This window comes from Bombus pascuorum, chromosome 13, assembly GCF_905332965.1.
Source record: "Bombus pascuorum chromosome 13, iyBomPasc1.1, whole genome shotgun sequence".
In the NCBI taxonomy this organism is placed as follows: Eukaryota; Metazoa; Arthropoda; class Insecta; order Hymenoptera; family Apidae; genus Bombus; species Bombus pascuorum.
Genome location: NC_083500.1, coordinates 252675 through 1274854, shown reverse-complemented (window position 1 = coordinate 1274854; position 1022180 = coordinate 252675). Strand labels below are relative to the sequence as shown.

Sequence of the window (1022180 nt, the reverse complement as noted above, 5' to 3'; positions counted from 1 at the left end):
GATAATATATAATTTGGATACTTTAAATTTACAAATTTAAAAGAATCCAAATTTAGTTTGAATAGTTTCAAATGCTTGTTAGAGCGCGTTTTGCAGTACTTTATAGATAGTATTTTACTTTAATACTTTTAAAATTTAATAGTATTTTACTTTCTCGCAAATAACATAAATCTTCTGTATACCATACTTTCATACGAATAATATACAAAGTTATACGACGAAGTATAAATCTTATTAAGTTAGTAGATACTATTGTTATTTTGTTATTTATAGCAAGTGTATACAGGTTGACAGTTTCATTGACCAATCTCACCGAATGACGGAAACTAAATAATTTTTCGAATTCTGGAAATGATGGGTTGACAAGGGAGAATAACTTGTACGTGAGGATGTTGTCACGAATCGATACTATTAAATTGATGTTGGTCATCGCTCAATTTTACCGGAGATGATCAATCAGTACTGGGTTTGCATGCCAAAAATATTTTCAACGTGGTGTCACTGATTTTCTATGGATCCATAAACGTATCATCGATACAAGTAAAAGAAGTAAATATTCTTACCGCTGTATATAAAATTGTAAGATCTATAGTAAATTTTGCAATGTTCCATTGTAAAACTTTGAAAAAAATGTATGATACTTTCTATCGTATGATATCGATAAAAAAAATCGCAGAGAAAAATTATAACGATCCAGCAATAGAAACTTGGAATAATAATATCTATAATCTTTGAAATAAATTATTAAACCAGATTATAATCCCGATTTCATGATATTGTAATTATCAACGGATTGTGAAATACTTTCCTTATCCCCGCCCTAATTTCAAACACGTCTCTAACTACACCTCGAGAAAATCATACATAACGTGAACGAAAGTGAAACGACGGTAACAAGCTCCCCGACACGGCGTGACGCTCACAACCATATACACACGTGATTCGAATCTGTGATTCTCCGCCGCGAGCATCACACCAACCAGCCTCATAAATTACATTAATCGCGTTTTGATGCACGAAGTTCCGATAATATCGCGCGGACTCGCTTTCAGAATTCATCAAGAACCTCGTAAGCGAGCGACGTGTGCCTTTCGATTGCACTTCTGCCACCACCATCGCAATCTACCCTTGCTCTTCTATACCTAATTCTGTTACACGGTAAATTAAAGGAAACTAACAGACCAGGATTATTGATTCAGTCTGACGATTACAGCTTGTCTTAACCATTACACGAGCACGACTACGATAGTACCGGAAATTCTCGACGACTTGCGCGATTTGCCCTTATTGTTTGTAGTTTCGGCTTTGTGCTCCGTACAGCGTGCGGCAACAATCAGCAACAATTGCTCATGGCAACGGTTTCAGACATCCACCCGTGAATTCACGCGGATAGTTTCGCGAGTTAGTTTGTGACTCTAATCGCGAATAATATATTTTCAAACTAGTTTAAAATCTTACCGTATGTCGTTACCGCGCTAATAAGATTTCAAGCTGTCGTGTATAATATACACATACAGAAAAAGTTTCTAGGAGTGTTCGAATACTTTCGTAAGCCACTGTAGTATACGCGCGAAGATAAATAATTAACCAAGACAAATAAATAGGAAAACGACATTGAAAAAGGGATTGCTTTTAATTAAATCATTAGTTAAGAAATCGCGTTAGCTAATCACCCAGTTGAAAACTCAAAGGATATCTAGGCAACAGGTTCATCAACGAGGAAAGACGCATCGAGCAGAGCGAAAGCCGCAAACCGCACGCAACGCGTGCAACGTTCCTTCTGCAACGGTAGCTCCTATACATGTAAATTCCGGCCCCCAAAGCAAACCTTAACTGAGACTATCAAATTCCACTCTGTTCGATTCTACACCGTAGACCATAGGCCATCGTAGTATGCCCTTAGCAGTTAGGGTTACGTCACTGCGACGCACTTGACGCGGTTGCTGTGTCGCTCTCCTGAAAGCTCACCCTTCGAAACGCGACAGCCGAGGGTCTTGGAAAAAAAGTGCTCGTACGCGGTTGACAAATTGGAGTATTCCTCACTGACGCCGGCAACGAGAATGTCGACGTAGGTCGATGGTTTCCCGCAGGTAAACACTGTAGACGGCTATGCAAGGAGCGGAATGGAGAAGGGTTGAAATCGTGCTCCGAGAGAAAGGGGTGCACGTGTACAAGACGGAGAGAGAGATGCTCGGAGACAGACAAAAGAAGAGAAAAGAAGAAGGAGAAGACAAGGGGAAGAGATGAAAGAGTGGGACACGAGAGGAACGAAGGTAAAGGAGAATGAAAGGAGCGCGACGTAAGAGTACCGACGACTGAGTAGAATGCTTTATTTACCTATCGTTCTACTTTATTTATTTACTCTGTGGTTCGCGGTGCAACATCCACCAGCGGGTATTACGCAGGATTAATTCTTGCCTGAAATTCAGTACACGGCTCGATAACAAAAAGCTGCCAGGTGCTTCGATCAGTTATCCTGCCTTTCTGCATGGCAGAATTTCAAATGGATTAAGAATCAGCACGGATGGAATTTCGAGCCGATTAAGAATCAGCAAGGGCGGAATTGGATGAAATGAAATTTCAGCTGACCTCTTTAATAATATTGATACGCTTATGTTTAATTTTCTTTTTCTTTTCTTATTGTTTTTTGAATAATATTCAAGTTTATATAGAGTTAGCCATAAGTATTAGAACATCGACTCGTCACATTTATTGAAAAACTCTAAAAAATTGTACTTTATCGAATACTTTACATTATAATATATCTAATTAATTATTGTTTTCTTATCATATACATATCGTTCTTAAATAAATAATACTTCACTGATAAAAATATCTAATAACTAAAACTAAAGAAATTTGGATTGGCAAATAGTCGAATCATAAATACTTACAATATAATCAGCTTCGCGAACTGTATGAAAATCTTAGCAGATTGTGCATCTTTCAAAATTCACAATGTCCAACGAACCTCACGATCAAATTCAGAGTAAAAATCAATGTATGCTATCCATTTTATGAAATGCAAGGCGTATTCGTCTGTCAATTCACGCGCGGTTGATTCACATTTCGCGTCGAATTGACTCGATCTAAAATCTGGTCATCTGAGCTACATTAAACCGTCGAGCGGTAGGAAGTTCGTTCGCGGACGTTATCCGGTCGCGATCAGATTTATTCGACGCAGCTAATGTCCGCCAGAACCGGCATCGGGCTTGGGATTTATATTCAACGCACAGTCAGAAGCCGTGCATCATCGGCTTAAGTCAACGAGCCAATCGCAAACAAGGTGACCGCCACCGCGCGTCCGATAGCGCGCCTATGCAGATCGCCTCGATTCACCTATGACTCGCAACACCCTCTCCAAACCTACATCTACCCTGCCCATCGCACCCTAACACCGAGACCTTTATGTACATTTATGTTACAAGCACACACGGTGTTCTATAAGTTATGCGTCAACCAATTTCTCCTCAGTTATGCGTTCGGTTTGTGTTTGCGATCGGTTGAACCGCTAAATGCTTTGCATAATTATATAGAACAGGGCATATTACACGGATTTCATAATTTCGAAATACTTTCAACTAATTCTAAAGTAATATTGATGATATAATAATAACAATGATAAATATTACATTTTATAAATCATATGCGATTGTATTAAAAACAAATATTCTAAGTGTTTAATAAAGATATTGTGTCTTATCACAAACAACGATAAGATACACACAGTTACCATGATTTTTGCTCAGAATTTTTCTGCAATTATCTTTCAGCAACTTGTAGGTCCATCCTTGTGCAACACCCTATACACACACCTACCGGTATGTACACGTAAGTATGTATATATGAATTTATATGTGCATGCATATGCATGCATATGCATGGATATTTACGCGCCAGTCGGATATATGTGTATGAATTTATGTGGCGATTCGTACGTACGCGTGAAGTAGGTACATATGCTCCAGCATGCGAATGTATGGATTCGTCCTAAAGGGATTAGGTGTAGTTAGTATATGTTGCTATTTACATACCTGTATATAACTTTTATATGTATATGTATATATAAGTGAGAATCAAAAGTGAGTACACACCTTACATAATCGAGATTCGTATAATATTAATTTAATTACAGGCTTGTATATATTTCACACTATTAATTTGTACAGCTTTATATTTTTCACATCATTTTCAGTCAATTTTCAATTTATGCAACATATGAGTAAGATTTTTTGAATCAATTTTTTGCCTTCGAGGTATACTCACTTTTGACTCTCATCCACATATTTGGCGGGCACATAACATACCAGAAGTCTTTCTACACTCGCTACTTTGCATTAGAGATTAATACGATCTGTTTAACATTGCTTAACTTGTATAGATATCGACAGATAGATCGTTCTTTCGGTACTGAAGTATTCCGTAGTAGTGAAAACAATTTAATGAAATTCGTAAAGCAACAGAACAAGGATTGATTTTGTGTCACTCCCTGTGGAAGCTACTTGATGTTTTATTAATAATAATTAATGATAGTCGCGCGCGCGTTATTTTCAGGGCAATTGTGAGTAATTAAGAGTAGAAGCACATTTCTGTTATGAATATTATAATATTTACTCCTTCGAACTAAATATTATTTTTGTCTGATATCTAAGACGCTTAAGTTATGTGTAGGAATTTCAACGTTTCTTTATTTTATATCAAATCATACTAAACGTGAAATGCTTCTTAATAATATTAAATTAGCAAATTAAATAAGCATATCAATGAATTCATCGTTTGCATCGAATTTCCTCAAATGCTGCTTGCCACTATTAATTTTTTCCGTTCAACTTCGCGCGCGTCTTCCGTATCTATACGTAAGCGAATCTTCGCTGAACTCCCACAAGGACGCGTTATTGTGTTGTCGTTGCTATAACGCTGTCTCGTGGAACGACACCGTACGAAGGGACCAGGACCCATATCTTCACTGTTTTGTTTACCGAAATCCGTTATTTTGTTTCCGTCCTGATATGCCACTGCTTTCTCAAATATTGTAATATGTTGCGCTCAAATGGAAGCGACGTCGATTCTACCAACATAAAAAATTTCATAATTCAATTACAAATCGCGAATTTTATGTCAATTTTGTATCGCAAGGATGTGGAAACAAAAACCTGGTATGATTAATACTGTCGTAGAGTATTATTATGATAGTTTTGATTACACAATTTTTAAGACCTAAAGGCTTAAATATACAATTTTTTACCGTCGTATTATACTTTGTATTGCTTTTGTATTATATTCTATGGAAGTTAATTAAATTTGGTTTCTCGAAAATTAAACATTCAAACATCGGTCATCTTAGTACTAAAACTGAAATTTTCACAAATGGAATTGATCAATTTGGATTCTGAGTAGCTCGTGTATTGCTCGATACGAATGACAAGTAGCTGTCAAACTGTCCGACATAGCTAATACACTGTTATCGATACGATATCGCAAAAGGTTAACATCCTTCAACACTTTCCCTTGGTTTTCGCCTTCTCTCTTATCTCTTGCCTCCCTTTTAGTCCTCCAGTCAAGAGAGGCGGAGGACACGTCCCGACGTCCGACAACGCGCCAACCCATTTTCTGACGCCATTGTTTAGCGACTACACGCGCTCACGAGCGTACAAGGTTTCATTTTTTCATCGCTTGTCTAGCTTACCCCTCACTCTTTTCCCTCGCACCTTTTCTCTATGTCTCTATATACCATTTTCGTTATTCTGTCTTCCTTTCCACTTTTCCCTTCTTCTGTCTTCTCTATTCTACTACGTTCGCTTTTCTCTTTCACAACATTGTTTTCGCCGACTATTTCTATGTCTGCCGTATCCTCTGCTCTACTGCTCGCGCCAGAAAAGGCACCGTAACATTTGTCGCGTGCCGTTTTATTGGCGCTCGTTTCATAAAGCACCGCGATTTTCATGTTCCTCCGATTTTTGCGAGTTCTTGACCTTCGATCCAACCTCTGGTCGCTTTCGATCGCTTCTCCTTCTCTTACGAAACATCACATTCTTTTATTAGATCGTTATTAAGTGGCTTTTTATTAAATGTTTTATAAGGAGGGAAGCGGGAAAAAAGCATTCTTGCTTTTTACAATAAATATCTTATAATAATGAAATAAATTATTTCGTTTGATCATACGACGCGGATGGAATTTTAAAGAGAAGGACAAAGGTGAACAATGCAACGCTCCAAATTGAGTGACACCCATGACACGTAGAAATAAAGAAGCGCGTTTTTTACGGTTGTATTATACTATATCTATGTACCTGTGTATGACATTTTAACTACGGATGTAAAAAAATTGTTTGAAGATGATACGAACAACATAAAGCAATAGCTTTTAACCCACACGTCATGTGAGTGAATTCAATATGCGATATAAGAACAGACATTAAAATAAAAAAAGAGGAAAGAGACACATGCACTATAAGTTTATTTTTCTAATACCCGAAATATGCATCGTCTATGTAAAGTTCAAGTTAATTACAAATAAGTTGTGACTTTAGTAGCGTCTGTACTGTTGTGATTCTACTCGTTGAGCTGTATTATTTTGTTCCATTCAGTTCTACATATATAATTCTTTTATTTCAGATTTCTTAATTAATAACTCTGGAACTTTATTCTCTGATAAATTATTGTAATAGAAATCCTACATATAAAAATGAAAGTGTATCAAAAACATAATGATATTTTATTGCAAATGATATTAAAGTTCTGTTAAAGTGTCTGACTTTTTTATTTATTTTCTTAAGAAAGATATTACATGAACAAACATTCAAGGATTTTTAGCGTTATTGCTGAGAACAGTTGAAATTCCTTCTCGTATCTCTATATTCTTATTTTCCTTTTGTTTCGCTTGCCTAAGCTAGTTTAACCCTTCCAGTCCCAACGGAACCATTTGTCGCTGTAGAATTTATACTTCTTCGTAAACGAAACTTGCACGCCAAAATTCAATTTCAGTAAACGTGAAGTATAGCAATGGATCAACTCGCCGACTTCTTTTCGCATGGATCTAATGCATTGCAAAGAAAGAATGGGACAATATGAAATAAATTATTAAAAATCTTGAGAAATATGTACGGAAATTTTGATTATTTCAAGATGAGAATTTTTTAAGGCATTATTTTGTATTGAGATATCAAGAGGTATGTATACATATGTGTATGATTTAAAAAATAATTTAATCTGACTTGAAATTTTCTGAAATATGTACGTTGATTTGCTAGAGGAGTGGCAGAAAAATGAAAAAAGGGGAATTTTATATTAAATTGATTTGACACAGAAAGTTTGAAATTTTTTCTTGTTGGTTAGTAAAGTCAAACAAGAAATCTCCAGACAATTTTTATACCGATGTTACTTAGCGAATATTTTCCTTTGTAAAACAGAACGAACTTGCGGTTCATTGAACTTTTATACAAGTTTCTCTGTTCATAGGGACATTGCGTCTCTATCTGAATCTTTTGATATTCTTTCTGAGGATTTGAACTCCCTATTGGAAAAGTCGGGCACAAAAATTTTTGTTTCGTTAGTAATAATACTGATAAGTGACTAACGTTAATTTATTAACACTATTATAAAAGTTATTAAAAAGAAGTTTTTTGGAAAATTGCTTCATAATGATCGATTTATAGCGAGCGATTGAATTAAAAGCGATAAATTTAAGACACATGTATCCAACTATAAATGTAAAAATACATATATACTCGAGCGATAGCAAAAGCATTAAGCGACTCGCGCTCTATGATAATTTCAAGTTATGAATAAGTCGTAGTGTTAATATACTGATCCTTTCAGCCAGTGCGTTTCCAAATAAATATCCAACAATTTTGGCCGAGAGGATAAGGAAATATTTAGGATATCAATTATTGCGACGCTTTTTACACGTGTTACAACATTCTCTATCGAAATTCAATAGTTTCATAATTGACAAGGTCCTATTGCATACGAGCTGGGAAAACAATTAGAAATTAAAAATGGATTTGCCACCGTATCATTTGGTATCCAGTTCGTTTGACGTATCGCGACTGTGCCGGGACGCTTGTGCTGTTCTGTTAGTCAGCTAAAATAATCGGATTGTTCGTAATCGCCAGTAAAATGAATTAATCGATCTTTGTCGAGTGGTCAGGATGGGAACACCCACGATAAACTGTGTATGAATATTGAAACGTTTCGGATTTCTCTGACAGGTAAGATTTCTTAATGCTTCGTAAAGTAAATTTTAGTACTAGTCATTGTGTCAGAATTTAATGCGATATTGATGAAATGATGTGTTTCTTTTATTTGATTTTTTAAATAATGGTGTAATGGATATTTTTGGAACAGATAGAAAGAATATCAAACAAAATCTAATGGATGATACTGACCTGTCAAATTCATACAAACCGACAAAACGACATTTCGTATAAATCAATCTAACAAATAATGCTTTTACGATTTCAAGCATTATGCCTATATTAATAGTTGAAAGATTAATAAAATGATAGTAATGGATACAGGCGAAGGAAATCAATTAGGTCCGAAGAGCGGATCCTGTGATCCTGTGAGTTGCACGTGCATCATGTCATGGATTTACGACACGTCTATCGCTATGAAGTATACAGACACCAGGTCCAGCAATTTATACGACCCATGGAAACACAGACCATTTACGTTCATATAACAATTTCAAGACCCCATCTTCTGGCTCAATCTTCACATTAGTCGTAAAATTTTTAATTAACATGTTCTCAAAAATGTGCTTGCGTAACGCTTGCGTAACAAACCCAATCATCTTAAGTACAGCGTTTTTCCCTTTCATCTCTTCATTTATTTTACTTTTTTATTGCATTAAATAAGATCAAAACGTTTTAATCTGAAACATTTAAATATTTTATTTAAATTGAGAATCGGAGAGTCTATAAGAAACTTTTAGTTTGCCTAAACTTACAATTGCCATTGTTTCATGCGAAACGAAGTTTAATCACCGAAAGCGGGAGTTTAGAATAACTCTTAATTCGCTGAGCGCTTCGGTAATTTCCTGGAGTGGTCTTGTCCAATAATCTCTTAACCTCGTATTACACTCGATAGCGAGACGGAAAGAAGCAATATAACGTCCTAGATAAACCTAAGCTCATTCGAGACAGTCATTAAATGGCTACGGTAAAAGCTTTAAACGTCGTCTGTCTTCCCCCTCTGCTTTCTAATCAGAATCAAAAGATGTGCTTAAAAACAATCTTTGAAGTGTGTAATCAACAGTCCAAGCAATTGTTGAAGATCTTATAGGAAGTCATAATATAATTCGTTCCTTGGAAGCAGAAATAAAATAAAGACACGATAACAGATAATTGTTTATACCAGATGAGTCTACTACCTGGCAACTACCACTTTTACGCAATAATTTACCAATAATATTATTAAAGCGAGAAATAAGCAAGAATAATTAAAATAATCGCATACGTGTTCTCGTATCAATACGGAGATGTTCTTTCGACTACTGGAATGTAGAAATTCTATCACTAGATGATTTTCTGCGAAATAGACGAGCGCTGCAGTGGTTCTATAATATTAAGATCTCAATTGCATTATTAACAGGAAGCTCGTCCAAGTTTCGGATGTAATTTCAACCGCAAAACGATTTAACTTTAGCTGAAGGTTAAATTAATTTTAAGAAAAACGTTGTTGTGCCATGACAGCAAGCTGCCCGCGGCGATATTAATTTAAACTTTACATACCATGCCGTGGATGGGTTAGCTTGACTAATAGAAGTGTTCAGCAACCTTTTGAGTCTCTAACGTAAACATCCTATCTAAGAAATAAAGCATCTGATTCTCAATTCGACGTAAAAGAATGTATAATGCACGTTAATGTAAAAAACATTTAAATATGAATTTAACCATTAGTAGCTTAGTTAAATATATGCAAAGAAAAGATTGTAAAAGTATGATGCAACGCGTATGGAAATGAAAGTTATGAATTATTAATTAATATTGTATAATTTTTTAACAAAAGACTAAACAACAATTTTAAAAAATAGATAAAATTGATTTTCAACGTAATTTCTTTAAAATTATAAATTGAAATCTTTACGTAATTAAAAGTTGCAAATACAGTATTCGAGTAGCATAGATATAACAGTAAAATAAATCACTTGCAATTTAATGTGCTATGTGCATAAAACGAGTCAATATGGGTCACGCAAATTAATACTTAAAAAACGTAAAAATCATAAATACGTAATAGTTCAGGCGAATAATAATAAATCATCGATAAACAACCCGTTAAATATTCATTGTGAATGAAAATCGATGTGAATAAAGAGATTTTCGGGAACCATTTAAATTTCGATGATCCAATCAAATTCTGCGCAATGAACCGTAAAATATCGTGGCTGATTCGAAAAATTTGCTAGCATATGCGTGTTGAATGAAGCACGCATTTAAATTACCCGGAATAATATATATTTCTTGTTACCAAACAAACAATTATGGCGTATGAAAGACGTAAGCGTAAACACACATACATAATTTAACGTTTCCAGGGGAAAAAGGAGTAATGGGAAACTATTTTTGTTTGAAAGAGGTGCTTATTACTGTACATTTCAGTATTTAAGGGAACAAAATTATTTCATAGGATACTCTTTATCCTGTGAATTTATCCTTGCCTTCTATTTTATGAACAAATTATAGAACTTATTTTTTATCCTTTACCTTACTTTTCATAGTATTAAATTTGTATGGTCATACAAGAGTAGTATTAAATAATACAAAATTTAATATACCTGCGGCCAATTAATTAATATGTAACTGATATAATAAATACAATGAATGATGTTTTATAATACTGCAAAATTATCTCTTCGTAGAGATTCATATTTCTTCGCTAAAAAAAAAAGAAAAAGAAAAAAAATGGAAAATCGTGGCATAATCATTTCGATTCATGACAAAAGAATCCACAGGATTACAAGTAGTAAAATGGCGTGAATGCACGCACGAACGTCCTAAAACCTGTCTCTTCCAATAGCATAGAAATGGCAGCATAGTAACCGTGTTACCGGTCACAGAGTCATAAGACTCTACTGTTGTGAGCATTGTTTCCTCGTGGACCACACGAAGGAAATTCCATCAGGTTGAAACGTGAACGCGTTCATGATCACGAAGATAGTATGTATCATGGTAGACGACACAGGGATCACAAGGTGTCTTATGGAAGCGATAGAACTTCGTTATAATGAATACCCAGAATATGCAATAGCTGATTTTCATTATATATCATGTTTCCGTAATTTGACTAAATATCAACTGCAAATGATACGAACGAGTATTTAAATTAAAGAAATATTCGATTTTAGTATTCGTATTGAAGTTGTACTTCTATCTCCGTAAATTACATTTCTGGTACTGGTTACGCATTTAATGTCAGCATTTTTTGCCATCGCGTCAATCCACAAATTCATTCACGTACGTGATTGTTAAGAGATTTAAAGGCGCGAATGGAAGTTAACGTTTTTATCGTATGGGCCGAATAACTCAATTTCGTATGCGTATTACCAGTGAATCTCAACCAGTCGAAATTCAATAGCTGCACGCTATCCTCGGCTGTCGCAAATTTGACACGCAATTATTGTTATTGAAACTATTATTAAACCGACTGGCGTATCATGAGCTCATGCAAATCACTTTGTCACATGTTTGCCACATAATCAATGCTTCATATTACACTATTGGACGTAATTCGCGTGTATGATATTAACGTAACGTATTATCAACGAGAATGAACGAAGAGTGAATTTTATGACGAAAACAGAATGTAGTCATTACTTATCAACTCATAATTTTTACTTATTATACTAACCTTGCTTCATTGTACTATAAATACTTCCCTGTTTTTTCTCCATGTTTCCTAACACATGAATGAGGTGTCTGCCTGTTATGATTTATATTTATACAATAGAAAGAAGATATGGCAGTGATCGTGACTACATGTAAATATTAGACAATCATAAATAGTGCGTTTATCGACCGATCTTCGACACAATATTCGAAATTCGTCGGAAAAAAAAACAAAACTAACCGCAATTCCTGATTTTCGATACACTTTTCTCGCGATATGAGGAAAAAGCATGTAAAAAAAGCGAGATACGCAATGTTCGTGAAACAATATTTCATAGCACTTTCTATCCTCACACCTGAAGCCACTAAGCCCGAGATCCCGAGCCGCTTGATACGAAATTTTCCGTGAAATATCGTGACACTTAAACCAATAAAAAGGATCCATCCGCGAAGATCATATCGGGGAGATGCGAAATTTTTACGGGCGTCGAATTCGTCGACGGTTACGAGGACGCGAATTCCACAACGAAATCCTTCGGATATAGGAACGCAATATAGGCAATATTCGAAGGCTATGTATCCGATCGAAAGCGTCGAAACCTCATCAGCAGTTCTGCTTTGTGAATGAAGAGGAAAAAGAAAAGATGGAAAAAGCAAGGGAAAAAAAAGAAAAGAATCCTTTCGTTTTTTTTCTTCTCTCCTTCCTTAGCAAGTAGTCACCGGCCAAGAATTTCCCCTAAGTTCCTACTGCCCCTAAAAATCGCACTTTCCATAAATTTCCAGCGTCCTCGCCATCTCCAGCGCGAAAGCAATGGAGGATGAAGAAGCTGGATCGCGGGAACAAGCGCGAAGAGGAAATTGGAAATGAGGAAAATAGTTACGACGCGATGTTACGTACTTTTCCTCGAGCTAGGGATGAGAATGACGTGGTAAAATGAGCGAAGAAAATTTCGTGGGACATCAAGAGAGGAATATCGAGAAGTAATAAATATCAGAGAGATGCGAAAGACACGTAATGGTGGAGAAACATTTTTGATTTTCAATACGACGAAACGTTTTAAACGCTCGACGAAATCTCGACCCGATGAAATTTCGCTTGAACGACTTCGTCGAATTATTTCAACGAATGGAAACGAATAACATTTACAGATAATTGACGGTATTCTCCCAGAGAGAATCTCGTCTCATCGGATTTATTTCGGTTCAGATTTCTCAGTTCAATTCAAAGCGCTCATTAATAAATTGTTTTGATTTCGTTAAATAATAAAACCTCACTTCTTTTATATACGAAATATAAGCGAGTCAATGGGTCCTCGATTTTTTCGATATGATAATAGTCTGAGATTGATTTAGGTAAGTATGATTGCGGAATATGAAAAAGTAATTTGGAAAAAGTTGTTAATTTAACCGAACCGAAAAACAAACCATCCGACCGACTCACAAAACACTGAATTTGCCTGCATCAGCTGCGACTGTGAATTTTCAATTCGACTTCAACTAATCAGCCCGAGCCATTAATTAATCAGGTTATTTAAATGCGTTCACTTGGACACATCAGAACCGGCTATACTTGTTGCATATCATTGTTCGTCGGCAGGCATTGTTCCACGATTCGAAAATATTGATTCAACATGCATGACAGCGCGACTGCATCTCATTATCCTTCAGATACCAAAAACCAATGATATATCTAGAGAAATAATTCAACTAACAACTGCTGGTGTATACCGTAATAACGCATTTTATGATGGCTTATTTGCGCCCGAAAATGTCTGACTAATTACCTTAATTAGCTCGTGCAATGTGTCCGCCGTGTCATCGTATCTTTGTTTCTATCGTCCCCTCTACGCGAGAAATCGTTAATCCTATTGAATTTTAATAACAGTGATGTTACCACATAGAAAATGTACACGTCACTGCATGTCACTATCTTGAAAATTTGAAGAAGTATGAATTTTTGGTCTTCCATGACTTGAACAGTATTACTATTGGAATGGAATATGAATGGGATGAAAAAGTTTCGTGTTATTCGATGAGATAGAAAATTTGAAGTGTGAAAGTTTAAAGTAATGTTAAGTTGGGAGATGTGTGACCCTTCCAGAAATGTATGTGTATTTGTGTGTGTGTGTTTTTTTTTTTTTTTTTTTTTATAGGTAATGCAAGCCTAAAAAATATCGATAGCACAGAGTAACACTGACAAATACGAGTTCATACAACTTTACCGATATTTTTAGACTTTTTATTAGATATTCGACAGAAGAACATGATATATCCAAAACCACATGAAAAAAATATATAAATGGAATCCTAAAGAATATATTAATGTTTTCTACCGATTTCTTATTAAAAAAACGGAATGTTAAATACCCTCTCTTATCTTAAAATTAATTAAGTTTTTCTATTTTCCGTTAAAGGAGGAAAGGAATTAAAAAAAAAAAGAAAAAAACACTGAACGGGCTGTTCCACTTTTATAAATAAAACTATGGCGACCAAGTGACCACTAGGCCAAGTACAAAGAAAGTCATGCAAAAAAAAAGCCTTCTAAAGATCCGAATGAACCGTGGGTTAACTTATGTGCGAAGTTCCATAGGTTAAAATAAGTATCCCTTGTCGACACCGTTCAACAACCGCTTTGGCCTTCTTCTACAGAAACGAGGGTAATCGTACCTATAAATAAAGGTTTATCTTAATTAACGACCCTTTTTTACGCGTATTTATCTTCCAGAAGAGGGTCGAAAGGAACATTTGTGCGATCAATTACTATCTATCGTTATGGCGAATTCGTTTATTATTAAAGTGGAACAATAAAAAATCCCGATTTAAATTGTCTTTTTAGATCGGAGTTTCGACGACACGCATGAACGTGTGATTTAAATAGATTCACATAATCACAGAGATTTAAACAAAATCGCGAGATTTAAACTATTGAAACAAAAACGTTTAGCGAGCGAGCATTTGCAAAAAGTAATCGGCATTCGCCGGTGAAATTCTAGCGAAGAAAGAGTTTGAATTACTGTGATGCGGCCAAAGCAAGGAAAAGAGGAGAATAAGATCACGATACGGGGCACACGATTTTAGCAGTGCACCAGTTCAAAGCTGTGTTCCAGGCATACAAAGTTACAAACTACCGAAAGGTAGCGGGAGCACGTAAAGCTCCCGGTTGTTAAAATTGAACCCATAAATCTGATGGCAACATTATTGCGCCCGGGGAATAATTCAAAATTCTAATTTCTTTGAGTTGTAACTCCATCATTTCTGACGGCACGATGCCTACCGCAAAAATAATTTCACTGTTACCCTATTTATGAGATCTTGATCGTTGAACTTTCACTAGAAAATATTCACTGTTATACGAGCCTTTTGAATTGTTTAGTTGCTAAATCATTTTGCGACGCGTTTAGCTTCTTAATAAGATATCTTTAATATAATATTAGTTACTACACTTGTAATTAAAAAAAAATCATAGTCATTCTCTGAGTAGAGAAAATAGTTCTGATCCTACAAAAATACAAACTGGTGAATACAAACGAACACGAAAATGTCTGATCTCAAAAATATCGCAGAAGTCTATCACAAACGTTACATTCATTATTAAAGCTTCGAGATAACAGACTAATACTTTGAGAGCTCAACGTAGATAAAGAATAATCAAAATGAATCAAACAAAAGGCGGAACATAATCGTTAAATGGCGCAACAAAGAAACAGTAGAAAATTGTACACAAGACCTGACATTTCTTTCCAAGACAGACAATCCCATATTTAAACCGCCTTTACCCGGTTCGCTGACTTTCGTGTTAAATACGTACGACGGAATATTAAAATTTCAAGTCCCAAGGACTGCGGCTGCGCTGCGTTGGAAATCGACTACCGAGTATTTAAAACTGTTTCAGTGCGAAGAAGAGCCATCTTACCACGAGACAAACGATAAATAATGAAGGAAAATACGTCTAGTTTCTCGGTTATTCTCAGGTTAATACCTACTGTTCGTCATCGTTATATAAATGTCACTGCTGTTCCACGAATAAAGGCTGATGGAAAGGCAAAGGTCGCGATGACGGTCGATTTAGTTTTGTTTGAGTTCATTGCGTTCTTTGAAGAAGATTGAAGCAACTTTTTAAAGGCATATTTAAAAAAAACAATTATTTCAAACAGAACGTTTCTTAAAGAAAAAATTTCAAAAGTTTATTTGACATAATTTCTTTAGAAAAGGTTAAAGAAAGAGTTTGGTGGAACTTGAACATCAAATGAAAAACATGAGTTACATTGAATTGTTTAAGCACAAAAAATAGAGATTTCAAAGGAATGTAAATACAAACACCGCTTCTGTTATGATGCTATAGTTCATACTTGACACTAAATCCTCGAATACAATTATTCTGATAGTTTTTACCGTTTCCTTTCCGATTATTTTGGTGCTCCTCAGCCCTAGTACTTTTTTTTATTTTATTTTGGTTATTTTACAATTTGTCCTTATGGACATTTGGTAAAGTGTTATATCTTATTGGTGAAGAAAAAAAAATAAAATAAAAATAAATATAGCATGTGGGTGGCTAGCCCCAGCGGGGTGACAGCTTCGTTTTTTCTAAGTTATATCTTTTATGTCTATTAGGTGTTTCCCTTTTAGTCTTCTTGCGATGTTTGTTGTGTTGCACGTTTCAGCTGCCAGCTGGTTCGGGTGTGTTTCTATTCTTACTCTGTATCTTGTTGCGAATCTGGTAATCTCTTCCTTGACCGTTGGTATTCCCAGGTCTTTCCGTATGTCCTCGTTTCTAACGTACCACGGGGCGTTTACCATTGTTCTAAGGATTTTGGCTTGGATTGTTTCTATTTTGTTTATATGGCCCTAGTACTTATGCTTGGTATTGTACATTCTTTGCAAACTCTCTATATCTCCATTTATTTTTTCTACCAGTTTATCATCAACGCAATATAAAATTTAGGAATCTATGAGACAACCAAGACTCAAAAATGACGCACATAAATACGACCAAATACAAACAGCATCTTGGCTACACCAATGCACTTTCGTCTTGCTCTTTGCAGACTTGAGCCTACGTGTGGTCGAGGCACAGAGACGAGTGAACGTGCACCTTGCCCCGACGTAAACAGCATATTTTCTGACTCACTAGTGCAAACGTAACACGATGCGAATATTTAGAATTATTCAGGATGCGGCCTTTCTTGGCTCGTACTCCACCCCCTCTCCTCTGCTCCTTTTTCCGATGCTTTTTCCCGTCGTTCCACCTGCGATGCATCGAATTACCGCCTGCTAAGTTCAAACGGGATGTCGAAGAAGAGATGCCACGAGAGACGGTTGCTTGTGATCAAGAAATCGCACGCATGTAGCGCATCGACGACGGTATCGCGATAAAACTTGCAAAATCCGGGCAGTTCAAACTATAGATACTATAGTAGAAATCAAAAGATATGGACCACGATACATGAAATCAGCATCGGACATTATCGAAATAAGCTTGTATTTGAATAATTATTCAGATAAAAATGTCAAGTCTGGTCTGAAGAAGAGAATTAGGACCCTCACGAAACTTTGGAATAAAGCGGAACGATAAAACGCTGATAAAATATTATCATAAACTAAAAACAACTGTACAAGAACATAGTCTGTTACTTGGTGAAGTTACAAGTTTCTGATGAATCAAAGTACTCTTGGCTTTGCAAATTAATTTAGGACGTATTCAGAGCTAATTAGCCACGGAAACGTTCCTGTAATCGCAGTCAAAGAGAAAGTTTCTCGCTTAATAGAATTCAAATTAGCAAGCGGAAACACTACACCCGATGCCTCGGTAAGGTTTTCATTTATTTTAGTATTTTAGATAATACCGACAAGTAGAAATCTTGTATATAGGAAGCAAGAAGAATTGCAAAGCGTTTAAGATTCAAGAAGCTCTAAAGTTTTCAAGTATTTAATTTCTTCTTTACAAATAAGTGTATGTAAAAAAAATAGAAGGAAAAATTTCTACATTTTTTGTGAGTGGTAAAATATTTAAAAATGTGGTTTCTAACAGATATTGCATTATATAGACCGTTACGACCGTTCGCGAGAAAAACGCGTCAGCGAGAGACGTAAATTCTCGTTACGATTCGGTTAATCGACGCCGCGAAATAGTCGTTCCCCTTGTTTCGATTAAGATAACAGGGGTGGTTCAATGAATTTAACACTGTGTTAACAGGTTAATATATCGGGTATATTTACCAATCATACAATAATATGAGCGTCACAAAGTATTTGGCGATGAATACAGTTAATGCGTTACAGAGAAATTCGAACCGACTTTACGATATTTCTCAACGAATTAGTTGGACTAAGCGGCTTTCTTCGGCAGAACTCTCGAAGTATACAGTTATACCTTACAAACTGATTGATTTAAGGGTAGAGTCGTTGTTCGAGTTGTTGATCGCTCGGACGATGGAAACGAACTAACTTGAAAGTGACGATGCTGTGTCGGAGGAGAGCTGAGGAAGGGTGTGTCTAACGCACGGAATCATCGGATTTGTTGCTGACAGTTTTTGACTGGGAAAGTGGGGGTAATAGACGTTGTTTCTATTGGTTACTAAGACTGTCGATGGACTAGGAAGGGTCTCAGCCGCCCTCGATCGAGAGTTGGTAGTAGGAAGCATCGCACCTGTACAAAACTTACTTTCGCGTGTTTTCCAGACACAAACCATAAACCTTAGAAAACGCTTTCGTAAAAAGATCTTTGTTTGATCTGAAAGACTTTAGCGAGAGTTTCTAAGATTTATCTTCGGTCCTTGAAAATCTTAAGGGTATGTAATATAGATGTGCGGACAGCTGGCTGCCATCCCGTGCGCGATGTGAAGCCCGGCCCAGGTAGAGAGTCGGCCGTCGTAACAGATAGATTATGTACTGCCACATATATTAACATTCGCAAGCATTCAGATCTTTTTATCAAAACTATTAATATCACGAAGTTATCCGTAAAAATCACCATTACAAAAATAGATGTACCATTAAAACAGGAGTCGTTAATTCGAGCAACTGGTACTCTACTGCATCAATAAAACCGGAAGCCGTCTTCTTTCGATAGTATCCCGCAGAGTATCGAACAAGATGGAAACATTCCGAAATCACCCTAATATCCGATTTCGACACAAAACCAATTGCAATAAATTTAACTATTCCACATGCGACATCCCTAAGGGCCGCGAGAAATCCTAGGTAGCTGCGTATACAGATGTTTTCGTACAGCCACCGAACACTCATCAGGAGCAAAAGAAAGAAACGAAGCCACAGATAGAAAGGATAGACGTCCTTATTTATTTGCGGATAAAATTGCTACGGCTGATAGGTGAGGTGACGCGGGAAGAATTCCGAATAAGACACGGTAAGAACAGGAAGTAAGCCCGCCGCGTCCGGAAACCGAACACCAGAGCATTGGTTTCCAGAGTTTGTAACCTTGTTGATGTTTTTCATTTCAAAATACAGATACATATACACAGAAAGACATAATGTAGCTAGAAGCGTTTGGATGCCGTAAACTAAGTAAGCATTAGTGTGTCATAAAAATTCAAACATATATATATACATCTTCTGTTATTTTATTACAAATGTAAAAATATATAAGACTTTTGGCCTTTTCATTTTTAGATTAATTATTTGCCTACATTACCACATAACTGTAACTGAGGAAACATTATCATATAATATTGTAAATAGTATTGACAAAATACTAATCTGAAGTAAACTTATTTCTTTTTTAGTGTCAGTTTATCCGCATTTTTAATTTTCTAATTATTTACAACCGCAACATGGAAAAACTGAAAAATTCGTATACGTATGTATGATGTTACGTATTCCGTGATAGAGAAAACTATGCAAATTTTTTCCAAATGTTCTGCATATTACTTTAAACAAAAAATGTTACTTATACAACGGCTCTGTCTCATTTCGTTATCGAAATAAACATCTTTTGGAATAACGAACGTAGAAGCTGTGCATATTCAGCTGTACATTTCGCAACAAAGATATACACTAGACATAGAGAGATATCATTTTGCTCAAAGCATTTGAATATTTGTTGCGTAGTCTGTAAAAGTACGTGGCATGTTTAGTTTTGTGGAAGAATGTTCTTAATCTAAATGAAAATATGCTGCTGAAAAACAGACAGGAGGAATATTGACTGTATCGTGGAACATTCGAAAACATTTATATCGTCAGTTTAATAAAAAAAGTAATATGTACAAGTAAAAAAATATCGTTAACAGATTTTCGTTCATTTTGAAGTTGTTTTTCTTCAAATTCAATGAAATTTGGAAATTTGTTTGTTGTAAAGTTTGATAAGGTATAAAATATAGACATTGAAGTCATAAACCTCCCGAGATGCCTATTTAATTGGAATACGCAAAACATGTTGTACCATTAATATATTTCAAGAATATTATATTATATAACTTGTGTGTTATGTTGCATATATTATTATTATTCTATATTATTTCCATATACGTATATATATTTTCGAGATGAGTAAAATACAAAATCTCAAACGTTAACATTACTTTGCTAAATGCGTGTGTTGTGATACATGACGTATTGAGAGCGAACCCCAAAGATATTACATACCTAGAAAGATCATTTAACTGTTTGTTATAAATATATATTGATTGATCTATTACCTGTGATTCTCGAGGTATACGACTTCATACAATAAATAAATTATTCATTGAACATATATGCAATAACGGTTTATCGTGCAATAATATAACATATTTTTATACTATCAAAACATTACAATAGATTATGATTCTAATTATCAGACTGCAGATTTTTATGTATTTATCATATATTTAAAAACACGAATAATTTTAAGAGAAACACCTTTACCCTGTTTCGCGCAGACCGCGTTTTGGAAATCATCGACATAGTCAATGACATAACCACGCGTGATCCTTTGATGTCTATCTAAGGAATACGTGCTCCATTTCGTATCGGGTGAGAATATACGTCGGATCAAAGGGTTTCCACGACTTCCTGGTTCGTCTTTTCTCGCAATTTATTGCGCTCTCTACGGAGAGTCCCGGGTATCTTTTCAAAGGTTTCCCTGTCTCGTTGTACCCCTCTCGTGCTTTCGAACCGTGCGGGCTTTTGATACATTCTTCGCTCTCGATAAGGTGAATCATCGGAGAAATATTGTTTCGAGATACGATTATTCGAGGAGCAGCCGGCGAACGACTGCTGTTTTAGCACGTCCTTCGTGCGGTTCGAGATCACTCGGAAAATATCCTTTCTGCTCATTGTTCCACAAGCGAAATCGTCGCGAGTTGCTTGCTCCAATAGCTCCCATCCGCCATCCTGTCTGCACGCACACTCGAATTCCTCTTCACGTGGAACCTTCGAGTTTCCCTGCTTTTTCGTTTTGTTTCGTTTCATTTCGTTTCCTTTCCTTTCAGAGCGTTTCTTTCGTGCATTTTTGCGAAGGAAAGGAGGTTTGGTCTCTAGTGGAAAATGAGCGTGAGTGATATTTTGCAGAGAGTGATAAGAGGATTTTAGAGATGGCAGCTGTGTTATAAGACGAAAACCACAAATGAAAATATGATAAGATTATTGTCTTCGTGCTGTGTGTGGTCAGGTTGAACCACGACGAGAATATTGTGATTGGCATACGAGACTTGTAGAAGATCCAGAGTTTAAACTTGAGTAAATTAACTACAGAGAAAGTGAATTGACTATATTAAAAACTGATCGGCTGCTTATTCTCAGAGCATATCTTATTCATACTTGTATCAATGCAATTAAAGCAATGGAACCTGTTACGTCGCGCGAGACGGTCCGTGCGACGTCCCTCTCAGTCTGGCCGCCAAGAAACCCAAGAAACCACCATAAACCGAATCTTTTCAACTTAACTTCTATTCACACAGGTATTTTCGGGTTATGGATGGTCCCTTGAACAGTCCTTGGATTTATTGCACACTCTTGCTAGTTGCGGAGAAAGCAGATGTGCCTCGCGAAACAGCTGGGTTTTCCCAAGAACAAGGACACCCATGAGCCATATCTGCAGGAACCTTTCTCCTCATATTTTGGTTATTAACATTGGCTATAACCAATGGGCATCGCGGATCGTTACCTTCACTATTCTACCGAAAAGTGTGAAAACGAATCCGCGTCCTTAGTTCAGCAAGGGTACATCCACACCGAGCTTTCCTCCTAAATAGTACGAGATGGGTCAGGCACTTCTCTTCGACGCCACGGAGAGTCAAGTCACTTCTCTTCAACAACGCAGAGAATCAAGTCACGGCACTTCTCTTCTACACCTCGGAGAGTTAAATCATTGCTATTACGCTCATCGGTCAAGTACTCCTCTTCGACGCCACAGAGAGTCAAGTCACTTCTCTTACATTCCTCGGACAGTCAAATATACTTGCTCTAACATACCTCGAACGGTTCTTTCGTTCATCGGGCAGTCACATCTACTAATCTAACGCGAGATCGGCATTCCACGCGTTCACGCTATCAACCCTCGGGTTCAACATTGTACTATCCGACGACCTCCAAGATTTTCTGTGTACGATCTATGTGTTGTTAAATGGTGTAAATATACTTCTATGAAATAACTGTAGACTACAGTTATTCAATCATAACCACCCCTATTATCCTAACCGAAATAAGGTGATCGCCCTGCTCGCGGTGTCGATTCGTATATCGTAACGGGAATTTACGACTCCCGTTGACGCGCCTCAACGCGACGCGTCTCCCCGCGACTGGATGAATTAACAGAACCTACGCAAAAATTGTTCCATCTACTGAATATTACAGCGAATACTTTATTTTGGATATTTTATATATTTTTGTCTATCGTATGTATTCTATATACATAGACTACATACACTTTCCAATTTTGTATATTTTCTATAATAAAAATCCACAGTCTATAAACTAGTGGCATTTAAGATCAGAATTGGAGTTGTTTAGTTAGCGTTCGGGATAATACTCGTTTTGTTAAAGATCAGAGTTTAGCTGATTTTTGGCTCGAGCAGAAAAGTTCAAAAAGGATGAGTAGATAGATAGATTTGAAAGTAAGAAGGGTATTGGATTTACTGTCGTTAATGGGGCGGATCTAATATTGAAGGAAAAGCGGAAGGTAGGAGTGGTAGGTGAGGTGTCGGAAATTCCATAAAAAGAGACGGAAATAGGAAAACCGTTAGAAATCAATTAAGGCTATAGCACGATAGATTTGGTAAAGTCCGGAATACTGGTCGCGTTAATGCTTTCATAAGAGGTATATTATATGTATGAATTTATTGACGGTGTCTCTTGATCTGCCGATATGTAACTTCAGACTCGTACTATATTTCAGGTCAAAACACCCATTTTTGTTGATTTTTTAATTTTAATGTTATGTGGTAACTAAATTGAGATAATTTAATATGACATGATTGAAAATTAAATTATTATATGACGTTATTCACTCTATGAATTTAATTTAACTGATTCATTCTGTAATTTAGAAAACTGGAAGAAGCAAATTAAATAGAAATATAAAATTATCTCGTCACGTTCTTAATTGTTTAAAATTATTGAATATTCATTGTGTTATTCATATTATAGAAAGTTGTACAGGCAGCTTTCTCTTTTTTTTTAAATAAAAATAAATATATCTATCATCTATCTATCAGTTTCTTCGTTGTATTCAATACCTCCATCGTTTTACTTCTATTTTACATATTTTTGTTTTTTTATTATTATTATTATTATTATATCTAACAAATTTAATCCAATTCTACTGTCTTGTATTTTGATTAAAGAAATTGATCAATTCTAACACGTGTCCAGACTCTAACGTAGAAGTTCTTTTCTAGAAGTTCAATTAAAAACTGTCTGATTAATTCTAAAGCTAAATATCTAATTATGACAAAATGTTTCAGACGACAAATGTATAAAAGTTTTTTTAACAAATCATATTCTGATTAAAAGTTCTCTTACGAAGATTAAATTAAACCAGTCTTCCACAATTTTTCTTAATCATAGCAACATCAATTTTTCAATTTATCGTCGAGAGTGACGTTACATATAATTTGCATAGGCAAACTCGTGGGAGCATCTAACCTGATACCATAAGCAGCACTGGCGCTGTTTTAAACATGCTCACTTTTACCGGATAATGTACCGTCTTTCCAAGAAAGAAAATGTAACATGTACTTTTCCAATTACTTTATGCAAAGCAACAACGCGTTATCTTCGAAAATACCGCGCCTCTTGTTTTTTCCGTTGGCTCGAACAAAGAACTACTATAACGCGAGCAATATTAAGTGTTTTATCAGAGTACAGAGTGCATGTGCTTTCAACATTTTCTACCGTTAAAATTCTTTTTGAAGTTTTAAGAAATCGCGATAATAATTCCTTTGATGATAACTTTTAGTTAATTTTCTGCAACGCAGTTTATTTTAGAAGTTAAATAATAAAATATTTACGACTGTGTCGTTTCCCATCTGAAAGGAAGACAAATGAACGTGGCCTGTAATACGTTTCTCAGTCAACGATTCGAAAAGGATAAGCGCGGATATTGCAACTTCAAGAGCCCCTCACCAGTCCTCCGCAAACGTAGTCGAACATTACGGATGCACATGCAGGACGCATCTCTTGTGAGATAAGCGTTGCGAGGCGGAATTGTCACGAGCAAACACACGCCCGAATAAATAAAGGAGCGATTTCAGTGTGCCACGACTGGTAAACGTTTAAACAATTCGTCGGCCATAGACCGCGAGAAAAGGACCGGGTAGAAAGCAATCTAGATAAACGCTTTCGATGCTCGTTATGGAGGAAATCTCGAGTCCCCTATTCGTGCTATGCATGTGGTTTCGAGCGGAAGTCTTGTTGCAGAATTCCTTTAGCGTGTTTTGAGAATAATAGATTGGACTGGATGTTTACTATATAGATGAAACACGCATTACTTTTAAAAACTTCAAAGAAGTAAATTTTTCGGAAAATTGGAATATCACCGAAAATTTCGTCTTTGTAGAGTTAGATGCGGTGGTAATCTCCGTGAACTACCCCCATCCATTATATTCTAATCGATAACTTTCAGCACCAGCGTTGCGTTGGAAATCCGATAACAAGCTTTCAAAGAAAGCACCGCGAGAATCGACAGTCGAATTTCTTTCTTCGACCGACTGTCTCGATAATCCAAGTCCTGTGAAATCAACCAACAGCTAAGGAAACGTCGAAGTCGGCCTCGTTGGTTAATTTCAAGCGTCACGACGTCGCAGCATCAGTTACGGGGACAGGCCTTTTCCTCGATAATGAACCGTTTTTAAGATATCGAGGTCGTCACGTCATGAGATCCGACAGGCAGAACAAAGCTCCTGGAAGACTTTAAAACGGTACGACGATGGACAGATTCTGCCATGAATAAATGCCGGTGAAAGAAAGATGTGCCAGATTGCTAGCCGCTAACATTGCCCCTATTTCGTAAGCTTCGATCAACCTCGTGAATCTACAGCCTGTCATATATCTCGCGTGAAATAATTGCTCAACTGTGAAATATGTATATATATATATCAAGGTCATGTGGAAGAACAGAATAACTTTGACGCTTTCTTTTACTTAAGATACATTGTATCGATGATGTGTCCAAAAATTTTTAATTATTCAGAATAATATTTATAATTATGAAATAGCTTTCTCCGTTAGAAGATTCTTGCAAAGGAAATTGTAGAAGATTTTAACAATATTTTTAGGATTAAAATACAGAATATGAAACTTAAACCATTACGGTAGAATTTCTTTTTTTTTCTCTCTTCTTACCGAAATATTCTTTCTAGGGACACTTTATATGTAGATTAAATAGTTAAACCAACAATTTAATTTAATAATTCAATGATATTCGATATGTATAAAAGTCTATAAAATTTAACAATTCAATAATTTAATTTAACAAAAATTGAAATCGATAATTGCGGTGCTTTCGGATAAAACAGGATGTAACCGTTTATTCGCTTATCCAACATTTTTTAAATAGATTCTAACGTATTTGTAGTATTTCAAAGACTCGATAATCATTTTTGTACTGGAAATTTCTCAATTATATAACCACAGAATTTTGTGACCCCAAACCTAATTCGGACAACAAAAAACTGCATAAGTACTCTCCCGCAGCTTTGTTCCGCAGTGAAAGTCCATTACTAAATTTAGTTATGGAAACCAAAGACTGTTTCATCTATCCCTCGGCCTATTGTGCGTTGGCCAAGATCCGTTCTCGTGCTGTTGGCTAGCAGTCAACTCGTGAAAGCCGGCCAAATCAAATTCCGTGCCTATAAACCTCTTGGTTCAGTGCGTCTTAACACTAGAACGTTTGCATATGTGTTTTTAACAAATGTCTTTATTCATTGACAACAAAGATAGTTAATATTAATTAGTAAAGGTAAAATAAATTGGAAAATAACAAAGAAAAATTATAATACATAAATTATTTGGTGTATAAAGTATTTCAATTGGTTGTATGAAAAATTTCCTCGTACAAGCTTGATCAAAGTTTCAGATACTCATCTACTCGTCATCTCATATTTTTATCGATTCGGAAAAAAGAAATGCTAAGATCTGATATACCCCACCTTATTAGTTACGGGTTAAGTGCACTACGATTCTCGCTCGTTCTCTGGTGCCGATATTAAATCACGCGACATAAAGATCCACGTGGCACACAACCGCGCTAAGAAATAAAAAGATCTCACATCGCAGACACCACGACGGCGGCGGACTCATCGTAAGAATCATAACGCTCTCTATCCGTGCCTGAAAATCACCCACCGGTCAATCTTCCATCGAAACCGATAAAACGCAGGCCTTGGGTTTACATTCGACCAGCCAATGACAAAGCACGGTCCAGCAGCGGCCGTCACTGGCACCTGAAGCATCGTCCACGTCCACAGTTCCTTCTCGCCAAGCTATTTGCTACCCTCGTATCCTACGAAGAAGTGGCAACGTCGTTCACGCGCCTCGATTTCCTTCCACAAGTCGCCTCGTGCGGCTGACGTTTCTCTCGAAACGAAAATAGAAAAGAGGGACACCAACGCTGATCGCGGATGCTCAGGTTCTGGCTGCGAGGAGAAACGATGGAACAGTGGGTGAACGAGCCGAGGGTGGCGAACGGATGGAAAGAGAGGGAGGGCTGATTTAGCCCGGTACGCGTCTGCAGGAGCCGACTGGAGGGTAAGAGACGCGGGAAGAGAAGCCCGAGGGAGCGAGGAAAACGTACTAGTGACCCGAATACGTCTCGCTCCGGGGCACAATCTGTGAACATCTTCCCCTAGTAATGCTCTATGCGAATTCCTGTACCGCGGCCAACCCTTCTCCTGCCACCCTTCGATCTGTCTTCCTCGCCCCATCTTTTTCTCTCCTCAACGAAATTCAGCCCCTTTTCCAACCCCCTTCCGAGTTGCGCCTATCTCTTCGTTCGGTTGAATGTGTTTGTGGTTGTTTTTGTTCCAGGCTGTTAACGGGGAAGCACTTGTGGGATTGGCGTTATTGGGTTGCGACGCGTGAAACTAAGAGCTTATTTTCGAAATATGTACTTTGGCTCCGGCATTTTTTTGTGATCAGATTGTGCGCTGGCTCGTTCTTTGTTCTCGATGCTTTTCACGAGGATTTTTAGATAAAAGTGTCTTTGAAGGCGCACGATACGTTTGCATGTATTCAAATGCTACGGAGCAGAAGAGGTTAATTTTTCGCCAAAAGATAAATCGGAAAGATGAAAGGAAATGATTTAATAGACAATAGAAATTTGTTTTTGGTGATATGCGAGTATTGCTATATAGATTTCTGATTTTATATTTTTCGACCGTTTCAATGGTATTGTGTGTGTGTTTATTAATTTGATGGCTAGATTTTATTTTATTTGATACAAAATCGTAAAATTATGAAAAAAATTGTATAGAATCTAGATGACTTTACTTAAATGGGTCACTCTGTATAGTTTCTTAAAGGGTTGAAATCGAAACAAATGCTCCACGAAAAATGGGACAGACAACAAATTTAATATTGACATTTGCGTGTAACAGAGATGCAGTTTTCGTTCCCGGAGAAATTGAAGGGGACAGAGGTGCGTAGGGGGAGAAATATGGAAAGTGTTGCGGTATGAGTTACGGTCGGGGCTTTTCATTCGATGGGGACGAAACCTGGGCTTCGTCGTGCAACAGCGTGAAAAATGCGAAACTTCCTCGTTTCACGGCGTACCGCCGGTGATGCATCGAGCTCTGCCATCGCCGGGACAAATACCTCGACAATTTCAAGTGGGATTTCGAAATTCAGCAAAGCAAATACTCGCCACATCGTAACGAAGACGCATAGAAGGAATAATAAATTTTGAAATATAAGAATTTTATTACATTCTCTATGGCGAAAGTTCTTCCCCTACTTTTTTGTTATTGATTGTTTTCGAGTGAAATTAGACAACGAATTTTATATGTGTAACGAAATTACACGTTATACGTTATGAAATTATAATTATTTTATTATATTACAAATTATACATACTGACTGGTCTAATTAAATTACTAAAATGATTTTTATTTATTTTTCATATCGAAGATTTATCTGTTTGAAATGTTATATTTAATAGATCATCGTCTAGAACGAGTACTATGGAGATTTTAGTAGAATCAAATCATTGGCGTTTCAAGTTCTGTTATATGGAAAATTCAGCAACTTTCGCGCGGCACGAACTTTTATTTACGCAGTAAATTTGTTAGACTATTTTTTCTGCGAATCAGTTTGTTCAGCACATTCAGTAAACGTAGATCGGAGAAATTTATTGACGCTGTACTTGTTACACGACCAGCGCAAAGCTCGAAAGAGTAGAATTTATCGACTTGTTCAATTGAACGAATAAAAATACTTTTGGTAGGTGTTTCACAGTTGTTTTTTCCTCTCTCCAATGTTAAAAGAGAAAGACGACGTAAATATTACCAACTTCTTCCCATAATATTACATGACTATTCTTAAGATGTTATTAAAAATGTACATAAATTGAGTTGTAAAGAAAAAAGGAAAGAGTTGTTACGAAACAGTAACGAAAAATTTGTCAAAACTTTCTTAATTTTGTATTATTAGATTGGTCGAGAAACTTTGTCGCCAGATTTTACTGAGGATATTTACGACTTTATTTACAACATCCTACAAATCACATTAAAATTAAATAGTTGATTAGATAATTAATCACACAGTTAGTTATTAAAATTACATAGTTCAAATCTATGTAATTGTATTCGCCAAAGCATAAACCATAAACAGACAGTGAAATATTATTGTAATAATTATTATCTATTATTAAAAACGCGATTGATAAATTGTTCTACAATCGAGCGTATTAATATATTCTAGATATTCAATATTCTGAATCAACGTAAAAGAGTGGTAAAATGTTTAAATACTTCAATCGTTCATTTGAAAGTCAGCTTGATTTACACAAACTACTTACTATTTATGAACAATTTAAATATTGTAAAAGTCTTATTGTTTTGAAAAGTAAATTGAGAAAATATCTTGCAACTGGCATGTTCAAGATTTCCTGCGATACATTTTTGTACCATGCGTTTTTACAGAAAATAACGAATTTGCGCTAAGAAACCATTTACTTCACCGAGTTGGCAAGTCGTAAGCTGTCCTCAAAAGAAAACGTTTAATTACCACTGAGCAGCGGCTGAAAGTTTTGTTAAAGCGTTTTCAGAGTTTTAACGAATAAATGGAAAATTTTTCATCAAGCTCTGTGCACTTTGCCGGCATTTGTAATTTAAATTAAAAAAAAAGGGGGGGGGCAAAGAAAAAAATGGGAAACAAACCCTTTGAAACTTTGTTGGAACTGCTACAAACGGACAATTTTTCTTAAATATCATAAAAGCTTATCCAACAAAAAATTTAAAACCAAATTTACTCTTTTTAATGTATTTAACGTTGAAAATTTTTGTGACAAACAAATCGTTTTGATCGGTTGCGATCATTTCAAACAACTACACACGAATACTTTCCGTTTATTTTGATTGATATATTTTGCCTATTGATGTTCTCTTAACAAACTAAACATTAACTAAATCAATAATAAGAGTATCTAGTATCAATCTTTGAAATAATTCAGCTATTTTGTTCATAAAAGTATTTAAAGTATTATGCGACATTAAACATGCAAATTATTTGTTAGATCAATTGGTACAATTGACTAAGATTGAACATTCTCTTCAAATGATCGATTTAATTTGTCTCAAATAAAGTTACATTCATGGTTATTTCTAAAATAAAAATAAACTAATTCGAATGATTCATTATTTCAAACTATTATTTTTTTATTTCAAATAGAATTTTCTTAAACCTGTTACGGGAATATCGAACAAAATATAAATAAAATTGTTTCACAAGTTATTAATGAATGAAATTGTTATTCATTACTTATGAATTCGACTTTATCACATTGAAAGCAGTGTACATGAATGATAAAACGTAAATTGGTACAGCAATAAAATACATATAATTACATAACTAATTCGTTGCTAGTTTTACAATTAAATAGGGCAAGGTTCCCTTCGTAGAATTATCTTCCATGCTTCTAATTTAAAGTTTTTACTTGTGCGTTTATCTTTCAACACTTGGCTGACTTTAATTAACGAGATTAAAATTCAACATTAGTATCGCGCTTGTTTATCGTTAAAACTTCAAATGATAGCAACTGAGTACACATAACTGAACGGAAGTTTCAAATACAAGTAACGAAGAGTGCAGAAATTTATCTTTGTCTGAAAGAAAGATTAATAAATGAACATCCAGGTTTCTTTTTAACTGTTAATGAAATCCTTAATAATAGTAATTAAAGTAAGAAAAGTAAGTCTTGGTAGGCTGACCTAAATATTCTTTTCTTCTCAATATATATCATACGGATTGTGTGTTAATCTACAAATGCATATGATTTTTCTCAAATGTAATAGAGAACATTTTGAAAGTATTAATTAACGTGCCACATAACTATAAAAAAAATGATGCAAAAAGTCTATCTAAACATTTGTAAGCGCTATCTGTATCTCGTACGTAACACTATTGCTCCTTATCGTCGTGTCCTTTCGTCCCTAGCAACCGTGAAGTTACAATCTGTAACTAAACGAACAACCTCTCTAAAATGAGAAAGGAGAGAGTGAAGGAAGCAGGTGACAAAAGGAGCCAGCGACTAGTTGAATCGTCGTGCTTGGAGAGGCGCATTGAAAACGTTTTACCTTGAAAACGCCCATGCATTTCGGTTGTTGTGTTGTTTAGTTGACAATCCTCTGGTAATCCAGCGAACGGACGGTGGTTTCACCGTCGTCAGAACGGCTAAAAGTTTTGTACTAAACTAATGTCCTCGTCACTAGTCTACCGAATACGTGTCCCATGAAGTTTACCAGGAGTCGTACCATGTTAACTCTGTGGCCCATAGCATGTTTTCCCTTCGCAACAATGGAAAATTGTAATCGTTAAGTAGTAAAGAAATATTTCGCTCAATGTTCTCATCTCTTTTACGGCTATGGAAATCTATGCTACGTACGGTATAGTAAATAAAAACGTCAATCATCATGCAATGCAATTTAATTACGAAGCGATTGAAATCGACGAATTTATTTTCGATGATGTGTGCAATTATCTCTTCGTGCAACCAAGCGTTAACTTGAAATGAAACAACGAACAATATCGAAAAAAAAACTTGGGGGAAAAATACATGAATAAAATATCTTTCACGCATCAATATCCAAATCGTCATTGCTATTGCAAAACCACGCGTCATCTTTTTCCTCTTTTGCAATCAAATCGGGCAGTGATCGTTAAGGACTCTCGAACACGAGGCGAACGGAAATGCGACGCGATGGAATCAATAACCGACAGAAAAACTGTGAACGATCGCGGAAAAAATTCGCAAATTAATCGGGTATCGAAACTCGATGCCTGTGCGAAATTCTGAATCGAATTGGAACGCAGCTCTTCAACATTTCAGGTTTCCATTTTCGCGACCGTTTTCTCGTTTCTTTGGATATTTCGCGTCCGGCATTCGCGCTTGCTGCTCGTGAAAATCAGTTCTCTCTTTTACAATCCTCAAATGAACAGACACGTGATGTGCCAAATACGTCAAAATTAGTCATCTATCGAGAACGCAAGGAAGCTGCAGATCGTCGTGAAAAAAGACGCAAATCGAATAAGGGAACGTGATATCTGCACTGCAATTCTGAATCGATTTCGTGTGAAAGGCTGCACTGAATTGGAACTCGATCGTTATTAACTCATTATAGCAGTTGATAGAATTAAAAGTAATCAACTACAAAAGAAGAAAGGATAATTGGCGAGCTCGTACTAAACTTTACTAAGTGCCAGAAGCACTTATTACTTACACTTCTTGTTGCGACCTCTCAACTAGGTTGCGATCACTTAAATTGTAACTGTTCAGCTGGGGTTGCGAACCTTGGACGATATTAACGCTCAAGATAGATTCTTTGAAGGGTTCCAATATGATTGTAATTGTAAGATTGTAATATTTTGAAGTGTCTCGTATGATGTGTTGTACAATTTTCTGGCTTATGAAATCTGTGTAATGTCTATTTTCGAAGTACCTGATGCTTATGCTCTAAGTATCAGTCTAGTGTTTTCGTCAACATTTTCTGCGAGATGGGAATCTATGTCTATCCGATCATGTGACTGTCCAACTGTCGTGGGCGCCTCGCAACTGGTGCGTCTTGCGCGTATCTGGTCGAGGGTGTGTAGCGTAACGTCCTACTAGCGACCTCGTCCGGTGGTCTATTGTCGAGTTCTAATCTGGGCTCAAAGTTTATGACAGGTCATTTGCTATTGAGCGGACCCGTGGAGCGCTTAAAAATGCTAATTAAATTGTCGACGTGATCCAATTTGCAAACTTTATAATGTGCAATGTGGGAAATACCAACTTCCCAGAAATAGCAGATGTGCTGTCTGTGTTGTGAAATTGGGATAATCTTATATCGTTAATATTTCTAAAATATATCGGAATTATATTTTACTAATAAAACATACCATAGATGCATTGATATGAACACGTAGTCAGGATCGCAGCTAATTAGCTCATGTTATTTTCCACATAATTAATAATTATACCAGTTATGCAGTTAATTGCTTTACTGTATAGTGATATAATGAATAATTATATATTAAATAATACTGATTGCCCGGGTCTCAATGCGAAGAGGTGCTGCGAATGGAGGCCCACCCTATCCGCGACCCACCCACCCTCCTTCTACGTAAAAAAATCTAAAATTTACTTATCATCAAATAAATACTCCTTTTGATGTGCGTTTGCACAATGTTCAAAACAAACAGCAAAAGAGTTGAGGTGGATTATTATACGTGTTGGTTGGCTTATAAAGAGACAAGTGATAAAATTGTAATAGTCAATTATATTAAAATCACTTTAAGTACAAGTACAGAGATAGCATATGCCGGTCGTAATCGTCGCTCGCTCAATGCAACTGTTCAACTGTATCGCTATTCGACTGTATGACTCGCTATAATGATTCGCTATAGTCATCCTAGACAGCACATTCGTCTATTTGTATTGACCGGTAGTATTGTAAAAAGGTGAAATGTAACTCCGATTGACGATTACAAATAACGGCGATAATGTTTTGTTCGGAGTTCGTTTACCTTTGAACCTAGTAAACCAAAACAACGTTGACACTTCAAGGTACAACAATATGAGTCTCTTTCGATTCGAATCTCCCGTTGACTCATGTGCCACTACAGGAGCTTTAAGAAGAAAACCTGACGCGAAAACTTGAAACCTGACTAGGATTCATAAAAACTTCAAATCTAAAAATTAAATTAAATTTTAACCCAATTGTAATTATATATGGGGCACTACTTTATATGTATACGTATATATAATATATATAAATATAAATATATGCACATATACATATGTATATAAAATATAAACATAATTACAATATATAATAAGCATAATACACATATCAAATTTTTATGTATATATATATTCGACTTTTATTGTCATGAAAGTGAAAACTAATTGATTATGATTAAGAATTATAATAATTAATTATAATTAAGAGTTAAACAAAAAGGACACGAGAATAAGATGAAATATGTGCCACATAGAATTAACTATTACATGGTATATACATTTTACAATGCCATGCTTTTATTACGGTGCCATATTTCCTACTATATATATCAATCTATTTGTTACCTACACCTTACTTACTTTACTTTCATTCTATTTACGTAATAATCTAAATGTAATAAAAGCAAAGGGAAGGAATATTGTATGGAGTATGAGTATTCTTCAACTGATACTATGAAACACCCAGAAACAAATTCAATTTACGAAAGGTTAGTAAAATTTTATGAAATATGTATAATTACTTCATGATTGGTGAGGCTCAAATATTATTTCCTAATATTTAGAGCCTTTCTTTTGCGCACCTCCTTTATGTCTCCCATTCTTTTGAGCCTTTAACATACATATTTGAGATACTGTTAATTCGTCCAGTCGCGGGGAGAAGCGTCGCGTTGAGGCGCGTCAACGGGAGTCGTAAATTCCCGTTACGATTATACGAATCGACACCGCGAGCAGGGCGATCCCCTTATTTCTGTTAGGATAATAGGGGTGGTTGTGTTTGAATCCTTGTAGTCTACAGTTATTTCATATAAGTATATGTGCACCAGTTAACAACACATAGACCGTATACAGAAAATCTTGGAGGTCGTCGGACAGTACAATGTTTACGGATGTGTACGGACAGTTTAACCCGAGGGTTGATAGCGTTAGCGCGTTGAATGCCGATCCCGTGTTAGATTAGTAAACGTGACTGCCCGATGAGCGAAAGAACCGTCCGAGGTATGTTAGAGCAGTGACTTGACTTTCCGAGTTGTTGAAGAGAAGTGACTTGACTCTCCGTGGCGTAGAAGAGAAGTGACTGACCCATCTCGTACTATTTAGGAGGTAAGCTCGATGTGGGTGTTCCCTTTCTGAACTAAGGACGCAGATTCGTTGTTCACACTTTTCGGTAGAACAGTGAGGGTAACGATCCGCGATGCCCATTGGTTATAGCCAATGTTAATAAACAAAATATGAGGAGAAAGGCTCCTGCAGATATCGCTCATGGGTGTCCTTATTCTTGGGAAAAATCAGCTGTTTCGCAGGGCACATCTGCTTTCTCCGTAATTAGCAAGAGCGTGCAATAAACCCAAGGACTGTTCAAAGGACCATCCATAAACCTAAAATACTTGTGTGAATAAAAGTTAAGCTGAACAGATTCGATTTATGGTGGTTCCTTGGGTTTCTTGCAGGTCAGTGTAACGAGGGGTAGGGCTTGGCGGCCAGACCGAAAGGGTCGTCGCATGGACCATCTCGCGCGACGTAACAGATACTATGAAATATTTAATATGTAACTGAAATATATTTTGTGTAAATTAGTATATCTGAAACAAACTCATTTGGTGGATTAGTACTTAAACAAACAGGCACCTCTGAAATTTTATACATGAAAAGTAAAGTACTAATTATCAATTAGATTAAATTACTCTTGATTAAATTTTAGCAGAAGTGGAGGGTCATTTGCATCTTTTTATTCAAAACTAGAGAAACTGAAGCCAAGAATTTTAAGTAACTGAATTTGAATTGAATTAAAAATTGAAAATTTGATTTTAATACTAAGACGAGAGAGAAACCGAATATTATAAAATCTTATAAAGTCTTTATAAAGTCTTTTGTCTTTTAACAACTCTTTTTGTCTTTTAAATGCTTTGTCTTTTAACATTTACTATTTGTTATTTCTTATTCAACATAATGAACCGAAAGATATAGAAATAAATAGTTTTTTGCATAACTTTTGTTACAAATGAACGATAATCGCGAATAAATTTCGATTCATGCAAACGAAATTTAAATAATTATAAAATTCTACATTACTGTTAAAAAATTGAAAATATCGTTGTCGGAGAAATTCCAAAAATTATGGTTCTAATAAGGAACAACTACTAGTATTAATTCCAATAGTAATAAATTAAATTTTAACTGACATTTAAAACAAATGAGTAGTTTAAAGTAGTTTAAAAAATAATATCGATTTAATAAAAATATATTTAATAAAAAATATATATATATATGTAGCGACACTCGACAACAAAACTTTCCAATGGTTTCGTCGATACAAAGTATATAACCGAAGCGTAAAGCCGACATAACTAATGAGCCATCGATATCCCTACGATCCTTCCGCCGAATATTTCGAAGAAGGCATACGTGGCAACGGTCGCGATCGCCTTACGAACGCGTGCGTAGTGGGGATATCGAGGGGCGACAAAAAGAAACGAATCAGATCGAGCAAACGGTCAAGTTTTAACCAAGATGTGTGAATAGTCAGTTGGAATCGAGATTTGTACGCAGTGTCGAAAACAAGGATTAATACTATTGAACACCGCCGAGTATTTCTTTGGCATCCTACACCAAACACCACCGCATATATATATATATTATACTTACACGATATTTTCGATATATTATATATATATTATATATTATTATATATTATATATTACATTCGTAATGAAATTCTGCACTTTATTAGTCATAGTAATGTTAAAGCTAACAAAGGAATATGTCTTATAACAGTATTTTCTATAACAAACATAGTAATAAGGGGCGCTGAAAAAGAAACAATGCAGTGACCAGAAGGGCTACTAAAATTCGATCATTTCCACTCTATGTAAATTCGATCAACAAACTGTGAGTGGAACGAAATATTCTTGTTTCGCAACTAATTTGCTATTAATATTTATGGAATAGAAAATTCTCAAAATCAAATGCGGGGTGTGCTTCGTTATATTCGCAATATAAATTAATCTACCATTTACAAAAAAAATTTGAAAATTGCCGAAATTTGATATGCAACGTTAATAAATATAAATTTACTCACTCGCATTTAAGCAATACGCAACACTAATAGCGAGAGATCCCAGTACAACCATTTCAGAGATTGCTGATGAACGATCACATTTGTATAGCTCTTGTAACTGTATCGAGTGATCCTGGACAATCTCCGACAAATGCAGTCGAAGGATTTTGAGCATTTTATAAATGCAACTCTACTTAACAAAACGCGATCATTTCTTATCGCAACTCTAAAAAGAAAAATAATTATAAAATCGCGATGGAATAATTTCGCAACGCTAACTCTTAAAGTGAATTCAATGAAAATTACTATTTACTATATGGAAAGTTACTTCAAATATTCTGATATTGTAGCTTGTAATACTACAAAATTAATTAAAAACTAATATTTTTATAATTTAATTTTAAGAAATAGAAAACAGAATAAATTCTAACACGTATAATTTTCAAAAAAGTTTTAAAAATGCATAATAAAAATTGCAAAAGACAATCGGGATATCATAATTCGCAACTCTAATTCAAACCGTAATCATTCTGTCGCTACACTAATAAAAAGCCGCGATATTATTTCGCTACTCTAATTCAACCCGTAATTAGTCTCTTCCGACATTAATAAGAAAAACCGCGATTTGCCCAATGTGATGATGGACCGATACATACATCGGCCAAGAAAAGCTGCTACTACTACTACTACAAATACTAAAAGTGAGCATAGTGACAAAGTAGTAACAAGAATGATTTCCCACGCTCTGGATGACCCAGAGGATTAGTGGTTGCCCTCTTCTATGGTAGTTTGCCGGGCCTCTTCGGCTTATAGCCTCTTCTTTCTTTAGGCGCAAACCCGCTGAAACTTAAATCTAAACTCAAGTCTTTCAAATCGCAAAAAAAAGAAACTTATAAAGGTAAAATACAAATATAAAGCGCGGAAGCTGATCCAAGTGCACATGGACTGACCAACGATCACAGCAGTATTCCCCTTCGCATATGCGTGCTCGAGCGATGAACGTTCGTTTCGAGCCTACACGCGACCGCGACCGCGACCGCGAAATTTAAAAAATCGATGGGAAAAACCAGAGACGAGAGCATGCTCTACTCGTACCAGTTTCGCCGCCGATTTTTCAAATTAGATTTCCAGAAACAGGTTGGAAACAGGTCACTCGAAAACACATAAAAGATATAACTTAGAAAACGCGAAGTTGGCATCCCGCTGGGGGTAGCCACCCACATGCTATATTTATTTTTATTTTATTTTTTTTTTATTACCAATGAGATATAACACTTTACCAAATGTCCTTCAGGACAAATTGTAAAAACCAAAAATAATCTTTAAAAAAAAATACTCGAAAACGCGCCTACCCGACCAGAGACTACGTCAACCTGTCCAACCCTACCTATTTATAATTAACAGACACACCAGAAAGTATACTATCTATCCTACCTAGCCCTATACTTAAAAAATGGCAAAACGGGCACTACACACACTCGCTCCACGGTTCTCACACAAGCGCTCGGGCGCAAATAACCTACACTAGAGAGAACTTCCCGGGACGCCTCCAACATACGAGCTTAACATACAACATGCACACTCTAATTTACGTACCGTTTTCCTGAAATCGACTGAGGAAGGTTAGTGACCATTGCGTAAAACGCGATGAAACACGTCTGAGGAAATTATATCATTAAAATAAATGTAAGTAAACTTGTAATTATAATTTACTTGTAATTTAATTTACAGCAATATTAAGAGCGTGGTTGCACTTAATCGTGTGGATGATATTATCACAAATTGTGATTGTATTGATACGTAAATTGAATCAACATATGTCTCGACATTTTTAATATTTGAAATACATCGTGCACGATACACTAACGCTCGTCAGTCGCTGAGAAGTTTTTACACTAACTATGATCATCGTGCCCAATGTCCTTCTCCCATTCAAGTAGCACCTGGACACGTGAATGAGATTCTGACAATGAGCACGGAAAGAGTTAAATCTGAAAATCCTGATTTAAAAAGATGGTTACTTTATGTAATCTTTATTTAACGGACTATCGTTCTTTGATTTTATATTTTACTACTTCGTTTCAGATTGTAATAACTTTATTAATTTAATAAATTATTGAAATTTTAATATTGCAAAAAAATGTAGCGTTAATTGAAAAAAGAACAAGACTAGATGAAATGGAATAATTGACTCTAAATGTATTAGCAAGATAGAAATAATCTCAGGCGATCTCTTCGTCAAAGCGTATTTTCGAAAATACAGAAGCAGCGTTCAAAAGTATCGCTTTGATTCAAAAATCTGCCTGTCGCGAAGTTTCTTCTTGCGCATAAAATTTCACACATTCTTGTACGGAAAAAAATGAATTTTAATTAATATTTTAAATTCTATCCGAAGTGAAATAAATAAACATGACTTAATATTATAAAATTAAATCGAAGATTGTTTATTGTATCGTATATTGCATGTATAGTAATTATCATTTAGCTACAATTGCATTTTTCCAAGCAACAAAATCGGAGGGCATCCTATTTCTCCACTACAATATGCTCAAGCGAGATCGCTTCATTATCTCTTGTTTATACTAAAATACATTGCTTAAGATCAAATATATTTATGTAATACCGGTATATTCGTGTCGATATTGCCTGTTACAAATATTTATACCAAATATTAATATACATACTTATAAGTACCACGAGTATATTCTCAAATGTATATGTTTAAACTAACTATTAAAAGACTAATTATTATAACCGCGATGTGCAAGAAGACCTATCCTAAGCTAATAAATTTGAAAAAAGAATGTTACTACTCACAGGTATAAAATATACCCGCGGTCACTATACTCACAAAAGATTTTACGTAATACAACTAGTCACTCGTGCCGGTTCGGACCTTTCATCTTACATGATTGAGTGACCGGAGGAACAGAAACGCATGCGATTCACCGTTCGAAGCAGAGAAACAGAGGACGTTGCCATGGATGCTACGCTATCCCAGCGAATATCATCAGGGAGACTAACATCAGGTAGGAAGCGTTGAAAATCCAATGGTGGAAATAGAGGTTGCGAATAATCTGTTACAAAACAAGACACGATGAGTGATTGCTGACTATTCGAAAAGTTGAAGATAATGACAAATGGAGGTTTATTAACTTTAGTAACTTTAGTAATAATAATAATTGAAATTCTAATAAACTTTGATAAGTATAAAAATTGAAACTCTAATATGAAAGTTTAAAATCTAAAAATTAAAAATCTAATGATTTCTGAAATATGTTAGTCATTTGTTTCATAATTCGGTATTAATACTTTAACGCTTATTTTATTTTAATGAAAGAATAACCTCAGAAGATACAAACCTCCCAAATTTTCAATCAAATTGTATTTCTTAATTGATAGTGATCAAAGAAAAATATACAGAATAGACATAATTGTAGTATCGTGGACAAAAGGCCAAAAGGTATCGGATAAACCATAAACATTGTCGCGAGAGCCGAGATGCTGACAGGCTCATCAATGTGTCGTTGGTTCTTCAGTTGAAGAGTTTCGTAGAGAAGGCCTGCGTGACTCTGGCCACAAGCGGTTGCGTAACACGTGCGTGATGGGACTAAGACAAAAGGACAAAAGGGATGCTAAGACAGAAAGACAAATTCACAGTCAGTGTCCGTGGAGAAGTCAGAGAGTGTGAGTTGCGTTGTCGAGATACAGTTGTTAGCGTTGTCGAGAGAGTGTGGTCCGCGTGAGAGTGAGAGTATTGGATCCGTTGTGATGAGAGTTGCAAATTAATTATTGAGTTGTCTAAAGTATAATACGTTATTGCGATTAGTTCATGTTAAACAACCATCGTTTCCTGTTTAATCAACATCTGTACAATCCATTCATTGTAAATAAATCATCAATCATTATTTTATATTTTTCACATTACTACATAATTGAAATACGATATGTAAAAATACTTACATTCTTGGCTTTTGAGCCACTGTTAGAACATTCCTAAAGAAACTGAAGTTGGAGTAGTGATATATCTACAACAAAACATAAGATGTCATTAATAATGTAAAATAGTAATAATTGTTACGTCGCCCGAGACGTCCCTTTCGGGTTAAACATTGTACGGTCCGACGACCTCCAAGATTGTCTGTATACGGTCTATGTATTGTTAACTGGTATAAATATATTTATAGTAGATAACTGTAGACTACAGTTATTCAATCATAACCACCCCTATTATCCTAACCGAAATAAGGGGATCGCCCTGCTCGCGGTGTCGATTCGTATATCGTAACGGGAATTTACGACACCCGTTGACGCGCCTCAACGCGACGCGTCTCCCCGCGACTGGACGAATTAACATTGGTCCTTCGAGCCGGATTCAGTGGTGAGTGAAAAGTGCACACCAGTGACTCTCGCTACCATACAGTGCCACGTGAATCCAACATAATCAACGGCGGAAGCGTCACCTCTTCAGCGAAGTCAGTAACGCCAGGACCGTCAATTCTGAGGAGGCAAACCCGGTGATTGAAGAACGCAATCGCGCAACCTTACGCCAACAACACACGGTGACGAGTAACGGTAAACTCAGTTACCAGGTAAGCTCGTTCATTGCATTGTCCTTACAAACCTCCAAAGAAAACAAAAATGGAAAACACAGACCAAATTACCTCCTTGTACCGAAGACGAGGTGTCCAAATTGGTCGATTCAATTCCGCGATCAAACGACTCGACGAATACGAACGATGCAGTCAAAAGAACAAGTCCATTTTACGGGGCCACCAGGAATGGATCGAAGACGCGTGGAAACAATACCGATTATTTCAAGACCAACTAGAAGATTTAGGCGAAGAGCCAGACGCAAGCACTGCCGAAGTTGAAAACATATATTACAATCTGACGATACGAATACAGAAGCTCATGTATGATCCACCAGCATCATCCTCGAACCCCCCAATTCGCGATTCACCCAATACCGCAGAGCCGGTTCCGACTAAGCTACAAGAAATTCACCTACCCAAATTCGCCAAATTCGCCATCGTGGATTCCGGAGAGTTCGTCGTTAATTTCGACTTCAGATTGACCTCGGTGTCATTGGCGAAGTTTAACACGTTGTTATCTCCTTTATGAATTACCGTGACAGGGCATGAGACATCCTGTGACGAAGTGGTTATGATTGAATAACTGTAGTCTACAGTTATCTACTATAAATATATTTATACCAGTTAACAACACATAGACCGTATACAGACGATCTTGGAGGTCGTCGGACCGTACAATGTTTAATCCGAGGGTTGATAGCGTTAGCGCGTTGAATGCCGATCCCGTGTTAGATTAGTAAACGTGACTGCCCGATGAGCGAAAGAACCGTCCGAGGTATGTTAGAGCAGTGACTTGACTTTCCGAGTTGTTGAAGAGAAGTGACTTGACTCTCCGTGGCGTAGAAGAGAAGTGACTGACCCATCTCGTACTATTTAGAAGGAAAGCTCGGTGTGGGTGTACCCTTGCTGAACTAAGGACGCGGATTCGTTGTTCACACTTTTCGGTAGAGCAGTGAGGGTAACGATCCGCGATGCCCATTGGTTATAGCCAATGTTAATAAACAAAATATGAGGAGAAAGGCTCCTACAGATATGGTTCATGGGTGTCCTTGTTCTTAGGAAAACCCAGCTGTTTTCGCAGGGCACATCTGCAAAGGACCATCCATGAACCCATAAATACTCGTGTGAATGGAAGTTAAGCTGAGAAGATTCGGTTTATGGTGGTTACTTGGGTTTTTTGCAGGTCAGTGTAACGAGGGGTAGGTCTTGGCAGCCAGACCGAAAGGGACATCGCACGGACCGTCTCGCGCGACGTAACAATAATAAAGACTGAAATTCTAATAAATTCTAATGAGTAGTGTAAATTGAAATTCTAATATAAAAGTTTGAAATCAAAAAATTGAGAATTCAGTGATTTTCGATGCATATCAGAGACAGTTTTATTGTAATTGAATGATAACACTTTAAACTTTATTTTAATTTAAAAAAACATCTATAGCTTTTTAAATTATCGATCATTTTTATTTTTTAATTAACAATAATTCAAACAAAATACAAAACAGTGAACAAATCAAAATACGATATATCAAACTACTTACATTCTTCAGCTCCTGGAGAAGCTTTATCTTCTTGAGAGATGCACTGACTCTAATACCGAAAACGAATGTTCAAAAATATATAAAATAAGACTACGTTCCCGCGACCGAATTATAATCTACGAACAAGAACTCTAATATCGTGTACAAATTTCTTTGATAAAATTTTATTATTTTCACGTATGATTATTCGGTCGAATTTAATCAAAACTATCGTGATTTTGGGGGGGGGGCGGGGGTAGAAAAGAAGCGAAACATCGTTTCGACAATTTTCTTCTTTTTCCTATAGGACGTTTATTTAGAAAATACTGCCATTTTTTTACACTTAAAGAATTATTGAGAAAGTGGAACAAGTATGAAAAATATTAGTTGAAAATTGTGAGATATTTCTCAATATCGAACAAATGCTTATGAATACCGTGAATGGAATACAATCGTTCGCAAGAATTATTTTGTTCGTTATTGGAATATATACTGTGAGTATTCGTTATTAGAATACGAAATATACACTCCACTAATACGCTACAGTCGCGTGTTATAAATATTGAAAAATATTTGCAAGAATTCAAAAGTTCGCAACTAAGTATACTTACAGAATACTATAGAAATGCCCGCGAAACCTTGCTTTGAAGATTTGAGTCTACTTAGGCGCCATCTCTATGAAGAATGTTTAAGTTACAAAGTTGCAAGTATATGACGTTATCACAAATTCACATAACATAGCAAAATAATTTGAATTCGATATGTGAATGTTGCGATACCTATCGAAGTAAGTTAAAGCTATTGTTATTAAGATTTTTATGTTTCAAATTATCTACGAAGCTATCGTTAGATTATCAAGAATTCTATATCGCGAATTACATTGAAACAATAAAATAATTCATTACAAATTCGTTTAAAATAAGAGAATGATTTCATATATTCGAAATAGAACAATAATTTATTTAATCGTATTTACTTTCATCTTAGTATCTATTATGAAATATGTATCAAATATATTTTAAATTAAATATAAATTGTATATCAAATGTTACCCATGCTTGAATAAAAAGACAATAGAATCGTTCATATACACCTGTTTCAGTTAAAATAAATTAAACATTACCAAATTTCCATGAAAATTCATCGGATCGAACGTTAATCGTCGTTGCGTCCATATATTTATGTCGTTGTTATTTCTAAATTATCCCTACTATCGATCAATAACCTGCACAAAAATAACTACAAGTTAAAACAAATATATAAAATAATTAAATGAAAACATAATCAAACTCAAATTTTACGAAAGCTTAGGATAGAAGCTACCGGTAACAATATTATTTAATAAATAAACGACCGAAGAAAAAATAAAACAAAAATTTCAGAAAACCGCTTAATTACATTATGTTAATGTTCATGGTCAATGAATCGTTAAATAAATGTGTATTAAAATTAAACGATATTAATAACGAGGTATAAATGATAGTAGAAAATATAGTAATGATAGTAATGAAGAACCGATGTCACTAAGAATGCGTTATATACCTGATACTAGAATACTTAGAATACGTTACAAACCTGACACAACTCGACCCATGTTATCAGTACGAAATCAGACGACTAAATGACTCCTTGTACCTGAGTTTCACTGAGCAACTTCCAAAGTAGCGGGGAAAGGGGGAACGCACGAGCCGGTTGCACACAGAGTTAACGATTACGTACAGTTACGGATTAAAGATCTACACAAAAAAATGTGCATCTACAAAAACATTCATCTATGTAGCGCTTACACGGACCTTTTCAAATTGTAAACAAAGCATGCATACACAATGATTACATCGATCTTTATAAACATCATACAATAATTCGTAGCCCTACTGGCAACATTCGGTATCAAAGATATATTTGTCTAACTTGGAACGAAAGAAAGAAAGTAAAGCTATTGATACTGTATATACCATTTCGTGTCTTGCAAAAGGGACATACGAGTTGCAGTAGTAAACTGTTTAACATTCTATTTTCGCGACGTTAAACTTTCGAAAATATCGAGACATTATAAACTCCGAGATTCTGAACTAAATTTAGATAAATAAAAAAAATAGAGGAAGCCAAAGAGAAACCGCAATCAACCAAAGAATAAAATATAAATCGCGACGCGAACGAACGAGTTCGCGATCTGTCGAAAGAATCAATGAACCCACGCGACGCACTCCCGTACACAGAAACCCCAAACTTCGGCGGGAAAGGAAAATAGATATTTATATTGCAATCCAAATCAAACAAGTTTTATTGTATAGAATGAGCTTACAATGGATTTGACATAGGTATCTATCTTATGTTTAATTAAGACTAAAACGCACGCATCCTACGATATCCCACGGTGTCCCACGACCTCTTACAGTACCCTTGAAGGGCGTATTAGTCCTGTGTGGATTACTAAAATAGTTTTGGATAATGTTTTTTGGATAATGTGAATGATAGCTTTTGGATTGATATCGTTTTTCAGATAGTAATACTCAGAAATATTAATATGTGTGTAGCGGCACTCGACAATAAAACTTATCAACAGTTTCTGTCCTGTGGCTTGCTACACAAAGCAGACGATTCTATCCTTCGGACAAGATGATTGTCAGATGTCTAAACATCTTCATCGCATACCTTCAACTAGCTTAAGGACTGCCATAAATCTTAGGACTTCTCCAGATAAGGTCCTTCAGACCGAACAAATATCTTTTACTCGTAGCATTCCTTAATTTATTGTCCACACTGGAAAGATATGGGAAATCTGGTTTTTCTCACGTATGATGCTTCCCGCTAGCAACTTTCTCTCGAGGGCGTTTAGCATCCTTCCTCACCCACCGACCTAGTGGATTAACCAATTAACAGCGACGTCCATTTCCCTTACACTCCTAACGAAAACTTCCTTTAACGAATCCGATTATCTCGTATTCTTAGACACATCCATCACAGTTTTCCTCCGCAGCATCATCGTCACAGAAGGGACAGTTGCTCTACGTGTAACCATCTTAACTTATATTGCGTACCCTGCCTTGATGCAGATACCTTGATGCAATATTCGTTGATTATTGGCGCAGACTTCCTGAATATCATCGAAGTAAACATAAAACAAGGTAAACAGGACGGGTTGCTGAACGCTATCGACAAGGGGAGTTGCCATTTGACACTTATCACGTCGATTATCTTGGACCGTTGCCCTCTATGAAGAAAAGTTATCTGCATACCTTCACAGTGATTGATGCCTTTACGAAGTTCGTAAACGCACGAATCCTCGACAGAAGTACGAACGTTACCCTGTTCCAGTTGCCGTTTGGAACGCTGATGAAAATGCTGGACGATCTGCAGATCAGACAGCTAATCGAGGATGAATGGACCGCGATGTTCTAGGAAGAGCGAGATCAGTTGCGCATGGAAGCAAAGAGAAGAACCGCAAAGATTCAAGCTGAAAACAGGAGGGGGATCTGGTGGCGATCAAGAGGACGGAGACCGGTCCTGAGCTAAAGCTCCACTCAAAGTTCCTTGGGCCGTACCACGTGGTGAAAGTTTTACTAAATAACCGTTGCATGATGCAGCGAGAAAGCGTACACGAGGGGCCGCAAACGACTTCCACGGCGGTTGATCATATGAAGTGGTCGGACATCGTTGGAGTTAGTAGTGCGAGCAAAACTAGTAATGATAAGCACATCTGAGATCAGATGTATTTGTCAGAATGGCCGAGTGTAGTATCGTGGACAAATGGCCTAAGAAATATCGGGTGAACCATAAACAATATTGCGAGAAAGCCTAAGTGCCGTTAGACCAAAAGGGCTTGGGAGTTATTACAGGGGGGGGTCGTTACCTTGGAGAATCGAATGGTGAAGAGTCGAGTGGGGGAGTCGCGAATGGAGAATCGAGTTGTGAGGAGTTGAGTTGTGAGGAGTCGGGAGTTGAGTTGCCTTGTGTTATGAGTTGTGAATTAAGTATTTATTAATTAAGTAAGTGAAGTAAGTATAAAAAATTTCGTTAATATTAAATAAAACGAAATAAATCGATAATTTAATCGCTACGAATTGACGGTATTGATTTAAATGAATAATAAAATTGCTTTCGATTAATGGTATAACTGTTACAAATTAAGAGCATAATTATTTTACATTAATGTGAGGATATTGTTATAAATTACTGTATAATTGCTAAATATTAATGCAGTAATTGTTTTAGATTAATCACAAATTGTTATACATGAATAGCATAATTATTATAAATTATTAATTTAATCGTTATAAGTTAATAATTTAAATGTTATAAATTATTGGCTTAAGTGTTATAAAGTAATAGTTTAAATGTTATTAATTAATGGCTTAAATGTTATAAAGTAATAGTTTAAATGTCGTATATTGATAGTTCAAATGTCATAAATTAATAATGAGATTATTAATAAATAAGTAAAAGTTCTATTTCAACCTACACGATGCGGCAGATCGGATAAAAATGAGCTCCCGTGCGAGTCGAAGTTCCTTATATATCTGTATACCGGATGGCCACATTCCGCAAGCATAATCAAGCGGTGACGATTTGCTGATATCGTGAAAAGTGATTTTTCCATTATAACACAATAAAACTTAGTAATTTTTCAATTTTTATTGTAAATTGACACCTTCAATAATCTATAACAATAATCATTTTTATAATTTTGATATTTTTTACAATCTAAAATTAAACTTACACTTCTGTGGTACTAGTTTTTGACTTAGAACTGTGTTAATTTATATATATACAGCAGTGCACGTATGCGACGATGCATATTCACTTGAATATGCGCCGACAGATAGATTCGGCCGATGGATAATACGTGCCTATAATTCTGATGGATAGACAAGACCGAGCGCGAGTGATTCACGAATTTCCGCGCGCATCCCTCGGCTACCTGTTTTTGGTGAACGGAAGTCATCACGTACGCGCACACGGAAGATATATGACGCGCGTTTCGAGCGTGGTCTCCGCTGTCCGGGGTTGGTTAAAGTAGTTTATAACGATGCCGTGAAACCTGTCGTTTTAATGGTCGACGGAGAATGCATACGTGTTTCCTTTCGCGAGTAAGCAGTCACCGTATTATGTGCCTGAATACTCGATTACTTTTATTTGAAAGGTAGTTTCTGAATAAAAATAAATTTTCTATTTTCTGCTTTTTTACATACATAAATATTACCACTGTAGGTTGGGTTTTCTGTAATAAATTGAAATGATATACTTGTCTTTTTAATGATCGATAAAAAATGCAAATAGGTTCAAAACTTTGCCAGATATTTTTTGTTTTCCCAAAACAGAATTCTGCCAGTATATTTAAATATACAGAATATTTAAAAGGTGTTAATTAAGATAAAATAATATTTTTTCGTATACTACTACCCTTCTCGATATTATAAAGCAATCATTCAGGCTATTGGATAATTCGTCGAAAAAAGATTTCCCGAACTGAAAGACAAAGAAGTTCCGTAATCTTTTCAAGTCACCTAACGATCGAATGGGTTAATAATCACACAAAGATTAACGATCGTACTTTCATCCGGCGCAATTATCGTATTTTTCTCAGACTGGCGGCGAGTTCGAAATGGAGAGCAAAAATAATGATATCTAAGGGGCAAACTGCGGCCACCGCATGTATGTTTAACGAGTATACGGCTAAAATTTCGCGCGTAAATCAAAACACGTCCAGGTTACTGCTAACCGCAATGGCTTCTTCCTCTCACGTTTCCTATATCTCTCCCATCTCAAAACATTGCTGGCAACCCTTCCCGTTTTTCTCGTATTTCGTACAAGTTATAGCATACGCTGACGTACCCTGAGCCTGAATAATAGTGTAACTTGATGAACGAAATAATCGGAATGAAAGTAGTCATGAAATCAGTTCACGTTCTTTTTACGGACACGACTCAATGCAATTTACATCAGGGGAGGCAGTGGGTTAACCAGAACGTTGTGGTACCAGGTTTCGTTATTTGTAGAGTGGAATCTCCAATATCCGAATAAACGGGGAGACATGACTGTTCGGATGAGGGAACTTTCGAATAGCAAAACATGCATCTTTTAATAATGCGTTAATATCATGTAATGCTAAACATAACGACTACACAGCTGTTGGAAGTACTGCTGGTAAATTTTACGCGTGTCTGCAAAGGAATTAACAGCATAAATCATCCGGAAGTTCTAATAGAATTCACCGAGAACAGGGATAAATCATAGAAGAGCACGCAGAGGTATGAGAAACGTGGCGAACGATTAAAAATTCCCCACGTAGGTATGTACGATATACATAGTACATGAAATTAGTGACGAGTATCATCGAGAACATAACTTCCTGAACCGAGAACTTTTTTTCGATAAATGGTAGATGGTTACGTAGTACATAACATCTCTAGTTTTTGCTGAAAGGTAACTAACTATGGATCTAGGATATTCCTTCCGTACTTCCTTACTTTCACGGTATATGATCTAATGAAATGTTTCAATACCAAGTTGTTTCTAACACGAACATTTCACGCCAATATTTGACAAATATATTACTTGGAAGCATTCTTATTTATTTTTTTATTTTTAATTTTAAGATCTTGGAATTCATTGATGAATATGTGTTATTTTATTAATTATTTAATATTTTTATATTATTTTCGTTACAAATAAAAGATGCGCGATTCTGGTTCAGACACACGAAAGTATATTTGTCAACATGTTAGGGGTTGCCGCCTAGAGAAAAAGAAGAAAAGAACAGAGCAGGTGTTATGTTTATTCCGACAGCACGTGGAGCCACGTGCAAAAACCCCGATGAAATGATCCTCCATATTAATCTACCACCTTAGAACAGGCTCGAGAAAAGCGAGTTTACGGCGACCTAATTCCAACGCTCGAGCGATCCAATCAAAAATAATTTTACGAGTTGAGGAGTTGTTAGCGATCCAACGAGTATCGGACTTGGCAGCCATGCGATCCTTTCTGTGAATTGTTACGGTATATCGAAACACGATGTTCTGCAACGTGACGCGTTTTATTCATCGTCCAATGTACTTGTAACAATTGTACGGCAAGTTGAACGACCAGCTTCGTGTTTAGTTCTTTGTTAATACAGGTCGACCGTAAGGTATTTTTTTAATAAATACCTGTTTTTAAAGAAATTTTAAACTATACGAACCCTGCCTTTCGAAAGAATACATTATTGCGTTTATACGCAATTTATGACATTGAGTTGGAAGAATAAATTGAGAAAGAATGCTGACGATGAGATTAAAAAGCTCTTATATACAATATAAAACGTATAAAGTTATTTTTCGTCGTAGCTTAATTATATACCTAAATATTGATCGTAAATATTTTATAGACATATATATTTTATGTATACAAAATATCTGATTTTTAATCTTTAAAACTACCAAGTAACGTAGAAAAATTAAATTACAAATGCGTTTGAAAGAAAATTCGAAAGAAGATGGAATAATTACGGCGGTATTAACATCAACGAGTGGAATCGATAAATCGATTCGTTTGTAATTATTGAGTACATTGGCATGACCCTAATATGTGTTTTCAATTGAATGACTTAATTAACCAATAAAGACACAATTTATTTTTAATCATTCTCTCTTTTAATGGCAGTTCAAAATAAATCGAACACACATACCTACTTTATACACTTTACTTAAAAACGCGAATACTTCAAAAGAAATATCAAATAATTTCATACGACTTGAATACAATAAGACGCGTCCAACAGATTTTATATACACGAACAAGAGTTAATTTTATATACAACAGATTTTATATACATAAACAAGAATTAAGTCTGTATTCACTGTTCTTCGGAATCGACGGATGCTGGAGTTTAAAATGTATCATCAGCGTAATCGACTTAATAACGTCCGACCTCTTCCTCCACCGTTGAATATTTCGGCTTTTAGTGAGGCACGCGGAAAAAAAAAGAGACGTAATTAATGAATTTCATGATGAACATTTTCCCCCGTGGGCGCGGCAAAAACCACCTGTAATTTCACGTGAAAAGAGTTACATACACCGCAGTTAATTTAACGTCGCGCTTTATGGTCCCGCATTTATGTCGCGCCAAGTTTCGCTTCGAGATGGAATAGTAAAGTTGTGTCGGCGTGACGGTTAGTCGAGCCTCATGAAAAGAAATTTCGCAGAAAAAAACGAATAGAAATTGCTCACCAAAGCGTCGATGATAACTGAATTTTTTCAAATTCTAATAATCGGAATCCAATATATAAAGAGATTGAAAATTGGTCCACTATTGATCGATCTGATCTTTTTGTTTTCCTACAGTTACGTTTCAGGAAATATTAATAATAATAAAAATAATGACATAGTAATGCTAATAAAAATAAAAAGAACACAGAAATATTTTGTATATGAAGTACAACAAATGTGGGACTAAGACAAAGTTAATCGCGATTACTATCTGATTCGCAAGAGTTATTCCAAAAACATACGTAACATGCAAAGAATTGAACCTACATACATAAAAATCTACACATACCATTACCAACAGCAGCAATTAAACATTACACTAAATATCTTGTAATATCTATATATTTTTTATATTGGTCTCCAATTTTACTAGTGTAATCAGGACAGTCGTGTCTCGTTATAATATTAATGAAGCTTCAAAAAGTTTCATATAACACACAGAATATATATATATATATGTACATAGGTACATGAAAGTTTTCCATCATGAGTATTCAAACATTTTCGTGAGTCAGTGTATTTAAACTTCTGACTTGAATGTTATATTTTATAAAAAGAATTAAACAAAAAATCGTATGTTTTTGTATTTTCCAGATTCATGGAAGATTTCACAGGAAAATCTGGTTAGCGTCAATAACCTTATTCACCACTGTATACGATTCTACAAGATGAATAGTGATCGATGAAGAATTATAATGACGAAAAAAAAAAAAATCTCGTTTCGCGAGAAAAACTGAATTCTCGTTGTAACGAAAACTTTTGTTTTCCCCCTGTTCGTTCCTCTTTCTTACTTGTTTCGATGCCACTTCTTCCGAGTTTGCTCCTTCTCTCCTCTCTCTTTTTTTAATTATGCGAATGGACGCGTTCCACAGCTGAGGAAACGGCACTGGTTTCACGTACTTTTTGCGATCACCAGCTAGCTGATGATCGCGAAACCCCAGCGCTTACTGTTGCCAGTTTCAATGCGGACCTTTACTACTGAGAGAACTCCGGCTTGGTCACTGCAGTTTTGCGCACTGACTGCACTCCGAGATGATCACCGGTAATAGGTGCATTTGCTCGCGTGTTCGCTACTCACTCAGACTCGCGTCCGTTCTTTTTTCCTTCATGTTGAATAGCGGCACAGCAGTTGCTAATGTCTTTCGCTGCGAACAACGGACGAGAGTTCATGTTACGCGTAACACTGCCAAGATCCCTACGATTTCGCGTCCTTTGTTCGACTTACTCTTCCCTCGATTTTCGTCGGAATTAAAGGGAGATTTTTGGATTCAACCGGTTAAATACTTCGTGAAAAGAGAAGATCTGTTTTGTACATGGCGGGATGTCTATCTTCTCGGTGTTTTTATCGTTAACGAAATAATTACAGTTTCTTTCAAAAGCACGTTTATTTTAACGGAAGAAAACAACCATTTCATGCGTTACGACCTGGGATAAATATTTTTCCGAGTTCCTTGTGTTTCATTTTCCAGAATATTAAGTTTGAAATATTTCGTATTTCGCATTTCCCTTTGCAACGTCGTTTATAGTTTTGTCTTCGTTTTACGAACTCGCGACCAATAACGTTTCTTCTTCGTCAAAGAGCAAGATGTAGGCATTAAAACGTTACAAAGGCTTATCTGCGAAGCGGGTTACATCGACTATAAGCTACATTCGATCTCCCTTTCAGCGGCTCGATATCTCCATACCAGTCGAATACTCGCGAAGCTACGTTTACACCGGAAACTGCAAATGGTCCGACGTTACTGGATACCGCTGAAATATCGTTCTCTCGAACGGCTTTTCCATGATCATCCGAGAGGCGATTGAGAAGAATCGTAGAGCAATGTCTGCAATTATGAATGTTATGGTTCTTTGTATTGCTCTTCTTTAGACACACAGCGGTTTCAATCGCTGGTAACGGTAATGTTACAGAATGGTAACTCATATTTATTATGGCTATTGGATTCCTATTGCTGTAACGGTGGTATATTCTTCAATAAAGAGTTAATTTCGCAAAAGAACAGCAACAAATGTTGCGAATAAATCCGGATTGGAACGAAAATAGTGCTCGCTAAAGCAACGAAGGCTGGAGGGATTTGCCTTTAGCATTTTCGAGTACCAAACAGCAATGGTAGCCTGCAACGCTTCGAAATCGAGATAAGAAATTCTCTCTCTCGAAGGGGAGAGGCCTGGAGATGTAGATCAGCTTAGAGAATCATTTCAGTTGGTTTTTGTGAATGGCCGACCATACTATAGGAACAAACATGACATGTATATCTTCTTTCGTTTCCTTCCAAGGTGAGTCACATAATCCTGTTTTGTTGAATAGGTCTAATGGTTCGAGTGGAATTTTATAATGGTTGCATAGTAACGCGTTGGCACGTACCTAACATGTATCTTTACGAATTCTTTTAAATACTATTTTGCGTATTTACAACACAGACAAAGATATATTTTTTTAATAAATTAAATTGTTAAGATATAGCAAATAAGATATGTATTATTCAGAATATCCAGAAAGATTGATGTGTAGATATGATATAGGTATTCGAAGGATGAAATACCTACATACATATATACATATATGAGAAAGATTTATATCTCCGTTTAAAAATATTTTGTTAATAAATATTTTCCATATTTATTTCGCTGTTTCCTGCTTCACTCATTTTAAAAATTGGTAAAGCTTCAAGAAACTAAAATATTTATATAAAATATTTATTGGTTCTTAATGGATAAAGCCATTTGCAGTCGATAACGACGAGTGCTCTCTCGTACACTGTAGTTTCCTGCGTTTCCTTCGCAATAAAATCTACTTCAATATATTCGTAAGGATATATAGTATCAACATATTCTTTAAGCAATATGAAAAATTTAATTAAAAGCGAACATGAGGATACTAAATTAAATTAAATTAATGTTAACATTCCTCTTACATCTTGGCATAAAATTCAAACGAAGAAGAACGCATATTAATATTCTTACGTATTTTTCAAAATTAGACAATTTTTTTAATGGAATGCGCAGTTCAGAAAGCATTAAAACGGAGAGTGCTCAATAATCGCATTATGATCAGGAAGCTAACCAATAAACATCAAATTCAAGTTTAGAGGATAAAATATAGAACATTTGAAGAAGGAACTACGAATATAAACCGCAGAATTAAGGTTTTCAAAAAGTTTGAAACTATTGATAATCGAGGTTCAAGAAGTTGCTGAACGATCGCCGAATATCCATGGCTTCTGCAACGTTTCCTCCCCTGGAAAACGGTCGTTAATTTCCTTGACTACGCCGCCTGAGTATGGAAAGTCCATTACTGCTAACCGGACAACTAATCCTTGCCCACTTACCCGAACGACCCGGTCTGATTACATCGAGTCTATTACTACTGGCTACGAAACAACGAGTTCCAGGGACGAGCGTGATAGACAAATCAATTACCAAGAAAATTCTACCGTTAAATATCTCGAACTTTCTCTTGCACGTTATTTTAACTTCCATTTCAAAACGAACAAAATGAACAAACGAAATTTAGAAGGGTAAATGGGAGTTTAATGTGTCTCATGCAGAGGGATAGCCAAGGAACGATAATTCAGGAGCCCAGTGGAAAAGAAACATGCAGTCGCTACGAAAGTTATTTACGAAGTTTATTTATAGCATTTATATACTACTTACTTAACATTTCATATCACACGTATTGCAAAAAACAAAATTTATAAGGAAAAATCTATGCAGATTAAAAAATATAAAGGCGCTCATTTTGTAAATCTTAAATGTAAAAAAATACAAGGGGCTCACGGGTATTTTATTTTATTTCAGGCAGTGTATGGTGCAACTTATCCGCTATTCCTGACCCGACCAAAATTTCCTACAGTCTTTACACGAACGGACCGCGTAGTAAAGAGAACAAGTTTACATATGTACGTGTGTACCAGGCGTATATCTTCTCTAGTCTCACCTCGAAGGCGTGGAAGGTCGGGGTGTTTTGCAACAGGGTATTTCACGCCGACACAGCGTTAGAGAACTACGTAGCCCGTCGCAATGGAATGGTCTTGACTGGAAGATAGGTCACCAGAGTGACTGAGAGAGAAACAGGAATGAACTCGATATGGAGAAGAGCATCAAGAGTAACAAAAAGACACGTGGAACGAAACAGGACGATGGATAAGCATCCGAGATGGAAATGTAATGTGGGCGAGACGCAGGAATTCACGCATACCAGAACACTAATTATTGCGAATTATAACCACAGAAAAGAAATTTATAAAAAATTGTAACATGCAAGATATTCAGCGTAAATCTAGATATTTTCTTCATCCGTAATAATACCAGAAATGTTACTCGTGTCATTGAAATGGTTTCAAGAAACAAATCAGACGGAAGAAAAATTTTTCTCAAGTATCATTTTTCGATAATTTTTCAATATTACCCATGGCTTTTTACGTACATACACATAATTCTTTTTTCTTTACGTTATAGCTAACATTACTATGGATTTATTCATGTGTGATAATCGTGATTTTTAAATTAAAAAATTGTTAAATTAGCGTAGAACTTAATTTCAGCGAGAATCCATGTTGCCTTATAGTAATACGCGGGTTTTGATGAATTCTAATGATAATGTCTGCGCAATTTGTTTCATGAGTAACTCAACGATGTAGTTGAGGATTGAACCTACGTTATAGTGTCAATAGGCAATCTCTAAATCATACTTTTTGCAAATGTTAATAAAGCGTCCCTCGAAAGAACAAATAAATCATATCAAAATGGGACCGCGAAACTCATAAATCTGCCTATTTATCGAATTCGAAAAACAGGTTCTGGTTTCTAGGACGGACGAAACTAAAAATCATGGAGAGATTCTACTTTAGCTATAAATCCTCCTTATCGCGTCTCTGGGAAGACACAGTGCGGCAAAAGAGCATAAACTGACCCAGCACACAAGGAAAAAGATCAACGCGCTTTTACAGAACAGTCTGGCCACTATCGAGTTTATTCCCTCGCCGCGATAGAATAGGAAATGCACGAGTTATGCGCTTTAATAAATTCCCCGAAGGCACTGCCTCGCAAAAGCAGCTGGACAATAAAAATCCATTGACCAATTGTAAAACTCAACGAACTGTGAAACGTCGAGTAGAGCATAACTCCGCGCCTTTCGAAACCCCCTTCAGCTTACTATTTCCCGTTTCGTAATGCTCGATCGTTTGCGAATCCCGTTTCACGAGAATTTGTTTCTTCCTTGAAAATCAGTAAAAACAAAAACATTCTACTTTAGAAGGAATTTGCATGCGGGGATAAAATCCTAGATTTGAGTTAAGCTTGAGTATTACGTATCCTAGAAGATGCATTTGAATTCATCCTATATTTTGGCAATTAATAAAAAATGAAGAAAGTGCTCGCGCTTATTCGTGATGAAAAAAGGAAAGAAGATAAATGCGGAACGTTCTTATAAATCGTATCGCCAGGCACGTTAGCAAGTATTTTCAGTATTCACGGAAGGAACGATCGCAGCGAAGAAGAAAGTACTGCTGCGTGTTGTAATCTAAAACCGTGGAAATGAAAGCGTTCTAGAGGGTGGGCCTTTATGATACGGCAGAGGAAGTTCTGCAGTCATCAAGCATGGTCGTCGTTTGTCGCTCGCGTGAGGAAAACGCGCACATGAACACATACCGTATACGAGAAAATCCATTTCCTTCGTTTCTTCGAATGCTTCAAATAAGAGTGGTATTTCAATTCTTAATCGGTCGAAAGTATAAACTACATATTTGAACGATGAATATGTTCGATATGCAGTATTCGAACAAAGGATATCTTTTGTTTCATCGACACACTGAAAAACCATTCGATAATGTTTTATTTCTTAAGAAAGATTTATCTCCTAATAGATAAAATGAAATCATGCAGAATTTCTTTCTCTTTTTTCTAAATGTTTAAATGCGTCGAAAAGCAGTTGTAACGTACGTCTTAAAACAACATCGTGCAACGAAGAATCTGAAAAAGTTTATAAATTATTAAAACAACCATTTACGTAAAAAATATATGAGGCCGAAGCGCAAAGTTTAAACCACACAGACAGCCTTCGTTTCATTAATCAGTAGAATCGTAGGTTCATTGGAACCATCTCGCCGCATGCTCTATTACTCAGGTAAAACAGTTTTGACGGAATTGTGTCTCATCCGTCTCTAAAGTTCTGGATCCCAGGTGAACAAGAAAGCTTCCCAGATAACAGTCTGCCCTCGGAGGGTATCGTCATAGGTTAAGGGTAGTCAAGCGAAACGCTGTTTTCTTTCTTCCTACGTGTAACTTCCGTCCAGACAAAACGCAGGTTTGTGTAGGTGGCGACGGAATGGAAGTAGCCTCCTGAAGATTGCAAAGGCAATTTCCTCCGACAATGTGGTCCACTTTATTCCACGCATAGTGCGTGCCCTTTCTCTTAGTATTCACGCGTAAGGGTTGAGTACGACGATGGGAATTCAGTCTCTTTTATTTTTTCGGATACGCCCTTCGTCCTGCAAAAGGGAACCCCTTGTACGACCAGGAAGGGTTGAAGCGACTAGAGGGTCGAATGGAATAAAAGAAAAAAAGTAACGCCTCTTGAAGTTCTAAACGAGTCAGGCTGTTCTAAGGGAGCATGTCGTTATGGTTTTGGTCCTTGTTTAACTTCTTAAAATTTCAGAAATATAAAATGTTAAATGCGACATGTACATTTAACACTGTCATCATCAATGTTAATTATTAGAAAGATGTCAGAATATATGTAATGAATATATGTGTATATAAAGCTACCAACACTCGAAGTCTTTCTAAAGAAGCGGCAAAGACCTTACTACTTAACGTAATACTAAATTCCTAGTGCGCGAGAAACAAGAGCAGGAACAAGTCGGTATATATTTCTACCAATACGAAATCTGTCAATTTTCTGACAATTTTAACATCATTTTACTCCGAATATCTAAACTATTAATTATTGCCAAAGTACTGTACGCATCTTACTTCCGTTCTCAACGCACATCGTTGCACCGCATGAATATATGTACACGGGTTCAATGAACTTCCGTTCTGCTGGAAGTCCCGTGATCCCTATGAGAACAATAATTAACATTCAAAAAGGTGGAGGCTTAGGGAACGGATTAACGACCACTCTCGATGGAAAACTGGAACACCGTACGGAAAGGTCGCACATAGGCAAACAGGCTTCTGTTCCAGAAACTCGATCAAGCTTTAAGGACCTTATTTGAAATTGATGCACGCGGTTGCAGTCGACCGTGCTATCCATTTGCCATCCAGCCGCGAGAATCTTCTTCTTTGGTTTCCTTAGTCAGGCTGCTATTTTGTCAGGCGTCGACTCGAAATAGATACTTGGCCTCGTTCGCACGATACGTCATGCCATGAAAATATAGGCGTGCAGTACTTGCAATTGGACGCGCGTAGCACATATTAGAATGTAGCCGTTAGAAATGTACGTCAGATACAAGAATTGTCTCTTCTCGGTAGACAGAATCACGAGGAAGATATAAATGTGCATGAAGCTGCACAGCACGAGAGACGATCGATCTACTTAATTGAAGGAGTGTCTTCTTTCCAGTGGTATGAAAATGTAGCAAAACCAGGATTTTCCAAACATTTCTCATTCTATTCGTTCTATTCGTTCGATTATCTGTATAATAACGAATAATAAAAGAACAAAAATATTCTAAATATAAATATTTAACTATGCTATATTCTCTGTCTCTCTATACTCATCAATCAGATTATTGTTTTCAATTGATCGTTAAACATGTAAGCAACAAAGAAATTATTGAAAGAATTAAAGGGAAATTTGACAGCAGTCAAAACAGCAATGAATCAATGATACTTCTGTAAACAGTATTCAGTATAGTATAACGCATTTAGAAGTATTCATGACGAAAGAAGCAACGATTAGATGTTACGAAGCACAGAACGAAAAGATTGTTTTGAGTTCAGAAGGTTGATTAGGTCTTAGCCATTAATTTTAACAAAACTATAATTATAGTTATAATTATAATTTGTCAGCTGAGAAAAATTGGAAGGACAGATTAGAAAATCAAAAAGCAACATTGGTCCATAAACTTTTTTTTCCTGTTTAAATATAAGACAATAAAGTATAGGGCTACAGATAAAGACCATAAAATATTATATTTTATATCTTTCATAAACGATTAATTTTAAAATTTAATGTTATCAATCAATTCCACATCAAAACTATTTTTTCATTTGATTTTTGGATTAAATATGTATTTTCGTTAGCCTCTTGAAAAGACATTAATAACGTTAATTATACAGACTAATATTAATTAAATAAACTACTATAAAAGCTAAACTAACATCATTGGTGTTTCACAAAATATTATTGATTTGTCACCTATCGTTACCTATATCCTGGAATTTATAAAGTTTTCTTTACTTTTATTTAATTCGTTTCAGTCAAGTGACATAAAAGTCACAAATCAACAAAAATCTACTTGTATCTTCCCGTGTGGTCTTCAATTGTAATCTTCTGTTTTGATATACTCATAGCACCATCTATGAGACTCAAAGTGAACTATGCTAATTTATTTTTGCCCCTTAGAAACTACTGTAGGAAGTTGCTTGGAGATTTTATAGGAAACCACCCTTATCATCGACGAACGGCAAGATAGTCATGTTTCATTATTGATTAAATACGAGTAATCGACTTCGATTATCGAACACTTATTTATACCTCGCATCCACAACTTTTACTGCACTTGTGAAAATCAATGTATTGTACTTGGTCGATACTGGAAATTATCCAAGAAAGCAAACAAGTATTTGATCTTCAAAAGTTTTTGCTTTGCTTCAAAGGTGTCTAAATATTTACGTATTCTCTTCAGTCCACTTCACTTATCGGATAATCTGGATACTTTATAATTTCTAATTATATGAACATCACTGTATCCCATCTGCCCTATACAAATCATTGTGTCAGGGATGTTTCTACGCTTCACTCATCTTTTTCTTCTCTCCCCACAAGAGTATCAATTACATTGTTACAGTAGAACACCGATCAATATCCCGTGGATAATATGTTCTGGATTATATGATGTTTTTGAGTACTAGCAGTCGAACAGTGTCTGTCATCCAAATTTCCTAATTCCTAATTTTTATTTCCTTTACTCGTCATAAAACTTTTGTCTATGATTGATAGAATGTTATTTTAATACACAATCTGGTTCTTTTTCATAAAGTCCAGTTAAATATTCAGCTTATAAATTTTAGATTCCAGCCATCTGACTTGATATAAATTATTGACGTGAAATTCAAAGTCAGAACTAGAACATTCTGTATTTTTTCGTATTTACAAATTTGAATGTTTAATAAAACTAAAACTAGAGGGGCCGGGGGGATGCATGAAGATTAAAAGTAAAGTCGTTTAATGAAAAATTTCGAGAACCTTGTTTGTATAGAGATACAGAACATTAAGGTTGAAAGTCACTGAATGTTGTAACATTGGTCCAGCAAGATAGCATCGTGTGTTCAACTATGCGTTTAATTCGAAACCGAGCTTCAGCAGGCGCAAGTTACGAAAATTTGGGGTGGCCATAGTAGCATGTAATGGAGAGCCATATATAAAGAGGATTTTATTAAGCGACCACAGTTGAAGTTTCGACATGAAATCGGTTAGAAAACCAAAAGACTTTAGCATCGAGAGTATCCTAGCCGATAAATTCAGATTTCTTCGAAATGACCAATATATAAATTCGTCTCAATTCAGTGTAACAAAAACTCATGAATTTGAATTACAGAAAGAAAAATTTGAAAAAAATGTTGAAACAGCCTTTGAAATTAGTATAGAAGAAGATGTCGCGGTAAATACAAAAAATAATTTTGCATCCATCAAGGAAAATCCTGCACCGAATCCTGCGCAGAATTTACCGACAAACTCCGGAATTGGCACAAGAGATACGTATCGAACAAATAATGTGTTTAAAAATAACGAATTTACTGATGCAAAAGATTATGATGTGTATTTTCAACGGAAAAGTGAAGTTAACGTAGAAGAAAACGACAAAGTGAATTTCAAAATAATCAATTTCAAACAATATAAGAATGAGGAACATTGTGTAAGTTTGCTAAATACTGAAGAAAATAATATCGTTAACCAGTTTTATAAAATTTCAAAGTTTGACATAATTGGAAAATGTACCACTGATATGAAAAGGTCCTGTTTAATTGCTGATGAAAAAAAACATATGAGAGTCTATCAACATTTTTCAAAACCCCTTGAACAAGAGGAATTTAATTCCAATGAAATAAGCGGCTCAAAAGTAATAACGCACACTGAAAAAGAACACGTAACAAATTCTGAATACGTTAAACCTAAGAAGGGTGATGAGTATTACGAAGAAATAAATGAACGTTACGGTAATGTTAATATAAATGAACAACAAAATAACATAATAAATTTGAAAGTAGACCAAAGGTGTTATCGCAACAAATTTCAAGAAGAATTACTGAAACAAGATCACGAAGAAAAATTTGGAAACAAACAAATTAAATGCATAAATTATAGATCTAATGACTCTCTAGAAAATAAAAATAAAGATTCAAAAATCAATTTCTCAAAAACGTTGACAAAGATAAAAAATAGATCTCCGTCGTTTGATAATATGAAAGAAAAGCTAATTAATCTTTTAAATAACAAAACAGAATATGTAGAAGTAATAGAAAATGCAACAGAGTTAGAATGGCTTCGATGTACAAGGTATAAACCTCCGAAAATTCCTAGAAAACGTGCGATTGGAAAAAATAGACGAAAGCCCAGCCTTCATCCTCGGATACCATTTTCATCTTTTCAACTGGATTTTCTTGAGCATCAATTTCAGAACAATGCTTATCTTTCAAAAGAAAACGTATTGGAGATATCAAATGTTTTAGATCTTCCTCCTAACAGGGTACTTTCAAAGTTTTTTACATTTATCACTAACTTGTTTTAATACGATTGAAGCTATACGTTATAATTCCTTGTTTAATAAAAAGTTGAGAACTTTTATTTTTGTTTCCTCTTTGTCCACAATTTTCTGATTGTGAGCGACGATATTTAGAACTTAATTTTTTACAATAATCGGAAGATGTTAAAGGAAATAATACCTACATTTATCGGAAAAGGTATTTATGTATTTATACATATATTATTGTCATAATGCTGATTTGTTTCAGATAAAAATTTGGTTTCAAAATCGACGTGCCAGGGAGCGACGTGAATTTTGTATTAATATATAATAATACAACAAAAAATAAGCCTATTACACAATTTGTATGAATAACGAGTATTTATTTTCAAATATAATATAATTATCTTCTTCAAAATAATATTCTCGTACAATTATTATATTTCAACAACATTTAATTTTCTTTGAATATCACTAGATTTTAAAAACTTATATAAACTTAAATTAATTTATTATGCGACAGCTGCGCCGCGTCCTGAAGCGGCCGGCAGCCAATATTGATGCATACACAGTAGTCACAGGCGTACAATTATAGGCAGAATTCACTATAACAGTACCGACAGCTTTTTGAGAAGAAAGAGAAATCACCAAAATTGGTAAGGTGGATGAGATATCATAAATTATATAAGATTGTAATATATTATTGAATAAAAATGTACGTCAACTAAATGCTAATATATGATTAATAGTAGCGTAAGAATGAATGATTACAGAAGTATTACAAAGATTAACACCTGCCGCAAAGTAACACGGATACACCTATTCGTTTCAACTTCGACCATAGAACAACCCGCGCCGCGGTTTGACTCGCGATTTTGGATGACAAAAGAGCGGAGGGATCCTTCTGTAAATCGAGTGTGCATGAATAAAGATCTAATTATTAAGGCTTAAAAAACAACAAAACAAGTTATTTTATTTTATTTCTATTTTTAATTTTATATTACAATTTATTTTAATTATTAGTCAAACATAAAATAAATCAAATCTATAGATTTATTTCCTATCGCTCAGCCGTCACTTGTTTTGTCGTTCTACCGCTTATCAGTTACCGCTTATCACTCTCCTCTATAATTACGGCCTTATTCGTGTACGCTCGACTTGCAAGAGAATCCCCTGTCCTCTCGCCATCAGAAATCCGAGTGGCAAGCCGTATCGCTTAGCGCTTAACATTCATCACTCTATTATGTAAACAAAGTAAATATATACGTAAGCGTGAGCTAATATAATTTATCGTAATGTAAATATCTGGCGTTTAAAAATTTAATATACGTGTTATATTTAATTTGATCAAATAAAATTACTTAATAGATAGAAAATAGGAAGATAATAATTTGTAGTTCAAGATTAAATAATATCTTGGGCCAGAAAATTATAGTAACATGTACTTTGTCTGTAACTATATAACAGAAACAGAATGCATTAGTATGCATAATACGCTCACTAACATAACTGTTGAATCTTCTATTATACTGGCATCGATAAAGTCGCATGCGACGTGAAAATGGTAAGGTTGCAAAATTTGAGACACGAAAAAATATTAAATATCAAGTCTATTCGGTACTAACTGGTACATATGTACTTACGATTAACCAATATTTTTACTTTACCGATTAAAATGTGTTTAATATAAAAAATAATGTTATGCCTGATGTCAATCATCTTAATTAATAATAAAATTATTAATAAATCGTTAAACGTGTTTATTCATTTAATTGTAAAGTTATATTTTTAATGATGAAAATCTTTATAGAATTAATATTTGTGATATTTTATAATTTTTATCTTACTTGAGATTATTTAATTTTTATAATCTTTATTTTTCCCTCTAGATGTCGTTCCATTCGGCGCTGAAATGTAAGTCAGTCAAACTCTTCTATCACCGGTAGACTACCAGTCTATGTTTCAGCAGTCGCGCGGCGGTTTTCGAGGTGTTTGCGTGCGCGCGTAATTTGTTCAATTACTCGGAAGGTTACGAATATAGTACCCGAAAATGCAGCGTTCCGTTCAACAAGCAAATGGAGATGGTGTTCTTGCATCACCGCGGAAAAAGCAACGTGTATCGAATACTAACACAGCTAAAGTTACTGTTGTTCTTGGAGCACAATGGGGTGACGAAGGTAAAGGCAAGGTCGTCGATATGCTTGCTATGGATGCTGACGTCGTCTGCAGGTGTCAGGTGAGTCCGCCATTTTTTCATTCTCAACCGCCTTTTTTCCGGCATAAAGTTCTATACGTTTAAATTTGATCCAAAATGTACTTTCTATTAGAAGATTTAGTATCGTAGATTACTATATCCATCGTTTTAAAGACACACAATAGGTTATATGTTTCCCCTTTTATCGTTTTATTTTGAACAGTGACGAAAATTTTCCGTCCTCTGTCTCTTTCTCTCCACTGTTTTCATATGTCACATGATTATTAGTGTTTCTTTCTCTATATTGATATCCCTCCTCTTACAGAGGTAAATAACAATTGTATACTTCTGTAAGCTAATTTAAGCATTGAAAAGAGTATAATTTATGATAATAGAACTTTGAAATTATAATACATATTTAGTAAATATCATATAGTTTAGTACTCATTTTTATGACAAGTTCTATATTTACCAAAATCCTTTACTACATTTTTTATTATCATGATAGTGAAAAACTGAAATCTTCTGCATTAGCATTTTCAAATTTATTTATTTATTTACTTATCTTGGCAGTAATTTACTTACCTTATTCAGATATCCATTTAAGATATAAAATATTTAATAATTTTCTTTCTTATTATTGTTTTATTTATATATTTTATATCCTATGTTCCGTACCTTATATTTAGATATTATCCTTCTTAAATTCATATAGATAAACGCAAGTATGTAAATAACTTACATATAACATCATATCTAAATGTTTTTATAACCGATCTTGACACAATATCTTTATAAAAATAAAATAGTACTAAGTCATTTGTAATTGATGCAGAATTTTCTCATATTCTAGTTTATGAAGCATTAATTTTGTTTGACACGTAAATGTGTATGTATTTAACATAACACATATGACATATTATCATTTATATGTTTGTGTATTAATTAAAATGATTCAGTTGCTTTATTAGATCAAATTTTAGTATCGCATATATAAGTATATTTCTATGTAATAATCATATAGTCATGAAGTTATAATTTTAATGATGCTTTAATTAATTTGTTATTTCTACAAAATTTGTAAATTATTTATTAATTTATACATAATTGACTATCATTAATAACTTTATATGTATAATAAATTAATAGTCAATTTATATATTAGCTTCCTTTTTACATTGGTTTATTAAGATCTTTTTTAATGAGATGACCTTAATATATCTCTATAAATGACATAAAAGTGACATAATTTTTAAACAATCATATTGCAGTTAAAATTTGGTACAAACCCGCATAAATATTAAAATTTATATATACTAAATAAAAGAATGATTTTTAATAAACCTAATATTCTTTTTTATTCCTATTGTTTGAAGTCACATCAACCACTTATGTGAGTTACATGGGTTATTAACACAAGAGGCAAGGTTCACAGTTTGTTACATAATATTCTATCCACTCTGAATGTCGTCATAAACATAAATTGGCTTAAAATGAAGCTTTATTTAGACTACTATGAATTGCCACAACTATTAATTTTTTTAAGTACTCACACGCACAATGCTCATTAATAACCTTTAGATACTTCACATATTATTCATCGGTATACAATATACTGCAATTGATATGACATAATATAAACATTTTTTTAAAAATATGTATGTACATTTGCTAACATTTCTATTACTATAAGCAGATACTTAACACAAAATATAATTATAGATAAATATAGATAAGATATTACTGATATTATTACTAGTATTATTATCTATTATTATTATCGCTGCAAGGTGTTTCCAGTATATTTGTTCGTTATTATATTCTGTGTGTTTGTTCATGCAGATGCATTTTATGTTGAAATGTTTTAGATATTTGGACAGTAAATGAATAATTGATTTAATCAGATTTTCGCACAAAATAATTGATGGAGATTTGGTGGTAGCTGAGTTTTCCGAATTACAGTTTTGTTCCGGAGTGGACAGTTTTTGAGATTCTGTTGTCTATATGGGGTACCGTGGTTTTATGTTGATACCTGCAAGGTGCTGCTTGGTGATATTTTTAGGGGTTGGTGGGGTCGCTTTTGGTTACGCATGTAAGTATTTGATTGAAGGTTTGTGGCCAGCGTTCATAGCAGAGCTCGATCGGTTCTTCTTAGGGAGATGCGTGACACTCGTCCACATTTGTTTTTCGTTTTCTTACGAATTAGTCAGGTCAGCGCATGTGGTATCCATGTGTACAGGCCATGCTGGGGGTGAGGAGTGAGCTGGCCTGTATCTTTGTTCCTCTCTTCTAACTATGCTAGCAATTTTTCATTTAATGCCAATTTTTGTGTTACATATTAACTTTTCAAAATAAAATATTTTGTCGTAATATCCTATGATAACTTTAATAAAAGATAGAAGTGTTTTGAGTCCTTTTATCCATAATATCGTAACTGAATTACATTCTGTCAAGAAAAGTAACTAACTACATTCTCCATTTACAATATTATAAATACTTCTAAACGGTAGTATACAAACTTTTCGCTCACTATATATCTTATCGTTCTTTGTTCACTTCATGAAATATGTAAATGTAACATGGTACGAACTTCTCGGATCATCTAATAGATAGTTTGAACATAATTACCCGAATGTTCTACCGATTATATGACGTCAGTGTACTTCATCTACTGCATAATGAGTTAAAACACGAGAGAATGCGACAAAATCAAATATACGTCTATTATTACGATCATTAAAGATATACCTAACCCCACATAAATATGAGTGATATTCTTAAAATAAGAAAATAGGGAAAATTATCATAAAGTAAAAGAAACGGTATAAAATAAAGGGTATTATAAAATTAATTTTGTATCTTTCTGCAACGGTATATTATTATTTCATATCCTTGGTAGGTTTCCTTCTAGAAGGATTTCGTAAATAAAAGTTGCTTAATGAGTATTAATTTTATTCAACAAGCACGTACTACACACGACCATTACTGCTTAACTATTTTTTTTTCTTTTTTGTTTTTTGTCCATCTTACTATGTATTAGTAAGCATATCATTATACCTGTTTACAGGTAATACATAACTAGATCGAGTATCAAGGTCAATCAACACCCGCTATCCTTTTTAGTATGGATTTATTAAAGATACAGAATGCATTAAGTTCACCAATTAGGGCTCGAGATGACAGAATAATTAATTCCTTCTTTCTATTTCCATACGGTTAGTTTGCTACTGCTTTTTCTTTTATATTCTCCGACAAAGTATGGAAGCAGATGTGAATTTGACTTCTGTGGCGTTGTATCTCATAATAACATCTTCCAGGTTTTGATAGTAATTAGTCTTTTTCTTGTAGGCTTTTGTAAGGTTTATTCGCTAGCTACATATTTGTGCGTCTATAACCAACGCAGTTCTTCTTAGCTTTGCCATCAAGTTCTGTTTTCAGAATCCTTTCGGTAACTAAAAATATTGCAATAGCTTTATGCCTGGCCACTCTTGTGTAAATATCTAGTATATAGTATCTAGTGTATCTAGTATATGGTTCAGTGTTTCGATTTCGTTGCAACCAGCTCTGTATAGGCGATTAGGTACATTTTCTACCGCTGCTTGTCCGAGATTTAATGCCTAGCACATTTATGCAGAACTTCGTTACATTTAGTTCTTACATAAGTTCTTCCCTAGTAGGAAGCGATTGCCATCTGTGACTTCCTGGTGCTTATGAATATCAAATGTAGTAAAATCAACTTTTCTACTATAATTATGACTTAATTTGCTCAAGGTTATCATAAATCGTGTTTAATATTGATGTTTCACATTGTTCATAAATATAATGCTTGTTGTTTTATTCTGAAGGTAGCTTTTTTTCCTGTATCCTTATTTCTTTGCTTTATTTGGAACTATTAAGTGTTTCAAATTGCTTGAAGTCAAGTGGATTAGTAAGAATGAAGGTAGTTTGAAAGAATATTTTAAGTTAAGTAAATATATATCTAATAGTCAAAGAAATCACGAAATTTCAAGTTGTTTGAATTAATCTGAATAGGACTTTAGAATACGACTTTGGTATTTATTAGATTTAATATCTTGTTCAACTTTGTATTTAGATACTACAATTGTATCGTAATTATATGCATTAAAATTTAAGCAATTTCTCATAAATTCTGAGATAATATTTACTTGTTTAAATTTTTGTTATAATTGATCTATTATAGTACTTTAACGCCAACAAAATTGTAATTGATGTACACAAAATGATAATAGCTAAAAAATATTCGAGAGTTTACATCCGCAATTTTTTACTAGTGAAATTAAAATTTTTATTTGAATAAACTTAAAAGGCGACCATGAATTTGCTATGAAAAAAAATTTTCGAAATATTTGTAATTGTTATGTGTTATTCGCTCAATGTAAATAAATTTTCTTTAATATCTCTCTTTATTACGTAGTTGCAAACGATTAAAAAATCGTGTCGAAAATTAAAATGAACTGTTTACGGGAAACGTGACATTAATTTTTCAGATAATATCATTAATCTAAATATATAAAGCTCTGCCTAAACTATTCAAATTATTCTTCTTACATCTTGTATTTAGAATCTGAAAATTTCGTTTCATATGTAGTTTCGATCCGTATTATATAATACATTGTAAGTTTTAACGTATCTTTTCTTTTTACGAATACATAATTTTATATAGTAATAGTAATATTTTCTAATTAATTTCTTCTATCACAAATGATGTTCGTTATATATTTTTCCTCTAATAATTTCACTAAAGATCATTAATTTTTTAACATTATAATTGATCCTATGTACGCTTGAATGTTTCTTGTATACGCCTTTGCTCTAACATCAAGCTGAAAACATCCGTTATAACAAAGTCTAAAATTAAAATCGATAATATTCGAGAACGAAAATCTTTGTTATCAGGAAAAAATTAAAGGTAATACACGTATCTGAAAATTTGAATTCTCGTTACTAGTCTCTAATGTGTTAATGTTAATAAATAATGCTAATTTCGTACCTCATTAGGTATTGCTTATTGACATCACATGTTCAATGTTTCTCCTAGTTTTCATGTAACATGTTAATCATTCCTCATTCGAGGAATCATTAAATAACTGTAATCTGACACTCTGCCCTGGACTCTTCAAATTGTGTTATCTACAAAATGATACCTTCATTAACTCACTGCCAGCAACATTAATAAACCGTATGAAAAATATTTTAGGATGTAAATTAAATTGTTTGTTTTGTAATTATTATTTAGATGTTTCATTGAAAGTCATAATAATTTTGATGTTTGAGTAAGATGAACAACATCTGTTCTGATCTGTCACTGGAAGTGTTTAAAAAGTACGAAATAAAAATGAAGGAAAAAGATATTTACATTGGAGCAAAAGGAGAATTTTAATTTTGCAGGGAGGAAGCAATGCCGGGCATACAGTAGTAGTAGACGGTGCGGAGTTCCACTTCCATCTTCTACCCAGTGGAATAATCAATCCTAGATGCACTTCGCTTATAGGTAATTATTTTTCGATTATGATGGCCCTTAATAGAATATCGATGATCTCATGTTACGCTAGCTAAACATGAAAAAGAGGAAACAGAGAAAAAGATCAAGTATCTACGTAACTGTTTTGGGTATAGAATGTAACAATATACATGTTACATAAGCTGTTGGCGATACGGACAATAAGGACTTATCATCTTTAGGTCGTGTTGGGGCCATTTCACTAAAAACTGTACTTACTAACTACATAATAAGGGAAATAGAAACACATAAATACAGTGGAACTAGTTTATATAACACATATTATGTTATGCACAACAAATTATAAAATATTAAAAAATGAAGATACCGACTACAAAATATGTTATAAAATTAGTCGATGACACATCTTCGTTGAAAGTTTTTTTATAGTTCTTTGGCATTAGCTATTTGTGAAATAATTTTAACCGACAGCTATAATGGAAGTAGATATATATATATACAATTATAATAACAACTGTAATACAATCGTATATTGTGAAGGTTAGTCATATTTAATGTATTGTGTACGAACATATCTGTTCTGATCGCAATATAAATTGCAACTAAAGCTACATCTTTGGTTTTCAAGACAAAAATTTAACGCAACGTTGCGTCATAATAGAAGCAGTTTTCGTCTTGATGTAAATGTTAGAGTTGTATTCTCCTGTGATACTCTTTTCTAAGCTATGCTTTACATGATTCTGGAAAGAATCTATACAACTTTTTCATTGATATCTTGTGCATGAAGTTATTCGTGCTTCAGCAATATACACAAATGTTATAAAGAAAAATTAGCATAATAAACGTGATAATGATTTCAATCAGTTTGTTCATACAGAGCAAAATATCCAGAAAGCTATATTAAGATGAGCTTAACTGTTCATGTATTGAAACATGTCTTTACATTTATAGAAAAAAAAAAAAATAAATAAACCGCCATCATCTGCGGAAATTAAGTTGACTATCAATTTGAAAATACAGATATAGATATGCTTTCAAAAGGAAGTTTGGTATCTATAATTTCGAATTATGTTTTCAAATCGTACTTAATATTAGTTTGTTGACAACATTGTTATCTATATTTAAGCAAATGAGCAACAACACATCTTGAAATAACAGTTTGTTATTTCATATGTTGTCTAGTATTTGATAGAGATGGTCTCATAAATGTTTGATTAAATCTGGACTCTGTGGTAGACACAGTAATCCAATGTTGTATAGCTTAAAAAATTTCATATATAATTTTTAGATATAATTTTATATATGAAATTTTTAATCTCGTTCCATCTTTAACCAAAGTCCAAATATAACCCATTCCAATTTCGTGCTTTACTCTGTATAATACTGTTCGCTACACTATCCGCAAAATACCTAGGAAACGGATACGACGGTTTCATTACATTATACTAGGTGAGGCACATGAAACGTAAGAAACCGTTGCAGATACCAGTTTGTTTCTTCTTCCAAAAGTTGCTCTTAATTTTATTATGATAAATGTATATTCCTTTTCCATAATATATTTTATGATACTTCCTCAACTCTTCTCAATATCCACTAAGAATCCAGCATAAAAAAAGTTATAGATTTAATTCTAAAAAAAAAAAATCGAGAATAACCTTGGAAACTTGAAAAAAAGAGGAAACTGATAAAAGATGTACTACCTGTACTTCAAATTATATTATGCGACACAAACTAATTTACAATTGTTTTATTAGTATAAAATATTAATATAATTTAAGTTGATCGTGTAATGCGATTCATTCCCGCTGTCTATAGATTTTATAATACTAATATGAGTCTAAAAGAGAAAATTGATCACCGTGATCATATTTCTGCTGATACTGCATTACAATAATTATAATACTATCCTGTAATGAATTTTGTTTCAGGAAACGGAGTAGTAATACACCTACCGGGTCTTTTTGAGGAATTAGAAAGCAATGAAGCGAAAGGTTTAAAAAATTGGCAGGAGCGATTGATAATCTCTGATCGTGCGCACATAGTATTTGATTTTCATCAGCAAGTCGATGGCCTCCAAGAATTAGAAAAAGGTACACAGTCCCTGGGTACTACTAAAAAAGGAATTGGTCCAACGTACTCGAGCAAAGCTGCTAGAAATGGACTTAGAATCGGTGATCTTCTTGGCGACTTCGACAAATTCTCCCAAAAGTTTGATGCGCTGATTACCTCGTATCAAAAAATGTTTCCAGCACTTCAGGTCGACGTGAAAGCAGAGCTTCAGCGGTATAAAGAGTATGTATTTTTATTTATTTTTCACTTAAATCTGAATATGATTTAGATACTATCACTAAACAAGTATGACGAGAGTTTATTGAAAATAATATTGAATCGTGAATAATTATTATATATTAATAAAATAATACTATTCATGTATTATTATGTAATATGTATCGACTACAATATCCGGATTCTTATAAGTAATAGTGTACTTAGTAAAAAACAATTTCTTTATTCTATTTCCTTTATCCTATTTTTCAGCTATGCAGAAAGAATAAGACCACTGGTGAAAGAAACAGTTCAGTATTTACACCAAGCATTACGCGAAGGAAAGAAAGTATTAGTAGAAGGTGCAAATGCTGCGATGTTAGACATCGACTTTGGTACATATCCCTATGTTACGAGTTCTAACTGCAGTATAGGTGGTGTTTGTACCGGTCTTGGATTATCACCGTCTTATATCGGAGAAGTTGTCGGTGTTGTTAAAGCGTATACCACAAGAGTTGGTGATGGTCCATTTCCTACTGAACTTTTGAATGCTACAGGCGAACTTTTACAAAAAAGAGGACACGAATTTGGTGTTACGACAAATAGAAAGAGACGTTGTGGTTGGCTAGATTTAACTCTTCTTAAATTCACCGCCTTGGTGAATGGGTAAGAAATACCTTCATGATAAATATGCCTGATAAATGGACTTTTAGATAAATTCATATTTTTATGAATGTAATTAGATAAAGAGAAATCTACGTAGAGAATTATGCATTTACAAAATATTATAACGAGTACTGTACTTTGGATATTTATATATTTTTGCGTATTATATGCACTTTTATACCTTCAAATTTTTTACCTTCATCAATAATTTAAATTATATTTATTTTGCAGATATACGTCAATATGTCTTACGAAATTAGATATTCTAGATACGCTTCCAAAAATTCAAGTCGGTATAGGATATCGGTTAAATGGAAAAGAAATTGACTATTTTCCAAGTAGCACTTCTGATTTAGCAAAAGTAGAAGTAATTTACGAAACTCTCGATGGTTGGGAGTCAGAAACAGAGGGTGTACGTTCCTTGGAGAAGCTACCTCCTAATGCAAAAAAATATATACAATTAATAGAAGAACATCTTGGCGTGCCAGGTAATATTTTAATATGTGAAAATTATATTATTATGTAATCTCATGATCAGTTTTGTGGTTTTTTGAACTTTGCGTACAGTATCGCCGATTAAAACTAAAGAGCGTATTAATAATCTTTTCCAGTAAAAAATTAGTAACATATTAATTTTTTCAACTCTATGTTCTATATTACCTATTCAATATTATAATTAGATTGCGAATGTCCATCTATGCATTTAGTTTGAAAACTGATCAGCCTTTTGAGTATCGTTATATAGAATGAAAATCCGATTCTGACTTAAATAATGAAAATTTCTTGTTATATAAAAAATATTTTTTTGTTTTCAATTCCTTTCATATTTAGTTAAAAATGCAAAGTCTTGAACTTAGACGTATTACAAGTACAAAAAATTAAATATTAAATTAAATAACATTAAATTCAGAAATTATTATTGTTTCAGTTAAATGGATTGGAGTGGGAGCAGGCCGAGAAAGTGTAATTACACTTTGACGTTACACATATTGGTTACAACCATGGAAATATATTTATTTGTGTAGGATCAATGGATTGGACGAACGAACGTGTGAAGACTTTATTAAATAAAATGAATATACTTAACATTTCTTTACAATCACGACGCTTAACACAATGCAAAGACTTTAATACAACACAGTGACGACATGAATTTTTCGACAATGCATGAGCGATTCTTTCGCTTTGTAATCAGACCATATGTATTCATAGTGACATCATACATACAACACACATTTTCATCGCGTATAGCCTCTACGTGATCCTATACATGTCTCGTGTACATTTTAGGAATTATTCTTTACTTGCGATCGACACTCTGGTTTAATGCAGTATCTTCATTCAATATCTTTCACTTGGCCTTCAATCACCCATCATCCACTCCATTCGCAGATACTATCGAATCCCACCTACATATGTCATGCCCTATATTTAACCATTCTGCCCTACCCTTAGGTTAAACATTTTTACTTGTATTATGATTCTCATACTTACTGTATGGCTTCGTATGATCCTCTATCATCAAAACGTTGACAACTTGATTTGCTATCTTACACATAATAAGTTTATTGTTTCGTAATTCGTTGGTTAGTACATACGTGTTAGTTAGTATATACGTAATTTCGTCCCAATTTTGATTTTTTGTCCCAATGACAATTGAGTTCTTTGTTTGCACCCAAGACATCGAATTTATATGGCTTATGTTCTTTCCCCTTTATATTGTAAATTTTCTTATTTTATTCGTATATCTCTAGAATTATTTTCTCCTCGGGTGTTTCCAATTCAACACAACTTTCTTGATATACTTTATCTTAATATTCTACAATCAGATCTTGTAACAATGTATCTTACATCAAACATTTTACGAATAGCGTGACTTCTGGTACATCTACTTGGCGTAAAATTAAATCTTTGTGCCAAACTTAGATATTTATACCATTGTTCAGGATTATTAATGTAATAAGTAAGAGTATTATCATTTTGTGTACTTACGCTATGCGGCCGTTACTTTGAAGCACGTCCGTAGCTATTGTTAAAAAATTTATCAAAAAGCATCGGAGATGAAAGCAGCAATCCTATCGGGTTTAATTCGCGAAAAATATCTTTAATACTTTTTATAATCAAGGCACAGCTTAACATAACGCAACGACTTCAATATAACACAGTAACAGAATGCCTCTCGCTTCCTAATTCACATTTTTGAAGACATTACACATTCTTATCATGTCAGCCAAATCTCTACTTACGTAATCACTCTTCACTCGCAATCGATATTCTAAATTGAATATTCGATATCTTCCATTCTGTTTGCAGTCATTCATTATTCACTCTACACCCACAGGTCATATCATAACCCATTCGCAGCTATCACATCCTACATTTGTCCATCCGGTTTGTTACTTTTAACGATAAATTTAATTTGTCGAAGGAGTTGATGAAACAAGCGCACAGAGAATAAACAACAAAGAAATATTTATCATTAAGCTTTTGAATTTTAGTAGTACATAACGTTGATAGAAGAGAACAGAAATGTCATTTTTTCGAGTTCCTTCTCATTGGATAATTCGTGTTAATTCATGGTATCCATTGTTTGAATGTAAAATAAAAGATGTTAATAAAAATGTATTTATTTGAAAATTGCGTGAGTTTAATATCTGATTTTCTTAGATGTTGCTTTTATCCATTAACATTCACTATACTCAAAGAGTAAGTATTGAATCCCTACTACTAATCTTTTTCATTTGTGGACCTCTAATTGTATAACTTTTTACTTTATAATAAATATAACAGAAAGAAAGATTCGTCAACTAATTCAAGAAACTAATGTTTGGCTGAGTAAAAATGAATGATCAAGTACTTAAATAGGTAGTACTATTACGTAACTATCATACAGGAGTACTCTGATGCTCTAATCTTTTTACATATGGTTCTACATAGTGAAACTTTTAGCTGTGTTGTTTTTCTTTACTTTCTTTCATAACCTGACTGACAGAGCCCATAAAAAATCCTACCTTACAATTGATCTATAGTTAAAGATATCTTCTAAATCTCTCAGTCTCCTACATTCTTTTTATGCTAACTTCTTTCATAGTCTATTTTCACTCGATCAAGCTATACATTGCGTCTGTATCGTTCGCTAATTATCGTCTTATTTCTACACATTTGAATTCAATATGTATGAAATATATAATATAAATATAATATATAATAATATATATTAATTATATATATTTATAATAATTATATATATAATATATAATATTATAAATATATAAATAAATAAATGAATATGTTGTGAAATAAGAAATTCATAGATTCTGTTTTTATATTTTATACGTAAATGTTTACACTTTTTATTTACAGTTGCCAAAATTTTAACATTGATCATCGCATTCAACGATATAAGGAGGAGAACACTCGCTGTGTTTGATTCCAAAGGAAAACATGGGCTGTGGTTTAGGAGGTTTTGGATTGTATTTCGGACCCGGAGAACGACAAATTATTTTTTCGTCTCTTCTGATAGTTGCGCTATACATTGGAGCTCTTTGGGCAACCAATGCATCATTGTAAAGTTTGGGACCTGGTGTGGGATCACGTCTTAAAGCAGCTAAACGTTCTCCTCTAAAAATCATGTAACAAACATTTAATACAATTTAATTTTGATAAGATAAAAGTTAATTAGAACTATCTTTTTAAATACGGAAACCTCCGATAATTGTCAGAAATTCGAAACCTCAGTATTGCAATTATAGATAGGTAAAAACGATTTTATTTTTCAAAACTGAGATGTTAGATATACTGAACGTAGAAAAGGACAACACGGCTGAAAGAAAAAGAGGGGCCGAGAGTAGAAGCATCAAGAAAACATTGAAGGCTTGCGATAATCTGAGATCTCTAACTCAAAAATCAAAATTTTTTATTTTTTATTTGTGATCAATGAAATTGTGTAATGAAACTCTTATCAATATGCTTGTTACGTCGCGCAAGATGATCGGTGCGACGTCCCTCACGGTCTGGCCGCCGAGGCCTACACCTCGTTACACTGACCCGCAATAAACCCAAGGAACCACCATAAACCGAATCTTTTTAGCTTAATTTCTATTCATATATGTAAGTATTTTCAGTTTATGAATGATCCTTTAAACAGTCCTTAGGTTTATTGCACGCTTTTATTAATTACGGAGAAAGCGGATGTTTGCCCAGCGAAATAGCTGGTTTTTCTCAGGAACAAGGACACCCATGAGCCACATCTGCAGGAGACTTTCTCCTCGTATTTTATTTATTAACATTGGCTATGACCAATGGGCATCGCGGATCGTTATCCTCACTTTTCTACCGAAAAGTGTGAACAACGAATCTGCGTTCTTAGTTCAAAAAGGGCACACCCACACCGAGCTTTTCTCCTTAATAGTACGAGACGGGTCTGTTACTGTTCTATCAATCCTCGGGCAGTCAAGTCAAACAATTCCTGTTTACGCAACAAGTATTGTAAGCTGGTGTAAATATATACATATTATATAACTGTAGACTACAGTTGTATTACAAAACAAACACCCCTATTATCTCACAAGAAATAAGGGGATCGACCTGCTCGTGGTGTCGATTATTACAATCGTAACGGGTATTTACGACACCCGTTGACGCGCTTCAACGCGAACGCGTCTCCCCGCGACTGGACGAAGAAACAATGCTTATTACAATTTCCTATTTAGAATGATTCCAAACACGATATAATTTGGAATGTATTTGTTTACTTAATAAATGATAATTTTTCTTTATATTATAATGTATAAACATAGTGCATTTTTAAAAGTAAACTAATATAAATTAGGCAGATCGTACATATTTTGCTTTCGTAAGATTTATGATTGGACTAGACCAAGTGTAGCCGAAGAAAATGTTTGCGAGAATAGGTAATTCACTCGATGGACGATGGCTGGTGACTCGAAGTCATGCAAATATCGAGTATCATTCAGTTTAGATCAAATTCAAATTCAATTTAAGTTTAGATCATTGCTGTTAATAGATCTGGCCACCGAATGGGAAAAGCAAAACTCCCTTCTGATGTGTATAAGAAAACGTGAAGTTCGAATGTCTAAAACGGTTGCCTAGCCTTCATTATCCTCGGCTGTTGGAAGAGAAAACGCAAACAGATGAACATACTATAAATTGGGCCCTCTTCCTTTCAAGTATCGATCCCAAACGGATTAACGATTCGTAGGATAAATCGAAACGCTGTAAAAATTATGGTGGAGAAAGATAATACTTTGCTATGCTTATTTTCATTCCCGTCACATCCGGATCTTTATATATTTTAGCGGTATGTGTCGGTATTATATTTGAGTCGTAATAATCTTTATATTGACGAATATCTCAAGGATTACTGATGCGTGACAAGAAGTACTTACATAAAAAAAGCTGGACCTGGTATAGGAAATTTTACATTATAAGGACCCGGTGAAAAGGAACATTTTCTCTGTTTAGTTCTGGATTTTAGTGTAAACGATGGACCTTTTGGAGATGGCAATAGATATTTTGGGCCAGGCGTACACGAAGTATCTGCGAAAAGGAGAAAATAAGAATATTATATATAAATATAAGTAATATTATATATTGATATTTTGTATTCGAGTCAAATGTTAATAATCTTGTACAAAATACGTTATACAGATTCCATCAAATTTTTATTAAAAATTATTATTACGCAATATGTAATGTAATGTAGTTACGTAGTTAAAAAGATAACGAAAGTAATAAAATAGTATAACATTTTTAAGATATTGAGGTTGTTTTTATAATAGAAATGTTATAATCAATCCATTAGATATAAGATACTGACTGGAATTAAATACGTATATGTATAATGAACGTGTAATTCACGAAATGATTCGTGCGTAATTCAAAGAATATAAGAATAAGTAGAATACCAAAAGTCTTTCCAACTAATCCAAATGAGAAACCACCGCGTATGGGCTTGTCTAATAAATATTTCGGTCCTGGTCCTTCACATATTCGTAAACTAGGATATTTGTTGCCAAATGTATATGCTGGATTTCGGTACCTCGAAAGGCAATGCTCTTGATAACCCACGAGAGTTTTTAGTGGATATTTTGGACCCGGACCTGAAATATAACATTTTTAAAACTAACTTTACATAAGATTAAATCTAATATACAATATTGCATATGTATACATATAAACAATTTATATTTAATATTCGAGAAATGTTTGTTCATCTGCGATGTATAATGTAATGACATTTAATTATTTACTTCTAAAACCGCATGTAAGACTCCCTATTTTTTTATGTGGTTTAGTTTGTGTTTGTGTATCTGGTTGTGTGTCTGGTTTTGGTGGCATTTTTATACTTGATAATTTACATTTCCACAAAAATTTAAATTAGATAAAAATTTTGAGTGATGTTATTTTGGTCTGTTCATTTTAAATATAAACAGTTGCTTAAGAGTTGTGTATGTGTGTTAAGATTAGATTGCAAATTTTTATGCTTTTATGAGAAATTTCAAGGCGCAAATGTGCACAGAATGCACATAAAATGTAAAAATATGTAAAATATATAAAGTAGAATATGTACCACGGTCGTACGACTGTGGGATGTATGTATACTTACCTACAATAAACCAAGTGCGAAATCGGAGAGCTATAGGCGATTAAAACTTTTGAAATCATTCAAAATCACCACATTAGGTACAAACAGAAGCAAGCATCAATGATTTCATAGAATTCGAATAGAATTGCACTTGATAAATATAAAACTGAACTAAAGTTTAGAATAATAATTTCGAAAAAGAAAGTTATTAATTCTATTTTCATAATCTATTTTCATCAAAATTTGTACACTCTTCAAAAAGATTCGTTATAACAAATTTGTAAATATACATTTGAACATATAAAATATTTTTTTTTACTTGAAAACACGATTAAAAACCGGGTGATTTTAATCAAATCTGACAAAGCTGCTATCATATTGTTTAAAGACTGCAAAGTTATATTTATTAATCCCTACCATTACTCATTTTTCCGAAAATTAAATGATTATAAGGAAAAATAGATATTTTGTTAATATAGTATACTGCTTATAATCTAAATCTAGATTGAATATCCTTATATTAATAATGTAAAATATGATTTCTGATAAGTCGGAAAACTTTCTATATGACTCAACGAGACAATTTGAATTAGCACAATATAAACATTTATTTTAAATATATATATAAAACAAATTACATTAACTTGACATCACAAGCATGTAAAGTACTATGTACAAAATTATGCTAATTTACAAAATTAACATATTAATCTTCATCCAAGCCTGTGATAGGTAAACCAGCACATTCACTATGTCTTATACCAAAAGAATACATAGGAGGACGTCTTCCAGTATCATATTGAGGATAATATTGTGGTCCTGGACTTTTATCTATATCTGGTAATCCAGTTCTCCATTTTAAACTGTATGCTGGAGAACTACGTTTTGTAAGATTGGCATCTATATTGCTGTAAGCTGCTGGACCAGGACCAATATCTTCTTCTCTAAGTTTGTGAATCCCAGCACTGTAATAGTAAAATATATTAAGACATTTTATTATAATTATTTTTTGTACCTATAGACAATAGAACACACTTTATAGACTTCAATGGTTTATAGGTTTCACAATATGTTGCTGAGATCAATGCCCTAGATAATTTCATAATTTCTGAGTATAATTTCATATATAAGGAATTAATTGAATGTGTATTTTCTTGCGTGTACCTCATGCAGCATTAATATTATTTTTTTCAGAAACAGGAGCAATGAAATACACGTAATGAGGATGTGTAAGAGTATTTATATGTTATTCTTAAATAATAATATTTTATTCACAGTTGTTATTATTCTTTTGTTCACTCAAAGTCTCAAAACATTCACATATCATAAATATCAAAACATTAAAAATACTTTCACTTATATCTTTGAAATTAAAGCAGCAGAAATTATATAACTTTATGTATATGTGCATATGAAGTTACCCCGGTCGTGAAATAAATAAATTATTAAATTATCAAGATGTAAATTTACTTCATCAATTCTATAAATCTAAACATAATAATTAGTCTCAACTTCAAATTTAATTACGTACATAGAAAAAGCACCTTGAGCTGCTTTGTCAGGAATTTTTGGTCCTATAGTAGTTGGTAAAATATATGCACTTGGACCAGGTCCACTATCATCTAGTTTTGTTCTGCTCCTAGATTTAATAGTATAAGCAGGGGCTCTAATATTGTGATTCATTGGGGGACATAACTCTGGATAATGTGCTCCTGGTCCTGGTCCAAAATCACTCACTACATTTAAAAAATGGCTTTTTATAACAGATATTTACTTAAAATATATCAACTTATTTTTTTTAAACAATCACTCATTGTATCAAACTTAAAATAAGATTGGAACCTCAAAGAAAAATGAAATAAAAAATAATTAAAAATTACTGTGTAGAAGATGTGTGGATGTGAAATGTAAAAAAGTCTGTCTAGCTTAAACTACTATATAATAAGCTAAATGAATTGGTTTTCACTTTAATTCATGAACTATTATAATTCTTGAATCATTTTACTTAAAATTTCTTGAACTTTACTTAAAATTTCATTTTACTTGAAATCACTTAAAATTTCATGAACATAAGTTTTTATTATTTAACGAAGTATATTATCAATTACTTATTAAATGTGATGGTATAAATATAGCTACCTTTAAATGGTACTCGACCAACTATTGTATATGCGGGAGGATTATCTACTCCATAAATCGTTAATTTTGAAACATTATATTGTGGTCCAGGTCCAATACTTGGTACATGAAGTTTTGTTTGAGGTCTTATAGTGTATGCTGGACCTCTTGGCCGAGATAGACAGTGACCTTCATATCCAACTAAGGTTTGCAGTTTATATATCGGAGCAGGACCTACACACACACAAACACACATATATATGTATTTTTATGATATATAAAATTGGCAATGAGTAAATGTTTGAAAATTAATAAAGAATATTTTAAATATCTGTTATAATTTTTTAGTAGTATGAATTATTTGGTAAATAAAATAGTGGCTATAATAATTATCATTATAATATTAATTTCATTAATAAGAAATAGATTTTGTTTGTCAATATAACATAATAAGATACATTAATAAACAAAGTAAAATGTGTTAAAGTCATTAACATATGCCATAGTTATAAATAAATATCTGCTACGAAAAATATGAGAATTAAAATTTTATTTTATTGACATAAATATTAATGAAATACTATATCTTTATATCAAAATTCTATAAAATCTTACCTTTTATCATACAACTCAACAACTTTGGTTTATTTTCCTTATCCTCCATATTTTATAATAAAGAACGTACAAAAAAAATAATTAAAAAATTACAACATAATACAATACAAAAATAAAAACTATTGATAATCTGAAATTTGAATAAAATTGACATAAGAACCACATTCAGAGCATTTATAATATTCAATTAAACATTATTATTATGAATTGTAATAAAGGAATTTTTTGCATATAAATACTAAACTTTATAAAAACTAAATAATAAAATCTTGTAGTCATTGATGTGTAGAATTCGAAAATGCAAGTTTTAAGATGCTAAATCCACTGGTTCCAAAGTTATGCGTACATAAATTCGAGCATGTTTAGCTTATTCGACAGGTTACTTTGACGCCATTGACTTCATGATTCATCCAATGAATGGAGGTGCTGACTATAGACAGAAGCACATTAATAAACATTCTATATTATTTATTTAGTTCTGCAGTGATGAATCCCATAACATGACTTCAAATAACTTAGAAATTACTTGTTTTCTTATCAAGCTTTGTTGCTTATCTTCAGTGTTTTAAGAAGAATGTTTAACATTTCTGTCGAATTTGGATAAAACATCAAATTTTACATAAAATGTATTATATGAAATAAGGTCCAAAATCAATAGTTACTGAAATAGTCTCAAATTAATAATTGAAAAAAATTGCATCATTGGACAGTAAAGAATCCTCATTGGCTTCATGAATTTGCACACCAGCACCAATGTAATCTGAACATTTGATGTGGAATAATCAATCACCAGATCATGACTTTCATGAAATGGGAAAAGTAAATGATATATTTATATAATATCATAGTTTCAATATTATATATTGTTTATTAATAGAAAACTAATAAATTGTTAACATAAGTTCCAGAAAATAAAATCTTTGTTACTTAAATTAATATTGGCGTAATGCACCACGCCTAATTGCTGGTTGTCGATTTGGTGGTGTTATTGATATATCTAAATAATCACCAATTGTAAATCTGCAATTATAAAAATAAGTAAAATTATGCTGTTTATTTTAAAATTAACGTTAATTATAAAAAAGCATACCGTGCTTGAGCAAGTGTTTTATTATCATCTGCACCCTTTTGTCCTGAACAAGTAACACCGATTTCTCTCATGCGATATCCAGAATTTCGTAATTCTGGTGTTACTAATGAAAAATCAAAGTATGTTCCTTTACTTCTAGCATCTGGATTTACTTCTTTAACTAAACCTGTAATCTCTCGTAAGGTTGCGTCCATCCTGGTTACATTAAATTAGTTTAAAAAGATTAGATTTGATATTTCTAAATGTCTTTAAACTTTTTTATAGGTTATAATATATGAATGTATATGTAATTTTAAATATTTGTAATAAAAATATTTTACCATGTATATATTTGTAATTCATTCGAGGGGACATTTCCCCTACTATATTCCATTATATTGTGATGTCGTCCTGTATTACAGAATACCCGGAGTAAAAGTGGACATGTCTGAAAGTTAAATATTATAAAAATTTATTAGGTATTCAATATATGAATTAAAATATTCAATATATGAGTAATTTTTTCTAAATTTGGAAGAGTTAATTTTCAATCGATATTTCTTAAAAGTTTTTGATGTTACGTACTTTTTCTCTGTCTATGGGTTTCTCTGGTAATTGTTTTTCGTCAACTACCATGGACTCTATTGCCGAGGTCATATTTATAATTATTATAAAAATTTAAGAATTGAAATACGATTAATAATAATTATATTTATATTATCGTGAAGAAACAATAGACCGAAATTCAATATCACATCATCCTTTCTTAACGTATGTACACAACTACCAACTAGTTTTCAACTACCGTTTATATGGGATGTTACGCTACCGTGTGAAATTGGTTTCATATGTAGCGATATCGATATGCGAAATGGGATGTTACGCTACCGTGTGAAATTGGTTTCATATGTAGCGATATCGATATGCGAAATTTGAAATTATTTGTTATGCATACATAGAAGGAAATATTGCTTTTTTAGAATTACTTGATCTAATCAATCAATTTATTACACATCTAACAATAGACTATCCATTTCCATAGAAATTATCTTTTCATTTTTTTAACTTGTATGGAATGACCATTTGAGATCACATATGCACATATTTAATATAATATCCGAGGAGAGGATTAGGAAAGTATATTTTTCAAAAACCAGTCGTAAAAGGGGCTGCATTCAAAATTATTATGGTAAATTTATTTCCAGCTATAGAATAAGAGATATATAAGATAATTAAAAAATATCTTATATCCATTCTATGGATTATGCATCATTAAAGGAAGCAAAAGGAAAAGACAGTTATACAGAATGTTGGAAGGAAATAACAACAATAATAATAGTAATCATACTGTCAAATTATTTAAAATGTCAAAATTTAATATTAGTTGCAAATATATCACATTTTTATGATAATTATTATCGAATTCATTACTTCCTCTTTTTTGATATGCTAAAAACTACATTTTACTTTTCTACATAGATGAATCTGAATCAGTATCATTATCAATATCCAAGTCATTATCATCATCTTTAATCATTAATGATTTTAATTTTAATAACACATTTTCTTTGGATAATATTTCTTTTTTGATACAATTATCTTTTGGTTCCTTTTCTTCATTTGTAGCTTCTTCCTTGTTTTCCTTGATACATTTCTTCTTGTTACTTGTAGCTAAAACATAGTATATGATTTGAAATTTAATTTTATACAGGTACGCAATATTATATAAAATTAATTTTTTATGTAATTATATATATAATAATATTAATTAAAATACCATTTTTATTCATGTAACGTATGAATGTTCTACGTTTTCTTTCAGATAATCCTTTGAGCAGATTCTGTAATTCTGTATCTAATTTATTAGTTTCTTCTATACCAGGTTCTTCTTTAACAATGTTACATTTATTGCCACATTTCGGACAAACTTTATATTGTATAGCACAAGGTATACAGATGTTATGGTAAGCATGTTTTATTGTTTTCTGTTCACATTTGATACATTTTACAGCTGCTTTTAATGGTTTATATTTTTTGTATTTAATTTTCCATTCAATTATTTGTTTACATCTTTCACATACATGTACAACTTGAATGCTATTAATATATTTTGTTTTATTTGATTTGTCATGTAAATCGTTTTTGAAAACAGTTTGATTCTGATACTTTTGTGGTCTTGATCGATTAGCATTTCCTCTTTGTGTGCTCATATTTTTACTTACAATTAAACAGTTACAACAGTTTTATACAATATAGCAATTTATTAAAATATTTTCAGGTTCTTTCTAATACTATAATTCTTTTACAATATTAACTATAAAGAATGTAAATGTTTTAATTTATGTATTGCAATTGCATTATAATGTCAATGTTTCAGTCATATAATTGGTATTAATTCAATTACAATTATTTATATATAAATTTCTATAATATAAAACTACTTTAAAATTTCTTTTAGGACTGAACTTCGTTTTGGGAAACGTAATATTATTAACTTTTTTATTTAGTCTTGTAGTCATTGATGTGTAGAATTCGAAAATGCAAGTTTTAAGATGCTAAATCCACTGGTTCCAAAGTTATGCGTACATAAATTCGAGCATGTTTAGCTTATTCGACAGGTTACTTTGACGCCATTGACTTCATGATTCATCCAATGAATGGAGGTGCTGACTATAGACAGAAGCACGTGGGTGGTGGCCATTTTGTAGCGGGATTTTGAATCGTGAGTATTGGGTTAGATTTGGGTTATTGTTATACTTTACTCTTTGGCCACCGCGAGGATTGCGTCCACTAAGCTGAAGTCCACACCTTTTAATTTAATATAACCATGTCAGATTGTTTACAACTACATATTTGCATGCTTTAAAATCGTTTGTGTTGTCATCTAATAGTAACGTATAGAATTATTCATCTGTGGTGATTGTTGGTGATAGGGTGATTATAGTGGGTTACAATATGATAGTAGGTTAGTTTATTCTGTATTATCTTTCATTCTTTTCTAACCTAAAAGTAGTATGATGGATTATATGAGATATACACACATAATATTATATCTAAAGCATTAACTTTCGGTTTACAGTCTGCTATGTTATTTTATATACATATTTGTATACAACATATTTATTAAATATTTCATTTAAAAATATATTCAAAACATAAACTTTCACTTTTATTTGCAGTTCCTATTTAAGATTTTATGAAGTAAACTAAAGATATTAAATCATAGCTAATGATTTAATCTTTTATTGACATATTTATGATGTTATATTATTCATTGTATATAAGTCATAGATAATTTTGTAAATAAATCTGAAATAATTGTATTTGTTATACCATTGAATTTTTGCAGAGAGTTTAATCAATATACTTTATATGCACCTTATTATTTATAACCAATTTGGTCACAATTCTGTCAATATTGCAATATGATATAGCGTATTTTTAAAGATGATACATTATATGTTTTTGATTCGTGTAATATTATCTAATTTTAAACAGTTATTTCAATTCTAATTACATAGGGTATCCATAGTGATATTCACTAACATGGAACCAATAATAATACATAAAGTAATAATATTGTGAGTTTAATCGTAGTTCAATGTAATATAATTTTATGTTGATATTATATTGATTTATTTCATTTTCGAGGTTGTATTTATTATTTTAAACATATAAACGCACATACAAATCAATGATTAGTAATGTAACCTTTGAACAGTTGTGAAAACAGTGGAAATTGTGATAATAGTGCATTAGTGTATTTGATTTTGTGAACATGAATTCTGTGTTACTCATTAGTGGAATGTACGGAGAAATTTATTTTTTCTACTAATAATGATTGATATGCAGTAAATAAAAATGAACATCATGCCTTCTACAAAAAATGAGGTAATTATGAAAAATTTATATTAGATATTGCCATAATACCTAGTACTTTCCCCCATATAACTCATTATTTTGTATGTTTGATGATTTATGATTAAAAAAAGTATAACTTTTAAACTTATATATGTTTAGACAAATATCAAATTCTACACAGTTAAACAAATAAATTTCTGTATAGTATAATATGTATTATATAATATTAATAAAATATTTAATTGAAATTGATATTTTATTAATATATATCAATATTTAATATCTGCTTTACTTTTGTTTTTTTGAAAATGCAATTTTCAAATTAAAATTTAATAAATTAAAAAAGTTTAGTTAAAATGTGTACTTTAATTAATACGAAAAGAATTTCTTATATATTGTTTGGTCTATAATCAGCAAAGATGATATTAAGAATAAAAGGATTTATTCATGTAAAATCAAAAATACATACTATCCAAATCAAAATGTTATTGATTGCAAATAGATTTAAAGATAACAATTTCAAATTTGATAGTAAAGATGTTAGTTACTTACAAAAAATATATGTGTAACATATAAATTATTTATATGTGTGAAACGAAATTAAGAAATATTTTTACATAGTACAAATATTTTTTGAGAGCTAGTAGTGGAAGAAATTTTAAATGTATTGATTTCTTAAAAACGATTTTTACATATTTTTGTAGATGTAAGGAAAACGTGTACCTATGATTTTTTGTTAAGAAGTTGCGGCAGTTTAAATATCGACAATTTTGCGGTCAAAGGGTAGCAATCCTTTAATTTCGCACACCAGTGCGACTATTTTGACTATTTTCTTAATGTCGTATTTAGAAAAAAAGTGTGATAGTAAACTTATTATTTTTTAGAAGTATATTTTATTACTCGAAGGTAATACTAGATTACGTAATAAATTAGAATGCGACATCTGAAGTTCTTCGATTCTTCCGCGGCTATTTTATAATATAACAGATAATGGAAATATACGTATGCAGAATGGGACAGATAAAGTATCACAAGCTGTTTTCTTTGATGCGATTGCAGATATCAGCTTGAATTTTCAGTTGTTAAATGGTGCAGTGAGGCTAATATTTTAAAGTGTAAATATTGTGCGAGTGAATTTTTTGAAGGAGGAAAGAGATGCAACTTCCATTTTCTTCAAGTGTGACGGCATGTTAATTTTTCGATATTCGGACAGATGGTATCAAATCTGCTAATTTTTATCTATGGCATATCTTTTTTTATTTTGTATAGTTAAGGAGTTGTAGCGGAAAATACCTTATACAAAGATATATACGAAAGATATCAGAAGAAATATATTCTGATTTGAAAATTATTTTTCAAATAGATCACTTGATTTAACACCAGTTAGTTTTTTTATGGGGCTACATAAAGAAAAAAGTGATAGTAATGGTATCAACTATGAAAGAGGATATGAAAAGAAGAAATTATACCGCATGTAAATCCATAACTCCAGCAATGTTATCAAATGTTCGTAAAGCTATTATCTCAAGAATAAATGTGTGTTTGGAAGCGAATGGACAATTCTTTGAATATCTAATAAAATAATTTTCAAATAAATTTCAGTTGATAGTTTTCGACATCTTTACGGAACTCCTCTTCCGTAATATATTTTCTGTTATAGCTCCTTAACTAGTAAAATGCAAAATAAAAAAAATGTCTTAAATAAAAGTTGTTAGGTTTAATAATATCTGTCCGAATATTGAAAAATTAATCTGCCATCCCATTTAAAAAAATTGGGGTAACATTCTCTTTATTCTTAAGAAACTCCCACAATATCTTACATATACAACGTCTTACATCCTAAAATGTTAGGTTTTTTGCACCATTTAATATTTGAAAATTTTAAGTTTACATCTGCAATGGCTTCGAAAAAATCAGCTTGTTACACTTTATCTTCTCTACCCTGTATAATAATAAAGAATATACAATATTATGTTTAACTTATTTAATAGTATGTAATATTATGTATGTTGAATATTATGTAATATTGTTTGCTTATTTAATTAACAAATTTTAATTTATTTAATTAATAATAACCATTGATCGACTTCGTTTGTTGTTGATCATTGGCCATGAATCTGTTGTATAAGATGGGTTCCACATCATCAAATATGTCACTGTGTTTGCATTAATCTCATTATTCGATCAAATTGATATTATATTATATATAGGAAATATTATATTACAGGAGAAAGTTATTTTAGAAGCAGATACTGTTTTTTTGTTAATGAAAAAAGGATTTCCTATATCTCGAAATGTAAGAGCTCAATGGATGTTAGAACATTTAGATACTGTGATAAGTATCCAATGTTCAAATCTTAAAACGAGGGAAGCAGCAGAACTAGAAATTGTATCAGTGTTACCGAAAAATAAATCTGGATCATGGTCCCCTGAAACATGCCATCAGTATCTTTACAAAGTAACTTCTACAACATCAGTAATATTTCTGGCGCATAAGTACAGGATAGTCTTTAATTTGGACTTAAGTCCATCACTCGCAACTGTGGTAAGTATGTAGTTCTAAATTCAGTAAAATAATTAAGATAAAGAATCAAGTATTATATTATTCCATATTTTTACTAACAATAAAAGATTATAACTTGGACGTGAATTTATGCAATTAAATTAGCGTTAAAATGTAAAATGTAAGAATAGAGTTTCCATTTACAAACACACTAATTATTAAAGTTTCTTAATGATTTTATTTAGCGACATAGTTAGTCGGTTATTAATAATATATTAATATCTTTACTCATCCCTTTCTTCTCTGCAACAACATCTTTCCTTTTTAATATTAATAAGTAAATTTAATAACGTTACTATTGCCATAGTACCTTCCGTAATATATACGATTCAGTTTAGGAACTAATTTAGCATATAAAATTAATAATAGGAGCTTATATAGGGTGTTAATGAATTTATGGACACTTTTGAAGGATTAGGAACAAAGGAAAAGTTGATATGCAAAAATATCGGTTGAAGATTATTTTTTCAAGTTGTAAATAATTCAATTTTCGCTAGGAATCCCTTCTCAAACATAACTCGCCTTACGCCGTTATACAGATTCTGCGAACTTATCACAGTGTCATTTACCTAGCAGAGAGTTGCAGAAAGAGAAACTTCCAAAACTATATGTTATTTTAGATACGCTATTGATTATATCGAAGCGTAAATGCAATGCAATATATAAAGATAGGTGTATTGTTATAAAAGAACTTTTTATTGTGCAAAGTAATAAAATTTGATGCTTAATAAAGTTTACATACTGTGGGAAACGATGATTATTTAAAATAGGTTGTTGTACGATGATTGTTTAAAATAGGTAAATTGCTGCATTATAGTCGATCTCTCTACTCACTGATAGGGATTAGCTGTGTACATAGATCAATGATACTGTGGAGCATCTGACAAACATTTCTTTCTCGGTCACACTCAATATTTCTTACTCTGATCTTTGCACGAATAAAACCTGGTTGACGCTATATATCATACGAATAGTACTTAAATAATACAAAATAATACTAAAAGTACTTAAATATTTGCTACTTAACCGATGATCATAAGGGATAGTTGCAATTCCATTTTCACTTCAATCATATATTGACACTATATATATCTAAAAAAAACGTATATGTATTATAACGTGTAAAAATTCTTAAATTAAAAATATATTTATTAAAATATTTATATAATATAAAAAGTCTTTTCTCGTATATTTATTGTTATTATAGGATATACAACATGGTGAAATAGTCATAGATGAAGTATATATGGCTACTAAACATTTCTTGGAAAGCATTATTAGACCTGTAAGTAATAATTTATTATTTGAAACTCATATAATATCGTGAAATATGTACTACTTATATAGTGCAGTGAATCCAAACTTTCGATCAACAATAGATATACCTTACGCGTAATAGTTATCAACCAAATTTAAAAAATGCATATAAGATTATACATGTTTAAAATATCTTATGGTCAAACCGAGTTTTGATCGAAACTCAAAATTTTTATATAGAATCTCTTTAAGAACAATTGTCATAATTTGTATACTACGTATTCAATGTACTTTGTGTTACTTTTCCATTGAATTTATCTCACAAAAGGTATACCTATAATTTAAAAAATTAAGAACAAATGAATATTCTATATGAATATAAAATTATTGCACAAACGAGTTTAATATTGTTGTAGTTTACAATACCAGGAAGTAAAAGAATAATGCAACCAGAGATTTATGTAACCATAATAGCCCATACACCCTTTTTTACAAGCCCTGCGCAGCAAGTATTAGTACAAGGTTGGCTTGTAACTTTGGATAACGTTAAACAGCTTACAAATTTCATAGAAAACCAACTTCATGTATTAGAAGAGAAAGTGGCATGTGTTACCGCTGTAGCTAGTCAACAATTGGAAAATTTAAAAGCTGAAAACGAACGTTTAGTCGGAGGTCTTTTTGAAGAGAACAATACTTGTCTAAATAAAAATAATAATACTTGTGTTACTAATACTTCGATAATTTCGCCGGAATCAAGCTTTATCAATATGTTGAGATATGGAATGTTAGCGCTTACTCTGCTACCGGAACATAGTTGTGCACGTAAGTATTATGAATATACATATGTATTAACACATATTGGAATAGGAAAAGAGAATATATGTATAAACAGAAATATAAATATATAGAAGAAATATGATTCTTGTATTTATAGAAATGTAGGATATTTTTTAAGTTCTTATTTTGGCAAGCGATACTACCATTGAATTTCATAATATTATGTATATTGCTTTTGTCAATTAAATTACAGACTATATGACATACTACTATGTGCATTGTTTTTTTTTTAATGTTCTATAAAGAACAATAATAAAAATATAAGGTAATTTATTTAAATCCATTCAGATGTATCCGCGTAAATTTTCCGAGTAATTTTCCGAGTAATTTTCCGAATTGATTCAATTAATTCATAGATTGATCGATTGTGACATTTAAGTATATATATTGTATAAGGACTTTAAATTGTAGTTCATTTGGTTGAAAATCTACTGAACTTTTTGTATTATGAATTTTTAAGACTTCATATCGTGCTTTCTACGTTGTAATTCTACAAGAAGCACAGAGGTCCTCTATAATGCGGGGGTGGACGATGTAGTGCAGTGGTTTAGATAATATTGTAGAAAATTTAAATAACTTGGAGAATATATTGCTCAAAAAAGTTCATGATTTTTCAAACACATCCTTATCCAAATATCTATTTGTCCATACATATGTAATTATCCATGTGTTCATTTGGCCTTCGATTCAAGAAGAATAAGATTATGATATATCAATTGCTATTAAACTAGAAATTTTATACACAGAAAAGTTGTTTACAACAACAAAATATTGCCCTGGGTCAGAAATAATAGCTATTTGCTATTGTTTCTGACAACAGTCACAAATAATTTTTAGGTGCAAAAATTTATTACGACTATTTTGTTAATTCTGAAGTACAAAGTATTACTTTAAATATTGTGACACTGTTTCAGAATTCGTAATAATATCGTAATGTAATAATAAAAAGATTTTTATTATTAAAATTAATTAGAATGGTACTGAATTTTTTAGATATGATAATTGTGTCGGATGGTATAGTAGGAAATACCGATGTTCATGTCTTAGATTCTGTTATACAACAGTTACGTGCAACAACAATTGCATGCAGTTTTCTACATGTTGGAAGTACATATCATCCACATTCTGCTGATGGTTTAGTCCCCTATCAAGATTTATTACATTTCATTGCAAGAGCTACATTGGGTGCTTACATGTCTTTTATTCCATATCGTGTACGTAATATTTCATTACGTTATTTTTATATTTAAATACTAAAGATATTAAATATTTGATTATTATTAATCTCTTTCATAAAAGTAAAAATTATTAAATATTCTTTACTTTTTATTCGAAATTGTTAATGGTATATTGTTATTATATATTATTTAGTTATTATATATCATTATCAGTAAACGCTATGTACTTGCAAATATTTCCTGATCTATCTTGATAAAAACTGATGGTTTAACTTGAAAATTTTATTCATATTAATTTTCAACACATACAATATATCTTAGTTCTGTACACCTACAATTCGGAACGTTTGTTCAGGTTCAGATGGAAAAATCTATATATCCTAGATTTTGTAGTTAAAATATTTGAATTTATATGGAGACAATTTTACATAATATGTGTATTTTAAATAAAAAATGTGTTATATTATTAAACTTGCGAGCTTTTGAAGAATATTTTGTTATAATTTTACAGATAACACATATGTGTGTGTGCATATTTATATTTAATTTATAGTAATTAAGGACACATACACATTTATATGTACATATAATATATAATATATATTTTATAAATATAATTAACTTTTATAGGTAGATTTAAACGAAACCGAAATGAATATTTATCACAAAAACTTTTTATGTTGGCAATTATATCGTGAAGTATGTTGTAACATTGTGCCAGATTATTCAAATTGGCATTCTAAGAATTTATTATTTTATGGAGAAAAATCGACACAACTTTTACAAAAGAAACAAATTGAAGATAAAGTGACATGTACATTAAGTAGTTTATTGTGTTGTCGTCTCCGCGAGGGATATTTAATAAAACGTGCCAATGTGAGAGACGAAGTACTTGAAATTTGCTTTGTATTATTGTGGAAGTCTAGTGTTTTATTAGAATATATAGTAACATGTCCTTGGTTAACAAAATCATTATCTACATCTAATACAATACAGTACACAATTACCACAGAAGGTAAATTAAAATAAAATATATAAATATTATTTTAGGACTTCTTGATCGTTTTCAAATATTCTACAAAACCAACTAAAAGTAAGACATTCTTTGTGTTAAAAGCAAATTTATTACAGCTCCTTATGAATTTTTACATGATATCACTTGTTTATCGAAAAAGCCATTGAAATCGCAATATCGACAAAGTGTTGTCAATCGATTTTGGGCAACTTTAACATCTTTAACAGAAGGTGACAGTATGCTTGCACACTTCAGTTGGAGTCCTGATTTTGGTTGGACTTGGTATAGTGTACCAGATACAATTAGAAGCGGCATGCCAGTTTTTTATTTATCGGCTTATCCTTCACCTAGTACAGTGCAACTTAGGTATGTTTGTGAATTGAATTTTGTATCTATGACTTTCAAGCGTGATTTTATGAGTGACTAAATAAATAAATTTTAGTAACTAAATAAATAAACACACGAGTATTTGGCATTATTAAACTATAATATAATTTGAGTAAACGGAAGCTAAGTTCATTTAAGAAATTTATGCAAGGAATATACTTATTTTTAGCGATGCTGCATGCCCACAATTCGGACAGATTTGGCAACCTGTAGTGTCTTTAAATCCTTTACAGTGGGCTCGTTGGATGCACACACAAAGAGTAACGTTAATTTTATCACACGATAGACCGTTGCCAAGGCATTTACATCAAGCAAATCAAAGTGGTCGTTTTCAATGTGTTCAAAGCCGTCAGGCAGCTGCTGTCCTTTATGCCATGTTAAAGAATTGGGCAACTTTCGTTCTCGTCGAAAATCATACATATGTACAATTTATTTATCGAGAAGCGGATAAACCCCCAGTTTCATTCTCGCTGATTCGTATTAATTGTAAAGCTCTCTGTGTCATTCTTAATATCGCATTCGCAGCTGGAACAGAAGGAGTTGTTCGACATAATGTTGTAGTCGATCTTTTAGATCGATTGTCTAAACTTACTTTACCAAATAGACCTACGGAACAAAAAGAAATACCTTCTTGCACCATTGTCCATAAATCTTTAGAGAAGATATTAATTAGATACGAGAGAATGCCAACTGATTTGAATTTAATTGTATTCCCCGATGCGGCTCAGACTATTTCAACGAGACTTACACCAATGTTAGGTGGAACTTTGACGACTAGTTTGTCTAGATACTTATACCATAATCGATGGCTTTGGCATGTAAAACGGCCATTCGTACAAACCATTCCTGGAATTGTATTACCACGATTGAATATAACTGCGATCGCAAGAATTCTCTCCACAATTACAAAGTAAGTACTTTATATTAATACTTCTTCTTACTATTCTTCATAACAACGTATCTTATTTTGTTTTAAAGAAGTTTTACATTAACGTTATTGTTTCATTTTCAATTACACCAGTAAAGAAATAATTCAGAATATTATATATTTTTATTCGTAGAATGCGTTTGGCTGAAGGTTTCAGTTTCACATATTCAGCGGCGGGTATTATAAACATGGTTCTTGAAGTACAAATGCAAGGAGTTGGTGAAAATGATACATCATACCCGTGTATTATTCAATATATTTTATTTCCACCGCATATTATGTCAAATACAACATTAGAACGCGATAGTGCATCGGAAGAAGATACTGATGAGGGTAAAGATATTGATATTTGCAGAAATAATTATTATATTACATTATATTATTTTATAAGAAAAGACTTATGAATAAAGAAAATACTTGTGAATAAGTAGTATATAACCAAAAAAGCGGTAACATTCCGTGTAAAACATTCTTTGTAAGATAGTTTTCTTCTACATTTACAAATACATTTTGTGTAAAAATGATCGATATACAGCAGATTGTTTCTCCATAAGCTTTTGAAATATGTGCATTTTCGAAGCTTTATTTATCAGTATATCGATCACGAATGAAAATGCGTATATATAGTTATTAGATAAAAAATGTTTCTTTGGCAACAAATTTGTATACATTTTAGGTACTGCAGATGGCGAAATAAGTGTAGAAGATGCTGAGAGTTCTGGCGATTTTCAAATTATTTCTGAGATTTGGATTGAACCACAGTGTGGCTTTTCTCAACTACCTGTACAATCCATAGCAACATACATGCATCTTTTGCAATATCATGAGATTCCAGATGCAGTGAGTATATGTACTTTATTATGTATAATTTATCTGAGCATCTGACATCTTTGTCTCGAATAAGCCTAAAACTTTGGGCCGAGATCACCCGACTTTTTTAAACCTTGAATATTTACTGAAGTATGTATATGTTCTCGAATAGCTAAGCTAAGATGAGTTCCTTTCTTATCTCTCTGTGTTTACAAATTGAAAAGTGAGACTTACAAACGCATCGCTTTACGAACATACGAGTATGATATAATCATGTTCGTACATAAACTTTACTCAACTTTTCTCTTTCTTTTACGTGGGTGAAATCTTCATAAAGAGTAGTGCCGGTTTCGTATCTGCTAAAATCTTTACTAATCCTGCCGGATTAAGTCTTTTATCCACTTGCGACTAGTCGCACGCAGCTACAAAATCCACTATCGTATATGGCAGAATATCCAATTGCGTTGCTGCGATTACGGGTCACGCGCGATTGCGAAGTCAAGGCTCACCGTGACAGATCAGTTGCATATGACTTCAAAGTATATGGAATATATACGCACTGTGCTCACGCGTAGGACTCTCGGTTGCAACTGAACGTTGTTTTACTGCTAGAATGTGAGAAATTTTCCTGAGGACGTGTTAATATATAACACTATTAACTTGTAATATTATATAATAATATATAATACTAGAATTTATAATATCTTTAACATAAATAATTAATACTGTAATAATGAAAAATTGTCTATCGTAACACTACATATATTTATTTGTTAATATTTGATGGTAACAAAAAATTTAATTATTTTATTTATTAAAATTTTATTTTCTATATTAATAGTTTTTCGACATAAATTGATTAATAACCATTTCCATTATAAGAATATTGCTTTAGGAAGGGTTCCATTAGAAAGAATAAAGTTAAACTTTGTTTGATTCCTGAACAATTCTCACAACACATTCACGAAGGTTCAAAGTGATACGAGATTTACAACACGGTCAAAGACGATTGATTATTTTTTAGAAAAAGATTTCTACTCACTAGGTAGCTTTTACTACGTAGGTAGCAACATTCAAACAACCGTGCAGTAATTTCGATAAACGACATGTATTTCCAAATTTTCTGTTTTCGTTTTTTCTTGCCTCAATAGCAAATACCGAGTCACAAATCTCATCACCGCGCAGTGAGGCCAGCTGCGTGCTAAACGTGGTGTAAGAATCCATTTGGGAAAGTATTCCCATAATCAAAAATCTTATGCGTATGGATAATTAAACATTTGGGTCATGATGCATTGTGATATTTTCTCATATTCGTTACTTTTCTGTTCTGCTTAGAATGGTACCTTACTTAATTTACGCCTCGTTTATATATAATGTATTTATAGATTGTCTATCAGTAATTTTGGCGTCGCGCGTGGCCCGGTCGCATTACTTGGCGAGTCAGGCGATTAGTCGGAAGTGGAAAAGAGGTTTCAGGCCTGAAATACAGTATTTCATAAAAAAATCTTAATAAATGTTTTCTCATTTAATACGGTCCTGATTATGAGTAGGAATGAGGGTATGTTGAATGTAACAGACGAATTTCTACAATAAGCAATTGGAAGCGCTATAATCGAAAAAGTAGTTCCTTTTTTGACTTATCGGTTTATATCTTGGAATTGGGCGGATATGGAAAATAATGTTTCATGTGACAGTTGTAGATGATGAAACAACACAATTAGATATGTTTAGTTAAGACGGCACCACTGGTTGAGCTGAAAATTGGCTTTAAAAATTAAAATGTGCAACATTTTTAGACAACGATGTCTCTATAAAAAATTTGTTTTGTATTTTTAGTAATTATGCAGGGTATTCCGAAAATCGTGGTACAGGTCAGACAGTATTCTCCTTGCGAAAGCAAGTTGGAAATGTAAAGTGATAATTTTTTATACTAGACTTTGTTTTCCAAAAAATTGACTGTGTAGTTTCGTCAAGTACACTTGAGAGACAATGACGATCAATTGAATAGGTTTCTTCGGAGTTAGATACTTTGTTTGATAATACGAACCAAAAGGGGAACTCGTCTTGCGGCCTCGTGCGCTTGGCACATCGTGCATTTGCACCAACTTTCAGTTTCTGTTCTCACAAGACAGTGTGCTTAATTCATTTCAAATTGTATGTATCATAAACTTCAAACTTTTTTCTGCGCCTCCTGCAAATTTCAGCTTTTAACATTGAAGTGCCTTTGAGACACGAATTTAGAAGCAAAAAATAAACGATTGTATCTCGGCTCCACATCAACATAAGACAAAATGTTCTTTAACTTCACGCAAATATAAGCATTTTCCAATACAAAAATGCCATTCTTGTTAAGTAATTATTTCAAAAGTTATTCCATTTACAACTTATAAGCAATTTCCGAAGAATCGAAATACCTATTCATATTTTAATTTTTATTAAATATTTAGATTTTTTATTAATATCTAAGTCATGGAGGAGTCATTACAACCGGAAGTAACGATGTTGCTTGCCTATGGCAGCTTACAGGAAGCTTTCAATATTTTATTTCATAATTTGATAATATAAAAAGTTTTTAACCAACGAGGCAAAACTTGGTGATACTTGTTTGGGAATACTAGAGTTACCTTACTTATAATTTTCAACAGTATCTACGCATTTTTCCTTATCTGAAAAACATCACACATTTTAATTTTTTGCAGTTCAATCAATGATGCCATATTGACAAAACATACCACATTTTGTACGATATTTAATCATTTATAACTTTCACACGAAATATTAGTCTCCATATCCGTTCAGTTTCAAGATATAAGCCGATAAATCGAAAAAGAGAAGATCATCTGTTACATTCAACATACTAATTATAATTACGACCGTATTAAACGATAAAACATTCGTTAAGATCTTTTTTATAATTCACGTCTAATTCAGACTAATTCATTTTATTTTTAATGTGATGAAAATCATGAAATGACTGGGTTGGGCCCGGGGTGGTATATAGGAATTTTACCCTTAAAATCACCATGGTGACCGTCCTCACCGCGTTTTAAAAACCAGCTCGAGGATGAACGTAACCGATATTCTTCCCGAGTCACGGTTTCTCAGCCCGGAAGTGGGTTTTACGACCTCTTAAGGACATGTTGAACTCCGCGACACCGTGAGAGCACACTACGATCATATAAACATATCTTGACTTGTCAACACCTTAATCAAACGGCAGGCTGAACAGACATTTTTCAAAAATGTTGATTGTATCAAGTATTTGATACAGTAAGAAATCATAATACAGCCTTTTTTTCATTGTAAACAATTCATTTTTTCATTTTAAGCAATAAAAAAAGTAATATCTATTAGAATTATAAAGTTTGGAAAAATGTCGTTTGGGGCGAAAATGACCCCAATCTTTTCCACTTGTAAAGAGACCATGTTCATAACGTTATTTACTTAGTGATACGTTAAGAATGTTTGATTATCTTTCTATTTCGAAATGCTATCAGTGAAATAGATTGATCAGATCATTGGTTTGTACATGTAAATATGCTGATATTCATAATTTAATATAATTTTTGTACATATGTTATATTATTTTTCAGAACAAGTTTTTATTCATACTGTATTCATGGATACGTGAATAATATAAAATATTTATCATAGTATAAAATTGTTGTGTATAATCCATCTTAAAAAATATGTTTCTAAGGGAAATATGAACAAAATTTCATTTTTATTTATCTGCAAATAACCTTGATGTTGTGCATTTTATTCTTGACTTTAGTTAATCCTGATTTATGATAAGGTCCTTCGTTCAAAGGTTGAATACTTGTTGATAATTTTGAGTTAATTTTAGCACTTTTGGTTTCTTTTGTAGATTCCTGAGTCTTGTGTTCTATAATACATATTATAATACATATTAATGCAAATACTCTTAATTTAGAAACAAACAAGTTTTTTACACTTCTGATGTTTATACCAATCCATATTTTTAGAAACACAACTAAACTATAACTATAATCTGGATAGATATTTCTTTAATTCTCCAAATATTATAATAAATACTATAATTTTGACGTTTGTAATATTTATCAGATTGTACATTTTCAGAATGTATTAATGATTGTTACAATATCTGTTTGGAATTTATGATACTTCAAATATCCACTGCATTTAATTTTTAACTATCTGCTTTGAAAGATTAAAGACTTTTTGTACGAGAAATTATCAAACAATTTCGGTAGAAATATATTATAAATATATTATACGTACTTAAATTTTTCCGTAACAGGACAAAGAATATTATAATAATAAGTAAGTTAAATGACTTGTTACATTTATAGGGACTAGTACAATATAATTGTATATGCATCATTGATTGTATAAGTAAATTTAGCGCTTTTTTTTAGAAAAACACGAACAAACTTAATTCAGTCTCCTTTTTTTTTCTTTTATGAAACACATTTGGTATTGAACGTGAATGGATTTGATTTATCTTTAATCTTATCTTCTCTTTGGTTATGATGTTAATACATAAAATGATATAGCCATAATGATGTTCTTCAAAAATATACAGGATAAGATTTGATTCTAACTGGTTACCAATGGTCACAGTGTGATGTTATCTATTTTGTTTTCAATTTTATTCCTATTTAAGATAATAATACAGTTGCAACTTTTTGGATAAACAAAGAAATTTCAATTAAGCTTTACAATTGAAGTTAATCATTTAGATATTAATCTTTTGACATAAAATCATTTTATATAATTCGTTGATGAAGATATATCTTTTATATATAAGGTTAAAAGTATTTTTCGCTAATGTCAAACGAAACTAATAAACAAATTTAATCGTATTACATCTTGTTATAAAATTGTATAATTTAGTTTCTTACCTTATCTGTAACAAAAGTAGAAAGTAAGAATTTTCATCTATGTTTGTTATAAATATACTTTATATGTAAGATAAAAGTTATCTAAGGTTTCGTTGCTTGGAAGGTGATTACGAATCATCAAAAGACCAAACTTCAAGGTGCAGTTGTCGATATGTTTTCGCTTGCCATTCTTTTCTATTATTTCTGTTTCCTATCCTGTGTTTATTACTTTACCTTGTTCTGATCCTGTATGTTCTGTACCGTCTATGAAATCTTTAATTTAACGTCTTTTTTCCGTATGCTGCTTACCATTCATCTTCTATTTATATATTCCCTAACAAAGCCCCATATTTATTGATATGTATGAACAATTTCATTAATTGTTCTACTCTACTCCTGTACGTTTCTTTACTATTCTTTGTGGTGATGATCACATCAGTGTTAAAATATATAAAACACAAGAATCAATGGTATATTTTGTTTTCCAATACTTTTTTTTTGGGAAGTGTATAAATAGTCGTATGTAAACTACTATCGTGTTTTAGTAAATTCTCTAAATATGATAAGCACAATCAATCAACTCAAGCTAACGCCAAAAAATCTAAGATATTACACTATTATTAGGTATAATAATAGATTTCATCAGTATCTGTAGGCATCTTTAGCCTGAAATCAATTTATTTGCAACATTTGAAGATCATTTTCAAATATATTAAAAAGTTAAATATGATTTTTCTGTTACAGAGTTGCACCTTTTATATTGCTTTCATGTTACAAAAAGTTACACGAATATGTATTTACCCTAAATTATATACATATATTATATCGTCACGATATTTCTGCTTATGACAAAGAAATCGTTTGGAAATTAAAAATTTCGTTAACCTTATTACAAATGCCGTATGATATCATATACTCAATAATAAGATAAAGATTTTTTTAAACATATATTGACAAATGACGAATAGGAAAAGATAGTATTATTTTTTAAGTCTCTTTTGATAAACCGTAACGGTCATATATTATGGCTTTATTTCATTTTCTCCCACATTTTTTTTTAGAAAATTCAGTCAAGCCATCTTTAATTCGGCTTTTTTATTTAACAATATTGAAAAATTGTTATGAAACAATTCGTTATTTAATTCCATAGTTGTCTTATCATTTTATTTTTATATGTTACTATTTTACTTTTTTTTAATTATTTCAATTTAATAGAGTGGAAAAATAATATAATAGTTCATATATTTCATATTTGAAACGAAATATTTATAATTAGAATTAGAATAGAATAATTTAATAATTTTCAAAATTTTTTTTATATAGGTTCATATTTATTAGATTTACTTTATATATTTATATAAGTTTGTATAACTTGTATATTTATATTTAGTTTGTGTTATTTGCAATATTAGATAAAAAAATAGTAAAAGAAGACTACTAAAGTAATATTTCCGGCAAAAATAAGGAGCAATATGTGTATAAAGTTGTCTATCACTACGTGTCGTTATCATTGTTGAGGTGGGGCTTCGATATCGATGAGGGTACTCAGAACAAGATTTTTCTATCAGTTAGCTCAGGTATATATAAAGCTCACCACGTAGTCGACTGTTTATTAGTGTTCTGATTACATTTTTTTATATAGGAGGTTTTCTAACGTTCGTATCGTACCGTATATGCACAAAGCATCTTTGCGGTTTTATGTGAGTGGAACGTTTAAAGAGTGATAAAGATCTTTAGTATTTGCCCACAAAATAATTGCGATTGGTTCTTCTGGGAAGCTCCCAAGTGTCGGTGAAATTAACCAGTGATATTTTGAAATAATTCTTTGGTAGTAGTTCTTGACTTTAGTTTTGTTACATTTTGTTACTACGGGGGTCAGGTATGTTAAGAAAACGTTGGTCCAATATCACAAAAATATCGAGAAGCTAAAAAATTATGAAACTGTATGTGTATATTTTATAATTGGCTAAAAATGTTGCAGATTCATAATATATGATTTTACATATCGATTTGAATTGGAATATGTTGATAAAATTGTGATCCTACATAAGTAAGTATTTTAATTTTCAAATTAATGCGATCGATTTAAAATTAATCGGAAGATAAATATGTTAAAATTTGATTTGAATAAAACATAGTACAATTGCAATACATATTTCGTAGCAGAAACAATGTAAGTTTATTCCATTAACAAATATATTAGTATTTAATTGTTTTTACTTATTTACAAATTTTTATCCTATCTTGCGTACACTGTGTTATTTATAGTTCTATTTAACGTTTCACATATTACTGTATTAAAAAAATGTTTTTCTATCAAAATTCAAATACGCAATCGATATTTGGTGAATAAAAAGAGGTTTTTTTCCAGTAGAGATTACAAATTTACCGAAATCTCTTGAAAGATTTCTAGGTGAGCTGGCAAAAAGAAGTTGATTTCCTTCGTTGATACTGCATGGGCGTTGCATGGGCTGTGATCTGCATGACTTGCAGTTGGAAGTGAGGATCTAGGCAGTGAGCAGCAGCGCTCTGATAACTTGCCAGATCTAACTCTTCCAGCTCAAGGTCTTGTTGATTATCATCTTTTCGTAAGAAATGGATATTTCTCGTCATATCAAAATCGATATCCAAATCGAAATTCAAACGAAGCATCAGAATTGAATAATATATAGAAGATAGGGGTTCATGGTTCAAGTGGAGAAGTGGTCTCTACGCTTTGAATTAAAGTGAGATTCAACTCCTCCAACTTAATCCTGATCCCTGAAGTTCCTCGTTTCTTTATTCGTGTCTTCTTTATCTGCAGAATATCTTTTCACTACAGATGTATCAGTAACGTAAGTGAAGATAAGTGAAGCTTTCGTGGAATCATTCTATTGGCGCTTCTTAATACCTTGCTGGACAGGCATGTTGCAATAGCGATAAAATCTTTTAAAACGGTTCTTATCGTGAAAGCGTTTAACTGCGTATAATTGTTCGTGCGATTCAATTTAGTCGATAATATTCTTTGTGCGTTATAAATATACTTTCTTTACGAATATTGTTTTTTCAGTTTTATTTGTCGTGCTATTTTAAGCGGTCAAAACACTTGTATCTCTTTGTATTTTTCAAATAAATCGAATTTTTATAAACTGCATTATTTGAAACTTGAAATAAATATTTCTTATGATATTCATTATTGTTCAAATATTTACACATCTATCTATTATAATTATCTACCAAATTTGTATACCATTTTTTCTTGTGTATTAAAGAATTTAAAGGTTTAAAAGATTTCAGTAATTGAAAATAAATTAATCATTTGAGACGAGCATACAGTAGGAATAAGGTAAGCTGCGAGTCATCTTAAGCCGCAAGGCAAGGATTATGTATAAATAAATGAATAAAAATAAATTAATCGTTTATATAAAATTTTAAATATACTTTAAACGTTAACAAATTTAAATTATTTATATTTTTTATGCGTAAAAGATTTAATCTTTTTTTAATAATTACATATTAAAACTTTATAAGATCTGTTATCTTATACTTCACAAATATTACCGATGTTTTAATACGTTGTCTGTGTAATATCAATATTGTATAAAATGAAAAATAATCTGACACCACATGTGTCTCACAATCTTTTAGCATATTTCCTATTTTTACTTCCCTTCCATAAAAAAATATATTAGATATGCTATACCTATCGTCGTGATCATCATACTATAGATAATTTATAATTTGTAACATGCATATTACAATATATATACAAGTATAAAGACATATGTGTATATAGATTGAAATCGGATACTTTGTGTATGATATTATGTACAGAGATTCAAATGATCCTTTTAGATATACTTAGTGTTATGTAGCTTGAAATATATGTAATTCGAAAATAAAAAATAAAAAGTTTGTAGTATGGACGCAAATACAAATAAGCATGCAAGGAAACAAACACAAACAATTGCAGACCATAGTATTTATGAATATCGAAAATTTGCTTTTAGAAAATTGCAAATGGACCATTTTGATCGGGTCGGTGCATCTAGTGTTAATTTCACATATTATTTCGAAGCATATTAATGTAATACGAAAATATGAGATAATTCTAGAAATTTCGGAATTTCATGAAATTTACAGGTTGAAAATCGTTTTCCTTTTTCCTAATAATGTTATATTTCGTTATTAGATTGCTCGGATAGATGAGGAATGCATCAATGCGTTATTAACTTTGGAGTACTTGAGCTTATTAAGTCAAGTAATACCGAACGAAAAAAATACAGAAATTATTTATGGACAAGTCCCCCACCATGATGTCAAACTACCGAAAAAATATAACAAAAACATCAAAACTAATAGCTGCACCGTGGAAGAATCATGCGAAGGTTTACCAACTATCGATGAAAGGATATACATGATGCATTTTTCTTTCGACACATTGAATATCTTGCCAAAATGTCAACAAGCCGAGCTTTTATTTTCTATGTTTGCTGATGGTAAAAATTTTATTCGATCATTTCTTTAATATTCGTACTTCGTACAGTTATACAGTTTTCCTCGGTTTAAAACGTAATATAATTGAAGTAAGAAGTAAAACAAAGAAAGATAAAATAACAAATATTCATACACGAAAGCCTTTTGTTTTCACTTAAAATTTTTTTCGATTGTATTCTATTACTTGATACATATTATATTCCATTACTAAAATGAGCTTATCAACAATGGATTACATATTATATTATCACATTATTTCAAGGTACAATTGGCAACGATAAGGGACAGGGAAGTGCAAATAAAATACTAATGGATAATTTCTTAGAACATATGAAACAGTTACATAATAAAGAACTTTTATTAACTTCTGCTGAATCACAAAGATTCACAAAAATGCTTCTTGACAGGCGTCGAGTCGGTGGTCCACCTTTACCGTTTTTTTCTGAAAAAGGTATTATCTTTATTATCGAAATTATACAAACTTTTTTCTAGCAACTCTCATACATTATGGATACGTATCTTTTGATTTTAAAACTATTTCTAGAGAGGCTCTCTTCCAACGCTGAGTTCAATTCTTATCCACGTTGGAAATGTTTTATCAAAGGAATTAGTACAACTCATGTAATTATCACGATATTACCTGCATCAGAAAAAGACGTTGTACGTTTATTTACGTCTTCTTCGTATACAGAAGAGCAATCAGCAAGCAACAACTCCGAAAGGAATGGCGAATCTACCATATTCAATATGGATTTAAATGAAGACGATACGTACTCAAAAGCTACCGCGATGGATATTAACGTAACCGATTTTCCATCGTTAGAAAATAACGAGTCGATATTATATGGTCAGTGTATCGAGGACAGTATAATAAACACAGATACGCAGAGGAGATTTCACGATTGCGAAGAATCTCTCGTTATTCCAGTTTACGTATATGATTGTTCGCTGGCTTTGTTGATCGACACATTGGTCGATAAATTAAAAATTTCGCATAATAAGGATATTTATCAAGATCACACGTTCAGAGTTGGTCAGCAGGAATGTAAAGATTTCATCGAATTAAAATCTGATTATAATTCAAAACCTCCGACTCCGGAACCAAAAAGTGAGGACTCCGACAATACTGCAAGTGGTAAATAAAAGTGCAAATAACATTGATTTTTGTATAGTTTCCTGAACAGTATACTCTTACAATAATGTTTACTTAATGCCTGACTTCTTGATTATTAATCTCTTGATTCCATTAATCAACCGATAGTAGTTTGATGTTAATATTTGGATAATTAGAGTTTAATTGATATTTAAATAGTTAAGCTATGACGTTAATGTTTTGACGATTGATATAAAATAATGATAATTTTCTATACAACAGATCAACGAAGTCTTGTGGAACATTGCAAGGTATTAAGTTTGGCTCACTGTCATTGCTATGTAGTTGCAGTTTACAAATCATTGGTATTGCAACAACCTCTTACTTACAATGATATGGAAGCTGCAGTGGAACAATGCGAAGAAACTCTAATTGAAATTAATATAACAAATTATTTGCGATCTGTATGCAGACATTTGAGCAAATTATCGGATAAAAATTTATTGGGCGAACTAAATCCTTCCACGTGTAACGATGTTGAGCCATTGCATAATTTAATTAAAGAAAAATTTGAAAGGATAATTACAGTTGCCTTTAGGCCTGTACCTGCACACCCTGAATTTTATTATTGTTCACCCTTTTGGTCAGAACATGAAACGGTTTGTTACCAAAATAATGTAGTAGTAATTAATAAATAAGATTAATTAATCAAGTAATTAATCTTAATATTTAATAGGATCTTATAGAAGGGCAAAAATCAGACAATGACGATGAGATAGAGAATCTTATGTTTCATTCAATAAATATTGATGGTACATCACGCAATCTCAATGGAAAAGGTAAATACAAAATAATTTTTAAAACAAACTTCCGACTTAAAAGGAATTAATAGGAAAGGATATTCTTTCGTTTTCGGTTTTGATTATCAGAAAATAATTTTGACCGATATAAAATAAAAATGCTACAACTGATATTTAATTATTTAAAATAAACAAGCATAATAATATTTCGAATTAAATAATCCTTAATATTACGTAGAAATATATACTCTTAATATAATTTTAACATGTCTAATAAATAGGTAATAGATAAATAAATGTTTGATTTGTAATTGTATAATCAGGGAATGTAACGTGGCCAGGCGCAAATGTCAACAAAGTTCCGAAAATTTCACGACATGGTTCTATGGAATCTGTCAACAGTGATTTCCAGCGAAAAAGCATTTTTGGAAGAGAGCAACCACTATTCTTACAGTTGAGTTGTTCTATTAGATTCCAATCTAGATCTGGTCTTAGTAGCATCCCTGTTAAATCTCTGCCAACGTGTTTCATGGAAATTTTGCAAAAGATGGAAGACTATAAAGATGGAAATATAGCTGGCTTAAGCTTAGCTGATTTAAAAATCACTTTGGACATCATTTGTTTGAATCTCCCAAAAGAAGTATTGGAAGTAAGCTTAGAACGGTATTCTGGTTTAAGAGCAACATCTTTTTGTAGTGGTTCGCCTATAGGCAGTTTGCGAACGGAAAGTGGAAGTAGCTTAGAAAATAATGCTAAAAACGAATTCTTTCAAGAAAAAATGTCTCACTTACCTTTAAGCCAACACAATGCTATAAGCAATTTAAAAGATGAAATTGAGTGGTTGTTACAAGATGAAACCGCAACCGCGTTCTTAGATCAACCCGTTATAAACGAGAACGTTTTAAATTTCGTAGCGAATCACGTTTCGGAATCAACGGATAGATTTAGCTGCAAAGTGGAAAAAGTTCCTTTATATTTTGTATTCCCCTCGGATGATAGCAAACCAAAATTTATAAGTGAGTTAAAGAAACTTCAGATTTATAAATATTGTATTCGTCAAGAAGGAAACTTATTTTATTTTGTAAAAAATATGGAAAAAGTGAGCGATATAGTACTAGAACAGTCTAAGAACGAGAGAAAGGAATCAAACACAAAAAGTATGTATTTTTCTCAAAAACGTTTTATAACACTAAATATGTATAATATTTACTGTAGGATGTTTTTTAGTAGTACATAGAATTTGAAACTTGATTAAAACGCATAACACGAAAAGTCTGTTAGAAAAGTTATCAATTTTAATATCGTCAATATTCCAGATAGTGCCCTAAAAAATCCGGAGCAAGAAAATCCGCAAGAGCTACAACAAGAAAACAACAGCTGTTGTACAGAAAATAACCCTAATATACACATTAAATCTGAGGAATCTTATTCTGACGGTGTTAATTTAATATGTGAAGACCAAAATACTGAGGACAGATTTAAAGAAAGCAATACGTCGGAAAATAGATTTCAATGGTTAATAGATCTTGATAATCGTAAAAGTTCCTTACCCAATTTTTGGTTAATCTTAAACGTTGAAAATGATTATGTCAGTGTCTACTTTCATTGTAGGTAAGTAATAATATTCTTAAAGCAAAACATAAAATAATTTCGTTTCGTTATATTTTAAGATGAACTGCTTGCTTATGTAGATACATAAATTTTATAATACAAATTTAAATAGGAAATTTTTTAACAACTATTTGGTAATAAAAATTCGATTCTTTGCTTCTAATTTTAGATATGTTTATATATATACGTATCAACTGAAAATTCTTTCTAAAAATTGAAGATTGGTTGATATGTTTGGTTGCTCAAAATTTTGTAAACTACTACTATCAATTTTTTTTTTAATTTTTAAACTAACTACAATTTATTATCCTTTTTATTTATATATGTTTGACATGAAATGTAAAGATCAAAACTATCTTAGAAGTGAACCATAATAAAAATTGTTATCATCAATAGGTTTTTAGAGATTATATCACCTGAAGTAAATAGTTATTGGCATACTCAAGAAATGTTGGTCTCTCAAATAAAGAGTACTTGTCGTCGAGTAAACCAATATTTACTTCTGCAAAATCTTCACGAAACAAGTAAATGTTCGGAACTTCTAGAAACAGAATCAAGCGAAGATTATAACTGGAAATCAGAGACGACGAGTGAATTTAGTAATGCTGTACAAAGTAGAGATTTAATACAAAATTTCACCCCAGGAATGTTTCGATGTCGTGTTGTTTGGAAATTTACCTTTCGACTGCATCCTCGATTAAAAACTGGTCCAGGGAGATCAGGCCTTTCTCGAGGTATAAAAGCTCTACACGGTGTGCTTAATAGATTTGCTGTTAGTAACCGGAGTAATATGTTCGTATACCAAGAAAATAATAAAAACGTGTTTTACTTAAGATTACACGAACAAATTAGCGATGGAAAAACTTTACAAAACAAATTATCGGAAAGTAATGAACAGCTTGTTGTTTCTCGGAGCAATAGTGTAGTCTCGCTATCACAAGTTAAGCTGAATGATAATGCCACGGCAAATGATACAAGACCTAGAGTTCGATCTTTTAGCGAAAAAGAATCAAACGTTTTAAATAAAACTGAAGATTCGATAATCTTAATGGTACATGGAATTTCCGACGCGGGACCGGAAGTTAAACGCGATTTGGTACAAGTTCTACAAAATCGCTTAGACGATGCAGTTCTGGAAGTTCTTTCTGTTATGTTAGCAAGAAATCCGATGTGTAAATTGACACCTGCGGACGTTCATTTTATTCAACCGCCAAAATCGCCAGAATCTATCATACGTTTAAATATACAGAAGCATTGCGTATTATACATAACTGCTTTAGAATTTTATTTGCGTCAGAATATACTTCAATTTTTGTATATACCAAAATATACTGATAACAGACCAGAATATCATTTTCAAGATTACTCACAACTCGAAGGATCTATTAAAAGAGTTTCTGAATCAGACATCTTTCTGTGTAATCAAAGTCACTCCAGTGGGAGTATAGGAATCGCTTGTATAGCTTTGGCAATTACAGGAGAACACGGTGAACCTATAAAATTATTAGAAAACGAATTCCCGATAGATAGTTTCCCTGAAACGATAAACGTAGAAGATTTTAAAAGTATCGTATCAACGTCAATTTATGATCAAAGTTCCGCGGAATCACCGCCTTTGATCGAATTTAAAATTTGGAAACAAGGCAGAGTTAATCTTGAATCTTTATTACAAAAGCTATGTTCCGCAGTTAAACATGCAATTTGGGACTTAGTTACAGAATATAAATTTTTGTTAACTCCTCTGACAGAACCACTTACAAAAGATGTTCAAGAGATACCTATTGAAAATAAAGAAAATCAAACTTCGGTAAAAATTGATGCTTTGCCAAAAATAATGCATGATTTAACAATTGATCGATTCGAGTCAGGTGAAGAGGGAAAACTACACAGTATCTACTGTGTAACGTTATCGCAATGGTTTCGATTTGCTTTAGAAATTGGAGTTCCATCGGTAAAAAGACATGAAGTAATTCTTAATCACAGACATCCTATATCTACGATTATTACAGAGTTAGAAGCTATTATACAAGGTCAAGCACCGGATACATCCAGCAGATCTTTTGTCTTAAAAGACAGGCAACCCTTCATCGAAAAATATATTTCAAATGAGGAATTATTAACTAAACTAAAAAATAATAACTATTCTGTGTTAGAAAATGAAGGGAAGTTAGATTTTCCCGTTTACATACCATGTGATTTTAGTAAGGATGTACAAGGTACCTACACTAAATGTATTTTAATAGCTAGAAACTTTCATCAATGGAAAGCTTCGTTCAGCAAAACAGTACAGCCAGAATTACTTATCCCAAAAGGTAATTTTTCTATAGCCACAAGATAGAGGTCTTTTTTTGACTACTATCCATTAAAACTGCTAGTATAAGAAATATTAAAAAGTTAACAAGTAAATATAGCAATTGTTTATTACAGATCAAAAACTTTTGCAAAAGTTTAATCCACTGATATTAGAATCTAATTTCGTATCAAGACAACGAATATTACTTGCGGAAGTTCGAAGTGATAATGTAAGTTAAAAGAAATATATGTAAATACTTATAAATAGGTGAAATTACTTTTCATTGTACCATTATAGCTTTTTATAATTTATATACTTTTTATACTTTGTAGATAGCTCTTTATACGTATAATTGGTCAAAAGAGAAATCTGAAAAATTAATAAAGCAAACTACAAATTTGGGCACGTGGCTATCATCAAGATCAAACTTTTTTACAAACGTAATAATGCAAAAATTAGGTATATTCCACCATCGACCAATTTTCTCAAGGGAACATGCGAATTCACAATATTTGCAAATTATGGACATGGAAGGTCTTACAAAGTTTTCTGCTGTGCCACACAACGATGGGAAAGAGTGGATAAGATTGAATAACAGAACGCAAAATATAAAACATAATCAATTTTCATGGAATGAAGTAATTGGTCAAACAATGCGTGATGTAAAACCTAATAATTACTTTCATAGCAATATAGATCCGACGATAAAAGCAGTTTGTGATTTACAAGACTTGCGATTACGCGAAAAAAAGGTGAAAGGTAAATGAAGAAATGAAATTAAATTTTATTCTATTTATTACATATGACTAATTTTTCTACTATTTAAATATTAATATATTACAATATTAATATTACGATATAATAAATTTTATACGGTAAAACAGCACGATTAAATTTTGGAGCTCAATACTGATATAATTATTTTACAATTTTCAGAAGATTTGAACAAGCTATATGCAATGTGGCAAAATCGAAATGCTGCTCCGAATATCCCAATCTCAATCATCGCTTTAAATACTTTTAAACAATATTCTCGTTTAATACACTTTTGCCACACACCGTTATTATTTTTACCTTCATGGCGCTTACAGTCTGCGGCTACAAGAGATCACTCACTTTCGGCACAATCGTCTTTAAATGCAGGCATCAACGTATGTCAACAACTATCACAACAAATGCAAAAAGGTCAAGATGAACAAACAAACCTTATAAAATGGCATAAAGAATTGTGCAGTTTGATGTTGTCAGAATACAAGCAATATCTTCACTCATTAGGCTTTAGTTCAGTGCAAATAGAATCACCTGATAATAGGTAAAGCTCTGCTAAAATTTAAATATCTTAATCTGCCTTCAAAAATGTTGATATTTATATTATGTCAATGCTAATAGGAATATAATTTAGAAACACTAGTTTAACTCTATAAATTTTCAATACGTCCCATTCACCTCTCTGAAAATTATCTCACGAAATAATATTTATATAATTAACTAATATTACTTTTCAGTTTTGAAGAACCAGTTCAGCAACAATCTTATTATCTCAAAAAGTCTATGCTTGGAGGAGTATTACTATTTGAAATTCACTTATCACAACCATTTTTCATTGTTAAATTACATATTATTGAATGCAGTCGACTTCAAACAAAAGCCAGTAGCGCTTTAGTGAATCAAGTAAGTTATCTGACTTTTTTATTTTCTTGTGCACTGTTTTTTGATATTAAACTAAATATGTTATAAAGTTTATTACAAACTTCAATTATGATTCCATGTGTATTTATAATTTAATTTCATAGAAAAATAAGATCTTAATTTTTTTTATTTTTTTGATATGCAATAATAATATACTTCTCATCTGTTTCTTTTAATTAAAGAATATAACAAAATTTTAATTTGTTACAGTTTATGCTAAGTTTCGTGGATGCATGTGATAAAATTAAAATTAGTATGCATCTACATTCATTTACATATGATTTTCATTTACGTTCCATCCATTCGTACATAGCTGGGACTGGACCTTTGTTAGTACAGCAAGGTTATCACTTGATTCATTTTCTTGATGATTTCAATAAATATTATAGCAAAGCACCAAATTACGCAAGAAATCTTATATACAGTGGTAAGTGAAATAAAATAAAATATTTCTAGTTTTAAATCATTTAAAATAAATCACTAGTAGTTTATCATAATCAAAATTAATTTCATCACAGTAATCATAATTTGATCGAAAATTAACTTTAGACAAAATATTAGCTTTGAAATAAAAACAAATAAAAAACATCAACGGATTGAAATATTTTCAATTGAATGGGGTATTCTAAAAATAATTTTAGTAGAAATTTGCGAATATAAAATATACTATCTAGTATTCAATAAACGAAATACAATGGTGTTTGATAATGTATTTATCTTTATATTGCCACGAATAATTTACAAACACTGAAACTCGTTTCTAATGACAGAAACTGTTACTGTTACATATTTATTAAATATTTTACTTAGCGGGTACTATTTCTAACTGTAATTGTATATCTCTCTTCTAAATTCTAATATTTCTTTTAAAATACGTTATATGGGATCTATTATCGCGAAAAGCACAAATAAACAAATTAGTAGTTACAATAAACGTATTTTTATATTTTAGATGTAGTGACTATTCGCAATTTAGCGATATCAGGTCGGACCTTGTATTCTTACTTATTATCTCATGAGAAGACTTATAATATGCGTGTATTTATAATGAAAAATGATCTTCAAGATTCTGAAGAAAGTGAATATGTTCTAGTAAGCTTAAAAAGTACTCCTTTAATTAGTTACTGCGATGCACAAGATACTAAATACACCGATGATTTCGATGTTGTTCTGATTGTATCACATTTAGGACAGCCTCCACAAGTAGAAAAAACTGAAATTACTTTAAAATACTATTTAATGTTAACAAGTAAACGAGAATTATATCCAAAGAGAGAAGTAGAAAACAATAAACTTGGGAAGTTTCGTACGGTATACAGTGTCGAAAAATCTCCAAGTACTTATACTGAGGCTGTTATGGATACTATAAACGAATCTTCTTCAGATCTTCAAGAATGTAAACAAGATTCAAATGATAAAAAGAGTGATACTAAATTACACAGTGCCACTTTTGGTACCAATTGTAATAATACAGGAGCACCAACACCACCACCAGTACCTAATTCTCCATTAACTCAAAATGTAAATCCTCCAAGTGTTTCGGTGAATTCTTCATCGCCACACTTAATTCAAATACGACAAGAATCGATTAATTACTTAGGTTATTATTCCTCGCACGAGCAACTCATGCAACAAACAATAATGTCTCAAGCAAATGCAGCTCGCATGCATATAATGAATATGATAAAACGCGGAGCATTACAATGTAGAACGCATCTTTTATGGAATAAATTATTAGAAAGTAAATCTGCAATGAATTATAATGAATTCTCCGAACTTTGTTCTTTGGCTCACGTTGAACCTTTATTAAACTTGGATCCAAGATTGAGGCCATTTATTAATCAACCAATTTCTTGGTATCAAACTTTATCAAAGGTTTTGCAAAATAAATATCAAGAACATCATAAACAATTCAATACACCAGATGGAAATATTACTCATCTACTGATATTACATCCAAGTTTCTTTCAAGTTTTCATGATGTTAACTATAGATTTACATGCCTCACGAGGGGTTTGTATCATTTTTTATGTTTTTATTGCTTATGTACTTTATATACACATGCAACATATAATTAAAATTATTGATAATTTTTCATTTATTTTCAGGATTTGTACGCAGTTTACTGTAAATCAGAAGAAATGATTAATGCCCCATGTTGTATAGAAGACACATATAATTTAATAGAAGGTTTTGTAAATGCTTGCTGTTTTAATTTGTGGATGGGTCTCTACAGTTAATAGTAAATGACATTCCAAAGAAAAAATTTTCCAAATACTTGTACTTATTATTTATACATCGTATAACTAACAAACATGTGACACTAATTTTATTGTTTAAAAAAATTATGTATATTTTCGTTGTTTGTTATCTTATACTATATTTCATTGCTGTAATTTGTACAAAAAATATATTTTTCTAATTTCCAAAAATTTAAATTTATAATCTATTGTTCGTCCGTTCGAAAAATAATTTTTAGTCTCATATCTATATTATTTCATCAATTTTATATTATTAACAAAACCACCATTTACTATCAATCACGAGTATTATATCATCACAGACGAAGTATAAAATCCGCATATCTATAAATACATACATATGTATATAAACAGTTGCAGTCTAGGTGGAGGGTATTTGAGACTACTGAAGGTACGCGGTAAGGATGTGAAGACATCTGGTTGCCATCCTGCCCGCGACATGTGGCCCGGTCCAGGCAGAGAGTCGGCCGACATAACATCCTCCCCCCGTTGAGAGGGTACCGATCAAAAGTTCTGTAAAAGAGAAATTAACTGGATATCCCATTCAACTCCTTTTCGATTGCTGGTTATCCGTATTCCGCTGAATCGGGCTCGCTCGGTAGTGTGACGAGCCGCTTGACATCTCGATCCAAGATGCTCGTTGCTGTATAAACTGCGGCCGTCCGCATGATGTCGTCGTCTCCAGGGTGAGCTTGGTGACGCGGCCGAAGAACCGTTGCGTTGAGAGCATGTTGTCTCCCTCGTAATCTAGATCGCCGTCGTCCTCGTCATCGCCGAGGGATTTCCAGTCGAAGTTCACGACCCAAGAAGTGTCGTGGACCATCTCGCTTCTGGAAGTGTGGTTAAACACCTCGGCCCAGGAAGTGTCGTTGAACGGAACTCCGGCGGTTCTTGGTACAGATTCACCAAACACGGCGCAGAGTTTTGTGGTTTTGCTCTTATCCCTGATTGAGCCGTGATGTGGCATGTGGCATGTGGCAAAGATGCCTGTAGTTGTTGGGAGGCTGGGCTCCCCCCGATGGCCCGCCCGAACCGCGTTCTCTTGATGATAATCCTTGGTTGAGGAGCGTTGGGCGTCATGATTGGGACTTGCTTTGACATTGTAGAGTGTAGCGGCGTCGTTGCAGCTAAGGGTGACTTCAGGGAGAAGTTCGTGGTCCGAGACTTATTCGGTACAACGATCTGCGAACTCAGTAGAGAAGCGTTGAGGTCCGATGGAATATTCTGTAAATTACCGATGCCATTTGAGTGATTAGTCACGGTAGTAATAATGCGGAAATTATTCTGATTCGGGCCAATTGCAGGTGTGGCCTATCTCTGAGGTGGCGAAGGTGGAGTTTTCACATTATGTCTAGAAGAATGAGTGTCCAATGTAATGTTCTTAGTCTCAGGTGGTACAGGTGACGTGATGTAAGAGAGATCATTGAACGTCGACACGTTGTAATGGATGTTCATTGTGGGTGTGTTGATCGAGGTAAGACTGCTCCTGAACAGTTTGATCATAGTGGATTTCGAAACGATGTTGACCTTGTCGTTCTGGATGGGACTTAACTAGTTACTATCTCGGTTATGAACTACAGTTAAAGAATCATGAATGTTCTGTAACAGATTAAAGGAGTTCAATGTCTGAGGCGGCTTGTCGCCAGGTGAGGTTTTTCTTTCTCCTGGTCTAGAGGATCGTTGGAGGCTGATAGATTCCAGGTGGTTTGTGGTGTTGGATAAGACTGTCAAGATAATGAGAACGCGAACTTGATTGTCGTCAAGTCGCGTGTAGGTACCGGGCTGCAGGTGTCATGCAATAAGTTGCGCGTGTCATGCGACGAGATCGGAGCTAAATTTAATCGGATATTTTCCTTCGGCGGAGTATGAATTGTTGCTATTTAAATTATTGTTACTTCCCTGCAAGCTGATAGAAGTGTTGCTGCTGCATTCCGGTGGTTGTGAATTCGCCATGGTCTTGGGAACATGGGTCATGGTCTTGATAATCGTTCATCCAGATCTAAAGAGAGCTCAAGTAACTTTTCATAGGCAATGGTAAACTGTATTCGAATGTCGTCGACTTATTTTCGATATGACATTAAGAAGTTTTTGCTTTGCTGGCCGGACTGTTTGTATCCGCCGGGCAGTTTTGACACGGACTGGAATTGGTCGTTTAGATTGCTTGGTTCCCGAACAAAGGGGGTAATTTCTTTTGCGTTTGCCATCGTTACAGTAGGAGATTTTATGTGCATGCTTCGCGATGAAGATACTTTGTTAATAAAGGTGGTATTCGTGAGGTGTGATCGATAATTCTCGATGCAAAGTTGTTCCGGTTCAGAGATGTTCCGATCCTTAATTCGAACGTCGGATCTATGTAAAAGCGTGTGGTGGCGTTGGTCGCATATACGACAAGATCCGGCGTTACAATGTGAAAGCGCGTGTCCTATCATCAGACAGTTGGTACACGCTGATATCTGTTCGACGGCCATCAGACGTTCTTCGACGGTTTTCGTCCTGAAAGTATTGCAGCTCCAAATTTTGTGTGGTCCACGGCAAATTGGACAGAGTGACGGAGGTTGCGACCTGACAAATGCATGCCCACGTGTTTGGCGTGTCGTTCTTGTAGGTTCTATGACCTGACATCGATCGTTCAAAAACTTCAGGAATTCTTTGAACGTAGGAAATGGTGTGGATTTTATCTTGTCCTTCCATATTAAATTGGTTTCCCGATCTAATTTAGAGGTGCATAGATACAATAGCAAGGTATCTACGGTCGGTTGTCCAAGTGCTTCCAAGGACTTGTAATGTGATTGTAGCTTGGTTGTATAGGACTGCAAATCTCGATGTGCTCTACGTGATAAGAAGGCCATATTAATTATCTCCTGCAAATGTTTTTCTACGATTTTAGCTGGACTGTTGTATCTTTGTTCCAATATTTCCCACGCGGATGAGTAATTAATTGCCATGTTACTTAACGATGATATAGCGAGAACAGCTTCCTGCGTTAAACAAGAGCGGAGATATATTAATCGTTTGCAGTCGTCAATACGAGGGTTATCGTGAATTATTGAGCGAAATTGATCCGCAAAACCTGGCCAATCTTCATAGGCTCCCGAAAAAGTAGGTAACCGAATTTTCGGCAAATTGACGGCATTCAACAATGAAATGTTCGATAAGTTTGTTGTAAGATTTCGGATTGTCGGCTCTGATTGTTTGTTTGCATTACTAATGATGGCAGACGCGTGTCCGGTAATAGCATAGAACATCTGTTGTAGATCAACACGGTCCTGCTGTGTTTGACCCTCGTCTCTATCGTCTAATTCACATTGATTTTTCTGAATGCTGTAAACTCTACCTCTACTTCATATAAATTACGTTGGATAGCATGTATAGGTGTACCTTCCTCATAATTATTGAGTATTGTGCGAAATGCTTCTAATTCTTTCCTGAACCCTTCTCGTTTCAATAGCAACTGTCTTATGCGCTCTTTCTGATTGGGAGCCATGACGGGTTTCGATACTTTGAATGAGCTTACCTTGTAGTTGCGTTGCGGACGTCGGTCCGGCTATCGGTTGCTGTTCGTTACTATGCGGCAGGAGGTCTAGTATTTGTTTGGCGCGGAAGATGTTCCTTCCGACAGTGACACTCGTATTGTTGTGAGAGAGAAATTGTTCCGGCTACAAGTTATCGCTTGTCACTGTGCAGCGGAATGTGGTTGACGTACGCTTCGTGAGGAAGGTGATCCTTCCTGAAGGTGACACGTTTGTAGTGAAGTTGAAGTTGTTGGAACTTGCGATGTTGATGATTGTCCAGCTGCGGCGGGAGGTTGCGTGGTTGCGTTCCTCGACCAACGGCTTATACCTCTTGGAAGGTGACGCACCTGACGTCACTCGCTTCGCTGTAGTTATAACGCTTCCGCTGCTGGTTTTAATATATTCACGTGGCACTGTGTGGACACTGGTAAGTGCACTTTTTCACTGACGCGTGATCCGGCACGAAGGACCAAATGTTTCGTTCACGGAGAAACGCGATCGCGAGGAAGCACATCAATAGGAGTCGTAAATTCCCGTTACGATTAGACAATCGACGCCGCGAAATGATCAATCCCCTATTTCAGTTAGGATAATAGAAGTAGTTAAATTGAATATGACACTGATATAACAAATTATAAGTTACAGTTTATTCCAACAACTTTGTAATAAATATAGTTACACTGGTGCGTATGTATAAGTAAAGTAGGTGACTGATATAAAGGTGCAAACCCGATCAAAGGTGTTGACCGTTCGAAAGATGCAAAATCAGTGCCGTTAAGTGACGATGCTGTGGCGGAGGAAAGCTAGGGATGGGTGTGTCTAGCGCACGGAACCATCGGATTTGTTGATGACAATTTTGGCTAGGAAAGTGAGGGCAATAGACATTGCTTCTGATTGGATAATAGACGGCTGGTGGACTAGAAAGGGTCTTAGCCGCCCTCGAGAGAAAGTCGCTAATAGAAGATACTGAACGTGAGAGAAACCAACTTTTCTGTATCTTCCCGTAGTAGACAATAAACTATTCAGTGAAAGAATATTTGGTCGGTCTGAAGGACCTCCAATAGAAAATGCCTGGAATTTATGGAGAGTACTTGAGTCTATTGAGGGTACGCGGTAAGGATGTGAAGACATCTGGTTGCTATCCTGCCCGCGACATGTGGCCCGGTCCAGGCAGAAAGTCGGCCGACGTAACACTAGGAATGACCAACAGTTTGTTCGAATTTCTATATGAATAAATACAATGCATAGATTTAAACTAGTCTTATCGAAGCAAGTAAACCAGAAAAATTGTGATTTTATTTTGTCACTGAAATTACATTTTTCCTAGAATCCTGAAGGACTGGATAAATTTCGCAATTAGATTTAAATTCAGTGTTAAAATCTATAGTAAATGATATATAATAATAATTATGACAAAAATTTAATAATACATAGTAATGGATAAATCGCAATTTTGTCAAAAAATTTCAAATCTAATATAGATTTTCAAAGTCAAAACTTCTTTGTGATAGTTCTTCTGCATTTTTTCCTTATTCTACAATTATTACTACTACTATTACTACTACTCTACTACTATTTCTATCAAAAGTTCTGCAATTTTTACACAAAGATGAGCATTCTATCTCATTGTGTTTCGAGAAGACTGCGATCGCACATGATGCGGCACTGTGATGTAGTCACATAGCGTCGTGTGAGTGAAGTGCATTTTAGGAGTAGATGTATTCTCCCAGAGGACGAGACAAGGGCGAGGCGCGGAGAGAGGAGTTTGAGAGAAGTTTGCAGAGCTTTCCCTAACGTGCTAAGGTAGACCACCATTTAACTGGCCAAGATCCGGCACTGATTGAAGGAAGATGCCTATGAAGATTTCCTTCACGTAAAAACAGGGTGCCTAAAATTATTATAGTAATGTTTCTAACATTTATTAACTCTATTTGAATCGGGTCGGATTTCTTTTGAGCCATGTTTTTAGTCCATTTGTAATAACAGTTAATCAGCATGCGATAAAACGCAATATTATTTTCCGTATAAACCACAAATAAATAAAATGTAATAAATTTATAGTATATGTGCATTTGTTTTTTCCCTTATATGCTATGCTAAGCGTTTTAAAATAAAATTTGGTATCTTCTGACTTCAGAATAGATCAAAAGTAACACAGATCAGCTCAACTACTAAGTCGCTGTTTTTGGACAACAGTTCGAGAATTAAGAATGGCGTATCATAATATTATCAGCAACCATTTCGGTAAGTTGCATTGGCTAAATGCCACTCAATGACGTCCGGAATAACTAATTTTTGGCATAGGAATTTCTGCAAATTTATAACATTTGTTCATATATAAAATAGGATGGGTTTATATTACACTAGAATTGCAAATGTTAATGTACAAAAGCAGGAAAAAATTATCTCCAAAAATTAACATACCTCATAAAAATTATAATAAATAAAACTAAGACTACTAAAGGTCCTGAAGAAACTGGTACTACTCCAGCACTATAATAAACAGTTTTGTCACAAGCTGGTGGACACACAGGGACAATAGTCTCTGTGCAAAAAAAAAAAAAACAAAGAAATATCTAGAGCATGCTAACTCCTAAACTCAATAAATAGATTCACTGCAAATTAAAATTTCTGCTTCCATATTATGTAAGGAAAGGAAACATAAAAGGATGAAGTGTAATATACATAGTATTATGTAAGAATAATAAATGAATGTTATCAGACCACAATATTATGACACTTTATAAAAATGTGTATATTTAGAGGGTGTTTCATTTAACTAGAAATGGCCAAATATCTCACAAGAGATTAAAGTTATCAAAAAAAGGTTTTAACACAAGTTGTTTGTTTCGAAGTGGGACATCATATGATGCAAATTACTGTTTTGCAGGTCCAGTAGTAGGGGAGACTTCAAAGTCAACTTCAACTTGTTTTAAATGAAACCACATACTTTTACCTATATATATTTTTTATTTTGTTTTTTTATCATACAACTTTTTATCGTTAATAATAATAGCCTTAATTAAGTTAATAGTTGTATATATGATATATTTTGTGTTCATTCAAAACCTTTTAACACATTTATATTGTGCATACAATCTTCCTCAAAAAGATAACCCAGGTATGCTATCTTTAATTTTTCAATGACGCGTGTAAAGTTTTTCGTCTGTAACGTATAATATCAAAACATTATGAGCTCAGAATATGCGGTTCGTTCAAAATAATTAAAAATATTATAAGGTTTAGTGTGTAACAAAAAAAATTGTTTTATTTTAAGAACGAAATGGTAACATATGTACAATAAGAAAATAATAATCAACATAAATTGTAATTAACAATAATTACTTGTCAAACATATATACTTATTTAATAATGGGCACATCCTCCTTTATTTTCTATTACTTCTATTATACGATTTGATATCGATTTATATAGTTTCTAAATATAATTTTGACTTAACGTATCCCATTCGCGTACAATTGCATTTTTTAATTCTTGTACATGTTGATACTGCTTTCCATTCACGTATACATCGTGAACAAGTTCTGCCCAGCAATTTTCAATAATATCAAGGTCCCGGGAGCGTGCAGGCCACGGCAAAATAGATATATTATTTTCATTAAAATATGATTGGACCAATCTTGATGTGTGTACAGATGCATTATCTTGTTGAAGAATGTAATCATTTCTAGAAATGCGTTCTGCATGATAGTTTATTTATTCTTTGATTAAATTTATATATCGGACACTATTCATTCTCCCATTGATGAACTTGATATTTGTCTACTGATACCGGCCCAAACCATTATGCTACCTCCTCCCATTTGTCGTCGAATTGCTGACATGTCCATCAAAACCATCCAAGTTGAATCTTTTTTCGTCTGAAAATAATACCCTTCTTCATTTCTTTTTCCAATACACTCTTTCTTTTGCAAAGCGTAAACGTTCTACTTTGTGTTTCGTTGTTAACGAAGGTTTCTTTATCAATTTTAGCCTCTTGATATTTTTGCAAGATAGTAGAACTCGACGAACGCTTGAAACACTGGCACTAATACTACATTTCTCCATTATTTGCTTCGTTGTTAACTGCGAGTTGGAAGCTACACGCAAAATTGCTCGCTTATCACGATCGTATTACTTACGATATTTTTACTACTGATAACCGTTGCTGTTTTAGTTCAAGAATTTGCTTTTTTTCAGACTCGTTTAATTTTTTTCCGCGCCCCATACTTACAAATTTCTATAATATTGTACTGTAATCTTCACTCGTTGATAGATCATACTACATAGATCATAGATCAACTACTGAGCAATTTCTAAACATATTAACACAGTGTGTTATCATTTCGACCTTAGTATGGAACAATTTTTCTTTTTTGTATACAAACATCTACGACATTGTGACTTATTTCCAGCAAGCCGCATATTCTGAGCTCATAATGTTTTGATATTATGCGTTACAGATGAAAAACTTTACACGTATCAATGAAAAATTAAAGATAGCACACCTGGGTTATCGTTTTGACGAGGAGTGTAGTATATACACAGATGAGTAGGGGATTGTCGATGCAATATTAAGAAAATCAACCAAGAAATGTGCATTGAGAACGAGACTCTTTAGCAGCGAACAATCGAACTATACGCAAATTTATTTTCCGAGGCTCTTGATGAGAGAAACGTGCGTATGTACGGCATGAAGAAAACTGTGCATTTAGACTAGCGGTGATCAGCGTAAGGTAAGGGCGAAAAAACAAAAACTACTTAAAAGTTTAATTAAACATTAGAAATAAATTGCTTTTTTTGTATTGATTATAGAAGCAACAATCGAGATACCGAAAGGAACTAACAGCAACGACCTTCTTGGAAATGATTATACAATACGATAAAAACTGAGACTATTTATTATAAAATAATTATATAACATGTATGTAGGCAGAATTTCAATGAATCAGAGTAGTCTAATAGCATTTTACAATATTATTATCTATCCTTTTCACTATACAAATCTACAAAATCTTACAAAAAATCAAAAAATAAAAATTGAGAATTAGTTAAGAATACGCGAAATAAAGGCGAATTACATAAGAAAGTCCACAAAATAGCTTTCGAAAATTCCGAGAAATGATGTCAAATTCCAAGAATTATCGAAATAGTGCCACCTCTTGTAAGATTATATTCTTTTGATATAAAATCGAGATTCTGATAAATAATTTATCGCTAAACCAACAATTTCAACTTCGAAAAATTTCTGGAACATAATATCATTTTCAAGGATCGGCGAAATTGTGCCACCTCCTATACTAATTTTTAATTTTTTCGGAGAAGATCAAGCTGTTTCCAAGAATTTCAAAATGTTTCGAATACCTCTCATGATATTTTATTCTCTTAATACTTATCAATACTTACCAATTTTCTCGAAATCTTTTGTCTCTTTTTATAACTTATTCTTTAAACTTATGAGAATTGAAAAAGATTTGAGAATCGTGGATGTTGAAAAGATTTTATATGGTTAGGCATCCATTTGCAAAATTAGATTGTTTTATTTAATTCAATTCATAAGTTTGCAATAATACTACAATTTTATGAGTTCTTAATTTTCTGTATAATAATCTAATAACTTAAAACTACTCTAGTATGGCGTTGCGCTTCCGCTGCACATTTTCTAAACGTTTGATTTTAGCCAATTTCGTACTTTTGGTTGAATTTCTCCCATGCTCTCCAGCAATCACCTTACTTATCTCCGATATATGTTCGTAACATTGTATCTGTTCATGTGCACGTGTTAGTTCTAGGTTCTATGATGTAATACCATATCATAACCTATATTTCGATTGTTTTTGTAATTAGTGCTCTTCAAAGCAATAATATAGACTAATATTTTCAAATAATGACTGTCAAAAATGAAAAAAATGAAAAACAATCAGATTCTGAGAAACGTAGTAATATTGAAGAAATAGAATATTCTGATCTTTACCCAGGCAGAAAAAGTCGAAGTGACGAAAAACAATCCCGTACATGGTTTGATGTAATTACTTTTAATGAACAAAGGAAAAATTACGAGAAGATAAACTGTGAAATGAATGTTTTTAACTGTGTAAAAAAGAGTAAGATTCGTCTATCTATTTCTAAACATTTTTTAAATAAGTTTGTTCTACTTTGGATTTACTATATGGTTATTATATTTTTCAAGTGTCAATTGTGCTCAACAGGAATATTATTTTGACATTAAAAATAAACAAAAATTCATATTACACAGAAAAAGAGAATTTGCTATATATTTTTCTTAAATTAAAAACTGTCATTGTGAAAAAATTTCTCTGAAGCAAAATTGGAAAACTCGTATTTAATATTATAATTTTGCTTGTATAAACAAATATTAATATACATATATGTTTATATCACTTATATTATACAGTATATGATATATATTAATCAAAGAATTATGTAAATAATAAATTATATATATTTTAGGTCCTCTAGTGAAACTAATGTTAGCAGCATTAAAAAGTTCAGGATGGTAAGTAATATTTAGATTTTATGTACTTTCTTATTCTGTTATATTCTAAGAAGTAAATAAGTGATGGATAATTTCAGTGAAGTTGATCTTGGTCGTCATATTTCATGTGAAGTATGTGATGATACAGTTAATGGTGGTTATGATCCTGACACAAATCAGGTAAATGTTATTAAAAATCTTTGTATGTATCAATATATAAGTAATATAAAATATTTCATATTTTTTAGATTATAATTTGCCAAAACACTGCTAAGAGCAGAAATCGAGTTCAAAGCACTTTAAGTCATGAGATGATACATATGTTTGATTATTGCCGTAACAAACTTGATCTAAACAATATAGATCATTTAGCTTGTACGGAAATAAGAGCAGCTAATCAATGTCATTGTAGTTTTCTTGGTGCATGGTATCGAGGAACTGCTTCACCTTTTCATATTAAAAAGGCACATCAGGTAAGTATTGTACATATATTGTACATATTGTACAAAATATTCCCCGTCATGCAATTAAAATATATTCATCCCATGTTATATTATAGAATATATCATAATCATATTATACAGTTGTTATTATAGTTATATTTTTCCTTTAGGACTGTGTTATAGACAAGGCTGTTAGGTCACTAGTTGCTATAAAAAGTATACCAAAGGAGGAAGCAACGAACGCTGTGATGCGAGTTTTTACCAAGTGTTATAATGATTTAGAACCCGTTGGAAGACGACTTCGACGAAATTCAATGGATATGGAGAAAGCATACTATGAGGGGCCATATTATGGATATTCAGAATAAAATTTTTTTTTTATAGAATCTCAAGTTTACATAACTTTTGAGGTACATCAAAATAGTACACTTACTAAGAAATAATATGATTTTGTTATATCATTTTAATACTCGTCTATGAAACTAATTATTATCATTCTTATTACTCTCATTATGATAGTGTATTAAATTGTATATTTATTCTGTATATACATTTAACCTTTTAATGATAATTTCGAAAATTTCCATATGAAGCAAGAAAAGTATGATTTTTGTTGATAATTTTATGCGAGAAGTTTTCGAAGACAAAAACATCTTTGAATCGAGACTTCGGCGTAAAAATTTATTTATTTGATCAATTTAACCATTATTTTATCAAAAAACGTAGCATAGAACCTATATATTCACGCCATAGTAGGCGTGAAGTATAGCTTGACGATGCTTAAGATTTATATCGTTTGTCGGATCGTGTATGCAGAAATCCTTGAGGTCAGGGAGACTCGGGTGTACGTCGATGGACTGTAGTTTTCACGAGATCGGAGAAGACAGTATGAATTTCTGATGTAACAGTCGTCTGGAACGATTCTACTTTTAGCCTAACTACGTATCTACCTACCTACCTTATCCTACGACGGGTGTGACGATATGTTCTCAGTTATTCTGGGTAGCTCTTCCGCAGTTCAGGTTTCCGCAACTGACTCTTACGATCGATGTAACGCGTCTTCGACATTAGGCTATTAGTAATAACTAAACCTAAGGTACAGAATTGCTTCCACAGCGTGCGGATCTCTTCATATCTGTCACCCAAGAGTTACGAGGAGGTCCTCTTTGCAACTCAAATTTACGAGCACTAAATTTATAATTTCTATTTATCTTTACTTTGTCGTCTGAATAGAATCTTCAACTATTAACAAGAACTTATATTAAAATCCTTATATTTAATAATAAAGAGTCCAAAACTGATATGATTATTACAAATCTTATATGCCATAAGATACATTAACAATGGTAATGCTAAGAATTGACAACGCAATGAAAATAGCGACACATACGAGGATTCGCAATGAAAGAATGAGTCAGGCCTAGTAATACAGGCTCTTTTATATCCTGCTCATCGCTGTATGTGAGATGCTGGTCTACGTGAAGATGTAGCTTCTTCTTAATGGATGTTGATATTGAAATTGACAACGGGGCTCGCGTTCGCATACCTGGGTCTCGGGTGTCATATACAAAGAAGCGAGAGATAAAAAAATGCTTATGTCGGTAAAACAACAAGGCGTCGGTAGGCCGACATCACAACGTACTCTACCGGTAGTTATGTATTGCTATCTATCCGTATATACTCTAAATTACTATTACTTTTGTTTCTAATAGATGGCAGCACATGATTTGTCCATAGATAACACACAACATGATAGTACTGACAAAAATAGACATATACCGTGTATGAAACAATAAGCGCAATAATGTGAGACAAGGATAGACGTATATCACGTGTGGTACAAAGAGCGAAATATTGTGTAATAAAAGTAGATATATATGTATGCATATATATCCTATATATATGCTCGTGTTAGACAAGGGCAATAGTAACGATCAATCAGGAACAAGTGTACACGATCGCAAAGTGGTATTTGCTTCCTACTTTACGGAGAAGAATTTCATTTTTCAAAACCGAAATTACATTGCAGAAAATAAATACATCACATCATTGAAGTTCAATATTGAAGATACTACGAAAAATAATAAAAATTCTTTCTTCATAACAGATTTTTATAATATTTGTGTATTTAATATTTAGGATATATGATGATAGATGATTTTCATTGAAAATATAAAATGTTTCTGGAGTATCGATAAAATATTAATAGAATAAGGAATTTGATAGGCAAGAATGAGCTGCACAGAAGGTTGGGTTTTTGTTGCTCCCATTCAACAGGCAGTAATTACAGACATCATAAACGCTGGCCAAGCCCAGAGTTTAGAATGAGCGCTTGAAGAAAAGTTTCCGCGCGAATTTTTCCCTGAAATTGGAAAAGTTTAATTGCTTCTAAAAGATATTTGACGATTTTCCTAGATCCTGGATATTCTATTCGACGTTCCTGTTTCTCTATCTCGGTGTTAATTTTTAGGAATTCTAGTAAATGAAATCTTTGTAGCTTCTTATATATATTTATTTAACTAATTTTAGTTGCATCTTTTGATAGATGCAGGATCCTTGTTAACTAAAGAAACATAATACATATTTACATCACTCGAAAATATTTCCAGCTATAGATGTGGAATATTATTATAAATTAATATCCGCTTACGAAGACTTACAAAAAGAGCAAAATTGTATTTTCTGAAAATTTATTTCGCTTCTGTACCGATAATTTTGTCTTTTAATCTCAAAATAGATTGGTTTCATGGAGAAGTAGATGGATTGCCATAGCAGATGGAAACGAATAAGTTTCTCTAGGAATAAAAATAATTACAGCAAACACTGGTTGATGTATGAGCGACTGCAGTAAATTTAATAAGATAACAATCTTTCAATTTTTTTTTTAACAACACATTTTATTTCGAGTCGACTATTTTTATTAGTTGAACATATATATCAATTATGTTCGTTCTTAGTTTTCACTATACTATTCTATATTCTATATTGAATTACTAGATTCAAAATATTCTTTGTAAAATTTTAATCAACGTGGAAATTCTACGAAATGATAGTACAATAATCAATGTTAATTTTCAATTGCGAGGTAATTTTTGCAATAATAAATTATTATACAGAAGTAAAAGATCGGAAAATATAAAATCTCTTTATTTTTCGTTTCCATTCATTAAACAGGACTCGCGAGACTATTCAAGTTAATTGGACTGTCGAGATCACCGGGTATAACGAAGAAAGCATTCAATTAGTCAGTAGAACACGTGTTAAATATGAGCCGAGAAACACGAAGAAATAACTTATAGATGTTCGTTAAAAGAATATATTGCGTCGTCAGCTATAAACTTGTACATTATACTTTGCAATTTAATATTTCCACGCAAGGTGATTTTCTTTTTTGACTTTTTATATTGATCGTTAGTTCGAATAATTATATGCTACGTTGCACTAAAAAGGATTTAGTATCTCCTCTCGTAATAGCTTTTATTTTATTTAAACGAATATCGATGAAATTTCCCTACGAGGACAAAGGATTATCATTTGAATTCCATTTAACACTTTGATTTGAAATTGATAATTGTTATAAGTAGTGTATTATCAGGAAATAGAGTAGAACGTTAAAGAAATAAGAAATAAAGTGGAATGTAATAGATATAGATGCATAGATCTTGAAACACATATAGCGTTATAGTGTTAAATGTTGTCCATAAATTTATCCGTAAATTATCTTAAGTTTCACGAAACAAAGACGGACTCTTTATAGCGTCAAAGTTATTTTATTCTTCCTTTTTGCTATCTCTGAGAATACCCACTCCTCCGGATTTTGCCATTTTACTCTAATTGCCATACATAGCTCATCTGTTGTTTTATACTTTTTCTTCAAAACAATTATTACTATATATTGTTACGTTTGTTTTATTTTGACTGGAATTCACGTGGAATTTTCTGCTTCGAAGCGTTCGATATGACCCTTTAAAACGAAAGATAGCATCGGTCGAGGTAAGAAGAAGAAAAAGAAGAAGAAGAAGAAGAAGGAGGAGGAGAAGAAGAAGGAGAAGAAGAAGCAGGAGAGAAAGAAGAAGGGAGAAAATGTACGACACGGACCATGTGGGACATGATAAATCGTTCGGGTATCTCTTTTCTCCGATTGCCCGTGTAACATCGCCATCGTAGAGGCACGAAGTGCTACCATATTACTTCGTTTCGCTCGACCTGCTACTTTTTTGCCGCGTTTAAAAGAAATACGCCTTTACTTCCCATAACCTGGCGATCTTTTTCAATCCTCTGCGAATTGTCACATGTCAGAGCGCGGGTTGAAAATTGCATTTTCAATAATTCATCGAAACATACGTGTGTTACTCCGATCTGTGAAGGAACCGAATAAATTATTTCGTGAAGAGACAAAGTAAAAATCAAACGGAAAACTTGTGAATCTAGTTTGCTTTAATAGCTGAAAAGATCGAGTTTTATGGAAAAAATCAAGCTCTGTGAATATAAAATATTGATATATTGATCTAGGTGAAAAGTCTGAAGCTTTAAAACGGAAACACGAATGTTACATATTAAGCCGCGACTATCGTGAGATTTCCTTGACGCATCTATGCAGCACAGAAGCGACACACACTTCGTATACATCGTAAATTTCATTCAACGTTGATAAATCCTCGAACCTTAAATCCAACGATTAAAATTTTCGCGTGAAAATCATCTGTTATTAACGTCCTCGCGCTAACTTTTTCTGCAATCCGCTCACGAGAGTCATCTATTTCAGTTCATTCGTCATTTACCACCAGCAGCCTGAGCGTCGCGTCGTTGCTTCATGTGTACAGTACAAATACGAACGGTCGTTTCTTGCCGACTGACTTTTTCTGATAAATGTGCTTGACGAATGCTAAAGAACACGTCTCTCCTTCATTCCTTGACTTCTACGCTCCATCGTCCTGATAGTAGAAAATTCCTGCCTATTGCGAAGCCCTGCAATGCTTTCGCGACATCCAACCGAGTTTCCGAAACTCGGTGCACGTGCTCTGTCAACCTGATAACACAAAATAACAAGGGGAAGGAATACGCTTTTCTTGACTCGAGAAATGTTCCACATTTCACTACTACGAAATGAAAGTTATTCGTTGAAAAGTTGTTCTGTGTCACATACATTTTTACTGTTACTAATAATGGACAATTATAAATTACTAACTTAATATTAGTATAGTTGCATTTTAACTAATCTTTATTTTCTGTTGTCTTTACTTTAATATAACAAGTATTCCATCTACTCTAACAATTTCGGTATACAGAATCGACAAGTGTAAGTTTTCAAATATACGAACATATATTAAAAATGGACAGAAATATATTCTTATATTTATTAATATCCATAATACCAAGAATTGTGTTACGAAGAAGATAAGGAACGAGTACTGGGAGGAAAAGGAAGGATCCTTTCTACTAAAAATTCATATGTCCCGCGTGTATCAGAAAAATATAGACACGGATGTGATCTTTGAAAGCCAGAGAGACAAGGGTGTGATAACGCACGAGTTTGATTTATGAGTATGAGTTATAAAACCCTGAGTAGATATGGCTACTTCTTTATTTTATGTCGGGAAGATCGCAGCGATATAGATATTCGATCGAACGTTTTTTGAAATCTTACGAGACTTAAAACTTTAGTCGAGTTATTTAAAATAGGGTATTTGTTACCGAACGATCACGAAAATCTACAAGTTCTGTGATATTTTCGTATTTTTATGTGAAAACTATGAAGCAGAAGTTATAATTTTAATGGCGAACGTGAGAGGATAGTACGAAGGGAAGAATCGAAGTTAAGGAATTTTGGAGCTTTCACGAAATCCTTTGAGTAAATCCTTTGGCATCGTAGAAAATTTCTCGCGTTTCACCTAAATATGAAGGTCTCTGGCAATGTTACGAAGAAGCCACGTCTTTCGTGATTTAACACCGGCGAAAACGGATCATTGAAGACGTTGCAAAGCCTTTTAGGCCGGGTGCTGTCAAATTACAGAGGGTCGACCTGAATTCACCGTGTCAAACGTTTTTTTTTCCGAGAAACTATGTAAAATAAAAGGCTGGCACACATATAGCGTTCACTTTTAAGTGCTACGTCCTGCACGTGACACTCGGTAGGAAGTTGAAAGGCAAAGCGGCAAACTTAGGTGTCGAAGTTCATCGATGACCTGGTTTAGAGTGTTTTTAATGAAACTGTCCAGCCGATTGAAAGTCACTTTGATTTATAGCGAACTAACGAGAAAGGCGCCTGCTTGTCACGCACTTAGCCAATGATTTCTTTTGATAAATGATCGTTTTGTGTACGTACGTATGCGTATATAGCGAGCGGATGACTAAAATTAAAGCTTATCGTTGCTTGTACATCTCGTGTAAAGCTATTGAAACTATCGAATAAACGTCGAACCTATTAAAACGATCTATTTTACCGGAAAAAAGTCGTATAGCATCTGCGCGTGATAGCACAATTTTTACAAAAAGGTTTCAAGTGTCAGAGGGTTAATGATACCGTGATTTATAACAACCGCATTTTATGATTTTCACGATTTTCGCCGAAAAGAGATTCGCAATCCGAGAAGGTGTTGCAACTTTCGAAAGACATCATGGAGATTGTGGCCAACTTCGACAGAACTGTTGGCCATTAATACCAAGTTGCGCTGCAAGCACAACTTTCCAACTGTAGTTGTCTTCAATTTCTCTCAATATACCATTTCCGCCTCAAAGTACGGTAGCTGGTCGCATGTTCCCGAAGATTCGTTAAATCTTAAGTATCTAAAGTGCGCGTACGAAATATGAAATACCGATTTATCAATCTATTACAAATCGATCTATACAGCGTGATCGTTATTAGAAATATAATTTCATATTCATATTTGTTTTCTTTTTTTTTATTATTATTTAATTTGTACTTTACAATTTGTTCAGCTGGGCATTTGGTAAATTTTTCTAACTTAATTGCTAAATAACATGTGGATGGCTACCCCCAACGGGATACCATCTTCGAGTTTGACTATTTTATTTCTTTAGTGAGGTCAGTGGGGTGTTTTCTTTTTAGTCTTCTTTCTATGAGAGGTTTGCTCGCTTCAGCAGCCAGCTGGTTTGGATGTGTTACCGTTCTTTCCTTGTATTTTTCTGAGTACTTGCCGATTTCTTCTTTGACCGTTGGTATTTTTAAGTCTTTGCGTATATCCTCGTTTCTGACATACCATGGGGCGTTGACTATTGTTCTCAGTATCTTCGATTCTAGCGACTCTAGTTTATTTATGTGGCTCATTACTGTTGTCCCCCATAGTAGTATTCCGTACGTTCAAATTGGTTTTATTATCATTTTGTATATTTTTAATTTATTTTCTATGCTGAGTTTAGAATTTCGTCTAGTTAACCAGTACATTTATCTTTGTTTTTCTTCCAGTCGGGGGAGACACGATCACGATGAAGCGCGTCAACGGGAGTCATAAATTCCCGTTACGATTATAACAATCGACACCACGAACAGGTCGATCCCCTTATTTCTTGTGGGATAATAGGGGTGTTTGTTGTGGAATAAAACTGTAATCAACAGTTCTATAATATTTATATTTTCAACAATTTGTTACACTTAATATGTCGGAAGATATATTTGATATAAACAATTGATAGTTGTGGACTTGATAGTTGAAGCGTATAAGTAGAGAATAGATTGAATTAACGTCGCGTAGACCGTAGTGATGACTGTCCTAAGATTGTAGGAACAGTTAAGTGGTCTGCACAAAGTTTATAAGAACATTAGAATTGACTGTTATAAGTTTGTAGCAACAGTAGATGACTGCGTCGAGATTGAAAGAACAGTAGATGACTGCTCCAAAGATAAGACAGTTGAGTTGACTGCACGAAGATTGGAAGAACAATGAAGACCCGTCTCGTGCTATTACGGAGGAAAGCTCGGTGTGTGTGTGCCTTTTTGAACTATGAACGCGATTTCGTTGTTCACACTTTTCGGTAGGAAAGTGAGGGTAACGATCCGTGATGCCCATTGGTTATAGCCAACGATAATAAGTGAAAATATGAGAAAAAAGTCTCCTGCCAACGTGGCTTGGTTGTTCATGGAAATATCCAAGTGGAGTCCTAGGTTAATTTGCCTTGTTTGTGTTATGTGCGTGCCATTCAATCGGACATTAGGTGGTTTCCGTTTTCTTAGTGTAAATGTAATATGGTTGCATTTATTGAGGTTTGCTTTTATTTGTTTATCTTGTAGTCATTTTTTTATTTTTGTGATGTGGTTTTGTAGTAATGAGACTGCTGTTTCTGGATTAGTGTATCTGACTAGTACACCCGTGTCGTCTGCGAATGTCAGTATTTTGCTATTGGTAGATGTTGGTAGGTCGACTGTGTATAATGTGTAATATTGGGCCTAAGACGCTTCCTTGCGATACCCCTACCTTGATGTCTTTTACTTCAGAATATACATCCTTTATTTTTACTACAAAGCTTCTGTTGCTTAGGTATGATTTGAGTAAGTGATGGATTTGTTCCCGGAGGAGTTTTTTGATTGTTTGTAAGAGGCTTTCATGGTTCACTTTGTCAAATGCTTTCTCAGTGTCCATGAAGAGAGCTCTACAATATTATTTCTTTCCTATTGCTAGTAAAATTTCGTTGACGAGTCCGTACATTTGCTCTATCGTGGAGTGTTTGTTTCTGAATCCAAATTGGTGATCTGGTATTAATTTTTCTTTCTCTATTGTTGGTTTTAGACGATCGTATATTATTTTCTGTAGTATTTTGGAAAACACAGGAAATAGTAATATTGGTCTGTAAGATGCATTCGTATTTGTTGAAGCGATTCTCACTTCTAGGAAAACTTTACATCTTCTCTAGTGTTTAGTTTTCTTAGTCTTCGAAGCCATTGAGTATTGTTTAGCTCTAAATCAATTTGAAGGGCCTCTCAGCTTCGTAGCCTTTTCTAGGAACATGGCTTAATGCACAGATGATGCAGTGGGGAATAGATGGGCTAGTTTTCCTAATTATATAAATACCGATAGACCCATGGTTTCGGAGCTCTATTGTAAAGTAACGCTGCCAGCGTGCGGAACTGGATTAGCATACACTGTACTTATACTTATACGTATACTTACTTAAATATATTTCTGTTATATATTCATTGCCATGCATTTCCTCTCTATTCTATTCCGAGATAAACCTCAACAGTATTGTTACCATAGGAATGGTGTGCACGAGATAGAGAAGAACTACGAAACTTTAATTATTAACGATTTATCATTTAAGTATTGTATAATAATGATTTGATAATCTCGTATTCGGGCGCACGTAGTTCATTATCGAATTGCAAGATGTCGCATAAATGCAACGGTTTATCGAAATAGCATATGATCTTACAAATATTTTGCAAATACGTGCAATGATATGGACATAAAATTGTTCTGAGACTGTATTGAATGCAAAGGTAGAGAAGCTATGAAAAATCTAGGATATTACGTTCGAGAAATTGGCGTATCTATTATACTTCTTATTCTTCCTTAAAGACAAACTTATTTCACAGAACGAGAGTTTACTTTTGTTGATAAAATTTTATTCGTAATATATGGAAGCGAATTATTTATGGAAGTAAATAATTCGTGTGATCGCTAAATTACTCGATGCTCGAACGCAAAGTCTGCGATGAAAATTTCAATCTTCTGTTTAAACAATTCGGATCGAGGATTATTAGGAAAATCTGTGCTCGCTAGTTTGCATCCCTCGATCTCCTGTCAGTATTCAGGTTAATTAGCGTTCTGTTGTGGTGCTGTTACGACGCCGTTCGAACGTCTCAAGCATGAAGACGCTGGTAGTATCGGGTAATCGATAATATCGAGAATATTCCGGTAACAATCGTCGATAGCGTGCGACTCCCCACAGAAGAAACAAACATTTATTCGTTTAATAATGTGGCACGACATGGGGTAAAGTAACATTAAACGAGCGTTATTAATTATGATGGAAACCAAAGAAAGGCATACCGAAGGAAAATACATACAATGTCTTTCATCGTATGATTAATTTTGGATAAATAGAGAACAAATTTTAGAGAACGGAGATATTCGTCGACCTTGTAAATCACTGAATACGATGAAAAAGGAACACACGGTGAAATAATCTCGTAATTAATATCTATTAACGCTTACAGTTAAACGTTGCGACATTTATATTCCACACGACGAACGAATAATAATAATATCAGTGACGAGGATTGCCGATTGTCAGACGTTCTCAACTTTCAACGTTTCAACCAAATTCTATATATCTACGTGTATAATTGTTAGTAACATTTTATCGGATTTGACGCGCGTATAATTTAGCAAAGTTGGGATAAGTAGCTTTAACGAATAAGAAAGATCAACAGCCATGCTACCATTTCTTAGATATAATCGTTATGTTCTTTCTCTTAAAAACTTGCTACGCTGCACGCATCGATATTTCGTGTAAATTTCAAAATCCACGTAAAACACGTATTGACGCAACATCTGAACGTTAGCGAACAATGAGAGCTCAAGCCGCGCATTAAAACAAAACGAAACCATCTCCACCCACATTTTTCATCGGCAGGAAAAAAATAGAACGAATTTTATCCGAACAATAAAAGGAGGATACTCTATTCGAGGTGTATTCAGAAACATACCGTGTTAGGTCAGTCAGAAAGTCCTGTTTTTTTTATCTTCTGCTTTCTGATATTCGAGAATACGAATAATCCTTGAAAAATACATTTCGGAAACTAACGGTAACGATAAATATATTTATTCGATTAATCCGAAGAAACAGTTATAGACAACTTTAGAGTATGTTACCGATAAGCTTCGAACTTCGATAAGATTCGAAAGTGATCCAACTGAAAAAGAAATGTTGAAATCCGAGAATTACAACAATATTTTTATTAGAATACATTGTCTTTCTAAATACTTTTTAATACTTTCTAATACGTATCCGCTTTTATCGTCAACGTATCGAAGAAGTATTTTCAAAGAATCATTTTTCACCTAATCATACGGGAAAGAATCGTATCGAATGAAACTCATTGGAAGACGAAGACATTCGATTTTAATTTCATGGTGAGATTAGCTCTGGCGAATGAAACATTGGCAGAATTTTCCGTACGTGAGAGATCATCGCCTTTCGGTTGATTGATGCTCAATTTTCCACGTAACCACGTCCATCGAGCGTCATCCCTGTTGTGAAGAACACAGGTCACTAGGCTCACGTAGCTGCACTCGTGTACGAATCGTAGAACGAAGTAGAAAGATCGACAGAGGAAAGGAACAAAAGGGAGTTTGAGCAGCGTAGCGTTAAGGAGTATCGGCAAGTGCTAAGCACGCCACTCGGAAGCTGTTAACCACAAAGCGGTTCTGGAGCCGCTGATTCTTTCGAGGCTGACTCGCGAGCGCATCAGTAATGGGAACAATGGAATCAAGTATGCCGGTTTGCGGCTAACGAATGGTAAAAATGTGATATAAAATGAGGCAGAGATCGAGGGCTCGCGTTTACAAAGTTCAATTAACAGACTTCGAACAGAGTTTCGTGGAAATATCGAAGTTCCAGCTAAATGTAAGTAGTGGATTCGCGTTAGCGATAACATGTCCGGATTTAATTAAGATATGCTAATCATGCTTGGAATAACAAGTATGAGAATAAAAATAAGAAGATTATAAAAATGGGAGCATCGCGGTATGAGTGGAAGTAACGAAGGTATTGCGATTGTAAGAGTGGAAAGATATGCAAAAATAAGACAGCTAAGTAAAGGTAAGTATTATTAAAATGGCCGGCAGATTACTTGTAAAAATGTTATGGTATAAATATTGTAACGTTAAGCAATTTCAATGATATTAGTTGGAAGAATTCCGATTGATTTAAGCATTACGAATAATTGAATAATACGAAGCACCTTCGAACACTGACAGAATAAAATATGTCTGGTCGAGAGGAAAGTGGCTCGAAACTAAATTGGAGCATGGTAAAGCTTGAAAAATTAATAACAAAAATGCCGCAATTTGCCGCACAGACGCGGCGGTCTCCCTTATAGCGCGAACCTTTTCAAAATGAACCTTTCGAAGAAAAATTGTGTCTTTCTTTAATCGAACGAAGTTCGCTAATTTTTACTTCTCCCATCTTCTCATAAATATATAATATGTATGTCTACATATTACGATTAAAATATGGCACATGGAAGTTGCTAAATATTACTGTGAATTTGCATTCACTAGTAATATTAAAATTATTTTACATTTTCAACAGATATTCTCGAAGAAATAACTAGTGTTATCAAACGAGGAAAATTTTTAACTGAAAAGTAGCATTTTATAATTTTGTATGTAAATAATTATTAAATTGATTTTAACTCTCAGTTGGTATTACAAATTGGATTATAGAAAACGAAGGTTAATTTTAAGTTTGCTTATATTTAATTTTAAAGTATTTCATTTTAATTTGTACATTTTATATTTTACACGATACCTGTTATCGATGGACTTTATAACGTAAAATATACTATAGAAATTACGGTGGAATATTCTGTAATTCAGTAACTAGTCATAAAGTTTTGTACTTGTCAACTACAACAGAACGATACCAATTGAGGGTTAAATATACGATAATCGTATTTTCAGGAAACACATTTTAACGAATAAAAACGATGGTTCTTAAAATAACAACAATTGCTATTCTAGAACGAGGATTAATAACAATCTCCAGGTATCCTACGACATAAATACGAAAACCTTTAGCCAGTTCCCGCGATCTAAAAAATAAAGCTGTAAACCTAATACAAACAAAACAGCGAAACGGAAATTCAATCCGGTCGATCAATCAGCAAGTTTCGCGGAACGATTTCGATACAAGAGATATGGTATAGAGAGCAGCAGTAGCAGCAATAGCAACAGTAACGGCAACAGCAGCGGTGGTGGTAGATAGGATGAAACAGTAGCGAATCTCAAGGATCAAGATCGCTAACGGAAGACGGATGGAAGGGCTAGGTTTGATGGAATGATTTCTGAATCTCGTCGCTGCTCTTTCTTGGCTCGTACGAGAAGAAGCGATGATTCACGCACGAAGAAAGGAGTCGAAACGTAGACTCGGAACGGAGATAGGCACAAAGCAGAAATCGGAGCATCGGGGCGTTAAGAGGACTCAGAGAGGAGACGGTATTCTCCCGCATACGGTTCTCTGTTGACTGAAGCGACTTAAGTCAACGCCGCGCTCACCTACGGTCTGGCACACTACGTTCTCCTCTACTTGGTGGAGATCGTGTGGGGAGGGAAAGAGACGAGACGACGGAGTGTGCGAAAGTTGCGGTCCGGTTAGAGGGGAAAGCCAAAGGATGGAGAAGGAGAAAAGACGAGCGAAGAGGAGGACAAGTAGCGCGCGGTTGGAAGCGGAGCGAGCGAGATGAGTGCGAAGGGTTCAAGTATAAGGATACCGAGGCATGCGCCGTCCTATCATATTGATCTCGCCATAGTAACGATTCTCTCTTCTCCGGCGATGTTGGCATGCACTATAGCAGGGGGACGAAGAGGGAAAGCCCGACGAGAGAACGGCGGAAGGGGGTTGTACCGCATGGTATACCATGCCACCCCACGATGCGCGAATGTGGGCCGTACGGGAGTGAACGAGAACGATGGTGAGAGGAAAGGGAAAGGAAGAGAGAGGGTGGCACTGATCGAAGAAAGAGGGAACACGCGAGCGAGAGGATCGGTATCAGTTGAAGAGAGACGAAAGGCATCGGTGGCGGTGGGCTACACAGGGCGCTAGCGCCAAAGAGAGCCGAGGCGGCGATACCGCGCGGCGCTGCAGCCAAATGAGAATCAGTCCAGCGTTGGTCGCCGGCGAGGGCGCATCTGACATTCCTGTGACAAAAGATACGGACGGGGACACTTGAGGACATTGGGGAAACGGTGGAACATCCGCGATAACCATCGATCTCGAACGGATCAGAAGGATGTTAACCGTGGTAGTAGTAACGTCACGGTGCTGACAGTCAGACGCGCTCTGGGAATCGGCGGGGATCGGACGGCGTGGAATAACTCGGATCGCAAGTCGGTCGAATGAGCTGGCTCACCGACAGACGACGACGACGACGACGACGACGACGCGTCTGTGAGCCGTGCAAGTAATTTTCGTGTACATACTCGCGACTACTCGCTATTCCGTGTGCAGGTCTGTTGCTTCTGATCCAGCGGAATACGAATCGGAGCAAGTCGTGCGTACATCAGGGTGGGAGGCAGAAACGCGAGTACACAGGGAAAGTAGAGAGTTGTGTGAAATTGAGCCGAGAGTACGAGTACAACGAGAGTAGATAAAAGAGAAGAAGAGAAATGTCCTCGATGCCCAACGATGCTGCACCAGGGCACAACCGAGCTGCTGAAGCTTAGTGCGTGCGAGGTGTACGCGCAGGGACACGCTGCAGGTCCACTGAGGCTGTCACGTGCCCCTGATAGAACGAAAACGATGCCATTACCGTGTTCAAGGCACGTAAATTCAGGTGGACCCTCGGAAGACTGAAGACCTCAGGCTCGGGTGAAAAGTTTGCACGAAAACGTAAGAAATCTCACAGTGCCTACGGGATCCAGCTGGTCCGTTCCTGTTCGACGCGTTTGCAGCCACGTGCGAGGACAACCGAATAGTGAGGAGGTGGAGGAGGCGGAGAAGAAGCCGGTGGTGGCGGAGGTGGTGGTGATCGAGGAAGGAGCGAACTGCTCCGGTTCCTCAATCGTGCAAACATGAGACGTTGGACTCTCATGGCGGCTATAGCCCTGGCTGCATCGGGTGAGTTGTTGCGACACTAGCTAACCGATCTATCTCTCTTTTAGATACTCTGTGTCGCGGCACAGGCATATAAATACATTTTTCATTGTGCTGCTAGGCTCTCGTCCTAGAGACGATCGCTTTTCTCGCGACGCGAACGGTCGGAACCAGGTGTTGTGCTTTTCCATACAAATTTCAACCGTGTTTCTTTCGTTCTTTTTTCTTTTCTTTTCATTCTTTTTTTTCTAGTTGCCGGTTTACTTTCACTGTTTCCTGTTATTGTCTCTGTCTCTCTTTCTGTCTGTCTTTGCATTCGTCTACTTGCCCGTTTTATTTTTCTCCCTCTTGTCTCTGAAGCGGGATATGCTCTCGAAACGCACGAGACGGGTCTCTGCATGGGTCGCGCCGTAGGGATTTCCACACGATGACGGTTTCGGTATTCTGGGCGATCTTTTAATCCTTTAAGCTGCGGCAATATCAAAAACGCGGCCGGAACGATAAATCTTCATCACCAAATAATGACGTCTGTCAAACCAGTTCTTACACGTCCGATCGAAACGAATTCGTGCGCGCGATTTGTTGTGTTAACCAATTTTCAATGACAGTCGGAGGATTGAAACGGAAGGCTGATTTATATCGCGATATTTAAGCTTTCGTCCGACCAATGAAAATATTTACGAGCCGTGATCTTTACGTTAATTAAAAAGACGTGTCACGTATTTCATCGGCCAATCTCAATATCGAAAAAGTAGCAATTTGTATCTCGAAATTTTGACAATCGTTTGCGGTAAATAAATTATTTTTTTTCTCTCTAGAGTTTCAAAGTATCAGACGTCGAATTTTCGACTAGATTCAAACGTCGTTAACCATTTCAACGTATTAACGAAAGTTTTCTCTCAATGCCATGCAAACAAACGTATCATTTGAGCATTCGCGCGAACGCAAGTTCAACGTTCGACCTGTTTCGAGTTCGTTATCGTCGCGAGTGCTCAAGACGCGCAGCGATTTTCAAATGAGCCCGAGGGAAGGTGTTGCTTTGCTACGTAACGTGTTGGCAGCCTGACGTCATTGGCGACGCTTCCTGCGTGACGTGCGCGCAGCCACTCTCTCGTTAGTACGCTGATTCCGGCCCGCAGACAGAACGTACACACACTCACAACGAAATTATTGCTGTCTCAATATTTGCGCACGTAATCTGACGGATATTTTCAGTTAAATTTTCGTCAATAAACAAACGCTGTTCCGCGGCTAGGTTTCTTTTTCGTCATGGTAATTTCTTCTACGAAGCTGGAAGCATCTGTTAATGAGAAAGAAGAAGACGGGGTGGAACAATCAGCTTCCGATGCGGTAAATTTTAATTGACGCGATGCCGGACTTGTGACCGTTTCCTTATTCTGTTTTGCGGAACGTTTGATTAATTGGGACCACGATGAGAACGATCGTCGTCCTTCATCATCTGTCTTCCTCTCTGTCTTTGTCTATGTACAACCATGACGGTGTGGGCGTAGGAAAGGATTTTCCGGTGTACAATTTGCCCACGCAATTCCCAGAGACCTGTCCCTGCGTTGCTTATTCGGAGCTGTTCGATTATAGACAAAAATGAGGGAGGAATTATGAAACGACGTTTATTTTTGCTCCTTGATGTGCATTTGGAATGTTGTCAGGAAATTTCTGAACAAATTTTAATCTCTTAAGGGATGCTGACGTACACGATTCAGGTTCTAACTGGAGATTTTTTGCAGAATGGCTGGATATACATATATTTTCGCTAGAAAAATAAAAGATGATTATCTTTTCCCGATCTTGTTAAATTCGTCCCTGAAGAAACTAAAGATTGAAATTAATTGCTCCTGATAGACCAACGTCTGCAAATTCTTCAGTTCTGAAATTCTTTGGTAGTTTTGATATTTTATGCAAGAGATATATGCGAATAATCTTGGTCCTTTTGTGACAAAAAGAACATAAAGAATGAATTTGCGAACCTATGTTTACAAGGATGTAGTTGATCTCGATTTACGAACGTATCTGTAAATTTCCTAACAAGGTTTCCAATACATCCTGTGTGAATAATATATAATGCATATACATTGTGTATATATACGTACACATATTAGACACCCATGTATATTGCGTGAATCATGAGTTCATCAACCGAATACTAAGCATACTAATTTCATGGCAATGGCTTGACCATTAGAATTTGATCAAGACTGATAAAGAATATGTATTTCGATAAATAGATATGGAAATATGAATTCCTTGGTTTTAAGTTACTATACTTGATGTTACGGTTCGTATCACGAGAGATCTGCCTCTTTTTAGGGAATTGTTGATGTAAAATCGAAGAAATAAATTAATCGCCTTTATAATTCATTAGATACTCCAATTTGCTTGTTCAGTATCAAAAACTTTCAAAAGAAATTTTGTCCATTTCCATATTCTGATAAATATTGAAAATATATAAAATATTTTCTTTTACGTTATCAATATTTACAACTGTTTCCAGTTTCATAAACCTCCAACTTCGATAAGATAACATCATTCTCTATTCCACACATAGCAACTTCCAATATATTTTACGTTGTGTACATGTTATACTGCACTCTATCTTCGCGTTATAGTTTCTCCGGTCTAATCGATCTCTCGTAAGAAAGATACTGGGATACAAACGTTAAATGAATTCGTGACAAGTTTCTCATAGAAGATACAGAAGAGCGATGATTGAGTACCGATTACGTTGCAATATTAAGCAGTTTACCGATTAAAATTGCAGTTGATTCATTTCGTTCTTCTCCTCATGAACGTTCTTCCTTGTAAATAACCCGATATGGGTCGAAGACACGTTCGACGCGTCTTTTACGATCTATGTAAACATCGTAAAACACGAGTTCGGTGTTTCCCGTTCGCGTGAAACAGAGAAAACATAAAGTTAACGAGGAATCATCTGCCGCTTTTCATCTCTTTTACGTTCTATCGCGAAGGAAAAGAATGGGAAAATCGTTGATCGCACCCGTAACTCAGCACGATACGCCGGTACGAGACGGGCGCACGTGCCGATTGCTGGCAGCGCGCGAAATACAAGAGGCATGAGAACAGACGTTCCAAAAATGAACCAGTAACAATGAAACATAAATTTCGAAACAGCTTTATCGCGCGATTAAATAACGCGTCGCCGTGACGCAAAACCAGGGAAGTAACAATACGTCCGCAGTAACGATAGGAACGACACTACCATTCCAGCCGACTATGTAAAAGCTCACCCGTAATTTGCGCACTGTACGGAACGCGGAAAAATACGTGACCCATTGTAAACCTGTATATATTCTGAGATACATCGGTGTACATCTATTCACTTAGATTACACGTGATTTCGATTTCATCGCGGAGATTTCTTCCGAGATTTCTGAACCAATTTTTAAACAAATTTGATTTTTTCGAAATAACAATTACTATTCAATTACTGAAATCTTTTTATATTAAAGATACTTTTACAATCCCTTTAAATTTTTAAATTGATTATCTTCTCATCAAAATCTTTCCCAAAGGTTAAATTAATGTTCCGACATGTTCTATCTTTATAACCTGCTTTAAATTTATATAGGAAAAATATTTTAAATTCTTTTATGGACACTGTACTCTTTGCTTACATAAAATAGTTAGAGAACTACGGGACAAAATTTAATAAAAGAAGCAACCAGAGCACAACACCGATGCGATAAAATTTAATAGTAATCTAGATAAAAAGTTAATAGTAATTTTAAAAAAAGAAAGAAGAGGAAGAAGAGATAATTTTTTTTATATAACACCATAAAATTTCATTCTTTCTCTGTCACGTAATCGGCATCGATTATTACAGTGATCGAGTCAGAGATCTCTTACTGTATTTGAAATGGCAGCGGGACATTGAGTACCCGGGTGACCAATCGAAGCCGTACGATCAGCAGAGTGGAGGATCGGTACTTCAGAGCACTCAGGGGGCTGTTTCCGAGCATCGACTCGCGACTCGACAATCGGCGCCCGTGCGACTGGACTTTATGTAGTATACACCGACGTCTGTCACGACGTTTGCGACACACGGAAAGAGCGACAGCTCACTCTCCGCAAATGTCGATGATTCGACGTGGCAGTCGTGTGATGTGTCGCTTTTCGTTGGTCCGGATTCGATTCTGCACCGTGCAGATGCAAGATTCCGCTAGTACACGCGTTGAGTACGCGCTCTCAGCCTGTTGGCCTGACTGCATGCGTAAGCGTGTACTTACGTGTGTGGGTGGCAGTGGGCGTATGTGGGTGTTCAACAGCGGAATATCGAGCGCGCGCGCCTGGTCGTTTGAAAAGCGGAGGACACTGTACGAGAGAGCTAGCCTTAACACACGGTCGCACGGTTGCTGCTGCAACCGAGACACACGCACAGGCGCATGAGCTATATATGTAGAGGTCGAACATGAATGTATATAGAATATGTTGATGTGCGTGTGTCTGTGAGCGCGCGTGGGCGAAATCGCACGCTCACAGAGTCGTCTTTCACCCTCTCTTTCTGCCTCGCTTGTCGAGCGCACGACTCTTTCGACAGGCGCGATCATGCACGTCAAGAGTGAAAACTGTGCCAAACGCTGCGAGAAGCTCCGGGAAAACAAGCTTTCAGCTGCTGCCCGCTTTTCCCACCGCAGCCACTGTCTTTAACGGGTCCATCGTTGACCAACTTTTTTTTATTTCTTTTATATTTTTTGGTCGGTTTGTTTAGATTTGAAACATATGGATCAATTTTTTCTCTTTCTTCAGGATATTCGTGGTCAGTGTTTATCGTATAATATATTTTACTGTTTCTCTCTGCTGCTCATAAATTTTACCTTCGATAGTTAAACAGTACCACTTCCACTTCTCATTTTTGTATTTGAAAAGTTGTCTAAAACACAATTCTGATATTCCTTTAGACAGTATCGTGTTGTAAATGTTTATTTTAATGTTAAGGCTGCCTTTGTTTTGGATTTTTTCTATCTTTGTTCGAAGGAACTTTTGACAAATTTAGAAATAATTCTGTTTGCTTTAAAAAGAATGAAAAAATTATTTGACTACAGGACCTATTTTTGATCATTTATGAATCTTCCGGTGGTTTTCACGAGCCCCGAGGCAAGGAAACGCGCTATCCTTATGAGCATTCGAGTTGCGGAGTTTTGTCGTGCGGTAATAAAAGTTTTATCAGGCTTCGTGATTTTATATACATTGGTTTTGAACCTGTCCGGTAACAGCTACCAGTGTGAAAGGATATAAGGTTTCGTCCTGTTAAAACATTTAAACAGCAACCGCCCATGCTTTGATGAAAATTTGAAAAACCCACGTTCACGTAAAACAAAATATCCGGTAATCATGACAAGCTTTCCGGATCCCGTTGATTTTGTAAATACATTTTTTACGACGTGGAAAACAACATGTGCGCGTAGTATAGATTCCTCGCATATAAATACACATTGCATTTTAAACTATTCAAACGAAAAAGGGAGAATCAAAAGGTAGTACTATTAAAATCTCCCCTTGATATATTAGAGTTAATTTTCACCTGATATTTCTCGTATTTTTTTATTTAAACTGCACACATAAACGCGCACTGCCCTATTCCTTCTGTAATCATTTACCCAACTTTTCGAGAATTTTTGCGAAAGGAATAATTTTAGCCAAATTCTTTTAAACGCGACAGGTGTATTTTACTAAATATTTACGTCCATAGAAAATGCTTTCTAAATAAAACAAATAGGAAGCGAGACGAGTTCTATGTACTATGGATAACCAAGTTTTTCATTAGAAAAATTTCAATTCTTTCGGTATATAAGCATCATTAAAATGTCTTGAGAAGCCTGTAAATAGCTTTTTGCAGGAACATGAACAGACAGACACATTGAACGATCGTGCCAAAATATTTTGTCGGTGGAAATAAAAATATCGAGGAAAAGTTCTTTAGCGTTTCCCAGTTACTTTGGCCTTTTTAATAAAAACAAGATTAATGTTATATTTTATTTAATGTTACATACATAATATTATATTTCGAGTTGGTCACAATGGAAGCTGTCTCTTTTACTCCAGTTGTAAGTTTTTTCTGCCAAAATTTGATTTTAAACCTCGAAACATCAATGAAACGAGGCACGATATAACTGTGGATGGAAGATTTCCCTATGGTGATTTTTGAGATTGAGCGTCTAATTATGAAAAAATAGGCAAATATAGTGGAAGCACTGGTCAAATCCCTCGGAAAGCTATCGCGATGTTACGGACAGAAACGAGCTTTGACTCACAAGATTTCTTCGTGGCCATCTCTTTTTTAGAATAGGGGTCGTTAAAATTTCAAACGTTGCGCGGCGCGTTTCAACTGCGCGTAGGCGTGCATACTCTCACTCTATTTTCTTGTATTTCTCGTCTCTTTCACTTCTCTGTTTCTTCCTCTACTCCTCAGCTTCGTTTCACAACTCTTACCGATCCTTTTCATTTTTTCCTTCGTATCTTCTTTCTATCTCTATCGCATCGTTTCTCTATAATTCATCGGGTTTCTCCAACCTTTTTTACCTTTGTTCCTTCCGCTTTTATATTAAACTTTTAGTTCCTCGCCGGTCAACCAAATTCTTCACTATTCTTTCTTTTCTTAACGTTGCACTGTCTCCTTTATCCCTGCGAATATTTTTTGTCTAATTTGTGTCTCAAATTTTTTCGTTTTTACCTTTCTTTATCCCCTTCATTTTTCTTTCCAATCTATCTGATCTTTGTTTCACGAACTGGATACGTTCGCGAAAGGAACCAATTCCCTGTTCTGTATTCACTATTGTTGTGTTACGTTGCGATTTCTTATTTTTGAAGCTTTAAAATTGGATTTCACTCGTGCGCGCGCGCGTGTGTATGTGACGAAACTCATTATTCCTGAATAATTGTGAAGCATTTGCAGCGAATCAAAATTCGACTTACAGGATTCGATTTTCTTTTTTCACGAAGTATTTTAGTCATAGAGGGATAAAAGAAATGGAAACAAAAAATTATAAGTTACCAGCAAGGGAGTCCAAGTTAGTTAATTATCACTAATAATATTAATTCAATTATGTAAGAGAGTCCTGAGACGAACATTTTCATTACTTCGTTAAAATTGAAATCAAGTTTTTAATACAAAAGAACAAAGACGTTCCTTGGTTATCTAAGAATATAAATTTACTTTAATAAGAATAATGATATAATAATAACGGGAAATGTTATATCAGTTCAAAGGTGAAGCAAAAACGTTGACATTTCCTCGTTTCATCATGCCACTCGCTGTGTAATAATATTTCTATTATAAAAATAGCGTGAATCGACTACTTGTACTGATAACACGAACTGTAACATATAAGTTTCTCTACTAAAGTTTAGCTTTTCGTTATCGTTCTTAGCTTAGCGTTTTCTCAAATTGGAGATTTTGTCGCAAGTATCATTTTTCTCCGAGTCCCTCATCGTTGCCGAATGATCTTATGAAAAGATTTCTTCCAGTTTTTTGCTCGCTCATCCAAATGCAATCATGTTTCGCGATATAACAAAGCAACCTATTTATTTTCCCAGCCTCTTTTCTCCAATCTCTCGTCAATCTATTTTCTTATTTTCTTCTTTGCTTTCTCTCACAGTTATTGTTACTGCGACAACATTTCGGATCTTCTACGTATATACCTATATCAGCTCAAAATTAACAATGTTCCAAGCTATTCCTCCTAGAGCATTCGGGCGAACACATCGATCCGTCATTGTGTTTTACCACGAATTATAATCTCAGTTCTTATTACGAACAACGATCACTGTAATTTCATCGTCGATTGCGATGTCGTTACGATCGCGTTAGAAAGGTGAGCAAAGGTTAGAAAGGTCAGGATTTTGGTTACCTATACTACGGATTTCGTTATACGAAGAGCTCGATTTCTAAGAAAATACCAATGTTCGACCAAATTCATCATAAAAGTTCGAATACGATGAAAGTTATAGCGATAGATTGTACTAGCTCGTTTCAGTGAAAATTCCGGAAATAATTATTTTCACGTTCATAATTGTAAAAGTAATCAGAAGAAAGAAATCGTATTAGAGAGTGAATTTAATTAATTTTTACATATGGACAAGCTTATATTATTTTAAATTGATACGAGGATTCCAAGGAAATATTACACAGACAATATTTTAAAGGAACAAAAGTCTCAGAAGCTTGAAAATGAAGAATGATAATTAAACATACAGGAATTTAAGTTGTTATTTTCATACGAACTTATTAATGTATATGTTCACTACGTATTTATTAAAACAAAACAACGAATTTCCGAGCAAGAATAAAATTAGCTTGTGAAAACTTTTACTGTAGATTAACTGATCTTCGTAAATTGCGTGAATGCAAGAAATTTGCTGAAATTGCCAGGATTGAATTATTGGATAGCGCTAATATTACTTTATCGACATCGTTTATACCATGTACACAGCTTATTTACCCCTTAGAACGAGCAGAGAGATCCCTATAATTTTATCGACAGTTACAACGTCGTTGGGTTGAAGTAGGCTAAGGAAATCTTGATTGATTCTACTCAGGCTGTTACTTCTGGAAAAATATCGTCATTAGATATCTGAAATGGTTACTCTTTATTCCCTGAGTTTTTACTTTATCAAAGGATCTATAATATATAAAAATTGACATATTTATGATAATAAGCATTTACATATATATTTATGAAAATTAAAAACATAAAGAAGCCAATTTCATACGCGATACGCTGATACATGGCTCTACTTGTACCAAAAGATTCAAGAAAGTGCTTGCTCATTCTTCTGTGTCAGAGAGTATCCTCCTAGCGATTTATCTTGACCGAATGACGACGCACTCCAAAGAGGGTCGAGTCTTCTCTCGACGACGAAACAGCTAAATATTTACGTGGTATAGTCTGAAGAACTTGGCGCACGAACCGTCTGATAACACCGACCAAAAAAGCATCAGACAATTCGATCGGTTTTGTAAGACGTTTAGGTATAAATAATCCACGTGCTATCGCTATTAAACTCTGTTTGGCACAGCAGCCGGCTAATTTCAGCCGAACCAAGTATAACCGCGAAAGTAACCCCTTTAATAATGCAACACACGATGAGTGACGTGATGTCCGACGAAATATGATTCGACGAAGAAAAAAGGAAAGACGATGCCCTACTTTTTATCAGGATGAAAATATCGAAGCGCAAATGCCAAGGGACATTAAAAAGCAATTAAATTCCAATAAATATGAACAAAATTTCTTTGAGAAAGGCTGATGTCGCTGTGAAGTGCTTTTTGTTTCTTGCAATTTGCTTTTCTTTTTTATTTTTCTTTTTCTGTAGCCTGCAAAGATATCGGCTGAGAAGAGTTCGCTAGCAGGGACACGGTCGAGCACAGACGTTAATTAAATTTTCCTTAACCGCGGTATTTGATGCGGCACCGGCCCTGCAACGCTTAATTTCGTGATCAGTATTCATAAATTCAGTTGCCATTAAACGCGCATTTTTATCTCTCGGTGATAAATCAGCGTCGAACGGATATCTTAAAATGTCGCAAAAATTTCGCTGTCTCCCCGGTTCACCTAAATTATTATGCAATTAATGCGTTTTGTAAGTTGAATTCCCGTTCGATTTGCGAATAATGAAAGTTAGTTTTCGAATATGTATTATAGTGTAGTACTGTGAAAGAAGTCCTAGGCCGTATTTTTCACAGACATAAAATATTTATTTGTTTGAAATTAATCAATAATTTTTAAACTAAACGTTTCTCAAATTTACGTTTGACGGATGGCTTAAAACTTTTACATGGTGTGCTATACCTATTCTCGGGATAACAAACGAGGGAAAGAATCGACTTGATACTACTATCGAAAAAGGAAGGCTCGCGTGAGAGACGAGAATTTCTCAACCTTTAATAGCTACACGTATATTTCGTGTTAAAGGGTACGAAACTTTACGCCAATGATGTATTATAAAGCTCGGGTGACTTACAGGGGAAGGTACTTTGAAGGGTCGGAAGATCGTCCCATTTACCACTCATAGCTGGCTTTCAAGAAAGGTATTATTGATCCATGAAGACGGATTTCAACTGAAAACCGTTTCGCATCTCAGGCTAGCGAGAACGATACGTATCTGAAGGATTATTTTCCAACGTCTTATCAATTTAGCCAAGTCATTCACATTTTTAATACATCCACCTTCTATTTTCGATATCCTTCCAAGGATCAAATCCTTGATACTAATATTCTACAATATGAAACCGAACTGAATAGTTTCCTTTTTGTATGTATTGCTTGATCCATATTGACACAAATGAAAATTATTGAATTAATATTGTACATAATAATTAACGAATAATTTGCGAATTTAATATTTATTTCTTCAAATTAAATAACTGCAAATTACATTTGTATCCTGTCAAGAGATCTGTAATATGTTAATTAATGATAACGATAACGTTTTCGAAAAATATGTGTTTGTATTACTAATAATCTATAAAAGAGAAAGTATGTTCTCCACGATCTAAAAATCATTCGATCTTGGGAAGGGTAAAAGCACCAATATTTGTGGAAGTAATTAATCGAAGCGATTTCCCAGAGTACCGAAGAAACTTTCATCAATTTCAGCTTTCGAATTTAATATACCTTCGACTATGATTATCAGAACAAGCCACATAATATCACGGAAAGGTTTCTATCAACGAAACGTTTCGCCATTAACATTCGCCATGAACGTAAATGCGTAGCCTAGCTATACTTCCTGTCGCTTTGCTTGTCCAAGTTTCAGGTCGTAATGGGAGGCAATATGAGCAAATAGTTAGTTTCGAAGTGAAATGAGGGGCGGGGAGGGGAGCAAGCTTTATCACTGGGTTTCCGGTGCAACAGCTTACAATCTGACATAGTTACATATCGACTGAGCGTCTCGTGTGCATATACGTTTCGAATACACGCGTCTTTGCGTAGACGTGTACGCGGGAATCCCGATTCGTCCCTTCCGCTCTTGTGTCAGTTCACATGAAACACACGCAAATCCTTTTCCGCGGTTTATCCATCGAATATCGCACTCTGTCATTTCGTTCATCGTTTTCCACCCCTTTTCCTTCCTTTATTTTTTCCTCTTTCCCCTTTTTTTGTATTTTATCGGCAGTTACGCGCCATACTTTTCCACTTTTTGTGTCCTTTGTTTCGGATAATTGCCACCAACAAAATGGTACGATACGGACGTAGATGATTCCACAGTGAATTTGATTTGGTGCAGAATCAATTTTTATGCGGCTGAAACGTCGCCGTTGAGAATTTTCACGTTCATCACCGCGATGGTGGAAAACTTCCCAAAATTATGTAGATGAATTATCGGAAGGTTTCTTGAGTCGATACTTATGAAGCGATAGTTTGACAATCTTTACTTATTGGTGTCTCTTATCAAGAGATAGATAAAAGTAAAGAAATTTAGGAACATGCAGATATAGCTATCATAACAGAAAATTATTTCCATTATTCGTTACCATTTCCCAATTATCTCGGTAACGTTTTCAGTTGCAGGCATACGTAGTTAGAATAAAAATGCCATGACAATTGAGCGGTATGTCGTTCCGAATAAAAGCTTCTGCCTGAACAAACGAATAGATTATTTCCTTTTGTTTGTTATCCTTTACGTACCGTTCCGTGCACCTTCTTTGTTTCTTCTTTTAAATCGTTTAAGGAATATTAAATTCGAACACTCGCTTCTGCCTGCCTAAAAATTGATTCAACATTCCATTGTGCGTTATGAGAACACTGGGCTGACCATTCATACGAGAATTTAATTGTCAGCCATGTGAACGGGAGCGAGATTGACGTTTATCGATTCCACGTCAATGTCTCCTTCTAGTGGCGGCAGCCACCGCGATTCGTGTATCAGCCTTTCGCTTCTTTCTCGCGGTTATATGCCCGGTTTTTTCCCTTTGCTAACAGCGAGTTATACGATTTTTTTCCAAGCTCTACCAAGATGTAAAACATTGCAACAACGATGCCATTGTTAGATGTTTTCTGCGATTTTTAATCGTTAGATAACAGTAATTAAATTTTTGTCAACACAGAATAAAAACAATCTATTAATTTCACATATCATTTCCGTATTAACCGGCTATAATCCCAATCCTATGGAGGTTAGTTGAAAAGAAGTGTACCGTAATAAAAATTAAAAAAAAAGAAGAAGAAACGAGGATATTTCTCTTCAAGGTAACAAATCCATTTTTCAAAGCTCAGCTTTTGCTTCGTTTTTCTATTAAACGTAGAGCCGTGTCGTTATCTCTCACTCACGATAGCATATTAACTGTAGCAGCGAACAATTCGAGCCATTTCTAATGTCTTCTTTCTTCAATAACGAAGAGATATCGTTAATGCAAGAAAGCGCGACAATGATAAATCGAGAGCGATTCATGGTACACAGGAAAGCAAAGAGAATTTCTAGAAATACCGTAGCTACGAATGGCAGTGCAGTAAGTTACATGATACATCATTCCGCAATCAAAAATGAAATAGCAATCTACACGATGGTCAGGTAAAAATGACCGTAAAACCCGATTAAGAACGTTATCAATTAAAAACGACACCAATTACAATAAAATGTCTCGAATTTGTCTCGTCTGGAATGTAATCAGACGATGGTCAGCGACACTTTAATCAAAGACAATCAACTAATGACAACGATAATTGCTGTTGGCGCTGGCGAAAATATTAAAGATTCTTTATCTCGGTTCGTGGAAAGCTGGTCGCACAACGAGAGTGTCTTTCATCATGCCAGGCTACATTCATTTTCCTCTTTTTTCTCTCTTTCCGAGAAATACCTCCTTTTGGCATAGAGGTACGTATTTCTTCACCGGCAAAAAAGTAAGCCCTGTAACAATCGATATTCTCTTTTTCCCTTCTGGAACTTTGCGAGAGTTTCTTCGCTCGTTCGTCCGGCCGTGTTTTTTCAAATTTTTACGCTCACCACTTTTCCTGTCTCCTTCTCCCCCTTCGGATTCGGCCATGTGCAAATGTACGCGTTCGTGTGTATCGGCTGGTACAATGCACACTCTTCCTAATTCGTCGTATGCGATCGTGCATCCGATCGTTTCGAAGTAGATTGCTTCCATTACGGGCTGTGGGTATGTCGCCTATGCCGACGAGGAAGATGGAGAATACGAGATTATGCGATATTTCGAACACGGTTCCCCCAAGGAGACGGCGTTTCTCTACCCCGTGATATCGAGTCAACTATCGATTACCGAGATTTTCCGCCTAGGTTTATGCGCGTTCAACGAGCAAACTAAGAGGGTGAGTCGGAGGAAGGAATTGAGAAATTGCGCCCCGGTACCGGAGGTACGCCGCTCGATCTGCATATTTAGAAACAATACAGAATTCGAGGGTCCGTGAATATTTAACTGGCTCTCTAATTGCCTGGCTCTTCGGGCGGCTTCAGATCCGAATTACAAGAACACGCGATGTGATTAATTAATTTCAAGGACCGCTTGTTATTGACAGATTACCTGCTAATTTTTTAATTAAAATGAATTTTTAGAAATAGACTGCGGGTGTGTGACACTGCGAACAGCGTAAATATACAAAATATGGAAGAATAATATATGTAAAATAAAAAAGGAAATACATCAAAGATTGGAAAATTGACGGTTTCTTCTATCTTTAAAGCTTAATTTCTTCTGAAAAAATTATACAAAGCACCTTTCATTCGCGTCCTTTGACAAGTACGATATGTATCTCTTTATTGATTTTTTCGTATTGACTTTGAATGCGCCTCCAAATCGAGCGTGCCTCAGCGAAATTCGTGCGGATAAAGTACGACAATGTTGATAACAGGAGGCAATGTCGAATACATAGATGCTGAGAGGATAACCATAGCCTCGGTTCGTGAAGATTTTATCAAAAGTTTCTCGGGGGTGGGCACTTGTTACTGAAATTCCACTCTGTCGAGACAAAACAAAAGACTCAAGTTCCTACCCCTCTCGTTCCTGGGGAATTGGATCTGTGTACGACCGATGCATATTCGAACCGGCTTCGAGAATTGCATTCGGTGCACACAGGACTTGGCTGTGCAGTAAAAAATATTGGATACGATTGACTCAACTTTTCCAATTTGCAATTCACAAAACGATAGATCGACGATTCGCTGATACCTTAAATTCTCGCGTCATCATTTTTTTCACTAATTTGTTTTTTCCTTTTTTTATCGATCGTTACTCTCTATTCTGAATATCAACTTTAATAGTCTACTTACGCTTTGTTTTCGCGATACGTTACAACGCAATCTCGTTAATATGTTCAGCGACGTGCTTGGTGTGTCGTAAATTAATTCATTAGCTATCCACGCGTGGGCTTTAATTTCGCACTGTAAAATTATGATGTTTGCTCGCCGGTTTATTGAACACGATGTTATATGATTCTATTATTAGCAAACAGAAGCAGAAACGACACATTTGATATATACATATTATATGTCATGTAATATAATAATATAATATATAATATATAATATATAATATATAATATATAATATATAATATATAATATATAATATATATTATATATATATAACTTTCGGTAAGAGTCAACATGAAACCAAAATGTTTGTTTTTATCTGCAAAGTAATCTAGATTCATAGGATACTAAACCTGCGGCATGCGTTTGAAACGATCTATATCACTTTCTACTGCTTGTAAGCTATGTATAGGAACATTGATCTATTTCCAGCATTTTCCTAGTCACTTTTTTTATTTTCCTTTGTTTAACGAATCTGAATCGAAAGTGAACCACGGTGGGAGGTAATATTTGGAAATTGTAGGAGATGTTTCCGTTCTATTTATATATATACATATATCCATTCGAACACAAAGGAAAAGCGAAAAAATGAAGAAGGAAAAATAAGAGGAAATCGCAACGACTTTTAATAAATAACTTACGTGACATATGAAATCAAAATTCTTTTCAAAAGAGTTTCACATATTGAACGTGCAGGAAGGTTACAATTCCACACGTAACAATGGTTGTACGTGTATTGGATTCTACGGCAAAGTAAGCGGAGAAAGGTAGAAAAAAAATGTAGAACAGTAAAAAAGGGGTCAGTGAGTAATTCAGAAAGCTTACTACAGTGTACTGTCTCGATATGCTATTAGAATTTCATATTGGTCATTTAGTCGGTTCGAGGACGGCTGCGTGTTCGTGAATATATGGTCGCGTTATCTCTTCATGGAACTAGAAAACTCTACCGAAACGCGGGCATCGTTGAATATATTTAATTGAATACCCCGATAAAAATATGAAACTGTGTAGAAATAGAGCAGTTTTAAAAATGCGTGCAAATTGTTTATAATTTATACGTTCCGTAAACGTGTCTCGTACGTTGAAATAAATTTAAATATTTTAGCTTAATCTGAATTTTATACGACCTTGGAATCGCACTTTTCGATTTCCTCATTCTACAATTACGATGTTAAAATACAGAATTAAATAACAGAGTAAACTAACTGAAAAATATTGAACATTGAGCCTCGATAGCTTGACCCCATAAAACATCTTCAAATTTATCAACGAAATCAATCTGCCACACTTCGGAGAAACGAACGAACAATCCGCACTGCAAACTGAATAGGGCCATCGAATAAAATTCAATTATTCCCCGAGAAATTTCCAGGAGAACGCGCGCGGAATTCACGGTGTAAGTTGGATTCGTAAACTGGCCCGGCTGATTCGTAAACTGCAGAGATCGGCGCAATTGTCCCGTTCCGCTGGTTTCCAAAGAGAGATATCGTCGGGCCGTTAAACCTGGCTCGATGACCGAAAATTAGTGCGTACGACTGCAGGCAAGGTAAACGAGTCCCAAAGGCAGTTAACAGGTCGATAATGCACGGCCTTCGGTAGAGCAGCCATATGACGTGGCACGGATGAAAAGGAAAAGGCGGTGAGCGCATAAAACTTGCAGCCACTCCTGTCTCCAGGAGTGTCAAGGGTCGGTGACTCCCAGGCGGCCGTTCTTTCTAGCTCCCTTGAAAGAAGCTCGGCTCGCCGTATGGATCGATTCGGCCGCGTATATATCGTAGGCATCGCGAGGCGGAAACACACCGAGCTACGGTTCAGTCAAGTGTACGAGTATACGTCGCGTTGTAGGAAGATGTCGCCGTTCCTGCTAACCGATGTTCCACTTCATGCTAACTGCAGACAATCTGCAGAATTCTGGATCAATTAAGCCTGATTGGGGATGGGCGCGATCTACCTGACTGCAGTCGACGTGAAGGAGCGGCTCTTACGTGTTTTCCACAACGGATCAACAAGCGCCAAGCAACAAGATCCACGCCGCAAATTAGAGCGACTTCGAAGACAGCTACCGAATATTACAGCATCGAGAAAGTCGTTGAGATCGTGGTCGGAGTAAGAAACAAGAGATGCAGAAGGGAGAAAAACTTTTGTTTTGAATTCAACAGTATAGTTAAAATACTTTTTTCCAGGGATGTCTTTGCCATTCCGTGTACTCGTATATTCATAATTGTTATTATTAATTGTTACTTACGTGGAGATTCAGATTTCTTTGTGCACTTTTGACAACGATATAGAAGGAAATCTTGTCTCGAGATTTTTTTGCATCGATTTAAGGACTTTCCAATTAAGGACCAATTAAGGACTTTCTTCTACGATACCACAGATTAAAATTAAAAGTCAAATTATTCTAGATTAATCTCTTAGGTACGGTTGAATTTTGTGCGGGGTGCAATGTGTGATAATGCTATTCTCAAAGCAAGTACATTTAGAAAAATTATAATTTAGTTATCAAAAACTTCGTTCCAAAGATATGATGGATATACTTTAACTTTAATAATTTACTTTAATAATTAATAATACAATTGAGTGTGATATATTTTAAAGCACTTTACGACATATAGACCCACATCACAATTTTTATACTCATAGCGCGATAGTGTTTTTCAAATTACTCTTCGTTTTCTATTTTGAAGCCACATTTTCAGGTTGAAGATTCTAAAAAATTATAAGGATACGGATCGGCATGTTAAAAAGAGCATCTAATAATGGTATATTTATTTTAACGAAAAGTAATAATTAATATCTGACACTGGCCTATCAAAAACAAAGACTATATGTTCTGCCTAAGCTATATTGTTAACACTATTATAAAACATTGCGAGGACAAAAAAAATGTAAAGCAAGACAAATGAAATAGATTATTTAGTTCAGACGGTGAGCGAATGAGTCAGTAGAGTGTGCCACTATAGTGACGTGTCGTAATATAAGATGAGGTCCGCGAAAGCCACTATAGTGGCGCATAATACCTAAGAGGTTAACTTAAAATCAAAGAGAATCAGGCACGATACGGAGAAAATTTTAGTAATAAGTTGTGGAATAATTTGAAACACAGTATTATCTGAATCAGCGGAAAATCACAAAGAGATCGAGGATTGCTACCGAAGAATAATGAGAGAACGGGGAGATCTAGGAGCGGAGTCAATGTTCCCGAAGCGAATAAGTTTCTAAGTCTGTTATATATTACGCAAGTAATAGATGTAGCTGTCATCAAGAAGGAACAGCCTCTTGCCAATCTTTTGTCGATTCTGGAAAAGACGGTGAAAGACCACAGATTTCAGCGTAATTTTTCAAAGTAAATAAGAGAGTTAGAGAAAATTATCACGATCTATATCGATATTTTCTCGACTGACTCGTTAATTCCCTACCCGTTCCTTTTGTATCAGCCTTTTTCACCAGATTACAGTGGCCGATTGAAATCTACAATGCGATATACGTCGCGGCAGCAAAAGACGGGAATCCTTTCATCCTTGAAAAGAGCATAGACACCGTAAAAGGGGACAAGAAAGGCACTTTTTTTTATCATTTTTTCTATTAATTTCTATCGGATAGTAATAAATTCTACAGATCACAACTCCCGTTATCCTGTTATCATCCAGGACGTAGTGGTAGCATGCCTTCGAAAGTTCTCTAATGGTGGATGCCCGTAAAAGTAAAATTCCGAGGGAAGTTTGGCAACACAAACAAGCCTTCTAAATACATCTTTTCTTTTTTCTTCTCCGCACGATTGTTACAGGTTACGTTGTTTACGTTTGATTACGGCGTATCCAAGTAACGACCACTACGGTATGTCTTGTCATTCGAAGGACCGCGAAAAGATCTGGTTAAAAACCTTTGTTTTCTGTTATTTGCCATGCAAACCTCCACGTTTAGTTTTCAATTCCAGCGAAGAAATACTTCTTTCTGATGAATTAATTAACTTCTACGTGGAGGTTAAACTCATCTTTTTGTTGTTATTGTAGTTTGCTCCTTTGTGTATTTTAAAAATTACGAATAGAAGAAATAATATCGATTGATACCTGACTACGAACTTCGGTGTTTGAATGACGCACGTTATCGCCTACATCATTATTCTATTACCTTGTTGTAATATAATTTTCTTGAACAGCGTAATAGCAAAATTACTTTGCACGAAATAATTTTGAAGTTCTGTTAATCGTTTAACAATTTAACGAGCCGTATTGAAGAAACAAGCTTCTTATTAATTTTCTTGTTAACCTCATAACGATGTTCCATCGTGGATGAACGTGGATCGATCCCCGCGAGTGTCATTAACCGCTGAAAAGTTTCTGCTATTCAGACCTTTCTAAGACGGTCTAGTATCATCGATCGAATAACGTGACCATTTAAGACCCTCGATTTCCTTTAGTGACTGATTCCCTAGGTGTTTGTCGGTATTCGTACGCTACGATCACCAACGAAAATGTGAGTACAATTTATTCGCGTGCCACGGAAACGAGGTCGGCCGAATCAGCGGGAAATGAATTTTCTGCTGTTCGCGGAGGAAAGGACTCGACTACCTTTTGCTATCGAGGCAAGTAGACCGCACAGTAGCGCGATCGATCATAAAGATCAGGTCTAGGAAATACTCGTGTCAATCAACCAAGATGAAACGTTCCTTCTCCATTGGAATTCTTCGTTTGTATGCAATGTCGTATGTATTGCCGGCATCGGCGTCCAAATCGAGGTTTTGCTTTTAAAGAAACGCAATTTTTACGGAAGATCCAGCGTCTTTCGATATTTTCCATCTTCGTATCAATATTTAATATTCATTCCTCGTCTGCATTCGGCTTTTGCGGCAGTCTGGTATCCCTTTTTGCGTGAGACATGCGAAAATGTATGAATTGGATCTTCTATTTCGAAATACGCGATGTAATTAAAAAGGTAAATACATCTAAGACTAAGTCAGATGTACATTCATTGCGAAGAAACTGCAGAAAAGGAAAAACTGACTTTTTGAAAGATCTATAGAACTTATGTTACACAGTTCGATGAAATTCCACTTCGTTGCTCCAGAATTTATAATTTTTCAAACCACAGTCTGAATAGGAAGCTTCAACTCGTTTCTGAAAGCTAAATAGATTTTTATCGATGAAGGAACGTTGTACTTTAACGTTGGAGAAATGCAAATCGAATTGTAATGTTGGCTGACGAACGTGTGGCATTAATATTCGAGATAAAAAAAAAAGAAAGAAACGGAAGAGGTTAGTGGATCGTAAAATGCAAGCTGAAGGAGCGATTGAAAACACGTCAGGCAAAGGTGCTTCTAGTCGCAGTTGTCGAGAAGATGCAAACTCATCGTTGAGTGCATCATTTTTCCGGGAAAGGTATCTTTTCAAGGAGTCTCCAGACTTTATGACGACCCATCATTAGATTCACGTGCCTACAGCGTGGCAACATCGTCGATGAACGGGTTGTGATTTTGTCTGTTGAAACTTACGGTTATCCGATAAGTTCGATGGGAATATAAACTCAAGAGACGAAAGGCCTCATCGTCTCTCCCGGTCTTTGCATCACACTCGATCAGTTCCTTTCAAGGATGAGAGATTCTTTTGTCCTCAACTATTTGCCAGATGGAACTAAATTTATAGGGCAAATGTACATGTCTATATCTAGGCGTCGTAAACAGCAGTTGTTGCCATAGCCGCGTTCAGTCAGACGTTCGTTTCGAAGCAAAAATCCCGCCTGCCTTGCCTCTTTTTTATCGATATCGAAATGGGCATTGACAGCGATTTACTGCGTTATAAATAAACGTGTTTTATTTGAACGATGATACGCCGATTGATGGAGTGCGTACGAACCATGGGTCGAAAGAACGAACAAGAACGAACTTGCATTTTTATTAATAATCCGAGGAAATTTTTTTTTAGAAAACTTGTAAATCGTATAATTTTTATAATGGTATAATGGATCTTAAATCTCTTAAAAAGAATATAGTATATTTAGGTAGGAATTTCCATTTACCGTGACACACATTTTCTTTGCTAGCTAAAGGAGATTCCAAGGATCTTCAGGAAAGTCCGAGAAAAACGCTTGACTTCTCCTCAAGATTGAAGAATCAGTTGGACTCTGTCGACGGGATAGGACTGTTGTCGAAAGGGCAAAGATATCGTCCGTAAGCACACACAAAAACAAGACAATCGAGGATGAACAGCGACGTGCCGCAAAGTAGCGTTCAAGAACAGACGTTCTTCGAAAGGAAATCCATATATTTGGTTTTTTCTCCTTTTATTTCGCTCTCTCTCTCTCTCTTTTTCCTTTGCTATTGTCCTAGGAGCCTTCAGGGTTGCTTGAAATTGGATTTTTTTCGTCACCTGTCTTGACCTTTTTATGCAACAAATGGTCTACTAACTTCGAAAAATTATTTGTCTCCGTCAGTGTAATAACTCTCGGAAGAATCTACTTAGTTACTAATATAGTAAGTTTTAGAAGTTCTTTTATTAAGATTATTCGATCAACTTGGATCTATTTTACGAAAATTAAAAAATATTCTTCATTCTTCTCTCTTTTAACTACCTATGATTTTTGGATTCCCTTTTCTCTCGAACTGAATGGCTTTGAAATTGAATTTTCTAGTCGAATTATTTCGAGCCTCGTCTGATCCGCGACCGAATCCAGTGCGAATTTCCAGACGAATTTACACTTTACTATATTTCACCGAACGTGAATTTCGTGAAAAACAATTTCTGATCTCGACTTATCGCGCGTTTCCAATATGAATTTGCCAATTGAATGAAAATTCTTATCATCGCATGTTTAATAAATCTTTTTATCTAATAAATTCGAATAATTTCGACTAAACATCATTATCAAACTTCGTTACATCTGACTGGATCATTTTGGAAATCTAACGAAATTAAAATTGACGATTCAAGTGATCGAACACAGATATTTGATAATTTTCGTTTTATTTGATATTTATTTATGGCAATACCCTAATGACTTTACTGACATACACGAAACGCAATACATTTCCAATTACTAGCGTGCATTGTCGATTGCCGAAATTTTATTTGTGAACTACGAAATACATCAAGCAGCTATAAAACTCTTAACATGTGGTAGCTTCGAGCGATATCAATGTTATCATTCTAGCAGAGTAACTACAAAAAGTAAAAGAAGAATTTATAAATAATTTCCCTTTAGTTACTTTCACAATATATAGTATAATATACAAAAAAATATCGCGGCGGACCAAATTTTCAGAACAACTTAATATTTAATGTACCTTTAAAACCGTATGCAAATATATTCTTTCCGCGATTTCATCATTCTTCTCTCTTTTGCCAGCATGTAACAATAAACGTGTTTACACAAAGTGGAACGACCGCTAATCCAATTATTTGCCCCAATTCTTTCGTTCGTCTTTCGTAACGGTCGTTTACCCAATTAACTTTTACATTACTAAATGACCAAGAGGATCAACGTTGGAGTTATCACAGGTTTCGCATCGATTTCAAACGAAGAAAAGAATTTTAGTCATTATTCCCTTCCGTTCTCGTTAGCATATGTGCGAAGACCTTTTTCTTTTTACGCGGTAACCTATTTTTTTTCTTTCCATTGCTCACTTCTGCTCTCTTGTCACAGCAACGCACAACTTACTTCGAAATATAATATTACATCACACAAACAATCTCATAATAGTTTTATGGTCGATGAACATTTTTCTGGGACGAAAAAATGAAATCCTTTTCACAGTTTATTTTGTTGCAGCTACTGTTTATTTCGTGCATTTCTAAACTCTTTAAAGAATCATTCGCGTTTCAAATATCTTCGTAACTTGGCGAAAGATATTCTTTACATAATTCTTTGTAAATGAAATTTTAACTTGGAACAAGTTTGGAAAACACGAACATTAATTCCAATTGTTAGAAATTTTCATAATGAGATATACCTTTAAGGACAAGAATTAATATTTCGTTACGAATACGTCAATTACGTAAAATCGAAGGAAAAGTAATGTTTCACTTACCTGCGATAACTACATCATTATAAATCAACGAATACTGATGATATTAATAAATATGTAAGACAAAGGTTGTATGATTAATGAACGTGAAAAGCCATCTTCAAGACTCTGTTTTTTCGAGACTCAAAATTCTGTTTTTCTTTGGTCGTACAATGGCCATATTCACAAAGCTTCTTTGTGGTCAATCAAAACAATTCGTGAGCTTCTTAACGAGATAAAGTTTTATTTTACTTTGTTGGAACACGGCTAAGGGTTTGTTAAGCTCTATAAAGGCAAATAGAGAAGCATGTATTTCTTTTAAATAGAATTTCCGGCTGCGAATGTGTCAAGAATATTCTTTCTGTCCGCTAGATGCGGATTTAAAACTATTTCTACATAATATTAACCCGTTGTAAAAAATGAATATTACAATTTTTCGAATTACTACGAATTTGGTATTCAGGCTAAAAGTGTATTAAAGCATGCAAGCGAATATTTTTTTCATATTTCTACGTATCTTGCTGTCGTTCACAATGTTACAATATTTTCATACGCGATGTAGAACGTAAATAATTTTAAAATTTTCGAGATTAAATCAAACACAAACGAATGAAACAAAAATGCATTGCGTCTTTGCATAGCAAAATATGGACGGATTCAGGTAAAGCAAACAAAGTTGATGCTGAATTTCGAGTCTTCGCTTCTCGATTTACCGAGTGTGTCTCCGATGTTTGTCATTCGAGGTGTTTCAATCATAAACGGGCAGGAAAGAGAGTTCGAGACGCGTCGCGAGTGACTTAAAAAGCAAACAGAGAACAGGGAGGCGAGAGCGAGGAGGAGGAGGAGCAGGAGGAGGAAAAAAAATAGGGGAGAACAACAAGGTGAAAAACGACGTATAGAGGGTGAAAGAGAAATGTGATAGAGAGAAAGGGGGACACAGGCAGACGTAACGACAAAGATACAAGCCGGACGAGAAAGAAAAGGCTTTGGCACAGTTTTCCATGCCGACGTGACCTACTGGACTATCGATTCGCCGTGAAGGTTTTGGCAAGAGGAAGCGCCGCTTGATTTCGAAACTGAATGCCGTCCTACACACCGTCGACCGTTTCTTATTGAATTCGAACTCGCGAGACTGCATGATAGCCAGCATTTTTCCACTCGTTTGCATCGTGCCAACGATATATTTCCACCCTATCTCTTTATCCATCCCTTTCCTCCGTTTCGACTGTCCATCTATGTTTCGCGTCTATTCCTCCCTTTTTTTTCTCCTCCCCTGCCTCCCTCCTTCTCTATCTACGAGCGTCTGTCTTTTTTCTTCTGACTGGCTGTGAGGTCCCTTCTACGGCGTTGCTCGAGGCTCGGGCATTGTTTCGCGATATCCGCGTATTCTGCGTCCCCTGGCTCTGCGAAACAAAGGGCCAACAATGGGCCCAGACGAGATCTCAACCGTATCTTCTTCTGTGTTACAATTTTCTACCCGCTTTTTTATCCTCTTTCTTCGTCTTCTTTCTCCCCCGTTCCCTCGTTTTCTACCACTAGCCTCTACCCCTCTCTTTTGATCCTACGACTCTGGATAAGGTGGGACAAACGGGCATTGAAGGGATATTTCGGCGGTTGGAAGTCGATGCACTCTCTTTTCTCTCGTGACAGTACAGAAGAGGGTTATTGCTTTCTGCATGTCTCTCTCTCTCTCTCTCTCTCTCTCTCTCTCTCTCTCTTTATATATATATATATATATATATATATATATATATATATATATATATATATATATCGTTTTATCTCCGCCTTTCGTTCGTTCTCCTCCAACCTAGCCAAAAGACGGATCGAAACGAGCGTGTTTACATGGACTCAACGAGGTCATAAAGAATCGGAGATTTGTATCGAGAGTTGTTCTACGTGCTCGCCTCGAGATCCGGTCGTATTCGGTCACCGCGAGACACAGGAAACACAGGTCGAGAGTTCTCCGCAGGATGTTGGACGACGATAACTTAAAGCTGAAAATAAGTCTGAGGAGGCAAAGGTATATTTTATACGAGTACCACCTGAGATTTCAATTACACGCGAGGATTTTCAAAACTCCTATCGATAACAAGATGCAACTGTTTTGCATTTTTCTTAAGCATACGGATTCGTATTTCATTTAAAACATGATTGTAGGTATTTTCCTTTACCTTGAATATATGTTTTTCCTACAATTAGGAAGAGGTTATTTCACAATTACGAAGGTTCACTGTTCTATGCGACCACTATATCTGCAACACTCAATAATCAGGTCCATAAAATATTACTGAAAACCTTTACTGTTTCCCATTATACCACAAAACCACATGCTGCCAATCCATTTCACATAAGAGTTCAACAATATCTGCAGGAAAGCAACATTACAGTGCAACAACCAACTAGTAATAAAGACTTAAAAGATAAACGCCTCGTAAGAACAACGGTAAGACAAGAATGGAATAACTTCTGGCAAACTCGCAACGCTTTCTTACATAAATTCGGAAGAAACATACAGGAAGTAAGCCCGGTTATGACTCTCACAGGACCAGACACAAATAACCAGACTCAAGCTAGGTTACTCCAACAGTACACATTCGTATCTTATCAAAAAACAGAATTCTAAACTCTGGAAATATTGCAACACCATCGAACATCTGCTTTGCTGCTGAGCCAAATTCGAAGGTACAAAACGCAACTTAAAAATATCTAACAATATGCAACCATTTCTAACTTCTAATTAAAAGTAGAAATACGATGTAAAAAAGCAATGTAAGTTTCGTAAAGGAAATAGATCTTTTCACCGCTTATAGAAGTATAAAACTGTACTAGCTCGCTAACTAATTAATAATTAACTAATTATTATTGATTAACAACACTAACTAACTGCACCAAATTAAGCATGTAAATAGTATTTAAATATTCACATATTTATAGAATACATGTTATTGTAGTCATTAATACCTTATTAGAGGATGTGAATAGAGAATGTGACAAGGAATAAATAAAAAGACTATTTTAAAGTAGATGTTTAGATGAATGAGAATATTAGGGAAACATTAGAATGAAAAAGCCGCGAGTGTCAAATATTTATACTTTACGACACGTCTTATACACGGTGGTAATATGTTACACTCTTAATTACAGTGATTTTTGCATATGCATGACGCGGTTCTTCGTGTGGTTCATTTCCGTAGTTTATGTAAAACAATGCATAGATTCATCGGTGCAAGTATGTTAATTCTTTTCACTGTATGACTGCAAGTAAAGGCTGTGCTCTTGTGCTTTGTATCGAATGCTCAAACAAAAGTTGGAACCTTTATCTACTTCTATTAGCATTTTATTTCACAGAATGTTTATCGATGAACGAATATTTGTCTTTGAATTTTAAGAAGCGATGACGGTGAAACAACTTTGCTTGTTTTCTACGCGCAAGATAAATTCTATTACTATTTCAATATCAACCAAATTAGCAATATTGGGAAACTATCGCAATTTCAAAATTTTTTATTTCCAATGTTTACAGAGCGGATAAAAACGGGATAAAGATCATCAAGTTCCATGGAATTTTTTATCAGTGGAGATTTACTTGGGAATTTTCTTAAAATTCAATGTTATTTGAAACGTGGCTAATTTCGTGATACTGGGATTAGAAATATGCAGGATCCGTATGATACGAAAAGTACGAATTCGATTTCCTACCCCAACGAACACGAGTCACATTCTCGAAAACTCCTGAAGGGGAAACGTGCTTTATATAAGTATGGTTTCTCACGAAATTCCGTTTCCATACCCGATGCTCGGAACGAATGAACGTTGAAGAGGGGAATGATTCGACCGGATCCAATGACGCGGAAGACGCAACGACGTGAGATATATTGGCTTCCATGGAACCTGGAATTACCGGTCGACGTAAGAAAATGAAATAAACTGAATTTTTATCACTTTTTTTTCCTGGCATGCAGATCATTGCAAACCGAATTGCATTTCTTCTTTCGGAATAAAGCCTTCTGATGTAAAATTAACTATATAAGGAATTTACTATTCTCATTTCACAAAATTTCTGCATACTTGTTTTCAATTTAAGCATATTTCAAGTCTAGTCGGAGAAAACTTTACAATTTAATTTTTTTTATTCAACGTCAGGAAGTCCCCTAAAAAAGTAAAAAATGTCGTAAACATCGTTTCTTACTTCGAGTAGTAGCAAATTACTTTTACCTTAAACGCTTATCTTAAATGCTCACCGAAAACTTGATTAAATCATTACGCACGTGACTGCTCCTAAATCAAGTAGAAGTTCCTAGTTTGGAACTTATCTATCTATCTTAACTCATTTTCTAACTCATGAAGTTTTTACAATCGCCCAGATCGATACTCGTTAGCTGGTAAGCAAGTGCAACTGGTTCTCAATTAAAGCAATCGCTTTAGTTCCGCTGTGTAGTCAGTTGCTTCTAGCGAGATTCGTTCACAATCGGCATCTCGTGGTAAATTCTTATTTGCACGAACAAATCGAGAGATATAAAGAGCTCTCAGGTGTAATTTTTAAAAGTGATTTCTCCGGGGAATTGCGTGTACGTGATCGTCGAATGCCCGTTGTCGGATTTGCGAAAGAAATTATACCGAGTCGGTTCAAACGCTTGTTTACATAGAATTCCGTCGAGGATTTGTCGGAATACCAAGTAGGAATTTCGTTTTTGATACGTTTATCTGATGTTTCCAAATCGGAGGGTCCGAACCTATTTGCAAGTACAAAGGCAAAAACGAAATCTGCGGTGAATTCGTGTATGCGGAAACACGAAGTGCACCTGTTTCTTCGCATAAAAAGTATATCATTTAAATTGGCGAGAAATACCAACTGCAGAGTGTAGCACCTTATGATTCCTTCGAACTAATGCACTTTGCGATCTTACATGTCAGTATAATGCATTGCACGTGCTTTTTCCTATTCTTTCTGTTCGCGTTTGTTTGGAAAATGTTGCACCTGGCGCTGCAGGAGATCGATACAAGTCAATGTTTCACTAGCTGTAGCAGATGAGAAACACATTTATTGGGAACACGCCGATAATGTTATTTTATTTAAATTTTGTTTTCCTTCTTTTCGCATATTTCGTGACTAACAAATGATCGTGAGTGTTTATTCATTTATAGAAAATTTAAACATGTAAAAGCGTACAGAATGCACACAATATGCAAGAATATAAAAAAAAGACATACAAAGTAAGTGGTTCATTATAACATTTAATGTTTGGAATAAATTTCTATTCAAGTACCATTTCTTTAGTTACGTTCATAAAAATATGAAATTGCTCCAACGTCTGCAGTTCATTAATCAGGTACTTTACCTTTTAACGTCATTTGGAACAATTGAAATGAAAGAATGGTTCTAAAAAACAGTACATCCCAGTTTCACGCAGAGCTGCGAACATACGAATCTCTATCTAGATACCTCTGTCAACAATTCAGGAAACCAGCGTATCAACGAAGCCACGAGGGATACGATCGTTTGAATAGCCGCGGACAATCGCGGAGGTTAAAAGTTCCTTGCTCTCTGTTCCCGAAAAAATTCGTCATGTAGAGGGGCGAATGGCGGAAAAAGTAGTTCACCGCGCAGCAACGAAGGGGTTAAAGAAAAAGGACAGGCCAGCAAACGAGCAGAAAAAAAGCATCGCGCGTAACAGGGAGGTCTAATTAACAAATGTACAAAACCTTGTCAAGTCAAACGAAACCATTTCGCAGCATATTCTCATCCTCCATAGACTAACCCATGCCCTTCTCCTCCCTCCTCCCTCTCTCACTCTCTGTCCCCGTTTGCTCTTATCGCGACAGTCCAGATTTGGTGATTCCCTCCTCCCTTGCCTGGGCTTACCTCCTCGCTAGGAACGTTCGCCTTTACACGCGGGGTGGAACGATAGAGGGTGACGTTGTGGCGCGGTGGAGAAAAAAAAGGAGAATAGCCGGAGAAAAACGTCGTGAACGCTGAAGTATCACGGATTTTCCTCGGGAGATCTCGTGGCCGTGGTAACGGGGTCGCGAACGAGAACGGAAGTCGACAAGGAAAATTGATTCGATCTGGTGCAATGACGCGGGAGAAACTGCGAAGTGAAATGGACGAGCAGTTATACCCCCCCCCATTTCCTTCTCAACCCGCTGCTGCTCTTACTTCGTGTTTTCCACCATGCTACTTTTCGCAATCTCCACTCTCCGCTGCACCGAAGAAAATGTACTAAGTATCAAGGAAATTTTAACCTGTCGGATTATCGGGTTATTTGTGCGTCGAGAAGACCTCGTGTGAGAGCCACCAAAGAATTGTTTTGTGAAACACGAGCGGAGTATTTCTCTTAGTCGCGGTCTGATGTTCGGCAGACCACGATAACTTGGACGAGTACTAAAACTCTGAAACTTTTCATGCGCCCATACTACTATAATCTTTTTCTGAACTTTCTTTGTCTGACGAAAATAACAACGAAAGAAAATAAAATCTCGGGCAGATGCTAAACATATGTTTTTCTCATACATATTAGAAAATTATCTGGAAAAGTAAATTTCGAACGTTTAAAAATGATCGCTCATAGTAGGAAAATGTATGGCGATTTACTTTTAGATACCTACAGATTTGTATTACGATGTTCCGCTTCATGCAGAAATTTCCTTTCATTTTCATATCGCGCGTGAAAATCGACGAGTAATGTATTTACCGTTGATAAGACGCGTAATTTTGTTAGGTTTGGATATTTACAGAGCCCAGGAGTATCAATGTTAACAGAGATAAATAATTTGAGAATCAGAGGAATTGTAACGAGCCCCCATTATTTTGTAGATATATTAGGTTGTCCGAAAAGTTTCTTTCGTTTCATAAGGTGATAATAGATGATCAGCAATTACTGTTTTATATTATTTTATTGAATTAGGTATGATACATTTCGTTATATTTTTATTATTCTGTTCGTGCATAATTCAATAAATTAATATACAACAAGATACATTGTGCGTCTGTTATTTCTTTATAAAACGAAAGAAAATTTTCGGACAACCTAATACATTTTTAGTTATACATACGTTGCATTTTGTCAAATTTATAAATTTAACAGAAAACAATTTTGTTTATTTATGATGAGACATTTCCGCTTGATGGTATTAAGAATATCATAGCATAAAGATGGGAGTGAAAAACATTAAGTAAGCTTCAAAGAGTCTCGAGAGGAAAAATCGTGTTAGGCGACTAAGTGTAGGTATATCTTAAAAACCGACAAATTCCGGCTCAACGATGAGAAAAAAACACTGAGAAAAAAGCTTTTCTTCTTGCATTTTTATTTCGTCACACATCTCTGATATATTTGTCTGGACTGAACCAGATCTTCTTACGAAACGAAAACTTTAGTTCTCTTTGTAGTATTTCCGTTGCCGACCCGAAGGAATCGCGGTATCGCTACTTAGAAGATATCTTCCCAAGTAACGTTTCGTAATAGCATGGATTAGTGTTCTTGTAGTTTCGCGGAGACAGCAACTGTTCGCATTGTTGCGATGCGACATTGCGAACTACCAACTAAAACCGTGCAATTATTCCAAGATCTCTTTAGCTAGTATCTCGTATTTTTCGACTTTGATGCTTCTATTTCACAAAGACTGATAATCGTAAAACTGCAATTTATCATAAAATTGTGTTTTTATTCATTATTATCAAACCTGCCGATGTTTATGCATTTATAAGCAATTAAAATGAGCAAAAATATACAAAATATCTAAAGTAAAGTACACTCGTCATAACTTAGAGTGAAATAAGTTTCTATTAAAATTAGACAGATGTCTTTATAAATAAAAATATTTGTATTGTAAGCGATCGAAAGCTTTTTGGACTGTTTCATGGTTAGATAAATTCACATCGATGGAATAACGTAAAAGAGAAATCACGTAACACAGGATAAAACTTCGAACTGCTACTTCGCTAGTACCGTTTAATATCATAGCATAGATCTCTAAGGGATTTATTTCAACCGGAGCCAAATCCAAAAGAGTATTTGATCCTCTTTGTCAGATTGTTCTGCAACCTCGGGGAAAAAATTGTTCTGGACCCTATCGCCACGGTATATCCCTTCCCTCAATCTTGTATTCCAGTTGTTTTATCTACCTTCGACAAAACTGCAAACACCAGTGAAATCTTATTACAGATTGCGTTAACGAACCAGCGAATTTTTATGCTTTAAAATAATGCCGGAACTATCAGAAAAGGATAGAGTAACAAGTCGGAGAAAAATTATCTCACGGCTGCACAGACATTTACATTTTTATCTCGTCGTAGGTTTCTAGAAGATTTATCTTGGACCGTCCTAGATTCGCCAACAATTCGGGGAAAAAGTTCCTTTTCCTCGGCGTTTTTCCTGCACCGCCGTGGAATGGTTACAACGTCGCGAGAGTTGGCAAACAGAAGCCGACTGGTTTAACCGATAAAGTTCTGTAATAGCGTGGATTAGAGTTCCAAGCACTTCTCTTTGCGGGCGAACAAGAGTCCACCTCACGACAATTACCGAAAGTGCCTGCAAGCGCGCTTGCGTTCGTTCGGATGAATATTGGATCGCAGGTTTGGTAACTTTTACGCCTCGAGTGGCACCCGTGGGTAAGATAACTTGGATAACGTTTAAAACGATCGCGTTGAAAATCAGGTAGCCGCTACAAATCACGGACGTAACGCTGTTATCGCGATTACTACACCAGCGACTTTATAGCGTATACTTTTATAGTGTGCTAATTACTGAGTGGTCAGTGATTGTCGACTTGGCCAAACAGAAATGTGCAACAGAGAAAAAATTTGACGTAAATTAATTTTCAAAACCGTTCAAGTATAGAGACTGAAAATGCTAACGATGATGTTATAAAAATATTTGCGGATAATTTTCCAGAAATATCAAGTCATGGATATCATAGATATTTATTTCATTTTTTCTTTATTCCAAATTTTTATTAAAGAAAGCTCTTATTTTGAACAAACCATGCATTCCTATTTGCAACAAACGTGAAATCGTTAGGAAGGCGATAATGTTTTTCAGGGGAAACCTCTCGATAAAATTTATTTCGAACCGCCTTTACCGCGGCAAGTTTCAATGCGCCGGTAGAATTTATATAAAGAATCGAAAACGTTTTCTACACGCGATAACTCTTCTAAAGACGGTTCTGCCTGCTCGACTTAAAACCACATAAGATGCAATATACCTTTTCTCCTCCTTCTTTTTTCGTTCAGCTTCCACTTTAAGGAGATGCATTTTATTTACCGATAGAGTTATATACCACAATGGAATAAGTGCGTTTAGGCTTCTTCGCCGTTTAGAATCCATATTCTATGGGTAGGCAGTAGGTAATTAACGTTGTTACAAGACGGATAATTGAATTTCTTCTCTAGCGGTAAAATTAAATCCAGAGCAAATTTTCTGGTTATTACCTTGATAATTTAATTCTGACAAAGAAAAATCTTGGGAATGTTATATCGATTCTCTTTCTTTTGTTCACTCTTTTCTAGGATATAGCGGGGCTACATTTCACAACCTAAGTGTTGAAAATCGCCCCGAACTTAAGATCCAAGAAATTCAGATCTCTCTACGGTAGGTGTTACATGCGATTATAAATGGTAGCATATTAAGCAAATTCTTAATCAGAAAGTTTTGTCGTGGAATTAAAAATTAACAGACACGAATTAATTTCAGTCGGATTAGAAGATACAGTAATTTAAATTGATTTTGATAAGAGGGGAAAGGGCAAAGAGTAATTACAGACGTAAAAGTTACAATTTTACGATTTCGAACAATGTACCAGCATCGTCGTTATGTTCACGAAATTCGTCGAAATTATATACACCAACAATGGTCGAGTCAAATCCCTTTCAATTGTTACGAGAACAATTATTGCATCGCTTACCGAAGTACTATCGAACCATGAAACATTAGAGAATGAGCAACAACGTGCCGGAAGTGGAGGTTGCGTGCACACAGCGATCTCTAATGGAACCAGAAATTAAATCGCAGAATTCGAGTTATACCACAACAATCACATCGACTATAGATAGTATTTTCATCGATATTGGCGATATAGTAACAGCCATGATATGACCACGTGATACAAATCGAGCGCGATGGTCTATGCTTCATCTATGCTTAAACTAATTGATGTATCGTAGTGTTTCTTGGTGTTGCTAAAAGAAACTTAATAACTTTTCAAAGCTTTACGAACTTTGCGATACTTTACGAAAATATCATGTAGTTTTAGATTAAATTGTAAAAGAACAATAGAAAAACGACGAGAAATTTTACAGAGCCTAAAATCATTAACTTATTACTAAAAAAATATCCTTCTAACCGATAACTCATACCTTCAGTTATGGCGAGCCTCTAAAACAAACTCGACCACAATCAAAGGGAATAATCGATCTTGACGAGCACCGCTACGTTCATGTGGAAGGTTTGAAAGAAAAATGCAAGTTCTCGTACGATTTCACTCCCGCAAGGAACTAATCGCACTAATTTTTCTGTGAATGCTTGGCATTCCTAACCACCTGGTGTGCTATTCTCTTTCCGCTAAGATAAAGAGAGCCTCGGCATTCAACTTCGTGCATTAACGTCAGAAGCAGGCGAGGCAATCCGTTTGCATTTCGCACATAGGCGTCGCTGCACGTTCGATGCTCGTGGCTGCTGCTGTTGGCCTCTCAAGAAAAAAGAACTAGAAGTGGTGGAAAGAGCGAAGAACAAGGTGGATATCTGGTCGCGGATAAGTCGGAAAATCGATCCTCGCCAACCAGTCGGTCGTTTCGCGTCTCTTGGTGACTGTTTCAGAGCCACGGTGAAATATGGCATTAACGTTCTGCTCCATTGAGGATCGCGTACTGTTTTTCCACCCTCTGTTCTCTTTTTTCTTCTATTTTTTGTTCTCCCTCGAACTGCCACACTCGGTCCAGCGTCGAGAGATCAATTTTTCTAGTGTAACCGGTGTAACCGGTGGCGGACCACCGCTGCGCCGGACATTTCGGTGTTATTGGTCAAAAAGTGCCGGTGTAACGCGACCGTAACAACAGGCAAACCCAACTAATATCGTTTCGAAACCTTGTGGAAAGAGCTACCGGCTGTCTTCTTTTCTTCTTTACCTCTTCAGTCCGTTTGTTGAACGTATTGTCGTGGCCGGGCGGAAACCATCGTCTCCACACATAGAACACTGTTATTTCTTCACGACGATAAGGTCGATCCTTTTTTTAGAAAAATTTCATAACAACATTTTTAACAAATAGAATAAAATATCGCAGCAATAATCGTCAATAGTTTTAGAATAGAGCGAAATGTTTTAAAGCATTATACCTATGCACGATAAAACATACGGAATTTGTTTATGTCGAAAACATCTGAACTCTTGACGTATCAGTAAATTTACAACATGCATACCAATATAGGAAATTCAAATATTGACGTGAAAGTGGAGAATATCCGAGAACTTGCGGTAAATAGTTTGTTTTTATAAGCTTTGTCGGTTATTTGAAAGTCAACTGATAATTTTAATATATTTGATGTAATATGTGTAATCTATAGGGTGCTTAAATATCATTGTTCTAACTATAAGTTACTTCGAGGATATTTACTTTCAGAGTATAAAACATATGAAGTAATACATTTTAATTTGTATGACTAGTGCACTAGTGGAGTTACTATGCTAGATGGACGTATTATTGTTTCGAATATTATATTATCAATATATCGTAGTTATCAACTTCCAAGGAGGCTTCTACGCGTTAAACTTGATGACAAGCTATTATTATCTTGATAATTTTAGATATTGATTACTGCGGAGGATCAATAGCCATTATGATGCGGTGGTTGATGGTCGTTGACAGTGAGTCATAAGGGATTTACGAGGCGGTATAAACTACAGAACTTCTGTGCCTTGTACCACGAAAAGCAAGGAGAGGAAGAGGGATAAAGCTCGCGACTACTAGATTGTAATCTTCGCCCATAAACGGTACTTTATCACCAACTGCCTATTATATCTTCTAACTTTTTGGACTAAGGGAACAAAATGTTCATGATTTCCTTCGTCTACTAATAATTTCTTAAAAATTTATCAAGGAATTTAATTAGCATTTAACTATGAACTAAATATTCGCGTCCTTATAGAATGAATTATTTTACGTATGATATTCACCGTGATTTTTGTACCTTTAAGTTAAATAAATTATCATAATCAATCAATTTCTTCTGTGCAAAATAAATTAATTTTCTTGATGGAGACATAATAGGCGTAAAATCCTACGATATTTCACTTATAATCATAATGGAAACCGCAGCGTTGTACGATGAGACGTGAAATTTTTGTCTGTTAAGTTAGTCATTTGGCGAACTTTGTTCCCTGGAGTTCTGGCATTCGCTTTTAGCGAGTCGACTACTCTTTGCGAACGTTCATCCCCCTCTGTGCAGCTTCGTTTACTGCCCTTAGCAGTACACTTAGACGCTGCAATATAGTCTTGTGTGTTTAACTATCTTTAGCCGTTACTGTTCCAAGTTTTCAAATGAAACGTGAGCCTCGATGGAATGGAAGACAGTGTTCGCGAAATTTCCACGCTTCCGACGAACGACATTTACAGAACCCTCTACGCGAACCCGTGGTTTCTTGATTAGACATTTAAACCGATAACGAGGTGAGCGTTAAGCAAAGAAGAAATTTTCCCCATTCTAGCAAGTAGCATACAAGACGGATCGAATATGTATCGAGCAAACTCGAATTTTAATTAAATCCAGCAGTAAACGTAAACTTCAACGAGTTAGTTGGTCTATTATCTGACGTCTTAGCGTGTTTCACATTTGCAACGCAGTGATATTCGTTTATTCACACATGTAAATGTTATTTCAACCCTTTAGAACGCTGTATCGCTGCTTTGCTTTAATAGTGGCACATACCAACAAATTTCAAATTTGCTTTTATCGAATAAAAGGTCGAGAGTTATGTTTCTGTTTTTATTATGTAAATCGGTATATTTATTATTTCATCAATTTTGCGTTGGAAGGAAAAATTATTCTTATGCCGTTATCAACCTGGCCTTAGTTTAACAGCACTTGCTGATCTTCAGTTGTTTTTGTGACGCTACAAGTGGAAGGTCGTACTGCTTTTGCGAAAAGTGGCGTATCTTGTGTTAAGACAGCCTTATAATGTCGTTGTAACGACTCGTCAAGATTTCTTTGTAAATTTGAAAACGCCTCTCCTTTAAAGTTTACATTTTTTCAGTTGTGTCATTATGAAAACAAAGCAGCGATATGACATGAAAATTACAAGGTGAGAAATTGCGTTTAATTATAATTTCTATTCTTACAAGCAAATAGAATTCTGCTTAATATTTGTCGTGTCAGCATATAAGCAGTTTAGAAGGAAACAATACAAGAATAATAGGATAATATATATCTTTAGGGGTAGTAAAAATTGTAATAAAATTGTTTCGCAAATTCTCGGTTAATTGTAATGCTATAAACCATACCAGATTAATATAGTAATGGTTCAAGTGCGCTCCCGGACAACGATATTTATTCATTAAGAGTGGCTACGTATTTTCTATACATTTTCGACTGAATTGGTGAATATGGAGATTCTAATTACCTATATGCACAATTTCTCATTGCAAACCTGTTTCTGTCACCTAACCTAACGTGCCACCTCCGTTCTAATAATGTTTTATTCATGAGCAAAGATTTCCGCTGCAATTTATAACACTCTGGCGGACCAGTTTGAGTAATGTTTTCGCGAGGGAGAACAATAAAGAAACAATGCAAATGTAGGTATTTGCAAATTACGTCCGCTTTATGTAATTCTTTCCCAATTGTATTAGAGAACAATTCGCGTTATTTGCCGATGTTTATACTCACTTACAATCAGATTAATTAAGTCGATATCGTTTGGTTATAGGTGATCACAATAGCCTAAATTACATTTTCACTATATTACTTTTAATTAGCAGATATATCATTTTAATTTTTTGCATAAACTAGGGAATAGAAATGAAAATGAAACACTAAAAAATTTAACAATTTAACACAGTTTGTTACGAGTCACCATCCAACGATACAAGTTGAGGATTAACATTAAAATTAATAGAGAGATTGAAAACCTCTGTCTATGAGGTATGAGACCTCTTTCCATAAAAGTAGAATTATACACATTGAAATGTGTGAAGCAATTAAAACTTTTACGTCAGCTTACAGACTGTTGAATAAAAAAAAAGGACTAAGTTGGAAACAGGCTGACAAACCTTATGAAAATATTTCTGTTTCATGAATACATTAAGAACATAAATAAGAAAACAATTAAAGAACATAATTTAGCAAAGGCAAAAAACCCTTGAAACCTATAAATCCCTAAATAGTCTTAAATTATCCTACATGATCTGATTCTAATTACGTACAATTATTTGACAACGTTGAAGTTTTAAATTTATTGGCAACAAAAAATCCTCAGGACTTAGCGAGACTCTAAATCTCTCCCATTCTTAATTTAATGCAAATCCGATGATCCTAATCTAACACAAATCATTCGAGTACGAGGCTTCCACCAAAACTTTTCCATCCGCATTAAATCCGCTGAAAATTCACTGTCAGTAAGACCAAAAACGTATTATTGGTAAATGAGAATTAAAGTGTTAAGTGATCAGGTGTTTCACTGATTATCGTCACAAATTATTGCAGCAACACTTTTTCTTTATCTTCATTCATCTAAGAAATATTTGAGTGTTTCGAATTAACTCAGATACCCTATATATAGACAGAAACGCAGGACAATGAAGATATCTGTGCAAAACTGTTTTTGTCGCTGATAGAACATTACGGAATTTAATTTGCCACATTTAACTAGCCAACTGGAACTACGCGATTTCCTCCCATATCTGGCAATTCCGGGAAGGAGGTCTGCATTTCTTTGCTTAATTACTATAATCGCAACACCGTTGCCGTGGATAAGGCGGTAGAGAGGATGGAGGGAAATTGCGCACGGAAGGAAGAACGCACTGCAAAGTTCAACGTAATTATCTCGCAACGCAACACATCGTTAAATTCATTTCGCTAAACTGCGTAATGTCATTTGCATTACAGCTACCATCTCGTACCAAATTAGAATCTTCGATGCGGAATTTGTCAAGCGATTACACATCGATGACGCTTTCCTATTCAATTTTGGGCATCGATCCAACCGAATATACCTTCCGCAAACCGCGTTGCAAATGTCCGGATCGATTCGCGAAACTTCATCGACGGTTAATTGAAACCGAAACGATTTTATTTAAGAGGATACCGTGAAGAGTCGTTGCTCCTTGTAAATCTCAATCAAATGGCAATTTAGCGCAGTGTGTACACTGCGGATGTTTATCTCGCTCACTTTAGTTTTGTTATGTCTTTGTGTAAGGGTATTCTACCCGCACACAACACGCTATTTTTCCCCATGCAAGAAAATGTATCTAGCTCAACTATTTATAGTGCTTTCGTTCCAACCTGTAACACGCTCCATGTAATATCATTTATTGATACAAACAGCGTGAAAAATACAAATTCTATTCGAGTTTTATACGGATCTATTTTTATTTACCTGCGGGATGTATAATTTACAGTGGATTACGAAATAAAGTGCATCTTTCACGTCAAAAGTAATACGATTTAAAAAGTACAGCAAAAATTGGAGTCTGAAAATAAGCTGAAAATCCAGATTAATGATTTACGCATGGAATAAATTTCATGATTTACAGAAATTACGCGATCTTAAATCTTGTATCCGTTTCGTCAGTTAAAGAACTGCCTGATGATGTCACTCATCAATAGAACGTAGCATTTTGTTCGGAAATTATCATCGCTATATATCTTTCGTATCGATCACGCAGTTTTGTAAATGCGATTGATAGTAGGAACTATCATTGTCGTAAAGTGGCGTCACTGACAAAATTCTAAAGTAATATCCGTAGCCACGGGGTGAAATCTCGCCGGTGCACCATGACGACGTTGAAAAGCGTTCGATGATTTATTGCTTCGGAGATAGACTCGTGTCTACGACAGCAGTAGGAAGTCATCGGAAGAAGAAATTTCGGGGATACAGCGTCGGTAGCGAAACACGAGGGTGAAAAGGGTGTCGAGTAATATGTTGCTGTCAATAGCCAGTAAATTGAAAACCGTTGGCTACGAATCTGGCTGTTACCATAAACATAACTCGAATCTCGACGCATCTAGCTTCTGGTAAACTGATTTTCCCGACAATCGATGCTATAATTAACGAGAATTGATACCATTTTACTTCATTCATATATGCTCTGCTTTATGCATTATTGTTCGAAATATGATGATTTTTGTTTATTCGATATTTCAGAAACTACGAAATATCTGCTGAATGTTAAGCGTATTTCAATTCAACGTACGTACATCGTTGGATATGAGTTTCTTGATGATGCAAATCGACAGTCCAACCGTGATTTACGGTGAATTCCAACAAATTGAAGTTAGTTACACGTTTGTTTATTGTATATTTTATGAACGAGTATATGAAATGATATTTTCGAGAAAATATAATAATAAACTATTTGTAAGCGCCCCTTTCGAGCATTACAAACTTTAGAACATTTTGCACAGCGAAAAGTTGGCAGATTTGTCGGAAGATACTGTTTTGTTACGTTTTGTTACAACTGTTAGGATGGTTAAATCCCCTTTTAAAGCCGAAGAAGTCATTTTTTTGCGGAACTATCGGTGGAATCTCCTAAAACTAGAAAACTTACGGACAATAAAAGGAGAATCTGCTGCGAAAGTGCATCGCGATAGACGAGCGCTCACGTCAATTCAATTCTTTCCAGACCTGGAAGAATTGCTTTTTCTATTATCAGGAAGAATGAACGCTACTTTTTCGCAACAGTAAATCTTGCTAAAGTTTTTGTCGCGAAACGAAACCTAACGATAACAGTTCTACATTTGTTTTACAATCACAAGTACCGTATGTTGTTGATAATACGCGAATAAATTTGCATAATTTAGTATAATGGAAGCTAAGAAATTGATAGATCATGAGACAAGAATAGAAGAATTTTTAATCACGTATGAATAGAAACATAAAAAATTGAATTACTATCCATTACCAATTAATATAAAAAATCAGTTTTCAAATTCTAGGTCTTAAATAAAAAATTCGTAACCAGAAAATTTGGTCAGACTGAAAATTTTAAACTAGAATTAAATTAATAATATACTCGAGTTATTAAAAAAAAAGGTTATGAGAAATTGGCAGAAATAGAGGTAGCAATAATTATAAGTGAATTTAAAGTAACAGAAATTACAGGGCGAAAAACGTAGTACGATGATCAAGTTTCCACAAAATCATGAATGCTCGACGAAAACGACATTAATTTAATGAACTTCACGGAGTAATTAAATTTCCTAATCACTCTGACTGGCGGATATCTGGAAAAGGATTTTAGTTGACGATGATCAGACCGAGAATAAACTTTCTCTCGTTCACTCGACAGGAAAATCATGATGCAATTTCCAGTAGCCGTCGTCTAAATCTCAGCAACACTGTGTGGGTTTTGAAACAAGCAATTTTCGTAGCGTCACCTCATCATTCGTCGTCGATTCGATAAACACTTTAAATAAACCAAACTCGGTTTTATCTTCGATTTTATCGGCCAAACATTTCACATAAAATTTTGTACGATGATATTTTTTTCATATCTATAAATTATTATAAAACAGATATTCGGAAATTGTGAAAGAATTATAATTCTTTGAGGAGTCACTACACAATACCTTCGCGATTATATTGTTAAAATTCGTTTGTTATTTTCCCTCGTTGTTTCATTCACGGCGAAAGCTCGTTGAATTTCTCTCCGCTCATTGAATACACCTTTTATCAATTAAAAATTATCCAGGTTGGTTTACTTTTATTTTCTTTACCTCGGTATTAAATGTATGATGCGCGAAAACTGCGACAAAAACCTGTACGCGCATTTTATTTAACCGGCTTTCTATGATATATTATCGCCCAATTAAATAATGGAAAGATCACTTTCAATGGAATATCTCTCATTTGAAAAATAATATCCTCCTCCTACCTTATTGAAATTTATTAATAAAGTTAATGTGAAAATTTTCTGCCGATTTGCTCAATTTCATTCTTTTTCGAGTGAAACGTATAAACTAGATTTCATGCATATTTATAGAACGAAATCCTTACGGTGGAAGATCAAATTATTTTCTTTATTCAAGGAATGCCCCGAACTCGTGGATTTTACATCTTTTAAGAAACGAGATGAAATATCACGTCGTTCAAAAAATTCATGACACAATTTAAGAAGAATGTAAAGATAATCTACTTTTATAAGAACAACAGTGTAGATTGAAACATTGTTTTATAATATATCACGAATTCCATATTTTTCCTATGGATAGGTTATAACTGTATAATTTTAAAATAATTCATGTAGGAGAAATATAGGTATGTTACCGATGTAAAATTTATTTCCATGCAAATGTTTATCAAAAGAACAGTATATTTTAGTATTGGAGAATGCAAAAAGAAATACTGAGCGCAACAAAGATTCACGAAGAAGATGTAACGTTCCCTTTGCAATTGCACCAAGGAAATTTTATGCTCTTCGCTGTCACATTCACGTAGCACATCGCCACAGACACGAGTCGCTTTCACCTTGTATGCATCTACATCTGAAACAGCCGAGATTTATGTCAAATGGATCGCGTAAATGCATTTTCTTTCACGCTCGAGTTGATTTCCTTTTTCTTTTTATAGCTGATTCAAGCACGATAGAATAAACTCCCGTTCGCCAATAACAATTCAAAAGCATCGTTAAAAGTATTTGGAACAAGTTCGATTCTGTTTGGTATAACAGGTGAAATCAGAATCGAAATTAGCGAACTTTCAATTATTTTGCGATAATTAACAGAAGTTTACTATTTTCTTTTCTTTTTTTCTGCAAAGAAGGAGGAACGCTAATAGCAACGAATAGCGGAACACTTTTTCGTTTCTCTCTGAAATTAGATTTTCCACCATATACGACATGAGATTTTCTACTCCATCCTTCACAATATTCTTATTGGATACTTATTTCCAAGAACGAACCTAGCATTTCTTTTCTCAAATCGTATTTCTTTATTCTTCATTTTATTTCAGGCGTTCTAACAAGAACAAAAGGGAAACGTATGAAGTATAATACAATCACTATTTGACGATTCATTCAATCAAATAATGAACCAGTACGAGTGAGTCAAGTTAGATTATGTAATTTTTTCAATAAAAACGAGATGACTGTTTCGTTTTTACTAGTGAATGCTGTAAACACAATAATGGATTTAATTAAAAAAAAAAGATATATATATATATATATATATATATATATATATATAGAGAGAGAGAGAGAGAGAGAGAGAGAGAGAGATAAAACGGATTCTTCTGCAAATATAGAGTTAAATGTATAACGTTTAACAAGAGTTACTTAAGATTGTTTACATGTAATTTTTGGAAATGTTTAATTAAAAATAATCGTGGTAAACCATTTTAACATTTGGCAATCTTTTCCTTTTCAATGTATTATTACCGAGTCAGGAGGTGAAATAAAGTTCGAGAACTTTGAAATATCCTGCAGATTCCAAGAGATGTACGTGATGTCTTGGTGAAAATTCTTCTGCTTCCCATGAGACCATCGTAGCACTAGATGTGTTCAAAATAACACGGTCACGTCAGACTGTGTTTCTCGAGTTTACGATAACTCGAAGACATTTATTCGCTATTTCCTACATAGCTCCATGCAAGAAGTTCAACATATTCTTTCATTTGTTACAAAAATGTTCATTATCGACGAAAATTTCTCAGTAAAAATAAAGTCGTCGATATTTTTTTACTTAAAGAAGCTCAAATATTAGAGCGGGGTCTAGACCAAAAGAAATATATTTGTAAAAAGAAATAAACATTTGTACAACCGATTCGAACGAAGACCGATTGCGTTCGATGATAATGAGAAACATCGTATCCGATAAAACAGTTTCGTCAAAGCGTGTCTATTTTGCACGTGTAATGATTCGATGGCATCCATGACGGGCGATGTACAGTTAATTGAATATATCTTTACAGAAAATTGGAGGTAGAAGGTTAGGGAGGAAAAGAACTTTGTGACGGTGCCAATTATATGATGAAGATTATAATCGATTCAGGATAGCTTTCGCACTTTCTTAATAGAAGATATATTTAATTCATAACACCCTTTGCTGTAACAACACCGTCTACGAGCATTATTTGTTATGGAAATATGATCTAATGATATTTCATGCGCATAATTTTCAAAGGAGAATTACTTGAAATTAGTCAACTCGACTTCGTTTGAGATTCTCGAAACTATTCAATCTTTCACAAAGGGATAAACTTTATATCGCATGTTTGTTAAAGGAATAGAGAAGATCCAAGAGGAAAGTGAAATGAATACGAGGGAAATTATCGAGAAAGAAGACGCGAGTTGCTAATGAGATAATTCAAGAGCCTTTCCTATTTAGATTAAACACGATACTCGATGAAATGACGGCGAAGGGCATTCTTTGGCTGTGGTGTTAAGGGGGAACAAAAGCAAGGACGACGCCGACCCAGGTGTGACAAGTAATCGAGTTCTTTCATCTGCTCCTTAATTGAGCTTACATTCCGTAAAGTACGTTGTAGACAACTGGCCGCCATTGCAGTCGGTATACCAAGTAACAGAAGTTTTAAATCAATTTCTTTCTTTGGAGTGCGGTTTTCACGCTGCAACTCAACCCGTAACGAGTTCTGCGGCCTCGTAATCAGTTTAAAGGCGCGCTCCGTGGAGAACACTTTGCGGCACATACATGCTCTTTACGGTTTCTTTCTTGCACGGGCAGACGTGTTTCCTTAGTTCTCTCGACACTGCTAATTCTTAAATAGTGACAAAGCGTTGGAGAAACTTTTTCTCCTATTTGTTAAATTTTACCGAGTACAATTTCGCGACAAAATTAAATCTTCTGCTTCGAATACTCTTCCAATTTGTAATTTCTACATCTATTCTACATCGATGCTAATTTTTATACGTTTTAAGGAAGAATGCTTTGATCGTGGACGACAAACTAGAAATAATCAAGCAATATTATCCTTTAACAAGCGAAGTTTGTCAACGACGTTGGGAATTTGTGTTCTGGGATTCTCTTTATGCATCATATATTCAGCGAATTCTTTTCCCATAGCGATCCAACTTTGTAACGTAACGCAAAACGACGCGATGTACACGACAGCAACTATTTACACTTTTTACAACATTATTTTCGTTGTATCGCGTTATAAATTGAATTACTGAACTTTAAACAACGACATAACAACAACGTTATATCTCACGCACCGCTTAATTGTTTGGTTAAATGTTTTAAGAAATTTGTCTCTGATCGATGTCAGCTGACAGCTGGTTCAGAGTCAACTTGAATGGAATTCTTCGACGCAGCGTGTGATTTCCTAACGACTAATCGACCAAAGCATCGTAGATCTGAGCGTGGTATTAACGATTCATTAAAAGCAACAACCGGAAATAGCGTATCACAGGCGGCGGTCAGCAGTGTGTGACGAGCTTCCGTGACGTTGCGTGACAAGCTACCCCGTTAACACGTGTTAAACGGCCGTGAATGAACGGTTCCGTCAGGGCGGTCCGCTTTCTGTCGCGAAAACGTTTGCTCCGGACTCAATTAGCATGCTACAGCAGTGCCAGCCGACGGATAACAAAACGATAATACAGCCGAGTAATTTTGCCCGCCGCTTAAACCGCGTAGAGGTTTAATAAACGAATTCGCGAATATACCGATTATCGTCCCCGTAATTTCCCTGTCGACAGTCAGCGTGAATTTTAACAAAGCGAAGCCAGTCTCCGATATTTCGGCCAGATATCGACCGTCTATTAACTGATACCGATCTTCTTCCCCGAATTCAGTCCACGAGATTACCGGGACGATCTTACGAAATTGAGTTTAAATGCGGGTCTTTTCATCTGTGTCTGGATTTTGGCATTAAGTTGACCATTCGTAGGAATTGTAATAAATAATCTCGCTTCTTCGGGAAACCAGGAGACTGGCGCATCTGGAAACATTCACCAATTGTAAAATGTCTGGGAGAATGAACTCGAAAAGTGATTATATTCCTAAATTCTTAAATATCACAAATCTTTCAACAGATTGAAGAAAGTTTAAAAAAAGAAGATTATCTTTTGATTTTTCCGGGAAAAGATAAATATTGATAAGGATTATTTAAAAAGTAATTATTTTACGAATAATACCACAGACCAGGAGATCAATTATATTTTCACTACAAATACTCACGTTGTCTACGCTCCGTAACCTTCCGAGGAATAAAATTCTTCGTTTCTGGGAAAGATATATTCGTTTCCCTAACGTTCGCCGGTGAACGTTACATCAGCGAGGCAGCCAAAGACATTTCCGGGCGAATTCCCTGGAAAAAGTCACGTTTCCATGCTAGTCCGTTGTCATACACCGGAAAATTCTCGAGCGAATCAAATCGATCTGAAATTGGCCTGTAAACCGACTGGCAGGTCTGAAACGACGCAGTGAAACCGATTTCTGGGAAAATCGTTAACAGACATGTTCTCGTTTTCCTGGCGTAATCCTGATAGGCTACTGGTGTAGGACGTAACCTTACAGACTACTAGTTTTCGCGAGCCGTTACTTTGTGTCTAACTGAACATGAAATATTGCTAGAAACCTAGGTCCACTTCCTGGCGATTTGTTGTGTTGCGAAAGACTCGGTACGCGCAGATATTAAGCGGCCAACGTATGTTCAAAAGCTTGAAAAATTCTTAATAGACTTCCAACCGAAAAAGAGTTTCTCTAGCGAGGTTTTAAAAAATCCTATTAAATGCGTCTCTGCGGAAAAATGGCAAAATATACTCGTCTTACATTCGGAAAATATTTTCTGTTATCGCGCGAATTGTGCGGTTCAAAAGCTGCACTATAAAAGGAGGTTTTAGCAAGATAAACGTTTATTTATTCAGTGAAGGATGTAAATTCCATGTCGAATAAGGTAGTAAACACTTTAAATGGCTGAATAATCTATTTTAGCTTTTAGAAACTTCACAAGACAAAGCTAAAATTATAAGTGTACTTTTCCATGCTTGAAAAGGATGAAATAAAAATATTTTAGAAGATTTCAAGTCGCTTTTGGCACTTGTGAGATTTACCACTTCAACCCCTCAGTTATATTTTCATAGTACAAGATAATTTATTAATTATTCTGAAATATTCAACTAAAAGTATAACTCGATCGGTTAGCGACGTGTTCATATTACCAAACTGTGTATGCTTAAATAAATGACGATTCTATACAAAGGTGCAACGTACAATAATTCCAGCACGCGAGAATATCTTAACACTCCGTAGTAAAATATGCAGGGTAATCTCAAAACGGATGCATAAATCCTGGTGCATCACCAACGGTGTAACATCACCGAATCCATTTCTCTTCCCTGATATGCTTAGAGCAGTGTAACTTTCCCAGTTGATCTTTATTTACGCCGGCGGCGAAAAATATGGAACGTTACGTCCCTGTCGGCGTCATAACTCAAATCCTCGCAAGTCTGTATCGTACTACAAGAATTCACAGGCGTGTTAAAAAAATCACGTTGCTCTCAGAAGGTATCGAATAAAATGTACACACGCGTGTATGAAGCAGTGCGATTTTTCTTTCGCGTGAAAATTATTAGACAATTTATAACACGACCTTGTTCGTGCTATACGTCAGCAAACCAGTTCCCACTTAAATATCGTTTCACTGCGTTTCGCCCCGACCTTCCTCTCCGTTTGCTGTCGATTAAAATCTCACATTTTCCCAGGAAAACTTTCCAAATAATTCTTCGTTGAACGCGGGCTAAAGAAATCACGAAGACTAACAGTAGAATCGTTGAAAATCGCTGCCACCTCAAACGCATCAGCGATTTCTTTCTTCATCTCGAGCAACGGTTGGTTCATAAAGTTACTCTGGCTGATCTTTTGCGCGGCTCCAAGATAAAGGGTTCCCTCGATCCCGAGAGACCATAAATCTGAAAGTGTGCGAACAACTCGCGTATGAATTCCTAAGGTTGTACCCAGGGAACAATCTCTCTATTAATCGAACTTACAAACATCGTTTAGCAATGACAAAATAACATGGTAACAGCACTAACGAAACATACGGGTTTCGCGCTATTTCTTATGTAGTATAATTAATGAACAACTTGGTGAATGAAACTTTGCGGATGGGGTGGAAGTTTAAAGAAGGACTAACTCCTGGTTAGTTATTTATATGGGTGATGATTTGCAAAGTATTCAACTTCTTTATTACTAGAAACTCGTGCGCGAGTTTTAGATGGAACACCATAGATTGAAAATTATTAGATACGTACTGCCAAAATTATTTATTAAAAATTGTTGTATATTTAGAGCAAGGTGGAAAACTTTTAAAAAGATTTGTCAGATGATTTTGCAAATCCATAGTTAAATGATTCTCGAGGATCAATTCCAATTTTCTACTATATATAATCCAGAAAAAAATTTGTCTGCCATTCGTTTCCTGTTTACTAATGCCGCATTTATGAAATGCGTCTTATGAAATATGATCGTGTTAATGAAAATGGGTCGATTGCACCCTATTGTTTCGTCCAGTGGAACGGTGCATTCACTGAGAACGGACTTCATTCCGCGGTAAAATTATCGGCGTGAAAATGGTTCGATTCCGATAATGGCATTTTTTCTTCCTTTCTTGTTTTTCTCAGAGAAAAGCAGAAACCATGGCATCATTCGTATCTCATTTACATCCATTCTATGTTTTTTATTTTCATATAAATGCTGACGATCACCACAAGTTTTCAACTATACTTTAAATCGTACCTTAATGCAAGTATTAATCCAGGGCGATGGAAGATAGCTTGAAAAATTAAAGTCAAACGTTACAATCGCCAAAATTGTTGAAATAAATTATCCTGTCTTGAAAGTTATGAAACTCAATTGACCATTTCGCGGCTATAAGCATTCAAGTGAAAAAAAAAGAAGTTACAAAAGCAGAGAGTTGAAAATATAACGGCGATTCGAGAGAAAATAACTCTATAACACAGCAAGAGCAAGTCCTTCTCTAGTCTTTTCACACAGCTCTCGTCGATTTGCAAAGTCGCAGCATGTCCTGCAGAACGATTTTGTGAAATTCTTAGAAGCAAGCTTCTGCTCTTTAACTAGCTTTACGTATTCAATTCGTGTTCGTGAATCCAATTACCGGGTACGTTCTCTCGAAACAATGAACAGCAAATGTTTCGCTATTTAGCTTTGCTGTATCCTATTTTGTTTGGGCAGGTGGAAACGAAGAAAGTCAAAGGGTCTATTATCAAAAGAGCGTGAAGGAGGAACATATCTTTTCAGTCCATGTATTTACGAACGTTTATTACTATTTATTTTCTCTCATGGCTTTTTAATCGATTGTCTCTTAAACGAAACGAGTTCTTCGAATTTATAATCTCTTTTGCAAACAGCTAAAGAATTTCTTTTATAAATTATTCTTCACAGGTATTTCTTTAAATTTTAAGTATCTTCCATACGATATCAAAGAAACAGATATTTTGCTTTGCAACGTCAAACAGAAAGATAACCGGTATTATACGATACAATCATACGGCGGTGAATCGAATTTTTTCTCGTCGAGGGGATTCATAATTCATATTTTGCCTTTGCATTCCAATGAGAGGGTATCTACAGTTCCATGTCGAGACGCGAAACATGCGTGCACACACGATTACTCCAATGTCGATCATTCCGCATTCTAATTGTGAACGCGGATGCTAACGATAACGTTTGTACTGTGCCAAATGCAACGACGTATCGGTGATGCACGGAATTTTCCCTTAGGGAATGGAATTCTCATGATTTGAATTGCTTCCGAAAGGGCTTGGAAGCCAAAGCTGTTATAATCGAAGATGGATATTCTGTTCGAATTAATGATTATATCACCGTTTAGCGATAGAACTACTAGCAACTAATGTTTAAAGCGTGTATGAAAGAAATTGAAATGGGAGGCACATGAAAAAACACGTAATGTAAATCTTTAGCCATATATTTTGCAAGAAACTGTTTATATTCCCGAAATGAATCCATTATAAATTAGTCATCTCTACCATTCTAGTTCTTGCATTGACATTGTTACGCCAGGTCATAAAGTATAATAAAATGCATCTTGTTTTATTTTACTTTCCGACGTTTTCTTATTCTCGAATCCTACGCTCATAACGAAGCGCAGTATCGGCAATACTGACGCGACAAGTTGAATCAGCAACTTCTTAATGCGAACTATTTCGTGGAACAAGATATCGAATGGTGTCTTGCGAGCAACAGGAAAAACGAGAAACAGAGACAAAAATTGGCAAGTACGAGGGGCTAGAGAAAGGAAGAAAAGGGACAGAGGAGACTGGGTGGATAGGAGAGAGATCCAGGTAGAAAGAGAGATTACGAACTTGTATATTCGGAAAAAGTAGTGCAAAACGTCACTGTGGGGTGACTCCTAAAAGCGACTGAACAGAGAGGAGCTTGGGGATAAATCGAAAGAAGATAAACGTTCCTTAAGATACTCGACAGAAATTTGTATCGTCGTTATTTTCCTTTTTCTTTTGTTTCTTTCCGTCGACACGAAGCGATACGACATCGATAGGACGAGGGCCAGTCGTCGATAACAGGTCTGTGAAAATTGTCTAGTTTCCTTTGATATTCAACGATTCGAGGCTGAATGTCCACGACACATGGACTTCCTATCGCGTGTGCAACCACCGCGAAGCCAATTAATTTTTCTACACAAGGAAAAATACAGAAATTTTTTCTTTTAATTCTGTTTAATTTTCATGTCGATACATGTGGCCATTATCGTGATTACACAAAATCGACGTGATCTTCGAAATTGTTCGAGATACGTTTAGAGCTTTAAAGAGAAGTTTTAAAGAGAAGGAATCAATGCTTGTTTCTATTCACAGGTCAGTTGCAAATTTACCCATGCAAGCGTGTGAAATTCAACGACTCACGGATATCTGGAGACATTTACCCGTGCCCTTTTTTGCAAAAATGTGTACTGCTGCTTCAAATTAGCTTCTATATATGTTTTTATATTACGTATAATTCTTGTCAGACTTACATTCTTGTTATAAAAGGGGCAACGTAGTTTTAAACATGTACACTTTGAACCACGACTAACATTCCGTGTTCCACGTACGCAAGATATCTACGAAATTCTAGTCGACACACGTTTCCAGACAAGACGATACAACGATCGCTAATGACAATCTTCATCTTCGATTCCAACTGAGACTTTCAATTGGTTTCTACCTTCTTACATAACGATTGCAATATTTAAGAAAAGAAAAGAAGAAAAAATATCTTTCGTCTTATAAACATTGCCTTTCCTCGGTGAATTTCGAACAAAGGGAGAATGTGGTGTTCTCGAAAGAATGCGAGCGTGGACCGCGGAAGAGCTCGAGAGTCGACGAGGCTAGTCGGGGCTCAAAGTGGTTTAAAGATCGTGCTTGTACAGAGATGACTGAAAAAATGATAATTGGTCAGGGCTGGTAAACGGCGGTTCTCACGAGAAACGGCTGCTAAGCGACCTGCTGGATACATACAACGTGCTGGAGCGTCCGGTTGGCAATGAGTCCGAGCCCCTCGTGTTGAGCTTTGGCCTTACACTAATGCAAATAATCGACGTTGTAAGTTTTCAACAGCAACTTAAAAGTTCCTCTGTACAAAACGCATAAAAGACCTTCTCTCTAACGTAACACGCACACCGCACACAGTACCAACAGAATTCTAAGTATCTATCATACTGAAACGAAAAGTGTGCTCGTTTTATCAAGGTGCGAGTTAAGTGAGTTGCAATAGACAGAACGTCCTTTTTGCATTGCTTTCTGCTTCGAGTAGCACGATCAGTTTTCTTAACATTCCTATTTGCATGCAACCTTATCGTATTTTGTTCGATAGGTAACACCTTATGATTATTCCCTGCATGAATTTTGTAATTAAGAAGAAGGTATACATACATACACTTTTAGACATCCATCTGACGAGACCTCTGATTTCAAAATGTATATCGCAGTATTGAAAATCGTCGAAGGTTCTAAAATCTTCCTTGTATTTCCGGAATCTTTTTTTTGTTAGATTTGAAAATACATTCGAAAACTAAAGGTGTACGATCAGTACGATCAGTTGTCGGTATACAAATGCTAATATATCTCACGTTTGCGAAAATATGAAAAAATAAAATTTCTTTTTTAAAATGTCGTGTCAACAGCCAGAGACCAATGTACCCAAACGCGACCTGGTTCGTAATTAGAAACGTATCGCATCCTTTTTTCTCCGGCCAACGAAGCGCTGGTATTGCTACGAAACGGGGCTTCGATAAACGTGTACATACATACACACACGTACATATATAGGAAAAAAGTACACAGATCGGTGATTACCTACGAGGGCTACGTGCAGCCCTGCATACACGTTTTCCAACATGCATCTCCCGTTCCTGCACGTTTATACGCACCAGTGTAAAACACGTACATACCGCACATGCACACGGAAGGAATGACATTAAAACGAACAAAGACCAATCACTGATATTACGACTAGTCGCGTGTACAACCTGGATGTATATAGGATGCATCGACGAAACGGAAGTGTTCATTGGCTGCACTCGGAAGCCGCATGTAACATACGATGCACTTACGCTCTCATCAATCATCGTCTAGTCTCTAGACTCACTGTCAGTTTCACGGTTAACCCTTGTAAATTATTGAACGAAGGTCCTGTTAGTTTACCCAATTCAATTTTCTCCATGTCCTTACAATTTGGTATATAAATGTTTATACTGAATAGAAGTTCCCAATTTTATCAGGGGTACATTTGTTTCTTGGACTTGCAACAATAAAATCTCTCTAGCCTTGAATTTTATGATTCGATCGCGTTTAATTTTAGAGCAATTTTTGATATGAAGAAGATTAAACCTCGGTTTCATCAATTACTGAAAGCCAAAAGATGTTACATCGATGTTAAGTTTCATTAAAATATAACAGTAGTAATATCATTTTATTTTACACTTTCATAAATTTAGTGTAACGTTGATTTAGATATAACATTTCTCGCGAAGATGATTTACGATAAACCATAGCTGTAGGAGTATGGTGCGGACAATGTTTCGAGCATCATTAGAAATGATTAGTAGAAGCTTCGGGGAATTTCCGTTCAGACAGCACGTGGTGCACTGCTGGTTTTATGTGTAATTAGAAGCCGGATTAACAGTGTCGTCTATTGTGTCCAGATTCGTCGTTCTATTTCAAGCGTGTGCCTTGTAATTACTTTGTAGATTTTGCTAATACCAGTGTATGGTTATAATCTTTAAACGTGGGTAATATCAGGCTTGTGGAAAATATCAATTTTCAGGGCTAATTATTACGAGACGCGTATAATTACTTAGACGGTAAATTTCTATTATCCTTTGAAACTCTCGATAACCTCGATATCGATAACCTCGTGGGAATTTATTTTTCCACGATCGTATGTATGTAAATACTTCACGGATCATCCATATACAATTTATAAATTCGCGTTCGAAATACACTTCACGTTCGAAATTGTATATTCCACGGGAGAAGGATCATCCGAAGGATTTTAAGCTAATCACATCGATCATTCTCGAGAGCGAGAATCAAGCTCTCTCAGTCAATTTCGATATTCTCAAGTTGATAGTTCTCTAACGTATCAAAACGTCGAGTAGTTGAGGATGAGTTTAGAGTTTAGACGTATCTGGTTAATATATTAGCAGAGAAACTATACTCTAGTATATACTGCGGTAATTCTATACACGAACTTCCAAACTAATAAATTGAACAAATTAATAAACAATATATTCGACTGCAATTTATCACATATGAATAGATACGCGTACATCAATATTCACGTGGTGTAATGACAAGTGTGTAAAAGTTTAATTAAATCCTGAAGACCAATAATTCCGTTGACGTTTATATCGATGGACATTCGTGTCTATTAGATATTTAGTTTTGACGCGTAGTTCAACTCTTTGTAACTTCTTCTCGTTCTATATCAGAAAGTTTGAATTAATTTTAAATTCTAGTTAATTTACAATTCAACAGATAATGACAACATTTATGAAACATAATGTTTTCGCGTAAAATTCTATCAAATATCGTACGTTACATAAAATGATTAAGGAATATCTCGCAAATGGCCTAGTAAAGGCGTATTTGCGATATATTGTTTCACGAATGAACGATCTCATACATCGTCAAAATTCAATCGCTTCGCACAAAGGACATTCTCGAGATTTAAGATGACGTTCTTAAACTTTACAAGTCTTCATTTCAAATTTTCTCATTCAAATATGAAAATAAACATCGCTTTCTTTCTTCTACTTTTCTCTATAAATCATCGAAAAAGGAACTTCACCGATGAATTTTCAATGCTCATAATTCAAGCAACATTTCCTTCGTTTCGTTAAACGAGCCATTTTCCTCGCGATCGAAGATCGAATGGCAAATTTAAGAGGTGTCCACCACGATCAGGAAACTTTTCATTTCCGAAAACGTGGACGTGATCGCAGCAATATGGAAACGAGGCATCGGTTTCTTCTGGTCGAGGGGATGCAGGGTGGAAGGAAATATCGCGAATTTTCGTAGCACACGCGTGCGCGGGAATACAAATGGCGCGTACTGGCACCTAAATAATGTACAACGGCACGGCTAAATATGCCCTGCGCATTGTTTCGCTGCGCCTGTTTTGCCGTTTATCGTTTCCCGTGTCCGACAGCGGCTGCCGTTTTTGCAGCGTCCCTTTGTTCTTCCTTTCGCCTTGTGACCTTCTTCCATAGGACCATTACAATTGCGACCGAGATTCGACCTCCAATTTTTTTTATACCCCAACGATTGCGAAGAAAGGTGCGGTATACACCATAAGCGTCGTTCATTTCTACAATCATTTTTAATTGCTCCAGAAATTATTTTCGCCGTTCTTTCGATACCGGAGGACGTATTCTCCTCGAATTTAACCTTTTTCACTTCGTTGCGTTACTAAGATCAATCGATTGTAAATTGTATTCGAGAAATATTCATTTTCGTGGAAATCCCGGTGAAGGACTTCGTAAGAATCTGATACGGATGAATCGATGGAAAATGATGGTGAGGTGATGAAGTAGTTTCGAATAATCGCGCAAGGAAGTTCAGCGAGAATAAAAGCAACATAACTGTTCGCGTACATATAAAAATCTCGTGAGATGATTACAAAACATATTTAGACAAGCTCCTTGTACGCTAACCGTTTTCTACTGATCTCACCGAATCTGAATTTTATACGATTCAAAAATAGTTTAACGAAACTGAAAAAGATTACTATCGACGAGATGGAAAGTCTCCAGGAAAAAGATCCATTGAAACAACTATATAAAAATTATAAGCACATTTTCATTAACGAGAATATAAAATCTGAGACTATTACAATTTATCAGGCGCATTTCCAAGGTACCGTGAAATTGAATGCTTGTAACGCAACATAATGCCAGTAAACCCTTATTGCCGAAGAAACGTTCCCTTTCTGCGGTAGGACAATGCTTAGTCCGAAGATTAGCCGAGTTTCAAAGCTTCGCCAGCAATACCAGCGACTATCTAGTTTCTTTGGTTGTGTACGTTTACCGACACACCAACAGTTGCCCTCAAGTAAGAGGAACTTACATCGTTACCGTCGATGTCTGCGATATATTTTAGAACATTCCCTCAGGGTCGGTTAGCTTATCTGACAATGAGTTTGCCTCACAGCTAAATGTGACCTCGCAAACCGATCGCGCGCGCTGCTTTCCGCTGGAGAAAATACAAGATAATCATAATAATCTCCTACTCATTAACGTAATTAAACAGAGGCGTGCAGTAGCTTATAGGAACATCGATTGCGTTGCTAATCCGACCACCTTTGAAATTGAAGGCAGTTTTGGATTTAAAGATCAAAGCGCGTTTCATTCGTAAGAGAAAGATATACGCTACCATCTCTGTACTATGTTCATTCCGATTTACATTTCGATTCGATACACATTTATTGAATTATATAGACACCATGTTGCTTTACAACCTTCCTCCATCTTTCATGCAACTTGAATACTCCATCCGTCCAGAACGTCTCAGGTTTTTCGGTGAACAAATTTGCAATACGATTTTTCGTGTCGATCAAATTCCTTAAAAATTGGAACGAACTTTCCGGACAATTCAATATTTTGGGATCGATGATATTGTAATGTACAATAATTTAGGCTTCTTTATGATGCAATCAGTTGGCAAGTGCCACCTTTATCTTGCAATTGATTCATCATTGTTCTAAATCTACTTCCTAATGACATTTGTTCAATTGTGGAAGACATAGTATTGATTTAGGTAAAGTACCTGTACTTCGAGTGTCATGAACGTTTTGATCCCTTGATTATATCGTTACTGATATGCTAAAGAATCTTGAATAATTTATACCTCTGCGTATTCTAATTACAGTTCCATTATACCGAACAAATTGAAGTTGTAATTAAAGTTATAGTAACGATATATTCAATGAATACGAATTAACTATGCTCCACTTTGTATAAGTTTAAATGTATTCGGGCTGAACTTCTGGATAATGAAATATTTATGGTATGGAAATCCATGGTAACAGGACTACTTGGCGTGGTTACTAGCAAATAATAGTGTGCTTAATCGTGAAGAGTGAAGAACAAAAACGGTCTAATGTAAGTACATCATTTCATAATTATACGGAAGCATATAGTCTAGAAAATAGGAAGATCAGACACTGGAATTCGGACCTGTAATTTTTACTTTTTGTAAAAGTTGTTTTATTTTCTTCCTCTTATGTTAGATTATTGTATAATGTCTTGTCTTTCAGACAGGTCTTATCGTGCACTCACTTGTTGAAATATTAAAGGCACTTTGCATTAATATTCAGACTCATCTATTTTCAAAACGCTCGTAAAAACGGTACTTTTGGATACGCTTAAAAGCTTATAAAAATACTACAGCATTAGCTAGATGTCTTGGAAACGTTTGAGAACGATCGCGATCGGAATATTTATGCGTAATATTAAAAATACGATTATAACTACGCCTCCGAAGAAATCTTCTCGGAAAACTATGCCCTGTCAATTTTTCATACATTGCTTTTAATGTAAATTGTAATAGACAAATCTGTTTTTCCATTTCTACCGAAGAATCGACTTTACCATTAATATACGAAGCTGAAGTACATTTGTAGCGTTTACCCAAAGATCTACAAAAAGAGAAAGAGATAAAACGCCTAATAAAAAAATTTGAGTTAATTATTTCTTGTAACATCGTGCATCAGTACACCTCTGTTCTATACAATCCTTTGACGACATTATGTCTTCTGCAGTTCTTTCTTGAACATGAAAGAAAATACGACAAAGGCGAGTAACTGTTCTGCTACACAGACACCTTAAGTTTCCCGCGTTTTTCTCAGAACGTTCTCGCTATTTTAACTGCGGCGAGAAGCTTGTGGAACAAGAACGTCGCAAAATACATCCTCACAATCCAACTTGACTGGCTCATAAAAAAAGATGATCTCGCCTTCGTAATGGTCTTGTTTTCAGCTTGTAGAATAAGGGACTTCTGTCTGTTGGTTTCAAGGAAAAACACCGTGAAAGAAGAGCGTCGCTAAAAAAAATTCGGTAAAATTTCAAATGCGAACCTATGCTTTGATAACAAGCAACATCACAGTAACTTTTGAAATCGTATCAAAATGCGATGGGCCTCGGCGTTGAGCGAAATTCTACGATATCTTCAAATATTTTTCTTTTTGGGGAATTTATGGTTTTGTACGCGGGTAAGAATTAAGACCTTTGTCAGGATTATGTGTACGAGATCTTTCAATCCAATGGGAAAAGATAAATTCCTCAGATGGACCCTTTAGAGAGGAAGAACGCGTCAAAGTAGCAGCCATATTACGAATGAATTCCATGAGACGGCTTTAGAGTCAAAGAAACAGACATAGAGAGATGTACAGCTGTACTGAAATTGAATCTCAAGGCATCCGAAAAATTTCTTTGCAGGAAATTATTGCTTCTAAGCGATTAGATACTTTAGAAAGAAAAAGATAGCACTTGGTGGGAACAAACGAAACCGGAAAAATATCATCACGAAAAGGTAATCGTAAATTACAGAAAATAGATAAATAGTAGATTATTAATTTTTGTTATATTAGTTACAAATTATACATAGCATTTAGAAACGTTTTTAGACTCCATCTATTTATATTTAACATCGCGTTCCAAGCGTTTAACGAGGAATAGCTGTGTCTGACCAGTTGTGGACCGATTCTACTGGATACGAGGAGCTAGTAACCATTAATATTCTATTCAACATTCAAACTTTTTAACGATCAAAATCAAATGTTTCCAGGAGTAATTCTTTAGTCATACGATGAATTTCAAATCTTAAAGCCTGCCTAAAATAATTCCAGATTTATATATAACGTGACGATCAAAGTGCAATCAAAGCACCAATCATTTAGTCTCAATCATTTCAACAAGCAAAGTATTTTTATCAAAATTTAAAGGCGTAGAGGCTCTACGAAATCAAACTAGTTTAGGTAGCACGTTCAATCTATATCGAATACGATAGGCTAAAGAAATTGCGTATGCCAGAAGAAGACGGGCCAGAAACGCGAGTAGTAGCTCGGGAATAGAATCTAATTTCACATGAAAGGAATCCTGTTAATGGTAGACGAAGTACGAGAAGTCGCAAAGAAGATTCCTCTTGATATCGGTTTCTCATTTCCATGGCGGATACGTACGGATGACGCATAGCGTCAAGGATGCGCCAGCACAGAAACGAGGTTGCAAAGTGGATTTGTTCGAGTAGGAAATGCGCAACGTGCACCGGCAATAGCGACAACAGCACCGATGGGGAACTGCATTCGCAGTTCTACTTGCTATGCCTCGTCACGTACCGCAAAAAGTTTCAAGCCATACGTCGAATTAACCGACTGTGCTGGATGATATCTAATTTTCTGTATGCTTACGGCGTTTCTGGATCCTCCTTTCCGACTACCCTAGGTCCATATAATATATCGTTGTCTCATCAAAATATCTCAGCCAGAATTTGAAGAAAAAGATGAAAATGCCTCGGGGAAACTTGTAATGTTATGAGAAGAATACATTATGGGAAAGAGGCAAAGAATTCATAACTTACCCTTTCAATCTCACAGTCCTTCAACTAGTTCGATGCATGGGTGTTTGATTATTTTTATTTAGAAGTACTAATTTTTTGACTTTCTTTCGCTTAACGAGTACCACCTATCCATTCTGAATCCCCCATTTACCATTCTACATAAAGACAATTGGAAGCTGTTGTGAAATGTTCCGCGCTTTAAAGTCGTTTAAGGAAATTAAGTCGAAACATTTTCCTGTATATTTCGTTGTTATTTTTTCTTTAAGATTCTTTGCAGAATACAAATCGAGATCCAAAATGACAAATAACGATCTTCTTTGCACACTGCTTGAAAATTTTACGTCAGTGCTAACTACTTTCCGCTCTTCGAATGATAAACTCGTCGTCCTTTAACTAACTTACAATATTTGTTATAGTAGAAATTGGCTTACTGTTGAGAATGGAAAGTGAATCCCAAAACTTTATCCGTTCATTCCAGGCCGTACGTGATCTGTATAAACCGACTTTCTACCACTGCGTCTGTAACTTATCCCACATCCGAAGGCTGTGAACGTGTGACCCATAGGGCCGCAACTGTCCCCACGAATTTATTTTCCTCCTTGCCATTACCACCACGCCGTTGTCTCGGTTACACCCAGCTCGTGCACCGCCTGAAAATTATTTAGCGCAAAATGAAACCACGGATCACCTCGTCGGCTAATCGATTTCGTGGCTAACGAATCAAAATAAAATATCAGCGCAGATCGTTACGCGGTACAACGTATAACAATATCATATTAGCGCCACATTTTTAAAGAAATATTCAGGGTCGATAAATTTCCATTCTTACAAAATATCGAGGAATTATTTCACAATAATTTACCTTAAGATTACCATCCCTTCTGTGGTGTATCGCAGTCGAATGTGGACTGCGTCGATAGCATAAGAAAAATGAATTTGTACAGCGCGAAGCTTCTCGCTAAATCAGAGAAATTCAAACAATACGATGGAAAGGGTAAGCTACGTTATGAATCAGATCAGTAGCGAGTAACCACTCCGGCGTGGTGCCGAGAATATGCAAACACGAGGTTGTCGAATAATATATAGATGCGTGAGATTTGTAGATTAAACCAAGAATCAAGGCTGTCACTGGCGGCTAGATTTATAGTTGGCAATGCGGATCTTTGCAAGACCCAATTCGTATATCGTTCGTGTACTCTTTTCTCCTCGAATACAGATGCAACCGGAATATGTCTTGCGTTTAGAAAGCGTTGGCGCGTGACCCACAGTCGACACGTACCAGCTAGAGATCACTGGAATCCTGGGTCATATCCAGGGGTTGGGCATATACCAAAAGTTGTGGATGGGGGCTTGGTTTGCCTTGCTGTATCAAATTTCGTAGGTCAATTTTCGTTATCCGTGCTATCCTGGTTCGTGTGATTTCGTGGACGATTTCGTGGCTAGTCAATAGTAATCGGGTCCCATTCTTATTGCGATACTTTTACCATCGGTAAAATACAACGAGTAATTTACGATCGGAACGCGGGATAGTCGTTCTGGGGCGTAGAGATCGATACAGGCCAATAATCTTATATAATCATGTTTCAATTTTAGAATTCTTATAGAACGAAATTACATGGTCGTTTCCCTTTTAATAGAAATTTTTCCGTTAGCGCTCGGTTTACAATGATTCGGCATGGTTTAGCGATAATCAATATTTTATCAGAGCTCCCGTAGGAGTAACAGAAAATTAATGCCGGCAGTTATTGGAGTTTAAACTATAGAATTAAACCAGCAGGATTCGAAACCAATTTAATCTCTAATTATTTCCTTTTTCCTAATACCGCTCTGTGTTTGCTCGTTTCGGCTTTCATTTAATCCTAATACATGTATTCGACCAGAACATAGGATAAATTAATTATAAGTGGTGCAGTTATCGAAGTAGAATTGTATGCTCCAAGTTATCAACTCTGGCGCAACAAAGTACCTACATAGAGACATTCTACGATTTATAAATACTTAAAACAAGCACGAATGGTGTAACGTTGCTGTTTTATATATTATTATGTTATAAATCATATTTGATACCGGTGAGATAATTGCAGAAAGGATCATTGGAAAGTAATCGTCCATTCGTAAAAATTCAATGGGACAAGAAATCGATGCAGCTGTTTGCCAGGGTCATTGTGAAAATATACGCGAGCCTCTGTAGAAAAGGTCGGAACGCACGGATGCATCGTAAGGAACGCATTGTTACAACAGCCAGACGATATCGAGCTGCTCTTGCAAGCGTACGAGAGTCTAATTACACGTTAGCAATCTGGAGGGAGTTTTCAAGTGATATTATTGTTTCATGCTAATCGATTAGTCCCTATATCTTCTCGGCTATTGAACGATAATCGGAAATAAAGCACCCATTGAGTATGTTCTACCGAGAACTACTTAAGAGTGCAACTTAAACGATATCAAGTAACTTTCTGTAAAATAATTAAAATATTAGTACGTTCCATAGCCTCTTTTGTACGATATTTTATAAATCACGAGATAAAAATTAATAAAAAAAAGAAAGGCCAAGAATTACATTAGAAGAATATTAGGAGATATTCTAAGTAATGATGGACATGTCATTAACCGATACTATCTACTGGTAGTATCTACCGAATGAGAGAAAGATTGAAAAGATCGTAAATTAACTGTGTCCTCTGAAAAATGCGAAGCTCATCGTTGAATAACCGAGAAGAAAACAAACACAAAGTTCGACAATGGAATTCAATACCGTGGAGTGCGGTTAATATCCAGAAAGAAAAGCGAAAATGGATTAAACTGCGCATCAACGAAGTGCCGTTGAAATGCCGTGGAATCCTTTTGCAAAAGTTTTCGCTTTGTCCGATATTCCTCAAATAAAAACACTAGGCTGTCAGTTTATCTTAAATGGAACATTTTTTATATTAGCTCAGTTCTCATTATGACGCGATGTACAGGCACGATTAGAGTAGAAATGGGCTTCAGATTATGTTATTTTTCGTTTGAGCGGCTTGAAAAATCGTCGAATCGACCGTGACATATTAACTGTTTATTATAATATTAATTGTATACGCTTTTTAAAAAAATATCTACATAATGAAAGAATTTCTCGATACTTATGATATCGCAGCGTGTATCTGCTCTTCATGAAACTTCTTTAAATAAAACGTTTTCTCGTGTCATTAAATCTGAAGATCACTTCTCAATTTCAAAATAGATGTTAATAATATCAATATATTTTTACATTAATCTATCAAAAAGGTTGATATACCTGCGTATTTAGATAAATGAAGAGGATAATCCATTAATCTCATCGGGCGAGTTAAATTAACTTCATCCTATCAATTATGTAACATACATTCCATCCGACCATTTTAAGGGTTAATAGTTTTCAACTAGTGTACTAGCATAGCGAATATTAAAAATCACGTGAAAAACGAGGCCATTTATTCCTCTCTGTACTGTTGATATATACGTCAAATGAAATTAGGTTTAATGTATTAGCTCGTATTCGCGAAGCAATCAGTTTAATGCAGTGTTTGCTGCAGCCGCATCTAGCGACTGTATTGTTGATATAACGTCGGTCGTTTGCATTAAATAATCCGTGAAAAATAAAAAATCGATCAAAAATTCGTAGATGATAAACGACTTCGTCGATCGACGTGTGAAAATTGTTTCCTTTCACGAAGCTAGACTAACTTTTTCCCTTTCGAATAATCTGCATGGCGAAAAGAAATTTGCTCGCAGCAGGTTCATTTTGTATCGAAAAGTCTTGTGTGGTATTGGTGATTGCAGCCGCGTCGTGAATTACGATGGTTGGGTTTCCTGTTCCAGGTTCGAACGACGACCAAGCCTGTCTTCGACAACTTCAGCCAGGAAAGTTTTGTGTATCCTTGCGAACTTGTCAAGTCAAGTTTATTTTTACTAGCCAATCGATCCCCCGACTTCGTTTGACTTCTTTCTTTCTGAGCACAGTCAGAATTGCTGTTATCTTTCAAAAGATACTGTGTCTTGACATTTTTTCTTTATATTTATTTATTTATTTATTAACGATTCTATTTATTTTATAGATCAACTATACAGTTCTTTATTGTTTATACGTAGTGCGACGAAAAGCATGAAATAGGAGATGAATCTTCATGCAAAAATAAATAAACGAAAATGTTGTTTAATAGTCAGTGACTTGAAGTATTTTTCCGATCTGTATCAAAATCATATATTTGGGGTGCTATTTTATCGACATTTCGTTGTACGTGATATGTGGCCACTTGTTGCTTTTGATGCACAGACTTATCTACAATCTTGCATTCAAATCTTCCACGAAAGTACATAATTACATAAACAAAACAACTGCCATTAACGTTACATAAAAGGTACGCTCTTGCGCGCAATATTACGTACACTTTAGAATTAGTGACACGTGGTTTCCTGGATAAATTATAAATTGGATAAAAAAATAAATAACAAAAAATAAAAGGAGTAGAATGTTACTTTATTATAAAAAATACTTTTTATAATTCTATTTCAAATTAAGACTGTTCATCGAATGAAAATTTCTACATATCAAACAATAGGTCATTTTATTAAACTCTCAGGGGAAGAAGATTAATTTACACGCGAGAAAGATTTTCTTTCTTTCGTCTTCATTGCAACTTCACTCTACAAAACAGAATTTCTTCCACTCGTGATATATTTTACAAGATATCACAAACTTTATACTCGCGAAACTTTATACTTGTTGTATGAGTTTTCTCATTGTTCTCTTGGTCAGACGCATAATTATTATTGCGTGGATCTGCCCGTTGAGGGGAAATTACTTTCCTTACATCGTAACGCCGCAGTTTCTGCATCGAAGCCCGCAGTTGTTACGCGAAGAACGCGACACATGAATTTTAAGCGACCCCATTGTGCCATCTGATCTGGACTGCGTGAAGTTTCAAAATAACACTGTTTTGCATAAGGTAAATGCGTTTGAACCAGCTGCGCCATCGTTCGTCAGTTTGTATATTTATCCTAGATGTATTTATCTTATTGTACACAGTGCTCCCTTGAATAATGCAGTTTCAATTATTTGACAGATTTCATTTCTTTTCTACATTTATTTCGAATCAATTTATTTAGCATATCGTTACGATTTTCCTTATCGTGGCGAATACGAGACGCGAGAAAGAACAAATGCGAATTCGTGAACTGATTCTTCGGAGAGTGTCCTTGCACATAAGGAACAGCATCAAATTCAAGCACATACCCAATAGACCTCATAAAAGATATAACTTAGAAAAAAAACGAAGCTGGCACCCCGCTGGGGGTAGCCGCCCACATGCTATATTATTTTTTATTTATATTTTTTTTCTTCACCAACAAGATATAACACTTTACCAAATGTCCGCAAGGACAAATTGTAAAATAACCAAAATAAAATAAAAAAAATTCAAGCACATAACGAACCGTTATGGGACTTGGAAGAAAGATTAAACAACCAGTATGTCTCTGTGAGGTACACAGCTATAGTCTCATTGTATGTATGCGCAAAAAGAAATAAATTCTTATCTTTTCCTTTCTCAAACAATTAATCAACTATTCGAAGTCGATGCTGTTCGATGCATATGGTGATGATATCAAAAAGACAGTTCGCATCAAATCGTCTTGTAGCGAAGAAAATAATGACTAAATATAACAAACGTAAATTTTAAATGCTACATATATGCACATGCATTGGGGAAATATAATATGCGTATGTATGCGAGTATATACCTAGTTGCTTCAGCCTTTAAGGAAGAGTGCCTCCGCAACTACGCGGATTTCACTTTACGCGGTCAGTTGGTGTCTCAAACTTCCGCGTTGTTCGAGGGATCATCTTATTTATGCAGATGGATTAGCGAATTCCTTGCCTGTTTGCAATTTGTGGAAATCGCCGAATGTAAAGTATTAGGTTGTCCGAAAAGTTTCTTTCGTTTCATAAAGTGATAATAGATGAACAACAATTTCTGTTTTATATTATTTTATTGAATCAGGTATGATCCATTTCGTCATTTTTCTATTATTATGTTCGTGCATAATTCAATAAACTAATATAAAACAAAAAACATTGTGCGCTTATTATTTCCTTATAAAATGAAGGAAACTTTTCGAACAACCTAATAGTAAATATATCTACATGTAAAATTTAGCGACATAAATTTCCAATTGTACTAATAGAATTGGACAATCGATTATTTCATGCACCGAGTTCCTTCGCGACAGAAGTAGAATCATAGAATAACGAAGCTTTACGATCACGTCATGTATAAGTAAACTTTTCACGCGTGCAATCCTCTGATGACCTTTTTCGTACGACAGACTGAACACCACATTTCATTAAACATCTAGTATGAAGTATGAAGGCCAGGCTAAAACTAGATGTATTTTGATAATTTTAACACTTTTAGTGTCGAACATTTTAAGAAAATCCTATCCTGAAATATTTCGTTATGAATGTGTTTCAGTATCAACTACCTTTACCGCGTAAAACAACTGAAAAATTAAAATCCAATGCACATAATTATCATCCTCACGAAAACATCTTCTACTAAATCATCGAAACAAGACGTTGCAGTTTAATTTTTCAAGTCGATTTTCTATCCTCCAAAGCTTCAAATTTTACTTTGAGTTTTGCGCATACATATTTGGCTACCAAAAATCCAGCACTTAATTTCCATGCGAACGCACATTTAGAGAGAAGAAAAATCATCGACGTGTGAAGTAAACTGGCGCCAAAGTCATCCGCTTTACCACCAATCGGTAATATAACGAGAGTAAGAAATTTCAATTTCCGATGCTCCGATCTGAGAAATACGACGAACCATTTTTACACCTTTTTAGCGCTTTCTGATTAGAATACGAGAGTTCTCTTGTGCACGTTTCTCTGGACACTGAACGAGGTCGTTGTCGTTTGTCTCAGCTGTTCGATCCGAGTTTGTACACACACAGACATACACACACATACGCGCGTGTGGGAGGATCGCTATCAATCACCGAAACGATGCAGCCGCGAGATGAATCGTCAATGCTCTAGCGTTATAATCGGGAAACGTTGCAGGCCGTCTCGATTCCACTTACCTCTAATGATCGCGTTCTCCGATCGTTGAACCGATCCCACCCCTTTCGGCTTAATTTTCCGACATTAATTACCCTCGTCGCGAGCCGCACTCAATACTCGAATTTTCGCTTGTAAAAACATACGCTGTTCGATCCAGTTTTGCTTTTTACTCATTCGTATAAACGCATTATCTGGAAATTGGTTTGGTACGATGAGATTTTTAACATTTGTACAACGCCAGCCATTTCGGTACCGTCGTTACCGGCAAGAGATTTTCAGCGTAAAATTACGACTGCTGTCGCTGTTTTGGCCGATTCAATCATGTGGGACCGCTGTTCGGATATAATTTTTCTCTTCTTCTCTCTCTCTCTCTCTCTCTCGCTTTTTGAGGACACTTAGTCTAACTTTAGCGGATAGAAAAGTGAAACGAAATCTGTTCTGAATGGAAGATTATGATTTATACGAAACCGAAAGGTGTATGATAGCACAACGAATTGTAAGTTCTTGCTTGGTTTATGAATGTGCGAGCATGTGGGAGTATCGTTTATTCTGTAGAAATTCGTATACTAAATTCTGATCTCGTAACAAAGGGTTTCGTTTCCGCCAATTGTATCTTCGCCAATATTCTTGCCAATTGCGTAGTTCCTCGTTATATATGCATATGATTGCTTAATTAACATTGCTTAATTAACAGAAGCAGAACGTATGATTCGCTGTAATATTTATATTTCTATCGCAAATAAAATATCTCAGTGTAGTTTACAGTCTAGAAATAAAGAAAGACGTATCTAACAAAAGATTCCAATTTTCTCATGAACTCTTGGCTCGAAAACATGTTTTCGAGGTGGTTCCTTTTCGCGGCAACTCAATTTTTACAGAGATAGGTGTTTCCTTCGAATTTTTGAAAGATGTACCTATATAACCACCGCCCCGTTGACCCATTTACCACTAATGTCATCGTCACGTGTGCGGACCATATTTTGTTCGTTGCACAATATCCCGTTCTAGGTACGTGTCGAAATAGTTGGCAACTTCTCTTTCCCGTGCAATTTTTTCCGCTTCATCTACTTATGAAATACCTACATACATGACGATCGGACCCGGTTTTTTGTGTCCCTAATTAGATTTCCACCCTTGCGTAACGTCCACATGCATTGGAAACCACGGTATTCCTTTACTATAGTGGGTGGAAATTGTTCCTATCCGTAGTAAGATAGCATTCTGTATCGAAAGCGTGATCAACAACAGACTATAATTACCCTTATCGCGAGTTATATTCCCTGAGCGTGAGAATTACTTCAAGATGTTCTCCGAGAAACTTGTAACCGGAAAGTAGACTATGTAGTTGAACTATGGGGAGTTTATAATCATCAGCGTTGTAGAATAAGCAAATTTCCTTACCTATTTCAATTAATTAGTTTCGGAAATACATGATAAATTAATGTTAAATATTAATTGTAATAAAAGATATGATTTTTTTCGATTACGTATTTTGATTTTATTTCAATTTTCAAGTGAAACGGTACGTGGACAGAAATGAGCCTGTTCTTCGATCCGAAACTATAATTTTTGATAAAAGCAGAGGAAAGTGTTATACTTAGCTTGAGGCAATAATCGCGACGGAGATCGATTCCTATGTCGGATATATGACGGCGCGAAATAAAAAAAAAAAAACATCAAATAACGGTTTTCGTTCTACGTGATAAAATTGCATTTAATTTTATAGAGAACGAGGCGGATTTCCTGGTGAAACAACCTCGTACGTTCTAACCAATGAAATACGTTCGGTCATAGGCGATTGGACATCCGTTTTCCTACGTTGCTATTGCTTAACTGTGTGCAAATAAGAATCTAGGAGTAGAAAAAGAAAAAAACAAGAGAGAAAACATGATTTCGTACTTTAATTTACGCCAAAAAAGAGATAGATTTAAAGGTGATCGACGTAAATTTGAAGCACGAATTTATCTCGAACGAATCAAGCTTCAAAAATCAAATAGAAATTGTTTCCTCTAAACGAGAAAAGCTTCAATCATTGGATCGTTAAAATTTTTTTATGTTTGAATACCGGAAGGCAACATAAAAACCTATGAAATAGCGAAGAACTGCTAACATGCTAATAGGAACATGTATTTGGGCAACAAAAAATTTTTCCAATTTTTGCCCGCACGAAAGCGGAGAACTTATATGAAAACTTTCTGTAAAACAACCTGCGTAGAAGTTTTAAAATGCTAATAAGGATGTATATTTGGACAATAAAGAAAAGAAGAACCGGAAGAAAAGGGCACGTCAACTTTGAGTATTCCCCAGCATGGGTGAAACTCTGGTTGGCTGTTGATGATTTTTACTGTGGCATCAAAATTATTCGGGGATGGTTCCTGACGAAATTGTTCCCGCAGGAAATAATCCTAGTTTTAAAGGGACTGGGATCAAAGCGAAGTTAGAGAACTCGGGTATGCTGGTGCATACGGCTGAAGAGTTTCCCTTTTTCCCGGTAGTTGCTGCCCTCTTGGGGGTTCAGATTCAAATTACGGACTCACGTTTCCGGGAATAGCGCTCCTGTCGACCGCACCGGGTTATTTAACTCTGCATTCGGCCGTTTTGTTCGCTCCGGTAAAACTCAATATCACCGGTGGTAGAGCCACGATCAGATACGAGTCTGTTGGGAGGACGTTAACTTTGTCACAGTAACTCGGAACTGTTTATCTTTCGGCAACAATGCAGGAACGCCACGGCACATTTAAGGAGACGAGACCAGGTTTCATCGAGACAACTACCACGTTGTCAAGAAGTCGACAATGCTCTCAGCTAGACGATAATACTTCGAACAACCATTGATTCAATCGATCGGAAACATCCCGTATGTAAATACCGTAGCAATTACCGTATGGATCTGCACAGAATTTTCACATGATAGGTAGTTTACCATGTTATTAGATAAACGGGAATGATCCTGAATTTGAATAAAATATACCGCGCTCATAATATTTAAGAGCAGTTGATTGTAGAAAATTAAATCTGGTTAACCAGAGAAGAAGAATTTTATATAAATATTAGAAATTGCGTCACAGAAATGGAATATACAAATTAGATTTATATATTCCGCAATATATTTCGTTTAAAATATTTTTATCGTGAAATTCCAATTTTATAATTTCCTTGTTTCAAAACGCGAAAATATTGAAGCCGCGTATTACACAAAAATATCGAATTGGTGTAACTGAATTTTGATATTCGCGTTCAATTTAAATTCCTTCTGAGGCGAATGGATGTAGTTTTTCCTCCGAAAACATCGACAAATTGCGTAACTCATGAATATTGACACACATACAGATTTTATCGGGTATTAAGTTGGCATTCTAGATAAACGCGATATCGTTCAGGGTGTTCATATTGAATATGACTAAATCGTCCACCATTAACCTGGTTTCCGTACTATAGACCTGTTTACCCATTAGCCGTCGTAAGCAGCGGCGAAATGTTTCGTGGATAACTGCTCGCGAAAAGAAAATAACTCGCAGTTTTCGCGAGGTTATGTTACCTATTCTATGTTACACCGGTGCGAATATTTTAAGCGAAAACTACTTCGGTGGTACAAACTTTATCATGGAAAAATTTTAGCGGAATATGTGAAACATCAATCGATACCAACTTTATCTCCTTTTCTTAAAACGGGTTAGATGAACTCGTAAGATGGGAATTTCGATTAGACCTAAATGATCGTTAAAATTTTTAAAAGGGCTCCTTATGAATCTTCTTAAAACGCTGTTGTACCTACTTCGCTTTATATTGCTCCAGATTATTTTTACACCATTTTTATGCGTGACTTTGACGTTGTAACGTTTGTGATGGGAATTCCGCTCGAAAAATGTCGCAGAAAATTTTGCAAAAGGAAGATACTGTTCATTTTAGTGTCTTTGACGGTACAGGCGTAACTTTTTTGAAAGAACAGAATCGTTTATGCGAAAATGATTTTTTATGAATTTTTGCGAAAGTAAATGGCAAGATTGCATACAACGTAAATGCTCACAAACATTGTGAAAGTTTTAAAAAGAAATTTCACTTTTAATTTCATTCCTTCCTAGAAACATAAGGAACCTTGTAAGTCTATCGACGTGTAAAGGAACAAATATTTAGTTCATTGCAGGGATTAGAATTTTGTATAAATATCACAAGTGGGAAAAACTAACAACGTTGCACGTTGTACGATCTTAATTACCATAAAATTATACCTCAATTTCGTTCAATATTTTATCTTCTTGAGATATTGCGATAAAGCTTCGTAGGCTAAGATAGAAAGAAAATTTTACCGTGCAGAAGTGGTACCGAGTATCTACTTTGTATCAGTTTTAAATAGAGTCGATCGAAACGAAAGCGGACAATTCTCAAACTTTATTAACGATATCAAAAATAATTGAATTGCTTATTTCAAAAAATTTCTCAATATGAAATTTAAAACAAACCAACTACTTGCATAACAGAATTTTAATTATAATGTGATGAGGAACATTTAATATTACGAGAAAATAATCTACGATAAGCACTGAGAATTGAAAATATAAAAGTTCGTATTGTAAATAATTGTAACAAATTCCATAATTCATATTTTTGCTTATAACCTCAAATTACATGGGAAAAATTAGACAAGTCAGAAAACATTGGAAAATAATTTCGCAAAAGGTAAGAGAGGACTGAAAGCTGTCGGACAAAAACAAAATGGGGAGTCGGACAGGGAAAAAAGCGATAAAACAGATGATATAGAAGACTAATTGCATTACCACTTCCATTTTTCTGCCCCTTAAAAAGTTTCCCATTCGTTTGTCGTTGGAATTTCGCGGCAATAAATTATTCCTTTTTCGAATTTCCGTTCTCCTCTGTTGATTAATGCATCGTCGAACCTCAATGGACACAAATTCCTCGAAACTTTCCATTTCTCCTCTACGTATTCGTCAATCGAGTTTTTATCAATTACTCGTTACTGTCACGGCAGAAAGAAATGTCAAATAATTTACCAGGTTGGTATTTCATGATCACTGTAACACATGACATAACAAATTTTATTCAAGCTGCCACTTTATATAAGAATTACGAGTACGTTGAGGCAATCCTTCAGGAACGAGAAAATTACGAGGATCTTCACGCTCGAGTATGTACATTCCGACGACGTTACACCTTTTTACCGCTTGCCAAAAATGTAATTTTTCGTCCGCTAGAAACTCAAAGAATATCGTTTACGAAGTGTTAAATAATTCTTATTGGACATCGTGCTATGCATTGAAATTAAGAGAAATATTATGTATATAAAGTGCTATGAACATTCATGCGAATTTGGGAAAAATATAAAAAGAAAAATAACATAGAAGTTGCCAAAAGTATACATTTTTCCAATTAATATCACACTAATATAATTATAAAATTATCAATAATAATTGTAAAATATATGATACAGTTTTAACTAATTTTCTTGTGACGAAACTAGGTTATTAATGATTTGAAATTCTCACGTTTCACGTGAAATATTTGTGGTTGAACGGAATGGCGCTGATAATCCGTCAAGAGGTTCGAAAATGAACTTTCGACATTTTGTTCTTCTTGCAACGATTAAACCACCACAATCTATCACGCATTCTTTCCTGTTGAACTTGAAGTAGTTCCGGGATAGTTTGATCCCGGAATGTTGTTTCTAATTACATCACCATCAGTCTGAATTAAAGTTGGACGATTTATAGACCTTATCCGGGAATTTAATTCATTTTTCCGAATGGAAGGCCAGAATATGAGAATTTTCATACGCAGAACAATAAAATGAGAAACTAATTGTATCCAATTGTAATAGCACCATATTTATCAAATAAAAACAAAAACTTTTCTTATTTATTATTATTATTTATTTTATTATTTATATATTTGATTATTTCTTCTGAATTCTTCGAAAAAGACAATAACCTAACAACAAACTTGGAGATAGAACGAGAATAAATTAAATTTAATGATTACGTTTTATAAATCTTACGGGGACAGTGAATCCTAGTAATTCTCGACCAGCTTGTATTTTTGCACGACCTACATCGACCACAGTCGATAAAACCTTTTTATGGGTTCTTAAAATTGTAAGATCCTCATCTTGCTGGTAGTTCCAACGAGCTCACGATGCAATTACAAACCATTGAATCTACATCTGTAAATCTGCAGATATAGATAATTGCGTTTCCTCTTTTATCTATGCAGCTTATACCAACTTCATTATACTCCGTCTACCAAATACGGAACTCTACAACAAAGCCGCTAATATATGTTTTCAATCTACTATAAATCATCCGGACAAGTTCTGAAACTATTAATCAGGGTAGCGCAGAAATAAATTAACGACTGGCAATATAAAATAAAAGATTGCAGAACAATTTTTGTAATAAACCTCGCACTCTTATTTTGGTATAAGGCACATACGATGGACAATGGAAGAAGCGGGAATGGCAAATCAAACTGTTCGTCGATTATGTATATCTTTACATTTCCATAATACCCGGTGAATTGCTGCCACAGATAACCGAGAGTTGCTGTGTTGCTTGAATTTCTAGGAAATGATAGTATGTACGATTCAATCACGATTTGCGTCGGATTTGATTTATGGAATTTCAATTTTGCCCCTTGTCCCCTTTTTCATTTGTTCCTCGACGGTTATAATTACCTTTTAATCCCCCGGCCAACTCTTATTTGACGTTTCATTTACACAAATGTATAACCTTTAACAAATGATTAACCTTTTCTTCGGTAAATGAATAAAAAAGTTTCGTCAAGCCTTCGATTAAACTGTGCAAATGAAATGGCAATACTCTAGATGAAAATCTGGCTATTGATACGCTTGATTGATACGCTTATAGAGAGAACTGTCCCAAATGTATGTTTCAATTTATCGAAAATCCTGCACAGTTTGCAAACAAAATTTAACGCAACAGAAACGTATCTCGTTTACGAGATTATCACGCTACATAAAATTAACGTTACATAACGAAAAAAGTTATCATTTTCGCAATAGAAATGTTTACTGAAGCATACTGAGTACCGCAGTGTGTACATATTAGGTTGTCCGAAAAGTATCTTTCTTTGGCAAACGCGTTTTTTACAACAGTATACCTTCATACAAAGGTGAAACCAACTCTGTGAAATGTCGGAGTTTATCTCAACAGAACAAAATGGATCGTACGTAATTCGACAAATAATATAAAGATAAAAAACGTTGTGTGTCTTTTATTCCCTGATAAAACGAAAGAAAATTTTCGGACAACCTAATAGTTGTACGTAGCCTTTACAACGCGAAAATTGCTAGGAAATTTCGAAGCTGGCGCAATTAACGACAGTTGCGTGCCATTTCTATTCATATACAGGCAGACCTAGCCGCGAATATTAGCATGTATGCGTTCAGATATGCGCGCGCTATAGCACCGATGTGTTATTACAATCGGCTGGTTTGACGTATGGTTTCATACGAGGGATATCTTAGCTCGGGATCTGGACCAAGGCACTGTTCCAGCGGCAGTAATTAGTAGGCAGGTAGTATATTCACGCATGCACACAACTAGAGAGAGAGAGAGAGAGAGAGCTTTGTTCAGACTATACCTGACTAGAAAGTGCATCCACATGATACCTTATATTTGCATAACTTCGTGAGACTTAAGGCACGGAGAGGAACGATGAAAATTCAAGGGATATTCGTCTAAACTTAGCGAAACGTTTCTCATAGTACAGTCGACGAAAGTAAGCGAGTTTTAATATGGGCAATATTAACATCAAAAATACAAGTTTCATTTGAAGAACCGTCGTAAAAAATTCCAACACAATCGCAATATTACGTACAATTCGGTTACTAATGAGTTTTTAAATAGGACCGCAGCTTGAGTCTAAAGCGGACAACCAGCACTCCGATGAAATATTAAATGTTGCCGCAGAAGCTTCAACAAATACAAGCTCAAACGTGAGAAAAATTAATAACCGAGATGCTTGATCATCGTAGAATCGTTTCGCAAAACGAATAATGGTAATCTTGTAAGAAACTACGAACAGAAGAGAAATCCGTAAATATATAGATCCACCTGCTCCTAATGAACGTACGACAGCGTAAGCCAAACTCGACAGTAGTTTAGTTCAATACGGTTCTCCATGTTTACGTTCGTCGTGGATGGTTTCAGGCTTATCCAACCAGAGGACCCGGACAAATGCACTGTCCCCACTGATAGTAATTAGTAGACAGGTGCTATACTCCTGGAAATACGCGCATCAACTTACGCTACAAATACTATTATATACACACACATCTATATGGATGATCTGCTGTGAATTACGATCGCGTGAAAAGCAGTAAACGTGTGTTCATCGATCGACGGCCAGTGGTCTGTTCTAGCGAAGCACGACAACCATAATTCCGATATGATCCAATTAAGGCTGATCCCGTTTCCATTTAATTGTTCCTCTTTCCTCCGAAGTTATCTGTTCCTAAACGATGGGTATTCCTATAGTTTATGATTAGGAAATTCAGAACGAAAACAATCTTCATCAACTTTTTCGATTCCTTAGGTAGTAACGTATTGTAGAATACAAAAGCGTAATTTGCAATACAGTGGAACCGGTATTGTAAAGAGCGATTCGTGTTCTTACTTATCGTTGAATGAAAATTAACGTTTAAATTAACATTTAAATTAAAATTATTTTCGTGTTTCCCGATTACGATTAAATAACTGTTATACGTACCCTGACACGCGCGAAAGATTGGTATTAAATGATTAGATAATTATGCGATTCAGAAAATAGATCAAACTAATAAGCTTATTAAGGATGCATTTCACGGACACGGACGTAACAAAAAGATAGAACAGCAACAAAGGACATCCTGTGTCTCTTAAAAGCTTTCTGTCCCTTTCGAAACGTTTGACGATTAATTAACCGCGATCCAATTAACATGCAATATGGAGTAGGTTTCTACTAGAATAGCACTTAATCATCCTTTATCGTCATATCGTTACGCTGTTTGCTTCCTGTCACCATCCTCAAACAAGTTTCCGTGTAAAACCTTTGATGTCTTGATGCACAGAATTTCGGATATCATTTTATTATTGTATACAAATGACAGTATCCCTATTTAGCTTCTGTCGCTACTAAACGAAAGATGAATTAGTTTAAGATGAATTTTAATTAGGTGATTTTATCTGCGCAAATTTATAGTACAAAATATACGATGTAGCAGTGGCAATTTCGTGTCTATTGTAAAATACCGTTTTGACGAGATAACTTTTTCTATGGTTTCACAAAATAATCGCCTGCAACTTTTATAATTGAACGTGTTTCGGATAAGGAATGACCTATAGTGACTCGTGAAACGTTCCAGCAAGTTTATTTCCATTAAGTGATTTAACGAGTTTAATGAGTTCTAGAACAGAAGACGAAGTGTCTAACGAATGTCGAACACCGCAGTCGTTCCGCAGGATAACCGAAGTTATCGTTTCCCTGTCTTCTTTATGTATTTAAGAAATATCATCCAACTGTATGTATAATAACTTTCGGACAAGATTTCGTGGTTTTCTATATAAAAATGTCACAATTTGAAACGGTCCTTTGTCGAAAAACGCCGAACAAGAAACGATGTGATTGGCAAAATTGTCATGAACGCGCTTATTTCAATTGGAAATCTTTGCTTCTTGTACTTGTATTATTTATCAATTTAACTCCACGTTTTCTAATTTACTTTTTTAATTATTTTCTAAAACGCATAATTTCCTGAGAGTTGAATAATATTATTTATAAATTATTTCCCATATGCATCGAATATTTCACGATTTTGCTGCTTATCGTTTCGAAACGAAATTTCCCCGTAATTCGTTTGCCTTCAGTGCCGGAACATCACGTTGCCCGCTGGAAAACTTTTTTACTCGAATGAGAATTCCTAGCGAGAGTACTAGAAAATGGAAGTACTCTAACTAAAATTTCGACCGGTGAAAAGTCAACAGTACGCTTTTTATACCACTGCCGCGAATTAAATAGATTAGTGGCATTTCAAATTAACGTTTCGTCAAAAACGTGATCGCAAACTCGAAATGAGAAGTTTGTTTCGACTCGGACGTTTTTACAACATTTTAATTTCCATTAGGAGGTTGCCAACGCGACGACCGGAACAAGGGGAAAAGCTTCCGATTAGCTCGATCGCGTCGACGGAAGTTTAAATCTATTTACGACGCGCTTGATTGACCAGTTACGAGAGAGCAATCCCCGATAAGCGAATATCTCTGGTTAACGATGTAACGACAAGGTCAAACACATCCTGGACGTACCAGGAATTGCCGCTGCATAACCGAGAAATCGTGTCTTTGGGCACTTAACAGTTAGTCCCGTTGAATATTCGCCACGGTCGGGACCTTCGAAACTTCTCCCTCCCCTCTAAAAGCATAAATTTCAAGTGGGTCATGGAAACCGACCTGGTCGAATAATCGCCTGGAAAATGAGGGAAGCAATGAAAGTGTTCCTCCTTGGGAGCAGTACGAGTAGAAAGTTCGTTAATTTCGTTCGATTGCTTTTGGATTCGGTAATTATATTCTTTCTCTTTTTTTCTACTTTTTCTCTTCCCTTTCTTTTAATTTCTCCGAACGGCGGAAAATTCAAATCGCTTCCATAATTGGAAATGTGTGAGTAATTCTTAATGCGCTTTTAATGCGACTTTGTGCTGATCGTTTTTTCATAAGCGTGATTAAGGGTGCTACGTCCGTTTGTAGCAACATCCGCGGGAAAGCGAAACGAATATCGTAAAAGCGTAATTTTCTTCTAAACGCGAATGATTACCGTGATTGAGTCTTATAAATTATAGCTTTCTATTTTAACACAAACAAACCAAAAATTTCAATTCCTCTGTTATCTATTAAAGAGTCTCTAACTAAATGAAAAAAGGAATTCAAATCGGACAGAACATTCTTTTTCTTCTTTAAGGATGTATTTTAAAAAATCCAAGAATCGTCCTGCGATAAATGGTCAGCGCGGGAAAAAGGCAATTGCATGGAACGGAAGTTTTAAAGCAGTTTGTATCTTTTCCGGTAGCACTCGATGATATAGCCAGTAAATTGAACCGATTAAAAATTTAGTTATTCCGATGAAACTTTCCGACGTAATGATTTTCGAGATTTAGAAAATTAAAATCACATTATAAGCGAAGTAGCGCTATCAGCTATGCATCAAATACTCTCCACCTGCTCTCCGTTAATTCCTTTTAATTTTTTAGTGAGCACCAGATGGCACACCAGATACCACCTCTTTTTTCGTCTATCTCTTACATGAATTATCGATTGATCATAGATGTTCGTATTCTACACTTTCCTTATAGAATATTCAACGATATACTGGCAAATTGAGATTTCATATTCAATTCTATCACAAGAAAAAGAGAACTGTAGACATTTGTAATTAATTCATGGATCAATTATTCGAATCTCACTTTATCTCGAATCTCGATTTATGTCATAATGCACATACAGAGATTCTCTCAGCAACGTAGAAATAAAATATCGAGTCCCAGAGTTCCATAATTGAATGGAAAATTATCATCAGGGCTGAAATATTTTTATTCGCCGATATTAATTATCCATTTAAGCATTCTATCTCATAGAATTCGCCATTTTTGTAATTGTTCATTAACTAGTTAGAGTAGTTGGCGTTTATTTATTTATGCCGCTTTTTCTATGCTCGGACAAATGTAGAATAGAAAATTAAATTCGACAAAAACTTTCGAGACAGACAGTCTACAGTTATTTACAGTGCCCTTAAAATAAAGTGGATGGCTGGAGGGTACAAAAAGTCATTAAAGTTTCACCGGAATCTCGGCGCAAGTTCACCGAGCCCTGTGTATTTATAGATGTGTAGTCGTGCATCTATCTCACCACAGATTTGATACGGAACGATCTAGTTTCGTGTGAAAGAATGTTTGTATGTAGCCACCTATTCGGTCTACAATAGACGACAAATCTGGTTTCAGCAGAATGCCTTCCTATCGCCTTTCGAAACTTCGTTAGATCGTTCAATCGTCAGGAACGTACGTAACGCCACTGCAATGGCAATTTTAAGAAAAATTTTGTGAAACTATTTCAGACAAGGCGTTTCGTATCCTGCGAGAAAATGAAATTTTGTTGTAGCTCTCGTTTAAGAAAATAGGAGTCTATATGAACTTTATTTAAATATATACAAATGGAGTAAATTACGGAACGTTTAGTCTATGACTACTGACTACTGAATCTGCACTGCTGTATTTGCATCCAGTAGCAAACGTGCAATGCTCTAAAGATTCTTACGAAAGGAATTTTGTATCGAGTAATTTTTTTTCTTTATACATCATTTAAATTCCACTTTCTGTTCACTTCCACAACCCATTGTCTTTTACCTGCTTACTATGAAGCTCGACGAAACCGTCGACAAAGTAATTTTATCTTTCGAAAAAGGAAAAGAAAAAGGAATACGGAGAAAACAAGGAAACAAGTCGACAGCATTCTCTTGTGGGATTTTTTAAATTCAGAAATTCAAAGTCCAATTGCAAAAAAGTAGACGCACGAGAATTGCAACTGAAACAAAACCTGGGACGATCCGTGCAGAGAAAAACGTCCACTCTGGGAATATAATCGTGATAATGTTGGGAAATAATATTTCCACGCTGAGGGAATCTTTTTTCAACGACATGTCGCGTGTCCGTCTAAACTCGCTCGGGGAATCTTTTCGAGAAAGCTTCGTAGTCTCTTTTTTTTTTATGAAGATATCATCTCCCGTGCGTGTTCAAGCTGCGAATTCTTGACTATGTCATTAACACCGCGTCACGAACGCGCAATTCTTCGGCTTTCGGCCGCACTCCTGATACATGTAGTTAACAAGCCTTGAAAGCAAGCTTTCGTGAATCGGGAAGTTGCTTCCGCACGCAACAAAGTGGGCAAAGAATAGGAAGAAATCCTATTCAGCGCCGGGTTTTAATTTCCTTCGGGGCTAATTTACCGTGCATCTTTAATTCTGTTTATGCCACTCTTAAAAATTGCCCGCTTCGTTCGAACCATTTTATAATTTCATCCTCGTTATTTATTTACCGTACCATTCGTGGTTGTTCATTTCCTTTAATTTCGGGGTAAATCAAAGAAACGTTGGTTACTTGAAAGAAAGAAATGGAAAAGACGTCGAGAGCAAAGTAACGAAAGATATCTTTAAATATGTAAAGTGCGCTTGAACAGAAAGAAAAAACGAGAGGACCTAATATGAAATTCATTTTCTTCAAGACCAAGATATCATTTTTTATTTGTTCCGCATCTATTAATATTCTTGTTATCGTTTCTACTGAATATACATATATAATCCCTGGATGTTCGGAAACTCCTAAATCCACAGTAGTCATAAATTACGAAGTCAAAGGAACGTAAGCTTCGCATACATCATTCTGCGCGGTACTTTACCAAGCTACTTCATATCTCCGAAGTACATTCGTAAACTCCAGCAAATCTTATTCGCTGCTCGAGTTCAATTTCAAACTTTTCGCACGATCAACAGATCAATCAAGCATAAGCATCACACCTAGCAACGATGGCGACCGTTTAATTACCAGCGAGTTGGTCTTACGATATCGAAGTCAGACTTCCGCCTACAAATCCACAACACGAGTCCCTGGAGGTGGTTTCTAACTCTAATGGAAGTAGAGCGACTTCAAATTGGCGCGGCTGACGTGTTTTAATCCGACCTATTAATTCGCTGCTGGAAAGACATCGCGTCGTGGTATATTCTATACGGTCGTGACCGATGAATAAATCGTTGTTAGCGGCGTGCGAATATTATTCTGGCCGACTCTGTGTAATCCACGCGGGATTCCGAGTGATGTCCTTGAAACGAACGGAAAGCTAGGCCGGTGTATTGCTGAAACAGCGGGATATGCAAATGAGAAAAGGAGAGGTATGATTCGTCGCTCTGCGATATCCATTCATCCCTTTCCTTTCTTCGTCTCTTTTTCCTTCCAACTCTAATTTCAAACGAAACTCTGCTGATTCGCGCGAAAAAAAGAGTCAACTACCCTAGTCGGAGCGCACACGCCTCGTGTCGCGGATACAGACAGTAACGCATGCTCATTGATCATATTAAACCAAGTGACCGATCGATGATGTTGTTATTTGGAATTAAAAGTGGTTTCCCTGCGCGGTCGAAACTCACACACTGGGACAGCAGCTCCGAGTAATTCCGAAAGAACAAAAGGGAGAGATGAAGAGAGAGCGAGGAGGTGGGGGGAGACCAACGCGATTTTCAACCAGTCTCCAAGTATCCAAGGATTACAAGAGAAATAAGATTCACCAGAATAAAGGATTTGTGGAACAGCTTAGCCACCGAGACTCCGCAAATGTAGATAAAGTACGAGTATGTACGATTCTCGCCAGCATTCGTTGCATTCGCTTCTTATTTCTTTTCTGAGCGTCAGAACAGACCATCACCGTTATCCTCTTGTTTCCTCTGTTCACGAAAAACGGCTATCGAAGGGGATATCGCTTGCCGAACACTGAAAACTCATTTCAACTTCGACCAACGTACCTCACGGTCTTCTCGAGAAGAACTCGATCGGGGTTTTTAGAGCGCAAAACGCGTCGGTGGTAGTTGCTAGTTGGTAGTTGTTTGGAGTGGAGAATAACGTTTAGACAAAAAAAACAGGCGAAAACGCAAGTTAAAATGGGGAGGGCAGTAGTTGATCGTGATAAAGTTGGGACAGAAGATCCGTGGAAGTGGATCTCCTCGAACGACCTCCTTGTTTCTTAGAGTAGTAGCAGCACCTATTCGTTAACCTCGCGGAGACTGGAAAAACGTAACAAAGGGGTAGCGGATAAGAAGAACACGGCGGAAAAGGTCTCCGGTGTGTAATTACTGGGTGAATTCTTATTAGTCGACCAGCGCCAGCACTCCCTACAGGCCTGTCCCCGCGTTTCTCTTTCTTTCTCCTTTATCTTCTTACCGTTATGTCCTTTACGATCCGTTACTTTCGAACCGTGCAACTCCGCAGAACCGCAAATACAGCTTGATTACCACCATTTTCGTACCGCTGTGCTGTTCTGCGACTCCGCCTCGTATTTTTTGCGACTTCCGCGATTTTTATCGTGGGATCAAAAAGTGTTACTTACCTGTGAGAAATAATCGACGTCTCTTGTGTCCTGATTAATAAAGCGCTTACTGTAACAATTTATTATATAAAAGTATGTACCAAATTAGAAGCTTTTGAACTTCGATGTCATCTACCTCGATCAAACGATGTTTATGGCGTGAGAAGTTTGAAATTCCTCGCAAAGAATTTATTATTTTTCATAACCCTGGCAATCTTTTGCAACTACGCAAAATGGACGTTATAAAGATACGTACAACCGCATTAATAAGTAAAGCAATCTTCTGGTTTATAGCTTGCGCTAGCTTGGATTCAAGATGCGTAGTGGGTCTTTCATCTATGAAATTAGGCATAAAACGATGCGCGTCTAATTAAACACGGGTTCGTACTACTTACACCTAGAGAAAATTCTTTCTCATGACTAGTAGAAGATTTATTTTTTTTTTTTTTGGCAACTATGAGGATGTTATTAAGTACCATCTACCCGGACAAATATTTAAAAGAAGAGACACTCGAAAAAATTCATATATCTCCAGCGTAAATTGTGAAATGGGGCGGAACAATGGTAACGAAATCTGGTAAAAACTGGTAAAAGCGAATCCTCGATGAATTGTTGGAAAATTCTGACACGTTTATGAACGCGAGGATAACACACGAAAGAGCATTATCGAAAAATTTCTGGTGTGCAATTGATGCCTTGAGTTCTCATTACTCAACACGGGTATTCCCCACAGGCTCTGTCAGAGGTTCTTTCACGTTTTGAAACGAAAGACAGCGACGTGCTGCGGTTTGATTACATAGAATTTAATAATCTACGGAAGCCTGACGGTATACAGATCTTTGTTTTAACGTCTTCACGCATTTTACTCAAATCAGCTCCAAAATATACCCTATATCAGCGCAAAAATATAGTTACTAAACTTGTAAAGGTGGAACAGATTCCGTAGAAAATCTATATTTCAGTGTTAAACCATATAAGCGAAGAAGCGGATATAAACGCGTTTTTTGTTTCTATTGGAAATCTCCCCTTTTGTCATGTCAAAACATCGTTTTCAATTTTAACATCTCGATTCATTTACCGATATGTTTCAAAAACAAAGCTCTTATTTAAATTCTTCTATCATATATATATGAATTTCTGATGATTAAAAAAGTCACCGTTATTTTATCTTTCGTTTAATTAGAATGCAAATGCTAGCGAAAAATCTCAACTGCCGCAGCCAGTTTCCGTGATATGCAAATGTTCGTATTTCACCAGAACGTTCCGAACGTTCCTTTCCTCTTTTTCCTCTACCAAACACCTTCAATCGGCACGGAAAGTTAAAAAAAGAAAAGAATGCGACGTAATAACAAAGCATGTTCAAACTCTTCGCTTTTGCCTAAATCACCAGATTCAGTTTCAGCAAAATCCGCCGATCAAAATTTAATTTCATTATTGCATATTCGACACACGGACGGCGGTAGGTAGACCGGACTCAGGATTTTGTGGCCTATAAAACTTCTATTACTCGTATTTAAATTTTCCAGGAAAACCAGACGTTGCCTGCACGCGCTACACTTTACATTGGCAAACGCCATTCATGCATGTGCTACCTTTTTTTTTGTGCTGCAAGTTTATTGCGAAACGATATCGAATTGAAAATATTCAACGTATCGCAATCATGGCGCGTTAATGTTTAAAATTTATTTTAAATACGAGCTCTTTAGTGATCTCTAAGTAAATTGATGTAGAAAAGAAATACTTAAAAAGACTTTGATACTTCTAATATTAATTATTAAAAGCGTGTCCATTGTTGAGAAACCATTAGTACAGAGAACCTGCTTGATAATTACCTTTATATAACTTCTATAGGAGGAAGAAACTATTCGCATCCATACTGCACTCTAGTAAAATTTTATAATATAAATCACGAGAGAGAAACTCTGTGGAAACGAGTTTCGTTTTTGCTTGGCCATTAATGGCATGAAGAAGTTTTGTCACATGGGGGAAAAGAGATATTCAAGGGAAAAAGAGTATCGTCAACTAATGCGCGCATTACGATCAAAAAATAGCAGGATGCGTTTGCCGAGATTTCTTTTTCGTAATAGTAGATGCACCACAAATTTTTGGAAAATGAACAGCTTTAGATGAACTCGTTTGCATTTACAAACTATTTAGAATTGCAAAATTCCATTCATCGTAAATGAAACACGATGCTGAACGACTTTGTCGTACTACATTCAATCTACGTTGTCGATAAAACTTGATATCTATCGATGTTGCACACGAATATTATGAAAATTCTTGTCTTTCAGCAAGTAGTCTGTCTTTTTTATTTACAAAAAATGTACTTTAATTTATTAACAAATTTGTTGCCATACTACAACGCGCGATTAATCCTTGTTAAGTGATACGATACATTAACAAATTTTATTTTCAACATTTATAACGTTGACTAAAATATTTTATGCGGTTTATCCGCGACCCTCTTTAAGATTTCTATTTCACCGGCGTCATTTCTTCGCCTTTGATTGTTCAGATGTGATCGTACCCTTATTCCTTTGCTCGCACTGCGCCACGATATCGGGAACGAGAAAAAGGGAACGTACGAAGGGGCAAACATCGAGCAAAGAAAAATATGAAGTTGGCATTCGCTTCGACTGCGCGCTTTTGGGGATGCAAGATTTCGTGGCAGTGAAACGGGGGCAGTACAGAGGAAAGAAACAGAAATACGTGCCCCTAATGCGAAATCACCGTGCAGCTTACGTAATACGAGAATTCCAAACAACTGCAACGCGTAATTCTTGCTAAAACAGGTGTTGACTCTTCGATGCTAAAATATTGCGATTTTTCATAACTGAAATTAAACTTTGAAAAATTCTAACTCCGTCCATCTGTTTCAAACTATAGAGTTTTTAATATTTTTTGTTATATTTACAAATAGAATCAAAAAATTAAAAAACTGTTTTATATCATTTAAATATGAATATTAATGTTAGCGAAAAAGAGGACCCACATTAGAAAACATATGATCTGTCCGACGATGCCTATTTCAACACTGTTTAAGATGTTTGAGCTACTTTTTTTACTTTCTGACATAGTTGATTCTTTTTGTATGGTCCATTATCGGAACGACGTTCATGTTATGATCTTCCGTAAGCAAGGATAGAAGAAAACACCTGCGACGTATGAATAAAATGCGAAAAAAAAGATAATCAGCAAAGAAAGTACGATACAACAGAGAGACGAAATTTTCTCAGTACTTATTAAAATTTGAGAATATTGGTTTAATAAAATCAAACAGCGTTATAGATATTAACGATTTCACCTACAATTCTTGACGTAATTGGTTTCAATTAATACGTTACGATAAAATGATAATATTTAATTATGGATTGAGCGTTATCGAAGAAACATTATTTCCTTCTTTGATGTTTTCAAGGAAAAATGAAGAATACACATCATCCGAGCTACAAGCTCGGCGTAGAAAAGAAATTTTCTTTAATGACGTTTATTCCAATTTTGTCTTGAAGCTAAATCAACATTCATTCGCCGCAAAAGTTTCCTTTTGGTAGCATCGTTTTTCACACTAGGATCGTGACAAACGTGTATAATTTTGCATAAATTTTCGCGACGCTCATGAATAATATACACTGCTATCAGAACTCTTTGATTACTCTGTTGCATTTCAAATCTAACACGCTGTGAAGCCTTTTACAATGCGGTGATTAATATGTATGAGAGAAAAATTTCCTTCGGTGCTTCTCATTAATTGAAACCATTTGGCCGTTTACAACAATACCTCGTGCTCTTAAATATCTGATCACCTCTGTTCTGCCTGACACAAGCTAAGGGAAGAATAAACAAGTATAACATAAAAAAGAAAAACATGGCAAAGTTCTCTCCGATGTATCTATATACAAAATATTTTTCACTGCTTTTCCAAAGTAAATAAATCGTATATTTATTTCTACATTCTTGTTTATCTTACTTTTAGTTTACAAAACGTAGATTTCCTCTTTTAATATACGTTAAAAAAAAAAAAAAAAAAAAGGAGAAAAAGGATAAGAAAATATACCATTGTGTTGACTTCGGAAAAGAAGAAAAGCATCTCAATTAGACGCGTTTTTTTATTTAATTTCGCCGACTTCTCCAAAACAGATTGACCAATCGGAATGATTCTTTTTTTTATATTTTATAGCGTTCCTTTTTTATGTTTTCTCGTTGGTTCCGTTAAAAAAATGTTTCGATTTAGTCATCGTAAACTTCCTTTTTCAAAAAAATTAATATTTTTCTTCCGATTTTGTGTATATTCGCCGATTTCACTGCAACGGCTTGACCAATCAAGATGTAGATGATCTTGTAGAGTACAGTTACAAAATCTTTTGAAGGTAGTTTTCTGTAAACTATCCTTTTTTTAAAAAATCTACGTTTTATGTATATTTCCCGATTCCACTGGATTGGATAAGTTAACGAGATGATTTTACATCTTGTAGGAGTAGTTCACAAATTGATTTGCAAAATTTTTTCCCTTTCCTTGTTTTTGATTATTGAGCAAATTAACTAATTGACCGCTAACTATGCTCTTAACTATTGAACAAATGAATTATTATTATTTTGTTTCACTATGTTTGATCGTCTCTCCACAGCCTTGCCGCTGGAAGCGACGAAATTGGAAAGTTTCTTTACAAAATTACCTCTGGAAGCGTACATCGTCCGTTTCTGTACATAGACTCGTCACTCAAAGCTGATTTGACCTGTGTCGTTTCCAGCGTACTTGGATCATTTCGTTACACGTTGGTCGTAGAAAGTAGACTTCAGCGATATCTTAGCGAAAGGAGTCCTCATAATTTTTGCATATCTACAAACGTTCCTTCGTCATGCGGTTTATTAAGAATTTATGCTCGGTGCTAAATCAGATATGGCTAGACCGTCTAAACTTTGCATAAGACTAAGAGCGACGTAGATTTGGTTCTTTGCAAATTCTTTCAAGATCAATTACAGCCCCATCTGGTGTAGTCCCTTGTAATTTATGTACGGTTTCTACTCAACTTAAGATTATCACGAACGTTCTTCGTATGCACGACGAGATTTCGCTAATTCATCAATCATTTTTGCGTTATGTTCGTCCAATAATTTTACTGTCGAAAATATAACTACTGCTACACCATCGTCGAACTCTCCGGTTAGAGGAACTCTTCTTCGCTCGTATAATATTAGGTTGTCCGAAAAGATTCTTTCGTTTCATGAGGAAATAGTAGACGCACAACGTTTTTTGTTTTATATCATTTTGTCGAATTATATACGATACATTTTGTTCTGTTGAGATAAACACCGCGAAATTTCACAGACTTGGTTTCACGTTTGCATGAAGATGCACTGTTATAAAAAACACGTTTGCGAAATAAAGACACTTTCCGGACAACCTAATATTTCTAGTCGATATGTTGTTTCGCCTCGTATTAATGGTGAATTCGCAGAATGAAAATTGGTGCCATCAAGTGATCTTCGTAATAAAGCGATGTGCTTGTACAAAACATCAATGCCCTCTTACTGCAGACAGTTGCATGATGTCGCTAACGAGAAGTACATTTATGCCATCAAATATTTCTTCATTAATCTTGAATTCTTGCAATCTTAAATGAATTATTCGCAAATTTTTGTAGGATACCATTGACATCTTATCAATTATCAACCACCTTATATGACGCCATTTTCGTCTGTTCTGTTCACGCCTTTGTCTCATCGTTCGCTGTTAAGTCATACCAGTGCCTCTCTCAATAAGGAGAACACGGAATATAAAGTTTTCGCAAATATTTGACCGCCGGTAACACCAGTCAAAGAAGTTACTTCGCTGAAAGACAGTTTTATTATCGCATCAACTGTAGGATTATAACAGCGTTTAACGTGTTCAACAAGTAATTTTAAAATAAATGACTTGCCGCTGTCAGCTCCTCCGGTAATAAAAAGCAACATTTCTTCCGTATTTTCATCACTTTTAATACCTTCCTCAATTACTGCGGAAACTGATTTAAATAGATCTTTCTGTTGAATATTAAAACTTCGAATGCTATTAAGGGACACATCTTCCGGCATTGCAACCATCTCTTGCTGTTGGTCTTCATATAAATCTAGCGAGACATCGTATATCCTTTCATCGACATAAATCATGATTGAATCTTTTGAACATTCATTATTAATTCTTTCTTCGTGTATTACATTCAAAGCAGCAGCTTGGGCGAACGCCGCTACAATAATTTGCTTCGCATGAGTAATTCGTGTTTCCGTCGCAGAAAACATTGCTCTGCGGATTCGTTTTCGCACATAAGCGCACTTTTATCGAGAAATGATATGGCAACATACTATTAAGTTTTAGAAATACCATTTTCTATCACGGTTCAAAGTATAATATCGATAGCAAAGTATAGTTGGTTTATTGCTTATTCGTACATCGGACTAAATAGCCTATACAATTGTTTATTCATTAGTAAGAATTAAGAATTGAAATAAATAATAAATAAATAGAAATGAACATTGGATGCTATATTAAAGACGTGAAGTAAAACATTTCGCCAAAAAAGTATTACCGATTTAGGAATACGTTGAAAAGTGAAGAGTGATTTTCTTTGTATTTGTAGAAACGAAGCACGCTAAAAAGTATGAAATAAATGCTATTTTATTTATATCTTATTTACACAAATATGCAACAACGGTTGAGATTATTCATTTACTTACTAAACCACAAAATTAAAAATATTACTAATATATAGCTTGTTTCTACATCTAATTGTATAACATCAATAATTGTAACGATCGTTAGTGAAAAACTTGATGTACACGTAATTACATTAAGCGTAATTTGTATCAATACGGATACAAACGGCGTTTTTCAATTTGCCCACTACCAAAACATATTCTTGGTGACTTTGTGTTATAATATATTGAAATTCAATACAAGTAAACATAAATACGTGGAAATTTGGATAATGTAAATATAAAGCAGTTGAAAGTTTATACCACAGCGCTCAAGCATTGCCATACTAGCATTTACGGCATTTTGCGCCGCTTTTGGAAAAGGTATGCTGTTTAGTAAGTACATGAGTAATTTCATACGTTCCATATGTGTGTAAATAAGATATAAATTAAATAGAAATTATTTCATACTTTTTAGCGCATCTCATTTTTCTAGATACAAAGAAAATTATTTTCCACTTTCCAAAGCATTTTAAAGTCGGTAATATTTTTTTGGAAAATTTTTTTATTTAATAATTATACTTCATAGAGTTCTCTTTAAATTGTTACTAAGTTAAAAAGCAACTTATTGTCAATTGTTGTAGCCATTAATTTCAAACAGCATGGAAGCGTGAAATAGCCTGTTACCTTCGGTTGTTACGAAACTCCATGCAACCCGAGCTAATGATCTGAATCATGGAATCCTTTGAGACATGCTATTTAATGCAATTTTATGTCTCGCAGTAACTATCAACTGTAAATAACATTTTATATGGCAATGCCCATATAAGAGTAAATTTTAATTATTTCCATTTGAAATGACAAGAAAACACGCAACAAGATAAAAAAATTGAGAAGAAGACGTTTAATTGTTTACAAATTATATTATCGAGCAGATTTTGAAAGGCCGATCGAACTAATCTTTTTTGAGTATACCGAGTATTTTCACGAATTTCAGCACGTTTTCATCGTCTCTTAGAGATAACGATATTAGGTAACCTTCCAATTTTCATTGGAAACGAAGCGAATCTCTGCCGGTAATGTGGTTCGTATAGAGGTTCTTCTATAGAATTGTAGATAATTCTGTTTTTGATCCTATTCGTTGTATGTTAACGCAATCAGAAATGATTAGGAAGTTGGACAACAGTTTGGTGCAGTGCTCAAGTGCCGAAATCACGCCCTTGTGTCTTTACCACTGACACAGAACACCCACGTACAGTAGCGGACAAAAGTTTAAGACGATGATTTGTAAACCGGATTACAAACATCTTATACGCATATTGTTCTTCTATTCGGTTTGTCTCTTTGGAATAACGTAGCTGTATGTTTGACCTTCGTAACCTCAGACAGTCAGTTGTTAAATACAAACAATGTAGGAGTTACAACAGTTAGTTACCGCCTAGCACTTGGAAACAGTGGACATTAGTTTAAGACGATCTGTGTAAAACGTGAGTACGAGTACAGTTTTTGAACATTTTGATTCTGGAATGTCAAAATCATTGTTTAGTGTACCTTTTATTGCTTAAAATTCATTTAGGTAGGAACAGACTATGGGTAAATCAAAGAATTTACTTGAAAACGAAAGGGAACAAATCGTAAGGCTGCGAAAGCAAAGTAAAACCTTCACCGAAATAGCAAATATAGTGAACAGGTCAGAAACAGCTTGTAAACAAGCTTGGTATAAATGTTTAAAGACAGGCATGTATTGCGATCAACCGAAAAACGGAAGACCACGGAAAACAACACCGAAAATGGATCGCCGGATTCATCGATTGAGCGAAAAGGATCGTTTTCGTAGTGCAAATAATATTGCTGCGGAGATAAACTATGAAAACGATACACAAATTAGTGCTAGAACTGTTAGGAGAAGATTAGAAGACTTTAACTTAAGAGGACGAAAACCCCAAAAGAAACCACTGCTGAGTTCTAGGAATCGAAAAAGACGACTTGCATTTGCTAAAGCTCATAAGCATTGGACAAGTGAAGATTGGCAAAAGGTATTGTTTTCTGACGAATCGAAATTCAATCGCGTCTGTTCTGACGGGATACGGTACGTTAGACGTCGAATTGGCGAAAGTTTGAAAACACAGTGCGTTTTAAAAACTCTTAAACATGGTGGTGGCAACGTTATGGTGTGGGCGTGTTTTTCTCGAAGCGGCCCTGGTCCGATATGTCGTATCAATGGAATTATGGACCGTTTTCAATACAAGGACATACTCAAGAACACAATGTTACCTTTTGCACGCAACAATATGAGTGATGATTTTATTTTTCAAAATGATAATGATCCGAAGCACACGGCTCGGGTTGTGAAACAGTTTTTTCAAGAAGAAAATATCACCGTGCTGCCGTGGCCGTCGCAATCACCAGACATTAACCCAATCGAGAATTTGTGAAGCATCATAAAAAAGACAGTACAAGGTTATAAACCGAAAAATTTAAATGAACTTTACTCTACGATTGAAACAGCCTGGAATAATATTACGGTAGATTAATATAAAAAATTAATAGATTCTATGCCAAGAAGATGTACCGAAGGGATAAGAAATAACGGATATTGAACAAAATATTGAATTTAAACAAAAATTGTGTATATTTTTTAACCAAAAATTAATATTTTTTGTATAGTCTTAAACTTTTGACCGACGAAATATTATACAGATTTCGTTCCTTTTTTATAACTTAGCTATTGAGCAAAATATCAAAATGAAATTTTTTTTCTAAGTGTACAAACAAATGTACAATTAGTTAATACCAAAAGTAGAACACCGTATTTATATTTTTTATGGAAAGTAAATCAATTATTTATTTCTTCCATTTCGTCTTAAACTTTTGTCCGCTACTGTATTCTTAACTCTGTTAAACCGCAAACCACTGTCTGTGCAACCAGCACCACTTTCCTAACCCAAACCTCAAGGTGTAAGTTTATTCGCGGCAACGAATTTTCTACTCTCCATGATTTCCACGTGTTTCCCATTCCAAGATTCCGATCAAATTCAATGAAATAATAACGTGTCGCTATTGAAATCTTAATTATCGCACATGGCATTAAGGGTGGTAACGAAAACGACGTTGAAACTTTGAATTCCGAACCACGAGTCACAGAGATTCGCTATTTTTTTTTAAATAACTTTTTTTCCTCCACCTATCCTCTCTCGCCTTTTTATTTACTTAAATACAGATAGCGTAGGCAAAAAGTTTTTCATTGGGATGAATATTCCACTTGGGAAACGCAATTTGTTTGTCCCTAAAATTGCTGAACTTCGTAAACAGCATGGAAAAGAAATTGCAAAAATATGTGAAATATAAATGTTGATAAAAATGCATTCCACGTATAGGATATATATCTGTGACGTTTATATTTTTTTACATCAGCTTCCTAACCAGAATTCCGAAAATATCAATGCGCCGGGAAACCCAAACGTGTTAGAAATGTCAATTAATATACTGGTGACATCAAATACGGCGGAATGTGGAATATTAAAATCAGAGAATGCAAGATATTTAATAAAGTTTGCCAATCCCAAAGATTCTTACTTCGATATTGATAATCAATATTGATACGCTAACTACAGCGACACATGAATGTACCGAAATAAAAGAAAACCAAAATAACGTTAAAATCGACCGACAGAAACGGGAATATTCTAATAATTTCCACGTTTCGTTAACCGAGTACTAAATGTACATACGTATAACAAAATCGTGTTTCTACGGTTCACCGTTCAAGGATTACCTTCTAACCGAAATTAGTCGGATATGCGTAATATTCCAACAAAACGACACGAAATGCCAAGATATTTCCGCGTTAAGCCAAATCCCTTTCGCCGAAATCCTGCGAATCTACATAAATTCAGCGAATCGAGTTGGTCAAATTAATCGCACGTTAACAGCACGAGTGTAAATAAATCAATAATTTCATTAAACAAGGGGGCTACTCGTTCCGCATTGAGTCACGACCGTTCCATAAATTATGTCCATTGGCAAGCCGCCAATGATGCAAATTATCGATTGTATCTAAATTCAAAATATCAGCAGTTCGACGACGCGTGGCTGAAGTTTGCTTGAAACTCGTGGTCGTGCCACGATTACAAACGAACACGGAGAATAGAGAGAGAAAACCAGCTGTTTTCCGTGGCTTTCCACGTGAACGAGTCACGCGTTCTCCATGATAGAAAGCACATTTAACTGCATTAAATTAATAGTGCTTCGGATCACGTTGCGATATTTTCAAACGCATTCGTGATCCGCATCGGCGAAACCGAAATATGCACGGCTATCTCATGGTTTTACGAAACTCCAACGACTGAGAAAATAAAACACAGCTGGTTTAAAACATTCTGTGTGCACTTTACACAAAGAAAAGAGAACGTATTAATGCTACTTTAAATTCCAACGAAAAAGGTATATTGGAATGTTCGATCGAAGAAAGGCAGTAACAGTTGTGCTGAATTCCTGACACTCGATCTACGCTTATATTTATCAAGCGCGTTGGAAGGATTTTATTTAAAATACATCCATATATTTTGTATTTAGAATATTTAGAGCATTTGAATTACGGTAGCTTCGTTGCTGTTCAGAAATATATTTACCCCATTTACTTCCGGAATGTTTCTTTTGAATGTAAGTAAGAATAGTTGCTTCAATGGCAGTGCGAAATTTTCAATGGAATACAAAATAGCTGTATGCAAACAGCGGTTCTATTTCTGATCCCCGTGACGCTATTGTGAAGGGCTTGCAATGCGCTACAAACGCCGTATCTATACCATGTAGTAAACTCTGTTCGAATGGTTCCGTAAATAAATGGCTTTTCAGTTTGTTTTGTTATAAGATTTGGCGTGAAGTGAAACTGTTGAGAATTGTGGATCTTAATCGCCGAAATAAATGTATAGGAACGCTTAGATTACACTTAGAATTGATATCAAAATAGTTTCAGATTTATTTGATATATGATTTACAATATATTCGTCGATACACATTTGCACGCGTCTCAGCACTCTCTTTGTCTCACCATCTTCTTTATTACACTACCAACGGAACAGTTGCATTCTTCTGTTTTACGAGACGCTGTACACGCACATACTCCTACACACTCATTCTCATATATGTGTATCATTACTACACGGTTAATCTAGTGTAGTACACAAAACTACACATATCTCAATAGAAACAAGACAAACAAGAAGAAGCTACTCTTTGATTTTCATCATTTTTCTACGTCTAATGGAAAAGTCCTTCTTATAAAGTCCTCGAAATGCAAATAATTCCTCTGGTTTTCTTTTCTTTTGGTTTCGAGGAAAAAATCGCGTTGAAGAAACGAATTTCCTAATTTCTACCAATTGCAGCAGTGGTATATTAAATTCTTTCACGTAGGGGATTTCATTGAGATAGATAATCAATAGAAAAACAAACAGGATATAGAGGAGAGACTGCTAGAGACAGATACTGGTAGCAGACGAATGCATTGAAAAATTCAATAAGCCTTTCTCGAATCCCACAGGACTGGATGCTACGTGTTCAATGTTTCTGAGTATAATCCAGGTAATTTTTCACGTACAATAGCGGGAGTGGAACGTCGTTACTTGTAATTTGATATAAAATCAGTTTACTTCCTGTTTGCCACGTGATATACTGCACACTCGAATGTAGTCTGAGAGAGAACGTGATCGTCGTTAAATTTCACGCGATTATATCTTTCATGTAAGTCGCATGTAAACAACACTTGTACGTGGATAATATCGACGTTTATTTATTTGCAAATAGTATTTATCCACACAGTCAAATATAGAATGCCAAACTGTAAGTATATTACGTACCTAAACTCGCTAAACCATTGTAACACGACGTATGAATACCAATGTTTACAAAATTACAACGCAACGTTTCTCGCTGTTCCTTAAATCAACGTATGAAGAATTACATGGCATGCAGCGAAATGCGAGAAAATTTTTTTTAAAGGTTTATCTATGCTCCAAAATTGCTATAATAAAGAAAGAAGGAACAAAGAAGTCAACGTGGAGTTACGAATGATTTATGGAACACTTTTACGGAGGAGAAACTATTTCTAATATCTAGAATTTATTTTTTTGACCCGGAGGAGCTGGAATCCTCGCATAAATCAATCCGTTTCGCAACGAAATAGCGGACTACAACCGAAACCTTATTCCCTTTATACAGAAAAGAAGAAAGGAAGAGAAACAGGGCAGTATTAAACTCGGAACCAATCGGTGCGGTGTATTCCCTTTTTCCAGTTGTAGAAAATGGGGTGTAACGCGTAAGAGCTAGAAACACCAAGCAAAAGAAGCGAAAGATATCGGAGATGCCTTTTCTTGGCAATTTCCCCAGCTGACGACTTCCTACAAATTGTACGTTTTCCCGCGTTGTTTGTCACGGTCCAAAAAATGGATTCAGTGCGCCAACGTTTCTAATTCGTCATAACAGCTTCGAATAAAATATCAGATTCACGTTTTATGTTTCTATTTGAATGGAAACGCGATTGCGGATCAGGAATGAAAGCGGTTTAAAGTGAATCATCAATCGAATGGACGGAGTTATTGGTTCCAGATAAATAAAATTTGCAAAGATATAATTCATAAACTGAAACTCATCGAAGTTGGTTGATTACCTCGATTGATACATAAGAGAAATAATCGAAATAATTCGTAGAAAACTGAGGCTTGTTCTACCTGGAAAAAAACAAGTTCAGTATGAATTATTGATGAAATAATTTTAACGCTTCATATGTTACAATTTACGGAACCAAAATATTGTTCATAAATTAGAACAACAAATATCTCTTATTTTTTCCTATTTTTTTCAAAAGACCTTATGTCTGTATTCGTTACTTTTCATCCTTTAAATTTTAAATCCGTCGACTCGAAGCACCTAGATGCAGTTTAAAAAACAGCAATTCGAGCGAAAAATTATTTAAATAGTCGTTTTTCAGTTGCGCGGCTGCATAGTTCTGGCTTTCTCAACCCAGTTTCGTAGTTGCAGGCGCGTTAAAAGGTCTTTCAAAGAAATAAATCCAGACTTCTTGGCATCTTAATTCAACGTCGCCGGTCTTTATTTAATCTGTTTGTTCCCAAATTGAACGACGCTTGCAAGCGTTTTCTAAGTACGATGCGGTACACGCGTAGCATACGAACTATGTAATAAGAGACAGCTCGCAGCTTCGTTTCGTTCGCATCGTGTTCCAAAATGAGTTTCTCGGTAGAGCTGCTAATTATATTTACTGTACATGCGGCACCGGCCGCGTTGTTCCAAGTAAATAACGTATAGCTAGATCAAGTAACCGGTAGAAATATGAGCGGCTAGGGAAAGTAGAATGAGCCTGCTAAAACACCGACCATAGCTTAGCATAGTTGCCGCATATCTACCAATTACATTGCTAATTCTAAGAAGTTTTGATTAATGCGACCCTGTCAGGTCTGTTAAAACAAAATACCCAGGCTAAGTCGATTAACACCGTCGGCTGTTCGAGCGAATGCGATTAATAACACGAAAAGTTTCCAGCGCTCGGCTAATTACAAAATTCAAGGTGTTAAAAGGAAAATGCAGTGAAACAGAGATCTAATAGACGAAATTCATCGGCGAAATTTTACCAATTAAATTCTTGTAATCCCATCCGTCTGACTGCGAATTTCGTGTCACGTTGATCTAACTCGACGTACATATCTGGTTACTTTTGACAATAGTGATCTTTTATTATTTTATTCTCCGAGGTTGGATGTCGCCAATTTAGGACTTCAATAAAATTTCAAAATTAAAATCCAGATGAAATATTCGATCGTGAATAAGCTAATCCTGTTCGTTAATTACACGTGTAGATATTTAACGAACCAGTAATTTATTGCGTTTCACGCATGGCTATTGACATTTTTCGAGGTAGAACGTTTCGTACGAAAAGACCTCTTTGTTTTCCATTCGCAGTCAACTGCCAAAACCAAGTTTCTATGTACACGAGATCGGCCACATTTTCCCTCCATCAACAGTAATTATCGTAGGTCCCACGAATATCCACTTCATGAGCCCATCGCTTGAAGGGAAGGGAAGGAGGATCAACCCAAGACACGTACGACCGGTTTAGATCGCGAACTTTTAATTAGAAGAGGTAACAGAGCAGGTGTCAGTAGAAATTTGTTGGAATTTGTCGTTGCTCGTTTCTTCGAGGAAACGTTTGACAAGGATCACACAGTCTATCGGAAATTCTTTCGCTGAAATGTTACGATCCTCTTGTCCATTTTTCTTTTCATTATCACCGACAACACACCACCGTAATGACTTATCCCTTGTCGGGGATTTAACCAGCGGTTTCCTTACGCCCAACTCGCTTCGCTCGAAACTTGGAACAGAAATCTCGAAGAAATGATTCCGGGATCTTCTGCAGGGCTCGTTTAGCGAGTACTCGGACGCGTGATTGGAATTTCTCAGAAAATTTCTTCACCAAATTAAATCTGGAATTGATTTTCCCATCGTCTTCAAAGTAACTTCTTCCTAAGATGAAATCAAGTACATCGACGAAGGAATTTGCGCGATTTAATTCCTGCTAATAATCTTTCGTAGTTAATACAGAACCAGTTTATAAGGATTTTTATCTATACATGAATATCAACCGTGAAGCGGTATTTTTTTTAATTTGCTAATATACATCGTGTTATATATGTTCTTTTTTTTTCGATGTACAATCGAGAGAACAATTTCCTGACGTTGATTGACAGACTTTAAATCAACGAAACGCTGGACATCGATGCATCAGAGATACGTTCGATTTTATTATTCTCATCATTGTCCTTTCCTGTATGAGCAAAACGAAATTGACGAATTGACACGCCACTTCAAAATCGGCGTAACAAGTATTATAAAATAAACAGCGATCAAAACGGGAATGAAGGTTGGGTTTGTATCGAAATTGTCGTTTTTCCTTTTATTTTTTTCTTCTCTGTGCTCTTTTTATACTATGTTCTTATTAAGCAGATCTTTCTTTTCATTGGTAAATTCCCTTCGTTGTCCGTGTGGTGAAACTTGAAAATTAGAAGAGTAGAAATGCTCAATGACGCAAACCATTCTTTCCCGTGAATTATGCCATCGATCGTAGTTTACGATTGCATTCAATATTTCGACTGAAAACATTGAAAAGAAGAATTGGTAGAAATGACGCTTCCAACCACCTTACTAATTATCACTCGGTTCTAACGGAGAACTCTTTACGCGCGATGGCAGAATGGTTGGGTATCTATTTGTAATGAGCGTTTCGATTTTCCGTCAGAATGCCTCTAAAAGGAGGTAATAAAACGGCTTTTTTTATGACGTGCACACCACACCGGCTGAAGTTCCTCTACGTTGCTGTTGCATCCGCAACGAATAACAGCCTGCCTTCAAATTACTTTTGAAACTATTGCCTGAACCCTGCCTTCACAACCCGTCCTCTAAACATTTTAATTAAAATTCGTTAAGAAGAACTAATATTTCATCGTGAAAAAGAAAGAAATAGGACGTGAAAGAATCGAAAGTATAAGGAGATTATACTCAAATCTCCGCCGACTTTTTTCTTATAAGACAATTTAATATTTGATACGCTGCAAATATTTTCAATACGATAATTTCTTGATTGTTAATTAAAGTTGGTTGTAATATAGTACACTTAGTGGATTATATCAGTGGTTTATGTCTAATTAGATATAAAGTGCAACACGATATAACGTTGAATAAACGTTAATTAAATAAAGATAAATTAAATATATCACGCCTTTTTCGCTTGCATTTAATAGTTGCGCATTTATGTGTCCGAGTTCTTTCCAAGATCAAACTTTCTCAAACGACGTGCAAACAACTACTTGAAAAATATCTCCCTGTTACACTTGGAGTGTTTCAGTCCGACTAATGACGGTCTGTTCTACTTAACCCGTCAGGATTTCGCGAAACCAGTGAAGTAGTTGTGAGGTGTCAATATACGTATTTACGTTAGGAATATTACGTAAAAATTGTACGTAATTTCCATTAGGAAGCTTGGTTTTACTTAGTTCTTCTCTTTTACGTTTTTACTGAAATTCTTACGTTTACAGTATCTACATATTACAATTGTAAAACACGAATGATATCACCATTCCCAATAGAGATAAATAAAAATTGTATATGACGTATTCACCTTTGTATAAACGGCTATCTATTATTTTACATATTCCATGATATTTCAATGAATATCTCGTGAAAAAAAAACTGAATACAAAGGTCTACAGACTCTTATTTTAAACAAAATTCAAGGGTTTCACTCCAGTCACGTAGCACCGAGCGAATGCAGTACCCACACTTGTGAATACAGTTTCGCAAATTACAACAGCGTCGAACGACAGACCTGTCGATACATTTTCCCCAATTTAAAGGAACGAAGAAGAAAAGGGAATTTCATGGAATACCGACCGACAGTTGAATGCCTTTCACGCATATGCATTCCCAAGCTAAAGTGCGCGCCCGAATATTTGAACCGCAATTCGAAGTATTGGCCAGCGAACTTTCGAATAATTAATCGTTCGAAAATTTCATCTTCCCTTAGCCGGCCGTGGCTGAATACCAAACCTGTGATTAATCTTATTGCCTCGATGCGATCGATGAAAGCGAGAAGAGCCCTGAGCTGTATTCATTCAGTGCACTTTTTACGTTCCACTTTTAGAAAACTGCGTACTAACTGCGCGAAATGATCTATCGTTGTTTAGAACTAATTATTTTAACGCAGAACTTCACGGCAAAGGAAAGTGTATTGGCAGTTAACGGAATTTTCAAGCATTCGCAATTTGTTTGGGACAATGCTATAACACTTCGTACACTGCCAATTTTTCTTGTGAATCTTATCAGTCAGTAAACCTAAACGACGCGTTTCTCTTTGCCTTTCGCTAAGTTGCTCGCGTAAGGGGATAGCAATTCGAATAAGCGATGATACTCGACGCGACGTACATCAACAGCAATGTACAGTCGCTCACAAAAATTTGTGTATACCAATCGAATTTTCTAAACATCGACTTATCAAAAGACCAAGAACGCTTTTGTTACAGAATCGAAAGCTCACGAAAATCTTGAGACGAAGTTACGCTAAGAATAATAGGAAGCGAATAACGAAAAAAAACGAGTATCTTTTGTTTAATTTACATGCGTATATAGTAAGAACGATAAAATCTAAATAGTCGTGGTGGTACATGAGTCATCGGGAGTGACTCATATTGTTGTGGCTTGGAGTGTCAACATTGTTTTGGTTTGCTAGGTTCAAAGGTCAACGAACTCCAGACAAAATATTATCGCCGTTATTCGTAATCGTCAACCGGAATTACATTGGAACTTTTTATAATAACAACTGCAGTTATAAATAGACGAACGTGCTCTCTAAGGATCAGTATAATCAATCAGTCAGTCTGTATAACGAATCAGAATAGAGAGCCTTACAATCGAATAGGGAACGTATAGTTGAACTGTAGCATTGTCGAATGAGCGACGATTACAACCGACATATAATATCTCTGTATTTGTATTTAAAGTGATTTTAATATATACTGACTATTACAATTTTATCACTCGTCTCTTTAATAAACTAACACATATAATAATACCACCTCATAGTAACTACATGTACAGTGGCTCACGAAAGTATTCGAACGCTAACATATGTAAAATTGAATGGCCGAAATAATGTACATTAAAGTAATTTGCTTAGACAGGCAGATGTTAGTAGGAAAATGGAAGTCTTAAGATTGTGTCAGTAAAATTTGAAAAGGATTTGACAACGTAGGTAGGAGTTATGATACATTTATTAAAAACACGTATTGTAAATGACTCACAAAAGTATTTGAACGCTACATATATTATTAAATGATTTAATATTAATATTTTGTTGGACCACCTTTAGCAGCAATAGTGTATCTCAATCGACGTTCCATACTGTAAATCAATGATTTTGTAAAACTATACTCAACGGAGTTCCATATTTCTATAATTTTATCTATCAATACTTGCTTTGAGATCATCTGAAATTTATTTAATCTTTTTCCGATTTCTGCCCATAAATTTTCAATCGGGTTTATGTCTGGATTTTGCGGTGGTGTAATTAACATGTGTGGTAACATGTGTTATATACGATCCATTGTTTCACAATTCTAGCAGTATGCTTAGGATCATTATCTTGTTGGAAGTGGAAATCTTTCAATAATCCTAATTTACGGGCACTTTCTTTAATGTTATTTTTTAAAATATTTAAATACTTATATTTATCAAGTATTCCATCAATAAATATACAATTTCCGGTGTCACTGGCAGCCATGTATCCCCACACCACGATCGACCCAACTCCGTGTTTCACTGTTTGATGTAAATATCGAATTTCCAATTCCGTATTTGGTTTTCTCCACACATAATTTTGACTATCTGAGCCAAAAATGTTAAACTTTGGCTCGTCCGAAAAGATGACTTTGTCTCAAAAAGAATTATCTTTATTAATATAGGTTTTTGCAAAAGTCAAGCTTTTTTTATGATTTACCGCATTAATATATGGCTTCTTTCGCGCACTCTGCCATGATAATCATTGTTTCGTAAGATTCGTCGACATAGTTGCGGGTGAACTTCTTTATAAAACATATCAGCTACCATACTTGCGAGTTAAGAAATGGATGTAGTAGGATTTTTTTTTTAATTGGCGAATGATAACTTCCTCCTTTCTTCCAGTCAATTTCTTTGGTCGATCTGATCGAGCTTTGTTTGCAGGTGTTCCCTCATTCTTTGACTTTTTTATGATATAGTGTATTGTGGACTTACTTCTGTTCACAATTTCGGCAATCTCGTTATATGATTTGTCGTCCTCATGTAATCGGAATATTATTTCTCTTTCACACTTTTGTTTCAGACTTTTTGGTATTCATTTTAAATATTATTGTGCACACTTTTACGTTACTGTTACTGAAACGATATCCTAACAAGTGAACGTACCAATATTTTCATTTAGCAATGATGTTTATATTCGATATGAAGGAAGATGAAAAACTATCAACAGTGTTACAACGTTCGAATACTTTTCTGAGACACTTATTATGAATGTTTCTAATAAATGTATCATAACTACCATATTACTGAATCGTTTTAAAATTTTACTGATGTAATCTTGAGACTTTCCCGTCACTATAGATACCAAATTATTTTAACAAATTAGTTTAGTACATCTCATTTTATTAATTGAAATATGTAAGTGTAAGCGTTAGAATACTTTCGTGAGCCACAGTATATGATATAGATAAGCTAGCAAGGGGAAATAGTGAAATTGTCATATCTAGTAATTAAACTTTGTACAGTGAAGGGAAATTAACAATATATCCTAGTACAGTCGCCAAAAGTTGATTCCACGAATTCAAATAAAGCAGTCTTGTCCCATAACTAATAAATGATGTTAATTCCTAGCGAGCGACTGCTTGATCAAAGGAACGTGTACAAAATTTCCTTTACATTAATAGAAATAGGAAGCACGTCCTTGTTTGACAATGAACTTACAAAGATATCACGAACCTCATTCGTTCAGGCAGTTTCTTTGATTTCGGTTGTGAAATTTGAAATTCAAATGAACTATCTTCGTATTGCATGATTATAAAGCTAGACAAGATAGTAGAATCTAGCGAATTTAAAAATAAGCGTATGTACCAGATAATTGAAATGTCATTGCTTTATGACTAGTAGAAATATGATACGAAGCAAAACCTATAAGATTTGTACGTTTCACCAAGCAGAAGTAATTTTTCAAACTATCACAAGAGTTGTAATAGAACCAAGCAACGAGAAAGATATAAAATATAAAATATAAAATATAAGATATAAAATATAAAATGTAAAATATAATATATAATATATATAATATAATAATATAATATATAAAGTATAAAATATAAAACAAACTAAGAATGTGAAGAATCTTGTATGACCCATCTCGTTGTAAAGTATAAAAAACATCAACGAACTTTTCATCGTTATTTCTTTCAAAGTTGTTGATATTCAGTAATCATATTTAGTTTAATTTCTGGGGTAGCGCGATTTCCTTTCGATATCTATACTATGGTTAGATACAAATCATTGCGATAAATTTTACTTCTAATACACGCTAAAATTAGCAGTAGCGATCCTAAAATGTATCGTACTATTGAATGAATTAAATTAGAAGCAGTTCCTGGGGATAAAGGAGGATCCCGTATTTGAGTTTTGGAGTTCCAAGAAAGCTTTGTGATCGTCTCCAAATCGAGACGGATTAAAGGGAACGTGCTCCCAGGATCCCGCATATTTTCGCCTTTAGATATTTTCAGTGACCCGTCTCCGGTGTATAATCTTGAGAAAATTTGGATTTTGCGTTGAACGAATTTCTTTCACTTCGAGCCGGCAGTATTTCACTGGGATATAACGCTGTCGGGCATTCCGGAAGATTAACCTCGCGAGTTTAAATCGTGGCCATGCTCGAATTAAACCTTCGCCGAGTGCTTTCTCATCGCACGGCCATCAGTGTAATCGTTTTTAAGAAGTCACTAGTGAAAATTAACCAGCGATGGTGTCACGGTCAAATATATCGGGTTTTCATTAACCGTGTTTATAAGCGTTCACAAAGTTTGTTAATTTGTAATTAGAGGGATGGAAAGTTCAACGCATCATCGCGTTGCTAAAAAATTTCAAACAGACGTTTCTCCGAAAACTGACCCTTTATTGTTGTAACTTGCTAATACAACCACGGTTTTGCAACTTGCACGTGAAACCATCATCGGCTTGAAACAGCAAAGAGTACATGAGATATTATCACACATTTCCTTTTTATCTACAGTTTGATCAAAATGACACCATTACTTTCTAGATAATTGCTTATACGACAATATAAAAAAATTAATTCTTCTTTTAATAGGATTCACAAATAACAATCAAAATACCGTTGACTAGCAAAGCAACAAATCTCGCAGAATGTTTGGTCCCTTGAAATTTACTGCCCTTCGTGTCCCTATGAAAATACAAAGTTTTAAGGTATCGAGCTATAGATTGGCTTCTGAAGATGTTCGAAACTTTGTATATTATTGCATAAGACATCTGGCAACGGTAAGTCTAAATGGATCAAGTGCAATCAATTCGTTAAGAAGTTGCAAATGCACGGGCATGTTTTCAAGTTCCTTAAGGATGGGGGAGAGAAGCTGCGTCCGATGCAGAAGCACGAAATTCAAGTTCACACAATCACAGCTCTTTACTGGCTGCTATATCGTGCTTGAAGTTCCTCTTAAACTCTAAACATAAGTTTGAAACAAGTTCAGAAGGGGGTTCTCGATCGAATGGAAGTGCCGTGAGCAGATTTCGTTCTCTAGAATTAACTCGGAACTGGCTGGAACGAGATAAGATTTATTTGTACTTTAATTTATTGCAATGTTGGCGTTGCGAGCTCGCGAGCCGTCAAACGAGAAACATTTAATCAGCTAACATTGAGAAGCGAAGAAAAATATCATCTACTCGTATCTTACGTGCTCGGATATTCACTAGAAAGATTTCCCAAGTCAATCTTTTCTGTCTAAATGTTCAGTCTAAACTTTCGGAGAAAATATTGAGTATACTGATGTGACTGGAAGAGCGCTATATATTAGAAATATTTGCCCAATAACGAGCACTGAATTCGGACAAATTGAATTATTGCTTGTAGTTCTATTATAGAGATTTTACGAACAACGAATCCGATGCCGGAACGTGTATAAATTCTCAAGCAGACAACTTTGAAAGTGACGGCTGGCTTTCGCTTAATTATCTATATAACACTATTAAACGAATTATTCTCGATACCACGTCGTTGCATTTGCCTACAAGAAGAAGATGCAGGAGAATGGGAGGAAGAAATTAAAATAATGCTACTGGATTCGGAATCTTAATACCGCTTAGCGAAGTATTATTTCAGCTAAAACTCATTTGTAGCCGCGACACGCTTATTTCATCCTCACTTACTTTGCGAGCATTAATTGTTCAACTTGTTGCTCACTTATGTACGACGTTTCAGTTTTTTCAAGTATGAAACCTGGCAAGGGGGGAAAAAGAGAAACAGGGACTCGGAAGAGAAAAACATACGGTTACAAGTTAGAAGACTTTTACGTTTCCCCGGGGAAATTGCCATGGTAATTCCACTTTCTTTGTCCAGAAGGTCTCTAAAATAAAAATTAATATTTGACTCATCTGGCGGAAACGCAAGATCAGCGACAGTTCTGTGCTTACCCTACAATTTGTACGCGGCATTTACGAGTTTCCTTCAATATCTACAGCAACAAACGAGAGAGCAAAATATTCGTAAAAAATGTGCGTACTCTTAGGATGAATTACTAATAATAACAGTCATGTAAAAGAAAAATAAATATCTATATATTGTTAATTACTTGTATAAAAATGTTTCAAAGTTTCGACACGTTCGTCATTTAAAAACAAACGAAAGGAATAAGAAAAGGAATTGTGTGTCATGGAACACAGAAATCACAAATTAGTTGTGACACACGAAGGAAATCTACAGGTGTTAACGAAAACCACGAGTAACAAAGTGGTGGTTACAAGAAAAAGGATAGCTGGCGTAGAAAGGCAAGGGAAGAGAAAACACGAACACATTCTCGTAGAACAAGTGTAACTTCTAGTTAGACACAAGAGATCAACCGGCGGTTTCGCCACTCAAGTTCGGGGTCGGCGACGAAGTAAATTCTGCTTACCTCTTAACCATGGCGATACTGTTTCAAAAAGGTTAAACGTTTCTCTATCAGTAAGAATGCTTTGCGGGATACGTTTTGCCCGTGGACATATACATCGTTAATATAAATCACACGATAAGGATTTGAGTCGTATCATTACGGCGTCTAATCGTACGTTTCATAAAACATCACAACTTAGCGTAATTTCTTGTATTAAAAGTTCTCCTATCAAAAAAGATAATAAAAAAGAAATGTTTCTTTGGGGGGTTTTCAGAAGTAAAAGTTTCCAAGTAGTTACGCCTTTAATTTTGCTTTGTTGAGCCGTGGGTGAAGAGCTACAACACGTTCTAAATGACGAGAAATTAAAGTATGGTAAGGAGAAAGGTAAAAGTACGAAGTTAAGGAAAATTCTTTTTATTTATACATATATTCATTTTCTTCGGAGCAAATCTAAAACAGAATTGTGTCAAACAAGAACGCAAAACGGACATATGCGTGCGTTTCTAAACTCGCCCAAAGTATGTGGGAGTGGAATGTAGCTAAAATAAGTTTGGTGAATTCGACACGACATTTTAATGGAAAATGAGCTAGTAGCATGCTTCAAGCAACTCGGAATTCACTTTGACGGAATCGATTTCTCTAAATATAATTCGTAACAGTCTGGTACATTACTGGCAAACGCCACCCGCATTTCCCAACTTCCAGAACCCATTAAAACTGTAAATCAGTTGGCATTTCTATGTATCCGGTGACCAGAACTTGAGATATGTAAGGCAGAAGGTTCAGAGAACTAACTTCCCATCGCCTGCACAATAAATTGAAATTCAAATCTACGATGCTGTACACATATGTGAATTCGAATGCGAGCGTGATTTACGGGGTGTACGTAGTGCAAATTTTGCCCCATTTTACGGATTTCCGAGAACCAATGGATCTGTACAATGAAATTTCCGTGATTTGTTCTATTTTCCTATCAAACCATTTCGCGTTGCCATCAAATGTAATTTGTTCATATCTATGACTTTATACGATCAATCTTTCATCTCACCTTCTTCTAAACTCGAAAGTTTTGCGATACTTTTCAGTAGTTTGGATTTATTATTCATCTCATTGATTATAGTTGCCTCTATGATGGTTCCCATTTTATGTTGGCGTCTCATGTTGGCACGAATGATCCGTGGCTGTTTATTATGTAAGATTAAATTTTTATAGCCAAGCGTGCAACACGCGTTTTAATTATAATTTCTATCATGGTTCTTTTATAACCTGACAAAATACGACGGTATATAGAATATTTCTGATATTGTCTTTCTTGTATAATATTTGCTTCAACGTAACAGTGTTAACAACAAATATTCGTCAATTTACAGCATTATCGTACAATAATTGAATCGAAGGATACCGTTTGCACTTGTCTGATTAACTCTTCGTCATCGGCAATTATCGGCAAGGCGTTGCTACGACATCCGCGATGACAGTAACTGAAACACAGTTCGCCAGCTCGGGGGACTAATTTGATAGTGACATCGACTATTGACAGGACATCTTCATCGACTCTCAAGTCAGAATTACTCCCTCTAGAACCTAGTCCATTGATATTATGTATCTACCTACGAAAGATCTCGATCACACTTAAAGAGGCTTAAAGTTACAGTTCCTTTAAAATTTAAGCGAATTTCATCTTTAACTGAATCACTGTTTCTGACATAGTGCGACCGAAGAATTTTTTAACAAGAATTCCTTAGCTTGTTCGAAATTTAATCAAAAAGTCGTGATTTCCGGAAGAATATTAAATGGTCTGTTAACACTCTGCATAAAAATTATCCTACGAAACAGTTTAAATCGGAATATTCGATCAATGAAGAAATTACGTAATGCGCTATCTATCTAGGAGAATGTTACGCATACCTTTATACGGCGATAAATCAGGGCGAGAAGCTTAAACTATTTTAACAACAATCGAAGACGGATCGCTTTTCACAGAATGGAGGTCGCTACGTCCTTTGATCGCCCTGTGATCATAGCCGAACACGTAAATTGACCACGCGACGTTATGACATTCTCCAAATGACTACTACGACACGTTATGCCATTGCTCGACTGTTACATGAATGTACATACTATTCTAGCTTCTCACCCTCGACAGTCTGACAAACAATGCATTCTGACCTACAAAGCTTTAAGAAGCATCTATGTATTTTGTACACGGTACATTTGTCAACGATCTCCCTCTTTCTTTTCTTCGATGCTTCCTCACGCTCCCTAGGAAGCATTAATAAAATTCTATTAATTGTTTTCGCGCACTTCTCAACACGAACGAAATAACAAAAAATCAGGGTTTTGTGAACATCAATTAGAATTCGAAAATTCGCCAATCGTTTATGAGCACCAAGCGTTTGTAAATTCTATTCCTAAAGCAAGTTTAAATTTTATAAGAAACTAAAGTCCTAAATTATAATATTATTCCTCAGTTACATAACATATTCCTCCATTTGTTTTTAAATTTTTTATATTCATCAAATATTTTCGTATGCAGATGAAAACACCTGGAAACGAAACTATCAACGAAGAAGTTTCAAGTCGAAATAATATCGATTCGAGAGGTATGTCCCACATGTATCGCATATAATTCTCGAAGAGCTTTCCGAACCTTTGAAATTTTTAAAACGCATTTTCGAAGAATTTTCAGTTCCAAGAGAGGTATAGTGGGACTACGGCGCACGCAGTAAAAAGATATCCTTAGAGACGATTTCGTTACAGTATATATATTCAAGTGTAGTATAACTTAGAGACGCGGCACAGTAAAGACGAATTTGCGATTCATGTTCCCACAGGAGTTTCTGAGGATTCGAGTCGCAAATTCCTTGCAAAGTCGCCTTGGTAGCTTTGTCAAGCAATGTCCATTGATTTGGAAATTACATACCACTCTGACTTCGTTTCTATATTTTAAAATTGTCAGGGACCGTGCTATTTATACGAAACCTTGTTCGATTTGTTACAAATTCCCACTTTTAACACATTGTTGACCGGCAATTTTATTGAGAATTTATCTCATGTCATCGGCTATTATTTCGTAATTGGATGTGGAAGTAAAACAATATAAATAAACTTTAATAAATTTTATTTATTTTTCAATTTTTAATATTTCTTTTTCGTATGATAAACAGTGTAACAACCACCTACTGTGTAATGGTTTGCAACAGCTTTTGCAAAACATATCTAGTTTCGTTGCGTTTTCCTTTTGAAGAGCGTACTCTACAAGCTCTAGTCGGATTTGTTTTTCTACCAGTGAATATTTTTTCTAAGACGTGGTCTCTTAGTTGTCCGGAAAGCCTGAAGGATGCATCATTATAAGCATTATTAGAAATGCGAGAAGCGTCAGGTGCAATGCTGCATTCTTTGGAATCCACAGTTATCTACTCTCTAGCTAGTTCCAGTAGAAATTTTTTGTATCTTGTTTTATTTTCTGGCAGATGGGTAAAGTACATTTTATATGCATTGAACAAGGTACAGTTTATCAGAAAAAATGCTAATTTTTTGGACCACTTTAAAGTTTTTCGTAAAATACTGCTATACGGAAAATACTGATCTGCACGATCTACCGCTTTCATGTGCTTATTGTATTGTAATATGCACATATATTGTAATATGTAATATGCGATAATTTTTTTTTTCGATTTTTAACTCGTGGCCGGTCAACAACGTGTTAATAAGATAAAAGATTACTATACTCATATTCTGTACATTTGTAACTTCAAGTATATTGAATAATTCCTTGATTCTCAGAAGTGCCAAATTCATGAAAATATGCTGTATTGTGCGCGCGTGGATACCTGTATGTGCTTCAATAATAGGAACATCCTCGAGATCGATACGCAATGCGTATCGATAAAATATAAATTCCTCTTAACCGGAAGGATAATAATTTGGGTCACGGCAAATCTAGGAAGGAGTATACGTGTCAAGTAGCGATATCAAGATTCTCTTGTACATGTTACAGAGCTTGTGGGCGGTGATTGAAATGACCGCAATGCTCTGCGGCAATGTTCAGTTCGCTAGAACAGATTCTGATCGTTCTCTCCGTTCTGTTCCATAAAATCGGAATAATCTGAATAAGTTGTACTCTAGAAGGCGGACATAAATCAAACTTTCTAGTAGCCCCCTGAATATATCTTTGCAGAATCAAATCAAATAACCGATAACAAAATCGTACAACAGAGAACTTCGAATAAATTTCCAATGTTATTCCAGACACAACCGTACACGATTGCTGCACTATAACGAGCGAAAATTTTGCTTTCTTTTCCTGCATGGATGATTGTAAGAAGTTTGAATCTTTTTAGAATTTATTCGTCTCTCCATCGTATACCTTTTCCCACGATAAATTAAGCAGGTTAAAAGATCTGAAATTCTCCGTAAGCGGTTGCGAATAAATTTCAGGGTATTACTTCGGTATAAATAACGTTTGTTTCTCACTTCTTCGCGAACGGAAGAACCTTATTCATTTACATCCGCAGCCAGAAATAGCGTCGTGTGTTTTCCTTCTCCAACGTTGCCAAGAAATCAGGAAAAGCACAGAAAACGTATCAAAAGACAAACGAGTTTTTCGTCAGTCAAAGATCCTACCAGCCAAGGCAATTCTGACCTATTCGTGTTGTTATGTCGTGGTCAAAGTTCTTTCTTTTCTCTCTCTCTTCCCATTCGAAGATAAACGTCCAGTGATGTTGAAGCCATAGTCTTCTTAAACTTTCAAGACTTTGCCTTGGAAAGCATGAAAATTTTGAAAAACAACGGAGAAAACGAAAAAAGGCCAAGACCCTTTGCCAGATTGCAAGTACGAGAAAATGAAAACGAGGGGGAGGAACGAGGTCATAAAGAAAACATCAAAGAATTTTTAGTAAAGCGATAGAAATTTCATTTATCCTTCCTATTCCGTCGACTTACATCAAATACATATTGATTTGACATCGAAATCGTGATATGGGGCGTAACGTGCCCTCGCGGATTGAAAAATAATTTACTGTATGATTCGATAAAAAGTAAGATATTACGAGCCTGTGAATTCATGGAAAATTACATTTTAAGCTTAATACAGTTCCCTCCGTAACTCGGAAAATTCGAAATCGATAAAAACGTTACAGCATCAATGAAAAGTTCTAAATAGACTGTAAATATGCAGGAAGCGCAATGCACAACCACAAGGATTTAGAGGACTTTTCGAATGATTTCCACGAGCTGTTTGAAAGAGGTGAGAGCAGACGATAAGATCCAATTATCGAAAAACAGTTTATCACACGGCCGAGCAAAAGGATAAGCCCGAAACTAACCTCCCAGTACTTTTCTTGAAAATGGAAGTAGACTGGAGAAACGTCCGGTTGTCACCGTGTGCGACGTTGAGAAGCAAGATGAAGCACCGATTGTTACCTTTGTGATATATGATGCAAAGACACGCTGGAAAATCGCTTTAAATTAGATATTAGAAAAAATCAGAAATATAAATATATAGATAATTCGTGTATGATTTAAAGTATAAGCATATTTTATCATTCTCAACTGATCATTAATCGGCTAACGAAAATAAATAGGATAAAGCATACTGAGTTCGTGAGGTAATTATAAAGAGGTATCGATCGAATTAATAATGATACCAAAGCATTCGGTTAAGACCGACTAACAAGATGAACAAAGTTTGTCTAATTTATTAAATATCAAGACTTACTATACTAATCTACCTCAGTTATAGCACATAGCTCTTAAGCTACGTCAAGCTACGTTAAGCTACGTTCCTGTTTAAGCACTTAGTGTTATCGAAAGTTATAGAGTAGTTTATGTTAGCAAAAGTTTGAAACCGCTGCAAGATTCTCATCATCGATGGAAATTCTTTTCCACTTGCTCCCACATACCAATGCTTCCAATTAAACCAATTATCTTCGGATTAAAAGAAACATTTATTACATGGTAAAGCCTTGTCGTCCTTAATTTTCTCTAACGTTACTATACACGAAAGAGCTTAAGGTCAATTTAAGTCTGGCCTAACATTATCACAAACACCGATCCGGCGGTAAACCAAACGCTAAATCGAGCTTAAGTTTTGTTCGACCATTCCATAATCCAACCTAATAGACACTGTTTGTTTCGATCCAATCATTCGTATGATGCCATTTTCGAACTCTCTGATTACTGTGAATATTTCCTTTTCAGTTCCAACTACTTACTTTTGTGACTTTTTAGAGTTTACCATGGAGCAGTGGTAGAAAATAATCTATACCCCCATGGGCTTCCCTTCGGTAATATCATACTAAAGTGAAATTCACTGTGATGAAATTGGGACTTAGAAAAACTTCTGTAAAAATAATTTTACCACAGGGCATTGTTTCTAGATTGTAAGAAAAATTATAACAATGAGAAAATGTTTCAGGGAATGAGAAATTTGAAAAATAAAGCACAAGGTAAGTAGAAAAATAGCGTATATTACCAAGAAAAAGATTTCACCAGTGACTCTGGAAGTTGCAGATGATCGTTTTTCAAGTTTCTGTTAATTCAGTCGTTCAGACACCTCCAACATGTATCTAAGCTTTAACGAACTGATCGATTTTATGAACACATTATATCGCGGCGTATACCATACCGTTTAATTGTTTCTTTCGATTGGTGCGGCGTTCACAAATCCAACAAGATCCAAATCATAAATCGGTACGAAATTCGATAAATGATTACAAGATAATTGTCAAACCCTGTAGCCAGGAGCGAAGCTATTTTCCGCCATTATTAATGACCGGTCGAGATTTTCTTTCCGTTTCATCACTGGTCAAGAATAAAGACAGAGTTAGCCAACTTATTGCGTTTTATTAATTGCCTCGACCTAGTTAGTAATCCCGACCAAGCTCGATAAGTAAGCTAACGAGTAACGAAGACGTTTCCGAAAAGTAGAGAACTTCTACGTCACAAAATAATTAGTTTTATTTCTTCTCTCGCAAATACTTTAACTGCTTATAAAATCGACGTCAAAGGGAGGAAGAAAAACGTGTTCGTTAAGGAAATTCTGAGCAGATTGTGTTTGTTACAGCGAATAGAGAAGCAACGGTACAAAATAGATTTCTCTTGTATTCTCTTAAATGGAAAAAATAGGATTAATGTGGAAGTTTCAAAAACAGTTGTTTAAAACGACCCCCTATTGTTGTTTAGTTCTGTTGTTTCAAGGTTTTGCTACAAAATCTGCTTTTCTAGTTTTTGTGTCCCTTCTACCCCTAAAAACACTTCATTTGTATTTTAGAGCGATTCTTAAACCTCTCAAAATGTATTTGAAAGCATTTTATCTTACTGTTAATTAAAACAATTTTGTGCATGAAATGGTTAATAATGTTTTAGTTTGAAATATTCGATGTTTTGCTATGATTTATCCGTGCCAAAATAACAATCACGTATAATTGATATTTTTTATGTTTCAGGACGAGAAGAACCAATTGCTCATTACAAACCTCTGGTTGAAATTGGTGAGCCCTTTTTTTACATACATATTACCAATACTTATCGATATCTATAAATATAAATACATATCAAAAGGTTCTATCAAACTAGAAAATTGACGAGCTAATTTCACACAATAATTACAATGAAAATAGAGAAATAATTAACAATTTCTCTCACGTTTGTGGATGCAGAATTGGAAAATAAAGAAAATCCAGGAAAAATTCCACTCATATGATTGAAATAATTGGATCGTCCTGTGATCTCGTAATAATAGAAATTTTTTTACTCAACAAACGGAAATGAAATCAAATTCATTACAATAAAGATATTTCACGTTACAAGGAAAATATATTAAAGGGTACGCGAAACAATTTAGCTTGATCAATGATATAACAATTTGAAGAGATCATTAATTTAATATTCCAACATATACAAGTCATAAGATTTGTATTTGACATGTGACTTACACGAAATGCCGAATACTTCGATCGATTTTCCAAATAGACAAACATGTGACCTTGCTGCACATCTGAATTAATACTATTAATCAGAAAGTGATCAAAGAAATAATTATATAAAGCAAGTTCAGCATAATGTGGGATAAGGATAATGTCTATATTGTAATTTATGTAACCAAGCCTAATTTCTCGGCCAATGAGCTGAAATGAATAAACTACTACTATTAATCAATAAATTATTGTGCAAGAAAGTCCTGGCCGAATTAATCACGGTCCTTGACTACCGTATATATGCATTGCACAAATTTCAAACCATTTAGTAAAGTTTCCAACGGTGTTAATTCCACGCGAATATCTTCGACATCTAGAACTTGGTAAAATAACTCGTGATATTGTCTTAAAGTTCGAATGCTTGATCATAATGGATTACAAAAGTCGATCGCTATCTTCGATTATCATAAAATGCACGAATTCCTACCGATATAATAAAGCGACAGTGTTAGAACCAACGAGTGAATTCCATGGGAATATCCTACAATTTGATAAAGGAAATATCACGTGACATTATTTCGAAGTTCGAATCGTGATCATAATAGATTCTTATCAACTGGAACTACAATATTAATAGACTCACGGGCAACAGGTATTCTCACTAAGGTGGCTGAAGTGGCGCACCCTTATTAGGGTAGACTACCGTAATATTTCCTTTCAGGAGGTTTCGAACCGCACTTTAAAACGCTTGTCGTTGCTCATTTCCAACGGCTTATGCCTCGTCAATCCTCGCCCTCATCCACCTCTATCAAGCTGCGCCATGAACGGCTTTACGATGACCCAAATTCACAGTTAACGATTCGACGATGATGTTTTGCCCGATTGACAAATCGACCGGCCATTCCCGCGACCTATGTTAACAATTAAAACGGGACAGAAGCACCGTTCCATCCTCAAATCCCCTGCCACTGATTGTCGTTCGACGATTCAGAAATTAATATTTAAGATGATCTGGGACGTTGATAAATTGAACGAACGATTACAAATAGAACGATGATTTTGACATCATCGGACGTGAGCTGTTTTCGATAGATGGATTGAAATTGAATAGATGATTACAAATATGCAGGGCACGCGTAGACTTAATTTTGTAGACTTCTTCGTTTATGGAATAGTAGAATTCTAATGCATATTCATATCGCAATTTAATTGTAACTCAATAATAGCAATAAAAAACAGGACCATATTGTGACGATTGGAAACAGAAAATGTTTTAATTTGAGATTTTATTTCGCTGGAATAATAATCCCTATATCTGACACATGAAACGTTGTAATCATTCATTAAGTATATTAGATAATATACCATTAATTTTAAAGCACAATGTAAATGATTACACGCAAATAGATTAACGTAATATACAAGTTCTGATTTTTTTGAAAATAAATTCCACACGAAGTTAAACGACCTAGATTATTTCTTTCCTCTTTAAGAGCAATTCTCACTTTCAATCCGCGTATTACACGTACTCTTTTTACTAAAAGAAACGCAAGCGTACATAAACAAGTGGAAAGTATTTGTTCGTCGCTTTTTAATCTTTTTCGCCTACCTTTGGATGTCAAGTGCACGTAGTATAAGAGAGAACCTAATGCACAGCTGCACTTGACTTGCAGCGCCTGATATCTTTTTGAATGTAAGTCACTGAGATATTCAACAACTCCGAGATAAGACTTCGAGATATTCAAGATATGTTTGACGTTTTCACATATCGAAACCACGTCCTACATATTTCCTGATAGCATTTCTATCAAATATATTTGTATTTCAGCAAAGAAGAATAGGACGATCGAATCCAAATGCTCTTCTGTCAGTGTATAACTTCTGACTTATGCAATTATGTGAAAATAGTAGAGTACCTGCTTTAATATATACCTTCCTTAATATGAACGTTGAAAGACTTGGGGAAATAGTACAAAATAGTAACTAAACTATCTATTTTCCATTTAAATTAGTACCCTTCAGAAACAAAAATCAATATGTTGAAAAATTGGAGACCTTGATATAATCAATCAAAAACTTTCAATATTAAAATTTGGATACACAGATAGTAATCAATAAGAAACAATTTTCGTAGACGATATTAATAAAATCAATTACCATTTTAAAACAACAGTACTGGTTCAATTTTGCAAATAAAGATATGATACGAAGGGACTTGACGAAAGTGCGAGGTAATGTGAAAACGTTAAGTACAATATTATGCACTTCGTCTTCAAATCCTGCTAATTCTCCGTGACTCTATATCAACCACTGTTACGTCGCATTTGCATAGTTTTCATTGAGATCATAGGATAGGGAATGCAAAGGTACGTACCATATTCCCGAGTTCTCACCACATTGGCACGCGAGAAATACGTATTAAGCGAACATGCACCAAGTGTCCCGTAATTTGCATATGTGCAAGGGATTCCATGTCAGCTGGTCGTACATTGATTAGTTATTAAAGACTCGAATGCATTTACAGTACAACCATAATGTCGTATTTATACCGCAATTACAATGTTAGACGACTGGAGTACCGACAGAATAATTGTTGATCTAGAATATGTACGCGAAAACAACTTTTTAATAAAACGATCATCCAGAATTTGTTACACTGTTTTTACGTTTGACGTCAAAGGAACGTTTAAGTTCCTTTCCCTGAGTTTCCCATCGCAATCAATCATATACAGGGGACAGATTAAGCGAAAAAATCTCGCTGACAAAAAGGACTTTCCGATAACCCCGATATTAGAGAGAAAAGAAACATCGTGTGTCTAATGTGGTAATTTTATCGATATCTAGAAATTGACTATAGAAGCAGATTCCAAATCATTCAGTTCCTTGCAGATGAAAAAGAAGTATGATTTATAAGAAATAGAAAATATGAACATAACCTATATAAATCTCAGCTCGTAGTAAAACACCCATATAAATCTCGTACTTTCGTAGCTATAAAATTTATAGGCAAATGATATGAATAATATAATAACTCACCAAAATAATGTTCACTAATTGATCGAATGCATCGTCAGGTTTCCAGGTCAGCTGTCAGCTGTCGCGTTCATCTTTCGTGTTCCTTTCTTCTTTCTTACAATTATTATTCGCGGAATCAACGCAAGTATACATACATACAGTCGGCCACAAAAAGATTCGGACACTTTTTTAATCTGTAAACTCTATATTTTTAGTAAACATACGAGGACCAACAAGAATATATTACATTAGGTTACACTACACTATACGTATATATAAAAATAGAAAAAATCTTTTGAGTTATTATTGTTCGTGATTATACATATAAGCACTTTACCACAGTATCGACTTTAACTGATTTGTGAAATAAATTTCGAACGTATCAAAAACTCACTCGACACAAAGCATCGGTTTACGTCGTCGCGTAATGAAAACGAGGTTAAGAACAACCGCCTAATTAAGTATATCACCGGCATTTGTTGATACGCGAACGTCAACACGACACGACGTTGTTTCTCGTAATTAATAAGGCAAACATTTACATTTTCGGAATTCTTGGTTATTTGACCTTCGACTGCTACTTTTTTCTTTATTTTGATCGATTTTTTCACGCAGCATCTCTCACCACTACTATGACGCGAAGCGCGGGAAACGACAGTGCGTTTGGCACTATTTCTAACCCCATCTATGTATGACATTTAGACAACACTAATTGTACCAATTATAATATTATTTAAATTACCTATTAAGTACAAGTAACTATTATTCCTTATAAGTTTATTTTCAGATTTTTCGATTTTTTTAATGAATTATATGTACAATTTTATTGAATAATATGCAATTAGTTAATTCGATTTGCATATGTAAAGATGTTGGTTTGACTTCTGAGGCAAAATTAGTTGATCGCAGCCTAGCAAGCTAAATGCTAGTTACACAGCATATGTTGTAATTATTAGTTTTAATCTTGTTACTGTGCCGACAGTTATTATAATCAACAGTGCAAAGGAATCAATCGTCAAGAGCTTCACTGAGCAGATATAAAGCGATAAGATGTATTAAATTGAAAAATGATCATCTATGTATTTCACATAGGTTAATGTATTTTACAATTTCTTGTATATCTAAGTCAATATCTAAGTCAAATGTACTCGAAAAAATTTCGCTTATTCTTGTATCTTTTAAATAAGATTTCAAAAATAGGATTTCTATTTTATTACTCTTATCTTTACTAGAATTTAGAGAATATTATATTTGAATTACTTTCTTATTCTTAAATATGACATATAAAATTCGTAAATTTATGTTAATTGTTAATAAGTACTATTTTATTTATACTCAAATGTCGAATGAATTTCTGAAACAATTTTTCAAACTTACTCAAATCCTACAATAGAGAAAGGTGCTTCCTTGTACATAGAAAAAGCTTCACGGTGTTCCATTGCTGCTATTCAGACTCTAAATCATTTCAAACAGAAACAATATATATGAAGCTTAGAAGATTTCCAGAAACGTGCAAAGCGTAAAAATTGTAACGAGTATATAATAAATGGACATAAATCTTGCCAACAGGAAACGTATATGCATAAACTCGTTGTATCTTACTGAAATGTTTACGTCCATTAAATCCAATATATTACACAATACTCATACATAGAGTTAATATTTATGTGTTCAATTAAGGTTTGCATCGCAGCCATTTAATCGTTACACAAAATTTCGGTATTTTTAACAGTAAAAATGTGACGAGATATAAAAGGATTCGATGCAATTATTCTAACCAGTCGAGTGCAGTTACTTAAACGAGCAAAAACACTTGTAGACGATGTACTAAGATGCATGTAATTCAATTAACCATCAAGGATGCACTATGGCCCAATTGATATCGAATTTATCGGCTATTGAGTTTGAGAAGCTCGTCTTGTAATTTCCATCGTAATTGGAATTTTAATACTACATCAGATTCATCAAATTTGATTGGGGGAATTGATTATCGAATTCGGCAGGACCGTTTCATTATTTCAGAGATATCTCGTTCGTCTCTTGATTTAACATGATTTCCAAGAGTTTACGGCTAATGAAATTTGTCAATCGACATATTCTAATTTCATAAAGGAAAAAAATTATATTTTCATATATTTTATCATTAGTTTTTTCGATTTGTATTTAGAATTCTTTTTTTAATAATTTATTAGCTTGCGTTTTATATACGTTCTGTACGTTTCTGCACTTTTACGATACCCATAAATGCATAAACATCTGCAGTCTAGTCACGATATGTCAGAGGAAATGGGTTCTCCGGTCTTCAGTTTAAATAGAACAAGCAGCATTTTTCTCGGCACGAAACGCTTCACCTTCTTTAGCTCTTATGCTGTCAATGGTAGAAAAATGTTTTCTGGTCAAATTAGTTTCACGAGGTAGGTACTAGCCTACTTTAGCGAATTCAGAATTCAGAAGCGCTTCGATCGGGACATCAACGAAGTAGTTCCGAGGCAAGGCTGAAGTGCATTCGCCTAACACAGTCGTAGCGGGACATACATAGTTACGTGAAAATCCACGATTGCAGAAACGAACTTCTCGGTAGGGTGTAACTTCTTGGCCTCCACTAGAAAAGAGTGGAGCACGACTCGAGTAGGCGGAGTGCTCGCGTGTCTGTGAGCTTTAACGGCTCTATGGTATTATGAGCGAAGTCAGCGCTAGGTGCACTCTCTTTCCCTCTTTACTATCTCACTATGCGTCCCTCGCTTCGCTTCACCCTTCTGTTAGCCTCCATCGCGTCCCTATTTCCGTTTCTCACCCCAGTTTTGTGCGTTCACCTAAGAGAGATGAGTAGGAAAGATGGACCGAGGGATTGGAGAGAGGAAGAAGAAGTTCAGCTACTCAACCTGCCTAGTACAGTGTCCCCTATAACGACGAAAACAAGTTTTCCTTCTTTCTTTCCTTTCTTCTTCCTTGTTTTCATAAAAGAATAATCCGCTAGGCATAGCCCGTGTAAGAGATTTTCCAACAGAACGTGTGGTAAATGATATTCAGTTTTATACAAAACCCTACCGTTTTATCATCGCTTTAGAGATGTAATCCATTAAGAATTTTTATTATTTTCGGCATTCATTGTTTACGCTTCTTAAATTTTTGTTTAGGCTCGTGTTACGCCGAATAAAAGCTGGTTATCGATTTTTCATTCCTAATATCCGGTCGTATTGGATATTTGTATTTTAAAATACTTAATTGTTGTCAACCTTCTATTTTTAAAGGTGCGACGAATCGAAGATGATTTTCAATTAGTTCATTTCATTTGTATACTATGCACACAGCGAATGTGCAATTGCTGCTGCCAACTAACAGCTATCAATGACAGAACGAGATGAGTCAGAAGCACCACAGGCAGCTAGAATCCTCGTTTGATTAGGTTCGTTAATGTGCCTGCCACTGTCAATTGAGACGGACTGATATTCTCTAGTAATCCGCTGAGGGCACCTTATCGGGCTGATATGTTATTGGCGCGGATCAGCGTGTATTCGCTTTATATATTACATACATATTTGATTAAAAAACTATTGTCATTCGGATGTTACCCTATGTGTTATAATTGGTATCTTTAGAAACTGCAATAATTTGATATTAGAGAAGCTGTTTTAAAATACACGATGAAAATTTATTTTATTAATTCATTCATGAATGATAAGAAACATTTCGCAAAAATCTCAGTATAATCTTCTGTCATGTTTAACATTAATTAAAGTTTATAGATGCGGTTAATGTGAAGTCATGATCATTGATGCATCGCTGTTATATAGTGTGAGTGATCTTCTTGATTTAAAGGGATCCATTTCTAAAAGGATTATCAGTAAATGGAGATCAAAGATAAGTTCCAGAAAGTTTCATCCTCAGAATTTCGTTTAAATGAAAGTTAAATTAAACCCAATTGCATAGTCTTTCATTGGTAAAGATTTCGGACGCGATTATCTGTAATTTTATCATACGATTATTCTTATGATTTTTTCTTCTTTCACAGTTGCTTCTATAGTAATTTTAATTATAAATCTCAATCATTATTATAATATCTTTTAATTATTATAAAATCTCAATACGGTACGTGAATCTTGTGCCTTTTTTATTTTTCCATTTTTTCTTTCTATTTTTAGGATTTCTCCTTTTTATATTCGATTGATACATCTTATTACTCTTGGGAGGATAGTATTAAGCAAACACTCATTTAACTCTTATGAAAAGCATGTATACTGAAAAAGCTTTTAGGAAAATCAAATTACCTCATTTTCCTAATCTAACATACATATATATACATAAATAAAAACCATCAGCCGCGTTATAAAATGATACTTTGATCTATATAATAACGTATTAACAATATTACCTCATGAACAAATTAAAGTATTAAATTTTTATTCAACCGGACACAAGTCGAAAATTTTATTAGAAAATCAGAAAAACGCAAAGGTTCATGAGTCAGGTACATACGCGAAGTACCAAGCGTGCTAATATTACTGATATTTATTCAGAGAGAAGCATGTTTCCTGCAAACGGTTTGGCATCCGCAGAGAAGCGAGCAAATATTCCTTATACATATACGGTGGCACTTGGGGTAAATTCAGGTCATACAAGCAATCGAGAGTGTATTAACTAGCTCTCAACGAGAATTGAGTTACGCCGTGAGTTCGTGGTCCCTGATCAAAAGCCAGTGATGTATTGTAAACGGAAGGTGCAAAATTTCACCCTATTTGCCGTAAATTCACGCGATTCGGCTCCTCTGTGACTAGTCATTTTTAAAAATTTCATGCTCTCTGCCACGAAATTTGTGTGAGCCAGCGACTCTTAGCAATTGGTCATTTCTCGTCATCATCCTATCTGACAACTTACCCTAAAATTTTCTCGATTTTCCAATGTCTCCGGTTTTCTGCTCGAAGATAAATCAACTATATCTATATGAATTTTACGAAATTTTAATAATTAATGCGTAGTATTTATTACTTTATCTCCATATTTCCTTTTTTATGTGGACAATCTTCTCACCGTTGAAACTGTATTTCTCTGAAATTCAATCGTATCGTAATTACGCTAAATGCAAAAAACGATCGGGTCATTATTTCAATTGACGTCCATTTTCATGTACGATATTAATTTATCGCTTAACAATCTTCGGTGTTCTACCGCGAGGCATAATTCAATAAGAAGCAGGAAGGGCGCTCAATGAATTGTGTTTGATTCAAGAAAATTCGCCAGGTATTCGCCAAGGTACGAAACCGTGAAAGATTGTAAACTTGGGGCGCGAAACAACCCATCTCTACGTGCCAAGCTCAATTTCACTTTGACGTGCCTTACATTGGTCCCGAGTTACTCAGCGGTTTTACGAATCGCTATTTTTCTTTTTCTTTTTCTCTTTATGTACCACACATGCACAAACATGTTAGAAATTGCACAGGTTGTTAACATATAGATGGGAATACACCATACAAGTTAGAAGTATTCTTACGCATGTTTTTGTATATCCACTAACAATAAATTTGTAATACCTACTGAAAGATGGATCAAATCTACATGAAAGTAAGAATTAGAAGTAAAAATTTCATACTCTCTAAATTTCAAAACTAGTTCTAGCTTAGATATTTACAAAAATATATCTTGCAGATTTTAAAAGTAAAAGATTAGATACACAAGTGGTATGTTTGCCCTGGTACATGTATCGAAAACATGATTGTTTTAGTTGTGGAATTCCATCAGCTCTTCTTTTCTTTCATGCTCCTTCCTTGAGTTCGTAAATACGTTCACTCGTTTACATCAAGTTCTAATACAGCGCCGTTCGCAACTTATGTATATCGATTTTGGCACAATGAAATTAAGAAATGCGCTGTCGAAAATTGCCCGAGAAAATTATTTGGCAGACTAAATTAATTCTTTAAGCACGAAAACGTAAAATTAGGAATAAAATAAGTTTCATTAATCATATTTTTTGGTATTAAAATTAAATGAATATATTTATCAAAACAGCGAGGTAGAATTGCTGTGAAAACAAAATTATACTAAGAAACTAAAAACACGGATTGCATCGAACGTGAAAAGAATGTAACTTTGTATTCTTAAATGTTATTATGTAGGATTATTCACAGCTTTAATATGGAATTAAATTCGCTACGGGTTACATAGAATTTTACAATAGTATGGAAACTTAAACATAAAATATTTCCTTCCAAAGATATGTATATACAAGAATATTGCTTGCTACGTATAAAAGTAATAAAACGAAATAAAGTTTTACTATATAAATGATGAACTCCTAAAAAGTATGTCGCCATTAGTAGAACGGAATAAGCCAGCTGAAAAATACTCGCATTTCAAAGCATGATGTTAAACAATGATACGTGATTATCAACAGGATATGAATTTTCAAAGAGTACTACCATACATATTAATCCTTACACCGTTACAGAGATGGAAACATATTTTGTTACTGAGAAGTAACAAAGTAAATAGTAAAATAAATGAAAGAAGTACACAAGTAAAGTTATTACTCAATAATTACGTAGCTATTATTCGAAGATCTTTATTCGGGAATATTTTACGATCTGGTGATATAAATTTCTCAACAAATGTATGTATAACCGAAACGCGATCGAACTGTTGTTTATCCATACCTAGCTTTATCTCTTATCTTTTGGTCTTTTTCATCACATCGAGATGGTTACGTAGTTTCATCGACTTGTTCTCGAGATAACAATGAACAAATTTTTCAGCTCGTGACGGTTTAATTAAGCTTCGACGAAAAAACGACTGAATCACGCGTCCCTTGTTTGCATTAATAAAATAGAGATTCGATGCTTTTCAGTTACGATGGATTTCATTTTGGGGAAAAACAAAATTATGCATTGGCCGTTACATCTTCGATACTACACGTTCAATGGTGTGTATGCGTCAGCTTGTAAAGCACAATTAAACCGATAGGGGATGCATATGTACATTATCAAGAACCAATGATTAAACGATCATTTTCATGAACGGTTATACATATCGAAACGGGTGTATAACGTTGATATGTTGTATTTAACATGCTCCAGAAATTGGAAAATATTAATCAGCTCATTAAGAATCGCTTGATTCATTAGATAATCTTTTATTTCTGTTTCATATTCGGGTAATGATATCAATGATAAAGGGTAGAAACGTTTACAATGAGACAACGAGCATTCATAATAGCTTTAAAACATTGGTATCTTGAACAAAGGCGAGTCGAATCAATTAGCTTTCGCATATTCTTTTTCCCTCGATGATCTCTTTCGATCTACCCATAGTATCTTTGTTTCCATCTTCGTTACTACCCTCGATTCAATCCCATGTGCCTTGTGATGAACTTGGTGGCATGGTTTAATTAGGTCACTCATCCGAGGAAAGTGAAGTATGTCTGTGAAACAGATGATATACGTATTTCCAGGGCTAGCATTTTCAGAGTAACGCAGAATCTTCGAGATCGAGAAAATAATCAATTTACTCAAAATTATCATCCGACAATTATTTTTATGGAATATTACAAATTACAAGTTTGAATAAATTGATATGGTCATTGTTGACGTAGTCTTTCCGCCATGGAATCGGAATACATAGATTTCATAAATTTTATAGAAGAAATCCAATCAGAAGCGAAGAAAGGTCTGAAGTATCTTAACGACTTTATATTCCAACATAATCTTCTCATCATCTGTTCAGCCGCTCTCTGCTCTTCGCGTTTGGACGAACTTTGGGAAACGCTCTAATTACGTCCTTCAGCGAAGAGAATGGAGACTTAAAATTAGTTGCGAAACCAGCGATCCGGTTTCCTTCTGAAGAGACTGCGCAACGAAATTCTCAGGACATTTTATCTTCATTTAATACCTCAGATGTTGTAAATTATGATTTTAACATCCCGCAGTACTTAAAGTAAGAGAAGCAACAAAAAAAAAAAAAAAAGAGAGAAGAGGAGAGAGGGGAGAACAAAAAGAAATCTTAAAAACTATTTAAAAGACGGTAAAACGAAATTCGGAATGTTCCAGAGATTTTTTTTTTTTTTTGATACATCAGCAAGAAATTTACCGTACCGTTAAACAGTTAATGCTTTCGAAGGTAATTCAGAAAAGGTAGTATAAAGAGTTGTCCGTGGAAAATGCAAAAGAATCTTGCCCGCAGCACTTTAAATGAACTTCTTGGATAGTTTGAAACTGCTGCCCCAATTCCAAGGGTGAATCCGAATAATCAGCCTCGCGAGTTTATACGCGAAACGCTCCATCAAACGTTCAAATCTTAAAGCTAGCAAAGGTTTCAAGCGGTTTCTGCCTTCGATTCGCTCAATGTATTCGTTAATATCGTTTAACGTTTCTCATCATAGAAGATCGAAAGAGCCATTAGTAGTCGGTTCGACTTCTGTAGCCTGCACGTGCAACCGCTGAGAGTCTAAGTCAAGTTTTGGTCAGAGTTTTCGATCGACGAGTTTGGAAGACAACCAGCGTGCACAAGCTACTAATCGGCCAGAAGTTAAATCAAGCGAAAATATAGTACAGCTAGTTAGTTACAGTTCGTTGAATAGTTCAACTTTTATTGGCGCTAGGAACGGCGGCGGGCTTTAAGATCACGAATTCGAAGGAATTGCAGAAAGAGCACAACGTTACACAAATTAGAAGGAAGGATCGCTTAATGTCCCGTGAATTTTAACTATGTACGACTCTTGTGGCGATTCGAAGGTTTTCGCCGAATTTTTAGCACAATTTATCTGCTAGTTCATGTCACACGAGCGACTGTTATTATTAATAGCCGTAGTATATTAGCATTAATACATTCTGTAAGCTTTCTGGGTGCGGTATTTTATCAAGTATTCATTATTCAATGATACGTGCTTCGAAGAAAGACCTGTTCTGGAGGTAGAAAATCCATTGCCTTTTGCTCAGCGAACTTGCCTTTTACATACTTTTCCTTAAGTAATAACTTTGACATATTTCTGATAAAAGAAAATCGCAGTTTCAGGAATAGGATAGCCATGTTTTAGTAGCAGCAAATGCATTAACGTGCAGTCTTCTTGACCTATTGTACAAACTTTCCAGAGCAGAAGACAAAAGCAAAACGGAAGACAAAGCGGTATGCCGATGCGACGTCGTAGATCAGGTCCTCTGACAAATCTGTTGATCGCATTCGCGTACCAACGGGACAGCGATCGGAATAGCCCGGATTCGAAGGAGCGATAATTGAAATTGTCAAGATTCCCCGCTCGACAAATTTAGCACGGACGTGCCGTTGAATCCTTTGCAAGATTTTCGTGTAATGTCAACAACGGAATCTGTGTCGCGACCGAGAGAAAGGAAGAAGGCGAGATGGAAATCCGAAGGTGGAATTTACGATTCGTCCTTAGAAGTCGAAGGTCTTTCGACGATTTCCACTCTCTACGGTTTGGTCAAATTACGATTACATTAAATGGAATCTTACGGGTACCGTTAACTTGCTTTTTCGCTCATCCTACGGTGAATTCGGTACATTCGATCAAAATCGGTCAAGCATTTTAATTAGGTTGCCGGCTCGGAGACCAATTGACAGTGAAACGAATATAAAACAGTAGAAAACAGTCGTGATGCGATTTGAATCCAAGAGACGACTCAGTTTTATGTTTATGGATATTGCAAGGGTGGGAATCGTGCTGTACTTCCAAAAGAGGGAAAATTGGGGCAAAGTTCGGAATTATTCTTCGAGAGAATTGGAGATGGAAATCATTAAACTCGGCATTTGCGTGTGCGTCGCCGCATTTATATCGCTTAATTCGTAGCACGTGCATTTTGAATTTTCCCTCCTTTTCTTATCTTCGCTATGGAATTTACATACGGAATTTTCTGCAAATAACAGTGATATGTGGACCAATGAAATGGTACTTTATGGGACGTTGTAAGAAGAATGTATGATATCCTTTGCCAAGATACGAAACTTTATATGATAATACAATGTTTGGTATAACATGTGTTGTGTTTTCCTCGTTTGAAATTTTTCCATGAAGGAATGATTTATTTAATGTATCCATCTTGGCATGCTTCTCTTTTATATATAACATATATAACATATATATATATATACATACATATATATGTTAGGTTGTAACATACGAAGGATTTCTTTTCTTCCATTGAAATACATATGTATTGTGTACGAAATAAATATTTTTTGATATGAAGTATTTGATATGAAAAAATGTAAGGTATTCAAATAGATATTTAATGTAAGATTCCAACTTTATAAATAGTTATAGCAATATGAGTTTTTGATACACAGCAAAATCACGAAACACAAATGAGCTGGGTCGAAATCGATGTGAATCGAAATAAGTTGAATTTGGAGAGATTGATTAGTTTGTCGAAGGAAATTTCAGTTGGCGAAATTGATTGCTTAACTTCAAAACTAGAAAAATGTTCAGACTAGGTCGCTGGAGAATAGATAGATTTCTCACTTAGCGTTGAGTTAATCGGGGAATCAAGAATCATTTTAGCGAAACTTCTTCCAGTTTTTGTTTTACGATCTTTTATTCGATTACCTCTTCTATTCCGATTGCCTTAGAATACTGACGCTCTTAGAAAATGTATTTTCGTTGTATGCCAACCATGCGATGAGATTGCCAGCATTCGTCTCTTTTCAAAGGAACGAGTCTCTTCAGTTTTCTCGCGAATAGCGAATACAGGGCTTTGTAATATCTGCCGTAAGTAACGGATCCTTTCTAAGAGAAAGCAATATTGGCTCTCAATATTGCCTTATAAACTGAATGAGACGTGGAAATATTATTAGGAGAGATATTGTACGGCGAGGATAGTATTATCTGTTAAACGTATAATGAATTTTTGATGTCATGTGTATATATTTGTTATAAGCTGCTTTTATTTCAGATCTAAATATTATTCGACCATTTGAACGATACAATTTTTACGTGAATCATCTTGTACTTCATTATTGCCATATTCGATTACTTCCCTTCCTTCGTATCAAGTAGAAATCTCAAAATCTGAGCGCAAAAGGAAATTTTATGCTAGACTGATGAGTTGTGAACCAGTTTCATTATAACAAACAAGAGGCTGATCCTGTATGTCGAGCTTCCACATCCATGCGTAGAAATGGGTATATAATAAACGGCCTATGCGTGCCACGTAAACCATCGGACACAGTAGCCATTATTAATTATCCGCCAGTGTACTCCATCAGTGGCTAATCAATCGGGAGTTGGTGACTAATGGGTGTGAATCTAATGGCCTACACGAAACAGATCGAGCATTCCTGCGGACAAGTATTCGATGAGTGACGACTCCACTTACCGTTAGAATTCATCCATTCGTTCCTTACTCCATGTTCATCATATTAACGACAATATCTCTGTTCGTTTTAATGCCCACAATGGTCGAATAACTGAAATCATTTCGCGTTTGATTTTTTCGTTTAATTATACGCGATTCGAAATATTTAATTATTCGCGAAAAATATGTATCTGTAAATGACAAAGAATGGTTCAATTTGAAATACATATAACCATTTATCATTATTAATCGGAATAAACCTTTTTAGAAAGGAAAGGGATGCTCGTTTTGTTTAACGGAATGTAATTTTATAAAAATTATAAATCAGCCTATACTATTCCGGAAAATGGTAGATTATGAGATAAAATTGACAAATAATAGAATCTAAAATACAGGAAATCCGAATGTTAGCCATAAATATTTTGCTAAAATATCATAATGTATGGGAAAGTATATTGCTAGCCCTATCGATTGGCTCTTTGCATCTTTACTTGTCTTGGCCAAGGAAAACTGGAAATAGCAAAATGAAGAATCCCGCCAAAAGTTTGCAACTTGCCAAATCGCCTCGTATTTTCCGCAAAGTTGCGCTAACTCTGAGCGAAAGTCTAGAAAATTTCCACGAAAACTCTGCCGTGAAAGATATTAGCACCGTAGAATCGACAGTGCATGGTCTATGCGAAGAGAGCAAGTTACTAAACTGTTAAACAAAGTTACGAGTAGTAGGCACCTGCATTTTTAAAATGCATTTTACGTAACATTCCGGCGTTTTTTCATTTTTCCTTCAATATTACAAAAAAATCTGAAACGCAATAGAGTACTAAACTTTTGTTTCGTGTGAAGTTTAACAAAGTAATAATTTGATAATAACTTAAAGAGAGAAAATAAATTTCACTGCGATACATTTTACGTGTAATTTAATTTCGTACCCTTTTGAACCAAATTAAAAAGAAAGTGAATCTAAAAGTAAAAATTAATTTAGCAAAAATATCGTACACGTATATCCTACTTATAGGATCAATAATGTAGACTAATGATTAAGTGAAGGGTCAAATAATAGATTATATGAAATCAGTGGTTCGACTTGTTTGAAAATTTTCAAGGGACGTTTTAAAATAAAATTTTTCAATTACAGGAATGGAACGATGTGAACATGAGATGGAATACGTCGGATTACGGGGGAGTGAGAGACCTCAGGATTCCACCACATAGACTTTGGAAGCCTGACGTTCTCATGTATAACAGGTAATTTAACGCTGCCTTCATCTGTTTAATATTCATGGAACAATCTACTTTATATCATGCATGCTCATAACTAACAATATTTTGGACAATTTCTTTCGCGGAAGTTACGTAAGTTTTTCTTATTTTTATGTTAAAATATACAAACATGATATACGCGTATTCATGAAACGATTATAATAAAATATTGCCGTATTCATTGATTTTTCAATAAACTAATAAATTGGTTTCACGAATGAGCGAAGTGAATGAAATAAAAGAAATATTATTTCCGGTCACTTCAATTCAACAGAATAAGAATTCTGTTCTGTCATTCAATTTTCATCATGTCTGAGATTGACATCAAAAATGTTCTACTTGAATACTTTTCTATACAATAATTAATGAAATAGAATCTTTGGCATCTTTCTTAAATAATGATTGTTATTATTTACACGAGCTTTGCTTTTAAACAAAAACAAAGACGCATAATATATATTGTTAAGATTTGTTACAAAATAAATCAGTTACGTAGCCATTAGATAAGATACGTTGAATACTCGCGTAGAATTCCAGACAATTAGATTTTTCAAAAAAATGTCGTTCCCCTCGCGAAATATTATTGCCGGCGCCTGTTCTCGCAATTTCCAGCCGTCTACCAAAAATTTTAGTAAACTCGATAAAAACGATTCAACGATTCCTGTATGTCAATTCTCTTTCACTCGACCCAGAAACGACTATATACTTGTGTTACAAATACATTCATAAATTCTCTCCTCCACGTAAAGTCAATGATATTTTGCATACACACGTTCACGTACTGATGCTTACGCCAAATTTTTTACCATATTTAGAGGGCTGCACTGCATTCTACTGGTATGCTACTAGCATATGTAAACTGGAAATATTGATTATGTAAGCATGTTTTCGTAATTGATCTTACGTAGCATCAATATAGAATTATGATAGGATTCTGTAATGTGTCAATAGATTAACTAATCGATCGGTTTGCCCGGTTGTTAATCCAACGTCCAATATACATGACAAAATTGAAAAAGCTTCGTTGCAAATAAATCGTCTTCTTAAGCTCGGTTACAGGATTAACTTTTTTAAGTATAGCACGATAACGAAGTGATATGGTCTCTGGGTTGAAACATTAATTTTGATATTGAAATATTATTTGATGTCTCATTTGGTAAACGATCGTGACAGATATTGGATCGTTCGGAAAGTTCATAGCGTTCTTGTTTATTGAGATATTCTTTTGTGTATTTAACGATATTGCAACAGGATTATTTGTTATGATCTTCTGTCAAATGCTGAGTTCCATTATATATTAGTCTTATTGCTAGATATTAAATACATACGGTCGTTAAAAAAAACAACCGGAATTATTCTATAAAGGTTTCAATGAAATTTTTCAATTTAACGACATTAGTGAACACAAATTAATGATCAGCAGCAAGCTATGTTATGATTACCTTCAGGACATGTCATTACTAACTGACCATAGTAACATGGTAATAATTGTTAATCGCCTTCATTACTACGAATGCAGCTTTAATTGCATCGATGTGGAAATTCCACTATTTTCTGTGCATTATTTAACGCGCTACCACATGTTTACGAGCTCCCAACACATAATTACGTTTCTACGCCAGAACCGATATTAAATGGGTATCTACGTAATATCACGTCAGGTCAGTTTCATTTTTAGAAAGCATTGTTGATGTCGTCGATCTATTAAATGTTCCGCAAAACCTATGAAATTCGGTATACGGCATCGCTTTAATTGATCACGCGTAAGGAACATATTGTACCTAATTGCAGAAAATTTTTACTTTATTCCGTTGAAGAATCCCTCGAAAAAGCGTTACATACTGCCTGTAATCTTGGAGAAAATAAGAACCTGGTAAAGTCCTATATTTATATAATATATATAAAGTCCTTCGTTTTTTAATATCCCTCAAAGATGACCTTTTGGATAATTTCGAATTTTTTAAGTCTTGACCCAGTTAACTCCGAAAATTTGTATGATACCAGAAAAAGATTACAGATGTTTTTAAAGTTATTTATGCAGTAAATTTTCCATTAAATTATAACATAAAATATAACAACAGAACAGAATAGAAACTAGTGAATAATTACAAATAATTACAATTTTCAAGCGATAATGAAATTTGTCGAACGCACAGGAACATTTATCGTTAATGTTACGTTTTTTCATGAATTTGAACCAACTTTTACACCGGAACCACGCTAATTAATATATTGCGTATTTACAATAGTTGTGACATGCGTTTCAACGCGACAGAGTTTATTTTGAAAATCGTGCGAATTTCTCACTTGCCGGTGTCGTTTACCGCGCAAAACTATTAATTTCAGAGCAATATTTAACAATACATTTCGAGCGGAATGGGTGGGTGGTAGACGCCATACATTTAAAGTGAATGGTCGCTGGCCAACTTCCGCTGGTACAATTGGCCTCAAACGCAGAGACCAATATTAATCTTGGTGCGCGTGTAATTCCAACGCCGATCGTGAGGCCACTCTCGAAGATGATGCACGGTTGAATCGCGTTGAGGATCGATCAATTAGCCGCTTTGTCGCTTCGTCACGTCGCGTTTCTCGTGTGTTCCACTTTTCACCCAACCAACAACTAAACTAGACGTTCTCGTTTATTACGTTGTACTTATCCGCGCGACGCTGAATTCGGAATAAGATATATTAGAAGAAACTGCTTGAGCGAAGGAAATGGGATTAAATGTTCTCTCTTATAGTTTTGTTTGCAATGAATAGCAGAATTGTTTGCATCGACTTACTGCGAACAGTGCTCGTCATTAGAAATTGATTAAGGCTCGATCGATACGTAAACAAGAAATTGTTAAACAATCAAGCTGACAAAACTAAACAAATAAGAGGGAAATGAAAATATCTTACTCCATCCAAATTGTTGAAACTCATTTTCATAACCGTAACGTTAAAAAGTAATTTTTAGTAATTCACGTTAACCGAACCAAAAATATTGCGCTAGTTCAACGTTTACCCTCGATGGATCAAACGCGCTTTCGAAATAAAAATCACAAATTTCGTAAAGTAAACGGTGACACGAAAGTTTACCCCCTCTTTTACGCGATTTTTTCACCTCGAATCTGTCGGAAAAACGCGTCAGGGAGAGAGAAAAAAAAAGTTTATCGAGACAGTCAATCCGCTAAGAACGATCTAGATTCTGAACTATCAGAAGTTCGTGGTGGCTGGTATGTGGGGCAAAAGTGGGACGTCGGGCCAAGTGGGTCAGTCGCATTAAAAACAAAGCCACCGCCACCATTTAAAGGGAATCAGGAAAAGTATCTCCCCCCGCACGGAAATATATTGTCGGAAAACGCTTGCGGCCCCTATTATTTTTAAGTAGGTAATGTATCGGCTTCGGGTCGGCATTGTATTTGTCGAATCAAAAAGTTTAGTTTAAGGCGCATTAAAAGCAACGGATCTAGCCAGCTTCGCTTCCAGGAGAATCGTAACCACACGTCGGAACTACTTTTCTACGCAGTCGCCGGACTTTCTCATGCTTTTTCGTTGTATTGTTTCCGTATCCCGCGTGTTACGATTCCTTTTGAAACGATTTTGACATCTTGGCAACTAGCAACTATCCACTACCGTTACTGACTTCTATGCTGTCAGTTTTATCAGAGTTCATTCGTTTTGTATCCGTGACGTTTTCTGAACAATAATTTGATGTATCAGACGGAGTAGTATAGTCGAGGATAGGGCGAACGATCAAATTTTTAACATACAGGCAAACCTTATTATATTCATGGTCAAACCTCTAAAAATCGTACTGTCTATTAACTTCTGATCCATAGTATACTAACATATATCCTTAATCTAATTTTTAAATTAGGGTGTTCTCGGATTTTTTAATAATCTTTTATTTCATTTTATTAACCGCTACAATATTTTAGCAAGCATTTTTTCATACCAGTAGCATCAGCGTATTTCACACCAGCGTAACTGTTTATCTTTGTAATTAATTAAAACAAATTTATATCTGCATGATCGTCAATTATGTCACTGCGTCATTAAAGATATCAGGAAAGGCTACTCCCGCTGTATGCCAAGTACAATAGCATAAAGTAATTTTCTCTGGAACTGGAAAATAAACGATATTTTTTGCAACACAATTTGCAATGAATCCTCATTCCGTTGAAAAGCATCAGCTCACGGTACACTTACGTGAGCATGTAACTTATCGTTTGCGGTTTTATAAATATCATCCACTTTACCGGGCTCTAGCAACGTCTCCTTCATATTACGGTACCAGCGAACATTTAGCATGTTACGATTTAATAAATTAGCCAAAAGAAATGCAAGGAAAGTTCAGTGCTTCTAGTCAATATACGTTCGACGCTCCACAAATATAATTTCATTGTAAAAGAAAGCAGTAAAACAGGTTGCTCACGTAGCAAGTGTCACTCTATAACTCTACTTCACACATCGATATTTTCATTTAGGCGATACGGCGACCAATTTATAAGCAAAACGAAAATAAAATTGTCACTGTTCAGTCGGGGTAACGTGACCAAATTTTCCAGCGTATTTTAGTTGGAATCGAACTACTGATCGGAACATACGTGCCGCACGTGCAGACGTACGTTAACGTTCGCGGTTTTAGAATCTGCTGCCATTGGTAATTTCGCTGAATAAATCGTCAGCCAACTGACATATCGTTTAATATATACGAGGTGTTCAAGAAAAGAGATTTAATTTTTGGTCGCGATACAATATCTTCGGTAGCTGCGTGATGGAAAAACCCGAAATGAAAATTTTTACGATATTTCTGTCATATGAATTACATCATACGACATAATGTAGGTTAATATAAACAGATTATTTGTATATTTGCATAGCGTCCCATCTAATTTCCATTCGAATAAATATTTTCGATCGATGACTTTTAATTCACGAGTGCACAGCCTAGCAAAGAAACGAGTGTTTACCGTTGCTATATTTCCCACATATATTTGAAACGGTTTCGAAATTATGCATTCCGTAGCGCGATTTTCATAAGTACTCTTTCCGTTAATTGCCAACTTCGATCTTTACACGAGCCTTTTTTTCATTCCATTTATCTCTGTTGTAATTTCTTCTGTTTTAGCCGAGTAACAGTTTAGCAATTTTGTTCTTATTTATATGTTCATTGACATTCGCGATAATCGTGAAAATTTATTAGGACGTCTTTCTAATTTAACTACGCTTAACTGTTTGCTATTTTAGATTCAATTATTCTTCGTCGTTCGCGCTCGCGCATCGGAAGTCGTGCAATCCGTGCACACAGATTTGCGTTCCTTTAGTCACCAGGGATTAAGGGCAAAGCAAATAGTTCCTGCATTTCTACCACGAACTAACACGTCTCGGCAGATCATATTTGAGAAACGTGCTTCGAAATTGCATTCATTTTCAAAGATCCTCTATCGTTATTCATTTGGATATTAACTCAATTGGGTTGGAAATTAACTGGAAATTAATTCACGGATATCTATTTATTTATACGTATAGCGAAGCTTATGAAATAACAGCCAACTTGGTTAATCAATTATTCGTTGATCCTGTTAATTGGCACCCCGTATAGCGAGTGCTAGACGACTTTTGGTCTACTTTCATTCTGCCATCCAATGCAAATCCAATGTTTGACGATGCTGTCTTTTGTGTTCAGAGAGCAGTGCGAGATTCATTAATTAGGCCACGGGCAGCTTTAGTAAACACGAGTAGAGAAAGAGAAATTAATGAGTCACGGGATTTATTGACTTCAGTTGTTTCATTCCGTCGGATAATCTTCGCACAATGATAAATTTTCATTTGTATAGATCAGTAAAAGTTTCTTACTGTTTTCTGTCTTATCGAACATTGATTTATCAACGTAATCGTGATTTTTATAACAGTAGAATCTCGCTATTTATCTAAAATTGAAGTGTTAAGCGAGGAAATAGAATCGCGATATAAAACAGTGAGGTAATAACATACATCCAGCGAAAAGTTTCTTTTAATCTTCGGACGAATGGATTAAAAGCTTTAATTCATTGAAGAAAATTAAAAACTTTGTGACTAGGTAATTATGAAGTTATTACAAGGGATATAAGTTTAATTTATTTCTTGCATCCTTTAAAAAACAGTTATACTATTCTTATATTGTAATAAATACTCTGAACGCTTATTGATCTAGATGCAATTCAGGGCAGAGCTTTTGTAATAAATTTTTTTAATGTCCAAGTTAATCGAGTCAGATTAGTTACGCACGGTTTTTGGTAATCAGTTTCTTATACTTGAACTTTTGGGCCATTTTTGGAGTATAAAATATCGAAATTAAATAAATTTCTTAGCAAGTTCAATGGCGTTATGCGATGAAGTAGAATATAAAATTCCGTTGAGAATTATTCCGGCGATATTCCTGCGATGCGTATGTAGAGTACATAGGGTGCAAAAACGCAATCACAAGCATTTTCCGGATGAGAATGTTCTCTGATGAGACTATTACCGGTCGTTTTCCGGTCGGAACAAATGATCCTAAACACATTAAACCTGTTTCAGCTGTTCCGATAGGACAATTCAATCGCTGTTAATCGAATTTTTGCATAACCTCTATAATCATTGTTCCACACTCAGCAATCAATTAACCAATTATAAATCAAATTCTATTCGATAAAAAAGTTATCTATAGATGAACTATCGATTTGTATTTATTGTAGATTTAGTTTTTAAATACAAATGTTCTCAGAAAGTTACGATGAAAAATGATTTTATGACACATTTTGATTTAAAAAAATAGCTTTACGCGAAGCGTAAAAACAGGAAAAGAACAAAGTAGCTTTTTTTGAAATGTGGAACCTCTTAATTCGTTATCAGTGTAGGATGTTAGGCGTTCGAAGAAAATTCGCCGTTTTTAGTTTTATATATACAAAAACCACAGTTTTATCTTAAAGTTTTTCCACAGTTACGGAATATAGCATAAAACTGAGAGCATAGAATATTTTTCGAAAGCTAATATACATCTATCGTACTAGTTGTCGATATCCAATATACGCATTCTCTCGAAAGTCGATCCTGATAGATCGAACACGATCTATATTAGGTCTAAAACTGATGCAAACTTTGCGATCTAGGGTGTAACCGTGAACAAGTGAACATCTATGGGTAGAATTTCATTTCGGACGACCGACTTCCGACATCGGTTGGGCCGGTGTCACCGACTGGATATTAGGCCACCGTCACAAACAGTGTTCGGTCCAGGATGACAATCATGTGTAGGCGCATATAAAGGAGATATCCGATTAATATGGCATAAATATCGTTTGAAGGAACGCGAGAATGTCGCGATGGTACGAAAAGGTCAAGAGTTAGCAGCATACGCCCGCTTAATGTATGACAAAATGAGTTTACATTCACGACGAGGATAGAGACCGTGGGGTTGAATCGTTTGGTGGTATAGGAAGACAGAGTGAGAGATCAGACGGGAAACGAGAAGAGGAAGGAAAGTACTACTGCTGGAGGTTCGACTGCATAGGAAACTTGGAACGAAGCCAAAGGCAATATGCATTAGCCATCGCGTATTTTGAAATTCAAGCCAAAGCAGATTAAATCCTACCCCTGGACCCCTCTTCGGCCCATGTTGGGCCTCGTCCGCCGATTTTTCCTTTAACCGTACTGTCCTACTGTCCTGTTTGCGGATACATAATGAACATCAACCCTCTGGTACCTCGATGTCTGAACTTTTATAGCGTTTCGATTGCCGCGGTAATCGATATGCGGTCACCCAAATTTCTGCTACAGATGGCCCGAAATTTCGTTCTGCTTTGGTTACTAATCGTCAACTACCACGGTGGTTTCTCGTGTTCTGTGGTAAACCAAGACTTTCATCTTCCTATCTAAAGTTCCAGTCCTTTATTTACTCCATACCTACTACCGTCACTTGTGCTTTTTTCGTTTCCTTTCTTTCTATTTTTTCCGTAGCGGAGCGTTTTTTTATAATGCAACATTACGTATCCGTCAATAGAATATACAAATTTTTATAAGTGAAAAATTCTTTTATTGAAGATTATATTGCACACCACATAATTACATTACATGCAAATATTATATATAAATACATACCAATATTATATTGCACGCATCGAAATATAAGCAAGTATCGCACATTGTAGTTCGCCACAATTATGACAATGTCTTACGCGGAAACCTTAGACTTGTCATAAATTCCTCTGTTCCATTGGGTATCCTCGAAATTAGAGATTTCCTCAGGCTCCCATAAATTTCCTGTCATCAAACGTCTGACAAGGCGTGCCGAACTGTAAATAGCACTTAGCCACAGGGGTTACGGCAACGTTTAGGAGCACTTCAATTACCGTTTTCAGTGGAATGCGGCCAACCAGATCCAAAGGAAAGAGGCCAGGTTTCGACCGCAGTGGGCACGGTTTATTGAGGCCTAAATCAGTTTGGCTAGGCATGGCCGCATGACTTTCCAGTAATTAGGTATTGTGAGATCGTTTCCAGGACGTTGGACAATATATCGGTAGTTGGTAGCGGAAAGTGCGATTCGGCAGCGTATAATTCCGAATGCTAGCAACCTCTATCCATCAGTTTGCTACCCTCATCCCTTTCCATTCGACGAAGATTAAGTTGTTTTCAAGCTCTTGAGCGTGAACAGTGCCAGAGATATCGCAGATACAATCGAGCAGGTGGAATTCATTCCGTGCATTGTGAATGTGATATGGATTGTATATATATTGTTGATATTGCTGTATATCGTTGTGTATTACTCATAAATTATCGTATATAGCTTGTGGTGACAATTACAGGACCGCTGCCACGTCCTTGTTCCTTTAGGCATTACTATTAGGTTTACCTCCTCGAAACGTCGTGTATTTAATCAAAGTGATACCCAGGTGACTCGATACATTTTCACAGTGGCAGGCTCTTCCCAAGCTGTTTATTCAAGAAGTCGTTCATCGATGTGTATAAGACACGCGTTAGCGTTTCTATTGGGCTTCTGCTTCCTTGGAAAATCGTCGTTTCGAACCTTGACGTTTCATGTAAAACAGACGATCGATCTGTCTACATAAATTAAATAACCCACCTACCGAGCTCCATAGTATTTGCTTCGAATGAACATGAACGCTTAATCGATCTTCACCCCTCTTTAATTTATGCATTCACGATTGCATCCAAATTTCTTTCGGATTACATATGACCATAAACCTGAAAATTTTTCAGGGAATTTAATTCAAGTTTAAAAAGAAAACTGTGTTTAGCAAGAGGGCTAAATTTTATTTAAAAAAGTCGCGTTCGTTTACTTAAGTGTTTAATGTGACGAAGTCGACCAAAGTCACGGGTCTGGACCTCTTGGTGTTTTCTCGACGACTGACTAAAAACAACCGATCAGCAACGGTTCGATGTCAGGGAATGTTTAGATTATTGGCGCTCGGACCGCCGCAAACACGGATGCTTGACACGAGTTCTCGAAAGAGGTTTCCGCGTCTTATTGTCTACGTGATATTAGTTAGGGTTATTTAAACAGATATTGGAAACGTATTGTTTTTAACAGTTAGATGATAGTCGTCGACCGATAGGTCGGAAAATGTGGTCACGCTTTTAGAATTCAACGGTGTACGGTATTTCACGACAAAAGCTGTACACCAACAAGTGACGATGTATGTACCAAATATTTTAGATTGCTATTCAATTTTGTATTTTGGTACTTCGTACGTCGAACAAATCTCAAGAATATCGATTTCGAAAGGACGTGCTCCCTTTATCATCAACTATCAGCTTTCATGATAACATTTTCGCTCTAAGCTCCACTCTTTTCAGCTTATTTTAGTCGAGGAAGTTGCAACAGCTTGTTCATGAACTTCGTACCCTTCAAACTGTGATACATCTCTTTTGGAACGATTCTCGGATCTGGTAACTCGTGTAAGTGCAATGAAACACGCTGTAAATTTATCGAGACGACTTTTATTTTGTATTTTCAGTTTCTTCAAAATGAAGCTCTTCGTGAACGACACAATTCTATTATCTTCACAATAGAAAGGCAAACATCGACTTCGTAATGAAATATCAGGAAAATCGAAAGGCTTTCGTCGCCAAAACACATAGCAGGTAGAAACACGAGAGGAAAGTAGTTTGGCTAAAGGTATAAAGTGATTTTTCACTCGGTACGACTGGGAAATCTCGGCTGATACGGCGAATCCGAGAACATTTTCGAGAATTATCTGGTAGTAGTGGCTTTGCCAAATGTCGTGCAATAATGGAGTTATATCTGCAGATTCAGTTGCACCAGAGAATTTCAGATCGACAATGGTGTCTTGGTGCAAACAGCTATTTAATTCACAATGATGTTCTACAACGACAAAGATCTTTGGGAGAAATGGGAAATTCAGCGTAGCGATTTTCAAACGTCACAAATATTCCATCGTTTCGAAACTCGGTCGACTGTTTAACGTATTGCATTTGACATTTTGTTTCTCAAACGTGCCCTTGAGGAATTTCCCACTTCAGCATGTGACAAAGGATCCCTTTTTTACATCATTCGTATTCTATGTTTTATTAGAATCGTTTACGTGTCTACTTTTATCCCGAACGAATTTCGAAAAATTGATTTTCCGATTCCTAAAAATGTTGAAAATGATGCTCCGTTAAAATTTTAAGAAGAACTCCAAATTTCAACTTTTCTTTTTCTTCATTTTATCTACGTACCGTGTTTGCAACTCTCTTTTGTGTTATCGATTTCGATTAAGATGATAGTAATTTAAAAATTCCTGTTTCTGAATTACCTTGCCAGCACTTATTCATTGCACGATATCGTTTTAACTGGTATTTAATTCGAGGAAAGAAGCACAAGTGGCTCTGTTTCATCCTTATTTTGTACGAAAGAAGTTCATTCACACAAATTGAACGGAACGAAATGCGATTCACTGGTGGGTTCCGCGTAACTGCACTCGTTTCCACTTAATCTTGTTCCGTTTACGAGTACAGCTGTCTTTTTTGGCGATCGCAAAACTCGCGAATAATGCCGCGACACAAAGAACCCAATTGCAACTCCCCGTCCAGCGTCGGCCCTTTTTCTATCCGTACCTATAACCCGGACCACGATCTCTCTTGCCTTTCGATTTTCCAGCTTCCTGTGTGTACCTCGAATACACGAGACCGTTCGAGCGCCGTTGGAAAGGGTTTGAAGGCCAATGAACCGAAACTATTTACCTGGTCGTACTTGGCTTGTACAAATACAGACAGCCGTGGGATGCAGCCATGCATTTTACATGTATATGCATCGAACGATAGCTGTCGATCGTCGATACGATACTGGCACGAACAGTCGTGACGAACTTTATGAAATGAATCTTCTCCTCTCTTTTTTTCCTCTGCCTTTTGTATCGAGTCGAACTTTATCGGAGCGTAGTCGTGGTTGCATGAAATCGCGGTAAATTGTTAATGTTCTCTAATGTATGCCAATATCATTTGCGGCATTTTATCGAGGACGTTCGGTTAAAAATGAAAACGAAGACGAAGGTTCTATCGATCGACGCCACTGACCTAATAATCGAAACATTAACTATCGGAAGAGTACGGTTTCTATCATTTCTTGCGCCATACCTTTAATCGGGCCATACAGGCAGGAATTGCGATTCTTTCGAACCAACTGCTCGGAAAATCGACCGATTGAATAACTGAAAAATTAATACAAAGCATGCCACCCGAGTTACGTTGTTCAGCTCCTACCGATTAAGCTTGTCGGTAGGGATTCTAAAATTTTCTTAATTTTTCTTTCCTTTCAGATTCATTTCTCTGTCCGTTTAATGGATTCTGCTTAACGTATATAGACACTGACAAGATCAAAAGGATTAACAATTGGCCGTATCTAATGTTACATCGAACCTATCCTGTCCTAAATAAATACAAATTGATCCCGAAAGCTGATCTATCCCGCACTAGTGAATTCATCATTTGACCAGGCTGATAGCTCGAGAGATCAAGCCATTAAAATTCAAAATCGCCCCTACCGAGCGGATTGGTACTTACATCTGGTTTGAGCCGCTCTGTTTGCAGGAACGAATGTTACATCTAACAGGAACTAGGTTTAAACGCAAATCGATACTAATTCATAGCACGGTCGACGCGCGTAAATATCATCGCATCAGGCTGCATACACATTATCATCCTCAGTTTGGGGCTCAGAGGGCTCCCGATGGGAATTTAATTTTCGTCGTCAAAGGGGACGGTCGCTTATGCGAATTTAGCATGCGGCGGAAAGAAAGGTGCAAGCACACAGGGAGTGCAGTGTGGTGTGAAACGGCAGAATGATGGGGATTGAGAGGATGGTAGTCGTGTTAGTGGGTGTGGCAAGGCGGTAGGGTGAGTACGAGGTGGTACAGAGGGTGGATTCAAAAAGAATGAAATAACGGATTGGGTTGCGGCCAACTGGCCGGCTTCCAACCAATCCTTAGTCGCCTGGATGCGGGAGTATATTATATATACCATTCACCCGCCTTATATCCGTGCCCCGTGGAATCGTCCCGATGCATCCCATTCAAAATCATATTTCCCTGTTTGCTGTGCGTCCTTAGACATAGGGCTTCGAGTCGAGTATAGAAACAATAATTGAGAACGAACGGTTCACCGCGTTGCTTCTTCAGCGAAAAGCTTCCCGATGTTCATTAACGATACTCGAGCGATTCTCACAGGGTCATCCGGTGCGGAGGCGCGAATTTTCCGTACGAATTCCTCGCAATTACGAGGATAAATAGTGGCAGGGATGCTGGCGTATTTTTTTGGGTGTTACGTGACTGTTGAGGAACTGCCCATTTTCGGGATCACGGGAGAATGGGTTAAGCGATACGAACGGGGCGATTAAGTTTAGAGCTGTTATTCATCGACTGAGTTCACTGTCGCGTGAAAAATGAAAAGTCCTGACGAACTTAGCCATGTGTACTACTTTAGAATTAGGAAGTCGAAATTCGTTCGTTTAAACAGATGCCTCCTATTTGTGATGAGTCTTTTCGATGCCAACTACAACAGACATCGGTAAAGTAAAAGAAGTAAAAAGAAGGTCAATAGTGGTGGAGTAACTGCATCAAGAAAAAATAATTTACGAGAAGCATCTTCACTTCTAAAGATTGGAATTTCTTTTACTCTATGGATCTGATCTTATTTAAGCGCAAACACGTTTTCAGAAATATTTCAATCATCTTTATGGACGTTTCGATCAATCAAATGTCGATGTACTTTCGGCATTGTGGATACAACTATGTTGAAAACCATTTGAAGGAAATGGGAGGTCTGGACGTAAAATGCAGAAAGATAGCGAATGAGCAATCTATCTTTTCTCTGACTTTCCAATAATTCCCGATTTGATGCCATTGTGGTTAAATGAAGCAAGTTGGAAGAGCGAAGGAGATCAAACCTACAAGTTAGATGATTCTCAGTTTAATGCTTACCGTTCTCCCTAATCATTGCTTTGGTTTGAAGTTTTAAATTATAAAGTGGCGAAGAGAATTTGCCAAAATTCGACTCATACGATACCCTGACAAGAACTTTAGTTGCATCTGTGTACTATGTACATTGGCGTATGGACTTGTTTCTTTTTAAAAGATCAATAAAAAATAGTTTTTCTATTTCTCTTCCTTTATCTAATAAATTGTAGCTTCATGCGAAGAAACTAAATCTCCACGTGTTTTATAATTTTTCCAATAATAATTACAACAGGGTATTAAGTTTGTTTTAAGTTAGTTTTCGAGCAAACATAGATGTTACTATAAGTATTTTGAACGATACGAATAAGGAAATAGAAAGAATCGAGGAGATTAAGATAAGAAAAAGCTTTAGTGGAAGCTTCAAAAAGCCGTTTGTCGATAGATCAACGTCATAGCTTGCTTCATGGTCCTATCTATCCAGCGTGTCGCTTGAAGCTGAAACATCGAACACAAATGTAACTGTGTCCAGAAAATGGCAGAGTATCGATTTAAAATAGTAACGAATTCATATAGAATTTTAGACGAGATTGGTACAATATTACTACAATTGGGATACAACGGAACACAGAGAATTTTCTGTAATTAACTCATTCCGTAGCGACTGCGGATCTAACGATAATAATTTACTGCTTAATAACTTGACGCTGTATCAAAATATGTGGATCAAAAGAAGTTAAAAATAGTATGTAACATAGGTAGTCTAGCAGAATTTATTGCGTTCAGAAATTTGAAATTTCACGTTAATTGTCGAAGTTTAAAGTATCTTTTTTGCTCGTAGAGTATAACGATAATATATTTCTCTGTGATTCTTTATGATTTGAAAATTATTATTTATATGTGAATTCTTTCGTATTCGAGCATTCAAGATTAATTAATTTAATTGACAAATAACATTTTTCCGATACCACGCAACGTCCTACCTTTACTAAGTTTTTAATTGCATGCAACATCCCGTACTTTTTTCCAGGAAAGGGTATCGGTCTTCACTCGATGACCGTGCTTTCTAAATGGGTAATAAATTTATTGCGTTCAATAACTACGTGCAGAAACGACGAATAAATCACACGCCTGTCTGCTAATTACAATGTATATATACCGTTTCAAGGCAGACGCTCTCGTACTGTTAAATTTTTGACCATAGATGGAAGAACAAGTAGGCTGGGAGATTCATTAATTTATAATACGTGGTGGACAGCGATCGAGTAAGTCAATTCGCTTTAAATATTTCAATGTGCAATCCGTTTCATTAAGATTCTTTAGATACGTTGCTATTCTGATAATTAAATTACTCTCAATTCTTGTTCAATAATGAAATATACGCGCAATAAAAGTTCAGTAGTAATATATGAAAATAACTTTTGATAAATAGAATTGCACGAAGGACTCTGAAATTATTATTTCCTACATTTACCTGCATTTTATAAAAATTTCATTTGACTTCGTGCGAATAATACTTGTTAAATACAAGAGATCTTAAATTAAATTTATTATTAGACATAGCTGCCTGAACTTTATTAAAATTGTGATGTTTGATTTTATGCAAGTGCTCGGAGAAATGGTTGCCCTTCAGATGTCGTAATTAAATATCATTTTTAAACATCATAATAAGCATTAGTCATTGCGAGATTCTAACGTCAGTAACAAAGTAACGAATTCAGGGCCCTTTAGCTTGCAACAAATAAAATGAATCGATCGCACAACGAAACAGAATTGGTAACTAGATCCGGCGTAATTCAATATTTTAATTTTAGGAAACACCTGCCCCGAGAGCAAAGGATCGCTAGAGACAAAAGAGTTAAAATTGCCCTTCTTTCTATATTTTGCATTTCACTAGTGAAAAGATGTTGAAATATATAAACAGCTGTCTACAAATCTACGTACAAATTTTAATATCGTGCGAATCATTAATCACGACTTTTATCCGATATCCTCCATAATTTCAACCACAATTAACACACGAGACGTTCAACTGCGATAAATTCAACAGACTACGACGCTAAGTTGAAAACTTTGATTGTCTCTGTATACTACATTAAAATCTCTAACTTCATTCGTGTTTAAAATATTTATTTTTTACTTTTCACCATGATCTTTTTACGCGATTTGATTAATATTATCAGCAAAATTTCCATATTACAGTTTTAAGTAGTCGGTGCTAACAAATTCTTTTGCGTAACACTTTTCTGTTTCAAGATTTTAATGGGAGGGCTAAACGTTGTTCGAAACATTAATCGGAACCCGTTTAACGATAACGATTGTTGGTTACAGCGCGGACGAAGGCTTCGACGGCACTTACCCGACGAACGTCGTCGTGAAGAACAATGGGACCTGCTTATACGTACCGCCCGGCATATTCAAAAGCACTTGCAAGATAGACATTACGTGGTTCCCTTTTGATGATCAGCGCTGCGAGATGAAATTCGGCTCCTGGACGTACGACGGTTTTCAGGTAGGGGATACCGCACCATGGGAAATGGGTCAGCACGTATCCGTTTCTTTTTAATCTTCCGCTTGCGTTTTTATAGTCGAAATACTTAGCTCAGACATGCCAAAATTCTTAAGAGGGAAAAGAAATTTCTCTAAGTACACAATGATATGTTACGATTCGATACGACACGTGGTATATAAAACGTTAGGAAATTCTCTTTTTTTTTGTTGTTGTTGTTGTCTAGTGTTTTCTATGCGTGTGTTTTTAAGAAAAAATATCAGGGAATATTGCTTTAGGAGAAGGTAGTAGCAGAGAAGGTAGTTGCAACTGAATATTGCCTCATTACTTGAAAACGTTGGAAAATAATAGCTTGGAAATATACAACAGGTTCTGTTCCCATAACGAAGAGGAAAAATAAAAAAAATTAAATTTCTCAATTGTGTGTACCTTTGCTGGCAAATATTAAATGTTCTAGTAAGATTTTGCATCCGTTGACGAGGTTCAACTGTTGATTGGAAACGATTTTATGTACCTAAATTTATCGCTTCAAAAGTCTGACGACCAGAATGTCCCAATTTCGATATCCTCGATTATTATTTCTAGAATACTTTAGAGCAAAAAGCTTACCGTAAAAACTTGTCCATAATATCGTTTTCGTCTCAATTTACTCGTTCTGTAAAGTTATTCTTATTGCAAACAGAATTTGTGGCAGAACTATGTACAATATGAGATGAATAGGATTTAAAGAATCGAAATGTACTTTTTGGACGAGACTCCATTTAATCCTATAAGCCGTTAATGTCGTTAAAGTGTCCGTGCAGTGTCGTCTTTTTAGCACAATCTGATGTAAATACAACGATGCTTCCGGAAAACATTATTTCAAGGGGAATCCTGAAAATTCGTGAATTGTGAAAGGTGCATTTCGGCTAACAATAAATGCGACAGTGTAGCGTGCGGAGAATTCTCAGTAATGCAGTTTCTCACTAGCTGTTTCCATTGGTTAATACAATGTCTGGATAGACTGCTCCAAAATTTCTTCAACGTGGTGCTTCTGTTTAAATCGCTAGAGAAGGGTAAACGTAAAATTGCGCGACAAAATGGACAATTTTAATGGGTTTCTTAAAATATGCTACTGCGTATCTCAAAATATAAATATAATATTTGTTTCTTCACAGCTTTTGTCTAACTTCAAAAATTCTCCAAATATAAACTAATACTACCTTTTGTATAAAGTAAACACAATGTCTCTGAGTTTATACATTTTCGTGAATCCAGCCGGATTATCAACACGCGGAATAATAATTTGTTTCCTAAAATGTTGAGGTGGACTGATAGAGAAACGAGTGAATGAATTCGTAATAGAAAAATATATTGAAACAAGTATAGGTATAAGTACAGGTATAGTGTATGCTGATCCAAAACCTCACTCTTTCAGCGTTACAATACAATAGAAGAAGATATGATAGGGAGCACGTTCATATACTTATAGCAAAGGACATTACCAAAAAGTTAACCTTGGTATGTAGCTCTAGCTGAAGGCTACAAGAAACAGCAATAGAAATCTACTTATAGCTCTTTTGTTTCTATACCTTGTAATCCAAAACAAAATTGATATTCAAGGGCACAATAATAAGAACTTCTCCTTATTTTGAATCTTTTTCACTAAATTCTATTCTCTTCGTAACAGCGGCCTCCAGTACGAAAGAAAAAGGTGTAGAGTTTTTCTTGAAGTAATTACTTCAACATAAAATGAGTAGGGTATATAGAAATTTGTAAATTTTTTCGAAACTCGCCAATTGTTGAAATACGGAACGCAATAAGGGATAAAATGTTTGCAATTCTTGTAGTTGTATAATACGTTGAAAACGTCCGACCTATCTTTATTTGTCGTCTGTAATCATTCTGAATAATTAAAATTGAGACTGTGAATTACACGGTACGATGGAATTCGAGAATGCTCGAAGGTTCATTAAGGAGGACAATAAGCAGAACGAAGTAGCAAAGGTAGGAGGGGTAAGAGGGAAAGTGAAATATATGTATAACGCTTTTCTAGATTATATTCGATTTCATCGATCTCGTTTTATGCAACTTTCCCTTTTGCTATGTCTGACATCATATATACAAGTATATCCATTAGATGCATAATAATGAAATTACCTTCGAACATAAAAGATAAGTTGCAGGTTGCATGACGTTAAGGAGGGCTGATCACAGGAAAAATTTGCGAGATACTTAAATATTGAATGTTAATAATTAATGCGAGTTAACAGAGCAGAAAAACGAGAAAATCGATTTTGTTTTCATCGTATCCTCTTAAATTGTATTTTGCACGATGAAAACTGTTGCGCACTGCAGTCATAATAACTTCTCTCTAATCGATGGCAATAAATTTTCAACAGTTGGACCTGCAACTGCAAGACGAGAGCGGAGGTGACATCAGCAGTTTCATCACTAACGGCGAGTGGGATCTGTTAGGTGAGTTTTTACAATCCTTATCAGGGTTCGTTTCCTCGCATGGGCGAGCAGTTTGCTCACCGTGAAAGCAGTTCTAGGACGATTAGCAATTCTAAAATCCTCGGCAAGTTCTAGGACACAAAGGAGCTCGTGATCAATCGTTTTCATAGGTCTAGACCAGCTGCATCTTACTACCGGGGAGCTTTATCTAATCCAGATTTTCATCAGAGTTACATGTGGCTGTAACGTCTTCGAGAGTTCCAGGGTGAAAATTAATTCCAAAGTCCGTGTTCTCGCTGAAATCTAATTATTTCAATCATAACTAACTTGAATGAATCTCGTTCAAAGCTGGTGCACACTTCCTCCAAGTTACTCTTAAAATACTTCTAGAATTTTTTATAAAATTTTCGATGCACTTAACAAATTAATAATCGCGTTTGATGGTCAGCTATTCTTTTACAGTATTATTGATTTATTTATATATTTATTTATTTACGTGATAAACTCTTTGATATAACAGATTAAAACAAGGTACAGGAAAAAAAATGAAGAGAAGAAGTTGAAAGAAGCAGAAGGTGCATATGTACAAAAAAAAGAAAAAGAATGAGAATAAACACGTAAGAAGCAACGAGACAGAGGCAGAGTATAAAGATATCAAGAAAAATTACAACACAATATCGTTATTAAAAACGCCCAACTATCAAAATTAAAAGAAATATGTATTTTATATGAACGGAAAAGTAAAAAATAGAATGTAAGATGTTTGTGATTCTCCTAACAATTTTAGCATTGCTTGTATCTAGAGAGAACGCACGTGTTTACAAGATGCAAATTATAAAATAAAACTATCACGTTTTGCGGCCACGTAGGTTTTATTTCTGGGACGTATATGCGCAAAGTGCCGGTACATACGCGATATGCATAGGGAGCTTATGAAGCAGACAGAAATGTATCTTAAGTGATTTCAGCCGGTGCAAAATGTGGCTATAACGGAAGAAACACTTGAAAATGAAGTCGCGGTCTCTCTTCCGCTATGTTGCTCGAGATAGTTCAAGTGCACAGTATACGTCGCGTAAAATAGTTGAGTCATCGCTATCGAGCCTAGTAGCCTTTTATTTCCACGAGTTTTTTCCTTCCTAGGTGAATCCATCGTCTCTAAACACTTGCCACTTTTACGCTCGTTGCACTATCATCGTTGTATTGCCCTGGTTGTCTGGCGAGTTGTACAGTTTTTAGAAAATAAAAACATCAGCGAGAATTGAAGAAAACTTAATGTTTTTAAAATTACGTTTTTTTTTTTTATAAATGTGTAACACAGAGCCTTACAGTTAAAGAATATTTTGTACATTCTACGAAACATCTATTCACAGAATAGTTATTGAGTACACTTAAAAGTGACAGTTATATCGCGTTGAATATCGAGTTGTATTGTATTGTACTCAACACTGTATGATCACAGATTATTTTTTTATTTTTTATAAATAAGCGTGCATAAGCGTAAACCTGTTTCGATTGTAACATAGATAATCTACGGTTGTATTCTTCCTTTTTTTGTTACAGGAGTACCTGGTAAAAGGAATGAAATTTATTACAATTGCTGCCCAGAACCGTATATAGATATAACGTTCGTGGTTATCATCAGAAGGCGGACTCTTTACTATTTCTTCAACCTCATCGTGCCGTGTGTCCTAATTGCCAGCATGGCCGTTCTGGGATTCACCTTGCCACCCGATTCCGGCGAGAAACTTTCTCTAGGCAAGTTAGATTACCGCTTCTGCATGCCAGAAGATTAAACGGTATCTATCGTTGTCTGTGCTATCATTAAGATTATAGTAGAAAGCTGGTAAATGGTTCAAGAATTTTTATTTTTTTTTTCCGGATCATTCTACATTGAACGTCGATTGGCATGGCACGACGTTAGAGCATTATAATTATATCGCCAAATATGGTTAGTAAAACTCTGACCAGTTATTCAGCATTGATGTGCGACCACGCCAACGCGTTCACGAAGTCATTGCATTATTTCGTTATGAGTTCTACTCGAGATTCCGGTGATTACTCTCTCCCGGCAAGTTCAAATCGCTAGCTAGCATAATTGCAATTCCTTGCAGGCTTCGAAGCACACTATAACAGCTCACGTGATTAGATTCAGTCGAGTTCTCGTAACGTATTGAATTGTATGGGAAATTACCGTCGCGTCGATGTCGATCGCAGACATTCATACGTCAGTGAAATACTGGAATTTATTGATCACCTTCTGTAGTTTCGCGTTTCATATGCGCGGAACGATCCTTTTAAAAATGATAAACATATCTATGTTTCAACGTTTCCCGTCAAAGTAACTAAGTCTTAGAAAGTTGAAAATTCAGTTTGTAGATACCAATTAACAGGCAAAATTTTAGTTTCCAGTTACTTGACCCTAACGTAAATTAGTTATACGATAGGGATTATATATAGTTGAAACATTAAGCTCACTCCTTAACTTCATGCCATAATTGGTAAAGTTTAAAATAATTCGTCTTGAGCATACTCTATCGCTCGGAAGCGGTAAATCGATTCTGCCTTTCGTCTTTTTATTATCTATCTACAAAAATTCAAATATTTATCCAAGAAATTAAAGACTTAAAAGATAGATACGACAAAAAGAGCCAAGCAAATTCATTAGTCAATTTATTAAGCGTCTAATACTTCAACGATGATAGAATACAACAAATAATAACTGACCAAGCCGCAGGAGTTTGAAACACATAGTCCGTATAGTTTAAGATAGGAAAGATCAGGACTACCTGCTTCGTAATATTTTTGAATCCTCGAGCATCAACAGCTGCCTACCTTTCAGCCTGTTGTGGATTAATCTGGTTTGGTTATCGAGTTGCTTTACAGTGATAATTAATTGCTCGAACGAACCTCTTTTGCAGGGGTAACCATTCTCTTGTCCCTCACTGTGTTCTTGAATATGGTGGCCGAGACAATGCCAGCGACTTCGGACGCCGTGCCTCTGCTGGGTAAGTCCGTCAATTTCCGACTCCTACTTTTACTACTCCGTTTTTACCTACTCGGTGTCTTTAAAATCGGTCCCATGGTGGGATAATATCAGGTTTTTCCTTCTTTTTTCTCTTCTTTTTGAACGATTCGTCCAGGGGGCAATGGAGCGTTTCATAGATATAAAGACACGAGTTGGCTGATCTTATATTTATAGTTCACCTAAGACTTCAAATATTGGAACGTGCCTAGAGCGAGACGGATAACGTTTCTAAAAACACAATTCGAAAGATTCTATGGCACCTCGGTGTTTTTGGAGATGATCCAGGAAATTTTATCGCTATTTAACGTTCATGTGTACGTTCCGCGTATTGAAAGATGGATTAGTGCATACTCGGTTTCGTATGGGTTTCATTTGGGTCGAAGCCCATGCTGGAATTGTATAATACAACGAAATCTCGATTATCCCTTCGTTCTTTGTTCGTTATCCGAACGCTCGATCATCCAAACATCTTATTGTTTGGAAAACGTATTTTCTCTTACACAATATCACATTCTTTTTCATCACTAAATAATTTATAACGCAGCATCGATAGCCGAACGTGTTTCAATAGATCGGATCATTGCGCGATAAATGTATGAAACTGTATTTAAGTTTAAACTAAAAAGTTTCGAAGATTGAGAGATCAAACGTTTTGTTTTCATAAATGAATGTAAAGATATTTAACACGGATCTTGCCTAATAACTTTGTTGTTCGAAAATCCATCTGTACTCTTAAATATAATATTTAAGTCCGAAACACAAGCTTGATAGAATATCGGGAAGTAACAGGTATATTTTGATAATGAGACCAAAATTTATTTTCAGAAACCATCTTTCCATATTTCATCTCCGCTTGCAGTTTGATATATTCCCTCGGAAAAAATTCAATATTGTGATCGGGAAAAAGCGAATCGTATTTTCTGTCAAGATATGAATATGATATGATTATGACGTACTCCGAAACGCGGAGAATATTCTTTAGTGTTTTGTAAATCTGTTCGCATAAGATCCATCGTACTCGAGGTCTATACAAAGATCTTGGATCATGTTACACATACATCTGTTCGTAATGCCTTTATCGTAATACGAGTGAGGCTGGTTGTGCACAGTCCTTTATCCTCGACTGACGATTCCCTATTGCAGTCAGAACTATTCTACTGACAGTGGTAGTATCTTGACAGTAGTAACAGATCGTACAGGTCAGACGCGGAGCTGGGACAACAAACGTCCATTGACACCTTGATCGGGGATAGCTGAAAGGAGGATTTTGAAATTGTGGTTGATATTTCGATGGAGACTGATGGAATTATGATTAATTCACAGTTTCGATATGTTGTTTATAATGATGTGCGGTTTCCGAGTTGGTCAATAGAACGATCGGTTTTAATTTGGTGGTTTGTCACGTTGGTTATACTTTCATGAAACATTTAATATTTTCACAGGAACATACTTCAACTGTATTATGTTTATGGTGGCCAGCAGTGTAGTCAGCACCATTCTTATTTTAAATTATCATCACCGGAACTCTGACACTCATGAAATGTCTGAATGGGTAAGCAAGTTTTTCATCAGATTAATTAGGATTATAAAGAAACTCTTATTCAACTTTTGAAAATTATAACATCATATTGAGAATATTTCGGGAAACTTAAATGTTGTTGTGTATGTACAAAGAGTATATACTTCTGATTTTACCGCATATGTGACTTCAATTAACTTGAACTCATGTGCTTTCAAATACGCTTTAGGTTTACTTCAGTTATTAACCGGATTTACTTCTTCGAGTAACACTAAGTTTCCACCTTACACGAGTTTTATTGTCTATTATACTCTGTGGGGTATAAGAATCGCATGAACCGTATTTTCTATTAATTTGCTAATTTGTTAAATAATATTTCACGTATCAAAGCCAATATTTAATTTTAGAATTGAAGCAATATGGAAGTTTAAAAATTCGATAGAAATATTGAAAGCATACAAGAATAATAGCCAATTATTTCATATTCTATATTTCATCGATCATAATTTTATCATTATATTATTTATATTTCAAACTTTCAGGTGAAAGTGGTATTCCTTTATTGGCTGCCTTGTATACTTCGTATGTCACGACCTAGTGATAAAGAAGAGAGGGAGGCACAAAAGTCTCAGAAACCGTCTCCAGTCACCGGTAATTTAGTGACACGAAAAAGCATCGACACAAGTACTGACAACATTTACTATTATCTATATAAATGTTTTTCCGTGTCATATAAACACCGATCTTAGTCACACACTACTAAATTGTGCACAAAGCACTTCGAACCCGACTTATTTTAGATTATGTATATAACCATACTTGAAGATGTACAAGTACTATCAAGAAAGTAAAACGTTGCCAGAATCCATTTCTTTTTTCTTTTATATCATTTTTTTTCTCTCCTTTAGTAGCTATGTTGTACATATATTACGTTACTACTTTTTTAGAGTAGTTCTAAGTTGCTTCTCTTCTTTGATTTTCTGTTCTTATAAAGTCGAAAGAATTCTCAAAGACGACTATTATTCCTGTTCAAAAACTGATTCCCAACGATGTACATACGCTATACTATTACCATTCCAAGTATTTTCTTGCTAAATTATTTATTCGTTTTTCGTGTACGTATGAAATCGAAGAAATTCTCAGACTTTATTTAAAATAAAATAGTATTTATCGATCTACCCCCCCCCCGATTCTCCCGATCACAACTATTGCTTTCACTTACTATAACTATTTCTCAAAACAGGTGCTGGCAAGAGTCACGGTGACCTGGAGCTTCGTCAGAGGAGCAGCAAATCCCTCCTAGCAAATGTCCTGGATCTCGAGGACAACGCTCTGGCGTCCCATAATAATCTCCTGAATAACGTGTACAGTACCCCTGGCCCTCACCATCACACGATGGGTCATGGGCACAGTCACATTCACACGACGCCCCATCATCATCATAGCCACGCTGCAACGCCGCATCATCAACACTCAACGCCACTGGCACACTCCTCCTATCCGGGGGCGATTCAGATCGGTCACACACCGCATCATCATCCACATCCGCCAGATACGCCAGGTCCCCAGGTCGAAACAATACTTCAAAACGCGTGTTTCTGTGCCCGAAACGAGCTCATTATGATCCTCAAAGAAATTAAGGTACGTTTATCACGAAGTCGTCGCTGTGAGTTAACAGAAACAGTTTCCATCATTCGTATTTTCTCACGTTGAATTACTTTAATCGTATGTTTTTCTTTAAAAGAGTGCTGAATCTATTTGTTCCATTTATATTTCATATTATTGTTTCTTAATTTTAATAAAAAATTTGTAGGCCGAGTACAGTATTTATTCCAAGAACAATTTCTTTTCTCGAGCTATTTACGCTTAAAAGTAACAACGCATAGTACAGCGGAATTTAAAACGAATTAGGAAGTCTCTCTTGTAGAGCGTATACACTCTTAGTTACTTCAACGTTTACAAACTTGAGCTACTGCTTTATTTTCAATAGAAAGAAGTGTTGGCCATTAATAATAATGAGGATGACAATTAGCGAGTTCTTGTGAAATATACGCGACGGTGCTTCGGCTAATTACCAAGTGTACACTCATTTTAATTTGCCCGTAAGTGGAGAAACTTTCGTGTAAACTCGCATGTAGTATAATACCAGAACATGTACCAACGAGGTTCGCTGACGAACGTGAAACCATTCTCTGTTCTATGACTGTTTGTGCAGGATTATTAAAGCCTGTCTGTTTCTCGAGTTTCAGAACTGACACGGCAAAGTCAAATACTCGAAATCTATCGGTGTTCATAATTATAAACCGAATATTTGATGGAAACTTCAAGTTTGGTCCTGCTTCCATGATAGAGACAATTTTAGACAATTGCGTGGTCATTGTGTATTCTGACCAGTTTCGGGAATTCTATAGTGCACTTCCTGGAGTTAGAAAGAGATTAAATAGCATTTCTCAAGAAAATGGCCATTATCGAGACTTGAGAGAAGTATTTGGCTCAAAAAATCTTTGATGCAATTAATTTTTTAACTTGTTAATTATTATACACGCGATTATCGTATAATAATCATGGGATTTTCAATTTTTCACAAGGCTGATTATACACTGAGTAAATAAATTGGTCCCAGAAGAGGATAGTAAGAGGGTTTCGAAGTCACAGAGCGATCACAGTTCAAGAGGGAGTCTATCTGTTAAAGGATAAATTAGGACTTCCGGTGCTTATTATCGTGATTTATATTAATGCATTCGACAGAGCAGCAAATGCGCTCGACGTAATTTCAAACGTACACATGGGATTCTCAATTAAACATTAATGTTTCAAGGGACGCGCGCGCGAATGTAAAGAGCGAAAGATACGACTTTAGGGGTTGATGCACTGGTAACTTACTTTCGTTTTAGATCACGGCTTCGTCTCTTAAAATATTCATACATAAACATCTTCTATTTACCGAGCGACGATGTTACACGCAAATTCATTTTTATATAATTTATTATCAGTTTCGTATTTATTAATTTACTCTTTACAAAGATACACGTGTTGGGCACTGACCGATTAAAATTTTTAGACCGATTTAACGAATACCATTAAAACTAATTATTGAAGATCTAGATTGGTTTAATAAGTGGAACTAGTCACCAAGCGATAGTAATAAATACCGATCGTTAAAATACTGTATCGAAAATATTAATCGGCCACACTGACCCATAACCTGTCTAAGAATCGTAAAGCATATCCATTACAACGACAAATATCCCATTTCCTCTAACACAACCGTTTTCATGAAAACGGTACTTCCTGAAAACGAGCGTCATACATCATACACGGCTCCCTGTTCCAGATAATCACGGATCAGCTGAAGAACGAGGAGTTGAACACCAAGGTGACGAACGACTGGAAGTTCGCGGCGATGGTGATCGACAGAATGTGCCTAATCATTTTTACTCTGTTCACCATCATCGCAACCATCACCGTCCTACTGTCGGCGCCGCACATCATCGTCACGTGATTTAGAAAAGTACAGATAGCCGACTACACGTTGGCGGTCGACGAGGATCGTGCGTTGCGCATCGGTGCGGACGGCGAGGAACGCGAACATGACGATGACGATGACGACGACGACGATGACGACGACGACGACGACAATGACGACGACAATGACGATGACGACTACCACGATCTGGTCCATGCTAGGATTACGCAAACAACGTTTACAGTGATGTTTCTCCTACGCTTGGATCTCCAGCTGATTGGAAGTCGAGCCTCAGAGTCATGTGTTACGCCCCGCTTCGGGTGATCCGCACTGTTCATAGGAAGAAAATGATACGAGGACACTAGGCTCTCTGTATTATTTACAATATATATATATATATATGTACACATAAAAAAAAGATACGTATATGTATACATATATATATCTTTATGTAGTTCATTCGAAAAGGACGCCTTAGCGAGACACGTTGAAAATGCGCCTACATAGGCGCGTTAAAGGACACTGACACGCGCGCGCGCGCTCACACCTACATGCACACACGATCGCATACAAACATGCCGGCCACGCCGAGGTATGTGCATCTCTGGCATTTGTTGTGCCGCGATAGGGATGGAACGCGAACGATCGCGAGCCTCGAGTTCCTTTCGGTTCGAGCTGACGCAATTTTTTGCGGAAAATTGGATACATGCTGACGCTGGATTGACTAGTGAAGCAAAAGTAGTTACATCATCCTCATATTTTTTCTTCGTTGCATAATTTCTATCAAAATCATCCAATTTCAGGTTTGTCAAACGAATATATTTAAGTTTTCGAATGTTGTAAATTGTAATTCTCTGATTAATCGCAGTGTTAATTTTAATCCGATACCTGCTAGATGAGAAATATTACGTTTTATTCGTTTTCATGGATATTACTTTTCCTTGAATTCTTGCGAAAGCGAGAATGGAGAAAAATCTTTGTTATTGTTGTTTTTATTGTTAAGTTACCTTAAAGTGTTGCTTTTGAGTAACACAACTTGCTATCTATTTAACCACGTTGTGGAAAGTATTTTATTCTTTGAAAACTGTTCCGCTGAAGTGGCGTGACAAATAGTTTGACTAAAATTTTAACGAAAACATTCGTTTTTGAAACACGCTTCAGTAATCGTTGCACGGGATGCAAATAAATCTGCGTACACGCGTGTGAAACACAAACACGCATACACGTACACGCACATATATACGCATACACACGCAAGAGACAGAACATAGAAACAAAGAGCACCGAGAACCGTCGAAGGGTTTGAATTCGTTAAAGAATAAATCGAGTTGCTCGGTACGGTCCACGACTACGAAACGATTTTTCGTTCGATTCTCGTACGACCGTACCAGCCAGAGAATCTCATAAAAAACGAAAGAGAAAAAGGGAGAGAGAGAGGAAAGAGAGATATACAAACAAAAGAGAGAGAAGCTGAAGAAGGGTACACCGCTCCTTTTATTGTGCTTAAAAGAGAGGAAAAGGTAGAGAGAAATAAAAAAGCAGAATGGAAACAGACGAAAGAGAACACACGATTAAGAGCAAAGCGCACACGTTAATATTCTGAAAAACTTAAAAAGCAACAAAAAAAGCAAAAAAAAAAAGAGAATAAGTAAAAATAATAACTACACACAATGAACTGCCAAAATGTTTCAAAACAATGCCAGTGAATTTTATTATCCGTATCACTAGTAAGTAAAATCGACGACAACTTAAATAAAACGGGGGATTTATACTACGATTATAAGATGGCGTGCGACAGCGCGGCGTTTAAAACAAAAGAAAAAAAATAAAATACTGTTCTTTGTTAGTTCGTAAGAGAAATCCGGCGTAAGCAAGCGGAAACAGTGAGAGAGAAAGAGAGAGAGAGAGAGAGAAAGAAAGAAAGAAAGAGAGAGAGAGGGAGAGAAAGAGAGAGAGAGAAAGGGGGAGAGAGAGAGGGAGAGAAAGAGCGACGACGCGGGTATATGAATGACTTCAAATGAAACGATGACGATGATGACGATTGACTTAGCGCAACATCTATCTTCATTTTCTCACGTTTTTTCCCCTTCTATCGGCGGACATCGTTTGTTGTTGTCCCTCTGTACACGCTTGTACAAGCGCACACACGGTACATACTCTCTCTCACACCACCACCAACACGTACATAGACACTACGCACTTCGTTGCGTAGAATTTCACACACGTTACACACCCGCTCCACAAATGTCTCACACTTACGTTAACACAAGACGGACATGCGTACACAAGCAAAAACTTTTTCAATCTAACGTTCTAGGGAGTCAGGCTTTCGCATCCTCGAGATTCTCGCGTGACTCCCGGCGAACTCGACGTTCGCTATCTAGGTAACGAGGCGCCTACCTATCACAATCGGATCCGAGATTCGCAACGCGATTCCAAAGCAACTCGAAGCTGTTAGTGTATATTTACTTTTTTAAGTCGAGTCGCCTTCGAACGATGCGAATCTCGAAGATCCTCGATGGACGAGCGACCGTGCGGCTTCCTTTCGAATATTCCCGAACGCAGTCCGGTTCTGGGTACTTTCCCCTCGTTCTTCGAACCAGCAACCGACTCGATTCTATGCTATTTGACTGTACGCGAAACTGAATATCAAGGTCTCGAGCGATCGCACAAGTCTGATTCTTGAATAATCTCTTGCTCTTCGACCGCACGCTACTCGCCCTAAATGGCCAAACCATTTGCAGTTCGTCTGTGAAAGTATCCACGTCGGATTATCCGTCAACGGGCGCACAGCAGTTCCGATTGATTTTTGCTGTTTGTCGCCACAAAATGGGATCCGTTTCCTACAAAAGTATATTGCGAGAACTTATGAGAAATCGATAGTTATGAAAAGAGTTGAAAAATTGTTATTCAATGCGTATCGAAATTTACGAATAAACAAGAAAAAATTGTTTTCAAGAACGATTAGTCTCGTTGCATTGGTATTCGCATTAATTAGGAATTGCATCGTGCTGAATGAAATTTTTTATCGAACGTCGCGCTTCGTTTAGTTTCATAGTGAATATTTGTTTCGACGATAAGGTAACAAAATTACTTCGCCAGACTTGACGTATTTTCGGAATCGAAGCTACCGTAGTAGTTGAGTTGTAACGCGTACTACACGCGATCGTCGTTCGTCTGGTAGTGTCTCATCGAATTTTCTGTCGACCACGAGTCTAGAAGCAGGAAACATTTTAGTCAATATATAAGAATGCTCAGTATTTAATACGATATTCCATTTACTATTTTGACTCGTGACCAGACTCGAGATTCGAGACTCGTAGATGCTCGAACGAATCGACGTCGCCGGGAAATAGCATTTCCTTTTCGAGCTGTAAGAGTCACCGTGTTTTTCGAGCAACGGTAGATTTCATGCTGTACATAGTTCGTTAATTTCGATAACTCGACGGTTTGTTTCACTTCGACTCGTTTCAGGATCAGCTTACATTGGAACAACATGGTAACATAGTTTTGTTATATGTGTAACAAACTCTTTTATTTATTACAGTTTAATAAAACCTCGTTACAGTTTGTTTTATGTAATAGCAATTTGAATATTCCGTGTTTCGTGCAATCCATTTCAAATATTTAAGAACAATTCTCCTAAATGTATTAAGTAATGAATGTTTAAAAGTTAGTTTTATTATTTTCTGAAATTATACAAATCGACGTTGTTCCAATGTGATAGAAGTTCAATTAGCGCATTATCTACATCTGACTAAATTGCATATACCTAAATTTCCACGACTTCGAGTGATCATCTCGATTAAAAACAGTGCATACGAGAAGCATATCTTTAGACGCAGGAAATTAATCCTAATATTCCTCAGTGTATAATACGAGTACGAAGCACGTTACAGAACCAAACCTTAGGTCCCCTAGAGCCGAATAATTTATTCCTTTCGCGAAAGAATAAAACTGAAAAAACGAACGCTCAGAAATGCAAAAAATAGAATTAAAAAAAACAAAAATAAGCAAACGCAATCTTGTAGACTGTGTTAAATAAACAAAAACTGGAGAAATACTCGACAACTAACTTAGACGAAGAAGCTTGTCAACGCAAGTAGAGGAAAAAAACATCGGAATCTCGTTAACGGATAGTCTCGCAGGCGGGTTTTGTTAAACATATAATAAAACGAAAACAAGAAAAAAAAACGAAAAAAAACTATAGCACGTTTTGGCCATTGGCATTGACGCGACAACCAATCACGTTATCTTTTAAATACTATTATAATGGTTACAAAATAATAATTAAAAAAAAACATTGTTAACGGTGTTAAAGGAACGATTTAAAATGAAAAAAAAAATAATAGTACGTAGAGGATATAAACTATAATCGATAATGCCTCGATTGGTGGAATAACCATTCTCGATCTTTAAATCAGCTAACTAATTAAACTAATGAATTAAATTTAAAGCACTTAATGGTTCGCGCCGGAAGGTTTTGTTAGAATACAGTACTAAGTAGGGAAGACAAAAAAAAGTATTTAAAAAAACACGGTTATCTCAAGTGAGTGTCATTAGAGAAGCAAAAGAATCGCGGAAAAGATATTAACGAAGATAGTTCGGCATGCCACAGTGTCGAGTCAAGTAAAAAATGAAACGAAATAAAAAAAACAAAAAGAAAAAAGGAAACGTAATAACATTAATACGATGAATTATGTGTTTAAATGTCACGATTTCAACGACTGCGTTTCGCGATGGAATCTTTTTTGAACGTGTTTCCTTCTTCCCAGCGACAGCTGCAAAATCAAGGATAGCCAATCGCGAAACGAAACGACTCTCCGTGGTTGTTAGTTCTTTGTTCTTTTCCGCAAACACGTTTGCTGTAGTTCAAGTTGGTGGAAAGAGTCGCATGGCGACGATTTATTGTTAAAGCGCGACCGATTCGAGCCCTTCGTTAGCCAATTTGAATTTTCAAACAACTTTCAAGAAATCCCTGCAATGAATGTAACGCTATTAATTTTTAGATTATTTGATTCGCAAGATGTAAGAGCTTCCAGAAGTAGATAACATTAAACTATGCTTCGAAATATGATAAGCTTATTCCTATAGCTTCTGTTCCGCCATGTAAAAGTATCATGAAGTACGCGAATATGCAATAAGTAAAATCAGAATTAGCATACTATTGTTATCTAATTACAGCGGATAACGACGTCTATCGAAATTTTTATTAACGGGACAATTTTCATGGTGTGATGCGATTGAAGCTGCTATTGACAAACTGTGAAGGGAGAAAGAGCATTATACGTTCTACAATTATAATTATAATTCGTTTCACGAGAGTTAATATCGGTTTATGCGTGGATGTACATCGTTTATAGCCTACTGTAAAGTGTCCCATAAAAATCGGTTGCAAATGAAGCAATTAGGTGCACGATATGTGTTCGATAAATTAATGAAATTGGCCTGCGAACGGCTCAGATTCGTTGCATGTCGCGACGGCGGCGTTGAACGACGCTCCCATTTTAATCGTATTTATACGCGTTAACGTTAAGCGAGCAAACACTGATTGTTAACGGAGAATTAACATCCAGCCTATTGATATTACTTGTTATTGATTAGTTCTTACGCGAGCGTGAAAAAAATAATCATAATAATAAAACTATTCGGGAATATAATCGTATAATGCACACGCCGAATTTTTCGCGTGCTACGAAATCTCAGTTGGATTATTCAACGGGTGACTTGTTGTTGCAGGGGAAGGGAGAAAATAATGCATAGAATTGCAGTGAAAAAAGGAGACACAATGCAGCCCGTATTTAAACGAAGTTCCAACGTTCTAGCGAAGAGAAATAAAATAAAAAGTAAAGGCGATAAGCTGTTCGATAATTAAGAAATTATATACTCGTTCTGTCAAAAAATTTACTTGTTCTCACATATCGAAGTCAAGTTGGAATTCGAAACAAGTTGCTCACTGAACAAAAAAAAAAAAAAAAAAATAATAATGATTTAAAGATATAAATGTTAAACAAGGAAAATAAAAGGCGAGGATGAGGAATAACGAAGAAAAGTATAAACTAAATTCGTTGCTCACGAATGCTCATTTATTGTTTTTATCCAGCGCGGTTCCAGTGTTTACGAGATGTCGTAAGCCAGCCGCTTAGTGAGAATAATTAATGTTCGAGTGTACTACTTTCAACTATCACGCTCAACGTTCAAGCATTTAAGCTGTTCACGAGATTCAGGGTCTTAGAGATTAATTAGACAAAACGGTAGAAAAATTGTCGTTCGTAAAAACTAAAACAGAAGAAATGGAAACACTAATTCGTAAATTACAAAAAGAGGATGAAACAGTAGTAGAAATAAATAAACGCGCAGACACCGGGAAAAGGGAGTGTTCTTTTTCACGTTTCGGGGATCTTTTCATTTGGTCGTTTTGTTTCGAGGGAAATAAACGTTACACGTTGTATTTACGTACTACGTAACATGTATCGATGAGAAAAGCATAGAGTATCTATATTAATCTATAATTGAACTAATCGAATCGACGAGCGAAGAAACTAAATGATAAAAATAGGAAAGAGAAAAATGATATTTAAATTCAAGCGGACTGTGACGACCCATTCGTTCCTTTTTCTCTTTTTGTAACAATCGTATCGATGATTACACTGATACGATAGGGTGATTTTAATTGCACGTGCTGCAGAAATGTTTCCACCTTCTTGAACTCTGTGAAAGAAAACGAGACGCGAGAGCTTCTTTTCGAAAGATAAGAATATATCACGCAGCAAATGTCGCACGACAGTGAGACGAAAGTACGCTTTCTTGTGCATGATCGAACGATATCACGGTTATAAAACAGAGGTTCGTCGTGCTTTTTGAAAAATCGCTTTCAAAGCGAAATAGAGTCCGATCTAAAGACTCGATCATCGTTTGAATTTCTGACGAGCATTTCTCCGTTCGAAGTAATATTTTCTTTTATCTTTGCCTGGCAGCTCGGTTACGGGTAACGGTTGCAAGTTTTCTTTGAGCGAAACTTCCGAATTAGAACAAAATTTTTCTTCCAGTTTATTCTCGATCCCCTTCACAAGGAAATTTCTCTTTGCCGAGTTTTTCGATAGAAATTATTCCTCAAAAGTTTTCTTGTAGAGCGAGACGTCAACTTTTTCATAGAGCGATCGAATTTTCCTTTCAAGAAAAGTTAATAAGCATACCTTGGACGATTTACACGGAATAGAATATTTGGCATAGTTGTATTATATTTGAAACGTGATTTTTAAAACAGTCTAACGTAAACGTCTATAAGTAGCAGCCTACCATCGGGACATAATAAGATTTTTGTTTAAAAACGAATCGAGGAGAAAAGACAGAAAAGTAAGCGGAAATAAGGGAGGGAAAGGGTTAAAAGAGGGAAACGGACGAAACGAAGAAGCGGAATTTACAGAGAAATAACGCAACTTGCGCCTTTGATAAAAAAAAAAAAAAAACAAGAATACATATATGTATTAAACTCAGCTTGTCACACGCGGGGTTATCATTATAAACTATTAATCTTATAATAATTAAAATTAATAATAACGGTAAAATCACGAAGGAGGAGAGAAACAATGATAATATTAATAATAACATTAGTACTAATGATATTAATACCGATAACAATAATAATTATAATAAATAAATAATAGCGTAACGGTAACGTATTAATTATTAATTCTCCGCCTGTGCAAAATGTTGAAAATTTTTCTTTCTACGACGTTATTAATCTATGACTAAGGCGATTTCTATGAAGAATCGTTTCCAATAACGAATAAAAAAAAAGGGGGAAATATTATATGGTTAATAAGAAATTTAAAGAAAATAAAAAAATGCATTGTAAAGGTTGGTACGCTATTAGGATCGTAGTAGTGCATATGTACAGGGTGATGCGATTAAAATGTATTTGGACATCGATATGGCGTACGATTTTTCGAGTGTTCTATTCGAGTAAATGTGAACGATACTGTTAAAAAAGAAAGAAAGAAATATCTCGAAATAAGAACGAGATCGAGAACGTAGAATCGATTATGAAACGATTAAATTTAGAAAGGGGCTAATGTGTCGATGAAACTCTTAATCATAAGCGATTTTGTACTGGCTATTCAAATAACAAATAACAAAGTATACGGATGATTAAATTTTAGATAAAATCTTATGCAATCTCGAGATGAAATTTTATTTTTCAATATAGTTCTATCGAATTATTCTGGATGATGCGAAATTTGAATTTTATGTAACAAGAATCGGTTTATAGATTACTTTGAGATTAAAGAGGGAAATGTCAGCCTCGTGAGAGCTTCCTGTAAGAGTCAAATACATTCCTCCGTCAATGTTGCCTTAACTCGAAAAATATCCTCGAAAGACTAGCCCATTGTCCGAAAGAAACGCTCTCCGTTGAACAATGGTTCAATTACCTTCAACGCTCGAAACGTCAGACATCGAACGCGAGATTGTCGACAAGTAGCCCCTTTCGATCGTCCTACGACGTAGAATTCATCATGGAAAATAAAAAAATAAAAAAAAAGAAAAAAGAAAACAAAGAAATAAAGGAAATAAAAATCGGAAGAAAGCAAGATTCATCGACCATGTCAGGTCTTCGAAACTTTCTCCTACACTTTGTAGTCTTTTACTCGACTCGTAATTCAATCCAAGCATTTTAAGAAACTTATTAAGGTAACCGGTTAGAAATAAAACAAATAAGATTGCTCACCGAGACACCGTGTCGTTTAAGTGTCACAAAGACAATCCCCTCGGAACTTAAAAGCAAACGACGAAAATTGTTGAGACGTTTGTTGAGAAAAACGAACATTTTTCTTCTCTCTCGATGTATGATATACTACCTCTACTAACACTACGCGAGATATCGATAACTATTTCTAGGTGAAATTAAATCGATCTTAATCGTTGCGAACGGTATAACACCGATTTACATAGCCAAGATAAAAAGAGAAAAAAATAAAAAACGACTGTAACCTGACGTAATTTTAACGTGTAAGGTCTATTATACTTATAGCACGTCAAAGTCTTCCGCAGTTAGTCTCCAAACAAGTAGTTACAAGACACACGGGAAAATGAAGACGCAAAAACACACCAGACGAATTTTTTTTCATATTCTTTCCCCTCCTTTCTCTAATTTTTTTTTTCCTACTACTGACGTTCACCCGTCGTTCCTCGTCTTAAAAAGCTCTGGTGATATATGTATATTTGCTGAACGAACGCTTCTCTGATTAACTGTTCGAAGAAACGCAAGTCCCCTTGAACGATTATACGGAGTCCAGGGTTTTATTGATCGGCTGATTGATATTTAATTAAGGGAACTTAGTAGGGAACGTTTCTCTCACGCAAAAGTAGCGATCGCGTCGCGTACCTTGTCTTCAAGCACGAAACTGTGAAAGTACTGTGATCGATGGAGAATCAAAATTGTATTTGTCAAGTTTAAGAGATGCTCGTGTTCGTCGTGTGATTCGTTTTTGTAGTGGATACTGAGAATAAGGAAAAATAAAAAGTTGAACACGAGAAAGAAACATGAAAGGAAGAAGAAGGCGAAGAATCAGACTTTATCGAGCCGTTAACGAAATTTTCAGCGAGACGCGAACGAAGCGCGAGAATTCGTCTTGTAACATAAATTGTGAAATGCGCTTTATTATTGTAGATCTTGAAACGCTGAAAGATAGGTAGAAACGCTTAGAAATTACGAACGTTCGAGCAAAGTTGAAGAAAACATTACGGAATGTTTCAGCGAAGAGAAGTATGTATATTGCGCTTTGTAATTAGTAAACAAATTTTTTCCGACGTTTATCGCGCGTTGCACGAAGACACTCGAAAGATCGACGACCCTTTGTCCCATTTTACTAGATCGCTCTTTATACGCATAAAGTATACAGCAGGTCAGCCGAAATGAAGTATAAACGAAGAACAAGGTTGACGCAATTCGCATAGAAAACGTAATAATTATGAAAACGAGGAGAGAAAATGTATAACATAGTCTGCGGTTTTCTCATTTCTAGGACGAACGTTATATTCAACTTGGAATGTAATTAAGCGAAGCATTTATCGAAAGAAGTTTCTTCGTTCCTCGGAAGAGAACGTTTCGTTACGTTGCATTAAAATACAAAAACTATTCTTTACAATTTACTGTAACTTGCAAGCAATTTTTCATACATACTTGTACTTTCTTCTGTAAATATAAAGTCCCGTTATTTCTAAACTTGTGTACCATTGCAATTCTCTTTCTGATTCTATTTATTCTAACATAAAATCAATGCATAAGTTATTGGTCAAATCAAGTTGTTTACTCGACACCTGCTTTTTTAAACAAAAACTAGTTATATTAATTTAATGACAGTTTGATTTCTGTTACAAATATTCTGTAAGCTTAAGACAAACGCGTGACGAGCAATAAACTGAGCAATAAATACGGTACGGATATAACTTGAAGAAAATGCACAAAACAGATTCGGTTTTTACTAAAATTCTGATCAATCAATAGCAAAAAGGTCGGCATATTTCAAACTCGAAAATTATTTTAGATTGGGAGAAAAACTTATACTATCAAACGAATAAATTTTTTTTGTCAAAACTTACTAAAAGCCACGCAGGTGGATGAAATCTGATAAAAAATCACCTCGCCATTTCGGCTGAACTTCGTGTATACGTATGAATGTATATATATATATATATATATTGCATATACGTACGTATATTCTCTTTAGATACGTATTATGAAGAGATTGAATTAAAACTACAGCGAAAGGTAGCGTGTAAAAAATAAAATCGGCGGAGAAAGACGCGGAGGTAAAAGCTAGAAAAATTGAAATTGTTGCTCGCGAGTCAGCCCCCATTGTTACACTCATTGTCAGCGAAATGATAATCTGTGCCGATTTTTCACGGACCTTCCCACGCTCGACGTCGTTTGAGGAAGAAAACATTAAGGACGTTCATCGTCCCGCTGCTTTCTTCTCTACTTTCTGCTCGATTTCTTCTTCCTTCGACGATATGATCCGCGAACGAGGTCGAGACGTGATATTCTCAACGCGCATAAGATATCTGTTATTACGCACGTATTTTAAACACGAAGAAACATCGAAGAATCGTCGCATAACCCGTGGGCACATTCTCTTGCTGAATGGAATCGATTAACCTGCTTTACCACTTAACACATATTCACACGTGAATTAGTAGACGACAAAAGTCTATATGTTTGACATGAGCTTGAAGAATTTTTACTTTCAAAGATGTAATTAGAGAACTGACTAAGAACTTAGACTTGAAATTCGTATAGAATTTATCATGTCCAAGACGAAGTAATTTTTAAAACGTTTAAAACGCGAAACAGTTTTCTTTCACGATCAAATATTTTACATGGGTTCGTAAAATGAATTAGCATAAATATTCGCGGTCTACATGTAAGGCAACAAGTTAATCGACCTCCATCGAAGCAACGTGATCACAGAAGAGGTAAAAAGATCGACGACGATTATGTTGCTGATGGGGTGTGAAATGCGTGGAGTGGTGGAGTTTCTTTTCTCGCGATTCACTGCCGCGGACTTCCTTCATGGCAGTGTGTATTATTCGGAATTAGGATAAACGATTAGCGCGGACACGCAATGTTCAAGTGCCAAATTTTTAGCTATCTTTAGCACGTAATTTATCGCGCCTGTCGAACCCAGCAGACGCTTAATTAGCGCGCGCGCAAGAGAGAGAGAGAGAGAGAGAAAGAAAGAATGTGTGTGAGTGAGAGAGAGAGAGAGAGAGAGAGAATCGAGAGTATTTCACAAAAGAGAGAAATTGTTCGTATTGGCGACTGAAGTCGGAGGAATTTGTACAGTATAGATCGAGACTATTTAAGAGATTCGTTGTAAAACGATTAAAGGATTTAGCGGTGGAGTTTCGATATGGCGCATCCTTTTGTACGCGAGTCGTGTAATTATGGAATGTGCTATGAATGATTCGAAGGATTTTTGAGTAACTGATATTAAAATATACGTGTTATTTTTTTCTATTTTTGTAAAAGCGTAGAAATATTGAATTCACTCGCGATTTTTATTCAATTCAGTTCTGATAATAATGTCTATCGAAAAAAGAAATATTATGGATACAAAGATATTATTGGCGTTATTATCGAGTAGAAAAATTGTCGTGCTATTTCTTAATTTAAGGAAAGTTCAATGATTGCTCGAATATCCTTTCGAACGGTCTTAAAGTTACCATCGAATTTATGTATCTTCCTGAATTATTTGGTTGGAAATTTGACTAGCAAGATAAACGCTCAAAACGTTCATGAATATGTATCATTGTTAGGGAAAAACCAATAATCAACATATTTTTACTGCGTTCAAGAATTCGACTGAAATTTTTGCAATCTGTCGTGATTTTCCGTGTGCGAGGAGTCGCCGAGCGGTACTCTCGATGTAACGGACGGAGAAAGAAGGAAATTAAAAATAATAATAATAATATATAAAAGAAAATAAATAAACTTAGAGAAAACGCGTCACAGCCAACTGAATTTAAAATGAATTTTTACAAAGGGACATTTGTAGTACGGCCGTCAGAAGCAACGTAGACGACAAAGGGTTAAAAGTCAACTTTCGAAGTAATTTTCGAATAGGTAACTCTCGTTCCCTTCATTTCGAAGAACAACAATAGTCGGCTCAAAACTATTCTCACACTCTCTCACTACGAAACGATTCACCGTTTGTAAAATCTCCTCTGTTTTCCTTCTTTAAGCGATCAGTAGTCGATGACCGAGTCGAAGGAATGGAAAGAAGAGATCACAAACGAAAAAAACCACAGGCCGATAAGGTTCATGCTTGAAGACAAATACTTGGAAACGAAAGAAAGGAAGGAGGAAAAAGCGAAAAAAAGAAGATATAAAAAACATGGATAAACACGTTCTAAAGTCAAAAAAGAAAAAGGGGAAAATGCAAAAAAAAAAAAGGAAGAATTAAACGTGTACTATTAAAAAATATAATCTCTACGCATATTTAAAAAGATACTTGAATGCTAAACGCCAAATATTCGTAATACACACCGAGAGGAACTAAATAAAAGCTAAACTAAATCAACCAATAATCGAGTAACTGAATATTAAACGCTAGCCTGTAATCAATAGAGAATGTAGTAATATTACTTCGAACAGTAAATTATAGGAGTGATTCAAAAGGTAGTCTACTAGAAGTTAGGCTCGAATTTTTATCGAGATCATTTTCTCTCTAAACTAACAGAAAAAAAGCTAAATATTTAATTATCTCAGAACAATCTATCGAACTTAACGAAGCCAAAAGCGAAACGAAAAGAAAAATATAATAAAGGACCGTAGCCGGGGATGATTGATCTTAATCGGAATTTAAAATTGAAGCGAATATAAGAAGAGAAACGATTCAAGTAAGACCGGTGTGTAAAAAGCTTGCGGTTGACAAACCAGCGACACGGATCGCTGAGATATGAATGCACGAGATCTATTTCTTCTCTACCTACGCCCTTTTCTTCCCTGATAATATATTTTAACGAAGGATCGTCTCTTTATTGTCCACCGTTACACCAGTCGTCGAAGTCGTTACGAGGTTAATAGAAAAAAATGAAAAAAGTTCGCGCGAGGCTAACGAAGGATAACAGAAATAATATTTCGAGTCTGTAAATGCATGAACGAGTGAGAAAGTTGGTGAGAAAGGGGGAGAGAAAGAGAAATAGAAAAAAACAGAGAATGTATGAGAGAGAGAGAGAGAATGGGAGAATATGAGAGGGTGAGAAAGAGGGGGAGAGAGAGAGAGTAAACAAGAAATAAATGAGAAATAAAATTTGCGTTACCCGTGCAAATATATTATATAGGAGGAAAAAAGAAAACAAAATATTTAAAAAAGGAGAAAGAGAGAGAGAGAGAGAGAGAAAAGATGAAAACGATACTCCCTTTTCCGTAGACCCTGGTGGGACGATGCAATTGAACTGACTCACCCTCGATCTCACTTGACTTTTAATTATGCCTCGACAACAGCCTGGCCTGATAATAGTAAATTCATATTGAAGAACGTTAAGTAAGATAATAATAATATTAATAATAATATTAATAATAATAATAATGAATGATATTAATACTAATAATAATAAGAGTAAGAATAATAATAACAATAGTACTAATACTACTAATAATAAAAAAATTTGTTATATTTCTACGCTGGGCTCTTTTTCGAGGCAGAAACGTTGATCGATATGAAAATCCCTGTTAACTGGTGAGCACATAATCGCCGCATTGTAATATTATTAACATTATTACGTTATTATGAAATTGTTGAAATAAATGAAATGAATATAGACGTTTTTCATTTACTTCCTTCTCGCATTCTCCATCGCTCATTCTTATTTACATCGCTATTAGGTGCAACGCATTTTGATTTAGTAAGAAGGTATTCTCGATTCATTTAATAATTTTTATTTCATTGTAAAAAGAACTACCTATGAACCTATCTTAATATTATGTCTAATAATGAAAACCCAATGTTTCGAATCAACATATTTGCGGTGTTTCTCATGCATAATAAAGTACAAAATTTTTCGGCTCAACAATGCGTTTCGTATTCTTACCTTTTTCTTTATATATTTATACGTAATACATAAAGATAGACTAATGTACATTCGCTAGTACGATCATCTTCTTCTCTAGTAGACAAGAGATTTAACTGTGTTTCGTCACTTAAATTTTAACGATTTCCCATCTTCGGACGCTCGTCTTCAAACTCCTTGTATCAAAAGCTATTTCATAAAGATTCTCTTTGTTACTTTCACGATGATTGTACGTTAACTCGCGATCATTCTCTCGTTTTTTGAAATTTTTTAAATTCTTTCAACGTTCGTGTTTCTCAAACGGTTTGGCAATGTTTAATATTACAATCTAAAAATTTCATAAGAACGTTTTAGAATCTAAAAATCGTTAATAATGATTAATTAATTTATTCCTTAATTTGAGATAGTGCTTCTGTGATTTTATGGTAATTTAAGATACATATTGTCTAAAAAGGAAAAACAAGTTTCGTTTAAATATCAGTTGATATCGGTTGAATATCGAATGACAGAAATATCAGTTATATTTAAAATTAATGATGCTACATTTGTCAAGTTTGCGTATATTTGAAATGGAAGAAAATTAATGAAAAATTTGTTCAAGTATTTATTAATTAACACTAATTACGTCTCTTTTTGTGCGATAAATTCCAATACGTTCATTTGATTGTTGTAACGCTGATAAAATAATTCGACTTATTCAATTTTAACGATAACTAAATGTACAGTTCAGGTGGGACAAGTTTCGAATTGCTGCACGTGAGAACCAATGAGAGAATCCAGAACTTATAGTTCTCTTATGGTGTTATCTGTCATTAAAAAAATTCTCTTCGTTTAATTTCGATTTATTAAACGAATATTTATTTCGATTAAAATCGTCTTGATCTAACGAGAATTCGCTATATTAATATACATTAACAAAAGTTACGTATTTCAGTAGTATCGCAAGATAAAAAAGTTTAAAAACATTAAATCCAAGATACAAACGTACAAACAATAACATTATGTTAGCGTAATAAATTTTAAAATATTCCTACATGCATAAAATGACATTAACCCCAGAATATCAGACATCACTAGATACATTCCTTCTTCTTTTAATGGTCGCATTTATTTTTACTTTGTAATAATAATTATATACGTGTATATCCACAATAATCGCTAAATTATCAAAACTTAACGGATTATCATCGAGTGGCTATAACCTGGAAAATGTTAAAATATGAAAAGCTATGAAAAAAGTCGCAAGAATCAGTTGCATTAATATTCTAGGGTTAATCGAAGGTGCCAGTTGTAAAATTTTCTAAATTCGATTCTTATTTAAACTTTGATTTGCAATTGTAATAGGTAAGAAGTTATTCACAAGCAAAATACAAGAACTATCAAATACAGTCATCCATAACCCGATGACTATTTAAAACTGGCATCTTCAATTTTACGTGGTTCGTAAAATTTTCATTAAAATCGTCTCATTGTGATTCTCATTACACAATCACCCTTCGCATTCTCGAGTGAACAACGCTATAAAATATATGGAAGTAAAATGTATAGAAATCAATAAGCATCATCTAATTACTTCGTTCTTGGGGGGACTAAATTCTAGTTATTGTATCTCGTTCAAGGAAGACACGTGTCACCCTATCAACTCGTTACTCTAATCGGGAATAGGTACTCATACACATCAGGTTTCCATACAAGCATCGAGGACAACGAATCACAAACGTTCAACGATGAATTTTTTTAAAACGTGGGCAATATTCTTTTCACGCTTGACCTGAACCTCAAAATCCTTTTCCCTCGATCATCCTTCCTTCACACAGAGTATACCCTCGCTGTAGATATTAAAATTTTATAAAAGTCCAGGTCGTTCAACCCTCGTGAAAGGAGGTTGGAAACTGATATACGCCTTTCTTCTTTCACCGTTACGTATAAAATTATCAAAAGGACATGCAATTACCTGGAAGTGTTTTTTCATCGATCGATCGATGTAAATGATAACTTCGATTTGGAAAGAAATCGGCTTTGATCGTGCGTGGCTTAATAAGACTGAAATACGTGTTTCGTTACGCTGAATAATGGAGATTAGTGAAATAAAAATCGAAGATCGTATACGTATTATATACAGTAACATCATATATAACAATTGGGATGATTCGCGAGGCACAACTGTAAGCGATACATATGAGAAAATCAACGATCGTTAAATCGGCAACCATAAACACTCTGTGTATGAGACAAACTTTCTATTAGAGAAAACATGACTGTTTTAACAGTTTTCTGTACAATATACATGTAGCGTGGGTATCATATCTTCGTATATGACGTACGATATAATTTCTTACTTTTGTTCTCTTTTTAATAACGATTAAATACGCAAGGCCGAGACATTGTGCTTTTAATGTGCGCTTCCGTGGTGACGTCAGCGAATCTGACCAGCCAATTTCTCCTTCCTTGTCGTTGTTTTTCTTTTTTTCTTTCTTTTTTTTTTTTTTTACAAACTGTTGAAATCTCTATCGAAGAATACAACTTTGTGATTCCATTGAAAAATTTGCAAAGAACTAGAGCGTGTATCAATGTGGAAATTATGTATAATTATGTATTATTTAATTAACTGACGGACTAATTGCAAAATTCTGTTTCTGAATTTCAGCGATATTCAAATAAAATTTGGAGTAATAATTAATATAAATTAGATAAGAATATACAAAGTAGAAAAAATAAAAGGTATCTGTCGGTTGGTAAACGTTGTCACGGCCCTTCGATGTTTTACGTCGCGATGAATCATCAAACACGAGTCCTGCTAGATTATAATAATGGCAACGGTAATTCGCACGATTAATATCAAAATTATTTGATGTCTACGCTCTATGCTTATTATTAATCCCGACTAACCAATTACTCATCTAGGATGCACGGTCAATGGGATATTAATTTTAATATTAGATTCGCAATTTACATTTATTCCGCACTCGTTTCAGCATACTCATTGACCAAGATTTTCAAGGAAGACAATTATAATCGTGGATGCAATAATGATTAACATAAGGAATAAACGAAATGTTTTGAACTAACGTGTGTCGTACAAAATATAAATTAAAAAAAAAATATAAAGTGGCGAGTAATGTAAGACTTGAAGAAAATCAGAATTCAACGCATTGAGTAAACAAATTGAAACAAAATCTGGTATACGATGTATTATGAATGAAATATATATATGTAGTTGTATGACGAGTGCAGTTGAGCTTCGTTCCTTGATAGTTTCACGAGTGTGATATTTGAAACCTTGATAGTCGTTCCTCGGTATAAAATGAAGAAAGGATTGATCATTATAAAAGACCCATGAGAGTGTTGTTCCTGTTTTCACTTTCATAATATTAACATCGGTTCGTGATCTTTTCATGAAGTACCTTTGTTCTTCTATAAAATAAATAGAAATTAACGATATTATACTTTGGCAAACGAGGAAATAACTTTATCAGCAACTTTTGAGTTGCTACGTGAAAACGATCCAAGCAACGTTTTTAAAATTTCCTATATCTATTCTTCGCCCACGCTTCGAGATTAATCTCTTCCGTTTAGTGCTCGATTCGATCTACGATACACGTAAAGTATACAAAAGAGAGAATCGAACATGACGAAAGACGAAAGTAAAATGAAAATTATTGCGATAATGGCACGCCATTCCTTCTTTAATCGACTAGATTTCGTGGGATTACTTTCCACGATAGATCTCTATGATACGATCCTGGTCCACGTACTCAAAAATGTGAGGTGCGTCCATCAAGATCCCAATGGTACCCGCGGTCGTCACAACGAAAAAAATGTAAAGCTGCAGTCGATCGATTACCATCGCCACGTACTTCCAATCTTCTCGCGTCTGAAACATGTGTACATATTAACAAGAAATTCTCGTGCTTTTTACACCCCACTGTTCAACTACATTAGCTCACAAGTAACAACCAAAAAATTGTAATGAAACGATCGAGCGATTCCTCACCTGTATGTACAAATCTTCGTTCCTTAAATGTTCAGCGATAAATTCGACAGCCTCCGTTGCCTTGCTAGCTTCCGGGCTGAGCAACACAGAGTCTGAGCTTTCGGATCCTCTTCTATCTGCCAAACCCTCACCACCAGCGGCACTAGAACTGCTAGTCGTATGGTGAACCTTCCTATTGATCTTACAGTTCGGATGATGAAGATCGGATAGTTCCATCACTTCCATCTTCGATTTGGTCAACGAGGCTGGCAAATGTTTCGGCAACTCTGTCGGGCTTCCTGAATAGGTAGAAGTTGGTAACGTCACGTTCGGAATCTCCATCATCCACCTTAGACGAGTTTTCTTCGGTCTCCTCATCAATAATATCGTTGGCAAATACTTTAAGAATATTTTTCTGATTAGCTGTGGCATTCTGTGCGTCCGCGGTCCACGGAAGTTCCAGTTGATGATGATCACGGTGACGAGAATACTGACCGTGTTCATAATAAAAGTAAACAAAAGATACTTAGCGATCAGTGGAAGCACCAGAGACGTCGGAGGCAGAATCTTGCTGACTAATAATAGAAAAACGACCAACGAGAGCAAAATACTGATCCCCAGCGTCACTTTCTCACCAGCCTCTGCTGGAAGATAGAATACCAGCACGCAGAGAAAAGAAATAAGAACCGTTGGAAGAATCAAGTTCACCGTGTAAAATAAAGTTTTGCGTCTGATGATGATATAGAAAGTGATGTCTGTCTCCGTCGGAAAATCACCCTTATAAGTGTTTAGGTAAGCCGGAACGTTAATGATATCCCAGGTACCGCTTTTCCAGTAGTCGGACAAGTCGACGAAATTTTTATTGTTGTATAAGGCTAGAGAGACTTGGTCGCCATTGAAAGTCCACGATCCAAATTTCATGATGCATGTTTGCTGATCGAAAGGAAAATAAGTTACATCGATAGTGCAGGAACTCTGGTAGATCGCTGGTGGAACCCAGAGAACGTCACCATTTGGATAGATCAAAACGTTGCTTTTGTAACGCACCTCGTAGTTGCCATCGGCGCTGGAAATTGGAAAAGTTGATAGTTCTTTGGAGTCGGGGAGTCTCTTTAAAGCAAAATTTGTGCGAATGATACATGAGTTATGGTACTGTAGCGATATATAAATACAAAAGTACAAAATTTGAAAGGTTACGTACTTATTAAACAATACAATATCCGGTTTCCATACTTTGTCAGGTGGTAACCTGAGAACTCCAATTCCACCATAGTCTGCTTCGTCCCATTGTAATTGATAATCCGTCCAAATAAATCTCAACCATACGTTCGATTTCATAATTTGGTTTTTCTCGTTCTGAAAAATGACTCACATTCATGTTTCTATTTTAGAACTGATATTAATTCTTTTCTATATAATGAATAATTCTATAAACTAATTAAAACCCATAGATAATATTTACATGATTCGTGACGTACACTAAGTCATAAGTAATGTTATTGGTGTTCACAAAAAATTACTGAGAAGTTTTACAGAATAGTTTAAACCGACACTCATACTGCCTGTCACAAGCACCTTCACTTACAGTAAATTTTATCTTTAGAATATTCGAGTATCAAAGATTCTCACCACGTTGATCAGTTGCACGAAAGCAAGGCCGAAATTCACGTGCACCTTCTCCGTCATGTTCTGCACAGGTCTAATGAGTTTGTTGTACCCTCTGAACAGATCTCGCACCAACCTCTCCTCATCTTCGGAGCAGAGACCTGAGAAACAATTCGACGATCAACACCCCAAATTCGATACCCAAGAAACAACTCAAAAAGAACAATAAAACTGATCACGTTGCCGAACTTATGACGCTTACCAACGCAGAAAACAGCAGAGATGAGGAGAAAACGCGCGAGCCGCAAACAAAAATACATTTTTGGACAAGTTTCAGATGTCCCACCCGTAGACACCCGTAGACACTCCACAGCCACCGCCACAGATCAATATGAGTACGCAGACGCTGGCCAATAAGTGCATTTCCTCTCTTGCCTTCCGATCCACTGCCACCTACCCTCTTCCATGCTTGCGAAATTAATCAACAATCCTTTCACACCGTTGGTTTCCACGCCCGAACCTGTTTTCTTCTCTTCCAATTCGATCTTTCCTCCACACGATCGACGAAAAAGCGGCGTCACACCGGAGTAAGTGGATGTTTGGACTTGGAACGTGTGACTGGGGTGCGACACGCTCAGAGTTTAAGGGTTGATGGGCAGGGTTGTTCACAAGCGATACGCTTCACAGATGCGCAGTCTAGATGCTCGCTGCGCGGAGTCGGTTCTACTTTATCGAGGGATTCTGGACAAGTTGGGGCATTGGCGTGAGGGTGGTTATCGGGGGTGGAATATTCGCGAGATTAAAGGATTTTTTGCTGTTTCAATTATTCCCTTTTTAATCGCTTTGAACTTTGATTCGGCTCAAAATTGACTTTCCAAAGACGCAAACACTGATCATTTTTCGATCCTGAAGGGTTTCGAGATGGCAAGAAATATGATCCCAAACAATTTTCTGTGACGGGATTTAATGCTAAATTAAAAAATACTTTGGTTCGTGCGAGGTTTATTTTATCGATTATAAATGAAAATATATATATTGGAAACTTTTAACAAGTATCAGATGCTTAGTTGCATTTCCAGTATGTACAACAAATCAATGCACACAACATTACTGGAATTTTTAATAAGATACAATATACTTACATATTTATTAATTTAAAAATGCAGATGTTACACAAGCGTTGTTTTCGATTCGATCGTACTCTGAAGTTTGATTTGTAATTGGTTACTATACAATATACTTAATTCAAGACTGCTTTCTTCGAAATTGAAAATGATTATCGACGCATAGAAGTGCAGAATAAGCAGCTGTGCGGTACTGCACTCTGTGTTCACGTTGCGAACAATTTTGCAACAAATATATCCATTAAATTTCAGATTAGTAAACTCAATTAGATCATCCGAGTCAGATGTAGAATCTCGACGATCTATATTCCCGATTATTTTTTTAGAGGTCTATAGTAATAAAACAAAAAATAGTCAATTGTCGGTTTGAATAGCTCTTCGTCCGAAAGAGACTATTATTCATAACGTATTTGCTGCTGCATTGTTCCCTTTTGGATTGTACATACAAGCTCTCGAACTAATTACCGTGAAATTTCCTGCATTCCGCGTTTAATGCGAACCTAAAATCGGCAGAATTGCCAAGCTGCGCGGTTGAAACTCTGTCAGAGATACAATCACAGGTTATTTGGAAATAACCGATCTTCTGGTAACAGATAGAAATCAGTTCCCGAACGAGAGGAGCAAATTTGCGCAACCAGCAAAGCTGTCATTGATAAAGTATAAGATAAAGGAGGACTTGCTTGAAAAGGATTATCTCGGAAAAAAAAGATTTGCAATAATATTTTATTAAGGTAAGATGATAAGATATTTGTAAGGTATTAATAGTTAATATTATAATATTAAATGAAATAGTTAATATTAAATGTATTAATAATTAATTAATAACTTATTGTCTGATTTTATGTACAAAACCATTAGGTAAATGAATTGTAGCCTTGTATTTTGCATTTTACAAATAAAGGAATATTATGAAGAATGATGTTTATCTCTCCATAATTATTTTCATCGTCGCTATTAACAAGAAACTAAAGCTTTGCGAATAATTATAAATTCTGGTGAGGAGTGTAGCTCGTTATTTATTCGAAAATAATTGTTCCCGACGGTTTTGATGACTGCTATGGGAATAATTATTTCAAACATCACGATGGAATGTAGACAATAGAATTATCTTTTAGAAACTGTTAAATTTGCGAACATTCGCAACCTAGTTAACTATGAAACATCTCCATAACTATCTAATAGTATTTAGGATACAGTATGTGTTGTCAATGATTTCTCTCTCTTTCATTCTCTCTCTCTCTCTCTGTCTCTGTCTCTCTTAAAACAAATTATATTGTACCAGTTGTATTTGAAAGAGTTAAAATAGACTTTTTAGTAATTATAGGAATTATAGGAATAGGCTGACCCAGTTAGCAAGGAAATAACAAACAGCGTCGAACGAGTCTCATACGTTTCTTAAGCCGGAACACAAACGGTATTCATCAACAAAATCGAGCGATATAACCATGATACATCCGAATCGATCTCGAAAACGATTCGAAGTTTGATTCGCGATTTTATCACTGAGCGTATCCTATTCCTCTACAAGGTTTCGCAACTTATAGAAACTATACCTGCCCAATCCGATAACCGCTCACCGTATGCGTATTCAAACGTGAAAAAATGCGCGGTGGAAAGTTCTGGCCAAGCAATAACCGCGCAATTCGTAAAATGCTCGAGACACGGGCCGATTCTAGAAAATCGGCAATCTGCTGCGGTCGACCGTGGTATACCATAACGTTTTACGTTTGTGTACCAGATCCCGTTGGCATGGTGTGGTGAATTCGGCCGGAGTTATTGTTATGTCAAACGATGCGAGTGCACCGCGTATTGTTACGACCGATCCGTTTGCTGCTGCAAAAAGAGTACAGAAGAGAAAGCTGAAAAAAGAGAGAATATATATAATATAAAAAAAGGAAAGGTACGTTTTTTTTTCGTTTTTAGTTTTATATACATTGTAAAGAGAGAAAAGGAATGTATCTATGCACGGACGCGTATACAGAGTTCTCGTGTGTGTCAGAGACGAATTATTAAAAAAGCCTTTGTCGCGGCCCTTTCGCCCCGCTTTTATATTTAAACATCCAGCCAGCGTGTTCGACTCAGATCGACCGAGCCGAAAAGCTACAGCCAGCAGCTTTTTCACCTGCGATTCGTGGCTAACGATATTTTTTTCATCGAAATACGTATATCTATATACTATATACGTTACATAGACACGATACGTAACGCGGCTGTGAGCTTGCTTTCAAGCCAAAAAAATGACTATTCAAACACTTTCTATGCTGGTCATCAACTGCATATTACTGGAGAATAAAAACTAGGATGGAGTGGATGTTACCATAAAATCTTTTTATCGTTGTGCTTGGTATTCATAATTAGAATTTTACAAGTTACGAAATACATTATGACGTTTTTGTACTATCATAGATTTCTTAGTAATATATACATATATACCTGTGTATTACTACTATTAATATTTTCTCGAAGTATTTTCTCGAAGTATTTTCTCGATTATGATATGTGACAGATTTAGGCTGCGTTTTTGAAAAACTAGCTTTCATTAAAACATTCGATTCCGACGAAAATATATTCAACGCCGAGTTATGGAAACATAGACTGTGTTCTAGCTTTTAAAATTCATCACCGTAATCTGGTCATTAGTACCGAAACAAAACCGTTTATACGTTCGACGAGTCCCGATTGTTCCACGCGAGATTTCTTTGCGCTGAAATTCCTTACACTCGCAAAGGATGTTTAATTGACAAAGTTTTGTAACGACGAATTACGAATTCCATCCAGTAAAAATTCTTATTTCGAAATTCGCAGTTCTTCCGCGTTAACGGTGTTCTTGTTATTCATTGTTTCACATGAACCTGATACGAACACATTAAAATACGTGGATTAACGAGAAGCGTAATATAAAATTTTCAAACTCCTCTGAATTTTTAATTAAACCTCCTTAATATGTTCTATAAAATTTAAAAATTATTATTCATATCACATTTTCCGAATTGTATTCCATCTTCGTGTCATTGTGCTATGCCATTTTATATTACAGAAATGTTTTTGAAATAGAGTAAAAAATAAAAGCCAATGGCACGAATGTTTCGTTTGTTGTTATCCACCAAATTAATTTAATTCCATATCCAGCAGAAATTTCTTCATTGGCGTAATATCATCTTTGGATGAATCTTGAGACAATCGGTGATTTCGTAAGAGCAAAGCTGCGTCTGCAGAAACACGTAGGATATGTGCGTAATGGAATTCAGTCGGATAGGAACACGTCTTTAGTATATACTGTGACTCGAAAGCAAACAATTTCGACAGACAATTTCTAGTCCATACTTGCCTGCTGGTATTTTAGCTTTATGCGAGCCGATCGAAAACCGCCGATGTCAGCATGAGCGGTCGCATCGGGCAAAATAAGCACAAATCTAAGAAAACTCGATACAAATTAATCATCAATAATTCTTTGCAGCTATCTCTCACAAATGGTCGAACGATAGTAATGAAAACATTTTTCTTTGCTGTGATAATTACTTTTGTCGATACCTCAATTTAAAAATATCAATAAAGCTTTTTAAATATCTTTTACATATTAAGCACGTTTTATGCGATATAACGTGTTGTCAGAGATTAGAAGGACGCAGTTTCCATAGCAAAGCCATCGAAATCTTCGTAGTTAATTGAAGACATTGAGGTACTGCTTCTGGATCAATAGGCAAACGATATTCAATTAGACAAAGGGCTTAAACGTTAACGAGCTCGAGATTTCGCCTTTGATATTACCCTGACCCAGATACGTCAGGCCAAATGATAATTCTAATGTTTCAATTAAAAAATGAAAGGTTGTTGTCGAAGGATACAAGGAAACTTTTATCCGAGAATGCAAACGTCTATATATTAAAAAAGAAAAGAAAGACAAAAATATTCTATTATTCGCATTTCTTCTGTAATAATGTTTTGAATTCTAGTAGGTTTTCAAAGGTATTTAAATAACGACTCGAGATGCTTCTGTCCAAAAGCCTCAGTTGCAACCAAATTTCAACACAAAACAACTTTCATTTAACTAGGTAAAGTTTTAAAGCCAATATATGTAGCAAATGTAACATGTTAGCAATCAGTTGCAAACTTTTACTGAACGCATACCTAATTTTCCAGTGATGACTCTATTCGCGAAACGTAAACTCCAAATTTCTTGCTCGTGCCAAAAATTTAAAAATACCATTCGTTGAAAGCAACAAATAATTATTCGGGCGGAAACGATTTAATTCGTTAAACGAACGATCGATGAGCGAATGAAATACATGTAGTATGCGTATTGGCTTTTTAGAGAAATTATACGAGCTCATTACACGCACACAAAAGAATTGACAATAAATGGGAAGTCGGGGAACAGAGGAATATAATTACGGCTGATCGAAAATTTTCCAGTTTTTTATATTTTCCCAGGGGTCCTTGTGATTACGTCCATCGGATGTTTAACAGTTAATGACCACTTGTTCCGATTCGGATTAACGAAATTCCATGAAGCGAACGCTTTTCCTCAACGATTAAAGGAAGGGTGGAACATTAACGAGCAGATAATTCGCTGTAAAAGCGATTGAGAATACATTCCGCAACGCAGAACAGGAAATTGTTCTGCGAACAAGAATAAAGAAAAAGATTTTGCTCTGTAATTTGGAAGTACTTGTATAGTGAAAACTTGAAACGTAATTTCGTTCTGTTATTTAGTAACAAATTAATTAGAATTAATTTAGATCAAATAACTTTCCTGATTCCTAGTCGCGCTACATTTTTCATTGAATTTTATTTTTATTGCGTTTTTATAGCTTGGAATATATTTTTTCAACTCCCGATATAACTCGGAAACGAGGTTGTGCTACACGTACGTTCGTATTTTATTAACAAAAACCAAAGAAAAACCGGTTCGGTCCCCTGCGGTCGTGTTAATTTATTAGTTATAGAGACAGTCGGAAGGGTCATCAATTAACCGTGCTGGGAAACAATGACCGCCTTCGTACGGCAAACAGCTGCAGATTCGTTTGTGAACGACACAGCCCGTCAATAGATAAACCGAATGATTGACAAACACACACCAAGGAACAATCTAATTTGATTTGAACACTTGCGGTATTTCTACTGCGACTCGTATTTACGCTATCCACTGATATTCCAAATGCTAATCGCAAAATATGCACCACATTTCATGATCCTGATTTATAACTAGACTGCGGATGTCAAATAAATTCATAGTTTTATCGACACCAATAAACAACTAGGATATAAACAGAGATTCGTTTCTGGCAATTATTATTTGCAAAAAATTACTTCTAGAAATGTTTTGTCATATTTGAACGATATCTACTTAAATTGTTATTAATATGATCGCTCACATTAAATAATATACACCTACATAAATATACACGTATCCGTTGCTTAAATGCAAACGTTTAATAGAAATACGACAGTTTGTATTGAAAGAGTCACTTGTTGCAAACATGATCGTAAACAATTCAAACAATTAACCAAGTTACCAAGTGAATTTGTAGAGAATTTAACTATTTCTATATGCTTGTTCGATTATTATTTGGTAAGTTTAATTTTCACATAACACTGCCAATACACGTGCGAATTATACAATATGACCAAGTGAATACCTTTTAATTGCTTTTCGTCCATTTATATAAATAGAATTTGAATCTGTAGAATATTTAGTGATCACTAATCTAGTTGTTTAATGAACCTGATTAACATGCAGTGCGTTCCAAATTGAAGAAGATTAAGTACCATGACGAGTAGATTCCCAGAGTAAAAAACAGAGACCTGCCTATTGACCTTATACACTGTTTAAATTGGTCATAAATTTTTAGGTATGCAACCAGTTAGGATGATATAGCGTAATTTATTTCACACTCTTATGCTGACAATTTGTTACCAATAACATCGTTTATGAACTACTTTATCGCTATACTTCTATATTTCTGTACTGTTTATGCTTATATTATGTTATGTTATATTTTACGTTCAACGATTTGAAAGTGTCACGTTTTACATTGCTCAGAATCTATTCCACATTCTGCGATTTTAACATTCTACGTCGTACCTACAATATACAACAATATCGCCTCGCACTCCGCAATTGAAAAATTCTTCATTTTAAATTCTACGCACGAACTATCTTTTACATCCTGCACATTATACATTACATTTCACATTTTAGATTCAACATTTTCTACTCTGGCATATTGTGTTTGTGCCACTCTTCATTCTAGGTAAAAAATCGTTCTCGTTCACTCATGCGTTATAATTTCTCTTAACATATACCTATCAATATTTCTAATTCCGATATAACACGTAAAATATAAAATTCGAAGATAATTTTTATTGGCTGAATGCTCGTCATTAAGACGATTACCCATCGATAGCCATTACAAGAAGAGTTGTTGCCGTTTGCGAACCCGCGAGATTCAGGCCGTCGCTCGGCTTGAGAATTCCTATTACTATCCGCTTAATCGTTGCGGTTATCAGTTTGAAACTTACAGTAACCAAGTCACTGGTGCTTCAGCTTTGTAAATTTGCCTAGAGAACTTAGGCATCATCCACGAAGACAACGGCTTTTAACGACTTTTCGTTTAGTTGCTATCTATTCGTGAACAGTGATTAACGACCTTTCGGATAACCTTTCGAACTTGAAAAATTTCTATCGAAATTCTATCGAACAGCTTCCTCCAGCTATCTTGCTTTGAACGAAAGCTTATTCCGGAACTAGAAATACTTAGATCACACTTGAATTTGTATAGAATATATTAAAAGTTATTTTGTCCACGGACGACAAGATTCGAAAGAAGCTCTCCTTCGTTAATAAACATTGAAGTTAATAACAAAGTTAATTCCATTCAAATAAGCTTGATTATCTTATATCAGTGTTGCATATTGATTAGGTTGCATTAAAGAGTAATAATATTCTTGCGACGCACCGGAGTGTCCATAAAACTTGGAGACAAGCGACAATGATTAACAATCAATTTTGGTTACAAGACACTTCGTCGGTGTATCGTCGTCCTAGATCTTTCAAACGACAGTAGCAGCCGTTACTTCAATGAAGATGACAGCGAAATGACATTATAGAGTGCTCCCTGATGTCCAAAGAATATTGAAGAAGAAACCGAAGAGAATAATTCCTGACAACGGCATTTTACAACGACAGTGCAGTATGTAAAATATTTTATAGCATGACACAAAATATAATAGGATGGAGAAAAAAATTCATATCGGAAATACATTCTATAAAACCTAAATGCATTTACAAAACATCTAACGCCTAATAAATTAAGTAAGCAACAAATGGAATTGTTACCTTATCGTGGAAGAAAAATGTGACAGAGCTAGAATCAATTTCGCTCTAGATTTCATAGAAGGCTCTCTTCTGAAGCTGCAACAGAATACATTAAATGATACCGCAATGAATATTCAGACCGTCAAAGTATTCAAATATTCAATATCTGTTATGAACACTGACAAGAAGAGCGCGTGAGTGGTTAGAAAAAAGAGTCCGAGCGGTCAGGAAAGCCAAAATAAAAGGCAATTCTATATCTTCGACGTTTCTGACAAGCTCGTCTAATCATTTCCCGTATATTCCTTTATAATCAAGTTATCATAAATTGTTACGACGAAACATCCAAGTAAGTTGGTCGGCAAGAACTTTCGTGAGAACCGATTCGACCATATGCTTTGATAACTCTCTAGCCCGGTTAATTATTCAGTTTAAGCAGCTAATCGCGATTCCAGGAAACTGTGCGCGATTTAAGAGTTCTAAAGCTATCCCAATCGATTTTCCTTCGTTTCCTTATGACAGCACTGTTGTTCAGAGATAAGATGCACGCGGGGTGAAAACTAGACCATGGTTAGGCGCAAGAAATATAATTGATGACGTCCTGTTTTGACAGAATCGCATTATTCTGACTACTTAGCAAATCCAGCTGTGTGACCGAATATATCCCGATGATAATTAATATTTGCTTGAAACTTGCATCATTATTCACCCTGATCTCTCTAGTTTCGCGTTTTTTCTTTTTTCTTTTCTACTTTTCTCTTTTTTTCTTCGTTTTCTCTCTCCCTCCCTCTCTGTTGATTGGCCTTTTTGAATGGAACTCGTTGCTCGTACTTTCCTTAGACAGTCTGCTCTTGCTGTTTGCGTTGAGAACATCGAGGGTTACCGTAGTTTTGGAAACTTCGTCCGGAGCGAATTTTGAGGGTTTGTGGAAATGTAGATTGTTCCAGTAATTGGTTTTTCTTTTATGAATTTGTAGTAGGAAAATGTATTGTTTTTTTCTCTCTCTCCTTTTTTTTGTAAAGGGAGCTTCAACGTGGTAGTACTTAATAGAAATTTTTCCCAGGGTTTCTATAATTCGTGGGAAGTAGTTGTAAAACGTTTGAAAACGTACCAATAAACAGTAATCGATATTTCACTTAGCTTTAATTTCACGATTATATTTTTATAAACAGCGTAGCAGAATCGATCGAGTAAATACCGTGTGGTATTGATACAAGCAGAATCAAAAACACTAATAGTTTGGCTTGCTGACACGATAGATATACGACAAGACAACGACATTTTTCCATATGGAAGAATAAACAGATTTTATATTAACTTTTGAAGCCATTACACACAGTTCTCGCCGTCACAAACAACTGAAAGAAAAAATGCGTTGATATAAAAGCATAGAAAATAATCCACTATGTATGTATTTCGTTCAACTGCATCGAAAACATTTTGTCTTCCGTAAACGTTTTGATTAAATTGACATCAATTTCGATCATATGTCGTCATTGCTATCAAAAAATTGCATTCCGGATTTTTGCTTCGTAGGCAAATAATTTTGTGACTCACTGTGTGCATCGAATAGCCAAGGGTTCCTATTCATCATGAGGAAATTTAGCAAGTATTAGCGTGAAGCATTAGCAAATTTATCGATGGTTCGATTATCAGCGGAGATAAGAAAAGAAACGAGTGGGAACGCTGAGGGATTTCGTCCTTCATCCTCAATAACCCGTTCGTTATCGCCTCTACCGTGTCCATCAGACATGACTGACGGAGATTAATGGAGGTTGCCAAGTGACGAGTGGAATAAGGGCGCCGTTGCTTCACGGCACGATCACCGGAATCGATCTCGTCTTTCAGCAAATCGTTCCACAGTCATCGACATGTCCATCGATGGAAAAACGCGCGATTCCTTACCCCTTAACTACCCAATGATTTTTATACCGACTGAAAAACAAACGAAGTTAGAACGCCGGAAGTGAACAAGTTAAACTTAACATCCAATTAATATCGACGAAGTAAGAATAATGAAAATAAATGTATCGTTCTTTTACGCTCTAATACGAAATCTTGTTTAATTAAAATTGGGTGGCGCATTTGTTGAAACCGAAAAAGCAACACGGCAAATGTTCCATGAATAACTACGTAATTGTTTAGTCAGAAAGTGTTTTTTTTTTTTTTTTGTTATAACCGTACTTTATTGCATCGCGTTACTTTGCAGCGTGGTGAAACGTTAAGGTAGATACATGACCGGAACAGGGACTGGAAGAATATTACGTGGAAATACTTGATATTCGAGAAAATTAAAACGTTGAGTTTAAGATATGTGTTCTTCCCGGTGCCACAAGAAATAGTCAAGGATTACCTGCTATAAAATTCAATTTAATACGAAGCTGGCTATTACTTTCTATTAGTTTCACTTCAAGTTTCAAATGAAAGAAACTTTTGTATCGTTCAATTACAGTTTCATTTTTTAAAATTTACATTCAATTAATTTTACCATAATAAAATCCGTCATACCGAATAAATAAGATTATGGTTTATAGAGAAAATAATCTTGTTGCATTTTGTATTTCTGCAGCAACAGAATTCTCCATATGAGAATGCTATCCATGTATGAACACGTTGATAAATTCAGAGACCCATTTTCCTATTACCTCCATTACACTCGACCGATTTCTAGTCTACTAAATTTTTCATAGTGTTGACGCACCACCAAAAGCATGTTATCTCGAAATTCTGAAAATTATCGATTTCAAAACTAACAGTAACTATTCATTATGCAGAACCATTCCGGCACAAAATTGGCATTTTCGTGAAATTAATTATGTCACTGTTACTGTAGCATATTATTCATTGTTAATGGATTACCAATAAATGTAATAACTCTTCGATAGTGCGACAAATTATATTATCTGTTGCGCTAGTATCTGTATATAGATGTCGAAACGTTTCATAATAAGCGATAATTTCATAATTTCTATCATCAATATGTGAATCTGCGAATATAGTTTAGCATTTAAGTGATATCGTTTAGTAGAAAGAATGACAAGGAAATTGTGATCGTCAATTGTCTCTGTCTGATTCATCATATTCGTTTAATAATTTAAGTAAATCTGATTTATTATTATTTAATGTAATAAAGTAACTATTTATAGCAGTATTTATGATCTTGGCAGAGGTACGTATGGCTTTGTCTTTAAACGCGATGACATCATTCTTTGTCTTGCATGAACGTGTGTGCAGAGAGCGCACGTGTACAACCGTAAATTTCTACGTGCAAATTGCTTCGTTATCCGCTTCATTAAAAGGTGCATCTAAAGTAGTAATTGAAATTTATGAATCTTTCTTTCTTTTTAATTTCTTCTTTTAATTAATTTCTATCGAAAATTATTAAAAAATAATACCACCATCAAGTGCTAAAAATTTTGATGACAATCCATAATAGCAGAACCATATACCCAATCGCTCGAATATAAAACGTCTCGGGCGCAAAAATGAGAAAGACCTGAATTCCTCCCACGCGGAAGCGTGATGGAATAGGGACGAATAAAGGGATAACTCAATGCCGTAGATCATGTCGAAAACAAATCCATCATCAATTCTCGATAAAAGCAGGATCTGAATCTCTCTCAAGATTCCTTCTTCTTTTTAGTGCCGATTTTTACTCAACCTGAAATCCTTGCCCCCTTTATTATCTCTGTCTCATTTGGTCTTCCCCGATATGGTCTTTCGCTTGAAATCTTCGTTCGTCATTGATTTTTCGCTTTCCTAGATTTCTCGTTCTTACTATACTGAACAATAAAACTGATATTAAAAATTAATAAGTGGATAGTTGGTTTTGTTACGAGAAATTACCTACTGACTGTGAGACATATCAGATATTTAGAAAATTATAAGTTTAAAGAACTTGTTTGGTCTTATCTGTAACTGTCACTGTCATTACAAATATTAATCTTCCAGTATACATAATGTAAATATATGTACATAACATATAATATATTTTTCGGCCCATACGTTTATGCTTTGGTAAACACGGAAAGGAAACTTTGGAAAGGATATGCAATATGTCGCGTGAAAGCATCCACGTAGAATACAAATGCATGAGATAGTGGCCAAGTAACGGTGGAGGATATTTGTCTGATCGGGTGGCAAGGAGGCCCTTGCCTTCGTAAAAGGACCGTTTCATCCCTTTTCGTGACGGCTAACGGATAGTATTGTATCGAGTCGGAAATCAGATGAGCATCTTGGAAATAACGACGATAAAACGAAGTTGGAATTGTACAACTGAAAAATACAAAATATTTTAAAATGTACGTATATTTCTTATATACATATCCAATAAACGAAATAAAAGGAAATAAAATGCAAAAACTGGGGATTCCACTCGAGAAGAGCAGTGAATCGTACGCTATAACAGGGATAACCCCTGAGTGGCCTTGAGAAGGCAATTGATCTTTGGTACAGTACAAATAAGGCGGACTGAGATGCATGGAAATCCGGATGTGTCCCAACGTTGGATAGTATCTGGAGTATCCGGGCTCGTTACCGACACGCTCGTTTAGCATGCATCCAGTGGCGTGTCAGTGAGATTCCCAGCAACAAACAACAAGCTATCTCATACACTGTGTCCCTAGATCCATTGGGATAAACTTGGCAAGGTTAATCGGTACGAGCCAGACAGGTGGATAGGGTAAGATTGAAAAGAATCGAACGTAAACGAGGGATCGGAACGTCTGCTCGATATTCCTGGTGGTTCCCCTCTTCGTTTTGATTCGTTCGACTCGCTAAGGCCCCGACAACGGGGAAAAAGAAGAATGAAAGGGGCCAAAGAAGAAAGAAGCAAGCCGAGAAATCAGGTTGACGGAGGCTGAAGACACTGGTGTACTGCTACGTGCATAAAGCTAGAAAACGAACGAGCGAAAAGAAGAGGGTTGCAGTATGATGGAGAGGGACGAGTTTCTGCTGGAACCCCCAGGGACGATCGCGGACCTTGTCGGGCCCATGTCTGCAGTGGAAAGGGCCAGACATTTTTAGATGCATTTTATTGTACAACGTTTTCTCCTATAGTTACTAAAAACAGTTGCAACCAATGAGTTCATTCGGTATGCTTCCTTTTCTTACATTGCAGGTTTAATGACCTCTCGAATAACTCTTAGTTACTAACTATTATATATATATATTATAATTCTTACTTGAAATTGACTAATATTGCATTATATTTTATTTCATTAATTAACAACTATCCAGCTCTTATTTGAATAAAATATACACCTCATATATAAACGGATAAGATATATATATATATTGGAGATAGAGGGAGAGATGCGAACGGCTAACGGGTACACCCGTAACATTACGACGACACTGGTAGCCTCCTCAACCTTTCGCGCCGTGTCCATGGTTCTCTCGCTCGGTTTCATGGGACGGATACGGAAAGGAGAAAAGAGAAAGAGAAGTACACGGACAGGCGGTTGCCGAGTGACTGAACGTCGCTGCGGGTGACTGGGACGCGCGGGGCTGCGAGTTACGACGGCGGGAGAAGCCAGTCAGAGAGTGGGGATGCAGAGGGGGAGATGCGGAGAGGAAGTTGCCGGTGGTAGGGGAAGATCGGAACGGACTGGCGGACCGAGCCGTCAGTCAGTCGTGCTTCGTCGTGGGGATGAGATCGCAACGAGGAATGACGTTGTACGATCCAACATTCGCGCGTCGACGGTGACACGGTATAAAGACTACACGCGGTTTGTTCTACATACACGTTACACGTGTCACGATCGTGGATTCAGTTCCGTTTCGTGGCAACTAATCGTGGATCACTCCCGTTTGACGGTACGAGAGGCGTGTTTCCCAGGCTGTGCAACTGTGCGGTGCTATCCCCGTTTCTCCATCTTCCGCATTCCTCGCTTCGATTGGAGTATCTCTCCGTGCAGGACGAGACCGTATATCGACATCGACGGTTCCACAACAACTACGGAGACCAATAGCACCAGCGACACAGTCCCCGATTCGATTGAAGGAAAGCTACAGGAACACCAGCTGAAATCGTGAGTGAAATCTATTAATAAACATCCTCGCTAGCTGTTAGTCCTAGCGACACTGCGTAAATTTCTCGTTTTGGTATCGAAACGCGTATCCGGGAACTGTTACTTTGAGATGGTGTCGTGCAACCAGCAGCTCATCTTGCGATATGTATAACCGACTGTGCGCGCACGTACGCACTATGTATACGCGTGCAATTTTGTCGCGTTCATCTTTCCACGATACGGGAACGTATCTTGACAGCTTTGCTGCGCGAATGTCGTTTTTCGCTACTTCCCGGTGGCGGGACGGGCGTGCTTCTGCCCACGTGCAGTCGTGTCTTGTTTCCAACCTATCTGCATTCTTCTCCACGATTCCGCGAATGTATAGTTTTAATCACACGATGATTTCCTCGTGTGTCTAAATGCATAAAACGATGCAGACCAATGGCGTCTATTACGTGGCTCGCGTCGACACGCGGACAGGTTTGTTTACGTTTTTTTTATTTTCGCTACGGCAAGCAGCTAGTACGTTCCCTCGGCCGTATTTCAAGTCGTACTAGAGCGGATTATCTTCCGAATCTTATTGTAATGTTATCTCTACAGAGACGACGATCGTTCGACAACCGTGTTTGACTTTCAAACGTCGCGTTTCAATGTTTCATGGAGGCAACGCGATCTCGATCACGCGGTTCGATATCGCAGTTGTGATTATTGAAACTAACAAAGTGATGCTGCGTGGTAAAGCACTGCGCACGATTATTGTCAATCGGAGATCGGCCATTGTCCGTACCGCGATTCCTTTTATTGACAAAGTAATAGTTTGAGTTTTTATTTGGTCTCGTGTCGCATGAATTATACTTGGAGTATAGAGTCGTGTTATCTTAACGAGTGAGTCGAACGAGCCGGTTTTCTGCGCGTCTCGTGTTCTCGTTGCACGAGAACCACACCGGTATAAACTTCATGGCAGTCCATGACCCCGAGTATTTCCTGTTACGAGAAAGGCCCTTGCATGCCTCGGTTCGTTGCCATTCCTTTTGTCCGCGATAATCAACATTGCATAACTAGGCGTCACTCAGAAAATTTTTGAAGTGTCGACGCATTAAAGGTATTTATTTTTCTTCACATTAAATATTCTAGTCTTTTCGACTCACAATTAGCCTGTTCGTAACACGCAAGGAAGTTATTTACTATTTAACGGTGGATTTTAAAATATATTCGGAGTTTTTAGTGGTTAATTCCTTTGTTATCGATTGGTATGTTGCGTTACATGTCACTTTTATTTTAAACTGTTTGTATCTGTACTTATACATATGTAATGTACCGAAGGACAGTTGAAAAACATAGCAGGTATATTTGAATGTTTGAAAACATTGAACGAGAGCTTGCATATTTCAAGCGAAGAGGTTATTCATATGAAGTTTTTGATTTGTCGTTTTATAATTGAGTTACAGAATACGTTACACAATATTCCTGTTATACGTGTATTGACTAGTTTTTACACACAAAACATATCATATGAGAGTTTTGTAGAATTATAGGATTCAAAAAATATGTTTTGGAATGTACTTATTCGTTTATTTTTGGAAAATATATTTAACAAGTATCATGAATCTACAATCCATGCATTATTTATTACCGGAAAATACACGAGTTAGTATTGTTTTTATTTGCATGTGCAATTATATAAAAAAGAGCTTAAAATTCTTGTAAATATTTCTGTAATCTTGTTAATTTCTTTGCCAGTATCATAAAGCTTGAATTCAGGACAGTAAGATTTGGAAAATTAATTCACAAAACAAACCATGTGATTGTTATCACTTGTTATCGAGTAACAACTGCTTTTGATAAGCAAAGAGAAAATATGTCTCACCAATAGTCGTTAGTGGTAGGATATGGAAGTCTAAATACCTCGTCGTTTATCCACAATATGTTAGGACCACCTTGTGGAAACCCAAGAATTTCTCAATTGGAGTAGGGGATTGAACCATCGATCTATGCCTTTATCCCTATTTCCGATGCGTACCTTTGTCGTGCTAGAGAAATTTTTGTGAACTGCAACTGCAGCCAGCTTCCTTGTCGTAACCACCGGCTGATACACATCGACCGTGTGTAAAAATCGGTGCTCTTTGGAGAAAGAGAACTCGGTCACGTAGCAGGCAGGTAGGCAGAGACTCGTTGAGGGGCAAAGGTCGTCGATTATTACCTGGAAAAGAGGTTCAGCCCGGTCCGTTTCCATTTAGTTGGCATGGCATGTGTACGCGTTCGGCTCTTCTTTCCATTTGCTGGTTGCCAGGCCGACGCGACGCGACAGTGGACCGTTCGAACAGCTTCCACTGCGAGTAGAAAGGTTTTCGCGTGCTTTGTTTGAAAATTAAAAAAGAGAGAAAAGGAAAGGGCGGCGGAGGAAAATGGTGGGTAACAGTGGCGTGGTCAGAACGAAAGACGAAGCGATAATAACGAAGGGTCGAAGATAGAACGAAAGAGACGAAAGCTGAGAGGGAGTCGGCTTAAATTTGATTCACTTCTCTGACGCTGTCCTCTACCACATCAGCCGCTCTTATTCTCTCTTTATCACTGGAGCACCCAGTGCGGAAGTGGAAGAGGAAGACCGCAGAATGCAATTTCCTCGGGGCATGAAGTAGATGTTCCAGTGGACCGCTGGCTAGCCAATGCATCGCGGACTCTTTTTTCCGGAAGTCTGCTGCTCGCTTCTTTCTTCTTTGAGCCTATAATGTCGTGATACTTGGCCAGGTCAGCTCTCATAGCGCGGTAATTTTCATAATTCTTGCGTGGACGTAGGTCTGGATTAGTGGATTAGCGATCAGGGATAGTAATTGTAAATGGAGGCAGAGATACAGGATGAAAAAGAAAAAAGAAGACCGCTTGGAAACGATAATTGAATTAGATTTAAAGCTTTCAGAGAATCTTTTTCCTTTTCTTGCTAAGATATATATTTTTATTCGTATTCGAACACTTCTGTGGAATTATATGTTTACTAGCGGTATATGCATATTTTTATCCTTTTTTTTTTTGGAAATGTGTAAATTACTGGTAAATTAATGACTGGATTTTCTACTGATTGCCTTCTTATGAAGTTGATCACGAAGAATAAAATTAGCAAAGATATCAAGGAAGTATTCGGGTACTTTCGAGCGTTAATACGAAAAGGGAGAAGTGAAATTACGTAGAAAATCTTTGTGTTCGAACTTTAAGAAGATGCGAGTATTGATTTGAGTACGACTGTGTCCCTTGAGAACAATGTATATGTATGTATATTAGAGTGTAGATACCGTTGTATTTGAGATATATCATTGCCAAAATCGATGACCGGAGATATAATAATTCGAATTTTCAATCATCAGCATCGACCTTAACCTTTATGTATGTATTCGGCATCGAGCGAATCGCTTATGCACTTTTTGGGGTAATTCATATTTTAACAGTTTTCTGAATGGATATCTGGTCGCTGCATGTAGAAACATAAATAACGCAAGTGTACAAATGTTTAAGTTTAATTGGCTAATTTCCAGAAATTTTTCAACTTATTTGTTCTAAGTAAAAATTGAAATTTGTCGGTAACGAGAATCTTATCCTATTCTTTCGAACAAAGAATCAATTTTGTTTCTGATTGGTTTTTCAAGAGCTGGCTGGTTTATTTTCGCGAAATAAAAAGTTATATTTTCGTTCTCCTTTTCGTTTTCTGATTTTAATCAAGAGAAAAACTGGCTGTTTTATTCCGACGAAATAAAATTACATTTTCATATTGGTGGATGAAATGGCAGAAGCGAAATAGAGAGGAAATGTAACTTGTTTCGAACATAAAATAGAGCTTTCACGAAGTTGTGTATTTGTAGGGCCACCAATATCCTCTCCCCGGAAGTTGAATCGTCTGGAACGTCGCTCGAACGTGACGATAATGCGAATCTTCAGTTTTTCTTTACGATTCTTCTCTGCATGCTATATAGTCGAGTAGAATTCAGGACAAGTATGCGAAAAATAGTTTTATTCAAAGCCAACAATAAGCGTTACGTCAGCTGAGCAATTATTTCAAAAAATTCCGGCTGCCATTTTAATTAAAAATTTCTATCCGATTTCCATCAGATTTATTTACTTAAAAAATTAATTCACGATCGATAGGATCTCGTAAAACCATTGTTAGACGGAACGTAAATGAAAGAGGAAGAATAGGACTTCTATTTTTATCTATTTTTCGCTGTTTATCAAGAGTCAGCCTCTAGGTATAAGGCCGCTACGCGAGGAAAATGTTTGTACTAGTTGCAATCTGTGCTCCGTATTTCCATGTTTAAAATAGATCTTTAAAATTTACTGACTCGAGGAGAACGAATATCACAAACGCAATTTCACTTGATCGCGGTGTAAACGTTCGATCGAATTGTAACCAGGCGAACCGCAGCTTGAAAATCGAGCCCTTTTTCACGAAACCCAGCGACCTTTAAAATGCATCGATAATACGGCACGATAGTCGTTTCCATTTCGTCCTTTGAAACCGTAGAATTGCTGGAAACGGTACGACTCGAATACCGAATCCTCGCAGGATCGTGGACATTTGCGAGAAATATTAGTTGCGAATAGAACATAGTGCGTTTCAACTTCTTTCTACCGTACCACGCTATCTTGAACATGTTTCACAATTTTATCAATTTACAAATATCGTTTTTCAACTTGTATTCGATTTAGATATTTTTCAATTATTTACGTTTCTAAATAAGTCGAAGATTTATCTTCTCTATCCTTTGCCATGGAATATACAAAAGGATCAATTGAAATTTTGGCTAGAGAAATATTCAATAGAAATTCGAACTCCAATTACTGCTCAGTAAAAAGTAAGCTGACTGGATTAATTGGCAATTGAGATATGATCGTGGAATGATGTGAAGTATGTTTAGAGGGAATATCGAATATCAGTGCTACAGTGTACTTATTCTTTCACAAAAAAAAGATTACAATTTTCAAGGAATGGATTTGAATTTCAATGTTTTAATTTTTACTAAGGATGAATTACTATCGGTTCGATTACATATTATCGATACTGTTGATTTCAAATAAGAGATACTGAATAGAGACAGTAACGTAGATGTTTGAATTTCGAATTTTTTCTAAATGGAAATTTTAATTTCGCAGTAGTTTATCATACTCGTTGAACATTGTATGCAAGAAAATGTATGACGTCAACGAAAATTTATGTTGCGTCGCATAAAAGCTCACCCCAAAAAGAGAAATTGGGATCAGTGTTACACCAGAAGTACAATTTCCTCAGGGAACGCGGTTCTCGTTCCAAGAAATCGTAGCTGTCCGGGACGACTGATGCGTGTTTCTATACTTTTCATGCAACTTGATTGTTCAAGTTTTTTCCCACGTGATTTTAATAGCAACTCTAAATCCCTCTTATATTTTTTCCTTGCAATATTTAAAAATATATCCTATACGCATAAACAATGTACCTTTATATTATTGATTAATATATAAATTTATGTTATTATTTTATATATATTTTATATAAAAAACTTTCTGTATCTTTTAAATTACTTTTACAAAGTATTTCTCTCACAATTCTCTTCAAAGAAGCAAAGCTATTATGACAGCGTTATTAATCTTATCCGAGTTTTTTAATGCATTTCAACAGCTGCATTATAAGTTGTTCTCGCATTGGTAGTGTTTTAAACACGGTCAATGGAAAGTGCAATTTTTTTCCGAAGGACGTATAAAAATACAAAGGAAATAGCAGCAATAGTTCTTAAGAGTTCCAAACACATCGGTGGCTATTGAAGCTCGTTAAGGGAAAAAGAAAAGGAAAATTCACATTTCCTTAGTAAATCTCTTGTATGAAGGAAATTAGGGCGAGTTACACATTGAATGCATTTTTCCCGGTATGCTGTGTAACCATTCCGACATCTATCGATCCTTTTTCTTTTCATTTGAAAATCTCACTCGTTCGAGCACTCTTCTCCCATAAGGGTGATGCAAGTTGCGTATACGTGACCGTTGGAAACGCGATAGTTGGGGAAAGCAATCGATAAAAACCGATTGACAACATTATTCTCAAAATACGCGGCGCAAAGTTTGTTAATTCGTGGTAAGCTTGACGGCTGTTGGATGGTTTGTTGTAATTGGAGAAAACTATGGAAATAATATAACCGGATATTTTAACGTCGCACGTAAAACCGTAACCATTAAAATCTAATCAGAGAGATAGGCGTTGCTCGTTGGACATCAGTTAAGTCTTCATTGATATGCAAACAATGGTTTTACATCGATGTCTTAGTTATTCTCTTTACCTCACTGGACCGTAATTTGAACCTTGATCGTAGCTGGTGCAATTTTACGAGAATACGTAATTTTCCGTAAGGGAAATGGAAAGGCAAATGACTTGGCGTATTTCGTCCTCGGAGTAATTGTGCCTCGTGGGACAAGTGGCTGGTCCATTTGGAAATTGTTTTCGATTATGCTCAAATTGTTTTCGGACATACGATATCTGTGAAAACCTACATAATTTAAAACTCAAGATCTCTACAAAAATATTATTAAATACATTAACGATAGAAGGTATAAAAGATCATACGCATGGAAATATGCAACCTCTCTACGTATTGGTCAATATCTCCCCGCGTTATTTGTAGCTTCTATGTTCCTTAACATTCTTCTATTTCGTTGTAGTATTTTACGGATAAAAATTGTTTGTTGTAGTTAATTATGTCCTTACTTTCGTCATTCTCGTTTATCGAAATATCTGAATTCCCGAAACGATTTTCAGATCCGAATTTGGTTAGTGACAGACGGAGGATGAGTTAAGCTGTGCACGAAGAAAAGAAGAGCAAAAGAGAGAGAAAGAGGGACAGAGAACCAAACACGAGGCTACGTCATCGACAAATTTTCCTAGGTATGCAGCAGCGAGGATGCAACGGTCGATGACGTGAATCGACCGACTTTTCGGTCGATAACTGCCTGCCACGTCTGAATGGCTAGCCAACCATTTGGCTACTGCTGTCGGAGGACTGTCTTGCCATCGTATGGGGACCGGATGGCCGGTGTCTAAGTGCGTTTCCTCCGCGTGGTTCACCGTACGATAATCTCGTCTGTAACTGATACATTTCTAGATATTCCGTTTCCATCGTCTCATTCCCAAATGCTGTTCGTTTACGGCTGAAATCGTTTCGTCTTCTCTACGAAGTTTCTTCGTACTCCACTCATCCATCATCGAGTTCGAGTAAAAGAGAGAAAGAGAAAAAGAGAGATTGGAGAGAGGCAGAGTTACAAGCACATTGAAGTCCCACGTTGGAGTTTCGCGAGATAGAAGAAGCGGAACGCGGGAACGGGGGAACGAGCGGCAACGTTTGGAATAGCAGTTTGTCGAAGGTCGCTGCCGATCCACGTAATCAAAAAGTTTGGAACAGAGCGGGCCATAGAAAAAGGCTAGTTCGGTTAATCTCGAAGCGGAGAGGGAAACGAAGTGAATGGTGGGTTTGTTTTTGTTTGTTAATCGTACATCGAAGGTAAGTGGGCACATACTACGGAGGTTGTGTCCGCGTCCGCGAGGCGGATGAGGAAAAAGTGGACGATAAACGCGGAACTCACCGATTCTACGTACGTCGCCCTTGATTCGGAGGACAGCCACGTGTACCGTACACGTTCACGATTATCGGTATCACAAGAATTACGTCGATTTCCCCACTAACAGCCACATGACTTGACGATCGCCCCACCTACCGCTGTTCGTCGTTGAGCGAAAGCGGCGACAGTGGCAGCAACGTCACCGACGAGGGAACGACCAGCACGACGACGACGACAACGACAACCATCGACGACACCGATGACGACGACGACGGGGACGTAGAGGGAAGAAGAACAACAGAGAGTCGGTAGTCATCGGTTCGCAAGTGCGGAGGCTACTTAACGAGTGACATAGTCCGTTGGCAGTTCAGTTGGCCGTAGACGGCTAGCAGGTGCGAGCTATACTGTCATATTTCACCTTTTCCCATTTTTTCTCTATCCTTCTTATGTGTCTCTCTGTTCTTCATCTTCGCTATCATCCGGTCTATTATCGCTTGCCTTTGAACAATTCGCTAAAAGACGTTTATTTCTATCGTGCATGCGATAGATAGATAAGTGAGCCGTGTTGTTCGTGGTTGCAGTGCTGGTGCCGTTGTTTGTTGTCGTTGTTCTTGTTATCTCCGTTGCCTCCTCCGCCGGTAGCAGCGGCTGTTTTAGTGGATAGTGGATAATAGTGTCGAGTGTGAAACTGGAGCCACTAGTGGTAACAGTCGCAGTCGAGAGGCAGAGCTATCATGTGCCCGCGGAAGATCTTCGGATTGGCCATCGTCGCGCTGGTGACTCTTGGTGGACGAGTGGCAGCCTATACGAATCAGTGGGCAGTGCATATCGAAGGAGGACCGGAAGTCGCCAAGCAGGTCGCACGGGAACATGGATTTCAATATCTCGATAAGGTAGGAACATATCCCGCGTTTTTTTCTCGAAATACTTTTCGCGCTAATTCGAAGATTATGGAAGAGATATGATACGCGATTTATTAATGTTTTCATTTACTTTGTTGCACAGCAATCTTTGAATAGTTCAAGGTGCTAAAATTTTACTCTTAATCCTAAGCTACTAGATAATATGATTTATATGGACGAATATAAATTAAACGATGGCATTGATAATGCATCAAAAATGCATTAACTTACCGACAGTAATGCCAAAAACCTCAGTTTAACAAACAACTATTTCTTGTTTATTTCACGCTGCAAGTATTTGGAATTCTATTGAAGCTAATGTCAGTATTACATCGTCCCATGTATCTTCGAATTATTGGCGTTCGTAGAAGACTTTGCATATCATGGATATAAATTATGCGATAGTATACAATATTATATTATACAATATTATTAATTTTTTATTAACGTGTGATTGACAAAAATGTGCCACATAACTAGGAACGTAAGGTATAAACGTGCAAGCGTTATTGATATTGTACGTATCGTGTAAAATACAGCTGTGATTGCGCAAATCGGGGAAATACGCAGGCTTTTTCCCGCTTCGATCGCACTCTAACTCAATATTAGCATTGTCGAAAAGGAAGATTGTGTTGTAATTCCTCTTGAAACGTTTCGTAATCTTTGGGAATCATTCATAGACAAGACAGTCAAGTATGAAGAATAATTTTGGTTACAAAGATGAGGGCATAGCGTTGCATTGCATGTTTGATCTGACAAAATTTCTTATATTTGCGACTTTTGCGTTGGCTTTCAAACAACCGTTGGAACGTATGCTAATTTGTAACTGTTCAGAGTATCACGCTTAGCTTTTATTATTAATACGATGGATATAATTAAGCCGGCGACTGTTTGATGAGCAAATATAATATGACCCTTGTCGCAAAGTATCAATTTCCTCGAAATCTATAATCGCTGCAAATCCTAAATCCTAAATTCTTCTGTCAGTTGTCGATTAGAGTTCATCCATAAGTTTTCTGACATGGACAATTAGTCCTCGAATGATGCAGAGACCATGTCTTTTCAGCGATCGTATTACATAAAATGAAGCAAAGCGAAGGAGGTAATAAGCAAAGTCCTTCGGAATGCGCATCAAAGATCTTTCTTTGTGTAACCACTTGAAAACATTGAAACAGCCATCGACGAAAGTTCTCTTATCTCTGCTTTATAATTAACAATCTTTATGAATCGAGAGAGAAGGAATCTTTCAAAAACAAATTATTCATAATTTTATTACGCTTACACTACGTGCTATGCAGGATATGAAAACTTTGAAAATATTCGCAACAAGTACCTGGATGATAATTTAAAAATAAAAGAAATACAAGGAAGTCGTTTTAGCGGAATTTTCTGCTTGCTTTATCTGCGAGGACAAGTAAAGTTGCTCAATTTCTTTCCAATCGTCGGAATTCCCTTTCCGTCGTGTAAGCAGATATGCGTTGCGTTCAATTTAATTGTATTTCTATGGTTTTGCGATCGTCGTTTCGGTTTGTTATCGATTTCTCGGATAGTACGACGGATTGATGTTTATTTTTGTGGATAGATCGGTTCCTGGGAATACCAAATCGGCCTTGATATCACGGCCGGAAAGTTTTTCGTAGTTTCGCGATCAAAGTGAGAAATTTCTGTGAGGTGGGTGGGCTCAATCATGCGAGGCTCATCTTTTCCCGTGACGTGTAATATTGCTCGTCTCTGACTCGTTGAAGAGGAACATTCCTAGGTTCCTTCAAAAAGGATCAGAGAATATTTGACTGTAATTTTGATACTTCTCTGCGTTCGCGTAATTTGCGTTATATTCTATGAAACTGTTTGTAAACTATCACAGTGGGAAATTACTAGTTTCTTGTCGGTAGTTTATTTTTAATATTTTACATACTTTCAACATTTTACACGAAAATATTTGTTCAGCATTTCCTGCATTTGAGATAATATTAAACAATATTTTGTAAACATGGCGTAGATGTTTCAATATCTTCTTTGTGTTTAGGGAAAAACGAAAGCATATATTTTACGTTGATTGTTAGTTTTTTTGTTCAAAATAGGTAATTATTATTTTTAGAGCTAAAGGAAACTTTACCCTGTTACACGCTTAGAGGTATTTTTGACATGATCTTGTTTCCCTATCGTTAAACAACGTCTTAAATTTCTGAAAAGTATGAAAAAATTTTGTCGATATGTGTGATCTTTTACATTATTTTTATGCTGAAATGTCATGATATAATTTCAATTGGTCGTGTTCCACACTCGAAGATTTTAAATTATAATAGCAAGAGGTAAAGTATCTGATTTAAATTTTGACCAAAAATGAGCAATGATGATCGTTTGAGATGAAACGATGTGCTAATATTCGTTTAAAGGAAAAAGAAAGAAAATAAAGAAACAGGACATAAATGATAATATCATAGGCGTAAATGTAATTCTTTATTTAAAAAGGAAGGCTACAAATTTTCACAAAACATTTCCGCTCGCCGTTTCTGAAACCCTTTGCCGGATGATATTTTTAACGGATAAAAATGTTTGTATTCGTAGTATCCTAATAAGGAAACTCCCGGCGCCGAAACGAGGGCGTAGAATTATACCTGCACATTTAATAAAAATCCTGCTTTATTTCGAGGTAACTTTTATCTCTGGGAAACGGGGCTGTACAACTAGGTCATTTTTTAACTACTTTATGGGTTATTGCGATGTCGATGGAAGTTTGACGAATCGGCGTTTATTAACTTGGAAATTTAGTAATTTGCACGTCAATCTTATATTTCGTTTCTTTTTTTTATCCATCGTTATTGCTCTCGTTGGTTGTAAATTACAGAAACTCAATTGCTCCCGCGTCTTTGCACATTAAAATGACGCGAAGATCGCTTCGACTGGTTTCGCGTCAGCGTCGAAGACGGAAATTAACCTTCGAACAAACATTTCTGCCTAAATAGTTTTCATCGAAGCTCGTCTTTCCTATCTTCGCTTTCCGCGTCAGTTCTCATTCGATCGTGGAATATGAAACTGAGCCGCTACGCGATTCAATGGAATAAAACATCCAATGAACTAAAACTCTGAACGGTCGTTTAAGTTTTGTTTCAGCTTTGTAATCGTAGCTTCCACTTATTTCACTTAAAAAAAAGTGATGCAAAAAAGGGAAAATATGATCGTTGAAACGAAAATTTTATTCGAACCAGCTATTGCATACGAATTCATAAGCATTACGACTAAGATGATTTCTTCTGTGAATTATTGTCGCGACTAATCTCTGGATGAGACGTGTTTGCGTCTGACATGCGTTCTATTGGCAATGTAAAAGTTAATTCTTAGAACTGCACTTAGAACAATTGAACACGCTTTCAAGGCATCTTCCCGGACAATGGCTTCTCGTTTTTAGCGCTGTTTGCGCAGCAAGGAAAATTTACTTGCATGCCGATCGTTTCATTCGGGTTTTCCCACTTATCTCGTTTTTAGTTAGATAGAAGCCGGTTATGGGCGCGTTGAATGTGCTAAAAATTGCGTAATAACTTCGCAGAATTGAATACATCTGATGCAAGGTTAATACGCACCAAACAGTACAATTGTAAATAAAAATATTTGCGATTACAATGTACGAATTGAGAAACATGATCGAGTACGACGTTGTCACGTAAAATTCCACAATGGTCATTGGTAATATTAAGTCGTTTCAAAAGCAATACGATAAGTAATACGATAATTTATCGCGTTCTTATGCCGATAAAGATTTCACTGCTGCGGTAAGAGATACGAAACTCGCGTCTTTTATCTTCTTAAGTAGAAGGTGCAAAGGTAATTGATACCATTAGCATTGGCTTGTTTTTGTTTTTAAATCTGTTAACTTCCAGATTCAATTGACTTATTTCGCACGTCGTCGATATTGCCGCAAATTTCATTTTGCTGATGCTTACTCTTGCGTTAACTTCAATGTACTCTAGTGACCTGCGTGATGGAGTATATTTACTTATTTTTGCTAAACACATTGGCTAACATACACGCCGACGAGTTCACAGGTTTGTTCGCCGTGTCTTACGTACCGGTTGTGTTTTCAAGAGCAATTTGCGTCCCCTTAAATTTCCGCCAGATGGTTTACCTTCCGAGTTAGATTTTTTACTTGTTTGAAATATGAAGTGAGAAATTGGGATATTCGCGTAACTGTGCTACTTTTTCAATTTTATTCCTCCAATTTGCAAGAGAGATAAGTGTTTTTAGATAGCTACTGCACCCAAATTCCCTTCTGTTTAAAGGAAAACTGTCCTTTGAGTTTGCTAATTCACGAGGGTACAACAAATTTTTAATATACTATTGGAAATAATTTTCATTTGAAATACGTATATGTTTAAGAGATGGAATATAACTCGTGAGTAGTTAAATTTCTTTATATGCTTGATTGCAGATAACATGACCACATTTCTTGTGTACTTACTATTTACATGATAGGATGGGGGGAGGGGGGACTGCGACCCGTGGTGATAACGGGGATTCCTAAAAGCGTTTGCACAAGATCATCGTTTCCTTTGTTGATGCAACGTATCGTTTATCAGTCGCCCAAAGCTTAGTCATTTCATAAAAGATACATCTTTTTTTGTCGATATTATTCATTCAAGTAAAATTCGCAGTTTCGTGGAAATAACTACATGCATTTATCGTTCCGGCATTATATGGCATGTTCTTAACGACGACCGATTGTTCTTCGCTTTAGCGATTTCGTAACTGAGTTCCGTAATTATACATAATAGGAAGCCAAGCGTGTATCACGTAAAATAACGTGGAATATGTCGTGAAGCTCGCACAACTTATCCTTTGGAAACCCATTATATTAAAAATAAAACTCGATAGCAATTGTGCTTAACGTAAAAATTATTTCGATTTTCTATTCCTTTGAAATTGCGTGACGATTAAATAGTTTTTTAGTCACATGTGACGATTGATTTTAATAAAAATGATATTTACGATCGATCAAATAACTATCACAGAAATTGTAATTGTCTGTTAGGTGATGAACCGATCGAAACGGTAGCGCGTACTTTTCACTTATTGTCAGATACTCTTGCTTATCCATTTCACACAGTGTTCTTTTCTTCTCGTTTTTGATTTTCTGATACGCTATGATTATTTAGCATCTACTCATAAAACGGGAAACCTATTTATTTTATCTTACCCTCATTGCTTGAAATAATCTTTACGAATTAAATTTTTTTTTTACCGAAGGTCAGATTTTAATTTCCGTTTGTGGCTTTTAAAAGTTTTCCATTCATTCTGTTTCCTTTATAAGTTATTTTAAGTTTTAATAACAAGCATTATGATGCATGCCCGCCGCTTCAAAAAATATACCCAATGTTTCATGAATGATAAACTCGTTATTGTTGACATTTAAAATTTTTCTATTTTTTAATACACATACAAAATTTTAAACAATGGAAATATAACAAATTTTAGAGAGGTTTGTGTTGGGAGTGTCTGAAATGAGGTCACACGATAAAAAATGGGAACAGGAACGGTCTATCTGTGCTATAGGTAAATGCATTTAAAGTTTCGAAAATATATATCATCGTTTCAGAATCGAGCGTAATTTTATCAGAACATGTAGCGGTATAGAGTAATTCTTTGAAATTACGAATGTATATACGTAGCTAAAATATATTTTTTATTTTTCGATTTTGTCCAGATTTGCGTGAGTAGTTTGTAAACTCTTTCCCTGAGAGTCTCTTAAATTTTTGTTAGGAGAAAATACAACCCACGAACCAGAGAACGCAAATAATTGTAGTGTTTCAAAAGGTCAGAGACTATAATCTTTTAAAGTAGCCAAATTTGCGTATGGGAGCATAGTCTGTTCGACGAAAATGCTTAATCTCCCGAACTATAATTTTTAAGGTTGACAAATATATCGGTATAACAAATATCACATACTCGTCCCTTGGCACATATTTGCATTGAATAAAAATTGTGGAATCACCCTCTACGAAGGATTGTACGCACCTGCACAGTCTCACGCGTGTAGATTTTATCTTGTTTAAAAACGATAACGAATTACATGCTGACCAGATTCTCCTTTTAAGGCGTTGTCAGATTTTTACCGAACTTTTGACCGTTCAAGTTCTTCAAGTGGCGAAGTTTATCGACATATTCACGGTAAAGGGTCTGATTATTAAAAAGCGATTTTAAAAATTCTAAGGGAATGAGAGGGGAGCGATTTGTAGAAAGAGTTTTGAAGCTCTTCTGCCATGGTAACTTGTATCTTGAAAGTTCCGGACGAAAGGATTATTTTCGCAACAATAAGATTGTGTTCGAAGTCCTGCTCGCGAAAGAAGGTTTGCCGTTAAATCCTCTTTACACGTGGTAACGGTTGCGGAAAATGAAATTAGAGGTGTTACTTTGGAGAGGGAGACGTTACGCGACTGAAATAACATTAACATTAATTAAATCGTTCCCTTTGATTAGACCTCGTAATTTCATATTAATTCCCGTATTATTATTTAGCAACAGAAACTTCCACAGACTTGAAGATAGGAAGATTACGGAATTATTGTATATAGGATCTGTTTAAAATTAGTAACAAATAACTTCGTTAAAGTTGCATTTTAATTCAAGAACTTTGCATTATCACTATAACAGATACGTATACTTACAGTGGTAATAGAAGAATTTCCATTTCAAAGCTATATCTATTTATTTATGATTTTTTGATATATTCGTTTTTTCTGTGATATTTATTCATCATTCCGAATTATTTTATCGTCACGCAAAGCTTCCGCGTAATCGATTTAACGCGATTGGACAAGCGCCAGTTGCATTAAATACCGTTAATTCTGAAACAACGTTAAACCGGGTATTCGACTACACGGAGCTAAAATTCATTTAGAAAACCGGATGACGATAAGTAGATATAAACCTTAATTGTCTACGGTACGATATATCATTCTCATTTCATGTTTTATTATATCTCATTATATGCGTGTGTGCGTATATAAAAATCTCTGCCGATAGACATCTTAACAGACACCTTAAAGCGAATTTTATTTCGATGAAGAAAGCGGTCGAAGAGTGGTATAATTTAAGTTCGATAAATCTAGAATTTCAAGAGTTTCACACCCGACCTAACGCCGTTTCTCTCTGAAACGTTGAAATAGTTTTTACACATACCTTAGTGCGCGATGATCTAACATCAGCAAAGCGTCAAGCGCAGCTCGCTTGAACGAGAGGATGGAACAATTTGGTACCTTCTCGATTTTCCTTGAATCGATTTTCGATCGTGGATAGAAAGAGAATGAAGAAAGTAGCTCAGTTCGTTTTGTCTTGAATTACGTTACCTGGGATTTTTCTTTGTTCGTTTGCTGTTCATCCGTGGTGGCATGCCGCATTCTCGCTGAAAGAAGCAAGGAAGTTTCGCAGAGAATAGATCCTTTCGTGTAAGTCTGGATTTCCAAGCCAATCTTCCAGGGCGATCTTACGAAACCCAACATTTCACTGGATTACCGTCGCGGGAGATTATACTTTCTGGGTGCGCCTTAAAACTCTTCGCCGGTGAATCTTCGCGTGTCTCGAATTTGTGATTGCCGGCTGTTTGTCGGCGAGAAGCGTGCTCAAACACCTCAAGGTTTATGATATGCCATGGAAAACCAATACATAGATATTTCGAAACACCTCTCAAATTCTACGTGACTTTTAATCGCCATATTGCTTTTAAATTAACCAAGCAGGTGTCCAGTTGTCATTTTAGTGCCACTTAGTGCAATTACCAGCGAATGTGTTGAGCTGTAAAGCTAGTTTTGTTTTTCATATAATATACGAATTTCATTCAACCTAGGTCAACACAGATAGAACTCCACTTCTCGTCGTTCATTTTTTTTTCTTTTAAATTAACAAAAATTTATAAAGGATGCTTCGAGACAGTCCGGTTAAGAAAAGATTATGAAAAATGGAATTTCATAATCTGGATTTAAATTGTAAAAATTGCAATGGGAAAGGAAAAGGCTTTAAAGTGTACGTTATTTTATGAGACCACGGTAAATTCCTCTTTTCTCTATGCTACGCTACGTTTCAATTAATAAGTCAATGAGGACAGTCTGCATTAATTGATGTGTATATAACAATAGCTCGATTTTGCTGAATGGAAGCATATAATCCTGAACTTAAGAATTAGTTAAAACTCCTTTATAAAAATAGAAAGAAAATATAATCCAGTAATTCTCATTCACATCACGAATATATTGTATTCTACAGGGAATATCGTTTCTCGTTGAACAAATAATAGCTTACCTTCCAACATACGTACAAACATATAACATACACACTTGGAATATATTCAAATATATTCAAGTTTTTCCGCCAAAATGTGCAAACATATTATAAATGTCGGTTCTATATTTATTTATTATAAGATTGGGCAACACTTTGTGACAGAGTTAGCGTAAATATCGTCAATGCATTTGTACGCTTTATGGAACGAAATACAATAAACCGTTGTCATATTTCGCGTACCTTTGTTACAATTTTTCAATAAAACATCCGTTAGCATGTTTTAATGCAACATTCCTTTTCCTATATTTACTTGTAGAATGTGTATGGCGGAGAAAAACTGCAACCTGTTCCATAAAATTCACTTTAATTTCATCTATTTGCATAAAAACGGACATATCTTTATATTGATTTGTACGTTCGGATATGAAGATAAAAATGAAAGCTGCTTTCGATATTTATCATGTACATGTACATGCAATAACACAAGTTAATCCGGATGTAGATTAATCGAATGGAAATATTTTTTGCAGCAAATATAGAGGGAATATTACCTTTAGAGTTGTGATTTTAGTATTGAATCTATAAATTTTTCGAATATATTTTATTGACAACGTCACTGGTTATGTTTACCTCTGTCCGTTCGTAATGTTTCTCGTATCGTATGTAGCAGCATGTTGCATCGATACAGTGCATCGGATAGTATCAAGCAAAAGGTATTCTTGCATTGTTCGAGATACACATCCGAGTGAAACGTCGAATTGAACGTAATGTGTGTTTCGTACGAATGAATGGTTCGAGGACTCTTGAGAAGCATTGCGTTTTGAATGATCCTAGGAGGGAGTGAAAAGCACGAACAAAAGAGCATCGTTCCTCGATATTTGTAAGTCGTTTCCACCCTTGCCACTTTAAACGTAAAAGGGTGACTATGCCACATTAAGAGAACACTCAGGCAAGGCTAAACGCACCCTTTGACTTTCCTCGGTTCTTATACCTTCTCGAGATCAAACGATCGAGGGTGAACGAGCTAAAAAATTTCGAACCAAAAACGAGCAGAACTTCCTTTTTTATCGCTATGAAACAAAAAACGTAACATAAAGTATTATGCGCTTGCACACATGCACGCAATGTATCTCTAAAATTCATGAAACATCCCTTTTTCACCACTAAATTTTGTTTTTCTGCAGGATAACAGAATAATTTAATATTAAATAAATATATTAAATAATCTTCATAGGACAACATACCTTGCTGTATATGGCTATTTTATGTAAAGTACTTTTTTTTTTAAAGAAACATTCAAGAGTGAAATTCCATCGACAATCAAAAAAATTTGACTGATAATTAAAAAGAAAAAGATCGAAATTGGATCAGAGTACAATTACGCTTCTATGGTCGAAACGATCTCCGATAAACGCATAAATTAGAATTCAAATTAGAAATTAAATCCGTTGGTAATTCACAGAATCAGGATATATATGAACTCCATATGAATAGCAATCGGCGTTTGCGTGGCCATAAAACACGAGTACCGCAAAAATCCAATTTAAATTTCGGAAAGCTGCGGGAAGATCTCTCAAATTCTATAAATTATAAAAGCTATCTGAAAACGATCTCCTCTCTCTAAAATTCGTCACAGTCGCAAAAGAACGGCAATAATTTATTTGCCATTTTCCTGGTCCATTTACATAACATGTTGCAACATGGGCGGGTCCCTGGTAACTTGGTCGAGGTCACATCTGTGACTCTATTTCGTAAATAATTCGTAGCAGACGCGTGATAAAATCCGCACACAACAATGATGCCATTGAATTCGCCGATGGTTTCCCGGAGGCGAGCCACGTTTCCTTAAGTATTTCAACTAGGACGGAAATACATACCTGGCCGCAGGTATACAGGATGGGCCGTTCTTCCTTCAGGACGCCACGTAGCTCGCTTGACGTCTCTGGTTCCCCCGTTTCTATGGTATACACCATTTAGCGAAGTTGGCGTTTTGCGATACAATTTTAAAGATCTACCTGTTCTCGCTCTGCATTTTTTTCATTGTCCCTATTCCTGAACAAGATTCTCTTCACTGGCTCGCGAGTTCTTTCGCATTCGATGAGTTTTCCGGCACTGCATTGACCCGTTGAAACACGGGAAACCCGTGACTACCGGAAATCGTTCTTGCCTTTTCTTCGAGCTACGTCGTCCAAACGGCTGTTATGTTTGTTCGATCAAAGCTTCTCTTGAATCAGAGCGACTGACAGTGAGTAAACGAGAGCGACTGAGGTGATTAAATTGTTAAATAGATTGGAAGAATGGATTGGCGGAATTATTATATTCGTTTCAATAGCGTGAATTTTACATTCGTCTTTGTTGATTGATAAATTGGCAGGTATTTGCGTCACTTGTGATTAAAGGAATTAGCTTAATGGTATATACTATCCGTTGTACATATTATTTTAGGATCATACATAGGAAAGAACGTACAAGTGTTAATGTCTTATCTACAAGGGAGATTATTCGATTTGAAAATTCATGAGTTAGTTACACATGTACGTGCTACGTATCTGTTAAATAATTTAATTTTGTTTGTCTTACGTATATTTTATGCGTTATATTTTGCTGTAAAGCGGAAGAAAAAAGCGAAGTGAAAACTAGTAAAACCATAATGTTCAATTTAAGCAGCATTTTGAGTTACGAAATCTTTTCTGATTATCGCACAGGGTTGGATTATTCTATCCAAAAGTAGGTCGGAAACTGCAGCCTAAATAGAATTAGGGGCATCATGGCTGTACGTAGTATATTTATTTTAAAGTTTCATAATCATATCTATTTGACCTAAAGAATTGTATAACTTATCTTATCTAGTCTATTCATACGTACATTCATTGTATTTTCTTTCAGTCGGGAAGTCGGGAGTCGGGAGTCGTAAATTCCCGTTACGATTATAACAATCGACACCGCGTACAGGTCGATCCCCTTATTTCTTGTGGGATAATAGGGGTGTTTGTTTTGGGATAAAACTGTATTCAACAGTTGTATAATAGATATATTTGATATAAATAATTGATAGTTGTGTATTGTCGTAAGATTATGATATCCTGTTATTGGATCAGGAGTTGACTGACTTTCCGCTCTTATGCCATTACGGAGGAAAGCTCGGTATGGGTGTGTTCTAACTAAGAAAGCGGATTCGTTGCTCACGCTTTTCGTCAGTAAAAGTGAGGATGCCGTCCTGTGATGGCGCCTATTTAAATCTAAGGACTTTTCTAAGAGCTAGCTATAAACCGAAAATATTTCTAGGATTCGAAATTCCTTCAGAGTAAATAGATTAACTTAAGGAGCATATGTTAGTAATTAAACTAAAAAGTTAAGATTCATGGAAGGTCGGACTAGTGGTATATGGGCCGTTGTCAGCCAGGCAGTGAAGGATGGCGTGCTGATTGTTTCACACGACGTAACATTCATGATGTTTAAGAATTGACTTGTACTTTAGATTAAATACCGTTTCAATATTCTATTGCGAGTTCTGGGTTGAAAACTAATGAAATTTTGCCAAAATTTGGAGAATAGAAAATTTAGAGTAATTCCAAATATTTCGTCGATACTTACTACTCGTTATTCGACCACTTACGTACTCCGCCTTTTAATATTTATTTTCAGTTTTCTTCAACAGTAAAGTTTGATTGGCTGAAAGTAATTTATCGATTAGCAAATAAACGAACGAAGAAACGGAAGAAACATAAAAGACGGCCTATTCTTTGAACGTCTATCATCGATCGTTACACGTATCCTAAAGAACAATGGAAGCGTTCGCGGCCGAGCTGTCTTTTCGTCTCGTCGTATTTCCTTCAGGAATTAAAGTCGCACCGAAGAATTTTTTCCTCTTCTCTCTTTCTGTTTCACCGATTCGAAGTGTCAATGGTCACCCCCCCCCCCCCCCCCCCCATGGTGGGAACCCTTGTGTTTCTATCCCTCGGCGAACCGACATTGAAATGCGACGAAGCGTTAAAAGCAGGTTTGCCTAGGAAAAGGAGAACGAGCTAGGGAAACGAGAAGCTCCACAGGAGAGAGCCTGGACGAAGTACAGGCCGAGAGAATTACACGGGGAAGAGTCGAAGAAGTGGAGCGCGATAAACAGAAAAAGAAACTGGAAAAGGAGAAAGGAAAAGGAGAAATAATTGAAGAAAGATAGCGGTGTGGATAAGCAAGGAAGATGCATCGGTGGAGGGGAAGGAGGCAGAATGAGAGGGAGATTCATGCCTTGGCTCTCTGCTGTTCTGACTTCTTTATCTCGGTGTAACGAAGAGAGTCTGCCATTGAGACAGTCGAGGTAGAAAAGGGAGGCTAGATGGTACACGATAGGGAAAGGATACACACGAGAGGAAGGAAGAAAGAGAGAGAGCTGTTCCTCCAGTCGGAATTTTTCTACCCTTTTCTACGTTTCCCGTTCTTTCCCTTCTCCTCTTCGCCCTTCTAAGTGACTCTTTGAACCTTTTGGATCATTTTGTTTCTTTATTGCAATTGCGGTCCGCTCGATTCAGTCAGAGAATTCGATTAGGTGTCTCATTGTGGCATTAAGAAATTGCCTTGTTACTCCTTTTGCAGTCACATGGCCGACGGGTCGGGATTGTTTGAACGTGATTGCGATCGTCGAGCAGCAGTTTCGAATATGTGCATCGTAAATGGCTTCGGTTTATTTCTTAGCTCGTTCTGCTCTAGACGTTTACCTTGCTCTTCTTTGAACGAAGGGCAGTGCAATTTTTATACATGATTTCTAGAACTAGGAACGAAATCGCAAATGTTTCATAAGTTTTCTGTCTCAAATCCTTAATTAAAAATTTCGAATTTTCATTTTTTTTAAACTTGAACTTTCAAAATATATCGATCAACAGGATAGTGCAAATAATAAATTAGGAAGTGATCGTTTAAAAAATTAATCCATCGAACGATCATTCTAAGAACGCGTTATCGTAATTGAACATTAAAACGTATTCGTGGCACGTATTGCGCTGCTCACGTGATCCTCAATTACTGAGGACCTCGCACATGCGAACCTGCATGTCTTCGTCATCTCAATTATTACTTCACTCCGTTAGCTCAATGTCAAGCACACCATTCTATCGTAATCCCGCGCATGGGAACCGACCGTATTAATTGTCGCTATATGGCTCGTGAACCGTCTTAAGCCTGACAAAATGTTAATTAACAATGAACGCGATGCGAAGTCGTTAATGAAAGCGTAATGAGCCAAAGAGAATGGAATTCACGGTGTTGCCACGATTCCGAGGCCCAGAGGCCATTTGCAATCTCATGGGTAATTTGCATCCTGCTGCAACTTCGGAACTTTCACATTTATTTGATATTCGATCGAACGAATTAGGAAGCATAGTCAAGAATAATCTGCTTTTAACAAGACGTACATATGGACAGCATTCTTTACGCGCGTAAAGAAAACCACGCAGTAAAAACTGAGCATTTTTATCAAATTTTACAAGAAAATTTTCGTATAGTTCTTTTTTGGTGACGATGTTTCTGTTTCTGTTCTTGCTTTAAGTCGCATCGACTGCGAGGTTATTAGCGACTGAAGTATAAAAATGTGGGAGTAATAATCGTGAGAATTGTGAGAGAATAGCGAAACTGCATCTACAGTTTTAGCTGGATTTCGATCACCAGAGCCAGGCTGTGATAGACCCGGTACAACTAAAAATAAATCGAGTTGCAGAGGCGTTGGTTGAAAACAATTTTTTCAATCGACGGATTGATCTAGTTTAGAACAAAATACTTCATATAGTAACAGAGATACAGCGAGAGCCTTATCTGTTTCACATTTCATATTTACACTAAGTACTGTGTGTTAGTCATACTTGCAGTTTTGCAGTAGTATCTAAGAAGAGATAACCTATTCTTTTCGCAAAAAGTTATCGTAGTTCTTAGAATCAGATAATTCTGTACTTAGAAATCAGAAATTAAAAGCTTAGCACGTTATTTTTATGTTTTAGAAATAAAATCGTAAAATATGAAGTGATAATGAAAATTGTGAAAACTCGACGTCTGTAATTCATTGTCAGAAATAAATCACACGCGTAAACCATTTGTTTGGAAAATATTATAAAAAGCGATCGAATAAAGATCAACTTGTTTCTGCTGATCGTCCCATATGTTCCATAATCTCTAAATGACATGTAATCAACTATATCATTCTTATACGATCCGAAGCCCGATTCTATAATTAGAGCCCAGGTTCTAGTGTTCAACTAAGCAAACTATTTGAGGAAGTATGGAGTCGATTTTAGGGACTCTGCTAACGTGTCTTGTTACAGTTGGAAGGGGTTAATAATCACGCTTGACACTGTTTCCGTGATTCGCACAATCCTCAGCTATGCGAAGAAACGGACGCGGGGCGCGTTGATAGCATCTTGTTGGGCGCATTAACGCGCAACGTTCCCAGTACATGACGATACAGGGAACATCTTGGTATGCACACGCGTACACCAGTCACGTATACGCATGCGAGGAGCCGGTACAAATACGAACGAAGCTGGAGAGAGAGTCAATGTACCGAGTAGCTGGATCAATGAGGCTGATTACTCAGCTCGATTCTCTTGTAGACACGAGCCAGACCGAGCGAGGGCTCTGCGCCTCCGCTGCCTCCGCTGCTTATTTTCCAGGAGAACGTCGTCGACTACAAAATTAAATCGTGAAGAATTGAAAACGCTTCAATTATGGGACAGGGACGTATGTTTTCAAGTGCAAGGCTCTCTGCCGTTGCCAATTTGAGAGCCACATCGGCGAAATGGTGTATTTATATTTATGTACCTAAGGAAAAGAAGGGGCTCGTGTTCTCTGATGCTTTCCCTTTGCTTCGTTTAGATTTCTTTGGCATAGCATTAGTCGACGAAAAGTTGTTCGTTATCCAAGGTTCATTAGGATTTATTTCAGCGTACACAGGTGAGTAGGAGGAATCGAGAGATCGAGGGATCAATCGTTGTTAGGGTCGAAGGCACTTGTTGAAAAGTGTAATCGGTAATAAGATGTAATATATTCGCTGTAGAAATGTTTCGAACACGTATCGATCTCAGATACTTGTATTCGCTAGTGTTGAGGAAGTTGATGAACTGCTTAAATGAGTTTACTTTGTTACGTTGGGTACTTTCGAAGAGAGTTAATTTTCCATTGTAAGATACATAGTTGATTCTACGATACTGGAATGCTCTAATATAGAAATAACGATAATTAATACATAGTAGTTTGCTAATATTTCGCCAACTTCGTTCTGTAATCTTAATATAAAAATCTGCTGGAGAAAAATCCATTTTATAAAGCTCAGACATACGTTTTTCCAATATTTCTCCATTCTTTTATATTCTTCCCGAACAAACTGTTTACTTGGGATGTTCACTCTCAGAATTACTATCGGATACTTATTGTAATCATCCTTTTTCTTCGTGAACCGAATGTTTACCCTTTCACGAGAACCAGCTCCAAGAACACAGTCAAAACATTCTGCCATGTGAGTTTTAATCCGCGCGGAAATCGTCAGCGGTTGCTGATTAGGAGAAAGGGCAATCAAAAGTGTGATTTGTCCAATCTCTCGGGAACTTTTGCCAGCCTTATTGTTCTGTCGGTCTTTTCACGTTCTTCAATTCTCTGGTCCGTCAGTCACGTTTCCAGGTTCGATCATACCCTGACACGTTCCTGTGTTTTCTGCGACTAGAAAAAGCAGCCTGGGGCAACTCTCGGGGAAATTCGTCAGGAAAAGGGGATTTCTTCATTTCTCCCGGTTAAATGAAATTCACACGCGATATCGTATCAATTCGTTTCAGAATTGTTGCTTTATTCCCTTTCGGTGTATCACCGAAGAACGTTCGATAAAATTACGTTTCATGGAAATTAAACATTTGCTGTCACGTGTAATTATAAAATGTATTTCCTTTGTTCTTCTTGAAATATTAAAAAATATTTGCTTAGGAATTTTTCACGAAGTCTGATAGTTATTTGGTACTATATACCTACGTTGAATCAGATTTTTATAGCTTTATAGTTTATAGTGATTTTTATAGTTTTAATCAGAATTTCACTAGGATTTTTAATAAAGACGTTACCATAATGTAAAATGTTACGTAAATAGATGTTTCAATACCTTCTTTGTGTTTAGAGAAAAACGAAAGCATATATTTTACGTTGATTGTTAGCTTTCTTGTTCAAAAAAGGTAATTAGTATTTTTAGAGTTAAAGGAAATTTTACCTTCTTACACGTTTAGAGGTATTTTTAACACGATCTTGTTTCCCTATCGTTAAACAATTTCTTAAATTTGTGAAAAGTATGAAAAAATGTAGTCGATACGTGTGATCTTTTACATTATTTTTATGCTGAAACGTCAAGATATAATTTCAATTGGTCGTGTTGTCAATTGACCGAAATGTAAAAATAATGTAAAGCATTAATCCGAAAGAAAAAGATTTCCCATTGTTTCTATAAAATCGATAGCAATTAGTTTGGATTCGCTACGGGCCAAACCAAGCGCAAATAAAAGTTCCATCGCGATTTAGATTTCTTGTTTGTTCACCATCCACGTCCATTCAAAAAGCAGCTTTTCGTGTACGACTGCATGGAACAGTCGTAATGTGCTGTCAGTCTCTGCAAATAGAACGTTTGTAACAAAGAGAAGTCTAAATGGGAAGATAAAAAAATATTGAATATCAACAATTTCTAAGAATTACAATCGCGTAGGAAAATGTTTCCAGTTCCCATATATTTTATTAAAATATGGAAGAATCTCCATTAGTTGAAAATTTACTATCCGTTTTGACTGTTTCAACCTTCCGTTAACCAAACGTTCTACGATATTATCAGAATATGTATTCCAGGTTCTGTATACTTTAATAGTTCGTGCGTAATACTATCTCTCCCCCTTTCTCTTTGAAACTTCCTCGTGTAAATGACGATGTGTCGATATTAATTTAAATTGCGAAAGTTGCACCGATTCGTATATTTTTATGAAAAATAATGATACACACCGTATCCAGCGAGCTTTCTTTGCCAAGAAGTTTAGTAACATTTAACAGATGGCTAATCGTATGGTTTCAAGTTGTTTCAATTTAACTAAAATCGTGAGTGACATAACTAACGTCTTTACATTGTTAGACTGGCCGTATTTGCATCAACAACAAAGTGAATTTCAAATTTTACTTAACCTACGTAATTTGTGTTCTCGATACCGAGAGACAGCAGTAACTTTACTTGCGCTTCCAAGCTTATTTCTTCCTGCAATTGAATTGCTTCACTTCGTTCATTAAACTCCTCCTAAAGTTCATAGAGAAGGCTTTCTATGGTTTTATTATAATAAATTCTTACATCATTACAGTTAAGAGACACTCTGACAAAAGATTAACCAGACTTATATTTCTTTAATAAATCAGCTCGAACAAACTCGTTCTCTGCAAACACTGGATAAATTTCTTATCTTCCCTTAACGTTCGTTATTTATAATTCTTGTTGCTCCGCGTTAAAACGTTCAACTGTGAAGATTCAGCGAATTCTTGTTGCTTTAATATCGGTTAAGAAAAAAGAGAGTAGGGAGAAGAAAGAATCTTTAACGAGTCGCACAATGAAGTTGTCACCGCAGCAAGAGAAACTATTCCGCTTCTCAAGCAATTAAGGCGACCGTATTAAGTAGACGAGCGACTTTTCTCTTCGACATAGCAGCTGTCATTTGCATAAATCCCGTTCTAGCAGCTGTGTCATGATTTAAAGAGATGAAAGATAGCTGGTTTATCAGCGAAACGAAGAAGGATTTTGCATGGATAACAGCTTCAATCACTCGATGTGGTGACGACACCGACGAAATTTCATCAGTGGATAACGTTAGAAGAAACTCCCTTTCCGCTCGTCGACGTTATCTTTCTCGTCAACCACCTTTCCGTCATCTTTTTCTCCTCTTCTTTTTTATTCTGACATTTTTAATTTTTTACTTCCTTCTTTTTGATATTTTCATCCATATTTCCTTTTGCCATCGGCTCCGTAGGATCGCGTTGAAGTATAAGGCGTCACCAACATTTTCCTCTGTTCTGTCGAGTGAAATCCTCTCCTTCGTCGTCACCCTTGCGCTCGCTTTTTCCATTTTCCCTTTTCTTCCTTCCTCTTCCTTTTCTTTTTTTGCAACCGACCCCGCATAATTGCGATCCTCTTCGCCTCGCCTTTTTCCAGTAATTGCATCCACCGAGGAAGATTCGTCTTTTTATTGCGTTGGGGAAGGGCGCATTATGCCGAACCGTCATCATTGTCTTTGCGAGCACTAGTGAAGAGTTGTGTTTCTAGTGGCATTTTTTTTAGGCACATGTAACAAGTTGATAGATGCAACTAACAAATGAATTAAAGAAGATTTTTTCTTCAGTCATGTGTCTTGTGTCGCGTCATGTGGTTGAATGACGTTTCCCTTATTTTCCAATTTTTGTGCCGTTATATGCACGAAGCAAAAAGTTTCTAGCCAAATGTCTTTCCTTAGGTTAGGATTAAGTCATTTTATGCCAATTAGGTTATTTTATGTTATATCTTCTTTAAAAATATGCCATTTAAAGAATGATATTGTTTTAGTAAAAGCGTGGAATAGTTCGTTTGCAAATTAGATGGCAAAAGAGTATTAAAAATGTAATATTACATTTAGTGATTCGATGCGCTAATTCCCTAAAAGGCATACGGTGGAACATGTGCATTTTTTCATCAGCATTTTTCCATATTTCATTTTCTCTGGGGTTTTCCTTTGTCGCGGTATGCACGAAGGTTTAGCGATTTTCATCGCGACTTTGGTATTACCGAAATCCCCTTCGACTTACGGAGGTGTAAAATCCCCTCTGCGAATATTTCGCCAGGTTATCCGACACCTGTTCTGACTTATCGATATAAATTCACCGCTGGCCCGTCCTCGCTTTGCATTTTCTACTCGCCAGACTAAAAATGATTTCTTTTTCTAGGGATAACCTGTAACTGAAAAATCACGATCTGAAGTCGTTCCGATTTATAGATAAACCGAATAGGATTATGCATATGCCGCAAATTAGATTGCTTGACAACCATTCAGATCTTTTCTATGCTTTCCATTCTAAGAAGTATATTTAGCAGTTATTATCAATTTCATATTCTTAGATACTTCATAAAATATGTTAAAATCTCGTTGAAACTATACACATCCATACCTAACAACATTCCTGTGATTTATAGTTGGAAAATTCAATCGGCAGTGGAAGTATGACGTGGTCTGGCGTGTAATTAGCCCATGCGTAGCATTAACGGAAAATGAAATTAATAAATCAGTGTTTTTCCCGCGACGATGGTTGTTGTGTTCGTCGGTTCTATGTTGATCAGCAGGCAGATATCACTAATTGCTTTTCACGAGGGAATGGAATATTCGTTTTCATTCAACGACGCATAGAGGTAAATAAAAATCCGAAAAACACGAAATTTGCCATTCTGATAGGACAAGATTTATTGAAACAAATGATGTACGATCCGTTGAGGTACCGTTGACTTTCCTACTGTATTTTCCTTTTTTGTTTGTTCTTGTTTCCTTCCCTTTTTTATTCGTTGTTGCTGTGTTATTTTCGGCAGAGATGCGTTCTCTTTATGGGAACAACAGTCACGCATAATAAATCACGGAAAAACTCGAGACTCATTCGTCTTTCGTGAAAACACCTTTTCGTCGTATTAACTATTCCAGAATTGCAAGCGACCCAGCGCATCATTTATCACGTTATATGTAACTTACCGTTGTTCATGGGTTCGGTATGTATGTATTTGTTCCTGTGATGCATTCATCCTTCCGTTGTTCATTAGATGCACGATTTTGTTTCTTGTAGCAGACGAGATACGTCTCAGCGACAAATAATATTTTCGAGGAAGGAACTAGAACGGTAAACAAAATAAATCTAGTATTAACACGACGTAGAAACTTTTATGTAGAAATATTTATTCTTAGAAATTTGAAGGATATTAATTTAATATTATCAAATAATAATATTTGATTATGTCTATCAAACCACTTGTCTTCTAGAGATTAAATACTTGGATTGTTTTGATTAATTTTCTACTCGTATCTTTCGAGGTGTGCAGCAAGGTGGACAGAGAAAAATTAAATTATCTTAAGCTATGGAAATATTCAATTCCATCTTCTCGAAAACTTTTCTAGTTTCTGCATAGCGTATTTGGAAATCGATCTCATTAAATGTAACGTATTCCATAATTTTACATAATTCATCGCACATCCTGTAAGACCGCGGAATGATATTCAAAATAGTAAGTTTCTTCAAATTCAAGGTGTAAGGAAATTTTAAAAGATAATTTTGATGTATGAGAGAAACTTATGCGGAGCTGATTTCATGTTTCTCTAAGTGTTGGACTTCGATGTGCTTTTATATCAAAGTTAAATTTTTTATTGTTAGTTTTATAAGCATTAAAGTAATCCTACAACATCTTTCTCGTAAAGAATCTATGTCTATTTATTGCAATTTTTTTCAATTTTCCCTGAAAAGATTCGTGAATTTGATGAATATAAAACATACTCGCACACTGATATATCTTTTAATTTCGACACACCCTCGATCGATTTCTGAACGAGATAGTAATTATAAGAACCACCGATTGATTAACTCCTCGCACTCCGATGATTTTTGTTATAAATATCCGTCAATTTATCTATATAGTAGCCTCCTTCGCTTCCTTATTTTTATCCGTGCAAAGAAAATTAGATAAACATATTCGCACTATTATATCATTAAAACGGCACTAATGACGTGCGGAATGTTCAAAATCGCATTTGCACGTGCGTCGGCAATTAGGAACAAACTTCCAATTGTCTACTATTGCTCTGTGTGCAGTATCATGAGATTTTGGAAGTGAAATTCGCGCAATGATCTTTAGGTGTGCCGAGATTTCCTCTAAAGACTTTCACGATACCGTCGATTGTAAGTGGTTCATCCTCGGTCGACTGTTAGTCAAGCAAATCTCAAGAAAATTAAATTGCTTGACGTGTCGCCGTTGTTTGATTTCACTGTAGAGTAAGCGTGCGATATTACATTGCACGTTCATGCGTCACATACATTGTTATGCACGATATTCGTGCAAGAACAGCCACGTAATTACTCGAACACGCTTGTCCGTTCGCCATGGTTACGTGCGTTTCGCAGAACGGCCCGGTATGCGCGGTAGAAATAACAACAGCCGCTTCCGTAACTAGAACGTAACGTAGAGTAGCGTGAGTGAGAGAGAATGGAGTTGTAGTGTCCTTCGTTAATACCACGGCTGCGTGATGTCGCCCAGGGACGTTTGACCGCTGGCAAAAGCCAGATATACAAACGAAATTTCCTCACGATGGACCAATTTTTGGTTAGAACCTCTCAGCACGTGAACTTTCTTTCGCGCCGATGCGTTGTTGAATGGAATATCTGTGTCATTGTTAGACAAAATTTACACTTTTCTACGCTGGTTTCGGCGGTGTGGTTTTATCAGCGAAAGAATTGAAATCCTTACGACGCGGTGGTCCGAGTTTCAAATAGAATATGATTTTTCATTCCTTGACAAAACTTTCACGATGTTCCTTAGAATTTCTATATGCGTTAACAGAGCGTACAGTTGCAAATACTGCACTCTCGTGATTATCGGAAGTCGTCAATTTATTTGTTACGGTTGTTTGCATCGAAGAAACCGGATTCTCGATAGAAATGATAACAGTCGTGCAAGCACGCAATCATTATGTATAAGTTTTCGTAAATCATAAGGGAAAATTAACTAACCATTCTCGTGCTGGTCATCCTTCACTGCCAACGATCAATTAACGTAGTACTTTTGAAATCTAATTCAGTAGCTATACTTTATATGAAATACAGTTAGGAAAATATATATGCAACTTGCAATTTCCAATACCTGTTTATTCGAAACGATGAATGGAGCTATTTGATAGATATTTTATATCTTTTTCTCTCTCGTACGTAACATTTTTGACGAGAATTACACAGTGTGTAATAGTCGAGTGAATGATAATTCAGGCGAAGCATTGTTGAATGTAACACACTCGAGTGCAAGTACATGTACGTGGATTTCGTGTGAAAGGAAAAGCGGAAATAAAGGAACTAGCAGGATAGAAGGCTTTCAGAATGAATCAGAATAAGTAGGTCCAGACAGAGTGATATAGGCATGTGTGGAATCTAGGGCTACGTGCTCCATTTCAGTCTGAATTCAAGCTTCATCTTTGATGGTACCGTACTTTTGGAAAATACAGAATCAAACCCCGATACACTTGGTAAAAGCTGATTTCGTGTTTACTTCATTCCTACGGTGCATAGTTCGAATAACTTTCATGAAAATGAAAGTACATATTGATACCTTTGAAAAGAAAAATTACCCGTGTATTGTGATCTTTACATCTTATGGAGCAGAATATTAGCAACTTACATACATGTATAAGTTCAACAACTGGTTCTATATAAATGGATATCGATAGAAATCCTAAAAAATTGAAAGATTTTGTTCATTTCTGTAAAGATTGATCAAAGAGAATGGAGCAATTACGAGACTCGAAAGAAAATCATGAGAAATGCTGATAGATGGAAGATATTACGATACGAAGTAAAAGAAAATTCTATTGCCATGGAACCAAGTGAAAAGTATGAAACTTGGAGAATCGAGTTTCAGAGATAAATCAAATTTCAACAATTTGTAGAAACAATTTTCAATTCCTTGGTGATTTGTTTCATTCTCTGCTAGGACTTTCATTATCAAAAATCATTTCGAAGTAAATGTTTCTCATCGATTCAATATTCGATTCGGTATAAAAGATACAGCAAAGAGATCCAACATGAAGAATTACGTAGAAACGAAGGAGAACGGCGGAAAGAAGGATTAAAAAGATAGCTACGAAAATAGAAGCTTATCGTGTCAAAAATCACGATTCGAACAGGAGCAGTGTGTTTTTCGAAGAAGCGTACACATACAATGAAAGTAGGTTGATTTAGATTGAATTCAAAGTGTCCTCACCCCGGGTGCATCCTCGATAGTCTCTCTCGTGTCCTCGATCACGTTCACATGCACATTCACGTCCGTGTGAGGGTCACGCGTTATCGAGCGCGCATCTCTCTCATTTTGATCGCTTATTCTATACAGCAATTCAGCGCGACCTCCTTGTGTATACCTACTAATCAAATCTCTCTGATTTCTGACAGTTTCTTCATATTAACAGATAAAGCGTCTTTCGTTCGTAGCAGAAACGAAGAAAATCTTCTGTTTTAAGATTCTTTGGACGTTATCGAAAAATAACCAATAGGCATTAAATGACGACAGTTAAGTGAAACATTTAATTAAAGATCACTATTAGCAATCGTACGGAGCTGTCAATATTTTCGTCTCCCTGAAACACTGCGTCAAAGAATATTTCTCGTTGTCTAATACAAATTTTTACGTCGATTACCACGGCGGATACAAGCGACGCGTGAAACCTGCTAAAAGTTTAAAAAATGAAGATCGATTTTGCTGATCGGTGAACTGCACACTGAGGATACAGTTCCTGCTCGAGCAACCAGTATAAAAGTATACGAGGCGAGGATACGAATCAGCTGCTGTGTCTCGTTTTGTTTTGGTGCAGAGCGAGAGCGAGAAGTTACGTGTGCCGTGGTTGAGAGTTTGTGCCCGCTGACTCTAGAGCTCAGAAAGAGACGGGAAACGGTGATGCATGTTCGCAAGTTGAATGAAGATGGCTGATCTGTGCCCCAGGTTTCGCCCGTTTCCGATAGGATAACTTGCTGAATGTTATCCCGTTGGGATTCCCAAAAGGTTCTTTCACCGGAAGCAGAGCCGTACGGCAAGTTGGCCGAAAAATTTTTGAATGGGTCGCGGTAAAGCTGATTTTCAAGTATTAGACAGGGGATTGAAGTGGCTTTGCCTAGAATTGCGGCTATCGCCGGGAAATAAGATCGAGGGAATCGGCCTTTGAAGCTGTTTCTTGAACGAGGCTGTACGACAGGACTTTCCAAAGGCGTTTTGGTCCTTCCTTGCTCTCGGGGAAACGAAAGCGTTTGTCTTGCAGATTTCTCCGGGTTCTTTAGTAACATGACCACGTGAAATTTATTCGTGGCTGATGATGGAAACTAGAAAATTTGCGGGAGTGAAAAGAGACGTTGCAGAAAATATTATGTAGAGTACAATTCTTATATCTTCATAGCCATTACAAAGGTCGTTACATTTAAACAGTATGTCGTTTTTAAATTAAATTCGGAAATTATATTTTCGATAAAACGATAAAACTGTCCAACGAAGTATTTAGAAGTATAGAATCATGGAAATCAAAACAAAAGAATTCATGGATCCGCGATACGCGCGTATCACTGTTTGACGATAATAGAGGTTCCCTAGACGTTGAGCCGAAGAAATTTCACGAACGCGTTTACGAACCACGAGAAAGTTTTGAAGTCGATCGAAGACGAGCGTAGAGATACGAGGAGATAAATGCGCGTGTGTTGGAAAATCGACGACGATGTATGTTCGTAAGTTGAATGAGAATTTGCGCCCTCTGCGCTTCAGCTTGGATCGGTTACAGAATATTTTCTCCGGCGCACAGAAAATCCTCTGTTGTAAATTGTGTCCTCTCGGATCTCTATGGAAAATATAGCTGGAATTTAAATTTTTAGCTGGATCATTGGCTGCTAGCCTCAGTATTGGCACAAATTATTTATAACATTCTGCGGTATTGATATTTTTACTATTTTCCTCTCAATTTTCACAAGAGATCTTATTTTTTAGATTTTTCCTATAGTCTTTCTAGACTGTGAAGATTGCAAGTCCATTTTTGCTAATTGTATAATTGTAAAATTGGTGGTGAGAATGGATAATTCTTGTCCAATCTGGTTCTATTTCATAATCGTATCTCATTTTGTAACCTATAGCTTATACGATTCCATAATGATTTTATATTTTTCCATCTGCTGGGAAAGCTTGCCCCTTCATACATCAAGTGGAAAGTTATATTTTTCTTTACAAGATAGGGAAGTATGAAAATACGTACAAAGTGGATTGCTACAATCCTTTCAATTTTACAAACAATATTTCAACCTACAAATATACACACACATTCTTTCCAAGATATGTATCTAGGTAAGAATTCGTAAAAGATTCTTGGCCTCGCGCGTGTCAAGCTGCAGGGGTCGAATGAAATCCAACATGGAAGAAACCCTGCCACGTTGAAAAGGGGTATTGTTGAAAAGGGCGATAACGGCAGAGGGAAGAAATTTTAAGCAAGAATAACGGAAGCGCATAATAGGAAGCAGAGGGAGAATTTGCATTCACCGTATTTACCGTGGTACACCGGTACTCGTTGTTTTCCGTGAAGGAATTTTTGTTGAACGCGAAAACTTCATTTGAGCTGAAATTTCCTCGAGCGACGAGTATGAACTGCATTGAGAAGAAATGTTGATGGAAACTCAAACGAAGAGAAATTTAATCGTGTCCGAACGTAATTTGAGCTTTTTACAGGGTTGTAACAAGACTATGGCGTATTATCATACCTTGATTACTGATCAGTTTTTATTCACTGCTCAAGCCAGCTTTAACTTATCCCTATCTTAAGTTAATCATGTAATTATATGACGAGCATTCGAACCCTGCATTATAATCAAAACGTAAAGATAGATAGTAAAAAATGTTAAATTTTCTTTATGTTTCGTTATTCTTTTGTTATCACTTTTATTTTCTAGCCAATGGCAATTCAGGTGTATCAGAGGCTGTTTAGTACCGACCCATCGTTATGAATATTTACATATATTGGCTGTTGGTTTACGAGACGTAATTAATATGGAAATTTAATGCATCGAATAGACAGCCTTGATATCTTCGACATAAAACAAGTAGAATCTGAGAAATAACAAATAATATTTAAATATTCAATCGTAATATCTAATGATAAAAAAATAAAGTTATTTTCAAGATCACTTTAAATTAACTTCAAATGTTATTTTCGTGCGACGTAGTTTTATAATTTTAATCACAATCAGCGTTCACACATGGTAAAACTTTTTTCTAAGCTTATGTACACGTAACACAGAAAATTGTTTGACGGACAAAACGAGGAGTAGAACAATTCTTAATTTGTCCAAGGTGGCTGAAACGTTCATTCGTTCAGAAGGGAAATAATGGCCGGTGTTCTGTAGCTGACGTCGAGTAGCCAGTTCACCGAGATAACTTTAATGGAATTTTATGTCTTTTGTGGGTCGGTGAGGTTTTTAAGGCCGAGCACCTGCCAACAGACCTTTCAGCTAAATAAAAGTGTCAGTCGCAGAAATAGCAAATGTTTCTCCTTAACCCGGTGTCTTAAGAAACGCTACCGAGAGTGACTCGTTATATCATGTTAATTAAACCTAAAACATCTACGCCAAACCAATTTATTCTATGATACGAGGTGCTACTTTCAGAAATGTTTCATTTAACGTTATTCCTTTCGATTTCGCTGCCAATGAAAGACGTCGTTTAAATGATTACGTTTCTCGGAAATGATGCTATTTATTCGAGAAATTCTCGATTACGTTCTATTACAACCGTTTCAATCGGGTAAATTAGTCACGAGGAAGGAGTGAAATTGAAAGGTTCTACGATGAATTTTCTTTCAATTTTCCATCATTTACCAATTCGTTTGTATGATTAATTTAGTTTATTTTGGTTTATTTTCTTTAATACTTTCAAACTGTCTTAATCTTCCGTCAACGTCTCCAAATACAATAATATTTTTTAACCAGTTTATCCTGATTTCTTTGCCATGAAAGAGACAATGGAGCAGAATATTTTACTTCCTGCTTCGAGTACCTTTTCACCCGATTAAAAGTCAAGTGGATTCGATAATTTTAAATCTGTTCTTATAGATAATTCATATATCGCAAGGTTCACAGATCTCTTCCATCATTCACGTCACGATTTTTATCTTTCACTGGATCGATACCTTATTTAAAAATGTAATAATTATAACGGACCCGAAGAACCATCTACGCATTCTCGCGAAGCCCTTTTATTCCGGCTTTATTTACTTTATCGCGTGGCTCATTACCGCAGGAATTACATTACTGGATGCTCAGATTCTGTAAAGAATCCCAGTTATCGCGAAGTCGTTCGTGATCGATCTTCCACAACAATAGATCGAGATGAAATCTGTAAAAATGACACAAGATTACGGCGCAAGCGAGGACATTCGTCCGCATCGATCTCAAAAGTTTGTAGGACCGAGATTTCCTTTCTAAGAAAATATTATTTGGTTTGCTGTATTTGACGTGCTGCTGCCGATTCCAGGGGATAACGTTAATAGAATTCCATCCTTTCCGCTGTGGAACAGGGCAAGTCCTCGGGGTTGAGCCGCGACGAGACTCGGAGCAGTGTGTAAGCCAAGCATTTATCGAGCATCCGTTACGGCCTTCGACTAGTGATTTTTCTCCGGGGAAATCGAACGAACGGCTACCACGGCCGCCCCCCCCCCACTCCTCTTTGCGGGAATATTCTCCTCAAACTCTGTTCGACTACAGTTACCAGAACCTTCCACTTCGATTTTCCACTTCGGCCTCTCGCTGACTTTTAGCAGCTAACGCTGCGCGGGACGATAAGAAGAATTAATTAAATCGAACGAAGAGTCTCGACCGAGTCCTTTTGAACGTTAGATCAATTAGTCCACGGAGCTATTTTCCTGGAAATATGACGGTTCTTTGGTGGAAGATCTCTTGTCGCGGTAATAAATTGTCGAATATCGAATGAAGAGCGAACAAGGATTATATAATGTACCTGCAGCACCGTCAAATAAAAAATTCATAAACTCTTGACATTTCCACATGATGCGATCGGAAAATGGCAAAAATACTTGGCAATGCAACGTTCTGCGACTTATTTCTGTTATAAAATTATCGCTGTCGCCTGCAGCCGCTCACTCTTAAAGGATTCTAAGGAGACTGGGAAATTTCGGTCCGTTTCGCATAATTAACGTTGGGAACACACGGAGCAACAACGGTCGAGAGACGAACAACCTGTTGATTTAACAAAATGAATTTGCTGCATAGAATAGTGCAGCGTTCCATTTTCTTCGCTAGCATCTGTAGCTACATACGTGCGCGCGATTCATCCGCTTGACAAGTTCGAGTTAGGTATTCGATGTGCTAATTTGCGGGGCTAACATCGGCGAGCCACGTCAAGGAATGTTTTGTTTCGTTTTGCTGAATGACGCATCGTAATTCCCAAATTAGTCGTAGTACCATTAATACCATATGTTGACTATCGATCGAAAAGGTTCGCGGAAGTTTAATCATCGAACCCGTTTGTTTATCCAATGCCGTGTCCAATAATCTTCGAGCGGAAGAAGATACGTTAGTATTGACCGAAGTTGATCGAACATCTGCGTGAAAACGTGGATATTTGATTTTTGTGATACGTGGCTCGTTCTCAAAATCACACCTCGATATTCGTAGCTCGATTGTTGGTCCAGTCGATTCCTTGCTTCGTTCGCGCGTAAACTTGAAAATTAGAAAAGGAATCGATAGACAGAAACCAAATACGTACTTTTCAATTTTACCTTGGACTATTACTGTACAACAAAAACGCGATTGAGATACATTGCTAGTCAAGTGGAGAATTAATCAAGCGGAGAAATGGACAATCGGTAGAGAACTCTGCTGACGTTGAACGTGGTTGAAAATCTGTGATTTTTCATTTTGCAATATTTCTCTAATATTGTCTATAATTTATGTGAATTGCTTATTATAGTTTGATGAATGTAGTTTGGTGAATTCTTCCAATCGTTCTTGGGCGTTTAAAAAAATATATCAAAGTTTGAAGGGAAAGTTTGGAAATGTATGAAGCATTGAAACACTACATGAAACTACTCAGCAAGCGCGTAATTACAAGCAAACATTTGGTATTCCCCGCCTGCTACTAGAAACTTCATGATAGAAAAACTGGTTACTAATGATAGCCAAACACAAATATTTTAGGAATCATCTATTGTTTGTGTCCTTCTTTTTTTGTGGTTTCATTTTCACGCGTGTTATTAAAACTTAGAAATTGCAATGCGATTTGACCAACAGCCGTAAAAACGGGACAATAGAAGAATCTTAATATCCACGCTTATTTAACAGATGTTAAATAAAATCCATATTAAACAGCATGATATCATGGGAAATTTTCCAGAATCTAGCAAGCATGAAAATACTAGGCAATTTAATCGCACTTGATGCAAGAAAGTAAAATTCTGATATTTTGTTGCACAGGGATAATCACTTTCCCACTTCATTCAATAACGACGCAGTGAAGTAACGATCCTGATTATAAAATTAAATGAATGTATTTATTTATGTAACACTTGTGTTCGGATTTTCCACCTGATTTTCCTTCTTCCAATTATCCGCATATCCCTAGAAAATTTTTTATGAAAAATTAGCGGTGTTTGTTCTAAGAAACATATAATAGAAATAAATATAAGCAAGAGATTGAAATGGTAAACAAGTTTCAGTTGACTCTATCAATTGAACGCTATGCACTTGCTCTATCGATCTGCAAGCTATACAGAAACTCCTACGACAAGCAACTGAAACAAGATGCAATATTGACAACGTCGAACATTGCATATTTCCACCTATACGTATTTATTTGAATTTCCTTGTAATAAAATCGCAGACGAGGGTATCTAACATTCATAGCTCGAGAAAATGATGGAAAGATACATCTACCTGCATTGACTCACTGGAATTTCTCATCAGCCAAGGTTCTTCGCGAGTCTAACGCGTGGATTTGATTTTGTTCGTGCGTGTATTCATGAAAGACACAAAGATAGAAATACATTTATTCATAAAGACGGAATAACGACGTGGGAATAGCTTCCGCACACGTTGATATCTCGAGACTGTGCAGTTGCTGTAGCTCGAAAAATCACGGTAGAAGAAACGGCGAAACGTTTTCCTCAGGGAAACTTTATGCGTGGTTTCAGATTTTAAAAGTGCTAGTCGTTTTTGCATGCAAAGGGTGACACCGAGTCCGCGATTTTCTGCGCACCTAGTGTTTTCAAGCGGACGACGATTTAGCGGGAAACAATGCATCACCCCGTTCACCAACGCTGTAATTGTATTTTCAAATGTTTCGCCCGTAGCTCCGACCATTTAAACGAGCACGTCGTTGTCAACCGGATAGGAACATAATTAGATGGCCGCGAGTTCTTGACATTTACAGTTTCTCTTTTCTTTCAGTTGGTAGAAATGTTTTTTCTTCGATTAGACGAATCTTGCATTCAATCCCTGATACGAAGGGATTAAACCAGTGAAAATGCGGTATTTCGACGTTGGTGTATCCCTGATAGTGCTGCCTGAGGTCCTAATTTTTAATAACTAGTCGCTAAAAATTGGTCATTTCACGTTGTAAAATTTATAATAAAATTAGTTTTTAAGCATCGACAGTTGGGTCACTGTCCGCCTGAAGATATAATACTTTAATACGCTTAACCCATTATACGAAAGCATAATATGTTAATGCCCGATTTTACTGTACTTTGCGTTACGTTATTGCACGATGCATTTATACATGTTTGAATTTCATTATATTAATCGGAAAATCGATGTTTCTATCGCCATTATGTGTCGTGCATTTTCGAGCCATTAAATAATTACCAGCATGTTTAACTATACTTATACCCGTACGTATATTTTAACGAGATTCTATATTCGGTTTTGCTACGAAATTTATACCGTGTTTGCGTTACCTCGTACTATCGTTACAATCTTCCATCTATTTCCTCTTAAGAGGAAAATTTGTTTATCTTGTATGCTCTATCAGTTTTAAATTACAGCGTAGCATCGCCGGAATCCTTGGGTACCTTTCCATTTTTTGCAACTTCATTTCCAAATCGAAGCCTTCTTCTGATCAATAAACCGCATTACACTAGGAATAATTCGAGTTCGCAGCGAGGAGCAGTTTTTAAGCGAAGGACCAAAGCGGTCTATCATTTCCCGCGGATGTAAATTTATTCTGTCACGAATTCCATTTCCCCGGGATTCTCAATACATCAGGGAATCGAGGCCTCGATGAATTCCTTCGATTTTCCTAAGGAGAGCAAGCTGATGGAATTAGCATCCTTCTTGTGCCACCGTATCGGATCTCTCGCCTGTCGATCGCGACTTTTCGATATCGACAAGCTCCGCGCCATCGCGCGTCCCTTGATCCGCCGACGGATAATCGATTTTTCAATCATGAAACTCCAGAGGTACTGGACTTTAATAAAAAAAAAAAGAAGGAAAAATGCGACAGTTCAAAATATTTAACCCAAATACGCCGGTCTTTCCTTCAAAAGGTCGATTATTTTATTTTGCGATTTCTGCTAGCAATATCTGCATTTCCAATACCGGAAGGATGAACATTTTTTTAAAACTAATATCAATAGAAAAACTTTTAATGGAAATATTATTTTGTTAAACGAATCGGTCAACCACGCTCTATCGTCACGCAAAATCTTATTTAATTATAAAATCTAAGGAGTTTTTCTTATAAGACGGATGCGTTTGGCAACGTCGTTCGACGCGAAAATCTTCATTCTGTTACTCATGCATTATGTAATCCTGATTTCGACATCCAATCACGTGATCTGTCGAGACACACGCACGAATTTCGGGCACACTTCTGTACGAATTCGATTCTGCGGACGTGTGTGGATTCGTAGTGGCACGGAGAAATTGCGGTGACACGTGTTCCCGCTGATTGCGATTCCGTTCGATCGGATTTTGATCGTAGATGGAATCCTGCATATCGTAATGTGGCCTCTAATCAAAATTCTCGTGTCAGTCGTTGTCATTTGTCTTGGACAGTTATTAGCCGTAATTCAAATAAAATTTTATAAATGTAATGGTTTGATATCGTAGGCTCGATATTATTCTATGTAAATTTCATTGTCAATGACGTGATATGATCTTTACTATCGATATTGCGTACATGAATATCTACGTAATTTACGTTGTAAACGTTAATAGATGATTCGCGTCTAATTAGCATGCACATTATGGCACATTATTGCACAATATACTCGTCTTGTTATTCAGTGTTTAGCAATCTAGTTTAATTTAATTATGCTTTTCCTTCTCATGTCGATATGGATTACAACATGTAATAGATAACAAGTCACGGAAGACGATAGAGAATAGAGGAAACTTAGAAAAATAAAAGACGCAAAGAACAGCTTATACGCCATAATTGCAGTTCCAAAGTTGTCCTCGATATTCGCCGGCGATGACTTTTTTCATGATTTTCCGTTCACGCGATCCTCGATCGTCTCCCAAGCCTCCCTTCCGATTCCGTATACGTTTCTATAAAGTTTCTTCCGAAGTGATGCAAGCGAAACGGACGTTTTGCGCGTGCACACATTTACCGACGTCGCGTCGCCTTGCGATTCTTTCGTTACTCGAAATCCAACTTTCACAAGAGTGTGTGGTCAGAAGGTATAATATTCGCGTTCCGAAACTTCCAAAGCTGTCAAAATTGTCGAATTTATACGGCTTGTTTTCATAATCTCCAGTTCGACGGGGTTGATCATGCATTTCCTTGCAAACAACTTCAAGAAAGGGTTTGATTTCTCTTTTAGTCTTCGTTCTGCACTTCGACGAGATTTGGCAGAGATCTTCGTATGAATTTTATCGTGGTCAGCCGGATCGCAATTCTCGATTAAAATTCAATTTAAATTTGTTTAGACTTAACTATGACACAGGGTATATTTATATAGATACACGCGTGGAAAGTATTCTTCGTAGAGCAGGATTTCTCAAATTTTATTTTTCATTTACCACTCACATATCTATAGGTACGAACAGTGACGTACCACCAATTAAAATTAAGATGAATATTTCAGTGCAACATGCTTATGCTACTCTTCAATAATATTAGAACATAAAAAAAGGAAGAGACGATATAATCTTAACTGATTTATCACACGCAAAAAGTACTCGAAAAATTAAAAAAGATTGCAGAAATCTTAAATCACATTAAAACACCTGCTAATTAATGAGATGGATGGTGTTCTAAGTTAGACACAAGCAATGCGATATTGGGTTCAGTAGAATATAGTTTTAAGATTCGGCTCGAAGTTACTACAAAATTTATTTTCCATTGACATCATGGTAGAAAACCCACTTTGGTATAAACAAGTAGTAGAGAATGAAAGTAAAAATTTCAACAATTTTTCGGATAACGATAGATATTTAGTTGTTGCGTCGAGATATACGCATCTTATACGCTCATAGGAAATTTTGCATTTACTAACACGGTCGTATATAGGATGCGTGGCAATCGTAGCTGGCGTAAGCTGGGTGAAATTGAACAAATGCGAGTTTCTAACAAAAACAAACGGCATTAGTTTGGTCATAATCTTTTCACATTTGCCTAACAAAATTTTCGTTTGACCAAATTTAAAAAAGCGGTATAAGTGGGATGATGTCACCTCCAAATGCAAATTTTTACGAAATCTGGACGGCATTCGTTTGTCCGCGATTTATCCACATTTGGGCAATCAAAATTTTCGTTTGCCCACCCTTCTAAAAAGAGTTCTCATTTTCTTTAAATTTTTATTTGGTGATAATCTTTTCTGGAGTGTGGACACACATACCCCATTAAAAATCAACGAAAAAGTTAATGGGACGCTAATTACGATTTTTTTAAAACTTCCATTTGGTGATGACATCTTCTTGAAAGGTGGACAAATGAATATTTTCGTTGGACAAACGTAAAAAAATCATGGACAAACGAACACGGATATTTGAAGTTGTCAACTTCATTCACCTGCTTGCCTATTATTGAGAAGGTTTTTGCATTCCACCAGTGGTACGCGTACTATTAGTTTGAGAAACCCTGCCTAGATTGTAGAGCGTAGAGTAAAAGAGATTGGAGAAAAATTCTTCCTATTATATTATTTCAGAAGGTATTGAAGTTGACGCGAGGCTTTGCATTTTTTACGCTTCATAGGCCCTCATTATTTTTGACATATTAAATTATACTTTGCAAAATTTGCGAAACTGATACCACTTTAAATCTTCTCGAATAAGAGTTCTCTAATGTTTGATTACCTAATTATTCATATTTTCCAGGTATTATGTGTACTATGATTAATTTATCAACTCGAATGAAAATTACCAAGGAAAATTTTAAACTACCAAATTTCTATCTGAAAACTATGCAAGTGTGAAATTGAGTTATTTACGATTCGTTAATTCAGAGAAACGAATGAAATTTCGCCGCTCTGAGGAAGATTTCCATTCGCTTAATTCACGGATGGGAAAAACGCGGGAAACTCGGCGAAAAGACGAGAAGAAAGAAGTGTACGTGCAGCCGATGCATAATAAGACGGCATGTTATAGGATAAAGAGCTGGTTCATCCGATGGAAGCTCGTAGATCTGCACTTTTGTGTTTGATGAACTTTTCTGTTCCGCGGTAGAAAAACTGGCCGCAAAAATAATCTCTCTATTTCACGCGATACTCATTTCATTATTTACATGATAAGAAAAGTTGAAATTACTTAGCGCATGACTCTGTTATCTTAGTAGTAGCTGCGCTGAACAGAAAAAAAACTGTCTTTTTGGTCGTTTCCTCTTCTTCGTATAACAGTCGAACGCTAATAAGAATTTGATTTGCCTAATACGGCTAATGCGCCTATCACACGTACTTACTTCGCGAATACGGTTTCCGTTCGACAGGATCCAAAAAATGGCCGGAATTCTCGTACCAATATCCTACTTTTAGCAAATGGTTCTGATAGCACTGAAATCTTCCACTCGCTTTACCTCGCTAAAATCCGGATCTCTGAAATTTGATTTAGTAGAATAACAAGATTAAGACGATGAAATTCAATTTAATTAAGTACAACTCCCCGAATAAACAGGCAAATCTTGTATTTACTTGTCTTTTTAACTGGTTCGCGCGTTTCATCATGTTTAAACAGCATCGAAATTTATGGCAACAAAGGGTGATCGCGTGCATGAATGTAAAAAACGCCAATATACCGTGACGTGCAATTTCCATACGACATACCCTCGTATCCAGCATGAAAACAACACGAAAATTAGTCCATAGAGACTAATTTTATGGTTAGCGCAGGGCATACGCACGCGAGGAAGCATATAGTGTTTAATACCACGTCTGTTGGGACCCAATGCACACGTGCAGCTGCGGTGACGTTTACAGAGAAATATTGCAGTTCCATGTGGTTATACGATTTTTTAATTAACCCTTTGCGGTCCATTAAAAACAGCCAGGCACTAGTTTACATGTTCGGCCACATTTTATCACCTCGCGGCCAAAATACTTGGTGGCGCACCTGTCTATTTGTTCCAACATGGAAAATGAGATTTTTGTAAATAGGTTGGCGTTATGTCGCGTGAAAATGCGTTTTCCACCAGGGGGTATTTTGAGGATGAAAATTACACATGGAGATTGCGTGTGATGCGTGTAAGTTTAATTAGATTCAAGTTTCGCAATGTTTGTTCCCGACAGTTTAAATGGGTTAGATATTTGGAAAAGCAAATTTCAAATTTTAATCGTCAACTGGTATCGTATGTATCATATGTGACTCCTAAAGTTTCACTTAGATTCGAGTTTGATTGCCTTCCCATTCCCAATGGAACTGAATTTATGTAATAACTAAGTAAATATTGATCTCTTACGCCAAAGTAATATAAATTACGACTTTATCGCAGACACTTATGTAAATTTTTGATCACGTAAGACGTAAGAAGAGATACATGTCTTCCTATGTTTCGGTATATTCGTAGCAACGAGTCAGGACATTTATTGCTAGCGACTCAGAATATCGTTCGAATGTAGTAAACTCTTCCAACACGCTTTCATCGTTAAGTAATTCATACTCTTTAGAAAAGTTGTTTAGCCTTTTAACTCACGGAAGGAAAATGTATAATACTAAGTAGAACAAGTGGGGAAAAGTTTCGTTGCAATTATTTAGAGTTCTTTATCGTGCCTATCATCAGAGGATAACTTTCTACCAGTAAAAATTTGGAGGAACAATTATTTAAATTTATGTCTAAATACTACAATGTCTAAATTTATAATATCCGTGGATTATAAATTTTCCATTACTAAACTTCGCGCAAATCTCCATAGCGTTCTAGTAAAAAACCGTAATGGAAGGAGGAAAGACAAACTTCGAGTAGGAAAGTCGAGGATCAAGCTTTCGAAAGACGTGATTGACGTCGAAGGGAAAACAGAGTCAGCGCTCTCTTGTTTTAAGGAAACTAGAAAATGAGCGTCGTGCTTACAGTGGAACGACTCTTCACGTTGAGAGCCGTGCTTAAGTAGCAGCTTTCGTGTGTCAAACAATGGATCAAGCCGATTGATCGAGCGAATTGCTTTCGACGTAAGACAATGTCGTTAAACAAAACTTGGGCATGTATTTAGCTGGCAAATGTTTATTGGTCCAAATACCTCGAGGTTCTCCAATTTCACTTTATACGGAATTCATAAGAAATCGCTGTGTATCTTCTCAATTTTTTATTTTCCTTGGTTCTGCAAACTGTTAACTTTTCTAATCACAATTTTGATGGATCGCAACAGCAAAATATTATGAACTTTTTCTTACTACTGATAAAGTAAGGAAAATGGAATTAAAATGTTAGCAGTAAAGTGCAACATAGTCCTAAATAACGTATCTACTAAATATACGGAACATGAACTATGTTTCATCAAACTCGATAAGGAGGATTCGACCCAAGTCATTCCCATTAATTCCAATAAATGTTCATGTCCTTGAAATTCCTTCTCTTTAATATGTATGATTCTGTATCGAGTATTTGAAAGAATCTACCGATATACCTCGATGGGAGAGCTCGTTGTATTCTTCCCTAGAGGGAAAACCCGTCCACCGAGGCTCGAGACAGAAACGTTCCAATTGGTTCACGTGCTGCTTCGAATTATCCATTTAAAATAAGTTAAATAAGTATTCATGGAAAGAGGCGTTCTACTTTTCTTCAGACTTTAAAGGCCTTCTGTGAATACATTTCGTTCAAAGACACGCTTGATGCGGCAGAACATATTCGTTCAGACCAATCATCGTGTCAAACGATTCCTGCCGCTTTTGAAGTCAGAAAGGGGGGGAGAAGGGATATAGATTACTAGACGAAAAATAGATTTAAAATGTGCAGAGGCACGGTAAGAAAGAATCAAACAGGGAAAAGAAGATATTGCGCCGGATGAGGTTTCCACGTGCAACGAAAACCTTCGGGCTATATATTGGAATGCAGCCTCTAAGCGTCTTGCAAACATTTTTCCCGCCGAGATAGATTCATATCCGGTGAAGTATTTAAACTTGTCAGGTACCAACATCGCTCGCATACGTATACACACATACACGCCACTGTGTCAGATTCACCGCGGATAGAACGTACGCGTGCACACGCGAGAATTGCGCGCAGGAAATCGATCGTTCGGTTGGCCGACATGTGGCCACAAAAAATGTGAGTAGAAGAAAAATACATAGGTATACGAAAAAGAATGGAAAAGAAATAAAAATTGGGAAATTTGATGACATGACAGGTTCCATTATAAAACAGTTAAACGTATCGTAAATTACTTTAAATCGTTGGTCTTTCCGCACGGAAATTGTGAAACATTCTATCGCGAATATTTTGTTTAGAAATAAGTTTTACGAGAAGTAATTATTCCACTACTGTTCATTTTTCGGCGAAATCTTGTTTTTCGGGTGAACTAGCGTCCTTCGTGAGATCGTTTTACAGAATAGGAGACAGTCATTTCGTCTATAGGATTTCGTGAGATACACCGTTGTAAAATGGCGTGCTCGCGATCATATCTGCGTTTCGCGCGGGACAATTGTCTAAATTAAAAATATCTACTCGTCTCGTCACGTTTCTGATTGGAAGATAATGTTTTCGGTAAATTTTGACGCGGACAGTTTTTTTTTTTATCACGAATGCTTCCCAAATGTGCCTATATTGTCCCGTATAGTATCAGCAACGATTTGAATTGCGTCGTTTTTCCTTTTTCTGATTAAATAGGATTAAATCTTTACTTGCTTTTTAATGAAACGAGTTGTTTTAATTAAAAATAAATATAATATTTTGCAGTATCTTCTAATAAAAGAATCGCCATGCAGTATCTGCCGCTTTTTATATTCTACGGACCTTTAGTTTAACATACTTTATCAACGTATTATTTAGTCTGTGAGTTACATTTCTCTAGAAGGGCATAGAGTACAGATACCTTACCACACATTTACAATTCATTCGATAACGTTAAACGAGATCACATGTTCTCTCACATGCGTTCGAATTCTAAACCGTGTGTACATGGAGTGTGGTATATACGTCTCTCGTATGAATAGGTATCCAATAACTAATGCGAGAATGTGGTCATACCACGTGCAGCATTATTACATTGCATTTTCTATCAATGCCTGCTAGCAAAGTTAATCCCTTTAGTACGTTTCGGGTTTATATCGGTAAGCTATAGAATCAATGAATCAATCCTTGATTACACATTACGTACATCTTTGATTATACCCTTCAACTTCTTTTTATTTTATACCTTTTATTATGGTTATTGAAAGCCATGACACTGATATTATTACACGAAAATAATTAGCATTAATTTACCACAAATACAAATAGATATTCTGATAATAATTGATATTACATTTCATTTGTTATCTCGTTTTGTGGTTTGTATGCTAACAACCACAGGTAAATCAAACTTTTAGGAAATACATTTCACAAACTTTTCGTAGTAGTGTAACATATGCGTATAATTTCCGAAGCAGATTAACGCGAGTCATAAGGTTAATTATACACGTATAAAATATTTATCAAGCGACAGCTGACGAATATATATATATATGTATAAGACATCCAAATATACATTACGTTTAATATTTCAGTTTGCGAAGCAGATACAGCCGAACCCTGTCGATGATATTTCCATTCGCGGTAATACATTTTTCGGTTGTACTTTTTACATTTACAAAGTTTTGGACTCAAGCTGACCAAGCTAATTGCAAAAAATTGCAATAAAATCAGAGATGCTCGATAACTTTTTTGCGAATGTTTAGACGTACGATGGATAAAATGAAAAACAAGAAAAAGCGTGTAACGACGTAAATGTAATATGTCCGAAAATGTAAAATCCGGCGGCATTTGGATGAAAAATATTGGAAGTACATGTATTTACATGCATGAATTTTATTCCTCTCGGTGGTTATGTGTCATTATTATTATACTTTTATTTCAAATTCGTATTTGAAACTCTTTCGTATTGTAGTACTGCAATACATTTTTTCAACTGTTTCTAGCCCATTCCCCTTAATTTTCTGAGAAGTATTTCTTATCCTAAATCTTAAATTATGTAGATGATGCCAAAAAGAGCATAGTCTGTCTCCGCAAGAGTGAAAAAGCTACGTTTTCGTCATTTTTTCTCTTTTTTTTCTTTTCTTTTTTTTTTTTTTTTTTTTTGTTTGTTTGCTCGACTCCACCGAAGTCAAAAGCTGTTTAAAAAAGCTTCAAAGACATTTCTAACTCGATTTCCGAATGAATAACCAGCCGTTCGTACGATTGGATGGTTCTCGATTGATTACGTTCGAAATTGCCCCGTGTCCTAAAACGAAACTCTAGACCTCTACTTTCTTTCATCTCTCCTCATTTCCTCCAATTTCTTGCCTTTGATTAAATAATCGCAGGCCACATGAAATGACGAGATAAATTCTTCGGACATTTCTATATTTCTATATGCCTATGGTGATCGGAAATGATAAAACTGATAATCGGTTAATCTGGTTATAAAAGCTTGAATAATTATATATTTACCAAGCGCGCGGGTGAGTAGAGGAAAAAATAGTTATTCAATCTAAAACTTCAAACAGTTTTAAATAATACAAGTCGTATATGAATATAAATTTACTTTCGTTCGTGGATAAAATACTTTCTATGGAAGTCTGGTAAAATGTCGTTCTCCTGCACGTATGTAACTCGTATTCTGTTCTGAATATTTTATTAGAACGGAGCACACGAATAGAGTGATATCATGGTTCGATATTCACGTATTCATGACGTTATGTTTGTGCGTAAAAAGTCGAATAATGTTTCGTGTATCTTCGTCTTTTCTTTCTTTGATTTTGTGCTGCAGCAATGCATACATGCATTCTTTGTAGATGAAATGCTAAAATTTCGATTATATATATATTGTAGGGAAAGTTTCCTTCAAAAAAATCAAATTTTCAGTTACAAGTAGGTACATCTTTGTGATCATTAATTAAGCAAACCTTCGAACGCATCGTAAATTCCAGGCAATAATCGTTCGGTTTGCTCGAATAGCATCGATAATACCCGCGATCCATCGATTTTCGTCGTTTCTCCCTAAATAATCCGTTGTACGCGTGTATAAATCAATATAATTTCATGAATATTCCACCATGGACGTGTGTCCAGCGTGTTATAATTTCCAATCCACGTCAGGTCGTATTAGTGTAAACACGTATGCCTCCATTTCATCGGCAAATCCTTCCGCATCCTAGCCCGAAAGCTGAATTACATTACAGCCGATTCGAGCTCCAAGTTTCTTGTTCATCGATTCTAAATCCTGGCAGCTGTCACAGTCGAACAATTCGTCGCGAATCATCTATTTTTGTTACATGTTCCATCCATCGGTATCCATTTCATTTCGTTTCGATGAGACTTCGATAGAAACAACGCGACGTTATGATTAACTCTCGGTGAACGGATCGCGAACAAGAACGATTGACTATTTTCTGGACATTATATGAAATTTCAGTCTTTAGAGTATAAAACAAGAGATTATATAGTTACCAATTTCATCCAAAGTTGTAACAATTGTTTTTTACACTCGTAACTTTTCTATTCACTAACATCATTAATTGATAATTTATTCTTCAAGAGCGCTCTAATACGCTTATTATTATACTGCTTTGTTATACGGTGTATAATATAACTTCTAGTTCGTGTACTCGATTATCCGAAAGTTTCGAAATTCAATTTTCAACTTGCAACGTGATTGCAACGAGGAGAATATATTTTTGACAACATACGATAAGTTCGAGTACGCATTCTAAATATTGAAGCAGAACTTTTTAATTGTCATGAAAATGATTTTTTAATATCGTCTGACACGATGTTTTTTTTCCTCGTTGGAAGGGAAAATCTAGATTCGATCACACGAGGAAAATCAATCGTTTAATGCTAGCAAAAAGTGAATATATACATATGTATAGACGGTAGATAAAGACCATATCTGTTTCTTGATTACAGTTCTTCGAGCTTACTCTTGTCTCTTTGAGGTCTGGCTCGCAATTACGACGAGCTATCATTTTGCACCCCCTAGTCGTGACTAACGGTGCATCAGGGTGATAGCATGCACTTACGCCAAACACAGTGGTTGTACTCGTTTAACCCTGTGTCGTGCAAAATGGGTTCTCTACCTTCTTTCATTCATTCCGGCGCAGATATAATTTACATCCTGTAATATTTCAAGTGACATCCTAGGTCGTCTGGACTCTTTTAATCTGCTAATGTTAGACCTATAGGCTATGGGTATAATTACGAGTATGGCGGATGCAGATGGTGAATTGAAGGAGCAATAGCGTGAAAGCTGTTGAACTACTTTATATTCTAAATATTCTAAATAAGGAGAGATCCATATTATTGTGCCCTTCAATATACATTATGTTTTGAGTTGCAAAGTCTAGGAACAACGGAACTAATAAACAGATTTTTATTTATGTTTCTTATAGCTTTTAGCTAAAACTATAAGATTAATTTTTTTAGTAAAGTCCTTTTGCTATAAATATATGAACGTGCTCCCTATCAATTCCATTGTATTGTAACACTAAGAGAATAAGGATCTGGATCAACATAAACTTATACATTATACTTATACTTATTAGATTAATTAGAAAGTATATCCTTGACGATGTTGTTATAAGTCTGATCATAATACTTAATTATCAGGCTATTTTACAAATAACATCGTTTATTAATTTGCACTTTGAATTCGTTTCGATATGTGGAAAATAAGGAAAATGATAATTCGATCGTTTCGGTTTTCGTTAATAAATCGTTTGTCACTAAATATTTTTCCTCCATCACCTAGTCCAGTTTGCAAAAAAATAGATGCAGATTGGCGTTGTTCAGACGCGTTGATGCGATTCCTAAACAAATCGATTTAATAATCGCTTCTATTTCATATGATAGAACGTTGTCACACATGGTGCTGACACGAGGCTGAACATTTCGGGTTGCTCAGTTACAAGCGATACGAGTTATGAATTCATCGACCGATACACATTGACCAGTGTTACGTCAACAACACTGCTGGCGGAACACCTCGTCCCGTGAGAAATCGGCTTAAAAGCACGACAGTGAAACATGCCGTTCGAAATGACTGATCGTCGTACCGGTCTAATTGCAATTATCGACCGATTTGAATCGTCCCCATCCGATTTTATACGATTCTCTCGAAACGGTGTCGAGTATGATATTCCAATTTTTGACAAAGTTATTCGATTTTCCTTTTAATTCGATCTGTGGTTAATTTCCGATCGTTCGGTCGAAGCGAATACACATGAGATTTTACACCCTATGACGATTCCCATCGATTAATCTTTCAACGATCGTCTTTCTACGGTTCCCACCTCCTTGTATCTCGTCGATCGATCATAATTCTTTTCGAGTTTATTTCATCAATGAAACATAATTTCGACTATCCCCTTAATCCAAATTCCGCTTTATCTGGAGCTTGGAATAACAGGCACACATAGTCTGTATCCTCGATGTTACCGGTTTTCATCGTCCAGTGTAAGGTGGTTTCGCGTCGAACAACCGATTTTACAGCGTTGGCCGCCGTAATTCGGTCACCACTCGAAAATGAACATGCCCCTTACCACGCTGTACGCAGCGTTCACCTATTAATTTCGCGATTCACGAAGTACGCAGCGCGCTTAGTCGACGTATAACTTCGTTTTCGACGAAGGGATTCCTCGTTACATAGTATCTCGTTCCCGCGAATTTCGACCAGCCCGATAGTATTTTATTCTTGTTTTGAAAGCGACGTATACAGCCCGCGTTGAAAAGCTTGGCGCGTTTGATTGGCCGTTTTTCATGGAACATTCCTCCCATTCAATTGGCCGACGTAGGCGAAAGAAGTGGTTCTAGTGCTCGAGGGAACTGTAACGACGCGAAATGAAGACCGATGCGGAATGTACACTGCGAGATTGTAGACTGTCCGGTGAGTTTGCCACGGTAAAATAGAGCCTCGTTCCTTTCGGTATGTTTCGCGAAAATAAATTTCATCCTCTACTCCGATATTCGCAATTTTTCACTTGTTAGATAACATTTCTTTATATTGAAATATGTCTTATTTACATCTACATTTATAAAATAGTTGCATGCACTGCGTATTTCTAGGATAAATAAAATTCTAAATAAAAGTTATCGTGTACAAATTTTATATGATAATAAATTTTAATTCCGCTTTGGCTATTGGAAGGTTTCGAGCTAGCTTCTCGAGTATTCTTTGTCAAAATAAAAATTCAATTGATGATTAACTTGTGCTCGCGAATACCATTCAGGTTAAGAGGAAGAAATACGAGAAAAGATTGAATATTTAAGTTGATTGATAAAGACTGGTCTATCCTCTGTGAAATAATAAGGTCAATGATAATGGCCATTGGTGTTACCATCCCGAGGCTCCAACGATATAGGTCATTCTGCGTTTTCCATCTATCCAACTTCTCATGTATACATTTTAATATTGCATTTCGATGTCACGGTACTATAAAAGGAAACCTTGACTTTTAGTAAAACTTTGTCCATTTATCATCTATTTTTAAAAGACATATTTCTGGATCTAACAGATATTCTCTCTTAAAATCGTGATTCACTCCTGAGATCATCCAACAGAAAGCACTGAATTTTCTTCTTAGAATTTGTTGCTCTCGTTTCTTATTCTGTTCTATATATCCTATTTCACACATTATGTAATTCTCTTAGCTTAGGTATATCAGAGAATTTCGAAATGCCAATATATGGGTTGCAGGAGACTTGATTCAAATTTTTCCGGCATTAAATCGCGTGCTTCCGCGTGATGTCTCAATTTATCGCGACCAATTTACCGAAATAGCCAAGATTGTGCAAGGGCAAATCGACGGTTTTGCAACTCATCCATTCGATTTCTCCTCGATCGTTCGAAAAGTCAAACAGCGTTAAATCGCAACCGGATGATTACGCGAACTTATAACCACAGATTTTAGAAATTCAACAAAGAAATAATCGTGTTTATTGCTAACTCTAACTGCAAATTTCACTCGTTACCTAAGCGAAAATGGATTTCTGACCGCAGAAACTATGACAAAGACCAACAAATCTGTGACGCTTTTCATGGAATCTATTTAGCTCGATTGTTTTCTAGAACAATTTAACGAATGTGATTGTAAAGTAACAGAACAACTGCAAATTTTTATGCAAATGTCTTTGTAACGGGCGGAACTGCCTTCTTAATGTGCTTATGATTAATGTACCGATTTACGCAGAATTCAGAGAAATGTTGCAACGAAGATAATGAATATAAAAGTATAGGATGTTACGTATCGTACATTTAGCATTGAAATATATATTTATTTCCATTTAAATCAATTTTAGTAATTTATAACTTTATATAACGTGATGTTAGATTAATTTCAAGGCCATGTATAACGTAATCTCCAATGGTAATTAAAATGTCATCGCAGTAGCCCATCAATAGGAGACGAAATGAGTAATTAACGCTGATTCGCGTTATCGTCTTCTCGTTGAACTTTAAACCGTATCAGCATTTCTTAAACAGTACTATTCACAGTGTTTCAGATTAATCCGTCGAAAAATTTTCTCTTATCGATAGGACTCGACAGATGTTACAATTTTAAAGCACCAAGAAGAAGGAACTTTGTGGTATTGGAAATTTGTTTTGTTCAATACATACGCGCGTCTACCGTGTATTTAAGCTGCTAAAATATTGATACTTCAATTGTAATCTTTCTGTCAATCTTCAAAACTTTAGATAAAAGTACTTTCTTTGACTTGTAACTCGTCGTAACCACACATCAAATTCGATCGCTAATGTCTTATAATCGGGAAAAGAAAAATATGTTAAAAATTCCATGAATAAATGTCTTCTTTAATCTGAAACTCGTCGAAATCACTCATCAAATTCGATCGCTATCATCTTATAATCGATTCCGCAAGAGGGATATACGTTCTGGTAGGTCGTACGCGTCGTCGACAGTAATTAGTCGATGCAATCAGCTCCGGAGGCCTGTTTGAAACTTGCAGGTTCGTACATTATCAGCGCGATAAGGACTTGTTGACCGGAAGAACGTGTGATATCGTTCAAGTGTTCCACTTTCCGGTCATTTTCTTCCGCAACTCTTTCCATCGTCACGTTTTCTAGCCACCATTTTCCTTTTTGTCCTCTCCTTGTCCTTTTTATTTTTTGATTCTACTCGTTCCTTTTCTTCTGTCCTTTTGTCTTTTCTTCGCGCGTCGATCAATATACTATCAGAGCGACAGGCATCGATCGTTAATCAAGGCAACACGGATACCGTGAAAAAAAAAAAGAAATACCGATGAATTCACTTTTTAATGAACCATGACGAAGCGTCGTCGTTCTCTAATAGCATTGCTTTAACGAGCCCAGAAGCTTGGAGAAACGAGCTTCATAATCGAATATGTTTTAATTGTCCTTGTTAACGGGTGTCGTTTCAACCGATGCATTTTACCTGCCGTACCGTGTCTGTTATTTAACAGGTGTTTGACACAATTAACCGCTCGAATGAATTGTTACGAAAACGTCATTGTCATTTCCTTTTTTGTTTTTTGATTCACGTTTATTGAAGATCATTTCTCTTTGTCAATCGTAAAAATTACGATTTTATATGTATATATATAATATTATTATTATTACATATTACATATAAGTGAAAAGCTTCACTTTATAGTTTCTTTCCGTATATCCTCATAGACATATTTTAAATATTTATCGCACGGATCGAAACCATCAAGTTTGTAGATACGATTTCGTCGTAGTTAAACGATTGACTGTAGCTCGTTCCTGACAAGTGAAATAAAATAATTATATCCGTTCCAGTCCGGTTAAATCTCCCGTTTTTCTATTAAAGCGGCTATTTCACGGCTTTGATCGATGGCACAATGGCCGCCTTTGCGACGCTTTTTTTCACGAGAAAGAAAGGCGCATAATCGATAACATTATGCAACACAGAATCGTTGCCGGTTTTACTAAAATCCATGTTCTTCCTGTAGGTGTTTGCCGTCACAATTTAGAAAGAGAAAGTCCTAGTACTGTCGCGTTATCGTGACGAATAAAACAAGGCACACTGTTAATGCTATGTAAATGGTTTTTGGTTAATATTTTTCTGTAGAACCGTGCAAGTTTTTACGCGGACACTGTGTTGGATAATGATAATGATTATTAAATGCGTAGAAGAAATGTTGCATGAGTGCAGACGAAGATTAAATGTATATTTAATGATAACTTTTTATCGTTAAAGTGAAAAACAATCGAACTTCTTTTATATGCTCAGATATTCTTTATAACACGTACTATCTTACTTTTTAAGAGCGTAGAATAATTATGCTCAAACTTTCAGAAATGTGATTAATTATTATTAAAATTTGCAGTCGATAACGCGATTAGATAGTTCTCATAATATTAGTACTTGTGGTATAAAGTAATTAAAATTCAATTAATATTCTATGTCCATAACATGAAACGATAGTTCTTCTAGAATAACAACTTGATATCGATAATAAACGAACGGTGGAAGGATCATAAAATTTATTGAACTAGGTGGGATTCGTATATATCGGTATGATAGCGTAATGTCGCAATAAAAGACATGATAAACGACGCGATGCGATTCGTATCATGAAAGTTAATTTCCTTCTAGCCAAACCGATAAATATCGACTCATTTTCAGCGACAATTCGGTGTAATTTTTACTTTTTTACGGGAATACGAAATCACCTGAATACAACGATATGTACATACTCGTTGAAAATTTCGTTCCATATTCACGCGGCAGATCCGTGTGTTTTTGTAATTGGTGTTATTTCGTTGAAAGTTTCGAACGACATGCATATTAAAGATAGTACATTACGTTTCTGTTTGTGCAAAGCATGGGGTAGATTTGATTTTGCAAACTCTATTCTGCATTTCAACGCACGCACTTTGCAGTCCGCATGACACATGCTGTGACACGTGCTTTCCAAGGTGCTTTATTATTGTTTGTAATTGGCAAATATTCTGGTTAAATAGATTTACGTGCGCTAATCTGAATATTTTCGATCGTTCGATATCAACCTCGGAGAAACTACTTCAGAGTAATTATGTCAAAAGTGATTTTATTTATAAAGATTAAGAAATAACACTGTGTATAATAAATACTTTGAGTATCGAGACCATTTTATTGCGAAATAAATTTCTCTTGCACAGCATGAACGGGTTTCCTCGAATAAATATACACCAGAAAGCAACGCCAATAGCAATCGTGTCAGTTAGCATCTTATTAAAGTTTTACCCCGTTTAGAAGTGAATACAACGAAAAAAGGATTTGAAACAAGGTTGAACCCATCGATTGCTTTCACAGTGCGCGACTAAAAGTCTCGACCTGATTTACCGTGAAATAACTTTTCCCTGGAGTAGTATCGTCACGATATTGACTCCATATGTTCGGCAAAAAAGAAAAAAGCAGGGAAAGAGAAAAAAGAATGGAAAATGCGATTCTGTCGATTTTTGAGCACTTTGTAGCCTTTTGTTCTCTCTCACATTTAAAAATATAGGCATTCCTAAACTTTTCCGTTGACGTGGTTAGTATTCACGTGTTTAGTCGAATCTTTATTGTTATCGATATTCAATGGCGAAATGTCAGGCAATTAAGATTTATAACATCTTTTCAACGTTTAACGAGAAAAAATGAACGTGGCTGCTGCACCGCTTAATAATTTACAGAATACTTTTCATACTTGATTACACGTGAACAAAATCCGTGTAATTTTTTAATTTGTGCGCCAGTGCTACTCTTTCACGTTTCTACGATTCATTATGTGCAAAACAGCAGCTTCTTCGTTATCGAAATTCTCAGTCGATTATACTTTGTATCTTTTTCATGTTGATACAATTAATTTCCTGGCGTGTTTAGTATTTAAAAGCTGGATAATTTTTCAGTGACGTAAGATTTTTTAATTCGTTTCACCGCGATTGTTACGTTTGAAATAGTGGCGAGGCTTCTTCGATTCGTAAAATGAAATTATTTTAACGAAATAAGAATCTAGCGTTTTTCTGAAAATATATGTATAGCACCGTAGGGTTTGTTGTTGATACGTGTGTGAGCTTTCTTTTGCATGAAAATTTGGAGCTGCTAAATTTCCGTTTCTATCGATCTGTGGTTCAAATTTATTTTCAAATTAAACTCGACTTTATTAGTGATACGAGTTATACGACAATATACATATATGAAACGAAGAAAATACTCGTAGCCAATTTTTGTAATCAGCGAAATTAAAACCAAGCTGTGTTTTTTATTATTTCAGTGTTTTGTTAAAAAATTCGTAAAGACACGAAAACCATGAAGTTCGTTGACGGTTTTCACCTGCCCAGCGTTCTCCACCGATTCCGACTGGCCGCAAAAGGTTCAAAGGCTCTGATCCCTGCTGTTAGAGCCACGTCAAACAAAAAATGGCTTTTTTCCCCTTTTAACCACGGCGAAGTTATACGCGCTCGATCATTAGGTTTTAATAAAAACCAGCCTCTTTCTGAAGTTCACCGGGTAAAGGTAGATTTTTCATGATGTCCATCGACGGACAATCCACGGCCTGTGACATCGGTGACATGCTTAAAAACCCTTTTCGTAGTTGAAATTCTCCGTCAGACTTTCGTTCGTGGTTTGTCAACCAACGCTCGTTAATCTTGCGGGGCTTTTCTTTAGTCTTTTTGTACTTTGTAATAAATTCATCGTTTTGTTCCTATGCCTGTTGCATAAATGATTCTATCATCGATGTTCACTATGACTATTTCCTTTTTTATAAACTTTATTTCTGGGAATAATGGTAAGACAAATGCATCAACTTGTTTATACAACATAAAACTAAATGTGTGGAGCTTAAACCTCTCAACTGTCAAGTTCTTTAATATCTTCTAATATTAATTTGAAGAAACTACATAAATAAATGCAGTAGTTTTCAATATCCCATGAAACTTCATAAAATTGAAATGCAAGCGAAGTATTTAGTTTATTAATGCATTATACCTACATTGTGTGAGACGCGAGACGATAACAATGATTCCTATGCTTTGTAATTAACGAACGCTGTTAAAACATAAAGGAATTGTTATGTTATTCAAATCGTGGGCTTTGTGCGCATCGCCTGTGTCTAATACTCGCGCAAACGGTGGACATTGTTATATCGCGTGGAAGTGTACTTTCCAGTTACTAATAGAATAGAATTATATAAACTGCGAACAGTTTGCATTTTTATTATTGTATAAATGCAAGGAATTTAAATTTGTTAGCAGGTTGAGCCTGCTACCAGAAATTCAATGTGTTTTCTCGCGTATTAGATCCGAGATTAACCGAATTGGCAAACTGTGAAGACCCTAAAAGTAAATTGAAAGAATAAGTTTGCGCGATTAATTTCTCTAATTACTTCGAAATATCATTCGATGTTTCTCGTATTATCAATTTTGTAAAATCAAAATACAATTTCCCTGTCATTCTATCAAAATCGAACGGGATTTCAATTCTTTGAATTCTTTTGAAAAGTTACATTTGAAAAAGTTCAACATATTCCAAAAATACACGTGAACTGGGTTCGAGTAGCCTATTCCTATTTTTCAAAAACGAAACGAAAAGGAAGAAAAGCAACCAAAATGGGAATTATCCTCTCGATAAATATTTTCCGTGAAAATAGCCGGGATACCGCTTTTTACTCCACTGAAAACTGCCGTTATTACAGAGATATTCTCTTTAGTACAAAACGAATTATTCTCGCAGATTTTGGATACACCAACGATCTTTTCCGCTGTTCAAAAGCCTTCCGACACAAACGATTTCGTTGTTGAATCACTCACTTATTTCCTCGTTTGCTAATTCAATTTTGAGTACCGGCTACGTGAATTTTCCTACTCTATGCATCATAATACCGCGCATTGTGCAACCGCAATTTGAGCAGAGGATTCGTGAACACAAAATTTAGGATCCGTTTCAAACTCGGAAATTTTTCCCAGCAACTATCATTGTGCATACCTTTCTACGGCGGAGTTGAGAACTCACGATGCGAATTTAATTTAATTAAAAATATCACTAGTTGAAAGCCTGACACACATTGCGAAATCATTCTCTAACTTGCAATAAAACAAGAATTTATGGGGGCTTTCTGTAGGATTGGCAAATTAGTTTGGAAATTAGGCAATTAAATTAGAAATTCGAATCTTTAACTTTTTATCTACTAAATTCTTTGTAGCACTGTATGACTTGAAAATTAATGTCCTTACCTTTCTTTTTCTTTTTTTGTACTTGTCCCTACGCTATTAGGCATATCTTGCTGTCACAACCTTGTACTGCCACAAATTAGTTCACGTACAGAAATTATCAGTTCTGTTATCATCCAATTTCCATACAATCATTCTCCTAATGGCTAAACAAAATTCCGATTATACAGAATTAATTTACATACATTACGCGTAGAAATATCGCAGGGCTAGTAGGTTTAAACTTGGGCAGAATATAATTTAACTTAAAAGAGTAACAATACTTTGCTGATTGTACACTACGTATGATGTAGTTTACAAGTATCGTTTGATATAAGATTTCATATATAAAATATAGTCTATAAAATATATTGGAAGCTTTACCGAACTTTGAGAAATTCATCCGAAAAGAAACAGTCTAAATTCTAAATTAAGTATCACGAGGCAGAGAAAAGGTTATACAATCAACAAATTGAAGGCTTTGGAAATTAGGTTTATCGCGTAAAAGCTCTAGCTAGTTTTATTGGTCACCAGTTTACAAACTTTACGTATATGTTTTTCCAATACAGCTGTTTCGTGAATTTACTTTCGCAATGCAGCATTTGAGATCAATAAAATGCATTAGTTGCTTATTTACTCTTGGGAACTTAGTCGATGTTTGCACTAGAAAATTGTACATCACAATTTTGTAGTTTTCATGATCATTTACTATAATTAAAACTCGAATCTCTAGTTTCATCTGTGCAGGAATCGAAATTAAAATTTCACGTAAAAAATTTTATCGACTTCGCTCCGTTTGGAACAGTCTTTTAGATTTCATTTCGTTTGAAATTTTAATTCGTGGAAACTTTAAAAGCAATTCTCTTAAAAATTCCATACCAAGAAAAAGCATTTCTTTGTAATTTTTAATTTCGCTAATCAGATACTGTGTTCTGGCCTTTTTCAAGTAAACTGCAACATACAAACGTCGATCTTTTAATTCCAGTATCAGGTTTGAGGTAGTAAAACGGCTTGGCAAGAATTAGGTCTGTAGAATATTGGAGTTGATTAAACGCGGTAACTTTCTGCCCACAATTTTGCTCAGCTTTACAAAGTTAGACGTTGTAACGTTTCCAACGAATGTCAAAGTAGCTTTAAGTACATAAGTAGATACATGCCGCGCGAATCGCAATTTTAAATGGGAATCGAGGAACTCGAAAGGAAGATAATGGAACGGACGAAATTCTTAATTTCAGAGAATCGTATGTAAATAACTTTTCTGCTAAATAATTTTCAATAATTATCTATTACACGTGTGATATTCCCACGAACAAACAATATAGATTGTTGCATATTGCATATGAAATGGTATAACAAATAATCGAGAATTTAATATTATACAATTGAATAACGTTATAATTGTACTACATATAGTACAAAAATTTGATATCGTGCACCATTGTTTGAAATTCTCTCTAAAACCAAAATCATCGGATATCTTGTGTATTCTTTTAAACGAAAAATATTTTAATGCAAAAAGATGGGAAATGCTAGTAATAAGCTTACTGATTTTGGATAAATCATAGTGACTTTAGTAATCTGTGTACGTTTATATTAAACATTACGTAGATATTTTCTTTCGCTATAGTTTAATTCTGATGAAATTATTTTTCAAAAACGCCTCAATTCTACTGAAAACTTTTGCTTTCGACAAATTCTTTTGTAAGCAGTCGTAGATAATCATAAACTGAATGCAGGTGATTAAGAAATAAATTAGCATGAAAATTCAAGTAAGATCGTATCCGGAAAATCCAATATCACGTAGTATTACCTAATATATCTAACCTGAGAGATACTATGCTAGTATAATGTTCTGTCAGATTCATCGAGATGTGCTCACATCCGATTATGATTTTCCTTCGGTCGAGATTTCGAGAAAGGAAATAGGATACGTCGGCAGTCATGGAAATCGCGATGCATCGTCTCGTTTGCAGCGGCCAACACCATGATATAGAACAAAATATGTGTAGGAGTATACACGCTGTTTAAACGAAACTGGGTCGCGTTTCGTTTTCTGTCCGGCCACGTACCCGCATTCGCGAGTGCATTTCTGGATTTTTTCTTTTTTCTCCGTCACCGCAATGACCTCGTTGTACGACGCGGACTTTCGATAATTAAATGTGCAATTGAAATGGCGGAAGCGATTTTCTGCTGGCCGCTTCTGCGTCCCGCGACTCGAACGTTCCGTAAAAATCGAACCAACGATGTTTTCCATATTTTTCATCGACCGTCGGTTCTTATTGGGAATTTTGATTTTTTTCGTAGCATGTTCGTTCAATATTGTACATAATTATAAAATTATAGAATTACCATTGTTGTAATATACTGTACGAAATTAATTATTCGTTCATCGAAAGATGTCTTCGTTGCCTCGCTTCGATATTTCACGAGTAACCTGATGCTTGTTGAAACGATTTCCCATTTCGCATTCATAGTTTCGCAGTAAATTGTCGCGACTTTTTTTTCTTGTGGTTAGTCGTCCTGCGAATTGTTGCCTTAACGCAACGTTCTCATGGGGAATGGCTTGTTATTAGGTCGACGTGGCTCGAGCACGAGAAACCTAGAGAGGATGCTGCGTGTGGCTACCGGTAAAAGTGCATCGAAGAAACGCATGACCTCGATGGGACTCTGTATGGAAATAATAGTAGTTGGCTGGCACGGTCCGAGTGTATCGAGAGCTTGTATTATTTATTTATCGACTCGCATCGTTCTCACAAATGACCGGGTTCTTCGATGCACTCGACTGCATGCGCCACATCTAGGAGTTTTCCTTTATAAATTAACGTGAAAGGATATTTTAGCAGTAGCCTGCTTGAACGAAATGGCAAAAATTATGTCGCGAGTCGAGAAATGAGGGTTACCTACCATTTGTACCTCTACGAGGCCCCCAAAGCTTTCATTCCAGACGCAATTACTACTTGGCCGTATAATTAATCAAAGTAGGTTACCGCTTTTAAAGAAACTTTTTTACAGTTCGACTCCGCGAATCATTTATTCTTTCTTTTTCTTTTCCTCTCTTTTCCGTTTTTTTTCTTTTATTTTTTTTTTTTTTTTGCTGTTGGATGCACCGAATAGAGGCATCGTCGTACCTAGAATATGTACGATCGCAAAAAGTTGTGAAGTAGAATTTGCTTCGGTTTCTAGATTATTCTGGTGCTCATTTAGGAATGTTCATTAGCGGTGCTTTTAGCGTGGATTTAAGCATAGGTATCGCTATCGGTTATTTAATAAGGAATCTTGTTAGAACATATAGATTTTTAACTTATAGTAACGGTAGTACTATAGTTAGGAATTATGGAATAATGTAGTACTAGATGATGTGGAATATTAAAGTGAGTATGTATCGAATTTAAACGAACGAAACTGTTTTAACAATATATTGTTTGAGAATTGTTTGTTTTCCGCTCTATCGGAAGGGAATTGGTAATATGAACGATTAATCCGTTTCAGAATTTCAAACATTTTATTAAATGGTAAAATATTGTGATGATACAATATGGAATTAAAAATATGTGTCAAATGATTGCAATTTTGGGCAAATTTCCTGTGAACATTGAAATTCGTCTATATTTTACCAAAGAACTGAAAAATGTAGAGAAAATATAAATTTTATAATAAATTATTATGAATGCAAAATTTACAAGAGCTTTCAACACTCAAAACGTCTATTAGGTATTCACATAAATCCGATGCACACATTTCATTATTTGTTCTAACATGATCCTCGATAAATTGTGTTATATCAATTTATCACTCTTCTTTATCCCCCCTGTATCATCGTTTGGCCTTCGTGTAACTCTTGTATCCGCATAAATTAAGTGGTATGTGTACTATATAATAACAGTTTTAATAACAGTAAAATTAGTTTCGACAATTAACTATGTCGTTACTAGGACACAGCGGTGTTACAGCGGTGTTTTATTACGCTACCTATTTATTTTTTACAATATTTTTCTTTGGTATATTACTGTGGGAGAATAGAAAAAGCGAAACGAACGTGTTGGATTTCATTGTTAGGTCAATTCTGTGAATAGCATTCTTCGTATTAATATAGAAACCTTCTGTCAGTATAAAACTAATAGATTTTATACTGTAATAAACTTTTGCAACGAATTACCGAAGGTGTACCGTCGACAATCGACCCTTCTTGTTCTTTAAAACTGAAAAAATCCTCAAACTCTTTTAAAGTTTGCAAGTCTGTTAATACTTAACAGCGAATACGCTAAACTTTCGCAAGTTTGTAAATGGATCTCTTTTACCGAACCAATTAATATTGAATATTCCTTTTGTGAATTTATTCTAGATTCTAAGAGAACGTAACACAAGCATGTAAAATAGCGAAAAGTTTCGAATCAAGGAAGGTTTAGAGAAGAGAATTTTACATGGAGATTGGTTCTATTCAAAGTTCGAAAGCTCAGAAGCCGGTATTAACTCGAATTCGAAATAAAACACTTTAGAATTAACAACGAAGCTTAGAACATAGTAATTCATTATACGGGGCAGTCAGATTTTTCAGACTTACACGCCTCCGGTTCTTAGAGTTAATATGTACCTACCGCCTCAGGCTTCCGTGGCATAATATGTCCGGAGTTTGTGTCCTGTTGGAAGAGTGTTCCGACGTTTCACCGACATTGAAGCCACGTTTATCAAGGTATCATCGTCTGGTGTTGGTATTAGTGCGTCATCAGACCACTGATGAAGCTGTGATGCTTGCCGAGATGTCAGAATGCTCTATCAAAAAAAGGAAAAAAAAGGGAAGAAACTACTGAATGCCGCAAGACATAATCAGAGGGAATACCGAGACATTTCACAGAATATCGAATATTTCGAAAGGATTTCTAAAGCTTTATTTGAAAATCTAATCTTGGTTAAGCGGACTGAGGAAAGTAAGCAGGAATAGCGTGGAAAAAGTGTAGTAAATTAAGAAATTTTCAAAAGATAGATTCAGCTAGTTTGAAATAAATTCGAAGTTATTATCAGAATTATAAAAGATATTGTTATCATAATTTAAACGACAATCATAATGATATTTTTTTTCTCTGTTTGTTTCAGGTAAGAGACCAGGATGAATTATACCAGCAAAGTTCTCTGGCCGTTGACTACCTCGATTCCTTTACTTAAGAGTACAATACTCAGTTTTCTTGGACGAACTTGCCCCTTCCGGCTAAGTCGATCGTACTTGCATTAACGGGAAAAGTTTAAATCGTTCTCCGTACAACGTAATGCCGTATAATGGTTATATTAGAGAACCACGACCGACTGTCCCCGTCAAGGTAAACGCCATTACCCTGTTGACCTTAATATCGTACTTATGATAGCGGTTTATGTAGGCACAGGGGCAACGTGTATCACGATACTCGGCTGATTTATTATGTTTCGCGACGATTTTTCTGATATGCCATTGTAACGCCGTTTTTTTAAAGATAGAATAGATTGTACATTGCTTTGGAAATGACGTAGAAACTCGTTTCTCCTGAGAGAATATAGTTTGATAGACACGCAACGGATCGCCATTTTATTCGGATAACACTATTATTTTCTCTCATATTATGTATTTATAACGTTATAACGCTTTTCATCTTCACCACAAGATTTTTTAGGCATATTTTTAGAAAGGTCTTTTGTTCTTAATTTTTTAATGTGCGCCTGTCGATTATGAATATCTTAATTTTTATGAATATATGTACTTGGATACTATTTTAGTCAATATAAAAAAGTCAGTATATTAATCAATACGCTTACGCACTGATCTTTTTGCGGAACAAATTTTTTTTTCAATTTTGCAATTTAAAAGTTCCATTTCTATGTGATTTACACTTTAGATTGCTCTTTTTATTGTCTTCTATAAACAATTTTGCAAGAGGATCGACAATTTTTTTGTCCACTGACCAAATAATTCCGTAGGATGACATATCCATATTTCATGTTTATGTATATTTTAGTTCCCTTCAAAAGGTAACACGCATTCAGAATTTCATTTGGAAAATCAAGTTTCGAGCGTTTGCAACAAAGTTCGCAATATACTCGCATCTGTAATCATGCAGGAATTGAAAAAAAGATATAGTTTTTGGCATACAGGTAGAAGCAGAAAGTAGAACAAACCTGCAAATTTCATTGTCGACAAAATTTTCAATATGGTGCTTGAAAAATTGTCGATGAATGATAGCTTCCTTTTCCTTCTCGTAAAGCAGAGCAGACATTTCGACTGTGTGCACGGTACATATTTTGTTTGCCAAAAATTTGAAAAAATGATGTTCAGTAAATCAAAACCATTTCATAGTATTTATTTTCAACAAAGATTCATTGCCAATTTAATTCACAGAAAAACTTAATATCGTAGAAATAAAATTTCAGTACAAAAAAGAAGAAAATTAATAAAAAGATTGAAAGTGCCTAGTTTTTGGTAGAAGCAAGTCGTACCGAACAATTACTTAACTACTTTCTCACTAATTAATCTAGCAGTATAAAATAAAATGCTATTTAAATCGATCATAAAAAAGATTATTATGTTGCAATTCTTATAATTTTATCATGTACTTTAGGATATTTTTAGCCAAGATTTCAACGACGTTAAGATCTGCCATATGTCGATTGTTGGCACATTTACTTTTGTCGTTTTTAATTATTCATCTTCGTTGGTAGAAAAGTGTACACGTTGAAAATTCAGATTCTTGTTGGTCTATATTCTACCGTGTTTCTCTTGTTATTGTTTTATTTCGTAGATGATGAATGGAAATTTTATTCCCTGGGAAGAATCAATGTTTGCGAAAACATGGCGGTAATTGCAAAACTTGCATTAATATTTCATGCTACGCTTTTCATTCACGTATAATAATGAGAAGCGAATTGTTGTGCTAATTAGAGATAGATGTAGGTTGATTCTATGCTTTGATACGTATCTTTTTCTCTTTTTTCACCCCATCTGCTCTGTTCAATTTTTTTAAAAAACTTTTGTGAAATATGGTATTATTCTTGAGATTATCGCATAGTTATCTAACTTACACGAACAACGAACAAAGGTCGTGTATGCGTATGTTATCAACGTGAACGCGTATGTATCGATCTGGATCGTGATCGCGGCCTCAATTTCTATTTTACGTGCATTGCAAAAAAAAATGTTTGTTCATCCGATGGAATGATTACTTCAAGATAAACGCGAAAAAATTCTGTCCTCGATCGCAAATGTTTTGTTGCATTACAAATAACCGGGCGTGTATACGATTCTACGTAAAAATATTTTACTGTTAAAGGCTCGATGAAAGATAAAAGCTTTCAACATTAATTTTCTCCCATATTTCCGTTCCTCCCAGTATTTCTTTATCGTTATTTTACGATATCAAAATATTCTTTCCGTTATTTCTAAAACGTATAGGTTTATATGCTATAAATTGTTTAACATATAAATGAAATCTTCAAACAGAAACACGAACAATATTTAATTTTCTGCTTCAATGTAATCTGCGTACTTGATATTCGCAATCGCTGGTACATTTCTACGTCCCCAACGTTATTTGACAAAATTGTAATGCTTACGGTTTTAATTACAATTTTTGATTGAAATACGGAGATTTTGTTGATACAAATTAACGGCGTTCCCGTTTTTCTTCTCGGTATTTCCAATTATTTCCAACATTTTTATAGGACGTTTAATTAAAATGTTGGGTAGATTCGGGAATGATTTCGCGACATTGCAGCGATCCATTGGTGCATAATTCGACGTCAAGCAGAAACGACGGCAAATGTTATCAGCGAAACGCATTTGATCATTGAGCCAGCCCTGAAATTATATTTATCCGATTATTTCAGGCTCGTCCCGAAATAATGAAAGGAACGCTAACAGGTCCTCTCGTTGGGAAGAAACGAGGTTTGATAAACATGGAAACAAGTGTGCTCACCGAAACGTGTATGCGAGTGACGCGAAATGACAGGAGTCGAGAGTCAAATGAATGCAAAATCGATATATAAATAAAGTTTGTTACGCGGTTGGCGATTGTCACGAAAATCATCTAGTTCCCCCCTGAAATAATTTCGTTTTATATCGACGAAAGTCGAAGCGTTAGCAAAGTTTTATACTCGGTGAGCGCAAAATTTTAAATTATAAATCAAATTTAATTGAAAAAGATTTATCATTATTCAAACTAATTGTTATTACTTTGTTGCGCATATATAGATACTATTTTAACAAACGTATCATTTTTCCTTCATAATTCGATATTCCGAGAAACGAAATATTCCTGCGCAAACAAACAGTCATCAAAAACGAAAGATTGAAACCAAATTGGAGAGAGAAAAACCGCAGAGAGCCGAAAAACGTGCAAGTTCGAACAGACACTCCATAATTATCAACATACTTTTTTCATTCAAACGAGGAACATAATCCCGATTAATATCTCAATTTCCAGACGAAACTTGATAAAAACGTGACGTGAGCATCGACGAATAATTTATACATCGTTTGCATGAAAAGAAAAATTACAAACTCGTGATATCCTTCACTCTGATACTATTGTAACGCAAAAAAGTTACTTTACACCTCGACATCGTTTAGTTACGCTTAGTTAGAATACGACAGCCGTCAGTGTCGTTGCAGTATTTTCTCGTTGAAATCTCGTTGGAGTTCACCACTCGTACGAGGCAAAGGAGACCGACCTGATTAGAAAATCTAAAAAGGGATAGTGACTCTGCAGCGAGTGGTTGGATGTGCTCCTGGTGAAAAAAAGGGCCGTAAGGTAGATGGGGCAACGTGGCAGAGGGATAAAATGCACGGAAATAAGAGAAATGGGCTTTTCGATTGCGAACATTGTGGCAAGTCCAGCTCGACACACCTGCGATTCGCGGTGGCGAACAGGGATGAAGCTGATCCGATTTAGATCAACGTGATTCGTCGTGGTCGAAAGCAACCCTCCACATCGACCGCTCGATCCATTTTCCTCTCCTTTTCTCCGAATTTTCACAAGGGATCGATTCGACGGATTTACCAGTCCTTGTTTTACATCAATCTCTCATGACACTCTCGAGGAACGTGCCTTGGATTAGATTTTGCTCCTGGTCACTATAAAGGCTCGAATAAAAGGAGGATCAAGGAAGCTTACCAGAGGGTGGAGCTTCGATAAGGTGAAAAGGTGCGAACATTGAATGGCAAGGGAGGTTACCGATGGATCGTTTGAAAGGAGTGTTAACTTCCTTGTTGCGAATATTAAAAGGGGTAATCGAGGGTCGGCTTTTCAGCTACATGACGAGTGTTTTCAATCGATATTGTCACTTGAAAGTACGACTTGTTCACGCTTTGATGCCGTCGTAATTTTTTACATCCAATCGGGTTGGAACGAATAATGGAAATTACGTAAGTCGTAAACATTTAGGTATTTCTACCAAAGCCCATTTAACAAATACTTATTCACTGCTCGTGACAAAATACTTGTGTCCAGTTATCTATTAAATTCTTTCTTTCATGGTATCTACGTAAGTATATCATGTCTACTATATTTCGTTGAATTTTCTTTCAATTCGAAAGTTCTGTTCTTAATTTCACTAGAAAAAACTTGAAGAAAATCGTGGCGATACGCATTATTTCGAAACTTGCTTTAATCAGTAGTTATACCGGAAGATGAAACATTAAAGAGACTTTCTTAAAAAAAAAAAAAAAAAAAAAAAAAAAAAAAAAAACAGTGTAGTTCAATATTACATATTCATTCGTATTTCATTACTCCCTCGAGAAAGCGATGTTTTTTATGAACAGCTCGTGCTGAAAGTAGATACTCTCTACAGAATCCATGGAATTCTGAATCAGGCATTACTTAAATAATGTATCGTCTTATTTCGGTACGGATGTTGTTTCGAAATGGTTACATATAAACGTTATCGTATGATTTTCCTCTGAAACATTTTTTTATACGTTTCATACTTTGCGGGAATTTAAAACGGACACACTAGCTATGCATGCAAAACAATAGATAAAATAGTTAAAGTACCATTCATTATTTACTGTCACTTGTTTCGTTTTTATTCGCAATAAAGTCTGCTCAAGTCTATTTCTCTTTTTAACTAAGATTTTTTTACAATTTCCTTCCTTCACCGCCTGTCGAGTCCATCAAATTCCCTTCCGAACTTTCACAAATCAAGATTTACGAGCCGAACTCTCCGCTCTGTAGCATATGATTGTTTCATGATCGAATAAGTAAAACGTGGCCACCGTGTTTCACATGTGAACTGAACGATCACGAATTTCAGATTACGGATCAAATTGCTTTTTCATTACGCTCCTTTTCGTTGGGGCCACATGTTTCATCATCCTAACACGGTCGAAAGTTAGAAATGTAGGAAAACGAATATTTTAGCGTTTGCTCGAGATGTTTGATCTAGTTATTACGGCCAAACGGAAATTGCATTATTCGGAAAGTGTTTCTTTTATCCGATTTCCGGCTTCCAGTCGACTTGGCTTTTTTACATGAAACGTAAAGCGGTGGTAAAATATCGTATGAAATCTGTCAATGTTATTTTTAAAAAAATTTCAATATAAGAATTGAATGTAAAATTTTTCAATCGATCGGAAGAGGGAGAATTCATATTGATAAGCTTAAAATTAATATTCGTAGAACATTTTTTGTAGGGACGTATTTAATTCGGTGAAATTTTGTGCGTGCGTGAAATTATATAGTTTGCTGTGCGACTGATGCATTATATTACATCATTCATATCGTATTCAATTTTTGGATTCCTCGACCTATTTCCGAAAAATCTATCTCTGAAATACAGTTAAATATTAGTGTTAATTAACAGTCGCTCAAAATTACGCCAGTTATTCCAGAAAGAAAATCCTTTTACTCTTAGCAAACAAAGAAGAAAAAACAAAAAAAAAAAAAAAACAAATAGAATCGAAACAAAATCGATTCTGGTTTAACACTCATCATGGCCTAATCCAGCAAAAGAGCTTAAGCACAGGTCGCACGAATGTAAGTGTTAGTCTTTGGCCGTCCACTCGTGGGGATTTCAGAGCTAATTAACTGAAATCATTATCCGATCAGGCTATTCTCAAACACGGTGATTATCCAGCCGTTTAATCGGCTTCTGACTACCGTGCACCGTACATCGAACAAACGAACTTCCTCGTGTTTATTTCCGAGCTGGATAATTTTCCGATTTTCACCTATTTCACCGATCATAAAGTCGTCGCTTTATTTTCTATAACTATTTTTCGCCTCGGTAACAAGATGGATAAGCGAAATAACTGTTTGCATAATTAATGATCGATAAATCGCGAATCTTCTTGCAAATCCATATTTTTATAGTAATAAATAAGGGTACGAGTAAAAATTTGCTTTTTTCTATAAAGTTGGACAATAATTCTTAAAAATAATCCTTTCTATCCCAGAATAAATGTGGTACTTAAATGAAAATGAGAATATTTCGGGAAAAATAAAAGGACAGGTGTGTGCGACAAAGAAGAAAATGTTTTAATTAAAAAAATTAGCTGGGGTGAGATGCGTTTTCCTTTCTTGATAACGCTTAATTGTACGCTGAATGAATATAAGCATCATCGAAATATTTTCAGTTCTTTTTTGCTGAATCTCCTTCAAACTGGTCGGACTTGAGTTTGTTAAGAGTGCTAAATCGATAGATCAAGCCTGATTGAATTATCTATAGGGCTTGGAAGTTTTACTCTTAACTGGGCTCAAGTTTGATATATATATATTTATTTAAATAAGTTTCGTGAAAAAATAAAGTACTTTGTTCTAAAATTATCTTCAAGCACGATAGTTTCTCAGTTTTACTTCCAAATCGTATAATGGAATATTTTAATTCTTTAGAGGATAAAAACTGTATGTCTGGTTGTATTTAAATAATATCGCAATTTGCATGCGCCCCCATAGAAGCAATTTACTTAAAATGTACCCACCGAATTTACCGAGATTATGTCGTTATACAGAATTATGTATTACTTTCTGCTGCTATGCAGCAGCAAATCCCTAATTAACATTAAATCAGTAAAAAGTGAGATCATATTGAAACATCACTTTGATCAGGCAATATAGCTCATTAATTTTAGTTCGCGCTTATTATTTATACAACGTATATTAACCAGATTTCATCTCGGTTAGCCAATGACTTTCCTGAAAATTATTGATCCGCTTAATAATCATTTCAAATTGTCAATAGTGTATAATTTTCTTTATCTTATAAATTATTCTTATCATCCCGCACAAATTATGCAGTTAAATGGTCTACGTGAACACAGATTTCGTTAGAAAATTATTTTACATGTCGCTAACCTCGATTACTTTCGATCTATCGTCAAATCTTTACCAAACTGACCATCAGATTATCGGACTGCTCAAAATTCATCGAAATTCCGTAATTTTGTTAAAAATTCAGACATTACTATCGAGCGAGACCTCTCTTCGTAATACTACTTACCAAAGATAAACTGATCGCCAAAAAGTGAATTAATATGGACATTAATCTTGGCAGCTTTCGTCGGACGCACACGGAGGCGATAAGTTGTCGGATTAAAGTACCCTGGACCATTGGTGCAAGTCTATTTACCGGCCATGCGTCGAATTCTATGAGATAGGATTTCAGGAGCGGTTATATTTATTTGGCTCGTAATCGATTGGATTTCGGCCCTTAATTGTAGCAGCGTGTCGATCTCGCTGATAAATCGCGTGTGGAAAGGTCGCTGATTTTCATTTTAGATAAATATTTCTAGATAGAGTATGCACGATACTACCTGGAGAGTAAATCGCGATTCAAGTTACTCGAACCAATATCGATTCCCTCTATACTCGTATAATCTTGAAATTCGCCCGATTTCATGCAAATCCGTGTTAATAGTCACGGACGATACTAGTTGCTTAACTCGACTATGCTAATAATCTTTAATATTCCCCTTGTATATTATCACTACGCCCTATCGTTTCAATAATTGTTTACTATTTTACAGTAAAATTGAATGTAACTTTTTAAGTAATATTACATATTTCTTTACGTAAAGTAGAATTACTAAAGGAATAATCAGAATGATGTTTTTTTCGTATGTTTGATCCATGTTATTGAGAAGTACATCATGGGCCAGGTGGCATGACGTTCTTCGAATTAGGTTGCAGGTTAAGTTGCCACGTGCGCAACTCTAATCGCGATCATGCAGCTATCTTGGAGTGGTTTAATTTGCAAAGTTCGGCTGCACGTAGGAAGTTGGTTCGTGTTATCTTTTTATGGAAAATTGTTGGCGAACGAATTAATTGCCGTAATCATCTGGAGAAGTTTAACCTGCATCCACGATTTCTTCATATCGGTTTTAGAGATTAATCTATGTCACACGAAAAATCTTGTTTCCGGAATGTCAATCGGTGTTTCAAAATGTCATCATCATTATCTTCTAGTTTTATTATTTATTGTATCAGGTTAAAACGTGATATGAAATTCTATATGCTTCTGAACTTATAATTCTAAGTATACAGTCATGATTATTACTCGCAATCAGTTGAAAATTGGAGAATAGTTTGTTAAAAAAGGATTATTCTGTATTTTGTGTGTAAATCCGCAAGCCGACAATAAAAAATTCAATTGGATTGGCGGTCAGGCGTGCAGGGTATCTATCTCTCGAATTCCGTCACAACGTTAAAATCGACGGCGTTTAAACACTTTCAATTAATTTCGTTCGCACGTCCGACCGCTTATCTTTTCTATTTTCTTTTTTTTTTTTTTTTTTTTTTTATTTCTTTAATAGTACTGTATTCTGCTGCGACGTTGAGTTAATTAAAACCAAACGACATAACGCGGCTGCTTTTCTAAAACACGGGAACGCTACGGTTTAATGCAACGTTTCCGTTTTACGGCACGCTTTATGAATCTCATGGATGCCCGTGCACGTTCAGTTTGAGAGACGGCTTAATTTCGCATAGAAAAATTATAACGCCACCGCCGCCTGCCAATTACCCCTTCTACGAATGCTAATTGCCAAAGGATTCTGTCGATCGCATTAAAATTTCATTTCAACGAAGGGATCCTCGTACGTTTGTACGTCGATTTCTTTTGTTTCCATCGTCGCGCGAATCGAATTTCGATCGGGAAAAGGAGACCGAGCGAATTCAGATGGCTTTTGAATCGTTGCAAGAATCCGTGTTGTTCGATAATAATCTACTTATGGAAATTGTGGAATCGACAGTTTTAAAGAATGGAACGTCGTGTCTCATTGATTTTTCACTTACATAACACAAAGAATATTTTTGGCTCAACAATTTGTATTTGTTTATTTATAATTAATAAACACTAATCCTCATAACGATCGATCATTAAATATAGTATCTATAACGCAAAAAATCAATCCGATTCTCGATACAATATAGTTATTTCGGAACCGAATTAATGATCAAAAATCTAATCGTTGAATGATTAAAATGCGATACTCGATGATTCCATAACGCTAATAAATTAATTTTGAATAATTGACCAGTATTAATATCGATTGGGGCATCAAGTTTACCCACTTAAAATAACATTAAGCGAGCGAAAGAAGTGTTGGGCCGAGCGACGATTCGCAATCGGATTAATCGTTCCGTAAACAGATAACTCGTCCACGATTGATCTCCGCGGCAAATCCAATCGTCCCGTTGGGTAGACAAATTATGCGCGATCGTCTGGCTTGCCTTCAGTTTCGCTCAATCTGTCTTTCGTGAATTTCTCGCAAATCCAGTCATTCACCTCAAAATCGATTGCGATAAACTGGTTAATGATTGCACTGCCCTCAATTGTGATTGTAGATTGACGAGCCAGTCTCTTTCCCACGAGACCTACCCTCGGTTTTCAGTAAAGATAAACACCGGTACAATTGGTGCCAGATGAAATAAGGTGAATCGCCTTAGGCGATTGGCCCTGATGCGACGCCGTCTTGCAACTTGATTTAGCTTTCGCTGAAAAATACCATCTATATATTAACACTTTCGTTCAAACATTTTACGAGTCGATTTCAACTCATACACATGGTTCTTTGTTTCTTCCTTATGCTACGAGATTGGTTGTTTTTTGGTTGTTCTTCATCTTTATGTTTCAATTTGTTAGTCTGCATCGAATACAAAGGTTTATTATTTGGTTTCTTTATACAAGTGTCAAAAAAAACAATAATAAAAATTCATTATTCACAAATCTAGTAAAGTTAAAAATATTCGCGAGATTTCCATTTCTTCCATATAATCTGCTTTTATGTTTATTTCTTTAATCCTGCTTGTTGTTTACGGACGTGATAAGATCGTGGTTGCAATTATCGATGCAAATGTTTGTCCCCGAATGACGGTAGAGGCAAATTTCTAATTCAATAATCCGACGTCTATAATCGATCCTGGTAGCTCGTCTTAATAACAATTTATTCCGAAATCTCGTTTCTCGTTACGGATGATTCGACCGCGGCTAGTTTACATGCATTTAACAGTGCTTTCGTGACTGTCGTAAATGACAAGACCGAGAAGCTTGGATAATTCATTTTCTAAGATGGTAGATCGAGATGCAAATTTCGAACGTGATTCGAATCATGAAATTTTTACGCTTTCGCTTCAGTGAATAGAAAGTAAATTAGTTTAATTGGAGAATGGATCTATTGATCCAAATTTCTCTATGTAGATAAATTTTTTACCGAAATTTCTTACACGTTATACGTTTTTTTTAATGTTCTACGATAAATTGAAAACAAAATCAGTTTTGTGTTGCAAACATATTTTATATTTTTGAAGGGTTTATTAACGAAGAAATACGAGATAACGATACACCATATAATAATTTGTCACGTAGAAGTAGATTTTTCCATCGTTATAAATCATTGGATCCTTTCCATCGGTGATTCATTGAACGAGAGTTTCGATTTTTCGATATTATATTTATATAATAATTTTATCGGAATACTTGTTAAAGAATTGTCAAGAATTTAATATTTTTATCCACAAATCCAAATTGTATTTGTTAGGAGTTACGATTGATAACGCAAACTATTTAACTATAATTTTCTAATGAAATATCTCAATAACGAGAAGTCAACAACAATGTGTCATCAACGATTTGAGATAAAAGACAAACCACCAATGGTACCACCAATGGTTTGCGTGGAAAAGATGAAAAGCCGGATTAGATAACCGACTTCGTTTTGTAGCCAAAGCGATGTCTGGACATAACTGCCTTGGACCAACAGATGTTGGTTAAACAGGAAACGATGGTTGTTTAACGTGAAATAATCACAATAACGTATTACAATTAAGACAACTAGATAGTTAATTTGCAACTCTTGTCACCACGGATCCAACGCTCACTCTCACGCGGACCACACACTCTCTCGACACGCTAGCAACACACTCGAAACAATTCGCACTCCCTGACTTCTCGATTCACACTCTCTGGCTTTTCAACTGACACTGTTAATTCGTCTTTGTCTCTTAGCATCCTTTTGTCTTTTGTCTTAGCCCCACCACGCACGTGTTTCGCAACCACTCGTGGCCAGGGTCACGCAGGCCTTTTCTGCGAAACTATTCGATTGAAAGACCGACGATATATTGTTGGGCCTGTCGACACTTCGGCTTTCTCGCGACATTGTTTACAGTTCGCTCGATATCTCCTAGGCCTTTGGTCCACGATACTACAGTTTACGGTTATTGTTTGTTTTGTTGTATCGTTATTATTACCATTATTAAAACATACTCAACTTCAGTCCAATGATACCATTATTGCACCATATATTGACATCATAATGCACGATAAATGTTAACGGGAACGTACTCCAGAGTGAATTGCGCCTGGCTTGAAATGGTATTAATGCTGAAACATTTACGTTGTGTCAAGAGATGAGAGCAGAGTACACGAGAAGAAAGAAAGGGAAGTTTAGTCATTGTACCTTAGAGTTTATCGATTCTTTGGAATTCCTTGGAATGCCGGGATATCGAGGTTAATCTATTTTCAAGCCAGTAGGTAGATCGACGCGTCGGAATTCTGTGCATCTCGAAATCGAAACGTCAATTGGCTAGGTTGCGTTTCTTCGTGCTTCCTCGAGCGCTCAACTACCCGGAAACGTGGCAAATTGCGTTCTTCGGTTGTGCACTCTCTACACTTTCAATTAATTAATTCACTGACAATTTTGGATTCCTCGTCTTGTATAATTACGGTCTCGAAAAGCCATTTCTCATATTCTAGAATAGTTCTCAATTTACCTAATGGGCCCGTTGATTAATCGAGATAGCGAAACAAAGTTTTGATGAAGTATCATGGAAACAATGTAGTTTGTGAGTATGATTATTTTTATGTGATATATATATAAATATGCACGGTACTTTGAAAGTCTGGTGAACTGTAATCGCTTTAAAACAGTGCGTTTAATTTTTCATTTTGGCATAAAGTGATTTGAAATTAATATTAAATGTAACGATTAGACGTAATGCAAGTTGCATGAATCTGGTTTTCTGAAAATTGAAAAATTATGAACTTGAAACCTTGCATATTATTGGGTCAAAGCATCTCTATCTATCTTCTTATTGTTACTTAATACTAAAGTGAGTGCAATTAATGACAATCATATTTCAGTGAAGCTTAGGTCGTTAAATATCTGATGAGTGTATTACGATCATCCGTAACGACTTGTCTAACTAAAAAATTTAAACGTCTTCGTACATCTAATTGTGCCACTAAGAGGATTTCCACGTAATATCTGATCTATTTCCCGATAAAATTCCATTCACCTCCGGTATAACTAGATTTGGTGCAGCTGTTGGAAACGAGTGAAGAAAGATAATACTTCTCTCCGCCAGCTCTGCTGAAATCTACCTCAATCTGAAAAATATCGCTGAAATTTTTTTTAATTATTGCAATTTTTATCACGTTATATACAGAAGTTTCTGGCGAAAGTTTAAAACCATTTTTCACGATTACGTTTTGATCATTAATTGTAAAGAACTTCAATTTGTAGTGGATAGCTTCTTTTTCATCTTCTTTCGATTTTAGATTAATAAAGTAATCCTGCTTTTTTTAACGAAAGTTTAGAAAAGATATTTCAATTCATTCCAAAAGTCTACGAATTTATAAAGAATTTCAGGAATATCTCCTGGAAGCAAACCCACCAAATCCAATAAGAAGGATCAATCTTTGCGTCAAAATAGAACGGATTCAGCGACGTTACACGGATAGGAAAATTCGGGGGGGGGGGCAGCAATTTTCAAGGATCACGAATTCGCGTCGCGTTCGAAAATAGTGTTTCTACGTTTCCAATACCCCGTATCGTCATGAAAATGTGTCACTTTTTATCCGTATGTCAGTCTATTGCGACGCATACGCGTAACAACATCGTATTTACCGTACTGACCTACATGTATATACGTACTTGTACATATTATAGTATCACGAGTTTCGAGTTGCACAATAATTGTAGGCTCGCAGATGCAACTGTTATTTCTAAGCGTATCGCATACACAAAACATTGTTTTGCGAGTTTCTTGCGATACGACATTGAAGATTAATCTTCAAGTATTATTGGATAATAAATGAGCACAGTGGGATTTGAATTAAATTACCTTGAAGTAGCTTATTCTCGATTATATCCACGGATCAAACATTTGTATATATGTAACTACAATATTTATATATATAACAGTCTATACTATAACTATATATTAGGTTGTCCGAAAAGCTTCTTTCGTTTTATAAAGAAATAATAGATGCACAATGTTTTTTGTTTTATATTAGTTTATTGAATTATGCACGAACATAATAATAGAAATATAACAAAATGGATCATACCTAATTCAATAAAATAATATAAAACAGAAATTGTTGTTCATCTACTATCACCTTATGAAACGAAAGAAACTTTTCGGACAATGCTATATACTGCATACATATATTTGCATTGTGTATAATTATAATTACGAGGCTGCGAATAACGAAACCCGAAACGTAACCCTGAACCGCGGATCATGTTCTCCCTCGGGGATCTTTTTGTTCCTCACAATGCAATTAACACATTCGAAGGCCTAAACGAGCGGAAATCCGGTGGCTCGCGACAAGGCAATTTTTCAAACGCGAGAACGTATTTCGTTCCATCGCACGATTTAACGCGTCAACGATGTAGGACGTTCCTCGTCGTTTCTCATGGACACACCAGGGGGATTTACATGCTACGAAACGCTCGTATCTTTAAATCATGGCATCGTGCAAAAGCCACCATCGTTTTGCTCCCTTTTGTCGATGCGTTTTGAAGGATGCACACGTTCATCGTCGGGAGATGTTCCACTTTCCACGGAGAATTGAGATTTAGTAGACCGTCGTCGTTGCTACGTAACGGGATTGTTAAATTTCCGGATTTATGATGCACGAATCTTTAGCTGTTGTTTTTGATCCGACAACGAAATCAAAGCTTGCTAATTTTTGTCGGGGAATCTTTATTGAACTTCCTCAAAGATCTATCGTAAGTTTCTCAGATCCTTTACATTCTCTTAGATAAAAAATTGTTATTCGCTTTTCACTATCATTCATTCAACTCAGCGTACCAGCCAAAAAAGAGAAAAGAGAAAGACATGTTTTTACATGAATGTAAAAGACATAAACGAGCCTAAGTACAACGAATTGAAAGAAGCTGCATATCGATTACTGATTATCGATTATATTTGGATTCATCAGCTACTATATGTTAGCTCTTATAATTGCACACAACACGCTACTATAAAATACATGTTCTTAAATCGCTATATTTAAACCGATTCCACGGAAGAGGAAACGAGGTCTCCGTGATACGTATGCAAGCTGTTAGCGACGAGTTAATCGTCCGAAAGGATGCAGTACTATACAGGGAATCGTGAAACGAGAAAAATTGCAAATCGTGGAGAGAAAGAAAAGCCCGGAACACGGAGGCTCATCTCGCTTTCAACCGTGCTGGATACAATACATTTCGCGATACAGTTGGTAATTCAGTTAAAGCGAGCTACGAAAATGGAATACGGGGGATCAAAAGCGAAGGACTTGCCTATCGAAATTAAATTATTCACGTGATTCAGTAATATAGAAGATATGTATTTCTATATGTAATCTAATACTATAATTACAATTAATAATAATACTATAATTGTAATAAATTATAGTAGATTGTTACTACCTCCTTTCGTTATTGTTATTAGAAATTATGATTACGTATGGTTATATATTTCCCGATGTCATCGATTGCTAGAAAATGGCGGTGAAATAATATACCTATATAGGTATAATGGCACGCAATTTCAAAGAGGCGAAGCGAGGATACTCGATAAAACATCGACGAACTCGATTGTAAATGGATGAGTTTAAAGATGTATTTTGGATAGCTACGAGAGACGATTTCCGGGGATTTGTTAGACCGGTACATCTCAAACAGTTCTTAAGTTGTAAATCCGATTTCCAGTGCAGTTAGTAGGGTATAAATTTTCCTTTTCGTGATATCTTAGATCGATGAATTGGAAACAGTTTAGTCCGTCATAAATTTTATACCGAGTTCTTGCAAATTCTTACGATCTAATCGACGAGCTCAATGCAATTAGTAGATTACGATTTCGATTTTTCTTAGTTTTATGCAGATAAATGAATTTTATTGGAAGTAGTCATGGAAATAAATTTGCCGAACGTGTCTCAAATTATTTATTGGAGTGCATGTAAATTCTAGCTGTCTTGGATATAATTTGTATTTTCACTTCTTTTCCTTTTTCACATTTGCTAATGAAGAATTAATAATGCGAATTACACGAATGCATCTGTCGAAATAATTTATTCCGTTCTATATGTGTGTGTTATTAATACAAATACCTGCAATATTGCGTGTTCCTCTTCTTTAATTATAAAGTAATAAATTATATGAAGACAATATTTTCATCCAACATTCCGCTCTTAAATACATCATCAGAAATATTTCATCATTTGGATGAAGAATTAGTTATTTATGCCAGCGATAATATTTTGAAATTTATTTTAATACCTCTTTCTGAGAAACTGGAATGGAAAATATTTTCCAAAATGTACACGTTGATACGTGTTCAATAATGCACATACATTGATATTGCTGTGAAAGACTCAAAAATGAATACGCCTCTATTGCAATCATAATAGAAATATATTATTTAAGATGAAATATTATCCAAGAGCATAATTTAAAACCAGGGAATAGTCTTAAAAGTTTTTCACAAGACACCAGTAGTAATAAAACGTGTATTTTGATCCTGGATCCCCGTTACAATCTCGATACAGTATAAAATACAGAATCTTCGTAGAAAATTGGTCAATGAGTCACTGTTTCTACTACAGAGAAATGAAGAGAAGAATTATTTCTTAACATCCATTAGGTTGTCCTAAAAGTTTCTTTTGTTTTATAAGGAAACAATAGATACACATTTTTTGTTTTATATTATTTTATTGAATCTGTTATTAATATGTAATTATTAATATATAATTTGTTATTAATATATATATATTAGTTATTGCCTTATAAAATGAAAGAAACTTTCCGGACAACGTAATAATATCGAACAAATGTTGCACAAATTTCAGCAAGAAATTTTTGTATAATTTTTATATTTCACTACGGAAATAAAAGATCGCAGCTTTTTGCACTTGTACGTGTGCGGCGATATTTAGAATAATTTTGTTTGTTCGACGAGTACAGACTTAAAACGAAGCAGACCGTTTGAAAAAAAGAGGTAAAATTCACGTAGCTTTACGATCCGTTGAAATAAAGCGATAAAACGACGAGATATCAGCGTAAAGTGTGGCCGCAGTAAAGCAATCAATTTTTTGGTGCAATTTCGGTATTTCATTGAAACAATGAAAATCGAGTTAAAAGTAACGCGTGCAATTGCACTTTGGGAATTGCCGTTTACGTGTCTCATGGGGAAAAGTGCAAATAACAGGAACAGTCCAGATTCTGTGGTAGTTTCAGGCGTAAATTCTTTTTCGTGAAAACGAAGAGGAATCAGACATTAGAGAACTATTGATACAGCGAAAATTAAATGAATCCCTGGTTGCAGAGAAAATTGTATCGTAAAGTTAATAAATATCTTCACGGAATATCAACGGAAATCTATTGAAGAATTCTATATTTTCGATTGAATTTTGGTTTAATTATCGGAATTTTAAATGGAACTTATTAATTGCTTATAATTTAAAGCTTACAATTTATACATTCCATTAATAATATTAGTGCGATCGTGGAGGAGACAAAAATAAAAATAGGGAGAATATAGAAGAATAAGAGAAGATGGAAGAGAGAGGAAATTAGAAGGAAGAAAGAGGAATAAAGGTACGCGAATCAGAATAAGATAATAGTACATGGGAATAACAGCGGAAGGAATACCAGAATATCTGGAAAAAACACGGAAAGAGAATAAAGTGAGGAGAATCGTAAGATTCAGATTACGGAACTAGATTAGTGGAGGGAAGTATTGATGAAAAAAAGAGGGAAAGAAGTTCTATGTGGAGAAGAGGAAGAGACATGGGAATACGTGTTGGAGATATGCGGCAGATACGAGGAAGAATCGGGAGGATGGCAGGAAAACATAGAGGGGATATTAAAAGAGGTGAGGGGAAGAGTGGATAGACAGTAGAGAATTTGGAGAAGAAAAAAATGGAAAGGGCTGAAGGATAGAGGAGGGGACAGAGTAACGGAATGAAAGTAAAGCCAAAAAAAGATGTATCAGTCAATAGGTTAGTCAATGTCATTCAGCAAGCCTTGAGGTGAGCAAGGGAACAAACCGACGCCCGCGGATAGATTTGAAGGCAAAGACTTGAGCTAGTGATGTCACATACATTCAAGCAAAGTGAGGAAATGACGCTTGCGATAACAGTAGAACCATACATGTTATTTAATGTGGATTGTCCAGTATTCAGTTTCGAGCACATAATTGTTATAAAGGAATTAATTCCTTACTGCTGTAATAATTGTATAATTAATTTTGTAATTAATTATAGATTATAATTGTATATAGAATTGTATATAGAATTAATTAATTAATTAATTTAGTTCCATATTACATACTAATAAATTGTATTGTTATTCTTTCAATATTTCTTCAATTTTTATTTATCTATTTTATATTTTATATTATATTGATATTTACCTAAACAACATTTTTCCACGTTTTCCGTTACATATCTTCGAAATATAATTCCCCTTCTTAAGACGGACGATTGTTACTACATACATACATACATAAGTACATCTGTACACGCACCGTTGTTGCCCATTTGTTTACGCCTGGAGAAGAATAATACGTTGTCCCTACGGACAATGACTAAACGACATCGGATTAAATGGCGTAAAACAGGTGCAGTAAAGATCAAAATTCTGGTGTATAGGCAGAAGTAAAATAAGAATAGGATAGAAATAGGACGATTAAATCTAGACACAGATAACGTAAAATAAAATAAGCTGGTTTAAGTACAGAATAACAACTATTGTATAAGAACTTCGTAGTCCCGAAAGGAAAACAACAAAACATTACTAAAACTATTAATGCGATCGTTGCAAAGGACCCTGTTCTTTTCTTCCATGTCAATTGCTTTTTGTTACTTGCATTGAATAGGTGTAACGCAAGCGACGCGTGAAGAAATCACCGTCGAAAAGGTCCTTTGTCGCGAGAAAGGGGTAGCAAACGTAATTCCGGTAACACAATAATTCACTGTCGGTTATAGCGAGTTTAATTACAAATCTCTCATATTTGAGGCGGTCGATACAAAGGGGTATTGCTGGAGTACAAATAGCCAGAGGCTCCTTTCCGACCTCGAAACGTAGTTTCCGGTCCTAGCAGCACGGTGACACGACGGGGTGCATTATTTAAATTCAAATGTGACTGTCCGCAGCGGAACGGCTGCGAAAGAGAGCCCAGTCAAATCGTACCTGCTATCAATGACACAAAAGAATTCGAAATCGCTGATTTCTGATTGCCACCCTTTTATCCAGCTCTATACTCGAAATCGATTCTCAAATTTCCTCTATACGTCTGCTTACCTATGCGCGAAAACGCTTAGGAATTTCGATTCGTGATATTAGTCAGCTTGACAATGTGTATACATCGATTAATATTGCTTTTAATTTATGTGATATTCGCTGATATTGACATTAGTTGGTGATCCCTTCTCGAATACAAATTTAATATGTATTTTGTTTGACATTTATTACTAATTATTTATTTTTAAATTTTCTTGATTTTCAGTAATGCTGCTTCTTTTTATAACATAGCGGGTACCGTCAAACACTTCTTCTTTATCAATATTAGTTTCATTAACAAAATTTGTTCATTACCAAAATAATTTAACGAACTTGATGTTCTACGCGTAGAATCCCTTGCGCATCTTCTATCACTTATTACGCGACAAGGACAAAGTGTAAAAGTTAAATCAACTTGATACATGTGCAGCTTACGTAGCATAGTTATATACCACTTTTAACTAGTCTTTGGTCCTTTAATTAACAAGCAAATATGGTAGACTACGCGTGACTTTAACAACAAAATAAAGGATGACTCTACCGATAGCTAATATCTTTAATACGAGGGTCATCCTTAGAGTAGTACCCGTTTACGTATAGAAACCATATAAGACGATGGAATGTACTTATAGAAGGTCATATAGCTTCATTCATATATTGGCATAAGTCATATCAAATTTTTTGTTTAAATATTTAATATTGTCGTTGTATCACACTTTTAAAATGGCAATGCGAATTGAAAATTCCATCGACGATGATGCTTTCGCGCTTTTTGAACGCTGAAAACATTCTTTCAAAGGGAATTCACCACCGACTTATAGCAGTTTACGATAATAAGTTATGGGTGCAGGAATTTAATAGGGACAGAGAAACTGTGTGTGATCGTAAGCGTTCCGGCCTCCTGCCCCTCATTACAGAGGTGTTCAAGAACGTGTTTGCGACATCATTGCAAATGATAGACGCATCAAACGAGCCAGATTACCATCTTTTTCTTTTTTACGAAATTTAAAGAGCTTGTTGGTCGATAATGCTTCACAAGAAACGATGATTTAAAGACCTGCGCAAGACGATGGTTACGTGAACTGACGGCAGAAGTGTATGACGAAGGTATCCAAATACTCGTATAACGTTACGATAAGTGTCCAAATAGGACTGGTGGTTATATTGAAAAATAACTTAATGTATGTATTAAAGCTACAAACGAAGAAAACTTTTCAAAATGCATTTGTATGTTGTTATTTCAAAATGGGCATTGCTTTCTGGACGACACTCGTATTATAAATAATCAGCCAACAACTAGTAAAAGAGTAGACAAAATTCCAGAATAAAATTGGAGAAGGATATTGGAGAATGAAACTTTTACTATGGAATATAGAAATGTTGATTGAAGTTTAGTTTTTTGCTACGATAAACGAGCATCTTTTCTGAAATAATACGCATCTGTTTGAAAATATTTCGATTTAAGGATCAAAAATAAGAAACTGATTCACAAAGATCGCATAGAAGTTGCGTGTGTATAGTTATTATTGCCATGTTGGCTGCGCCGTGGAACGTAGACTTTATACTCGCTTTGGAACATCGTAGCCATTATTGAATCTTTGATCACGTTCAGGACTTTAGGAATGTAATATAATGTACGCTGCCATTACTCGCGTAACATCGTTCCTGTAACGATGCATCGGTGATTCGAGCATTAATGAAGATTATTCTATTACTTTATCATTCACGCTCCAAATGCTCGACAAAATGCATTTAAAATTGTTTCGGTTAAAGCTTTAAAACCAGAGAAAGGGTTACGACTTATATATATTACAGTATTATTCTAGAAAATTAGGTATACATTAATTTTTAAAAGATATTTTTGGTAATTAATAACAAAATATAGAATTAATCGTTTTCTGAAAAGAACATTTTTATAACTTTGAATGATATTTTATTTATATTAACCTTACAAATTGAGTAAGGTTTTTAAAGCTTGGTGATTTTTTCATTATTAAAAAATATTCATTGTACGGAGATGCAATTTATTTTCGTCCTGAAAGAGTGTGCAATCGCAATATTTATCTCGATTGTTAAACGCGATTTATTATTAAAGGATGAGCGGATAAAACGCACGCTCCAATACGTGCTGTCAACTGGAAACGATTGATTCGTCATTTGTTTATGACCGTTTTACCCGGAGCTTCAATTATTATTAAAAGAAATCGATGTACTGTGACAGAGATAGCCCAGTCAGTTTCCAATTCCAACGCAATTTGTCTGCAAGGCAATCAATTTCGCCAATACCATTTAAAAAATATGATGATATACTTATCGCATTTTTCTTTTAATTCGTATTTAATTTATATTACATCGAAATTAATTTCAGCAAGTTTCAACAAAATGTCTAATTTTCGTGAAGTTAATTAAAAGTCATAATCCTTCGGATTAAACTAAACTTTTGCTTTTTGCTTTGTCTTTGTATCATAATCTAAATCCAATTAACAAATTCAATCCACGCAGCGGCGAGTAGATATTTTTTCAACTAAAGGAAGCTTTACGGTGGACAGTTCCTTTTGTTTTTTAAAAATTTATTATCGCCAGGATGAACGTATTAGGAACACATTTTTATGGCGTTACAGTTTTCCAACGATCCAACTTTCTCATTTTTGTGAATTAACAATCAGTATTATTTTCTCTGTCAATTGTTTGAGATAATCGTCACAACGGTTCTACGATCTACAATCCAGCTAAAGTTCCGCTCATAATAAACGGCAAATAACCATAATGGCCAAGAAATTCGAAATTCTATCAAGAACATCTGCGTTCAATTAAAACAACCCGTATCATCACTCGTTGAAAACAATGTTTCGTTTTACGCAAATCAAATAACAGAATTCGCAAACACGAGAAGCGTGCATAAACTTCGATTTCCCCGACTTCGAAATTGAAGTAACTGCACGTGATGCACAATTGTCTAAGCAAAACCTGGTTCATACCCGAATCCCTTTACACAGCTGTAAAGGCTTCAATCACCAGCTGTAATAAGCTGGCCTTAATTTAGTCCGGTTAATATGCACAAAACGTATTTCAGCACCGCGTTCACTTTCGTAACGTATGTGGAGGAACTTTGGTGCCCTTATGGGAGCTGTGCGCAAGATTACAAGGCTATGGGAAAGCGTTATTCAACTGGGTCTGTAATTACACTCAGGACACGTGACGCTCGTGTGTCTCCTGTTGTGCCCTTCCTCTCTCTCTCTCTCTTTCTCTCTCTTTCAGTGTGTATGTGTACCTGTGCGTATAAGTCTATACATATACGCGTACATACGTGCAGTCGTGTAGAATCTGTTTTGCATAGCTTCCATCGATTTACACGACTGCCACTAAGCAGAAGCTGATTTTGCGATGTTTTTGCGTTGTTGCAAGGCATGCTAGTTTTTTCTAGGATCGTCGTTCTTCTTCCTCGTTATAGAGGTATGCGACTTTTCTCGGTCCCTTTTGCGAATTCAACTGGAAAATTCAGACCTATGGGATGATCTGATACTTGGGAAATTATTTTTGATCGAACTCGCCACTCTCTGATGATTTTAAGCGCGAGAAAGTACTAGTATCGGTCAGATGGTCATTGGCAGTGCAAAGAATTTAAATCGTTTTAATTATATTTTCAGTGAAATATTCCTTTTCATGGCGATCATAGTTAATTTCAAATGCGTGAAATTGTCTTCTTCGTTCAGTGTTAATCTACATAGGTAGAAGATTTTTTCTTAAAACATTCCTCAACTTGTTACGCATGTATCTTTAAATGCGAGTTCATAATAAATGTTGCACGATCTAAACCCCATCTGTATTAATCCACAGTGCGAAACGTGCAGATGTAATTCCAGGTTACAATCGATATTGAAACTCCATCTCATTGGAGTTGCACTACAACAAAACTTTTACTAATTCGATCTTCGGTTGAGCTACTAATAATGTACCTTCTGTAATTGTAATTCTGCTTTAAAAGAAAGATCGTCCTCTGGGACGATTCTGTCAAACTCTAACAAATTAAACTCGGCCGAAACAACGACCATTAGTCTTCCAGTAAATCGATGATACGATCATATTTCTGGTCGTTGTGTCTCCATCTACCCCATCAATTGTCGCCATTACCACCAAACGAAGAGTCAGGACAAAAATGATCTACTTCTATGAGCGATTTTCCGTTACAAACGACTCTCTAAACGACTGGTGTCCCAATATTTTTCATAGGAACCGAGACATTGCACAAATGAAGTCTAATACTTGTGTCCGCGTATTATAAATTCGAGCAAAAATGGAAAGCATTTTTCTCGGCGGTGCGGCGTGGCGTTCCCGTTTAGTCTCGTCTTCCTGGTCTGCTAGGAATTTTCGTCGAACCAGGTCAATGTTTCGCGGCGATGCGAACTGGATCGAACGCTGTTCCCGGGAGTGCTGGCACGACGCCCAGAAACGTATTATACCAGTGTCGAGCGAACCTTCACGACATCGCTACGGCCCTGCCCTGCCACTTCCTCGAGGATCCTCCTCGCGTTCGGGATACGGGATTCCGCTACTTCCGGTCTTACGTCTCGTCGCGTTCCAGAGACGTCATTTGTCGCATGCTTTTCTTGGCTGATTGTTTTTCGCGCATCAAATTCTGATGACGTTTCATAGAAACACAGAAAATGAAAATATTGGAAGTTCAGAATGTTATGAAAGGAAAATGCTCGGAGAATTTACCGGGAAAATGAGTATGTCGAGATGCAGACGATTAGAGATTGATTTTTTGTTGGATGTAACAGCTGTAACAGCAACTGATTTTTGTGAATTTTTCCTGGAGATGAAATTTTAATTTTCCAAGCAATTCTCTTAAGGTCCGTAGTAGCTCACGCGGTGTTGTGATCTTCCCAATGTAGGCCAGTAACCCAGAAAATCTGCTTTTCGTCACGGCAGAGCTTGGTTTATTTTGTTGCGGAATAGATGGCTTTAAGAGCGTGTTGCAAAATGCTGGCTATTCTTATGCAGCGCATTCTCAAGAACAGCACAGGTTTAAGAATTAACTGACAATATTTTAGAGTCGTGCTTCTTCGAAAATGAAACACCAAATCATAGACAGTTAACTGTTAATGGTAAGATCTACACATATTGAGTAACTATCAAGGCTTCAGAGTAGACTCTATACACTTTTCTGTAGACCAACTCCTCCTTCTTTTGTCCTCTAAAAGTCTTCCCCAAATAAATCATTCTCTTTTTCTTTAATTTCATTTCTTACGCCTACGTAAACCAAATCAAATACATGAATCTTCTTCCGGCGTATCGAAACTATATTATCGCTTCTTCAGCACACTGCCAGTTAGTGTTGGTTCAAAGCCACATTACATCCATCTATCAAATCCCGTACTATCGAACCTGATTTTAAAAGATTTATTTTTAGATTCGAGCAAATATCCTAGAAACGATTCACTTTTTAAAAATGTTATACATTATCCCAGGAACTATAAAGAAGTATACGACAGAAAAGGAAACTGTGAACAAATATGAATGTCTCGATATATCGAGTCACATCGTGTATGGTCCTAGCTTAAAATAGGAAATCTCATAATAAAGAAACACGATATAACGTGTATATAGAAACGAAATACGCGTACATACTTTCATCAATCAATGTCGACCGACGTCACATTGTAGTTTCTCTTTGCAACGGTCGATCCCTCATTGGTTTCGACAGTGCAAAATGGGTGTCGCGACAAAATGATGGTTTCTTCTGAATCGAAGGATATAGTTTTCGAATAGTCATGCGCCTCTAATTGAACTGTGCAGAAAAATTCATCTACAGGGTTGTAAAAACCAGGTTAATAAAAACGATAATAATATATGTATTGTTCTATTGCGGAAGTTGCCTACTACATTAATATGGAATTAATTAAAGGATAATTATTCGAAACCATTGAAAAGGTAATGATTTATGATACTGCTGATTGGGCCCTAACAACAGTCTAGGCCAGAAAATTCTTGAAGAGTCCACAGTGTCATAAGTCACTCGATAAAAGAAGCAAACTTTATCCTTCACTTCCATCTTAAGCGACAACAGGCGCGTAGATGCGAGAAATTAGTAGTCAAAAGCTTTCCATCTTACGAGAACCAAGGATTTGGCCGCTGCACACAACGAACACATGCGAAGAGTCAATTCTCAAGAGTTGTTGTCATGTTGTGGAACGACCGCCACATACGAAGGGTAGAGACGCCAAGGAGCAGTCATCAAGAGTAGGTTGTTTCCCCGTCTTACGACACCCCCATGTAGTGGTATGATACAACCAGTCATTCATCGAGTACGGTCGTCTTCCGTCTCACGAAGTTCAGGGATTGTGGTCCAACCTCCGAACAAGACAGAGTCATATACGCAAAGTCAGTCGTAGAGTACGGTTCATCTTCGTCTTATGAAGTTCAAGGGTCGTGGTCTTGCCGTCGGACACGACATAAAGTCGATATTGTGTATCATATCTAAAAGAGACAGTCCCTTAATAGTTACGTATCTAATTCATACAGTCCACTTTGTAATCAGTCTGTCTGGCCTGCAACTCCTTTCCTCCGTCATACCGCTCACAACCGCGAATGTTCAAACGCGTACAATAATAGACGGTAGTTGACCGTGTTGACCAATGGAGAATGATTCCTTTGCCAGATTCTAAGGCCTGGGTTAGCTATATAAACGATTCTCATTGAAGTTACTCACTAAATTTAATATTAGGCAACCGGATATCGATGGATGATTCGTAAGCGATTCTGAGATAATAATGGATTCTGCTTATTTTATCGTTTTGAACCATCGACTCCCTAACGTGTAAAAGAAGTAAAATTTGATCATAATGTTTGTGTAAACAAATTTTCTCAGACAGTAGAATTCTAAACTGACATGTTTGACAAATTTTAGGATTTGACGGAATATATATTCGGAACTTTGGCCCGTAATATATTTATATAGGAATGATAAACTGTATAGAGAATCATTAGAATGAATAATCTGGTATCGTCTTAGCGTAGCGGATAATTAATTTCGGCTCCGCTTTGGCATGTCGTTCGTGAGATGCTCCGCAGCGGAACTTGAATGCAAATGCGACCCGATCGTTGTTCTAAACGAATTCGACGTCAGATGGTACGACCAGCCACGTCGAAGTTTATCGAGAGTTAAGCCTTAAGTCGAAAACTATGTTACTTACTAATGAGAAGTGCAAACCGAGGAACGATGGAAATTACGCGCGACCTACCTGAGGGACGATAGAAACTACGCGCGACCTAGCTGAAATTAATTATCGTTGAACCTATCGTTGCGTTGTAACTGTCCCATTCGAAGAGAAACTAACGATTCTAAAGCATCTACCCTACCGTTGATCGTGTTTTGCCTCGCTGATGAATCACAAGCTATGAGAACGTTACTGTATGTACTGTAACTATTTGGATGATAGATACGGAAATTGTGAAACTGATTTGTGATCATATCGAGGGTATGCAAAAGAGGCAAATGGTAGTACGTAGTGAAGATTATATTACGTAGTTTATATTTCAATCCGACATTTATTATGCAATATTTCATACTCATTATATTTTATATACTTAATTTCTATTTATAAAATAATATGTTTTGACAAACTCTTTATTATAATTTTCTGCTATGTATAAGACCAAACAATTTATGTAAATGGTATTAAATTGAAACGAACGGATGCATAGTTATAAAATATAGTTATAAAATATTCGTGGAAATTAATTCCTCATATGTAAATTAAATAGTTAATGTGTATTCATGTTTAAAAAGAACAAAGTTAATGTCTGGTCGATGTTTATTATTCATGTTTATTAATTGTTAAAAGAATTTGATAAACATGCATATGCAGTATTGCCATAATATAATTTTAATGATTTTATTCGTATCTTCATTAAAATTATGCATTAGTTTGTGATATAGCTATTAGTTTACTATTATAGATATATATAGATATATTATTATAGATATATATTATAGATACTATAGTTTATTATTATAGATTAGTTAATGATATAACTATTTAATACCTGTTTGAAACAGTATGCGAACTTTAAAATGAAAAGCTCTAAAAAGATCTATCTAGAAATCAAATAATAAACGACAACCTAAGCAGATCGATAATTCCTATCGAATCATATTACTACTTTGTTTTGATAGATCAACAAAATTTCAACTCCGTCGTGTCGACTACTCTCCGGAGTCGAAAGATCTAGAAAAGAAAAAGAGGAAAGAGTGAAAATTAACAAAGATTTCCACGTTCAGATCTGTCGGCACAAGTTCCTCGACAGTTAGTCGACGTTCCCGTGAACTATAAAGTTGAACGGCGTGCTTACCTGTTTGTAAGTATATATGTATAATGATAAAAAGTTTTGGACGTTGCACGGAGAAAGCCTCGAGCGCGATAAGGGGCCACGTTATACGTCCACAAACGGTTTCTCGTTAGAAACGGGTAATAGCAGACAGTGTTACCCCGTGAAAGTTGCAGTAGTACGTAGCATCCGGCAGAAAGTTGCATGCTTCGTAATTGTAACAACTCGTTCGTATAATAATAAGTTTCCTGACTACGTAATTTACGTCTCGAACGTCCATCATATTCAAAATGCCGATAGGCGTTGATTCATCGTATTTAGTCATTGCTCGATGACGGCCATTGTGGAATTGATCTTTATTCTGAATCTAGCAATCAGCTTGCTAGGATTTTGGCAGAAATTCGTATAAATGTACATGATCTGATCATATGACATTAAATATTTCAGTATCAGAGGGGCGAGTTATAATCGAAATAATCTCACGTGGTTACGATAACATTATTATTTAATCTGTTTAATTTATTAATAAATTATTATTAAATTTAGTATTTGTTATTGCATGAAATTTTCGGTTGTGTAATATTATGTCTGACTAGTTACGTTTCAATACTACTTACTCATTGTCAAATAGTTTAGTCAGTCACGTAGAAAGATCTAGAAAAATCGCATAAAGGAAATGGTATGTTATTTTCTTGCGATCCAAATGTATGCGTCGATCTATTTTAAATGCAATTTATTCTATGTATTCGTTTTGTTTTAGACTGGTTTATTTAATTTTGAAATACGATTAGAAACAGTTTGTAGGAAATAAAACATTCGTACGAAATAAATCGGGAGAAGATTGTCTGAGGAAGGAAAACGACGGTTTACAGACGACGTATAATGAATAGAAAATCGAGCAACGCAGCTCTCCTCGATTCAAGATCCATCTTGGATCTTGTGCAATATCTTTTCCTTCGTCCCTTCATTAGGTAGTGAATGATGCAATCTACTCATTAAGCCAAAGAATGGTGACGAAGCTCGCAATAATGACTCGGCCCAAAAGATTATCAAGTTTCCCATTATATCGCTATAGTATCGTCTGATAGCTAATTGACCATCTCTAGCCATTGATGTTGCCTGATCGATTACGCCTTGTGATGCACATACGTTACGATGATGTAATCTATCCTTAATTACTTAGACAATTAATAGACCGAACTGGAAATTTAATCTCGATATAATTTTCATTGGAAGATATTTCACGTTTCTACCAGGATTTTTAAATATACAAATTTGCTTAACGCTGCAACATTTATCAGTTTGAGTAAATTTATGTATTAATCAAAAAACGTAACATAAAGTACTGGTCAACTTTTTTCAAATATCTATTCCAATTGTTGCCGAGAGAATCTGATCGAAATATTACAAATATTTAACAATTTTGTTCAATAACAACTCAATTTTCAGATTTTAAAATTTTGTGAAATGCCGCCCGTTCTGTAACATACCCGAAAATCAATAAAAATTTAAAGTGGAGGCACTGTTGACTGTCTGATTTTGCATAGAGGAAATTGTTTACCCAACGACGTGCAAAGTTTTCCGTATGTTGGTACAACGTCGCGTTTAACAGATAGGGAATCTTGGGAAGTTCTTGTTTGTATGGAAATTGCAATTCACGAACGAGTTTCTGTGTTAAATTTGTTAATAACACGAAACGAAGTACGGATATATTGCACAAACATAGTAAATCTATTTCATGTGGTTTAAACAGTGTTTATAAAGTTTGGGCATTCTCTTAAATCTCTCGAAAATTACAGGTTACGATTTCATAAATTCTTTCGTACATAAATGCTTTAAACGAAATGAATTTCTTAATTATTTTTAGAAACTTTTTAGTATCCCAGTAATTAGCATTTCCAATTACATTTATGTGCGACCTAATAAATGTCTCGCATTATAGGTTCTCATTATGAACTACAACTGATTTAATTCTCATTCGGCTGGTATCGGTATAAAGCGATATTAATCATCGTGAAAACTTTCTCTGACAGTCGCGTTTGTTCCATCGTGTTTCGCTTATTTCAATGAGTTCGAACGGTTTTTGGAGCAGCTTTTGTACAGCTCTGTTTACATGCTATCGATCGAGTACAAGGGAAATTGAATTTAGGATATTTCAACGAAAGGCTACGCGTTGACTGCGTACGCGTAAACATAATTTGCATGAAACGATTTCCCTTTACGAACTTTCATCATTATATTCTCGATTGGCCGAGATTTTAATTAAAAATTTTGATGGAGAACTAACTAGCCATTCCATCCACTTTGCCCTGATATTACAAGCGAACATCTCTGATTATTTACCTTCATATTCCTAAATGTTACGATATGTTTCTTGTTTTTTCCAGCTTTATATAGCTCCCATTTTATTACAGTTCGTGCGTCTTTTCGCACGCAATCAAAAGTTATAGAATATGCTAATAAATTTAACGAAACAGAATAAAAGTCTGTCGCTAACCGCAATAACTTCCAAAACTCTTTTCTTTCGCTTTTAAACCTGTTAAAACAAAATTTCACTCATTATTCTTCAACCTTCCTTATAGCATACTTTCTTCAAGAACATTTGTTACGCACTGATAAATCTACTCCGATTGCTATTGCAATTATGCTACGAAGATAGAACTATACAAAATTATACAGAACTTTTTGTTATCGTAGAAGAAAAGAGTAGAAATATAACATTCGATATTATATCTTCATTCTCTTGAATAAACTCATTATCGTATAGAAAAAGTGCGAGCATTCGAATATCGTTTAAATAGAATTTGCTAAGACGATAAATAACAGTAGATTCCAACTGGAAATTGAATGTTGATAGACATCTATCAATATATGTCGACGTATAATATCGGCTCGACGAAAATTTGCAGACGGCCGTGGGCGAAAAATAGTGTTTTAATCTAATAATCTAAAAACCGCTTCGATCGATGAGCCTTGGAATCCGATAAACAGCTTTTCATTTGCTTCGCGGTATTTCCGCCAGTCAAATCGGTAAATATTTAATCATCACACAATAATGAAAGCCCGATCGACGTATGCTGTTCTTCATCGTGTCGGTGGAAAATATCGTAATCGAACGAGTTTGTTCTATTTTAGTTGTTTCAACACTAACGCGTGTGGTTTTATGAAATGTTTGGTTATTTGTCCGTTTTTTTTTTTTTTTGTTTTTTTTTTTGGTTGCCTTGTCTTCATTCGAAGCGAAGTGTTTGTTATTACTTAATGTTTTAATTTGTGCTTGGAAAAATTGAAAATATCTCTGAGTAATTCCGAGTAATTTATCTTGACACGCGGAAAAATGCTTGATTACCATAAACTAAATTTTCTGAATAAACCATGAACGCTTTTTCCCTAGCTATTCTTTTCTAGTCCCCTAGAACTTCCCCTACGTGGCTGAAAAAGGGAAGCGTTCAATTATCCAGGTCTGAACCACGATCAGAGAGACACGTAAAGCGACCATAGGAAGAAAAAAGAATCGCTAACAGCACAGCATGGCGAGGGTATGTACGCGCGACAATACGCGGGGTAGAGAAGAATACAAGGGAAAAACGAGCGAGGGGATGGAAAAAGGAATCGTGTCTGGCGCACACAGGAAGGAGGCGAAAGATTACAGTGTCCGGGAACGAGGGTGAAAACGGAGAAAACGAGAACGTCGGTTGACAGAGGTTGTACGACGACGAGAAATGGGTGCATATACGAGAGGACGGCCGAGATTTATGGATTTCGAAGCAAATTCCTGGACCCGAATCCGTACACCGAATAATACTCGCCACTGTCCAATTGATCCGGACAGTCGGTGAATCCGTCCACCTAAATTCTCAACACAGTCCTTCTTTTTTCCTCCCTTCTTCCTCGTTTTATATGTTCCTCGCTTGATTTTGTCCTACAGTTTTCCACAAAATTCTTTGATTTTATATTACTAATTTTATAGCGGTGAATAAACGTAGGTTTAGAAGACGCTTACGTTTACTTTTAAATTTATTATTCCAAACTAATCGTTAATTATTTCAAAGCAATCGATTTGTTTATAGGCAATTGCCGTGTCATCAATTAAATATTTCGTGATATGATATACCTAGACAAAGACACCTACGGATAAAGTTAAAATAGTCGTAATAGAGATAGTAACAGTAATAGCAAAAACGAATCATTTTCAGTTCGCAAATGGTACAAAATTTTTGCACAGTACTGTATAGGTATGTTTGCGTGAATGGTAACTGCATGGCGAAAACGGACCTCGTTTTAGGTGACAAGTCGATGTAAACTACGATGCGGAAAGATCCGGTGACGTATGGAGAGACAGTTCCATTAATGCTGTTCTACGGAGCTTGTCCAAAATTAATCACCGGGTCACCATTCAAGCGTTCCTTGGTTTGTTACGGTTTTTTCCGGGAATTTACCGTTTAACACCGTCCAACCGAGTAACGGATGCACAAGCATTTTCGTCGTTCGTACGTAATTTATGGGATAAGTAAGAGCTCCGTTGCTTGCTTTCGTGAATATTATTTTTTCATCGTTTTTACCCGATTCTCCTTTTTCAGAACGCGTAAAAGTCGAAAAAAGGTTTTAGAAATTAAAAGTAACGACGCTTTAAAAGAGATTGAACAAAATTGCAAGTTGGAGGAGTAAGACTGAGAAAATAAAATTAATATTATTCCAGTTATAAAATAGTAACGATGAAAAAAGGTTTTAGGACATGACATTTAATTTATAACAGACTTTCGTACGGCGATAGAAGCCGACATAGCGAGTTCGGTGATATATAGCTTTATAGATGGATGATTGATGGTTTAAAGGATGTTTAAAGGTAAAGTTTGGAAGAGATTTTTATATTCCGTAGTATAAGCAGAATCGGAGATCGTTACTGATTTATAAGACCATTTTTCAGATCAGCCACTTTCATCCTGCGATAGTTAAAAAAATTAAGTTCTTAAGTACTGCTAAATCCTAAATTTACAACTGTAAAATTCCATCGTTGACTTCTGAAGCTTGTATCATTGATTTTATAAAGTGGTGTTTGCTGTAACCAGCAGCTTGGTGTTTTATTTATCATATAGCTTTTCCTCATTTTTTAACAGAGGTTTCTACGGATCTCAATTTCCAGGTATCCTTAAATATATTGGAAAGTAAAAAGGTATTGACGAATATCTTCTAAAATAATTTTTTAATATTCTCGATAAATGTTTTAATAAATTAAGTTTCATAAAGTAAATTTTTTAATAAATTTTATTATTACCTTAATTTCTACCAATTTTGGATCCGATGCGATATACAATCGATTCATCGATTCCATCTGGGTGTATCGTGTCCATCTTTTCGTTAGTTTTTTCCTCCAAAAGATCGTTACTTGCAACATGTTTTCATTGCACAACGGTATCGTCAGCAATTTTCTTTTCCCCGAGTTTCTTCATTTTTTCGTTCGATTTCGTGTTGGTTGGCAGCTCCTCCCAATGCACCTTTCACCGCGCGCAATTTTTACTGCAGTGCAAACCGTGCTACCCATAACCTATCATATTCCTTTTCGACGTCCGAAGAATCATGCCAGAAAAGTGGAAAAGAAGAGCTACTACGTTTTTAGAATCCGCAATGTGGCACGCGAACTTCTTGAAAAGTTTCGAGTTCCAATCATATTTTAGTTGGTTCTTATCTTGCATAGAACCTATCTTACTTGAATTTCGTCGTAGATTTAATGGCAGTTCAATAGAGAAGTCCTCTTGATCTCGTAAATTTTAAGAGATAATTTTAGAATTAAAAATTTCAGAATTACACAGTGCAAATTCTTAAATACGATACGATTTTGGAGAAAAATCTTCGTCGGTCGAACAATTACGAATATTTTTAGATTGAGCATTTAAATTATCGAAGCCTGCCATAAACATTATCTTCACTTGATTTTCCCAACGTAGTCTTTCTTACCTCCGACATAATTTTCTATCTATTTATGCTCTTTCTTTTGTACTCCTTTCCCAACTTATCCCATTTTGCTGATTTCCTCTCTTTATCTTCCCGGAATCTTCCTCGCGAGCATCATGGAAAGACCATCCCTGCGTCGAGTTCATCCGAACTTGTTTGAAATCTTCGAAACGAATACTGTCAAAACTTCTTTCACGGGGAGACTAACTTCGCCGGATCGGTTAATTAGTGCCTCGAAGCTCGACAAGCAGGGATGGAAATTGGAATAACACGTTGAAATCCATGGAAAATTGATAAACCGCTACTACGATGTCGTTGAAAATTGAATATCGAGAGGAATATTTAAAATAAACAAATTTAATCTCACTATTTTAGAGGAAGAAAATTATGTCAACAAATCCATATACATTTTATAAATGTTACAAATTTTAAACAGACTCTCAAAATTGTTTTACGTTAGAAAATTCTTTAATCAAATATCTATCGTGACAAGCTCTCCAAATCTATTTGACGCGAAATCACAACGATATTCGATTAACTGAAATCACTGTAAAAACACGTTCATCCTAATTGGTATCCAGAAAAAGGAGGCTTAAAACGCACAGAAAAGAGGAAAGAAATAAAAGTCGGCGTGGCGGTAGTTGATCCACCGACGCGACGATCGAACGAAGCAACGATGCCATTCATTCGAATAACACCGGAAGATTTACTCGCGACGGAGCTTCCTTTATTTGCAGCAACTTGGTCTTCCTGGAGCTACCATGGTAAACTTTATCTCCACAGCAAAACGAAAAATTTCCGCGGAGGCAAACGAACGAAATATAAAAGAAGCCGTTACGCGAAATAAAACTAAAGGAGCGGGAATGTGAACACCAAGGGGATGAGTGGTGAAGATGGAAGGGATTGAATAAGAGAGAGGATGGTGGAGAAAGGCAGAAATTGAAGAATGCAACGATGCTGAGGGAAACGGGACTCATTTCCAACCGATCCCACGGTAATCCGCAAGCGTTTTCCGACTGATTGACATTTCCTCGATTTTCTACTACCCCGGCGTATCGAACATCGTCTCTGCTACTGTTACTGACAGCTTCGTCCACCAAAAGTCTCATCTCGTATTAGAACGTTGAACGCCCTATGCTTGTTACGTTAGTTTCGTTCTTCGAAATCTCGAAATTAATGAAGGGATGTCGCGTATTAATTTTTTACTCTTGTAATGCCAGCCCCCAAACAAAAGGTCGTATAACTATAGCGATAAACAGAATTTTCATCGTTCCAAAAATTTGATACAAATCAGCACATGCGAATCGTACAAGTTTGGAACGCATTGAGAAATCTGAGCGCGCGTACTCTCGGCTGTAAACTTACTCGAGTTCCGGTTAGTGCTTTCGAAACGATTTGCCAGGCAGAAAGCCGTAGTAAAAAGCCAGAAAAAGTCGACACAAGATCCAAAGTTGCCCGAAGGAGAAACGTTTTACGCGTTTCACTCCCCTTTCAAAGGGGAGAGCATTTTTTTCCGCCTCTTCCACTTGCCGTTCGAAAAACTCCAGGAAAAAAAGGTATGGCGTTTCGTGAACGATCCTACGCAACGTGTCGCTCGCGCATTATCATGCCATCTATACGGACAAGTTTTATGGAATAGTCAAACCGTTACCGTAGAATCGAACCAAACGACATTTCATTCGTACCGATACGTTGCGAATTCGAACCGCGAAAATGAAATTTATGCCGCCAGAGAAATAAAAGCGTATGCCTGCTTGGCTTCCAAGTTATAGCCTCGAATCTGGTAGTCGTATTCGTGATATGCAGTTGTCAAAAATTTTATACCTTTTTCACGATTCTCCGTATCGCTGTTCATCCTCTTAGAGTCGAGACAAATGGAAATAGTATAAGTAGGCGATGTCGTAAAGGAACGGTGCAGTTTGTCAACTTGATTTGGACTTTGATTTTCATTGGTTGCGTTTGATGTGTCAGTCATTGCGATATTTAATTATTTTATCTTTGTTATTACAAATTATACAACAGAGTTTACAGTAAATTAAGATATTCGAATTAAAAAATTCTTGTGCCTATTATATAGATACATAATGAGCATGTCTGACTACAGTGTGATTTTTCTACTGACGTTCTCAAGCGCTGTACAACGTTCAGAAATATCTGATATGTCATATATTTCTTAAAAGTTCATTTATACAAAAATAAGTGTAATTTTGTGTGTATATCCGACGATCTTCTTCTGCGTTACTATAAACAAACGTCAGTACATTCGGAAATAGAAGCCTCGCCAGAATAAATAGTTTGTTTAAGGATCGCAAATAAATTTTTAGCGCAGTACAACTTATTTCTCACAAATAGATATTGAAATTTCAGTAGTATTATGAAACTTTTATAACAGTAATTTCTCCAGAGTAAAATCTATAGTTCTGTAAAACATTGAGACTATTATGAGTACCGTAAAGCAGTAAGAGACACGTTATAATTTATATCATAAAGTAAGATTTTGCCGCAATTGGATGTGATGGAAGAAAAAGCAAAAGGAGGAGAATGAAGGAAGAGAATGATGAAGTATTCATGTTACAATGTCTCGAGTAAAGTTTAAAGTTAGCTTCGTGTAGCAACTCTCTCTTTTCTTCGCTTGTTGCTTTGCCTGTTTCTCCAGGTGGCGCTTAAAATTTCTTTGAGTTCGAAAAGTACGAGTTACAAAACCACTCAACAAATTTTTACTTCCTTGAAACTTTCCCTACAAACAGCCATTAATTGCTCGGATTTCTAATGACTGTAAATTGAATTGTACTTTATTTGTAAAATAATTTAGCTATGCTTCAGAACCTTCACTACGATATTAAAATTTCGCGTTACTGTTTTAATTGTTTAAATTGCGAATAATTATTTGTAGACAAGAGCGAATAACAAAGAACTAGAAGAGTAACGTAACCATAAATAATAGATTTAACTCGATCGTCGAACAGTGACAAATTATTCTCTTCTTAATTTATAAATAAATAATTAATTTTTGCGTAATTTTAACCTGTTCTAATCTTCTCTGTTTCAGGTAAGAAAAACTTATACCGGTGTTTTACCTGTACCGAATGCCTTATTCCGATTCTCGAATTTTGAATAATTTGCTCATGCAATTGGTGTCAAATAACAATTTCCAAAGTATGTAATTGCCGATCGAAGAGGATAACGAAGGTATGTGTTCAGAAGCGTAAGAAAACGTTAATTCTTCTGCGCGTATTATAATCATAGTATATTCATCGTGTCACAGTACAAATCTTGTACCAAATTAAATAGAGCCTCGATTGTCTCATCTCAAAAATGTTCCTATTTGTGCAATTCTATCTTGGATATTTTCTTCGATCTTCCTTCTTAACCAAAGCATATATTATGTGTTTATGTATTATGTTTCCGTGTTTAATTCTGTATGTATACATATATATTCCTCGAACTGCCGCGATACAGAATTAATTACTGATGCCCATTATTAAGTGCTAGTTATCCGACAAATAAATGGAATCGCCCAATACCGATTTTAATACAGGCAATTAAACACAAGAAAATGTCGCACAATGTTTCTAATTGATCAACAAGAGTCATTTATAGTTAATTAGCTCAATATTATCATACGAGCGATTACCATGCGATACGAAATGATACGAAGCGAAATTCTGTGGAACAAGATAAGATTGAGTACCGACACGTTAAATCGAAACTTAATGATGTGTATGCGATAGGCAACGGAAACGGAAGTTATGAAAGAAACAGCAGCAAATCCAATGGCTAGAAAAATAGCGATAAACCTTTAACAATTTGTATACATCACCTTCCTTTCCTGTTTCCTTTTCTCTTTTTCTCACTTTTTCTCTGTACGAGGCACCGATGCAATCGCGTGGACATTATGAACATAGAAAATTGAAAAATCTCACAGAGCGTCGCGACACCGAACTTGTTTCGCTCGTTTCTTGTCGAATGACATTAACATTTCATTGAAATACGGACACAGAGAACTTGCGTTTTACGCGAAAAAGACAATTAATTGCACGTTGCAATATCGCAATATTCCATAATATTCGAAATTTGAAATAGATCGAGATTGAAGTAATTTACTATTCACTATTTTATACCAGAAGTCGGCATTGTAGCACAGATTAAATTCATTGTATCTCTCGAATAGAATTTTTAGAATCACCATCTTCGCAAGGTTAAGGAAAACGCGGAGGAAGAGAAACGAAGATAATCGAATGGCGTAACCTCAGGAATATTATTGCGACCTTAATTTGGCAGGTTCAGTCTTTGCCCGATTTCAATCGAATTTGACAAGTTCAATCGCATAAGATCTTCGCGAATTTTTCTTTCGCGAAATCTTCTAATTTCGAAATTATCAAATCCAAAGAGAATGGAGAAACGAGAATTATTTTATTCCGATGGAAAATGTTCATCATGCGTCAAAAGAGAAGCTAATTCTATTAAACGGACTATAACAACCATTATTTATTAGGTGTAGAAATAAATTCGGTGTCTTTTTAAATAAATTAATTATTTATTCAGAAAGAAACCATCCTATCTTTATTCTTCAAAATATTACTTTCTTCTATCTTCCAGACAATTGCTGAATCACTGAATGAAAAAGTGATGGTGATTTTGATTCAGTGAAATCATCGGTGCTTTCTCGCATCTCTTGCAAGAATTGGAAGTGTATATTTGCTAAATAGTCTGGGAATATTTGAATAGATAATAGTTCATGGATAACAGCTCAATAGCATAAGCCGGAAGATTTTCCAATCCAAAGAACAATGATATTTTTTCGCCTCTTTTGCAACGTCTAGCCGAGCGTTATCTTGTTGCAAGGTGATTTGTCGTGTTCCGTGACCAATAAGGGGTCTTTTTCTTTCAACTTCGTCATGCACGCGAACCAGTTGTTTATAGCAGTCGGTATTGACAGTTTGGCTAGGATGGAGCAATTCGTAGAACACGAGTTTCCCCGAGGGAACCAACGCTTTTCTTCGTTTACGGTTGCGATATAATATCCATTTTTCATCGCACATTATGATTTTGTAGAAAAAATCCTTCCGTTTGAATGTTGTTAACAACAATAAAGGCGTCTCGTGTCGTCGTTCTTTGCTACGCCAACTGAGCTCATATGGCCACATCACCTAACCTTGTTCAGTCGATGACAAATTGCTTCCCGTGTTACCTTAAATTGCGCTACCAATTCTTGTTGAATTTGTGCGGAATTTCCACACGGTAGTAGCTCAACTTTTTCGCCCTCAAATATTTTTGGTTGGTGGAATCGTGTTCGATAAGAAAGATCAAATTTATCGCTCCGAAATCTTCGGTACCATTTCTTAACGGTTTTATGTGTCACTGCGCCTTCACTCAAAATAGAACAAATCATTTATACGACTTCGGCAGCAGCTTTTTACAATTGAAAGGCAAACAGAAGATAATGTCAAATATGAATCTTGTCAGACGCCATAGTGTTTGCTAACTGCCTTTTATTTGTGATCAGTTATTATCGTGTGTGTATTAACTGTGAATGCTGGTATTGCATCATCATAAAATGGCGAGAAAATATTTCAATTAAAACCAGAGTCATAAATAATTTAATGTAAAAGCGCTGAATTAATGTCTACACTCGATAATTCTGAATTACACTAAGACACATTCAAAGCAACAAAGTGCAACTTTTAATTAGCAACTATGTATACTATGTATATTATATATAACTACATATACATTTTAATCTTCAAAGTACGAAGCAATTAACGGCGTACAATATAATTTCGTAAACGATGTGGAACTCTCAAATAGATTTTTAATTACCTTTCCTTCGTTTTATGTACTTATAATATAAACATTATAAAACACTAATTTGCAATATCTTCCCATTTCAAACCCAGAAACACGAAGAATCAATTGTATATCGAGGCATAGCTTGAAAATAGGACACTTTTCAAATTTTCACCAACAAAACCTAGAATCATTCTTTGCAAAATAGGTAAACTGCAAACGTCATCTAGACTATAAATTCTCGTTCTTTTTAGTCAGTACTGTCAATTTTTTGGCGAACGTTCCTATTTTACGAATAGCAATTGCTCTCTTAATTGGTTTTTGATCTATCGCTGAGAGCAGGACTGTATTATCCGATACATCGAGATTTCGATTGAAATTCTCATCGAGTTAGCTTCCAGTCGACGTGGTCGATTAAACGACATTGACTCGGTATGAGTGACAAACGTAGGCAACCTGAATAATCCGAATTGAGTTTGGATGATAAGGTAAGGATAGAGAGGTTAGGAGTCTTTAGTGGAGACGAGTCGAGACGAGGAGGAAATTTCGGAAACTAACCATGCTAATCGCGAGTCAGGCCTTCTCGAAAGAAACATTAGCATGCTCTGATTCACTATCGATTGCGCAATATCGTTCCTAGCCTGGGATAAAAATATCCGATGCGAAACGCTTTGTGACGACGTCGAGCGAAGTGTCCCTTTAGGCTCTGCGAAAAAAGTAAAACGACCTGTGTCTATATTAAAAATCTGTAAGAGTGTTGATGCCTTTTCCCTCGTAGTTCTCAGCGTCTCTTTTCTTTTCCCCTTGATAGATAGATTTTTTCCCATAGATTTTTTTCTGCTAGTCATCAGTGATTTCTGTAGTGTTCTTCTTATAATTTTAGAGACGATAGAAAACATATTATATTACATCGAATTCTCCTTTAAATCTAAAATATTAATTAGTTTCAAAGTTTCAACATACGTATGCTACACGTTACATTTGAAAATTTTTATTATTTTCTCTTAATTACAAATTTTAACAAATATTAAATTTATATTCGTGTAGAATTTACTTCGTCTATTAAGTTACTATTATTGCGAAGGACATAAATGAGAGGTTTCAATTAGCAACATTTTCAATTCCACGCTTGTTGCAATCGATATTAAAGCCAGTGATATTCTAACAGAGCTGGATTGAAACTCGATTAATGGGGAGATGACATTTAAGGTGTGCATCGATTTTGTAATAGAGAATGTACGATCTAAAGGTCAGCAGATAGAAGAGTGTTTACATGCAGCACGATCCTCAGTGCGTTTGAATATGTGTTCCAACATGTGTAGAATATCGATGACTAAACTGTAATTAAATCATTAACTGTTCCTAATTTAGGGCGCATTTAAGAAAATTAATACTTTGTGAGAAAAGAGGTTCCTACATTACTAGAAATAGATACATTTTCTCAACGATCTTTTCAACTACTATTTTCATTAGATTATCGAAAAAAAACAAAAACACTATTCTTTCCGATGTAAACATCCATTTGAAAGGAGACGCCGCGTCGCTTCCTTGATGCTTGCCGCTAAATAGAATCTTCCCATTGAAAATTGCATCCTTTGATGCATCACCTGACACTCGTTACCTCCTATATCGCTGTCATTAACTGATCGAGGAAAAAGCCAGAAAGATGATCCACTGAATAACGTATGAGTGTAGCAGAGAGTTTGATGTTTAATCGTGAAGAGGAGGTGGTAGGGTGGCATCAGGATCGATGGTACAAAAGTTGGTTTTAAATGTAGTGTAAAATCGCATCCCTGTAGCAGACAAAAACGCTGACGAATAAAAAGTTTGTATACAGATAAGATAAGCACGTCTGGCCGCGTAAGTTATACGTAGTTCATAAGGTAGCGTGAGTTACCTGGCTGGCTTGGTTAAATCAACAGGTAGCTCCTGTCAGGACCGTATCTTGGGAATAGTTGGCGGAACGTTCAGAAATTGAGCAGACTTCCTGCATACCGAAACATTCTTGATCTGAATACAGCTCGCCGGATAATCTTATTGAATTTCCAGTTGGTTTTTACCGAGATTTAACGGGGTAGAACGTAGTGGGACGTGGCCACACGACGTTGATCGATCTCTCGAAGACACGTGGTGCATTTAGTGTTTCGCATGGCTCGATCGGAATTCGGCGAACGAGCCAAGAAAAACGTGAAAGAGATCGATTCTTTGATAACCGAGCTCCGATCGCAGATTTGTGAATTTGCGAGCGATTCGATAGACTCGTCGAATTGAAATGTATCAATCAAATCGATGGCTTTTTAAAAATTTTGATCTTTTGCATTTGATGAAACTTTGTCTAAATATTTTCCATGTACGTTCTATTGCGCAAATATTCCTCTCTAAAAGGAACATAACCATATTCCTTGACGAAGCAAAGACGAATGAAGATATTAAATACATTCCTCGGCTCGCGAGAATGCAGTGAATTTGTAATCCCGCACTGTGAAAATTAAAAATTTCATTCTACTCTTCATTACAAGAGAGTTAAATCAACGTCACTGTGCGAACAGACGTGTAAATACCTATAATTTATCAAGAGAAGTGGTAAGGTAACTTTTACAATTTCGGAACAGAGAAACAAGCATAGCAATACATGATCAAGCAGATGAAAAAGAAAATTGTCAAGAATTACTGCGCTGCATTTAGTTTTCAATATAATTCATTTTGGTATTTTCACTGTAATTCATGCGGTAATAACTTTTACCAATATAATAAAATTTTTATCGGTAAATCGTGCTTATCGAAATATAATAATTACGTATTGTTAATATAATTATTACAAGCCTTCTGAAATTGTTATGTTGTTTGCATACGTATTATAAAGACCATAACTTGTTACAATAATAACCACATTTATATGATAATATAACATATATTGTCAACTAAATACGTTCCGAATAATAGAACACAGTATTTACAGTTGTTCGATACACCGTCACGATTTTAAAATATGCAAGTTTTGAAATACATTAAACCATTTATCAGTAAATTAAGAATTCGTTAAAGAGAAGTTGGTTATTCCCTGTGGAATAATCAATGAAAGTTCAAGGTACATGAAAGCAGTGTTAATCGTGCTATAGCATAGCCAGTGATTATCATTAATTACCATTACCATGCTTATTTCATTATCTCCGCTCAATCTTAAGTTATTTTCATGCGCAAACTGTACTTTGGCGAGCAACTTCTAAGAAATATGTAATACGCTTTACGATGGTTTATATTTCTTAATTATACAATTGAACTGTTTTTCATTGTCTCTATTTCTAATATGTTCAGCAGATCTCCAATTCGATTCGATACGGACATCCTCCGTCGTTCCTTGACTACTATCTCATGCATTTGTATTTCACGTGGATGTTTCCACGTGGCGTATCGCGTATATTCCACTTTTGAAGCGTGTTTCGCAAAACAAACATATGGACCGATAGAGACTGAGCGATTCGTTGCCTCTCAACTATATTTTACCTTGCAAACTCACACACATAGATTTCAAAAGTGATTCCCTTATTTTATAAATCAATCAGATAGTAGAATATTACAATTCAGGATAGTCGTTCGACAAAGAATCAACGCGAGACTATTCATTCAAAAAAAGAAACAAGGGAGGAAGAACGAAACGTCATTGCTACACAATTAGCAGAGAAAGGGAGAGAACACTCGACGACGTTAATTCGAACAGAGTGAAGCAATAGCTGTCGAAACGTTGTACGTTCGTTGAACAGAAATCGCTGAGTAATCGCCGGCACCTCCCCGCGCAGCGCGATAATGAGTGTCCAGTGTCGAACCAAGATCCGAAATAACATTTTAACGACTCGTTTCGCAAGAATAAACCCACTACCGATCTCACGTTCAAAAATAGAAACAATACTTTTCCAATTTTCTTCGCTGTTCGACCGTAGTTTTGTTTTCATTGCGCCGCACCATTTCATCCGAAGAAGAGAATCGAACGAACGGGCATCTGGTCGCAGCAGTTGCCTTTTATGAACATCGCCTCGCATTATCCGTTTCTTGTAGCTAGAGATAAAAACGTATTCTACGAAAGGAAATCGACAGGTTGGTTATATTCCTAGACTATAAAGATACATCCTATCCGTGCGAAATGCTATCGCTATCTCCAATTGCACGCCAATTGAATTAGTCGTACCTACTCTTCCGAATGGTATCTTACGCTTTCCAAATTTCTTTTTTATACTTTTGTACGTCTTTGTTTCTAATACGAGACAACAGGTTCTAACAGCTTGCTTTTTTTTTAATTTCAATTACAAATTACATATTTTTTGTCATATTACACTGTCTACAAATAGTTGAAAGAATTAATAGCAATAACGCCTGCTAAATGGATCAGTTTCCCTGTACGTTCACACCTCTACCGTATGCTTCTCGGTTCGAACATGCCAAACAATTGCTGTTACGAACAGATTGTCAAATTTAGAAAACCACTTCGCTAGCAACATAAACATTGTTATATTAGTATTAATTTTCCAATATTTCGTTTATGTATAAAAAAGAAGCCAACCCGTTGATAATAAAATAACAACAACAATAACAATAATATTACTATATATCGAAAGAAAAATTTATTCATCATAACAATTAAAAAGTTGCCTATATTTTCGACACCATAATTAATAATACGGTAGATATTTTTTTTAAGACAAATATTCTTTTCCATTCTATGAATAAATTTATAAGTATGATAAGCTGTACGCCAATTTTGGGGTAGCTAACAGGATATCATTCAAATGATTGATTAATCGTCGAATTAACTTCCTTTCCCTGTAGATAGGGAGTATTCATCCACTGTACGTACCCCCTGCGTTTGTTGTACGAGGCGACTAAAAAGGGTCGTGTTTAGGGTTGAATAATTTCACGTTAGGGAACATAGGGTTGTGGATGTTGGACATTAACGAATGCAAATTGCTTTGCTCGACTGAGCTTATCGCAAACTATAGTTTATCGTTTCATTTCAATGTTCGATATTAAGTACTTTTTTCTCTTTTGTTACTAACTTACCTTTGTACTTTATTTTGAATGTCCTGTCAGTAGGTAAATTACTTTATTTTTAATATTATACAGCAACCTATGCTTTCCATTTATATCGAATAGATATAAAACGAGCTGATCAGGAAACGCTGACAAAAGTCGTTTTATTGATCGTTGGCGAACCGATAGACTTCTTCGAAGCGAGTTCTGAGTTCCGGTCAGCCGCGAGATATCAATTCGATCGCACGCTCGATTTCTCGTGAGAATCTATGCAACGTCGCCAACTAACCAAGATGCAGCGACACGTGCAACGATAATTCAACGAGACTATGGCCGGGCCTTGCGTCTTCTTCCGTAACGATAAATCACGATCCCGAAGGTGGATAGGAATGCTCGAATGATGAATCACGAGCTTTAAGACGAAATCCCAGGAACGGTTGTGAGGCAAAATATTAGAACGCTGAAGGAGAAAATTAATATCGTCGGTGACGAATCATCGACGTTCGTTTAAAATAAATGTGGGTAATTTATTTCGGCCGCGAAGATGGAGCGGTAAATTTCGTAAATCTTTGTAATTTGTGGAGTAATTTTTTATTTAAAATTTGATTAATCCGCATCACGTTGCTATTATGTCATAACGATAAATTTATAGAGCTAGCAAATATAATCATTTATGCTGAAGAAACTAGAATATCCGTTTATAGCTCCATACCATAAAGCCAACTTATTAAATAGCAACTTTCGATCGTTTCTCGAGTGTTTATCAAACTCGTAACCTCGATGAGTTTGCAACTTACACCGTCTGCAAGTAGCATACGAAACTTGCTTGTTCATCAACCAAGGTATCCTATCTATGCTTGGTAAAAGTCCTTAACTAAGGTTACTTGATTCTCTAGTACCCTAATGCTTTTTCTGCAACGTTATCTTGAGCAAATTACGACTTTTTGCACAATTTTCATAGTTATGATTGAAGCTATAATTAAATACTATAACTATAGAAGTAAAATTACTTCTATGATAGAAAGCACTTGAAATTAGACGAATAGAATATTTTAAATTTTAAAAAAACTTCAGAATACGAATAAAAACAAAGGTTCCAGAGATTGGACCTTATTGGAAATTAAATTTAATAAACGCTAACTAGCTCGGCTGAATACAACTCGGGCTGCAACAACTTCTAAGTGCATGGTAGTAACTTTTCGCCGGTACGTTGTTATCCGTTGACGTTTCAAATTAATTTATAATTCAGGTGTTTGTTGCGAAGCGTGTCATGTTTGCTGCGCTAAGTCACGGATGTTTCCTCCATGCAAGAAACATTAATTAAAGTCAAGAAAACGGAGAATGTTGGTACATCGAAATGTAAACGAAAAGGTTTAATATACTTACGCTGAAATGTAATCAATTTAGAGAAAATTAAGCAACATCTTTTTATTTTTGCTTCTTTTACAAACATTCTATTTTCTGCTTAATCATCTTTCTAAAACTCAATTTTCAACTAGAGAACAAATTGCGAGAGCCATTTGGTTACTGTAATGGATCAATAACTTCGTACATCCTACATTTGCAAACCAAATATTCGAATATTCATAGGACAAAGAATATTCATAGTCAAAATTTATAGTTGTAAAAATTTTACTAGAAAATAGAGTTTGATCGAGCTTTGCTTTTCAGATACATAAAAATTTTACTTTGTTTGAATAGCCATTCTGATAAACTCTTATACTGTCCGATCAGTTTCATTGAAAACACAAAGTTAATTCATATATTTTCAAAAAGATTCAACGTGGAAGTGTGCTGGAGTTGTTGCTCGACACTTCTTAAACAACAAACTTCTTCAACTTCATAGCGTTAACTTTTGTCACTACATAGGTCGAAGTATTCTATACAAGTTTCAACGGAATCAAACGATAAATAAAAATGCTACTCGTTCATTTTAAAATAGGGAGCGACGTAATAAATACTGTATCGTAGATTCGAGAAAATCTTCAACTCGAAAATATCAGCCTGCAATTCAAATAACAAATTCATTTCCCTGTAACAAGAAATATTCGACGATTTGTCGCGTCGCGTCGCGTCATGTCGTCATGTTTAATCTTTCGCGCGGTATCGTTAACGAGCGTTAACACTCGTTGAACAATTTTCACGTTGCGATAATTTTCGGCTCGTGCCACGTACTATCGTTGCGTATATACCTCTGCTGTAATTTCAGTTCACGGAAAATTCGCGCTATACGTATTCCTGCTCGTTACGTGTTTCGCAAATTCATACCAAAAAAAATGTACGGCAATATGGCAGAGAAAAACAACAGTATGAATAACCGACAGTTTATCGGCATTGAAAATCTTTTAACGTGTTTTAAACTCTTGTATCTACGTGTATACTATCGACGAAATGTTTTGGAAAAAGATGTTCTGAAATGTTCGCGTTATTCGATTTTTCAATTTTTCCGTGACAATTATCCTTTAAATTACTTTATAATTGAAGGAATTATTATCTGTTCCGATATTAATTAATTGCTTGTTACAACCTAAATTAATGCAAATTAATATATTTCGATGGCGAAGGATATAGTATTGATACTTTATTCTTTAAAAAGCTGTAAATTCAGAATATTTGTATGTATACAACAATATATCGTTAGTTGTACGTTTTTTTAAGTAGAAAATTGAAATAGAGAACGTAAATTTCCTGTGTAAAAACAAAAGATTGGCGCTGGATGAAAAGGGGAATTAGAAAAAGCTTTTTCGTCTCTTACATTTTTATTCGATCGTTGTGTAAATCTTAATAACGTCCCGAGGTTTCGTATGAAACAAATTGTTCGCAGTTCGCATTATTGTGAATAATTATATTTTTTCCTGAAGTACATACGATCTTTGCAGTTTCGGAACATTAAGAATTTCTCATTAATAATATGCCGCTTCTACGATATTAAAATTTTTGTCTAAGAATTGAGGCGGAATCACACAGCGAATCAATATCAGAGCGGAAGAGTCGGGATCGCGAGAATGTTCAGGTTGCACTATGACGGCTCGTCATGGCTGTTAAGTATCTCAGCTCCTCGGAATCCCGAGCTAATTAATAATCTCGTTATTCGGCGGGTGCCTGGCGTACACGAACCCCTCGACTCGGCTCAAATAATTAATCGAAACGCCATGCCGTTTATGCGTCTCTCTGCAATTACTCGCCTCGACGGCGTTCACCTTAATTCGATGAATTAACCGTCGCGTCGTGGAAAAACTCGGTCGGTTGGACGGTTAGGCTGAATAGTCGGAAACGTGCCAGGTAGTCCGTGATCGTAGGAGCTCTGAAAGGGATTTGGGACGTTTGCCGATGAATGGCAGCACGGTATAGACCTAACAGAGCGTCGCTTCGGTTGGTGGAATTTTACATACTGTGGTAAAGGTCATCGCCGGAACGATAACGCTATTTTTACTTTAAATATACGAGTCGCTTCTAACATGCTATCTCATTCGGCTAATAGAATGCGTTTGTAGAGAATGATTTTATTAAAGAATTTTCCTTGAAGAATATATATATGCATTTTCTGCGCGGGAATGAGTTATTGCTATAAACCATCATCTCTCTACGAGAAGAAGGGGGTTCTCGCGAACACTCATTTGCCCAAGGGAGTCGACAAACAAAACAGGAAAATAATTGATGAAACGTTCGTTGCAAGAAAATAGCGAGATCAACCCTTCACGAGCAAGATGTGAATTATGGCCCTGACTCTCTGATTCTTTGAATTGTAGCAGAAATTTTTCCATAGATCATCGATTCTTACCTTTTCTTTCAAAGAGAAAGGAAATCGAATATCATTGTCAATTCACGTATATAACAGTTAAAGAAAGATCTAATCGGCTAAAATCCAATTTATTTTGAAAAATACTAAAAACGTACAGAGAAAACACAGTTTTATCTCTAGTAACTTACATTTCCTTTTCAATTTAATAACACGACACTCAAACTCCCAACAGGTACACTATATTAGCCCAGCTGAGAAATATGAATTCCATTTTCTTTTCCGCGTCTGGATGAATATAAATGACGAAGGAGGCAATTTTATCCGGCTGATCGAGTCCATTGATCCAAAAATCCAAACTCAACGTTCCTGGTAGTGAAATTCGGATTCAGGATAATAACCCGGGCATGGTGAATCTAAAACAGTACCGATATTTCGGTACACATCAGCCGCGGCTAAATATCGTGGGAAATGTAACCGGTATTACGGAGCTGTAATGCACGTTTCGGAGATCATCTTAGACTCTAAGGCTTAAAGTAAGACCAAGGGAGGTTTGGATAAACTAAGGACCGAGCCTGAAATACCGTCCCTGTCACTTTATATTTGCGTTATTTCATCCAATCAATTCCATTAAAGACACGTTCTGGAAACCTCAAGACGAAGTTTGTCTACTTTCGATATCCTCCGTGTTTCCTTTTTCAGTTAGATACATGAATCGACACGTAGAATGCAAAATGAGGAATATCGTCGGGAAAAATACGTTGATAATGATTTGTTAAAGTTTGAAATTGTATTTTATATAACGCCAAATTCTGTGTATCGTATGGTTTATTACAAAATAATTTTATAATTACTAACGTTAACACTCCAATGGAAGTTAAAAGACGTCATTAATCTCTATTTAAATACAAAGAAAATGACGTCGATTCCATTAGTGCATTAAAATAATCTCACAGATAAAAATAATCGGCAAATAAAAGCAGTTTATCCTGATGGTTTTGCAGTCGATCGTCATTAACGACTTTTAATTAGGATCGATTAATCGGTGTTAAGGACAAACAACGAGATTTCTCCGGCAACTAACACCGCTGACTAGTCAGCCTCGATAAAGTTGCCGGAGTTCGAGTCGAAAATTGTTCGGACGGTAATTTAATCGGCGAGTTTCGACAATCGACGTCAACTTGGCCACACTATCGATTTCTCCAAAGCGTGCACACTACTGTACACACTGTGAGTGGAACGGTCACGTGTATGGGTGTGTATATCGTGTTCGATCGGCACGGATCGAGTGGACAATTAGTCGATGCAAGCTGCTCGTAAGCATCGAAAGCACTTTAACTTGTTCGACGAGGATAGATCTGTCGGACGATTGAACACGAGAACGAAGGAACAAGACAATGTCGGATTTATGTCACGGTGAACGCCTGCTGCCAATTAATCTCTATCGTCGTGCTCTTTAGCTCTTTAATTATGATTTAGAGAATTTATTGTAAAAGAACATTTTACATTTAAACAGAGAAAATGAGTTAACTCGTCGCTTTGATTCTGAATCTCATAAAAATTTTAAATACGAATAATGGAAAAATATATATAATTCCATCTAGGAATTTATCACACGAGAATCGTTTATACGCATGAAATTCCATCCTTTTATTGTTACTCGCTCGTAGCACTAAATGCAAGAATTTCGTCCAGCAATCGTATCGTTTTTCATTTTCTCGCGAGAAGCACAATAAAGAAATTTGGAACACGAGAGATAGTTCCGACTGCAACTGTATTAGTACAAAGGTTTTAAACACAGCTCAGGCATTAACTAATTCATTGACACGAGTTCTTTTCTAAGTAATCTGTACTCTTTGTAATCTTTAAAAGAAAGAAATGTAATCCAAAATGTTACACGATTAAACGCAAGTAAACGAATCTAGAAAGATTTCCAAAATAATTTTTATCGACTCAAAAACAGTTTCATAAGTCAATTTTTATTATTATTTCTTGACATAAGTGAGTACTACAATATAAAGCTCCAGTGTCCATGTTTAAACGAAGTCGATCAAAATTATAATTATGTACGATTTTCCTTTAAGTAAGAGTAAATAGAAAAAAATATGACAGAAAAATTCACAGCTCCCTTCAATAACGAAAAAAAGAAAATCAAAGAGTCGAGAGTTTTAAAAGTAGAGATGCTTAAGAAGGTATTAGTTTGTGCTTCAATATTGATTCAAAGAAACTAGCCCTCAACTGGAGATGAGTCTATTAATTTTGAGGTTTCCTGGTGAAATGAGGATCTTGGTTAAACCGATTGTGCTTTAAATTAATATTTCAGATTTCGCGAGGTATCATGCTTTAATTAATTTACATTCATGGATTCTTCTCATTCAAATCATACAAACCAATCCATACGTACGAATTTTTAATTATAAATTTAATTGATCGTTTGCAGTCGTGTCAATCGCTCTAATAAGTTGACGATTCGCTTGAAATTATCTATTAAGTTCTATAATTCTTTGGAAAAGTTCTTTGAAAAATTTTTCCCTGCGATCTGGAATAAATGCAAAACATTGCAATTAAATAAAATAACAGAGGGAACAGAAACATGAAAAATGGAAACCGTAGAAAATTCTCGAAATTGCAAAGAATATTTTACTGGGACGGTACTATCTATCCCCTGTTGGAATTTGGGATATTCGGACAGCTGGACGCAAAAATGGCCTCTACTACATACCAAAGAAGGATCGAAAGCGGGGAAAATGGGGTAGGAATGGCCAGGGCCAGGACTGAAGGCTGCTTGCGTGCAAGCTGATTGGGGTGTCCTTCGTGGAAGGGAGGAAACTTGTGGAAGGAGGAAGTCGAAGAGCGGTGGGTCCAGAAACTAGCTTTCGCGTAGAATTTCTCGGCTCATCTTACGGTCGATAGTCGCAGCTGCTCGCAAGAACTGAGCCCGAAGTCGGAAATAATCCAGCTACGGGGCTCCTTTAATTTGTATTTCTCTGTCTGAATTCATTTCCACCAGCTATACAAAGCGGTTTTCTCGCTTAGGAAGGTGTCGACAGAGAGTCGCTTTATGAAGATTCATTTCTCCCAGAATTAAATTGCAATTTTTAACGCGTTCGGTGTTGGCCTGGTATTCGCCTTCCCGTCTGTTTCGTTCTCTTTTTACTTCGAGGTGTTACGAATGAAATCAGACTATTTAGGTCATGTATATGTATTTGTAGAATAGTATTTTATACAATGGATGAAAAGCAATGACATTAAAGACTACTACGGAATAAAATTTAGAAATCTCTTTTATCGTTAGATGTTTTTCACCACAGCAAAGACGAGAAAAAATATTGACCCGCCCAAGTGTGAATGCTGGGCTTTTAAAAGGAGGGGATAAAGTTCTTAGTATCGTAAAAAATTGTTCTGTCCCATCTGCTGCTATCGATCGCAGCTGCCTCGATATTAGAGGGGTGGAAAGTGTTTCTCTTAAGGGATGGAAATTCTTTCTGCTGAAGGGGCTTGGAGGATTTTGAACCTGGGAATAAGAAAAATTTGTCTGTACACATCGCGTCTTAAAACTGATCTTTTTGTCGCAAACAATTCTAATACAACTCCCAGAATTTAGTTGATAATAAATTACCTATTATATTAGAAAACAATAAAATGGCACGATCGTATCAAAACATAATCGATCTATCGATTAATCAACTTTCACTGTAACGGTAAAATGAAAATTAGACACATAACTGCCAGCGAATAAATTGCATTACTGGCTATTAATTAATGTTCAAGGAAAAGCTTATGGCAGCCACAGAAATTTCAATGTGAGCATCGTTATAGCCAGTTATTAATAATAATATGAAACACGATGTTGAGAATAGCGTAACATTTCAATACAAATACTATGGCCTGCATTCTTCTTGAGTTACCGCATAATTGAGACAAAATTTTCTTACTTTTAGAAAGCACACACGCTTAAACCACAGACTCTACTTCTACGAATACGTGGTAAATTGGAAAGGGATTTGTAAGAATGTTTTTCTCGAGGAAGCAGAAATGACGGGGTTTTTCATATTCACCGTAATTCTTCACTGTGAAATTTTATTTCGTCACTCCTTTGCCTTCTCTAGTCACTTAACATTTCTCTTGACAAGTATTGCTTTGAACCTGCGTGTATAATTTTCTCTCGTAAACATTTGAAAGATTTTGAAGCAAAATTTTTTAATGGAATATTATGTTAAAAGTAAATAAACTTAACAGCGCTGTGGAACGAACTAAAGTTATTCTAGTTGTAAGTAGCAAACATAAAATTCAATGTTTTGTGTTTGGAATAATTTATCTCAAATCTCATAATGTATTAAATCTCAAAAAATATCAATTTTGTGCGTAATTGTCAATATCGTTTCTTTCAAAAGTTCGTTAATTCATATTATCTTTCAAACGAAGTATTAACATCAGACATGCAGAAGAAGTTCTTAGAGTATGGTTGCATTCAAAGACTTCGTACTAAAATTGAACACATTTCGTTTTCGAAATCTTAACAGTTGATAGATTTCCAAAATCAAATTAGAAAATTATTTAAGATAGTATTTCTCACTTTTCCATTTGCCATCTATTATTGCGTTTCCATATATGGACAATTAAATCACGCTCGCACGAAAAAAAAAAAAGAAACGGAACAACATCCTGTTGTGTTCGTTGAGGTAAATGAATACTTGACATCGAAAAGAAAATATATTTTCTTAGAACCATAGTCGGCATTGAAGGGATTAACGGACTGGGAGAAGAGCAGAGAAACGGAAGAAAATGCAGGCGAATATGCAACTCAGACCATCCCCATTCTTCGCGTCGACGTTCATTCGAAAGAGCTCCTGAAAAGAAGGCAGATAATAAAACCGATAAAGGAATATTCTTTCTCCGCACGTGGCCGCTCGAATCGATACTAGAATCGCGGTCGAAGCGACGCCTACACATTGATGGTCCTCGATATAAAGCCATCGTTTTCTCCTCGACCGTCATCCAGCCACTCCACGTTCCCTATAAAAAAGCAATTTCCTTTCTGCGCGAGCAACTCCTCTTCTCTTTCGCGACCGCGATATCCCCGCGACTCGTACGTCGCAGACCGATCGAGAGATTCAGCTTTATAATCAGAGGAATTACTTGACTTTGGATCATGCCGGAAGCGAAGGATCGTCTTTGGCAGACGCTTTGACAAACTTTGTCATCCAGTTCGAGAGATAAAGTTCTGAGTGATTTTCCTTTGTATACTTTTTTCAATCTCTTGAACCTTTAGGTTCGGAAGTTAAATGAGCGTAAAAATAATCGAGCAATTGAAAAGACGTAATTTCGAAAACGTGACAAAAGATTTTGTTAAGAAAGGAAAACGTAAATTCCACATAGAATACGGTCAATAAAATGAACAAGTTGCGGATAAGGGAATAAATTAATTTAATTTTTAGATTTACCGTAGGACGAAGTTATGATCGCAAATGTCAATTATTTAACACTCGAACTACCGATAGTTAACACGAAACTATTTTCACCAAAATCAGCCAAAATGACTATTCTTTAAAAAATATGTAATAATAAATTATTTTTATATTTATTGATTTATTACTTTCTTACAGAAAGAATTCCATGTTATGTAGTACATTTTTGATATTATTAATCCATCTGGCACCATGATCCCTAAACGAGGGTTGACACATTTATAAAATTGTAGAACAGTCATTGTGACTAGTGTGGTATTTCTAGTGTTAGCATCTAGCGATCTAGCGATCGATCCGGAATTTTTCTGATAACTGATATCATCATATTGAATAATACGCAGTAAAAATTTTAAAAATGTGTGGGAAGTTGTAGAAAACGAAGAAACTGGTTAATTGAGGTTCGATAAACATATTGCAGGACCTTTTTACACTTTGACATGTATCAGTCATTTTGACTGGTATTGGTACAAGCAGCCTTGATACAAAATTATTTAGAGTTTGAATACATTAAAAAGAAAAAAATAAAATTCATTATATTATTCTTTTAGTTATCTTTAGTTTAGTTATTTAGTTATCTTTAGTTAGTTGCGAAAGTCATTACATCATTGTGGAAAAAAATATAATATGAAATAGGAATTTTAAAATTGTAAGCCCAGTCAACTTGACTGGTCTGATAGTTCTAGTGTTAATGTTTATTGTTCCTACGAATCTGTTAAAGACAGAGGGTGTTTAGAGTTTGTAGCGTTTAAGCAATGTAAGTAGAGAAATTAACGTGGCACTTGCGTTACTCGTTGTTTCAACCGAGCAACTTCACCAAATTTCTCAATTATTTTACTTTGATCATTTTTGTTTTCTGAGATATTCGTACCTAAAAATTCAAAACATTCCTCACGTGATCGTGTCAGGACGTTACGTGGCATATACTCGATCCCGTCTCTAAACGAGCGGACAGGCTGTCGTTTCCAAGGAGGAAACTTATTTTACCTAGCGTCGTATTTCCGGCGGCGATACGTTTACTAAAGTGCATCGTCGTTCCGGCAAAGGTTGGGAGAAGCGATGTAAAATGTCCTTGAGGAACTAGCGCGAACTCGCCGCTTCCGCTAAAGGCCGTTTTCATACTCGTTATTTAAGATTACTCCCAAAGGCTCGGGCCACAATTTATGAAACTCGTAATAGGATCCCCTAGGCGTTACCTTTCGCCGGTGTATAATGATTACACGCGCCGCTATCGCCGCAAAGATAGACTCTGACGATGTTTCTTTTAATATCGTCCTGCTATCCTTTGGGATCCACTTTTTTCTATTTCCCTTCCTTCTTTCGTCCTAAGATCCTCCCCGGTTTGTAATAAATTTCCAATTTTTACTTTTAATCTCCTGACATCGTATAAAAATATCTTCGAAAGGATGCAATTCGTCTTACAAAGTACAATCAAGGTACGATCTACTAATATCTGTACGACCATTTAACAATAATGAGCGAAGCAATGTCTAAAAACAACAGCTATTGCGTACTCATCAAAGAGTAACAACAACAAAACCTTTTTACCACCGATTCCATTTACTACGAATCTTGCCAAAAGAACATCTCAACTACTTAAACTGAAACTAAAGTTCATTACTCTCCCAGGCAATTACCATTCATTATGTAGACCAGCCGATCATGTATTTTGTCAGGAACTCGTCTTTAAAGGGCGACAAACTCAGGAGAAGAAGGAGGAAGGATAATAAACACGGTGGCCTGAAAATCGCGTGTAGAAAGGCAGGAAGGGAATGGCAAATAGTAGACTGGCCAATGGAAACATTATTCCAGAATTGTCGTTGCAAACTACATGTTTATGGTGCCCCTGTCGCATTTGTTTTATCGATGTCCTTGCCATTAACAAATTGAGCCAGTGGAGCACTTCGAGTGCGTTTCTTTGGACAAAAGAGAATTATTGAGCAATAAAGAGAATAGAAGATGCGCGCTGATGCCTTTGGAACGTGAAGGACGCCGCTGGCTTTCTTTCACGCACATTTCTTATTTTGATAGTCTGATAACCGACATCTGGCAACATCGACGAACTATCATTTGATAGCGAACCAAGTCTATTCTTTGTTACGATTCGACCATATATAAGGCTGTTCCAGTTTTATCCAATGAAACTTTGTCAGTATGTTCTCTGGATATAAATAGGGGAAAATGTTACATAAACGTAAATCATTTAAAACTTTATTAAAAAGTTCTCGTAAACTGAGGGAATACTGACGAGCTTTTTTAACATTTTTCAATATAACGTAAAAAATAAACATATTTATAATTTCATACATTTCCATAAAAACTCAAGATCAAGATAAAAATTCAAGATCTATCTAAGAAGCAAAGATGAAGCGATAGAACGTTGGGAATACGTGTTTAAGAGATCAGCTGGAAATAATAGATCAGATGAGAGATGAGTGACACTTTCGATTGATCCGTACGTAACGATAGTTTCTTCAAACACACGTGATTTAGATGCAGAGATTATGACAAAGAACAATCGTTAATCTTTTATCGTTCTTGAAGAAACTAGGACTGGGATAGTAAACTAATCTCTAAACTGGAACTTTGCATTAGACCTTCTGTTTAATCCCATTTCGAAAGAAGAATTTCTCTAACTCAAAAATCAGTGCTCTCAAATCGAATAACACACGTTTCTTTGCTTTTGAAAACTCGCTAGAGAGAATCTTTGTTAACTGATGGTATCTCGATCTGCCTTTATTCGAGACAACGAAACTTTCCCGTCCGAACGAAATTGGATTGATCTGTTTCCTGTTTTTCACTTCTGTCTTCTTATCAAATTTTTTTGAGGTCGATCTTACGAAGCATAGTTCCTGTTTTAACGCCTGAACGAGAGAGCTTCAGGTCCCATTCTAAAACCTCTGATAGGCGAACATAAGTAAAGTGGACATACCTGTTCTGTTCCTTAGAACCCTGAAGTTGGTGTTAAGCTAAGGACTGGGGATATTTTTATTGAATATATACAACATATCACCTATATCCTTGCGAAAATCACTAAGTATTAAGTTATTAGGTTTTATTCGTTAAGCAATCGACTTGCCGATATTTCCGTGAAAGTTAAAGAAAAGAATTAATAATGAATAAATTAATAAGTTTGAAGTTTTCTTATCGTATCGAAAAATAGTTTATTTTGTATAAAGCAAGCTCGCAAAAAGATTCAGACGTATTCGGACAAGGATGAATTTGTGAATCACGATATTGTGAAGTGCAACCAAAAGCAAGGTAGATCGTCAAAGAAGAATCTAGCGTATACTTTTCAGTGTTCTGGTTAACGAGCACGTCTGGTTTCAAAAAAGAAAGTATATATAGGAGGAAAATAATGACCTGGAAAAATTATACCGTAGAAAAATATTCAAGTGAATGCTTTAGAAAAGTCGCGACGTGAAAAATCGGTGTTCCTATATTGATCTTACAGTTCATTAAATCGGACGGATAAAATGACAATTTTACGTTTCCGCGTTACTTTTCTAAAAATATAATTTAATATAACATTTTTTTATGCGTGGTTAAATATACAAGCCTGTTGGTTTACGTAGTTTTTCTGAAATTTTATTTCCGTGAGTTTTTGAGATTGAGATTTTTTGCAAATGCGTATATAAATTTAATGTTGACGAAATTATATGTACATTAAATTACTTTATAAATAACTTTTCAAGTGCATCGTGTTTTCCTAAATTGTACGCATTTAAATTGTTTAGATTTAAATATCGTGATAGGTGATCGGAACGGGTAAAGAATTGTTATTCTCAAAGTATTCCCTTTTGTATATATTTCATAAATAAAATTAAGAGATAACGGAAAATGTAGAAGAATTCTATTTGAAGCGAAAACGCAAAACAAATGCAAAGTTCCAATTCTTTTGTTCAGCCAAAAATACAAGAGTATAAACAATTTCCTTTCGTGAAAGCTACCCTTGGCAAGACCTCCAACAATACTCGACGGCATTAATTGGAACTAACAGACGATTTCAACCTCGTGAACCTTCGAAACGTGCCAGCAAGCTGAGACACAAACTACAAAAAGAGTGGAAAGATTTTTCTAAGACTTTTTACTCGACTTTCGCTTGGAAACTAGATAACTGGAATCAAGTGAATCACCATCTTACCCACGATAACGTCACCTGGACTTTCGGAATCCATGTGGTCGAATGTTGCGACGACAACTTCTCGATAGTATCGGTAGTATCAAATACCTGCATCTTCATGTAAATTCTATCCGTTTCAACTCGATACCGCGACCATTCCATTCGCTCGCCATAGCGAAACTTAGTCGCGATAAAAGTCAAAACTGGATTTTCAAATCGACGACTATCGACGATCTGCTGGGAACCGAATATCGTCTATGAAAAGACGAAGATCAGGATTGCATAATAAATTAGATTTGAATTTAAGAAAGGAGCGAGATTAGTGAAATAAGAACTAAAATATAAAAAATTAACAACACCTTAAAAATAGATTATTATTCGTTGTAGCTTTAGAAATTATGTTTTATAACTCAAGAAACGTTGGTTCGGAGAAGTTGTAAACATTAATGACTGCCATCATCGGACTTGGCATGAAGCCTGTTATCGAAGTCCAACAGGTTATCGTGCCACGTAAGGGATTCTCAGCAATTATCGTAGCCGCAACTTGTGTAATTATGCCTGACATTCCACGGACTTCTACTACTTCCGTGGTATAAAGTTTCTATTATGATAAGCTCGTGCTACTTCGCTAAAACTTTCATCTTTTATTAGTTCGTGTTACTTAACATAAAACCTTTTACATTGTTTATACACGTGAACAGCTGAAACATATATATATAGATTATACACAGCTTCAAATTATTTTAATAATTATAAATTATCTAACTTCAAAATGTTACAAATTTCTGTTTATTCATTCATTCGGCTGCTTTTGGCATGTGAAAAATGTTACGTACTGTTTTATTCACAAGAAACTTATTGGTTTCTATTTCCCGTGAAAAGTATTTGTAATGGAAAAAGATATCTGGAACATAAATAACAAAAAATATTTGTAACCGAAAAATGTTTCTGCAAATAAAATTTATATTAACACACAAAGCTAACGAAATTTATAACTCTCCCCCTCCATCCTCCTCTCTCGACACTAGCAATTTTCAGTTTGAAATATCCGATATCCAGTACTGCAAAATATAACACTATTTATCAAATAAAAATGTTTTTTTATACAGATGAATATTTGGAGTATTTTAAGTTCTATTGTTGAATTGTTTGAAAAGAAACATAAAGAAATTTCATATTGGCTCGAAATGTCGAAAATGATGCAGTTCAAACATTTGGTTTTTCATCTTTCGTATTGATACATTTTTTACTACACAAATAAACAAATAAGTGGCCATATAAATCACGGTTCGTATCCATCTATTATTTCGTTCAGTATAATCAATTTCTATTCCCTGGTAAATGTTCCTTGATGTAACATGAACAACGTGAAACCATAGTTATTTCGGTTATTACGTTCACGCTTGCGATCTCTAATCAGGTCTGACACATCACGTACTCGTTCTACTTAGAGCGCGAACTTGGCGGAAGCGTTGAACCGCTTAGCGGTCGCTTTTGCCTATCTTTGATGTCGATTTACGCACGATGCGAAGATGTTGGCTTTGAACAACTGTCAAAAGTTTCTGTAATGTAATCCCCATAAACTTGGCGAATGGCAACCGCCTGATATTTTATAGAAGCAAACTCCTCGTTGTTAATAGTTGCGACAAAATCTATGCCGTGCGATCGCATATGAACTTTTGTTCTATTTGTTCGACAGGCGATAAAGCTTTTGAAACGATTGCAGGGGAATGTGAAAGATCGAGGAAAAAGGAAGATCGAGGCAACGCTAGAGCATTAGCTTTGTGTCGGGTAACGTTTTCAGAATTGAAAGTCTGTACTACTCTTAAAATTTATTTTTCACGTTTATCCGAGTCGTGTTATCTATTATTACGTTGCTTTACAGAAGTTACGGTTATGTTAACAAAAGCATTAAAAGGTTGGAAGTGCCAGATTTTTGACAGAATGACATGTTGAAAAGATTAATACTTAAAAAATGTTTAAACTCATTTATTGTTAAAAAATAAAATTAGGTAACTGTTTACAATTACATTGAAACGATATGAAAGTCAGATGAAACATATAGCTTGTGAAAGCCGAATTAGTAAAGACTATTAATAAAAAAAAATTAATCTCCGTAATTAATTGATGGCAATTGTTATAGCTCCTTTTTATAACGAGGTTGTTTTCGTGTTTAGTAGCCGTTAATAATCAGCTCCACATGGTCTTTCCCATGATGGTCTGTGAACAAGCCTCACAAAGACAAAAACTTTGATTCGCCTTCACCTTTATCTTTTCTTTCCATCTGTAGAATGCTTCAGTGATCCACATTGACCGATGCATCGATCACGCTTTAGTTTAATGTAAAACGAAAGTCACGTACAATCATTTTTTAAAGTAAAACAATCCCTCTATTTATTCTTGAAAATGAAATATTTTCATTTGGTAAATGGGCTAAAACTGTCGCACGGTACTGTTTCTAATTGATTAGGATAAATTTGCACGAAATCAATCTAAAATAGAGCTCTAGTTTACTTTTTCTCCAAATGCGAATATTGCTTTTATTCGACCATTTCAAACATTCATTATATAATTAATTGACTTTTGGATTTCGAGTCCTTCAAATGAAACTGTACAAATTGAGATGTTCTATTTCCACGCGAATAACGAGCATTTTTAATGAATTCAAACATTTCCGGTGCACTCGTTACATCGACTAATTTCACGGCTTCGATTTTAATTCTGTGGAACACAATGGTGTAACATCAAAGAAAAGCCGGGGAAATGCGCCAGGGCTGGAAATGCATGACGCTCTAACGATCGATCGGTCCAAAGCTTGTCGAGATTCGTGAACGCGTTATACCGAAAAAAATTTCATATCTTTCGCCGTGGAGATCGGAAATCTCGAGCTAGCCAGTTTTTTCCCCTTTTTCCATTCGCTGTGTTATTTGTTAATTAAACGAGTTGATTATTTCTTGTTAGTTCTGTTCCGTTAACTTACTTGCACAAACTAGAATAGAAACTGCGATACGTTCGTTTTACAAATTAAAAATTCGAATTGCTATATAAAATAAAAAGTGTCATTAATTATGAGCTCGGTATCGGAAAATTTTCAGTTTTATCGTGAAATCATTGAGATATTCTATTGCAAAATAAAAATTAACTTTTGTATGTTATACTATTTCTTTTTAAGAAACATCTTTAATGCATTGAGATATTAACAAAGGAATATGTGAAAAATTTCAAGAGAATATTGTATTATAACAATATTATAAAATTGTATTTATTTTATCCTCGCCAATATTGTATTATATTATATTAAGTATTACAATTTAATATCAATCGTTTTAATTGTTTTAAAATTGCAATAGAAGATGTAATATTAGCATTAAAAACAAAATAAATATTAAACAATACCAGTATTAAACTGTTACACGAATATTATATTGGTATTGTAATGATGCTTTTAACATGCATATTTATCGAAACATTTCTGCTAATAATTAGAAAATTTTGAATTTTTATATTTAATATGTACGACAATTCTTTTGATAAATGTATATAATTTAACAATCTACTAAATCAAAATATCGTTTCATGGAAAAATTTGTCGAAACCGGAGTTGCACTTTTCATTATATTAAAAGGATTACTTTCCCTTTATGATTTCCAAAGTGAAGAAGCTATACGTTTCCGGAAAATCATACACATCGAAATTTTACCAAATCGTCTAGTGGATATTGATTCATTGGTCGCACGAAGTCTCGAAAATGGTGCGGTATCCAATAGCAAAGTTAATTTTTACGATTAATCAATACTGCTTCGTCAGAAAATGGTCTTGTTTTATTATCTTCCATGAACGAGATTAATGATTATGGTAAACGATAAAGTCCCCTGTTCGGTAAAATAATGCTTAATATAATGAATTGACAATTTATACCTCGATTCTAGTATGTAAAAATATCATACGAACAAGGGTAAAATGAAAAACTTAATTATTTAAAAATAAATACTTGAATTAAGAAATAAACGATATTGAGCATTTAATAAACGAAAAAAGTTTGAAAAAAATAACATCATGAACCTATTTTTTCACGTGGTCAAGAAAGAGAAAACAGTTTCAGAAATTCTACAGTTCGCGAAAGTCTCGACCGTGGAGGAAAGCAAGGCTCAACCCTCGATTAAGTAGCTAGGGTAACGTTTAGGGGTTGTTACCCTGCGCTACGTCTTTACGACTCTTCCCCTCCGCCATGCTATTCTCGCGGATATTTCGCAAGGGCGAGGTCCCTACGAAACATGGTTAACCTAGCGAAAGATATTAGGTTCGCCGTGAAATTAGACCGCTGCCAGGGGTACACACCACTACCCCCTTACGAAAAATCGTAATAGAATCGGCCAGCCACGGTGAATGGGAAGGTTGAACGTTGAACACGGAATTTCTGCTCCCTCGGGTTTCGAGTTTCCCGAGTTTGTCTGGGTAACGTCGTGTAAAGTTCCGGCTTCTGCTGCTGAAAGCATGAAGAATTATTTTTTTCAGCGACTTTCGATGATTTCTTGAGTTATTTTGATATTTTCCGATGATAAAGTAAATTCTTTATTCAGTGTCGATAACAAAGCAAAAAGATGTATCGACAACGAATTTGTGGAAATACAGATTATTATAAATTGTTAAATTATATTCTGTGAAAAGTAATAAAGAAAATATTCAAATATGTATGTAGTTTTGAACGCTAATATCACACGTGTGAGAAGAGCGAAAAGAGGAGGAAGCGAATCGTCGATAAAGCAAAAGAAAAAACAAAATTCGTGGAAGAGTAAACGCAGCGAATGAACAAACGCGAGCCGTGGGGCAAACTGAAAAATCCATAACGAGCGAAAGACCGCTGTGAAACATTAAACGGTGCGACGCCGTGCGGCATGGAGAGACGCGGTCCAGTGTCGTTTGAGATTTTTATAAACGTGCGGCATTCACCATCGGAATATTGGAACTTTATTACCTAAATGTATCGCGTCGCCAATAATGCGCGCCGCTAATCAAAGCGATCTGGCTGGATAACCGCGCGAAGCATCAACTGAAACGAGGCTGCGATGAAATTTAAGCAAGCCTAGATATTGGAGTCACCGATGCTTTCAAAAGCTTGAATAAGTTTTAGAGCCATCGGCTGGGCGGAAATGTAACACAAAATCATGCGATTAGAAGGTATGATTAAAGTGATGAGCAAGGAGCTCAGAGAGGGTAGATAAAATGCTGATTTTATCTGATTAGCTTATTTGTATTTATGGATTTATCGACTAACTAACGAAATGTCTGTTTTCGACAAAAAGAAAGAAAAGAAATGAAACGAAATGTGTGTTTCATGATTATTAGACGTCGATACCTTCCCGTTGGATTCTGTCGAAGAAACGATTTAAAATAAATAAGTCAGAGAAATTGTGGGGAAAAAATGGAAATTTTCGATCGGAAATCTTGTTCTTTTCTCTTGGCTTTCTCTCTATCAACATGGTAAACTCGACTCGACGTGTATTTTTTTTTGTTTCTTTTATTTGTCGGTTGGTTGGTCGGTGTATGTGAGTATTTTTTTCCTTTTGGCTTTTATCGATGGCTGCGCTTTAACTCGCTTTTAATTCGCCGCTGGTCTTCTCGTGGATCGCTGGTCCGAAGCGTGTTTTGGAAGTTGCCACGATTATTCTTTTTTTCCCGTTTCTTTTGGGCTAATTGTTTTTTGGGTAAACGGAAAACCGTGGTTTACTTTTCCCTCGCGGATTTCTCTGTATTTACTCGTCTCTGACGACTTTGGCAAATGTTCTAGCGCAGTATAATTGGGTTTTCCGCGTGGTGGATTTTAAGCTAAGAATTAAAGAAACCAAATAGGTACTCGTATGTATGTATATAAAACGCAAACTTGATATATAATCCATGGTTTTATAAGTTACATTTGCGAAACTTACGAAACGGAAGGATATCTGATACGTACTTTAATAATTAATTAACAACACATACAGCAGAGATTGTAGCATCAACAAAAAGTATATTTTTCATGTGACGTTTCAATAACTTTTATTCAATCGAACTCACTCAATTAAACCAAACCATTACGCTAAAAGCGAAATCTATTTCTTTTACTATTTTCCGAACTTATCGATAGCCTTTCAAATATTGCTACTTGCCAAATTTAACAAATGCAATCGAACTCGTCCGTTTAACAAAAACGACAGAAGCGAATCGTTTTTACTTTTTTATTGTCTGTAAATTCTCGATAACATTCCAAAAATTGTATTTTTCTCTATACGAATGCTCTTAATTAACGAAAACCAAAGCAATAAAAGAAAAATATTCTAGCTTTATATTATTCGTCATTTCTCAGTGGCATTCCGAATATTCGTATTTTGCAAATTTAACAAATTTTTGCAAAAATGTAAGTACTATTGCATTATTGTAACAAAATCTGAAAGACTTCGACTAACGGCATCGATATCGAGATACACAATAGACACAATGAAAGAAACGTTCATATGCGCCAATGGATCTCGCCTGGGCAATCACACAGTTAGATAGCCACAGTTCTCCGTTTATGAACATGTCGGTACAAATATAATCGATGATGGCAGTAGCAGTCGACCACAACGAATGCTTCCGAGGCGTTGTTGCACACGTGCAAGCGTTAATGACCCTTCCGTGCATCCATTGCCATTGTACAAACACATTTGCTGTATGACCGAGTCACGATGGCTTTGAAAGCAAATAGGGCGAACCGTTCATACACTGGTCGCGATAATTTTCGGGCCAAGTGGCCTCGTAAAGTAGCCCTAAGTGCCAGAAACGTCGACTCTCTCGAAATTCACTTTGCGACGAAAATAAAATTACGGATATTTGAACGAGCTATTTTCTCTCGATAAATTTCTTATTACATTGGTCCGGCACTTATATTTTTCAAATTTTTCAAGCTCCATTTTACGGCTAAAAAGTATGTTTCATTAAGATAACAAAGCCAACGATATAGACTGCAAACTTTTTAATTCTTAATTACACCTACAGCGTGCCAATTAAATCCGAAAACAGGAAACAAAGCAGAGTGAAAATTGTACAAGTATCCACTTCCATTTCAGCGAAACAAGAAAGAAAAAAAAAATATATGAATTCGTTTGTATGTGTGGCTACGCCTATGATCTACAATCTGCAATATTTGTGGCTACAAAGCCATCGCTCGTCACTTCTCTTCGTTTTATCGCGGGATTCCATTTCGAGGAACTAATAGGAGACGTTGGAAGGGAGGAAATGGGTGCATGATGGACCACGGACGCGGACCACCCTCCTTGCAGTTTTATTACGATCGTGGACCCACATTAACGCACCCTGGCCATCATTACGCGTTTCAGATCCTCCACACCCTGATGTCTCGTTCTCGTTTCTTCGCAGCGTAGAAAGGATGCAATAAACCCGAGCCGTTAAGGGACGAATGATTCGAGCCGACCCTCGTATTGCCATGAACCTTATTATTTCCTTTCGGTTTCTACGACGATGTATTGTCTCGTGTGCTACGAAATTGAGCATTTCTTCCGTTATACGACTTGCGTTCCTTCCTTGATGCGGTCAGGAAATCTCAGATTATGTTTTCTGATAGATATATATTCAGCTATGAAAAAATATGGATAAATTAATCAACTAGTCATATGTTTATCTACGAATTCACGAATTTCACAAGAAGTTTAAAACAGATCGAAAATTTAGTTTTCTACAGAGTTTAAAATCATCTGTGATATTTGATGGTCAAATCTTCTTATTTTTGTCTCAAAACCAAAGGTCATTAACGTAATAACATCTGTCGCGTTAAAACCATTAATATCATTCGCGAATTAAAAGCAAAAAATACGTCTTACCGGTAAATCTCGACATCTTGCAAGAAATTTCGCCGGAAGGGAAGTCAATTACAGACGCTGTTGCATAATGTAACCTCGTCGAGTGGTAGAAACTGGGAGGAAACGCGTAGCTGTCTCCGTGTCAAACTTCCTCCCAGAGAGAAGAGAAGAGGAAAGGAGGTGGAATTTCAAGGGGCAAAATTAACGTGCCCCGGTGTGCTATCATTTCGCAGCCCTGTTCCGTCCCGTGTAATTTCGTCGGTGTACGCTTTTACGTCCTTCGAATCCCGACACCGTAAACATGGCCGTCCGACCAGCGGCAGTTCTTTTACGATTGTGGGAGTAATGGCCAACGCGACTTTCGCATCTCTGGCAATTTCCGGTTGCGATCCAGCCAACGACTGATTTAAATTAGCGTCTCTTCTCTATCCTTTCGTCGTTACCACCAGCCTTTTTCGTTGATACTGCCATTGTACTTGAATCGTCGCGTTCCTTCCCCGCTTCTAAATCACTACGAAACAGTCGTCTAGTATGAAGAATGTTTCGAATTTTAAGTGCCAAGTTGATACACGTTCGAGAGATTAAATGGACGAAAAAAGTCGCGCGAATCTACATCTTAAAATGATTTACATTATTCACGCAATCCACGTCGAATGAAATCTCTTTATACGGAAAATCTTGACCATTTTCTCCCCTCCTCTATACCTACGTCAAATACAATACTTTTAGCAAAAGAAGAAAGAGGAAAAGGAAACGGACAAATTTATACATAGTTCGATCAAAATTGCACGCCCCAAAAAACGCTGTCGAGAATCGAATTCAGTTTCATTTCATGTTATTTTTCAAATTTACGTTTACCGCGGAGTGGTGGGCGGGCCCGCCTTAATTAAAAGCAGCACGAACGTGGTGCGCATCGCTCGCTTTTACACGCGAGCTCGCGGTTTAATTAATTCACCGACGTTAAGTCTGTGCGGCGTTATTCGAAGCAAATATTTCGGAAACAGCTAGGCGAATCTCTCCTAAGCGCGACGTATCATTACATGCGCGTTTATATTGAATCAGTGATAATCTCGAGCGGAAAGGACGCCGCGATGCCACGACGCCGCCGGCCTTCATTCGTATCTCTCGGCTTCGTAATTATGAAAATGAGCTTCGACTAATTACCCTGAATTGTTATTCAGGCTATTTTCGATTCAGCGACGAATGCTCCAGGCACTTTGTCGCAAATCAAACTCGGAACATCACCGATCGTCTTGCCACCGTTCTAAAACTACGTCTTATCGTTTTATTTGGCAATTTGATTGAAATATAACGAAGCGAACTTCGTAACGCGAGCCGATAAAATTGTAACGTAATTCGAATTCGTCCCAATATCACATACCATTTCAATCATCGAATTCCCTTAAAAAGAAAAGTGACCTACTTTCGTCTTATGCAAACAAGATCCATGCTTTGCAACCAATCTCCACAAAGCCAAGATCCCGCGAAACTTGACATACATACGAAATAGACGTATTTACCTCGCAGGGAAACAGCCACGCTCGATCGCGAGCTTACTAGGAACGAGCAGACGCCGAACAAAAGCTCACCTATGCACGAAAGCGTGCACAGACGGTTGTTGCACGCGCTAAAATAACGCGTTGCCACCTTTAAACAAAGCAGACTCGGTAAAATAATTTTTTCCCAGCGGGCCAAATAACAAGCGCGATTAATCGAAAACAAGACTACTGAAAAAACAAAGCTGTCTCGGTACTTATTGTTGGTGCACACAAAGCCCGTCTCGTTGCCCTTCCGCTAATAACAAAAACAGCAACGCGGTACTCTACTGTTTCACTCGCGAAACAGGGAGTTACGCGCGATAATTGCGAGCTGACGCACCAGTGTTTAGCGACCACGACTCGGTCTCTGCAAGTGCTGGGGCGGACGTGGCAGATGTCGCGAGATAAACGGGAGAGGCAAACGGAGAAACATCTTTGCTACGTTGTAATCTGTTGACATTTCCAAAAAAACGGAAGGAGAGAAGGAATATTTGCTAGCAATGGATAATGTTTTAAAATTGACGCTATCTTTTATTGCAATGGAAACATAATTCCAAGGTATCGAATAAAATAACAAAAAGATAGTCACATAACGACATAATCACAAAAAGCAGTTTCGCACAAAACGCTTTATTCCTAGTTTAGTTTTATGCACTTTTATTCTTGATTCTGTATGAAACATGGTCTGTCCACGGGGCTCGTTATCGCCGTTGTTCTATGGTCGTTGCCGCCGATCGCAGACATTTTTTACACAGTATTCGATAATGGAAAATCAATGGAGCATCGATACGTACACGGTTCGTTTGCAAACGCGCTGTAATTGGCCGCCGCTAACGCGAAATCGATGGATGCATGTATTCTTCGCGACGGTCGAGTTTCGAAATCCATCGTAGCTGCACGACAATCGCGACCGTGTACATTAGCCAATCTCTTGACAATCGTAAATTGCTGTAAACGATCGTCGATACGTTTTCTGTACATGTCCGATGAATTTTCAGTGATTAGATCAGATTGGGTATCTGGTAACTTATCCTTTAGATTATCCGTGTCATGGGCAAAATAATAGACGACGAAGAACGGAAAATCGGAAGGATTTGGGAGCCAATATTTAATATCCTGCCAAAATAAAAAAAAATGTCTTTTTTAAACTTCGAATATAAAATTAGCAGGAAGTTTCGTTGTTAGCAAACGTACATCGTTTAACAGCGATGGTTGTATGAGAGATGAAACAACGTTATCGAGGTACATAAACATAAGCGTGCAGAAACATGTGTATGCGAGAGGAAACGAGAATAGAGGGTACACATAATCATGAGTATAATTATCGTGAGTAGGCATTAGGCTCGATAGTTCCTGGTATGATAGGCTTTCAGAATTAATACAATACAACTAGGCGGCACGATCTTCTGATTGGACCAGAATATCTCCATTATATGATTTCCGGATCACGGTTATTGCAATTACATAACTACCTACCGAACTCACAGATAGTTCAGGCTTTAATTTGTTTCACCGCGTGGGTAGATATATATCTCGTTATACGTATGTGTACTTAATACGAATCGAAGATTAACCAGAAAATTTTCTAAATATAGAATTGCACCTTACCAGTCCCTTTTAATAATAGAACTAGTTATCAACTTATTCATTCTATGCTATCTCTGTTCTGTAGATCAATTACAAAATACGAAATACTCGAATATTTTTTTACTAATTTATTTAATTTCATAATTTTAACGCACGATCTCTGCCTTTACATAGGAAAACGGAAAGATTTGCATAATTCTTCACAAATAGGTCGCGTCTCATTCGACCTGGCTACACGAATAAGCGAATTTAGGCAGATCGCTTTCCTTTAACTGTATACGTGGCATCGTTACAGCAGCCATTAGGCGGGCATAATATTCGCTAGCTACTGCACACCGCCCATAAATTTTGTCCACGTACGTGAATGTATCCTAGGCGTGTCTGCTCTCCGTGAACGGATACCGAGAACGACCAGAGAACGTTTGTGAACGTCAGCGGATTTACGAATGTCTATTCAAACGATCAGTGTATGATCTTGCAGTGATCCTCGATAATTGCAATTTGCTCATATATCCTGTAAGCCCTTGCATTTTTATCGATTAATTTCGCGTATTTTATTCGACGCTACAAAAGCCACTTGGATCGATAATCACCAATTAACGAGTTGGTGAAAGATCACAATATTTTTACCAATCCTACCGTCTCGATGCAATAAATACGTTCATATAGTATGGGTAGGAGAACGGCTGCTTTGAATTATTATACTTTATTCAAAGCGGATATCTCAATCGGTCGCCAAAATACGCGGTTTCAAAATGGAACGTTCGAACTGCACGCGAGTGGTAAATAGCGGTCGAAATTCCTGGAGATGCGGTGACCTACATTTTTTTCTTGGTAATGCGTACACCAGACAGTAATGGTAGTAAGAAAGCGTTGAGTCAGCATCTATCACTGACCATTGTGCAGATGTTCAGCCTATGGTAGATCAGTAACTAGATATGAGAGAGTGAGAGATCCGAGCGTGCACGTAAGACAACGACAGTGAATTATCCAAAATCATGTTTCGTTTAAAACGATATCTGTGATATCGATGTAATGAAAATAAAATCGAAGAAATCTTATCGATATAAACAACAAGTGATCTTGAGAGGGGAGAATTCTCGCTTCTAGTCAGGTTAGTCACGTTGATCGAATCGGAATACTTAGGTCTCAAATTACAATTGCTTGAAGTTTTGGAAATTTTGGCATCAATCTATTTCCTATTGTACATTTTTTGTAATTTAATTTATGTCGGAAATATAATTTGTATCGATTTTGCGAAATACTGTTGGTATCACTGGTAATGACGATACTAATAATATTGTTTAAGGAGAATTGGGGAGATTGGATATTCAACGCAAGTTTCGAAAATTATGTTGTAGTTTATTAATATACTGGCGTGTTTAATATCGAATTAATTTGAATCGAAATATGCATGTTTGATGAAGATGCGCATTAAAAATTAATTAGTTTGCATATTTAGCATTACATATTTAGTTAGAGCAGAAATTATTACGTGCAACTTTACGTTTGCAATTTCCCAACTTTTGTAGTTAAAAGAAATATTAATTAACGATCATTAGTGAAACTAATTATACCATAAGGGTAAATAATGAATAATTTATCGAATAGAATTAAATGAGGCAAATTTCTCAACTTCAATAATATTCGTGCGAAATATTTTATCTCAATATTTATACACACTTTAAGACAAATTTATATTTCTTACTTTAAATTGTATATTCAGTATTTTTATTCTATCAAAAACAACGATCATATTCCAGCATCTTTTGCCCCAATTTTACACACAATATATATATATTATATTATTACACATCGAGTAAGCGCGTTAAGAGAAAGTTCTTTCTCGTATTTCAGGTGAGTGGGACAACTTGCTTGACAAACCAATGAATTCTGATTGCGGCTGGCTCAAGTTCTACGAAAGTAAGTAGGATAAAAGCATGACCACGAGAGTTCTTCGGATACTCTTTGGACAAGCAGTGTCACGAGCATTACATTTTAGCTAACTAGTTTCAGGCGAAAAGTTTCCGAGGAAGTAATTCTATCAAGGATAGACAAGCAAGGAAACTCGTGTGCACTTTTCCAATAGCGTTTAAACTACTTGCCCCTTTGTATTCCTTAATTCTCGTTTGCAGCCTTATGTCGGTTTTTAACGATGAAGATTATCCAATAAAATTTCATAACGTCATATAATTTTCCTTTTCGTCGTTAGCAATATTAATCGAAACTTACTCCTGGCGAAAGTTAGACAACTTTTAAATTAAAAATTGATGGCGAATATGTTGGGAAGCTTATAGTAGTTTGTCGTTATTTTCTCTTATAAATGTCGACTATAAGACTATTGTTTTCCTGTTGTGTATTTGTGTTTTATTCATGTAACATTCTTTTAAACTATTAATGTGTAGATTTCAAGATCTCAAGATTTCAAGAGATTGCTATGAATATTGGAATTTTTTCCTCATAATCAAACAACATTCCGTTTATAGAGAGTTAATTGGCCCGGGCTAGAACAAAGTAGTCTGAAACTACTTTGATATGGAGATAGAGTTCATTTGCTTCTCTTAAAAGGATCGGGCTCGCACCTAAAGCTTCTGTTATTATTTTTAAAACAGAGCTGTATTCATTTGCTAATTTATTATAATGTAGGTCGAACGATAGATTCAGATATATGTGATTCAATTACTATTTTTAGTGTGTTTAAACGTGAATTGCATCAATTTTTAAGTTAATCGATTAAAATTTATTCTTTTGTGACATTCTAATATATTTTTTATATCATTATAATATATATTAAGATAGAAACATAATTACCGAATAACTTTTGGTTCGTTGGATGATCTAACGAAGTTAAACTTTCGCGAAAATTGCGCTTGGAACTTAATTTGGCGTGGCCGTACGATACTTGGCGTAAATCAGGCTGATTTATGTTCCGAAATAATGGGAGCTAAAGAAAATGAAACACGATGGCGAGACGATGGTTAATAAGGTAAAGATAATAGGTCGCTTCATTTAATTATACTTTCCATTAAAACAACATCTTCTACTCCTGTAATGTTGTAATCTGAACCGGACATAACAAAGACCAACGAATACTAATTAGCCAAAACAACGCATACTTATACATGTTCGTACTACTTTGAGGATTTATCGAACGTTTTAAAATGCTTTCCCTTTTCAAATTACAATATGAAATAAATTGAAAATACCTCGAATTCTTTCTCTCGATCTTGAAATACATATAAATCCACGTTAGCAGAACTTTTCGGGAGTAGTTCCTATATGAAACGTATTATACTTTGTGCTTGTAACTTGAATGTAATATAGTATTATGAAAAGATATGTCGAAATTACAAACGAGTGTTTCATTGCGAGCGGTCTCGAAAACGCGGGAAGAGGTTGCTTCGCTGCGTTTATGAATTTCATGTCGCGATACAACAATAATCACGAATTCAACAGCGTTGCCTGCGAGCAAAGAAAACCGAGGTCACGTTTGTCCGCCCTTTGTACACCCCCATAAAGCATTGTCACTGGTAAGACCAGAATCCCTTCTGAGGCGAATGCCGTTGACAAGGACATATTCGTATTATTGCTCGGCTGAGGAAAGCGGTGTCCCAGCGTCCACGAATTTTCGATGTGTTCTGTTTCACGGTACAAAGAGACTTCCGGTGATCGATGGCTGAAAGGTGTTTCCAAGAATGGGACAAAGAAGCGGGTTTCTACGATAGGTTCCACCTAAGATACGTACAAATGAATTCCGTTCAATTATCAAACATCTTTTTAATCTTTTGCCTTACCTGGTACAGAACCTTAGTATTGAAGATCGCACTACAATACAAAATGATACCTTGTACATCTATTCTTCTAGATCGTATACATCTTTTAAGGCGGGAAAATATGTTTTACGCAGTTTTAGTCTTGATATAATTGAAAGAAACGTTGTATTTAGTTTAACTAATATGACTGCAAAGAGATAATATTTTTTTACGAGGTTGGTGAAATATGATGACTCTAGGAATTAGTTTATGAAGCGAAGTAGTTTACGAGCGAAGTAGTTTATTAGAATTTAGTTTATTATGGATGAGAAGAATGTAAATAGACACGAAAAAGAAGAAAATGTGCGTGATTATTTAAAAATTTTTCCTGTATTTCGGCCAACCATTAAATTGAAACCCTTGTTCCTGTAGATTTTTTATTATTGATATCTTTGAAACAGAAGCAGTCGTCTGGAAAGTTAACATTACATTCTGATACTCGATCGTTATGGCATGGCGTGTTAACGTAATTGAATACAAAGTTCTACAAAAATTGATTCTATCTGACATTCCAACATTTAGTCATCCTTTATTGCCAAGAATACTCAAATTTTCCCATTATTTTCCGAAATCCTAACAAATTCCAATATAAAATAACATAAAACGCTAAGGCTATCAGCTTAATAGCTCCATTCACCCATCTTACAATGAACAGTTCCACGCCCTTTGATTTCTAAACAAGAGCTTCGATTTTTCCACTATTCTTCGGATACATTCGCACATCGACCCTGTACACGTCGCAGGGAGAAGATTAATCTTTCGAAGGGAAAAAGTGCCGAAGCGGCAACAGCGTTCTTCACTCCATAAAGCAACTCGTTCACGACACACAAAGAGAAAAACGAAGAGAGAAAGAGAATGGGTGAAGGAAAGAGACAAACGTCATTGAAAGTAATCGCGTCCAAGTCGTGTCAGAGTCGCATACTTCACCGCGCCACCGAAGCAGAGGTGCATTTGCATAAAAGCAAAGAAACAAGCCAAACACAATTCAACTGTTTCGCCGCACACCAGGGGGAATCAGAGATCAGTCACGGTTCAGAAATATGAGGGTTGCATTTTAGCACGAACTTCGTTGTTGTTGCGACCGAATCATAGCGAGATTTTCAATTACCGCGAATTTTTCAATTACCATCGTTTCCGTTAACGTTCTAAAATCGAGAAAATTAAATACTAAGCGAATTAAGGTTGGTAACCAACGACATGACGAACTACGTCCTTTTCTAAATTATAAATAACGGCCGATATAGAATTACGCCACGTTTGGAAGCCAAAAGTTGGATTTAATAGCTAAACACAGAATGCTGACTACTCCCGTTTCTCAATTGCAATTGGCATTTACACAATGTTGCATCTATGAAAGATTTTCCAAACTCTAATCGAATTTGAACCGATGTAAAATTCTTAATAGCCCGGAAAGTCTAGCGATGAAATTGCGCGTTTCAGCAAACAAATTGCGTGAGCGCTTTAGACATCGAACAATGCGTCGCGTTTTCGTTTTTACCGTGGATTCAATGATAAAGAGGTGGCACGTTTAGAGAGGTAGTTTACAATCGACGTGATGAAAAAAAGGGTTCGCGCGACTGCGCCAAGCTTAGAATTTTCCTCTTATTCATCACGTGGCTGCGCTTGTTAACCCCTTTACAAGCGACTGCTATTTCGCGGCGATCATTTCTGCAAACCGGCGGGTTTGGCGGAAAATAGGAGGGCGCAGAAGAACTAGGAAGTCGTTTCGAAACTGATGAAATTCGCTTTACAGCTTGTTGGCTTGCCCCCTACCTCTCGCCAGATTTCTCTTTTCGTCAAGGCTTTGCGAATTTCAAGAAAGAGAACCGCGTACGATAATAATTAATATAACGTGATTTCAACTTGAAGCATTGAGCCGAGTAAGAAGTTCGTTTGCGGTTTTTTAAAAGAGTGCCGAGAGTTGTTATTTTTTATATTTAAGTCCCTCGATACAATGGTGCATAGTAATTGAGAATTTTGTTTTCAAATCTTATTTATTCAACAAGAATCAGTAAAAATTTATACAACTTTCTGCAAAAATAGTAAATTTACGTAAATGACGATTACTCCTATTATTGTACTTCAAATTTCACTATATGTATAAACGATCAAAAGAGATGATCCATTATCTTTTAATGAAGCATTACACAAGCCGAAAATTATTGACACTTGTGCAAAGGCTCGAATCGCGATAGAAAAGTTTCAACGAAATCGTATCGTACCCTTTATATGAACGTAATCCCTCTCGCAACACCTGCAGCGCACCGCATTATCGCGTGTCCCATAAATCGTAGTACTCTTACGCGTCAGTGGGTGCGATTTAATACGGCCAATTTTGCCAGTACAATGGAATGCTGGAATCGCGACGTGGCGGGTCTCCGAGTTTCGCACAGCTAGCCATTCAGATACAACCGCTGTTCGGGCGGGAAAATCGCGCGTGATCCGGCGCTACATCGATCAAAATGCCAGCCAAGTGACTGGACACCTCAGTTGGACTTTAATTAAAGTCCGTTAACGAACGTATAGAGCGTAAGACGTCGCTAACTTCCGGTCTGTCCTCGACTTCAAGATGCTCTTAATTTCGACTCGGGAGTTGAAAGCTTAATGCTGGAAGTGTTATTGAAATTGGGAACCGCTCGTACTCTTAGCGACAGTTTCGAGTTGGATTGACCAAGTCCCAAGTTCGAACTCCGAACTACTTTATTCGTATTTTGTCTCGAACGTCGAACATTGAGCTATATTGTATACATTGAACTTAGATTTAATTTATGTAGATTTGTATAATGGAGATAAGTTAGATGAACTCTGTCCATTTCCTGGGGCAAATATTAATTGAAAGGTACACGCGACTTCTCGTTTTTGCGCGTTAGGCAATAATCCATGGAGATTCGTTAACCATGTCGAAATCGTTCTAAGGCCAATTTCAATGTGTTCGCTACAGAACGGCTAGACGGATGGTTTCCAGTTTCGTCATTATTTTTCGCCATCGAGTGCACACCTTTCTCTCGTGAAAACAGTGAAATCTATTGGTTGGTTTTTCTGGGAAACCGGAACGAGGCAAGCTCATCGTTATTCCCAGACGCTTGGACCGGCTCGGTGGATCTGGCCGCGTACAGGATGAAAAGGAAACAAGCTGCACAGGACAGGAAACGCGATCGAGCCAGGATTGCGGAGGGCAAAATCGAATTCGTTGTGTGCGAAGTAAGCGCTTTAGGAAGTGGCGGTCGGTGTACTCGGCTGGGTCGGACATGCACTCGATGTCGGTGCATCTATTGCAGCCCTGTTCAAGCGCGACGAACGTACGAACGTCCGTGTCAAAACGACGCCCCTTGCCCGCTTGGAATGGTCAAGTGTGTGCTTACACCGGGTCACCAGAGAATTATCGATAATTATTGGTAATGCCGGTGATGAGACGTCCGTCGCAGATGGCATCGAATGCTTTCAAACCGAAGCTTCTTTAGTTTCCTAGATAGCCACGACTGGTGTTAGCGACAGCATGTTTTTCTGATGATGATAGTTTGGTGCCAATATAATGAAAATATAATATGGAATTTATTTAGACATTAAGTTAAGAATATGAAATATACAAGTATTCGAACACTTGTAGACATCTTTTATATATAGATTTTTCAAATACTTTCGTGATGAGTATAGAAAGGTAGAATTTTCGCAGCGAATAATAAAACAACACGATCCGTTAACGTAAGTATTAAACAATTATTTAAAGAAATTACGATATTTCGCCCTGTTATCTTATCTAATGTCGTAAATTATTCTACGTTGTTCGAATATTGTCTTTCCGAAAACGCTAGGGCAAAAGATAACACGGGTATCTAGTTGGACGAATCAAAACAGAGCCAAGTGTTCATCTCTTGTCACACAATAGATGTGAAAGTTCAAGCCACTTTGTCGTACAAATAACGGGAGGGAACACAGTTTCTAACAAAGTATGAAATTTAAAACTATTGAAATAGAGCATTCGTGACTGTGAATGACTAAAACTGAATAAATTTCGCGCGAAGAATTATATAATAGAGCGATATTAAAGTAAATTACGATAATGAGCAACTATGATTAACACACGGTCTGTAAAATTATCCTTAAACCAAAATTTCCTGAAACGGACGTTATACGACAGGAAAGAAACGAATCTCAATCATGCAAATTTAAAAAAGGGACGTAATACGGTGATGATAAATATTGATATTAATCAATGGTCTAATATATAATTAAAATTGAATACACAGTATCGAGGTTTGCCTCGCTACCTTCTCCAGGTCATAAATAAGCCAATGACTTTAATAACTTAATTAAATGTTCATAAGCGTCGAGCGTGTCAAACATGTTCGTGAGATTATTCCCTTCGGGAATACGTGGTTTTTATCTATTTGTGCAGTGGACACCAGTCATTATCCTAAAAGACGCAGCGCAGGTGCCACTATCCGCCTCATTCGTCATTCTCCGTTTTAATGGCTTGTCCTATACTTTGCCCATTTGCATAATACCGGCCGCGGGGCTTTTTTTCACGCCGGACTGCTCATGAAAAATTGCGAATCTGCTTAATGCAGCGGTCTAGTCTGCCTGCTGATAAAGATTGCCTTGTGTAAACTACAAACATGCAGAGATAGTAGAATAAAATATAATGCTTCGTAACTTGTCCTCTCGGATCTCTTCTTTCCTTAGCAAGTTCGAAACCGGGTTTCGAATCCACTTGGTACATAGTTTCACGATATGCGATACCACATGTGGAATACAAAACGCAAATTGCCCTGTATCGACGAAATAAAGCAGAAACTCGACACTATTTGCGATCGCAAACTAAACGTCATAGAACATCGAATATACCTATAACAACCGAACAACGCAAAAGCGGCAATCGAAGTCGGACAACATTCGATTCTGTCATGCGAGCTCGATCGGATTAGTAGAGAATCGACCTCAAAAAGGCTTTAATCATTCAACGACAAATTAAATGGTGCACTGGAATATCTCACCGTGAAAGGAACAATCACAATACTTATCCTGCGACGTTATCGTTAATCAGTTTAGTTAACTGTTTCCAGGTAAATCAATGACGTCTGATAAATAATGAGACTATCTAATATCGGGCAGCGAGTAGGCGATGTCACGCCACGCCGCGGCGTTGTATCAACTTCTGTGATTAAATGGTAAATTGATCATCGTAATCCGCGACTATTCGGTCCAGTAAGCGAGCAATGTACTCGATATCGATTGCATTAATGTCGCGGTGGTGTTTCGCGATTACAGTTGCCTGGGTTTCGGTATGGGCTCGGCTCGGCCGTATCCACCTATATCACCTGCAAACTCGGTCAAACTCGTTTGCATCAAAGGATTCGTTCGATTTGCTGGATAGAAAGCATGGAAATCTCGAACCTTGATGAAAATTATTGTCGAGTTGCCTCGATTGTATCTCGTACTGTGGCTCGATATTGCGTTCTATTCATTTCGTTGTATAGAAAAGTTAATGAAACTCCCACGACCGGTTCCAGTTGTTTTACGGACAGAGGTCTTTTCTGTTTTCCTATCTAGTTTCCAGTCCTATTTTGCTGCACAGCCTGTACTAGAGAAATTGTTGTCTGCTTGTTTTTATGTTACCTTCAAAGAGCGACTGGATTTGCAAAATCGAAGCGAGAAATGGAATAAAATTGCAAATGGTTAACTCGAAAGAGCGTAAAAATTTCCCTTTTCCTTCAACTCGAATACTTCCGGACCTTTTGCGTACATTTTTCAAAATTTTGCTTTTGTTTATTTGGAATACCTTCTAGTTAAAAAAAAGATTGCGATGATTAAGAAAAAGTCCGAAAATCCAGACGAAAAAATTAATGCGAGAAATCGGTGAAGACGTTTAAGATATAAATCGTCGGCAAAACCAGGTGCTTCTCTATTTTTCTGATTTCCTTGCAGTGCAGTGGGACAGGCAGGAAAACGTTAAGCAAAGGATCGACCCGCTTTACTTTCGGGATTACAGGATACAAAGAGCGATACCCTTTGATTCGTTACTGTCACTTCTTCACTGTAATCTCCTCACTAGTAAGAACGAGGCTGCCCAAGCTGGATCAAAAACTCGGAAGAACGAATTCCTATCAACGATAAAAGGGAAATAATTGTGAAATGATAAAGCGATAACGAATGAATGATTGCTAGTACGAACGATTGTAATTCCTTTCAGTTTTTACACAGTAATTTTATATTTTCAATAATTCCTTTACATTGAAAACTTCACTTTCAAAAGATTCAGTTTCCTTTCCTCGTTTTCAGTTAGAATAATTCGTTCAAAATTTTTCTTAAATATATGGGAGAACAAGGTTGCCTGTGTTGTTTCTTATTTCTCACGGTTCAAAACGAAAACATAAGACAGATATTAAACATGAAGCACGAATGCGCAATTATGATTATCGAACATCGGGAACATAGCAGACGTGGATTATGTAAATCGCGATGTTACTTGACGATCTATCTCGATGCTGGACGTCGATCCAAACTCGATTACGACGCTTTCAAAATGCGCATGATTTCGAGATGATGTTGCAGCTAGAATGTTCTGGATAATCTTCTAATATCATTTTACAAAGTATATTTTTCGCATCTTTGCTACATCATTTACCAAGGAAGGAAATTTGTTTCAATCTTCAAAAAAAAGATATCCTTTTTCTTGCGAAGATGCGCGTTCCTCGAGTCGTACTAATGCCGTCGAACGATCGAGAATTTTCACAACCCCGTAAACGGATCGAGAAATATTGCGGAAACGCATAAGCCAAAATTGAACGGCAATCCGATTAGCTTCGTTCCACAGACTTTCACGAGGCAGCAATTTTAACTTAAAGAAAGCGGACTAATGTTCAGGGATAGAGAAATGGAAGATCATTTGAATTTTTAAGGATGTGGAACCTGCATCAGAAGAAATTCAGCTTCAGAAATGAAGCTTAAATTAAGAAATGCGTAATTTAGATGACACGCTATGTAGGATTTCATCCCGAAGGACAAATTCCCCAATTTCAATAATTTTTAATATATTAGGTTGTCCGAAATGTTTCTTTCGTTTTATAAGGAAATAATAGACGCATAATGTTTTTTGTTTTATATTACTTTATTGAATTATGCACGAACATAATAATAGAAATAGAACGAAATGGACCATACCTAATTCAATAAAATAATATAAAACAGAAATTGTTGTTCATCTATTATCATCTTATGAAACGAAAGAAACTTTTCAGACAACCTAATATTACAGAAGATATATTGTATTCGTTAAACTCGCTTATCTACTCGTTAAAATACACTTGTAGAAAATTACCAAATTTCTTGAATACGATGAATAATCATTTGCCAAACATCCATTAGTTCACAGTGAAATTCAAATCAAACGATTGAATCGTCGTTTCAATCGTCTAAAATCTAAAACCTACTTTGCCCAAAGAATTATGCACCTTATAGCAAAATGGAACGTTGGACATTAAATTAGCAAAGTTTTCGGTTCTTTGGCTCGGAGTTGATCCTTTTGAAACGAAACTAAACTCGTTGCAATAAACGAAACAATAGGAGTTAGTTCCCCGGCGATCGGCGTCGCTTAAAGTCGCGCGTCCATTGAAATCGAATATTCCGTGCGTAGGAGAAATCGGTGATTACTAGGAGCTCCGTTTCAAGAGAAAGATTTACGCGGTGAGCATGATCGTGAATCTATCATGGAATTTGGACTTATGCCAAACGTTTTGCGGACCTCGTATTTCAGATATTTACTCCATCTTCGAAGTTCCTTTTTTAATACGTGTAAAACGTTCTTATCCTGATTAATTGGATTGCTCGCGTAACATTGAAATTTAAAAGAACAGAGTTCCTCCAGCGGCCAAACACATACGCGGAAATTTGCGAACGAGTGAGAATTATACTGTAGAAAAGGGTAAGAGAAAAGAAGAATTCCGGCGAAAACTTGACACGGATAAAACTTCCCCTTTGTTCGATGTTTCGTTTCTAACAAACAATCTTGATGCGGTAGTTTTCTGTGTTTCTATGTTTCATTTTTGCGACTCACGATGTTCGACTAAAAATTCTTGGGTGAAATTGGTCGAAATTTTCGGATCGCAGCATCAACTTGCAAAGCGAATTTAAAGCCAACTCGGAGTCTCTTTGACTGTGTATTCTCGCCGACATTCGCGTAGCTTTTCACTACACACGACCACGTCTTTGTATGCAAGATACTACCTAGTATCCCGGAAGTTGGTCTCTGGACATGGTCGCCAGGAAATGTCTCCTTGCATTACTGGCCGGAACTAGGCTTTGATTGTTAGACCTTCCTTCTCGAATTTATCACGCGATGATCTCGAAAATGTTTCGAAGCTTTGCTATAGTCCTTCTTACATATTCTTCTTCTCAACGAACTTTGAAAATAAATACTCTTCTCTTCGACGTCCTAAATAACTCTCGTTTTTGGTCATTTCGATGAACTATTTGAAAAAATTCAAGAAATATCGTTGGAAGTCGGTTCTTTAATTTTACTTTGCATACAGTACACGTATAAAATTCTTACAATTATATGTATATACACAAACCTAATATTCTCGCTCTTAATCGTAATTATTTTATTAATAATAAAATTCCCTAACGCAGCGTCTATCGTTTGATCGAGGAGAAGTACAAATTATTTTCTCCCTACTCTTCTCTGAGCACGAGACTATTCCGCGTTTACACGGAATGAAAGAAGGCGAAGGAAAATCGCAAGGAATTTAATTCAAATTCTTGGGGAACAAAACGTAACGCGATAAATATCTAGCCATGCAACGGTTGGCATGCTTCCACATCGGCCAAAATAAATTACACCGTACAAAAGAAATGTCATCCTAAATTACAAGGTTTATTAACGAGCAGACCGTTTAATGTATCTAAGCAAAATTGCCAAGTCAAAATGTACAGCGACTACCAAAATCTACGGTTATCGATAAAACTAGGTCCAGGACTGCGATCCATCCTCGATCATCGAGAACCGAATCGAGGAGGAACGTATCATCAAGAAATCTGAAAATCGATCGTCACACATCGAGTACTATCGTTTCGTATTTTTCCAGTCGGCAAAATACTAACAGCTCCCACTAACGTAGAGTGCTACCACTCCGATGCGACAGTCACTTTGTTTGCCCGAACTCCGAAATTCGTGGATAAACTCTGGCTTTTCTACGAGCGTACGTTTCCAGGTAATCTCTGCCTACGATTCTCTCCTTCTGCAATTGTGGCGGGGTAGTACCAAGGATATCCGAGTATAATTCTTCGGCAGTTTTTACCGGCGGGGTGCTGCAAGGATCCGGTACTTTCGCTTTTCTCACTTTCGCCATTTCTTCCTTCGATTCCTCCGTTCTTATATCCACTTTCTCCTCTTTGGCTGATTCTTTTGGTTTATCTCCCGTAGATTTCTTTAACACTCTTATTTTTCTGGGACGTCGTTTCCTAATTTTGAGAAAAAAAAAATCGAAATTTTACAAATTTTCATAAACATCTTTTTGTGATCAAATTGGCGTATGTATTATCGGTATGTATATATCACTTATAATTCGGAATTGTTGTTTTACATGTAAAGTCGATGCAAATTTGTTACGCGGAAAGATTAATTTCCCCTTGACTTCAAGAAAAATGTAAGAAAAGTGTAAATCAGTATTTTTACGGATCCTGCAATTTCAAAACTCCTTCGTCAAAAGCACAAGAGAAAACAGGAAAGAAATTTCAATTAACTTTTTCCCGAGATCGATGTTTCCGACCTTTCCTGAGAAAAGAATGAATAAAAGTTTCTCTTGAATCAACAATTCAAATAGCACGCTATACATAACAAAAAGAGCCAAACTTTACACGTATTATGCAAAATTCGCGTGTTGATGAGTCATTTGTAATTGATGCATGAACCAGATCAAAATCTTTTCTTTTTACGTTCTAATATCATGGTAGAACATTGATTGCCCAAGAAAAAATTGGAAATTTTGATAATCGCGTGATATCGGACACGAAAACCTCGGTTTTAGTGAAAGTAAATTGCTTATTAAAAGTACCAACTGTACACTGGACAATAGCATTTTACCTGGCTTTCACAGACGATCGGATAGTGGGCCTCTTCCACATTTCTCTAACTACTTGAATCTCTGCCTTGGCCTTCAAGACATCCTCCCAGAGCTGCGTAGGCGGAGCCCGCATTTCCCTAAGCACATCGCTTTTCATCCTACGGCGTCTCCGCCCATCCGTCGAGGATCTAATAGAAACGGTAGAATCCCTGTCCAAAGTCGATTTTTTCTTTTCTTTCGACCTCTCTTTCCTTCTCCCTGCCATACTGGGTCTCCAGCAACAGACTTTCGGTTTGCAAATCTCCCCTTCGCAAGGCCGTGGCAGCACGAAGAGTCGCTTGCGCTTTTTCCTCTTCTTTGTCTTCTTGTCTATCTTTAAACTGAGATCCGGTAATACGTCCTCCCTCATCGATTGTATCGAACGTCGTGCCGATAGTTCAAATAGGGATATCGGTTCTTTCCAGATTAGTCTTTCCGCTTTTTGAATTCCAACGGGCTTCTTTGGCACAATCTTTTTTGCAGTCTTCTTCGCTTCGACGGCGACGGGACCGCGACCGCGACCGACCGAAGCTGGTCGCGAGGGTTTTCGCTTTTTTTCGGCTTTCTTCGTTGTGGCAAATATATGTACAACCGGGATTATGTCTGGATTGGTCTCAAGCGCGTAAGCTTCCACACCCTAACAAACAAATAACTTTTACATCAATGTTCGATGAATAATAGTCGATCCACTTTTTTGGTGTTTTCTAATCTTATATGCCAGATTCAAAAGCAAAACGACGTTGATTCCTATTTCTAGCTTTCATCTAAATCGAGTTTCGACGCAAAGCATTCATTCTTCGCTTGAATGGAGTGAAAATTTCATTTTTACATATTTTTGGAAGCGTTTCGTTTCGACATCGTTACGCTTATCAATGCGGGTCTCATTTTCCTAAAAGGTTTTCATTACCACATCGTTCCGACATGATAAATTCAATCCCCTTGCTTTTAAACGGTAGGAATCTGATTATTTTTAGTAGGAGATTAACCCGAAAGTTTAGCACTAATAAATTTATCACTCGACGAAAGTTTATTTTCCTATTTCGAAATCTTTCTGAATTGTCGCGCACGAGTTATGTTCGGTAGTTTTTAACTTTTAAAATAGATTTGAGTCACAGTTCGCGGACAATTTTCCGCTAAAAACCATAATTTGAGTAAGATCGACCAATTTCGTCTCTACTCATTTATCACGTTTACCGCTATTTAGAAATCTCGTTATATCAAGAAAATAGAAATCCGAGCGTCAACATTATAAAATTTATAGAAAGTTGAGACGGACAACGGAATATTGAATCCATTGCATTACTTGTTGTACAGCGTCAAAGTATCTCTTCTCGGCCTCCGAAATCTGCAAACCATTGTCTCGAGTCTTCTTCTTTTCCTTATATACAGTTCTCTCTCGATTCTTGTTCGTTTTAGAGTTCGGCTCCCTGCCTTTCGCCTTCCCCGATATTTTCTTTGGCCCCTTAAATTTGTCCTTGATTTTAACGCTCGCATCATAATCCTCAGCCGCCATCTTCTGCGTCAATTTGATTTCCTTTAATCGTGAATCCACTGCCTTCGTAATTTTCGAGCATTTGTCGAAGCACTGGTAAAAAGATCGTCTTTTTTCAAACTGACAAGAATGTTTATGATATAAAAAGAATTGCGCGTGTTATTAAACTACCGCATAGAAAATAAAAAGGAAAAGAGCACTTTATCGTTAATCGCAAGTGCAACAGATATTTGGAGATACAATTTGAAAGTTTAAGAGCGAATCTTGTGTTTATTTCCCGTAATTCGGAAGAATCACGTCATTGATAAGGCGCATTTGCCTGAATAATGATGAAAAGAACAGGCTGTACGCTTACCTCTGAAAGGACACCTCTGTCCTTTTTGTCGAACGACTGAAAGAAATCCGTTGGTTCAACCAGGAATACCTTACCGACGTAGTTGCCAATCGCCAAAAGAGCATTTTCTTCGCACGGCGCGAGAGAAGTTAGCTTTTCTTCGCATAACTGCAGCGTGAAAACTGGTTCCCGAAGAGTTTGAAGAATGTCCCAGACTAACAACTGTCCAGAGGCGGTCGTCACGTAAAAAACAGAGTGCCTTGTCTTATTCCAGCAGCCACCCGTTGGGTATTCTCGTAAAAATCTATTAGTGGAACAATTACATAAGTCGAACATGGATAGTAAAATTTACGAAATAAGAATTTAGCTCGTACAGTGAATTTCCAAATTCGCTGTCTTCGTTATCAGATTTCGAAAAATTAAGTAGAAAATTCTACGATTAAATACGACAACGAATGTTCTCTTTATGTACGGGCGAAAATAGAACAGGTAAAATTAATAACACGCGAAAACTAACATACGGAGTGGAAAGCAGACAATCTTCTCTGGTGTCTTCCGCCCAGATTCGAGCTCTCCAATCTCCGACGGTCATAAATATCGATGGGTTGAAGACATTTCGATCGACAGACTTGACCGCACCAAAATGGCTTGTGAACCTAATCGCCATTTTCTCTGCATTCGATCTCGCTTTTCTCGATCCGGTTAAAATAACGCCGTTCTCCAAACCAAACATAAATTTCGCGCCCACCATCGGGCCGAAATTCAGGCATGAAACACCGATCGCATGGTCCATGTTTGGCTCGTTTGGATTCTCGAAATCGATCATGAGAATTTCGGTTGGTTGTTGCAGATGTCGCGTGTCCCACCACATCGCACAACCGTCGGTCGACGTGGAGAAAAATTCCGTGTTGCTTTTCGATGGTAACCACTTCACCGCGTTCACGAATTCCCTGAAAAATTAGTCGTTATAATATTTAGAGATTAAACGAATTTCTATTTAAATCTCGTTTTCTTAGATGCATTAAAAACGTGTTGAACTAGCTAAGGTACCGAAGCTATCGTTTCTGCGAACATTCTCTATATTGCTCGGTATAAAGACAGAAGCGAAACTCAATAAAGGGAACCTTCGCACTAGAAACACATTCGACACAAAGCAAAATGAAACCTACGAAAAACATCCTGCGGACTCGCGTTACGGTGGTTTACGGATAAACAACGGAGACATAGAAATTCCTCGATATTAAGACTCGGAGTAAAGCGTTCTCTCGAGTAAACATTCACCGACGAACGAACACCAAAAGTCCAGGAGAAGCCTTCGGAATTTTGTCCGATGAAACAAAGTCTGACGTATCACGAGATGAAACGCGTTCTCTTTTCATCGCTTACCTGTGACTGTATTGCAAATTAGAGTACTGTACAGGCGTATTCCCGGTCCTGATATCCCAGTTACAGACTTGGCCTGTCATAAGACCGCTGGCAAGGACGGAAGGATCTCGGGGATTAAATTCACAACACACGCACGGTGTAGGAGGCTGCAGACCCATGTAAGGTTCGTTCGGATTGTCTGTTCGTAGAATGACAGAAGCGTTTCATAATCCGGATTATGCGGAAGAAAAAAAGAGAAGGCTGCTATCTCGAGTGATTTTCATCAATTCTTTTGAGTTGCATCGTGACAAATCTTTGCGTGCCGCGTCGACCGAGCTAGTTGAATTTAAGCGTCGGAGCGTGACTTTCATACACGTTACGCTCTTTCATCGGTATATCTGGAGGGATACGATATTTATGAATGGAACATATATGTTATTTTGTGTTTTTTTTTTCAACTCGCGTCGAAGAATTCTTTTTACTATTGCAAACAATTTTATCGAGATTATACGAATACAATGATATAATTAATCCTTAGTTACGATATAGCGCGATACAAAGAGACCGATACTCAACGGTAGATTATGTGTCTAAGCTATTAGTCTCGCAGTTAAAAACCGGCGGATAGGCAAGAATCTGAGCGGTTGAAATCCGGGAGAGCTCGTATCTCGTCACGGTTTCTCCTTCCCTATCGTGAGTGTCTACAATCTACACGACCTATGCTAAGGAATGCAAAGCGATGCAAATGCCCCACGATCTTCCTAATGCGGCGAAAATGGTGCCGGAGGGCTAAGATAGGAAAGCGTAGTGAAGCTTTTCTTCTACCTACCGACCTGCCAGATGTACAGCTTTTTACTGTAATCTGGCACCCTCCCAAAGTCCAAGAAGCAGTAAGATACCACTATCCTGCTGCCAGAATCCGGAGACCAGGAGATATTGGTCACCGGCCTCTTCGACGTCTCTGGATCATTGTACAAGTTCACGGTTCTGAAAAGCGATTTCCAGAAAATGATCGTTCCAAATATTACACCGCCTTTGCATTTCTGGCACGACAACGATCGTGTCGAATGACAAACCGTGTCAGATAAGCCTGCATCCCCCAAAAACTAAAAATCGAGATCATCACCGACTAGGGATCGATTTAAGGGGATGATCTATCGCAATGATACGTTAATCAAGTTTATAAGGAATATAAATTTGTTCGTAAGTTGGTCTACGTTATTAAACTTCCGAGATTTTGTCTAAGCTGTTGCAAATATCGTGCGGTCCAGGAGTAAACTTAAAATTAAAGGTTGAGAAGAAGTAATTTTGTAATGTTGTGTCATTAATCCTCCTTGAATTTTATACTGGTAAATACAGTCTAAAAAATGTACTTTAGTTGTAACTTTACAACAAACTTTAGTTGCAGAATTATAATACATATAATAAAAATATGGAAGATTAATTTCTGGTTCTTTAAGAAAGTTAATAAGTTGCTTTCGAAAGGATTTTAGAAAGATTTTTAATTAGTACAAAGGAAATTGATCGACAAAGAGTTATTGATTACGTGAAAGACCAAGTCGTGTGATATGTGGAATGAGCTGAAAGATTTTAACGTCACTCACCTAAAGCCAAAAGGCTGTACCAAGGACCTTGGTATCATATCATCGAAATAGTACTCGTGAATGTTCACCGTGCCATTCTGAAGAACATAGTGCTCCATCATCTGCAAGAAAATTTAATTTAACCTTCCTCTTAATTACCAATACAGTTGTAAAAATTGTACGTTTCTACGATCCTAATAAGAATCGATGACTTAGGACAATTAATGTGAAAATCTTATCGCCTTTCGGAGAATGAAATCACTTGAGCGACTCACAAATAAACGAATTTCAAGAGCAAAACAGCAACAAATAAATAAGATGAAATTGAAAGATTTGTTTTTATTTTCACTTTCGTAAGTATAGAAGTTCCTGTTAACTGGCTAATAACCCACCGACTTTCTAGTGTGCTCGGTGAACTAATAATTTACCTGAAACAAGTAACGTAGCTTCGGTGCCCAATTGTCATCCTTTTCGATCCTTCGTCGAAACCTCATGGTGGTTTCCTCGTCTCGCGGATTGATATCCTTCGGCCATCCGCCCTCAAAGTGAAACATTCCGCTCTTTTTCGTCGTTTTACTGTCCGTTTGAACCTACATTTACGAAAGTTATGCCAGAGAAGAAAATCTAGAAAATCTAGAAAATCTAAGGCAAATCGAGAGATACTTTCGACCCAACCAACCAACCAACGAATAATTTATGTGGCATCTTCACGATTTTTCACGAATGTATCGTGCAAACGTAGCGATTTCACGGAAAAATCGTTTCAACACTCTAATTGATATTACACGCGTATCCTAGTATTCCATGCTTGTTAATAGGTAAATTATCAACCGTACACTTGTGCGGATTAATCAGTATGCATAATACGATGCTCGACACGATCGAATAACGATTACCCTTGTGCTACTCCCCACCGATTATAAACACATGAAATTTTTTCAAAGGAACGTTATCGTGATTAGTCAGATTTGGAGAAACATATTTAAATTTGAAAAACGCACAGAAGGAGAATGACTGATTGCGAGTTGAAATTTTTCGCCTGTGATTGGATCGATGTAACGTCTATTGATAAAACTGTGTCCTGCTTGTCTATATGTGTTATTGGAGATGTCGGGAAAACTATAGTTTCAGATAAAATTGCATGCTCGATGCCTCAAGTAACAAAGTTTTCGGTGGATTTGCGCGCCTTCGTTGAGTCGTTTCAATCTGACTGAAGGCTTTCAACAAGTTGATACCGTTTTTGTTATCGTAACAGAGAACGAGCATAGACTTTTTGGGATAAATATAAACTTCCTTGTAACATTCCAAGTAACAAACAAAATTGATTCTTCAGTTTTCGCGCTTCCTTGGATTTCTCTTGTTCCTTCGGACTTTTTACGCTTGCTTTCGTTCTTTTGTGAAATAAAGAATATAAAGATGTCTAACCCGATAAAATGCGGACACAAAACATATCCGATCCACGGATTTAATTACCTGTTTTACAGAGGCGAAACGTTCGCGAGATTTTCGCGTTACATTGTCAAACTTTACCTCAACTTCGTTCTTAAGCTCTGTGAAAACGAAATTGAATAAATTACTCGGGATACTGACGGACATAATAACACGTATCGAGCTCACACTTCGGATTTACCGTGGTATAATTCGTTAAAATATTTTTATTCTCATGGTTCAAGATATCGATTTCTGTTTACCCTTCTCTCTCTTATACACAGAAGTATTTCATTCCCTTTTGGGCTATTCCTTCTAAAACACCTTATACAACTTAACCTATTCATTGCCAAAAATTTCATTTTTCAATATTGGCACAGAAACTATTGACAAATTCAATCGTGAAAAACAAACAGATTCCACCCCCAGCATTGATTTTGATTTTTCACCGAATTTCCGGAACACTAAGCAAAATGTCAGGCGTCGTTTAAGTTGTTAATAAAACGGTTGAAGCGAGGCTCGTTAATCATCTCATGCAAGGTAAGAACTAATGAGATCGTGGCTCAGGTTACATCGCTCGTCGCGTTACCATTTTCCAAAAGAAAAAGGAAATCCTATATCGAGATCAATAACAAAGGTATAGGTCTCGCGTGTGTGACGTCGATTCAGCTCGATGCACACGTAGATGCAAATACGCTGAATGCATCAAACCAAAGTCAGTTCGACCAGCACCGTAATCTCTTTAATGACGTCGACCTAACCTCGTGCAATGCCAATTGCTTCGAGTGCTGCACCTCGACGTGACAGTGACTCCTCTTGATATAGTCGTTCATATCGGTGGGGTTTGGATGGATAATGGCATCCATTTGCGGCCCACGCACATCGAACATGCAATGCTTTCCGAACTGGGCGCGCGTTTTCACGTACACCCGTTTGATCTCCATTCCCACAGGATGATCAAATCTGCGTAAATTAAAATTTTACGATACGATTTCGCAACATTTGCTCTTAAAATTGTTTCAGTTTCAATTACATATGTAAGATACTATGAGAAAAGTTGTTTATATATATATACAAAGATGATGATTATTGATACAGATGATGATGATGATGATGATGAACGGGGATCATTTAGTGTACATAAATGTAAAGGCAGAATTTTTACGTTTCTTCGAAGCGGTAAACAATATCGGCGTAATAGGCTCAGAAATTATATGTTCGAGATTATTTAATTGTTTCAAAATAACGTTACTTATTTCATTAAAGAAATTCTCAAGCTTGTATTAACTTAACAAAAAAAGCAGCATTCTGTAACGCGTCTAACCTGATTTAACGGAAGAAACGCAGCCTTCGGAAAAATCATACGTCGAGAAGAGCTCCGTAACCTTTTTCTCTGTTGGCGAAAGAGCGCGTCAGAGTGGCAAAAAGCGACGCGATAATTCGCGGGTCTGTAACGGCGCTCGCTACGCCGACTGGGTTCACCGTCGAAAGAGAAGAGTGGCAGCAAGTGCTGAAAGATTCATGAATTCACCAAGCGAATAAAGTTCCAGGCGGAACGATATTTGCCTTGTTTCGACAAACACCCGAGAATTCGACTGAGAAGATTCACGCGTGCAAACGCCCCCGAACGGCGTTCTCTCTCTTTCTCGCGCCAAGGATCCTCTTTACGTGTGAATCGAGCATAAACAGAACTTAGCGAGGACTCGGGGACGAGGCAACAGTCCGATCAAACTTATCTCACGGGGATCAAACGCGTGGCTTTGACGCCGCTTTATGCTCGAATATATCGCCACAATCTTGTGGACCTTCGAGTTGATCGTTTAACCGCTCATGTACCATCTCGACTCTGATCTGAAGTGCGCTCAGACAATTTATCGGAGAAACTTCGTTCCGAGGTTAAATATCGGTGGATAACTCTAAAAGCGTGCAATTACAATTTGAAAATTGTCTAATTTTGAAGAATTTTACGAACACTTCTCTTTCACGAATTAATGCTGGATTGTAACGATTCTACTTTTTGTCGATTTGGAATGGCAAAGACAGTTGGCGAATTTCAATGTAGCATGGTAATTAAGACGTTTTTTACCTCAATTATCCTTCGACGTACCGATGATAACGTTGAAGTAGGGGCCGTCAATTTTATACCTTATAATTCTCAAATTAAATCACACTACTTATATTCGATTCAAGTTGCGAACCAAAGATTTATTAAATACAAATTAAAGTTTCAGATCATATACATATTCAGATAGAATAACGGTTCCATCTATCGAAAAAAACGAAACGTTGCTTTGCAGCGATGAAAACGAAAGCTCGATACGATTCATGAACCCTATTTGTTTTTGTCAATAATTTTTCCGGCCGAGTTATAAAACCATTGATTCTTCTACTCAGCAATCTGTAAAACTGACCCGATCGATGAGAAAAGGGAGGACCGCCGGCAGAAGATTGCAATCAAGGCTCCTTGATTCTTTGCTAATACTTACTTCATCAAGAACCGCTGATGCAATCATTCTGTCTTAACGAATCGATCGTTTCAGATTATTGAGCTTCGTTGCTTGCACGTGTTCCTTGCATTCGCATCACGCTCTCCACGATAAAGGATTTTCCTCTCAAATTTAACGCTCGAATATGTCGCCGAAGGAAGAAATTGTCGAAAATTGTATTTTACTCGTTAACTTTCTAGTCTCTCGTTTCGGATAAACAATTTTATCCATGAAATTAATAATATTCTTAATTATGGCTTTTGAGTGCCATTTTTGTACTATCCTGTCGATCTTTTTAAAATCTGTCACTATTAAAGATTAAATACTAATTAAGGAAATGGACAGTTCAAAGGCAATGCGGTTTTGTAAATAATACTTCGTTAAGTATCGATAATTTCAAAAACGACGTAATATAAAATTACGCAAGAGCTTTGCCCATTTATCGGTCGCTGTTCCGCCTATAATTAGGGAAATTACCGTACAGTTCACTATCATCGATTAATGTATAATAATTTCTGGAAAACGAGCTGAACGCGCGTTTGATCAAAATTTCGCGGTGATACGCGGAAAGTAATTTCTATCTATCGATCTCCGCTTAATCGTAAATTCGTCTGTGCGAATCACGTAAGAGTTTCCCTTGGACCAGGCTTTATCCTCGTCAATGTAGCGAAAATTGCCGCGTTCCTGCATGAGAGCAGACCGTCACAAAAGGCTGCCTCTAATTGCCTTCGGCCGAACATCAAGCAACTTTGATGTTCCATAGGCACACGTCCAATTTATTTCGGAAACAAAGAATTCGTAAAAATTAGTACACATCATTCTAACTGATTCTTTTAATGAAAGTAATACATGGCTATAGATGAAGACAGCAAAAAGCTAAGATTCTAAGAGTTGAAATTATTCGTGAAACCTTGCACATGAACTTGCTTCACCAATGTCTGAATTTGTATTAAAATCCTATGTAATGTATAAATAATGTTACAGTTTAGGGAACATATAACAAATTATTTTCCAGGTTTTTACATTTTTTCTTCGAGTTCAATGACTGTTTCTTTGTCTTAAATCCTATTTGAGAATTAATTAGTATACTTATAGTTTCATTTTGAACCAACCATTTTGATTGTTCCTGTGCACTGTCGCTATTAATTAAAGCACCGATTAGCGTGCCGGCTCGATCATGATAAAATCGAATAATTATGAGAATACTGCCAAGTATCAGGAATCCAATGTACTGTAAAGCCGGTATGACGAGTACCAATGGTAAACGAGTTCCGTAGGAACGCAAATCTACACCGCTCGAACAGATCGACGCGGAACATTATCCTAGCATACGTACGTGCTAGTTTGGAGTTTGACAAGCGACGATTCCGAAATTTCCCTCTGGAAAATCCGATGGCTCGCCATGCTCATAACATCGAAACGAAATCCGCATCATGCACAGCCATACAAAATAACGAAATATCTTTTCGTTTTATAACACCACCTGCACAATTTTCCTCACTTCCAATTGTTATTTATCAACATATGTCATTTACTTTAGTTTACTTGATCGCATACACGTTGTAGGTGATTCTCGCTGCCACAAAACGAATCTCCCCGCTACTGCTGTTACAAGTTCTCTACCGTGACTGTTTCCGCGAATATTTCACGTTGACCCGAGGAATTCCTAACGTTGTTTGGCCTCTGCGTTCTAACGTTTGTCGTTTTTCGATCAACTTCTTTCTCTCCTCCTCATTCTCTCTGTCGCCGGCGCTTCACGATGCCTGCACGCGATAGCCTGATAAACCGTTGCTCTCATCAGCTAATGCACACGTACATATGTACATCCGGTTTGCCGACTTCCTCTGGTCGTCAATCGAGCGTACCGTGAAGCGAGAAAAAGGATTCTGATTGTTTCGGCCGGATCTTTTTTTCTCGACTCGGCTGGATAAGCCAGCGAAATTGGAATTCGAACGGAGAGATCGGAATCCGTATCCGAGTTTTGGCCCCCCCCCCCAGAATTCCCCTCGTGCTTGTTTACACAGCGCGGTACCGCCGCGGCCATCGAAACAGCTTTATAGCTGCAACATTCCGTCGATTGGAAGTATTGTATCAGCCTGGTAATTCCCGTGTTCACTAGCTCAAAGGTTAATTCAGATCGAATCACAGGCTTTGAACTAACTTTTTAGATTAATGTGTGCGTTCAGGAGGACGCTGCTATTAAACATTGACCATTCATGGGTACGTTACAGTCGGAATCAAAATTTCAGGAAGTAAAATTGTCGAAAGATAGTTGTCAGGAAATTACACTTGCTGAAGAAAAGATAGATTCGATCGTTGTAACAACAAAAGGACATCTTGTTACTTATCACTGTTTATTAGTTATTCTTCGTTTCTTTCAAATGTGAAATATCTCAGTTTAAAAAATACGTTTTCACTAACATACGAAAAAATTAATTACATTCCTTTCTCTTACTTTTTACAGTTCTAAATAATTCATAATCAAATGTCATAAAATTTCGTAAAATAAATTCCTTATATTATATTATCAAAAAGCGCGCTATTACTGAAGCGCTAGTAAAATATTAGTAAAGCGCAAGCGTAACCGATTTATCGAAAAAAACGCGGAAGTCTCGTGTATTCGTTTTTCAAGTACGCAGTCCTCGAGTCTCCGAGGAGAAAAAATTATTAATCGATAATAAATACGAAGCGTCCCAATTTTCTGACAGACGATTCGAGAATCGTTGGCCGCGGAGAATCGGAAGCCGCAAATTACGTGGCCACTTTGCATCGATGCGTTACCGTCAGCCTGGACATGCATAATTAATCAGAAGATTATCACCTCGATGACTGGTCAAAATACGCGCGACTCTCTTCCAAAATCTCCTCTCGACCATCACTCTTTTCATGCATTCTCCCTCTAATTTAATCTCCCCCATCTAAACGAGATCAATTTGCTCTTCATAGTTTTTTCTCGCATGATGTGTCTGCTTTCGAATATTTCTCGTGAAATCCGATTCTTTCGATTCGATCATGCTTTCGAATGAAAAAGATATTTTTCCACGATACGATATTTAACCAGTAACATGTAGCGCTTTCGGAAGTAACAAATTTGCAAGAAAACAAGTTTCTCCCGGAACAAAGTATACTTGCCAGAAAACGTATACTTTTTCTCAAAGAAATAGATGCAAGAAGTTGGAGACTGTACTTGATTTCCATAGTACCGCCGTCTAACCGAGTTTTTATTCGTTCGATCTGTCGGTTATTAATAAATCCCTATATCCCGTGCACTCTTGAGAAATTCCAAGTTCTAAGAGGACAACGAGCGAACGAATGAACAAGGAGAATCGCCTTTGTAAAGAGACGAGAATTCTGAAAACTTTCTTCGAACTGTGCATCATAAGTCTGTCAATTCATCCGTTGAAATTCCAGATGGATTATCTTCCGTGTTTTCCAGTCCGTCGTGTTCGCTTAACTTTGTAAGAACATTCTCTTAAACTCAGGCAATAAATGGAAAACTGACTGTGTGGCCCTTGGAGATCCTGAGCGACGAGAAAAACGACAAACTCTATCGAACTTCCATTTTGCCTTATCCCTTTTTCTCGCTGCTCTCTCGTTCCTGTAACTTTTGCGTGAAACGTGTACGCGAACCCACCTGTTTCTAAGCAGAATTTAATGCGGTTACCGAAAAGAAAAAACCGATGAATCTCGACGGGAACAGGTCTACGCGAGCGTAAAAAAGTTTCTGTTGAAAACGTTGAACGCATCGTTTGCACTATGGTTTCGTTCAACAAATGCGTAATAACGTCGAAAGAACTTCCGTTGAAAGAAAGAAGGAAGATTCTTCGATCGAGCCAGCTTGGATTTCTTCCACGATAAAACTTTCCGACGAGGTTGTTTGTCCTTCCTGTCTGCTTTCCGAACCTGCTGGGAATATCTCGAACACGAGCGACAAATGCTTCGGGCTGATCCTTTTCCACAAAGATGTCACTTTGAATTCTAACGACACAATGCCGTTTGTACAGATGAATTAAACAGTTAGCTCATGGATTCCCGGGGAAAGCTCTTTGGAGGAGAAATCTTTTTCCAGTTCTTCTTGGTTTTCAAGATGCTTCTATGACGTGAAAAGAAATTTTTAAACGATTAATATTTTCTCTTCCCGGGCTTCTCGTCAAGCATCTCTTCAGAATACATTCTCACGAACGCAGTAGATATTCGAGGATAAAACACCTTCCTGCTATGCTGTTCATCGTACTCCTGAACTTTTTGTTTCAACAAGTTCCACAGTTCCATCTGTTTCTCCTTCTTTTCCATTTCGATCTCCTCTTCCGTCAATTTCAACTTTTTGAATTTACGCAAGCTCCTTTTTGGATGGATTTTCGCGTCATTTTTTTTCCCAAATTCCACGACCGACTCGTCCGTTTTGATCAAATGTTCCTCAGCTTCCTCCTGACGCTCTTCCGTCGTTTCCAGCTTGATTTCGGGTAGTTTCTTGGGCTCCTTCTCGAGTTTCCTCTCGACGGCCCAAGAGGCGAGCTTTCTTGCGATTGCAGTTTCCTGCCAAGCACGCATTTCCTTCTTGGCTTCAACCAATTCTTTTCGAAGTACGTTCGGCGGAGTATTCTTCAGCGCCAAGATTTTTCTCTTGAACGCGCGCGAAGGTTGAGGAATTTGAACGATATAGTCGGTTAATCGTCTGAACCACTTATTATCTATGATGAACGATCTGCTTTTTTCGGGAGATTCTTCTACCACTTTGTCCGTTTTCTTCCTTCTTTTTGATCTTCGTTTCTCTGCAATGACAAATTCATTTTTTCAATAATTAATCATTAACTAGGAAGATTAGCACGCAATGTGTAACCCGCAACAAGTAATGCTCCAAATACTCGCGTAAACCTAATTAATCAATTACCTTAAACGAATCTAAATTACAAATTCCCGTTCTTTGTACCGCTTTGTATTTTATACCTACTGTACATTGATGTATATCGACGTACTGTACGTTGACGCTAATCAAGATTCCTTCGACCCAGAACGAACTATTCCGTGCACGCGATCCTTCATCCGGACTGTAATTAATATCATCAATTTATAGTCGCATAGCTTAGTGTCGCACAGACCCAATCGTTCTTCGTAATTCTGAGGACCACGCAATATTATTTCATTTCCATAGCCTCAAATTGATTCCTGATTGACGTAACAGAAATAAGAAAATCCGTTGTCCCATACGGTATTCTTTAGGCCGTGAGTTCATTGTAATGCGAAATCGTAAAAAATATCTTAATTTACGCACATAGCAGAAACGAAATGAGGAATCGATGTATCAAACACTAGATCAAGTGCTTAAGATTTTACGTGGCAAAAATGCCAAAATTGCTTTCACGGCCGTCGTACATAGTCAATATGGAAATAAATCCCGCACGTGCGAGAACCAACACTGCCATTAACTGGAACACCAGCGGTTGTGAATATTTCTCTACGCTTAGTGCATTCGCCACCACGCGATAAGACAGTATTTCCCTCTATATGCTAAGCTAATCGCGCTTGCGAGACAAGATTTATCGACGTCGTGCTATTTTTCTGTCATCGACAAAAAATGCAGAGAAGAAAGACGATGCATAGTGTACTTGTGCTAAACCTTGCTAAATCTCATGGATTTAAAGATTTCAACGAATGTGGGAAACATACCAATTGAAAAGATTAAGGAATTGCGCCTTCGAACAAGGCTACATGGAATTAATCGAATGTCACGTATAAAAAATTTATATTTAATACGATTCGTACTTTGTAAAATTCACTCTGAAAGTTTTATTGATATTATCGGTCAAATCGTGCGAGAGAGCCTTTGCAAGTAAAAATCTCGCGCCGATATCAATGAATCAGTCGATTTTGACAAAACTAAAACACGTTCAAAGACCTGTAACGTTTTTGAAAGCTTACAACTTACACCCAGAAGCCTGAAATAGCCTGAATAGTTTATTTTTCTTCGACTATTCGCGTAGTTACTTCCAATCGAAGTATCACATACAACGGAACCACCGAGTTTAACTCTGTGAGCCGCAGCAACGGCAGCAACAGCGTAGCACCGTCTGGGAGGCCAACGAGTCCACCCCGTTACTTTTATTAACTTCCAGATCGTTTAAGTGGCTTCCGACGCGTTATTCCGAGTTAATTGTAGCTAACGGAGAAACTTGACGAGAGGGAGAGACTTGGGAGTGGCGAAATACCGGAAACACGGAACGGAATTAATTCGCTAGAAGTGTACCGTAATACGGCCGCGACAGAGCGTACACCTTGTTTGCAGTTCCCCTTGTACCGCGATTGTAGAATTTACAAGTGACGTACAGTCGTAGCGACAACTCAAGAAACTTTTGTAAAATTTCACTACTATGCCGAAAGCTGAGCGATGAAATGAAATTCTCTGGAAATTATTGAGCAGGTAGCTTCCAGGCAATTGTAGTTCTTCTTGGCTCTTCAGTGACCCCTTCGTGCGCGCCAGTTACGCTTCCCGACTCATTGCGAAACAGCTACCAAGAGATTATTTCCAGAAATTAAAATTAATCGAAGAAAAAGCTGACTACTATTGCCGAATACATGTTTCTCCTTTTTTAGTTAATTTTCCTTTAAAGCGACGACAGATGCTTTTATTGTTAATTAGTCCATGCTCGAACCTAACTTCCAATTAACCTAACGCGCAAATACATCGACCAAGAATAACTAAACATGACCATTCTCCAAGACAAAGAACAATTTGAGTCTTGTTATTGACATTCGGAATTTATACTCTAGAGCTCTTCTCCGACTTGGTAAAACATTTCTTCCGCTTGATATATTCCGATTTTACAAATTACACGACAAGTTAAATCCTCTTTATCGCGATCCAGATCACTTCGTGTTGGATAGATACGTGTTGAATAACATTGCGATATAGGAAGATCAGAAAAAAAGGAACGAACGTATGATTTTAGAGAAATCGCATTTCGTGTAAGCAATTTTTCACACCTCTGATCAGAACGGTCTTACCTTCTATATCTGCACAACAAATTTCCGGCTTGCACACTTGGTTCGCACAACTATTTCTCAGGATCTTTTTCGCTCGTTGCTTTTTGTCCTTTATTCTTATCGAATCTAGATCGACATCCGCAATATCTACTTCTTCTTCCTTTTCTCCGATCTTCGATATACTTTTTGCAGTCCTTATTCTACTTTTGAACCTTTTGATCGATCGTTGTTTCTTTACGTCTTCTTTCTCGGATTCCACCTCCATTTCCATGTATTTCGTTACTATTCTTTCCTTTAATATTTCCTGCGCTGCTTGCACGTCGGCTTCGTCGAGTTCCATGTATCGCGCGGATATCTTTTTTAGAAAAACAGATCAACTTACTTTTGTCGATACTTGACGAATTTTTGATCGTTTGCTCATCGTGTAATATGAAAATGTCGGTGATAAAAGAAAAATACATAGAATTTAGAATATACGACGCAGCATGCTAATTTACCTGTTTTATTTTGTCGAAATATTCCATCTGCGCTTTGTTGTGTTCAGGATAGGTCATCTTGACGCTAGACTTTCCTTTCGGTTTCGAGGCTCTCGATTTCTTCCGGTCTTCCAGTCTTTCTTTCTCCATGGAGACCTTTTCTTTCTTTCTATCCTTCTCCTTCTTCTTGCTTTTCACCTTTGACTCCTGTATACCGACATCTTTGGAGACACGATGACCCAGGCGTATTTCTTTCAAACGACTGTCAATCGCCTTTTCATATCGACTACACCTTTCCAGATACTACAATAAAGACGAAACCATGTTACCGATATTTTCGAACTCGTCTACTTGACGAGATGACCGCCCTTGGAATTTCCGCCTTTCCTTGTTAAACTCATTGTAAAATTTTAAGGAGCAAGAGCGAACTAAAGTAAAATTTCATGAAGTGTGAGACAACGAGATTCGGTAGGAAGAATACCGTTTAATTAGAACATCTGGTAATTAATGAGACTCAGCTCAATGATTTCAATGATCATTATCAAAAGGTGACACAAGGTAACGAGAAGAAAGCGTAACAGAGTCTTTAAGTAAACTGACAGTATAACTAGAATCTTACGCTACTCAAAGCGGCTTTGTCTTCTTTCGTGAACGTTGCAAGGTCTTCCGTACACTCCAGTAGGTATACATTACCGTTACTACTTCCGACAGCAAGAAATCCATCCTCTTCGTGGGAGCTAATCGCTGTCAGGCTATCGTTACACAGGTGAATATTAGTCAATGGTGTCTTGATACCTGCCAATATATCATACGCTTCCAGTAAGCCTTCTTTATTTATGGTGAAGAATACGGAGCATCTGGCTTTACTCCAGCAACCACCGCTCAGATCAATGTATTTGTCACTATACACGTAAAGATACAAAAAATTTCTATCTCGAAGAAACGTATAAAATATCAAGTGGTACAATATTACTGTCTTCGGTCGTACCTAGTACAGAGCAAATTTCCTTCCTTCGTGTCGTCTGCCCATATATTGGCCGACCAGTTGCCAATGGTTAAGAAATTCTTCGTATAAATGGGATTTCGGTCGATCGCGATAACCGGTCCCGTGTAACATTGGAATCTAATCGCCAATTTTTCCACGAGATTGCTGGTTCTCCTATTTACATTCACAACTATGCCGTCCTCGGTACCAGCTAGGAATTTACTGCTCATCGTCTGTTCAAACTGCAGGGCAGTGACACCGACCGCTTTGTAAATGTCTGCTCTTTGTGGCTGCTCGAGGTCCATCACTAAAGTTTCTGTTGGCTTTTTCATAAATCTGGCATCCCACCATAAAACTGTGCCATCGGTAGAACAAGAGAAGAAGTCGGTGTTAACCTTGGAAGGGATCCAAAGGGTCTGAGTCACTGGATATCTAAGAATGAACGGCAGACGAGAAGAAAGAATCGTAATTTTATTTTGAAGAAATACAGAAATTCGATGACGGTGCACCGTTATGTTGTGGGGAGAAGAAAACTGCGGTTAGCCCGGTTCTCGATTTTGTGGAATATCGTCGAACTTTTTGTATAATTTCTTAAAGACTTTGTTTCGATTTCATTCCATTTTATGAAAATTCTATATAAGAAGCTTTAATTTGAAAAGTGACATAAATGCACTTTTTCCGAAAAAGAAAACTACGAAATAGCGGTGATACACGAAATGTGTACGTTATTAATTCTCAATCAAACTATTATACCTGTGACTGGTGTAAGGATGAGACGTTTCCATGGGTTTTTCATTGCTTCGAATATCCCAGTAACACACTTGGCCAGATACTAGACCACTGACTAACATCACAGGATCGCGAGGATTGAATTTAAGTGTCGTTAAATGGAAGGGTGGTTTCAACGTGTAGAGAGCTTTATTGGGATTCTCTGCATAAGACGAAGATTATACGTTTTTATAGAAACTGGATCGTAATATATTGTACGACAAACAATTTAAAAGGTTCAATTTCAGTGCGTGTGTTGTACATATTAACCGAATTAATCACTCATATATGGATTATTTACCAAATGTCCAGCTGGACAAATTATAAAGTACAAATTAAATAATAAAAAATATATATGGATAAAACGCACACGTACTATAACTAATAAAATACAATTTGTCTGATGGTGTCTTCAAATATCCTATTAACACTCGGCTACTTAATGATACAAAAATATTTCATGAACGGGAAGAGATAGCAAATTTGTGTGCTAAATGTTTACAATAAAATCGTGAGACGTTCAAATTCAACGAAATGATCTAAAACTTGGTCGTATGTATGAACGGACATACATAGAATCGAATCGATGAAATACCACCTCTCATCGAAGTGCTATGGCAAATAACGTCGACTGAACGCGGTTCGTCACCGAATTACATAAGGAATAACCCAGTACCGAGGTCCCATACGTAGGAGTACGGACTCACGTCGGCCGAAAGCTGCTCAGATTCCGGAAACCCGTACGCAACGGCCAATCGATCAGGGTAGTTTGGAGACCACGATATATCCTTGATTGGTCTCACCTTCGTCTCCGGATCCTCGTACAAGTTCACTACCCTGAATAAAAAAAGGAGGAAAAAATACGAGATTTCGTTAATTTACTAATTATTCTACTAATTAACGATTTGAGTACTATTATATCATGACGTTCATTCGTAAAAAGAAAATCCATCCATATTTTCACATATTACACTTACGATACGTTATGCGTGTATGATATATGCGTATTACATCGAGATTTCAAATATTTAATAAAAAGAAGGAAAAAACGAACGAAATGATATCACGGATTTTTGGGGCACAGCGAGCATATATCACCACACCGATGTTATCACGACAAAGCACAGTTCGATCGTTAATTTTACGACCCTGCGGATTTTCATTGCCAAATCGATAGCGATCGCCCGCTGCACTTTTTGCTTGCGAAGTTGTGTCGGGGTTTTGGACGGATAATCGTATGGTTAATGAATTTAATGGAATTACGCGTTTAATCAACGATCGCTTTGTTGATTTACTTAACTCGTTTTTAGAATTTAATGCGTCAAACCCGTTCACAGGAGACATATCTCGCATCTTTAATTTCGAATATGTTAATATGATTTTTAATAGGTACGTAAATATATCGAGTCAAAATATTTCGTAGCATTTATTATGAAATGTACCTGATATTGTGGTCCTTGATCATAGGTGTTACGATCAAATCGTCGAAGAAATTCTGATAGATATTGACGGCATTGTTTTGAAGTACATAGTCCTCCATTGTCTAAATACCCACAAAATGACATTATTTTATGTGAATTATCCATATTTTTATTTAGATGTCTTAGTTATAACACATCACTGTATTTAATTCACGTTGAATAACCATCGTTTCCTGTTTAATTCATTGTAAATAGATCCATCTATCAACAACCTTATCATATAGGATAGAAATCATTGGAAACCCTAATTTCCAATATTTCTGAATAAATAAATCCTATATATGCAAATATTTTATATAATTCTCTCGAAACTTACAGAAAGCAAACTTCTCATGTTTATCGCCCAATTATCATCCTTCTCCACACGGCGACGAAACCTTTGAACGACTTCGGCATCTCGAGCATTGACTTCCTTTGGCCAGCCACCTTCCGTATGATGTACTCCTGTATTTATCTCTATCTTTCTCATCGTTTGTACCTGAAACGAAGCACGAGATACACTGTGTTAGCATATAAAAAAAAATGTATAAAGGAACGATGATCGATTTCAGATGCATTGATTTCAAATGAGTTACCCTATACTACTAGCTACAACTGACGTTCCATAAGGATCTAACCTAAAACATGAGAGCACTATCGTTAAAGTAGTTTCGTTTGATTACTCTGATCGGCTCTTACTTCGTGGACCGCATACTGTTTAGACAGTTGCGCTTGGCGATGAGTGTACGGACGGTACACGTAATCTTGCATCAATTTCGGCTCCGGCTGGATGTTTTCTTCGGCAACATGGTCGATTCTGAAGACGCATTGCTTTCCGAACTGACATCGCGGCTTGATATACGTGTATTGCGTCAGCATCTTCGTCACTGTGTTTCATTAGGTCTTGTAAAAGCATGTATAAGTTACGAAATAAAAAGGACGCCAAAAGTAAATTATAGAAAATTCTTGGTACACAGACTCTAAAAAGGACGATACTCTAAGTCGAACAGAAGATCAGAAAACAAAACAACTTCGTGATTTAACGCGTAGTTCAGTATCGTGCGAGCCATATATCAACGATTACGTAGAATCGTCTATTACGCATAAAATATATACTATCATTTCACTAAGTAAATATTCGATTACGGTCGATACTTAAAAACCTACCACTTCTCTACTTTAATTTACTTTAATCCTATAGCCGTTGTAAGAGGAACCCTGTTACCCTCGATACACTCGTGAATATTTCAACACCAACCACAATTTCTCCGCCAATTTCCATTCTCTAGAAGATTCGAGCCCGTTGAAAAACCGTCTAGAACCACCATTGGCTACTATTGGCCCTTTTAAAGCCACGAAAAGAAAAGGAGAACTTGCTGACGCTTTTATCCTTTTTTCGGAGGCATCGCCGATTTCTTTTAGTCGCTAATTTCTCCTATTCAGTTTTCTTTCGCACATCAAAGATTCAATTTTCGACTGTTGCATCTCCGAATCCCACTTTACAATTACTACCAGCAGCGGTGAGAGTTCTCAGCCCCATCGCTGCATTATCCCTTCGTGACCTTCTACAATTTCTGCCAGCCACACGCTACCCATCCGCTGGCGATTCGCTGGCGAAATCCGGCAATCAATGCTTTCACACGGTTCCGTAAATCGTATAAGCCATGCAGAGAGTCCTCTTCCTAGCAAATCATATTTGATGCAGTCCCGTCGAAATCACGATCGATTGGCTCGTGGATGTGGTAACGCATAAGCTAGAATGGATATGGGGGGGGGGGCTGAAAATGATCCGGCACTAAAATTCGCTCGAACTATCTCTACCCATTTAGGTGCATTTACGTGGAAAATCAATGTCCGCGTCGATCTCCGATGTGGAGTCGCTGCATACGCGTTCGGAGACTAGTTCTTTTGATAAACGTCCCACGATGTACCACGATAAACATTCCAATTTGGAGTAATTCGATTAGTTAATTAGGCCATCTCCTATAAATAATGAGAATATTCGGAGTGATCGGAGAAATTGGAAAATGGCGTAGGGAAAATTGAAAGGTCAGATTGATAAATTACTGAGTCGTTTCGTAATTGATTTTGTTTTCACGAAAAAATAGAAGGAACTACAGAACTTAAATAATAATAGACGAAGGCATTGTTCTAAATTTGCAGCATACAACCGACTATTGATCGTGAATCAACGAAGAAGTTAGAGTAATCTTGATGGTTCGTGTATTTCCGGAAATAGAACATGGAACCCACTAATCAGTGTCATCGTGCTGATGGTATGGGCTAGAAAGCTATTCCTAATCAATTAGCTCTGCTGCCATCAAGATCGAACGTTGTACATACATCCGCGTTCGTAAGTATCGGGACATTTTCGGAAAATCGGATAAATCTAATTAGCCATTAACAAATTGTGCAAGTCTATAAGAAAATGGCTATTATTAATAGCTGTCAGACAATATAGAAATATTTATGAAAAGAATACTAGACATTTAAATAACGCTATAAATTATTTACATTACTACTTGCAACTTATCGACAGTATTTGATTATAGATTTATGTCCGCGTTAAACAATATCTTTTCGAGGTTCGATAAAAAAAATCTGAAAGCACATAGCCGAAGGTTCGCATAGTTAATTCCGAGTTCAGCAGTCACCATGACTCTCTATATTGTATGCACTAACACGAGACTGTCGCTAACGAAGCTGATTTGGTACAGTGCCATCGATGTCGTAATCAATTCATTCTCTCGATATGACGTCGCGACACAACTCGGCGCCGTTCTAAAAATTATAATACAACGAACCTGTGCTATTATATTTCGAAATTTTCCGTATAAAGTTAACTATTGTTACAACGCTTAATTATTCTTTCCCATCCTAATAATTTTGTTTTTTTTTTAACCATGGTATCTATATCTTGTACCTTAAAATTATTAAAAGGGTTAATTATATCTTTCCATTTTTTGATAATATTTTTTCTTCCTTTTTCTTTTAAAGCACGAAGACAAATTTTCCGATCCTCGCTCGATCAAGAAATACCCTACTTTGTATATTTCATATATTTTACATACTAAGTGCATTCTGTACAATCTCGCACATTGAAATTTTCCGCAGATACGTGATAAAACAAGCTTAGCCGTCTAGTTATCACTGTTAACTTGCAAAACGAAATTTATCGGAGAATGCCTTTACGGAGAGAGAGTTGTGCAGCCACGTAAGCCAAACTGGCAATGAATCAGATCGATCAGTGTCTGCGTATGTCGAGCCACATATCGAAGATGAACTTGCATCCCGGAACTAAAGCAATCTAGCATTGGATTCCAAAACGTCCTAGCGGCGGAAGTTCTAGCAGAATTTAACCGTCCAAAACAGGTGTATATCCACGGAATGTCGGTGCATTCGGCGTCAAGACTTCGATAATTAAATTTTATTTAATTTTCAATGAATAAAACGGCTAAACTTTAAATTATTTATTATCGATAAAATTTATTTCGGTCGAAAAATTGTTTTAAATAGGAACACAAATTTCACGATACGCCGCGTGATGGTTTGATATAGGTAATAAATTAAATCTATTATAAATTACTTTCTAAAAATAACTAAACTCTATAAATAAACAAAATATTCAAAGGTAACGTATTACTATGTGTATATAACATTTTCTTCGATCTGAAGATATAAACAAATAAGTACCACTAGACCATTCGTATCCACCATGATAGTGTCCAAATTTTAGTTGTAAAATTATCAAAAATCATTTGTTCTTTCATGAGACCATTATGTTGCGGTAATTAAATTTGAAGATTATGTAACGCTAAAAAACGAAAGACATCGCATTTACCACTGAGTGAAGTCCGACAAGTTACTTGAGAAAATTGCACGAGCAATTAACCTCAAAAGCAACAAAATCTACGCTGATATCCTCCCCGGCTCGAACGAGGAATTGTAATAATGATAAGGGGCGAGTAGATAAATTAAGGTAGTAATTAGAAAGAGAACCAACCGTAATAAGATAAAACAAAGAAAAAGGAAAGATGTAAGGTCTTGATACATCAACGATTCATCGTAGGAAATGTTGAGACTTTTATCCCGAAAGGTAAAGATGTTTTCTGCATCAAAGAACGCGAGAAACGTCTCGACTTGCCAGGATCTCCTCTCAAATCCATCGAGATGCTCGAAAATGCTTTGCAATTAAACACAGATTTGTTCGACAAGTATACCGGTAAAAAAAGGAGATCAAAGACGTTGTTCTTGCGCAACATTTTAAACGGAACAATTTATTTTACTTGAAATATTCCATTTTATGCAAAAGATGAATCATTAACGAATATTTACTCGAAGAAATATTACGTTCAAAGATCTTTTCCCTTTATAGATATATTTTTACTCTAAGCACTCGTTCAATTTATGTAGAATATTGAGATCAAAAGATAAAGATGAAAGTAAAAAATAGAGATAGGGATGTTATTGAGAACGAAAGAAATTCTATACTACCATTTCTCCTCCTTCAGATAAAAATGTATCTTTATTTTTGTTTTCTTTCATGTTATTATTTTTAAGTAAGGAGAACTTTCACTTTCACTTATAATCATTTGGAAACGAATAGTTTGTACAATTATTTTATTTTATATTTACTGTACTTTTAACTTTGGATTTACCGATACCTATTATGATCGACAGATTTCTTGGGGAATAAAATTGTCAGTAAAGAGAATAAGAAATATCCAGTCAAAATGGATATCATCCGACGAAGTAAAATATTCGGAAAATACCTCGAAAGAGAAAGTTGGAATACATTTGCCTAGGAACAAGTTACAGGAAGTAAACGATTTCTTTTCGAACAGAAAATTCTCTGTTGTAAAGATATTGAATAACTCGTTAAAACTTGCTTTCGAAAAATACTCGACTCTGAACAGGTCTATCGATATCATCATTGATCCTCAAGATCTCATTCAGATTAAACGACAAATTGTTCCAATAAGAACACACCTGTCTACTGACATTCTAAATCAAACGATTCCTAATTATCTGAAACGATTTAGCAACATGCCTGCGATTAATTATACGAAAAGAAACCTATCCTTCAAACTTGTCAAAAGAGGATCCGATAGAAATAAACAGCCCTCGAAATCGGACTGTCAAGAGCAACGTTCTCCTTTAACCAAACCAAAAATGGTTTCCAAAAATGATCAGAAACTTCGGATACAAGAGCGTTCCCAAACATGTTTCCAGCAAGGTTCGGAAGATCATCGTCAAAATGACACACAAAATGTACACCCTGAGTGTTCTTACTCGATACAACAGACAAGTCCATCCTATTTTAATAAACCTGAAAGATACAAAGATTGCCGAAAAGAACAGACAAAACATTCCGACGATCGTAAGAAAGTGAGGAAATGTGGAAAGGCATTTGTGGAAGGTTTCGAAGATCGTAAGAAGTCGGCAGAAAGCGAAAAGTTGCCGACAAAATGTTTCGACGAACATAAAAAATTGACAGAGACTGATTGCCAGAGAAGCTCAAAAGGTTTCGAGCACTACGAGCAACGACAAATTGATCAAACGAAAAGCAGTAAGGTCTTCCATGCGTATGATCAGGATGATAGAAAATCACCAGCTCAGAAGGCGGATAAAAAAGAATTAAAAATTTTATCGAAGATGGATAGAATTATGACTTGCGTACAGAAACATAGTTCCGACACAATTACATCGTGTTTACCCAAGAAAGCAGAGAATTTAAAGCAAAAGAACTCTAGATGCTCGAAGGACGCATGCAGTAATTCATCGAATTTGCACGAAGATATTCTGCCTGATCCAGCACCACCAAAATCTATTCACTGGTCTGAGAAGATGAGGATAGGCCAATATAAGAAGAAACATAGCCCTCCTATTTGTCCATCCCCCATAGTATTTATTCCCCATCAACAATCGAGTAAAAAGAATCCAAAAACCGAAGTATCTCGAGATTTGCGAGCTGAGGGATTACAACATTCGTCAACGGATTCGCCTTCGTGCGTGGAATATCGAACGAAACGTGGGTCCAGTAACGCTCGTTCATCCACGCAGGATAGTTACTTGTCTCAGAAAACGAGATACGATGATGGTGACAAAAAGTGCTTTTCTGCCAAAAAATATACAAAAAGTCAAACATCTTTTGTTGCATATAAAAGTGGCTCTTGTGAGAAGTCAGAGAACCCGTGTCAAGTAGAAAACGTCAGCGATTCCAAAGGTGATGTATCGAGTTTGAAGTATGGCTTGAGTAAGCGTCCAAATCCAAAAGAGATGCAGACTACTTACATGAATCGCAAGCCACGCGAGGTTAAAGCGAGATCTTTAAAAAAATTGGAAGAGACATATTTGCCCATTCGAAAGAAGCGAAAGTGTTTCAAGGGAAGTGGCGAATGGAAAAAGCAGAAATATCAAGTTCGGTTGAAGATTTTTAAGTCGAAAAATGGCTTGGATCCATGTCCACCTACAGTGATCGAAGTGCAACGCAACGATCGTTCATTTATAGAGGAGATAAAGAGGCCAAGGTTAAGCCCGGTGCATCGTGAAATTTCCAAGTTACTAGAGCATCCGTGTAATTTCAAGTGTTGTCGCCTCGACGATATTGCCAAGACTAAGAAACGTATAAAGAAAGGAAAAGGGAAAGTAACAAAGAGGAAAAAATGTCCGTGATCTCGTGATTTCTAAATTATCAGTTTTCTCATGTATTAGTTTTCTGTAAACATATTCATTAATGTAGTTAATAAGCATATTTTTAATCTTTCGTTTAACTTATAGAAATTTTCCGTATCGATTTTAATATAGTTGCAACGACATGTCAATGTTATTTCAACAGTTGCGTTATTACAAATTGAGTTATAAAAAAATAGAAATGAAATAAATATCTGGTAGTAACAATATAAACGTGTCTCCTTCCAACTCGATAAAAGCAGGAGAAACAATAGTTCCATCGTGGAATGTAAGCTACATTCTTCAAACAAAGAATGTTCAGCTTGAAAAAATGCAGTGCAAGTTGTCACCGGGAAAGAAGGAGTAAGAAGCTCGCCTGCAGCAGCTGTTGCCAACTTTTCACATTTATCATTACCCTACACCATATATCTTTACCGTTGCATATCGCCATACCGGGGAGCGAACTTGTGCATCAAATAATCTTGCTCCACGAGCAGCTTAAATTTTTCCCCTGATACAAAAATATGATGAATACTTCGTCCTTAATGAAAACCGTAGAAAATATACGACGCACTTATTTTTCGTTCCTTTTTCTAACGATTATCAGGAAAACAGCAAAATTTTTAAACGGCTGTGTATATAAGAAAAGCTTTTTGCGCTAAATAGAAAATTTGTTTTAACGAGAGTTCTAACTTCTGAACATTGATCTCTACTATCCCGAAACTGTAATCAAGGCCTCATTGCTTCGTTCAATAATAAAATTTATATTCTAACATATCGAACAAAATAATAATTAATCGAGAACATAATTGATATTTTCCATGATTCTATAACAGGGTTTTATTTTATTTTTAGGGTTTGGTTTTATTAGTTATTTGTAATTATTCGTAATTATAATTTATGATTATTTGTTTGTAATAACTGTTTTTAATTATCTCTATCAATTATTATTTTCTTTATCTTATTTACTGTGTTCTTTGTTCACCTACTTTGTTCATCCTATATTCTTTATATTTAATATACTAAGTGATGTTTCCTATTAATAAATATTTACAATATATTTACGATATGTACAATATAAACGAGATATGTAAATTTCGAAAAATAGCTGCAGACGTGAAATTTAACTAATCGCTACATCTATTATTGTTATCACCGAATTATTATGTATTGTGCCATGATTGTGCCGTAACCAACCACAGAGCATAGAGTCGTAACTAGTTCACTACTTCTCGTTTCGACAACCAAACGATGTACACGTATGGCGTACGAAATGAAACATCACCGATCAAATCTACGTAAACTATTCTTTGTTAAATTACAATAATAGTAAATATTCTGGCCCATATCGAAAAGTTTCAAATGTTCGGTCATCCTAAATGTTAAGTGATTTTTACTTATATCTCTTTCATTTTAGTTGTCGTACAAACCAAGTTAGAGTACAAACCTCGATAAATATTATCTCAGTGACTAAAGATGTATTCTCATATATTTTCGTTGAAATACATCGACTGCGCGAAACGGATGAAACATAAAAGGCAAATTATATTCCATATAAAGCAACTAGTCGGGACTCGGAAACGGTATCTCGTATTAAAATTCGTTCGTTATCGTTTGGTGCATTAAGCGAGAAGAGTTGTGAGTAGAAAAGGCTGCGTGATTATTGTACAAAGATATTCATGTGAAATTGTTCTTTGTTGCAGATAGTAGACGACTGGTACCATATGGTGCACACGTCAGTGGTGAAGAGGTCGGCGGAACCACATTTCGGAGTACAAGGGAGGCTAATAGAAGACCGCAGAGTGCGTCGAGCGGAGCAGCAGCGAGTGAAATCACGAACGAAACGGGATCTGATAATCAAACGCGGTCCGTCCAACCTAAGAACCGTTCTCAATGACGAGATGTGGCCTCAAATGTGGTACTTGGTTAGTTGAATCAGATAAATCTCATTCCTTTCTTCTCGCTGAATTGATCGAATGTGCACGGAAAATTAAACAAAGGCCAATACTATGATATAAAAATACTTTATTGCCTTGTCTCTTTCTACGATCTTTTTTTCGGTCGAATTTCAATTTCGTGCCAAATTTTTATTGACCAACGTAATAAATTTATTTTGTTAGGTATGTAAATTAAAAAAAATTCAATGTATAGTTAAAAAAAATTACACTTTCATTCATAAATCTCGTAACATGTAAATATGCGTACATTATGCATAAAATAGAAATTCTTTAACTTGTTTACGTCGAAAGATTGAAGACAAACGTATTAAAATACGATTATCGATGGTTGGTTATAGAATAGGGGAAAGGGGTTAGATATGAACGTGCAGGAAGCCTGGGCTGAAGGAATTACAGGACGCGGAATCGTGGTCACGATCCTTGATGATGGATTGGAGAAAAATCATCCTGATCTCTATAGGAACTACGTAAGTTCCATTACTTATTGTCCTAATCCAATAAAACGCTTGATAAAGAAGATAATTCGAGAAAAGAACTCAATTCTTTGACACGATAAAAATTTATAATCTCTAAAGCAATTCTAGAAATAAAATTCTTAACAACTACAGTCACATTTAATTTCACCGTAGTACAACGGAAAATGTTCAATCTTTTCGCTCGTAAGAGAGAAAATCAGTTTTTCAGCAATTTATCAGGGTACGTTCCAATTTACACAAAAGATCGACAGGTTCCACGAAGCAAACAGAACAGACAGGATGGACCGAACCCTACAAAATGGCAGACGAATTTCGGAACGGTGCCAAAAACTATACCTGTATTTAGAAACTTTCGTCTATTCCACATACTAAACGTCTATTTTCACCTAACTGCAACGAATAAAGTTGCAGCGCGAGAAATTATCGTAAAGAAACGTGTTAGACACAACGAATGATATTCGTGGGAACGACAGTGCGCCATAAATGTAATAAGATTCGTGCATTCGCGATTACAACGTATACAACGATCTTCCTGCTACGCTACAACGATTCACACAAAATTCTCTAAACGCAGTCTGCTCTTTAACTATTTACACATATAAAACTCCCCTGCTTCTCTATTTCTCGTTAGTGGACTGCAGGAAGTAAGTTTGTGCCACGCTACCGAAATTGTCGAAGTTACTAGCGGAGTACTGGGAGCCAACCATAGAGTCAAACACTAGACTTAAACCGCACGAGAGAAACGCGTATGTTTACTAGTGAATGGCCGGGGTTAATAAGGCAACCACGGACAAACGTGTATCGAGCTCCACAATTTCCCAGTGGATACAGATCTCCTATAATCAGACATAGTTGGCGGTAATCGATATCGACCCGAACGAGATACGTTTCGTCAATGAAATTGAAATTTTCAATCATTTAAAATATCACGTTTTTTACGATTTTATTGAAACGACCTTTAAAATTCTTTCGCGATATTTTAGAAATTGTTGGGTTACGTAGCTAAATGAAACAGCTCTTATACCTATATACTACCTTATATCAAAACAAGCGATCAAAATTAATCAGTTAAATTCCCTCAGCTTATTTCCACCATATTTTCTGTTCTCTTTTTTTCTGATTTTTCCTACGTGCCTTCAGTTTGCACATCTCTTCCGATCTTACCTCCTGCAAATTTTTGTCATTGATTTTTAACTTCTGCTCTCTACTTTCCTTACATTCAATGGGTGTATGTATATGTGTATGGTTAGCACTCGATTTTTTAGAAACCACACAATTTATTTCGATACAGAATATCCAAGATGAACGTAAATTTATTTATTCGTATAAATGTAAAATATCGAATCTTCGTGAATTTGTAACTCCGTCACGAGAATTATTTAAACGATTGTAAAGAGAAATATTATATACGAAAAGAAACGAAAAACCGAAGTACTAAACTCGGAACTTTAAAACAAATCTCTAACTGCCTAAAGGAAAAAGCAATTACATCGGGCCCTGTAGGAAATCGATATTCACTGGGAACTTCGTAAAAGTGCAGCCAAGTTGTATTCGTTAATTACAGAAGTAGTTCACTTGATATTAATTAAACATCTTATCGATTGGCAAAAAGAAAAAGCATCTAATCTCAACGAGAGCTTAGCGAGTGACAATGCTCAACGATTCAACTATAAAATAAGCGTTGAGGTTCATGATCTTCGAAAATGTTAAAAATATCGCAAGATATTAAACCAAAGATTTTATAAATTTTCCGAAGAAAGTATATTTCTTTTGTATTTAAATCGTTACAACCTATACGGTAGAAAAAGAATACATGATTCACACAGGGATAATCGAATGAACGATCTTTCTAGGATCCACAAGCGAGCTACGACGTTAATAACCATGATGAAGATCCCATGCCAAGATACGATGTTCTAGATAGTAATCGACATGGCACCAGATGCGCCGGTGAAGTGGCTGCAACTGCTAACAATTCCATGTGCGCGGTGGGAGTTGCATTCGGAGCTGGCGTCGGGGGTAAGTGTATTCAAAGAACGGACCTCAGCTATTTTCGGTTATTTAACAAACCGGTGCAGTATTTTGGGAGAAATGAAAAAAATGCGTGTATTTCTGCTAAAACTTGACATATTAAATAACGAGATATTAAGAAATAAACCAATCCAATTCGGAATGAGTAATTTAATTAAAAGGATTTAATTTTTTATTTACGTAGGGGTGAGAATGTTGGACGGAGACGTGACAGACGCTGTCGAAGCGAGGTCTCTGAGTCTAAATCCCCAACACATTGACATTTATAGTGCCTCCTGGGGACCGGATGACGATGGAAAAACCGTCGATGGTCCTGGTGAACTTGCTACTAGAGCTTTCATCGAAGGAATCACAAAGGTTGGTAAATTTTTTACACTTTACAAAAATCTTCAGGTCTTCAACTACTAGTGCCATGCTTGGAATCGGTAACGAAAAGTTTACAAAATGATAAATAACTCATATGACACGAAATTATTCCTTGTTGTCTTTTAGTCCAATTTCTGCTCCAATTCTTCCGTGTCGTTCTCTGTACCACGCTATAATAAGTAAGTCTTGTTACGCGTAAAATTGGATCCTTTATTCTCGCGTTTCATTAAAACCCCATGAAACACATTCGTTACGCTGTTTGGAATAGACCAAAAGTCCTGTACAATAGATAACATTGGAAGGCCCGTCTTTCGGATAGAAATTTCCCGGAATCTATCTCTTAGAAACATTTCTTGCGTGTTTCCGTAGAGCGACAACTGGAAGGCAGATAGTACTTCGTTGTTATCTCGATACTACATACTTAGTAGTCGCTCGAAAGCAAACTCTGTTCGATTACGTTTGCTAGAGGAGACACGAGGGTGTTTATCTTGTTCCTTGGACAAAGAATTTCAGCATGTCAGCCGATTTGCATCGAACTAACACATAGATCGTTAGAATAGATATATGTTCATCTATAATTAAGACAGACGATTCGGGAGAACGACTCGACATGATAAGCGGGACGGGAGGTATGACAATATCTAACTAGTATGATTTGGTGACTAATTAAAAAGAAAGTACTTTCGATCTAGAACAGTAATCTACAATCTTTTTACTATACAGAGTATCCTGGAGGATAACCCTCGGTTAGTCTCGAATGGTTAACTTATGACAAAGAACATTTTACTTAATTTTGACGAAAGGAAAGTTATAGCATTAAAATGTACTTGATGCTATTTATCTTGCATAAATTTGTACATAAATTTATTACTACAAGATACAAAAGTCTACTTTCAAACTTGTGTACTAAAGAAAAAGAACATAAATATAATACTTAGCAATCCAAATCTTCAACTAACTTACAACGGATAAGTATTTTTATTAACTAAATTCCAAAATGTTTTATCATTCTGATGTGATCTTAATATTATATCATTTCTTATATTTGTAATTTCTAATTCCAAATCTTCCGAGTTACTAATTTGGAAATAAGCTGCTATTTTAGTAGATACATCCTCGTCTGTAGAGGTAAAGAATTTTTAAAAACTGTCATAAATGAATCCAATTCAGAAAACTCTTAAAATCTAATACCAAATTCTTCCATGAAGTGCAAACTGAACAAAAAAACATTACTGTTAATAAAGTTTTCGGCAATATTTTTCAAATTTGGAAAATGAATTAAATTGTTTTTTAAAAGATGCCATTTTCAAAGTATCAATTATTCTTTGAATGAATTTATTACACTTATCATTCGAGCGATGTGATGATTTCTGTCTTGAAATATTAAATTTAATTCGTTAAATTTTTCTATAAAATCAGTACGAAATCCAAGATCAGAAAACGATATTTTATTTTCTAACTGTGGGCAAGATTTATTTCTCATTACATTAGACATTAGACATTTCTTCGACATTAAAGATTTCTTAGCTTGAGTTAATAAATTTAGAAATCTTCAAAGTATTTTTCCTCTATAAAGCCATCGCACTTTTATGCGAGTAAAATCATTAAATTCAGCATTCTCTTCTTGTAAAAGTAATTTAAATAATCGATGTTATATTGATGTAGTTCTTATCGAATTTATAATTTATAATACTGTCTATATGACACGTTGAAGAGGTATTATCTTTGCACATAACATTTCTTGGTGTATTATGCAATGATATGACATAAATCTGAAAAATGAACGGTCTTGTTTACATAACGCGATAAATCCTTGTTTTGTTTCTCCCATTGCCGGAACTCCGTCGATTGTAATCGCGGTCAATTTCTATAATGGTAAATTATTTTCCTCCGCGTATTTTTGAAAACTGCTAAAATATCATCTTCCCTTGTTGGCCTCACCAAAAGTAGAATCTTAAGAAATTCTTCTTTCGTAGTAAAATTATCGAAAACAATAATTGTCGTCTTCACAGTTAATTGAAAAGTATCCGATATATCAGTAGATTCTTTTAATTGCAAAAAAAGTAAATATAAAAGAGTAAATGTATTCTTCTAAATCCTCTTTCAACTTTGTCTCAATATCAGTTGCAGTAATTTCGATTCATCGTATTACTGTTCCCGCCGATAATTCGATTTTATTTATTGCTGTTATTATTTCATTTTTAGTTTTCTACTCATCAAAAATTGACTCAGGAACCAGCAACATGGCTTCTTTTATTAAATTACCTTCTAAAACTGGTTTCTTTTTCTTTACCGATAAGTAAAAAGTTTTAAAAGAGATAGAAAAGGTTGCTTTCTTCGACTGTGAAACCGGTTTTGTAAGAACGTTTCATTGTTTAGCTAAGTTCATTTTCACCACATAAATTTTTTTTTCTAATTATAGAATTTATTGGAAAATTTTTATTACAGTTTCTATGAATGGTGTTGAAGTGCCTCACTATGTTACATTTTTTAGGAACTACAACAATAAACATGCATACTTCCCCTAAAAAAATATAAAACCAAATTGTTCTTCTCACCCGATATTAAAATGATATGCCTTTTTCTTTTTATTTATGTAAGTTTTAAAGTATTTTGAAATTGCAAAATATAGTAAAATTATTAGAAATAACACGAACTGATTATCACTTTATCACTATAAAGAAGAAATAAAAAAAAAGGCTACTGTTGTCAGGCTTCTTATTTTTCTTTCTTTTACTTCTATCTTTCTTGTCAAGAGTTCATTACAGACTATTTTAGATTTTCTAAACCGCTAATCGCTATCGCTTCGCGTTTCTGGGCTATCTTCCACGGCACATCAAAGTGCAGTCGGTCGCGGACCATCTCAAAGATCGGTCGCTGACCATTGAGTTGGGCCGAATCGAATCGCCGATTGGTGATTGCCCATGATAGTGCCTAAGTGCACTTAGGTGCCCACGAAATCTACATTACTGACCTCTGTTCTAGAACGTGAACACAAATTTATTTACAAAATTATAGTGTTAGGTTATATACGAGATAAAAGACATAATTTTTGTCGTGTGTATATAATAATACGATGTAAAGAAGATGAAACTAGCCGGTAAAAACCATTGCTGAAGGAAGATTAACGGTACCGATAGTTACGTACCTAATCGAAAAATGATTCTTTCGAGATCATTTCCGTTGCCGGGAAAAACTATGATACGATTATATCACAACGAGGAAGTTCTTTCCCTAGACCTACCTTAACAGACTCGGTCGATGAGATCAGCCCACGGAAAGTTTCTAATTGGGTGCTTTTAAGCGACTTGTCGGCTTCCGTACCTGCACGCATTACCATTTTATCCTTGCTCACTGCGAAGTAGCCGTAAGTCATATGCAAATATTGAAAGTCGCGTTTGCCCGAAAGAGGAATTCGTTAAAACGGTACCGAAAAGTCAGAAAATAGAATTCTTCGAGGCAAGATTTTCAAAGTTGCGAAAGTAACGTCTTAACTAGTTATGGTCATAAATGATAATATATGATAATAAAGGTTACCGTGTTTAGAATTGACCATTGTTTTTTAATTTTCCAATTTAAATTCAATGAGTTTTGGTTTCACTTTATTCGAAGACAAATAATTTTTCTTCTGAACTTTCTAATTGTACAAATATTTAGAAAAGATAGTTGTCTTTTGCGAAATATATATATATATATATATTAAATTATAATATTTGTTAGCAAGAAAAGCATTTGACAATATCAATACGTACATATATAGTATTTACAGTGCATTTACTACGAAAGTGAAACATTAAGGATTTTAAAAAGCTTTTTACTCAAGAAGCGTTACAAATTTTCTTTAAACATATAAAGCCCTTAAAACCATACATTTCCTCCATTTTCTAGCGTTGACCATAGAGATAATAGTATAACAAGAATTCTGTGAGAGAAAGAATACTATTATAAATTTTTTCTCTCTGTGAATATTATGTTCGTATTATGAAGCACTGTGTAAATGCTCGTTTTAAAAATGACTGTTGAACATACATTGAATATTCCTAAGCAAACTGTTTTCATTTTGTCGTTCATTTGGTAAATCCTTAAGGAGTCAACGGGCTTATGGGATAAACGTTTATATTCCACAAAAGCTGCTTGTTATTAAATATGCAGAAATAAATTCTGTCTAGAATGAAAGCAAGCAAACCCTTGAAGAATGGTACATCACGAGTCGACCGTATTGAGGAAAATTTTTCCTTTTGTCATTCTTTTTCTTTTTAACGAAAAAAATGTATTTCAAGCATAGTTATAGTTATTTGAAATATCTCTATAACAAAGTACTCAAGTTAATACAAAAAGTTTCGTTTGCAAAAAAAAGTGTGTGTGTGAGAGAGAGACACATTATGTGAGTACTATTTTTATCTTTTCTCGTTTCTTTTTTTATTTTTGTAGTATCGGTGTTTCATTTTTCGCTCGTATGTTTTATGTGCTTTATTTCATGAATAATTTTACAAGAAATCTCTATTGAAAGAACTGCGACATTCGATAATAGTTGAATGTATATATCTTTTTACCTTCCATTTTCGTGTTAATGCAACGATATTGCCCGGTAGTGTCGTAACCAAATATGAATTTATCTTTCCAGTATAATTACTGTTACTTCTGAATTTAAAGCACTTTTGCTCGATAGGAAGCTAACCGTTAAATATTCATAAAGACAGTTACTGCTAACGGTAGTTTGCGAAATATGTCATATATTTGAAATAGCTTAAAATTTTCGGGGGATATTTCGACGCAATTGTCGAGACGACAGTGGGATGAATTTCTAACTCATTCCCTCAAATTTAATACTTTAGACACGCGATACAATGTTTTTAGTTAAAAACGATCTAAAAAAAAGTGATTTCATACAAAAGATATATTTTCTGACGACAATAAAAAATTATCTCTAAAGGAAAAATATCATGAAATCAAAGTGCATTTCGTACTAATATACTGACTCTAACTACGTTAAAGGAGGTCGTCAGGTATGTATGTACTGTGTGTATTAACAATGAGAGCATATAGTATCTGGAAGTTGCGTTTAACACACCGCCATAACTAATCCAATAATTTCAAGGATGGCCCTTTGATGGTCATAACTGTAGTGATATCGGAAGTGGTGCAAACTTGATATCTAACTAAAAGGAGCATTGGAATTTGTCCTCGTATTAGTATTTCCTCGTTAAGAAGGACATACGTTATCGATTTACAATAAAATTATACATTATACGTTTTGCTTTGAAATCTGTATAGGTATATGATACACGTGGATACATTTTACATTAAAATAAACACTTAAAAAAAAATCTATAGATAAATTTCTCCTTCGTGTGTTTCACTCAAAGAACTCATCTTCAGTTATCCATTTATCCAGAACGATAAAAAAACGATTCAATTGATAAAAACGATTACGTGTAAGTTCGTTATCGAGGAAAGTCGAAGACTAAAAGCGTTTGCTTAAGATGAAGCGATCAATCGAACCTTTCACAACGTATGAAAGGCTCTTTGACCAGACGGCTGGTGACGCCTCGCTAAATTTGTCGCTTTGATCGTCAGGGTCGCAACGGTAAAGGGTCAATTTTCGTCTGGGCGTCAGGAAACGGCGGCAGGGATCACGACAACTGCAACTGCGATGGTTATACGAACAGCATCTGGACGTTGTCCATCAGCAGCGCTACAGAGAATGGTCAGGTGCCTTGGTACAGTGAAGCCTGTTCCTCCACTCTCGCTACCACCTACAGTTCCGGTTCATCGGGAGAGAAACAAGTAGTGACCACTGACCTGCATCATTTATGCACGAGCAGTCATACGGGCACGTCTGCATCGGCTCCCTTGGCTGCTGGTATCTGCGCTCTCGCTCTCGAGGCGAACAAAGAGCTAACTTGGAGGGATATGCAACACATTGTCGTCAGAACAGCGAAACCTGCTAATCTCAAAGCTATGGATTGGGTAACCAACGGTGTTGGAAGAAACGGTAAGTATTAAAAAAAAATATAAGTATAAAGTACGCATTGTAATCTAATTTAAAAATTTGTCCAATCTTTGTTTAGTGAGTCATAGTTTTGGCTATGGGCTGATGGATGCCGCTGCCATGGTTCGCTTGGCCAGAAGATGGCGAACGGTACCGGAACAACACAAATGCGAGGTTTCAGCTCCACATATGGGCAGGTTAGCTATTTTATGCATTACGACTATTTGAAACGTTCGAATGGGTTTTCTTAGAAAGATTTTCAAAATCCAACGGAAGGTAGAAACGTAATTTCCTTTCGAGATTATACCTTCTTTCTTCAATAAATAGACGATTTACTGAAAGTTAAGTCACCGGAAAATATCAAATACAATTTAGAAGCCAGTACTTTTGTGAAATAAATGACTATTTGAGACGTGACGGTGCAATTCGATCCATCACTATTTCCGCCACGTATTGTTCGCTTTGCGTTACCGTGATAACGATAAACTGATCCCAGGAAATAGCTTCTGCAACGCGTGCACTCGATTTAATACAGACGATTCCGAAGACCATTCGCTGTCGAAATGGAAACGAATTTTATCGACGATAAAAATAAGGTGTATGATTATTTTTCTTAACCTAGTCGACGAAATGAGAATTTAAAAGAAAGGAAAAATAAAGTCGTGGAATTCCCTGTCTTCGTTTCTACAGCTGACCTAAATTTCATATATACGTACAGGCCAATACCACCAAAGAGCCAGCTAACTCTGGAATTGCACGTCAAGGAGTGTAGCGGCGTTAATTTTCTCGAGCACGTGCAGGTAAGTACTGTGTCACTCACATAAATAGAGGGCTAATTAATAGTTTTCCTCTGGAATGCTTTCAATCACGTTTAGACGTGGAATTACTCTAAATTTTTCTATGCACACGTATCGCACTTCATTCACAAAGTTTCAAAAAAAATATATACCTTTAAAATTATAGAATATTTATGTGATATTAAAATCATTGCTGGACCGATTAAATAAATTGTTAATCGTTATAAATATTCGTACGATACATTTTTTCTAGGCAAAGGTTTCACTGATGGCCTCGAGGAGAGGAGATCTTCAGATACAGCTAACATCTCCGCAAGGTACAAAGAGTACTCTCCTTGCGAAAAGGCCTCACGACATCTCAAAGGCTGGTTTCAATCAATGGCCATTTATGTCGGTTCACACTTGGGGAGAAAGGCCACACGGCACGTGGAAGCTTGAAATCCACAATGAGGGTCGATACCAAGGTAAGTCCATTGTATCCGGCTTTTTGTTCCTTCCTTTCATCGCATACATTTTCAGATACATCGAATGTAACCTCGTTCATATCAGAAATTTTTCAAGAGCTTATATCCTGTTACGCTTTTCGCAAAGACAAATTACGATCTTACGAAATAGTAAATCGTAATTTATATTCTTGATTTTCTAATATTAATAACGATTCGTTGTGTTTCCAAAATACATTTACTCTACCCAGAGATCGGTTTCATCTGTTTCTCACATCTATTTGTCTAAACTTTATTTTCCAAACATCCTCTCTATATCAGATATATTCTCGGCCGAGGTGTTTTGCACATCATCGCCATCATCATTAAAGTAACGCGATAGGATGAAACTACTGAGTAGGTATCAAAAGTTTTGAAATCTTCGAGAGTCCAGTACCAAGGTAGATAAATACGTTAAATATACCACACCACTTTTAAGATGTTTAGAATGGCATGACTTTTTGATGGGTCATCAAGGGATGCCCTTATCTGACAGTGTAACATCATGGCTGGGCCACCAAAAGTAAAATGTATAAAATAACGATACGAACTAACTCAAAATGGGCGTTTCTTGGGTTTTGTTGTCATCTTAAACGTGTTCAAAATTCATTACCTCAAAGGATCAACAGTACCGAAAGGATTGAAAAACAATTACAAGTACGATCTTTCGTATATATTCTCGTAATACGACAACGATTCGTTTCACTTGAAATTATAAAATTAGCCGTGAAACGCGATGTAGGTTGATAGGGTTGCACGACCAGATCCGTAGGTTCTAACGCCTGGCGTATGCAGTAACATCCAGCTGCTATCTTATCATCTGATCTTGGAAGACGTAAAGGGAATTTCTCGTAAACCATGCACGTGGGACCACGTAAGCTGCTGCATTATCTCCCAAGGGCGTAATTTCCAGTTCGAAGCGTGTTCCCTCGCGATGGCATTCACCAGCAATGGATCTCATGAACCACTAGGGGAAGTTGACCTTGTGCAAGGGTGAAATCATCAGAACCACTTGAAGCTAGAAGCCCGTTAAAGCCGATATGTGCATAAAGTTTGAGTTAACGCGAGCTTGTAATCCCATACAGTCTTGTAGTCTGATGTATCCATGCGCAAGATAGAACCTTGCTCTATTATGCCACGTAATATGCAGGATACATTCCAAGTACAGGTATTCAAACCATTACACGTCGCGTTTGCGTTGAGTCCTTGTACATTGCTAGCGAGATCCGCTTCAGCATCGTCGTCGTCGACCAACAACAATATTGTGCCAGCCCCGGAATTGCACCTGTTGGTCGTCAATGATTTTCTAATCCCCAACCACTGATAAGCTCGACTGTACAATATTCTCCCGTAGGATTACTTGCATCACTTGCTTCTGAATCGTTCGAAGAAAGGTGGATCTATATAGACGAAACGTTTCGTTTTTGATAAATAATCGAAAATTATCGTATGATAAATAAGTAATCAACTATTTCAGGTTAGGATGCGAAAAGATTCTACGAAGATAGTCTATAAATGATCAAAAGAATTTACAAAGAATTGAACAGTTCCTATCTTTCTTACCGTATAATTTACCTTACCATTACCTTTTATTTGATTTTATCACTGAAACTATAATGATAATTTGGAATTTCGTGCTGCATCCTGTTCCGACAACCAACCATTCATCAGGTCGTGCAACGCTCCACGAATGGGCGTTGATCTTCTATGGAACGTCAACACTGCCCGATCGCACGGAATACGCGTTGTACAATCCTGCCGGGATGAACATACCGAGAAGACCTTTCGTTAAACCACGGGAAACTGTGTTTTCGAAGGCACAAAACTCCCTGACGAGCTCGAAGATCAAGCAGACTCAACATAAGTCGGAGAAATCCGGAAGCCTTAGTCCGCCGTATGTGGTCAATGCGCAGATACAATCTCAGAGAAAGAGCAAAGCGCGTGGTCAGCACAAAAATGGCAAATCAGCCAATAAACCTACGCCAAAGCCCACCGTGCAAACGTTAAGAGGGTTGACAGTAGCCAGGGGACCTAACGGCGCCGGGGAGATTCGTTTAATCACGTCCAGACCTAGAGGAAGAAGCACGCCTAGTCCAATCACTATCACGACCACCCAGACCAGTCCACCTACCACGATTCTTACCACCAAGGTGACCAGCAGACAAAAAATCGTCGGCATAGCAACGGCCTCGTCCCTTCAAAGAGGCCTTATTCTCTTGGAGCCACCAGCGAAACCTGTTATCAACAACGTGCCAGCCATCTTCCAGCAATATCCTAAAATTCAACAGCTCTATCCACTCTATCCCGTCTACGCTGGAGTTAGAGGAGCTGGTCAACAGCACGCAACCAGGGATAAGGGTCTGGAATTGCTCCAGGACGAACAGTTCGATTCAAAGAACTTAGACAAGGGTATTCTTCTTTAGTTGACGTAGGCCTACGTTAACGTAACGAGCAATCCGTGAGTGGTTTAGAATGAATTAAAACTCTACTAGGATAGCGATTCCCTTTCGAGATCATTTGCTTGAGAAAACACTTTTAGTGTCAAAATTGATGATACAAAAATTTGAGAACTGTGTCTAAGGTGCATGCACCATCCACGGATGCACGTTGCGTGCAGTTTCTTTTGTCGCATCTCGCCAAAGTAGTCAAATTGTGTAAAATAGAAGTGCATCCATGTGAAAAATTACAGATTTCAGTGAACTTTTATATGATTTAGTTTTTTGTCTCTTATCCTCACTGTTCCTATATTATTGCAAGCGCACTTCGGTGTAATTATTGTTCATTTTGTTCATATGCTCTGTGTTTCCTTATCACTCGTATCTGTGTATTCTTTGAGATAATTTTTAAGTATTTCCAGCGGTACTTTTCATTTATTCCTTACTTTCATGTATTCCTTTTTATTGTATAAAAATCCATATCTTTTAATGTTTCTAAGATATCTTTTTATAGCATAAAAAAGATAATTGAAGAAAATGGTACTTACGTCTGTTTTACTATGTGAACTCTACAATTATCGAATAGCGTATCAGTTTGCATTCTTTGATATAGTTTTTGTATTCATTAAATTGTTATTCCCTAACATCTTTTTATGTTAATTTCATAATAAAAATGTTTAACTAATTTTGCTGCATGTACTCTTACGTTTCTTCTTCAGTATCGTTGAACGAAACTTTATTTTCCGTAAATTTTAGATGAAAATTTAGCCTTTCAATGAGTATTACAATTACAAAGTTGTTAAAGCTATTGAACTAAGCCGTTCGCTTGCATGCATGAATATGTGTGTTTAGTAGAAGTATGCTTAGAAGTATGCAGATTGCATAGCACATAAACATTGTTAACTATGTTAAAACGATTATTCAATTATTAATTATTTATCACTATTTTTTTAAATAACAAATACAGCACGCCTTTTATAATGGGAAAAGCTATTAAAAACATTATTACTCGATTTCCGATATTTCAAAAATCTACTTTTATACAGATAATGTTCACGTAAATCATGTAAACGTCAATGTATAGAAATAAGAACCATGTCTTGCAGATCATATTGATCTTTTATAGCAGTAATAACGATATCCACTTATGGGCCTCTAACCCCTCATTGGCCTTTAATATTTTCATTTTGTCCTCAAGTTACATTCGTTGGTATTTCATCGGATACTCGGATACTTGAGGGCCATCGTTTATCATCCCAACAAAATTTTTACTACCATCGATAGGCAAAAAATTATAAAAAGAAAGAAAAACCAACAAATATGTAAACGTTCGATTAAAACGAACTAATATTTTGCAAGGAAATTCGGGTTTAGTTTTTGGTTTACATTTATATAAGAAATCACGTTATAGACATTTGTACAAAATTGCATTAGTACAATAATAAATACGGGTTCCGTTATTAATATTTCTCTTATCGTCCTAATTTACTTCATTTTAATCCACTTCCTGTTCCTGTTCTTGAAGGTAAGAATAAAATTCCTTAAACAGCATCGTAACGCTTTATTAGTTTTCTGGCGTCAACGACATTGACACCCTCTTCACTTTACTCATTTCACTGCCATCATCTTTCCAAGACCACACCTCGAGACACTTGCATCGAATACATCAAACATCTACTGTATGAAACATGATTCACGCGAATGAACCTCACGCAAATTCGCGCTTGTGTGTATGTGTGTGGATAATGCAAAGTGCACTTGTGTCACGTCAAATAGAAGTATCTATCTATCGTTAGACCGTAGTGACATTAAGAAAACGTGGAAGACTCTTCCAAGCATCGCGAATCCACAATAGTTCCATTTGTATTTCTACCAATTAAATCTTTTTCATATACACATATACATTATTTGAATGTATAATTATTTCAATATGGACATAAAATATTGATAATGAAAATGAAAAGAAATGTAGACCTTATAAATGGAATTATTTGTTGGGAATATCGTCAACACATAAATATTTGATCAAGGAAAACCCATTAAATGTACGATTTGCGAGATAAAATGACAAATTAAAGTATCCGAGTGAAAATGTTAGTCCAAGTTATAACGTATAATGTTCTTTCAACTGTTGTTTATAATTATTAAATATCATTAATATCCGGTCACTTCAAAATGTACCACCAGTGATAATTAAAACTTAAAATTGCCGCAAATTATTTTCGATAATTTATCATTCTTCCGAATTTGTCAAGATAGACAAACGAAACACAAATATATCACGTTGAGAAGATAAATGATTCGGAAGGACATTAATCCTTCTTAATTAATGACATTTTATTGAATTACTTCACTGCGAAGAAAAATTGAAATAGAATTTCAATAAAAATATTACTCGATTCGCTTGAAAATCGATATACAAAAAGATACTAAAACAAAAGCTATAGAGCTCAATATGCTTTTATTTTCTACGCTGCGTGTCTGGGGAGAAAATTGAAATTAGAATCCCTGTAACACCGGAAATTAAATTTTAATTGGAATCTCTTTTCATGAAACCCTTTATAAAATACGTATTCAAAAGTATTTTCCGCGTGGAGCTATTACACCATATAGTACAAGACAAAAAAGATCAATACATTGAATAATTTCTACATACCATTAAGTTTGAAACAACACTGTTTTAAGTTTCTTTAAATCCTTCTTCTTTACTCAAACACAATCCTGTTTATTTTTCTAAATCACATATTTATATATAAAATATTATGGTCAAATTATAATAAGTACGCTCTTTGATAGCAGCATGTTTAAAATATAATTTATCTCTACCTTTTTTCTAATCCGTTATCATTGCCAAAAAGACAAGCCGTATAAGAATATTTATATTTTCGGAGCCAAAATTTCACGACCCTTTTCGAATTACGAATCCCTATTGTAAGAATCGAATAGCATGCATTCTTCCCTATTCGAACCAAAAGAGCTTTAACATAAACATTTTTTAGTAGGAGAGAGAAATAATCTAGGACAAGATGTTTCAAAATATTTATTTCCTAACGATGGTAAATGTCTTTATGATGAAATTTTATGCAAAATTTGCTAGCAAGCAGTTCTACGACTTCTTTAAGGAGAGTGGCACACAGGTTGAGGAATTGAATCCTAAATAACGCGGTCAAGAATAATTAGCACTACCATTACACTTATCACAATGTAATATACTACACCCGATTGAACGAAAACATATATTTTTAAGTACTTTTACATTTTCATATCACTATTGGTATTTTGAGGTATTTTGTCAATTTTTGACATTTTGAGTTTCAGCATGCTTATATGTGTCCATTTGACGATTTCCCTGCGACTCTGTACTTGCGATCTCACGAGAGCGAATCTAACGGTATACCACGACATTTCAGACACTCTCGAAGAATTCAAGCTAATCTTCTACGGCACGGAGACGTCGTTGGAGTTGGACGACGACCTGGATAAGGACAAACCACTATCCTCTGTGAATCATCAGGATGTGAGTGTGGACAACTCGGCAATAGGCGCAAGGCACAACGTTGTGATGACCGATCCATGGACAGGTAGCCAGCAGGTAGAATGTGTGTCCCATCAGGAAGTACAAAGACCGACGACCGAAAACCAGACCAGCGGTTGCAGTAGCATCGATCCTGGAAGTGGCAGGTGCCTAGGTGGGTGCCTCATTCTACTCGTTCTAGCCTACCTGTTCGCCGGAGTCAGCTGGGGGAACCTGGCAACCAGTTGGCAGGATTCGTTGAGTGTTCGGAACGAGAGTGATCTCGAGGTGGCTAACAACACCTCGGGTTCATTCTCAACGACGACGACATTGTCGCGCATAAGAATGACCACTTTCAGCAAGAGCTTAGCGATCGACAGGTCGTCAGGGTTTCCATGGTGCTCATGATAATATCCCTACATCGACGCGTTGGCCTCTCGGTTCACAGTTTGAAATGAGAAAACGAGAGCTCGAGCCAGGTGTCGACGCTCGCAATTCGCTCGAACAATGTTGTGTGTTTGTGATTTCCCTAACCACATGAGTCGAAGATAATCGTCGTACGATGATAAAACATTGTCGAGCGTCGTGTCAACTCCGCTTTCTCCTAGACGCTTTTTTCTGCCCGTCCGGAGAAAGAACTGATGATGTGCCGAACATCGAGCTTAAAATGTCCTACGGGCCTTGTCCACCATGATTTCTCGAGTGGACGCCCGATTCGCTCACTAACGTATGTCGTTCTAGGGTTAGGATTTAGTCCAATTAAGTGTCGTGTATGAGAATTTCTATCATCGTGTAGGAAGAGTATGCGTGTAGAAAGAGTTTTGTCTGAACGTACAAGAGAAGCACTAAACAACAGTTCGATAGAAAAGAGTTCGGACTGTAATTGAGCGATAGCTAGCGAATCTAGCATATGAGAAAATCGATTTGACCATCGGGACCTCATCGAATTGGAACATTTATAACTCGGTTCTTTTGAATATGCAGCGGCCTCTTGATTTTTCATACCGATGAATTATTTAAAATGGATATTCGATCGGTCATATATATTCTCTGAAAGCGATACGCTTCGATAATCATTGTTGATCGAACTACGCGGGAAAAAGTAAATTCTGCTACTCTTCGACAACTGTTCAGTTCCGACCGTTGCTCTTGAAGAAGGTTAGCTTTAGAAATACCAAAGTTTCTTTTTTCTGATATTTCTCTATTTCATTAACTACTATTTTAGCCACTATTTTCAAAAGAACACGTAGTTACGCTTTTACCAGCATGAATTTTAACGAAGGATCTATCCACCGAGATCGATGTCGATTTTCTCTGAGTGCGATTGAAAATAAAATTATTTCCTTTCAGCAAAAAAATAACCACGTTCGATATGACGTTCCACATTGTTCAGAAACATCTGATGGCACTTTTCTACGTAATGCAAAAACAGCCAATTCGCGATACTGCCACTACAGAGATTCAACATCGATAGACCGCGTCCATGCAGTGAAGTTCGACTTGATACTTCACGCAGACAGATCCTGGTGAAATTACCTCGCGTAACCACCGCGTTACTCTATCTTCATCGATAAAATCACATCCCGCAGAATCGTTCCCACTCCATTTCCTAAACAGCCAATTAATCATTAGAAGCTACTCGACTGCATAATCCGTTTATCGCAAACATTCGATGGGGATAATCTAGCTATTTAAATTCCGAGATTCGATTCGTACGCGATTAATATCCAACTATTACGAACGTATATTGCCCTTCACAAATTTGGACTCGCTTAGTTTCAATTCAAAGAACAAAGATTTGTATACATCAATCTTTTAATAAACCAGCCTAAAACTAAGAAGCAGTGAACGTTAAACACTCGAACGACGAGTGTGCGTAGAAAATATTAATCATTTGATAAGTTGAACGCTAAATCACTTGCTGTACCTGTGGTGCGCACAGCCGAGCAAAATTTGCCAGGAAAATTCAAAAAAGGAGAACAGGGAAATATAGTTTAATAATTTGGTAATGCTAGCTTGTAATGCTGGTTTCTTTGAGTATATCGATCGATGAAACGACCAAACGTGTTCCAAAGAGTTTCTGCTCGCGTCTTTTTCATCTCTTTCCTTTTCACCACTCCGTTTTTTTCCAAACGTTCTACTTTTATCTTGCTCCTTCCTTCTGTCCCTTTGCTTCATTTTCTTTTCTGTCGAATTTTCTCCCTCTCTGTCTCTGCAATTTTGCTTACCTAAAGAGAGGGGGACAGCAGCTGGGGCTATCAACACTGCCGGAAACAAAAAGGTAACAGAGCGTTTACGACCGGCTGATGCAAACAGCCGAGAAGAAGATACATAAGACTAGATGCTGGCCTGTAAAGTACATATTTATGTAACAGCGAAATCCTCTCTCTCTCTCTCTCTCTCCCTCCCTCCCTCCCCCTCCCCCCTTTCCTTCCCAGTTTCGATTCTAAACGGAACACTACATGTTACTTCGCTAAATATCTACAATTTCGTGAAACTCTCAAAGACCTAGCAGTAACTATATAGGTCTAATACTTCTAATTACTCGAACGATACATATATATTCTGCAACAATTTTGTTGTGAAAGTAATTATGAATTTGTTATAAATTGAATTTGCCTCCGTTGAATCCGGACGATAATCTGTACTATGGATGTCACGTGATAGTAGCAGGCTTTTAAAGTCATTCGTAGAATTTATTCTGTATTAACATCGCGTCAGTGTAAATTGCCTTTAACAGTACTTTCGCAGACTTTCACTGATATTTTGTAAAACTAATGTATACTGCGATTAGGGATTACACATTGCGAAAACATTTCGCCCTTGAACAACCTGAATTATCAGACAGTTACACGAGATAACAACAATTTATTTCTGACAACGTAAACGTTGGAGTCTATATTTTATGGAAAATTCGGGAAAAATTCGAAGATATTTATCAAACATCTTGGAATATCGAAACAGTTGAATAGTGATTAAAAAGTTCGTCAAGACGAGGACTGATGTTTAACAAATTACTTGACAAAGTAGTTATCCAATATGCAATACCTTTCTATGAATAATGCTAAAGAGAAAATTTAATTACGAATAATTCATCGAATAACAAAACTTTTTCTAGAGGATTATTAAAACTGATTCGGGCAAAAAACGTGGAAAGAAAAATATAGCCTATGATCGTTTTATGTACTATGATTTGTTCACTCGAAAAAAGAAAAATTATTTATTACATTCCATCGATGTTTGTGTAACGATCGATGATTCGATGCACTGCATCAAATAAATGAAAATGGAAACAAAAGAGATACGGATTGTTTGTTGAAATTGTACGAGAAGAAAAGGCTGCGGAATGTTTAAAAATATACTATTGTGTATTTTCAAATCAATTTCTCAACCGAATTTGTATTCTAAAATGTTTAATATTCTTTAATATTCTACAATCTTTAATATTCTGAATGATATCAAGTATAGCGTTCTTGTTTGAACAAATATAACGCGTGAAAATTAAAATGGCAAAAGGGCTGTCATCATGGAAAATCATCCTTGATGTATTAGGAGAGTAATCCACAATGTACAGAGACTGTTCCAAATATTTTGTTAACTGCATGAAACTGGAGTTACCCTACCGTTGACAAGGGACATCATTTATGCCCCTTGAACGTAATCTCTTGGTTTCAAGCTTGCAAACGTTTCACGAGACGAGCTAACATCAGAATGGGTCCTTTCTCATTGAAGTTGTTTCACCACTTGGCTTGGACTACTAATCAAGACAGAAGAGATCGTTTAATTCGGAGTTTTGGTCCCGAAATACACCAATTGCTCGCAGATGCTCATAAACTAATTTTATGCTCTTTTCATTTTTATGAAATCATGATTCCGCCAAGACGAGAGAATAAATACAAAATCATCGATGCTCTGGTCGAACGAAATTCACGAAATTAATTTCCATGAGTAAGCGGCGAAAATTTTAATTAAAACACTGCCTTGATTGCAATAAGAACCTTTTACTCGCTGGCAATACCAGTTCGATATTTCATAAGTACATATACACATAGAAACGTGTATCATGTAGTTAATGAAGATACGAGAAATATCGGTTAGAAAGTAATGAAAGTAGTAAAACGATTAATGTAATTTACCAATCTTTTTAATGGTTCATATAAATGAACCGAAAGTTATACTTGAAAAAATATTTGCTCGCTAAGCTATGAAATGTTACTATAGAAATTTTCTCTTCGAAAATTCTATGTGATTAAGTGAGTTTCTCTTGGAGAATCCTAAATTATATTTATAGGATGCCAAGAAAAATGTGCTTTTGTAACCAAGACATATCTTCTTTTTTGAAAAATTGAAATAATTTTAATTGTTTAGATATCGATTATTTCTCTTCGTGTTTCATAATGATCCAGCAGTTATCGAATTCTGTCAAAAGTTACCGAAGAGAGAGAAAATTGAAGTACATATCCAAAAATCAGTCGAGAAAAATTCTCTCGAGAAAGACGAGCCGTACGCGACATACAAAGATTTTTCGACGAGAGAATTGAATGGCCGCTCAGACGATGAGAATAAAATAAAAAAAGAGCCAGACCCGACAAAAGTTGAAACGACCTAGTTTGACGTTAATTGGCTTCGCCAGCGGTCAACCGCAAAGAATCAAATGGTGTAAATACCAACAATCCCTTCTTTTATCAAATAGAGAATTCCACGACGGAGGAACGACTCGCACTAAAGCGAATTTCTTTTTCCCTTGACCGTGGCAATATATACCTCTAGTTTCATTATTACATATCAATCTTAACTTTCTAATAAGTAATAACTTAGTTTAACGTTGTTACTTTAAATTCTAGCGAAATAATGGATCTAGTGAAATTTATCTATTATATTCTTGATATATTTTATTTTCTTTATAGCAATTATTATTAAGGTTAGGTCGTAATAATTTATGTGTAAATTATTTTGTTCTCTTCGCTATAGCACAGGATGGATCCCGTTTTTCTATCCGAATCTTTTCAGCGTATTCTACAGACGCAAATAAGTAAAGGATCTATAAAGTTCGATTTTAATTTCAATTTGTTCCGTTTCAGTGAACCGATCGTCAATTTTTTGTAACGATTCATCATACTTGTTATTTTCGTTCGATATAATTTTCCTTTCAAAGTTATACCGAAAAAAAGTTTGGCTGGATAAAACTAGAGCGCCCTATATGTCCTAATCGAAGTGATATTGAAAATTAGCTGTCTTCCTTTCTACCGTGCAAAAAAGAATATTTTCAATTTCTTTTACCTTGAAATGCACAGATCGCATGATACAAAAATACATTCTGTCACATTCAATTATCGTCTGTGATAGAATCTCGCGTTTTACATGCAGATTTGTTACTTACCGCAGATACGCTCTTGAAATCTATCTCGCAAGCTTTAATTTATTTTCACTCTATTCTTGGAAAATATCGTGTCGTATAAAATAACCGTTTCGTAACAAACAAAGAACTTTTAAAAGAATCCCAGAAAAGAAACGAGTTTCATGAATAACAATAATAACGCATCAGAAAACACAAAACGATATTTTTCCATAATTTTCTTTGTACTCTTATCCTTACGAAATCTCTTCGATTCTTTTTCTCAAATACATTTTATTGTCCTATTTTATTTTCTAACATCAACTATGGTTCCTTTATTCGTTCGTTTAAGCTACATCGAACTAATGTTAATATATTTTTTACTAGATAATAAAGAAGGCAGGTCTCTATCAACGCTTAATCGTTGATCGAAAAGTATTGCAGGCACAGAGAGTCAACTTTCTGACAACTTGAGCAATTCGGTTAAGTGGTCCGATTCTTTTTGAAAAATTGAAAAAATTCTATACAGTATATGTATAGTGGTGTTGGCCCCTTATTACTGCAATCCCTTCGATCGTTATCATTTTTCGCCTGTTTAACAGCAGTAGCGTCTATTTGTTATTCGTTATTATATTGTATTGCGAATCATATCATTGTAACCAGATGCTGTACAACATCAACGCGAGATGCACGACTTGTTATCGTTATTTTCACCTAACGCAAAAGCATCTAGCGCGATCCATCGGGTACATACGCTATCAAGCACATATCATTTTCATCGCGAAGGTACAGCCGTATTAAATTCAAGATTTTCATCCGCGCTCGAGAGTTTTACTTTCAATTTTAACTTTCGAATTGGGTGATGAGTTGACCGTGAACTTTCATTGAGGAAAAACAGAACCTTGGTTTGTTCACTGGAACCCTCATGTTGGCCGATGAGTGGAATTTTAAATCAACTTCATTTGATTTATCCCGTTTCTCGAATCATATACCTTTTGAACTAACAGTTAGGCTTTGACCTTTGATCTTTCGAAACTTCTTGACCATATAAAAATTATTGGAAGTCGCAACGATGTCAAGGCGAATGCGCTGCCTAATATAATACTCTCTCGAGCGGATATATTTACGGTTTAAATGGCTCAGATTTATCATTGTCCTCGCGAAACGTTGGTGAATTCCACGCTGATGAAAGTAATCGAACATATATTTGACAATGAGTGATGCAAGGCGAGTCGAAGGCAATGATAATTCCACTTTAACGTGTAAATGTTATTCTATTTCTAGTTTCGTATTATTATGCGTTTCGTAGTTAGACAATTTTTAGCGAATGATTTGACCGGATAAGCTGACGAGCCTGTGCTCAAGCACGCTCCGTGAATCAATCACTTCACGTTGTACTTATGACGATTCATCGATACCAAAAGAAAATCACAGGAAGAACGTGGTAGGTTTTTCGTTCAGTTTTCATATATTATCGAAACAATTGTTGTACTCGATTTTGGAATGTAATACAGATTAACATAAGATGCAGAAAATCAACAAAAATATGTTTATCATGTTCTTCCCGTAAGGTTTTCAAATATAATAGTTACCATAGACGCACAAACAGTTCCTCGAAATTCTCTCTTTGGACTCTCACACGAAGGCAACGCGTTTAAAACATTCTTACAGCATTCGTCTAAAAGAAAATTCACGTACGAAGAAATTAACAAACGATGTGTCGTGGGTCACATGGAAATAATCGCGACAAATAAAACAACAAAATACGCTTCCATACATATACATATATAAATATATATATTAATAATTGACGCTTTTTGCAAGAGATCGTTATATATTCGTTGAGCTTTCGTTCGCGTGTACTTAGAAACGAGCTAGAAAAGATAATCTGTTCTTCAGAATCGTTTACCCATTCGTGATCATTTAAAAATAGGAGCTACAGTTCCGAATATGTATATTTAGCTTTTAATTTATTAGTTGTATAGGTATTACAACGCAGTATAATGCAATAATTCGGATAAGAGAGCCATACGTAATGAGTATAAGAGTGTACGAAATACGAGATATTTTTCAATAACACGATTAGTGATAATTTTATTCTATTTATAAAAATTTCATTTCTCTTAGAATTTTAGAATTGCTTCCAGACAATCACAAACCAGATTATTAATTAATAAGTATCTGCAATAAATTATTTTTTATCTTTTCGATACTTTCAACGGTCCTCTGTGCCATTACGTATGTATTTGCTGCTCATTAAATTCTCAATAATCCGCTGTAAATTCAATTTACGCTTCAAATCGTGCATGGTAATGTAAATTTCTTTTCGTGGATAACAAACTCAATGTTTTATAATATTTTACAACCATCCGAGTAAAAATTTTGATTTATGGAGATTTAATCGTGTGCGTGTATGTATGCGTGTGTACGTGTGTTGTGTGCGTGTACACCCATATATTAATGTATAATAATTGTGTATATACGTGCAATAATGGACGAAATACCGATACGAATCAAACATACACGAAATGATTTAATAACAAAGTCATCGACTATCGTTCCTCCGACGTTAATTATACGTTAATCACGATCAAAATGGAATATGTACTAAACTTCGGCAACCGAATCGATGAAAAATCGTCAAAATTAAAACGCAATAATTCTATTTTATATATGTTTGCTATGTGTTTCGTAAAGTTCCAAAGATTTCATAGAATTTTATAGAATATCTCAAATAAATTTCTGCTTTCGAGACAACCTCAAAAAGACGCTTCGAGTCGAAAATCATCGAGTGAAAGAATCTTGGATCTGATCTGGAAAATTACACTAGCCCATCGAAATAAATCTTAACGCAACAAGGATTCACCAAAAATCTTTCACGCTTTAAAACAATTGATTAAAAGGTCTAGCTTTCCTGAAAAAGAAAAGGAAAGAAAAGAAAAAGGAAGAAAAAGAAAAAAAAGAAGAAAAAGAAAAGAAAAGAAAAGAAAAAGGTAGCAACAGAAATGAGATAAATGAGTTAAGGATTAGTGGACTAAATTAAGTGGACTCAACGAGTTCGAATCCTAAGAAACGAAAGTACATCTCGACTATACGTGTATATTGGGTTCTTACAATAAGAGTCAATTATTCTAATCAACGTGGAGGTGTGTTGATGATAGTCATGTATAAGGGATATGAATGGTATAAACGTGAGTATTATGTAGGATTTTGGATGTTTCGATTCGTTCAGGTGTAAAAAATATCTTCCAAGATGTACAATACTTCGGACTACACGGCTGGACAGTTGAATTTTCGATATTCCGCGAAATCCTTTCGTTTGTGCCGATTTCATACTTTTAATGCAAAGATCGAACCTTTAGTGGCTCAGAAATTTTTTATTAAGAGGTGTATTCTACTATAGGCCTTAGTTTCGAACAAGCAGAATAACCAAGACCGAAAACTGGGAAGACATCTCTTCTTAAAAAAATTTTTCAATAGTACTAAAACACGAATGAATATGATGATGGCTGTAAAGTGACAGCAGAAAAAATGATATAAATTTTTCGTAATATATTATTAAAGATCACACATCTCACGGTAAATATTCCCCCTTAATAAAACTTCGTTCTGTATGAATAAGAAATTTCGAGGGATTCGAAAGTAACATGCTATAATGTAACAAAGTGCTAATGCATCGTGATCATGTTCAAGTACTTAATAGCTTGATAGAATCGATCCTTAGTATTTTGCAATGTGATCTGAGGTAAGAATAAATTTAATGCTACTAAATCGTCATGTGCGGTTTTTGTATGACAATAATAAATTATATTTCACGTGTTACAAACGAAATAAATATCCACATGATAGAAGGGATATATTAAGCTGATCTCGATGCACGTCGATCATAGCCAATGATAAATGCGTATCATAATTTGCATTTGAGAAAGGCATATTTCAATTTAAACTGTGAACTTTTTTACTACTACGAAGATTAAATTTCCTTCGTTTGAATACTATTTCTGGAATGATAATTTTCGTAATTTCTCGCTTAATAATCAAGAAATGAAATTCTTTCATACAACCGCGATCCATTTTGCTTCGTGAATGACAAATTACATTTTACTCGTACCCTTCTTATCGTAATCAATAATATTCTAAATTATGTTTTCATTTATTACATTTTTATTACATTTTTCGAAATGCTTCCATAACGTAATTTTGTACTTAATGAATGTCTTTCTTAGCGTAAATCGAATTACAAAAAATGAGAAATACTTAATTCGTTAATTAACGAAAAGATACAATTTTCCCAGAAAATATTCCAACGCATCGGTATTTAATTTCTGACTCGTAGAAATTATACTAACAACGTGTTTTAAATATGTGCGTGCGTACGTACGTGTGTGTGTGCGCGCGTGTGTGTGTGTGCGCGCGCGCGCGTGTGTGTGTATCTCGAAACTTTATAGTTAAAAGATATAACCTGCCATCGCGAAATCCAATTTTATTAACCCTCGCTCGGTTATAGTTGGATCATTTGGAAAATCGAAGAAATGCATTTTTAATATTTCAAAATGGCATTAAAAAGAAAAGATATATTAATAGCTAGAAATTCGATTTTGTAATTTTTGTTATGCGATACTTATGTATACTTTTATAATTTTCGTAAATTTGCAACAAAAGTATGATAGATAAATATATTTTTCGAATAGAATTCGTATTCATAACTTCTTGTCTTCCGAAAATTATTTTAAGGAATGAAATTTTACTTAGTTTGGGTCAAAGGATGACCAAGTCATTACCGTCCAAGGGTTAATTTTCCAACCATGAAACTCCTTAAACGAATATTTCTATCAAATCGGATCTTCGGAACTGTCCAGCAGTGGGCTTGGTCCACCATATTGTTAATGTATCTATTGTAAATGTTTGTATGTAATGTAAAATGTATCTTTGCTTGAAAAGGCGACATATCCTAAGTTATAGAGTTCTGAGACAAGAAGAACAAGATGTCAGGTTGCCTGACTTGTCCACAACCTCGCGCCATTTTCTTCTTTCCCGTTCGTTCGTCTTGTTCAACCGTAAAACAACGATCAAAGGTCACTAGACAGGAAAGAAAACGAAGCTCTGCTTCGTGACACCCTTTTTGTGCAATGTGATACAATGAAAAAACGACGAGAAGGAAGAGAATCGGCGGTGAAAAAGGCGTTCAGGGCTTGCCACGTACATTTATGTACACATATACATAATATATTGTATAAGTAATTGCAACTACTATGAACCATTATATGCGACATTGAAATTTGTATATCATGGATGAATTAAAAGAGGAGAATATCCTAAACAAGATATTACCAGACGTTATTCATCTCGAGCGATATTTTTCTATAAAAGAAGAGAAAAAGGAAGCTTACTTTGATATATTGACAATTTAATTAGCCCTAGGATGCAATCACTAACCTGATTTTTTATTTATTGGAAAACAGGTATGTGTCAATAAAGCATGCTTCCGTCCACTTTTCTATGGATGGTGGACGACGTTCTAGAGCTCTATAATTGGTTTGCATGTTTAATTTTATGTGATTATATGATCTAAATTTTATCGTCGCATGAAAAGTGATTCTTTTGTAAGAACTGTTCACAGCTAAAGCGAATCGTATTATAAAGCTAAGATAGCTTCGAACACCTAAAAACTTATAACATGACACCTGTTTCTTTGCTTTAGCGTTGAATATTTCATACGCAAAAGAATAAAATAGAAAAACGTACGAAATATTTGATGAAATACCTTACACTGGATTACTTAATATCCTATCATACTTTTCTTGAAATTTTAAAGTGAAATCTCAAATGAAATTTAATTACGAATGTCCGTAGGTTTCTTGCATTTAATGATGTATTTTTTTTTTTTTTTTTTTTTTTTTTTTTTTTTTTTTTTTTTTTTAGTTATAAGCAAAGCAAATTCAAGTTGTGTACCATTGGAAATTAATGTTTTACTTATAATTCGTAGTACTGTTAATCAACTATTGGTTACGCGTTTCAAGATATTATTAATAAATACGTTAGCCAAAGGTACACTAACGTTTCCACTAATTGCGTTATCAAGAACGGATTTAAACATCCACTTGCAATAAACCTTGCCGAAAACTAAATGCTAATGAAGGGATCTGGGAAGATTTGAGAGTACCGGAGACACAGGAGATGGGAAACGCTACACAAGGGGTGGATCAGTTAAAAGTTAACAGAGAAATAGATTTTAATTTAACTTTCGTGTGTACGGAAAGTTTTCTGCTTGCACTTCATGAATAATTCAGTGAACTTTAACGTGAACTCTGAGAAGGTCTCTATAATACCAGCATTTGAATAATTAAAATATTTAGCAGTGCGCTTAGTTAAACAACATTACCTAATAGCTCTGGTTAACGAAATCTTGTATATACATACATACAAAACTATGCATATAAATTATTCCAAGTTTTCAGTTCTTTGTCATCACTGGTAAGATTCATTTTGGAATTTTACACTGTCGTAGAGATGATTAAACGTCAGATTGTATCTAGAATATTTCTTTCCAAATAAGATATTTCATTACAAAGTTTGTCCATACTCCGTGCTTCGTAAATTTGTTACGTCACTGAATCTTTAAAGCTTCTGTAAAAGGTTTTGTTAAATGGGTTTACCATTGCACAATTTTGCATGTGACTCTCCTGCACAAATGACTATTTCGCCATTATGTTATAATATATATAGCACATGCTACATTGGTATTCTCTTAAATATGTGTAATATATGTATACAATTTCTAATGTCTCGTCCTGCATATTAACTGATTTAAAATTTCTAAACTCTGGTAATAATCTATGTTTACAGATTTATGTTTAACGAGTTGCACATTATCTAGACTAATTTTCATAAAAAAATAACTGACACTAAGGAAAATATAGTGTTTCTTGAAATAATGCAATTTTAATCCGGCCATATATTAATTTTCTTATTTCTTGTTTCTTCTAATAACAAAATCGTCAGCAATTATCGCATAAACGGTTGAGATAAATTACATGTCAATCAACATAACGCGCACTTTGTATGCCAATATATTATGTTTCCATAAAACTTGATTACTTATACATATAAAAATTTTATTCCAAATCTAACATCGCTTTGTTAATTTCTAATGATGCGTTCAATTTCTACGACTGTCTCTTTTTTTGTATCCTTTCAACTTTACTTTCTCATATCTCGCACGTGTTTTGTATTTTGCTCACTTTCCTCGAACTGAACGAATATTCGCGATAGTCCTGTCTGGCAGATAAACTTTTTAACGTCCCACAAATAGGTATTGTAAACGGCAAAGTATCTCTGTAATAACGTGGTCATTTATAACTCTACGATATCAATTGGAAAATTAAAGAAGGATGATCGAAAAATCGAAAAAAAAATAACAAAATTCAATCAATAAAAGAGTTCGTGATCGCGCGTAGTTTAGAAAATAAGTTTCACGAAAACTTTGGGAGCAATTTGCACGCGATAAATCGAGTTTTCTTAGAAAAAAAAAAAAGAAAAGAGAAAAGAAATCCTATGAACCATCCGAGTAAAGCAGAAAGATTATTGTGATCGCTTATCCAGGAGATCAAAATTGAATTCTCTGTTCTTCGACGGAACTAAAAAAGAAAGATTATTTGTCCTAAAGTGTCACGTGTCGCTTTATCCCTCTACTCCATAGCAGGTTCTGAAAACGTATTTAGGTACTTGGGCTCTCCGTGGGCGAGTTGCGGTGCGGATTTTCTCAGACCAGCCAACTACCACCATCACCAACCACCATCACCAACCACATCCACATCCACAACCACACACGTACAACCAATCAAAATAAAAAGACCTATCCCTGATCGCTTCACCAGCACGGTGAGTCTTACTTCTCTATCGTTCTATAATATTCCTATTTATATCCTCTGGCTATAATTTATTGTTCTGGTTTGAATCAAGTATCTCGAATCATAGGCAATATTAACGCGGATCATCAATGTTTCTTTTTTTATTCAGAAATCGAAATTTTTACTAAGTGTAGAGATTTAATTTTGTGACTGATTTTGTGAAAATACCAGAATTAGTGTGCTAGTAATATACAATTTGATAAACACTTTCTCAACTTTTCATTATGTTACTTACTTTACTATATTCAACTTGCCTGGATTCAACTCACTTCGATTCATTAAACTTTCTTTTTCCCACTAAAAGTCTTATTAATAATTTTGCTTTCCTATCGTTTTCTTTTTTTTTTTTTTGCTCTTTGTATAGTGCTTGAATTAGTTGTTCTTTGTGGTAATGACATTTTCTTTATGCTTTATTGCTTGCTGAATTATTAATGAATTGAATATTAATGGGATTAATTTTATGCTCAGCGTTGAACAAGACGCAAAGATTTTTATTCCTGAGAGATTTTAATGTGCATCTTTATAGAAATATATCTAGATACAGATTTGAATCGAGAACTTTATATTTAAATATTTTCGACAATGTGTTCTAATAATTTTTTCTTTTCAAAAATTTACAAACTGCAAGTATTTTCTTTTCATTCGATCATAAGAAAACAAATTTGGTATCTTGTTAAACTTAAAGGAAGGCGTTCAAATGTTGTAGTAAATATATGCTTCAGCATGCACCTTGACCCTTATATTATTTTATAGTTAAGTTAAATAACGATTGGCAAAATTAATAATTTATAATTTTATCTTCTGTGCTTAGTTTTTTTAAAAGACAACGCAAATAGTAATATGTATGTAATAAATGTCAAAATAGATTTACATTAGGGCTGGGCGAATATACTCGTAAAATCTGGATATGTTTTGAATATCCATCTTTACAAAATGTGACAAATATACATAACATAAAAATTTTAAAAAATCGTTTACTGCGTTTATGATAAAATTCACCAAGGCCTAATACACAGTGAATGTATATTTATTTATAATATAGAACATTGCTTATCACACATATACTTATGTACTTAGTTGTAGACTATATTTACATTTAAGTAGACAAATTTTCTAACGTAACTTTTCTTAACGTAATAACTACATTTAAAGTACCTACATCTCGAACTACAACGAACACAAAACAACACACAAGTAACATCAAAATATCCACGAGCAACCTATGGATGACAATTCTGTTGGAAAAATGTTTGCCTTGTATATGAAATTAATTAAATACGGAGAAGGTAGGTTCCGCTAATATGTGGAAAACCAAGCTGCAAGGAATCAAATACGCTTCCGGTTTCCATCGCCATTAATTGTAACAGTAATTTAGGTTTCTCGGTTGTTCCCCGTTGAGCATAGGTTTACCAACATTGGTATTAACTTCATCAAGATGTTCTAAACATACCTACCTCCTATCCGAAGACTGTTCCAAATTCACTCTCAGTGAAAATTCAAATTACATTGCAAGATAATTTGGAAACTTTACAGATCGACTAAGAAGCTTTCACATGATTACGAATTGCTTATTCCAAATTTACTAACTCTTCGTGCTTTTTTCTGTATAAAAGATATTTATCAAAATTTGTTTAAGTCGAAAAAACGAAGATCGAGATGTTTTACAAGGTAAATTAAAACCTACCATGAATAAATTCACCACTGTCATTCGTATGTCTTCGAGTCTATTTGGCATATCGTAAGAACACACGCACAGAACTAAAACGAACCAACACTCAACAAGATATCCCACATACACAGAATCAAAGAATGGAAGATTGTCAAAGACCATATGTAATTTTCCAGAGTGTAAGCTGAACTGGTACTACAACAATGGAATCTGCGTGTACAAGTGTCCAACTGGAACTTACGGCATTTCTGACGAGACAAAGGCAGTCTGCTCCAGTTGCCATTACTCCTGCCTAACTTGTTCAGGATCTTCGAATACCGAGTGCACCAGTTGTCACGAGGATGCCGAGCTTTCTATGAACCTTGGCGAGACTGTATGCATCCTTCGCGAGCTTTCGTGGACGATGCACTCCACCCTATGGTTCTATCAGATGACCATTTTGTTCTCGATCAACATCGTCCTAATCACCCTGATAATTCTATACGTGGCTGTCAAGTGGTATTTGCGAAGAAGGAATTCGCTAATGTACGGATATAGTAAAGTCTCATATACAAATAATGGAGATGCACATAAAGATAAGTTACAAGAAAATGCCTCTTCGTCTGATAGTGAATAAAGAAAATGGACGAAAATAAACAGCAACCGATGCTGGTTGTGTAATTAGAAAATGAGTGTAATGCTATAAATCTGTGGACGGTCGAGAAGAGAGAGAAACAAGAAATCCAAAAGATTACACGCTCAAGAGATTTTTCGATGAGAAAGTGAAGGATGAGAGAAAATAAAAGGAACTAGGAATGAACAAGCACGTGATTACCGGTTTGTTGTGAAATTTCGATGTGATTGTTTGTCATATAATTAATGTGTCAACAATGGATTACTAGTGACGTTAATGATATTAACAATATTTTAAGCAGTGGCGATACTCGGGAGGATTCCGTCCTTCTGTTTGACACATTCCATTTGACGAGCATGAATTAATATGTTGTTAGTGATCTCCCGGTGAATGTTATGGATGCAGAGAAACGATCGAGTTAATGTAATCGAATTTGATAATGCATTTATCTACGTTGTGATGCTTCGAGAAAATATGCGGAATATTAAAAAAAAGCGTTTTAGATCATTATTTTTTAACACGTTGTATTTTAATCTCACCAATAACACGATGAAGTAAAGGATAGAATTAATAACATAGAAAGTGAATAAGCGCAACTCAATGTGATCAAGTTATTTAACCAAATTAAACAATTCCAAATGCATTTGTGTGTTCAAAATCAAAAATTTCTTTAAAAGTAAAATTAAAGTTAAAGTTCATGCCCGGAATTTAAATTTGATGCTTAAGTGGCCAAATTCTTCATCGAGACATAATTAATCGCGATACAAATAAAACGTATCGCAATGCAAATACGCTTAATAAGTTTGAATTTTCAGCCAATTAACACTTAATAATTAAGTACGCGTAGCCGATTTTCAATTATCGTTACGGGAATAAACTAAATTATACCGTCTAATGTCTCGTCCTCGTCGATAATCAAAATTAAAATTGCATTATGCTCTGTAACTAACTGTAACACAATTTTCTAACCGAGTTCCTAACTACATAGAGCACATTGTATTTTATATACCAGCGAAATTACCATACGATACTACTTACGTAAATTACATTAAAGATATAAGACGGAATAAAATATAGTAGCATTTCCTAACGACCAAAGACTTTAAACGTTGCACTGCTATTCAATTAGAGCGACTTTTAGATGTACATAACAAGATCAAACAAGTATTATAAATATTAAAGCTAATTATTAAAGCTTGCAAGTTAAGTAGTTGTTATTGTTATTCCAATGTAATGTAAGATACTAACTTTACAATAAAATTAAGGGACATTCGGGTATTTTACTTGTCCATTTCAAATAAACTCCATAAATGTGAAAAAATTATATATTAAAACAAAGACGATATAACTACTTAATGCAATATACAGACATTATATTGAATAGAAATGTCAATTGTAGGAATGTCAATAGGAATGTAATTAAACGTAATTGAGATTTTCCTTTATTTTTTTTATTATTTCCTTTATACGATCACGGATTAAAATACTTTCATGATATAATAAAACTTTATTAAATCACTTCGATAACTAACAAATATATAGTAACTCATTCGTCAATTATCTTTTTCCGAAATGAATGATCGTTTAAATTTTTATTTGCAGCTTAATTACGGATCGACCAATATGCAACAAGTTACCGATAACACAACTACAGAATTAAATACAACACACAGCGGTACAAGTATTTTGGTATATGTAACTGTACAAACTTAATATTAAATAATATTAAATAACTTCAAATAATACAAATTAAATAAAAGCATCATTCACATGATAAATTCTTTTCAAGTACGGATCTCCTTACATTTTTACGTCAAAAAATGTTGATTAAACAAATAATCTTAAACTTCAATAGAAACAAACTAACATTTGCAATACATTATTTTAACATAAAGGCAATTCCCTTTGTTAATTAAAGGATTGCTATAATAATGGAAAATATACCATAGTCACGTGGGCTAAGTTCAATAGCCAAATGATCAATAACGAATTCAACACACGGGAAACACGTCGTTATAGCATTCGTATCCACGCTATGATGATATTTCACGCTACGATGACAAATGAATAAACACTGTACAGTCAGATTAATTGGCGATAATTAGCAAACTGTTGCAAGTGACCATCTCAGTACAACCGAGCTCTTGCCTGCATATTGTAAACCACAATATTACTCGTTAGTATCGTTATACGTCGTGTATAAATTATTTACACGAAACCTCTCGCTAGAATGATATTCCGTTAACCGCGAAACTACTAAAAATTAAATATAACAAATTTACAGTTAAATGGAATTCAATTTATGTATCTCAGCTTGTTTTTATCAAGTTTTAAGCAAATGAAATTTGAAAAGTAAAGGCTTCTTTACGTAAAATTAATAAAAAAAAGCTTGTGCTTCTCTTTTTTAGTAATTTATATAAACTACCATGTAAGGATTTGCGTCTGGCTACATACCTAGCTCTTTTACTATCAGTGAACTCGATTAATCCTAACAACAAAGATTTCAACAAATTTCTATTACTTCAACTTTTATCGAAATTACATCCTTTCTCATTAAAGATATCATTTGCCATTTTAGCTACTCAATTTTCTCTTAATGTAATTAGACAATAAAACAAATTATTCCATCTTTATAAGTATAAAGCACGTTATTTTCCTGGCCAACAAGGAAGACTTAATTGAAGAGTGAAATATCTTCGTGTTCTACTTCTCACAGTTTAAACGTTTCCATGAAGTAATATCGTTGTCGTCGTCACTCGGAAATAAGCTACGAGAATGATTTCAAAAGGGACACTGTATATACAAGTATGTTCGGTCGCTTCCTAGCGATGATATACCTTCTGTCGGTGGAATTTGGTTTGGTGCCAAACGCCCATGTACTCGGAGACGACTTCGAGTATTTACTCTCATCTTATTTCATGTCGAGATTCGGATCGTGGCAGAACAGAGACGAATAGGGGTATAGATGAGGACGAGACAAAGGGAAGAAGAAAGAGAAAAAAGAAGGAGAAAGAAGACAGAGGTGGTGGCCGTGATGCCGAAACTCTCTGCTGCGTTGTCGAGCTTTAAACCTCCAAGACGCAAGACCCTCATTTGTTTCACCACATATGTATAAGTAACTTCCGTCTGCGTGTGAAAGTCACCGAGCTACGAAATATTATGCGTATATAAGAGGATACATTGAAAAGCGTACAGTAAAAGCTGCTGTTACCAACTGTAAGGGACTCTTCAAGCTTTTCCTGCAATTTTCCATCACACTCCTCCGTGAGTCCAGGAAACAATTTTCCTTGATAAATTACGAAATTGAAGTAACACAGAAGCACCAATAAAAAGTATATCAATTGCAGAGATGCGGTATTTCTTTTCTGTCAACGCAAGTTATGTAAAAATTATGTTAACACTTAAATAGAAAGGATATTTTTTCATTTTATACTATCGAATATTAGTTTTAACGAATATAACCAATGTCATGAGATTTTCAAGTGCGAGTATGCACTGCGAGTATAAAATGTTACTTATCTTCATACTCATATTTCAAAAGATATCTACCGCCCAAATAAATCTACGGAACAAAAACTAACCACCAATTCAACATTAATCATTGATAAATTTTCTCAAATGTCAAAGCTCGTAATAAATGTTGCTTCGTTTATCTTTTTACGTTCCTTTCATACGGTCCGGTTCATAAAACTTATCGATTGCCATTAACTGCAACCATATTTCACCGATCGCAACAACATGCTGTTACTACTTCAGAATTGTTAACGTACAGGAAATCGGTTTTAGATAACTTTTTACATATCATTAACTTCTTCCAGAAGTTATAAATAACTTGACGCTAAGATTTACAATTACCCTCTTAAATATTCGACGATTAGACGATACACATATACAACACGTTCGAAGGAAATCTACCGTTATGTTTCAAGAATTTACCTTATTGCTCCTGATTAAGAATGAAAGAAATAAAACGCTTTGTAAGAACGATGTGACACTGAAGGCATAATTTCTCTTGCACCGAGTAAAATATTCTTTTTTAGAGAATAACAATGGAAGTGCTGAGACCATAGAGACTGAAAATTAGTGGAAATGGGGATGCTCAGAAAAGTGAAAAGGTTGTAGAACATTAACTTGACCAGAAAGAGAAATAAAGAGACTATCTGTATCTTTTCTAACGTAATGACATCTACGTGCTAAATTAACGAGGAACAAATATCTGTACAAGTGTAATATTCATGTATTAATCATGAAATCTCGATTGTACTAAGCTAACTTTTGACCCACTACACGATATCGATTTGCTTTATTTTTTTAATCTAATCGACTCACAAACGTGTTACAGGAATTAGATAGTGCTGAATTCGATATATCAAATAAAAAACATCTCATTGTTACGGACAATGTACCATTGTGAAAGTTATTCAAGGGAAAGCGAATATCATCGATCTTAGGCGATTGTAATAGTTGGAAGAAGACCGGACAGGCGGTAATGGAACAATAGGAATCGTGAGAGAGCAGAATAGGCTATCCGAGTATTTGCATTTGAGGTATGCAGTGCACATTGAATGCAGCCAAATAACTGCCTGTTTCTACAAGTAATACACGTATGTATTCGTTCATCTCGGCTCACTCTATTTCTCTCTTTCTCTCTCTCTCTCTCTCTCTCTCTCTCTCTCTCTCTCTCTCTCATTCGTGGGAGAATCGGACAATGTTACAACGGAGATGGAAACGAAGTTGCACCGAATTCGCAATTCGCAAGCCATGAAACTGTGGAACTGCAAACGCTGGCGAGATCCTTGCGCGACGCAACGATAATTTAGTACATTGAACGTTTGTCCCTGGTTCTATCGTTCCTTCAAACTTCGCTGCCTGCATGAATTATGTGTCGTACATCGAAACTAATAATTGCTTCGCGAACTGTTCGGTCACCAAGAAATTAAAATAGCTTCTTACAAAATTTTGCGTTGGACAAAAATTAGAAAGCACATGCAGCTCCAGACATTTCAAAGCATCTTAAAATATTAGTTAAAAAGATATTTTAACCGAGAAAGGCAGTATGTTTATATTCGTGATCGTGAATTACAATTGTATTATTGGAATACAGATATCGTTGAATCGTCACTGTATTTAATTGCACGGTTAATCACGAAGAGTTGCTCCCAAAAAGAATCCGTCAATTAATCTTCGAAGCAAGAATAAAGCATACGATCAGACACATTTGGATATCTTAGTCGTACTTGCTCCGTCTTAATCTATTCCGAATCCGCCCGAAGTCTAATGAGTCAAACAGAATCTATTCTACCCTTGTGTTCATACTTGATTTATGTGCCACCCAAAGGAAAAAAATACATGAAGACGTTCTTCGGCAAATTTATGACACGTCTGGGAAGAGAAACCGCTATTTGTAAGCCACAAGATTCGTAAATCGTAACATAAATTTCAAGTGGAAACAATATCTCTTTGGTACTTACTGGAATTACATGAAGAAAAAAGTTTCATATTGATTCAGATAAATGAGAAATGTAATGTACGTACTAGACGCGAAATTGAATGAACATTCTCTGCATGGCTAGTAAACGCAGGAATGTTGGCGTGCGTTACATTCACGCGTCGGGGAATGAATGTTTTTCCATCGATTCTCCCTTTCCCTCCCTACTGTCCCGATATTCCCCAAATGACAGAGGAGGCGAAGCGACATGGGCAAAGCGAGGGCTGGCGAGACGCGGTTGATGTTAACGCTGAGTTATTCAATAGGACGTGGAAAACGTCGGTATACCTACTACGAGACAGTTCTCATGAGACTCGTATCGTTTCATCCAGTCCCCCAAGTTTTCCAGCTATGCGGTATTGTGACCCTAGAACGTAGTTTGCGAATTTCCCGTACCAATATCTATGCTTGTCGAACATTCAAGTCATATGCGTCTATTCAACCTTGTAGGACCTGGCTCTTTACGAACGAAGGTTGTACGTTTCACATGACCACTATATTATATAGAATGTATACCTAGTGTGTGTAGGATGTGTATTTAAAACTGGTATTCTAAACAAAATAATAAGAAAAGTTCGTATATGCAAATTTTACTATAGAAATGTGCACAACCCACTTTTTGTCAGCGTACGCGTTTTTTCGTAAAATTCTAAGTTTAACGAAATCTCTGACGGAATTAATAAGGTCGATAATTTTTCCAAGATAATCAGAGGTACAATTCCATTTTTAACAACATTTGTCAACCGAAATTCATTCTACCCTATTATCCTCCTTTAAGATCATTCTTCTCCATCTACATAGCTATACAACGAATGCCGAGGGAACGTCGAATTGCCGTCGGCAAAAATCCAACGTCGAGGTTTTCCAAGAAATACGAATGCAGTCTTTGGTGAGCTACAATGAATGGAAGGGTCTGAAGCGAGGTAAGGTCAAAAAGGTCCTTTCGAACTAACTGAGCACATATAAATAAGTAAGGGACTCCACGCTCAAACTGACGTGGCACCTGCGTTATCAACACCGTCTAATATGCGGACGTTCTTTCTCAAAGATTAAACGTCTAAGCAATTTCACCTATTAATAATGAATCTGATACAAAATCAGAGTTGTTAAGATTAATCCCTTACCTTTATAACGTCAACTTATGCTCGTGCCGAAGATTATAGTATTGGATTAGAAAAAGCAAATTGTATTCTTGACAAGAGTAATTCTATGTTAGATTTCGCCAAAACTGTAGATTTTAGATTTTATATGTTTACCATTGTTGCGGACACATAGATATACATATAGCGACAACAATATGGGCAATTGTTGATCAATGTTGGGCAATTGACATTAAGCTTCTCTTGAATAATTGAATTGAATTGAAATCCGTATTTCGTGCAAATCGTCATGAAATCGAATTGACCCTATGACAATAATTTTATCGTGAAATCGACGAAGCTGAAGGATCGGCCCGTCCCTAATTCTTCTGGTACTACGTTTTCGATCAATTACTTTATTGAATTGAGAAAATTTCAAGTCATATATCAAAGAAAAAATAGAAGAATGGGGAGAATAAATAAGTGAGATGGCACTGAGGATCTTGAAAGTGTATAAAGGAAGGAAAAGAGAAAACGAGAATAAAACGTATGCTCGGTCTGTTTTTCGTTCCTCCTTCTCCGTCTCGGGATTAAACGGCTCGACTTTCTTTCGATACGAAATGCCCAAAAACTGTGAACAATGCAATTACAAGAAAAATAAATTTTGCTACTATCGTATCTTACCTTTGGTAGTTTGAGAATTTTTGTCCATACTTTTCTGCCAAGATGCTCTTAAATAATCAAAGCAGAGAAAGAACGGATAAAGACCATCAAACAGAACTCACTTAAATGTGTAATTAAATCAATGAATTTAACGAAGCAATTCAGTTCATTCCAAGTGCAAAACAATCGGCCTACGTAAAAACAAAATTAATAATTACATTGGTCAGTAATCAAAATATACATATCATGAATGAAAAATATAATAATAATTTAAAAAATACTATTATTGTTCTACGACTGCACGTCGATGAGCGATGTAACGAAAATGGTTCGCGTTAATTGCTTACAATAATTATCGTTAGTTAATTAACGAAATGCGTTAGCGTCTGACAACGAGCAATTTAAACCGTTTTGTTTCCAAGCGCATTACTTATTCTCATCAAAATTCTATTAGTTCGCACAGTCGACACGTTCGAGAAATTACACTGCCACGTTACATTTGGTAATCTTCCCTCTCGTTAACTAATTACGGAACAATTAGCATATAGTCTAAGACATCTTTTTTATAGGTGATTAACCACCGTCAAACGCGGACAGGTCCCTGTACGAAGGTTAATGATTGTCGCACTCGGTCTGTGTAAATGCAAAGTTTGTTCTGCGTGGCGGATGATTTAATAAATTCAAAAGTTTCGAAATTACGGCGTACATAACCATGGATACCGAGCAATTCCATTAATGACGGACACTGCAGTCCATAATATAATCTTCCAACAAAAAAATTGAACTTCCAGGCTGCGAGTCAACGTGTTTTTATGCTATAACGTTCCTTTATTTAATTTAAAAGTTGTTTCAATTTTAATTTATTAATTGAACTACTTCTTAATTAGGCGTATCCTTAATTATAAAATTAAAATTGATGGATGATAATCAGTTTTAATTAGGTCACATTTCATCTTTGCGTATATAAGTGATGATATTGTAGTATCGTGGATAAATGGCCTAAGAAATATCGGATGAACCATAAACAATATTGCGAGAAGGCATAAGTGCCGTTTACAGAATGGTCATCACCTGAAGAGTCGAGTGGGGGAGTTGTGAGTTGAGAATCGAATGGTGAGAGTCGAGTTGAGATAATTGTGAGTTGACAGTCGAGTGGTGAGGAGTCGAGAATTGAATTGCCGAGTTGTTGTGAGTTGTGAATTGTGAATTAACTATTTAGTTGCTTAGTTATAGCACATTACTGTATTTAATTAACCATCATTTCCTGTTTAATCCATTGTAAATAGATCTATCGATCAATAAACTTATCATGTAGGATAGAAATCATTAGAAACCTTAATTTCTAATATTTCTAAATAAATAAAAAACTCCTATAACATCATTTATTTTAACAGAAATGAACCGATCCATTAAAAAATTGAACCACCGTAATCGATAAAATTATTGACGGAAACAGGATAATAACAACGCATGTAACGAATTGACAGGTTAAACTTGTGCAACAATTGTCTCGATTTGTCGAACAGTTGAACGATCTTTCATTATCATTATTTTCACGTCATCGTTTTCACATTTTCCGGCACGCGAATCATTTTTTTGCATTTATAAAAGTGTTTGGAAAGTTAAACAAAGAACACCATAAATAAGATAAAATAGACAATCTAAAAATGTTGGTCGCAGAGTTAGTTCGAAAAATCATGTTAATCAGGAGACACGATGCAAATGAGGAATAAGATTGTATCGGTGGCAGTTGGTAAAGAACGACTTGTAATTGACCTCGAAAGCCAGCAGCATCCGCGAGATACTCATCGCGGCATCGATTATACTTATATGTAACGTCACTTTGCATTATGAAGTGCAGGCCGTGACCGTATTTTTGTACTCCTCTCCGAAAGAAGGAAGCTGAAAACTGTGGACGGAAGACAATGAAGCAGCTGTGCGCTGTAAAATCTACTGCCTTGGAAACGCAGTTTGAATTTAAGCGATTACTTGGTGGATAAAGCCAGGAAACTTTCTTATACCATGAAACTTCTTATTCATGCCTAATCTCGATGTCTGTTACTTTATTACTTTCATTCGCATGTGCAGTGCAGCTCGCCTCTTCAAACTCCATTAACTTCTACCCTTCCCACGATATTGCTGCGTTCTTCCTTGAAAAAATATTTTTATACCTACATACATAGGGGTACGTAAATATGTATTATCGATTGGTTAAAGTTTTACGCAACGTTTACAGTTAGTAATGTCAGATAACGTGACCGCAGTAATCCGCATTATTACTGCTCATTGATTGATTACAACCTATGTATGTAAGTGGACTTCTTGAAATGCTAAATTCTATCAAAATTATTGCATTTTCACTTTTACATACTTGCTACGAAAAAGATAAGAGACAACAAGAAGTTTCTTTTAAATAACTATTATAATACTGTTATAAAATATTCCCTATTTTAAACCTCCCATAACGAATGGTTCACTTAAGTCAGTAGAAATTGGAACCTCATCAACACGTTCGAACTCTCATACTTTAAATGCTGTCAAGAGAAGAAAACAGCCCTCATCATCATTTATCAATGTTGCGGCGCATTAACATTGACAAATGCATTAAAATGTTTATGATCGATCGTCTTATAACTTGGCAAAAGCCACAAGGCGTATCTTAAACATCAAATTTTTGTTAAGAGAAAATAGAATACTCTCTGTTTCATCTACGGACTTTATTCCCACGTGGTCAATCTCGTATATAAATAGATAAATAAACATACATGTTAATTTTAAATTCAATTAATTTCGCGTGTTAATCTTTCCGGGGTAATTAGGTATACGCTCCTGTCTACGAATGTTGTAAATGTATGCAATGATTTTGATCGCAGTACATTTAACATTTTGTCAAATTTAATTACACACATTATTGTGAACGCGGTTGTTGATTAATCTCTAACAATTTTTAAGAAGATCTAAAATCTTTTGACATTGCTATTCTTTCACTATGATTTACATATTAATGGTTCTTGTCAATGTTTTGATGTAAAAATTTCAACTTCGAAAACAATTACGAACATGTTAAAGGCCGATTACAGGCTTTCTTTAACAACGTGTATACTTAATTTATATACTTAAATAATTATGATACGAAATAAAGTATTTAATAATACCAAAGGCTGCATCAAAACTAAAGAGTAGACTAAAAAGCATAAAAAATAGGATGACTCTTTTTCGTTTTTTACTCTCTCTCTCTCTTTCTCTCTTTTGTCTGAATAACCAGCATTCAGAGCTGAACCGCCCCTTTAGAATCGTATTATGATTTAGTGGCGCACCCGCCAATGCTTACGTTCGATAGAATCCATCGTCCCTTTCCATTAACTCCCCTTTCACCAACTTAGTAAGAAAGAAGATGCGGCATACCTAACTGCAACGAAAGAAAAATTCTTATAAAATATGCGATCCAGTTCCAAAACTTCTACAATTACTAAGTCCCCCCCCAAATGCTGTAAGTGTGCAGTGTGTTATAGCAACTCTATTCGTATCGACTGTCTCCATTATTTTAGATAATAAGCAGAAATATTAGTTAGAGAAGGATATACATAGAAACCTTTTTTTCTTGTTTACTTTTTGAATGAAATATGTGAAATATCCAATTTTTCCGACTAAATGTTTTTATTCTAAACATTAAGTTATTCTAACATTATTTTTTCTACGTTCTTCGTCGACATAGAGCGTATTTATTTATTCTGCGAATTAAAAATATCTTATTGAAGCTTTATGATTAATTATGATACTACATGAACATTTTTTTAGTATCGAGATATCCACTTGCCAGCATCAAACACTAGCAAACAAACTAAAGAGAATAATTATATAAATTTTGAACCACCGGCCAGAGATGTTCCGAAATGCTTTTTTTGCTGATTTCAACTATAAATAAGCATACAAGCAAACTTTAATTTCGAAAGAAAGTTTGGCCGGTAATAAATCAGAAAGTTTGAATTTCCAAGAATCTACCATGGGTATCTCTATGAGCAATCAGTGTCGTATAAACATTATTCAAATGCTCCGTTGGTTCAAAGCGGTGATGCAAGAAGACGAGATATTCCAGATGAAGGAGCGAAACCCTCACTCGAAACTTACAAAGATTGTTCATTGCCTGATAACAGAATCTGAGTATGAAAGACGAAGAATGCGGAAAGAAAAGGTTAAAGAAACATAGATCAAAACGTACGCGTGGTACATACAATAACAAGTATAGGAAAATAAAAAAATCTCCAAATTTTGCAACTATAAAAGTTATTATTCTTGAAGGCGGATTCGCATGAATCCTTAATAAGAGATTAAAGTTTCTTATATCAGAGAACTATCGGAAGAAGCAACGTTTTTCACCGATAATAATTACAGTTCCAATATTATGTCATATCCTTTCTGTCATATTTTTCCACGGTGCGACTATACCCTTTATGTGCATGTATATTGCTTTCTTGTAAACATCCATATTTTAGAAACTCGTATTCCATACATAATGGCCATCGTTACTGTAAATTTAATACTGATCGATTAATCAAATTACGTGTTTTTATCCATCGATAAATTTATCTTTACGCTAATATCAAAATTAAGGCTTACAGATTTTTTGTTAATATTCTCTGCAATTATTTTTCTTGCTAAACTCTAAATCACCTTAATGTAACTCTGAAAGAATCACTATATTGCCTACATAGACGCGTTCCCCTGATTTATTCTTCTTTCTTTCTATCACTCTTCTATCTTTCCTCCTTCTTCTTTTTTACAGTGTCAAAATATTTCAAATCTATATTCCTGGGTAATCTTATCAACCTTATAAAGTGTTTATATCGCGTTTGTATTATACGATGGATCAAATGCAACTATCTGCACCTCGCGTCTTGAAAGCGACTTCACCATCCCATTTCGTTAACATTTTTACTGCTTGCAGCAACAGCAAGACTATTTCATCCTTCCCTCTAGAAATTCCGCGAGCACAGGCAGCTACAGCAACACACGCCAACCTTTTCTACGTTTTACTTGTACGTTTTCATCGCCGTATCTCGCCAGGACTGCGCGCGCTTCCGATTTTTTCTATCGGTGGCTCTAACCGTGCATCCTCTCGTTTCCGGCTGCTCGTAGATCAACGAATACTGGGTTCCATTGCTAGCTCTGTTACGACATAGCGTGCGTCGGCCTGATCTAACACACTTCAAAGCTACACACCCTCGTGTACTCTATACGTACTTACTACGCGAATACTTTGACTAGAAACTCACGATCTGCTCGGTGGTTGGGTTGATTTATACCGAAGAACGGATGTACATGAGAGTATCAAACGTACAAGAACCGTGTACACCGGATGCGTATTTCAAAGAACGAAACGGTGACAGAATGCCCGGAAGGATAAAATACGCGAAAAGATAGGAAAGGGTGGTTTTATTAATGTTTTTACAAGCTCGTAAATTGCGTAGTAGGCCTTCGTAGAAAACTTTCCTGTGCGACTTCTGTTTTACCTTGAGTACCGATATAAAATTCAGCGACAAAAATGACATTTGATCACGTTGTTTTCATGATGACTATATATTCAAGTAGTAGGAGCCAGCAACTAGTCAGACGCGGAGCGCGTAATGATTGTTATATTCATTATACCTATATGATAAATACATTTTAAATCATTTCACTTCTATTCAATTCGTAATATGTTTCTATCAATTTTTTATTTTTATTTTTGAAACTATTTATGCACCAACGTAGATATACATCGAAAACGTACTGTGATATTTCGTCAGATAACTTAAGTATCAAATTGTTCAAATAAAAGGAGATTTTTTCAGCTAAAAGAGAGAATTTCCATATTTAGCCATTCCACGTATAATCTCCTTTTTAACCGACCACTTCTTCCTCCCAAAATAAAAATTTCAGAATTAATGTAATACTGTCAAGCGATACGATATTTTAGATATTTTGATTCTGTTATTTCGAGTGTAAACTTTGTAACCGATATATTGATTTTTCGAAGAATCATATTAAAGCAAATATAATGAACAGAAGTAACGTAACGCTAGGTAAAACTCGGGGCATTTTTGTTTGGCTTCCGTGCCATTGCTTTTCCAACCGCACCGCTGTACATCGCATGTAACGCGAAAATATGTATGTACCTACGTTCGCTATATTTCTGTATGTTTTGAAACCGAGCTACCAGTCGCTGGCATTATTCGGTTTCCATGGATTACTGTGAATTGGGTGAAAGTGAGGGTAAGATTCGAATACCGCGACGTAGATGGAATACGCGCAATTCGCGCGGGCTCCTCTTAACAACCACCTGCCAAAAGAGGTTTATCATGTTTCAAAAGTCAGTTTAGGAATACAAAACGGAAATATATGTACAGCTACCATTGTACGGTACCTTTGTATTATTCATCTTATTTTAAACTTCGTAAATACGGCTCCCAAAGGAGCGGAGCTGTTCGCACTTTCCAACTTAAGAAACTGTAATAAAATTCCCTGCTTTCCCTTCTTATATACTCTACTCCTATTTGAATAATTTTCAGTTTCTGTTTACCGTTGAATATCTTGATCTAGAATTCTTGCTCGTAGAAGAAAATCTTTTTCATTTATATGAATAAAAAAATGCATAGGTATATAAATCAGTATCATATGTAGTATTGTACTTTGCAAAAATCTTACTCTTTACATAGAAAACGATTGCCAATGATTACGTACTAACTGAATATAGTATACAAAAGATTCAATAGAAGTTATAATTTCATAAAATGATAATGCTGTTACGTCATAGTAGAACGATAGCTATAACCTAACAATTTTAAGTGGAACATTTTAAAACAGATTCGCGACCGCACGAAGCATGAAAGTGCAACGCGTTGATGCGTTAATGAAGTTATTACTTCTGCCTCGTGTAACTAGTTTACCGTGCACTGTGATTCTGCTGACACAGCCAATTATCGAGCGTTGCAATTATACCGAATCGATAATTTCAACCAGCCCACGATTCAGTGGCGCTTCCTGAAACGTAAAGTTCCCAGTTCAACCGGAAGTTCTGCTCGGTTCTGAAACCTAAGTTGACCCCTCACTTTCTACCCGTCACGTCGACGCCAACTTTTGGTCACAGTGTAATTAAAGCGAATAAATCGATGTCACGATTACCACATCTCTCTTTCTGGAAAGATCGTGTCACACGGTGCATTTCATTAGAAATTCCCATTCTGATACACTTTCAACCGGTTAAATTATTTAAATTTCTGTTGAGTTTGAATTCATACCTTTGAACAAACATAATTTTTATATACACGAAAAGATACAGCTAAACCAAACCGTACTCGTTACATATTCTACATACTATTTTTATAATGCAAATACACGAAATGTCTCTAAGAAATACAATAACGTACAAGATTTTTACGTTTTCTAATGAATTTATGGTATAACACAACAGGAAAACGATTTTATTTTCTTTCAGTAAAATTGTAGACGCGGGACAAATAGAAAGGTGGAATATAAAACGGAGTGAACGGAAAAATTTGATGGAGAAATTTTACGACGTAGATGACGCTTTGAATCGTGGCAGAGATATACGGCAACAATGTTGGTATCGACGACCGCGAAGCTTTGTGAAGCCGGCATGCAAAATGACCAACAAAATCGCTTTAATCTCGCCCCTTTCTTTTTTCTTTACCGAAACACGCTGCGATGCAGCAACTAAGTTTTTAGTTCCCTCTATGAGCTACTGAGCACATTCGTTCACTCAGGACAAAAGAGTTTCAAGGCATATCATTGAAAGATAAAGCGGCGTGCCACGCTGAAAAGGGAGCCACACATGAAACGAAAGAATGGCACTTTGCACAGCAAAATGGGACGGGTACGAGACCATGAATATTTCCAGTAGGTATGTATGCCATTTCCTAAACGAAGATACGTCCTTGGAATGTTGAGATACGATGAAAGTATTTATGTAACGGCTTCCGTTAAACAATTCTACGTGTATTTCTGTATTATTAACATTTAAATTAGATAGTAAGTTATTAAATCCATTTATTTAAATTATTATTAAATATATTATATACTTTAGGAAATATTTAGAACCGTATTAGGAACCGTAAAGAAATTATTAGATCCCCCGAAAAGTTTGTAACATTTTTAACAGTGGATACATTTCAGTATTTGGTAGGGTTGGATGAGGATTTATCACGAATTTCTACTAAATATCGAAATTCTAAGTTTGGAAAAATACCAGTTCTGTTTCGAAGGAGGAACTGGAATTGATTAACGTTAGCCATTTGAACCATCCAATCGAATATTTGTGAAAAATAAATTTGTAATTGGTCATGGAATATTTCGGTAGTACGCAAATGTTTCAAAGCAACAATGAACTACGTGAACGAGTCAAAGTGTATCATTCTGAGCCGAAGTCTTGACCAGGTAAATTAGGGTTAGGTAGATGTCTATTCCGGATTTTGGAAACTTATCATTAAAAACATTGGAACTCAAAATTGTCTGAAGTTCGTTATACGTATAATAATAAAAATATGTAATCTGTAAATGGTTTAATGAATATGCAAGTAAGAATGAGTAATTGTAATAAGTAAGGAGTATCTTTTAACGATAAGTCTCACAAATATTTCCTATTATTTTTTTCAAAATTAAATTATTATATATACATGATTTTACTGCAAATTCTACATCGTGTCTGCTCCGAAACGTTTATAGAAAGATGAAGGATTCAAATAAGATATTAAATGAAGAAGTTTAGTCGAATTTATGACCTTAATCAAAACTATTTAACTTGCTTTTGATGCAGTTATAACAAAAACGTGGAAGTTATTAATGATTCAAGAGAAAATTGGTATGTACTAATACACAGAAGCAGAACTTTCTAGTGAAGATCAAGAACCTCATAAATTGCGAATAAAGTTAATTGAGTGGAAAACTACGTCCTACAATTGGCTCTTAAGAAATTTCTGAATGCTTTGTCTGATTCATTATGCGAGAATTTAATATCTCTTTAGATATATTCTATATATAAAGAACCTTCATGATTATAAAAACCATCACCATTTCATTAAAAGTAAATCAAAACCGAAAAATGTATATAATTCGCTTTTCTACATCACATAAAATATTCCCCTTTTGTTTAAAATAAAATTTTAACAAAATTAAAACCATTGACTGAAATGAAACTGAAACTCGCTAACGTTAAAATAATTAACTTTAATACCATATTTTTATCTTTCTACACGCACGCACAAATACATAAATATATACCTACACTGAATATTATTATTCAACACACACTTTTATACATCTACAAACGTATGACGTACATTCTCGTAAAAGCGGAAACCCACGTTTGTATCTACACTTAAATAGTAGTCAAGCCGATCCTCAAGAGTTCATTATAAACGCCAGCCAACCAACCGACCTTTACTCTTAACTCGGAAACTCACTTCACCACAGCCATATAGGCGCTACTTCGCGATTTTCTGAATTACTAAATAAAAAAAAGTCATTTAATTTCGCGTGTAAAATTTACAGACAGACTCGTTGAAATGTTCCGGCTACGCCAGCAAACTATCCCTAATTTCAAGAATCATTTGCTCATTTTTTTTTTCAACTTGCTTCTGAATTTCATATAACCTGGTTATAGCATTGTGGAATATCAATCAATTATTGGGAAATGGAAAATTAATGGAAAATGTGAAGAAATGTTTAAAAGTTAATCAAACATTTGAACATGTGAGTCTTCACATAAGGAATGAAATATGTATCTCGTAAAATATTGATTTTTCAATGATTATTCACAAATAACAGTGATTTTTTCCTGATCTTGTTTAGAAGAAGTAGCTTAATTGAGTTGATAGAATCATCATATATACATATTTATAATAATTTGTAAACCTTACGGATTAAACGAGCGTATGTATTTCAGAATGTGTTATGAGACACACGTGAATGAGCGCAAGAGGGAGGAAGTATATATTTAAATTGAAGTAAAATAAGTATCCGTGAAGCGGTACACATATTTATGTTGCGATAAAAAATATCGCTATTGAAACGACCGTGCAACGCGCTTTTTTTTATAAATAAACGTTATAGAGAGGATATAGATGCTCGGGTTGAAATTAAAGGTTTATGGAGAAATAAATCTAAAATAAATGGAGCAGTTTTTTGAGAATTAAATGCATCGCCTTTTATAACATCCTATGACGTACATGTAATGTTTATTGGCATTGTAGGTAATAAAAATTTGGGTCCGGAGTGAGCATATTAAATAGATGAATTTTTGCATAGCATAATCTTTACCAAGAAAAAGTTCTTTACGAATTAATGGGCAAAAACATACAATATGTAATTATTACTCGGTAAGCATAAAACAATATATAGGGCACAGAAACTTCGCTAACGAGTCTCCTCGCAGAAATTTATTATAATTACGTAGGAGAGTTGGAAACGCCTGTTTCTGATGCATAGAACTTCATTTTAGGTCCATTAAAGGATGGCATGGAAACGGAATCGCGAAAGTGTCGTTTTTGTTATCATATTGCACTGGAAACTTTTTCCATTAATATTACGAACCCTTATATTGTGCTCTATGCCAATAAATCGACTCTCGTGAACAAATTTAGGGGGATGCCCAAACAATAAATAGGGTGGTGCAAAAGCAAGTACAAGTGATCTTTGCGAGTATAGTACACATAACTACGGTTTACAGTATATTTTCAGGATTGGCAATAACAATGAATTATTACTGTAATTTAAGTTCTACTACCAGCTATGTAGTGATGCTGTGTCTGTATGAAAAAATATTCGTTTCGATATGTGCAAAAATATTCGTTGATTTGAATGTACATATTGTACATTACAACGAAATATCAAGAAGCATATTTGTCGTACGAATCGACATAATTTATCAAAGAATATCACCAATTTTCGATTATATTAAAATATACATCTGTTATTTATGTTTCATTAGATTCTTGTACAATAAGTTTTATCTGGAGATAAATGATATCAATAAGTACGTATGTATTTATTCCCCTCTTTTAATTTTATTAGTCAATTATACCAATTAATATAACGTGTTGCATAATCATCGGTATTTTTTCTTTCTGTGTAATACATAATTTATCTCTCATTTATCCGTTCAAATTAATTTTACCATATTCGAAATGTATATGCAATCTAGAGTTTTTAAATATGGATCTTGGCTTCTGAATAGATTTTTAATTTCCTGTTTCAACTTCTCCTAGTGAATTTCGATGATACAGAATCATATTCTAATTCGAATATGTACATATATTTCCCTCCATATGTATTAAGATACTTACGAAAAATTAGATAAGTAAAAAATCATCGAACCTTCTGCACTATCATGCAAATTTTATAAATAAGCTTCCATTTCTTAGTCAAAGGCTAAACTAAACTGCTAGTAGCTAATAGTGATAGTAACAGTATTACAAGTATTACATTCACTGTCGTAGATTCAGTATTACAGTCACTATTTACAGATCTTTTATTAGTCAGCAGAGGAAGGAAAAATATGATAAATAGTATATAGAAGTATTAAATAATAAGTATGAAATATCAAATTATCCGGGGAAATATCATGGAATATCAAATTATACATTGCTTTTAATTAAATTGTACGTAAATAAGGAAATACTAATATAAACATATGAAAAGTTGGACGAAAGGGAAAAAACATAAATTTATGTTTATAATGAATGTTTGTCGTATAGAGAGAAATTATAACGTTAAAACCGATCGTCAAAAATAACACGGGGAGAACAATGAACGGTATACTATACTGTTACTGGTACTTAAAACATTCACGGCATACACGTGTAATTGCAACTACTAACTGTATGTAACTACTACTAAAAATGGCATCTCGTAATAGTTACGATGAAACGCTGCATCGTTATAGATTTTATAATTCACTCTATGATAGAATTCTCTGTCATGTGTGGAATTATTATCAATGTACATGATACATTATATTATATTTTATATCGTGAAATTTAGCGTCGATAGATGCTTTTCGATATTTGTTAAATGGAAAGCATATGCGCGTTTTCAGGTCAGAATAATTGAACAATATTTACATTGTATATTCTTTGTAAAACGATTCGCTCTCTTGCGTTTCGATTTAATCGAGCGAAAGGGTATCGAATGATGGTATTTTGAAGGCACTGTCAATCATGTATCTTGTTGCTTGATTTAGAATACACTTAATGACAATGTTTTTTGGATACCTTTCAATCAAAAGTGATTAACCAACCATTGAATTTTAACATTTGGTAACAAGTTTAGACAACGGTTAATTGATAATTATACATATACCTATTGATACAACATAGAAAATCTTCCACGTCTCTAGCAGGAATTGAATTCGATGTAAATTAAATACTAAACCCTCGAATAGAAATATTTAAGATATTACAATTTCAATTCATCAAATATAATCTCTAGATGGCAATTATAATCACAATTTGCTTGACAAATACTAATCGTCATTATTCATTTATGAATGCACAAGACTATATTGTTGGTATATGGAACATCTACAGAACATGCCACTGCATCAGTTTGCATTATAATAAAACCGTATTTAGCTACCTACAAGGTATCAAATATTTCGAAGGATACCGTAATACCGATGGCTCTGATACTGAGTCGATATTAGTCAGCATTAAACAAAACGTGACAAATATAGTACAGAGTAACATCGTTGTGCGAATCGAAGGGACGAACGAAACGAGGGGTAAAGTACAGTAGGGAATCCATGGTGATAATTAATTCCATGTCGTTGACATATGGTGCTCACGGAGATGCTATTTCGAATTACCATACGTAAGCTATATTGTTCAGAGCAGCGGATGGCTGCGAGCTGTCGCTACCAGACAGCGTGTTTAATTGACTGAGTTAATTTGAACTGAACAATGATTAAAACTGAGACTGGACTCGGCGGTTTGTTGCGCGTGATATCTATACAGAATGATTCATCATTCTCCATCATAGCGTTTCCCAATCTTTTCCAACTCGCGAGATCTTCTTTTATATCAGTCAAACATCCAAATCAGCTGCTACTTTTCCTTTACATTTACATAACAAGGCATTTCGCTTCCTTTCATTTATCAAAAAATAATGTTACGCCACCTTCCTATTCCATTTTTACGATCTAACGGAGTAAATCGCGCTTATTGCAATTATTGAACGCTCTTATTTTCATTTATGTTTACCAACCGAAAAGAATTGGTGTGAACGTTAATGACTTGTTGAAAATATCATTGTGTTAAATCGTGTAACATATGTTATTATATCTATTAACACGGAACAAATAAAAGAGGCAAAATCATTTTGAGATATCGAGATTCTATGAAAAACTAATGTACGACAGAAATGGAATATTTGTCCGATTAAACTTACAAATCAACAATATATCCTGAATTAAACTCATATACGTATTATCGATTGCTGGTTATGCTTAATGTATCGAAATCTATCTATATAGAGATTTATACATAGGTCTTTTGAAATGGAAATATAGTAACAAATAGAGAATTCACATTTAAAACTGATGTTCGTTAACTTTAATTACCGACATTTTTGGAAGAAAATATACCAGAAATTCAAGTGATCTATTACATAATCTACTACTGTTCCCAAACAAGAATCATTCAGTTCCAGGAAAATAAACAAATCTTTTTATAATTCCTAATAAACGGATACTGTATTTTAGTTTCTTTGCCTTGACATTTGCATACTTTCTCTCAGAAACAAGTATCTAAAAAACTATTTGAATAAATATTTATTTTACAAACTTGCTTTCTTCGATAAAAAATGTATCAAAATCTAATCTGTTTAAGTTGCTTCAAAGCCAGGTAATATATGGTGTTAAAAATATTACAAAATCGTTATCAATTAGTGAAAACTACAACAACATTTATATGTTATAAAGTACGTTGTTATATAGATAAATTACGTAAATGCATTGACAATGCGTTATGCAAATGGTTAACGAGTTTGACTTGTTTAATAAATAGCAACAACTAATTATTATACGATCAATACGTGAACATTAACAATAATGATTAGCATTTTGCAACAACCCTTAATTAGTTCTATTTATATTTACTAATGTTATCGTCATTTAACTATAACGCTCCAAATATACAAATAAATCAATATAAACACGAGATTATTAAAAAATACAATACAAGTAGTATAAATTTAGAAAAGAGTGCATTCAAAAGGGATTTTCGTACGAAAAATCATTCTTCCATTCTTAAAGCGAGCAGTTTTAAAAGAATTTATTCTCCAAACTAATCATACTCAATCTAGCTTCCTAGATCAGTAAAGCTTTTATATAGGACCCATAACACTCACGTTCATTGTCAGGTACTTTTTTAAATAGTGAGAAAAAGGAAAGAGAAAGAAATACATGTAAAGAAAACGAAGGAACAAAGAAAAGAAGTTATGCAATATGTTTCGACCGTTCGCGGAGAGACGCGGTCGTGAGGAAAACGCGTCAGCGAGAGGCGTAAATTCTCGCTACGATTCGTATAATCGACGTCGCGAATTAGTCGTTCCCCTTGTTTCGGTTAAGATAGCAGAAGTGGTTCAATGAATTTAACACTGTATTAACAGGTTAATATAGCTTGTATATTCAACAATAAATTGTATAATAATAAAAGCGTCACAAATTATTTAGTGATGCGTTATAGAAATTCGACCCGATTTTACGATATCTCTCAAGGAACTCGTAAGACTAAACGACTTTAATTTCAATCGTCAGACCTCTCGATGTATGTCGTTTGAATCTTCAAATAAGACTGATTGCCCTTAGGTCAATTTTTTGTCTTCTCGAGGAGACAACCCCACTATGCTCAGATCACGCCACCGCTCGTGCCGATAATCACGTAGGCCACCTTCTTTGTTAGAATAAAATAACGGACCGAAATCGACGTTTTTGCAACTCGCTGCTTGGCAACAACTATGCGCTTGTCGATGCATTGTATATTTTCGTCGGACAGATAAGACGATTTGCCTGCGACGCTGAAGGACCGCGAACGACGGTTAGAAATACGATCTATACTAAGCCTCGTGGCGTAACACAATATATATATAATATATATAATATATAATGATAGATTTGGGATATCAACTTATATCAACAGATGCTACATTTCTTCCATCTTACTGCAGAATGTACATATATTGTGAATAAAACCAGTTTAAGAATCATTAAAATTTTCTCATTTTTTCCAGGAGATGGGATTATTAGCGATCTATAGTTTCTTTCAAACTTTTGTACCTCATAATGAGTAGAATACGTTGAAATAATTAAAAAATTTGACCCCGAACTTCAAGATCAAGATCATTTTCAAAATCAAGGTTTTCAGAAGGTTCAGACTCAAGCCACTATTCTCTTTACGCTTACGCTTTTGAGCCTTGTACATATATCCTAACTAATAAACAATAAATTTAATAATTATCTATTTAACTTCTTTCACCTCTAATAACTGGGGATGGTTATACCTAATATGATTCTATCTGTTACGTCGGCCGACTCTCTACCCAAACCAGGCCACTCACCGCGGGCAAGATGGCATCCAGATGTCCACACATACTTATTGCGTATCCTCAATAGTCTTAAGGACCGACCATAAATCTCATGAATTTTCTAACTAAAGTCCTTCAGACCGAACAAATATCTTTTTACTAAAGCGTTTTCTAAAGTTTATTGTTTACTACGAGAAGACACGGGAAGTTAGTTTTTCACATGTACGATGCTTCCCACCAGCAACTTTCTATCGCAGGCGGCTAAGACCCTTCCTAGTCCACCAACCTTCTTATTATCCACTCACAAGCAATGTCTACTGTCCTCACTTTTCTAATCAAAATTGTCATCAACAAATCCGATGGTCCCATGTACTAGACACACCCATCACTAACTTTCCTCCGACACAGCGTCGTCACTAAACTTTTTATTCTTCACCTTTAGAATCAGCTTTCTTTTAACTGCTGAAGCGTGCACACGTGTGTCTAATGACCAGTGAAGTTCACAATAAGTGACGACTCTCCGTCAAAAGTGAGTTGAAACAGAAACAAACCAAGTATTTTCTAAACTTACTCGTGGAAAATTCGACACTTCAAATCTTTAATTCAAATCATAGCCTCTTGACTAGTTATTTCAATTTGAATTAACTAGCTCGAAGATGGCCCAAGCAACCAGATCAGGCCCTCACGAACAAAACTACAACCGCACCGTTCTACCTCCTCCGTGGCAAAAGGATAATATCACCCACCTTCCAAATCACACCAACAGCATCAAAAAACGCAAGCTTGATTCAGTCAAAAAAAAAAAAAATGTAAACACTAGTCAAAACGAACCGACAACAAGACACATTACCACTCACAAAAGATTCGCAATATTAGAATCTACAGACAATTCTATGGACATCAACAATTCAACACACACAAAAAAAATCCTTCTCCCCCACCAATCTTGATAATGTTATCGACACTCAAACAATGATAAAGTCCATCGAGAAAGATATTAACAAAGAGGATTACATACTAAAAATTAAAAACAATCAGGTTAAAATCCTGCCAGCCAATCCAGACTCCTACAGAAAAATAACAAAGTTACTAAAAACTCTAAACGCAAACTTCCACACATATCAACTGAAACAAGAAAGACCTTTTCGTGTGGTACTACACAACATCTACCATTCAGCTAACTTAGATAAACTGAAACTTGAACTCTTAAATCATGGCCATGAAGTAACCAACATTAGCAATATAAGACATAGAATCACAAAAAAACTCGCTATCCTTATTCTTTATCGACTTAAAGCAAAAACCAAATAACAAAGAGTCCTATAATATCAATCGTTTAATGAATTCGGTAGTAAAAATTGAACCACCTTCTATAAAAGAAGAGATAGTTCAATGTAAACGGTGCCAAAGGTACGGCCACACGCAAAAACATTGCAACCACAATCACCGTTGCGTTAAATGTGCAGATATTCATCCTATAGATCAGTGCACGAAATCTCCAGAAACTCCTGCGGAGTACATTCTCTGTCAAGCAGAGCATCCTGCGAACTATAAAGGTTGCACAGCTTAATAAAAATAAGTACCCCAAACCCAGAGTTAAGGACCTAACCAACCAAGCACTTAATCCACAAAAATTCACTACTCCTTCAATCTCTTACGCACAGGAAGTTCAAGGAAATCAAAGCAGACCGAAAATCCATAGTGCTCAACCATAAATTAGTGTTCTCAGTTCACAAGACACGGATAACTTCAATAGACTTGAAAAATTAATCGTGAAACAAACAGAGCAAATTAATAACCTGCTATCATTACTTACAATCATCGTGGACAAATTAACACGCTCCGACGTAAAATAAAACGCATAGCTCTTTGGAATGCTAACGGTCTAGCTCAGCATAAATACGAACTAGAACTCTTCCTAAAACAACAAGAAATTGACATAATGCTCATATTTGAAACTCACTTCACCAATAAAAATTATCTGAAAATAAATGGTTGTAACTTTTACCATACCCAACATCCCAGTGGAAAGGACCACGGCGGCACCAGAATTATCATCAAGACCAGCATAAAACACTATGAGCTTCCATCATTCCAGAAGGACTACCTCCAAGCCACAAACGTAACGATAGAAGACTGACATGGTCCAATCACCACATCAGCAGTATTTTCCATAGAAAACTTCGATAAAATCCTCCAAGACCTGGGCAATAGATTGATAGCTGGAGGAGACTATAACGCTAAACATACGCAATGGGGTAGCAGACTTGTCACAGTAAGAGGCAAAAGCTTTTGGAAATCCATAAACACCGACAGACTTAACTACCTCAGTACAAACAAACTCACTTACTGGCCCACTGACACTAACAAACTACCTGACTTATTAGACTTTTTCATAACTAAAAACATTTCGCCAAGATACATCCAAATCAACTCTTCTGTGGAACTTTCTTCAGATCATTCACCCGTCTTAGTAACAATTAATTCAACAATTATCGAAAACCAACTTAATGGTTTTATTCATAACCAACTTACAAACTGGTAGCTCTTTAGGAAAGTATTCAATCATTCAATATCAACCTCAATATCTCTAAAAACAAACGAAGATATAGAAGCAACCACGGAATTTTAAACACCAGCATAATAAACGCGATCCGTTCTTCCACCCCTACTAAGTGTTTTGTCAATAAACACGAATATCCCCATTACATAATAATAAAAATCGCAGAAGAACGTAGACTTAGAAGAGTATGGCAAAGTCATAAAACGCCTAAAGACAAGCGTAAGCTAAATAACGCAACAAGAAAACTAACCAAAATCATTAAAAACTACAAAAATGACTGTTTCCAAAAATATCTTGGTAATCTGTCTCCCACAACTGACTCCAACTACTCACTATGGAAGGCATCCAGAAAACTCACTTGTCCTCCGCAAATAATCCCTCCAATTCGCTGTCCGCAAGGTGGATGGACGCGTAGCCCTATACAAAAAGCCAACTTGTTTGCAAACCACCTAACTAATGTCTTCAAATCGTATTCCTCCACTATTGCCGCCGAAATAATGAAATACTTGTACTTTCCCTTCCAGATATATCCTCCTATTTAATCTTTCTTATCACTGGAAGTTATTGAATTAATACGTCGCCTAAACCACAGGAAGTGGGGATACACGTCTTTTGTGACGAGCTCCCGCTTCTCCCTTGGCCAGGGAAGTTCTAGGTCTTGAATGGAGTCCCGCAGCCTCCGACGATCTTCCTCGTAGAGACTGCATGTTTCTAGTATGTGTTGCGGGGTTTCTTCCATGCCGCAGTCACACGTGTCCTCTTCGCTCAGCTGGAAAGACTTCAATTTGCTCTTGAAGTCGCCGTGACCACTTATGAACTGTGTCATATAGTGGTCCGGGTTCATCCAGCGGTTTGCTAACCTTTCCTGTGGGGTCCTAAAGTATTCGAACGTTGTCCTACCTTTCGACGTGGTGTGCCAGCGGGCCTGCCACTTCTGAACGGCTTCGCGGTAAATTGTTCCAGTGCTATTGCCTTCGGTGGGGTTCTTCTTCAGCCTGTATGTTTTTGCCCTTACCTCGATGAGGAGGTCGATGGGCATGGCTCTTGCAATTATTTGGAGTGCGTCCGTGGATGTCGTCCTGTAGGCCTTTGTTACCTGCAGGAGCGCCATTCTCTGCGTTCGTATGAGTTTTGCCTTTGTGTTGACCTTCAGCAGGTCGCTCCAGCCAGCCGCAGCGTACGTGATTATCGGTTCAAACAGTCCTTTGTACAGAGTACGCATGGCCGCTTGCCCGAGTCCCCACTTCGCCTTGGCCACTCTCGCGAGACTGCTGAGTAGGTTTCTTGCCTTGTGAGTTGTTTCCTCTATGTGTCTGTTTATTCTGAAGCCGTTCTCAAAGTGGACGCCAAGGTACTTGATTGCTTGCTTCACTCGAATACTCTTGTCCCCAATTTTGATTATTGGAGGCCTCTCGGCGTCCAGTCTCCCTTTTATCAGGAGCATCTCGGTTTTATTTGCCGATAGCTCGAGCTTTTTCTTGGAGCACCAGTCGGAGACACGCGTGACTGCTTCCTGTCCTGCTTTTTGTAATTCTACCCTGGCGTTACCTGCTACCAGGATAATTATGTCGTCCACGTATGCGATCGGCTCGCAATCGGGTGTGTGCCTTCTAAGTTCGTCCAGCAGGTCGTCGAATATCAGGTTCCAAAAGCTTGGACCCAATACCGAGCCCTGCGGGCACCCCTTAGTCACGGGCCTGGTGATAACTCCATTTTTGCCTGCGATCCGCACGGTCCTGTTTGAGAAGTAGTTCCTTGTCAGATTGTAGATGTTGTCGGGGCATCCTCTTCTTTTTAGCTCGTGCAGTACGTTAGGCCACCAGACGTTGTCAAAGGCACCCGATATATCGCGGCTCGCCATCAGGTCTTCGGTCCATACGGGAGTCCCGTAGAGGACTCGGGACCGGACCACTCCCTCGTAGAGTCGGCGAACGCCCACTCCCGCCCCGCCGATGTTCGGTAATAGGCCGCATAATGCGTTGGCTGCGGCAGTCACCTTTGGCACCAGGAGCTTGTAATGTGGCTCGAATGTCCATTGGCTGTCGATGGTGAGGCCCAGGTATCTCATCTGGCGTCTCACCGTTTCGAGTACGAGGTACGCCGGTACCTCGTAGTAACGCAGGGCCTCCACTAGCCTAGCCCAAGGGATGGTGTTGAAGGCGTTTGTGATGTCGAGCGGCCTCGGCGAAATCCATATTGTCTGTCATGCCATCCGGGATCTCGCTGCGACATATGGGCATCCAGGCCCTGGACCAGCCCAGTGCCACTTTTCCTTCCCGGGCCAGTTTTCGGGCTACGGCCACCGGGCACCTGATCCACGCAGACCCGAGGCCGCCTCTGGGGGCGCCGATCTCCCCGATCTGCATCTCCGCGCTGCCGCATCCTGCCGCCGCGGCCAGTGTTTGCCGCAGTTCCTTCTTGCTGACCGAGATGTCTATTCCGATCACTTTTAACTCCGCCGTTCTGATTGGAGCCGCGACTCTTACCTCGGTCGGGTCTAGCACCCCGGCCAGACGCGTCGCGAGCAGCGACGCCTTTCCTCTGTCCTTGTCTCCAGGGACCCTGATGACTATGGCGCCCGTCATGGCCTTCTTCATCTCGATGGACTCCACGCCGATCTCCGTCAACAGGATCCTCTGTCTGGCCGTTGCGAGCACGTCGGCGTACGACATCTTTGCTCCCTCGCTCAGCGTTAAGGTCACCGCGGATGTTCGCAGTGTGCGGGGGAGCGTATCCGTCTTCGATGCCCGCGTCGGTTCACTCCTCGTTGTGGCCGCGGCGGCGCTCAGTCTCGGCGCGCCTGCAGTCCTTGCCGGTGTGGCCACGGTCGCCCCTTTCTTCGCTTCTTCTCCAACGGCAGCGACTGTCTTCTCTTGTCAACGCAGGGAGGGCGTAAGCCTATGGGGGCTGGCAAACCCACGTTCCCGCAGTCAGGGAGGACCGTCGAGACGAGCGTCCTGCTTACGTGAGTCCTCTATGTATACCACAGGGAAGATCGCCGGGAGTATGCGTGCGCTTAAGTGCGGCCGTGCTCTCTCTACGCGATTTTGGGTAGTAGCGCACCCACGATCTTGATACGAAGGATGGGACCGCCGGGATAATTCCCTGGGTACAAAGCACCGCAGGTCCCCGCTTGCGTGAAGTCCCATCTTGGTCTGCTGAATGCTCGGCTAGCAGGTCGTCGAGCCAGCAGTGACGTGGCCGTACATCGGCCAGTCCGAGTGTCCCCCTCGCGACTTCGGAACGGTTACGCCGGCGGGTGAGACGTGCCGTCCTGGAGAGATGGTAGGGCTTAGAAGCAGCCCCGTCTGACCTGAGGCGAGTGAAAGCACCTGCCAGACTTAACTGCTCAAGGTAGCAAGACTACTGGGTACCTTGCGCGTTGGTTGAGCGTATCCCAACCCCGACTGGTCCTAGGGGACCCGGGTCCTGTATGATGTCCACATCGAGGTAAGGATGCCCGTAAAACACTAGCAGACTACATGTCTTCTCTTGTTTCCTCTTCTTCCTCTTCTTTCTTCTGGCCTCTACCACCCTCTATTCACTCTCCTCTTGCTCCCTCGGGAGCCCCGATATTTGGGTGGTTCGGAGCGTGGTAGAGTGATCCACCTTGCTTCGGGATTCGGGGATGCGTGGTCGTCGGCCCCCGAGTCGCTCCTCGATGGCCCTTACTATAGTGGGGCCGATCTCATCGAGCCTCTTCTCGAGGGCGTCGATGCGCGCACTGTCGCTCTTACCCTCCCGCGGGGGGCGGTTAGACGCGAGAGCCGAGCCGCTGCACCGCGGGTCACCATCTTACACTGCCAACTTACCAACCTTAACAGAGATAACCACAGCGACACTTGCTGATGACACACCTTTATTAGCATCCCACTCAGACCCGACAATTGCCTCCTCAACTCTCCAGCGAGGCCTCAACTCTATGGAAGGATGGTTCCACAAATAGCGCTTCAAAATAAATGAAAATAAATCCAGTCATATAACTTTCATACTGCGAAAACAATCGTGCCCACAGGTGATCATAAATAATATTCCAATACCAAATAAAGATTCAGTCAGATATCTGGGCATGATTCTAGACAGAAGAATGACACGGAAACGCCACATCGTAGATGAATCGAAAGAACTGAAAACAAAACTAAAAAAATTCTACTGGCTCATTGGCAGACGCACAACTTAAACGTGCAGAGTAAAATAATGCTATACAAAGCCATATTAAAACCTGTTTGGACTTATGGGATCCAACTATGGGGAACAGCGAGCAACTCCAACATAGAAATTCTCCAACGATTCAGATCAAAAACTCTAAGATCCTTAATAGATGCACCTTGGTATGTTACCAACGAAACAATACATCGCGACCTTAACATACCCACAGTCAAAGAAGAAATAACCAAGTTCAGAAACAGAGTATAAGAGTTAACAACCACCAAAACCCATGAGTTACCCAATTATTCGACACGGCGGATCAGATCCGCAGACTAAAAAGGCAATACCCCTTAGATTGAAGCATTAGATTCAACTAGAATCAAACACACTGTTACGATGCGCGAGATGGTCCGTGCGACGTCCTTCACGGTCTGGCCTCCAAGGCCTACACCTCGTTACACTAACCCGCAATAAACCCAAGGAACCACCATAAACCGAATCTTTTTAGCTTAACTTCTATTCATATAAGTATTTTCGGTTTATGGATGGTCCTTTAAACAGTCCTTCGGTTTATTGCACACTCTTACTAATTACGGAGAAAGCGGATATGCTCAGCGAAATAGCTGGTTTTTCCCAGGAACAAGGACACCCATGAGCCACATCTGCAGGAGACTTTCTCCTCGTATTTTGTTTATTAACATTGGCTATAACCCCAATAGGCATCGCGGATCGTTACCCTCACTTTTCTACCGAAAAGTGTGAACAACGAATCCGCGTTCTTAGTTCAAAAAGGGTACACCCACACCGAGCTTTTCTCCTAAATAGTACGAAACGGGTCTGTTACTATTCTTTCACTCATCGAGCAGTCAAGTCTACTGTTCTTTCACTCATGGAACAGTCAAGTATACTGTTCTTTCACTCATCGGGCAGTCAAGTCTACTGTTCTATCATTCCTCGGGCAGTCAAGTCTACTGTTCTTTCACTCATCGGGCAGACAAGACTACTGATCTTCAAATCGTCTCTTCATACCTTCGGGTCAATCAACTACTGTACTTTCCAACACGACGAAGTCAAACAATTCCTGTCTACGCAACAAGTATTGTAAGATGGTGTAAATATATACATATTATATAACTGTAGATTACAGTTGTATTCAAAAACAAACACCCCTATTATCCCAGAAGAAATAAGGGGATCGCCCTGCTCGTGGTGTCGATTCTTATAATCGTAACGGGAATTCCCGTTGACGCACTTCATCGCGATCGCGTCTCCCCGCGACTGGACGAATTAACACACACTATAAACTTTTATAATCCAAGTTACAGTACCACGCCGAAAAAATTTTACTTAAAATTCTGTATGAGAATTGATTGTAAATAATCTACTAAATAAAAAAAAACCGTTAGAATAGTCAACACATATCTGTAACGGGTCTCTACCCTTAAATCAATCACTTACTTAACTTGTACCTACGCATCAGCGTAACTATCTATCTTTACAAAGTTGTTGGAATAAACATTATTTTATACGTGTTAATTTAGTGTAAACTCAATTAAACCACCCCTATTATCGTAATAGAAATAAGGAAATTGATCAGTTCGTGGCGTCGATTATCTAATCGTAACGGGAATTTACGACTCCCGTTAACATGCTTTCTCGTGATCACGTCTCTCCGCGAATGGTCGATTAAACATGGTCCTTCGAGCCGGATCACGTGTCAATGAAAAGTGCATTTATCAGTGACCACACAATACGCATGAATACATCAAAACCAGCAACAGGAGCGTTATCACAACAGCGAAGCCAGTGACGTCAGGAGCGTCACCTTCGAAGAAGCATAACCCATTGGTCTAGAAACGCAATCACGAAGCCTCCCGCCGCAGCTGGACAACGAATTCCAACAACTTTAATCACACAACCAAACGAGTGGCCGTCGGGAAGGAATGCCTTCCTCGCTAAACATACACGCAACCTCACGCCGCACAACAACGAGCAGTAACCGATATTCTGACCAATGTCCATATCAACTACAAGGTAAGCTCGTTTCTTATATTGACAATAAATTATCCGCTGCAACGATGGCAAACGCAACAAAAATCACCTCCTTACATCAAGAGCGAGACAATCTGACCGACCAATTCCAGCTCTTATCGATACTACTCGACAAATACGAACAGTCCGGTAAGCACAACAAGGCCATCTTAACGACTTATCGAAAACAAGTCGACAACATTTGGAAACAATTCAACATTGTCAATGATAAGTTACTTGAGATCGACGGCAGCGCACCTGTAGACTCAATTGATGTCTATTCAAACCTGGTATTACGATTAAGCACTCTCATCAATATTAATCCTTCCTCAACGGATGCCTCCAAAACAGCGGCGATTCCGAAATCACCGGAATGCAGCAGCAACACTTCTAGCAGTTTTCAGGGCGGTAATAAACCTTCAGAAACGAAACGCCTATCTCGCGAAGCAATCTCAAATCCACAATCCGCTGCAACATTGGCGAAAGAAGACAAACTCATCTCCTTGCTTTGGAGACGAGGCGATTATAGCGACCGATTCACGTACTTATGGAAAAGACTGGACGAGTAAGAATAATCCGGTCATCAGGAAAGTTCCGTTTTAATATACTAATATCAGTTCAAAGCCATCCAACTCGAGCTAGAAGAATAAGACGAGAAGACACAAGCGAGCAGCTTCCCGATAAGGAACCAGTATAACGATCTATTAATACGGATGGACCATCTCCTAATAAGCGCACGAGCAGCAACCCCGTCGATACCCAAGATCAACAGCAACACATCTAACCATTTCCAGGGACGTAAGAATAATTTCAATAACAACAGTACCAATGATCATACTTCGCCGACGAAAAACATTGCGTCGAATCTACTGCCGATACTGTCGCAAGACACGGGGATCTCGCTGTATGACACGCGCGGCTCATTGCATGATACCCGTAGCTCGTCACCTACGCGCCTTGACAACAACCAAATTTGCGTTCTCATTGTCTCGACAATCGGATTCAACGCTACCAAACGCCTTGAATCAGCCAAACGTTCACGATCCTCTGGACCGGAAGAAAGAGAAAACCTCACCAGGCGACAAGCCGTCCCAGGCGTCATCTCTCCGAATCCGTTACAGGATGTGCGATGCCCTGTAATTCATAGCGAAGAGAGTAAAGGGTTAAATCTCATCAATAACACCGAGGACAATCTAGACTCGAATCCTACGACAGACTCTCCGGAATCCACGATGATTGAATTATCCATAAACAGGTTTTCCTCGATCAACACTTCGACGGTTAATAACCTGTCCTGCATCATGTCACCTGTAACACGTGACATAAATATCGCATCGGAAACTCATTCTCCGGGACATAACGTGAAGACTCCCCCTTCGCCAAGGCCGAGAGGGGCCACACCTACAAGCGACCCGAATCGGAATAATCTCCACGTTATTGCCACCGTGACTAATCACTCAACTAATATCGATAGTTTTCAGAACACCCCATCGAATCTCAACACTTGTCCACTGAGCCCACTGATCGCTACATCGGACAAATCTCTGACCACCACCTTCTCGCTGGAGCTCCCCTTGGCTCCAACAATGCCGGAAATCCAAAATCCGGAAATCTCTCCAATGTCCAAACTATCACACTACAAAGAACCTTGGAACCCTTCAGAGCAACCGAACTGGTCCACCTGGCCTCCCACTAGGAGCGCCAGGAAAGACGCAACAGCGCATTTCTTACACAGTCCCAATGTTTCAACCGTTCGCGGAGAGACGCGGTCGCGAGGAAAACGCGTCAGCGAGAGGCGTAAATTCTCGCTACGATTCGTATAATCGACGCCGCGAATTAGTCGTTTGCCTGTTCCGGTTAAGATAACAGAGGTAGTTCAATGAATTTAACACTGTATTAACAGGTTAATATAGCTTGTATATTTAACAATGATGAATATAATAGTAAAAATATCACAAATCATTTAGCGATAAATACAGTTAATGTGTTACAAAAATTCGACATCTTTCTTTCTATGATCACGTATGCCACCTTCTTCCTGTGGATAAAATAACGGACCGAAATCCGTCGATTCTATATATGTAATATATAGAGCTCGACGCTTGATGATAAATATGCGTTTGCCGTTACATTGTATATTTTTCGTCGGGCAGATAAGACGATCTATCCGCGACACTGTTGTACCGTGAGCGACGGTTAGAAATACGGCCTATAGTAAGCCTCGTGGCGTAACACCCAGCATCGGGACACATCTCAGAAGAAAACTAAGTATAATGCTTATCAACTCAGAGCACGACTGCCCTTAAATCAAAGTCTAAGCATAATAGTCCGGGTTACGGGGAACTAGGGGACGCTATCACACACAATGAAGCAGGATGGCTACATATACCTGCAGCTGTCAATCCTAATCCACCACATCCAAGCAAGTGAAAGAAATCTAACCAAACGGAAGGTAAGACTTCTCTGATATTGTCTTTTGCGGATAGTCGGGCCAAGCCGCTACTACCACCAAACATCATTAAGAAGACGCAATACGGATGGGTCAGCGGGGAGAGCCCTTCTTTTCTTTTTTTCGTGGAGGAAATCCGCACGGACACCCGCCGCCTCTAGGGTGAAGAGCGGCATGGTAGTGTCGGACTCCAACCGACTAAAACCTCCACGATGACCGTCCCTATTGCGACCGAGGGGTGCCCGGGAACCGCTGTGGCGACACACCGGGCCCCGTGCACAACACTCGCACTCTCCCAGGGGCCGTCCGGATCCCCAACCAGACTGCTTGGTGCCTCCCGGGTGCTGGAAGGTCCAGCACCTAACTTCATTCCCCTTCGGAGGTCGCTGCGGCTCTCACGCGCCTCATATAGGCGCGTCCACGGGCACCGCCGCGCCCTCGTCGGCCAATCCTCTCGGGATGGTATGCCCGCTCCCTCTCCCGCTCCGCCGCCTCCTTACGCAGCATAACTAGCTCGCAGAAGGAGGCTACGGCCTTCCTGCCCCTCTCGCTCGTCAACAGCGCTGCAAAAATCGCCGGTGGCGAGAGGACGAACCCTATTTCCCCGATAAGAGAGTGTCGCAGCGCTGCCCACGCCGGGCAATGTTCCAGCGTGTGCTGCGCCGAGTCCACCCTTGCGTCGCAGTGATGACAACGCGCGGTCGCCTCTTTCCCGTTTCGGCGTAAATACTCCCCGAAGCATCCACGTCCCGTGAGCACCTGCATCACTCTGTAGGTCAGGGGAGGTGCGTCTCCGTCCAGCCAAACATCCCGGTTTAGGAGGACAGCCCCGAGGACCCTCAGCCTCGGCGCGCCAGTTCTTGTGTCGAGGCCGGCGCGTCATCTGTCCAGCAGCTCCCGCCGAGCCCGCGCCTCCGCGTCCGCGTCCGTCGCTTCAACTTCGCCCAGCAGACCCCGATTGCGGAAATAGATCTCGCGACACCTCAGGGCCTGCAGCTCGAACGGGGGAAGCCCGGCGAGTACCGCCGCTGCCGCCGCCGAAATGGTGCGAAAACCCCTCGTGATTCTGATGGCCACCGACCTGTGCAATCTCCTAATTGCTCGGAGACTGCGGCTGCCGGCCCTCAGGTCCCCTGCCCAGATCGGAGCTCCATAGAGGTCGTACCACGCCGGCGTACAGCCTACGCAGTCCGACACCGGGCCCGCCCAGCCGAGGTAGCAAACGTCCCAAGGCGTTCGCCGTCACCTCGACCGACGGTATTAGACGCTCGAAGTGAGCGCCGAATGTCCAGTGGCTGTCGAGAGTCAGGCCCAAGTATCTCATACTGGTCCCGACCCGAATTTCTGCCCCCGCCAACCCCAGGCTATAGTCTGCCGGAGGCGTCCCGTGATCGGCCCTCCAGCAAAACCATATCGCCTCGGACTTCTCGAAGGATACCTCCAACCCCAACCCTTTGATCGCGGCGACCGCGCAGGCTACCGCCAGTTCCGCCAGACGGACAGTCCTGCCCCATGTCGATCCCCACACTAGCACCAACGTGTCGTCGGCGTAGCACGTCAGCGCCGAGTCCGGGGGCATCGGAGCCCGAAGTACCGTGTCGTACGCGATGTTCCACAGCAACGGGCCCAGTACCGAACCCTGCGGGACGCAACGGCACACCGCCCTCCCCATCATCCTTCCGCCCCGCCCGGTGTAGACGATACTATGGTCCCGGAGGAAGGTCCGGATCACAGCCCGCAGGTAAGCGGGCACCTGATGGAACTCAAGGGCCCGGCCTATCCCGCCCCAGGGGATGCTGTTGAAGGCGTTGACTACGTCCAACGACACAGCCAACGCCACGTAAGCCCGCCGCACGGCCCCCTCCGGAAACCAAACTGGCTGTCGTGTAGCCCGGGAGCTCGCTGAGGCAGATGAGACTCGAGTCGGGCAGCCACGATCGTCTCCCAACAGCTTGCTAGCCTGATCCAACAGGCACACAGGTCGGAAGGCGGAAGGCGAGTCCGGGGAACGTCCCGGCTTCGGCAACAGGACCATCCGCCCTTCCTTCCATAGGACAGGGAACTCGCCCCGTGACAGGCATCTGTCAAACAGAGTCCTCAGTCTTGGGGCCAAGACCCCGGCGACCTCCCCCCATACACGGGCCGGAACCCCGTCGGGACCTGGGGCCCTCCGCGCTCCGATCCTCCGGACAGCCTCAGCCAGCTCATCCTCAGTGATCGCCAACTCAGGGCCCCAGCCACCCGCGGTGTCCCGTGGTCCCCCCCCCGGTCGCCGCAGCTCCCGCTCTTCGCTTGTCCCGCCCTCCTCCCCATTCACCGCACCCGGGAATAGGGCCCCGATGACTTCCTCCAAGAACTGAGTGTTCATGTTCTCCGTCGTAGGGTGCACCCAAGGACAAAGCTTGTTCAGCACTAGTCTGTACGGGCGTCCCCAGGGATCGGAGTCGAGGGTAGCCAGAATCTCATCCCAGGCTCGTCTCTTCGTCTCCCTGATGGCTCCGCTACACCGCCTCGGCACGGCGTGGTGTTCCGGATCGCGGCATACATGAATCGCAGATCGCCTGCAAGTCGCGCCTCAGGCGGGTTGCCCCCGCCTCCGTTTCTTCATCCGCCGGGGGCTCCGCAGCCCAGGCCACGGCCATCGTGGCCGCGGTCATGAGATCCTCTTCGCGGTGGGTCCCCACCCCCCGCTGGAAGTTCCTTCCTCCTCTCCCCGACGAGCTCCCGGGCCCACACGATCCGAACAAACGACCGCCTCCCGCGCCACCGACTGTCACTTCCATCACTATATAGAGGTGGTCCGAGAGTATTTCCTCGGCCAACACCTCCCACCCCGAGACACGGCCGGAAGCGGCAGGTCTTGCCCACGTGAGGTCCACTATGGACTCGCCGCGCCACGCCACGTACGTGCTGGACGATCCCCGATTGATAAGCCGGAGGTCGAGTGCAGCCGCCCAGTCCAGCACCGCGCTCCCCCTTCCATTGGTTCTGTGGCAACCCCACGCTATGGAGTGGACGTTGAAGTCCCCGAGGATCAGCGACGGGTAGACGCCCAGACGTCTCACGCAAGCCGCGAGACCGTCCAGGAAGGAGGCGTATTCCACCCGGCTGATGTTCGGCGACACGTAGACGCCAACCACCAGCAAGTCGCCCCATTTCACGGCCACAAAGCCCCGTCCCTATGGCGACCGAGCCGAGTAGGTCCCCATCGCCTCGTGACGCATCTGGGATGCTATACGGCTCCACCACCACTGCCAGGGCGATCCCCCGCTCCACCAGGCTCTGGAGCATTAAGTCCTGAGCCCGGCGGCAGTGGTTGAGGTTGCACTGCAGGAACGAGCGCCTCTTCTCCTTCCGTTTACGTCGGGGAAGGCTCCGTTTCCATAGCCTCCTCCGGATCGTTTCCCTCGCAGTCGTCACGGTCGACCTCCTCTTTATCACTTCTGGCCTCCGTGGGGCTGGTCGACGGTTTCGTCTTTTCACTCGTCGTCGCGTCCCCTCACTCGTCAGGAGCGGGCCTCATCCCCTGTATGATTCTCGCCCTGCTGGCCGGTGGCGTACACGTTGGAGACCCCAGCCGGTGCGACGCGGGCAGTCCTAAGTCCGCGCACACTGGGTATTTAGGTGCCCGCGCCAGGCAGTCCCTTGCACGATGCCCTTCCACACCGTACCGGTAGCAACGATCCGACCGGTCAACCGCTGACGGACAATCCCGGCGCACGTAGCCCGTCTCCAGGCATTTGTAGCACTGAAGTTGACGCGCCGGGAGAGGGGAAACCCTCGCCGCTGACCATCCTATGTGGAGCCTGCCTCCTGGAGCGTCTCCTCCCACGCTGCTGCTGCCGCCGATTTTCCTTGCCGCTGTTAGCGGGCAACGCAGCCACACCGAGCCGAGGCCCCGGGGAGCGGTGCGTATAACACCCACGCTGACCTCTGCGGCCTGGCAGCCCCCCGCCTCGGCGACGGTGGATGCCACCTCTTCCGGGGTGATAGAATCCTCCAGTCCGGTAACCCTCAACTCCGCCATCTTCCGCGGTACGGTGACCTTGGCGGGGAAGTTCCGAAGAGCACCCGCCATCTTTTCGGCCAGTCGCAATGCTTTGCTGCTAGCGTCCTGGCCCGCGATCTCGAATATGAGAGCACCCGTAATTGCTCTCCTCGGTCTCATCTCTGCGATGCCAAGGTCGGAAAGTTTGATCTCCCTCCTGACCACTGACATCGCATTCCCATACGTAAAACCAGAGCCATCCCTCACGGTGAGCGCCACCGCGGCGCACCGTGGGGGGCGGGGAAGTCCAGGCATACCCGTTTCACGCGCGTCCCTCCCGTCAGTGTTTCGCTCCTTTATCCTGTCGCTGTTCTTGCCTATTGCACCCCTCGCGGGTTCTTTCCCCGTACGGAGAGGTGCTGGAGGCCGGGCGGCCACCTCGGCAAACGTCCTCGCCTTTGGTCCCTTGCAACTGTTGTTGTTGCAGTCCCGGGTGCTGAGATCCCTGTTTGTCGCGATGACAACGGCAACGATGACGACGTCCGTTCCACGAATCACCCGCTCCTCTGCCTTTTCGTCTTGTTCCTCCCCTACTTCTTCTCACGACGGTGACGAAACCTTCTGTCTCGTCGCTCGATGACTCGGCAGTTGAGCGCGAGGCGCCCTTGCCGGCCGCAGCCGTGATGGCGCGGTTCTTGCGGCAGTGTCAATGGCCGGGGGGGATCACCTCCTCCCGCCGCGTACGCGGTGGAGGTGGGGGAGGGGGCCCATAGTCCCCCTCACTGGGGCCTCGGGGGCCTTTCCTTTTGCCCCCCTGATTGTGGTAGTCGCCCCCGCTTGCCCCATACCCCTCGCACACCCCCCGTCAGCCGCTCCACCGTCTCCTGGAGACGGCTGACCTCACTCTCCAGAGAGCGCACCCTCCCCCGCAGATACGTGGCGTCCGCGCGCTCTTGACCGTTGTTCGACCCCGCGTCTCTGTCGCTAGTCTCGGTTCCCCCGGGTTCATCCATCCGCATGCCGTCATCGCCGGCGCCGCAGTCGCGGATGCAGAGGCGGCAGAGACCGGTCACCGTCGAGACGGCAGCGGAGGTGTCCACCGTACGTTGCTGGAGCTCAGCGCCTGACGCTTTCGTCCTCCGTGAGGCCAACCATAACCGCCCCACAAGTGAGCCCTTCATGTTACTGGAGACGGAGGCGATCCTTTCGACCTCCTCCATCTCCCTCATAATCTCCGCCCCGAGGTCAGCGGTCGTGAAGCCCACCCTGGCTCGCGACAGCTCCGCCACCGTCTCCAACGGCCGGGAATCGGCCCCTGCGTCGGTGTCGGTATCGGTGTCTGCCCCACATCCCGCTTTCCACCTCTTCCTCTTACCGGGAACGGTCAATAACGCGGGGCCCGAATCCCCCGCGGCCGTGCTACCCTGAGGTTCTCCACTTCCGGTGCCCCCGCCAATGGCGGTGGCGGTGTGGTCTGTTTGACCAGTAGTCCTCCTACATGCACGCCTACCGGGCGCGCTCTTGATTGTCGAAGAGGAAGAACACGACGACATTTCGTCGTCGGACCTCCCTCCCCGGCCGCCGCAGCCTCGGCCCCGGGACCTCACCGGTCGCCTATCTTCTTCACCAGACGCTTGAACGCGTCCGGGGGCCTGGTGGTCCATCCCCGGACGGCCACGGTTGCTCGATGACGACGCAACGGGGCCCGCTTTACAACCCGTGGCTGCGCCGGTACTGGGGTATCCCTCCACTGCACAGTAAACGTTATTTGTTTTTTTGGTCATTTCCATCATTTTCTTTATAAGTGTAGTCGCCTAGTCGTCAATGGAGTTCCAGTCCTGGTACCACTCACTCTTTCACACCCCACGCTGGACCCAGTCGGCGCGGGGTGACAGGGAGCCCCACAAGAAGGTGAGGTGAGTGGTCTTGACAGGTGTGGGCCCACCAACTTCTCCGAAATTCTCCGCGCTGGATCGACGAACTGATAGGCGCTTAGGCACCGACCAGCTACCGCCTAGCTATAGGAGAATATCAGATTCATCAGGGTTTCCCAGAGCGTGGTACTACCTTTTACGTGGTACGATCTTTTTACTAAAGCGTTTTCTAAAGTTTATTGTTTACTACGAGAAGCACGGGAAGTTAGTTTTTCTCACGTACGATGGTTCCCACCAGCAACTTTCTATCGAGGGCGGCTAACACCCTTCCTAATCCACCAATCTTCTATTATCCAATCACAAGCAATGTCTACTGCCCTCACTTTCCTAACCAAAATTGTCATCAACAAATCCGATGGTCCCGTGTTCTAGACACACCCATCACTAACTTTCCTCCGACACAGCATCGTCACTAAACTTCTTATTCTTCACCGTTAGAATAGTCAACACATATCTGTAACGGGTCTCTACCCTTAAATCAATCGCTTAACTTGTACCTACGCATTAGCGTAACTATTTATCTTTACAAAGTTGTTGGAATAAATATTATTTTATACGTGTTAATTCAGTGTAAATTCAATTAATTTACTCCTATTATCCTAATAGAAATAAGGAGATCGATCAGTTCGTGGCGTCGATTATCGTAACGAGAATTTACGACTCCCGTTGACATGCTTTCTCGCGATCGTGTCTCTCCGCGAATGGTCGATTAAACACTATCGAGGTATCTGAGAAGAGCTCAAGTGTGCAATGATCTGTTGACCTCTTAAAACTTGGTTCACTCATAATGATTTAAAATTTAAGACAATAATGTAATAATCAATATAATTAAGTTCGAATAATATACACATTTCTAACATAATACATACTTCAGATATAATACTACCACTCTTATCTCTAGTCATTGTCTTGAACAATTGTTCAAGTTAGTTAATTGCACATATAACCTAGTTATGAATAAACACATTGCAATAAAGACAATTGTACTAGAATTATAAAATAATTCAGCTAAAAATTTAAGGATTATGTAAAGTGATTTTTGTAATTTCGTTACTGTTATATTATATTATGATGAATATCTTCTCAAACTTCTAAAAATCTCATACAAAAAATAGTTATCGTATCGATCATTTAATTGAGTATCATTAATGAGCATGTATAAAATTTTAATTAATTCATAAAGTGTACATAAAAGTGATGCTTAGTTAATTTTACGTCTGATTTTACCAATGTTATTTTATTGCATTTATTGTAATATCAGGTGCAATACAAAAAATTGGTATAGAAATATGTAGTTCCATATATGAATATGATAAGATATCAGCTTACAGATTTATTAGTAAAGACGTATTACAATATTTAAAAAATATTTATATTTGAAGATTCTCTTATAGAATAAATTCGTTATCACAGCAATAATCTATATTCGTTACGAGATTTTCTTATTGTAATAAGAACGCATTATTATTGCTGAAATGATCATAATCGTTAGTTTGTAAAAAGAAACATTTTTGGTATTTGAGAATTTTTTCAAATCCCGTAATTTTTCCAAAAACATAGCATGTATAAAAATTATAACTTAAGGTCATATAAATTATTCATTAAATAATACTTTTCTGTATAGAAATTACACAATAAGAATTTCTATATTTACATATTATTATAGTGTTGTCGATGTAACAGCACTCACACCGTGTACTAATACTATGGGTGGTAAATCTGCTGTTAATTCTGTTAACAGTTGGAGATACTGACGATATAAAGTATTTTCATCCCATGTATTTGATATTGGAGGTGCAGGTAAATATATAAATATTGTAGCAGTTTGTGAAGAATGTTGTCTAATTAATTGATTCACACTGTAAAATAAAATGAATATAATAAAAGAACAGTTATTTACAAAATTGTTAAATATCAGACATTAAATAAAATATGTATTTAGACAAGATACCTCAAAATATAAGCACGCGAAACATTGCTTAAGATATCGTTACTTTCAGTACTCGATTCATATTGACTTTCCACTGCCGAATCAATGAGAGAATGGCCCTTTAACCCACTTATTTGCGCACCCCAATTAGGAATTTGTTTAATAGATGCTGATATTCTCAACATATTTAATAATTTTCTTATACGAAGTTCGTTAGAAACTCGAGGAAATTCGCTAATCGAATTATGTGAATCTGAAACGCTCAAACTTGCGTTATTATCTGAAACTTCACAATGAAATACTCTGAGATGTAGATTTTTCCATACAGGTACCATATTAATAATACATGCAAGTTGCAACATAAATAATGATGTTGTATCAAATGGATCTTGATCTGTTGGTTGAAAAAAATTCACAGGCCATACATCTATATATTTTAAAGAAGAATTCCTAAAATACAACAATATTAAAAAATTATATAACAATATAAATTAACCATATATTAATGAAAAATTAATCATGTACTTACTTAGTTATTTGTAATTTATTTAATGTATGAAAATTTCGACATAAACACAAATTTTTTTTCATCTTTAACACATCTGAACACATTCCTACATATTGTATTGGATCCAGATTTTTTTCTGCATTTGTATGTCTTAAAGGAAACGCAGTACTGTTTGGTAAGGTTGAAACGTTCTCAAATATATCAGTCGCATACTGTGAATTCTTGAAGAAATCTATCGATGCTTCTTCGTCATAAAAACCAAGAACAATTGTATTTGGTTTCATAGCTCCCATTCCCGATATCCTAATTAAGTGATGTAGTCCCTCGCGTACAGTTTTCGTAACTGTTAGTTCGACAAATGCCTTTACTTTCAAATGATCAACTAAACTTAACCAATGTGGATACTCTTCTATAGTGGGATCAATATTCTGGCCTAAAAATTCTCCAACTTTTATGTGTCCTATTACATACAGTCCTCCTTTTTTCAAGTCATTTACAAAATCTATAAGTGGACACGCTGATCGTGGAGATGCTACCATTAGCAGCATTTGTGGTCGCCAAAATTTTACATGATCTTTACGTGAATCTAACATTAATAAATACTTTCGAACTTGATGAAATATCAGTGCTTGAGATATGCTTCCCCAAGGAGCATTTTTACTTGGCGAAAATAAATGCAACACAATGATCAAAATTAGGCAAAGTATTATACTGCTGGAAGCATAAATACTATTTATAACAAACATCATTATTAATGTACCGAGAAGACCAATTGTAGCCGTATGCCATGTAAAATAATTAAACGTTGGTCTGTAAAAGATATACAAGTATTATAATTACTTTGTATACCTAAAAGTATTCAAAATTAGGTAAATTCAAAATAAAAGATACCTAAAATTTGGAGCACTTGCAAGTTCAAGACCAAGACAGGCTAGATTAGTAGCCAAATAGCTTAACAAGAACAACACTGAATTAAGCTGAGCAATGATATTCAAAGAACCTATTAGCAAAATTATTTGAACTAAAGTCCATGAAGTTAAAACTGCAGCAATTGGATTTCCTTTCCATGTTCCTTGTATTATAAAATTTAAACCAGAACCTATAAATATGAAACACGCAAAATATAGACAAAATAAATAAATATAAAAGAAATTTATAAAACCTTTATATTTTGATCACTCACCAAATACATTATCTTTTGCTAGAGCTTCCAAAACTCTACTTGACCCTATCAAATTACTTAAACCAGCGCTAAATGTTGCTGTTAATATACCAACTGCCACGAATGGTGGCCAAATATTAATTGGCATCATATACATAAAATCATTTTGCAATAAAAATTGACTTGTACTTGCAGCTGTAAGAATAGATAGAAGAATATAACATATAAATGTAAATAATACTGCTGACAAAGTTCCACGTGGAATGTTTCTCCCTGGATTTTTCAATTCACCTATATATAAATAATTATTATATATTAAAACTTGAAACTTGAATAAAAATAAAAACTATTTTGATTAATAATCTTTCTAAGTACCACTCATATTAGCACCAGCCATTATACCAGTAACGCCACTGAATAATACACCAAAAACACTTGCAAAATCAGTCATTGTTCCATTACTTGAATAATCTGCACTATAATTTGAGTAAAGATTCCTTATAAGAGTAGATGTCAGCAATCCTGTATAAGTGCCATTAACATGTTCTGTTGCATTTTGAACCAGCATATTTGCATTTGGAATTGGTATCTATAATAAAAGACAAATCACATTTCTGATCATTTTTGTGCTCTCCACAACATTACCTCCATATATCCCTTGGCCAAAAAACTTATAAAAACACTTATTAGACAGACACATACAACAGCCAAAATTGCAACACTAGTTTTTGCAAACATTGCAGCTCCTATTAGACATACTACTAAATTGGCAGTATTTAATATAGAACAATATAAAAATCTCCACCATCCACCATCTGGTATAAGTGCACTTTTACCAACTAAATAACCAGATGGTCCAAAACTTTCTATCAAACCTTCTGCACATCCAGAAATACAAAGAGCACTCGAGACAATATTAGCCATAAAAAATAATGTACCAATAGAACCACCAAATTCTGGTCCAAGTGTACGGCTAATCATAACTGTACAATAATTAGTAGGAAAAACTTGTATAAAATATATTTAAAGTTCTAGAATATCTTATAATTTTCATTGTAAACTTGCTTCCAAAAGAAAATATATGTATGATAAAAATGTTATATATTATAATTCTTTTATATTTAAATATATTTTGATATATAATAATCGTAACATATCAATAATTTGATATTAAAAACAACAATTAAATATATGTCATTATCTAACATATTCAATATATATATATATATATATTAAAAACATAAGGTAGTAACTGATATCTTATCTTTAAATAACAGATGGATTTTATGTGTAACAGATTATTAATTGTTGAAAATAACAAAATTCAAATAAGGATACAATAAGCACCACCTCCTTCAACTGCTCCATTTGTTGAAATTGCGCATACAGATGCTACAGTAAATAACAAAATTCCATATGCAATTATGAATTGTATCAAAGTGACAAGTAATCCAGCATTGCCTACGATATATCCTACAATGTAAAGTTTATTTGCATGATGATGTATATTTAGTTTCATCATTGAAATTATACAGATTCAACACAATATCTTGAATTACTTCTGTAAAATTCATACCCATGCGTATAAAAATTAAGGCACTAAACATCGATAATGTAACAGGACTAAATACACCAGCAAATGTTCCCAAAGTCCGGCTACTATCTGTACCCAAACTACCAAATTCTACATATCCATCTCCTTCCGCCTGTTGTACTCGTCCAAATTTAAAGAAATTGCTTAATCTATATAGAACACTTCTTCCATGGATTAGAGGAGCTTTTTCACTACTGATCTTGATATGTACAGGTTCATTGTTTGTAGAACCTATTTCTGAAGCCATCATTTTTCTAATTTCCTAAATCAATAATTTGCAAAAGAACATATATAATAATAATATTCATAATACTTTAATTATTACATTCACTTTAGTAGGAATTGATTAATAATAAAAAATATATAGATTAGTCACTCATTTATTTCATTAAAACTTTCAACAGTAAACTTGACTATGTAGAAAACTATTACGATATAATGAGAACAGTCTAAGTATCAAATTTTATTTAACGATTTACCTTGAAATTATATTAATCCACTTAGTTCTTTTATGTACATAACAATGTATAAAACTATTGTTACATGCAATAAAGCCAGAAACTTATGATGTCATCTAATGAAGTGTCAAATCGTAACTGTACAAACTGTAACAATTCGAGATTATTAAGCTCATGTCAAAATGTACTAATTACAACTGTTTTCCTTATCTATTGAAACCACCTTTTAAGATTAAAAAATTATCATGTTTTTTATTCTTTTTCTCCTTTTTGTTTTTCATTCTTAATATTATAAAAATTCCCTATCTACCATGAAATTTCTTAATTCACGCTTGGTATTACTGATAGTGCAACCAGGCACAACTCCCTGATACAATTTACCCTCTGCTACAACCACTAATATTTTAATATGATTTTATAATCACAAAACAGGAACGTTTAACAAAAATATGTCAAATAAGTGTTGAAAATAATTCAAACTACATAAGCTCTTTGTATCTAAGTAATCCAAATATTATTTTTAAAATATATTTATACAAATATAAAACAATAACAAAACAACAATATACGGAAATTTTGTTAATAAATTGATAAATATAAACAATAATTAATTATTTAATTAATAATTAAACTGAATAAATTGTAACGCTTATAATAATATATTATATATGTAAATTAAAATCCTATATTAATGTACCTAGGTAGACATGTTTATAACTGATTATAGTAATCCACTGCATAATCTCTCAATTGTTATTGACATTATTTAAAAGAATAATTTAAAAGAAAAAAACATTTGAATAAGTATCATTAGGTATCATATAGAACACTAAAATGGTCATATACATGAGAAGCTTAGTTTCACCGTTATCACGATCAATTGTTACAAATTTTATGTCGTTCCGTAAAATGACTGCTAATGTTAAAACAGATTCTGTAAAATCTTTATTTTATAAAGAATATGGAGAACCTGTAGATGTTTTACACGTTACAACACAATCTATTAATCAACCAGAAAATAATCAGGTAATTCAGTTAAAATGATTTTTAACTTCCTTTTTTAATGCATTGTAATAAAAAGTTCTTTATTGTTAATAAAGGTTTCTGTCAAATGGTTGTTAGCTCCTGTTAATCCAGCAGACATAAATACAATACAGGGTAAATATCCAAGTAAACCGCCTTTACCAGCTATTCCAGGGAATGAAGGAGTTGGTGAAATAATAGCTATTGGATCTAACGTAAAATATTTAAATGTTGGAGATAGAGTTATACCAAATGGCACGCATTTAGGAACATGGAGAACGCATGCAAATTATACTGTGGAAGAACTTCTGAAGGTATATAATGTGCTTTCAGGTAATAAGGTTTGTATATATAGGTTGTCCCAAAATTCTTTTTTGTTTTATAAAGAAATAATAGATGCACAACATTTTTTGTTTTATATTATTTTATTAAATCATATATGATGAATATAAAACAAAAAATGTTGTGCATCTATTATCTTCTTATAAAACAAAAGTAACTTTGGAACAACCTAATATTTACAACAACAGCTCAAAATTTGAAACATGTTAAAATCTTAGGTTCCAAAAGAAGTTGGCGTTGTGGAAGCTAGTATGTTAAATGTAAATCCATGTACTGCGTACAGAATGCTTAAAGATTTTGTGGAATTAAAACCTGGTGATACTGTAATTCAAAATGGTGGGAATTCAGCTGTTGGACAGATGATTATACAACTATGTAAAATATGGAATTACAAATCTGTTAGTGTTATAAGGGACAGACCTAATATAGAAGAATTAAAGGTATAAAAACAGTTAAAAAATTAAATTTTTATTTCCATTGATTAATAAAACCTGTGTAGAATTACTTGGCGAGCTTGGGTGCAGATGAAATTCTTACTGAAGATGAAATAAGGAAAACTCAGATTTTTAAAAGTAAAAAGTTACCTTCACCAAAATTAGCTCTTAATTGCATATGCGGGCAAAATGCATTAGAAGTTCTAAGACATTTAGCACATGGAGGTATTATGGTAACTTATGGTGGTATGTCTAGAGAACCTTTAACAGTTCCAACGTCTGCACTTATTTTTAAGGTATATTCATTAAAATTTGTAAAGTAATGTACAGTATAATTAAGTAAGTAATGTTTGTTAATAATCTCAAAAATTAAATAGGATATAACATTAAAAGGATTTTGGATGACAGCATGGACAAAGGTAAATATGAATTCCAAAGAGCGTGAAAAGATGTTTAGTGAATTAGGAGCGTTATTCAAGGATAAGAAATTAAAAGCTCCACCACATAAGTTAGTTCCATTTTGTCAGTATCAAGAAGCTGTTATTAATGCACTCCATACTGATGGTCGAACTGGAGTGAAATATATTTTGGATATGACTAAGCTATAAAGTAAACTCTCTTTTAGATTATAACTTAGTTTTGAGAACATTGCATTTCTTCTATCTTTAGTACTTTTTATATGAACTAAAACTAATTATATTTATTATTGTGCAAGAGACATTAATTTAATGTTCACGTGATACATATTTTGTAGTGCACTTTTAAATAAAATTTTAATGCAGAGTAATGTTAATTATAATTCATAACATAAAATGTTTATAAAAGTACGATTTTTTATATATTACACAAACTGGAATATTGCTGTTCTATGTAAAAAGATGTATTAATTAATTTGTGCAGGACGAAATATTTTTATATATGAATGTAAATAACAAATTAAAGAAAAATTTTATTTATTTTGTTAATTATCGTGGCGTAATTGAAAAAGTAAGTTTAAATAAAATTATTCTGTTTTATCTAAAAGTTCTAACAAATTCATGCTGTATTTTATGTCTTCATGATCATCTTTAAAAAGATCTGTACGTATGATATCAAGTTTCGTTTTATAATCTTCATTAAATTTCGTTTTTTCATATTTCGTAACTGTAACGTCATTCTGACTGTCCTCCTTAGAATCGGACTCGCATTCTATATTTGTATTATCATTATCTTCAGTTGAAAATAAATTCAAAGTAAAAGGTCGTTTGTACAAAGTTTCTTCAGTTCCCAGTTGAACAGCTAACATACCAAGTTCTGCTTTTGTACCACATTCTTTAACATAATTATGATTTCCTTGATCAGAAGTTAGTTTTGATATGCCATACAACATCGAATACCTGTATAATATGCTTCTTACGTTTCTATCTTTGAAAAATTTGGTAATCTCATATTTGACACTTACATATTTTTGCCCAGTATTGTACCTCGTTCACCAAAAAGATTAAAAGAACCATCACAGTAAGTTTTCAAATCTATATCACATAATTTTGTACCAGAAAGGCGAGTTTTATTTTCTTCATATTTTTCATTGTATTTATGGTACATTGAATTAAAGCTACCATCATCATTTTGTAATCCAAGTCTAAGAAGTATAGATACTTTCACACAATAATATTCTAATTCTTTCAAACAATCATTTCTGGCATTCCAAACTTCTTCGAAAGTTAATGTACCATAAAACTAGAATCATCAGTAAATCGTTTTTAGAAATTCGACATAAATCAATAATTTAATCAATGGGTAAAATGCTTACATCAGTTACCATTTGGTGTACTAATCCAATACATTGTTGAGCATTTGGATTGCTAACCATATCACGCATTGCATCTGTATGGTTTAATGTTAACAGTACAACTTCTACAGGACCAGTAACTGCAGTTAACTGATATTTAACCATCATGATCATTAGATCGAACAGTTTATTCATACTACTTTTATCAAGTTTCATTATTGATGATAATACAACACATTCTAAAGTAGGTCGTAAAAGAGATATCTTAGTCAAAGATTTTTCCTCAAATACGGAAGACAGCATTTTAGGATTAAGTAAAGCAGCAGTTACTTCGTCTAACACTGTATATAAATAAAAAAAGACATTTTAAAATTAATCAAAACATATAAAAAAAATATACAAGTATCCAATATAAATTAGCAGTACACAATGTATACTTTTTTGTATAGTATTAAACTAGCCTTGTATAGTTTTATCAACATTTATCCTTTGTGCCTTTAGTCTTTGTCGCAAAACATATAACATTTCACCACCCATGTTTAAATAAAGTATTGGTGTTGCATATAATGACATTTTTTTCTTACTTTCACTTCCACTTTCAAAAATAGAGTACTTTTATGATTTTAGTACTTACACGTAGTTTACGGACAGCGTCGTCTTAGCGACAGAAATGTACATAAAATTAATCGACGTAATGTATTTAAATGAGACTGCGCGATATTTTCTATTTTATAGTCGTGAACAGTTATCCTTTTAGAAGCAAGTACATTGCATTTTGCTTCAAATTGTATATTTCAATCCATTTAGTAACTAAATGAAGAAATGATTGTACCAAAATCAATACATAGTTATCTTCGTAACTAATTTATTTTGTAAAACATTAATATTTTAACTGCAATAAGTTAATTATAACTGTATATATTGATTAAGAAAATTTGTTATAATAAATAACTGATTCTCTTAAAAAGAACTTAATATTTATCGAATAATAAACTACTAAGTAACAATGTTAAATTTTTCCTTCCAGTCTAAAAACAGTAATAAAAGACGTGTGTTATAACTGTTAGTTTTATTATATATAATTCGTCTCAAAACATGTTTTAAGTTAAAAAAGAAAAGAACATTTAACATCTGCTTTTTGCATTTAACAGATATTAGGCAACTAATTATAATAATCATTCTTTTAACAATACTAATTAACAATAACATTAATTATTTATAAAATAATATAAGTGGACGGTTATATATAACAAAAAATATCTTGTTCCGCATTTTTATAAAATATCTTAAATCTAAGTTCGAAATTGGCTTAGTTACTTGGAACGGTTTACATTGTAGAAGAATTTAATAGCCCTGTTATTTCAGTTTTTATATCGTTTATCCACTTATAACATATGAAGACTTCATTCCAAAAAATATGCCATACATATTTATCAGTCTAATATTAATCTGTAGTATGTGTTGTTGCACAGAATCAATCTCCATATATCTTATTTTCACATTATGCTACTTATATCATAAATACAATTCTGCTTACAATTCAATTAATATCAATAAAATTTTTATTGCATTTATATTCTGTTAACGCACACATAAATTTGTCAATAGAAACAATAATGAAAGTAAAGAAACTATAACAGTATATAAAGTTTTGTTATGGTTTTCTGTGGTACTTAATAGCATTTAAAAAATTATCGTGGTTACTGCTCAAAAATTTGCAAATACATATCTTGTATAAGTGTATATGCAATTATATTACCTTTTGTTTTATAAATTATTGTATATTGCGAAGATTCAATTTTTAGAGGTATTAAACATAAGTAGAATGTCTTGCTTAACTTAAAATTATCTAATATTTTGTTTTTAAATATCTAATTCGACATAAATTCATCTTTGATTATATGCTTTATATACAAATTGTAATTTAAGTACATTGTATCACGTCGTAATTTATAGAAACTCTTTGAAAATATGTAACAGTTCTGCAATATTTTAAACAAACTGCTATAAAAAGCTATGTTTGGCTATTTAAAAACACAACTCTTTATATTTGTGAAAATCATAAATAACATTATACCGAAATTAATGTAATGTTAAAAAACATTGCATTCAATACCTTATTAATGCAATAAAATATTAAATTTATTCTAAACAATGCAAAATTCATTATTTCTGATTTTTGCATTATTCACTTAAAGTACATAAACGTGTCATCTTGAGTATACTGATACATTGTATATTACATCCAAATAATTGGGATAAAATTTTATTTTTTACTCCTTGGAGAAATATCACAATTGTTTCTAATTTTATATTTATATATATATATATATTCTCTTCAGAAACTGGACAAAATTATGCCATTTCTTTTTAATTATACAATGATTATCTTAATAGTGTTTAGGAATTTCTCGAAATACATTTCTAAGAGAAATTATTACTATTTCGAGAGAGTATTAATGTTATTTGCAATTTAACTTACAAATTATATGTCCAAGTACCTTTTGCTGACTGAATGTAGCGAAGAGGGACAATTGTGTTTCTAACATCGGGACTTTTTGATCTTCTTACACAATCCTGACTCAAAACCCTGCATCCTGGACTTAGAGCTAAACCATTAAAGTTACTGCGGGGGATGCTGTCACTACTTGCCACTCTTCTAACATCATTGGTTTTCCTTTCTTCACAGTTGCCAACTACTGACATTAAATTATCTGGTACAGAGTCCCTAAGTTTATATGCATTCTGATTATTTCCAAAATATTTTGAATTCGGGTTAACAGATATATTTTTGGGACTTCGCATTGAACAAGTTTCCACATAACCATTACGACGAATTTTTTGTTTATCAGCGTTATCATCGATAGAATGTCGATCATATATAGGATGATCAAGATTACAGTTTGCATCGTTATCAATACACTGGCAAGGAATTACCATACTATCAAGAGAATCCGAAAATTCAGGACTTGGAATTGAAGAAACACTACCCATATGAGAGAAGGTAACCGTCCCCTGAGTATTTTGGGGACGGCGTCAGAAACATCATTCTTCTAATTCATCCATTCGATTTCTAACTGCCATTTCTACCACTTCCAAACTCGGGTAGTCAAGCTCTTTAACTAAGCATAAAACAGCTGATAAAATGTTGGAATTCTAAAATCACAATATTTTATGTTATTTTTGTTCCATATTTCTAGATTTGTATAAAAACAGATGAAACATACTCTTGTAACAGGCCTCCTGTGATAGTGAAACTGTGATCTACACTTCTCCTTATCTGAATGTCTTACCCATCCATGCACTTGGTTTAAATCTTCCTGTAATATTGAAAAATTCCAATTTGTTCATTATTTTAGCTAAAAAGAGAGTCAACATGTTTCAAATTAAAATTAATTTTTAATTCTAACCCTCTCTACATTATGATGAACTGTCATTCGTCTAGGTTGAGATGATGGTTGATGTTGCTCTTCATAATCTTTAATTCTATGGTCATGATGTTCTTTATATTCAGATTTCAGTCTATTATCATAGTCATAACTATTTCTATCTGCGCGTCTTTCATCTATAATTTCATTTGTAGAGTATTGTGTCCTTGGAGATGTTGGTGCGTATGTTCGTTGTGGTGTATCATTATTACTATATTCTGCATAAGATCTTCTGTCATCATAATCTCCATTATGTCTAGAAATTGCTGGTCGGTCATCATATTCCTAAAAATAATTATAATTCAAAAAGTATTTGTAGTGCATTTATATCTAATATTCCTAAGATTTATAAGATATTATAAAATTAATTTAAGTTAATAATTAGTTTGTATTTGTTAATAAAATTGATAATTGGATGGTCCATGCTTCAGTGAACCATTCATTATAACTACTTATCTTAAACTGGAATCTAAACTATTTCTGTAAATTAAATCTTTTTTTTAAAATCACAAATGATTTCTGTTTCTGAAATTATTCTTCATATTAATATAAATAGAAATATTAGAAAGACAAGTATATATTGCGTATGATTAAATATACAAAATATATTAGAATATTAGAAAGACAAGTATATATTGCGTATGATTAAATATACAAAATATATTATACTTGATTCATATTGTTTATTGATTAAGGAAAACTATTTAAAATTAACAATATCACTAAGTGATAAATTGTAAGTAACACATAAGTTTAACTAATGAACACTAGAACTATCAAGGTAACACTAGAAATAAATTACTACTTTGCACAAACATTGTGCAATCTATAGGATGTACCTTGATCATTTCAATAGTGTTAGTGGCCACGTTTTCACTGATGTTGCGCGACTCTGTACGTATAGTGTCATCTTTGCTTTGATTCTTTGACTGTCCATTCTGTTGCTGTCAGTATATGATTGCAGACAAAAGGAGCAATAATAAAATCATGCTTATTCGTTAAATATTAATTTAGATATATTGCTCAACAATGTTACTAAGATGGAAAATTAATTATATTTCTAAGTTTAGTACTAAAATAAAATCAATTTATTGAGAACTTTAATATATAGAATAATTATTTTCTTTCATATTTTCACTACACATATAAACATATTAGTATAAATCCTTTTACATGCAAAATAAACATACAATTGACTTACCTCATACGTATACTGATTATTTTGAGAATAATGATGTGATGGTGATGCATTATAATTTGCATTTCTATGATCTGGATCATGGTACTCTTCTTGAGCATGTTGTGTTTCTTCAAAACTTCTCTGTGAACAAGTAGTTTTATAAGTCTTATAACAAATTATACCTGTACATAAAATAAATGCATATATATATATGTCATAGCATAATGAGAACATAATATAATACGTAATTTTTATAACAAAATTATCATAAAAGGTTTATAAAATTGTTATAAATGAAATCATTATAAAAACAATTGATACAGCTTGAATTTTATATTACCTGATCACTTGAGGAACTATATCTTCGATGTCGAATCACTTCAGTTTCTTCAATATACTCAGTAGTAATATCCTAATTGTGTAAATGTTATTCAAATGTTAAGACTTTGTTAAAAATGTGTTAACAAATTATATTCTATTTTTATGAAATCATTATGATAGGATTAAACAAAAAAAATAGATTAAAATATAATGGTAGATTTAGTTAATAATATTTGCAAAACATATATCATTAATAAAACCAAAATTTCAATGAAGACATTATATAGTAAAGTAATGAAAAATGATTTATATAAGTATAGTGTGAAGAAGGCCTATTTTTATAAATAGTTTTACCTCTGGACTAACTGCATCTGATTGTGGTGGAGAAGCGTACATGACAAGAGGGTGGACTAAAACACGACCTCTTGTTAATGCAGTTTGCACTTCCTCAGGTGATACTATTTCATCATCAAGCTTTTGTAGATTTGGTAAAGCTCTTAAAACTGCTAACCGATAACTAGAAATAAATTAATTACTTAAGTAGCATATTCAAATAATTAATAAATTTTTTAATTGCCATACACAATACCCTTCTTTCTCAGCACAAGGATTTTCACCAAGCCATAAATTTCTTAAATTTGGTAAACCTTGAAGATAACAAACTTCATTCAAATCTTCAATATTATTATTTCTAACAAATAATTCTTGAAGACTTAAACAGTATTGAAAATCAGCAAGGGTGTTGATATGGTTAACACTATAAACAAATGAAAAAGATTTTAAAATATAACATAGTATTAATATGAATATGTTAAATGTTATTTATGTTTATATTAAAGTTTATTATATTTTTAATGCCATATTACAATTATTTAGCTTTACTAAAAATTATAAAAATGGATTTCAAAACAAAATCAAAATATATAAACCCAATTGTAATATAAGATTACATGAACATAGAAAGTTACATGCTTAAAATACATAGGATCACTAAGGTAAAAAGTTTCATATAGAAAGGTGGGTGTAACCACCTAAGTAAATGAGATTATATATTATATTCTTATATATTTATTATTTTTTTTATTCTTATATATATACATTCTATTCTGTATATTTTATATATTAGATGTGTAATAAATGCTGTTATTTCACTAAATTCCATTTCATTTAAATTAATTTAAATAAAATCTATTATATTACTAACAGAGTTTTTAATATTGATGATATTCTTAATATACATTATAAGAAACATTATGTGCCAGTATTTATATCAAATTAGTTTTATTTTTCTTCAAGGATATTGAAATATATTACAATGAATTCAAAATATGTGGGTAGAACAACTTCTGAAGTAGTAGGTTGTGCCTATGATCTTAAGGTTTATATAAACCTCTCTATAGTAGGAATGCATTATCATTATTATTATGAATTCTTCTTATAAAACAATTTTCAAGTAATAATTTCTAGACAATTTATATGTGTATGTGTGTATATATATAAATCTCAAGATTATGATCTTAATTATTTACCTTAATGACAGTACTTCCACATTTTTCATTTTCCTTAAAATGCTTACATCAGTCAATTCTGTACCCCTATATTAACAATATAAATAAATTAATTTATGTAATTATCTAACTGTATGTTATATATTTATAAATATTTCTTTAAAAAAAATTATTCCACAAAAGACAATTCGAAATAGTTTACTAATTGTTTAACATTGTGAATTAAATACAAGCATATATAATAGCTTTATTAATTTGTATTTATTTTAGTCAATTAAATTATACAATTTTAAACACAAATATTAAATAGCACTTTCTTATATTTCTATCATTATTAAGAAATGTTTTCATTCTATTAAATATAACAAAACCTAAAATATTTATAATTATTGGAGTAATCTATTCTCCAATAAGAACATAAAACAACTATAAATCGTACTACTGGAACTCCTTAAAAAATAAGTATGTACTACAGTGAACATGTCATTTTAATATAATTACACATAAAATCAATTACATAGTAGTAGAATAAATAACAACTCATTTGAGAAGGGTAATATCGTTAAAAACACTTACCAACAATTAAGTTTTTTTACGGCAGAGAAGTCAGACATTCGCGTCCGAGCCACGACCATTTCTTCTGTTAACTTTACCATTATGAAGTTTGTAATTCATATAAATATACTTAAAATAAAGTAGTAATAAAAGATTTTGCAGATGTTAATAACAATTATAAAAAAAATGCGATTCAGACCATCACTACAAATTTCTTAACTGTAAATCAAAGACGCAATCAAAACCCATCGCCATGATGGTGTGCCGTCAACTAATTGAAAAGTATTACGGTATACGGTATGATTACAAAGCTTTCACAAAATACTGAAACGTTCTCAATACTGATATGTATTCTACCAGTCCCAAAGGTACGTTTCACGAATTACCGCCTCTAGCGGTTGAATGGCCGAACTATATACTGGTTTCTTCTTTTGGTGGGAGAGATGTATGTGTGCATAGCGAGAGGGGAAATAAGCGTTTGATTTTGTACCACGTGGGCTGTACGAAGTTGACCGAAAACAAACGCTTAGTGTCGATTCGAAAACGAACGGCAAAACGCTGCGCTGTACCGCGACCTTTATAACTTTCCGATTATTATTTTCGCACGAGAAATCCATTGATTAAACAACGAAATCAAGTTGTTGTAAAACTGTACAATTACATAAATTATTATACAGAAAATTATAAACATTGTAAAATTGTACAATTATGGTAAATTTGCAAATTGAATAACTATAATAATCTTATTTTGCAAATAAGCAAATGGTTTTAATTGCTTGAAATCTTTTCAACAATCACAATCCTCAAATCCTTTCCAATTTCTATAAGTTTAAGAAATAAATCGTAGAAAATGACGAAAAGGTTCGAGAAAATTGGTAAGTATTAAGAGGATAAGATAGCATAAGAAATATTTGAAACCTTTTGAAATTGCTGAAAACGACATCATTATCTGAGAAATTCTGCCGTCAAAAATTTATCGTTCGAAAGAACAATTTTGTATCAGGAAAACATAATAGCATAAAAAGTGGCACAATTTCGCTAATTCTTGGAAGTGGCGTCATATTCCAGGAATTTTTTTAAAGTTGAAATTTTCGAGTTTTCGAAAAAGATTTTCGTCAGTCTCGATTTTGTATCAGGAGAATATAATTTGGTGTATAGTATTGGGAATATAATAAGGTCGTACTATTTCGAACATACTTGGAGTTTGACATCATTTCTCAGAATTTCCAAAACCTATTTCGTGAGCTTTTCTTTATAAAATCCTTTTAAAATTATTTTTTCTTGCGATTGGATAATGGAAAGGATAAATAACAAGACTGTAACATGCCGTTGAACTTCTGATTTATTGAAAATCTTTCTAAATATATTTTACGCTATATTATATTTTATTTTAATCTATTTTATTTTATTTTGTTTTATTTTATTATTCACTTTATTTGCAATAAATAATTTCATTTTTTATCGTAACATATAATCATTTTCACGAAGATCGTTACTGCTAATTGCTGTTGGTTTCTGTTGGGTGCTTGTGGCATCCTGATTGTTGTTTCTACTCCCAAGGTGGCGTGGAAAAAAACAATGTACTTCTAATATTTAATTAAACTTTTAAGCAATTTTTATGTTTTTTTTTGTCCTTAACTTTCACTGGTCGGTGATATGAATATACATTTCCCCTCTTACCGTGCATATGCATGTTTCTCCCACCAATAGCAACGGAGAAGAAATGTGCATATAGTTCGACCGTTTGCCGCTAGAGGGCCTTATCTTTAGTATGGATCTTCTAGCTGTTTTTTTTAACATTGCATCGGCGATCTCTCTATTCACCTCTGATAATGCAGATATACAACTCGTATTCATTCCTTTAATTAAGTTCAAATCTCTTTTACAAGTAATTGCGAAAAATACATAAAAATAGTAAAATATATATTATCAACAAATGCTGAAAGTTTTTGTTATAAAATATGTTCTATAGATTAATAAACTATATAATATAATTTTTCATAGCGTAATTATAGTTTGAAATGATCTTTGACTTTGAATACATTCCACTCTATATATTATTCTTTTTTATTTCTAGCTTTGTGAAATAATTTACTAGGGAAATTGTTCCCGCTTTACCGATGTACTCTTTTCTTTTTCTTTTCGTTATAGTTGGTTATAGTTAAAATATTGAAGTTTCCTAAAATCAAAGACGCACTTGTGTTTAAAGAATGTTGATACGTACATGATAACACGTGTTGGAACATATAAGGAAGAAAAAATAAAACTTTAGTGATCCTTTAATTTGTACAACAGTGTTCATGACGCCTGACATTAGAAAAATGCAGAAGGTTGGAAAACTGAATCCTTCGATTGATATTATTCCATTACAAGGATCTAGTGGAGATTATAAATCAAAAACTATGAATAATAAACATAAAATTGATTCTTCTCATAAATACCTGCGGGATCAATTACTAATATCACGTGTACAAACGGTGATTGAGTTATTTTATAACTTTTAGAATTTTTAATTTAACAAGTGTCTAAAATCAACTCTTTTTATATTATGCAGTTTACGTGGTAAATTTATGTATTGAACCTTAAAATATAATATGCAATAACTGTGTAATACACATAAATAATTTTATACAGACTAGTTAAATACTTGTATATAATGTCGCTTTTTTAAATAAAATTTTATTTTATTCCACACTTTGAACATCTTTATGTCTTTAAGTATTTTTAATTTTGTGGAAAATTACTTAATATAATCATTAATTCTGATTGTTTTAAGATAATATGTTAGTACATCTTCTACTTTATACTTTAGTACTTCTGAATAATTAATTTTTTATTGTTTTAGTATATGCATGAAAATGAAAATAAAGTCTATATTGACGTTAATGAAATGGCTGATGCTTTACAAAAGAAGTATAGAGATTACCGTATTAAAAAACGAGGTCCCTTCAGGGCATTAGTGCGTAAAGCATATGATGAACTTACAGAAATGTTTGCAAAGAAATATTGTTCTCGTGAATGGCCTCCTTATGATGATGAAGATGAAGAAGAAGAAGTTGATGTCGAGGTATATATAGATATAATATGTAATATTTATAAGTATGATATATTAAATTTTGAAAGAAATATATTGGTTTTAGTCAGATCCTCAAAATACTATGTTAGATGGAATGCTCTTAAAAATGTATAAAAAATCACAAAACAAACAGAATGGAAATTCCAGTGATAAGGAACTTATAGATATTAGTAGTGATGATGATGTAAGCAAAGTGGAGTCAAATTCAAATAAAATAAATGAACCCGAGATTGTGGAGAAAGATCAACAGAAACCAGGTCCATCTTTGGGTACAGAAAAAGCTGTGCATGCTAAAGAAGTCGAACAACAACCAACAGTAAATTTTTCTTTCTTATTAAGCTTTCTTTAATAGAGTTACATTTCTTAAATTTATTATTGCTAAATATCATCTACTTCAAATATAATTTAATATGAAATTTACATCAAAATAATAATACTGATACATGAAGTCTATTATGTCAAAATAATGTTATATCAGAAACATTACCTGATTTACTTTTTATAGCCTAGTAAAGAAATACAACAAACTACTACAGTGAGCACAGCAGCTACTACAACAACCTCAAATACAATGGTAGAATCTGCAAAGAAGCGACAACGCGATAAAGATGTTGATAGTAGTCAATTCATGTTCATAAAAAAAGTCAAAGGGATACCAATTTCTGAATCCAAAGTCACATTTGCTGACATAGGAGGAAATGATAAAACTTTAAAAACTGTATGTAAATTACTTGCACATATGAAACATCCAGAAATCTTTAAGCAACTTGGTATATCTCCACCAAGAGGATTTTTACTTCATGGTCCACCTGGATGTGGAAAGACTTTATTAGCGTATGCTATTGCAGGAGTAAGATACTATTTTAGCGTCAATAGTTGGTCTACTTTTTATTTGACTATTTATTTAATATTTTTGAAAACTAGGAGTTAGATATACCATTATTGAAAGTAGCAGCACCTGAATTGGTAGCAGGAGTATCAGGCGAAAGCGAAGCAAGAATTCGAGAATTATTTGAACAGGCACTTGCAATAGCACCTTGTGTAATTTTTTTAGACGAAATAGATGCTGTAGCACCACATAGAGCCACAGCTCAAAGAGAAATGGAGAGAAGAATTGTTGCACAACTGTTATCATGTTTGGATGGTAATTTACTATTATAGTCAAACTACAGTAAATTACATTAATTTTAAAATAATTTCTCAAGTAGAAAATATGTTATTGAACAGAACTAAGTTTGAAAGAAAATGGTACTAGGGTATTAGTACTTGGAGCAACAAATCGACCTGATTCGTTGGACCCTGCATTAAGGAGAGCTGGTCGATTTGATCACGAAGTGTGTCTGGGTATACCAGATAGAGATGCAAGAGCAAAGATTTTAACTGTGCACACAGAAAAGGTAGCACTTGCTCCAAATGTTAGTTTATCCACAATAGCTTCACTTACACCAGGTTTTGTTGGAGCCGATTTAGTTGCATTAATTAGAGAAGCAGCTATGGCAGCTATGGACAGGTAGCTGTTTAAATATTCAATAGAGTATTTTAAAATTAATTTATTTAATATGGTCAATTATATTTTCCTATGTTCTTATATTCTTATTAGAATACTTGAAGACTTGAAGTCGGTTCCAGATAATAAATCTTCAGAAATTCCAGAAGATAGTACTGTTGTTGAGAAAAAAACTGAAAGTTTTGAAAATTCTAGTAATTTAGTTGAAGAAGTAACCATTGAACCATCTACCTCAAATCAAAATAATGTTCCTAAGTTAAATAAGACAAGTAATGCAGTGAGTCTTCAAGCAACTTTGGAAATGGATGTAATACAAGAAAATTCCAAATCTCCAGATTTAACAGGGTTACTTACTTGGTTGCGTAATGATCCGCCACTTCCTTCAGAAAGACTATCAAAGTTATGTATTGAACACAATGACTTTGAAACTGCTGTTCATATAATTCAGCCATCAGCCAAAAGAGAAGGTTTTGCGACAGTACCTGATGTTACATGGGATGATGTCGGTTCGTTACGAGATATTAGAGAAGAATTGCAAATGGCTATACTTGTAAGTATATCTATATTGGCTTAATTAAAAATATTAGATTAATTTGATACATATTTAAAAGATATAAAATATTTTTTTTTTGTTTAATATTCTAGGCTCCAATTCGACATTCCGAACATTTTATAGCGCTAGGATTAACAGCACCAACTGGAGTATTATTATGTGGTCCACCTGGTTGTGGGAAAACATTACTAGCTAAAGCTATTGCAAATGAGGCTGGTATTAATTTTATTTCTGTTAAAGGACCAGAGCTTTTAAATATGGTAATAATTTAGATGATTATAATAAATATTATAAAATGCAATTATTAAATATTTTATTTTTATTATTTCAGTATGTTGGTGAAAGTGAAAAAGCAGTTCGACAGTGTTTTATTAGAGCTAGAAATTCTGCTCCGTGCGTTATATTTTTTGACGAATTGGACGCATTGTGTCCCAGACGATCAGAAGGTGATAATTCTGCTACTTCACGTGTCGTAAATCAAATGTTGACTGAAATGGATGGAGTAGAAGGACGACAAGGAGTATTTTTAATGGCTGCGAGCAATCGTCCTGATATTATAGATCCAGCAGTATTAAGACCAGGAAGATTAGATAAGATTTTATATGTTGATTTGCCTACCTCAGCAGATCGCGTTGACATCTTAAGAGCACTAACAAAGGTAACGTTTTTGTTTTCAAAAAACATTTTTAAAAGATTTGTTCCCTTTAGAAATAAATGTATATTTATAGAATGCAACCAAACCAAAATTAGCTGCAGATGTAAGTCTTGAAGAAATAGGATATAATAGTAAATGTGATGGTTATACTGGAGCTGACTTAGCAGCTTTAATCAGAGAAGCTGGAATAGAAGCATTAAGAGAATTAATGGATATGCATTATTCAGGACAACCAGAAATCTCTATGCGACATTTCGTAGTTGCATTTGATAAAATAAGACCGTCCGTACAAGAGAAGGTAAACACATTTGTTTCATTAATAAAAAATAAACATTCATTTTTATAAATATAGGTTAATTGCATAACCCCAATACATGTATAACTTATAGGATATCAAACACTATGAAAAATTAAAGAAATTGTATTCAATTAAAAAGAAATCCGATGATACACCTATGGAAACTCCAACAGATACACCTATAGTAGATGTAGTCATGGAACCTATGGAAACGTGAAATAAAAATAAATCTTAAATAAACATGTAAAAAATCTTCCATTACAAAGTACTTTTAAGCAGATGACAGTGAATTTCACGCAAAAAATACATATTGTATGCCTTAGCCTTATTTTTGTAGTTGAGGCATTCTAGTGTCCATCTCTGTCGATCGAAGATGTAAATGTAATATATTAAATCTTAATTTACTGTTTTAAAATAAAAACTGACGATATTCTTTATTTTTTAAGTGTATAATATATGCAATATAGAAATGTTAATGACATTTTTATAAAACAAATCAAATTTATGTTCGATATATTTTTGAATAATGAAAATAATTTTATTTAGTTCAATAAAAACGAATTAAGCTTACTATGTATACAAAAATTATTGAAAAAAAGTTATGATTCAATTTTTGTCAATAAATAAAATTTTTTATAATTACTTATTTCATTTATTTGTCTACAAAAATAACTAATTGTGATTTTATTTCTTAATATACACTTTCTTAATATACACGATATGTGTATACATAAAAACATATCATATTTATGAAAGACATTTATGTAAATTTACTACCTAAAAATATTTCAATAATATTAAAATACTTAATATATACATAATTTTCTTATACATTATATTTTTTTACTCCAAATTATTACTTATAATTCATTGTTATAATATCACTTGTTTTTTAGTCTGATATAAATATAATAAATTAAACTCCAAAAATTAAAGCCGAATTTACACTGTGTTTCATTTTAGAGAAACACGGCGGATGAACACTTCATCCTTATTTTATCCACGGAAAAAAGCAAAAATGAAAGCTGTGTTCAACAACGATGTTAATAAACATAACAATGTAAATTCGACTTAGGAAAACTGAAATAAACTCCGATAATTGATTACATTAAAATTATGTTGTAATTAAGTTATTAATAGAATATACGTCTTAAAAAATATGTAGTATACTGTTTCAAATTATATAATACTTTAATTACGTATAAAATAACAATATTAGGAATAATATAAAAAAATATTTAAAATAGATTTCTTGCTGAAAAATATTTTTTAATGAAATATAACTGTTTTATAAGACAAAATATAAAACTTATTAACTTAACAACTTCATTGTGGTACATGTGGTTCTGTTGTTCGATTTTGCACAATCCAAGGATGTCTTAAAACATCTTCTAAAGGTAACCTATGATTTGCGTCAACTACTAATAGCTAGAATAGAAAAATGAAAAGTTATCACTTATTATTTTCATATAGTAGTCAAACTTTTTAATTATTTAGTTTAGTTAATAATGCACTTTTTTATTTTATAAACATAAAATAACAGCTCACCTTAGATATTAAATTTTTTGCACCTTCACTAATAAAGTTTGGAAATTTATATTGAGCTTTCTTGATTTTTATATATGTTTCATCATAAGTTTCAGCTAAAAAAGGAGGTTTACCAACTAAACATTCATAACAAAGCACACCAAGTCCCCATAAGTCTACAGTATGATCATGTGTTTTTCCAACAACCATTTCTGGTGGTAAATAATCTAAAGTACCACATAAAGTATTTCTCCTAGATGAGGGTGCATGGACAGACCATCCAAAATCTGCCATTTTTAATTCACCCTTTATACCAAGTAATAAATTTTCAGGCTTAATATCACGATGTATCACCTTTTTACTATGACAATATTTTAAAGCATCTGCTAATTGAGATATGTATGTTGCTGTTCTAATTTCATCAAAACGTTTCTCTGGTTGTGCATTCAATTCTTTAAATAATTCTCCATTTGGGGCATATTCCAAAATTAAATATACCCTTTTATCATCATGAAAATATCCATACATTTTTAAGATATTTGGATGCCTATATGAAAAATAAGAATGGTACATTTACTCTAATTCATCTTATAAAAGATATCATTTATATTGTAGCAAAAGTTGATGGAACAATCAAATGTAATTTTAAAGTTAAATAAATTTTAAGATATTGAAATTTTTATGATAACAGTCAATATTTTCATTTTACTATAAATATTAAAAATCTGTACCTTAAATGTGTTTGAATTTCTATTTCCCTCCTAACTTGATGTTCCACATCAGCTTTCTGTATTTGTGCTTTAAATAGTACTTTCATAGCAATGATGAATTTTGATTTCTTCTCTCTAGCTAGATAAACATTTCCAAATTTTCCTTTTCCCAATGGTCGTCCAATATCAAAATCAGTTAAAACCCACTTCTTTTCACTTTGACTCTTTTTATTTGTATTGCTTTGTTCTACATTCTTCTCAATGTCTCTATTTTTTTCAGTTTTATTTTCCTTGTCATCATCAGTTATATTTGATATATATGCTACAGTGTTGGAAGATATAGGTAATTTAGGTGGCGGCATCAATTCTGTTGACTTTTTAGAGCCCTTTTCTTTGGTTTGTTTGATATTTGCCAAAAAAGTATTGCATTGACTGTTTGTATTATTTAAATTTTCTGTATTTCTTGATGCATTCTCAGTCAATACAGAACTTACTTTTGATATCTTTAACTGTTTAAGATTATTTTCAACTTGAGAAATTGCCTTTTGTGTTTGAGACTTAGATGATCTTTTATCCTTCAGCATTTCTTAAATATAACCTACGATTGAAAATTAATTACATAATGCAAAAATTAAAAATTATAAAATTATACAAAGATTCATATGTTAATAAAAAAAATTAAAACTGTAAAATATACACATACTTCGCATAAAAATTTTATAAACAATATTTAAAGAACAAAGTACAATGTATTATTTAAAAGGTTACAATGATGTGATATTTTAAAAATATTTTACATAATCAATAAAAGAAACAATGTCCAGATTTTAAATAATTATATTAAAAGATTAATAACAATAACTAAAACACTTACGTATAAAGCAAGAAATACAAATTCTCTTACAAACGTATCTTCAATTCTATTTCAAAATAACGAATTTCCACACTTTATTCTCATTGGCCAGAATATTCAATCATGTATAGAAAACAAATTACAAGATATTCAACTCTATTAAGAAGTGAGAGTCATAGTTAACAGCGCTACGTATTATAAGATCTGTAAGGACCGAAAAATTGAATAACTTCAAATTAATATTAAATTATATTAATAACTAAACATAACAAAATTACATTTTTGATATACATTTTTTACACAGATTCTATTTATATAAATATTAAGAATGTGAAATAGATGTATGGATCTTTTATAAGTAAATAATAAAATAATAAAATTTGATAAAAATCAAATTTTAGTACTAAATTAATAATTAATGTGCATATATTACTTTTATTATCATTAATTTAAACTAAAATATGAAATACGATATATCATAATGCTTATATGTGTCAATATAAACGGATGTAATATTTTGGGAAATATAAACAAATTTTTAAAATAATGTAATAATGTACATTTATGCATCACGATTACGATTGTGATGAAAACAGTTTCTTTATAAGAATTAAAAATTTGTTGTTGTAGGTTAACATATAAACTATCACAATAAAAGTACTTTTTATATTTTAATAGCAATTTTATATTTTACAAGGAAAAATGGACAAAATGTGTATTGTTTTGTATGAATTTTAAAATATTTATTTATTTGGTAAGAGTAATATATTTATTATAGTTTAACAAACATTTGTAAACAGGATTTCTTGTATGTCTATATTACAGACCACATTTAGAAAAATATTTTATATAGAACACAATATCTTTGATACTAACTTAAAATTTAATAAAACTAAGTTACTGTAAGTGGAAACGATATAGCGCAGTCGTAAAATTATAAATTTTAGTGATGAACTAAAATTTATACGTTTCAAATACCGAAGTATCGAGTCTCTTGTAAGACCGTACGATATCAATTTGAAACTATTCCTTTCAAAAGTATATGTCTTAATCTTTAACTACATGTTAACTTTTATTAATACATCAATCGTTATTGTGTAAGAAGTAATAGACTTATTGCTATATAGTTTTGATTACAAAGATTTTAAAAGTAATTTACAAATAACGTTCGCAGTTCAACATTTAAATTACCTGTACAAAATGCGTACGGTCCTAGATGCGATTATATCAATGGGTGTTTCTTTTTAAAGTTTTAATTTACAACCGGACTCTATCGTTTGCACCTAATATACATAGTTCATTCTAAATATGGCCATAATTTCATATGCAATGTTGGAGTAAAATTTTTGTTATTTCAAGTACAAATTAAACTTCATTATTCAAAAGTTTCTTATCAAACAGGAATTCTCCTAATACTCCATTTGTTGTCATCATTTTGCCCAAAGTTGAAATTTTTCCTGCAAGATCACGTTGGCCTTTGTATTGTTCAGTTAGAAATTCTTCAGTGAGGTAGTCTACCAACTGAAATTAATCAATTTGGAATAATGAAATAAATTTAAGATTGTAATCACATGCATTTTTTTGCAATATAACTTACATGATAGTCATTGAAGCTGTTGTCTTTTGACTTTTCACAGTGTTTGATAATATTGCGAATCTTTTTTGTAACGTCAGTTTCTAATTCAAGAGCTTTCTTTAGAGCTTCAACACCGTTACTCCAGGTCTCGCGCAATGGTCCCAGCTAAGAACAACATTTGTATATTTTTAATTATATGATTAAATTGTACATTATAAAACATAAATTAAAATAAAATTATATTTATAATAAATTAGTTCTAAATGCACACCGAACTGATGTCCAAGAGTTTGCTAACATCGTCTGTTAAGTGACCACGCATTAACAGATATTCAATAATTTTTATTGCATGTTCTCTTTCTTCACTGGCAGAATCAAAGAAAAACTTGCTAAATCCTGGACGATTAACTGTATCACGAGCAAAATGAGCACCCTAAAATAAAGAAGAATGTATAAATATAATATTTCTTAACAAAATACATTGTAAAACAATGAAAAAATGCAATTACCATAGCAAGATAAGTCATAGCAGCATTAATCTCAGTATTCACTTGAGCTTTCAATTCATTCATGCATAAATTAGCCATTTGCGTCCAATTCTTTGGTATATCAAATACAGATCTGGATGTACCTACAAGTATTAATTAAGTATTTATTAATGATAAAAATACATAATATATATTTTATTAAAATCTTAAATGATACATAAGGAAATAAAAACATCTAAAAGTAATAAACGATATTAAAAAAACCATATATAACTTTTACAAAATATGTTGAAATATTATTGTAACATTTCACAATACTGTAGATATATTACTTATTGAAATCATAAATAGATAATAAAGCAATGATCACGTATAATTTATCAAATCTAATGAAATCTTGTATACACTTAGGATAAGATTATATTCTCATATCTTTTATAATTATAAAAATATATAGTTAGCTACAAATTACTTCAATTGTCATTATTTTGTTAGTATCTAACTTTGAATATTATTTTTAATTTTTCTGATATAATACATGCATTCTGATGTATTAATATAAACAACATATATACTATAGTAGATAAAAACGAAACTAGTATAAAAAATAATTATCATAAAATTAGAATAAATGCTAAAAGCTTTTATTTAAGGCTGAAACAAAAACCAGTTTGTGATATTAGAGAATGAAGTCAATGATGTAAAGTAGGTTAGATTAAATTATCTGAGTTCTCAGAACAATGTACAGTACACATTTATATTGAATGTGGACTTTAGAACATGCAGTAATCAATACGTTTACATTGTCACGTAAAGCTTATCAAGTGTTATCATTGTACAAATAAGATAGTCGATAATACTTAGTAATTAACAGTCTAGAATCATGAAAGTCTATTAGCTTGTTCTGAAGCTTAGAAAATTATGTACCAAATATTTTTTTAATACAAAAAATAATTAATTTTCAAGATAAATTATTACAAATAAATACATAAAATGTAAAATAATAATGAAGGGTATATAGAACTTATATAGTTAAATTTAGTTTTATTATAATATAATTACTAGTTCTAATTGTTATATTATTTTAATAATGTATTTTGCACATAATATAGAATAATTTTCTTTTTAGTTATATGTACAATAGTAATATTGATCATGGATTTTCAATAATGATGTACATTGAAATATTTTATCTTTGTTCATTTATATAAAATAATAACTTTTAATTAGGTTAAGAAACTATTAAAAATATAAAGATCATAATATAAAATATATAAGATATAAAACATACAAAGTATAAAAATTTTATACATAAAAATAATGTTGAATTATCTGAAATACATATTTATTTCAAAGAACATAAATATACAGTAAAAGTGCATGTAACATGATAAATAATCCAATGAATGAGGAAATTAAAAAATTTATATTATAGGCATTGCATCATAATCATTTTCACAATATCTAATATATATTTCTGACAATGTTTATACATGCAAATAATGGCACAATGAGAGCTATGAAATCATATTCATGACAAATAAGTTCAGTTACCTAAAATGTCCAAAAATCAGGCAAAGAATATAAAGGAGTGTTCAGAGGATTAATATTATTGTCAATATTTAACATTCTCAACATTTTATTGACAGTATATATAGATGGTTTACAGTCTAGGGAATAGTCTCTTATATATGATAATGTTGAGAACCTTAAATATTAACAATGATATTGATTGTCTAAATGCATTGCAATATGTAAAATTATATTCTTTCACAATAACAGAAAAATAACATTACATGAAAATTAATATATTAAAACATAGAAAGTAGAGGTAATTGATAATGTTTATAATTTTAGGACACTAATATTTAAAGCTAATGTTATTTAACTTTTAATATTGCTATTTGAAACACGTTGAAATTTTACATTAAATAAAACACGAATTAAAGAAAATAATGTACAATATGTCTTACTTACATATGTTACATTTTAAGGAAAAGAAGTTGTTTACGAGGAATACATATACGCATTAAGTTGTTGCATTACGACACGAACAGATTATAATTATATACATATATTATTTCGCTATATTATTAGGTGCTAATTAAAACATATCAAAATTAGTAAATACACCGTACCTGTATGTTTAGCATCTTTTTAGGAAATACAAAACAGTTTGTCCAAGGACAATACGGACTTAAAAATGGAGAGGATAAAAAATCACAATGGAATCTGTTAGGAAATACCATGCTAACCTTAATCGATGTTTTTACACAAAAATGTCAAAAGAGTATCCAAAACAAATATTGTAAGATAAATAATAGACTTACATTGAAGTTTATTTCCTAACGATCCATTGATGCAAAGAAAAGTGACGAGGAAAATGTAAATCAGCTTCATTGTTGAATTCTTTCAGAGGCTAGAATTCGAAAAATCGCGAGAGCACTTGTAATTTTACTTTTACGGGAGCAACCTTTATACGCACTGGTATAGAAGGCTGCTTTTAGTGAAGCTAGATAAAAGAACGTATGTGAACTAAACACGATGTACGATCATCGATTATTTAATAATTGACCAACAAATGCGTATTATTCGTAAGTAGTCGACGGGGACTAACTGGAATTTTCTATCCCCTTTCTATCACGCATGCGCCCTACTTATCAGCTGACTATGACTGTGTGAAAAATACCAACGAACACGGTTCTTCAACGTTCATTGTTGGAAGAACGTCGAAGCGAGAGTATTCACGTTTCCTTCCTTTGCACAAGCACATTATTTGATCAGGTATGTGAATATAAGCAATTTCAGTCTCATTTATTAATGTACAAATATTTACATAGTATAAATAGAAGATAAAATTAATGCAATAATGAAAAATTTTTAATTATATGTTATTTCATTATCATTTGATATATGAGATACTGCGCATTTGCAAATGTAATGACGAAAATACCGATGTACAGCGTTTGATATCTATTGATAATATAAATTTTTCTTTGTACATTATAGGCGCGTGACGTACACGTATTATATGTGTGAATCCACATCATTTATTTTGTATCTTAAGTTAAGCCATATTCAGTATTCTATTCGTGACTGGGCTATCGTACATCTTTATTGTCGCTTTTCAGTTATTAATTTAGTATATTCTTATAAGTGTGAAATTAGTTACACATACTATTTAAAATTTAACGTCGTTATCAATAATCACGCATTTGTAATGTACTTTGAAGTTACTAAAATTATTAAGATTATAATTCCTTAATGAACTGATATTAGAAATAAAAATGGATTTTAACAATTTTAGATAAATTAAAATAATATTATATACTTGATATCTTATATTTAAATAGCACAAATATTCAATGTTTTATTTATTATCTAAAATTGCAGAAAACATGTTATTCTTTGGAATATTATCCATTCTTCTGGCAGTTGCTGCTGCTGAAGATACATGCTATGATGATTCACTAGCAGTATGTGACCCAATACCAAAAGGTGATACAGAAATATTTAATATTTTAAAGACTCATACCTCTATTGAAATTTCATTGTACTTATAAATATATTAATATTTAAATTTTTAGATGGAAAATCAATGTTAAACTGTAATGCAAAATATGGACATATTGAAAGACATCCTCTGATTGATCTTCAATCATATGCAAATGCTAATCTTAGAGTTAGTTTTGAATTTCTGCTAATGTCTAGTTATTTTGGAAATTATGAAGATCAACGTTATGGATTTAAGAAATTATATCGTAAATTTTCTGATGAATTGTGGGAGGATGCAATTAACATAATCAAATATGTTACCAAACGAGGTGACACAGTGGACTTCAATCAACCACCACACTTAATGGAACCTGTATGTTGATTGTTGCACTTTATAATTCATATATTGTATAACATAAAAAGAGACAAAGATGTCAAAATTTGTTAATGTTTTATTTTTTTTTTTTAGACTTACGAACGAAAAGTAACATATGAATTGAATGAACTTCACAGTTTAGCCAAAGCACTTGATAGACAAAAGGAGCTTGCAAATAAAGCCTTGAATATACATCATGACATTACAAAGAATGATAAGATAAACGATGCTGGTGTTGCTCATTATGTTGAAGAGAGATTCATAGAACCACAGGCTGATCGTGTACGAGATTTAGCCGGCTATATAAATGATTTGAAGAATTTATTAACTGGAAATGATCATTCTGTAGCTCTATTTTTGTTTGATGAATATCTTAAGAATAGTTTGTAACTTGTTTACAACTAAAGTTAAAAAAACACAAATCAGAATTTCATATCTACTATATTTTAAAAATTCCCTATATGAATAAGTTATCCATAACAAAATATTTTACATTTTTCAGTTATGCAGAATTCTACATTTAGAATTAATAAATATATATGGTGTTATTTTTTGACACATTTCATCTAATAAAGTGTATACTTCATAAATCGTTTCTTTTAATTTCTACATTAATTATTTTTTACATATATTAGGCAATAACAGGGAGAAACTTTCTGAAAGAAATTCATAGTTAAAAGATTATGTTAAGACTGTATAACTATATGTGATTAGACTACATGGCTATATATAAAATAGACTAGTTAAGGAATGAATTTCATTAAATATATAGAAATAAGGAAGAATGCAATTATCTTTTTCAGCATTAATGCATTTAATATATATGAAAAATAGTTCTACAGTTAGTACTTAAAGTTACTAAAATTAAATTTGATTTCATATTAAGGAAATTCTATATTTCATTTTCTTTTTTGTAAAAGATATGTATAAAATGTATAATAATGAACAAATAATAACATATATTTTATTCTTCATTTTTATGAATTGGTTGTGTACATAGTATTTAATTATACCGAATATATATATGAATATATTTTTAATATGCATGTGGTATTAGAATAATTTATCATTTTAATCATGTATGTGATTTTAGGAAGCTGATTTAATCAATAGCGTTATTGTTATTGTATATTTAAATTAACTATTACAAAATGAAGACATATTAGTGAAATATTATTATAATTATAAGCATAACATATCCTTATAAAAACAAGAAATTATACAAAAAATTATATTTTTTTAATTAAATTTCTATTAAAATTACTAAACAATAGAATATTATTTAATTATAATGTAAAAAAAAAAGTTATGAAGTATACAAATAATGTACTTAACCTTTTCGCTACCACGCATCACAAATATGTAACGCATTCTAAAAGCCGCTTAGACTTTTTACTTGTCATTTCCCATTATTATATATGTAAAAATATATGTCATATTATGTAACATGTTGAAAATTTGAAACTTGAGCTGTGAATAAAGACTTTTTCCTTAAACGGCGATAGCGAAAAGGTTAATATACTACATAAAATTATATCAAAAACTTCCATTACTATTTCCTTGTTTCTAACAAGTAATTTATAGTAATATTATTTTTAAATATAAAATTTTGTATCAATAGGAACGATGATAAAAAAATGTTAGGAATATAAAATATATAACATATAAATGAGATATAACATGCTTATTGTAATATTTCTTAATAAGTGTGTAAGTTTAATTAATTGTATTCAGAATTATTTTTTTCTGGTTTCCAATACTATTACTGAATACGTAACTTCATGATACATTACTTCAATAAGTACATTTATATCTCATTTTATATAGCCCAAAGTTTATGATTTTATATGAAAGGCAATACACATGTATGTATATCATTTAGTAATGAGCCTCTCATCGTTTAGTTTTTTTATATACTACATTACTAAATTAAAATTATATAGCTTTGAAACAATAAATAAATAGTATTAATATGAAAACACCATTCTTATTAAAAGAATTAGAAGCGTATTGTACATATTGATTCAGTCTAAAATATATCATAGCTGAAGGCCTCGTTATTCGTATCTACTTTTTTTGTCTGAATGAAAGAAGTGATATAATACAACTTGAAGATGTATCTCGATATGTCAGTGCCTGATTTGTTATTCTTTACATAAAAAGTATAAAGATAGTCTATGCTAAATCACAATGATCTTTTTACATATAATAAAGATTTTTTTTTTAATCTCATCTTATTAATATGTCACGTTTTTAAAGATATTGCGTTTCCTCATATTCGACTATGTTTAATATCTATTACTTTTTCAATACTGTAATAGCTACTTTGTTTATATTATACATAGCATATAATGTCTTTAAATTATCTATGTAATTGGTTACAAAAAGAAAAGTATATTCCTTCATAATCATTGATTCCAATTTGAAGATTTCAATTCTTGTAGATAACCAGTCTGTTTTATAATAGTATTTCAGTTAACTTCTGATTTAGATTAAAATATTTCATGTAATAGTATTTATGTTAAATAATAATCTGAAATGATAGGATTCGTATTATATAATGCTATATACATAAATGTAAGAACTACTTTATGAAGAAATGTAAATTTTGAACGTTTACCTTTTTCCGTCTCTGATTATGTATCAAACACCTTAAAGTCTGTAATTTAGTATTGGTTTCACAAACTATGTGAATGTGTCTACAATAATTATTTGTAATATAGAAATATATTTAACAAGGTAATAGAAATAAATAATAATGAAATGTTATACTTACGGCTGAAGATGTAATTCGAAGATGTACCAATAATGATGCGAGTTCAAGATCTTCACTATAATTATTTTTTAATGGGATGCTTCTATATCCTGGTCGTAAACATCGAACCTAAATATAGAAGTGTATTAAATAATAGTAAAATATTCATTTAGTAATCTAAAAATTGTAGACACTTTATACATACAGAATAAGTGGCTTGTCCAATAAAATTACTATCACCGAACATATCTTCATCCTGCACAACGAATCGTATGAAGGCGAAGTTTGGATTAAAAACTTCGAACTCGCAAGATTCATTCCACGTGGGGTTAAATCCATTATCAGCTATAATATTAATTTTACCACTGTCTATGTATCGAAATATTTAATTACAATATCACATTTTCATACTTACGTATTGTTCTTGTTGTTAATTTTATACCAGAATCAAAATCAGCTCCTATAATTTCAATTTCAATGAAAGGGCTAGCTATACCTCTTCCTGATCTAATTAAATGTCTTGCACCAATAACTTTTAAAGAAAACTTAAGTGATTCCATTCCATGTGAACAGTTTTTATCATACGGATTAAAATCATCTCTAAACATGAATTCCGGTTTTAAAATATAACCACAACTGCCGTTTTCTTTAAATTTTGCCTGATTAAGCTGCATTGATTTATCACCAGTTTGATAATTCAGTGCTACCATCTGACAACCAGCATTCCACATTGGCACAGGATTATAATTTGATGAATCGATACGTTGTCCTTTTGGATATACTCTGCTAAATTGAATCTGCAAAATTATAATTGTAAACATTCTTGTCTTCTAACTAGAAAATTAAGTCTATTGTAATTTTATATTGTTCCACCTGATGATATTTTATAAAAAACTTGTTTTCTTGCTGACACATAAGTTTCTCAGCTTTTGTCTCAGGGAAGCTACTCATTTCATTAAATACAAAACCTTTTGTTTTTATTCTGTCTAAATTAAATGCGACGGATCTACAATAAACTATTAGATTAGACATTTCTTTAGCTATTCTCCATGCACGTTCCATTTCTTTGTGTTGATTTTCCTAAAAAAAAATTAGAATTTATTTGACAGTGTAATTGGTTATTTAAATTGAAATGTTATTAGGTAATGTTTTAAAAACAAAGAAGCTTATGTATTTACTCTAACACTGGCATTTTGTGCAGTTTCTTTAATACTGGACATCCATTCTAGTGCTGTATCTTTCGATGAAGTTGCTACTTCAAATACTGAACACATACTAGGATTTTGTATTCTTAGTATCCATTCTAATCCAGATCGACCTCCTACTCTTAATTCAACCACAGCACCCATAATGTCTAATGAGCCTTTTTGTAGGCTACCAAACATCATAGAATCTGCTGACTGAAAGCAAAAATAAGATAAGATATAAAACTATATTTAATGATAATATTTGAGATCATAACCTGTAAATTACTTACATCTCCTTGGTTTTCTTGCGGTTTTATTTCTTCCACGTAACTAGCGGGAAACCAATGTTGCCTTTTACCGCCGTAATCTCCTCGCCACCAACCACCACTTTGTCGGTGTACATTTGTTATTATAGCATGTTTTACTAATGTTAATTCATCATCCCTCCTTGCTTTATAATCATATATAGCTTTTACAGTCACCTTTAAAGTAAATTAAATGTCTTATATATTTCGTATATGTTATTCTTTTATTACTATAACTTACTTTTGACGTAAAACTAGTAGGGTCCATATAACCGGGAATACCATAAACAGATCCATCATCTATATCCTGAATGTAATGAAGCGATTCGATAAGATTAGAAAGTATAACTTAATAAATAAAAATGTAAAATACGCTACCAATTCCATCTTTCTAATAACATCTTGATTTACAGGGTGGCTTAATTTAATTTTTTTATATAACGGGTGCCTTTCATAATAATTAACTAATTCAACCAAACTTTCAAATTGTACAGTACCAATAGTATATAAACGTCCTTCTAGTTTAATCCTACAATGCTTAATTTTTTTCTCTGCTCTGTAACATAGTAAAAGTAGATTTAAAAAATATTATTTTAAGTAATAATTAATACTTTCAAAAATTTTACCTAAAAGATATAGCATAAGAATTGCTTTCTTTTTCACTTGGTCTTACTAAAAATGCACCATCTGTAGGAATTCGTTTTAACATTTCTTCGGCTAGAGTTCGAGTACATTCAGCATGCCACCATTCTTTTTCTTCGTGTTTGTTTGGTTGTGGGACAGGTTCTTGAAGCGTGATTAAAAATTCCTATTTATTTCATCAAAAAGTTGTTAATTAATAGAACCATGATATCAGACTTAATTACAATTTTTAATTTTGTTTATTCTTACTTGACTTCTTAATGGATGATTGCGATAATGTGTAATTAAACTATATAAACTATCAAAACAATTTGTATCAATCAGATAATATTGTGTTTGACCCATTTCTTGTTTCAGTTTAATACGGCAATGATTTACTTTTCCTTTGCGCCAAAATGAAAGGCAGTAATCACCCACAAATGTAACACACTGTCTAACTAAAAATGTGCCATCACCGAGGTGCGAATAACGTCGTAGTAATTCTTCTGCTTCTTCTCTTCCTCTTGCTAATTTACCGTGAAACCATTTTTCTCCAAAATGTAATTCGTCATTTGGTACTCCCTGTATTATAATCGATTATAAATATAATACAATAAAATTCCAAAATTTCACTCAATACCTCTTTACTACGCATACATACATCAGTCGGTCGTCGAACTACAGTTTCTTCATCATCATCGTGTTCAGTTTCTTGGGTTCTAGAAAATGTATCTGTGTAAAATAGTTTCTGCTGTGTTAATACAAAAAAATGTGGATTCCATTCTCTGTCAACGGGATCTTCAAGATAAAGAATGCCATTTTTAACTGTATTTCGAAGATCCATTTCTTGCCTACTTTCATCATTTCGAATCAGAAATGATGTTTCATCTACGCCATCAGGTAGTTTTTTATGTTTCAATATAATTTTTCTTCTCAGTGCATGTGGTGATGGTAAAGAAGTTTCATTTTTATCTACAGGTTGAACTAATAACATATCGCCAAATACATCTTGCATTGTAATTGCCATTTTACGTTGTTGTGGTAAAGTACAATTATCCTCAATGGATAAAATAACAGGATAACTGTACAAGAAGTATATTTATATTTTAACCTTTAAGATAAGAAATTAAACAGACATATAGTTATACTTACTCAGAGGTAGCAAAAGCATGCTCTTTGATGGTTTTAATGACATCTAAAAATTTAATCTTTGTAGTGAGTGTGTGCCCATGAAAAATAAAGGGCATTCCATCTGGCCCATCCCAACAATCAAGTTCTATACATCTACATCCAGCTCTTAACGCGCGAACATAAGCTTGACAACTACTTTCACTGCTAATTTGATCTCCCATTAAGTATCTGCAATTATATTTTATGCAAATGGACTATTTATTTTTATAATACTTATTCCTCTATAAAAGAAAAATCATACTTACGTATTATGTGATGATGCTATCCAATAATGTGCAAGAGGTTTAGTCATATCTTGATAAATTCGTGAATATTTTGAATCCCATATTGAATTTTGTTTCGAAAACAGGAAATCGATAAATTCCGAGAACGTAAAGTGCGGTTCCTGTACATCCCTTTGAGGATCTTGTAAATAATCTCTAATGAAACACGATACTTCAACCTCATTATTTCCTAAAGGATCTTGTTGTTCAGTTATTAAAAAATTTTGGAACTCTTGTACTGTAACAATCTGTCCCGTTTTAGAATAATTAAGTAATTTACTCCAATCTGTAAGATTCTACAAAAGTACAAAAATAGTAGATGACACAACATATATAGATATTAGAAGTACGTATTAATAAATAAAAAACTTACACTTTGATCAAAGATGAGTTTATGATAAAGTGCAACAAAATCATCAAAGCCAAGTTCATTTCTGTTTCTTGTATCTATTTCTTGAAAAAGTTCCCTAAGTTTATTTGTTGCTGTTTTACAATTAACTCTAGGTAAAAATGCTTTTATATCTTTTAAAGTAACTCTATAAAATATGAAATATCAAATTAAATAATCTCAAAAATAACAAATTTAAATTTAAATAAAAATATAATTTTTTACGTTTCCCTTGAATTTTCCATTGCATAAAATTCTTTTCTTAGCCATCTTTCAACTTGTAAAGGATAAGGAGCTTTTATAGTATCTTGAACCAACCGACGTAATCCTTTTACCCAAAGTTCACACTCTTTTTCACTAAGAGCTGAAATGAATATATAAAAACAGCCACTTGTAAAATTATAGTTTAAATGATATTTATGTAAGAACTAAAAACTTAAAAATAAATTTTACCAGAAATTGAAAGAGTTTTAAGGCGAAATTCAGAACCATAATATACAACAAAACATCTAAGATTTTCTATTCTTTTTGCATCTTCTGGCCACTTCTCAAAATCTTTAGAATGCTTCCCTACTTTAATTTCTTTGATTTCTCTTATTTCGACTAAAATCAAATGACAAAATGTTGTTTAATGCATTTAGTAGTGTATGTATTGTACTGTAATAGAATATAGTATAATATATGTTAATTACATACATATATATATGTATATATATTATATTGTGAGCACGCACGCACGCACGCACACACGCGCACACATACACAAAATATTGTATGTTAATATAATGTGCAAAAATATGCTTTTAAACATTAAGCATTTAAAGAAATAAAAGCAGCTTTAGAAAGTATTTGTATATTTTCAATTATTGTGTTACATATGCATGTTTTGCTGTAATATATGCAAACAGTGCATAATAATTATTATAAAAGCTTTGAGTTTAATCAAATACCCATGCTATCCCATGGGGCTGATCCAATATATCAACAGTATCCATGGGCAGATTTGTTTGTAGACCAAAAATGAAGGAAATGTCCACCAAGATATGCATATATATTTTTATATTTAATTTGATATCAAAATGGATAATAACCAGGCCAGAAAAAAAAATAGTTTAATTTAATATGAGATATAAAACATGTACATAAAAGCTTATGAGATGCAAGTCATTAACTGATTTAGATTGTATCTTTGTCATAAACTCACCCATATACATTATTCACAAGGACCTTTCCTTCAGCTTTTTGACCTATAAATAGTATCCTCAGATAATATTTTGCCCATTTTTGCTGTAGATATATCTTCATAACCATGCAAAATGTGTGCCTAAAATGTTAGGTGAAAATTTATTTCAATTGTATATTGTTGTAGGATAACTATTTTTTGGATGTATGAAATTATACATTTGTTAGTCCTCTTATACATTTTCAATCAATTTTTATTTTTATTAGTAAATTAGTAACGTTTCTTTTGAACTATAAAATAATGTTGTTGTTATAAATTATCTACTAATATCTTCAAAAGCTAAAGTATTTTTACCTGAACCATCAAATGGTCTAAACGTTGCACTCCGTGACCATACGATTTGTCTAGTTTCTCTTCTTATCATAAGAGTTTTCTTTTCTGGTCTTTTTCTTGAAAAAAATTTTGTTACTACAGTTCCCCTTTCAAGTTGACTAATGATTTGTTCCATTTCAGGTATTATACCATTCATGTTTAAAATATTATAGGTTTGCTATAATAAATCATACATATTTCATATAACTAGATTCTATGTATGGCTTATAAAATTAAAAAATTTAATGCAATAATAGTTTAAAATAAAAAAATTAAGAGGACAAAATTTTTAAAAAGTTCTATTACAGTTTTCCCATTTAAATTTACATATAATTATTTTAAAAAGGTTTCGGATCACAATCTATACTACTTTTACATAATAAAGAAATTAAATGAACATAGTTTTTGTTATACTTTAAATTAATGTAAATATTATATATTAATCCACAGATATGTATATCAAAGTATATTCAATTGCAATTACTATTTATGTAAAAAATGATAGTGTATAAATTCTTTAATTTTTTAGCTCCATCAAAGAATATAGAAGCATCTGCGATATACATATATATGAATATACGTATAATTTTTAAGTAACTTTTATAATAATATAATATAATGTTACATGTAACATATGTTTAAAATATGTAAAACTTTATTTCAGACATTAGTTTTATTTTATACAGTTAATTTATTATTATTAAATCCTATTTATAAATATGAAATTAAGAACTTTCTTGTAGTTACTTTAATATACGTGTATATTGATAATATTACTTGTTTTAATAAATGCTTTTCACCATATGTATATACAAATATATACATATGTATACTTTGGTTAAAAAGAAAAGAAATCTTTTTAATATTTTATTTATATTTTCTTTAAACATATTATTCTTTAATTGCTTTTAAACCAGATAATTATACGTAGTTTTAAAGGAATACTTTTCTTATTGTATTATTATATAGATTTCATTTATTAAACGCGACATAAACATAACCTATCTCAAAATTCATTTAAGTTTCGTATATACCTTAACAAATAAATTTAAAGACAAAAAGTATTGTTTAAATATATTAAAGTGATAGATAATAAAATATAACATTTAAAAATGTTGCTTTCTCTGTTTTTAATAGTATAACATAAAATGTGTAGTACTTATTTTATATTATTCATTACTTGTCTTTTTTATAAATTTCTATTATTTTTTTTATCTTATGTTACACTCTTAAAAATTTATCCTACCTGGATTGGAAATGATATTTTCTTAATTATATGATAAAAAATTCAATTCTCTTATCATTTGTAGGTATCAGAGTGTCTTCGTTTAGTTCAGCCAGATTTAGTCCTATCTAGGGATTTCTGTATCTTTTTTATGTTTACACAAGATTATATTTATATGATGATAATACCTACTGTATGTTTTTATATAATAATCATGAATAGAAAGAATATATTTGCGGCATCTGTATTTTAAATTAGTAATTTTTGTTCTATAAGATATGTTATTTTATTTTTGTATATAAATATCTAGTTATTTATTTCTTTTACATTTGTTACTTTTAGTTCAAATATACATACATATGTATATGTGTATAAACTACATTGAATTTTATTAGTAGTATAGACGTTTAAATAATTCATGAGGAAAGTCGAGGGGAAAATATCGGGATTTTAAAAGATCATCTCGTTACTTCGTTAATTTTATTAATAATTTCATGAAACTATATTACCTAAACCAAAAGAATTCCTTTAAAGATGAACCAAGAGATGCAAAGAATGCACTGATGGATTTGAGTGTTGATGACTCTTGCTTAAAATTTGCAAATTTATTAGGAGATAAACATGGTGTACTGCATTCTGTAAAATGTACATTTTCTTTATCTGTAATTTTCTGCAAAGAAATTGTATATAAATTATAGAGTATCAACGTTTTTATATTTATAAAACATTATATTAAAACTTACACAATTGATGTTTCGTTCACAAGACTTAATATATTTAGAATCATCGTCATTTTTAAATCTTTTAAATCTTTTTAGAAGTGCCAAACAGCTATTATTTGATTGTATATCTGCATCTGTTTCATTATCTTTTTTCAAATATGTAATTTTTGATGCATCTAGATTAATCTGTTAATTTAATATACTTTTAAAATTTATTACAGTAAAGAAATGTGAAAATTGACAAAAAGTATCATACACACCTCTGTTTCTTTGTATGATCTCTTTCTTTTACCAGTGACTATTGGTATATTTTCAGATGGAAATGAATTAAGGTTGTTATGCCTTAATGGTTTTCTTGAACTGCTATCCTTTCTTAATGTTTGTCTACATTCTGCATACTAAAATAAGAAGATAATATAAATCAGTTATTAAATTTAATATTTAAGTAAGAGAAGTTATTATCTTTCAATAATACCTTCTTTATAGAATTTTGTATTGCTTCTATCCATAAATTACTATCATCTTTCTCAGAATAAAGTAAAAGTGTTTCACTTAAACAAGTAACACAAAACAATCCACCACTCAAAACAGATTCAATTTTACACTTATTTAATGGTAAAACACAACATACAGTCAATGAATTTTGTGGATCACCTTTGCAATATAATAAAATGTCATTCAAAAGAACAAAATATCTTCTATATGCAGAGCTTCCTCGTCTAGAGACTCTCATTAGTGATCCTTGCTTGATTAATTTTCTACCAGGTTTTATCAAATTAATTGGGTTTACAATACATTTTTGAAGTCTTAGTAATTTTTGTGATTCTTCATATTGTTCAATGAAGGTATTTATATGCCTTGCAGCTTTCTCCACTTCTACTAAACATACTGTAAAATAATCAATTTATTTAGTATATAATACTTGAAACTGAAATGATATTGTTTTATGCTATCTTGCAATTACCTTGTAAAAGATTATATTCTTTATGTTTGTTAGATGTATGTTGCAAGACTTCTCTTAATAGTAGTTTGTATCTAGGTACCCTTTGTATTGGAGTAATTAATAGTGAAGGTAATTTTCTACCAACTTCTGGTCTTGTTTCTTGCTTACTAATAAAATCTTTAAATTCAGTATCATTTTCTTGTTTAATCTAAAACAAGAAATTTTTCTATATAGCAGTAATTTTTAACTAGTCAACTAATGTAATAACAAATACCTGTAGTATTGATAAAATTTGTTCATAATCATAAGCATAAACAGAATACAATTTAAAAAATGGAGCAAGTTTGTGAAATGCGCCTGCAATATTTCTTGGATCTTGTTTTAGTTCTTTTATTAATTCTCCACTAACATTATATAACGTCTTTATGTTTTCAGACAATGTTGAAAGTAAACTATGATGTAATAACTTTCTTTCTATCATAGGTTGTACAAAATACTGAAAAAAGTACATATATGCTTATGTTTTATTTTATCATTGATATTTATGTTATCAAATATCTGTAAATATATGTGAATAATACCTCCATTAAAATTTCTAATTGCCTTAAATATGTAGCTTCTGTTGTTAAAATTTCCTGTATAGCTTGAAACTTTAAATTTTTTTCTTTCTCTTCATATTGCTTTTGATTATGTTCATTTAGATTGTTGAGAACTGGAAATACAAACATTATACATTTCACATTTTACAATTATTTGATAAAAGCATAAATTATTAATTACATACCTTTCATGCGACTACGCATACTTAAAACATTTCTATCATTAATGATTTTCTTCAATTCAAAACTGAGAGGAGTTTGTGGTGATCTTGGAGAATTCATAATTGTAAATAATGTAGCAACTGATGATATTATTAAACAATAGATTTTATCTTCACTATGTTATACCTTGAACATGTTACTTAAAGATAATTTATTCGTACGAATTCACATAAAATTATACAGTATATTTTTAATAGTGTTTTGGTATTATATTAACTATATGCTCTTTTACAAAGTATTATATTTGTTAAAATATTCAAAACTTTATGGTTCTTTACAATATTTTTTATCATCTAAACATTTAAATTTAAAATTAACGTATCAATGAATATTGTATTATTGGCTGTCTTTTTAGTGATTGATCAACAACAGAGTTTGCATAAAACTTAATAGGGAATAAAACATTGGTAAGTTTTTAAGATTTATGCTATAATGTTGGTCACATTTCATACTGTAATATTTGGGGACTATTATAATACAAGTTGTGGAATATCAAAACATATGATGATGAAGTGACAATTTGACAAAAATTAATTTGTTAATATTTGCAAGCGGTACTATTATAAATTTATTATTATCTGCAGTGACACGCAGCAGAACAATAAAACTTTAGAAATACAACGTTGTAGTACAACGTTCAGCTTAAAGAAGGTACGATATGGCTGATTTGTATCTTAAAAAGTTACGAATTCATGTGCCAGCTGCGAAATGTCACGTCCGGTGAATAACAATTAATTTAGAGAGATATATATGTATTCATAACAAATATAAAATGTATAACTTTGTATATACTTCCTTTTGATATGTAATTACTGACGTTTTTTAAATTATTTAATTATATAACAAAATATGTAATTGGTACATTTATTTATTTTCTTAATTAATAAAAATTTATCTGAAATCATGATGTAACTGAAAAGAAATTTTGTATATAAGTGATCCTATTATATTTGTAAGTATCATAATCTGAAACGTAAAAATGCGATTGCCAAATAGGTTATGATGCATGTAGAATTTGTGCTATAGGTTATGTTCCACATTAGTTGTAGTTGTTATTATTAATAATAAATTTAATATGTAAAGTTTATGATATACAAATGTAATATTACCTTCTATATAGTGTCTATGCAGTCTTGTATTCAAGTTGGTTGATTATGAAATAAAATGCTAAAGAAATTTTTAAATGTATATCGTAGGTGTATCATACAACTTTAACCATATAGATAAAATAAGTTTTTAACAATGCTGTGTATTATCTATTTTAATTGTATCTAATTTAATGTTAAAGATGAATATTTCTAGATGAAAACTTATAAAAATTATGTAAAAGATGAAAATTTTATAAAATATGCATATTTATGTAATAGTATATAATAATTTTAATTTAATATTATCATTGTTATTTGTTTCAGGATATTTAAGAATTCACTTTGATTTGGAAATGTACATACACGACATGTATAAGCACTTTTTAAGAGATTTCATACATAGAAATAGTATGAAACAGAATTATTAGCTATTACATCATCCACTAAATAAAAATATTATATAATATTTAAAATGCCACAAGTGGATGGTGCTACAATACCAATAACGAATAATCAGAACGGTGCAGCTGTACATAACAATCATAACACAAGTAGTCCAACTCGACCAGTCTTAGATAATAACAATATGAATACTGCTAGGAATAATAATAATCAAAACCCATTAGTTAATGTAAGGGATAGATTGTTCCATGCAATATTTATTAAAGCAGCATTGACTTATGCCAGAACATTTCCACGGCCTGTCAGAAGATTTATAGAATTTATAGTTTTATTGAAGGTAACTATGATTTAAAAATAATATATTCAAATTTAATAAAAGATTTAAAATTATGTATTTTAGGCTATAGCAGCATTTTTTGTGTTGGCTTACATTCACATAGTATTTTCACGAGCACCAACTAATTGTTTAGAACATATAAGAAATGATTGGCCTCGTGATGGTATATTAAGAGTTGAGATACTTAGAAATGGAGGAGAAGATTATAGTATAGAAAAGAGTTACGCAAAAGAGGAGAAACTGCGACAAGAAAAAGTTGATGACTTAACTAGTGCTTTAGGAATATTAACTAGAGATGGGTAAGGAGGAATAAAATACATAAAAAAAATGAAACTTTCTTATTATATATTATTATAGTTATTAATATAGTATTTTACTTTTTTATTTTATCTTTAGATTTATCAATATCGAACCATCTGCTGTTGATGAAGAACGTGATATAAATAATGCATCGAATGAAGAAAATCACGACAGTTTAACATTGTCTGAAAAAGAAATAGTTATTAGAAGTGCTGCTGTGCCTGGAAAAACGCAAGATCCAAATTTAAGTATTACTAACACTACAACAAGTCCTTCATTATCTACTAAACTGGAATGGAATAAAATGAACACAGATACTAAAGAAGTAAATATATTATATAAATATGAAATATATGTTATATGTGGAATGTCTTATATTAAATTGTGTTTCAAATGTTAACATTCCAGGTTTTAGATGAGAAGATACTATTAACAAATACAGAAAATAATACTATAGGGCAGGATACAAATAAATCTAATAAAGAAGATGTTATTCAATCTTTAAAAGATCCAAATTCTGAAGTTAGAGCAGGTACAGTTATACTATAATTCTTAAAAAATTTCGGAACAAAAATAATACTAAGTTGATGACTTTAATGATCATATAATTATTTTTTAAATATTTTATTAACAAATTGTTCTCTTTTCAGGAGATGGTTATATTGTAGAATATTCATTAGAATATGGTTTCTTGAGATTATCATCTGTAGCACGGCAAAGATTAAACATTCCTGTAAAAATCGTTACTTTGGATCCTGTTAAAGACAAATGCTTTGGCGATGATTTCTCAAGATTAATACTTGATGAACTCTTAGGATATGATGACCTACTGATGGCGAGTATTAAGACATTAGCAGAGCATGAAGATAATCAAGGATTTTTACGGTAAATAAATTTAAATTTATTTCTTTTTGTTTATATTATTTAATGTTAGTACTGTAACATTATATATTAATTTTGTTATGTAGAAACGTGGTGACCGGAGAACATTATCGATTTGTAAACATGTGGATGACTAGAGCTACGTATCTTGCTGCATTTGTTATCATGTTAGTTTTTGTAAGTATATTTTGTTTTTAGTAATAATCGCACGCAATGCTAAATATCTCATTCATTGTTTGTAGTTTACAATTATACGAACGATCAAAAATAGAATTTAAATTTCTTTCTTTTTTGGTATGAGATTGAATATTTGATATTATACGTAAAACAAAGTAAATTTTTTATCAGTTTATGTATTAAGATACATGATTTATTGATTTATAAATTTATTCATTTTTTTGTTACATTTTTCCCCGCAATTTCTGTGTTAAGAAAAATGAAGTTATTTATATTACGATTTGCACGTTTCGGTGTTATAATATCGCATTATGATATGATAATTATAGCTCCAGAATGTTCTGGAGGTGTAAATTGGATTTAGTTTCATGTGCTACGTGTTTTCGATCCGGATATATTCCTCTCCGTCAAGGGGTTGATATCACACGTATCCACACGGCAACCCAGTACGTGTAAAAGGATATGGCAATCAATTTAAAGTAACCACGCACTGAGGTAACCCGCGTATAACTCTCCAACCACCTGTACCCTTACATTCTGTGATCCCCTTGGAATTGAACCGTCGGGTATAAATCAACGTTATTAGAGGTATCATATTCGTTACAGAGACCCCCAAGTTGGCAATTTTGTATCAAATTGTTCTCAAATACGTTTTGCTGCAACCAGTAAGAGACGATTATTAAGAATCTTGGAATTTAAATTACTAATGATGGCTACTTTCATTAATTGCTGTTTTAGTCGCGATTGATATAAGACAAAAATATTACTTTTGTAGTTAAAAATTAAACCTATAGCTAATTCCTCATTTTTTTTTTTAATGAATATCATTTTTGACAGTTTTTGTTAATAGATAATTTATATTTTGTAATTGAATAAGTAATTCACGTCAATATTTTATCGAATACTACATTCCAATATAAACAGCACGCATGTCTGATGGGTTGTGAAATTTCGGGGTATTCCCCGGGTGTTAGGAAGTGATTGGATCATATACGGACCAACGAATAGCTCCACTCGTGTTTAATGGGTTTACGGCGAGCGAACAAATGAGTAATATTGCATACTACTAACCATGATTCAAATGCAATGCATTGTGCAGCGGTCTACATCTAGTTCATACCTAGCTATTCACGATGGATATAGTGAAAAGCCAATTATTCTATGCATGAATAATTTGAGTAGAAGAAATGTTCAAATAGAAAATTTGCAAGATTTGTTATTCATTAAGGTGACTTATACATTCCAGTGAATTATATATGTATGTGCATATATGTACATATATTAGTTGAACATAGTATCTGATCTTTTCCTTCAATTTCTTGTATTTAATTTTATCATTGCTATTATAGTATAAATTTTAATATTAAATATTGCTTTGCAGTGATTTCAAATTTATGTAAATTCCTATAATTGGAAGCAGCGATTACAGCGCTATAATTCGGTATCGTTAAAGTTACAAACAAAAAATGTTTACATACAAAAAATGATTTTTCTTATGCGTGTTTTATCGTGTATAATAACAATTTAGTGAAAATGATTTAACTCGAATAGAATTTATTAAAAAATCTACATGAAATGTGATGTCTTTTTCTTCATAAAATTCATTGTAATACATATTTCACATAAAGCATTGAAAATATTTGAATGTAGTCTGTGGTTGAGATGGGAGATAAATGAATCTCGTGCCACAACACGTGAATGTTACTTCAGTACTTGGGGTACTCTACCTGGGATCACCCTCGGTCAACCCACCGTAAAGTCACGTGTACGGGACTGTCGTCATCTATATATTACTCAGTATCTCCTCTGTCATATGCACATGACATTGGGTATATACCCTCCGTTGTAGTACGATATACACTTTGAAACAATATTCTTCTCTTCTCTTTTTTAATTGACAATGAATTTCTCCTTTTTTTGTTGTGGAAGACTATATTCATTTCTTCGATCAAATTAGACAAAATGTGTTTTGCTTTCATATTTTTATTGATTTAATTTATCCCATTGAGGTTATTATATAAAGCAAGATAAATTTTGTGAAAGTATATTAAAAAGGCACCAATAATAATATTTGGACATATTAATACATAAAAAGTTTTAATTTTAATTTTTAAAATTTCCATAGGAATTATAAAAGATAAATACAATCCAAATAACAAAAAGATGTAAAGGTGTACTTAAATAAAGTATTGCTGTGCACAATTGAATATTTAAAGAAAGGATATATCTAAAATGTTGAGTTGTATGATAAATTATTTAGGTGAGCAATAAAATGTTATTTAATGTCAAAATTTTTAATATTAAATAGGATTGTTATTAAACATTTACTTTCATTATTATAATAGTGGTGATATAATCTTTTGACTTTGCTAGTCATAGGGCCAATATATGCAATTTCAAAGTTAATACTTATATACTAGTAAGCGTTAATGTGATTGTTTGGTTGATTGTTCGTATATTGTTACTTATAAATTATTGGGAGAGTCATTTTATACAAATAAAAAGTATCGTGAATTATTTTTTTTAATGAACGCAAATATTCGTTTTCATGTGATACACGGTAGGTGTCTCCTAAAATATGCATATATATTGAAGTAGGTATTATAATGAATATTGTTCTAGATTCTAAGCTAGCATATGAAAAATTTACAAAAATCTACAATTCGCATCTTGCGATTGGTTATTATGTTAATCATTCTACAAAATAGTAATCTTTTCATTCCGAAATGAGAAGATATTGCAAAAAAATATTTTCCACATTCCAATCGAATTCATACATTGATCTTAGGTTAGATGGGATTTTTGTCTCTTTTGTATCAGTATCTCGTAAATAACACTGACGCATCTGCAAAGTACTATTAAACGTTTTTGTTACCAAGGTTGCTCATAGTAAATAGTGAATTATCTCGGGGTGTCAGGTGCTAGTTCAATCTGAACCATTCGCAATTCAATTGCACTATTCGCTCCCAACCTGGTAACCGAGTGCGACCGTTCGGCTTGCAATTTGCTTCGTATCCTGTCTTTATTGCAATTCCCTTTTACGAAATAATAAATACTTTTACCGCTTTGATACATATTACTTGATATATAAGAAAAATAGAAAAAGGAAAGATTTATTACTAAGATTATTGTGTGTTTTTTTTATTCAAATTATTCGTTCATTACGATTAACCTTATTTAGATTCGAAATTGGAAAAAATAATAACTCTCTTTTGTATGACTACCTGTCCAGATCTCATTCTTTAAATTATGATATGGGGACATTAAATTTATTTTTTTGCGGTTTATTACATTTTATTTACAGTAACGTATTTGGTTATTTCAGACTATCTCCATTTCGATGTTACTGCGGTACTCGCATCATCAGATCTTTGTCTTCATTGGTAAGTGATTACATTTGATAATTGAATCAAGAATTTCATTTGTTGTGCTTGCTTTCGTAATATCATGAATATCGACTACTTCTTCTCTTTATCGCATCTTTAGCTGTTTTGTTCTATGTATGTGTTTTGACGATTTAATATTTTCTTTTTGCTAAATTATATTATAAATGATTATACATAAATTTAATAATAATAGATATATACATAATAGATAATAATAAATATATACATAAATTTACGATTCGCAATCAACAGATTTTGCGTCCTCAAGAATTGATTTTACTCATTTCAGTTTGAAAGAATATTAAATAGCGTTGTTTTTTTATTCCATACAAGTGTAAAGGGTAAAATACGCCTTATTAAAATAATTTTAATTCGCTAAGAAATATACTTTGTACGGAATTATTGCTTTTTTCTTCGATAATTAATCTCTAATTTAATCTCCGATACCAAGAGGTAAATGCTCTCTATGTCTGATAACTCCACGTGACAGAATTAATTGATTTCCGTATCTGCAGCTTTATAAAATTCAAGTTGATACTGCTTTAAAAAAGTTTCTATCTGCAGAAAGGGATCTAAAAAATATCGATTATCTGAAAATCTGAGGTGAACACCCTCTTATCCATGGTCGTCCTCCTGCAAAATTGTTGCCCTCCCACCTTATTTGTTTCCTTTATATAGAGATATTTGTTAACGATTATGCTATAGTCTCTTACTAGCTGACAGTTCGTCCTAACACGTTTTCGTAACGATGGAAGTATTATTTTTATCTACTTTTGAGTTATTGTTCATCTCTTTAATCATCATTACTTCGGCAAAGTTGATTCTGATAATATACCAACAGTTCACCTATTGGAAGAAGAATAAAGTTCCATATATACTGGGAGGACCGATATTTGGAACTGTTTGGAGAGTCATTTTTCGTCGTATTACTTTCCCGGATTATTGTATGTTCGTCTATAATTATTATCCTGACGTAAGGTACATCGGGGTGATGGATTTCGCTACGCCAACAGTGGTCATACGAGATCCAGAGCTGATCAACGAAATAGGCGTAAAGAGTTTCAAGCATTTTCCAAATCATCGAAGTTTCGTATCCGAGGAGATGGATCCGATTTTCGGAAAAAATGTATTCTCCTTGAAAGATGATCGGTGGAGAGAGATGAGGAACTCATTGAGTCCATTTTTCACAGGCAATAAGATGAGATTCATGTTCGAGCTGGTATCCAAGTGTTCGAACGATTTCGTTAGTTATCTGTACGAGCATTCAGAATTTCATTCGATGGTGGAGTTGAAAGACATCTTTACTAGATACGGAAACGACGTAATCGCCACAGTTGCATTTGGAATAAATGTGAACTCGCTCAAGAATCCAGACAACGAGTTCTATAAAAGAGGAATCGATATTTCTTCGTTCGGTGGTACGCTTCGTTTAATAAAATTCATGTTATTTCGGTTGAACCCGCGTCTAACGAGAATGGCAGGACTGAGGTTCCTGTCTCGAGCAACGGCCAACTTTTTCTGGAATGTGATTTCCGAAACGGTAACTGCAAGGAAAACGCGGGGCATCGTTAGACCAGACATGATCCACCTTTTGATGCAGGTCAAAGATTTGAAGGAACCTTCATATCGGCTGACCATCGAGGATATCGTAGCTCAGGCGTTCATTTTCTTTTTAGCCGGTTTCGACACTGTTTCTACTTTGTTGTGTTACGTGGTTTACGAGTTAGCTTTGCATCAAGATATTCAACAGAAGCTACGTGAAGAAGTAGATTGTTATTTGGAAAAAGAAAACGGGGAAATTTCTTACGAGGCTATGTCGAAGATGGAATATATGGAAATGGTAATATCCGAGACGCTTAGAATGCATCCTCCATCGTTGATAGTCGATAGAGTTTGCGCAAAGAAATTTGAATTGCCTGCAGCAGCACCAGGTTACCAAAGTGTGACAGTGTATCCTAATGACAATATTTGGATCCCTGTTCATGCGATTCACCGCGATTCTAAATATTTTCCCGATCCAGAGAAGTTCGATCCTGAACGGTTTAGCAACGAAAATAAAAGTACTATTAATCCTTATACGTATATACCTTTTGGAGTAGGTCCTAGGAAATGCATTGGCAATCGTTTCGCTTTAATGGAGACTAAGCTTTTGATAATTCGTCTACTGGAAAAGTTTATTATAAAACCTAACGAAAAGACAACAATTCCTATTGTGTACAAGAAGGTTGATTTTACACCGGCATCAAAACACGGATTTTGGCTTACTTTGGAGAAGAGAAACAGTTAGGTACACCATAAAGTATATATTGTTGTTTAACTTTATATTATGGTAAACTATTATTTGTACATTAACAAATGTATACGTAATTTGTTGTTTCATTTTTATTTTAATTCAAAATTGTTATTATTTGATCGTTTTGACTTATGTTTCTTTTACTTTGTACTGTATGTATATTTCTCTTCTTGAGGATATGAGTTTCTCTCCGTGATCATTTTCTTCTATCTTTGAGAAAACAAAGTTTACGTTAGTTAACGTTTTTATCGAAAGGTATCTAGTTACGTTTGTATCTTGCGACTAATAAAATTCAGCAAATAATGAGAATTTGATTATAAATAAAGTTTCCGTATATGTGATTTTGTTTCTGTTCTATTTCTCTACCGACATGCTCTTTGTTTCACTTTTTTGTTCTACTTTATATGCATCGAGAAAACTATGTGAAAATGACTACGAATCCCTGTGCGCTCCATAACATCAAATATGATTAAATTCATGGAATTCTAATTCTATACTTTATTGATCAATACTGTATCGAGACAGAGGAAATTATTTATATCTTTCGCACCATTCTTTATCACGGCTTTAATCTTTTTTTCGACTCTATCCTTATCTAGTCAAAATTAAGATCAAATACCACATTTTGTATAAACAGGTATGTATGTGTTCTAATACTTGTCAATGGGTGTGTATGTTCGTTTCATTTTCGAATCGAACATGAATTGAAGTTGCTTAAATTGTTCTTGTCACGATACAGAAAGGAGGACAGATATAACACAATAATGACATCATCTTCCGTATTCTCCCTTCCTCCACCGTTTGACGTTAAACTTTGTACATGTGTTCGGTTCGTATTTGTAACCTTGTAGCTGACAGACGATAGTTATTTGCTGCTGAGAGTGCTATGGAGATTCTATCGACCTCGTCAGCGTTTACTCTATTAGCGATCACTTTGATCACGATAACCTTATTCAAGTTCTTTGCAACGATATATCGACAACAAACTTATTGGAAAAAGAACAACGAGCCTCATATTAGATCCATCCCAATATTTGGTCCAGTTTTTGGTTCGTGGAATTATTCATCAAGTATAGTGACTTCATTTATAATTACTATCCCAATGCAAGATAAATTTAAGCGATAGGTTTTACCTTGCCAAATCTATTAATTCGTGATCCGAAATTGATTCGAGAAATAACCGTGAAGAGCTTCGAGCATTTTACACATCATAAAACGTATTGTATATCGACGAGCACACGGAGCCTCTATTTTCGAAGAACATTTTTTCGCTACGAGATCAACGTTAGAAAGAAATGAGGAATATTCTCTCTCCTTTCTTTACTGCTAGCCAAATGAGATTCATGTTTGACTCGATATTAAAGTGCTTGCAACAATTTGTCGATTATTTGTACGATCATCCAGAATATACTTCATCGATAGATGCGAAAGATGCTTTTACCAGGTTTACCAACGACGTGATTGCATCAGTTTTCTTCGGAGTCAGTGTGAATTCAATGGAAGACATAAACAATGAGTTTTCCGTCAAGGGGAAAGATGTTTTCGCTAGTTTCATTTGCAGTATCGTTAAGATGTTGTTAATGCATTTCTGTCTGCGAATATTCAATATATTAGGGATCATGATTATTCGAGTTGCTACCTCGAACCTTTTTCGCAAAGTTATATCCAAGAATTTGAAAGAACGCGAAGAACGAGGTATCGTCAGACCGGATATGCTACATTTGTTAATACAGGCCAGGGACAAGGAGAAGATGGTTACTTATCACATGGACATTGACGATATCGTATCACAAGCATTTCTCTTCTTCTTCGCTGGCACTGATTCATCTGCAAATTTTGTGTTACTTTTACCCCTAAATTCTGATATTTAAGAAAAATTACGTAATGAGATAGATCGTTGTTTGGACTTTGGAATATATGAAGATGATAATGTCGGAGACCCTTAGAAAGTATCCGATGCCGATCATGGATAGGCAATGCACGCAAAAATTCGAATTTTCTTCAACGAAGCCAGGATACGATGATATCATTTTATATCTTGGTGATACCGATTGGTTGTCTCTGTACGCGTTGTATCACGATCCTAGATATTTTTCTGATCCGTAAAAAATTAATCATGAACGATTTGACGAAAAGAATAAGGATAACATTATTCCATACACGTATATGCCATTTGGAGCTGGACTTCGATCATTTCGTATTGATGGAAGTTAAAATTTTAATGGTTCTTATTTTGCATAAATTTCTTGTAACCTAGCGAGAAGATGCGAACTCCTTTTGTATTCCAAAAAAATAGTCTTATACCGATCTCTGTGGGAGGATTTCTGATTACATTAGGAAAAAGAATACCTTAAACGTACTTTGATATACGATTTAATCGTATGATAAGCATTTACATTTATGTGTGTTGAACTGATCGCCACTTCTAAGAAAACTCTACATCTGGTCTTCGGTTTTCTCAAGCGCTGAGGTCATCGATAGCGCATAGACAAAAGAATATGTCGATGACAGAGCATAAGCGATACACGTGCGACGTTGGTTTCGGGGGTTCTTTTAGTCTCAGGGTAACATTGCTAGCGTGAGGATCTGGACCAGCTCTCATTGTATTCCACACTTTGTACTTTAATATTCACAATATATATACTTACAATACCTTACAATTTACCCACGCGTTTCTTTAATTCCACATACACCGAATAACCTTAACAATGTGTTACTTTATGAGTTATGTGTTTCGTAATTAAACAAGTAAACAAATATTGTAGATATTTTATTACCGCCAAGTAATATTATCTTAAGTTTTGTCGATTTTTAAGCAATAAAGAGCATAGTATATATTTTGTTATTGTTTCACATTAAACAGCGTGGTAATTTAAGAGATAATTGACTTAGATATACAAGATTATTAAATGCTAGAATAGGGTATTTATTAATCTCGGTATATGATAAACATATATTAGTATATATAGTATATATATTAGTATATACTATATATATATATATAGTAGTAGGTTTTGGAAATAAACAAATAACAATGTAATTAATTTCCTTCTTATTGTACAGAATGCTAAGAATTTGTATATTTGTTAGTGTCTCAGTGTTAAAACCAGCTGGAATACATTGCCCTGTTAGAGTTAAATGCCGTTCGAAAAAGGTTAAAAAGTCTAGAATAACTGTTCACTTGCTCTACTGCATATAATCACTGATATAATATAGAATTTTTCAAACGACACATATTCATACGTGTTTTTATTATTATATTATCGGGATGTGATTTAAGAATAGTAGACTTGCAAAGAAATTTCCTTTTACAACACTTACGCATCGGTTTTTATAGATTATTTTCATAAAAGGATATCGTCATCAGTTTAGGCTATAAGATAGTAAAAAGAATTTTTATGAATTCTACGCTTCGTAGAATTATCATTCGTTAGTGGAGTCGTATAAACAGATCTTAAAGCGAAACTTGAAACAATTATCTTTTTTACTAGTCGTTAAAAATTGTAATTTCGAACAAAATCTCATATATTTTACTTCATATGAATATGAACTTTATGTCTGTGACTATGTTAATTTCGTGACTATATTTTCGAAAATCTATAGCAGAGGTTCAAATCTTTTATACAGAGTGTATTGCGGAATATAAAAAAACAAAAAAAAACAAAAAAAAAAGAAAAAGGTAAAAAGCGAGCGCAATTTAGGACATAAAAAATCAATGTTTCAATGCGAGGATTTCGAAACGAGATTGCGTAGTTGCCGATAATTCCACTTTAATTCCCATTTATCTTTTTATTTCTGTGCGATGAATTTGTAAAGGGGCGGCAGGATCGACAGCAACAATTTCTACAAAATGTATTTTCAGAATATTCACGAGGAAGAACGCAGTTTGTTCACTTAGTTGACGCAACAGACATTCTACTCCCTCCTTCTCTGTTCCTCGTGCAACGATAAATCGAGTATATGTATTCGCCCATATTTATAACATTCCTCCTAGTGACTAGAGACAGAGTCGACGCTCGTAATCCATCTTCGTGGCAATGGAGTCATCAATGGAGTCGTTCTCTTTTTCGTTCAAGTTGTTAGTGATCGGCTTGATCGTTGTTAGTCTGGCCAAGTTGATCAGTTTGTTTCATCATCAGTACAGTTACTGGAAAAAGAGACACGTTCCTCACGTGGGAGCGATGCCTGTATTTGGATCCGCGTGGAAACTGTTCACCCGTCGCGTGTCCCTTCCCGATTATTGCACGTTCGTCTACAATTATTATCCAAACGCAAGGTACGTCGGTATGATGGATTTCTCTACGCCAGTTGTGGTAATTCGGGATCCAGAGATGATCAGGGAGATAGCTGTGAAGAATTTTGAGCATTTTCCCGATCATCAGAGTTTCATCAATGAAAAGATAGATCCGATCTTCGGGAAAAACGTGTTCTCCTTGAAGGGTGATCGATGGAGAGAGATGAGAAACACACTGAGTCCATCCTTCACAGCTAGCAAGATGAGATTCATGTTCGAGCTGGTGTCTAAATGTTCCGAGGAATTCGTCGACCATTTATACAATCATCCAGAGTTGTCGTGTTCGATAGAGGCGAAAGATGCGTTCACTAGGTATACCAACGACGTGATTGCCACTGTGGCTTTTGGAATAAGTGTGAACTCGTTGAAAAACCGGAACAACGAGTTCTATAAAAAAGGAGCGGATGCGACGAATTTTGGTGGTCTTTTTCGGTTACTCAAGTTTCTGTTATTTCGTATGAATCCACGTTTAACCAGAATGGCGGGATTATCGTTCCTTTCACGCGACACCGCCAACTTCTTCCATAGGGTCGTCTCTGAAACCGTGAAGGCACGGGACGAGCAAAATATCGTTCGACCGGACATGATTCACCTTTTGATGCAGGCTAGGGATAAGGAGAAGCCTGCCACACATCAGATGACTATCGATGATATCACAGCTCAGGCGTTCATCTTCTTTTTGGCTGGTTTCGACACGTCCTCCACCTTGATGTGTTACATGGTTCACGAGCTGGCGCTTAATCCGGACGTACAAGAGAAATTACAGAGAGAGGTGGATCGATATATGGAAGAAGGAAGCGGGTTTATTTCGTACGAGGCTCTCTCGAAAATGGAGTACATGGAAATGGTGACATCAGAGACACTTCGGAAATATCCTCCGATAGTTTTCATCGACAGGTTGTGCGCGCAAAAGTTTCAACTGCCTCCAGCGGAATCTGGCTACAACTATTTAACCGTATATCCGGATAACATCGTTTGGTTTCCTGTTTATGCGTTGCATCGCGATCCCAAGTATTTTCCTGACCCAGAGAAGTTCGATCCAGAACGTTTTAACCACGAGAATAAGGATAACATTGTTCCTTATACGTACTTACCGTTTGGCCTCGGGCCGCGAAAATGCATCGGCAATCGTTTTGCCTTAATGGAGACCAAGATTCTGATAGCTTATCTGTTACACAGATTCCGCTTGAAAATCACCGAAAGGACGAAAACACCTATTGAATTCAGCAAGACGAACTTTTCGTTGACTCCTGATCAAGGGTTTTGGATCGGTCTCGAAAGAAGGAACTTTTAGACTCGTTCTCCTCGTTTTGTTTGTTACTTTATTGGTTAAGAGTGACGTGCGCCGGTGTTACGTGTATATTGATCTTTCTGTTTTATAAACGAAATGTTTACGGCGATATTTAATGTTTGTACACGACGATGAAATTAAATTTAAGATCGTGAATTTTCATTCGAACGCGACACAACATTTGGCTTATTAAATACGAATGTAAATTTTTATTTTAATATCACAATATAATTGGAAATTTTAGAACCTTCGGTATTTCGTTACCTTTAACTGTAAAAAGATCCAAACAGAAATAAATATGTGTATATTGTTAAAGAAAAGAGTGTATGGTATCGCTTCGAAGGTAGTAAGTGATAAGATTCATTTATGGGCAACTACTATTTTATATTATTATTAATTCTAATATATTACAGTTACCTTTACTTTTATCTAACATTACTTTCTGTCGACAATTATACTCTGTTGTTATTCGCGTCATGTAAATTCCTTATTCTAAAAATACAAGCTGCATAGTGTGGTTTCGACGAAGACGCTTTTCAAATGGAAATGTCGTTGTACGGAATCTTTCTTCTTTCTTCGTTTCGTTATGACAAAACGATGGAGTACGTAACCCATATATTCTTTCCGTAGTAAACACTTGCAATGCCATTGCAATTAATGCATTGCCATAATAATGTTAACCTCGAATAAAATACGCACGATACCAAACCGGTTTATCTATCATACGTATGAAGCATTAGATGTTTACGTCTGTAGAGTGTAGGTAATCACGTTTCGAACATTTTTTGTATTCTTTTATTTGTCCTACGAGGATTATAATAGTTTATTATCTTAGTTGCTTCTCTTTCTCTATGTACTTATCGCTTCCTCCTTATAAATCTTAACAGCTCAGTTGTCACTCACTTTGTTTGTTTATGACAGAAAAATTGTGATACGTAAACAAGATAAAATTAAAAAAAGAATATAAAATTAAATATAACGTAGATGATGTTTGAGGGTAAGAAAGATTTAGATATTCAGAAGATATCTCGGTATTATCCTAGAAAAATTCTAATTTTGGTAATATCTGTACGAAGATTAATTTCTCAGAGCTTATTCATACAATACTGATTTTTTTAATCAAAAATATCGTATTCGCCTTTTTGTAGTACAGTTCAAGAACGACTGTGCTGATTAGAAGACACGAGTAAGAAGCTTCGGGTTCAACGACCTGATAGTATTTTTCGAAACAGCCATATAGTCGCTGATTAATTTTATTGTTAGCGAATGAGTCAATATCCAATCAGAAAATTACAATGGTCTCACTACCGATACCGGCATTCATAGACAATTTTTTCTCTATTTCATTCCCGTTCCTTGACTTTCCAAGTGTTTGCGATTAGACAGTAGGCTGATAACGAACGATAATGAATCATCTTTCTCGATATCTACTTATCTAATCGAAAGACTTAGAAATTACATTTTGAAAAAAAGGAAAAGGGGCGAAGGGCAAACTTTGTAAGTTTGATGAAACGTGATGTAGAAGAGGAGCTATTTTCCCAGGTTAATCGTTTGAAATACAAATTTACATAGAAAAACATTGTAGGGAGGAAGTTCTACCTCTTCCACCAGTTTCCACCAGTGAGTTTGGGATATTTTAGGCAGCTTCAGGACCATTCAAGATCTTGTCTTCCGTCTTTCGTTCATGTTTATCTCTACTATTCTGTTTTCGTTATATCCAATCTTTTCTTCCTCTTTACGTTCCTCGTTCCTTTGTTCCCCCTTTTCTGCATTCCTTCAGATCCTTTCTCACCTCAGCTTTCTTATCGTTGCGCCTTGCCTAAAATATGTAGAGAAAATACTTGAAGTTTACGTAGTCGGTTTTTGTCTGGTGAATATTCAGTTTGCAAACGTAGCGACTGAATTTTAAATATTCTATTAAAATCGCAGCGCTTGTCTAAGAGATGATTGTCTCGAGGCTAAAGTAGATAAGAAATCCTTATATACATATAAATATATATTTTTTCTTGTTATTTTTCGCTTAATTCGTATTGTTTACTATTGTTGCCAAGCTTAAATTATTTTAAGAGCTCAGCATATTTCTAACATGATAAATTTTTTTTCTAACAAAGAAAAGAAAAATTGTTTGGTGGCTTGCTGATCTCGCGTACCTTATACCCATGAATTTAGTTCCTTAGAGATAAAAATATCGAAATTTTACTTACGCGAAGTTTGTTAAACCAATTTTGAAAAGATAAAATGCAGTGGACACATTGATTTGCGTTAAAAAATAATTTCGTAATACAGTTGCCAACAAGCAGAGTTTAGATTAATATAGAGCAAGATGGAGAACTCGAGAGTTTTAATAAGCAGTGGGAGTGGTTTTAGTGGGTGATATCTTGAAATCTAAAATTCATTAAATCGGAACACACCAAGCTTGTGGCGGAAATTTGTAAGCGGTAATATTCTGGTTATTATAAAGAAGCCGCGACATGCGTCGTCGTTTGGGAATAGCTCAACTTCTTAATTACGTTGCCACGCTTCAACTAAGTTACAGAAGAGAGTACCCTTATGAAAGTTATTTCTGAATAATTAAACGTTCAGCGTGCAGCTTCACTACTGGCGAGTTAAAGATTTCTGCTTTTTTTGTAAATACTAAATTTCAACATATAATCATGAAAAAATATTTAATATTTTAATTATATTTTCTATGCGAACTTTTTGTATGCTTCATTCCTATGTAAGTAAAGAAGTTAATTTACAACAGGGCGAATCGCAGGGTATTCTATGACTCGAAACAGGTCGGAACAACGGAATAACATTTTGTTATACGGAGCTCCATTTTCCAGAAAAAATAACTTTGAAATCCAATTGAGTACACGTGCATCTGACTGATACCTCGCGTAATTGCTTTCGCTACAGATCGTTACTAGATCTGTTTTCGCGTTTGATACAACGTAGCTAACAGAGATTGTTTGCTATTAGGAGAGTGTATTGTTATTATACAAGAATAATTGGAATAGTAGTTTGTGGCTAAAGTATTTAGCAGAGTTACGTAAAGTATTATATCAATGAAGATACAAGTGTATTCTACTGAATTTTGGTTCCTTTTTTTGGAAAGCAAAACTTTGCAGTCGATAGATTAGTCTGATAATGTAAATTTATAAATGTATAAAATCTACGCTAACGGACAACAAAACAACAAAACGATAAAACTAAGCGCGAGTTGCAAATTTAAAATTTTGATTTGCAATTTAATAATCGTGTATAAGATGGCGATATGGAGCCATTGCAGGAAAAGATAAAAACGAAAAACTGAATGGAATAAATTAATAAAAGGTTGTGTATGGATTGAGTGTAGCAAGAAAAGCGAAACCTTGTCTCTCGTCTCAGGACGCCGATCGAAAGTTTGCGAGAACTTAAATCGAGATCCAGGAAGTTTTGAAATTAATTCTTATTGAGCTTTGAACCGACTCGTCGAACGCGACACGATTTCTTCACGGCCCTCAACTTGTGTAATAACCTTTCGCTCAGGAACTTTTCGTCGCGGAGTATCTAATAAATATTAAATTCGAACCGTTCGTCGTCGAGCATAACGATCTCAATACAATATCGTGTCGCCATGCATTTACTTCATGGAATATAAAGTATATTTTTTATGAATTCTTTAAACGCTTTCATCGTCCTTTTTTCTTTCTCTTTCTTGCTTTCCTCTCTTTTTCTGTTTTATTTCATTTCCTTCGGCTTAGAAAATATCAATGAGTCAAATAGCCGTTTGCACGCACGGCTTTGTCTATTTTTCACGTGAAATATACTTCTTTTCCCTTTGTTTCAGTGGATCTGCTTCAAATGTTGGAGTTCAACTTAACGGTAACGTTTCCTGCTGCATCTCTGCTCACGGTGCTTCTGGCTCTTGTTGGTGAGTTATATTTTCTTCTTTTGATTTTGTAGTCATTCCTTGAACTCACACCGAACTCATTTCTTGAACTTATACGTTATTTCGTTGATGGAAAATTATTGGCATTCAATTTGAATTTCAATATAATCTAAGATAAAGTAGATTATCAATTTTTTTATTATTAATAAGGTAGCCTAGTAGTATTAGATAAAATATTTGGAAACACATTTGGGAAGTTGCAATGCTTTCAGTAAATGATACGAGTGCGTACAAGTAGAAAATTAGACATATACTTATTTTTTATCACTCTATGTAATGAACTTTATTTCCAAATTCTGTATTATTGATACTTGAAAGATTCTCTGGTTGACTTTCTGCTGACTAGAGAAATTTTTTTGAAAGGCAATTGAAATGTAATCCGTTGAATCGGCGACGCGTTAAGCTCTGCTCTAGCAGTTGAAAGTTAGGAACGCGCGTGCCAGTATGGCAAAGGCGCAAAATATTAAAGGCTTTTTACTAAATCAGTCTCTCTCGGTTTCGTTCCCTCGCTGATACGACGTTAGCTCTGTTACAAAGCTGATTGGCCGGGACGGTTAACCCAGGATTCTGCATAAATTTCTGATGAAGGCGCAACAGTTGGGTAACCCGCTCGAAGCCCATTTAGTAACGGTGGCGGCGGCGTCGGTGGTTTCCCTACCACTGCGACGCCCATTTCCATTTCAACCTGAATCTCCTCTTCACGCTTCGCATGTCCGTCAGCGCCATCCAATTGACCCGTATAAAGTGCGATATCGCTAATCCTCCCGTAAGGTTATTCAATGGTTTTCAAAATGCTGATCAAATTTAATATACAGAGGCCTGCCGTCTTCCCTTCCGTTGCAATGAAATCCTTGTTCCGATTGAAAATATGTTAAAAAAAAAAAAAAAATCGTCTTGAGAGGTTACGCTTTTAGCGGCGGAATTGTAGTCAGCTTTTTTATTCGATGCTGGTACACCAATCGCTTTCTTTCGGAAAAGGTTTAGTCGATAAGGCGAAATGAATTTTCGCGAGAAGCGGTCAAGGTCCATTTCGCGACTCGCTTATGGTATATCACAGGGCCACCAGTTGCACGGCTGGTATCTGAGCAAAATGGCAACAGAAGTGGTAAATTTCCGGATTCGTACTGCAAGAATCGGTTGCACTACGGTTGTGTGTATATAAGGGGTTTACCAGTAGATGTTGAAGAAGGAAAGGAAGCCTTAGGGAAGTTGTTATCTGGAGTAATGGGTTCCGGTTCCTGTGTCGCTTCCTGCCCTCCATCCGTCATCCTGCAGCTCTCTCTGGCGGATACTTGTAGGATTTCTCAGCTTTCTATACCTACATGTATCCAGTTCACAGTTCTCTGTCCTTCTATCTACGGAATACATACCTATTACTTTTCTTTCTCTCTTTTTCAGCGGAAAAAGACTATTCTATGTAGTTTGTGTTTCTGCAGTAATGAACATCACAAGAAAATTCAACTGTATATATATAAGGTAGAAAATTTAGTATCATTGACTCGAACATTCGAAATTATCTTCTTTCACGCTTGTTACATCGTGCGTCACTCGACGATGAGCATTTCTCTCGAGATATGAAGAGAAAAATAAAAAGAAAAAATAAGCGTTCGAAAGATAATCATATCTTTAGTAGAATTTCGATTTAGATATTAGGCTGTGTTGGTAAAGCAATGATAAGGTAGCTTTAAAAATACTCCGTATAATCGTATTCTTCCTTTTTCCGCTTCTCTGCTTGCATTATATAATTCTCTCGATATTAAATGTTATTGACTTTTTTTCACTTATAGGAGCAATTCCAAGAAATTGATTATCATAGAAGTATAGGTCTCTATCTTTTTCTATTATATGCTATCTTTTTTTCATGTCAATCTTCTGTGATTGTCCAACTCAGACGTTGAATATTTAATACCGCCGGAAATAGTCAGCAAATAATTTCTCACAAGGAAAAGTCATTATAACAGCCAATTCTTCTTTTGTCTTCTTCTTCTTCTTTTTCTTATTCTTCTGAAATTCATTTAAAATACACACCCATTTAACGTTGTTTGAACGCAAGATAAAGCTAAGGGATCTTTTCTATTTCCTTTAAAATCATTAATTGTCCTTTTTACCACAATTATCAATATTTAAAACTGGATTATTTTCTGAGACGGAAGTTATTAACAATCTTTTACTCCAAATCAATTTTTTGAAAAATGCATTTGTTTCATTTACGTTACTCTTTTTAGTAAATCGACGCGACGACTTGATTTTATCTCTAATCAAATTACTGTTGACCTTTATATACGTATGCTTATAGGAGTCGAGTTTGCGTAGCGTTTGTGTCGATCTCTCTAAAATTTTCGTAGTTCCATTCGTCGTTCACGGTTGTTGCGTTCATGATTTTGTCGCGACCGGTGCGTATCATCATCGGTGTGAATTCGCGTGAAATCGAGCACGCGTCGCGCGGCATTTGGCGTCAGGAATGACTACGAAGACGATTTTGCATAATGGAACGTCAAAGAACGGAGTTACCGGCGCCCCTGCGTATCAGTGACGCATGATCGACCACCTAACATGCTGTAAACACGTTTTCAGCCACGGTCAGAACATGTTGCACTCGCTGCTGTTTCGTTTATCTGCTTACGACCCCGTCGAAACTGCTTTCCCTCTAACCGTATCGTGGTACAAGTATGTCAGGGGACGTTTTCGAATCGCTAACACGTGTTTCGCCAAAGATATATATCACTGTCGTTTTCAGGGAACTGGTTATCTAACTGATCCATTATCTGTCGTTATATCGCACTTGGTCAACCTTTCTATCAAAACGTTCCTTATTCACAGAAAAATAATCGTACTGTTAGAATTCTAAATTCGAATAGAAAGATTCTATTAGGACGTTTAATATTGTAGCCGACATGTGAATCTCCTTATATTTTACGCGTGGCGTGTAACGAGTTTAACTCATGTTAAGAAGTTTCTGCAAAAATTAGGTTAGATCATAATGTTTAGAAATAAACGTAAATCTTTGCTATTGTGTCTTTTCACCGAATGTCGAATCAACAAAAATGATGTTATCTTAACTGGATGTAATATGGCCTATATCTCAGCACAAACATCATTTAACATCCGTTCGTTCAATTTCTGCGCAGAATTTGATAAGGAACACGATCTTGTTCTTGTATTGCAACACTTTTGATTTACCGTGGGAATAATGTAGATTATATTAAAAGCAAATGCGGTCAAAGGAGATAGAAACAGAGAAATCGAGCATGGCGTATATTTGCTTTACCTGGAATATATATAGGCGTATTGTGCATATGTTTCGAGTTTCGTGAACATGAGCAGATCAATGACGCTTTGTATGTTGATTCAACTATCTAACCCTAACAACTTGCTCTGTAACTATTGCTCAACTCCAGATTCCATGGCGCATTTCCACCGGATGTGGAGAGATGAGATGCCGTATGGTTACATATATAGATACCAAATCTGCTTTCAGAAGCAGCAACCGTACTGCTAAATTATCAATCATAAATACAATAGATTTTCAACAATGTTAATCCACAATCGTCGCTGCAAAACATTTGGTATGTTTACCCATTTAAGAAATAATTCCTGTAACATTTTTCAGAAAAATTGTACAGTCGTAAGATATCGATAAAAGAGTATCGTTATTTATTATTCGAAACATTCATATATGCAGGATAAAGAGAGAAACTATTGTATTAATATTGTAAAGGATTTAATATATTTTCAAATATCGCTAGAGTAATAAAGAAGTAAATTGATATGAGTTAATTCAATTTCGATCATTTTTATGGCATATTGGCAAAAAATACGTTTTGGCCCCATTTCACTTTGATTAGGGACAAGTGCGTCCAATCCCAGATACCATCAAGCTCAAGTACGCTCAGTATGTTCGGTCAGCAGGAAATATTATGTCCATCAGGTTCTAGGTGTTCAATCCTGTTCTGGTAGTTCGCACGAAATTAGTGTCGGCTAGGCTTTGTTCGACGCCGATGACACGTAAGCGACGGTCGTGGAGAGCTGACCACTGATCAACCACATTATTAGCAGTTGTTCCTGTAGAAACGACGTAACTGTAACGCTCTGTTTCGTTTTCAATCTCATCGAACACGAATTGACTAAGGTTTACTCAACTTACTACGCAATATTGTAACATTTCTGAATAAGAAATGCGGATTGGTCTTTTCAGAAGAGTAGAATTAATTTTCGAAAAGTTCGAGTGCCGTAACAAATTTATTATTTAATTAATATCTCACGGTATGTCAGTCATTTTTACAAATATTATAACTATTATGTAGGAACGAATATTATATATTTATTGTCTGTCATATTGTTGATGGTTTAAAGTTAAAAAAAAAAAAAACAATTCCGAATGAAAGTCACAAAATGTAACGATAAACTTCGGAATTTTGAAGTTTGTTGACACCAATGTTCATGCATGATCGATCGGTATCACCGTTTCATACGCATAGGTGCAAGACCGTGTAAAACGTATGCTTCGTGCACAAATACGTATGTATGTATCACATATGTCACCAACTGTACATCTATCTATCTTGTCAATCACGATCGTGAATTAATTTTGATTCAGAGAATTCGTTCGTGGAATCGAACGTGGTAGAAATGATAATTATGCCACGGTTACAATACGCTAAACATGTAATTCATTCGTTCGGAAGAGAGTCCTTTTTCGGTTTGTTATGCTTTTCCCATTTTGTAAATGTGAACTTGTCTCATTCTTTGTCTACAAAGTGTACCTTCTATAGAATGTTTCAGTGACCGGTATTACTTCTATTTATACAGGATTAAGTTACATTGTCATTGTTTTAATTACCTATATTACTATTCTTGGAAGAAGAATATGCTGTGCAAGAACGTAAAACGGAACAGTGGAGCTTATTCCAAGATTTACAATTGGAACTTTTTACAATTGATATATTTGTTTAATTAATATGTTTGAAAGAGTGTGTATTAAGTGTAACGTCGAACGTGATACATCTTACGCTATTAGCTTTCAATCAGCTTAATAATAGGATTCCGCGATTAATAAAAAATTACTTATTATTTGCATTATTACGTTTTATATTACACAACGAAAAATGATATTGGATATTATACACTTTTATGCATGATATCGATAATTAATTCAGTATTTCGAAAATATCTAGAAATTCCGTTTAGCAATGCTTGTACCTTGTAATTGCCATAATTTTGCTTATCTTCTTTTCCTGATACGTAAGTCATTGCCATTAACGCGAACGCGGTTCACCGACCCACCTATGTGTTAAGACTCTCTTCGCTCAGAAGTCAATGAACCATATGTGGGTTAAGGTAGTTTTCATTCAACGATTTATGACTCATCACTTTTTGCTTACAGATAATTGACTTACTGCGTCGTATGCTTGCTGCGCATGCAGTGTAATCAACTTAATTAAATAGATTTTCGCGCTTACTTTCCTAACTATTCCTTTAACAACAGAAATTTCCTACATAAACAGACAATCATACTTTGAAATTGTTTTAATGGGAAAGAAGAAAACCAACATATCGTTTCGGTTTATGATAACATTGATCCAGGCATTTCACGAAATTGCTATTACCTATTGCGAATACAAGACTTTATTTTCCATTTTCTATCCGTGAGAAGCTATTTTACTTGAAACTATATAGTTGACACGAGCTGCATCCTCTATCGGCCAATACGCGTACGCGTACTGACACTCATACTGTCCCAAATGCATCGAGTTTATGATCATATTTATTGACAATTGGGTAGGAGCTGGAAAAACAGTGTTATATGTGATATTTCATTTAATTTTCCTTTATTTTATTTTCCTTTATTCGGCATTTAATTGAACGTATCGATGAAATTTTATGTCTCTGTTAGATAATTTTCTAGAAATTAGAAAATAAAAATGGGGAGAACAAAGGGAGCGGAAGATTTTAGCGTGTAATTAAAGCGAAACGTATTTGTATAGGTTGCGTAAATGTTGAATCCTCCGTTAACAATATCTAGTGATCCTCATTCGTCGTTGTTATTTTTGTCGAAACACGGAGAAATTTTTCTCAAGTAACGAGACGGATCCCCTTGATCGGTTTTTTCGTGGTGGAAAATGCTGGCGACATAAATTGGACCGTTCCCCGTGCAATTTCAGCGTCGCGCGAGATTATCGAGCGTTCGTCGTAGTTGTTCGAGGAATTTTAACGTCTTTATAAAAGCGAAGAGCAAGAGGAAAATGTCGAAGCCGTAGTTCTGCCGCACACTTGTCCAAGGGCCTGTGCCAACGGGCTTACCGAGCTGAGGTAATGTCCAGCTAGTATGCATTTAAACGAGTACATTATCCGTGCATTATCCGGCGTTAAGATCATTTCGGCCTAGACACTCTATGTAACTGATTCATGCGTCTCCAAGTTGTTATCCAAATAATGATATTTGCGACATTGATCGTGCATTGCACATCATCATCCGCTCTCTTGAAAATCTCCAAAAAAAATTTTTTTTTTGTTGACTTATACGTAAAAATTGTACCAGTGAAGGTACTAATTTTTACATGTAACCTTTGCAAAAAGTTCTATTTTTTTCAAACGTATTATAATTTTTATGAATTTAGTAAGATATATGTAAAAATTATACCATTGTTGCGTATAATACGCGTTATTATCAGCCTGGCATAGCTTCTTTTGATTTCCATAGCCGCCTACGTACATTGGAATATGTTCCATATTGGCATTTTCAACAGCAATTAGCACATTTGTCAGACTGTGACATTTAATATCCAATTATGTTCATTGTTCATCGGGGCTGTCGATAGATATTCGATGATTGAACACGTATAATTATATTGCTTACTTGAATGTCATTAATATGTTTCGCGTGCAGATATTGTTTAACGCATCTTACGCTTACGGGTTAATGAACCATGTTCGATATTTCAATCGAATTTTCACTTTGAAATTCCAATTCCCACAATTTGAATAATGGACAGTCCTATTACGATTTTAAATTCTTCTTTCCATTTGTTCAATTTCATAATATTTAAAAAGATTCTACATGAACGTTTCAAGAATCGGAATTGATGTTATAACTATTTTCCATCCTTGAAGACTACGTTTTACAAGAAAATTAAATATTAGGTTGTTCCAAAAGTTTCTTTCGTTTTATAAGAAAATAATAGATGTACAACTTCTTTTTTCTTATATTATTTTATTGAATTATGTATGATTTTTGTTCCAATAGAACAAAATGGCACCACAAAAATAAACCTAATAAAAAATCATGTTTTTAAAAAATTTACACTTGATCTTAGTTCGTGATAGTATTTTCATTCATCACTGTACAAAATCATTTTGTCGACGAATAATTTTCCGCTTCTATGTTATTTCTATGACAAACGTCACACGTTGCGTGTTCGTCGATTTGTCGTGTAAACTGTTGGCAGGATACTCGTTAGCATTCTCTCCGTGTTGTTTTCTTCTTGTTTTGTCGCGCAGTGTCCGATCAAGAAACTAATTATCCGAGGTCGCCCTCGTACTCCATGAACCATTCATCCTTTTCGTTGTGAAGTGCCTTCATCCCGGTTGCCAGCGTGCTCCGCTACCTTTTGTCCAATATATACCAGGCGTTTTCTCTCCTTCGCCTAATATCGGTTTAACGTGTATTTTGAAAACCGATGTCAAGCCCCCTAAGATCGAGTGCCTAGTTTCTTCGGGTACGTCAGCCCAAACAGACCAGAGATAATTACGCGATCGTACTGCTTTTCTTTAGATATTCCTCCTCTCTATTTGTTTCAGCGTATTATTCTGTTCAACTGCTTAAGATAGATATTTATTATCTAAGATCGATTCTTCAAGCTGAATCTCCTAAATTTCTGATTCCGCTGAAAAATATATCATAAACGACGTGCCGCCAAAAGTAAAGATGTCTAATAATGGAAACAAAGTACACACGCTTTTAGCATTTCAAGAATTAATTGGACTTTGCCAATCGGTTTAATATTCACATCAAATCTCTAATTTGTTATTATTATGGTTTCGTTCACCGTGTGTTGTTATTACCTGAAATACACAATACATTATAATGAATACATCCACGTGATTTATCCGCTGAACGATGACGTTAATATACGGTTTATGTATATTACTCGTAGTTGGCGACAATTTTGTAAGAAACGGGAATATAATGGATGTTCACGATTTTGGTGATGTTGAAAATATGAAACGACAGTGATTAATCGATTCTAATAAAAATATAATATAGCAGAAAAATATTGCAATTCGAATGTAATCTAAAACATAGATTACTATTGAGTTGTCCTTAAAATTTTGGTAAGGTAACTAATTGACCGCGTTCGTGTTCGCTCTCGTACGTCGTGAATTAATCGAGGAAATATCGTGTCGATTTTTCAATGGAAAACTTTCAACGTTGTCATTAATCACCGTTGGAACGTTATATTTCAGGTTGGTCGTTTTGCACTTTCGTGACCTGGCCACGACACACCCTAGGATACTTTTATTATTTCCGCTCAGTCCCCGGGGGGGTTTCATATCGTTACAATTCATTAGGAAACACGCTAGCTGTACAACATTGTTCTATACTTTCCTCGAAACACATTAACTTTATTCTATACCTATACTATATGATTCAGTGATCCAGTCAAAAATACGATACGTTAATACGTAGATTATTTGCATTGTAAAAACTGTACCTCGATACTTTTTAATTATAACTACAACGATATTTATAAGCACGCTCGATATTTTTGTAGCTGCGAACCGAGAGAAAATTTATATTAAATTTCTAGAAAGTTTTCAACGAAGGTTTCAGCGTTCCTTTGCGTTTTTATACCTGTTCGAGTTAAAATTACATTGAAAAATTCAAAGACTCGCAATTAAAATTTCAGTCTTAAATTTCAGACTCTTTTTTGTATCTATTTTGCGAGATGTAAATTCAAAGAATTTTCCCGCAACAGTTTGCACGAAATATCATAGAAAATTGCACGTTATCTTTTAGTTCTCGCGCATGTCGTGAAACAATGCTTACGGACGATTCGATAGTAGATTCTTTGATTATCGCGCGGAAAACGCGCGGAAACGTTTCGAGTATCTTACGGCGAATTGTTGCAAATCTATTGGTTGCTATCTTATGTACCTTTGCGTTATGGTCTTAGTTATGGCGTTGATAGCTATTCAAATCGAATTTCTATTTTCTGAACCAAGTCCGATTTCTGATTATTAGACTATTATTAAACGTTGTTAGTTAAAAAAAAAAAAGATAAGAAGACCTCGTCAAATTGTTTTTGGTATGAGACCCCTGATTTTCGTTTACGGGTAGTTTGACGAAGAGAATTGTTTCAAACAGAATAACTTAATCGATGTTTCAACCGATAAGTGAGATTTAACGTTCAACGCCTGGGAAACAATAAAAACGGCTGGCGGAACGGTAGTGAATGTATTGTTTTAACGGTATAATGGTCCATGGGGGTCGGTATTAAATTTACATGGGCAGAGGTTTTGTACAGCGTGCCGCGAACTTTTAATTGTGCGGAAACTATTCGATTAATAGGACCGGCCTGTGAGTTCGATAGCGAACGAATGCCGGTATCGATTGCCATGAAGTTGTTTCGCTATTTCTACAAAGCTCCCTGGAACGTTTTCTCTTCTCCTCTTTCGCCTCTTCGTTGCTCCGTTTCGCAAATTAATAATCCTAGATGTTTATGTGGCCCTCAATAGCCGAAGCAACAGAGCTTCGAAAAACATCGTACAACCTTATAGTAAACCTCTTAGTAAATCTCATGGACAAAGAAAATTTCCTGTCCACCTCGTTTTCCCGAATCTCCTCTTTCGTTCGAATTAAATTTTCAAACGCAGCTGCTTCAATTAACGACTACGCTCCAAAGGGAAAAGGGAAGAACACGTTTGTCGGAAGGATTTACTTGAAAATGTTCGCAGATATAATTGTCGTTACATTATTCGAGGAACGAACGGCGTTCGTTATGTATCGGAAGTACGATTTAACTTCGATAATTGGTTAAAATTAGTTTTAAACGAAAATCGTATCTTGGTTTTGTTGGAATGGTCGTTGGACTACCTTTCTTCTTTTCACAAATGTAATTGATTGATTGTTCTATGACTATTCTATGCTATGAGTAATCCATTCAAAAATAAATTGTTCTGTTTCAGGAATGGAAGCGATCATGTCAGAATTCTTTAACGATACCACGACTGCGTTTTACATCATATTGATCGTTTGGATCGCTGATCAGTACGATGCTATTTGCTGTCACACACCGGTTACAAAGAGACACTGGTTACGGTGAGTTTTGATTTGCTTATAGCTATAGAATCACATGCGTTAAAATTCCTATTTTGCTTAGTAATAAACACAGTTGTTTGCAACTCTTAACTTCTTAAATAGTAAGAATCTAATCTTTAGTTATATCTTTTAAGTATAGAAAGATACATGCAGTAGAATTGCCAATAATCCGGTGCGCTAGGGCTTGATTAACGCAAGATTATTGAATTATATCTGTGTAATTTGGTAAAAATTGGGAAACTAATATTAAAAACAGTCATGATTAATAGAATAAATTCTTACGGTAATTTTTATCCTATTTTTATGAAAATAATATCAATAGATTGGTGAGGTAGTTCTAATAAAATTACGACTAAACTCATAAATCAGACTATTCGGATAAATTGTTAATAGCGTTGTTTTGCGACCAACAACCTACAATTTCATTTTTGTTAGGATTATCAAGAAAACAGGAAATTCCTGTTCAAATATTATTCGTCTTACTCGTCATGGAGAGCACGGTTATAACGAGTTCATTCGTAGAAGTCTCGGAGGTCGTTATACATCCCGTCCTTTTTAGATTGGGACAGAGATGATCGAAGGAGCATTTAATTAAAAAGGATTAAGCTGTATTAAGTAGCGAGTCAGTCGTAGTTCTGGGCATATCGGCAGACCTCGCCTTTTCTCTTTATCCTGGCCCGTGCACCTCCGGCTAAAACTGAAACGATCAAAGTATCTACTCTGTCTCAGAGTAGCCTTTGTTGGATGACGATAAAACGCCTTGCCTGCCTTGTCACAGTAACTTTACGAGAGGACCAACAGGAGTTTAATATACAACGCGTTTGCGAATTAAAAAAGAACGAGCCGTCGATGCTTTTGTATGCTCGAAGCTACGTAGCGAGGAAAGTTGAACAAAGCCTTGCCAGGACATATGGATACTTTATTAAATTACGTTTCAACTGAATTCTTCCTTCGACTTATTAAAAATAATTTTTTTATTTTTCTGATGCTCTAATCTCAAAATTATCAATTAATCGATGAGTACTTGTTTCAATTCAATCTGCTGTATCGATTAATGACGGCAATAATTATAGTAATTGCTACTCCTTAGTTTATATGTTGAAGGAATCAATTAAAACCTTTTTACATATAAACAAATCAAAAGTTCACATAGTAACAGAGGATTTAAATGTCTTTCTGACATTCTGAGAAATACCGATCTATATTTCTTAATGAAACAATTAGGCCGGTATTCGCATATGTTACCAGATTTCTGTATAATTGAGGACGAATACGTATATCTTCGGTAATTATTGCTGTTTATTGATTAGCACGGAATGCGTAGGTCTCGAGCGCGGTATGTGCAGAGAAATCTTGATTAAACAGTGCGGTCTATGGCAGCCTACGAAGTGTATCCGTATGTTCATGCAGGTCGTAGGTCGTTTGCTCGTTCCTGCTACGTGGTCCTCGTGGTTATTAAACTCGATTTGTCTTTCACATTGGTTTGATTGTCACTCCATTGCCATAAATATTTTCGATCAACCTAGATTTGGCAAATTGTCGCGTTCGACCATTCGCCGTTTCGTCGGTGATTGTATACGGATGTCAAAGCCGGATCAGGATGAAATCCCTCTAGGAGTAAGAGGAATCGAGTTTTACGCTCGATGTGCCTCACCAGCGGACAAGAGAGAAAGAGAGAGAGAGAGAGAGAGAGAGAGAGAGAGAGAGAGAGAGAGAAGCACGATGTAATTTCCTTAGACTGACAAAGGTATAGGACGAAACATTAGGGACATTAGACGGCGATTAAACAAAATTGTCGCCGGTCGCTTGGGATGTTTGAACAGATTGGTGACGCGCAAGTAAACGGTCAACGAAATTGCTCGCGGATAGGAGATGGCATGTTTAAAGCGAAACATTTTAAATGATCGTGGAAGTTTGACAAATCAAGTTGGTTGGAACAAGGAAGTTCGGATCAAACAGGGAGCAATTGGGAATGATAAATTCCAGAATAAAATTCTCTAAAATTTTGAGATTAGGAAATATATCGAGGGAAATGTTAAATGAGCAATTAATAAATTTGTTGAAGAACAGTTTTTTCACAGACCAAAGAAACTTAGTTCTGAAAGGACTAAATTTTATTTATAATACATTTATGTAGTGCACTGATTATTCGGTTGGTAGTTGAAATTAGTATTTGCATTTTTATACAAGTAAATTGTGTTTAATGAATAAGGCAGATAATTCCAAAGGGGCAAAAATTAAATAGACATTTGATTAATCCATGCCTATCATCCTTCGAAAAGGATCGTTGCAAGGTTTTATTATATTTTGACATTTGTGTACCATTGTACAATTTACTTAATGCGTTGGATTTAGATTTGGAATAAAGAAAAAATTATATGTACATTGTTTCAAAAATATCAGAAAAAAGAAAATTTAGATATATCTGGATTAATATGTTATTCAGAACGAAACATAAAGGAGACATTCTTTTTTTTTACAACATTTTAATATTTGGAATATATTTTCCGATCAGTTTAGTTTAACCTCGGCGTTGATTTAGTTGGTAGTAAGCGTGGAAAGGGCATAGATCTAAACGGCTTTACTCTCTGGCGAAACATGGTCGTAAGGACAGTTAGGTTTCCTTTAGGTAGATTCGAGGTTAGACACGCAGCATTAGAACAACCGGTGTTAGACAACAATTAAGCAGATCTGACGGTGGTAATACTCCTGTAGTACCGCTTCCAAGTACCAGAATTATGTGTTGCATTGTGTTGAATCTACGTCGTTGACTGCGAGATTTACACTAGATCGACTTTAATTGCATAAACAAGATTCGTTCGACGAACAGGGTAATCGGCTTCTTTTTATCCGCGCAAGTTAGTTTTCTCAAAACGAAGGAAAACTACTTGGTTCGACCTCTTTTCCGTGCCAGAGCTATTTCGTTCGAGCTTCAACTCGGATCGGTTTTTGTCACGTAAACCAAATAGATTTAATGAACGGTGATGGCCCCTTTTAGAAAAATTGGCTTTTTAAAGGCGAATGAGCGCTGTCTCAAGATTCGTTCCTTTTAGAATTTAGATAAATATAAAGTTCGTGTTAATCTAATGCATTCTTTTACTAGTAATTAAAGTAGACATATCATTTCTCGTAAATAAGTGACGGTTTGATCATTTAATTTATACTAAATTTTTAAAGAAAGGGCGTGTTTCATACGTTGAAAGGATAATTTTTGCACTTGTAAAAATTATATATGACGATAGCAAGTATTTCGTAATAACAAGTATACCGTTCGAAAATGGTGATGAAAGTAACCGTGGGCTGATCCGATTAACCGCAAAGCGTTTTCTATCCAAAGTCATTTCTATCGATCAGATGTAAGCGTGGTTTAATTTACTGCTCTACGATCTTCAGTTCTTAGGGTCCTGGTTGTCTGACTTTGGGTTACGATAGGTATGCAACTATGTAACACCGAACACCCTCGACCGACTGTTTCTACGGGCCATCCGCTTTTAATTAGAAACTCGACTTCCGTTTACACGTGGTTTATCCGATACTTCGTGTTCGGTTCCCGTCTCTATTCTCCCATCATTCGTAATCCAAAGCCTTTATCGGAGGGAACATGGATTGAAACGAAGAACATGATTAATGCAAAGAGTGGAATCGGCAGTGGACAAACATTTTCTGCCATAAAGATCTACGATGGTTTGACTTGTTAAAATTTTAAAGTTAAAAGTTATTTTACAGGTTAAAAGATTCGTCAGTACACAAAAATGATTAACTCCTTAACTATAAACTTTTTTTTTTATTTGTTTTTATTACTGTAAAAGGAAGAGAATCGCATCGTACAAACAATTTATCGTTTTCTTTTTAAATTAGTGAAGTCTCGTATACATGAACGATATGGATCTTCGATTTGTTTTGAATATCTCTTGGGCTATGCGATGCATAAAAAATCTTCTTGCAAATTTGTCCGACTCTCTTGCGTATACTTTTACTACGGATCAGAATGAAACTCTGGAAGTGAAATCAAGGCTGTGCAGTACAGTAACGTTTCGTTCGTTCACACGCTGAAAATCGCTAGCGATACGAAAGAACATCGCCGGGAGGCAAAAGCTACTGAAAGTTCAGTGATTGCCATACTTGATATCTGTTGCTCGTGGAATTGGGTATTTTCACGTGTTTCTTACTCTTTTTACATACCATATACGTAGACAGTTCCCAATTTCTGTAAGTAAAGAATCCTTTGGTTGTATCGTAAAAATAGAACGAGTAATTTTTTATTAACCCTTTAGAAACCCAAACATGCGAAATAACTTTATACAGATTGTTTGGACGATAAAGATTGTGAGCTTGCTTTCATTCCCATAGCACGAACGTAGTTAATTGTATCATATAGTAATGATATTTAAAATTATTACACTTCTCTGTGGCAATACGTAGACAGATGCTTATCAACGATATCTATCGATATTGAACCGTTCACAACGTTTGAATATGACATACATTTACCGATTGTCATAAGAACCAATCTGCGATGAGTTTTTACTTGTTTTAAAGACCGGAGGATAAATGCAATCGAGCAATTGGTTTCACAGGCTCGGCCCGTTAAAACCTCAACCCCGGCAGTAAGAGTTTCATTCATTTGTTCAAGGGAAAGGGTCACTGTTCGTAGTCTAGCCAGCATGCACACGCGGTAGTTGTGTGTATGCCCGTTGTATGTTGTCGAAAACAATTAGAAAAGTGCTTTGTTGAAGCGTTTCAGGGTGCGTGTCGTCCGATAATACGGATTTGGTGTTTGACTTCTAAAATCGATATGAAAGAAGTGATCCGTTTAACAGATTTAAATCTCTATAATTGACGAACAACAATGTTCGAACCCCGTGATCGGCAATATAAAAAGAAAATCGGTCGGTATGTTGAAACAGAAAAGTAACAAAGAAAATCTGCTAATTTGAAACGTATTGGACATTTTTCAAGTCGGAACAAAGATGATATATCGAAAAGAAAAATGGAAATATTTCAATTTTTTTATGTTACACGACGAAAAATGCTAGAAAATACTGCTTATGTTCAATTTATGATAACTCCGTCAGGATCAACTGGAAAGCAAGCACGCTTCACTTTCGCACAAATATTTGTTGCCTCGAAAAGCAATCGAAATTAATATCGCAATTCGTTAATGATTATTTTGTAATTTCCCTTCGTACGCGTTTCATCGCATGTCTAGCGTACATGTTTTTCATGCAAAGCGCAAATTAATATAGTTTCCGTGTAATGGTCGAGCAAATAATTTCAGAGAGGGGTCGAGTATAAATCGTGCATAATTAACGACGAAACGTATTTTTAATTTAACTCAGCCGGAACATTTTATTCTTTCCGGCGGTTTTAGTGTATTCTATGCTCTCTCCTCCTCTGCCCATATTATCTTCCGCCGCCGTGAATCTCTTAATTATTTTTCTCGCTTGTTTTCACACGCGAGCAGCTTTTTTACGCTTCTTTTTCACGGTTATGAAAACCGGGCAGTGAAAAAATTATTACGATGTGATTTTACGTTTCTTCGTGAATATTAAATTACGCCTATATATAAGAACGTTGGAACGGTGCCATTTGATAAAGTTTGAAGTCGCGAAACTGAAAATATTTATTTTTATCGGATGTTTAAAACTCGATAACCCAGGTTGAATGACGTGTGTAGCACGTACGTACGTTTCAAAATAAGAATTACGCGAGATCCATTACAAAGAATTAGGATGAACTAGTGGGCGCCGAGTATGATTGATGCGAGGGCGTGGATGCTCTCGGATTACTGAGTGAATTGTCATTACCAATAGTATTCAAATATTATGATCCATAGGGGTTTGGTGTACACAAATATTTATGTTTTCCCCATTTAGGGGAATTACCAAAATTTACCATATTTTAGTTTCATTGCAATTTTTGTATCATTTTCTTCATAAACTTTTGTTTGAATATACACTATTCTAAAATATCATTTTAAATAAATATAATCGTAAAATATCACTTTAAATAAATATAATCGTAAAATATTATTTTAAATAAATGAGAGTAATTTCATCTACATACATAGTTTGTGGGCGACATTTAAGTTGCTTTAAAAAAAAGAGAAGAAAATGCCTCGTCCATTTCCACTGAATTAAATTACTATTACCGTATTCCGAAGTGGAATCAAGATTTGCTTTTCTCTTTTTGACTGACATATATCGTTCTTTTCATGCTGTTCGAATGTATTTGCTTCCAGTTGATATGAACAACGACGGAATAGTTAGGGAATGAAAGAGGAAAGAGAGAGAGAGAAAGGGAGAGAGAGAGAGAGAGAGAGAGAGAGAACGCGACCTGGAAGTTTTAGTTTCACGATACGCGATGGTGTTAGGTCGTCGCCAGGGGTGTGCATTTTACTTTCGATCCGTAACGTGGGTCTGGATTCTCAGCGGTTCGTAGATAACGCACGTTCAGTCTCATTTGAGCCTAGAAGGGCTGTCTTTTCCTTCAGCATTCTGCTTGGCTGACTTATCCGACCTTATGTGCACATACAGACACGGGTGTCTCTTCTTTCCAAGCTGAATTCGTGTAAATAGCTACATTAGCTCGAATAATGATCTAATATAATAATCTAATACTTTTGCTTGTCATTGACTACTCTGGTGACGCTTGACGATTAACGATTGTATTTGGCAGAGCGATTAACATCGTAGTAAGTTTAAATTGGACTAAGATTTGTTAGGTGTGTAGTATGTAAATTGATTCAATGATTTTAAATTATTAAATGTTCATGTGTATAAGGTTATTTTAAATCCAAGTATTTCCCCGTCTTGTGTAATTTTAAAGAAATACAATTGTTATTTATGTAATTTTACTTAAACAAAGTTGCATAATGAAAATAATTCCGATGATTTAGTTTATTTTACATGATACATAGATAAAATTTAGATGTCGGGTTATAATTATAATTACGGTTAGGGGCGTGTAATGAATCTTCACTGGAATTAGTCATTGTTGTTATACAATCGAGGTAATGTTGATTAGCACAAGTGTGAGTATTACAGAATTGCCAAGTAACTGCGGTAATTAGACACTAATGACAATGGTCTTAGGTTCGATAACGAATCCGCGGTCAACGAGATAGCATAATGTACTTTCTTCCAAAGTCTAAGCCTGACTCTTTGTTAGAAACATGAAACATCCATTGATCGTAAAGACTTTGTTTTACTCGCTGATGAGATCGCACGAGATTGCCATAGAGCCAATGTACATACTTGATAGTTTGTCTATGATCTTTCCATTATTGTATATTTTATGCAAAATGTTTGTTGAAGTTCGTTCGCGTTTTGAAGTAAAAACAAAATTTTGTAAGATATTTCGCATCTAATTTATACTTGGTATTATAAGCATGGCATAATAATCGTAAAAGTGTTTTTTAGTAGTTTACTGAATATTTGCAAATTGTTCCCAGAGCAATTTGTTGAATAATATTAAATTCGAAAGGAAATTCATTAGCGTAGTTGTGTATTTACGAGCAACTTTCCAGTTACAACGCAGGTTATGATAATAATCGTGATATTTAAGATTACGTTAAAATTTAATAACTTAATATAAGCGTCATTTCTGCTCTGCTCAGATTTTCTAAATAGTTCGTAGAGTTATCAGTGTATATGTGCAACTTCCTTAGTTCTAATTTATATTTCAAGACAAGATGGTACTAAATTTTAACCTCATGCGACTATAATTCCATTGTACTTTCTAACTTTGGGTAACAGCGTTCTTAATGCCAACGAGAATTTCTTGCTAAAATTCTTCATAGTTTTGCTATATTTGCATAGTTTGTTGCGAAATAAAATGGAAATAGATTGTTCCAAAATCTTTTTCAACGTTCGAAACGTTAATTCTTACTTGGCGAAGTCTACCTTTAGATTTGACCTTTACGAGCAACTTGATTACATAGTTTATTGATACTTAATTCGTATGGCCTTACCGAAGAATTTACTTTGACATATTAGATTACAACCGTAAGTATACTTGCGGAAAAGCGGTGACCCAACGCTTAAAAGTATCGGAAAAAAACGGCAGTGCCGAATCGACTCGAATCGAATTGAATCGTATTGAATCCAATTGATTGAGATCGTATCGAATCGAGTCGAGTCAAGTCAAGTCAAGTCAAGTCAAGTCAAGTCAAGTCGAGTCGAGTCGATTCGAGTCGAATCGAATCGAATCGAATCGAAACGAATCGAATCGAAACGAATCGAATTGAATCGAATCGAATCGAATCAAATCGATTTTCAATCCGGGCACTGGAGTTCCGACGGTGTACGTCACGTCACGTCATTTCCGTTCTATTCTACTCGTCCTGTATTTACATTTCGCTAGCGGCGAATTAACCCTACGAAAGGCATCGTTCTCTCGCAGGAGTTAGTATCCTGCCGCCGCGGGTGCCTCGTCGGTGGGTGTCGCGTCGGTGGGTGCCATTACTGGCGTCGACGCCACGCGTGTGTCGCCACGGCTCGCAAGTGGCGCGTCGAGTGCTTACAATCAGCTGGGCTTGTCCGCAAATAACACCGGAGGATGATTATGATTGAATAAGGCCCGTAATTGAGGCTATTGAGCAATTATATAAATAACAAGCACACACCACGGACACCGACAGCCAGCAGAAGCTTATAGACGGAACACGGGCCCCATAAACGCATACCACGAGTACGGTTGGTGGACAGCCTGGGGTGTTATTTCAGTATGATGGGGAGAGAGTGGTGCGGGGGTATGACTCGTTCTACGGGGGGTGGTTCTCCCTTTCTCTCTTTATCGTTCTCCCCTGGCCTGGCTGTCGAGGCAGGAGCGCCAGCCGAGTTGCCTGGAAAATTACAGTGCAAACATAACCTGCACCTATATGTATACCGCGAGCCCTCGGCACATCGCGTTGCTGCGTTAGTGTATGCGCCGTTAGGTGGGGCCGATGATCTCGAATTCCCTTCCTTTTGCCTCTCCACCATCGAACTCTTATCATTTTAACTACCACCCTCCGCGATCAGTTCGATCTCTTGACGCTGTTCCAAACAGAATCATGAATATTGTCAAGCTAAAATAAGTCTCCGAAAATTGATCGTAACACCGTTCTTTCATTTGCGGAAAAGACTATAAGGTTGATGTTCCAAAGTGGTCGAAGAAGGGAAAGATTGAAGTTTAATCCTTAACGGTGGAGCTTGCCGAAAGGTAGCTGGAGTGTGATTAATTTCTTATGAGGGATGAAAAATGAGATTCGAGTGTCTGCTGTTTAATGGACGTTGTACGATCTACAGGGTTGCTGGTTTTTAATTCCAATGGGTATGAGATCACGTTTCGCTTATTTGGCATTGTACGAAGATTCGAGCGAAGTAATAAGTATCGCTATCGCGTTAACAAACTATCGAGAGTTTTTTTTTTAATATTTTGTTGGAACGCGTAAACCGATAAATAATAGTTATTATTTAACTAGTGCGATTCCGAATGGTGTTAACTAATATGTAGCTATGCAGTTGTTTTCAAACCATTCACGTTTATTCGGATTATGTGCTTAAACGCGACGCGATGTTTTCATCTTATCTCTTCGTGTTGGAAAATATCCTGTTTGTTGATTGAATTGTGTTTAAATATTTTTAAAAGATTTGCAACACGAATATGTAGAAATTCAGAGAAACAAGTTTAAGGTAATAATTTCAAAGTACGATAGAATAATATTTGATAGCACCTATTTATTTAAAGCTTTATACTTCGGCAGGTATTTCCTGTTTTTTTTTTTTATCATTTAACTATACCTGTTAACTATCTAAAAAATTTTCACAATCTGAAAGATAATCTTTCTTTCTATATACTCTTTCTATATCTGCTCCGATATATTACACGTTTAATGTTTAATATTACTCTTATATACATTTTAAACGTAATTCGCTGGAGTTCTTGTACATTATTTCATCTTGTCCAGTGAACATTTTTTGAACGTTGCTCGTCCTCTTATTTGAGCAAAGAGGGCAACATCGCAAGAACCTATAATTACTTTCCACCAACCGCTGATGTTTACCTCCTAGAGGTGGACTTCGGAAGGAAATGGCAAGGGATGAAGCTCGATACACACGGAGTTGGCGTTTTAATCAGGGTGTCGCGTTCGTCTCGGGTATCTAGGATAGGACGGTGATACGGGATGCATGGAAGCAGAGAAGCGTCAGACAGGCGCCAGCCAGAACGGTGTTCTGGCTCCGACGCTGACGGAACCAAGAGCTGACTTCATTTTCCACAGATCGCCCTTTCGCATTCCGTCTATATACGATCGGTCAACGCTTTTGTCCACGCGACAGGGTGCCGAAACACCCTCCACAGGGGGTTCCTTTTACCTCTAGACGTATGGATTTACGTCTTACCCCACTACGAAGATCGATAGCTCTGGATATGAAACCGATATCGGCGCGTGCGAAAAATTCTCTTGACAAGGATACCATCTTCGGACCCCTTGTTTAGGACTTTCCAGCTTGCCCAACAGAAATCCTCGTCGTTCGCGTTCTGACATTATTTTTCTTGTCTTTTTCTACCTTTCCCTTTTCTTCAAAATGTTTGATTTAAATGGCGTTAAACGTCATTTGTTTATCTGTTTTATTAATTGTCCTCTTTGATCCACGTTTTTGCCATAGCGTTAATTTCTGTTTGATTTATTCTTTCGAATTAAAATTTGCGAAATATGTATTGCCATCGCCCAAACGCAAATCGATTCGTATAGTCTTGGAACGGAGATGAACGATGTAACAGAACACGATAGCACGAAATTCTTTTTTATTAACCTGCGGGAGATTTAGTAAGTTTAGTCGCAATTCAATAACGTTTTATTTGTCGTGGAATTTGAATTATTCAATGCTGCGGATATACCATTATGCAAAAGGTGTTGGGTATAGTGCTGTTTTCCCGAAACGAAAACGTAGGTACGTTATTTACCGCACAGGACACATGATTAATCGTAAACAGTGGATGGAAAATTAGTCCCCCTAAGATAATTAGCTAACATAATTAATTTTCTTGACTACCGGCAGCATGGTTTGGAATACTAAACAGGAACTGCCGGTTATGTTCAGAAAAATGCTTTGTCCAAAGAGAGGAATAGTAATCGATCTTATGTTGGTGGCTGCGTTACTCTGAGTTCTGTCGACAGAACGTTAACATAGCGTACATTGATGTCTACCACAATATTTGTCAATCAATTTCCTAATCAAATCGATTGATATAAAATTTCAAAATGTTTTAATTTGAGGAAGCAACGAGCTGATTTCCGAATATATTTCAACGGTGGTTCTTAATATAAAGTAATTCGCAAAATAGTATTCGTAATGTATTATAAAAAAGGAAAGATTGTAAGTGTGAGGGATTATGTATATAAATACATAGTTGTATCTTTGTTCGTAATTTCATTTTGAACAAATTGAAAATCGTCTGGTGTGAATCGCGAGTTTTTTTCGCACGATAACTGTGTCGGAGAAATTGAATCTTTTCGAGACGTATTATAGTTCACATCCCAACACGAAATTCCAGCGACATTGAAAAAACGAATATTGTCGTCTTAAGGAGCGAATGTGTTAAACGTAGTTGCACGGAAGAATATCCGATCTCGGGCCTTCCGCTGGGATACGCTTATAAAATTAAGGGATAATGAGAATTAACGAGGATGATAACAATCTGCACACAACGATATTTTCTTCGCGTTATCGAGGCAACGCCGCTAAAGGGAAGGCCTCGAAATGAATACAGATTCGCAGTGTTTTAACTCGGTATAAGGGTCGAGAACGAGAAAGTATGCGCATTAGCCTGTAAAAAAATGTCGGGGAACAAATCATTAGCGGTTTCCTTACTCTTTTTTCGTCTTAGTTTTGACAGTGTATAACCAATTGCTTATTTGCTATGTAATCGACTTTACGAACGAGAGGCAACAAATGTAAGGTCAATCACAAAGTAAATACTCATTGGAAATGAAATTTGTTCATATTCTCGATTACGTTCGATTACGCCAATTTTCTTACTTTTCTTTTCGTTGACTTTTCGACACACCTCTCGTTTATAAGAATATCGAGCACAGTAATTCGATCACTCTCAAAAGTTCCACGTACTTGTCAGCTAGCGCAGTCTGGCTATCCGGGATTCGTGAAGCACCCTCGATGGCTTCTGTACTCTAAGCACTCTTCGTCACTTTTCTGAAAATCTTTAACCGCTCTCAACTCCTTTCTCGGAAAGAAACTTTTTAATACGGTCCGTGGCAGCTGAAAATACCCAAGACAAGCCGAATACGTGTCTTTTTTCCTCAGTCGAGGAACGTACGCGCGGTAATCCAAAGTCGTTAATATTGAAATATTAATATCGCCGGGGCAACCTCCGCGAAGTGCAAATATCATTTCGAAGAGCGAGCCGGGACAAAATGAAACAGGCGAAACGGACGGAATATTCTGTAACAAATTAACTTGGACCGGTACCGGACTGGGGGAGAGAGGATCGATCCGCAGCGATATCGCTAAATTTTATGAACCGTTTCGCAGAGTTTTAATATTTCATTCGCCTACAACGCTTGTCCAGTGCTTTTAAAGCGGCGTTCATTTGATTTCCGTTTTCGGTAACGCCGAATATCATCGCGAGGAATTAAGACGATTATCGAAATAATTTTATAACGTTTACTGGTAAATACCGTACCATAGATTTATGAGCTCGTTTGTTCTGGATCACGGCTACCGTGCCCCGCTGAAATGTTCAAATAAAAGTGGTTAGCGCATAATAAAATGCGAACGATGCTCTTAAATTTCTGTTATGCACGCGAACGATTGGGAAATCAAGCTTGATTCGAACGAGAACGTTCATGGGATTTTCGGGCAAGCATAGGTTGTCTCTTTAATGTTTAATTAATCCTAAATAAGTGGAATATACGTTTGCCGATAAATATCTCATTTGACAACCCCCCGGGTATCGCGTCTGTTTAAAGTATCGCCAATGGAAAGAGTATTCGTCGAAACACATATTGCCAGCGTGTCTGCATATTTAATTTCGTGTGTCATCAAAAGCATCGGATCGGCAGAAGTTTGGAAATGCACGCGACCCCGGACCAAGTTTTACGACATCGTCAAAATGAAATTCCTGTTTATTCATGGTATGCGTAATTCAAAATGGCACCGCTCCCATCGCGAGAAGACTATAAATGTTCATCGCGAGATACATTTTCATGCGTCTACAAGACGTATGCCATCGTCCCTAAGATTTAGAACACTCATTTTAAACAGAGACAATCATTCTGAAAAATATTGTTGCACTCGGGAACCATGGCCTGTTGTTCGAGCACTTTTATTCATACTAAAATTATCAATCTTTATCACGTACCTAAATATACATGTTATACATAGAATATTGTAATTAAAGTGATAAATAAAGGTGAAAATAAAGGAGCGTATATACATATGTACTTGTGTTTCTAGTTCGATCGAGAACAACGTTAATTCTGTCGAAAGCATTTGCGTAATATCAATTTTATATTGAAGCAATGGAAAGAAGAATATACCGCATTGTGTAAATGATAGAATGTTTGAATAGCGAAATATTTGGGTAATAGAGATTACTATCGTATTGAATTGTTTGAGAAGATTCTATCGTTTTTGACAATCGATATTAAATTCTATGGAGTATTAAGTTGGATTGAAAAAGGATTATTCATTACGAGCGTTTAGCAAATAGCGAAATACCGAATCCGAACAGATATTGGTCCTAGTTAAACGCAACAATTAAACACAAAAATCCACGACTGGTTAATGGGAAATATATCATTTTTCAATGAGACAAAGTTAGGCTTTACAAATTACGACAACGTACGCAAACAAGTATCCTGTATAAATAATTTAAATTGTCACAACATTACCGAAAAAAACTCCTTAATTGTTATTTTTGATATTTGATATTAAATTTATATACCTAGAAGAAGACATTAGAATTTAATCGATATCTAGATCGATCGCAATTCTTGCTTTCTCTGTTTTATAAAACTAACGTATAATGTTACGGAGGAACGTCATGTTCTTTTACATCTGGTTTTTGATATCACACGTCCGTGTGTAATGTTTAAAATCATAGGTTTGTATTTGTACAGACCGCTCGCGCAAGGATTCATTATATTAAAAATCGCACGTGGTCAAACAAAGAGAAAACAAACCAGCGGATAATACAATACGCGCGCGCAAACAAGCAGGGAAACCTACTGTACAAAAGTTTCGTGATGTTTGTGTTGTCGCTCGTGATCCATCTCTCATCACCTTGTGTATATTTTTATCAATTTTATTTCCGTGCCACATACGATTCGTTCTATATGCGTAAGTAATGAAAATAATAATGCGTTCAAATGCGTCTAAACGAATTAAAGCGGCAAATTAGGAGCTGTTGTCGCAAAGCAATTTTGGAAATTAAAGCTATAGAATTCTATTTCGAATAACTTTTCTAGTAATCTCCGATTCTGTTATATCGGAATATATACTTACCCTCTTTTAAAAGAATATCAAACTTAGAAAATCAACAGAAATGGGCTTATCATATTCTCCTCGTGTGATTTTCTTGTAGATAAATAAAAAAAATTCACGCGAAAGCTTTCCTTCCAGCGCTGCACACACTTATTTCTCTCGTAGCCCCTTACCCCACCTTAAAATCCAAAGTCTACACGTGTACATTTTCCTGTTAAACATCGTCCTGCTGTACCTCCAGAGGAAGACGAAATCTTACCGTGCGAACAGCAGCACTGGTTAAATAAATAAAAGAAGGAAGGAATGGAACGGAATGAAACGAAACGAAACGAAACGAAACGAAACGGAAGCCATTAGTAGAGGCGGAAGCAGCGGTGGATGCGCAAAAGCGGCCTGCAAATCTACCGTGGAGGAATTTCGTGATGTTCCGTGTTGCTCGCGCGATTCGTCTCTCATCATCTCGTTTATATTTTTATCACGTCTATTTCCATCCATCCTTTGGGATTCTGTGTACGTAGTATTACGTGTCCCGGCACCGTCTCCTCTCGACCTAGCTATGGCCATATACCCGTTTCAAAACCGTGACGTCGCGTCGGATCGCGTTTCTGGCGCGAGCGTGTACGCACCGTATAGGCACTCATTTGTGTACCTGAAATTCCTGCAAATCCTCGGGAATCTGGTTCGCTGCGCAAAAGGCACGCAACGACGTATTCGCTCGATCGCAGAACAAACGTTTGCCACCCCGTCGGTTCATGCATGGACAATTTCATTACCTGTATCGGGGGCTTGGTGACGCTGGCCTGGTGGTTGCGATGGCGGAAGCGAGAGGCACGGAGGGTGCGGGGAGATGCGATGTGGGTGGCTCGACCAGTGGGTGGCGCTCGGTTGGCGAGTGCGGCGGCGTGTGCAGGCGAAACTACACTATTAAATGGTGTCCTGACGGGCGCCAGTTAGGTGCACCGGGGTATGGCCCATTCTCGTCGTGTCACTCTGAATCTATTTGCATAGTAATGGCGCCGTGCTTCCCTTTCCTCCTCCACCCTCCGGCTTGCCACCCTTTAACGTATAAATACCGATACGGAAGCTTTTCAGCCGAAGAAGTTCTCGCCATGGTTCCTTCATCTTGCCGGATACTCCAAAGTTTCTCCTAGTTCCTTGATACTTGCTCTTCCATAGTTACGCGATGTTTTTTTTCCAATTTCTTCAATCACGGAGCAGAAAATTTTATATTCGCCACGAATCACATATCGTTAGAGTTTACTTGCGATTTAATTGGAAAAAGTTTCGATCGAAATTTATAGATTAGAGTATATGATTTATATTATGTATTCATAAAATTACTGTGAAGAATTAGTTCGCTAGTTGTAGCGTTAAAATATTCAGTAACGTATCGTATACGCGTTTGACACGAGTGTAATTGAAATCGAGAAATTCATTCATTACGTAAATTCATATAAGTGTTAATGTTGCTGATAATTAGGAGGCTATTGAGAACCGGCTCCGGTGTTTCACAGAAGAAGACAGTCAAAAGACAGAGTTAAAGCTTACTCGAGCAATGAGTCGCGACTCCCAATTATTCGTTATAATTCTAATTATCTCGCATACTCCGAAAATCCGCAATTCTCCGTACCAGATATCCATGGAAATGTATCTCGAGGCGGAGTTCGCGATAATTAGGAGCTTGCTCGGAAAGCGTAAGACGATTACGACACTACCATACCGTAGACATCGACGACGATGAATACGATGAACGGGGTGAAGAGTGGTTGCAGGATTGGCGGGAGGAAAGAAGGACTAGGAGGATGTCTGCTGCTTTCCATTAGAAGAATAATAAACTATAACCGATATCTACTGCTTCCTAGGAAACAGGCAACTCTATCCCTCTGGTGGATCGAACAGGGGGTGGTTAACAGGAGGGGACTGTTCGGACAGGAATGGCTGAGTAACAGAAAACTGCCGTAATGGAGGTTAATTACGAAGGGGTGATTGTGGAGAGGGAAGATCGGTGGAAGTAGAGAGAGTATTATAGGTTCCCCTTCGTTCCTCTCTTTCTCTCTCTTACGCTTTCTTCTTCCGCTTTCCTCTTTTCAATTTCATCCCCTCTACCGTTCGCATTTCTTGCAGTTCTAAGGTTCGGTGAAGGCAAAGCCTTGGCTTGGTTGCCAGGGTACGGTCACACCCAGACGGTCGAAGCTTCCTTCAATTATAAAAATCCGGTTATCCTCTGCTCTTTAACTTCTACGGTATTTTTCGAAACGCTTTTGCCGTGAACTTGCGTGTACTTGATCAGCTCGGACAATTCTTTGTTTCTTCGTCAGAATCAAAACCCAACCGTCGAATGAATTGCGATGTCTTTTCGGAATTTATGTCGTAAAAATCATTTTATGCGACGACCTGGCATAACAAGTATCTTCTAGCTAATGATTACGACATTTTTCTTTATCTATGAGAGAACAATAGCTTTGTTAAAAAGACCAACAATGGTAAAAATATGTTCCTCTAGTTTTATTTTCTTTTCTCTTCTATCGCTAATTCGAAGTCCTTAATGAAGCTGAGGGCAAAAATGGACGCAATTTCACATCTTAAACGCGATCAGCCGTGATTTCTTTCATAATTGGTATCCTTCGATCCACTCATTCTTCCTCGAATTTCTCACGGCTCTCTGGTTACAAGCTGCTTCACTATCTTTCTGCCGTTTTCCTTTTTCTCGTCTGAACCTTAACACCCGAAGCCTCCGAACGCGAAGATATGTAGCATTGTAGCATAGCTCACAAGCGGCGTTTCCATGGGGTTCTATGGTTGTCGTGCTCTCGCATATCGATAAAATCCTCGTTACTTTTCCGATTTCTCGCGTAATCGAAACGCCTCGATAATTCATCATTTGTCATAGTTATCTTGTGTAGTCTACCGAGAGGCAAAGAAAAAGGGAAGAAAAACAAGAAACGAAGGAAAAAATGTAGAAGAAATTACGAGAGCGTCGGAGCGATCAAATTGAAAATATCTTGTGTAATCGAGTTATTTCTTGTTAACGCGTCATCCTTCTTGTGGCCCTGAACCGCGAAAACGATAATTCTGAGAACACTCGTCGTGATTAACGATACCTTACAATTGACTTGATTGTAGGTTTGTAATTTGTAGGATTGTTATTACTATATTTTTTGTATCTTTTTCACGATAAGAATAAGGTATAAATTACTCGAAACTCGAATAAGGAAAGTTAAGTTATTCAAAGCTTTCAATCTTCGAAAATGGTCAAGCCGCCACGCTTTTCTTCTTAAATAATATAATTTGATCGTGCAATTATGTTAAATTGTTGATTTTTTGTCAGTCTTCTAACGAGCCAACAATATAATTGTGTTCGAAAATTTTTTTGATACTATATTCGTAAGAAAGATTGATTCGAGGTATGGATTTAGTTTCTTTCACGGCCGTATACTGCAGATTTAAAATACATTAACGGAGAGAGCACTAGTCGTGGGTGCGCAGGATCGTGTCGCTTCTCTTTTTTTGTCTGTGTTTGAATTTCCACCGGAGCGAACTCTGAGAGATTCGAATAGGCGTCGGTGAGCGTCGAGGTGGAAACGGATGATCTCTGCAAGTTAATTTGTAACTTGAGCATTCCGCCCGGAGGATTGGGGCGGTTTCTGGAGGTGGTTGACAGGGTGGAAGCAAGGTACACGGTACCTTGGGGTTGTTTGTTGCGCTAATGTCTAATTAGTGGAGTGGTATCACGTCGCAACGAAAGCCGTTGTCGACTCTGCTCTCCTCTGCTCTCCTCTGCTATGCTTCTGGATGCATGGTGTTCTTTTTATTTTCGTTTCGTGGAGATTGTGTTGCTAATGTGAACGCTCATCGGTTAACCATTTCATATTTGTTTCCTTAATAAGGTATTTTTGCAGAGATATAAAATGCTTTTACAGGGCAGATTCGTAATTAATTTGAATTTTTGATCGATTGTTAATGTCATTAGAAGAAGTGCTTCTTATTCAGTGAACAAAAAGGTACGAGGTTTTGATATCGATTTTATACGTTACGCGATAAAAGTCATCTAATGACAAGTGAAATTCCGGTAGTGGAACGTAATGCACCGCTCGTGTCATTCCATATACCACCTAGCGATTGGCTTTTTTCATCGCACTTAGAAAACGAGTCTACCATGAAAAGGGAGGCAAAGAGGGTGTCTTGTGTTATATTTATTTTACATATTTTGTGTGATATTCATTTATTGCCTAGTAATATTATTAAACCAAGGACCAGTAAATAATAGATTCTACATAAACAATTTTCACAATTTAGACATTTTCGAGGATTTTAATCTAACGTTTTGTATGATCAAATTCAAGTGAAAAAAGATGTGTAAAAAATCGGGATATTGTAAATCGATTTCAAGAGTGGACGTGTTAAATTCGTTCGAATGTTCGAAAGTATTTATGATCGTTTAGGAAGACATTGAAACTCGCCCAGTTGAGACCGTTGACGATTTGCACGAGCAGCTTGGCAATAGCTAGCGATCTCTTAAACTCTAATTCAGCCACACACCACCGTTTCCAAGTGGTCACTATGCTGCCTACAAAGACGCGTTTTATGGTTCTATTGCCTTCTATCGTCTCGGGAAAATAAGCAATTTTACTTTATTCGGTGATGTAAAAGCCGACCTACGGAAAACGATTAACTTGCAATCGACGTAGTCGCGAAAGCTTTTTTACACCTACAATAAAACGGTTTATTCTGCTGGTGTGTATTAATGGAAACTAGCTTTAACCTACACCAGCTGCTTTAGATATTAACCGTTATTCTCTCTGTGATTAATTTCGCTCTTTCAATCTCATTTTTCAGAAAACCAACTGGAAAATACATAAAAATTCGGTGCAAATATTCACTAACCAGCGTATGCGAGAAATATATTTCTCAGTTTGGGTTTTAAAGATAATCGTTCATTAAAGATAGTGAGGAAATTACACATTCGATCGTCCCGTGAGTGGAAGGATCGCGATCGTCGAACTGAACGCGTGACCGCAAAGTTTCTGGACGTAGGGCGATCAAATATTAACGACATACCGTACGGTTATCGGATCATCGTATCATCGATCTTCCTGAATCTGCTTCGCGACCGTCACGAGTTCGTAAATGCGTAAGGGAATCCTCGTTTCCCTAGCAATCGATGTGATCCTTTGGGACAGTTGATTACCATCTCGTGCATTTTAGAGAAAGTTTTGAGTTTCGTGACTCGCGTATATATGTAGATGTTCTATCGGAAGTTTCTAATGTCCATTTCGATTCGATCAATTTTAATGTTGGTTTCTACGATGCTAGGTACGCCGGAGTTCTCTAACTGCATTTCGATAGATTAAACAGGTTTACACATGTAAAATATCAATGTTCTTTGAATTCTATCAGGTTGCTTGGGATATCAAATATTTCTTCGCAAGAACGAAATGGAAGTGATAATAAAATTGTAAAAGTGGTTTTGGTCCTCGTAGAATAGAATGCGTAACTGTGCTACCGTGGCCATTTTTTTCTGACTCCAGAAGCATGATGTAACATTCAACGCCATGGTGTACGGTAATCCGGTATACTCCCGTGGAATAATCAACAATTTCCACGTTCTATTCTGTATTATTACAGCACGGACCTTGTATATAACTGGTATAATGCAGTGGGACGCATTAAAGGCCGGATAAACCTGCCAGCCGTACAATAACTGGTACGAGCTTTGGGAGGCTGCTTTCGTGCCACTCCATTCTTCTTCGTCCCTCTCTTTCGAACTTCTCGAGTGTAACTCGAGGTGGTCCACAGGTGGTAGCGCATGATTAATGATTCTTACTTACTACGCCTTGCTTGCTCAACACGCCTGAAAGAGATCATTCTATCGCACTCAACGGATTTTGTGAGGTTCGTGTATCTGCTTTAACAATTCTCACAGAGTGGTCTTAGATCTTATTTCGTATTTTTCGTTTTTTTTTATATTGTCACGGTAGTCTATAAATCCGAATTCGCATTCGTTGTTTTTCAATATCCGATAAGAAAATTTATCATGCGAACTATGAGCTCGAGGATCGAGAGGACGTTGTAAAAAGATGGTACGAGCAATTTTTACGTGACTGCAACGGGTCACAACGTAAGATTCTGTAAATACATTATCCAGATTTGCTGGCCGTCTCAACGTCGAAAAACCTACGGTATCCAAAGAGCTTTGCCACGTGGTACGATCCCACGACGTATCTCGTCTTTCCTCCGTTCCCTGCTTTCCAATTTCTCTCCGCCTCCTCCTCCATCTTCTTCTCCTTCTCCTCCTCCACCTCTTCTTCCCCTCCTTCTTCTCCTTCTTCTTCTTCTTTCCAATATCCTTTTCCCACCGTTACATCCGTAAACTCTCTTACGTATTTATTCTCCACGGCCTTTTTGGCGTCCAGTCCCGTGTGTTTGCACCGATATTATTTCATTTTCCGCTACTCCAGCCCATTCTCCGTTGGACGCTGCAGAGACAACTTCCCGTCGGGTTATAAGGGATGTGTAACCTTATTTGCTGGTGCATGGTTGAAGTCATCTACGTTATCTTACCTAGATAGGAGTCATTTCTGTCGGTATCGCCGCCTTTATTTCTTCATCGTTGTTCTTTTTTCGAACATCTTCTTAAAGGAAAATATGCTATATACAAATTAGGTTGATCGGAAAATCCTGCCACGTTTCTATTCTTTGAAAGAAAGAAAATTAACTAAAATCTTTATAAATTGAAACGGCCGATTCGTCAGACTTGAAACGAGTCAATTTTAAAGGCCTGTTTTGGTCATCGATAAATTCAAACAAACTATCGAAAGAAAGTCCATGAATCTGAGAATTTTTATTCCTATCATTGCCTTTTTCGCTGGTCGAATCGATATATTTTCTTAGCACTCGGAACTCGGCATGAGCAGGACACGTCACCTTCCCGAGAACATCGAGGTCTTCCGACGACGTTTTTAGATATATCCTAGCATCGGCTATAGCGTTTGGTTACGCTGGTCGTTTGCTATATACGGCACACATATCTCGCGACGCACGTATACTCGTGCCCACCGAGTATAAGTATAGGTATCAGAGCCTGGCAGGAGTTTCGTTTCATCCTACTTGTTGGGCAGGGCCCTTCGAGTGGCCAGAGTAAAGAACTTCTCCTTTTCTATCAACTTTTCTCTCCCGTTCGTTCCTTCTCTTAGGACCAAGGGGGGATTGTTTGCACTCTTTACTCTCTTCCTTTCCAGAGCCACTCTCCTTTCTCTTGTTCCTTAGATCCTTGGCTCGATCGGTCCATCCACGCCCCACGGGATCTTGCCACCCCGTCGACCGAACCTCAGATTGCTTTTATACCGTGGATTGATTGACAATATACTTACGTTAGTCGAGTGGACCGTACAGTTATGGAGACGGTCACACCCCCCATTGAATAGCCCTTCTTGCTTTCATTTTCCTCTACTTCTCCTTTTTCTTCTTCTTCTTTTTCTGTTTCTTCTTCTTTTTTCTCTCGTTCGTCTTTATTTTTTGTTCTCTTGGCTGTTTTGTCTTTATCTAAAACCATTCATTTTCGTATATTTACATTATCACAATATACTTTACTGTTTCCCTTTTACCGGTTTTCATTTTTCTTTATCTTTTTGTCGCTTCTACCAAGTGATGACCATTTTCTGGTAATATACCGGGCAGAAGGAGATAATACTCCGAATCATTGTATAGAAAAACACTGAAGAATATCCGCTTCGACCATTGAAAGCCAGCTTTCTTTTAAACCGCATCAGCGTTACGCAACGTTGTCTTTTGTTTCAAGTTCACTGGTATATTTAGAAGTTTGTTTGTTCCTTATTCTCCGGATTACGCAAAATGTTGCCCGAAGTGAATTAAATACGGGCCATCTCGATATTTCAGAGCGGCTCTTTTATAGGAAACTGTCGGCTGATGTGTATCGTAAATCCATTGCCGGTATGTTGGGCTATCATGAATTGTGCCCTCGGAGAAAGTGAAAGAAAGACAAAGTACACCCTGGCGAAACCATTTCGTGTGATCTGCTCCACCCAGAGACCCCTATATTGCATCGTAAATCTTCACTGCTCGGAAACGATGAACTGCAAATTGCAAATTACAAATCTGCAGTTGTACCTCTATTTCAATATTTCTATCAAACCATGATTTTCTTAAATATCAATATTAAACGAATATTTCGTAGCTTACTTCTCAAGCTAATAAAAGAATTTACTTCTGTTTATCGATAGATATCGTATAAGTGTATCGATAAATGAATCGTCGAGCCATTTAAAGATACGTAGGTAAACAGCTGATATGATAATGATAGGATTTATCGTGCAAGAAAATTCAAAGGAAGGGACCGGAACTTGGTAACTTGTAAAAATCTTACGTCAAGGTCCAAAGGTATCCCTTCTCGCGATCCAGAGAAGGGGCAGTGCTATTCACTGAATTCAGAATGCGTTTGGAGAGTCTCCAGTCCCCTCTTTACCTTTACCATTCTCGGGAAAGACGTATGAATGGTCGTCGGATGGTTGCGGTTCCCTGAGCGTGGGACACTTTAGAGGCTATGTCCCCGGAATACGTAACTCGGGATTTTGAACGTGCATTCTTTCTTATCCTTTTTCCTTCTGCACTCTATCCTCCTATCTTTATGCTTTTCCACTTTTTCTACTTTTTCGGCGCTTACGTTAAAATCGAATTATGCTGTTATGCAAACGTAGAGAATGTATCATCCGTTCGGACGAATTTCTCGTTGTCTGGCCAAGGCTGGCTGACTGGCAGTATCTACTAGAACAGATATAGCGTCTTTGGTTCATCGACTCTAAACTAGTCGATGTTGCAAATTAATATCACAGAGATAAATTTATTATTAAAATAATAATAAATATGTTATTCTTTCTATATCCGTTACAAACTATCACTCTGCTTGATATATCCAAAAATATTACTTTTTCAATAAATATACTTGGGGAAATGAAATCCTTCAATTTCTGTAAATATTTCATTGCTTCTGCAGAATTATATACGAAAGAAAACTATAAAGGTTTGCTTCTGTTATGTCGTTTGATCTAGGTTACATATCCTTAGTATGATTATCTCGATGTACTAGATGTTCGTGTAACTTGCGTACTAAACCGAAAATCGGAATGGACCGGACGCCTAAACTATATTTTACGACTGACCGCATCGTAAAACGTAATGCAGAACGCTTTTGGACCGTTGCTTGACGTACATAAATTCGCACTATGTAAGATTTCGGCAGAGTTGTACGTTGAGATGGAATCGTTTATGGACAAATAGTCGTTGTTTAAGTAACGACTACCAATGTATTCCAAACATGTGTAAAGTTTAATCTGTTATCACCAATGACAAAGTCAATGATAACATCGGCTTGATATTGTATTCTTGCTTCTCTTTTATACCGTTGACTATTTTATATTTATAAATGATAATATGAAATTTAGCGGCCGAGGGTTTAAGGATATTTCCTCGTAGCATTTTCGCGTTGTAGTCTATTTTCCTAGGTCTCCGGTACGTTGCATATGATTAATTATAACTATTTAAACTGAATACATTTAATATTCATACAGAACGTCAAATATAATTATGCAACAACTTCGCTACAACGTCGTTATCACGTTATCATTAATATGTAAAATTAGTTACTTCAGGATTAAATTCATCATAAAGTTTTCATGAATACACACCCTAGGCATAATGATAATCGGTTAAATATAACAAATATTTCTGCGTATCGCTTGTCAAGAATTAATGACACATGTCATTTTCGTTAAACTTGGAAGATATCGTAAACGCTCGATATTAGACGTTTTGTTCTGTTATTTCCTATACGTTTTATAACTTGCTAACGGGAAAGGAAATGTCATGCAAAAATGGCGCTGTATCGCGTAAATTAGTCAGCAGATACATCACCATCTGTAACGAAATTTTTGGGATCGCGATCTCCGCAGACTTACTAGAAATTTTATGGGTTAGCACGGTGCGCTATGGAAAGTTAAAGAAATTTTCAGCATAAATGTTAGGAAATTAGTCAGATTATTTATCGAGGGTGTATACGATAACCATTTTTCTTGGCATTTTCCTCGCGTGCCACCTTTTCCTCACTTAAGGTTGGCGTTGCACTCTGAACTCCACCCTGAACCGCAAATATTGGCTACCCCGTAACAGCTACTCGTAAAAATCACTTGATTACAACCCCTCCCTTATCACCTCGAGGGCCACCGTAAGATGAGGCGGAAAGTAAAAAAAGTCATCCTACGTCCTTTTTATGATCATTGAGGAAAACACGAAATTTGGCACGAAAAAACTTTCAATATTCTATGGATCAGTGCTTCTCATTCTTTACTAAGAGGTAAGAAATAAATGGAACGTTCTTTGAGTTAGTAAAGTAAGTTAATTGTTCTAATAATGAATTTATAAATTGCTAGTTACTGTGTAAATTTTTCAACAAACAAATTAAAATCTTGTTTCGGACAGTTGCAAGTAACCATTATGAAGGAAAATCTTTGCGACTTTGTTCATCGAACGAGGTAGCACGAAATACCGTAACAAGTAATTAAGTTAGAAGAAGATTAAGAGATAAAATGTTTCTGTGTTTTATTTACCATAAACTAGAGGTGGATTAATTCTTGACGCGATGAGAAAGAACTTTATGATTTTTCGAGACGCGAAATCGGAAAGTTTCGTCGGTTTAAAAATATTTTATTACCCCATGGACGTTAGTAAATGAAATAACCTGCTTATAACGATACAAAAACGTTTCGATAAATTACAATAAATAGGTGGTTATTACTTAATAGTTAGTAACATTACTACGTAGCTATCTTTACGTGTTTTTACAATATTTCTGCTCTACGATTACGAATAATATATTTATTAAATCTGATTATTAAATATTTTCCGCAATAATTCTTCACTGAGTATCACTATTATTAAGTAAATCGTTATTGTTTTAAATGTGCTATCGGTTTCTTTTATCTAAACGGCGATGTTGTAAATGATATATTGCCATGTTGTTATTAGAAACTGTTATTTCGTATTTTAATTTCGGATGGAACTTTCGTTTAGTTTTGTGTATAAAAATTTAATCATGAGAAAAATTGTAAACGTGCCATTACTTATAATTTTCCAGTCATACTAATGACGTCCCAGATAACGCGCCAGCCTTGATATTTCAATAGGTAGGAACCTGATATTATTTGATCGATAAAGCGTCCATGTTGTTGCACGGGTACCGCTATATCGTAAATATCGGGGAATTATATAATCTGTTAAATAACATTGGTGCTGATAGAAATACAATATAATATATAAAAGTAAAATCGTATGCTTTCTTCTTATAGACGAAATAATTTTTGTTTCAGATTTTTTTACCTTTATCACTTCTCCTTCTACGCATATCATTACCGATTTAATGGGCAGTATAGCAGCTTGGCCCTTGTTACATCTTGGCTTTTCATACAGGTAAGTATTTTTTCTGATAAATGGTTGGTGTAAAATTTTTTTGCATATTATATTGTTCTATGACTATGGAGAATAGACATCTACGAAATAATATTCACAGAGCAAAAATTATGAAAATACAATGTTTACATGTTGTAATACAAATTTCTATGTAATGCTATTTTGTTTTAAATTCTCATTCTTATAATATCAATCAATCAATGTTTAGATGCAGACCATAAAAGACAACCGAAATTTATTAATCACATCCCATTGTATCTTAAAAATTTAATAATTGACAAACAAAACATGACTTTGTCTCTGGTTCAACATTTCACCTCAAACTTAATCGAGAATGGGTTACAAGTGGATTCGATCTATATTGGTTTATATAAAGCCTTTTTGACTCTGCTAGCCATGTCATTCTTATTTTAGAACGTAAATCTCTTGGCGTCAGTGTTAACCTATCCTAGCTATACAGTTACCTTTCTAACAGGCTTCAAATGGTTAAATTTAATGAATGCTACTCGAAGGCAATTGCTGTTTTCTTAGGTGTCCCTCAGGGATCCCACTTTGGTCCGTTAATTTTTATCCTCTTTATAAATGGTATCTCTTCTGTCTTCTTGCACAACAAAATGTTACTTTTTGTCGACTGCCTCAAGATTTATCGAGTAATTGCGTGTGTGAAAGACGCAACTATCCTGTAAAGGGATCTTGATAGATTTACTCAATAATGCACCAAAAACAGATTAGAAATTAACAATTCCAAACACAATATACAGGGTGCGCCGTTAGAATCCGGACAAAAGAAGTTTTGTGCAGAAAGTTGTTTATTTAAGTCAATACACAAAAACACATGAAAATGTTGTTATATCTCATTTAAAGGGTCCTTGCTGAGAACTTTTATTCTATGTAACCACCCTCTGCCTCTATGACCTGCTCTATTCTTGCTCTAAAGCGCGAGCACGCTGACTTCAACTGGTCGCGTTTAATTGTCGCGAATTCTGACTCGATAGCAGCTCGTAGGGAGTTGACGTTGGGGTGCCTGCATTTATTAGTTTGTCTCTCGATAACGCCCCACACGTAATAGTCCAATGGGTTTAGGTCGGGACTGTTAGGAGGCCAGAAATCTTTCGACCAAAACATGTCCACATTGTCAGAGAGCCAATTTTGAACAAGATGACTTGTGTGAGCAGGTGCGCCATCTTGTTGAAATAAATACGGCCTTCCAGAAGCCGTAATTTCCATCCACGGCTTTATTACTGTCTTCAGGACCTCCAAATAAACCTCCTTTGTGATTCTTTCGCCTTTTTGGAAGAAGTGCGGAGGCATGACGTCGCCCTCACTTGAGACAACGCTCAAAACGTGAACACTTGCTGGAAATTTGGTTTTGCCCACAACAGGAACATCTTCGAGATTGTGGGCCAGCCAACGGTCGTTCCTCCGATTCACTTTGGCATCCACCCGGCGCGAAGACTTTCTATAATCGCCGCTCTTCTATCGTATTCCGGGTTTTGCTTAACGAGTTCTGTCATTTTGAGGTTATAGAAGACTTATTGACATATTTAACTAACTTCAGAGTCAATCAGCACAAACATCTGAATTCTAATATGGTGGGAACTACAAATTGAATTCTGTCCGAATTCTAACGGCGCACCCTGTAATTCACTTCAATCGTAAACTCGCCTCTACGTATCCATCGTTAACCGCATCCGCGATCGTGGAATATTCTTTCTAACAACCTTTCTTTTCAAGTTCACTGCCAACAAGTATTATAATTCATACCTCATACAAAACACTTGGCTTTATTTATTGTACCGCTAAATTTTTTTCCAATATTTCTGCACTATGTACACTGTGCTCTATAATTCTTTAGTTCGTCCTCATCTGGAACACGTTTCTGTTATCTGATCTCTTTAATACAAAAATAAAATTATTCAAATAGAATCAGTATAAGCCAAGTTTCTTAGGTTCGCTTCATATTTAACTAATAAACCTATGTCTTAGTATTGTCATGATTATGAAACTATTCAATCGCGTCTGGAGTTATTAACCGTTGAGCAGCGGCGCACCATAACATGATCATCTTCCCTAATATCTTACACGAAGTAAACTTCTACATTTCTCTACTTTCTTTAAATCCGAACCCTATCCAACTAATTACCTCAAATTGTTAAATATTATGTGCGCATAATTGCTAACAAGTTTTGTAACATTATTGACTTGTTTTGTAAATCTTTAGGTTTTTTCAAACTATCAACTTGCAACACAGTTCGTAATCATTAATCACCAATTGTAGTAACATGTAACTACATGCTTTCTTACCCGTTAATTACACATAAACAGTATTATTATTGTTATTTTATGATTCAACTGATATCGCCGCTTAAGACACACTTTTAGGCAAATAATTTTTTCATTTCTTCGTAACTCAGTCATTTTTCGGTAGTATATCTTCAGTACCCTTGCTTAACAATTAAAAAGCACAAAGAAAGGATACGATACCAGAGACCTATGTTTATTAGACGTTGTTAATAATTTTTTAAAAGAAAGTAGATTTAGTTAAACAGTTTTAAAATATACCGATTTAACAAGAGAAAAATATGAGAATATCTCAAAGTCTAGCATTGCGTGTACTTGGGTAAAATATTTCCGGATTAAGACGCAAACGAGCAGTAGCCGTGGATGGTAAAATAATTGTAAGCGGTTCCAACAGGAATACAAGTAGAAAGCGCAAGAACACTTGTTCTCATTAGTACTGAAAACCTGCGCATTAATCAAGAATACTTTGCGACCTACTTGAGGAATACTCGGCCGAATAAATATGTTCCTGGCGAACTTAACAGTAGTGGTCGTTCGAGGTGGTTATCAAAGAACTCTGCACAAACAATGAGCACACGCGTTTAGAAATTATGTCACGGAGTACTTTTCCCCTTTGGCGTCTACCGCCTACCGATCGATCACTCCTTTCTGACATCGATCGTGAATTTCTCAAGAGGGCTGCAAATGTGTTTGCCTTTCAAATTGCTTAGCCCCGGATGTTCGTCGTGCGTGAAAATATGTTTTCTCTCTTGTGCGGCCGAGAGCTCGTTCGATTGGACGCTTGAAGCCGGCTGAATTAAATCGATGAGAACCATAATGACGGGAAACGTTACAGGGTTGATTCATTTTGATGGACGAGAAAGACTAATTGTGGCTCAAATAAGTGTAACCGAATGAAACAAATTTTGGTTACATCTTTTCACATTCATGTTTTATCTAGAGGCAGATTTTATGCAAAGTTGATTAAAACTTTGAATCATTGTTATAATATTTGAATGAAAGTACAACAACATAGCTTACTTTTTATTAGAAATTAAAAGAGGTATGTGCAACGTGCAATCGTGGTCCACGATGTATAGGGAGCTATATTGTCGAGTTCTTTTCGCTGTAGATTTAATAATTAGGTGTTCGGGGATATATTTCCGTCAGTTCGAACGATATAAAACGAAAGGCGAATATTTTACAAGGAATTCCAGTGGCTTCTGGTGAAAGTTCTGCTATTGACAGTAACGATAGCGAATGAAGAGCCATTGCTTTGCAGTCTAGACCCTACCATCGCTCAAACTTAAGTTACGTAAACGCGACCAGGACAATGCACCTGACAGTTCAATCAATGAGAATAATTTAATGCCAACTTAGGATTTCAGTGAGCGGGCATAAATACCATTCAGTTTTAGTTTTCTCCTTTGCTTTAGTTTTCTCTCTCCTCTCTGTCTGTCTGTCTGTCCCCCTCTCTCCCTCTCTCTCTTTCCCTCTCTTTCTCCCTCCGAATACATTGTACATACATTTTTACAACGTACAGAATCGAGTCCATTTACTCTTGAAAATTTTCAGATATTCGTAATCCTATTTATCCCCACGGATGTTATTTATAATTTTTCTTGCATCTAGCTTGATAATATTTTACGAAAATAATACCTGTTGTGATAATGAACTAATCAACTCTATATCGATGTACGTTAATAATACAAAATCAATTTGTTATTAAATGTATTTAGTTATATATCTAATCTACATATTCAATCGTATTGTCTTTCGTCAGAAAAAGAGATCATGTCTTCGATTAAGAGACTAAGATTAAGTTAAGTCTCTGCAATAAGTATGTTTTGTTCAGTTTGATTAGATTAGTCCATGATGATGAAATTGTTATTATCACCTCAAAATTACTGTTTCTTGGAGATCTGATAAAGAGCGGACTTAACATGAATACAAATGTTTTTCAATTTTTTTTGAAATGTATAACTCAATATTTCGTCATGTCTTTCTTCATATCAATATTTACTTCGCATCATAACTGTATTAGTCATTCGTAATCGTCTTAATTGTTGACTGCAAATTTCAATTTTATTGAAAAAATTTTACATTAAATGAACGATATAGCATACCTTGATAATTGATTTCCTTCCATTATTTTATCGGTAAATGAGAAAGACTAACTATGTAGTCGTAAACATTTCGTTTTCATAAATGAAATTGGCCAATTTTCCAAAAAGTAAATTTTTCGGTACAACAATTATATCCTAGGTAATCTGATTCGATAGCGTATTTTGATAATGCAATGAATCATAATTAGATCATCGCGATGGGCGTATTAACAGTTATTACTCTAATGGCGTTACAATAGCTAGCTGTTGCGTTAATAATTGCGTTCGGTATGTACTGTATATATATTTTGCGTGGAAAAATTAAATACCATTAAAGTGTAATGGAGCGGCTAATTAGCCGATAAAAGATACGAATGAATAACAGATTCGACTGTTATATGCTCACAAAAGGAATATTCATTTTATGACACCATCGCGTATTAAAAGTACGGTGGAATTCGTAATAATCTCGAGCAGATCGCAAATTTACGCGAGTAAATGGATATTTTTGGAAGAAAATAATATGGTTGATACACGTAACGGTAAGTCGATCGAATTTAGTTTGATGTATAATTAAATATTTTTAACTAATTAATAAAGAAATATCGTTTTATGAAAAATTATGTGGAACAAATTATAATGCGTTCAAATATTTTCTGTTTTGTTGAATGGTTTAGAAAAGCCCAAAATTAGTACATTTAAAAGCAATCAATTTAAAAGCAGTCAAGTAGTTATCTGAAATGAATAACGAGACTACGTCAATAGGATAAAAATCAAATCCAATATCTGTGTTCTTAAAAAAAAAAAAAAAAAAAAGAAGAAAAAAGAACAAGAAAGAAAAAAAGTATTTGTCATTTCTTAATAGCTTTTGTTTCATTTTATAGCCGATAATTAAATCTAATCTGGAAATATATCGATGATTAAATCTAACGTGAAAGTATTTCAAAGTTTTTGTTTCTTTATTTGCAGCATATCCAATTTAACAATACTTCTATGAAAAACTGCAAACAAATTTTCGTTTGAATATCGCTTGATTCGATGAAGGTAGTTTAATGTAGAATATTAAACTATTTAAATCACATACGCTGTACATCGAATACTATTTTAGACGAATACATACCTATCTTATCATTTCAAAAACCACTTTTCTAGAAGCGATATTTTTCTCGAGGATTTTCGTGTTCGTCTTGGGTTATATTCAATGACCGGTTAACCATCAGATGATCTAGCTATCGTGAATTTCGATAATATTCCTCGAGCACTGAAATTAAGTTACTTACTCCTGTCCTAGTCGCGATTAATATCAGCCGATAGTTAAGCGGTGCTCGTTAACAAGAGCAACCAGCCGGCCAAGCAACGATCGGCAATTATTTCCCTGAAACGAGTTTATGAATAGAAGCCAGACCACGGGAAAATTCGAAAACCCGCCGGGCAACAAGACACGATCGGTTAAACCGAATCGTTTTGACTCCTACCTCGCTCTCGCTTATTCTCTTCCTCCCTCTCTCTCTTATTCTCATCCTCACTCATCCAACCATTCGCTTCTTTTCTATATAGGTGAGAGAATCGGGGCGATTAGCCCCGCGGCGTGATTATATGCTGGTCGATATCGATGTCATCGGCGTTGATTATCCAGGAAACGAAAATCCGGTTTCCTCGGTAACCTGTTTCATTCTAGCTATCGTTTTATCCTGGCCATCCTTTTTCCTCGAATCTAACCGATGGCAGCTGCCTCGGTTCAACTCTATCATTCGCGTAGATGTGTTCTTTTTTCTGAAACGATGCAAATTCATTTCGTTATATCGGACGAATCACCGTGGATACCATTTCCTTCATGTCGACGACAGGTGCCCGATGTCTCGAGATATCTATTTTCCATATTCAACTTCTCCGCGTTTGTCTCATTCTTCCAATTCTTTTCCTTCTCCGGTTTTCCCCTTCTTTTTTCTCTCCTCCTTTTCTTCTACCGTTTCGTTTCTCTTAAGTTATCGGTTTACGCATTTCATTTCGACGTTGCTTCTTTTTGGATCTTCAATTTGGAACGCTTGGAAGAATCTTGATGCGAAAATGAAGGATCGAGAGAACATTTGTCTTTGTCCTTTGTTAATTATGGGTTAATCCGCGACTGGTATTCCACGAATCGACTTAAAATTTTTTTTGAAAAATTTCAATGATTAGAGCGATATCCACATAAAATGATCTTTAGGACTGTAAAGACTGCATTACCATCTTTGGTAATAGATGTTGGAAACTTTATTGTTTCTAAGTTATCAGTAATCCTTGTGAATGTTTTATCGGATCTTGATTAAGATGGCGTGTTATCTTGATCAACGTAACTTATGGAATCGGTTATTCAACTGAAAATGGATATCATTGAGTAGGATAAAAGCGTAGTATTCCAAAGCATAGTACAAGGTAGATAATAGAACTAACCTTGAAGTTTCTTTCTTTCTTGTCACAACAGTCGTGTACAACAGATGTTCTAAATATATTCTACCGACAAACATTTCAGAAAAAGTAGCAATTTGTTATAATATAAATTATGATGAATTACGTTACGATGACAAATGTAACTGTTATCAGATATTTTGTAGAAAGATGTTCGAATGCATTATAGAATTTTGATGTCATTTACCATATTCAATAATTATTGTGTACTTTCTCTGTTTTATGCCAATTTTGGCCAATTAAGTTTTGTCAATGTTAGCAACGGAGGGTGAATTTCGATGGAGGAAAAATGGCCAATCTTGCTTCATTGTATCAGTAGAAATTTTCTTATTTGTTCTACGGTAACAGCGAAATTATTCATACCCTATCATATACACGCGTGGAATGTTTGTAACTACAGTTGAATAGGGGTATTGCGATAGGTGGTGAGTTCAGAAGCATGACGAAGAGGGATAAAGAGAGATGGATGACGAAAGGCTATCGAAGGGCACGGAGAGAACGAGAGAAACAGTATAGAACAAATTTGGTGAATTTCCATATAAATTTGTTGGGCAGGAGCGACACACACATGCGTGTATCTCGTTGAACAGCCGATATCACGAGGCCGTGTGCCTCGTACCTATATTCCATCTAACACTATCGATAGTGACCGCCACAAATTCACAAACTAAATATCGTAGTTTTAATACACCATCAAATCAATGATGCTAAATTTCCTTATTAATCGATTATTGAAAACGAAATTCCAGTTGGAAAAACGGATACCGTTTACCATTGCCGTTTGCCATAAAATGATTACCGTTTGAAGAAATCTCGTAGACTTTCTAAAACTTTTTAAATTATCATTTCGAATTTTTGGTCGAGACTTAGAGACATATTATGACACAATTAGAGTCAGTTATTATAGGGTTATTACAGAGTCAGCCTTTATCCAGTCTTTTCACAGAAAGTTATTAAAAAAAGCTGAGTAAAAAGTAATTAGTTTATTTATCCACATTTTTGTTACCAATTTTAGCACTCGATGCTATACTTCTTCCATCACTACGAGCTGCCCGTGATCCTACAGCAGGCTCAGTTACAGCACCTCCTGTTCCGCAATCATGCACAGGCTGGCATGGCTGACCCTTCACCGGAACAGCCTTCGCCTAGTCTAAATCGGGCACTGACTAGCACAGAACCAACACCTGAACCTTCACCAGCACGAGAGTCAGCAGGTGTCACAGAACCTGAGCCGACACAAGAAACATCATCGACCAGTCCACCGCCAGCTGAGTCGAATTCGACCGCTTCCGATGTTCATTTAGAGGAACGAGTCGAAGCCACAATAACAACCCCTTCGTCCACCGAAGAACAAAATAATAAAGGTAAATAACGAAGATAGAAGTAGACAACAATTTGCATATATCATTTTGTGTTCCTTTGTAATGTACTAGTCGATATGGCAAACCATATAAGCGCACAAGTGGATATTTTCGATAAAAACAGAAAACGTATTTCCATTAATTCTATCACTTACATAGTTCCTCACCTCGACTTTTCAAACGCAAGCTTTGATTTTCATTTGTTGTTCTGAGATCGTGTACTTAACGCATGCATGTATACTGCTAAAACTATGCGTTTTGAAACATTATACAACGTTGAAAGTTCGTTTTGTAGCTCCTGCTACAGATAGTTGTCACTTCAGGAATCGTTTGTATCATTCACATATGATACCTTATGATCATGTATCAATTCGCACTGATGCTTAGCACCAATTAGTTTTTCTTCTTTTAATTCTATTTATCATGTTTCTCCGTGATTCGAGCAGTCCATAATTCTCTCAACAAGTGAAATGGATACATAGAATAGTATTTGTACTTATATAATTTATATATTTCTATTGGAAATAATTTGTCATGAAATAATGAATAAGGTAGAATATTTTGCAGTCACTGTGATTAATAATATATACATAATACATAATCCATAATACATAATACACAATACACAATACACAATACGCAATACACAATACACAATACATAATACATAATACAATACATAATACGTAATACATAATACACAGTACATAATACATAATATATAATATATAATAAAGCAAGATATAAGGGAAAACGATTATCAAGCTAGCTACTTTAGACGCGACTTTAGATTGAAAAGTGGTTCTTATATTCCTTCTCTTTTATCAAAAATGGACAGTTGTACGTATTTCGATTTTTCCCTAATTTTTCCATTAAATTATATTAAAATTATCGGTATAATGAGTTTTATGGAACACACATTTTATTGAACAAAAATATCTATTTTCCGAATTCTGGCTGAGAATGATTTTACTGAGTGAGTGTAAATTCGTAAAAATACCTTGATCACATTTCATTGATCCGCCATGTAATATTAATTTTCATAAAAAACACTTTGTAGTTGGATGTTCGTTTTTACAACTCGCTCATTATCATAGTCGGATAACGCTGTTCTTTGATACGCTCACATAGAACGACAAAATATTTTTTTTATCTTCTTCGTTATTCATTTATTTTCGTACCCATGCGTCTCTCTTAATTCTATCCAATTTATGTACATAAACTGATGCCTCGATAATGAAAGTATAAGCAAAGTTACGAATAAAACAAAAAATAATTGCTATGTTAGTAAGGTATTGATCAATGCGAATACTAACTTGAATGAATATCCAATTGTGTGAAACGAACAAACGATAGCAATTATCAGCACGTTATCTGTTGATCAAATTTTCATTCTTTCCAACTATGAATTAATAAATAATGTTTATAGAAAACCTGTTCCTATGCTATAAAATTTTACGCACAATGGCAACACAGGAGGCATGACAATTCATGACCAAATACTTGGGTCTTCCATAAAAGAACAATTTTTAAGTTATATGTATGTATATCGTCCACACAAACCATCATACTGGTACTAACGATCATGACAAATCTTGCATCCTTTATAGGAAATATATTCATATTCAGATTATTCGGGATACGAATGCTCAAAGGGTTAATTAGATCTAACATGTCACGAATGTTTTACGCCCGCTCCCACGCTTACTTAAATGTATCACCGTGTTTTTCCATTCATCTTGATCCCAGCTCGTCACGGTTCTACTGCCTGCTAATTACTCACTTAATTTCGTTTTTCAATCTTCCCATGGCTTTTTGTCTGCATCGCTTCTCCCAGTATCGTTACACCAGGATCTGCTGAACATTGCTTTGAATCTTAGCGACAGAGAATCTCACGGAGTCAACAGCTTCGAACACTAGCGCGGAGGCGAGCACGCAACCGAAAATAGAGGAGGTGGGAGTATCTAGGAACGTTGCTTCCTCCTCGAAGATCGGAGACAATGGATCATCCACCGATACCTCTACATCGGAAGGGTTCGAGGTGATCGAGGCTACAGAGACGACGCGTAAGGAAACGACATCCCGTCAGGACAAGTAGAGAAACGCTAAAACGCCTCGAGCCATGCCAGTTGCATAGTCAGGATAGTCCAGGAGAAGAGGTTGTCATTTCAGCGCGGCAGCATCTGCGAATAGATCGTCTTGGAACCGAAGACCTCGAGGTTTGCTGACAATTGAAATCGAGGAGGAGAGATCGTATCGTTCAACATGGGCCATACATGGCCAGAATAATACGTCTATTTTCGAACAGTTCGATATCCAAGTATCTTGAAAAAATGGCTTATTCTTCAGTCAGAGACAGAGAGAAATAGATATATAGATAGAAAGATAGATAGATAGATGGAGTGTGTGAGAGAGAGGGAGAGGGAGAGAGAGAGAGAGAAGGAAAGGGAGGGGTGTGAGAGCACAGGGAGAGTGGTTTGACGTGGTCAGGTGTTAGATTTTAACGAGTAACTAGGGACTGGAGGATCGGGAGGAGAAACAGGATAACTAGTGACTGAATCTCGTCGTGGTATAGGGCTAGATCTTGTGAAATATATTTATATTCTCTCTACTGGAAGGTTAACATATGCAGTACATATCGTGTCCCCGAGATCAGAGAGAAAAGGAAGCGCGAGAAACGAGTTCGAGATTTTATTACTATAACATGTGTGGAATATGAAGAGCACAGAAGAAAGGAATAATAGATTATGAAAATATAAATGAATAAAATAGGATTTTTTTATCGAGATCTGAAGGAAAAACGAGTCTTACCGTTGCCGCGAGTATACGTGTATACGCACCTTCTTGTATTGTAGATATTTGCGTCATCGAGGATTCGTGTAATATCATTCGCATTGAAAATTTTAAAAGATGGAGCGGATAGAGTTTGTAGTATTCGATTGATCGAATTTGAAACATACGATTTTTATTTATTGTTCGTTTTCTCGGGCGACGACGATTATATGTATCTAACGACATCGCGAGAATAGCGAGACTACAGTTCCTGGGCGCAACAAGTTGGAGTGTCTTTGGTGAATATTCCTTTCTTTCCTTTGTTCGCTTGTTTCGCGATACGTAAAAAGAGATTTCTTCTTCCTGGACGGTTGTTGATCGTAGTACGCTGAACAATGGACAAACTTGTAGAAACAGGATTTAAATTTTTCGCCGTGTATCTCGCGAGATGAATCGCTGAAATTTTCGTTACGATTTTACTTACGACTTTTCAACGAGTCGAAGACTCATTCCTGCATGCACTTTCTTTCTGAGCTTCGCACGTTTGTATATTAAACTCGAGGAACCATCGATGATTTGGTTTTCGTTGAAATTTCATTCGATCGATCTATGATTTCTGGTAATCTATAAAAAAAAAAAAAAAAAAAAAAAAAAAAAACGTTTCGAATGTCTCTACGGATAACGCCGTACAGAACGAAGTCAGAAGCAATTCGTATCTTGCAGCAAGTTCTCCAATATCGTTATCTTTAAGACTTAGTTAATTAAGGGGATTGTAGTACGCTAGATGTGTCGGTGTTGTGCGAAACATTAAAATTCTTTTACGTACTGTAACGTTATACACAAGTTTATGATTAAGGGAACACGAAACGAACAAAAAGGAGTGTAGATTAATAAGAACGTCAGTGAAAATATCTTCTACTTTGTTGATGCAAAATTTCCATGTTGTCGCGTTGATAAAGCGTTGAAAAAGCTTACAATGACTGGTCAGCGTGAAAGAAACCTTATTGTACTATACATCCGACATGAAACGTTGTTGTAGCGATCGCAGGTACCTTTGTCTCGCGTGTATTAGATAATAAATTTTCCTTTTATTTTGTCTTCTTTCTACTTAATTCGACAAGCGTTTCTGATGTGAATGAGCATGATTTTTTAGCGTGGATCGAACATCGATTATTCGAGCAATCAATTTTAACCGATAGTGGTCACAATATAATGATTAATTGGTGACAGAACTTGTTAAGAGATACTTAGTGCACACACACACACACACGCAGATATATATATATATATATATATATATATATATATATATATATATATATATATATATGTTCTTTACTATAAACGTTCTTCTATCGTATATATGTAAATTTATCATGGAAGAAAAAGGATGTGTTCGTAGCGTTCGAGCACTGTACATTTCCGTATAAAGGACGACGAAAGATGTTCTAAGGGGATTGTAAAGTAAAAAGAAAAAAAAAAAAGGGGGAACATGAATGTCGTTCATCGTTTTGAGCGGTTTTAAATTCGATGCGTCTATGTAAAATATTTTCTTAAACTTACGTCATAAGAATTTGTTTTTTGTTTGGTTGTACATAACAGTTATCGCGCTATAATTATTACTATTATAATTATAATACTGCTGCTCTTACTGATATATTACAAATAAACGTAAAGGTGTTGCAATTTAGTGTGGTCGTATCTAAGCCCAGATCTTCTCTCTGAATGTATTTAATCCAGTAGTATTTGACATGGATTTTCTCGAGAGCAAGGCTTCATATGTAAAAATATTTGATTGTAACACGCGCCTTGTCACGCTCTGTATATTAAACGTCTTACATTATTTTAATTATTTGATCAGACTATTAAAAATGCCTTTCTATACGAATTCGAGGTAAGATTACGGATTATCTGTCCTATCATAAAAAGTCGGTGAGATGACTTGATAAAGGTTGGGAAACACTGATGTAGATGATCGCTCCAGCCGGGTTGTATCGTTCTGTTTGTCGGATACCTCTGGCCACGGAGGAAGCCTCAGACGACGCGTCGGTCCCGGGGCGAAACACGGAAAATGCAAGATTTAAAAGAGATTCCCGTGAAATTGGAATTGATTGTTCAAGCGAGACAGCGACGGGGTGAGCCAACTACTAGCTGGAAGTTGAATCCTGTCGAAGTCGTGGACTTCCGGATGGGGAGGAAAGAAGCGTAGAAACGCCGAAATAGACAAATACATAGCGAGTCTACCTTGGAGAGAATCAAACAGGTGGCGTGGCGGAAACCGAAAAGGACGATCAGGAAGTTCTCGGTAGGAAGAGAGAATCCTTTCCTCGCCGATGGAAAAAGGGTGAAACGAAGGGGGAGAATGATCTCGCGAAAATGTCTAAAGGAACACGACAGTCGTACAAATGTAACGATTTATTTTCATTATGGCATAATTAGGAACGAGACTCGTGATTCGATTCCTTCTCGGGTTTGTTCGCTGTGTTCTTGCACGACCACTACGATCTATACACAGATACACCCTGGTCAAGGAAGTTACAGACTCGGGGAGATATACGGGTTCGATCGATATAGCATCTTCGTGCTCCGTTAGTTGCTTGGATTTCGTGTATAGAATTAAGCAGATGTCGCTAAGATTTTCTTCGATCGTGGAATACCTTGATGTATCACTCACTACAAATTAATGAAATACTACAACTTGTACTTAGGTTGTGTTAGCGTACACGTATTTTTAAAAATTCTTTCTGCGTAATTTAATATGTACGGTCTTTAATTATAGTAATCACGTTAAGTTTTATTGGTTTTTAGCCATCCACGGTATAATTTCCATTGTACAAATACCAAATCTTAACTCTATGAATTTTAATGAACTTATAAACAGACGGAGGGATGGAAGCGAAACCTCTTAATTATTTCAAGCAATGTAACGATTTGAAATTTATATGAAATTCAGACATATTCGCAAAGAACAAAAATTCTATCACAAATGATAAACGAACTTTCAGAAAATAAACGGAGTCATCGTACAAATTTCCTTTCAATTTCGATAGTTCGAGATTTTGTTAATGATATTACATCTTCACAGTAGATTAAATATATGTAAAATTATCACTTGTTAGAACCGTTGCTTATGGAAGCCGTGTGTATCGAGTTGGGAGGAAAAGCGAGCAGAATGCTTTCTCGTAGATCGAGATTGAAAAGAGCTCACAGGATGGAACAATACGTAGAGGGAATATGTCGGTGTCGGTGGGTAGCTAGAGGATTTTCGTGTGTCCCGGAAGCTCGTGTACAGATTCCAACAGAGTTAGAGGGTGAGAAGCGCAGCGAACTGGTGAGAGGGACAGAAAGGGAAGGAGGGGAAAACAGAAAGCCCACGGGGGCCGAATTTGCATCCAGCAAAGCAACCTCGGACTACTTTATTTGATTGGCTGCCCGCAGGGTTGCCTTCCACTCCTACAAGTCCACACGAAAGTACATTCTCCTATTTCCTTTCGCTCTTTTATTCAACTCTTCTTCGCCTCATCGTCATCTTTCGCTATGTTTCTCTCCTTTTATTTCATATCTTGTCTCTCTCTCTTTCGAGATTTTTCCTTCGATCTCTTCCTTCCTTTCTCTTCATTTCCTTCCTTCCTTAAGGCTTTCAGTTTCTTTCGAAATAGTCTCAATAATAAACGATCCGTGATTTAAAGATCATAAACGGATATTTTCTTCTGCATCTCGAATCGGATTTACGCACTAAAAGAGTAGGAATTTCTACGATACTTTTCTTACCGAACTCTCACATCGACTGTCTGCGCAAGCACTGACCAATGTTCACTTTCTCTTTTTTCCTTTTTTTTTTATAAGAAATTAACAGATTATTTCTTTTATACGAATATTTACCGTATCTTTATTTTCGCTATGCGAATCTTGATTATGTTTATAGATCATAAAGAACAGTAGATAGCCGTCCTTTTATTTTTATTATTTTTTTATGTCAAGTTAAACGTAGTAATGTAATTAGAGTCACATTGGCTATTTAATCAATTATTTTGTAACGCTCGCGTCAAACATGAGGTTTTGTTTAAATTGATGCGATTATATTTTGCAGTGGATGTGTGAATAAACGAATAATTAACAAGGATAAATGATATTTTTCATTCAAGCGACGGGAATGAGCTTTGTTTAAGAGGATTCAGTTTGTTTATCAAATAATATAGTTTATCGAAACATTTATGAAGAGGATTTCTACAATTCACTTAAGGCTATGCGAAGCGTGTATTATAGAAGCGATACTATGTAATTATTATATTCGAAAAATTCTTCGTCAACTCCAAAAGGCGCGTTCTTATCAACGAAAGCATTCTATTCGAGGCTATTACAGGCGCGTTTAGGACGCTTTTTCTATGTGAGTCGTTCGTATCGCTCCAACATTTATTTACTTTCTCGCTCGCTCGGTTCGTTTCGATTATATGAATTGGCAGCCAACAAAATATAATAACGAAATCTGACCGCGAGTAATTTTCCAGACGGAGGAGCTCTTTCAGTTGCCCGCTAACGGTTGCGAAGAAGCATCGTGTCACGATCTCCTGCTACGAACCAAGATATTCCAGTATTATCTATAACGTAAGCTCGTCGTGTTTAATAGACGTCGAAAGCCATTGGTACAACCGAATGGAGGCGAAGACACGCGATAAGGTAAGTTTTTGCTCGTTTTTAACGACTTTCTCTGTAACAACTGTCGATTTTTTCTGATCGTCTATCGGCGATGCTTGACGTCGGAATAATCATCCGGTTTAATAAAAACGGCTTACCTGCGAAACAATGGACTGTTGCTTGCAGAATAAGTCATAACTAGTATTATAAAGACCGCTGCTAAAGTTCTTGCATCCTATCTACACTTTGTTCCACTCGATATTAAGCGATTTTCACTTTGTAAGCATACGCGACTGATCCTCGGCTTTGCTGTCTTTTAGACAACTTTCTTAGAAAGATATACATGTGTACTTTGTCAGGGATGCCGTGGTTTCCGAGTTAGTTACGACGATATTATTTCTTTGGTTATGTGTCAACGTATTTTGTATTTCTTTTTGATCGATCGAGAAATTCGAATGGCGTTATTACTCTCGGCATTATTAGCATATCGTATATTCATGCAATACGATATTTATCCTGTTCATATAGATAGAGATTAGAGATTATAGAGTCTTTGTCTTTGCTATTGTGCTGTATCGCTATTGTTATATCTTTATTATCCATTCGAAGTTCTTGCTATGTTTTTCGTAGAATGGAAATATAAATCGAAGAAACGCAAACATCTCCGTTCCCTTTTGTCAAGCAATAGGTTTCATCGCGTGACGTATAATGTTTCCTTGTACGTGTTTCCTGCCGCGTTTCATAAACGTTAGACACAATGCAAATTTGTATGATATGTTTTTACCATTTATTACGTTATGGCCATTGTAATAATGAAGCGTAACTTTAAATTCTGGTTGTACGACTTTTACGCGTGAAGAGTTGGTTGTTCCGTTTCGAATCGAATTAAACGATTTGCTTTCACTCTTTAATTTATGCGAATGTTATTGTCGGATATGCCGTTAATTAGCTAATGACTAACATGGTTTTCTTATATTTTGATGCATATTATAAAGCAATAAAGTAAAAGTCAGAAGCAAGTTTAAACTCGTGCAAATTACTATCGGTATTAGAATTTGAAGAATTTATTTTATTAATTCGCAGTCAGTTTTCTTAGATATGATAATAAACTGCCGCACAAATATCGTGACTTCACTCTTTATTTTACGTTTCCCCCTGATTCTTTCATCTTCGAAGTAAAATTAAAGTTTCAGAATATGCGATATGCAATTTTTACCGGCTATCGAGGATATTAATATCGCGGTGCAAGATTCCAAACGATTTCGAACGACGAAGTGTGGTAAAGTACATTTTGCGTATTTGCCCTCGGAAGACGTACTTATGCGTGTTCATCGCGAATACGGGGTTAACCACAGTACTTAATGGTTTCTCGATAATAATAGTTCTCGTGTCACTGTAGTTTGAGTATCTTGGACTTTGGTCTCTTCTGGAAAGCGACGGAACTACCCGCATTTTGAGCTACAAGTTCCGACTATCTGTCGCGGGAGGTGAACTTACAATTAGCTAGAAATGTGTAGCTTTTGTAAATTCACCGTTCGTCAGATACCTTGGTATTTTTCAACCATTTACCTCAGCTATTATTTTTCTTAGAGACGAATTTATTCAGACTAATAAATTGCTTTAGAAAAGCATTTCTCATTTTTAATATCGTAGTTATTAAATTGTTTGATAGATGAAAATATCTTTTGAAGCATCAAGTCGAGAAAATAACACGTTGTCAGACGATTAACTTTAACCGCCTAAATCGACAACAAAGTCCCTAGTCCGCTTCGATAGTTGATAATTATGAACGGCAGAGTCACCAAGGCTGTTGAATCGAGACGATACTGTTTTCCACGATCCATCTTTATTCGAGACTAAGTAGAAATACGACCTAGCTTAAACCCTACATGATGAAGGGTGAATTGAGACTTCATAGGCGTAACCAAGTTTCTCTGATACATCCTTTTAACAAATTCAAATTCGAACAAACAACCTGAACCAACGATGAAAGTTGACATGCTCTTTGTTTAACAAAATGCGCGTTGATCGTTAATCTCGTCTGTGAAAAATTGTCATTCGAAAACTCGGTCGACAATTCACTTTACCGTGTAATTTGTATCGTTTAACCAATACAAACACCGTTATAAATATCAACTACAAAATGATCCTACTACTAACGTTATCGATTGTCCCAATAACGAATATACGCTTTAAAAAGATCGTTCTTCGATGTAACATAAAATTCCATCCAGTTCAGTGATAGAATAAATAAAATCTTTCACCGTAGATGGTAGGTGAATTAGCGAGAACGCGTTTACACACATCCGAATAAACACGACAGCGTTTTAAAGTACGATCGTGGAAATTTCCACGCTCGTGTCGCTGTTCATTCGTTACGCCTATGGTAAGGGTTTTCCCCTTGATTTCCACTCGAGGTTGCCAACTTCGTACCCTCCTATCCTAGGTTCCACTTGATCGAATTAATCCATTCCCAATCTAATCAAATCGCGTGAATGTCTAATTTCACACACGATCCGTTTTCGTCGCTTCGTACGTTCTACCGATACTTCCGTATCGAACGGTTGATTCACATATTCGCGCTAATAGTGCCCAATTACTTGGAACGTTCGAACGCAAACCGACTTTCCTCCTAAGAATGAGTAAATACACTCGCCAGGATTTCGTATCAACATGATTTGTCGGCGCGATTTTATGCACGTCGCGTCGTTGCTCGTCTCCAGACTCCATTCTGTATATCATTCTCGATAATTGTACGTTTGTGCAGGTGTGTTAAATATTTTATTGTTATTGTTATTATTTTATTGTTATTAAACTACGTTCTACTATAATTAGCATCGGAGTGTGAAATTTGTCTGCAAAAGTAATAAAACATTTTACAGCAAAAAATGGCCTCGCTACCCTTTTAAAACGATTGTTCGTATATGTGGGTCGATTTCCTTTTTCCGAAGAAAATAAACGAGACCTCTCTGGTCGATCGGTTGCTTCTACATGACACTCTACAACAACACAGTATTCTATTTCAAGTATACTTGAACTTTGTTTATAACAAGAGTTATTAGACTGAAAAATTCTCTCGTACTCGCCACTTTTTAAACGACTTTGAAATGCATTTCATTTCCCATTCAGTATTTCAAAATTCATATCGTTGTCCATACTTTAATTATCAGATGATATGAAATTTTACAGGAAGATTTACAGGAACGTTAACGCATTCCACGTTCTGATCAGTTTATATTTGCAGTTGAGTTTGACATTCCGGCGTATTTTTTGGTCTGTTGGATGCGTAAATTTCACGAGTTTCCATAGATTCGGCAACAATTTCTCGACGATACCCGTGAAATACATTGACGGAAATCAACGGAAAGGGGTAAAGTAGGTGTTCGATATTCTCAAAGTTTGAAACTCCTCTGATGGTCTGGCTACGTTTCTACGTGGGTACATAGGAAAGGCTTCAACAATATTGTAATTACAACATCAAATGGTCGATTAACACGAATTTAACGGACGCGATTTGCGACTCCTCGTTCGTAATTAACTTCGCGGGGACATCAAACCGATTAGCACGCTCCTTTGAGTCGAATTTTCCTCTATAAAGGCGTGAATTGCCAGAAGATTTCGTCTTTCGTACTCGTAATCCAGCCTTTTCGAATTTACGTCACGTCTCTCTTACCTTTCGTCGCATCGAGTTCTTTCAAGCGCTTTTTTTTTCTCTTTTTTCCAAATCCTTAAAAAATTCTAGTTTTTAGCCTTCCATACTCATATTTATGGTAAATGCGCTTAATTTCATGGAATATAGACATTTATTTAATGGATCTTATATAAGTAAGAAATTTAGTATTTAGAAAAAGATAAGGAAACAGGCCTGCTATATATCGATAATTCTAATGAATCGCGAGGCATCGGAGTTTCTAGAAACAATTTCGCAAGAGCAATGTTCCTTTCCAGCGCGAGGTATATCAAAGTTTCACAAGTGATAAAGGCAAGAGCCAATGTTGACTTACCTCTTAAAAAGCGATATTGTCGTACAATTTTACCGTGAATCCACTTGAACATCTTGTTAGATACATCAACCATTAAAGGAACGTTATCTGTTTCTTTTTCTCGTTCGTTTTTTCATTTTTCGTCAATTCAATGTCAATTCAAAAGTCGAATTTAAAGCTTTCTCAATGAGAAGAAAATGTCGTCTTTCCTACTCTAGTCGTACCTCGACGAAGATCCGTGTGAGTTTATATCCTTTTGGCGAGTACGCAAAGGTGCGAATATAATAGCTCGATCTCGAAAGGAAACGGCGGAATAATAGTGAAGTGTGTACCTGTAAAAAGCCTGGAGAGATTGGCGGAGAACGAGATGAGGAGGGTAGAGGATATAGGACGAACGTAAATGTGAACGTGAACGTGAATGTGAAAGGGAGGCGTTTGATGTTTGAGTAGATTGTTAGAGAAGTGTCTATCTGTTCGGAGTAACGCTGGAAAAGTACTGTAAAGACGAAGCACTCGGGTTTCTATTTAAATCGACTTGCCTCTCTGCGCCTAGATACTCTATGAGCGGTTCCTATCGATCGTGGTAATTACTTATGTAAGCCTGGAAACTCGTTGTTCTCGTAAGTCTTCCCACGGTACTAACTTAACATCACACGATCATTAACTCGAACATTCACGATACAATCGTTGATTTTAATTATTTCAAGTAACTAAGGTTCCGAGATACAACGATGAACAAAATTATTGGCGCAGACTACATTTTCCTCGAATATTATTAATGTGTTAAGATCGATGGTTTTCTCCATTGATTGAAAAATAAAGTATCGCGATTGATGACGAATAATATCGCGGCATCTTATGGTATTATGGATGTCAATCCCTCTTTCGTTCGCTAACCCTCATTTGTTCTTGTAGAATTATTCGCTTATTGGTCCATGGTGAATTCCTCCTGTCCTTTATGAACGACATTTACTTCTTTTGCATGCTAAACGTTCGTCTTTCTTGCGTCGGTTCTTTGGTTCCTTCGCCCTTTTTATCTTCGCGTACGCTTTGACATTTGCGTACAATAGTGGGGCTCCGAGGAAAGGTGGTGACAGGACTGACGAAATGTTTCATTTGAAAAACTCGTGGATACAGTCACAAGTTTATTAGGAAAATCTGCGTGTTTTCAAATACCCATTAAAAATAAAATAAAGTTGTTTTCTGTATTTTTCTTTTTTTTTTTTTCTGGCACTTACGTTGTTTGTCATTTCAACTCCTGTATTAATAAAAAAAAATATGTAAAATATTCTTATGAAATTGTCGCGTCACGATCAATGAATAAACTATTATAATTTCGAGGAAATAGTGCTGCCTTTTAAATATATTTTCCGGTTGGTAAAGTAATTTCAGGCTCGGAGTAGGTGCAATGAAATTATGAATTCGTATCGTCGATGTCAAATTATTAAATCCGACGAGGTGTTCGTCAAGGAACAGATAATGCAATTTTTATACGCTTCGCTTGTACCGTTCCATTATCGATTCGCGTCGCTTCTATTCATGCTCGTTCCTCGTTCAGCTGTTGCTTCGATCGTGTTAAAAATTATGCGACAAATTTTTGTATTTTTCGAGGCTGGAGCCCTGAATGAGAATGGATGGAGCCCTCCTGTAAGGGTGATTCATTTTCCATATTTATGATCTGGTTAATAATCATCCCTTGTCTTCGCTATTTCCTGTGATTTTGTATTTAATGGAACACCGATTTCTATTCATGCCGTGCAATGTTATTTTCATAATCTATTATGCTTTTCGATGATTTTTAAACCAATTATACCTATTTTATTATTTTTTTTTTTTTTTACTATTTCCGTTGGTCGAAAGTTTTCGTGTGACTGTGTTATCACGTAAAAGACACTTGGATAAGGATCGATAATGATTCTATTCTTTATTGTTATTAGAGCCATGGGTGTCCTAAATTTTTTCTGCTCAGCTATGTCACAGTAGTTAATTAGTATTAAAACGTTGAAACGCCAAAGAGTAAGGTTATTTCACGATAAACTGCCATATGAAAGTCGTATGAGATAAATGGCGCTGTTTAATGGAAAAATGTCTCGTTTTTTTCACGCGTGTTAATTTTCATATTTCGACTCGTTTCCATGGTCACTGTAAAAGCCAACATGAATAATAACTCGTCGAATAATTTTACGCACTGTCGATCATATGAATTTGCTTTTCACTTCGGCAAGTTCGTACTTCTTTGTATCTCCATTATTTTTATGGTCACCTCTTTCCTTACTTTGATTGCTATGGAAGCCGTTACGTTTACTTGCATATTTTCTCGCTACCGGTACAATTAATTTACAAGTATAGACTCGGATTTAAAAATGCTGCTCTTTGTATTAAAAGCGTTGGAAATGATTGGGAATAAATAAACAATTCGTAACAAGTTGCTTTTTCGTGAGTAGACTCTTAACATTTTAGATCTTTCCTTTTTGTAACATTCTTTATAGAGAATGCAAAGCGTATATCTAAAAATTTTCTACGTTATTAATTAAAATGATAAGGAAAAGTTACGTAGAACATTGCACATTTTGTGTTAACGTCCATTACATTAATGATATATCTACTTTGTTATCCATAAGCATTTCATTTGTTTATATTCAATGTATGTATAATATAGATGCCGAATATGATAAATACCGTAACATCTGTCCTTGAAATACCAAATACCAAGATACCGACATCGCAATTATGTAATATTCAATTTTCACAATTTTTTCTGCTTTCTGATGTTATAATAATTTCTTTATAAAATCCAACGGTAGTATTCTCGCTGTCAAGTTGCGATGTATTATAAACTCAATTTTGTGGTTTTCATACCTGTGGTTCAGCGAAACTTATGAGTCACGTTATCGTTAGCGTTGGTTCTCGTCTGAATAATCGTTTAGGATCAGTGTTGATGAAATACCCACGTATACGGCGTTAATTTTGTACCATTTTTTCGTGGCTACGAGACCGGAAAAGACAAGTTGTAGAGAGTGGAAATTGATTTCATTGACGGATAAAAATGACGTCTTAAAAGAGTGTTAGCCCGCATTCTCGATCTAAACTTTCTTGAACTATCGTATCACAGATATATTATCGTATTATAGCTTCGTCATATTGTTCAATTATAATAATTTATAATTTTTGCATGAGATATGACGCTGACTTTAAATCGATCAGTGTTAATTACTTTTTCGTGGATTTCGAATTAACCTCAGATGTTGGTAAACGATTTTTGACTGAATTCATTTCGCGAAAATTAAAGGTACATACATATATATGTGTATATTAACGTTTGAGAGCGGCTGATTTCAGAGGCGCGGTAGTTTCCCTTACGCTTGATCGTTTTCACATGTGTTAACAGGGGAGTGAGATGAATATTGACGGATTTGCAAAACGCCAGTTGCCTTGGCCGCGCGCATGCTTTCTCCATTTTCGAATCAGACAGAGGCGAGCACGATACTTTTGATCTTTTGCGTGTTTGCAGAAATTCCAGCGTTCTCTCGCTGATTTTCGTGTGTGGTTTGTTAAATGCTTTCCATTGGCTTTCCCTTTTCCTCATTACTCTGCGTTATACCGATGATATATCAATTATTGGATATTTACGTAAGCCGGAAGATGATCTAGATTCTTAAAGCGTTTACGTTGAAACATTGCTTTGATTAATTCTTGTAATTAAAAGTAACTTCAGAATATAGAGGATTTTTAATCTTCGCAAGACTGTAATACAGCCTTTTCATTTGATCGTACTTCGTAATTGTAAGTTAGAAAATTTCTGATTGTCAATAACATTCGTTAAAATTTAAGGGAAAACTCGAGGATTATTCACCTTTGAAATTTGTTGGTAGCTGATCGTGAGACAGTATGAAGTTGAAAAGAGCAACCAGAGAGCCGCGGGTCTTTATTTCGTTGGATGAGCAAGATATTATAATCACGTTGTACTATCGATTGACGTGTGCATGGAGGGTTGCACAGCGGTCTGGTATACGGGAGCTTGAAAAGGGGGTCGTGGAGAGAGTGTTAGGCGGAAGGGAGGAAGCCGAAGCTGCCAGGGAGAAGACGCTGCCTAATAGAATGCCAATATGATTATGCGTGCCATGCTGCATCCAAACCACGATCCATGCAGCACCTACTCTGATGCTCTTGAATACTCGGTGCCAATGTAATCGACTAGCACGAAACGACGCTACGGATGAAACTGAATTTGTTTCACGACGCCGACGAGAGACGTTCATGCGTTTCTTTTTCGTGTTTCCCTGTTTTCGGATCCTCTCGAGCATCGTGTCGTGGCCTTCGTGTACGAGACGTACACGAATATATCGATCTTTTCTTTAAATTTTTCCTTCGAGTTTCTCTTCGTTATCGAATCTCGCTTACACTTTTCTCTTGATTAAAATATCCTTAATGCTATAACGATGCATTAAATAAACAGTGTGAATACTCTTCTGTTTTACAGCTCACGGCAACTTGTTCATTTCTTTTGCTTTAAACGACGAATTAGAATATGGAAATTTTTTAATTTTGTTACGAGTTCGCAAAACGAGTTCCCGATATTTATGATAATCTCCCGATATTTTTCAAGCAGAATTTGCCGCAAGTGTAAAATACAGAAACTTCGATTTACGTTTTCCCAGTCAGACATATTCTCGTTACAGAATCTTTTTATTTTCGATCCTTCATCGATGAAATTTTGCTTCGTTTCGGATCCCCGGTTAATTGAGTTCCGAACGAAAGAGAGATCTGTACCAGCTCCACAAGTAATTATCGGATTGTGGAAATTTTTGCAGCAAATAAAACGGAGGCGAGGATTTTTGCGAGGAAATTCGAACGGGTGTGAAACGTTAAACTTTCGATTTATAACGTTTTCCAGCCAGACGCGCTAAATCCATCAAGTGCGCGTTTATCGGAAAATCAAGCAGTCATGTGCATTGGATGCATTGTCAGTGCATTAACTCGTACATTCGAGTGGAAAATGGCATTACTTAGCCGCATTACCGCTGTATCATATACCTCGACACCATTTCTCTTTGATCATCGCGGCCAGGTCGTACTTAGATAGGTACTTGGGAGTACGACGATTTTGAAAATTGGTCGAACAGGTTCGTTTCTCCTTCGTTAGGTGTTCGTTAGTAGTTCGTTACTAGAACTTTCCAGCTTTATGAAATTTTGCGAGCATTTATAGATGATAAGAGAAACTAAATTCCAACTGTAAAGAATTTAAGTTCCAGAAATAAAGTTCCACACCTGACTGTGCTACAAAACTATATGCGACATGGTAAACTTTCACAATCTTTTAAGCTTCTTGCCCGCTCATTAGCGAATGAGAATCAGAATCAGCATCGATATTGGTTAAAAGATGGACTCGTTGTGAATGAGAAATTCTCTTGTTACTACGTCGATGTTTCAACAAAAATTGGAAATGGAATTATATTTACAAATGACGAGCATCATATTTCGCTCAGTTCCTCTTCGTCACCGGATATTTTCTCTCTCGTTACGAATGGCAAACTATATCCAGTTCTGGCTCGTATTTCTTTCTTTTTCCGTCTTTCGTTACTAGCAAACAACGCAATTTCTTGGTTCGTTTCACGCTCAGGGCAGAGCAAGGTATCGTTTAATAAAACAGTTGGGACTTTTTTTATGTTTTCTGGTACAGGAATTGCGAACATCTTTTAACTTAGTATTAAGAACTCGGTAATCCTACGAGTTTTGTAATGTGTATGGTTAAATTGCGGGATGTAATATTACGTCAGGCGCTGTTAATATATTAATAATGAATTCTAACAGAAAATACGGATACACTTGATGTAATTACGCGCGATTACAAATTTTTAGCAGGCAGAGTGTACGAACGTTTACTGGAAGCGAACGATTTTACAGTGGATTGAACACGCTCGAAAATAGAAGACGCGGAAGTGGATCGACCATCGTCGAACGGAAGCACGTCTATAATACGTATCGAAAGATACTTACATCCGGTATCATAGGGTTCTGTTTCCCGCGGCTGCTTCATCACGCTTGCTGCTTGAACCTATACGCTTGTATAGGGTTAGCGGCCGTCAAAGTTAACCTTTGTTTCGCGCATGGCTAGTCTTTCGGGTTTATCAGTATGTAGCAGCTGGTGCCGCTTTATTTATAACGCGAGTTCCCTTCCTTTCCTTTCTTGTCGTGAAACTAGCGTGGTAGATCGCGTTAAGCCGCAACAGTACTTCGTATATCACGCGTTATGTCGATGTGGACGTATCAGCCAACATTTGTCACAGAATATTAGGTTGTTGCGCAATAATCGAGTCTAAACTAATGAACTCTTGTTCCGTATGTTTGCTAATTCCAATCACTAAGAAAGTAAAGTTTATGTACATACGCCGGTATGGTTAACCGTTTCTACGAAAAAGATGAAAGATGGATCGAATTGCCGTCTTCGAACATATAGCCAAAACAGTATTTGGACATATGTAGGTAAATGCCTGTTTTTGAAGTTATAGTAGCTGTTCATTTCCGTGGATACACGTGCGCAATTAGAGATATTGTCTCCAGGGAGTCAGTTGATTTCACGCAAGCAATCAGAACAGATGATACAAATTCTAATCAGTACCAGTCCTCTTTTTGTGGATGATTAATGTAGACTTTAATGCAGCAGTGTCATTGTTACACCATTGACGTCACAGTACAGTTTAAATTAATAAATTTTTGATAAATAAAAGAAAAAGAGAAGCACGCGCGAATCGGTTTGAAAGAAAGTTGGCTCGTCTTGAATTCGGCATAACTGTTGGCGGATTCTTAATAAATCACACAATGGAAATATCTGCCTAATCTTAATATCCGCTGCCGACCCGTTTTTCACGATTGATCGCGTCTGAATATGCAAACAGAAATTGAAGCGATCATTCACGTCGAAGGAAATGCATCCTTCGAATCGTTCGGTACTTATATTAAAAATCTCCTCGTATTCAGGGTTGTTCATCAGGAATTCGACCAAACGAAAAATAGAGGAAGATGGAAAAGGAAAGGAACGAGAAGGAGAAGAAGAAAAGACAAAGGCGAAAGAGGAAAGTAAAAGGAAAAAAGTAGCGAGGAAAAGTAAATTTGCAGTTATTAGCTAATAAGTATAGAAAGTTGTACAAGGATCCGTCTTTTCAGGGGCGTTGTCTAGGAGGACGTATCATTGAAACGGGGACGTATCGAAAAGGGCACAAAGATGAAATTCTTAGCGAATCAGACAAGAATAGAAGAGCGACGCCCGTCGAGAATGGCGGAATTAAATTTATTCAGGCAGTGCCAATAAGTCGGAAAAGTCATGTCCTAAAAGCCGGAATCCGCTCGAGTGCGACTCATCCCAATTCTGTTTCCTCCTAGCTCTTCTTCTCCACGCTTTGTTTCTGTTTTGTTGTAAATCGAACTTTTCGTTTTTCCTATGTATGTAACTCTTTCCAGTATAAAACGACGAATATGAGAAGCCAACTGGTTTGAAAGGGTTAGAATTAAAATTTTACTCGGAGAAAGAATTTCGTCGATATAAAAGTTGGTTTGTATTGATGTGTGATATTTACTGGTAGCGACATGGTTCCGTTCAAACAAATATTTTTATTCAATTTAATTTATTTATTTGGAAGTTGGAGTTTAAACTAAATTTCACATCAAATATCATCTGTTGTTGTTGAATTGGGATCAAGATATTATAAAGGACGTAAAACGACAAATGATAATATAATTTCGTTATTCCACGAACAACGAAAGCCGATGGATGCTTAAACAATTTAATTGGTGGTTATATCAAGATACGAAACAAATTATCTCCAACGCGAAAGAAGCGAAAATGTGAGCATTAATTTCTTGAATGGTCTTTCAATTGCAAGCTTACGTTGGCAATCCACTGCATAAACTCTAATCCGATTTGGAATTTACACCAAGTAATTGGTCCGTTAAAGGCAACAATTCGTTGCAAGTTTGCCGCTATTATAACAATCTGTGCTTGAAGCTAAGTTAATAGCACACTATAGACGATACAGAAATCTAACCTGTACATGAACAAGCTTAATAACCAGCTTTGCTACTGTATTCCATTTAAATACAAGGTACTCTTCATAGAAACTCAAAGGAATTAGACGGCGCATCTTAGTCTACAGTTTGCAGCAGCAGCTACTGTTGTGTATTAATTATTATTATCATAATGGCTAAGCGAGGACTCTATGGTTAAACCCGACATCACATTTAGGATTGCTGAAATTGTCTAGATTGTACGTCGTTGAAGGGGACTTTACACATGTAACGAGGCTCTCGAGCGTCAATACTACGATATTCAAGATTCTATCTTGACTCTAGTTAAGTTGTCCGGTTGTCTCGTCTGACTATGTCTTTGTGTTATTCTCGATTCAAGCGTGTCTTTTTATCGTTAACAAACGATCAAAGTTGGAGAAAATGATTAGATCCCCGCTCGATGTCTTTTTCTTAGAATTTCAATTTCAACACAACTAGTCATCGATACAAAAGAATACGGTCGGAACAAGTAACATCAAAATTAGATTTCTAGCTGTCACGAGTTCTCAAAGGAAAGAGTTCTCGGCGTTGATAAACTATCAGGTTGTGGAATAATTTGTTAGTCGTAGTCTGATGCACTATTCGACTTTTATTAATCAAGTTGTATTTCGCTGGTTTATGGTCTGCATCTCTTTTACCCGTGTTTGTTTCGTCTTGGATGGATAATTGATTGTCAGAAGGTTCTTTATCAGTGAGAAAGGAAGAAAAGTATAGAGAGAGGGTGAGAGTGAGGCCGGCTGGCTGCCTCGAAGTAAATTGCGAAGGGGTGATTCTGTCCATTGCAATTCGCCTCCAATATATTATCTTATCCTCAGGTTTCATCCCGTTGGGCCATCTACTTTCTTAAAATTACTTTTATCAATACTTTGTTTCGCCAATTACCGGAGTTTTCATCTTTCTTCTATCACATTCGTAACGCATAACGTTGCAAGAATCACTTTGTGAATTATTAGTGTATTACAGTCTGACTCGGGCTACTTGGAAGTTTATTAGTGAACTCTCATGCGATGAAGCGTTAATGCTGGTAGTTTTTTTATTTTTTTATTTTTTTGTGAGACATGTTTGCCGAACGAAAGATATTCAAAAATTTGAGTGAATACTGGAAATTAGGGAAGAGCACCGTATTTGTCTCTTTTTATTCCAAAAGAAAATTTAATCTACAATTTTTCAAATGATCATTCGACGAGGTCCTATCGCACCCATATTCTCGACTTAACCTCCTAGGTACGATGTGCCACTATAGTGGCTCACTCTACTGATTCATTCACTCCGTTTGAATTAAATGATCTTTTTCATTTGTCTTTGTTAAGGTTATTCGGTGTACGTGGAATTAAAGAAATGCGTGGGTAAATTGTAAGGTATTGAAAGTATATATATTGTGAATAACAAAGTACAAAATGTGAAATACAATGTAAGCCGATCCAAATCCTCTCGCTAGCAATGTTACCCTGAGACTAAAAGAACCGCCGAAACCAACGTCGCACGTGTACCGCTTATGGTCTGTCATCGACGCATTCTTTTGTCTACGCGCTATCGATGACCTTAGCGCATGAGAAACCGAAGACCAGATGTAGAGTTTTCTCAGAAGTGGCGATCACTTCAACCGTCTTGATTCTCACTTTTTTGCCTTCACAACGTTTTATAACAGTGTTAACAATATACAGACAGAATATATAGCCTTTGTTTTTGATACGCCAGTATCAGATATCAATTGCTGCTTTTCGTTAAAATACATGTACCATTATTGGATGCTCTTTTTAATATGCCGACCCGTATCGTTATAATTTTTTAGATCCTTCAACCTCAAAATGTCGCTTCAAAATAGAAAATGAAATGCAATTTGTAAAACACTACTGCGCTGAGTGTGAAAATTGTGACGTGGGTCTATGTCTAGTACCGTGCTTCGAAATATATCACACTCAATTGTAATATTAATTATTAAAGTAAATTATTGAAGTTAAAGTATATGCATCATATCATTAAGAAAAATTATAATTTAATTATCAAAAACTTCGTTCCAATGTGCTTGTATAGAGAATATCATTATCCGTCACACATTGCAGTGTACTAAGTCGACAGAGAAACAGCCTCGCACAAAATTCAGCCATACCTAAGAGGATCATAAAAGATATAACTTAGAAAAAAAAAAACGAAGCTGGCACCCCGCTGGGGGTAGCCGCCCACATGCTATATTATTTTTTTTTATTATATTTTTTTTTTCTTTACCAACAAGATATAACACTTTACCAAATGTCCGCAAGGACAAATTGTAAAATAACCAAAATAAAAAAAAAATAATAAAAAAAAAAAAATACCTAAGAGGTTAAATGCTGTGAACCTCTCTCTCTTCCCTCTCTTTCTCTCGCTCTCTCTCTCCCCTCTCTCTCTCCCTACCCTCTCTCTCTCTTTATCTATCTCTAAAATAATTGCCATATTACTCATGGCGTATAACGATCGGAAACTTTTTTGTTCGCCGACGTTTTTGACGGTGGCAATATATTAAGCTCGTGCAATGCTTGACCTCGAATCATTATGGATTATCTGTCGTCATTTGCCAAATACTTGGGCGGGCTGTGTCAAACTCGTGTCCAGTCGGATGGCGTATACGCCGCGGCAGAACTTCCATCAGACGGCAAACGTATCGATCATGTGCTGTGTCAATGATCGATCGCGCGAAGACGCCAAGTATCCGCACCGTGATGCATTTTGTCGCCCGTACACCAATATCTTGCCACTCGATCTAGCGCGAACTTGGTGATCGATCGGCAACAATCAATTTGGCAACCGTAGATTCCAATCTGTTACCAGGGTGAGAATTGGAGGAAGTGAGCGCGAACGAGAAACAACTAGTTTCGTTTAATCGTTCGGGAAGACGTATCGGTTAGCGTTAAAGAGTTGACCAAAGAGTAAGGCGAGCAAGAAAATTCTTCTCGACCAATTCTCCGTAATGTGTATGTTTTCCGTGATAATTTTCACGTTTTATTCGGTATTATCGTCGAAATTCTTCTTATTGTATCTCTGGAAAGTTGGCAAGGTTAAAGGTACTGAGCGGTCTCGATACCAAAATAACATTACACAGTGATATTTGTTAGGGTAACCACGTCGTTACTTGTTGGCTAACGGATACATATACCTACTTACGCATAGCTAACACTTTGGTCGTTATTTAACGCGGAGGACGTGGCCATGTTACGGGTAACGTCGTTATTTCCGCTGTCGTTATACGTCGCGCCGGTTTAAGGAAATTTTTGCCTGCAAGGTAGAAGTCGAAGAAAGTAAAACGTAGCACCAGAAAATGGGAAGGTAATAACACTCCAGCGTCATGTACATATAGAGTTACATACATCCTTGAAGATTTAACGACATAACATCGCGATACATTGATCAGAGGCACGAGCATTTTTTGTCTTTTATGTAGAATTACTAGTCTGGAAACAAATTCGGAATATTGAGAATAATGGACAAACCTACAGGTGAATATAGATGAAATGATCCAATTCTTGACGAAATTTTCAACCAAAATAGTATTAAAGTATAATTGGCCGGATTGGATATGTCTTGCTCATCGTAAAGCAATCGTTATCGATAACTTTTAATCGTTTATTTTTATTATTTAATTATTTAACCTGATGTAGAACAGGGCGACCTTGTAGGAAATTTCTATTGAAAATTGCCCTTTGTACGTTAACTTCTGGTTTTTATCGAAGTGGAAGCCAAACACACGAAGGTACCTTTCCCTTCCGCGTTAATATTTTACAATGTGCAATATATATATTCGTAGATGAAACGTTACACAGTTTTATTCTATCGCAATATTCTGGTTGGATAAACCGATCTCATTCGAATCACACGGTCTCCTTATTACCGTAGTCGCGTTGATAATTAATTAATCAATTATCGTAAAATTACGTGCTTCCATATTCATTAACTAATTATGAAAAAATTGCGTGTTTTCATTCGAAAAATAAAACGTAATAATAAGAGAAGAAAATTTTTCAGCAAAAAATCATCGTAACGTATATTTTCATATATTCGATATTATAAAAATTTCGTGAATATCTTTTTCTTCTGTATGCTCTTCATTACGATAGATATTTTAACACTTATGGAAAAGGATGCACAGGCGGGTATTGACTAATTTTAGATTGTAAATTATAATGACATTTATGCATCTCGAAGAATAATATGTTACAGTCTATAAACGTTCATTATTTCAAGCTGAAGCATCAGTTATACACGGCTATAAAGTTGCTACACTTGCAACGTTGCTGCTTCGCTGATTTTATAATGTTCTTCAGAATGATGATAGTATCTGCTGTCGCAATCTGAAAAATATCCAACTCGTGTATCAAGATATTCATAACCTTCGACAATGTATAAATGTTGAAGCTCACGATTTTTATGCAGTACGGCTTATAACATGGATGTTTCCAATTGGAGACTCATCTTCGTAGATCATACCGTGTTTTGCAAAGTGATTCTGTTACAAAGTCTTTCAATTTTAATTTAATATCGTTATATGTTATTACGACATCGAATTTTTGAAATTATCAAAAAATACAGTACGTCATATATTAATTAATAAGTAGGATTCTAATAGAACGAGAGAATACATAGGCTTTCTTGAATCGCAAGTACGAGTAAGAAAAGAGAAACGTTTAAACAAGTATTATCGGTGTTTTACTCTTTTTATCAACCAATAACTGGTTCGCGATGTACAGTAAACGGATAGCCTACTTACCCCTGAGTTTTCTCGTTATATTAAAGTTTGAAACGAATCTAATTATACAACGAGACTCGCTATCAAGATTTCTGCTTATTAGTGTTTCGTTACTCTCGATAAACAACCAACATCGCATACTATTGTTTTAAAGTGCGTAGGACGTAGGAAATTTTGACTTCGCTAGAAACATTTTCCACTGAAAGATCAGTTTCGAACTAACGAGGAGTGAATGTTACTTTATTGGTCGTTTTATTAACAAATATCCAAAGAATTATTTAACAAACATTAAAAAGAAGAAAAAGGTCGTGAACCGATTAAATCTGTTCACCTATAAGTAAAATTCAAAACTTCTTTAAATTAGAACGTTAAATTAGTACCTTGAAACTTGATATTCGTTCGATCTCGTAATAGCAAAACTGCAGCTGTAATTGAAAATAAACAATAATGTTCATACGCGAAGAAGTAAACAGATATTTCGTTACACGAATTTCATGAATAATATTCGGAGAACAAATTTCGAAATTAAAGTAAATCATTGAAAAGCATAATACGGAACAGTGAGTTATTTTCAATCGATCGATTTTCCAATTCGAGTCTCTTAATTTGAATCGACCAACAAGCGAAATATCACCAACGATATAATTGATTTAATTAGTCATAATTAGCGTTCAATTTTGCTTTATCGGAATTATTACAACTATCTCAAATCAATTATTGTGGGTGATTTTCGATCACGTTCAGAGAAAATTGTCGTAGGTGGGTGTCCAAGTTAAGGGCGGATTTTTATTAATTACTTTATTGTTCCCGTATCGATCAATTGTAGGATGCAGGTATACAACCGATTGTTTTGCGGGTGATTGGTTGTTATGTGCGGTAGCGCGAAACCCAATAGTCGTTGTTTTTGGTGTCTCGAGGCTGATGGATGGCGGATATCGACTGCATCGCTGCAGGGGGACTGGGGCGGCTTTCTCATTTCACAAGCCGAGAGAGGGACTTCCGCCGGAACCCAACTCCCAACGGAGACACCGAGAATTCGCTTTAGCCACGGCGCAGCGCGGCGTCGAATGTCGCCGAATTTTCTCTCTTAGAATTGTAGGCAATTTTATTCGTGTTTTTCCCTATTTCTACGAATATCTCACCTTCTCTGGAAGTTGTTCTCCTATGTAACGCGGATCAACTATTTTGAAATAAAAATGTATGATAATTTGGGTATTCGTTACTTTCGTCGCTAATTTGGCTGGTTCGCAGGAGCAACCTTTATCGATTTTGTCGTGCATCCTAAACATACCTCCGTTCGATATCCATCGACGACGCTCACATTCAATTGGAAATAAACTTCCGCAATTGCCAAATAATCAGTGTTCATGCTTTCGGTTCACTTGAAACACGCGCGGCAGTTTTTGGATTTATAATGGAATGGAAACGAGCGGCATTTTCATGCATAAAGGGAGGCTGAACGAGGTCGAGCAGATTTTCGAAGTTCGAACCTGTTCCACCAGTATCTCGATCGGATGTCACGATAATCCTCTTGGTACTTTAAACTTTCGTTTGGTGGACGCGCATTTCGAAATTTCTAGCAAAGCAGAGAAAAATAGAGGGTGGTGAGGAGCATTGTCTCGTATTATTTATTTAGAAAAATCGCAAAAAAAAAAAAAAAAAAAAAAACAGTAAATCCGGTGTATTTTCTATTTTTCTGTCGCGATTCATCTGGGTTTTTAATACGTTTGCGCATTGAATCGACGGTCTATCGGGGAAGGTTCTTTCCGTTGAAACGATCATAGAGGACGCGCTGACGCGTTGAATCGACAGCTTATATCGATTTTAACACGCGAATAACGGACTGCGTTCGAAATTCAATACATCCTGAGCCAGAATCAGTCGGATCGCAAAATTTTGGAATGCCCGTTTTGTTTTGAAGGGATAATAAAAAGGCATAGAACACTATTAATACTATTTTTGTGCATTATACATATTGGCGCAATTAACAGAGTAACGAATGAAAAGGTAATTTTATTCGAGTTATTATTTGATAGGACTCCCTCCTGGCTATCTCTCTCTCCCTCCCTCCCTTTCTCTTTCTCTCTCTCTCTCTCTCTCTCTCTTCTTTATCGACAGCTTTTACTCTCCATAACTAGTAATTTTTATGAATCCCTACGCAATCTGTAACCTTTTGTTACTTCGTCATCGACCATCGTCCTTTTCATCGTAATGAAAAGCAGCACATTCGTTACGCTTGCCATCAGTATCTACTCCATGTAATTACACGCGTCCATGTATCGGAAAGGACAAAGTCCTTTATACTCCCCGATAATTCCAGTTCTAATTACTCTTAGTCGATATTTAAAACAAAAAGAATCTTCAAAAAAAATTTTTTTCGAACATCGAGGAAAACTTTATTGGAGAAGCACCAAAAAAAAAAAAAAAAAAAAAGAAGGAAAATGTCGCGTGCGCATATGTTTGACGTAATTCCGCTACATCCTTTGAACAATTTCCGATTCATTTTTCTTGTTCCTTTATCGTTAAGAAATTTCTTAATGTGTGTATCGACATATCTGTATCGTAATTTATCGTGCGTTTAACGATGCGTTGTGCGCATTGCGTTCTACCGTGCATCCAATGACACACTCTTAGATTTCGGTTTACCCCGGTCTGTTCGACTCCTGACATACAGAAAACTTATAGAATTATAATTACTTGTTATATGCGATAAAAAACGATCCTTGGAATAGCTACGGTTGGAATGGCAATTACGCTTTGATGAAGTGAGAATTTAAAAAAAGAAGGAAGGAAAGAAGCAAAAAAAGAGATGAAGAAAATGCAGGATGAAGAAGTAGGACGTGAAAAGGAAAACGTTACCACCTCCACACTGACGGGAACAGATTTTCCTATGGGGAAACGATCCGTCGTCGTCCAATTTGCCGTACGAAGCCAATAGCCGTCGTCGTATACGACGCACCGAAAAAAGGGGCGACCCGTACGACAGAGTCGCGCCGTTATCCGATATTTGTGACCGAAAATGGAGGCAGGTATCGTATAAAATGACAATAAGGGCGTGCCATCCTGTACTATCGTGCTGGACATCAATAACATTCGTTACCCGCGTTACACCCTGTATATACAGGCATATATATATATACACACACACGGATTATTCTTTCCTTCTCTCTCCGCTCCGCTGTTTTCCGGCTCAGCTTGTCCCCTGTAGAGAGGCAACATCCATGCTATGTCTGTATATCGTTGATCGTGTGCTCCGCTGCTCTGGTATTTCACCTGTACGCCTGTTCAAAGAGTAGAGCGATGCCTCCACATCGCCGTCGCCGTCGTCGTCATCGTCGTCATCGTCGTCGTCGTCTTCGTCGTTGTCGTTGTCGTTGTCGTCGTCGTTGTCGTTGTCGTTGTCGTCATTGTCGTTGTCGTTGTCGTTGTCGTTGTCGTCGTTGTTGTGTGCGTCTTTTGCCACGACTACGTGGTCGTGTTTCTCCCATATATGGTAGTCAGTAAAGAATAGCCAGTCGGCTGGGAGCGTATAGGACCACTTTATGTAACTTATGTCGCCTTTGTTAGAGAATATCTCGTCCCAGTTGTGCTGCTTCGTTCGTCCATTTCGTTGTTCCACTCCAGCAGATATCGGCCTTGTCGTTCATGCCTTTGCCATTGACGTGATTCGCCATCAAGCTGTCATCGTCATTGTTCCCTATACTTCTGATCCGATCAATGTTTCCTACGCGACCTCTTGATTTACCAAATATCCATAATTCTTCTATCGAATATTACGCTAATTTTTTCATCCTCAAGAAAGAATGGCAGGAGAATACTTATGAACATATTGTTACGTAATGGTTGATCCGAGGAAGTTTTACAAAATTTGTCGTCTTTGGCGGATTAATATGCCGCTGTACAATGAACGACTCGTTAGAAAGACCGTATGTGCTTCTGATACTGGTATATCTCGTTTCTATTTTTCCAACGATCGTCGCGTAGAAATCCCTGCGCGATAAGGTAAATATTTGGTCTTTTCTCGTCCACTAACGATCTTGTTAAGGCGTTGTGATACCGAAGCGTGCGAAGAAAAACGCATTTCGCGGAACGAAAGTCGACGAAATCGAATATACAATATATTTTGGAAAAGTGGATGCTATTTTTGGAACATTGATCGATTTTTCATCAGGTTTGGAAATTAACTCGGCCGAAGAGGTTTATCTCTTTACGTGGACATAAAAGAGAAAATCAAGGTGGTCGATTTCGAATACCTCGACATTCTTCGACGTTAAAACGTTATGAATCCTGATGCATCCTTCTCTTTAAGCGCGTTATCGCGATGCCCCTTTGATTCTAATTTCCATGTCCTAACATTGTTTTGGAAGAAGAAGCTGGTCACGACTGGTGTCCGCAATGTCGTTAGAAGATGTCTTCGGGGTCTACCTCGGCTTTCTCAGCAGGCAGCTTAAAAGGCGGGTAAATAATCCATTTTCGCAGTCTAACGCATTTACTCGATCCGTGGTTACGTTCACTCTCGTATACAGCTATCCTTTCGAGATTACTCGTGATAAGGAGGCGATGCGAAATAAGAGACTCTTAGATGCAATTACCGACTGGCCTGCTGTTGCTTGGTCAAACTTTTAACGGTAGAATCTCGGTAGAATATTAGAAAAATGAGAAAATTGTTAGGTAAGGGTTTCCGATTCACAATTCGAAAAATGTTGTTTCGTCCCATTTGTAATTGCTCTTCCAAATAAATTTACGAAGATTGCTCTCTTTACGAAGAAAAAGATTTTCTAAAACTCTATTTTTCTTTCGATAGAACGACACGTTTCTTCTCTATTCATGGTTCGTCGCTTTGAACGCAAACACATTCGACGACCATTTAAGTATCTTCCATCGTTTTGCCTTTCCTTTGAGCGTCCCTTTAACGCGCGTTGCTTTTCCTCTGTATGCTTAGGTCTTTTCGCGTACCATAGCGAACATAGTATCATGCCAAACGTGAAACGTACAACGAGATCTCCTTCTCCTACGCTGTTGATCCCACAGAGCAAGGCGTTCGTGCGGAGACATAAAAAGCGAATCAGTGAAAATAGCGTGGCTCAAAAGAGCGCATCCCTCGCCGAGAGTAACACTTATACCAATTATCATCAGGCATACACCAAACGCCGTAAAAGGCAATGGCTTCTCTCGCTGGTTTCCCACATTTCCCATAGAAGCTCGTGGACTTTCCTTGTTCCTTTTATTTTTTTTCGTCACACTCGGTCACCCTTACTCTCGGTTTAAGAATTAAATTAGTCGGTACGAAAGACGGCTCTCGCCGGAGAACCGACCAACAGAAAGAAGTGATCCCCCGATGTCTACTGGAGTCACGAACGAAGAAGAACCTCTCGAGAGTGTCACGAGGGCGACGATTCCCTCTTCCCTCCCTTCGTTCCGTCATGCCCGCTTCTTTTGTCTTACTCGCTCTTGTTCTCCCTCGTGGATCGTAGAAGGCAAGTAGGCAGGCAAAGCACAAACCAGGATATTGAAATTTCCCATGGAAGAAGTATTTTTTTCTGTTCACGTTCTCTGGTTGCTGAAGACCACCTACCTTTTCTGCCCTATTTTAAACTACTACTCTCCGATTTCTCGGAGCCGAGTCTCGACCAAGGATCCATGGCCAGCCCTGTGTTCACCCCTTTAGTTAAAAGTCGTTAGGAAATTGTAGCTTTAACTGAAGAGAGGGGGAGACTAGTCTGATAATAATACCGGGGATGGTTTCGTTTTGCAGAGATTCCAGCCGCGATTCTGCTCTCTTTTAGTTTCCGAACTGTTCCACCGGTTATTTGGTGTCACGTTACCCAGCGTTGCATAATTATGCCCCTTTTCGGAATCGAGACGTGCTTTTATAATGATCGTAATGTTTCGAATGGCATGGATAACCCATGAGTGCTACTTTTTGTTTCTTTTCATTTTTGTATTTTTTGTGGCAAGCTTTTTTAATTCTGTAATGGATGAATTTTTGGGATAATTTCGGTGATGCATAGGTGGTAACAATAAAAATGGGAGATACCGTTCAGAAGTTAAAAACTGTTCTTATATTAATATCCCAATAATGTATTTTATTGTAACTCCTTTGGAATTATTTTAAAAAAGAATTATACTTGATCGCAACGAAGGGGTTAGGATGTCGTGTCCTAAATTTTCCTCTTTACACGAGGGTGAAAGTTGCATAACAAAGTTTTTGAAGCGCGTGACAGTCCAACGTTGTTAATCTATAATAGTATTACGCGGAAGAGTAAGTAGCTGGTTATTAGGTGAACCCTCGCTGTAGGGAAACTGTAGGGTATAATATGGAACAAATCGGTTCTTATTACGGAGAATGTGGAGAACAGTGGAAACTATACACACATTTATTTTTTAACGCCCTATCTCGCGTACAATGCAAGATTAAATCGCGGTTTATCCATAGGGGGAAATTCAAACTAAAATAAACTTGAAGCCGTACGCGGTTGATTAAATCTTATCGATTAATTCTGTAAAGTAATTTGACAATTATTAAGAAACAATTTAGTAGGGGGGCGGGACTTATCTAACAAACAATTTGTCCAATGGTGGACGAGACTTTGTATTCCATCGGGAAGAGACATCTCGCGAAAACGATTACTTAAAGAAAGCGAATGCTTTTATTGGCTCGTTCCTTGAGCATTTTCATCGTCTTCGTCACAAATGGTTTCGACTAAAGTACGATTAAGCGAGAGTTTCGTTGCACTCTGTACCGGGATACGATCTTGAAAATACAAGGAGCGAACGAGAAACGGGGAATGAACGCGTACGAAGAGTGGGACACAGGGAAACAGCGTGAAAATTCGTAGTCCAGGAGAACAAATACGAGGAGAAATAGAACGAAACGTAAGCGAACTATGCGGATCGAACGCCGTTGATGAGCCGGTCTGTTGTTTCTGGTCCAGTAATAAGAGAAGTCCCCCATGCCCGCAAATAGACTAGAAAACTCTAATGAAGACGTGCCAAGAGTTTATCTTCGGAGGCTGATATAGCGACGATTGGTCGATCCCTCAGGGACGATGATTTCACGTGGTTCGGTTGTCCCCTCTCTCTCTCAAGCCACCCACCCGTCAACGAACCCCTCTTCTCTATCAGCTTCGTCTATTCGTTCTGGATTTCTTCGGTAACTTCTAACCGAGGATCTCTCTTAAATTGATTTGCTTCGGATTTCGCGTGGATGTAATTTGAAGAACTGACTGCGTTTAGCAGCATGTATATTTTTCTCCTTTGGAACGTTAAGCTTCCGTTTTTTTCTACCGCCGTGATATCTGTAATATTTGTAAATATTTATTTCGTCAGATATCGCGGGTGTTGAGTAAATTTAGAATTACGGTCTATAATCGAGAATAATTTTCCTTTGATGAGTTTTGAAGTGGCTTCAAATCATGTGACACTAATGAAAAGCACAAAAAGCCCGGAACGTTTTTGACGGAATTCCGTCTCTTGTTTCCCGATCCGTTGCGAATCGAATACAGAATTAGTATCCACAATTATTGTTCGAAATGCCGTGCAATTTATGGCAGGCATGAATCGAATCGGTCGCATTTATAACACATGGAAATCAGCGAGCTTTTAAGCCGGCACTGCCACTGGAAAATACAATCGCATATCAGTGTACATTTACCATGAAAACAGTACGTTAAACGGAGCTTGGGGCCGCGATACATATATTCCATGACAAATTATTTCCTGATTTTGACGACAGGAATAATCGCAAAAATTTCATCCGTTTCCATTCGTGGAATAAGCAGCTGTACTAAATAGCCGGTCGTTGAGGTGATTGAAACGCGTTTTCTTTGAATGGATCTAAGGGAAATCGTATGTGTCGTTCGCACGGCAAATTACATTACATTTTGAGGATGGAACGATTTAAAAGAACGTCATTGCGTTATGAATCGGATATTTCTAATTCACATCGAGTGGATCGTTGTGTTTTGTTTTTCTAACGCGATTGTTAGTCGGAATTATTTTCAAAATTAGAAGTTATTTTCGAATAATTTTTTCGAAATTATCGTGATACTTGCGATGTTTAGATTTCTTTCCGGACAATGTGTGCCGGATATATTTTTCAAAATACAACTTCTTACGCTGCTATACGGTGTAAAGTCGCTCGCACAGTGAATTCGAGTTGGCTGTTAATCGAATTCTCGATAATTCCAATTTCGTTCAATTTCAATTACGCCGAGTTCTGCTTAATTCGAGGCCTCGTTCTCATTAGAGTTTTGTTAGCGCTTACATCGAGCAGCAGACGGTTGCGTTGGCAAACTTGTTAAATTCGACATGTTTGAATCCACTTATGCGAGTAGCCAGGTTCATTCGTGCCGAGCGAAAATGGAGAAGGGAAACGAAAATGATTTTTCGTGGATCGAGTTACCGTAGTTTCGGTACTGAAATCGCGAGAGAGGAGCAGTTGTACGCGAAAATAAATACGATAACGATTCACAATTTCAAACGAGACGAAAATTTCATTTTTACCATCGAAATATTCGTTCGATTCCATTTTCTTTATAAGGTTGTTCGTTTAATCGTCGAACGCGTGTGATTTTTTCCACGATAAATACGATACAATGTTTTTTGATATCGTCTTTATTTCGTACACAATTTTTTCTTAGGTAATAATTTTAGCTAATACTTTCTTAACGTTCATTTATTATCGGTTAGTAACAATTGTATTTGGTAACATATACAACGTTCGTGTAATGTTCTCACTTTTACTAATTTCTTCAAAAATTGGAGTATCTAAGTAATATTGAATTTTATAAAATAAATACAATAAATGTACATGAAATACGCAATATACTTTGACCATACGTCCTTAAAGCAAATATGAAAACATGAAATATATAAAATGTATAAAACATACTAAATATACATATAGTGGAAAGTTAATAAGGATTTTATCCAAATTTTTATCCATCTTCCACTTTATTTTTAGTCGGTGCACCATTTTCTCAAACATAGCACAATAATCAAACGATACATTTGCGAAATTTACGAAATTTAAACCAAATTTATGAAATTTAAAAGGAACGAGAATAAAAAATCGTTTACTATCGTTAGAATCGTCCTCACCTGAGTACGGATATGTTGGTCGTACTTTGAGGAACTGGATATTGGGAGAAGATCTTTAGGAAAATTCTCGATCGATAGAATGGGAATGATTTTCTGGCAAAACATAGGCCACACGTTACGTTTCGTCCAGCTGGGTGGTTCGAAAATTGTAGCCATCATTATCTATTCAGGCGCATCAGCTCACCGTGAGATATTGAACTGCACTATCCTATTTAAATATTCATGAACGTCTTTGTAATCGATGTAATACGGGTCTAGCGTAATCTCACGTGTCAGAAAGTAAATAGGCTTGCATTTTCAACCAGTGATTCGAGAGTACGGTAAAATTTCACATATTAATTCCGTTAATGCGCTGGAAATTCTGAGCATCGAGCAAATACATAAGGAAACAATCTCGTTCAGTCCAGTATTTTTGAGATGAAATGTTACTTTTGCTCATACATATTTGTTCAGAAGCTTTGTATAATAATAATTATATCGGCTGTCGATTATTCGATCAGCCTCGTCACATCATTCATACATTGAGAATAACACAAAAGATGCAAGAGTTTTCAAGCGAACACCAATGCAACGTCTCATCTAACAGCTAGTAGTCAATTAATTACATTAATGAAAATTTTCGGGAGCAAAGAAGCTAAAGTCAGAATTTCTGACAGAATCGGATCGAATCGACCCACGGTCGGTTGCTCTTTATTTTCTTTTTCGACCAACTGGAATTAAATTCGGCAGCTTTCCATGCTTCTATACGCGCGGATTCGTCGCAGCGGTTCATGTTCCGCCGCAGGCTGTTTAGCAACTCGCACTGAAATAATTCTCGGAGAAATTTGATTTGCTAATTTGACATTGGCTTTCACCGGTGGCCTCCATCGTCGTCGTTATCGTCGTTCCTTTTCCTTGTCGTTCTTGTCGTCTACTCGTTCTTGGTTGCCCAGCCTTCTCGAACAGCGTATTTCGCGAGCGAGCCATCGTTGTTTCCTTGTGCACGTCGCGCCAATTGCAAGAACAATGGCATTATTATTATAATTGCAGCACACCGGCTTGGTAAACAGTTTTCTGACTTTGTAGCGACGCGCACGGACTTCTTGCTCTTATTAAATAAGGTGCTGCTGCTTGCAGCTACCTAGTCAACGTTATTATGAGACGCAATAATGACAAAAGTGGAGCAAAGGTTTACGAAAGTCGATCCAGGACAAATTGTATAAAAATACTGTTTGTTCGATCGATTTATCTGACATTTTCTAACCGGTGTGTAGAATTGTCGAATCGTTAAAATTAGGAACGTCTGTATAGTAAAATAAGTAAATAAGAAAGGCTATCGTTTCGTCGTAATATATTTTTCTAACAGGTTTTCAAAAAAGTGGGTGAAAAACTTGTACGTCTCGTCAAGTAAATTACATTATGAATATCAGCCAGTAGTAATATTCTCTAGCGGAGTTTCGCAAAAGTTCCCAGCTATTTATACCCGCAGTCCTTCGCACGTTTCCTGGAACGTATCGCTCGCTGAAAAGATTATATACGGCGTGAACGACGAGACGACAAAGTTTCGCGAAGAAAGCCAACGTCGGAGGATAACAAAGCAAACGCTAGAAAGGAAACGACTTGTTATCGCTTTTCTTGCGCTTTTTCCACCGTGTCTGTCCTTTTTCTTCGGCCACCATCGCGATAATTGTCGACCTCGCACGCATTACGTATTTCTCGTCAATCGATCGTCTCGCTATCTCGCAGATATAATATAAGCCGCATGAAGGAGCGGCTGTTTAAAACCGAATGCCTCCCGCGAGATGTGTGCCAACCGTTTCTTGTAATAAATATGCAAAGTACGGTTTTTTACGCAGAACACACGTAGAAACACAGAAAGCTGGTCCGTATCCCGTAATCGAAGTGTACTCTGTTGCCCTAAAAATCACATGCAAATGACTGTACTATCTAAATAGATTGCCAATGGCCAAATACGATCGATAATCGAAAATGCGAGAAAACCAAATCTTAGGAATGCTTTAATCTTTTCGTAGAACCATCGAAATCGACTAAATTTTCCATACGAACGAAAAAATCTGCAAATGTTAAAGTTTAATTCTACGATTTCGAAAAGATTATTTCGTGGAAGAGATTGGAAATTGCACGGAAAGGTATGAGAGCTTTCAGGGAATGTTCAAAATCGCCTAGGACATTCGCAAATATTTAGAGCTCAAGAAGATTGATAGGAATTACGTGAATATCTCGAATGCATTAGTAAACAGCTGCGAAGGATCTTAAGTATGTACATCTTCAATTAGAGTGCGTTACATAAGCATAGTACAGGATCTATGATTAGAGCTACTTAGGTTTAATTAGTCTCTAATTCGGTACTGCATACAATATTATCCATTGTCAGCTTGCTCTCTCGGCAGCATCTCTCTCAATCCCATCTAGCAGCTGTTGCTACAAGATGCTTAAACTAATCTGGTCTTGCTCCTAAATCCCTTTGATGGTTAGTAATTGAGGATATCTCTCATAAGGACCGTCCCTGGAGTGTATAGCGAATATAGATTCGTACGCGTCAATGCCTTTCTATACGGACTCATCATTCCGTTTTCCAACCACGTGGCTGATTCGCGTCAGCCGATGCAGCCGTACTCCTAAATGTGCACCATAACCTAATCCATAGAGTATAGACGATGAATCCTTTCTTCTTTTGGAACTTTAACACTTTCGTGCCTGATGATATTCTACGTAGTATGTTACTAGGGCATCGACTACGGCGCCATTTGTGGCATGGTTGGATCAAAGTAGAGGAATTGTGAGATCCAGATTTAGGATTAGATTTACTAGTTCTTTGGTTTGCGATTTCTTTGAAAACGACTTGGATGAACGTGAAATATTGATTGTTCGATTCCTAACTGAACTTCGGTTTCAAACTGAAATTTAATTTTCGTTACGATTACAATGTTTTTATGTCGAAAGTAACAAGCGAAAAATGAACAATAACGCTTAACAGACTAATAAAAGCTTATAAGAGTAATATAATGAGCGGAACTAAATTAGTAAAGACTACGCAAAACTGGTCATTTAACGAAGAGGAATAGTCTCTTTCTCGTAGAGGAAATATTTAGATAACTGGAAATATTTCCGGCGATGTAAGGGTGAAAGTAGCGCGAGAGATGCGCCCGAAATTCCAGGTGCATTGAACATCTAGCGACTGCACGCTGGTAGAACTGCGTCGCTCCGCTTTCCAGGATTCCAGCTGTGCCTCCTTTATTCGGAATTCATCGGATCTCGAATACTTTTCGTCGGGACGCAACGGCAGATCCTTTGGAAATCCTATGTGTGCACGGGTCGCGATTGTACCGAGGCAAGAATGTTTTTCGTTTGATCCGCCAGTGAGTCCTGAAAAATGCTCGATTCCAAAGGAATCGCGGCACACGCGATTTTGAAGATACCTCTATTTTTCTGTAAATTTCCTTGTCGAGCTCCATGCGTCCTTTACCGGATGTATCATATCTAAAAATATGATCTTTCTCGGGTGTATGTTTAAAATATCTTCTATATCATATAGATCATGCTAATCCGAGTTTATCTCATTTTTTTCTTCCTTTTATGTATTCGCTAATTGTGGATAAAAGTTGTAGCGGCTGTAGTATTCATGTTACCAAATCAGTTGTGTTTCTTTTTTTTTTGCAACATTAACAATGGGGCAGTATCAAATTTCATCATAACATATATGTATATGTACTAGTTTTCCTGCCATTATATCATTCTATGCCAAAAAGTTTATTCCGTTATAATATATAGTAATATATAATAATTCAGTTTACAGTAAATTACAATATAATAATAATAATAAATAAGTAAGTAATATTTTGTATAGTCTCGTGGTGTCAAAGGAACATTTGATCGTGCAGAGATTTGATTATAATTATTTGAGAAACAAACCCTCGAATAAAATAGCATACTCTATCGACTCTTAGTCTCTCATCGTGGCTTGGTTAGAACATGGTCGTCAGCAACGACGGGCACCGACGAAGCAAGTTCACCATGGAAAAAAATAAGTAACTCAAGAACAGAATCACCGGCGAGAATTGCTTCGTTTTTGCCTGTGGCATTCATATACAACAAGCTCGTTACTTAACACCTCTGGAGAAGAAACTGGGAGAAAGCATTAAGTAAAAGCAGTACGCGACGGTGTTGGGCACAAGCGCAAGGGAACACGGCCCTCTCTCATTCCTCGGCCTGTTAACTTTTCAACGAACCTTGCTGCCAGACTCAAAAGCTCTTGGTAAAGCGTGATTTACACGTCACGGAAACTTACCCCGTATTTTCCCCTACCTTACATCCGGCCTTCCTCTATCCCCAACTCTCTCACCCCGTTTTCTATGATTTTTTTCTGGAGAAAGACTCTGTTCGCCAACTCTACCCGTACCTTTCTCCCAGACGCAAAATATTTCGTTCCCATAAGTGTCCTATGGTATTACGTTTCAGACGTTGAACATTTCGCACTTTTGGTATTTTACGATTGGTATTTGAAGTTATTTGGATTTAGTAATTTTGTTTAAACCGTTTCCAATTATTTTGAAATAATTATGCGTCAGTTCGATGTTTTGAAATTTCACAAGAAGTGGACTCGAAAGTTTGAGGATATCCATTACACAGAATGTTATACCTTACCATTACCAGAAGAGAACAGAAAAATAAAATCGATATGATCTTTTACAGATATGAATCGAAATCAGGACGAAAATCGAACGAGTCTGCATGATTAAGGGAAAAAAAGTTTGTATTAACAACTTACTAACTAACGGCAAATTTATTTAACAACAATCGCAGAGTACATATCACGAGCATCGAGTAAGTCGCTGATTAAGTAAACTTTAAACGAGAACAAGTCGATGAATAAAGCGCGTGTCGCATGTGAGTAATACTTGAATGAAAATTAATATACAAGAGGATTTAAAAACTTGTGATGATTATGTACGGTACAGAAGACGTAATTATCTCGAAAATTGTTTTGTTATATCGCTAAATATAGGAATTCTGTTGCTCGACTCTCCACTCGAGTATCGTTAAAACACTTGTCGTATTTAATTAGCTCTCGCGACGTCAAATATAATTTATAAGCTAAATAGTGACTATTGAAATTTTTGCTGCTTTCGAGATGATTAATTCCAATTAGAACGTCCGTATTTATGAAAATTAATCTTCGTTCAAGAAATCTAGATTCGAAGAAACACGAAAAATATAATCTATTTATAATTTCAATACATGTAACGCAGAATTGGATTTGTTCGTTCATATCGATACTAAATTAGAGTCAGTGCCAAAATAAGAAATGCATGTATTATGTCTTATTTTCTGTACAATATCAATTGGTTCGATCTTTCGCATCGATAAGAAGACGCGAAGAGAATAGGAAGAAAATAAAATAATTTGATTCTATCATTCATTTTTCACACTAGTATCGCAATAATGGAGAGATGTATTACTGGCATAGCCATTATTTCCGTGCATTATTAGTTGCAGTCATTCGAAAGATATATCAGGAGGAGGGGTTTTTAAGGGGACAAAGGGAACGTAAAGGGGAAAATATCAAGAAGGTAACTCGCTCTTTATTTTCTTCCATCCGCTTGCCTTTTACACAATAAAAAAGATTTTTTTACGAAAAAGAAAAACTCTTCTTTCTGTTCGCGACAACAAGATACAATAATGCTGTGCGAGTAGGATCGATCGATGAAAACCGTCGAGACATTGAACATTGTTCGAGATATAAATCGTACAATGTAGTATCTCCGATAAATCTCGATTGTACGCATAATTAAGCTGCTTAATCAATTTCCGTTTATAGTTCCACTCAAAGGTCATTGCGTTAAAAAATACTGAGTGTTCGACTACAGTGTTAGGAAATTTAAGGAGTGATTATTGAAACCGAAATAAAATAAAAATCAAAAATAAAAAAATTTTCGACTTTGTCTTTTAGTTATTGATAATTAAAAATCGACAAACATATTGCGCCTTGTACGCGAGTAAACCTTACATGAACGAAAGTAGGTCAGCCTAAGTAGTAAAGTGTACGGGAATCCTCAATCGAACGATACATGGACAGCAGCTTACCTTGGACAAACCATAGAGAAGAAGTTTATGATATTTGAAGACGTGAACCATTTTGCATAACGTTTTGTAAGAAAAATAGTAGATTAAACGTTACTGCCTACTAATTAAAATCCATAATAGCATATCGAAAACGGCTTCATGGAATTTTTGAGTAGAGATAATTAATGTTTCCTCTAATCTTTTGCCTTTATAAATAATCAATAAGTAATACTACATATAAACAATATTTATACAAATTTCACACATGCGTCGCGAATGTCCAGATCATTCATAGCAAAATCGTACCAAAAATAACAATCATTTTGTATTATAGTAAATATTCAATATAGCCTCCGTTTTCGTGCAAAAAGGCACACAATAAACGCGATACGTACAACACGCACTGTACACACTATACACGCTACGCACCCAAATCACTTGCGTCGGAATTAAATAAAAATGATTAAAGAGATAATAGAGAATACAAAAATGAAAGAAATGAAAGAGTTGAAGGAACTAATAATGAAAAGGCCCAAAAACATCTATAGCAAAATAACCTAATCCTATTCTAAATCTATAATTAACTGCAACTTTATGTTTATGCAATTTTCCTATCGTTTTTCTTTTCCTGTCGAAATGAAGTATCATTTCAAGGACAGAAATCCTTCCAGAACTATTTTATCCTCTTATCAAGCTAAAATCGCTAAAACATGTTACGTAAAAATGTAGTAGTGGAGAGTTCATTTAGAAAAAGGTTTACGATATTCTTCTCCAATGCTTTCGTTTCCTTTGTATAATGATCTCGAAATTAGTCAGGGACAATTACGATATCTGAGGTGTTCCTTTTAAAAGCATGATTCGATATGCCTATTGAAAAAACGAATAGGCTGTTCCCCAGATGTGTTTAAAATTGGTTAGAACTACTTTGCAAGGATAGTATCATTTTAGCAACGGAATCGAAAACATTAAAATAGGTATTTAACGCGATAAACATAATTTTTCATTTGGCTGTACATTAATTTGTATTATTGCACATTACCTTAATTAATTCTTCGAGTATAAGATTAAACATTTTTTTTCTTTTGGTTTCTTTATCTTTTATTTTATGTGTATGTATGTGAATATTGTGAGCTACAATGGTCTGTAATTTGTGTGGAAAATGTGCGTGGTTCATGCAAGGTAGCGTTCAACTACATTTAGTAGCACATTAAGAATACTTAATGCGTAGATGATTTTTCTGCGGTCATCTGCGGATGAGACGATAACGATGCGTGTAGAAAATCTGTATAAACATCGTTTATGTATAATACAAGTTCGTGATATCGTTGCGACGTTTAGGAGTGAACGACCAGGCAAACTACGTGTATTCTCAAGCAATAACAGCGCAAATGTGTGTTAATTCCCCAAGAATACGCGTCGCCAACCTGGCCTGAAGTAATCCTTGCTAGACGAATTCTTCTTTCTTCTTTTTTCTTCTTCTCCTTCTATTTCTTCTTATTCTTCTGGATTATTAATTACATATACGTTATTACGAATTACTTCTTTAATTATAATAATTTGTACATATAATGTAGAAGAAATTACTTATTTTCTATTTTTATTAATCATTACAATTCTTAAAAACAAGAATTCTCAAATTTAAAGCATTGTTTGATAAATATAATTAAATTGAATAAATTTCGTAAATTTTTCGTTTCTTTTTTGTATTCTGCTGGGAAAGTATCTACTGTAATCTGTAGATTTTAATCAATAAGATACAGATCGTTTACTCTCTTTCTTACATTGGAAAAGAACTGTGATTTTGAATCGAACTCTTGAAAGCCATAATTGTTCTGTAAGAAAAGATCTTCAAGAAATTAGATTCAATGTTTTACAGTGTTGGTCGTTTGTATCGAGAAATTCACAAACTGCAACGGGATAATTATCAGAAAGTAATTAATCAAAAACAGACACGATGAGATTTGATCGAAAGCGCGATAGTCCTCGAGACAGGTTCGTCCTCGATGTTCCTTTTTCACCGAGCATCAATAAACGCATGCAGACAACGTATAAAACTAATGGAACATTGTTGTACTGGAATAAGGCTTCCGTGAAAGGTTCTGCTCCTGGTGCACGAGTATTTGAATATTTTTGCAGTCGCGTGGACGTGGACACGCTACGAATCGCGTGTTCTCTTCGTTCCGTTAGAGTATCTCCAGCGGCCGAATGGACGAGGCAAAACCGTGAAATACGTGTCGTGGATATTATAGGCACAGAGGTGAATATTTATTGCCCAACGACATTCGCGATATGCCGTTTTTACGAGTTGGAAATCTTTTCGCGCGCGTTCCTTTTTATCGTTTCATCTCGCTGCACGATCAAATCAATATTATCAACAGAAGTTTACAATTTGGTTTTCTGAGCGATACATTTGATTTCTAAAGCAACTCAAGCGCGACGCAACATAACTTGCATCATTTGAGTCGCGCGAAGAAACAATTTAATCGAGTAAAATTTCCACTAAACAGAGTATTGTCATAAATGTTTGGAATAGAGAGGGCACAGCAGCGCATTTTCAACTCTCGGCAAATCGTTGGTCTATTCGTCATAGATTCTACGAGCGAAAGTAGCAATCGAGTTTTTCCAACCGATCGGTTTCACCGTCATGATCGTTCTGCGATTACAAAACGCACGGAACGCTTCGCGTTACAGGCGAACGCGCGCGATTACAGGACGTGCTGACGGGGGCGCAATTTCCCGGTGACGCAATCTGATAATAGAACGTCATACAACCTCCATGAATTCCGTGGAAATCGGCGAAGATAATAGGTCATGTGTATGTGTGTGTTGAGTGTCGGTTGTTCCTGCGCGCGTTCGAGGACCGTGGTATTGGTTTACAGACGATGCGAATAGGTCGCGGTTGTAATGCTGGAAAAATTAATCGAAACGCGCCTTGGTTAGAAACGCAGGCTTGTGTGTCCCGTGTCCAACTGATTTTCCACCGTGAAAACGAGAGCATCGGCGGCAATAACAAAGTGAAGCATTTATTCGATGACCCTCGATACACTCTGGCTCGCTCCAAAACCGTAATGCCATCGGGAGAAAGGATGATTCACTTGGTTCGAACAAATGAGAATAATGAAATGAATTTCCCGGGATGTAGGACAGCTTCATAGCGTTTGGTATAAACGGTTCGTTCGTAATAGAAGCAACTGGTGCATTCTTCTGCTCTGGATTGCACAAAAATAATTGTGAAAAGAACGTGTTATTTTGTTTTAGTTGGGGTTAGGTTAATTTTGAAGACGTGCATAATTTTAAAGACTCTGCGAATAAAATAAGCAAATCTGGGAAATAAAGGGAAAATAAAATGGAATATATGTACTCTACCAATTTTCTAACATCGGCCGTATCCAAGATCAATTTTGCAATTTACTTTCTACGATTAATCGGAAGGTAATAAAAACCGAGGTAACTTTTTCGATTTAACATCGTTAAAAATTCTGTCTTTATGACTAAAGTTACCTTCGTCCTTTCCAATCTCAACCGGATATAAGCAATGACGAGAGGGGAAACGATGGCTAGGTGGAGAAATTCAGATTCGAACTTCGCCATGAACCATATTTCCTAGATCGAAGGTTGGAATTTTTCTACCATTCATTTTAAGTTTCATAGTTCGGCTACAACTTTTTCATTTTACATTGTATAATATTTTATTAAATAGCTGAGAATAAAGTAAGCGCGTCTTTATATAGCGCTTTACATGACAGACCATCAAAAAGGCATTAGAAAATCTTCGAAACGAATAATCACTCGATGAATAATCGCCACGAAAGCGTTTCTAAGTTGAATTGAAACTTTTGTAGTGCTTCCTTAAAAACTCGTCAGGAAGCGATATACATATTCGATAAGCGACATAGCAGGAAGTAGGGTTTGGTGCAAGAACGGTTTCTCGATGTTTTTTCAGTGCTGTTTTAAAACGGGCAAGATCTATGCATTTAAGAGTCGAGCCGAGTTTCTCGAGTCTCCGAAACCAGAAATATTCGGTTCGAAGAGCACTCTACTGCTGTTTTCCAACGGAGTGATCCTTAAAGGTCCTCGCCCGATTGGATGAAAATAAAAGGTGGACGCAACTGCCAATACACTTAAGTTGGCTCCACCGCTGTGCTTGCTTCCAGTATCTTTCTAAATAGAGGAGAGAAGGACATAGTATGGTCTTGGGATAGGGATACAATGACAAGGGACAAAGAGAAAGACGGAGAAGCAGGATAGGCAGGAGGAACAGAGAGGCTAACAGAGAAAGAGGGCTGAAAACAATTCCGTGATAATAAGATAGGAGCCGGTTCGTGCGATGTAAACCAGTAGCTGAAAGACTCGATTCGCGTAGGGTACAAGTGTAGAAGGATAAAATGTGTTCTATGGAACGAGCTATGGTGTTCTTTGAGTTATCTCTCTCTCTCTCTCCCCCCCCCTCTTTCTCTCGTTCCTGTTTAGTAGTGCGCCAATGAAATACAAACACGGTTTGACATATCGCGATTTTTAAGAATTGTATTATCCTACAATTATTTCTTCGATAAAAAGCTATGTCGCCGGAGGTGATATACGTACATATTATTTTGAATTACATATTACTTTGAATCGCAATTTCGACGCCGTATAATTACCGCAAGTTCAAAAAACGGATATGTACCGGCGCAATCACTAAACGCATTAGATGAGATGTATTAAAATCATGGAAACATTAAACTTCTTATATTCCGAGTTGGTACAAAAAATGCTTTCTTTTATAAAATCGATATAATAAGATGCCAGTACAAATTCCTCTTTGACGTACTTTTTATTTCATGTCGACAGGACTTCCAATCGCACCTAAGTGACCTATCCCAAAGTTCACACGTCTACGGTGGGCAATGGCAGATAGTAAGTTATGTCTTTTTACTATTTACTATTCCGCGTACGTGTTCCCAGAAAAAGATTTGGGTCACGATACTTTTCATCTATTTGTGCTGTACACGCTCCACTTTCAAGTCCTCTGTCTCGGAAGCTAATTGAAATATCGACCTGAAACAAAGTGCATTATAAAAGGTACTTTTCTTTCTACTATAATTCGACCGACTACTGGAATGAATTTCTCAATTTTTTAAATGGTTAATAAAAAGAATAAGAAAGACTAGGTTTGCTAATTAATGTAATAATATGATTAAAAACTAAACGTTGTTGAACACGTGTGCAGTCTTAAACATATTTTAGAGAATCCGCATTACCAGATATTTTTTTCGGAACTAAAAGACAAATAGCTGGGAGGTATCTGATTCTTCAGGAAGTTGAAAGACTGCCTTTTGGATGGGCAGGAAACGGCGCACTTTGGCGTGCAAGTCGAGACGATATATCTTTACGTCCTGCTTGTAGATTTATTGCGTTCGAGGCACTCGAGGAATTAGGCTGACGCGATCCATAGGTCAGCCCTCGAATCAGTTTAGTCTCTGTTTAATCTTCTATTCCTATAAATTTTATTTGCTGCATTGTTTCGACTTACAAAATTCGAAATTTTCAAAATACATATGTAAAAATATTTCTAACATCTCACGAGCACAGCACGAGGTAAGTTCGACTTTCTTAAATGATTTTAAACGTCTCACGAAAACTGTGAAGTTTCGTATATTTTTTTGCGTAATGTTTAATATTTTACTCGAATATCATTGTAAAATATGTCGTATAATTGAAACGTTTTGTTTCGAAAGAATACTAAACTTTTAACGAAATCCTCATAGCCAAAATTATCCATCCTAGAACGATATATTTAAAAGAAATCTCGTCTAATATCAAATGATAATCTAAGGTTCATCGTAAATTGTTCAATATTCTTTTAGTTCCGAGTTCTAGAGTTCCGAGACTACGGTTTGATAAAGAAAAACGGAACACGCCCGAGGTCGTTCCAATCTTTACAAAATACCTGCTAAAGACCGATTCGTTCTATATACTTGAGAAAACAGTGTAATCTTTACCTTTCTCGGAAGGACACGTAGCGAGAGTTGTTCCACCAAGAGCGATGTCCAGCGTACGTCATAGTGCCGATTCTCATCTTTTACACTTCCTGCAAACGAAATTTCCGTTTACACGTTGTCGTTGTCGCTCTGCGGCAACTATCGTACACGGCTGGCCTGCAATTTATTAACGTGGCCCTTGTGCACGCCGGAAATTTGCGAGACACCCGGTTTCAAAGTGGCACCCGGCGAATCATGCGAAGCAAAGAGAACGAGACCAGAGTTCTCTACTCTCTAGGTCTAGAACCGAGAAAGGGAAAGCCAGAGAAAGAGAGGGGCAGAGAGGATTAGTATCGACAGGACTAAGGTGAAACGTTGGAAGGGCAAGGAAAGGGTGCATAGTGGTGGTCGTGTTAAGAGGAGGGTTGAAGAGAGAGAGAGAGAGAGAGAGAGAGAGAGAGAGAGAGAGAGAGAGAGATGAAGCAAACGGACGGACTGACGGACGCCGGATCCCCGACAAATGGATTAAGCGCAAATTGCTAAACTCTGTTTAATTTGGCCAAATGAATTTTGTTCCTCTAGCCCTTTCTCGTTTTCCTTCTTTCTCTTCTCTCTCTCTCCCTCCCTCCCTCCCTTCCCTCTCATTCACTCACTCACTTACCCACCCACTTTCTTTCTTTCTCTCTATCTCTGTTGGTCTCGTTTTCGCTTTTATCAGAAATCCTGTGTAAGCCTGTCTCAAACTTTCGCTCTAAAAGCTTGTTTCCTTGTGCAAAAGTGGATGCACGTTTGGGTTTTTGGAAAAAACGTTTTATATCTCTCTGTTTCTTTTCCTTTTTATCGTTTTAAAAGAGGTTAAAATCGATGCGCGAAACTGAGAGAGTTGTACGAGGAATTCTCACTTTAATATTTTATTAAGACAGTCTTCGTATCTAGAAACTGTGCGCGTATTTCCTGCAAAAGCACCGGTATTTGCTGAAATTCTACTCGAGACATTAATCGTTTCTTTTATGAGTGGAACATTTCAATTGTCCACGAGTGGGTGGCCGGATGAAGCTTTGGAAAACAAACGATTGCGAAACGAGGGATGCGATTTAGTTTGGTAGTCAGGATCGGGCGGAGCGGTTCGAGGAAATGTCGGAACAGATCAAAAGCGTCCGGTTCGGTTATTACCACACGCATATCTCGTCCATATTGTTAAGGCAACTTCGTAATCGGACTACACGCAATATTATCCCATATTCAGACGGTTCGTTTGCGCTGTTGGAAATCAGTAGGTGTTCATCTTCGAATACGTGCCAAAATCAAGCCGGTAGAGATTATGCCTCGCGTTTAGAATACGCTGCCGTGGATTCAAAATGGATGCATACAGTATAGCGCAAAAGTTTTCGACTTGATAGACGGAAATGTTTTGTTTTCGCAAAACGAAAGATCCGCGTGCTATTAAATTAATTGTACGTTCGATTAATTAATTCTTTGATCAATATTCTAGCAATTGAAAAGATGTCCGTTTAGTGGTTATTTTATCCCGTAATTTTGTCTCTTTTTGATTTCGACCGATTTCTTGGGAGAATTTTGAAATATCGGTAACCCGAAATAATCATACCTACATCGTGATACGATGTGATGGATAGAAAGAATGTATTTTCGGAACAGTAGTAAAATAGAATTCTCGCGATATTAGAAAACAGGAGAGATTAAGGAATTAAGGTTCAACCACGGGTACAGTTTCCAACTTATTTCGCGTATAATAGAATTTACATTAATTTACATGGCAAGCTCGCATATAAATTTAGATTTTCACTGGCATTTATTTAAACCGAACGGAACCAGGTTAAATAGAAACATGGCACGCCTAACTGAATTATTTGCATGAGACTGCGACGTGTGGACGATGATGACTGGTATCACCAATAGATGAAAGAAAGTTCGTATCAGAAATCGCGAGAAATGTCTGTTCGGGGAGTCTTTTAAATTTTATCAGAGTAAAAGAGTTTAGCATTATGTAAATTGAATAAAAGATTCGTAAGCGAATAACCTAACCAATGCGAATTTCAAATAAATTTATTAAATAAATTTATTAAAAAATTATTTCCCAATAAAACTTTTGTTTTAATATTCATAATGCGAGATTAAACGTAATACATATCCAGTTGCGTAATATTACGGAAACGGGTCCTTCGAGTTTAACTTTCGAGTAAAATGGAACACTGGGAAAATCAAACCTGTACGTGATTATTTAACATGAACATCTTTTGAATTGCAATAAGCGTTGCTTTGAGAATCAACTAACAGTGTATTAATCATCAACGTAGGTAGAGAATAATTACTATACTATTTCTTTAGCTTCCTCTGTTCTCTCGCTCTGGATAGTTGTAGAAGTAACTAGATACGCCACTTATATAAGAAAATCCACAAAGAGTTTCTAATTACATGCCATCGCGAAGTAACGGTTTAGAAATTATTCATTCTAGAGATCGTGTGATTTTCATCGAGTTCGAATGACAACATGTCCTCGTTTTGGATTTCTACTCGAATTAAAATAATAAAATATCACGCACGTGATCGGCGATTCAACAATTTCTGATAGAAATATTTTTATTGACAACGTGCCTTTATTTTAATCTTTTTTCGTCCAAATTAAGCGGGTAATCTTATTGCCGAGTAATATTTAATTTTAAGTCTCCACGTTTATTTCATTTTTTGATATAGAATTAAAAATTAAAATGTGTGCACATGAGAAACCATAATAGAGGAGTCAATGAAGCAAAAAGAAGAAAAGAAAGAATTGAAGGTATTGAATAATAGTTATAGTTTCGTTTCTTTCTCATCGATCTTTAACACTTTGACGCATCTTGGCGTAGATCTTACTGCCAACCGCTCTATATGTAATTATGATATGCTTTTTGAGAAACTCGCATTGAACCATCATTATTATTAAGTCTTTATCATATGATATTAATTTAGTTTATATTTACTCATTTCCTGACAATCCCATACAGTTACAAAAAATCGGAATGTTATCCTTTCCTAACCATTCACTATCACTGGATCATCAGACTCACAAATTATCGGCCTTTTCAGTGCATTCGTAAATCTTTTCTCTTCAATAGAGTACAGTCAAATACAGAAATCATTTGTTTCATGCGCAAGTACCGACTAAATTAAGCAAAAATCTGAAATCACGTAAACGTGACGACGTCTGACAAATGGCAGAGTGTCATCACGTTTAATTGACAGTAGCCCTCAAAGTGTTAAAAGTAAAAGTGAATGTACATATTCGTTAAAGACATCACCTAATCTCAACAAATTAAAGGACATGCCTGAAAAATTGTTTTCGTCATAAAAATTTCAACGAATATCATCAACGCGCTCTAATTTATCAGTATATATAAGCAAAAGTGAACTTTGAGTTGTTATATCAGACGTTATATACGTATGTATGTATGTATGTATGTATGTATGTATGTATGTATGTATGTATGTATGTATGTATGTGCTGTTGCAAGCGACACGATGGATGTTAGGAAATGTTATCCAACCGGACCAAACTGTGTTTCGTAAGTATTTAAAGCTGTTTAAGTTATTCCAGTAATATTTATTTTCACCTTTACTACCAATATTTTAAGAACGATATGATTATCAAATAATAACACGACAATTACATTAAATATTTATTGTAATCAACTGATGATCGAACCGAATCGTTGGATTCGTAATCACTCAATCGATCGTTTGATCGATGAATCATATATCCTCGATCAATTACGTAACTTAAAAGCATTTTTAAACTTACAGATTTCCATACGTTTGAATGCCGTTGTACTCGAAAAATTGACTCAACGAATTTGAATGGTAGCCTTTTCAATCTAATCTCCATTCGCACGATCATTATGGATTTCTTCGTAAGACTGTCAGACAACAGAATGACACCAGTCTTGATGATTCTCGATGAAAAGTTGATCAAATCCATTACCATAACAAATTTCGACTATTTTCGAAACCATCAAAATTTCATCAACGAACACATAGACAACTTCTTCAGCAGTAATCTGTTGTTATTCCGTGACGATAGGTGGAGAAACGTCAGATCGTTATTCACTCCAGCCTTCAGCTCCAGTAAAATGAGATCCATGTTTCAATTGATGTCCGAGACCGATGTAAACGTGGCAAAATATTTGTCAACCCTTCCGGCGAATGAGAACGTGGTAGAGATGAAGGACATCTTCACCAGGTATGCCAACGACGTGTTCGCGACGTGTGCTTTTGGTATCGTGATCGATTCATTGGCCGATCAAAAAAATAAATTTTATACTTTAGGCAGAGAGGCTTTGGACATTCACAGCGTAACGATTCTCAAACTTATCGTGATAAAAATATTCTCAGGATTAGCTAGATTTGGTATAACGTTGTTAAACAAAAAAGTGACGGATTTCTTCAAACAAGTGGTATCTGACAGTATCAAAGTTAGAGAAGAGAAAGGTATAGTCAGACCAGATTTTATTCAGCTGATGATGGAGACCAAAGCTAAATTAGTCTCGGGAAAGGATCTCACCGTCCATGATATCACTGCCCCAAGCATTTATTTTCTTTTTTGGAGGCTTCGAGACTACATCCGGACTATTATGCTTTGCTGCTCATAAAGTGGCTGTAAATCTCGAGGTTCAGGAAAGACTGTATGCCGAAATCGATTGCGTTTTGGCCAATTCACTTTCGAAATATCCAGCAGTCGTTTAGAGTATCTCGACGCTATGATCAACGAGACACTGGGAATGTATCCAATTATACCTATTACCGATCGAGAATGCTCGAAATCATTCGAACTAACTCCAGTTCTGCCAGGAGCGAAACCATACGTAATGAACGAAGGTTCTCATCTATGGTTGCCGATCTACGTGATCCAACGTGATCCAAAATATTTTGAGGAACCGAATACCTTCGATCCACATCGATTTTTGGATAAGAAGAGTAATCTCGTTAACAGTGGAGCGTATTTACCATTTGGCATGGATCTAAGAAATTGTATCGTCAAAAGGTTCGCGTTAATGGAGGCTAAAGTCGCATTGTTCCATATTTTTGTCCGTTGCCGGCTCGAAGTTTGTTCCGGGACGACGATGCCTATGGAATTGAAGACGAGAGGAGTGTTTCTTACGGCGAAAAATGGATTTTGATTGCGAATAGTTCCGAGAAACATTTAATTAATCGAAGAAATGTTTAATTAATCCGTTGAATTGAATTTTATTCAAATCTTATAAGATGGTAAAATTAATAAAATCTGACAGTATGAACTGGCTGAAGGAAGATTGTGAATAAAAAAGTTGTATGAAATTAGTGAATTATTTTGAATTAAGAAGAATCAGTATGAATCGATCAGTGGAAAGATAAACTGAACAAATATATCGGAGTAAAGGTATACAAATAATACGTAATATTTAAATTCCAAGTTAGCAGCACGAATTAATAAAGAGAAATTTGCTGGGAGAAATTTTAAACGAGTTTAATTGCCAGAGAAGGAAAGCTTGTTTCTGAATACTCGAAGAGAAATGGTTGTTCTGAATAATAAGACTAATCGTATTGTACCTTTAGAATTGATTTGCTTCGTGTATTTTTTTGAGTTCGAGTATAGCAGCGTGATCTCTTTGATGTGAATTTGAAGCGTATATTTTACTACGAATTTTTATCAGACAAGCAACAATATTAATAAATATTTATCTGTATACGCGAGTGAAACCCATTAGTATACATAAACTGAATAACGTGCAGGTTTAAACAAACAATAAGATCGACGTAATTTACAAAAGCTTGAATACAGAAATCTTAAAAGTATTTACAGCTCCCGTGAGAAATCTAACAATATATAAAAATTATTAGCAGTGAAAATGGTTAACTGGTTCGATAGCAGTATACTTATAGCAGTATACACCTTAATATATGTATATCTATACTTATGTATACTTATATATACTTAAATGTACAAATGTCGCGTAAGCCTAAATGATCTCAAAGATATGTATATCGTATAAAATGGCAACATATCTGTTATTATCACTGATTAAAGAGTCAATAAACAAACGAGATATAATCAAAAGACTCATAAAGTGAAACAATACAATTTCTTTTTGTTGTCGCAAAAATTTTAACATAATAGATTTTATCCATTCTTACGGACCCATAAAGGAATGTACATACTTTTATTTGTGCATGTAAAACTTGTAGTTATTTGGATAATTAGTTTTCGCGACAACCAATATCATAAATATAGTTTTGGGATACAGGCTTCTGAAATTGCATTCACGTGACTTTGTACTCCTTTAACTTCGTCAATATTTCAAATCTCTGTATGAAATTTTCCGCGCATATTCTGAACCGAATATCTCGCTTTTCGAAAATATAAAAAAATCCCAATTTTTCAATAAAATTTAGGAACTTATACAAAGAAATACGTGTTTGATTTGGCGAGATATTAATTTCGTCAAATATGAAATGATTCGATTTCATATTAGGATATTAAATTAGGCAAAAAAGAAATGACAATTGCGCAGATTTCTTCATACTTTGAAGTTTTACGTTTACCATATTTCGCGATATATCGAAGAATATCCTTACTTGCCTTCATTTCTGTACAGTATAATATGTATGAAATTTTGGCAAAAAAATATATTAAATATACTTTTGAACATTGTTTCGGTTTCTATATTATAGCGTCAAGTTTCATACATTCGTCATTTAATTATTCTCACCGAATCTCTGCGTTAACCACGTTATTTCGTATTCACAAAATTTATACGACTTTATATTACGTTATATCATAATTCTTTGGGAAAGAAAATCTAAAAAAGTTTCAAATACAGCATAGGAAATTCAAATATTATCCTAGAATAATATCTATTTTTTCTTCGATCATCTTAATTTACATTATTATCTAATAGCATCGCATAATTGTTATTAAGAAAATTTCTCTAATCGAGGAATTTTCAAAGAAATAGTGGCATAAAAATAAAGACGATTATGTCTCATTTTTATGTAGTCTGATAAGTAAAAAAGCGATAATAATGCAAAATAATGTATAAAGATACAAATGCACGAAGGACATCTATATTCGATAAGATAGATACATTTACCTATTAGACAGATAAAAACTAAAATAATAAAGCATAGTTGACGACTAAATCACCAATAATTTCTACAACATCATGTCGCTAAACGGTAGACAGAAATAAGAAATATTCAAAGACTACACAGTCGAGAAATACACAGAAATGTGATAAGACTTGTTTTCTTACATACGCAATACAAATGTTTGCATGCTCTAGTATAAATAGCTCGACGGCTATTAACAGTTTCATCAATCCCTCATAGCCAGTCAGTACGCACGCAGCTCTCTAGCATGAGCATCATTCAATCGCGTCTTCGGCCAGTCTCTCACATGAGAGTATCCATATACGTTGACATCTTCTAAGCTTTTTTTTAACATCGAATCGAACATAAACTTTTCTCGTGATTACCTATCGAAAATTGAATCTCTTTAAAGAAAAACAATGATCTAGTTTTCTGGTAGGTGGTTGTGTAGTGTTATACCAGTGAATACCCAGTAGAAGCGTTGAACAATAACGATGGAAATAAACTGGTGGCCAATAATCGCGGCGGTGGTCGCCGTAATCGCGGTAGCTTATTACAGAGTCACTCGGACCTACGATTTCTTTGAGAAACGTGGGATTCCTTACTACAGTTACATCCCGCTATTAGGAAGCATTTGGGAGGCCATACTTCAACGAATTTCATTCGCCGAGATGGTTGAAAAAATGTACCAGTCGTTTCCCGATTCGAAGTACGTCGGTTTTTTCGACTTCTCCTCACCCATAGTTATGATTCGAGATCTCGAACTGCTCAAGTCGATCACCGTGAAGAACTTCGATCATTTTCCAGATCACAGATCCTTCGATAGCGTAGATAGAGATCCCTTGTTTGGTAAGAATTTATTTGCCCTTCGTGGCGAAAGATGGAAGGAAGTACGAAACGCGTTGAGTCCAGCCTTCACGTCGAGCAAGATGAAGTCGATGTTCATACTAATGCGCGAATGCGCTAAGGAATACGGCGATTATTTCGCTTCTTTGCCTGCCGACCAGACTACTTTGGAGTTAAAAGATTCGTTCACCAAATATACCAACGACGTAATCGCCACTTGTGCCTTTGGTATTAACGTGAACTCAATAAAGGATCCGAAGAACAATTTTTACGTGTACGGTAGAGAGGCTACTCATTTTGGAAGATCGCAATCCTTCAAGTTTTTCATTGTAAGAAGCTTGCCCTGGTTAGCTCGAGCGTTAAATATCAGGATAATTAGGAAGCAGATCGCGGATTTTTTCCAAGACTTGGTGGCTATTACGATAAAGACCAGAGACGAGAAAGGTATCGTTCGTCCGGATATGATTCAGCTGATGATGGAAACGAGAGGGAAATTAGGCCCAGGGAAGGAGTTGACCATCGAAGACATGACTGCCCAGGCGTTCGTCTTCTTCTTCGGTGGATTCGAAAGCACCTCTACTCTGATGTGCTTTGCTGCTTACGAGGTTGGAACGAACGAGGAAGTTCAGAAGAGATTGCAAGACGAGATCGATCAGGTTTTGGAGGATTGTAAGGGCGAAGCTACGTACGAGGCTATCAACGACATGAAGTATCTGGACGCTGTCATTCTCGAGAGTCTTAGGATGTATCCGACCATCGTGGCTGTCGATAGACTTTGCGTAAAGCCGTTCGAATTACCGCCACATTTGCCAGGAAAAAAACCCTACATCGTCCAAAAAAATGAATGCATATGGATACCGATTTATGGAATTCAGCGCGATCCACAGATTTATCCAGAGCCAAACAAATTCAATCCTGATAGGTTCTACAGCGATGCGAAACAAATGTTCAACTCCAATTCGTTCTTTACCTTTGGGTTGGGACCTAGAATGTGTATCGGTAACAGATTCGCGATATTGGAGGCGAAAGTTTTGTTGTTCTATATTTTTGCCAGGTGTAACCTCATACCGTGCGCCAAGACTTCTATACCGCTGAAATTCAACAAGAAAGGATTTGCTATGACGTCAGAGGATGGATTCTGGTTTAACATGCAACGGAGAAACATAAAGAAAGGCGAGGTCGAGAAAATTACGGTTCCAGGGACAACGACGTTTATCGAGAAGATTCCTGATAGACATCCAGACAATTAAGTCATATGCGATGTTTGTAATATCAATCTTCCGAACTTCCGTTTGAAAATATCTACGTATATTTTTTCGATATATTCATTGCGATAAGATGGACGGTAAACCAGGAATCAGAACCGAAGGTTTCGAATTGAACACATCACTTCAAAAGTTTATATTTAGTTATTCGCATCGTCATTTGATTTCGAAGTATTAACAATCGAGATGCTTGTTTCGCTAAAGAAAGTGAAAAACACATATACTTGGGGTATTCAAAGTGTATAGAGAAATAAAAAGCTTTCGTATAATATTTTGATTGTAACGCATAAAATACACGAATTGTACAAGGTTTCGGGTCAACGATTTCTCTTTGTTTCGAATAGGGAAACACTCTTAGATATCTATATTCAAAATCAACAAGTCGAAAATGATTCTATTTAACAACGAAGAACGTAATGACTTTTGCGGAGATGATATACATCTTGTTTTATTTAATTGTGTTAAAACATCGTTAAATTTTCATAACTTTAAGCGATTTTAGTATTTTGTGGAACGATTTTCTATTGATACGATCTTTATGACTAATTTGATTTTGTAGAATTTATAGGAAATAGTCGTTACTAATATTCTACAAGCATTTATCAGATCTAATGATCTAATAACTCGATCGATGTTTTAGAACTTTTTTTTCCTTTATACGTGTTTACGAAATTTTCTCTATATACTAACATTTATATACTTTTTATTACTTAAATAAATGTATTTGTTATAATAAAATATGATTAAATAAAATTAATATTTGGAATAAGAATATTTTGGATTTAAATAGAGAAAAAAACTAAATAAATACAAGTTTGTATTGGGAAATAGAATTTATAATTCTAATCTATAATTGATTCTTATTATAATAAAATTACATTATTGTTTTTATGATAATACCATACTGTCTATACCATACTTTGTCCTAGTTTCACAAATTTCAAGTTTCAGGTACCGTAAACTAAATAATTAACGATAGCATCCTCCGTCTGCGGCTCCAAAGTTCTTTCTGATAGAGAAAAGATTCGATATACAAAAAAAAAAAAAAAAAAAAATACGATTGCCTTTCCTGAACATTAAACGATGCGAACAAAACGATATCTTCGTTCAAAGATGTTAAAGAAGTTTTTGATCAGCTTTGTGTTTATATCTAAGGTGCATTTCAATCCTTTTTATCGATTTTCTTTATTTGGCGTATTATTTTTACGAGTCAATTTCTGTTAAGCACCGACGTGTCTCAGTTTTGGAGGTTCTTTACTTCTTCCTCCAACCTTCCCGCGCGATCGTAAATAAAAGGGAAAAAGACAAAAGAAATAGAGAAGAATTTTTTGGATATCCCAGAAAATTCTTCCGCCACTGTCTAACCTGTTCGTATTTCAGCGAAACGAATCGGAGAAGAAATGAAAAGGAGGATCGAATCGTGGCGTGTTCCTGGTCATATAATGGATACGTGTTACGCGTCCATCTTAATTATCTTGGCCGGATGCGTCAGCATCGTCTCTGCATGTCCAGCACGTAACATGGAGTCGAGATACGTATAACAGTCGTATGTGTAATATATTCTACTACGTGATCGGCTAGTGGCAAAGACGCCATACGACCTTGTGAATGTTGCTTTAATGAGCGAGTTTCCGCGTATATATAAGCTGCTACATCACGAGCTGGTTGCTCGTCACAATATCACGCGGATATCACACCAACCTAATTGTGACCTACTTCTTCATGCTCGTGGTTCAAGAAATTGTGATAATATGCTGCGAACTCTCATGGATTTGATATTTGATTTTCTGGGAATCGCGAACTTTGTCTTTAGACAGGGTTCCGATCGGTAGCTGGGGCGATTAAATACGTATGATCATTTCTTTTTATAACTTCTTGAAACACACCAAAGGAAAAGCAATGAATATTCACTATAAATTTATTAAATGATTGGGTCATTCTAAACGTTTTGTCTTCCAAAGATAATCTTAGGTCTATTATGTTATAGTTTCTAGATGCGAAAGTTTGTGGTTGTTGCCCGACTTCAATTTGGAATGATTACAAGGTTCAAGACTAAACGTTGGAACGATTGTAGACTATAATTTGTCGCAATTTCAAACCGGGGATTTCAATTGTAAACGACCGTCGATGTCCATTTGAAGCGATTGTGGATCTTCAATTGAAATTACTTTGAATTTCATTTGGGAACGATCATTCTATTTATAAATATTCAAAAGAGAACTCATTGTGAATATACGCAATGGATTAATTGACCTGTCAATAATAAGTACGCGGTTGTACCCGCATCAAATCGTATCACTATAAAAAAGAAAATAACAAACAACTTATATGTCCTCTTTGACACCATACGAATATTTTTAGAAAACACGCGAGTAGCTTACAAGCAACTTATCGCTAGATTAGATTGCGAAAAGTATTTTGTATGAAACTATATAGTTGTACCTAGTTGTAACTTTTAAACGGATAATGTTATCAGTGACATTTTTTCTTCAAAGATAATTAACGAAGCAACGACGTGGCAATCTTTAATTGAACTAACGATGACGACTATTGAAAAGATACGAAACGAAACTCAGATATAGAAATCTCTTCGACGAAGAGTACATTGACGAAAGATAAGTATTTTAATAAGAGTTATTTTCTCACACGGCTAATGTTAATAATGTACGATATCCTTAAATAATGTTATAGTAAATCTCTATGTTACCTCCAATCATTTTCTTATGACCTTCAACCGTATAATACTACAGCAACAACAATGTCGTAATAAAACCTCTGTTCCTTATGAATGACCACACGATAAGAACCACGCACATTTACCATGAAATTTCTTCGGAAATCAATCTAAACCAACACTCGACTAGCAACATTAACAACAGCGAAACGAAGTTAGCAATAACAACTAGATACATAGTTAACAATAGCAACGGAGTTGGCCGAGATAGGAAACAACGCAACGAATATTTTCATAAACGATCAACAAGTTATATTCGACGAAGCAGGGAAACAATTTGGTCCAGTGCAGATTATCGTGCAACTTCTTCGGAAGGTTGGTCGTTGTTAAAGGACCCGTTTCCGATCCAACGACCCTTAGGTGCCTTAGGAAATATCTAGCAGGTTGACTCGATAAAACTACCCTCTCCCCTCTAATGTAATTCACTTTAGCTACGGTGAGTGCGTGGAAGGGATGAAAAGGAAAGCTCCAAGACCGAAGGTTAGCGATCGAACCAGCACCATCAAGACCGGCTTTTGGCCAGAATTAATGAACTGAAGATCGTAAGGGTGGATTCAAGCAGTGTATTGTCTTGTCGTGTTAGTGGAAAAAGGCGCGAAACGATAGCTAAGAGGGAAAACGAATCTTAGTTTTCTTGCTCTTCTTCTACCTTTCTTCCCTCTTCATCTTTGCAGTGGTATATACCCTACGATAAAACTATGGCAAATAAATTACAGTTATAATAAATTGCACCAATGACACTTTAATTAATGTATAACATATACTTTTATCGCTTTGAAGACTATTGTTTATGGAAAAAATTATAACTCATATTCATACATATAATTTACAGATAAACGATATATAATTACGCAGTAAATTTGCGCTTCTATTAAATCTCACATGCGGAATAAAAATTAACGTTACCTTCCAAATTATCCGAAACAATGCTTCCTCGATTACAATATTTCCTTCCACAAGTGTCAAACATTCTATTTATCTATTTATTCATCATGATTAGTCTCTCTTTTTACTTTAATCCACGATATTTTTCTTTTATTAATTGCAATTAAAGAACTTTTCTCATTTAATATTTAGTATACATATGTTATATGTATATCCACGCATCCTTAAATTTATTTCATTCTGTATTTATGCCAAACGAATTTTCTGAACTTAATGTTTCAATTACGTCATATACTTGCTAAAAAATAGAATGTTTTTTTGTCAAACTCTAACGAAACAATTATGTTCAGCAAATTGTTTATTACACAATATTAATCTTTCGAAGCACGAGCGAATAATCAATCGGATCACGAATTATATAAGAAACTTTTTATTTTGCTTATATTATATTAAGTAAAATAAATAGCAATCTTAGTCAGTATTAGGATTAACATTCGAAAGACGGACGCTGCGCCGTTGGATCCGCAGTAAATTTTTTTTACTCCAAAATGTCTTTTCTGCCCTTGTTATGGAGATCGTGCGAGAGTTTTCTTATCGCTAATGGAGAGGAAGGGGCGAGGCTCATATTACAAAACATCTTCAGTATGCTCCAAATAAAATTGAGCCAACGTATGGATCACGTAGATTACGACTGAATCGGCGTGACGTCCGCCGACATAGAGTTAACCGAAAAACACTACTCCGTACGCGAAGAAGATTTTAACCGCATTAAAAATCACTCATTCGCAAATTCAATTTCTACAATTTCCATTGCTCAGATGCTTTGTCGTTCCATTAGTTTGAGATGTACAGTAAGAATGTTCTCTGGGCTCAACATTCAGCCAAAATCCATTCTTAGCATAGGCGGTTATCACACCTTCCTCATATTGCAATGGAAGCAACATCTTCGATCCAATCTTGACGTTGCACTTGGCGAGAATGTGGCACAGCAATACCTTTATCTCTGTTAACGCGAACCGATTGCCGATGCATATTCTGGGACCGAGACCAAACGGCATAAACGCCCCCGAATTTATGATCTTCTTTCCATTTTCGAGGAATCTATCCGGATCGAATTTCTGCGGATTTTCGTAGTGCTTGGGATCGTGGTGAATCGCGTCAACAGGTATCCAGATGTTCATTCCTGCTTTAACGGTGAAAGGTTTTTCACCAGGTAAGGCTGGTGGTAGCTCGAAATCTTTCACGCATAGTCTATCCAAGAATACGGTAATTGGTTGCAATCTCATCGCTTCGTTGATCATGGCATCCAAGTACTTCATCTTCTGTATGGCATCGTAAGTCAATTTTCCGTTATTATTTTTCAATGTTTCGTCGATTTCCTCCTGTAGTCTTTTCAAAATCTCTGGATTTTCGGCTAGAAGGTAGAACAGAAAGCTCGTCTGCGTTGCAACGGAATCAGTTCCACCAAAGAATAAGCTAAAAGCGTGATTAACCATGTTTTCCGTGCTCATACCTTTTCCTGGGCCCTTCTTGTCATTTACATCTATAAATAGTTGTAGAATATCTGATCGATAAGTGCCATTCTGTTTCCTTTCCTCGATCGTGTTGATCACTTGGTCGGTAAAAAATTTCGCTATATGTTTCTCCAGAAATCTGAGCTGGAGGAGCTTCGCCAGCCAGGGTAGGTTCCTTTGCGCCAACATTGCCATATCTTTTTTGAAACTAGTGAACGTGGTCGACTTGCCGTACGTATAAAATACGTTCTTCGGATCTTTTATGGTGTCGACAGATACACCGTAGACACAGGTGGCGATTACGTCGTTGGTATATTTAGTCAGCAGATCCCTCATCTCCATTTCACGCTCATTCTTCGCTAGGTTCGATAAATAGTTCGCGTATCTGATAGCACACTCGGACATCAGATTGAACATATCCTTTACCTTATTGGAAGTAAACGCGAGTGACAATATGCTCCTTTGCTCCTTCCATTGGTCGCCTTTCATAGAAAACAGCATTCCGGCAAATATAGGGTCCATGTCCTTGAAGACAAAGTTACGATGGTCGGTAAAGTGATCGAAATTCTTCATGTTGACAGACTTGATCAAGTCAAGATCGCGGAGCACTATGATAGGCGTGAGTGACTCGTATATGCCAACATATTTCGCTTCAGGATGAAGTTCATAAGCTTTCAGAATGGTGTCTTGCAAGGTGGACCGTTTTGCGAAGAAGGATCCCATATTTCCAAACAATGGCATCGGTGGAATGTGCAGGATTCCATGTTTCTTGAATAAATTATGATTCTTCGTGGCACAGTAGTAGATAGCGATCAGTATCGCTATCAAAGACAGACCAAGGGACAGATACTCCATTCGAATATACCACAATCACTATCAGAAATTCACTTCCGTCACGATGTTTGCTGTGTCGGTCTTTCCGAATAACTAAAGGTCGATCAATTCATCGCTTAGCTATATACATAAATAAGTAAGAGGACACGTCTATATTCTGATACGCAAGAATGTCTCAAGCGTAGTCAACTGCCTAATCTTTAACGTTACGTAAGCAAAAACGAAGAAGATGAAATCTGTATTTCGTAAAAATCGCCATGATTTATTTTGCGAAGGTAGGAAATGCGTAAAGTATCTCTTAAACGTTTGTCCGCTTATTTAAACGTTGATAATTGCACAATGCATTACGGAATATCCTATACGTTGCAGTCGCAAATCTTTTTCGGAGCCTTCTAGCTTATGACGTTACGCAGTACTGGAGAAGGCTTAATTTATGGTACCCTAGAGTATATCCTAGAATATTTTCGAAGCTTCACGTTTCATGAGAGTTATCTTTGATTCACATTCATTTTTGTTTATTGACGAGTTGGCTAACCTATCTGATTGTCTTTAGATTAATTGTCGAACGACAGAGCATGGCTTATGACAAATAATTACATCGTAATGTGTAAAAATAACAATATTTAATCTAGCTGTAAATTTTCGTACGGATGTCTCAACTAATTTAAAAGTTCCTGAATTAAATGATTTTAAAGTTACGACTGGGAAAAAATCATTGTTCATGATGACATCATCTTGTGGATAATGTGTTGACATAAATTCCTATGTGAATAATTGGAGTACGTTAAGGCATAGTGAAGGTATTGAATCGTGGAATAGAAAAATTCCAATATTTTATAACAGATTTGAGATATTCGATATATTTAGAACACTTAGACACACGTAAACGAATAATTTATTGAAAAGAAGCGCTTGTTCTATCAACGAGATCGAATAATTTAACTAATAAGATGTTTTGATGTGTATGTGTGATATGTATTGAAATTTGTACCGTTATGCCCGAACGATGAGGATCTCTTCGTATGGAATTGACAATGTTTCCAAAGAAAAGTCGCAGATACGAATGTAGTGGTTCAAAGCAGCAGAGATAAGGGTCAAGAATTTGTTTTTGGTATTTTAAGTAAGTTTGGACTTGATGATCTATGAACTCGTTCATCTATCGCTTGATGTTTGATGAACTCCTGCCCGGTGCGCCGTGTGATTTTTGCATTGGACTTTGATGCGCGTTTCGACACTAGTTTGCCAGACGCAACTCTCTGAAACAAGGTCAAGTACATGCGAACGATGATACGCTGGTATGGTTTAGATCGCTGGTGTTTCTGTGCCACGCGTAACAGTGTACACGATTACTCGACATTACAAGATCGTACAATATCATAAAACATATTTGTTATGCAGTCCTTTATCCGTCGTTAACTCGCGAGATTATGTATAAAATTCCTAAAGAGAATTCACGAACAAGAATTCCTTAGGTAAGATTAAATCAATTGTTAATCGTTAATCAAGAGTTTCGATCGAATCGGAAATTTATTATGGAAGTAATTACCGTTGATAAATTATTCCATTGAGCATATTATACATTGAACTGTGATTCGCCCAGAATCTGATTTTCTGTCAAATAATAAATCAATATACAGAATGATTTATCTAATTCGGTCATCTCAATTTAAAACTACATACGAACGAAATAAATTAGAACGATATTTATGTTACATTACGATGGGACTGTAACAGGAATGTTATCACGATACTAAATTGTACATGCTCCGTACAATTTATACATACGTAATTATATCGCTTCGTTTGAGGAAATAAACTATTGTTGATATTTGTATCAATGAACCGAACTTCCAGTATTATAACGCAGGCTTCCGATATCACATGCGGAATTTATCGCCGATGAAAAACAGATACGAGAAACGATCGTTTGCTAATTTTCCTAAGTTAAATATATTCCTAATAAGAGTTCAAAGTAGGAATACTTCAGTTTTGGGGATAGAGTTAAATAACACACCGATTCTTTGCAAAAACAAAACCGTTTAATAATTTTGGATAATATTTTAAAGTAATAGAACTGTTTAATAATAATAAACTGAATAATAATAACAGTAACAAATTTTAATTAACGGAGAGAAACATTTTTTTATAATAATGTAGTAAAATATTAGAAGCATAGCGAGATAAACAATAAAATTCTTATGTTTATGTTATAAGTTTAACAAAATAAGCTTCACAAAATTTTACGCAATACAAGAGTACAACATGACAACAATATACAATACATAATATCAGTGTTGCACAAAGATAGAAGATATTGCATTATTTCACAAACGCATTCTTCTTACATTTTGATTGTAGGTAATAAAGGAAGTCGAGTTGGTCGATGTATTTATTAACAATACTACAGATTCTGTTGATGATATTATTACCGAATGCCGATTTGCAAATAGGCATATAGAATAGTATCGAATGCTAAAGGCATAGGAGGGAATGTTAAAGTTAATTCGTATTATAAGATCAGGACAGTTAATTCTATTGTTCCAAATATTGCATAATAATAATAATTCGTTAACAGTCTTACACTACTCTACTAACAATATATTTAGTTGGGACAATAATCGCTGACTAATCATGATCGTTATACGGCATCAGGTCGCCTCTCTTATACGCAAGGAACCTGAGAAAACGATGTTGGGTATTTTTCGAAAGATAACAGGATTTCTCAGTGCTTGGCATCCATATTGCCGGTGCGTATTCGAGATGAGATAGAACCAGCGTAACGTACGATACTACAAGTGAAATTACGTGTAACAAGTGTAATTTAATGTGTTCTTGCGTTTTACAATATGAGATTATTTCGAGTAATTGATTTTTCAAACTCTGACATGTCAACTACATTTCGCAAGCTGTACATTACATGATATTAATTGTTTAATGATGCGAACGTATAACAAACGTATCATTTTAAAGGTTTAAAATTTTCTACACAAGGAAATTAAAGGTTAATTTACTTTATATTCCATTTGTACAAATCCCATTGGCACCTCCGTTAACTTGGGCAAAGCGATAAGAACTTTTCCTTGGCTCAATGATCAACCAGAATCCATTTTTCGCACCGGCACTTATCACACCTTTCTGGAATTCTAACGGAGTTGTCGTTTTGGGTCCGATCTTGACATTGCACTTGGCAAGAAGGTGACATAGCAATACCTTCATCTTTGTGAGTGCAAACCGGTTTCCGATGCACATTCTGGGCCCAAGGCCAAATGGCATATACGTGTCCGAGTTTATAATCTTACCATTTTTAAAAAATCTATCTGGATCGAATTTCAGAGAATTTTCGTAATATTGAGGATCGTGATGAATCGCTTTCACAGGAATCCAAACGTTCATTCCTTTCTTGACAGTGAAAGGTTTGTCACCGGGTAACGCAGGTGGCAGTTCGAAATCTTTAGCACATAGTCTGTCTATGAATATAGCTACCGGATGGAGTCGCAAGGATTCATTCATCACGGCATCTAGATACTTCATCTCGCTTAGAATAGCGTAGGTTAATTGCCCGTTGTTGTTTTCCAATGCTTCGTCGATTTCTTCTTGTAATCTTTTTTGAACATCTGGATTCTCGGCCAACAGGTGCGTCGCTAAGCTGATTTGCGTGGAAACGGCCTCAAATCCGCCGAAGAAGAAGCTGAAAGCGTGAGAGGCCATACTTTCCACGCTCATACCTTTTCCCGGCTCCTTCTTTTGGTTAGTCTCTAGCAATAGTTGTATTACGTCCGATCTATAAGCGCCAGTCTTTTCTCTAGTTTTGACTGTGTCTGTCACTATATCAGAGAAAAATTTCTCGACGTAGCTTTCCACGTATTTAAATTGCAAGAGTTTCGCTAACCAAGGGGCGTTTTTGTGCATCAACATTGTTAGAGATTTTTTGAAAGTTATTAACGTCGTGCCTATTTTGCCGTACACGTAAAATACGTTATTCGGTTCCTTTATTGTATCCACGGAGACACCGTACACGCAGGTAGCGATGACGTCGTTTGTATATTTACTCAGAAGGCTCTTCATCTCCATTTCACGCTCGTTCTCCGGCAGTTTCGTTAAATGGTTCACGAATTTGACTGCGCAATCGGACATCAGTTTGTACATGCCTTTTATCTTGCTAGAAGTAAACGTGGGAGACAACATATTTCTATGCTCCTTCCACTTGTCACCTGTCAGACAAAATAACATTCCCCCTAACAAAGGGTCCACTTCCTTGTACGCGAACGGTCGATGGTCTGGGAAGTGTTCAATGTTCTTAATGGTGACAGCTTTAATCAGCTCCGGATCGCGGAGCATTAGTACAGGCGTCAGAAATTCGTAGAAGCCAACATATTTCGCTTCAGGATGTAATTGATAAATTTTGAGAATAAAATCGTGCATGGTGCACTGTCGCCTAAGCAAGGGTCCCATATTTCCAAACAGTGGCGTTGGTGGAATATGCAAAATTCCATGCTTCTTGAATAAATTATGATTTTTCGTGGTAAAGTAGTAAATAACGACGAGTATCGCTGCCACTATGGACAAAGCAATCGGTAAATACTCCATGGTAAAGTAGACGGTATATGTGCCAGAGTTTAGCGATGATAGTATTTGCGCTGTATTATCTTACCAAGAAGACTAAGAGTCGGCCTATGTGCGCAGTTCTTATATAGGAGAACTTGTTTCTGCATATTAGTATGCAGGAGCGTCTCGATGTTGTGGAACTCCCTTGCGTTTGATTGCATCGCGTTCCACTCACATTTATGCGCTGATTTATCAGCTGTTGGTGATAATAAGTTTAACATATTCGACATAGATTGCAATTAATGATTACATAATTGGAAAAAAGAAGGATCGATGGAATTTAGGCCGTGAGATTTTAATTAAACATACCCACAGCCTAGCTTTCAAGGAAAAGATATCGGTCGGTTTATTTGAAATTTTTAATAACCAATCTTCGATATAGTATTCATTGATAAGTACTTACGATCATCTTCTATCCAGCTGACAATATATTTATTTCGTAGTTGTAGTGCTGATTTGTTATTCTTATTAAAATACTTTCCCACTGAATTTCTCAAACATTCAAGTTTATAATTAGAAATAAATGTTTGCGGACAGAGGAGCGGTTATATATATAAGGAAGAGATTATTATTAATTTTTATATCTTTTGTGACGTGTTACGCAGTACTTTAATGCGCAGAATAAAAATTATCGCGGGCAGAAGACGGAAACGCGAAATGATCATTAGTTAATTTTTGCAAATTGAACATATTCTTGATAAAAATTCAGATTACGAATACTTCAATTTTGGCGAAGGAATATTTGTGCCGTTACGGAAAATTAAATAAATCATTGATTTTTTCAAAAATATAAAATAAGTAGCGAAATAATTTTTTTTTAGATTAGATTCCATTTTCCTATTTATTTATCACTATCGATCGTTCATTCTATCCAGATTAGTTGTGAGCATCGGACATATGGATAAAAGAACCATTCCTTATGTAAAAGCAAATTGAAAATGTAGCATTTCTTAATCGAGGCTTAATTTTTGAAAAAATGTATTTTGTAGTCTTTAGATCTTCTCGCTCGGGTTAATTCTAAGAATGGATAGAGATAGAGAATTTGCACTTCCAGAGGTACTTCCATATCAATTATTATTTTGATAAATTGTAACGCAAGGAAGAGAAATATAAATGTTACATAAACATAAGAGAAACATAAATATAAATGTTAATAACATTGTCTCTGTATTAGAAGTTTCTTCGTACCAATCTGATAGAGGCATCAGGCCCTCTTATCTGTTCATGTTTTTACAATTGGTTTCTTTTGACATTATAAATACGATTGTTTGAAATCGTGATTAGATTTACAACTACGTTATATTATGTCACGTATACGTATACTCGATTATGTGCTCGATTATGTAAGAGGAAAAAGTGTCATTGGATCCTTAAACATGAAAATAGTTATTTAAATTATTGATTATGTATAAAAAGAAAACACGTTAAACAGTAGTTGACAAACTAGATGTAGACGACTGCGTGTTATTACACTTCTTTTTCGTGCGATAAATGGTTGACGAGAAAAAATGAAAAACGGGTCTGTAAAAATGCTTTTTTACATTTTGAATCATTTTTTATCAACAAAGACTTTAAAAATGTCTATTTTTATTTCCGATATGAAACACTTGTTATGATTTGGTCTTGATCTTCGGTATATATAACCGTTAGATGTTACTCTAGATGTCGAATCTTAGAATTCTCGAATTATATCTAAATCAAAACGGTAATTGCTGTCACCAGAAGTAGTTATTAACTATTACAATTAATTCTACGCCCATTCGCTAATTTTGAAACAAGGAAAACGACTGAATGGAATGATTCCAAAAACTTGTCGCACCCTTCTAGAGCGCGGCATTATTTTGAATTTCCAAACTGTTGTATCCTTGATATTTTAATTCGTTAATATAACCGTATGAGTAGCGTTAGCTAGCGTATCAATACGACTGATAAATAAAATTCCACGTTTTGGTTTATCCGTTATGTGCAGGAGTACTAGCACAGAAAGGATTAAGGTCTTCTTGGAATAAATAAATATTTTCAATATCTTCTTGATTGATGACAATAATAATCAATGAATAGTTTTATTGAAATTGACGAATCAACGAAGCAACTCTCGGCTTCGCAAAGACTACTGTTTTTCTGAACTTGATATTAACTCTCGATAAATTTTTGACCGATTCTTGACAAAATTTCAACTAACTGGACTGAACTCTATAACTGAACTGAATAACTGAAGTCAATAACTGAACTGAACTGACTGAACCCTTTTTTTGAAAAACTTTGACTGAAAAATTTTTAACTGAATTGCGCTTTGACAAAATTTCAACTGAACTGCTCTCTCTACAAATTTTTACTGTATTACGTTACGGACTTTGACTGGACTTGTTTCTAAGTGGCTACCCTTATTTATACTAAGACTATCATGGCCAATTGTCACATGACGGATTATTCTATGATAGCGCAGAGTTTTGGTACGTGATTTTGCGGACGCTGCAATCTTCAGTCCTGCTGGTGTCCTTCGAGAAGTATTAGGGTTTCAGCTTATTTGGGTTTCGTGGAAGTATTATTGAAGTTTTCCCTTTTTTAGAAGTCCTTGCTGTTGCATTCTTCTTGCAGTATTAGTTTCTGCTGCCAAAAGTATTAGGGTTTCAGTTAATGCGGTTTTTGTGGAAGTATTATTGAAGATTTTTTTAGAAGTCCTTGCTGCTGCATTCTTCTTGCAGTATCAGTTTCTGATGCCAGTACTTGATTCTTTGGCATGTGTCAGTTGTTCGTCACTATAGCTGCTGTATGAGAAGATCGTAGCATCTTAACTTCCATTATTTGCTTATTGTACTGTTTATTGTATTCAGGAGAACGCGTGTAAGGCGGTACGTGTCAGTGGACGTCTCATTGTTCTTTGTTTCTATTTCGATATTCTTAGATTTTAATATCGTACAATAATAATGTAAAGTATTTATACGCGTAGTATCTTTTATTTTCTTTAAGTTTCGTGTTTTTAATTCCTTTTGTTTAGAGTTGTGGCTCGCGCTATTCACGAGTTATGACGTATCCCTTTCACGTTTCCCTTTAATATAATCAATAACTTGAACGACAACCGAATGAATTCGACTTTATTTGCGCTCAAATAATTATTTTAACGTTTGAGGGTTCAGAGGCACGTTTTCTTTTTATATAATCGAGTTTAAATTGTGCACAGATTATTTTTTGATTGATTGGAACTATTGTGGATGGTGTCGTAACAGAAATCTTGAAACAAAATTTCATCAAGAATGAAGAAGAGCTAACCTAGATTGTACACGTATATATGTACGTACCATTAGAGCAGTAATCGATCTAATGTTATTGTATTTTATATATTTTTTTTCTATCGAGTATTGCCTAGTCAATCTCAATTTAAATTATGCGTAGTTATACGAAATTAACCGGAGTAATGTATTTTACACTGAAATTTACAATAAAAAAATTACGATAAAATATTTTGTTTTGAGCAAAAAAATATTTATCTTTGTACAGAACACTAAATGAACTATAAATTGTTCCCAAAACTATAAAATAAAAAGCCAAGTATTTCTGATCGGTTAGATACATCATACTATTCATTTAGCTATACATCGTGATTAATTATTTCTTTCATTTAATCTTTAGACACCAGAGATGAACCATTTTGACCTGATAATAATAACAAAACAATAACAAAACCGAAAAATTTAAGCCTCGACGATTAAACCACAATAGCTTTATTTCATTAATTGGAATCCAATTCTTACTTCTCTTATCCAATAATTAAGACACATGCATCCTTGAATTTAGTTTACTCTATTTTTATGCTAAACGAATTTTCCTAATTTAATATTTAAATTACGTTACAAAATAGTTGATATAAAAGAAAACATTTTTTATCAAACTCTGACAAAGCAATTATGTTTAGCATATTGTACGTTACATGACATTAATTTTTTTAATCATGAGCAAAAACGTATAGTCAACCAAGCCACGAATTATGTAGGAAATTTCATACTTAAGTAAAGCAAATAGCAATCTTCAATCAGTATCGAGATTAATTGAAAGAAACCATACAAATCAGGATACAAAGAAGGATTTCAATGTATCGCGCTAAAGATCGCTCATTACTAAATTCAATTCCTATAAATTTCATTGGTCATACACACTTTGTTGTTCCATTAGTTTGAGATGTGCAGTAACAATGTTCCCTAGGCTCAACATTCAGCCAAAATCCATTCTTAGCGTAGGCGGTTATCACACCTTCTTCATATTGCAACGGAAGCAACATCTTCGATCCAAGCTTGATGTTTTACTTGGCAAGAATGTGGCACAGCAATACCTTTATCTGTGTTAACGCGAACCGATTGCCGATGCATATTCTGGGACCGAGACCAACCGGCATAAATCCCCCCCCCCCCCCGAATTTATGATCCCCTTCCATTCTCGAGGAATTTATCCGGATCGAATTTCTGCGGATTCTCGTAGTGCTTAGGATCGTGGTAAATCGCGTCAACAGGTATCCAGATGTTCATTCCTGCTTTAACGGTGAAAGGTTTTTCACCAGGTAAGGCCGGTGGCACCTCGAAATCTTTCACGCATAGTCTATCCCAGAATACGGTAATTGGTTGCAATCTCATCGCTTCGTTGATCATGTCATCCAAGTACTTCATCTTCTGTATGACATCGTAAGTCAATTGTCCGTTATTATTTTCCAACGTTTCGTCGACTTCCTCCTGTATTCTCTTCGAAATCTCTGAATTTTCGTCTAGAAGGTTGCAATGGAGTTGCAACGGTGCAAATCCACCGAAGAAGAAGGCGAAAGCACGAGTAACCATGTTTTTCATGCTTATACTTTTTCCTGGAACTTTCTTATCGGTCATATTCATATCTGACTGATAAGTGACATTGCTTTCCTCTCCTCGACCATGTTGATCACTTGTGCGGTGAAAAATTTTGCTATATGATTATCCAGAAATCGAAGGTGGAGAAGCTTAGTCAGCCAGGGTACCTTCCTCTGCGTTAGCATTGTCACAGCTTTCCTCAATGTTGTGAACTTCGAGGCCGGTGTACCGTACGTGTAGAACGTGTTCTTCGGCTCCTTTAGGGTGTCAACAGATACGCTGTAGACACAGGTAGCGATTACGTTGTTGGTATATTTAGTCAACAGACGCTTCATTTCTATTTCATCCTCGTCTTCTATCAGATTCGATAATCTCATAGCGATAGTTCGCTATCTTAATGGAAGTAAACGTTGGCGATAACATGCTCTTTCCATTGCTCGCCGTTCATAAAAAATAACATTTCGGAAAAAATAGGATCCAATATCCTTATCAACGAAGTTACGATAATTGGTACAGTGATCGAAATTTTTCATGGTGATGAACTTGATAAAATCGAGGTCACGAAGTACTCTGATAGGCGTGAGTGACTCATATATGCCAACGTATTTCGCTTCGGGATGAAGTTGGTAGGTTTCCAGAATGGTGTCTTGCAAGATGGACCGTCTGGTGAAAAAGTATCCCATATTTCCAAACAATAGCATCGGTGAAATGTGCAAGATTCCATGTGTTACGTCCGGTGACTCTTTACGTTCGAGGCGGTCAGCATCCGTGCACATAGAATTAAGCGGATCGCAATAATCCTAAGGAACTGTCATAAATTGAGGATTTTGATTTACTGCTAAGGTCGTTAAGTGGCATAAAACATCGAGTCAAGAGGTTCCTTATGGTTATTGCTCCATTAGGTAAAAATTGGGGAAATGTGGGTTTTCCCATGTTTCCCGGGAATCCATCCGCACACGAGTAGTTGTGGGGCGATCACCACCGAGTAAGAGTTTTCCTTTGCAACAGCATCGTCACCGGACTTCACTAGTTCATCATTTTTAGAACAGTCAACATTTCTTTACCGGGTTTCCACCCTTCAATCATTTACCTATTTAACTTATACTTTACGCACCAGCGTAACTATCTTTTCTACAAAGTTGTTGGAAATATATACTATCTTTGAACTGTTAATCAAGCATTATACTCATTAAACTACCTCTACTATTCTAATCGAAATAGGGGATCGATCAGTTCGTAGCGTCGATTGTCCAATCGTAACGGGAATTTACGACTCCCGTTGACGCGCTTTCTCGCGATCGCGTCTCCCCGTGAACGGTCGAAAAAACACCATGCTTCTTGAATAAATTATGATTTTTCGTGGCGAAATAGTTATCAAAGATAGACCAAATACTCATTTAGACAAATACTCCATTCTGAGTATTAAATTAAAGCTATTGTTGGAATTTTCACTTTCAACACAATATCTTGCACAGCGCCCGTTTAGTAAAATGACTGATCGTCCGACGATTTATCGCGTAGCTTTATAAATACATACATATAGAAGAGAACCTGTCTGTGTTCCGATATGCAGGGGCATTTCAAGCATATTTTATTCCCTAACTTTTAAACGTTATTTATTAAAACAAGCGTGACTCGACGAAAATTAAGCTACCACTCCACGTTTTCTTGTAGTTATTTCGAGTGATACTCATTTTTGTTCTGTTATGTTGACCGATTGATAATTTAGTTAACTTAGATTAATTCTCGAACGATACTGCACGACATTTGCCGTCTTATCTGAAATAACGTCATTTCATAATGCACACATAGTAATCAGAGACTACTTAATATGTTCTTACATTTTCATACGAATTAATTAAATGTTAGTGAATCGATTAATTTTAAAGTTACAATCTAAACAAAATCATCGTTCACGGGCGACATCATCCTCTCGATGAAACATTGACATAAAAAAAAATAAAAAATAAATGGAATAGATTGAGGCAGAGCAAAGGTCGAGTGTGGAATGTAAAAATTCAAACCTTTATAACAGATTTGAGACGTTCGGTACATCAGTAGATTATACGGATGGATGAACGGATAACCTATTCAGGAAAAGGTGTTGGTTCTAATGACTAAGCGGAACTAATCGATAAGATTATTCAATAAGATATTTTAATATTATATGAATACTTTCACACAATCGTTCGATGATGTCATACAGTATGAAAGAGGCATAAAACATATTAACCGTCGGTCCTTTAGTCGTCGTTAGCGCGTGAATCTTACTTACGTACTAATATAGGTACATAAATAAACATTACTTATTAGATTAAATTCATTGTTAATAGTTGGACATTATCATTCCATTATCGTGAATTGGTAATTCTGAATCAAAAGTTCCGATCGATTTTTGTTATGAAAATAATTGCTGTTCATTCGTTATTCCATTAATTAAAATGTCGCGCATGTTACACCGTGATTCACAAAGAAACTAATTTTTTGTTTAACTAATTTTAGGTAATAAATTAATATACGGAATGATCCACCTAATTCGACCGTTTTAAGTTATTTAAATATCGTTACATATACGAAACATTAACCTTAAGTCTTTCGCTGATGGAATTTTTTATTGCTTCGTAACGTAAAATCTTAAGGAATCGAATTCAACAGAATTGAATGAATCCGCATGTAACAGATAAAAATAAAGAAAAATATACATGTTTAATTTCGTTTTCGATTCAAATATAAGAAACTTCGTAAAGTATGCTTGTTGTGGTATTCTATAGAAAAAAATGAAACTTCCTTTTTTGTATAATGAAGTATATACAAACATGGTAATATCAACCTTTTGGGTATTGTTTCTAAAGTTTTTATTCAAAAAAGTTAAACACAACGCTATGCGACTGCATTAGGATGCAGAAATATTATCATGATAATGACGAGCTGTAAATGTTCCGTTTAATTTGGAAGTAACTACATGGTTTTGTTTGTCGCATGACGTAGTGTTGTAGGTATTTATCAATAGATAGATTTATCATTCAGATAGAAATTGTATTGAATGATGCTAATATTTACTACAGAATAAACTAATATTTACTACAGAATAATGCAGCGCTTTCGGTGTCATGTGCCCAGGTTATCGCTGATGAAAAACAGATACGGGAAACGATAGTTTGTCCATTTTTTTAACCGTTTAATAATAATACAGTGAATAACAATAATAATAACAAATTTTATTAACGAGAAAATACCTTTTTCATAATAATGTAGCAAAATATTAGAAGCATAGCGAGATAAACAATAAAATTCTTATGTTTATGTTATAAGTTTAACAAAATAAGCTTCACAAAATTTTACGCAATACAAGAGTACAACATGACAACAATATACAATACATAATATCAGTGTTGCACAAAGATAGAAGATATTGCATTATTTCACAAACGAATTCCTCTTACATTTTGATTGTAGGTAATAAAGGAAGTCGAGTTGGTCGATGTATTTATTAACAATACTACAGATCCTGTTGATGATATTATTACCGAATGCCGATTTGCAAATAAGCATATAGAATAGTATCGAATGCTAAAGGCATAGGAGGGAATGTTAAAGTTAATTCGTGTTATAAGATCAGGACAGTTAATTCTGTTGTTCCAAATATTGCATAATAATTATAATACGTTAACTGTCTTACGCTGCTCTACTAACAATATATTTAGTTGGGACAATAATCGCTGACTAATCATGATCGTTATACGGCATCAGGTCGCCTCTCTTATACGCAAGGAACCTGAGAAAACGATGTTGGATATTTTTCGAAAGATAACAGGATTTCTCAGTGCTTGGCATCCATATTGCCGGTGCGTATTCGAGATGAGATAGAACCAGCGTAACGTACGATACTACAAGTGCAATTACGTGTAACAAGTGTAATTTAATGCGTTCTTGCGTTTTACAATATGAGATTATTTCGAGTAATTGATTTTTCAAACTCTGACATGTCAACTATATTTCGCAAGCTGTACATTACATGATATTAATTGTTTAATGATGCGAAAGTATAACAAACGTATCATTTTAAAGGTTTAAAATTTTCTACACAAGGAAATTAAAGGTTATTTTACTTTATATTCCATTTGTACAAATTCCATTGGCACCTCCGTTAACTTGGGCAAAGCGATAAGAACTTTTCCTTGGCTCAATGATCAACCAGAATCCATTTTTCGCAGTGGCGTTTATCACACCTTTCTGGAATTCTAACGGAGTTGTCGTTTTGGGTCCGATCTTGACATTGCACTTGGCAAGAAGGTGACACAGCAATACCTTCATCTCTGTGAGTGCAAACCGGTTTCCGATGCACATTCTGGGCCCAAGGCCAAATGGCATATACGTGTCCGAGTTCAAAATCTTCTTACCATTTTTATAGAACCTGTCTGGATCGAATTTCAGAGAATTTTCGTAGTATTGAGGATCGTGATGAATCGCTTTCACAGGAATCCAAACGTTCATTCCTTTTTTGACAGTGAAAGGTTTGTCACCAGGTAACGCAGGTGGCAGTTCGAAATCTTTAGCACATAGTCTGTCTATGAATATAGCTACCGGATGGAGTCGCAAGGATTCATTCATCACGGCATCTAGATATTTCATCTCACTAAGAGCATCGTAGGTTAATTGCCCGTTGTTGTTTTCCAATGCTTCGTCGATTTCTTGCTGTAATCTTTCTTGAACATCTGGATTCTCGGCTAACAGGTGCGTCACTATGCAAGTTTGCGAGGAGACAGTATCAAATCCACCAAAGAAGAAGCTGAAAGCGTGAGAGGCCATACTTTCCACGCTCATACCTTTTCCTAGCTCCTTCTTCTTGTTAGTCTCTAGCAATAGCTGTATGACGTCAGATCTATAAGCTCCACTCTTTTCTCTAGCTTCGATCGTCTCTGTCACGATATCAGAGAAAAATTTCTCGACGTAGCTTTCTACGTATTTAAATTGCAAGAGTTTCGCTAACCAAGGGGCGTTTTTGTGCATCAACATTGTTAGAGATTTTTTAAAAGTCACGAAGGTTGTACCAATTTTACCGTACACGTAAAACACGTTATTTGGATCTTTTATTGTGTCCACGGAGACACCGTACACGCAGGTAGCGATGACGTCGTTCGTATATTTACTCAGAAGGCTCTTCATCTCCATTTCACGCTCGTTCTCCGGCAGTTTCGTTAAATGGTTCACGAATTTGACCGCGCAATCGGACATCAGTTTGTACATGCCTTTTATCTTGCTAGAAGTAAACGTGGGAGACAACATATTTCTATGCTCCTTCCATTGATCACCTCTCTGAATAAATAACATTCCTCCTAATAAAGGATCCATTTCCTCGTACACTAACGGACGATGGTCCGGAAATTGTTCGGCGTTCTTGATGGTGACAGCTTTAATGAGTTCCGGATCTCGGAGCATTAGAACAGGCGTCAGAAATTCGTAGAAGCCAACATATTTCGCTTCAGGATGTAATTGATAAATTTTGAGAATAAAATCGTGCATGGTGCACTGTCGCCTAAGCAAGGGTCCCATATTTCCAAACAGTGGCGTTGGTGGAATATGCAAAATTCCATGTTTCTTGAATAAATTATGATTTCTCGTAGTAAAGTAGTAAATAACGACGAGTATTGCTGCCACTATGGACAATGCGATCGGTAGATACTCCATGGTAAAGTAGACGGTATACGTGCCAGAGTTTACCGATGTTAGGATGTGTGCTGTGTTCTCTTACCAAGAAGACTAAGAGTCGGCGTATGCGTAGAGTTCCTATGTAGGGGAATCTGTTTCTGCGTATCAGTATGCAGGGGCGTCTCTATGTCGTGAAACTCCCTTGTTTTTATCAGTTTTACCGATTTTATCAGTTGGATAATTTGTTTAATATATTCGGAATAGATTGCAATTAATGATTACATAATTTGGGAAAAGAATGATCGATGGAATTTAGGCCGTGAGATTTTAATTAAACATTCAAGCAGCGTAGCTTTCAAGGAAAAGAAATTCGGTCGGTTTATTTGAAATTTTTAATAACCAATCTTCTTTTATTGTATTCGTTGATAAGTACTTACGATCGTCTTCTGTCCATCTGACAATATATTTATTTCGTAGTTCTACAGCTAATTTGTTTTTCTTATTAAAATACTTTTCCCATTGAAGTTTTCAAACATTCAAGTATACAAATAAAAATAAATGTTTGCTGGCCGATTATGGGAGTGGGGTGTTTACAGAGCGGTTTTGGGCACTACGAAAATATTCAATACTTTGACCTTATAACGATGATGATACTTTGATCTTATGTTGTGAGATATAGTCGGTGATTGGTTACTCTAAATAACCACAATCATTCGCGTAGTTCGCTTATCGTTTTACAATGTCTTACCTTGAGGAAGATAATACGTATATAATTTTTCTTGATAAATAATTCCACTGATTGTGATGCAACATAAATTGCGTCGTGATTCGAAAAGAAACTGGTTTATTTACTTAACGAATTAATGAAGATGATTCATCCAATTGCAGCACTTTAACGTATTTGTTAATTGCTTCTTATACGTATAAAACATTACTTCGGAAGGAAATTGTATGAAAAAACACCCTACACGATGTAACAATCCGTTGTTTACTATTTTATTTGTTTACCGGTTCACGGAGATTGTCTCGTGTTTTTATTTGGATATGTTATATTAAACTTACCAGTGCAATTTTTGCTGTGTAACTGTTATGCTACGTGGGGTCTAGAATCGAAAATTTTCCTGTGTTTTGATTACTGTATTATGTTATGTGACTATTTCTACGAATGCTTTTTTTTCGTATAAAAGACAATTTAGAACAATATAGACAATTTACGACAATTTACGGCGTAATTTAAGGCGATAAAGTGTTAAGCAAATCTTGTTATATAACGAACATTCTAAAATATCGTCACGAAATGATAGTCGATGCAGTCTAGTACTAGTTTGGTTATTTCGATATCAAAGAAAAATTAATTTTCTTACGTTTTCAGATAACATTATCTAAATATATGTTTCGTAAATGTAATGTAAGAAGTTATGTAACGTAAAGATTACAGAAGACTATGTAAATGTTATCATGTTATTTTGCATTACATTGAAAGAAATTTTACTTCATGCTCGGAGCGCGTAAAGCAATATGTATTCGATTTTGTGTAAATCGATCATCTACCATATATTTCGTTTAAACCCGCTTGCCGAGTATTCTTACGTATATCGTTGTATTATTATTTTTAATATTCTTCGGATTTCTTTTTATTCTTGCTTCGATAACGATATATCCGAAATATTTTACTTTTAAATGTTAACCGATTCGATTCGATTCGATTCATTACCGAACCTTTTGTCGAAAATTATAATATTCGAATAATTCAATTTATAGAGAAATAACAATCGTTAACGATAGTTTCGAACATTGGATGAATAGGATCGCGACAATGCGTCTATATTTTAATGCTTTTGGATTTCTCTTTTTCCTTGAGTCGATCGTCGAAATTAGTCAGCAGTGAATTACGCTCGAAGTAGACGGCCGCGGGTTATTTGGATGTCTCTCTTGAGCGGCACGGAACGTCGCGTCGCCTCAGATCCAGGATATTGCGAACGATGGGATCAACGTACGGAAACAAAGCCGGCCACTTAGCGGCAAATTAGCGATGGCTCCGGACGCCACTGTCGCTCTTCATTACACCAGCACCCTTGCACACCCTTGGCATCCAGTGCCGACCGAGCATCTCCCCCTATACTTCCAGGGCTAACCCTCTTAACATCCTGCAGACAATGCAACCGCCTATCTTCCTCACTACATCTCGACCAATTAAATCTCCGCTATGACGAAAAATCCGTCTCCAATCACCGGTAATCGCTTAATTATTCCATGCCTAGGCTATTCATTCTCTTCCTCCTGCTTCTCCTCCTTTTTCTTCTTCTCTTCTTCTTCCTCTACATTTTTTTCTTTCTTAAATATATTCCGTATCTGGCGAAAAAACATTCCCAACATTATCTTAAACAAAACATATACCGTATAAGGTATGCGAATGAATAGGGTTTTACGTAACTTACGCCGCATACGAACTACGATATACTTTTTCAACTCGGTGAAGGATCTGAAATGTTCAAACGGATATTTCATACGTCAGAAATAATTAGTATTTGATAAATAGTTGAAAAAAAAACTTTGGAGTATCTTAAACAAGTTACTAGATGATCATAGAGAACGGAACGAAATCGTGGTTGCGATCGGCGTCGCGTATTTTGCATCGATATCGCTGCGATTTATTTCCAATTTCCGAGAGCTTGCACCGCCATGGCTTTCCTGCCCGCGGAAATTGAAGGAAACCGAAGAAGAAAAAGGGCGGAGGGCTTCGTGCTCGAAGCGTACCACTCCTACCCGAAAGTGGGATGATGGCTGGCCAGAAGGCTGGTAAAGAGTAGGGAGACTCGTGTATCAGACTCCATTGTTAAAGCTTGTTGAGAATATGCCAATAGTCTGGAATTCAATTTGACTTGCGAATCACGAACACCGTTTAATATACAGCAGACAAGGAGGTGGCGGAAACCGTATGGCTGCTTGTTTGGCAGATGACAAATCGAGCAAAATACAAACAGATGCATGAAGGAAGTTGCTTGCACGCGGAATGCTAATTCGATATTAATCTCAATGATAGCCTCATGAATACTCGACCAAGGTGAACTTGATAATTTTTATTGATTTGTCGCATTGTTTATCTGCTCTTTCAGAATATTTAGAATTTCGAACTTTTTCATTTAACAAAGCTGCTACTGTTATTCTCGGTAGTATTTCACATACGAGTTAAAACTTTCAAATTCTACTCGTTAGAATATCATCGATTATCACGAATATACTTAATGCGATATCATACTTTTATCTCTGTTGTACGATGTAATACCTTTATAAAGTTCGTCGTTAATAGAGGATATCTTTTAAAATGGCGAAGATTCTTCGGATAGGAAAGTAAAGTACAATCACCCTCACCGTAGGTGTTATAAAATTACGATTTTTATAATTTTATTCTTTAAATATATTTTTTAAAAAAATATAGAATTTCAACAACAACAAATTCAACTCAAGATTACACGTAACGAACTTGTGCAATAGTTACTGTTGGAATGGTTATTGTTGGAATAAGAATCTGATGTTCTTCTAAGAGAATTTATCTTCTATTTTTATTCACTGCTTGTCGTTATTTCGATTAGAATAGATTTTCATGTAGACTGCATCGAATTACTGGCATTAGCATCGTCTTTAAAGAAGTATTGCGCGTTTTCTAATGGACAGAGTAGCGATTATGCAATCGAACCAACTGATGAAACGCCTCTCAGATTTTATGCAAGAAATTAAAAGGTAAAAGGAATCTATTATTGAGTAATTTGTAAGTACGTGTCTGTGCATTGTATCGACAAATAACGAATATTAAAGCCGTGTAATTTATTCGGTACGATGCATCTTCCAGGCGAAGGAAAAATAACTATGTACATACTTATTGTTAGCTGAATCGAGTCGATCATCGAGAAAAAACTCTTGCGGAGATGAAAGGTATTCGCGATATTTCTGATATTTTTTTCTTATATAAATCGAAATTTACTATTAAGTTTGAATAAAATCTTCATAATCTAGGACGTCTGGGATAAATATATAAAGAAGTAAGTGTCTATATCAAGAAATTAATAATATCTCGTAAATAATATCATTAATTATTTTGATGATTAAAAAATTATGTAATCGACTAACGTTTTTCATTCCTCTCAAATAATATTATTAGGAGAAAAATGTTATTAAAAAAGCTAGTCGATATGTGAAGACGAAGGAGAAATTAGCGCACGCGAACGAAAGAGGTACGATGCGACGAAGTCGGGTTCGTTCAAATTTGTTTCTACTCTGATGCCGTCATTAGTTGAGCTGAAGCGAAACATCCCTCGGGGAAATATACCTTAATAATAACTTAAGAGCGATCCTCTTTCTTCCTCTCTTCTTTCTCCCTTCCTCCAGTTTCTCTTTTTAGCGTTTATCCCAACTAGCTTCTCACCTTTCGTTTCTTTCGTCTTCTAGTAAGTGCCTTCTCCATTTTCTTCCTTTTTTTTTATTAAATTCTTTCTCAACTTTCGACGGTTGTAACGTATTATTTACATTTCCGATAATTTTTACAGTATACGGTAATTTATGATGTAACACGATATATTAATTTTGTGGAAAATATGTGAGACGTAGTGAACGATAGGTCTTTCCCTTTTCGATCAAAATTCACCGTGCAGTCTTTTTTCCTCGGAATGATACTAAGATGATCAGCCTTGTCACAAAAAGTGGCGCAGTTAAGCAATTGTGTAGCTAAGCATTCGAGAGCAAGTTAGAAATACAATATATATAATAATATTTTATGGAAATATTAATTAAGTGCAACGTATGAATTGGTTATCCGTAATTTTCTTTTCTTTTTTATTTCAACGTGAGTTCTGACCGATTTAAAATTATCGTTAAACATAATTATACAGCAAAAGATATAGATACTAGATCGAATGAAAATAATTCTAGTGATTTAGTGGATAAATATCATTTTTGAACGACTGGATATAATAGCTAAAACTTGTAGCAATTTTTCGTTTATTTAATGCTCCTTAAAAAAGGGGAGAAATATCTAAAACGTCTCGTTTGTGGAAGACTGACGTTCAATTTTCACGAATAGTCGCCAGGAGACACGAGCATCTACTCTTTCCTTTCTCGTTTTTTAGTTGGAAATTAAAAGCAGCTGGATGCTTCCTCGTTCCGAGCCCGGAATTCCCGAGAGCAAAGTTTCTCAACAAAGGCTGGATTTCTTTCCTCGTTGTTCGCTTCTTAAACGCTGACATAATGTACGAGCTAAGTCCCTTGAATCACCCAAGAGATCGGGACATCCCGGTTTCATTGGCGGAACGTTCCTAAAATGAGAACGTAAATCCATACCATGTTGAAAGGTGATAATAAGTCTTGTTTTTCAATACGCTTCGGTTAGGTAAGTATTGTTACACTTCGTTTAAGAATTTTAAGAACTAAGATTTACAACCAATGAATTTATTTCTTGAGACAAAGATATTATTCTCTAGGTATCTCTTCAAAATCATCACTTTCTTGCTTACCGACCACTACGTTTATTAGCACTAATCCGCGAATTAACGACTCTGACTATCCAGCCGGTTTGATCGACAGTAGTCAAAATTTGTTGTTTCATCCTGAAAGGCTAATTTCACGTTTGCGCCGGGCTAGTAGTCACGAAAGGCCGGCCAGACGAAACTTGAAAGTTTCACGCACACCTAAATGGGAAAGAGGAAGAACTTTGACTGAATTGAAGGCGACAAATTTGAGAAAGAGACACAGAGAGAGAAAGTAAACCTTTAATGATCCTGGACACACGAGTCGTAGAAAGAAAAGCTTCGCTTCCTATCGAAGACAGAAGAGGAAAGAAGAAAGAGGAAGAAAGAAAGGGGAAAGAGGAAAGAGGAAAAAGGAAAGAGGAAAAAGGAAAGAGAAATGAGGAAAGAGGAAAGAGGAAGGAGAAAGAGGAGAAGGTGGCTGGCTCGGTCTGCAGGCATCTGCATAACAAAACGCGCAATTAATAAAGTTCCCGGTGTGGAGGGCGACCACAAAAGAGCATTTCGTCCTTTCACCGTGCTCCTGCAACCTTCCATCGCCTTCCTCTCTGTCCCGCCGTCATTTTCCCCTTTTCGTCTTCACCCCTTTGCCGAAACGTGAATCGCATGGGTGGGGGCAGAATGTAGGTTGGCGGAGTCAGAGGGGATCGTGGAAACAGGCAGACACCTAGCTTCGGGTTAAATAAGTCAGGCTTTGTAAGAAATCCTCCGTGAAACGTGGCTATCTTTGCTACGCGAAACTGTTGGCTACGTATTTTTAATATTTTACCGGATACTGGTTTTTCTGCGTTGTTTCCACTCGCTAGATTCGTGGAAGTGGACCTATTTTCGTAGCTTTTTGGCAACTTTCAACGAGACCGGGCCGCATCGACGATGATTCTTTCGTGAGAAATGGAAGATTAAATGTAGGATATTAAGAGCTTTGAAACTAATAACAGATCTTTTTGAGTTTTATCAAGAGATTGTTACCAATTCACAAATCTGATTTTCGCAGATTCTACCCAAAGTATGATGCTACCGATCGAGTTAGAGGAGCAAATAGAGCAATAGCGGGATAGGCAACAGTCGTGCAAGAGGACATTCTCACTCTGCCTCGGCTCTAACCGGGGCTTTCTTTTCATTAAAAGCCCAAGCAAACTTTCGAATGAAAATTCGCTTGGAGGGTGTCTGAATTGAATTGCTTGTGCTACCGACCGCTCCCGTCCTCCCTTTCTACATTCTTTCTCTCTCTTTCCCTTTCTGCGAGCCGTCGCGTCGCGTCGATGCAATCCGAAAGTTTTCCCGCGCAAAATGCGAGTCGCATTATTTATCAAACGGGCAAGGAAGCAGCCGGCATCGGGCCGAGATTTTAACGTTGGCTGCTATCCTGCAGTTGCCTCCTACGGTAAACAGCTTTCAGTCCTCGGTCGGCCAAAAGTCTGGCTGGTTAATATTTCAGACGACTTCGAGCTAACTTCATGCATACTTATGTCACGACGCGTGACTTCACCCGCAACAGGATACCACGCTTTCTGATCCGTTCCCGCGCTAGATTTTCCAATCACCGAATTTTACACCGATTTCTCCCATTAGATACGATTTCTCGATACAAAATCGTTCGCAAATAATTTTCTCGCGAGATTATTTTTACCAGTTACGGCAAACTGATTTTATTAACGTGGAACAGAGTCCCCTACGCTATTTTTCGATAGTTTCGTTTTTGCACTCCCGCACAATGTAATTCTTGTCCGCCGAACGTCACGATCCACAATTTCTCGCTTGCTTTTTTTTCTAAAATTCCCTTTCTGGCATCGATATATTCAATACACCTTCGCGGTGTAAATTCCGCAAGGGAAAGCGCTATTCAAAAGCGAACAACGACAATAACAACATAGGAGAATAGCACAAAGGTGACAAAGTTTGAAAATTGTATACGCGCTTTTTCGGCGTTGAAGTTTAAAAATTGTGGTACACGCGCTATCAGTAGGGAAAAAATTGAATAGTTAGGTAAAATTAGTTCGTAGAATTAAACAGTACCTTCATCAAAGCGATTAATTGCTTCGTGCATCGGTCCAGCTGCGTTCTCCATTAATTAAACGCATTCTTCGGTCGATGCGATTTTTGTGCCTCAACGTAAAATACTCGGGTGAAAAAATGCACGCATCGTATAATAAAAGAGATATAATGGCCGCCTTTGGAAGCAATTATTACGGACTTGCAGAATTTTTTGCAGAAAAGGGAACATCAATAAATACGCGCGGATGTCGTCTGACGTCTTTTACAGAAGTTAATAAAGAAAATGTCTTTGCGAAGTTATCGAAGGGTATAAAATGGAAGAAACGTTTGTTCGTGGTGATTTCTTCCGGTAATAAACACGACCGTTTTTGCTTCCTTCTTCTTACTCTTTTACAGAAATGATTAATTCTTGAATATTCAGATATCGTAGACCGTATGCAATAAGTATTTTGTGATTATACAAAGTTCTACTATCTTATCCCGTTGTTAATTGCTTCCTACTGAAACAAAGGCCACGTAAATATAACTCAGAATTGTTTTACGCGAGATAATAGAAATAAGACAATCTAAATGTAGGCAATAAGTTGAAAGATTTCTGCTGCTTTTTAAGGAACAATTGTTTTTTATAGGTATCGCGTCCGTTATTTCCTTATCATCGTGTTTTATTCACAGTTTCAGAGGATGCGTAATTCTATGAAATTTTATCGGCATCCCTTTCTACGACGATTCTATAAAAAAAAAAAAACGCATCATCATCGTGCAAATGTAAATTATCTGTATTGGGTAGGCGTAACCTTTCGAACTTGATCGTAAAATTCTACACGTATTTTTGAATCAATCGAAAGAATTTATCTAATGAAGTAGAAAAATATATGAAATATTCTTCATTTTTCTCTTTCTTTTTCTTTTAAATGGGTCGTCGTATCGGTTTCGTACAAAAGTCAGTTTTCCAAGAAATCGGTCTCCGATAGGTAGTTTACTTGTAAAAAGGTAAGAAATGTTTTTTTAATACGTGGGCAAATACGATATATTCCTACATTTCTAGGTAGATATACATTTTGGTAGTCGATCTCGGTGGTTATAAAAGAACATTCGCACGCGGTTGCAAACATGCACGATCACGCGCATACAGGGCAACGTTTCAACCGGAAAACTGACAGGGTGCCGTGATCGATCGGCTCATCAAACATCATGCCATATTGTTGACTGAATCCCTTTTGCGGGGCTGCGAAGCTGGACGAGCTGGAGCGAGAAGAAGAAGAACCAAGAGGAAGGAAAAGAGCCAGCTAGAGTGTCTATTTTTATTACGTGGTTTAACCTGACGGCGATTGCGCGAACCGGAGACTGATGGCGTTTTTATACACACCTGCGAAGAGATAAGGGAAACTACGAAAAGATCGTGTATCCGTCGGAAATTAATATGGATCCCTGTTCTCTTTCCCTTCTTCCCTTTCTTTCGAGAACTTTTTGAAAAACAGGTAAGCGCGTTGCTCGCGCAAATATCCAGTCGTTTGGAAAATTCGTAGACTTTTTGACAATCGATTTGTTCCATCCTATTCCACATGTTATATATTTTATAAGAATCAAAGAGAATCGTCGTAACAATTGTTTAATTAATTGTAAATATATTTCGTATTTTCCTTTTTGTATTTATGCTTTATTTTTCCGAATATTTGCACAAATTTACCTAATTTATTCGGTTGCGTAGCGAAAGAGTGATCAATTGCAAGTTCGAAAAATAGGAGATTGATGAAGGGCCCGTTTGATTTTGCGGTTTATCCATCATCTAACATCGATGCACTAAGCGTTCAAAATAGAAAGGGTGGAGATTTAAGGAAACTCTTGATATCTTTTCTGTTAAGCGGGATCGATACTTTCAATGGCAGAAAAAAAAACAATCTTTTTCCGTAAATGTAAATTACGTATAAATGCGATCAAAATCTTCCGTAATGTAAATCAAATATTATGAACGATAATCTGTGAATTAACTTTTTATCTTGATAAACTGCTTGTTTACAGAAGATTAAAACTACCGTAAACATTACGCTTCTCCTTGCTATCTTTTCCCAGATAAGAAAATTCAGATAATGAAGAACGTAATATTTTCATAAATTCTTGGAGTTAATCAGAGTGATTTTAGAGAATTGTTTCCGCTCCCCGTCGGTGTACGTACGATTTTTGTTGGCATGTTTCCGCGATGCAGCCAGGAATAAAATAATAAATTATTGAAGCTGTGTTATGTCGCGTCCTTGGTCGTTGGAGGTAAACAGTCTCCAGTCGCGGAAATTGAACAATTTTTCTGCATTTTGTTTACCAGTTGCTTTTCTCTTTCCATTCTTTCTTTCTGCTAGCCTAGCTTCGAGTCATCTGCATTGTTAACAAGCACGTTATATGCGCCCTGTTCGCGTACCAAGTAAATATGCCCTGATTAGAAAATGCAAGTCATTCTCTCTTTCGTAGTTTGAAAATCGTAACTTCTATGTATATGTATATATAGAAGATAATGGTATTTCTCTGATTTATCGTAATAGGCGCATGGGAGTGTAAATATTTCTGCAAATAACGGAGCATAAATGAATCCGGTAAACATGTCTCTGGGAGATACGATACAACGTGCGCATCTCGTATGTTGACAATCGGAGGATTTTTTAAGCGGCGATAGTGAAAAAAACTGTAGAAACACGAGAGCGTTGCGCGTTTACATCCTGTTGAAAAACTTTGTATTTCGATAAAGTGTTCGATATAATGCATATTTCTCTGGCGATATGCGGTTCATCCACGTCAACGAAGCTCCTATCTGGTCACATCAAATATTACGGCTCGTGTAAACACTGTAGGGTGGTAATTAAAGCCAGGCCCTTCTCGAATTATAAACATCGAACCAGAGTAAATTCGCCGTAGGTGAAAACCCAGCTAGCGCATTTCCCAAATTCGCTTACACGAGTGTGCACTGTGTGTCATCCTTTGGCTATTACAAAATTCCCATCAAAATTGGCTACAGTGTCGCAAAGATATTATCCCATCGATTCAAACATCTTTAAAAATTTTGATCTTATCGCATACATTATATGTATATCTATATATATATATACATACAGAAAAAAATTTATTCTGGTAAAAGCGGTTATACGCACGAATTCGGAGAAAATTTCAACGATGAAAGTAAATATGTGTTTTCATCGTATTTATTATCTATCTCGCGTTTCGACTGTAAATACGTACACGACTCAAGTGAACTCGGTCGTGACACGTGATGAATTTGCAAAATGTTGCAAATCTTATCAAAAATTTATCCAATTAATTCACGCAGTTTTAAATAGTTTTTAATTTATTTCGTATTATTACGGAATCTGTTTCAGCAATCTATCCAAGAATTCCCAAAATTATTGGACTGAACTAATTTCGATACGTATTTATATTTGAAAATTCTAAACAATTGTGACGCAAACATTTGTTGTAAAAGAAACTTAGAAAGTAAGTATTTAGGATTAGGTTGTACAAACTGATTTCGAACTTCAAACCAAGCACCCATAGAATTCGAGAATCTATGTACTTATAAACACCGAAAGAATCGAATCACATAGTAATTAAAAAGTATGTACATAATACACACGCAACATCGTAGATTTGATTCGAGACGAAATAGCCATGTACAATTTTGAAGTGGTTTCTTTAAGTATAGGAAATGAAACATTGTCTCTTAGCAAGTAAAATTTTTCTATTAAGACCGATTTGGATTCCCGTTGAACTTCTCAAAGATGATTCTCATAATGCCAGAAGAAAAAGCAGAAGAAGAAGAAGAAGAAGAAGAAGAAGAAGAAGAAGAAGAAGAAGGAGAAACGAGAAGGCACATCGTCAAGCTCATTGCCAAGATCCATTTATTCATTGCCTTCAATTCCATCCATCATCTTTCTAACCCGATGTTTGAACAATTGGCTTGGTCAATCTGTCGTCTTCGAGTAGTAGCCATTAAATAGGATTACTATTCGTACTACATATACATACTATACACTATCGATTACACTATACACCCCTCTAGAGATATCTCTCAGTATGGGTTGCGTAACGTCACACTACTTATTTGCAAGACTTTCTTGTGCGTCACGCTCGTTGCCACGAAAAGGAAGTTCAAGGCTTAATTTGACAAGATGTGACAAACGACGCCAGTCCAGAAAGGGTAAGAATGCTTGGTACAGTCGGCTAGAAGATTGGTATTGCATATTTATAGGAGACTCAGCATTGCCTGCTAAAAAATGTCCCGCCATTTCGCACCGACTTCAACTTATTCGTCGTTTCTCTTTGTCGACCACTTTGCCGCGCACCCTTGAAAAATGATCGTACTGTCAAAAACGCCGTCTACCGCGCCCGTCACCTGCGTCTCGACTCATAATTCTCCTTTATAAGGAAAATTATCATCGCTTGTGCTCCACTCCAATTCCACTCTCATTTTCTATACCGAATAACCAAATTGAACTCGCGGTGCTTTTGTAATACCAATTTCACCATCCGATTGATATTTAACGACCTGCGATTATTCCGCTAGCCCGTCCCTTCGCACTTCCCTCTGGAGAAAGCCATAAATTACGTATTATCGATTCGCGATAACTTAAAATAGTAACATGTACTAATACGTGCTATAAACACATAAGAATAATTAATACACTTGGATACTTCATTTTCTCTTTTTCCTTCGAAAGATTTTTTCAAGTTATCTTCCCACTGTTATCGGTACTCGTTCTTTATCAGAAATTACGAATAATCTATAGATGCTGTACCGGTAATTGTATTAATAATGTTAATTAATACTATTAATCGTACCATGAATTATAGCGAAATATCTGCAAAATTGAATAATAACGTTACACTGCATTTGCAGCAAAGCGTGATATATGCTACAATATTAAATTAGTCAATAATAATATTCTTTGCAAATTCTCCATCAAATTCATCTTAAAATATTCTAATTTTCAAGTCTAATTTAGAAATCGTTTATTCAGAGGATTTATATGCAATTTCGTGAAATAGAAGTCAATTATTATACCGTTAACGAAGTCTCGTAGATCGGAGGTGTGTTAAAGTTCACCACAAATTTACGAACTCTACTTACAAATGAGATACCTTTTTGCCACGAAGGCAACAGGTTGCATACCGAGAGCAGAGATCACGAACTTGCTAAAGGTCGAGCTCTGTGACATAAGTTCACAAATTGTCTTCATTTGCTTACAAAACGTCGGAGGTAAGTTCGAAAAAATCGCCTGAATTTGTACGCTGGAATCCTGGAAAGCATAATGATCGATGCTAAAAAAATTTTTCTTGCGAATTTTATTAAGAATTGTCCAACGTTCGTTAATCTAGATATATCTGCATATCTGATATGTAGTAATATGTATATTAATAATACGAGAGTGAAAAAATGGGAATGGATTTGGTCAGGAGTTAGCGGTGGAAGTTGACATTTTAAGATGAAGAAGAAAGTATAAAAATATTCAAAATGTTTCAGACATAAAGTTTTGGTAAAAAAATTTTAATAGATCGCTGATAAGAATTAACGAAGGATTAACTGATTGTTGAAACCAAAAGACGAGTGGCCATTGGAGCCACATTTGGCCAATAAGTAAAACTGTTTGAATAAACAACGATCTTATAGAGGACGTTGGTCGGGTTCATAATGATATAGCAAATTTTTTACGAAACAAATATAATATCGAAGAAACGCTGACTCATGCAAGATAAGACCGCTTTCTCGCTCTGACGTTAAACGAAGTAAAAAGATGCACGCGTGACATGGAAGAGATTATAAAACAAAATTTTTAAACGCAACACATATATACACATAAATCTTTGTCATAGAGTAACATAAAGTTGAAGATTCATGGATTTGAGCAAAACATGTTATGTTACATATTTGTACATAAAGAATTCCATTTGCTTTTCGAAGAGTCGCCCTGTATATACGAACAATCATAGCCGATAAGTTTTGCAGTTTGCTTATTTTATTTATTTACAAATTCAAGCTAAGATGTAATATACCAGTTATACACGAGTAAGATAAACAAAACATTTAAAACGGTATTCCCCTTTCCCTCTTTGAAGCTATATAAAACAGCCTATTTCTCTGGGGTTAAAAATAAGAAATTTATCGGTCAGGTATCTTTTGAACGTGTCAATTAATTTGTTTAACAGTACGGCGGTATCGCGCGATTCGACCAATCTGCGATTCGCCTTAGCATTTTCATCGGAGGAGTACAGGGCGAAGCAGCTTATTAACAAAGTTAAATTAAGCAAAGTTTCCGACTCTGATTACCTATGGCCCGCGTCACACGGGCCGGTTTTAGTTTGCTCGACAAGCTTGTTTCTCGCTGGTCCGATAAGCCGGCCAGCTTCACCGTATTATTTCCAAAAGTTTTATGAAATCGGTTTTTACTTATGCCGCCTATCGACGAATAAATATTTAAACGATCCACAGAACAGAATGATATCTCTGCCCTAGCAGTGGCATAATTCTGACGATATCGTACAGGCATAATTGCCAATCGAGCATGTTCCAATGAAAAATGGCTCCGATCACGTTGAACGCCGCGGGCACGCGACAGTTCATTCATTGACTACCGTATGTATTTAATCAAGCCGAATCGAATCGGTTCATACGAATTAAGCGATAAATAATATGGTAGAATGTTGCATAGTCGTTCAATTCGTTGGAACGTATAGGTTTATTCCGTCAACCGGTGGAAAACGGACGGTCTTGCACGATTAATGAATTTTAATGAGACCCGACGTTTGCCAATTCGCTTATTTTCATACAAGTAATTTATGCGAGTATCAATTCTATCGCCAAGTTGCTTCATGCATCTATTTTCTTTGTGATCCGCATGATTCCCAATAATTTGTGTATTATTACAACTACTATACAACTATACGCCAAACTACAAATTATAGAACGCAGATAGATCTTTTGTATTTCTTTTGTTTTAGTCAATCTGATCGCATGCGAATGGTTTTTCGTTTTACGTCAATGTGTTTGTTAATTTAATCTGCTTTTATCATTGATTTGAAAATTAGGCTTATAAAATTAACATTTCAAGCTGAAGATATGGAATTTTGAGGAATCAAACTCAACGATCGATTGATCATTCGATCGTCTTGAGAACGAATAAATTTCGAAAAGAATTATTGACGGAAATTACTTTATACGTAGTTTATCAAGGGTCGGATACCGTAAAAAATATTAATTAATATAACTGAAACGTGGCTGAATTTTCTGTGCTTTCATAGCTCGAGGATACTGATTAGTGATTAAACATCAATATCCAATAAAATAGGAGATCGGATTATTTTCAATCGACAATTACGTGAACAGTCGAACGAATTTGTGTTAGAACGTTCTAACATGCCGTTTTCCGTCAAAAATATCGGTAGCCCCGTAAAGGTATCAGGCAACGTGAACTATGAGCTCTATGCGTAAGTACTTCGTCGTAATATCGTAAATTGATGACTACTGCATTTGCGTTCATCGGGATGCCGCGTATAAACCAAATCCCCCGGGGAGTTGATGGCAAGCCAAAGGGAATTTCATTACCGGTCAACGAATTATAATGCGGTTCGTATGCATACGCAAATGTTAAACTTCCTCCTTTTTCCTTTCTGTTGTACTTGTAACCGAATTCGTAGCGTGCATATCACAACGATAAAATCGCTAATTTACAAATTTGTCAACTTTTGCACAGAAAATATTTATATTAGTTTTAATAATTCTCACATGAATGAATCATATGGTTTCGCTTAATTTTTTTTGTCTCAAGTATCAGATATTTTAAAAAGCCAAATATTGTATTTTCTACGAGCCTGAGGATCGAAAAATTCTGCCATTGCATTGGTAGACGTTTGGATATCCATTTTCGTATTGTATATGTATATATATCTAATTCGAGCTGTGTATTTTTACTACTCTGCCTATGTTATCGTTAGTTTCATCAGAGCCTGTCGATACAGAATCTTGTATGCGGAATACTTAATTTTAAAAAAATTCGTTTAAAGACATATTTACGTCGAAAATAAATTACACGGTCTATTTACAGAACCATGTTGTGAATTATGCAGTTATATTAACATGCGCAATAAATAACGTTAACATATGTAATAGATGGCACCATACATACATACATACATTTAAATATATATATATGACAATTTGACATGATGTTTACTTATATAAGTATAACAAATTGTCTTTCCTTAAAATATAGTCATTTAATCGTTTTAGCAAATGCTATCTTGAAAAAGGTATTTCTATTTAACGTTCTGTTTCAAAAAATACATTTACGTGCCGCAACTAAAACTCGCCACTTCGATGGATTTCCTCGAACTGGGGTTAATTTGCCGAGAAATCAAATCTTCCTGTACATACTCGATTAATTTTCGTAACTACAAATCAGTCTTGTTTCGTCATTCGATGTTGCTATCACGAAAGATCCATCGAGATTCGCAAAAACAAATAGTTCGACAAGCTTATCAACGCGTATAGGTGAGATTATCATTTACGATACTTTCGATTTATATGTGAGAACGAAAAGTGGAGGAAGAATAAGAAGCGTTCGCGGTGCTAATTTGCGTAAATCGCAAGAGGCGTACGTTGCGGTAACTATGCTGTAGCGCCGACACAAAGGACAGAGGCGAAAGGCGGAGCGACCATGAAGAGACCGCGGTCGACCGAGGAAGCCGAGATCTTTATGGTAGCAATAAAGCCAACGTTGCTGGCTTCCAATTACAAATGACTACTGGTAGCTGAAAACTATTGCCTCTGGCGTACGTGTACCTCCTACCTATTCAAGGCCCGTAACCCTACGCACACCCTTACATTCTCGTTCTCACCGTTCCCCGTATAGACGCTGACCCCACGAGCCAGTTCTCGCGGCTGGTTAGCTACGTGAAATAGGACCTATCGTAAATCCTCGTAACGCCTAACTAACTCCCCCACCATGTAGCGCCTCGACTTTCTTTATGCCACCACCATCGTGTCCGATGTAAGGATTACCTCGGTTAATAATTGTTATTAAGCAACTGCCACGCTACTACGTGCTCGCTTGTTCGGATTTCTCTGTTCTCTGTCGTGTCGAGGGTGGACAAAGAAAATATGTTTCTACGGTGGCGTGAGGAATGCACTTTGGAAGACCATAAGCAAAAGAGGATGGTTGATAGGTTTTGTTCGATTTCGTAGTTTATATCCTTTGATCTAAGAATACTCGCTAAAATAATCGCAGTAATCTTTTAACAAAATCATTCTACAGCTGCTATATTGAAAATTGACTGCCTGAAAAGAGTGCGAATGTATAAGTGATTAGCGTACGGCAATTTAATAACTATTAATATGTCGGAATGAGTTTCGCGAAACTTCTAAAATGTTTATAAATAGGGTCTGAAAAGTTTCCATCAGTCTTCCTTAATATTCAAAGTTGATACGCGAACTTCAGATCTCGTGGCGAGTTTCAAAGCTAATTTACCGTAACAAAGCTACGCCGTTGTTTTATAACCGACATTTATCATCGTATATCTTACGATAAATAATTAAGAACATCGCAACGAATCTGATCGATCACTGTACCGAACCTACCCTCTTGCTATGTTTCCTACTATGCGTTATATTTCCGAATTATTTGTAGAATCTCATTTGTACGTATATACATAGCATCGTAACAATTTTGTTTATCCATCGCATATTCGTGTTTAATTGTCCCGTTGTAAATCGTTAATTTTTACTAAATTGTATTACAATTATTTTTTTTATCGAATCAATATAATTAATATTATATTTATCGATTCATCTATAACCTATAGGATTTTACTATCCAAGATTACATCGTTTAGCAATTGTTCCATTCTCTGTATAATATTTCCATGTTCATTGATTAAAATTTTAGATAGAAGGTGCGTGAACTTGGAGAATACCTTTTTTATATTTTATAATTCGCAGTGTGTAAACAATTTTGTAACGAATGAGAAATTAAAAAATTAAAATCACCGTGTAAAACGATAAAAGTCAGGAGCGGATACGTAATCCTAAATGTATCAAAGAATATTTCACGGGGTTGAATATTTATCGTAGCGTAAAAATGTGCTCGACTTGGTGAAAATATTACACAAAATGTCGCTGCAGTCTCTTCCATCGGTCCTCACATTTTAGAAACTAGTATAATCTGTCGGTGAAATCCTCGTGCGCAAATCTCTTTGCCTTTATAATCGTGTTCCATCGTATGAGAGTTAAGCCAGCGCGAAAAATTCGTACAGGCCGATCGAAAAACTGCATCTAAACGCATCTACGTTATGGAAATTTGACGCCGACCTCGTTTGTTCGATAATTTCTTACAAAAAACTGCTTGAATCAACATCAAAACTATGGAAAATATTAAATGTTGATGATAATTTTTCCTATTGTATCATATAAAAACAATTCATATCTAATCTCATTGTTGGCAATAATCCAGATTGTTTATTTATATCGATATTGTATATTTTTTAAATACATGTATGTGTGGCGCATGACGCATTTATCGTGTTTACACACTACATACTACGTAACGTACTTGGTAATTAAAGAAACAATCTAATTCTGATAGGTGAACTTTTTCCCATTTGTATAAGCATCGCAATCTTTACGGTTTCTACCCTTCCCCAAATGCCAAATTCTCGTAGCACGATAAAATAACTCAAGAATCATTTAGTTCGAAACAAACACGATTGCTTTTTCAACACAGAAGAATTATCAACTCAAACGCAATTAATAAGAATCGACGCAGCGTATGAGCGAGTGAACGTATGCACGTTTAATAAATACGAAATGGAATTTGCTGCAGGTTGTAAGTAGACTTTGAATAGCAGCGTGTATGTTCTGTAAAAGGCGTACAGGTAACAGAGCTGGTCTTAGTCACGGAGAGATAGGCGTTGGTCTGGTGAAAAGCGAGGCGCCGCATATTAATCATGGTATTAACACTCGAACGTTGGCAAAAGCTTAAACTAGCGTGGTTGACACCGTTGAAAGATGTCACACATCGTCCTCCTTGGCAACTCTGCGTGCTTAGTCCCTTTCTATATATATACGTATACGTGTATTATCCTGTTGAACGATAAGCGAATAGAGATACAGGGCATCGTGAAGGGAAGAGAAAAAGAGGGGCTGGCTGAGCTGAGAATGCTAGGAGTGGGACTGCAAACTGAAACTGGGTGCGAAAATTAATTGCCAGGAACGCTTCGTTCCATCCACTTTTGCCAAACTACCCTTCACCCTTAATTACTAACCACCCTTCGGCCTGCTCGGTCAGAATCCCTGTCGCTTTTCCAGCCGACCGCTAACTGGTGGGAAAAATCAAAATCAACGCCGTTGAGCGAAAGATATATAAAACGGTAGAATGATCAGATATCACGGTCTGCTTAATTTTCCAGCGTATCGGCTAAAAAACAGGGCCGGCAGCGACGTCTCCGACCAGAGTCGGACAATGTTTCGGCCAATTTTGCTGGACGATCGTTGCTAAATGTCCGTGGTTAAATTTTAGCGGAAATTTCCACGACCCCCTTTCATATCACAAGCTTTTTTACAAATTTAAAATTCGCGAGAAGTAGGTAGCTCATGGGTTTCCTTAAGAGTAATATTTTGCATTTTAAGAAACACGCTCCCTCCTATAGCGCTCTACGATACTACTTTAATTCTTTCAACGTAATGAAGTTATACATTTATTTTAATATTGTATTTGTTCTTACGAAAAAAGATTTCAACGTCTCTATACTTCAAATTTGCACGAATATTAGCTTTAGCTTTCCTTTTAAAATATCAAGATTATCATCCAAGAAAAATAACACCGTGTTATTAAAAATTATCCCGACTACTTAAAACTTTTGTAAAGTTGAAAAAGAAGTTAATTCGTTATAGGTAATCGATAGTTTGTTATACCTTGCTCGGTATCCCGATGGAAACGTGATGCGAGCGAAGCGCAGTAACAGGATACGGTAATGCTGCTATTATTCTTATAGTTGAAGAAAATAAAAGGAAAGTATGAAGGATAAATAAACGAAATAGCGATATACAATTTTCGAATATTTCCATCTCGTACGAACCACAATGGCGAGATTGCAAAGAAGCAATCATCGATTCGATATGCAATGCATAAGGAAAAAGGGTATGCGCCTGTGCAATTGCTGTACTGTATACAATGGCCGAAGAAGAAATTGTGCGGACGCAGAATGTAGATATAATACAATCTCTGTTACTTGCTGTCTGTAATATGCTAACACGATATAGGAAATGGAACGAAATCGGGACAAAAATTATCTCGATAGTGAATTGTACGCAAAATTATTAACAATGACAATAACAATGTTATATACATACATACGTTAAATTTGTTCGATAAACAAAGCAGAGCAAATAATTTATAAATACTTTGTAATTTTGGGAAACGACAATATTAGTTCTAAATTGTAACTTCCGATGTCTCGAATTCAGAAAAGAGTAGATATTTTAATGGATGAAAGCATCATCGATACGGTCGAAACTAACGAGAAACTTATCGCATCGTGGAATAACGACATCAAGAGCTCTGATCGAACATGAAGGAAAGCGAGAAAAGTCGGGTCAGAAGCACGCGATTGCATAAAATCGTCTATCGATTGGAAACGCAAGATTTCGAGAACAAGAGGAACGAGCGGAAAGAGTGGAAAGGATGGGAAAGAAGGGGGAGAAGAACAAGCGGAAGTAGAAGAGAAAGAAAAATAAAAGACACGAAAGAGGATGGAGGTGATGGACAGCAGAGGTGTCGTTGTGTCGAACGAATCCGTGGAACAAAAGGAAGGCGATGTAATAAAGCGAGTCTTGAGCGAAACACGCCCCGAAGGCTACAGCTACCCTTAGAGTTACAATCTTCTTCGATTTCAAGAGGTCGACAGATCAAGCTGCTTACGCAATACCCGTTGTATCCTTATAATAAGAACAAGTATGACCCTCCGAGTCCGAATAACAGTCGACTACGATTCTTACATCTTTTCTTGATTCTTGTTGTTTCCCACCCTTACCTCGCTCCGCAACGCGCAACAAATTCCTCAGACAGAGAATGTATCACGCACTATTTTCTATTTTTCATTAGCCGTTTATAACCACATTTTTCTTTGTATGTAACTAAATTATATTTAATTGTAATTAAGTATCGACACGCAATCAACATTAAAAAGGATTGCAGCGCTGCCGTTTATAGAAATTATAAGGTAAAAATACCGTTCCTTTCCCTTCGAAAGGTAGGAAAAATCTTTTCAATGGAAGAAAAATTGACAGACGAGTGAAAATTAAAATTGAGGTGAAATAAGTGCAATTAAAAAGACTGAAACCTTTTTCTGATATTCGTAACCTGTGATCAATCCTACAGAACAAAATAAATAAAATAAAAAATTATTAACAGTTGCAACGATAAAAAATCATGATTCAGGAGCTTAACAGTTACAATCGAAAAATTCAAAAAAATCAAAATAATAGCAGATTGGGCAGATCGAACCATCTGTGTAGTACTATTAATACGAAAACAGCAAATTTATCGATATCTACAAAAAAAAGCTGTAAGCGTAACAATGATTTCACGAATAAATATAAACATCAAACAGAATCAATATGTGTGCAGGAAGCACAGAATCAATGTGTCAACCGAAAAAATGAAGACTTGATCCGGATTCCGAATGGATAAAACTAAAAAGCAATGAACACGTGGCGATACGTTCTGTTGAAATCAGATATAAAATTTCGTTTCACTAACGTTCGAAAAATCTGAAAATCATCGAAAGCTAGCTACCACTCGATCGGAGGGTTGAAAAGTTTTTTACCCTTTATCAGAGTCTTGTTTATAAGTGTTGTTCGACGTAAAGGACAGATAATGTATTTTTGTGAAGGGAGACGCGAATGATATTGAATTTTCCTGGGGCCAAAGTACGCCGTCGAAACGTATGGCAATTTCCAAGTAGAGGAAGAAAGCTTGGCTTTTATGCAATGTCGAACGGCACTCTCTTAAGTGCATGACGGTACGAAACGCATCGAGAGGGAACAACGCAGTGTGTTCGGCTAAATGGGCCTCTCCACGAAACCGGTGGACGGGCAAATGACCCGTTTCGTAACAAGCCAGTAATTGTGTTTGTTCATTGAAATTATGTCTTTACTTGGTCGAGCGGTGTTGCCCGTGTGGTTGATTACGTGTTACGCGACAAATTCACGCTTTGCCATACTTTTCTGGTTATACGATCAACCATTAGTTTAAAAAATTCATTTCACCTTCTTTCCTATTTTGTGATGGAGGAAACTGTAGCTATTTTTGTGAGATCACAGGGAAAAATACGATGAGAACATTTTTTAAATATCATTTAATAGCGAAAAATGAAATAGTGCGATAATTATTCGTAAAATGCAACCAAATGAATGTAAATACTTTATTATACTGCAATTTTTCTAGATTTTCCAGAGGAGGATATTGTATCATTACGTCTTATGAAAATGTAAAGTGTACGGAATCGACGTGAGGCGATTTTTATTCCTATCACATACGGTACTTTGACTGATAAACATTTGCCGATTTTCAAAGACCACGCACGAGACCTCTGCATTTCTGTCTGTTTGTGAGAAATAGGAGATCTCTGAATAGAAATCGCGACTGATTGACTAAGGTCCAAATTCTATAGCATCTGCTATCACGCTCCACTATGTCTGTCTGTTGTTTCGGAGAGACATGGAGCACGCGCGCCATGAGACAAAAGGACACCTCTTTTCTTCAAAAAATTTACTTCTTACATAAAGAATAGTACGTACCGACAAAAAAAAAAAAAAAAAGATAAAAAACGAAAAGAAAATTAGCCGACAATAAAGGAACGATCGGCGAAACGTCGTCGATTCTCGGTTTAGGAAACGTTAAAAAGGGAATAAGGAAATTGAAAGAGAAACGTTTGCAAGTTATCAGAGACTGGCGAGTCTGCCAGCCGAAAAGCTCTTGTGGAAGAAGGAAAGAATGACTATGTATCGTTCCGGGTGCAATTGGGTTATTAATTAAGGATATAAGCTGCCGCGGGAGTAGTTCGTGGGCATCTCGAGGATCTCTTTCATCGAGTTTTAATGCCCGCGGAAAGTAGCGGGTAAGAGGAGAAATATTCGAACGAGGAAAGGAAGGGAACCTAAGAATCGCTGCTATCATGCTGATGTTGTTAGGGATAGACTTTTAATTTCACGGATCCTTAATTATTACCAAGGCTAGTTTTTAAGGGAGAACCTGGTTCGGCTGATATCAATCTGCAACGTAACTTTGTGTCTGTAATTGAAAAAAGCTTGGGTACCCTCTTTCCACTGCCAAGGGAAGAAAGAAACAACCATCCAGTTCTATATACCAGTCGTTTGCCGTAAATAAAATTCCGTTAAACAAAGTTCGCTGCTGCTGTTGCCCTTACGCTTATTCCCTGCCTTCTTTCATCTTTTTCTGCAGTTTTCACTCTGTCGTGCACCCAATTCCTTTCTATTCTTCTATAAACCTATTGATTTATCAACTTCTTTATTGCAAACGCCTAACGATCGTTGTACTCTTAATAGAGCACAATCTCTCTTCCTTCTCGATACGTATATGTAACGCAACCAAGTGATTGCGGATTTTGTCAATACCACCTAATGACAAAATCCGCAATCACTTAGTAGTTGCCAGTCTAATATATACAGGGCGGTTGACGACTATTCACTAATTCTACGTGCCAAGATGAGTCAAAAGAAGGAATAAAATTTTTTCATATGACGTTCCATTTCCGAAAAAATGATTTTAAAAATTTGCAAAAATATATTTAAACTTGGCTAATTACGAACTGAATAGGAACGAATAGCGAACAAAAGGTTAAACTACATGAGAAAATAAGTAAAAAATGTAGAATAAAAATTCTTTATACAATGCTATGATTTCGAGAAAAATAATTTTGGAAATGTATCGTATAATGCGTGTGCACTAGACCATTTTTTAATTAAACATGTTTAAATTTTATTCTATTCAAAGTGAGGCTTTAAATACAAAAATTGTATTTCATGTCTATGATTTATTTTCATATCTAAAATCGCGTCCCAACCGATTATCCACGAGTCGTGCGACACTTTGTATACTGTGCGCACGTACACGCTCGCACGCGCGCACGCACGCACGCACACACACACAATTACACATAATATAATTAATATGAGAAATTTGAAGAAAAATGGTAAGGATCGCCCGTTGTCAGTTTTCTGAAAGTCTTCAGCGAAGATAGATGATTTTGGAGAATGTTTTTGGTGTTTTCCAAATATTTAGCGGCGAGCGAATTATTGAAATATTGTTTAAAAAGCACAGGGACTTTATTTTATTTTTTATATCGTTTTTCAGTTTCTGTTCTATTGGATATAAATGGGTGTATTTTATTTTAGTAATGATAGAAAAGATAGAATTAAGTTTTGTTATTATTTAGTTTCACTATTATTTTAAAGATGACAAAGTTAGATACTGTCTTTAATTAAACTCTAATTTTGTATGAATATAAATTTGGAGACATTACTTATTGGAATAAAAATAATGCATTAGTGATTTTATTTAAAATAGGAATTATTATTGATAAATTGACTTTACAAATTTATTTTTATTCTGTAGTCATTTTTATACAATTTTTGTATTTCCATATATTTATATATGAAAATTCTTCTTACATAAATTTAATTCAAGTTGACTTTGTAAAATATATTATTAATAATTATTTTTGAATATTTTCTGTTACAGAAATGTTATTATGTTGTACATAGCAGTTCCAAGGAAAGCAACATCGAACTTTACGATATTTCCACATCAAAATTACAAAAATATTACGATTAAACAAAATTTCAGTGAATTACTTAACACTACATTGATTGTTAATTCATTTGCCATTTAAGGATACTTTGCGTACTGCGCTAGAATTTAGTATATTGTACGTTATAAAAGATTAAGATTTAGAAACATATACATTTATTGTATGAATTGTATGTATTATAAAATGATTTCAATAAACCGACAATAATTTGAAAACTCTGTACTATTTTTAAGCTATATATATCTGTACTATATTTAAAAACCTATTCCAGACTACATCAATATTCTTCTAAAACAAAATTGCAATTTTGCGTGCAACATTTTCCCATGTTATCTTCTTCTGATCCAAGATGAAGATTTTTATTACTATTTCTTCCATTTTACTTGTTGTCTGCTTCTTTCATAATCCTATTTTGTACATATATGGATGGAAGAAAAGATAGAAAGATGAGGAATGAATAAGATGCAAAACGGAAAAGGAGACGGGGAAAGGGATACGGGAAGACAGATATGAAAGTGATGGGGAAAACATATAAGAAAAAGGAGAAGAAAAGAAAGATATGGGAAAAAAATGCAATGGAAATGAATATAAAGGAAAGGAGGGAACCGAGAGAAATATAGAAGGAATATATAATAAGAAGTGTAGAACCATTACGTATTTTCGGTTTTTGCTACTTTCAAATTTAACTTTAAGGAAGAACGAAGGAAATAAAGGAAAGATGGGAAGAGAAAATTATCGGATTTATTATTTACCTTTGGTCCTGTTGATTTTAAGGTTCAGGCAGGAGTAGAAAGGAAGCAAAGGAACGAAAGAAACAATCCTTGAATGTATCGTAATTTCATCATTTTAAATTTATCTTTGTTTCTACCGATTCCAAAATTCCAGCGAGGTTGTAGGGAAGAAAGGAAAGGCAGGAATATAAAAGCCCTTAAATATACTATATGTATGTGCCGCTGTGTTTAAATATATGGAAAAACGATAAGATTTATAAAGTTTCGCAATTCATATGAAGTACTTTTTATGAAATATAAAAATAAGCCAAAATTCAAATCGCAATTATTAATGTTCGTCTAAAAGTTATCCAATCATAAAAAATTCAATCCGTAAATTAGAAATTTTCTATCTATCTAGTATCAAATCTTGGTAGAAGTTTCATCCTTCAACCGCGTGGAGTTCAGAGCGAAGTTTCATCAGGGTCGGCGGATACCCTTTGCGGGCAAACATGATAAATTTTGGTCCCGGTATCCGTAATACGTGTCCCGATGACAGCGTCGTTGATTCAGGCGCATATGTGCGCGTGAAAACGATATTTCACAGGCAGTTTGATGAGCTTCGCACATTAAGCCGGGGGTAAGTAATTATCGACTGAGCAATGACCAGAATGGCCGGGCTGGGCCACTCCCTTCTGGGGTGTCCCAGTGCGTGTCACCGCATTAACCACCCCTATACGAACATCCTTCTCATCAAAGTTCAAACGCTGGATATCTCCGATATGTCATTGTAACCTCTGCACGACTTAATTAACGAGACACGAGGAAAACACGCGCATCAAAAATCCGACCATTTTTTCCTATATTTCGTTTTCCCTTTCCAGAGAGATTCATCTCGATGATTCGCCATCGACGACGAGGTCCTTGTGTCGAACGTGAATTCATAGATGGCATAAGTATCGATAAAATTACACACATTTATAGGTTTTTAAGATTCGAAATTGAATTGATCAATTAATTACGTGAAAATTTCGTATGACCTAATTCGATTGGAAAATTGGAATGCGCGAATGATTTGTCAGAATACCTTGTCATGCCGACGTAATGCATGTTTTATTTAACGGAAATGCGTGTTCGATTTTCGATGGCGTACGAATTGTTGGGAACGAAGGTAAGGAAATAGCAATCTCCAGCTATTCCGGGAGGAATATCGTTCTCATGTTCACGAGCAACGTCTCCTCTTCCTTCGATTCACCTCTTCGATATCAAACTATCACGAGTCCAGGAAAGAGAGAACTGCAGTTTAGATGCCAAGTGCAGCAAGCGTATTGCGCTGTACACTCTTCAACTAATGAGAAACTATTGCAGAACGTGATTGCAAAGTTTCACTCCCCCTCACCCTGGAGAATCATTTAAAGTGCCGTATTCTTTCTGCAGATTCTTCGGATACGCCATTCGCTTATTCGAACATTCGTTTATTCCACTTTTCTTTCTTTCATTCTGTCTTGTTGTCTTTCTTTCCTTTTCTTTCCTTTCTTTTATTCAAACACAAATTCATTAAAGAGATAGAAAGTTACGAATATCCCGAATCCGAGCTTACTTATAGATACATTTTAGATAGATAAATTTTCTCATTTCCAACGTAAAACGAGTATATCTACATTTGAAATGTGAAATGGTCGGTTGTTAAATCATAGTTGATCGAATCAAGTTACATTACGTTGGTAGTTACTTTGGAGAGATACTTTGGTTAATTAAATCCACAAGCTTCGTGTACTATTAACGATTTTAATTAGCGCAATTCTCAGGTATGCGAATATGGAGAATAATAAAAATCCCATGGTACAGTTCCGCTCGTGCAACTTTTAACAGCATGTCTGATTTAATGTACATATTGTTTTCAAAATACGTATTCCGCTCTCAAGTTTTCAACCATTTCATTGTCAAGGCGTTCCTATGTGTCTTCCGATAATACATCCTCCGTGTTAAAAGATATGAAACTTTAAAATAAAATAAAAGAAATTTCGCTTTAAGCGACATGCTTGTTATTGTATACAAAAACGACATAAATTTCGGAAATTTATATGTATGTTGCGTAATATAATAATCTAAACAATGGTTTGTTGCAACTTTGTAAATAGGTAAAATCCAAGTTATGGTTGATATGTTTAGTAATTTTTAGAGTGCAAATCCACGTTGATACGTATTTGAATCCTTGTCGACTACTTTTTTTCACAGGAATAATTTATGATCTCATTGTATCTCTTCGAAGATACATCCTTTTCAATATCAAATTCGCGGTCGTCGGTTACTCTTTCCCTCGATAATTCCCCACTTTCTTGTGACATTAATATTTATACCGAATACATTACATGCTTTTCATTCTTTAGAACCCGAGACATTCTTCTTCCAATCATTACACGTAGACGCGTAATCGAAGACCAGAGGGCGGATAATGATTCCCGAACAAAGACTATATCCGACTTGTTTTGCCGATTTCGTTGATAACTTCGTTAAACTGTGAGGGAAGAGGAGCCCTTTCCCCCTCGTGACTCGCAATCAGTCGACTCTCATCGGCGTTCAGAGCTTCCTCTCGAATTACCACCGAGGACGGTCGAGACTGGCACAGTCAATAGATCTACCTTCGTCTCACCTTCCGCGGAGAAAAGGAACAACCTGTTTCCGGGTGGGGCAATCGGAAATCCACCAACCCCGAATCGAGAATCGAGAGTACCTTGGTCTTCCAAAATAATCCTCCCTTGGCTAACGATATCTTTCCACTATAAAATTTCAACCAAATTTTTTATATTATCGATATCATTGAAGGAATGTTTGATCTTCTATTAATCCAGAAACATGCGAGATGAATCATTCGCATGAGTATAACATTTCGTTTAATTAGATTTCAATCTTATCCAGTAATTATTTTATTTAAGAAACTCGTCGAATCCCGCCAGAAAATAGGAAGAAGTTTTAACTTGGCTCGATAAGAAGAAAACCGATAATCGCTTAATGACAAGTATTTTCCCGCGAGCTTGAAACCATAAATCATAACATAACATCGGCCACACAAGCTATCCAAAAAATGTCCTTTGTGTCGCGAACGAAGATCTGCGATATTAGTTCTCGTTGGTAGACGCAACAAACGGGTGGCTTGGGTGCGTAAAGAAGGGTGGAGGATGTCGTATCTTGGTTGCCTTTATTATTTTATTCCATGGCTTCTCCCCGGCAAAGAAAGAAAGAAACCGCGCTCCTTTCGAAGACAAAGGCGAAGGGAGAAGGCGGAGAAGAAAGACAGAGAGAAAGAGAAAGAGAGAGAGAGAGAGAGACAGAAAGAGAGAGAGAGAGAAAGAGAGAGAGAGAGACAGAAAGAGAGACAGATAATGTAAGAGAAAAAGCTGGAAGAAGGGAGAAGGCACGTTGCGTGGAGGGTTGATGAAAGAGGAGCCAAGTATTATGAAAGTATTTTCCTAACCGACTGGTAAAGCCCCGAAGACATTTATTCCGCGAAAAATGAAGTAAAATAAATGTAATGTAAAGAGCAAACTGGCTCTGGTACCAAAGAGGGCGTTGGTCTACCCTCCTTCGACCCCTCTGAGCCTTCTTCTAGGACTTCCTCGCGGTTTCTCGAGGAGAACCGGAGGAAAGAAAGGGAAGAAGGAAGGTAGAAAAATCTAGATCCGATACGAGAGAGCAGAAAGAAAAAATAAAAAAGGAGATAAAGTATGGAGGAGAACGAAAAGGGAGTCGAAGTGTAAAAGGTCGATGATGGAGATACCTCCAACAAGCTGTTCTATCTTTTCAACGTCTGTTCTTTGCCTGGAGGGACTCTTCTTTCTTCAACGTCGCCCCTTCTTTATACTTCTTTCAATATGTTCCTTTACCGAATCTCTCCGCGTCTCCTGACCTCCTCCCCCCGCGTCCTTTCGTCCCAGTCGCCCTCCGTTTTCCTCGTACGTTAAAGCTCCACTTTTCAACTTGACATCTTTAATTCTTTTTTTTGACATAATCGTCTTATAAGGGGAACGCAACCATCTGAGAAACGCTTCGCGACACGCCGCGGAATTTCCTTTTCCTCCACCTTTTAACCGTCTGCCTTTACGAACTACCAATGTCTGCGAAACGATTTCTACCCCGTCCAGGGAACGATGGCAAAATGCTCGAAATTATCGAGTCGACGTGTTTCCTGGATTATACCGCAATTACGTCGTGATCCGATGATAAATTCTTTTTGGTTTGTAAGTGGTGGTCGCGGAAAGGCAACGATCGAATAATAATAAGAGTATAATCGACTTCTTCGAAATCAATTTGCCTTATGATACAAATGAATTATTGTCGAGTGTTATGGTTAAGATAATAGATATACCATTAGAAGATTGAACGTCGAACAATTAAATTGTATACGAAGTATTAAATTTCGAAGCAGGAAAGCAACAGCGAATTATATGAGCTGAGTAAAAGCTCGTAACGGAATTCAAGACCCTTGCAAGCATCCTACAATGATTCATAGACATAGTTATTTAGATCCTCTAAACGAAGAACAAGGTGGAATGAAATCCTCTTCAGGAAAAGGAACTTCAAATATTTGATTTCGAGTTTCCTATTGTATCCCGCATTCCTTGATCCGATTTCAACACTTTTAATCCACGACGGTCTCTATAGTTATAAATATTTAAGTCCCTCTGGTGCAACATTAATAGGATCGACGGTAATTTCCTGCGGAATTTTCGCGACTGAAATTTCTTTCTTAAATCAAAATTATTGTTAGCGAAGGAAATGTTTGTTCTTTTATCCTTGTCTATGAAAAATGACAAGGCAGTCGGACCTATTCGTTAAAACTGTTCCTTTATTCGCTATTCGGAAAACTGTAGGCAAACTATCGACTTAATTGACATAAAGATTATAAATTTTCGAAGCTTTAATATATATCGAATAAGTGCTCCTTGCCAAGATCTACGTATGCCGTACGTATGCCAAAAAGAAGAACTGTAGAAATAATGTATACTGTAGACGATGCACCGAACATCGGTTACACATTAAAGATTAACTAATTCAGTTTGAACTCGTTGAAATGCGGCGAGACATTGGTAAGGGGGTTGCACGACTATTGGTTCCCGTGTTGGTGAGAGGTGGAATGGCGTTCCTCGAAACGAAGACGCCATCCGGAAATCGACGAGAAGATAGGTAAGGAAGATATTTACCAGCGTCTCCTCTTACAACCTAGGCAAACTTCAATTCCCCTTTTCCGCGTCTTCGCTACCCCCGTTCTACGTATTTGCAATCGGTTACTCGATGCTTAACCCGATGAGAGAAGTAAACCACGAAGAAAAGGGCTAGGCAGGGAGGGGGACAGTAGATGGGAGATGCAAGACTGCCGTGTCGTAATTTAAGGTGAACGCATCTTGCGACTGGAAAAGCGAACCGAAAGAGAGAGAATGTGTGGGTGTGTGTGAGAGAGAGAGAGTGAGAGAGAGACGAAGGAAAAGTGAAATGTTTTCTGAGTTTCTAGCATGAAAACTGCAATATGAGGCAGGGTTAGAAGCTATTAAGCCCTTCCCCCACCCACCCCCGCTGGATCGAAATTCCCTGTTTCGATGAATCTCTGGGAAGCACGAACGATGATTCACAAGAGAAAAAGGTTAAATTTCGAATGTTAAGTAAACAAATTTCTTTCGTTGTCATTCTATAGTAGGATAGTCGAAGCGCCATAATCAATAAACATTTTCTATAAGTATTTTCAAAGCTATAAATAATTTATTAGAGTGCGTAGAACGTAAAATGATTGAACGGACAAGTACGACCGCAGAAGTAAAACTGAAACGCGAGAATCCAGGCTACGAAACGCATACTGAAGGGGATGGGAACAGAAGAAGAAAGCAGACAAATAGAGACAAAAAATCGGAATTAGAGAGAATTGCATGGATTTCCCGGAGTAATAAACGCGACCGGATTCAACTTCGATTTAACCTGCCGCGATCGCGATTTATTTTTGTGCAGATGCGCACAATTAACGCAACTTCTACATCAATTCATGGTACCAACCGACCGATAAACAAGCAACAAGGGGCAGTTCATTCTTTTTTCACTCTTCTCTTTTTTGGTTTCCCTCATTCACTCTTTTCGTCTGCTCGAACAATTGTTCGTAATAAACATCCTACACTCGTCTCTGGTTGAAACGCTCTCGATAATTGGACACGTTTAAATCCGATACGTGTTCAGTTTCATTTCTTTTCTTTTTTCGATTTTCCATCATCGCGATAATGCATGTCCAGCAGCTTTTTACAACGCAACAGTTTCTCTCCCCTCTCCTCTCTCTTTCTTTTTCTCTCTTTTTCTCCTTGCCATACCGCATTGTTTAACGATGCGAAAACTTTAACGCGGGACGCTCGGAAAATCTACGCGTAAAACAGGCAAAACGAATTAACATGGACGATCGTTCGGAAATTGGGTTTTCTCTTATGAACTTCGTCGAGAATTTCGAGCAACAGAGTAAATCGATAACATCGAAGGACAAACCAAATGATTTCGAATACATAGTTGTAATAAAAAATCATGCTCGTATATGACCCAGTATAATTATTTTAATTCACACAATGTTCGAACGGCTTCTAGAAGTGTAGCAAGAAAGAAAGGACAGCTGGCCTGTGCGGCATAATCGCTTCTTCGAGTTCCATTAATGTATTCAAAGGCTGGTCAAATCGTACCAATATCTGTAAACCTACTTGAGAATTTCACGAGGCCTCCTTTCCTTATAAATATTCAAATTGATAGGAACCCCTTTCACGAATGGGAAAATCGTGCGCTTGAATTTTTGAAACGTAATAGAGGTGAAATTTAACAGCCTCGTTTATTTAAATGAGCGCCGCTGCGCTCGTGGGGAGGCTTTCATTGTAGTCATGCGCCATTTGTGAATAACAATTTAATAACAAGAATGCCAGCTTTTGTTACTTCTTTTTTTTAATGTGGAGAATATGGCAATTAACTTTTTATCATTCAAAGTAACAATAGTGTTTGTCGTTTTATTTTTAGTTCACTCTCAACAATAACGGTCGATGTTTTTATTTTTAACAGAAAATACATTCACGTAATAACGGTATTGTGTATTTTAAAGTTTCCATTAAATCATATACACGAATATTTTCGACATTGCTCTTTGAAAGTTGAACGATTCTATAATATCGGCTGTTAAAAGTCGAATTCTTTGTCATTTATAAATGTGGTCTCGAATAGAATATTTTAGGTAAAAGCGAAACAAATAAATTTTTAACGCGAAAGTAAGTGAAAATAAAATTTATTCGGTTAGGTACATATATACGATAATTCGCAACATTATTTAAACAATGATGAAAAAGTTACAAAATGTGAAGTTGATCGATTTGGCTTCCGAAAGACTCAAATATTAAACATAAAATATAATTGTATGTAACATTAAGTGTAAAATATTTGCTTGGTATTTTAGCACTCTAAAGAAACTTCGTAGAGAAAATATACCGGTTTGGTGGAATTTCGTTCAAGATTTCGAATACTATTTAAATAACAAATTTTGACAAGCACAACTGCTGTTTCAAATCATTTGCTCGACGAGCCATTCATATTACACGCCTGACGATTTAATATTATAATCATATTGTTTATTAATTCGTCGATGTACATCAGTACTACACAAGTAATTGCATCAATTTTCCACTAAACGATATTACGCGTTTCAAGCGATATAATTATTTTCCCCGTAATAATTATGAAATTACACGTGAACAACAAACAACGGAAACGGCCTGAGTGTCACTCACAGGTAAGAATGCTACAATGAAAATTATTTAACGGCTTATAAATATAATTGAAAGTATTCCCTCTGTAAACGCGAAAAACGATCGCTGTATAGGGTATGATGAACAAAAAGAACGAAGGCTTATTTGCGAGATGAAACGAAACATTATAGTCAATTACAAACAAAAGCGACAGATAGATACTGGAATTCCTTAGATATCAAATAAAATAATTTAATACAGTGTGACTTCTATTGTTGTATTGGATTTATTAATGTGAAAAGCATTTTCTCGATTCTCGATTCTCGATTCTCGATTCTCGATTCTCGATTTGCAAAAATCCAAAGATTCTACAGAGTAAACTAATTTTCTTTAACAAAGAGAACCTGGTGGGGAATAAAACTAAATGTTACTCGATAGCGTTGTTATTGCTTTTGATACGTATTCGTTCCTATCTTCCACCTAAAAAAAATAAAAGAAAAAACGGGGAAGAAAAAAATCGTTAACCGTACTCGTTTTCGTCAATTTGAAAAAATATGACCGCCCGGAAGCAACTATCGTAAAAGTTAAAACGATTTCACGTCTATCACACGACGATTCTTCTGAAATCCATTAGATAGCATCAAATAATATCTCGATATATTTTTTTATACTATTTCTAAGAAAAACATATTCATGGTGAGACATTTTAGATATTTTTGTCTTGCAATTCTTTCAAGATAATTTATTGCATTTAATTTTAAGTTGCAAACTTGTTGCAAATGTTAATTTTGAATTGAATACATAATGATTCGAAACCTTTGACGCTAGTAAAAAAATCAAAGAGAAAAATCACTGTTATCGGTAGATCTGCCACGCGTTCTGCGACCTACGTGCTTCCGCAGTTTCTAGTTACCTCAAGAAGCTGCGTGGTAAATTACAATCTCCCTGAAGGGATCGACGATGGTACAAGCCTGTTGCGGTGTGTTCGCAATACCCGTCAACCCTTTCACATTATGCCTAACCCCCGTACACCCGTTCAGTTCAAACATCCAAAGAAGAAGCAACGGATACGGGCTAGAGGAAGAACAGAGAGAGAGAGAGAGAGAGAGAGAGAAGGGGGAATGGAAAGGCAGATCTCGGGAGCAGTAGGGGAAGCAAACGAGTCGGAAGGAGAGGCACTCGGCGAAGAATAAAGCGACATCGAACGTATCGTTGCGGTGAACTTCGAATCGGAGTTTCGGTAAAATCGCTTCCTGTGGCGAAACGGTCGTTTCATGGCTTACCGAATATCACGATTCCGTCCTCCAGTCAATCTATTCGAATCTTCGCAACTTCCAACAAACAGGGACCTTGCGTTCTTTTCGACTGTACCAAACGGAATGCATTTCGATCAACTTAAAGGTCGATGAGTTTTTCATTTTAGTCACCTACAGTCCTCCACGAGATTTATAGCCTCATTTATACTGCACAGTTTGGTTATTTTGTGGCTAGATACGCGTGATTACATATGTGTAGGTATGATTTTAAGTCATACTTATTAACTACCTTTAAACATCTGCTTTGCGATCGTGTACATCTTGCCATTAATCGTGCAAAACTTAAACAGCGTCTGGCTAATTATCTCTAACGATTTTTAAACAATACGTCACCGCTGGTACACGTATTAACGCTAAATAATTATAGGATTTGGACTAGTATCCATTATTTTTATAGCACGTAGTGTGTCTCGATATGTTCGATGGTTACATCGATGAGCTTAACCGCGACATCGTCGCTCGTGAAATTATTTTCGCGACCAGCAACCGCGTGTTTGCTTTCCAATCGAGCCGTGTAGAATAAATGTTTGAACGGAAATTTCACAAACAAGTTTCGCGCGAGCACCGAGGAGCCACATGGTGTTGTTTCGAATTTAGTTTTACAGAGATTTCGTGCTGGCTTACGATGTCGCAATAATATCGCGAATAAATCCTCGTCGTTGTACAAAGAGCACGACTGGCAAAGCCCTCGGACGCTGTTTTCTGTTTGCATTAAACAACAACCGAAACGGCCGGCTGATCGAGCTGAAAAAGGTTGCACGCGATGATGTCTGCTTGACGCCGCGACGCGACGTGCCAATTGACTTTCCCGTTAGACGCGTCGCATGGCCAATTTTATATCAAGGCATAAATCAAACAAATAACGCGACAGCATATACCTTGTATAATCGTTATCGTCCATTTCGATCGGGCTTCTAAATCGCTGTTATATTTGCTCCAGTTTCGAAATTACTGAAATACTTGATTTTCAGAAGAAGCAGAAACTAAATAAATAACGTGTTTAAAGGCAAGAAATCTATTAACGAAGAAATTATTACGTCCAAGAGATTGTGAATCGAACCAACGAGTTAATTCATTTTTTTGCGATTAACGGTCCAACGAGCTTCCAATTGGTTATTAAAAAAATAATAAGCGCACCGCGACAAATCTACGTAAACTTTTAGAGGATCTCGTGGCATGCTCGATGATTCTCGAATTTGATCCTATGAAAAAATCATGACCGGCGTTCCTAGTAGAATCTCCGATTCATCGAGCAGCGATTACGCCCGAGGCATTTGTTTCGCAGCAGGTCTGTCTGAAATAAGAGGGCGGGAGAACAAGGTGGCGGCTGTCAACCCTTGAGCAATTTTAAATGCAAATTAAAGTATTGGTCCCGTTGGCCGCCGCCTGCTCCGGTTACGGGGTGAACAGCAGTGGTAGCAAGCCGCCTAGCCTGTACGATGCATTTGCATATTAAGTGGCCGCGACCCAATAACACCCCCATACCGTTCAACTCCCGTGAAGCTTCACGGAATTTCACGAACTTCGTTCGCCTCCCTTCTGCGTCACAGCTCCGGGATATCCCGTCGTCGCGTCGCATCGTTTCCACGATATCAGGCAGAAATAAAAATCGATCGAATAATAATAATAAGTCACCGCTGTTGCGAGTATCGAGTCCGGGAAAGTTTCTTAGACGGTAAATCTGAACAAATTCATGAGAAAATTTCATTACTGATATCTATCGCGTAATGTACAGAATATAACATCATTATCGTCAAAATATATCGTTCCTGCAACTTTGATTTAGTGTTAAATTTGGTTACACTAGTACCGATTGGTGTTCCACGATTCCTCGATTCCAGACGCTAAATTCTAAGTACGTATCTTTCAGAAATCGAACGAATTCAGTGTTAATTATTGACCACATAATCCGCCGTCGTTCTCATTGATCCCACTGACAAACCAGATTGAAAATCTGTATTCTCCAATTACTGGTCTATTTCAAAAATTTCTCCAAGCGGAAACAATCATAGTGAGGCCATTCTGGTTCGTTTAAAAAGCGAACTTCTCCTTCTCCTTGCCACTTCTTCGCGAAGAAAGTCCCCTGCGGAGACGATCCTTCTTTAATTAAAACAAGATCCAAATTAATTCCCATCAAAAACAGAGAGCGCGCCGCTTTGATGCTCCTCGCTACAGGGATTATCTTTGTCCCAAGGGTAACTTTCTTGGTTTTGCCACCAAAGGAGGAAGACAAAAAACTGAAGAAGGAAGGGACGCGTAAGAGGATGGCTGGAAGTAGGAGAAACACGACGTAGAACGGGGAAGAGGACGAGGCAAAAGAATCCAGAACATTTTACACTGCCTCGGGGCAAGTTTCGTCGCTTACGCAAAATAAACTTCTACGAATGGCCTTGAATCCTCTCTCTCTTTCTCTCTCTCACTCTCTCACTCACTCTCTCTCTCTCTCTCTCTCTTTCTCACTCTCTCTCTCTACGGTAGGTAAACCTTCCTGTGCGCGTATAAGAGAGCCAAAGGGAAAGCGAAAGAAATAGGCAGAAACAGAAGCATTTGAGGAAGGGGAAGAAGAATAGACAAAAGAAGAATGAGAAAGCGAAGGAGAGTTAGATGGAAAGGGAGGAAAAGGAGAGAGTTGGGGCAAAAATGGCCTAGTATCAGAAGGGGGTAAAAAAAGGGTCTCTTGCGGTACATTTGGGTTTTATTGAATATAACGCGTGGTGAAACCCCAACTGGCTTTCCAAGAGTATCGTACTTCCCTTTGTCACCGTTTCGACTCCCACTTCCACCCTCTTTATTCTTTTCTCTTTCTCTCTTTCTTTCTGACTCTTACTTCTCCCTCACTCTCTTGCTTTCTGTCCGTACAGACACTGTGGTTATTACGCTATACTGGTTTATGACATTTTTGCGTGCTTACCTTTACCCCCTGGCTCTGTCGAATCCATGGTACGTTCCTCGACGCGTTCCTTTCGTTCGCACAGTTTCTCGCGCGCAGAGGTTAATGACCCCGAACAAGAGTCTAAAACGTGTATCTACGAGCGGAGGTTGAAAATCGAAAGGACGACAGAGAGAGAGAGAGAGAGAGAGAGAGAGAACGTGGCGATAGACATTCTCTATGTGTCTCGTTATCGAACTCTGTAGCATTTCGCCAGCCCTTTATCGTATTCTGCTTTAAGGTTGTTCGTTAGGGCTATCGAGGATATTCCAATGATTATTGTAATTTGTAAGATTAAAGTTGAAATTCTTTTCCATTAGTTATCTCTCATAGCGAAGGAATCGAAGAACCAAATTATACAACTTTGACTGAAATTTCAAGAAACCAGAAAATACCCTAGCCCGAAAGCAATTACGAATCGATACATGCGTAAAAAAGACCGTGGCCTTTAGTTTCCAACGTTTTTTCAACGCAAGGAGGAAACCAATCGCGAACTCGTCTCGGTAACAATAACATTAGAGCAGCGGCTGAAAATTAATATCCCGTCGAAGCAGTTCAAAACCACTCCATGGCCCATGTACGGCAACAGAAAACTTGAAATAATAATGCGAGAGAGGAAAGGAGAGAGAGAGAGAGAGAGATAGAAAGAGAGAGAAAGGGAGGGAGGTAGAGGGAGAAATAGCGTAGACCCAAGTATTTTTCCATTCTCTTATTTCTGCTTTTATATTCCGTCCAGCCACGTTTCTCCCAGCGGCACCTTATTATTCATGCGCCTTTAAACGGTCCCGCATGGCGGGGCTGTTGGAGAAATGCTAAACGGCTTCATCGACCATGGACGATGAAATTTTATTGGCTTCATCAGCGGCATAGATGAACAAAATTAAGCACAAACAGCAACCGAGGAATGTGAGATCGTCGGCGATAGCAATGTGGAAATAGCGCTGGTTTCGTCGTTCGTTACTTGGCAAGCACACACGCCACCCTCGTACGTTTTGCGCCATGTGGTCCAACAGGCTTTTGTTCGCATACGTTTAGAATATAAATAACACATGAAACCGCACGTTGTGCATGATGCTTTTACAAACGTGCGTCATGCTTTTACAAGGCATCGCGATGCATCGTTGTCGCATCTATGACCGATTTACACTCTTCTCCTTTTCTTCTTCGATTCTCTTGTCTCTCTTTCTCTCTCTCTCTCTCTCTCTCTCTCTCTCTCTCTTTCACACACACACTCCGCCTCTCTCCTCCACCCCTCTAGCCGTTTATTCCAGCTGTTTTATTTTTTCAACGATTCAATGATGTTGATCACATGGAAATGTGGGTATTTAGATGAAAAAAGTATCTACCGCAAACCTGGTTTTGGTTTCGTTTTCCCACATTTGGTAAAAGTAATGAAAAGTTAATTTATAACTTGAAAATAATCAAACCTGTTTTTCCCTTAGTAAATAACCTCATGCTTCTAACTTTTTCACAAATTGTCAGAATATGTTACTAATTGAATATTCCTCATTGTATTCACAAAAACTCACGAACCGAGCGTTAATAACTACGTGACGGAAAGTTATCGAAATTTCAAGAAACTTCTGTTTATTTCTAACAATACAAACGTACCCTAATTTGTTCATCTCTGTGACTGAAACAAAGCTAAGTAGTTAAATAGGAATATTCGTTCGAATTTAGAATAGAAAGCGAACAAACGATGCCAAACATCAACTAATCTAGAATTATTTCCTTCATTTCTTTTTTAAACCACTTTCCTTACTTTTTTTAGCTCGAAAATAACTCGAAAAAGATAGTTTATCGATATCCTAAGAAGACACCTACGCAAGAAATGTTGTCAAACCAATCCATTTCATTGGGTCGACATCGTTCTTCCAGGTTGCACGAACTTCTTTTACGTATCACGCGAGACCTCCACTGTGCTGTTTGTGTCACAGAGGCGAGCAGTCGAACGTCGTATCATGTCGGTAACGAGAGAAGATCCCCTCGTTTGCTCCTCCGCTCTACCCTTTCCGTTGTTTCCCGGGGGCGAGCTTGAAATTCTTCTCGTTTTGCGTGCGAGAGCAATGCGAATGAAAAAAAAAGAGAACGGAAGAGAAGAGAGAAGGGAAAAACAGGAAACAGATAGAAGAGGGAAAGGGGGAAACATCTGCAGATCGCGTCGAAGAGGGTGGAAACTGTACGCAAAACCGTATAGTATAACGGTATCAGGTTTGTGAGACGGTCAGATCAGAATACATTGCAAAATGCAACCAACCCCTCTAACGTAGACACCGTGACATGCCGTTGCATTTCAAGCTGAAAGGGTAATTGACGTTTCGGTTGAATTCCAATACGGCCAGTTCCAGTTCCTCCTTTTTTTCAATCCCATGTATTTTTTCTTCCTCCTTTTTTGAATTTCGCGATCGCTGACTGATGGACGGAATCGAATGCATCCCTGATGTTGTAGATTATGCAACGATCGAGCGTTACCAGCATAACCGTGTGCCGTGCAACCTGCCGTTAATTAATTTATGACGCGCCTGTTACGTTCATGCCTGAATACTCCGATAATTTTGTAAGTTTTAATCTTTGGTACTTATTTTCCTTTTTCGGCTTGTTCGGATCGTCGACCAAGAGGAAAAAGTAACAAATTATTTTCCAAATATATAAAGATATAATTGTTCGTTATTTCTTTGCGTATTGTAGAATAGTTTATATTTACATTTAATTAAACGAATAAAATGAAATAATCTATGTAACCATAAATCGGATTGTAAGAGGAACTTCAATTTCAGAATCTCCAAATTCTCTATTGTTTAGGCAAAGTTTGATATGATATATATAATAATAACGATATATTAATTCCACTTTTAAAAAGATTACCATTTTGTTTCTTGATAAAGATAAATGCTTTTCACTATTATTACAAGATAATTCGACATAGTTGTTTAGCGTCCGTCTCAACGTTGTTCATTTATAAAATCAGCGGCAAGTCAGATATTCAGCGTGAAGATGGAATAGCGATGAGGAAACAAGACCGTTGTGTCCATGTTCTTCAATGCGGCTGGATCAAATAAAGGAAGTTACACGCGAACGTATGGCATAACAGTATCGAGTTTTTCTACTGTCTGGATCAGAATGCAGCCTTGGATGAGCACTACGTGCAGTTCGGCGTCTGCACATACCTGAATCACTATATGCCAGTAGAAAAACTATGTGCAATAGTCGGACAGAGTTTCTCAACCTTCGTCACACCCTTACAAATATTTTGCGACTAAAATTTACCATAATTCTTGAGACTCTACCGTTTTATCACATTGTTATGATATTATCTCGATTTCGATGTGCTTAAAATTTAGAAAAGAGAAATGGAAGAGAATATTCCTTCTATATTATTGACAACGCAACGCTCATTGCAAAGAACCAAATAAAATAACACCAACCGTAAAAATATTATTCGAACGATCGCAAATTCTTATAATTCCTTGCAAGAAAAAAACCGTTCAGTTTCTTTCAATTAGAAAAACTATGGGAACAAATTAATCGGTGAAAGAACACGGAGAATAATATCAATCATGAAAATATCACATTGAGAAACAGCTGGACCATTCCGTGAATTATTTCACGTGGATGGAAGGCTTGAGGGTGGAAAACCCGGAGACTAACAAATGCGAAACGAAGCAAGATCCATCGTCGGGCAGACGGCACGTGATAACCACTGATCGCTGGACAGCCAAACAATAAAGGCTTTCGTACAAAGCCCAACGGCATTCCTATCCATTCACACATGCAGCAAAGTCCTTTGGACAATGCTGAAGCTCGCCAATCCTACACACTCGCCCGGCTCGATATTAAAATACTTGAGCATATTCTTGACGAGTCGCGCTTAGGCGCCGAAAAGCTCAAGGCGCCCATGTCTTCAAAGAACACGTCAGCTTCCAGGGAAGAATCCTTTTGCTACTGATACAAGAAATTCCACGAATTCTGCGCGAACGTTGTCACAAGATGTTCGCTGTTTCCTGATCGACTCCTCTTTGATACATCTCGCTTGCCTTACCCTTATCATCTGTGAAATCTGCTTATACGCTTCCAACTCGCGATTCTTGTCCGCCAAACAAGTTTATAGATGCTTCGAAAGTTGCATCTAGGAATGCAAGGCGTTTCTTGACAATCTTGACAAGTATCTCCGATGCTTTGTATGTACCGCTTTGTAGTAGGTTTAAAAGAATCTCACGAAAGTTTCTCTCGTGTTTTCTTTGGATGTCGCAACATCGATTCGCCTTACGCGAGAATTCATCGATATTTCTGTTACGCTTTCTATGCTTCTAGCGAAGCCACTTAGAAAAAGAGACATTTTTTTAATCATTTATTAAGCCTAATTTATTCCGACGCAAGAAAATATTGTCACATGTAAAACATCTCGCCCAAGTGCTTTTTCGATATATATGCGTATTATGTGGAGGATGTATGTTAAAAAAAGTTCGTTAAAAAAGCGAACCTCTGAAAAAGAGACCTTGTACTGAATGTACCATGCTTTTCAATAAATCGAATAAAACTCTGATAACAGACTCGGTCATTACATTCCCTTTACAACAGTTTTCTATTTCCAAGTTTTTGTTTCTCTTTTTCGAATCAATTTCTCGTAGTTTATACAACAGTCAGTTGTTGCAGAAAAATTGCCAGAGACATGCGCACAAAACTTGTTTTCTTGTACTATTCGTTACAAATATTCCATTTAGAGATTAACCGAAAAGATCGCTCATTTTACGTGTACAATTTTATACAGGCGTCGAAAATGTCAATCGTTATTCGAACGAAGGTTAGTCAAGTTCTGATACGATTTACGTTCTGCAAATTAAACTGGAGAACTTTTAAAATTGCGAGAAGTATTTCTATGTCATTGTATTTATTGTGGTATTTACATATAAATTAATTATACCCAGCTATTTACATACGTATTAACGAAACTTGGAAAACTCATTCTTAACGAATGAATCTTGAAGAAAATAAAAAGAAAGAAGAATAAATGTTTAAAACTTTTAACAACCGTAAACAATGTTACATGTGAAAAAAATCTACTTAAAGATTATCCACTATAGGGATGTCAAAATTATTGTCGAATCTTACAAGTTAAACGATAAACAACGACGCACAAGTTCCTTTTCAATATCAAGTTACACAATTACGTCACGATCCAAACCAGAATCAAAAGCAATGTCGAAACAAGATTAGTATCTTATTTGTTGTCTTGACTTTGACTTCCAATTGTTTGTGGATTTTTTAACGCTGGAGGTCAGGAAGTCAAGATATCGGTCTTGGATGCCCGCGAACAAGCACGATATATATATATTTTAATTCGTATTGGGAACGCACAGGTTGCTCACGGTGTGGGTATAATCAGTATCGTGAGCCTACACACAGCTTGGTGTCGGCCGTGGAACCCCTTATATCCCATGGGGACGTTGTCCTCGTCTATTTCCTCGATTTCTCGAGAAAATTCAGAGGCAGCTATCAAGGTTCGTGTACATACACATACGCGTAAAATATGTGGATGTATGAGTGAGAGAGTGCAAAAACGACAGACGAAACGCCAAAAAGACACTCGGCACCATTACAGAGGGTGACGAGCGTATAACGGCGTTCCTCTGAATAATTGAAGTTCGATCCTCGCTTCTCAAGAATATTAATGGAAGCAGCCTTCCCTTGCCCCGTTACCAACCTCTCTCTCACTCTGTTCACCCTCTTAGATCGAAACTCGCCCCACCTGTATATTTTACGTCTTCGTTTTGTGAAAATCGGCTGGGCTAGCAGCGCTGGTTATTGCCAGCTTGATATATAATTTATGGAGAAATAAGTATACGCTGATTTTCATTTTTTCGATAGCTTTATAAGAATAAATACCGGATAAAACACTATTGCCACAGATCAACTTTTCCTTTTATCTAAATTATCTTTCAATATCTGTAAAATACCTCGTTTATTTATGTAATTCTTTTGCAACATAAATAGTCCGTTAACTAGAATAATAGATTAGTTCGTAAGTTTGTAGCGATTTTTAATTCTGAATATTTTTGTTAGTACCGCCAACGGTTTAACACTTTGCGGATTGGAGACTCCAACTCGCGTTTTTCATTTTCCAACTGTTGGCGACGGGAGACGCGAATTCGCGTTTTAGATACTTCATGCGGTATCCTATAAAAATGTTAGCTACTGTTAAATAAAACAGTAAAAATAGCAATGGATGCAATAAACGAAATGTTTTGATTGTTTTTACATACATGCTTGAATAATACGAAATCGTTATCAAAATATTATATATAATATTGATTGCCAGGAAAGTTCGTTCCGATTTTTTTAGGAATTTAATAAAATAATAAATTTTGCTTAATACCTCTCCATCGAGGAAATTGTTTTCAAGCATATCACACTGAAAAACGTTACTAGAAGCATTTTTTCATATATTCATTGATTTTTAATAAAATATCACGTTTGCTAAACGCTAATCGGAAAGTTCGTTCCGATTCTTAACTCTTTGGTCGACATAAAAAATCATATTGAGAAATTTTTCATCGAAAAACCTGAGAGGTTCTGGAAGTATGGAATATTCAAGTTGCGTGAAAGGTTGTGAAACAAAAAAAGGATGTGAAAGAAAGGTTTTGGAACAAAATGGCATCTATATAAATTCAATAAATATATATCGAATCGAAATCGCTCCAAAAATACGCGGGAATTCAGTCTATATGCTTGTCAGAGCATACGGTACTCAAAGTGTTCAGATAAAAGATAGATCGATGTTGATACCAAAAACGGTTTGTGCGAAAAAGATGAAACAGGGATCATGTTACCGATTTCGCACTTGTAGCCAAAACAGAGCCTGGACATAACTGTCCTTGGAGCTATAGTTTTAGTTACCCATCCATCTTTGTGCACAGTGTGCGGTGTACTGTATACACATGTGAAGCTAGAAGCATTATCTTCAAGGAGTCAATTGATTTCAGACAAGCAATCAAAACAAACGATACAAATTTTAATTAATGCGAGATTTCCTCTTCGGACAATTATTATTATATATCAGTTTCATGTTATCTTACTTTAGTTACATATATTATTTACAGTTATTGTTTGCTTGGTATTGTAATTATTATTATTAAAACTTACTGAACTTCAACACAGTGATGTTATTATTACGCTATTGACATCGTAATAGTTTTTCGTTTTAGTTTCGTAATAGTTTATCGTAATAGACATTGTTTTCTCATGTTTGGCTTAGATGTGTCCATTAATGTCGTCAGCGGGCTATCTTTTGTACAAAATTCATTAACAATGCAAACTTGTATCTTAAACACGAACATTGTCGGGTGAAAAAGCACGAATCCCGATTATTATCTGCGTATCAATGGATATATTAATCGGGTGTTTGCACCTGCACGGCCAGCAGATATTAACTTCATTATGCTCTTCTTTCGTTGTCTTCAATTTCCATTTACTCGATAGCTAATTATAACTCCCTTCTTGCTGGGTTTTGACACTCTCATTAGCATCGAGGCCGCCGCCCTTCCTCCCTAACTTCATCTAAAGATGAGATTGCCGGAAGAAGTGAATGGTCATTATCGAACAACCGATAAATCAATTTGCATTCAATCTCCATCGGCAGATTTAAGCGACCTTGCTCGCTGAGATTTTGTTCAACCATGTATGAAAATTGTCAAACGCATTTTGAGAAATTTGATCGATTTAAAACCATCGACTAGGAACCTCGGAAATCAAACGTCTAATTTCGATAATTAAATGCTAATTGCCGCTTTCTTAATAACAGTAACGCGTAGAAAGAAACACGGATAGTATAGTTTATAACATATTTTATAGTATATTTTAAAGAAATTTCGATTATCGAAACTCGAATTGACGCGTGGAAGAAAAGTCAAGAGACAGTAAAATGTACGAGAGACAAAAGAAGCTGTTGGTCTGAGGGAAAATTATCGGTTGAGAAGACAGGACACGAGGGTGGCATCGAGAAGGATATTAGGGGATCTGGAGATCCGGAGGAAAGGGTCGAATGTACACCAGGAGGACCAGTTCCATTGCAGACATAACCGCACTTTGCTACATTAGCTTTTATGTTAGTACATTCGACCATGCGGCTTACCTTCCTCTTAGTAACGTCCATCTCTGCGTTAGGCGCACGTATATATACATTTCGTTCAGAACGTTTCTAGTTGTAAACGTCCAGTAGTAGTAACCATCATCGTTTCACAGTGTTCACGGTACGACCATTACTTGCAAGGTAGCCGTTGTTTTAAGTCTTATCTAACGACTTCCTGATGGGAGAACCTCAACTGGCTTAAACACTCGTTACCCACCGCTGACCTTCATCGAGAAAGTCGATTCTTTCCGCTTCGTACCTTTGCTTCTTAATGCTCCCGATGAATTTCAGGATATCGCGTTACACGAAATTCCACGACAATTCCTATCTAAAAATCGGAAAATCAAATAAGATCGTTCATTCAGAAGAATGAAAATTGTGTAAAAGCTTTGCAGTATTTGAGACGATGCTTTGGGAATAACAGTAATCGTGTTAACAACGAACATCGTAAGCAATCGAGAAGGTTTAGGAATTTCCGAGTGAAGAAATCTGTGAAGAAGTATAACAATGATAATAGAATACTTAATTAGTAGCTGCACTCGAAACACATATATAACGATGTAATATAAACGTTAAATACATATATATGTACAATCGAAAAGCGTAGATCGTAAAAATGGAATTAAAATACCCGCTGTGAACTAATTTAATCGACTGAAACTTCTGACTTGTTTCAATCTCTTTTTAAACAAAAATTGCCCCTTCTGTTTGAGGTAAAGAAATGTACCATGTGTGAACGATACACGAAAGATCGTATGAGACATCGGTTTTAACGTTCAACCTTTTAACGATCGAAGAACATCGCGAAACACCTCCAGTCTTAACAATTTCTGAGAACGTTCGATCCACAATGAATAGTCCAACCAGGCACAAACCGTCCCGGAACAATCCCCTAGCAGACGCATTCAATAAAATCCAATTTGACGGTGGCTCGTGCTCTCACCAGCAAAATTAGGAGCGTGTGTACGCGGTTTGGCCTCGGAATATACGGAAGCCACCCTTGGGCCAGCAATTCAGGACATTCCTGCAAATAATTTCGGGTCACCCACAGTCCAGAACGTCCGCCACCGTCGGCAATACAAGTGAGAAGCTGATTTCCGCTGGAATGAAATGGTAAAAGTGGGACTTATGAAGAATTCTCTCTTTTTGTTGTGCATTGTGAGAAAGGATCTAATTGAAGACTTTAACGTAAAGAAGAATCTAGATAATATATAATTATATCGGGCTTAATTATTAATAAAGAGAAGCGACCGCTGCATCATAACATTGCTCTACCGAATTTTTACAAAACTAAAATTAGCAAAATTTTTACGATAGTTAGAAATATCCGGAAGCGTTATTAAGCGACAGAAAATGTGACATTTTTATTAACGAAATAAAAAGTTAAACAACGGATCCGGTAAAGGATAAAATATTTCATAAAATAGGGGAAAGCGATATCGAGGATTTGTTAAAACTTACTCGACGATGGAATGTCCGCTGCTTAATGTAGGATATTTTATCGTGTCCACTGTGTAAACTTACAATGCAGTTTCGCCGAGTATTCGGTGGAAACGGAGTGGTCGCGTAATTAAAGGAAATTTTACAGAGCTTCCGAATGTTTTATTTTTCTATACTTTCTTTATTTCACGGGTATCATCGGAATGTAATTACGTTTCCATGCTCTCTTCTCTACCGGTATTAATTCCAGAAATTTTTACTCAAGCGAACAGCTTAATTAAATCCAATTTAAAATTGCTTGTAACTGAAGGACTGTATTCGTTGCGTAAAGAGATCACACGTTTCCTATCGAAGTAATTACGCCTGTAATAAGGAAAAACAAAAAAACTTCTACTTGCATGGAAAAGACCACTTGAACGTACAAACAAATCACAAGTCGTTTTATGTAGCGTACGTAAGAGAAATTCTGCTATCTTTTATTAGGTTGGCTCACGACTAACGTCGCTTCGTTTTTCGAGTAATACAAATTGTTTTTTTTTTTTTTTTTTTTTTTTAATTACGACTCAATCTGATAGAAAATATATCTGGTAGAATAGTTATTATTCATACTCCTAGCGATCGTAACCTTCCAAAGTATCGCAAATATACATATTTTCCTATTTAGCCATATGGAAACCATGCCAAGAATTACTTTGGACATTCAGTTCGATGAATGGTTTTTCCTTTGATGAGCTTTAGCGAAGCCCTTTGCTCGATGCAAAACGAGCTTGCTAGGCAAACCGAGGGTGTTGTTTCGGTAACGCTACCACGGCCTATAATACAACACGAGCACGACCTCGACGAGTATATACGAGAGCACGGGGGATAATTAAGGTTCGGGACAACCTACGCGGCTTTTGTACTCGGTCGAGGTGCGTTCGGTCCTGGAGAGAGTTGCTGGTTCGGGAGAATAGAAGGTTCCTCGACCGGGTGAGAATAGGAGGGGGCTGGTTGCATCTTGATTTAGTGTACAACGAAATTATAGCAGACTTCTACCGTTAATTAAGAACTCTACGAAAGATTCTAGCGAAGCTATCTTTCCTTCTATCCTCGCTTATGTGTGCCTTTTTTCAACCAATTTCCTCCCTTCTTTTCTTATTCGCTCTCCTTTCTCCTTTTTGAAAACACTTCGCGTAAGCTGCCTGCATCGAATTTTCTACCACTATGAGTTTCGTCTCCTTCCCTTCTTTCATTTTCCTCTTCCAACCCCCTTATTTTTTGTTATTTACTGTCCTTCTTTTCCGTTTCGAAAACACCTCGTACAAGCTGTCTTCCTCCTTCCCTGCACGAATGTCGCCACTTCTAAAACAGCGTTTTCGCTCGCTTAATTCGTCCCTCCTCTTTCGCTTTTCGTCTCTTCAGCCACCACCCTACCCAGCTCCACGCCCCTCCAACAACGACTTTTACGTCACTTCCATTCCAGCGTCTCCCATTCCACAATTCGCGTTAGTCGTCTCCGTCTTGCTCGAGTTCGTTTTCCTACCCACCTCCACTAGCACGAAATTACACGCGAGTAATTTATAATTTAGACGCCGAGGAGCTGCTAGAAGACGACGACGAAGACGAAGACGAAGACGAGGGCAAGGACGGCGACGGGGTCGACGTCACGACAGGAGGAAAAGGAGACACGTGTGTAGCCACGCTTGTCAGTTTCGGTTAATGTTTTCGACTTTCCGTCGGTTATTTTCTCAGATTTTCTGGATCGCGATATCGCAGGATAAGGAGACTGAATTCGGGTATAGACGGATGGTGATTTATCCGTTCTATTTTGGAAATCGATGTTCGCGCAACATCTTCCTACAAATTGTTTCCATACCGTGTTCGAAAAATTTATTCCAAGTTTTAATCACCTGGAAAAATGTATTCTTCTTAACGTCACACGTGATTCAAGGATAATAATTCCTTCTCGCAGAGTGTCGAACATGGCGCGACCGAATGTAATTCCAAACTTTAAATTGAGAAGCAAACTTCCTCGTGGCGTTGGAAACGCAAGATGTAACGGTAGCACAACCGATGGGACGCGAAAAATCACCTCAATTTCGACTGCGCGCGGAAATTCGCGTCAACTCGCTCTTTATGGATTAACGTGCAACTTTGTCATTATTCTGATTGCTTGCGTTAAGCTTGTTAGCCTTCGATGCACGCCGTCACAGCCAACTCTCATAGTAATTTACTCTCTAAGTTGTTACGTACACAATAATCTTCCATTCGGGCCCGACCGATCAGAGTTACTGACACAGTTTATCTTATTTATAAAGTTGGCAATTATTCCAATAAATATTTTATTAAATTAATATTTTATCGAACTTGGGATATTCCTAACAAGGATCTATCAAACTATATATTGGATTAGAATTATCGTAGATTTAATCTACGATCGGTTAAAAGCTAATTAATCCTTCCTTTTACAAGAACGAAACAACGATATTAATATCAAACATTTTCTGCTCATCTTTCTTAAACGTTGCCTACTATCGTTCTATATATGTATACAACTCTATTTGAATTTTCACCCACGTTATCTGAATTTCAAAAGTACGAAGCAACTTTAGCTGTATTGACAAAAGATAAAACTTGTAAATTGCTCTCTTCGAAGCACCGTTCAAGCGTCATAAGTTTTTAATGTTAAACTCTAACTGTTCTTAATATTGCTTGCAACGCACGCTGTAATACTCTGAACGAAGTTACTTCGCTGTTCTTTAAATACAAAGAATCTATATAAATTCAACAAAAAATTCCTGTAATGAAAGAGAATTGTTAACGCGTCGATACATCTTTTTATCACACCGTACACATATACGTACATATAAAAGTAGCAGAAATAAAATGGGGGAAAATCAAGGCAATCGCCGAGAATCAATCTTAAACGTAAGTGATTATTTTTTATGGATTTCTAAGTAACGGGAGGCTGGAGTTTAATGAAAGTGTTTTGCTCCAGCTTAGTAAAATACGAGGAAACAGGATGAGATTTCAAAAAGCGAGGAAACAGGATGAGATTTCAAAAAGCGAGAAAAAATCTAGTGCAACGAAAATTGCATCAGGACTCCTCTGCCCTCGGCAACCTCTTTACCTTCGGAAAAATATACAGACTGGACCAACCTATATGCAGATACTTTCATATATAGGGCGTGTGTCAGTGAAACTGTACGTATTTAAGACTTAAAAATAAGCTTTCTAAGACGAAACAATATCAATCCCGTTTATACGAAACGAATCTTATTTCAACACATCACCTTTAACTCGATAAAGTATCAAATATCAAGATACAAACTTCATATTATTTTTCTGCTTCAGATATACGAAAAAAAAACTTATGGCGATAGGAATTTGAAGTAGCATTTCTGAAAAAATTAAAGATTAAAGAAAAGATTAAAGTGGACACATTTAATTCAAAGACTCGAAAAAATGTTTGACTGAAAAAGTCCGAGAAATACTATGACACCGAAAGCTTTAGAATTAAAAATAGGAAAATAGGAAAGAGTAGGGAATTTATCTTTGTTTTGATGGTGTTCCTGTGCGTAACACCCTATAGAGGCACACAATCTGAAACGTAGACGTGCCGGTGCACGTACACCCACCTATGCGACCTGTAAAATATTCAAAATCCATACTCGGGTATTTACAGGGACGGCTGAGCCCGTATGTCGTAACGTTGCTGGGGTTTATTATATTTTAGACGTGTCTTTTCCCGCTCACCCCACGGGAAGAAAGTCTCACGACGAAGAGAAGACTAGGGAGAAAAAGGAAGAGACAAATCGAATCGAACGTAGAGAGAAATATATTTGATCGAACCAAGAAAGATCCTGTTTCAAAAACAATCTTCCATTTTAACTGTTCTTGTCCATTTCGGTAAAACAATTCCTATTTTTAACTTCTTTTTTTTTCGTGTTTTCTTAGTTGTAGCATTTAGTTGGCTTGATTGCTTTATTTCGTTGATTTTTAATCAAGACCACGAAAACAATTCTTTATACGCAGAGTTTTCCTTATTTTTTTCTTATTAGAGAAAGATCTCTTTTAAATAAATAAGTATACATTCTTCTTTAATCACAGAAATGAAGGAAGAGCAAAACAAACGAAGGCAAAAGCAAAGCTATCGATTTTGGAATCCTATCGATTAAAATTTCCATATACGATATGGTAACTTAATAATAAAGCAAAATCATCGAGGGAAGATAATTATTCAAACGAGAAGAATGGGTGAGTCAGAACAGATCCCCCAGAAAGGATATGCAAAAGAACGCAGAGAGACAAAAAGATGTAGGGAGACAAAGTGGAAAAAGAGCAAATCGCCAATGGAAGGGGAAGAGAGTCAGAACGAAGGGGTAGACACCATTTTTCAGTCTAGCATCCATGAATCTGAAATTGAGTGGATCAGCCATCTGCGACACTGTTTCCTCTTACCAGATAGATCCGTATGCGCATACAACGAATGGTTCTTTAGTAGATGCTAAATTGCATATGCAGTCACCTTTCTATAATTCCCCTTCTTTCCTCTATCTCGTCAAACCACTATGTTTAATACGAAACGGAAAATAGTAAAATAACACCCATGTTTCATGTTCCAAAATAGACTTTTATTTAATAATAAATAAGAATTATTTAAAATTTAAAAAATTAAAAAGATGTATTTCTGAATTTACAGATACATCATTTCTATTGTAATTAATTTCAGTTAGAAATAATTAGGCAAAATAAAATCTGGAGCGAAAGAACCGAGAGGGAAGGGAAGAGTACTTATATGCGGCAGATATTTAATTTACATCTAGAAATAAAAGAAGTCTACACAAAAGGAATTGAAGTTTCATTAAATATTATAGCAATTTAATTACAATGTTGAATATTTGACTAGTGGAGGTAACGAAAGAAGAATTTCAAATGATTCTAGTTGTTTCCAAGATGTGTTAAATTCATTATTCAATGAGCAGAGGTATTCTTACGCGACTATACGACGTTTCATTTAACAGGTGAGACTTTCCACGCTTAGACACCAGGCTCACACGCTATTCTTTTTATGGCTACTTGTTTACGAGCGGCACGTATTAAAAATAAATCCTGAAACATGTAGCAAAGTATGCAAGAAGGAAGAAATCTTGCCACTGTTAGGCAATTGTGTCATATCGTTTAAAGAATGCTGTATAAAAACACCGGTTGTTTTTTTTTCAGCAAAGGAAAGGAAGAACACGTTGTAAAATTCAACGTTAGGAATGTAGAAACGAAATCTCTTATTATCTGGTTCTTAAGAAATTTGCAACTTCTCGGAACGTTTGAATTATTGAAGCATCAAAAGCGTCGAAATTTTCCTTCCTATAGGAAAAAAACGTTGGATCGAAATGTGAAACCTGTTCCAAAAAACAATCGACAAGCTCAGTGGAAAACTAGTATACGTTACACATATATTCTAAACTGATTTAATTTAAAATACTTCTAAATTGGTGGCTGGAAAACAAAAATGATATACCAGAAGAAACTCAAAGAAATTCGCACACACGTATACACGTATCCAACTTGGATCCCATCAGAAGGCAATAACATAGAGAGAACACGCGCTTTGGAATTTGTCGCCTCGTTTCGGCCGGGTCACTGTTCGTCTTTTTCTTCTTCTTTAATATCGTTGACTTGCCAAGAGAGCTAGAAAATATATTCTAGTTTTCTACTTTTCTATTCCGCGTTTCCTTTATCCTTTCTTTTCTTTATTTCTATCTTGTTCCTTTCTCATTCCTTCTATGTCAACTTCCTTCCTTTCTTCCTTAGTCTTTTCCAGCGTGCAGGGCTAAAACTTATATTTCTTCCTTATTCTGACTTGTTTCATCGTTCCACGCGAAGGGAACTCCACGGTCACCTTTTTTTCAGACCAACTAGATATATGCGCGAATATGCGCGGAAGAGAAAAACTCAGTACTATACCGTGCTCCTTTTGTGGAAACAGCTCCGATAGCGTGCGGAAATTCAAGGAACGTTTCACGGTGTGTTCGCCTCTTCGTTCGAAAAAAACTGTCGCTCTGCTTTAAAGATAAATTTCATCGACTCGAGTACACAGTGTTCTCCCGTGAAAATGAACTATGATTTCAAAAATATATGCCCTATATTCCGCTCGAATTTTGCTTGAATTTCTTTGAGGCAATATCGTTGTAACTTTGTAATTTTTCCCCGTGTAACAAGAACATAAGGATTAATTCAATTTCCGCTGAAAGTATAGGCTTATTTTATAGACGTTATTTACCAAAATTTTAGAATGAATTTAGACCGATACTGATATTTTAGAATTTAAATGTTTAATATGTGTAGCTTTACTCGATGATAAAACTGTTTTATAACCCTACTTTTCCCTACCATCTTTTCACGAGTAGACGTTCATAAACCACTTTTCCTCGGTAAAGCATTAACAAAGACCAGCACGCGTTCGGTTTAATAAACTTGGCAATATTACGGCTCGGAAAAATTAATGAATCAATCAGAATACCCAGGAACGTTAAACGATCTCCTCGGGCGAGCCGAATGAACACCGGAAGAAGTATTTTGAATATATTTGGACCACAGTGTCGACAGGAAGATAAGTATCCCGTCGGCTCTGTTCTAACACCCTCCGTCCAACGGCAACCAAAATCCATGGAAGCGCGATAAAGTAATTGCGGTACAAAGTATGAAATATGCAGGAGGCCATACGAGGCGAGGGCGAGCCACACCAGGGGGAGGAAGATGAAAATGAAGACGCTGACGAAGAGCAAGTGGAAGTAGCAGAAGAAAGATAAGACAAGGGTTGCCTGGCCGGCGCGCTATGCCGCGGCGGAAGCGACGAGCTGAGGGTTCCCGCGAATTATAAGTTTTAATTACTGGAAGATGAGCAGATGGATTACTTCGTACCTTTCCTTCCCCTTCAACTCTTTTTTAACGGATTGCCCTGGCTTGGCTACCAGTTAGGACGAATAGTTTTGCAGCGGTCTACGAGAAAAGACAGAATTCTCTAAAGAACTTTCAAACGCGTTACAACCAATAATTACATCAACGAAGAACAGTGAAATTTACTTTGTTCGAGAGAGGAAAAATTGACGAATCTATGGTAATGGATGATATGAGAAAAAAGTGATAATCGAAGAAAAAATAAAAATTCTTCTTTTTGCACGTAGACGCCTTTAGTTCCCTACTACGAAAGCAACAAGGATAACAAAATTCTTGGAAAATCTATTATATATTCCATTGGTCCAACTCGGGAGCTTATGCTCGAGGCCGGTAAAAATCGATCAGATTCCAAGCAACGTCGCGTTCGCTATAATTTATCATCTTGGAACTGCCTGCCATTTTGCGTAATTGAGGAACCGATGGCGGATGAAGACTTCGGCGCGAGAAATTGGCCGTTCGTGAAATTGATTGCCGAATGGATCAGCTGTGCGAAGGCATGGACTTTAACTATTCAAGAGTGCTGGCATTTTCGTAGCACTTTGCTGTCAGTTTTAGTCCCGTTTTCTTCGCAAGTTTCTTCGATGGGAACGAATCTTGCTAATTTTTCAAGAAAAATTACCACGCTATATTCTTTCCAGTAATATTCTCATTTATTAACCAAGTAAATACTAGCGCTAGGAAAACCAATCGACTCACTTGGACTCATCACAACGAATCGGTAAATATGAAACGATCGTTCGCAATTATTTTTTACCTTAATACGTGTTCTTCTCTGTTTCGTTTCAAATAAACAGATTGGATTTCAAAACACGTAGGCGAATTTTAACGGCCAGCTATTTAATTAGAAGCGATCACTCAAAAATGGTTTTATTGCCAAAAAGGATTACGTAATATTCGTTCTCATTAGTACTAAAATATCAAGAGTGATTTCACGAGCTATAACGTTTTTGAAATCTGGATGATACTTTGAACGCGTTCTTACATAACGCACAAGCCACTTACATATTCATCGGCTTATAAATGTCTAAAGTGTTTTAACACAATATCTTGTTAATGTAATATCGCCTTCTCTGCTAAATCAACACGTCGCAGTGGCACGCGAACAATTGCATAACAATCTGATACAACGCATCAAATTAAAAATGAACTATGTGTATTTCTAATTCCAGTCTGACCAATCATGGCTTATACTTCGGATTCGCGTTGTTACATAGGAATATTCGTTTGACTTATTTTTATCTAACGACAAGGCAATTTTTCTTTTTAGTAACTATGTAAAAGTATGTATTTCTTAGTTACGAAACACATGTAGTAGCGTAATATTTAAAATTAAGTCAAAGTATAAGTGTTGTAATAAAATGAGTTTTGCAACTGAAATTTGATAACATGTAATTACCATTTCAGTACCTAATTTAGAGAAAATTATTTTCTTTAATATTTGTCTTCCTGCAAATTTATAGATTTATTACATTATATTATATCGTGGGCATTTAGTCTTCTACCGTTAGATCCTACGATCGTTTAACAATGTGATTCGCATGCTCCCTGAAAACTGACCAATTTAAAAGTATATAAAATAATAAAGGTCGAAGATGTTGACTAAGTTTCTCTGAAAATTGGGCGATTTTGGACCTTCAATGATAACGTACGTGTATCTAACGGGAGAAATTTTTCAGCTCCGTCGAATAGGAGTTCACGATAGAATTCCTGGTCGGAGCAACACGACAGAAGCGATGCTGATTGGTGTAATAGTACGGTGGAAATGGGTTTGATGGACCGATGCTGGGTGCTGTGACGATCGTCACAGTGGCACGTCGATGAAACGGCACTCTTCGACCACCTCTCTTCGCTTATGTAACACATCCAGGCTCAAGTCTCTGTGTGTGCAAAAGAGGCCACGGATGCTCCAGTGCCACTCTTTGATGCATACGGTAACACAAAGAATCTCCACTCTGTGTGCGTATTTCAACGTTATAGGAGGTCAATTTCGACTAAAAACATCGTATTTCTTACTTTAACATCACCCTGGTTATTCCTAGCGAGTTAAACGTGGTTTAAACTTTTTCCAAGTTCGTTTCACGAGTTTTTCATAAATTTATTTTCGATAAAATTTGGTTTACAGATTACCACAGAATATTTATTATACAAAGTGCAACCAAAAGTATAACCGATGTAGTGTCAACGTTACGCCCCCCCCCCCACTTAAAGTACCATGTACGAGAAAAGTTAAATACGCATAATAATTTGTTTATATAAATTTCAACCCAGTAAAAAAATCTAATTTCATGAGATAGCATTTCATTCAAACAAAGTACGATGATTTAAAGCGTACAGCTAGTATGACTACGTTACCGTATGAAATTTCTGCGGCAAATATGCACCGATGAACGTATAAATGCATGTATATAGTATGTATGTAGTCGCAAATCTATGTAACATGCGGCTAGCCCTTCGTCACTCTATTCCATACTCTCGAATACATGGCCCGTTCACCGCGAACCATAGCCTACATCAACATTCGTTCGACGTGTACTAAAAGGGCCATGGTCCAGATCATTTCTCGAAATTGCTCATCTAACGGACACGTAACTCATCAATCAATATTTCGTCGTTGCTCATGACGTATCATGTGGAAAACCTATGGGCGACTGCGTACAAGATTTCTAAATCCTCAACTAAACTAATCAAACACCCTTTTCGCCCCTGCTCCAGTTGGTTCATTGCGATCTAAAGCTTATCAAATAGGGGGGAATGAAATAGCTATTCCAAGTTATCTCCATTTTATATATATATATATATAGAATATGGCAATAAAACAAATTTTCGATTTCACTATTTTTTGACAGATTACTTGTAAAAAAATGATTTTTCCGTACCAAAGTTTAATCCTTGGAAGGTGGCGGCTAACGGATTAACCGAGTCGGAACTCGTGTTTCATTCAATGAGCCTCCTTTTTTAAAGAGCTTCTCAATTACAAAAATTAGCTATCATAAGCTATCGAAAGCAACACGCATAAATGGAAACTTTCTTGTAAAATGTAATGTGCTAGTTGCTTACTAGGCTAATGCCATCCTAATTATCGCGAGATATTTATAATTCATCAAATATCAATGACTTTGCCCAATTAATACAACCTTTATATATATAAATCATAAATCAGGATAATTGCTCGCGTTATCAATGCAGGATCGAAGCTTGCAATATCGAAATAAAAAGAAAGGAACAGATATATGAATGCAGTCGGTTGCAATGGGATTGAAACTGTATCGCAACATATATGTATATGCCAGTAGCCACTGTAGCCGTGTACATATTATAGCAGCACGTATTTCACCGATATGGGCCAATGTACACTATCGGCAATGTTGATCCTCCTATTATTCGACCGGCGAATGGCTAACGACGATTAACGGAATGTTTAGAGCATTAATCCCTGGCATTAATATTTCCCCCCTCCCTTGTGCCTCATCTATGTCCTTTATGCATCGAAAACTTGCGCATGTCGGTATATTAATGCGATATGTGTGCGTTCGCTATCAGTTCTCCGAAACCACCAAATATTACTTCTCGATTACAAAATTAACTAGTCGACAGTAAAAATATTTGAATGTCGATAGTCTGTAGAAAAAATCTTCGATTTACCAGGAAAATGAAAAAATCTGAAAAATCAGATTTAATCCTTTGAAACACGAAAACAATAGAAAATAATATATCGAGTGTCTAATACACATGTATTATATAATTAATGAATTATAGAAACCGTTTTGAAATATTCGTTCCCTTTTTGATGATGTATCAAAAGTATACATAGATACTAATAACAAAAATTCAAAGATCGTCACACAAATTCCGTTGGTTATAGAAGTCGATAAAAAAGTAATTTGTCGCTTGGAATGGTATTATTAATTACACTAAAGCGCAAAAGTTATCACTTTCGTGAAATATTCGTACCGATCATCGACTTTCACAAAGAAAACTTTTATAACGATAGATCAGATTTTAGATTGTATCGATATTAAAACGAAAAGACAATATCGCTCAAAGGTATTCGAAGATATTGCCTATCTTTGCAATTTAAACGCAAATTTAACAATAAAAGGATCTCCGACGATGTTGTTTATATGATGATTATGTCAGTATACGGTGGATAAGCAAATAATGGTAAACGACAAAATTAATTTCCAAAATCTAATGCAGAATAACAAAACTGGAGGATAAAAGATAGGTATATCGTTTGATATCCGCGGCGGATATAAAGAGGAGAGAAAAAGAGATCGAAAGTAGGATTAATAGCTGAGCAAATTCGCGCTGCCTGATAAGCGAAACTAACACGAATTGAGAAAGTTTTTCCGGCGGAATGGCAGTGGGCGTTCGCGAAGGGTTCGCGTGTAAAGTCACGATAAATCGTGCGAAGACATTGATAGCAGACAGCCAACCCTGGATATTGCGCATTTACACAACGACGATATACGGGGTGGGTCAAAAACAGGATGATATTAAAGTCAGATGTTTCTTTCGGGACGAGTATAAACGCAGAGGAATCGTTGATATCTCGATCGAGATAATTCACTAGAAATTATCGCCCTAGCTACGAAAGATTTCCATTATTAGTCGTGTCAAATCTACATTGACGAACGAGAGAAAATTTTAAAAATAAACGATTCAAAAGCTGTAATCTTACATGATAACTTTACAAAATGAAATTATATTCAATATAAACGATAAACAGATGTACTATATGTATACTCTGAAATAGATATTGCTTGGCAACATAGTAAAAGATATTTATTATTAGTACAAAATTTATTAATTCTCGTACAGACGAGTAACAATTTGAATCTTCTTTTAGCCGCCATTATATATATTGCTTAAGTATTATGTTAAATTATAATGTATAAAGTATTATACATGTATATTTTGATCATATTTTGGTAAGGTAGAATATACGCGAGTCTTATCTCTATATTGTAACAATGTCCATATTCGATATCGAAATGCTTCGGTTGCAGGATTAACATGGATTACGTTTGATAGTGTTATTAATACTGCATAAGAGGTCTTTGAACCATTATACTACTCGTTACGATATCATTATGTTATTATACTAATATCAATTTTAATATCTATGATATATTTACAACCTACAAATAAAAAACTTGAAAAAAGAAAGATATATCGATGTAAATTATGTAACAATCATAAAAAATAAGATAAATTTGTAAATGTTTTGAGAAACGTATTCCCATGTAACCTAGAGTTATTATCTCGTAAGGAGCGAAAGGAAGGCCTGGCAGTAAAACAGAATCAAATCTCGAGTAATAAATATTTCGCGAGTGGCAATACACAGTAGGTTATTTTCTATCCATTACCGCGATCAAGAAATATTTTACGTAGACATTTTCAGAGAACTCACCGACGAGCAGCACATTGAAAACCCATTCTCACCAGGCTATCGTCGATGCAAACCTGTCTTCGATCTTGTTCTTCAGCTACACGTCGAAAGGATTTCTGTAACAGCAAGAGAACGGAAATCTTGATACGAGAACGATATATAACCATGTAATAATATACCCGATCGTGAGTTTCCTCGTTCGTAAAAGGAGGAAGTAAAACTCGGAATGCGACGTCGTGGTCGTAGACATCGTCGTCGTCGTCGTCGTCGTTGTCGTCGTCGTCGTCGTCGTTGTCGTCGCCATCGTCGTGCAACGCTACCTTAGTTTTATCGTGCAGCCTCGCTCATATCGCGGTAATATCTTGCCCGCTAAATGAAAAAGTTATTGTTTTCCATTCTACCTTCGTCCCAGCCCTTTCAGTTGCTTCTGGGCCGTCCGAAGTTCTTAATCGAGCAAGCAGACGAAAACCTTGCCGATGTTTTGCCTCGTGGAAGCATTCCTTTTGCCCGTGAAATACGTATTACGAGCAAAACGCCAAGTGTTTTTAAAAGAATAATATCTTGTATCATAGTCACTACGTCGGCAGTGAAAATATTAAACGAGGACTATCTCTTTTTTGATAGACTAAACGGTTTAACTTTTATTTTACGAAAAATATTAACGCTACGCGATTAAATATGTTAATATAAATCCTTTTGCCAATAAATTCGCTAGCCCTAACGGTAACTGGTTATTTACCGTCGCGTCGAGTCGCGCTGAGTAAAGCGATCCGTACCTAAATATTTTCAAACTGTTCAGTTACAAATTACTCAAATAAGTATGGGCGAGCTTGACGAAGACCCAAAAGATAATTCCTCGTTGAGGAAAAAGGACAGCCTCTGTATCATTGTTTCATTCGATTCGGGTGTCTTTATCATAGAGGCCAGAGTCAGTATGGCGAGGGCTTGACAGGCTTGAACCCCTATGATTGATATCTGTCCCTTCCTCTTCTCTACGCCTCTCTGTACAACCGCCCTCCTTTGGAGTAAACTACTACGCTGCATGTCCCCTTTTCGATTATATCGTCCCTCCTCCATATACGCGCACAGGGTACACAGACACACGGGTACGCAGACACTGTTGGGAGGCTTTCGCGTTCTCGTGTTCGAGCTAGTCCACCGCCACCGCCGCCACCGGTCGATACGGCTATTATGAAAATTGAAAATAAAGGCACTTTTGCATCCACGCGTAGACGGATTCAATCGACCGCCTTTTTACTCCTTCGGTGGGAGGGAGGCCAGTCCGAGTCTTGTTAATTATTTCTTCCAGCTATTGGTCGCGTGTATCATTCCGGACGCGGACCGTCTTCGTTGCTCGCGGGGATATTCTTTCTTCCATCGTGATACCAGATCGTAATATTCTTTGTCGTAGCCTGCTACCAGGTTATTACCTTTGTTTCTCTTTCGTACGAAACTCCAAGAAGAGTACGATATTAAATGTGACTTTCAAGGAGATTGGCTGACGTTCGACTGTCAGACGTTTGCAAAAAATCTGTTTCATGTGTTCAAAGGCAATTGATTTTCTTCCCATTCTCACCTATAAAATTATCGCTGTTCCGTCTACATCGCAAGCAAAAATATACGAAATATACAAAACAAAATGCTCGTTATAATAATTAGGAGATGAATGAAATCCCTATCTACGTACAATCTTTATGATTTTATGAATTTTATTTTGAATATGAATTTTAATTCATAAGAACATGAATTTACACAAATGAAATAATTAAATATAAACTGATGAATAAATGATTCAAACGCAACGTATATGCAAAACATAAAAAACGAAAAAGAAAAAAGAGAAATGGTTACGATAAAATATCAAACAGTGTCACTAAAACAACCAATAAAAGACAACGATAATGACGCAGGAGACGAACTAGGCTCGTCGGAATCTTGTTGCTGGTTTCCAAAGCGCAATAACCCATCTTTCAAGAACACGCAGTAGCAAGCACACACGTGAAACGAATGCAGACCGATCTTAAGTAGAGACGGCGTACGATTCGTGCAAACAGCAGGGTGAATCATACATATTGGACAATATTGGAAACCATATTGTGAGACGAGCTTCGTACACACGTGCCTTCAGCGCCAACCACGGTAGAGCTGCGGTTTATTTATTGATGTACATACATATGCGTGTACTTACACTTTCGCGTGTGCGCGACCGCGGCAGCGTTCAATTTAGCGATTTTGTCACGGCTCATTTCTACTCGTCGGAAGGGCATGTGGAAGGGACTCGAAGAAAAAACACCGACCGAGATAAAATAGGAGTACGTATTTTTTAGAAATAAATTGATAAAGAAAGGATAAGATTCAGTTGAACGTGTATACTCTGCGGCAGGGTGTACAGGTGGATGTTCGATTCACCAGGGTATATGTAATATGGTTGCAAACAGATGAGATAAAAAATCGTTTCAATTTTTCTTTTCAAATTTGATTTAACAATCAAAGCATAGAAATAATATTCTACGCCCCTTTGATATATTCTGAAATGTTATTGATATCTGATCGAGGAGATAACTATACCAAGCTTCCTAGGTGTCTAAAATTGAAAAAATCACAAATGAATTTTTACATCTATCTGATATTAAGGTGAATCGTATTAAGATTAAAAAATTTTTGGTTACTGCGTTAATGACACAGAGTTCTCTCGTTTATCACGCTTCGTGCAAGTGACGTGAGCGTTGCTACGTGAAAGTGAAACGAAGAAGCGAACAAAATAAATCGAAGAAAATATTTTTAAACGGTCAACATAGGGAGCGACAGCTACAGCCGTCGGTTACGTGACGGCTACGTCTCGGCACAATGACAGGTTTAATTACCGTTCCTAGTCATGGATACGCGAATTTCTCAACCGTTCTCCAGTTATTGATTTTAAATGCCGTTCAATGCTTTCGCTTACAAACGCAACGTTCATTCTACAGGGAGACATTTAGAAGAATCTCAAACGATACTTATAGAAAAAGCAAATTTTATTCGATCACATCTCGGAAAAAATTTCGACAGAAATAATCGTATTAAAAAATATTGGTTTCTTATAATCGAATTTTTAAATTATATCGATAAAGTCATCGATAATTTTAACGTTGTAAACGCTATTATCGCGGTCTGACTAAATTTTCAACTAAAATCCGATCATCGAAAAATCTTCCATCGAAAATTTACCCATAAATTAAACTGACGAGTTATCGATTATTCAAAAAATTAGCGATCAAATGGGTGCGAACGTAAATCACGCGCAACTTCCGAAGCGTAACACTCGAGCATACACCTGCTCATCGATTTCACCTGCACTGTGACGGTAAGAACAAGTTGTTCATCTCCGAGTAGTCGTCAGGGGTGATTTACGAGTCCGTCGCGAGTTTTGGAATTTAGAAAATGCATTTAATCTAAGTGTAAGGAACGACGATGGCGCGCGTCACCTTTTCACCGGAGTAGGGGGCATACCGAAGAGGAATTGAAATTGCAAACCGGCCAGAGAGACGGCAGCCATTTCAAGTTAATTCTATTAATTAAATCTCCTTTGTTCTGTACCAGGTATACAGGGTGATTCTGAAATCGTGATACAACTGGAAAGGAGGTGATTTCTCGGGCAATAGTAGATACAAGATATATTGTAATATAAAATTTGTTCGTACGAAGCTTCGTTTTCAAGAAAATCGATATTAAACATTCGTCGATCAAGCGTTCAAATACTAACGATCTACTTGTTCCTTTACTTAATACTTTACTTATTTACTTAATTACTTTCCTCTTTCTGGAAGCAACACGATTTCAAAATCACCCTGTACAGCGAACCGACAATCTCAACCGGCAATATGATAATTTAAGTGATATTCGTTGGGCAGGGAATTCGATACGCAATTCGATTCTTTTGCAATCAGCTAAACGACGATACGGCTAAGCGCTGTGTCGTATGGAAACACAGCTTCGTGATCCACGTTCCAACATCGATTCCCGGGCAAGCAATCCGCGTGTCTGATAAGAGCGCATCTTTTTTACCTACCACTCACCGAACAAAGAGAATGTCGTCACCATGTAACTCTCTACTTCGCTCGAATTGCAATTAAGTGAAGAGGGTAAATGGAAAAAGCTGGTCGAGGAAAACGGTAAGCAGGTCGAGGATCACTTTTCTAATAAAATCCGTCATCCGAAATGGTTTGCGTGAAATGGTTTGTTTGGTCCTTAATCCATTCAACTATGTTTTAGGAATTCGATCAAACAATTTTTATCTACGATCTCGATAATTTCGTTTTAACAGCGTATGATCGTGCCGTGCATCCTTTTGCCTTATTAAGGAGGCAATTGCTGTTTGATTTCTTCGCTTCTTAAAACGTTATGAAATATTTCACTACCAGCGAATGGTCCCTATATACGGCCTATATACGACTTTCAATGGAAATGATCATCCGATTATTTATGAAACCGGGGAAAAAATCAAAGTTCTTGAGATTTCTCTGATACCGGTACATACATACGTATATTCCCGGCGAATGAAATTCGAGACGACGACGAGGTCGTTGACAATGTGATCGTGGAGGGTGCATGATGCCACTTTAAAGACAGCGAGAATACGTCGTATAACCCGGCCGCTGTGAATGTTAGTGGGAGGCATTATAAAATATCCGTCAGTCTGGCTGTCATAAACGTTAAACGCAACGCAATACCAGCGTTAAAAAGACCACCGAACCGTATGTCGGTGGTTGGCGCTGTTCCGTTAGTAGCACCGTTAAAGAAACCAAGGCTTTCACTCTTTTTACTTTTCGCCTCTTTCTTTTTCTTGTACCTTTTATTATCTTTTGGGCCCTAACCGTCCGATTTGACCAATAATTTGACGAAACATCGAGCATTTCATACGAGTGGGATCGATCGGTGCGACGGACGCTATGTTAGAGATTGAACGTCGATATGTAGAAATGGTTAACGCGACATGATTAACACGATAAATGATTCAATTTCGTGCTATTCAAATCCATTCTTCTTCCGTTTAAACGTCACGCATTTCACAGTCGCAACGACGTTGCTCCCAAGGAAACACCCGCCATGACGCGAAAACGTGCGTCTCCGTTTCATCGTACAGGGTTTTAATGTTATACGAGCCCCGTGAAAAGTGGCCATTAAAGAAAAACCGAAGAAACGGAAGGGTAAAGGTAGAAGGAAACGACGTTCTTCCGTCGCATCGCACGTTTACCAAGCGAATTAAATGCACCGGCGCGGTTTATCGCCGGAGAAGAAACGTTAAGTAGAAACGGATACGGTTTCGATTTTCCCATTCCTACGACGACGTATGCACGCGTCCGAAGTTACATCGATTTAATTCCATCATGAAGAAAACCAAGCAATCGGCCGACTCATCGGTCATCTCCAATGCTAGTCTTTGAGACATCAATCGCAGCAAGATGACGTTAAGCGATAAATTGGAGACAATTTTTCCTTTCCAAGAAGAATCCGAGCTGTCTAATTCCTCGCCGATATTTCGTACGATTTATCGAGTTTATGAGAAAGCCATATCAATTTCACAATTAGATGTGAATGTAAATCTGTGTTATTTAGTAAATTTGTTATTTTCTTCGCAAACCCATATTTTGCCAAGATTTCACAAGCAAAAGAGAAAGCAAAAAAAATAAGAGGGAAAAACGAAAAAAAAAAAAAATTGGAAAGGAAGAAAAAATTCGTGGGAATTTACGAGGACTCGAGATAACATGGTTGTAATTGCATTGGTTGCACGAATCGAACATTAGAAGAGAACGTCAAGCGTCGATGGAGTAAACGCGAGAAGGTTCGAAGAAGTAGCTTCAAAGGAACGGAGACTTTATTAAGTCCCAAAAGAACAGAGTAATTCGATTTGATTTCCAAAGGCGTTTCTGCATTTCTAACTCGATATCGAGAGTAGCTTCGGCGGCGAAGCAATTACTTCTTCTCGCGCCTTTCCCGCAACCCGTAAGGTAGAACCTTGAGTAAAAGCGTGCGTAGTACTTAAGGAACCATACGTAGTACGTAACGCCACGACGGGCACACCTTCAACTTTAATCGTGGAAAGTTACGATCGCAAAGGGAGTTATTCACATCAAACAGAATCGCGTGCTTCGGAAATCGAATCGAACGACGCGGTTCTTTTGGGGTTTAATAAAGTCCTCACCCTTTTGAGGAGATCTCGTTTCCCTCTCCTTTGGTCCCTTCTTCTACTCACTCGTTCGACTAGTAGCCAGTTTCCTTCTGATACGTCATGGAATGTTCGGCATTGAGAGATTCGTAGAAATCCCCGGGGCGAGTCGGGCGAGAAAATAAGTTGGACATATAATTTGAGAAGCTGAAGGAAAATAAGCAACAGCGGAACTTCATCCCCGGCAGCGTCAAAAGGCAAAGAAAGCCGAGGACGGAGCTGGCGGAGCGGAGATGAAAGAAGACCCTACCTTCGTCATGGCCACGCAATACCAAGGGATGCTACGAAGAAACAGATTGCAGGCAGATAGAAGGAAGCAAGGGTTAAGTTAATCCGGTCGCTGGGGCGAACTCGTAAAAGAAGTGGCACGCAACACAACTTGGAGACCGTCACCGCTCAAGAACCTTAATTAGAACGTAATTCCAATTATTCTTCCTATAGGAGCTAGATGTAATCACATCGTTTCCGCATTTCCCTCGAGGTTGAGAGATCAAATTTTGCGACTCATATCGATTGCTTTTTACTATAATACTTTCCAGTATCAAAGATCGAGTCCCAGTGTTTCCAGGAATATATTACAATGTTACTAAAAATTACCTCGAATAAACGCAGCTGTTAAAAACTGCTTGATTTATGCGTTTAATCAGAACCGTAGGATAAAACGAAAAAAATTGTATACCGATACGCGCTTTGATTCGTGCTATTTCGAACATATGAATATGGAGACACGCGGTCTGAAGGCTTCCAGCTGTCATTCTTCTGCCGCTCTATTCACCGCTCTTTTACGTTGCATTTTCTTTGGTTCTCTACGATGCGTTTAGGAAGAACGAAAAACTTTGATGCTTGCGTCGGGCAAAGCAGACCACAGCCGTACAAAGTACATTTCCCCAAATAGAGTTCATCTACGTTAATTACCGCTACATAAAAATTTCCTTGGCAAGATTGTTTAAAAAATCTATTGGAGGAAAGCACCGTTCCTTTTTAACGCTGCAATGCAACAACTGAAATAATCTCATTCCCCAACAAAGGCGAATATTATCACTCGATGCTCGAGCTAAAAGGGTTGAACCAAGTGAAAAATCTTGCTATTTTCAGTTCGTGTTGTCCTTTGTCAGAATGAAATAACAACGAAAATGAGCAACGAAAGTGATTTTATAAATAGGCAACTCGCGGGTATTTTAACGGCAGAGTTTTTATGCCAGTGACGAATATACAGAGAGAGAGAGAGAGAGAGAGAGAGAGAGAGGAGTTCCGTATCTCGAACGATAGTGGCCACTGACACACATATACAGAGACGAATCTTTATGTGCTCATCGGGCACATAAGTGCACGTACACGTGCAATATGCGGGGAGCAACGGCGCCAGCAGCATGAAACTTGGTCTGGGGTCAACTAGACCGAAGGACAATGCTGATTCGCCGTTTCCACGGAACCCTGGAATCCGAGATGTCAGCCAGCTCGTCTAATTCTGAATTTAATAAACACATACCAATCTACGAGGGAGGCATTGAGCGCGCAGATGTTTGACCTAGGTATAGGTGCAGCAGCGTCACACATGGACCACCATAAATAATATACACCAAAATGAGACCTAGTATTGTGTGCCAGTTTCCCGACGCGACGCGACGGAACATGCATTAAGAAGATTAACAATAAGAGAAGAGAAACATCGGTAGGACAACTAGATGATGCCATGTGCCGCGCAAACAAGATTTTCCTTTTCGCAACACACATACATACGCTCATGGACCTTGAAACGAAACAGGTTAATTCGTTGAAAGAAAATAACCTGCTGCTGCTAATCGTAAAGAATTCATTCGCGGGGAAGAACATATTTCACGATGGTATTAAAAGTAAAGTAATACTAGCGTGTAATTTCGTCAGCCTTTTTAAATTCGCCTCCCGTAAGAAATTCATAAACTCGGAATTAATTATAGAATCGCTAAATAATAAAATAAAAACTTTACTTAGTGATTCTATAATTAGTTCCGAGTTTATGCTGTAAAGCCTGAAAACAGAAGAAGATTTGGCTCACAACGTTTTAACCAAAAATTGCAACGTGCTGGTGAACAGTGAATATTTTTATTAAAACCAACATGGTCGATCTTGCTCGATGGGTATTACATTACTTGTTATATTCGAAATCGTAGCTAATAATTTTTTGTTTTATCGTCTTTCCATTTAATTATTATTTGTCTCAAACGAATATCGTTACTTCGCTTGATCGCATGAATTTATTACAATACGAAATTAAAAATAAAAAGGCTGTTTCGTGTTGAACACGATAAATACCGAAAATTTCTAACTTTTGTTTCATTAACTGTTCCATTAGTCAGAATTATTTCGTTATTCTTCCTAATAAAGTATAAGTATAAACATAAATTGTTCATATTTTATTCAACCCATTTTTTCCGTAGAGTATAATTTTGTCGTACCTACGTTTGCAGCGAGCATGGTATGCAATTTCGCTGCATCATGACCAAGTTGTGCACCTACACTGAAATTTCCTCGATTGTGACTTTTTTCTATTTTTGTACCAGGCTAATAAAAAATCACGTTATGTAAATTATAATCCATTTTAGATGTTCAGTAAGAATCGAAACTACGTTTTGAAAAATTATATAAAGCGCACGTACCCTTACTTATCTGCATTTGAGAGATGGTAAGAACAGTAACAAAATATTGAAATTTTTTGGAACCTTTCGCTCGTGATTTTAGCGTCAATTGTCTTTATTGTTCGAAAGAATAAAATAAAAGGCCGATTCTTAAGTAGTTGGGGGACGATTAATAATTGACGATGGAAAGAACGTTGGACGATTCGTTTCGGTTTGAAACTTTAGTAATTAACTGATATTCTTACGACGAGCAAACGAACGGTTAGAAAACATTAAGAACTGATAAAAGCGTGGGGAAACGAGATTTCTTCGAGAGGAAGATAAATTAAAATCAACTTAACAAATTAAGCGTTTAGTCGCGCGAGAAATTCCCTTTTTCGACAGATGCGAAACATCGGATCTTGAACAAAATTAAAATCTATTTATAAGAAAATTCCTTCGTTCTAGTCGCGATTTGTAATTCTATGCCTGTCATCAGTTTATGAGATAGCTAGAAAAATTAACTCTAAAAGTAAACTATGCGCTAGAATAGAGGCCTCTTTACTCTATCTGATAAAATTAAATCTGTTTTAACAAAGAATTGCTTCTGTCTGGGCAGCAAACGCGCTTTCAATTCCGAGGATATCGTAGTCAAAGAGTAACACTTTATTCTTATCACTTATCGCGTTGAAGTAAGGTAGTGTTGCACGCATTTAGAACCCATCCCTGATCATCATCTACTACTACATGCGCGTGATATCAAGGTTGCCATAAATTCGCCGCATTAATAATCTTACACGGCCAGTTTACGCTTCGGCCGCGAACACTTTCCCATGTGTTCCACGGTGAACTTTAACCGTACAAAACTTGCGCCTCAACACGATCCCGATATAATAATTGCAAACAAACTAGACGAACTTAAGACTAGCTTTACACAGTTCATAATTCGCTTAAATAAATTCGGCCTGAACTAACTGCAAGAAGAAACGTACAGTCCACGTAAACAGCATTATACGGATATGCGCCAGATGCAAGTACGGAAACTTGTTAGACACTTGAGAAAGGATTTCTAAAAGCAACGGAATAACAGTTGCCGTGTTATTCGAATCTCTAAAGAATCGAGGATTTAAACGAATTCGGGACTACGAATATGAAACGAACATGTAAATGATATTCATTGGTTGCATAGCGTAAAACGACGAATTTGTCGCGTTTAACGTTCCGGTTGACACAGAGGCTCATCCCGCGTGGCAACTACCGAGAACGTTTAAAACGCAAAGCATTCCGCGTGCGAAGCACCGAAATTGTAACATACATTCGAAGCAGACTTTACGCAGTCTTATACAAACAACGGTTTAACGCTGGAAAGGGTTAATGAAAGCCGTTGGAGAATGACGCGAACGATGTCGTATTTGGGGGAATCCGAGCACGACGGAAACGAGCTTAAGGGAATAAGTAAGACACTACCCCCGTGGGGCCGTGTACGATGCAACAAATAAGTAAGGGACAAGCGTGAACGTGGCTACGGAACGTTCAGGGCATGGAACTGGGGGAATTGGAACAGATTTACTTGGATTTCGGGCTTCCTTTCCTGTTCCTAGCTTGACTCACCAGAGCACCAGTGTCTCGTCGTAGAATAGAAAAGAGGGTTGCTTCTTCTATCACGATTTCCTCGTTCCTCAATTATACTCGCACTTCCTTTTCCGTACTTTCTTCGACGCTTAGTTATAGTCCATCGAATTCACCAATAATTGGATGAATTTCGATCCACGCCGGAAGTTGCTTATGGATTGGAGCGCATCGATCATCCAAACGTCGGGTTCGAACGCTCCAGCGAATTAACTTCTGCGAACTTGTATTTAACCCTGCTACCTTCTTCCAAGGTTCTCCCACCGATCGACCTACAGTTTCTCTAAGAAAAGTTTATAGCTTCGCGGAAAATGAATCTTTCGCGTAAAATTGAAAGGATAAGATTTCATATTTCGTTTAATCCATAAACTAAGAAAGACGAGTGAAATCTCGTTGACAAACGAAATCGTTCCTATTAACCAATTCTGGATATTTCTCTTTTCATAAGGTTTCTAGCAATTGCAAGAACGAGAAATTTAAAACCTTTCGTTTTCGTAGATTTAATAATTTTAGCGTGTTAATGTCTATCAAGAGAGACGGAGCTTTGTTCAGAAACGCCCGAGAATCAACTACATATGGAACAGAACTATAAAATTGACTTTATGGCATCACAAAACAAAAGCTCATTGAACTAATGAACGGTGCGTTTCGATTCAATCATCGAAATGAACCGAGCCACTTCTGAGCTTGGCGATACTTCTTAGCCACGAAATAACGTTCGAGTTTCTTCGCTCACGGAGAAATTAGACGAGAGGAGAGGACAATCGGATGGTCGTTTAGTCTGGTTGGAACACACCACGTGGATGGACGTTCAACGTCCAACGTCCATTGTAAAGCCTATCTTGCTCTTGGCTTAACGGAGATTTCGCACGAATGTTCAGGAAACCAGAGCGCGTTAAAGATCACGGTTGGTTTCGGGAGGAAGATGGTCTTGGTATTGGTGGAAAGAAGTTGGGGAACGAACATAGGAAAAGTGGAAGAAGAAAGAGGGACAGAGTCGAGGGAGCGAAATCGCACGGATCTCACGGATTTTCGGATTTTATGCTTCTTAGGCATCGGTCCGATGCCTAAGCTCGAGCACGAGTTTTCCTTCCTGCTATGCCAACCAACATACACCTTAATTCTTTGCCTTGTGTCCTGCGCGAGCTCTCTTATCACCGGAAGACCTTTCAGGCTATCGTTCAAAGACGATTTATGGTGGATGATGCTTAGTAGGAAGAATGCTAAGCCGAAACTCTGTTACCCGGGCCCGGTAGCTTGGCAACTAGAAATTTCAAAAGATACTAATAAACACGAGATCGCTTTCTTTCAATGTTGCCAAAGAAGTTGAAATATTTTTATAATACCACGTTTTAACCGATTATTTTAATGGTTACTTGTTACATCGATGTGTATGGAATATAAAAAGTCGAAAGGCGAGAAAATGCAAAAACCAATGAGAAGAGGGAAAGAGATAGTCGCACGATGCAGTTGAGAATTCTATCGTACCTAATTATGTAATTTGTAGGGACGACAGCTGTAATATCGCTAGTATGACAGCGAGTCTCTCATCGACAAAGGGAGAGCCACTGGAATCGACGATGCTATCAGAGAAATTGAAATAATCCCATAAAGGCAGAACTGTGAGCATCCATCGGTCACCCCGATATAATCCTGGCTAATGAATAGCAAACAACGATGTACACTTCTGGGGTAATACACCGTAACTGTTTCTATGATTAAGGAACTTACTATTACGCTATACAAGCTAACATAAGGTTCGCTGTATATCAAACTAAATTCCGGGGAGGTGGTTTCCTGCAAGCTGTGCAGTTGCTGCGTTAAATCGTTGATTATCTTAAGTATCCACGTTATCGATAAAATATATTTTCCTAATTTACCTTTCCCCTTAACATTAAGACAACGTATGATCACTTTAGATTTTAATGAAAATTAGAAAAGAAGCCAGTTACATGTGTTGAATAATCACAAATTATTTTTATGAACATATCACGATATTTGTTTCAATGGATATTTTTTTTCACTCGTACGAATAAATGTATAAAAGTATTATACATATACGATGATCGAAACGAATACGAAAATCTGGGCTAATGATAAATATACCGCATGAAGCACCTAGCTCTATCAACAGTACATGCACACTTGAGCGATAAATTGTCCGAGTATTATCATATACTACGGAGAATTCAAACGTGAATCCATATGCGTGGCGTGGCATACAACACATGCCAAGGGCAACCGCAGGAAAGCACGGGAGGGTAAGAGAAGTTTTGAGAGCACCACGAGGTATAGAAGCTCATCGACGCGTCAAAGTGGACCTCGCCAATTTCATAGGAAGGTGAGCAAACAGAGGTTCTCAAACCATTCTTATCATTTAGAACCGTTTTTTTTTTCAGCTGCATAAGGCAGCTGATAACGTCGGTCCTACTTCGTTACTTCCTACTACGCCTTAGGGCGACACATTAGTGTCTTTTTCTATCCATGATAAAGGTTAAAATACAAAGCATAAATACAAATTTATAGACATCGAAGAGAGATTGAAAAATGAATGCAAACTAATTGGAAATATTTTCTAAATGGAAGACCAAATTGTAAATGTCTGCGGAAGCGTGCAACGCTAGGTATCGTTGGAGATTATTGATACTCCTCGTAATCAAAAGGTTATATAACTGTTAGATTGCGCGCGTACATTACGCAACAGCATTATTTGCGTACAGCCCTCCTATAAATCTCATTAGCCTTCATTAGCATTCGTCTGTAATCTGCATTAAATGAGCTCAGTCCCTGGTGAAAAACTAGCCAGTCACTGCCAGCGCGATTACCAAATCGCCAGATTTGTTTTTCTATGTTTTATCGCGCAAACAATTTCTCTATCTTCGTTAATGGTCACGTGTATCGTTTACTGAATAGAGAGAAAGTTAATATGACGTTACTATAATTTACATGGAAATTGTACCTTCGTTAAATTAGCTTGATACGTGAGATATGTATATATATTGATATATATATCATGAGATATATATGAGATATATAATATCATATATATGAGATATGTATATAATTATATATAATATATATCTCAAGCAAACGGAATCCGCGTGCAATTGCGCGTAATTCTACTGAATTTCAATTGAATTAATATGTAATAACGATAAAAGAAGTTACAGCTTGTGTAACGTCGCGCTCTATCCTGGATATAAAGCTTTTGGAGAAAAGACGATTTGTACAAGATGGAAAAGAAAATTTTCGAAAGGTGTAGAAACGCTGGCGTATTGCTGATCCGCACGGCGCTCTTAAATATATGTATATTATGTCTCCGAATTATAACAAGCGTCCCGAGATTATGCAAATGTTTAATCGCGAAGGAGCCCGCTAATGGGAAGAAATTGCAGCGCTGGCGTCACAGATTAAGTGTCGCCCTCTCAAGGACCAACCGGGCAGATACAGCGAGAGCAACCTCTCTAAGAACTCCTTCTTCCCTTAACCGCTCACACCCCTTTCGCTCCACCTTGCTTGTCGGCTCTGCCGAGATAAGGATTTAATTTTTGGCCACCTTTAATCCTAATTCCGAGTTACTTGGAAAACGGCCACGCCGCACCTCGTCTGTTGCTCACCCCTTTCCTCGGTTTTCACCTTAACCACCAACGATCACCAGTTCTACCATAGGATAATCGTCACCTTTAATCATCTATTTCTCTTTATCGAACACTTTCTTTTCTTTTTTAAATCGAACATAAGCTTATTGTTAATCTTTTACTGTCAATCGATCCTGTAAAATTATACGAATTATAGAATTTTCAGATTACATAATCGTTTCGTGTATGCGTCACGATAATAACATGATATTTTAATTGTCGTCGATCGTTCCAACTGATCGAATTAACAACAGATTCTCTGGCAAAAAACTGTAATTCCACTCCTTCGCCGTATAAATAAGCAACGGTTATACGTTAAACAAATAAATGGATATATTTCAATTTTCTATCCCAACAAGAACGTGTCAAGCATTTTCTCAATCAAATAATACAACAACGAATGGAGAAGGCGAGCGGCACGATGAAAATGCTATGCCCGACTAATTGAAAATGTTTCATCGTCTAAATTAATGCAAATATTATTATTCTTTGACATCGTTGGCAGTTCGCTTTTTCGGATAATCGCTCGGATGATAATAAGAACCTTTCCTCGCGGAGAGGACGTCGTATTTTAATACGTTGTCGACTGCCAACAGACAAAATTTCTTGACGAGGAAAGGGCCCTTTAGTTTTAATCTCGTTACTTAAATTCTATCAAGGGGATAACACCTATTAATTCGTTCCCAGAATGAACTCGTTAAAGAAGCTCAACTTGGTCGTGATATAACTTTGTTAGCCCGGTGTGCGTGAAAACATTCGACCATTTTTTAAACATAACCCGGAAATAATCGAGGTAGTAATTGTTACGATAAATGCAGTCATCCGGGCCTCAAAGTCTCAGAAAAGTCAATTCGATTTCTTATCGAAAATAATTTGCACGAAAAATATTTCACCACGCTGGAAATCTTGCAGGCTCGATATTCGTTTTGCTCGAGATCGTGTAAACTCGATAAATGTTTGTTTATTTCGTAACGCTCGATCGATGTGAAATGTATCTTTGTTAAATACAGTTCTGTAGCCGTAGATAAAAAAATATGCACATATTTTTATGTGGTCTAAACAAAATATTTTCTACGGAAAGAATGTTCAATTCGTCGAAACCGAATGTTTTTTCACGAAGCAACCAACTCTTTCGGAGAATGTTTTGTTTCCACGAATCGTTATCATCCTATTAGAGATCTAACACTTGGAAATGATCTACAGTTTATATAAAAAACACAACGATTCTCAAAAATCTCCTACAATATCGTCTATAATCATTCCTAATCATATAGAAATCAAATATACCGTATTAAAAGTATCGAGGTAATCGGAAAAGCGGTAAGTTTCGATTCGAATCTGAGATGTATTATATATTTGTACGTTACATTTTTTATACCTGTACATTATACAATCTAAATTGCATTTTTCCCCTAATTAAAGATTTTCCACTTGAACTATGATCAATTACCTTAGCTCATCGTAATTTTATTATCGATGATCAGAAAAACGTTTGAATCTTAATTAATGTTTGATCAAAGTTTCTTCCGCAATAGCGATTGATGTATTGTGAACCCACAAGAGCAAGATCAGACTGCAAACAAGGATTATAGGATTACGAGTCGAATCCCTAAGTCAAGAACGAGGTAACGTTCTTGCATTGCATATGTGCATGCAGCAGATTTATACAGAGTGTGGATAAAATTCAAGGAATCGTGAACAAAAAATCCTCGACAATACTTTCATCCATTTGCGATTTGGAATATCTTAAAAAAAGAAATCGGAATTTTGAAACAGCTGTCATTCGATTCGTGAATCGAGTCTGCTTATGCTAATATTAATCCGTCAAGCATCTAAATTCGCTATATCGCCAATTCTATTGTATAATTCCTATAGATTTATTTTTGAAGTTTTTCCAAATTCGGGATTCACTAATTACCTGAACTTATTAAAAATTTCTACCACTTTTGAAAAAGATTGAACACTTCATGTCTCTTAATAGCAACGCGAGAATCCTTCTTAAATATCACGTGAAAAAAGATGAGAAAAATAGTAATCGTGAAAGAACCTCGTTATTGTTCCTTCAAGGAAACGTTTCCACATGGTACGTAGCGCTTTCAGCGGATTAATGAACTCTGTACGTGTATTAGCAGAATTTTCATCCTCATTTCGTTATGTTATATCGTAAGGCGAACTCCATACGGTGGTTCCCTGTGAACGAGCGTTACCCAGTTGTACAAACAATTAAACTAATTGTTAAAGTGATAAATACATATGCGCGGCACAGTATATTCCCTCGGGATCGATATAACCCATGTACACGGGATGTACCTGCGTACGTACTCGACTACACAGCAAACACGATGTTACAAGAGCTCCTCTGAGTGGCACGTGTTGTTCTTACTCGCAACGTGAACGTGAACACACGTAATGCCAAAGAAAGAGATAGCTAGACTTGAACAGAGACACGAAAAAAGCGCCGTGGCAGATTCAAAGGAAATGGTCATCAAAACTGGCGACTATCCTCTCGTTGTGACAATGACAATCGTTGTGAATGATTTTACTTCGTCTCTAACGAAAAAAGAAATGTTTGCGAAGTGATGTGTTAACATTTTTTGTGTGACAAACATTAATAATTCCCAATTGGAATAGCTTCACGTGCGATACTAATCAAGTATGCCGGGTTTGATCAATGAACTTTCTACCGTGTATTGCTACCGTCATTCTCACGGAAAATATATACCTCATTACTCTTGGCAACGGTCCCTATCCTCTGCACTAGATTATGTATAAATTGAAATGGAAAATATTGCACACACCGACGCCAATGTTTATTCGCCGTGTGCATGTTTAGTTCCGGCGGAAACCATTTTCATCCCTCGATACTCGATGCTTTCGGTACGACATGGACACGACGTCACGTCGCGTCGATCATTGGTCGATCGAACGGGGAAAAAAGAAGAGATCGTTCGATCGAATGACAGATTCGATCTCGGAACAATATAAAGTACGATCAAAAAATGTTATCTACGTATCACGTACACGTACCAACATTCAAATGCAAATATCTTAATAAAAATTCATTTTTTAATTTCAAGCAAGTGCACACGACAAAGTTGATTGCGAATAAATTTTTTATCAAATCGAGTATATTCTTCAGAGGCGCGAGGACGGATATGAAATCGATCGAAAAAAAGTTAACGAAACGAAATCTAATTACTAATATCAATCGTAGTCGCCGGAGAACTTTCGACACAAACGCTTTTTGCGTCGATGATAACAATTACGATATTACTCGGAGAGCTTCCATTCGCACTCTCTATCTGCCGTGTTCCGACAATTAATTTTTTAACGAACCAGGTAAATTCCAGCGCAATCCTCGTTGTTAATTCATCGAAATGTTTATTCAACGATCCACGTATACTTTACCGCGAGTTCATAAATATACTATACCCGTGAAATGTACCAGTAGTAGTAGATTTGCTGTGTGATTGAAAACACGATTAATCTTTCACGTACACCTATAATACGACAAAGATAGGTTATTATTCTTTCTTCGATACGAGTCGTGAATAAGGTCTTGATATCCTTTTTTATAGTCATTGCTACCAGCAGCAGCTGATTTTCGACAAACACCAAACGCAGAGATCAATTTTCCTCTTTCCGTTTTATTTTCCAGTGCACGTTTTTCTCTGTAGTTGCAAGCTCGAATGAAAGTTCCACTGTATCGTTTACTAGAGGATAGATCGATTCGCCGGTATTCACTCCGGTATAAGCCAGTGTATTCGATTACAAAACCAAAGTTTCATTAATGACAGTAAATTCTATGGAAGGAAGTGTTTCGAAGAAATTGTTGGCAGTTACATCGCGTCTCTCGGTGAATCAATGCATAGCAGGTATTAGCAAGAAGGGAATTTTCACACGGATACGTGCGCCCGTATAGCACGTATAACGCTTCCGTGCGACTGGCCGAGCATTAAATAATATCGCACTCTTCCACGAGCGGAGCTTTGTTGCTAAAGCTGCTTTCTGCTCCCTGCTGTGAAATTGCTTCACGCCTACGTCAATAAGTTCGAAGGGCTTTTTGATATTTTCGTTGCACTGCACGCTCGATGAAACTGCACTCGCTACCGCGTGGCCAATACGCCACCGTTCGCTGCACTTTCATTAACCCGATGCAATCCAGATAAATAACCAACTGGATGCAGGAACATCGACTTCGCGTCGATTAAGTGCCGCTTGATACTGCGATAACGACGCCGGTATCCGTGAACGATTTATTATTTTTACCTCATAAAGGCTCCCTATATTTTCAATTCTTCTAGTTCTTCAACTTTGCTATTATCAGGCAGAAAGTTTCTTTTAAGTGGAAAAATATACCGAAAACGGAGAATTAAAGTTTTTTGTAAGAGGAATTCGAAAAACCGAAATTTCAAAATTTGGATAGACACACGCATTCAGTCGGCGACTTATATTTCAAAATTGATTTTCTCGAGATCAACACTTCAACCGAAAACAGTTTCGACTTATTTTTGTATGTAGAATAATGTTCTACCTGGTCCATTCGATGACTGTGTATACGGACACACTGTATGCACAGTACACGTTCCATGAATCTTATCGATGCGGACATTGAATGCAAATAGTATGAAGTAACTACATTGCGCAAATATTGTGCTCGCAGTGTCGATTACAATAAATCAGACATATTTTCGTAAGCAGAATGTATAAAAGTAATTCTGTATTTTCCTAAAAGATTAAAAGAAACTTTTAAAAAATTATGCAGATATGGAGACGTCGATTAATTTTCCTATCGTTATTAGGTTCTGTGTGGAACTCGAACGAAATTTCAGTTTTTCCATTTCTAATTACATATATTTGTTTCTTTTTCTCCTATTTCTTTTCATTTCCTATGTTTTTACTGGCAGAAATTATATCGAGGCTTACCCAGTTCACCACCACACCTGCAACTTTCCCACCCTTCAAGCTTGATATCTATCGATTTTCTTTAATCTTTTACAGTCAAAAGATCGGCGGAAATAGCAAACACCGATTATCAGGATTTACGTGTGACACACTCGTTGCGAACTCATCCAACTGACCTTTAGGGATTAATTTCCTTGAAACGGGTAAACAGACATTTTGCGATAAAAATGTCAGACCATACTACTTATTATTAATACGTAACTATCGCACTAGGATCAACAAAGATTGGGAACTCGAGCGTCCTTTCGAGATTTGTCACGCTTGAAAAGTGGTTCGATTTTAACTGGAAGTGAAAAGTCCTCCCCAACTTTCATCTTAGAATTTTCTTACGAGCTAACGTTTCTATTACCAAAGATAAAAATATAAAACTCGTATCAATAAAATCAAAATGAAAGGTGTATGATGAAGTAATACATAATGCAAGAGGGAAAAGAGTCTTATCTATTTCAGAAAAGATCGTTTAAATTTCTATAGATGCAGCAAACTTTCTGCAGTGTGTAATACTAAAAATCAATTCCGTCTTTTCGCCAGTTATTATTATTAATACCTCCAATTGTAGCGGACTACTAATTATTGCTAGTACAAGTTTACCAAGATCCCATTTTAACTGAAAGACTGAACCGCAGGAATATATCGCGGTACGTTAATGAAGGCGGAAGAAGAAAGATAACCAAGCTATTCAGGAAGCGAAGCACTCAAGAAAGTTAAGTTTACAATCAGGTACGTTGAGAGGAAAGGTAAACCTACCTTCGTCCTACAAGTTAAAACCACCGGGCACGGCTAATGGCTCCGAGCATCAAATGACACGCGACAAAATAAAATGTCTCTTATAAGGAGGTTCTTATTTCAGAAGACATCACGCACATGGTGTTCCGAAGAAACTTTTTTTTAGGGACGTTCCCTGTAATGGAAACCGCAAAATGGAGTGGTCCAATTTCTATGAGAGTGAAATAACAATTACTTCACTCGAATTTGCTCCATTTTTTAATATCAATAATCGCTTTTATACTATTTACAAGAAACTTTCCTTTAAATTTACACTATATAAGGTGTTCCAGAAGCGTAGATCGAATATTATAAAGATAATGAAGGATTTTACCGTACGGTGTAATGATATCCGTTATTCTACCAAATTCAGTTGGAATTGCATTTTTCACGCAACTTATGATAAAATTCGATGAAAAGTGAGGAAATTAGCAAAAATATAATGTATTATATATGAACAATGCGCTCCGATTCTCTGTTAGATTTGAAAAATTACGATCGCTAATGACTAAAAAGACTCGTAATGCTTTCAGCAATATTATACAGGGATAAATCATATCGCCCTGGCCTATAATTCCGAAACACTTTATATTGGAATATTTGGGAATATTTGAAAGATAAAAATAATTTATAGAAGAGAAATAAAACAAACATTTAGAACAACGTAGGAACAGGTATTTATCACTCGTGTAGAAGCTCCTTACATAGAAGCAACTGTCGTTTTTTTTTTTTTTTTTTTTTTTTTTTAGAGAAAAGAAGGAACTAACGTTCAAGTTCGTCGAAGAAACGTAAAAGAAAAAGAAACAGTAAGAAACAGGCGAGTGGAACGTGCATAACGTTGAAAACGACACACTTTGGCAACTTTTCGTTCGGTTCCTCTAGTAGATCATTAAATGGGTAAGGAAGAAGTTTCCCCTCTATTGGTGAATGGTGCAGGTTAAAATCGTTGGAAAGTGAAGGAACATCCCATCGGGGTTTCGAGACGGGGCTTCTTGACCTTGCAACTCCTCGTCTTCGTCACCGTGCTCGTTTCCGCCGATGTGAAATTACCGTGCAAACGCAATTGAAAACGCTTGCGTAAATATGATTCGAGGACCAGGGACTTGGCAAAAGAAACTAGGGGAGCTTCGGAGATGAAACGGCGGACAAGGATCAACGAAATCCTATAGCGAACTGAAATTCAACGATTTCGAAACATTTGCGTCAATTTCGTTCTTTCGATAAGAATAGACATCTCTGAATTTTTGAAAAATCAACGTCCATCGTAGAGTGTTTATCACTCCCTTGAGAAGTAATCTCGAAACATTAAAGAACTAAGAGAAAAAACGATTAAATTCCAGAGAATGATCAATGTCATCTAGACACTTAGCGTTACAAAACAATGAAAAACATAAGGCAGAGAAATCGATTACTATTCACAGAGCAATTATAAAATTACATAAGACCAATTTTAAATTAAAATTTGCGTATAGATTTATAAATTCACCTTGGGACGTTTCGATCGCTATGTTACGAGGCTCGAATTAACGAACAGATTAAATACATCGCACGGTACGAACGCGATGTTGCGCAGCTACATCGACCAACGATTTAATCTTCAATTGCATGGAAAATAATATAATATGATACTTGGAAAGTAAGATAATAACTTTACGAGTTGTGCGCTGTTTAATCGTCCAACGGAGTTCAGTAGTTGCGCGCCATGATAGTCAGACTATTCGAGTTCCCAACAATTGAAACGGTATTAATAACAACTTCTAAACTGATTAATGACAAACCTTCTATTCAAACTTTGCACTGTCGTCTCCTGTCTTCCAAAAAATTCTACGGTTCCTTTGTTTTTCGATATTAAAATACCAAAATTCGATAAAAATTCGACACAATTTTGTCTACATTATGACAAATTTTTATCAAATGACTATCCTAGATACTACTGTATTATACTGTATTATACTGTACGTTCGAATTATTTCGATTAATTTTAAAGAGACAGGCTGATAGAGTCTCCTAAGGACTGATGTAGTAAGACGCAGACTATGTGAGAATAGATTCAAGTAGTGACTTACCGTAATGGTCGGGCTGTATCAGGCGAAGATTGACGGAGAATCGCCGCGATTACTTGTTCGGCCGGTCGATCGCGTTGCCGCTCGTTATGAAACGGGTCACATCGCCTCTTCGTTTCACAGTTTAAAGCACGATGACCCCACTTTTCTCTGTGGTGTTCGTCAGAAAGTCGAGATGTCACGTGCAACACCGAGGTACGAGTCGACAACTCTGGCGGCCCCCACGTGACGTGTCATGTGCGTACCCGCATGAAACAGGAACAGGTGCCATTGTCGACAGCAACGTCCAATTAAAAATGAATGAGACAGTGGAATCGAATCGGTTCTAGGAGCCGACTGAAACGAAGAACCTCGTGTGTCTCGACTCACCCATCGAGAATAACTGCAACTTGACAAAATCTTCTATCGAGAAATAGAGAATAAACAAGACAAAGAACTATACTAAGATTCGTTGTCGACAAATCTCCAAATCAATTCACTTAGCTTTCAAGTCTTTTTAAATACGAAATATGTATCTACGTTAAAGCTTGTACATCAGAAAAGAAATTTCGGAATTAAACTTGGAGCGAAACTCGCAACGAGTTTTCCGCTTAAGAGGGTAGAGAAATGGGACTTCGTAAAAATTGAAAACCTAGCGAAGAATATACTTTATATTTGCAATCGTTTATCGGAAAATCTTGTTTCAAAAAATGAAGATAAATTTATTTCCTCGGAAGAATAAACTTACATATATGTATAGAAGAAATATTATGCAACCACTCATCTAGAAAGATTAGGATAACCTAACGGACATAACTCCAACGAATTATCCAAAACTTTGACACAAAACACTATACTAGTACAAAAATGAGTAGCGTATAGCTAACGAAGAAAAATCACTGCAAGTCAAAAGTCAACGACGAGAAAAAGGTCTGCTTGTAATTAGTAGGTTTTGTAAAAACGTTAAGAGACGAATCGATGAAGATGCTTGAATCTTTCTTGTCTTGAACAGATGAAATTAGTCGAATAGTCGAAGGATCCCGGTTGAAAATAGAGTAACGGAAAGAGAATTTTGTCCATCGTGTTAGGAAACTGATGGTAAGACACTCTATCGAATTCTCTATCAAATAATGAAAGTACATGCGGGTAATATAAGTTTTCCGAATAGGGAGGGACTCTAACACGCGTAACGTCGAAACTGCATCCAAGAGAAGCTCGTGATAAGGGGTTGTTGACTGTGCGGATGCGGACGTTAGACTGAAGCGCTGGTAGGATCACTTGGAGGATCGTGTTGGACGGTCATTGGCGATCGGGAGTGGCTCTGACTTGATTTCGAGGGACGCATGCGCGCCCCCTTTTTCAACCAAAAGACCCCACTAACAGCTCAGGCGTTTTCCACCTTCCTTCGTCTCCCTCCTGAAGCCACCAACACTATTCAGAAGCACCCTCCGACTGCGACTAAAGGGTAGGGTGGATAGGTGATACGGTGACGAGACACCTATATGTTCGGTATATCGGCTCCATCCAAAGGGAAGAAGGAAGGGAAGCTTTGAGAGGTAAAGGAAAGGGTGCGCGCGCGAGAGTTTCGATCCCTCCTCTTCGTACTTCTCTCGTAACGTCGTCGGAAGAATGGTCGAGAGGGTCTACTTCCTTGGTTAGAACTCGTCGAGAAATTCGCTCGAGAAACATACGATACGTCTTTTCCGTGCAGTCCATATGATCGTTCACGATTATTAGCCATCGTTCGCTGCAATTCGTTTTTTCCTCACGTCGAACGATCGCTATGTCCTTAGGGTATATCCTTAGGATATCGCGTTCCAATGAAAATTCGTACAATAAACCAATTGTTTTTGTTTATTTAGGATAGTAAACGAGCATAAGTTTGTTCAATATACATGAAAAATATAGACAAAATATAACGAAACAGACTATAACTAAATTTAGAACCGTAGACCGAAAACTGAAAAATGGAAAAAAACTAAGACTAAATAAAAGTACATTGATATAAAGCAACAGTTATAAAGTTGAATTACAGGACTATGCAATAATTATATCAACTTTATCAATTATATGAAAGACTCGCTTTATTTTTGAAATAAAAATCGCAGTGTAAAAGTTGGTAGTTACTAGTTTCACTTGCCTTTTAATTCAAGGTATTAATACTTCATCGCAGAGGAAATCTAATAGTAACAAAACATTTCGTAGGGAACCGAGAACAATTCGAATATAACATAATGTTAAAATACACGTAGAGACGAAGAAGGATGAAAAAAAAGAGTAAGCGAAAGAAAGAAGGAAGGAGAGTAATAATTGGTTCTAGTACTTCCCTCCAGGTTCTATTTACTATTTATTCCTGTAAATCTTTGATTGCGCCGGATGGGGATAGGTGGATAGACGATATCGGTTCTAGAGAGGGGGTTGGAAAGAAGAGGTGAGGTGCGCGCGCGTTTTCGAGCCTCCCTCCCTTTCTACGATCGTACATCGACGAAGAGAAAGATAAAAGGATTCGTTGCACCCTCTTCCTCTTTCTAGATTACTGACAAGAGGACGAGGTGGAAGTGAATTTTCACAACGGAAGAAATTTTCTTGCAACGAATAAGAAGGGAGTGTACCCTCTGACACAAAGTGTCCTCGTAAAACTTGTTTAGAATGGATTAGTAGCGCTGAGTATTCACTAGACTCGTTTATCTCATAAAATATATGTGCGGTGGAGAAATGTGAATGGTAACCGATATGCGTTAGACTCGACGCGAATAGACAGACTTACTTTTAAATGCAAATATCGACAAATAAAATTATTTAATTAAAGTGTAAGTACATTAATAATTTTACTAAAGTAATAATTCAACTCGATCTAGACGACGAAACTATATGTTTAAATATAAAAAAAAGATACTCTATAAAAAGATAAGAATATGTTGCAACGAAAACATAAAAGAAATTCATTTCGGGTCATCGATAATATGTAAAAGAATCTAACAGGCGCTATAGCTAGATTTCAAGGTTCGAATGTACCTCGGTTTTCTCATCCTTCCACAGAATTTCTAGCAAGACGAACGTAATCTTGTCTCCTACCACAAATAATAAGCAAAAAGTGACACATGACACGGCGGATCGTGATTATCGAGTAACACTCTATTTTCGGGGAATAATAACAACGTAGGCCAAGATTACGTTCGTGTATCGTATGATCGAATATCCAACGAATGAGTGCTTTTAATGGACGTGTATACCTACTTGTCACGTGATATATAAGAGAAAATAGTAGGGTTCATCTAGTAGGACAAACACGTATTTATACCTTGCCTAAGGCACTATTCACGAAGAATGACACTACGTTTAATCGCAGCGATTTAATCGCATGATGAAAAACGATCGTGCAAGAACAAGTGAATAAACGTGGATTCTACTTCCAACATTTAGTTAATTATCATGATTAAGAAGTGTCAACAGCTGTAGTAACAAATCGTTGAAATAATTTCCTCTCATCTTCTTCCGGATAATCCAATCCGATAGGTCGTTAAATCATTTGGCTCTTTTCGACAACCAGAGCCGCGCAAAGAGTACATTAGATAGCGAGAAGACGGCCAGCAGCCAAATTATATATCATAACGTTGATAATCCGATTGTCGGATCAAAATCATGTATCATCCCCGTATCATTTGAATACCGAATGAACGGACATATCACGTAGCCTCCTGTCGCATGGTTTAGGCACTTTATGTAGGAAGAGGTCCAATGTACAAATTCTCACACAGTTACGTGTCCAGGTATACAGGCGCCCGTCTCTCTACCACGGAAGCGTGATTTGTCAGCCAATGAAAGGGGGTGAGGGCTAGTTAGAGCCGTATTCATTACAAATTACAGACCGTGGACTGGTTTTATGATACCGCAGGAACGCCAGGCATACGCGGCCAAAGCAGTGTGCTTGTTTTGCGGTATGCCCCCTTTTAATCCGCCACAAACGTTCATTTTCTGGTCAATTATTGCTAATTTTCGTTAGAACCAAGAATTTGCAACCCGTCTGTCGGCTGCCGGATGGTCCGGCCGCATGAAATCTAAGCGTTCTCCTGTTCATCGTTGCAAAGGGGCTGATTTGCGTTTCTGTTTCCGCGTTTTCGAATCCATTCACCAGCGACCCTGCTGTTTTTGGCAGCCCACAGAGACCGTCCAAGTAAAGCAAACCGATGGAACTATAAATGAGATTATAATTGACAATGAGCAAATTGTCTTCTCCATAACATGACAGTTCTTGGATTATTTGGAAATCTACAGTCATTTTCAATGTATAGTTCATTAATTCAAATTACTAACGTTCAACGTTTTGCTCGTTAGCGTTCTTAACTATAGGTATTATTATATTTTTTCTCTATAACATGGCTTTCATATCAAAGATTTTAAATGTACAGAATAATATTTTTGCATATATCTAATATAATGCTAATATATCGTACAGTTCATTTTACTAATATAATATTTGTATTTATGATATCGATATTGATATGATATGATATTTATATTTAATTGGAGATCAAATCTTTATTCTACATATGTTCTATATTTTATATGTATGAAAATATTTGGATCTCCGATCAAACCGTTAGTTCGAACGTACAGTTAAAAAACCAAATGGCAAATCGATCCGTTAAAAGGAACACAAAAAAATGATCTGACTGTATTCTCCATGAAGTTTGGTATTCCATGAAAATAAACTCGTCGAAAGTTGGAACGATCGCGGAATCGAAAAGAAAAAAAAATGAGAGGAACAAACGAAAGCGTACGTGGAACGAAATCGAAAAGTGGATTATGCTTGACGCGACTTAAACGTATATCGCTTATATTTGCACGTGAGACAGTAAAACGTGTCAATCTCGTATCCGGGGTAACAATCTCGCTCGTGTCAAACAGTTACACATAGTCGTAAAATGGGGATCCAATAAAATTATAGGATCGGCACGCGGAGATCACGAGATCAAACATCGTATAAAGAATCCTATCGGTTTTCCGTGCAACGTCCGTGAAAACTTACTCAAGAATTTAATATATTGTATTTTTACGATGAGCTACAGTTCGAAATAAAAATTGAAAACTACCACCAAAAACTATGCACAATTTTTGTCGATAAATTGCAATCGATCCCTATCGATTCAAGAACACAATGTCGTTAATGCGAGATTGACAAGCTGCAAAAGGAAAGTACATGCCAGATAGTAAGCAATACGAGCTCTGCTCGTGATCAAAGTATAAAAAAGAAGCTCCTAAAATGTCGTAGACCGAATTCTCTTAATTAAGGGAAGCGACACCAAGGCTTCTCGATTTTAATTAGTTGTCGTTGTTGACAATCGAAGAAACAACAAATTAAAGACATTTTATTTTTAAATTATAATTTACCATCCATTTATCGCATAAAGAGTAGGTAGAAGCACATCATATGCTACGATACACTATCTCCTCGATACTATCGGGACACGTTGCTTCTATAAACGATCGTTCGTTATACACACAGATCTCATGGTAATCGAAAAGAGTTTACATGCTAGCGTACAGAGTGCTATGTGACAATAGTTAACAATCGATTACCCTGCTTAAACGTGTGAATTAATTCGTTAATATCACAACGAAACGTTCATAACCGGAATTGACATTGTCTTTGCAAATAAAATACCCTCCCACGACAGCAGCAACCCTGTCTGGTCTATCGACACTACACACAGACACTACAACACGCCTGTCGCATTAAACAGGGACAAAGCGTCAAGTCAAGTGCCGCTAAGTCACGTCGAAATTATGCATCATGGCAGTTTGGACAATTTTCCAGCCGTTTAAACCGCAATATCTTCCCGGTTACCGACGTCCACCCCTTCTTCCTTTCGGCAGAGACATGGAGCAGTCGGGCTTGAAAATCTTCTACGCGATCGCCACCCCCTCACGCGCATGTATGAAACATCGTGAAGGCACGTGTGCCAACGTCGATTCCAGTTTTTTTCATCGTCGTTGCGCACAACAGATTTGGAAATTATGCAAATCTTATGACAGGGTCTGCGAGCATCGATCGATCCATCGAGAAATATTCATTCGCGCTACATATTTCATTTAAATTTACTTTTTAATGGCATACTGTCTTTCGTTAATCCATGACTTTCGAGACTTCTATTCTTACTCGACAATGCCATACTCGTAGAAATTCTGTTTTTGAGGAATGTTATTCCTACCTTCACTCTTATAATTTATCCTACTGAGAATTAAAATCTTTTTAAACGTTTTATTTTTTAATGGAAGCTAATCCCAAAACAATTTCTTTTCTAACTTCGATCTTTCAATAGAAATTAATAAAATATATTTCGTCCAATGGTTTGCGTATCTTTTGATTATATCCTAGTATCCTTATTATTTGCGTGATAAATTACTATTAAGTTTTGCGATATTCAGTTACAGCAATATAATTACGACCCGTGCACATCGCTCTTTAATAAATAATTAAGACAACGATATAACGATACTCTGAAATTACGTATTTCGATGAATAAGTAATTGATAAATATTGTCTACTGTAAATTTGGCTAGTTACAAAAACGATTTAATTTATAACATTATGTATAACGAGTAATAATTAAGAAATAACAAAATTAGTGAGGCTAAACTTGTTTTAAAACTCCTACGACTAAAATGCGATATGTATATGTGTATTTTGGACCGAGTACGCAACACTTACGAAAATATTTGAGAATATTTATTGCGATTAAAGATGTTACTTAAACATCGTTGTAGCATTTGTTACCTCAAACCCAGTGAAGTTACAATTTCTATAGATAAATGGAATACACGTTCATGATTCTCAATCATAACGAACTTAATTTTTGAACAACGAAAATTATCGTCTGCCTTCACTAACAAAGTAAATGACATATAATTATTCGTTGATGTTTTTAAGCGTTACAATGTTACCTATATTAATCATGGTTCGATATTTTCACATCGCATGATTAATAGCTCTATGATTTGCAACGATCAATGTCAAAATTACCAACTGTAAATTTAAAATAATGATACAGTCTCGGAAAAAACGACGCGGAGAAGAAGTGTGAAACGAGTATACCGTAAAAGTTGCACAGTAAATTAAACTACAAAAATAGTAGCTGCACGCGCCTGTCTAATGGCTCGACAAACAATGCTTTACCGTGCAGTTCGTTTCACAACGTTATCCGTGTGTGCAACTTCCAATGTTCTTTGATAACTCACATAGAACGATTCATTTTTGGTATAACGGTTATAATATTAATTCAGCATTAATTTGAATTATGGTATTAATTTAACACTCGTACACGATAAAATCTAAAAATTAAATAACGTGAAATTCACTTCGCGTAGCTCGATGAAAGACCCCAGTAGTAACAATATACTTAAGTATATTATTCGAATAATATTTTGACTATTCAAGACAATGCTCGTTACTGATAAACTCCAATGTCACGAAATGCCTTCCTTTTTCCGTTTTATGATTCTATATCGACTTGCACGTATACGAACACATCGACACACACACGCGCGCGCAAAAGAAGCACGTACATCACTGAAACACGATCATACTCGTTAGCATAACGATACAACTCCAACTCGGATGAACGAGCACGTGTATTCGACCCTCATAAGCCATAAGCCAATGCATATTTATATATTTCGAAGTTGCACGGTATGTAGAATACACGTTATTAAGTAATAATCCTGTTAAATGTAACGTTAAACAGCATTCACACCCGTCCAGACAAAATTGTACGCTAAAAGCTGTGTTCTTACTCGATGGAAACGAATCGCCGATAGATATCACGCCCGACGCGATGAACGATAACCGAGAACATACAGTTCCTTTAATTTAAATTAAACGTAGCTAGTATTTAATTATGTTATTTACGACTGTTGTAGGGTTATTTACAAATAAGCAGAGTTTAACTTCATTTATGCGGCGTATTTCGATCCGTAAGATCGGAAACATTCTGATAACCTTTGGTACAAACGTCTGTCTAATGCAAAAAGAAAAAAATTGGACTTGGGAACCTATACAGATCTCAACATCTGCGATATCGTATGATGTACATATTAACTCGTGAAAAACTACGTGGCACTGTACCTAACGATTTTTATTCAGTGCGAAAGTGTATTCTAAAAAAGAATGTTCTTTGTGAAACAGTGATGAAAATACTGCCTCTAGATGGTAATATATAAATAAATTACAATCTCCATGATCGTTCGATAAGAAGGATCGACACGAAGATGGACGGTATACTCAGAAAATGGGGAACTAAAAATGGTTGACGTTATCACAAAGCAATCTTCCTATTCGAACCTTGTCTTGTCGGTACAATGCATTCTGATTTAACGAACAGCCGGACTTCGACGAACAAGATGTTACCGGCGATAATGCAGATGTTCCAGCAATACCACAAACACGACATTTCAATAGCGTGCCTCGAAGGAGGGGTAAACGAGGAAATATAAAAAAAAATATTACAGAATCACTTTTAAAAGAAATGTTCCCTACAACTATTAGATAGAACGCGAATATTTATACAAATGTATAGTTCTATGTCTGTATAATTAAATATTTGCTACAACTAAAATATCAATTATCTACTCAAAAAATTAAGAAATCGTACAGCTTCCTATCTTGAGATAACCAGAATAACTGTGTTATGATTATTCAAAGAGTGATACGTCTTTGAACTACTACATATGTATATTAATCATAAATAATATGCATAAATTGTGCGCCGTACTTATCAATACAGAGATATTTTGTTCCGTTTCGAAAGATAAAAGAAAAGGGAACTAGTGTTTCCCCCCTTCCTTTGGCACGTGGATGCACGAAGGAAGGGAGAAAGAAAAACGAATTGAGAAAACGAGCCTCTGAAAAGGTTGCTGAGATCTGACGAGAAAGATAAGGCAGTCTCGTTGGGGCGCTTTGTGGTTTTTAACCATTCACTGCTATGATTGGAGGTTCCCCACAAATCGAGGCTCAAGCTAGTTCAATATTCGATGATACGAGAAAATGAGAGCGTTATTCGCGTACCAATTGAGATCAAAGGACCGCAAAATGATCATTCTTTAACGACACTGTTGCCAATTTTTAAATGTATACCCTTCATTTATATAATAGTAAAACATTCAGGAAAGAAAAATAATTAGAAAATTATTCAAATTTTCAGAAATTGTCATCCCGTTTGAGTTTTATAATAAATAAGCCACATACCGAACGATATAATAGAAATTTCATCAATTAGAGCAATACAATTTTTCTCGTCGATTATTATTATTATTATTATTTTAAGCAATTTTAGCATTGAATAAGAATGCTTCTTATTATGTTTATTGTTACATATTTAGTTTCAATTGCGCACTAGGTGCATGTGCAAAGATTCGAATTTTCTGTGTGATTCGTCGCATATTTTTTCGGTGAACGTTAAACGACGTGATCGTGGAACATGTTCAATTTTTGTTATGTCAGAGGACGAGAGTAAAAAAAAAAAGGAAACAGAACATTCGTAGTTTTCAATCGGTAGCAAAAAGATAAAAAAAATAAACTTCATCGATCTTTCTGCCCAGAAAACCATCTTTTGAGCGTCAAAAGAAGGAAATGCACCTTTTGATGTTTAGGAAATTGGAATATTTCTTTTTTGCGGATTTCCCGTGTGATCGATGACACCGCGTAACACGAACAGCGGGACAATTATTCTTTAAGCTACTTATGATCATTAGCGATTCTTTCAATCCTATCCTTGATAGTTCTCGTTTCTTGCGATCCACCACTGAAACATTTCCTGTTATTTCATTTAAGGATTGTTTTACAATCTCCTTCCCCCTATGTCCTTAAAATATTGTAGAAAAAATGCAACAATTTTTACAGGTATATTGGAGCGTCTATCAAGATTATCCCCTATAATTACTGCTACTCGGATCTCTGGAACTTTTCTCAGCCCAAAAAATTATTTCATAAAAATCGAATCTTTGATATACTATAAAATATTATAAAAGCAACGAGTTTTTTGCAAAAGGAATAGAAGAGTGTCCCTGCTGTTTTCTAGAATACTCGACAATTCGATATCGAATTAGAATCCGTCACAAGGAAACCCTTGAAGCATATAATATCAGTAGCTCAAACAAAAGGAACACGTCATTATTCTGTCCTGGCGTGGCGTACGCCTGCTCGAAGCACATATTGAGCGCTCGAATTTCCGTGACCTCCCTAACGAATATGTCCACTATCGCCTACGAGTAACTCGCCACTTATCGCGTCCTATTTATCATCACTGGCATATTTCAGGCATGGGCCAGGTAATATTTAGTAGATGCGGTTGCGTACGTGGCCTGTATTTGCATTGCACTTGAGTCGGGCCACGCTTTTGCTCGCGTAATGACCACGTCGAATCGCTGCAGATGGATTTATGTCCAATTATTTCTTCTTTACTCGTACCGAAGACAGTTCGTGATGTAGCTGTAAATTGACAACCAGTTATTTGATTTTAAGGCGAGAATGGTTGATAATATTTCGCGAATATTCAGAAAAGCACCTATGTTATAACGCGCAATAAAAAAAGATAGTGTCGTCTACATTTTAAATAGTAGAACCTTGAGAATTTCATTCTACATATGTATACCTATACCCAGAACTTCGTTAGTGGCAATTTGGACTGCATATCATTTTCTTAATGTTGTATATGTTTTATGAAATATATTCATTACTTTCATAATTAATTAATTAGTTTTTAGAAAGATGTTGAATGTACACAATGGAAACGTAAAGAATGTATAATCAGTCGTACCATACATAATTCTCAAAGGCTGAAATAATTAACATGTTTTGTTTAACATTCCATACATAATGAAGTAATATTGAATTGCAAAGAAATAATGATTTTATATGATTACAAAGAGAAAATATTCGAATGAAATATACAAATGAAATGTTTTTTCTCTTAAAACACGTCTGTTTTATTATACTTCATGCAAATTAGAATTCACGCATGATCGAATAATTACTTGATAAATTTTGTACGCAGAATATCTTAAATAAGATATAAAAAAAAACAGATAAAATTAAAAAAAACTTTGTAATTTATAACTGCGATGGATTGAGAAAACGTTTATTACGAAAGTGAGCAATTTGTAAGTTTCGAACATAAAATGGAGGAAAACTAAATTAGACTTTTTATTTGAATGTGAGAGTACACCGGATATCGAGCTATCGGCAAGTTAATGAGAGGTTTTTTTCACTCGGCTAATTGAATTGGCTTTCTTGACATTCCTACGGCGCGGCAGGAATACTTGGCTTCGTAACTTGCTTAAACGGACGACGCAACTAACTTTAGTTGTGATGACATATACAGAGACGTTTCAATTAAGTCTTCACTTTCATTTACCCCCTGACGATTTGGCGCGTCACCCAAAGATATTAGTTCATCGAAACCCTTAAAATATCCCATTTCAGACCCGCTGTGTACACTTGGAATGTACAATAAAACGAGGACTGATGGGTTCTACATTTACAAACACAATAAATACAAAAAAGTGTATACTTTTTAATATAAATACAAAAAGGGGTATAAGTACAAAAAAAATTTTCCAGAAAGGTGTTATTGACTTCGGAATGCGCTGAAAAATGAAAAATAATTTTCTTTGTATTCATACAAATGAGGTGCACGGAAAAGTATGACAGTTTCTATTTCGTCTATTATTTACTTACATACATATGTAAAAACAGTTAACATTACTTATTGACCTACTAAACAGCATATTCAATATACCGCAACCTTCTCGAAAACGGTGGTAAATGTCGTAAAATACTTCCAATACAATACTTTCGCGTCATCCTATAAAATTTCAACTCATTTATATTCATATTATTCACATTTCAACAAGTTTATAATTGTAACCGTACAAAAACGTCATTTGTATCCATACCGATAGGAATTACGCTTAATGTATATATTAATAATGTACAAGTTAATAGAATTATGTGTATACCAAACTTGTCCCTAATTCAAAATACAATTATTACAACTACTGATGTTATGCAATTAGAAGTGGAAATGGATTATATGTTAATAGTATTTTTAATTTTGCCTCGCCTTCGAAAAGATTGCAGTATATTAAATATACTGTTTAGTAAGTATATGAGTAATCTTAAGCGTTATTGCACATGTGTGTAAATAAAATTTAAATAAAATATTATTCATGCTTTTCAGCGCATCTTATTTGTATAAATAGAAAGAAAGTTATTTTTCACCTTTCACTGCATTTTGAAGTCGCTAATACTTTTTTGGATAAAATTTTTATTTCACATTTTGTATTGTAACGATCAATATCACAAGTCCAACACAAAATGGTTTTCATTGACATTAAAATGACGGTAATTTATTTCTATCGATTTGTTATATGTTTCAATTCTTAATTCTTATTCACGAACAAACAACTGTATAGGCTGCTCAACTCTGCATGCGAATAACGATTAAACCAGCTGTACTTCGCCATTGATATTAAACTTTGAACCGTGATAGAGAAGTATATTTCTATAACTTAATAGTTCCGCTTCGTAAGTAACATTCGTTCCAATGTTTCCCGCGACGTAAATACGAGTTGAAGCTTATATTGAGAAGCGCAACCGTCGAACAATTTGCTCATGCGGAGCAAGTTATTATAATAGCGCTCGCCAAGGCTGCTGTAGATGAAAAAGGAATTAATAATGAATGTTCAAAAGATCCAATCATAATTTATGACGATGAAACAATATACGATGACCCAGTAGATTTATATAAAGACTAACAGTAAGAGATAGTTGCAATGCCGGAAGTGTGTTCTTTAATAGCATTCGAAGTCTTAATATTCAACAGAAAGATCTACTTAAATCAGTTTCCGCAATAATTGAAAAAGATATTAAAAACGGGACTATGGAAATACGGAAAAAATGTTGTTTTTCATTACCGCAAGAGCTGTGTGGTGGCAAATCGTCCATTTTAAAATTGCTTGTCGGACCTGTTAAACGCTGATATAATCCTACAGTCGGCGCGATAATAAAATCATCTTTTATCGACGTAGCTTCTTTAACTAGCTATACTAGCTAGCTTAACTATGACCCATCAAATATTCGGAAAAACTGCATTCTGTTTTCTCCTTACCCATTGCGAAAGCCACTGCTATGACCTATATACCTGACTATTGATAGTATCAATAATCAACGATATAAATAATATCTTATGAAAATTTGCAAGTAATTCATTTAACACTGCAGGAATTTGAGACCAATAAAAAACTGTTTGATGGCATAAGTGTACTTCTTCTTGGTGACATCATGCAACTATCCTCAATGAAAGGGCATTGATGTTTTATACAACTACAGCGGTGTGCAGCAAAGATTAATTATAACGCCAATTTTCATTCTGCGAATTCACCATTAATCTAATATGCAAAAAGATGATTATCTTAAACTTGGCAATATATAAATTACACGCAACTGTATTAAATAGCGTTGTAATTGATCTTGGCGAAAAAAATTTGCAAAGAGCCAAAACTACGTCACCGTTGGTCGTGTGTAAGGTTTAGACAGCCTAGTCATATCTGATATAGCACCGAACATAAATTCTCAATAAACCGCATGATGAAAGTGCACTTGCAAATATGCAAAGGTTACGACGACTTCTTTCACAAAGAGACTGTTGCAGTCTACTTCTTACAACCAATATGTAATGAAACGACCCAAGTTTGCTTAAAGCGATACGACACGGGTCAAGTCAGCTTTGAGCGACGAGCCTACGTACAGAAGCACACGATGTACGCTTCCAGAGGCAATTTTGTAAAGAAACTCCAATTTCACATCGCTTCCAGCGACTAGTTTGTGGATAAACGACCAGACACAACGCAATGTAATCGGTGAAAAAATTTTTTAATCGAAACTGACCGGTAGAGTATCCCTACAAGATGCAGGAGGTTTCATCCCGATAACTCATTCCAATTGTGAGTAATCGATAAACATACATAAAAATTATATACATTTTTGTAAAAAAGTAGTTTACGGAAAAACTAATGCAAAAAATGTAATTGGACGAACGGAAGAGCGTGCCCGACGAGATGCAAACGGAATCACCTTTATTGATCAAGGCACTTCGGAGAATTCGAAATATACACATAGAATTGAGATACCTTCCGCCTTTTCCGAAGTCTGTATAAAAGAGGGGGGAGGGGGTTCTCATTGAGAAATTATCGATTCTCATTATGAATTGAGTACGGCCGATCGAAGCGTTTACGCTGCAAAGCGTTATTATACGTAAAAAAAGTAACAAAATATATAAATATATAAAATATAATACGATGCGTTAATACGTCCATAAACCACATATTAGTGATTATAAGAAGTTCAAGGTTCAGAAATAACAAGAATTAAATTGATTATTTTAACAAATTTTTAACGAGACTCCTATCCGAATGAATTTTTCAAATGTTTACATGTTGCATAATAACCTACTTTAACACAAAAAACACGACTGTTATGAAAACTCAAACGTTATTGAACATAGAACGATTAAGTACCGTTGGTATAAATGTGGAACACGTAACGATCAATCTACAATTTCAGTAAAGGTAATTAAAGCAATTGGAAGCTACCATCGTAGTATTGATTAACAGTAACCGTTGTCAAATACCCTATGTAATTCAATAAGAGAATAATTCAATAAATATCCCATTCGAAATAAGTTTCAAAAAATCGTCTTCGATATCCCATATTTTACAATTATCTTAAATAATAGTAATCTATAATAATAGTAATGTATATATATATATACACACACACATATGTAAATATCTATACAGAAATGGCGATCAATATACATTAATAATCCGATTTATACTACACAAAGACAAGAAACCGCTCGTTAGGAAGATCAAATTAATCGTTAGAGATTCATTCTCGAATATCTAGAAATCGTAACTAATACCGTCGTAGTTAATGCAATAATACGTTTCGGAATATCGCTGTATACCCATACCAAAAAAGAGTAAACCGAATTGCTGTAGTTTATAAAGAAAAACTTGAAATTTCCATTTTTAGCTTTAAAAACTACTGCTGTTTGGTACAAGTATGGGTTATTAACATATTTATTATCATCCCAAAACTACTAATTACTAATTATATGCATGACAAAATTTCTCGGCTAATTATATCTCATCATTTCATCGTCGATGCAATCAACATCTTATTATTACATAATCACTCTACTAGCGACCGATTTATTAGTAGTTATTCAATAGTTGTTTCTGTTAAACTTGAACACGAATGAAATCCGGTTACTGTGGGTTAACGCAAGATAAATGAATTGTTTCGGAAAAGATAAAAACAAGAATAAAACACTAATTGTAAGAGAGACAAATAGAAGGAAGAAAAGGACAAAATTAAACAAATTCGATCGCGTCCCGCATTGTCCAGATCAATTGAGAAGCCATGGGTGGCCAGCTTATTGCTTTGCTACCGTGAATTTGTGAAATGAAGAGTGACGCATGGGTGACGATGTCCTGCAGAGGAATTAGGAGTTTGTCGCAAGTCGCTAAGCGGAATTTATCGTTTCTGTGGGATCAACCGATTCCGTGGGACCCTCGCCGACTGTGAAAGGATTCTTCAATTTATGCAAGGGGTGTGTAGAACGAGCAGCTGACGACTGAAACGTTGAGAGACCGTTTTTTCTCAATCGATAAAATTGTAAGTCAGATGATGACTGTTTGATAGATGCGGGAATAGGGGACGGCAAACGGATCGGAAATGTATTTTTCGACCGGCTTGGCAGATCGTATCCTGATATTCGACATTTGCGACGATTTTCTGTCATTCTTTACGAGATTGAATTAAAATTATCCAAATGATAATATTCTTTACCAATGAAAGATGATACTCACGATATGAGAATTACCGTGAGACGTGTAATAATTGATTGTCAAAGCGAGGAGAAATTTCCCCCCCAAAAAAGTAATTAAAATGAAATCGATATGAATACGATTCTAAGCATATATGTATATCGAAACAAAAAGCAATGTAAAAAAGCAGCTAAATATTAGCTTTTACATACATACGTATGAACTTTTTAAAGATAGTGCTACCATTACTCATAATTTTGCTATTTAATCCATACACGAGCGAAAAAGATTAATCTACACAACATATGGTGCTTTTTCATCCTTATCCGTCCCCTGACGTAAGGTAAACAAAGGCAGATGTTGTTATCGAATACGGTGAAAACCGATCGAGTCAAAAGTAAAAATGTATCTTTCGAATTTTTATATCGCAGGAGTATATATTTAGTTTCTTTTCACCGATTGAATAGAAAGTTTATGATAGAGAAATAGAAAACTCACGAGGTGATAAGTAATTAAAGGAAATGAGGAGACGTACGTTACTCATTAATTATGTATGAATAATTGTTTATTGACATCTAATAGATATGAAAAACTGTATTACTTATACTATTCTATACGTAAAAAGAATAATTTGAAAAATTCCGTACGATATCATGCATAATATCACGGTAAGATAAGTTAATAATTCATAACGAAACTCGATTAATAAAACTCAGTTGGACGAATTGCAGGAGTTGGCAGACTGCAGTAAATTTTTCATTTATTTTACTTATTATTATATTTATAAAATTCTAGAAAAATTCCCTTTATGAAAGTAAAAATGTAAAAAATGTATCATGATCTTCTTGCAGGATAATTAATTTATTATTAATTGGTAATATAAGCATTTTAATAAAAATCAGTTTGGTTGCTTACATATTGATAAAAGCGATTTCTACAAAAAACGAAAGCTGTTTCGTAGAACACATTACTCCATCTACTCGGTCATAAATGTATTAAACAGAGGACCAAAGAAATCGATGCGAAACACGCTTGATATTTCATAAGGAAAAATAGCAAAAGGAAATTTATAATTGTCCAAAATTGTTTTAAATAAATATTTATCATACAATCATAAATATAAAATAATTTGGTATATTATATATACTATATTAATAGTTTATTCTCTTTTATGCTGGATCTCCCAAGGTATTTACCTACATTATAGTTTGATTTTCAGATATTAATATATTATTTTTAAAAATAAGAAGAAATTACATAAATTCCTTTGTATATTTCTAAATATATGTAAACATATAATTGAATTTCTAAACCTCAATGATGAAAGCTACTAATTTAAGTTCCTAGCAGAAATATCGATACGAATACTTTTAAGTGCAATAAGACGTTCTCTTGTACGAGTATAGATGTCTGTCTGTGATTTTGAATATTTAATTAGTCTTCACTTTATCATGTACTGGTAAACGAGATCAACATAAATACATATGTATATATATTATTTATTCTCTGTAACCGAATAGTCAATGGTATTATACATACGTACACATGTAGAAAAAAAATCAAAATATTATTTAGTTTAATCAAATAAATTTTTTGTTACTGATCTAATAACGTTTCGTTTGTAATACGTTTCATAATTTTAATTTATGGTTAAGAATATATTAAATAACAACAATCTCGTGGTAAACTGTTTCTTATTGTTTAAATATTAAATTTCTTTCCGCTGTATCCAATTTTCATAACTATCCATGCTAAAGCAATAATCGTATTTATAATTCTATATTATTAATGTTAACTGCGAATTTATAGAAGAATATTTTGGGAAAGACGTTATATCGAACATAGCGACATGTGAAGATGTGATATTTTTAACACCTCATGTAAAATACTAACCAATATACTAGAGGATAAGTATTACACAAATTTTGAAAATATCGTTAATTTATATTATGAAAAAGTGCGTTACGAAAAATCTTACACATTTTACATTTATCGTTATTCGTTCAGTACTCAGTTTGGTTTGCTGCTACTTCCATTAAAAGATATCTAAAATTAAAACTACTAACTATTATGAAACAAATAACAAATTATTTGATGACAGTAGATTAGACAGTAGGGATAAAAAAACATAGATTCATGTGTATCTATGTAATATTTAAGTTAACAAAGAAACTATCGATTTTCAAGAGTAGGTAAGCAAGAAACTATGTACGGTCTTTAGCAAAAATGCAACGGTTTACCATTGTGTTAATTACTTTTCTAGAAGACACTAAGTAGGCAGACACTTGGGGTACTTCATCTAAACTTACGCACATGAATCATTAAAGATAATACAAACATTCAGAAACTGTTTTCCACCGTCTAGTTCACTGCAAATATCTTACAAGCATCGCGCTATTCAACAGGTTTCTACACTAATCGCAATTTAATTCGTTATAATTTCTTCTTGATTTGTGTTCTGTAATTGACGCTGCTTGCAACATTAATTTCTCTTCTGTGAAATTCGTTTAATTAATGATTACTTATTATGCGTTTGCTTGATTATATGGCAGGAGTACGAGTTTGCACAAACTTTCGCAATTCTTTATATTGCACTATTGATTATCTTCTACTAATTAAGTTCCGCGAAACATCACTGTCCCTAATTCACTGAATGTAATCTATCTTGTTTGCATAGATAACTAAAATCTTATAGTAAAATAGCTCACATATGATAGCGCAGAAATATCAATAATGTTATGATCTGTTATTGTCGAACGATATTAAAACAAATAATAAAATACTAATTATAACTGCGATAAAATTGTTTGATATATAATATAAAATAATTTGATGAAAAATACGTAGCAGAGGAGTTATCGCACAAAACACGATGATAAATTAAACGAATAATTTGACACGACGTAACATATCATATACGTTACAATGAGCGTTTTTGTTTATGCAAAATTATTCGAATATTAAAGGAAATGCAAAATTATTAAAGAAAAAGTCACCCTAACAAAACAACAGTTAGCGTGAAATCTAAACCGAGATTTTATCGCTGTAATTGTGGTTGTACAATAATAAATGTAACAATATAAGCTCAGAAATTATTCTAACTACCTATTGTATGTAGAAAAAGGTCATAATGTGAAATTGCCAAGTTCGTAAAAATGTGGAGAAATAATAAAAACGCTGTAATACTATATTAATCGTGGAGATTAAGTTCCTATCTTTTAAAAATATAACAGCGGAATATTCTTACGCGTTAATGTAACATAATAAAGCATTTATCGAAGTTTGTTAAACTTTTGCATACTCATATTATATATAAGTATAATACAACTGATCCGAACGAAAAACAAACACATGTTATATCTTGTTTATCGAATGTAACGTTTCACGCTTCCTGAAACACGCGGTTTTCAAAAAAAAATTGCGAGACGAATGGTACAGTGTCGGTTAATACTCTGTCGAGAAGAATGAAAACGCGTTAGAGAACGCACTGATGCATCAAATCGTGAAACAATTTTTCCAGATAGGCTTTTTCCTTCTTTTTTCTCGTTTGCAAATGTTGACGCGCTACTTGGTACGTGGAATTAGATAAGAAACTGTCCGATATAACGTGTCATAGTCATAGCCTAATAACTTACCATCAAGAAAATTCACACGAATCCCTGCGTGTTATTGAGTTTCGCCGATAAATCATCCTGCTAGAAAGTTTAATCACTTTGAGGTAATAAATGCGACAAAACACTGCATAAATGCCGAGTAAAACAAATACTAATGATGATCCTTTAATAATAAATGGATAATGAAATTTTCATAAAAAGTCTGAAATTGAAGCTATTGGCCTTTTATTCTTTTTCCATTATAGTAGAATATACAATATGTTTTATCAGTGGTAGTACATTTGGGAGATTCTACCTTTGTTACAAAGCAATAATATTTATCGTTATCATCACTTAATACTGTACTTTCCAGTATCCATTAAAATAAATATAAACGTGTTATACAAATATTTAAAGTAAATTTTTGATCGAAAATAAAACTTCGTCAGAATTCTATGTTTTTCATTTACGTTTTCGTACAAGATCGCCCCTCTATTTGACTATACATATTTGAATTATGGGAAAAGCTGGATATTAAATCGTATAGTCCAATGAACAGACGTTTAAAGTAATTCACTCTATATTTTACGCGTATCTTATTATCATCTATTATTAGCATCTTATTTAGCATGAAACAAAGCGAATACAGTTATGAAAAATATGCAGAAGGAACAGAGGAAAATACAGCGAAAAGAAGAGTAACGGTAGGTAGAACCGCGGAACACTATTTACTTCATTCATTACTGTAATCCATAGCTAATTATGAAAATTTAATCGCCTAGATGATATATCCTACGAAACACAAAACTGTGAAAGGTATATACCAACTGTGTTAATATATGCGAGTATCTTTTAAATCCGATGAATTCTGGTGTCTAGAGAGATAATAACATTTATAAAATTCTACGATAATCTACGATATATTTAAAGTGTATACTTGTGTGACAGCGAAACTATAAATTTGCATAAACACTCGCGGTCTGGCTATAAACACGTTTACGTTATTATAGACACGGTTAGGTTGGGATTATGAGGTCAAAATAATAAATAAAAAACATGATAAAAAATCTTTTACGTAACTTTTTAACTACAGAACAATCCTCGATATCTTTGCTTGAAAATGTTTTGATCGTGTAAATATAAAATGTCGTGTAACAAGGAAAACTAAAATTGTTATTTGAAGGGATTCGGCTGTTTCATATTAATCGGATAAATCTCAGTATCAATCGAACGATGGAACGAAGAAACAAACGAACGGGCGATCGGATAAGGTTAGCAGACGCAGGCGGAAGGAGTAACGGATCATTGTGAGAGGCAACGTAGTAAGGAAGAAAAAACGGAGAAAAGGAGGGGGCACCAACGTGGTTCCTGTGGCCGTGTAGCAGCGAGTAGCGAGGAGCGAGCATCAGCCGAAGACAGAGGCAGCACTCGCGTACCCTGCTCTTCGCTCGCCAATCCTGTCTGTATCGTTTCGAACGTACAGTACCGGAGTACCGGTTAGACAACCACGCCGTGGCCAAGTGCTGTGAACTTACCTCCGATAGGAATTTTAAGCTGATCATTTTTTTCCTACGATCGACACGCAACTGGTTTCAAATTCCGCGTCCCTGATTATGTTCGCCTGAGTCTTCTTCGCAAACCACGGGGACTCCCGTCACTCTGCGAATCGATCTTCAATCAATGATTCGGGTAAGCGACATCCTAAAACGTTTATCGACATGCAAATATTGTATAGTTAAGTATACATACGTCACTATAACAAGAATGCTCGGTATGAGAATGATCGTTCGATACGAACGCCTTATTCGATCGATAATTGGTCGAATTTGGATTTTGGATTGATGTTGCTCTATCGCGTATTTTGAACCATTTTAAATCTAATCGAGTTTTTCTATTTTTAGAAAATTTCACTTCGAAAGAAATATGAAAGATTCGTCTGGTTAAGACATTAGGTCTTAGTCGTACGATACTAGAATATTACGTAGTTTTAATACGTATCTTCTAGATCCTACGTTTTTCCTAAATAGTGACCAATATATACTATATACATACATGTATATATGTAACTGAACAATCGAGACGTTAAATCAATTACCGTGATAGTCCTGCCCCAGAGTGTGATCTGCTTAAAATAATGCGAGTTCTCTCATGATACATATACTGGTTTCTTACTGTTGCATTATGTACAAGGCTCGATCTATCGTATATACGTGGTATGTACCACGGAACGCGTTACAGAATTCATCCACTTTACGTTATTTGTAATTCTTATAGGCGTATCACTCGCGATCGTAACATTTTCATTAATTGTAATAATCGTCTAAATGTTATAGCATGACGAATGCGTTAAAGGAACGCTTTGCACGCTACGTACATAACACGTATCTTGCATTCATTCGCAAACGCGTCAATTAAAATCGAGCTACAAGCTGAAACGATTCGTAGGTTTGTTCATGCCATGAAGCGTAAACTATGAAAATATTAAAACTGCAATTTTAAAGCCTTTTCGTGTCGATCATCATTATTTATAAGAAACATTTTGGCCTTCGATAAGCACTGGAATCAATCGATAATAGATACGATTTGTTCTTTAGGATTATGATCGATAAACCAATTTTTGTTTTATCGAACAGCAGATTTAAAAAAATATATTCGACATTTAACATAAATATAAACTAAATTAAATATTGTATGATGATAAATATAAAATCGAGTAATACGATCGAATTCTAGAAATATGTAATTGTTTATCACAGGAAAAGTAAGTTACATTTAAAATACGTAGTTAGATGTTCTAATAAGCAAGTTTAATTAAAATATTCGAAACACGAGTACGTGTTATTACCTCGGAAAATACATACAAAGTAGAACAGAGAGATTTATCGATATATCAATCTTGTAAATATTAACATCTTTGGTACGAGCCTCGACTACATTACTCAACAACCGCCAAATATGTCCCTACGACCGAGCCTATAAACAATACAATACGCTACGGTTACGCATCGCTCTTGCTCGCAACTGTTAAATGGCACTACGCGGCGGTCGAGTGCCACGCTATATCGTAGGGGTCAGAGATTATGATAGATCTGTGATACACTCGAATCGTAGGATTAGTGATCGATAAAGTGAATTGTTTTTACATTACGTATTCCGGCATGTAAGAATCGAGTATTATATATATGCGATACTATAAACTGGAACAAGATAAAAGATCATTCACCGAAGAAACAAACAACGTGTCAGATCGTTCAAATCGTATTTCTTATAAATATTTATCAAAGTATTAAGTGATCAAGACATATCGTATTACGTATCGTGTGTTGGCTTCTACGTTAATTCAAACATTAAATACGGTAATACGTAGTCAGGAAATAGGCATGCACATAAGTATGTATAGTACCTTGAACGCGATCGCAACCAAAAGGTCAAGAACGATCTTTGCCAGTTATATTTAAAATAAGCAAATATCGGAGATATTCAGAGAAAGGTAGAAAGGCTGGACAAGTTGCTATAGGGTGATTCTGATACCCACGTGCATTACAGAAATGGCAATAACTAATGGAACCAGTTATAAATCGGCCGGAACGTTAATGCAGGCCTTTGTGAATCGCGAAAGAGAAGCTTTCCAACCACGCCCACATGCGAAACTCGTTCATTCCCGATTCTATTCTTTTCTGCTATTTCCATCGAAAAGGAAAGACAAATTCGGACAAATGAAAAAGAAAAAATAATTTCAAAAGGAAAATTTAACATTCACATAGAATTTCGTTCAATCTGGGAATGGAAAAATGATATTCACACGCTCGTAACTTTCTATAATTTGTTCGAACTATATTTTGATGTTATTTCACCATTCGCAGCCTGCGAGAAATTTCACTATAAAGAAATTCGGAATATCGAAATTTACTTCCAGCCATGGTACATATCCAATTCTCTATGTACAATTGTTTACCTTCTTCGTATACGAGTTCGTTACGCGGCATTTTATTCTTAAGATTGATATTAACACACGAACGGGCGCAGAAATACTATTAAATACACGCATGTGCACCAATTGGTTAGTTCTGTAGTTATAGAACTAATCACATATCGTAATACATAACACTTATTAGCCTTAAGTAATATGAGAAATATTGATAAATTATAAACATACGATGTGATAATAAAGTACAAATAAATATTCCTTATATATGTATGTATGTATGTACGATGTGTGTGTGTATGTATGTGTGTGTGACGTTTCAATCGTTTATGAAGCATTCCGTACGAAATAAATATTTACGCGCAATTATTTATTGCTTTTATTATATTTTGTTCTTCCATAGAAGTAATCAAATGTATAACGATAAAAAATTACAATAGTCGATATTATATACTGTGTTTACTACGTCAGGATTCATTTACTGTCAGGAATGCATTAGTAAAAATTTCACATCAAGTGAGTGAGTGGCTACTTACAAAAACAGCAGCGCTATCGGAGAAATGAATGGTCATTTACGTGGAACGATGACCAGTACATCTTGCCTCTCTATAAGAACGTGACTGTTGATCACTGATTACGTGAAAATTATTACAGGAAACAAACGTCCAAACTATGCTTATAAGGACTAAGGAAATTATTATGTAAAAGAAAGTACAGGAGCCGTACTGATCCATTTATTGAATGATTTCGTTAGTGTTTGAGTATCGCAAAGGTATATTCGGTACACTTGACTGCCTTTCTTTGCCATCCGCACTTTCACGCGAAATTATTTCAATAACAATTCGAAAGTTATCTTTATCGGATCTATTTTATAACTAGTAATAAAATAAGTTTCAATATGCGATTTTTGAATCTTCCTTTTCTAGAATTATATCATGGTATAGTATATAATATAGTTAAGGATGTAGTATAAAAAATTCAGTGTAGTCTTATATGTTTTCTATACCGGGTCGGTTAAATACAAAGAAATATTCTGCTGTCATTTTACTGTTATGTTTACACAGAGAAGATCACGTAACATTCTGTGACACTCGACATATGAAAAAAGAAAATGATGAATTCGCCGCTACACGCCACAATGTTGCATCCTATTACGTTAATTTTCTTTTTTTTCTTTTCGTGCGCTTCGTTGCATTCAGGAAGTGCATTTCCACTTCCTGTACGATCGATACCAACATCTAAACTAGATTTTCGCGTGATTTATAAAATAGGATGTTGAAACGTTGCGTAAATCTCACAATCTGGGTCAGTCAAACGGATTAATAAAATCATGAAACTTAAATAGAAACGTAAGAGCAGGATCGTTGATCCGTGTTCACGGATTATAAATCCGTCGGGTACCTTTCTTAATTCTGCAGCTACCAGCTGCGTTAAATTAATACGAAATATTCGTACTGTTTCGTAATAGAAAAGTCACTTTCGCAGCAGAATTTCTTTCGCTAGCAGGTTTTCATCTAATTGTCGTTAATTACACTGTCATTTGGTGAAGGAACTGACAAGGAGGAAAGCGTGTGTTCTTCGAATTCAGTTTAATTTTGCGAACTGCAAGAAAATTTTATATTGAGCTTAAATTACACGAATGAAATGAAATGAAATTAAATTATATGTTTTTAGATATCACAATGTGACAGAAAAATCGAAAAATATCACCGCGATCCTTTCATGTATTGCTATAAAGTTTTCATGTTTTCACGTTCAACAATCGCTATTATTTGAAACATATTGCTTTTAACGGAGCAGAAGGTGTTGCCTGTTTAAAATTATCATAATCGATTAAATTTTATTCTTAACGCGAATAAAGTAAACTTCGAATTAATTTGCTACATTGATACAATTTTTTTATGCTTTGCTAGTTTTATAAAATGAAATATAACATTACATAGAATTGGTAGCTTGGAGATTAATTTTTAGTAACGTTATATTACACTTGGCAAGAAGGGAAAGAGACAATCTAGAAACTAAGATCAATGATCTGCGAAACGATCGTTCAGCTCTGAATCTTCCTGTGGATCGTCGTCTTTTCAACGCGGTTTGACTTTCTTCCGCAGTTAATTATATAGCTTCCACGCTACTTTCCTTGGTTGTTAGTGCAATTGTTGTCCATCACATAATTACATTCCATTTCCATCCGTATCGCAGATTACTTTTTCATATTCCATGTCTATTAACGTTAAAATTACCGACCGGTAATATGTATCTAACTATATTATACGTAGACGATTTTAATTAAAGTAATATAAGAAAAATATAAACAAATATTTCTCGTAGTTTTCTTGTCGACATTCAAATTACGAATACGAGAAAGAAATGCCTGAATTGCAATAGTTATGATTACCACACCGTTTTTCAATGTATCTAGAAAAAGAACTCGTTCATCTCAACTTGCATTTCATACGTTCACGATAGTTGTACCAACGGTTGCACATGTCTTTTTATTAATGATATATTCCAGCAAAGTAGTAACTAAAATCAAATGTCTTTTTTTATGTAACAGTTTTCATGTTGTTTTCTTATAAAACGTAACACCAACATTCGGTAAACACAGGTAGATTATCTTAATATTTAGAACATCTGTCATATTTTTCCTTTCCGGTTGTCACTATTCTTTTCATCCTAGCTACCGTAACGTGATACCACATACTTCTGTACCACTCTTCCACATCCTACTTGGAGGAAGCAACCGGGATATAAACTAGCAACGGATTCAAGTTAATTAGATTCTGAAGCTTATAAATACGTAGACGATAATGGATTAAATGCACTACAAAAAGGAACCGAACTATAAAAATAAATCGGATAAGGAAGCATAACGAGAATCTCCTGAAGTCTATTCATCATGAGTCTATCCATGAGTACATTCCCTGACGTTGTTCGGCCTACACATCCAAATGATCGTGGGTGTTTCATTTCCATAGAAAGGAATCGCGATTGCATTCATCGAGAATTTTCAGTTATTAGAAGACCAGTGTAATTATCGACGCGGCTCGTTTCGTAAGAAGTGTATTGCACAATTTACTTTACTTTGCGATGAGTCTGATCCATTCGACTATCCAGTCTATGCAGAACTATGCCTGTCCTATCAGTCCGCCAACGTTGTAATTGAATTTTCCCGGCACGCTGGACGCGCGTAATAGAGCGGTACTTCGTGGTTCGTTTGGAAATTTCGATCGTTAAAAGAAATTGTTACTCGTTTGCCTTCCGTTCACCGTCTTAAAGGAGTCTTTTTTTAACCGAGCAATGGCTCGTTGAATCGCTATTGCCAAGTTTTCTAGGTGGTCTGATTATCACTATGGCAAAGCGCTGCTAAAAGCTACCTACCAATAATTTCATAACGCCGCGCCGTGCCACGTCGTTTTTATGAATCTTTCTTCCACGCAGAATGTTTTTTCTAGATAAGTAGAATGGGTGAAAGCGTTGTTTAAAACATATGGAACGGTTATGGAAAAGAAGTTATAAATTTTACTGAAATATTTAAAACAGTTTCGTACGATATTTGCGCTAGTTTCATATTGATTTGAATCTATTAACCGAGAAAGACGAGTTAATTCGTCACTCGGATTCTTTATTCAAAGACTCACCATGTCTTTACGTGCCTACCTGGTTGGTAAGTAATATCAGAATTTGAACTAACTATTCGGTTTATTAAGACACCTACAAAATTGTAAATTATAACTATGAAGACTCTTATACTTTCTAAGAAACGCAAGCTTACATTTTACTATATATGTAGAATCGCTGTCGTTCGAAATTAGAACATGCAATTTCAGTAAGGTAATTCAATGAAGTGTATCGTGTATCGATGTCGTGTTTCTCCTCCAATAACATTTGAAAACCGGTACACCGTGAATCGAGGATCTGATAACACGTCTGGGGATCAGTTATCGTGGCTAGAATGTATGTATGTGTAGTATCTTTACCGATTTTTAAAACTCGAGAAATACTACAAGTATCACTTGAATTTTATAAGAGCTGCTATATAAGGGATCTGTATTTATATTGCAATTAATATCATTTCAAATGTTCATTCTAAAGTAGAGTTGCAATACGAATAAAATTTAAAATCGGAATATTTTTCAACAATCTTGTAAATATTCCTACTTCATGAGAATTCTTGCATTTTACATCACGGGCAGTTAACCGACGCGACGGATACAATAGGAAGTACGTTATGTGAATTCGTCAAGCACGAGATTTCCGACCGGAAAATTATCGCGAGAAACTACACATTAAACTTCCTCGATAAATAATGCTAATCATTAATCGTAATACTTGCAAATTTTCTCGCTTTCAACGACATTAATTGCGCCGAATTAGACTTTTTATTAAAGCGAGTTTCTTTCTCAGACGCAACTTATATTAAAAGTGTAACATTTGACATAAAATAGGAGTAACGGAGATTTAACCTACCAAGCGGCAAAAATAACCAACTATATTACTTTTTATTTCGTTTCTTCATATGTAGCGGATGGAAATAGTATCAAGTGGTATTTGTGCAATAATTCACATTCCTCTTACGGCTGATTAATAAGAAAACTACAATGGTCGCGTTCGAGCGTAGCGAGTATAAAAGCAAATAGTGGTCAAAGGTTGGAAAGTAGGGCTTCGCATTATTGTGGAATTAGCACACTTTTACGGAGTCACCGATGGCACCGACACGACGCAAATTCTATGCATCTTTTAAAACGCTGTGCACGTATGTTTTTTCAACAGTCACGTAATGATGATTTAGATGAAGTAATCTATTACTTTTTATGCGTAACATACTGAATTCATCGATGAATCGCCAATTTCAAAATAACTTTACAGAAATTAAAACGAATTATTGCAAGCAAAATATGTACTCTTTATCAGATAATAAGTAATAATACACATACGGTGTAATTTGTGAAAAAATATTACTATAGTATACTATATTATACTATATAAAAATATTATTATAAAAACTCTGCTAACTTAGAATCATACGAATGATAGAGAAATTGACATCATCGTTGAGGAAATGTTTCTCACAAGAATCTGTAATAAGAACAACAACCGTTTCGACTGGTCACAAACTTCCATCCACACATGGTTTAAAATATCGTAAGTTCAATTGCGATCCTTAGTAACATGACACGTACAATTCGTGAGATGGATTGCGGAAATGTGAAAAGCAAAATACGAAAAAAAATCGCAGCATGTTTTGCCGATTCATGCCGACCGCGATTTTTAACCGTTCACGTCCTTACCGAGGTATGGTCGACGTAATTCTTTGCGAGAATATGATTCCCTAGAAATGTAGTCCTCGAAGAAGAAACAAGACGGAGGAAAGAGGAAAAAGATGATGGTAAAAATGTATCGTTCGTTGTTCGATGACGATGGTCATGGTGAAAAGATCGCGAGGCAGACCGATAATTTCAATGTTCACTAGTACGCGTTCCGTCGAAACGAATATTTCGCGGTTACCGGAATTAATATCGCCGTTCCATTCTGTACCGACAAACAACGCGGTATCGATATCGAGGAAGTACGATCCAATTTTATGTCGCAATGAACGATACAAAAATATCAAGCCACATAAAAAGGGCTTTATGCGGAAAGCGAAGTCGGTCACGGATTAGTTTGCGGAGTCGTCGGGTGTTAGACCGTTGCTGCAGAGAAATTTTGCAGTTGATTTACACTGTCGCGCCGCTTAGACTGGATAATAAATGATACCTGCCACGATCGTAGCTTGTCGTATATCGTTATTCTAACCTGTCAATGGTTAAAGACAGGCTAACTTGTCATACAAATTCGAGTTGATCCTTTAAATTTTGTAATTTATTTACATAGGGTTCTCTAGCGCGTTTAATGTGACTTTTCTCTTACAAATATGTATATTTTCATCTAAGGTATTTAAATACAAATTGTTACGCTGCAAGTACGAGTTTCTATTTCGCGTATCAAAAGCATACGAGAGTAATCGATGAATCATTCGTTCAATTATAATATAATCGATAGGTAATTTTATTTTATTTGATTTTTTACTAATTTCTTATTAAAACGCGTATCAATGTAACGCTAAACATCATCGATCCATCAATGACATGCATTATATACCGTTACCCGTCATAGTGAGCAGTAGATCATCCCATAACACAAAATGGGCCAAATATATTCCAAACACATATTCCATTGAGAAAATAAATAAATTATTAAAAGAGAATACCTAGGCAAACAACAGGGTATGCTGCTGTCGTGATAAAAAGTAAAAGAGAATCGATAATCTGCAGCTCTTTACGTAATTGCAACAACCAGCTAGCTTCGCGTAAAATTATTGTACGGTACGATAAATAGCTGAATTTTACGAACTATGATGATAAGTTATGATAATAAACATCGTAGAATATTCCTGGTTTATTGTGCAGACTAGAACGCAAGTTTTCTTAAACAATGTACGATTATGTATATGTCTATACGAGATCGTGGGATCTGTAACTCCTTTGAAAAAGAGATCACATTTGAAACAATTAACGCAGATATCTAGTTCACAGTGGTATTGTTTAGAGTGGTACGTGGTTTAAACATCACGCAGTAGTAGTATAACCATTGATAGCACGCACTGTACCGTTACACCGTCACGCTGAAAGGATTAAGACAGCGGAACGGCGTGTATGATTGGAAAAGCCTCTGACCTTTCACTTCATCTAGTTTGTCATTCGAAAGATATTTAAGTTTATTATTACTGAACAGTGTAAAAAAAAAAGAAAGCGGTGTAAGAACAAGTTCTTCTGTCCAATAATTTTTGTTCTAATTAATTATCCAATATATTACTCCTACAACACACGACACTGATTTATACATTCAAAGAATTAGGGAATTTCTGTGCTGTCCAGACAATGTGTTGAAAGTATCCAAAATTGAAATTCATGTTCTATATAAATTGCTCCTATAAACTAGTAACAAAAATGTTAACAGATTTCGCAACTGACATAAAATACGAATGACTTACAAGGGTTTTTAAGTACTTCCTATCATGTACAGATTTACGTGCAATTACAGTTAACTTTCGTCACGCCGTTTTGCGTTTTATTCAATTTATTTCATTATAAATGTCACTGTAATCCATATAGCGTCCATAATTACCAAATAGACGATGGAACGTTTCATCATAGCCACCACGTAAATTGCAACGAAGTAACCCTGACGAAAATGTGACATAATTGAAATCGATAGTCGTTTATAATGAAATTTTTGTAGCCAATAACACGGTTGTAACTGAGAAGCCACGATGTTCGTGATTTGACCGGCTTATACACCACATTAGGTGTAGTCAAGTTAGTTGTCCAAGGTAGTTGAATATCATGATGCAGCTCGAAGAGACATTACATTACAGTTGGGGTGACTCTAAGCCAATTTCACGTCGGGTTTCTTCGCTCTAATACCCCTATCGTACCACGTGACTTCTCTCATGGCAAATGACCATTGTTTAGCAATGATACCATGTTCGAAGGTATCGATACCAACAATACCATGATCGTAAAATGCGATGGCAAATCGTTTGTCTTGTCAAAAAAACGAGATCATAATCGAGAATAATAAGTATGATCGATGGTACGAAATTGACACTACTTTCGAAACGGATAGGAAAGAGATGTTCGCAGAAGAGAAATCATCGATCTGTGAAATTGACAGGATTCTCATATTCTAGGTCGAAGACACTGATCGGCAACTTTTTTTAGCAACTGCTGTTCTTTCAGATAAATGCTCAAAATTGGATCCGATATTTGAACAAAAGAAATTTGTTGAACAGTGTATGTAAATAGTATCTATACTTTCAGGAAGAATGAAGAGCCTTTGGTTGTACGCAATCGTTAAGCGAAGCTTTTATGGAACGGCGGTACATTTGTTTTGTTTATAGAAAATATAAACGCCTTTTAACGTATTTCTTTCCTTTCAAAAACCAACATGACTTGTCATGTAAAATATAAAGAAGTTTAAAAAATTTCGAAATTTTAGTAGAATTGTATTAAATTTTAAATAAGAGAGAGAGAGAGAAAGGAAGAGTGCAACAAAGAGTATTCTTCAAACAGAAGATAAAATTGCCGATAAAATTGCAAAAGACTACATATTTTTAAAAGAATTCAAGAATTATGAGAATAGATTATATATAGGTGTAAATGTAAAGGGATTATGTGAAATTATAAATTATCAAATTTTATGATATACATATAGGTATGCGTAATTAAAAGAATAGTTCTTACAACTTTGCACGGATTCACATTTAATTCGACAATTCGGTGTTTAAAATGCATAACGTAATTTCACGAACAAATTATTCCATAAATGCCAAACGCAAACAGAGATCGGATGCGTTTGACACACTTCACGTTGAACGTGACTGTGGATGGTCAATGGCGATGTACGATAATTAGCACCTGCATGCTCGCTTAAAATATTACGAAATTATTTGTATACTTTAGTCTGCTCTTGCATTTACATCTCAAATCAATATAGACATTTTAATTGTACGTTAGCTTTCCTTTTTGAAAAGAATTATATTTTACAAATTTTTATAATTGCTCCATTTAGTTCGTTCGCAAACATCTCTTCGGCATATACATATCGAAAACACTAAATATTGAATTTCTCTTGTGTGTCATTTTACCATAATTTTGCCATAGAATTCATCGAATTTTTCCAACTCGATTATTAAGCTGATTAATCTATTCCTTAATCTATATATGATAATCTCTTAATCTATAGTTGTATCATTGACTACACACTTGACACCCGTGACCTATAAATGTCCTGTTTAATTTAGTGTCATAAAATGTCATTCGAAACCACGAGTGAGTGGCTTTGATCTTTAGACGGCTTCATCCAATGGCATAAGTTACTTATTATCATATCTTGGATTTATATATGTAGAAGCAGGACACAGCTTTTCATTATCAATTAATTAGACTCAATCTCGTTTTACGCATGTCCCTGCAATAGGCGAGAAAAATAAAATTACATAACGATATTGTTTAACATAATTTCAAAAATGAAAATAGACGAAATCCGACAATCAGGTATATGAATTTACTTGATCGAAACAGATGGTATCGGTGAAAAAATAACAGTTTTCCTAATAGTACTCTTTTACTACGTATTGTTAGTTACATGAAGCAAGACTAAAATATCTATTTATCTACTTATATAAAAACCACACACGGTGCATATCAAATTCATAATGTATATACGTAAGCATGTTCAAACTATTATGGAATTAATATCAGAAATCAAAATGACAGAGGAGCACGTGGCGTGGTCTTCTTACGAGACCTATTTCTGAGAGTGAGCACAAGTGCGCCGGTCCTACCGAGCCTGATCCTATTAAGGAGTTAACAGGTATCTGGTTAGAAGACGCACAACCCAGTCGTATTTCACACCTGGTCAAGTTAACAGTGTCTATTGATAATCACTGGCGCATCATTTAATTATTTAGGGCCTTAAATAAGGCATTCAGAATTTTAAAATATCCAGCGTGAACAACGATTACCAAAATGGGTGATATAATTGGTCAGTAAGAATTCACGTCAAGGAAAAATTTTGGCGAACAATGTAGAAAGTGCAGTGGAACAATTGTTGGTAAACTCGACAAGGGAGAGAAAGTGTTCTTTGAACTTTGAACTCGGTGAAATTTTATTAGTCTATAAAACAATAGAGTTGCATAATCGTCAATTATTATCTATTGTTATAGGTTCCTTAACCAAAGAAATTTATATTAATTTAATCGTGAATTCAAACTCGCGTATGTTTCGAAACAACTGAAATTTTTCTACCTGTTTCATTCGTGTAACTAGTTGGCAATACGTAAATTCGATTACCATAAGAGAATATGTTATATAATTAACTACGTTGATATATATAAATCTTCGTTCTAATATATCTATTTTGACAAGACTACATATTCATTTGATTTCTAAATCTTCGGTAAAAATCAATTTTTCAATATTATTAATACTAAATAAATTTACGTCTTCGATGATCACACTTTATTTTGCTTCATCTATTTGTTTTTTTGTAGTCTTACAAGGTGAAATGTGACTTATTTTCAATAAGGTTTCATCTATCTCTTCTATGGAAAGATTCAGTTCCAAGAAATGTTTTTATTGCCCTACACTTACACGGTATAACAGTGACAACATTTCTCTTCGTGGTTCACCACAACTTTCTATAAGACTCAAACAAGGAATCATCGTATAAAACTACCGATAAATACAGCACGTTATGTTACTAACTTTATTCATGATTTATCGAGTACCATACTCATTACATCCCAATAGATATAAATTCCTCTTACTGCAAATAAAAAGATAATAACGTGAAATTTATATTCGTAATAATAATCGAAGGCATTAACGTAATAAAGATATTAATATAATTTTTATGTATTATTACTAATGTGTATTATTAATAATAAGATGGTAAATTTCGACAAATTAACTAATTTTACTTGTACAAATAAACTGTAGAAATATAATTCCCTATTTCAGAAATGACCGGTGGAGGGACCAATATGGCGTACCACGGTCTGAGTCAGCACGTAAATTTTGACGTGATACCAGATCCTGGAGATCGCTTCATCTTGGAAGAATTAATCGGAGAAGGAACCTATGGAGAGGTTTACAGCGCGTATTGCAACGAATCTGGCAATAAAGTTGCAATTAAAATTTTGGAGAACGTCGCCGACAATATCGAGGAAATCGAAGAAGAGTATCTGGTGCTGAGAGACTTAAGCCACCATCCTAATATTCCTCTCTTTCATGGTTTGTTCTTGAAAAGAGCTAAACCTGCTCAAGAAGAGGATCAATTATGGTTCGTCATGGAGGTATCGTTGCACTAATTTTCGTCTCATAATGTAAACAGGAAAGCGTAACGAATATACAATCGAATACATCAATATCGTCACCTAATTAAACGTTATTTGATACCGCTTTGAAATTTCCAAAAAAAATTCAAACGAGTTATTATAAAACGTTCCGATCGTAGTTGTGCACCGGAGGGTCGGTGACCGATCTCGTTCAAGGCCTGAAAAGAAAAGGAAAGCGCCTAACGGACGACCAAATAGGTTACATCCTCGCAGAAACTGTGGAGGCACTAATTTATTTACATAGCAATCATTGCATGCACCGTGACGTTAAGGGACACAATATTTTGCTTACCGAAGATGCACACGTCAAACTGGTTGATTTTGGCGTGTCTTCGCATCTCGTTGCTACCCTCGCCAGAAAAAATACCTCGGTTGGCACACCGTACTGGATGGCACCTGAGGTAAATTCCAAAATTCCTTCTTCGACGTTAACGTCAATTTTCGACTATCAAAAGTTTCGATCGTCTTATCAAAATACGACATTAATCAATGTGAAATCTCACAAATTACGAATAGGTGATAGCTTGCGAACAACAACTTGATTCTTCTTACGATTCTCGATGCGACGTATGGTCAGTTGGAATCACGGCAATCGAACTAGCAGAGGGCGATCCACCCCTATCTGAACTGCACCCTATGAGGGCACTCTTTCAAATCCCCAGAAATCCACCACCATCCCTCAAGAATCCAGATATCCATTCTCCAGAGTTGGTCGACTTCATCACGGAATGTTTGGTGAAAGATCTCGAGCACAGGCCCTTTGCCAGCGAACTAAAAGAGCATCCTTTATTGATGAATATCGAGTCGAACGCGGAAAAGATTAGAAACGAACTACAAGAGGAGATCCGACGTCAAAGAGCTGATGGTAAAGTTCATAGACAGCCCGAAGTAACGACCAAACACGGCAAACTGAAGACCGATCGGAAAGCTAGGCCAGAAAAAATGTACATGGACGACCTGGCTGCTTTAGACATGTTGTCGGAGGATGCAATCGTCGATCAGTTGCAACACAGATACGAACAAACTCAAATATATACTTATATCGGAGATATACTTGTAGCTGTTAACCCTTTCACAAATTTGGGACTATATACAGGCATCGTAAGTATCATCAAACTCTATTTATCGAAATTTCTTAAGTTTCAAGTTATCTATGCAGGAACAAAAGAGATACAAAGGCCAAGCAAGATCCGATAATCCACCTCACATTTTCGCCGTCGCCGATGCCGCGTATCAAGCACTGCTACATCAACGACAAAATCAAGCAATTGTAATTAGCGGGGAGTCAGGAGCAGGAAAAACGGAAAGTGCGAATTTGCTGCTGAAACAATTGGTTTACCTCAGCAAAGCTCCTAATCGTAATTTGGAAGAAAGAATTCTTCAGATAAATCCGATAATGGAAGCTTTCGGTAATGCGACTACTGGGATTAACGCAAATTCATCAAGATTTGGCAAATATCTTGACTTAACCATGACTAAAGGTGGTAAAGTCACTGGTGCCAGAATATACGTGTATTTGTTAGAGCAATCTCGCGTTGTGGCTCAAGCTGAGTAAGTTTCTGTATATCATGTATTTGTCAATATGTACATTGTATGTTGAAGTTATGTAATAATTTGAACATTCTGATCTCGTTGATTCACACAGAGGTGAACGCAATTTCCATATATTTTACTACATGTACGATGGTCTAGAGGCAGACAATCGTCTTTCGGAATTCTATCTGGATTCGAACCTTCGGAAGCATCATCGATATTTGACAGATCAGAATCAAACATCTCAAACGCATATCGATAAATTTCAACAACTAAAAGTCGGTTTTAAATTACTGGGATTTCAAGATAGCGAAGTGGACATAGTATATCGTATTCTGGCTGCGATACTCCATCTCGGTGATATCGAGTTTGGTGAAGTAGCCAGTGAGGATAATACCGACAACAAAAGCCGCGTGATTGATACAACACCTTTACACAGAGGTAATATTACCAACAAATTCATCTCTTCTAAATTATCGTTTCTTTCGTTTTCGTTCCTTTTCTTCTTACTTTTTTCTTTCAAGAAGAAGTACTTTTTCGAAGAAGAATTTATGGAATTTATAAACTTCGAAACACGTTTCAGTTTCGCAATTACTCGGTGTGGAAGAAAATGACCTTTTGGAAGCGTTGACATCAAATTCCGTTATGACCAGGGGAGAAACAATCACGCGTAACAATACGGTTGCCGAAGCGTGTGCGGCTAGAGACGCGATGGCAAAAGGATTGTATGGTCGATTGTTTGACTGGATGGTCAATCAAATCAACTGTTTACTATGTTTCAATCGTTCACCGAACTACGAACCACTGGCGATCGGCCTGCTGGATATATTTGGCTTCGAAAATTTCCCGAGAAACTCCTTCGAGCAACTCTGCATCAACATCGCCAACGAACAGATACAATATTACTTCAATCAGCATATTTTCACCTGGGAGCAACAGGAATATATGGCGGAAGGAATACCGGTAGATTTGGTCGAGTTCTCTGACAACAGACCTGTTTTAGATATGTTACTCAGCAAACCTATGGGACTTTTGGCTTTATTAGACGAAGAAAGTCGATTTCCCAGAGCCACCAATAAATCCCTAATCGGTAAGAATCTCCAATTTGTTGTTTTTCGATAAAAGTAATGTATTCGATAATTATTGTACGTATATTACAGAGAAATTTCACAACAACATCAAGTCCAAGTTTTACGTAAGGCCAAAATCGGACGCAGTTTGTTTCGCAGTCCATCATTTTGCGGGTCGCGTAGTTTACCAAGCGGAAGGCTTCCTAGAAAAGAACAGGAATTTCCTACCTCCTGAAGTAATCCAGCTGATCAGGCAATCTCAGTACGATATGGTCCGTTTCTTGTTCCAATGTCCGATCACGAAAACTGGCAACTTGTATTCGGCTGTTCACGAGACTGATTCGAAAAAATTGTCACAGTCGAATCAGAATACGAAGGTATCTAGGTTTAGTTACTCGATTAAACTATACAGACTTGGTGGTCTCTCGCTAATTAACTCGAAAACAACGCCATCGCAGCGATGATCTTACAGATTGAAAATTGCTAGAAATTTCTTTTGAATGAAAATTTGTTTGTAAATTGCATTAGGAACGGTACTCCAGTCGGGGGTTGGCGTCACAATCCAGAGCTCAACAAACCGTAGCAACTTACTTCCGTTACTCCCTTATGGACTTACTCCAAAAGATGGTGTCTGGGTCGCCACAGTTCGTACGATGCATAAAACCGAACGACTCTAAGAGCCCACGATTCTTCGATAAAGAGAAAGTCGTGAAACAATTGAGATATACCGGGGTCTTGGAGACAATAAGGATCAGACAAAATGGATTTTCGCATAGAATATCGTTCAACGAATTTCTAAAAAGGTATTCCTCTCAATTTCGAAATATCGATCCGATCAAAGTTCATAGATCAACCTTTATTAAGTATTAAAAATTAAACGGGCTATATTAAATATTTTCAATTAAAAAATTATGTATGTTTCAGATATTGTTTCTTAGCATTTGGATACGACGAACGTGTGGTAGCGAATCGCGATAATTGCCGTCTCTTTCTGATCCGTTTGAAAATGGACGGATGGGCATTGGGCAGAACAAAAGTTTTCTTAAAATACTATCACGTCGAGTTCCTTTCGAAGATGTACGAGGAACAGTTGAAGAAAATCATTATGGTTCAATCGTGTGTTCGTCGATGGCTCGCTAGGATCAGATTTAAGAAACAGAAATGGCAATTCGCTGTGTCTGTTGTCACACTACAACGTCATATTCGTGGCTGGTTGTCGCGGAAGCACTTCTTAGAGGAAATGAAGAAGAAACAAGAAGAGGAAGAAGCAACTGTTCTACAAAAAATGCAGGGTATATGAGTCCTTCTTTTCTTTTTTTCTTTTTTTTTTTTTTTTTTTTTTTTGAGATTTCTCTCGGAGAATAAAATTCACAACATACATTGTGCATTAAAAAGAATATAAAACGAATCGACTTAATATGTTTCACAGAGGAACAGAAAGAGAAGGTGGAGATTGAGAAGCAGATAGAAGAAGACGAGGAAGATGAAACTACGAAAGAAGAATTGAAGGAAGATGATGCTGCAGCTATCATACAAAGTCGTAAGATCAATCCTGATAAAAGCATAAATTTATGTTGAATTTCATAGAAATTAATGCAACAAATTCTTTTTATCGTTAGATTTCAGAGGATACACAATTCGCAAACGCTTTGGACCTGAACTGGAAGAACGTTTCAAGAAGATCTTGAATAACTACGATGATAAATTTGAGGCACATAAAGCGTTACTGCGCGAAGGTTTAATGAACGAAGAAGCAGCGTTTATAGTCCAACGATGGTACAAAAAGGAAAAAGTGAAAAAAAGGAAACCTCCGACGAAAGATCCGATACATCATAAATTAAGGCAAGCTGATCTCATACAATTTTCTCAAAATGTGAGTAAACGAAATTTTAGATAAAAACTTTGATTCCACTTACGCGTAATGTTTCATTTATTCCGATGGTGTCGAAGGTTCATATGAAAAATCAAGAAGTGCACAAGAATCTACGTCACAACAAGCCAGGAGTGCGATTAAACGAGATAGAAGAGCCGCCACCGGATTATATTCGACCCGAAGGATTCAACATGGTGCAGCCCATCATGCAATATCGAAGTGGCAATCAAGTGGATGGAGAGGAAACGATCAAGTACTACCGTGACTTGAAGGATGAGATGAGCAGGTAAATAGACATAATGCACTGACGCGATCGATTATTTATTCTCATTTTCTTCGAGCGAATGAGAAATTCGAATGCTCAATTTTCCAATGCTTTTGGCACTCGCATCGGAAGTGGTTCGGACTTCGAAGAAGAAGAAGTTGGCTGGGACTTACCGTTGATACAGCTAGAAAATGACCTTCAACCATTGACGAGGTACATTCGTAGATACCAGGGAGATTTTATCAAATTGTTATCTACCTCGCTCTACACCTGTAGATATTTGTAAAATCTTCTTCGACCTTTTCTTCGAATATCATAGTCCTAGGCAATAGAGATCTACTTTAACATCGTCACTGAAGATCCCATAATCTTTTATCGAATATCCTATTCTATCCTAGAATACAGAATATCCTCTTAAAGCACTTGGGCCATAAATTCACTAAAATATTCGAAATAAACGAGCTATTTGTATTATTCTTATACCATAAATCTTATTGTTAGTTACACTAAAATTGTGTCCCTACAAAGTGAACAAACAGTTTCGAACTTTAGCAAGATTTTAGATGATCCTACTATCAAAGAACTGTATACTATACCTGTGTAAAACAGTGATGTAGAAAGCAGGAACGCATGTTGTGCATGAAAATTACTGCTTTATTTCTAATCTCAGGAGTCGAATTGGGCAGATTCTGGAAGTGAATACCGAGAGGAGAGAACGTTTGGAAGCTCAGGGAGACTTTGCGATAGCTTCGGAACAACAACTTTCGGATATATGGCACAAAGCTTTGAGAAATCCGAGCGAGGATCAGCAACAAGAGAACTCGGGCAGAGTGGGGTAAAGTCAAACTTTCTCAATTAGACGTTTATTGTCTTCTTACCTAAACTTAAGTTTTCCATTTAAAATGGAAACACTCCCCTCCAGACAGACAGTTATCATTATGTTCGTTTCTTTACTTGTCAAACTCGCAATACATTGTTCTTGTAAATAGGCAGTATCGTTGAATTAATCATTGTACAATAGCAATCGAGTTTTACTAATCTTTCGTTGTGTTTCTATACCTTGCCAGAGGTATCATGGCAAACTTCCAGGTAAAACTATAAACTTATGCCATCCGTAGTATGTATCATATCAGTCTCAGAGATTTAATTTCATTTAGAAACCGTTTTATGGTAGATTTTATGTAAATATCAGAGAAAACCAACTTATGTTACACACGTATCTAGTGATGGGATCTGAGACACTTTGAATCAGTTCAAACAGGATACGGAGCTTAAAAGTCTTGAAACCCTTGATAAATAATTGATCGTCTCAGAAATCTTGAAAATTTTGATCGTTTTCGATGTCTTGAAAGTCTTATGGCTCACGATAGGGTTTGATAACGCGATGTGATTCAACATATAGTGGACGTAGATAGTATTCTACACACTTTAAAATGAAATAACTGCTTGAAAATTGGGCCAGACGACTTGATCTCTTTTGAGGGGTTAGAAGGATTAATTTACTAAATGACGCGCAAAAAATTGCAAAAAAGTTGCAATTGGTCGAAATCACAAAGAAAACAGTAATAAAAATTTCAACAACACATTTTGAACCCACCCACTGTATATTGCAGTTATGTATAATAGTAATGTAGACGCGGATAACAAACGTGCATGATCGACCAACGTGTTACATAAGACTGCAGTGATGAGTATTTATTATATCTTACTGCTTTTTTATTACTTTCGTTCAAATAATATCATTGACATAAGATATTAAAAAAAATCCAGAAAATGTGAGTTATCATAAATACATTTATTTATATTACTCGTTTCTATAGCTTGCAATACATATTACGAATACTGATACAAATTTGGCGAATGCGAGGAAAAACATATAACGAACTAGGAAAAGTCCTTCAAATTTAGAACAAAAATTATGATAGAAATAAGTTTATTGCATATACATTAATTATTAGCTATTAGATAACAAAATCATATTGGTGAAATTGATATAGTATTGTATATAATACAAAAGATAATATAATATACTATACAGTATAAAGTAGCAATTATATTTTAAGGTGAATAGGTTAATAATTATAAATAATAATAATAATGCTTCGTAATTACATATATCGAACAGAGCACGCCTCATCGATTTCAGTGATCTCCAAATATGTCATTAGGCACATGTTATGATCAGTTTCACTTATTCATCGTTTATTCATATAACTGTTGCTCGGCTTTTATTTTCGAGATATTCATATAAATAAATATTCTTAATACTTTTTAATTTAATGTAAGTTTATGTACGGATATGATTATATTTATATTATACGTTCGTGCTGCGATGGGTTTATACTACGCCTCGGGCTTCAATTTTTAAACACATGGAAATAAAAAAGAAACTCAGCTTATCTATTCGAGAGTGTGTGCTTCGGTAAATAACAAACTTTCCGTATGTTCACTAATACTAATAGAAGTAATAGACTTTCTAATTGATCAAAAAGTGATTCACAATAAAATAATATAGCTTGAAATCTTTCTAATTAGTATAAAGAATAGTTTACCATAAAAATGTATATAACGGTTATTGTTTTTTATAGATTTTTTAATCCAAATCTAAAATCAAAGTATCAAAGAAAGAAAGTTTGTCATTTACTAAAATACATGATCTCTAGTAGCTATGCTGAGATTCTTATTTACTTGTATTTAGAAAGAGAAACGTGAAGCCACATTTAAGTAAAAAGTTCAGCAAGAATATTATATGAATATCTCGAAAACTACAACTGGAATAAAACTTCGGAAAAGTTAACTCATCTCCGATTTCGATAATTTTGAAATATATTGTAAGTTTATTGCCAGCAATAGACAATCTCTGCTTCTAGTTGCGCGCCACTGTGACAGTGTTTATGTCAGTTTGGTTGCCGACCGCTGATCGCTTATCTTCTGTTTATAAACGAAGATCGGCCGAGCTTAAAGGTCCCGTACACAATTATATACACGAGGCTGCGTCTGTTATAATTTATAGCTCAATTAAAAGTGAATACAATTAATGTATCGTGTTTGGATTAGACTTTTCAATCCGGCGTTGCCTCGTGGCGGCTAGATTGGAAAGTCTAATCCAAACACGATACATTGATGATATTCACTTTTAATTGAGTTCTAAGTTATAAGAGACATTTCTTGCAACCTCGCATATGTAGTTATGCACGGGATCTTTAAGCTGGTCCGACTCTCGTTTATAAATAGAAGATAAGCGGCAACCAACACTGACGCATACGCTACTGCAGGCGCACAACCACAAACTGAATTCACTGTAGTGGTATCGACAGATTTTTCGAATATCTTGGAAACTAAGCGAAATCGCCGATTATACGTATAGGAAAAAATTGTTCAGAATCATGCTCCCACTACATATTAAAAAATTATCGAAATCGGGAAATTTCAGTTTTACCTGTATATTTACCGTTTCATATTCTGCACATACTTTATTTAGTTGTAAAAAAATGTCATTCGGATCCATTCCCAATTTAATAACTATCCATCACAAATGTCGCCGTATATAATCTTATTTTAAATCTAGTTGTTTAGCAAAAGACAAGTATTCCAAATGCAAAATTTACCGAACATACCAAAATATAAATTAATTTTAAAAATCGAGACATGTTGGAATTTAAGATACGAAATATTTAATGGATTATTAGAATAAATACAAGCAATGACATCAACACTATCTTCTTTCCACCATTTTTTTCGATTTACTAACTAGAAATGAGCTAAATGTATTAGCTAAAACTGTACTTATGTTACAACCATTTCTTTCTTTAATCATAGAATTCAATACTGGATCCAATATCTCAATTTCTAAAGTTATTATAGCCATGAAACAATTACACACTTGTCTTAAATTAAATAGTGAGAATCTTTCAGTCATAAAATTAAAACAACAAATATCTCAAGACGAATTTATGTTTAGTGAAACTGCTGAAGGGGCAAAGACATTAATCATAGATCAGATTTCAGATGTAGCTGATATTAAAGGTACCTCGTTTGAAATAAACACTGATAATCCTTAATAAAGCTCCACCCACATCTTAATAATACATCACTATGAACGTCTTGTGACAACGAAGTAATACGATAAAATTTGATTTGTGAAGATTCTATAACGGAAAGTTGCGTTAATAGATATTCAGGTCCATTACAATATTGGAAAAATAACATATTCAAATATCCCAATGTTGACAAAATTAGCAAAAGCAATTTTGCCCTGTTTTGCTACATTAATACCACGCGAAAGAAATTTTTCAAAGGCAGGAATTATGATCAATAGCAAACAAAACGTTAAAACCTGCCACTTTGAATACATTTTAATATCAAATAAATATTATTAATACGATTTAAATACGATTTTGTTATTAAACAATTAATATATATAATCAATAAACCTATCATTTTCATAAATTTTCTCCTAAATTTGAGAAACTTCTATTTTCTTTTATTTTTTCCCCGTTTTCACTAGATACCAATACTCGTAATATGTACCGCAAGCTACAAAGTATAGAAACAAGTAACAAATAAATGTATTGAGGATAACTCAATATTCCTAAATTTTTTATAATATTTTATGTCAATGAACTTTGAACCAAAGTAATCAAAAAGTGATAAGATATTGAATATTCATCACGCTACCAAACACTATAACAATTCTAAAGATTTTCAAGCATTTAAAACGACCAGGATATACTAAAACTCAAGACTCAAGACTCAAGACTCCAGACTTATCAAGATTATCAACAGCTTTAAGCTTCGAATCACGTTTGAAGTGATTCGAATTTTTTACTATATAGATACAGATTTGATGCGATTCGAAGTATATCAGATCTCACGGATATATCTTTTTCTTCATTTAATACACTTTTGACTAACATACTTTAGTTACTTTAAATTATGTAATTTATGAAAGCAAAAACTTATTTTTTGGTGCATACATTCTAATTAAAATATAAGAGAGGTAGTAAGAAGCTGTACAAAAAAATAAAACATGTACGATCGAAGAAATATTTGAATAATAAATACTTTATCCGACATTTCCATAAAATTTGTATCGTTCGAATTAAAATGTCTATACTATTTCTGAAGTACATATTCCGATACAGTAGATTATTATTTATCTTCATTCTTCGAGTTTCATTTACAAATTGGTAGTTTTGAAATCGATAACGAAAGATCGATATTTTAGGCGATCTTCGATTTAAAGCAATTCTTTTCTTTACAGTACAAGGACTAATCACGCGGCTGGCAAAGACTTGCGGTTCCCTGAAGGATATCCGCGCTGTAAACAACCTACAGTCGACTCTTCGAATATCAACCATTCAAATGGCCTACGATTCAAATACATCGACAGATACAACGGTGTAAATGACCGTCAACAATCTATCAGTGGTCAGCAGCAGCGTATCGTCAATGGACATCATGCTGCAAATGCTCATCAGAACCTGTTTAAGGGAGGTTCTAATTTTACAAACGGACGATCGGCGTTCGTTAACGGGCACGTCCCTCTAAATAATTATCACGGCCCCGCGAGCGGACACGAAACCACGATCAATAGCCATTCAAACTCGGTTAATGAACATTCATCGGCGAACAATTTGATCAAAGCCAATGGACACCCACCATGCAGTAACGGATACCGAAATATCATTAGTGGTTGTGAAAATGGTCTGTTCATAAATAAAATGGTCGTGGGAGATAATTTGATCAAACCTTCGAAATTAAACAATGGCCTTAAGAATAATATAAATGGTCGCGTAAAGGAAATACAGCCTACGAAAGAAAATGACAACTTAAGAAAACATCGATCACCTGGCGTAGACAGCAAAAAGGAAATCGACCGATTGGTTAATTGTCAGAATGCCATCAATGGTCGATTAGCTGTGAGAAAAGATCTGGGTAAGGATACGTTTGGGATCCCAGCTGATCTCAGACAAATCCTCAAACCTACTGTCGTCGTTCAGAAGCGACAAGAAATCTTTAAGGTAGAATACGATCCAGAAGATATCAATGGACCGTACAATTTCCGGCAGCTATTGAGACCAGCTGAATACCTTCCTACGGAATCTTTAAGAAAAAGGAAGGGCGGCAGCTTAGCTTGCAACGGAGTTTCGGTATCAAAGGACAAGGTCACTGAGAAACACGTGAAAAGAAGAGCGCCGCTCGCACCAAATCAAAATAAGCTCGTTAACGCGAAAAAGTAACCTCAATGAAATGCCCGAATGTTCAAACTTTCTTAGACGTGTTTTTTCAGATATTCTTCGGGCACTTAGACTGTCGTTAGACGATGTAGAATAATTACCGATCGCATACGAATTCCCTAAAAAATATGTTTCTAAGGATACATAAGCACAGAAATGGCAAAAGATATTCGAAGAAGATTTAAGATTTGAAAAAAGTATAATAACTACAAAATAATTCTTATCTAATTAATATAACGCGGTTATATCGCAACATAAGGCAAGGTATTAATAATTGGTAAAATTTATCAACCGATATTTTTCAGTATTATTACCATATGAAGCTGAAAATATGTGAGTCGGATCGTTTGACGAATTGTGTATGTATTAACCGTATCTAATAATTTTCAAATTTATGCGAAATTTAGTTTTCGTTAAATTTTGTGAATATTAGTTATTCGTCGAACTTTGAATTCTTTTTTAAAGTATCAAGAATTCACTTGTGACGAAAGAATATTGATAAAATACAACAGATTCTGTGAATTTAATTTATTGTAATTCATGATAACACGTGTTTGTCATCTATCAAGTTATTTTATAAATACTTATTTTTCATTGTTCGTTCGACTCAATAATTTGATCTTTTGTATCAAATAAATGAAAAAAGAGATTAATTTGTTTGATATAATCAACTGTTGCTGCTTAACGAAAAAATGTCTCAAGAATATCGTTCATTTAGAACTAGTCATGTGTAGCTTTACAAGAGTTAGATGTGTTCGATAGCTTTAAAATAAATGTCGTTCACAAACTTCTGACAATGTTTCATCGTAACATTTATGTTTTAGACGCGTACGTATAACTTTCAAATACGACTACAAATATAATCTATTGATAAACTTGTTCATTAGCATCTCGTCCTATTAAACGTTTCCGAATACGTCTTAATTAGTCGCTATTGTCAAATGTTTATTAAATCTTAATACTAGTATGTATTTCGAAAATACTGCTTGTAAATAAAATTCTGATAGAGGCAAAAATATACTTCTACTTATTATTACACTTATTATTTAAACATATAGGTTCTATTTATTTCGAGTTTTGGTTTTCGGAACTATTATTTAATATTTTGATATAAGTCGCAAATTTATTTTATGAAATATTTACTGAATTTAATTCTATAAAAAAGAACAGTTGGATAATTTTCTGTGGATAAAATAACGCAATAATTGTGTCAAAACTACTTTATGAAAATCTTTATGACAGTTACAATATTCAATATTACATTTTCAACATGTTACGTCCTGTGACCCAAACATATACTCTCATTTCCTATTCATAAAATCATTTAATAATTTATAAAATCCTCTTTACCATGGTCAAGTCTATTACCGTCTTGAGATTTAGCCTTTTTTTGATTATTTGTCAACATACTGTCGAGGTCCTTAATCCTACAATGTATTCTTTAAGTCGAGACGCTCCTTGGGATTGAGGTGGAGTTGAATGTAAGTACGCAAAAAATACTCTCGATGTTCAACGATAAAGTTTATTTAACAATTAACAGTCAACAATCAACAATCACGCTTCTCGAATGTGTTTTCTTCGCTATTATGCTGGACCCTTCGCACTTCGGTGTTCGAAACGGAATGAATCTTTTGTTCAAATCCGAATCCTTTTCCTTCGTTGCCCCTCGATATCCCCACTACGCACGCGTTTGTTAGATGTCCGCGACCATTGCCGCGTATGCATTCTTCCGAATATTCGGCGGAAGAACCGTAGGGATATCGATGGTACATTACGCATGTCGGCCTTACGTTTTGGTGGTATAGCGTTTTGTGTCGCAAATCCGTCGGAAAGTTCCGTCGTCGAGTGCCGCCACAGAATTATTACTCGTTACAGTAAAACACGGGATAAGCGGGTTTTTTTATGTACAACACCCGAAGGCCGATTTCACCCGTGAGTGATCTTTGGTAGGGGACGGCCAGCACCCATCCTTACCTATCAGTTTTTTTTCATCCAATTAGTAGCGATGGTCGTTGCCCTCGCTTCCTTACCGAAAATTACAATCAACGAATTCGCTTGTCTCGTGCTCTAAACACACCCATCACTAGTTTTCCTCTTCGATATCACCGCCACCGAATTTCACTTGCTATTGTCACATACTCAAGAAGACCATTCGCTCAAGAAGGGCCGCTCGCTCAGTAACCGGATGGACTAAACACCCTGCATGTCACAGCTATCGAAACAATAACTAAAAAGGCGCTTCTGACACACACACACACCCGACGGTGGCCCCTCCAAAGGGACTAGACCCTCAATAGAAAAAACCTCCTAAACTAGCGCTCGAGTCAGTCCGTTGTAACATTTCAAACCAGTCTGTTCTAAAATTCCGAACCATTCTGTTGTAACGCTTGAACCGTCACTCAGTTGGATTTCTATAATAAATTTCATTGTCGCATACGAAGTTCAATTTTCTTCACCCTATTCGTGAAAGAATCATTTCGTTCAAACCGCGACGCGAGGAGATTACCGGCGATCCGTTAATTTCGCGATTTCTTGTGTCTCCGACGTGACACTATCAACTCTTCGGTCAAAACACTCCTACATCTTTTACACGCAACACTCGCAAGTACTTCAAAAGTTGTTGGACTTCGTATACCTTTTTCTTACTTAGGTGTTCAAGAAGTGAGCCATTAATACCTTTGATTCGGGTTACGACCTTCTCAATATGTGTATATTTTCTGTGCCGGGGTACATCACCCCATTTGTTGTTGGACTTATTTGTAACGTTCTTTTTCGGGGTAACAGTATTTATCCAACCACTTCGTTCTTGGAGTACCGCAGTATTTACCCTACCACTTCGTCCTTTTTTCTCGCTTCATTCGTGTTATTTTGCGTTTCTTAAGTTCACACAATATATCTATAGAAGTGATAGATCGTAGGTGTAATGATAAACAAGACGGTAAATCATACGTACAGGTGGAAGGTGTTGATATATTAATAAAATTTGTATTTTATCAATGAGATTAGTTTGAAATTTATATTAAAAAAGAGATTTCGAAGTGTTTAACGCAGCGCTCCATTTTCATATTTCTGTTAGTGACGCGCAAGTCGTTAACAGATTCAAAAGTGCATACCTTCTTTTCGATATAATCGTTGATTCCTGCTTCGAAAACTTGATCCTCGCTGTATCCTACGCGTACTGTACTTTGTCTTTCTTTCAGTTTTATAGAAAAATTCCGATTTAAAAGCGATTAAAACACGGAGAACTAGGAGCAATAAACGAGCACTATCTAAACGCGGTAACTCCATTAGAACTCGGAAGATGGTGCTACCGTGGCTTTTTGAAACTTGGTTGCATAGTTACACGACGAGAAGTTGCAGGTATATCACCGTTGCAACTGAATGTCGCTGGCGTCGCCGATTAGCAACGCAACGATTGGCTAGTAATTCGAATAGAGGGGCATCTAGGGAAATAAGTGAAAACGCACGAGTGTTGTGAGAGGGTAGTGTGGACGCACGAGAAGCAAGAGGGGTGCAACGAACCCTCTAGGCTCGGTTCGAGTCTACGGAGCTCGGAGTTGTGTTCGAATCATGGCGACACCCGACCCCGTAGACCCAGCCACCCTAGAGATAAAGACCCGTAGCATAGAACAGACACTACACCCACTAGTAAAGCAGGTAAGACAATTTATCGGAAACCGGAGAAAAAGAATGTTTGTTTGCTCTAATCACTTGGTTTTTATTTGAGCCGCTTACATTCCTGCCTTTTAACCGCGCTAGGTTAAGGTCTTACCCCGGCTTACCTCGATGCGTTACTTTCTGTTGCACCGTTGCACGGTATTCGGCATCAGCTATAGAATAATCATGCTTGTGTGCGAGTTCATCTATACGTCACTCTGCGTATACGTGTATCGTCATACACGTGTAAGAGCGTGTACAAACGCGAACGATGCATGTATTCATAGGCAAGTGAGAGAACTGTGTACTCGACAGAGAAAGAGTAGAACTCGTAAGACGTGCGAGAAGGACAAACAAGCGTGCCGGTTGCTCTTAAGAGCGGGATAGATATACACAAAGAGTGTGTATGCGGGGATTAAGTGTTACTTACGACAAAGAACGTGCAGCATTAACCATTCCTGCGATATCGATTTGATCTTAACGGAAGTGCCCTTTTTAGGCCTCCATGGTTTTACTTTCAACAGAAACATCACTGTATTTGACAGTTCTCACGCCGGGCATGTGCTTTCTATCATCCAGCGACCGGGCTGCCACGCGCTCTAACTAACAGATATTTTGGTACTACATACACATACATACTTCTTTCTCTTCTGCCTCCTTCTGTTATCCACCTTTTTTATTCTCACTCTTCTAATCATGGCTACATACATGTCTATATATATATAGTCTATATATAGATAGTCTATATATATATATATACATATATACGTTTTTATGTATGTATGTGTGTGTATGCATTTATCGGAAGTCACATTACCTGTGTTTCGTGTCGCGGCGTCAATTTTGAGTTTTCATAAAATTATGACGAATTTTTCGTTGTGTGTAATTGCGGCATACACCCTATAATTTGTATGCATGATCGTCGGTACACGCTAGGAAGCACACATGCAAAAGCATGCTATAAAAGTCAAAGCACGTTGGACGAATTTGTGAAAAGTTTTAATCGAATGAATTCGATCGGGTTAATGCACAAAACACCGACCATATTATATCACCATGGTAAATATACATTTAGATTAAATTATAGTTTCAATAAAACCTAAAAACTTACAAATCTAATCAGTCCAAATACTAAAACATATTCCTTCAACAACCCTATTTCGTTTTCGATTTTACAAAATAGAAAACGAGAAAAAAGATAAACGAAATGCATAGTACAGTGAAAAATAGAACCAAATATGTTTAACTACAGAGGCCGTTTCGTGACAAACTTTAGTCCCGTGATTAATGAAACAAACGCCTTTAGCCTCTGTCGCTGATTTCAGAAGTGAAAAAGGGTCACAAAGATTTTCAGTCGTTTATAATAGTCTCTGTTCATAGCTGTGAAATTGATTCTCTATAAATATCGTATCTATTCCCTGCAGCAAGTCGGATTGGATAATTTTCTTTAAATTTTCTTATACACTATCAAAATATAACTGTAAATTTAATCAAGTCGGTAAATTCTTTTAATAACGTTAGGTAATTAACAGATTTAGAATTTATATTAATTTAAAAGAAAGACGCCGACCCAAAGGTCTGAAAAATATTATTACAATTTAATCATATTTTGTAAAACAAATATCAAAGGATTACTGCTCCTTTAATCAAATGAAGTACAGTTCGTTTTCCTCTTTGAGCATATTTCAAAGAGTACGTGGTTTTAAAAGGAATCTGAATTGACGATAATCTTGTATCGCTGTCATCTGAAATCTTCACCTCTTTATAAGACGAAATAATCAAACATGAATCCCACAATCACTTTGTTGCTAAGAAAACATCGTTACCAAAGGCAGAAGAACAAATAAACATATTTGAGTAAATTTTTTGTATCGAAAGTCCATTTAATTTAATAATCAGCGGTCCAGTTATTTTGCATTACTTATAGCAGCTTCAGGTGGTTACCTCGGTAGTTCTATATTATGAAAGCTGAATGATTATATTGAATAGATTTACAAATATCGATGATCGTGAATATATTTAATTATATAGTATTACTATAAAATTTTGTTTAAGAAGGTATTGAATAATTTTAGAAAAATCTATCAACATCGTTGAAAGATTTTTCGATATCAAAAATTTCTATAGAGAACTTAGACGATTAAGAGCAAAATGAAAAAATGGCGTGTTTAAATAAAACTAATATGTGACAAAATGCTTTATAGATAGTCAGGTAATAGGAGTGATCGATCGGTCCAATTAACCAACCACCGTTTGCGGGCGTGTCGCGGTGAAAATTATTTCAAGTCAAAAGGGAGCGAAATATCAGTCGGTCATGAACGACCTTTGTGTCACGTTAAGCGATATTTCCTAATGTTAGTGCACACGTATGGTCACAAAGAAACGGGAAATTGGTGTGTATTGGTTAAACCTCTTAGATAGAGAAAGCACGCGAGTGTCTGGTGCATGACACAGAAGGCGATCGTTACGGGCTGCAGCCACTTGTTAGAGCTCCGTCTAGTCACCTCCTGCCTCTTTCTCCTATCTTTCTTCTATTTTTCCCTTTCCCTTTTCTATCCCCTTCTATCCTCTGACAGAGACCTTCGACCTATACTTTTCGTACAGTCTATTCTTCCCATCCGGTGTTAGAGTGGTGGTCGAACTGCAGTCAATATTTTATTGACCATCGCCTACTTTATTCGTTGGCAATCACGATTATTTCCTTTAATGCCTATTCCTTTCTTTCATTTCACTTTCCTCTGCTTATTTCAGGTTTTTCCACGGATCTTCGATCGATCATTATTATAAAATAGATTTCCTCGTTTAATCCTTTCAAAACTATAGGTTGTTGCAATTAATTTTTTAAAAAACCGTCGAATTGTTATGGTTTTTCTATTGTCATTCAAATCTAACAATAAAATTCATTAAAAGAATTGACAAGTTACAAAGTATGAGAATTCATGAATTTTTGTTGTTATTTAAAAAATAATTATAAAGTAAATTTAAAAGTTAAAGGGTAATTGTGGGTGTGGTATTTTTCACGTCATCGCTATTAAGGAAGATAAATTAAAGAAAAATTCCTAGAGCACTTCAATCAATCGTGGTTCCACTGTTGAACTCAAGTTTTGAATCATCAATGTGTTAAGACTGAGACTGCAGGCTGTCCATCATTCGAGTCAATTGTAAATGCAAATTAGACACTAACTATAGAGTAATCTGCCGACTCTGATATCAACACCGTAAAATTTTAGTTCCATACGAAATTTTAAAAGAAATCTTCGACCAATTTTCTTTTTTTATTGTATGTATTACTTCAGATAATTCCTATGATTGTATGCTTATTACTGTTATTGTACGTTTTTTACCTACAAAATTAAACTATTTTACGACTTCGAAAGATCTTTTTTGTAAGTAAGGAATATAACAACTTACTTTTAATACACGACAGCAGATTTATGAAGTCATTGCAATATGTTTTACTCGACTGATTAGGAAGATAGAATTGAATTTTAAATTATTCAGGTTTATGTTACTTTTCGACATTTTCCTAAAATACTTTGCATACTTTTAACATATTTGAAGTTATTCCACGATATTTATCTTTTCGAATGCTTCTTTCGCAGAATATATTTCAAATGCATTGTAAATGTAAAATTTTATTGGCTGTTATCCTCACTCCTTTTATCTTTGCTTTATTTCAAATTGTTATAAATGATTATATTTACTTTGATGTCTATCATTGTAGTGTAACATTTGCTTATGATTCGTGAACTTCTTACAAAATAATAATTTTATATTTTCTTTAATAATTTTTTAAATAATTTTATATCTTCTTCCTCTTCTTTTCCTTTTATAAAAGTATGTTATAATACTAGGAATATATCGTAGTCTCAGGTAGGAAAAAAAAGAATTTTTAGTGGAGAAGTCGGCGACACATTCGTAAGCCACCAATATCTGGTGAGAATTTCTCGAGTGACACACTCGAACACTTCAATTAACCTCGATCTTCGACCTAACCCCACAGTGACCCATTACTGACACGTTACGATCAGTAACTACGACCACAGACTTCCGCAGTGTCCGTCCATGGTTATATATATACGAGAAACTGTGACAGATAAATGGTGCCGTAAAGAGTTAAAACATCTCAAAAGATATTTTGCTAGTATTTCAACAAACTTATTCAACTTGGTCGTAAATCTTCTTAAAATGTTCTTTTACTACGGACATATCTCCTTCAAACTTTCATACATAAACAGGGTTGCTTATGTTTTATTACTTCATCTTTATACGATTTTATAAAACACGTTTTCTATTTTTATTCATATAAGAAGATGAATTTAAAATATATCCCGGAATTTTTCAATTGTAAACTCCATTGTCTGTTGTGCTCAAAAAAATTTGGAGTAGGAATTTCATCAAAATCGTTTGGAAAAGACGCAATATAAACACGCGTAGGCTTAAAAGTACGATTTACATTTCTGCTTAAAACAGTTTCTTAATTTACGTTTCTCGTTTAAAGGAGTTTTAAAGTGGTACGTATTAAAGTTAATACTTTGGCCTACTGTCTCTCTCAACAAACCGATTGTGAATTAGGTTCGAATAACGAGAAGCAATTTTCTCGTGCACATACCAAATCCCACTGATCCTAAGCGGTGACTTTGTCGGTAAATTTTCCACTGGAAAATTATTTTCCGTACTTTCGATCGTTCAGATGTTAACGATTGAAGACACAGAAAGACAGAACTTTTTCCGATAGGTGTGCGCAATGAACTGTAATTTGCTACCTCAAAAAGCAGTCATTGGCCTTAAGATCCTCGGCGAAGTCACTATAAACTTCAAACGTTTTAGAAAATTTAATAATGATGTATAATACAACGGTAATTATGATTTTGAAAATGAATTTATTTTTATATGATGCTAATTTTGCAAATTTTGTCTATTTCCGAGCATCAAGTGCCCCAATTTTACTTTAAAAAATAATTTATATATAAATAATACTTTATATATATATGCGTATAATCATATGAAAATATAATAAATGTAGAAAACGTAGCTATATTATAAGTACACGAGTTCCAAATCAATTAAGATTATAGACAGTTAAAGTATATCTTTATTATATATTATATTGTTAATAGATTTAACCAATAAATTTTAAGCTTCTAGTCAACAAGGGAACTCTTCAGTTTAAGTGTAGTTTCGTCGCGTATTGTGGGCAATCAATATTTCCTTCAGGGATGTATTTATTTACTTGTTTCGATTTTTAATTTCATCATTAAGCAAAAAACCAGCCACCAGATTTGTCGTTAGACATTACAATTTTTTACTCTAATTTTTTTCATTTTGCTTATATTGCGCTTACAGCATTTTCATCAAATATCATCATTGACCTTTTCGCATAAAGTTTGAAATTCCCTTAAAGCATTTTAGAGTATTTACCTTTCGCATTTTCTCATATATTTATGAAAAGTTCAGAGGCGCAATGATGAAATTGAAATACATAAGAAACTTTCAGTGAATCCAACTTGAGGCTATGTGCTCAAGAAGTTTAATCATTCATTAAAATTCTTCCCACTATTTTCATTACCGCCTCGTGTTTTTTCACGTTCCTGTTGGCCTGGAGTTTTAACGATATGCACAGTGTTCCCGTAATATTCAATATGGTGTTCCCATTGAAGAATCGCATTAATTTCTAATTAAACCAATAATGTCCTTTATTTATACAATATGTCCATTAAGAACGGAATTCATTGCACGAGATAATTAGTTGATATCAGTATAGTCTCCTTGTATTTATACTTTGGGTCTAATACAATTCTTTAAAGTTTTACGTAAACATCCATCAACAAATAATTCAGAAGTAATATATCTGCTTATGCAACGAACATATTTTTCGTCTACATGCAAAGCAAACATGCCAGAAACCATCGAACAAACTAATATTGACCGTCGGTCTATATTATCTATCCAGTGATAGTGAAAGTTTGATTAACGTTTTGCTAAAGCTGAGAAGGGCTCATATCCACCGTATATATTGGACTTCAAATTATTCCATAGCCCATTAACATGATAAAAACCTAGTATTATGTCAGAGTTAATTGTCTATATCATGTGATTTAAAACGAAAAGAAAAGATATGCCGATATTTCTGCAGCAGTTTCAAAGGAAACCAGTTGTAGCTGTTCACGTGGCACATTCCGTATTCATTTGTCTCTTTGTATGGCGAAAGTTTGTACGAAGCAATCACCTGAATTTTCTCAGTCTCCAATACTTTCAGTTGCTTTCCTATATATATAAATTAAATTCGGTTTATCAGATTACCATATATATATATATGTCCCTTGTAAAATTGTATTTTAAAACTCTTTCAATCTTTCCAAAACCTACAACGCACCTACAACGAGTTAACGATGCTTAAGGAAAATTCGTTTTCCATAAATTAGATACTCGGTTCATTTCTTGTAAGCCGTTTCGATCGCCATTTCATAATCAAAATCAAGATAAAGTTAAAAAAGAATTATCTATTTTTTATCTTACATGATTTTGTTTCGCTTAAAAACATGATCAAATGGGAATAAATCCCATAATTGGAAACATTGGGCTCTTTCTTAACCGCCTAGCCACAATAAAAGGTTTTAGACAGACTATAGCATCGCAGCAATTATATTAAACGCAGTATAATGCGGTTTTTCGAGCGTGATAGTCCATTAAGAGAGAATGCCACAAATTTCAATCTTCAACGCGTACCACCTCAAAACGTCCATCGCCGTTTCTATCGTCAGTCGTGTTAGATCCAGCACAATAAATTGCACGTATTGGTGACCATTGTACTGGAATGAAAAGTTACCAGCCTTTTGTACTTATTACTACTTATCTGAAATGAATGGCGTATAAAGATTTTATGTCGCACAACGCTTTTGCATGATCTTCAGTCTTAACAAAGATAGGGGAACAAATAAACATAAATGAAAGAACATTTCATTATCGCTACTAATCTAAACAAGCAGAGGAAAGATTCTATTACTATATTTATAAAACAGATTACAAATACATAATCAAAATTGTACTTATTAAATTCTTTCGTAATTGATATAAAATAATGAAAATATTGGGTTCGAAAAATTTGTAGCACAATTTACATAAAAAATAAGAAGTCACATTTTGGAACAGCCTGCTCCAATCTTCTCTTCTACTTTCCGATAGAAAGAAAATAATAATAGAAAGAAAGAATGGAGAAATCTAAGCAAGTGACGTGGTTTTGTCGAGAAATTTCACTGATTTACCGATCGCAATAACGTCTGAGGGAAGATAATTCAATGAAAGTCCGAAGCGTATTCAGGACGTTTCACATTGTCTGGATTTCTGAAGGAGACTGAATCGAGATTGCATAAGTGCGAAGCGTTTGCAGCAAAGTTCGTAGGCTGAGAAAATATGGACCAATCGTAATTTAAGAAGCAAAATCTGTGGAATCTTTGCGTCATTATCTTTTAATCGATTACGAATTTGACAAATTCAAAATTTACCAATCCAATTATATATATATATATATTATTATTATATATTTTTTATTTTTATATCTTGTATTCGATACTTAATGAAAAGAAAAAGTAATTGAGTAAGTGTAAAAGCAAAATAGAACCGATAGATACGAATCGAGAACAGAGAAGTACAAGCATCAGTGGTTGAATGTTTCATTTTGTGAACCATTAATAGTTACAAAGTGATACGAGAGTGAGTACCTGACACTGCATCTAATATTAAAACGGAATGTCCAGAAGACACGTTTTGATGTTAAAACGCCGATACCTTTCGATCAGCTACGATCAACATTTTTCATGCAATTTTTACTCCATTTCTATCGAAACGTTATTTTGATATTAATGTTAAATTAATCTGACCTTTTATTTGTATTTCAAGGCATTCGATTATAATATGAATCTCTAGAATCTATATGAATCTCTAGAAGAATGTACTATTAAAAACTTAAATTATGACTTTAGACTATTCTTGATAATTATTTTTTTATTCATCGATATTCGAATTGTTATGATCTTTAGCATGGAATTCAAACAATAAATGATTCTTCCGTATTTACAAATTCAAATTTGAGAAATTTTTTAAGGATAACAATTTACTACTGAATTTTTGATAAAAACAGATCACAATCAAGCGAATTATACATCTACACATACCGCAACATTCCCCAATTTGAAAACACAACAATGAAAAAGTTGGCTCTTGTTGGCAATGAAAACGCGAAATACCAAAGAAACGTATAAATTACGACAGATAAACTGGAACAGACAATGAGGAAAGCATCTGAATAGGGTAAAGAAATCGAAACCGTTGTATAGTTTCCTGGCAAACTGAGAAATATCAAAGTTGTTTGTTTTTCGTTATTTTAATTTCCAGACTGCAGAGATTTCATAAATACTCCGCGTCAACCGCGCATAAATCAATGAGACGCGATAAAACGGTTGAATTTTGCATTTTACGTAATATTTAATATCAAAATCTGCATTTTCTGGTATTCGCTACAATATTCATCTTTCTTACGATCATGCGCATATAATATACAGTAGCAATATTTTATAAATTACGTAGGTATATTAATATTTTACAATATTGTTAACCTTATTTTTTGTAAAAGATTAAATTTTAAATGGTGAAGCTCAAATTTGTAACGATTCTTGCTTAATATTTTTACAAATTTAATAGTGCGAACAATCTTTATAATTTACGAAATGGAAATCTAGAAATTTTTATGCGAACTTTGCACAATTTAATTTTATAGTAACGAGCACGGATTCCTTGGAACAGTGCAAAAGGCGTATCGTTCGTATTTATATCTTTTGCTTTAATTAAATGTCATTTATCCAATGGTAACTGCCTGTTTAAACAACATCAAATTGTGGTACGCGTAAAATTAATTTCACATTGGAAACTTCATAAATGTTACAGTATGTGCAGTTATGAAACACGGTTGTACGAATTTCTGGATCAGGAAGTTATAATTATTTTAAAATAGTCTTTAGCTCTCTTCTTCACTAAGCAAACTTTTACATCCTCATTTTCACGTCCAACGATAATTCGACACCATTTCCTGTGACTAAAATTTCAGTGCAAGAGAAGAAATAAAATTTTGTCGACATTTCCTTTTTCGTAATTACACGGCCGGTATAACTTGATGAGCAATAATGTCTTTTTCAAACTATTTAATCGAAAAAGATTTACTAAAGAATTGTCGTCGATTTCCAAATGATCGTTTGGAATATTTTCCAAGATTTATTTATTGCTTTATTTATTTTTGCAAGAGTCAATAGCGTAATCAGAATTTCAAGAACGTAATCCTTTCCTTGGACGTCTTATTTAGGACGACGTTTCTCAAGAACGAAACGGCCTGATTTCTCTTCTACGTGATAGTGGTGCAATGAATAAGCTATGGAACAAAAGTAAACGAGGAAACAAAGGGATATTGATAAAATGAAGAGAAGGCAACGGAGAGAGAAAAATGTGATTTATCTTACACAATAATAGCAGGTTTGTGTTCGTTGATGACAAACATATCAAACAAGAAAAATGTCAAATTTGATCGTCTCGTTTCGCGAAGTGGGTCGCCTAAAAAAAGAAAACTCGAAACTTTCTTATGTTTCGTTCTTACTTCATACTCTTAGCTCACTTATCAGAGCATCATTGATGCTGGTATAAACTTCATCCGATGAAATTCACATTCCATTTTTTATCGCGAATAAATTTTCCCAAGACGAGTTGAATTTTACATTTTCACTCTTCAATTCTTCGAAGCCTTGACCGTTAATGTTTCTTCTCTTTAGATGCAATTTGTTCTTGACTTTGAAAAAAAATGTTCAGCTGTTTGCTTCTTCGGTATTATTTCTAGCGGAATATTTTAATAGCATTTTACCATGTTAACAGAAAACAGCTCGAGTAAGTGTAAATTGCAAAAAAATATTCATGTTTCAGTACATGAAGCAAGTACTAAATGTAAGAATCTTTTTACTACGGCGATTAATATTTTTATAATGAAACTTTCTCGCGACAGCTTCCCTTCGTACTTTATTACCCTCCATTTCCACAGGGAAGACTACTTTATTAGGTATCTCATCACTTGTCGCGTATGAAGTATTTGACGTATCTCGAGCGTGTGTTTCCACGTAATAATAATACCGTAAATATTATTCCATGATAACGTGGCAAAGACATACTGGGGTAATATCATTTCACATTATGGCGAATTTCGGAAAGGATATACGACGTTATTTCTGGAGAATGTCGAAATCCTCGTCGCGAAAATAAAATCAAAGCTCATGCTCTGTGGCGCAACGCGCCGTGCCGCAACGCGACGCGACGACGGCCAGAAATACCGTACACGGGAAAATAGCGTCGCTTTTGTTTTTACGCTAGAAAGTAGAGCGAACAAGAAATCAGCGCGGCTGCACGAGATCATAATTTTTCACTCAACGTGAATGTACGATATATGTGTTCTAGGCACTTCTTCTCAATCTTCGACAGGCGAATTGAGTTCGTAGGTATAATGGGTTCTTCCATGGTAAGTGTTTAGTGGACATTGTTCCACCGATACATAATCGCTACCTACATGTGGTGTAACACTATTAGAATTATCTAGATGATTAGAGGTATTATCCAATGATGTTGTTTACGTGTACGTATTAGAGAAAGAGAAAGAAAGAAAGGAATAGACAGAAAACCGAACTCAACTGAATATTTCTTTCCAAGCTTTCGCAAAAATTTGTTGCAATACTGTTCTAGATCGATGTAATTAGAGACAAAAAAGAATAACAAAGCATAAATGGTTGGAAGGTTTGTTACATTGGCATAGAGATCCGTAGAAAGCGTTAATTGTCGATTGTTGTGTATGATTAGAAAAAAGAGGGAGAAAATTGTAACCCTTGTATCGCCATATTTGTGTTTTTCTAATATATTATCGAACATTTTTGTTTTCGCTACTTTTGTTCGAGTAGTCTATCTGACGAACGAAGCATGATTTCAGTATAAAGCTCGATTTGCTATACTGTTACGTTATATTACGTTAGAGTTGGAGGGTTTCGAGTTTTCACTCGCTAGATCCGTCGGAAGAACGATCGCTTCTTTCGCCGGAGAGATTTCTCAATGCTCCTCGGTGAAGTAGTACAACTTTTAAATATTAATTTTCTCTTTTGTTCTCTCAAATTTTATGTCTTTGAAATTTACTTCGACGCAAATCGTATCGTAATTGTAAAGTGGCCGAAAAATCTCAGAGCTATGCGGCCAATTTTGAAATAGAATTCATATCATTAATTTTTAATAGTCGTTGTTCGTGTAACGATATTTTTTTCTAACATACCTGGCAGTAATGTCTAACAGTAATATAAAATCAAATTAGAAGAACAGGTATTTAAATTCTCTTGAAAAAGGTTTTCAACTTTTAATTTCTTTTAAAAATATGTTTTCAAAGATATGCTCGTAAAAACCCTTAAATTCGATTTTGTTAGTGTGATTTCGTAACTTGATCAAATGGAACTCTTACATACGTTTTATACTACGTGAGATTGCAATTTTTGACAGAGTTACAACAAATAGCTGAATATCTATTAAATATTCTTCCGACCTAACATCCTGTCGATTCTTATTATTATAATTACTTTTGCGCTCTTTTCTACAACCGTTTCAACTATTTCTTTACTTTTGTTTCTTTGTTATTGTCGTCTCCTTTCCTTTCTTTTCTTTCCTTTTCTTAACTTTCCTTTCCACTTCTTTTCTCTCCCTTCCTTTCCTCTCCTCTCCTCTCCTTTCCTCTCCTCTCCTCTCCTCTCCTCTCCTCTCCTCTCCTCTCCTCTCCACTCCTCTCCTCTCCTCTCCCCACCTCTCCTCTCCCCACCTCTCCTCTCCTTTCCTTTCCTCTTCTTTTCTTTCCTTTCGTTTCCTTTCCTTTCCTTTCATTTAGAACATAAGATCGATGTAATAAAAAAGTAAAATTCCGTTAAGAGCACGTCCCGTTTCCAAACGGTGTTCCCTCAAATTATCATACAATTCAATGCGTCCATTGTCTTGCTCGAGGGAAATTTCATTATAAAAATTGCTTCTTGTAAAAGACGAAAGCTTTTCCTTTTTGTTCTTCGTACAAATTAGCTAATGCAGTACAGTGGGTAAAAGAGCACCGATCGCAAACAGTAAATGCTTCGAAAAGGATGAAATCGAAGGGTTTTCCTGTGAATACGTATCTCATTAACTAGCGACCCGAAGTCGTGCTTCGTTAATTATTTTCCTAGTGACACATAAAACATCGACTGTATATGACACATCTGAAGTATGTTATAACTATAAGGGTCCATAAAAAGGAGCCGCCGTGGCACCGTATAGTATACATATTACATATATGCAGTAGAAATTCGGAAAATGAAAGCGCGAATGCAAAGCTCATAGCTGTTTGTTACTCTGGGAAGTTAATTAAATATTACTCGTAATATTAAGTTGGGACATTTGAAATGTTTTTCTCAGATACAACTTAAATTTATTCGCTTTAAGGTTGATCGATTCACCTCACGTATTATTATGCATTATTAGAATTGTTAATAAAAGTTCTGAAGATGGCTAACATGACAGTTTACACGTACTTATATAAAACGGTATTAAGTTTATTCCGCACAATATGTACCTTCTTAATCAAGTAGAAGTGATAGGTGAGCCAGCTGCGTGAAATTCCTGGTTTTCTCTCACGTGTCGCACGAAGTGTGTAGGAAAGTATCGCACATAGATTTCCATGGAAAGACGTTTTCGATGACTTACTTTAAGGTATTTACTTCCCCTAATCTTTCATATGGCACGGTACGTACATATCTAGTCGATGCAGATACATTGGCACTCTATCATTGCACTATCAAACAAAAACCGATTTCCTACTCCCTACGAGACCTGCAAAGTTCACATCTTCTGATTCATTACTACTCCGAAACATATTTTCTATTTATGTATTTTTTACTGTATAATCGAGTAGCTACTGGATCTAAAATGTTAATGCTCGATAGATGCAAAAAAAATTGAATTTCTTGTTATCGTAAAAGAGAAAAAACATTATCGTTTGCGACGAATTACAATAAAAGCATCAGTTTTACGATAGAGTGTTCTCTGAAAACTCTTTTCTTATTTCTCGCGTGCTTCCACAAGTGGAAGAAACCTTCGAGCCGTAAGGCTACCGCAAATATGTACAACAGTCACGTTTCCTGCTTAGTGTTCTCCTTTTGCAAATTGTACCGCTTTTGTCTCATTTTGGCGTTTAGCTTCGCTTCCTTTTCTGAAATTTCTTCGTTCCCTTTTTCGATTTCTCTTTACCGGTCTAATTGTACAGGATTCATTTTTTCTCTTATCGAAATAACAAGCAAGATCCTATAACGAGAACAATACAAAAGTATTCTAACGAAATACATATATTAGAAATTATAAAAGAGAGAAAGAGAAGCTTTGTAAGTGTGAATGTATGATGGAATCTATTTGTATGTAATGTTGTTTTACGGAACATATTTGATACGTATTTTTTCATTACCTTTCTACATCAAAGAGAAAGAAAATGATAAAAATACGTCATTTCTAAGTTGGACCATTCTTTAAAAGCTGAATAATTTTAGATATATTTTAAAAATCAATTTTTCAAAATAGACAGAAAATAATGTGTTAAATTTTCAAACCGCATATGTCCGATCATGCACAATCTCTTTCTACTGAATTGTACAGATTGATTTCCTGTATCAATTTCAAAATGTAAATGAAATTTTGTTTATATCTCGGAATATTTTATCGTCAAAAAATTGCTTGGAAAACGTATTATTCTGTATTACGATTTTATAAATTTCTTTTCTCATTTATTCGTATTTAACTTCAACATGAAATGAGAAAAATAAAAGAAGAAACAGAACGGATTTGGTAATTTATATGGTGACGGTATACAGGATTAATTCGTATATTTTAAAGAGACTGGACTTGAATTTCTACTTCTTTTGCATGTGATCTCTTTTCCCTCCATTCGCAAAATATATTTTTAACTCTACGTCATACTCCCTTCGTATTTCGTTGCGGCGAAATCTCCTTCGCGACGCTTGGCTTCTAAGATTTCCTGTTATCCTTGCAAGGAGATATATAAGATCGCTGTTCCATGATTATAATAATATAGCTCTTCCTGGTCTTATATTAATTCCCGTTCTTTAGTAATATTATCGTTGCTTCATAAAGACGCTTCTTGTATAGAAATTATTAGATAAATTCGCTACTTTCGCTCCTATTTAAAATCCTATTTATTTGTACGGGCAACGATGAGAAAACTCGCTTTTATGGTCCAATACTTTCTTACATGGTATGTACATTTAAATTTAAGAAGCTTCTGAGTGAAGCTGAATGTAAATTAACCAATTTTGGAAAAAACGTAAAAGGTAGTAATCTCAATCTATTACGAATAGTAATGCGTGAGCGATTTGAAATTGTACATTAGCACGAACAAAATCGACATTATTTCGCCAGAAAATGAAGTCAACATATTTCAATCGTTTTAGATAATTGTTAATAAGTATACTATATACTATATATACTAGTATATACTACATATCAGTGTGAAAGTTATTCGAACTTCAAATTGGTCGCAGAACTTTTTAAAAGCTTTATTTAAGTCGTCATCTAGATTAATTCGTTTTCAAACTTGTTCGACTTCCTAAACGATTACATCGTCATCAAACAAGTGCTAGTAATATACGGACTCGATAATAATTATTTTGTACCAAACGAAAGTCGAGCCAAACAGCGTTAAACACGCGCTTTCATTTCTTATTGATATTTTTTTAAGTTATCCGTATCGCCTATAGAAAATTTGTGATAAAAAAAAATCAGCGAGCTAAATGGTTTATCTTCGGTTTGACCCACGCCAGTGGCGTAAAACGCTTTTAATGGTTCGATAATCGAATATTTGTCATCAGTTTTTCATCGAACATGTGAAGAACTGCAGCTCCAGATTTACGAGCACGAGTTGCATAAATAAGAAATATGGTTTTGTATAATTTATACGACGATCCTCTGCACGATGTCGATTAATAAAGATTTGTTGCGACTTTGTTGCTCGTATTTCCTTTTGAACAAATTGCTTACAGAAATGGTATTAGGAACAGAACGTACTTAGTCGCATGGAAAATAGCTTATTGTCAAAATTACTTCACTTCGCCGATATACCGATGTACGTTGTATAATTTTATACAACGTACAACCTATACGCCTATCGTATCTCTCGACCAAAAGAAAGAAATATCGTCGAATCAGCGTTGAAATTTCGGTATTCGGTCTGATCGAAGATTCGATTGTAACGAAAGTTACATCGATATTGATATCGAGGTAAAAGATCGATACTGAGAAAAATTAACGACAACCAAGCGTGGCTATTGTGGACGAACCAACAAAAGATTCAAAACTAACGGTGCAAATGTTCCTATCCTCGTCGCCGTCGATCCATAACCAAGAAATTCCCGCGCTTTTACGCTCGGGTGGATATTACTGAAAAGAAAAAAGTTAATAAAAAAGTGAAAAAATTAAAAAATGAGATATGATTCCAGTCTATATAATCACGATAGAAACGTTGAACGTGGAAATCTGGTATAGAGAATGGTCGGTGGTGGAGGACGATGGGAAAACGAAGATGGATCCCAGCGACGCAGAAGGGAATCGGCAAACGGAAACTGGAAGAACGATGGAACTGTGAAAATTACGATTTCGCGGGCGAAAGTGCGGGCCTGCCGACGTATTGATTGTCGGTCGGTGGAGAGAGTCAGCGCGCCTGTGCTCCAACGTTTCACGCAAAGACCACGAGAGAAAGGGAGAGAGAACAAGAGAGGAAGCGCACCAGTAACGAAGAGAGGAAGCAGCGAGGGCGCACGGAGGGCACACGGAGGGCGGAGAAACATCGACAGCGGTAGAGAGGGTATAGAAGAGGGAGAAACACCCTCGCCCCCGTGGTCCTGCTGCCACCGTGTCGGTTTCCAGTCCAGTCTTCCCCTAGGCACTCGACAGGCCGGTACCTGTTTCTCGAAGCGACACGCGCTCTGTCTGTCGTTCTCGCAGCACACTCGTCAAACACACGACATTCATACATACATACATACATACATACATGCACACACACGCATATTCTTGGATACGCAGATACAAGCCATACACTTGTGGACACGGTTCTTCTGCACGTATGAGTCTACACACGTATAAAACAGTTCGCCACGACGCACGATGTATCTGTATATATGATACATAAAGATATACTCATACGGAGAGAAAAATATACATACATAATATAAGGAGAGGAGGCGTATGCGGGCGCACACGTAGGAAACACCAACCGCTCAGAGGCACCCACATGTCTACTCACACTGTGTACACGCGTACGCGAGAGACCGTGCCGCACACACGCAACGAGTGGTCATCGTCTTCATCTTTGTCGTTTTTGTCGTCATCGTCATCGTCGGCTTCGTTTTCAACTTGTTCGTCATCGTCGTCATCGCCGTTCTCGTCGCTTCTCTACTCCTCCGTTGTCGCTTCGTCCCTCTATATCACACGGCACAGTTACAGAAGGAAACGAACAAAACCAGGCGTGACATCGTAAAAGAAACGAGGAATAACTCACACACGATCGGCTGACGAAGAATTGCGTGGCAAACAGAGATTATGGCCCGTGAAGGGAGTTAAACATCGTGCCGGTTTCCTTCCTGCAGAAAAGATTCGCTGCTTCGGGAAATATCAATCGAGACTCGGCAACCTACGATCTTGCGTGCGAAACCGTTGTTTAGGGATTCGATAAATAGAGGTTCGAGATTATTTGAAATGTCATCATAGCCGACGGAAGTCAAGGATATTCGACCACTGGTGTCTGACATCATTTCTGAGAAACGAAGAATTCCGTTGGTTATTGTGATCGGTGGGAAATCGATCGGACGAAACTTGGACGACTCGCGATATCGTCATCGACATGATCGTTTCATTTTGAATCATAAGAGAAAAAGAACGAGGCCTAACCAGTGCCCTTCCATTATCATGTGAAAATCTGGTAACCGGTTCACGCAAATCACTGACATCGTGCTATCTAGTGGACGGCAAACTGTTAACACGCAAGAGAAGTTACCGGTAGAAAGTTAGTCTGCTGCGTATTGTGGATCATGAACACCGTTTGAAGGGCGACAACAAACTTTAAAAGTGGGGTTCATTGTACCACTCTTCGTCGGAGACAAGTCCTGAGCCTGTGGCAGTAGCCTAAAAACAGTGATCTTCCTGCAGATATACATATATATATATATATATATACATAAACGTCTATTTTTGTTCTTCGGTTCGAAAGCCGAGCCCATTTTTTCCGGAACTGGTCATAGTAGCGAAGCAAAGAGATAAATAGTAAAAATTATCGTAATTCTAACGAAGAAGCAGAGAACACACTTGTTAACGAACGACATCACCTGCACCGAGAGAGATTAAATATTTCTATATATAGAAATCTATATATGAATATACATACATATATATATCTGTATATCCATCTATATATATATATATGTATATATGCATATATATAAATGGAAAGCATACATATCTTAACGATGTTGATGATTCATAGTATATTTTGATCATATCGAGAGTAAGATAGAAACAAAGAGTGTGAGTGAGAAAAAGACAGAGAGAAAGAAATTAGCGTGAGAGCGACCAGACAAATCGACAGGAATAATAATAAAAAGAGTTCGTAATATATGTAGAAAGATAAAAGTAGATATTAAATCGTAAATAATAAAACAAGGGAAAGAAAGGAGACGAAGATCGAATCGTTCGAGCCTGATCGTCATTTATAATTGCCTACATGCCTGCCGCATTCTATCGACGTGACAGAAGCATGTACGACTGTGACATGATTCCTGATCGTCAGGTATGTTTTACGATAATCCAGTACTTTGCTTTTAATCTGCCGCATCGAAATTTCCATCGTTTCGTGACACGTCGAACAAAAATCGAGTTGTATCGGCGAAGTTTAAGTGGAAATCGTGATAAATCGATAAACATGTTTTCAAAAAATATGTCGCAAAGATTGAAACGAAATTTGAAAGAATCGATAAAGTTTCGAATGCTTCCCAATCGTTTTTGAAAAATAAAAATAGTTACGAGCAATTTTAAGATAAAAGACAAATACATCCGAATACCACACGAGCAAGTGATATTTCTTTTTCAAATGATTTCATTTTATACCTGAAAGAAAACATTTTTTCTCTTATGAACACAATTACTAGAAGCATACATCTTTCATTAACTGTGATCAAAAAATTTTGTATAGCATATAATCGAGTAGTACTCTAAAGATTGGAGATTACATTAACGAAACAAGTAACGGTATTTTTACTGTCCTTTATGATTTCCACCAATAAAAAGAATCGCAGAAAGGTCATCTTAAATCTCTGTAATTAATTCGCGAAGGTTATACGATTATTATCATTGCATCTATATCAAACGGTCGCGACACAAAGCGGATCTTTGCGCGAATCCGAGTGCGATGTTTCTTTGTCAACTTAAACTAATATTTTATTTAATAGTTTGAAAATAAATAATCTTCCTATTGTTCTTTCCGCAACATAGTTAAGTTAAAATATTTTTCGTATGAATTTGAAATCAGCGATAAGTCCAGTAACGATAACGTTCATTTTAGAATGAAAATGGCGATGATTGATCTAAAAATATAATTCCCTTAAGCGTTTACACAAGAGTGAGAAAACAAGCTAGAATGGTAGAACAGCTTTGAAACCATCGGTTAGGTAAAATTTTCTCGATAAATTCTTGCTGAATCTTCGATACAGTCCACGAGTAAACTGAATTATTACATCTGATCATGATTATCGTAACATGCGATAATAAATGAAACGGTTTTGCAAGCAAGAGAAATTCTTTCAATTCGATTATTATGTAGTTTTATAGGTCTTGTTTCTTTATCAAAAATTTGACATGAAATAAAGGATTAAGACTAGAGGATTACGAGTTCAATTATTGATATATTCCCCTTCAGCCCTGTCATTTAGGAAGCAATTTTTCTAAATTAACTAAAATCTCAATAACTTGGAGCTCGATTAAAATTTGTTAATCAACATTCCCCTACCGCGATTTCAAAAACCATGTTCTTAATTAATATTTTCGCAAATGCTCTTGCTTTGGGTCTTCGGTTTCTATTATTCTTTTAGCCTCCTAGCCTTATTGAAGTTTGAATAGAAGAATTTATCGTAAATTAAATACAAATTGAGAAAATAGGCAACTACAAAATAGTATGGTATAAAATGGTATGGCTAATAATAGCAATAGGTAACGATACTTTGTTGAAAATAGATAATAAAAAACAACAAAATTTACGAAGCGATCTATGTAATATATTATATTATACGTAAGTCATACTGATTTTTTAAAATTTTGTGATATTTTCAATTTCGTGAGACTTTCATTCACATTCTATTAGAAATTTCGTATTTTAGCGGAAATCTGTTAGACGTATCATAAAGAATATAAAGTATGCAATGCATCACTTTGTCAGTAAACGTGTATCGAATAAAAAGACCGAAAGAAAAAAGTAGAAATAAACGAGATTAAGAAAGTGGCAAAGAACAGATCTAGAAAGTTAGAAAGATGAAACGATGGCCCTGCTTCTGCAAAATAACGACGTCTCTAAGCTATCTTTTGATTGGTGTAACACCCTAAGAATTTGAAATCGAAGTGTACGAAATAGGTGCTTGTCTAATTCTACCGATCTTGGTGACGGAATATCTTGTTTCAGAGGAAAGTTCAGTTTCCGAGCAGTTTCGTCGTAATTTCCGTCCAATTTTGGTTCTTAATCTCCATCTCTAATCTAGAACTATTAATCCTTTTTCACTTAGAATTGTGGTCAATATTATCGCGTTTCGCATCTAAGACAACTCTGTCTTTGAGGATATTATAGTATCTACCGCGATAAAAGATTTATTTAGTTCTAATTTCAATTTGTGACACAGCTAACATTTTGAATTTCAACAAGGGACGAGATGTACGTGAAATGAACATGATTTGATAGTGATCACGAGATCACGTTAAAAAAGATATCTGTGATCATCGATGTGAGTAGAAAATCCAATCAACTATTATCAATGATAACAATGATTTTTTCGTATTTCTCTCCGAGCTTAAGATAATTTATACCGATGGAAAAGTACATTTTGTTTCAAATTGCTACAAAATGGAGAATTAAGAAATTCTTGATAATTATGCTAATTGATCTACCATTGATTGTATCGTGAAACTTCATATCGTGAGAATAATGGTAAAAATTCGATTAAATATATCTTTAAGTACTATTCACAACACTGTTCTCATAAATTCGTCGGCCGCTGTCTGGATTCGGCCAACCCTCGAAATCTCTCACTTTTAGGGAGAATCCCCAACGGAGGAAACCGTTCTTTCTCCGCTATTCTGTGTCTTTTCTCTGCTATTCTGTGTCGTTTTTCCTTGAGAAAAGGCAACTAAGCTGGTGTGGCAAAGTCATCTCGGTGAAGCGAATTTCGTACCAAGTCTACCATTAAACCCTACTTATTACTTTCTCTCGGGGACATAGCAAACAGATATTTTTCATATCGAGAAAAATTATTAGGTTCTATGTCCAACATGTTCTAATGCTCGATCTTTGTTGTTGTCATTTTATTTCGAGAACAACGGAGAATGAAACCATATTCTATACAATTTCCAAGTGGTTAAACACGATATAATTTGAAATATTTATTCTTCTTTTATATGTACAATTTATTACTTTTATCGAGTAAAAAATTTACGTGTTGCGTGCAAAATCAAATCAAGTTTCTCACGATACTTTATTATTCAGAACACCTAAGGCTAGCTAATATTTGAATTATTGAATTATTAAGTTTAAATATTCTCTTCTCATGTATCAATAAAGTATAAATTTAAATAAAGAACAGAATTATCTAGTGATATCGTAAAGAATCTTTACTTAGAAATAACGAGACAGGATAAAAGGAATTCTACCTTATTCTAACTTATTTTCATAAGTTTTAAGTTTTATGAGTTTTATTTTTATAAGTTTATTTTTATTTTATATTTTTATAAGACTGTACTATTTATTTTGTTTATTTATTTATTTTTTTATTATAACTATTTCTTTTCGGCTTAGGATGCCTTCCGACTTGCACCGTATTTGTAATACATTCACATTCTAAACTCTTATCTTATTAACACTAGAACTACCGATAATTAACACGAAGCTATTTCTACCAAAGCCAGTCAAAATGACTGGCCTTTAAAAAATACATAATAATAGAATATTTTTATATTTATTGATTTATTACTTTCTTACAGAAGCAATTCCATCTTATGTAGTACATTTTTGGTATTATTAATCCATCTGGGACCATGATCCCTAAACGAGAGTCGACACATTTATAAAATTGTAGAACCAGTCATTTTAATTGCTGTGGTATTTCTAGTGTTAGCATCTAGCGATCTAGCGATAAATCCGGAATTTTCCTGATAACTGATATCATCATATCAAAAGATACGCAGTAAAAATTTTCAAAACGTGTGGGAAGTTGTACAAAAAGAGGAAACTGGTTAATTGGGGTTCGATAAATAGATTGCAGGACCCTTGTACACTTTGACAAGTACCAGTCATTGTGACTGGTATTAGTATAAATAGCCTTGACACAAAATTATTTTGAGTTTGAATACATAAAAAACAAAATAAAATTCATTAGATTATTCTTTTAGTTATCCTTGCGAAAGTCATTACATCATTGCGAAAAAGAAAAAAATACAACGTGAAGTAGGAATTTTAAAATAAAATTGTAAAACCAGTCAATCTGACTGATGTGGTAGTTCTAGTGTTAATTACTTACCTGAATATATTTTATCTCTATTTTACGTCCGAAAAATTAACGGTAATCTAGAGAGTAAATATTACACGATAGGAAACGTAGAAGAATATTATTTAAAAGAATGTAAATAATAGAGAGTATTACTCGTAGGGAAATATCCGTTTAACCCGTTATCGTTTCTTTATAGTCTATGAAGCATGGTCGTTACTCTTAAGTAACAATACTTATATTGAACGTTTTATAATTGTTACATCTAGACGATATAATTACATAAATGTTCTATATCCTATATTTTCAAAGTGACAATTACTTAACGAGGTAGTTAGTTTCTAAATAGTTCATTACGAAGTTCTAATTATCCATTTTCGTTGAAGTATTTAAATTAGAAATTGACGTCAATTGACTGTTTGTATGATGTTTCAAGATATAAGCAATAAATAATCTCTCTTCCGATAAGTTGAGCATAAAGTTTTTTCGATCTAAAGTTATTCTTATACACGTCTGAAAAGAAATCTGATCGCTTTAAAAATATTCCACCAATCCTCACGACAATTTCTGTATTTCTTTTTAAATCTAGATAGAACGATAAAAGTAGCGTTGTGTTATATATTCAAAATTAATTTGGAAGTAATCCTATTTTATTAAAAAATATAGAGATGTTTTTCTACATAACAATATTGAAAATGTCCTCGCTGATATCAGCTTTTGTTAGAAAACAATTCAGATACTGTCACGAACAAAGAATCAAAGTATCTCTGATCATCGATCCATAAATTCCTAACATTTCTACGATATTAACGTATAAATTTGATAATTCAACCCTTTCGAATGAACTGTCACATATTAATGATCACATCGTTTTACAATACGATTTCATCGAATCGTCAGAGGCATCGATTTCAGCGAGGTACAGGTCGTTATAGCGACGGCGAATCGTTTTCCGTGGCATATCTATGGAATCACTTGGAATCCAATCATGGATAAACGGATTACGTTAACCCTGCAGGCTGTATCTTTGTTTACATAGCAGTATCGTGAACCGGAGCATCATGCAAAATTGTCATCTTCGTGACAAGCCAGGTTTCTCTTCACAAGAACATCGACGAATACGTTAGTACACCTAGAATAAGGAGAGCCCAAATTTCTAGAGAATTTTAATTAACAGATAATCTTGTTTCCAGGGATTTTCAGAATATTAATTCGTATGTACATCATGTATGGTTAAATTATTCGTCTTTTATATAATATATATAATATATATTATATGTGTGTGTGTATGTTTTATATATAATATATATATAAATGTAAACGTTTAGCTTGCACTGTTTCTTCTCCCCGGTGTGCTTATAATATATACAATTAGTACACGCTTTCACGTACTTAATGACGAATTTTCGCATTTCGGTGAACCAGTAATTTCGCTTTATGCGCTCCAACGTCTTCTCTGCGCTCAGCTGACCCGCGTCGTGATGGTAGAGGCGACATATCTGAAAACGCGCGTTCTTCAGCACCACAAATGCCTTTCCTTTATTGGATAATCGTCTGTATACCTTGCCGTCTTTCAAGGTAATACTCCTCGAAGTATCGTCTTGTTTTAGGGTTCCGATCATTCGTTCCCAGGATCTTTCTGACGTGTGCCAGTTGCTCGTCCTACAACTGAACCGCCGTTTTCCAATCGGCCTCCGTGATATCCACGTACGCAAAATCCAATATCAGTAGCGGGTTTTTACTGAGGGCATCCACATGGGCCATTCTCGTTCCGGCGCGGTATTCGATATCGAAGGTAAATTCTTGTACGTCCAACCACCAACGTTTGACCCTGGGTAATAAATTTTTCTTTGAGTACGTCGTCCTCAAAGCATTGCAGTCCGCGACCACCTTGAAAGTAAGGCCGAGTAGGTAAACTCCGAAGTACCGTAACGCTAATACTACCGCCATCGTTTCCAACTTGTAAAAGTGGTAGTGCGCTGGTCCGCCGTGATCTGTTTGCTGACGTACGCAACGACGGTCATCCCTCCATCCTCTTGCTTCTGCATAAGCATTGCTTTTACATCTAAGGAGCTCGTATTCGTAGGTAGTTCCGTTGACCGTTTCGGGTCGAAAATCATCGTGGTCAGCATTCTCTTCGCTTCACGGAAATCCTGTTTCTGCCTTTCCCCCCAACACCACGTAACATCCTTCCTGGTCAGTCACGTAATCAACTCCACGATCCTTGCGAAATTCCGAATGAATTTCCTGAAAAAAACTCGCAAGTCTCAACAATTGTCGCACTTCCTTGATGGTTGCCAGCACCTTCATCTGCAGTACAGTTTCGACCTTCCATTGTCCCGGCTGCACTCCCTTTTCGCTAATTTCTCAACTGAGGTACTCGATCTTCGTCTTAAAGAAAGAGCATTTTTCCAAGTTGAGGGTGAGTCCGTGCGTTCTTAATGTCTACAATAGTTGCCGCAACCACTCCATTCCCTTGTCCACCGTACGCGATGGGATAATGACGTCGTCTAGGTATAGGAAAACGATGCTATTCTTGTTCATAAGCCGTTAGAACGTGGCAGGGACGTTCGTTAGTCCGAAATGGATTCGCAAAAGCTCATAGTGCTCCTCTGGCGTTACGAATGCCGTCTTTGTAATGAAGTTTTCCGCCATCGAAACTTGATAGTATCCGGATGTCAAATTCAGGCCCGCGAAATATTTAGGACCCCCGAACTTGTCGATCTGGTCATCGATCGATCTGACATTTAGGTTTCGATAATCGACGCATATCCGGTAATTGCACGTATTTTTCTTCACTAAGATAATCGGATTTGCATACAGCGAGTCCGACTCCCGAATGATTCTATTGTCCAACAATTTCTTAATCATTTCGCGTTGGTCCTTCTTTCCGGCTCTGTGAGGCAACACAGACGATAAACGACCGGCGCGTCCGTTATGCGCTTTATTTCGAGCACTGTTTCGTCTATTTTTCATAAGTCGCGCAGTGACGACAACGTGCAACAACGAAACTCGTCGATCAACGCAATGCATTTTCGATGCGCTCCTTTCTCAATCTCACCAAATTACAACTTGAATTTCGCAATTGATCACATCGCCGATATCCCTCCCCATCGCGATTTTCTTGCGCTCTAACATAGGACTCTCGTTAAATATCAAGCGGTTTCCACGTTCGATCATGACTACATGATCTTGTAATCTGAAGTCCTGTCTGATGATAATGAGATGCCGTGTGTATTCGTCAGGAACTACGAACGAGTCCACGTCGGTCTTCACGTTTTGGATCGCAATCATCACGCGAGCCACCTTGTTCGCCACCACCGTTTTTCGCGCAAACATTCGAGGCAGTGCATCCACGATAACCCTCGTCGCAACACCTAACTACCTGGCTACTGACGAGTACATCACGGTGTTGCACGCATTACTCATGTCAACGAGGCTATTTACTCGATTCCCATTGACACTTATGCTAATCTTATATAAATTTAGCACCGGTTTTATACGGTCGAAAGTATTACTTGCTTGTTAGTATCACCCTCCTTTTCGGATTTGTGGCACCGCCTCGCGATGTGTTCCATCTCTGCGCACCGCTGTGACACCTAGCATTGGTCGTCAGTAGACGCCCCTTTCCTCTTTTCCTGGTCGTTGCCGTTCGTTTCGTCTCCTTCCGACGGTCCCCGTCGATGGCCGTCGGACGCGGCCTTGATTCTGTCGACATGATCGACACTGAACGACCCCGCGTTACCCGCCCTCGCGACGGCATGTCACCAAGGGTGCTCATAAGCGCGTATAACGCGTTAGGGTCATAATGCTTTGCCGAGCTCACGGTGCGAGCAACAACGTCGTCCGGTATACCGCCGATCATCATATTCACCTGATATTTATCAGGTATGTCGATATTTAACTTTCGCAATTTGCATAGCTTCTGGAAACAATAATCTCCTAAGTTCTGCTCAAGCTGTGCTTCATACGATGCTGCCTCTTTCAAACAAACGGCACCGTCTTCAAGAACTGGGCCACCAGCAGTACTTTCGTTTGCGTATAGGTGATGATGATATTGGCGGATGTCATACCACTTCCTGGCATGACAGTCGCGTGGCAATCAACCGTATTACCGACAAGTTGTCCAAACCATATCGCTTGGCAAGTTCATCCACATGCCAGACCCATTGTTCAATCACCACGACTTCGTTTTTCATGGAGACGAATACGGGGATTAACGATTCGTCGCCAGGTCGGGTATGCGTCGGCGTGCGCGCTCGCGAGTGTGAGCGGTGGTTCAGATGCACGAACAGTTGCTCTAGGCGTTCCAATCGACCGTCCTTGTCCGAGGTCCTACGACACCCATGCGGCGAGCGTGAACGCGACCGCGCGGACGATCAAGAGCGCGGCTGCGAACGCGCAGACGATAGAGAACGCGGACGGGAACGAAGGATCTCCAACAATCGCACCAGCCGTGCCAACCGCGCTCCTCGGTCCTCATTTTCCACGTTTTCCGCATTCCCGCGTCGTACCGACGAGACGTCCGGGAAAGAATCATGTTCCTCGAGCTCGCAACCGACTCACCGCGAAATACCGATTCGCTCATTTCTTCCTTTTCTATTCCCTCTTCTCTATTTTTTCCTTTTTCGCACTCCGCACTACACGCGATCGCTGTGAAATGTTTCACACTATAGCACGTAAGCGAATCCCACTTCTGATATGTAAGAAAAACTAAAAGCGAATTCACGGTAGTCCCGCTTACAGCACGTTCTGTAAGCTCGGAAAATAATGAACTTGCGTGATTTTGCTTTTACGTTCGTCCGTGGTGACGATTGTACAAAGAATGGTCGAGTACCCTCGGCCTTACAGCCGCGCGAAAGGCCAGAGCCCGCTAACTTGTGTTCTAACGAGAGAGAGGGCATACTTTCGACACCCTCACGTGGTTTCGCTATCTCTTCGTACAACCCAGGCAATCGCAATCGTAAGACGTCGGAACCGCTGGGCCACACACCATGCGGATGAGGGCTTAATTTATAGCGCTCTTAAGTGTTGACGCCCACTTTTCCTATAGCCGAAGATGATGAAAGACAGTTTGTCAGCCCGGGCGCTCGAACTTCGAATTTTCTTACATAGTATATGTATATATAAGTCTAATATGTAACCAAAGCCACTTCTCATACAAATCGATTTTATCAAGATTCAATGTAAATGTGAACAATATTTTCATTACAGTCGGGCACTGTTCTTTGTAACAATTCATTTGTTACAAGGAAGGTGTTATGGATAAATTTAAAACTATAGTCTCCGATTTTAATTATGCTGCAACTTAATTTATGAACGTACGATTTTTTTGCGATTGAGATGTCGGTCTCGTAATCATCAATTATTATTATTATATATGGAGCTTGGAGTATTATTATTATACTTGAATCATTTCATCCACCCTCGACAAAAAGGTATATTCTTTTCCGTTTACTTTTTTGTCCCCTTGATATAGATAATCAAAAGGACAATACAAAACTCCTTGTGATATACTAACTACTCGTTCACTTTAAACGAGAAGGAATGATATGCCTAACTCTGCGAGGGTGGAATTAGTTGGTGGGGTCCAGTTAGCCAGAAATAGAGCGTAGTTTGAGATAGTTTCGTTGTTTCTCAATTTCGTTCTTCCCTCGAACGTTACCTTTAGATTTTTAACAAAAAGAGCAAAGGACAGTGTACTGGATAGGCATCGAAAATTAGAAGCATGACAGGAGCAAATTGACTGGATAATTCATTTCCATCGATTCCCTAAACTCTCGTTTCACAGCAATGAAATAGACTGGCACTGGTAGAGCGGCGTCTAGTTAACTCCTGGTCATCCGTCGTTTATCTAAGTGAAACTGACGTAGTGCTTTTTCATTTGAGCAATTTAATGGATTACATCGAATCTCCCATCACGATTCTGTTTGTTTTCATGATGGCGGGAAAATTGGATGAAATCGGCATCGTGCTCAGCTATTTCCAAGGAAAATCTTCGCGTGCCATTTCGACGAAACTAAAATTTACATTGTAGAATAAAAGCAAGAGACCAAGCGAGCTGCTGTTATTAGGTTGGTGCCTGTAAAATGTTTCTTCGAGTAAAACTAACGCTAAAAATTAGAGCTAAAATATACACCGTCATTTATAATTCGGTACTTAATCCTTAATTATCCGAAACTTCTCGCGTTTTTACTTACAGTCTCCGTAATTTTTCTACTTTTTCTCTATACCTTTTTCAATCTCATGAAATTAGCTTGAATCCTTCCGTGACTAAAATTTGCTAAATAAGCATTGTTACTGTTTCTCCGAGATTTTTTGACTCAAACTATACTACCATTTCTTCAACGTTTCTTCTTTTTACGATATATTTTCAACAAAAACGCCAAAGAAAAGTTATACGCCATACAGTTATAAAATATAACGCCTGAAAAGTTGTATACAATTGCGAAAATTTTTATTTAGCTTACTGTATTTTAGTAAAAATATAAAAGTATAAATAAATATTTTAACTTTCGCGATGGAACACTACACGAAATTTCAAATATAATCGTCGCTTATCATATAAGATTAGTAAACAAGAGAAAAAGACTTAAATAAAACAGGTGAAAATAAAATCAGGGTTCCAACCAGAATTGTATCTTCATCCTAATTAAGATTCAAGCGAATGAAACAATTTATACCGGATGTTCAAACTCTAATAAGCTGCCGTTCGCTGTTTCGTTATTTCGCTAATAAAACGCCGACAAGATAAATAATGCAAAAAACAACGTTAGCGAAAGGAAAGAATGTCTTGAAACCATGTCGTACGAATGGCTAAACCGCGATTGAGTAGAAAATGGCGAAATGAGGAAGCACTTTGACGGATGGCGTGAACGATGTAAAAGCACAGCTCATGCATCTTTTATAAGGGTAGACGTAGAAACCAAGGGGTTGTCGTGAGTAATCGCATGATACGTCCAAGAAGGGAGCAAAGGGGGAAAATCAAGAGGAAATGTCGAAGGTTAGATCATGCACACGCCGATGGCCACTCGTTCTAAGAGGCTATATCCTCTTAATTAACTCTACATCCGAATACGTTTTATTTCTACGTCGTTACCATCCTTTCCGACAATAACTATCGATCTTCGTTTTCTATTTAGCTGTTGCATTGTTTTAAAATATTTAGCATATTTGGCAAATTTAATTTATTGAGGCGAAAGGATCGGTGAAAGCATGAATTGAATATGCCAGGTACAAGTACACGATCAAACTTTGGTATCGTGTATACGTTGCGAATTAATTTTCTACAATATATATTGTATACGAAAACGTAACATAAGAAAAATCAAACGATCGCACGCATGAAAAAAAAGGCGCGTATCGCAACGAGCAGCAAGTCGTTAAAAAGTTCAGTGATTCCCATAGCGAAAAGAAGAAATGTATTGACAAAATAAATATCGTAATATCAGATTGTTTACGAACATGTGACCTCTCACTTTGAGAGACTCTGCAACCCTGATTAACGCCAAATTGAATATTTACGATCTTTTTCAGCTAACCGTCACGACAAGGTTCGTCTTTGCACGATAAATTACAGCGGTTTCACAGATCCACTGCAGGTGGTATCGTTCTGAACAACCATGTTCTCCCTGACTTCCGTTTCCTCCGCATCTCGTTGCAACCAGTTTGATTAATCGCATCCTCGAAATTTCCCATATAAATTTCTCTATTTCATTATAATTTATCGTTTCTATTTTTTTGCGGAATTTAACAGAAAGATCAATTTTCCATTGGATTCATTTATATTATAAAAATCAATTCATATTTTATATAATATATTAACATTAGAAACAATAGCTTTCTTTTTATGGTAACTATTTCTTGTTATATTACAAGTATATTCCTTCTATAGGTCGAAAACTACACGTAATATGAAACGTCCTGATTACTGAATAGAGAAACATGTTTTTTCAAGCATCTTGAGCTAATAAAAAATATGAAATACAAAAATATAAAAAGAGCCAATGCGGCAAATTAAAAAAGTAGTACCTAGCATGGAACACAAGAAATTTGTAAAGAAATATTTTTCATTTTTTAAACGTATATTACATCAATTTTCTTTGTCTTCTACACATTGAACACGAAAATGAATGCGCAATCTCTTCGTGATTCTAATGAAAACAGCGAATACATTTGATTCATTTCTCGCTATTATTGTCTTGTTCTTAATTTTCGCCACAAAATAAATATCACCAAATATTAACATCATCATCAGTAACCGCGTCATTAACATGTTCGATATTATAACGTGTTCTATATTAACTACCTTAATACGAAATACGAAAATTCACGAGGACGTCAGAGAAACGCGTCAAAATCGAGGCGTTAATTGGGAAGTCTTGGAAATTTATTCGTAAAAGGAATTCACGGGCTGAGAAAACTTGGTTAATTCGTGAACTTAACTTTTTAGATAGAAAAATGAACTGAGTAGCGTCGGAGAACTGATTAAAACGTGCGACTCGCGACGTCATGCTTCACATAATTTGTGGAACCCTTTTCGTGATTTCAGCATACAGGAAGATTTAATGGTAATTCGAGCTATTATGGGAATCATCATGTATACGACAAACCTATTATTAATAACGTCGGCAAACTAACTGATAAATGGTTTGCGCTAATTTTGTACATTCGGGAATCGCAAGATCACGATGTAAAATATTCGCCATAGAGGTTTTCATAAATACCGTGTATTATCGCACACCCAACATCAAATAATATTTTATTATATAATTTTTTATAATATTTTTATATAAAATTCGGGATGCGATCAATGCTATCTAATTGACTCGTGAAATTTGTTTATACGATATTAATAGGAAATAGAATTTATTTTATAACCAGTCCCGTTGCAAATGATCTAAGCGCATTAAAGTTATAACAGCTTAAGAATATCGTTCTTTACTAATCGTTTTATTCCTAAATTTCTAATATCTTCTCTGCATATAACACCTGCTCGAGGTATTAATTCCATTAATTTCATCGCGGGAGCCATGAGATCGATAGCTAAGAACCACCCAAGATTTCTAATAAACAAATTACATGGGGTTTGCATAATTCCATGTATGCAATGTATTCCATGTATGGCCTACTTATATCGAACTAATAAATTACGAAGCTCCTTCCCAACGCGACCGTGCGAGCTTACGGTGGAAAATTTTCATCGTGATGTTAAGTTAGATGGTGTCAGAGATTTAAAGTATTTTTAAATAGTAATTCCGACCAGGAACCGACGTTATTTTTGTGATATTAATGCGTTCAAGAACGCGATATACTAAATTCTGGAGAATTCTCCGGTCGATTTTATTTTCCGACGTATAAGCCGTATATTCGTCAATTTTTAGTTTTTAATTTTCTCTAGAATTTTCTACCCGAATTCAGAGTGATCGGATCTTAAATTATGACAAATTTTCAACTGTAATAGAGATATACGCTAATGCTTACGATTAGAAGTATGCAATCCTCGTATAGTTTTACCCGAACCTAATTTAATTTAATATATTATAGAAAATTACGGATAAAAGAATATGCGATAATCGCATCATTTATTAATTAATTAATTCGTCTATTATTCGAAAGATACTTATTTTTCGATCCACGTACCTGTTCATATCTCTTTTTCCCATTTTGGATTTAAAAATTTCGGATTTTTGTTTTCTACGGCATTGCATATAAAGTGATGACAATCGAACTTCGTGAAATACCTGCATATTTAGCGGAAGGGTTGAAGGGTTGGTGAGTGCCTCGAGACTGCATACTATCAAGAGTAAAAAGTCATGTGTCATGTCATAACAGAGATGTCCTTTATCCTTTCTATGGAAACTACACGGCAGCAATTGCGGGAATAAACGCGATCCTAGGGAAAAACACGAACCAGAGAGGCTGTCTCACTGATTCGCAGTTGAAATTTCAGTCAACAGTCGTCATTGTTTGGCCAGTCTCTCATTTTGTCCCCGCGGCGATATTAAAATCTTCCGCGTGCTCGACAGTTTTGGGAGGTATAAGTTCTGGTTTGAAACGAAAAAAAAACGCAGTCGACCACAATGAACACGTTGAGAGGAAACGAGCTGTGCACATCGTCGCACATCGTCACTTTGCACCTGTCTCGACACAGGACATTTAACAATGCTCCAAAGTACAGATCCACGAATACGAATCGTGAACCGAACGCCGCGTATGTACGTATGTATATAGATTGTAGATACGTGGGCAGAGATCGCATCGGTATTTGTTATTCGGTGTTGGTATTTGTACTCTTGCCTACATCAATGTGTACGCGCAAGTACGTATATGCGATCATTCGATTGTGCGCATTCACTTCGCGAAACAATACCCCCGAGTTCAGTTCATCCCTTTCCCGATATCCCTTGCTCCCCCTTTTTCTCCCTGTCAATTTCTCTTTCATTTCTTCCATCGGTGCTGCTTCTGCCTCCCTGACCCTTTGCCTGGCATCCAGATGCTCTACAGTCTTCGCCTGATTCACTATTTTCCTTTTCTTAGTCTTTTTATCTCTTTACATAGGCGTTTAATTGTTTTTCTCTCAACTGTTCGTAAATCTCTACAATTATTCCGACTCTGGCCTAGTTTTCGTTTTCTCCCTTCTCACACTTTATTTCTTTAGATACACTTCTTTAGCCTACCACGTAGTTTCCTCGTTCGCCTCCTTTCTTTTTATCCTTGTGCTCTTCTTCTTCCTGCCCTCGATTTATCTCCGAGCTGAGCTTCCTTCGATCTGGAAACTGGCTCCGTTCTCTATACCCTTACAGTTTTTCCTAACGTTTGTCTACTTGTCTCCGATTGTGGAGTTGGCGAAATCGTTTAAAGAGGACTGGTCGGCTAAAATACATTGTCTAATTGTGTAGAAACTGAGATATATACAGTGAGAATCCAGTGAAGCCTAGAGCTATAGGCTGGCTAACGGGGTTACTCTCGTGCAGCTTTTCTGAATACAGACAAAGTTCGGCATTTACGTGGAGGATACGAAGGCGAGGAAAGAAAAATCTCTGTCTGGTCGTTAGCCAGCAGACAATACAATCCGAGCATGGATGCTTTCCATTCTAAACATACAATGGTTGAATTAACCTGCTTATCGCAGAGATACTTGGTTTTCGGAGTGTCACACACCACGATGCAAGATTGGAGCTAGCTCGAATCTTGGTTAATAACGAGGTTCTACCGCTCGTACTCGTGTACCTTCAGTTATTTCGCGTCGTGTCATGACTTTTCGAGATCGATGACATTCGGTAGAAGTACGTAAATTGTATTGCTTTGTAAAGTACATCTATATGTATACGAGTGTACACACATGTATGTATCTGTTTAATATTTAAAATTTAAGCGAAAGACAAGGCAACGGTTAGTAATTGAGGAAAAGACACGGGACAAAATGTTGCGCGACCTTTTTTAATTACGATTAATCTTTCGATGGGCACAAATCGAGTAAAACGTGCTTGATACGATGTGTATCGATGCGGTAATTTTTATGTACCAAGAATAGTATTTTTATCTAAATAAAAAGGCATCGGATATACATTATTATTAGCTTTTCAAAACTCGTAAATCGTATCTGATGAAGTTGTTCAAAATATTTTTTCTCACATTGCGTTCCTGCGAGTTTTATTTATTTATACAAAGTTCAAGTAACACCAAATATCCACGAGTTTTTCCTCGTAGACACTTTTTCGTACCGGCGAAACGTTATAAGGTATACCAATATAATAAAATGATCAATAAATCATTCTTGGTGCGGAATTAACTAGAAACTTCGTTCGTTTCTATGAAATATATCGGTCTCTGTGTATGATGCATGAATCTATATATTATATTCGTGGAAATTCAACCAATTTACCGGAGTTAATCTGCATGACCAGCTGCTTTTTAAATGGCTGTTTCATTCACGACTAAAATGGTAACCTGGAATTCAGCCAGGCAAATGTATACTCTAATTTTATTCTCGTTAACAGGAGGAGTCCGTTGAGCATAATTTCTTAGGAAAATATCGTTTGAATTGCAAAAATTCAATAGTCGTTTTATCATCTATGCAGCAATGCGAACATTCTATTGTGTTCCAAAGAAATGTTTTCTCTACGGGATATTATATTTTTTCATTTGTTTAAACAAAGTTACTTCTCTGATACCTCTTATCTTTGATTGTAATTTTTTTCAAGATACATATCGTAGTAGATCCCGAACGTAGTAATTAAGAAACATAACAGTGTCGCAAAATCGATCTCGTTGCATATGCGTTTAACTTTATAAGAGTAACTTCAGAGTTTGTAAAAGTGGCGATATCCTTAAAACATTGCTTGTCCGATGTTACCAATCCATTTTTCTTCGTTTTCCAGATTTCCACGTTAGTGTCGCACAGAGAACGTCCGCTATGTTCGGACAGAAGTCTCCGTGCTGTTGCCAGAGTCGGACAAGCTGTGAATCTGGCAGTAGAGAGATTCGTCACTGTTGGCGAAACCATCGCGGATGGAAATCCAGAGATCAGGGAGGACATGTACCAGGCGTGCAAGAGAGCAAGAGATGCTGGTAAGTTATTGTCTGCTAACTGTCTATAAACCATTATTGACTATACTTGATTTGCCGTTATATGCGTATAATGAATGAGTCGAGACTAGAGAAATCACGTTGCAGGCGTTATTTCTTCAGATTTCAACTTTTATCGAACATAATTCATAGTAAAAAATTGTTAATTTCCATTTCTGTACGTTAACGTACCGGAAATACATATATGCAGGAAATTACTTCTTTCGTCCATTAACATTAGGTTAAAGGCCATGTACTTATATATAAGATTTTCAAGCAACAAACAAAAGTTCGTATTTGTCGCGTTAGTAGCCGGTCATCGAGAGATCGTCGCTGAAACTTTTTAAGCAAATAAAGGTGTCCTAAAAAATTCTGCGAAGATTTTAAAGCCGCTTGAAGGTGTAAAGACGTTTGTCACGAGTTGTCGCTTCTAAAAGTTGAAAGGATATCTCTCAGCAGGCATTCAAGCTCGTGCTGACGTTCAGTGAAACCTAGTCATTGTTACTTTCAACAAGTTTTACTCCAGCTTGACTTCGGTCTACTTTGCTCTCTTGACAGTTTGCGACATTGTCGCATCGGTAGTCACCAGTAGTTCTATTCGTTTGGAAATAAAATCTCTGATAATACCTTACTTGTCTACGAAACTCACGATAACGCAGCGTTATATCGTAGTTCCTTTATTTGTAGTATACTTCGTACGATCCAACGCGATGCGACATCAGTCGATGAGATGCAAAATTTCGAAAATGTTAAATGTATCGATGTACAGAGCGGGACGAAGTAAAAGAAAGTGGTTGGGAACTTGGAAATATTATAATCACCGAATATCAGATGTTACGATACGCTCTGATATCGTGAAATTGCCTGTTCGACTTAAATATCGACGCATATATTAAATCTCCTGTAAAAAATAGAGACATAGGTACGTATAAGGATAAAGGTTTTTAAGTTGTGGCATGTACTATTGTATAAATATTTTTGTACTATTTACTCTCGTGAAAGTTTATTCGATACATTTCATCTTTACAAGTGAAACAATTAATATTTTATTTCGGAGACCTTGAGAATCTAATGTCCTGGAAGAAAAAGGAAATGGAGGCGTAAGCTAAATGGAATTTTCATTGAAATTAAAAATGGCTGTTCTATGTAGGCGAGTAACGGGTAATAGGTGAAAAACAATGAAAACCAGAAAATTTAATATTTATTCGACTGCTGAAAAGCTGTCAACGAGCATAGGCGAGAACGGTAGGATAATGCAAGGGGAACGCATTTATCATTGTCACGTCTTGTTAAAACTTATGCATAATATTTACGAACATTGTTAGATTACACGTGCCTGTAATCGCTATACTCATAATCACTAAGAGTTTTAAGTATCGATGATGCGTAAATAATATTTAATTTGCGATGTTATTCGTGTTCGATATATACTTGCATATCTTCCATGTTGAAACATTGCGTCTGTTTTTCTTTTCTCGTCCTTCGTCTTCTCCCGCTCGTTTTTTCGAATCGCAATATAACGTACAAAAAAACGCCTCTGACTGAAAACTGTGAACATCATCGCTGAAAGAACATAAATGCAAACTCGCGTATGCAACTTTACGGAAAGCACCGATAAGAGTACTACAAGGAGAAAAAGTCGCGATATCCTGTTCCGCTCAAGGCAAAACAATTCTCGAGAAAGTACTTGGTAACATATCTGTTCTGTATTGATTCATTGCGCTAAAACATACAAGATCGAAGAATTAAGCGATATATCTGATAGCTACGACATAACTAACCAAAATCTTTCTCTGATTTTTTCACATTAATTTCGAGTTTTGTAGAATTCATTCGTAAATGTTCTCCGATTTTACTAGAACAAACGAATGGTCTGGTAAAATCTTCAAAGAGAAATGGAGATGTATTTCGATGGAAAAAAGATGAAAATGTTTCAAAAATTCGCTATCGAAAGTACAGTCGTAAACAGCACGATGTAAAATTCAAATAAAATATAATGCACTCACCATTTCATGAAACCACGGGAGGATGGAAAACATTTCCCACGTTGAATGTTTTCCCGTGTAACATCGAACAAAGTCATTAAACAATCATATTTTTGCATTTTGAATAATGGTGTTCAATACGCCATATACATAATTCGAGCATAAATCAAGGAACATATTTTCATAACGTGAGATCTCCTTCGTGCCTTTTTCCAGGATGTATGCCAAAAAATATCTCGAATGTATAAAGCATATGACCCATATTCCTTAGTCCTTGAAAGATTTTTCGCTATCCCAAGTGAAGCCTTGAGCAACGTCTTCTCTGGATGAAAAACAACCAGAAAAATATCGCCACGAGTTTCTTTAATTTTACAATCTGTATACTACGTGTTACGAATCAATAACAAATTCTGCAGCTACCGACGTAGTATGTAGATACGCTCTGATCGTTTCACAAAATACGAAAATACTCTAAAATTGGAAACGTAAAATCAAGAATTATTGGAATTGGAAGATCATCTTAAAAATGTTAAAATTTACGAAGGTCAAAGGAAAAACGCTAGTCTCTGCTAAAATCAGGCATAAACTTGATTACAAATCAAATCTTAGTTTTACGAACGATATCGCGGAAATGATTCACCACGGTGTGGCGCGAGGATGCGGCATGACACGCAATGTATCTAAATAAATCTTCATGTGCTGGCTCGATTTCACATTTCATCTTCTTAATCCATTCATAAATGTCGAACATCTCTCTGTTAAAAAATTCGATATATTCTATTGTTCCACTACTACTACTATTATATTTTAATATAAGGATCTAAATATTTCACGAACAATTTAATACGAATGAATATAATTTCCGAACCGAATATTTTAATTAAATTAATTCGAATCGATAAACGAAGTACATCAAATGCGTCGTTATTTTTGGTAAAATAACACCATCGAGCTTAATTTTATTTGGAACATCCGATAAATGCCATGACATATCGTTCGAAGCAAACGTTCACTAAATTATATAATCTTATCGAATATTTGGGACGAGAATACGCTCAAATGTTTTTCACATGACGCGACGCGAACTCTAAAACGAGTTAACTGAAAATCATATCAATTTCAAATACGCGGTTATTTATCGAACAAACCGAATAGCTCCGGTGCTAGTTACGTACTTGGAATTACATATTATTCTATTTTCAGATAATTTGTTAAATTGGTGAATAAATTCAGAGAAAATTCGATTGATTCGTCCCATTGGAAAATACACATTGATAAAGCCCATAATGGTAATTAGACCATGATTAATAGCTAATTGGGACTCTAATAGGAACGGCGGCGAGTCTGGACGTAGATCTACAGGAAATTGCGGCGATTTCGTCCGCAAGAACGATTGCGTCCGTGGTGAACGATAATTTACGATACACAGACTCGAAAATTCACTGGATGAATCCAGCTGGCCACGGCGACCGCCTCCTACAGATACAAAGTGTATTTACGAGCGACATTGCACGCCGGGTGAAATAACTTTTATACGGAACCAACTAAATTTCCTGTAGCCCAGTCAGTTTAAATCGCTAGCAAAACGAAATAATCGTCGATAAATTCAAAAGTAGCGTTCATGTCTCTCCTTTCTTTTCCGATCTACCATATAAATTTCATACTTGCACGTAATTCCTTATTTGTATAATGAAAATCTCGATTTTTAAATGCTAAACGTACGACGATGAAGCGAAATGTTTATTTTCTATTTTCTCGAACGAAAACATCCCTGCAATCGATAGATTTTTGTTCTGTGGATTTTCCCTGTATAATATGAAATCTGAAAGTGTCTTCATGGAGGTCTTGTTTGCGCGATTAATTTTGCTTCTTTTTCACAAGAATCAGTAGGATACAGAGCTTCCAAGAGACAAAGAAGCTACGAAAATCTTCTTTAAAATTTTGTACGGAACAAATATTTGCATGTTGCTCGCGCTTGTTACGCTCATCTAGCCACTGAAAAATTCAGATCTAGCGTGAAACAATAGGCAGATGGTATCAAGAAAACGAGTTACGCGAGAAAATGTAGTACGAGGTCGAAAGTCGAGAGGTAGACGATGTTAGATGAAAGGACAAAGGGCGAGGAGTTAAAGTAGAGGAGTAAAAAAACAAAGATGCTAAAAAGTTTGAAGATGGTAGAGCCTGGACGGAAGATTTAAACAACTCGTTTAACCTTTACCCTTCTTTCATTCGACTTTATTCAATCAATCAAGCAATAAATATTTCATCAATTAATATTTCGCCAATTTAACGAGTATCTTATGAAGATGGAACGATACCAAACTCGTACCTTGGATTTTGTTTCAAAAAGTAAAAAGAAAAGCTCGTATTCGTCTCCAAGCTGCGTAATATATCAATTTCGCAGAAAGCTTCGCACTATATACGAGGTTTCTCAAATTTTTAGATCGTGCTCTACAACCTACAATACAAGTCCGCAAAGTACGTGTTTCAGACGGATTAACTATATATATAAAAGAAAAGAAGAGGTAGAAGAAGAATTTTCTCGTTGAACCGTTTGGAATTGAATTGCAGTGTCTACGGCCGGAGAAAGAACGTATAAGCGAGCGTCAAGACAGTTTAACCTCCAATTGCAGTCTTTGCCATGGAACAGAGCTGTATCAAATGCTTCATAGTCTTGGAGTGCTTTACGGACAAAGATGAGCCGGAAAGAGCGGAAAGCAAGTAAGGCAGAGCCAGCAACACGGCTGGAGAAAGTGGCGAAATGCCAAGCGATATATCGTCGTGAACAGCGTCGTTTTTTCGAATAAAGCCATCTTATAATATCTTCTTGATATTCTTGTTAAAGAGGAAGGAATAGGCAGGCGATCGCCTTTGCCATCCAACTCCTTTCCTTGACCACCTAGCATTTTAGCGTCGTTGTTTCTATAGGTAGATTCATCGATAAATTACGCTCAGAATTAATATCACTGGCTTTGGTTTATGTCTTATTTTCTTTTCGTTTTGAACTTTAGATGATGATTTTTAGCGACTTCTTCTAGGCTAATTTAGTGGATTTGTTTGCACGAATGGCGCGTAACGAATTGCGAAACCAAAAGGATTACTCTTCATTCGGCTTAGTAGTAAGTAAGTACGTGCGATACCAAATTCTTGGTTTGTTAACGTCTTCGTTCTATTCCTTAAAATATAATAAGTTTACTCTATATCGTACAAGTCAAGGTTTAACCAAAAAGGAATCGAAAATCGTAGCACATACAAATTTGGAAGTTCCAATTTTGCTTTTCTCTCGAAGGAAGCGGTTGCTGTGTCTTCGTCCAGTAATAACTGCATCGATCAACGATGAACGGTAACTTCTTCCACAGTCTGTGTACTCTTACGATAGACGGCACTCTGCTATTTTTATCCCGTCTACCTTTTAAGATCGGGTCAAGTCAACGTGCAAAACATTTATTAACCCCTGAGTATTTTCTAACTAATAACCAGGCCGGGAGCATCGTTTCCCCAGACATCGATATAACCAGACTTAAGTCTTTCCAAAACATTTCCTTTTCCAGCATCTGTTTAATTCTACTCGATCGTTATTTTTTGAGATATCTTTTCAAAACGATTTTAACTGAAACTGATCGCAAAAATTCTAACGAACCCAACATTTTAAACACACTTACGAAAGACAGGGATTTATTCGACTCGACTCGATCATTAAATCCCTCGATTCTTAAGTTGAGCTTTGCTGAATTTCCACTTATAGCTCTCGGCAAGCGTGATGGAGTATTTTCATCGCAATACTTGGACGAGCGTGAACTTTAAAGCGGTTATTTTTTATAAGGTTATACTAAACGCTTAAAGCTGCGTTTGCGTAACATCGCAAAAAATGAACCTGTACTAAATCGTTTTTAATTAAATCATACGTCTATAAATCTTAGCCCGCTCGCTTTCTCTCTCTAAATTTTGTTTCGAATATATCAACGATTTAAAATCACGAGCGTGTTTATCGTTGACTCGTAGAAATAACAAAATGCTTAATCGTAAACATGAAAACAAAGCTTTGGATAGAAAAAAGTAAATTAAAACTTACAACGAGATTTATTCCATTCGCTATTTTGTTCTACGAGTAATTGTTCTACGTTCAGAAATTGCCTTCTTGCTTTAGATTACAATTATTTTAGACGATGTAACATTTCTATTGTCGAACGAGGAAAATAAATTCGAGAATAGACGCAACGTGAACACAGTTGCATATTTTCAGCTACGTTCGATTCATTTCGTATGCAAGACGAATCTTCAATGGAGCTTGAATAATTTAATATCTGTGCCATGCGTCACGTACACTATTGGCAGTGCATTTCATATTGCAACATATGTGATGTATATTCCCAAAGGATTAATCAAGAAGCCGGAAGGAACGTTAGAGTATTTCACTCGATATTCCATGTAAGTATACATATATGTACATTTGATAGATCTGTGGCTTAATAATTCCGCATACATCGGAGATGCAAGCTCGGTAACTTTATCTTTTTTTGCGATATACAACGCCTCGTGTATTCATAATATTCATAATTCCTGGTCCAACTCGTATACGATAATACAATAATTCGTTGAGTGAGTAGAACGATTGGAGACACACTGTTCGTTTAATGTCGTTAATTTCTTTATTGATGTATTCCACTGTCAAAAACGACAATGACAAAGTTGAAAATTTATCGCGAGATTTATAGACGGCGAACCAGATGAAACGTTGAAACTTGGCTCGACGAATGAATATTTTTTCCATTATTACCGCCAAGTTATCGATTACAACAATTCTTCTGAAATTTTAATTATCGTAGCAGCGATCGAACGTTGCTTTATAGTAATTTCACTAGTTATCTTGCATAATAATTACGCACTCGGCAACGGTACACAAATAGTTTGCAGAATGGTTTCCGACATCGTCAGCAGGTGTTAGACCTATCGTTAATTAATAATATCTAGAAATGGACCCTGTAGAGTCATTGATTTATCTACGTCTATTGTCACGGTGAAGGATCAATGGGACCGATCTACCAATCGGTGAACTGGGTTATACGCAGTGCGCCTATATTGCGGTACTGCGATATCTGTAATCTCATGCTCTCGAATTTATATGAGAAACTGCAGGACGATTCAATTGCGTTGTTTATGTACCGCTGTTATATATGCCCAAATAACTGTCGGAATGCAATCAAAACCTACATTTCCAACGATATGTAGATGACGATAGCACACTTTCATAATTTCGCTGCAACCATCGCGATGACTATTGGTGACGTGGCCGTTATTGTAACGTTCATCTACCTACAATATTTTACATAACCTGTAATATTTTACAAACCGAAAACAACGCTCCGCGAGCTTATGATCTTTGCTGAAAAGACAAAGCATCGTCGTGTGTCTATGTGTCTGTGAAGTCGATCAGAAAGCATACAGCATACGTACTATATACAGAACAATAAGTTAGTCAGCCTGTTAGCATTGCCAAAGCCGTTTCAAAAAGTAACAACACTATCTCTACTCCCTATAGAAATACAATCATATATCTTTGTTGAAAATTGTGGATCTTTGAAGCCGAAATAATGTTATAGGAACACTAAATTTATACTGAGGATTAATATTAAAATAATAATATATTTATTTCATGGACGATTTCTCATATATTCATCGATACACACTTGCGCGCGTCTCAGTACTTTCTTCTATACCCGACTATTAACCGACTGACACACACATACATCCATACACTGATATTCACATACAAGTATCTCTACTACGCATTTAACCCAGTCCAGCACAGAAAATTATACATATCTCAACACACCTCCTTAATTTTTTGTGCTGCATATTCATTTCCTTTTATAAGTCAATCAAACCATTCTTAAAAATAATCTAAAATTTTCAAATTTGTTTCTCCCTAGAGCCTTAGGTAAAATATCAGCTACATTTTCTTAATCTACTTTTATAATGTCAATCTCTTTATTTTTGTAACTTTCATTCACAAAATGGAAGTGAACTTCAATGTACTTAGAATTTTTTGTTAAGTTTCCAAATTTTGATATCGCAATTGCTCCAGAATTATCTTCGTAAATTTTTATTGGTGCCTCGATCATTATTTTGAAATCTTTCAACAATTTTCTTACAAATTTAATTTCGCTTACAGCTTCCGATAAAACTACATACTCGGCGGCTGCTGACGATTTTGTCACGCTACTTTGCTTTCTCAATTTCCAGTAAATTGCGTTTCCGAAAAATCTTATGATAAATCCCGTAGTGGATTTTCTATCTACTTTATCTCCAGCCCAATCAGCGTTAACAAAACAATCAATAACTTCAACATTCATATTTCTTTTATAAGTTAATTTTAATTTCCCAGTTAAATATAAGTATTTCAAAATTCTCAATGCATATTTATAGTGGGTCTCGTTGTAATTGTTTTGAAATCGACTTAAATAGTTTACACTATAGCTAACGTCTAATCTTGTTCCAGTACTGATATATAATAAAGCTCCTTTGAGATTTCTATATCTTATACCGTCTGAGGCTGATTGTGCGGATTCTAAACTTAAGTTTTGTTCCATTGGTGTAAAATATAGTTTACTATTTTCTATATTATATTGTTTCCCTAATGACTCTATATAACTAGTTTGATCTAATTTCATCTCACCCTTCTTATTATCGTATTCAATGTCTATTCCTAAGTAAGTCTTTACTTCACCTAAGTCCTTCATCGCAAATTCGTTTGACAATTTGTTTTTAATTTCATCGATTTTTCTTTTGTTTTTTCCACATATTAATAAGTCGTCTACGAATAGAATTAAATATATAACATCATCGCTCTCATACTTCATATACAGACAATAATCACTCTTACTTCTTTCATATACTCGTCGAAACATTCATACCAAGCTCTTGAACTTTCACGCAATCCATATAATCCCAAAATAATTTTGATAATTACATACTTTCCCGCTTTTATCGTCGTAACCTATAGGTTGTTTTACAAATACTTCCGATTTTATAGTTCCGTTTAGGAATGCTGTTTCTACATCCATTTGCATGATCGTCAAACCATATTGACAACAATAGGATAGTAATAACTTCAACGTTTGCATTTTTGCCACTGGAGAGTATAAATCTTCCAGTACTTCCTTTCTTTGGAAGCCTCGAATAACTAGTCGCGCCTTCTTACGATTATCAGATTTATTTGAATATACCCATTTCAAGTCTAATACTTTTTTATCTTTTGGTTTCTCTACTAATTGCCAGGTCTTATCTTTGATTAAACTATTCATTTCTCGATCCATTGCTTCTTTTCATGAAACGCTGTCATCTCCACTTAAAGCTTCTTCATAGGTTTGAGGACTGTCTGCGCTAACTACATTCACATAAATGAAATATGAGCTCGTTCGGCCATATCTTTGAAGTTTCTTTCTTTCCCGTCCTGACCTTCTCAAATTATTTTCTGTGTCCTCAAGTTTTCTTTCTGATTCGTTATTTAAATTTCTCTCCTCTTTTATTGCAACCTGCTCGACCTCTTCGTCATTTATTTCATTTTCATGAATTTCGTTTGAATCCTTTTCTGTTTCATTGTCTGGTCCATCTTCTCCTTGAAATCCTACTAAATTATCATCTTCACCTACAAATTCTACATGTCTTGCAATTATAATTTTATTATTAACTAGGATCCTATATCCATTGTTTTCATAACCTACAAGTATCCCAATGTCTGCTTTTTTGTCCTATTTCGAATTTCTTTTAATTTCAGGTATTCTTACGAAAACTCTATTTCCGTACAATCTTAAATTATTTATATTCGATTTCCTTTTAAAAAATATCTCAAATAGTGTTTTATTTCCATATGTGTTCGTAATGGTTCTATTTTTTAAGTGCGCCGCGGCTCTAACTATTTTCGGCCAATATTTAATATTGAGCTTTGAATCATGTAATAAGCATCTAGCGGAATTCATGATTGTTCTATTGTAACGCTCAGCTGTTCCATTTAACTCGTGAACATAAGGTGGGCATGGTTCTATAACAATTCCCTTTTCCCTAGTTAGATTGTACATGTTTTTGTTCATATATTCTTTTCCATTATCGCATCTTAATTTCTTTATCTTCTTACCAGTAAGATTTTCAACTTTGTTTATATAATCAAGGAAACAATTGTAAACTTCATCTTTTGATTTCAAAGTATAAATCAATGCGCACTTATCGTAGTCGTCTATAAATGTTAAGAAATATTTGGGTCCATCAAATCCGGTATTTTTATGAGGTCCATTTAAATCGATATGTACTAATTCTAAAATCTCGCGTGCTCTACTACGGTTATTTTGGAAGGGTAAATTGTGCATTTTATTTTGGATACATGTACCACATTTTAATTGTACTTGCTCAAAATTTTCTGGCATTCCCTCAACTAATCTTTTCTTACACATTGTATCTAAATAATTAAAGTTTACATGCCCTAAGATCCTATGAAATTTTTCCTTATTTGTCATTTTTCCTACATTTTTAGCGTGAGATTCTTGCCTCTCAATGTAACTACTTATTTTATATAAACCATGATCTTTGAATGCGATCCCTATCAACTTTCTGTATTTGTTATATATCTTTGAAGTATTTCCTGCTGAGACTATCTTATTTTCATTCATTACTCTCGCATAGCTACCCAAGTTATTATCCATTTCTTTCACATAAAATACACTAGACATTATGATTTTAATCCTCCTTTTGTTTACTTCAAAGTAAATTAACATTTTTCCGACTTTTGTTCCTTTCAGAATTCTACCGTCTCCCAACTTTACATTTATCGGGTTTTTTTAAATTTTCGTATTCAACAAAATAAGAGTCATCATTTACAATGTGATCTGAACATCCACTATCCAATATCCAATCTATTTTTCGCGTATCGCTAGTATATACCGTAATTTCATTTTTACTATTTTCTCGCTCTATTCTCGTTAAGAAAGATCCAATTTCTTGGTCATCGTAGCCCTCGTTGTGTGAATAATTTGCGTCGTGTTGACTTGCGCCGTTATAGCGTTGTTGCCAGTCTCTGCTTTGTCCTCGTTGACCATATCCTCGTCCTCTTTGGCCAAAACCTCGTCCGCCACGACCCCTATTCTGCTGCGGCTAAAACGCACCTCCTTGCCATTGCGCTCCTCCGTTGTTTCCACCATTGTTTCCGCCATTGTTTCCGCTTCTGCACGTGTTTGTACAATTTCTCACCACGTGACCGTGCTTTCCACAGCCATAGCACTTTATGTCCTTTTTTTCATGTGAATACATTTGACCTTGTCCTATCATTTTCCTTCTTGCTACGTGTTTCCCACATTGTAATTTTATTTTTTTAAAATTCACATGTTCGATCACTTTCTTTCACCGAATCGATTAAGTCACCAATATAGCTCAATGATTTTGGTAATGTTTTCAGCATGTAGTCGAGTTTTTCACGTTCACTTACGTTTGCACCAACACTCTTTAATTCATTTATCGTTTTTTCAAATTCCGTGAAAAATGAATTTGATTTTTCAAAGTCTTTCAGCCTCATCATGTCTAGTCTACTTCTTATACAGATTTGCAATGCTGTTGATTCCTTCATATACATCTCATCAAATTTTTTCATTATTTTTAAAGCAGTGTCCTGATCACCAACAAATTCTAAATGCTCATTCGTTATACTACCATAGATGTAGTTCATCGCCCATTGATTCTTTTCATCCCAGTTATCTTGCGCATCCGTGTCCATTTTCTCTCGTGTAGCCGGTTCATAACATTTTTTACACTTTAAATACATTAATATTCTTTTCTTCCACATTCTGTAATCACGTCCATCGGATATTTGAACCTTAATTTCATCTTCCCTTGGTATCTTGATTCGTTTTTTATTTGTTCTGCCAGTAGCCCTTCTATCTCTTAGAACTTATTTCCAATTTTTTATTTTTTCTAAATCGACTTTTATACATTCACTCCCGATTACACCTGGTTCCTTAACCTTGAATCTCGGCAACCACGCTCCGCTACCATGTTGAAAATTGTGGATCTTTGAAACCAAAATAATGTTATAGGAACACTAAATTTATATTGAGGATTAATATTAAAATAATAATATATTTATTTCATGGACGATTTCTCATATATTCATCGATACACACTTGCACGCGTCTCAGTACTTTCTTCTATACCCGACTGTTAACCGACTGAACAGTTTACATTCCTTTGTTTTCCAGACGTTGCGCGCACACACATACATCCATACACTGATATTCACATACAAGTATCTCTACTACGCATTTAACCCAGTCTAACACAGAAAATTATACATATCTCAACAATCTTTATAGATCCAAATACAGATCGCTACAAGCGTTCCGATTAACATGTTCGTCGCCACGTCACACATATCTATGCGACGGGTATACTTCCGTGGGGGCCCCGTCACCAAATGATGGTGACGCTCTTCTTGTTCGAGTTAATTAATTAAATATACGATATTATATATAGGATATACAACATAAAAATATTAAAAACACATTATACCATACTTTTTATTAATTTATATTCTGAATAATATATTACATCATCTTATGTCGTATGGTATTCGTTAAAACATTCCAAACACATTTGGGGTGATTTTGGGCACTTCGAAAAATAGTTAGACTCCATTATGACTACTCTCCTCAATTTCAAATATATTTTTACGCTGTTTACTAAACACTTTGAGGATCAAGCTATATTTATTTTTTTTTTTTTTTTTTTTTTTTTTTTTTACCAATAAGATATAACACTTTACTAAATGTCCTTCAAATCAATTTGTAAAAAAAATACAAAATAAATAAACAAAAAAAAAAAAAACTTTGAAGATGAAAAAATCACTGATGTACGTCTCACAAGTATGCTTCTCGACTAAATGAAAGATGTGTGATATCTGCTATGAGATCCCTCGGAATACTCTAGCTGGGGGGGTTATCGCTTTCTCCATTTCAGAAATAAATAATCTTTTTTTTATAATGAATCGAAGGCGATAAACAATGAATCGAAGGGGATAAACAATGAATCGAAGGCGATAAACAATGAATCGAAGGCGATAAACAATAAATTTCTGCTTGTCGCTCTATTTACGTTCTGCGTACCGGCGGTCGGATTTGGGTCCCGCTGGAAACTTAGCCGAATCACGCTGGGCAACGAACGTGTTAAAATTTATTTTCCCTAAAAGTAAATTGAAATTTTATTGGTTTCCTATTAGAAAAAAGATGCAAGCTCCTTTTTGTTTGTTTTTAATATCTGCTCAAATAGCGAACTAATTTATTTGAAGACTACTGTAGGGAGAGCGGTGAAATAAGGCAGGAGTAAATATCGAGCTCTGTAACAGAAAACCTTTATTCAAATGAACAGACTGATCTTTCCATCGCCGGTACATACACACGCATTTCGATGAAAATCTACGGCGCAATGCGGCGTCGACTGCTTCAACAGCTTTGTTGAATCGTCGCGTCGTGACGCCGATCGTCGGAGTAACAAAGTATGCGCATAGATGCGACGCCTGGTCTCTGGCTATCGCAATTTGTCCGCGCTATCTTCGTTCAATTCTTTTTCATTGCCCCTTCATATCTTTGAGTAGAAAACGGATCAAGTTACATCGAAAACATAACTCTCGACTCGATTATCTTTCAAAAGAAACTTTCAGACTCTGTCGTAACGTCGTTTCTTTCGTTCGCGTTCAAAACGAGACAACGATACAGATGTTTCGATCGCTTTCCATTATTGCTAGCTATATCACAGCGCAGTCTGGCTTTAATTACTCGATAGTCATCCGTGAAGGAAACGTTCCCTTGATTTTTATTTTCCCTTGTTAATCCGGCAAACATGATTCTCGCATCGTATCGAAATAACGACCTCGATATCGAGAAAAGTAATTCGCTGAGGAAATAAACTCGAATTCGAACGAATTCGTACGGAATACTACCGATATACATATGTATACATACGTCAACATCGTCTTGCAACTTTAGAGTTCTAAATCTACATATGTATATACATTTTTTAATTCTCGATGCGACATCAAATTCAATTCACACGAGTTCATACGAATCGATTGCTCGATACGTCGAATATTCAAACGTCGTTTCGTCGCTCCTTGAGACGGGCAGATACTAGAATTTAATATTTATCTATACACTGAATTCGTCCTACTCCTACATACATAATCATTGAAAGCGTTAATTTTTTGTAATAAAATCGATAAAGTAGATAAAATCGAAATAGAATGTACGCGGAACGGGAGCAACGGAGGTAAATTTTTTCAATTGTATCGATTACCTATCGAAATTCATTAACATTGAAACGTAATTCAATTGGGAACTAGTGGAACGAGTATAGGTAAAAAATATGTATGTACATAGAATGGTGTAGGCACTTTAGATTGAAACATTGGTTGTGGTACGCGCAAGCTTTCCCTTCCGTCGAACAATGTGCACATTCGCAAGATACGATAGAAAATAGTACGAACGATATCGAATCGGAACAATGCAATACACTTGTGCGATTGTTAAATTGGGTCAAGGGGGATTGCATGGCGTACTTGATTTTCGATCTGCATAAAGCGTTCTAAGGTTTCTCTATCAAGGCAGCTGAACTGATTACGTTACGCGAAGTCATCTCTTCTAGGTTACTATCAGAACATAAACGGTGAAACATTTCACGCAACGAATCGTCAAATTTGTTGAATAATGTCGCGCTAAACTTGAACGAAATAAATATGTAACAAGAAAATACGATACATTACGGAATGTCGCGATATCTTCCGGGCAAACTTTGTCGGGTATAAAACTATAAGCGTAAATAAGAAAAATATCGTGAAGGTTAACTTTGTTGTTTTAAGTGGGCTCATATATTTTTTAATACATTAATCGGTGCATTTTGAGATTCTCTATAAAAAATTATTGATCTACTTATGTCGGCCAACTATTATTTTACCGGATATTCTAACTTTTATCTTGTAAAACTTATCGCATGAAAGATGTGGAAAGACGCGAGGCACCACTTTTGTATTTGTTCTCCTTGCCTTTCATACGTTAAATTTTGCGAAATAAAAGTTAGAATATCTGATAAACTAACAGTTTTTCGATATAAATAGATCAACAGTTTTTAATAGAGAATTTTGAGATGCATTGATTAATATGTATTAAAAAATTAAAAAGTTATCCTTCACATGATCTTCATGCGCCCACCTACTGTAAAACTAATAACATCAGAATATGCCATTCAACTTTTATCTGAGACATTTTTCGATATAATTAGTAGTATCGAAAATATTTCAGCTTAAACTCTTAGGTCATCTTGTATACATTAGGTAATGTTAGGTATATGTATATTCACAAATTTAAAGTTTAAGAAATAATATATATAAAACTTCAAGATCTCCATAGTTTAAAAGATGAAATGATTTTGTGAATATCGAGCGCGATCGAATTAGGTTTTAATCATAGATAACGAAAAATGTCGAGAGGAGGCAACAAGATAGATTTAGCCGGCGACTCAGCAGCGTATCTAGTCTTCTACTTCGTTTGCTGCTCCTGCTTTCGAGTGCTCGATAAAATAGTCGAGTATAAAAACGCTATCTGCTAACGCTTCGTTAAACACCTTCGACAATATAAACCAAAAGATGTTTTTATGTGACTGTCGATCGATAGTCTAATGATAAGACGTGGAAATTCAGATACGAATCTCTTCCTTATTAAAAATATGCTTGCACGGATTTTTCTATTTCACGGATTTAAAAGAATCTATAATAACTGTAATGTTCTCGATTACGGAGTAAACGGAGAGCTTTGGGATAACTTTTATATTATACGAAAGTAATAACAGACTTTTTCATCGATATAAAAAAAGTATAAGTCGACGCGAATAATATCACAAGCCAACAAAAGTATATCGAGCGCGATAAATAACAAGGCAAAACTGTAGCACGAGACAAATTCTATTAGAAACGTTATACCCCATAAAAGTTTTGTATGCCATGGTAGATGGTTCCTGTTCCTCTCAGCGGAACCAACACATCTTCAAACTTTATTTTTGTCGACATTGACTAGGCGTGAAAATTTATGGCCGTATCAACGATCCTAACTTCGGCGTCCGTGAAACGTGAAACTTTGCGCTACTTTGTAGTGAGCCCTAAGCGAAAAGCGGCCATGGAAAATAAAAAAAGAGACAAAAAGATAAAATTTTCTAGTTGAAGAGAAAGATTCGGAAAAAGTATTCCGATTCCGTATTGTATTGTGTTCCGCATTGTATTCCGATATTAAAATGACATAGTTTCTGCGATAACCCTTCAATAAAATAAAAACTGAACTTTGTTTCATAAGTACAACTACTACGCGTTTCTCTTTATCATCGAACCATTAATCCTGCCATAAAGTATTTTTTCTATTTTCATTTTTCAACATGTTACGCAATAAATCGTTGTTTCAAAATATTAATCGTCTGTCATTGGTTTCTGATCGAAATGCAATCAACGTTCTGTTTTATTCGCATACTATGTTTATACTATATTAAGCGGATATTATTAACGATCAAAGCTGATTGATACTAGGATCAAGAACAGACCTAAATATTAATTTCACGAAAAAATTTTTAATAGCGAAACGTTCATCTAATCGATGATTCGATAATTGATTAGTCATTAATACAATCGGCGATTAAATACCCACGATAATCGTTCATTACAACTAGGTCACATTGATGGAACATAAGATTAATTAAAAATTGCATTATTATATATATTTGCGTGGAATATTGACCAATACTGTATGGCAATACACATTCAAAAGATTCGCAACTGGTTTACGATGTTAGAAAGCGAAAGAAATTAAATGTCAAATAGTTTACGAAGTAAATTTCCACAGAGAATATTTATAAAGAAGTTGCTATATATTTGACTTTATATAGATTATTTGTCAAATTATGTACATATGTATACATAATTATATATTATTAATATGAATATATTAACCTCTCAGAGAATATCTTGAGTTACATACATTTGTACTTTTAGGTAATAGTTCTTTTTTGATCGAAACACGATCATTTTTCGCGTACATTTTTCTTAGATTTTTTTATTTTTAGCGGTCTTAATAAAGCAGGGAAGCTGTGAGTAAAAATTACGCGGGCAAGGGAAATACTATCACGGTATCAGCTTAAATTGAGAAATCTCGTTTTTCTCGTGAGAAGAATAAAATTGGTCATGCTATGTTGCTCTTACAGGAAATTACAGACACCGACGCGTCTGGCAGATAATTAAAAGCGCTCGAACTTGATTATAAATATTATAGCCGTAAAATTTTGCGATTAATCGTTTTGCATATTCCGCCATATATTTGTGATAACCGGGTTTCGGTAGAAAAAATCTACTACATGGTACAAATTGACTGCGTAGTTTTCAGAAAAAGACCCGGCTGTTGCCGTATATAGCGGTCATTGGATCTGCAGAATTTTAATTGAAAAATTAATTATTTGGTTACCGACATAATGAAAATGGACACGCGGCAGACGTAAAAATATACGGTAAGGAATTAAGGAACGAAATTCGAAGTTTCAATTATAGCAGCCGACGTTCAGTTTATCTTTCGAGTGAAGAATGAGAAAAGCAAATGTAATCGATATTCTTCGTCACACGTTGGACACTTTCTACAAGATAATAAATATTCATCGTGTTAGATGAAAGGAAATTCGATTGTCGGAGGCCGATGATATCGGCGGCTAACTGTATATTAGCAACAGACAAACGACTTGAAATCATAGGTACAATGTGTGCGCGTGCAAGAGATTGATTTACATATAATATCCTACGTATATATCCGAGAACATGTAGATGCAATCCTCTTAACCTTGTACTTTGTATTCGATGCGTTTGTATTATAGATGCTCGATTATATGTCCAATTCCAGTTTCACTCGCCCTTCGTAATTCACATCGTTATGTTCGTCATTTTGAAAAATTGAATACTTGCAATTATACCGATAACAAAGTTGTTAAAACTAAAATCAGGTTCATAGTTATATAAAATGTGGATAGAACGCTTGAAGTTGCAATTAATTGTATAATTGCGTTATTCAAGGAAAAGACCTTGATGAATAAGTGATTAATTGTGCATAATTATGTCACTTTGATTTTAGACATCTTTATCTGCTACAAACACGTATTAATACGCATAATAACAGCTATATCTATTGCGTAAAACTAGGTATTTCATCTCTGCGGTCTTCTTTGATTTTCAGAATAGATTTAAATTTATTATATTAACGTTATCTTTCGCGGTGGATTTATTTATAGGATGAAAAAATGTACTCTTCGAATTTTATTAAATATGATTGTATCGTGATATCATCATCCTAAATTAACAAAAATCTGAAGTGCATTAAGTATAACTTTATTAACTTAAAGAAAAGCGAATAGAAAAATAGTATAAAATGCAAATATCTAAAAAATTTATTAATTTATCGACGAAAAAAATAATAGGCGGTAATTATAATTGCAGAATAAATTCAACGAAGGAACTAATTTAATTTGCAGGCTCGGCAATCGAAAAATTATGCGAGTGCGCCACAGAGGACAGTTTAGCTGACCGAGGGTCTGTTGTCAGAGCTGCAAGATGCCTTCTTGGTTCTGTAACCAAGGTCCTCCTTCTGGCTGACATCGTTGTGGTCAAACAACTTCTTCTTGCAAAGAAGAAAGTGGCTCGTAGTCTTGGTCGTCTCGAAAGTGTTTCAAACTTTACCGAATTTGTGAAGGCGTTTAGCCAGTTCGGGGCGGAGATGGTGGAATTAGCACACTTAACAGGTGATCGTCAAGTAAGTAATTAATTTGATCGTATCCTTATACGATGCATAAATTATATCTGATTAATATCTGTGTTAGAAAAATGTTTCTAATCTTGCTATCGCGTTTGCTTCCATCGGATAGTGTTTCATGGAATGGATACGATAAGAATTCTTCTTCTTTGTTTTGTTATCAATAAATGCTTGAAAGCTCGTTTTAGGATGTGTAATATTCCTGAGTTAGTCACGTTAAATAGGACGCACGAGTAGGAGATAGGACGACATTGATCGTTACTACATTAATCCTTATTTGCCTCGTTTACCGTGAATCATGTTCTTGACAGTTTCATGATTAATATTCCGAAAATATCTTTCGCTACTTTCCGTATCTCTCAGCCACCCTAAGGTGTCGAATTGCCAATAAATTATCTATTATATTTATTATATTATATATATATGTACATACATTTGCTTATATCGATTAAATTTAAAAATTTTAATTTCCGGCTCGTGTTTTTTTTAATTACAATAATAGCGAAATTTTGTAACGAATTTCGTTCTTTAAGTTACATTCATATCTATCATCCTATCATGATCATACTGTGAATCATGATCCTATATGATAAGTTTATTGATAGATGGATCTATTTACAGTGCTTGAAACAGGAAACGATGGTTATTTAACGTGAACTTAATACAGTAATGTGATATAATTAAGACAACTAAATTGATAATTCACAACTCACAACTAACAATTAATAACTCATAACAACTCGGTAACTAGTGATTAATCTCAACTCTCCTTCGACTCAACCCTCTCCACTCAACTCTCTCTACTCAACTGACGACTCGCAACTAACTCCTCGCAACTAAACTCTCAATTAAGAACTGACGATTAATCGTCTTTTCATACCCCCATCATGTACATGCTCCTAAACCGTCCACGATCATGGTCACGTACACCTTCTTTCGAGTAACTATTTGACTGAGGGATCGAAGATATATTGATGGGCCGCTTGGCCCTTTCAAGTTTTCTGACCCTTTCGGCTTGTCGGCACTTAGGCTTCTCGCAACATTGTATATATTTCGTCGGGTCTTTTTTAAATATTCTTTCCACGATACTACAACATGATCATAATAGGATCGTACCAATAATTGTTATTAAATAAGATATTCGTTAGTTAGATGTTATAAGGTCACGTTAATTATATAAATAACGTTCACGATGTTACGAATATACGAAGTAAATAGCAACACGTGGAACAGGAATGAATGGACGGAACGTTTGAAAATTTCAGAATGACTTGAAAGACGAGAGACGAAGGGCACAGATGGCTGCGGCTCGCCAAGTTTTGGAGAGAAGCACTATGATGTTGCTCACGTCTAGTAAAACTTGCTTAAGGCATCCGGAATGTCCATCTGCCAGAGAAAACAGAGACACCGTTTTCTGCCAGATGCGAAGAGCCATGGACTTGATACACTACGTGGTCAAAGACGGAGTATTAGATTGCAGTGAATCGCAATCTTATTCCAATTCCCAGGTAAACAATTAATTAATATACAATTATCTTTATCGAGAAAGGTATACATATTTAGATGGATACGTTACGTTCGTATAAATACGTTCGTATAAAGATCGTACAGATTTGTAAAAATAAACACACAGCAAGGTCAAGGTTCGTTGTATGCATATATGATACAGATTCGCGCTAATACGGTTTCGACAAAGATTTGTTGCACTGCGATTATATATTCATGAAATTTTGACGCCACGAAACCACGAATGTTGTTATACCTCATCGCCTATAGACGTAAATATACATTTGATGTAACAACATGCGACGACGTAGATAGAAACATTTATAATGAAATACATTCGAAAGTTTGGAACGAATCCAAAGAGCTTTCGTTTGCCAAATTGTGACTCATGTTTAACACATAATATATGATCGAGTAAAACTTTGGAGACCTTGACTAACTTTGGCCATATTACAGTATGCGATAAAGCAACAAAATAATTATTATCTTCGCCAGAAATTGTAAGAACCGAAGTAGCGATGATCATGCTTAAATTTCTCTCGTAAGTAGAAGAAATCTGTACAAAGTCGGACAGAGGAGTCTCTTCCTAAGGTCGTCACGTATTTAAATTCATTTCTGAAGAAGAAGAAGAAGAAAAAGAAGTTTTTGTTCATTTTAAAGAAGTATTAGCTAATGCAGAAATTTGGAATAATATCTTAAATCTTAAATAGAAATCTTAAATATTACTTTTTTTTTTTAATGACATTTCAAAGAAATCTTTTTTACCAAAATACAAATCACTATCGGCAACTTCGATACGTATATTTCGTAATACAGAAATGTTTCCTCAATACGTTTGTATTCAGAATATAGGATTCGATAAAATAGAAGAGAGTTACAAACATTCCGAAATTCACGTATGATCCGATATATCGGCACCATCGACGAATCGGTGGACATGCTCTTGCATGAACGGTCGAGGCATTTTCGAAATTTAAGGAACATCTTCAGCATGGAATTAATGCGGTGAATTAACAGCGATGCGAATTGATATCGTACCACACATAAGAACCGTGCATAGCAAACAATGTCGAAGTGGATATCGTAAACGACGTTGCGGTACATTCTTCAGCACGTGCCAAATTGCAGGTAGCGCATTAATTTCAATTTCTCGCCAATTACCTATGGGAGACGAGCCAAATCTTCTCACCCCTAGTGGGATAATAAAACAATAGGGAATTGTTTCGTCAAGGGTTAAATCCCGTTTTCATTTTAATCACCTTGTTTTCTGTTATTAAGCTGATAGTAAATACGACAACCCTTGACCACAGAAAATACGATGAACATTATTTTATACAGGAGAAACAAACGATAAGAGAAACCTTTTTTGTATATAAAAATAATAAAGTCACACGAATGACTCCAAACACATATCTCGCGCAATAAACGATAGATCTGTATTAGCGTAGTTTACCAAAACTTGCTGATTCCGAAAAAGGTGTTAAAGCATCGACCAACTGTATATGAGGGTTTGTATATATAGTTGTTATATATATATAAATGCATAAGAGGGTTTACCTGAAACTTTTATCATTCTTCATCGAAAATAATGATAAAATTCCGATTTTACCGCGTATAATGTGTTAACGTATTTCGAGCGTCTTCCCGCTGAAAGAAAGTGCATGATATTCGTAAAAGAGCTAAGTAGAGGATGGATGAAAGCTTAAAGTATCAGCGAAAAATGTATAACATCCAGATTGACCGATAATCGAGAAGCTTTGAAAAGAAATGCGGATCGAGGTGCTCGGTCACGTTCAAGGATCTCGTGCGAGTAATTGCTATCTAGAAGAATGCATAATCGACGCCATCGGGATATTGCATAGTCGAATGCTCTCTATCCTTGCTTAAGTGCAATCGGTTCAACTGCACGTATCTATGCTGACCTTAGGGCAAGAGTATATTTAGGTATGGCGTGCCATTAAAGCTTCGCATGATATCTTGTTACTATATAGCAACAGCAAGTACATATATACAGGTCATACTCCTGTGTAAATATAGCAACTGTTTGTTACATGCGCAATTAAACTCGAAGCGTATTTTTTCTTTTTTTAAACGTTTTTCTAAAAGCAACATTCGCGAACGTATGAATAAAAAATAAACATAAATACCGTAATAATAAAATTAATCGAACGCCGCGTTATTTGTATCGTATTAATCTACATTTACATACTCGCGTAGCAATTGTTTATTGAAAGAAGTGTTGAATATTAAGAATAATAAAACAGACTGAAAACTTTCGAACGATAGCGTACGTCGAAGATTGAAATATCGTTAACGTAAATCCAGAGACGGAAGATAATATGTATATTACTAGAAGAACAGAGAGAATATTTTACTAAGTCGATGACTGATTCCAGAGTCCACAGCAGGAGGATTGGGACAGTAGCACGGCATTCTCCGCGTTGAAACACTTCGAGAGACTCGTTGAAACCACAAGAATGACTCTCCTAGGACCAGGTTGTCGAGAGACCCTCACCGCCGCGCTAGATACCGTTATTGAGAGAACGCAGGATTTCACTGATAGCGCATACACGAGCCACGAGCACAGAGAAAACATCCTTCTGCTTTGCGATCGAGCGCAACTCGAGCTCAACACGCTCCTGCGAATCGGCAACAGTATGGTAAGGTCAATTTTTTTAACAGATCTCTTGTTAAAAGTTTAATACCAATTGTAAGTCTCTTTGATTTATCTCCGCCTAAAAATACAAGGAAAAAATGATTCTATGGTCGTAGATTTGCTAGAGAAAAAAGTTTAATACAGAAAGTTCATATAATACGGGATTAATTCATTCCCGTGGAAGAATATTCCGAAAAATAACGGACATTCCGCTATAAATCTGAATGAAAGACCATGCTAAACTGAACCACAGTTACGAGAGTCTACCATCGGTGAATAGGTACGAGGGAGCATGCGAGCGATTCCCTCTTTAAAAAGAAAGAGAAGGTACATTTCTTTTTGTCGCTGACTGTGAGAAATATCGCGATGCATATTCTTGTAAAATTAGTAATTGCTTTGAACACATACCGTCCATCTTTAGGATACGTTAAATGAAATATTTTATGTTCGCTTACATTCTATCAATCATATGAATTAAAGAAAGATACATCAAGAAAGGAATACTCTACCGCTGAAGGTATCAAGACACTTCGATGGTGGATTTGTAGTAATGATGTTTGAATTTGATTAAAATCGCGAATACCTCCAAAGAGACAATTTCTTTTGCTAAAATCATAATTCTACGTATACCAAAGGAGTAGAAAAATAGTAAAATTATTGTTACTATTATTATCTGGTATTAGAATTACGAAGGTGGCGGTGGCTCTCCAAGTTCTGAGATGGAGCAAGCTGTCTTGGGAGTATTACGTACCACCAGGGATCTTCGCCAGCAGCTATGCACGACCACGATGGAACAAGCGGCCGATCTTGGACAGGTAACTAAAGCGGGTCAGGAACTTGTTTCAACGATCAGGAACGTCGCTTTGGCCAATGACAGATATCTTCTTCAAGAAAGCAACGAAAAATTTCGCGAGTACATTGAACACATTCTCGAAGTAAGTATTCGATTCTGACGTCAACATCGAATATTTCATTGAAAAAATTTTCATACTTTAGATTTCGAATCCTTTCGCTTTTCTACAGTTTTCTTTAGAAAATTTGCTCTTTTACGATCTTGAGATCAAATACTAAATAAAAAATGAAAGATGTTTGAAAATCAGCTAATCGGTAAATCTTGTTTAATCTTCATCATCGGCAGTGTCTTTTTCTGGAATGCCGTCGAAATCTAAACGATATCATTAGCAATCGATAATTCAAGTTTTCAAACATATCGATTAATAGGTGTGCAAAATGCTGAGACATGTTGCGCTCTCGGAATCGTTGCAAGTTTCAGCCAAGTTTACCGAAATTAACCTGAGAATATACGGTCCCCAAGTGGTGACAGCGGCATATACTTTAGCGAGACATCCTACCAGTAAAATCGCTAAGGAAAACCTAGAAGGTAGATTACTCGTAACATATTAATCGCTAGTATTCCGCTCAGGAATTTCCACTCCACTCTTTGTTTTTTCGTAACGTATATTTAGAAATTCTTCCTTGAATTCAAAGTCATTTACGTTTCTCTAGAATCTCTAAGACACGGAGAAAAATACTGGATTTCATTCTGATACGTGTTTCAGTGTTTGCCGACATGTGGCAATGGCTTATGACTGATGTAACCACCGTGGCGAAAGATGTACTCGAATTGAATCAAAACCGACCTGAAAAACAAGTTTACATGTCCCTACCACGACCTGGAGTAAGTTAATTTGTTCATACTATGGTTTAGAATCGTTGACTCGATATAGTTTATTATTATTATTATTATTATTATTATTTAATATTCTTTGAATATCTATAATCTCGAATTTGCATCTGACAAGATTAATATCTTTGTTTATTTCAGAAACACGGTACAACGAGCAAACCACTGAAACCGGTAAAATTGGACAGCGAGGAGCAGGCTAAGATCGCAAAGGCAGGTCTGGAGATGAAGCTGATCACTTCGGAGATGGATGCGGAAACAGAGAAATGGCAGGAAAGTGGAAGCGCCCTGGAAGAGAACAACGACATCGTGAAACGCGCGAAGAATATGTCCTCGATGGCGTTCTCGATGTACCAGTTCACCAGAGGTGAAGGAGCATTGAAAACCACCCAAGATCTATTCACCCAAGCTGAGTATTTCGCCGAGGAGGCGAACAGATTGTACAAGGTTGTGAGACAATTCAGCTATCAGGTATGTATCAGTTACTAAGGCAGCGTAGATTCAGAGCAAAACTGATACACATTTTTTAATTGGTCTGATGTTCAGATGTTATGTATATACGTGTATAAGTACAGGAAACGCCTATACGTACACGTATACACGTACATCACTCTTACTTTATAATCATACTCTTTTATCATTGTTTATTATTATTATTATTATTATTATTATTACTATTGTTATTACTATTGTTATTATTATTATTACTATTGTTATTATTATTATTTGTTATCATTACTGTTTACTATTATCATTATTGTTATTATTCTCATGATCATCATCATTATTATTATTACGGATTCTATACTGGACTTGATTCCGAGTTTTTTGATCCTTGCTATATTGGAAATATTTTTACTTCGATTTCGCTAATTGAGTTTCATTTTTACGTAATTGCTACGCTAGAGCTACGTCGAATCCAGACGAATTCCTTTTCTTGTTTCACGGTGTATCATACGTTTGTATAAGTATTCTTTTTGTGTCTGATCGATATTTTCAAGAATAAATAATATTTTAATCGATGGGAAAAATATAACGTACGGAGTAGTGTTAGAAATGGATTGGGGGTAGCTCGGCCGCGAATTATTAGCATTAGACATGTTCGAATTAACACGTTTGCTGCCCTTTCAACCCTCCTAGCTAGGCCGAATATATATAGTTACCCAAAACCATTTTGATCTTTCTATATTTTCTTGAAACAAAAGTCAACAAAAACGCTAACCTTGTAATATATATTCTTGTATTATGAAACCCTTTTTTGACCCTCGCTCTTTGAATGCCTCCACCCAGGTAACTCTTTCTCTCTTTACTTTAGACCCTTGTTGGGCTAATAGAGATCACGTTCGCCTTGTACAGATCGTTCTCATTGCCGTGCATTATACCGCTCATTTTTCTGCGAACTCATTGTTCATCAGTTGCTGTTAAGTGTTTTCGTGTTTCTCTTTACATCACTATACACTATCTTTTTATTGTTCTATTACTTTACTATACGCAACAGTACTGTGTTATGCAAGATCGTGCGATGATACCTGGTATGATTTATCCCAAACAATCGTTTCTCTCGAATGACGTAGTACCTCATACATTGCTTTTGTTCGTTCTCCGACAAAGAAAGCACGTTACAAGGAATGACGTTGCATTTTTCATACTGACTTACATGGCGGTAAAGTAATTTTCGCTAGGCAATTAAACGATTACGTTGCTCCCAATTTGATAATCGGAAGTAATTTCTATAGCTCGCGTGTTTATACCCTTACGGATTAATATTGAAAGCAGCTATACGATAATTGTCGCATTGATAGATAAGTATTCTTTTTAATGTCAAGTTTCATACAATCGAGATTTGAAATGAGCAAGTATATTCGAGTCTCGTTGTTTGAAAGTGTACGTAACTACGATTACATTGATAATATTTTTCGTGTTTTGTTTTTACGTTCATTAAGAAAGTTCCAGTTGAGAAAGTAAGAGTTCTTTAGATTAATCAGTTCAATAGCCAGAACTTTTTCAGACGCTGGTAATTAACGAAGTATGTATAAGTTCTGCAGCAGGAACGTGACTCTCATTTTGGAACGTAGACATACCGTTGAATCTCTCACGTCTCATACCACCAAATCAACTATGATCGTTATTTTGTTGGTAAAACCAATTTTGTATACGTACATTTACGACTTTTTTGTGTACGATTAGTAAGGTGTGTTTTAGATGCTACGGGAATGCTTCCGTCTGTGGACGACGTCTATGTGCATTGTGGTCCCCCTCCTTCCACTATCTGGGGCATGACTATTATGTCTCAGTTTTTGCTAGCTTCCGATTCGACCTTTTTTACACTTTATTCTTAAATGACAGCTAAAATGAAATTTTATTCTATTTTCATGGGACCCGCCGATAGAGCGATATTACTTTGTTCGCTGCAAAAAATTAAAATTAAAATAATGTGAAGATAAGTCTTTCGACTATGACACATACTCGTATAAAAAAGTATTTTAATCGCATGTAACTTGCTTCTAATTGAAAGACGCGTTACTTAATACTACTACGCGTTTTACTCGCATAAAGACACGTAAAGTCACTCATTCTTCTTCTCTTCGTCGAAAGGAGTACGTGAAGTAATTTTTTATGAAAAAATTTTCAAATTTAAAAAGAAATACGTTTGATTAATTATTTATTTCAAGTTCATTTTAGCTGCGATCGTTTAAGAAAAGCGTATCGCTTGATTTTCATTATGATTCAAAATGAATTGTCATTCGAGAAGCTTGCAAAAACAACAAGGTCTGTACTAATTCACTGTCATTCACACAGTCACTCTCTAATGTTCTCGAACAACTGACATGTTCTTTTTTCAAACTTGTTGCATTGTGTTCTATTAGGACGAATAGAAAATCTCTTTTGTTATCTTTACTAGATGCAATATTTTTACAAATATCCAAGATATATGTATTTTAAAGTATTTATTATACTAGTCAATCGATAAAAAATAGAATCAGGCATTGCTTTAAAGATTTATTCGACTTACGCTACAAATGTAAAACGATGATTTCGCAGGGCAAATGTAATTGGAGTTTTTCAACGATTCTCCAACAGAAATTGGATCGTATCGTCTCGTATCGTATCGTATCGCGTTGTTTCTTTAATAATGAAGTAGCGAAAACAGATAAAAATAATAATTTAATCGAATCGTCTTTCATACGATCCTATACAATTAATTTGTATTTTGCACAAAAATTTTTAGGTACTAAAAAATTACTCTAATCTATATTTTGTAGAAATCTTCAACACAAAAACCACAATTTATTAACGATTACGTGTTCTCGATAACATAGGAAGATTTTGCACAGAAATAACAAATATGTATAATATTTCTCTTATCTTTAAAACACGACCCATGCTTCGAGTTAGATCAACATCGAATTATAGATATACATAACATGCTAATATGGCAAATATAAAAGTCGAAAAAGGATATTACATCTGCTAAATTTGTAATTTGATGAAAATTCGCATAGCATCGGTATAACTGAATTTTCTAGATTTGAAATATCTGATCAAGTCGTTGGAAACGAATCACGATCGCGTTTGCCTTGCGATACGAACGAAGATGTAAGATTGTATACGATGTTGTGCATGGGTGCAGGTACCAGGGGGACCGCACAAGAAAGAACTCTTGGAAAATCTCGATCGTGTGCCAACGTATGTGCAACAGCTTCAATTCACCGTGAAGAATCCCACCGTTGGAAAGGCTGCCACTTTCACCAAAGTCGATAACGTGATACAAGAGACAAAAAATTTAATGAACGTGATTTCGAAAGTAGTGACCACATGTTTCGTCTGCGCCACAAAGGTAAGATACGCTCGCGCGTTATTTGATCTTATACTATGCACAAGGAAAATTCTAGCGTCAACCACACCAATTGACCCTTTTAGTCACGTTACATTTTTATCTTTTGTTTAGTATGTCCCTCACTTTTCATCTTTTCTTTTTCTTTTTTCTCCGTTTTTCTTTTGCTCGAGAACGAGATACGTATGTATGTATTCAGTCTTTACCGTTCTTTCACACTTGTAGGAGGTATTTTGTTTGATTAAAATTGTAGAAATAGCTCGTTGAACGAAGGAAGGAAAAACTGGACAGTATTTTTTATCGTAGCTAGCTTTGTGATAGTGAAAGTGATATGTTTTCATTTTTACATAATTGTTTAGCTATTATGTCATGTAATACTGTAAAGTTATGAGAAGATATTTCTGTGTAATACTTGCCTTTTTAACGATATTCGCTTAACGTGGAGCATTTATCACGAGGATTCAAACAAGGAGAAACGACAAAAACAATTTATTTACACCTCATTTATTCCTATCAGAAAATTTTCCAGTTTATATTCATTGTGTATTTTTGATATAATTATTACTCGTGAGATTTTAAATTTATGTGCTTGGGAGGCAAAATAAAGCTAAAGTAAATATTCGCATAAACGAACTACACAGTATTATAATATATATATAGTAAGCGACGCAGTAAAATGTGTTCTATGTATCCTTCCATGCATTCGTCGAATAGCACAATGTCACGATGCCGCAGTACATGGAGCTCAGTCCGACGATACCTGGCCTAGCTGAAGAGGATTGCTTGTATCCAGTTAGTCCGCAATTGTTACCATCCACCAGTCCCTACGTACAACCTTATCCGTTAACTTCGGCCCAGTTACACAACATTTTAAGAGGTGCGAATCTGGGCTTTCCACTCTTTAACTATAACACCCTGCCAAATACCACTTCCACCAGTACTGCTACACGCAATTCCGCATCCTTCGTTCATCCATCGGTCCTTCCATACTCGACACCCATCACGACTTCCACTTGCGGGCCGCAGGCTCCGTATTGCCTACAGAATCTACAACTGCTGCAGCTGCAGCTGCAACAGGCACAGCTGCAGCACCTAAGACACGCAGCCACCTTGCCGAGATAACACAGACTTTCGTTTGCACCCCGAAGGTCGCACGTGTTCTTCACGCACAGCTACAGAAGCGCTGTTCTTTCTGTTGTACACAGGTTCGATTTTGGTTTCCACCCATTGAGTTTTTCGTTTTCCGTTTTCTGTTTTCATTCTTTTTCCTTTCGCTTTCTCGCTTATTATCAGTCTGTTTCTCGCCTCGCTGCTATCTATTCGCGCGACCGCCAATGATCGAATTACGATCGACCGAAAAACTTTTCCGTTTCGAGCTTCGAATAGTAAGTACACTTTGCTCGGGAAATAGGTTAATCGAATTTCACGGTTTCCATGAAGTTAAAATGACGGTAATTTCCGATTAGTTTAACACCTCGAATTTAGTCCTCGAGATATGGCTATGGATCAAAATTGTTCTATGAAACGGTAAAATATCTAACGCAATATGATATTGCAATACCGTTAACCTAACGATCCAATTGTTGTTCCATCTTCTATCTAGTACGATCGATCGTTTTCGCATCATTCGTGTTCGACAAAGGCGTTCCCCTTCCCCCTTCCCGACGCCGCTTTTTCTTATGCGATGCATTTTACGCGTAGGTTTTGTTTTATTGCTCTAATAAGTTGGCTCGATTTCTTGTTTTTCTTATTGTACTTTGCAGACGTTTTTTCATGTTCCAATTTTTGAACAGCTTCACTTCGATCGACAAGCTACACAGTGACACCGTCGAATACCGATTCGACATAGTTCACGGCACGAAGAGGAACTTTTAATCAATCTAGTTTCCTGTTTTCAGCTATCTTTACAGGAATGGATGCAATACCATATTTCACCGTGTAACGGAATTCATTATTTCTTCTTTCTCTATCGATATCATATCTGACACGCCGTAAATTGCAAAATATAACGCTTGTTTTTTAACATACCAAATTAATTGACACAATTTTCATTAGAGTAACAATTTGTCATAACGACTTCCGACTTTTCCAAATCATCAACTTTTTATAAACAAGTAACGATTCATTCTTCATAATCGCAGTGCATCATTAACAATTACGACCGCTAACGAACCCATTTGCAACTAAAATACTTCGAACGATCATTAAATGGAATATCGATACGCTGGACGAAAGTATTTTGAATTTACATATGGTTAAAACGAACGAATAAAAACCGGCCAGCTGTTATCGTCTTACGAACCTTTTTGTTGCGAGTCGATATCTTGATTATTTTTTTACCTTTAAGTCAAAAGGCTTTAAATCAACATTTTAAACATCTATGCCCTCGATTGGCGTAGATATGACATTCCATTAACAATGAGAGACAAGAATTTTACCGTTATTAACGTAACGTATTTCTAATTGTTCTTACACGTATAGATACGTAGTTTGTATCGACTTGGAGATCATGGACGAGAGACGGCGCAAGAAATACACTTTGTATGCCTGCGAATATCTGCGAGTGTCTGCGAGTGTCTGCGAATGTCTACGATAAATAGACGCGCGAGGATAATTAAAGGGTGTATTGTCAAAGTACTTTTGGTCCGACGTATCGATCGAGAAACTAGTTCAATGCTCATCTCCGTGATCAGGAAGAATCGACGGAGAGGAAGAAAAAATGTACAGAGTGGATAATCTGTATTTTTGGATCTATTTTTCAGTACAACCTGGATTTCCGAGGTCTGTCGGCGCGTGGGGCCGGCGGCTCGCCGTACAGGGGCGGAGAGGGTGCAGGCGCCGATGGCGACGGTGGCGGTGCTGGTGTCGACGGCAGCAAGACGGGCTCCGCCCCCGGCAGCGACCCGTCCGTCTGACAGTTTGGGATGGCCCGACGGGCCAAGGGGGACGCTCGCCGCACTCGGGTTTCCTTTCTACTTTTCTAGGAAGAACCCTCGCCTGCCCCACCGAAACGTACACGTCGGGCTCCCTCGATTCCCTTCGAGATCTCAACGGAATCTTGCAGATTTTCGACGGGATTTCCAATCGTACCAACCAATCGTTTATGTTTATTCGGTTTCTAAAGTTTCTTATTTATTAAGCCTTATTTTGCGAATGATACACGTAGCATCGAAATGTCAAGTTTCGTCGAGAGAAATGCCGAATTTAAAAAATTCTATTACGTTTGAATAATTATCTTCTACCTGTTAAAAAATATGTTTATCCAAAGTCATGTCGTAACAAAATATTGCAAATAGATCCGAGAAATCCCATCGAAAGAACAGAATGTTTTTAAACTAATATTTTTCGAACACACGCGATTATTCTAGTCTACAATTTTTAACAAAGAGCAGACGTCCATCGAATCACGTCAAGAAACGAATATCGAACAAACAGATGTGGTCGAATCGTCCTTCCGTAAAGTTGGCCGAAACGAACAATAAAGTTCGATGAAACCTTCGTTACAAGTTAGAGTTTTCGATTAACGAATGAAAGAAATTCAATCTTATTTCAAATCTTACCGGTACTATCCAGAATTACCAATCGACTGGTTCCTTGATTAACTAAGGATTATCTAGGAGATAAGCTGACCGTGTAATTTCTTACGAGCATATTGTATTTGTATCCGACGAGTGGACTTTGAAAGCGCATTTGCTTTTCAACGGGGATATTTAGAATTTAGATTATCGACGTGTACGTTTCTTAATCATAATTTGCTTCGAGCACAAGCTACATGTATTCCAGCGATTAGCCACGGTACACGCGTAATCTTTGCGTTGCTCAATATAGAAAATGAAACGGATTTTCTGCTCGAGAAACGGTTCCGTGTCCCTTTGCGTGACTCCCATGAAACGCATGACAGGAACCAATAGAGAATCACGAGAAATTTAGGTACGCTTTTGCACAAAAAAAAAACGCACGCGTCAAACCGTGCAATGAATCAAGAACACAAAGAACGTTAAAGCGCGTTCGTTGGCATTTTAAAAGATATACGAAAAAACTTTTTCCTTGGGAAAGTAACGGCTATTTCGATATTCCAAAATTTTCATGTAATCGCATAAAATTATCTTAAAGGTGTTTCGACGCGTACGTTTAAAATCGTGTTTGCTCCGAACACGACCCATATACAGCTGAACGAAACGTAAAATGAACGTCACTCGAAACGAACAATTTTTCCGGCACCCTTTTTACTCCTCTTCTTTAGAATTTCATCGTACGGTAAATTTTATCCTGCAATGTATCTATGAATAAATGAGCAAGACGAGCAATTTAGAATCTAAAGCATCATCGAGTTGTGCGATGAAATTCAATATTCACAGCGGCAATAATGCAGCCATATCAGAAAAATCGACGTCCGATGAGCGAACGATAAAACTGTTTCGAATAATTAACGCCTTTGATAGGAGTCGCTTTACGCGGCTTTTATTTGAAAAGTCCTTTCGTCGAAACAACGATCACCAGTAGATAACTTGTTCCCTTCGTCCGTGACAGTATGCGTGCCTCTATCGTAATATATGTTGCTGCTGCTGCCGCTGCTTTAAAATCCATTCAACTTTCCGTGTGATTTATCGAACACATATTTTACATATGTGTAATTCGAGTGGCAGCGAAGCAAAAATTTCAACGCAGCACGTTTCATCGTTAACAAGTTGTTTTGTCTTTTGCTGCACTGACTTTAATCACCTCTGTGTCTCTTCGTTCAAGAATTTCTGAACTGCTCCATATGCAAAAAAAAAAAAAAAAGAAAATTCTAAAACGAAAGGAACTCGTTCTTCCATGTAGAAAAGTTGGTGCAACGACAATAAACTCGATCGAAATGTCTTTTAAACATCCGCTTACGCGTCTCACCAACTGATTTTTCAACAAATTTCCCCACTCTCTTTCTTTGTTACATCACGTTACGTCATGTACCTTTCACCGTAAACGCAACGTGCTGCGAGGCATTACGCTTCTCAAGATTCGCTTTTGACGTTCAGCAATTAAATAATAACTCGCCAATTAACGTCTGGCAAGGTATTAAACGCTTCGATAGACGAACAGTTCCGCTTGTTACCTGGACAATGGCTATGCGTAAGCCTGGAATCTGATTCTTTGAATTTTCAAACTTTTTGCACCGTCACACTAAGAAGCTAAGGAGAATGCAAACCTCTACGATTTTATATTATACCAAATATACCAAATATTCGTTCGGCGTTATTATTATTATTACTTATAACAATAGTCGTCGGATCAAGACGATATGATATTATTAAATACAAATTACTTTCAAGTTAAAGAGGATTAATTTCACAAAGAGATTGTTCTGTATGCTTTAAATTCAAATCGCTTCCTTCTACATATGTATAAAGGTATTCTCCTCAACTTCGCACATTTGACACGCTAAAAGCGTCGACAAAATAACTCAGGGTAATCAAATTCCACGCAAAAAGATATCGCGCGAGAACGAAGACTATTCGTTTCATGATCCGAGACTTTTGCTTTTTACACTCTCGAATACCAGATAATTTAATAATCGACTATCGGATATAGGCTACAGATTTTGCGAATAATGAAATCACGAGAGCAAGAGCACAGCTTGAATGATGGGGCAGGAGATGGTTATCGAGGGTGACCTGGGGGCGGCAGCAGGGCGGTCAGGGACGTACTTTGTGGCAAAGACACCGTGAGACGCGTACGATAACCGAAATCTCGTGGCTCGAGCTCCGTTAACTTAAAACGAATCGATTGCTCCACTCGATCAAACCCTATATGTGTCAACGTATTTCTTCATTCTTCTAAAAACGCGTGTTTCGTGTCGAAATTAACATTTGATCAGGTCGAGTCGAGTCAAGCCGAGCCAACCGCCTCGACGAAGATGTCACAAATGAAAATCGTGTTCGTAATTGTAATACTTCCACGCAGAGTCGTCTTTGAAACCGCTAACGAAACGTTTGTTCATTCCCTCTCGTCAGAGAAACGGAAAATAATCAAGATTCGACTTTGGGGTCTGACTTTGGGGTTTGACCTGACGCGGACCGAAATGTACAAGATTCATCGCGATCGATGACTGTGCACGAGCAACGTTCGCTACGTTTTTTTATTTTATCAATTGACGGTCCAACAAATTTCTATCCACAGTGAACATTATGCATTACGATTATATACAGTGACGCTGTACCGTATAAATATTGATCCGACATATCGTCCTATGCGTTCTTTGTACGCTATGAAAGTCGACATTAGAAATTGGAAGACGCGGACACGAATCGTTGCTCAGAGTTTCATTGGATCCGATTAACAGCCAGAACCCGTTCCTGTCATCTTCCACCAATCTCTATGCGTATTCATAAATACAGACCACAGAACGACGTTAAACGAGCTTCCTCTCAACGAACCAGACGAAGCCAAGCCCAAAGAGATTTAAAAATGAACGAGTCGTTCTGCCACGGAAGTAACGATTTTGACGATTAGCATTAGCATTAGTAACGTTGCATTCGACAGGCGACTAAAACGTAAAAATCGATTGTACATAGAACCATAAGTTATACGCGAGCTAAATGTCGACCAGTCATGCATTTCTCGTACTTACAAATATATATATAGAAGATCGATTCTGTATGTATTATACAGAGTTGGCACAAAGAATGTGACCGATCACAGGAGTTTATGAAGAGAAACGGGTCGTAGATGTCGATGATGCAAAGTCGTGCTATATTCCAGATACGAATGTAATCGCGATAATTTGAAACGATATTAATGTACTCTGTTTACGGAAATATCGATCGACTTTACTTCACCGATCAAAAGAGGTTGAAAATATGATCGATGTAACGTTGGAATCGACAAGGATTCGGAGCGATCGTAGGCGAACGAGACGCATGCGATATCGACGAAGCCTCCGATCGATGAGAATTCGTTGATAGATCCTCGAGATGTTCCTAGAGTGTAATTACGCGAATCCGCGTTCTCGTATTGCGTACGCGTAACCTCGCAGGAATATAATAACCGACTTGTTATAAGTTGTAACACACGTACGCGACGCATTTGTACAAACTCTGTATTATACGTTATCCGCGGTCTTTTAGAGTATATGATAATGATAGAGCTCGATCAGTTGTTAAGGGGGTAAGCTTAAGTTTCTTTTCTATAAAACAGCACAAATATTTTATAAGGGGAAACCGAGAAGCGAGTTTCCGCGTAAGCGTTCAGTTAATCATCTCATTATCGAATCAAGTTAGTGTGAATCATAGATATCGTTGATAATCAGAAACTATTCTCGGAGCTCTATCGTCAGGTCTCAGGTCTTAGGTCTCAGGTCGAGGAAACTAAACTTTCCCTTCGATATGAAGGTGTTTTGTCGATCGAGTTACCGTACATACAAGGCTTTCAAGGAAAGCAGTTCGATTTTGATCTGAATCTTTTCAAATAATCCCACCGTTAGTTATATCTTTAAAGTTCGACCGAATGTTGTAGTCCTTACTATCCAAGGAATATGTTTCACGCACACTGATCTTTGACAAGTAGAATTGAACTTAGACGCAACATTGGATCCATACGTTTTGCGCGAAGAAAATATGCAAGGGTATCCAAAATATTTAGAGGACAGAACGAATTTCTGTCGAGACTTTACTTCTTTAGTTGCGAATTTGCAAAGTCATCTGCGGTCTCTCTCTTCTGGGCAACGTCCATCTCTAGCCGAATTACCCCAACTAAAGACCAACTTTCGTTATACGTATACATATACCTTGTATCTCTTTCTATACTTCTATTGTGTTTCTATTAGAAATCCAACAGATTTCAGAGTATAGATATATCTTTATCTCTCATGAATTCGGTTTCTACATTAAGATTATTCGAAACGATGATCTTCGATAGTACGTTCATTCGAGATCTGATAACACAGTTTTGCGTTGGATCGGCTTCGTTGTTTCCTATCTGAAGTGGAGTTCTCGTCGTATATTAACATTAATACCAATGGTGATAGTAAACATATAGTTGATCGAAATTCTAGTTGTTGTATAGAGGTCAGTTGATAAGTGTAACGTGTATCGATAATATCGTTAAGTATATTAACAGCAACAATAATGATTATATGGCTAGCATTCACAGTTGTGACACTATGGTATATTCTAGAAGCTTGGCATTCGTATTCCAGAAACAATTGACGAACCCTTTTCGTTCATCGCTGTTTGAACGTCTCATTAGTCTCTCTCTCTCCCCACCCCCGTGTACTTATACATTGTCTCGAATTTGCAATTCTATTCTATGTATCCATATGTAATTCTACCTCAATTCGTAGCTTAGATACCTCCCTAAGAAGGAAAAGTTTCTACTCGTGGATAAACGATATTGTATTTAGGTGTTATCTGCGTTTCGATCATCGATCAATCCCAGTTTGTCGGCATATATGTAAATTAAAATAAATTCAACATCTTAGAAAAAAATAAAAAATCGGCGAGAAAAGCTGATAGGAAAGGAGAAACGAGGTATTCGTTAATCGTCTTTAGATTTGGTTCGATCGAATTCGTTGACGAAAACAACGATTGTCACACGAAGCAACGCGCGAGACACATTTTTCCGGAGCTCATCGTTCCCATCGATTGTGCCTATCTTCTTCTAAATGTTAACACGTTTTTACTGGAAACCACACGCGCGCGTGTCACGCCTGTATACGCAAAATACATACGTATGTACTTATTTACATCCTGTACGACGTTCGTTTTGTAACTGTTTTATGCTCTCGACAGAAACAGGAAAACAGAACATAAAACTGGCAACGAACGATGTACATAGTGCAAATTGTAATGTCAATCTATATATACATAATACGCATAATATGTACCATTACGTAAATACTAAATACTAAATACCGACGATTGCTGTTAGTTGGACTATTTCGTGCCTGTGGTGTAATATTATCGATGATTGATATTTCATTGTGTCCTGTTTTTCTTGAAAAGAAAACGACAAAAGAAAAAAGAAACTGAAAGATAATATGAGTGAAAGCCGGTATGAGAAAACCAAGTAGCCTTGTGACAAGCATCTGAAACGAAGAAAAACGTGATTCGTAGATTTAAAAAGTGAACGATCAGATATTCGCATGTTTTGTTTGTCCGAGTTGTTTCTTCGTCTTTTCAATTAATCGATCCATTAGTATAACTCTAAAAAGAGAACAGGTAAAAGTTGTCCATTTATACCTAATTTGTCGCACAATTTTCTATTTTATAAATTCCTTGAGATCTTTTATTTTTATTTTTATTTGAATCTATTTTCCATAAATTTGTCCGTTAGCGTATTCCCGATTCAAATCTATGTTGGTATGTTTTATTTGTCCGGAAAGATCGTACCGATTTTTAAAGAAGTAAAAAACATTTTCTTACTCATTTCGATGTATTAAAACTCCAACTGAAAGAGACGATTACAAACTTTCTAGATAACCGGTACATCATTCTCCGAGTATTCGATCGATCACGATTGCATCCAAACTATTAACCAAGTGAATATTTAAATAATTATTAATACAAAAGTCACTAGGTTACTAGACAATCGCATTTAAATGCGAACAATCGATTCTACAATCTTAGTCTTTCCATTTTTTAACGATCGAGCAGACGATGTAGATATCACGCTTCGTACATCGGTCATTCTGATCTGTTGGTCCTACGTTAGTCAGATTTTAGATAAATATCGATGACAATAATTTCGGGTAATTACTTTCACGTTTGTTCTAGCAAATGTTTGAGATTCTAATAGAACGTGCGCACTTGATAACAGGAACATGTCTATATTTTTTTGACGTTATTCAATCGCGACGTAATTGAATTTCCGAGCGATGTTAAGATCGTAAACGATCTAAGACTCCCCAGGAATTTTTGATATTTCTCTGGTCGAATAAGACAATTTTTGTCGAGTCGAACGATTGCTTGATCGTAGACGACGTGAAAGTAAAGTCAGTGTTATTGATGCGACGATCGTGCTATTTCTTTCTCCTTCCTTAAGAAATTATGAACTATATGAAAAAATGTGAAGAAATGTAATATACGATTTGACTATTATTTTTGTGAGCATTTAATAATATTTAGTAGTTTTCTTTGAACAATGAGTACAAATATGACAAGCGTGTTTCTTTTAATTGGAGTTTTAATGGTTTGAATATTACAAAAGAAAAATGTAAAAGAGCTTCACGTAATTTTATAACAAAGTACAAAATAGTCTTTTAAACCAACATAGAATATAGCAATTGATATATTAAATGTCTAATAAAAAAGATAAATTTAAACGTATAGGTATTACTTTAGTATTATAGAAATAATTTTTTTTCTAAATAATTTGATATACATATAAACCAGGTATAACTATAGCTATCGTTCCATCATAATTGTCAGTATGTTAATGTATTAATAAGAATTCGGAAAAAATGTTGAAATATAGTTCATAGTCTTTTAAAAAAAAGGGAGGGAGGTGAAAAGAAAGGGAATCGGTGATGTTGCGCCAACAACGCTAACTTTTTAATTTCTGAAATTTGCTTCTCGCTCACTTGCAACTCCCCACATAAAAAACTACATACCAGATACTACTGAATTTTTGACCGTATATTGTAATCATAAAAAGATAATATATCAGTAACGCGGACATTAATTAATGTAAAGAAAAAGAAGCAAATAAGACATACTATTCGATCCTCTGTTTTTAATTGTAACTCTTTGTATAACGTATTTCATAAATTCACTCGAAAGCTCTCTTCCAGTATATATACTATACGTGTATATTATGAGCTTGTAGTAATTAATATATCTACAAAAAACATCGATAGATCATTGAATAGAGTTCGTTCGGTAGTTAAATCTGTCTTTACTTGATGTATCTTGACAGATTTGATTCTTAATCTATAATTGAAAGAGAAAAAGGAAAAAGAAAAAACGCGCGCGCAAAAACACCAAAAATAAGTCGTAAGCTTTATCTTTATTCAATTTTATGCGTAACTATTTAACGTTTAAAGAAAAAAGAACAAAGGTATTATTATACAACGCGTGGACTCAGTGCGAGAAGATAAAATATAGATTTTTCTACATTTTATTATTGCGACTGATCGATGTTAAAACACAATTGCAATTTCTGCGATTAAAGTCGTCGAACATGTGTTGCGCAACACGATTTACAAGCAAAAAGGAAGAAAGGAAAAGAAATAAAAAAATAAAAAATATACGTATATGTATATACATATGTATACGTAGCTGTTAACGTTACTTCTCTCGGGATTGACAAAAATTCAGTATCCATTAGACGGTCAATTGAGAACACGAAGTACATGTGCACGAAGCCGTAGTCGTATAGAATTTCTTCTCTCCTTGTAACGCTTTTAACAAGAAAGAAAAAAATCGTGTGACGTACTTTTCGGATGTTTCAATATTTGCCTAATCATTTTCATACCGAGTGTTCACTTCGAGCCCCTCGACAAGCGTATATGACGTTAATCGCGGCAAGCGGTGATAATATTTGAAAATTACATGTAACTCGGGTCGTGTGTTATTCCGATAAATATTTCAATGGAAACTTATGCCATTTTTTAACAAATTGCAACTACGTATCGCTTCTTTTTCTTTTGTTATATAGAAATAATTTACTACATTCGCTATTTTAACTTTTTAAGTTTCCATTCTTTTGTGCCATTTTTCTACTCGATCGTGTTCAAAGACAAGAAGAAAATCACATGCATTTGAACGTTTATATGACAATCTAACGTCAAGCATTCGCGCAAATCGCATATGTTGAAAGGGTAACGAAGAATCGAAGAGGGCACGCCGTTGTTTTCACCCCAGCTCGTGACGAATCTGATCACCCATTTCAGAAAGAAAAAAGGATAAACTTATGTTTCGACGACTTTTTCATGAAGAATCTTTCTTTTTGATATCTATACCGGTGTATATCTTTAAGCAGGGTGTCGTAGTCCTATGTCTCGCGAGTCAATCTCTAATCTTACGTCGACGAAGTGAATTTTTGATCAATATGATTCAGGGGTGGACGAAGGAATAATTAGAGGAAACAGAGACAACGGGAAGTTGTCAAATTGATTCATTTGTTGCCTACACGAAACAGCTGATGTTTAGTTTACTTACAATTAATTAACAATTTTTTCTTCTTTTACCGATATATAGTAAGACCTCCAGTGTTCAATTTAGTAGGAAGATTTAACCGAATGACTAAATATTCATATTTTCATATAGTTTATTCTCTATACTTTATTTGAAGAAAGTGAAAAGAATAATATTTCTGTCACTAACAACAACGAAGATATGATATAAATATTATATTATTTCAATTACTTCTTTCAATCAATATTATCTACCATTCTTCCAGTTCGTCTCTGTATAGTCTGCGGTGAGAATCGAATAATAAGAATCTGTATCGTCTATTTAATGCGAATAGAATATTCCAACTCAATTCTAAAATAGATTAAAGAAATAATGGATCGAGCTCATTTAACAGTTAATTTTCCCAGTTCTAACGATTCATCGCATCAGGAATTTAAGTCGTGAAATTCGATCAATTTAAGAACCTATAATAATGCGATCATTCAATCACTGAATTATACGGCTCGGTTCGATTATCAAATTAGCAGGGTTGAGAAATCGAATGCCATTAAAAAAAAGGTATTATCGATTCTCCGCTAATTTCTTTCTCTTCTCTTCATTCGACTGTTCAACGTGGGGCTGTGATTGTCACCAAAACAAAAAACAAAAAAAAAAAAGACAAAGAAAAGAATAAAATGGTCCTAGCACGATGTGGGGTAAATTTTTCAAACGGCGTCGCATTCGTTTCGTTCTTTGCCGTGACTTTTTAGCGAAATAGATCGTTCAAAGACGACGAAAACTTGCGAATTATAGAATACTTCGTATAATTTCGTCTGAACACACGCCTTCGTAGTTCATACGGTCTTCCCAACGATGCTTAATATTTCCTCGTTGAAAGATTAATTTGTAATAAGGACGCGAGCGGTCGGAGAAACAGCCGCAGGATTTGAGATATGAGATTTCTATTGTAGATTTTTTTAATAGAAAGAGGTTTGTTTTATCCATGGTAGGTTCGGTTTTACGCTTTAAGCTGCTATGTGTGAAATTGCGTAATAGTTGAGAATGAAAGAAAGAGAGAGAGAGAGAGAGAGAGAGAGAATGAAAAAGAATATTGAGAATTAAAAGAAAAAAACGCTTACCTACCTGCGATAATTTATTACCGAACGTTTCATTTATATCGACGATATACGGCAAAAGATATCGATCGTAGACGAATTTAGCGTAGATAGGTTTCGTACTTCGTATTTAATGAACATTATTGGATCATTGTATATCAAGTATTTCATGTATTGAAGCCGCAGAGGACAACTGAAAATAAATAATTGTAACCAATAAATTGAAAGCTTCCTTAATCAACCTTTGAAATAGTGAGAAATATATACGTAAAAATTATGACGGATACCTGTGCTTAGAAATTTAATGTCCGTGTCATAATTTAATTCTATTTTAAAAAATTGATTAATATATAAAAAAACATAAAGATAATAATTATGAGTTTGAGATAAAATAATGGTAAAAGGATCAGATGACTCAGGTCTATCGATAATTCCCAAAATTTCTAGATGGAATAAAAAAATAAAAAAGATGATATTCTACAGCTCGTCCATCTTGTTATCTTCTAAATAGAAATATCTAGGTTTCACAAATAAGTAAATTATAATAAATTTTTAGAAAAACATCCAGAAGAGAATAATATATTTTGTCGTCACTGACATAGGCCAATTCTATACCTTCGGGTCGGTGAGAATCTGTTGAAAAAAATTTCTTGAAATTCAAGATCAAATTTTTTTTCGATTGCATCGTATTCTACTTATCACGAGAACCAAATTTATCACAGGAATCATAGATGGTACTTCAACCATTCTCTTGAAAAATATTATTAAAATTCCATTGGCTTTTCCATTAACATTATGGACAATATATCTGCATTTCGCGGTTAGATCAAAGTAAATAACGCGATATTAATAAGTAAACAGAGAATTATTCCCTAGCACGTATGGTGGTCTGACTTAAATAGAATAAAACACCTAACTTCACGATTTTAAATTATTACAAAATTGTTCGCTGTATGAAAGAAACATTCAAACAAGAGTTGAATGACGCCGAAAAGGACACAATTTGATGTTATTAGTTTCTTTGCAGGTGAATACATGCAGGACAATGTTTTTTTTAATAGAATTACATTTCTTTATTCGTTGGTCGATGCATCTCGTTACTCCGTATAGAAAAGTATTAAATTCCTCTTACCTATATTGCTATACAATAATATAAAGTGATAAATACTTTATTTTATATCAGTATTTGTCGTCCTTCATGTTCCTTCGAAAAACAGTAGAAATATTCTTAAAAAAGAATTTTTCTTCTTTTATTGAAGCATAGATTAAGAAAACATAGAAACGTCATCAACATAGAAAGAATCTCAAGGCATCAGAGATGAATAGGAAGCCAAAGAGCATGGGAAAAATTCAGACAAAAATAGGCTTCACGAATTACTGCCTCTAACGGTTAAACGGCAGAACTATACATATATCCCTCTGTTTGGTGCACGTTATGTTTTGGTGGGAAAAAGTACGAATGTATGGCGACAGAGGAAATGTGAATACTTCGTACTGAACCATATAGAGCTGACCAGAAAGCAAGTGCTTACTATTTTATGATTAATGGTGAATTGGCAATTCGAAAATGAGCGGCAGAACACTGCGCCGTATCACGAGCACTTACAAGTTTTGTAAATATGTTATTTTCACATAAGAGGAGTTGTTTTAGCTCCATTAGTCGAGTAACGGAATCAAATTAATTTAAATTGACACAATTACACAAATTATTATACAGAAAATTATAAACATATCGTACAATTGTACAATTATTGTAAACTTGTAAATTGAATTGAATAACTAAAATATACTTAGTTTGTAAGTGAACAAAACGTTTAATCGTTTTAAATTCTTCCAACAGCCATGAACCTCAAAATTCTTTCTAATTCTCGCAAGTTTAAAGAACAAGTTATTTAAGAAACGTTCAAGAAAATTGGTAAATACTTAAAAGTATTAAGAGAGTAAAATAATATAAGAGATATTTGAAACATTTTGAAATTTCTGAAAACGGAGCAATTTTCTGAGAAAATTCGAGAGCAAAAGACTTATCGGTCAAAATAGTCATTTATTTTATGATTATCTCCTAATATAAAATAACAAGATTGTAAAATGCTGTTAAACTATTAGGATTTGTTGAAATTCTTTCTAAATACATCTTATATAATTATTTTTCAATAAATAATCTCATTTTTATCGTATTATATAATCATTTTCAAGATGATCTCAAAGTGGCTTTTCCGTAATCATTACAATAAAAAGAACAATTTATCTGTAATATTTATTTAAACTTTTAAACAATTTATGTTTTTTTGTCCTTACCTTTTACTAGTCGTCGGTACGAATGTACATTTTCCTTCTCGTCGTGCATATGTATGTTTCTCCCATCAAGAGCGCCAGAAAATGTGCATATAGTTCAGCCGCTACCTGCTAGAGGCCCCTATTCTTAGTGTGCATTTTTTAGCTGATTTTTTGCTTATATTACATATATGTAGATTGTAGATACTTATGAACTGAGTGGAAGTGGTTAGTGAATTTCATAATTCAGTAAACTTTGCATATCGCATCAATTTATAAAAGATTTTAAACTTTTATCGTTTTAAAAATAATAAATTTATTAAACTAAATGGCTACCCTTGAGGATAAATCTCTCTGGGAGGATGGAGAGGTATAGATCGCAAATTTACTTCATATAGGTTAAGGTGGAATGACAAGCATATCTAAATTATTTTCCAGAATCATATACTTTTTATATGATATGATTCGTATAGTATTTAACATATAAGATTTGATATAAATTAGATTTATTACAATTATTAAAATATTTGTAAAACAAGAAAAAAATACAATCATTTTTTATTTATATTCAAAAATTTCAGCCAATAAATATTAAAAAGCTATTATAAATTTATTTCTAAAAGTACTTGCAATCTAAAATCAAGTTAATTATATATGGTAAATAAAGAATATTTTCATAATTGTTCTTATAGGAAGCTTTGGGTGAAGATGTTTGGAGAATGTCTACAGATGAAATTGTATCCCGTACACGTTTATTAGACAATGAAATCAAAATTATGAAAAGCGAAGTAATGCGTATTTCTCATGAACTTCAGGCACAGAATGACAAAATTAAAGAGAATACAGAAAAAATTAAAGTAAATAAAACTTTGCCATATTTAGTATCTAATGTTATAGAGTTGCTAGATGTGGACCCCCAAAATATGGGAGAAGAAGATGGTGCGGTTGTTGATTTAGATGCACAAAGGAAAGGCAAATGTGCAGTTATTAAAACTTCTACTCGTCAAACATATTTTCTACCTGTAATTGGATTGGTTGATGCGGAAGCTTTGAAACCTGGTGATTTAGTTGGTGTCAATAAAGATAGCTATCTTGTCCTTGAAACATTACCTGCTGAATATGATGCAAGAGTGAAGGCTATGGAAGTGGATGAAAGACCTACGGAACAATATTCAGATATTGGTGGCTTGGACAAACAAATTCAAGAATTGATAGAAGCTGTTGTTTTACCTATGACACACAAAGAGAAATTTGAAAATCTTGGTATTCAACCTCCCAAAGGTGTATTATTGTATGGGCCACCAGGAACTGGTAAAACTTTATTAGCTAGAGCTTGTGCTGCACAAACAAAATCTACTTTTTTAAAATTAGCCGGTCCCCAACTAGTTCAAATGTTTATCGGAGATGGTGCAAAATTAGTAAGAGATGCATTTTCACTTGCAAAAGAGAAGGCACCAGCAATTATTTTCATAGATGAATTGGATGCAATTGGAACAAAACGTTTTGATTCTGAAAAAGCTGGTGACAGAGAAGTGCAACGTACTATGTTGGAATTATTAAACCAATTAGATGGATTTAGTTCTACTGCAGATATTAAAGTAATAGCAGCTACAAATAGGGTAGATATCTTAGATCCAGCTTTACTGAGATCCGGTCGTTTGGATAGAAAAATAGAATTTCCGCATCCAAATGAAGAAGCTAGAGCTCGTATAATGCAAATTCATTCGCGAAAAATGAATATGTCTCCGGACGTCAATTTTGAAGAATTATCAAGATCTACCGATGATTTTAATGGCGCTCAATGTAAAGCCGTTTGCGTTGAAGCGGTACATATATTATGATATTTGATAGTAATAATATAATTCAGACATTAATCAATTTTTCTTTATTTTTTATAGGGTATGATAGCATTAAGACGCAATGCAACAGCAGTTACACATGAAGATTTAATGGAAGCTATTAATGAAGTTCAAGCAAAGAAGAAAGCCAATCTCAACTATTATGCCTAATGTGCTTTATTTATTAAGTTACATTCTATAATAAATGACTATAGAGACTATAAACGAAATTAAATGTCAATAACAAAATAGCCTCGTTCGTTAAATAAACGGCTCAATACGAGCATGTTAAAATTCCTGTGGATGTTTTTATATATATAGGAAAGCCCAGCTAAATAGGATCACCCAAATAACTTTCATATTTATTGTTCTATGAAAACACTTCTGAGGACAATGTTATAGTTCGACATCCTTGAAATACTACAACTTTGTCCTGACAAGCTTTTTAATACAACAGTAAATAAGGTAGATTTAGCTGAGCCACCCTATATAGTTAACTTTCGATTTATAAATTTAAAAATGCTTGCTAAAAATGGAAAAACAAAATTACATTTGTCATTTTAATTATCTGCTACTGTAATTCATAAATTTTATGTACAATACTAAAAGTTTGGTTACTGGCAATATTTATATTAAATAAATATATATATGTTTAAATTGTATAAGCTCCTATTTTTATAAATCCAAGTTGAATCCTTTTCAATATGCTAATTATAAATGGATAGAACTTCTACAATTTATGAAATTTTCTGGAAATTATATTTATAATATTTTATGTCTTTACAATATTTGTCAAGTACAAAACAATTTTTATTCAAAGTAGTCATACATAAGAGAAATAAAAATCTTTCTTGATAATCTTCTTTTTCATCGTCTCCTATGACTCCTCTTCTTAATTCTGTAATAAAAAAATTAATTTATCAGTCAAATTTAAATTTAATAAATATTTTTATACTAAATTATTTAATAAATATTTACTTCTTCGGTCCCTTTACAAAACACCAATCAACTGAAATAGGTTGACCCAAGATTTCTGTCCCATTTAAAGCATCTTTTGCTGCTTGAGCTTCTTTAAATGTTTCATATTCTACCAAAGCATATCCTTTCAAGAAACCCGTTCTTCTATCCAAATTTAAATGTAAATTTTTTATTTGTCCAAATTCTGAAAATTTATCTTGAATGTCATCCTCCTGTGCTTCTTCGTGTACTGAATTTATAAATAAAATCCATCCTTCTACAGCTATAATAAATTTTCTATAAATATCTCAAAATTAAATGTTTAATAGTTTCACTTTTATTATTTTTTATTATGATAGTAGCTTTTTATTTGCAAATTATACAAGTATTCTGTTAAATATGAAGTATTTAAAATGTTTCCTTACATCTTTGTGGACCTGGTTCATCATCGTCTTCCTCAACGATGTTCATTGATTCATAATGACCAACATCATCACGAGTGGACACCAATTCTGCACCATGTCCTCTACCTTTTCTCCTTTTCGCCTTTTCTTTTAAACGTGCAATACCCTCTAATAAATGAAAGCAGAAATATTATCAAAAATTATTATTTATTACTATAAAGATATACTTAAATCATATTAAACGAAATCACGAAGTAAAGAGGTTATAACACATCACACGCTTATGTATAACTTATGATAAAATATTAAACTTACGATCGCCTTCATCATCGACTTCAAACTCTTCTGCATTATCAATATCCAACACATCTGCCATAATTAAATTGTTATATGTTTTCTTTCAATAGTAACCTTAATCAAATACCGTATCACCGTATTTACCACCATATAATGGATACAAATCACGATGATTCACGACTCACGTTAGACACAGTAGTCAACAATCACTAAGTACACAGTATCTAGCTTCTAGATGTATGTTCTTATCAGTTTTTATTTCTATCATTTAGAAAACATCGTCCTTAAACAATTTATGCAAGATATAAATATCCCTAATTTTGATTTTTTATTTTGAAAAAAATTAGACTGTTGATAATAAGATACGACTATTTTATAAACTATATGTAGTAATCTTCTAAAAATTGCTTATGATGAAACTCATAAATCTATGAACTATAAAAAATATTATTTTATAATATTTTTCATAAAATCATCGTGATATCAATAACAATCGTATTTCAAATGTTTGCTATACTGGATATATATAGGATGAGCATCATGCCAAATTTCAGTCCATTAGCATTCAAACTGACAAATTATGGAATACAAATTTTCCTTAAAAAATCCATTAAAACATGTAACTCAACAAGTAAAATGATGTCGTTGCGTGTATTGAAACCGACGTAAAAACACAAAGAAAATAGCATAATAATGTGTTCATAGTAATTATTTGAATTTATAATATAGTACAGTAATTGTTTACGCATAACATGGCAACTGCACCAATAACAAATAACTCTCCGAAATCCTTATTAAAAGCCGTGGAATGTAAAAATGACGAAAAATTAGAAAAGAAATTAACTATTCTCGAATCACATGGATACACTCTTGGTAAAACAATAGGTACCGGTTCATATGCCACTGTAAAAGTATGTTATGTAAACCATTTATTGATATTAAAAAAGTCAATATTAAATAACTAGTAAATTATTGATAAAAAAAAATTGTAATGGAAGATTGCCAAATCTAATCGGCATGATTGCCAAGTAGCAGTAAAAATTGTTTCAAAGTTTCAAGCACCCGGCGATTATTTAAAAAAATTTTTGCCTCGTGAGATAGAAGTTGTTAAAGGTTTAAAACATCCAAATCTAATTCGTTTTCTTCAAGCAATCGAAACAACTCACCGGTTAGTTAACGTTTTTTTTTATGTTATCATTATATTATTTAAAAACATAATTGTGTCTCATATTTTTCACTGGTCATATATATATAATCCATATAAATACTTAACATTTAGTGTTTATATAATTATGGAATATGCTCAATGCGGTAGTTTATTGGATATGATAAGGCGTGATACATTTATCGATGAATTCCGTAGCCGTCGATGGTTTCGGCAATTATTAGAAGCTATCGATTATTGTCATGGACGTGGTGTTGTACATAGGTAAAACTTTAACAAAAGGAAAAAATATTAAATGTCGTATATCACATTTAACTACATAATTTTATTTAAGAGACATCAAATGCGAAAATCTTTTAATGGATCAGAACTTCAATATCAAATTATCCGATTTTGGATTCGCACGTGGACAAATGAAATCGAAGAACGGTATAGCTCCGTTAAGTGAAACTTTCTGCGGTAGCTATGCTTATGCTTCACCAGAAATATTAAAGGGTATTCCATATTTACCTCAATTGTCTGATGTATGGTCCATGGGAGTAGTACTCTATGCAATGGTTTATGGTCGACTACCATTTGATGATACAAATTACAGCCAACTTCTAAAGGTACCCAGGTACATTAAAGAGAAAGTAATAGAATCTAGTTTAACTTAAAATTTTATTTGCTTAAGTAACAATTCTACCATGTTATTTCATTTTCTTTCTTTTACGATATAGCAAGTACAAAATAAAGTTATATTTCCTAAAGAACCAAACGTGTCTCAAGCTTGTCGTTCACTTATCTCACGAATACTTGTATCGCAACGAATACGATTGGATATTGATCATATAAGAAATGATGTTTGGCTTGCAACGTCTCTTGTTACCACCCAGACCTCTACTAGCGACATTTTAACAGTAATATTTCAAATTCTTTGTTTTATATGTTGTGCTAATGGTTAGTAATATATTTTATATAATTTCGAAGGATATTCCTATAATACCGAATATAAAGAAAATAGCAAGTGAAAAGAACAAAGGAACAAAAAGGCATGCGACTGGTATTGGAGCGTCAGTTATCGACGTTCGGTCATCTAATTTCAGCATTTCAGATGAAAGCAGCAATCGATACCGCTATTTGAAATAAATTCCAAGTCTCTTATCTCCAAACTCTAAAGGACATTTTCTTAATTTTCCGTATTTCGTTTAATATTAAAATTATCACAATATTATGGCACTGTTATTTGTATTTGTTCTTTAGTTCATTCTTCATACTTACAAGGTTTAATATGACCAGTATAGTTAATATCAAATAATAGTTCAAATATTTATTAGCAAACAGGACCTGCCTAAATGCATAATCTGAGACAAATACAGTACATAGTATTGTACTCATTCAGTCATAACATAGAATGATACTTGGCAATCATAAGCAAAAGTATCGTACTTATCACAAAAATACCAGGAGCAGTTGCTTTGTGGATATTCTTTGTATTGTCTGTAAAATAACATAACGTTTCAAGTAAATTAACAAAATCAAATTTTGAGACCAAGATGAAAACATACCGTTGGTATCAGTTACTGGTTCCCAACCTAAGCTACGATCGATAGCCATTTTCCATTGAGAATATAATATATCTCGTTCTAAATAAAACATGATTCGTATTTTTAACAAACTGAATGAGACAAAAATTCGAAAAGATATTGAACTTACCATTCTCAGTTATCGAAGGTAGAAAGGTATCGCTTGGTACAGCGGCGTCTATTTTCACATCCCATTTACGTATACCATCTGCATTTCCTGCAGCAATTGCAACTCCAAGTGCAGTAGTTTCACACATTAAAGGCCTCACTTTCTTATAAAATTTTTTAATTAATCAGGTATTTCTTTTGCTCGTATATTTTATTCTTATTTGTTTTAATTGCAAAGGGTAAAGTCTTTATGAAAAATGAATCCACTTACCAACTGGAATTCCACAAATGTCTGCTTGCATTTGCATTAACAAATTATTGGTAGTCATAGCACCATCTACCAACAATTTAGATAAAATTAAACCTGTGTCCTCTTTCATAGCTTCTAAAATGTCTCTTGTCTGAAAACAAACGGCTTGCAAAGCTGCCTTTATAATATGTGTACTATTAGTGTCTTCAGTAATTCCACATATAACACTGAAATATTAAATACTTTGCAAAGGATATGTGATAGCAAAATTAATTAAGGTTTCTAATTTGATATTAACGAATAATTATAATGTTTAATTATAATGTTATTTACCTTCTTGCATCTTTTCTCCAATATGGAGCATATAATCCAGCAAATGCAGGCACAAATGTAACGCGATTATCAGTAGGAATTTGTTCAACAAGGGATTCAGACTCTTTCACATCAGACAGTATACCAAGGTTATCTTTCAGCCATTGAATAACAGCACCAGCTATAGCTACTGATCCCTCAAGAGCATATACCGGTGTTGCTTGTGGTCCTAACTGATAGGCGACTGTTGTCAATAATCCATGAGACGAATCTACAATCTTCAAAGTAATTTATCGATATACAAGGTATGAAGGAAAATATTTTGAAAAATATTAAAATTAATCTTACAGCAGTTCCAGTGTTGTATAAGAGAAAACAACCTGTGCCATAAGTGCTTTTTGCGTGTCCTTTTTGTAAACACATTTGACCTACCAACGCTGACTGCTGATCACCTAAACACTGTGTATGTATAAATATTTACGTATAAATATCTATAAATTACTCTTATACTACTACTACTATATAATTACTATACTATATAATATATACTACTATATAAATTACTATTTTATTGATAAATATATTAATTATAAGAAATATTAACTCCTGATATTGGTACTCCTGATAAAATATCATCTTGTATATATCCATATATTTCTGACGAACTACGGATTTCAGGTAAAATTTCTGGAGGTATATTAAAAAATGATAACAATGTTGGATCCCATTTTAAAGTTGTAATATTCATTAACATCGTCCTCGAAGCATTTGTAACATCAGTGGCGTGAACACCAAAACTTGTCCCTCCAGTTAAGTTCTACAAAAAAATAAAATGCTTTCATTTTTCATATAAAAATATGTTTCACAATAAACAATTATTATTGAACTGACCCAAATTAACCAAGAATCAATTGTACCAAACAGACAACGCTTTTGGTCTAGAGCCTCACGAACACGAGGCACATTTTCTAGTAACCATTTTAATTTTAAAGCACTAAAATATGGACTAATCGGTAAGCCACAAAGTGGTTTCAAATAATTTTTATTTTGATTACGTATCTTTTTCAATATGTCATCTACAATTGAAGTCGTTCTCATATCCATCCATACTATAAGATAGTAAATTTAAATTTTATTTTTCTTAATATTTAGTTATTGATTTGTTGGTATTGATATATATGATTGAAAACAGAATATGTAAAAAATCTTGAATCAATGATTACCAATAGCATTGTATAATGGTTCTCCAGTAATAGAGTCCCATACAATTGTAGTTTCTCTTTGGTTTGTTATACCAACTGCAACTATATCACTAGGATCAATGGTAAGTTGCCTCAAATTAAATATAGTCTGATTAAGACATTCCCTGACTGCTTGTAATATTTCTATAGGATCTTGTTCGACCCATCCTTCTTTTGGACATGATTGTGATATCGAGACTTGATGATATGTTAATACTTCGGCAGTATCCGCAGCAAAAACCTAAAATAATGGTGCATACATTAGTAAATCATTAATAAAAATATAAAGAATGTATATAGAATGATGCGTTATTTATATTTTTTGGAAGGATCAATTAATCACCAAGCTGTTTCTCAGTATATTAGGAAAAATAGATTTAATAAGCATTTTGTCTTGACGAATTTTCATTATACAATAATGATAACACATAATAAGAATGCATATTACGACCCAAACGATATATTACTTCGTTTATCACAAATATTATAAATTATTATTACGTTAGAGATACTACACTAGAATAATTTAATTATATGATAATCAAATTTTTAATACCAAAAATCTAGCACTACTTGTCCCTTCATCGATTGCACCGACGAGGGGTCCATATCTACTTGTCGACTCATTTTTGTTCATCTCATAAAAGACTGCTCGAACGGTTTATTAGTAATCACACGTTTTTGTTTATTCGCTATCAGCCGGCAACTTAAATGAAGTGTCACAATCATGAATGTGAAATTAGCAAGTGAAAGGTTTCAGATTAATATGACATTATAAGGTTAGGTAACTGAAGGAATCATTCGACAAAAATAAGTGCTTTCAACCACCCGCACGTTGCTGACAGTTTTTCATCGATCGCTTTCTCGTCAAAGAACAACTTTTATACATTGATGTATGTCGCATTCACAAACTGATTACCGGTTTCCATTTATGGATATGTTTAACATAGAATGGTGCACTACTATTTAAAAACTATCGGTGGTTAAGATATCTCATAAAGAATATCTTATTTTGAACGTCAATCTATAGAGTAAAAAACGAGTTATGAAGAAATAACTGTGATTGGTTCATGGAATGTCTTGATAAAGCGCCAAGTGAACAAAATGATCCTTCTTCATTTACATGCAGAAATATTATACTAAATACTTTTTACGAATATAGTTACTTATCTGTATAACTTAATAGAAAGGAGAATAACAAAAATATTTTGTTATATCAATTGAAGATTTTCTAATTAGATCACTTAAATTCAATAAAAAGTAGTATCATACAAAATAAATAGTCAAGTGATAAGCTTTTCCTTTATAAAGTAATGAAAAATGTTTGCTAACTAAAGTGTTTACCTCACAATATCTATATTTTGAAATATTTTTAGTGTAATTTTTCAAATTTTATAATTTTTGTAAGATTGGAAATTTTGTAAAATATGGCTGGATTACGCGTAGAAAGGATCCGATAGAGGGCATTCAACGCGTGCATACGCAATCGCGTACCTCCACCTAACGCGAAGACGACATCAAATTGTCGTTTACGTTTTAAAAAGTGGCAACCGTTTTGGCGTATATTTTTCGTAATACTTTCGTCGGAACCAACCGCTCTATCTGTCATGAGGACCTAAATGGCGTTGGCATCAACACCCATCTACCGTTTCGCTCGCTGCCAATCGTTCGAACAGAGACACGAAAATTTCAAGTCAGTGCTGGCAACTTTTTACGTTTATTATAAGGCTTCATTTTGACGAGGAACGCAGGCAAATATTTTGTTTACTGTTCCTCGCACGTTATTGTTAGGGTTATTGGATTTTAGCGGTTACTTATCGATGCGAGCGAAGAACAGAATGCTTCGTTCCATGCTATAACGGAAGCAATCTCATTCTATCGTGCTTCGACACATTATTCTTGTTCCTTCGCTTGCAGAATGAATCGTCAGATACGTTATTGTTCGAGGATACAACGATATCGATGGTTGCATTCTTATTCTCAATATTCGGTATACACCGTACGCGCTATTACATAAGAAAAGACCATCGAGAAAATTTTATTTTAACGGATATTTTGCCCCTGCTCACATTGCTCAATCATGAAAGCTAAAAATTATTCAGCGACATGCAAACTATCGCAACTGCTCTTTTTAAATAGAATAACGGTATAATTTAATGTATTACGTTAAACATTTTTTACTTTTTTCTATACTATATTTTAAACACGATGTTGAAGACTACTAATGTATCCAATTAAAAAGGAAGGAATGAATATACACTAAATGATAACATTAGTACTAACATGCAATTTATTGTATCATTCTGTTGAGACTTTAAACCAATGTTTTAATATCTGCATCGTTTTTATAGTTGCCAAAAAGATGACAGCTGATTCAGAAAAAGATAGTACTCATTGCTTGATATGTAACAGTAAAGTTGGTGTATCTACTAGGAATAGTATACGAATCTTTAATGAAAATTCTGTAACGTCGTCAGAAAAATCACTTGTAGATGCCATTTGTACTGTCTTAGAAACAGATTTAAACGAAGAAAATGTACATTCTCTTGTCATATGTAAAAAATGCTATAAATTATTTAATGAGGTAAATGAGATATCAATTATTGATTCATTAAAATTATACAAGGGTAGTTAAAAAAATAACTGGCATTTATAGATTGACGAACTTGAAAGTCGACTGACAGAGGTAAAATTAGAACTATTTAATAACTATAAGAAAACTATTAAAAAGATATCTGATATGCAAAATGAAGAAGAATATAATGATCATGATTACATAGAAAATACAGAAAGTCAGGATACAGATGGAGAAATTAGATATGTACAAAAGGTAATGAATAATGTAAAAACTAGTTATACATATACATATACTATAAATATTATAATATATATATATATATATGTGTACAGAGTATCCATGCAACTGGAATAAACAATAGCACTAAAATGGTAGAAGATGAAAAAGATTTTATTAAGAGAGATTAAATGGTTTTTAGTTGTGCATCATATGGTACCTATGCCTTTTATGTAAGTGGTGGCGTTTCAGAGATTTTAGGGTCATTTCTATTTTTTTTAAATGGAACTATGCTTTTTTTATACACCATGCAATGTGCTTTTTAATTTTCTACAAAAATGTATTAAGGTACTTGGGTTGAAAAATGATTGGTTTAAAAGATATTTTAACCTTAATATTGTAAAACTTTTTGTATGAAAGACAGAGAAGAATAAAACAGTAGGTTTTGGTTTATGTTTTTCTTGTTTTTCATCAAGTTAAAATATTTTCTAAATTAATCATTTCTCGAATCAAATACCTTCTCCTCTATAGAGAATTAAAAAATGCATTGAATGGTGTATAAAAAAATATATAGTTTCATGAAGGTAGATATAAGCTTAAAATCTTTGAAATACCTTCACTTTCGGAGAAGACACATGCACCATGCGATACATAATTAAAAACCAATAAATTTTTCCTAATGAAATTCTTTTTTATCTTTTATCATTTTAATATTATGGATTGTTCCAGTTATATATATACATATATGTACACATGTACATGTAATATTTCAAAATTTATGTAAGGATGAATCAGAAATTCAAGAGGTAGAAGGGGAAGAAGAAAGAATAGAGGAAGAAGAAGAGGCACCTTCCTGTGAACCAGAGGAAATTATTCTGAAAGTTGAGGCCATATCAGAAACAAGTGGTACTGAAGAAAGAAAGAGGATGAAACGAGCAAAAATTACACCAAAAGTTGAATCTCCCCAAGAGCAAGTAAGAAATGACAAATAACATGTTCAACAGTAGTTTATATTACTGTGAAATGATAATCTGCGATTATTCATTTATTTTCCAGATTGTTACTAGAGATGGTTCTATATATAGCTGTTTATTATGTACAAATGAAGACGAAAAAGCTGTAGGAGATGCAAAGTTTATTATCGCTCATGTAAGGAGTGTGCACGAAACTCGTTTATATATTTGCGACATATGCGGGGATGACTTTAAAAAGAGAAATCAACTATCTATTCATCTTGATGATCATGTTGCTAAAGAGGAAGGAGATTTTCAGTGTGAAATATGTAATAGAATATTTAGTAATTTGCGGTTGTTTAGGATTCATAAAAGAATACATTATCCACAAGCGAAATCTTGGCCATGTGATACTTGTGGTAAACGATACAGGTAGATATAAACTACGATTTCTAACACTAGCAATACCACACCAGTCAAAATGACCGGCTCTACAATTTTATAAATGTGTCAACCCTCGTTTAGAGATCATGGTCCCAGATCGTCGTTTTGACTGGTTTTGGTAGAAATATTTTCGTGTTAACTATTGGTAGTTCTAGTGTTAAATGGTATTCACGTAGTGCAAACTAATGTATATTGAAATTTATTATTTTTGTAGTTCCAGAAATTTATTGGATGAACATATTAATACACATACAGGCGTACGTCCATATGTATGTGAAAATTGTGGTAAAGATTTTGCTTCAAAATATACTTATAAAGCACACGTAAAAACACATGAAATACGACCTCGTCCTTACCAGTGCTCACAATGTAACAAAACATTTTTGAGCCAACAAAATCTTAATCAACATGAAAGAACTCATAATGGTGTAAAGGAGTATGTTTGCCACCAGTGCGGTATGATTCATTATTTTTTCCTTTTTCAGTTTCCTATATATTAGAAGTATATTGGTATACATGGGAACAATTACAGGGAAAGCCTTTGGTTCGCCACATAATTTAGAAGTACACAATATAGTACATACTGGTTACAAACCGTACATATGTAGAGTATGTGGTAAAGCATTTGCCCGTAAAGCTGAAATAAGGGATCATGAAAGGACACATACTGGAGAGAAGCCATATCAGTGTGAATTTTGTGGAGCTACATTTAGGTATGTCTATTAATTAGCAAATGTAAAAATAATTTATTATATTTTCGTAACGTTTTAGTCAACGATCAAATTTACAATCGCACAAGCGTGCAACGCATTATAATGATAAACGGTACAAATGTGACGATTGTGGAAAAGGATTTAAACGGCGGAGATTATTAGACTATCATATAAAAGCAGCTCATACCGGTGAAAGACCGTACAAATGCGATATATGTACAGCAACATTTGTATATCCCGAACATTTCAAAAAACATATGCGTATACATACTGGAGAGAAACCTTACCTTTGCGAGGTACTTGTATTGAAAATAATTATTTATCTAATATAGACGATGTTTTTTTTTAATTTTGGAATTGTATTGTAACATTTCAGGTTTGTGGTAAAGCATTTAATAGTCGAGATAATAGAAATGCGCATCGGTTTATACACAGTGATAAAAAGCCGTATGAATGTCTAGTATGTGGTATGGGTTTTATGAGAAAACCTTTGTTGTATGCTCATATGCAAACTCAGGTGAACTGATATGATATTATGAACGACGAGATTCTGTAAATTTTGCGACAGTATGAATATAAACACGAATATTTTTTAGGGACACTTAAATGATACCATTGTGGTAAATCAACCGCGTCTCACTACGGAAGATGATCAAGTTATAACAATTTCTGATGGCAACGTGGAACTTTTAGTAGATGAAGCGGAAAATGACCAGGTAATTAAATAAGTTTGTTTTTTATTTTTCTTTATGCTTTTTTTATTTTTCATATATTTATTATGTTGTAAGATGTAACTAATACCCTTCATATTTTAATTATTTTCTAGTTGGATGAAACTGAACTGTATGTGACAGAGTTAAAAGATCATGTTATCATACAGCAGCAAAGTGAGGATCAAATGTATAACGAAGAAGATGTATTAAATATTCCAGCAGAGGAAAATGTTGCGGACGAGGAAGTAAATCATCTTGTTGATGGAGAAGTATGTACCAAATTATATGCTACAACGTAGTATATCGTGCAGATCAAAACAGATGATATTTTTCAGATGAACTTTGCTGAAAATGAAGTAATGGAATGTAAAACTGAAGATTCGGAGCAAGTAGAAGAGGTATACAACTATAATGAAACGGAAGATGGGGAAACAATAGTTGTACCAACTACCTCAGAGTACAAAGAAGCGGAAGAAGAGAAAAATGCTGTACGATTAGTACAAATTCGATTTCCAACATCGGTTGGTGGCGAAGGCCGAAGTTGGTTAAGCTTAGTACAAAACACGTGAATTTTTGTATCATTGTGATGTACTATAGCTTCTTAATAAGGAGTTCGCTTCTTAATAAATCTTTAAGTTTAAGTACGTGTATTATTCATCGATTAAACTTGAATTTTGTATTTAGCTGTAATCGATGCAAAAGGCAAAGAACTTAAACTCATTACACAATATAACGTTTAACGTTTTCAATTTACTTTTATGGAAATGAAGGTAGAAGAAATTGTTCAGAAAATACGAAAATGATGTTTAAAAATAGTAATATCAAACTAGATATTCTATATAGTTATTTATAACGCAAATCAATATAAATAGTATCATTTTAATTGTAATTTATTTCTCTTAAGTCGCGTTTTATGTTTATGACTCTTATCTTTTCGTATCTTATAATGGTCACTGCGCATAAGCAATTTACTCAAGTTAAATCAACGAAAATTAGTGGTTAGTTTCATACTAAATTAGTAAATAGTGCCTATTAATAGATATGTTTATATATCTTCTAATAACTTTCATTGTAATTCACTAAATGTATCGTATTAATTTTCTTGATATCAATACTTTTTTACGCGTTTAACATAAATTGTAGTTCGTAACAAACATGCTGGCTATACTACCGAAAAGCATCCGTAACCGAACGAGACGAAATTTAGCTGATATCATGGGATGAGACAGTAGATTTGAAATATAAGATTTTAGCTTCAGGATATTATAAGTTTGGAAGATGCAGGTCTCTATATATAATAGATCTTCACTGCTATTAGATACACGGTGCATTGGACAATTAGTACATATAACCACATGGGTATGAATGAGGTACGTATATGTATATTACATTCAAAAGCGTTTAATGTCAACAAACTTCACGTCGATATTTTTTAATGTGTCTTTAATCTTCTTCGCTTATTGATGTTTCGGTTTTTAGGTTTAGGATAAAGACGGCTAAGGATATCTCTATGCGTGAAACAAAAACCAGTAAGAGAATTATGTATGTATACATCGCTGTTTTGCTTTGATTGTGGCACAAATGAAAAATTGTAAACTTTAAAAGAGGGCGTTTTAAAATTTACAAAGAAATCTTTGTAACCCATTTCAAGGACATTATAAGGCTTGCTTAATACGAGATATGCCACTATTCGCGAAAGTAGTACAACCTTCCATTTATAGCGTTATAAAACAGGTGAGGATGGGCCAGTGTTGTTGCAAGACTAAGGCCTGGTTGATAGCGATATACGTAATGATTTTGCCATCTGACGCGAAGCTGGTAGTTAAAAATATAAATATACGGTTTAACATGATAAAAATAGAAACATAGGCTTTGTATTAATTTGTAATTTTTTGAGATGTGTCATTATCAAAGCAAAGCAGCGATATGTGAGTACATATAGTATATGAGGAGTGGCATAATCGGTTTATGTTCTCGTCATTGAGTGAAAGGCAAGAAGAAAGGGCTTGATTTGTACGTAGAAATGATTCGGTCTATTCGAATAGTTTATCCACGGTTGCATATCATGCTACTGCCGTTAATTTCGTGAAAAATCTCGAACGGGGTATCTTAATAGTATGTTTCGAACGTATAACCTTTCAAAGGTAAAATTTTCTATTTCAAGCTTAATTATCTCGTCCCAATGATACTCATCAAATTTTGTTCTGCTCAGGAACCATTCGGAAGAATACTCAAGAACTTGCCTTAGCGGTAGAATTAAACAATTTAAGATTTAAATGCTTCAAAGTACCATACAAAATTTGAACGAAGAATCGCCTTTCTGAACTTTTGAAATCAATATATTGCATCGTTTCTATGTGTAATATCTTGTATGACAAACTGTATAAGAATAATATTTGTTATAGACATGACATTATACTATGTATTTAATTTCTATGTATTATTAGTTATGTAACATTCTTTACAAATATTATTACAAATATGTACAATTAAATAAAATTATAATGTTCTTAGTCGTTGTCTTTTTCTTCATTCTTTTGTTAGCAATATTTGCGATGATAAACAAGTGAAAGTCTACTTGCTATTAAATGATTAACATTCAAAATAATTCATTTAGAGACAATTAGTTAAATGAACTCTGGGATCAATTCTTACCGTAATTATCAATGATAGATGTCAGTAGTAGTGCATGTGTTTTGCAGAAACGCTAAGGGGATGGTTTTGATAAATGACAGGAAATTACGGAGGACTGAGATACTCCATTCAGCGATTAATTGTTACGCTATTGTAGCTTGAGCCATCAAGCAGCATCTCGTGGCTCTCAATAAGTTAAATTGAGTGTGAATAATATTCGAATCCGGCAGTCTCTGTGTTGAGAATTCGTACCCTTAATGTCTTTTTATCCAGTTCGGTCTTTCAAAACGAACTGACACGATAACATCCAAGAATATTCAATTTTTCCACAAAGGAATGAGATCTCAGTAGTCTCCCATTAAATAATCATGATTTCTGGAATTTCACATGGCTAATTACGAATCGATTATACAAAAATGTTAATTTATATCTTGCTGTCCGAAATTATTACAAGAATTTCCTTCAAAAACGTTTTATAATTTAAGTTTTCTAAAACTTTACTATTAAGCAAAGAGCTAACATGAAGTAAAGTCGTAAGATTTTTTTATCTTTCAATAATAGGAAATGTTTCCTTCTCGAATTAAACTAATCTAAGTAAAAGCTTTGATAAGATCGAAACTTTGTGTAAATTTAGAAAAGATCTACAGCAATTTCCCTTTGAAAGAATGATTTACTTGCATAAGATGCTTAGGAATTCTCTGTTCATTCTCCACAAGTGCACGAAAACACGACGCTTCTCACATTAATTAATCGACAAGTCTAATTGAATTGCCTTGTCTGAAAACCGTGATTTTAATGTGTCATCAACGTTTCATCAAATGCACAAAAACGTATAATTGTTTATTGATGAAATTAACCTTGATCATTTCATTTTTGTTACATTATAAGTAATTTCAAATTAATGAAAATAAGAAGTTTGCAGAATTGTCGAGAAAAAAAAATACTCTTATGCACACACGAAATTTCAATAATCTCAATTCACTAATAATCACTAATAATAATCACTAACTATAAAGGGAACTAAAAGGAAAAACTTGGTTAATAAATTGGTTAATTGCACGGCAAAAAGCTCCCATAAATATCGCGTCGTTAGTGGCGGAATATCATGTACTTTTTGCATCCCCTCATTGTCGTTTTATCTTTCCGCAAAATATCTGTTTCATTCACGAAGATTCCGTATGTTTCCGTTTGCGGTTCCTCTGTTTTCCCAATCCGAATCTTTTTCCTTAATCTTTTTACTTCTTCCTCCGTACACGCACTGCATGCAAATGTATGTATCATCGCGGCATTCTACTCTGATTAAACGCCAAAATGTTCAAAATGAATCTTTAATGAATGTTACCCAAGATTTCCAACTCCATTCTGTAATGGCAAAGTTATAATACATTATTTATAATAGTAGCGGTATCGCATTTTACGAACTTATTTTAACAAGGAAAGTTGACGAACTTGAATGTCGTGCTCGTCGAATAATTCTAGGAGACATTTTGGTCTTTTCTCGGATGAAAATTTAGCTAAAGATTCAAAAAATCGTTAGATATATGTATGTACATATATATACTATCAACAAGAAGTTTGGAAGCACCAGCGTTTCTGTAAACTTTCTACATCTCTACGTTACAATACGTGAAAATTACGTGCTGATAAACGAAGACCAGGGCTGGCGTGACCTTTTGCAGGGCCGTTCCAAAATTTTGCGGGGCCTGAATACACATTCAAATTCTACATTTAAATTTTACTACGAGGAATTATTTATTTACAAATGCTGTTATATATTATATATTTTTTTTATAAGCAGATTTTTAAACAAGTTCAATTAATATTTTTTCGCATCCATAGTTCGCTTTCAAGGGGCAAGAAATTTAATGAAAATACAAAATCTGTAATCATGTATGACTTTTGCAAAAAACTATTGATGTAATTTAATTTCTCTAAAAAGTAAATTTCTCTGAAAGCGCCTGAATTTTTTTATCTAAAGTAGTTTCCAGGATATAAGGACTTTATGGAGTTACACTGAACTTTGATGGTTTTTGTCATTCCTGTGGAGGACATCAAACGTGTTGATTTAAATGGCGAAACGAGTGAATACTTGTGATAGTCAGGTATATTTAAAAATCGGAGTTTGTTTATTATTAGATTTCATACATCGTAACGGTGTTAATACTCCGACGCAAAACAAAATCATGAGTCACTCTCGATTCGAATCATTCTATGACTCATGTGCCGCTACATTCCTTTAAACTTAATCATCGCTACTAAAAAATGTATTGTATCTAGTAATGGTATCATCATTTTGTAAAAAGTTAGTCAAATTTGGTGTTTTTTAATTGGGTAATTTTCGTAGATCGCGAGACCTCTCAAAACGCGGGGCCGGGTTCCGGCGAAAGCGATGAACCTGCCTTGCGTCGACACTGACGAAGACTTAACTCGCAGGAACTTTTAAGATATTTGTAAAATATTTTACGAATTGATAATTGTACGTCAGTAATATTGAAAAATGTATAGCGTGAGTAGACAGATGGCGACATGTTCGGAGATTTAAAAATTGAATGTTTGAAAGTTAGAAAATCGTTCATAAGTTCATTTACCGAATAAGTATACCACAAATTTGATTTATTAATCGAATGCAGATATGAATGTCCAATTGATATTCTCCTGTTTGGAGGCCATCATTATCTTTCAATCACGGCGATATGTATTATCTTCGTATTTCCACGATTTCGTTTCTATCCCGATGTCTCCTCTTGCTCGTTTCTTCCCTTTTTTCTTCCATTTATTTTTACGCTACATGTACAGAGTATGCAAATGTATACGTATATTATTTCAGAGTACCGTCTTTTTCAAGTATCGCGTGCAGAATGAGCGAAACTCCCGAGAGATTTGCTTTTTACCAACGTCGTGCATGAAAGATACACAAAAACGTCACGAGGAAACATACGATAAAGTAGAAACGAGCACAGGCCCGACCTATCCATATGTCAAGTCGATCCTAGGATCCTTTGATCCTATTCTGATTTACTTGTAAGTGAAGTGTACTTGTAGGATCGAAAACTTGCCGAAAGAATACAAGTTCGTTGGATGTTGTCGGAATTTTCATCGTCTAGAGCTCGATACGTATCACGCCACACGATGGCTCAAGTTGCTGGCACCCGAGATTTTCGTGACATTTGTTCGAGCTCTTCGCCAGATTTATGAACCATTTTCGCGACTTACTTTTTTTCCCTGCGGATTCGCGTTAGAGATTCCAAGGGAATAAAGGGCTCTTTGGGACAAAAATTACAAGAAAACACTGCGTAAAAATCGACTGACGTAACGAATGATAATGTTTCAAGCAAAGAAAAGCATATCTTATCAAATATTGGGTGGTAATGAAAAAATCCGCAATCACTTAGTTGCCAACCCAATAATTACCGTAGCTTGCGATAATAACATTTTATTAGTTTTTCGAAACCCAACAAAAGTATTGACTAATTATAATATTAATAATAATAAACACTTATCAATCAAGTATTAATCAAATGTTCTAATCAAATAGTTTTAGTAATCTGGGAATATTTTTCATGTTACAGATGATACGGAAGATATTTTAAATAAAAGTTGTATAGAATTTCGAGAGCTATATACAGTAGCGGACAAAAGTTTAAGACGATGATTTGTAAACCGGATTACAAACATCTTATACGCATATTGTTCTTCTATTCGGTTTGTCTCTTTGGAATAACGTAGCTGTATGTTTGACCTTCGTAACCTCAGACAGTCAGTTGTTAAATACAAACAATGTAGGAGTTACAACAGTTAGTTACCGCCTAGCACTTGGAAACAGTGGACATTAGTTTAAGACGATCTGTGTAAAACGTGAGTACGAGTACAGTTTTTGAACATTTTGATTCTGGAATGTCAAAATCATTGTTTAGTGTACCTTTTATTGCTTAAAATTCATTTAGGTAGGAACAGACTATGGGTAAATCAAAGAATTTACTTGAAAACGAAAGGGAACAAATCGTAAGGCTGCGAAAGCAAAGTAAAACCTTCACCGAAATAGCAAATATAGTGAACAGGTCAGAAACAGCTTGTAAACAAGCTTGGTATAAATGTTTAAAGACAGGCATGTATTGCGATCAACCGAAAAACGGAAGACCACGGAAAACAACACCGAAAATGGATCGCCGGATTCATCGATTGAGCGAAAAGGATCGTTTTCGTAGTGCAAATAATATTGCTGCGGAGATAAACTATGAAAACGATACACAAATTAGTGCTAGAACTGTTAGGAGAAGATTAGAAGACTTTAACTTAAGAGGACGAAAACCCCAAAAGAAACCACTGCTGAGTTCTAGGAATCGAAAAAGACGACTTGCATTTGCTAAAGCTCATAAGCATTGGACAAGTGAAGATTGGCAAAAGGTATTGTTTTCTGACGAATCGAAATTCAATCGCGTCTGTTCTGACGGGATACGGTACGTTAGACGTCGAATTGGCGAAAGTTTGAAAACACAGTGCGTTTTAAAAACTCTTAAACATGGTGGTGGCAACGTTATGGTGTGGGCGTGTTTTTCTCGAAGCGGCCCTGGTCCGATATGTCGTATCAATGGAATTATGGACCGTTTTCAATACAAGGACATACTCAAGAACACAATGTTACCTTTTGCACGCAACAATATGAGTGATGATTTTATTTTTCAAAATGATAATGATCCGAAGCACACGGCTCGGGTTGTGAAACAGTTTTTTCAAGAAGAAAATATCACCGTGCTGCCGTGGCCGTCGCAATCACCAGACATTAACCCAATCGAGAATTTGTGAAGCATCATAAAAAAGACAGTACAAGGTTATAAACCGAAAAATTTAAATGAACTTTACTCTACGATTGAAACAGCCTGGAATAATATTACGGTAGATTAATATAAAAAATTAATAGATTCTATGCCAAGAAGATGTACCGAAGGGATAAGAAATAACGGATATTGAACAAAATATTGAATTTAAACAAAAATTGTGTATATTTTTTAACCAAAAATTAATATTTTTTGTATAGTCTTAAACTTTTGACCGACGAAATATTATACAGATTTCGTTCCTTTTTTATAACTTAGCTATTGAGCAAAATATCAAAATGAAATTTTTTTTCTAAGTGTACAAACAAATGTACAATTAGTTAATACCAAAAGTAGAACACCGTATTTATATTTTTTATGGAAAGTAAATCAATTATTTATTTCTTCCATTTCGTCTTAAACTTTTGTCCGCTACTGTACATCTTTTATAAATGAATAACACTTCTGGCATACTTAACTTTTGTCTGAAACATTTTTGATACCATCGAACATAATTTCGAATATTGTTAGGTACAATTATATAAGACTTTTAAAAATAGCTAATAAAAATAGTTAATGAATCTAGAAAGTTTTGAAGTAACTTATGATAGTTGATACATTTTTGCAATGTTCAAGAGAATAGTAAGGATACATATTTGATTCGAAAATTAAATAGAAAGGCAATTTTGGTAACATGCGATTGATCGACAACTATCGAATCTTAAAATTGTTCTCATAAACAGAATGGAAAATATAATTTATCACGTTTTTCTCTGCGACTTTCCCACCGTACACCAATCTATGTACATGGTCTTTCGAACAAGTAATTATCAATTTCACTTGCTTGTCATTCAAATAAGTTATACAAAATTAATTTCATGAGCAATCATCGCGAAAAGACTCGTGCACTAGTTATAGTTAACTTGAATCTTACAACTTCGAAGAACATTTTAAGAAGTACATACGGTTTAATTTTGAAAAAATTTACGTTGAACTTTCGAACTCTTATTTTATTGTATATTGATCGGATATGTATTTTCAATACAAACTTGGAATAATTTTTTACGACCATTTCGTAGATACAGACAAACAGGATGTTTATATTTACAATAAAGTTAAACGATACGTGAGAACACACGTGGGTATAATAAAATACGGAAATCGATTTTAGCATTTTCGATATTCGAGGTCATGACGAAATTACAGGATATTTTACAGATCACGCGTCTTTCAGATATAAATGTTAATTATATTTCTCATCCATTCCTTCATATTGAAATTAGAGATCTATTAAATTTAATATAAGCGTTACTTTCGGGTTAATTTAGTTCGTGTATTAGACAGATTCTATTATACGGTTCGTTAGTTACATCAACTATACCATATTTTAAATGTTTTTGTATTTCAACTGAATTTTTACACGAGTTTCTTTCACTCTTAACATTTAATTCTCAATAATGTTATTGCGATGTATTTTAATCATATATTGAGTGATTTTATTTCTCGACCTAGATTCTGCATTTCAGATTTAACCGTTTAAATAATTATGTGTTAATTATCGACGATATCTGAACAAAATCGAGTGCTAATTCAAAATACAATTTTTCGTTACGTGCGGTAATACAATTAATAAAATATCTGTTGATAACAATAAAATATTATTCGTACTTGAAACGATTTTAAACATTTGAATGTGCAAGCGAACGAAGATTATTTATTTATTTATTTATTAGCGGAAAAGCTCATTATGAAAGAGAAAAGAAGATTATACATGTATGAAATGTAAAGTAGTATAAAAGGAAAAATAACACAGAGACGCGGGGACAGACAAAAATCAAGGCGAGATATGAGGTTGTAAATATTTACAAATATTTACGTATATGAGGCAGCTGATAGAAAAGATCAGAAGATGTGTTACTAGCATATATGTATAATTAATCATTCTGTTAATACAGTTGAAATAACCATACAATGTACGATAATAATCGACCCGTAATAATTCAGAATGACGCAAGTGTTTAGGCGGAATGAAGTTACAACTCTTGTATAACGTTAGGGCAGGTAATTAAATCATTGAGTGTTTTATGAACAAATAAGACGTCTAATACTTTTCTCCTATTCTCAAAAGTTGCAAGGTTGGCACTTGATATTAAGTGTTCGTAATTATGACATGTTAGTGGCAAGGGATAGGAAGGTTTATTAAATCTAGCACTAAGGTGAATAAAATTATAGTAAAGAGTTTTATAATAGGGAGGCCAGATTGTGACACGATATTCCAGAATCGGTCTAACTAAAGAACAATACAATAGTTTAAGAGTGCCCATATCCGGAAAAAATTTAGAGGTTCTTTGAATAAATCCCCAAGACCTAAAGGTACGAGAGATAATATTTTTATAGTATTCGATAAAATTTAAGTCTGTGGAGAAGACAATACCATGAATCTAGATCGAGTCAGGAGAGCATAAAATTGTATTGTTTTGAGAACAGATATAGATAACTTTCTTTAACGTACAACAAACCTTACAATTTTATATTTAGTAATTATATTTAGTAACTTTATAACAAATATTTACAAAATAGGAAAACCTAGATTAAAAATTAAGGGTCCGAGATGAGACCCCCGAGGGACTCAGGATTTAACATTAATGAATGTTGAGTAAGAGTTATCAAATTTAACTATTCACACTCTGTTCCTAGTAAATCCAGCAAGCCATGCTAGTAGATTACCGTTGATACCAAATGTTTGAAATTTAGAGATAAGTTTAGAGATAATAATTGTATCGAGCGATTGACAATTTCAATTGCAATGTAAATTACGTCAATCTGCATACCGTTTTCTACGGAATCCAAAATATGGTGATAATATTCTGCCAAATGAGTTGCAGCGAAACATCCGTAAAAGAAATCATGTTACTGATTGATAATAATATTTTTACAGAAGAAAGGTAATTTACAAATAACGAAATCTTCGGAAATTTTAGGCATAGCGTTCTGAATGCAAATTGGTCTATAACTTGTAACAGGAGGTAAATCACTGATTTCTAGGATCGGTATTAATTATATAAAGTTTCCAGGATACTAAAAAAGTGCCGAAAAACAGAGATTTCCTGGACATGATAAATGCGCAGAATTTAAAAAGGCATCCGCTTTTTTTTTTAATGCCGTTATATCCACAAATAGAATTGGTTTAAGGGTTTTTATGCTATCATATATTTCTCCAATACCGAGGGAAATATCCGACAGATTGAAAATTTGAAAATAATTAACATTCTAAGAGTAGGTATTCAAAAGATTTCGCGAAACCGTTGGCTATAGTAATCCAAACCAAGCAACTGAAATTATCTTCAACTAATATTAGTAATAGCAGTTCTTTATACAGAAAGTTCCCATTTATCGCAAAACAAAGCCTTTGTAGGTTTTGCGCGTTACGGAACCGTGTAGGAAGTAACGGAAAGCTCGGTAGACGTATATCGCACCGCGTTACATACATTTTTTATCACGGTAGCTAGTGCAAAAGCGTGTTATCATGCCTGTGGGATATTATTAATGGTCCTTCATATTCATAAGGATCCCGATAATGAATCGCACCGATGAGCTGGTACTCGACCATCAAACTACTCCCTTTTCGAGCAAAAGTAAAATTTGCGGATGTTCCTTTTCTTTCTCTTTCTTTATCTTTTCTCTTTTTCTCACAAAACTATTCTCGGCTGGCAATGACGTAATTATATCGACGAACACATCGAGATCACTGGCTGCTTCTTCGAAATTCGAGAATGAGGATTGGGCTTCTCATAGGAAATGTTCATTGCCGCGAGAAGTCAAGAAGAGTTGTCAAGGATGTACGGACAGGAAATTTATAGGAATTTCTTGCAAATCTCTGTAAAAGTCCGCATACCTAGAGCATCGATGACTACTACGACGATGGCGACGTTTAACTCTCAATGTCGTCGGAGCCTGCAGATGTGTGCTTAGTCCTTTGAATCCATCTGTCGTCCGCAGTTTCCCCATTTTTAATTGAATTTTTTCACTCACCAGGAAAGTAATTTATCCTTTTTATCTCTGAGCGAAATCACGGATTCCAATTGAAAGAAAGTTGAACTAGTGTCTTCTCCAGATGGCCACTCGTTTGCCAGAGGTGCTCCAAAACACGATAAAGCGACGAGCCCTTCAAAATTGTTGCAGACGTTCTTTGATCGATACATTTTTCAATAACTACGATTCCTTCTATACGTGATACCTAATATAGAGAAGTTTGAGCCAACCGTAAACTATCGCTATATCTACTTCTATAAACTATTCTCGCATGAATTTATCCTTGCATGAATTCTAGCTGAATTAATAAATTATTACACATACGTTGAGAGTAGGGGTGGAAAGGAGGTGAACCGCAACAATCGATCGGCACATCTCATCATGTAATCCTATTTACCTCGTTAAGAAGGACGTGAAGCGCGTTAATTTCAGGTGTCTTTGGGCTCGGAGCCAAAGGCTCCTTCGTACTTTCCACCTGGCAGGCACGTAGCATAAAGGTTCTTTGGTATACATGGGGTCATTGCCGGCGCTAATGGCATTCACCGCGATTTCTGCACGGTAAATTAGACTCGGAATGAATGTGACTTTCTTTTCCCACCGGCGCGGTCGATTGCCCTGCTACGTGCTTCACGTCGACGCTTGCAAACATCTTGGAGAGACGTCACTTCGCCTTGCCTTTCGTCAGTGTCGAAAGGAAAATCCTTGGTAGATCATCGTAAAAGGAAGGGTATGATGCCAGAGACACGAACGTGTCCAAGGAATTTCTTCGAGAGATGCAGGAGTTTTAATGAAGCGAGACTGCCGCGAAAAGTATTCATCCTCGAAAGAAGATTTCAAGTTTAGACTGTGCCCAAATCTGGTCGGAAATCACGAGTAAATAATATGCTAATCCTATCTATTCGCTGTCCTCGCTTCGATTTCCATTCTTCCGGATTCGTGTCCGTTGGTCGTCTTTGTCTTTTCTTCTTTTTGCTATCTTCGTCGGGGTTACGAGCTAGACTGGACGGTACAAACTCCTCCGGTTCCTCTCTAATCTGGCGAAAGGCTAATGCATGTTATTCAGCAACGGAGACAGAAGGGGAACTCGATATCGACTTTAGATTCGCCCTCTCGAAAGGCCTCTCGTAACTCCTCGTTCGCTGTAAAATAATTTCAAAGGGGACAAGCCGGAGAGTTGATCTGAGGCAATCCTTTGTTGTTTCGATGCCCTGCCGCGTCACGTCGCGACGAATCAACGAATTAATGAAGTTGAATAAGTGAACACGCGATTCGTTGGTTCTCGTAAGCGAATAGATTGGAGAGATGCTGCATCGAATTAAAATAATCAGAATTATGCTATCTTTTCCTTGAATTTTACCCCTATGACACGCGTATGCGATATATGCATACCTATGTTACTCTGTCATAATAAAGAGAAGAATTGAATGTTTTCCTTGAGAGAGAGACAGATATTAAATAATAAAGAGAATGCGTATTGTATAATAATAATCGTGCGTAGAAAATCTAAACAATTTTATTTTGCTATACATACATTGTTCATGTGGCAGTTTTCTCGCATTGTAAAGTGCAAGAATAAGGTGCATAGACCTTTTTCTACGTATCCGCGAGGGTTTGCCAACTTTTTCTGAAGAATTTCTTAAAAGGTTGTCGAATGTCTTTGTTCGTGTGCTTGGGTCGCACGCTCGTCCGCGTACAGGCCGTTCCATAAGATGTGTAGTACTATAAAATAAAAATTCTTTTCACATTAACGAACAGGAAATTTAAATTCGTATGAGCGTTTCGCGTTCAGACAGTTATTATAAAATTCATTTTGCGCATACAATTCTTACAACATGCTACATAGGAAATTTAATTTTCTTGAAATTATTGTGAAACTGTATTGGCAGTAACGATGAAATATTCCTCGGTTCCTTGTGCCGGCAAATTACGTATCCGAAAGTATCCGAATAAATAACAAAGAGGTACCACATCTGAGCAGTAGCTAAGACAAAAATGAGTAGAGGATGTAGTAGTAGTTCAAGGTTAAATATCTTTCAGTTTTCCATCTAAGCATGCTCTATGGAACACGCTGTATTCACGAGACGTATCGATGGAAAATTACGAACAGGAGAGGACTTATTGAACGTAGCCGCAGGCTGTAAGAAAACTTCCGATCCGGGTAGTCCATTAAAATCAAGCTTCCTAGAGAAATAATTTTCACATATCAAGATGATCGCTGGCATACTCATTCGCTAATATTCAGGTGAACTTTTTATCGGGATATTTTTTATTCAAGGTAATTATTTACATACCCGCAAGATACGATATTACATTATAGATTTATAGGTTAAAAACATCCCCTTATAATAAGTTTTCCTTTAATATTTGTATAATATCGAACAAAGAAAACCTTGGAGCTTTGTAAATTTCTTCAAGAATTTGTAAACATTCGCAGAGTTTTTTGTTTCATTATTTTCTTCCCTTTTCATTGTATCTTATTTTCTATCCTGTTAATGATAAAGTAACGTTAAAGAATAAGATTATAGTATACAGGCGAGTATAACTTTTCTTGTTACAGGGCAACATCGGACAAAATATTAAACTTTTACAAAAAGTTGCCATTTTAATTTTTTCAACGTAAATTTATAAAGCACTCGAATATTTTTTAATACTTTTAATATGTAAACAACGGTTTGTCTTAAGTTAAAAGTATTTTGCTTTCTGATATCTATATACTGTAGTACTTCAACATGCTGCGAAACATTGTTTTTGTTTTATCTGGGTTTACTTCAGATGTAGAATATAGAAGTCAAAGTTATGCTAGTGCCTTATTATTATAATACTAGTTCGAATATTTATGAGACCGATTGTACGTACCGATTTTTGTCAGGAGCAAGAAAATCGTCAGATAAATATTTGATGTTGTTAAATAAATTGGAAATAAAATGGTTAACGCACGTTAACACGCATGATATATACGGACACAACCGACATGATCACCGTTTTCAGTTTGTTTATTCTATTCATTGATCTTTATAAATTCAAGACATAATATTTTATGCTAAATTACCTAGTCCTAGCAAAAGTTTTGTTATAAATACCGGGCGTGGTATAAAAGGAAAATAAAATAAGAAACGTCACAATTTAGAACCGAGAATTTATTGATACACATAATAGTAAAAAAGGATCGAGACGTGTCATCCTTTGCTCTGATTAATACCATTGTTTAAAACACATGTGGCGAGTTTAGCCACAAAGGATATCTCTTAAAGGAGTAGGCAAGTTCTATATAATTGAATTTTCGATAAAAGAAATTAAAGAAAAAAAGGAGAAAGATTCGGTTTGATCAGACCGTGCAAAGTAAGAGAGTCGAGCACCTTCGGCCGAGTATGATTTGTCTCTAGGACGAGAGATTCCTCCAGCAGAAGTTTTCGTTGTCAGTCGTTCACCGAGCCGACTCGACATTAGGGTCTCTGATCGAGTCTCGTCAGTCAACGTGGATCAGCCCAAGAAACGAATGGAAAAAGGAGAAGGACCCGATAAGTAACACGAAGCTTCTACTCTTCTGCAAAGGCCATGTCACGTTGGCAGAAGTGGAGAACTAGGATAAAGGAGGAGGAGTTGCGGATTGAAGCCGCAACTAGTCTGCAGTATATTCTTATGTAGGCCTACTGGAGGAGAGTTTCGGCAGCTTTCAGGGAAATTTACGAGCTACGGGCTGATGGGGTTTCCGTGCTTCCTCGAACCTGCTACCTAATATCTTTACCGGGGCTCCCTCGATCTCACCCTCTTACTTTCCTTTCGCCATTCTGTTCCAACGTATATAATCGAAATACATCAGGCATTGTTTTATTATTTTACCTCCGGGGCAGACTCTGGGCTTCTTCCCTGCGTGCACGAGAGCGTGTAATGCACTGGTGCATTAAATATCATCAGCGTTTGAGGGAAATCGTACGTGTTAACCATAATAGTGCGTTTCTCTAAGTACGTACATCGAATAAGGTGTGATTTTGCCTCCGAAATTCTACGTTTATTGTTTATGCTAACGATTATTCAATTTTAGATAGGAGAAATAAGTAAGAGGATTTAGAATGCTGTTTACAAAATAATTGGCATTTTTACGAAGGGATTTCATGCTCAAAACGAGAGTTATTATATATTTACTTTTTCCCAGATATTTTTTCCAAATTTTTTAGTCTTTAGTTCATTTCTCCCGACTTATTTGTTCTCTGCACTTTATTTTAGGTACTACATTGAATGAGACGCCATAGCGGAATCAAATTTTCGACAAGTTCTTCTTGTCTGCTTCAATTTTTATCAATGTTTTTTTTTTCGTTCTTTAGTTTCCATCCTTTTTGTTAACACGAATCATCTTCCCTTTCTGTCAATCTTATCCGTTTTATCATATTTTCTCAAATTACTTACCGCTTATCCACTTATTTACTTCTGACTATTCGCCAAGTCTTTGTTCTTCCGAGCTTTGCAGGTTTTGTCATTTTCTTCCTTTCTTTCTTTTATTTTTCATCTACTACATTATCAAGAGTACGTCGGAAAAACATCCAGACGATCTAGAACAAAATTACGAATTTTTAGAGCTTTTATTTTCTCTGTGGTATAACATTTGTTGTACTTTTTACATTGTGTATAACGTCTTGGTCAACGATAGAATGGTTACCAAGAGTTTATACACACAGTTGGGTCGTTAAAGAACGAGTTAGATGGGAGAGAAGAGAAAATCGTTTTCCAACCTAGCTATCGGTCGATCTTTCACCTCAAGTTCCAGTTCTTTTTCTTATCTCTTCCGCTGGTAATTACAGAGATTTTATAAGGCAACAAAATTCTTTCTCTTTTTTTTTATTCTTGTAGTTTTTAAGATACACTGATATTTTTGATTGACTACTTGAATTGTTATCGGCATTATTTGAAATTCATTTTTTATCTTTCCTATTCCTACTCGATGCAACGATGTAAAGTTTCTCTTTGAATTGAAGTATCAAAGGTAGAATATATGTAAAATATTGGAAAGTAAAGAGATAAGATGAAGTGATTGAGAGAGATTTTCTCCATTGAGATACTATAGGAAGAAGCTGTCAGAGTTTTGATCGAAAAAGGATATATAAATAGGATGAAGGGCATGTAGGGTGAAGTTTAAAACAATCTCGTAAATCCCTTAAGTTCCACAAAGGAAATGAACCATGCAACAATAAGAAATTTCCATAAAAATTTCACATCCTTGGGTATCGTTTTTCTTCTTTACTAATTTTGTATTTATATTAATTTTAATAATATCGCTTTTATATGAGAAAGAAAATTTCATTAATTTTAAGAATTTTCTCGACAAATGTAATTCTTAACTTTCTAAACTAATATTAAAGGAAATAGGTTTCGATTCTTGACATTACAAGAAATTGATATTCGAAGATATTTCTTTCAGTAAATTGTCAAAATATATATTGTTATTCGATTAAATGTGAATATTCGTCCCAAACTAATTCAAAGTAACTTCAAAATAATATTAACGTCGTATATAAAATAATTTTCAACTATGTTTTAACAGAATCGCTATTTGATTTCGCCGTCAACAATCAATTACGCTTAATCGAGAGAGGGAACGGTGTTGCTCTTCGTCTCGAAATATGAGTCGACTGTAACTTTCCCTGCATGTTTAGCCGTCCAAATTGCGGTAAACAATTACGGCCTAATACGAGGATAATCGAGTAATTATTATAAAAGCCAGAGCTTCATCAATCACCATCGTTTGATAACCGCCGATAGCGCGGTGGACGTTCTATTTCGAGAAATCGAGCCACGCCTATTCTACCCTAGCCTAATCGTTACCTGTCTTACACAAAAAAAATAAATAAGAAGAAGAAGAAAAAGAAAGATTAGCGATTGTCCTTAGGATTTGCTTACAAATTGCATTTCTTTATCAAATAATGTAATAGCTAAGAAGCGAATAAAACCGGAATGAACCGGAGTTGTTTGTATATCGCGTCGTGACTGATTTATTCGCTTCTCTAAGGCGGAGAATTGACTCCGAAGTGATAAACGAAAAGCAAACATATTCGTTGAACGCCCAAAAAATGTTTTTCAATGCAATCAGTTGATTAGGGATGAAATTATTGAAGAAGAAATAAGTGTGAGTATATCAAAGATGAAAAACAACTTCATAAAATACGTATCACCAACGAAAGTAGTAGAAGAAATAAACAAAAACAGCCCAAAATCACTTCCATCAATTATATCTAAACGCTTCGAAAAGCTACTCCTGAAAACCGTTACGTCAATTGTTACAAAGCAGAATCTACATCCTAGCCACCAATTTGAGTTTACCAGAGTAACAAACATTATCGAAAAATGGTTTGAAGGAAAGAAGATCTGTTCAGCATTATTCTTAAATATGTCACAGGCCTTTGACAAAATTTAGCACGAAGGTCTCTTATAAAAATTAAAACAACAAATACCTCAAAATTATTGCGAATTAATAGAATCATATTTAATCGATCGCTATATTTATAATGAGAACAGAAAATGACAACACTGAACTACCAAAAATCAAAGCAAAAGTTCGATAGGGCAGCGTATTAGGATCAACACATTATCTCCTATTCACGGTGCGAATCAGACGCAAAATTAAAAAGAATGTACTTGCTACTAAGCAGAAAATCAGAATTATCTTTATACAATAAATTACTTCTGTACAATGCGGCGGTAAAATCCATATGGATTTATGGTATCTAATTATGGAGTCGTACAAGTAAATCAAACCTAAAAATATTATGATTCGAAAATAAGACACTAATAATAAATAACAAATATAGCAAGGTACAAGGGGAATGATTACATCCATAGAGATTTAGCAATAAAAGAAATAAAAAATGAAGTCAATAAATAAACCACAAAACACAGTGCACGACTATAACAACATTCTAACGCAAAAGCAACACAGCTGATACATTATACGAACTCGTGAAGATTGGAAAAGAAGCAACCCCAAGACCTCACTACAAACGATACATAGAAATCCAATGAGGAATTCCCAGTGCACATCCAAGCAGCTTCAATTACATCAATCGTATACGTAAAGAGGCCATATACTGATTAATCCCATAAGAAGATTAGATTTAAAAATATTCAGAAAAAAAGAATTTCATTTGACGATATACATGTAGCATGAGAAAGACAGGGATTACTAAAACCACCGGTATAGATGATGAAACCTACTGATATCTGGACGTATGTGTAATGTACAATATGTTCATATATATATAAGTTCATTCAAGAAGTGCAAGAATCAGTCTTTTAAACAAAATTTTTCCTTGTCAAAGAAAGCGGTATTCGTTATGCGATAACCTAATAATTTCTAGTTATTTACGTACAAATTTGACGTAATTCACATTTATGCCATTAATTCATAATATTTAAACTATTACTTTACAATATTTAATCTATTAATTTCTTACAGTTAAACTATTAATTTACAACAAATAAATTAATAATTTATAATAGTTACGCTATTCATTTTAACACTTTATTATTAATCTAAAACAATTACTCCGTTAACTTGTATCAATAATTTATAACAATATGCTCGCATTAATTAAAAATAATTATACTCTTAATTTATATATCATCGATTCGCAGTGATTAAATTATTGATTTATTTTGTTTCATTTAATATGAACGAAATCATTGAAATCTTCGGAATGGTATTTTATTTCTATTTAGTTTTATCTTTTAATTTTAAATACAGTATTTAATTTTTTATTTAACTATTTCATATAAATCAATGCCAATGTAAAGTCTAACTATTGAGCGTCTATGGATGGAATGCAATTCTTCATGTCCGCTCAAAGCCAAAGAATCAAACCGTATTTATTCATGGAATTGAGGAAGCAAGTGCAATTTGATCGAAGGCAACGAGATCTCATCATCCATTCATATGTGCTACAATTGGTAAGTCGCATGGTTTGGTTTCATCGATGATAATGATACTCTACCTATTCTAATTAATAAGTTTCAATACACATTACTTCTTTACTATGAAATAATTTTACATCTTCTGCTGCCGATGCTTAAGAATTCTTTACGTAAATGAGACCCGAATGTAGTTACCTCCCCGTGGTGGATCGCGTTAATTGGTATCGTTTCCCAAATAATGATACATAAAATATCATTCTGAATATTAGAAAATTAATGTAACATTAATTTTAATAGCATTAGATTGCTATTGGGAAACGACATACATTAATATTTACGAGTATTACTATTTGAAAAACGATATCAAGCTAAAAACTACTCTAATATAGTCTAGTCTCGATTATTCAAAACTGTTTCGGTGATCTTCACTGGATTAATACCCCTCTTCTTACGGGTGCATCGTGGGACGCCGTGAACGCCGTGGGATTTTGTGAGATACCGTACGATGCATGTATTTTAGCTTTAATTAATCATAAGATAGATACCTATGTCAAATCTGTTGTGAGTTCATTCTCTACTATAGGATTATTTATTTAGAAATATTAGAAATTAGGATTTTCAATGATTTCTATCCTATATGATAAATTTATTGATAAATGGTCCTATCTACAGTGGATTAGACAGAAAACGATAGTTATTTAACGTGAACTTAATCCAGTAGTGTAATATAACTAAGACAACTAAGTTGATAATTTACAAACAACTCGGCAATTCTCTCCCTCTATTCAACTCTTTCAACTCAATTCCCGATTCGCAACTAACTCCTCACAACTCGACTCTCAATTAACGATTGTCGATTAATCCATCTTTTTCTCATACCTCCATCACGTACGTGTCCCGTAACCGTCCGCAATCATGGTCACGTACTCCTTCTTCCGCGTAACTATTCAACTGAAGAACCGATGATATTTTGATGAGTCGCTTGGCCCATTGAAGTTTCCCGACCCTTTCGGCACTTAGGCTTTCTCGCAACATTGTTTATAGCTCACCCGATATTTCTTAGACAATCTGTCTAAGATTCATGTCATAGATTTTTTCAAGAAATCACGAAGTTGTACGTTCGCACCGCGAATATTTTCTGATTGCGTGTGGTTTCTCTTTAGTTTCTTCCTACTTTTAAGGGCAATTTAGTTCAGGCATCGTGGAGATTATAATTTTTCGATATTTTTAAAAATTTAGTGTTACGAAAATAGAATGTTAAACAGTTTAGTACAACGACTCGTATGTCCTTTTTGCAAGACACGAAATTGTATATACAGTGTTAGTAGCTTCATTTTCTTTCTGTCGTTGCAAGTTAGACAAATGTGTGTTTGATACCAAATGTTGCTGGTAGGGGTACGAATTATTGCACGATGTTTATAAAACTCGGTACTGCAAATAATTTTAAATACATTTGACTACACTAAGTATCAACTCGTCTAATCATTAATCAACAATATGTTTAATCGTCCCCCACAGGGCAATTTTGATGGCGAAGAGATGGCCTGGGACGAGCTCCTCGTCACCTTGGATTCTGATCTATGGGGGCGCCTATACAGGACGGTGTTGAATAAACTCCGCCCTTGGTCGCTTCCTACGACGGAGGGAATGGACCCACGGTTCCGAGAAGGGATCGTCGGCAGTTTCTTTTTCAAGGGCGGAAAGCTGCCGCGATCCCAGGGTACTTCGTGCTTAGAGGAAACCGGAACGGTGGATCTTCGAGGGGGAGTTAGCTCGTGCAGTCGGAAGAATGGGAGTGCCTAAAGCCTCCGGGTGACGTCCTTGTCTGTCTGTGGAAGGGGTACAAAGGAGTTAGCCTCGAGGTTGAGGCACCCATTCGGCAGGTGCCTGGCCTTGGGAAAATTCCCATACCTGTGTAGAAAGGGGCATTCTGTTGGAGGAGACGGGCAAGCTGCTCGGGAATGTAGCCACTGCTTGTCTCAAGGCGCACCTGGCTCGCAGAATGCCCGGACAACAGTAGGACCAGTATGGTTTCTGGATGGGGCTCCAATCTGGGCTGGGGACGTGATGGTCAGTCTTCTTAGCGTCCAGTTGTTTGGGAGGCTGCACCGGACGATGACCATCAGGATGGCGAGAGGAGTTCGCACCATCTCGGGAGCGATTCTTGCGGTGTCCCCCTATTTTCCGGGTTTCCCCAACTTCAAACCTTGAGGTGGCAGGATATATATTTCTGCACCGGAGAGATGATGTGCAGGATAGACCCTGTGCTTGCCGTCCTGAGAGCACCGGTACGGCAGACTCTGCTGGATGCCTGGCGTGTTAGCCTCGAGGAGACGGGCGCTGTCGTGCGGCGAGTCGAGACCGTGCTATCGAATTGGGGCGTTAGGTTGGACGGGATCAGGCTTCTTCTAACTTAGAAGATAACGCAGGTGCTCACTGGACACGAGTGCTTCGGTGAGTATACAGAGGAATAAACACAGGGGGGCGACTACGCGATGCCATCATTGCTGGGGGAGGGACGTGAGGTCGGCGCAGCACACACTGTGGGATTGCCCGAGGGACGGATGCCCTAAAGGTCATACTGGTGAGTGAGGGGTGGTTGTTTCCTTCTGTGAACACGTAATACTCCACAGCACGGCAGAGCAGAAGAGTGAACGGGATCCTATTCCGAAAGAATCCTGGACGGCGCCCCGCGCGTCGGGTAAGACTCAGCATCATAGGGCTGCCAACTGGGAAAACAGGTAGCATTGCACGGCAGCTCCAGGGACGGGTTGCGGTGTGTGATGGTGGCACACCGTACCGTAGTCTGTGACTACAGGTATAGAATGCTATCGTGGGTTCCAGGGCCTACTTCTTACGCGCTTGGAATGGCCATCATGGAAGTTTTGCTACTCTTTTTGCTACTCTTTTTGGTACTCATAGGTACGATGCACCACTATAGTGGCTTTCGCAGATGTCATATTACGACGCGCCACTACAGTTGCTCACTCTACTCATTCGCTCACTGTTTGAATTAAATGATTTTTTTCATTTGTCTTGTTTCATACTTTGTTTATTCACAACGTTTTATAACAGAGTTGAAAATATACAAACAGAATGTATAGTTTTTGTTTTTGATACGCCAGTGTCAAGTATCTGTTGTTGCTTTTCGTTAAAATAAATACCATCATTAGATGCTCTTTTTATAATTTTTTAAAATCTTCAAACTCAAAATGTCGCTTCAAAATAGAAAACGGAGAGTAATTTAAAAAACGCTATCGCGCTATGAGTGTGAAAACTGTGACGTGGGTCTATGTGTCGTACCGTGCTTTAAAATATATTACACTCAATTGTATTATTAATTATTAAAGTAAATTATTGAAATTAAAGTATATGCATCATATCTTTAAGAAAAATTATAATTTAACTATCAAAAACTTCATTCCAATGTGCTTGCGTAGAAAACAGCAGTGCAGTGCTGTGTCGTTTACGCGTAATTCGCGTCAAATTCTGTCGTACAGAGAAACAGTCCCACACAAAATTCAACTAGTAGTTTAGTAGCCTAGTAATTTAAAAGGCTATAAATTTTTTTTTAATTGAAATAAAGTCTTAAGGTGTTAACATTTAATTACAATAGAATTGTCTGATACGTATCAAAAGTCACTGAATTCTCAATTTTTTTTGATTTCAAATTTTAATAGTAGAGTTTCATTTTGCTGCATACTTATTACAGTTTATTAGAATTTCAATCTTTATCATTACCACAGATACAAATTGAATAAGCTTCCATTTTTCACTATCTCCAATTTTTCAAATAATCTGCAGTTACTTATTATGTTTTGTTTTGTAACAAATTTTTCATAACCTCTATTTCCACCATTGAATTTTCAAAGGTTCTTGCCTGATTCTAGTCTTCCTGATAATAGTCGCTGGGATAGTGCAGTATCGATGGTAATGTTTTTTGTCTCTAATGGTGAGCGCATGCATTTCTGTTTCTCCAGTCATTCAATCATGTTGTAGGATGAAAGGTCCGAACTGGCACGGGTGACTGGTTATATTATGCAGAATTTTTTGCGAGAATAATGAGCGCGGATATTTTTTATACCCGTGAGTAATAACATTCTTTTTTCAAATCTTTATTTATTAGTTCAGAATAGGTCTTCATGTACATCGCGACTACAATAATAAGTTTTTTAATAGTTAGTTTAAACATATGCATTTGAGAACATATTCATGGTACCTATAAATATGTATGTTAGTATTTAGTGTAAATATTTGCAAATGGCAAATATCTATACGAATACATCTGTATGATACTGCTTCTGCAGTTTTGGAAATGTGCTGTGGTAAAAAGATTGCCTGATTTTTGCCTTATTTCTATCTTAGTAATGTGTTTAGAGTCAATTATTCCATTTCAATGAGTTTTAGTTTTTGTTTCAATTAATGCTACTTTTTTTGTAATATTAAAATTTCAGATTTATTAAATTAATAAAGTAGAGTTATTATAGTCTGAAACGAAGTAATAAAATATAAAATCAAAGAATGTTAAATACGTTAAATATTGTTAAATCCGTTAAATACAAATTAGGCAAACTAATCATCTTTTTAGATCAGGATTTTCAGATTTAACCTTCCCGCGCTCATTGTCAGAATCTCATTCACGTGTCCAGATGCTACTGGAATGAGAGAAAGCCATTGGGCACGGTGACCATAATTAATGTAAAAATTTCTCAGCGACTGACGATGTGTTAATGTATCGTACACAACGTATTTTCCACATTATGTGTGTGTAGTTAGGCTATGGAATTGCGTCGCTTTTCTCATTCGCTACGACTTAAAATATTAAAAATATTGAGACATATATTAATTCAACTTCTGCATCAATGCAATCATAATTTGTGATAATATCCATCTTCTACATAATTAAGTATAACCACACTGTTAATATTGCTGTGAATTACAATTATAATTCCAAGTTTATTTACATTTATTTTAACAATATAATTTCTTTAGGCGTGTTTTATTATGTTTTGCGTAATGGTCACTAGCCTTCGTCTAATTGTAAATTAGAGTGTGCATGTTGTATATTAAACTCGAATGTCGGAGGCGCTCCGGGATGTTTTTTCTAGTGTAAGTTCTTAAGTGTTTGTATGAGAATCGTGAAGTGAGTGTATTGTTTTGCTATGTTTTAAATATAGGACTAAGTAGGATAAATATCTTTCTGGTGTATCTGTTAATTATAGGTAGATAGGACAGGTTGGCACACTATCTGGTTGGATAAGCGCGTTTTCGAATGACGACCCTATTTCTGAAAACCTAATTTGAAAAATCGATGGTGAAACTGGTACGAGTGGGGCATGTTCTCGCCTGGTTTTGCCTATCGATTTTCTGAATTTCGCGGTTGTGGTCGCAAATAGGTTCGAAACGAACATTTATCTATTGCTCGAGCACGCACATGCGTATGGGCAACGATCATTGCTGTGATCGTTGGTCAGTCCATGTGCAGTTGAATCGGCTTCCGCGGTTTATATTTTTATTTTATCTTTATAAGTTTCTTTTGTTTGCGATTAGAAAGACTCGAGCTTAGATTTAAGTTTCAGCGGGCATTGCGCCCGAAGAAAGAAGAGGCTATAAGCCGAAGAGACGCAGCAAAATGCCATAGGAGAGGGCAACTGGTGGAATGACCTTATCCTCTGGATCATCCAGAGCATGAGAAGTTATTCTTGTTACCATTTTGTCACTATGCTCGCTTTTAGCATTTATAGTAGCAGCAGTGGTAGTTTTTTTTTGGCCGATGTATATATCAGTCCATCATCACATTGGGCAAATTGCGATTGTCTTTAGTAATATCGCGAATGATTGTGGTTTGAACTACAGTTGCGATAAAATGATAATCGTGTTTGCTTTAGAATTACGAATAGAGTTACAATATCTCGATTACTTTTCGCAATTTTTATTATGAATTTTTAGAACTCCTTAGAGAATTATACGTATCAGAACTTATTGTGCTTTCCATTGTTTAAAATTAAATTATGAACATGTTAGTTTTTAATTAATTTTATAGTGTTGCGAGTTGCAATATCAGAATATTTGAAATAGCTTTCTCATATAGTAAATATTCATATAATAAATGATTTTCATTGAATTCACTTTAAGTGTTAGCGTTACGATATTATTCCATCGCAATTTCTAATTATCTTTCATTTGAGCGTTGTGATAATGAATGATCGCGTTTTGTTAAGTAGAGTTACATTTACAAAATTCTCAAAGTCCTTCGACTGCATTCGTCACAGACCGTTCCTGGATCACTCGATACAGCTACAAAAGCTGTACAAATGTGATCGTTCATTAGTAACCTCCTAAATGGTTGCATTGGGTTCCCTCGCCATTAGTGTTGTGTATTGCTTTTTTTTCTCTTTTGTAAATGATAAATTAATTGATATCGTCGATATAATGAAGTACTTCTTCGCGTTTGATTTTGAGAACTTTCTGTTTTACAAATATTAGTAGTAAATTAAGGTTGCCAAACAAGAAGAATATTTCGAATATACTCGCAGCTTGTTATTCATGTAGAATGGATGACTATTGAATCTTAGTAGCCCTTCTGATGACTGCATTGTTTCTTTTTCAGTGTCCCTTTTACTGCGTTTTTTTATTGAAAATACTGCTATAAGTCCATATTCCTTTGTTAGTGTTAATGTTACCATGAGTACTAAAATACAGAACTTTATTACGAATGTAATACACATATATATATACACGTATGAAATTGTATCATCATCGATATCATATCATCGGTACGTGTAACAAAATATTATAATGAAATATCTTCATGTTGCTATGGACGCTTGAAATTTTTATTAAATCATTAAATTGATATTATTTTTTAAAGTACCTGTTAATTTATTCTAAGTGTCAGTTAAAATTTAATTTATCACTATTGGAATAAATACTAGTGGTTGTTCGTTATTAGAACTATAATTTTTACAATTTTTTTTACCATAATATTTTCAATCTTTTAACAGTAATGTAGGATTTTATAAATATTTGAATTTCGTTTACATGAATCGAAGTTCATTCGCGATCTTCGATCATCTGTAACAAAAATTCTGCAAAAAATTATTTATTTACATATCTTTCGGTTCATTATGTTGAATAAGAAATAACAGATAGTAAATGTTAAAAGACAAAGCAAGTGATTTTATAATAATCGGTTTTTCTCTTATCTTAATATTAAAATTTTCAATTTTCAGTTTTAATTGAATAACTTAAAATTTTTGCTTTTAATTTTTCTAGTCTTGATTAAAAAGATATAAATGATTTCCTAGAGTGAGTTAATCTAATTGATAATTAGTACTTCATTTTTCATGTATAAATTCATGTCCTTTCAGATTCATCGATTTACAGAAAATACATTTCAGTTACATATTTGAATATTTTATAGCATCTTAAATATGTATGCTAGAGGCTCAAAGAATGAGGAGGAATAAAGGATGTGGACAAACGAAAAGAGCTACATATTACGAAATAATGTTTGAGCCTTACCAATTAGAAAGTACATATGTAGAGAGAGGGCATAATGGTAAAAAAAAAAAGAACGCGTCACGTTTGTTTACTTAGCTATTTAATGTGACGAACTGATCATCAACATCTCGATGTTGGAGAATGTTTGGATTATCGGTGCACGGTCTACCGCGTACACCGATGACTGACACGGATACTCGAGAGAAGTTTCCATGTTTTATCGCGTACACATATTTTATAGAATTTTACTAGTGAAGAGGACTCATACTCCATACAATATCCCTTCCCTTTCCCATTATTACATTTATATTATTACGTAGATAGATAAAGTAGATGTTTAGATTTTTACGTAGATGTGATTTATGGTTAAGTAGGCTACTTCAAATAATCTTTAGATTGTAATCTAAGTAAGTAGGTAAGGTGTAGGTAGTGAATAGGTTGATATAGTAGTAAAAAGTATGACATCATAGTAAGTAAAAGGATGGCATTGTAAAATTATGTAGTGGTTAATTCTATTCGAAAAGTATACTGGTTTCTTCGTGATATAATTACAGATAACATCTAGGACAATTGCGAACCACGACGAATAAAAATTAAAAATGCCAGAGTATCTTTTGCTCTACTATGGGAAAAAAATTAGTAATCGATAAATCAGTCCAATTTGATTATAATATTCTCTCGTAACTATAATTTTTCATGTAATCCATTTTGAATCATGATAGCTAATGAAACTGCTGTTTAACTTTTAGTTTACAGTTTACAGAATTACAACTTACAACTATCTTTTCGATACCCATATGAAATAATCAGCAAATCACATTTCCGAGCAATTTAAGAGAAAATCCGGGCAAACGATCGTTGGATATTTTCATCACTTGAACTAAGTTTAATTTATATCGTGCATTCTGTGAATGCGAACGACGATTCTCTGTATCAAGAATTTTAAAGAAATTTAAATAAAGAAGAAGAAATATAAGAAAGAATTTTACATATAAATTTTTGTAGAAATATTACACAGTGTAATATTTTAAAGATATCGATATCGTTATTGCTAGCAGTTTCGTTATTAAAGCTTTCAAGCGTTGTGTTTCTCCTTTTCTCGATTGATATCTGTTGCGAATTCTCGACTAAAGAGCAACCGGTCAGGTCAAATCGATCGGTCGATATAGCGTACCTCGAATGAATTAACGCTCAAGCTGAAGGAGGTTTAATAGATCGAGTGTTACAGTAATCTAGCACTGTATTTGCACTTGTTGTATAAAAGTAAAGTGTGATGTTATGAACACGGTGGTGGTAAGATCTTGTTGGGAGTGAAGTATTTCACCCACACGGTACGATGTCTGACGATGAACTGTCCTCCTACCTTGCTGATTCTCCCTACCAGCCGTTGGATTTCGTCTGTCCATCGTGCCTTTCCGACTGGGCTTTTCCCGGGGTTTTTTACCTGACCTCGGAGTCATTTCATTCGGTTTACAGCTTAGGAAGGGCATGTAATTCGGAATTTCCTAAAGAAGAGAATGGGATTGCCCGTGCCATAAATGGACTGTCACTCAAAATTTCGAACAATATCTCTCCCCTTTATTAGATGATAAAACTGCCGCGCCGCGCCGTAACAAGATTTTAACAACTTTCATAGCCCAACGCTTTACACTTTATAATCTACAGTATAGTGCGGTAAATTCCATCGAATGAAATCGAGTTCGCATTAGAATTAATCTCACTGACACGCACTTCGTCAAGAAACATTCGCCTGTTTCCCCGTCGCACAACGAAAATCACAGTTTTTCAACGACGAAAAGTTGCAAATGTTTAAAGCTCGGTAAATATGTATATCTGCTGTCAAGTTCAAAATCAATCGCCTGAAACGAATACCAGGAATTTCGTGCCAATTTCGAATTCAGAAATTTATTAATCCGTCAAGCTGATTAATTTCATGGAGGTCATGGAGGTTTACCTTCTGCATTCTAAAAAATGAAAGGTAAATGTACAGACAAAACTAAACCTCTCTGATTTCGATAATTTTTTTAATATGTAATCGAGGCATGATACTGAACAACTTTTTCTTATACATATAGCCGGCGGCCTCGTTTAGTTCCGAGATATTCGTAAAAAGATGTTAGTACCACACAGTGAATTTTACCTATAGTGATGTGCCTGCGGCAATATATGCATCAGCATTGGTTGCCGGCCGTTGGCCACTTATCCTTTCTTTATACACAAAAATCGGACGAACTTAAAGGCCGCAAGCACAACTACATATGCGAGGCTGCAAGAAATGCCTATTATAATTCACTTAAAAATGATTATCATCAATGTATTGGGTTTGGATTTGAGTTAGTATTTTCAATCCGTCGTGAGATGGCCGCAAATGCTTGCTTGAAAGAATCACGAATTAATTATAAAAATAATAGGCGAATGTATATGCATAATTGATATTATTTTATGAAATAGAATAATGCTTATCATTTTATGCAAGTATTGCCAATTGCCTCGCGATGGCCGAATAGAAAATACTGACTCAAATCCAAACTCAATACATTGACGATAATCATTTTTTATTGGGTTATAACAGACATTTCTTACTATCTCGCATATGTACGTTGTACATAAATCTTTATCTGGGCTCTAATCCTAAGCTCGCCCCACCCTCATTTGTATACACTAATAGAAGATTTCGACCAGGTCAGTTTATCCGGCTGTCTACATCTTACGCTACCACAGACGGTCTATTCTACGTATGATTCTCTAGAGTAGTAGCGACAGTTCTTCGCAAATACCTCGGAAACTAAAGCCGATCGCCAGTAACGGAACGCCAATGCATACGACAAAATTGTTCAGGATCATGTCTCCTCCTCTACGTATTAAAAAATCATCGACATCAAAGAGGTTATGTCTTACCTGTACATTTATCAAATGCAACATCGATTGTGTATTTTGATAAAATTCGAAAATTTTGCAAAAGTCGAATCTAATATTTTTAGATATTTGAAACCTCAGAATTTTCATCGACGAGACTTAAATCTGAAAGTAATTCGGTGGCTTAATCTCGAAATAAACGGACGGTTGGTAGATCGGTTTTTATTTTATCCAGCAGCAGTGAATCATCGAGCAAGAAGAGACGGATGGGTGGTGATAATTCGTCGCAGATAAACACTATTTAATTGTAAGTATACTAGGTTGGAATCGGAGATATCGGTGGCCCGGTATAGAAGCAACCGAAACGTCATCGCTTCGCCGCCGCGCCGGTGCGGTGCTGTGTTACGACTAAGCCAAGAGAAAGAGAAGTGGGAGGATATGGCTCACTCCACTTTAGTCTCCTCGAAGAGAGCTCGTAGAGATAAGCCGCCGCCCTGACGACTGGCATGATGGAACACCAAGACTAGTAAAAACCCAAGACACAGATGTGAGGAACGGTTCGTGTGTGAACATCGGTGTGGACGGTCTCTGTTGTACGAGGGTGGCGTACGCACGATAGAGGTATACGGAGCCGCATCGCACCCTCATCTACCTCCAGGAACTCCGTTGGGGCTTTCTTCGGACGAATAAGACGTATCCTGTGTTGGCAAGCTGCTGGAGACACGATGCCCGCCTCTGTTAGCTCTTGTAAATGTAATTCGCGAGGGTGCGGAACCTTGTAAGGAGAATCGTAAATGTTTTTCGGCAGCTACCTAGGTACTTAGGTTTACCTTTATTTCTGGTTGTTCTCGACGGGGTTAGTCACCGGTGAAGTGATTTAGTTTTCGATTGGATCGTTGCGGAGAGTTTATATTTTCGTCTCACGATTTCAGTTACTTCCTTCCATTGAGATTCATCCGTTTTAGATTATACTAGATAATATCAGAATTAACGACAGTTCATTTCGGAGAGCGAGCATTAAGATCGAGAAAGGAATTTTTAAATTGATACATATTACATAGATCCGTAAACTAGATTTACAGATGGAGTAGGTATACTATAAACTATTAGATCGTTTGTATAGATTCTTTTCTATCAATAACCGTGAATTAAAAGCAATTATAGATCAGTATAACAAATTAAGATTACGGGGTGTCTGTAACAAACTGAACCACAAAAATGAATCAGGAATGAAATCAAAGATCATATCATCGGTATAACAATCGGTATTACAAGTTGATGTATCAAAATATATATTAACGTTAGTCGCTATTAGAACCTAAGCTGTCAATAACTTGTAGAATAAATAAAATGTAGATATATGAATGTTGAGGATTCGAAGGGTTAAGTGAATATCTATCTTCCTTCAAAAATACCGAAAAAGTAAGGTGGTGACGCTGCTCCGCTCTGACATCTTCACCCTATTTCTCTTCTCTCAGCCTTCGATCTGTGACTTTTCCACGTCCGGGATACGTAAGAGTATGCAGAAAAGTCGGATACACTCCTGTGTGAAATTTGAATAACGATCAAGCCCAGGGAAACTGGGAAAGGAGCCCGGCTGACAATTCTGTAAAGGAATCCACATATCGCTCGTATTTTACACATCATTCTTTCTTTTTTCTTTCATTTTATTTCTCCAATTTATTTTGTCATATTTAAAAAAAAAAAAAAAAAAAAAGAAAATGGTCACATCCACTCGCCCACGTACGACCTGTCTTCTTCAAACATAAATGATTTCAGATTTACGAACCGTACCCTCTGCCGCTTTCACGAAAAATAAGAATAAGTTTGAGGAAACTTAACAAACTCGCAAACTATGGGACAATGAATAATCAAGTTCTTTCGAAATTTTCATTCTCTTAATTGCCTTTTCCTAGATTTCATAAATTCCCATTATTATAATCGTTCCGTAAGATCACGGGGCTTGCGTGTTTTCGCACTTGTAAAACGCGTGCAAGTAGGAGATTCGACAAATTTGAAAGAGTAGTATTGCTATACGCACCAAGAGCCTCGTACATGGAAGATCTCTTCAACCTTCCTATATATTTTTCCTTCTTTGCTCGTTCTTTAGAACCTTACGAACCGAGAAGGCGGAAACAAGCTCGACGAGACACAGAAAGGACGCGTATCCTTTAGAGATTCGTAAGGTTGCCTTGACACACGTGTGATAAATAATTCTGTTTATTGACTTCTCTTTTTTCCCCAGTCAGGGCTTCTTGTTTGCCCCACATAAATCTTGCGCTTTCAATTCGCGCAAGCTAGCAGAAATCTATCGAAAATTCTGCTCGTGTCCACACTATTTGAAAACCTCAATTGCAATCTCCTAATATATAAATGTAAAATTCCGTAAAAAGCAGCATATAACGAAATATTGGAGTAATTGTAATAATTAAAAAAATAAGATTAAATGAAATGTGCTGCACATAGAAACCAAAACAATATCAGCGATAATTCAACGATTTCAGTAACGATAGTTTCCTTTCGTAACTATGAGGCAAAATCTAAAAAAATCGAATCTTAAGAAGTTTGCCACATTTTTTCAATAATATCATAGATATTTCGTAGTTATTTTTTAACTTTGATGCGATGGTGTTACAATTAAGTACTAAACGATATGCCATCGTACACCACCATAATAAATGTGAAAAATTCCCGAATTCGACGTGGACGTTTTGTGATCCCCGCCTTGTTAAGATAAAGGTAGAAAATTTGACAGCAGTAAATAAGTATAACATCGTTACAAAGCTTTACGATGTAACAGCGTTGTCGCATCTACGCTTGCCCTGTGCAATCCTCGTATAAGCTTTACGATCAGTACGTGTTTCTTCGGAATGCTTTCCTTCGTCTTAACTGTCACGGGTCTTGCCCGATGACGAAAGAACTGTTATAGCGAAACAGGGAAATAGTAGTAGTGTAGACAGCAGAACGAAATCACTACTTAAAGTCGAAAACCGAGTCATGTCATACCTATAACAGCAAAGCGACCTTATTTCGCAGCGTCTTTAAGAAAAAACTGCTGATGTTGTGACAAAAATTGACAAGTATAAGATAAGCGTCTGGAAAAATCTCCATCTTTGAAAAACTGCTCTCTTATTTAAACTTACGATGGCTAGCGTTATAGATTCTAAGAGTATTGGTATCATTAGGAAAATTTAATTGTCGAAGAATTACAAAGATTATAAATCAAAAGATTATAAATAAAATAATTATAAATTAAATAATTATAAATAAAATAATACAATATACATATAATAAAAGTTAGAAATACAATACTTTATGAAAACATGATCGTATTACTACAAATTGTTTATGCAAAGTATTAACGATACATGGCTTTAAAGTATAATATAAATACTTAAAAAATATTCATGTTATGTTAAAACATTACCAGAATTATGATAGCTATAAATGTTGTTACGTTTCTATGTGAATTGTTGAATTGATATTATCGAGCGTTGAAGGCGAAAAGCTACTTCAATCACAATTGCCCCCTAAAGTCTGATTCCTACAGCTTGCATCGAGCTGTACGGAAATTTAATGTCCCCTCGTTAATTTAATTTTATCCTTGATATGGTCATTTTTCAAAGAGAGAGACTGGATCGTTACTGAGAAATGGTCGGCAATATCAATTCCATATACTACGGTCTCGTTTGGTTAGATTCCCTACGTAAATTATACACTTAATTTGCTCATCAGAATCACCTGTTCCTTAGTCTTCGATTCGTATTTAATTTACCATCTGATAACAATTTTTCCATGTTTTTTCAGATATTTATAAATATCGTTTAAACTCGTACCTCAAATTTCCTGAACGTGATAAAACATTTTGAAATTGAATGTATAGTATATATATCCTGGTTTTTTGTACCTTTTAACTTGGGCAAAGAAGTCCTTGTAAAATTATACGAATATTATGTACTCATTGCTGTTAAGACATTAATTACTGTTATTCGATATAACTTGCAATTGCTATTAATCGATGACTTAATGAGTGTAACTGGACTTAAACTTTACATCGTAAAAAACGATTAATGAAATAAAATACATAAATTTAATTGTTTGTAATTCGTTAAAGCTGGAAAAATAAATAGCTTGAGCGAAGAAACAGAAATAAATAGAAAGCGGTTTACCATTGAATAATTGTAAAATCAATAAACTGGAATATTTCAATTTACTCGATGGTAGCTGGAAAAGATAGATATTGGCAATTATGGGAGAGAATTTTCGCATTATTTCATTATTTCTCGCACTATCGAATGGGGAATCATGAAATGAGAAGATCCCCCTTTGTTTTTATCCTGATAACGGGGATCGTGGTTGACCAAAGCATGTGCCTAATCTACTGTGAGAAGTCGCCGGCTAAAGCAGAGTTTTGCAGGTGAAATAAATGGAAAGTTTCATCTATCTACACTTTTCATTAGACAACAGAACCATGTATAATTAAAGTCGCGAGCTGTGCACATGCGAAGCTGTTTTTGCAAAGGCATTTATTAAAACAAACGTGAGATTCATTTTGCGTGTCACACCAACGATGCGACGGGAGAGTGTTAAGAGTCCTTTGTTATTTTGGAAAAAATTGGCGACCCATCCGTGAATATAGGTTTATTATACATATAAATTTAACATTCTATACAATTCCGGTAAAATTTATTATAAAATATATTATTAATTGTAATACAATGCGAACAACAACCGCAGAATTTCGTTCTTTAAACCGTTAACCGTGAAAACGCTTGTTGAAGTGAACATTGCTTTTATTCCGTAGAATTTTTCATACTTTATAGAATCCGGTAGAGAAAAAAATTTTTTTAAGATAATAGTATCTATCAGAGACATTGTGAGTTCGATGGGAAACTATATATAGTATATAGTATAACTATATATAGTAAAAGAAACGCATATATATTTGAATCAAGGAAAAACGCACGCTTCATACTGAGACCTGTTCTTTGGTTATTTATTATTGATACATCAACCGGAAGGAAAAATTGAAAAGAGCAATTGACAAGTAGCAGCGTAGCATCTTCTTTTTGTGATGGTGGTGATGGTGGTGAAAGTGTTAATCCAGCGGAACAAGTCTGAGAGAGCATCCGGAGGCGAGCGAAGGCAGCGGCGCGTCGTCGGCATAACGGAAGTCTCAGTCGTTCTTTTCACCCAACATCAATGAAGTTTGTATCTAGCGCACATGGCGCGTGTGTATCCAGGTTGAGTTAGTGACGGGCGGGCTGTCGCCATCGCCAGTATGTGCCAGCTGTTTCACTACTAGCCTCACGCCAGGTCCAGCTTTGCACAGCCAGCCTCCCGCAATCTCTCCTTCCGATCTCAGCTTTAACAATCTTGTATGACGCAGGACGAGGGACCGTCGCTCGTGCGCCGCAGCTGTGACGTGGTTCGGCATATCATCGAAATATTATCTCGTCGGATTTTAACTTTGAACCCATCCCCTAGCCCCGACCTTGTCGCGGGCACTTTGAAACCTTCTGTCTTGCGACGAACTTGACCGCTGAGATCATTCTCGAGCGATCCTTGATTCATCGTGGCCACAATTATTTTTTTATTTCTCTCGACTTGGTGCAAAGAGCACCTGAATTTCGGGAAAAGGGCTGACTTTGTCCAAATATTGTACGGTATGGTTGTTGACATATTATTTGAAAGCTAAGAGGAAAAAATCAGGGATTGTTACAAATCTTGCGTCCAAACAATTTTTAATTAGGATTTTATTTAAAGAACGACGCTTTGAATTTAATACCAAAATGAACGCGAAACTGATCGCAAAACTGATCGCAAAAAAGAAAGGACGAGCCTTATAGGTCTTGAAAATTTACGAAGTAAGTTGATTACGATCTACCGCCAGTAAGACAAAATTGGGTTAAACGATCTTCACGAAATATTAATAACGACTATCACTGATTGCAATCGAATTATGTCTCGCGATAAAAAGCAAAATGTGTCTAACCGTGTTTCAGTTTATGCTTGAAATTTATTCGAAAGTATATCACAGAAATTGAATAAATTCATGCTAAACAGTGTTTAAACAACGACTGACTTCGTGCAACATACTGTATTATCTCGATAAAGAATGAAAGAATCGAATAAAAAAGTCATTGCTTCGATTACGCATATTGTAATTATATGCATGGTTTTTCTCGTAATAAGTACGTGAACGGAGAACGTCAATCATATCGATTCTCGAAACATTTCTGCCTTTGAAATATTCATTTGCAAGCTTACAGCTTTATTTAATATTTACCTTACTAAATATTGAACGGCACGAAATATTCACTTCGCAGGCTAATATTTCTCGCAAACTACGAAAAAGACTTGGTTATCGGGTACTGCGTTATTGCAAAATTTATGCTCTTTGAAAACAGATATTTCATCATTTTTTCAAATTGAAGGATGAAACAAAAAAGAAAAATTAATCATCCGACTAGGAGGGAGATTCCATCTACGAGAGACGCGTTCGTCCTTCGTTTTCCTTCTTATTAACTGCCAGCTTTATAAAACAGAAAAGAAAGAAAGAAGAACAAACATAGTTAATATTTGCATAATACAATATTTGTATTATGTTGGAAGGATACATATTTAAAAGAGGAAATATTTTGACGTTGAATAACGATTGCTCGACTCGTGTGCTAACAATTCGTAACACTGGAAAAAGAGAAGGAGATGGTGGTAGTACATAGTTAAAAGTCACACGATCGCGACACGTAAGCAGCTATTGTTGCCAGGAGAAACGCATAATTATGATTTCTCACATTACATAGCCGGTGCAATATAAAACTTCTCTTTCACGGAGAGTCTTTTCTTTGAAAATTCGCTCCTGTTACACAATGTGCGCGGCAGAACGAGAGACAAAGTTCCCCTTTCTACGTTTCCTATAAACTAGAAGAGGAAATTACACAGCACGAGTGGGTGAACACAGTCACCGCGCCGCGCCGGTGAAAAAACATACACTTTATTGTTCCTTCTAAGGAAGATAGTCAAATAAATTAATTTACTTGAGTAAACATTAATTGCAACTGCGTTTCGTCCAGCAAACCCAACATAAATGTGCCGGACGTTTAAAGGGCAGAGATCGTTTCCAGGATTATTTAAGGGTGTGTTTTTATTGAAATTTACAAGAGGACGTTGTGTAGTAACGATTCCCGGCTTATTTGACCTTTTAATTTTCAACCGACTTCCGATTTCAAGTTTTCAGCGAAATTTCCGTCGTATGCGTTTCAACGATTCTTTGTAAAATAAATATGTTATTAAAGCTTATGAGATGATAATATTCGAAACAACGTACAGAAGAGAATCTTTACCTACAATGTTGTATCTTATCAAGGATCGTTTATGCAATTTTATGTTTTTCTACTTGTCTGTTTTCTGGTTATTAATCATGACCTCATGGGAAAAAGAATTCTTTTTATTTGCAATAAACTTACTATTTCCGATTTTTAATTTTCAGCAAAATTACCGGCCGCGTATGTATTGAAAATATTCTCTTTGAAATTTCCTTATTTCTCTATATCATTTTTTTACTGCAGATCCCGTTTTATTATAGACTTTTATTATAGATACATAGCTGTCTAACGTCTAAAATAAATCAGTCAGGCGTTAATTGGATTAAATATTTCCCTAAAGCTTCCTATTTCAGTTCTTTCAAATATTGAAACATATAGGGTGCTCCGTTTACGCACAATTTTTTAATAATATTATGTATATCACTGTATTATTCATTGTAATACCATTTATTATAATATTTCTATTAATTATAGTTTTCGTCACAATTAATTATAATTTATAATTTTCGTCATAAGCTTGTTACAATTCGATATAAATTTGAAAATAATAAATGCGATGTTTCTAAGATTCGTCTCTTTGGATTTTATTTCACTGCTTGATACCTCAAGGCGTATAAATCATCAATATCAAGAATAATAATTTATCATTTAATTTCATCGATCTAGTACAAGGTACGTGTCAAATCGATGACTTCCGACCAACGGTTTTACCGTTCTGCAAGACAGGTTGAAGCGAAAGAAGAAAAAGTAAAATGGGAGTGAAATTAATAACTTCATGGTCGATTGACTTCTCACGCGCGGGATAGATCAATTCAACGCTTTGTGACACGTAAACGGAGGTGACGCGAACCTCATTTCGATCCCCGCAATCGCTTTTCCCACGATTGTTCACTTTCTAAATCGAGAAAAATATTGACGCAGATGTTCCTTTATTTACTTCCAATTCTTTTTTCTAAGAGTATAATTTTCCATTTTGCTGGAACGACATTTGTTAAATTGTTTCAGCTCGTTTCATTGTTCTTAAATCAAAACTTTGTTGATTTAAAATTTGCGCGTAACGTTCTTTCCGCAACCGTGAAAATTATTTTTGACATATCTATATACGTAAAGTTTACCGATAAAATGAGAATTTCAAATTTAATTTGAATAATTTTTACCAGGACTTCGTTGTTCATCTTGAAATTTGTGCTTCTTAAAGATTAAATAGCAAGCAAAGTAACGATTAGTGTGCTGGATAGTGTAGGTAAACGAGTTATTTAAAATCTGGAAAGAGAGCAACCGTCGAAGACTTGGCGTGTCTGGCGGTAACTCTTATATATAATTTTAAGGATTCGTTTTACTAGGAATTCGATGGTACATTGTACAACGGAATAGTTTGCTTGTCATTGCCGAGTACCAACATCGTCGTTTCAGGGTTGACGACAATTTTCAGTATGCTCACTTAAATGGGAAGGCAAATGACCATAATAAGCTTCTTCCGACTCGGAGCAGCTCGGACTCTGCGGTTTGCATAAGAGCTTTCTGTCTGTGTCGCGGTGAGTTAAAGGACACCCATGAACTCTGAGGGTTTCAGGTAACGCGTAAGAAGGACTGTCCTGTTTAATTAACAAGCCCATTGTCGTCTGATCAACCCTGAGAGAACGGCCGGAAAACTACGAACGAACAATAGAGAGCCGATCGAATCAATACCAATATCTACGTCATCCTGTTCTTTTCTTTTTTCTTTTCCTCTCCGTTTCTCAGCGATCGAATTCTCTCGGATTTTCTGTCGCGGAATGTTTTATCCGTTAGACTCCTTTTTAATTCGACGACTCAAACCGCTACCAGACTACTTTTGTTGAGGAACTTGGATTCGCTTAATTGAGTTCCTTTATCATCGTTTCTGGAAATGTTCCGTAATTTCTCGTGAAAAACGTTGTTCAAGCGTTTCGATTCTCTTGGAACGTTAAAGACTAACGTCTTTGAGAAAAAATTAAAGACAAACGATATTCAAAATTATTGTCATTACTTTCATGTTTTTTAATACAATACGAATGAATAAGTTATTTCACGTAGACGCTAAATCGTGGATATAGGTACTTGTAGTTTATAGTATTTTGTTTTATATCTGGAATTACGATCGAGGATCATAGAGGAGAAATATGAAAAATACAATAACTTTAAAACTCGAAATGTTTAAAAAATATTGAAGACAAGTTAACTTTTGGACATGATAATTTCTGTATTAACGAATTTTCCATTTTTTATTGCACTTTCGCAATTATAGAAAATTCTTGGTTAGTGCATTCGAAATCGAACGACTTTATTATTATAACGGATTCCGTGACTAATAGATTGATTTTACTCAATGCAATAAATAAAGTGATTAAAATGAAAGTAACAACGCGATGTCTAGAAATTGTCGGATAAATTTTAATGTGGCAAAATATATCGACGGTATTTATGTTTATACAGAAACATTGCGAACGTGATACCGATCTGAGGTCGTGTGCATCGCATCAGTTCGGTAGAACCGTCAGCTATCTTACGATCTCAATCTCGGTGAGATCCTGACGTTTTATGGGAAGGTTGCGTCTGTATTCCTGGGAATGGATATTGAACCTAGCCGCATATACGAAAGAGCAAGAAGACAGAAGTGCAATTACACTATTTATCGGTCCTACTATGGCTGTCGTTGAACGACCCATTCGGGATTTACTCGCTTCCCGGAGACTTCGATAATCGAGCCCGAGTAAGTTTTACTTCCTATTGTCCGTTCTGTTCTTAGGGACTTTTATGAAATGATTCTTACCCGTGTATACTGTGTGTCTTCTATGAAAAAGGGGAGAAGTGGGAACGAAGGAAGGTGATGTTGATGTTTTGAAATTCAAAGTTGAAACGAATACAATTGCAAAATGATAAAAGCGTATGCATATATACAAAACGATAAAAGATAAAGTACTGACTTCAAAGTATAAGAATTATGTAGTATAATACTTATTATATATACTATGTTATATAATACTTATATAATAAAATACTTATATGGAAGTATAAACTGAAAGATTAAAGGTGCTTATGATATATCGTTCGCCGTTTAACACGAATGCAAAATAATCGATCAACATAGGTTACCGTTAATGAATAAACGTCATCCGGCAGTTTCACGTATTTCTAATAATTCAACTCTGGATGCTTACTCAATTTCATATTTCAGGTTTTCATAAGCACAATGGTAACTTTTACACCGAAAAGATTGTTTTCAAAGTTTACATCGTCAATTAAGCAATTTTTACTTTTCTCGGTGAAAACTATAAGCCGCCAGAACATTGGATGCTTCTCTTCTTATCATGTGGTATAATACAAAGAATAAGGAAAACGGGATGTCGAAGATATTAACGCAATTCTTATCACAAATCCAACGAAGTGAATAATGTTTGAGGGGAGTTTTGGCGAATTCGTTGAAAGGAAAACCGCGTCTTAGTTTCAAAAGATTCATACTTATTCGCTCGTAAAACGTAGAAAAAAAGAAACAGGGATTATTGTTCACTGCTTTCTTACGCCAAGCAACGGCACAAGGCAGAGGTAGAGGAGCTAAGAATGCTTTCCTTCGTGCATTCAAACCACGTCAAGCATCTCCCCATATTGAGATCGCCTCGATTCTCGCGCAAAAATCTAAACAATGGGTCGACATTTCGGGAGAAGAGGGTGGATACAATGGTTGCGGGCAACTGCTATTGCACCCCCGAGCGATAAGTCGCCATAATCAAAGAGTCTTTACACTTGTGCGTCAGATATATTACGGGTACTAAAGCGTCGATTAATATCCAAGCTATTTGAATCGATGATAGCTATTCTAAATTCTAGCACAATGTTATTTAAACATGAAACTGACTAGTTATTAGACTGCATATGTTTATGTATTTATATACATATGTATATGGAAAGTATATAAAAAATGTAGACCATTTACGTAGTTTATCTTAATTTACGGTGGAAGGATCGAAAACCAGCTAATAGTTTTTAAGACGAGGAAAGAGGTTTCATTTTACGATTTATATAAGATAAGTTTTTTTTTTATAGTTTATTTTGGTTTTTACAATTTGTCCTGAAGGACATTTGGTAATGTGTTATATCTCATTGATAATAAAAAAAAATAAAATAAAAATAAATATAGCATGTGGGTGGCTACCCCCAGTGGGGTGCCAACTTCGTGTTTTCTAAGTTATATCTTTTATGTATATAAGATAAATGTGGATAATTCTAAAGAAAAGAAAAATATTCGTCCAACGGGATACAGTTCTTAACAACTCATTGAAACTTGATCGTACCGCAACATATGTAATTGTATTAATAAAACTTACAATAAGAGCGACGCGATTAACGTAAAAACGAAGGTAATAAAGAGATAAAGAGTATGCGCAGATAATTGTCTCTGCGCTCGTGAACTCGTTGGGAACGTGCATCGTACGTGTCGCAATCGCTAACCTTCCGCAACACGCGATTCCCTGGAAAATCGATTTCTCTGGAGTCTGACGGCAGCTTGGAAGCGAAACAGTCGACGGCGACGTAATAATCACAGAGTCCTTCGAGATCGAGCTGTCTATCGACGCCCACGTACTATCCGCTACTCCACCCCTTACGTTTAACCATAGATTACAGCAGACAATTACCACGCGACTATCAGTGAGTAATTATCCCGACGTTAGCAGAAATTTTCGCATGCGTTCTACTCAGGTCGCGTGCACGTGCTCCCCACTCTCTGCAACACGCACTCACAGACGGACACGCGCACGATCTCTGCAAAGAGCACTGTGTGCTGCAGAGGAAGAAACGGTTAGCGTACGAAACAAAGGGTGGAGAGAGAGATAGATACATTAGATAATAGAAAGATAGATAGAGAGAGAGAGAGAGAGAGAGGGAGATGGAGACAGACAGACAGACAGATGGAGAGATGGTGGAAAGGGAACCACGTACAGATGGAACGAGAATTTTTGTAGAACGGATACTAGGTTCCATTAGAACGGATACTTTTAATACTACCATTGAGATTTGTTTGCCAATGACAATGCGGACTGTGCAGCTGTAGAGAGCAAGTAGGCATAGGCTGTAGATCGCAGCGGCAGCGGGAAGAGTCGAGAGGATGTGTCGGTGAGGGTTGGTCCGCGGTTGAAAATGCTTGCTACCATGTAGCAGCGCGGAGAATGAAGGGAGAGGGATTCTAGGTGGAAAGAGCGATCAAGAAAGGGAGAGATATAGAGCAAGGAGAGCGGTGGGTGGACAGGTTGGCGGTGGCGAGAGATGCGCCACGACACAATGGGGCAAAATTAATCGCTGAAATCTGGGTACAATGTAAAAGAGACGCGAGGTTGGGGGTTGACTGGGGGTTTATGAAAAAAGCTACGACTTCAAGCCATAAGTCAGCGATTTCCTCTGGTACATTGAGTCGGCGGCCGCGCGGACGAACGCCACCCGTCAACCTCCAACTATCGCAGCGAGTTCTTACGTGGGACGATGGTGACCCGTAAGACGTACGCGTCGCGTATGTCATTTCGAACGTCCCGTTATCTTTACACCTTTCACGAGCTACGGGACCGGACCGGACCTCCAAAAAATTGTCGGCCAACCTTCGCCAACTGGTTTTCAGCGTTATCTGCCTGTTCAAGAGGAACGACCGATTCTACTTCTCCGGTCATTGAAACAGAAACTGTTTAATCGGAAGAAGGAGCACCTTGTTCAAGTATTTCGATACTTGGATACCATTCCATCGAATTGGTTCTATCGTTAGATTGTGTAGGGTGTAATTTTACGAAAAAACCAAAAGTAATAAAATATTTTTGTTATCATTTGTAAGAAGATTAGGATTATTCAATAACATATCCAACAAATCGATATAAAGTCAATCGCGATTTAAAATCAATTTTAATCGTGCTGATGTCTTCTGACCTACTTTCATAAATCTTTTGAAAAAGTAGGAAATGTTTTCTGGAAAGCAACGTTGTCTCTTACGTGTCATTTCTATTAGTTCTTTGTTCATCTCAGAATGAACAATCAACCAGTTACTCAACAAGTTCAACTTATTTAGACTCTCAACGCACGGAGTGCTTTGCCGGAATAGTCGACCTCCTAACACATTTTATTACATTACGTTGTTATAAGCAGCTACTATATATATATTGCGACTTGACCTTATGGCTTTTACTCGATTCCACGTGATCAGTTTTAATTCTTCTTATCTTATTTTTGAAAATCTTGTCTCTATCCCAAAGTATGTACTTCTTTCAGAAGAACGAAACGAAACGAAAAGATTCTATTCAAAATTCTTTCGAGAAGAACAACTTCCCATTTTTATTACCCAGAATTTAAAAAATAAAATAACGAATAACTTACATCATACAATTATACTACGTGCGAAGTCATGCCATTTTTTCCAGTCATTTGAAAATTAGTTTAGTCATATAATATAATGTTATAAATCAGCAGATTCTCATGACTCATGCTCGGTGTGTACCCACAGGTTAAAAGCTTGCTCGTAGTATTGTTAAATATTTACTTGACTATGATAAACATTCATAGCTTAAGAAGCCCTCTTGGATTCATTACTTCTACTTTGCCACGTTTCACAAGAACGGAAGTTCGTTGATATTAGGACCGTGTGAAGTACCTGGGGAGTTTGTAAGTTTGCCATGTTAAGTAAGTGCATTGAAAAATAAAAGTTTTCTGTTTCTTTTTTTTTACTATTTTGTTCATCGTTTATTATCTATAACGCATTTTTTGTTCGAAACTATCGAAATTCTTTGTTGATATTAACGGCAAGCATGTTCGAAATCTTTCGTATTTGTAACATTATTTGTTTTTTCAAATAAATGTTTCGTTCGGCAAAGATACTGTAGAATAGGCTAAAATCTCATCTACTTTGAAACAAGCGAAATGAAACGAAGGATGCAGTTTGTTTGTTAAGTAATTGGTATCAAATACATTTATGTCGTGACAATTGCATTCCATATTGCAAGTGATTGTATAGTAATTGTATCGCAAATGTAGAAAATTACACATAAATGTATCATCAACTCGAATTGCATTGTATTATAGAAATTGTAAATTGCCCGTTAAAATAATTAAACGTTATTTCGATATCCCTGTAACTTTGGAAAATATTTCGCTCGGTTTGATTAAATGAATGTTAAAAAAGTTTTTTAATCCAATAGAGGCAAAGAGAAAAGAGAGAAAAAGTTTATTTAAAACGCATGGGAAATGGAAGACGAATTTTGCCCTGATACAATATTCACGGTACAATAATTTCCCATTCAAACTTTTAAATTCAAGCATTTTAAAGACAGTACGTAATATGCAACAAATTCTGTTGTTCGCTTTCACCGTGCATTTTTCGTTTTTATTCCTGTTCCATTTGCATGGTGCATTATTAACTTTTTTACCGTAACGTTACGTAGTTGGC

At 35.8% G+C, this 1022180-nt stretch overlaps 37 protein-coding genes, 5 long non-coding RNA genes and 1 pseudogene across 70 annotated transcripts; 25 read left to right on the top strand and 18 right to left on the bottom strand.

The window, feature by feature from the left end:
* Positions 1 to 60742: 60742 nt before the first annotated feature.
* LOC132913576 (uncharacterized) lies at positions 60743 to 62068 on the top strand. The gene has a single exon (XM_060972006.1). It carries the CDS (start codon positions 60743 to 60745, stop codon positions 62066 to 62068), a length of 1326 nt encoding a protein of 441 aa, XP_060827989.1.
* Positions 62069 to 63969: 1901 nt separating this feature from the next.
* Positions 63970 to 73716, top strand: LOC132913447 (adenylosuccinate synthetase). The gene is made up of 6 exons (XM_060971813.1): positions 63970 to 64259; positions 69627 to 69729; positions 71628 to 71991; positions 72238 to 72630; positions 72862 to 73118; positions 73559 to 73716. The coding sequence occupies exons 1-6, from the start codon at positions 64074 to 64076 to the stop codon at positions 73606 to 73608; spliced, it is 1353 nt and encodes a 450-aa protein (XP_060827796.1). The 5' UTR covers positions 63970 to 64073; the 3' UTR covers positions 73609 to 73716.
* A 2215-nt stretch (positions 73717 to 75931) lies between these two features.
* LOC132913342 (ciliary microtubule associated protein 1A-like) lies at positions 75932 to 79446 on the bottom strand. Its single transcript, XM_060971612.1, has 4 exons — positions 78903 to 79446; positions 78558 to 78752; positions 78039 to 78189; positions 75932 to 76251 (listed from the first exon to the last, which is right to left on the bottom strand). Exons 1-4 carry the CDS (start codon positions 78988 to 78990, stop codon positions 76005 to 76007), a joined length of 681 nt encoding a protein of 226 aa, XP_060827595.1. The 5' UTR covers positions 78991 to 79446; the 3' UTR covers positions 75932 to 76004.
* LOC132913343 (uncharacterized) lies at positions 77338 to 77758 on the top strand. Its single transcript, XR_009659366.1, has 2 exons — positions 77338 to 77579; positions 77635 to 77758. It is a non-coding gene; the product is annotated as an uncharacterized LOC132913343 (long non-coding RNA).
* A 374-nt stretch (positions 79447 to 79820) lies between the features above and the next one.
* On the bottom strand, positions 79821 to 82426 carry LOC132913471 (ciliary microtubule associated protein 1A-like). The gene is made up of 4 exons (XM_060971869.1): positions 81971 to 82426; positions 81377 to 81589; positions 80769 to 80973; positions 79821 to 80202 (listed from the first exon to the last, which is right to left on the bottom strand). Exons 1-4 carry the CDS (start codon positions 82017 to 82019, stop codon positions 79944 to 79946), a joined length of 726 nt encoding a protein of 241 aa, XP_060827852.1. The 5' UTR covers positions 82020 to 82426; the 3' UTR covers positions 79821 to 79943.
* Positions 82427 to 82818: 392 nt separating this feature from the next.
* LOC132913478 (histone deacetylase complex subunit SAP18) lies at positions 82819 to 83809 on the bottom strand. The gene is made up of 4 exons (XM_060971879.1): positions 83625 to 83809; positions 83381 to 83487; positions 83061 to 83255; positions 82819 to 82990 (listed from the first exon to the last, which is right to left on the bottom strand). Exons 1-4 carry the CDS (start codon positions 83694 to 83696, stop codon positions 82903 to 82905), a joined length of 462 nt encoding a protein of 153 aa, XP_060827862.1. The 5' UTR covers positions 83697 to 83809; the 3' UTR covers positions 82819 to 82902.
* Positions 83810 to 84209: 400 nt separating this feature from the next.
* Positions 84210 to 86531, bottom strand: LOC132913474 (uncharacterized protein C9orf85 homolog). The gene is made up of 3 exons (XM_060971874.1): positions 86418 to 86531; positions 84817 to 85847; positions 84210 to 84710 (listed from the first exon to the last, which is right to left on the bottom strand). Exons 2-3 carry the CDS (start codon positions 85247 to 85249, stop codon positions 84511 to 84513), a joined length of 633 nt encoding a protein of 210 aa, XP_060827857.1. The 5' UTR covers positions 85250 to 85847; positions 86418 to 86531; the 3' UTR covers positions 84210 to 84510.
* LOC132913412 (KICSTOR complex protein SZT2-like) lies at positions 85869 to 115134 on the top strand. 3 transcript variants are annotated; one of them, XM_060971739.1, is made up of 26 exons: positions 85869 to 86004; positions 86691 to 86930; positions 89128 to 89445; positions 90671 to 90748; positions 91137 to 91542; positions 92551 to 92771; positions 93366 to 93750; positions 93867 to 94116; positions 94307 to 95047; positions 95199 to 95398; positions 95742 to 95905; positions 104912 to 105218; positions 105479 to 105667; positions 105761 to 106351; positions 106592 to 106968; positions 107046 to 107148; positions 107433 to 108266; positions 108426 to 108720; positions 109117 to 111032; positions 111148 to 111242; positions 111346 to 111772; positions 111950 to 112325; positions 112519 to 112684; positions 112913 to 113129; positions 113655 to 114715; positions 114811 to 115134. In XM_060971739.1, exons 2-26 carry the CDS (start codon positions 86901 to 86903, stop codon positions 114940 to 114942), a joined length of 9879 nt encoding a protein of 3292 aa, XP_060827722.1. In that variant the 5' UTR covers positions 85869 to 86004; positions 86691 to 86900; the 3' UTR covers positions 114943 to 115134. The 3 variants fall into 3 exon arrangements, with proteins under 3 accessions (XP_060827722.1, XP_060827721.1, XP_060827724.1); XM_060971738.1 differs by having other exon boundaries at positions 86561 to 86930; XM_060971741.1 differs by lacking the exons at positions 85869 to 86004; positions 86691 to 86930; positions 89128 to 89445; positions 90671 to 90748; positions 92551 to 92771 and having other exon boundaries at positions 91430 to 91542.
* On the top strand, positions 101017 to 103912 carry LOC132913489 (uncharacterized). The gene is made up of 2 exons (XR_009659385.1): positions 101017 to 102619; positions 102722 to 103912. It is a non-coding gene; the product is annotated as an uncharacterized LOC132913489 (long non-coding RNA).
* A 9108-nt stretch (positions 115135 to 124242) lies between the features above and the next one.
* LOC132913766 (mitochondrial inner membrane protease ATP23 homolog) lies at positions 124243 to 126715 on the top strand. The gene is made up of 5 exons (XM_060972298.1): positions 124243 to 124579; positions 124947 to 124992; positions 125070 to 125151; positions 125220 to 125444; positions 125585 to 126715. Exons 1-5 carry the CDS (start codon positions 124363 to 124365, stop codon positions 125780 to 125782), a joined length of 768 nt encoding a protein of 255 aa, XP_060828281.1. The 5' UTR covers positions 124243 to 124362; the 3' UTR covers positions 125783 to 126715.
* Positions 126716 to 139864: 13149 nt separating this feature from the next.
* LOC132913436 (neuronal acetylcholine receptor subunit alpha-7-like) lies at positions 139865 to 307557 on the top strand. Of its 3 annotated transcripts, none has more exons than XM_060971790.1 (12): positions 139865 to 140213; positions 190094 to 190236; positions 250823 to 250867; positions 266735 to 266844; positions 282609 to 282789; positions 285168 to 285243; positions 286783 to 286977; positions 288141 to 288227; positions 289690 to 289799; positions 290309 to 290417; positions 291010 to 291407; positions 293101 to 307557. In XM_060971790.1, exons 1-12 carry the CDS (start codon positions 140168 to 140170, stop codon positions 293266 to 293268), a joined length of 1668 nt encoding a protein of 555 aa, XP_060827773.1. In that variant the 5' UTR covers positions 139865 to 140167; the 3' UTR covers positions 293269 to 307557. The 3 variants fall into 3 exon arrangements, with proteins under 3 accessions (XP_060827773.1, XP_060827772.1, XP_060827774.1); XM_060971789.1 differs by having other exon boundaries at positions 290309 to 290450; XM_060971791.1 differs by lacking the exon at positions 190094 to 190236 and having other exon boundaries at positions 290309 to 290450.
* Positions 173786 to 174399, top strand: LOC132913162 (uncharacterized). The gene is made up of 2 exons (XR_009659337.1): positions 173786 to 173960; positions 174291 to 174399. It is a non-coding gene; the product is annotated as an uncharacterized LOC132913162 (long non-coding RNA).
* Positions 184072 to 535811, top strand: LOC132913419 (furin-like protease 1). 4 transcript variants are annotated; one of them, XM_060971760.1, is made up of 13 exons: positions 184072 to 184082; positions 335793 to 336293; positions 502159 to 502380; positions 502752 to 502880; positions 504743 to 504908; positions 505105 to 505277; positions 510864 to 511281; positions 511358 to 511475; positions 511997 to 512078; positions 512329 to 512539; positions 514229 to 514966; positions 518403 to 518681; positions 533597 to 535303. In XM_060971760.1, the coding sequence occupies exons 2-13, from the start codon at positions 336135 to 336137 to the stop codon at positions 534034 to 534036; spliced, it is 3135 nt and encodes a 1044-aa protein (XP_060827743.1). In that variant the 5' UTR covers positions 184072 to 184082; positions 335793 to 336134; the 3' UTR covers positions 534037 to 535303. The 4 variants fall into 4 exon arrangements, with proteins under 4 accessions (XP_060827743.1, XP_060827744.1, XP_060827742.1 ...); XM_060971761.1 differs by lacking the exons at positions 184072 to 184082; positions 533597 to 535303 and adding exons at positions 327461 to 327855; positions 535636 to 535811 and having other exon boundaries at positions 334604 to 336293; XM_060971759.1 differs by lacking the exon at positions 184072 to 184082 and adding an exon at positions 327461 to 327855 and having other exon boundaries at positions 334604 to 336293.
* LOC132913437 (acetylcholine receptor subunit beta-like 1) lies at positions 308060 to 314064 on the bottom strand. The gene is made up of 5 exons (XM_060971792.1): positions 313647 to 314064; positions 313409 to 313545; positions 312981 to 313135; positions 311801 to 312845; positions 308060 to 311680 (listed from the first exon to the last, which is right to left on the bottom strand). Exons 1-5 carry the CDS (start codon positions 313702 to 313704, stop codon positions 311516 to 311518), a joined length of 1560 nt encoding a protein of 519 aa, XP_060827775.1. The 5' UTR covers positions 313705 to 314064; the 3' UTR covers positions 308060 to 311515.
* Positions 487236 to 492667, bottom strand: LOC132913562 (dynein axonemal intermediate chain 2-like). Its single transcript, XM_060971992.1, has 6 exons — positions 492309 to 492667; positions 491559 to 491987; positions 491190 to 491472; positions 490592 to 490873; positions 490116 to 490449; positions 487236 to 487885 (listed from the first exon to the last, which is right to left on the bottom strand). The coding sequence occupies exons 1-6, from the start codon at positions 492404 to 492406 to the stop codon at positions 487236 to 487238; spliced, it is 2076 nt and encodes a 691-aa protein (XP_060827975.1). The 5' UTR covers positions 492407 to 492667.
* Positions 498410 to 500458, top strand: LOC132913248 (uncharacterized). Its single transcript, XM_060971420.1, has one exon. It carries the CDS (start codon positions 498830 to 498832, stop codon positions 500456 to 500458), a length of 1629 nt encoding a protein of 542 aa, XP_060827403.1. The 5' UTR covers positions 498410 to 498829.
* A 12175-nt stretch (positions 535812 to 547986) lies between the features above and the next one.
* LOC132913802 (uncharacterized) lies at positions 547987 to 549572 on the top strand. Of its 2 annotated transcripts, none has more exons than XR_009659461.1 (2): positions 547987 to 549163; positions 549446 to 549572. It is a non-coding gene; the product is annotated as an uncharacterized LOC132913802 (long non-coding RNA). The 2 variants fall into 2 exon arrangements; XR_009659462.1 differs by having other exon boundaries at positions 549347 to 549572.
* Positions 549573 to 575174: 25602 nt separating this feature from the next.
* LOC132913424 (solute carrier family 12 member 9) lies at positions 575175 to 579862 on the bottom strand. The gene is made up of 10 exons (XM_060971768.1): positions 579627 to 579862; positions 579130 to 579409; positions 578892 to 579026; positions 578199 to 578536; positions 577929 to 578142; positions 577575 to 577844; positions 577283 to 577490; positions 576413 to 577201; positions 575905 to 576333; positions 575175 to 575812 (listed from the first exon to the last, which is right to left on the bottom strand). The coding sequence occupies exons 2-10, from the start codon at positions 579395 to 579397 to the stop codon at positions 575614 to 575616; spliced, it is 2850 nt and encodes a 949-aa protein (XP_060827751.1). The 5' UTR covers positions 579398 to 579409; positions 579627 to 579862; the 3' UTR covers positions 575175 to 575613.
* A 181-nt stretch (positions 579863 to 580043) lies between these two features.
* Positions 580044 to 582191, top strand: LOC132913457 (enoyl-[acyl-carrier-protein] reductase, mitochondrial). Of its 2 annotated transcripts, none has more exons than XM_060971838.1 (5): positions 580044 to 580631; positions 580706 to 580942; positions 581189 to 581410; positions 581470 to 581700; positions 581782 to 582191. In XM_060971838.1, the coding sequence occupies exons 1-5, from the start codon at positions 580440 to 580442 to the stop codon at positions 582010 to 582012; spliced, it is 1113 nt and encodes a 370-aa protein (XP_060827821.1). In that variant the 5' UTR covers positions 580044 to 580439; the 3' UTR covers positions 582013 to 582191. The 2 variants fall into 2 exon arrangements, with proteins under 2 accessions (XP_060827821.1, XP_060827822.1); XM_060971839.1 differs by having other exon boundaries at positions 580448 to 580631; positions 580687 to 580942.
* A 138-nt stretch (positions 582192 to 582329) lies between these two features.
* On the bottom strand, positions 582330 to 584077 carry LOC132913460 (protein OSCP1). The gene is made up of 4 exons (XM_060971853.1): positions 583637 to 584077; positions 583197 to 583516; positions 582846 to 583123; positions 582330 to 582780 (listed from the first exon to the last, which is right to left on the bottom strand). Exons 1-4 carry the CDS (start codon positions 583746 to 583748, stop codon positions 582408 to 582410), a joined length of 1083 nt encoding a protein of 360 aa, XP_060827836.1. The 5' UTR covers positions 583749 to 584077; the 3' UTR covers positions 582330 to 582407.
* Positions 584078 to 584229: 152 nt separating this feature from the next.
* Positions 584230 to 590594, bottom strand: LOC132913449 (cilia- and flagella-associated protein 410). Of its 4 annotated transcripts, XM_060971815.1 has the most exons (10): positions 590189 to 590592; positions 589634 to 589699; positions 588694 to 588861; positions 588459 to 588621; positions 588124 to 588195; positions 587805 to 587924; positions 587443 to 587547; positions 586586 to 586888; positions 586403 to 586495; positions 584230 to 586331 (listed from the first exon to the last, which is right to left on the bottom strand). In XM_060971815.1, exons 1-10 carry the CDS (start codon positions 590266 to 590268, stop codon positions 586221 to 586223), a joined length of 1281 nt encoding a protein of 426 aa, XP_060827798.1. In that variant the 5' UTR covers positions 590269 to 590592; the 3' UTR covers positions 584230 to 586220. The 4 variants fall into 4 exon arrangements, with proteins under 4 accessions (XP_060827798.1, XP_060827799.1, XP_060827800.1 ...); XM_060971816.1 differs by lacking the exon at positions 588124 to 588195 and having other exon boundaries at positions 590189 to 590594; XM_060971817.1 differs by lacking the exon at positions 587443 to 587547.
* Positions 590595 to 591955: 1361 nt separating this feature from the next.
* LOC132913091 (nuclear valosin-containing protein-like) lies at positions 591956 to 596895 on the top strand. 3 transcript variants are annotated; one of them, XM_060971054.1, is made up of 12 exons: positions 591956 to 592055; positions 592463 to 592644; positions 593013 to 593234; positions 593308 to 593559; positions 593749 to 594093; positions 594168 to 594387; positions 594471 to 594753; positions 594844 to 595300; positions 595396 to 595563; positions 595635 to 595961; positions 596032 to 596256; positions 596348 to 596895. In XM_060971054.1, coding segments are annotated over exons 1-12 (2808 nt in total). In that variant the 5' UTR covers positions 591956 to 592054; the 3' UTR covers positions 596474 to 596895. The 3 variants fall into 3 exon arrangements, with proteins under 3 accessions (XP_060827037.1, XP_060827038.1, XP_060827039.1); XM_060971055.1 differs by having other exon boundaries at positions 592001 to 592016; XM_060971056.1 differs by lacking the exons at positions 591956 to 592055; positions 592463 to 592644 and having other exon boundaries at positions 593116 to 593234; positions 593312 to 593559.
* Positions 596896 to 597504: 609 nt separating this feature from the next.
* LOC132913104 (aurora kinase C-like) lies at positions 597505 to 913998 on the bottom strand. Its single transcript, XM_060971079.1, has 5 exons — positions 913989 to 913998; positions 599368 to 599403; positions 598515 to 599091; positions 597805 to 598330; positions 597505 to 597684 (listed from the first exon to the last, which is right to left on the bottom strand). Exons 3-5 carry the CDS (start codon positions 599075 to 599077, stop codon positions 597583 to 597585), a joined length of 1191 nt encoding a protein of 396 aa, XP_060827062.1. The 5' UTR covers positions 599078 to 599091; positions 599368 to 599403; positions 913989 to 913998; the 3' UTR covers positions 597505 to 597582.
* Positions 600063 to 603980, bottom strand: LOC132913108 (ferritin heavy chain). Of its 2 annotated transcripts, none has more exons than XM_060971083.1 (5): positions 603741 to 603980; positions 601432 to 601553; positions 601194 to 601355; positions 600944 to 601087; positions 600063 to 600867 (listed from the first exon to the last, which is right to left on the bottom strand). In XM_060971083.1, exons 1-5 carry the CDS (start codon positions 603808 to 603810, stop codon positions 600712 to 600714), a joined length of 654 nt encoding a protein of 217 aa, XP_060827066.1. In that variant the 5' UTR covers positions 603811 to 603980; the 3' UTR covers positions 600063 to 600711. The 2 variants fall into 2 exon arrangements, with proteins under 2 accessions (XP_060827066.1, XP_060827067.1); XM_060971084.1 differs by lacking the exon at positions 603741 to 603980 and adding an exon at positions 603549 to 603567.
* On the top strand, positions 604057 to 605871 carry LOC132913107 (uncharacterized). Its single transcript, XM_060971082.1, has 4 exons — positions 604057 to 604194; positions 604804 to 604908; positions 604998 to 605278; positions 605375 to 605871. The coding sequence occupies exons 2-4, from the start codon at positions 604809 to 604811 to the stop codon at positions 605669 to 605671; spliced, it is 678 nt and encodes a 225-aa protein (XP_060827065.1). The 5' UTR covers positions 604057 to 604194; positions 604804 to 604808; the 3' UTR covers positions 605672 to 605871.
* Positions 606218 to 614918, bottom strand: LOC132913090 (1-phosphatidylinositol 4,5-bisphosphate phosphodiesterase gamma-1). 2 transcript variants are annotated; one of them, XM_060971052.1, is made up of 19 exons: positions 614793 to 614918; positions 613529 to 613724; positions 612445 to 612594; positions 612217 to 612355; positions 611977 to 612139; positions 611586 to 611899; positions 611302 to 611508; positions 610811 to 611231; positions 610420 to 610731; positions 610155 to 610336; positions 609907 to 610084; positions 609770 to 609835; positions 609514 to 609705; positions 609215 to 609436; positions 608910 to 609116; positions 608452 to 608833; positions 608242 to 608381; positions 608058 to 608165; positions 606218 to 607980 (listed from the first exon to the last, which is right to left on the bottom strand). In XM_060971052.1, the coding sequence occupies exons 2-19, from the start codon at positions 613701 to 613703 to the stop codon at positions 607960 to 607962; spliced, it is 3579 nt and encodes a 1192-aa protein (XP_060827035.1). In that variant the 5' UTR covers positions 613704 to 613724; positions 614793 to 614918; the 3' UTR covers positions 606218 to 607959. The 2 variants fall into 2 exon arrangements, with proteins under 2 accessions (XP_060827035.1, XP_060827036.1); XM_060971053.1 differs by lacking the exon at positions 614793 to 614918 and adding an exon at positions 613196 to 613315 and having other exon boundaries at positions 613529 to 613654.
* Positions 615238 to 617584, bottom strand: LOC132913101 (putative protein tag-52). The gene is made up of 8 exons (XM_060971074.1): positions 617221 to 617584; positions 617018 to 617148; positions 616711 to 616932; positions 616458 to 616644; positions 615969 to 616381; positions 615754 to 615891; positions 615515 to 615679; positions 615238 to 615441 (listed from the first exon to the last, which is right to left on the bottom strand). The coding sequence occupies exons 1-8, from the start codon at positions 617315 to 617317 to the stop codon at positions 615277 to 615279; spliced, it is 1518 nt and encodes a 505-aa protein (XP_060827057.1). The 5' UTR covers positions 617318 to 617584; the 3' UTR covers positions 615238 to 615276.
* LOC132913094 (membralin) lies at positions 617741 to 684560 on the top strand. 3 transcript variants are annotated; one of them, XM_060971066.1, is made up of 14 exons: positions 617741 to 617908; positions 618670 to 619084; positions 619148 to 619383; positions 619481 to 619709; positions 619793 to 619916; positions 620035 to 620269; positions 620353 to 620443; positions 623769 to 623826; positions 635525 to 635605; positions 645809 to 645941; positions 671809 to 671908; positions 679757 to 680105; positions 681983 to 682506; positions 682545 to 684560. In XM_060971066.1, exons 2-13 carry the CDS (start codon positions 618818 to 618820, stop codon positions 682198 to 682200), a joined length of 2121 nt encoding a protein of 706 aa, XP_060827049.1. In that variant the 5' UTR covers positions 617741 to 617908; positions 618670 to 618817; the 3' UTR covers positions 682201 to 682506; positions 682545 to 684560. The 3 variants fall into 3 exon arrangements, with proteins under 3 accessions (XP_060827049.1, XP_060827047.1, XP_060827048.1); XM_060971064.1 differs by having other exon boundaries at positions 617742 to 617908; positions 635522 to 635605; XM_060971065.1 differs by lacking the exon at positions 617741 to 617908 and adding an exon at positions 617960 to 617977 and having other exon boundaries at positions 635522 to 635605.
* On the top strand, positions 623834 to 626463 carry LOC132913100 (cytochrome P450 9e2-like). Its single transcript, XM_060971073.1, has 2 exons — positions 623834 to 626116; positions 626298 to 626463. The coding sequence occupies exon 1, from the start codon at positions 624578 to 624580 to the stop codon at positions 626114 to 626116; it is 1539 nt and encodes a 512-aa protein (XP_060827056.1). The 5' UTR covers positions 623834 to 624577; the 3' UTR covers positions 626298 to 626463.
* Positions 630082 to 632254, top strand: LOC132913099 (cytochrome P450 9e2-like). Its single transcript, XM_060971072.1, has one exon. It carries the CDS (start codon positions 630160 to 630162, stop codon positions 631708 to 631710), a length of 1551 nt encoding a protein of 516 aa, XP_060827055.1. The 5' UTR covers positions 630082 to 630159; the 3' UTR covers positions 631711 to 632254.
* On the top strand, positions 728678 to 731015 carry LOC132913574 (cytochrome P450 9e2-like). Its single transcript, XM_060972005.1, has 2 exons — positions 728678 to 729976; positions 730067 to 731015. Exons 1-2 carry the CDS (start codon positions 729292 to 729294, stop codon positions 730567 to 730569), a joined length of 1188 nt encoding a protein of 395 aa, XP_060827988.1. The 5' UTR covers positions 728678 to 729291; the 3' UTR covers positions 730570 to 731015.
* On the top strand, positions 732728 to 736951 carry LOC132913097 (cytochrome P450 9e2-like). The gene has a single exon (XM_060971069.1). It carries the CDS (start codon positions 733012 to 733014, stop codon positions 734611 to 734613), a length of 1602 nt encoding a protein of 533 aa, XP_060827052.1. The 5' UTR covers positions 732728 to 733011; the 3' UTR covers positions 734614 to 736951.
* On the bottom strand, positions 737605 to 745267 carry LOC132913573 (uncharacterized). Its single transcript, XM_060972004.1, has 3 exons — positions 743611 to 745267; positions 741193 to 741357; positions 737605 to 740631 (listed from the first exon to the last, which is right to left on the bottom strand). The coding sequence occupies exons 1-3, from the start codon at positions 745180 to 745182 to the stop codon at positions 739039 to 739041; spliced, it is 3330 nt and encodes a 1109-aa protein (XP_060827987.1). The 5' UTR covers positions 745183 to 745267; the 3' UTR covers positions 737605 to 739038.
* Positions 748785 to 753844, bottom strand: LOC132913105 (cytochrome P450 9e2-like; annotated as a pseudogene).
* Positions 753993 to 755815, bottom strand: LOC132913098 (cytochrome P450 9e2-like). Its single transcript, XM_060971071.1, has one exon. The coding sequence runs from the start codon at positions 755715 to 755717 to the stop codon at positions 754140 to 754142; it is 1578 nt and encodes a 525-aa protein (XP_060827054.1). The 5' UTR covers positions 755718 to 755815; the 3' UTR covers positions 753993 to 754139.
* On the top strand, positions 857353 to 882830 carry LOC132913089 (myosin-IIIb-like). 5 transcript variants are annotated; one of them, XM_060971051.1, is made up of 17 exons: positions 869325 to 869480; positions 870458 to 870792; positions 870954 to 871235; positions 871351 to 871935; positions 871994 to 872385; positions 872480 to 872808; positions 872951 to 873457; positions 873528 to 873814; positions 873966 to 874240; positions 874362 to 874729; positions 874867 to 874977; positions 875057 to 875310; positions 875388 to 875596; positions 875708 to 875788; positions 876246 to 876410; positions 876643 to 876664; positions 880839 to 880956. In XM_060971051.1, the coding sequence occupies exons 1-17, from the start codon at positions 869465 to 869467 to the stop codon at positions 880848 to 880850; spliced, it is 4230 nt and encodes a 1409-aa protein (XP_060827034.1). In that variant the 5' UTR covers positions 869325 to 869464; the 3' UTR covers positions 880851 to 880956. The 5 variants fall into 5 exon arrangements, with proteins under 5 accessions (XP_060827032.1, XP_060827034.1, XP_060827031.1 ...); XM_060971049.1 differs by lacking the exons at positions 869325 to 869480; positions 876643 to 876664 and adding an exon at positions 857353 to 857659 and having other exon boundaries at positions 880839 to 882830; XM_060971048.1 differs by lacking the exon at positions 876643 to 876664 and having other exon boundaries at positions 874867 to 874974; positions 880839 to 882830.
* On the top strand, positions 885248 to 953688 carry LOC132913092 (alpha-catulin). 4 transcript variants are annotated; one of them, XM_060971060.1, is made up of 13 exons: positions 885265 to 885471; positions 895960 to 896020; positions 919736 to 919925; positions 938489 to 938766; positions 940032 to 940274; positions 942669 to 942932; positions 943612 to 943863; positions 944150 to 944309; positions 944488 to 944606; positions 944754 to 945083; positions 948244 to 948450; positions 949162 to 949652; positions 951210 to 951343. In XM_060971060.1, the coding sequence occupies exons 2-12, from the start codon at positions 896006 to 896008 to the stop codon at positions 949567 to 949569; spliced, it is 2466 nt and encodes an 821-aa protein (XP_060827043.1). In that variant the 5' UTR covers positions 885265 to 885471; positions 895960 to 896005; the 3' UTR covers positions 949570 to 949652; positions 951210 to 951343. The 4 variants fall into 4 exon arrangements, with proteins under 4 accessions (XP_060827041.1, XP_060827044.1, XP_060827043.1 ...); XM_060971058.1 differs by lacking the exon at positions 895960 to 896020 and having other exon boundaries at positions 885248 to 885471; XM_060971059.1 differs by lacking the exons at positions 885265 to 885471; positions 895960 to 896020 and adding an exon at positions 901641 to 903400.
* Positions 953689 to 964065: 10377 nt separating this feature from the next.
* LOC132913103 (26S proteasome regulatory subunit 6A-B) lies at positions 964066 to 966057 on the top strand. Its single transcript, XM_060971077.1, has 3 exons — positions 964066 to 964295; positions 964618 to 965751; positions 965824 to 966057. The coding sequence occupies exons 1-3, from the start codon at positions 964254 to 964256 to the stop codon at positions 965932 to 965934; spliced, it is 1287 nt and encodes a 428-aa protein (XP_060827060.1). The 5' UTR covers positions 964066 to 964253; the 3' UTR covers positions 965935 to 966057.
* Positions 966058 to 966551: 494 nt separating this feature from the next.
* Positions 966552 to 967657, bottom strand: LOC132913109 (RNA-binding protein 8A). Its single transcript, XM_060971085.1, has 4 exons — positions 967440 to 967657; positions 967146 to 967292; positions 966742 to 967003; positions 966552 to 966661 (listed from the first exon to the last, which is right to left on the bottom strand). Exons 1-4 carry the CDS (start codon positions 967498 to 967500, stop codon positions 966631 to 966633), a joined length of 501 nt encoding a protein of 166 aa, XP_060827068.1. The 5' UTR covers positions 967501 to 967657; the 3' UTR covers positions 966552 to 966630.
* A 150-nt stretch (positions 967658 to 967807) lies between these two features.
* Positions 967808 to 969737, top strand: LOC132913106 (testis-specific serine/threonine-protein kinase 2-like). Of its 2 annotated transcripts, none has more exons than XM_060971081.1 (5): positions 967808 to 968231; positions 968701 to 968850; positions 968921 to 969194; positions 969306 to 969485; positions 969556 to 969737. In XM_060971081.1, exons 2-5 carry the CDS (start codon positions 968714 to 968716, stop codon positions 969712 to 969714), a joined length of 750 nt encoding a protein of 249 aa, XP_060827064.1. In that variant the 5' UTR covers positions 967808 to 968231; positions 968701 to 968713; the 3' UTR covers positions 969715 to 969737. The 2 variants fall into 2 exon arrangements, with proteins under 2 accessions (XP_060827064.1, XP_060827063.1); XM_060971080.1 differs by having other exon boundaries at positions 967808 to 968589.
* Positions 969738 to 969796: 59 nt separating this feature from the next.
* On the bottom strand, positions 969797 to 973051 carry LOC132913096 (glycerol kinase-like). 2 transcript variants are annotated; one of them, XM_060971067.1, is made up of 10 exons: positions 972619 to 973048; positions 972045 to 972303; positions 971713 to 971930; positions 971426 to 971638; positions 971170 to 971280; positions 970843 to 971099; positions 970531 to 970736; positions 970282 to 970419; positions 970134 to 970211; positions 969797 to 970065 (listed from the first exon to the last, which is right to left on the bottom strand). In XM_060971067.1, exons 1-10 carry the CDS (start codon positions 972697 to 972699, stop codon positions 969968 to 969970), a joined length of 1659 nt encoding a protein of 552 aa, XP_060827050.1. In that variant the 5' UTR covers positions 972700 to 973048; the 3' UTR covers positions 969797 to 969967. The 2 variants fall into 2 exon arrangements, with proteins under 2 accessions (XP_060827050.1, XP_060827051.1); XM_060971068.1 differs by lacking the exons at positions 969797 to 970065; positions 970134 to 970211 and having other exon boundaries at positions 970284 to 970423; positions 972619 to 973051.
* Positions 972006 to 972364, top strand: LOC132913110 (uncharacterized). The gene is made up of 2 exons (XR_009659328.1): positions 972006 to 972145; positions 972213 to 972364. It is a non-coding gene; the product is annotated as an uncharacterized LOC132913110 (long non-coding RNA).
* Positions 973052 to 973509: 458 nt separating the features above from the next.
* LOC132913093 (zinc finger protein 484-like) lies at positions 973510 to 980192 on the top strand. Of its 2 annotated transcripts, none has more exons than XM_060971062.1 (12): positions 973510 to 973755; positions 974414 to 974646; positions 974719 to 974892; positions 975642 to 975830; positions 975913 to 976241; positions 976468 to 976709; positions 976786 to 976966; positions 977025 to 977262; positions 977343 to 977483; positions 977563 to 977682; positions 977793 to 977948; positions 978015 to 980192. In XM_060971062.1, exons 2-12 carry the CDS (start codon positions 974425 to 974427, stop codon positions 978246 to 978248), a joined length of 2226 nt encoding a protein of 741 aa, XP_060827045.1. In that variant the 5' UTR covers positions 973510 to 973755; positions 974414 to 974424; the 3' UTR covers positions 978249 to 980192. The 2 variants fall into 2 exon arrangements, with proteins under 2 accessions (XP_060827045.1, XP_060827046.1); XM_060971063.1 differs by lacking the exon at positions 973510 to 973755 and adding an exon at positions 973771 to 974208.
* Positions 980193 to 1022180: the final 41988 nt, after the last annotated feature.

What these genes read in the sequence shown, in the direction of transcription:
- LOC132913101 (XM_060971074.1), bottom strand. Translation starts at nt 617,317, where the DNA reads ATGAATTCTCCAAGATCACCACAAACTCCTCTCAGTTTTGAATTGAAG. An exon ending in AAATTTTATCAATACTACAG is followed by an intron (nt 616,645 to 616,710) that starts GTATTTGTTATT and finishes TTCTTGTTTTAG; the next exon opens with ATTAAACAAGAAAATGATAC. An exon ending in GATCATACAAAGAAACAGAG is followed by an intron (nt 615,680 to 615,753) that starts GTGTGTATGATA and finishes TTAAATTAACAG; the next exon opens with ATTAATCTAGATGCATCAAA.
- LOC132913437 (XM_060971792.1), bottom strand. Translation starts at nt 313,704, where the DNA reads ATGTATTTTTGTTTGCGGCTCGCGCGTTTTCTCCTCATCTCTGCTGTT. An exon ending in CTCTGCTGTTTTCTGCGTTG is followed by an intron (nt 313,546 to 313,646) that starts GTAAGCGTCATA and finishes ATTGTTTCTCAG; the next exon opens with GTCTCTGCTCCGAAGATGAG. An exon ending in TCGTGCAACTGATCAACGTG is followed by an intron (nt 313,136 to 313,408) that starts GTGAGAATCTTT and finishes GTCATTTTTCAG; the next exon opens with AACGAGAAAAACCAAATTAT.
- LOC132913103 (XM_060971077.1), top strand. Translation starts at nt 964,254, where the DNA reads ATGGCTACCCTTGAGGATAAATCTCTCTGGGAGGATGGAGAG. An exon ending in CTCTCTGGGAGGATGGAGAG is followed by an intron (nt 964,296 to 964,617) that starts GTATAGATCGCA and finishes TTGTTCTTATAG; the next exon opens with GAAGCTTTGGGTGAAGATGT. An exon ending in AAGCCGTTTGCGTTGAAGCG is followed by an intron (nt 965,752 to 965,823) that starts GTACATATATTA and finishes TATTTTTTATAG; the next exon opens with GGTATGATAGCATTAAGACG.
- LOC132913447 (XM_060971813.1), top strand. Translation starts at nt 64,074, where the DNA reads ATGCAGCGTTCCGTTCAACAAGCAAATGGAGATGGTGTTCTTGCATCA. An exon ending in ACGTCGTCTGCAGGTGTCAG is followed by an intron (nt 64,260 to 69,626) that starts GTGAGTCCGCCA and finishes TTAATTTTGCAG; the next exon opens with GGAGGAAGCAATGCCGGGCA. An exon ending in TTCACCGCCTTGGTGAATGG is followed by an intron (nt 72,631 to 72,861) that starts GTAAGAAATACC and finishes TTTATTTTGCAG; the next exon opens with ATATACGTCAATATGTCTTA.
- LOC132913478 (XM_060971879.1), bottom strand. Translation starts at nt 83,696, where the DNA reads ATGACCTCGGCAATAGAGTCCATGGTAGTTGACGAAAAACAATTACCA. An exon ending in AACCCATAGACAGAGAAAAA is followed by an intron (nt 83,488 to 83,624) that starts GTACGTAACATC and finishes TTTAACTTTCAG; the next exon opens with ACATGTCCACTTTTACTCCG. An exon ending in AAAACACTTGCTCAAGCACG is followed by an intron (nt 82,991 to 83,060) that starts GTATGCTTTTTT and finishes TTATAATTGCAG; the next exon opens with ATTTACAATTGGTGATTATT.
- LOC132913109 (XM_060971085.1), bottom strand. Translation starts at nt 967,500, where the DNA reads ATGGCAGATGTGTTGGATATTGATAATGCAGAAGAGTTTGAAGTCGAT. An exon ending in TGAACCAGGTCCACAAAGAT is followed by an intron (nt 967,004 to 967,145) that starts GTAAGGAAACAT and finishes AATTTATTATAG; the next exon opens with CTGTAGAAGGATGGATTTTA. An exon ending in TTTGTAAAGGGACCGAAGAA is followed by an intron (nt 966,662 to 966,741) that starts GTAAATATTTAT and finishes TTTTTATTACAG; the next exon opens with AATTAAGAAGAGGAGTCATA.
- LOC132913248 (XM_060971420.1), top strand. Translation starts at nt 498,830, where the DNA reads ATGCCTGCGATTAATTATACGAAAAGAAACCTATCCTTCAAACTTGTC.
- LOC132913573 (XM_060972004.1), bottom strand. Translation starts at nt 745,182, where the DNA reads ATGGAGTATTTACCGATTGCTTTGTCCATAGTGGCAGCGATACTCGTC. An exon ending in GGATTTGTACAAATGGAATA is followed by an intron (nt 741,358 to 743,610) that starts TAAAGTAAATTA and finishes TTATTCACATAG; the next exon opens with GAATTTATGTCAACACATTA. An exon ending in TTATTTTTACACATTACGAT is followed by an intron (nt 740,632 to 741,192) that starts GTAATTATTTGT and finishes TTCTGATAGTGA; the next exon opens with TTGTGGTATATTCGAATGGA.
- LOC132913107 (XM_060971082.1), top strand. Translation starts at nt 604,809, where the DNA reads ATGTTATTCTTTGGAATATTATCCATTCTTCTGGCAGTTGCTGCTGCT. An exon ending in ATGTGACCCAATACCAAAAG is followed by an intron (nt 604,909 to 604,997) that starts GTGATACAGAAA and finishes TTAAATTTTTAG; the next exon opens with ATGGAAAATCAATGTTAAAC. An exon ending in CACCACACTTAATGGAACCT is followed by an intron (nt 605,279 to 605,374) that starts GTATGTTGATTG and finishes TTTTTTTTTTAG; the next exon opens with ACTTACGAACGAAAAGTAAC.
- LOC132913424 (XM_060971768.1), bottom strand. Translation starts at nt 579,397, where the DNA reads ATGATGGCTTCAGAAATAGGTTCTACAAACAATGAACCTGTACATATC. An exon ending in TGAAGGAGGTGGTGCTTATT is followed by an intron (nt 578,537 to 578,891) that starts GTATCCTTATTT and finishes ATTATTGTACAG; the next exon opens with TTATGATTAGCCGTACACTT. An exon ending in AGCAAAAGATAATGTATTTG is followed by an intron (nt 577,491 to 577,574) that starts GTGAGTGATCAA and finishes TCATATTTATAG; the next exon opens with GTTCTGGTTTAAATTTTATA.
- LOC132913104 (XM_060971079.1), bottom strand. Translation starts at nt 599,077, where the DNA reads ATGCTGAAGGATAAAAGATCATCTAAGTCTCAAACACAAAAGGCAATT. An exon ending in GAAATTCAAACACATTTAAG is followed by an intron (nt 598,331 to 598,514) that starts GTACAGATTTTT and finishes TTTTTCATATAG; the next exon opens with GCATCCAAATATCTTAAAAA. An exon ending in CAAAAAATTTAATATCTAAG is followed by an intron (nt 597,685 to 597,804) that starts GTGAGCTGTTAT and finishes TTTCTATTCTAG; the next exon opens with CTATTAGTAGTTGACGCAAA.
- LOC132913576 (XM_060972006.1), top strand. Translation starts at nt 60,743, where the DNA reads ATGAAATCGGTTAGAAAACCAAAAGACTTTAGCATCGAGAGTATCCTA.
- LOC132913090 (XM_060971052.1), bottom strand. Translation starts at nt 613,703, where the DNA reads ATGAATGGTATAATACCTGAAATGGAACAAATCATTAGTCAACTTGAA. An exon ending in AACTCATCTTTGATCAAAGT is followed by an intron (nt 611,900 to 611,976) that starts GTAAGTTTTTTA and finishes GTACTTTTGTAG; the next exon opens with AATCTTACAGATTGGAGTAA. An exon ending in ATAGCATCATCACATAATAC is followed by an intron (nt 611,509 to 611,585) that starts GTAAGTATGATT and finishes ATATAATTGCAG; the next exon opens with ATACTTAATGGGAGATCAAA.
- LOC132913092 (XM_060971058.1), top strand. Translation starts at nt 885,385, where the DNA reads ATGGCGACACCCGACCCCGTAGACCCAGCCACCCTAGAGATAAAGACC. An exon ending in TGCGAATCGGCAACAGTATG is followed by an intron (nt 942,933 to 943,611) that starts GTAAGGTCAATT and finishes ATCTGGTATTAG; the next exon opens with AATTACGAAGGTGGCGGTGG. An exon ending in ACATTGAACACATTCTCGAA is followed by an intron (nt 943,864 to 944,149) that starts GTAAGTATTCGA and finishes ATCGATTAATAG; the next exon opens with GTGTGCAAAATGCTGAGACA.
- LOC132913436 (XM_060971789.1), top strand. Translation starts at nt 140,168, where the DNA reads ATGAGACGTTGGACTCTCATGGCGGCTATAGCCCTGGCTGCATCGG. An exon ending in GACGTTCTCATGTATAACAG is followed by an intron (nt 266,845 to 282,608) that starts GTAATTTAACGC and finishes TGTTGGTTACAG; the next exon opens with CGCGGACGAAGGCTTCGACG. An exon ending in ACGAAAAAGCATCGACACAA is followed by an intron (nt 290,451 to 291,009) that starts GTACTGACAACA and finishes TTCTCAAAACAG; the next exon opens with GTGCTGGCAAGAGTCACGGT.
- LOC132913419 (XM_060971760.1), top strand. Translation starts at nt 336,135, where the DNA reads ATGTGCCCGCGGAAGATCTTCGGATTGGCCATCGTCGCGCTGGTGACT. An exon ending in GGCCTCAAATGTGGTACTTG is followed by an intron (nt 502,381 to 502,751) that starts GTTAGTTGAATC and finishes GGTTGGTTATAG; the next exon opens with AATAGGGGAAAGGGGTTAGA. An exon ending in TCATCGAAGGAATCACAAAG is followed by an intron (nt 505,278 to 510,863) that starts GTTGGTAAATTT and finishes TTTGATCGTCAG; the next exon opens with GGTCGCAACGGTAAAGGGTC.
- LOC132913471 (XM_060971869.1), bottom strand. Translation starts at nt 82,019, where the DNA reads ATGGAGGATAAGGAAAATAAACCAAAGTTGTTGAGTTGTATGATAAAA. An exon ending in GTTGAGTTGTATGATAAAAG is followed by an intron (nt 81,590 to 81,970) that starts GTAAGATTTTAT and finishes GTGTGTGTGTAG; the next exon opens with GTCCTGCTCCGATATATAAA. An exon ending in TGGTCGAGTACCATTTAAAG is followed by an intron (nt 80,974 to 81,376) that starts GTAGCTATATTT and finishes TTTTAAATGTAG; the next exon opens with TGAGTGATTTTGGACCAGGA.
- LOC132913089 (XM_060971046.1), top strand. An exon ending in TGTTCTACAAAAAATGCAGG is followed by an intron (nt 874,730 to 874,866) that starts GTATATGAGTCC and finishes TATGTTTCACAG; the next exon opens with AGGAACAGAAAGAGAAGGTG. An exon ending in TTGAAGGATGAGATGAGCAG is followed by an intron (nt 875,597 to 875,707) that starts GTAAATAGACAT and finishes TCGCATCGGAAG; the next exon opens with TGGTTCGGACTTCGAAGAAG.
- LOC132913460 (XM_060971853.1), bottom strand. Translation starts at nt 583,748, where the DNA reads ATGTCATTATATGCAACACCAATACTTTATTTAAACATGGGTGGTGAA. An exon ending in TGTTGATAAAACTATACAAG is followed by an intron (nt 583,517 to 583,636) that starts GCTAGTTTAATA and finishes ATTTATATACAG; the next exon opens with TGTTAGACGAAGTAACTGCT. An exon ending in ACAATACTGGGCAAAAATAT is followed by an intron (nt 582,781 to 582,845) that starts GTAAGTGTCAAA and finishes CATATTATACAG; the next exon opens with GTATTCGATGTTGTATGGCA.
- LOC132913096 (XM_060971067.1), bottom strand. Translation starts at nt 972,699, where the DNA reads ATGAACAAAAATGAGTCGACAAGTAGATATGGACCCCTCGTCGGTGCA. An exon ending in TATACAACACTGGAACTGCT is followed by an intron (nt 971,100 to 971,169) that starts GTAAGATTAATT and finishes ATTACTTTGAAG; the next exon opens with ATTGTAGATTCGTCTCATGG. An exon ending in ACCTTCGATAACTGAGAATG is followed by an intron (nt 970,212 to 970,281) that starts GTAAGTTCAATA and finishes TGTTTTATTTAG; the next exon opens with AACGAGATATATTATATTCT.
- LOC132913562 (XM_060971992.1), bottom strand. Translation starts at nt 492,406, where the DNA reads ATGTTAGTCAGTGGTCTAGTATCTGGCCAAGTGTGTTACTGGGATATT. An exon ending in GGAAATTTGCTCTGTACTAG is followed by an intron (nt 491,473 to 491,558) that starts GTACGACCGAAG and finishes TTACGTGTATAG; the next exon opens with TGACAAATACATTGATCTGA. An exon ending in ATTTCGACAAAATAAAACAG is followed by an intron (nt 490,450 to 490,591) that starts GTAAATTAGCAT and finishes TTTCTAAAAAAG; the next exon opens with ATATCCGCGCGATACATGGA.
- LOC132913093 (XM_060971062.1), top strand. Translation starts at nt 974,425, where the DNA reads ATGACAGCTGATTCAGAAAAAGATAGTACTCATTGCTTGATATGTAAC. An exon ending in GCTATAAATTATTTAATGAG is followed by an intron (nt 974,647 to 974,718) that starts GTAAATGAGATA and finishes TGGCATTTATAG; the next exon opens with ATTGACGAACTTGAAAGTCG. An exon ending in ATCATCTTGTTGATGGAGAA is followed by an intron (nt 977,949 to 978,014) that starts GTATGTACCAAA and finishes GATATTTTTCAG; the next exon opens with ATGAACTTTGCTGAAAATGA.
- LOC132913100 (XM_060971073.1), top strand. Translation starts at nt 624,578, where the DNA reads ATGGAAGTATTATTTTTATCTACTTTTGAGTTATTGTTCATCTCTTTA.
- LOC132913474 (XM_060971874.1), bottom strand. Translation starts at nt 85,249, where the DNA reads ATGAGCACACAAAGAGGAAATGCTAATCGATCAAGACCACAAAAGTAT. An exon ending in ACGTTACATGAATAAAAATG is followed by an intron (nt 84,711 to 84,816) that starts GTATTTTAATTA and finishes ACTATGTTTTAG; the next exon opens with CTACAAGTAACAAGAAGAAA.
- LOC132913098 (XM_060971071.1), bottom strand. Translation starts at nt 755,717, where the DNA reads ATGGAGTATCTACCGATCGCATTGTCCATAGTGGCAGCAATACTCGTC.
- LOC132913106 (XM_060971081.1), top strand. Translation starts at nt 968,714, where the DNA reads ATGGAATATGCTCAATGCGGTAGTTTATTGGATATGATAAGGCGTGAT. An exon ending in ATTACAGCCAACTTCTAAAG is followed by an intron (nt 969,195 to 969,305) that starts GTACCCAGGTAC and finishes TTTACGATATAG; the next exon opens with CAAGTACAAAATAAAGTTAT. An exon ending in CTACTAGCGACATTTTAACA is followed by an intron (nt 969,486 to 969,555) that starts GTAATATTTCAA and finishes ATAATTTCGAAG; the next exon opens with GATATTCCTATAATACCGAA.
- LOC132913457 (XM_060971838.1), top strand. Translation starts at nt 580,440, where the DNA reads ATGGTCATATACATGAGAAGCTTAGTTTCACCGTTATCACGATCAATT. An exon ending in CTAATATAGAAGAATTAAAG is followed by an intron (nt 581,411 to 581,469) that starts GTATAAAAACAG and finishes AAACCTGTGTAG; the next exon opens with AATTACTTGGCGAGCTTGGG. An exon ending in CGTCTGCACTTATTTTTAAG is followed by an intron (nt 581,701 to 581,781) that starts GTATATTCATTA and finishes AAAATTAAATAG; the next exon opens with GATATAACATTAAAAGGATT.
- LOC132913091 (XM_060971054.1), top strand. An exon ending in ACTGTTATCATGTTTGGATG is followed by an intron (nt 594,388 to 594,470) that starts GTAATTTACTAT and finishes GTTATTGAACAG; the next exon opens with AACTAAGTTTGAAAGAAAAT. An exon ending in GACCAGAGCTTTTAAATATG is followed by an intron (nt 595,564 to 595,634) that starts GTAATAATTTAG and finishes TTATTATTTCAG; the next exon opens with TATGTTGGTGAAAGTGAAAA.
- LOC132913108 (XM_060971083.1), bottom strand. Translation starts at nt 603,810, where the DNA reads ATGAAGCTGATTTACATTTTCCTCGTCACTTTTCTTTGCATCAATGGA. An exon ending in AACTCTTGGACATCAGTTCG is followed by an intron (nt 601,088 to 601,193) that starts GTGTGCATTTAG and finishes TGTTGTTCTTAG; the next exon opens with CTGGGACCATTGCGCGAGAC. An exon ending in ACAGCTTCAATGACTATCAT is followed by an intron (nt 600,868 to 600,943) that starts GTAAGTTATATT and finishes GATTAATTTCAG; the next exon opens with TTGGTAGACTACCTCACTGA.
- LOC132913574 (XM_060972005.1), top strand. Translation starts at nt 729,292, where the DNA reads ATGGATTTCTTCGTAAGACTGTCAGACAACAGAATGACACCAGTCTTG. An exon ending in CCATGATATCACTGCCCCAA is followed by an intron (nt 729,977 to 730,066) that starts GCATTTATTTTC and finishes CTCGAGGTTCAG; the next exon opens with GAAAGACTGTATGCCGAAAT.
- LOC132913342 (XM_060971612.1), bottom strand. Translation starts at nt 78,990, where the DNA reads ATGCCACCAAAACCAGACACACAACCAGATACACAAACACAAACTAAA. An exon ending in TCTTACATGCGGTTTTAGAA is followed by an intron (nt 78,753 to 78,902) that starts GTAAATAATTAA and finishes GTTATATTTCAG; the next exon opens with GTCCGGGTCCAAAATATCCA. An exon ending in CCAGGTCCAGCTTTTTTTAT is followed by an intron (nt 76,252 to 78,038) that starts GTAAGTACTTCT and finishes CATGATTTTTAG; the next exon opens with AGGAGAACGTTTAGCTGCTT.
- LOC132913766 (XM_060972298.1), top strand. Translation starts at nt 124,363, where the DNA reads ATGACTGTCAAAAATGAAAAAAATGAAAAACAATCAGATTCTGAGAAA. An exon ending in GCATTAAAAAGTTCAGGATG is followed by an intron (nt 124,993 to 125,069) that starts GTAAGTAATATT and finishes GGATAATTTCAG; the next exon opens with TGAAGTTGATCTTGGTCGTC. An exon ending in ATATTAAAAAGGCACATCAG is followed by an intron (nt 125,445 to 125,584) that starts GTAAGTATTGTA and finishes TTTTTCCTTTAG; the next exon opens with GACTGTGTTATAGACAAGGC.
- LOC132913097 (XM_060971069.1), top strand. Translation starts at nt 733,012, where the DNA reads ATGGAAATAAACTGGTGGCCAATAATCGCGGCGGTGGTCGCCGTAATC.
- LOC132913099 (XM_060971072.1), top strand. Translation starts at nt 630,160, where the DNA reads ATGGAGTCATCAATGGAGTCGTTCTCTTTTTCGTTCAAGTTGTTAGTG.
- LOC132913412 (XM_060971739.1), top strand. Translation starts at nt 86,901, where the DNA reads ATGAACATCATGCCTTCTACAAAAAATGAG. An exon ending in ATTTTCTATGTTTGCTGATG is followed by an intron (nt 105,219 to 105,478) that starts GTAAAAATTTTA and finishes CATTATTTCAAG; the next exon opens with GTACAATTGGCAACGATAAG. An exon ending in ACCGTTTTTTTCTGAAAAAG is followed by an intron (nt 105,668 to 105,760) that starts GTATTATCTTTA and finishes AACTATTTCTAG; the next exon opens with AGAGGCTCTCTTCCAACGCT.
- LOC132913094 (XM_060971064.1), top strand. Translation starts at nt 618,818, where the DNA reads ATGCCACAAGTGGATGGTGCTACAATACCAATAACGAATAATCAGAAC. An exon ending in TCAGATCTTTGTCTTCATTG is followed by an intron (nt 623,827 to 635,521) that starts GTAAGTGATTAC and finishes CCTTTGTTTCAG; the next exon opens with TGGATCTGCTTCAAATGTTG. An exon ending in CATCTTGGCTTTTCATACAG is followed by an intron (nt 671,909 to 679,756) that starts GTAAGTATTTTT and finishes TACCAATTTTAG; the next exon opens with CACTCGATGCTATACTTCTT.
- LOC132913449 (XM_060971815.1), bottom strand. Translation starts at nt 590,268, where the DNA reads ATGGTAAAGTTAACAGAAGAAATGGTCGTGGCTCGGACGCGAATGTCT. An exon ending in TTCATCATAATGTAGAGAGG is followed by an intron (nt 586,496 to 586,585) that starts GTTAGAATTAAA and finishes TCAATATTACAG; the next exon opens with GAAGATTTAAACCAAGTGCA. An exon ending in ACAGGAGGCCTGTTACAAGA is followed by an intron (nt 586,332 to 586,402) that starts GTATGTTTCATC and finishes TTGTGATTTTAG; the next exon opens with AATTCCAACATTTTATCAGC.